We start from the raw sequence: 1,153,433 nt of genomic DNA, 5'->3' as shown, positions 1-1,153,433 counted from the left end.
ATTCCACGCCTCGCAATGCCCGGAAGTCCAAGGCAGCCGCACTACGCGACATGAATCCAGATTGAGAGTCGTGCCTCCTAGACACTGCGAGCAGTGCGCGAGTGACCTTGGACCTCGAACTTTCGGTCCTCGCCTGTTACGCGTTGAGAGACTCTCGATTAGCTTCCGTTTACGCAACTACGTCGTAGAACTGATGTAGTAGAGAGAGAGAGAGAGAGAGAGAGGTAAGGGGAAAGGCAAGGAGGTTAACCAGAGGGGAAGATCCGGTTTGCTACCCTATGCTGGGGAAAGAGGTGAGGGGGAGGTAAAGTGATCACAAAGTAGAGATAAAGAAAGAAAGGAGCACATACATACAATCAGCGCAGTCACCGCTCAGAACTGATGTATTAGGAACTACAGTTTACCTGTAGGCAGTTTACATTTAATGCGAAGCGATAACTCACGCGTATTTTCGAAGTATTCTCGCGCGTTTCTCAATACGTTGGTCATCCCCGTCAACTTAAGCGGTTGTCCACGTGCCCCTAAACTTTCGCCGCTTCATTTTTCTCCCTATCAGCCACGGACGTGAAAGACCTCGTTCCCCCTCCATGTCACTACCATCGACTGTTATTCATAAATGCGATCGTTGCTCATTTTCCACATGACGATCCGAGTTTACGGTATATCAATACATTTCATTAATATTTAAGGACTTTCTGACTGTGTTTCTTTACTACTTGAAGATTCACTGTGCTACCGGTGTTTACAGTAACCCACCACTTGTGTGAAGTTCCCACTCAGTGGGGTCTTTAAGGTAATGAAACGAACTGAAATAAATGTCGCGAATATTCGGAAGCTCGCTTCACGAATCGTGGGCCTGGCCGCTGTCGATTCCTGCAGTGGCCTCCGAGTTTTCTGTTTTGTTTCTCACGGCGCCCGCAAAGTACAGCTCCCGCACCCAGAGAGAGAAATGACCGGCTAAAGTTTCTAACGTAATTATAATGTAAGGTGCATAGTTAATCACGTTAATAAGTATGCAGGATGCACTACCAATGTAGCGTATTCCGTCTCGCTCAAGTGTGGCCGAGTTTACATAAGGCAAAAAAAACTAGCTGGTGCATCAATGCAAGACTTGGGGAGCACGAACTGTCTTTGGACAAGAATGATTATGCGCATGTCTCTGCCCATTGCCGACAATGTGAGTGTAAGCTTCTGCTCAAAGTGACATCAATTTTTTTTAAGCATACTAATGTATGCACCAGATTAGTCGTGGAAGCAGCCCACACTGAGCAAAAGGGCACGCGGTGCATTAGCCAGCTTCCGATCGCGCTTTCTCAGCAGGAATTAGTTTACCTAGATAGCTCGATACTGTAACAGATGTCCCGTACCCACGTGGCCTGGTTGTGCGTACCTCGTTTGGCCATGACGTCGCCTGTGTCGCTTATATTCCTTGGTGTGTGTGCTTCAGTAAGCTTAGTTGTGAGTCAGTGCTCGTCCTGCGTCATTTCGCTCCGTCGTCGTTTTGTTCGCGCTGTTACCATTATGTACTCATTAAGTTAGGCACAGTGGGGGACCAGTAGTCCCCGCCTCGTTTCAAAGCGTATGTCAGTAAATATAACCAGAGTCCATCATCATCATCACCATCATCGTCAGAGAGAGAGAGAGAGAGCAGAAGGCCAGGGTGGTCAGCCATACTATGTCCAGTTGGCTATCCACTGCAGTGCGAACGGGAGATCCAACCGGAAGCTACGAAGTGGTTTAGTCGTGGCAGCAACAGAAAATCGCAAGAACGTGAACAGTGAAAGTCATATACAGTTAAACCTCGATATAACGAAGTCGTTATGTACAAATTTTGTTATATCCAAATCAGAATTTTTCTTACGCGGAAGGGGCCGGGCAATTTTCCGAATTATCGAGCAATCGGAAAAAGCAACACTGAATGCGAATGAACTCATTTTGGTAAATTTGAGAGTCGGCGACGAAAGGGATGCTTTCATGCCGTGTCGACGACATCTTCACATCGGCAGTTATACGAAGCGAGGCCAGTCACGCTTTCTCGTCCACTAATCCCCTACAACTGGTAATATCACCCGCAGTGGGACGACGCTATCATGAAAAGCGCCGGCAGCGAGGAGCGAATGTTTCATCTGCCTCTCGCTTCAACCCGTCTCCAAAAACTCGAGATTACGCAACCTCCAGTACTACACGTGCGGGAAGACAGTGAGCAAGGTGTAATGCAATCTCGGCACGCCCACTCTTTGCACGCGCGGCAGTTTATCTCTTGTCGGGGGCCGAGGGGGTCACAGCGCGCAGCGCCAGAGCAAGAAGACGCACGTAGCAGGCTTCTAGAACCGAACACGTAGCAGACTTTTAGATCCACACCGAACAGTGCCGTGCTTGCGCATCGAGCACGTGCCGCGTATCTTTATTTCCCTGGTCTCTCGAAGCCGGCTGAGAGTGCCGATCTTAGCGATCCCGCTTTGCGGCGTCGGTGGGAGCTACAGGGCCCCCTGCCCAGAGGGAACGGCAAGATGTACGGGTCGACGATGCAGAGATGGGGCTATCTTGATGACATGCGGATCGGTGGATACGCCGGCGACATCGGCGGGGTGCTCAGTGGGACGCTTCTCGATGTAGGCCGGTTTGAAGCAGTCTAACACAACGACCTCGTCACGACCACTTAATAGGACGGGGGTGGACTTCGACGTCTTGTGGAGAACCCCGTACGGCGCATTGCGGAAGGGCGTACTAGGCGCCATCACAGCGTTTCGTCTGAGAAGAACGTGCGTCGAAGACGCAAGGTCCGGATGCGCAAAGATACTGTGGTCAGAAGATCGAGGTGGGACGGGGCGCAGTTGGTGAATGCAGTCATAGACATTGGAGTTGCTGCAGCGGCTGGGGCGAGGGTGCCGAAGGAACGAACAAGTCTGCAGGAAGCCGCAGGGCGGTGCACCGCAGACGAGCCCGGCCGTTGAACAGCCAAGGTCGCAACGAAGGGCGGCGTGTAGGCCAAGAAGCACCATATAGGAAGATGGTCGACCCAGTGGTCTCGATCCGGGCGCGCAGTGAGGGCAGCCTTGAGCTGACGACACAGGGATGGCACAGGGATGGTATGGTCTGGCACTGCAGTACCTAGTGCCAAGCAGGCCGTTGAGGGAAGTGAAGAGAGTACATTCCAATTGCCGGCCGCGATCAGTTTGTAACAACGTTGGGGCATCCGAAACGAGATACCCAAACGAAGTACTTGGCCATCGCTTCTGCATTGAGTCCTCGGGTGGATGATAGTTACTGAACCGGCCACTCCTTGTTTAGCAGTCCTGAAAGTAACTTGAGCTTCGGGAGTACAGGAAATCGCGGATAAGGAGTTCTTGGTTGTGCGAAGGAGGTCACTCAGTGGGTGTAGGAGCTCGGTAGAGTGCGGAATAAAGCGGAGTAGGAAATTCACTCGGCCCAGGAACTCACATAGCTGGCGTAGGGTATAGTCGGTGCTCGGAAGTCTTTCACGGCCTGGACGTGAGAGGGCAACGGACGAATTCGTAGGGCCTGGATGTGATGGCCCAGGAGCTCGAGCTCATAAGACCTGAAGACGCATTTCTGGGGCTTGACAACCAGGCCATATTGTTGAAGGCGTTGAAACAGTTCCCCGAGTTGACGCTCATGATCTTGAGGAGTGGAACTCGCGACGACGATGTCAACGTAGGAGAATATAGCAGGGAGGCCGCGCGTTACCTCAGCAATGAATCTCTGGAACGGTTGAGCTGCGTTGCCTAGCCCAAAGGGCATGCGCTCATACTCAAACAGGCCGAAGAGTGTAGTAATGGACGTCTTCGGGACACTGGCAGGCTCAACAGAGCTTTGCTAAAGATCTTGTATCCTTCCAAGTGGCCTGTGGAATCTTGGATGTGTGGAAGCGGATAGCTATCGTGGACCATGTGATCGCTGAGCTCCCGGTAGTCGCCGCACAGACGCCATTCACCCGGTTCCTTCTTGGGCCCCAGATGGAAGAGCAACTCGCAAGTGCTGTACGAAGGAGGAATAGTGCCGAGCTGGAGCACGTGCTCGAATTCGCGTTTAGAAATGCCCAGAAGCTCACCGAAAAGGCGGCGCGGATGAGCTGCGATGGGTAGACCACGCGTGACAATGTGGTGGGTTACACTGTCCTTGGGTGGCTGATTTAAATTGAAGGGTCTCGTCACCTCAGGAAAGTCTTCGACTTATGCGAGCATATACGGGCATGGTGGGATCAGCGTGTGGATGCCAGTGGGAGCGACACCCGACAGAACGCCAGGAATGGAGAGGCGCGTCTTGCTGTCAATCAGGGGATGACGGCACATGCTGACATCAAGGTCGAAATAGGCCAGGACATCGGAGCCGAGAATGGGCTGATTGGCATCGGCTAGGATGAAGACCTACCGGAACAAGCGCTGCAGGCCAAGTTCGAGAGTAATGTGCCGCAGACCATACGTAGCGATGGAGGTAGAGTTCGCCGCAAGGAGCGTAGGTTCAGGTGACTTAGAATTGTGTGGTCACTTGTTGAGGACGGCGGTACCCTGACCTCGGCACCCGTGTCTACGAGGAAGCGCATGCCGGAAATGCGATCCATGACTAAGAAGAAAAAGAAGACTCCCGGCCTTGTGGCCGCTCGGTGAGACCTCTTCTTGTAGAATACACTGTGCAAGGGGAGGAACTTCCCCTCGACGATTTTCTAGAGGTTTCCGGCCGGCAATTAGCCGGCAAAATACACCATTTGACGAAATCGTCGAAAGACAGGCCCGGCAATGGACTCAGGCCTAGCGCGGTGCCCGGCCACAACGATCGTAGCAGGACCGGAGCTGGTGTCAAGAGCCGCATTATTCGTCGTGGAAGAATGCCGCCGCTTCCCATGGAGGACATCCAAATTGTGATCAGAGTGAGGGGTGGCCTGAATATATCCAGGATAGGCCCGACTGTGGTGGCTGATGCAATCAACACCACTGCTTCCATCGAGGATTCGAAGCGTGAAGCGTACATGATTTGTCCTAACTATCAACAGAATATGGTCGTGGCCAGTACGCCAAAGGAGGAGAATGCAACCAAATATGTTAGGATGAAGAATATTTTGGTGGCGGGTCGTCTGCACGAGGTAGCGGCATACCGCACGACACCACATGCTACGTGCAAAGGCGTAATACGAGACGTTGCCCTTTGTGACGGACCAGAGGTGTTGCGACGCAAGAATTGTTAATGCAAGAAACCCCCTGGCGCTGGCGGCCAAGAGAATCAAGGACACCGGCACCGTCATAATTGCCTTTGACGGATACCGGGTACCCAACTACGTCAGGTATGACAATGCATTGGTCAGATGTACTTTATATCGTAAGCAGATCGACATCTGCTACGTTTGCGTAACGCTCGGCCATCCTGCCGACGTATGTCCGACGCCCAGCGAATCCGTATGCAGAGGATGTGGAGCCTCGAACCCAGACGAGCAGCATCAGTGCATGCCTAGATGCAAGTTGTGCGGCGAGAGCCATCTCACGGCAGGGAAGGAATGCAAACAGCGCTTTAAAATCCCACACGTCGTTCGACGTCGTCGAAGAGAACGAGCCAGAGCCGAAAGGAGCCGGATGAGAAGCCCTACCCCGGATTTCCTAGGTGCCGAGCTCCAGTTCCCGGAGCGCGACCAGCATATCGTTATGGTAGCATCGCCCCCAGCAAACAGCCCCGAGGGAGGTCGCCGTCGCTCCAGATCGCGGTCTAGAGGTCGCCACCTTTCCAGGACTTTATCCCGGAGCCGCTCCCCTGATCACTCCAGGGGACGATCTGCTTCCATGGTTCGCTTCGAGCACAGAAGCCGATCCAGGTCAAGATCCAGAGCCCGGAGACATCATCATCAGCAGCAGGTGGTCCACAAGGAGGGCCGCTCCACTTGGGCAGATCGGGTCCGTGGAGGACCATCGGAGGTGATGTCGAGGTCGCTGTCAGAGCATGATGATTGGAAAAAATCAGGAGATTAGAGGGCGAGAACGGGGCCATGAGAGAGAACATTATAGGCTAATGGCTGAGATAGCAGAGATTAAGGGCGCTAGGAACTCACAACCCACCGCTACCGTCAACGCAGAAATTCTGGAAGTCCCGATGGCTGAGGGTAGCGACGGGTCACGACCACCGCAGAAGTGGGCAATAGCTTGTGATCAAGAGAACGTGTCACGTAAAGCTAAATCAAAAGTACGCGAGATGTTAACCGCTCTCAGCGAAAGTATGAGACAGTTAGGTGATAGGATCACTGAGATGCAAAGCAAGATGACGACCTTAGAAGCAAACACCAACCAGTGGTTGCTCAAAATCGAATCCTTTGTAGAGTTTGTTGTGGGCCCGGTAGCGCCACCAAACCCACCGATACGTCTTTCTGACCCAGCAGCTAGCAATGTAGCCACGATTCTAGCCCCGCCTAGGGTCGATTTCCAGCTCGTAAGAGATGGCTCCGCCCTTTGAGACATTCCGAATTTGGCAGTGGAACTGTAGGGGCTTCTCTAGGAAGAAGGCTCCCCTACAGCAATATCTACGCAGTCGTGAAAAGATGCCCCAGCTTTTCTTATTAGAGGAAACCATCTCGCCTGGCATCTCGATGACTGGGTTTTGCTCGGTCTCCGTGAAGTTGGTGGGGAGGGAGGTATGTACTCTCGTCAGTAAGAAACTCACTCATGTGACACATGATCTCAAATTGGCTGGTAGTAATGTTGAGTATGTCATGGTAGAGATCATACCTGGTCGGGTCAACCGAGGCAGCATATATGTTCTTAACATATACAGTAGTCCCAACGAAAAAAGGCAACGATTTAAGACTCTGCTCAATGCCGTAGACCTGGCAGGCTCAAGTCATCTTATTGTTGCCGCGGACTTTAATGCCCCGCTCCATGTCTGGGGTTATAAATATGATACCAATACGGGTAAGCATCTCTGGCAGAATGCCATGGATCTGGACCTGACGCTGATCACTGACCCTAACTTTCCAACCCGAATCGGGACATCCACGTCTAGAGACTATACCCCTGATCTCATCTTTGTCAAGAATGTGACTGAGGCCAAATGGAATAACTTGGCTGAGAACGTTGGTGGTGACCACTATATTTGTGAGGGCGTACCGTACTGGCGTACTTGTGCTGAGGTTCTGTACAAAAAAAGAAAGGTGTGGCTTAATTTCCTCCACTAATCTTCAACCTTCTTGGAGCCAAATGAATCACAATGGAGTTTTGAAGCCATACATTTGCAGTGAACCAAAAAAGAAAACGCCAACTAATAACTGCTTCACTGGGAAAGGGAAAGTGGGGGGGGGCGACGAAGTATAAACAAGATTCTTTTCGTTGAGTCTCGGGAGTATTACAACATTACCTATCAAAGCTGATTTAGTGTTTCTTACTAGCGTCCCTTTAACAAAGGCCTCCGTATCATTTAACAACGCTGGTTGCGCGGCAAACAACCGTTTAACAGAACCCGGACCGTTACCCGTGTTCTCTTGGGGCCTCGTAATCGTTGCTCCCTTCTATTTGTCCTGGTGCGCATATTTACCAGCTATAGGGGACCATTACACAGGCTCACGCATACTTGGTCACCTGCTCCTATGCGGCACATTGCAACGCGCCTGTCCCGGTCGCGTACGCGAGGCACTTCCGAAGCGGGGTGCTGTTCTTTCTGCTACGCACCCTCGGGAAGTGATCGTGACTCACGCAGCACGTTACTAGTGGAGAGGAGGAGCCCCCCTCGCGCCACCACCGTCGCCGCAGTATAGCCATATACGTGTTCTGTGGTATAGCCCCGCGGTCAAAGCGCGGCGTCACTTAACGAGCCGGCGGCCACTTTGCAGCCAACGACGGTTGTGGGCTATACGGTCACGAAGCGCACTGCCGTCGTGTAACGGGAGCCTCGCAATTACGACTGCGCTTGTGTCGTGTCCGTTTGCAGCGAAAAGGAACGACCGAACCGCCCCCCCCCCCTCCCGTCCCACCGAGGTGCGACAGGAGAGCGAACCGCATAACGAAGCACGTGTCTTACTATACTGCCCGCCGGTGGGGACACGGACGGTGATAAATGAAGGGTATTGTAACCCCTCCCCCGCTCCGCCATAGACTTATAGGTCAGCCTACCCAGCCTTCCCCCCCCCCCCTACCCTTCTGCGGAAGTTGTCTTTCAGGGTTGATAACATACGCACATACATACCGTACATACGTTTCGCCCGGAGGCTGATGTTTCTCAAGATTGAAAACAAGATAACTTTGCAGCAACCATGGATACATCTACTTTATATATATATATATATATATATATATATATATATATATATATATTTGCTGTCTTTGTCTGTATATACCCATCCTCATGATCATCATCGATTGTTTCCTCTGTTGGTACTGGCTGACTGGCTCGCGCGGTTGCGTTGAAACACAAGGGCTCTGACTTCGTACCGGGTGGTACATATATACAACGCAGGAGAAACACGACGAACTATTCAAAACGTATCACTTAACGTTTCAGCTGGTGGGCCGGGGCTTCGTCAGAGCGACAGGTAACAGGGGTTATTGTCATGCGTGGCTTGTTACTCTGAAGAAGACAAGAGAAATGCTTCAGGACGCCTCTGTGAATCTTCCTCGGCTCCTAAGCGCAACCTTTTAGCGAACGCCTCTGATCGCGTGCGAGATAGAGGAGCCTCGTATGGGGGTTTGATTTCCGATTTCTAAGCCGCCCGGAGGTGCACCTGGTTTAGTGGCGTTTCGCGACAAGCCGGCATGGCCGTGTCGTCAGACAACTTCGGCAGGTGTACTCCTCCGTGGGCCACGATAGATAGAATCGTCAGAGGAAGTGTACGCGCTAAACCACAGCCGGTCTGGAGGAGCGTCCGTGAGCAGGCGCCACGACTAACCGTAGTTAAGCGCCTTCGAAATGAGCAAGAAACGCTGAGATTCCCGTTAGATCGCGCTGACTGGGACTATCTCCAACCACGCACACGCGAGCTTGCGATCGATTTCGTCGATCTTAGCTAGCTAGCATCCGCTTTTGTTGTCACTTGGTGTCGTGCAAAAAAAGAAAAAAAGGTTTTTGGCGTCACGTGGATCCCTTATACTTCTGTTATCTCTTTCGTGAAAAAAAAAAAAATCGCTCGTTATTCAGACAGAGAGAAAGAAAGCGAGGAGGAGGAAATCCAAGGAATTCAACCGACGGTGATAAAAGTCTGGTTAACTATACCGGCGCGCGCTGGAAAGGATGGGTCGGCTTATAATAACGCGGGAGAAAAGAGCGATCGTGAGCGAGCGATCGCTCAACACAATGCAGTGTCTGTTAGGGCAGCACCCGCACTATTTCGGAAGCGGCAGCACGGATGTCGGTCACAACTTCCACCGCTGTCCGTTTTGACCAGCGCACGTATACCAGCTAAAGCACCTCCACACTGCGTGCAGTGGCTTTAGTATAAGCTACTGACCTCTTTATCCCATCCCCAGCTGGTTCTATCTGTGATCTTTACTGCTGCACACTTCTTTCTGATGCTTGCGCCTGTCTTCTGTGTCTATCTCCCTTTGCCGTTCTTGTCTTCCTCCTTGTATTCTCAACACTCGCAAGGCGTGATTAAGCCCCACTTCTGTTCTTCTCCACACTGTGTGCGTCTTTAGCATTAGTAATGATAATTTCTTTGTTGATTTTTTAGCAAGAACAAGGCAGCCGAACTACATGTACTTGTGGGGCAGCGCCCGGCAGCTGAAGACATCAGCGGCTTACGTAGACAAAAAGAACAGTTAATAAAAATTAAAAAAAAAACAAAGAAAGAAAGGAAAAAAGCAACGTCAAGACCGCTATCAGTAATGTTAGGTGTGTTTCTCGCTACGCAAAGCCAAAGCCGCCACCTCGAACAGAACCTTCTTTAGTCTATTTTATTTCCACTCTTCGCACGTGCCTCATCCGCGAAGCATTCAGTGAGCCACCAAGATCGTAACGCTCGGACCCCCTCGCCACCACCGCCCCACCTCTGCCGCTTTTATATCTATTAATAATTTCGAGGAACGACACCGGTTGGCGACAGGGTATACACGGCCAGGTGCGGGTATACAGCGGCGATGGTGTCAGCACACGCGGTCGCCCGGCCGTTCCTCGGAAAGAGATAGGCATCTAATAGGGCCACGCGCCGGCTCGGCCTTGCTGCGGGAGAGAGGTGGTGTCCTTCTTTCACACGGCGGCGGTTCTCTCTCCCTTCCTGAGGCAGTTCCGCCGCCGCCGCCGCTGCTGCCGCGCACGTGCGAACACAATGCGGGCCGCGGAGCGGCACGGCGAAGCTCTGGGCGATAAAGTGTAAACCCCATGCAAGCGAACTTGCGCGCGACAGCGACAAGCGACGCGATGGAGATGGCTGTCGCGTTCGCTCGTCGCCTACAAGTCGCACCCCATGCGCGCGATGACTTCGAGCGACGTTTGCCCCGCGTTACCGGTACGAGGGCAGCAATATAGGCGCCGAAACTAGCGTGACGCGTGCTTTATTAACTAAAGTTGATGTGTTTTACTGTAAAAAAGCAGCATGAAATATTTCTGAATGTCTTCCAGTAGGTTCTTATCCTTGCACTATAAAAATTCAATCGTTCGCTCGTTCCGTGCCATAATCGGTAGTACTTGAGTGATGTATGCGGCTTCGCGCTATTGGCTAGTCGCTCATAGCACTTCCTGGCGACGAGCGACGAATTCTAGATTTGCAGAACCGAGCGATCGCGCGGCAAGACCGAGCGATCTGTTCAAGCGACGGCCCGATCCGTCGCTCGTCGCTCTCGCGCACAAAATCGCGCTCATGGGGTTTAGCCTTTACTGGGCGAGCGGGGAGGAGGACCAGCGCGACGACGGGACAGAGGTCGGCGGCTCCTATAGTAGCCGCCAGCGTAATTTTTTGTGCCGCCACAGAACGTACCGGTCTCCAGCCGTCGTCGCCGAGTCACCCACCTCCCGTGACTCGGAGTGAGTGAATGAATAAACTTTATTGCAGGTCCGGCGAGGACGCGAACTCGTCGCGCACCCGGCTAGTCCCACGTCGGGACCGGCAGGTCTAGCCCACCGGCCCGGTGGCGGGCACGCCGGGCGGCCAGGATTTGCTTTTCTAGAGCGGGGCTACGCAGAAGCGAGTCCCACTCCTCCTTGATGAACTTGGGGTATGTCGACCCACACTCCCAGAGCATGTGGGGTAGAGTGGAGGTCTGGCCGCAGGACGGGCAGGCGTTGTCGCGATACACGTCGGGATAAGCCTCGTGGAGAGCGAGCGGACAGACACGGATATGTGCTGGTCTGTAGGAGCCTAAGCGAAACGGCTTGCGTCCTATTCAACTTGGGGTGAGGGGGTGGAAAGACCGTTCTGGACATGTAGAAATATTTAATAATCTCGTTGTGAGTAGCGGGAGCGTCCCTGTGGCCATAGAGAGGAGGGGAATCAGTGCTTCTTATAGAGGAAGCGCGGTCGGTGAGGTCACGCGCAGCCTCGTGAGCAGACTCGTTGAGGTTCGGGGGACTCGCTGCACCCCGCTCTGTGTACAGCCAGCTCGAGAGCCGCGCAACCAGGACAAGGCAACAAAATCTCCCACAACTTCGACAACTCGCGTCGGGTGACGCGAATTCGAGATGTATAGTGGTCGTGGCCGAACGACGAAGTATGCGCCCTGGGGCCCGACACCGACGAATTAGTAAGAGGCGCGTGGTGATTCACGCGGAAGACATCGGGGCGTCAATCCACCTGGGGGACCCTGTATCTTGCGAGAATTCTTGTCCTCTGACAGTATATTCGTTTTCTCGCTTAATCCGTAACCGCCTAGAGGCCGATCGCGGAGATGGCGCGGGAGGCGCTGCTTCGTGCGCGATGACGACGAAGGACAATGCGGGGGAAGGAAAATAATCGAAATAAAATACGGCTTACGCTTGACCTGGTGATCTCATGCGCGATAGGTATCGCGCTTACTCATGAGTAGAGACCGTTGCTTTAGGCAAAATGCATATTTTCCTCCTTATGTCTTTATCGTGCGTCTTTAACATATAAGCACGAACTATAGGTCTGGAAACAATTTTGTGGCACGTTTTTATCGTGCGTGTAAATCCCTATTTCCATGTTGGTGCTACGCTGAATTTCAGTTCCTAAAAGTGCCCTTTCCCGTGTTTTGTCCTAGCCTCAACAAGTTTATATCGTTATATAACCCGCTGGGAAACTAGGGTGAGGGCAGCCGATTATTTCCGCAGACACTTGGCTGGAGTAAAGGCTGTTATTAACGCTGCAGCTTTGGCAGTAGACGAGAGCATCACTGTGAAAAAGAGATCAAATTGCTCTACGGGACGATACACTTTAAGGTGGCTTTGCGTACTTGTACGTTCGCTTAACGCTTTTAGCCGACATCATCTAGAAACTTGAATGCTCGGGCGGCACTCTGACCCTGAGTGCAGGGCTCATTCTGGACGTTCTGAAAAGGTTGGCCACCAACACCAATGGACCCGTTGCTGATAGAGAAATTTCGAGACGTCAACCTGCCTCCCCCTCCTCCCCCCGCTAAGAAAAAAAAGATGGAGCTACTCCGTTTTCAGTTATGAAAGAACTGTCAAAGGTTCTGACCGGCGAACATGTCGCAATTTCAGAGGACAGTGGATCATCCAACGTGCCGAAGCACACGTAATTGCCGCTAAGTTCTGTAGATGTTCAACTTTCCCTTTTCTTCATACGAACTAATGCTTAGCGAGAGGAGGCAAAATATTGCTACGGGGTCGTATTCCCACTGACGAAGAGCCGCGCAGGAAGAAGACGAAGACGACGATTGGAAGCTGGCGCGGGCTGTTGCCTCTTGGTCAACTGCGGCGTATTGCCTTGTAAATATACTTGTAAATAGCTTTTCGTCAATGTGTTCCTACGTAACATATTTGGTGGAGGTGGACGTTCCCTGTACCTCGTCACGGAGCTTCGCAGTGGACGGTACGTCGAGCCTACCTTCATGGCTCCCGGCGACGCCAACCCGACTCCACCGGCTCCGACACCTGCTGCCACTTCGACGACCTACATCACCCTCTCCGCCCCCCGTGATCCTGGCGTATTCTCGGCAAAAGATGGGGAAGACGTCGAGGACTGGATCAGCCTTTACGAACACGTCAGCCGCAATAACTGGTGGGACCCAACTATCATGCTCGCCAACGTCGTCTTTTACCTCGGTGGCACACCTCGAGTTTGGTATCGGACGCACGAAGCTGAGCTGACCAGTTGGGATTCGCTTAAGCTAAAGCTTCGAGACTTGTTCGGCAACCCCTACGGTCACCAACTTGCCGCGCAGAAGGCGCTTTCCGGTCGTGTGCAGACGTCAACGGAGCCCTACGTCACGTACATTCAGGACGTCTTGGCTCTATGCCGCAAAGTTGACGCACACATGACCGAGTCCGACAAGGTCTCCCACATCCTCAAAGGCATTGCCGATGACGCCTTCAACTTGCTCGTGTTTAACAACGTCGCGACGGTGGATGCAGTTATAAAAGAGTGCCGCCGCCTGGAATTCGCTAAAAGCCGACGTATCGACCAACAGTTTGCCCGTCTGCCCAACACCCCAGCGACATCTTCCTGTGCCGACGCTCCTCGTCCCAACAACACTGGCGATGTTACCAGGATTGTCCGGCGTGAGATCGAGGCCGCCTATCCGGCTGCGTTCGACTCCAGCCCCTCCAATGCACCTGCAGTCACTGTTTCCCTGATCCAGGCAGTTGTCCGCCAGGAGTTCGCCAACATGGGTATTCACACCATCTGCTCGGCCCATCGCCCTGATCCCCACCCGGCATCTTCGATTCCACCCCGTCCCGCACCTTCTTACCCTCCACGTTTCCGCAACCCCTCTGAATGGCGCACTGCAGACGACAAGCCAATTTGTTTTCACTGCCATCGAATTGGGCACATTTCTCGGCACTGCCGCAGTCGCTGGAGTTCCCTGCACCAGTCTACATATACTGCCTACTCTCGCCCCCCAGGTGCCCTTTCTCGTCCCTATGCTGCCCGCTCAGAAAATGCCGCCACCGATTCTCCTGCGCCGAACCGACCCTATTCTCGTTCGCCTTCGCCCCAACGACGACAATCTCGCTCTCCCCAGCCCCGTCGCTCCTATTCGCCGACTCCCTTCGGACGTCGCTCCCAGCCGGAAAACTAGACGATGCGGCGCCTCGAGGTGACGCTGCATTGCTCCCTACACCGCCAAATCCTCTCCTGACGTTGCCTACCCATCTGAACCTTCTTGACGTGCAAGTCGACGGTGTTCCTGTTCAGCTCTCATAGACACTGGGGCGCATTTGTCGGTAATGAGCGCGGATCTTCGTAACCGGCTGAGGAAAATAATCACGCCCGCCACGACGCCTGTTGTCCGTGTCGCCGATGGCGGAACAGCCCCCGTAATTGGTATGTGTGCCACCCGCGTCTCCTTCGCCGATCGCTCCACTACCGTGCTATTCACAGTCATCGCTCACTGTCCCCACGACATCATCCTCGGCCTCGACTTCCTCTCCGCACATTCTGCTCTCATCGATTGCTCCGCCAGTACTCTCCGCCTCGACCTGCCTATTCTGGATCCCGCTGAAGAACACCTTCCTCGCCTCAGTTCCGTCGACTTCGTTCGCTTGCCACCTTCGGCACTGACTTACGTTGACTTCGTGTCATCCCCGCCAGTGCCCGACGGTCACTGGCGAAGGCCAAATCTTTGGCGAAGGCCAAAAATCTTATTTTGACGCTTGCTTGTCACTGCTTTCACAACTTCTCCCACGGTGTGCATTCAAGCTGGTCTTCAGATAAATATTGTAAGCCATACGCAACCATGTCTGATTCCGTTTTTTTGAGAAGCGAAAATTAATTTCACTAGACAGGAGTTTAGTGGGGCTGCGTTCCTTAGAAAATCATAGTTTATCCTCAGGCATATATTTCTAAATTACAGTTATTGGCGCCTATATATGACCTAAACGCCAGCTTTAGTACCTTATATATATAGGCGGTTAAAACAGCAATTTTTAGTGCCTAAACGTCCAGCCTCTACTCATGAGTAACGATCTCTACTCATGAGTAACAAAGAGCTGTATTGATATCGAATTGCATCCTTTCTTTACCTGGAAGAGAACAGTGGTAACAGCACGATACCTTTCTAGAAAGTTGTATTTTGTCGCAGCGTCGCAAGATGTCGCTACCAGTGCTGCGCAGTATGGGTCCGCGGTTGTACTTCTGCGTCATGATCTCCGCTAGTAACTAATGAAACATGAAACCATGCCACCATTGTGAACCGAAGCCCGTTCTTTTGAGCGCCACTTGTATACACGTGCCAAATTCGCACTAGTTCGTCAAAAATTTCCAAAATGTTCCCCTGAAAGAAACTGCGTGTGGCTGAAAGGAGACAGACTGCAGAGAGGAGGCTGTGAGATGGGTGAGTTGGAAAGCGGGAGTGTATATGTTGGGTAGGTGGTGTTGGTTATGTGCGACGCCAGTCGATTGGTTGTTTCACTGATGACGTCATCTCCGCCGCGGCGAATGCAAGCCTGCGCTTGGTCGCGGCAGAAGGGGTGTTACAGAGGCTTTGTGAGATAGCACGCTATGTAACACTGCAGAGACAGCTTCAAGTGGAGTGGCTCGTCGATAAGTGGAAAGTGACGCAGCACGGGAAACTGCTTTAACCGAATGACGAAGTGTTCGACGGCTGCTATAGGCGGCCAAGACAGTCGAACGAGAAGCTTCGCTCACTTCGATAATCGTCGATGCATTCCCTACTCGCGATAGCAAGTCATACATTGTGTGTGCCTTGTGTGTGCCTCATACATTGTGTGTGCCTCATACATTCGTGAAATGCCTTGTCTGGAGCTTTTTGAGTGGCGTATGTACATTCCAGACGTCATGTCATGCGAAACTTTACTTTCTATATTAAGTTATACGGAATGTTTTTGCACTGATTCGTGTTATCTTGCCTGGATTCGTGTTATCTTGCGTGTCGTGCGTCTAAACCTTGGAAAGAAATATTCGTCGAGTGCGTTCTTGACGGCAGCCATACGGAAGCAATAACCATACGGAAAAAAGCAGGATACGTTTAGAGTATTAGTGGGGAAAAGGCAGGGAAGAAGTCAACAGAGCCAGGGTCATTACAGGAACAGGTAACTTTAAATTATAGAGCCGGAGGTTTGTTTAAACGAAGAGAGAAAAAGATCGAGGGAAGATAGGCAAACTGCCAGACTGCGATAGACGTAGTAAAACCTGATTAACTCGGGCGCGCTAGTGGGTATATTTGTCGCCAGCACGTTTCGTAGAAGGCGCCAATGCAAATCGCCCCCATCACGTGTATCTGTGCCTTTAGGCGGCGGTTCTTCCGCACCGCGTCGTGGCTTCTCGAACCATAGGAGTTCGCTCAACTCTGCTTCCTCTGCGAGCGAGCGCAGTAACTCGTCACTATACCTGACGTAACTACCGTATTTACTCGATTCTAAGCACCCCCTTTTTTTCATGATCGCGATGCCCAAAGTGAGGGGGGGGGTGCTTAGATTCGAAAAATCTGGAATGACCCCCCCTCCCCCTTTTCGCTGCGGCATCACGCCGAGACGGGTGCGGGAAAGAACACTTTATTTTGCAAACATCAAAAAGGAAAATCGGTGCAGACAGTGAGCCCACCGCTTGTGTCGGATGCTTAGTCACTATCACTGCCACTCACGGGTCCGCGCGGCTCTTCAGTCCGGCTGTGCGGCAAGATCGCGCCGCGGACGCCGTTCCACCTCGGGACTCCGACGGCTCCGGCTCGATGACAGAGCGAGCAAGCGCGCTTGGCGGTCTTGGCTGCGCGCTCTTCCTAACAAATAGGGGGGTGCTTAGATTCGCATGCAAACTTTTTTTTTCCAAATTCTTTCGCGAAAGTAATAATATATTAGATGAGTCATTAACACTGGGGTGGGTAAAGAACCAGTCCTATGTGAGTGATGTGTGCCGCGTGTGCCAGCGGGAGAGGGCCACCCTGACGCACATCCTATGGGATTGCACCAAGTTCCCCAGTGAGGCTTCAACAAGTACAACGATTCCGCCGCGACTTGCGGCTGCGGCGGAATGCTACGACTACGAAAGCCAAACCTGGGCCGTCCAGCAGGTCTCGGCGGCTCTTCAAAGACAAAGGCCGAGCGAAACCGGCGGAACGTTGCCCCTGAGGGCGACCGACCGCGGGAGTAACACGCGCTGGAGTTGAGTAGAGTCCACCCGCTGAGACGACGTCAGGGCCCGCGTCACGGCGCCATTTATTCATGGTGTCGTTCTGCAGGCGACTACATGAAGTTGTCTCTCTCTCTCTCTCGCGAAAGTAGAGGGGGGTGCTTAGAATCGGGGGGTGCTTAGAATCGCGAAAATACGGTAAACGTGCCCCTCTCGTTTCTGCTTGCCGCAAGCGAGAAAGGAAACCTGGCGCGCCGCCCTTCCACGATGGCAAAGTCGTGAAGATAACGCGCGAAACGCTTCCGAGGTATTGCCTAAAGTGTCGTAACAAGTGGCCACGCGCTTCTTCACTCCCCCCTTGCCGTGTTTCGAAACAGTACTGCGCGCTACCAGCATTCGTAATAGCCAAGCCTGGCCCGGTGACGACCGCATTCCGGTGAGTGCGATAAATGCGAGAGAGCACGCAAGTGTGCAGCTGCTTCCTTGGGTGTGCGCGAAAGGATGTCCCCTCGGGGTCAAAGTTGACCCCGAGCCCTCCAATGGGGAGCCCCTCCTTCTACTGTCTTAAATGCATGAAAACGAGAAGGTAGGCCTCTGGAAGGAGACCCCAATCACAAAATCCTAAATGCACAACTCGGGAAAGAATGAAGAAGGAAAAGCAAGCAAGGACATATATATATATATATATATATATATATATATATATATATATATATATATATAAACGAGAAGAAAGGGGGTTAACCGAGGGACCCGATAATTAGTAGTCATATAATGAGAAGCCAACAAACACTGACACCAAGTACAACATAGGGGAAATTGCATGTGCTTAATAAATGAAATAAAGTAATGATAAATTAATGGAAATTAAAGTGGATGAAAAAACAACTTGCCGCAGGTGGGAACCGAACCCACAACCTTCGCATGTCGCGTGCGATGCTCTACCAATTGAGCTACCGCGGCGGCGTTTGAGTTACCGCGGCGGCGTTGACACTGGTGTCAGTGTTTGTTGGCTTCTCATTATATGACTAATAATTATCGGGTCCCTCGGTTAACCCCCTTTCCTCTCGTTTATTACATAACGAGGGTCTCGAATCCGGCAACATTGATGCCTTCAGGTAGCATATGTGGGTTTATTGACCAGTTGCCTTCACCCAAAAAGATCACGTTCTCGTGACGCGTGCGGCAAAAAAGACGTTCCACGTCCGCCGCCAAGGTCTGTGAGTGGGGGCGCTGGCTAACACTCCCAGGGTTCTACTAGTGCACATAAATACCCAAGAAAGTGGATGGGGAAACGCCGCCGCGGTAGCTCAATTGGTAGAGCATCGCACGCGACATGCGAAGGTTGTGGGTGCGGTTCCCACCTGCGGCAAGTTGTTTTTTCATCCACTGTAATTTCCATTAATTTATTATTACTTTATTTCATTTATTAAGCACATGCAATTTCACCTATGTTGTAATTGGTGTCAGTGTTTGTTGGCTTCTCATTATATATATATGTATATATATATATATATATATATATATATATATATATATATATATATATATATATATATATATATATATATATATATATATATATATATATATATATATATATATATATCAGCAAGCAGTACACGCGCGAACAGGAGTCGCCAGGACAGAAATATTGGCACCACCGCCTCCAACCCCGGTAGCGTGTTCCGGTAGGTTTGGGACAGCCACCCAATACATAGAAAACTAAAGGGGGTGGGGTGGGGCACACTAATGATTTTACGTATTAACAACGGGGCCGTACCATGCTGAGCAGACAAATTGTGTAATGTCACTGACAGTCATGAATAGAGCGCGTATCTCGAGGCACTATAGAAATGTGGGTTTTCGGAGGCTAATTAAAACAGACGCATATAAAATCTCATTTTAGGTAGAACAGGGGCCGAAATAGATGTTATAATTGCTCACACACCACGGCTTTCCTTCTGAATTTAATGTTCGTTGCCGGTTTTCATGGTAAGAAACCTGAAGTATAGCGTTCCACTTGTGGGATGGCTGCCTTAATTTATTGTGCGCACAATCGATTCCCGGGGCTTTGTTGGGCACACGAGAGGCCGCTTCTTTTCTTTTTTTCTTGCAACGCTGCAACAGATCTGTTTAATACATATGTTCTGACAAAGTGAGCCAATAGCGCATGTTTAATAGCCATAATGTCCTGCTTACAATCCCATCAATTGGAGCAAGCGCTATAAGAGTACAAAGTATGCCAATGAATCGCTAAACGGTTAATGGGAGAAGCTAAAACTCATACCTTATGGATTGGAGTCAACAGATGTTCCAGTAAGAAAAGAAGTGTTGAGTACTGTACATTTAGAAATGTTTTTCATAGCTACGTCACAGCCTGCATCACATGATTGTCATCTCTAGGTTTTGAAGTTCAATGCTTTGTCTGAATGAACTCGTCCAAAGGATGAAAAGCAAGCGCTCAATATCGACACAGATGCACTGAGTGTTTCTTTTTTTTTATTTCCGTGTTTTTGTGGGCATGCATCAGGCTCTCCGTGATTCTTGAGTGTTCCGCTGTGGGAACCTCGAAGATTTATTTGAACAGGAAAGAAAGGACATGCTTCTCGTTTAACACAAAATGCCATATTGCGCAAACTTGTTCGACAGCTGCATGCGATCCACGTGGTATGCATTAAAGTTGTATTATGTTGCGGTATAGCTGCGTCACACAACTCGTGAACTACCCACAAGAACTGTTCCGCAAGCGTTTTCTTCTTCTATATCACTGGTTTATACATCGCAAATATGTTTTTTACCATTATTTTTTCATTAATAGAGCGGGGCGAGCGGAACAGCTCACTGCTTTGCAGATGGACCGTTTTTTTTTTTATTGCGATAAAGACTTGCCCGTAAGGCATAATTCTTGGTGCGTATATTTGTATTATATGTGTGCTGTGAGGCCTGTGTTGTGTAAGAATTGAAGCAGTGCTATGCTTGATTTCTTTGCATACAACCACGATAGAACGGAATCGCTGAAGAAGGGTACACCGTGTAATCTGCAGTCCACAGTGTCTCCAGCGAATTTCGTGCGCTTTCGCCTAAAATACCCGCCGGCAGTGCGCTCGGCAGTCAGTGTGCACTCTTTCCAAGCTACAGCCAACAGTGTGAATCTCTCTCGAATTGCTGCGCGTTTTTCTCTCAAATCGCCGCCTGCAATTTGACGCGGAGTTGCGCGCCCACTGCTCAAGAAACAGATTTATCTTGGTTCTTTTTTTTTCTGTGCCATTGCTAACCAGGGCCAGGAAGATGGTGAGAGACTCTAAAAAGATCGATAGACGTTGCAACCTAAGTCTTTCTTTGGTAGGTCATATGGCCACGTGCGTTTCATTAGCAACAGCAGCGTTACCGTTAGGTCTTGTAGAAAGAAAAATATGCTTTGGAAACAAAATGAGCGCCCCCCCCCCCCCCCCGATAGAAAAAGCATTTATAGGCGCAAAAAGCCAAAATATGCATGTATGGACACAATGTGCTGAAATAGGCATTTATCGGTAATATAAAGTTCGTGCTAAGCCATTTTCTTAAACCATAATTTATTTAACTTAACTTTAGCTTCTCACGTGTTATAGGCGGTTCATGGCAGCATAGGACGTTGCGATACAAGCAAGGTCTACTTGCCTTGCAAATAAAATCCGCCATTTGCAAAAAAAAAATGTATACTTCTACAGTATTCTTATTCGACTGAGTAAGAGCAAAGCACAAATTAATTTCACACCGTTGTGTATGTCACGAATCCAGCTAACTTGTTCTGTCATTATCAGAAAAGCGGAACGCATTGATATGTTTTTCGGGATGATTATTTTTGTTTCAAATTGAGTGGCATATTAAGGAGCTCCATTTTTTTCTTCAGCACACCTCTCTGAACCTCTTATTGGGCATTCTGCAAACTTGCCAGTGTGTAAAAAATAAAAAAAAAGAAAGAAAGGAAACTGGCGTGCGTTACAAGTCACCGTGAGTACGCAAAAGGTGCAACAGTTTATTTTTTGGCCTCAGTCTTTCTGTGGTGAAGGTCAATCATGCTCTTGTTAAATCGAATAATTCTTCACAAGTAAAAGGTGCTGTCTTTAAATGGACTTGAACATTGTAATGCACAAATGTTTCCAGGTTTTCAGAAGTGTAGAATACCATGTTCCACACTTCTTAGTACTACGGCATAGCTAGTCACCTATATAGATGTCGTATATATCACCTAGCTAGATATCGTAAAAGAGCCGGCATTGAGCGAAAATTCAGCAATGTGATAAATTGGCAGTGTCTAGCTTCGTTTAATTGCAAACATTTTTTTAATCAACATTTAACGCTCCCAGGACTATGTGCCCATTGCATTCCACCTACATTCCGGAATCTCGGGCTCTCATTGCATTTCTGTTTATTCTACCCAACTGGTATCATTATTACATTCCCACCTGCTTCTTGGTGTTTGAATATGTGGAATGATTCCAAAATCATTCCAACTCGGAGTTGCTACTCTGCGACTCTGATAGACAGTCACAATGCGATCTGCGGTAATTTTCTTTCTTCGCTATATTTAAAATTAACAACCAACTACTACTACTACTACTACTACTACTACTACTACTACTACTACTACTACTACTACTTCTACTACTACTACTACTACTACTACTACTACTACTACTACTACTACTACTACCTTCTTCTCATATCCCTACGTAGCTGCTAGCTGCGGAATTGTTTCTCCTGCAGACAAAAAGGTCATGCAGTGCAGCCGCACACACAGGGGCTCCGCAACCGGCGGGGGACAAAATTGCCTTAGCACACTAAATGCACATCACTTGCTCTGGCCGTGTGGTCGAATCAAGACTCCGCAAGACTCCGGAAAAATCAAGACTCCGCCAGGCTACAAGAAGCATTACTCAGCACGGACCTGGCGGAGCAGCTCTGGGCCGTCCAGCGAGCCCACGATGCGGCCGGGGAGTTACAACTCCCGGTCCCAACTTAGTAGCAGCCCGCGCTATGGGGCCTTGCGTTCCGTAGCTCACAGGACCTTTCAGTAAAGTTATTCCATCTATTCATCCATCCATCCACTGGGTTCTCTTGCACGCGGAAACTGCCCCCCCCCCCCTCCGCCCCATCCTTGAAGGCCGACTCAATCCGGTGTGTTCTCCCTACTACAGTCAACTGAGCCTTGGTTTCACTATGACACAAAAAATTATGTAGGCGAAATGAGCCGTTTTCCCGAACTAGCTGCTTTCCCCAAACATGGCGGGAAAACCAGCCAAACATAGCTCGGCGCCCGTATACGCTGGACGGCTCAGCATCCGTGTAAGAAATAACGAGCACAAGTTATATAGCAAACCGGCTCTTGACAAGTAATCTGAATATCTTGTTGGTACTTCACGAAACAAGTAATTAAAGCGCTAAATAGACAAAGTAGCTCACAAGCGCGATAAAAGGTTGCACACGCCGCGGCTGCCCTAATGCAAAGTTCCGTTTTTTTTTCCTGCGCATTAAAAATCAATAGTCTATTCTTATTCCTTCATTGACAAATCGAAGGTTGGCAACTGGCTTCAGACAAATATAATTGAAAACATGAAAAAGTAGAAAATATACACTAGGTTTGTTTTTAGACGTTCAGAAGGCATATGATTCTACACATTTCGATTTATTACTCAAGAAATCATCAAGATAGATGTGCGGGGTACTGCATTAGACTTTATTAATAGTTATTTGCATGATTGATATAGGTTGGTCAAAACTAATGACGCTCTGTCTATGCTTGCGAAGCTAAAACAAGGAGTGCCACAGGGATCTATACTGGGTCCATTATTATTTCCTATTTATATCAATGATATTGTTGAGAGAGATAGTTCCGCTCAATATATAATGTATGCAGATGGCACTAATATCTCTTCTCTTCAGATAATCTACTGACACTACAATGTTCTGTGAATACCCACCTTGTACACCTGTCTAACTGGTTAAGAGGAAATAGATTATGGTTAAATGTCTCGAAAACAACACGTCATAGTTCGTCTTGCCAATAAACATTTCCATAACAAACTTAGTGTAAAATATAAGGACACTTTAATAAATCAAGTTCAAGAGCAAGAGTTTGTCGGGGATTCAGTTTCACGAAGACCCAAGCTGGTCTGTGCACATAAAGAACTTAAGCATGGAACTATAGCCCGTACAGTTGGATGTCTGTACAAGATATATGAGCTCATACCTCTCGGGCCAAAGAGAGAGGGAGAAATAAACTTTATTGTGAGACCAGGCTTCTTGAGCCCAAAGGTGGGAATATTTATTTATTTATTTTCCCTCTTTTTCTTTAAGTCAACATATGGCCTATTGGTGTGGGGTACCACTACGCAACGCAATTACATTAAACTCATTATTTACAAAAAAAGTTTTGCGCTGTTTTGAATCTTTTTGTGGAAACGTACAGGATTTAAGAACAGCTCATCTGTTCAAGAAATGTAGTATCCTAACAGCGGACCAGTTATATTACTTAAACGTTTTGCAAGAAATACAGCAAAAGAAACTTTACGAAAGTAATGGCGCTGAAAACGCTCAATATCTTTTAAGGCACCAAAAGCATCGAACACCAAAAAATAAGAACAAACTACGGAAAGCAAAGAATGACCTGTCAAAAATCTGCCATTCTAAACCAATTTGAAGGAATAAAAAACCTTGAATGTACATCACGTGTATTTAAATGCCATGTTATGGAGACATTGTTACCCTCTGGCATAAAGTAAAATCATAACTAGACATTTTCTTTTATTTTTTGCAGTAATACAAAATGTATGTGGCATAGAAAATGCTCTGTGAATATTGTCTTGTGTCCCTGTTGTTTTGCATATTGAATCAATGTTATAAATTATGTGAGCGGTTTTCACAATCTGCAAGTGCAATGCATCTTTTACATTGTGCGAAAATTTATATAGTGTCACGCAATGTGTGATTGGCCGCGTGTGCTACTGTACAAGTGACACGTTTTCGTAACTCTAGGACAGTGTGCAAAATGTCGCGTTGTATATGTCTTCTCTTCTTCAGCACAATTTTCTTTTCAGTGTTTTGTAACTACATCGCTCCGAACTGCGTAGGGTAAGAGGCCTCGTCAGGCACCAACTGCCTTTAGCTTCTGTCCCTTCATCAGACTTTACATTCTGTCTGCTGCGAAAACTGAAATAAATAACTGTTTTCTAAAAGTGCACGCAGATACAGTTGCACCATGATAACCCAGTATTATTGAACTTTCGCATTGAAAAGCGGTCATAAGACTCATTTGCAGAAAAGTATAGTGTGACGTGGCGTGCCTGACGATAATGCGCATGCGCGGTGCTACCGTCAGAGATTAACCGCTTGTCAGTAAACTAACGAGATCATTTTCGCCAACAGTAGGCTTAAACTATGTAGCACACAATTAGTGAAGCATTATGGGTTGAAATGTAAAATTTGCGGACTACAGAGCGGCTTAGGCGAGGCGTCGTTTCGCACTTTAACGGTAAGATGATGCTTAGGGCTACAAATGTTCGCACGTAGTCTCTGTAGGTTACTTGCTCGGCGCGATCTTTTGCGGTTGAGTCGCGAGATTGTGTCCCTAGTTAACCGGGACGGTGGTGGCATTACGTGAGGCACGCAAAGCAGTTAACTTCTTTTTCCCCATATAATACCGACCCTTATAAAATTAGCACAAAAAAAGAATGGACAATTATGCTTCGCGAGCACGGCATGAAAGCGGGAGTAAACGAAGGAAAATGCAGCGAGCCCAGCCGGAGCTTAGCAGACGAAAAATGAGTGTCCCAGCTGCAGTCACCTGAATGGATGGCTGGATGCTATGAACGTCCGTTTTAAAACCGGATGGTGACTGGCGCCACCAAGCTCTGTTTTTCTTATTTTACCGGATGCCTTTTCAAAATTTTTTACCGACAATAAATGTACAGAGTCAAACTTTCTGAACAATTATTGGGAACTTCGTTTCTGTACTCCTCCGTTGTTTGTGTTCTTCGTACTTTTCTGCCATCAAAATTTCAACCGCCTTTTACTGATCTCTATTGTGGACATGTTTACTTTTCTCCTAATCCCTGAGCCCCAGTGCTACAACGAGGCCAGCGGAGCCTGTACCGACAACCGGGTGGATATTAATTAATGAGGTAGCATTATTAAGGTGCGTCACGAATTTCCCGGGGGCTATCTATCTGTCTATCTATCTATCTATCTGTTTTCCCACCTACCTGGGTCACTTGGTAGTCCGATGTCGAATGAGTAGCGCATCGGGCTGGTGTTCCGAGGGAACAGGATTCGAAACCAACCATCGGACCAATTTGGGTTAGCGAGTATATGGCATTGTGTACATACGTTGTAGGGGTTGAAGGACGGACTCCGGGATGAAAACCCAAACTTGGGAGGGTTTATTCTACATTATTTACAAGGAGGTGAGAGACGAGTAACAGTCGTACAGTCATTACGGGCCGGCAGCAACTCGGACGCTGCGGCCCGCGGCAAGAAGTTCGAGAGAGGTCAATCAGGGAATCAGGGAGAGCTCTGGTCTCTCTGGAAGGCTTCTTATAAACCCTTCGAGCACTGGAAGTCGCGTCATGTTTGACCAATGGGAGAGTCCGCTCAGATGACGCCACTTTCAGCCAATGGTTGGCGCCCGTATCGCGTTGTCACACCCGGCGGCTCTCTGCGGTCTTGCCTCGCAGTGGTGCAATGCGCTTCTTTAAAGGAGGAGAAGGGAAGGGGCGATCATGCTCCATTGTCCGAGGGTTCACCTGCTCCCGGTGCTACGGCCCCTCAGCGGTAGCAATTGTCTTCTTCAAAGGTGATGAACAGGTACACTTGGACCTTCCCGGCACGTCTGGCTGTCACGGCGCATTACCGCCGTTTTGGTTTGCACCTGTCTTGTGGCCTTCAACTTGTTTGCCTGGGCGCTCCTCTGGAATGTGCTTTCCTGCTTCTGCATTCCTCAATTAGCTGTGCTGCGTTTCGAAGTGGTTTGGGGAACTCGAAGTAATCGCAGGAAACAGCTCCATATCTAACAACGTGCCCCTCTTCAACGAACCTCTTATACGCTCAAATGGGGCGTGAAAGGGTGGTAGGGGCGGGACTGGGTATGTGCCAGTAGGTGTGCGCGGCCCTTCAATGAACGCGTTTGGCGCAAACATACCTGGTTACCTGGGTAACCAGGTATGTACCCCGCGGGGACTGTGCGGCTCTACTATGACAAGAAGTATCCCTTAAATTTCACCAATGCTGAACGGAATCTAGCCCACGTCACAAGGGTCCCTCGAGCACAGCAACACGACGCATTTGCAGGGTGAGCCACAAATGCACGGGGTGCGTGTCGCTCTTCAATTAACGCCTTTCACGACGGCGATTTAGGAAGCTGCGCCGTGAATACACTGAGTAAGTGCCGCTTTTCAATGAACCTCTCGCGAACTTGTTCGAATTAAGCGATAGGTCGAATTAACCGAGATTGAATTAGCGAGAGTCGTCTGTAGTAAACTTGGCCTATCCGCGAGACAACGTTTTCCGTGATCTCGTTAATTACGTGGTTCGCGTGGTAGGGTGCTTCTGTGTGTCTTGCTGATTTGCCAGGCAGGCAACGTGATCGCTGTGCAGCAATATGTGTTGCTGAAGACCTGCATAAACAAGCAAAAAAAGTTTCTAATCCTCTTCTCCCTTTTGTCTTAAATTTCGCTCCTTTGTGGCAATGCTAATGCGCACGCCGGCAAAAAATATCTGCCTTTCAGTAAAGAACTTCCTCCTCTCCATAAAACATCACAAAGAAACATACGCTCAAAGAAACACGCAGGAAAATAAAAGAAGGAACCTTGACACAATGCTCAATATATACACATGCATCAACAGTACATATATAAAGAAAAGCACTCATAAGGGCAACTTCATTATCTAGATTTGTGTACCTGATGATGTATGGCGAGCGCGCGAGCGCTGACACTGTTCAACAATGCCGTTCTCTCTAGAAATTATCAATCAACGGATGCAGTACTGAGACGCGTCACGTGCGCCCATTGTTCAGCAGTCACAGTTCGCTTCCTTTTTCTTTCAAAGTTTCAACTTTTTCATCTTACAGCATTCATCGTCTAGCACAACTAGGATACCAACAGGAATCATCGTAGTGTGTCACGATGTGGTCGTTCGGTGCGTAACCACCGAATACGCGTACGACATGACAACTTGAAGCACCGAGCGACATTTGCTTCGCACCTGTTACCGGGAGCGCCATCTGACGCTACGAGCTGAAGTTGATGACGAGGGACATAGCCTTCGAGATTGCCGCTCTGACAGCTCAACCTGTCAGCTCGCGCAGATCTCCGATGCCGTGCACGGGACTTCCGAGATCATCGGTTTGCGGCAGTCACGGGAGTCGTGCTTAACGCGTCCCCCGCAGTGTCTTTATGGCTGGCCCTCGTGTAACAATGACAGAATTATCCTGCACATCTGGATCACTTCAGCGCTAGCTACCTCTTTTCCCTCTTTTCCCTGATTTATTCTTCGTGATGTTCTTTTTTTTAAGGACATGAACAAAGAAGGAGATGCTGGCAAGAAAAGAAGTTGCCAGCTGCTCCTTTTCACGTGAGAAACAGGGAAATGTAATCGCGAATTCCACAGCATCGCAAGGCTAAAAGAAATACGGAACATTACATGATAAATACTCTAAATACAAACTCTTGCAACGAAAAAATACAATTCACTGTGTATGCATAGGCTATCGCAGCAGGGAAAGACTGACGCACAGCGCTTTTTTAAAATGAAGATACCTGCAATGTCGCACATGCATCTAAATGCACATACATACATACATACATACATACATACATACATACATACATACATACATACATACATACATACATACATACATACATACATACATACATACATACATACATACATACATACATACATACATACATACATACATCAACCAACTTGGCTAATAGTCGGAGTGGGAAGCATGCAGAGAAAAGCTTGAGGCGAACATAATAAATTTAGTTCATAGAGTACGAAAAGTAAGCACATTTACGGACTACAAGGTGTAAAACAGTGAAGTGGACATGCTCAGCAGTAAGTACTCCACAACTAAGAGCTAGAGCAGAAATGTACGAGAACCAACATAGTGGCTACAGTGCGGGTTATAATAGCTCATTAGGCGTCTCCGATGGATTGGAAGGGGCGGGATAAAGACAATACTAAGTGTTCGACTGTGAGCGCGAAAAAGGTGCATTTAAGTGACGCCAGTGCGCGCGAAAACAAAAACAAAAGCGTAATGTTCAGAGCGTGGTGGACCTCTGGTTACGTACTGTATAATTCTGCTGCTGCCGGTAAGTTGATACAGTGAATATACAAAATAGGCCGTGGTTCATAGGCCGCTGGCGCCGAGAAACAAGTAGCCCAAAAGAACATGCAGCCGAGAGAGAGAAGAAAAAAAATATACTGCTCATTGAAGCGCAAAATTTGTTCATCTTGGCCTAGTCGTCTCTTCTGGTCTCATTTTTTTCAGGCTTTAGGTACATCTTATACGTCATGCTATTGAAAAAAAATATTCGAATAAAAAATTAAAATACAAATAAGCACCTATACCCCACTTTCGCCAATAAATATACGTTGACAGTATGTACATTCTTGTGGTTCAAGTGGTTTTGACACGTAAAACCCCATAATTTAGTTTTATTTTTGTGATATGTTGCATTTGAGAGACAATTAAATTCCAGTGCCCGTAAGACGCGGAATTTTCATTCAGGACGTAAAATATCTTACAGAAATTTTAAAAAAGTCTAAATTTAGAAAAATATATATAGGAGCGTGAACCTCACAAAGCTGTAAGCCTGCGGCAACGTAGATATGACACTTCTGTAAACTGCATCCGTTAGAGTATCTAAAACGGGCAAATTTGATAACATAGGAATCTCCCGAGTAAGCGAATTTGTCACCATGCTTACGAAAGTTCTGAAAAAGTCCTGCTCACGTATTGATGGTATGTTTTACAGTGGTGCACAGGGCGTCGATTCTGCCCGCTTTGGATGTAGTTCACAGAATTGTGATATCATTTTACTCTGCTGAAAGGCAGAGCTTTAAACTTCATCGTTTCGCTTTTCTAAATATTGCAATTTTCAAGATTTTGTTATAAAAACATCGACAGCCTAAATGAAAAATCAACTTCTTACAGTGACTATATTTAACTTTTTCTTTTAAATGTAACTAATATCGTCAAATCCGGTGGAGTGGTTGCCGAGAAAAATAGTTTCTCCTCTCTAATGTATTTATATAGGAGCCTCCGAGCTCCTGTTAAGGCCGTGTTGTCGCTGTGTTTGCGGAATTGGTTTGCAATGATGCGGAGGCGACTGCGCCATTGTAATGAGGAGGTGGTCCATCCGAATATTTGGTGGTGGTGGTGGTGGTGGTGGTGGTGGTGGTGGTGGGGTGGTGTGTCTTCAGAACAGTGCTCGTACCCACTGTGGGGGAGGAGGCCAAGAATCCCGTGGTTGTGCGGCGCACAGTTAGAAAGTTAAGAAAATTGAGCTTGATAATGTCAAACTGCAAATGACTCGGCTGTAATTGAAAAGTTAGACGGGATGATTGGGCGATTATAGCGTATCTTAAAACAAATAAAAAAAACATTTATTGAATGTTTTAGAATGGAAGGAATTTAGAAAATTTACAATCGGAATAGTGAGGAAAGTAAGAATTAGTGTGTTATAAGTTTTGTTGCTTGACAAAAGTCAAGCACTGCGTCAAAAACGCCCCTGTGGCCAAAACCCAGTGATGTGTCCCCAAGGTAGACTAATGCTCTAACACGTAAATTCAAGCCTAGCTTACTAAGCGGTGCTTCAAGAATTTTTTTTATTGCACACTGGTGACAGGTTAAAAAATAATAATCAGTAGATTCAATATCCTGGCATAATTTCCATAGGGCCAATATCACCGGGCCAGACAAATATAGGTTTAGTGGGGGAATACAGTATTGTAACTTAGTAATCATAATCTCTATTTTTCTAGATGGGCACCAATGATACTTCCATTGTAACCCAAGATGTTGTAATTCTGTCATGGAAGTTTTTGATGATTCGGCAGAATCTGCACGTACGGAAAATTTTCGTTACCTGAAGTGTTCGTGTCCGAGAAGCGAGCTGCTCCGCGTGAGCGATCTTATTGTGGGAAAGCCAGGCCTAACGAAGCATTTTCAAACGCACCTGCCGACATGTTTCGTCTCGAGGTCGATACATTAACATCGTACTTAAGGAAACCTCCACATACGCATCATGACACGAGTATACTTTAACGTTTGAATTCGCTTTTCTTAAAGCCACATTACCAGATGACAGCTGTTTCTGAAGACCGACAGAAGAACGAGGCAAGTCCCAGGGATAACTGCGTGAATACAATTTAGGCGCACCACGGACTACTATAGTTCAATTCGAGCCCTATAAACAAAATCGAAAGCATTCTTTTTTTTTATTGCTTCTTGAGCCCTCGTCGCAATAGATATGTAGTTCAGAGTGTGGCAGCTGAGCTTTCAGGGGGGATCTTGCAGTCCCGTTATCAAAGCTGTAGTAGGCCACGCTACTTGCATATTAATTTGCAGTGAGCAGGGCTCGCAAAAGTAGAAAAACCTGATTGCATGGAAACGGTGAATGCAATACCTGAAGGACGGCGACCAATTTGCTCGGGGAAGGAGCCATGTCGAGCCAGCAGCAAGATCGGGCGTCGTCATGTTTTCCTGACAGGCTGCACCTTCTGATCTTCAGTTCGAGTTGGTTTGGTTTTATTAGCACAAGACCAGTAAGGGGAAGTATCGGGAACCCCCACGGTGGCGCAGTGACTACGGAGTTGTCCGGCTGAACACAATGTCGCGGGTACGGTTCCCAACCGCGGCAGCCGCATTTCGATGGGGGCGAAATGCAAGAACGCTCTTGTGCTTAGAGTTTGGTGCCCATTAACGAACCCCAGGTCCCGTTCTCTTCTCTTGTGTGTGTCCGTTTATTTGGCGTCTTCATATTTTATAATGAACAGCTACCAACTAGCCCAACAAGAAGTGCTTTTAAGATATGTTTCTAGTACAGTGGGCCCTTCTCTGTGTGTGTCTTCTCCATCCTTCATTGACGAATGGATTGGACGTTGAATGAATGGACGTTGTGGCGCCCTGTCCCGTTCTCTGCTCTTGTGTGTGTCCGTTTATTTGGCGTCTTCATATTTTATAATGAACCCCAGGAAGTCAGTCAGTCCAGCACAGCACAGCCCACTGTAGTGTGACGTGGACTCGGCGCCGCACGCGCCTCGATGTGCCTATACTCCGCTCCAGGCATCAGGTGCAACGCCGACATGAAATGATTTTAGCTCTCGTTGTCGGCGACTTTCAAGTGATCTTGAGCCAAAAGCCAGAGCCGTTATCCATAGAGAGAGAGAGAGAGAGAAAACATTTATTTATCATGAGTCTGGGCGACTTCTTCGCAGGGTGGAGCCCTTATTTCAGGGCCCCATTGGCTCGCGCCACTCCGCGTGCCCGCAGGATCAGCCGTCGCTGCTCTTGCGGGTCTGAGCTGGTCAGCGCAGTCTCCCAGGAGGAAGGGGAAGGTGAAGGAATAGGAGAGTAGCCCGGAGGGTGTGGGCACTCCCAGGTGCAATGATATACTGTGGAGTTTCATACAATAGTTACTGGAGGGATCTCCGGTGCTAGTGTCTACGGGGAGCTGCAATGAGAGCTTTTGTACCAGTATGGGAATTATGGGAAGTACATGGATTTTCCTAAACTTCGTCTGTTTGGCTTCAAATGGCTTTGTGACTTTGTAAGCTCGCCTTAATAAATAATTTTAAAAAAACATCATTAAAATTGTCTGATGGCAGGATTCGAACGCAGGAGCTCTAGCACAGAAGCCTGATAATTGCAACCCTTAGGCCACGGACTTTCTTTTTCTTTATTTCCGAAGTTCACATTTGAGAAACGAAAAAGTCACAAGCAATAAAACACTTCAGCTACACTTGAGCTGAGGCGAGCCAAGTTAAAATTTCTTCAACTTCACTAGATCATCAAGAAATGCTACCCACTGAGGTGGGTCATGCTGCGCCACAGATACATTCCCTAAGATAAGCAGCGCTTTCAATAAAGTTTTCACGTGCACTGCGGGTATTAATATCTGCATGCCTTACTTGTACACGGACGCACGTATCGACAAGCAAATGAAACGGCCCTGTGAATTTATGGCGGGCATGCCAGTGCCTTGAGACGCTCGGCGCGTTTCGATTTTGCCGCCCGGATAAGCTCAATCGTTGCAATAAATAGCAACTGTGCGTGTTAGCGGCATCTAGTGCACATTGAAGAATATAGATTGCGCCGAAATTTACGACGATAAAATTTACATAGCGTAATATACAAAGCCACAAGAACGTCTGAATCCACAAGCACGACGATCATACAAATACATGTACTCGCCATCATTCCCATGGTGGTACAACGTCTACAGCGCCAGAGTGGCGAGAGTGCACTCTAGTAATTGATCTATGAAATTCTATGCCGTTATCCAAAAGAGAAAGTTGCGAGAAAGAAACGAGATCACTTTCCACCCCCCCCCCCCCTACCACCACCCTTTGTACAGGACCGCATTACATACGCTGGTTACTCCCAGACAAGTTAGAAAAATATATTCCTTCCGAGCTGTTCCTAATATTCATTCACAATGTTACCCAAGCTGCAACTTCTACTACGCTGAAGTTTTACTTGTAATTTCCAGTATCGACGTTCCAAAGGCAGATACAGGGCACCATGCACTTCAATTCTGGTAAATGTATTTTGCTGCGGATCTACTGCGCTCGCCCAGTTGCTCTGTGGAGTGGCGCCCGACGCATCTGATGCGCTCCTTTGCCTTCGTGGAGGAGGGAAAAAGTTAAGAAAGACCATTGCGTCACGCAGCCAGCCTTGACAAGCGAACGCTCCGTGAAGCTGGTCCTTTGCTCAGTGGCGCCCCCAACACGTGACTTGTTGCGTCGAGAGCACCGAGCAAGAATCGGGATTCGCTGAGACGTTTGGTCGTGTCGCCTTCAACCGGTTTTCTTCTTCTAGCTGGGCAGCGTCCATATGGACAGTATGGCGTGGTGCGGTGTGCCGTTGCGAACATGCACTACACCCATTTTAAGATTGTGGCTAGTATCATCTCCAACCAATCTGCTTTGCCCGTTGCCATTTCGTGCTTACATCTGCTCTCGATTACGGGAGAGCCAGTTTTATTGCAGCAGCTGCGTCCGCACTTAGAAGTAGTTCGATGTTCTTGATCGCAATTGTGCGAAACTCTTCTTTATATGGGCTCAGTATTGAATGAAAGAAGTTGTAATACTTAGAAACAAATGCACTGTGGTATGCGGCGCCTAATTCGTTGATTTAGATCAGTTCGTTTTTCGTTGCGTTTCATTCCGGGTTTTCTTTTATTGGCAGACCGTAGCCTCACGTGCACGTTTGCTCGAGCAAACGCTTTTGGCGCGCAGCGGAACATATGGAGGGAACGCGCGGAGGGATACATTTTCGCCGCCGAACTTCTTGCGTAGCTTCCACAGCGTTAACGAAGTACAGAAATCTACACGCGACACAAGCACTATTAATGTGTTTAGAAAAAGTTTATTTCGACAAGAGACGATACGAACACTGAGTCATAATCACGGCACAATTCCACACGGACGATAACATGTAAGACAAGAAACACAGCGCGTTGTCAACGCGAGTAGTGTCCGAGTCCTCACGCACCAACATAAAAACACGTATACCCACGGAAAGGCACAGTTACACATAAACTAAATGCCACATGTACAAAATGATTTTCAATATATACAGTGTGCACAATGGTTATATACAATGATGATGTGATAGAACACTTTACACAATTTTGAAGTGATGTGCACGAGATGTGTATATACAAAAATGATCATGTATACGAGAGGACATACACACAGAAATCACGGGCACCTGCATTCTATGTGCATTAAATGAATATTTCTGATGGTCTGGCTACAAGAACCAGGCTGGACGAAAATTCAGCCATACGCGTCCATTAGCCACCGACAGGAAACGACATGACCACTGTCGAAGGAACTCTTCTTCTCCAAGGAAGAACAACTCCTCCGACAGAAACGACAGTAGTTCAGAGTAGAGCCTCCCCATAAGTGGAAATAGAGCGCGGTGACGACGTCCCATGGCAACTGCCTCGCACCGGTTACGCCATAGACAGAAGGCCCCCGCAGCAATTAAAAGTCGCGCGAAGCGGCCACGTGAGCAGCGACCAGATGTAATAAAGCGGTTGACTCCAAGGCCACGAAATCCAGTATGCACGGCCCTCCAAAATATCCTGGCAACGACGCATTGCAGCAGTACATGTTTATTGGATTCTTGAAGGGGGCAATTGGGACACTGCGAAGATGGGACAACGCCCCACCGCTCAAGCCTGTCCCGAGTTGGAAGCACTTGCCACCCTAGACGCCACATGAAGTCGCGTAGGTGGCCAGGCAAAAATGACGCCGTTATCGCATCCCACGACACATTATTGGAACGTGCGAGGCGCGCTGGGGGAACTAGAGGAAGCAGTAAGGCTGACATAGTATCTACTACACGGGTTTGGAGAACGTCTGCATCAGGACATACCTGTTGTATGTGGCGATAAAATGCCACGGTCGTACAGTAAAATGTAGGCGCGTTTAACACTTGTGGGCCGCGATTTAAGTGTACGCCCGGTAACATGTAGCGAATTTTCGTGCCAAGGAAATAGCAAGCGAGTTCACGCGCTGGACACTGATCATGCTGTAACAGACGGAGCAGAAATCGCAGAGCAAGCAGCCGGCAGCGGACAGACACGGATGGGAAGGCGAACCCACCGCGAGAGCGTGGTTGCCCAAGCGCCGCGCGACAGACTAGTTCTGTACGGCCCGACCAGAAGAAGGCACCAAGAAGGGACTGCAAGGACCTAGTAACCCGTAATGGTGGCTGTACGACGTGACAAACGTACCACACTCGGCCGCAAAATACAGACTGCGCTAAGTACCTTCTTTCTGATAGGGGTAAATCATAACCTTGAACATATTCAATATTTCGCCTTACATCTTCAAGAATTGAGAGCCACACAGAGTCTGATATGCCATTAGAGGTGTAGTCAAGGCCTAAAATGCGAAGAGAATTGCTCTTTTGAAGACGGAAAAGGGGACTTAGGCGTGTCTGTGGTGAACCAATGAACAAATAACGACATTTTGAAAAATTTAGCACAGCACCTGAAATATTTCCGTACTCAGTGAAAATTCGAAGGCTACGGGTTAAGCTATCTTCATTCCTGAGATATAATGTGATGTCATCGGCGAAGGCTGTCACCTTTACAACACCGCTACCAGGCAGTGGGAGACCGCATACGTAAGGGTCTCTCACTATTGAGCGCAGAAATGGTTCAAGACTGAGCACAAAAAGTACTGGGGATAGAGGGCACCCCTGTCGAACGCCACGAGTAACCGGAAACGGTGCACTTTCTCGACCATCAAGGAACAATGTACTTCGGATATTTGAATAGGTATTCCTAATAAGTTGAACAAAATTTGACGAGAAGCCGAACGAGGTCAGTACATTAAAAATGTAGTTATGTTCAAGGCGATCGAATGCCTTTTCTTGATCCAGTGAAACTAAGAGACCACGTGTCGACCTGGTCAGCGTGTATGTCATTATGTCACGAGTAACGAACGAAAGACTGTGTATCTCTCTGCCAGGGACTGAGCATGCCTGATGGTGTCCTATTAGGGAAGGCATCAGGCTTCTCAAGCGCCGGGTGAGAACAGCTGTGAAGGTTTTGTAGTCAACGTTGAGAAGCGTGATTGGCCTCCATTCCTCTGGACGAACTGATGACGGATCGTGCTTAGGTATCAGCGCAATACGACCGTCCCGAAAACTGAACGGGAAATCAAAGTTCTCAAAGCATTGGCTGATAACCGATACGAAAGTGGCACCAATATCTTCCCAGAACGTTAGATAAAACTCCACGGGTAACCCGTCCGGCCCTGGGGCCGAGCCACGCTTCATTGAAGATAATGCTGCCTTCACTTCCTCGGCTGATGGTCGTGCACAAAGACGGTTAGCTACCTCAGGTGGAACCTGAGGCAGACCACTAAGCAAAGTATGAAGACCTTGAGAGCCAGAATCTATTTGCATGGTCGTACGCGCCATGTTTTCAAAATGCGTTACAAAGAGCGAATAATCACGTGTGGGAGGTGGTGTAACAGGAAGTGATCTTGGGGCCGCAGAACCGAATGCAGTCGGCTGTCTAAAAAGCCAGTTTCTTGAAAAGCGCAGAACTTCGGGGTGTGCACACGGATTACGTCTGCATCGCCAAGCAGCAGCTGACAAAGACGACGCCGCGATGAGGCGTTGGAAACGCCTCCGTAGCTCACGCTGCCAGGACCGCATCAACGGAGTCAGATGATTGACCCGAAGGGCGATGCGGAGCTTCGTGGCAGTATCCGCCAGTTCCTCTGACATACGTCGTCTGAGTGCACGTCCTTCAACTGAACAGTGTAGACGCCACTGCACCTTAAGCGCATCCCATGACTCTCGGTCAGATCTAGAAACAGAGGCGCCCAAAACTCGTGACAAACAAGAGCGCGAGCGTGCGTCATGTAGAACGCGCATGTCCAGACGCCAGGGTTTTACTGATGAGGAAGCAGGGAAGCGAATTTCAAGTATTACTGGTTTGTGATCGGAAATATAAACAGGGGATGAAGGTAACGTTATCACATCAGACTGGGTGACATACTGAGCTAAACTGCTTGGCACATAGGCTCGGTCTAACCTGCTTGACGACGCACCGCGTCGCCAGGTCCAGGCAAAGAAAGAACCATGAAAAAATTGATATGTATCTAGCAACGAAAAATGCTGGACGAGGCGACGCAACTCCCGTGCGTTCCAATCAGGGCGACCCCAGCCCGGGCCCTGCACATCTGCTCGCGTGTCTAAGACGCAGTTAAAATCCCCAATGAGCACCACGTGACGACCGTCAAGGAAATACACGTCCAGGTCACGGAAAAAATCATTGGTCTTAATGGCCTGCGCGGGTCCATATATGCACAAAATCCGTAACCTAAATGAAGATAGTACACAATCAAATGCCAATATTCGCCCAGTCCCATCATAAAAGACATGATGATCTCGCAAGAGAGCTCTGTTGAAAATAATAATACCAACTCCGCTAGATCGTGATGTAGCGAAGGAGAAGAAACAGTCTAGGTTAAATGTGCGTTTGAAAGTGAGGACATGTGCAATGGTGAAAAAATTTGTTTCTTGTAAACACAGTATGTCACACTGTTTTGCGCGGGCCACGCTAATAATTTCGGCTTGTTTTACAGGACTTCGGAACCCTTGTGCATTTAATGAGATAATTTTCAGGGTGTCAGCCATAATTAATTAAATGTATCACCAAACTGACCTGGTCGTGTTGTTCAAGTCGGCGCCCCGGGAACAAGTCCAGGGGTTAAGCAGTCCACGCGTCACTTCTTCGACCCTCTCGAAGAAGGCCGAGGTTTTTTGGGCCGCTGTAACTCGGCACGGCGATCGGGGCCGCCGTCCGAGCCAGAGGCTGACGCATGAGCGCGCTTTACGTCTCGTGGGGCCGCCATTTCTATGTCGAGTTCATCCAGGCTCGGCGAGAGTCCAACGCTGCTATCAACTCCGAGGCTGAAGCTGTTTTCTGATGAGGATGATGTCGGTAGCGGTAAGACGGCTGGATTGGTTTCATCGTCACCGACAACCTCGGCAGCCGGGGGCCCACCCAGATGCAATGGCTGCGCCGCTGTAGGAGATGCAACTGAGGCTGATGAAACCGCAGCAGACTTCGTGGGTACATCGACTGCAGCGATCGCAGGGTCAGACGCTATATCCGCGTTCAAAACTTTGCTGGGATCAGGAAGAGTGATGGTAACAGCCGAAGTGGAGGCGCTTTCGGCTACAGCACGCGTGTCCCCTGCTTGAAAGGCCAGCGAACATGGCGTGTTGCGATCCGCCACGTCATGATCTTCTTTTTCAGTAGAGGAGGCCGGCGAACATGGCGCGCTGTGACTTCTCGAGCTGCATGCCTCTTCTTTTTCATTTCTTGACGCTAGTTCATGCGGTGTGAGTGCAATTTCTTTGGTTATGGCCTCACGCGCAGTCGCAACCGCAGTTGACGCCGGCGGTAAGGGGGGAAAGGCTCCAGTAGCAGCGTCTGAGTATGAACGCCGCACAGGGCACGCGACCGTAGGGTGACTATCGCCGCAACGCCGACAAGGACGGTCACACCCGTCGCTTTCGTGGCCATGGACGCCACAACGGCCACAGAACGCTGCGGTGCACTGTGCACGGTAGTGGCCGCTGGAACCGCACCGACGACACACGCGTTTCAAGCCGCGGTAGTCAAACGTTACACGATGACCAGAGACTCGGAGATAATTGGGGACAGGTGTTGTGGGGCTCATTTCCATACGCACGAGGCGTGTGCCCGTGAGCACGCCACGTCGTCCGCTCATGAGACCAGCACTGACAGACAGAACCTTGCCGTATGGTGATAGTGCCTGGACGAGGACTTCGTTCGGAACGAAGGACGGCAAAAAGAGGCAGGTTACGTTGGTTACCTGCGGGCCAACGGGAACGATGGGACAACGCTCGCCACCGATGACGAGGCAGCCAGCATCGACGATTAGAGTCATGGAAGCCATGCTGTGTGTTTAGAAAAAGTTTATTTCGACAAGAGACGATACGCACACTGAGTCATAATCACGGCACAATTCCACGCGGACGATAACATGTAAGACACTAAACACAGCGCGTTGTCAACGCGAGTAGTGTCCGAGTCCTCACGCACCAACATATAAACACGTATACCCACGGAAAGGCACAGTTACACATAAACTAAATGCCACATGTACAAAATGATTTTCAATATATACAGTGTGCACAATGGTTATATACAATGATGATGTGATAGAACTCTTTACACAATTTTGAAGTGATGTGCACGAGATGTGTATATACAAAAATGATCATGTATACGAGAGGACACACACACAGAAATCACGGGCACCTGCATTCCATGTACATTAAATGAATAATTTTGATGGTCTGGCTACAAGAACCAGGCTGGACGAAAATTCAGCCATACGCGTCCATTAGCCACCGACAGGAAACGACATGACCACTGTCGAAGGAACTCTTCTTCTCCAAGGAAGAACAACTCCTCCGACAGAAACGACAGTAGCTCAGAGTAGAGCCTCCCCATAAGTGGAAACAGAGCGCGGTGACGACGTCCCGTGGCAACTGCCTCGCACCGGTTACGCCATAGACAGAAGGCCCCCGCAGCAATTAAAAGTCGCGCGAAGCGGCCACGTGAGCAGCGACCAGATGTAATAAAGCGGTTAACTCCAAGGCCACGAAATCCAGTATGCACGGCCCTCCAAAATATCCTGGCAACGACGCATTGCAGCAGTACATGTTTATTGGATTCTTGAAGGGGGCAATTGGGACACTGCGAAGATGGGACAACGCCCCACCGCTCAAGCCTGTCCCGAGTTGGAAGCACTTGCCACCCTAGACGCCACATGAAGTCGCGTAGGTGGCCAGGTAAAAATGACGCCGTTATCGCATCCCACGACACATTATTGGAACGTGCGAGGCGCGCTGGGGGAACTAGAGGAAGCAGTAAGGCTGACATAGTATCTACTACACGGTTTTGGAGAACGTCTACATCAGGACATACCTGTTGTATGTGTCGATAAAATGCCACGGTCGTACAGTAAAATGTAGGCGCGTTTAACACTTGTGGGCCGCGATTTAAGTGTACGCCCGGTAACATGTAGCGAATTTTCGTGCCAAGGAAATAGCAAGCGAGTTCACGCGCTGGACACTGATCATGCTGTAACAGTCGGAGCAGAAATCGCAGAGCAAGCAGCCGGCAGCGGACAGACACGGATGGGAAGGCGAACCCACCGCGAGAGCGTGGTTGCCCAAGCGCCGCGCGACAGACTAGTTCTGTACGGCCCGACCAAAAGAAGGCACCAAGAAGGGACTGCAAGGACCTAGTAACCCGTAATGGTGGCTGTACGACGTGACAAACGTACCACACTCGGCCGCAAAATACAGACTGCGCTAAGTACCTTCTTTCTGATAGGGGTAAATCATAACCTTGAACATCTTCAATATTTCGCCTTACATCTTCAAGAATTGAGAGCCACACAGAGTCTGATATGCCATTAGAGGTGTAGTCAAGGCCTAAAATGCGAAGAGAATTGCTCTTTTGAAGACGGAAAAGGGGACTTAGGCGTGTCTGTGGTGAACCAATGAACAAATAACGACATTTTGAAAAATTTAGCACAGCACCTGAAATATTTCCGTACTCAGTGAAAATTCGAAGGCTACGGGTTAAGCTATCTTCATTCCTGAGATATAATGTGATGTCATCGGCGAAGGCTGTCACCTTTACAACACCGCTACCAGGCAGTGGGAGACCACATACGTAAGGGTCTCTCACTATTGAGCGCAGAAATGGTTCAAGACTGAGCACAAAAAGTACTGGGGATAGAGGGCACCCTTGTCGAACGCCACGAGTAACGGGAAACGGTGCACTTTCTCGACCATCAAGGAACAATGTACTTCGGATATTTGAATAGGTATTCCTAATAAGTTGAACAAAATTTGACGAGAAGCCGAACGAGGTCAGTACATTAAAAATGTAGTTATGTTCAAGGCGATCGAATGCCTTTTCTTGATCCAGGGAAACTAAGAGACCACGTGCCGACCTGGTCAGCGTGTATGTCATTATGTCACGAGTAACGAACGAAAGACTGTGTATCTCTCTACCAGGGACTGAGCATGCCTGATGGTGTCCTATTAGGGAAGGCATCAGGCTTCTCAAGCGCCGGGTGAGAACAGCTGTGAAGGTTTTGTAGTCAACATTGAGAAGCGTGATTGGCCTCCATTCCTCTGGACGAACTGATGACGGATCGTGCTTAGGTATCAGCACAATACGACCGTCCCGAAAACTGAACGGGAAATCAAAGTTCTCAAAGCATTGGCTGATAACCGATACGAAAGTGGCACCAATATCTTCCCAGAACGTTAGATAAAACTCCACGGGTAACCCGTCCGGCCCTGGGGCCGAGCCACGCTTCATTGAAGATAATGCTGCCTTCACTTCCTCGGCTGATGGTCGTGCACAAAGACGGTTAGCTACCTCAGGTGGAACCTGAGGCAGCCCACTAAGCAAAGCATGAAGTCCTTGAGAGCCAGAATCTATTTGCATGGTCGTACGCGCCATGTTTTCAAAATGTGTTACAAAGAGCGAATAATCACGTGTGGGAGGTGGTGTAACAGGAAGTCCTCTTGGGGCCGCAGAACCGAATGCATTTGGCTGTCTAAAAAGCGAGTTTCTTGAAAAGCGCAGAACTTCGGGGTGTGCACACGGATTACGTCTGCATCGCCAAGCAGCAGCTGACAAAGACGACGCCGCGATTAGGCGTTGGAAACGCCTCCGTAGCTCACGCTGCCAGGACCCCATCAACGGAGTCAGTTGATTGACCCGAAGGGCGATGCGGAGCTTCGTGGCAGTATCCGCCAGTTCCTCTGACATACGTCGTCTGAGTGCACGTCCTTCAACTGAAGAGTGTAGACGCCACTGCACCTTAAGCGCATCCCATGACTCTCGGTTAGATCTAGAAACAGAGGCGCCCAAAACTCGTGACAAACAAGAGCGCGAGCGTGCGTCGTGTAGAACGCGCATGTCCAGACGCCAGGGTTTTACTGATGAGGAAGCAGGGAAGCGAATTTCAAGTATTACTGGTTTGTGATCGGAAATATAAACAGGGGATGAAGGTAACGTTATCACATCAGACTGGGTGACATACTGAGCTAAACTGCTTGGCACATAGGCACGGTCTAACCTACTTGACGACGCACCGCGTCGCCAGGTCCAGGCAAAGAAAGAACCATGAAAAAGTTGGTATGTATCTAGCAACGAAAAATGCTGGACGAGGCGACGCAACTCCCGTGCGTTCCAATCAGGGCGACCCCAGCCCGGGCCCTGCACATCTGCTCGCGTGTCTAAGACGCAGTTAAAATCCCCAACGAGCACCACGTGACGGCCGTCAAGGAAATACACGTCCAGGTCACGGAAAAAATCATTGGACTTAATGGCCTGCGCGGGTCCATATATGCACAAAACCCGTAACCTAAATGAAGATAGTACACAATCAAATGCCAATATTCGCCCAGTCCCATCATAAAAGACATGATGATCTCGCAAGAGAGCTCTGTTGAAAATAATAATACCAACTCCGCTAGATCGTGATGTAGCGAAGGAGAAGAAACAGTCTTGGTTAAAAGTGCGTTTGAAAGTGAGGACATGTCCAATGGTGAAAAAATTTGTTTCTTGTAAACACAGTATGTCACACTGTTTTGCGCGGGCCACGCTAATAATTTCGGCTTGTTTTACAGGACTTCGGAACCCTTGTGCATTTAATGAAATAATTTTCAGGGTATCAGCCATAATTAATTAAATGTATCACCAAACTGACCTGGTCGTGTTGTTCAAGTCGGCGCCCCGGGAACAAGTCCAGGGGTTAAGCAGTCCACGCGTCACTTCTTCGACCCTCTCGAAGAAGGCCGAGGTTTTTTGGGCCACTGTAACTCGGCACGGCGATCGGGGCCGCCGTCCGAGCCAGAGGCTGACGCATGAGCGCGCTTTACGTCTCGTGGGGCCGCCATTTCTATGTCGAGTTCATCCAGGCTCGGAGAAAGTCCAACGCTGCTATCAACTCCGAGGCTGAAGCTGTTTTCTGATGAGGATGATGTCGGTAGCGGTAGGACGGCGGGATTGGTTTCATCGTCACCTACAACCTCGGCAGCCGGGGGCCCACCCAGATGCAATGGCTGCGCCGCTGTAGTAGATGCAAGTGAGACTGATGAAGCCGCAGCAGACTTCGTGGGTACATCGACTGCGGCGATCGCAGGGTCAGACGCTATATCTGCGTTCAAAACTTTGCTGGGATCAGGAGGAGTGATCGTAACAGCCGAAGTGGAGGCGCTTTCGGCTACAGCACGCGTGTCCCCTGCTTGAAAGGCCAGCGAACATGGCGTGTTGCGATCCGCCACGTCACGGTCTTCTTTTTCAGTAGAGGAAGCCGGCGAACATGGCGCGCTGTGACTTCTCGAGCTGCATGCCTCTTCTTTTTCATTTCTTGACGCTAGTTCATGCGGTGTCAGTGCAATTTCTTTGGTTGTGGCGTCACGCGCAGTCGCAACCGCAGTTGACGCCGGCGGTAAGGGGGGAAAGGCTCCAGCAGCAGCGTCTGAGTATGAACGCCGCACAGGGCACGCGACCGTAGGGTGACTATCCCCGCAACGCCGACAAGGACGGTCACACCCGTCGCTTTCGTGGCCATGGACGCCACAACGGCCACAGAACGCTGCGGTGCACTGTGCACGGTAGTGGTCGCTGGAACCGCACCGACGACACACGCGTTGCAAGCCGCGGTAGTCAAACGTCACACGATGACCAGAGACTCGCAGATAATTGGGGACAGGTGTTGTGGTGCTCATTTCCATACGCACGAAGCGTGTGCCTGTGAGCACGCCACGTCGTCCGCTCATGAGACCAGCGCTGACAGACAGAACCTTGCCGTATGGCGATAGTGCCTGGACGAGGACTTCGTTCGGAACGAAGGACGGCAAGAAGAGGCAGGTTACGTTGGTTACCTGCGGGCCAACGGGAACGACGGGACAACGCTCGCCACCGATGATGAGGCAGCCAGCATCGACGATTAGAGTCATGGAAGCCATGCTCTTGACGGTGACTTGGAAGTTGAGGCCTCCCATGTGCTGAACGCAGTAGACCTCAGAGAGGCCAACTATTGAGGCCGTCGCGTCGACGACGGTCTCGGGACCATTCCCCGCAGGGACAACAACATCGAAGACGTGGGCCTTCGAAGGAGTCCATGACGCTGTAGGCGCCATGGCGTGAGAGGTGGACGTCCCCGACGTGGAACACGCAGGGGCGTCGGTAGAACCGCTTGTTCCGTGCGCCTTCTTCTTCTTCTTCAACGATGATCAACGAGTTTCAACGATGATCTCCAAGGAAACTCCTGAAGAAATGCCCTCTTGACAGTGACTGTTAACAACAACGTTCTGGCGATTGCCCCGAGCGAATGCAGCGTAGGACTGTATTGGAGCGGACCCTCGCACTATCACAAGTTTAGCTGTTTCCTTCGTAGTGAATCAATCATTATGTATGCTAAATGAAGACTCTTGTTTCAGCCGACTGACAGAACATATTCCTGGGTACGGGTTGTTTATTCAAAATTCATCAGAACTTAGATACTAGCACGTAGTTCTGCAGAACGCCGGTGCTGCCATCAGTTCTGGGTGCATGGCAAAAGCAGTTAGACACAAGGAAAGAAGCCTGGCCATGCCAGGATTCCTATTTTCATTCAATATGATCAGACTTCGGCGATACATTTGAAACTCTGAGCACATTTCCTTGGACATGCAGCAGCAAGCGCCGACACAACGGATACGGGAGGTGTCCGTTGTGTTACGACACGCGAGCACTTTTTTTGCCTCACATATTCACAGACATGTGCACGTAACAAAGATAATCAAGCTGTTTTGAGGATAATGAAGTGGAAGGTTTACTGACGCATGCGCCCCCAAATGTTGATATGTGTCTATAGCTTCTATAATCAAGCGCGTCATCTCACACCTGCTTCTACTCCATGATGACTATTTCTTTAAATCTCGGTTTAAATTTGCATCTCTGACAGCGGATAGCAAGAAAGCCGTCGGCGGCCACGTTATTTACTTTGCTATTGTGTTTTCGTAGCGGGTCATTTATGCATCTACCTGTTTGACCAATGTAGGATCGTCTACACCGGAGAGGAATGCGGTATGACACACCCACGATGCATTCAATGAATTTGTTTTTATGTTTCTTTTTGCTCGCGGTACGGGCGATTCTTTCTGGCCTTGTGTTTCTCCACAGGCTGACCAATTCATTAGGCGCCAAAAATGCAACATTGATGCCGCTCCTTCCAGCAACTCTTCTTTAATCAATGGGAGAACCCGTGTATGTAGGGGACGACAGCAACCTTTCTTTTGTTTATGTCCGTGCTTGTACCATGCACCTGCTCCGAACTGCTTTCCTGTGCCTTCTTAAGCAGTCCTTCTGCAACTGACACAAGCACGTGGTTCGGGTAACCAGCGCCTCTTTAGGTGCTGGCATGATTTTTCGCTGAAACAGGTCTTGGCGATTCCCCTCTACGCAAGCTTCGTATGCGCAGAATAAAATGATAAAAGTGGCCTACTTGCCCTAGGTTCGTAACAACAGAAGGTTTTGTCATCGGCCAGCACAAACTTGATGTCAAGGACTCTAATCCTCCCGTCACATGGCATTTCAAAGGTCACTTCTAGTGGGTTAAGACAGTCACGAATACAGCGGTAAAAACGGGAGCACATTGATTACACGTACAGACGCCGGGCACTCTCAGAGTGTACACGGTAAAAATGGGTTGTCCCATAGAGTTTCATATTACTATAACTAGAGGGATATCTGGCGCTGAGATTGTTCAACTATCATGGGAATGATGGGAAGCACAGGCTACGGATTGGTATTCCCTTGATTGGCCAACTATATAGTGCGCAGGTATTTTTTGGCAGTTTTGCTTTCGCTCCATGCGCAAGTACTATATATATATATATATATATATTACTATAACTAGAGGGATATCTGGCGCTGAGATTGTTCAACTATCATGGGAATGATGGGAAGCACAGGCTACGGATTGGTATTCCCTTGATTGGCCAACTATATAGTGCACAGGTATTTTTTGGCAGTTTTGCTTTCGCTCCATGCGCAAGTACTATATATATATATATATATATATATATATATATATATATATATATATATATATATATATATACCAGAAAAAAAGCAGTTCTGGGTCCGGGTAAATATTCACAGTGAAGTAGACGCGCGTATGAAGCGGTTTATTGACGTTTCGGCCGGGGTCCGGCCTTCATCAGAAATTTTTCTGATGAAGGCCGGACCCCGGCCGAAACGTCAATAAACCGCTTCATACGCGCGTCTACTTCACTGTATATATATATATATATATATATATATATATATATATATATATATATATATATATATATATATATATATATATATATATATATATATAAAGTTCCAACAGCGCGCTGCCAGCGACTGTGTTGTGTCGCGGCGGGGTGACGAAACCCAGACAAGAAAGCGACGGCATCGTAAACTTCGAAAGAACGTGTTTTGACCGTTCTAACTTTGGTTTGTTAGCGCCGTATAGCATTACGTACTTTATCAAACTTCAGTAGAGCAAGAGAAGGTACTACTGATACAAGCACGATACTACGAACATGTTCTCTGCTTACAACCTTGCAAGCACGTAGAAAACGTGGCGTGCCTACTAATAAGCTTAGGTGGGGCGTTCATTAAAATGCGTCGCGATTCTGTACCTGTACTGATGCTTTCTTGTGGGATATCCGACCGAGCCGGCGTTTACCGGTCCACCGGTTATACGCCCTACGCATTGCATGGCCTGCCAGGCTCGATTATTTTCTCTTAAGAGGAAGCTTTAGCTCGGGCCCAACTCCGACGCGGCCCATTCAAATACATGTAAAAAACAAAAAAAACACGTTTTTTTCTGAGACAACACCTGGACCAATTTTTATGAAATTTGTTGCATTTGAGAGAGACAGTTAAATTCTAGTGACTGTTGGAAGCGTAATTTCGATTTAGGGCTTAAATTTTGTTGAAAAGAGTTTCAAATATTCGACCGTTTGAAAAAAATAGAAGCACGAAGTTTACATATTCATAGTTCTGCATCAAGAACAGATATAGCGGTTCTGTAAACTGCATCCATTAGATCAATCAAAGCGGACAAATTCTGTATCTTATTTTACATCTTACGTGAATTTGTTACGTTGGCTACAAGGGTTCTGCAAAAGCTGTATTTCCATATTACAATTTCTTTTTATATTCATGTGTACCATATCAATTTTGCCCGCTTTAGATGTACTATTAGATGCAATTGATAGATTTGTATTATTGTTTTTCTTTATTGAGTTACAGAGTTGTAAACTTGATAGTTTTGTTTTTCGAAAATTTTAGATTTTTGCCAAATTTTAATAAAAAATTGACGACCTAACTCAAAAATTCGAATCCAGCAGTCACTAGATTTAAAGTTTTTCTTTTAAACGCAACAAACCTCGTCAAATTTGGTGCAGTGGTTGCCGAGAAAAACGAATTCTCCTTCTACATGTATTTAGATAGGAGCATCCGAGCTAAAGCTTCCTCTTAATGTTAAATAGAATATCCGCTTTCCCCGTTTGCTCTCTGATCCACACTGCTCTCTTGCTGTCTCTTGCCATTGCAGCTAACATCTTTCGTTCATTCACTCTTTGCGTGGTCAGTGTGCAGATGCAATTTACTGCTTTGCTACAGCTGTTTGGCTTCTTGTACATACTTATATTTGCAGTGCGAGCTTTAAAGCTGTAAATTTTAGCTGCACACATGTGCTGGGGTTTTAATAACCTGCCAGTAACATTTTTCTACTAGTGATGCAGAGTGCAATGGAAATACTGCTGACTGCTTGCACTGCGCATTTTGTTTACTACATAGACAGTTGTACTTCTAGTGGCTTGACGATCAAATTTGATTAAGGGCTTCATTACACATTGCTCGTTTATACATGTGCTCATGGAAATGTGTGTTTCAGGACATTTTAGAACGCAAACTTACTTGTGGTAGGAAAGGTTGCTGCTTCTTGGCTGTAGTCGGCTGTTGCAAAATGGGTAAGCGCAAAGCCACCCCATAGCAGCTGCTGGTGCGAGCTTAAGAAGAAGAGGTGCGTCAACACAAAATATAATGACGCATACTTGTGAGGGGCCACAAGCGTACCAGCTAGCACTGCAGCAGATGTGCTTAAAAGTACTTGAAGACGTTTAGCAATCGTGACAGCTGACGCAGCCTTTCGAAAGAGCGAGAAAGTTCGCAAGAGTTCGACAGTGATAGCTAGTAATGTTTATTTTATACAGTTTTTGTGTCGTCAGTCGCAGCTGTCATCCTAACGAAAAAGAAAAATTCGTTTGACCCCATCAGGGATTCGGTCTTAGCCTTTCAGGGTTTCAGAGTGGGCGTGTTAGCCCATCGGACTAACATACACCCCTTATACATCCGTAAAGGCGCTACACTCTTAAAAAACTTTGCACCCTTTGGGGCTTGTCCCACAACAATGACCCGACCGGACCCGACCGACCGGACCGAACCGGACGGGACTGGCTGGAGCTGGGTCTGGGGCTGGGCTTGGCTGGGCTCGGCTGGGCTGTCTTCATGTCCAGGAATTCTGGACATGAACTTCATGGCAATGCACAAGCGTAACTGGATGGTCGAAGTTCTTTTAGAAAATTATTAGGGGTATGTGACTATTCGAAACTTTCGAATAACGAATCGAATAGTGTCCTATTCGATTCGACCTTCGAATCAAATAGTCGCTATTCGTAAACGCGAATATTTTTCGAATACCTTTCGAATATTTCGAAATGTCAACTGCGCCTAAATAAGCATAAGATCGGAGCAACAGTACGGCAAATTTTCACTCCCTCGGGCATAGTGTAGACATAAAACACGAGAACCTGCGCAGTAGAGCAGGGTATACGTCACTTGGGCAGCCATGTATTTCGCAGGCCTCTGCATTCGAAGAAACTACTGGTTTGCTCCTCATGTTCCATTTGTACTTTTATTAAACAATGCTTCATAGTGTACTTTGTAATGACAGAAACTGGCTAACTTTAAGACTACTTGGATGTGAACGTCGTTTCATATTAATTGTGATAACTGGTGTTCACTATTCGAACACTATTCGAAAAGTAGTAGATGCTTGATTCGCTTATGGCATTATTCGATTCGTCTGCGATTCGGTCTCGAAAATCACGCACACCCTAAAAATTATACTTCAAAATGTCGGCCGAGTGTCTAAAAGTTTCAACCGACTGCACCGAGAGGTAATCCCTTCTAACAACATGTGCATTTGTGGCACTTAGTCGGAACATTGGTGGTGCGTTAAAGCAGTGTTTTGGTCAGGGATGGGTGGTAAGGTCACACGACTGGAGCAAATCGTTTTGCACCCTCCTGACAAAGGCCGTTGGAACGGTAATGGCAGAAATACGTGAGAAAAACAAGGCCACGCCTAGAATATTTTGGAGCCACATAAACTTATTAGGCAGGAAGTCTGGAACAATACAGTGACATATCCTAGACGAAGATGGAAACAAAGTGTAAGGGAACGCGGCATTAAATTACTTCCGAAAAATATCAGCCGAATCTTTCCAAGGCAATGACGAGGTTGTATTTTACGAAAAAAGGAGCTGATGCTGACAAATTTCAACTGGAAGAAAGCCGTAGAGAGAATTCCTAAGCGCACAACCACAGGGATAGACGAGGTTCCCGTTAGGCCGATTGATTGACTATATAGGAGCAAGAAGTAAGGAAGCTCTGTTAAAAGCAGTAGAAAAAAACTTTAAACGATAGACTAACACCAGACAATTGGTGAGAAAGTAGAATGAATTTAATTTACTGAGGTAAGGGAAAGAAGGATAGAATTCACTCAAATAGAACTAATACAGAATGATTGGCTTAAGTGCTCTCGCTGCCCTCGATAGAAGTAGATTTACCCTAAAAAACCATCATGTGTATTCTTGATTATATTTCCTAAGTTTATTTCTTTTTCTTTTTTTCCCGCGCGTCGTACTCCACCATGCGGAAAAGTTTACGAATGTGAATCGCATTATTCTCTTGCATTCTTCGTTTGTCCACTCGAAGTTAGTTTAGTTCTGTTGTATGGAACTGTATTGATTTTACCAATGTTGCAAAAATTGAATGTGTTCAGCGTCGTTTCATTCGTATCCTGTGGGATCGATTTCTCGGACGCCGTGTATCTTATGCCCATGAGCGTGTACTGCGCATGTTTGATATTAGACCCCTAGAAGTAAGGCGGAAATACCCTGATTACTTATTCTTATATAAACAAATTCACAACCACTTCTCCTGTCCGCAGTTACTGTCATCTGTGACGTTCTTCGAGCCTCGCCCTAACTTGCGTATTCCTAGCATTTTCTACCTGAATTCCTCTTGCACCTCTAACGCTACACCACGTCTTGTAACACAACAAAATGCCTTGCGTCATGATCTTGATATATTCAGCTCTACTATTTGCTCATTATCTGACTCCTGTCTTTGATTAATTAAATTTTTGTTGCACTTTGTACCACTGTTGTTTGAGATACTCTGTTTTGTTTTTCGGTTTTATGTTTTTTGCGTAACACAAGTGCACCAATAGTAAGGCGTAAGGCTGTTCTTGGGCACTTTCAGAAATTAAATTAAATTAAATTAAATTAAAATAAATTAAATTAAATAGATGGCCAAAGCGGCGCGGCCACGGAGAGCAAGCAGCTGAACGATAGACATTTTTGGAGCGCTTATCGTCGTTTCTGTCGAAGTCTATTTTCGAAAATATTCGTCAGCACGACCTATCAGAAGTTCACCATAGTTGTATCAGTGTCATTGAGCGACAAATTCCAAAATAACCTTTCAAACGACTGAAACAAGTGCGCGCATTCTCCCACGGCGCCCTGTGGGCGCTGGCCCGAATAGCGGGCCGTGCGCAGCGCACCGGTCCCCGTGGAAGAGTGAAATCCGAGAAGAATTGAGGAGGAAAGCGTGCGCTAAGGAGAGTGGCGCTACTTTCTTGAATAGAGGGGTTCTAAGGCAACTGCGGAATGAACTGCGGTACAGTGCCTATTCTAGCCACTGTAACTGCGGTCTCAACGGCGCATGGCAGAGAGTATGCGCAACTTGCTGTGGAAGGCCACATCTACGCTTTTGTTTTCGAAACCACGCGCCGGCGTCGAAAGCTGTCTCGCAAGTTCGTTGTTCGTGTCAAGGAGCTTTGCATTGCAGAGGTCTGCTGCACAAGTCCCTGCAAAGCGGCATTACGTCGTTGCCAGTAAATTTGAGGATGAAACCAGAGTTTCGAGATACGAGTTCCCAAAGCGCGCGACGAAATGCCATTGATGTTCCGGTTGTTTTGAACTTCATGCGTAAAAAGGCGTTTTGTTTAAAAAATAAGCGGAAGAGAATAGTGCATTTGAGCCTCAAGTTTGACAGGCGCTTATCTCGAAACTGGTGGTAGCTTCCAAATTCGTATGTCGCAACATATGCACTAAAGTAATTAGGTAAAAATTATTAGTAATTTTCTTTAAAATTCAATTTTGTATTTTGATTTCTAGTGCGAGAAACGTCCGCCTATTTTAGCAATCCAGCTCAATGAGTAGATTTTGGCTATATGCACAAGGCGTCTAAAAAAAATATTTTAACGTTTAAAAAGCACCTGGTATATTTATTGCATACATTTTTTTTATCTTTTGGCTTGCCCTTTCAAGGCGTATGTCTTGCTCGCTTGCAGACCGTTAAGCTTCAGTTCTTTTGATTATAGATACCAGCTCTTCGAGCTAGAAACTGTTCGTAATATTGCAGTTATCTTCAATTAATAACGACTTACATAACACATAAATTTGAAAGAAATTGCTTAATAAATGTATTGCTTATAACATCATATAATGCTACATAATGGCGTTGCCTGTTAACCCTGAGTAGTAGTCTGTGGACTCTACGGTTGCGTATTTATAATCGACCACTTCTTTGCAGAATGCGTATGTTTCATACTCGCAGGTTAGTAATTGCTTTGAAAGAGAGAGAGGGCGAATCAGAAAGTCTTTGCCCCTATATTTTATTAGCCAAAATACGGTACATACAGGTAATTACAAATGTACGTACGTACTAGTCTACGTACCTTACGCTATATTTCCACATAGTCCCCACACCGGATCAGACACTTGTCGCATCGCAGCACTAAATTTGAGGTGCCCCATTGGTCGAATTCGTCGGGCTGACTGTGGAACCACAGTCGAACTGCTATCATGGCTTCATCGTTGCATGTGAATCGCTGCCCTTTCAGGAACTTCTTCAGCGGACCGAAAACACATTTTCCTCATACGTGAACTGCATTCTCATGTGGATTTCGATGGACTTTCATCCCTTGCTCCATAGAAAACGAATCACACTTCGTTGCCCGCATACCGTAGACGTCTGAAGCACAACCGCCATCTTCGACAACTGACAATAGCGCCGTGCCGCGGAGTTAACGGCAGATAAGGCCGGACCGGTCCAAGGAAGGTCTACCGCTGGGAATGGTTATGTTTACTTGGAATTTACAGCCATAATTTGGCTAAAAATATAGAAACAAAGACTTTCTGATTCTCCCTCGTAATTTTTAAACAGTCAAATATGGTATCTACAAGTCTACAACGGCGCGACTGACCTTTTATTTCACTATTACGAATGTGATATTGTCATTATTACACTTGTACAGGCGTAGTAATTGTGAAACTGCGGCATAAGATACCGATTTGCATTACCCTGCCCAGGCGCCCTCCCCAGACACGTGACATAAGGCGGAGTCCTTGCTGAGGCTGTCTGGCCTCCGCCATTGTCGGCATGCTGATTTTGCAAGTTTTGAAAGTTTGTTTAACATAATTAAGTCAGTTGCATCTAGAATTATAGAGTAAATGCCTCCGGGACCCAACAAATTTGTTAAAGGGTACCTACCTATTCTTATTAAGGAAAAAAAAAACACCTTTTATGGCAGCTGCTATTTCTATAGCGCAATAATACGCAAAACAGAAACAACTGAAATAGGTAAAACAAGGAAGTACATTAGCAGTCCGTGTCAGCAAGTGAACTTAAAGCCATGGCAGAACCACACTGGAGTGTCTGCACGATTCGATATTGTCGTAGTCGGCAGAATGTATGCGTGTGCTCACCCGTACTCACCCGTACTCACTCACTCACTCACTCACTCACTCACTCACTCACTCACTCACTCACTCACTCACTCACTCACTCACTCACTCACTCACTCACTCACTCACTCACTCACTCACTCACTCACTCACTCACTCACTCACTCACTCACTCACTCACTCACTCACTCACTCACTCACTCACTCACTCACTCACTCACTCACTCACTCACTCACTCACTCACTCACTCACATCCACTCACACTCACTCACTCACGTTTGTACTAGCGTTCTCTCAAGATTACCGTCACACGTTCGTGAACTCGCACTCTCAGAAACCGATACCGATTTCTGTTCATGTCCAAGTCTGTTCACAATCTTCGTCACTCACTAACGCTTTCTCTCATGCCTGTGAAATCAGAGTGTAGTGAGTATTAGTGTATTCGTGAGCGAGTACGCCGAGGTGTGGACATTTCGTCATTTATACAGTCTTTTTCTTATTACTATGCCTTAAGATAGCTCCCCTAAAAAAAAAGAAAATTATATATATATGGGACATTTTAATGCATACGACGCCCTCTTCGTGGGTTTTAATGGCAAGAATTCCATCGATGTTATATACTCAGAATTATTGAACACCTTCCATGTCTTTTATACTTTTTAAGAAGTTTACACCCTTTGGGGCTTATCTTGTGTCGTAACGATAATCGCCATCTGCCTTGCTTGCGTTTCGTTCCTTGAAAACTCTGCGCTCGCTACTTTCCTTTCGAGAATGCTGTGTCACGCTGATAACGCGCATGCCGTTCCTGACTTGGAAGTACCGGGCTCGCAGCGTTGAAGAAAGGAAACGCGGGCAAGACAGATGACGATCATCGTTGTGGGACAAGATAAGCCCCAAAATGTGCAAACTCTTTTAAGAGTTGAAGCGGTATGAGCCTTCGAATAGAAGATGAAGAAGCGCGAGAACCGGGAGACAGGAGAAGAGAAGAAGGAAGTGGGAATAAAAAGGTAGACAAGATGGACGCCAGTTCCACAGCAATGCTTTACGTCTACTGTGTCCTTTAAATAGGAACGCTACATTATTTTGGCGCAGCCGACAGCGAACTCCAACATGTGGGTGAGCTTTTTCCTTGAGGAGACCTCCGCGGACAAGATCATCTTTTCGAGATACCAAGCTGAAGATGAACCAGCGGTGGAACTACCTCGCGAACTCAACTCGGCAGAACTCATGAACCTGGTTTTAGAGAAGGCTTCCATGGACCCTGATGAACTACGTCGGAAGGGTGCTGTGAACGTGAACTTGCCTCTGGTGATCTTCGACGAATTAGTTCTTCAACCGATGCGTCGACAGGACTCTGGATCACAGTCGTCGACGGAAGAGGTGAGCCTCGTTTTGAAAGCACTTCGGCTACAACAAGAACAGATTTCGCAACAAAACCAGCTGGTGACATCGCTTATAAGCTCTTTAAACGCTGAGAAGTCAGTGACTAAATTTGTAGAACCCGATGCATTCGACGGCATGTCATCAAGTCCAGAAGGTTGGCTTGAATTCTATGACTATGCTGCTGGGAAGAACAACTGGCACTCTAATGAGGACAAGATTACTAACATGCGTAGTTACTTAAGCGGTGTTGCACGGAAGTGGTATGATTTGCACATTATTGAAGAGGCTGGCAACTCTTGGAATCAGTGGAAAGAAAAATTCTTGACGACATTCCGAAGCAACCCAGTGCAAAGGTGGGACGCCGCGCTTAATTTCAAATTCAAGCAAGGCTCCCTCGTCGAGTATTTCTTTGACAAATGCCGCCTTTTAAAGCTGGCCGAGCCTCTGCTTCCTCCGTCTGCCGTAGTAGCACTAATAATGCACGGACTGCACGCGCAAGTCCTGAAGCAAGTGCAAATACGGTCACCTAAAACTATGGACGGGCTCCTGGAGTGCCTTCACGACATATCATTTACTTCAGAAGAAAATATAAACGCTAGCTCAAGCGGTCGCTTCACACGGTCCGGCGCGGATTGGTCAAGCCGTAATCAGCGAGAACCGCGCCGCCTTGCAGGCGGCACAGAGAACTTGGGTTGGCGCGCTCCCAGAGGTCGGGTGCATAACGTCGACAGCGACCCCGTTCCCCTCCTTTCGGACGCTGAAGAGGCTCCGGCGACAACAAAACTGATAAACAAGGGTAATCAGTCCGACCCGATGACAACAACTGAGACTGTTTATTTAACTTGCTCTAGCCTACTTCACATCCCTGTCAAAGTGGGAAACAGACATATGATGGCTTTGGTTGACAGCGGTGCCTCTGTGTCTATAATTAATGCCAAGCTGGTAGATGCAAGTCACCTGCATAGTGGAAGAGTACTACGGGTGCAAGGCTACGACGGAAAAGTGACAATGCATAATCAATGGGCCTCAGTAAACATCGAGTTCCAAGGTCATCAAATAGAGAGTGAAGTACTGGTGATTGAGGGGGTGACGTATGACTTTCTGCTATCCAGACCAGATATAAAGAAACTAAAAATCAACGTTTACTGGGACGATGCTGTTTTAGTGGAAGGACTATCAAGGCAAGAGACACAGCCTGATAGAAAAGATAACCTGCGAGTTGTCAAGTGCGCGAGGGATATTGCAACGACCTATCCTGAACTGGTATGCATAGGAAGCTACCCACCAGCGATGACGTCACACAAGGTGCCTTTCGAACTAACCGACAAGACTGTCATCCGAAAATCGCCTTATAACATGTCAAGAGAGCGCAAGATATGGTTGAAGAAGGAATTGCAGGAGATGCTAGACGCGAATATAATCCGGCCTTCGGTGTCACCCTTCGCCTCTCCCATAACTATTGCGCCGAAAGAAGATGGAACTTTCAGACTGTGCACAGATTACAGGGTTCTCAACCGCCAGACAGAGCTTATACCATTTCCCATGCCGAAGATAGACACGATTATAGATGAGACAGGTGGTTGCCGATGTTTTTCACGTATTGACTTGTGCAAAGGTTTCTGGCAGATCCCGCTAACCGAAGAAACAAAAATGTACACTGCTTTTATCACGCCCTTCGACCTGTACGAGTATAACCGGCTTCCTTTCGGCTGGAAAAACTCACCAGCATGGTTCCAGAAGATAATGAACGAAGTCCTGAAGCCTTTCCTAGGTGTCTTTTGTAACGTGTACATCGACGATATTATCGTCTTCTCCAAAACAGAGGCAGAGCATCAGGAACACCTGTCCCAGGTATTAAATGCCTTGAGCTTGGCACACCTCAAGGTTAATTTTAAGAAAAGTGCGTTCTTTCAAAGAAAAGTTGTGTTTCTTGGAAGAGTCTTTGATGGGACTACCAAAAGCACGAAACAAGAGTCCGTTGAGAGGATATACCAACTGGTAAAACCATATGACGTCCACTCATTGCGTGTGTTTTTGGGATTAGCAGGACATTTCAGACCTTTCATAAAAGACTTTGCCATAAAAACAAGATGCCTCACGCGCCTAACGCAGAAAGCAGTTCCATTTGAGTGGGATGAGGAATGTGAGAGAGTCTACCGTGATCTGGTGCACAGAATCTCTGCTGACCCTATTCTACGCATACCAGATTTCACTTTACCCTTTGAACTGAATACCGACGCCTCACATTATGGAACAGGTGCAGTCTTGTACCAGAAATGTCCAGAAGCATCCGGCCGAGAAAAGCGACACGTAGTAGGCTACTACAGCTACACCCTCAAGCCACCTGAAGTCAACTACACCACTACTGAAAAGGAAGCGCTTGCAGTCCTTAAAGCAATTCAGTACTTCCGTACGTACCTAGAAGGTGCGAAGTTTACTTTGTTCACCGATCACCAGGCCCTCACTCATCTCTTGAATATGACCCAACCTAAGGGACGTATCGCCAGATGGGTGAACTATTTGCAGCAATTTGATTTCACCATCTCCCACAGACCTGGACCCCTTTTGACTGATGCAGATGCATTGTCTAGACTGATGATACAGGCCGAACAATCTGAAGAAATCAATGAAGTAAAATTGTGGGAAGGCACTGAACAATTGATGTTTACGGAAGGTCGCTATCAAGTCCCGCCAACGCTGATTTCAAAGGTTCTTTATTTGTACCACGATAGCCCAGAATCTGGAGGACACGACGGATTTTGGCGCACCTACAACAAGCTAGTCAAGAGATTTACGTGGCCTCACATGAAAGAAGACGTCAAGCAATACGTTCGTTCATGCCACCTTTGTCAAGTCAACAAAGTGAAATATAAGCAGCCTACGGACGCCATGATAATACCTTGCCACTCGAACGTGCCTTTTGAAGTTATACACCTTGATTTTGCCGAGCTGAATAAGAAACGAGAAGGAGTTCGAAAAACGCAAGCTTTTCTTCTGGCCATAGATGAATGCACCAGGATGGTCGCGGCACGGGCAGGAAAAGAAGATGCGAATAGTGTCATCGCCCTTCTCGAACGGGAAATGTTTAGGAAAACCAGGACGATTGTATGTGACAACGGTCCAGCGTTCAAGAGTGAAAAGCTAGCAAGATGGGCTCGAGACCATAATATATCAATCAAATTCTGTGCGCCATACCATCCCGCAGCGAATGGGCTTGCAGAGCGTGCTATACGAGATGTAAAACAATACATCAGGATGTACGATAGTTTCCCTGGTGGTTGGAAATGCTCTTTAGAAGCAGCTGTACGACATCACAATCGCTCCTACACCAGTGGCTTGGGATGTAGCCCGCAGTTCGCTTCTTCAGGAGAGACCCCTATTCTTCAGGCGGACCGTGAATTGGGGCTGTTAGAAAATCTCAAGATCGTCGAGGAGAGGAAACAAAAATCGCAGGAGGAGAGGTACCGTAAACGAATGAAACAAAATTTTGACAAGAGACATTGCTTAGATATCCCAGACATTCAAGTCACCGACCTCATTCTAGTTAGGAAAGGAGTGAGAGGATCCAGTGCCAAATTTTATGGTCCTTACTCTGTGACAAAGACAGCCACTCAGAAAGGAATATTGAAGACTGTGTGGTACATTGGTGAACGAGGCGCAGTTAAATGTGCTTCGATTGGAAACGTTTTCAAGTATTACCCCAGGAGGGGTTAGCAAAAGAAACCTGGAAGGGTGAAGCGGTATGAGCCTTCGAATAGAAGATGAAGAAGCGCGAGAACCGGGAGACAGGAGAAGAGAAGAAGGAAGTGGGAATAAAAAGGTAGACAAGATGGACGCCAGTTCCACAGCAATGCTTTACGTCTACTGTGTCCTTTAAATAGGAACGCTACAAGAGTATTTTGTCCCGAGGACTATAATCAAAATTTACGCCATTTAAGGTGTAAGTACCGCTGTCCTCGAGAGCGCTCTCATTCTGTGCAATAACGCGTCTCCGCAGTGTGCTTCAAACAGGTAACCACCGGAACCAGAGCGGAGAGAGAGAGAGAGAGAGAGAGAGAGAGAGAGAGAGAGGGGGGGAAGCACATGCGAATGGTGGCGGTTACAGTGTCGCGGACCAAAACGACGCTCTACCGATTGCAGCATCTTTGAGAGCGAGTAATCGGCACCATCCTAATTGAGAACATTTGCTCTGTCAGCTGTGTGTTCCTTCTGGCGCCTCGTAACAGAGACGACAGAGTATCCGGAGCACAACTGTGTTGAGGGATGATATAGTGATTTATATGGAAGAAACTGAGAATGTTGACCCCTGTGTGTCACCAGGTTCTCCACAGCATAGAAATTGTTCAATGATAAAAGAACGATAACTTGACGGTGATATGGGAAACGTTCCAACAACAAGGCACATTGTAAACGGGTCTAAACGTCAACGACAATGAAATGGTTCGTTTCGCTCTTTCTGAATGCAAACACAAGTCGAACAATCTATTAAACCAATTTAATTTGCAAAATAAATAAATAAATAAATAAATAAATAAATAAATAAATAAATAAATAAATAAATAAATAAATAAATAAATAAATAAATTAATAAAAAGTTAAATAAATGAATAAATAAAGACATAAGGACATATACTAAATATCACTTTCAGTAACGCAGGTTATTAAAGCCTTTAGAGCTGATCGCTGTAGTTACGCGTTACATCATTGACCAAGCAACTTTTCTATGCCGAATGACGATCATCAAGGCGATTCTCTGGGTGATGGCGAGTAATATTGTGGAACAAAATAAAACCCGGTGGGTTATAACTATGATAAACATGTATTAAGCAATCTTATCGGTGCACTTTTAATTACGACGCCGTGCGTGCGTGTGTGTGTGGAAAAATCGGCGCACGTTTATTTTCGAGTTTATTGATCTTTCTAAAAATGGTACGTCTCGCCGAGCTTCACTGTCGGATGGTATAGCAGGCAATTATTGGAGGGAAAAGAAATAAGGCGAGCTAAAATATGTGTGCAGAGAAGAAAAGTGAAGTCTAATTTACCCCGTTTTACATGGCATGTAGAGTTCTCGTCAGCTCACGCACATCAATTCCAGTTATAAATAATTTTAAATATGCGATAAAAGTTTTGTGCAGTTACGAGCAGATGCACCTGTGGGCAGAAAGCATCGGAGAGATGAAAATAAAGGCGAACACGATGGAGGGGGGCGTTTATATTCAACATTGAATTTTCTCAGGCTTTAACTTGATGTGCTCACATCATCAGTGCATGATATCATCATATCATCATGATATCATCATTTCAGTCAGTGCTTGATAACAAATAATAGAAAGTATACTCGCGTTAAACAAAGGCTAACGCAAACGCTGAGATTGTATGAAGCGTGATAACGAGATGACTGAGGTTTGTTATGAATAACCATTTCAACACGGAACTTTTGTTCTTCAGAACAATGCCGAACTTGCGCTGAACACCCTGACTATGGTATAACGCGTAACACATCTCTGTAGAGGAGTCGATGCCATTGTGGTGGCGCAAAAAATAGCCGCAGGACCGAAACCTTGTTTATAAATAGCGGCCGAAACACATATCGCCAGCATGATGTGATCGATCGCCTTATAATGAATATCTGCGATCTGGGTGCGTGCGTTAACAGCATACTGATATTTTTCCGTACGGGCGACGCAATTTCGCCACGAGTCACAACACACATATTCACTACGTGGTCTTGGGAGGCGAGACTCTCGGAACTGGACCTGGGAAGCCAACTGGCGACCCTCGACCAGGCCCGGCGAGCCGCGATCGCCAGTGGAGCCCTGTCAGAGGGAACCACCCAGGAATAAACCGCGCAACGGTTTCTGCAATAGTAAAGTTCCATCCTCCTCCTCCTCCCCCTCCCCGCGCTCAAAGCTGTTTTATTACGCGATCAGCGAGTGAAAGGACCTCAAATAAACATGAACAGTCTTGGCGAATCTTTTGGGTGCCTTTCGAGAGCGCCACGAACTTAGTTTGCTTCGAGGGCAAACAACAGTGAACCGTAATTATTTATAAGCCTTTGTGTTCATTAAAACACCAAATTTATCGTAGAAGCACAGTAAGCTTGGAGGCTTGGTACGATACTGCATCATGAAAAACCGCGTACAAACACAGGGACAAAGAAAAAATGACGACACTTCGTTGCGCTCGCAACCAAGTTTTATTGCCAGAACCAAAGAATATATGCATGAGAGCTCGTGAGGTTCACCCTGAGGTGTGCGCAGTTCACATGTAAATTTATGCTGCTCTTTTCAGCGTTTATTGAACGTGAGTTTAAACATGAAACTGTCAACGCCGCTCCGACAGCCTAGCAGACGACAAAGAAACAGTCACGTGGGAACTGCAATTTGACACCATTAGACATCAACCATTACATAAAAATATTACAAACTTTGTTTTCTGACGTTTACATAGACAGTATTCAACTAGACCTGCTACGCTGCTCTTCTAAATGTGTTCGAATAATTCAAATTACGTGCGCCAGTTGTGTTGACGTAGACAATACGTCATAGTAGCGTTATTTTGACGGCAATCTCCGCGCTTTCGTGAGACAAGTCGAACTCGCCCTCAACATTTGCTGTTTCTGCTTGTTTATTTAGGTTGTGCCCGCAGAGTAGTGTAGGTAGCCTTATTGTTTTCGAGTTCGCTTTTGTTTGCCGCTTGTCGCACGCGCTTGTCTGCCGTGACACCTGTGCTATGCGGTGCCGAGTGCTGCTGGTGGCGGTACGTGCGCTCGGAACGGTGAGTACCATCCTTTCATTTTTCAGACCGCGCCTGTTCAAATTATGTGGCCGCCAGCTCCCCACGACCGAATCTCGCGTTCGGCTCCGTGCTACCTGCCTGTTGTACCGACGCCAATTTCGACAAACCTGCCGGACCAGCTCGCAGCAAGCGACGCGCTCGTCTTCTTTCGTCGCCCGCCGCTCTGGCGATCGCCACCTTCGACGGCCGTCGCACGCGCGTACGCGACAAGTGTCAGCGCAGTGCCTGCCAAGAACAGCGCACGCGGGCGTCTCGAGCGCTGCACAGGCTTCCCTGTTTACGTTTTGTTCATCGCGTGCGCTTTTGTGCGCTTGGGCCCGGGATGCACGCGGGGCCACGGGAATGCAGTTCATTTCCGGGGTCTAAATTCGTTTTCACGGGAGTTCCAGTCCTCCATTCCGCGGTACGCGAACGGAACAAGCTTTTTAGTGTGTAATTAAAGATGCTAGTGTATATCTCTAATTGGCATGTGGACGGTGCCGACAGGTGCGACACGCCGGCCGGCCACCATCGGGTACCGCGAGTCCGGTGGTGTCTTCGAAACCGAGGCCGAATTCCACGGTACACGCCGACCTAGAATATCGTTTGCGACAATCTTTCCTGTCGACGGTCACAGCGTCTCCGCGCGTTTTCTTTATTTTTCTCCCTTTTTTTTTTCTGGGTTAGGCTGGGCTGGGCCTTCGCTTGCCGATGCCGTCTCGCCTCAGGCGCCCGCGATGTTTCCCGCCTACTTCGATAGTCTAGGGACGCTTAATCGAAGTCGGCGGCGTTCTGTTTTCATTTCTGACGGGATTGGCCCCCATTTTTAGAAGCATTTGACAAGACGTTCCAAGTTAACATGTTCCCATTCGTTCGTGTCGTTCATTAACTTACAAGGGTTGCAATGTGGGCTTGTTGGTAATGCATCTTCAAGGGGAGTCTGGTAGCGCGATTCAAAGACGGGACAAGAGAAGACACAAAGGGACACACACAGCGCTAACTTCCAACACTGTTTATTGTCGAAAACCAGGTCGTACTTATACACTCAAAGAACATGAGTCACATCCACGTGAACAGATTAACAATCATAGCGATACATTTTTGTGATAAGTTAGGCCATGCGCAGAAATTTCAGTTCTTTTTCAGAGAGAGCCAATGATGGTTTGCTGATACATGTATCCCCTAGGGCATCAATCTGCTCGGCTTCTATTATAGTTCTAGTGAGTTCGCACTTGTTTCTACCGGTAATGGTTGTTGATTCGAAGAGAGGGGAGCACTTATGTTGCTTACAATGAAGGGAGAGAAAGCCATCTGATACAAGTTTGTCGACTTTATTTTTGTGTTCGCGCAGTCTATCGTTTATGCATCTGCCCGACTGTCCGACGTAATACTGCCCACACGATAAGGGTATACGATATACAATTGAAGTCTTACATTCTCTGAACTTCTTCCTGTGTTTAACTTGGCAGCTACATTACTGCACGCAACGGCAGAACTTACATTCTGTACGTTGCGACACAGAATGCTTAAAATTTTTGCGCAACATAGACATATCTTATCGCTCTTTGAACCCATCCTTCTTATCTTTCAAGCCATCTTTCACGCGTAATCACTCATTGTACCATTTTGTATGCCATGCAATTTTTATTCTCCGTTCTATGCATGTTGCCTTACATTTATTTTCTTGTGTTTGTGTACCGAATAAACTAATTGGAAGTTACCACCCGTGCCATCATTTCTTTTTCATGTCTGTTTTGGCTGTTTAGTGGTAAACATGTCTTTTAGAAACTACTAATTAGGCCAAGGACAAGTTCTTCCTGGCCATATAAGTTTCCTGGTCGAAGCTGAAGCTTGGAACATCCGTGCATTCTAAATTTTCTGTGGAGCCTTCAGGCACAAATAAGAAATTCCAGTTAAACCATTATCTGGGCCGGTATAACGTAAAACTATTCCAATATGTTTTTATTCCAAATCGGCCATTAGCACTTCTTGATAGGTCAAAATGGCTTGGATTCTGCCCATACAGGCATGGCGCTTGTCCATATTGGCTGGACCAGAACCGTTCTGATCCATCACAGAGGGCTAATGGCCGATTTGGAATAAAAACATATTGGAATAGTTTTACAGTATACCGGCCCTGCTCAATATTTAGCTTGCATACTCTTCTCTACGACTGTGTGGATACAGATTACACAATATAATAATAATAATAATAATAATAATAATAATAATAATAATAATAATAAATGGTTGGCTAATGAACAGCTTGTTCTCTGAGCTGAGAATTCAGAGCAATATGGAAGCCGATAGTGGCTTCATGAATGAGCTTTCTGCATGTTTATTATCAGAATGTTGAACTTGCTTTCACCGTTGCGCATCCCTCTTTCTATGTCACCCGCCGTGGTTGCTCAGTGGCTATGGTGTTACGCTGCTGAGCACGAGGTCGCGGGATCGAATCCCGGCCATGGCGGCCGCATTTCGATGGGGGCGAAATGCGAAAACACCCATGTACTTAGATTTAGGTGCACGTTAAAGAACCCCAGGTGGTCAAAATTTCCGGAGTCCCCCACTACAGCGTGCCTCATAATCAGAAAGTGGTTTTGGCACGTAAAACCCCTTATATTATTATTATCTTTCTATGTCATCATCATCCGCCAACACACCTTTATGTCCCTGTTTGCCCCCCCCCGTGCAGAGTAGCAGGCTAGAGCACATTTGCTCAGGCCAACCTCTCTGCCTTCTTTCAAATAAACTACATCTCTCTCTCAGCAATATGACCAGATGAATTCTTTCCATCAAGGCAAACGGTCTTCTCGAAACGAGTCCAAATAGGTGGCGTGCCTTGTCTGAAAAGTAGTGTAAATCAGTTTAATATTTCATCTGAACGCTATTTTATGACATTACGTGATTGAATTGCAAATGCACACTATACGCGCAAAATAGTTTTATGTTGTCATGTGTTGCCAATTTCTTTTGTTGAGATCAATGTTAGTAGAAGAGCATCTGTTTTCATATGCTGGTGACAGCTGCTACATTTAACTTGGTTAAAGTTATAATAAAAGGCAAGGGAAGAATACTTAAGTTAATATTAAAAAAAAAGATTTGGTGATAAAATTGCTGAAAATATCAGAGTAGTTAGTTACGATGTTATCTATTGGTGTGAAGTGACAGTGATCACATTTGAGCTCCAGTGAGATTTGTTCATATAAATGAATGAGCAGTTCTAGAACACAAAATTCCATCAAGTGAGAATGTCAGTAAAGAAAAAAATATTTCTTGGAGCCTATTTATTCATTGTAATGCAATTACAATAATTGTGGAATTAAAGAACTGACACGACATAAATGACCATTTTTATTAGCTAAAAGGTATCAACAAGAACAAGCAAAAAAAATAAAAGCAGAAAGCGACCAGAGATGTACGGTTGGCTTGGCTAAAATGACAAATTCGAATTCACTTATGATAAGCTGAACTGGTCACATTGATTTGAGTGACTATTCCTGTAAGTTGTCATTTAGCTTTGTCCTGAATGCTTTGCTATAGTGGCATTTCACTGTAGCACGCAATATTGTTGAGAGTTGCACTCACATGTGTGTGTGTATTGCATGTTGCAGAGGGAAGCCACCTCAGCATGATCACCAAGGAAGCAACAGGTGAGCTTCCTCATAGATTCACTTGGTAAATCACTAATGAGTCATTTAGCCCTCTTGCCATGTGTGTCACCTGTGCTTCCCCTGGTGTGCTGCTGATCATCAAACTATAATCTTTTGTAGGTTTTGGGACGACTTTAGCACTTGAAATTCGATAGTGCTGTACTTGTTGTCCTAAGGGACGGCGCCTGATGGGCTTACTTGCGTCCTCATGTGACGACGTGCTTAGCAAACATGATGAGCTGCCTTCTCATGAGGTTGAGCTTGTGAGCTAGGTACAGTGTTGCCAACCTCTGAAGCCAGTTTTCCCTTAACTCGAATAAGGAAATTTTCTATATTTACCTAGGTTGTTGTAAGGTGCGGCTGTTCATTTTATCAATATGGTTTCTTTAAAGAAATCTTTTTTATGCAAATGCACTGCAAATTTTATAGCTTAGATTTATTTCTAAGGTTGTTTTAAAATATTTAAATAATAAAGTAGCTGCAGTCAAGCTGAAATGATGTTGCAGTATAAGTTGTGCTAACAATCCTCCATAAAGAAAGCAACAAAATCCCAATAGACAAAGGTGTCAGGCAGGGAGATACGATCTCTCCAATGCTATTCACAGCGTGTTTACAGGGGGTATTCAGAGACCTGGATTGGGAAGAATTGGGGATAAAAGTTAATGGAGAATACCTTAGTGACTTGTGATTCGCTGATGATATTGCCTTGCTTAGTAACTCAGGGGACCAATTGCAATGCATGGTCACTGACCTGGAGAGGCAAAGCAGAAGAGTGGGTCTAAAATTTAATCTGCAGAAAACTAAAGTAATGTTTAACAGTCTCGGAAGAAAACAGCAATTTACAATAGGTAGCGAGGCACTGGAAGTGGTAAGGGAATACATCTACTTAGGGCAGGTAGTGACGGCAGATCCAGATCATGAGACGGAAATAATCAGAAGAATAAGAATGGGCTGGGGTGCGTTTGGAAGGCATTCTCAGATCATGAACAGCAGGTTGCCATTATCCCTCAAGAGAAAAGTGTATAACAGCTGTGTGTTACCAGTACTCACCTACGGGGCAGAAACCTGGAGGCTTACGAAAATGGTTCTACTCAAATTGAGGACGACGCAACGAGCTATGGAAAGAAGAATGATGGGTGTAACATTAAGGGACAAGAAAAGAGCAGATTGGGTGAGGGAACAAACGCGAGTTAATGACATCTTAGTTGAAATCAAGAAAAAGAAATGGGCATGGGCAGCACACGTAATGAGGAGGGAAGATAACCGATAGTCATGAAGGGTTACGGACTGGATTCCGAGGGAAGGGAAGCATAGCAGGGGGCGGCAGGAAGTTAGATGGGCGGATGAGATGAAGAAGTTTGCAGGGACGACATGGCCACAATTAGTACATGACCGGGGTTGTTGAAGTATGGGAGAGGCCTTTGCCCTGCAGTGGGCGTAACCAGGCTGATGATGATGATGATGAACAACTCGGCCTCTTGTATGATAAAAACTTCAAAGAAGAAGACATCAGCACATTTATACTTTGCTCTACATGTAAAACAAGTTTGAACAACGTCAAAATGCGAAGATTGGCACAAAACATACGTAAAATTGTAAGGAAGGTGGGTGCTTGGCTGCCCTTACAGAATGCAGCAGTGTCAGAACAGTGTGCTACTTCGCGATACAGATGTAAACATCTGCAATAAATTTTTCTTGCTTGCCATGGCATACTGATGTTGCACCACCATGCTTGCGTACCTACACATCACTTGCAGCAGAGCATGCAGATACATGGCTTCTTTTTTCTTTCCTCCATGCCAAAACTCATGCAAACACGTTACCAATGGGGCTCTACAATGTCACTCTGTCTAATGTCGCTCTGCCTATGGGCAGAGCAACCCTATTTTTTATTGCATAGCGCTATGACCACCTTGTCATGCTCAGTGTTAGGCATATGTGTTCGCTTATGCTAAGGTCTGCCTGTGCTATATTGTTTATTTCCCTGGCTACCGATAATTATTTCATTCAGAGGGAACATAAATAATCAGCATACCTAGAGGTACCAACGGCAATAGCGCGGTAGCTGTGATCCATTAATGAGCCGAGGACTTCCATATCTTGTTGTTTACTTGGCGAGATTCGCTCACTGCACCTCGATACGATCGTAAGTCATACTTCACGTTTGCAGGTAATTTGCGCCAACTTAAACCACGCTGTCATGACAGCAGTTCTGCGTAGTCATCATGGCATTGCAGGAGTGGTTTATCATGTCCGAGTTTTTCTTTCTTGTCCTAGTGTAAATTTTCCCTAGATTTAGGCAAATGTTTATTTCCCTAAACAAGGCCTAAGAATTACTAGTTCTAGGAAAATTAGTTTACGGTTGGCAGCACTAGCTAGGAAGCGACTAGTATTATATGTTTTTCTTGTAAAGATATATGGGACTGTGACCTAAAGTGCTTTCATTTGCACATAAATTGCGAGTATTCACTGTTTCCTGTGTATGTACGCGGATTATGTGTCTATATGTGTATGGGTATATTTAACAGGCGTTTTTTTCTTACGTGGAACACACAGAAAAATAAAAACGTCCCAGTTATACTTAGGTTATCACTGTTTTTTGCAGCTAGACTACGTGGTTAGGTGGAAGCTCACAGCAAGAAAATGTCAATGATAGTTATGCTAATGAACTACATGTGCTAATTAACATCCTAATTGCTCACTCTAGGACGGATGTTGAAATTGAGAAATTGAAGCTCAGGAGTATTAAAGTCATGCCTGCTTAGAGAAATCCTTTAACTAGTGCCACTTTTGATATATCTACCTTCAAAATGAGTGTAAAAATGAACTGCGGACCGTGTCAGATCGTCTTGAACTGATTGCGGATCGGTTTTAGGAAGCTATTAGTCGGAATGCCAATGTATTTCATATCACATTTTAAGGATGAATGTCTTAGAAAGTGTCATTAGCCTTAGGAATTTATGCTAAGTAAACATGACTTCACTACAGCTTGACTTTGATTTTGCAATTTGCAACATGGGGCAAAAAGGAAATAATGAAGTAGCTAATTAGCATATTTTAGGTAACAAAGAAGCGTAATTAGCACAGAACATTTTCTTGCTGCTAATGTCTGCCTAGCCACGTACCCCACTGGTGTGAATGGCAGGGCCCTAGATATAACAAGTTAACAAAAAATAAATAAATATAGTGTTCCACTGAAAAATCACTCCGGTTATCAGCTCTCAGATTTTCTTAACCACCGATAAAGTTAACGTCGGTTAATTTTATTTATGTGGTATTCTCAATGCTATTGCAGTCCATTGTCACTGAAAAAGGGGGCAGCGCCCTCTGTCAAGCTGCATGGTCCAGTAGCTTGTTTTCATTCCTGCCTAGTGTGCCATCACTGTTGGTGCTTCATCTTTTAGAAACCAGTAGCTTCTGTGCGACTGCTGATTCCTTGCGAGCTAGGAAAATTATCTGAATCTGCTTTTTTAGCCCTTGCAGTACAGCAGGCTTCCTTATTTCTCTATTCTTTCTTTAAGAAGTGGACTTACGACTGAAAACAGATTTTGGTATTTGTAGATGAGAGTCAGAAGTGACCACTGCTTGCCCACAGTGCATGAGGCCCCAGGCACCTGAAATTTTCACATTAGAAGCCGTTGAAAGATGCATACCCTGTCTGCCACGTCTTTTTGCTGCTAGTGGTCAGAAAGAAACATGTTGTAAAGATATATGGCAGCAGTCCGAACTGCTGTGAATAACATGCTGAAGAGTGTTCTCGTTGGAGCTTCCTCTGCTTGCTTCCATGACCTCCAGAAACTGCAGCAGTTGTGCGTAGCTAGCCGAGGGGGCCAAATCGACAAGACGAGCCAGAGTGATTCGTTTGTGAGCTGAATGAATGATATTTTACTAGTTCTGTCCTGGATCTCGTTCGACAAAGATTATAGATGCTCCTTTCTCTTGTCTTCAGCAGAACTAGCACCTATTTTGCATTCAAATTTCGCTATGCTCATTTGCTTGGATAGATGTAGAGATGTGTGTGTATGGAACATCTAGTCTGTTGCAGTCTTGCGTCTAACCAGTGCTTGTCCAATGCAGCGGCAGTTGCTGAGGCAGTGAAAGCCCTTGAGCGCTTCCGAGAGTCCCTGAGTCCCGCTGCAGCCGCCGAGCATGAAGAAGACCTCAATGCTCTGCTTGGAGTGCTGGCAGCAGACCCAGTGCTGGGTCGCGTTTTGGCACTGCAGGTGAGTCTGCTTTCTCATTGGCCTCCTCTGTTATGTTCGCTGCGTGCTTTTTTTCCACCGCAATAGCTGTGTAAACCCCTTGTCCGGGACTTGCAGCACTGGTATCTTGTTCATTGTATTGTCATGGCAACCAACAATAAAGAGAGACTAAAAGCCAATAAGGAAACTGCAGAAAGGTGCAATGTGGGGGCAAGTTTGTTCATCTTAAAAGGTGTGAGAACAGTGCAGAAGATCGGGGAGGCATGAAAGGCACCACATAAGCACTACGCGATGTCCTTTTTTTTGTCTCTGTTACTCATCTTTTGCGCCGTTCTCATATATTAAGGGATATAATAAATTCTGATTAGAAAAGCATTTTTTTTTAATATTCCGTTTTCTTGCATTTGAGTGGAAAAGGTCTGTTAATACTGGAGGAAGCTAAGGTCCAGCTTTCCTTTCTTAAATTTTGCATCGAAACCATGCACTGGTATGTCAATGTGATATAAAAGATTTCAAAGTATTTTCATGCATTTGGCTTGTTTTGCTTTAGCAGAAGTTATCAAAACTTACTAGGTCGGCTCTTTGGTTCCTTTGGATAGCAGTGTGACCTTACTTTACCAATAAACAATAGACCAAGCACAAGTAGACACTCTCGAAATACATGTCAGGGTGAGCTGGAGTGGAAACTCCAGGGAGGTGTCATCAGCTGTCTATCGGTCTTGCATCTTTTCTGACTTACCTAGCTTCCACACAGGGTGAGAGTGGCTGTTTTGCTATTGCAGTAACATAATGAACTAATACACAACTTGATGTTTCTCTTTAGTGTCACTTTTAAATGAACGCTGTCGTGACATCTCCAGCTTCTTATTTTTTTTTTGCATGATGCAAAGGTCCCGAGCCTTGAAACCATGGAAAAAAATACCGCCAAGCTCCAGATCCCACTAAATAATTTTCTATAGTAGCTTTTCTATGAGCCAGTTTTGGTTTTGTTTTCCAGGAAGCCAGTGCATCCTGTTGTCATTAAGCAGAAGGTGGCCACGTGAGAGCAGTACCTCGCAACTTTTTTGCCACTTGCTTCTAGCTTGTTCGGTAATCTGTTGTGCTGCTACATCGGGTTGTGCAATGAGTAGCAGCATGGCTCACGATTGAGCAAGCCGGAGTGCATGCTAAAACATAAGTGTCCTGTTTCCACGTGACAACCTTCTGTGTTACGACATTACAACACATATGGCTCCTGGCAGACACAAACAAAACTGGTTCCTAGAAGAGTTTTAATGGCAAATTATTTGAGGTGCTGTGTGGCTTACCAATATTGTTTCCGGGGTTTCGAGATCCAGGATCTTTGTAAATGCAAAAAAATAAATAAATGAAAAGTTGGAAATGTAATTTCAGCACTTTATTTCTACACCCTCCAGTGTGTTGACTTTCTTTGCCATTCATAGATTGCAACGCATGCTGCTTGTCTCGCAGGACTCACTGGCCCAGCTTCGCCGGCACTTGCAGCGGCACCCATCGCTTCTGCCCAACGATTTCGACTTTTGCCCGCAGACGGGCGCGCTCACTCTGGGGGCAGGCGCTGTGCAGCTGGGTGAGGATGAAATCGACCGCGAGGCCAGGGATGAGGAGGACGAGGACGAAGAGGAAGACGACAACAATAACAACAACAACAACTCTGACTCTTGCGAGCCGAGCTCCGAAGCCGACCAGAGCCTCTCACATTCGGCGTCTGCCGCTGGTGGCGCCGTGTTGCACTACTCGCCTGAGGTCAGTTCCATTCTCACCTCCATGCCTGCCAACTGTACTAAACTTTCCGTAACGTTTTTGAATTTAGACTTGCTCTATGATTTTACGCATATTAGTTAATTTCTATGAAACTTGCGTTGAACTTTAGTTCCTGAAGTCGCCAATCATAAATCATGATGTACAGTCAGCACAAGTAGGAAACAAGCAGTGTTCCTGCTAAGTATGGAACAAATAGCCCATTTGCTGTCGTGGTGTGCGAAACCTTCTAACTTGATTATTTGATCTTGACTTACACCAATAGTGTGGACATTGTCCTTTCTTTTTTTAAATGAAATGTGTGTGCAGGAGGGGTTGGCGTTATGGTTTATGCCTGCTAGTTCCTATCTGTCTAGCAAACAGTACCTATAAAACATCGGCTGGCTAAAACAGAGGAACGAGTAAAAAGTAGAGACAGTACTAGAAAAGACACGCTGGCTAAAACACGAGAGAAAACATGCTAATCGGAAAAATGTACGATCCAAGGTCAATAAAAAAAATTTGGCGCAAATTGTTACAGCACGATATGCCAATGCGCATCGAGCTGGTGGACCCGGAGCATCCCGAGACGTGCATTGTTGTTTTGCAGCTTCGGCACGCTTACATTTGTGCTTCTCAATTTGGCCTGGGTCAGCAGCTTCTTCGAGTGAGGCATATGGCGGGAAGTTTTCATATGACCACTTGGCACTAATTGAGCTTGCGTGGTCCGAGCGCCTGAGGTGTGCAGTGCCGTTTTCCTTTTGCTTAATGTTTTAAGACGGCGGTGTGGGAAGTGCTAATGCAGATTTCATATAAAGTTCAAATTGGCGCATGGTACTTCACAATACAGAATTTGTGCAGCAAGTGATATCATTTAAGATCATAGAACGGTCACTTGCAGTTTACCTGTACCTCAAGGCAGTGCACATTGCAATACAATGTATACAAGGTTACACCACAGGTTGTGACAAACTCAAAATCAAGGTAATTTTGCAGAAAATATTAAACTGCAGTGCATATCCACAGAACATAATTACAAGGCTGTAGTACCATAAAATCCTGTGGAGAGCTCGGACCCACCTATAGTCCAAGGTGTAATTTGGGGTCAGTAAGCGTTTAATTCCATTTCTCTTCACTCTTAGTTTTCGTTGGCCATTGCACTACACCATTTAGTCATTGTCAGCCGTTTCACTTCACTATTTAGTCATCATCGCCTATTGCACTTCACTACTTTTTCATCGTTGGTTGTTGCACTTCAGTGTTCAGTCATCATTATTCATTGCACTTCACTATTTAGTCATCGTCGGCCATTGCACTTCATCATTTAGTCATCGTCATCTGTTGCACTTAGCTATTTTATTTAGACTTTGTCATCTGTTCAACTTTCCCCTGAGAATCCCTTGTTTCGAGATATTCTGCCATAGAAACTCATCTTCAGTGTCATCAAGTGTGTTCAGTATCAAGCATTTCTTGAATGCGCGACGGATGAGCTCCTGAGGAATGCAGCCCGAAGCATCAGCGATCCATGAGCAGAGTATCACTGGAGAGGCCCATTTCAGCTGTCCGGCAAAACTCGCTTCAGGCTCTCCGGACCACATCCACTCCATATAGCGGTGCTTGATGTGGTCTTTGAATGGCTTGTTTATGCACACATCAAGTGGTTGCAACTGGGATGTTGTCCTTCCCGGGATGATGAGGAGCTTGGTGCCGGACTCGCATAGCAGTAGCTTCGCCAAGTCAGCCAGGTGACAGCGAAAAGCGTCCAGAATAAGTGGTGATGGGAGTGCCAGCAGTGCTCCGGGCTGGCGGCACCACACATACTTTATCCATTCGAGCACCAGTGCTTCATCCGTCTACCCCCCTTTCTTTTTTTGACAGTGGACAACATTTCTCGGCAATTTGTCCTCTTTCGGCAGAGTCTTCCGTTTGAACGCCATGTAGGGTAGTAGCTTGTGACTGTCTGCCGTGTAGGACAATATTACAGTGATCCTCGTCTTCTCATTTCCACTTGAACTCACGGACACTTGCCTTTAGCTGCACCATTAGTGCTGAGTGCATGTTCAGATACATTAGTGTTTGATCAGCATTGCTGATGTGACCCAGCTGAAAGTTGGCCGACTTTCGCACTGAAATCACGGGATGCTGAAAGGCCATGGGCAGCTCTTTGCAGCTTTCTTGCAGCTTCTGCGATACTGACATTCGCAGATGTAAAGAAAATATAGCCCAGCAATAAAATGAGACACCTCGTGCTTGCTTGCCTTGAAGTCTGTCCGGAGAATGCCTTTTTCTTTAGCCATCTCTTTTGCCTCTGCTTGCAGCAGCTCGATGTTGTCAGTGATGTGCAGCTTGCTGCTGTTGAACGTAGAGTGTCAGGTCCAGTTGAACTTCGGGAAACACCCCTTTTTGGGCCCCTGGAAACTTCTCAGGTCGCTGCATACCAAGGCAAGGGGCATTCCTTTTGGTTCCTCCAACTGCAAAGGCTGTGCTCATTCGCACCAAACTCCTGCCCTGCAGCACAGTTGCCGATGGTTTTGGCAGCTACAATCACTTTTCTTTAAAAAGTAGCAGAATACTGCTTTCGTGTTCCTGACACCATGCAAAGCATGGCTGTTGCAAAGTCGGTGTAGCTACAATGGGGACTGATGATGGCGCAAGAAACCGAAACTGAATTCGGGCTGAAGATTGTTGGGATCCAACATGGTATAGGGTGGAAATTGCACATGATAAAATCCGGAAAAAAACCTCGGTCTATAGTGGGTTTCTATGGTAATTTTCTGTAATTCTTGTCACTTACAAAAGTATTTTTAAGGCGCTGACTGCACACTTTTGCAGTTCAATTGTTGTGTATGGCCCCAATATTTTCCCCAATAAAATGGTCACCTGTCCAGAGCCCACAGTTTATCTCATGGTCTTTTTCGATGCCAAGCATGACTAGTGCATTGCAACAAGAGATGTTCAAGATCTTTTTCTAGTTCTGAGCAAGAGCACGCCGCACTTTCGGCTTGTCCTATTCCATGTAAAAAACAGTTTATTAATCCAGTGCCTTTACGTAATCGGTGTATTACTGTTTCGAGAGAACATGTAACTGTTACTTGAATATTGAACTATGTCTGAATCAGTCTGAAATAAAACGTAGTTATGATGACCATTTTCAAGCCAACTCTTTCTCGGTAATCGGACTAAATGTTGATGTAAACTTTTGCGAGCATCGCTACGTGAGAGAGGTGTCAGATGAGCCTCATCTTCAGTGTGCGCCGCGGGTGTTAAACTATCAGCCTCTATGTTGTCTCGAATGCCACAGTGACTAGGAATCGACTGAAATAGCATTTCATGTTGCAAGTCTATTGCTTTTGTATAAATATTTTGTACTTCATGTACTAGAGCATGATTACTTTTGTTCATCTGGTGGAATTATTGCTCAAAAATTATGCTTGAGAGTCGCTCAGTATGACCCATTATAAAGGGTGCGGTTGTGAGACTATGACAGTCAAGGTAGACATTATGGCCTAAAGTTCTGCCATGGTAGAGGTGAGTGGTAGTGAGTGGTAGACGGTGTAGGGGTTGGGGGACGGAGTTCGGGATGAAAACAAAACTTGGGAGGTTTATTCTACATATGTACAAGGAGGTGAGAGACAAGTAACAGTTGTACAGTCATTATGGGCCGGCAGCAACTCGGACGCTGCGGCCCGCGGCAAGAAGTTCGAGAGAGGTGAATCAGGGAATCAGGGAATGTCCCAGAATGCTCAGGTCTCTCTGGAAGGCTTCTTATAAACCCTTCGAGCACTGTAAGTCACGTCATGTTTGACCAATGGGAGAGTCCGCTCCGATGACGCCACTTTCAGCCAATGGTAGGCGCCCGTGTCGCGGTGTCACACCTGGCGGCTCTCTGTGGTCTTGCCTCGCAGACTGGCAATGCACTTCTAACGAGGAGAAGGGGAGGGCTGCTCATGCTCCATTGTCGGAGGCCCACCTGCTAATCCCGGTGGCGCACGAACTTGTTGGCACGTGAACTTGTTGCCTTAAACTTGTTTGCTCGGCCGCTCCTCTGGAATGTGCTTTCCTGCTTCGGCATTCCTCAATTAGCTGTGCTGCGACTCGAAGTGGTTTGGGGAACTCGAAGTAATCGCAGGAAACAGCTCCATATCTAACAACGGTGTGTAGAATGCACACGATGAACTTTCAGTTTGACACAAGCCATCTCTTTAAACTAGAATGCAATTTCCATAAGGGTAGTAGATATGCCACAGTGTTAATTGTTTCACAGCTATCTCCAGTAGGTCACGTGTATAAAGATGCCCCGTACTTTGGATGAAACTTCTGGAATTGATAGCAGCCACGACGGATACTTAGCTTCTGCTGGCCAAAGCTGTTTGAGTTCTGTATGACCACTTGCATCATGGTCCAAATTGGAACCGACAGTGTCTGAAATAAATAAATAAATAACAAATAAATAAATTTCGTATTTCCTGCAGCTGAGTGGGTCGTCTGTGGTGCACTGTGGCGGGCGGGCGGTGACGACGCCGGGCTACCTGGAGGAGTTTGAGCGGGCGATAGTGAGAGGTGCGGCGGGACGTCAGGTCCTCCACGTGGAGCTGGCCAGGCCGCCTGGTGCCAGCTTGGGATTCAGCGTCGTTGGACTGCGGTCACCATCGAGGGGTGAACTTGGCATCTTTGTCCAGGAGTTGCAGCCGAACGGCATTGCGCAGCGGTAAGTGCCAGCGGGATTGTATTGGAGTACACCCGTGCTGTATCGTGTACACACAGCTTTCTTCCTATGTGTTGGATCACCACACATAGCAACAACTACAACAACAACAGCAGCAGCAACAATGACAAAAACGAAGATGTAGTCATACCTGCCAACTCTTCCGAATTTTCCGTAAAATGTACGAATTTCGAGCAGTCTTAACGATTTTACTAACCTTGCTTGAAATTTTACGGAAAACATTTTATTGTAAAAAAAAAGTGAAAATGTAGCAAAACTATACCCTGGTACCTTGTGCTGCCACGAGAGGGTAATATGTATGTGTGGTATCATCATCATCAGCTGCAAGGTTGTAGTGACTTCTGTCGTCTACTAGGAGGGTCACGAATCCATATCCAAAGCTCGATAGTGCCGATAGCACCTCTAGCACCTCCGCAAACCTGTTGCCCATGCTGTTTGCTTCACTCACGCGGGCGCGCAGGTTTGGACTTCAGTCACTGCAGTGTTGGCCTCGCTTTTTGTGCGACTAGGTGCCGCGTCGGACGCAGTGCGACTTCGGCCTGTAGCGGTTGCACAGTGCAATGGCGGGCTTGAAGCCCCGGCAGTACTTCCAAGCGTTTTTGAAATCGTACACGTCAGAATTTCCGGGCTTCGTGCCATCGAAAAAATGGCAGAAGTTCAGATTCTGCACCATGTTCCTGTTCTGTGAACATCTCGCATGGCGGCAAATCTGACATCAAGGACCACATCGCTTCGAAAAAGCATCAGGAATACATGCGAGCCGCAGACAGCCAGCCAAGCCTAGCAAGTTTTGTACGCAGCGACAAGAACCTCGGTGTGAATCGTGCAGAATACCTCTTCACGGCGTTTTTAGTTGAACACAACATCCTGCTGAGTGTAACTGATCATGCCGGACCGCTTTTCCGGAAGATGTTCCCCATGTGTGAAGAAGCGAAATGCTACGCCTGTGGACAAACAAAGATGACATCAATTGTTCGAGAAATGGCCTCCATCGCGGAGACTTCATTGCTGGATGCTCTGAAGCAGCAAGTATTTTCTATCACTGTGGATGGCAGTAACAATAGGGATACGCAGCTTTACCATATTGATCTGACATATTTAGTTAAAGAAACGAGTCGAGTCGAAAGCCGCCTTCTTTGCCTCGAGGCAGTTCAAGGGGAAGTGACGGGTCACAAGATTGCAAATCTGGTTTTGGATGAGATGAAGTCTCGGCATTTGCCTGTTGGAAACCTGTTGGCTATGTGTTCAGAAAATGCCAATGTCATGATCGGCAAGAAAAACAGTGTTTCTACTGTATTGAGAGAGGCTCAACCAGGTTTGATAGGGGTTGGTTGCCTGTGCCATCTCATCAACTTGGCCGCCCAAAAAGGGCCTTCATGTCTTCCTGTGAAGGTTCATGAGGCTTTGGTTGACATTCTTATTTACCTAGAGAAAAGCTCGAAACGGAAAGATCGGCTTAAAAGGTTCCAAAAGATGCATGACGCCGAGGTCAAAAGGATGTTGAAGCATTTGCTGACACGTTGGCTGTCGTTGGGAAAGTGTTTGAAGAGGCTGCTTGGACCAGTGGAAACCACTACTCAGCTTTTTTTAAAATCTGAAACAAAGCAGTGCAACAAGCAGAGCTTGTTTTTGGAGTCATACCAAATTCCGAAGACTTCCTCACAAACCCCCAAGAACCTTGCACTGACCCCAAAGTCGCACCTTCACAAGACTGCTGCAGGCATCGGCAAAAAAAAAGCACCGATAGTGATGAACTCCTAAAGAGGAAAGGAGGTTGTTCCGGACCTCAAGCAAAAAAAACTGAAACTTCATACCAAGGATTCTGAGGAATCCAGCCACGTGACCTGTGAGAAGTGCCTGTCTTATTTTTTGTCCAAGGAGCTAAACAGGGCGTGCTGTCTTTTTCTCCAAAATGTTATACAGTCTAGCCCGGTTATAACGAAGTCGGCGGGAATCGGAAATCACTTCTGCTATATCCGCTATTTCGTAATATGTGGACTGTGAAAAAAAATGCAAACATGGGCATACCGATTTACTGCCACTGAAAGAAGTGGTCCAGCGTCCCCTGAACATGTTTTGCGAGTGCGGACTTCAGGATTGTGGCTTCCATACCATCCAACTGCGTACCAAAGATCTGGTCGAACTCCGGACTCCCGAGGTACATCCGCAGCATGTCAACAGCTGCGATGGCCGCTGCGGAGGTGAGCGGCTTAGGGGCACAAGTAGCATCGTCGCATTCGCTGTCCGAGGCGCTGTCTGCCAAGGTCTTCCATGACACTCCTGGCAACTTCTTCAGTTGTGAAGACCTCAGTCGCAACAAGATCTTCGTCGGCGAAAACGAAGTCCATGTGGCTTAGACCCGCAGGCACAAGGTTCAAGCCGCTAGCGGAATCCCAAAGCTGCTCCAAGCAGGCCGTCGTGGCGGCAGCATCAGCGGTTGCAGTGACGTCAATCACGATAGCTTCGTCCCCAGCAGGCGCCGCCTCCGCGCAGCTGCTTCGGGAGAAGCCGGCTTTCTCGAAGCAGTGGGCGAAGGTCAGGTGCTTCACATCCCTCCAGGCTCCGCTTGCGAAGAAAATCGCCTTTACCAAAGGCACCTTCATGCCGGCCACGTTGTCGGCAATGTGAACATCAATCAGGAGGCGCTCGATCAGTTGGTGCCGGTAGTGGACCTTATAGTTGGCAATAACCCCCTGGTCTATGGGCTGCAGCTTGGCGGTAGTGTTCGGGGGCAGGAACAAAACCTCTACAGCACTCAAGTGTGCTTTGACGTGATGCGCACTGCAGTTGTCAACCAACATCAGCACCTTGCGCTTCTTTCGGACTTCTTTCGCTTCTTTCGGAAGAAAAAAATCGTCTCTATTCTTTTTTACCTTTTTCCCCTGCGCGGCGTGCTCTACCGCTCTATGCCGTGACGCCGTTCAAGGACGACGCAACACGAGACCGGTGTGCCATGCGATGCAGTGAAGCAACCTTTCGCTCCGCGGGAGAGCAGATGACGCCATAAAAGGACGCCGTCAGCCGAATTTTGCTCTTATTTTCGCGGAAAAAATCGCCTCAAGGACGCGAAAATGTGTTGATTGACAGATCATTTTTCGGTTGGTATTAAATCTCTTCGTTATATCCGCTGATGCGCTCTTATTTACTTCGTTAAAACCGGACCCAAAATGTATTGAAAATGCAAAAATGGGAATGGGAAATTTAAATCTCTTCGTTATAACCGCTATTTCGCTATAAGTGGCTTCGTTATAACCGGGCTAGACTGTACCGCTTTTTGAGAAGGCAAACTGCCTTCTTCAGGCACAGGCGCCTCAGATTCATGTACTGAGGGGCCTCTTGAACCGCCTTTTCGAGGATCTCCTGACTAGATTTGTGCTTGGCTATTTGTGGTCTGCTCTCTAGCCTTCCAAGATTGGGAGGCCCACGTGATTGTGTTAGAGGAAATGTGCTACTCATGTAAGTCATTGTGAGAATAGCCGCATGTATCTATCTAGTACACTGTCGCACAGCAAAGGGATGAGACACCGGGAGCTCAACCGTAAGCTGAGGGATAGCCACTGAGTTTGGTGCGTCATAGCCGCCAAAATTGGAAGTGGTGGCTTCAACGTGATCGTCCAAAATGAAATTTTAACTGCACATCACGGTGACATTCAGTAGGCACCATCCATTGTGGACACCACCCCGCTCCGCCTTAGCAGTGCCAGGCATTGAAGGAGGACCGGGAGCACCGCGACTGTGATCACAGGCGATCTTTGATGGCCAATAACTGTGCTTCTGCTGAACGCATCGAAGCACTTTTCGTGGCCAAGTATTTCTTGAGATAGTCTGTTTTAACATCAAATGCATTTCTTGACTTCACTAGAAAGTGGTTCAGGACCCCTGCATGATTGCCATCCCTGACCATGTCAGTAGCGGCCACATATTGATCTGTAGCAGTTGTGTGGTGAGCAGTAATTTGGTTTTGATTCGGTGCAATGTATGCGCAATGCCACAGACATGATGGAAAACATCAAGGGTAGAAAACAATAAGGATGGAAAACAGTTCTACCATGGCCTGTGTGCTCGTGTAAAACCCACCGTACATTGCGATATATCATCCGACACCAACCAGCTCACTGCAGGAAACAGTTGGTATGTTGACACGGTAGTTAAAAGCACATACCATGTCTACTCAGATGACACAACCATGTGCTGTTGTCGCACTGTGGAGAAAATCAGTGAGGTCCTTCTGCTGTGAGCACTTACCAGTCATGAGATGATGAGACTTGCAACTTCTATGCTAGCTTTATGCAAAATATAATACAATATCTGCAAATATTCCAGTAAATAGCAGCATGTTGATGTTGTACGCATTTATTTATTGCTTTTTTTAGACATTCAATTATTTGTCATTCGGTTAATCTAGGCATTTCTTCTAGTCTCATGAAATTTGAATTAGAAAGGTTTTACCGTACTGAAAGGCAGGCAGGAAAATACGCGACACAGGTTGGAACGAAAAGACTTAAAACTCATCTGTGTGTGCTCAAGAAGAGGCAGCACCAATCCATCAATCAAGACATGTGCGGCCACTGGCGAATATCAACTGATTAGGCATAGCAATTCCTCTTTGTGCGAGATAATCGAGGGCTGACTTAGACACATGCTGGCACTATTAAGGCATGCCATGTCTATGTGCAAAGGTGCACTTCGTTCTTATGTCTGAACAAAACTACACTGTCTGCAAAATTTGGAGTGCTCTTTCAATTGGGACGATGTAACCAAGAATTAGACGGTGTTCACTGGTCAACAAATGCTTATGCACAATCAATCTCTGATTGACGCAATGCCCTGTTTGCCCTACATGAAGGCGACTTCAACCAAAGGAATTTTATGAACTACGCCCATGTGGCATTCGGCAAACTTGTTGGTACGCTTTACATAACACTTGCCTGGTCTTTCAAGGTCTTCTGCACTCACGTGCGAACTGGGAAACATGATACATTCGAACCAGTTTACAAGAGACGCGATAGTTCCGCAAAAAGTGGTCGTTATACAGTTGCCAATCGATAACTCGAACCGCTCTACAGAACTGCCACTAGCCCCGTAGACTTAATGTAAAATGGTTGTTGGCCATGCCTGCGGCAATTTCGCGACCGTTTTGAAACCGATATTAGCAAAGCCTAGTTGATCTAGTAATCACTGACTGTGCCCAAATCACAGGATAAGATAAACCACTAAGTCATAAAGGCTACATTTGCGATTGCACGATTTGTTGTGAGAGTTCTATTGCATTCTTATTGCTCATGGATGGCTGATCCCAGTGGTAACGTAGGTGGAGCGCCACTTTGACCACCGATGAACCATGAAAAGGAATATCATAAAAGGCATTGCTAGAAAATTGCGACCACAGGTTATCTAGGCCACAGGCAAGTGTATGTGCGCATAGCACCGTGTTGACAAGCTCAGGCCGAATTCTCAGACGATGCTTTTGAAGATACGTTGATTTTTGCAGTATGAGGCATTTTTGCTGGATCGCCAGTATTTCACATGCCTGGCACTGGACACATCGACGGGCTGCAGCAGTTCCGCACTGTGATAAGATAGCAAGCCTGGCACTCTGCCAAGAATTGTGTCGCTCCTAGACACCGATGCATCTTGTGCGAGTCACGCAAAATTGAAGGTATCCCTGAAAGTGCCTTTCCAGGAATACGGCACACCTTTTCTTGGCCACTTCTGGAATAAAGTAACTCATTTTCTGACCAATCCGGTATTTCGGACTCTTGAATATTTGGACCTTTTTGGTGGTTCCTATCAAGTCTGAGCTATCCGTCGGCGACTGTATCAGTAGTTCGTTGTATATAGACTCATCCTTCAAAATGTGTAAAAATTAGAGACAGTCATTCTCCTGCCACAGTCTAATTACAAAGTGCTATAGTTCCCTCCGGAAAAAGTTAAGCCTTCTCGCTTCGTGAAGCAAACACCTATTGCATGCTTACGAGCCAATTGAACAGTCTTTGCGAAGAATTGAATTTGTCATTATCGGGAGAATTCGTGCACGATGCCCGCGAAGAACTTCTCCATGGCTTCCAAGTTCAGTATGAACATCATAGTAGCCGTGGAACGAACTGCTGTTTCACTACTTTCTGTTAGTGGAAAGCTTAAAATGCAGTGCTGTCATGCTTCCACAAGTTCCGCCTTGTTTTCGTATGCAGCACTAAGATCAAGCCGGGATTTATCAATTTTGCACCTCGAGGCAGCAGTAAAGCATGTTTGCGCATTGTTTCCACAGTTTGCACATTCGCAACAGCAGCAATAACAAAATAACAATATTAGCCTATAGAATGAAGTCGGGCATCATATTTGTTTCAGAATGTCGCCCGATTCGGGTCACCTGTCATTTCAAAACCGTGAGCGCAGTCACCATCTTTCTTCGAGAGGTTGTGAATATTTTGCAGTCAGTTCAGACCTGGGTGGATTCTGGTGTGGAGTTTTCTAGGAAACTGTACGTAATTCTGCTATGGGAAGGATGTGTCCTAGTTGGCTCAAAGCAGAAACTAGACTCTAGCAGAAATGCTGTGGCATACTTGCTGTATTTTTCAAAAGGTTTCGTTTTTATGGTCTTTTATGGTTTTTTATCAGTCACATGAGGCTCAGCGTACTGAAAGCCATGAAGCTATGTTTTCTCTGCCGCTTTGGTCGAAAATGTACGAGAGTCGAAAGGTTGAGTGTCATCACGATCGGTTATCGCAACAGCTTAAACAAACTGTCAACGAAGGGCCTGAAGGTCGACAGCAATTAGAGCGATACTTATGGCTTCTGAAATCCATGCACAGTGCTCGCTAATCTAGGAGGTCATGTCTTCGTCGCGGTTGGACTGGAGCAGCGCATGCAAGCCTTGCGCAAGGCCCCTCTCGTACTTCAGAAGGCCTGTTTTGATATCTTTTTTTCACTTCATGTGCACCATATTTTTACCGCGACCATGTTTTTTAGTCTTCTTTGTAACAGTATGGCTCTTTAAAAAGTGTGCATTATACAGCATAGACCGATTATAACGCAAGTTGCCGGAGTCGCAAATATCTGCACTGTACATGGTACTGCACTATAACCAATACAGAATTTTGCAAAAGCTGCACATTCAAAACATGTAAACAAGAAGCCGCATAGAAGCATGGGACTGGCATGTTTTCTTGCATATAAATTTACGAACATTGAAAGGTTAAAGTCATCGTTAATATCTTCGCATGAAGCTGACGAAGTAACACAGAAAAAAAAGAACGATATACAAGATAGTAAGTCGCTGACTTAATTTTGAGACCTGCTCAATTAGACATTTGGAATTTCCCTTGGCGCTGCCACCAAATCCACAGTAGTAATGTAGAATGGCAACTGAAATTTCACATATTGCACGGTGCAACATTCGATTTCTTGCACTGATCTGCGTGCGTGATGTCGAAAATATGACGACGTCTATACAAATTTCTGCCGCTCCAGTGTTGCACGTGCCACCCGTGCCCTCACATCCGTTGTCAAGAAAGTTGCCCAACTTTCTGAATGCAATGCAGACACTGCGAAATGTTTTGCTGACTCGACACTGAACTGCAACATCAGTAGCAGGCTACCGACGAGGCAGCGCTGTTAGTCCTTACTGGCAAGGGCGTCGGGTGGCATGCCGTTGCGGGAAAGTCGCCCTTGATAAGCTTGTGCCCATAGACAGTTAAATGGAGACTGTGCTCATGGCTGAACTGAGGGCAGCATGCTTGAAGAGGATTGTGAAAGAAAGTAAGGTTGCAGGCTTGTACACAATAAAAGAGAAGTGGACAACAGAAAAGCGAAAATACAATATTTGTGTTGTCTGGTTCTCTTTTGTGTCCGTGTGTGCACGCCTTACCTTCTTTCACGATGATTCTCGGCCACCTAGCTCAACTTTCTGTGGTGCTTGAAGAGGAGTTTGGATTTGAGAGCGATCGGCAGCGGCGACTATTGTGAATCACTACCCAGTTTGTATGTGCGCATACTGGTAGGAATGGTGAAAGCTCGCATGTGGACGTACTGCCTAAACGCTATGAACGTAATTTATGGAACGCAGCTTAAATTAACGACGTCGCGGAGTCAAGGCTGCACGCATGATACTTGCACTTCATCCTCGACCGTCACAAAATTTCGAATAGGTGTTATTTTCAGTAGGGCACAGCATAGGGCAAAATTCTGGAAGCTATTTCTCTGTAATGCTGGAGTCCTGAAAAACTGTATTTGCTTTCCGCACGCAAGCCGAATAGCCATAGAGTGACAACACATGCGCATTCTGTGGGGGGCCTGTGGTGCTTAGGAGGGGCCTGAGCAAAGGTTTCTCCATCGCCTAGGTATGTGTGCCCGCAGGGTGCATACCATGTAGACTCATGCAAGGGCCGCATGCTTAACCTGGTAGCCCGAAATTTGGAGAGAAAAAAACTCCAATGGAAAAGGAATCGCATTTGCTGCCCTGATGCTGTGCACGCACATAGGTAAATTTTCACATCCTCTATACTTATGCATGCTGCTACTAGACGGTGAGAGCCTGGGTGCTCACTAAACCCAGGGTGCGCACATGTCACTGGCTGGGCCGGCACCGTTTTTACATAAAGGTTCAGTCCTGTGTGAGAGCCGCACCTCATGAAAATTGCAAGAAATAAAATAAAAATAAATAATTAATTTAAAGAAAGTATTGTCCTTACATGAGTCTATACGGTACATATGACGTGCTGCAACCTCTGCTGCTATGTATTTCTTTTTCCATGCCTTTTCTGTTTGCTCCGCGTCTCCTCTGCATTCTCAATGGCCGCTTTACTCACTCTCCCCTTAGCTGGTGCACCTCGTTGAGAAGTGCACTGGCTACCTTGCTTGTCTGTGGTATTTTCTGGCAGCCGCATTAGAACTAGTATTTCGTCTCGTGCAGCTGCAGCACTATGAGCGGTAATAGGAGGGATAACTGGTCTAGTTGGTTTTTGCATCTTGAAACTGCAAAAGTGCACAAACACAAGAAATGAAAAGAGCGGACAGGACGAAGAGCTTACAACCGAAAAATTTAATTGAATGCAAACGAATATATGCAAACAAAAATGGAGTGCTAATGCATATTCATGGTATCTCATCACGCGCGGCTGCATTATAAGCAGTAATGCATATTCATGGAAGTTCTCTAGTAGGCACTGTAAACAAGACTACAAAAAGGCAGTGTTCTGGACACTTTTGCTCTATATGTGCTTACATTTTTAAGTGGTCTGAACTGAATTTGGATGCAGATCTAAAAGGTAGGGTAGAACAATCATAAGTGCACTAGTATATGGTTGTTATGACTGATAGATGGTTATAGCTGGGATTGTTATAATTGGGTATGACTGTATGCCTTCTCAAGCACTTCAAGATACTGGCTATGGCAACATGAGGAAAATGAAGCTGTCGCTCATTTTGTGCACATACAACTTGGTGAAGGCAGACTCAATGCATGACATGGTTATCTTGCTTTTTTAGTACTTAGGATGTTGTTAGTCGGCGTTTGCTTTGTCTGTTTCGTTCCTACTCTTGTCTGTGTTGGCACACCTGTCTTTCCATAACATGAATTCCTACCAACTTGCTTAACTTCCTGTCATTTTCCTGTTTTTTGGATGGATGGATGGAATTTATGAGCAGAGCCCTTGCAATGGGATAATGGCTGATGCTATAAAGCTCATTATTTTTACCTTTCTTTGGTGCTTATTATCGGCCCACAAGACATGTTCATGCGAAATCATCAAAGCTGATAAATATGTATTGTCATAAAACCTGTTGTACTTTCATTCTGCATATTCCCTACCTTTGTGTCACTTCACATCAATGGCGAAGAAAGGCAATAGAGGCTCGCCTAGTTAGACTGATGTGCATGGTAAATATTTCCGGCTGAACAAAATATTCCAGAGTCCTCCACTACGGCGTGCCTCATAATCATATTGTGGTTTGGCACATCAAACCCGAGAAGCCATCGTACCTTTCGGTTCAGTGAGATCGATATCTGTGGCTGTCTACGCACTGTGAATAGCGACACCATAACTTTATGGTGGAAGCACCTTAGCCACTTACCAGCAATTCCATTGTTGGCTGAACTTCTGTAGTGGCTGTAAGTTTTATTGCTCATACAATGCAAGTCATCCGGGATAGTCTTTATTAATTCCTGCATAAGGAGCATATTGCACCGCATAGTATTGTCTGCTGCATGCACTGCAGCGAATGGTAACTCAGACATAAAAACTTTCTGTAATTTTATGTTTTTAGCATAGCAGGCATGCCGAAGAGAAAAAAAGAAAGAAAAAAAATATGTGCGAGACAGCGGAGCCTCACTCCAGCCTCGGCGGCCCCCAACCATTCCCATATTTTGGTAAACGCAAGGGGACTAGACATTTTAACAGATAAGTGGAGGTGCAAACATGAATGGCCTGCATGGTGCAGCCACCTGGTGTATGCAGAGCCCAACCAAACACAGATGAAATTGCAGTAATCAAGTGTATTTGACTTTTATGCTGGTGTAACTTTTTGGCAGAAACACAATTACACTGCTGCCGGGAAAATTTTCACCAGCCGCGAAGTAGAATACACCTTGTTACTGCAATATTAGCTGTGTTTGCCTGGCAATATTAGCTGTGTTTGCCTGGTTGAGCCCTACACTGTTAAACTGCACTGGTCGTTCTACACTCTTAAAAAAGTTTACACCCTTCGGGTGGTATCTTGTCTTACGACAGTGATCGTAGTCTGTCTTGCCCGCATTTCCTTTCTTGAATGCTGTGAGCCCGGTACTTCTAAGTCACGAATGGCTTGCGCATTGTCAGCGTGACACGGCATTGTCACCAGGGAAGTAGTGAGCACCGAGTTTTCGAGAAAGGAAAGATGACGAGTATTGTTGCAGGACAAGATAAGCCCAAAAGGGTGTAAAAAAATTTTTTTTGAGAGTGTAGGGTACTTCGATGTCCTCCTCAGCGGCGCAAGAGGAGGACATCCGGTTACCCTAGGCCGTTCACGTTTGTGCCTCTGCTCACTCGCTAAAACGCCCAGTCCGCTTGCGTTTACCAGAATATATACCGGACACGCCAAAGCTCTCTAATCTCAGTTGCTCTCCTGAGGCCTCTGCTTGGCGGCGTTTCTTTTTCGCATGCTAAATCATCTCATAGCACCAGATGGTACAGAAGATGTTAATTCCTTCCCGTCACGGGCGCTAATGGCGCTCGAGTTTTTTGGGTGGTGGTCGCCTCCTTTCCTCCTCGGCCGCTCCTTTCTCTCTCTGGCGTGTTGTGGCATGGGCGGAATCCGAAATACGCCCCTTCGTCATGAACGAAAAGAAAGGGAACCGAGGGGCCCGATTTTTATTACTCATATCCTAAGAAGCCAGCAAAGACACCAAAAACAGCAGTGGGGAAATTACTTGTACTTACTAATTGAATTTTAAAGAAATGATAAGTTAGTGGAAATGAAAGTGGATGAAAAAAAAAAAAAGCTGGCCGCAGGTGGGATACGAACTCACGTATTCGCATTACGCCTTAGATGCTCTCACCAATTGAGCTACGGCGGCGCCGCTTCGTGTACGACCAAGCTTTCACGCTTGTATGTCACGTGACTGCTCACGTGCTTCGGTGCGTAGAAATATTCGGGAGATGGGGCGCGTACGGCGATATTTATGGGGCTGCATTTACCCCGAAAGAAAGATCTTTTAGCTTGTCTGTATACTGGTATTACGATTAGTGGCGGCTAGCTATAGCGCTTTGAGACGCTGTGTTAGACAGCAATGCCTGCCTTCGGGATTGGCCCACATATTCTGCTAGACGCTTCCAAAGTGGGTGACGACGGCCTGTATTGATGTTATAGCATATATATTTCTTTGTGGCGCGTCAGTGTTCTCGTCAAAAGAAAACCATAAAATGGCGCGGCACGTTGATGGCTACGTCGCTATACTGACGCATTAAACTAGTATTTATTTATTTATTTATTTATTCATTTATTTACATTACCCCTAAGGGACCTCACACGAGGGTATTACATAAGGGGGGGGGGGCACAAACATGAAATATACACAAGAAATAAAACTTCATCAAATAAACGTACACACAAGGAACATAAAATAAATAGATATGAACAAGGGGTATATGCACTTAGTCATGAAAACACAAGAACATTTTAGATAATATGTTAATATGTGCATATAACCATAAGTAATATCTAATCTGCTACCACTTTTCTTGCAACAAAGTTTGGAAAGATGGTAAGTTAACTTCAGTAGCTATGCGTGATGGTAGGTTATTCCATTCTATTATTGTGCGAGGAATAAATGATTTTGCGTAGACCGATGAGCGGCACATTATGCGTTTTACTTTGTTAGCGTGGTCACGGCACGGGAAAACTGCAGGGGGTGGTGAAAAGAAGTCTTCGTGAAGCGTGGAATGGTGATGAAGTTTATGAAATAAGGTTAGGCGAGCAAAGTGGCGTCGACGTGATAGTGATAGTGAAGTATAGTTGAGTACAGTATGGTAGGTTACTGCAGTATTAGCTTTGTGTATTTACTACCTGGTCTGAACCTGCGGCACAATGTTTCGTTACCAGCAAGGGTACGCCCGCGAGGTGGGCTTGCTTTTCTTTTCTTAGTTTTTTTTTTCAAGAACGAGCGCGCGCATCCCTTTTAGCCCGCGGAGCCCTTCGCGCGAACTGGACTCGACGCTCTTGGCAAATGCTCCGTTCGTTCTTCCCCGACCTGCCTTTCCCGTTTTCCCTAACCAGGGTGCTTGTACGTTTCCCTTCGGGCGTCGTTTATCGACCCTTCGCGGCGGTTGCGGCTGAACGGGCTGTACACTGGCATGCATAATTGGCGCGCCATTCGATTCTGTCACTCGCCATTTGGTACGACGTCTCTCTCCAGTTGCTGCAACGAACCGTGGGGAAGAAAAAGGAAAAAAGAACCTCGTTGCACGAATGCCGCCAGAGTACCTGCTATACACCCTCTATCTAGCTCTCTCTCCCTTTCCTCTAGCCTCTCTCCTGCATTCATTTTGCTCTCGTTTTTCCTTTGACGCCTTATTTATTTATTCATTCATTAATTAATTTATTTATTGCATCCCCCGCGGCTGCGTTCTCTTATTCAGCCAGAAACCCCGGGCAAACACTGCATGTTGCTGGCGTCTGATTCGACCTTTGCTTGACTGTTGCGATCTCGGTGCTGCAGAAGCTTGCGCAGTCCTTTGTATATATTTTCTACAAGGATATAGTAGTTGCCCGGTGCTTTTGTTCGCCACCTTTTCCCCCGTCAAAGTTTCTTCCCTTATTTCTGGCGTTCCGCCGTCTCTCCACGTCCGGTCACCTCAGTCATTCGGAATTAATTCCATTTGCTCTTTATCGTTTCCGCTGTTACTTCCGACTGGCCGGACCCTTTCCGAAACTTTCGCGCTCGATGCCATTCCCCCCCCCCCTTCTTTTTTTGTTTTGTTTATCGTCTGCTCCTCCGCGTCGTCTGCTACTTGCGGCGCCCGCGAGCAGCCATCTTGATTGCGAACGCCGTTGATTCTGACGCCGCACCTGCGGCACCCTCGGCCGGCTTTCTGCGGCTGCAGTGGTTTCCTCGCTTTCGGTTGTTTTCGTTTATTCGCGCCCGTCTGCAGCTGTTTTCAGCGTGTGCCGCATTTCGGCGGCGTCGCGAGTGAGAGTCTCTCATTTCCGCAGTTCTTTCCGCCGCGCGGAACCGCCACTTTCCGCTCGCGCGTCTCGATTGCAGCGTTTGTTTCAACTTCTGCCTTTATTTTTTCTTAGCGGCGCCCATATAGCCGCTTTCTTCCGCAGATCGTTGCACTATAGGTCTGTTTCGGAGGCGAGTTTGGTCGAGCTATATAGTTTGCACAAAAATGCGTGGTTCGGAACAGGCGAGAGAAAAAAAAAAAAAAAAGGAAGTCAACGAGAAGGAGTAGGCACGAACCTGGCGCTGATTGCCAACTGACCTTTTTCACCGGGAATAGCGGGAAGTAACTTGTTTAGCGTTGCACGTCACGCCATCACGCGAGAGAGGGTGATCAATATCGACGAGATTCAGCCACCGAGATCAAATAAATTGAGAAATCGTGTATTCTTTGTTCTGTTTTTTTTTCTTTTTAAGCGAAAGTTCTTTTGCGCACCGTTCCGGCGTTTGCAGACCTTGGCTGCTGTGTGCTGCTGCCGCTGTCTTGCAGGATAGATACCTCGTGCGCAGAGCAGCGCCGTTAATAACGAATCGGCCTGTATCACGTGTTTCGCGTAACCGTAACTAAACGTCAAGATTGAACTGGCGCATTTCAAACGAGTAATGAGACCAACGGCATATTGTTCGTAGTCCTCCAGGGATACTCAGACGAGTTTTCGACTTGCGATTAGTTAGCTAATTAGTTACGTCTGTAAATGTGCGATCCGCGGTAGCGTGAGTCTCGAGGGTGGGGGGGGGGGGGAAGGGCTCTTTGCGACCTGCCGTATTGCCCAGTAGGCATGCTATCGCTATGCTGCAAAACACGTTGCATGAGGTCGACAATTTGTGGCACTTAAATAACCGCTTCACTAAAACTTTGTTTCACATAGATTCCAACATGGGCATTGGATCTGCATAATTTGTTTGTTCAGTTCAGTTTATTCAAAAATAAACTTCATATTCAACTTAAACCGTGATTGTAACTTAAACTGTTCTTTTATTTATTTATTTATTTATTTATTTATTTATTTATATATTTATTTATTTATTCATTTATTTAAAGTTCATCCTAATGATACGTTTGTGAACGCCGCCCGATTTTTAGTAATTATCCCCCTTAATTTCTAAAAGTAATAACTACGAGTGATCGCTATATGTGACGGTTGTGATTATTGTACTAAGAAACCAATGAACTAGCTATCGCGGCCCGTTGAACGAAAGGTAGTGCACAAATAGGCTTCTCCGCATAAAGACCCTTGCCGTGGAGAAGCCAGCTTTAAAGGCACTTATAACGCAACTCGCAGGCAGACCTATAAGCTTGCCGAGATGAGGTTTGTATAATGGCAGTCGCTCGCATGTAAAAGTTAATTCGTGTTGCCTGGTGATTTACATCTTATTCGAAAAATTCTCTCTGATTTCACCTTCAGATTCCGGTTGTGTTTGTAAGGACTGTGGTCTTTTGTTCTTCAGAGAGCGTAGGGTCGCTGTGCCATTTTCGTTTATAGAATCGACATTCACTGGCGGCAGTCCGGTGGCTTCCGAAGTGACACGCGTTACTGTCTTGGCTTGGCTGCGTAGCGCAAGGCCTTTGCGTAGGTGCTCTACGCACCAGTTTAGCTGACGTTGACTTTCCGCGAGTGCATCTGTAATTTATTTATTCGTTTGTTTTATTCTATTTACAAAATAGCGCAGCGTTTACAAAGTCGACGCAGGAAGGTTCAAACAAAATGGAAATTCGAGTGTAGTGATTACAAGTATGAAGAAAGATAAAAAGGGAAAACGGCGGTAGGAACACCTCCGTGTGGCTGTTAATAATAGTATAAGAAATTCTGTGATAATATAATTCGGTGATAATGTACGGGGTGCTTTTTCTACACCGTACACCATACATTTTCTTAAATCACTTGTGGCATTGAAGTCCTTGAGTTTAATTACTTGTGGCGGACATTGCTCGCAGGAGAAATTGAAATGCTCAATTGAATAATTAACAATAAATTTTGCTATGTAACTTTCTAATTCAAAAAGTAATCAAATATTTTTTATTGCTTGCTTTACGGAACGTATTGAAATTTACGAGTTGTAACCAGTGAGTTCGCGTGGCATACTTACATGCAGCGAATACTTCAGTGTGTGGCGCCGGTTTCGAAATATGCGCTGTCAAACCAGCGTCACAAATGCGCTGTTCTTCCGCTTGTTTTTTTTTGCGATAGCAATTATATGGCCACCCCGAGCGCACTTTTTGCCGTCGCCGTCGTCGTGATGTTCCGTATAAAGTCCCAAGGACGATAACACCGTCGCCGCGCACCGTATGCTGTATGTGCGAGCAAAAATGTGCGAAGGTGAGCCGACAATCCCGCTCAATCTCGCGCGCCCAAGGGAGGAAAGTTGGGAGAAAGCGCGCCGTCTTCCGTCGGACCCAAGGAACCGGGGAAGGGGGGGGGGGCGGGCTGCGGGGGTCGGGGGGTGGCGTTGTACTTCGGCATCAACTGCGCATGGCCCCTGCCGCGCGCAGTCGGTATCTTGAAAGCGATCCGCCGACGGCTCCTAGCTTTGCCGGTGCTGTGTTCTCGCCGCTCAGTTGTCGTTTGAAGCGATACACAGCACGAAGGTCGCTTCGCTCGCGGCTGCTGCCGCGCTTCCTCGCGTCAGCGTTCTGACAGCGAGTGTCCGCGGTCATCGAGTGTGATGTGTGCATGTTTGCCTGTGCACGCTGACACCATGCTTGTTAGTTTAGTTAGTAATTAGCGAGTGCTTACAAGAATATACGGCCGATAAAACTGCTATCCTTGCTTATTATGACTGCCTACTAATTGCTGTCGCAATCAGTGCTTCGCTAGGCTTTCGGGCGAAACTGCGATTTTCGGAAGGGAAACGTCGTTTTACGCATTGGAGTGCAAAAATAACCGGGATGCCAGTGCATTTCGTTGCCAACTCTGGGAATGAACAAATCGAAACGGGTGTCGCGCTTAAAATTCGTACCAAGTGGATGTGCCTTGCAATATGTGCCGTAAAGTAAGTAAGTATAAGGTTAATTACTTAACTTTCGCTAATTAGTTCATTTTGCATTTCGATTTCTCGTGCGAGTAATGCCTACCGCTTCGAGTAATTCAGCTCAAGTACAAAAGTACAACGTACAAAGTACAAGTACAAGTACAGCTCAAGTACAAAGTAAAACAAAAACAAAAGAAAGAAAACACCTGTTGTAATATAACATCACCGTCCCGAGTCCACGGGGCGTTTTTCTGTTGTAGACGTCGTTCGAGCGACCGAAAACTACCGCGTGGCCGGCACCCGATGGATTCTCCATGCCCCCCTATATAGCGCTGCCGCTGTAAAACCGGGGAAGTCCCGCATGGGGAGCGTCACGCTCCCTCGACGGGTTTCTTCCGGCCGGCGTCGGCTCGCTGGACGCTATGGGGAAATCCCGCCGCTGAGTGTTGGGAATGCGGAGGAAAAAGTAAAAAAAAAGGGACGCGAACTTTCTTTGTCAGGAGCCCTCTGTAACCGCCTCCTGAACGAACGTCTCTCGTTCATGTGTATGTTTGACTAGTGGGCGCGTCCACATGGTTCGTTGTACCGCTGCATAGGCGCATCTCACTCACTCATATATATATACGCACACATAATCACAGCAAGTATGCAGCTTAAAGGGACACTAAATGAAAATATTAAGCCGAGATCGGTGGATTATCATAGTTTTGCGTGTGTGCCAATACATCAGTTTGTTGCGGAGAAAATCGCCGCCGAAGGTCCCGATATATATATAGTCATATCATAAGAAGCCAACAAACACTGACACCAATGACAACATAGGGGAAATTACTTGTGCTTAATAAATGAAATAATGAAACGATAAATCAATCGAAATTAAAGTGGATGAAAAACCAACTTGCTGCAGGTGGGAACCGAACCCACAACCTTTGCATTTCGCGTGCGATTCTCTACCAATACAGCTACCGCGGCGCTGTTTCCCCATCCACTTTCTTGGGTATTTATGTGTCCTAGTAGAACCCTGGGAGTGTTAGCCAACGCCACCATTCACAGACCTTGGCGGCGGACGTGGAACGTCCTTTTTGCCGCAGGTGTCACGAGAACGTGATCTTTTTGGGTGAAGGCAACTGGTCAATAAACCCTGTGGGGATGCGCGACTCTCGCGCGTCCCCTGATGTTTTTCCCGCCTCGCGCGTCTCCTGTAATCCGGCTTCGCCGCGTGGCCTGCGTGATGCCCGCGGCGGTCGATGTGGTTGGGGCGCAGTGCAAAGATGGCGCGAGTGTTGCGCTGCTAACGCCGCCTCACGGCAGGGTTACTTGGGGGCGCAGGGGAAAACAGGCTGGCTCTTTCCCGGCGGGTCGGCGAACAGCGTGGACGTCCCGCGCGCGCGCCGACCCATGCTTCTGCGAGACCGTCTCGCGTGGCCGCCTTGGAACGCGCCACCGTTGGCGTGACCGTACGCGCGAACGACCAGGCGTTGGGATCCAGCATGGGGCGAACATATTCGCTCGCTATCCGGTCGCAGTGAGTCGGACTTCTAGATTTGTCGCGCGCCCCATCGGCATGTTTTGTGGATAGCAACTTGGCTAGCTGGCATTGATCTATGAAAGGTGCAATAAATGACCTTGTGATTGTTTGCACTACTGTGTTGTCATTCCTTTGTCCCAAGAGTACGGGAGGAGAACCGAACAACCCACATAGGCTACCTGAAGGCATCAATGTAGCCGGATTTGAGACCCTCGTTATGTAATAAACGAGAAGAAAGGGGGTTAGCTGAGGTGCCCGAATTTTGTTATTCATATCATAAGAAGCCAACAAACACTGACACTAAGGGCAACATAGGGGAAATTACTTGTGCTTAATAAATGAAATAATGAAACGATAAATTAATAGAAAACAAAGTGAATGAAAAAAACAACTTACGGATAACCGGATAGGAGTACGGATAACCAATATCTTCTTCAGGAGGCGCAGTAACAGGAAGTGGGCCTGGAAAAGCCTTAACGGAGAAACAAGAAACGAAATAGATTTCATACTATTTGCCTATATCCCAGTGTAGTGCAGGATGTAGAAGTATTAGGTAGGGCAATGTTCAGTGACCACAGTTATGTCAGATCTAGGATTTCTCTCAATTAGAATAGAGAAAGAACGCAGCTAAGTACTAAGGGTGCGCACATATTGGTGCACCATTGTGGGACGTGCAATTTTTCGTTCGACCGCACGCGTGCGGCAGGTGGGCGGTGCGGCGTGCGGCTCAATCGTAAATCGGCCCTTAATACCATACAGTCAATCACGGAGGCCGGTCGAACTGCAGCAATGAATGTGCCGCGTCTTGACCTTGAGACGCATATGTACAGGGTCTAGGTATTTTTTTGTCTGCAACCATGACAATATCTAATGCGGTATACATACGGAGTAGAAGGCGCCGGTAATCGCAGGTACAGGTGTAGAGGAGATATCCGATACATTTATCTCACCCGCAACGGTCGCATGTAAATGTACGACCCATCGCAATGAGGAACGAATAGGGCTTTGCGAACGGTCGCATCCAACCACAAGCGACGCAGTGAATTAGGTTGCATCGCAGCAGGACATGCCTTAAATTGTAGCTGCAGCTTTAGGGTAAGGTCGACAGGTCGTAGAGATAACGTTAGGTTAGAGCTAAGGTCGTCTTCAACTCCACGTGGTGTCAATAAAATATAGTTTGTGCGACAGGCACCACGAGAAATGGATGAATTACCCTAAACGACTTTGTTAAAAAAATTAAAAAGTCGGCGTTTCGAATGAAAGGCGGAGGAGCATTGATTGCGATAGCACATTATTATACGGCTATACGAAGTAATCATAGCAGTTTTATCTGCCGTATAAACTTGTGAACATTCGGTTACTAACTAAATTAACAAGCACGCGGTGTCGCGCGAACAGGCAAACATGAACACCTCACCTGACCACTGTGGTGTCAAAAACGCAGGCGTGAAGAAACGCGGCAGCAACAGCGAGCGAATGCTGTCTCGTGCTGCCTCTCGCTTCAACGCGAACTAAGCGGCGAGAACAGAACACACACGAAGTTATCAGCCCTCGGCGCAGCTAGCCTCTGTCCCCATCGCAGCCCACTTTCAAAGGGACCGCGCTATACGCAGCCGCAGCAGAACGCCCCCTTAGCCCCCTCCCCCCCTTCCTTGCTGCCTTGCGCGCGATGGAAGACGACGCGCTTCCTTCGCGCCTTCGCCCCGTGCGCGCGCGGGATGGAGCCACCGTCATCGGCTCACCCTCTCAAGCTTTCACTTGCACACACAGCATACAGCACGCGGCCACGATATGTTATCGCACTTGGACTTTATGCGGAACACCACGACGACGGCGGAGTGCTCTTATAATTGCTAGCGCAAGAAAAAGTACTAAGTGCCCAGCGGGTATTTATTGTCCTTGGTGTATAAACAGTACTAATTTGCCTGCGTTCTTGTCTTAAATAAAAATAAAAAATTATCGTTTGTTTTGTTTGCTCATATTTCACAGCAAGGTCACCTTTATTGGATACCCGTTGCTCGATAAAACAGTTTGCGTTTTTTGTTAGCCTGGTTCGTCGAGAAAGAGAGATAAGAACAAACACGAACCACTCCATACGCACTTCGCCATCGCAGAAGCTCGAGCTGCTGCAAAGACGTCGGCAGCTGTCGACCAGGCAAGGTTAGGACAAATTAGGTGAACAACTAATGTCGCGATTTTAGAACGATGTGGACAAAGAGAGATATATATAAAAAAAGAGAAAGAAAAAGAAAAAAAGCACCCTGTTGCACAATTTGAGCGAGAAGCAACCGAAAGCGCAAAAAAAAATTCTTTCAAAGGTAGAGTAATAACAAAAAAAGAAAGGACGCGGCTCACTGTAAAGAAGAAATGTGAAGTGGTGAGAGTGCTTTTCGATATTTTGCTTCTTCTTCAAGAGTAAATTCGTGAATTACGTTTTTTTTTTCAACACCGGTCGATCGGGCGCAATGACAGCACTGCACAGTGGACACCGCGTGGAGCGCCGGGGTAGCAGATCCGCACTCGGTGAGCCCCCTATACAGAGAACATGCCGAGTACTTGTCGCTGCGGCGCGACAGATGACTCTCGAAGTGCACCCTTCGTCCCTTTTCCCTTTTCCCCTTCGTCCAGCGTGGCTCTCTTGTCTCGCACAGCAGCGCCGTCCGCGCCACATGTCGCACCGGCCGCGAGAGGTTTTGACGGCAGTTTCTCCTCGAGCCTGGCTCGCCTCGTGGCCACGAAGTGCAGAAATGGACGGCCGCGCATGATTGGGGGGGATTCGGGGACATCGAGCGTCCCTGCTACAGGGAAACGTGGGAAAACGTTTTGGGGAAGTTGGGTACGGTTTACCGCATATACACTCTGTTTCCGCGGGAGGTACGCAACAGAAGATCACGCACGCATGCACGCGGTTGAGTGCCTCTGCAGAGGCGTTCGAACGCATAGTTTCGTGTTTGTTCACGTACCAGTTTTGTCTTTTGCTTGAAGGGGAGGGTCGTGTGATCTGTACACCCTCTAAATGGAAGCCGTTAGGTCGGGCTGCTTTCTTGTCGCGGTACAAGCTTAACAAAAGCGGCAACGATGATTCCTTCCTTCACGATCAGTGGTCGTATACCCGAACCGGTTTCGATCAACCGGGCGATATCAGTATAGAGACCGTTTAATGCCCTAACGCGCGCTCTTGAGTAAAACAACGGGTAAGGCTGATAATCGCATGGTGCACGTACGTTTTTCGTGACGCTCGCCGTTGCTGCGGGTGCTTCGTCGATAACTTTCTTTTCTTTATACTATCCGCTCTCGTTAAAAGTATTCCTTTAAGTCAACTATAGAAAGGTGGAGGACGTTTCGAAAGAGATCAGCTCGACAACGTTCACGACGCCCTCCTTAACCCTGAATACAAGCTTAATTCAAACATGCTGAATGTGAGTGATCGTGTCGCCTCTTTTCAGGAAAGTTGTTTATTCATTTTTTTTAAAGACGGTGTCTTATTAGCAAGCTACGTATGGCCCCACTTTTCCGTCCCAGGTGTGCGTGTTTCTAGCCTCTTTCGTGGACCGATCCCCTAGGTATGTGCGGTATAAAAATGTGGGCCTTTTCCCGTTTACAGTGGTCTAAAAATGTGGGCCGACACCGAAGATTAGTGCACTAAGAAAGTCCTAAGCTGCTACTGCCCCCCCCTGCCCCTCTCGCTCAAGAAGATACTGTATTTGATCGACGTCAACTGGAGGTTGAATAACCTTCCACCTCATCTCTACGCCCCCCCCCCCCCCTTCCCCATCTTTGTTGTCTCGTGCTTACACAACCACGGTACAAGAACGGACGTTTGAGCTTGTTGGCACTGCGTCCGAGCCGGTAAGAGTGCAAACACCAGGGATAGCTGGATCCCGAGTAGCATCAGGACGGGGCGGGCTTAGTCTCGGCAAACATAGCGACTGGCTCGAAGAACACAGTCACGGTGCTGCAAGAAATGCACGAAGCGGTGGCTTTGAGCCCACTGCGGAACAGATGACTGCTCCCCGCTGTTTGTCCAACGATTCGTTCTCTGTTATATTTATCGACTCACGCGCGCTGTACTTGAAGAGGGGTGGGCGTCTTGCAGAACCTTTTCCGTTTAGCTTTTTCCGCGAAAGAGCTCACATGTCAGGGAAACGCGCGCAGATAGTTGTCTGTAGCGTTCTGCGGTGTGCCGTTCCCGCTGTTCTTCCGTCGCGTTTTCGCGCGCAGAGTTCCCCCTAGTGAATGTTTAGTAAGGATCGCCGCAGCAGCAGCGTGGCGCTCCCCGGTTATCGTCGAAACCATTGCACGCGCCATTTCCCTTCTCCATACCACGCATGGATGATCATTACGACTTGCGGCCGCTGTCTCGGAGGTCGCATCGGCGCTCTGCTCGGGTTTCGCTCGCCGCCCGCGAGGAGGCGCTCGGACGCTTTGGCGCAGATGGGGGAAAAACGTGAGCTGGGGAAAGGGTGGAGGGGAGGGGGGTAGGGAATAAGGGATCGAAGCGGCGGTCCCTGCCCTTCCGCGCTTCGGCCAAAAAGGACGATGTCGCGCGGCGTTTTGTGTTTTATCTGGCCGTTAGCTGGCTTTTTCGCCTCCTCTCCCCCCCTTCGCGTCCCGCCGCGTCGTCGTCCCGATTTTCATAACCTTCTCGTTGGCTCGTTTTTCTCCCCATTGCGGGAGAAGCGCGTTTTGTTCTTTTGCGCTCTTGGCGTTGCTAGACGTTAAAGAGCCCGCTAGTTTGGCCGGCAGCGCTGACCGACTCGAGGCCGCTTTACTCGAACTGTACGACGATGAAAGGGTAGCGGGAGTGCCGGTGTCTTGCCAGTGAATGGCTATTTCGCGGGGGGGGGGGGGGCAACAAGATTTCCCCGGCCGATCGGCGAAACCCGCGACCTTAAGCGGCCGATATAAGGGAAGAATTGCGAGGGACAGCCTCGAGAGGGTCTTCCCGCCCCCCTTTTCCTCCCCATTTGTCCCGACTTCACTTCCACCTCGGCCTCGCCTACCTTCTTTCGTGCGACTGCGGCGCCCCCCGGCGGCGGCGCCGGGAAAAGGGCGGCGCGCGAACGCGTTTTGTTGTTGTTTGTGTTCTTTCCCCCCATCTCGTAAACCTTTCCTACCGTCGCTGGCCAGGCCAGGTTCGCGCTAGCGACCCCGCAGCCGCCGCCGCTCCGCCCGACCATCGTGGAGAGAGGCACGCCCGCGCTTTCTCGCCGCTGCGGTCGGTGAGCCTCCGCGAGAGTCCGCGACTCGCTCCACTTTGCCCCGTGTGCGCGCTGGGTCCGTCTCACCTCCGTGGCGTTTCGCGCGAACGCATCCGAGGGCGGCTAGTGCTCTCGTCTTCAGGGCGCCACCGAGACAGACAGACTGCTACAAGAAAGCCGTCGCGAGAGATATACATATATATAAAAAGAAGGAAGGTGCCTGCGCCGCCGACGCATCTCCGGACACCGCACGCGTGCGGGCGAAACCACGAACACTGCGGCTGGATCCGCGGCAGGGAGCGGCGGACGAAGGAGCAGCGTGCTCGTCGTTCGTTTTCCCCGCCGAAGTCGTCCCGGTGCCTCGCCGCTTCCCAGCGTGGCGGCGGCGGCCCGGCGCCGTGAGTGCGCCGAACGCGGCCGTTTCTCAACAGCGGGCCCGACCACTACCGCATCGCGCGTTCGCCGCGCGCTATGAGTCCGCCGCGGCCGGCCCTCGGGTGTCGTAACAGCCGGGCCGGCCCGAAGCGCAGGAAGAGCTGCCGCAGACCAAGCAACAGCAGCAGCGGCGGCGGCAACAACGTCGGACGAGCTCGGCGCTGCCACTACTACGCCGCTAGGCCGACGGCGACGCCCGCAAATAGCAGCCGCCGAACGTCAACATCGCGGCGCGCCCAAGAGCGCGGCGCGCCTGGAGCCGTGGCCGGCAGCTCGCCGAGCCGTCTGTTGCCCGCCCGTCGTCGCCTGACCGTCCGGCCGTCCGCTCAGGTGTTGGTGGCCTCGGTGTCGTATCGTCTGCCTGCCGCGTCCGCTATGGCCTGGCGGTGTCCAGCGCATCCGTCGTGCGGTGCGGTACCTTGTTCGCTGCTGCCGTCTGTCGCGCGATCCGTCGCCCGCCGTTGTTGACGGGCCTGGAACCGAACAGGTGGGCTTTTGCACAGGTAGCGTCCCACTGCTGCGATGCCGAGTTGAAGAAGGAACGGCAACGTTTCTTGAGCCGTGGTCGTCCTACGCTCTCTGGACTGTTGGATACCGCTTCTCGTATCGACGCTCCCAAGTGCTGCCAAGTGGTCGACGAGCCGGTTGACGGACTGTTTGAGGCTGTTTATTTTGAATTTGGTGCGCTCTCGTAAAAAAAAATAAAATTAAGAATGCCACTAGCCAGGCGTAGTGAGAATCGTACTTCACCTCGAGCACTTCTCCATGGAGGGGCCTGTCGAGTGTGACTAACGGAAATCATCGGTGTCCATGGACGCATGAAGGCACCAACTTGACCTGCTCAGGAGACGGAAAATTTCTCACGCTGAGGACTTTAAGGGGAAAAAACGAAAAGAAAATGAATGAATCGGCAGCTCTAAAGCAGGCACTAGTTTGAGACCGTTACCGTCACCCCCGCCCTCGGCCCCTTTCGAAGACATATCTCGCAACCGTGTCACGTCGTTTGCTACCAGAAGCCGTCGGCGCACAGCACATCTTTATCTTATCAGCGACATCCTACAAAGAAAAAAAAATATATGTAGATATATAAAAAAGGAAGACAACATCATATCGTTTTTGCGCTCAATCTCCGAAGACTCGCCGTCAGTTATCGAAAGGCCCTCATCTCGTTCGCCGTTTCCTGCAGACAATGCGAGAAGCGTATTGTATTGTTCCCGCACGTCTGGTCGAGAGGTGTTCGGGCATCGCGCTGGGCGTGTAACGTTCCGCGCGTCTTTGAATCGCGTGTCTCCTCCCACCGTTCGAGGTGGTTCCGTGTGAACAGTGCGCTGGACTAGGTCGTCGAAGACGCTGGCGAGGAACTGCGTCGACGTCCGAGCGCCGCCGCGTCCGGCGGTGACGTGGACGTTCTTCGGCGCGGCCAGGATGGTGCGGGCCGGCGGAGGCTCTATCGTCGTGGACGGCTGCGGCAGTGAAGGCGCCCGCGCAACGCCGGTGGTGACGGGATCCGGACTGATTGGACACGCGTGGCCGGCGGTCCCGGACCCGCACCAATCTCGACTCGGGATGAGTGCCCGCGCACTGGCGACGACGACGACGATCAGGGTGCCGGCGCACTCGCGTAGCCTACGCCCACGCCTCTGCCGTCTGTCCTCGTGAATGAAGTCCGCGTAGCCGTGAATCCTTCCCTGCTTGTGTGTCCGTGTTCTCTTTTCTTTTTTACTCTCAAAATGTGATTTACCTCAACACGTGCAAGAGCCCTCGGAGATCAGGAGAGCATCACCGAGAATAGGTGGGTGGGAGCAGCGGTTCTGGTCCCTTGACGAATAATCGAAGGGAAATTTGATTTCTCGTTGTAATTAGTGTTGCATCCTTTTCTTTACTACGAATACATGATCAAACAGGTTGAGCTTTGGCTCCCATGCTAGAAAATGGCTGGTGGCAGGACCATTGAAAGAGGCCCTGAACCACTTTCCGTACATACTGCATAATATTGTTGAGCGTCCTATGGTAGTTAAAGGTGAGATTAAGATTCGTCTATACTAGGGAAATGCTGGTGATCTGTAGACGAGGCTCCTGTGAACATGTGAGGCAAATATTATTGCCCTGCATGCAGCAGGGAATTCAGTTTTGTGTCCAAAACGGTGAACAATTTCTTACTCTCTTCTTCGCAGTGTTGTCATGCAGCCGCTCTGCAAGCAGCCAAGCCCACCAACAGTTATATTGGCTGATTTCTTGATCGCAAGAGCATTCTCCATAATACTGTAATTGTTAAGTCTTTAGTTGAATGAATGAAAAATACATGTCTGGGATGTCAAAAAGACCAAAAAGAGTATTTCATCTTTGCACTTCGTGTCTACACATGCCGGTTGTACATAACTTCATGTTCTGAGCGTAGCCTCTGAAATTGAATCAGTGTGCGTAGAAACCATGGCTGCTGTGGGGTGCTGCAACGAGTCCTCTCGTTGGCGAGTCCATCAGACAACCACATGCACTGAGTGGTCTGTGTAAGCGACATATCTTCAGGCACCCGAGCGCTTATCTTGCATCGAAAGAGTGCCACACGTGCCTGAACTACTATTTTCTAGTAAACTTTACCTGAACCAGAAGCAGCGTCAAAAGAAAACAAAAGATGAAAGAAATCTTTTGGTCAGGGCTTTGCCCCCTTGCATAGCTTCCAGCATACTAGCAAAGACGAGAGGAGAGGGAAAGCCGTGCATCGGTGCGATAACTAGCTCTAACTCCGCCTATACTTGCAGGATTTTAAAAATGTTTGTGGCAGGAGATTTGCGAGGCTACATCCTTTAATAGTGAGGCCATTCTATGATTAGTTAGTAAACTGTTTCAGGGCACGTTTAACCAAAAGAAAAAAGTTTTCATTTATCTATGTAAACTCTTAGAAGGCATAGCTCAAAAGCCGCGTCACCTGAGAAGGGCCCTTAAGGCTGTCAAACATTTCCACATGCAATCTTTAGCTCATGCTGGATGGAGTCGTCACAGGGATATAGCAACTGCTCAAGTCTACATGAAGACTCAGAAACATTGAGGAGGCTGTCTGCCACTCTATGGAGGCTAACTTAAAGTTTGGTGATTGATCTTGAGGTACGGTCTTCTGTGTGTACAGGGTGTACGGTGAATTTTAGAATGGGGCTTTGAATCGCCATACGCATTATTAACATTCGCATTCTATTTGCGTGGTGCCTAACTGCTTCTTTGCCATCCCTTCTGTAATTTATGTAGCACGTTATTTCCAAGGTAGCAGCTTCCAGGGTGACTCAGGTGATGAAGCCATACATTATTCTAGCCGCCCCGCATGCCGACCTTGACGGCGGGGAGATTACCACTTTCTTGAATGTTGCGAAATCCTTTGTTTTTGGGATGAGAAAAGTATTCGTGGCCAATTATCATCTGTGAAAACGGAACAAGCAATGCTAGTGGTCAGACGTCATTCAAGCGGTCAAGTATCTCCAGCAGATAAAAGCCGCCAGGTGTGAGAACCCTGACAGGTATACAGCAGGCACATACAGTTGGGTGACATGCAAAAACTAATATATGAGATCTTATTTCAGAGGAGTAAGATATATTTTCAGCAAGAAAATCTGGTGAAATACCTGCAAACTTTTACAATTTTATCGTAAAATGTCTGATTTCTAGAGATTGTTGTATTGATGCCCATAATGTTACGATTTTTTATTTGCTTCTTTTTTTTTGGCATAAACTCACCTCAACAGCATGTAAATATATAGTCGCGAAACGATTTTTCAAGGCCTTACTTTCTGGACACATTCAATTATTCTGTCCTACCAACAGCAGTGCCACCACTGAAATTGCAGGAGAAAGTTGGCCCCATTACATGGATATTTCACGAATAAACATAATGAACATTTCCATTTCTTTTGTGATGCGAATTGTTTTTTGATGGCAATATAAAGAAGTGTCCCTACAGCACAGAGTCGGGTAACTTTTTCTAATAAACTGCGTGTTTTGACTGATGAAACAATGTTCAGTATTTTTCACAAAGTTTTAGTAGTTCTTGCCTTTGGCGGTAGCATATTTTACATTTTAAGCTTTGCAGATCTGCAATGGAATATAGGAAACACAATGATTAATATAATAAACAAGGCAATACTTCACTGAAGCAATAAAACTGGGTGAGAAATACACAGTCTACAGTTTGAAGACATGCAGGAACTAATAGAGAGGGAATGTGATGACACTAGGGAGTAGTTACATTACTCTATTACAGGCTTCAGAACAGAAAAGTGTGCTGGTTGATCAAGAGGTAGTCTTACATGCTTCTTAAACTGAGAAACTGGATACTCTGAGTGCAGGCCATCTCAAAACCGTCTGCGAAAGATGTATGCAACAGATTTTCAACACCATTATTTTCCTTAGTGTTAGGGATCCCAAGACATTGTGTCTGTGCGTACTATGGTAGAAGTAACACCCGAAGGTAATGAACACTGAGGTCAGCGGGGTCAAGTAGCTGGCATTTGCATGTCTTGCGGAGACTTGTGTCCTGCTTGAGCCTCAACCAAGCATGGTGCATCGTGCAGAGATGGACGCCTCGAAGAAGGAGACCAGATCCTGGCGATAGACGGCCAGCCATTGGACAGCAACATCTCACACCAACAGGCCATTGGCATCCTCCAACAGGCGAGGGGAACAGTGCAACTTGTCCTCGCCAGGGGGACACCCGTCAGTGCCACACCACCTGCCCCTCAGGGTAAGCGCAGACGCTACAGAAACGTGCAGATCCAACACAGTGTTAGAATCTAAGTGGCACGAAGTTTGTTTGAGTTAGCGAGGTAGCAGTAGTATAGCGGGTGTCATGAGCACAGCCTCGGCGCATGTAATTTAGCTGTCTGTGCTGCAAGGACAAAGGCGATGTATGGTGCTGGTTGATGGAAGAATGTCGGTGAGGGGTACATGCAAATAGAAGTACGACACACATGTAAATACATTTAAGGCATTAAAAGAAAGGTGTGCAGTCATTATTGCATTCTACCAATGCTAACATATGGAGCAGAAACATGGAGGTTAACAAAGAAACTCAAGAACAAGTTAAGGCGTACCATTATACTGTTATAGAAAGGGTGCCAAAGGAAGGGAAGTGCAGTTGAAGACAGCAGAAAATTAGGTGGAGTGGTAAAATTATGAAATTTGCAGGTGCAAGTTGGAATCGCATAACATTAGACAGGAGTAATTGGAAATCCCTGGGAGAGGCCTTCGTCCTGCAATCAACATAAAAATAGGCTGATGATGATGACCTTGCACAAGTTGCATCACAGTGGCACATCTGTTTGGAGTATTGGGCAAAAATGGGTGCGTAGCCAGTGACCCAAGTTGTCTACTAGGCCACACAGCAGCCTGCAGCGAGCTGTCTTTTTGGGCACGCACCCACTGGTCCAGATTGTCTACATATATCCACAAATATATCCGGCAAGGAAATGACTAATGCCAAATGCCGAGGAAGTAGCAAAGAAAATTTTACGTTAAAAAATTGCAGAACAAAAGAATTTGCTGGGAGAGCCAGTTGTCCCTGTGGCCAGAGCACACAGATTGAGTTTGAAGGTACAGCTGCGAGAAGTTTGGAGACTACAGGTGTACAGGGAAAAAAAGGCCTTTTTTTTGGCAGCCTAAGCTAGCACGCTGATTAAGCGGTGCAGCCCACATGTGTGAGTGTTTGACCAACATGGTTGCAATCGCACGCTGAACGGCTGTGCTAAAAGAAAGTTTTAAGTTTTACTGGTTGCATCACCTCAAAACTTCTGCTTCTGAGGGTAACTGAGGGAAGCCTCATGTGCAGGCTTGTCCACTGTTAGGGGAAACACCTCGCTGGAATTAAAGTGCTTACAACAGCGTAACGTCAGCAAGGAATCCTGCAGAATAATCTTTTATCGACAGATATTCACATTAGGCGTTGCACCGGGCACATTTTATTGCATAATCTAGAATAAGTGAAGTAGTAGCTTAGCGCAAATAAAACCACGGACACAAGGAAGACAGACAAGGACAAGCGCTACCAAACCAAACAGAACACAAACATCTCGAGGGTATAACCCTTTCCGGACACAGAAGGCGTAAAACCTGGCCCGGCATGTGGCTTCGACGATGTGGGAAATAAGAACTTCGGTGACAGAGGATTGCAGAGGATACACAGAAAAGGAGTTGCCCAGTGTACGAGAAATGAATTCTAGAAGAGTAGACTGTTGGGCTAGTTGGGCTCATTTCTCGTACACTGGGCTCATTTGTTGGGCTCATTTCTCGTACACTGGGCAACTCCTTTTCTGTGTATCCTCTGCAATCCTCTGTCACCGAAGTTCTTATTTCCCACATTGTCGAAGCCACATGCCGGGCCAGGTTTTACGCCTTCTGTGTCCGGAAAGGGTTATACCCTCGAGATGTTTGTGTTCTGTTTGGTTTGGTAGCGCTTGTCCTTGTCTGTCTTCCTTGTGTCCGTGGTTTTATTTGCGCTAAGCTACTACTTCAAATATGGACGACCAACTAGCCCAACAGTCTACTCTTCTAGAATAAGTGGTGGTGAAGTTACGCTGGCCCGAGTACTATTCATGTGTGTCACCTCTAAAAGTGGACTACTCTGTACAAACATGGAGTGCACTTTCATTTGAACAGGCAGTAGTAAAGGCATCCCCTCAATAAAACTAGAATGTTGACAGACTAGAATATTTATCACTTCCAGTTGTTGTGACATATCCAGCTTCCAGCTTAACATCCGAAGCTGTGCTGCACTTCTCATGTGTTTTTGAGCTGGTTGCAAGAAGAGGTGATGTAATTAATGATTAGCCATACTATGGATGCTAACGAAGAAACCTGAGAAGAAGCTGAGGTCCATGCAACAAGCAGTGAAGCATGAAATGATAGGTGCAACATAAAGGATATGTGGATTAGAGAGCGAATGGGGATAACCAATATTCTAGTTGAGTCACAGAATGGGTTCCAAGGGAAGGGAAGTGGAGTCTAGCACATCGGAGAGCTAGGTTGTGCGTCAAAATTAAGGAATTTTTCAGCTGGCACAAAACGGGAGCAATTAGAGTTCGCCAAGAGAGGCCTTCGTCCTGCCATCGACGTAAATTAAGCAGCTGCTGGTGATAGTGATGACACTTGTTATGGACTGTGCCAGCTACATAAAAAAGCAAGAAAAGTCAAGACGCAAGATTTCCATTTGCACAACTATTGCATACAGCTGCTATCAGAGTGTGATTCATCCTCATGCAGCCTAACCATGTGCCTGTCTTTCCTTGCGGCACTGGTTGTAGGCACCCCTCCCCCTCCACTGCCGTCAAGTTCCCTCTCCGGATCCGGGACTGCTGGAAGCACCAAGTCGGCAGCCGACCGCGAAGAAGCCATGGTTCTGGGCACAGAGTGGGCTGAAGTGGAAGCTGTCGAGCTACTCAATGACGGCTCTGGCCTCGGCTTTGGCATCATTGGTGGTCGCAGCACGGGTGTCGTCGTCAAGACTGTTTTGCCTGGCGGCGTCGCAGACCGGGTGAGTTGTGTGAAGGGACTTGAGGGGGCAGTTCGGTACCGAAAATTTTAATTTTTACTCTTCAAGTTATATGGTGCTAAAAACAATGCCGAAAAACGTTTCAGGGCTGGTGCCACCATCTCTCCTTCCTTCTTGTGACGTTTCGTTGCTTACATCTGTCCCACTCTACCCTCTGTACCAGGATGGGCGGTTGCAGAGCGGGGACCACATTCTGCAGATTGGGGACGTCAACCTGCGCGGCCTGGGCTCGGAGCAGGTGGCCTCTGTCCTTCGTCAGGCGGGGGCCCGTGTGCGCCTCGTGGTGGCACGTCCCTCCGAGTCTGGTGACCTGCCAGCGCCTCGGCCTGCATCGCTGCCGCCGCCCCTAGTACTGCCCACACGACTCCTTGCTGACGCCGAGGAGCTGGAGCGGCGCCTGCAGATCCACAGTGCCACAGTCGCCATGGCAACGGCTACACCAGGGAAGCCCGGGTCACCTCTGCTTTCCGAGGTGAGTACGAAAGACACACAGTGATAATAATGGTGATAAATTTTGATGCCGGAGCCTTTATAAAGGGTGATCAATGAGCACTCTGGTGGAAGTCCTCTCAGATCTGACATTTGTAAAAGAAAGGAAGAAGTGTTTAAAGAAAGAACAAGATAAAGGCAATGCACCAAGTGGCCATTAGCTATTGTAGCCTCATGGGGGCACCATCAACGTCTCAGTTGTCGCCTAGCTATTTCTGCAGTTTACCGGCTTGAGGGCTGACCCTCCAACCGAAAGGTCAGCAGCACTGCCCGTGCATCTGATGCAACCACTATGGCCGTCGCTGTGTTGCTGCTGGAATGGCTGTCGCAGTTGTTTGTTAACACAGCCACTGGAGTTTCTAGACTCTTCTAGCGCGGTGTTGCTTATGGTTCATACCGCTCACGTTTTGTGAGCTCAGACATTGTGGAGAATTGCACCGATTCCACGTTTTTGATAACCATGTTGGAAAGACGCACAAGCAGCATGCGATCAGCTTGGCTGAAAAGTGCAGCTCATCTTTTCAAGTTCATCTTTCATGAACTTGTACTGTGGTCCTTCAGAAATGATTTAGGTGCTGCAATGTTCTTTTCTGTCGGGAGAAAGAAATATTCCTATTGCTCCTATGCACCTGCCTCAATGTGGCTTGCCAATGGTCTACTCTTATTTCCCCTCAATGACGCTGATCTAACAGGGCTTATACTTTTGAGCTGTAGGTAGTTGTCTACAGCAGCAAAACCCGTCCATATGATGGGGCTACAACACACCTGAAAACACTGTTTTGTTGTGGAATTGGAGGGAAAACAATGCACCACTAAGCGTAACACCTCCTTTTAAAGTCCTTGTACTAAGAACCAGGGCCATAGTATGCCATATCGCTGTGCCTAATTTGTTGCCCTTCATTCTGCCCCTCGGCCAATTTATCTCTGGAAAGCTGTGCTGTTATGTTTATGCATGCCTAGTGTAACCTATTTATTGTACCTCTGCTTTTAAACCTGTTTACATAAAATCGTGTGTTAAGTTGGACCGATAACTAGCCATATAGGCTAATGGTCCAAATATTTCTGTGTTCCTGTGTTCATTGGCAATCAGCTACAATTTGGTTATGATAATGATCTTGCTTCATTTGTCTTCCTAATCTGTCATCTGTGTGGCGCAATCACGTGTTCAGTTTGCTCGCACTGTGCAAGCTTTTTACACATTGAAAGCGCACAATCACCTAACATGGTGTTTGCATGTGCTGCCCGCTAGATGGTGCTGGATGACCTTCCCGAGACCGAGACCTTCGAAGTGGAGCTGGTAAAAGACCAGCAGGGCTTGGGCATCACAATTGCAGGCTACGTCTGTGAAAAGGGGACGCAAGGTATGTTGCACTCTAGAGTGGCCGTGCTCTCCCTTCTGTTTACACATGCCAACGGTGCACTTCTTGCTTGTTGGGGGTAATCTTGTCTCTTATACAATTCTGCGCTGCATATTTAAATGGAGGGCTGTATTTGCAAAATACCTATAATAAATGAATGCTGCTTCACTGGTATTCAGTCCTGCAGCATGGGATCACAGAGAATTCATATTGTAGAGAATACAGGTATCTCTAAAACAAAGGAATGTCTGAAAGAAAAGCGTGTCTATCCTGGGCCTCTTCGGTGTCAATTGCCTGACAGAAAGCACAATCCTCATAAATTAAAATGCAAACAATCTTGAAACTACTCCAATGCATTAATTTGTTTCCAGTTCGTAACAGTAGCTTAATGCAGGCTCTAAAGAGTATACTTGGGGCTACTTTGTACTTATTAACTAGCTATTGAGAAATTACATGTCACAATTCAGTGTTATTGCCGTGTTTGTTGCCACTCGCGTTTCAGTGTATGTGAACTCCACAACTTAGTATTGATGCGTGGTAGATCTTTTTAGTAGAAGTGTAATGTCCTGTCCCTCTCCAATTATGTGGAAGGTGTGCTTTTGCAGAGTATCGCTTGTGAAATCTCTTTAAGAGTAACATGTTAAATATTCTTAAAGTAGACCTAGACAGGTGCATAGCAAGTACCCGAAGGTTGCAGGCAGTCAAGTTCGGGTTGGCACAGGTCTTTTTGTTTGCCATGCAAATGCACTTAGTGATTTTATCTTTCACTTCTGAGTTTCACCGGTGCCCATTCCGCTGCCACGTGGATGCTTCCTCCCCGCAGACGAGATCTCGGGCATCTTTGTAAAGAGCATCGCCAAGGGGAGTGCTGCGGACGCTAGCGGCTGCATCCGTGTCAACGACCAGATAATCGAAGTGGACGGCCGGTCCCTCCAGGGTTACACCAACCACCAGGCTGTCGAGGTGCTCCGCTCGACGGGCAAGTGCGTGAAGCTGCGCCTGGCCCGGCACCTCCGCGGCGCCCGCTACCTCCAGCTGCAGCACGCCGTCGCACTCTCGGACGCCAGCAGCCTGCCACCACTGCCCACCACGCCAACGCTGACGCCGGGCGCCGTAACACCAGTGTCGTTGTCGGGTAGTGCCCCACTGACCCCTGAGCAGCCACCACCACCTCTACGGTCTCCCGTGGAGGACGGTCCTATCATCAGCGCTGTTACAGATGCTGCCTCTTTTGCTGCCATAGAGGATGAAGATATGATATACGGTGAGTGCCATTCTCAGCGGAACACCGAGTGGCACTGTTAGAACAAAGACTAAGAAAGAAAGAAAAATGCAGATTCCATGCACTGTGGGGATGGTTGTTATGCGAAGCATTTCGCAGGTAGCTGGTCATCAAGCATTGTTTGGGGTTCTGCAAGGTGTTACCACATAGACTAAGGTTTTTATCTAAGGCAAGCAATTGTGTACTTAACGCGAGCATGTGTTTGACGACAGCAACAAGATAATGATGGTGACAATGGTATAGTATGATGGTGATGTCATGATTGATTTTTGTGTACTCTGAGTGAAACCATGGAATAGTAGGCAAAGGAAGCTGTAGTCAGACAGTGTGAGCTACGTTTATTGCTTGAAATTCTTCCTAGGGCAAGCCAAAAACAGGCATTTTCGACGGGAGGTGACATGTTCAACGCATTCACTGTCCCCTAAACTACACTGAGACAGATGCTGCCGCTGGAGGGGTCACCACAGGAGTCGGGCGCATGTGTGCTTGACTGGTCAAGCTTGAATTATCCAACGGAGGCCAATTTTAGGATCAAAATAATGAAACGATGGGTGCATGCTTGCTCGTCAGCTGGGACCTTCGCTCGGGATGGAATTAGTGGAAGTCTGTTGTATTATTAGGGTTGTGCGAATACCAAATAATAATTTCAATTTGAATATTGAATTGAATTAGGAAAGAAAAGCAGGATATTGAATCAAATATCAGGAAATTTAACACAACGTTTATGCTTACAAATTTTGTGCAAAAAAACACAGTGCTGCACATGCTCTGGAGTCTACTCGCATTACGTAACAAGCTATCAGTAACATAGTTACATAGAAATCAAGTTATACAGTACAGTCTACTCTTATTAAAGGGAACCCCAAATTAGTATGCCAGCACTGATAACTCACTTGGTATACGCAGGTCTGGAAAAAGTATTTTATCAAGAGAATGTCTGTTGAATAGAATCAAGTGCTTTTTTTTTCCTTCTGAAGCTGAACAAATAGAGTAGAGAAGTCATGTTTTCCTGAATAGCAACTGAGGTTTCAGTTTAATAGTGGCTCATACTGTGCTTACCGCAATCTACTATTGCTTAGGAAGTTTTGATTTCTAGTTGTCAGGCTGAAGGGTTTTTTTAATCCTTATGGCAGGTGATTTCTGCGGCTTATCGTCAGGTTGTAAGGCCAATCTGCTCGACAGACAAAAGCGGGCACTGTGCATTACGTGGTGCGACCCCGCTCCGCACGGGCTACCGCGATCGGTGCCGATGGTGGACAGCAGGCGCCCTTCCACCATCAGAATAGGCGTCGTTCGCTGCCTGTCGTAGGTTCTCAAATTGGGAGACCCATGGAAAGATAGATTGCACAACCTGCCCCTCCATTCAGCAATGCAGGTGTGCAAAGCGTATCGCCGCAATGCAAGAAGTACAATCCCTGCTGCCCATGCAGAAGGTATGTAATAAGAAAGCATTACTTACATGGCCACTATTCCGAAATAAAACTTGGCATCAGCTGTTTTGTTGGACTTGCCAGTGTGCAGCTCAGACACTGACCACTTTCAGAAAGTGGTGTCACAAATAGCATACCTTACCACCTGCTATTGACAGTGGGGGGAAGGGGTGAGTCAAGTGCCCCCTTGCCCCCACCAGTAAGTACACCTATGCCGATGTTCACGTACGAATGAAACTTGGAATGAGGGGCCGCCATACGGTGTCTCGCAAAGATGGCAGCTGTAAACAATGGTCATCCCGTGTGCTCGCTTTCGTTGGCGAGGTGGTTTGACAGCTTTCTGGGTGCCGTGTGACTGCTTCAAATAGATTTGCGTTGATTTGGCACCAGACCATGTAACTTTAGTCGGCGACACCCGACGATGCTGCTCCGACTAGGTCTAACGGGTTTAGGCAGTGTGGCCTTGGCGAAAAATCCCTGCCAGTCGATATGCTAACTGGCGGGGAGCCATCACGGAAAGGGTGGGTATACGGGTTGCTCATCAGTGATCGGTCGCGAGATCACGTGTACTGGTAAGATTGATGGCTGTTGAAGTGGCGTTCGGGTCCGCGGGTTGGCAACCACAGCGAGCATTCGCGCCAAGTTCTTCTGTGTGTGTGTTCGCTCTGTTCGCGTCGTGTTAATAGATTCGATCACTCCCGTTAATCTGGATGGACCTTGTATCGAAAGATTGCGCGCTGTTGTAATGCTGCGCATGTCGAGGCACCGATCACAGCCGGATCTTTCACCGAATATACTGAATATTAGAAAGAAAAAAAAAAACCTGAATGGTAGACACAGTTGGCTTCCGTTGATACTGTGCCGGTTAATTGGATACCAAGCGAAGGTCTTAGCCGGCCCAAACTATGGCCCAAACTAATTCTATGGGCCCAAACGCACATTATTTCGATCGAAAAATTGACATTCGCCTTATAATTCGAACTTGACTAGTTATTATGCATGTGCCTGATCCCTCTGGTGACTCCAATAATGACCCCTTTAGTGGCAGGCTCTGTCTCGGTGGAGCTTGGGCAACAATGAATGCGTTGTATGCACGTCATCTCCAGCCAAAAAAGTATATTTTCGGCCCGCCATAGGAAGATTTTCAAGCAGTAATGGTAGCTCACGATGTCTGGTTACGGTATTTAACCGATTCTATCGTGCGCCTTCTTTTTTTTTTTTTCACAGGAAATTGGGCTGAAAATTGCCTGCGTGGTGCAATCGGATATGAAACCAACACTGCATTTGCGACATTTGTGTGCTTTGCCACATGACATGGCTGTATTGCGGCAAAGCTGACTTTAGGATATCGGTCGTCGTTATACAACACATCTTAGAGCCTGACCCATTTTTTTTTTTGCAATGTAACCCACCAAATAATTCGATCAGTTTTGTTGGTCTTGTCGCGGTTGAATTTATGGAAATTGACTGCATTTGATTTGCGAAATGAATGATTTGAAATTACACTATTTGATTCATATTATTTGCATATTTGCACACCCATAATTATTATTATTATTATAGAGGAGGGGGTTTTCGTACTACAGTTTTGCTGTTGCTGCTAGTGGGCTCATATTGAATAATTAGTATGGCTCAACCATTAGATACTGTTTTCTTACAGAGGTTATGACTCCTGAACCGCTCGTATGCCTTCCTAACCATACATTTGCATTTAGTCTGACCTAGCGTTTGTTGCTTAACACTTAGTCTTGTGTTCTATTCTGTATGCTGCTGAATATAAAGCGGGTGAGCTGGACCCGAAAACGGAAGCATCGATTGCGGCCCACTGGAGCAATGTGGTGGGACCGGAGTTCGAGATTGTGGTAAGTCCAACAACAGCCTCCTTTGCCCAGCTTCTTGCAGTTTTGAAACCTTCTGCACTCAATGACAACCTAAGAATTGGCATTGATGGTTATGCTGGTAGATGGATTTATCTGGTCTTTGTGCTTTTGGCTTCAGACGTTCTTGTGGCTTTGTTTACAATGCCTTCGTCTGGGTTTATTGGCCTAAATTCTGAAGCAATCATATTTTTCTTTTCTAACCGCAGAAGGCAATAAGGCTCTGAGCACATCCATAATCATCCCGAATTGTTGCATTTATAACACAATAATATTTTGTGGAAAATGATCAATATCCAAAGTCACAAAGCCGTTTGAAGCCGGAAGAACAAACTTTAGGCAAATCCATGTACTAACTGTCTATCCCATGTTGGCTGAACCGACATGCAATGCCAGTAGATGCTAGTGCCAGAGTTCCATGTAGTAGTTTTCGTAGGAAACTGGATCACCACGTTTATAGAACATGCCAGCTAGCCGCGGTGGTCATGCCGAAAGGTCGCTCTGGTTCTTAACATTCTGGGCTCTGCGCCATTTCTGGCGAACGGTAATGACACAACGGGTGATGTTTTTGACTGTACCAGTTTTTAAAAAATTCCTATTTCTGCTAGCTTTTCGTGATGCATCCGCTCATAATTTAAGTGCAAAATTTTGCTCGGTGTCTGCTCTATAGCTATTTGTTAGAACAATACAAGGCTGGCTAATGCATATACTTTGCTATTTCGAAATCCAGATCACTGTTCATTTGATGTTCTCAAATTACAACAAAACTACAAATTTTAATTCAACGAAAGCTTATATTGGTCTCAATTTGTTGCAATTTCACCATAAGATAGAACATTTAGCACTTATTCACAGGTTTTAGCACAATCCTACATTGCATTATCAATTCATTACAAGACCACATTATTACACATCATTACAACATCATTATAAGACCACGAGACCACCCTGTTGATCACACTCACTAAGTGGAGACAGAGCCCATACAGACAAACTTTTTCCATTCATTCGTGCTTGGTGTGAGTGATTTCTGTGGATGAAATTGGAAATGCTGGCAACTACTGCTGTCATAGCAGTACAGGACACATGTAGCAATTTATCTTTCTTGCTGAATCTGTCATTGGCACGGTGCAGATTCTGCCAATGGGCCATCAAAATCTGTACGGGGCCCTTTACTGACTCTTTGGAGGCATGCTTGTGTTTGTACTGCTTTTAAGTTTTGTTTTTCTCAGTGATACCTGCGTGTATGTGCATAATAAATATTGTATCTATAATTATGGTATCTTCATAGCCAATACGACTTTGTGATAACAATGTTTGACTGCAGTACAGTTCTTGATGGAACAGATGGATTTGATCAAGTTATCCATGGGGTCCAATCAGAACAAACAGAAAAAAGAAAGCATCTTGGCACACGGCTCTATTTGGAATTATATATCAAGTTCTGTTATGCTCCCAGATATAATGGGCACTTAATTTATTAAAAGAAAGAAATCTGAAATAAACAGTAGCGTTCCTCTCATTCCAGCACTTGGGGAAAAAATATGAAAACTGCAAAGTCTACTTTTAGATAATGGAAATTTTAGTTGTGAGAATGCTGCTCCAATTGTGCCAATCTGCTTCGAAAGGTTATGCTTTAAACCCAAATTGCGCCATTCTTGGGCCATGGCTTAGTTTGGACGGTGCTAAAGTGGGGAATCTACCACGAAACAGAATACAAAGCATGACACCACTGCATTTATTGGCTGCATTTGTTTATGGCTTTACAGTTAGTAAGACAGCCATTGTGACAGCCAACAGAATACAGTTCAATCATATTTTTATGTGCGAACCATGAGGCTGCAGTGGGTTAGGTAGGTAAGGTAGCCATGTGGGCTCTGAGGCTGCATGTTAAATGCACAAGTTCTACATCAAGGGCTGATGCGTGGTGGCGCTCTGTAGACTAAAAGCTATACAGTGTCCGATACTTACTCCGGTTGCTTGCTTACAACTTTATTCACTGTGTCGTAGGACTTTGTTTATAAGACAATTTGAGGTTGTTGAGTTTGGCACCGGGCTTCATCAATGCATGCGTGTTGAGCGGGTTCTGTACCACAATGCATGCTTCTTGTCAACTGTATCTTTGGTACTGTACATCTGCCCTTGACGTAGCTCATGGTAAAGAAGTTCAGCACAAATGAGCAAGCATCCTAGCCCTTACGCCTTGTCTGACAAGCGTTTATCAATGGCGGAACAAATAACAGTGCTTGCACTGATTGTGATTCATAAAACAAAATCGGAACGTACGGAATATCAATCTTGTGAAGCGGTCCTTCCTTAAAGGGACACTAAAGGGAAAAATATATTGAGCTGCTTTAGCATATTGCCCATTTCAATACCAGTAAAGCCACCCTTACTGTGAGAACAATGTTGATGAGCCAGAAAAGGCATAAAAAAACGAGAGGCGGGCAGTGCTGCCGCCTTGAGAGTTCCTGCACCAGCCCACTGTGGCATTGTCTAGATAGACGCTGCAGTTGTTGTTGCCACGATTGGCATCAGGCATGTGTGTGCTAACCAGTCACATGTGAATTTTCCGGTGAGAGTAAATTTCAGGATCAAGATAATGAAGGCTCTGGCCCATATGAGAGTATGTGGCGAAGGTTGGAACCTTTGGTCGGAATCAAATCAACTAGGGAATTCACCTTTACTGTATCCATAGAGTAGGAAAAGAGGAGGAATGAAACAGCAGCGATCATCGCAACTGGCTTGCTATTTTGTGTACACCTGAATGTCACGCATGAATGGAAAAACGTACAGGGCAAAGGAATAGAGAAAGCCAAGAGGAAAGTTGCGATAAAAGACGTTGTAGTACAAAAATCGGGAGGACATATGTCAGTGGTGCGGTGGGCAAAAGCACAACCAGCATGTTGTGGAATGGTTCACGCAGTCTCCTCGCTAGTTCCTCGCAGTCTTTCATTCTTTTCCAACCGCCCTTGCCGTGTGCCCATTTTCAAGGTGGCCCAGCTGAGCAAGTTTGAGCCTGGAGGAGGTCTCGGCATCTCGCTCGAGGGCACGGTTGATGTCGAGGACGGCCGAGAGGTGCGCCCGCACCACTACATCCGTTCGGTGCTGCCCGACGGCCCCGTGGGTCTCAACGGCCGCCTGCGACCTGGGGACGAACTGCTCCAGGTTCGGTGGCATCTTCTCTTGTCTTCTCGTCTTAGAAGTCTGGGCCTGGGAGGCCCACCTACATTTCCTCTAATTTAGTGGGCCGTCAATTGTAATGCGTACTACGTTTTCATTTCCAGAAAAAAGAAAATTTATTCTTTTGAATGAGCAAACAGAACAAAGGGATCTGAAGAGCCTCATTTCTTGTTGTTGATCACAACCGTACAATGGAACAGGCAGTGAAGCCAGAGAAGACACTGGGGAAGTTAATTATATTTAGTTAATAAGTATAAATAACAAGGTAAAGTGAAATGAAAGTGGATGTAAACATAACTTGCCACAGCTGGGAGCCGAAGTTACATCTTCCGCATTATGCATGCGGTGATTTTACCAATTAAGCTACAACTGCAGCCATCCTCCTGCCCACTTTCTTTCATATTTGTGTACATGTAGAAAGTTAGCCCTTGTAGTGTTAGTCACTGCTGCCTTGGCCGAGAGCAGTGCTTTCATACACTTTCATTTCGCTTTGCTTTATTCTGTTTACTTTCCAATGAACTTCCCTTGTGCTATCTCTGGCTTCATTGTCTGTTATTTCTATCGTTATTTTTATACCATTTGTTATGCGTGATGCACATGCATGTTATTCTTTCAAGAATTAGAACCAAAGTTGCCAAAAGCGAAGCCACAGAGTGAAGCGTCATCTGTCATAAAGCATTTGAGGGATGAGGGATTACTGAACTAGAATGGAGTTTCTGTGTCGAAGGATAAAAACTGAATAGTGTACAGTCGAAGCTTGATATAACAAATGTGGATAGATCGAATTATTGAATATAACAAACAAAATCTTGAATTTGTGGCTTTCTTTCACTGATGCCAGCATGCATGTTTATGATGAATGCTGTTGAACCGACTTACAAGAATATTCCAAGTGCCAAGAAAGTTCCAGTGTTATAACTGCTTTTGTAAAAAAAAAAAAAGACCTTACATGGAGGACTGATATCAAAGCAATTTGACAGACAGAAGTACAATGGAACCCACTTATAACATTACCAATTTGAACCCTCTCACGGTCAATGATGTAAATATATGGCACCTCGAACAAGTTTAAAATGGTTGATGCCGTATATTTACAGGGTCAAAGACGTAAATATATGGCGCCTTGAACAAGTCCAAAATGGTCGATGCCTTATATTTACGGCGCCGTCTGTATGTTTAGAGAGCGTGCCAATTTTCTTTTTTTTTTTGTACTGGCATGTGCTGCCACTGTGCGAGAATACAGGGAATTTTTTTCTTGCACCTCCCTCTCGGTTTTTGTTGCATGGTTTGTTTGCTCCAGCGTCTCTATATACTACCGCTTGTGCATTGGCACACGCACTGGTGGGCGGCGGTTAGTTCGGGTTTTGTTCCAAGAGCGGTTTTGGCTTCCTGCACTCGCAAAACTGATTGCTGTCTCATTACTTATCACTCAAAGGGTGACCGCCTGTTACTCGCTCATTTATTGCTCACAGGGGGGCGCATACGTGACAGATGCCACCGTGCAGGCATTTCCTTTCTTTCTTTCCTTTCTTCTTTTTTTTTTGGAGACTCGTGAAAACTAATCGTCTCTGGTTGGTGATAAGGTGAAGATTAATGGAAGCTTGTCACATGTTTTGTTTTTTTGACGAGCGCACAACCACGCAGTTTTCTTGAGTGCACTCACCTACACAGTTCGATTACGCTATGAACATAAATATTAGTGTAGGAGCAGGAACATTTGAGAATTGCAAAATATTCTCATGTGTGCATTTTCAGAGCCTTAAACTATGCCTATAACTATGCATCAAATTTTTTATCTTATAAGTTTATTTCCTTTTTTTATTGTTGTTATTCATGAATAAACAGTACATATTTACCAACGCAAAATAATTTTTCTCACTTTGTGGTCATCCTAGAAAAATTATGGTAAATTTTTTTTTGAAATAGGTCCCTCTGAAGAACTTAAATCTGCAATAAAAAAAATCAACCTTGGGCGGACGCATATGGTGAAAAAAATCGACCCTGAAAGCGTTAGTAATGCTTGAACGTAACAGTGAGCAGCCAAAGCACTATGAACTTCTGAGTGTGTGTTCTATGACAAGTGAAGAGCTTACCATATTGTTTCCATGCCGTGTTATTGGTCAGAAAAATTAAAGCTGGCTACTGGGTGTCTGCATTGAAAGGAAAAGGAATGTGACATCCAGGGTGTCTACTAACCGGGAAAACCGGGAAAACCGGGAATTTTCAGGGAATTTGAACAGTCTGGAAAACTCAGGGAAAACTCAGGGAATTTGTGCTTCTATCAGGGAAAATTAGCCGTAACTTTATAGAAAGGGAACGAAAGTCGTGTTAATGCTGGCTCTAGTAACAAAGGAATCGCAACGAATCGTCATTGACGCCGTGCGATCGGCACGATGTCTTGCCAGAGTAGTTAACGACCGATTTTCTAGACGCCCGATTTTTCGGACATGCCCGATAATTTGCACGGTTTTGCGGCACCACCACGTACTTCATATAGTCAATGTATATTGCCCTGACTGCAGGTCTGAAATGGCATTAATCAAAGTCGCCACCGTTGCTATTTTGATTATCTCGCTGCCTCGAACCGGCACTCTCGCAGGCAGATCCGCTGGCAGCCGTAACCGCCACCGCGGCAACGTTAGGCCTAGCTGCTTCTATGTTCGCTATTACGCTTCTTGCCGTGCGGTGCCGTGTTTTTCATTGAAAGAATTCGCCGCTATCACCAATGGCACCGACTCCGCCTTTGTAATCCTCGCCATTAGCTTTGAAGCTCGCAGAGCACAGCGCGTTGCGTAATGCCAGTCTCTGAAAGTTACCTTCGCCTCAATACACCAGTGTTAGGCGGTGAAGCATACCAAGCGTGGGAAGGGGGCAATTGCCACGGGACACAGTATGTATTCCTTAATTACACATGCGTGCACCCCGTCTCCTGTCACAGTACAAGCCCTGATATGCCTAACAAGCGTACTGGCAGGCCTTCGGAGCTTTTTCAGACGTGCCTGTGGTAATTTTAGCCCTTAAAGGCAGTTAAAGACATGCATTAATTTTTTTCAGACTGTCCGTTTTTTTTAAAATTTTTTTTGCGGCCCCTCGGAAGTCGAAAAATCAAATGTTGACTGTACAACTGACCAAGAGGATGCTTCAGATGATCCATGTGGTGAAAGCGTGGTAGAAGGAGGATGAGAACAGAAAGGACCGACGCACTGAGGAATTAACGGGAAAGGAAGGGTGCCGCCGCCTTTTTGAAGGAGCTTCAGCTAAAAAAACTAAGTGTTGGCTGACGCTGAGACACAGGTGTCCCTCATCCAAACCAAAATAAATTGTTTAAGCAGTGAAACCCAACACTGAGATGTTGTGTACGGGCTGAGAGTATGTCAGGACAGTTGAGGTTGACTTCCCAGCTGCTGAGAGAGAACCTTAGTTGTGACAAAGCTCAGGACCTCATACAGATGAGCTTGCTATCAGTTGATAGAAATGGCTGATATTAAAAAATATTTACTTATGTATGCATCTCCTTTTCATTCGTATTTGAAAATGTTCGACTCAATTTGGAATGGGCTTTACCATTTCTTTCGCTGTGCATTTTACTAACACCTTCCTTTTGTTTTCTTTTTAAATAAAATAGATATTACTCCTTACTATTCAAACTGGATTAAGTCATTTTTTTGTTTCAGCATGCATACTAGAGAGTGACAGCATCGGGCCACGTGGTGTCAGCCTGTCTTGACATAAAACAAAGTTCTGGCTTATCAGGGAATTTCGCAAAGGTGCTCAGGGAAAACCTGGAAAACTCAGGGAATTTGGAGATGTCAACTTGGTAGACACCCTGGACATCATGGAAAAAGAAAGAAAAAAAAAAAGGTTGCTGACCCCCCCCCTGCATCACCAGCCTCGCACATCTCTGTTCACTCTTTTTTCCACACCTCCAAAACACGAGTTGACAGAGCCGGCAATGGACAATGGCCATTGGTGCAGTTGGCTCATGTTTCAGAGAGGTGGAAGGGAGGTGTGTGTTGCTGGCAATGTGGCGATGGAAAGCATTGGCGTGCATGGCACACAGAAAGAAAAAAACAAGTGCAGCAACTTGTTTTTTTTTTTTCAGGATTCATTGCCAGATTTTATTGTTATAACCAACAACACAACACAGGAACATTGTAGTAAGCAGTTTATTTTACCATAGAACACACACAAAAGTTCATTGTAATGGCTGCTCATTGTTATGTCCAATATATTGTTAAAACCAGTACAGTATACTTCCATTAATTCGACTCTGGCTAATTTGATCTTGATTCATTCAATCCCGGCTGCAGGTTGCATTCGGCGCTCGTGCATTTCTATTGTCACAAACTGTTATTATTTTGATCCTAAAATTGTCCTTTGCTGGTGTCTGTCTTGGTGGAGCTTGGGGGACTGTGAATGTGTTTATTATACGTCAACTTCCATTGAAAACGCCTATTTTCGGGCTCCTCTAGAAACATTTTCAGGCAGCTACTGTAGTTCCCAATGTCTGCTTAAAGTATTTACCCATTTTTGACACTCATCTTCTTTTTTTCTCTCTATTAAGAAAATGGGCTGAAAATTGCCCACATGGTGCAAACACAATCCAAAAACCATCTTCGTGGCGTTTGTATGCTTTACAACGTAATACGGATGTATTGCGGCGAAGCTGGCTTAGGAAAGCTGTCGCCGTGTGACACATAATTAGACGACTTTCTAAAAATGGGGTGCGTGTCCGTTTTGTTCTTTGTTTAGGAGCTTTAATGTCATTTCTATGTTAGTTTTCTACTTTGGACACATAGAAAGTGGGCGCGTGTTTGATTTGGAGGATGTTAGAATTAGTAAAATACTGCGAGATGAGGGTGCGGTGTGTTCTGGTGTTTTTCCTACATCTTATCTAATTCAACTGCTGAATAATTCCATCAGTTCCGACAGTCTCATCAAGGTTGAATTAACAAAAGTCAACTATATTGTTAAAAGTGGGTTCGATTGTATAGTATGTAATGAAGAAATTTTCATGCCCAGTTTGACTTTGTTATGTATTGAGGTTCAACCAGATTGAGTGCAATATTATTGGAAAATATGCAACAGTACAGAATTCGATAAGTGAAAAGTAATGAGCCTTGGATTAATTTTGTTGTATTGCTGACTAACGCAGTCACAGGACATAATGTGCAAATAGTGTGCATGCACCGCAGTATTGGTGACAGCAACTATCTGTTGCCATGAAGCAGTACTGACCTGCCATTTTCGTGTTTTCATTGTTTGGAAAGCCTAGAAAAAATGGCTGTGGCTTAGCTAAGGTTAAGCCCAGGATGCGAAGCATACTAGCCTTTATTTTAGTTGTTGAACCACTGTTTAGCCTGGTGAACTGCTGTTGCTTGGCTATATTTGGTTCGGCTAGACGAAGAAACAACTCATGCGTTACTCTGCTTCGCCTTCAAGAGTGGAACATGACAGCATTCCCGTCGACCCGCCAAGGGGTGTAAGACAATGGGCTACGGCGCAGCGACTACGCGCCCCGCATTGGACGCGGTGAGCGTCGAGCAACGCAGCGTTCGGCGCGGCAACGAAATGTGCGCCTGAGCAAGCGACGCACGCCTGAGCCTTAGAAACAGCTCGTTTCTAAGGCAACACCGCATTCACTAGAGGCGCTTTTATACCGCTTTGAAGCATCGCACTCGTGGCTCAGTGGTAGCGTCTCCGTCTCACACTCCGGACACCCTGGTTCGATTCCCACCCAGCCCATCTTGCGAGAGTTGAGCGATGCCGCGAGCGACGGCGCGAGTTGGAGCCCCGTTTCTCCTCTGTCGTGACGTCACGGTGTCACGTGGTATGGCAAGGGATCAAAGGTCATTGAAGGCGACACCGCCGCGCCTGAGGAGCTCGGTTGAGCTCTCGTAATATGCTTCGCATAAAAATACTGGCAAGCATTGAAGCAACGTAATAAATTTACTATCATACTTGTTTCTATGAACAAGTTTTGGTTTTGGCACTCGAGAGCAGCAGATATGTCATGATGTTATGTACACTGGCTTGCCCTGTTTCCATGATCGCTGCAACTGCTACACACACTAGTGCAGCTAGGAGCAATGCACACAGCGCTTTTGATTATCTTTGAATGAGCAGATTATCGTACCTAGCCTCTTTGATACAAGACATGATCAAATTTTGCTGTTTGCTGACGTCATAATTATTCCGATGACATCAGGTCCGGTGTTCAAAGACCAGCATTAGCATAAATAAATACATCTTGCAGGTGTTTCTCAGCATTCATACTTGCTTATTTGCATTCTATTATTCTATTATTCTCATATTCTATTACGTGTTGGAAGTGTCTAGCAGAGTTTCAACAGCTTTAACGATGCGAGTTAATAGTCCTGTTGTAGAACCTCGTTTGCATCGCGGGAAGGATGGGGAAGGCGATGGTCAGTGCAGTTATGCACTCGTGATAAATAAAGAAAAATAACTTTGTTCTCTTGAACAGAGGATGCCGGTTCTGTCTCGTTCTCAAAGAAAGGGGCCGACAACTGCCTAGGATGTGTCTTCAGATGTTGGTGGAAATGAAAAGACTGGGAGTTACAGTGGTAGAATCGTGCTTGCTGTTCACTGTTAAAGTAGAAGTTATAATTTTAAACTGTTGTAGAAAGGCACTAAGAATGGTATGTGGCACGAACTGGGGATGAAACTTTGGTAGTAGAGGTGTATTCACTAGGAGGCTTTATATAACATTTGGGGAACTCGTCAACCACAGGGTGCCGGATTGTGGGGGGGTAGAGGAGGGAGCAGCGTGCCTCTGTTTCCCTCATGTGGCCCAGACTGGTTGCGCTAGCTGACGTGACAGACGCCAGCTGCAGGCGATTGCCAAGGAGGTGTGTCAGAGAGAAGCAGGGCATGCATTCGGACTTATAGGAGAAGAATAAAAAAGAAGTAAGTTAAGGGATTGGCAGTTCAGGATCAGAACATGTCACTTAAGAATTTAAAGGGGCCCTGAAACACGTTTCTAATTATTTGTAGAGTGGCTTCACCATTAAAGGACGTTACCTCATGAATCTCCTGCCATAAACATTTTTTGAATCCTTCAAGTATAAGTGGAGTTGGAGGTAGTTATCACACCGATGCACAGCTTCCTCTCTCCTTTCATATCCACTAATATGATGGGAGTTACACAGGGGGGGATGGCAAGTAGGCAAGGCCCCTCCCAATAGTTTTCATTTGTTTTTTTCTTCATGACTCTACTTCTGGTTCAGCTTTGTGCATCGCTCTCTCGACATGAGATGGGTACTGGAGCTGCCTTACGTTGCAACTGCCCTGGAGCTTTGTCACCCACAGAGAGCAATTGGAGCATGCGGTTGTCAGTGGCCAGAGGGTTCACTGTGGCACCCTGTGGCAGCTACGGTATCTATGTTACGTAGCATGCCGATGCGATCTCCGAGACCACGCTGAGCAGACGCTGCTGTGTGTAGACTGGAAGTGCAGAGATGAAATAATTTGATGAAATGTTTGGTGATTGTTGTAGGTGCCCTGCTTGCTCATTACTATGTTCCTTTTGTGTGTGTGCGTGTGTGCAGGTGAATGGGCGGCAGCTGCTGGGCCTGCACCATCGCGAGGTGGTGGGTGCCCTGAAGCAGCTGCCCCTGCACGTGCGGTTGGTGTGCGCCCGTCCCTTGCCCCCGCCCCTTCCCCTGCACGGACCGCCACCAATGAGCAGCGCCCGGCGATCACCCTCGCGGGCCGCCTCCGACGAGCCAGACCCGTTTGCGTGTGATGACGTCAGCTACATGGGTGAGTCTCGGACCACCTTTGCAGTCTGTCTCTGTGGCAGAGATGAAAATTACTGTGGTTAATTTTGTGTTGCAGTTGAATATAAAACACAAACTGTGCTTGTGGAGTTGGCAACAGTGTACCGTCAGAGCCATTGTATATAACATGTTTACTGGAGCTTTACAGTCGTACCAGTTGCTAAGCTCACCATGGCCTGTGTTTCAAAATCCCATGCACAGTGATTGGCAAACAGCGGGGGGTTTAGTTGACTGAAGACTAACGAGGACTTCAAAAATGTTGCTTCTTAAAGCCAAGGATTCTGTGTAAACCATCCCAAAATTTGCTGACTGTGGCTACCACTTCCTTGCAGGATAGCTCAACACAATAAAGCATGCATGCCGTATTGACTCGTGTAACTTTATTTTTCTGAATTCTTTCTGGGTGCTTTGCACGAGGCAGGCTTAGAGCTACTCACTGAAGATTCAACTGCGTTCAGACTGCTATGCAACATAATGCAACCACTGGTGTCTGACTATGAGCGCATATTCATTTGCCGACCTGTTTCGGACACGGACAATGCCACAAAAATGGTCGAATAATTGGGCACTGTGAAAAAGGAAATTGTGACAATAAAATCATTCCCATTCTTTTTTAGAGCACCAGCACATCAGAAAATTCGTTCGCAGACTCTTGCTCAGTGTTGTACTCTAATAAAACGGTGCTTACTTGAAATTTAATAATGGGTGAGGCTGCAGGTGCAGCCCTATGTGCATCGTGGGTTGTTGCAAAGTTCCGATACCTCACAACTTTGATGCTCGCCACTGTCGGTTTAGGCTGTGCTGCACAAAATCAGATTAAAGCTCTATTGCCTCTATGGCCGCTTGCAAGCTTATCCTGCCCAGTAATTGAGCTCACAAACTTATCGGCAGGCATTCACTGTCGCTGTCAGCTCTATACTACTACTAGTACTGTTGTCAAATATAATTCAGTGTTTTTTTCTCTCTGAAGCTGGGGAAGTAGCGAAGTTGCCCTAAATACCAATGGGGTTTTCAGTTTAATAGCAGGCCATACTGTGCATAGTGGCAATCGTTTATTTCTTAGAAAGTATTGCTTTCCAGTTTTACTCCAGAAAACAGGAGGGTTTATCATTCTTATGGCAAGTGGATTCTGTGGGTCAGCGTCAGCTCGTTATAAGGCCAATCTGCGCGACAGACAAAAGTGGGGAATGCGCATCACATCACTCGGCACCTTCTGGCACCGCTCCGCATGGTGCCAGAATGGCACCAGTAATATTCCTGGTCTATCAATTTCACATAACTTGGCACCGTGAATTCGCCGGCATCTATGGGCAACAGCGTTACTGGCACTGTGCCGGGACGGTGTGCTTGGCATTGGGTCAGAGGGTGGATCTTAATGCTTGATTCTGAGTGGAAAAAATGGGCAGGCAGAGGTAGAGAGCCTTTAAGATCGGTGTTGAGTATGCAGACGGAGCCTTCGCTGGAGGTGCAATTCGGACACCGCCTATTTGCTCCATGAACGAGGGCAGAAAATGTCATGTACCTTCCACTAACCTTCACCCGCAGCTAGGATTGTTGGGGAGTCTTAGTACTTTCAGCTCCTGTTTCCGCCCCTCTGCGTACAGGTTGCCTCGGCAACAAGAGCAGCACCGCTTGCACTATCTTTTCACCCAGCAGCATAGAGCGATCATGCTGGTGCGGTTCAACTGCTTACTCTTTCTTCCTTCTTTCTGTCAACGATTGCTTGCGCCCACTTGTCTGCCTGCTTGCTGTCAGTTTGTTGTGGCCTTGAATAAGAGTGGTGAACTGAAAGGCACAATCAGTCCGCGCACTGCAACCAAACAAGGCGAGGATCTGAGCCATAGCGTCGACTTGCAGCAAGCTCGTGGCTTCATAAAGACACTCGCTTCATTCTCACGATGGTGCATGTCACTGGTGGGCGCTGGTTAAAAGGCGTGACAGTTGAGCTTTTTCGTGTTCAGTTTCAGTTTTCTAAGGGAAAACCTCCAAAGTTTAGTGCACTTTAAACTTTAGCAGTGTCAGCAGTACGCATGTCCAGAACTGGATATGAACTTTTCGTATGGTGGGCTTCAAGTCTTGCATTAAGACCCATCCTCCGACCCAGTGCCAAGCACACGGTCCTGGCACAGTGCCAGTAACGCTGTTGCCCGCAGATGCCAGCCTGTTCACGGTGCAGAGTTATGTGAAATTGATAGACCAGGAATATTACTGGTGCCATTCTGGCACCATGCGGAGCGGTGCCCGAAGGTGCCGAGTGATGTGATGCGCATTCCCCACTTTTGTCTGTCGCACAGGTTGGCCTTATAACGAGCTGACACTAACTTGCAGAAACCACTTGTCGTAAACACGATTAACCCTCCTGTTTTCTGGAATAAAACTGGAAAGCAATACTTTCTAAGAAATAAACGATTGCCACTATGCACAGTATGGCCCACTATTAAACTGGAAACCCCATTGGTATTTAGGGCAACTACGCTATTTCCCCAGCTTCAGAGGGAAAAAAGCACTGAATTATATTTGACAACAGTAGTAGTAGTAGTAGTAGTAGTAGCAGTAGTAGTAGTAGTAGTAGCAGTAGCAGTAGCAGTAGCAGTAGCAGTAGTAGTAGTAGTACAGCTGGCAACTACTGTGAATGCCTGCCAATAAGTTTGTGTGCTCACTTACTAGGCAGCATAAGCTTGCATGCGGCCATAAAGGCGATAGAGCTTTAAACTGGTTTTGCACAGCACAGCCTAAACTGGCAGTGGCAAGCATCAAAGTTGTGAGGTATCAGCACTCTGTAATGACCCGCGACGTACATAGGGCTTGAACCTGCAGCCTCACCCATCATGAAATTTCAAGTAAACATTGTTTTATTGGACAATAAGTGCCGGTCCAACTAGGCCTTTTCCAGTAAGTGACATCAGGGCCTCTCCTGCAAAATATTTGTGCAACCCAGTACAACCACAAGACATGTGCCAAGGTTTGATGATGCCAGTAATTGGAAGTTCCCGTGGTTACAATCATCTGTTTTCACTTTTTTGATGGTATATATTCAAGTTGCACTTAATATTAAGCTATAAAAACCTTTGGGTAGTGACTTGTTTCTGGTATTTTTCAGAATAGACATTTTGACACGTCCATTATCCAAACTAGGACACAAGGCATGTGACAAAACACAATGCAGTTCTACTTTCGCTCTGTTAGTTTAATTATGTCCAGCCAACTATCCCAAACCTGCACCCTACTTATTAGTAATACACTATTTTTTGGCACTTGAAACAAAACACACAGTTCTAGCATAAAAGCATTTCTTTTGTTTGTGTGTGAACACTCCCCGGTTCGCCCGTCGTGTGCTCCGCAGGTATGGCGCAGAGCCCTCTGGCGCAGCGACCCTCGTCGTCGTCGTCAGCGTCCCCGCCGCCACCCCTGTTGTCAGGCTCGCTGCCCGCCCTGGTCAAGGCCAAGTCGGACGGATCGCTGGCCCAGTCGGACTGGGAGGAGGGCTTGCCCGGCGGGGGCCCCCTGGTCAAGCTGCGGTCGCGTTCCCTCGAGCCCCTGACGGGCCTCGCCATGTGGAGCAGTGAGCCCCACGTTGTCGAGCTGCTCAAGGGGGATCGGGGCCTTGGCTTCAGCATCCTCGACTACCAGGCAAGTGGCTGTTCTCCACCGTTGCTGCGCACGCTTTGTCGACCAGCAATGGGCAAACAGTTGATCCTCCCCAGGGTATATTTCCAGGGCAAATAGTTGGATGATTTCAGCGTGTGATGCTTGGCTGACTACGTTAAAAGGTTTGACATGTCTGTTCTGGCATCACTGCATCATGATAACGCTCCCTGTCAGTACGCTTAGTTGCCGAGTGTTTGAAAAAAAACAGCACTGCTATAGTTCAACAATCTCTGTACTTAGACAATCTTTGTATGGTCGACTTCCCTCCTTTACACAAAAATTGAAACTGATGATAAAAAGTCATTACAGCGATGCCTACGACATCCAGTGACACGTGACACACTGCTTGGGCAAGCTCACAGGGAGCAGTTTCTAGCCGTTCCACCAATACTGACCGACATCTACAGCAATGTGTATAGCTTTCCAAGAAAACTTAGTAAACATCTGCTGGGCTCATGTTAACTAAACTTCTCTTACTTAAGAAAGTTTCCTCATTGACCAGCGTTCTGGCTCCAGCCACATACGACAGTGATTGGCGTGATAAACTACCGTAGTGGTGGCCAATCAGAGCAGTCACTTACAAAGGGAATTTGTATGAGCGTAGGTACTCGTGTGCAGTGTCATCCGCTTTTAGGGGAAACACACGAGTACGGCGCTGCGCTCCGTAGAGCACCACATATGGCCGCTGGATAAACTGCTTGCACATGCGCGTTGCGAGCTAAAGGAGGGGCCTGTGGCATGTCGTCTGCTACTGTGAAGGCGCGCGCGAAACCTCGCATGATTCTGGCGTCATAAGTTTGCTTACATCACAGTGCAGTGTGCCCGGCAGAAAGTTTTTCGTATCATCATATGTACATCATATGTATCATCATATCATTCGTACCATATATGATATGTACATATCATAATATGTATCATCATATGTATCGCTGGCTGTTATAGCTTGTCGCAGAACAAATGACTCAAAAGGGTAAAAACGTGCTTGTAGAATACTTAGTACATGACATGTTGCACATTTGTCAGGGACATCTTGGCGTTTTTCGTGACTGTGTTTACGACATGCCTAAGGTCAGAGGAGCTGAGGCGCATGTTACAGCATGAATGTTTCGTACAATGTTTTCGGTGCTCCTTTTCCTTGCATGAATGGTCTTTCTCGCTGTCTTTCTTGGCTTAGTGTACACTCCCTGCTCAGCCAATCCATTTACCGTAGAATCACAAGCGGGAATTCGTGCACGGCAATGCAACCAAAGCTACGGTGCCAATATCAGGCGAGGTTTTGCGCCTGCCGCCAGAGTAGCAGACGACTTGCCGTAGGCACCACCTCTGGCTCTAAACTCAGCTACTCAAGTAGATGTACTGGTGACCTCATGTGGCGCACAACGGAGCGTGGCTACGCGCTTGCCTGTTTTTCCTAAGAGTGGACAACCCTGTACAACTGTTACCAACTACATTTCTGTCACTTACCTTGAAGACCTCATACGTCTTGTGGCCACTGTGATTACGGGAGGCTACCAGCAGCAGGCGTTACACTTTCCACTGCCTTCTGTTCTCAGGACCCAATGAACCCAAGCGAGACGGTGATCGTCATCCGCAGCCTGGTGCCCGGCGGTGTGGCCCAGCAGGACGGTCGGCTCATCCCGGGCGACCGGCTGCTCTTCGTCAACGACGTGCCGCTGCAGCACGCGGGACTCGATGCCGCCGTGCAGGCCCTCAAGGGGGCGCCCCGGGGCATCGTGCGCATCGGCGTCGCCAAGCCGCTGCCCCTGCCGCCACCAGACTCCATGGGCAGCAGCGCGCCCGTGTCGTCTGCTTCCTGTACGCAGGTGGGTGGCGCTGGGGGCCACCATCTCCGAAGGCCGCCCCTCCTCAAGGCTGAGAGCTTCTGAGCCGCAGCGGCACGGCTTGTCCTCTTCCTCCTCCTCCTCTTCTTCTCGTCGGCCGTCACTGGCATTTGGCTTTCAAAATATGCCTGGATTGAGCGGTTCGGTAGAGAGTTATAGCAGACTGGGAGCCCTGTTCCAGCATGGTGTGCCATGAAATTGTTTACGAAGATTGCTGGATGTAATACTGATTGACGAATGGGAACAGTGCAGAAGTAAAATGGAAAAAAAAACAATAAAAGAACAGAGGCTGACACACATCGCTGTGTGTAGTCTGTTTGTTTCATCCATACAATTTTTGCGCTGTTCCCATTAAAGGCAACTGAATAGGCCGAAACCTTGACGCTTCTTATAAGCATTAGTGGAGGTGTTCTCGCAAGTGACTGATATGGAAGATCATCCAGCTTTAAAAGGTTTGGAAGGATTTGGATGTATCTTTTTTTTACTTGGTGAGGTGGCTTCAGTCGCACTCATGGCGTCTTGAAATATTGGCCTTATTGAAGTTAAGTATATTTTAATCGCGAGTTACTTTCTACATGGTAAGTTTGACTTCCTTTCATACAACTTTAACAAGTCATACGAAAGTAAATAGCATTTTAAAAAGCAAAGGTGTCATTTGAGACTTTATCGATGCATTCAAATTAAAATGTGGTTTATCATAGGTGGGGCTAAATTAATGGAAGTTGACTGTACACTGGTTAATATATGGCCAGCACTGCTTCTCCACCATTACTTAGATTTCACATTGTAAATGATTACGGTCTTCACTTTCTTAGCGCCTTGAAAGTTATGTGTAGAATTGGCACAGTTAATATGGTAAACATGTAGTTACACTAAGAAAATGTTGCACTGTAAACCAACGAACAAAATGGAGCCGTAGAGTTAATGAACAAAAGCTACACAACATGCTTTCAACGAAACGTGTGGGCAAGTAACAAAGGCACCATTCGTGATTCGCATTATAGTTGAAGGATTGCAGCACTGTAACACCCTCGGGTAGTGTGCTACGGGAAACCGTATGCAGTAGACAGGACACGCTTGGTACTTTTCCGCATACGCACAGTTGACTCTGACTTGTCCACCGCGCACGCACTCAGTGTCGAACGCGGGAGCGCGCCAAGCCGAGACTGAACGCCCACTCTGCTATAACTTTGCAATAGGAATCTGACCACATCTGGTTGTTTGTTTGGTGCACGTGGTAAGCAAGGTGCATACATTCACGGCACAAAAAGGAAGTGGTGAAGCGCCCCTCCAGATTTTGAACACAAGGTTTGACAAGATGCCAAGCTCTGGTACACACAGTACTGCTCTTGTCTGCTCCATTGTCACTCTGAGCGACGTGCTTAACATATTGGTACAGTAGGTGCACATTATTCCTTGAATTGGTGTCCCAGAAATGCCGTTGTTAATTTAAAGGCATACATGATACAACATTTTTGACATTTGGAGATGCCTTTAGATTTAGTTTCTAGTATACACTCATTGAAAGGGCTTACATGTGGCAGAAGGAGACTGAAGTGCACTAAGGGTACGTCATACGTTACCTTATTTTTCGCTCCTTCTTTTTCTTCTTCTTATGCATAGTTAGTAGACAGCTAATATGTTATGTATGCATGTTTTAATTTTTAAATTTTTGTCAACTTTGGCAATTTTTGCTTAACATTCTTAGACTCAATATCAGAAGACCGCTTCCATCTCTTTGTTCACTTGAACACTCATTCGTTAATGCCACAAATATTCTCCCAGTTCAGCTGTTGCCTGATGAGAGCATTTCTGTGTTACACGTGTATTTGAACAGGGAAATCAGAATGGGCCCTAAGCTGAAGTTGCTTTTCAAACCAGACGTTTATCAAGTGCATTGTTGCGTTGTACTGAGTATTTTTGTGCTGTGAATGTGCGAGCTCTGCTTACCTCAGAATATTGGAATGAGCGAGTAGAAAAGACGTGCTGGCCATGGGATTCCAGTTGCACTGACATACTAAGACAGTTTACGCAGTGGTCACAACAGCGAGGTCATCTCGTGCACTATTTGGGCAGTTGCCCGTGCATGGGCTTGTAGTCCGTGTGCTTGCTTTTTGCCAGGTTATTTTGAACCCTGATCAAGGCATTCTGGAATTTGGCAGCTGATCCAGGAGTTTTTCTCCCTGCAGTTAAAGGAAAATATTTGGAATTTCTCTCTCACAGGCAGACATGAAGTTCATGAAAGTTACTCAAAGGGGATTGCAGAATTCTTGCGCAGACTGCTTTTTCTCTTCTCTTTTTCTTTCTTGTGACATCTCACATCAGCTTCAATCCTTTAAAGGGACACTAAAGGCAAGCAGCAAGTCTAAGCTGGCTAGCCCACTTGCTTGCTGTCTCGGAAAGCTCTCTCCATTTGTTCTGTGCCAGTGAATGACCTTCATTTGCTGATAAACACGTCTTTTGAAGGCACCTGATAACTTCAGGAAACAGGAAGGTACGCCATCCATACATTGATGTATACATTGAGGCAGTGCAGGGGGCTCTGTGTGCCATTAATCTCTGAAGCTATGTTCTGGCAGGCACTGCCACTCCCAATGAGTTGGAAGGCAGCACAGAGAGGGCGCCACACTACCGTACCTAACCTTGCCAGGCTGGTGTGAAGAGGTAGCAACAACAAATTCTGCCGAACAATCCCAAGAGCACATTCTGTGCCACGTTCGTACGGAGCACAATTATTTGCACTGTATTGGCCACTGGCAAGGCGTTTCCAGATGACATGCACCGCTGGGAGCTGGTTCTGAATTTCGTAACTGGTGGAGCCACCCCAGTTTTGCATTTTCATGCTTTTCTGTTAGTCGTTTGTGGAAGCTCTGCTTCATCAGTGTCACTGGCAGATTTGTTTATTTCAGATAATGAATCTGTCTATTTGGAGTTAATCTTTGCATTTAGTGTCCCTTTAAGAGAGCCCTAATGCTGATCGAGAAGCACACACTTCACAGAGTAAGCTCGAAGATGTGTGCATGTGCTTTTCGGCAGAAAACGTATGTTGCGCCGGCTTCGTGATGCAGAATATTCTTAGCTTGTCGGATCATGTGGGGGCTTCTTACCAGCATGAATTAACCTCGGCAAATTCAACTGCTAGAGCTTTCGACAGCAGCTGTGGAGTGCGCCTTTGTGGTGTTGAGGTTTGTCTTGGAGGGTGTGCGAGGAGGAGACCTGTTTCCTCAAATTCTGCAGGGAGAGGTTTGTGTGCACTAGGGGCTTCCGCTTCAGTATTATGACTGCACTGGAACTGCACTGAGAGCATTCCGGGGCAGGTGATCAGAGAGCGTTGAAGAAAAATTTTTAAATGAGAAAGCACTTGAAGCTTAGCAACAGTGTTTTAGGAGCACATGGTGGCTAAACCATAGTCTAAAACCGATGCATCATAAGCAGTTGCTGCTAAAAGCTTAAGTTGCAGCGATCAGGAGTTCTGGTCAGAAATGCGGCAGCCTTCTTGAAAGGAAAGGCTGCGGTCTTAGGTTCAAAGTTTATTTGCCTATTGAATACATGGATGGGGGGGAAGGGGGAGGGTTAGCTGTAGAAAACGAAGCTGCTTAGGCAGCTTGACAAGTTCTTCAGCACATATTGTATGGACAGCAGTCGGCAGCAAAATGGGCATAAATGCAGATAGATGATCTGATATCAGTAGCATGTCATTGTACGTCGCTTGAACTAATCAGAAAACAGCAGCAGTCTCTGCAGGCTACTAATTGCAGACAAGGCCTGACAGGACAATTATGATAAGTTACAACAGCATATGCGTGCTCTGATAAAACACGAGTGCAGCAAAAGCAAGCAGGCAAGCTTTCTTCACACATGTGGACAAGCATAAAGAGATGTTGAAACCACATGACAAAACCTGTCTTATTGTCTGCTTTATTCTGTGGGCTCACAGAAAACGAGCTCTGCTGTAAGAAATATGGGTAGCCTTCAAGTTCATCAACTGGAGCACCGTCGGTGGTATGAGTGGCTCAAAGGAGCTAGCAAACTGTGGCAGCTAGCAAACCATCCCAGATTTTTGCTGACTGTGGCTGCAGCTGGGTGCTGCTGCTCTTTCTGAATATCCGACCCACAGGATAGCACTCGTGTATCGAATTGGTTTACACATAGCCATCAGTACTACCCATGCACATATGCTGGTTTCTGGTTGTGGTCCTTGCGAAATTGCACAGTGAAACGACAGACAGATCAAATATTTTCACTGTAATAGATATACACACGACTGCATAATTTCTTTATTAAAGCAACGCTTTCTATGGCTTCTTCCCAGCACCTGCTCGGGCGGCTTCTTACCGAGTAAGGCAGGCCAATCCAGAAGATGCTGCAGTCGATCAATCGATCCCCGAGGTCGTATTATGAAAGCTGGGTCGATTGTGGAGGCGGTGTAATCCATAGTTACATGGATTACGCGGTTAGGGGTTACGCGGTTATGTGGTGGGGTCTCTGCATCTTGCCGTCTTGTCAGGCCGGTAATTAATCGCTATGCTGGGAAATGCGGCGCACGTCTTTACAGCATTTTCAGCATTTAATTGGCCACTTCACGAAAGCCTCGTTTCACATAGATTTTGAAACGTGCGTTGAACCTGCGTAACTTATTTTTTTTTTGTCACTCTGTGGTTCTAGAACACTGTTGCTGAGTTCATAACATGGGAAACAGGCAAACCAGGCTGTTTCCACTGTCTGCTGCTACGTCACTTGTGAGACTTCTGTCAGTAGAGCTTTGCCGTCTTTGACTGGGATCTGGCTCCGACGGGGCGTCACAGGGTCGGAATTCTGAAGGTGCTACCACTCTCGACTCTCCTGTACTTCGAGGGCTCGTATTTGTCGGGGCTGGCATGCCCCAACGAATGTGACTTTTGCTCTGCGACACAAAAAAAAAATATATATATATATATATTGTTTTTCTTCTGTTTTGTTTGGCCAACCACTTGTTAGCTGGGAGGTCTGTCACGGAAATGTGCAGCCATTGTGAAAAGTTTTACAAAATTTTGTTCTTGTTCTTTTTTTTACAGCACCTCTTTCTATTTTAACATTTTCTCTTCCTGCTTTCCATTCTCTCTGTTTTTGTTAGTGTTTTTATGTGCCAGCTAATTGAAGGTGTTTGCTGGTCTTACTCCACTGGCACCAAAAGTAGCTTTCTTTTCCCCAAAGGTAGCTTTCCCCCCAAATGGTTGGCACTTATTATCATTATTTTTTTGTGTGCGTGCGTGTTTGTGTGTGGCTAAGTGTTCTTGACATTTTACTCAGTGCCATTGAATAGTTGTGTAGTTGTTTACGCGGGCTGAAGACAGACGTGTTGTGGCATAGATAACAGGCAGCGCGATTCCTGACCAATCCTGAATTCCCATAGATTCACGAATCACTTTTTTGTTTTGCTACTGAACCAAGGCAGCAGCTATTTTACTCTGTCCGTAGGCAACTCGGCTGCACAATTTACTAAATGTAACATGCCTCTGGTTTTCTTAATCGCCCGCTCCTTTCCCAAGCAGCTCTAAGCTTGCGCTTCATAACTTTCATCTTGGGTTAGCCTACCATCAAGCTTTGTGTTTCAAGCAAGCAGTGTCGGTGAGCAAGTACAAACATGTACTCAGTTTTGTTTGGTCAGCACGCAAACTGTGGTGTCCTTTATTTTGATGTGACGAGATCAGGAGGCATTGGGCGTAACGTTTTCTACAAAAAAAACTACCTGAGGTCACTCTGGTGCCAGTGTCTATAGAAGCTGCCAGTCTCTTGGTTCAGCTGGCATGGGAACAGTGGGCAGCACATGTTATTTGCCTAATTGAACTTCACCCTTTTGGCTTCAAATGGCTTTGTGACTTTGTGAATTGATCATTTGCAAGAATATGCTATGATTACGCATGTACTGTTCAGAGACTAATTGCCATAATAGGTTTAGAAAACTATGAGTGCTTGAATATTTAGAAAGATAAAGCGTAGTATGCAACGTCACACCAACATCTGAAGTCACAAGTGCGGGAATCAGACGAATAAATATGCTGACCATCATGCCCGTGGTAGTGGATTGATCGCAACGTCCCAGTGCCCTCTAGTAATTTTTTGTCGGAAATTCTATGGCATTGGATGTCTTAGTCATTCCAGGAAGCATGTTTCAGTCTCGTCTATTTTGTTTCGCTTACTCCAGTGTTTTTTCTGTGATGCAATGTATTTGATAATTATGCGATATAGAGAAATTTTAATGCTGACAGGAATGGAGATGCATAGCGCAAAATTTCTTGCGCATGCCTCACGAGGCCTTAGCTCAGGTTTGTACAGAAGTTCAAGATGGCAATATAAAAAAAGCTAAGATCCAGGCGAGTGGAGACACTAGAGTTTGTGCAAGTTGGGGTCTGGCTTGGAGCTGTGTGCACAGTGGTTTGATGCACACAAGTCGAAACTGGAGTGACGGAAGAACAGGGCAGGAGTGCCACTGATGAACAACTGATCGATTGTAATCGTGCGAGAATTCATGTGTAACAGCATACAATCGAGGCATAAACAATCGAGGTATAACATGTGTGCAGCAGTTAAATTAATTGCACGGGTGATTGAACGAACAAATATCCTTTCTTTCAGCCATCAACAATGACAACAACAATATGAATACTTAGCGAAGTCCCTTTTTAAAGATGCTTGTCCTTGCTGTACGTGCTTCCTGGAATGCGTTCTTGTTGCTTACAAAGGGCTAACACCATTTACAGTTGCTGCTTTCTTTGGTAGTGCATACCACGATGCCGAAACTGTTGCCTATCGTGGCTCACCTAAAAAAAATTTGTCGGCTTCATTTTCTCTTTTAAACTGTGAAGTCATGCACAGCGTGGATGTTTTAGTGGTAGGGTGGAGAAAATTTCACCGAAGCTCATAGTTCAGCCGCCCATTCTCACGAGGCAGTGTCTTTTTACGGTGTTTGCTGAAGTTTTGTAGCGGAGTTGTATTACTGTTGCTGTAGGCAATGCGCATTCTAGTGTGCGGTGCGTGCATTGCTGTGACGCCCCTTACTCTTCTCGGTGATGTCCTGTCTCGGCCCATGGGCCCTGCGTGCGTGACTGCGCATGCAAGTGTGGTGAGGTTTGTCGTACTATAGTTTAAAAGCACTCTAGCACAGACTGCTGCATCAGCTTTTGTAGTTGTGGCTAGCAAATTTTCTGGTGCTGTGGGGGAGAAAGCAGGTAAGAGCACGCAAGGCGTCAAGAACGCTGTATTATTTTTATTATTATTATTATTATCGTTTTCACTTTGGCAGCTATGGGCAATCCCTAAAAGAAAGTAGGGATGACACTCTGGCGCCTCCGTCATCTTACAAAAGATGTCCTCCATTGCACAACACGAAACTGTCTGTCGCATGCCATGATCTACCGTCACATTATTGACAATGTAATGAAAACACTGGCTTTTCATTGAGCCCAGGCATGTTCATGGGCTTGTGTTGACCATTGATTTCACATAAAGATATGGTGGCATGGCATTCATCGCCATGTTTAGGTGACTTGGAAGAAACATTCTGTACACCAATTTTTTTTTATTATTTTGGAGGATGGTGTTTCAGATATCGTCAGAATGTAAGTGACTTTTTCTTTGCCTCTTTTAAAAAGATTAATACATGACAATGACGACATCAACAGATGTCACAAAAAACTGGTTCATCATGTGCCTTTGAGAACAGGTGCCACCGTAAAAGTTTTGGCAGCCGGGCATTGTAGGAAATTTCATGCAATGCGTGTTCTTGCCAGCTGTCCTCTCGCCACATCACCAGCTCTCGGCGAGGTGCGCAGCCAGTGTGTTCTTTCGCGCGGCACCATGTTTCTCCCTTTTTTTGCCACCACTTTTGGGGTGAGCCCACTAGTGGGCAGTGTGTGTCGACGACATTACCATTTAGTTTCATTGTCATTCTGTCCCCCTTGTCTGTAAGAGGGGAGGCAACCCATCTGCAGCATGAGCATTTGTTCCCCTCACCGCTGCGGCCAGTCACCATCACCCTTGTTGCACAGCTTGGTCCCTCTTTGCACCCTTCTCGCGCGGTGCGGAGGCTACCCGCGTAATTCCGGGGCCACTGGCGCTTTGCATGGAGGAGCCGTTTCCGGGAGGATTTAAAGGGACACTCAAAAGAAAAGCGAGTTGAGCAAGTTGACACAAAGAAAAAAAGCCCGAAATTCCCGCAGAACCAACCCTATGTTCATACCTTTAACGATAGTATGTAGTTCATAATGATAGCATGTTAGCATTAACAATAGCATAACGATAGCATGATAACAAGAGATGCAAGCAGATTTCAGGGATGAAAGTGTACCTCAGCTACCATGGTGTACCTCGCAGACAAATCGGTGCTTTTATTCAGCATTAAAATATGTGCGATCACGAGACAAGACGTGCTTGACTTTTTAGCAATGTGTTACAATGCCACAGGACACTGAGAGAAGCAGTGTGAGTTTATGTGAATGAACGCATCCAGTAACTTCCATCTTCGTTGTCAGCTAGAAGATGCGCGTGCTTTTTTTTATAAGTTAAAGGGCCCCTGAAACGGTTCGGACAAATTTTGTAGGCGCGTAGGGTACAGCTTAAGTAGAACATTCGCACCACAATTTAAGTGAAGCGTTACGTATTAATGGAGCTGCAAGCGATTAGAAGTTACCCTCCTCCCTAGCTATGCTTTTCCTCCTCAACTCGCTCGCCGAGCGAGCGGCGCTAAGCTCCGCCTTCACTGGTTCAGCGTCACGATGCGACGTCACATCGCTCACTTCCGGTTGTTTAGGAGCACGCCCCCTCCCGCGCGAGACCTCTCCGCTAGCCGCTTGGCCGTCGACCGAGAGCTATCGAAGCAGCGTGCGTTGCGAGCATTCTGTCGTAGCGCCGAACGTGTCCGGTACTCCGCTAAAAACAGGCAAGCTGGTCATTTCGGCAAATGACTGGAGGCATAAACTCAAGCTGATGAAGGAACTTTAGCGTAGACGTACGTGAGCAGCCTGATCGGTCTGCACGGTCCAGACACTTGCTGGCGCAGCGCTTAACCAGTCAAACAAAGCGCTAATATTGCTCTAACCAAGTGTAAAGCATTTTAAACATTTATAAATCAACGTGTTGATGATTACACTCCTGCGAAAAATACACACCAGCAACAAAGAATACACTTCGTTGCTGCTACTGTGTATGGTTGAGCTCTGTGCCACCAGGTGGCTGCACCGTGCAGACCGTTCACATTTGCCCTTCTGCTCATCTCGTGGCTCATCCCGGCACAGTCAAGCGGCCAGACCCTGTCCCCTTGCGCTTGTGTTTGCCCTAATACTGGACTCGCGGTTTGCAGGTCGCTAGGTTTGCAGTCCACAAGGCAACAAAGTCGAATCATAGTGCTCGCGAAAAGACTGAGACCGACTCTGACCGCGGAGCTCTCGTCAAAATGGAGTACGTTGTAACACAAGCAGACGACACTTGCTGTGTGCCGGAAGTGCTGAAGTGTACTAAAAAACTATTCTTGTGTATTCTCTTTAAGTTATTTTCTTTTTACAAAAACAAAGTAACTAACATTCCAACTATTACGAGCATCATTTGTTCACCATAAAGTTGGAAAAATTATCGACCATGCGCCCTGGTCAGCCAATCAGATAGCTCGCCCATGTGACGTAATATGGGTTATTTGCATCATATGGGTAGGGGCGGCTTAAAATTCCGCCGAGCAGTGCGCTGCGATCGGCAGCGATGTGTATTTTTAAAACCTTAGAATAAATTACACGCTTTACGCAGAGCACTTAGATGCATCAATTAATGATCAGAAGAACCTACTCTAACGACTCAGTACGTTTGTAGAAAATCGCCAAAATCGTTTCAGGGTCCCTTTAATTGTTGCTATATTACATGCCTAACGTGCTAATCATCTTAAGTGCTGGCTTGCACGAATTTGGGGTCTAATGGTTCGAGCATTGGGCTTGTGTGCTGTGGGACCCGGGTTTGGAACCGACCATTGCTCATTTTTATTTATTTATTTTATTTATTTACAGTGGTAACTACTGACATACAATGTCCTAACTTGGCCGTGAACGGCCAGAAACATAGAAATCCCAAATTAGGAGAAGAACCTCAAAATAGCCATAGTTTTCAAAGCCCCTCCCACTGTGACAGGAGATTTGATAAGCCATAAAGGAGGGAAATGCGAAAGATAAGTGGCAACAGCACCTTGATGTTTCTGCAACAGTCCATGCGTGACGTCATGGATGTTTACGACATATGCTCGGGTAAACCCTCGTTGTAACGAATTCATTGTGACAGGAAATTGACATCGTTGTAAAGTGGTATTGTGTTAAAATGCGGAGGGCTATGAGAAAGTCATCGGGACAAGTGAAGATGACAAAAGTCAAATAAATCGCTATTTTGAATAAAGCAATTTCGTTAAAGTGAGGTTTTACTGCAATGAACTTCCTCAACATGTTCGGCCGGCATAACTTTTCGCAAGGATGACAGAAAACACCATTCCTTTATTTTCTGTCGTTCTTGTGTTAAGGTCAAGGGATGCTGGTCAAACCTTCCATAGCAGCACAAATACAAGAAAGAACTGCAAAATTCGTGCTGTCACACTGATGTGTGATGTATCGGCACTGGAATTTCAGTGTGTAATCTAAAGAAGTAGGTGTTTGGGCTTCGTTATGAACCTGGTTATCTCTGGTTATGAACCTCTTGCCTTAAAAGGTTTAAAATAATGCTTCACTAGTCTAAACTTATCCAGTGTGTCTATTGAGTGTCCTTTTAAGTTCCTCTATCCCGACTCCATCGAGGACCCCTCCCCCAGGTATTTTTACGTATTTTGGGGCTGCTGTGTTGCGAAACAAGGAAGCCTGAGTGCAGGCACGGATTTGGTAGCCGTGGCTTAGCAGGTGCTGTAGGGAAGTGCAGGCTTGTGCTCATGTCAGCAACGATTCTTGCATTAAAAACAAAAACAAAACGGTCCTACGAAAACTTGCCAAAAGGCATGTAAGAAAGGGATCAGTTGCAGCACGGTGATGTGTGTGTGTCTGTAGCATCAATTTGTCCTATTAATTCTTGAGTGTTAATTAATTCACAGTTTCGTTCATTAGGGTCTGCAATGTAAGGTCATGGCCAGTGTGGGTTGTAAGGCTGTCCAGACTTGTGGGAGAAATATGTTTTTGGCATTCAGTCCAACCTCGACATCTGCACTGCTTCAGCTAGTTAAGGTGGCAGCTGTTATGCTACCTTGTGCTGATAACGAACAATATTTGTTCCCTCACGGGTTTGTCTGCGGGCCTGCTTTCCAAATTCGTTTAGGCTGTTATGGGTTCCTGAACACATCGTCACCATAGGAGTAAGCAATCACATACTGGAATTATCTTATCATAAAATGAAACGCGACAGGGAGACTTCAGTGTACGACAGTTGTTGTGCAATATTGTCGCGTATACCCTGCTGGGGTATACAAGCTGAATCAGATACAGGCAGTTGCACTTTTACAAAAACGCAAGCGGCGACGCGCGATGCCGAGACGAACCTCGTTCTCCTCTTCTTCAGTCTCTTGCTGCGCCACACCATGTGGCATTACCCCCTCTTCAAAAAGAAAAAAAAAAGAAAAAGAAGGAAAGCATGCATAGCCTTGACCTGAGAGCGCCGAGATGGTTTAGGACGAACACATAGGCTATAGTCAGAATCACTGTGCTGTGCGAGAATATTATTTGAGAGTGCGATGTCACACCACTAGGCATCTGGTTGATAAAGATGCCATGGGTTTCGCTCAAAGCAGAAAACCAAAATTATGCTGATATTGAGCAAACTGGAGATGGCAGCAACGAAAGTATGCATAAGTAGACTCGTTTCATTCCGCGAGTACATTAAATTGACCACATTCGGCAGTACTACCTAGCAGTGTAGCTTGAAATGAAAAATAATCATCTTCCACGTGGGTCACGTTGACACTACATGGGTGACACAGTGTACAGGACATGCCTGGCCAGCTCGCATTGCAATTCTTATTGAGCGAGATGTGAAAACTTTTGGAGCTTAAAAATTGCAAAGCAACTAAAATTTTTCGTATGGCTTCATTAGTAAATGCAGAATGCAGGGGTGCAGTGGTATTGTCGTACAAAGGACCATATGCTGCACCTTCCAGTTTTGAAAAATTGCCTTAGCCACGATGAAACATTGTTCTTTCCGAAAAAACTTCTGCGGCCAGGGCTCTGTGCAAGTACGTCAAAAAGACGTATGGCGTCAAGAAGTGCCATAGGGCGAGGACTGCCTAGCACTTTCCTCTACCCGAGTTTCCCTCATTTACTACCCAACTTTCATCTCTGCCCCTGGCTTTGCTTGCTTGCTTCTCTACTGTCCTGCACCAGCGCTGCTTGTGGCTGGGCTTTCTTGAATGCTTGCTTTGATTGAAAAACAGTCAGAATTGCAACAAACCTCAAAGCATGCAGTTTGCGGACAGTGAAACGACCGCTGTATTTGTATTTCATTTAGCATGTGGCACAGGTCAGTGAGCTTACTTCCCGTGTTTTGAAATAGGAGCCATGACTGGAACATTTTCTGGCTCATAGGCTGGATGTGAGGGCAGTAAAAAGCCTTGCTTCAAGGAAAATTAGCGATAAATTCTTTGGCAGATCCAGCTTTGCTGCTTCAGTACTTTCTGACTGCATACTTGTTCTTGCGGAAATAGCTGTGTAACGCAGGCAGTCTGGATGACACGGTGTAGTCTATCACGGAATTCGTAGCGCCGTACTCCTTGCAGCCTGGCCTTATGTATTCAAGCTTTTTTTTGCCTACCACGCAAGGCCTTTAGTTCGGTCTGCCATAAGGATAAGCTTAAAAGAAATCATGACAGTCAGCATGCTCCACAAGGAATGTGCAGGCATGTTCCAAAACGGTTTTGCATATCATTCTTGGGATGACGCCAGATTGCTTTTTGTTCAAAAGGCGTTGTACTAATGCTGCTCCTATGTCTGCCTTTATGTGTGCGCGTATTTTTGCTGTCCTGATGCAGGCTTTGCAACTATTTTTCTGGTTGTTTGCTTAAGTCATTAGGCACGCCTAACTCTCTGCATTGTGGGGTTTCGTGGTTATCTTCATTGCACTCACTCACTTAAAGGGACGACAGAGAGAAGTACTAAGTCGAAGCTAGTCTATGTGAGAAAGTGAATCTCGTCATTATCCGAGAGGCAGCAAGCCAGGTCGTGTTGGAATTCCTGGTCTATACTTCGTTTCACACATAGCAGGCAACGTTACAAATTCGAGGTGGACTTCTCTTGCTGCTCGCATGTGCGACAAAAATATTTGTGGGTCACACATGAGAGAAAGATGTAGATACACATGTTGTAATTCATTGTAGCATTAAATCTCGTACAATTACGTTACAAAATATTGCATAATTACATGGATTACGCAGATCTGAAGCTATTTGTCACCGACCGAGCGGAATGTCGCGTTTCTGTGGCCAGCGACCACAGCATGCTGCTTGCACTTGTAGCCAAAACATAGCACGCGGCATACTGGAAGTGCAAAGATGTGAAAATAGCGTTTGATTTTATGTGACCATACGTCCACCAGCTTTAGTTATGATATTTGACCTAGTTATTGTGTAGAAACCGTTGGAGATGAAAAACAACTGCGCTGTGAAGCATGCAAAATAAAACTTCTATGACTGCACTACCACTTGCGTAGCTTCTGCAGCATTCCCTGCTAAGTATGAAGGAAGTGTATAGCTACCTCACTGTCGAGGACTTTAACAGCATTGGCTGAAAGCCATTTTATTTTTATTTAATTTTTTTCTCTCAATTGAGTAAGATGACGATGTAGGAAGCAGCAGCTGACCAAGGCAACTATCGGAAACCTTTACCGTTGTAAGATGCCGTCCGAAATGCATGAGAATATGGTGAAATGAATTACCTGCAACAGCGCACCCTGGTGGAGGAAGCGGAAGTGTCTGTTTTGTAAATAGTTTAAACTTGGTCGGCACTATGCATTTATTTTTTTTTTAAATACAGGGAAAGCATTAGCATTAGGGTTTGAGCGTAATACTGGAAAGGAAAAGAAAGGGGGGGGGACGGGAGATAAAAATTCGGCCTCCCATTTTCTCTACTGATATTTGGCCTTTCTTTGGCAGAGAAATGAGAAGGAATTTTTTACGGTATTACTCTACAACTTTATGCTGACTTGGTCTTTCTTCCTAGCGTCCCTTTAAGCACTTACTTGCAGTTCCTTCAAATGTGAGTTTTCTGAATCTGACTTATCAGTGACCTGCATGCACCTCAATACATCACTACTTTCCTGAGCACTTGCTAAGTAGAAACCCGTAGGTTTTCTCTCTCCTTTTTTTTTTTGTAGTTTCTTCGGGGGCAGTTGCATGTTTGCATTGCTAACAAGTGCATCATTTCAAAATTGGCACTCCTAACGTTGCAAGAACGAGCAGCTCCTTGTCATTGTCCTGGCATTTGATAGTACTGTAGGTGCGCGAAGTTGATTGTAGCAACACTTATGTGGTAGTGAAATCCTCAGTAGAATGAGTGCTTTCCTTTTTGGTTTGCGATAAAGTTGATAGGGCCTTTTTTATGTTTTCGCTACTAATGTTTCACTCGGTGCCTGGCCCACAAAATTGTCACCCGAAGCAACAACGCACGTGCGGGATGCGTTAGGCAGCGAACGGAAAACCTTGTGCTTCATTGCATGCGGGAAAAGCCAACTTGTGCTGACAAAGCCTGATGCTAAAAGCCGAGAAACTTTAGGTTGTCAAAACCTGTGGCCTGCTCTAAACACACCCAGGAAATCATGGGAACAAAAGCGCATGCTGCTAACAGTTGTCTCTCCTTATCCGAAAACATCAGTGAGTAGTCCATAAGTGAAATTTACATAAAAGGCAGTGGGAGAAAAATGATAATTACGCAAGCTTGTGTAGTTTGCGCTGTAATTGTTGGTTTTTCATGTCTAAGCTTTGGTTCTCGCCTTGTTAAGCTGGCGCCATATCTGCTCTCCTGCAAGTTGTCCCGACCCTTGTAAGAGACCTAGTCGAAGCAAATAAAGAGACAAGTTTGAGATGTGGCCTCGACTCTTGATTCGCGCGGGCCGTCTTTCTTCCTGTGGCCTCGCCCTTGGCTGCCGCATGCTTTTGAGCACAACGTTTTTCTGCTGTTCGCCGCCTTTGGATGTTGCCACTGCCTCTCGGTGTACTGCCCGCACTTGGCTAGTCGCTAGTGTTCCGCGGGAGGGATCGCGTGTGCGCTGCCAGGCTTGCCTATACAGACTGCTTTGAGGCAATCGGTTGGAAGTGAATCCTGTGATAGCCTGCTTTATATACTTAAGCGGTTCCTCAACCTTGCACTGAAACAGAAGCACAGAGAGATCAAGGCACCATTAGCATTGACTTCTTCATAAATCTTAACAGCAAAAGGTTGTGGTGCGTATTGAAATTCCGGAAAATACTGAGTGCCCTTAAACGAACCTGCAGACTCATATCAGCAAAATCTACAATCAGGTTTCACTGTATGACTCGAGATGCTGCCACTAAAACTGTAAACGTTGTAAGAAGGGGAGCAAGTTGGAGCCTAGGTGTTGAAAGCGAGGATACAAGCGAGGACCATGCAAATGCTTTGCCCATGTTGCACGCACTTGGAGCATGAGCATTTCCATCTTAGTGGTCGTACATTCGTGTTATGTGTTGAAGCTTTCTTGCGGAGTTTTGCGTGTCATCTTTCGCGCTGAGTGTGCTGGAGACTTGCCTTCTGCGGGCAGTCAGACGAGAAGCTATGGCGAGATGCTGTGTCCTGGCAAAAGTGGCCGACGTGATGGGGCTCGTGAGGCATGGGTATGCAGCAGTTCCTTCTCTCCCCCAGCACTCACAGCACTTTCCTTGCCTCGCTCTTTCACCTACTTCTTTATTTCTTTATTTTTTTTTCTACATCTTCGCATCATCTTCTTCATGCCTGTGCTTCCCAGGCTCTCTTCCTCCTGCTTTTCGCACTATTACGTTAAGAACACCACAGCGACGCCACAAAGCACAGAATGTTGTGCTAAAGAGGGGGCAGGTATGAGTGATCCTTCTGACTTAACCGCCGCCAGCTTGTTTGAAATAAGATTTGGTTGTGGCAGAGGTGCAGTTTTCTGGTGCATTTTGTCAAAACGCTATGGTGAAGTGCAGAGTTTGCCTGTTTCTTCTGGAATAAATTAAGTCCATGTTATTTGTGGCAACGCTTCATTATATATATGAAGTTTATTGATAGAAGGAATGCCACACCATCTGTAAGCATAATTGTGAAACCATTCTTTAACCAACTGTTGTTGCTTAGTGGCTATAGTATTTGGCTGCTAAGCATAAGGTCGCGGGATCGAATCCCGGCCACAGTGGCCACATTTCGATGGGGGTGAAATGCAAAAACACCCATGTAGTTAGGTTTAGGTCCATGTTAAAGAACCCCAGGTGGTCCAAATTTCATGAGTCCCCCACAACAGCGCGCCTCATAATCAAATAGTGGTTTTGGCATGTAAAACCCTATAATTTAGTTTATTTAACCAATCTTCACATTCTTTTTCATCTCGGATGTTTCAATTTTACAGGACAGATTGCGCTACCATTGCTTTCGCTCAGAATATTGCTTTGTTGACACAGGTAGCATGTACTTCTAATTTGTTCTGGAACAAGCAGGCAAAAACTGCAATCTGCATGAAATTTTAGTGCAAACAAGCCAGGTGTTCAGTCAAGAGGATCCATTTATACCGTGTCTCTATCAGTGTGATACTCAGTATCTGCAAAACTGAATGCTAGCATCATATGTGGGCCAGAATTAGAGCGTGCTGGTTGTTTTTTACTCGCATTGTGCCATTTTGAGGCCATATATGAAATGACAAGAATATGGGCTGGCGAAGTAATGCCAGAGGTAGTTTGAATTGTCCTGTCTGAAAAACTCATTTATTTGGCATTGGTAGCATGGTGCACACTTTGGTGTTCAGCATTCATTTTTGCAGGTTTCCAGACCCACTCAAGCAGTAGTGCTGGGAGCGAGAAAGTGACACAAAGCAATGTGGGATTATAGCCTGCCATGGCCTTTGTCAAGGTCTGTGACAGTATGACCAAAAAAAACCTGCCGCTGTACTTTGATATCCTTTCCCGCTGAGACAATTCCTGCGAAGTGCAGTACGATTGGCTGAAGCAAAGGAAACGGACAAGCTGGTTCAACTGTGATAAAAAGCGTTGACACACTGGCCATGAGCATTCCTTGGCGTCCGAGATGGGTGGCTTGACTCCTGTGCGAGAGGCCAGGCTCACACAACCTAGTGTACCTCTGCCATGGAAAGCACTGCTGGAAAGTGGACTTGCCATAGTTGCAGAGAAACTATAATTGTAAAAAATGATTCTAGAATTGTTTTTCTTGCTTGCAAGCAATAGTCGCTTGCTAAGCTCATTCCATTTAGATGTTTGATGTGATTGCGAGGTGTTTTGCAGTCTTAACGTGAGGCAACCGCTCGCATAACTATCTACACACGGAAGGTGGTGGATATGGTTATTTATGGTAAGGGTGATGAGAGAGTGCTATGACCAAGCTTGCACATCTTGCCATACATAATTGGCTACTGCTAGGACTGCTGCTTTCTTCAGTCAGGTAGGGTTCTGCAAGGATTGTCTCAGTGGGGATGGGAATCAATACAGCTGTGGCTATAACCAGTCCTGGCACGAATTTAGTTTTTGAACTAATGCATTTATTTTCTGTGCAACTGGAGCAGGAAAAAATAGAAGTAAAAATGAAATTCCCAAAGCAGTCCTTTGTGATATGCAAAAGCCATCTATAACAAATTTACTGCTCCAGAAAGCTCATGGAGCACGAAGCTTATAAATTGCAAATACACTTGAGTGAGAAATGGGTACCAATTATTCAAAGATCGCTCTCTTGCAGTGTCTAAGACACATTACATGCCTTAGGCAGCAGGCTTCAAATATGCAGTTAGATGCCTAACCTCAGCACGTTTCAATGTGTTGACTTTTTCTAAAATTTCAGAGAGAACCAATGATCTACTGTGGGTAGTCAACATATACTATGTACTATTTAGAGTTGCTGGCACTGATTCCTTTGATTACTTTCAGCTTTTGTTCTTTTCCGTCTCGGCCGTTTCTTGTAAAGCGTTACGATTCCTACAGAAATCACTGGACAAGAAAGGGTTAAACTGCTATAACAGGGAACACACAGTTGTCATTCGAGGCCATCAGTTGTTCTTGCTTCAGCATTGAAATTGAGAAATTGATACAGGCAGATTCTTCAGCAGGAGGTCCTTGCAAACAAACTACAGTAGAATCATGGCAAAGGGAAATCGCTTCAATGAAATTGCTGCTTAAAGGTACAATAAATAGAAAAATGATTTGAGCTGTATTAGTGAATTACACATCTACAATACCGAAATAAAAAGCCACTCTTACCGCAAGAGGAATCTGGGGCAAGCCAGTGAACACAGAAAAATAAAAGACAGTAAAGTTCCCTCACGAGCTAGTCGGGATATCATGGATTTTGGCACCATCTGTTTGGGCCTAGCCAATTTTTTGCCGATAAAGATGAATTACATTGTCTTCTGAAAGAGCCAAAAACTGAATTGAAAAGAAAAACAAAATGGAAGAAAGTGAAACTTGAGTATCGAGAACCTTTACCAAGCCATAATGGCCCAAATAAGAAAAAAATACTTTGAAATTTGTGGCATCACATTGATGTACTGGTGTTGGAGCTTCAACACGCAAAAAAAAGGAAGTTTGTCCCATTATTTTTCTTCCAATAAAAATGAAATCCCAGAGAATTAACCAAGTTCTGAAAAGATGCTTCTAGTGCTTTCTTTAGTGTCTCTTTAAATGAAACAACCATCTATAAATTGGCTGGCTTTAAGAAAATTTGTTAATTGGAATACAAAATATTATATATGCGCTAACAAAACCACAAGAAAATGTTGCAAAACATGAACAAGAAAAATTAGCAATGCAAGCACTAAAGAAGTTATTTCGGAAAGAACCAAGATCTGATTTTTTTTTTTAATCTTGTCTGTGAAGAAAACCATCCTTAAAAAGTGGCGCATGGGTGCAAGCAAGCAAGAACTGATAAATCTTTAATGCCAGGGCAGATAGTACTACCAAGATAATTTTTGTGGATGCAGTTCAAAACACTTTGCATTGCATCGACATTTTGATTCTTAACATTAACGAAAACAGGGTTCAAAGGGCGTATGACATATAGCGTGACATTCCTGCATATAGGCAAGAGTTTGACGAAAACTCATCTGGTCAGGTAGCCTAATTAAAAAGCACTTCTGGTCACTGGCCAATACAAAATTTAATTGTTTGTAGTCCAGTTAACATAAGGTCGTTTCCAGTTTAAGGGCACAGAATGTGGCATAGTCCTATTCATAATATTCCTGAGCTCTATGTCACATACTACATACGTAAACTGGCGATCATTTTATGGAGGACGGTGAGCGGGGCATTTTGGTATTTTTTCACGATTGCTACAGTACAAAGACCAAAACGAAGGGGAGAGACAGTGCATCCGTCACTGCAACAGCCTCCTCTTCGTCTTTGTCTTTTGTACTGTAGCAATTATGAGTGACTATATCTATTGCATGTTGAACAAAGAACCGATACAGGTTTCAAAACATCAATTAGCCCTTTCTGGTCGAACGTCTTCTACAAATGCTTTACAGCAAATATCCGACACGGAGAAAAACAGGAAGCAAGACTAATCTTAGAAATCTTAGCGTCAGCAACTCTTCAGTACGTGACTTGTCAATTTGGCCCGCAGATAAAGGTGGTTTTTCTTGACGTTTTCGAAACTGTCCATGCATAGCATCAAGTTGAGGTTAGGAGTTTGTGCTGTATCTTTAAAGCATGCTGCCTAGGGTATATCACTTGCCTAAGGTAGTACAAAAAAAGTTGTCTTTAGATATTTTGTGGCCATACTTCCACACCTGTATGATTGTGAATTAAGTTCGAAGACCCATTCACTTCAATGCTTCGGTTTGTTGGTGTTCATGGAAAAAGCCCTACTCTGTCGCAAAACGTGCGCTGAGGATTCTTTCTTTATTTTTGCCTGTCGTTTCTCATTCAGGTGAACAAAACACATTTCTCACATCTGTAATGAAATTTGCACTGCAAAGGGTTGATGTTTTCTTACTAAAGAAAACTCCTGTCAAATAGAGCATTTTTCTTCTGCCCCATTGAGGTTCAATTTAATGATATTCTACTGTACATGATTAAGTATCTGCAGATGAAGCTTTAGTTGTGTAATTTCCTGCTCAAATGCAAATGTGCTCCTTTTTGAACTACTCTGTACACAAAAAGAGAAAGACCACACTGCTGCCAAGAAATGGCACATTAAACAAAAACAAGAACGACTTTGTGCTGATATCAGCACAAAAACTGGTAAGAGGCTATCTTTACCATGACAGGTTCGCCAAGTAGGGTGGACACAGACAGGGTCCCATAGTCCACGAATTAACTGGAAGTGCCTGAAAGCAATGTATACGATCAGCATAAATTTAAATGCGAACAGAAAAAAAAATGTCTTACCGTAGCTCATTGGCATATTCCTATTTTGGTGCAATGGAGCTTCAATTAATCCATTATATGGTTAAAGCTTGTCTTTAAACGTATTGCCATACAAGGCTGCTGGCGCCATTGATGGAAGTAGCAACAATGGTAGTGTCATCTTGTGACATATTATCCAATCGTGTTAGAAATGTCTTAGTAACATGACCATTCTTTTTGAAGGAAGGTAAGAAAAATAGATTACATGTTAATGATAATGTTTCTGCTGACTCTTTATGCCAGCGCCTAAGTAAAACATGGTTATTGCAATATTAGCGGTGTCCACTATGGTTAAACACTGCAGCACAAGATGGCGCCACCGATGTGACCACTCACACAAACGTCTTCCATAATCTGTTATTACGTCATCTGCAATACAGCTTATACACAGGCTATCTCTCTATTACAAATCCAGGAGAATTTGAAAAGGCAACATTCTAGCCACTCTCCACTTGTTCCTGTTTGAATTTATGCTGATAGTACACGCTCCTTCATCGTTAAACTGCAGCGTGCACGAAAGACCAAGGACACAGGCAGAGTTAACAAAGCTCGGGGCTTGTTTATTAACTCTGCCTCTGTCCGTCGTCTTTTGCACGTGCTGCAGTTCAACAATGAATCATCAGCGACTCACCCAACTTTCAGTTATGTTACGCATTCCTTGTTGGTTGATCCCTCCAGTCTGACATGAGCACAGCCTTCCTTCTGTTCAGCATCGCCGAGAGTACTTTTGTCATACTTGCTCCACCTGTAGAGTGCATAAACAAGTCGGGAACAAGGTAAGTCTTGCCAAATCACGCACTGGTGTTGAAATCATCCTGGGGGTTCTTTAGAAGGCAAGCAAACAGAGGCAAGCAAAACAACAAGTGTTGCTCTAGCCGCATCTCAAATGTGATGCTTCATGGTTGGTTCGCGACAACATTGACTTTGGATAAAACAGATGGGGAGGGGGGGGGGGGGCAACTGTTCAAGAAGGGGGCAAGGTCAAGTTAGGTAACTGCCACATAAAAACAACAAATACTCAAGCAAGGGAAAGCATAGATATGCTAAATATTTATTTATTTATGATACATTCTTTTATACCGTGGGCACTACAGAAAGAAGTGTTAAGAAAGCAAAATATATGCAGAAATTTTTGAAATTTTCTCTTAAGTAATGTGGTAAATGCGGTCTTGAATGAAGATGCATCTGGGATGTGAATGATGGAAATATTTTAGTTAATCAAGTGTCATTCTTAACATTCATTCTTGATCATTCTTAACAAAGGGAACAAGATGTGATCAGAAGCAAAGGCAGCATTTAACTGATGCAGTGTGAACACACTGTGCTTTCACACGGCGCTTGCAGTGCTTTACAAATTGAGCTTTGGCAGTGGCTGCCCCCGCTACACTTGCACATTTGTGCAGTTGCATACAATATAAATTGTGAGGAACCAGTAATGAACACAGTACGCAGAGGAGTAGAAGCATGACCAGCTTGTCTCACCGTAGTTCTGCTTATTTGTGTGTAGCATTCGCTGCTGGTTCTCTTGAATCCAATCACGCACCAACTGGCCATGCTCTCTACCCTGTCATGTGCTGTATAGTCTGTTCTTGAAGGGAAGGCCTACCTGACAAACAAAACAGTCTAATTGCAACATTTCTTCAACTTGATTGGAGAAAAAAAACATGATGGATGTGTTGCATGCCAGGTGTACATCTATGCATAAAATAATTTGCATGCCTTCCTGTCGTATGTCACTAGTATCAGTGGTGGAACGCTTACTGGGCGTTCTCTCGAAGAATGGACTATTGCTCGTGCATGTGCCACTGCAGCCTTGGAAGTGTTGGCCAATGTCACTCACTCGCTTGAGTGTCTGTTAACTGTAATAGTAGCTACTGAGCCATTAGTTAACAAATCAGTTTTGTGGAAATATGCAAGGCAGATTATATTTCATGAAAGGGAAATATTTTCATCTACCTGATCGCTGCGCGAACCTACGAAGGAAGCCAAAACAGCTCGGAAAGAAAGCTTCAAAGTTTAAGAAAAACTTGACCCAGTCAGGGATCCGAGCTCGGGACCAACGCCCTTTCCACCAAGATCACTCTACCACATGAGCTAACTAGGAGGCTACGAGATTGCAGAGCGAAGCCAGATTAATAACTTTAAGCACCGAGGTGCTGGATATAGCAAACCACTTTTGCACAAATCTGTGAAGTGAACGAAGTTTCATAAGGCATGAATATTGGCATCCTTCGGAGAATAGCGCAGAGGCTGCAGAACAATTTGTAGCTTTGTGTTCCTCTCGGGCAGATGACAAAATTTCCCTAGCATTAGTTGACTACTGTGCATCATTGTCAGTGCTTCGTTAGCCCTGACAGAGGCAAGTCTCCTTGTCGTAACATTCACCCCTTGTTCTACCACTGTATTAATTACGAATGTGCTACCTACACTTATTGCACCTACCCACACACCTACACCTACTGCTCACCTTCAGCAATGCTTTGAGTAGCTACAGGATGGATTGTTTCGCATGCATCTTGTTGCAATCTAGCAGTCAATTTTGTTAGATACAGTTGCTACTTCACTGTGCCATGAGTGATGCCGGAAAGGGAATGTGCAATACATTGACGGCTTGTTGGGGTCTGCTGAAAATTGTTTGGAATTCGATAGACATTTTGTTCACAAAACTGGGAATTCAGCAAAGGTCAGTCAGAAACTCCTAGGAGTTTGTTTTGCCAAATGACAGAATAAAAGAAACAGACTTGGCTCACTGGTAGCAGTGGGTTTTGAACTCGATGCACAGTGCACAGAAGCAGCCGGCACTGACTACTGACTGAGTACGTCATGCTCCCTAAAGGGACTTTAAAGAGAAAAGTTATTTGAGCTGTATTAGTAAATTGCCTTTCTGGAATAGAGATCTTTAGCTTGTCCGGTAAAGGCAGGTAGACATGGCGTTTTGTCAGTTTGGCAGAGATGTAAGCATGAGCAGCACAACTGGTGCAGCCACCCGGTGGCACAGAGCTCATCCAGAGAAACACAGAGCTAATATTGCAGTAACCAAGTGTATTCTACTTCATTGCTGGTGCAAATTTTTGCAGCAGCACAATTGTGTGACGATTCGGCGCTCCCGAAAATTTATACCTGCAGCAAAATAGAATACACTTGGTTACTGCAATATTGTTTGTTTGTTTGAAACTTTTATTAGAGAGAATGGCCTATGTCCTAATACGGGGTTAACGGATCAGGTGAAAGGAAGAATGCCTGCCTCCTTAGCATAGGCAAGCAAAACTTCAATTCTTCTGGTGGTGTCTCCTTGTGGTGCGACCCAGCTGCTGTACGATACCACCCTTAGAGGCCAGGTGTGCTTGTCCTCGAGGCTGGCTGTAGCACACAAGTGGGAGGAGCAAAAGGGCGATGGCCCAATCCCTGCGATCAACGTCAGTCTCGTACTGCAATATTAGCCCTGTGTTTGTCTGGTTGAGCTCTGTGCCACCAGGTGGCTGCACCACTGGGGCCACTCACGTTTATGCCCTCGCCAATCCGGCAATCTGCCCACACTGCCCGCCTTTGCAGGAATACCAGGCACACTTAAACTCTGTTTTGCCAAGAAAGCCGTTCTTGCCACATGAAGAGGCCTGTTAACTTAGCGCAAAAGCAAAAAACAGATAGTGATGCCACCTTGAAGTTTCCTCACCATCCTGCCATGATTTCATAGATTTTGACACCGTGTTCTTGTGTGTAATTAATGTTTTATAGGTAAAGATAGACTAATTTGTTTTCTAAAAGAGCCAAACTCTAAAAAAAAAAAGAACTTTTGCATTAGCAAAACGGCCCAAATATGACAAAACGTATTGAAATCCGTAACGTCACACTGATGTACCTGCACTGGGGCTTTGGTGTAAAATTCAACAAATGGAATTCTGACCTTCATTCCTTCTTCTAATAATCAACCTATTACTCTGAAACTAATGAAAATAGAATTTTGAATGTGTGCATTATTACTGTTTCTCAAGAGTGTCACCTTAAAAGACCCTGTAGCGACTTTCTAAAGTAGCCACTTCTTCCTACTAACTACAGCTACCTGTTATGTTAGATGTTATGCCAAAAGCAGCTATGCTCACTGAAGTGGCACAGTGGCTGTGGTGTTCTGCTTCTGAGCACGAAGGTGCAATTTGATTCCCAGCCACCACAGCCGCATATTGATGAGAGCAGAATATCATAATGATGAAGCTTAGACCTAGGTGCACATGAAAAAATTTCAGGTGGTGGTTAAAATTCAATGGGGGCCTGCATAATGTAAAATTCCTTCCGCTCGATTCTATTCCACTCTTATCATACACCGTCGACAAGCCAGCTGGTCGCCGTTCTAAAGCACCACTCTGACTAATGAAAAAGTGCAACAAGGAATGGCATCAGAACAGAATTGTTACAGTATCCCAGACCAGAGTTAATCCCCCCTCGCCCCCCAGTGGGCTGTCACCACAGTACTGCTTCGCGTGGTTTAAGCCCCATGAATTCTTCGAAAAGCAAAAGCAACTACGAAAATTATTACGAAATTACTGGAGCTGTTTGATCAAAAACTTCCCAGAATACAACTAAACAAAGGACTACTGTCCATTTCAATTTTGGGTGGCTTCCACTTTCGGTGGCAGTTCTCAGTGGTGCAAATGAAAGCATCACATTGCAGGTGCACCGAGCGAGTTAAACATGTTGTGATTGGAGAGTTTTATATGTAGAATAGCATAGGGGAAATAGGGTGCTAGCATGCCTGCACATACTGCCAGTACAACTGTACAGACAACACAAGAAGCACGGGACGTACATGCATACTTGCTAACTCTCCCAAAATTTTCATAAAGTTTACAAATTTGGACTCGTTCGATTTTGTAAATGTTGCGGAGGGATTCACGGAAAAAAAGAAAGAACATTCTGTTCGTGAAAATGTTTTAAAGCACTTGAAAGATGGGGTTCAGCAAGATTACAGAAAAAAAACGCACATAGAAAAAAATTGTGGTCGTTCTTGCGTGATATGAGACTGAGTGTACTTGCACCAAGCAAGCTTATTCAGAACAGTTGCTTACGTATGCAGAATCAGCAACAGCTAGATTTCTGGAAAGGTTTCTGTGATCTGAAGACAACTCGTTGCTTGTCAGTATGTCCTGTGGCGAGTTCGCTTCTGCTTGTGTGTGGCATTTAAAGGTGCGTGCGATTCCAAAAAAGGTGTCTACTCAAGGGAAACTTTTTTTTAAAGTGGGTGCTATTCACCCACTCCCTTGGGTTTTTTTACAAATTTTCCAAGCTAAAGTTTCGCTCCGTATGTGTCTGGAGGCCAACATCTTTTTTTTTTTTCTGGCTCTTTTCTTTTTTATATCTTGTGAGAATTGGCAGAAATGGTGCAGTTTGAAAACATTAAAAGCGTTCAGTGTACTATTCTCTAAGCAGCAACTTACAGAGCTTAGATCTAAGCAAGCAGATTCGGTAAATTTTTTAAACAGAATTCTTACTTAAATGGAACAGCACCTGCTAAATTGGTTGGTTTTCCACTTTGGTAATTCCAAAAAAAGATAATGTTAGTTGTAACCAAAATTTTTGCAACCCTCTGTAAATGGAACCACAGAAACAAACTCTGAAGGATTTTTTCCGAAGCAGGGCTTGAAATAATTTTTGTTTTGTTTGCAACAGCTCTCATCTGTTTAGAAAAACATCCTGAAAGAGTGGTGTAAAGCATTCAAGCAGGCAAAAGTTTGATAAATTTTAATGCACGGCATGTACAGACCTGGAAGCCTAGTGGTGCCACCATTTGCCCCATAGATGCGACAACCCAAATTTCGGACGCCTTGCAGCATGCCTTTTGATGATTTGGACTCCCCCTGCACCACCACATGTTATATGGCCACTGATTGAGCTATGTTATTGTTTTGATAAATCATTGGTGCCTCCTCAAAACTAAAACTAGCAAATCCTAGTGAAACCAATAGCCATTGGTCACACCCTAGCCAGAGGAGAAATTAGCTGCTGCATTCACTTCTTTATGCTTAACATATCTAACAGCATTAAGATAGTAAATGAGAGGAAAGGTGGTGAACCGAGGGGCCCGATTTTTTTTAGTCATAGAAAACCAACAAACACTGACACCAAGGGCAACATAGGGGAAATTACTTGTCCTTAAAGGGACACTAAAGTGAAAAATGATTTCTTCTGCATCAGTAAATTACCGTTCTACAACATCAAAAACACCGCTCTTGCAACGATAACACGTTTCGTAAGCCAGGAAAAGTGCAAGAATGAAATACGGGTGGCGATGCCTACTTAAGTTCCCGCACCCGGGGGCTGTGACGTCTTGGATTTTGATGGCATCTTCTAGGGTCTACTAATTATACATAGCAATACAGATTGACTACATTGTGTTCTAAAGGAACCAAATATTACACATGGCAAGTTTCGGGAACCTTTATCCAGCCAACGCGGCCCAAATGCGAAAACATACTTTGGAATCCCTGACGTCACGCTGATGTACCGGCGCTGGGGTTTCGGCATCAAATTGAAATACTGATACTTGGACCTTCATTATCTCATCTACTAATCAAACTATTTTTTTGAAATAGTTTGAAATGCCTGCAGGGTTCTCAAACAATGCTTCATTACTCTAAACTGATTTATTGCTTCGCTTTAGTGTCCCTTTAATAAATGAAATAAAGAAACGATAAATTAATGGAAATGAAAGTGAACGAAAAAACTTGCCGCAGGTCGTGAGTGATCCCACAACCTTTGCATTAATTTTTCGGTTCTTTATTTCATTTATTAAGCATGAGTAATTTCCCCTATGTTGTCCTTGGTGTCAGTGTTTGTTGGCTTCTTCTGATAGCATTAAGATAATATATGACACATAGTGCTGGACCTTTTCACTTCTTAGTAAATGGAACTCCTGCTAATAAGAACATATTTCTCCAGTACCTTGAGGTTCATTTTAACAAGATTACACTGTACTACAATGTTTTATGTTGACATAAATAAAAGAAGCAAATTGGGTAAATGTAAGTTAATATAGTAAATGTGTCTGCAATAAATTTTCTGCTAGCTGCTGCATACGGAATTGGGATATCAGTATCCACGAAGGATTTTGCAGAAGTCGTAGAAGTGATGCTCTAGTACTTTTGACACCTTTGCGTTTTCATGAATTTCAGCATAAAGGTTTTGACGTGAACAAAAAGTCTGCACTCGGGCAGCCCGTAGAGCTTGAATTTCTTTTTAAATGCAACAGACTTCATCTGAATTGTCATTACAATTCAAATGCACAGTGCAACCCTAAGTGAAAGGATTTCAGTCTCTAGTTTAGGCTCTTTAGGCAGAGGCTCCAATATTGTGTCGGTGTGGTGCCAAAGGGCTACTTTATACAACCAAGCTATTAGCTGTCTTTTTGTATCTGCTGTTAAACATAAAAAAGTGTGATACAGTACTTGCATGTGCACATTAAGGTTCAAACATTTTTTGCTGGCAGTAAATACATATGAAGCGGTCTGCGCTGGACGCATGAAAGAAGACGAAGGAAGGTGCTAGGGGAGAAGTGAGAAGGAAGAAGTTGGAATAAAATGGCGGACGACACCCGTCTCACTTAGATGATGTCATTTCTGTTGCCGTTCTAGTTAGGAACGCTACATTTTGGCGCAGCCGACAGTTTTCGAAGACCAGCGATGTGGGTGACGTTTTTCGTCGACCAGGCATCATCAGAGTCTGTTGTGTTCACCCGATACCAAGTGCACGGTGAGCCAGCGACGGACCTTCCTCTTGAAGTTAGTTCTACCGCGCTGATCAACGTGGTACTGCAACAAGCTGCAATCAGCCGCCAAGCCCTCGTGCAAAGAGGATCGGTGACAGTGAATCTACAACTGCAGACACTGAGCGAACTCGTTCTGGAACCCATACGATGTGGCACCCTCAAAGAGGAAACGCCTGCCGGGAAGGTGAGCCTAGACTTAAGTGTTATGGAACTGCAAAGGAACATTATACAACAGATCGAAATAATGAGAACTTTCGTCCAAGCGCTTAGTCGAGAGCAGTCAGCACGAAGTATTGTTGAACCAGATGTTTTTGAAGGAAAATCGCAAAATGCACACTACTGGCTGTGTTTTTTCGAGTACGCCTGTGACAAGAATCTGTGGCACTCCGACGACACAAAGATTTTGCATATGCGCCGCTATTTGGGCGGTATAGCCAGAAAATGGTATGACGTGCAACTCATGGATTATGGAACAACATGTTGGGAACTGTGGAAAAGCAACTTTTTAGGGGCTTTCGAAGGCAACGCAGTAGAAAGATGGGATGCGGCACTGCGGTTCAGTTATACAGGTGGCTCCCTGTTTGAGTACTGTCTTGAGAAGCGTCGCCTGTTGTATTCTGCAGAACCGAAGCTGTCGTCTTCTGCTGTTGTAGCTTTGATAACGCAAGGGTTGTGTATCGAGATCCGTTGTCATGTCCAGCTCAAAGGTCCAAGAACGTTTGATGACCTTCTGAACTTTCTACAGACCTCAGTGCCAAGAATTACATCGAGAAGACAGCCAGATGGTAGAACAGAGCAACTTGATTCCAATCTAGAGTCGTTGCCGTCAACTGAATGTGAACACAGCTTCATAAACAAATCTCTGGGAAGCGTAAATCATGACTGTGAGGATGGTGAAGAACCAATTACCGCAGTTCACGGCAACCTACTTCCACATAATCTGTCTACCGTGCATCACAAGCCCCAGAAAAAGAGCTTCAGTGAGACAGTATATTTGGTGTCGTCAAGCTTATTGTACGCCCCCATTAAGGTAGATGGCATTGAAGTGAAGGCTCTCGTTGACAGTGGAGCTTCGGTATCTATTATCAACAAGACTCGAGTGGATGGCAGTCGTCTGCACGCTGGTAGAACATTGCGTGTCCAAGCCTACGATGGGTCAGTGATTATGCATAGCGAATGGGTAACCCTGGCTATTGAATTTCAAGGAAATGCTATTACCAGTGACGTATTGGCCATTCCCAATGTCACCTACGATTTTCTTTTGTCCCGTCGAGACATGAAAAAACTTAAGATGAACCTCTATTGGGATGACAAGGTAATGGCCGAAGACACGATAAGAACAGAAGACCCTGGTGAAGAACCTAGTGTATCAAGGCTAATTTTTCACCACGAAGACATCAAGACTAAGTACCCAGAGCTTATATGCATAGGAAGCTACCCTCCTGCAATGAAATCCCATGTCGTTCCTTTCGAGCTCGCAGATAAAACAGTGGTTCGTAGAACCCCCTATAATATGTCCAGAGATAAAAAGGTGTGGCTGAAAAAGGAGTTGCAAGAAATGTTAGACGCAGGTATCATCCGGCCTTCTGTATCCCCATTTGCTTCTCCTATCACTATTGCACCTAAAGAAGACGGGACATTCCGCCTCTGCACAGACTACCGGGCTCTCAATCGTCAAACTGAATTGATACCTTATCCAATGCCGAGAATCGACGACATCATTGACGAAACCGGTGGTTGCCATTGGTTTTCACGAATAGATCTCTGCAAGGGCTTTTGGCAGATTCCACTAAGTGAAGAAACGAAGAAGTACACCGCGTTCATAACCCCATTTGACTTGTTTGAGTACAACCGCCTACCATTTGGTTGGAAAAACTCCCCTGCGTGGTTTCAGAAGATTATGACGGACATTCTGAAACCTTACCTGGGCACATTTTGCAATGTGTACATCGACGACATCATCATCTACTCAAAGACAAAGGACGAACACCGTAGTCATCTTTCAAAAGTTCTTCATGCCCTCAGTCTTGCCCAACTCAAAGTCAACTTCAAGAAAAGTGCGTTCTTTCAAGATACCGTAGTATTTCTTGGCAGGGTGTTTGATGGACAGACTAAAAGCACCAAGCAAGAATCGGTTGAGAGAATCTCCAAGCTGGTAAAGCCTTATGATGTGCACTCCCTGCGCGTTTTTCTTGGCCTTGCAGGACACTTCCGGGCGTTTATCAAAGACTACGCACTGAGAACAAGGTGCCTCACACGTTTAACTCAGAAAGACGTGCCTTTTCATTGGGACGAGAAGTGCGAAGCTGTCTATCGTGAGCTTGTAAAACTAATATCGTCGGACCCCATCTTGCGAATACCGGATTTTTCCTTGCCTTTCGTGCTGAACACGGACGCATCACATTATGCTACCGGTGCATTTCTATACCAGAAGCCATCCAAACAAGCTGATCAAACCAAACACTACGTCGTGGGGTACTACAGCTATACCCTGAAACCCGCCGAAATCAATTACTGTACCACAGAAAAGGAAGCTCTGGCCGTCTTAAAAGCTGTGCAGTACTTTCGTACTTACCTGGAAGGTGCCAAATTCATACTTTTCACGGACCATCAAGCATTGACTCAACTTCTGAGCATGGCCCAGCCAAGAGGCCGCATTGCTAGATGGGTGAACTATCTGCAACAATTTGATTTCGTAATTTCGCACCGTCCTGGCCCACTCCTCACTGACGCTGACGCACTATCAAGATTACTTGTACAGGAATCAAGCAATAATCCAGATACAATCAATCATATTAAGCTATGGGAAGGTACAGAAGAGCTCCAGTTTATCAATGGAAGGTATCACGTACCACCAACTATGATTCCAAGGATTCTTCATCTATACCACGACACCCCTGAATCGGGTGGACATGATGGCTTCTGGCGCACTTATAAGAAATTGCTCATGAGATTCACATGGCCGGGCATGAAAAACGACATCAGCCATTACATCCGCACATGCCACCTCTGCCAGGTGAACAAAGTTAAATTCAAGCAATCGACAGACGTTATGACAAACCCTGAATATTCAAGCATCCCGTTCGAAGTAATTCATTTGGACTTCGCGGAGCTCAAAAAGAAGGGGGAAGGAGTCAAGCGAACGCAAGCTTTCTTGCTCTCCATAGATGAGTGCACACGGACGATTGCGGCTAAAGCTGGCAAAGAAGACGCAAACAGCGTAATAGACCTCCTCAAAGCTGAGTGTTTTAAACACACAACGACGCTCGTCTGCGACAACGGGCCGGCTTTTTGGAGTGCCAAATTATCAAAGTGGGCCCAGGAGCACGGCATCATGATAAAATATTCTTCTCCATACCACCCGGCAGCAAACGGCCTAGCGGAACGTGCCATACGAGACATCAAACAGTATCTGAAGATGTATCCAGACTTTGCCGGTGGCTGGAAGTGTTGTCTCGAGGCCGCTGTGAAGCATCACAACAGATCATACACCACGAGTTTAGGCTGCAGCCCTCATTTTGTAACTTCAGGTACAGCGCCCATACTTCCTGCAGATCGTGAGCTAGGTCTCCTAGAGAACCTCGAACTTGCGGAAGTAAGGAAAACTGTCAAAGAACAGGAGATCTACAAGCGCCGCATGAAGCGAAACTTTGATAAAAGGCACAGTAGCCAGATACCGGACATACAACCTGGAGACTATGTCCTTGTAAGGAAAGGAGCTGTGCCCTCAAATTCAAAATATTGCGGACCATTTCAAGTTATTAAGACTGCATGCCAGCATGGAATATTGAAGAATGTCTGGTACGCCGGAGCCTCGGGCCAAACGGAGTGCGCCGCTATTGGAAACGTATTCAAGTATTACCCCAGGAGGTATAATTAAAAGAAATCTGGAAGAGTGAAGCGGTCTGCGCTGGACGCATGAAAGAAGACGAAGGAAGGTGCTAGGGGAGAAGTGAGAAGGAAGAAGTTGGAATAAAATGGCGGACGACACCCGTCTCACTTAGATGATGTCATTTCTGTTGCCGTTCTAGTTAGGAACGCTACAACATATACTGTGGAACCTCATTATAATGTATCGCATCTGGCATGAATGTACCTTTATTATATCCAAATTTATTATTAGCATGTAATTGGTTACACCGATGTCAGTGAGACACACTTTGAAATTGTTTCCTTATTATCCAGTAATTCGTTATGTTCATGATTTTCATGTCTGACTATTACGTAAGACACACAAACAAAATGAGTTATTTGAGAACACCTTAACCATTTAACTTCCTAGGTTAATTTTAAGAACGTGCAAGAAATTTCCATGTTTTTTTTTATTTCAATGATCAACAGCTTGTCTAAATAAAGAGGCTTTTCTTCAACAAACACATAAGACTCGGATGTAATTATTTGAACAGATGATAGTGAAAGGAATTGAAAAGGATTGAAAAATGTGTACAAGTATTGAAGCTCAAATGTATGACAAGAACGGAGTGGACAAGCATGGCTCGTTTCTGGCAAACGAGGCAGAGGAAGCTGGGGCCTGCACAAGTATGGCTTGTCTTTTGCAATACAGGCAAAAACAGGTAGAATGAATACAGCTTGGGCTTGGTAGTGAAAGGTTAAACTTTTCAGTATTCGCCAAAAATGGAACCATCTAATTCTTGCTTGTTGAGGAACAAGTTAATGGCGGTCACTGACTAAGCCTGAAGGAAGATCCGGAATGCCAGTCCTTCAGGCTTGTTCAGCGACCGTCATTCACTTTAACCCATGCCTGACCAGACAAGCTTTCCTTGAACCCTTGATTATGTTGAGGAACAGCTAGGGATGAGAGTCATCTACTGGTGAAGCATAATAGATCAGAAAATTTGTTTAGTTCCAGTTTTCTGTTACTCTATGTGAGAAAGCATCAATTTATAAAAGATAATGCAGACCCCATGCATTCTGGTAATCGGATGTCATGCAAACCGTTTTGCAGGCAGCTGGTTATCCGGCACCACTAGGAAAGTGTTATGAGATGGACTAACATGTTTGTGTAAGGCGAGCGATTGGGTGTGTCACACAAGCATCTGTGTGATGACAGGAGCAAGACAAAATGACGACAATGACAATGATGGTGTGACGGTGACAACATGAGGACTCATTTGTTGTACACCGGTGCAGGAATGATATGGTGTTTTGCTGCGCAGGTCACAACAATAATCTCGTGCAATGTTTATGCAGCACACTGCTCACACAGTATGCATAAATGCAAACACCAAATCCAGTAGATGCTCAGTGAGGGACATTGATGCAGCAGTGTCACGAGGAATGAGGTGATATTAGATGTTTGTTGAGGAAGAAGGATGGTGATGAGAGATATATTCACAAAGAATTACATATATCTAAATATAAGCATTCTGAAATGCTTGTGCCGCAATGGCACAGAAGTGCAGAAAGACCAAAATATGAAATGTACTAGAAGCAAGGAAGTTGTTGTATTTAATGTGCCTTTCTATTGAGAGATATGCTCAATTTAGAGATCTTTGAGCTGACAAATGTACAGGTTGTATCTCGAGATTTACTGTTTGTTTATTTAAAACATAAGTGTGTCCAGCGCACTCATTGTGTGTCAAAGTTCCGTGCTGCATGAGCTGGAGCATCCGGTGGCATATACCAGAATGATGGAGGACAGTTTGCTGGAACTTGCATGCATTGTGCATATAATGTTTACTTGTATATTCATAAATACATCCAGTGAGATACCGACTCATCGGCAGACTGAAGAAACTACGCAGAATGGTGGTGGGCTAGTTAAAACATATCAGTTAAAAAAAAAAAATTGAGGCAACCAAATTGTGACTTTGTTACTCTAAACCAAGGACAGACATCCAAATTTTGTAATCACCAACTGATGGAGTGTTTAAAGTGGACAGATTTCTTTGCCAATTCAGAGTTTAGGTAACATGCTTGCAGCTTGGCATTGGGTGTCTCATCATGAAACTTATTGCATGAAGAGCTTATGAATGCACTTTACAACATAACTTACGCCCTAATATGAATATAGTAAATGAATACTTGCTTAAGTGATCATAATTAGCTGCTTGAGTGCACTACAGAAGAACATTCTGAGGTACTTAGTGTTACTGTGAGCAATTTTCTTACTGGTTTCACCCTTCTACAAGATGCCGTTCTTTTCGTGACTGCTCAGTGGCTAGGACATCCTGCTGCTGAACATGAAGTTATGGGTTCACTTCCCGGTCATAGTGACAGCACATCTTCGAGGGGTGAAATGGAAAAAGGTTCCTGCACTTAGATTTAGGTGCATGTTAAAAAGACCCCAGAGGGGTGAAAATTATTTGTAGCCCTCCACTTAGTCTCTCACAGCCGCTATGTCGCTTTTGTGCATTAAACCAAAGGGATGGATGAATCAATCTGAAGTTTGGCTGAGCTCACGTGAAACATCTGGCATATACAGAACACTGCCTAGCAGTTTCCTGCTGGCTTCCAATAAAAGCTCTTTGCAGATGGTGTGATACACTAACATTTGTGTGTGCTCCCCATGAAAGCGTTAAGCCCCTGAGGGGTTCTGTGCACATCACGCCAAGATAGTGCATCAAACATAACATCACTGATGAAAAATAATGATATTTGGAATATGTTGTAGAGATCTTGAAACACTTCTGACTGGGCCTGTGCTTTAAGTTTAAATAATATGTGTGAGGTGTTTCAGTAAAAAGGGCAAACGTCCAGGTATCTGCTTTCAGTGTCAGTTTGTCATGTAATGGGTTCACTTCTTTCATTGTTTCTTCACGAAGTTTTACATCCAGCATATATTTTTGAGTGGCTGGATGGGTGTTTTCCAGGTATGCTGGACATGAAATAGTTGACATTCTTACATCCTTTATTCCTGTAGAGAGTTATCGCAAGGAGTCTACATTCTTTAAACCTGACAAAACACACTGAAGAATTAAATACTCTTAATCTGTATTATAGCACTACGAGAAGAAGGTAAACCGAAGGGCCCAATTTTGGTTAGTCACAATCACACAAAGCAAACAGACAATGAAGCCTTGTCATTGTCTCTAAGTTTTCAATGGACATAATTCATTGGCATCTGAAGGGGCTAAAATAGAAGTTTTTTAGTATGTCTTGTGCTTTCTTGTCTTCAAGGAACATATGGTTTGGTGTCTCAAGGTTTACCTGTAATGAGCGGGTCAACTATGAGGTCAACTAATAGGTCTACTGGAAAGGAGGCAGGGGCTTTGTTTGGTATGAATTATAGTCCTCAAACTGGTTTTATTAGCAAGTTTTATGATGAGCATACTAAACCCATAAGCCCATCAAGCCTAACATAACCTCGGTGGTGTAACATTGGGACAATATTTTATTTTTGCTAAAATAGGCAGGTATGGCTTGTTCTTTTTTTTTTTGCACGATAATTAGTTAGGAGCCACTGCATTGTTCGTGAAGTTTTGATAGAAACTAGCTCTATGAGAAAGAAAAACAATGTCCTGCATTGAAGAATTGTTGAAGTATAAACAATTTAGAAACATAGTTGAACTTGCCACTTGAAATACAGCTTGTACACAAAATAGCTATTTGAGTATGATATAAAAAAAAATTATGACCATGAGTTGAGGCTATGCAGTCAAAAGTGTGAAGAGGTTATGAACGTTCCAACAGATGCGATGAATGGGGACGTGAACTATTTTGGACAGCGTTTCTTATTGAAAAGGGAGGAACATATCCTGTTAAAAATCAAACGACTTGGGCCTAAGAATGAACATAAATATAAAAATTTAAGTGCACAACTGCAATGGTAAGTCTTTATAACACATGCGTACAGATGTACACAATGGCGCCACCCTTGCTGCAATTTTCTTGTGGAAACGAAATTTTGTTGTCATGCTTTTGTCAGCAAAGGGGTCGTAATGATTTGCAAAAGTTACCCAGTTTTCTCGGCTAGACCACGAGCCATCGGCCATCGTGGCTTGTTATAACTCAAGTTGTTTTTCTTGAAAACACAAAAGATGGCACTGAAGCTGGTGTAAGTTGTCATGCAAAGATTGAGAAGCAAGCTAATAGCTGCCTACATTACAAATATACATCTTATGTGTGTATAAGTGGCCAAAGAAGCAATATACAGTGTCACTACACTTAAAGCTCTTAATAAAAGAAAACACATGCTCAACACTGATTAAGGATGCATCACATTAAAGCCTGGAAAATAACTTTTTATCAATGGATTACTTGTAGAACATGTCACATCATCAATATTCTTTTCCTTCAGAGTTTGAATAAATTTGTAAACTGTATATAATTCAATTTTAAATAGCAGTGCTCTTTAAGAGTCCATTGTACTGTACGCAATCCTTTACAAGGCTTCTTCGAAGTTTAAAGGAATGTGACATTTATTTAAGGCTAGTGGTCACTTTGTAGCATTAACTTCTTTTTTCTGATACTTTTCTCTTTCAGCCCGAGCGACCCGAGAATTCTATATCAGCCGACTCGGATGAAATCAGTGCCATTCAGCCGCCAGATGAGCTATGGAAGGCGTCTTCTGGGACCGTTGTTCTGCACAACACGGGTGGATCCCTGGGTGAGTCGGCACTGCAGTGTACAGGATCTCTAAATGTATCCTGTGCACCAAAACATCGAAGGCCTCCTGCGGCCATTGTGTATAGTCGACAACTGATTTTTCGGGCGCCTAATTTTTCGGACATGCTTGATTTTTTTTACTTTTTCCCGGCCCCAGGACATGCCTCATAAAGTCAATGTATTACATGGCTCAAAATTTCGGACACTCTAGGGAGGGCTGTTTGATATTTCGGACTTTCCAAGCATCAGCCGGGCCGGCTGCAGCGCATTTTGAGCTGTGTCGTCGTCATCTTGTTTGTTTACATTTTCCTCCTGTAGCCTCGATACCGGTGCCAGTCTTGCATGGCTGTTCCTTAGCTACTCGGACGCTGGATTGAGGCTATATGCTAGCAGCTTCCGCTTCCGCAACAGCGTCACTGCTGTAACGCAATTCTTTTTTTTTTTCCTTTCTTCCTTCGATTGCCTATTTGTGTTTGCCGTGTGTTGACGAGCTTAGTGAGTAGCAGGGGCGTAGCCAGGGGGGGGGCTTATGGGGCTTCAGCCCCCCCCGAAATTTTTTCGTGCTGTCATGCGCCGCCGACCAAAACAACTTCCGGCACCGGAAAGCATGCTCAATTTTGTCTAGAATGCCCTTAACTCACGCTCGAAAAGACATTTAAGCGCGAACATTGCGAAATCGGGCTGGATTTCGCGGCAACGCCCATGCGTCGGGAGTCACATATCGTAACGCAAGGAGCCCCACCGAGCACAAAATTTCAAGAGCGTTTTGATGGCGAGCGGGCTCGTCTCGGCATCTCGCGGAAGCCGCGAAATCTACGGAGCGCTTGGATTTCAATTCTGAAACTTTGTGGGTATAAAGTTCTCATAACATTTTGATGCGAAAGGTGCATTGACATTTCCGAAGTCGTGCTTTAGATTTTTAATTACGGAACTTTGTGGGTTTAATGCTGTTCTAGACATTGGATGCCAAAGGTGCATCGACTTTTCTAAAGTCGTACATCGGGCCATACAACGAGACAAGCCAAATCAACATACTATCAGACAAGTTGACAAAGCACGCAGCGAGGTCCGATGAGACAAAGCGTTGTGGTGGTTCATTTGTGATGTCAGGTCACAGAAAAGAATATGAACATTTTTTTCCACCTGTGCCAAAGCATCCATGTCAAGACAATAAATCCACCATTGTAACTAAGTTCTTATTTATTTTTCTACCTAGACTTTTATCCGCGAGGATGCATTGAGCCCCTTTCTCTTCTTTTTTTTCTTTTGTTCTCGTAACCCGCGGGCTGCCGATCCAGCCAGAGCGCATGCGTTTTTCTCGTGCTGCATCGACAACCGCGCTACGCACTTGGATGCGCATTCCTTTTCTCTGGCCGACTGCATTTTCGCCTGGCAGAGTTTTGGACGCTTTCTGTCTAGCAGACGAGAAAAAGAAACAATGCATAGTCGCTCGCAGCCAGCACTGCGGGGACTCGACGGATTGCAACGAGTTCGCTTGAGCGCAACCTCTCCGGCAAATTTTGTCTCGTCGGTGTAGGATATCGAGCATTATGCGTATGGTTTTCTGTGGACCAAGCGTCACACGTTTTCTTCGATATTCCTTCGGTAGCTACACTAGGTGGCCAAAGTAGGCATTCGATTGTAGCCAACATGCGTTCCTTTGCGTTATTCTATTTCGCCGCCCCCCGCCCCACAAAAGAAAAAAAGGAAGACATTGTTGCGGCGCAGCGAATTGTCGCATGGTGAAAGTTCGATTTTGTTACTTCTTTTGCGGAAAGTAATGGGCCGCGGGACGCATCAGTTGCCGGATACTAGTATATTATTGCGATAGCAGCTATATGAAGACTCCAGGTGCATTCCTGCTGTTGCCCGCATGTGCCGTATAAATAAAGGCCAAGGGCGATAACATCTGGACCACGCGCCGCATGCTCTATGTGCGAATGAAAGCGTGGGGGGGAAGGGGGGGGTGAGGCGACGATGAGTCGTGTGTGCGCAAGAGAGAAAAGCGGAGAGGAAGCGCGCCGCCTTCCGTCGCAGGCGATACATATTGGGAGTGGAGGGAGGGAGGGGGGGGGGTGATCTGTGAATCTGTGATTGCGCAACCTGTTTATCTGCCTTGTTTGACGCATTATATATAGTGACTTTTTCTTAGGTACGTACATTTATTGGAAACTTATACGTATATTTAAATATCTTGTTGCGAGGTTTTGTGTATATGCGCAGTGAACTTTGTTTCCAGTGACAATTTTTTGCCCTTTATCAAGCTGTATCTTCACCCCGCGCAATAATGGTTCGGTTCATTATTTTCGAGGCATGCGCGTAGCACATACGCATCTCATTTACAAGTGACATGCAGAGGTGAGGTTAAATGTTCTTTAATGCTCTCATACACTGGGTTGAACATGGTTGCGTGGCATAATGGACACTCTAAAAGTTGAACAGCTTGATGTCGTGAGGTTTTTGACAAATGAAGATGTTTCCCAAAAAGAAATTATTCGCCGTATGGCTGCCGTATACGTTGAACATTGCCTTTCATTGGCCACTGCGAAGAGTTGTAGCCAACTGTTCAAAGAAGGACATGAAAGTTACAAAGAAGATCCATGGCCGGGCCAAAGCCACCGTGCAATAACCCCCAACACAATTGAAAATGCCGTGGTTGCTCAGTGGCTATGGTGTTAGGCTGCTGAGCACGAGTTCGCGGGATCGAATCCCGGTCACGGCGGCTGCATTTCGATGGAGACGAAATGCGAAAACACCAGTGTACTTAGATTTAGGTGCATGTCAAAGAACCCCAGATGAGGGTGACGACTTTTTGTCTGCAATTGTGACCGGGGATGACTCGTGGTGCCGCTACTACTAGCCTGAAACACTACGGCAAAGCTTACAGTGGAAACATTTGAATTCACCATTCCCAAGGAAAACAAGGGCCGTCATGTTGACTTCTTTTTAGATCGTTAGGGGCCATTATTGATCGAATTTTCTAAACCTGGAGAAACTCTAAATCGTTTCAGATATTGTGAAAGGTCGTATCGGCTGCGTGTCGCAATCAAGAACAAACGATGTGGAAAATTGAGCATTGGGAACATCTTGCTTCACGACATTGCCCGTTCCCACGTCGCTGATGTGGTTAATACAAAACTGGCAAAGTTCAAGTGGGAAACGCTACAACATCCCTCATGCAGCCCAGACCTGTTGCCTTGCGTCTTCCACATTTGGTAAAATTTGAAAAAAACTGCTCAAGGGAACCACATTCGTGTCGGAAGATGACGTGTAGTCATTTACAAATTTTTGAGGCAGCAATCCAAGGAGTTTTATGAGACGGGAATCACGCCACTCGTTAGTAGGACAAGTGTCTCACTACTCATGGTGACTACTTTTAAATAAAGTACCCCGTTTCTCATATATTCGCATTGGCTCACTTTCATTTGACTCGCCCTCGTATGTTTTGCAGAACTCCTGCTTTTTATATGTGCTCTCTGTTGCGACTATAATTTCCGAGCACTTACTCGCAATACACAACCGGTGACAGCTGCTCCTGCTCAATACATTCTAACTAAGGACAGCGTCATTGAGATTTTCCCCTGGTCGTTGCATATGTACGAAAATGTAAACAAGGTTGTTGAATGACAGATATATATATATGTGTGTGTGTGTGTGTGTGTGTGTGTGTGTGTGTGCGTGTGTGTGCGTGTGTGTGTGTGTGCGTGCGTGCGTGTGTGCGTGCGTGCATGCGTGTGTGTGTGTCTGTGTGTGTGTCTGTGTGTGTGTGTGTGTGTGCGCGTGTGTGTGTGTGTGTGTGTGCGTGCGTGCGTGCGTGCGTGCGTGCGTGCGTGCGTGCGTGCGTGTGTGTGTGTGTGTGTGTGTTTTATCCCTCGACTAAATTATAATGGAGGCCGAGCTGCAAAGTGAGCCCCCCACGAACGAAATTTCTGGCTACGCCACTGGTGAGTAGGACTAGTCGTGGTCGTGCTGTGGAGACGCGAAAACCATGTTCTGTGGGATGAAGAAATAACTCGCCAAGTGCTTGCAGTGTCCGAGAACGATGACGACAGCGACTCGCCTGCAGCAGCACAGCCGACTCAAGCTGAGCTGATGCAAGCGGTCGCAACTCTTTCACCGGCTTACACTGACACGATGACTCTCACCGAAATTCAGCCGGACCTGCTTGCAAGCAAGCGAAGCATGGTTCAGAAGACCATTAATCACTTTTTCCAGCCTCTAACTCAGTAGTAAGCAATAAATTAAGTTTTTTGGAGGCACATTTGTTTTTTTGGGCTGCCTGATTTTTCTGGCATTTTCGTGGTCCCTTGAGGGTCCGAAAAATCGGTCATCGACTGTAGTTCACTTCACGTTGGTGCCACGTAACTGGTGCTCTTTGTTCTGTCGAGCACTGAGTTATACATGATACTGTGTGCTACTAATAACACTAAAGGACACACCAGGCAAGGACGACAAGGCACAAGCTGCCAACTGGTTTATGGTCAATGAGACATTGCCCATGTACCGGTGGCAGTCGTGTGAGCATGTGCAGAAGCCTGGCTCTCCCTTCTTTTTTTTTTTGTGGTCTTTCTAACCTAGGCACATGTGCATGCTCACCGGACCGTGACCCTGATGTGGGAAATATTTAATCGGCAATAAACCAGGTGGTAGTTCACACCTTGTCGTCCTTGTCTGGCGTGTCTTTTCATGTTACTAGTTGTACTCAGTTCTATTTAGTGTATTACAAGTTGAATGAACATCAACTAGCCAAATTTCTTGCTTTAATCGGCGGGTCCTCTGTTGCATGGGCTTACCTCTTGCTAAACTTGCATGTGGTTAAAACACTTCGTGGCAGTGGCTGTAAACTGCCATGCAAGTTACTTGTCGAACAACAAAGGAGTGAAGCTTGTGCAAAACTTTCGTCAGTTCAAAAGTCGAATATGGCTAATGTATGTGGGATCCTTGTTCTGCTCTGTCTTCTTCCCTTTAATCAATTCAAAAACGATATTTTATTGTGCCGGCTACGCCCGCAACATAAGCATGTCAGCAACCAAACATTCTCTCTAACCACCTGGCTTAGCAATTAGGCGGAAAGGTGCTTGGCTGTGCCTCTTTCATAAAAATCTTTTATCCTATTCCACAGCTAAAACATGAACTTGTCATTACCCTTTGATACATTTCCTCCTGCATTGATCACAATCTAAAAGTCCATGTGCCCAGCCGCCACGCACTCTAGTGCCCAAATTCCTCCATGCCTCTGACTGCCTCTGACTGGAACCACATCCCTGCCTCCTTTGTCAGCAATCCCAACGAGTCTTCATTCAAGACTGCCATTTCTGCATTGTTATTTAAGAGCTAACCACTCCTCTTTATAATTCCCTGGTAGCCCTGAGAGTACTTTAATGAATGAATGAATGAATGAATGAATCAATGAATGAATGAATGAATGAATGAATGAATGAATGAATGAATGAATGAATGAATGAATGAATGAATGAATGAATGAACTCTATACCTTTGGCATTCAGCAACTAACCGCAAGTGGCAGCAATTGACAAAATCAAGCTAATGAGTTCTCAACTAGCACATATTTATTGCTCTACACTAATTATTAGACATGTACAAGCATAACTGACCATTAGCTGCATTCAAAGGGCAACTCTTATGCAGCTTATGCACATTACTTGGATGATGCGCTACATTTGCCTATTGGTGGTGCAAATCAAGACACAACATGCGCTGTGTCTTTCTTTTCCTGTCCAGCATGTCTGTTTGGTTGGCAGATGCTTTCATCCTGCCTCCCTTTTTGGGTTTGCTGTGCGCTCTCTTGTTGATGACTGATTGATGACATGATTGGTGACTGTGTGCCTTGAAATTATGTAGCCTTTAGGAGTTGTTTAGATCTGCATATTTTGGTGTTTTTATTGTGATCGGGGCGAGCAGGTCTGAAGCTGCGCTGGCAGCATGGCATTTGGACCATCTCGGATGTAGAGCCCGGCTCAGCGGCGGCCAGGCACGGAGAACTGCGCGTCGGGGACATCGTGCTTTCTATCAATGACCAGATGCTCTCGGAGAAGACGCAAGGCGAAGTGGCTGCCATCCTTGCCCTGACACAGGATCTCAGTGTGGTCTTGTGAGTTGCCTAATGTTCTACAGGGTCCATTATGAAAACAATGCGCAATTTCTGGGAAAAATAGATTTATTGACCTGACCTGTACAAATGGTCAAAATTCTTCAAAATACTCTCCCCTGCATCATTACACTTGCGGAGATGTGTCTTCCATGCCTGGAAGGCACTGTGAAAGTCCTCGACTGGAATGTCTCTCAGGAACGCTGTAACATGCTTTTCTATGTTTTCCACGGTCTCCCAATGCTTTCCTTTCAGCGCTTTCTTCAGTCGGGGAAACAAGAAAAAGTCGCATGGAGCCAAGTCAGGACCGTAATGGGGGTTGGGGGACCACCGGGGTGTTGCTCCAAGCCAGGAAGTTGGTAATGATGAAGGACGTGTGGCTGGGGACATTGTCATGGTGGAGCTTGACCATGTCTTTGATGTCAGCCCTCACGCACGCGACCTGGCGGCTCAATCTCTTGAGCACCTCCAGGTAAAAGCCTGAGTGGACAGTTTCTCCCTGCGGTACAAACTCAAAATGGATGATTTCTTGGGCGTCAAAGAAGACAAGGAGCATCGTTTTGATGCGAGACTTGCTAATTCGCACTTTCTTGGTGGGGGGGGGGGGAAGGGGGGAATGATTTTGTGTGCCACTCGCTGCTCTGCCTTTTCGATTCTGGGTCGTACTCAAACATCTAGGATTCGTCTCTAGTTACGGCAGAGTTAAAGTCTGGCTCATTTTGAATCGTATCCAACAATTCTTGACAGCTCAAAACTCAAAGTTATTTCTGATCTTTCGTCAACACTTTTGGCACAAGCTTCATGCAGACCTTGAGCATTAGCAGATCCTCGGTAACTACCCCATGTACCCCAAATGTGCACATGTGTGGGTGTCAGCAATTTGCTGGATGCTCAATCGACAGTCGGAGCGCAAAACTTTGTGCACATGATCCACATTTTCATCGGTTCTGGTCGTTGTCCAGAACAGGACTTGTCGGCGACCTCCTCCCGGCCCTCCTTCAACACTTTGTGCCACCCCCCGGACTGTGACCCTGAAATGCAGTCATCCTTGAAAGTATCTTGAAGCATCTGGATGTTTTGGCTGCATTCTTTCTGAACTTCACGCAAAACTTTGTAGCGTATCACTTAAATGCTCCATCGCGCCGTGTTATTCGCTCACACTGCTCAGAGTAAACTGGCGACCGGCTGCGTTGGCAAGGCAGAACCCTCGCCACATTTCCCGACCGGTTTTACCGCGCTGCCATAGATAGTCGCGTCATAATAAAATCACGCGCATTACTTTCATAATGGACCCTGTACGAGTATATCTGCTAGTTACAATTGTGTGAACAAAACAGACACTGAAGCCGAAAAAGACAATTTAGTGTTATGTTTTAATTGAAGTCAACTAACAGTAATAAGGAGACGGGAAATGAAGGTGTATGAAAAACGACTTGTCGCAGGTGGTAGCCGAACCCACATCCTTTGCATTACGCGCACAGTGCATTACTAATTCAGCTACCGCAGCGGCCATCCAATGACGTGACAGAGGTGATTAGGCAGTCAAAATCGATCATGGACAAAAAAAAATAGAACAGCCGCAAGAAATCCAATATCGTGTTATATCTCATATGCGGGGAAAGGGTCATCACAGGCTCTCTGTTTACACAACCCTCTTTGCAGCATCAACTACCTCAGGGAGGTGGAAGGGGAGGCGGTTGACGCGCCACCAAGTCCATTGGTGGAGAAGGTCAAGCTGCGCAAGGTGAATGGCTTCAAGGAGGAGGTCGCCAAAGCGTGAGTTCTTGTTATGCCTGTCGTCACACATCATGATTTTTGCAAACGAGAGATGTATAAATCACTCAAATAAGTTCTGAAGAAATCTTAGCACGGTGGTGGTTTAGGCAGGTTGGGTATGCTTACTTAGCCTAACATTGAAGACAGAAGGATGAACAATGGGGCAAGACACGAAACACAGTGGAACAAAGCGTTGTGTCTTGCGTCTTTCTTATTCTCTGTCCGTCTGCTCCCAGTTGTGTGCTATCTATTATGGCTATTAGAGAAATCTCTTTTTGATGAGAAGTTGTGCTGCATGGTGCTAACAAGGTGCATACTATTAAAACACAATCACACAGTATAAGGTGGTGTCTTAATTGTGTTTGTCATGTTAGTACCGTGCAGCTCAACTTCACATACATGACCAAGAACCAATTAGCCTATATGCAACTGTTTATCAGGAATCTGCGATGGAAAGAAAGTTTCATGCATTAAAAAAAAGTGGCTTAACTGCAATACAATGCTATAAAGTAGGCCATTTCATTCTCCTCATGTAGCAGCTTTCACAGCTGAAGAATTTTTCTGGTTCAAGGCATTGAACCTGGCATCAACACCTGCCTGTCTAATGGAGTCACTACATTGCTTGAACCACATTTTTGACAGATGGCATCTTGAGGCCGAGTCAACTAACAGTTCGAAAAATGGAACGTTGGAAACAGGGAAATAGTGACGTAATGTCACAAGTTCTTTTATTGCATGGATAGTTTTACATTGGGCATATTATAAAGGCAGGACCCCTTAACTCCTGCATAAAAGAGGTCATTAGACTATAGACTAGATCATTCTACATAAACATAATGAGCGTGTTATGAAAAAATGTGACGATATAAACCTGTATTGTGTCTTCATTTATTCAGTGATGAAAATGTGACAGAGTGAATGCTAGTTTTGTAACAAATAATTTTTTTACTTCTGTTGGTAACTTGTTTCATAATTGTTCTGTTTAAATAGGCTATAATGGCCCAGCTTTCACGCAAGGAAACATTTCCATCTACCTAACTTCAGCAGTATGCGTACACTTCAATGTAAAATGCCCACTTTTTAGAGCTTGCACCAATAATTTTGAAATTTTTATTCGCATCCAGTTTAGGGCGAAATCAATTTCAAAACAGTCTGATTTCTCAGCCATATTTTTCATATCTGTTGGATTTATTGCCCGCATCAGTGCCAGCCACTCTTTAAACAGTGTATAAGAACATCTGAATTTTCAGCCACCATTGCATGAATATTTCACAATTTACCTTTACAAATATTCGTCTGTGTTGTGCAGATCGTTGTTACTGTTGAGAGAGAGTGGAGTACATGCTCACAGTGTCCCTACAGAAGAAACTCATCCAAATGTTTAAAAAATAATAAACATTTACCATCTTGAGTAACAAAAACAATTTTAGTATTTTTTTCACGGATTTTTTTGTTTTAGGCTTTGACCATAGTATCTTACAACTGGTAAGGTTTTGCAGGTCTGGGAATGTTACAAAGTTAGCTTTTACATTTGCCTCAAATAGCAAACCTTGCAGCTTGCAAAAAATAAGAGAGGATTGTCTCATGGATTGTGTCATGGATTGTCTCTCTGTTTTGTTTTGTTTCCAAGTTGTTCTTTCCAAGTTGCTTTTTTGTTTTGTTTCCAAGTTGTTTGTATCCAAGTTGTTGATGTTACTAAATGATGTTAATGTTGAACATGTATCCTGCACTCTGTATTGCTTTTTGTTGTTACCGACCATTGCATATGTAACGACTGCTCCCCCCCCTTATGTAATGCCCTAATCCAAGGGCCTTTAAGGGTAAATAAATGATGATGATGATGATCAAACTGAAACTACCGTCTGGTCACTCTGCCATGTTCAGTTGCTCTAATGTATGAGGTTACAGGAAGCCAGCGTGAGCCAGCCTGTGTGAGGCCACCAATCTGAGAAGCTTCGTGGAAAGTAGCAGGGCGAAACTTCAACTTGTGGATTTCTGATGAACTTGCTTAATATCCATGCTATCAACATTTCCCTCCTTCAAGTTGATGAATAATTCAACCTTGAGCAGGAAAACATATATCAATTTTATTCTGTGTAATTACAGAGTTAATGTTTTTGCATGACTGTTTGGTACAGTTACGCTATCTTTGGGAAACATGTTTATATAGTATGAGCAGCCTTGTCATTATGCCTTCTGAACTATATTTTGGTTAGCATGTGTATTATGGGATGTAGCTTTATGTTGGGCATGTTTGCGTCAGAGGGTGTCATCTCTTTTTCTTTCTTCCTCCACTATTTCGATTAAATTTACAGCCAATTAGTGTACTGTTTAACTCTTTCCGTACCATGGGGAAAATGGGTGTCTTTTTTCAGGTTACGCCAGATATTTCTGTCTCAAGGAACTACTGCACTCAATATTTTATGTAATACGTAAACAAAAAGCAGAATGAATGCACTTTCAACACATAAAAGTTCGTAAACGAGATGCATGTCCTAAAAGAGATATAAATTGCCAAAATGAAGATTGTGGGATAAAACTGAACAAAGTTTGTAAAGACATGTTTGTATATACTAAGAAAAAAATTTAACAAACATTATGAGATATGCAAAATGTATTGCCATCTAATAGGCACTATATTCCAAGAAATCATGTTTTCATTCAGCAGGTTTCCCACTAGAAAAATTTACTACAGTTTGGTGTGCCAGGCTGCGGCTGCCAATATTCCAGGCTTGCTTGCGTGTTGTCGCTCTCAGAGTCAAAGTTGGACGTCAAAAGACTCGCCGCTGTCCAATCCACTGATAAAATCAGCCGCAAACGCAGCGGAATCATGAGATCTGCGATCTTTCGAAGTGCACGCGCCGAGGTGGCCATTTTTGCTTTCTCCCTTGATGCTCGCGAAACTTCAGAGTGCATTAAAAAATTGACACCTTGTGGGGAAAAAGCAAACTGCTTAGAAAACAAAAATATAGTTCTCCTCCTTCACGTCCCATGGCACAGAGTGTCCGTGAGTGGCACGGAAGGTCTTGAAAGGGGCGCTTCAAACCATCAATAGCGGGTGGCCATTTTTGCTTGCTACTTTGACAACCTTGAAAACTTCAGAGTGTGTTCGGAAATCACCGCACGGGGGGGGAAAAGCAAACTGCTTAAAAAACGAATGAATAATTCTCCTTTACGTCCAATAGCACAGGGATTCCATGGGCGGCACGGAAAGTCTCGAAACCGGCGTTTTGAATCGTTGTTAGCGGGCCAACAATGCCCAATGGGTTCAGTACGGAAAGAGTTAAAGGGCCCCTCACCAGGCCACATAACAAACTTTGGTTATATGCTGGAAGTTATGTGCCCTCTAAGGAGTGTCCTACCACAAGAAGTTTTCGAATTAGCTCATTAATAGCAGAGGTAGAAATATTTGGAGACCCGGGAACCCATGATTTCACGAGGCGAGCATCACCACCAACATAGACACTCTCTCCACTTTCCCTCATCTAGCCTCTGCAAGTGAAATTCCTTCCCTGCATTCTCCCATACTGGAGCTGGAGGAGTGCGTGACGCATACGTCACGAGCCCCATTTTCTTTTAATGTTTACTCTCCCTCTCGCGTTTTTGTTGAGCGGTACGCTTCCGGTGACGGTTTCGCATGCATTTGGGGGCTCTGCATTAGAACGCCTGATTAGCGGTATAAGTCAGAGCCACAATCATGAGCACTGAGGTGCACGTAATTGGATGGAAGAGCGTGATCGCAGTGCTAGAATACGGTAGAAAATTACATAGTTTCGTTCTCTGTGTGCGTGGCTGCACAACATGGGAACAAGCAAACAAAACAGAAGTGCATATCTCTTGCTCCATTGCGAAGTGAAATAAAAACAGGCAGACATTCGGTTTCTGTTTTATTACTTCTGTGAACTTTAATTCATCAATTGAAGCAACAGATTCTTTTAAACAAATAACTGATGTTGCCAAGAATAGTTTTCAAAGTTACGTGTCACTGTAAGTGACATCACAGCACTGCCATGTACATAGGCACACTTGTGCAATTGACGTCGACTCTCTGACTGGGATTGTGGCGCCCACAAGGAGGCTAAACAGCATTTGGTTTGAAATTTAAGCTCTTTCCATGGCATGTAGGGATGCCATGGAAAGACACGATACTTAGTGCTCATTGTATGCACTGCGCTTGTCAGTTCAAAATGGCCAGACCTGGTGAGGGGCCATTTAAGGCCTTGAGCCGCAACTGGTAAAAATTTACCAATAGTTTCAGATTTCTATTCTTTCTTTTTTTTCATTCTAGCGAGAAGAGTGTGGAACTGAAAGTAGGAGGCTGGAACTTCTAAAAGTACAGAGTAACAATCAGTCAATCAACCAATCAATTGAGCAATTAATTCATCATCCAATAAATCAGTCAATCAATCAACTGAGCAAGCATGCCATATGTTATCTAGATGGTCAGCTGGGTTGAAAGCTCAGCTGAGTGCAATTTAAAGAAATTAAATAAACCAGACTATTAGCAAACATAAATTTTGTTCTGCAGTGTCTGCACTCATAAAGAAGAGAATTTGCAGTAAGTCAGCGTACCTGCATGCAGGGCAGCTGTACACACCTTGAGCTTTTCTTCCTTTCTTTCCTGTTTTTTTTTTTATTTTTACGTATCTTCATTTTTGACTTCAGCAGTCTTCACTGCAAGGACACCGCTGTACTGTGCCTGTGACATTCTTCTGCGCTTTGTTCAGGACTTACAGTGGCTGTTGTTTGTGTCGTTTACTTTTGTGTTTTTATTTGTGTGCGTGTGTTTTGTTGAGCTGGCGTGCGAGAAGCCACGAAGGGCCTCTCCTCTTAATCTTGTTAGGTGCTTGCCTGAGGGTTGGCTAATCCTCCAGTGAAGCTGAAGGATCTGTGTTTGTGCTCATCTTGTTCTCCCCGGGGTGGTATGTGTGTGGGGGGGTGCATACAGGGGTACGTCAGAGCCGGGACCTCGCCGGACATCCCTACTTGTGCCATCGACCGGTCTGCTTAGCCTATCGCTTCCACGGCGACACTCAACGGCTCCCGACATGGAGACGATGGTGGCTGCAGTGCACAACATTGCCTCTTCGTACGTGCCTTCACTTAGGGATTCCATGTCATCATCGAAAGGTGAGCGCTGCACGTTTGCATAGTTGGCGGCAGTTTTACGTTTGGGACGAGCTGAGGGTAGAGCAGATGCAATTTCCACAATATTACTGAGGGCTAGCACAAATTATCTCTCTGATTTATTTGTTCAAAAGACCCTTTTCCTAATTTGCAAGTGTGCTTCTCGGCATCACACATTGGCCAACATAGGTGGCATCGGTCAGAGTTCACATGCTGAGGCTTATCTCTTGCACATCGTTTTATCACGAGAGTATTGTCTACATTTTTTCATGTCATAAGGTAGCATACTGTGCATGTACATGATGATTGCAGAAAAGACTACACTGCCATAAGCGTGCAAAACTGCTTTGCCAGAAAGCTAGCTTTACAACTAGGAAAAGGTTCCATTCTGCAAATGCAGTTGTATCATGTGGACCTTTTTTTGTTATTTAAAAGTAATTGATTGTGCATGGACGCTACTAAGGTCGATGCATTCTTTAAAAAAGAAAAGAGACACACACACACACATGTGAGTAAATCTCCGAAATTAGTCTTTTCTGTGTGGTGCTGGATGAAATTAATGGATTTCTCCTGTTTTAAGGAACAGTAGCAGCCGATGTGTTTCTCTGTCTTCTAAGCAAGCACCTAATTTATTTATTTTAAAATTTACTTATTCAAATTACTATACATGTCAACAGGGCACTGTTAGCCCTCTTTGATACTTGGGCTTAAAATGATTGGTCCTAATGAAATACTACTGCAGTAATAATTTCAAGGATGCGCACTGTTAAGACATGAGCAGTTGGTTTTCACAGTGTGTCATTTGTACCCTTGCCAATAATGCTAGTGAACTCCACGGCCAGTAATTCACCCTTGGCAGGACCTATGAAATTGATAAAATTATTAGGTGTGTTGAATGCAAAGAAGATGCAGAAAGAAAAAAAAATGTTAAAGAAATAAAATTCAAGCACAGCTGTGCTTCATTTGACAGTATTTACCGGGCTCTAATGTGCCGCGGAACCTGAGCATTCTAGAGTATACATAAGTTAGTTGCTTGCTCACTGTGTTGTGTATCTGACGTGTCTAAGCCTGAATTTGTCCAAGAGAAAGCATTCTTAGTTAATCTTACCTTCAGTTTCTCACGTTCACTGCCTGCCAATACTTTATCATTTGAATCTTGGGCTCACAGATGCACCTGTGACTGGGTTATCATGCTGTATGAACTTGTGCTTGGTCGTAGTATTTGCATCGAGCTTCTTTTGCATTTAGGAGCCCCTCTGCACGTTTTACCCATATAACAGACAAGCTTGCCGTTCCCCCTTTTTTTTTAAAGTGGTGTGTGAATTGCTTCAGGTTTTCCTTATATACATTAACAATTGAAATACAGAACACTCTCAGTGCTTTGTTGTGGAAGCTATGATTTCCACAGTTTGCGAAGGAATTGCTTCATCATGTTATTTTTAGGTTTTGATGTAGTTTTCTTGTTTCTTTTTTTCTGTGTCCACCCCTGCAATGTCTAAAGTTTGAGACATTAGTATATTTGTAAATAAACACGCACCCAGTTTTTTTGGGTTTGTTGTGAAAAACAGTGGTGCACCTGGACATGGGCAACCTGTTATATGACGCAAACAATGTAGCATGTCTCCTATCCTTGCAATCAGAAGAGTAAACATGTAGAGTTTGCTTACACAGAATGGAATTTTATTTATGCCTAATGCCCGTTGTTATCAATATTGTACTGCTTTTTATCACTGTCTATTGACCACAACCGACTATCCGTCTTACAGTTATTGAATTATCAGGGACATACTTAAAAAAAAAGGAAAAAAATCTAACATGCCTGCAGGTGCAGTTTGCCTTGTACTGGCAACTAGCCTCATGGCTATCGGTATGTATGTATGTTCAACTAATAATGCTGATTGAATGATGGATTGATTGAATTTGATATCCTGCATTTGTCTAACAATTCTGCTAGAATCACAAACAGTTTGGTGGCCCAAGGCAAGAAACTAGCCACTTTCCCAATTTGTCCTACTGTGCATGCAAGTAAGTCTCTGGGACACCAAAAACACATAATGCAACGATCCTGCTGCCAACTTAGAACATAAAGGAACTTATATCTTCTGAATTAGCCCTTGTAGCAAACGTCTGGCAGTGGCACGTCATTGTTGCCATCTGATGCAACAACTGCTCTGACAGTAGGCCGTTGCTAACCATGTGAACGGGGTTTCAGTTCAGTATCTGATTGGTATGCACAGCCAATTTTCAGACCAATTTTATCGGGAAAGGAAGTGTGGGTTAGAATTGCATAAATACACAGTCATTAATTGCAAGCTGCCATATTCATTTAGAAATCTGCTGAAGGCAGTTGAAAAATATATGTCTTTGGCAAAGCATAAACATGTCTTTGATGCATTCACTGTTTCCTGGCGCCACTAAGATAGACCCTGCTGCCATTGCGGTCACCAATGAAGTCAGGTGTGCGTGTGCTCACCAGTCAAGCTCTAATTATCTGGCGAGGGCTAATTTCAGGATCAAAATAACTAAAGTAATGGTCAATAGACATATGTGCCAGTTGGGAACTTCTGTTATGATTGAATAAACTGAAAAATTAAATTACGGTGGTCCGATTAACTGAAGTCTACTATAGTTGTACGCAGTCAGTGTTCATGGTACCATCAGCTTTGTAATAATAATAATAATAATAATAATAATAATAATAATAATAATAATAATAATAATAATAATAATAATAATAATAATAATCAGCCTAGTATTTTATGTCAACTGCAGGATGAAGGCCTCTTTCTGCGATCTCCAATTCCCCCTGTCCTGTGCCAACGGAATCCAACTTGCGCCTGCGAAATACCTCATTTCATCACCCCACCTAGTTTTCTGCCATCCTCGACTGCACTTCCCTTCTCTTGGCACTCGTTCTGTAACTCTAATGGTCCACCGGTTATCTATCCTATGCATTACATGGCCTTCCCAGCTCCATTTTTTTCTCTTAATGTCAATTAGAATATCGACTAAAGCCGTTTGCTCTCTGATTCACATCGCTCTCTTCCTGTCTCTTAACATTACACCTAACATTCTTTGTTCCATTACTCTTTGCTTGGTCTCTAACTTGTTCTCGAGCTTCTTTGTCAATCTCCAAGTTTCTGCCCAATATGTTAGCTCTGGTAGAATGCATTGATCGTGCACCTTTCTTTTCAATGACAGGGATAAGTTTCCAGTCAGGATCTGGCAATGTCTGCGGTTTCCTCCAACCCATTTTTATTCTTCTGTAAATTTGTTTCTCATGAGCTGTGAGTAATTGACCTAGGTAAACATACTCCTTCATAGGCTCTAGAGGCTGACTGGTGATCCTAAACTCTCATGTCCCCTTGCCAGGTTTCTGAGCATCATCTTTGTCTTCTGCATATAAATCTTCAACCTCACTCTTACACTTTCTGTGTTAAGGTCCTCAATCATTTGTTGTAACTCGTCACCAGAGTTGCTGAACAGGGTGATGTAATCTGCAAACTGAAGGTTGCTGAGGTATTCGCGGTCGATCCTCGCTCCTAAGTCTTCCCAGTTTAATAACTTGAATACTTCCAAGCATGCAGTGAATAGCATTGGCGAGATTGTGTCTCCTTGCCTGACCCCTTTCTTTATGGGTAATTTTCTACTTTTCTCATAGAGAATCAAGGTAGCCGTGGAATCTGTGTAGATATTTTCCAAGTTATCCATGTATGCCTTCTGTACTCCTTGATTACCCAATGCCTCTATGACTGCTGGTATCTCTACTGAATCAAAAGCCTTTTCATAATCTATGAAAGCCATATAGAGAGGTTCATTCTACTCTGCAGATTTCTTGATCACCTGATTGATGACATGAACGTGATCCATTGTAGAGTATCCCTTCCCGAAGCCAGCCTGTTCTCTTGGTTGACAGAAGTCACGTGTTGCCCTTATTCTATTGGAAATTATCTTGATGGATATATTATACAATGCTGAAAGTAGGCTAATGGGCCTATAATTTCTCAATTCTTTAACGTCTCCCTTTTTGTTTATTAGTATAATGTTGGCATTCTTCCAGTTTTCTGGGACCCCTGCAGTCGATAGGGGCTTCGTATATAGAGCCGCCAGTTTTTCAAGCAGTGTGTCTCCTCCGTTTTTGATTAAATCGACTGTTATTCCATCTTCTCCAGCCATTCATATGTGCTCGTATGTTGCTCTATGTAGATGCGATCTCTGCACACTACTATCTGAGGTAAGAAGTCCACTGGATTTTTTGTGCAGAGCTGCTGGTCCCATCCAGCCGGAGCTTGACCTCGACACCCAGCCCGAGTGCCTCCCCTCACCCCCCGTGGCCGGCACGGACGCCGTCACCACTGCTGTCGCCTTCCCTTGGCGGCCCCACCCTGCAGCCGTCCTCTCCCCTGCACCAGCAGTGGGGACCCGAGCGCGAGGTTGAGCTGGTGCGCGAGCTGCCTCAGCAGCGGAACCTGGGCATCAGCATCGTGGGCGGACATGTCGACCTGTTCCGGCATTCGCAGGACGGCGGGCACGTCGACAGCCGCAGCGGTGTATCCGGTATCTTTGTCAAGAATGTGCTGCCAGACAGTCCAGCAGGAAGGCTAGGCGCCTTTGGCCGTGGCGATCGTATCCTTGAGGTCAGTGGAACCCGTATTTCATAAGCTGTTTACATAGCTGCCAACTCTCCCTAGGAAGGAAGCAGGTTAACCAGTTCTCAGACCGGCTGGCTACCCTGTGCTGGGGAAGGGGGCAAGGGGAGTAAAACACAGTAGAAAAGACATGTTACAAAAGAAGTAAAGAGCAAAAAATATACAGGAAAAAAAATCTGTCTCTAAGACCAGTTCTCCGCAAGAAGCGCAACAACGCTTTCACAGTCTTCTGTGCTGAGGAAAGTCTCGACCAGAGTCTCAGGACCCTTTCCTTCAACAAAGGGCGTTTCTCAAGACTATCTAGCACTCTTGAAAGTTCTTTCCTGGGCACACCAAAACGGGGACACTCACAGAGAAAGTGGGTGATTGCTTCCTACCAGCTACAGTTATCGCATGTAGGGCTGTTGGCCATTCCGATCCAAAATAAGTATGCATATGTGAAGGCCATGCCAAGCTACAAACAGCTCAGAAGCGTCTCCACAGCTCTAGATAGTCCTGATGGAAGACGTAGCTGTAGATTCGGATCCAAGTTGTTGAGACAGGCATTGGTAAACTTCATCGAGTTCCACTGTGAAAGTATGTTCACATGGGGGCATACAAAAACCTGTAGTTGCGTCTGTTCTAGATAACGGTATAGCTACATAGTGGAGGCCATCATGAGCAGATCAGGCGGCCTCATTTGCACGGTCATTTCCATAGATGCCGCAATGGCCTGGTATCCACTGATAAACTATGTTGTGTTTTTTTCTATTGTGTGGTGATGAAGTAGTCCTAGTTCTCCGTAAAGTTTGCAGGAACAGCGCACCACGACAAGACATTTAACCCTCGATGCCTAACTGCCACCCGTTTCGGTTTGGGCTTGTGCGCACTCCACGAAACGCACATCTTTATTCTCTTTTGCCTGTTATGCTTGCTAATTCTGCAAGTCTCCTTAAGCTGTCAGAAGCAGCCACTACAGGGCACCCTGCCTGGATGGGACATTAATACAGACACTGCTGTGAGGTGATGCCAAGTCTGCTGTGCATGGGGAAGTGACTGTGGTGACATCAATACCCACTGATAAGGTGCGATGAGGCATCTCTTGATAGGCCAGTTTTGCACTGTCCAGACTGACGACTTCCTCACAACCATTCTGAAGAATCTTTGCCGATTTGGCTGTTCGTCGTAGGATTCAAAACGGCCCATCGTAGGCATGTGTCAAAGGTGCCTTGAGTGCATCACGCCGGAGAAAGACTTGAGTCGCAGAAATGAAGTCAGGGTGCACAAAGATGTTGCAGCCTAATATGCAAGGAGGTGCGGTGCACAGAACCTTCACACAGTCCTGGAAGCACAAAGGTAGTGTTGTGGCTGAGGTGATGTGTCCAAGTCCAGTTGGGAGCCTGCGTATCACCTCTGCAATAACTGTTGGGAAGTTCGAGCTGTGTTGCGAAGTCCATAATGCATCCACACGTACTCAAACAGATCAAACGGAGTTGGTTCCAATGAAGGGGTTCACTACATGGGCTATTATGAACACCAACTGAAACGTGCAACGTAGGCCCAGGTCAATAGTCAATAAACAAAGGCCGCACATGGCTATCAATGAAGCGTTAGTGGCACGTAGTGTTTGTCCTGTAGACTTTAACCGGAAATCCGCGTTATTGCTTACAGCATGCTTACTTCTGCTCCTGTGTCCACGAGGAACCTCGTCCTAGAGATTTGGACCATAATTATGAAGAGGCAGCCAGGTTGAGGAGTGAGGTCACAGGCAGTGATCTCGTTGGCCGTTTACGGACTAGCTGCAAGGCGAAGTGAATTTCCTGGCATTGTGCTTTAACATCCTGTCGTACTAGCAGATAGAAGAGGCAGCCGATAGACATCACAAGTCATTGCATGGAGAAGAACGACGCCTTGGGTGCAGAGAGTGTTGGTAACGTCACGTCGTCTAAAGAGCAGCTGTGGAAGCAGCGAGGTGGTTGATATGCTCCTCTAACCTTGAAACAGCAGAAGGCTCTGGGGTCTTGGAGACAGCTGTTACAGTTGGAGAGACGACCTCATATACATTGCTAGCCAACGCAGCAAGGCGATTGTGGGACAACGCGTCTACAGCAGCCAGAACGAGGCGGATGGACTGGGTTATATGCTGCCGGAACAACTCCTTGAGCAGGGCGCTGTTCGTGCTAGTTCTACTCTCGCCCAAAAGCATCCACATGCTGCTAAGCAGTTGTGAATGCTGCTGGTCACTGAGCTGTTCACCAGGGAAGAGCTGCTAGAGGCGCACACGCTTGGTCGTCATTGTGCGTGCCAAAATCTTCTGCTTGAGCCGTTGGTAGGGCATGTCACCCTGTGGCTTGGCATTAACATCGGCCAGCTCTTGAGCCACATCTGATGGCAGAGATGAGAAGAGTTGGTAGTAGTATTGTGCGCTCTCCGAAGTAATATGGTGAAGAAATGGATGTTTGGCCAACTGAGCATGGTTAGCCTTGGTTAATCTTGATTGCAAGTCCAGGTTAGTCTGGTTGTCTAGCTACGTTGCGGCGTTTAGCCAGTCGTTTGGCACGCTGTTCGTCTGTTTCCTGGGTGATTGGTTTCCTCTTCATCTCGTTCCGATGTCAATTCCAGGCCTCCTCCTGCTTATCAGAATTGTCGCCGTTCATACTGCCACCTCAACTGTGGTTGTGGCACACGCGAGATCTCCTTTTCAATCCTTCGACATGTTATCAGGCATGTGATGCAGCAGGCGAAGTGAGCGGAGGTGAACGCAACGTCATGTGCCTCCTCGGAGCACGGCCACGGCGAAATCGCCAGTAAAGCGAAAGCCAGTAAAGCTTTCGCTTTAATAAAGCAATGAAACGGCATTTCACTAGATGCACATAAAGTGTTGTGTTCATTAAGGGCAGAAGTGTGAGCACAGCATGGCAAATTGTGTTAAAAGGATGTTATGACGGGCATGTGAGCTTCATTCTTCGGAAACAAGGTTGAGAACACTGTGTACTAAATGTGCAAGTGTGTAGTGACATAACTTCTTTCATATTTTGCGAGGTTTCTTCAGCACACGTATAAGAGATCTGCATGAGTGCGTGTGAATAGACGTGAGTATGAATGGAAGTGATTGCCAATGAGTGTGAGTAAGTGTGACTATGAGTGTAAGTGAGTGCTAGTGAGTTTAAACAGACATGGGTATGAGTGTAAGTGAATACTCATGTCTGAATCATAGTGAGTAGCGGCGACTATGAATGGCAGTGAGTGCCAGTGAGTGTGAGGGTACATGAGAATGCATGTGGGTGAGTACCTATGCTCACGAGTCAAATGCTTTCGACGCAGGTGGACGGCATTGATCTCCGAGATGCGACACACGACCGAGCTGTAGAGGTGATTCGGAACACTGGGGCCCACGTCAAGTTCAGGCTACAATCTCTCCTACCCACGGTGAGAGTTGCAGTAAAATTTTGACGTCTCCTTTTACCACCGAAGGTGTTAGAAGAAGTCCTGCAACGGTTTTCCTGCTACGGCGGCTTCTGTATCAAATCACAATCTAAGAACAGCTGGCAACACAGCCTGTGTTGGAGCACTGAGCAGGCCGTATGACCAGTGCGTCAGTGAAAATTCACAGCCGGATGTGTGCTGTCACTGAGAACCAGAGTTTCTCACTATAACACCTAGAGGGAAATCTGGCGCGACCGTCTATGGGAGTTTCCTAAGGGGTGCTATGCCGTCATGGGAATGACGGTATATGTGTCTGTGAGGCTTGTGTTGGCTGGTGTTGTAAGAGGCTTCATCTAAAGCGTGGATATGGCTGCACAAATAATGCGTTCCTAAACTAAAATCTTCATAAAAGGTTTTCATTCCCTCATATTACATGTTCCTCACCTACTCACCTACAATGCATAACCAAGTGAAGAAAAGCAAAAACAGACGACAAACTTAGAACGACAGAAAGCTGAGCTAGTTGGTAAGGATTCATTATGCAAGAAAGAGGTTGAGGCGTGCAGACAGGACACAAGAGTAGAGAAGTGTGTCCTGTCTGCAAGCCCCACCTCTTCCTTGCATAAGATGACAAACTGTTTCAAAGCTAGCGAGAATCTTGTTGTCTGTCCTCCAACTTTTGCAGCCTGCTGATACTTTTTGCGTTTCATGTAATTGTACATACAATAACAGGTTCTCATAATTAAACAAAACATGTTTTTGTGTAATAATAAAGCTAAAACAGCTTTTTAGGCGCTGTTTCAGTAAGGAATGAATCATTGTGAGAGACAGAACGGGGCTTGCCAGGTGCGTCTTTAAGGCGTCCTGGCTATTCGAGAACGATGCCAATCCAAAGTCACAATATACCGGCATTCCCAAGCACACCACAGTTCAGTAGTGCCAGATTTCCCACTAGGTAATATAGTGAGAAACTTTATGTTGAGAACAGCTTGTAATACACAGCACTCTTACTTGCCTGGTTTCTAAGAAAAAAAAAAAAATTCGAATTTGGCCTCATATGCAGGGAAGCCAGCTGTTGGAAAGACATGCTAGCATGTACCTGTGTCGCCACCTATCGGCAGCTGCTAAAGGGCAAGCAATCATTTCAGCAGGGTTGCGATGTGAGAAGGGCAGTTGGTTTGAAAATGCCTAGGCCTAAAAGTTACTGGCGATCTCTAGCTTAGTGGTGACCCCCGCTTGCAGAAAACTGTTGCCGCTGGATGATGAAATAAGGACGATGACAAGGATGGTGAGGACATTGTGCAGCATGTGTGTACGTAGATGGAGAAAAACAACTAGCAACGACGAATTTCACGCACCGGCATTCGCGTCACAGTTTTACGCGATCACGTGACCACCTGTGTTTACAGATGTGTTGTTCCTCTGGTTGCTCACTCAAATTGAAACTTGGGCGATTCACTATAAACAAGGCTCTATATATAAAACCGTTGCACACTGAAGCAAACAAGGTTTCATGCCGTAACTGCTGGGTCATTGGCTACTCGTTGCAACAGAAAAAACAAATCAAAATTGCTGTGCCAGTGCTTTTCTAAACTAGCCTTTTACGCAGTCCAAAACTTTGATGCAGTTGGCCTTTAATGTCTTTTTTTGTGCTGCCTGTGTCGCATGAACGTTAGACAATTCATTGAGAGAAACAGTATTTGGACTTTTACTTTCATTGTTATGTGGTTTCTTTCAAAATGAAGACCACAATTAGGAAATAAACTTTAGGAGTGCTGCTTCTTGGACAATTTGGTAATTCATACGGTGCAGGAGGTGCGCTAACTGACAAAGGTTCGGCGAGGCACACAAAGGCACATGCGCTCCTGTATGTGTCCTTGCATGCCTCACTGAGTGTTCATTTTTTTAGTGCACCCCCTACACATTAGGGAATAAATTTTTCATGCATTGTTGAGTTCTGTATTGGGCTGGTCTATTTATCTTTTTTTTGCATTATGGCCGGTAACAAGATCAAGATAATGTTTCCGTGCGTCAAAGTACTGTCGTTGGAGGGGCATTGTTTTTCTTCACGTACCGTAGTACCTACAATGCGTGCAGGTGTTGAGTGGGGAAATCACGTGACTTGATAATGTACAATAGAAGGGTATATAATAGGAGAACACAAGCGGCATGGCTGTTGTATTTTAACAGTCACATTATATGCATTGCCAGTAGTGCTGTCATCACTTTGCCAATGCGCCAATAACTATGTGCAGCCCAAAGACAGCATTGATGATGCAAGCCAGGAGCCCTCACCACGGTTACTCTCACCTCAGGTGAGATACTTGTTTTGTGCATCTTGACAGAATAAGTATCATCTTTGGTCTACATATAACTGTCCTTTTTTTAAAGCGAAGCTTTGTTTGCTTACCACCCCATGAATTGGCATGTTGTCGTTGTTGCGCTGGGGATCCTCGTGGCCGTTGTCATTGTCGGCTGTTTTGTTGTCTATAAGCTGTTTCGCTTATCGGGGCGATCACTTTCCCGAAGCTTTGGGCGACTCGGCACTGGATGTGTTGACATATACACCTGACAGCGTTTCTGACGCTGTGCCGAGATACCTATCTTCGCACAGTGTCAGAGATGTTTTTGGCTGTGTACTTTGATGCGTCCGGTGCCAGGACGCATGTGTTCTCGGGAATGCGATAGTCTCAGCAAAAGTGGTCTCTCAAAATTATTGCCCTTGAATAAAGCTTACCTTTGCTTTGCAAGGCATGCCACTGTGGCTGATGGCCATTGAGAGATGCGTTCGTCGCCGAAATCCTCCGCTCGTTTCTTATAGCATTGGCCGCTACGTATGAAATGGAGTGATGGAGGCGTTGCGAAGTCCTTCCGACAGCCATTGCATGTCCAGCTTCTTGTTGTGTGTGCGCAGCCTTCGCTGGAAGCTGTGAGCCCCCAGCGCAGTCCTCTGGCGGTGACCAAGTCAGTGTCGCGCGAGTCTCGCCTGAGTGTGACATCTCAGCTGAGCCGGAGTGCCAGCCAGGGTAGCCAGGAAGGCTTGGAGCCGCCACCAGAGCCCACCAAGAAAGTGCTCACCGTACACGGTGTGGAGGTGACTACTTTTTTTGTCTCTCCTTCTTTTTCAGCTTTTCACATGTACAGTTGAATCCCGTTCATTTGACCTCTGCGGGACTGGAAGCTTTGGTCAAGTTATCCTGAAGGTCTAATTAACAAATAGCCTCAAAACGAACGGATGCAAATCTTTTTTTATTGCTTTAGGTAGTCTGTTGTCATCGACAGATCACTCCAGTACAGGAATACAAGTACTATATATGTCATTGTTGGTCTGTGTCCCACAGACCTAAACACTATCCTCAATGCTGACAACATCCTCAGAAGAGACGTCAAGTAGAACATAGGACAAATCGTCATCATCAGTGGCTCCCTTCACTGTTGTTGCCTAGGGAATAGGTAGCACCGTCTGCTGAATTTCTTCTGTTTTTCAGCTTTTAGTAACCGCTTCGTGCGTGAGGGGGTGCTGGTGGGTGTTGAATTAACTAAAACAGCATGCTTTTGCTTTAAAACTGAAAATGAATCTCCTCCATAGCCAATATATAGTTTCTCACCGGGAGGTTGCAGTGCCTTCGAAATAAGGGAAATCTCTAATTACTCGATGTCGAATTTATGGCAACTGACTGTAGTTGTAGTTACCTTGTTTTCTTTATTTACAAATACTGCAGCATGCACAGCAATGCATTGCAGAAGTGAATACATCTGTGATCAAAAGTATGTTAACCAGGGGTTCAATGTCTTGGCATGTAACCTCAAACTGAAGAATGCACTTGGGACTTGGCATTTCAACCATTGCCTTGCAGTTGCCCTTCTCACATTGTCAGTCTGAGTTACCAAGGAATTTGCTTTTTTTTTTGTAGAACCCCTGGTCCACATACTTGAGACCACGTGGATATATAAAATACTTCAGGCCGGACAAAAAAATAAATTGGAGAGCGAAGCTTTGGTAAAGACATCAAGAGAAACACACGCAAAACATTTTCAAGAAATTTAATCACTAGATCACTGATGGTAGCAAGAATCAGTGTCACAACTCGAAGAGTCTAAAATATGGGAAAATATTGAGATAATTTGGGGATAAGTTCGTCCATAGGTAGTTCACACAACGCCCCATCATGACCATTCCAAGTATGTTTACAGCACTAGGCTAAATGTAAACAGACAAGAAACAACAGGGACAGTGCTATTGTTTCTTGTTTTTTTGTCTCTGTCTACATTTAGGCTTGCACTTAAAACATATTTAGGATGACCCACCAACTAGCCAAAACTTTTTTTTGCTTTACCATTCCAGGTGTCAATTGCATGGGGGAAAAAGGTGAATTTGTAACAGTCTAGTGAAGGTCTTAGCAGAACAATATTTAGGGAATGACCATGTCAGATGTGCTGCTAGGAGGAGCTTCAATAGCTTGGAATCCATGGGGTTTTCTGAAACGGACATGGTCACTGTAAGGAATGCCTAGATGTGTGAAGATTGATTTGGCTCGAATGTGACCTAACTGGAAGCATTCAGATTATAGCCATGCGAGTTAAAAGGACACAAAGGGGCACATATTAAGTTTAGGTGTTTTGCAGTAAGTTTGCAATAGCAAGATAGCCATTCTTACCATAAGAGGTAACTTGGTAAGCTAAGGAAAGGAGCAAGAACAGAACACAAATGGCAGCTTCACCCTGGAGTGAGGGCATCACTACAATGTCGCATTGTGGGTTCTGACAGCGTCTACATAACTTGGTCAAACCCCGATATATATAACAAGCACAAATATAAAGAATTACTAAATGCAACGGAGTCAACTTAAAATTAACTTCTTGTCTATATAAGCACGTATGCGTACAACAAATGGTGTGTATAACGAAGGTATTTTCATGTTGCATGGCACTTTGTTATAATGAGGTTTTTAGTGCAGTTAGTTGTTTATAGGTAAGGAAGGACTACATTGCACTCTAAAGAAACCAGAGACTCAGCCTATCAAATTTCGAGATGTTTTCATAAAACTGGGACGGCCTGAATACGAGAAAATGTTTTGGAATCTGTGGTTATTGACATACCAGTGCTGAGGTTTCAGCCAGAAAATCAGAAGTGGGACAGAAATGACCCTTGATTTTTGTTGTTGTTGTTGTTTTTGTTATAAACAGCCTCTTTCTTGCAAATAAATAAAAATAGAGTTTATAAAAAATACTTTACTTATTTAAACTGAGTGTTCATCTTCAGTGCTCTTTAAGCTTTCTTGGAACTATGGCCTCCAGCAAAGGCTTTGATTCTCCAATAGCACGTCTTGATAGAGCTACATCAAAAATTGATATATGAAAAGAAAAGAAAAAAGCTGGCAGATGTTAGAGATATTTGTAGCCCTGAAATCATTTAGTGTGACAACAGCAGCCGATAACCCTTTGAGTGCATTTTGGGCATTCCTGCCCACTGAACACCGGAGTTTTTTTTTTTTTGAAGATGAATTAAATTCACCTTCTTTTGTTGAAGTATCCTGTATAGACTTTGAGTGCAAATTGTATCATTGGCTATTTGTTGCTGAGCATTTTGCAAAATTTCTTACCAATAGTAGTCAAATGAAAATGAAGGAATATGCTAGTTAATGACTATAATTAGGGTAATATAGCAACAAGAAAAAAATTTTACGTGGTTCAATTTATGGAAGGGTTCCTGCAAATCAGAGTTCGCAAGTTCTTGAATTCAGGTGTCACAAAAACTGTGTGAGCTTCTTGCTCTGATCTGCCATGTCAGGCTTGATAAATTATTTTTTCATTTTTCATTAAATATTTCTAATAACTAATTATTTCATTAGTTAGCTTAATTATTGTTTATTACTGAAGGTCTCTGGCAGGCCGAGGCAAGAGTAGCAAAACATGATGAAATAAATTTTAAGAGGATATTTAGCATACTATAATGGCTAAACAGGTATAACCTTGAAATTACATTTGACAATCACATGAACAGATGCATTTTCATGCCAAGAAAATCATTACGGCAAATTAAGAAAGCTCTCACGGTTATTTAGTAAGTTTGGGAGCAACTGATTCTAGTCAGTCACTGTTTTGGGGCAACCATGCCATTCGAGCAACAGATGTACATCATTCGAACAGCATTGAGTATTCTTGAAATTCTTTAATTGCCCGTAAATTGTTGTCGGATGTTCTGTATGAACCCTGACTGTCTCGAGCAACACGTTTATGTTCTTTACATTGTATGGCTACGGCACATAAATAAATATTGTACGACGTATAAGATTCACCGGTTTGTTGCTTGCTAGTGTCGTCTTTTTTGCGAGGGCGGAACGAACAGCCGGTGTGCCAAAGATTTGGCGGAGCTGCTGTTTGAAAGCGCCCCAGTTCGTGAAATCAACCTCATGGTTGAAAAACCAAGTCTTCGCTACTCTGGTCAGATAAAAGGCGACATGACGTAGCTTGGACGCATCGTCCCAACGGTTGGCCGCATCTTCGAGTCGGAATAAACGTAGTGACAACTGCTACGTCACAATATATATATATTTTTGCCATGTTCTTTGTTTTCTGCCTGGTGTTGCACCGTCTAGTTATTTGTAGAGAGCCAGCCGCTCATTGCTGCCTTCTCTGCGCAGATCGACATGAACAGCGCAGGCAGCATAAAGCGTGAGGAGCTCTCAGACGGCGAGGGAGAGGAGGAAGATGTCTACGGCTACACCATGAGTGAGTGACCGCATGTTTGACTAGCATGCTTGGGCGAGGTCTCATTGGCAAGTGGAACAGGCGTGGTATATACCGTATTTATTCAAATATAAGGGGAGGCATCTTCCCAGAATTCTTAGCCTCAACGTCATCACCCCCCCTTCCCATCGCTTGGTTTTACATGCTTACTAGCATGCTTGGGCGAGGTCTCATTGGCTCTGCAATTCAGGAGTGGGAGATGTGCGGTCACAAATGGAACAGGCGTGGTATATACCGTATTTATTCAAATATAAAGGGAGGCATTTTCCCAGAATTCTTAGCCTCAATGTCATCAGCCCCTCTTCCCATCGCTTGGTTTTACATGTGAGGCTGATAGATTCACTTACTGTTTCAGTAAGGTGGCAGCAGTATCACACTTTTGGCTATCCGGATTTTAGACAGCAGCGCAAATAGTGGCTACTTATAAACATTGCCAGGTGAGGCAGTGCCACGTTTTTGCGCGTATAACCTGCACCGAGAATTCGAGGACTTTGACAGTAAAGGCAGTGGTGCTGGTTATGTGGGAATTTCACCTTGAGCTGTGACTTCGCGCAGCACGGCGCGCGCTGCAGTAAAGGCACACCTTAAGAAAGTGTTTTTACCGATTTAGTTTCATTGTTTCCTAAAAGTGGGGGAGGGGGGACTTTCAATTATTTGGTATTTCGAGCAATTCCCGCTGAATCTGAATAATTTGTCGGCCACTATATATATCACCTTATATTAGTTTGCCTAGTTAAGTTCTTTTTCTAGAATTCCTTAGCTGGATGAGGGAGGGGTGTACTCCCGCCTTTTAATCGAATAAATACGGTAATTGAATAGGCAGCACTGCATGCCTGTTGATGCACTTGCAAGAGATAACCAGGCACGAGTGGCTGTCTGCCTCTCACCGCTGGGTTACACTTTTGTGATTAATATCCCACTCAGGCGGGCAAAAAAATTTTGTGTCACCGACTTTTCCTTTAGCGTTTATCGCAAGCTGCCACACTGAAAGGTTTAGTGATACTCGAGATGTAACCAGTCGCCTGCCACTGCGCTTGTGAAGCTCGCTTCGCTGCGTTGAAGCACGCAGCCATGATATCAGTGCTTCAAAAATAAGCAAGGGAATACTCAGTGTTGGGTCACAACTAATTCTGAAAGCACTTTTTTTTATGTGTGTGCGATTTGAAATTTTGTAAGCATCCACATTTATGGAAACCGCCATTTTTCCTCTGCCAATGAAAGCCATCTCATTCGTTAGGCACCAACGCTCTGCCATTTTCAGCATTTCCAAATGCACAGCGCATCGCTCGGGTGTTGTGTGCAGTGACGTTATGTCTTCGTCTCTGAAGCTTACAGTGTTATTTTGCAGATATACATATTGCCTAAAATAGCCAGCCTATCAGCATTTCCCATCAATTTCAAAGGATGCTTTCCTTTCCTGCATTGCAGCACGCCACCAAAGTGACATATGCTGCAGCAAAGTTCGCTTGCTCAATGTGTCACTAAATTTGCCTATCTGACTGAGTTATAAATCATACTACATGTTGCTCAGTGTTCCAGTGCTGTTTTCAATGGAGACACATGATGGGGCCTAACAGAACACGTCCTGTGGAGTACACTGCATGTTAGGTTCTGACATTTTCGGCGTCAGCCAGAGGCTTCTCATGTGCCTAGGAAAGCTCATGTCAGAGCTGATATTTCTTGATGAGTATGGAATGCGTGATGGTGGGAATGTGGAGCCATTGAAACATAAGGCTTCAAATGTAAATGAGCTTACACCCACTTGCCTGCACGCTACTTTGCCACACACATGTACCGAGAGCTGGATGACGGTCGGAAAGCTGTCATGCTCAGTGGGAAGGTGCATTAAGTAGTAGCCAAGCTCAGTTGAAAATAGGAGCTACTGGACATCAGAAATCACACTTGGAAACCATCTCTTTATATCCCAGTATGCCACTTTCCTCATTACAACCTTGTTATAATGTGCAAGCACCGAAAAGTCATTGTTAAGTTGGTGCCCACACTTCACCATCTGTGCTGCCAAGGTAAGTCCTTGTCTCTGCCGGCTGTGCCTTGATGGCTTTTGCCCAGTCACTGGGTTGAATAGGTTTTCTGCAGCTGAAAGCAGCTCGGGATGGCATTGCACGGTTGCACAGCACGCGGGAAACGTTGGCCTTGTCTGCTAGTTTTCTTTGGCGCTTTTCTTTACCTCACGTCATCTTTGCCATAAGAAACCAATGGAATTCACATAATTCAGGCTACATAAGAACCTGAGTTTGTTGTTGGTTGGTCCTCGTCTGATATCTATGCAATGGTCTGTCTACGCTGAACAATGGGATTTTGAATGGCCCACTCCCATTCTATGCTATATAAATCAGGCATCTCAAAACATATGAACTGCAGGCCACAAATACCCTGCGAAGCCTCCTTTTTTTTGCAGCCAACTAAACTGATGAGTAGTCATGCCTGCCGACATTGAGATTACCAGGTGCCATGGCACTGCCCTTTACGGCATAAATTTGGGTCAATTTGTTTTGCTGAAAATAATGTATCATAAGAAGCTGTCTATCCACAGCTCTGCACCCTACTTTTATGTCTTTTTTTTAGAGAGAAGCTTTCTTTGCCTCTTTCTTCGACTTTCCCACTGCTGCTGCTGCTGTTGTCTGGCATACTGCGTATAAGACAGGATCAAGGCCACGCAAAAAGCTTGTTTGGACCCCACCACGTACAATACGCAAAATGCCCTGTGGAGTTACCTGGGCATTGCCACATTAGCCTCTTGACAGCTGTAATTATCCGTGACCCCCTTCAAAAGCATTACAGAAACTGCAGCACTTGGCTTTCTACGAATGTGCGAGGCCAGAGGGGGCTTAGATAGAATTGTAGAGAGGAGGAAGGAGAAGAGGCAGTTCCCATAAAAGGGGGAGGGGGGAGAGGGAACAGGTGATGTGGGAAGGCAAGAAAACACTACTACCATAGACACGACAGCGGTTGCATGGAAACTGGATAAACTTAAGTTCCAAGGTACAGTACAGTACGTTTCTGCTATTTCTGAAAAATAATAACCATGCAAATATGTCAAGCGGGCAACTTATGCAGGGCTTGCAGAAGCAGAGCCGCAATAATTAAAGCGCACCGCATGGTCCAGGCGACACTACGGAAGCGGTTGCATGTCAAATCAACACTTCTGTGCCCACCGTGGTAGCTTTGCGGCTATGGCATTGATCGAGGTGGCGAATTTGATCCCGACAGCAGCAGCCATATGTCAACGGGGGCAAAATAGGAAGTCACATGCACTTATTGAGACATGTTAAGGAACACCACTGTGTCTAAATTAATCCGGAATCCACCACTACGGCATGCCTTGTACGTAATCCGATTGCGGTTTTGGCACATACAGCCCCATAATACAATTCAAGTTTAATACTTCTGCCATAATGTGTCGTGTCATGTGAGGCGATGACGATGCTCAATCCTCTCAGAGGTTATGAAACATGGCGCACAAAAACGCCTCGAACAAACACCTCTCCCTGTGTGTTCTGTGTACTACGCAGACAAACAGCAGTGGTGCACGCAAGGTAGCGTTTAACATGTACTCACCACTCTCGTGTTAGACCAAATGTTGAAGAAATTAAGCTTTAATAGTCAACGTCACCGTTAATTACCGTCAATCAAAGCATCCAGCATGGAAAGCTTCGCTTACTTCGATTCCCACAGTGCATGGGATCTGCATAATTTTTTGGTATCTGCACAAGCGTGGAAGAGAAGCATGTGGGGTCAACAGTGGGGCATTCTGCATGCTTGAAACTTGAACAGGATTAAGCTTAAAAAATGAAAACACTGTTAAGCTTTTGGATGTGTGTTTATTGATCCATTCCTTGCGCTCTCTGGTCTTTACCAATTACGGAGATTACGGAAGCTGCATTATGTCCAACAACTCGCCACTACTGCGGAGTGCTCCATATGCTGTTTGTGCATTTTCTGTTCACCTTGTTTTTAGCATTCATTTGGAATTGGTTACTGACCATAAAGGGGGTTTTGAATTGTTTCTTTCACTTGTTTTTTAGTTTTATTCTTTTATTGTATATCTTTCCACAGTACTAGATGTTCACTAGTAAACATTTCAGGGCCATAAGCTAAGGTGTCACAATGAAAACATTAAGCGCAAACCTCTTGAGAGTGATTTTGTGTGTGACAGCAACATGCGACGACTTCGACCGTCGAAATGGCCCATCGTATGAACAGATCAGTTGTCTTTGTCGCTCGATCACTCATTTCTGGAAATATAGAATTCATCGCTCATCACACAGAAGTGCTATGAGCAACTAGCCAATAGCACGAAGCTGGAACAGGATCTAGATCAGTCAAGTACTACTAGTTATCACACGGAACGAGTGAACAACTTAATTTTGATATGTGAAAGAATAAAAAACCTACTGCAAGCCCTTCAGAAATATTTTATTCTGGTCTTTACAGCTTAAGAAATCAACATAAGTTACTAAAGCATGTGTCAAGCTAGTTTCGGCGCATATTTGCTGCCCTCATACTGGAAACACGTAGTTCAAAATCGTCGCTTGCATGTGGTTCGACTTGTAGGCGACGAGTCGATGCGGCAGTCATCTCCATCACATCGCTTGTAGACTTCATGCGATAGATCACTCAGAGGAGGTTTATTCTTTACTGGGATATTCAAATTCTGCAAACACTACAACAAAGATGGCAGTGAAAGATAAGAGTGTAATTGCGTTAAAGTTCACTTGCAGCAGAAGGCTGCAATTCAGGCATGAGTTCCCATACTTTTGAACTCACACACAAGTTCATGATGTACTTGCAATTAACTGATGCCAGTTTGAGCAAAATTGTTTGTAGGTAGAAAAATAAGAGTTGACAGATCGTAAGTTTGGGCATGTTGGTACCCCATAACTTTTACGTTTTTAGCACACGAAAAGGGACGAGAGACAGAAATTTGACGCTCTGTGTCCGCATCGAATTTCTGTTTATCATCCCTTTTCGTGCGCTAAAAACGTAAAAGTTATAAAATAAGATTGTTTGGATGTATAAAGAGGCAAATCTAATCGTGACAGTATGGTAGGTGGTATGGTCCCTCGTGTTTATTTTTGCTGGTGGCCCAACTTTCAGTGCCTCTTTGGCTGCTTAACTGCCATTTTTCTTTTCAACTCCATAAATATCTTAAAATAAAGCAGTCGTTTCTTATTATACATAGTGCTTTGTACTCAAAATATTATCTACGCTGAAATGCAGTTGTACCTTGATGAAAGTACCGTATAAACCAGAATATAGGTTGACCACTTACCTTAAAGTGGAAAAAGAAAGAAAAACAACAAAAAATTGGTAAAGTGCATTTATTGTCATGATGGTGCTGTAGCTTTGCAGCGAATTAACTGCATTGTCACTACTAGCGAGCATGCACGATGCTTCCGCAAAAAGTGTGCAAGTATGTCCACAAGCTATGGGTACACTGCACAATGCCCACGAAATGACGTTTTATATGGGTTGTGTGCCAATAGTTTTGCTTTTTATGCCCGCCAATATCGCACATTTCCTTCAGGAATGCTCAGCAGCCTTGTTGCAGTTTGCTTCGGCGAAGTCTGCAGATTTTATTGTGAGCGTCGCTGAAAACTGTCTCTACGTGCCACTACTCATCACTGATCAGACAAAAAACAAAAAAAGTGCAAATCGCATGTGAGGTTGATAGGGCAAGCGTGCACAGGAAGCCACAGCTACAAAAAAAAAAATGCCAGCAATCACATTTGCATATGGATACTATACTTACTATACCTTGGCTATGCATTAGTCAACATGCATGCTGTAGGTAGCCAGATGACGAGTTGCATTCTGATAAAAACCACTCTATAAGACAAGGGGTAACTTTAGCTGACACTTTAGAAAACAACATATCTTGTCTTATATTTCGGTTTATGTAGTAATTTTGTTCTGCCATTATGGTTTAACGAAGTCCACACACTTTGCATGCATGCACCTGGAGTGCCTGTCACGAGCACAAAGGCTGACAAATAATGCTTGACAGTAAATCTTTCATTTGCACACTTTCTTTTGGATGCAAATGTTGCCAGCGAGCAGAAAAAAAAAAACACAGACTGTCAAACAAAGGACATGACACACCACTTCCCCGCATGCCTTGTCAGTATGCAGCAGCCTTGGCATCGCAGCCTGCTTTACCATTCTAAACAGTACTAAAGTGGCAGCCTAGTGTTGACTGGTTGTGATGACAGTTGGTTCATGTGCACACATTGTGTTGTGTGGGTTTTAACTTTGCAGCATCATATTTATTTATTCATTTATTTATTTTATATTTATTTATGTCCCTAAAGGTCTATTTAGGCGTTGTGGGTGTCTACCAACTGGGAAAACCGGGAATTCTCAGGGATTTTGAGTAGTCTGGAAAAACTCAGGGAATTTGTGCCTCTATCAGGGAAAATTTGCTGTAATTTTATTGAAAGGGTTGAAAGTCGCGCTAATGCTGACTCGTGTAACAGACAGGAATCCTAATGAATCGTCTTTGATGTCCTGTCGTCGGCTGGAGGAGTTGCCAGTGTACAGTCAACGGCCGACTTTCCGGATTCCTGATAATTTGGACGGCTTCGCGGCACCACCACGTAACCCACAGAGTCAATGTATCAGAAAGTCAGAAATTTCGGACTCAAGAACTTTCAGCATCCAATTTTTCGAATGTTTCGCCATGATCGCAGGTCCGAAACGCCATTAGTCAAAACCACCGCTGCCATTTTGATTACCTCGCCGCCTCGAACCGGCGCTCTCGCGCGCAGATCCGCTGGCAGCCGTAGCCACTACTGCAGCAACGCTAGGCCTAGCTGCTTTGACGTTCGCTGTGAAGCATATTGCCATTAGGTGCCGTGTTTTTTATTGAAAGAATTTACTGCTGTCAGCAATGGCATGGACTCCGCCTTTGTGGTCCTCGCGATTGGCTTAGAAGTTTGGAAAGCACGCTGCGTTGCATAATGCCTGTTCCCGAAAGTCAGCTTCGCCTTAGTACAGAAATGTTACTTGGTGAAGCATATGCAAAAGTATTGCAGCGAAGCATAAGCGTGGGATGGGGCTATTGCCACAGGACACAGTATGTATTTCTTAATTATACACGCATTCACCCTGTATTTCCTGTCACAGCGCGAGCACCGATATGCCTAATACGTGTACTGACAGGCCTTCAGGGCGTTTTCGTATGTGCCTGTGGCGGTTTGAGCCCTTAAAGGCAGTAAATGACATGCATGTGGTTTTTCCAACTGGCCAATTTTTCGGACGTTTTCGCGGCCCCTAGGGAGTCCGAAAAGTCAGATGTGGACTGTGCAATTGACCAAGAAGATGCTTCAAAGGGTCTTTGGGGTGAACGAGTGGTGGAAGGAGGACAAGAACACAAAGGACCTATGCATTGAGGAATGAAGGGGAGAGGAAGCGTGCTGCCACCGTTTTGAAGGAGCTTGAGCTCAAAAAACAATGTGTTGGCTGATGCCCAGGTTCAGTTGTCCCTCATCCAAACCAAAATAAACTTTTTAAAGCAGTGAAACGCAGCACAGAGGTGTCATGCACGGGCTGAGAATAGGTCAGGACAGTTGAGGTTGACTTACAAGCTGTTGAGAGAGAATCTCAATTGTGACAAAGTTAGGGCCTGATACCACTGAGCTTGCTATCAGTAAATAGAAATAGCTCATATTCGAATATATTTGCTTCTGTATGCATCTTCTTTTTATTCGAATTTGAGAATCTCTGACTCCATTTGCAATTTTTTTTGAAGACATTTTATTTGCTGTGCATTTTACTAACTCCTGCCTTCTATTCTCTTTTTGAATAACATAGACACTACTCCTTAGTATTCAAATTAGATTAAGTCGTTTCTTTTAAAAAAACTTTTTCATATGCTTACTAGACAGTGACAGCATCGGGCAATATGGTTTCAGCCCGTAATGACATAAAGCATAGTTCTGCATCACTCAGGGAATTTTGCGAAGGCACTCAGGGAAAACCTGGAAAACTTAGGGAATTTAGAAACGTCAACTTGGTAGACACCCTGGTTACAACAATAAATGCACAAATAAAGAAACATTGGTAAGATCTTGTGACATAATTGTTTACAAGAAAAATACATATAGGAGAAAGTACTGAATACAGAAATAATCACACATTTAGAAAAAGCTTAGTCTCACAAACAAGGACATCATGATCAATAATACACGCAATCTTCTTTGTTACATCAGTATGATTACATTTCACAGAGCTCTGTGGCCTATCCACAGAGCTCTGCGGCTGCCACATGCCTCCAGATTAATGGACATTTGATTCTATTTGATATTGCATATATTTTTTTGCTGGCACTGGATAACATGTCCGAGTTATCCTATTTTCTGAACTAAAGAGGCTAAAAAGTTTACACACGTGTACCATGGCTTATACCCTAAATGCAGCATTGTCTGCTTTCCTGATGTTAAATTTAGCACCACTGCGCATCTCAGTGCAATCCCAATGATTCAAAAAAAGGGTTTGGCGATTCTGTGTTGTCATGTGGGGTTTGTGGGTTTGAAGAATTTTGTCAGCATTCTTACAGTGCAGCCTTGGCAGGAATGTAGCACTTCAGACTAGAATCTTGGTTTAAAGACACTTTGTGCATTTGAACTTGCCCAGTGTGATGCTGAGCATGAGCCTGAACTATGCAAAGGGTTCACAGGAACATGAATTATCAGCAGTGGATAAATAAGGGACACTTTAGGCTTTAGCCAACATTTTGGCTAGAAGACAAGTCAGGACAACAAATGTTCTTGCAGTTCTATGAGGCACCATTGCAACTACTGCTGCAATAGTTCTGCTTTAGCAGCTTTTGTGCATTTGCTGCCCTGATATTGCTTTAGCAGTTTCAACACTGCTGCTTTAGCCGCCAACCTTTCTCAAGGGTGTCCTGACAAAGACGAGCATTAGCTATCATGATGACGACTGATGCATGCACACGCATGGCACCGTATGATCAATCATTTTGTGGAATCTCATAAGCATGATCACAACTGCTCTAGCAGTTAATGTATTGTAGCATGATGCACACAACAACTAGCAGAAGTTGATACATTGCCATGGCATTTGCACGCCGGTCACCATATCAGCGATAACTTTGTGAGATCTCATAAGCATGATCACAACGGCTTTAGAAGTTGATGTACTGGAGCGCAACGGTCACAACTAGCAGTAGCTGTGTCTTGTGTCTTTTTTTCGTCTTGTCGAATAGTTTGTTCCAGGCTGAGACTTTCCTTGCTTGAAAACTGTTGATTGCTTCAAGCAGAAACGGCATAAAAGCAAACCTAGCATGTTGCCCATAAAAAAAATATCCAAAGTGAATACGTATATGTCACATTATGAAACCACATTGAACAGGTGTGTTCACTATTGTGTTCAGTCACCTGACAAGATCCGCTTGAACTGCTTCCAGACTGCCAAAATTTTAGCTTTAAGCCAGCTCTAAGCATGCTTTCGATAAAAAAAAAAGTAGATTTTATTTACTTTTTAAAATTATTGTTTCTATCTGTGTCTTTTTCATAGGGCGGCCAAAGCACTGACACTGAAGGCACAACAGTACTGCCAATTTGTTGTTAAATGCTTTCTTTTGTTCTTCCTCGAAATGACAGCTATCATTCAGATCCACACATTTATGGGGGCCATTTAGAAGAAGAAAAAAAATTACACAGCAATAAGTATGATTTACGGCAAAATGGTCAGACCTTAGAGCACACACACTCAGTATGGTAATCATTAAAACCATCCTGGGAATATTTTTTGAAGCGGTATCATCACTTAGATAAAGTTGTCATCACTCCCACATTATATATGGGTTGTTTCATAAAAACTGAGATTGATGTTCTGAAATTATTATTTCCGAAAATGTTTTGTCAGCACTTTAATTATATGCTGCCCAGTAAATGAAATGCACACAACCCACTGTTTCTGCCAAGCCTAGATCTTTTGCCACCTTCCTAAAAATCATCTCCAATGTGTTAGCTATGCCTTGTTTCTTGTCTTGTTCCAAGTCAAAGCAATGTGCCTTTTTTACTGTTCTCTGAACCATCTCAACAATCCCTTTATTCATTTTATAGTCCAGATGCGGCACTATGTCTTTTTTATGTACCTGATGGTAAAAAAGGGACATTTCTTTGACATGGAACAAGGTGCAAGCCAAGTCATTGGAGCCAATGTTTAAGTAGGTGCAAAAAGATGGCTCTACTCACGTTACCTAGACTTGGTAGAAATGGTTGAATGCATGGATTTCACTTACTGGTGATCGTATAGATAGGTAGAAAAGTGCCGATGAATAACTTTCAGAAATAAAGATTTCAGAGCATCAATCTGTCTTTATTGAACAACTCTCATATAAAGAAAAAGCTTGCGTAGCTCCCTAAAGATGAAGCACTTCGTATTTTACCTTCATCGTGTGTCATGCATGTTGCACTACATAACACCACATTCAGTCCCAACCATCGTGGTCCCAACTTTCTGTTCCTGCCAAATCTGTACTCACAGCATGAACAGTTATTGATGGTGGTGGTCGTCTCACATTCTCAGTTCTACCTTTTTCCCCTTTTTTCAGTGTCGAGCCGTTTTTAATGGGCCAACCCTCCCCCCTTCCCTAGGTGAGAGTGAAGGCAGTCTCAGGAAGGAGTACAAAAAAAAGAAAGAAAAACTATCCACTCTGCATCTAGGGCCCAAGTTTCAGCTAAAACGAAGATCTATAGGTTCTCTAAAAAGTGCTATTTTGGAATAATAAAATGTATTTGTATGCTTTGTGTGCTTTTCTAAGCTTTGTACTTCTAAATCTTCGTTACTTTTGCTTGCGATTCATTGTCCCAGGCAGACAACAACACTTAAGCTTATTAGGTTTCTGCAGTCTGCTTCTGGTCGCAAAGTTGCACTCATCATAGCATGGTACGATACAGACTACTGCACTCTTGTTCGGAGTCATTTGTCACTTCTCATGGTAAATGCTTTGCTCATTTGAAAACTTCTGTGCAATACACTTATTATGTGAGATTTCAAAGGCCATGGTGTGATTACTTCAAAGCTCTTAGTGGGATTACTTCAGGCAGTTGTCTTTTTGAATTTGCTGTTGCCTTCACTATGTTGCGAAGCCTGTGATAAGCGAAGCATGGCATATCTGGAGTAAGTAATGGCCCGTTTTATTTTCTTCCTGTTCATGACACGCGCAACAGCACCATGAACTCATTAAATTTTGTCAATATCTTTCTTTGAATATATAATCAAAACGTGACATTGACTTTTGAGTTAGAGGAGCCGACGGTTGGCGTAAACACATGATAAATGTGCGTTATGTTGATAGAATTGAACCGGATGTTAGCAGTTCATTATAAATTCAAATCAGTACTAAAGTCACTTAAAACTGCATGCCGCGAGGCTCTACAGGAAAATTTTTGTACTAACGTTGGAGCTGCCTTTCATGATCACAAATTGGTGTATACAGGACAGCTCTCATGAAATGTGCTTGCTGTTCTTTTTTTTTTCTTTTCTTTTAAAGAAGAGCTCTTATATATTTTAATGCATTTGCATGCTTGCAAATGCGTGTCTCACTGTAATAAACTTCATATTACAGGGTTTAAGTTTGTAAACTTTTTAGTATTTGCGCATTCTTTCTTTCTGATGACTCCTGGTTGTCTATTTACACCTTCAATCACCCTGTATTTGGTTGCCAACTTTCTTGACCACTTCCTCCATTCTGTGTCTACACTTTGTACAGGTACTTGTGCACTTTAGCCGCCAAATTATTTTTAACCATGTTGTGAGTCTTCCTTCAAAACTAGTTATACTGTGCGCGTCTCTGACTCAAACGAGACCCAACCCATGTCACTCTGCATTGCCTCGTTTGCGGTTTTGCCATGACTCCCGACGCTAGTTGGCCTACTGAGCTTTGGTTAACTTCCAGCTTCGACCAGATATGCCACGTTAAGCACAGAATGGCATTTGCAAACGTTAGCGCTGGCACCATTACTCCTTTCCAGATCCTTCTCACCACCTTATATTTATTGTGGCCCCAAGTGCTCTGTTTCTTTATTGCTGCCTCTTGCTCCCCCTTTATTTTCTGATTATCTTCGTGGATGCCTGAATTTCTGTCCTTCGTCTCTGTATACGCGGAGTTATCTATATTGCTTGACTATGGCTACAACTTGCTGTTGAATCCACACCACATAGTTACTCGTCTCTTCATTAAAGATCATAATTCTCAATTTCTCTGTGCTAAAATTAAGGTCTTGATTTTTCATTGTGTTGCCACACATATTCGCAAGTGTCTGTGGATGGCTTTCATTGTCCACTAGTACCACTATGTCGTCTGCATGCATCTGTCCAGGGACATTCTGTTACACCATTTGTCCATTACGCATGTATGATAAACCAAACCCTAATTCACTATTTCCCAGTTGACCTGCTTTGCCCTTAACATAAAGCGTGAACAACAATGGAGAGAGAGGACACACTTGCTTCTGGGGAATTTCCATCACGTCATTGCATTTTCGGCCTTCCCATACAATTTGTACTTGGTAGCAAAGCTCGGTAGCTAATTAGCAAAGCCAGTACCGACATCTGGTGGCACTTTCTCCAACTACAATTTGTCTGAAAAATATCAATGTCGAAAAAAAAATCGTAAACATACTGCACGTTACCTACTACGTCGCCAACAACGTTTTACACCAGCACTGAAGTAGAATATTTAAGTCGCTGCAGTATCAGTTTTGCGGGCTCTGCGGTTAGTCGCTGCGTCACCAGATGTTGGTACCAGCATTGTTGCTGCCATACACATCTGCAACACAGCGGCGGTTGGCGCTGTCCATCATTGCACGGCGCCGCGCTGAAATACTTTTGCACGCGTGCAAGTGTCCCAGTGTTCCCTATACTTATCACTCTTCACTCTGATCAAGCCAAGTTTTGTTTGGCTTGGAATTAACGTCTGTGGACCATCGAATTGTATCTACAGCATAAAAGACAGTCGCGCGCACGCACGCACACGCTCGCTAAATGCTTGAAACCGGCTGACTATGACGTGTTTCGGGCTCCTGAAATCGTTTCTGGTGCTTGCAGTCAGCCAAACCACGGCCTTCCATATCTGTTTCTGTTTCCCACGGTAACCTGTCTCTGGGGCGATGCTTTTATTGCGCCAGCAATTCTATGGGCACTCGAGGCGAATTTCCGCCGTCGCCGTGATGTCCCCTATAACTTTCAAGTTCGATAGCATCGCGGCCGAGCGCAGTATGCTGTAGGTGCTAGCGAAAGCTTGCAAAGGTGAGCCGAGAAGGATGGAGGGAGGCTTGATGCGGCGGTGTGTTCTCACGCGCGCAAGAGGGGGGGGGGGGTGGACATGTGTGCGTGCTAGGAGGGGAATGGGAAAGGTTAGTGCACATCTCTTCTACTCTAGCTGCGGTGGCTGAGCGCGGCCGCGCGTGTCCTATCCTGGAGGCGACCTGCGCTGGGTTCGAAGGCTAGCCGACCTGAGATAGCCGATGGCTTCGTCTGTGCTGTGTTCTCGCGCGCCTAGTTTGCGCGTTGAAGCGAGAGTCAGCACGGAAGGGAATTGGCTTCCCGCTGCCGCCGCTCTTCGTCGCACCACCCTTCTTACAGCGAGTTACCGCGGTCATCGAGTGAGATGTATTCGTGTTTTCGTGTGCGCGCGTGACAAGGTCCTTGGTAGTTTAGTTAGTGAGCGAATGTTTGCAGCAGTTTATACGGCTGACTAACCTTGCTTGTTATAACTGTCTAATAATTTGGTATCGCCATCAACGCTTCGCCTGTCAATAAGGCTTCAACTGGGGCAAGTAGGTATCACATCGTTCTGACTCTTTTGGGCACCACTTCACAATTTCTGAAGGCTTGAGCTACATGATCATAAGCAAAATTGTTGTTGTTATTATTATTATTATTATTATTATTATTATTATTATTATTATTATTATTATTATTATTATTATTATTAGCCGGGGCCGCACTTAGCGACTCAGCGACGACTCTCTCTGGGCAACATAACCTAATCTCGAAGGTCATGCTTTTGCTAATGAGTCCAAAGCAATTGTGATCACGTCATGGACGCCATGTTTTAGACATCACCTGTCGTGCAACGGTTAGCGTAAAACACCGCGGAACTGTGGTTGAATTTCTTACAATTGTTTGTTTACTTGTTTTGTTTTGTCTGTAGCCAGATCGTGGTTACGTAGCTCTATGCTGGAAATTGCGCATTCGAGTGAAGCCAACAACTGCCGTAATCATGCTACGATAATACATGCGATAATGTACGATAAATACAATTAAAAATATACGGTAACACGTACGCTTTTTGTTTTTGCTGTTTCGTGCCGAAGTGTCTTTTATGTACCATTCATTTCCAAGCCGAGCAAAGCCGAAATCCGTCCGCAGCTCATCAGGCGCAACTCCCTGTGCAGCTATTCCAGAAACAGTTTGAACGCTAACCTTTCGCGACTTTTTTGGCGTTCCCGGATCATTTATAGAAATGCAGTCGACAGTGTGCGACTTGCGGACGCTCTCAATTGCGACATCAGCCGTTCGATTGTTGTCGAACTTCTTGGCGGCCCCGTGATCGTCGGTGGATGACCGCCGCGCGGGATAAAAAAAAACGAAAAAAAAAACGCTTCTCCGTCACGTTCACCTCGTCCCTTCGACGTCCGTGTAATGCGGCGAAGTGGCATTGCCGTTGCTCTCAGACTTGGGCCACGTTCGTGCAGGACGCATTGCGTATTTAGAATGGGCCCGGAAAGCACCTTGCACCGACGCAGCTATTTCTTGGCTTTATCTCTGTTTTTTTTTTCTTTCTCACCGCCATTGCAATGGCGCTCGGTCTGAGCTTGTGCGTCATGTGCAACTGGCTGCGTCTTTTTCTGTGCTGCGCAAAAAAGCAAAACAAAAAGGAGAAGCGGGAAAGCGAGTTTTCTTTTATTTATTTTTTTTGGGGGGGGGGGGGGGGGAATAGAGCCACACGGCGTTTTCCCGTATCTGCTCGAATGCGTGTGTGTGGCGGTCTGGCCGCTTTGCTTCGCGAGGGGCCGCCAGGAGGCGTCGCACCCTTGCAGGGGCCTCTCCGATTGGTGCGCGCGCGTCAGGTGGTTAGTCGCTGGCTAGCGAGGACGATAGCGTTCCGTGAAGAATCCAGTCTGCAACATTGTCAGCGTTCGCGTAGCACCAGGTACAGAAAGACGCATTGTTTGTTTTCCGCAGTAGCAAAAAAAAAATAACAAAAATTTAAAAAATGCACACACACGTACACACAGGCGGTGCAGTGGAAGTTTGTGCGCTTTGATAGCATCTAAAGCACAACCAAAGAAAACTGCAAATTCGAACAAAGATGGCATCTTTGATCGACCCGCTAGAATTATTTGTCTTCGTCAGAACTCCGTTAAAGTTCTAAGCATGCCGTCCTCGTAGTCTTGCCGGTTCGACAGATGAATTTCAGGGATCTACAAAGTTGCATGGATAATTTGGCGGGGTCAGGAAGCTAGTCGCCTGCTTACATAGGCAGCTTCGGGGTTCCCTGCGCAAGTTTTTCATTCGTCGACGGAGGGCCTCTACTGCAAAACGCGAAAACGCAGCTGCCAGGGAGAGTTTTCATGTTCAATGACGCGCTTGCGCGTGGCGATTCTAACGCGAACGGGTGTCAATCAATCAGTGAAGTCAAGCATGGGTGTTTATTGAAGAGACTCCGTGAACAGGAATATCAAGCCGCATTAATGAAATATTATGTTTTTGCAATTGCAAAAAAAAAAAAATGTGGTACTGTTACTGGAAGCAGGCTTGGTTAGCTGGAAACAAAAGCAGAAATATGAGGGGCGAAGCATTAGGTTCCCGCATTAGCTCCTCATAACGTCAGAAATTTGGACAACGTCACGTAGGTCTAACTACTTTTTTTATCGGTAAAGAAAGAAAAAGAAGCTTTGCATTGCATACTGAAAAAATCGAATACATAACTTAGCAAGTTTCCACGACGTCTTCTGTGCCTGAAGGCCCCGAATGCGAGAAAATACTCCGAAAGCGTCGCATTCTACAATACTGGTAATTGCAAAGTAATAGGTGTACGATGATATTAAAAAATATTCGCCCAACCTTTTCTAATTCCATCGCTTCTAATTCCTACTTGCAAGAGAGAGAGGTCATCGGAGATCGCTGGGAAAGTCCTGCGACACCTGCAGGGGGCATAAAATATGCCGACAATGTCGATGGAAAGATTTCGTGTCTGGCGCTTTTGCCAATAAAAGAAACGTTAGTAGTGTGTGCCGAATTGTCATTTCTTGATTGGCTTACATGACGGCTACATCCTCTCTGAGCGGCTCGAAATCCCATCGTACAGCTGGCTAGAGGGAGATGTAGGGTATGCAGCCTCGCCGAAGGATGTTCTAAACCTCGGCTCGACCGCTTAAGCGGTCGCATCGTCTGTTCTCGGGAACCGTGGCTGATTCGAGCGTCAGAAAAAAAAAGAAAGGGAAAAAGAAAGAAACAAATTAAAGTAATTCTCTCGGTGCATGCAACGGACGCCGTCTGTCATGGGCCATACGTCGGCCTAGGAAAAGACAGCTGTTTCCAGTGGCGTAGCAACAGAGGGGGCCGGGGGCCGTGGGCCCAGGGTGCACGGGGCCAGCAGGGGGGGGGGGGGGGGAGGTGTCATATATGTCTGAAGACACCCGAAAATTATCGATATCCCGCCGCTCCTCGACTACACCCGGGAGGGGGGGGGGGTGACAGAAGAGCTAAGGGCCCCGGGTGCCAGACGACCTAGCTACGCCACTGGTCACTTTGATATATGAAAATCAAAAATCTTTATTCAGCATTCTTCCGCGTATAACAAAAATAATGCTGGGACAAGAGCAAAAAAGCTGCTACAAGCAGCTTGGCGAGGCCCTTGCCCCATGTTTGACTGGCAGCGCGAATGTTTTACACTCATTGTAAACACATATAGTTTACATATATGGGTTGCATCTCATAGAAGAAAGCAAGACAAATGTATTCGCGTACAATAGCATCCCACGTACGGGCCAACATGCCTGAAAACATATACAGGAAAAGGGGAAAAAAAGCATTTCAGGTCCAATTTAGACCATTTTCACTCAGGTCGCACAGACAATAAAAGAATCATACAAAGGTAATACGAAAACAAGTGACCTTCAAATAAGAATGATGACGCTGATGTTTATTGGCACCCGCCTTTGAAACGGGCCGGAGGCAAATGGCCACCTACTCTGCTTGGTTTAATCAGGCTTTACTACACCTACGGTCATCTAGCCTATCTGCTCTCGATCTTAGCTTTCGTATTTACAACCTCTATCACTACATTGTACCGTTACCTACACTTGCAATGACTCCGGTTCTATCGGTCTCTTCGCCCCCCCCCCCTTTTTTTTCTACCGATGCTCTAAGCGTCTCTTACCTCGACTGTTGACGAGCTTATCCTTCCGTATTCTTTGAATCCCAACGCTTCTGGAAGACGGACAGTCCCTACGGGTCTCGCTGGGTGAATATCTTGGCATTCCATTACGGGCTGCCAAGTCGGCTGCTGGCTTCATTATTTATTTATTTATTTATTTATTTATGAACAGCAGAGGACGCCACCGTTTCCTTCACTAAGGAAAAATTTCACTTTTCGCGTGGCATAGGCCACAGGCGTGTTCAAACAGTACCGCGTGTAGAACGACTGAATGCCGAGAAAGTTAGCACGGACTCTTCTGTGTGTGTGACAACTTTATTAATTATTCTGCAATTGACGGACTGGGTCTAGGCCGCGCCGGGGGGTGGTGGAAAGACCCTGTCTCTCGGCAGCTTCCCGGGCTTGCTGGATGGCCCAAAGTTGGCCCTGAAGATCTGAGAGACTCTTGTTACTGCGATTTTCGTTCCTTTGTTATGTGTCCCTGTTTGAAGTACGCCGGCTTTCGGCAACATGAATCGCGCTCAGACGTAGGGCTAAGGGGCCCCTCACCGTTTGTCGTGCACTGGAAGGTGCACGACAAAAAGCATCTTACCGCAATGATTATTTTTTTTTCAGATATGGAGTTTATTATTAGAGGAGACGGGAGAAATTGAAAAGTCGCGTTTCCACGCTGTCGGGAGGCGAACTTCACTGCTAGGTAACAGCAGCGAAAGTGCGACCCCAAGAAAGTTACGGTCACGGGTCTTACCAGTCTGCTGCGCCGGATCGCAAAGCGCACTTCTAAATTGTTTCGCTGCGCGGGAAGTCTATTCTTAAGTTCTGAGATAAAAGACATGCGCATTACGCCTCAAGACTAATACGCAAAATTTTCGCGCGACTTATGGGCAACGTTCACTCCTAAAGTTGTCGTTATGTACAGAGGGAAAGCGTTGAAAATCGGCAGGCTTAAATTTTAACGCACTCCCCAGCTACTCGATGCCGGAGCCAATGGTTGTTGTTAAAAAGTTTATTTAAACAGAGAAGTTCGGGCCACGTAAGCCCCTGGGCCCCCGCACGACCTTAGTCTCTGTCTCATGTCGTTTGCGGACGCTATACATAGACCCTTTCATTGCTTACGAACATAGGGCCTGGACGGCTTCCGGTATCGCTCATTGACGTAGCCCGCTAAATTTAGCGGGCTACGTCAATGAGCGATACCGGAAGCCGTCCAGGACCTATGTTTGTAAGCAATGAAAGGGTCTATGTATAGCGTCCGCAAGCGACATGAGACAGTTTTAGTCTAGCATTAGCGTAATTGCGAGGTTAAGGGAAATAGCGTTGCCGTTCCGCAAATGAACTATGCAGGAAGCGAGTTTAATTATAGCGTGATGTCGCGTTTCCCGTGCGGGACGCTATTCAGATATAGGCTTTAAATTTCGCATGCAGAGCGCACGTAAGTGATTTTGTCTATTGGCCAATAAGCCTTGCGGGGGCGTCCATAGCGGACGTACGCTAAACGTTATGGAGCGCTCAGCGTATTTATACTGCGCATGCGCATTTCGATTTCCCATAAGCCCGCTATTGTGCTAAACTAAAACTAAAACTGACCCCGGCGCGTTTGCGTCACGGGCTAGGCTAGATTTCCTTGACAAGTGTGTCCTTTTAGTTTAGTCAAGTAACCACGTGTTGCCCAAAATTAATCCCGAGGTGTCCTACTAAAGCTTTACTCATAGCCGTTGTTTTGGCGCGTAACAGCTAGCCCTGATTTTAAAAAAAAAATTAGGTGTTTGTAACGATGGTCGAGCAAATTAAAATGTCGCTGGAACCGGTGAGACGTCGCTCGTTATGTATTTCTATATATCAATGTAGGTTAGCATTATATTTCACCGCGACGTACAGCGCAACTCAATTGGAAAGGCCTTTTTTCTCTAACATTTCCTTAAATTGAAAAATTCTGGAGCGAAGCCCCGCATGTGTAGCGCTAACAGCAAATTGTCAGGAAACTCTCTCGCACAATCACGCAATATAGTACAAAAAGAGCGTCGTTTTTTAAGCATGAAATGCTTCTAGTTCCCGTTGTGGGTGACCTTAATGTGACCTTGAGCAAGAAGCCAGAGCAGTTATGCGGGCAAGTTGCAAGAACAAAAGGAGATCATCCGGGCAACCATCCAAGCTTGTAAAAAAAATGCGGTCCTTCACCTCCAACCCTTTCTACAGGACCGCATTACATACCCTAGTTACTGCCCAAACTAGTTACAAAAAATATTGCTTCCGAGTTCTTCTTAATGTTTGTTCACAATATCACTTAAGCTGTTAACTTCTAGTACGCTGAAGTTTTATTTGTGATTTCCAATAGCGAAGTTCAAAAGGCAGATACAGGGCACCATATACACTTCATTGTCACCTTTTGGCGCTGAACGCCAGCGGTCCGGGAGTTCCGCGGCGCGGGTTTTGCATCGCCTCGAGAGATGGCGCCACACGGCGTGGTGCCTCCTTCAGGCGCTTTTCTTCTGGCTCGGCATTGCGCTCTGTCTTCCTGGCGTATTTCGCTGCCTGTCGTGCCGCCTTCATTCGGTTTTCTTCTAGCTAGGCAACGTCCATATGGACAGTATGGCGTGGTGCGTTGCGGTGTGGTGGGGTGTGCCGTTGCGAACGTGCACAACACCCATTTTAAGAATCTGGCTAGTGTTATCTCCAACCAGTCTGCTTTGCCGGTTGCCATTTCGTACTTACATCTGCTCTCGATTACGGGAGAGCCAGCAATTTTTCTGGTTCTGGGTTTCGCTTCTTGTACTGTCCTTCTCGCATTTCGTTGTATATTCCATCAACTTGCTCAGGAATTGTCTTCACCACTTCACTCTTCTCTCTACGGTCGTTTTTCCTGTTTTACTTCTTATTATTATTGAGTTTTTGTTCATATGTAAGGCCGTTCTCACTCAAACGCCGGCGCACCGCGATTTCGCTTCGCGCGCTAGGGAACCCCGCGTAATCAACTCGTGAATATTCACGATGACGTTTCGCGTTGCGGTATTAGCGGAACAAGAAGACGACGAAGTAAAAAAAAAACAAAGAAAGAAAGAAAGAAAAACGAAAAAGAAAAATGCACTCGGCCAGGGCAGCTCCGGTGTACGGGTGCATGCAGTCGGCACGCGTCCAACGTCGACGACGGTTTTCGTGTGCCTTATCCTCCCTGTATAATACACCGCCGTGGGCGCCCTTCCCAAACTGCCCGTGAAAAGTTTATGACCCCTCTCTGGCTGGGCCGGTGCCTCGGCGGGGCCTCCGGTCTCGGAAAGCGACCGACCTGAAAGATAACACGCCGGTTGTGGTGGGGGGGGGGAGGGGGGGAGGCTGATTGGGGTGAATATTTCAGGTGTCGGCCCGAGCTGGCGCCTGCATGGCAAGCCGTGGGCCCAGCTCGCACCGCCGAGTTGCAGCGGCGAGCGTCGGCGCGAAATTTTAGGCTTAGCTTAAAATTTCAGGGCTCCGGGGCTTCACAGTTTCCGAAAAAAAAAGTAAAAATAAATCACAGCGGACTCTGGCGCTGCGGCAATTGAGCGATACCATATGTGAGAACGATTGGCGTGTATAGGCATAGATTTGTGTAATCTTCGTACGTGCTTGCGGCTTCAAACGTTCTTGCGCCCTTACGTAGTACGCGCTTCTATATTTAAAAATCTCGAAATACTCGCAGTTTCCTGAACGTAGCAGGACAGTAGTTGTCGACCCGCAAGCGTAATCGGTGTGGATTGTTGCCTTCGTATATATCGTGGCAAGTCGATTTGCACCTTCACGAAGCCGTTTGAAGCGAGAAGTACGAAGTTTGTGAGTCACGTGGACGTAATGCGCATCGTTCCCACGCTGGCTGAATTAGTGCCACGCTTGCAACCTGCCCGTAGACACTAGCGCCTCTGGTGAGTTTTTTGGGAAACTCTGGGCGTGGCCTGGAGGAGTGCGATGGCAGTGCTGGCTGGCTGGAGTTTACAGAGGCCATCTCGAGGCACATGCGAGGTTCTCGAAGTTCACGTCTATTCCAGGGAAGACGGCTGTCTCTTTGGCTTGTTCATACATGTATAGATGCGGTTTGCAACGCTGGGTGAACACCCGCCGTGGTGGCCGACTAGGCGGACCGTGCATTCTGCTGCCCAGAGCGAGGTTCGAATCCCTGCAACAGCGGCCGCATACCGATGGCGTACCTGCCAACTTAGCGATTTTTTTTATCGTAAAATACCGGATTCTTAGGGTTATGCTGATACGATTGTTCGCGTGGAAAGTCGAACCCGAATAAGGCGAATTATTCCCGATATCGAACACGCCAAATTTACTGACGGATGGATGCTCATGTAAAAAAAGTGCAACTGGTGATTTGGAATAAACAAATGATTGAGGACTTAAGCCGACAGATTGTAAGAATGAGGTTGCATGTGAGTGTGTGGAAGACAAAGGTAAGGTTAAATAAGCCTGCAACTATCAGAGAACGAGAAAGATGATTGGCAGTCAGCCTCCGGAATCTGTGCAAGGGTGCGTTTATCTGTCCAGGCCAATCACTCATGGGGTACTTTGATGACGAGAAGGAAATTTGCGGAAGAATAAAGATTGACTGCGGCAAGTACGGCAGGCATTACCAAGTTATTACCGGGAGCTTACCGCTATCCTCGAAAAGTGCATAGTCATTGCATTCTACCGGCACTAAAGTATGGGACAGAAACTTGAGGTTAACAAAGAAACTTGAGAAGTTTAAGACCCCGCAGTGAGTGATGGAACGAAAAATGCCAGTCGTAGCGTATAAAGGGACAGGAAAACAGCGGTGGTCATTAGAGTGGAAACGGGTGTGTTCTAGATTACATCAAGCGGAAGAATTGTAGTTGGGAAGGCCATGCAGTGCGTAAGGCAGATAACAGGTTGTCTATCAGAGTTTCATATTGAGTGCCGAAAGCATGGACGTGAAGTCGAGGATTGCAGAAAATCAGGGTAGTGAGGAAATCAGGAAATTTGCAGACGCATATTGGAATCGGCTATCGCGAGGCAGGGGCAATTGGAGATTGGTTTTCGTGGAGCCTGTTCGAGCGTAGGTTTCTTTTTTTTTTTTTTTTGCGGTAGAGATTGAGTGCATCGCGTTCTGAAAGGGCCAGATATTGAACTTTATTGCGCCACAACTACTCAAGATATCAACAAAAAATAACACGCCATTGGAATACCTGACGTCAGGCTTGTAAGCCTGACGTCATAAGCCAGCTGTCGGTAACCCCAGTGGCGGCACGTATACGTACCTACACTGGTGTTACGCGCAGCGCTGCCTCGATATCGCAAGGCCTGTACACTCTGCATTATGACGTCATGCTAATGGGGCCCAGACTTTCTATGCCAAGCCCGGCTTGAGAAAAGCGGTGACGTCGAAATCGCATTAGATTCTATGACAGTCGGCTCTATTAGCATATCATCATAAATCAGAGTGTACAGGTCTTGTGCTATCTAAGTGGCTTTGGGTTACGATGTCAAATTTAAAAAAAAATGAAGAGAAAGGCTGGTCTTGATTTTTTTCTACTAATCGACCTATTGCAACGGAATGGGCTAAAATTCCGGAAGCATATATGCTATACCTTTACCAGTGCGAACTGGTCTAGTGTTTCTCTTTTTAGCATCGCTTTAAAGCCCACGTGGCACGGCAACCGCGTTCCCAGTGTGCGAGTTTTGGGCAGCCACGCGTTTAGTCGATATTAATCGAGGGAGTCCACCTCGACGTCGCTCGGCGACCACTCGCGTGAGTCGCGGCACCCGTCACGTGTACCCGTCTCACCCGGCGCGGACGTCTTCACTGTACGCCTCGATTAAGCGAGCCGCATTTCCCGGTGAAGGGGGCCAGCTTTAATTTTGGGACTCAAAACGTATACCAAGAAAAAAAAATATCCGCGTAGGAAGAGCCTGGGGGATGACGTTCCAGACTTGCTTTATATTTTTCTTCTCCAGTTTTGCTTTCCACTCTATGTGTATATTTATTGTCTTTCTCTCTCTATTTTAAAATTGTTATGTGGTTACCCCATTGACCTTAGAGATGCCCCGTCGGTAAGCAGCCGAGGGGAGGGCAGAAATTGGCCGCCGGCCGAAATGCCGTTTAGAAAGAGGGGCCCGCCTAATCCGTTTCGTGCCTCGCTGTCAACGTCTCCGTCCCCCGTTCCTCTCTCCCTCCCTCTACCTATCCCAGCCGGACTGCTCGACCCGCTGGAAGATATTCCGCGCGCTCGCGTTAAAATTAATCGGCCAGGAATGCGGCGCGGCGACCGGCAGCGACGTTTTAAGACGGTTCTCTCTCGGTGCGCGTCCTGCGCTGGTTCGGCCTCGCCTCGCTGTAGTCTGTAAACGGCTTAGTGACGCCACCTATGGGGCTCCGCAGTGGGCCGCCGACAGTCCGGGCAATAGAGAATGACGCGTGGGGGCGTATTCGTCGGCTGTTATATATCAGCGGGAGGTTCAGCGGCAGCAGTGGTAAAGCAAACATGTCCGCAATAGACATTAGTAAGAGGCGATTGGAGGATTGGTGTAAGAAAAGTAGGGAAACGACGAAAGGCGGAGACGTACAAAAGCACAGTTCGCAATAGGGGATCAGAAAATTTCGGCGGGGTAGTTCATAGTGTTTTTTTTATTTCATTGTTTGACCTAGGTGGGATATTAGGCAGTATAGTAGAAAGAGCTTGGTGGCGCAACCCACCGCCCCGTTCCAAAGGGGACGCTCTAACATCCATATATATATATATATATATATATATATATATATATATATATATATATATATATATATATATATATATATATATATATATATATATATATATATATATATATATGGAGCAATAGAGCAAGAGCGCGCGCGCGTAGCTCGATGCAACTTTAGTCATTCAACTATGCCAAACTGCAATTAACTATAGTATAGTGATACGTGAGAGAGCGAGGGCTTTTTATTAGAAAAACAGAGAATTTTGCCGGCTCGTATATAACAGCTGGCATGCTACTCTGTATAGGGATGGGGAATGGGATTAAAAGATTCCAGAAAAGAGTGGGAGAAAAAGAGGATAAAAGTAAATATGAAATGTCCGAGTGGACCTGATACTAATATTTACAGGTGACATGGCGGGTAAATTTAGGCTTTTGTATAGGAAGTGCACTTGTACCATACTAGTATGCTATATACTATCTAGTCAAGCGTTAGACGGAAATCCGTCTGGTCAGGAAGCAGAATACCCAGAATAAGATGCTGCCACGCAGTCACCTACCATGTCAAAAAAATGTGAACAGGGCGTTCGCGAACCCCTACGCATTCCTAAATGCCGTCTACGCATTTTTTTTTACGCGGTCGGTGACTGCATTTAATTCTGTCTGCACTATACTATATCTCGTTATACTATTGTCACGCCGCAGTGGCAGTAGTGCGGTTGAGTGATTGCAGTCGCCTCGACTTGTAAATTTTATCGGGAAACTCTACGCGCGCGCGCGCATTTTCACTGCGGCCTCCGGGATTCCAGACTGCCTCGTCGAGAGAGTCCCGGAGCGCCTGCGGTCGCGTTTCTCCTCGCCCGGAAGAGGAGGATGAAGAGGTGGGTGAGGAGGAAGAGGATTGGGGAAGGGCACGCGGTGCCTGCGTGATTCGAGACTGCCTCGTCGACAGAAGTCCCGGAGCGCCTGCCTGCCGGCGGTCGCGTTCCTCCTCGCCCGGAAGAGAATGAGGTAGAAGTGGGTGAGGAGGAAGAGGAGGAGGTAGAGGAGGAGGTAGAGGTGGGTGAGGAGGAAGAGAAGGGGGAGGGTCGGGGAGGAGGGCGCGGCCGCTCTCCTCCGGCGGCACACTGACCGCGTGCCCTTTCGCCGCGCGGCCCGCACTCCCCGAAAGGGCAAAGGACGCGCCCGCTGACGTAGACGAAGGCGCCGCACTTTCCTCTTCGCCGCTTTTCCCTTTCTTTTTTTCTTTTTAACTTTCTCGTTGTCCCCGTCTTGTCGCATAGGCGCGGGCGAGGACCGTTGACCTGGCAAAGAGTTTCGGATTGCCACGCGCGGCTTGCGCCTCTGCGGGGGGTGCGAGTCGTCTTCCTGGTGGCAATGCGTCGGTGACGCTTTTCTTGATAGAGACGCTCTTCTGTGGTTTTTGCCTTCTTCTGTTGTTTTATTTTTGTTTTCTCTAGCCGGGGAACGAAAGCGAACGTGCTCGGCCGGTCACGTCCCGGGCCGCGGTGCAGTGACCGATGCGACGACGGTGACATTCGTTGCTGTCGCGGGCAGTGACACCTTTGATGCGTTGACACTTCGTCGCGTCGGAGAAGAGAAGTAAGATGGCGAAGGTTTTGCTGAACGGTGGTAGCACGTGAGCGGAGAGAGAGAGAGAGTGTGTCGCTGAACTAAAACTTTGCGCCAGTTTGCTCCCTGCAATGCACATGCGTATCACGTATGCGTTGCGTTTCTTTCCTGCCCCAGTGTTTTGAGTTAAGCAGGTGAAACTGTAAACTCGCGGCTTGTGGTAGCCTTTTCGATACGCTGGAGCAAGTTTTCTGTTGCGCATATCTTTCAGCGGAGCAATTACTAAATAAATAATTACTGTACTAGTTAAGGTATAGATCGAATAACGTCTCGTTTTTTTTTCTTTCTACGAAGGTATACTCCGCGGCCAGAAATGAAGAAACGGAAGTGGTTCGAATTTTTCATTGATGTGGAACTGTGTTTGGGTATTACAGGGTTCAAGCGAAAGTTTAGGAAGTAAACAGAGTAATCGAAGATGGAAACCGACGACACTTCCGGTGTGGTGCAAGACGCGGCCGCTCTGGGTGTACTGCCCAAAAATGAGGAAGGGCGTAGGTGTGTAGAGGGAAAAACATAGCTTGCATATCGTCGGGCCTGCGAGAAAACGAGAGAGAACGAAAGTATCGCGAGGTATTCGTCAGCGACGCGAAACAGGTAGAAAGTAGGTTTGCGAAAATGGCAAGCCGCTTTTGAATCAAGAAGGAAATCGCGAATGGCTAAGCAAACATATCGCGCGGCTGTTCCGCGAAATTTGAGGCTGCCATAGAGAGGCGGAAGTGAGGCTGTGCGCTAAAATTATTATTATTATTATTATTGACATTGCTCAAGTTGTGCAACGCAGCACCGGTGCGAGTGATGGCCATGGAGATAAGAGGGCTTTGCGCCCTTGCAATGTAACCGCTTTGTGACGCAGCGTCGTTTATAGGGTGATAACCATACCCTGGATGAGGCTATAACTTCATGTTCAAATGCTAACTTCCACGATAAACGAGGCTCTAAATTCACGGAAGCTGTGCGTAAGGTGCCCCACTACTCTCTCTGTTATAGACAGCGCAGGAAGCGACGCGTTCCAGTCGGTCGACCGCAAACGGCGCAGCCCTTTAAGTCCGCAGCCGTTGTATTTCGATTCGATTACTGTTCTTACATCCTTTTAAAGCGACGCCGATGCAACGTTTGCCGTGAATCGTAGCTTCCGGCATTCGCGCTGCCTCGAAGGCATAACCGCCGAGGCGGGCTTCTCCTGACTAGGAGTCGTGTTGCGGAGAAGCCCGCTTTAAAAGGGCTGCGCAGATACGTGCAGACGCATTTCGGAAGAGACTAGACTTTCGCGTGCGCCGCTGTGCAGCCAGTGCCTGTTTCCGTCCGACGAATATTATACCAGTGTCTTTTGGTTTTCCGGGTGCAGTGAGCAACAAAATAAAATACCGCGGATCCAACGTTTATGTTTTCCCTTCCCCTGCGGAGACTAGCGCGGATGAAAATGTGGGATTCTTTTTTTTTCAATGGTGCTCTTAGGGCACATTCACACCGGCGACTTGAGGAGGTCGCGCGACCGTTTGCGACTCGCAATCAAAAAGCGACCGAAGGCGACTGATGTTCACACCGGCAAGCCCGGCTGAGCGCGACCCGCAGTCGCAATCCCGGAGATTATCGTTCTCAGCGAGAACTCTCGGAATCTACGCGGAATTTGAATGCGACGCCGGAGGAGGCCGGATGTAGACACACGAAAGATCACTTCCGGTGCGCCGCTGATTGGTTTATCAGTTTTGCGACCACGGTCGCGCGACTGAAAAATCGCGCAGAGAGCGACTCGCCCAAAATGGTCGCTTTTCGAGAAAGACGACCGTTTGCGACCATTTGCGACTGGTCGCAAAGCGACCAACTTGGTCGCGCGACCTCCTCAAGTCGCCGGTGTGAATGTGCCCTTATACTTTAGAGGGCTCTGATAACTCCGTAGCGTCCGCTCCACTGCGGCAGAGGGCTGTCCGCGAGCGTGGTAATTTTCGCAGTAAACTCTGCGGCGGGAGAGAGAAACGCTGCGTGCGACGGTCCGCCAAGACGATTCCGATGCGCCTCTCGATGCGTCAAGCCCCTGTGAGAACCGGGCTGTGCGCTGGCATCGCTCTCCCGAAATCCTCTCCCGAAACTCCCGGTTTCGTCGCGCGTTTCTTTCCGTTCGACTATTGGGCCGAAAAGGCGCCCAGTGTGCGCGTGTACCCCGACTGCACCACGTCCTCTCGAGCAGCATCGGTATAGTTTCGAGCGGAGTTGGGGAATGGGGGAGAGGGTGGAGGGGGGGGGGGGGCTGCCGAAGCTCAGTTATAGGAGAACCGCGCTGTCGATTGCTGTGGCGTGCGCGCGCGCGTGCTGCCGTGTACGTGCGTTTTCGGGTTTCCCTCTATCTATCTATCTATCTATCTATCTATCTATCTATCTATCTATCTATCTATCTATCTATCTATCTATCTATCTATCTATCTATCTATCTATCTATCTATCTATCTCTTTCTCTCTCTCTCAGGAGGCGGTCGTGCTGCAGTATATCGACGGGCAAGAAAGGGGTTGAGGGAAAGGAAGGAAGCAGGGAAGGGGGTGTGGGACGCAGACAGATGGTCCGAGCGCGCAGCCTCCTCTCCTCCTCCCCACACTCGCAATTTGCCCCTCCGCGAGACCTCTCGTGCGCGCGCCTTAATGGAGCGCGGCTTGCTGTCTGTGCGGCTCGACACAAAATACGTAGAGAGAGACAGAGAGAGAGAGAGAGAGAGGGAGGGAGGGGAAGTGCACCGCGGAAAAGTGATCGGCGGACCGCGCGTCGGCGGGCGCCCCATTCCGTCTTTTTTTTTTCTCCGATTTCTCCTTAATGCCCCCCCATCTTCTCCGTCGATCTGACGTGCCGCGCCCACCGTTTTTGGAGCAATCTTTTTTGCTATTACTCGACTCGCACCAGCGGTACTCCCTCGTCTTCTTCTTTTTTTCTTTTTTTTTTGCGCGCGTTCGAATATACCTGCGCGATGTGCGTGCAGATGTCGCTCTGGGGATGAGCTTCGATGGCGCAGGCGGCTGTGCACGCACGCGACCGAAATGGGAGACAAAATGCACGCGGTTGAAGTGGCGCCTCGCAGCGCTGTCGCGTTGGCTGTACACTGACGCATATATATATACCTTCTCAGAGAGTAACTCTCTATATCTCTCTCTCTCTCTGTCTCTCTCTGCCCGCAGTGGTACCCCAGTCGCTATGAGGTTCTGTTGCTGATGAAGAGGTCGAGGATTCGATTCCCGCCCGCGGTGGCCGCAATTAAAAAAAAATGGCTGCGGCTTAGCTCAGCTAACCCCGGATATGCAAAGCGAACGCTTGGTTTAGCCTGGTTAAGTCTTGGTTTCACTTGGTTAACGTTTGAGTTACCTGTGATTATTATGCTTAGGTATACGATCGTCGTTAAGCCAGGTATGACCGCTGTGCCTAGGTCGGTGGCTAGACGTGACCGGGATTAGGCTTGGGTAGACACACATCGTTCGGCGGTGTGGCGCCTGTTGTGCCACAGGGAAAGCGCAAGTGCTAGACATGCAAGGAGACGCCGTGAACACGCTCAGCGTCGAAACACAAACGTACAGGGCGCGAACGCGGTTGCTACATTCATCTCGACGGTGTGAGGCCTGTTGCATTCCCAACCCTGATCCAGTGAAGCAGCTCGCCGGGCGATATCCGCGGGGTGGTCAGACACCGCTTGGCGACGACGGCTCAAAGCGTCCAGCTCTCGCGCAGCGCTCAGAAAAGACGTCCCGGCCTCGCTCAATTCTATGGCCAAGCTCGCACTGACTAGGCGACCGAGGCGCTCCTCTTAGTGCGGCACGCGGCGAGTCACGTGGTCAGGCGGCGACCCAGTTGCGGAGAGCGCATGCGCCAAGCCGGCGGCGGCGGCGGAGCTCGGCGCGGCGAGTCACGTGGTGCGTTACCAAGGCTACGGCGCAGCTGTGGTCAAATGAAGGTCAAATTATTGGCAATGGCGAAACTCGGCTCGACGCGGTTATTAAAGCTTTCGCTTTAAAAAAATGCTCGTGTGCATATAGATTTAGGTTTGCGTTTGAAGAACCCTGCAAGTTGTCAAAATTAATGCGATGTTCTTCAATGTGGCCCCACTTATAGCACGAGTGTTCCTTTGGGACGTTAAATCTCACTAATCAATCAACCAATCAATAAATAAAATCAGTTTTTCCTCACTGGCAATTCTGCAATTTTGGTTAAAATGTATGTATCTGTGGAAGCCAAACACTTTATTTTAATATTTGAATGGCAGAGCTTTGTCTACCGCGAGGTCCTTTTTGGCAGGGCTGGGCAGTTTCGGAGATACATGCATCGTAAATAGTATCTTAACATACTGCTTATAGGTGTCTTGCATCTGCCTCATGATAGATTCGGCAAAATGGATATCAGTATCTGCATTTTCGATTCGTCATGTCGTAAGGCACAAGATATACACTAAGCAAAACCCTCGAAGACACACACAGTCGTGGCTGGAGTAAACAGTTCACGGCATCATCCCTGAGAGGGTACACTGCGATGGCAACTGATCTTGTTTATAAGCAGACACGATCAGCAAAAACGTGATTCTGCCTGGCACCAGTAGTAATAATAATGATAATATATTACTATATAACTTTTCTATTTGTAAACACTAGGTGGAATGTTGCAACTGCAGAATGGAAGTCAAGCCAGTTCTCATAGAGACGTACTTTGTTTATTTGATTTTTTTAAATTTTTATAGAAAGTTAGGGCTTAGAACCATTTTCAGCAAACGCGTTCCAAACACGTGTGGTGATATACTTTGCCGGGCCAACTAACAGTTTGGCAGACATTTTGGACATATTTCTGCTGTTTTCTTTCTGTAAAGCTTGATCTGAACTTACAGGCAATAGCAAACTAAGAACAGTGAAGACTGACGAACAATACAATGAATTTAAATCACAATGACTTTTTTGAGCTGTTGCTGATTTTGCCTGCCTCCCTCCACTTGTCTGAATAAGCTTCCTCCCAGCAGGAACCCCTCTTGCGTCCTTTCACCATCAGAAGACTTCCCACATAAGGTTGGAAGATTGACGAGCAGATCTTTTCGCCGACAAAATTTATTTTTTCGTTAAGTTAGACGCAAAATTAGCAAAATCGTAAAAACGAGACCAAATTCGTAAGCTTCACACACACACACACACACGCACGCACGCACGCACAAAAGAGTTGGCAGGTATGCAGCAATATGCAGATTACGCACTGCAGCTTCGTGTGGGACAATTGCGAATGTGTAAGAACGAACACCTAGCAAAACAAGACGCAGGCCGGCTTTTTAATCGGACTATAAAGCGTGCAGCGCATCGTACATGAGTGTAAAGGTGGCACGGAGAAATTGCTGATTGCGTAGCGTACCTACATTGTTCTGATGAAAGTCCTGCCCGCTCCATAGACTGTTGCGCAATAGCGATATAATGCTTGGTTAGAATGTAAAAATAAGGAAGAAAGAAAGAAATTTTGGTGTGTTAGTAGACGAAGTTTTGAAGGAACGAGGCTGCTGGGCGGAAGCTGAGATCAATTTGCAATTAAACACCTGTAAATTTGCAGCGGCCCCTACCGTGGAGCTATAGAGTGAGGAATTAAATAATGTATCGAAGTATCTTTAGATACAAATGTGGAGTGTCGTGTCGAATAAAATCAATCCGCTTGTATTTTGTGTCTGTATCACAGATGCTTATCGGCTCGTATCTCGTATTTTTATCGTGACACATTTGCAAGGTGTACTCGCCCAGTCCTGCTTTACGTCACCATGGTGACGTAAACGAGTGTAGCGTGCACGCTACACTCGTTTCGCCTTCTGCGTGTCTGGTGTTGTTGCGGCTGGATCAACGCCCCGATTTCTTTGCCGTTGGAAATTACGCATACTCTTCGGGTATACCGGGCTATCTGATTATCGTTGCTTATAGCGGCTGTGGTGTTGGGCTGCTGAGCACGAGGTCGCGGTATCGAATCCCGGTCACGGCGGCCGCATTTCGGTCGAGGGCGAAATGCGAGAACACCCGTGTATACTTATCGATTTAGATGCATGTTAAAGGACCCCTGGTGGTCCAAATTATTCCGTAGTCCCCCACGACGGCGTGCATGCCTCTTAGGCAAATCGTGGATTTGGCAAGTAAAAAAAAAACCCATAATTTAATAATTTTTGATCTGATTATCGTGAACATGCATGGGCCCCTGCCCCCCGCGTTCTCGTGTAATGTTTCGGCGCTAGTGAAAACTGGTGCCTGCGTTGACGTGGAAAGCCTACAAGATTTACCCGGATTACGTACGTCAATATAGATAAGTTATCGCCCAGACAGACATCGTATTCAACGATAACCAACCGAAGCAATCCAGTCTGCTCGCTAATTAAGCTACGCTTTCATTACTTAATTTCTTAGTTAGAAACTTTTACGGAACATCTTTATATATTGGAAAGTTTAAGGAAATCGTTACACGCGTTGACTTCCTTGTTTCTACGATTTCAAGGTGGTCACGTGGACCGAAATAGCCGCCGTCAAATTATTTGCCGAACAATTGGCAGCTTCGCTCAAAGAGCCAAGCATTGAGAACGAGCGACAGCGAGGTGTATAGCGTGGTGTGCTCGAGCTGGTTGGCCCCGGTGCTCCAAACGATACGCAGGGCGACATGCCGGTTCAACGCATCACCCGATGTATGTACGTGTAGTTGGGGCGTCGTAAACTGAATCTTCGGCATACGGCGCGATTAAGCGGTTTCTCTCGTCTGTATAGTCAACTAGAATACGGTTATATACTGCTGTAATACTATAGAATACTGCTAGAACCCTGCTATGGGGAACTAGTATTGTCTCGTCCATGGAGTGACTGACGCGTTCGATCGGGAGCTGCGCGGGAAGAGCCAACCGATGTCAGCTCGCGGAAAGAGGGAGAAGCGTGACGGCTGCCGCTTCATGATTTTTTTTTTTTTTTGCGCAGCATGCATCTACGTCACACGAGGCGTTGAACGGCACGAGCCGTGCTCATCGCGTTGCCGCGTTCGTAATCGGGTGAATTGAACGAATAATTTAACGCCACCTATTTTGGTCGACATGGCCGTTACGAAATATAGAAACACGCGACTAGCGTTTTTTCGATTCCCTTCAACTGTACGACGTAAACATGTGCCGTAAGGTTCGTAATTTGATGTCTATATGTTAACTGATGTAAGCTGTTTGAGTAGTGAAAAATTGTCTTGTTTCTTTCTTCCTTCTTTATTTTTTTGGCGAATAAAGTCCCCGCTTAAGTTAGCTTATTCATCTGTAGTGACGCGATTGCAATAAATTTCGTAAGTTCTCCCCCCCCCCCCCTAAAAGGAAGAACAAATAGAAGAAAGGAAGAAAGAAACTGTGTAGCTCCCCATGCATTGTCTGCTGACAGCGGGCCGAAAGCGCCAACCGTAAAAGCCGTGGATACACATCTGAGCATTTTTTTTTTTTTCGTGAAGGCAGCTCGTCGGGAAGTGCTTCTCTTTCTCCTCCTCCTTCGTCGTCACCGTCGATCAGCCGTTTCGGCCTTCGAAAGGGTACGTGCTGAAGCCTGCTCAACGTCGAAGAAGAGGGGGGGGGGGGGATCTGCACCGACTTTAGCGACGGTGAGGATTAAAGATGGCGACCGTCACGAACCCTTCCCACGCACCCCACGCCGTCGGGAGGCGTTTAAACTAATTATTTATTTATTTATTTATTTATTTATTTATTTATTTATTTATTTATTTATTTCAATGACCATTGTAGCAATGCTGGAGCACACTATTAACGCGAGCGCCTGTAACGTAAAGAAATCGCCTGTCAAAATAATGTAGCCAGTGAAGTGGGCTTCTCCTTATATAGCGTCTTATTGCGGGGAAGCCACATTTGACAAACGGCCTCTCCCTCTCTGTTTTCTTTTTCTTTCTTTCTTTCTTTCTTTCTTTCTTTCTTTCTTTCTTTCTTTCTTTCTTTCTTTCTTTCTTTCTTTCTTTTCTCAAAGAAAACGCTGTGGGCATGGCGCGTTCCGAAAAGGTTCTGTTTCAATACAATCCAACAAACTTACAATGACCAGAGCGTGGGGGAGGGGGAAGGAGGAGGGAAATCCCGGAGGGACGAAATTAATGAACAGAGCGGAACCTTTATTTATGTTTTTTGCGCTCTTTCTTCTTTTTCTTTTATTGTGTGGTCGCACGCACTTCATACATTTGCGACGTCTCTTTGAGGCGGTCTTAGGAAAGCCGTTCCGGCGCTGTGTGACAAGTTGTGTCTACTTAGGCTTAATCACGCTTCTTTACACTTCGCTACTTTGTTACTTTTGTCGAGAATCAAGCCTACATTTACTTTGTATAATCTTCCTCATAGTGACTACTGTATTGCTGTTTTATGCTTTGTATTTCCCCTAATGTATATATTTTCTGACAGGAGGTCCCCTTTCAGCCACATGCTCTGGGACCTCCTTCTGTATACTTGTGCAAACATGTATGTCTCGTCCATATTAAAGAAATAAACTAAACTGATAAACTGAAACTAAACTGAGTTGCTTGTAAAATTCGTCAGTCGCCTGTCGCCGTCTTTCTAGGCTTCGTATAGCAGGAATAAGATGCTCGACTCTGGGCAAGGCTTGTTTATTAGTAGGGAGTTAATTACAGCAGCTGTGAAATTTACTGTAAAAGATCAAGACTGGGCTGACTTTTAAATTCTGTCAAGTCACTCACTGTCGATAACAGTTTTAAACTCGCAGCAACTTCGCAGGCTGCATACTATACGGTATCTCCCTGCTAACATTAGCCGAGCTGAAACATATTAATCGCACAAGTTCTCATTTCTTTAATTAAGGGTGTCATTTCCGATGGAGAAAGTCATTATTGCGTCCTGAAACACTCCATGCATACCGCCATTTTGAGTGCTTTATGTCCCTTGCGTAATTATTTTTTCCGCTCTGTACCCTTAGCTCGTAACAACAGTTGTTAAGTTGTTCTCAGTAGAGAAAGGAAAAAAAAAGGGAAACGAGATAGACTAAAAAAAAAACCCCATCATTTTGATCCTTATTATCGGATTGTTGACTTCTTTCGCATGGTTGGATATCGAGGTTGAGCTAAATGGATCATTCGTTTAGATCCTTTAACTTTATTCGGAGGCAGAAAGAGCACAAAACATATGGTCGTCGTTACTTGTCCCAAAGTGCTGCTGTCAGCAGAGATGAAGAAGGGTGTTCGTCCTTTTCTTTTTGTTCGGTGGTTCTACGATGTTTATCCACACCCGCAGTATTGAATTGAAAATGCGAGATATATAACGCCTTTACAGAAACTATGATAGACGTGAGCCGGATTGTAAAAAAAGAAAGAAAAAGCTTTCGAATGAAACGTACCGTTGGTTTTGCGATATCTTAATGCACACCGTGGCGCTTATCCGGGATATTTTTAAGTGGCATCGCGCTACCTGCAAAGTGTTAATAACGATCACAGTTAGATTGTGTGCTTAAGGTTTTTGTGCTTGCGGTTTTTAATGTTTTGATAAGCATATCTCTTGGCTGCTTCTTGGCAGTCGTTCTAAACAGCACTTTCTTGTTGTTGTTGTTGTTGTTGATGATGATTATCAATTATCGGCATTCCTATTGAAAAGGGGCGGTGACAAACAGTCACCTAGCCTGCTTGAGTTTACCAGGTATGCCATACATGCATTTAATTTTACCATTTTTGTACGCATCTCCTTCATCTTTTTTTATCTCCCTCAAAACTTCCTTATCTGCCTTGTACGACTACCTGTGCCTGTAACATATTCGGTCATATCAACCTCTTTCCTGCCTTCTTTTTTTTCACCAGTACTCGAAGCGTCTCCTATTATCTCGACTGCTGACTGGTTGATCTTTCCGTTCACTTTAAATCCAAGCGCTTCTGGAAGGCGTACGTTACCTCGGGGTCCCATTGGGTGGATAGAATTGAATTTCACGAGGCTATGCTTAGTGGTCTCCGGATTTTTGCTGCAGCGTCCACATGCCTCATCTTGTTGCGGGTATTCGCTACGGTATGTTTTTGTGCTTAGGCGACCAGCTCGAGCCTCGAATAGCAAAGCTTTGTGTTAATCGTAGAGATTTTCCCGTCTGTTTTCTTTCTTCCCATTGTAAATCTCCATGGTCATTCTTTTTTTCCTTTCTTTGCATCCAATTCACTGTCAGTGTCTCTCCCTTTCTTTCTGATGAATCCTGGTTCTCTATATACAAATTCATTTACCCTGCTAAGCGTCACAAATTCGTATGTTATTGAAAGGAAGTACCCTCTTGACGTTGCGATTTGAAGCTTGTTGAAAAACGACCGATGTTTTGAAGTAATATTTTCTTTATGTTGCCCAATCAGTTGCGCTGGTGTGTTGCGGCGAAGTGTTCAACAGATTGCCAAAGGGGCAATGTCCAAAATTCCTGGGTATGAATCGGGAATACACATTATAGCTAAGAACGAATTGGCGAGGCTTTATGCTATTTTACTAGTTTATTCTTTTTACGCTCTCATGACGTTACCGCCTTTAAAACTTCAATAACGAACGTTGCGATTTTGTACGTGACAGAGTCTATGGCCTTGATTTCATTTGTTTATTGTTCTCTCTCTCGCTCGCTCCCTCAATTTTTTTTTTGTACTGGAAATGAGGCGAAGTGCATACGTGAATTAAACCACGAATGACGAAATGGTGCAACTAGAACACATGTTTGCTTTTTTCACGGTCGGGAGTCTGTGCGCGTGAGGCGAGCGCAGTTCTGACGGGTCGCTGCAAACACGCACGCCCGCGTGGTGCGGCTGGCACAATTCCACAGTGGGACACGCTTATTCGGGAGATCCTGCGCGGTTGCGGTGCTTCCGGGGCCCGCTGGATGCAAAGAACGCCCGTTCGTGCTCAGCCGACGACACGAAGGACCGCGATGGTAGCGCCCCCGTCGCTTCGAAATCGAAAAGCGCTGCCGCAGCTTGTGCCGACCTTACGTCTCTATCGCCAGCTGCCTTATAGCGCTTATGTTCCGACTGTGTATTAACCTCTATCGTACTCTGTCTCGCAGCCTCCACTATAGTTTTTCGCCAGCGGGGCCACCCCTCTGTTTATTGTGGATCTGCTGGTTCTGAGAATATGTTTGTTGGCCTGTTCACTCGCTCGGGGTCAGAGTTGCTCCCCTCTGAACTCCGACAGCCAGACCCCGCGGTAACGCGCGCTGGCGGACGCCGGGCGCGGACTACGGGGGCGCCAATCTGCGCCTGACCGCGCAGGCGCCCGCAGCGCCGCCCTGGCGGTCGCCGTGAAATCGCTGCGCGCTCTCCCGGGGGCCGCATCTAGCGCTCCGCCTCCCGCGAGTGTCTGTGCGTGCGTGTTGCGTGCGCGCGTGTGGCTGCTGCTGGCGCTTCGAGCGGTTCGGTTTTCTCTCGGCGTCGTCGTCGCCGGCTACCGAAGGAGAGAGTCGGGACCCCGGGCTTTCTCTGCGTCGCGCGCGCGCCCGTTGCTGCAAGGGACCCCTCGGTGATCGGCCCCGATAGCGGAGGGTTTTGCCTTGCGTTGGTGGACCGCCGGGGTTTCCGGCCCATGGCGGCCGGCGATCGTCGGAGTCCCGCTCACCGCCGCAGCGGCCCGGGGCTCCGCTGCGGTGGCCGCCGGCGTCCGCTGCTGCTGCGGCCCTGCGAGTCGTCCTAGCGCGGCTCCCTCGCGGGCTCGGCACGCGCGACTCTGCTCGTCCCTGCGAGGAGGAAGAGGAGGTCGAGGGCGTCCTCTCGTGCCCGCTCCCCTGCTCGGTGACCGCCGAGGGTGCGTGTCTCGCGGCGTCGAAAGGGGGAAGACAGTGCGGCGAGTGCGACCGCCGAAAGTGCCCGGCACGCGCGGCCCCGTTAGCCTCGCCGTGCGTACACTGTCGACCCGGGCCGGTGCCGCTGCCACTGCTGCTCGTGTCTCTTGTTTAGTGCCGCCTTCTCGCCCCTCCCTACCCCCGGGGGGGAGTCGTACTTGTGCCGAATAAAGAAGCGCGGTGGTGCCCCGCGATCAAGAGGAGAGATTGCCGGAACCCGAGAGGATCTCTCGCCGTCGGCGGCGCCTGACGTGCCGCGCGGTGTCCGCCGCCGCCGGAACGCCCCTTCCCCGACCGGGAGCGCCGCTCGTGCTGCAGTCCGGGGCGCGCGCGCTCGCGTGCGCGCCATGTGGTTGGGATGTGCGCCGTGCTCGCGACGCTAGACGCCGCGGGTGATCGTCCCATGGAGCCGGCGGCCAAGGCGCCCGACCCACTGCTCGGTGCGTATGACACACCCTCCCCCCGTTGTCTTCTCCCTCCCCCGGGTGTTTGTCTGTTGTCGCGCACCTGGCACCGCGCTGCGTTCCCGCTGCAAGGTCTGGCTGGCCCCCGCGCGCGCCTGCAACCCGATATAGGAGCGCGACCGCGTGCCAGCCGGAATGCCGGAGAACGAAAGCGTCGCGTCGCGCCGTACGGCGCCGGCGTGCGTTGTGCGCGAATGGAGTGTTGTATGCTTTTGCGTTCATGTCCGATCGCTCCGTGGTTTCGCGACCAGCGTAATGTACAGCCATTTCCTTAACTAGTGAAACCGTAGCGGGTGCGCAGGAGAAATTGCGTACTGTGCCCAACACACTCGTGTGTTTTGGGTGCACGGTCCTCTCCTTCCTGTTCGCGTTAGTTTGATAGGCTAACCATCGCCGAATCGACTGGTCCAGCCTGCCATGCTGTTGGAATCGACTGGTCCAGCCTGCCACGCTGTTGGCACGCGAAGCCTCAGTCGCACTTAGCCCGCGAGCGCTGTGCTCTGTGTTGCGTGGACAACGCTTAGTGCTTAGTGGAAACAGCCTTTCAGCGAGCACGTATACTGTCGCGTGGATGTTGTTAACTCATCGCGCTCCATCATTCAACCCAGCGGAAGGTTGCAATCGAAATCATAGCGAGACTTTCTTTCTTGTTGACAAGGGAGTGAACCGAAGCGTAGGCGAGGACAAGGGATACGAAGTAGCGCAATGTTTGACGTTACTGTATAAGGTAGCTGGAAAATGTTACACCACTCATGCGCGCACGACTGCGTCTGTACGCTCGTCGCCTATTCACGTTCATGTTCGCCTCGGTACCCGCCCCTACTCGCACTCGAAGGAGCACGTGACTCTTATACTCTCGTCGATTCGCGTTTGCTGGTACTGATTCGCGTTTATATACTCGCACTCTCCAGTACCCACTTGTGCATTCGTATTCACGTCGATCAACACACACACAACAGTATAGTCACTCAGGTTCACTCGCACATCGCCGTCACCGACACCTATTCCCGTTTCCACTTAGGTCCGTTCAAACCCTTGTTCACTTTCAGTCGCACTCGCACTAGCGTGTGTAAGACCACTGTAAGTACGAGTGAGTCTATACGCACGAGGAAGCATGCCGACCCCGTGCGCTTAGATTTAGGCGTACGTAACACCCCAGCTGGTCCAAATTTCCGGAGTTCCTCACTACGGCGTGCCTCGTAATCAGATCGTGGTTTTGGCCCGTAAACCCCTATAATTCCCATCTCCTTCGCGAGCGTTCCCCGTATGAGGCGGTTATGCCATAGTTATCGTGATCTCACTTTGTCGTGCGTAAAGAGCAGCCGGCCAAGAGCCGCTTCAGGTCCGACTGGACGACCGCCTATACCGTGCTCGCTGCACTCAATTACAAATCTGTATTGTTGCGTTGCTTTATGGGTGCAAGTTCGCCCCGTACGAAAGCATACGACTATTTATTAGTTCTTTCATCACAATCTTTCTGCCTCTTCGTCGTGCGGGATTGATGGCGGTGGCGATGTCACTCCTGGCCGGGTTTTAGTCCTGGCAGACTTGGCCAGCAGTTGTTCAGCCTGGGCGTCTTCTTTCTGCGTCAAGTGTGTCACCAAGAGTCATTCAGTCCCGTACTCTCTCGCGGCGATATGAGAACGCGTGACACTTCTCCGCGCACAGTCTGCGGTGGGTCTTTCCGAAAAAAAAAAAAATTAACTGATCTACACGTTCTCGAAGAAGCTCTCTTCTTCTCGGGGCTGTCCTGCCAGAACGAATGCGCTGCATGAATGTTTATCTTTGGACGTGCTACTTCTCTATCCCGCACTTAGTGCAGCGAGATGGTCAAAGTATATATATATATATATATATATATATATATATATATATATATATATATATATATATATATATATATATATATATATATATATATATATATATATATATAGAGAGAGAGAGAGAGAGAGAGAGAGAGAGAGAGAGAGAGAGAGAGCACGTTGCCCGCTGTGCACAACGTGACAACGTAGTCCTATACACTTTCTTGTTCAAGTGGATTCAGGGCGGCAGTTGACTCTCGTCGTGTAGACAATCAGGTGTCTATTAAGCATTAGTCTACTATGCGTTTAGATTTCTCGTGAAAGTCGTGCCCGCCTCTTCGAGTACAGATCAGCTGAAGGACTGTGGAGCTGCGCTATCTGCCACATGCGATTTTTTAAAACCTACTTTAGGTTTTCGCAGAAACACCTGGTATAGTGTATAGTCAGTTCCGAAAGTGGAGTCTTATAGGCGAAACAGCGTAAGGTCGCATGCGTCAAACACAGTTCACCTTCTTCATTCAGTCATACATTTTCTTTCGCGCCTTTTCTGTTTTTTTTTGTCCGTTTTTCATGTTCTGCGCACAGTTCTCTGCTCATGGGCATTTCGTTGCATGATTTCACTTTCCCCGTATATTGTGACGAAATCAGTCAGTTGCTAGAAATGCTCTCTCGTCCACGTTCGTGTTTGGTTGTGTCTATTTTACCTCTTCAGCGCCGTATACCCCATATATGCTATTCCAACGAACCCCGACCCTAGCCTTAATCATAGCGTTTGCGCGCTCGGAAAATCTTGAGCGCCAACTACATGAAACGTATACTCCGGGACACTTTAAAGCGCGCCGCCGCGTCTGCGTCACGTGACACGATGCCTTCGAATCGCATTCGTGTGATGGTAACTCAATCACCCACCGCGCACAAAACGCGCTTCGGCTTTGGTAACACGTAGGCCTTTACGCGGTGTTGCCACGCGGAGATAGCCAGTCGCCATCATCAGCCTATTTTCATATCCGCTGCAATACAAATGGCTTTCCCCAGAGATCTCCAACTACCCCTGTCTTGTGCTGGCTGCTTCCAAGTTGTGCCTGTAAATTTCCTGATTTCGTCACCCCGCCTAATTTTCTGCCGTCTTCCGAGTGCTATTTCCTGACCTCGGCATCCATTATGTAACTGTGATGGACCATCGGTTACGCATTACATGGCCTGCCCAGCTCCGTTTTTCTGTTCCTGACGTCAACTGTAATAGATCGGCTATCCCGGTTTGCTCTCTGATCCATACCGCTCCCTTCCTGCCTCAACGTTACGCCTAACATTTTGCGTTCCATCGCTCTTTGCGCGGTCCATAACTTGTTCTCGAGCTTCGTTAACCTCCAAGCATCTGCCCCGTATGTTAGCACTGGTAGAATGCACTGAATGTACACCTTTCTTTACAAGTGTAGCGCTACGCTCCCGGTCATAATTTGGTAGTGCCTGCCGTATGCGCTCCAACCCATTTTTATTCTTTAAGTTTCATTCTTTCATTCTCATGACCAGAGTCCCCTGATCATGAGAAGCAATTACACGTACTCTAGAGGCTAACTGGCGGTCGTGAATTCTTGTTTCTTTGCCAGGTTATTGAGCGTTAACTTTACCTTTGTCTTTTGCATATTAATCTTCAACCCAACTGTTACATTCTCTCGGCCAAGGTCCAAAATCATTTGTTGCAATTCGTACCCGGCGTTGGTGAACAGGGCAATGCCTTCTGCAACCGGAAGATTGCTGAGATATACTCCGTTAACTATCACGCATAATACTTTCCAGTCTAATAGCTTGAGTACTTCTTCTAAGCACGCAGTGAATGGCATTGGAGAGATTGTGCCTCCCTGTCTGACCCATTTCTCGACAGGTGTTTTTTTCGCTTTTCTTGTGGGAAATAAGCTAGCTGTGGAGTCTTTGCAGATACTATAGGGACCACCATGTTATTCACGTTTGCTTCACGTATTCCGTCATCACGCAATGCTGACACGACTGCTGGTATCACTACTGAATCAAATGCATTTTCTTAATCTTCTAAGTCCGTATGGAGAGATTGGTTGTACTGTGCAGATTTATCGGTTACCTCTTTGATGGTTTTGATGGGATTCATCGTTGAATACCTTCTCCTGAAGACAAGCCCGTTATCTTAGCTAGTACACGCGCTCCAAAACCTTTTACACTATTGGTTTGTCCAATAGCTAACACCCTTACCCTTAACGCTTCAAAAGAAATCTTTAAGAATATTAAAGAAATTTATTCTACGTGACAGCGAACTCAAACTACACCTGGGATGAGAGAAGCCGTAGTTAAAAACAGTGCATGGGCATGGGCGTTGTTTCTGGCCGCCTGATACGCACCGTAATAGCGAACACGAGAGTTTGACAGTGGTACAGCTATCAAAATGTATCAAATTTACCAATTTATCAGCTATCAACGCTCTCGCAGCTGTCGTCACATTTAAACGAGACAAAAAGTCGCCGAAAAGAATTATCCTTTGTCCCCACCGAGGATTGGATCTTATACCCCTTAAGAGGGCGAGGATGTTAACCATTTGACAAATCAAACACCCTTTATACGCCCATAAGGTTGTCAAAATGTTTAGTGTGTGCCTTTTGTGTGTCTGCCTTTTAAGTTTCCACGAGGGCGTTCTTCTGGACGCTCCGTCATGTGTTCGTCATATTACCACGCTGGCTTTTCTAGCCAATCGGAGAAGCCGTATCAGCAACGTGAGCCAATTAGAGCTGACAAGATGGCTTATTTGACAACATGTGACGGGTGGTGACAGTGTCCACGATAGCACGCCCCGGATAAAACGCTTCCCCCGACCCCTCGGCTTCACTACCGGCCGGGCCAGTGAATAGGCAGTTTGATAGGCCGCGTTTAAGAATGATAGGTGTAATGTTAAGGGATAAGAAAAGAGCAGATTGGGTGAGGGAACAAACGCGAGTTAATGACATCTTAGTCGAAATCAAGAAAAAGAAATGGGCATGGGTAGGACATGTAATGAGGAAGGAGGATAACCGATGGTCATTAAGGGTTACGGACTGGATCCCAAGGGTAGGGAAGCGTAGCAGGGGGCCACAGAAAGTTAGGTGGGCGGATGAGATTAAGAAGTTTGCAGGGACGGCATGGCCACAATTAGTACATGACCGGTGTTGTTGGGAAAGTGTGGGAGAGGCCTTTGCCCTGCAGTGGGCGTAACCAGGCTGATGATGATGATGTTTCCGTATTATACCCACTTCGTCGACGACGCGGGAGCCGTTTGGGTGGCTTAACGATCGAGGTGTAAATATTTGTGTATGCGCAGTGTTTGTCGAGCACTCAGCGTCGTGCGCGCAGAGATAAGGTACTATACGATTGATATCTCGCGCCGCACCGTCCTCTTGGGGCAGGTAAACGCGACTGCGATTTGGAGGACCAATACCTTTTGAGGGGTTTCTTCACTGCACCAGATCGTTACGTGTGAGGTACTTGAAGCAGAGTAAAAGAATATACTTTTGAATATATCTACTGCCGATGAAGCATGCGTGGATGGAGTAGCCCAGTTCTGCACTAGCTATAGGGCCCGTTTCTCAAGCTCGGATATAGGAATGTGGCCGGTGGCAGGGTTTCTAACGATGACGCCAAGGATGGAATATCGCAGTGTATACGTAGGACTGATACCCACGGTCAATAACTTACAACTAAAAGGATGTTGGGAAGCTGTCGATTTGTGAGAAAATGTCAAACAGTGTGGAACAATGTGTCTGGAAGACCGAAAGCAGAAAGAAGGAAGGTACAAAGGCATATGGCCAAAGGAAATCACCCATTCTCTAGCATGCTCTTCACCGATCGTCATCATCATAATCATCATCCTGTTTCATATCACCACTGCAGGACGCGGATAATCGCCTGTTGTCTACCACGTTTTCCTCCTCTTCATTATCTCATCAGCAGCAGCGTGAGCCCATTTCGTATAACCGCTGCGGGACGCAGGCCTCCCTCGGCGATCTCCAGTTACAGCCCCGTGTTGCGTCAGCCAACCCTGCGCAATGCAGTGCCTGCGAATTTCCTAATCTGAACACGCCACCTATTTCTTTGCCGTCCTGGAATGCGTTTCCCTTCCCTGGGGACCCATTACGTTTCTCTAATGGGGCGCCGGCTACCTCTTCTGCGCATTGCAAGACATGTCCCAACTCCAAGCTGCAGCTTCTTAATCTCAACTATAGATTACGGCTGCACCACTTTACTCTGTAATCCTCGATGCTCTCTTCTTGTCTCCTATCGGTATACATCTAGCATTTTGCGTTCCGTGGCTCTTTTCGCAGTCTTCAGTGTCTTCTCCAGTTTGTTTGTTATCCTTCAAGTTTCTTCCCCGCGAGTGTAGGACTGCTAGAACGAACCGATTGTACACTTTCTCGAATATAACAGCGTGAGATGCTGTTCGTGGCTCGAGGGAATGCATGCGGTGTGCGCCTCCAACTTATTTTTTTATTCGCTTGGAGATTCCCTTCCGGTCCCACAGTTTTTCTGTGACTATATACTTCGTTCCATACGCTGCAAGGTAGCGCTGTGGTAGGTACGCAAGTAGTCCGGTCGTAGAAGTCTCACATCGCGCGTTTCTTAGTGCAGCTGTTTTTTTAATCTGCGACGCTGTCTACGGAGTGACTATTTCATATATACCAACTCGTGCACGTAAGGTTACGTCAAACCACGTTTTATTTGCGCGCTTTTGTTGTTCTTTCCTGTATGCGACGTACTATGTTTCTGGTCGCGAGCGGTGCGCCGCGGCTGCTGGTGGCGGAAACGTGTCACTCCGCTCGTTCGGTGGGTAGTTCACGCCTGCGACGTACGTCTTCCGCGTAATAATTAGGTCATAACTTGCGACATACAGGTATGATACCTAATGCTACATCTAATTACAGGACGCATATATTACCTATATGTTTCTTTCATATGCGACGAACTATGTTTTGGGTCGCCAGTGCGAGCAGTTAGAAAAGTCTTAGCGTCGTCTGCTACGTAGGAAATGGAGAAAACAGTGAGCGGAGCTTCGACAAGTCAGAGAAGATGCAAGAGTGAACTACATGCTTGACGTTCACGGGCCAGCTGCAGGTGACGTCACGAGGTTTGGAGAGCGTCAGCCTGCGAGTAGTTAATTCTGGTTTATTAATAGAGAGATTTAGAATAGGGGCCCCAATAGTGTGACGCCCCAAAGCGCTGTGCGGGTGTTAGCGTTGAGGCACACATGAGAGAAGAGCTTTAAAATAGGGCTTTGCGTTTACGGATAGTGTCTTGCACTGACAGCGCTACTACGACGTCAAAAAAATAAAGAAACAGCTATTAGAAATAATGAAATTAAATGTTCCATTTTATGAAAAGAATACTAATTGTGACTTTCTTGTTTTAGCGTTTATATACAATTAAGAAGTTATTAGCAGCAAGCAGTTGCGCTTTGTTTTGAGTAACCAACTTTACGTGCCTTCACGTGCCCATCACGTGCCCATCCAAGCTAAGCCGTGTTAGGCCTACGAGCCATGAAATCCACAATCGAATTCGGAATCAGCGGCGTCTAATGAATCAATCTTCATGACACACGCTAGTTGAAAGAAAGCGATAACCGCAATCACTTCCCCTAGCTTGCGAACTTCACGCGTTACCACGAATCGAGCCCAGTTTGGCGCTATAGGTTAGAGCCGCCGCTTCGATGGGCGCCGCCATGTTTGTTTACGCAAATCTTTCGGGGCAGCTTTTGGGGCTCCCGCTAAATCAGTGAAATAGCGTGCCCGACGCAAAACCCAAACGCAGTTTGCGTCTCGCGCATGCGCAGTGGTTCAGACGCTAGTTCTTTGGGGCCCTAAACGTTTGGGGCCCCTGTTCTGAAACTAATAAACATTGACGACGCTGCGTTCTGGAGAAGCTAAGGGCCTGGCCTAGCGAGTTCTAAGATAAGAACTTCTGCTGAACGAAACATGGGCCAGACATGCGAAAGTTAGTAGGTATATATGACGTCATACTGATTCACTGCCGCCGCAGTCTAGGCACGGAATTCACATATCCTTCTTGGGGCCCCTCGTACATTGTTTTCAACGTTGTCTTCAAACCTTCTCATATGTTGCTGCGCAGCGATTACATACTCACCCTGGATATGATGTCAGGTGCGCATGAAACTGTGTCGAAAGTGGCTTAATCATATTCTTGTCGCCAACTTTTCGAGAAAATTGACGCTAATTCGTCGTGTACCTAGTTGACACTAATCTGACGCTACAGAGACACTAATTGACATTACATCGACAGCGATATAGCTAGTAGCAGCTACAAAAAAGCGCTTAGATCTGAAGTTTTGCAAAGCCACACACACATACGGAGCTTAGCCAAACTAAAGCCTAAGCCGAATCCGACCTCTCGTTTAGCAAGTCGTACCAACCACTGGTACTTTCCACGACCCCGAACGAATTACGGTGTCCAGCGCCTGCAACATTGCCTACGCGTGGCACCTGACAGGTTTAAATTGCCGGACGAAACTCCGTGCCTGCTCCACGAAGAAGCGCTATTTTGAGAATGTCGCGTTGAATATTATACTATTTAGTAAATTTCTTGTATATTGTAATGAAATGGCTCTTTGTGACGGGCATTTGCGATCATTTGTAGCTGCTGCGTGTTTCGATCCAAACAGCTGCACCGGCTGCAATTGCTGAACCTTTTGCGTTTTCCAGGTCTGGTGGGGCCAGTTAAGCTACTGTAAATGCACCCTTTTTTTTTTTCACTTCCGTTGCCGCACATGTACCCACCGCGGTGTGGTAAAATAAAACTTCAAACTAAAATAATTTTACAGAGGTTGACTATTAGTCACCAACTGTCGTGTAAGTGAGAAGGAAAAGGCGCAGAAAAAGTTGACTGTGGGAGAGAGGAGAGAAACAACCACGTTGTCACACCAAATGGAGCGCGTAATGATCGCACTCGGCGCGGTATCATTTATAAAACGCAGCGGCTCTGTTAAAGCCGTTCGCGGCGCTAATGTTGTTAAAGAATCGCGTCCGCGAATCAAAATTGGCCTGCGAAAGTGAAAACTTTGAATTACGAACTATAGGAAGAAAGCACGACGTAAAACCACATGAGTCCGTTAACCTGATGTAATAGCCACTTTCCACTAAATATATGAATTACAAAGTTAGTTACTTGTGTGCTACAGTTTCTTGTGCATGTACGTATTTGTTGATAGTTCTTTACGACTAACGCCAACGTACTTATCAATCTATGGCAACGTACTTATCTACTTACCAATACTGTTTGTGAATAGTTGACACAATAAGGTACTGGGATTGTTACCTAAAGTACGAGCAATGCTAATCTGGCACTCCATTGTTTTGGCTTTCTTCACAACACGGAAGTCCTATCGCAGCAATGGTCTATGAGTTCTGATGTTTCTGTCTGTGTTGGCAGCTTGTGTATGTGAAGCTCGTCACGATAGCAAGGGCAAGAACAAAAGTACATGCAAAGCAAGTTTGAAGTCATGCACAGCGCACACGAACGATAGCTCAAGCGACAGACGAAGAAACGTTAACTTTTGCTTATTTTTTGCGTAGTTTTAGCTTCGCACAGAGTCGTCGGGGACGCGCACACCAGCTATGTGTGCCCCCAGAGGTGACAACGAGGTTGCCGATGACAGCGACCCTAACGTGGCAGCTCCAAGCTCCTTTGTAACTAGTGGCGACGCCGACAGCTGTCGCTTTAAGCGTTGCGTCAATATACGTCATCATCATCATCACCATCATCATCATCATCATCATCATGTTTTATGTCCACTGCAGGACGAAGGCCTTTCCCTAAGATTTCCAATTACCCCTGTCCTTAGTGGCGACGCCGACAGCTGTCGCCTTAAGCGTTGCGTCAGTATACATCATCATCATCATCATCATGTTTTATGTACACTGCAGGACGAAGGCCTCTTCCTGTGATCTCCAATTACCCCTGTCCTGCGCCAACCGATTCCAATTAGCGCCCGCGAATTTCCTAATTTCATCGCTCCACCTAGTCTTCCGCCGTCCTCGACTGCGTTTCCAATCAAACGCAAAAACGTTTAAGGACTGCGGGATCTGTGAATAAAAAGAAAAAAAAAGAAAAGCTGAATATCGCCGCGCCCTGGAAACGCAGTCTGGTACTCGCAATTCCAACTTGTGCTGCGCGCATTTGCATATACTGTGCGTATTATATGCGAACAACGCCACGTTGTACGACGGTTTTACTGGCTATACGGTCACAAATCGCTGGGAAATAACTCGCCGTCTTCCCATACCCCGCGCTACGGAAACTTTCGCGGCCGAGTGTATACATGTAATCTGCTTGCTTAAGCTTGGTTCACCACCTGCCAACGCCCAAGGTTTTCCGTGGCTGTGAAGAGATTATCGCAGCTGTTGCCGTGAAACGAACTGTTGGAGACAGAAAAGCACTTTATCTCAGAGGCACGCAAGAGATTAACACTTCCATCAGTTAAGACTGGTGCAGCGTTCCTTCAAAACAACTAGTGGGGCGAGTTGATTCAGCACTGCAGTCGTGTAGATGCGCCTAGAAGGCAAGGACTGAAGAAAGGACAAGACACACGTAGCGCGTGCGCTACTTGTGCCTTGTCCTTTCTTTTGTCCTTGTCTCTTAGGCGCACTTACATGGCTGCATTCCTTCGAAGTTTTATTTTGATTGTTGTGACGTAAAAAAAAAAGAAATGAACATCGATCACTACCCAGCGAAGGTGTTGGCTATACTTTCCTTTCTTCAGTTTCGCGTGTCCGAGTGTGACGTCATGGATTTCGAAGCGTCACTTTAACGTAGAGAACGAAGCGCAAGCATTGTTGTAGAAGGTTGTGAATCTTAATAACGTCTAGAGCTCGCAGCACAACCATAGCAGCAAGGCATCCTAGATAAAAAAGAAGAAGAATGCAATATTTCAATGACCCTATAGCAATCGTCGTCTGAACGTTTCCAAGAGCATTGCCTCACCACTCCGCGATGCTTCGATCATCAAAACGCCGCGAAAGTACTACGAAGAACGCCATCTTTCTTTTGTCTCGCCGGTTCGTCCGATGCATTTCGAGTGATCCACGAAGTTGCGTGGATAGTTCAGCAAGTTCGCAAAAGGTGTTAGCTTATCGTACTTTGTATAATCACGTTCGACGGTTTCTGCATTATTTTTCTGATGCAATATTGGTTCACATTGACATTCCTCATCTTCCCCTGTGTATAGCAATAAGTATACGCGCGCAAGCCTTGCGTGGACGCCCCCCTCACACAGCCTTCTTGCTCGCTCGCTTGGCGATCGTGAGCGAAGTCTGTTGGCAGGACGCGGTTCGTCGGCCGCGTCCCTGTGTTGTGTATTGCGGCCGAGCTGGAAGCTCACCGTGGCACCACATCGCCTCTGCTTCTACTCCGACCCTCGCCAACTCGGCTACTGCCTATAACTCTTTGTTCGCGGTGCACACGCCAGAACCAAAGCAACAGATGATGTCTGTGTTCACTGAACAGAACTGGGAAGCTACAATTCATTCATTCATTCATTCATTCATTCATTCATTCATTCATTCATTCATTCATTCATTCATTCATTCATTCATTCATTCAACGTCCTCACAGGCTCCGAGGTGGAGTATTGTGTGAAGAGAGGTTAGGAACGGTTAAGCACATTGGAAAGGAGTGGTAGTCAACTCTCGTTACGTGAAATTTAGCAGTGTGAAACCGAATGTTATACAACAGTTAGCGGTAGATGTCACGATATTATTATGAGCGAGAGTAGTGTTGGGATCCGAGGGGCTCGGTGTATTGTGAAATTTGCAATGAAAGTGGACGATAAGGTATAACTTTCCGTCGGTGGGTATCGAACCCTCATTACGCGTGCGTTGATTTGCCAGTTAAGCTACCACGGCTGTCATCCTACCGCCAACTTTTTTTGTGTGTTAGTTCACGCGTACAAGATTGTCGCTGGCAGTGTTTGCCAGCGCCGTCGCCCACGCCCAACGTGCCGGACGTGGAACGTGTATGAACGAAAAAAACAGTCAAAAACACAAAGGACAAGAGGAGCTCGAGGTTCACACCACAACGACTGGTCTATCAACAGTTGATAGACCAGTCGTTGTAGTGTGAACCTCTCCTCTTATCCTTTGTGTTTTTGGCTCTTTTTTTTTCGTTCAAGTATCTACCAACTGGCCCAGATTTCAACCCTTGTGGAACGTGTAGCTCTTAATCGAATAGTACGTGAGCTTAGGAGCAGGCAACCGGGCAACAAACCCACGTATGCTGCTTCTTGGCACCACGACTGCCAAATTCGAGGCCGTCACTTCTTAACACGATGCGGAAAGGCGTAAAACTGTGCCAGTTTTTTTCGGCCAGTTGCGCTGCTCCAGGGTTCACATACTACTTGACGCCTGCGGAAAAAAATGGGCAGATAACATGGCTTGATTTAGTCGCCATCAAGATGTGACAATTCACAGATAACGCTGTCGATGGGCGTTTTGAGCACAGCGCAGTGTTCTCAATGTATAACGCTTCGCCAGTTGATCGTGGGCGCCACGACTTGCACGTGCGGACAACTGAACGCACGCGCGCGGACTGAGTCTTTCGCGAGCTGCAGGTTTGCTTAGGACTTTCGTGTTTGAGATACAGTAAAAGCTCGTTAATTCGAACCGCAAGGGGAAGCCGCTTCAGTTCGAATTAACGAAAGTTCGAACTAACGAAAGTGAAGCATAGCAACAGTACACGGCGAATTGGAAGCAGTAGGGCATGTCAGAAACTTGGCGTGAAAGTCGAAACGCTGGTTCCGACTGTGCCACACCACCGATTTCCACCAAAACGAACGTTAGCCGAGGCCTAACACCATCACAATGAATCACGACGGCCGATACCTCCTAAGCTGAAAACAGAGGTGCACAACCTATGAAGACTGCCGAGGCAACGACCCTGAACATGTGAAGGTGGCGAAGGCCCTGATTCGTTGGTTCTTGATTGCAAGCGCAGCTGCGACGTACTTGATTCGCTGTGTTTTGGCGCTTGCCGTGCCATCTCCACACAACATTAGCAGCTGTGCAAGATTTGCAAAGCCTCCGAGATTCGAAACGGGCAAGAAGTCTCGGAGGTTACGTAGAACGGAGAGGCGGCAGCCGCCGCTGCCTTCTGGCTGACCCCGCGTCGGTTAGATTTTTTTTCCGATTTTGCCTTCTCTCGCCATTCTCTCCGTTTCGGAGGCAATACAGCCTTGTGTGTAGGCAGTAAGCGCGTTTCTCTGGCCGTGTGCCAGGCGAGCGTAGTTCGAATTATCCGTGAGGGAACCTTCTCGTGTTCGAATTAACGGACTTTTTTATACATAGACTTCTGTGGAGCTTGACCGGACCAAATCGTACAGTTCGAATTATCCACAAATTCGAATTATTGAAGTTCGAATTAACGAGCTTTCACTGTATTGGACAGCGCTTCAGGTGCTAGAATATGTCATATCCTTTTTTTTTTTTTTCATTTCTGCCAACTCCAGCCCTGGCACCCTGGCATTGGCGCTGTCGCCCGTCATCCCTTAAGACAAATTCGGCGCAATGGCCATTAAAAGTTATTTTACCTCAGTCAATAGACTGCGTATGACAACCTCGACACGACTAGAGCGAGACTGCACGTATGTAACAGATTCCTTTAAAGCTGGCTTCTCCACGATAAGAGCCTTTTTGAGGTGAAGCCCGCCTCACTAAATTTTTCTCTTTCCCGTCGATTACACGTGTATTGAGAACACTCGGTTTCGTTATACCGGCCATCTCCTGCGAAACGAAAGGTGTGAGTGCAACACCGGCAACACTGCCATGGCAACGGCGAGGAAATTCGCAAATGAATAAATCAATGAAGACGCGTCAGCCTGGATCGAACCTCGGTTCCCTCGACTCTGAGACTGACGCTGGGCGGATAGCGCCCATCAGGACAATGGGCGCCTGCGTGCGTTAGAAGGACGCGATTGCCTCACGCTGTAGCGTTACCGCGGACGCGAGCTGCGTGCTAAACGCCAGTTATTAAAGCGTCCAAGTAGAAGCGGGGGGGGGGGGGTGTAGCAGTGTGATAAATGGGGCGTGTCGTAGACGTGCCAGACTGCGCAAACACTCGCGAGGTAGTGCGTCGGGCGAGCCTGATGGTTTGTCGGAAGCGTGTTGCACCAATCGCGGACACGACAGACGCAAATTAAAGCAAAGTTTTTACGTCGTCTGGGCGAATCCAGATGCCGACGGTGGCAGGCGGGTCATCAATCAACAAAGCCGGAAGTAAACTTCGCTGCACGGCACACGAGATTTCGAGCGCCTTTCTGGCTGTGTTTTTGTACGTCGTGTGGCGACAAATGGCGAAGAAGCCGCAGTATTGCGGTCCCGTATTACGAGATTCTCGTCTCGAACGTGTCTGTACTTGCGTGGCTAACCCCCTCCACAGCTGGCTTTCCCGCAGTTAGAGTCTTTGCGGGGAGAAGCGTAGCGGCCACTTGCCGGGGTGCTGCTCCAGGTGTATTGTCTCCAAGTCTGGAGCAGTCCCTTCAATGCGTCCCGCGGGCTGCGTAGGCCCTTTTAACAGGGCCAGTGTGATCGCGCCGTTGACCGCTTGACATTTCCTTTGTGCGCGCAATGGTAACCAGGATCTTTTTCTCCGCATCATCTTTCTGTTACCTCCTCCACCTTCCTTTGGGAAGGGTAATAAGCCAACCGAACGCTTTCTCCCGTTAACGCGCCAGCGTTCCCCTCTTCATGATTCATCTTGCTCTGCGGTATAGGGGCCCCCAACTGCATATACTGCGATCGTATTTCGGACTGCGGACTTGTGTATGTCGTGCGAGTGCGACGTACTTTTGCGCGCGTCAGTGCTTTCGTCAGGAGTCGCACGCCAGCTCGGCGGCTCGCCGGGCGAGCCTCTGTTGGCTTTCGTTTAGTGTTTCCCCTTCTGCGCAGTGTGTCCTCCTCGCACAAGGCTATATGGTCAGTCGCGGCAGCCTGCCTCCCCCCCCCCCCACATCGCTCCCTCACCCCTTCCCTCCCTCCTTCAAACACGCACTTGTCGCAGACGCGTTCTTCCTCGATGTCGATCGCGCGCGCGGGATCCGAGTCGAGAGACAGGCGTCGCGCGTGTGTTTACCCTGCGTGCACGCGGCGCGACTGTCGAGACGCCGCTAAACCGGACACGGTCCGAGCGCGTTGCGCGCGAGTGGTCGATACACGGCACCGCGGTGCTCGGTGTTACCGCTGTACGCTTGACTGCCCCCTCCTCCACCTCCCCCCCCCCATTCTCGAAAGTACACCCACGCACACCGAAAGGTGGTGTCATCTTTCCCGCTGTCCTTGCTCAGTGTGTGCGCTACGCCGGCGGAGTCGTCCCTGCACCGTTGCATGCGACTGGGGACGGTGTACTGCCGCGTCTCCGCTGTTGTGTCTCGTCGTCTGCACTTTTCTTTTAGAGAGTTTTAGCGCTCTCTCTTTCTCTCGCTTCGTTCTGTTCTCCCTCCTCGCCCTTCCTCCAGCGCAGGGTAGCCAGCCGGACTCCTGACTTGTTAACATCCCTGACTTCCTTCTGTCTCTCTCCCTTCCTTCATTTAGCTTGTCCGTGGACGTACACGCGTTTGAGGAATGGCGGGTTACCGGAAAGGTGCTTAGCGACATCTAGTGATGCACAGTTTAACCGCAGAGCTCACAAAACTATAATACTGCTACGAATTGCCGGATCCTTCTCAACTGCCTGTGTAAGGCTTCGGTCGCCGGCATTATCGGTAACGCGCAGTCCCTTTGCGATTTTCCTTCGACGAGAACACTCGCGCAGAAGAGACAGACAAAAAAAATGGCTGTGGCTTAGCTAAGGTTAAGCCCAGGATGCGAAGCATACTAGCCTTTATTTTAACGCGACAGCGTTAAGGAGCTCGTGTCGCAGAAAAGCCGGTGTCGTCGGCGTCGGCTCAGGTGTGCGGCGCTTGCTCAGGTGTGCGGCGCTTGCTCAGGCGCACATTTCGTTGTCGCGCCGAACGCTGCGTTGCTCGACGCTCACCGCGTCCGATGCGGGGGACGACGCCGCGAGCGACGGCGCGAGTTGGAGCCCCGTTTCTCCTCTGTCGTGACGTCACGGTGTCACGTGGTATTGAAGGCGACACCGCCGCGCCTGAGGAGCTGGGTTGAGCTCTAGTAATATGCTTCGCATAAAATATTAAAACGCATCGTAGTTTGACAAGGCGTCGCAAGATGTCGTCAACCAACTCTTCTACAACTGCGCATCGGCTGTTCAAGGCTCCGGCTACTCGATAACTCGAAAACTGTATATAAAAAAAAGAAAGTCTACGAACAAGCAAAAAAAAAGTTTGTTTTCTTTTTTTAGTGTAACATGCGAAGCGCGCTTTCACGTGACTCCTCGCGCGTGTAAGCGTGCGCGTTTGAGCATGCACTGCGCGCGCTTGGGCATTGCGTTCCTACAAGCACGTCCGTGTACCATTGCAGACTGCGGGCATTTGCTTGTTCCCGCTTTGGCACCACCTCCCCCCACCCCTACTCGAGTGAATCGCTGGCTGGACAAGGCATTGTCTTCGAAGACGCCGGCGAGAAGCCCGCGCAGCGAACAATTGTCGAGTGTTCGGGCTGCGAAAGCCCCGACGCGTCCCGCACACAATAGAACCGGTCGGGGGCGGATGGCATGCGTCAGGGGCTTTCGATCGCAGTATTCACCACACCATAAAGCAAGACGCGAGGCCTGCGACGTCGAAGACTAGCGGCAGTGGTTGGACGAGCGTCGTATAGCGCATTCTTGCCGGGGCGAGGGCTGGTGTCGCCCTCGGTCGGCGGACGATGGAAGCTTTGGAATGTGTGGGTTCGTATGCTCATGTATAAAACGTGTGTAGTCCGGGGTGTATACGGAAATTCGTTATCTTCTTTTGCTCTCCGTGCAGGCGAAGTGCACATTAAGTGACATATTATTCTTGATCGAGCGCAAACTCGTATAAGTTATTATGTCGTGAATTGTTAACGTCCTGGCGCGAGATGCACAAGAAAAGAACAAAAGAGGATCGGACAGAGCGCAGCTGTTCCAAACAAAATTAAAAGTGGTTCTCATCTAACTTTAATTAGTTCACAGTTTTCTAGAACTCGACACCGAAATTTGATAGGGCAAGTTGTCCTTTTTGTGCGCTCGAGAATTCGATATTCCTGCGCCCGCGTCAAACAGGATTTTCTTTTCTTTTTCATTTTTTTTTTCTTCTGTTTTTTACTTCTCACTTAATGAACTTTCACTTGATCCAACAGTTTTCCGAAGTCCCTTGCATTTCGCTCACTTTTGTCAGCAAGTTATTGCACTTACTGCAGAGTGCAGGATGCTTCAATGCACTGTCGGAACAAGAAATCTGGAAATGTAATTACATGATTTTTCATTTATTTCTCCTTAAAAGTTTGAGGCCATTGCATGAGGCAAGGATTGAGTACATGTTTTCTTTGTTCGCAAAAGAACACTATACTATACTTGCTAGCTGTCTGTTGCGTACTTGAACTTATGGTAAGGATTTAGTAACGTGGAGGGACCCATCATCATATGTATGTCCATATAGCATGTATAAGTATGCGTGGTCCAAACTATGGCGAGTTATTGCGTGTTATTTCAATCCTATGGAGAAATTGTTGTGACGTAAAGTATGGTTTACTTTTAAAGGGAACACCTAATTAGTATTGAAACCATCCTAACTTGAACGTATAATCGATTTCACTGTAGAGGGAACGCACTTGAAGTGCGACTCTGTAGAAGTAGTTAAACAGGTAAAAAAAGGTATTTCACTTTCTTTCGTGCCCGAACTGAGCCGCATTTGGTCTCGATATACTAAGCCTTTAAGTGTTACCTTTAGCAGTGGGCCGTAGCTCATTTAGCGTTCCTTAGGTGCTGTTGAGTATCCTTTCAGACCAGTGTATAACAGATCAGTTTTGTCATCGTCACATTATTCAGTGCGGTTTACAGAATAGTAGCGTCATTTTTGTTGTTGTTGCTGAGGTACAGATTTGTAAACTTATGGTGGGTTTTTTTATTTTGCTTTTAATGCGAACTGCATGCTTTGCTTGCTTCACCTATTTTGAGCCTGCCTGCCTGCCTGCCTGCCTATCTATCTATCTATCTATCTATCTATCTATCTATCTATCTATCTATCTATCTATCTATCTATCTATCTATCTATCTATCTATCTATCTATCTATCTATCTATCTATCTATCTTACGCTCACTTCAGTAACGTCATGGCACTGTCACCATGACGTCGTCGTCATACTGCCTTCGTCAATCCTTCTTCGTCGTTATATCGTAATCGCACTGCCATCATTGAATCCTGATTACGCCGCCCTCGTCACTATCATACATCCGTGGGCTTACGGTCGTCGTCGTGCCGTCGTTGTGCCATCGTTTTCACAACGGACTTCCATTATGCCGCCGTCGTCACGCCAACATCGTCATATAGGTTTCGTGACGTAGTCATTCTTACGCCATACGTCATCATACACTCGCCATCATCACATTGTCCACGTGCCGTCGTCACGTCATCGTCGTCCTCGCGTCGTCGTCATACAGTCGCTGTCATGCATTGATTGCCACACGGCCGTCTTGACGCCGTCGAGATCATTACGTCAGTGTAACTTCGACATCCTTCCCTCGTCGTGCCGTTGCCGTGAGCCACCGTCGTCGTACAGTCGTCACCATACCGTTGCAATTACGTCATTGTCGTAACGTTGTCGTTTCACTGTATGTCGTCATCAGTTCAGTGACGTCATGCCGTCGTCGGCATGCCACCTTCGTCGATCCATCGACGTTACTCCTTGTTCGTGATTCTGCCGTGTTCATGCTGTCGTCATTGAACCGTAATTATGCCGTCGTCATCATTGCATCGCCGTCAGACAGACGCCATCGTGCATCAGTCGTCGTACCATCGTCGCCATTCCAGCTTCATCTATCTATCTATCTATCTATCTATCTATCTATCTATCTATCTATCTATCTATCTATCTATCTATCTATCTATCTATCTATCTATCTATCTATCTATCTATCTATCTATCTATCTATCTATTTACGCGAATTGTGTACTCTAGTGTTGAAAATGTGCACTACTTTAATTTCATGTGTGACCTCCTGAAAGCCTGCCACTGCCATGTTGCTGCCAATGTACGGGTGGCACGGCCTAGTCAGGCAAATGTTTGCCTTTAGCCGTGTCCCCTAAGACAATCTGTTCATTGTCTTAAATAAATCAATAACGACAGAAAGAAAGAAATCCGGATGTCGTACGTCGTGCCGTCGTCGACGTACACATTCGTTGTCATCTCATTGTCGCCGTTATTACACCATCGTTGACGCCATGCCGCCTTGCTCGTGGGTGACCTTGGCTAGCGAATGCCATAGCAATGTGGGACGATAACGCAGTGTTTGGCCACATGGCCGAAGCAACGAAAGTCTCACAATTGCCAACTACCCGTGGTAAATGAATGTCACTTAAAGAATGCGACTTGTCGCCACAATTCTCGAATGCTGTTGGCAATATACCGCCGATAGTCATCGTGAGATGAGTTCTGTCGTAATTTTATTTGAAGGACGAAAAAAAAAAGGTTGATGTCCTATAAACAAAAAATCTGCTTCCTACAGTCCCTGTACTGGGAAAGCTACAGGGGCGGAGCTCCTGCACATTTGTGTTGAGTTTACAGCGCTTTCGAATTCTCGGAAGATACACTGAATCGGCGTGGCATCCACATGCGACGGTTCCGCATTTGGCGAAACGCGGAAGAGAAAAGCAGGAAAAAGCGTAGTCAAATTTAAGAGTAATCGAGTGTGGGTATTAACTGTTATTTCACTCTTGTAAATAAGATGTTTATGTTTTTTTCTGTTCTGCAGCTTAAAACTGGCACCAATTAGCATTCGGAATGTCTTTTTTTTTTAACATGAAGTGCTTTCAGTTGGGTTGCGTCAGAAAGCTCTTTTCCGTATTTTGTCCAGACTCTTGAATATGTCTGCACCCTTTGGGGCCTGTCTTGTCCCACCACAATAATCCTCGTATATCTTGCACTGCATTTCTTTTCATTAACGTTGCGAGCGCGGTATACTTACAAGTCACGAACGGCATGCGCATTATCGGAGTCACTAGCACTCCCGACAGGAAAACAGCGAGCACAGTTTTTAAGAAAGTAAACGCAAGCAAGGCAGACGACGATTATTGTTTTGGGACAAGATAAACCCCAAAGGGCTCAAACTTCTTAAAGTGTGCAACGTTTTACCTATATTATTCTTTATTTCCTTTAAAAACAAAGAAATACCCCGCATCAAACTTTCTTAACCATTGTTGGGAACTTTGTTCTCGTACGCCTCCGTTGTTTGTGGTCTGCAAACTTTTCTCCCGTCAAACCTCCAATCGCCTTTTACTAATCTCTGTTGACGACGTGTTTACTTTCGCCCGGCTATACCTTAACCCAGGGGCTTCGAGGTGGCCCAGAGGAGCCTGAACCGACACACATTTCTAATAAAACGTTCCCGCGTTTCCCTATGGCTTTACCGCAGGAAGCTCATGCTTCTTCTTCTTCTTCCTTGGTGTGCCTCGCTTTATAACGACGAGTTCTAAGGCATCGCGATCTCGCTTCGAAAAGTAAAGAGCTTTCCTTTCAGTTATAGATTGTTTCTTTCCAGATTCCGTTTTTTCTCTCTTTTTACCTCTCATAGGTATAGTTGTACTCGCAGCCGGTTTCTTTTCCACTGCCGCCACCCCAGGAGATTGTCTCAGCCTTTCTGCGAACTTTGTGTTTGACGTTCGTTGTTGCCGCCTTGCTTACTGTATGCCCGTCGCGCAACCGCTGGTAGGCTTCCTAGTTCTTTTTTCCTCCGCCGCGAGTCAGGTCGCGGCGAGTCAGTCAGCGCCCTCTGGCGGCAGTCGTCGGCCCTCCCGCCAAGTCTGTGTTGCGCGGGCGCGCGCGAAGCATGTCCGCTCGCCTCGTCGCTGCGGCGCCGAACCGGTGGGAGACGGCCTGCGGGCGAGTGAGGTACACGTCACTTCGTTTAATAAGTCTGGTAGCCTTGGGCCGCGCGGCCAGATAACGCCTTCTTTTTGCGCGCGGCGCGCTTATTACGGCGACCCCGCCGACTGCCAGCCTGGCTGCGGTGTTTTCTCCCCGCTGCTGCTGCCGCCGCCAACTGCTGCTGGAGCCTGTACATGAGAGGATGCCGCTTTTTTTTTTCTTCCTTTTTCGTTTTTCTTTTCTTTTACGTGCGAAGTTCCCTAGGTGAATCCTCCCGTACTTTGCTGAGCGTTGTTGCTGCTGCGGCTATCTGTCCAAATTGCTCTCATGCACCCAGGACATCACTCGTGTATCGAATTGGATTATATGTCTAGCAATCTGCATTCCAAAATAATTGACGCCCTTAGTGAGGGTGTAAATCTGTCAACGATTCACGTCCTTACAATCAAGCAAAATAATTTACGTCCTTAGTGAGGGTGTATATCGGTCTGCGATTCACGTCCTTACATTCAAGCAAAATAATTTACACCACTAGTGACGGTGTAGGGCGGTCTGCGACTCACGCCCTTACACCCGAGCAAAATAATTTACACCCTTAAAAGTCAGTACACTCTTAAAACGTGTTGCACCCTTTGGAGTGTACATTTGTCCCACAACGATCAATAATCGTCATCTGCCTTGCTCGCGTTTCCTTTCTTGAAAACGCTGCGCTCGCTACTTTCCTGTCGATAATGCTGTGTCATGCTGTTAACGCGCAAGCCGTTCGTGTCTTGGAAGTGCCGGGCTCGCGGCATTGAAGAAGGGAAATGCGGGCAAGACAGATGACGGTTGTTGTTGTTGTGGGACAAGATACGCCCCACGGGGTGCAACCCTTTTTTAAAAGTGTAAGGGTTTGAGTTGTAGACTTCACTGACGCCCTTATTCACTTTTAAGGGTTCCGATTATTTTGCAATGTGCACTGCCCCTACAGACGTGCCGCTTGCCGGCTCCTTTCTCTGCGAAATTACGCGGTAACGGCCGTACCCTAAATATTCTCCAGTGCAACAAATGTACGCTTTCCAGCGTATTATTTCTTTGCTAAAGTGACGTTTTCCGTGCCTTCTTTCCGTGGGATTGGGGCCTGCTCGGTTCGCCTCATGCCTATTTAGGGTGGGCCGCCGATCCTGGAGATATACTAGTTCAGTAGTAAAATCTATCCCATTTATTCATTGATTCATTCACGTTTAATTCATGTATGAATGCGCCGTACAAATATCCGCAGAGTGTTTGAACTCGTAGCCAAAGGTTCGTGGTGCCCATGGGCCTAACTAAACACATTTGAGGTTAGGACATTGCTAGACACCTACCAAAAGGAAAGCAAACAGAAAACATTTGACTTGTACATTTTCTTTACACGCAAAAAATGGTCTACAAGTAACAAAGACACATAAGTAGTTTAGATAACATCGTAGTAAGTTACAGCAGTGAAAAGAAATAACTATACATGTGTGTCGTTAGTCGCAAGGCAAGATTGCTTTAAATGTAACCGTAAAAAAAAAAAAAAACTCTTCCATATTTTCACGCCATTAGATCCAGAAGACTGCGTGAGGAGGCTGTATAATCCACGCGGTCTCATACGTAGTGCGAGGGGGGGGGGGGGGAGGGGAGGGGCTGATTTCCTAAGCAGGCATTGTGATCGCTATTCTTCAAAATGCGTTGCAGATATAGATGAACTGTTTTTATAGCATTCATTCACTTATACCCTATTCAGAAAAGCTTCGCTTCGCATAGATTCCAATATGTGCACTGGGGTCTGTGTAAATATACATATTTTTTTTACTTCTTATGCGACGGCAGAAGTTAAGAGCGCGAAAGTGGGCATGGCTTGCTGCATCCAGTCGTCCTTGCCTCCACAGCGTTGCTGTCGTCAGGCTGTCGCCTCATCCTCACCCTCGCCATAAATATGCTGCGCCAGCACCATCTCTATACTAATGCAATCTTTCAGCAAAAAGGGGGTAGGGGGCATCGTAATTAGGTGGTTTGCGGGTCATGGTCGCGCGGTGTGCAACACTTGTTGGCAGAGATGCGAAACTTGTGAAAGGAGGGAGACCTTCTTGCGCCCGTGCTTGACCTAGGATGGGAGAAAAAGAGCACGGGAACAGCCATCCCTCGCTTACCTATCGCCGTCAGTTTCCGTTCGTGTCATTGTGTAGTTTTGTTTACGTATAGTCCGTGCGTATCTGGTGCGCGATCTGCGTTACGCAGTGCAGTTCTTCCCGTACATCCCTTTGATTCTCGCGTCTCGGAGCAGTTCGTTCCGAGACGTTCACAGCGACATCCCGGACAGCAACGTTGTCTAGAAAGTTGCGTTCCGTTCGTTGAGGTTGCCTCAACTCTTCGCGCCGTCAAGATAATCCCATCTAAATGTTCATAGTACAAGTCATACGTCATCGCCATAATTTTATTATACATATTTTACGCACTTTAGAGCGTACATTTTAAGGCCCTTTACAGCCACGTCACACCAACTTCATAGTAATCATAATTACACTCATTACCACGGACATGGCGCTCTTTGGCCATCCATAAAACCCCATACATCATCATCATTATCGTTCACTCTACACTGTTTTTTTCTTTCTTTCCTTTCCTCTTTTTTTTTTTTCTGAAGTGGTGGATGTGCGGCTGAAGCGCGGGCGGAATGAGCCGCATTCACGACGGGCGGGATCAGAAAATTTTCGCGGCGCGGACGGCGTATCACGTGACGCGTGCGCCATCACAACGTGCACACGTGGCTGCAGAGTCCGGATTTCGCTGCTCGCGGGCCGGATGCATGGAGAACGGGGGGGGCGGTATTTCCCTCCGTTCGTGTCCTGGCGCTCGTCTGTCTCGCCTGATCAGCGTCAAGTCTGTCAACATTGGCCGGATTGGTCTGGCCATAGCTATATAGCCGACGTGGGATCGGATTCGCGATCGAAAATGCGAGTCTTTAGCTTTGGCGGCGATGAACGCGTGTGGGATTGTCTAGATTGCGCGGCCTAATGATCTATCATGCGCGAAGTGCAGTGAGGAACGTTCTGGTCTCCGATGGCTAAGCGAATCGCATTGCCTTTGGAGTCGAGAGTAACCGTGCAGATTCCGCTATATAGCGCTACACTGCGCTCCGGGCATGTCAATGTCTGCCACAGATTTTCCTATTGAAACCGCTAGAGGGAAATGTGCCGCTACGGTTGTTCAGCCACTATGGGAAAGACGGTTAGTACATGGATTTGACTGATTTTCCGACTCGTGGCTTGAGATGTTCTTGTGGTTTTGTTTAAATGCGCTTTACATCCGCCTTTATTGGGCTAAATTTCGACGCATTGCTGTACTTTCCTGAACGCTGAAGACAATAAGGCATATGCAAAATCGGTGCGAATTGTGGCGGTTATAACGCGCTGTATTGTTTTTTCTTTTTTTGCTGAAGAATGCTGAATTTGCAAAGTCGCAAAGCCGTATGAAGCCATAAGGACGAATTTTTCGGCAAATACACGTACTATAACCATCATTCACGCGCTAGCCACCCTATGGCCACGCTGGCTGAACCACCGCGCTTGCAGATCCCGTAGACACTAGCGCTAAATTTCATTCGATCGTGTTTTTTTATTATACGAAACTGCATGCTGTCGTGGCTGTTTGGAAGCGCAAGCACAGACAGCGAACAATGAGGCGCAACGAGTGCTGACTGGAACTAAATATTATTCACGTGAGGGATAAACACGCGAGAAGACATAAAGAGAGGAAGAAACAGAAAAGGGGAGGTAAAATTACACTAAGAACACCGTTCGTTAAACTGTACATACTGGGCCGGTTATATCACTCTCCTGCAACTGTATGCTGAACCAACGGCCTCGGGCGTGTCGGAGGCAACGATGAATGCAACCTCCTTGCCCGGTGGCGCCTGCGTAACGTGATCACGTGACCGCTCGGCCCGCGAAACAGGCTGCACTTTGCCCCCCCCCCCCCCCCCCCTGTGTGAATCCGGCTATTACAGTGTTCTAGAAGGAGGTAGTGCGCTCACATGGTGGCGGCTCTTGATGCACTTCGTGTCGCCACCGACAGGCGGCGCGGTTCGCAGCGTCACCTGAAACTCGCTGCCATGTCGCAGTAGAACGGGTACCGCGCATTGCTGCAGTTCCCGAAAGAAATGCAACACTCAAGATGTGCAACGCGCGATACTTGTTCTGGTGCGTCTTTATCAGTGTACAGAGATAAGAATTACCGCCACTGTGGCTGATCTACGGAGCGTAAACGATGTCTTGTACCGGAAGCGCGGATGAACGCGCCTGGCCCTTCTAGAACACTGTACCGGCTATGGAGGCAACGATGAATGCGACCTCCTTTGACCGGTGGCGCCTGCGTGACGTGATCACGTGACTGCTCGGCCCGCGAAGCAGGAATCCGGCTGTACTCGAGTCGATCTTCGCAAGAGAAACGCGTGCGACGCGTCAATCACTGGCGAGTCACTTCGCTAAGACAAGCACGCACTGAGCTCGAATACACCGCGGCTCGGGGAGCATGCAGTTTCCTCGATCACTCGAGTGGAACAGGCGGTGGTGGGCCGTTGCGGCTTCGCGGTGAACGATTTCGAGATAACCGGGCTCGTTTCTTGAGCTACGATCGCGGCCTTCGCTTGATGGTGTGCATGCTTTGCAGTCTACGCAGGGGAATTTTTTTGACAGAATCGTAATGTCGCTTTTGCTGTTGTTGAGTTGTAAACTAGATGCTTGAGTGTTTCTTGTTTTGTTCTTTTCAATAGTAAGCTGTGGGGCTACTTGGTTTGACATGATTTTGCAAAAATCTTTTTCATTTTCAATTTCGCAGTTTTCAAGTATTGTTTTTTTTAACTGGCACAAATTGAAAATCTACTTCCTACAGTTGCTATACCTTCTTTTAAATGCAACAAACTCGGTCGTAATCGGTATTGTGGTTGCCGAGAAAAAAGTTATGTCCGTTCTCATGTATGTATATATGCTATCTGTCCCGACTTAAAGCTTCCTCTAGAATCTTTTTTTTTTTTCTTGCAGAACTAACTCGCGTCTTTCTACTAATAAACTACGACAGTGTCGGCCGTCAACGTGCACCCCGGCGTTCCCTTCTCTGTTACAGCGTATAGTTTGAGAACGGGACACGCACTATCGACCGCGGGGTTCCAACCCTTCCCCGGAACCCTTTGTCTCTTCCCGTACACGGCACTTCCGGCACCCCGAGTGCAGTTACACAAAAGGGCCACCTTCTCGTCGTTTCTTGCCGACACTGCCGCGAACCTTCCGTTTTCGGTGGCGCATTTTTGTGACATTTGCGCTGCCTTCTAACGAACGTATATCGACACGCTCGTTCGATCCAAGGCGCGACTTACTGGGACGGGGTATAAACCTGAGACACGCGCGCTTACACTTTTTTTTTTTCGCAGGCTCGGACTTAGCTTTCGCTTGCGCGGCTGCAACCGGTTAGTCTGTAGCCGAAGATTGAGTTACGGTTAAAGCATCGATTGACCTCTCGCCGCTCGCTTTGATCGCTCGGTCGCGGAGGTGTGCCTGCCCAGCAAGACCACACGCCGATTCTCCTCTTCTGTGAAAAGTCGAGGCCGCGCAGCGAATCGGGGGCGAAAAGGGCGAGTGTGCTGCTGTAGCAGAGGCGGCTCTTAAGGGCGAGGGGGGGACGGGGGGTCGACACTCCCGAAACTTCCTTTCGTAAAACCCAGAGTTTTAACGCCGCGATACCGCGAATGAAACCGTATACCGCTCGCTTAACCGATCTTGCCGTGGAGGGACGTGCACGGAAATTCCGTTGAGCTCACTGAGAATCGAGGCTGTAGACGATTGACATCTATACGTTGTCGATCAAGAAAGTCGATCACGATTGAACGGATCCGGATGAGCAAAATCGCGATCGGACGTGATCGTGTAGCAGCACTCTGTCCGGATCGGGTTCGGCCGTGATTGAAATTGCCACTGTAACGGGCATCGATCGATGCGGTGTAGGAGGCTTGAATGCTTTTTCGCTGCAGTAGCAAGTCGCTGTTCGCATACTTCCCGCTAATCTAATAGAATATGTCCAGCAGAGAGCTGCCTATACGTATTACGTGCTGTTTTCATCACGTAAACGATAACGGGACCGCATTTGCCCTTGTCCCTGTCTCCTGTGTTCTCGCTATGAGTTAACATCATCCAGAATGAAAGCAGCAGGATATTACTGCCAAGGCAGAAGCCGCTCAGTTCTAGTTTTCGAGAAAAGTGCGACGGAATTCCACACATTCTGTCGGCGTATACGTCCGACCGCTGTCATTAGCCGCGGCGCATTGCTGACGTCCATGTTTGTCGCTTCTTCTCGTCTCTTAGGAGACGTAAAACGCCGATCGCACCGCGTTTTTTCCTGCGATTTGCGCATCCGACCGCGCAACAACCAGCCGGCATGACGAACCGGCTCGCTGGATGTGCATAAATCATCATCATCAGCCTATCTTTATGTCCACTGCAGGACGAATCGCCTCTCCCCGCGATCTCCAATTACCCCTGTCTAGCGCCAGCCGATTTCAACTATATAGCACCCGCAAATTTCCCAATTTCGTCGCACCATCGCGCTCTATCATCGCTAACAGCTCGGCCAGATGGGAGGCGGTTCTCCGCAGCCCTCTTCTGGCTGACCAACTCTGGGCTGTCCAGCAGGCCCACGATGCGGCACGAGAGGCTCGGCCTTCCGGTTCCCACGTGGGAGCGGCCCGCTTCGTGAAGACTCACGATCTGCAGGACTTCATTATAGTTTTACCATACCATACCATACCTAGTCTTCTGTCGTCCTCACACACACACAAAAGAAAATTCCCGAGGATACGTAAGCACTTATGATTTGTGAATGCGAAAGCGTTGATGGCCGCTTGAACGCCCGCTGAGTGGTCCTTCGAGTTATGAACTCGCGGGCAAGCGAGGGCGTTGAGGCGCTTGGCGCGTTTTGATTGCCGAGGCGCTGCAGTTAAAACGCAGGCGAGAGCTTACGCGGACAAGAAACGTGCGGATAACGCATGCAGGCTTCCGACAGCAAGAGTGAGGGTGACGTGGCGTCGAGGCGATTCCCTCTCCCCTCACGCTATACCTGGCACGCTATTGCTGCAGAAGGCGTGCCCTTTCGCTCTCTCTGCTCCGTCGAGGCGCGCTTGTGACGTGGCGTCGCAGCCTATGGGAAACTAGGCGCCATTTCGCTCCTGCACGTGACAGACGCCGGCTTTCTCGCTCAGTGGGCCCTTTGACGCTTTCGCATCAAAAGAGAAAGAAACACCCGCGACATGCGAAGCTGTCAGCGCATCCCGACACTCGTGCGGCGTGCTTTCTGCCCACCAAACACTCCCGTCTGTATGCCGAAAGATCACGTGACCGACTCGTCCTAACGTAGGCTGGCAGAGGTCTATTGGCGAAAACAATAATGAAATTTTGGCTAGAGTATGCGCGTCTTAAACGCCTCCTATACATAGCAGGCCCGTGCAGTCTATTTTACGACGTCACGCTACTTGGACCGAAATTCCCGTTGCCAAGCCCGGCGTGAGGAAAGCGGTGACGCCAGCGTTACCGGACTTACTCGGCAGCGTCCCCATTCGATTCTGTGGCTCTCGGGCAAGGTAGCATGACGTCACAAGTCTAAGTGCGTCGGCCTTGTGCTATCTATAGGAGGCGTTGAGCAGTTGCAGTCCAGCTGGCGATCAGCCGTTACCGTGCGGCTGTGAGGCGGAAACACATCAGCGCTAGAGAGAGAAAATAAGGATAGGAAAGGCAGGGAGGTCAACCAGCGCTAGAATTAACACCTGACCGGTGTCTTGCTGTGTCGAACTGAGAGCCCTACAGCATGCTTCCGATACACTGGTCTGCACCGACGCGAAGCGTCTCTTCTGTGGCGGTTGTGGCTTGGAGTTGCCTTCACGAATGCTACTCAGCACTAATTGGAATGGCTGATAGTCCTGCGTGTGATGTTTGTGGATGCGAGGAGAGCATTGGCCACTTATTGTGCCATTGTCCTCAATTTCAAGCACAAGAACAATCTTTGTCCAACACATTGAGGAAATTAGATGATCGTCCTCTGAGTGAACAGACAAAACTAGAGCATCGTCCCCATCGATCATCGGCTCAGAAGGTAGTGAAGGTACTTTTGTGCTTTCTCGGAAAGTCTGGTTTGCGCGAGCGGCTTTAACTCAACTACTGTCCGTACATGTCTCTACACCTTCTCTCTCCCTTCTCTCTCTATCCCTTCTCCCTTCCCCCAGCGTAGGGTAGCCAACCACCCTTGGCTGGTTAACATCCCTGCGTATATTCATCTCTCTGTCCCGCTGGTACATTGTACTGGGTGTACCGTGACAAACTTGTTCCATAATTTGATATATGCAAGAGCCACGTAGTTGGACAGAACCAAGGTAATGTTGCTTGCCGTCGCTTGGAGCAAGTCAGACTATCGTCTTTCTTTTTTGTATTTCGCCTAATTGATTATTATGAATTAATCAACTTCATTAAAAAGTGTATCGGGAGCAAAAGTGTCGATGAGAACATTGTAGACCAACCCGGAAAATTTCTGATCGTGCTTTCGGTTGTTCACTATACGTGCTACATATTTTTTTTTCTTTTTCCAAGCCTGAAAGAAAGTCTGCGAAACATGAAAAAAAAGAGTGTTGCGCACAATCATTCGACGCGTTTTTTTTTTTGTCCAACGTAGCGTCGTAACTATGGTAATTAGGGACGCTCTGTAGGAGCTTGGAACGCTCCACTGCATTATGAGCACGACGTGTGCCGTGAGCTTTTATGCGAAGCATACTAGCCGCACAACCACGCTCTTCCTTGCTGCGCCGCGCGCGGCCGCGTAGCTACCATATGACGTCATAACAGCTGCGAAAGCGGAGGCTCAACTCGTGCGCTCGCTTGCGGCCGCGTAGCTACACAGCCGGGTCTCAGCTCGTGCGCTCGCCTGCATGAGTTGTTTCTGAGTCTAGCCGAACCAAATATAGCCAAGCAACAGCAGTTCACCAGGCTAAACAGTGGTTCAACGACTAAAATAAAGGCTAGTATGCTTCGCATCCTGGGCTTAACCTTAGCTAAGCCACAGCCATTTTTTAATACTCGAAACGTCCGCGATAACGCAGGCAGTGACGTCGAGAACGCCGTGTGAGGCAAAGCTGTGAGGCCCGAATAGGAACAAAATTGCTGTTCACGCCTCGCCCGCCGAAGTCGCGAACCGTGGCAAACTCACGTTATCGGCGATGTCGGTCGCCGTTCGTCGAAACAGCTATGCGGCGGCGGCGGCGGCCCCCAACGAACTCATCGCCGACTCGATTGCCAGCAGTCGTCGTATTTCCAAATTTGCATTTCATTTCGTGGGACCGTTACGAAGACGGCAGTTCTAAATCGGGTCAACGTTTTGTTCATTCTGAAATGCGCTGTTGCAGCGAGGTGAAAGCCGAGCCGTGGAACTTTGTGAAATCCCTGGAACATTCTGATCAACGCAGATTAGTTGCCCCTGCAAAAAAAAAAGGGGGGGGGGGAGTGAAAGAAACTTCAATATGAAACGGCTTTCTGTAGGCAGCCATATTCTATTCTGCGCGCAATTTGTAATTTGGAACGGGTTCTCCTTTTTTTTTTTTCGACCGCTAAACACGGTAACGCTCATGTATCGATGTCGCCATCGTCAGCCTATTTCTGTGTCCAGCGCTGCAGGGCGAAAGGCATCTCGGCGGTCTCCGATTACCGGTGCGTTGCGTTAGCGGACTCCCATCTTACATGACTGCAGGTTTCCTAATCTCGTCGCTCACCGCCTAACGCTTATACGCGTATGCGCCGTCCTGCACCGCGTTACGCTTCCCCTGCAAACCGTCCCGTTACCGTGTCGCTAACGAACCACGCGTTACGTCACCCGCGCAGTTGCGCCTTTCGCCGTTGTATCCGGGACCTTCCGCCGACTTCTTCAGCCGCGGCGCACGAAACTTCTTCGCTGCATACACGTGCTGATCGCGGTTACACGAATGCGCACAAGTGTCAGCTTTATAATTAGCGGCTCTCGCCGAAGCCGGGGCAGAATGCTTGACGTTGGAATGCGATGACGCGTGTATCGCGAGTGCGGGGTCAACGAGAGAGAGAGAGAGAGAGAGAGAGAGAGAGAGAGAGAGAGAGAGAGAGAGAGAGATAGATAGATAGATAGATAGATAGATAGATAGATAGATAGATAGATAGATAGATAGATAGATAGATAGATAGATAGATAGATAGATAGATAGATAGATAGATAGATAGATAGATAGATAGATAGATATTGCGGGTCACTCCAACGCGGATACACGCTTTCGTATAGATTAGCGTCGCAGTTTGAAGACGCCAGTCGATGAGGCGCCGGCACGTTGCGCTCGAGAGATTTGCGCCTGCAGCCTCCTGAAGTCGCGATTGCGCGACGAGTGGGGGATTAGGGCGCGTGTGATTCGCGATCCATTTAATTCACGAATTCATTGTCGCGGCGTATAACAGATCGAGTCGCGCGGAACATGGCTAGTGAAGAACGCGGGCAGAATGCCTGCTTCGTTTAAGGGCACCCTCGGCAGGTCTGGCCGCACTGAGCTGACAAGCGCAGTGCATACCGCGCGCGCTAACGATCGTGTCTGCTAAGTATTTACGTCGCTACGCGTTGGGGAAAGAGGTGACATTCCATACCGGACGTCGTTTGGCCCTTCCCCTCGCGGGCGCTGCAGCGCTTCCAGCCGGAGAGTCGACGTATTCGTGCAAGTACGTGGCAGTGCTGTGACGTCACTCACGGCGGCACGTGACTTGGTAGATTATTCAAGGCAATATTTGTGTAATCTGTTGATTCAATAGGCGAATTAAAGGTTAGATAAATAATTAAACACACTAACCGAATATCTGCGTGTTTTCGTTTTTTTACTTCGCATCGCAGCAAGAGAGATGTACTTCCGTTCCGTCTGCTTGTTCGCATACGTTTCCCACTTGCGCGCGCAGATAACGAAACTATGTCGTTTTCTATCGTGTTCACCCGCCGTGGTTGCTCAGTGGCTATGGTGTTAGGCTGCTGAGCACGAGGTCGCGGGATCGAATCCCGGCCACGGCGGCCGCATTTCGATGGGGGCGAAATGCGAAAACACCCGTGTACTTAGATTTAGGTGCACGTGAAAGAACCTAAGGTGGTCGAAATTTCCGGAGTCCTCCACTACGGCGTGCCTCATAATCAGAAAGTGGTTTTGGCACGTAAAACCCCATAATTTAATTTTTTCTACCGTATTCCAGCGCGCGATCGTGCCCCGTGATCCGCTTGCGTCTGCCTCAGTGTTCGTGTAGCACTGACTTGAGTTTTTCTCGTGGACTTGAGTGGTTCTAGTGAGTTGTTCTCGTGTACAGCGCGCAAGAATCGTGCGCTGGGCCCGAAACGAGGCAAACGCAACAGCTAGCGCGCGACGCCGTCAGCGGAAGTGCGTCGCGCAGCAAGAAAGCGAAGAAAGAAAAAAAAAGAAGGCGGGGCCTGTGACGTATTTGTCACCGATCCTCGAGCTCCGGTATGGAAGAAGGCAGGGAAGGAATTTCGCATGCGGAGGCTAGACGGCGCAAGAGGAGAGAGTGCCGATGTTGGCGGTGAAGCTCGCCTCCTGAAATATTTCTGTCTCGACTATTAATGAACCAATTTGAAAAAATTCTTGCCGTAGAACGCTCCCCATAGGGGGCACGTAGCAAATTCCAGCGTATAACCGAAATTTGCTATGTGGCTTGGTGAGAGGCCTTTCAACTGTTGCGCTTGAAGAACACATTATATCGCTTGAATTAAAGGGGAGCGATTTGACGAAATGGCCACGAGCCCGGTACGTACACAGTTTTGTAAATAATACCCTGCATATAGTTCACAAATACTACGTGCCCTGTAGAACAATGCGTGTAGCTTTGTAGATACTGTTATTCCGCTGTTCACACACTGTTCACAACACAACAAACTGTTCTTCACGGTTCAACACAACACGCTGTTCGACATACTGTTCTTTTTGCTATGCTACCAGTTCGTTCGTACCATACCCCTCACTCCGTATGCATGTGCTGTCCATGTCTGACAATTGGAAAGGCACGCATGACGCAGGCGTAAGCCCAGAGGAGGGCGCGTTCAGTTAATTGTCGCCATTACGCAAGGTGTCGGAGCCCTCGAATAAAAGAACCACATTCCGAATTATCTCTGCGGGCACAGAAACCAGTCGGTAATGCTGTGTACAAAATGATGCGCTTCATGGAAGTAATGAGCGAAGGTTACTCGTTCCTCCCAAGGAGTATATCTAAGTGTCCAAGTGACATCAGTCGCAATAAAAGGTTCCCACTGCGGGGGGCGCGGCGACCATATGGCGTTCTGCGGTTGAACGCGAGGTCGCAGGTTCGATTCCTGGCGGCGTTTCGACGGGGGCGAAACGCAGAAACGCTCTTTTACATAGATTTGTGTGCACGTTAAAGAGCCCCATGACGCTCAAAACTAATTTTGAACCTTCCGCCAATGCGTCTCTCGTAGCCTCATAGTGTTGCCTTGGGACACCGTAAACCCCACGAATCAATCACAATAAAAAGCATAAATAGCAGCGGAGGGTGTAAATTTGAGCAGGTATCGTGAAACCACGTGTGTAGCGAAATTTCGTCTTGATTCGTGACCTTTCCTATAAACAACAACAACAAAAAATATGGCGTGGTTCTGTAATAACGTGGTCGATTTTTGTTCGCGTGCCCTCTTTGGAAGAAGCACAGCTTATGTACGCCACTGCTCGGCAGCCCTTTTCCCCTTCGGTGTAGCTGAGTGCTTAACCGTATACGTTCGAACGAAGCGAACAGACGCAAGAAGGGAGGCAGGAGGGCCGAAATAAATTGTCCTCACACAGTGTACGCCTCTGGGCGCATTCCTGCACCGGCGGTACCGTTTCCGGGTGAGCCGGCATGAGCAGCGCGCTTTCGCCTGACCGGTGCTGGGACGTCGGATGGGGGGGGGGGGGGGGGGTGCGTGGGGACGACACCGGTTCCGAGTGCCGAGGCAGTGATCGAACATTCGCCTCGACCTGTGAGCGTTCAACCACGCGCGAGTGCAGCCTGCTTTGTGCCGCAGGTGACTGCGGCGGGAGGAGAGAGAGAGAGAGAGAGAGAGAGTTCAGTCGAAGAAGGTAAGAGGTCGGGGCCGGAACCAGTCTCTTTGAACCCGCCGCTGTGGTGTCTGCGGAATGGGAAGAACGGAAGTGTGGAACGGATGATGGCTGCAAATAAGGTGGACGTATGATTGATTGACGTGCGTGGCGTGTGTCGTCACATCGGTCGTCACACGGTCGTCTTTACGGGTCGTTCCTTTGTCATGCTGCCGTCATCATCTACGTAACCGTCCTGGTCGTCGTTTTCACGGGTCGCGCTCCCGTCGTACATCTCTGTGTAGTCGTCGTTCCAAGTTCGCGACACCGTCGTCGCCATCGCACTGTCGTTATTTCGTTGCCGTCGTGCCGTCCTTGTTATACTGCCGTCGCCACACCTCGCGCCGCCATCTTCGCCTTTCCGTTGTCGCCATGCCGTCTGCATCGTTCTGCCGTCGTCCCACGGCTGCTTGTGACGCACTAAGAAAGGCGATACCTTACTGTCACGCGTTCATGTACTGGTGAACCTGACGTTCGCTCGTAGGCGATGGTACATGTAAACGCCGCTAATCTCTCAAGGTGACAAGGAAGGTGACGCGGAAATATTCATTTTAAGACTTGAGTAGATTGAGTGGAATAAGTGCCTATCTTTTGGGGCACGTAATATATTTGGAGCACATAATTTGATAGATGTATCGGGCAGTCGCCGCGGTGGCCTATAGTAGCTTTGGCGTTGCGCGAAGTGGGCGCGCGCTGAAGAATCCCAGGTGGTCAAAATTAATCCGGAGACGCCCTACATCGGCGAGCCTCAAAATGGGCATCGTGGTTGTGGCACGTGACACTCCAGAATTTAGTCTGCATCGGGACGCGGCCAGCGGGGTAACCTGGACGCAAGTTGTACTTTTATATATATATTTTTTCTCCGCCCGCAAGCATTTTATGAGGACGTCCTTGTCTTTTATTTATATTGTACACCTTCTCCGAATTTCAGCGTGAAACTCGCCTTCTCTTTAAACCAATACCGCGCTCAGTTAAAGTATCCTGGTGTTCTGTAAGAGGCTGCGGTGCCCTTAAGTGACGTCACGTTCTGAACACACATACTTGAGGCTTCCGTGCACGCCTCGTGTTGTCTCGCAGACGCCCACCGAACGAACGCCGCCCTCCCTCATGCTCAAGATTCGCGCCTGCTTTGTCTACTTGTAGTATAAGTCGATGTCCGTGCGCTCGCTTTCCGTTTATTTTGTTTCCATCGGTGTGCGAGCGTGCCTGCTTCACTTTTTGCGCTGTCGATGCGAGTCCGAAACCCAGTACACTTAAACAGAATAAATTCAACACAATATCCAGACGCAAGCTGCAAGCTTTGCAAACACGAACACGCAGACATGGCAGACTTCTTGTGGAAGTGCACACAGATCGGTTCAGTATACGTAGAGGACAAGATAGAACCGGACCTTCTCGAGGAGCGATGGCTAAGCGCTCTGACTAGCTCAGAACTACACGACCAATTATGGGCTATCCAGCGGGCCCGGGCAGCGGTGGAAAGGCTATGCCTCACCGCACACAATGACCGGGTGGCCTGAGCCCGGGCTGGCAACCTCGCAGGTCCTTTTTCCATTAAAGTTTTTTTTCCGCCCGTCCGATGCGAGTGCCATCTCCAGCAACCAACAAGCCCCGCCCCAAGGCCGCCAATACAGTCGAGTCGGCCGCGCCGCAGTGCCGGTCGATTTGCTATTCGTCGCAGAAGGCTCGATCGGGAGCAGCGCTCGCGCGTTCTTATTGGGAGTGTACCGGGCTGTATGCGCCGTGTATGGCGTGTAGTTCGTCGTGTATGGCGTCGTACGCGTGTTCACCGCCACCGTAACCGAACCTGCATCGCAAGGTTCTGCAGGCACATATGCGCAACATCATGGCGGACCGCGCTGCTGCTGTCTTTGTGTGTACAGCGCGCGCCTGCTTCCGTGATCCATTTTACGTCCTCTCTGCGCGCGCTACGAGAACTAAAGATAGCATAAAGGGAGGAGAATGCGCGCGAGTGTACATAGAAACGCGGCACATAAAACGGGGAAATGGGGGGGGGGGGGGGTCCCTGCAGGACCGACAAAGGAAAACAGCCGGGTCGAACCATTGGTCGAACTCGCTTTCGCAAACTTTTAACACGCTTTCGCGGTTCTCTCTTTATTGTCATTATTGGTATTTTACACTTTTTTACACTTGTGTCGTTCTTTTAAGCCCGTGTTCGACGAAGACGTTATCGTTGGTGAGGCGAGAAATGCGCTTTCGAACGGACGCCGCAGTGCCAGAGCTCTGTGTTTTTTTTTTCTTCTTTTTTTTGGTTTTTGCCGCTGCGCTTCGCCGTCTGCTTCCTGGGAGGTACAGGCCCCGCCGTCGAGTTTTCGGACGCCGCCATCAACGGTCTGCTTTCTTTGTTCGCGGCCGCAGAAGGCCCCGCCTATGTATATACGCACGACCCACGAGGTTGCACAGCCGTGTGTAGCGTAAAGTTTGATACAAAGATAGAGTTTTTAACCTGGCAGGAGGGGGGCGGGGGCGGGGGAGAGTAGACGGAGTATACACTACCGGCGTGCCACCGGGACGATAAAGAATATGTAACTTGCCTTTGTCCGCATCGCCGTTTTCTGAATGTCGGTTTATTTCTGCAGACGAAGATGATAGTAGCCGCGCTGCATGGTGGCGCCATCTCGTGGGGCAGAGTTTAATACGTACGAGTGAAAAAAGAAAACACATACCTACCGCTTATTCGTGTAGAGTGTGCACGTATATCGATTTGGTCGCAGAACGGACTTGTATACTGATCTAAATGCAATTATTTTTGTTATTATTTTACCTACCCTTCCCGGCATGCACGCGTTACCGAACCCGTGGGCGGCCGGTAGGGCGGCGCTAGGAGCGTCATGTTGTTACACGTGACGCTTTGTTGAACAGCAACGTGCAAGAAACGTTTTTATGTTACATGGGTATTCTCATCAAAGGAAAAAAAAACTATGTAAGCGTAATGTAATTTCTCGCTACACTGATAGGATGTTTGTGCAGTGAGTAATCATAGTCTACTTAGTTTGTGAAGCCTTAGAAGTGACGTAATCGTTAATAGATTACGCACGCACACACAGGCTGGAACTTTCTCACTGATCACCGAAGAGGCAGAGCACTGTGTAAGACGCAGATGGGTGATGATGATGATAATGATTATTTCTACACCGGCATCCCCTTCAAAGTGGGGCGGCGAAAAATAGTCACCTATCCCGTTTGAGCTATTCATGTGTTACTACATCAGTTAGTTGAATAATTAAATTATCAGTTTTACGTGCCAAAACCACGCATCTGATTATGAGGCGCGCCTTGGTGGGGTGCTCGGGATGAACCTTCACCAGCTGGAGTTCCTTAGCGTATACGTAAATCTAAGTACACGAGCGTTTTTTGCATTTGCTGCATTTCGCTTCCTTTGACGGCTCCCATTTTCCACAATTCATACTGCCACCTTCCTATCGTTATTCCGTTTTGTCCCGCCGCCTGATGCGAGTTTATTAGCTCCAATTTGCATCGTTACCCTTCGAGTGTCTGCCCCTTAGATTAGTGGCACTGGAAAGAAATGTACTGATTATCTGTTTTTTTTTTTAATCTTCGATAACATTACGCGCCGTGGTTGCTCAGTGGCTATGGTGTTGGGCTGCTGGGCACGAGGTCGCGGGATCGAATCCCGGTCCCGGCGGCCGCATTTCGATGGGGGCGAAATGCGAAAACACCCGTGTACTTAGATTTAGGTGCACGTTAAAGAACTCCAGGTGGTCGAAATTACCGGAGTGCTCCACTACGGCGTGCCTCATAATCAGAAAGTGGTTTTGGCACGTAAAACCCCATAATTTAATTTCCTTCGATAACATTGGCGTTTCTGGCAGACCGTTTAATCTGCCTCTAACGTAAGCCCCTTTGTTTTAAGGCGATAGCACTATATTTCTGACTCGTAGCAGTCACACGGGCAAATACATTAAACCACGTGCGAACCCGACGCTACAGTTTTGTGTCCTTCACTCCGTTGTTCCTGCAGCGCAAAGGGCGAAGGCTTAAAGTAGACACGGGAAACGACAGGACCACCCATGGATGGCAGGAACGACACAGAGACGACACAGGACGCAATCGGCATGCGACCCTTTCGCCTCCATTAGTCTCCGCCCTTTTGCGCTGTATAGAAGTAACGAACGAATGTCAACTCGGCCCTCAATTCACCGTTATCGTAAACTCTCATTCCCTGTGTCTTTTTTTTTCTTTCCCCCACTCTCTCTCTCGCTATAATCCCACGAACACGCCTTTCGTGACCCACCGTAGCTGTATGTCGTGTTAGTCTTTTGGTTAAAGTGTGTAGTAGTTGCCACTTCTTAATTTTTTTGTTTGTTTTTTAGCACGGACTTTCGCCGCAGTTTAGTACATAACGTTTGTGCGCTCTCGTGGCGTGTGAAGAAGAGTGTAGCTCCGCGGAACGACGCCTCCGTGCACACCGGAGCCTCCTCACCTCGTGCTCACTATTGCCTCTACCCTCCTCCTCCTCCTCCTCCTCCTCCCCCCCCTCTTCGGGAGCAAAACACGCTTTGCGGATCGATGGAGCCAGGTGCGAGCACCTTATACTCATCCTCCCTCCGTTCCCCTCCCCCCTCCGCCCCCTTTTTCTGGTCCGGCCGCGATTTCGATCTTCCGCGTCGGTAATAGAGGAGAATAAGGCGCGGTTCATCATATATACCTCGTACATAAATAAACAATAAAGGTAATAAAAAATCGCCACATGTGCGCGTATATATTCTGGTATTCCCGCGGGTGAGTCTTACAGGGGGAGTGCGAATATTCGAAACTTTCGAATAACGAAACTAATGTTGTGCTATTTGGATTCGGTCTTCGAATATCGAGTGGTCGCCATTCGTAAATGCGAATACCTTTCGGATAGCTTTTGGGTACTACAGGATCGTGAACCGAGATCAATCGAACGGAACATTGAAAGCGAAAGTACGATAAAATTAAACCACCCCGCGATCACACAGTAGGCATATAAAACATAAGAACTTGCGTAGCGGAGCAGGCTACGTTGGCTTAGGGAGCCATGGCACGTATAGCCTGCTCCGCTACATCAAAGTGCTTTTTTTCGGAGCGTTAAAGAAGCCCGCGAATATACACGCAAAGTGCCTCTAGTGGCCAGTCGCGCGGCAATCTTGCGTGCATTTGCGGGCTTCTTTCACTATCCGCAAAACACTTTTATGTAGCACGTATCGAGCAATAGAAAGCTTTATCGGGAGTTTTTCACGTCCCTCTACAATTTTCTGATTGACACATTTATCTAATCATAATATTTCAGAAGTTGATTATTAGTACTAATTATATAGTTAGGCAGAAAAGAAGAATAATCTCAGTATTCCCAAGCGACGGCAAACAATGTTACCTTGTTGCTGTCCACCTGCGTGGCATTCGCATATTTTTAAGGTTTGGCTAAAGTTACGTGGGACACCCTGTACAGACTGCAGGGACACCAAGCGCAACCAATGATGCGTTCAAATACAGCCCTCTGTCAAATTGACGCTGCCTAGCTAACCATAGTAATAACAATTAAAGAACACGAAAACTTCGGCTTTGTGTTACACCCACCGCTTTGACGCCCGTTTTATACCTCAGCCTACCCATTCCACTCGTTGCACCCCGTTTACACCTTTCGCCAGTTTCACCCTATTCGGTGGGAAGAATTTAAGCTCGCCTTGAAAACTCGCGCATATATACGGGGCAAGTTCGAAAGTTTCTATCTATCTATCTATCTATCTATCTATCTATCTATCTATCTATCTATCTATCTATCTATCTATCTATCTATCTATCTATCTATCTATCTATCTATCTATCTATCTATCTATCTATCTATCTATCTATCTATCTATCTATCTATCTATCTATCTATCTCTCTCTCTCTCTCTCTCTCTCTCTCTGAAAGCTTTGCACACCGCTTTCGATTGTTGCATCCACGTATCGAGGCTGCAGAAAACTATAATCTAATTACGTCAGTCCACGTGCATTGCATGACCCCGCTTCCGGTGGCGTGAAAAAGTTTCGCCTGTGGGACATTGTTCGTGCACCTTTCCAAGTGGCGAAAGCAAAAAATAAGCACAAAAATAAATAAAGAGAAAGGAAAATGCGGTCTTGCGTGCAGCCACGCCGGTCGCTGCGTTTCCATCGCGTGGGAACCGTCCGTTTGCTTGTCCGGCCGTCACGCCAGCGCCTTTCTCATTCGATCTGCGAATCGTGGTGAAGTAAGTAAATAAATTGACAAAGGAAACGCGAAGAACGCACGCGGAGCTGAACGGACACTCGCATTTCCTACGTCCGCCCGTTTGAGCACCCGCTGGGCGTGACCAGCGTTCGTAGCACATCTATGTGATATGCCTCACGCTTGTTCCATGACCGACCACTCACGTGAGTCGCACATGGGAGACTTGGAGAGCTTTAGCTCTGTGTGATGCGTTACCACCTGAAATCGATACGTTAGGGCCTCCGCGAACGCGCCATATCTCTCTGTACGTCTGCAGGAAACATGCCGAGGGATCAACGTTTTATAGCACACCGTTAACACCGTCATCGCATACCGAGCGTACAATCAAATTAGTGGTGCAGTGACGATTTAGGTCGTTATAGAGCGTCCCACATCGGCAGCGCATCACCAACGCTAATAATGCTGTGGCGCCTTGTGATATCGGTAGAAATCAAATCACTTTCCCGCGGCTCGTTACACGTCGGCGAAAGTATAAGTCGCCTGGTGCGAATTCGGTCGAAGCGGGCAGTCTGGGCGGCTCGAGGGGGCTCCCATTTTGTTTCGCAATCACGGTGACCGGTATAGTCATTGGTAATGACGTGCACGCTCAGTGGGCCTAGCGCAGCAGTCGCGTATCGCGAGTGTGCCGGGTATGCAGCGTTTCTTGAAGAGTCCCTCACAAGGCCCCAAGGCAAATTTCAGTTATACGCTGGAAGTTGTTACGTGTCCTCTAGGTAGCGTTCTACCGCAATTTTTTTTTTCAAATCGGCTCATTAATAGCCGAGATGTAAATATTTCGGTGCCGCGAACCCATGATTTCAGAAGGCGAGCTCCACTGCAAAGCGAGGCACTCTCTCCACTCGCTCCGTCTAGCCTACGCAAGCGAAACTCCTTCCCCGCGTTCTCCCATACCGGACCTCGAGGGATCGCGCGACGCATACGTCACAGGCCCCGCCTTCACTTTTTTTCTCCTCGCTTTTTTTTTCTTTCTTTCTTTTCTTTTTGCGGCGCCCCACACTTCCGCTGACGGCGTCGCGCGCTAGCTGTTGTGATTCTCTCGTTTCTCGCAGCGCACGACTTTGCGCGCTGTGCACAGGGACACATGACTAGTGGTATAATTCAGTGCTACACAAATGTTGAGACAGACACAAGCGGACCGCGACGAATGATCATGCGCTGGAACACGGTAGAAAATGGCATAGTCTCGGTACCTGCGCTCGTGACCGCATGACCGTGGGAACAAGCAGACGAAGCGGAAGTACGTCTCTCTTGCTTTGGTGCGAAGTAAAACATAAAAACACGCAGACATTCCGTTTGTGCGTTTTATTCATTCTCTAAACTTCAGTTCGTCAATTCAAGCGACAAACAGATCACACAAATAGCAGATGTTGCCTTGAATTATTTTCGAAGTCACGTGTCACCACGAGCGACGTCACACTGCGGGCACGAGTACGTAGGCGCAGGGACACGAGTACGTCACCGTCCTGCTTGGAACGCGGTCGCCGCGAGGAGAAGGGTAAACGGCGTTCGAATTGAAATTTCAATTCGAATTGAAATGTACCTTTCCGTGGCGCGTAGCGATGTAATACTTTGCAGACACGATTGTTAGCACGCATTGTATGCTCTGCGCTTGCCAGCTCAAGATGGCCAGACCTGGTGAGGGGCCCTTTAAAGTGAGTCTAGGTAATTTTCATGCGGAATGTACGGCGTGCGGAACGACGGAACTGTGTTAGCTCGGTACTGTTGCTATAGCTTTGTTCCCGAATAATATATGTCGGTAGCTTATTTTGGGTAACATTTTCAAAAAAGAAAAAGAAGTAGACCGATATTCGAATAAACACGGTAATTTCTGGTCACCAACGACTGGCGCGTTATCAGCATGACGTAGCGTATTTCTTGACCAAAATGTAGCGAACGCAGAGTGTTCTTTATTTTTTTATTTTAGGAAAGAAAACTTGAGCAAGACGGATGACGAGTATTGTTTTTGGACAAGTTACTCCTCAGAGGGTGTGCACTGTTTGAGAGCGGATGCTGTTCTGCGCCACTGAATAATAAAAGTGGACCTCAGGTGTTTTCTTTCAAGGTTACGCCCTATACGAGCCACGAAGGGTTCGCCAAGAGCGTTTTACGCCTCGTTGCACACCCTTAAGGGTGTAAATTCTTGAATAGTGTGTGTTCAGTTGCTCTTCGCGACTAAAAAAGATACATATATGTACAAGGTTGCATTGCAGCTTTTCAACGCTTTAGCTGATAAATGGCACACGTCAATAAGGGCTGTGCACTCTGCTCAAATGCAGGTCACCAAACGTACCGCCTTCAGCGTTGCTGTGACCAGTAGCGTCCATGCAGCTAAGAAGCTATATAACGAGGCTAACCGCGTTTGCGTTTTATTCGAGGCCTTGACGTATTGGAGCAGTTCTCGGGCCAGAGGGTTCGCGGCTTTCTCGGGACATTTTTGCCACATGAACAGTGCTGCCATTGTCTCAATCGGATAGGCGCGCCTCGTGTATTCGTCGCGGTGGCTTGCTTAGTGGGCGTTGAGCTGCTGAGCCCGATGTCGCGGGTTCGATTCCAACGTTGGTGGCAGCATTTCCATGGAAGTGCAATGCAAAAATAAAAAAAAAGAAACGCTCGTGTACTTACATTTAGGTTGCACTTCATAAAGAGGACTCCAGGGTGTTGCAAAACTATAATCTATAGTGTCCCCCAGCACGGCGTGCCTCATAACCAGATCGTGGTTTTGGCGCGTGAAACCCCACACGTAATGTTTTTTTTTATAATTGAAAGACGCGCCGTTTTTCACAGAAATATTGTTTTAAAATGGGACTGAACACACACGACACGCAGCGCAAACTAACGACCTTTTATTTCTGTCGATTTGTTGATACAGTTTTGTATACACACGTATTAATAAGATGACCAGCAAAAAGAATGTATAACGCAACTGCAATGTACGACGTACTGGCCCAAATTTACAGCCGTGTACTGCTATTGACAGCGGTCATATGTATGGTTTAGTATACAGTATAGTAGAGTATATAGAGTATAGTATACAGAGTGCAAACAAAGAAAGAGTTGGCACTTACGGAAATGATTTGTTTGCGCTGAAATTTCGTAGCAGGGTCTGATGATGGTTGCAGCAGGGACTACAACGGAGTTTCTTATTTCTTCATCTGCAGAATACTATCATGTACAAGCCAGATTTTTTTTTCATCAGTTTTTCTCACACCTACACGAGGTACTAAAAGTAAACTCAACTTGGCAAGAACTCCCAGTGTGTACAGTAAACGCTCTCTATATCGTTTTTCGGTGCAAGAACATGAAATCCGCTGCTTTGTTAAAAAAAAACATACACACATTGTGTCATCATTATAACATCACTTTGAAGCATGCACATGCCTTAATTGAACGACCTATTTTAGCTTTGGATTGTATTGATTTTTAGAGCGCAGCTTTTAGGCGCCCGTTCCTGTGGCGAGCGTCAACGTTGCCCCTCGTAGTCGAGCGAAGGAACACAGCGAAGGATGAAAGTGAACGCGGAGCACAGCGGCGAGAGGAGACTGCCATAGAGAAGAGAGTGCGAGGAAGAAAGTGGAGGAGGAGGGTATGGCTAACGCGTGAGAACAGCGTATAGTGCCGCGCAAGGCGCGCTTAGCACCGACGTTGGCTACGAGATGGCGCCAGAGCAGCGCGCATCGTCTGTTTGGAAACAAAGCGCTGCATGAGCGGGAGTCTGTCTGCGGCGGCTGCTGTGAATCGCGCCCACGCGCCGCCTGTCTCGATCTCCCTTTTAGCGAGGCAGTCGCTCCACACATCGTTCCGTTTGCAAGGTGCCGCACGAGACAGGTTGTCCGCGCGCCAGCCAATTTATCGCGAAGTAAAAACACGTACACAACTGCGCACAAATTTCGCATTAGGGAGTATCGTAATCGTCGGTGCAATTTTTGTTGACTTTTATGTTGTGGATCTAAAGTTACCCATGTAGGTTAAGGATTCAAATGATATTGACAACCCTATTGTAATTCTTCGTGCTGGAATAAGCTGTTTTCTTTTTTGGTCGACATCGTTCAGTAGGACACAGCGCCGTTACTTAATTACCTCGTTCGACCGGGAAAAAATAAAGAAAGAAAGGAAAACAACGTCGTATGCGTACTGCGTCATCGGAGGAGCAGTATGCATACGAAGAGACCTGGGACCGTGCGGCCGCTCATCGTCCACTATAAAGAGTACTATGCGCATAATTGGACGTGGAGCGCAGGAACACGAGATGGGCACGGAGTGGACGGGGTACATCGCTTGTGGTGTGTCCGTCTCGTGTTCCCGCGCTGTACATCCAATTATGCATCACCGACAAGCCCAGATTTCGGCTCTCTTGGCGTGCATGCAGTGTGGGTATTGGTGGTTCCGCGCCACCGGCAGTTGATGTTATTTTGATACGCGTTTCACTATGGATTGCAAAACGATGGTTGAAAATTGAAAAGGACGCAGCCGAAAAAAAAAAAGTGCCACTGCTTCTTGAAATGCACGTTTCACTTTCGTGTTATGACCAATTCCTCTTAAAGAGGGATGAACCGTTTTTTTTTTTAAGCCTGACGGTCCATATGACCATTGTTATTCGTTGTGGCCACTAGCGAAACTAAATTGAAGAGTTTCAGACTGCCCCCCTCCCCTTTCTTTCCTTTTTTCCTTTTTGCTCGAGTCCTTCGAACTTTTACCCCACGTCTCAATTATGTGGTTCTCCGCTGCGATCCGCGCGTTCGACGTCGTGCCGTGAGGCGTGCCGCGCCGCAACTCTTCCCGCCGCTGCCTTTCTTTCTCTCTTCTCAGATTTCCCTTTTTTCCCCTCCGTCCCCAGAGAGCGCGCGTCCGGCCAAGTGAGGAAAAACTCGGTTACGTACTTGCAGCGCGGCTTCGAGGGACGCCGCGCGCGTCGTCTGCACGCCCAACTCCCTTCCCCCCCCCCCCACACACACCCTCGCCATCCCGTCGATCGTCCTTGGTCGCCTAAAAAGATACCGAGCACGGCAGCCTCCGCACTCTGCCTCGCCAATTCCACGCAGTGCGGCCAGAACCGCGGGGAGCTTCGCCAAAGCAGGACAGAAGGTCCAGAAGGAGGTATCCTCCATTCGGCCGTCTGCTACCGCGCGACGCCAACTGCACTGAAGCGTCGCGGAAGGATTAGCAGCGCACAATGGGCGATCACTTCTCCCTTCCGAGAACGCGCAAGAGGCTCTCTGTCTACTGATTGGCTAGTGCCCCAGCCTTCGTGCTGCACTGCACGGCGTTGGGCGAAACGGAAGAACGAAGGAATAAGCCGCGGCCGCGCGCGTGGGGGGGCACTTGCCGAATTCGATTGGTCGCCGCCGCTCGATCGTGCACCGTCGCGGCGAGGAAGCGGCGGGCCAAGAGGTTGCGACGGGGCCTACGCGGGCCTCGCCTTGCGGCGTCGTGGAGGCGACGCGCGAGTCGGGGGCGAGAAAGTGGAAGGGGGGAGAGGGGGAGGCCGGGTGGAGAGGAGGCGAGCCCGAGTGTAGTGCCGGTGGCTGTGTGTCGCTCGCGGTTCGCCCCCGCCCGGCATCGACTGGACGTAGCTGTGGTCGGCCGGACGCTCTGTCTCTCCTCAGCGTCGGCAACAGCGGTGGGAGCAATTCCGGACGCTAGCGCAGGAACAAAAAAACAAAATAAAAAAAAGAAAGAAAAGAAAGCGCGCTTCGTGGGCGTTGTCATCGGCCGCGGCGCCGTGATTGTGCCACCGCCAACATACCTCGTGTGTTTTCTGTTAACCGTTTTCTCGTCCCACGTGTTTTCGTCTTTCTGCCGTATCCCTGTGATCGTTCATTACGTTCCTTGCAATTGCGTAAAATTTCCTTTTTCGTTTCCTTCCTCACCAAGAACATGTTACTACGCCGTTACTGAAGAAGTAATCGCCCAGACGTCTGCCCGAAGGAAGACGTTCACAATGAACCATTTTCATGCGGCCCAAACGAGTCGCTTTTGTACTTTCTACATGAAATAATAAGTCATGCACGACATTTCGCATTGCATCGTGTTTTCTCGTGCTACAGTATCTAAAACAACTTCGTGCCTGTTTTTCATAAGCACATAAGTTTCCTCGACCAGAGGCCTGTGGTGGGCCTTCCTAGTGCATTATGCCAGCCTATACAAATGCAGTGCACTATGCCAACCTATACAAATGCAGTGCACTAAGCTGAATTATGAGTTTTGCTATACTGACAGGCATACATGCAAATATGGCAAGTGTATTCTAGCTTTCATAGCACATTATGTTTGATACAAAAGCCTGCAGATTAATGTACCCATATTAGGAGTTATCAGCCACCCTCTTCCTCATAACATACAAGAAGGGCTGAGGTTATAGGTAATGGAGTGAATACTAATGAGATGTTTTCCCTAAGAGTGTACAACTGTGCACTTCTTATGCTTGTCCAGCAAACAGTCACTTTCCCCTCTTCCGTGGAAAAAAAAGGAGGGATCACATTTCTGTTAACTGGGCTTATGTATGTTAGCAGCATTTGATTTGTAGCAGTGAGGTTATTCTTATTTCACCAGTGCAATCATAAATAAACCTAGGCACTGCCTTGGAGTGCACTTCTATCATTACAGAATCAGAATTGAGCTTAGTGCCATCTCTGTCTGAATTTGGGGTACAAATGGCTAAAAACGTGGAAATACACTAGGTAGCTTGCTCCCCTGTATGCACAATGTGCTGCTGAGATTTCGGGCATTATTGGAACATGCTTATAACGGTAATAGTATTCTGATACCTTTGCAGGAACTATTATATTCACATCTAACCAAGAAAGTAGTGTAGCTCGCATTGTCCTGAAACAAAGGTCTTGCAGTGTTGTAGAAAGTTTACACATGCATTTGCAGCGACCTGCATTTTTAACGCTATGGTGAGCAGCTACACCGCATGCCTACCAAGCATTGCAGGAAAAGTGGTATCGAGCTCCTTTGCTTCTTACCTTGCAACATGCTGTATGTAACTGCTAGAGGAAAAGGATGGGCTAGGCCATTTCCTGTCTGATTGATTTGAGCAGCATCGGTGCAGTCAATCTTGTTCAGAGAATGCACACTCGGCGCATAGTCAGCGGATCAGGATATATATGCACTTGTCTCTGGTGGGGTTGGGTTTGGCTCCCACAGTGGTAGATTAGGTCTAGCATCATTGTGGCTGCTATTACATTTGGCACAGGCGATCTTGCCTCTTGTGTCCTTTATGTTCAGTTGCACTTTTGTGCTGCTTCATTTGAGCAGTTAGCTAGCACTACCAGCTAACCATAAAGATAGAAAATATGGAGGTTTATGGTATCGAGACACGAGGCAAAACCAGCACTGCATAGCTAAACGACAAGAAAAAAAAAAGAAGGAAAGAACAGATGCAAGTGAAGTTTCTGTTCCTGTAATACTTTTTGTTCTGTGCACATTCTGCATTGTTCTGCATTGAAGAGCCATAATGTACGGTTCATTAAGCTTACACATCGTTAGAGGCTTGATCATGTTTTATTTGTTCTGGTTCATTTGCCATATATTCATTGTGGTTCTGTTTTTGATCACTTTTGAGGAGAGGCAGGCTTTCTGTTTTCTATTTTGTTTGTTTGTGATAATAGCAGCCTATTTCCTCCGCAATATTATTATTATTTTTTTTTTATATGCATATGTCATCTGAGACAGCCATGGGTTGGGGTGCATTGACAGGAAACAAAGAAGAGCACTCACATGTGCTCTTTACAATGCTTGCATGCGGCTGCTGTCCAAAAAATTTAATGGCTGTGCAATTTCCAGTCTCTAGAGCTCATAAAAGGCATTTTTACAAGTTTTTTTATTACTTTCACTGTTTTCCATATTTTACCCATGGGAACTCTGACCTCACTTCTACTGTATCAAATTGCAGCATCAATTACATGAGCTTTAAGAACATGTTTAGCTTTCTGTTAGCACAGTGAAAGGGAGTTATTGGATATGTATTGCTTTGATGTAGCTTGTTTCTTCACGTTTTAATTGCATAAAATAGAAACCTGATCCGTAATGATGTATGTTGGTTGCTATCTGGGTCTTCCTTTATTTCAGCTTTCGTGACTTTTTTTTTTAATATCCATTTCGTAATTAAACATCATCCACACAGCTCGTCAACCATGGTTGGATATCTTGTTCGTGTAATCAACCCTGCTTTAAGCCGCCACAGGCTTGTGTAATAAAAGATTAAAAGCATTTAGGTAGCATTAAACTGCACTGCCCACATAACTTTCAGTTCTTTGCAAAGAACAAGATTCTGCATAGTCATTTTCAAACTTCAGACGTTCTTTTGTAGCTATATTTTGGCTTTCAGAAATGTGCCTGGATGCATATAGATAGCACAAGCATTTTTAAAACCAGGCTTATGCAGCCTACCTTTTCCATTTAGAATTTGGATTTCTTTATTCAGGGTGGTCAATTAAGACTATGGTTATGTAATGAAAAGTAAATCAACAACTGCTGCTTAGGTCCCACTTTTCTCGGCTCCTGTGCATCTTAGCAAGTCTCTTCACTTGAGCATTTTTCTGGTCTTCCAAGTCGCTGTGAAAGCCGCTTCATATTATCTGGTTCAAAAGGCACTCTCGAGTTTCTGCTGGGTCCGTGCTTTTGTGCTTGGGAAGATGCGAGGGTAATTTTGGCATCGCTACTACTGTCACGGTGTTTACTAATGCTAATTGGACCCCATGTTGGAAAAAGGTGTGGCCAATGAGCAGAGAGGTGCTAAGATGCATGCCAATGTTGACCTAGAACGCTCAAAACCATACAAAGCTTGTTTCTTTAACAGGACGAAGTGACAAAACACGCTGTTGAAGTTTCAGCCAAATCCATTTCCAGAAAGTGGAGTGATGCAGTTCTTTGCAGTGGTGCGAGTTTTTCTGAAATTGCAACTGGAGCCATGAAAACACTCCACATTTACCATTGGACTGTAAATAATCTGCCACACGAACAATGAGATAATAAAGATAACAACAACAATAAGATAACAACAACAATAAAGATAATGATGAATCAATGATTCCTTTATTAAATGTGCCCAGTAACAACCCCAACGTCTGAATACTGGCACGTGGGTACGCTAACGAAAAAAGAAAGAAAATCAACTCAAAGAGAATGTTAGTAATAATAGTAATGATAATAACAAAAAGTTCAGGACAAAGGTGGCAGACTAGTGCAACATTGAATAAACACAGCCCGATTTTCACTGAAGCTGTTAATGTGTCGAGGCCCTCTTAAAGGCCAAGCAATAGCTTGGGCTCACTGTTAATTAAACTTTGACGATTTCCCACTGTGCATCTAATTAATTAATGTCTACTCTTCTAACTTCTCCCTTCCTGCCTACACGTCCCTTCCAATTTCTGGTGCACAAAGAATTCCACGGATAGGTACAGATAATTTAAAATGTTTTCTGTTCAGGACTGGCATAGCACTTTCGGCATTGATATTTTAGCACTTAGATTTATGTTATTGGGCAGATCTAATCCTAATACAGCTGCACCTTGATATAGCAAACACAGATATAAAGAAATGTCAGAGATAACGAAGTAAAACTAGAATGTTTCTTGCCAATATCAGCATGCATTGAATACATGCTTTTTATGAATATTGAATACAACAGAGGTATATTTATGTTGTATGAGACTTTGACATAATACTCGACTGCAACAGCTTTGCTGCTTAAAAGAAAAGAAAAACAACCTGTTTCAAGTAGACCAGTGCAGTCAATCATTAGTCCCGTCACTTCTTTACCTCGTAATAGGGTGCAGTCCTTAGTCAAGTCGAATATGGCTTTTTGACTGTGCTCCACAATGCTTCGTGTTGGAAAAACATATTTTATTTTATTTGAAAGTCCGCAAATGTTCTTGCATACCATCGCTTTAGCTGTTTCAGTGACCAGCGTGTGGCACCAAGGTATGAACGTGGAATGTGTGGCAACGTGTGCGACAGTAATACCATGCCCTATCTCTAGGCATAGGTGACTGGTATCTTCTTTTATGCTTTCATTCCCGAAGCCTTCTCCATGAACTTCTTTCTTGGTGAGGCATTGTTCAAGCAGTTGTACAAACTGCCCCCTGCACATGCAGGCTTCACAGACTGTCGGAGGTCATTTACTTTAGAGGTGCTTCTTGTTGGTTTAGATGGTGCTCTGCGTGAACAATTATGTCTTTGGTGCCATGAAAAGGATAACAGTGACCGAGCACACAGGTCCTGTTTCCACTCTAGTAGTTTATTTTATTCCTTTCTGTTGTGCTAAATTCATAAATGTAGACAATTTATTGTGTAAATAATAACTCTCGTACTATTTGCACCTTTTGTTTTTAGTATACTGAGTAAGAATGTGTGTTTGCGCATAAAAATAGTTTTCTTCAATGATAATATTCCTCCTTTTTTAGCTGTTTTATTTGTTGATATTGGGAAGTTTCCATGGGGGGTTTTAGCAGGGTGGAGATAAAAACATAGTATAGCAATAGCACAAAGCAGCAGCAACTACCATGGAAAAAAAAGGAGAGAGAGAGAGAGAGAGAGAGAGAATGAGATGTAGTGGGCACTAATCAATGCAATGCAGTAAATGGTATGGGTAGAAACAAAATCACTGCTTGTTATGTTATTGCAATTATTTTGGGTATGTGAAAAAAAGAGAGCATTTTGTAAGTCATGCCAAGGTCTGGTGGCGTATCTGGTCGAAAAATATATTCCTGCATATAGTTTGCAATATCCTTTGACGAGCGGATACAGGTCTTGGCAGTGACACTTGATTTCTTTGAGACTGTGGTTGCAACCTAGAGATAGCTTCCCAAAAGTTGGCCTTCTCTTTCATCAAACGATGAAACTAGGCTTTGCATAGTGCGTGCTTACACATGTCAATCTGTTCACAGAATGTGTATGTGGGAATGAATTGAATATGAGGGTATTTATAGAATGTGTGACTGAATGAACATGTATAGGCCGAGATGGTAAACACCAATAAATAGAAAGTGCATCTGTATATTTGACGAAGAGCTATGGCTCAGCTGGCTTTCTTGCTTTCATCGCGACAAAATGTCTTTGTTCACACCCCAAGGATTAGGGTCAAGCTTATTCGTAGGCTAACTAAAAAAACATTTTAGAGGAATATGGCTAATCCAGAGTTCTATGCATGGCTATTACATGCGTGTGTACACGCTAGGTTTCTTTTTCTTTTTTCTATGTACTGTAGAGGGCACATACAGCTTTTCATTTTCGCACGAAGTGGCAAGTTTTGTGGAAGGTGAAGTGTGTGGCAGCATTTATGGCATCATGGTTTTGTGCTCAATATGTTGGGAATTTGGTTCGATACTGCAAGAGACTTCGCCTGCAGGTGACAGATTTGCTGTACAGGGAGGCACAATGCGGCACACCTACAATGGTGACAGTTGTGACTTGCTCGCATGCTTGTCCACTCCAAAGTGCGGCTATTGCAATCACAAAACCTGTCAGTCATTCCTGCCATGTCAGTACATGTCCTGCCTGCTCTCAGTCTTCACGACTTCATGAAACGGCAGCATCAAAAACAAGCCACTACCAAAACAAACAGCTCTTTTGACATCACATGATTTAAGTAAAATAAATATAATTGGAGCCATTTGAAGCAAAGCCATAGGTGCAGTCAAACTGGGCGATATCTACTGGGTGACAGTGACTGACAATGAAGGCAACAAGGAAATTCTGACATCATGACACTAGCACTCCTATGACTGCTATTTCAGACGATCCATGACAGCGCTATCAAACATTACATTTTACTCACTGATACCATCATGGCCTCCAGCTTCTTCTACCATAGAAAGCATCCCTTCAGCATATTCTTTTTTTTTCTTTCTCTCTCTGTTGCCAATACAAAAACATGCAGACACATTGATGCTACACTAATGCTATAACAGCTGAAGATATGTTATTGACTCATTTGCAGAAGCAACAATTTTAACTTACAGCTTTACATGTTGCTTGCACTCTTCAAGTGGGCTGTGAAGGCTGCTGAACGGAGAACTTATGTTGTCCAGAGTGCATTTATAGTTAGTAAGTTGGCATGTGTTTGGGGCACAAAAAGGCTTAAAGGCTAGCTTAGGTTAGGACATATTTTATTTCACACAAAAATGTACACTAGATCAGCTGTTTGTACAAATTGTGATGAGGAGGGCAGGAAATAAGCTACATCCTCAGCAGCTTGAATGTCCCACCTCCCCATTCACCCAGCAGCAGAAAGCACATTTGTCTACTAGATTACAATGCAAAATCAGCGATATTCAACTATAAAACACTGTTAAACACCCGTATTAGTACATAAAATATGGCTCAATGGGGAGCACTGAAAAAACTGGGATGATATATGCGCCCCTTTCCCCAGGCAACAAAGTGTACAGTGCACGACAAAAGTCTGTGGACAGTAGAATCAATGAGAAAGCTGAATATTTTTGTAGCTTTGGATTTCCAGTCTGTGTGTAGCACATTTAGTTTACTTTACTTTAAGTTTAGTTTACTTTAGTTTACTAATTTAGTTTAGTTTAGTAGTCTACTGGCTGTGGGCACTAAAGGTTAAAAAATTCAACTTTTTTGCGGAACCCACGCCCTGTAAACGGTACATCAATATGTTAACTTCAGGTAATTATAGTTAATTTAATACTATAATCAAATATAAATAAATAAAGTATACTTTAATTAATTATACAAATAACAATTATTGCATTAACTTCTAGTACATTAATAATTTTCATTTGGCAAAATCGTCTTTACTGTAGTATTATAAACTCTTGCATCGATACATTACCCTGCGACACATTTTGGAGATGTTAAGTAAACCTTCCTTGTTGCTAGATAATATTTTCGTAAACATCTCATCTTAGCCAGATACTATTCTCGTACTTGCAAGCAGGAAGCCTCTACAGTTTCATTTGAAAGACGGCCTGGTCTTTATTTTCCATCAGCTTGCTGAATTCTCTGCCACTTTTTAAGTATATTTCAAAACTTTTTTAACCTCCCAAGACTCGAAAAAAGCCTAGCGACATCATACCTTTTATGTTCAGTTTTTACTGCCACCTGGTCTCTTACAAATGCAGAAATCGTTGTTTGGTTAAATAGCATGCAACACAGTCAACCAGGAAGGATCGCACTTCACAGGATCTGTAAGAAAGCTGAATATCTCCACAGCCTTGGAATGCAACCTGTTATTTGAATTTGATACCAGATGTATTTAAAAACTTCTTGTTTTCGAAATATTCGAACAGCAATGCTGGCCAGTTCAGCCGACAGCTCGAGGGCCAGAGAGTGTTCGTCGTCTTTGTCGGGGCGCCCGCGTGCATCGGCCACAAGAAACACGCAATATGCATCTATCAATATATTTCACATCTCTTGCAAGAAAAAGTTTGGCAGGGAACTTCAACTCGGTGTAATCGTCTGCAGGTACGAACATATCAAGGATGAGCCTCTTGGGACTGCACACCACCCGTTAAGCTTACTTTGTCAACTGTTGAAGCAGCAATCAGTGCTATTTCCTGTGAAATTGTTTCCTGTGTAACTATCTCCTGTGAAAATTAGTACTTGATATTACTGCAAAGATTCTCAAGCTATAAAGGAACTCTATAGTTATGCAACACTTTTGTCATCGTGGCACTTAGTGGTTTTAAGTGCAGGCTGTCATCACCTCTGAACATGACATTGCACAACTAAATGCATTAGATGCTTGAGGGACTGAAACACTTGGTTAACACTGTAATAAAATGTTCCCAGTGTGTAGACAATGCTGCTGTGCACATATGAGCCAAATATTATTCCGCTCCATGCAGCAGCAAGTCTATAATACCAAATAATAGATTGCTTGCTCTTGCCTGTGGCGTTTGAGATGCCTTTTCTTTTGCTGCCACCAATGATGTCATAGCCGGTGCGACAGCCCATAGATGCCAGCCATTTGGTAATAGTTTATGACCATGAGTTACACCCAAGCGAAAGCTCACAGCACGCATGTGCACGCCTTTAATTTTTTTGTAAACTGGGAAGCGGTGGTGAATACTGCATTCAAACTGTGCTCTCAATGTTCCTTTGTCGCTCTCAGGGACATGTCAGGCATGGACCTTTGAGGGTTACTTTAAGCGAACTGCAGAAAGAATAAAAGGCATGCAAGGATGCCAGAGGCTAGGTAGGTAGGGCATTGCTATCGATGGCTCCTCAGCTGAGAAGAACCAGTGAGTTGAGGGAGAACGAGGAAGTTAGTCATTGTACTCATTATATCTCAAGTCCATATTGCCTACTTTAAAAAGTTTTTCAGGAATATATTCCTCGAAAGGCATTAGGCCACTCTTACATATTGCTCAGGTTTCAAGAAAAGATGTCTCAGGGTCCCTTTAAGCTCATTTTTCGTGGTGTAAGTGAATGGTCAGAATGTTAATTTGTGCTTCTGTTGATAGCGACGAAATGTGGAGGCTGCTCCCACACAAAGCACGTGATGCTACCTATGCAGAGGAAAAGGTCTTGCAAGCACGTTTTCTGCATGCTGCGGTTGCTGAAACCAACTTGAAATGCCCCCAGTCGGCACCAATGAAAGCCTCTTGAGTGCTCTAAGCTCACGCTGGCATCTCCTCTATAACAGGATGCGGGGAGCGCTGAGGTGTTTATTGCTGTTTTGCTGACCCCCTATATAAAGTGTGACTGGACGGTGCCCGGCCTCCGGTGGTGTCTTTGTTTGTTGGCATTTAAAACAGCAGCTCCAGGGGTCAGAAGGGAGTCCAGGGGTGGGGTGATGCTTTTATAGCCTCTGGCCTGTTTGTTATTCCAAGGAGGCGAGCCAAACAGCCGCGGCAGCCACAGCGCAGGGCTGCCATGGATTCCTAGACCAGAATTGGCTTGGCTGTGAATGAGCTGAGGATTTGGTTTTGCAGGCGCTGGCATTTTCTGTCTGCCAATTATACCTCTTTACGTTTAATTTTTGTTTGTTTGTTTGTTTATTTGGAGTCTTTCGAGTAAAGCAGCTTCTAAGGTGCCTTTGTTGCATACGAAATACGTCTTTTGCACTTAGAGTTGTCACAATCTAACAAATAATGGGCACTCTTACAGCAACTTGCTGTGTGCTGCTGTCCACGGTATCTTTTGTAATTGAAGCTGAGGTTGATTTATTTCTCGGTGAGATTCCATTGAACACGAACTCTAAAACAATGCAATTAATGTTGTAATTGTGTCGCATATTTTTATTGCCAAGTAGAGTGAGGAAAAGGTCATCACATCCTCACTCATTTTTCAGATAAACATTGAAAGTCAACACTTCACTCTGTTGTTGCTTCTCTTCAACTTCATCTTTTGCAATGACATCATATAAATGAAGCATTGATGAAATAAAGGCACATTGTGTGGTTTGGAATCCAAGGATTTTCACTCCACAAGCTGATGCGCCTAAGGAACTGAGCATTCAGGAAGGCGATGGAGTGCAAGCACCGAAAAAAATGGGCTCTACAAGGCAACCTCTTCTTTTTTTGCACACTCTGGCAGACGAAAGAGACCAAGAAGCTTAAAGCTTAGAGAAGCAAGGGGAAGCTGGAGGTACAAAGTGGAAAACTCGATGGAATATCAAATACAAAACAAAAGTGGTCATAATCCAGAGGGGCTGAAAACTAGATTGCTGCACAGATGCACCACTCTGGGCAAGAAATTGGATCTAGGGGGTGTGCTAGAGAGCATGATGTGACATTTAGTTTTTCATTCTCCTGAAAGCCTGAAAGCCTATAAAAGACCTGTCCATCGGGCAGGATGTGGAATACAAGTCTCTACTTTGCCCTGGGCTCAAGATGGGCCATTCCAGAGTTCTTTCACGTGTTGGCAGGCCACATTCACAGCTCAAGTTCATATGGACAGTGACGCACAGGTTGCTGGCATGTTGCTCTGAATGTTTACTGCAAGTGATGTTGCACAAAGCACTGTGAATCCTACTGGCTAGAATGCTAATATTGTTCCTGTATGACAGTTAAGAGATAGATTGAGTTAAAGCAAAGATTTGGACACCATGGTGAGGCCAGAAAATTGTTGGGCATAAAGCAGGTTTGTTTTGTGCAAAACAGGCATGACAGGCGATCAGCGGGTGAATGCTTACTCCGGCAATGTACAAAAATAGGCTGCCGTTGCATGAATGATGATCTATACACCGTCTCACTAAAGTAGTGCAATTCCGTTAACATCAGGATCATGTCAATAAATCAGTAATGAGAACCAGGAAAAGGGCCTAACCAGTTTCCCATTGGGCTCTTTATGCATTGTTAAACCATCAGTGATCCTTTCATCCAGATGGTGTCATGCACAGAATTAGACTGGATTAGCACAAGCACTGGTCATATTCTCTCGATACTCATTTGTGATCTACAGATCTGATTCTTAGCTTTGACTACACTGCACAGATTTGGGCAGACAAAGCATGTTTTGCTTGCTTCCCTCCCTTCCTCCCACTTCTCATTAATTAATTAATTAATTAATTCATTCATTCATTCATTCATTCATTCATTTGTCTAAAAATGGCTTTGGGGTTACATTATTCGAGCACATTTTGCACCAGTCAGTAGTGAGAGAATATGTAAATGAGATAAACTGCCATGCATGAAACACAAGCAAAGCAGGAAACCAAAGTTGTACATTACCACAATCACAGGAAAGACACATTGAAGCTGGAGGGTAGTAAAAACAAAAATAAAAGCAAAGCTTGTGTTGGACACCACTTCATCTTGGCAGTTGTTCCATGCTCTGAACTGTGCCAGCTGGGGTCTTGCAGTTTTGATGCTGCATCGTTGGTTACTTTGTATGTCCTGACGGGAGGGAGACTATTTGAGGCTCTCAGTGCAATGCTGTTTATTTTTCCACCTTGGCATCCACTCAGCCATGACAGTGATGGGTCCCACCTGTGTTTTTGAAACAATTGGCGTGGCCTGAAGTGCGACATCCTTTCGACAGCTGTCCTTCATTCATTGTCTAAGTGAGAGACCTGTTACTGTACTGAACATTTTTACACTTGGATGCATGTTTGTGCCTTTCCTGTTGTGAATGAATGCATCTTTGTGAATGAATATCTGCTGAACAAGATTGAGAGATGCTCAAGGCTTCGCTGATTGTAGACCTGTGTGGGAAAGCAGGGTCAAGGTGGAATGATGATTGTGGGTTATGAAGGTGGCGTGTGAAGGCTTTTTGACTCATTTGTTCAATGTAAGTTTTTCAGTCATTTGTAAAGATAAACAAGTTTTTCTCAAATATCTGTATTCTGCTAAAATAAATAAAACCTTTCGCTATTCAAGAGCCACTAGCTGCTAAAAAAAAGCACAGTGCAATATGACAAACCCTAAGAGTTATCGGCACTGAGGAGACACAAATGGCGTCATCGTAATAACTGAGATGGCTAGAGTCAATATACGTATGTTAAGTTATTATGTAATTTTCTGCTGTAAGGTCAGAAAAAGACCAGTTTTCTTTCATTTACGTAGCAGCTATGCTCCAAAATAATACACCTCAAAAGAAAGAAATTCAAACAAGACAAGACTGTTTTTGTGTGGTCATGAAGGCTCACAGCAGCATGTGGTGGTGTGCTCAGTATCAAATGTCAATCAAAGGCGAGCCAGCAGCGCACACTACATCAGGGCCACAAACTTTTCTTGGAAAGTAATTGTGAAGAGTTTTAGAATAAAGGTTTTTTTGCACATGACTTACTCAAATACTGCACTGGCCCAACACCTCTTTTGCATGTTTAACTTAACCTGTAGTTCGTTCAATTGTTTCTCATGTCATATTTAACCGAATCCATTTAGAAGGTTGTGTAAAATCTTAAGTGGATAGTGGGTGAGTAAGCAAAATCTTGCTGTGGACATTGATTCTACAAGAGGACATAATTGTTTTTGTTGCGTAAACAAGTACCTTTGTTGCTGCAACAAAATTGTCTTCATGGCAAAGAAAAGACGCCTTTGTGACAGACTTGTCTTTAGGACAAAGACAGCACACTGCAATGTTTTCTTCGCAGAATTGTCTTCACGAGAGACTTTTCTTCGTGACAAAGACAAATTTTTTTGTTGAAATATCGGTTTCAGAGTCAGGCTTCCTTTGTACTTATACTTATACTTATATACCATCACGGAGCTACTAACAACGTTTGCTGATTCACCGCTTTTAGAGAATGTAATTCAGCTACAAAGTAATTTTGTAACATAGGCAGCACCATCATGAAATAAGCGCTTTGCTGAAAATATGGGGTGTGCTAATTACGGCCAGTTTCCATATGGGCTAACGAGTGTAGACTGACCGCACTATTTTCGCGAGCTGTCTTGTGAGTACTCAGCCCTTCTGTTTTGAAATGCAGTGGTATCTTTAGATATAAATCTCAGTACGCATCAGTTGTGGATTTCTCTCACTGATTGTGCCCATTGTGCAAAGGTATAAATTGAGAGGGTGCATACAGTGTTAGAATAGCATGCACTCTCTGGCAGAAGTTAATGAGAAGGCTTCAGAGAGCTTTAGCTTAATGTGTATGCATCACTGTTACCATAGCATAGTGATGTGAAAGACCTCGACTAATGCTAGTGGGGACCCATTTTGACGCTGCGTTCACGCAACCATAAAGTGAAATTCTTATGTTACCCAGCTGTTCTCATTGAAACAATAAGCTAAAGGTACCGTCATAGAGACTGTGACTGTTTCAATACACTTGCTTCCTCCGACAACAAAAGCACCCATTGCACTACAAGTCCTGCATGCTTTAAGTTCAGCATGCTGTCACCAGATGTCACCGCCATCTCTGCTGACTATGCCTAGCATATACGGCCTCACAACAACACATTAGCTGCATGATACATCAGGCTGAACGCTCTATTATTGTAGCAGCTGTGGAATCACGGTGCCAAGCACCGGGATTCACAGCTTGGCACATGAGCAGGGCAATGGCAGACGTTCATTTCTTGTAGTCTCATTACTTGTCACTACATTCATCCATCTTAGCCAAGTGCCCTTGATAGAAGTCTTTTTGTAGAAGCCATGAATGTAAACAGTAACTTGGAATGAGATTTGTTTGGAGCACTGTGTCCTATGACAGCATTTTGTTAGCAACATAATCTAGCAGGTGCCAAATCGAATTGTGGGTGTTTAATGGCCCAAAGCAATGCACAGGCTATGAGAAACACTTTAGCGAGGTGTTCTATCTTGATTAGTTATCAACGGCCTGGGGCTCTTTAACGTGCGCCTAAACCCAAGTACAGGATTGTTTTTGTATTTCACCCCCATCAGAACATGGCTGCCGTGGCTGAGAATTGAACCCGTGACCTCCTGTTCAGCGACAGAATGGCATAGATCTTGCGATTACACTTTGTTGAAATTTTCAGACAGTAAAAAAAGGAATTGTAGCCATGCAAACGTGTTTACCTTGAAGTGCAGCTGTTATGCAAAAGGTGGCTCTGTTCCTCACATTGAAGCAGGGGCATAGAAGATTTGCCAGTGAAGAGGGCTTCCGAAAATTTTTCCACTACACATGAGCCACAGGAGCACGCTGTTGCTTTTCGTTCATTCTGCGTCAACTTTGTAGCCTTGTACATCCAGCCTGTCCCTTTTTCTTTGTTTCTTTTTCTCGCTCTTCCTGTCGCACAAGTGGCCTCACATTGCATTTTGACATTCTCCAGTTTCATTGTCTATCTTTCTTTTTTCTTTCTTCTTTGTCTTCCTTCAGTGCTGGTTTATTCACTCTCGTCTCTGCCATTTGTGTTGTGTTAGGCCCTTTCTGTGCCCTCGCTGCAGGTGGATTTACCTCTCTTTTTCAATTCATCTGTCATTTTTTGCTCTTCCATCTGTTTTTCTCTCTCTCCCCTTCTCCACTCTTTCTGCACGTCTCGTGGCTGCAACACCTGCCGCTGACAAAGCACGCGTGCCGCGTGCAAAGCCTGGCAGTGGGGGGAGGTGACAGGCAGTGTCGTCTTTTTTTTGCACCCACTCCGAGTGCAATGAAGGCAATCTGCACGATTTGGTTTAGGCTTAACGATCATGGTTCTTTGAAGTCCCCTGGCGGAGTAACGGAAAGGAAAGGTTGGAAGTCTTATTTTATTGTCTTTTTTTTCTGTTTCGTTTAGTGCTTTGCTGCATCTGGTCATGTTTTGGGAAGGGAGTTGGGTGTGCAGTTGCATTCCACGCACTGCATACACCAGCTGAACACTTAAGCAAGCGCTGCATGTTTTGTGACTTAGCCACTTGTTGTAGGGCAGTGTGTGTGTGCTTCTGTCTCCAACTGTCACGTCGGTGTCTATGTCACGAGATGCATTCCTGTAGATATTTGGAATAACAGCCGAAGGGGAGAATGGTTAAGATTTTGTAATGTGGTATATATATACAGCCTCGCTTTCAAATTGGAGATGTTCACTACTGTTATTGCTTGGCTTCATTGTTAGTGCTATTAAGAACGTCACTTGAAGCCATCAGGCTGGACTGACACTTGTAAGATTAGTTCACATGCAATTTTTTTCTTCCACCTATAAAACGTCACTGCAGCTCCTAAGCTCTATCTGAAATTTTGGCTCCTGTATGAATTTCTGTATTGATTTTTGGATCTTTGACAATTTCTTTGCAAATGTGGTGTTGAAGAAATCACATTTTGCCAACACATGAAAGCTGATGATGTTAAAATATGGGTCAATAATGACTGACTGTGTGGTTTGTGTTGTTGCTGATTGCTTCCTTTTCTTTGTTTTTGTCCCGCTAACCTTTTGAAGACCTATGAAAGCAATATTGCGCACAAAGCGTTTGTCTATGCAAGATATCTATGGTTTCTCTTATGCAAAGGCCTGTCTTTTATTTGTTTTGTTTTACCAAATCACCGCTGTGACTAGATTTAACACAGTATAACTTCATTCTGCTTTCGTGATCACATTCTTCAGGCAAACATAAAAATTCTTTTTTTTCTTGCTTACCTTTGCTTGTTAGAATTACCCATGCAACTTTCTAGCGCACATGCGCTGTCCCTCTCTTCGATATTGCAATGTTTAGTTCCCAGCAGCCTCGCCTGAACAAAAATGCAAATTCAAAGGAAAGAAGGGTTGCACTCGGCCTATTTCAGGCCAACTCGATGTTGGCATACATTTCCTCATGTAAGTGGGAGGTGCCTTTGTTTTCTTATTAGCCAGCTTGCTTTGTTTTCATTGCGGCGCAGGCCTTTCTTACTGAAAAATAATGGGTGTTTTGTCAGCTAAGTGCAGCTGTACCTCAAGTGCAGCTGTGCACTTGTCAGGCTAAGTTGTTGTCATGGATGAGCCTGCCACCCTTACGCTTGGTAGTCAGCCAAGTCTCAGCCACGCAGGCAGCTGCACTGTCTCTCGTTTTTCTGCACGGCGCGGCTGTCTCTGGGCAAACCCTCACCGTTATTTTGAGTGAAACAAACTACACCGTCAAAAAAATTGCGTGCAGAAACCACCAACAAGGATCATCAGTGTAAGTAAATAGCTAACGCTTTTATAAAGCTATTCGCTTTGATAAAGGGACGACGCACTTACGGCATGTGTTCGTTGTAGTGAGGATATTTAAGTGACGTTTGTTATTTCATTGCGTAATTCCGTGGAGAACCGAACTGTTTGCCAGCAAGCACATTTGTAGTGTTAGTGTAAGTGGACAGAACTTGAATGTCCAGGAGCTGTAGTAGTTGCTGTTCGGCTACAAAATAAGGCCAGCAGCTCAGCTGTGTCAAAAGCACATGCTCATTGCATTGGCACATTTGTAGCCAAGGAGAATGTGGAACCTGATACCACCAACATGTCCGACAACCGACCACCGACAACGAAATGGGGCAAAGGCACAAAAGACGGGTAGTCGCATTAACAATTATCGACAGCTTAAGTTACTTGAGTCCACTGCAGAATGGATGCCTCACCTGCAGTCTTCAATTATCCTTGTACTACATTAGTTGCCGGCGCATTTTCTAAATTTTATCTTGCCATCAGACTGGGTACAGTTACTTAGGGGACATTGTTTGACTAAATTATCGTTAAATTTCTTTATTACTCCAGCGTCATCATTAGCACATCAAGTGTGGTATTGCTTTTGGAGTTGGTTGTACAACATGTGATGACACACCAGTGGGTCATGCATTTTTGTACTTTTCTTGAGCTCCAGGCAGGTGGCTAGCATACTTGCAACCTTAAGCTATAAGAACTTTTCACCTCCCCTGTGGACTTTTTGCAGATATATCGCTTCCGCAGTACTGGAATGACCTGTATTTTCACAGCCACACATGATAATTAACGGGCTAGAGTCACTCATGTTGCATCAAATATACTAAACAATATTGTATTTCAGTAAGACACATATGACCTCATCATCAAACAGGAAAGCAAATTTCTTCTCACTCCGTGGTAAACTTTTGCCTTGTGTGCTGGTTTGACATAGAATAAACAACAGAACCCATTGTGTTAAGGAAGAGTGTTGGCATGGCCTGTGAAAATGTGCTATCGGCAACTCTGATAAAATGTGCCGCAGACATGAAGATTTCCCTATCACAGATAGCTGTGGATGTCAGTGGCCACTGACCTCCTTATCAGTATCTGTTGTGAAGACAATAGAAGCTGTCACATCCAGCACTGCATCCATCTTGTGCGCATGTGATTTTCCAGGCAGCTATTGCTGCGGATAGGAGGAGAGAATGAGTTTTGCTTGAAAATGCATGAAAATGATGTCAAGTGACTACTGGGGTGAGCTGTGGACCTCCCTGCCTCTCTTTAATGTTCATGTTCACTTTGCAATTTCTTATGGTAGTGTATGCAATGTGTGAATGTGGTTGTGATATATATAATCTAGTTAATGTTGTAGTTACAGTTATGTCTGGAAGTTTGGTGGTCATTGTTGGACGCTGTCTCCTGACACTGAGCATAACTGATGTGTCATGGCTCATTGGATGATGTCGATACTGTATAATGACGACTTATGTCCTCAGCTTCAGTTTTAGTTAAAGAAATAAGCAAACCAGATTAAGATATCATGGGAATAAAGGAGTTGTGGAAACACAGAAATGCTCTTTTGTTCAAGAAACTCCTTGACTGTGAGACTGAGCATTGTGACAAAAGGGTATTATTGTGGTGCAGTTTTCGTGAGTTGACTTTGTTTAGGCAGACGTGAGGAAATCTTTCTGTTTTTCAGCGTCGGTGAAGCATCTCACGTTAAAATGCTGGCTAACTGTTTGACCTGGAAAAACAGACTCCTGGTAAACAATTCCACTTATGTTAGAATGCAAAAAGAAAAAAGAAAATAATAAAAATCAAGTTGAAGGCCCAGCTATTTGCTAGCATGTAACCTTGTGAGCTTTAACTTCTGAGGGAGACTCAACGGCTGGGTTTGTTGAGTTCCGTTCGTCATAATAGTAAAAGCACAATTGAATTGTATGACACAAAGGCAAAGGCATGTCTGGCAGCTCAAGCACTCACTCACTACTGATTTTTATTCTGGGAAGCATTCATGAATATTTACTATAAGCCAACACAGCAACAAACAGAGGTATCACATTAGAAGTGGGACAAGACAGCATGCATGATTACATTTGCATTAGTGTTCTCACTGAGTAGCTGTGTCTGTGCACTGGTCTGAGTGGAACGTACAGTAAGTGTGAAGCTATCTAATACTTTCATTGGGCGCTCATTGGAGCCATCTCATGCATCATTGACGTAAAACACTGCAATGTTGCTGATGGCACTCCTCACCAAGCCAGCATTGTGAAATTCCCAATAGCAGCCAGGGTGCTGTTTCTGCTACGCAGCAGCAGTTGCTTCACATGCTGCTTAGCACCATGTTGGTGCACACATTGTTAGAACACTATCCTAGGAGCTTGAGCACAATGCTAAACTTGCCGTTGCCGGCAATGCTTTGCTGTAGGGTGAAGCTGCCATTTCCTTCGTGTGCCAGAGGCACTGCTTAGTTGCAATATATACAGTTCGGTCAATAGCCATTGCGCTTATTCATTCATCACGATATATATGGGATGTTGTGGAGATTTCAAGAAGCTGAAGGCTAGGATAAGGTTTTGTTTTGAGCGAAATCGCGGCTTCCCTGAATTGTAGCCTCCCTGTTGCATGCATCGGAATTATATGTTGCTAAGGTGCTTGTGAAAGCACAGTTAAGTGACTCGGCAGATCTGTTTGTCATGTTCAAAAGGCGTTTGCAGTGCTGCTTTAAATTCGCCTCTTGTTTCTGAACGCAATCATTTACCTTTTTCTCTTCCCCCTTGCTTTTTTCTGTCCATGCAGAGAAGATCGAGCGCAAGTATCAGGAGCTCAAGCTGGCTGGTGGGGAGCTGCTCCTGGTGGAGCTCCAGAAGGGCCCCAGTGGCCTTGGCCTCTCACTAGCCGGCAACAAGAACCGCAGCCGCATGAGCGTCTTTGTCTGCGGCCTCCACCCCAACGGCCAGGCTGCCCGCGACGGCCGCATACGGGTGGCTGACGAGCTCCTCGAGGTGTGTTTCACTACCAGATGGTGTCATTGGTGTTATAAAGCATTAGGACACGACACACTGTAGTTCGATACATGTGACACAAGATGAAGCTAACACACAGATGAGGCGCTATTCATCTGCGTGTTGATCGTGCTAAAGTACGTCGTGTTCAGTCAATACCAACCAGCCCAATTTTCTGTCCTACAGAGTGTCACCACTGCTCGAAGCCCCTGCTAGCAGCCACATTATTGAATTGAATTGAATGTTTATTTTTGCTCTTGAATACAATTTCAAGAAAGGCAGCCTATCAGAACGTAGCTGATAGCCACAAACCTTAGCCACAAAGCTAGGGGCAACTACCCTCTTTTCTTATTTTCTCTGACCTGGAGCGCTTTTATTTGCTTCCTATTTCTGTGCTGGCAACAGTAGTGCCATCTTGAAATTTTCAGGGTTTGATGGGTGGCTGCTTAAATGTTAAATGTGAAATGCAAGCTGCTTAAATGCGTGCTTATGTTATGTCTTCTTATAGCCATTCTTTTCCAACAACGTTGAAGTCAACATGGGTGCTACAGCAGGGACAAGGGGGAAAAAATAATAAAAATAAGTTAATGTAACTGTTACCAGTATGGAAGACTAACGAGATAACAACACAAAAAACAGCACTTGGTTAAACTTGGCAAATTCTAGGTCTAAGACTATTTGACCTTATTTGTCCTGGTGCTAGTAAACCACTAAATTCATCACTATCAGTTGTAAAAAAATGATAATTAAATAATGAGAAGCACATACTTGCGTGGAACACTAGTCCAGGGAGCAGTGACAGAAGTTTGTTGAATTTTCAGTGTTGCCACCAGGTGTCACTAGCATGCAACAAGTTCTAAAGCCTATAAAAAGTATGATGTAGTGACATTTTTTTCAATGCTGCCATCTCCTCCTCACTCACCTTTTTGATTGTATGAGTGCTCTGAGGAGACAGTGCACTTCTTTTGCAGGTTTTTTTTTTTTTGTCAGTGCCAGTCATTATACTCTAGAACTCTGTTGCCAAAGTAAAAAAACATGAATAGCTATAAGCAGACAACCATTGCTGCAGGGGTGGTGCCAGGATTTTTCTGGGGGAGGCACAGCACAATTCTCCATATTTTTAAGGGGGTGCAGGAAAAGCACTTCATCACTAGGCATTCTGTAGTGGTAGGAGGGGGTCGATTGGGCACTCAGGAAGAAATTTCGAGGGGGAAAGGGCTTTGGCCATCTCTCGTCGCCCCCCTTGCAGAGCCACCCCTGCATTGCTGCTGGGGGAGGTTAAGTATTTATACTGTGCTGTGGACAGCTGGATAATTTTCTCGTAAGTATGCCCAGCTTGTACCTTGCAACCACAGCTCCCAAGCTGTCAGCCTCATGTGCTTCTGTAATCAAAGCTGATTTTAGATGGTTCACCACTGTAAACCAGCGCTACAAAGAACAAAGAGCATGAATAAGCATGCATTACAATGTTTTGCATCCGCCACTTGTTTGTGTTTCTTTCTTTCCATCCTTATGTTGTTGATAGCTCATTGTTCAATGATCAACATGAACCAACTTACCTAACCTTTGCTGTTGTGTCAGTTCAAGCTGCACTCTGTAGTGAATGGCTAGCCCTCAGTTCTCACGTATTTTGAATGCAATCTGCTGTGTAAGCTTTTCCACTTTTTGTGCTTTTGGGCTTTTTCTTGAGTGCTGGGCCAGCTGTGTATGCTGTGGATGTTTCAATTTTTCAATGGAACATGTTACTGCCATACATATAAAAGCACTTTATGACATGTCAGAAAAACAATAGGTCTATTCAATTCGCCTGCACCACAGTGAAGCAGTTCACAGCGGGGCACTGGAAGTTCAGAAATTGTTTGACTCAATTTCATTGATGCAGGCACGATGAGAAGCTCAAAATGAATGCCATGGTGTAGATGTAGTGCAGGCGTTATGTTTTGTCCAGCTGAAGTGCGCTGTTTGCGACAGTTCGAGAGGTCCCAAACCGCAGGTACGGTCAACATTTGAGCCATAAGCACGACTCGCATTGCGTAGACACAGGCACGCATAAGCGGGGTTTCAATGGTGCATATGCCCGCATGTTGTGTCATCGGCAGCATGGCTGTTTTGCGCATACACATCTTCATCAAGTCGGCAATGTCAGTAGGGAGGGTGTGGAAAAACCATAGACAAACCTTGAACCTTTCCTGAACCTTTTGAAATGAATGGCGCAGTTCAGAGGCCATCATTGCTGCACTGTTGAAATGAATGACAGGATGCTGCATCTCATGAACTGGTTTGGGTGATGCAGGTGAATCAAACAGACCTACTCTGCCCTCTTCACTCTACCCGCAGCGATTCATTTTATTGAGATATAATGTGCTTGCAGTATGGTCAGGTTTGAGCTGGCTCTCCACGTCACATCAGAACGCTGAGTATAGGTTTGTAGCTCGGTGTATTGAAAAAAGCAGCACTGAAACATGGGGCAAAGGAGAGAAGCAGACGACGCAGACACTGCCTGTGTGAAGCACTATCCGTGTCGTCTGTTTCTGTCTAATGTCCCACATTTTAGGACTGCTTTCCTTGAATTACCTAGTCAAGTGGACCCGTGCCCTACCTTAACACTGCTAGACCTTTGCCTTCTCTCTCTTTTGCGCTCTGCCAAAGGTGAATGGTGTCGTGATGTACGGCCGGTGTCACCTCAATGCCTCAGCCATCATCAAGAGTCTTCCGGGTCCCACGTACAAGTTTGTCCTTCACAGGTAAACCAGACCCTAGATATCTCACTTAGCACATCATGCAGTTGTGTACATTGTGCAAGAAACATTTGGTTGCTGAATTTAGTGTCTCATTAAAGTGTTTTGTTCTTCACAACACCGAAACAAGGCTGGGAACGTTAATGAGATTACTGCAGTATCATCTTTTCATTCCTACTTTTGTCTGTTGATTGTCCCCTCCCTTATACTTGTATAGAGATCCGTTACCTTTCTAATTGCTAAGTCACTCTTCTTCATAATACCAATGAATAATCAAATCCAGCTTTCTAGCATATCCCAACAGGTTTTGCCAATAATTAAAAAAAGTGGTACCTAAAGAATACACCTTCTCTTTTTCTGACATTGTGACTGCGAAAAGAAGCATTTTTCAAGCAAACCTATGTTGGGAAAGTTTTATTGGCAGATGCTCTTTGGCTTTCTTTCATCTTGAGTTAACCATAAATATGCAGAGGCTAAGCTCAAATAAGTTACTTATCGCACTTTTGCTAAAATCACTTGCATTTTCTTACTCCGACACCACATGTAGGACACCAGCAGCGTACGGCGTCACCATGTGCATACAAACATTACTTTGTTTATGCTTTCATTTGCTTGTTTTTCACTTGTGAAAACACCAAAATAAACAGAGTGTTCTTGCTCCTCAACAATGGTGAGGAGGAGCATCAAGGTTTTTCACACCTGGTGTTATGCCCGTTAAAACCCGGCGCTGTATTCTCAATGATCACCTTTCGAGGTACTTTTGCTTTTGCGAGATTTTGTGTGGCTAGCGCCAGACGTGTCAGCACCTACGGGTAACAGCGTTCCTTGCGCAATGCCAAGCATTGTCTTGGTAAGTGCCAGGAAGGCTGTCACCCATGGACACCGATACATCTGGCATTTCAGTAACGTGAAATCTCATGAAAGTTACAGTGTTCTTGGAACGTATTTAGCTGAGAATACCGCTCCTGTGCAGACAACCTATGTGGCCTTTTGAATAAGTTGTCTAGCACCCACAGTTGAACTGCAATGGGCCACCCTTGTGAAAGGACGAGCACAACAGAAAGGAGCCGTGCTCACAATGCATAATTATCTGTGTGGGGGATTCCTTTCTGTCTGGGCATTTACATTATTCCAGCAAAAGCACGTTCAAGTAGGCTTGGCAGTTTGAGATTTGCCTGTTACGGCATTGTACACGCGAGTGACTTGCAGCCTGACCTACTTTCAAGGTGGAGGTAAACATGGACTGGTCACATTTGCAGCTTGCAGCTAGCAAGAAAGACTCAGAAAGAGCTGTCCACATGCTTTATTTAATGTCACCTCAACATAGGCTGCCACTGCGATCTTGACCTGATGATTATGAGTAAATGCTGTTAGGTCTGGCTGCCTCAGCACAAAGCCAAACTCACACAGCTCATGTTGGGTCTGTATAAATATCGACTGTGTCAGCCATCTCTTTTTGTGTCATATTAAAACTGGCATGTACAAAAAGAATGATTGCATGCTTTGCGTGACCTCGGGTGACAATGACTCCCTGTTTCTCATGCTGTTCACAGGAGAGAAGACGCGGTGGAGGACATGGCCGTGAAGCCCCTCACTCAATACCCAATGCAACTGGATGAGCAGGTGAGGAATGGAGAACCTGCCTCATGATCAGTGACATCGTAAAAGACTGCACAGTCGCACGGAAAACTTCAAGGAGATTTGTGCAGCCTTTAGTAGGCATTCACCAATGGCAATGTCAGTTCTTAAGCAGACTGCCCTCTCGATCTTTTTCATCTGGGTGACTGGGGACAATGAGACACAGTACATGGTGAGTCGTGACACAACTGTCTGTTGTGTCATGCAGGGTCCTCGTGTTTGGCATGGCAGGAGAGTGCATGCACAGGTGGCATTCGTGCCCAAATTCTCTGGCTGGTTGTTCGTGGTGGTCAAGGCTGTGGGTGGTCTTGTTCCGTGCACGAGTCTGCAATAAAGTGCTGGACACATCTCACCTCGCATCCCCATACAAGTCAAACCTTGTTACGAAGTCGCATCCGACATGAAGATAGCTTAGTTATATCCGATATTTGTTATAAGCATATATTCGTTACTTGCTGATATAGGGAATAAACATAGTAGATTTGCTTCGCTATATCCGCGTTCGTGATGTCAAAGTTCAACTGCACTATGAAAACCACAACCTTGAGCATGATGTCCACTCAAGCATGCTTGTGCATTGACATTCTGTCAGGCAAGCCCCTCTTCTCCAATTGTTTTTTGGCTTGCCACTACCACCCTTCAGCAGCGGAGGGCTCTGGCTTAGTAACTCATTCTAATTAGACCTTTTGTTCAAGCAATTTCATAGTGGTATCGTCAATTTTTCATAATTACGGTCAGCATCAGGGACTGCCCAAGCGCTTTATAATTTGTCAGCCATCTAGCCTTTCCTGCTTTCTTGTAGCAACTATTTACAAATTTTGCAAATACTCCAGTGCTACTCAAGCAGTGTGTCGTACAATCTCTTAATCTTTAGCAAATAGTCAAATCACTTTTATCTCTTCCACTTGTATCTGCACTAGAATTCCCAAAACTGCTGCTCTTTCTTATGCAGATATATTGCTTTGTTTTCTCATTACAAGCGTTTGCACATTGAGCATCACGACGCAGGACTGGCGTGCTGGAGACCACCAACAATCGCACAGGAAACCCTAAAAGCCAGAAAGCCATTCATGATTGGCTGGCACTTATGTGCAAGGCACTTATGAATGCTCTTTCACGTATGTGGGTAGTGTGAAACTTTGGGCCATGGTGTCTGTAAAGGTAGTTTGAAGCCTATTTCCAAATAATTTGTTGCATTCCTGTTCTTGTGAAAGAGGCCTACGGGGCTCAGCATTCCTTCGATATTGCCACTTTTGCATTATTTTACTTTTTACTCTGGGTGTGCGAGTATTCGTCGTTTTAAATACGAATTGAATAGTCCTTGCCCTTTCGATTTGTATTCCATTCAAGAATTCACTTATATGTTACGACAAATATGTCTTGAAATGCACCAAAAATGGACACATTTCTATCAGTAAGGCAAGATTCAATGGCATAAGCCTCACCCTTGTGGAGCAGGTATAAACTGTTGGCTGTATTCAAAATTGTTAAATATTCACTATTGCTCGAATAACAACACATACTGGAGTCTCGGGAGAGAAAAGCCAGTGCAAGGCTTTTCCGAATGATTCTATGGCAGGACAGCTGCGGTTGTTGCACCAGTTTTTGAGCAAAAGTGTGGACCAGATAGTTTCTGGCCCATAATTTCCAGGCATTCCATAAGAATGTCTCAATTAGGCAGCCTATATACATATCTGTTGTCTTGATTTAGGCAAAGTAATTTATTATTTGTCCAGTCTCATACGTGTTTGCATTCATTAAAAAGATTAGTAGTTCTGTAGTATCACACAATTTTTTCTGTCATGGTATGGAAGGCAGGCATGCAAACATGTACAAAAGTAGAACAAGGACAATGCAGGTGAATCCCTACTAATTTGCACAACTTTCAGCCATTCTAAACATTTCTGTTCTTCAGTGAACACTGCACTCTATGTGCATCTGGTGACATGCTGTTTCTTTGTTTCACTACTGTCATTGCCATGGTGCACCACATAGGTGAAAGCAGCTGTCAATCATTTACAAGCTACTTAGTTGAACGGATGTCCAATTGTGAGCTGCATAATATACACGTATCAAATAGTAATGTAAAAAAACCTTTTCCTTTTTTTCCCCAAATTGATTTCACACAAATGTTATTCCACTTTGTTCAGGAATGAGAAAGTATTCAGTATTCGATTCGATATTCGAAGGTTGTTTTTCTAGACTATTCATACTCGATTCAGTTGGGAAACTTCACTATTTAAACACCCCCACTTTTTACAAAAATTTGGTTTCCTATAGTTATTACTCTTATTGTGTTATTGCTCATTTGCAAGATGATTATTGTATCAGAAATAGGGAAAATGTGTTGCCACTCTGATATTTAACAGTAAGACAGGTCAGCCTGATTATATTGTATAGGCACCGGGAGTACTTTAGCAGTATCTTTTCGAATCAATGCAAGCACCAGTGACTGCTCTGGAGCTCGCAGTGCTTTTATAAATATTGAACAGACTCTAGCAGTGTCATTCATTCCAGCAATAGCTGACTGTGTTGTCGGTATTGCTACTATTTCTGCCTAGTTGTGCCTCTTTTTGTGGGCAGAAGTTGACTTAACATTTGTGACTTAACATCAATGACAGAAACTTTATAGTTTCTGTCATTGAATTTCATTACTTGGTTTTTGTCTGCACCTTTTGCAAGCACAGGCCAGTAGCCCGTGTATCCGTCTAAGGTGCAATGATTGTTTATTTTTCTTGTTTTTTCTTTTTGCAGGGGCACGAAATAAAATATGCAAACTACCGAGGGGTCAGGACCGTAACTGTGAAAAAGGTCAGTGCTCTATTGTGTGATCTACTACAAGTGTCGTGTCAACTTGAATGCTTAGACTTTTAAAAAAGTACAGTTGAGCCTAATTATAATGGCATCGCATCTAACACAAAAGTACCTTCGTTGTATCCAACACTTCTTGTAAGCACATATTCATCACGTTAAACGAATGAAATAGTCATAATGCCGACCAAAAGGGCAGGTTAAAAACTTTTAAGAAGTTTTTGTAAAACATTTTACAAACTTCTGAAAAGTTTTTGACTTATCCTTTTTGGCCGGCGTTTTCACTATTTGATTTGTTCAACATGCCCATCTCGCCCAGGTAAGATGTCAAACCATTGATTTCACTTATTTATCACATACTGATAATGTCATGAAACATTTTAGGTTTACTTTATTATATCCGATAATTTGTTCATTATATCGAGGTTCAAGTGTATTCGGTATTCAATTCACTATTTGTGGAAAGTGATTTAAAATATACTTGTGTTCAGTTTTATTTGAAAATTTCACTGTTTGAACAAAGCTAACTTAAAACACTGAAAAGATAACATGCTATATATTTTCCACATGCACATTCTTATTTTCGGTAGTGAACTACTGAGAACACTGCTGTTGATTATGTGCTGAGAACGAGTGCGATGCCTAAAGCATAGTGTTGTGCTTAATGTACAGCTGTGGTCAAATAGTTCAACAACCATGCCCGCTACAAAAAAGAACTTCCTTATTTTGCAACCTGTATGAGGACACAGCTCGAAATCAAGTGACACAATGCATGTGTACATGTCCAACCAGTGCCAATTGAAATACATTTTGGTGCTACTACGGTTTCTGAACTTTTGCTCATGGTGATACCTGGTAGGGTAGTGGAGCAGCTTGTTATTCCTGCAGACCAGAGGACCGCACCCTTGACTGCGCCGATGTCATCTCAAGTTTCAGCAGAGGATGCTATGACAAAGGCTGGCGGTAGCTGTAGTTTTCAGAAAACTGAGTGGGAAATCTGGTTGGCATATTTTGTTTACGAAAGGATGGATTTGATGGCTTTTTCTTTTACCGCACAGTCGCACTTTGTAGTATAATGGACGCATCTGTGAATGTCTCTTAGAAACTGGAACAGCACCAGTAAAAGTACTTGCAAAGATCCTCAACATATTGTTGGGCTTCAGGTGATCTCAACTTAAGGACACCTGAAGTGTTGCCTGTCGGTTTCTGTTGTTCTGAGTTTGCTGCTACTTGTGTGCTGCATCATCTAAAAGTAATTCATAGTTAAGAAAGTGCGCCATGTATCCCACAGAAGCCTTGCAACCGGGGCAACAAAATAATGCATGCCAGCCTCCCTTCCTCCTTACATCTGCAGGATTTTTACTAACTTTAATGCTCGCAGGTTGACAGGTATGCCAATGCAACATTGACCAATCTCTTGCCATGAGCTGTGCTTTGTACTAGATGCTGTACCTGAGACTTTGCTAACACCGGACGCATTATTATGTCCAGGGGACGCATGGTCTCGGCATCATGATCCTGGAAGGCCGCCATGCAGAAGCCGGGCTCGGCATCTTTGTCTCGGACATTCAGGAAGGGAGCCCCGCCCACCAGGCCGGCCTCGGCGTGGGTGACATGATCCTCGAAGTCAACGGCACCGACATCACTGGCGCCGACTACGACACGGTGAGCCTAGGATTGCCACAGCGTGGTCAGTAGGTCTGCGCAAATAGTAATTTTTGAGACCAAATTGAATATGAATGTAATAGTACCTGAAATGTATCAAATTTAATGTTGAATACCTCTTTTTGAATTAAAAACATCCACTTTCACCATTAATATAAAACAATATTCACATTCGGGTGCATTCATATTGTTCTTATCCACAATGTGAACAAGTTTCTGTTACAGTATTGCACGTTATAAAGCATTGCTTATTAGGAGTCTAAAAGGAGCATTCGGAACAAATAAACTGTTTCTTCATGTACCGGGGACTTCTTGGAAAGTGTCAATAATAGCTGTTTAGAAAAAAAAACATTTAGACGCAAACTTCCCGAGCGATGTGCAGTACACTCCACTACACAACTGCACTCATTTAAGTCTACTATGGCTGCCAGGATGAAATTTATCGCACTTTAGTTCATTTTTTTGTTTGGTAGTGCACGCTTGAGAATTTAAGCTATTATAAAACATATTCTTGGTTTGTAACGTAAAGGGACACAGACAAAGACTAGAAGAAGACAAGGCTTGTCTTCTTCTAGTCTTCGTCTGCGTCCCTTCGCGCTGCAAACCAAGAATATGTTGCCTTACCAACTCGCCCAACTGTCCATCCTTTTGTATCATAAAACAATTTGAAAACATACGTATTTACGAATTCTGGTTATTTGATACATTATAGTAGCTAAATGTCTGGAGAAACTAGGCAAACAATTACGCCAAATGTTTTATTGAATGGGGCTGCAACCAATCACCCGCACAACCTAAGGGACTGCAGCGAATGACAGTAGTGCTAACGGGATTAAGGAGACTCATGGGCTATCAGGTGGGCTGAAAAAATGAACAATTGAGGTGCCATGGAGGAATCAGTAGCGGTCAAACAAGGCATGTCACTGGAATTAATGTTTTGACAAAGAGACATATGTCTTTGTCAGGGCAGCAACTGCTTTCCTTGGCAGGTTCCACTGTATTGTCATGATTTAGTTAACTATGTGGGAACAGATGTGGAAATATTACCAGAGAAAATAAATAAGCAATGAAAACATTTATTTCACGAACTTACCCCTGAAAGCAAACAACGCTAACATGGCCGCAACATGGGTGATCACAGTTGGCTGATTGTTTAATGAAAGCTGAACCAGCTCTTGGCCAGCCGCTGTTTATACATGAAGCTGAGAGTCCCAGATTTGCCTTCACATAGCACAGAGAATGTTCCTGAAGGAGCTTGAAGCATTGCATTCAATGCGTGCAAGCAGTTCAACGACTCACATTTCGAAACATAAAAAAGATAAGCAGCACACGTCAGGGTTGATAAGATATCAGAGTAAAGGGCAGCAATACCGTGCAGCAATATGTGGATCAAAGGCAGTACCTGTTTCCAGCTAAAACGGTTCAAGGTTTGCAAAAGCAGAACACGCTCAGTGGTGCAAAGGCATTAATTAATGGTAGCAAACAAATTATTTTTGGTGACAAGTGAATCTGTTCCTTGTAATGACAGACGTGTACATAGAGGCTCTGTCACATGGTAAGAGTTGTACTTCATCATTCACAATGCTTCACCACAAAATGTTACCTCATGTTACTCACTGTGCATCTTTCTGTATCAGTTTAACAGTCTAAATGCTCATTTATTTGATGAAATTATGCACTTATCTTTAAATGTGAGATGTGATCTCGTCATCTGTTCCATGTTCTCATTGTATGTTGTTAGTGGTTGTTGGCTCCTTTAAAGAAGTTTTTCTGAAAGAAGCGTCAGTGGTGTACTGCGTGTGCGTGTGCATATGTATAAAAAGTTTGGCACGCATTGGCATCTGTTGCTGCAACAATTCTCTCAACACCTCGCATTACCTAGATGTCAAGTGCAGTTGAGTTTGGTGAATTTTTTTAGTGACTTTGGATTGCATGTAGTCCCAGTTAGTATGTTTTTCCTCACATTTTTTTTCCCGGAATGTATGTACAAGGTCCTACTGTACTTGTAATACTGTTATGTTTTGCAAGCAGACATTATAATGTTAAGGAGATATTGGTGAGCTGCTAGTTGGTTGACATTGCTGTTGTAAACACAACCACCTTTAGACTCATATACGATCGCATAAAGTAACACAAGCACTGCCTTTGTTAATTTGTTTAATCATCTGTGTGCATAGGAGTGCGCTGTGTCTACAACGCAGATGGTATCAACTAACAATGCACAATCAATAAAATATCAGTTAGCGCAGTGTATACCCGCAGTGTTTTCATCCCGTTTGTGCTTGACTTATACTGGTATCACAAGGGCGCTTCCGATCGCGATTGGGCCCCGTCAAGATATAATGTCTAGACTGCGATTGGCTACCCTCCGCAGCTCACGTGAATGAGCCAATCGCTATCGGGAAATTCGGTCCCAATCAGGCTCGATCCTGATCGAAAGTGCACCATGTGACACTCGTGTTAGTGAGGGATCACTCACAGCTGACGCCCGCTGTGATGTGCATGCAGGTGGCGCAGCTCTTGAAGCAGGCCGAAGGGGTGCTGACGCTGATTGTGGCGAGGCCCATGGGCAACGTGGTGCCCTTGCTCAAGAAGAAGGCCGCATCTATCGAAACCCAGGAGCCCTCACGAATGGCCCCCTCCAACCGCAAAAGTGAGTGCCCTGTGAAGTTCGTTGCCTGCACCCTTGCACCGTCATGCGGAATGCCACTTGCATGTTTACTCCTTGCATTCTTCCTTTTGTGCATGAGTGTGTATGCCATTCCATCGACATAGGATGGTTCAATTAGGGTGTCATTAAAAATGCTCTAAATGATCGCTGTTTGTGCATGAATGTGAACGAAGAGATGGTGGGCGGTAAACCTCCTCATGATTATGAGCAAAGCAGAGCCACAAGGATAGAGTGGAAGATAGAAGTGATAGAACATGCTCGCACTGAAATTCAACTGAATCTTATTAACAGAAAATAAACCAATTTCTTTCACTCGGGTTTTCATTGCTGCAACATGCTTTCTTTGTATACTTTACTGTGATAGCTGGCTTATTTCCTGTGTTTTTATAGAACCAAGCAGTTTTTAACAAGATTTAGATGAAAGATCAGCGTTTATCCAGTTTAAATTTTATCTACGGCTTTGTTCTTGTGGTTCTGTGTTGCTGATAATCGTAAACCTATTCGCCAAATTTTCTGTTTTTATAAACCCCCACCTTCCCCTTTTCCCTCAAGGCACTTTCTGCTGTTAGCTGTCAAACCATTGTGACAAGCAGCCTGACCACAGTTAATTGCTCTCACATTCTCCTGCATTGGAACCAGCAAATGTGGGTTTAACATTGGCACGTGTCCATGAGAGGCACTGAATAAGCAGATTGGGTACCAAGTGAAGGCAATTACAGCTGAGGGCATCTTGGAGTGATGGCAGTAATAAGTTTGTAGGCATTAGGATAGCCTTGGAAAATACAAGTCCGGGTTGACTGAGAATTGCTGGGAGAGGCTTTACTCTGCAGTGGATTTAAGTAGGCTTCTGCTCAATATTATTATTAGTATTGTTTATTATTGTGCTTGGTTCTTTCTCCATAAGAATTAGGCGACCAGAGTTTCGAGCCATGCATCGTCAAGACATTACTTGTAGAGGGCTATCTTGTCATGTGCCCAAGTGCCTTTCCTCGTTGTACTCACTACCGCTGTCTCAATGTAGGTATTAACAGGTACTGGAGGTGATGCAAACATTGATGAACAAACATCATCGCTCATCAATTAGCGGCAATAAAAAAAAAAGGCACATACTCACCAGTTCTGCACATGCTGCTTCAGAAAAACATAGGGCAATCACATGAAGGTTTATGATTGAATAATAAGGCAATGGGAATAGACAGCCTGTCCTGCGGAGTTCAAGTCTTCATTTCTTGCTTGCTGGTGTCATCCTCTCTAGGACTGGGGACAATACGCTGGCTTCACGACCTGCTTCGGCGCAGTTCGACTGATGACACCCAAAGTTATCTGTAGCACTTACCTGGCTGTGAATTACTGTACCCTCAGCACATTGCCTGACCTGTGATCTGCAAACTGTTCGCAGAGCACTGAAGTTCCAAATGAGGCTCGCAAGAACTGGCTGGTAGGAAGTAGGGTAAGAGGAAACATGAGAAGCTGCGGTGCAAAGTTTTGCGTACATGCACCAGTTAGCAAATAGCAACTGAAGAACAGTACTTACTGTTGGCATGTGATGACAGCCAGAACAACAGTAGGATTAAAAAGTGATCCAATTGGTGAGCGATCACCGTGAAAGACATGGTGCGAAAATGAGCCAAGAATGTAGATACGGATGCAGTGCTGATTAACGGCTGTCATGTTTACTGGGTTCAAGGCAATATATGCGCGTAGAAAGCAACAACACATACAATACCACAATGCCCTAAACACAGCAAAAATGGGGCGAAACCATCATCAAAAAATGCCACCAGTCAATCTGAAAGATACGAAATTTCTTTTTCATTCAGCACAAATGAAAGCGTGTTCAATGAAACACGCATTCTTAGTAGATACCATAAGCAGTAAACACGGGAGATTATCAAGGCTCTTGGAATTCTCAAAAAAAGTTTTCTTATGCGTCGGCTCGCCTTCACTTTTGGAGGATGATGTTACCGGGGTAAAAATGCTTACAAAATCGCCAACTAGTTGTACAAGGGGTCTACTGTTAAAGGGAACGCTTAAGTGCAGAGCATGTATGAGTTTTCCTCTCTTGCAAGAGTACAGTCGGCTAGATTTACAGCAGTTAATTTGTGGTTAGTGCCTCTGACTACTTTTGGCACACCTGTGCAGTTGCATTGCTCCGCAGCCACCTGCACCTTTTGCACCAGCCGAGTGAGAGATGCACATTTGAGCGTTCCCATTAACAGCAGACTGCACTGTACAGTCGAGCACCTCCTCAACAAATGCCTCTACTACAAAATGACCAGCATAACAGAGGAATTGTGGGAAGACGTGTGGTTTATGATCTCACACATTCTTTATTACTCGTCGGTCAAACACAGACGAAATCACTGAACGCAGCTGGTCCGATCGTTTCTTGTTCAAGAACTGACTCCAGCGTGCGGCACGCGGAGCTGCTTGCTTAGGCGCTACACTTCATTATCGTCGATTAAATCACTATAGAATAATTCTGTCCCAGTTCTATTGTAAGCTGTATGGTATCCGATCTTTACAACGAAGTGACCTGTATAATGAATAACTTTGAAGGTCCCAGGCACTTTTTTATAAAGGTGTTTGACTGTATTTAGAGACTTCAAAGAAGTACCTAATGGGCACTGATTGAAAACCCTGCGAGACCCGTTTGGAACTTCATGTGCACACATTCTGTTTCCGTGTCGTCCAATGCCTTCCGTACTGTGCACGTGTCCACTGGCACTGAAGCACTTGCATTTTTGTGAAGTCGTTTGTCAGTATGAATAATTCTGTTCATGCACTGACCTTGAGTCAGTTTCCTTTGAAGCAAGGAAATGCTCCCAGTATTTAAGCCTTTTCTCTTTCGGCTTCACGAGTGCCGTTTTGGACCAAACCATCCCCGAGTGAGGATTGCACTGGTGCACATAATGCACATTGCGACGAGTCATGCAGTGTGCTCGTGGCACAATATGTACCTGAATTTGACGTGTTTTGCTAATTTACAGTATTACAAAAAGATATGCAGATCTTCACCACAGCATAGCACTTAGTATTTGAGACAACGGATTAAATTTTATGTTATTGCAAGACTGCAGCTTAAGTTCATGCTGAGAATTTGAGGCATAGATACATGGCAATACCCGACATAACTGCCTTTACAAGAGACACATTAGAGTACTGTGTGAACATCCAGCCGATGACTCGTTTCTATTGAGTCATCGTTTGTGAATTTTTGTATCGTAGCATTCGCTTGCAATGTTTTAATTTTTAAACGTTTAATGACTCAGCTCTTGATAAGAACAGTTTATCTTGCTTTAGCATGATCTGGTGTCCATTATTTTAGCATGGATTGTTAATTTGCAAACTTTTGTGCCTGCATTAATTGCCATCAGTCTAATGAAATCAGCAGTAAACGTATGCTGAAGTGTCACTTGGCAGAGACAGCTTTCAAACTCGGGCAAAAGAAATTGGTAGCCTATGTTTGTGTTTTATAATCTCAAGGTTTGTCTACACTTTGACGTGTTTGGCTTCCTTGGTGCTGGCAGCTAAATTTAAACACAATTAGGGAAGTAAGCCAGCCATACTGCTCACATAAGAAATTCACCACAGGTTGATAATGAGCTGACATGGTATGCGAGCAGTAATGTTTTCGCATGGTCAGCACGTCTCTCCAAGCTCACAGGCTATGCGAGTACCAGTGCAAACGCAGAACGGAGCCTCTCTCATTGCTAACACGACACATCACACATTGGCATGTAACATTCTGTGTGTTGCCAGTCAACATTGTGTAGCCGACCTTGGTTCAACCACTGGCTCCAAGACTACCAAACACGTGCGACTAGACCGCATTTTTGCATATACAACCCACCTTTGCATATAATTTATGCCACAGTCATAGCCCTAGGATAAGAAAGCAAAAGCTACTGCTCTGATACATGTAAGTAACCTATTACAGCGTTTATATTTTTGTAAGCGCAACCTGCTGAACCAAAGCTCTCAAAACAAGCTTACTCTGCTGTTCAGTCTTCATGGCCTTAACTGCTGCTTTCTGCTGAAGCATGCCGCAGCTTCAGAGCAGCATGGAGAAGTTTATATGGATTGTGCATTGATTTGCAAGGGTCCTCATGACAACAGAAATTTTCTTTTCAGGTGCAACTTCATGGCAATGAGAAGCACATTGCCATGAAGCCGCACCTGAAGGCAAAGTGTAGTCTTAATTTACGCCTCCTGTTTTTCTCAAATCGCTCGAGTCTCTTGCGTTGGCTATACATGTCGAAATGCGGTAAACAAGCCTTGAGCCCTAGGTGATCACAAAGAGCACATGTAGAGACTCCTGTTTCTAAATAGCTTTAGAGTTTGGGACTTTTCAAGCACTTGTGCCGAAGAAGAAGGCCTTAGGATAGGACATAGAAGACAACAGGACATGCAGGGAACAGGCACTTTTCCTGCCCTGTCCTTTTGTTTGGATGTCCTGCCCTGTGCTTCCACCCTGGCATTCATTGTCCCTGTCCTGTCATTTCTGTCTTTTTCAAAGGCACTTTTTCTTTTTTAAAGCAAATAACTTTCTGCTTTGGCTCTTTTTTGCCCATTTTCATTGTCTATGGTCAAAGTTTCACCACCTATACAAAAAGAGCCAATGCAAATGACACAAGCTCTCGTGTAGGTGATTTGTAGGGCGCATTCGTCACTGAGCACCGACTATTATAGCTTTGAGATGCAGGTATTATCCACCTATATACTACTGCCGTAGATGTGCTGGTTAGCGGTTTTGCTCTCTATGGAACTAGGCATTGATGCAACAATAACTACCTAGATATCTTCACTGCAACAAAAATATTGAATCAAACGCACCATTCCTTTAATGAAGTGAGTAGCTTTCTAGACTGTCGATGCTGGTGGCACAAACGGTAGGGAAGGAAAAAGGAGACGGACAGAAAAAGCTCTTCCTGTCAAAAAGTGCTCCAACAGAAAGTGCTTTTTCTGTCCGTCTCTTTGTTCTTTTTCAACCTTTTGCGCCACTAATGTCGACAACAATGCTAGCCCAACATAGTATGTTGGTAAGCTTCCTAGAAGCACTCTGCTAGCCACTTACATGGTTGACAATCATAAGCAAAGTTTCCTGCACAGATTTCTTTTTTGTCCTTCCTAAGCTCCAGAAACTGCTCAAATATCTCATTTCTAACTAGCCCAGCATTTTTCATTAGGTACATTGAGAGTTTTCAGCCATCTTGCAGGACAGCAAGGCAGAGGCTTTTGGGGGGCAGGGGCCTTTGCAAATCAAGCAACACGCTCTTTCTCGCTCGGGCGCACGCTGGTGCCTTTTCTCTCTCTCTCTTTCTCTCTCTCTCATCTACCTTGTCCCATGCTGCCCTCTACCTGCCACCTCCGCCACTTCCACTTCTGCTGCTGCCGTGGTGGCGGTGGGAAAAACCGTGCGTGCCTGCATGCATGGGGCGGCGGGCCTGTGCTTCGTGAATGCCCCCTCATCTTGTTGCCTACTGTGCATGCTTGGCTTGCCACCTTTGGCCGCCGCATGCCCGTCTACTTAACCCGCTTGATGTCCCTTGGAAACGTTTGCTTGTAAGTACCATCTGGCCAGTGGCAATGCCTTCCGCCATGTGGCAGAATGTTTGGCAGCAACTGCCATCCGATTTACGGGTCTCTTCCTTTATTTTCTAAATCTACTTTTTTTTTTTAGCCATGTCCACACATTTCTCGGGAAATGAAAGGCTGCAGAATGGATACAGCAAAGCATGATGAAGTATGAGGTTTGTCTTAAAAGCTTGTGCAGTATGCTTTGAAAACAGTTAACTTTGCAAATTTTCCAATGCTTCAACGTGGTGACCTTCAGAACAATACTCATTAGACACCAATGCATTGGTTCCACCTCTTCTTTCATTGCTGGAAGCACTTTTGAAGGCTTTATTCTCTTACATGCCTCAGCAGCAATGTCGACACTCTCAAAATGCTGCCTCTACAGCACGAGTTTGCATTAGGTGAACAAAGAGAAAGTTGCAGGAGGCCAAATCTGGCATGCAGGAAGTGCGCTCCAGTATAGTGATGAAATTGCTTGCAAAAATCTCACCCCCTCTTAATGGAGAGTGCAGGGGTATTGTCGTACTTGTGAAAACAGTACGGAATAATAAAGGACGAAGTAGGAGGCTCGAAGAACACAGTATTGTGTCCGTCTAGTCCTCTGCTTCATTCTTTTTCATTTTGGTTTTGCAAGTATGGGATACCAACATGCATTATGTATGCTTCTTTTAAAGCATTGTTGTGGTGATTGATCCAGCTGCCCCTTCTGTCTCACCAAATTTTACCCAGCCGGGCTCACTTGTACTGATAAAATTCTGCTCATCTAAGCTCACTTGGGCTCATATTCACCGAAATTATACTCAGATGGGCTCATTCAAACTCAGACTCACCAAAATTCTGCTCAGTCAAGCTCTCTTGGAATCACATTCACCAGTATCGGATTCAGGCTGGCCAACTTAGACTAAGGGACTTACACTTACTTGGGCTGTCAATCACATTGAATGCATGCGCCACATCCACACAAGGCAACACTGGTGCTTCCTTTAAGCAGCATGTGTGCGCGGTACAGTGAAAGAAGGTTGAGCCAGTAAACCTGACTGAACCCACTAAACTTGGCATTTGGCATCGATCTCACTTGTTTCTCACGATGCTGCCACCACCATAAATTCGGCCATTCCTCACCTTCGTCACAAAGGTGAAAGCGAAAGCTATACTCGCGTTTCACACAATGCTTCGCGCTTCCCATGAGGCTTCCCATGTTTCCCTTCCAAACTCCTTCCATCGTGCCTCGGAGGCACGAAGAGTGGGCACAGTTTTAGAGGGAAAACGAGAAGGACAGCAAAAGCAGGGTGATGGAAGCATTGTGCCATGTGTCTAGAGTGAGTGGTGGCAATGCTACTGGGGCGTAGATAAAGCTGATATATGTGTGTGAGGGAAAGGGTAAGTGCAGTGACCTTGAGGAGGCAGCAAAGGTCTAAACGTGCTGCCTATAATGCAGCAGCCACACTATTCTGTTTTTTTCTGTTCATACAGTCGGCTGAAACATGGCACACGCCACGGTTGTTATCGATGGCTTTTCCAAAATTGACAGTAGGCCGGGAAAATAATCAGAACTTGCCCAGACTGACAAAATTTATTGTTTGCTTAAGGCTTCTACTGAGCCGGGCTTCACTTGAACCCAGACTCAGCAAAGTTTAACTAAGCCAGACTCACTCACAAACTCATGGGTCTGTCTGGGTGAGTCGACTGATGAGTCAGGTTTCCAACCTCTGGTCTTCACTGAACATCCAAAGCAAAGAGATTGATCATGATTATACTGATCATGATGCAGTTACAATTGATCACATCTGGATATGGCCAAGTGCTGTTCTAAGGCTGAACTAATTATCACAGACAAATTCTGTGCTAAAAAGCGTGCACTGGTCTGTGTGGCAAAACTTTGTAGTTGTGTAATTGGCTGCATGTTTATCTTGTCTTTTGGCACAATTCCGCTGGATATTGACTTGTTTCACTTAAAACTGGGGGAGGGCAAATATTCAAGATTACCAATGTTAATTGAATGGTCTTACTATCCCATTTGTACTCAGTTTGAGAATTCGCTGTTCAAAGTTTTGATATACAGTTGAAGTTCACTATAACAAAACAGGGTACAACTAAACAATGGATAAAATGAAGCAAGCTAAATTTCCATTGAAATCCTCATAGAAATTGATATTGCAGTACATGCAATAATAGAAATAACAGATTAATAAATTTAACGAAGTAATCCTGGGTCCCCTGTTGACTTTGTTATAACGAGGTGTTATTGTATTCTTTCTGTTCGAGTGCTATATGGGACAACCGTTGTTACGGTCAACAGGGCCAGAGAAAGGGGGATGCAAATGGCTTCTGAGTGATTCTGCTGCAGGAGAACTGTGGTCTGTTGTTCCAGATGAACCAGTTCCTTGAGTGAGCACAGAGTGGTACAGCTGTGCGACTTGATCCAAAATGCTACATTTACAAGCTCTGCCTAATCCATAAAAATGCCTCAAATTGCACCCAAGTTGCTCCAAAACAGCAAGTGCGGCCACTAAGGTTTCGTGCTGAAGCCAGCTCCAGAACGATATCCTTGCCGCTAGGGAGTTGCTGCAGGCGTTGAATACCATGCCATTCCAGCTTGCATTGTACTGCATTCATGTGTGATCACATTAGCGCTTCTGTGTTCGTGTTTTGTCGGAGACTTCTGAATCGCATATCTTCAAACTTATCTCGTGAGACGCCAACAAGCAGGCATGATTATTTCTGCCAGCAGGGGTGGTAGACCAAGCGAGCTTTGGCTCGGTCAACTGGCCAGCGGGAGACATCTTGGGCACGTAAAACCTCGGAAGTTTTTCTAGACATCTTGGTCCTTTTAAACGACTTTTCACGTGACACCTGTTAATACTAATGCAAATAATTCAATGTGTTTATTTAATTTTGTGCGCTTGTTTCGCTTATGGTGGTGTAGGTAGACGTAAAATGTAAATGCGAAAGCTTCGAATGGGCTGCGCGTTGCCTGCAAGGAACACCGTGTAGTAGTGCACATGCCGTATTTGAGCCTGACGACACTCGGTTCAAAGTCATTTGAAGCACCCATGTTGCAAGAATGTTACTGCGTTTGCTTTAATTTTGTGCTGTGCTAGTAGCACATTAGTACACCAGTTGAGGCCTTGCCACAAATTTTTTGGCCACACGGAGATCACGGCGTCTATGTCATTTGGTCATAAAAATAAGTTATTTAATATGTAAACAAAAATGGAAACAAGCAAAGTCCATAGACATATTTGTGTCGATTAAGAGTGACACGTGGTGAAGTACTCACACTGAGAATCCTCATTAGGTTGGTAATAAAATACCATGAATGACCATTTTTGCTGTGGGTAGTGATGCATGTGTTGAAGATGCCATTAAGAGGGTTCACTGCAGCATCAAGTGCACCCATTCATTCACAGCGTGAATGCCAAATCACCCTGCATTAGCCACGTCCATGGGCTAATAGCGCGCCTGTAATTTCGCAATCTCATTACTAATGGTGAGAAGTACATTGGTTTGCAGAGCATTTTTTGGTAAATCGTAATTTGAATTATCGGAAGAACACCTGCAGTGTACAAAGTAACCATGTAGCGAAACGCAAATGGAGCTGCAGGTTCACTGTTGTACCAGTATTATGTGGTCTCAGTCGATCACACCGTGTATCAGCTATAGCATACGCCGGAGCTGTGCTGGAGCTGCACCAGAGAGCCCGAGTGTTAGTACGAAAAACAAAACAACAAAAAATACTGCATGCACTATAGCGTTCAGCTAGAATTTTTCAACTTGTGTTTGGACATCAAACGCAATAAATGATGGGAGGGTAATGGGACTTTTGCTTGAACTAACCAGGTTATGCCTTTATGTGTTGCAATATTGAGAGTTTGTCTCCGCCTAAATGTCTGCTGCTGCAACCTGACCCAAAATGCTGTTCGAGTTATCCATTAGTTTGAATTGTGGGAGCTGGAACTTTCGGTAATTCACTGTATGCGGCAGACATTAGAAAGCAGAACACAGCATTCTTTTGTGCCCTTTGAAGCTGGTTCTATGACAACTGTAAGGCTGTTTCTAAATACACTTCGTGTGCTAATTCAAAAAGTTCGACTTCTGAGCTTGTCGTTTACTGAAATTGTGATAGCTTACTTCTTTGAGCTTCCCCGGATTTTGAGTGTTCTGTTTCAAATTTGAAATTTGTGACTCATAAGATGCCCTCCCCTTTCTCTTAGCCTGCTCAAATTTCAAGATATTCTGCTCCAAAACCACAATTTTTATGCTTAAAAATATGCTCCTACACTTGTTCGAGGTCTTCCGCCCCTAGTGAACGCGTAGGGGAGATTTCTTGGCCATTTAAGAATGAGAGAAGTAAATAAAGGAAAATGTTATTTCTTTATCTATATATGCAAAATACACCAACAATAAGCACATTCAATGAAAAGAATAAATATTTTTTTCCAGAAGCTTTTTTAGCAAATTGGGGGGGGGGGTGAAGGGGGGTGAGTGCAACACCAAGCAGAACACTGGAAGCGACCTTCACCCGAAGCCATCTCTGGCTCTGTTTGGAACATGTGCAGGCAGTTCTCGTTGAATGTGAAACATAGGTGTATGTTGCATTTGCTTTACATCATCTAGGTAATGCCCCTGCTGCCTGGGCTCTTGCATTGGTCTGTCTCCTCAGACCATGCTTTCAAAATAATGCGAGTTTCGTGCAAAACTTCTCCTTTCTTGTCCTGTGTGCCCACTCTAACTCAACAAATGACACTTGCTGCCTGTCATTCAGCGTTGGCCAAAGACACTTTGCAAGAATCTTCATACTTGGTACCTAAACTAGGCACAAAAAAAACAAGAACATGTTTTTTCTGGTGTGTTGCCTGTAGCCCACACTCGTACATAAATTAAGCTCAATGGTTTTCAGTTGATAAATAAGCCTGTCTTACCTGAGGCAGCCTTTGAATTTGTTCACGCAATTTAACCAATAATGCGTGATAGAATTGTACTTATTTTACTCAACAAGCACTACACTCTACTAAGAGCGTCAGGTGACTTTCTGCTGGTTTGTCTCATTACTGGCATTGTCATGATGCTACAGATACGATCAGCTTTCCTTTGTGCCTCATTTAGAAGCCTCTCAGCTGACCTGGCATTGAGTTTTTCACAGAATCAGATCTATTGTATGGTGTATATAAGCCTTCTGTTGCCAAACAAGCTCGGCGAAACTTTTATATTTCACTTTGCTTAAAAATTGCAAATATTCAGCATGGAATTCAGTATTTAAAGGCTATTTTTTTACATATTCGTATTCAATTAAAAATTTCGCTATTCGAACACAACTGTTTAGAAACAAATATTCATAAACGAATCTTGTGTGCTATTCAGTTTCTATTTCTTTCTTTCCTTTTTTTTTACATTTCATAAACAATGCTGTAGCCTTTTGTGTAGTAATGCATGTATTGCAAAATTGAAGGCTTTCTCTTGCTGTACTGTAGTAGCTGAAGCCATTTACCAGCATGATATAGACTAACTCAAAAAGTGCATGTGGGGACAGTCTCGTGAGTAACTGCTGCATTGCTGTGCGGTCTGAAATTGTTTTGGTGAAACAGTGAATGTTGTTGCTTAGCAGTGGCTGTGCACTTTGCCTCTTGCTAAATCAGTACCGGCTGTGGACGTGATAGCAAGAAAGCAAAGTGCCCGTGGGGGTTGCATTGTTTTGATAACGCGGCTTGATGACGTCGTTGATAACGTCGTGGCTTGATAACGTTGTGGCTTTGATAACGTTGTTGGCTTGTGTTTGACATGGCCAAAAGCACAGACAACGAGACAACAGATCTTTCCTGCTTGTATATAAGTCTCTTCGATTCGGCTTTACTTTTGGCGTTAGTTTACTTGACGGAAAAACTTGTGCCCTCAGTTTAACAGCGCAGCAAGCACTGCATGCACTGCACTCTATTTGTCATCGTGTAAGGCCACTTCAGCATGAGTTTACGGTTCACCTACACTCGCTTGTTTTGGAAGTGAAGCCATTGTGCAAGATCTCGGCAGCAGACAATATGACGCAGGCGCTAGCCGACTCACGTGGTGAGCAAACGTAAATGTCCCTCACTTTGGTTACAACTGTTACTTTGTAGTTGGCTTAAGAATGTGAGATCCAGTTCAATGCCTGAATGGTTGTCAGGGCATGTTTTTAAAGAGTAACACAGCAAAATGCTTTTGGTCGTGTGGTTTTTTTTCTTTCTCAGAATACTTTTTCTTGCAAAAAGATAACATCCGTGGCTACCATTTTGTTCCCTTGACTCAGCGCTACCACGATGGCGATTATGTATTGTGATAACAAAAATAAATATACTTGCCCTTTTGCAACATGTGCATTTGTAGAAAATAAAAAAAACTATTTTGTGTGCACTGCAGGAGGAAGGATTCTCCCAGCAACCTCCAATTATCCCTGTCTTGCATCAGCTGTCGCCATTCTATATGCCTGCAAATTTTCTGTTCTAATCACACCACCTAATTATTCCGTCATCCTTAAATCTGCCTCCCTTCCCTTGACACTCATTCTTTACCTCTAGTAGGCCACCAGTTATCTTCTTCCTATTGGACTAAACGAATGGATGAAACAGATGAGCAACGAATGACAACTGTATTACTGAACGATGCAGGCTGAGAAATGCACTCTCATTGTAAAGTGTAAGCGAAAACAGAGAAATGGAGTGTTGTAATGAAATTGTTGCGACTTTCCATCCTTGCCAGCATGCATCACCCAGCTGACCAAGGGGCATACTTCTCATTTGTTCATATTCAGAGATACTCTCACTTTTGTGTGGTATTGAGCTCAGTACAGCATCCCACTCAAGTGAAAGGCAACCTAATGATGTTTTCGAGAGCCTGCACATGTAATGTGAAAATAACTCCCTTGGCACATCTGCCATTCCTTTCTGCATTACCTCTGCTTTTGTGTGACGTTGAGCCCAGTACAGCACCCCGCTGAAGTGACAGGCAAGCTGATAGTGATTTCGAGAACTGTGCAATGTAAAAATAACTCTCATGGCAAGTCTGGCATTCCTTTCTGCATTACATCTGCTTTTGTGTGGTGTTGAGCTCAGTGCAGCGCCCCACTGAACTGATGGGCAACCTGATAATGATTTCGAGAACTGTGTAATGAATTCTTTCTGCATTACATCCAGTTTTGCTTTGCTGAGCCATCAGCACATACTGAAAGTGACATTCCTGGAATTCATAGAGAATGCAACTCCAATTTTATTAGCCTTTGGTAGTCTTGCCTCCACATATTATCTCGTTTCGCCTCGGCATACGTTTAGACTCGACGTACGTAGTTAATTGAAAAGAGCATTTGAAACTTGTGTTTCGGAGAACCAGATGCGACATACAGAGTGATACCTTGCAAGCTAGCATGTGGTCAGCTAACGCAATTTTTTGCTTGCTGCAACAGTAGTTCGAGCAATTTGATAATTTATGAAGAGGCAGTGTAAAAATACGACCAAGGTCACACTGATGCACTGTAGTGTTAGATATGTGTTACGGTCTGTGATGAAATTTTGGTAAAGCGAAGAATTGGGCTACTTGGTCATCATAAATTCTGAGCTGCGTTGACTTAAAACAATTACAGGAACTAACACAAATAGACACACCAGACTAGACGAGAAAGCACTCTCTTGTACTGTCTGGTGTGTCTGTTTGTTCTAGTTCCTGTAATTAGTTTCATTCAGTGCAGTTCAAAAAATTGAAATATTTGGTGTCCTTAAGTTTCTCTCTTTTTCCACTCCGTGCCCTTGCTAAAACTGTGTGTGGGATGCCAACAGGCACGGTGGGCTCCCTGGCACTTTCGCACTGCTCGTCGAAATGCCGGCCATCCCCGTCGTCTCCCGATGGCCGCCTTCCATCGCCCTTGCTGTCCCCACTGCGGCCGGAAACCGTGGCCGAACACACGCCAGACCAAACGCCCCAGAAGCCAGACAGCGGCACCACCTCGCCGGGGTCGGACGTCATCCGGCCGGGCCGCCCGACGGCCATCGAAATCACCAAGGAGAAACTTGGTCTGGGGCTCAGCATTGTCGGTGGCTCAGACACACCTCTGGTGAGGAACTTTTCTCCTCTCCAGTCCAGTTCTCTATTCGTACTGCGATGAGGGGAGAAAGAAGCAAGGAAAGGCGGGGAGGTTAACGCAATGCATATAACAACCCGACCTACAGGAAACCAGAAGGGTGCATGGCTATAATTCATACACACATTGTTTAACGCCAGCTTGAAAAAGTTACGCATGAAGGGCTGTCAAAACAGAACCTCAGTGTCACTATAAACAACGGAAGCAGTTTCTCACATGGTTTCAAGGCTACGAATAAGGTTAGCAAAGCAACAAGTTAACCATTGTTACAAGTCACAGCCACGAGGCATCAAGACATATTGTTACCACAGTGGTGTGTGCATGCACGCTTGTGTGTGGCCTGTTCTCAAAGATAATAATGTTGAAATTGACCACAATCTTATGTCCGGCGTTTGCTTTTTCTCTTTGATAGGGTGCAGTCATCATCCATGAAGTATATCCTGATGGTGCTGCTGCGATGGACGGTCGTCTTCGACCGGGCGACCAAATTCTGGAGGTGAGTTGCCGCACTGCATGAGCAAAACTGCAACACTGTAGTGGCAATGAAAAGCCAATTGCTGAGGGACAGTTCTGAAAAGAAAGCCTTTCAGTGTCGTCCAAAGGTTCACTGAGTACTCTCTACATAGAGCAAGAAAGCTCTTATTGTGTTCATGACGGGAATCGAAACAGCTGTGCATAAAGGGATGTACACAGACAGAGAGGCAGAGAAGAGGACAAGACAAATTATGCACTAACAAATGAAGTTTGTTGAAGCAACACAGGATAAATTTACAGCGAGGCAGTGTCACAGAGGTCAGAACACTGCACAAACTCTGCAAAACAGAAAATCAAACAAAATACCCTGAAGAAGAAATAACAAAGTGAAACTCGTGACAGCCGACATGATATCACCCATATTGCGTGTAAAAATTAATTTCTTTATGCACGAGTGCAACCAGCACCTGGCTGATACAAGTGTCATCTTGAGTGGCAACATTCTTCACGCTCTTTTTTCTATACCAGCCCTGGTTACGCACCAAACTGCCCAGCTTCTTGTTGATTCTCGTGTTTTGCACATTCTGCCACCAAACATATTTAGACAGTGGCAGGAACAAAAAAAAAATGAAAATAGAACTGCACAAGACAAAATAGTGGCTAATCAGTCAAAGCTTACTGATGAGTGTGATCGCTTTTATGTTTGATGACCTTTTTATGAAATGGCTGTTGTGACTAACGCTGAAAATTTATTCGAGTACTGGTACGAAACGTGAAAGATCTTACATTTAACTTTTTTTTCTGTGAAATAAGAGTGTTGTCAGTCAGGGCTTCTCCTCTGTAGTTATGCTTCTCTTCTTTCCATTGCTTTTGTTGTCGCACTATGTTCAGTGACTGCCAGCTCTCCCAGCTTTCTCTTCTAGTGACTGTATTTTTTGACATTCTGGTATTCTAAGTATAGATATATATAAACTTGATTTGTTTGGTGGTTTTATGCACTATGTAACCTATTCTTCATTCCATCGGGCAATTCAACAGAGGCAAGTGACTGAGTGAAAATTCAGCTCATAAAATTCTCATGGAAAACTTAAACCACTTCTAAGAATTGCGCAGGCATCTAAAGCTGAGTGCCACCTAAGCCTAACACAACCTAAAGGATATCAATGCAAGACCGCAGAATGTATTAGCAGAGTTCCATGGCATCAGGACAGCTCGTTGATTTCCCCAAATACAGTTGGTTTTACAGTCTGAAGTTGCCCAATTACTACCAAGCCATTCCTTGTCCTGTGTGCTCCCATTTCTCCTTCTTAGCTCTTTAAGTACTCTGGAAAAGCCCACATCTGTAATGTTGCAAATAATGTTAAAGGAGTAGTAAAGAGAAAAACTATTTAAACAGCATGAGCGAATTACCTTCGTGCACTACCAAAAAAGTCACTCTTATCGTGAGAAGAGGCTTGAGAAAGCTAGAAAACACACATAAGACGGGTGGCGATGGGGCCTTGAAGATCCTGCACCTGCTCCCCATGACGTCATGGATTTTGACAGTGCCCATTCGGGCCTAGTTCAAAATTATTCATTGCTAAGGATCTTGAGCTGCATTGTATTCTGAAAAAGCCAGAGACTGAACTTGGCAAGTTTCAAGAACTTATACCGAGTTACAACCACTTAAATGCAAAAAAGAACACTTTGAAATCTGTGACATCACATTAACTAAGTGGTGCTGGAGCGTCAGCGAGACGTTCAAAAATAGAACTTTGACTGTCAATTTCTGTTCTAGATTCAAACACTTGATTAGCATGAAATTAATTAAAATAGGCTTTTGAAAGAATACTTTGTCAGTCCAAACTTATTCACTCTTTCTCTTCAGTGTTAAGAGTTTTGAGTCGCAGTAATCTTGAAGGCATCGTTGAAGCAATGCCCGGAGAAATTCAACAGGAGATAAGTGCATTCCTCACAACATTGCCCTCTAGAAGATGGCTGACTGCACACTCGTTGCACTGTTGAAGCTGGGGATTGCGCATGAGAAGTGGGGTGAGCAAGGGTGGGAGTGGCATAAGCATAGAGTTTCCTACTAAAATTACTGGAGGGAACTCTGGCACTATGATTGTTCAGCTGCCATGGGAATGGTGGGTAGTACGGAGATTTGTCTGACCATGCTTGTGTCTTCAGGCATTCTTGTGGCTTTGTTTACTTACTTAGGGCTGTGCGAATAGTAATTTTTCAGACTGAATCCGATACTAATTGAATAGTGCTGAAATCGAACCGAATCGAATATCAAATAGTTTTTGAATAACGAACAGCTGTTATCACAGTTAATATAAAATGATGTTCACATCCTAGTATTATTAAAGTAAGCAAGTCAAGGTCATTACATAGTACTGTTAAACCTCGATATAATGAACTAGTTAAAATTGGCAATTTGCTTCACTGTATCAAAATTTCTTTGTATTGAAATTTGGCCTTTTATGCAAATGAGTACAGTCGCCGATCGATTTTTCTTACATGGAAAGAGGTCACGGAATTTTTTTAATCATTGGACAATTGAAATAAGCAAATTTGAATAAGAAAATAATTCATGTTGATGAATTTAGGAGTCATCGAGGAATGATATGGTTTCATGCCACTTATGTCGACGATATCTTCACATAAGTGGTACAAATTAAGCGAAGCCAGCCGCGCTTTCTCGTGCACTCCGGCCCAGCAGCTGATAGCGAACGCTTTGTCCGCCTCTCACTCTAACGAGTCAACAAAACTCGAGATTATGCAGCATCCAATACTAAACGCTCTGGAAGACAGCTAACATGACACCACGCCATCTCTCGGCATGCCCACTCTTTGCACACACGGAAGATTACCTCTAAAGCGTCTCTCAGCATGCCCACTCTTTGCACACGCGGAAGATTACCTCTAAAGCGTCTCTCGGCATGCCCACTCTTTGCACACGCGGAAGATTACCTTTAAAGCGTCTCTTGGCATGCCCACTCTTTGCACACGTGGAAGATTACCTCTAAAGCGTCTCTCGGCATGCCCACTCTTTGCACACGCGGAAGATTACCTCTAAAGCGTCTCTCCGCATGCCCACTCTTTGCACACGCGGAAGATTACCTCTAAAGCGTCTCTCGGCATGCCCACTCTTTGCACACGCGGAAGATTACCTCTAAAGCGTCTCTCCGCATGCCCACTCTTTGCACACGCGGAAGATTACCTCTAAAGCGTCTCTCCGCATGCCCACTCTTTGCACACGCGGAAGATTACCTCTAAAGCGTCTCTTGGCATGCCCACTCTTTGCACCCGTGGAAGATTACCTCTAAAGCGTCTCTCGGCATGCCCACTCTTTGCACACGCGGAAGATTACCTCTAAAGCGTCTCTCCGCATGCCCACTCTTTGCACACGTGGAAGATTACCTCTAAAGCGTCTCTCGGCATGCCCACTCTTTGCACACGCGGAAGATTACCTCTAAAGCGTCTCTCCGCATGCCCACTCTTTGCACACGCGGAAGATTACCTCTAAAGCGTCTCTTGGCATGTCCACTCTTTGCACACGTGGAAGATTACCTCTAAAGCGTCTCTCGGCATGCCCACTCTTTGCACACGCGGAAGATTACCTCTAAAGCGTCTCTTGGCATGCCCACTCTTTGCACACGTGGAAGATTACCTTTAAAGCGTCTCTTGGCATGCCCACTCTTTGCACACGTGGAAGATTACCTCTAAAGCGTCTCTCGGCATGCCCACTCTTTGCACACGCGGAAGATTACCTCTAAAGCGTCTCTTAGCATGCCCACTCTTTGCACACGTGGAAGATTACCTCTAAAGCGTCTCTCGGCATGCCCACTCTTTGCACACGCGGAAGATTACCTTTAAAGCGTCTCTTGGCATGCCCACTCTTTGCACACGTGGAAGATTACCTCTAAAGCGTCTCTCGGCATGCCCACTCTTTGCACACGCGGAAGATTACCTCTAAAGCGTCTCTCAGCATGCCCACTCTTTGCACACGCGGAAGATTACCTCTAAAGCGTCTCTTGGCATGCCCACTCTTTGCACACGTGGAAGATTACCTCTAAAGCGTCTCTCGGCATGCCCACTCTTTGCACACGTGGAAGATTACCTCTAAAGCGTCTCTCGGCATGCCCACTCTTTGCACACGTGGAAGATTACCTCTAAAGCGTCTCTCGGCATGCCCACTCTTTGCACACGCGGAAGATTACCTCTAAAGCGTCTCTTGGCATGCCCACTCTTTGCACACGTGGAAGATTACCTCTAAAGCGTCTCTCGGCATGCCCACTCTTTGCACACGCGGAAGATTACCTTTAAAGCGTCTCTTGGCATGCCCACTCTTTGCACACGTGGAAGATTATAACTGCGAGTCGGCCTAGTTGGAACATATTCATATTGATACTTTTTGTGCGCAAACAAACAGGGACGAAGAATAGGGGCAACACAAGGACGAGCGCTTTCTAACAACTGGTTTATTTTTGAAGAACTACTTACTTAAATACCCACAGAACTGCGCGATCCAGTCAAAGATCCAGTCAAAGATCCAGTCAAAGATTACCTCTAAAGCGTCTCTCGGCATGCCCACTCTTTGCACACGTGGAAGATTACCTCTAAAGCGTCTCTCGGCATGCCCACTCTTTGCACACGCGGAAGATTACCTTTAAAGCGTCTCTTGGCATGCCCACTCTTTGCACACGCGGAAGATTACCTCTAAAGCGTCTCTCAGCATGCCCACTCTTTGCACACGCGGAAGATTACCTCTAAAGCGTCTCTCGGCATGCCCACTCTTTGCACACGCGGAAGATTACCTCTAAAGCGTCTCTTGGCATGCCCACTCTTTGCACACGTGGAAGATTACCTCTAAAGCGTCTCTCGGCATGCCCACTCTTTGCACACGCGGAAGATTACCTCTAAAGCGTCTCTCCGCATGCCCACTCTTTGCACACGTGGAAGATTACCTCTAAAGCGTCTCTCGGCATGCCCACTCTTTGCACACGTGGAAGATTACCTCTAAAGCGTCTCTCAGCATGCCCACTCTTTGCACACGCGGAAGATTACCTCTAAAGCGTCTCTTGGCATGCCCACTCTTTGCACACGTGGAAGATTACCTCTAAAGCGTCTCTCGGCATGCCCACTCTTTGCACACGCGGAAGATTACCTTTAAAGCGTCTCTTGGCATGCCCACTCTTTGCACACGTGGAAGATTACCTCTAAAGCGTCTCTCGGCATGCCCACTCTTTGCACACGCGGAAGATTACCTCTAAAGCGTCTCTCAGCATGCCCACTCTTTGCACACGCGGAAGATTACCTCTAAAGCGTCTCTTGGCATGCCCACTCTTTGCACACGTGGAAGATTACCTCTAAAGCGTCTCTCGGCATGCCCACTCTTTGCACACGCGGAAGATTACCTCTAAAGCGTCTCTCGGCATGCCCACTCTTTGCACACGCGGAAGATTACCTATAAAGCGTCTCTTGGCATGCCCACTCTTTGCACACATAGAAGATTACCTCTAAAGCGTCTCTAAAGCATTGCTCACACGGGGAGGCGGCACTCGTGCATGAAGCCACGATCCTTCTTTCTCACCCTCACAAACTTTCACTCGCACCTAAAGCATAAAGTGCACAAGGTGTCATATGATCTTATCACACTTGAACGTTATAGAGAACATGATGCGGGTTCACTTCAGCGGACACCCTTGTGGTGTCGCAGGTGATTTGAGAGGTGCATTTGCAAGCAGCCTCTTGTAATTCAATCATTTGACCATCTGCATCTGCAAAAGTTTCCATTTATTTATTGTCTTGGCATTCCTTTGCTGCAGAAGTGAAATTTCTTTATATTGAAATCTCATATACACTGTGTTATATAGAGGTTCTGATTACATGGTGTTCTATGGACAAGGGGTTATGAAAAGTTAAATACTTTGTTATATTGAGAATTTAGTTATATTGAAGTTCGTTATGTCGAGGTTTAACGTACGTTATGAACTGTTTTTTATTAAAAGCACAAACGCAGCATTAGGAGCAGAAAAGTAGTTTCTTCGCATGCACAGGACCCTTCAGAGAATGCAAAAGATTGCTGTATAGCCTGGATAGTATGGTTACCTAGTGCTTGCTCCACTACTCAAGTTCTCATGCTATATGTCTATACTATGACAACGGGTATGAAAATTTACGTTACTTTTGCTTCAATTTGATGTTTAATTGGGTGTAGTTGACGTTTTGAAATGCCCGAAAAGTATTCAAAAAATTTTTTCATTTACGAATAGTTACTGTTCGATTCAAAGACAGAAACAAACAGGGCACTCTTTTATTCGTTATTGAAAGGCTTCAAATATTCACATACCCCTATTTACTACACTTCATCTCCATTTATTGGCTTAATTGTTGAAGCAATCCTATTTTTCTAAATGCGGAAGGCAATAAGAATCTCTGGACATGCACAATCGCTGCCAATTATGGCATTTATAATGCAACATTTGTTGAACATGGTTCAGTTTGTCACAAAGTTGTCAGAAGCCATGAGAGCAAAGTTTAGGCAAATCCATGTACAAACCACCCTGCTTGCAGCTTTTGTAGACACTAGCACCAAAGTTCCTTCTAGTAAATTTTTCGGCACACTCATGCACTGTTTGCTCTTCTGGAGCAAGGTTGTCGCTGCCTCATGCTGGTCGAGCAAGCGGTGTTGAGAAGCACGTTATCAGGGTTTTGGCTTTTCTCCATTGACCGAACACAGCAATGTACATGCTCTGTTTCCCGTAAATCCTTGCACGTGCGGCTCGCTCATGTGTGCAGGTGAACGGTGAGGATCTGCGAGAGGCATGCCACGAAGCAGCCATTGCCGCTCTGCGGCAAACTTCGTCAGTGGTCCGGATGCTGGTGCTTCGCGAGGAAGAGCCACAGCAAGACATTCTCACTGTTGAGCTGCACAAAAAGGCTGGACGTGGCCTCGGCCTGAGCATTGTGGGCCGGCGCAATGCACCGGGCGTCTTTATCTCCGAGGTATGTCCCCTCTTCTGGTTTACATAGCTGACATGCTCTGCAACTTTTATCCAAGATGACAGCATCAGCTGTAACTGCATAAATAGATGCCTTGCGGTGTTGGGTCTGTGCTGAGGCATTGAGCAGCTGGACAGAGTTGTGTACTACTCTAGGTTTGACCCCCTATCTCGTCTAATCGGGTGAATGTGATGGATGCTGACAGGGTGGAGAACTGAAAAAATTTTAACTTCTTTTCTTTCTTATCAAACAAGCAGTCATTACAATCAGTCTTAAAGCAACTACATGCATGCAATAAGACAGGCCTATCTTTTTTGGAAGCAATCACATCATTTGATCAAAATTTTGTAATGTCGCAAGTACTTCTTGCACAAGAGTGGAAACACACAACATTGGTTGCCCTCAAAATGCAATAGCGAGTAGAAAGACAAACCACATGTGGCATTATGATGGTCCTTCCCTGTTCATGTGTATCTCACTGCAGTGCTGTTTTTCTTATTTTCTTCCTCACTATCTTAGAGAAGTAAGTTTGTTTGTCTTTGCTTTTTACCAGTGCGATATATTCAACAGCTCTGTAGCCGGGTTGATTTGTAGAGGTGCTATTTAGCCCTTTTGTTGTTATTTTTTTTTTGGAGTTGACACACCTCCAGTGTCAGTCTTTTCCTTTTTTCCTCTGTTATTATAAAGGAAGAACAATGGTTTAATTTTGGCAATGTGAAAGCCCAAAATGACACGCATACTGGCAAATGCTCCCTTGGTATGGTCCTCACTTTCTTAGCGTAGCTTGACAAAAAAGGAAACTAATTGGTTCATGAGAGGAACGAGCGTCGGCCATGAAATGATACAAATTAATTTACGTAAAACAGCTTCACACCTAGGGATGCAGTAGCATCCTCTGCTGAATTCCGGGTGTTTTCCACGCTTACAGTAACTGCTGTTTGCCCAAGAGGGCACCTGTGCGGGTTTGTGGGGATCAAATTAATCGAAACAGCATGCTTTTGAATTCGGACTAAACGAGTTTTCTTTCCAGAGCAATGTATGGTTTCTTGTCGGGAAGTTTCAGTGGGTTCGACTTAGGCGATAAGGCTAACCAACCGAGGTCGAATTAACGGGAGTCGACTGCATAACCTGCTATGCTAATTCAATGCCTGCCTTGTGTGTCCTTTTATGTGGTCTGGTAATGACGGTGATGGCTTGTTAGAATCGGTGGAGCTGACAGTGATGTGTCCATGGTGTCCTGGCAGGTGGTGCGTGGTGGAGTAGCACAGCTGGACGGCCGCCTTTGCCAGGGCGACCAAATCCTGGAGGTGAACGGCCACAGCCTGGCGGGTGCCAGCCAGGAGGAAGCGGCTGCCCTGCTCAAGACCACCATGGGGCGCATCTGTTTGCGCGTGGGGCGCCTGCGCCGCGCACCCTCGCAGCGCGCCACCCAGGTGCCCGTCTCACGCTCCGACTCGTGAGTACTTCACCCTTAGTTCTGCTTCTTACTGACAACTCTGATCGTGAATGTTCTTGCAAGTGTCAGCAGAAACCGATGTTGAAGCGCCAGCTTAACCAATGGAATTGTTGACAAAAGCAACAGCGAGTAGAGCGTACAGCGACTAAATGAGAAAACTGAACTGGTTTGTTGCAAGTACAGTGATACACATTACACCAATGTGAAAATCTGACAGGACTGTGTAGGATACATCCAGTAAATGTGCAGATCCTGCATGTATCCTGTGTGTACCCTTCAGTGCTTGTCCTGTGTGTCTTGTTTTGTTATATCCTTATATTCCGTCGGTATATTTCTGGTGTCTCACATGCTCTTGGGAACAAGCAGCACAGCGTACAGTAGTGTGAACATACAAAAAAGGACATTTATTGCTCCTTTTGTATAAAAAGGCAGCTGGCTGACGTAAGAAGCATACTAGTTCCTTAATAAGACACGCTGAGGAATTAAGCAAGTTTGGCTCACCATACAAGCTTGCCGAACAAATGCCTCTGCCAATTGCCCAAGTCATTTCTGGGTGTAGTCCCACAAACAGAAGTATGCAAGAGCAGTCGTGTTTACCCATGCTAGTGCCACACTCTGAAGATGAACCATAAGCCTTCCACAAGACATTCTTGTGAAGAGCACTGACAAGTGGCTAGTTGGTCCACAAGTGCTGTCTCTTAGTCAAACAGCAGTAAGCAAGTTCCTCTCACTCCTTCAGGCAGTGCGTGCATCAGAATGCACATGTTTCCTTTTGTTGTCAGTTCCCTACTATGGCAGTGGCTCCTGCTGTTGCGTATTTAATGCAGGGAAGCCAAATTTCAAGAGGAACAAGAGTCGTGCAAGGAAGAAAATATCAGGATGCACGAGAGTCCCTTCCATCCCCTCTCAACCTTAAACCACCACATACTCTGGTAACAACATGTTACAGGGGCCAGTAGCTTCTGTGCATGCGCCATAAACTAGAGCTGGTACATGCAGCGATCGCTGCACCAAGGAAGTCTCCACTCACACATGTGCTTACATGAGTGAGTGGACGAAACCGCTTTCGTAGCGCCAGCTTCTGTCACTTGCTTAGTGGTACACTGCAGATCTCACAGACTGCTCAAACGATCCACAGACAGCATTGCATGCAGACTTGACAGCACGTCTCCAGCCCAGGGCTCCGTAATACAAGTAAAGGAGCATCAAGCTTCAGATTTGATGTAGTAGTCAGTACAAGCAAGTGTCACTCGCACCAGCACGGCTTCTCATCAGAAGAGCAACAGAAGCCACTTGTGATTACTGGCTCCATTGACAGTAGCCGAGAGTTAGCTAGCCAGACGTAGACAACTGCTGGGTCGAACTGGCCATAAGCATCTCCATTGCCTGAGGTGACTTGACTGTGTCTCGGGGCGACAGGTAGCAGCGTAGATGATGTGCAGATGACAGCAAGCCAGGGCAACTCTGCTCACACTGAGTGCACTCAAATACTCCACAAACATTTGAGGTAGTTTTTGTATATGTTGAAGCGTCAACTGTAAGTAATCTAACATAAATGTTGATGATTTTCTTCCCAGTGAGCATAGTATAGGCACAAAACATGAGAACCTAGGTAGTGGAGCAAGCTACGTCATTCGAAGAGCCCTGCTTGACCTGTTGTACAGCAATCATTTGCACTGTACGAAGAGCTGTGTGTGTAAAAAAAAAACTGCTTGTTTGTTCCTAACGTTCCATTTATGCTTTTGAAAATAACACTCTATCACATGCAGTGTAATGATAAAAACTTTCACATGTTGTAAATACTGTAGGACGTGAACATTTTTTACATCAGTTGTGAAAAAATGGCTGCTCATTATTCATAAACTATGCGATATTGGATTTGATTCATTTAGCTTCTGGCACTATTCAATTCATATTTGATTAGAACTCAAAGATTGCTATCGACACTCCCCTACACTCAACCAGCAATGGCTGCATCATATTATCCTTTCACAGATTTAAAGAACACTTAATAATGCGTATGATTTGTCACTACAGCAAAATCAACTGAAATATCTCAACAAAAAAAGAAGGACTGGTATTTTCATGTATAAACAGCTGTTCAATCTGATTCATGTAAGTTTATGTCTACATCTGGGCATGGGAGAGGTGCTCATTTTACAGAAGGCTGCATGCTTGGCGAGATCAGTTCCTGGTTCGTGTAGCGGGGCTTCTGTAACACATCCAAAGCCCCAAATAGTGACCATTACCCCTGTGATTTTAAATTACTAACAAAGACGCCGTAATATAGCCAACAATGCAGTCTGAAATCTGTTCTGTCACTTGCAGTTAGCCCTATTGTTAATTGACAAAGGGGACACCTCTTCGCATCATACTTAAAGGGCCTCTCACCAGGTCTCACCAGGTTGAGCTGAGAAGGGCTGTGCATACAATGTGCACTAATGATCGTGTCTGTTAAGTATCACATCGCCACACACTATGCAAAGAGCTGACATTTCAAACCGAACGCCGTTTGCTCTTCTCCTTGAGGGTGCTGCACTCCCAGCCAGAGAGTCAACGCATACCGCACGAGTGCGCCTACGTACATGGCATTAGTGTGACATTGCTCGTGGTGACTCGTGACTTCGTGACTTATTCTAGGCAACATCTATTATTTGTGTAATCCGTTGCTTCAGTGGACAAATCAAAGTTTAGATAAACAATAAAACACACAACCCGAATGTCTGGGTCTTTTGTTTTGCTTCATACAGTAGCAAGAAAGATGTACTTCCGTTTCATCTGCTTGTTCTCATGTTGTGCACTCGTGTGCACAGACTACGAAACTACGTCATTTTCTACCGTGTTCCAGTGCGCAATCATGCTCTGTGATCCGCTTGCGTCTGCCTCAGCATTAGTGTAGCACTGACTTAATTGTACTATGTGGGATTCTCATCCAGGCTCTTGGGACAAAGGAATGACAACACAGTAGGGCAAATAATCACAAGGGCATTTATTGCACCTTTCATAGATCAATGCCTGCTAGCCGAGTTGTAATCCCCAAAACATGCCGATGGGCGCGCGACAAATCTAGGAAGTCTGACTCACTGCGACTGGATAGTGAACGAATATGTTTGCCCCCATGCTGGATCCCAATGCCTGGTCGTTTGCACGTACGGTAACGCGAACGGTGGCACGTTCGAACATGGCCTCACGAGACGGTCTCGCAGACCATGGATCGGCACATGCGCGGAACGTCCGCGCCGCTTGATGACCTTGAACCAAAGAGGAAGAGCATTCTCCCTTACGCGCCCAAGTAACCCCGCCGTGAGGCGGCATTAGCAGCGCAACACTCGTGCCGTCTCTCGTACTGCGCTTCAACCACACGGACCGCCGCGGGCGCCAGGCCACGCGGCGAAGCCGGATTACAGAAGACGGGAGCTATGCGGGGAAAACAACATATCAGGGGAAGCATGAGAGTCGCGCATCCCCACAACCACTAGTCAGGTGTTCTCGTGGACACCGTGCAAAATTGTGCGTTGCGCGAAATGAGACAAACACAACAGCTCATGCTCGACACCGGTAGCAGAAGTGTGCCGCACAGCAAAAAGGCGAGGAACAAAGAAAATGAAGGCGGGGCCCGCAATACGTGCGTTACGCGATCTTCGAGCTCCACTATAGGAGAATGCAGGGAAGGTATTTCGCTTGCGGAGGATAGACGGGACAAGTCGAGAGAGTGTCTTGCTTGGCATTGGAGCTCGCTTCCTAAAATCATGGGTTCGTGGCACTGAAATGTTTCTGTCTTGCCTATTAATGAACCAATTTGAAACATTCTTGCAGCAGAACGCTCCCTATAGGGCACGTAACAGCTTCCAGCATATAACCGAAATTTGCTATGTGATCTGGTGAGGGGCTTCTTAACATCAGATTAGCATGTATTCATAGCAGTTTCTTGTACCTAAAGAAGGCCCAAAATAGTTCAGGAAAATACTTTGGCATCCATGTCATGCTCTTGTACTGGTGCTTGGATTTCAATGCAAAATTGAAAGAAAGAGAAATTTGGCCGTCATATTTTAAAAATTATTATTAGACCTTTTCCCACGAGTTTTGAAAGAATACTTTACCAATCTTAACTAATTCAGTGTCGCACATCAGTGTCCCCTTAAGTTATTCATATATGGTCCAATGACAGTTTGTCATTGGAGAACACTTCCAATGATGGCATCAGAAAAGTACAGCGTGTAACCCCCCCTTTTTTTTTCTTTAATGTGAAGTTTCCAGCCCTCATATGACACTGAATGAAACCTCAGAAGAAAAAAAAATATATATGGGGACAGTGTCAAGCCATCCAGAACTCCTCTACGGCTTCGTAGTTGGCCCTGAGCTGGCAGAACACCTGGAACATGCCTGTTGAATATTGAATTGTCGCATGAGAAACAGTCCAGAATTCTTGTAAAATTTCTTTGCTTGTGGGTTAGAAACCACCACTGACTGAAATGTATTGTGCTCATTTCTTTATGCTGCACAGGAATCTCAAGGTAAGTACCTAATGCACGTGGCCTTTCACTTCTTCACGTCACTTTTGCACATCAAACATTATGTGCTATAACTCGTTGTACTGGTCAAAGTTGTTTTAAGAGAAAGGTTTACCCCAGGAGCTCCCATATAAATTCAGGGGAACAGCAAGATTGTTTAGCTCAACATCTGCTGCACCAAATTTTATTAAATTTGTTGCATAATAATGAAAAAGTTAGACTACAAGGTTCATTTTTATTTGCGCCACCCATTTCTTTCTTTCAATAATTGTTGTAAATCGCAGAGACAAATGCAACTCTATCATTTGGAAATAAGAAAAATATCACAATTCTGCAAAGTTCATCTTTCGAGACATCTAAAGCAGAAAAAAAATTGATGTATTTATGCCACCCTAAAGTATACCACTACTTTGTGAGGAGGACTTTTGCAAAACGCTCATGAACATTGCGTAAGTTTCACGTAAGCTGTAAACTTGCATATCAAGTTTGTCCGTATCAAGTGCTCTAGCAGATGCAGTTTACGGAATTCTGAATCCGTTCTTGGTGCAGAGTTACGGATTTGTAAACATCATGCTCGAATTCGTTTGGAACTTTCTGATTTGCGGCCACATCTATAAAAGAAATTTGGCACTTTAAATAAATTTCTTGTTCATTAGTAGAACAAGAAATTCTTGTTCATTAGTAGTTCATCAGCTGAATTCATCTTTCTATTCAACAAATATTCTTGAAATGTGTTCAGTGGTTGCCTGATAGCATTCCTGCTTTTCACATGTAATTTGAATGGGGAAATTATAGTTGGCCCCAACATAAAGCCTCCTGTTAAACCCTTTAACCCTGAAGTTCGTTCATAAAGGAGGTAATCAGAGCCTACCAATTGTTTTATTCCAGCAATTTATTGCACATTATATCTACATCTGAAAAAATTTATTACATATGCAGTTCAATTCTTATATTCACCCGAAATATTAATGAAACACACCTTCTCTGAAAAGGAGACTTCCGCGCCATACACGTATAAGGTTTCAGTGTAACTATATGAACAAATGATAATGAAAGGAGCCAAAATCATCAAAGACTATGTTTAATCGCTGAAACTCAAATGCCTGACACATATAAGCTGACACGCATGGCTCAACTCTGGCAAGCAAAGCAGAAGCTTTGGCCTGGACGAGTGGAGCTCGTCTTTGGCTGTATTGGTACTAACAGCTAGTGTGTGTGCAGCTCAAGCTTCTAGTTAAAGGGTTAAAGGCAAGTAGAGTGATGGCAAAAATATCCTGTGGGGAACACGTTTCATGACACTCCTGTGGAAAATTTTATGCTGAAGTTTTACTCTTGCATAAGTGAAATCTACAGCAGCCATGGATTTGTACACTCAATCACTCATGGCAGCCTCACCTAGAGTGGGCTCTCGCTTAATGCTGAGCAGTTTTCAGTCATCCAAAATGTTTTGCAAGAAGCCCGTGAATTCGCACTTACTTGCAGTTGCCTCACCTCTGTGCCAGTTCGGTTAGAATTGATGGCGTGAATTGCGATGTAAGACAGTTTCACAACAACCGGATAGAAACTGATATACTCAAACGAAAGTCCTGCTGGTTTGCACACCTGAAATTTGGCTGCTAGGAAAGTAGGGGAATGCAGATGTTTGAATATTAAAAATCAAGTACTCTTTGTTATTTAACCGTATTTGGTTTGAGAATTTATGCGAAATTTACAATTACTCAGCGATGGGTGGGGGGGGGAGCTCAATTTAAAAGTTTGTACCCCTCCCCTCACCTCGGAGAAAAATAATTCTAGGTGCACCGATGCTATGGCCACCATGCCAGCCAGTGCTGCCTTGGCTGTTAAACATAACCAGTACTGCCTCGCCGGGTGCTGGTGGTCAAATTTGTGGCTGGTTACTGAGTCAAGGCATACCTATTCTATCTATTCTATCTGCCTATCTACCTATCTATTCTGTCGTGCTCATTAACAAAGGATTTTAATGTTGGCAAGGTGGTTCCATTATGTAAGTCTGGCGACGTGCATTCACCTTTAAATTACAGGCCAATTTCTCTAACAAGTGTGCCGTGCAAAATTCTAGAGCATACTCTAATATACTCTAATCTCATCAACTTAGAAACAAATTCATTTTTTTCATCTCATCAGCATGGGCTCCGTAAATCGTTTTCCTGTGATACTCAACTTATTTCCTTTACACATGAAATCTGTGCCGCGTTGGATAATGGATTTCAGATTGACACCATCTTCTTAGACTTTTCTAAAGCATTTGATCTCTACTTTCACCAATTACTTTGTCTAAAATTAAATACGCTCAACATTCACCGTAATATTATCTCATGGATTGAACACTTCTTATCCTGTAGAACACAATTTGTCTCCGCTAACAATTTTGACTCTTCGCTTTGTCCTGTCAGTTCCGGGGTGCCGCAAGGTTCTGTTCTCAGACCCTTGCTTTTTCTCATATATATTAATGATTTGCCTAACTGTGTAGTGCCTTCCATAATTTTTTGTAGATGATTATGTCATTTACAGAGTAATATCATCAAATTCTGACGCTCTAAAACTACAAACTGATCAAGACAAGGTAACTAACTGGTGCGACACTTGGAAAATTAACAGCCAAAAGTGCAAACCAATGAGGATTTCCTGCAATACTGCTTTGTCTAACCTATCCAACTATCACTTGAAGAACTATGTACTCGAAGAAGTCAGTTCCTATAAATACTTAGGCATCCACATAACATCTATTTTTTCCTGGCAAACACACATAAACCACATCACTAACAATGCTAACTGTACGCTTGGTTACCTCCGTCGCAATTTCTCTATGGCACCCGCTAACTTAAAGCTACTTCTATACAAAACACTAATACGTCCTAAGCTTGAATAAGCCTCTTCTGTATGGGGCCCTGGCTTGGATTACTTAACTAATGCAATAAAATCTATACAAAATCGTAGCGCGCGTTTCATTCTTACTAACTAATCTCGGACATCAAGCGTAACATCTATGAAGGCTACTTTAAACCTCCCTCTCCTCTCATCCCGTAGGAAGTTAGCACGCTTATCACTGCTGCACAAAATTTATTATTACAATCTGGAATTAAAAAGTGAACTTTTGTCCGAACCTGCATACATATTATCTCGTACTGACTATCGCCATAAATTGAGCGTTCCACGCTGTCGCACGAACCAGTTTTTTTTATTCGTTTCTTCCTAAAACTACCAATGAATGGAATCATCTGCCGACCTCAATTGTTAACATAACCAATACATCTGCTTTTAGGACTACTATTGAAGAATACCTTTGTTAATCCGCACTTTCTAATTGTTTTTTTTTATTATTATACCCTGTTATCTGCACATGCTCTGCATTTCGTTCCGCTCCCTTCTGCAACGCCTTCGGGCCTTGAAGGTGCAATAAATAAATAAGTACCTATGGACAGCAGCCACACAGCTCTTGAAAGCCATAAAACCAGGGAAGCAAGAGTGCAAGGGAGAACCTGAGTGGCAGCCAACTTTCTTCAATTATCAACGCGTACAATATAGAAAAGTAGCAGCCAACCTTCTTCATGGCTGCCACTTTTTTTAAATGGTACGCATTGATAATTTCCAAAAAAATCTAGTGAGACACCGTTTGGCATTCAAATTTTTTGGTCGCGGTTATAATTGATGCAATAGGGAGTGTAGGGTGGTGGTGCTGCAGGGTAGGTTGAAAATCGAGCAGGTCCGAAAAATTTGTTTGCAGCTGTAAATTAATTCTTTGGCGTATCTGGGCTGTTAGCCATGTAAACGGCAGTGCAATTTGCTCATTGAAAGTTTTGGACGGTACATTTTATAAAATCTATATTCATTCACCCAGAATACTGAGAAATGTTAAATATTTGAGTAGGGGCGCATACTGAAGAGCATGAACATTCAGCTGAATATTGAAATTATTGAATATTTGTACAAGCGGAGAATTTCGGCCATATCGAGCTATTGTGATTTTTTTACCATTTATTATAACAAAGTTATTTGAACTGGCTCATGTCAAGTATTCCAGTCGGTTTAACTCATCAACTTCTCTATTTGAACACACCTACAATAGAGCATGTTCTGTGAGCTGCGGTTTCTAGCTACAGCCACAATACTGGGGCGATTCTAATTTTCAAGGTCGCTCACTTTGCATGCTGGGTGTTTTGAAAGTAAGGCTGGCTGCAGGCTACTGATGGCCGTCGCAAATTCGAAGGAGCACCGAGCTTGAAATGGACCAAAGTTTGACCAAAAGCTTCAATAAACATGAAAGTCTAGTGTGCTTTGCCACTGCGCACCACATGAATTATTTTCGAACGTCAAACATTATTGATCTTGCAGCTTGCAGTCTCCCTGAGTGGTTGTTATATGAACAAGTACAACTGTAATGAATCTTGCTAATAGCAAGCACTTCTTGCAAGGCCTTGTAAGCTGGCTCAACTTTATTTACCTTACTTGAAGCTGTGTGGGTACCCAAAAAAGCTAAAGGCAACAGGTTAGCCCTTCTATAGGAACCGTGGACTCGCGCATGCAATGCATGCATTTTCATGTGCATTGCTTTGTTGTCTCCTTTTTTGCACGCAGCACTGCTAACGGACCCATGACTGTGGCCCTGGAGCGAGGCTCAGAAGGTTTGGGCTTCAGCATTGTTGGCGGTGCAGGGTCGCCGCATGGCGACCTCCCTATTTACGTGAAGACAGTGTTCGAAGAAGGTGCCGCGGCCCGCGACGGTCGGCTGCGCCGCGGACATGCTATTCTCTCGGTCAACGGCCACTCGCTGGAAGGACTGTCGCACCAGCAAGCCGTCGAGCTGCTCCGTGACGCCCGTGGAACCGTCGAACTCGTTGTGCTTGACACGTCGGTACTAGAGACAGCAGCCCCGAGCCCTGCGCAGAGTCCGACGGCAACAACACCGCCAGCGTCACTGTTCACCGTGACTGATCAGTTGTCGTGATGGTGTTAAAGACATACTTTGCAGTGTGCCACACAGTGAAGTGCGTGCAGCAACGTTGAAGTGTTTTCTTTGTGCACGTTGTGGCAGCAGTGTTATCCGCTAGCAAGGCCTTGTGAAGCCTTTCCTTGTGCAAAGAAAAAAAAGAAGAACTCTGAAGTGAGAAAGAAGCCACTGCCCACCCAACGCGCTTGGGAAATCTTTTCTCTTTGCAAAAACAGGCACGCCTGTGGTGCATACGTTTTCAAGGGTACAGCTCGCTTTCTTCTCCACCTCTGTTTTGATCTTAACACTCCTACAAACACAATCCATGCAGCTGTGTCAAGCGTGCCTTTATCCAGATGAACGGGGGAAAAACAATATGTCTCTTAATTTTGTGTATGCGACTGAAGTGAGTGCTTGAATTTCTCGTTTTCCTTCTGGGCAGGTTCCCGGATCATGCGGAAGCCATGGCTTTGCAGGTGCCATTGAAGTTGTGTCATTTTCCCATGTTATTTTTTTTTAAATCTTTCACCAGTCTCACTGTAGTTACCTCGCACCTTCTTTTAGTGTCTTGTCACTGTCATTTTAGTTGGAACATTATCACCTGTACCATTGCATCATCTAGAAACTGGTGCCGTGGTGAAGTCAAGAACTGCAGAGTGCTTGTTGCATTGTTCGATAGTGTTCAAACAAGCGTTTTCTCTTGTTAAAGGCCGTGGCATCTCTTCTGTTATTTCTTTAATGCTCTCGCATTTCCTTCCTCTGCTTCTTCAGTCAGAAAGCGGCTGCGTCTGAATGCACGCAAAGCTCATCAACAAGTCTCAAGCAGAAGGCCCAGTGCATGCGAAACAAAACTTAGCGCGCCAAATTCGTGTGAACAACCTCAAAGAAACTGATTGACACGCCAAGAACAAATGTGCTCTAGCCAGGTGCATCTGCTTGAGCAGCTGGGCAGAGGTGGAACAAAGAGGTGCATGAGTCCCTCCGGCAGGCTTTTAGTGTAATCAAGAGCGATGAACTTCAGAACGTGCAAGGCACATTTGCATGCACGCATGGGCGTCACTCCTTTCTTCTTCACCAAAACACAGACTAGCGTAGCTTTTTTTCTTCTTCTAATTTTATCGGAGATGTCACATGGGACCATAGAAGTCGACTCGGTCAATCCCTCCACCACCGGTGAATACGTTGGCAGTTTCGTGGCATTTTCCTGGCAGGCGGATGTACTTGCCCAGATGGCGCGACTCATCTTTCCGGATCATGTTGTTGTTTGTACCCTTTGAGATGGTTCGTCATGAGAGAAGTACTGCACGAAGGGTTATGGGGTGACTTTTCGAGTGCTTTGGGGCCCTGCACAGAGCGTCGTGGTAGTTATCTCCCGGTGCCATGTTTCGGGCCACCCCTCTTGCAGCTTTGCACTCAATGGGACCAAAACCAAGTTGCACACGTCAAAACACTCCACACATAGACACATGGACACTCGGAGAGTGCACTCTGCACTGTTGACACACTGGAGTCGGGTAAGCAGCAGTCAAAGGGCGCCAGATTCTGCGTCCTGAGTTCATATAGTGAACAAACATTGCAGTTCTTCATTAACGCCTTAAAAAAAATCTCGCATCACTTGTCTTTGTCCTGTTAATGCCAGTTGGTGAAAAGACAATTAGTAATTGCCAAAATCTGGTGTAGTTATTCATTTGGCACGGACACATGTGAAGGGGAGTGGCGGCTGGTGTCACGGTCGTTTCCTTCCTTAAAAGCAGTCAAGGACCAAATAAGTACGAATTGCATATCGTGTCTGCTGCTCAAGAAGCCCAGAGAAAACTCTCCACGGAAGCTTTTGACATAAAGGCTTTCTTTTTCCTCAGCAAAGTGAGCTTCGTTTAAAGTTACAGGTGTCTATAATAAACTGCTGTATAAAACCACAGAACCAAATATGCAGTTATGTAATTTGTCATTGAAAAATCTCGTGCATAGAAGGCTGTATGGTGTATGCCAGCTGCTTAATCAAGTTTCTATTGTTATCTGTACCACGGCATTTACAATTTTTATTATGAGAGCATTGTCGGGGCATAGTGTCCATTGAATGTGCTGTTTTTTGTGTAAAAAAGATTGTGAATGCCCGTGACTGCCATGGCATGACACGAAAGAAAAAAAAAAGAAACATTGAGAGGTAACTGCACGTCTTGTGTGCGTAGCATTCATTGCTGCAAAGTTTCGATCTTGGAAATTGTAAGCCGTCTGCACTTGCAATTAATTTGATTACTGTCCTGCTTTGCCCTCGAATTTTCATTTCTGAGAGGAGCTGTGATTTTGCATAGTGTGCAAAGGTTGTGGAGTTGGCGTCTGTCTTGCGGTGCTTATGAACGAGAGGAAAGGCCGTGCATCTTGATCCCTGCAGAAAAATAGCGTAGTAGTAGCATTTATGACCATCATCACTGCATTTGATTAAATGTTTATGTTCGATGTCAAGAGCCCCACTTAACGACAACCCTTTTCCAGGTCTTATAGTTACTCCCAAGATTTTAAGGTTTTCTTTTTCTGTAGTGACCGTGGCTTCACATGCCATGTGGCTTCACACATGGCATGAATGTGTCAGTTTTACTTTTTACTCTTTTTTAATAACTTTCAAGAGGATGCTTTACGGCAGTTTTTCTTTGGTCATATATTGCCATTATAAGCATGTACACGGCGAGTTAGTGCCATCTCATTGGAGCATGTCGCATACTTGAGACAGTGTCTGGTTCATATGCTATTGAAGTGCGTCATGACAACTGTACACGCACATCCAACTCGTGCAGTATACATCTATAAAAATTCGCTCCATCACAGCCAAAAACTACACATGTGACATACTTCAGTAAGTTTTTAGAACTCCGTGCGAGCCAGGAAGTAAATTGTTTTGCAAGGGTCATCATTAGGGGTGTTCGAATGGTGAAATTTTCATATCAAATAACAGTACAGTTTACTGTTGTTTATTTCACCTTTGGAGAAGCCAGTAGAACCGATCGAATTATTCGCTGGGCCAAATTAAAAAAGAAGGCACCAAGAAACGTACAGGCACACACCACATTCATTTGACAGTATTTGCCCGACTCTAATGCACACCCAGTTTTTATGGGCTCGTACTGGAAAATACTGTGAATCCAAATTTAGTGCGTGCATACTCGATTTTATAAAAAAAATGCAGCATGCCTCCGTTTTGCCAATAAGAAATAAGGTGAGAACTGCATAGTTTACCTTCACAGAATTGAAATTTGTTTGCACCTAATGTCAATTGTCGTCACTATCAGACAGCTTTTCATTGCTGTCTATAGACTACAACATGATACCTTTGTTGCAGTGCATTGCATCCTATATTCTGCATTTCTCTTATCATTCCATTACTTTTGCCAATGGGATGGTGGCCCACTGTTATAGTGACTACTTGGCCAGTTCTTGCAATGCACGCTTCTCTGGAGTGCCAAGAAGACATGACACAACTCTCCTGCCACTAGCTCATGCGAAACAACTTACCTATCGAATGAGTTGTGGTAATTAAAACTAGGGGTGCTGCGAATACATTTGAAATTTTGGATACGAATAGAATTGTCCTTGCTATTTGATCTGTATTTGATTCGAGAGTTTGGCATTAGGTGTTTTGGAATATTTGCTTCGTTCAGATAATAATTAAGGGATAGAAAGAGTGTTGAAAGTCTACAGGAGGAAAGACTGATAAATGTGGTGAGTCTTCCGAATGACTCTGCCACTGGAAAACTGCTGCTGCTGTGCAGACGCACGAGTTCTCGATGCGAGTGCGTGGAGGAAATCATTTATTCGCAATAGTTTCCAGTTGTTAAACAAGCATGTCTTGCCTTAGGCAGCCTACACATTTTCTCTCCAGATTTAGCCGAATCTATGTTTTATTTGGGCAATGTCAGTATAAATTCTTGGATCCCTTTAAAATAATGTGCACTACGCTGCATGGTAATGAGCTTTGCTGCTTTAAGGAACGCTAATGTTCTATGTGCGCCTGGTGACATGCATTTTGTTCATTGAATTACTGTCAGTGTCGTAGTGTGCCAGATACGCTCGCATTTCCTTTGTTCTCAATTACGAGTTTTTTAAATTAGCTGAAATTCAGTTGATAACGGCAATATATGTGTCAAATAACCTAAATAAGCCTTCTGTTGCGAAGCAGACTAGATAGGAGTTTTGAAATTTTACTTTGTTTGAAAGGGATGAAACATTTGATAGTCGATGCCCATCTTTCTTCCAAATATTCGTGTTCGATTTGATAAGAAGGTATTACTATTCGCATATCTCTAATTAAAAGCTGAAACCTTATGCAAAACTTGTTCTGCCGCCATCTTGTAATGACAGTGACTATGACATGGCCCTCATGGTAGGCTGTTCTTGACGCTGTGAACTCTGCTTCAATTTCGTATCAGACTGTAGTGCACGTGCTACTTACAGACCAATTTTTTTTGTTCTTAAAGGTGTAAATTAGAAATAAGGTAAATATGGTGATCATTCCTTGCGATCTGCCATTTTGTCTTCAAAATCTTGTAGAAGCAGGGTGAAAATCTGCACATTTGGCAAGAGTCTGCGTATGCGGCGCATTTGCTATTCCTCAGTCCCATCAAGACAAATGCTGCCACCATTAGGGTCTCAAGTTCAGTCGACCTTGGAGTCATTCATGTACGTGCTGAATTATGCAGCAAAAAGCAAATTTCACGATCGAAATAACAAATGTCAGCCCCTAGCAATGCATAGGCATCGGCTGGTAGCATCATTTGGTGGTTGAATTAACCAAAACTCAAATTAACCGAATTTGAATTACCGGAAGTCTACTGTACTCGAAAAAGAGCATTTCTTACATTCACTTGAATGCTGGATACTTTAGGCTTCTAACAGTAGAAAAGGACACCAAGGGAGCATATTCAAAAGTAAAAAGGTTTATTTCTTTTGATACACAAAATTCTGGCAGTCTGGTCAACTAGGAAGCTTAAGAACTAGCAAAACATGAAAGACCAGCACAGGTGTTGGTCGGCTTAAAAACAGGCACTTGAAATATGCGCCATATGCACGGGTCCTTTTTCGTGGCAGGCTGCGTGCGATAATCGTGGCAACTCTTTACCTACTCGAATACTTGGATAAACTATACACAAAATTTTCCAAGTCGAATACACTGTATTGAAAGAAGTGTTCAATGCTATTCAAAATTTCAAACATTCGCACACCCCTAGTCATTACGTTCTGACACCATATACTTATTTACTTTTTCTAACGATAACACCTGGTTCCTAGCAAATCTAACATGCTATAATCTCGTGATTACAAGCTACACACAAAGGTACATGGATGTGTAATTCCAAAACTTCAGTGCCACAGCACAATCAAATTCTGCACCATTTGCAGACTGGGCAGCCTACATATGTATGCAGTCAAACAGTGTTAAAATGTGCTTGGTAAGATGCTGGAGGTGGGGTTTCTGGAAAAAAAAAAGAGTGTGACCACATTTTGTTACGTTTTCATGGCTGAGAACTGCAGCGAGGGCATGTTCTTGGCCGGCGGTTTGAAAGGCGCGTTGCTTTGCCGCACTTTCGGAGTTACCTTGTTTCCGTCGCCGCACTAATCAAGTATCAGTGCTTCGAGCACCGAGAGCGTACATGCCAACGACATTGTAGATAGCATCACATTTTATGCTCTTTCGTGCTCAGCTGGCGAGAACACATCCTGCTGCAATAGCATCTTGTGTGTGTATCATGTGCGGGAGGTGAGCATGTGCTTCTTGTCACGTTATCCTGTTGCCAGATTATCGAGTTGAGCATGCTGTTATCATGTGTTTGGTCCTGGCTGTTAAGCAGATGTGTATCAGCTTTTCAGTGCAAGCTCATTTGGTTATGCACTAGCATACGAACTGCCTCTGCTTTGTGCAGAGTTGCCAGCGTGGGCTGAATTCATTGCTGGGGAAATGCTTGGATGAGCACAAGCACAGAATACAGTTGAAGAAATTAATGTTGCACTGGCATTTAAAAGAAACTCTAGAGAGCAATGATAGGTTTACAAGTAAGTGGTTATTTAAAACTGTTTAATTTTTTTTTTCATAAGCAGTCAATTAACGGAATCAATGAAGGATGAAGTCTACATGTTTGAATTCCTCACCCAGACCATGGATTATATTGGGGGGGGGGACATATTTAGGGCCTTTTATTATACATGTCATGTTGCCAGATTGTGAGTCCGCTTACTTTTTAAGGAAGCTTAATCCTTTTTTTTTATTTGTAAATACTTACACTGCACAAAGGAGACAAAATCTTCGTCGTCGTGGAAACTCTTTCTGCAAAAATTTCAAGGTTACTCACCACTGCTTTTGTGATTTTGCGTGCAGTTGTGGCACACTTAGCAACATTAGTCTATTCATAATCGCAAAGTGTAATTTCTTAACCGGGATCAAAATAATGCCTTTTTTGTGAGCCTTGTAGCACTTCTCGCTAACACCAGCGATGTGCAGTGATAGAAAAGGTAAAAGACGCAAGAAATCAAAATTTATTATCTGATTGGCATGCAAATAAACAAGATATAAAAAACAACAAAAGAAGGAAAAACAAAAAGGAAGAAAAATCTGTTTACTTCATCTTGTTATTGCATCCACTCTGTTAATTGGTACACAGAACACTTGACCACTGTTCAGTGCCCTGTTCGTTGCATAATTTCTTTTTATGGTGTCCTGCGCTTGTGTTCTTTTTAAGTATTACTCCAGCCAAAGTTGAGGTAGACTTGGGGAGTCCCGAGAAGTCTGTTGATTCGATGCTAGAAGCGAGTGTTTTATGGAATTGTTTCACGAAGACTTAAAATAAAATGTCATGGTGTGGCAATTGTAGTCTTATTTGATGGCTTTCTGTCAGAAAATGCCTCCACAGATATGTATTTCAACGTGACGACTAATACATCAAGGACAGCACGAAGCTGTACAAGCGAGTTCTCACACCACTCTGAAGTACTACGGAGCTACGGATCTCTACGTGCTGGCTCACGGTCTCGCTCAAACGCAGCTGTGTTGTTGCTGCGTTTGAGTGCGGTTGTGGCTGGCTCAGCGTTCTGTGACACCCATGCAAGCTGCGCTGTTGCTGCATTTTAGCGAGCAGGCTGCGTTGCAGCACCGCCACCACACCATCATTGCTGCAGCCATACAAACTCCTAGCTGAGCTCAAACCTGTAGCCGGCATAATGCAGCGTGAGAAACTGTCTAAAAAGGAATGGGCTCCAATCCGCACTGGCCAGCGGAGCTGTGGTATCGCCTGATCGGGCTGCGCATGCTTACTGTATTAGCATCAGGTTTCAGAAACAAGTGTATGCGTAGAAAGGGGCCACATGGTGTGTGTATATATATAGCAGCTAATGTCCGTCTGCAGTGGACCACCGTCGCTTGCGCTTGAATTCTTTCCTCGAAGAGGCAGGACGTATGTTGAGTGCAGTTGCAGATTGGCAACTCTGGAGTTGGAACGATTCCAGAATCATTTCACATATTCAGACACCCGGAATGGAATAAGAAACCCGGAATTCTGGAATGGAGTTGGAATAATTGGAATGGGCAGATAGTCTGGAGCGCTGAATGTTGATTTAATGCAAGACTACAAAAATGGTAAATTTGTCAATTAAGAAACTATATAAACCTTGCCCAATTTATTTGTTTCTCAATTTTTACTCAATAGCGGCTCTTTCAGTATCTATATCGTTCTGTGGCTATCTGTGCAGCGGTAATGATAAAGAACATAACAATAAATGCCAAGCATTTATTTAATTGCACAACTTTGTGTGGCAACGCAGCCGAAGCGCACTTTTGTTACTACGCGCCTGCAAGTAGTCCGCAAATGTGAATATCTGTCGAATGCGCAGCATAAAACAAAACATACCATCTATTATATTATAATGATTTATTTTTTTGTAATAAATAAGAAACTTGCTGTATAGGATTTTTCTCTTTCCGGTGTTCACATCTGGTTTTCCTTCTCCATTAAACAAAGATGGCGCCGCGCAGCTGCAGCAAGTGTGAGCGACTGCTCGTAAGCTCATCTACAGTGTTCTAGCACACTGTTAGCTCATCCATCAGCAGCAAATCATGACAGCGGTGTGCTGTGAAATGTGTCGTCGGCTGCGTGCGATAACAGGGAAAGGTGCTGTGTAGCGTGCGACTGATACCACTAGCGCAACTGCGTCGCTGGTAGCGATGGCCAATCACCTCGACGCCGGCAATTTCCGAGTCTTCCGTGAGTCCACCAGCTGTGCAAGCCCATGTGCGATTACGAACAGTACGTAATAGAAAAAAAAAGCCAATTTCATGAATTCCATGGCATATGCAGCGTCGATATTCCCGGTTGTTCATTGTCGCGGATGTAATCATGTTTTGGCGAAATTTCGCGTGCAGCACTGCGAACATCGGCATGCATGTGTTTAGAGTACTCCTTGCGCTTTGCGAAGACAGCGTTCAACATCGGGAATGCACTTACCTTCGGAAAGTTTTGCTTGTAGGCTTGTAGCACCAGACTCATCGACAGTGGCGTTAAAACGCTAGCAGTGTCAGTTGCACGCTCGCGTTCCAGCGCAGCCGTGGTCTTCCACCGTGTCAACTACAGGGTCCACATGCGTTTGTTTCACTGTGCGAAAACAGCGTGCCAGAAACACTGTTGCCCCGTGGATGCTGACGGCGCCTCATGCCCGGCACACTAAATCTCGCGAAAGTTATTGTATCCGACAGCGACCTTGACGGTCCTCCCTTTTCTGAATAAATGAATTCATTCATTCATCCCCGGAAATGGACAACCGAGAATGCCAACCTTGTCTGCCATGAAAGTTATGAAATGCTTGTTTCCTTTACGTACCGTTCCTGCGTGCTCTTTCCTTTTTTTTCTAGAGATACAAAATGCTTGCTTCAAAGAGTACTTCCTACGCTCCATTGCTTGCCTTAAGACATTCGTGCCGTTCACTGTGTTTGCACACGTAGTTGAATAGCGCGCGACTAAGCGTGTTCACAAGAAGAGCACCACCAACAAAACCGAAACTGCTAGCAAAACGGTAGGACTACATGGCAGTAACACGATCGCGGTAACATCCGCCCACGTAACTTTGTTAAAATTATGGGGTTTTACGTGCCAAAACCACTTTCTGATTGTGAGGCACGTCGTAGTGAGGGACTCCGGAAATTTGGACCACCTGGTGTTCTTTAACGTGCACCTAAATCTAAGTACACGGGTGTTTTCCCATTTCGCCCCCATCGAAATGCGGCTGCCGTGGCCGGGATTCGATCCCGCGACAATCGTGCTTAGCAGCCCAACACCATAGCCACTAAGCAACCACGGCGGGTCCACGTAACTTTGTCTGTGCCGCCACAGAAAGTTGTCGCCGGAGCCAAGGTCAAACGCGATTGACGCTGAAGGTCACAGAGTTTTTCGCCGATACGCTCCACGCGCAGGCTCTCCCACCGCTTGCGCGTGGACCTCTATTCGCAGGTACAACAATGGGCCCTCGAAAGTATCAAGCGGAAGGGGAGCGCCGGGGTGCCAAGTCTCTGCAGGGCTATGCTATGGTAGCTATGCGATGCTATGTAAGCGAGGCAGGGTTCGAAGTGACGGGCGGACGAGCTACGCACGGCCGTGGAGCGCGAGCAAGAATCGACGCGTGGCCGAAGAACAGCGGCACGCCAAACGAATGGCCGCTGAACAGGTCGCAGCGTGGAGGTCGTAGAGACCGAGCGACCAATCGCCGGGCCGATTGGAGAACCGCGCCACTCGCGGAATGAAGACGCGTACTTTCAGAGCACTTTGTAGTGTCCGCCTCTGGTTCCGATCGTACTTCGTAAAGGTGTCTCGACCCGCGCACGTGGCACTCTTCGAGCGAGAGCTTCCCCGGGATGGCGTGAGTTCATTCGGGCTTTGCGCCTCGCACGTGCAGGGGAGAAATACTCCGCATTGACTTAGGTTGGTTTCTGCCATAATTTTTTTTTACACATTCTGCACTGCTGAAGACCACGAAATCTTTCTAAAGTACAAGGTTGAAGTGCATTGAAAGATGCAGCAACGTTTGGTTGTAAAAAGTGATACGGTTTAGCAAGAGCATGCATGAGCTACGACACCAGAATGGAGGCTGAGAACGACGTTGCAGACGGTTACACCTTGCGCGAGTCTACAGTGTTTTGGAACGACCACCATGTTTTTACGCACTGTCGATTATATCCGGACGGCGCGGCAACAGGCGATCAGAGAGTTGTACTGTCGAAAATGGTTCCCGCAATTGGTATGCCGTTAAATGCGAGACAAAAAATTGTCTTGCAAAAACATAGCCGTGCGTTTCGCGTCTGTGTTAGTCATCGAAGTAACAGAATGATCTTGCTGGATGCATGCACAACTGTGTAATATTAAGGCGTAGCATTATATATGGAGATGTCAGTCGGAAGATTTCATGTGAAGCCAGGAAAATTCGCTGATCCCCCCGCACAGGTGGGAATCGGCGTAAAGCAAAGCTTTCGACGTGCCACGCATTGTTCAGTTTGCCGCGTCTGGGCGTATAGTACGTGCTTACGACGCTAGTCGTCTTTCATGGCCGCTGTAGGGGTTGAAGGACGGACTCCGGGATGAAAACCCAAAACTTGGGAGGGTTTATTCTACATTATTTACAAGGAGGTGAGCGTCCAGTAACAGTCGTACAGTCATTACGGGCCGGCAGCAACTCGGACGCTGCGGCCCGCGGCAAGAAGTTCGAGAGAGGTGAATCCGGGGATCAGGGAATCAGGGAATGCCCCAGAATCTCTGGAAGGCTTCTTATAAACCCTTCGAGCACTGTAAGTCACGTCATGTTTGACCAATGGGAGAGTCCGCTCCGATGACGCCACTTTCAGCCAATGGTAGGCGCCCGTGCGATGGTGTCATACCCGGCGAAGAGAGTCGGCGCCTGGTCCTCCTCCCTTGATCATTCGATCCCCCTTGCGCTCTTGCCTCGCAGAATTGCAATCCACTTCTAAGGTGGAGAAGGAGGGGGGGGGGCGCTCATGCTCCATTGTACAAGCGCCCACCTGCTCCCGGTGGCTCGGCTCCGCAGCGGTAGCAAGCGCCTTCTTCAAAGGCGAAGAGGGGTGATTATTGGGCTCCATTGTCCGAGGCCCCCTTCTAATCCCGGCGGCGCACGACCTGGGGGTCGCAAACTTGTTTGCACTTGTCGAGTGCTCCTCTGGAATGTGCTTTCCTGCTTCTGCATTCCTCAATTAGCTGTGCTGCGACTCGAAGTGGTTTGGGGAACTCGAAGCAGCCGCAGGAAACAGCTCCATATCTAACAGCTCGTCCTCGCCCCGGTTGTTCTGAATGGCCGGTGAACTCAATTCGCCGGCCATGAGGAACGCTGAAAGAAGCTGCAGGGTAATGAGGTCGAGCCTCGTTTGACAATCCTCGGGATCCTGGGCCCTGGAGAACATACGTCAAACAAACCAAACAATACAGCGCTGCACCACGCGTAAGCGCAGGCTCTTCACCCCTGACTCGCCAGGCTATTACTGAGTCAAAATCAACCCTGATCTTTTAGTTCCCCAATTTTGACAAAACAGTTGTAACCACCCTTCCAAACAGCTATCCATTTCTCCTCGATTGCCGACAAGAGCAGAGTACTATTGTTGTTGCAAAACAAAAGGGTCGTTGACGATGCAAACAACAAATGAAAACAGCCGAACATAACTTAAGTGGCCTAACTACACGAACAGCATGTTTCCAATCTATCGCAGTGGCGTACTTATCAACGTCACAAGTACGTAATCACAAGCGCACTAGCCTTGTGGTCACTAAACAGAACGCGTACTTGCGTTGTAGGCAAACTCTTCATTACGCTTACTCACGTTTCTTCCTTTAGTCCCTCTAGGACACGTGACTTAAACGAACAATTAAACTCGCGGGACTTACACACTCCGCAGAACCCTTAAAATAATGCGTCTTCTACTAACTCTTTCCACGCACGCTCACTAAAGAAGTCAGAATACGGCTGCGCTCCACACACACTAGCAACCCAGTCATAAAGTCTGCTTCCTTCCGTCCACACAGGACACGCGCTAATGGAACTAAAAACGCTTCTCCGTGCAACTCATGCACTCACTGAAAATCTATGCGCTTAACCTTAGAAAATTCAAAAAACACTTAAGAAGAAAGAAGGTTAAATAACACACGCGCTTTACCATAGGCCTTTCGACGATAACCTTGACCCTCAGGTTACTCACACACACAAAAAAAAGCCTATCTACTTATTAATGAGCATCTCGCGAGACTACATGTTTACTTAAAACGCATCTTTCAAATCTCGAGCTTCTCAAACGAAAACACAAACAAAGCTCATACCTTTACATATTGAAAGAAAACCTAGTCTCAAATCGCGAAATTTTCCGATGCTCAAAAATAAAAACAACACACTTCATTTCTACGGAAGGGCTCTTGGCCTCCCGTTTCAAACGTTTTTGACTGACTCATACTTTGAGCCGTACTCGGGGTGGGCGCGGTCTCAAAGCTACTCTGGCTGCCGAGAGACAACAAAAGGGCTGATTCACTATCAGCTCCCCCAAGACGTTACAGTCTCCTGCCAATTTGCGTCCTGGCGCCCCGCTTTCCTCACAAACTCGACTGACCGCGTCACTACTCCCCACCTGGTCTCGTCTTGCCACCTTGCGTTTCTTCGAACTGCACGCTGAGCTATGAAAAGAACTACGGAACGACGAGGAGTTTAACAGCCTCGTGCCCTTTGTCCGCGTCCGTGCAGAACATTCTTCGCGGTCCCCCTTTGACCAGTGGCTCGACCATTCCGGATGCGTCAACATCGTCCTTGACGACCGCACCTTTTTCCTCGCGCCCTGCCCTTTTGGGTTTCTGGCCATCTTTGGCGGCGCTACATATGTTACCGTTTTTCGGTCTTTACCGCGCTTCTTTTTACGGCGCTTTCTCCTTGCACTCGCTTTCATGTCGCCTCGTGCCTCGTGCTGGCCGGTACACATTTCGTCGGCCCGGATCGGTCTCTTACCCGCACAGTCTGAGTGATTCTCACTTAAATCAACACTCGTTCTGCCTCGACTGGCGGACAGCTCAACCGACTCTGGAACAATGCAGCAGGCTTTACTCGAGTTAGACAACTCGCACTCTTGCGAACTGCCCTCTACTACATTGCCCAGCTCACGCCGTGCATCGGCACACAGCCCGTCGGTATCGATCGCTATGTCACGCGCACAGTCCGAATGATTAACAACTGAACCATCCCTATCTAGGCTATCTAGACTGGCGGAGAGCCGCACCGATCCCTGAACAATGCAGTTGTTCTCTCGTGAGCTACGGAGCTCGCCACCCCGAGAACTATTCTCAACTGCATCGCTCAGCTCGCACTTCACTTCTGCACGCACATCTGGCTCTACATGGGTGCTCGCTTCTGTCGGGTCAGAAGTACCCTTTTCGCTAGCAACCTCGCTAACATTACCAGCGACGCACACACGCGGTAACTGTGCCAATTTGTTCACAGCTGGCCTAGCTGTCCCCACAGTCATCTGTTGGCACAGCACCTCGTCGCTCTCCTTGCGGCCTTTAACGGCCTCTGTTGCCACTAAGGCATCGTTAGCAGCTAGCCTTTTCCCTTCACTTATGAATCGGCAGCCAATCTCACAGGCACTACTCTTCTCGTCGGCTTTTGGCGAAAATCTGCTAGACACTTCCTCATTCTTTCGCTCTGTACTACCTGCCGAATTCTCAGACAGCCGTTGTCTCTGTGCCAATAACTGATCACAATGCTGTATCTCTTTGATCAGTGCTGCTTTCTCTCTCTCATACTTTTGCTCACGCTCAAGCTTACGTTCCTGATACTCACGTTCGCGTTCCTTCTCACGTTCGTGACGCTCATACCTAAGAGTAAGTTCTTGAAGCTCATGCTTCCGTTGATTCTCGCGTTCTTCACGCTTACGCTCACTCCCAAGTTCACGACGCTCCCGCAAACGTACACGACGCTCACGCTCCCGTGGGTCCTGTATCACCTCCCAAGCAAGCTCAATGCTTTTGTCATCATTGCCACTATCGTTAATCGCCTTTATGATAGCTGGCGTTTCCATCCGTTCGTCCGCCTCAACTCCCAAATCGTCGCACACCAACAAGTCTAACCTCGTCAACCTTCTAAGATCCATGGCAGCTGCCCCGACAGGTGGTTAAAACTGTTTTCCTTAATTAATTTGTGCAAACACACAATGCATCAAACTCCCGATTCCCAGAACTATCAAAGTGAACACACAACATTTGAGTCTGGCGAATCATAAGGAAAAAAAACCACGCGCTCACTTACGGTTGCAGCACCCTGCCATCCGGTTCATTTGTCCGCTGTTCCCGGTTCCTCCGGACTCCCTGGGTCGAAGGCTCGCTCCTTCTTCGCTACTCCCAGTTTCTTCGGACCTCTTTCGACGAAGGCTCTCTCTTCTTCGCTCTTCCCGGTTCCTTAGGATCTCCCTCGACGAAGGTTTATCCGTAGCGCTGCCACCAGCTGATGTATTCGGAGGCGATCCTACCGCTGCCAACCAGATGTAGGGGTTGAAGGACGGACTCCGGGATGAAAACCCAAAACTTGGGAGGGTTTATTCTACATTATTTACAAGGAGGTGAGCGTCCAGTAACAGTCGTACAGTCATTACGGGCCGGCAGCAACTCGGACGCTGCGGCCCGCGGCAAGAAGTTCGAGAAAGGTGAATCCGGGGATCAGGGAATCAGGGAATGCCCCAGAATCTCTGGAAGGCTTCTTATAAACCCTTCGAGCACTGTAAGTCACGTCATGTTTGACCAATGGGAGAGTCCGCTCCGATGACGGCACTTTCAGCCAATGGTAGGCGCCCGTGCGATAGTGTCATACCCGGCGAAGAGAGTCGGCGCCTGGTCCTCCTCCCTTGATCATTCGATCCCCCTTGCGCTCTTGCCTCGCAGAATTGCAATCCACTTCTAATGTGGAGAAGGAGGGGGGGCGCTCATGCTCCATTGTACAAGCGCCCACCTGCTCCCGGTGGCTCGGCTCCGCAGCGGTAGCAAGCGCCTTCTTCAAAGGCGAAGAGGGGTGATTATTGGGCTCCATTGTCCGAGGCCCCCTTCTAATCCCGGCGGCGCACGACCTGGGGGTCGCAAACTTGTTTGCACTTGTCGGGTGCTCCTCTGGAATGTGCTTTCCTGCTTCTGCATTCCTCAATTAGCTGTGCTGCGACTCGAAGTGGTTTGGGGAACTCGAAGTAGCCGCAGGAAACAGCTCCATATCTAACACCGCCAAGCGTCGTTGCTTTGCGTCACGTCTTCGAGCGAGCATATACCGTATTTGCTCGATTCTAAGCACCCCCTTTTTTCACGATCGCGATGCCCAAAGTGAGGGGGGGTGCTTAGATTCGAAAAATCTAGAATGACCCCCCCTCCCCCCTTCCTCTTTTCGCTGCGACATCACGTCGAGACGGGTGCGAGAAATCACATTTTATTTGCCGTTTGCTGGTTTGCTTGGAGCCGTTTTGCTGGCACGTGTTCGCGTGCTCCTTCATACGTGGCCAGCGCACTGTTAGACGCCGGCTCCAAGCGCCCTCTTCAGGCTGTGGACGATTGTAATGTTTGCGGTATCACAGCCCAGCACTTGCATTTTTGTCGCATAGGAAAGCAAGCACAGCTAGCACGTGCCATACGCACATACTGTGAAAAACATGGAAAGCATATTTAGCGCCAGCAATTAACAAGGACAGAAGGGAGACGACACCACAATGCGCTAACTTCAACAACTTGATTTTCAGGAAACACACACCTATTTAACCCATGCACAGTGGCGCCACCTCATGCAAATCTTAACCATCCTAGAAAGCCGTCTCCTTATCCAACAAGTCGGCCGAAGGTGCACTAACACACGTTTCGCTATGCCGACAGATAGCATGAACATCAATAATCTCTCGCACATCTTTATCATTGTGCTTCGCAAGAACCCGGCAGGATCCATACACCGGCGCACAGCCGCATTCCTGACAGTGAGATGACAGATGACCGTATTGCTTATTTTTCACGTTTAGGCTGTGTTCCCGTAATCGGTCATTAAGACACATTTCTGTCTGTCCGATGTATCTTTTTTTTTCCACAGCACAGCAGGAGCTCATAAACAGCTTCTACGCAGCCCACTGGTGCTTTACTATGATTCGTAGAGCATCCGACAGCTGGCTTACTCCCGTAAGTCTGGGTGCCTTCGAATTATGTTTAGTGCGAAGACGCACAAACCTGATTGCCCATTAAGCGTAATAATTTCAGAAACCGGGTCGTGGCAAAAAAAAGTTTGCTCTTGCAAGAAAAGCTCAGAATTCTTAATATTGAGACCCATTTTTGGTTAGAAGCTCTGCAGAAATCATGGATTTCCTGAAAGTAAATTCTGACCGCTTATCAGCTTCCTCCTTTGACATAAAGGACTTGTACTGCTTACCTCAAAAGAAACTAACAACTTGCGTGGAAGAGTGCATAGACGAGTATATGGCGTGGTTTCATTTTAAAATTCAGCCAGTTTATCCGTTCTTTCAGGGCTTTAGATATGCTTAGTTGCTACCTTCACTCGACGTATGCAGCATGGAATGACGAAATATTCATTCAAAGGCAGGGCGTTTGCATCGGTTCATGTTTGGCGCCTATACTTAAGTGACATTTTTCTAGCTCACCATAGCAAAAACCTGTCGCGTACCTTGTCGGAGCGCAGGTACGTTGATGACTATCGGGCTCTTTTCGAACCAGACGCACGTTCTACAGTAGGCAAGCTTTACGAAGTTTTTATGCAGGCCTTAGCCGGCTGATAACGTGCTGCGTTTCTTATAGCACGCATTCCACGTGCTTTGCTGACACTCCCTCTGCTGTCACATCGGTCGGGGGACTGCTTCCATTATTATTATTAGCTAAATCTTTTCATGTGCATGGCCTCTCCATTAGACCTGCAACACAGGAAGAAGCATGACAACTCTACAGAGAAGTTAACGCCCCGATTGAGTCAACGGGTGTGCGGCTGAAGAAATGCCCATTGCAGTCTCAGCATGAGCTAATTGCTACAGCTGAGGAAACTGCCATTCCAGCTCGAAATCAAACGGGGCCCTGAGACACAAGTTTTTAGTTGCCTCAAGAACAGCACTTGCGTTTCTGCAGACAGAACGCAAACCTGCAAGAAATCTGTTATGAAGACAGTACCAAGAATATTGAATGACTGCCCCTTTAAACTTAAGCGAGGTTACTGTTACAAGAGCTATGGCAACGAAATATCGTTTGAGACAGCAAACCGAGAACTGTAGAAAATAGGGAAAGTGGTGCTCAGAGCTGCATCACATTCGTGCTGAGATTCTCCCTTGTTGGATGAACGCTAAGCCAGGAAATCAAACTGTTCAACTGCACATGTTTTGTAACGCCAGAAAGAAAGCTTGCGGAGCCTGCGCATTTTTTTCAGGTATTTTGAACACGAGCGCATGTCCAAAGCTTGTCTAATGGCCAAATCAAGAGCATCAAATATAAAGAAGATACTGCCACCGAGATGGTAACTTGATTGGCAAATTGCTAGGAGCCAGGTTGGTGACGTTCATGATTAGTTCCCTAGCATTTGCAGATAAAATAGATATAACCTTTTTGAACCAATTCTACAGTCCTGCTTTACTACATCAGAGGATCACCATTCCAACGGCAGCATTTTATTGGCCAGCAGTGTAAGAAACTCTGTGCAGCTCTCATCAAACAAGCGCATTTTCCAACAGTAAATTTCAACGCTACTGCTCTCAAAGGAGGTTTGAATGGAAGTTCATTGCAGAAAAGGCAGCACGGTAGGCAGGCTTTTGGAAAAGGATGCTAAGAACTGCAGTTCCAGCCTCCAGAAGCTTCTCAGCAAGGTGAAGCCAATGCATCAGGAATTTGGGATGGCGTTGTATAAGCAGGCCTCTCACTAAAATGTCCTCGTCACCAGAGAAAATGGAAGTACTTACACCAGTTCATTTCTCTACTGGTAAACGACTCAAAAGGCTTTCTCTATCACAAAGATGAAATTGACATTAGTGTCCCAAAATCCACAACGACGAGAAGATGGCTTCATGGCACAGGTCCTCGAGCAATTTTGGAAAAGATGGCCGAGAGAGCACCTGCTGAGCAGCCAATCTGCACACCATGATGGTGTTCAAGCTCAAGCTTCGAACAATCTAAACGATGGAGCTTGTGCTTGCATATCAAGATTAAGCATCACAACTGCTATAGAAGACTGGGCAGATCGCAGAGGTACATAGAGGACATGATCTGAACATAAAAATCTGTTGAATTAAGTTTTCGAACAACTTAGTAACATACAGACCTGTCAAGCATTTTTTTAATTGAAGTTTTGTCGACCCAGCAGACTCAAACTACACGCCTTTTCAGGGGCAGAGGATATTGAAGAGTTTTGCTGATACAAAAATCACCTCCGAGAAAACTAAGAATAGGGACAGCGTCGAACAAGGACTCTCTAAAAGTACTAAACTTGATTTACTTGAACATGTATTGTCACAACGGCCATGATCATATTTTGTACACTATGCCCTTCAAGAATGACAGAATATCTGATTGAATTAAAGAACTACCATACTTAAGAACAGCGAGTCTGCAGAACTGATTGCGCAAAAGGCGTCATGGATGCTATGCAAGCTGCAAAAAGCTTGCCTAAAAGTCTACCTGAAATCAGTGAACAGAAGAAGCAGATGGAATGGTAACCACTCCCTTCAAAAACAAGGATTTAGCTTCTTTCTACTTTATGCGTCTTCTTACTTTGTCCAGCTTTTCTAAAGCTTAGATTAGGGCTCCCACATTAAAAGGCCTTACGCTAACCTTGAATCAAAAGGATATCAGCACCATACAGTAAAAATAAGGACAAAGATAACTCCAAAACATGGAGACGAAGCAGATTCACTCAATCGTTGTCATTACATGCAGATGAAAATAATTTAAGTTAGGACCACTTGTACAAGTGGGAAGGCTATGTGTTTGGCTATGAAGAAGGCACAGACGCCAGCTCTATCCAATACACAGATGTTGAGCAGGTGTTGCACAGTCATGAAAACTTGTGGCATGATCCTGCTCTGCAGGATCAGGATTGTCCACTGATGTAACATCAGCCGAGTGGCTCAGATACACAATCCTGGATTGTCAATCTGTTGATGTAAGTTAATGTCCTTCCAGCAGAATGAGAACATTTTGTTCTTTGTAATTTCTTTGCAAAGGATTTTGGCATAATAGTGATGGGCAGGCGGGGACACCAGCAGAGATCAAAACCAGGGGAGTTCATGTAAGGATATCCTTTCTCGTGAACATTTTGCACAGGGCAGCTATCAGAGCATGATTAAGTCAAGATGAGTTTTCACACACGTCCACTGCAAGCTGCAGAACTGCCGGCACCATAGTTGCGCCAATGAAGTCACGAAATCAGCAAATTAATTTTTAACACTTCCTTCAAGACTTATGTAGCTGATGAATAACTGTCGTAACAGGTGCCTTTGAATGACGATACAGTTAAACCTCGATCAAGGGAGGTCGCTAAAATCGGCACTTCGTTAGATCAAAATTTAGCTAAATTGAAATGCAACCTTTTTGCCGAGTACTGTAGCCAACCGATTCTTTTTTTACTCGGAAGGGACGTAAGAATTCAACTTCGTTTTCCTATTCCCTCTTTTCCCTTACCTAGACCAGTGTGATATCAGCTTGCCTAATAAAGTGTTTTCCGTTAAACATTATTTCCGGTAAAAGCATCTGATAAGTTTCACATTATTTCTCAGGGAACTTACTTTCTTCATTGTGTCGAAGGCAGCTTCTTTGAACTTTCTCTGAAACGAGCGGTGACTTCCCCTAACTCGCCGATCGAGATCGCTTGCACAATGCTAACTGTCCTTGCTCTCAGGCGAGAAGACGCTGAATTTGGCCAAGGCGTTTAGTACTACCGCCTCTACTGATACTCACGCTTGTCATTTTGCACACGCGGTAGGGAGCATTGGTCTTCGAAACAGCAGGAACAATCAGCACCACAGCAAAGCGGGTACCGAAAAGCACGTGCGGATACGGTCAACACCATCTACAATAGACTGATACGGTCCGATTGGTGCCGATGTTGATTCCATTTGGGTCGGGAGGCCCATCTTCTTCCTCCATACAATCCTCGGCCTAAACGTGCAAACTAATAGGTAGCATCGAAAACACGACGCTACAGTGTATTTAAGGCTTCTACAATCACTTTCGCCGCATTAAACCAGTAGAAGCGTAGGATTTAAAATGCTCATTTAACTCGAAAGGATGCCAGGCTAAATTATTTTTAACCCTCTAGGGGGCGCGAGTCATGGCCCCCGAGAATGGGCAGAGGACGCTTCATCTCGAAGGCGACGCATTCTGGTGTTGAGAGCGTGATGAGGTAATCTGAGTTTTTGTCTCTCTACGGTAGTTTCCTTTCGTGTGTGCATGACCCTGAACAAAGGTTTGTTGTGTGCCTACAGATGCTTCTGTCAGTGCATTGGTGCTGCTGGCGCTAAGCCTGCACTGAAATCCCTTGATAATTTGAAAGTACCGCCACTCTGAACTCTGCCGCCGCCGCGCGACCTCCTCGCCTCCTCCTCGCCCCTCGCGTGTTTCCCTGCTCCAACCTACAACCCCTTAAACTTCGTAAAGTAGCGACACTCTCTTCCTCCGCCTTCACTCCTCCTCGTTTCTCCTCTCTTTAACGCTCCCTCCTCAACCGTGGCGCCGCCTACACTGCTAGAGTGCAGCAACGGCGCCAACATGCGCTCCTCGCCACTCCGTAGACGCTTCTCGAGCGAATATGGCGCTGATGCATGGCGCGAGGGCCCACGTGATGCTGTTAGGCCAATAGCGACGCGGCGTCGGCCTCGGTCAGAGCGCACGAGGAGGAGGAGGCATTCTTCAAAGCGTGGCACTACATTACGAAGTTTAAGGGGTTTTACCCCAACCAGTTTTGCCCGTTTTTCTTGCACGACGATTGGTCTCCCTGCCGTTGCCCCAGGAAGCACGCGGATCTTACGCTTTGCTTACGTTTTTCGTTCGCGCCATTTTTCTCCTTTAGCACATCTTTAGCACATTGCTTAACGTGACCGTTAAGCGAAGGCTGGGCTCCTCGAACACAGGCACCTAGCAACATTTCGCCACTGCGAAGAAACGCGCGGCAACTCGTGCATCGTTTGGGTGCGTGCCCTTTGCCAACGCGTACATCTGGTTGGGTCACGCCGCGTTTCGACGCGTACGAGCCATGTCGCACCGTCTGCGCATGCGTGGGCGCGTGAACGCGAGCTTGCGCGCGTCCGCAAGCGTACGTGTGGTCTGGGCGCAAAGCGAACCTTGGGTGCTGTGTTTCCTGCCCTATGTGCTAGCGCTATGCCGTGCTGTTGCGCATATAACAACAGCAAGAAGCCTGAAGATGGTATGCCGCTTTTATGGTACTACAAGGAAAGCGTGACGGCTTGCGCAGGAAGCAGTGGCTGCATAACATTGGCCGAAAGAACTTTGATCCGACAAAGAACAGCGTTGTTTGCGAGGTGAGGCGTCTTATTGCTCGAAGCAAAGCATCTCGTAATGCTGCATTGCTTTCATACTTCCGGTCTGCTCACCAGCCTTTTAGAGCGAAGGTGTATGTCGCTACCCTCCAAAGGCGTTAAGCACTCGTCATAAGTGGGCCGATCCCGAAGGTCTGCGAAGGTCTGCGAACGCCTGCTTCACCTCCGCCGCGGGTGGGCCCTGTACTGCAATATCTTCGGGATCGGCCTGCGTATGGGTAGTTCTTAATGCCTGCTTCACCTCCGCCGCGGGTTGGCCCGATATACACTATCTTCAGGCCGACCCGCAACGGAGGTGAACCACTTTGCTTTTCGTTTGAGAGCTTTGACTGTCGTTTTCACGAGTCGAATGGTTGTCACGTTTTTCACTCCTTTTGAATGGCGGTAGTTATCGGAATCTCTTGAGGTGTGGAGGCCAGTTTTCTCATTGATTCGTTGCCCGCGCGATTAACTAAAGATGAATTCAGCTGTCACCATCTATTGCAGCAGGCAGGGCGTAGTTTGTTTTAATTATAATATTTTATTCATAATGCCCAACACAATTTTATGTCACCATCTATTCAACGATCACGCGCATCGCTGTTGCTTCGTTAGTCCAGCCTTCTTTGTTTAGACTGATCCAGGGGCCAGGAAAGAGACTCGGTTCATAGTGAGCTGGTGTGTATGCTCATGGAACGAGTTACGGCCGGAGAAAACGCCAGTTGCGTTTAACTTTTCCTTTTGCCTTCATTATTTCCTCGAGTAATGGCTCTCCGCGACGCTGGCAGATCCTCGGAACCATTTATCCGCGATATGGGTTAGATAAGGTGGAAAATAGTATATTGCGAAACAGCGTCCATCATCAGACCCTGCAATAACCGTTCAACCCATAAGCAATATGACTGTCACCCCTTACCTCGTCTTGTTTTCCCAAATTGTACAGCACTTTTCGTGCAAAATTGGCAACTGGAAACAAGAGTCGCAAGGATATGAGAAATTAAGTGATCTACTAAGGGAGAAAGCCAAGGCAACAGCCAAACAGCGAGGAAAAGCGAAAATTGTTTGTGAAAATATTTATGGATCAACATCTATTTATTTAAAAAGGAAGTAGAGAAAACGCTGCCCGAAGCGGAGAATAATTCCGTGTGTTTCGAATGACTCTTCTACAGTTATCAATCGAGCCCCTGACGTAGCCACTTCCCTGCTGTGCTAATGGGGATGTTTTTCCCACCTTCCATGGTGGGCGCAGTGCGTCTAGAACCGAAGCGTACTGCGCTCTACGCGGTTGTACGGGACTGGTGATCAGGCGTCCTTACGCGCCTTCCCAAATAACAACACGAGTCGGTTTTGGCATTTGGTAGAGCAGTAAAGGAGGGATCCAAAAGAACTGTGGTTATTCCGCAAATATACATTTCGCCATAATGTTCCAGAGATAATTCACAGAACGCTACTAGAAATCTTTATTTTGCACTTTTTCTGGTTAACTTGTTCTTGGCAAAGTTCTTCCTGCGCATGTTTCATGCATGAGTCCATTTGATGTGATTATTTGTTTGCCAAGTAAAGAAGAGGTGTATTTCACAGGCGTACCTGTGAGATACACGTTATTTCTATTCTCTTTTGCTGGTTTACGCGTCTTTATGCCGAATGGTGGGCATTATTCACATTTGTACTAGTAAAAGTACCCTCCCCCTCATTTGCATATAAAAGTTACCTTGGGTTGCCCCCCCCCCCCCCCGAAAAATAACCCTGCGTGCGTGCCTGGTTCAAATACTGGTGCAAGCAAAGATAAAAGGTCAAAGTGAACGTTGGTAGTTAGAAATATGTGAGAAAAAGAAGGCCGCACCTAGACTATTTTGGAACCACATAAAATGATTAGGCAGGAAGTCAACAATACAACAACATATGCTAGACGAAGATGGAAACAAACTGGAAGGGCAAGCGCGCATTAAATTGCACCCGAAAAATAACAGCCGAATCTTTCCAAGACAATGACGAGGTTGTATTTGAAGAAAAAAAGAGTATGAAAGAGAACCAAATCGAAAAGGAGGTGGTGCTGACAAATTTCTACTGGAAGAAAGCAGAAGAGAAAATTCCTAAGCGCACAGCCACAGGGCTAGACGAGTTTTCCGTTAGGCTGATTAATGAACTAGGACCAAGAAGCTCTGGTGAAAGCAGTGGAAATACATTTAAAAGATGGACGAATACCAGACAGTAAGCGAGAAAGTAGAATTAATTTAATTTATAAAGGTAAGGGGAGACATAGAATTCACTCTTATGGACGGTTGACCATTACATCGGTAATATGCCTGTTAGCAATGCAGGCAGTCAAAGCTGCAAGCATTGGCAGAGAACAATGGAATTTTAGGAGAAATTCAGAATAGCTTCAGAATAGGTAGGCGTTAGGAGGATAACTTATTTGTTCTTAGTCGGTGTATTTAAATATCAAGAGTAAGAAGCAGACCGTTATATGTGGCCTTTTTAGACATTACAGGAGCGTATGACAACATAGACCGCAACATTTTGTGGGATTTCTGGAAGGGGAAGGCTTAGGCGACGATTGTCTATAGCTTTTGAGAGAGATTTACCTAGAAAATACCGTTTGCCTTGAATGGGAAGAAATGAGGAGCGAGGAGAAAATTGATATGAATAAGGGACTGAGGCAGGGGGGCCCTTTATCCCCACTGCTGTTTATGATGTACTTGGTGAGGATGGAGAGGGTGCTAGAAGAAAGTAATATAGGGTTTAATCTCATACAAACAGGTGGGTACAGTAGTAGAGCAGCAGCTTCCAGGTTTATTTTTTTCAGACGACATTGTGTTGCTAGCTAACGAGCAAAGTGATTTGCAACGTCTGGCTAATGTCTGTGTACAGGAAGGCGAGTATTTTGGGTTGAAATTTAGCGTTAGAAAATCAGGTGTTATTCAGTGAAAACAGTGAACAGACAGTGGCAATACAGGACCAGGAAATACCTTGGGTAAAAGAATATATATACCTTGGTATGTGGATAAACGAAGGCAACAGATATATGGAAGCACAGAAAAAAACAATAACAGTAAAGTGGAAGAGAAATGCAGCCATAATGAAACACAGAGCGCTATGGGGATACAATAGGGACAAGGTACTCCGGGGTATGTGAAAAGGTGTAATGGTTCCAGGACTTAATTTTGGAAACGCGGTTGTTTGCTTGAAATCAGGGGTACAATCATGACTCGATGGCAATTCCAAAGGACGCCTCGCATTGGGTGCTCACGGGAAGGCCACGAATGACGCTGTGCAGGGTGATATGGGCTGGACAATTTTGAAGTAAGGGGAGCTCCCAGTAAAATTGATTATGAAGAACGGCTGAGGAATATGGAAGAAAGTAAATGGGCTAGGAGAGTGTTGAGATATTTGTACAGGAAAAACATTGATTCACAGTGGAGGAAAAGAACTAGGAAGCTTACCAGCAAGTATGCGGCTTGTAGGGGGAGCAACGCACTGCAGCAACAAAGAACGTCAAGCGGAAATTCAGAGAGACTGAAACAATCTCATGGGTGGCGGCAATAGACAAGAAACCTACCAAGAGTAACTGCTTATGAGGGAAAATGAAGGAAGGATAGAAACAATTCAAGATAATTCAAAGGGAAGCTCATTACTTTTCGAAGCGAGATGAGGATGCCATAGAACACGCACCTATAAAGCTAGATATAAGGAAGAAGAAGCATGTGCTTACTGTGGTAAAGCTAGGGAAACGACGGAGCATGTTTCATTGCCCAGCGGTTGATTTAGGCACCACTGGCCTCCCCTCCTTGAAGTCCTTGGGTTCAGCGAGAGCAGGGGAAAAGTAAACACGTCCGCAGTAGAGATTAGTAAGTGGCAATTGGAAGTTTTTAGAAGTAGGGAAAGCGTCAAAAAACGAAGACTTACAAAAACAAAGTTCACGCTATGGGGTCAGAAAATTTTATTATGAGAATTCTTTGTGGGATTCTTTTTTTTTAACCCATGTAGGACATTAGGCAGTGTAATAGCAGGAGCTAGGTGGCGCAACCGACCACCCCGTTCCAAAGGGGACGCTCATAACATCCACCCATCCACCCATCCATCCATCCATCCATCCATCCATCCATCCATCCATCCATCCATCCATCCATCCATCCATCCATCCATCCATCCAAATTGTCCCCATGACGGAGGCAGCGCGTAACACGAAGTTTTTTTTTTGCATTGTAACTAGCATTAAACAGTGTGCGAAGCGTCTGAACTATATACACAGTTTTTAGGACAGCAACAACAACAACAACAAAAACATGCAGATCCAAGTGAAGCGGTTAATTGTAATTTACACGACTAAACGTACTCTGCACGATTGCGTTTATGTCCTGCAACATTAAACCTCGCAAATGTTTGTGTATGCACCGCGCTGTTCACATCTTTAATATCGTGCAACGTTTGCGTTTATGCACGACACCATTCACAAGCTGGGGCGAAATGCAAGCACTATAATTCCTCTTTCAATTAATAACGCACTGTTTGGTGCTATGAATATGAATGAAGCACTTCTTTTTCTAAATGTACAACCTCGTGAAACATTTTTGGTCACCAGAGGGGCTGTGGTTGCTTTTTTCATTTCATGCGCAGAATCAGAGAACGACACCAGTTACCATACATGGTTCCTCGAGACGTCCAGTCGGAGGAAGCTGAGGACGCCAGAAGCCTGCAGTGCGTCGAGTCGGCTTGCCGGCACAACAGCGACTTCACCGGCCTTCTGCTGTCAGCCGCAAACATGGATCAGCTCCTCCGACTGTCCCCATACCACGGCGTACTTTCGAAACATACCAAATTTTCGATCTGCGGTGATAAACGCAAGTACTATATACTTGCGGGTACACCGCTGGCATAAGCGGTGCTGCACAGAACATCTGGGTGACTTTCTGCGCTTCGCCTTGCGTTGGATCCACGGTGGTGTTTGTGTGGACTTAGACGTGAGCTTAATGAAGTCGCTGGAATTCGGGATAAGGAATATATTGTTCTACGAGGCCGACTATATTATATAGAGAGTCGGCTAGCACTGTACTATCCTTCGACAAGCGTCATCCCGCCCTCGGAGCGCTGATCGACGAGTGCGCGCGTATGTACAGTCCTCATGTATGGAAGCTTTTAGCCGGTCCTGCAGTGGTGTCAACGCCTCTTTCAGACGCCGTATTCTCTCGCATCGTAAATATTGCTAGTTTCGTTGGCGTTCTTGCATGTTTACAAATCCAGGACGGGAGAGCTTGTTCATTCCCGGACATGCGTCAGATGTACTAAATAGGATAAACGGCAGCTATGGCGTCCGCTTCTGGAACGGCGCGAGCAGAGCTTCTTGCCCCTCTTGGGGCACTTTCATTCCCCGACCGTACGTAGTCGCGCTAGGCCTAAAGTAGGCCCAGCTCGACTACGTGCGATCGAGGAACGGAAGTGTCCCTAAAAGGGCAAAAGGGGACTTGCGGGCCTCCAAAACCGCGTCGGGGTTCCAGGCACTCTCTCTGATCTTTTGGGAACATGTCCGCGCCTTCTGGTAAAGATCGACGCTCGGAAAAGACCAAAAACTCGGGAGCCCAAGCGGAATACATCCACACGACTCAACGCACCAAGCGACGTAGAGGGAAACAAGCGGTGCCTTTGCTGCGGGTCTGGTTGTGCGTTGGGCGTCCTCGCTCGTGCCCGCTTGCCCCATCGTGTGCAAATTAGCGTCCTCTGATGGGGACCTTTGAATAAATAGCGTCCCGCAATGGCAGCCCATCTACTCTGTGCCTGCTAAAGGAAGCCGTCGTGATGATTTTGTTGTTACCCAAGTAACCACGGATATCCGGGCGACGTCCGACGGACGTCCTTTCTGGATATTCGGGATGTCCGTGGGATATCCATGAATGTCCGACGTACGTCCGAGGGACGTCCCTGGGAAATCCAAAGGTAATCGCTTTGGCATCCGTAGTACGTCCGACGCGGACATCCAGCATGGACATTCAGGGGACGTTCAGGATATATATATATATATATATATATATATATATATATATATATATATATATATATATATATGTGTGTGTGTGTGTGTGTGTGTGTGTGTGTGTGTGTGTGTGTGTGTGTCTTCCCGGGGATATTCCAGATATACACATGCCTTGAAGCGACAATAGTGGCCGGGACACATCCAGCACCGGACCATTATATATATTACATTGGTCTAATGCTTGAATGCATTCTTGTTTTAAATAAACGAGAAATGAACTTACACCAACTTCCAAATACAATTAAACGTTTATTGTCACCTTATACATATACATAAAAAGACCAATAAGCGGATATATGCGTACTGTTCAAAGAACAAATAAATACACGGACAAAGAAGAAAACTTGCAATTTCAATAGCACAACACAAGGTAGAGAACAGCAGAACAAAAATACTTATTGCCCACCCTGCTTTGACATTTGAGTTTGCAGCATGGAATAAAAAGAAAGAGCAAAAATACATCAATTAGCATTATTAAGCAGCGAAAGCAACAGAAATGCCATGAAGGAATTAATCTTGACTACATCACTTCACTAGCACTTTGCGACACGGGCACAAAAAATGACATTAACTGGCTAATGCCTTAAACTTTAATGTCATTCGCGGGGTGCCACACGGACATACTTAATGGTATTGCAGCTTAAATGTTATTCGCGACGTAGTGCGTTCTCGTTAGTCAACTTGCCGTCAAATGCGTACTCTCGTTCCCAATGTCTCCACATTCTGACGTGGCTAAACGAACTATTAGTGAAGAACAATCAATATATTCTTCACTTTCTTTAAACAATAGCTCTTTCTCGTGGCGTAGTGCGTTCTTACAATTATTAAAACTCGCTTGGCCATCGAATGCGTACTCGTTTACAATGTCCCCGCCGTGTCCGTAGTGACCATATTCTCACGATATTAAACAAACTTGTAGATAAAAACAACTAATATATTCTTCACTTTTTTAAAAGGAGCTTTTTATTTTCGTAGAGATCAGCAGGCGATCTTGCCGCTACTGACGGCTACAGCTCTGATCATGAGCGCATTAGCCAGGAGAAGCTCTTTGCCAGGAGAATCAAAGGGCGCCGATGAAGAGTCCGCGGTAGCTAAAGAAAATGTAGACTCCGGGGTCCTGCTTACCAGAAAACCCGCATTGACTTGTGCGTACACCTCTCCTAAGGGATCCTGTTCCGTTCTCACAGCGAAGTGAACCATCCGAAGCGTCACGTAGAGTATATCCATCAGGGAAGCAAGGCACATTGTCCTTAGTGCGCGCAGTGTCACAACCACCGTCCTGAACTTCCGATGTCGCCTCGGTGCAGCGACCAGCATCACAAGGCGTACAAATGTTTGCAGGGACAGCCCGACCGCACATGTTAATGCATGCGTGCGGGGTATACGCGCCACTGCACAGTTCTAGACTTGCGAATTCTCGAGCTGTTGACTACTGGCTGCCGGTGCGAGATCCGAAGTCCTCGAATATCGTCTTTGTTTCCAGCGACGCTCTTTTTCGCGCGTGCGGCTTCTCCCGCAGTCTAGGCATCCTGGCACCTGTGAAGAAAACACATTTCAATACCCAAACGAATTAAAAAAGAAATCGATGTAGCTGTCATACCTTGGTAGCTGAGTAGGAGACTTCGGCAGGCACGGAAGGTGACAAACGCTGCTCCGCTGCCCTTAAAACGATCGCAGAATGAAAAATGGCGGGGCGACGATGGCTAGAGCTTGGATTGGATTGGATGACTGCAGCGTTCTGCTTTGCCAAGGTTCTAACACTTCCACGTGCATCTACGCAAACATAAATAGGTTTTTAAAATATTCTATTATTACACAGTGAAATAGTTACTTATCCTGGGAATATTCTGTATCTGATTTTCGAGTTTTTAGTTTCTGCTAAAGCTGTCAGCGCCAGAATAACATAGCCTTTGAGATTACTGTCAATGCATGGCGGCTCTGACGCATTATAGCTTTCGTAATCGCTTTCAACGCATGCAGCCACCAAAAGCGTAGCCTTTGAGATTTGTTTTTGTTACCTATAATGATATTATTGTATGCACAATTGAACACTGCAGACAACTTCCTGTTTTAAGAAACCAGCCAAAAACAGGCGCACACAGAAAACATACGAGAAGACAGGAAAGAGGTTGGAAGAGGCCTGTCTTGTGTATGTTTCCTGTGTCCGTCTTTTTTTTTTTTTGCTGGTTTTTTCTTAATACAATGCACCAACTAGCCCAACAACGTGTTTTACTTCCTGTTTCAATGATAGACCTGAACCTACATGTTCGGAGGTCAGGACCAAAACTCTATGATCAGGAACTTTTCATAATGAGGGGTAACTTGAGTGCTTGGCTCTAGGTCGAATAAGTGGCTTCAAATGGGCGCTTATATATTCTGCTAGTCATCCACAAGCATTTTTTTAAAGCAAACTACAAATTGTTTGTATGACCCACCGATAGAAAAAAAAATCGTATTTTAATACTGCGATGTTAAAGTGGGCAGAATTTATATCAAGTTGGAAATATATTTATTTTGCTTTGAAAAAAGAATGAACTGTGTCCGATAGAGATCAAAAATAAACAAATATAATATGAACAAACTAAAATTTCCGGCAAAATATTTATGCTAGTTTATATATAACTCACTAGTGCATATCCTGGGCATGCCTATTTATGGACAGCCAGCGGACGTTCAAAATGGGATGTCCCATGGACATCCCGGTGGGATGTCCTTCGAACATCCAAACAGGATATGGACTTTTCCTGTACGTCCCACGGACGTCCGTGTTGGATATCCGGATGGATGGACGTTGGGACTTATGGTGGACGTCCCACGGACATCCGTGGTTACTTGGGTATACTCTTCCGGGACTGACGCCATTGCTCGGTCGCAGCACATAATGGGCTACAGCAATCAGTTCTGGCCCACTTCGTGTCACTGCTCGAAAGATACGGCCAGTAAAGCGGCTGTCATAATTTACCGCAATGTGGCATTCTATGAATTGCTTTAAATCTTTATACTTTCCAGTAAAGCCTTATCGAAAACGAGATGTATACGGCGGACTTTCACGATACTCGGTGCGCATCATTCGATCTCCGCTATTTACAATCTATGCGACGAACGTAGTCGCGAAAAGGGCAGTAGAAGAGACGCTTCAATGATGAAGTTTGCCAAGGAAAATAAACCCTGCGTAGAGTGTTAAAAAGAAAGGCGGGGGGGCGGAATGCGCTGTAGTTATTGCCTGCGTGCTCATATTTTACATCATTGAAATTATTCCGTGACGTATCATGACAAGTCGACGTGTCAAATGTTAGAGGTCCAATAGTATAGCGCTGCGTTTTGAGCTGGGTTATGCAACTCGAAACCGTCTATGTTCAAAACAAGCTCCTGTAAGGTGACTTACGGTGACTTAAGGTGGAATAAAGTGAATTAGGGTGAGAATAATGAAGATGAATTAAAGTGGATCAAGTTGGATTGAAAATGATTAAGGTTGCTACAAATTAGAGCAAGGTAGAATAAAGTGGATTAAGGTGGCTAATTATGGTTGGCAGAAATTAGAGCAAGGCAGATTAAGTAGAGTTGTGAAGGACACGTAAAAATGTTGGACGTCACGTATCACAGACGTAACCAATTATTTGAAGAAATCAAAACGCTTTGGAATCCAAATCACGTAAGGATAGTTAAGTGACTGTCAATTTTTTTATATGCGCCCAACAAGAGCGGCTGTTTCAATACTTATCATTTTCCCCCCTTCAGTTCTTTTAAATTAAATCATGTTACAATTATGTTCTCGATAATAATATTGTGCTATTGGAATTTTCAGTTTTTGTTTGTTTCGTGTCGTTGTTTACGATGTTACAGTGCCACTGTACTGTATGTATGAAATTGTCCTTGCAGATATTTATCTTGATAACATGCTACTCGCTTACCCATTGTAGCATCCACTCCTACCGAAGGCCTGTTAATCAAACCTGTAGTTATAAATAAATGAAGAATGATGAAACCCTACGCTTCCAAGTCATATTGAAGTGTTAATATACCGGGCGCTGCCAGGGGTGCTATAACGTAAAGCTATTCTAATACGGTTCTAATACATTTCTGCTTCTATAGCCCGCCACGATTGGTCAGACTGTTTTCGGGGCACCCGAACTTCGCCGATCTGTCACGTGACGTCTTGAGAAACGCGAAAACTTCCCATGTTGTATGATTTCTACACGCTGATTATGCATGATTTGGCCGAACAAAAGAAAATAATTTCTTTTCGATTCTACGTCTTTTTTTTTTTCGCCATTAGGCCTCTACTACTGGTCAAATTTTTTTGCATCTATGTCCATTTCGCCTGTCTGTCACGCGACCTCACGAAACCGCGAAAACACCACATCAAAGATGCTAGATGTACTAAAGTACTAAAGGTGCATTACTGTGCCAAAAAACGTCTTTTTCTGAATAGCCGGTGACAGCCCTGTTCTGAAACAAAAAGATGGCTGCCCGCCGATCGCTCTGGCACTGGCTAATCGGAGCTGGCGCAGAGAAATAGATTTCTCTGCCTATAATGAACATTTCTTCGAGGCAGTATAACGTTGTCGAACCCTTTCAGTGCGTATGCGACATCCCTCTGCCAACTCTTATTCGCTAAAAATCCGTGTTGGCTGCATTTTTAGCCTTCGGTTTCACGCAGCCGCGATTTTGGACCAGACACCTCAAGCTCTATAAGGCAAGGGGAAGCGGACCAATCGCAGACGTCGGTACCGCCTTCCTCATCCGGTTACGTGCTTTCGCTGTGCCAACGTGAACCCACCCAAACCCTCTCCACTTCTGCGCACTCCTCCCCTGTTGTCAGCCAATTAGATGAGAAAAATATTGCAAGGTAAGCAATGCCTGTTGCTTTCAAAGCAAACGAAAGTGGCCGTTTATAAATTAGGAGAGTGATTGAGCTGTTCAGGCAAGGCTGTGGGTCACTGCCCGAAGCTGGCGTCGTGCGGTTACGTTAATTTGACGTCACGAGATTTGAATAAAGTCAGAATCAAATGTCGCAATCCTTTTGTGCTAAATCTTTCTTTTAGATTGACACATTAAAGGTGCGAAACAAACAATAACGGAAACCTGAGAATTACGTAATCTTTTTTTGGAGTGGCTGTGGCACTACCTCCGGAATTTGCCTACGCAAGAGGCCGCGTTTCTACCGGAAAGTTCGCCTTCGTGCATGGGCGTTGGCTGCCAGCGTTTCCGGGTAAATATTGCGGTTACATAATCGTGGAGTTGCCGGGAAGCTTCAGAAGCAGTCAGTCGGGGGAACTTTCTGAATGCTATCGCGTTCCACTTTTAAAGGCGAAACTGAAGCGTACTCCAATTTTTTTTCTGTGCTGCCCTGATCGGACAAGCATACTACTTATTAGAGACGCTATATGCTGACGAGGCACGTGATCAACGACGTTGTGGGAGTGTTTTGTATGCGTTACGACAGTGACGGAACTTGTGTCAAAAGGCAGAATGTGGACGGCGACTAAACCAAAGGTGCAAGGTGCTGCAGTCTCGCTAATTGCTTGACGCCTCGGCAAATACGAGTTTTGCATTTCTTTTTTAAAATTCAACTGAGAAGCTGTTTTTTTTTTCAGTTTTCTTTCTAGGTGCATGCCACTGACGACACAATTCTTCCCTTTCACGAAACTTCCTGCCTCTCGCAGATTACTTATGTGCCCTAATCACCCTTTTAATTTGTGACAGCAAGGTGGCATGCGCAAGAGACAGCTCGAGTTAACGTTAGGCCGCATTAACACTACGAGGCCAGCAGATATGCTGACGTTGTTCGAAATTAGCGGCTTGTAGGCGGCCACGCCGAACAATCAGGAAAAGAGACGGAAGCTTCCATCCTATACATGGTGTCCCAACTATCGGACACCAAGATTAAAAAATATGCAAATACCGGGTAGCTGGACAGAACCAACGTAATGTCGTTTGCAGTCGCTTCGAGATACTCAGGTTATATTTTTTTGCGTGCCGCCTAATTACATAATTAGTCTTCATTAATGAACTTCTCAAGTATTATAATTGGATGAAGTGTGTCAGTGAGGAAATTGTAGAGCAATATGAAAAGCTCCCGACGCAGCTCTATGCTGCTTAATACGTGCTACATACCAGTGCTTTTCCGAGCGTCAAAGAAGCCCACGAATACACGCAAAGTGCCTAGAGCGGCCAGTCGCGCGGCAATGTTGTGTGTTAGTCTGTTTTTTTTTTCTTTTCAAACCTTTGTGCACCATCGCTCGGACACCCTGTATATGAAAATGAAAAAAAAAACACTTTGATTTGCTACCAAAGGGGACTTCGAAATGTCGGATTTGTAGTCACCAGCTTATCACCGTAAAATCGGTGCTCGTAGCAAAATTTGCTGCCGCCGTGCCGCAGTTTGGCTTTGATACGATGACGTTGCACATAAAATGTAGCCAAGAATACTGCGCGCGTTTTTTTTTTTCTGGCTGCACGCACTCACTTGTGGGATCGCAGGAGCGGAGCGAGACTACGTGTCTATCGTGACGTCATGCGCGCCTATGTCATAGGTACAGAAACTGGGCCCGTATCCGCAAAAACATCTCTTGGGCTAGAATTGTTCGTAAGAGAAAAATTCCAACCAATCCCAATCCTGGACATATTGCAGCAACGGTTTCGTCTGTGCCCATATGGTTCACAATCGCTTGTAGCCTACAGGCTAAATTTACGCATGGGGCTCTTTTTTGTTTGTCGCGTCTGTAATTTCAGGCGGTGCACTGCAACTAATTTGGACATATTGGTAAAGCTGGCAGGCCAACGGCAAACAGCATCCCGTGAACGCAAATATTTGTGCATTTGGTCCCCAACGCCGTATTAAAAAAAAAATTTGCTTTCGCAAGTGCTCCTAGCCTGCTGCTTTCGCTGTTAGCAGCATCAGGATTGGCTGGAATTTGCTCTTACGAGCAATTCTAGCGTAAGAATTTTTCCTGAATACCAGCCCTGGTTCGTAGAAATAATAAGTTATATAGGGTGATCTGAAGATTGATAGCATTTTTACCTGGCATTTACGAGGCCTGGATCGTACTTACCGCAAGAAAAAACAAAGCAAAAAACGCCAAATAAGTTATGTCACTACTACTTTAACGAACCACCAAGGGAAAGGAGTCGGTAGCATAGCCAGAAATTTTTTTCAGAAGGAGAGGGGGAAGGCAGCCTCTTGGTGTGCAAAAGTTTCGGAGCGGTAGGGGGGGGGGCACAGGCGCCCGGTGTGCCCCCCTCCTCTCCTGACCCTTGAATAAAGCCAACGGGGCACTGCACAAGTCGAATGACAAAAAAAAAATCGAAAGAAGTGGCATCCGTTTAATGTGCCCGATTGTCTTTCACTGCGTCCATCAGCAATGACACAAGCTACATTGCACATTGTTGGAGGTTCATCTCCGAAACGCATCCTTGATCAAATCTTTTCGCCCGCTGTTGCGCCGACACCGAGGTTCACCGCCACACGAAGCTCGCCAACAACAGAAATGCGTTCTCTATTGGAGCCCACACTGGAACACACGACCGAAAGCAGCAGCCTGGCCAGCTTCGGTTGAATCTTTCGTCAGTATCAATCTAGATAGGAACTTCGACATGCGTCGCGTTCATGTCACGCCTGCGACAAGAACCTATAGTACACATTTCCATTTACGATTTGTTACAAGCCTCCTTTCGTTGACCGCATAAATTTATGCTTACGCAAACCCATTAATTTTGTACTGTTTCTGAAGTCTTCCCAGCATTATGTGTGACTAAACGAATCACAAGAGCAGCGCAGTCATGCCAGTCGCAACGAAATCAGGTTGAAAGCAACGTTATAGCTGGCACACTTCCGATATACATTCTCTTGGGCCAGGTGCTGTGTCTTTTAGTTCGCACGCTGGTACCCGCGATTTGTGAACGTGTTGATTAGTTGCGCGGAAAGAAGTACTCTTGCGGGTGACTGGCCGGCTCGAGAAGCCTAACGTGGTTTTTGCCAGCAAAGTCACGGATCTCCGCGAACTTAGTCGCAATTTCATCGAATGACCCAACTTCAAGCACAGCACAAGCACAAAAATATGTATTCGTATATATTGTTCTTTATTGAAAAAAAAAGAAAGATCCTGTCCGAGACTCACTAACGTGTTACCTCCAAGTGTCTCGATCAAATTTGTTGCCTTCTAAAACCAAGCATGTAAAAAAAAGATGTACATGTTTGCTGACCACTCAAAGTCCTCACACCTACAGTTCAATGCTGCAAATGTCTCTTAGTTCAGTATGAACACATAGAAATGAACACACACACACAACAAATGTAGTGAAAAGGACCACGTTTTGAGCGTTCCTGCCACAGCGCCGTGCTCAATTCTGGTTGCTCACCCGTACCGTTCAAATGATGGCGAAAAGAAAACAAGGTTGATGAAATGACTACGTCCACAAAACGTGCCGGTTTGGTCTGGTGATGCGAGGCGTGTACACTGTCGGGGCGGAAAAAACGTTCGGTTTTAGTCCCAGGTTGAATTTTTCTGAACACGGATTGTTGTAGGATGACCTAGATTGGCTGTTGGTCGAACGCTCGAACATTGTCTTGCGCCGCTCCTCGCAATTCAATCACCGCGCCTTTCAAAAGCCACAGCATCCGGTAATTTTGGCCTCGGATGTCAAAAAAAAAAGGCCGCACCCCGCGATCGTTTACACTTGGACCAGAGCAGCGTCCGACGTTCCTACTTCACTCAGTGTACTAAAAAAAAAGAATTAAAAAAGAACTGCCACCATCGGTCCCACGAGCGCACCTGTCCCATCAAGGAGCGAACTGAACATGCAGAATATATACATAACAGATGAAATTTTGAGTAGGTAACGTCTTATTTTCTTTTAGTTCAGAATGAATTAGCCGGTGATCTCTTATGAAAGGTTAGCGCGCATTTAGAGGTGCTGGTATAAGCCTGTCGAGAATTACGAACAAATCTGGATTTCGAGGTATGTGGACAGTGGTAACCGTTAGAGCAGCAGTGCGTCGAAGCTGTCTTACTCGGAGTTAGCGATGCGCCCCTTTGCTATAGATTGAGATTTCTTTTCTTACCCTGGGGGAAGATCGAAAGAAACGTTCGTCTTGGGTCAAAGCAACGCTATTTGTTGTTTACTTTGTTTAATGCTGAGATGGTGAAACTGTCTGTGTGGAATACCTAACGTTTCATCTCTGTGGTTCCTCTATTCGCTTTCTTTCTCTCTCTTTCTTTAGGGCTGTTAGTAAACGTAACGATAAGTTTTAAACAGATGGGGATATCCGTTGTCACACAAAAGCCAGGGTGGAAGTATAGTTGAATTTCACATGATGGTCTCGGCGAGCCACACTAGATGACTCCGATAAATAATTTAGGTGCGCAGTATCCTACAGTGGCGATAAGAGCGAAACCCACGAGCAAAAAATTCAAGCCGAAAGGCTCGCGGCCAATTCCGAATCAGAAAAGCTTCAACGCACCGTGAGGATTTTTATGGTCTGGTTGCACTGACTGGTACACGGGCCAATTCTACACACGCTGCGCCCACACTGAAGAGGCCGGCATTGTTCCGCAATCAGCCCCTCCTCTTGACCGCGATGCGAACTGCGTGCAGTGGTTCGCCGTGGAACAGCGTCATCTGGTACGGCTTCGGCGGCGGGCTCTGGTGATGGCGACGCCGCCGTACGGCGATGTCATGTTGCAGTCTGCGGTGCTTGGTCTCCTGGCCGCGTGCGCGGTGCCCGCGCCTCGCGACGATGTTGTGCTGCAGCACGGGTCGCAGGGTGGTCGTCGACTTGCTCTTGACATGATGGCGGCGGCCGAAGAGGTCCATGATGGCGGGCCTCCTGGGTGTGGTGCTCGGTCGTCGTGTTATCTTCATCATGGGGAAGTGCAGCCTCGCCTCGTCCTCCTCTTCGTCGTCGTCGTCGTCGTTGCCGGTGTCGAACACCAAGCTTTCGTTGGTTGCTGTGGTGCTTTCCGGGAGCAGGAGTTTTGGCTGCGTTGAACGAAGTTCCTCTGGAGAAACGTCTTTGGAGGACGTCTGCTCTTCAACTGTCGTCTGCACTGTTCGCATCTTCTGGTCGGCGTGCGTCCGCTGCTCGGTACGCGTCGTTTGCGAGACCGCAACAATATGCGGCTTTGTCACCGTTCCTGCGGATCCGTCAGGTCGGGGCGACTCGAGACTGGACGTCGACGCTTGTTTGTTGGGCAGTATGTGATCTTTCGGACCAAAAGTCGACATTACTATTTTGTCCTGCTTCTCAAGCATTCCGAGCATGTCTTCGCCAGCGCCCACTTCTGGTATGGGTGTTTCACTGGTCGATGTCTCACTCACCGTACGACCTGTAGTGGAAGTGGTTACAGGCGGCAAAGAGGTACTCTTGAAGGTGGAAGCTCTAGTTTTATTTTCTCCACCTGCATGCGTTGTTTTCTGTGATGTTTTCTCCACACGCAAATGCTGAGATGGTGAAACCCTCTGGGTGGAAGACTTCGTGGCAACACCTAATGTGACTGGTTTGTTCGTCTTGTCGTGAACGCTGCTATCTGAAGGTACATTCTTCGAGTCATTATGCGTTGTCTCCTTTCTCGGTCTGTCAAGCTTCCTTGTGGTTGACCGTTCTGTTTCCGGTGGCCTCTTGCCACCGGAGTGCTTTGAATATCCTTCGACCTCTTTCGTTTGACCTATCCGTTTCTCTGTTGACGCGGAAGTTGTTGCAGAAACGGTGCGCGTATAAGCCACGTTGGCGCTCGTTTCTTTCCCTGAATGGCGTACACTCGGCGTCGGTGTTTTTCCGCCGCCAACAAACACTCGCTTATCCTCTGTCGGCACTCTTGCAATATCCCTCTCTCTTCGGGGATGGGTTGTAGCGCCCCCTTTGGTTACAGTTGGTGGTGTCGTACTCGACATCTTTTGTGTGACGCTTCCCGTCAAGGCACTTCTATTCTGCATTGTGGTTAGTTTGTTCTCGCGAAGTGCCCTGTTATCTGGCTTGATATCTGAAGCTCTAATATGTTGGCCGGTGATAGGCGAAGGAGAGCTACCCGTAACTGACAACCTCGATGCACCGGTGTTAGCAGAAGACTTCTCTTCACTAGTTCTTTCTTTGGACAAAGTACCCCTGGATGAAGGCGTCATCCTTTCAAAATGCCCCCTTTTATCGGCTAAATGTATCGGAGGCTGGGTGAACTCTTCCGAAGTCGCCGATTTGTCCTTCGCTTCTGGGATCAACTTCTTGGTAGGACCGGCTTTCTGGGTGCTCTCTTTTACCACAATTTTTGTGCTGTCCGAAGGATGCACTGGAGTTGACGACTCCTCGGCGAGCGCTCTTTTGTTGACTACGGGCTTGGAAACGCCTGCTGTTGAGGGCGCGTGACTTGCGTTTTTGGAAGTCGTCATTGTTGGGTGACGACCAGAACCTGTGGAAGACCGCACGTCTTTCCTGCGTCGGTGGCTGCCGAACCTCCTTGGATGATGACCCGTTCCCTTGATCACCTCAATCGTAATGCCGTTTATCTTTCCTAAAGACACGGTGTGCCTTGTCTGGCGTGTTGCCAGGGTCGAGCGATGTCCAGGACCTGCAGCAGACACGTTTTTGTGCCCGAAGGCTTCCGAAGGCTGCCACTTTCCGGGCGCGTCTGTGTGGAGGAACTGCGTTTTCGTCTCTTTCTTACCTTCGTCTCTCGCAGCGTTTTCGACGGCGTGTGAAGGTTTCAAGGTTTTGTTATCTCGATCTGCCGGCGACGTGAACGTGTCTCCTATTCTTCGGCGAACCTTGTCACTCGGGGTGCTCAGTTCCGGGAATGCCTTCGGCGAACTGCTGACAAATCCCGACTTCTCTCTGTGTAGGGTGGAAGTACTCGTGGGCACTGGAGAGGGTCTCGCCTCGGTCACCGCTGCTCCTCTCTCTGAGTAAGCGATGGTCTGAGAAAGGTGCCTCGAGGCGTCACGCCCAGCCGGAGGGACGTGACCAGCGGAAATTTTTGGTGTTCCTACTTTTGGAACTTCCTTCAAGACCACGGCTGTGGTTCCCGACTTACCGCTCGCTGCTACCTTATTCTGAATGACTATGTCGACGTTAGATGGTTCCGTGAACGCGTCCACCTTCTTCACAGCTCTGGCGTCAATGCGGAGATAATTTTCGTCGTGATTGTGAACGTCGTCCAAGTCGTTGTCTGTCTCGTTGGTGGTAAGGTGGGTGGAGAGAGCTCCACGCTCAGGCGACGCGGAACTCGACAGCGTGCCGTGAGAGCGCGTGAGCTCGCGCTCTGTAGGGCTCGCCGAGCCCATTTTTGGTGGCGTCAATTCCATCACTTCGGGCTTGAAGTTATGCTTCCCGTTGTGCCCTGGCGTCGGCAGGCGCGCTGACGAATTGACAGCGATGGTGTCTTCGTTTCTGTGGGTCGCGTTGCGACTGTGATTCAGCGCCGACTGAAATATGGTGCGCTCATCTTCCGGCACCATGTCTTCGTATTCCTTTCCATGTTCACCTAGGGCAGTAGAGCCGTCATCAGGCCCAGGCGTCGCCGTTGTGGTGTCGTTGGCGTCTCCAACTGCGATAAACTCGGGGCCTTCGATCGGAATGGGTTCGATGTTAATCAGCCCTGGACGCACCTTGCTATTATTTTTCGAGACTCCTTCACTGGCGTTCAATTTGGGGACGGCAGGAATGACTGCCGAAGCGCTTCCTTTTGCATTGTCTTGAGTAAGCTCAGAGCCCCCGTTTTGGATAGGTGCTGAATCTCGTTCGGGAACCCTGCTTCCAGCAAACTTGAGGCTTACTACCGTGTTCTCCGATTTCTTGTCAGTCTCAGAACCTCGGCTGCCTGACGATGGCAATCCTTCATCGTGTGCCCCTGTGTTTGCTTCATTTTGTGTTTCCTCTCTCTTTCCCGGCTTCTGGCGTCCTCTATCATCTTTCATGGCATTGCTGCTTGTAGGGGCTTCGCTTTTTGTGCTTAGTTTACCACGATTGCCTGTGCGATTCACTAAGTTTGGTGGCGTGTCACTTGAATCAGGTCCCTTGCGGTAATCATGTCTCTGATCGGCCCCTTTTTCTGAAGAATGCGCGGTAATGTGGCCAGCGGCACCTATGTCTGACGGCAAAGCCCTGCTGCGAGGCCTCTCATCTCGACTTAAGCTTCCGAGAGGAAACGCTTTGGCATCGCCTCCGACAGAATCGGCCTCGGATCTGTTGGGAGCGCGGCGCTTTGCTACCATAGATGAATTAGACTCCGCCTTAGCAAGACCACTGTTCACGTCGGCCAAATATTTTTCCGATCCATTTGTCGTGCCGCCAACAGCCTGCTCAACTGGATATTGAAAAACAGCGGGCACGGGGCCCTCAGTCCCGTCGTAGCGGTGGTTGAGATTCGGCGACAACTTGTTCTCGGGGTAGCCTCGACCGATGTATTCAGCCTTCGTCTTCTGGCCGGACAGGGCATGGCGAATCGCTGGTCGAACGTTGGCGAGCACTCCTGCCGCACTTTCGTTTCTGGAGATGGCGCTTCCATTGTCCTGTCTGGAGTCTCCAGAGAATCCTTGGAGCGAAGATTCGTTGAGCCCAAAGAAAGGGACGGATGTAGAGGGAGGCGCGGCCAGAAACCGCCCTGCCAGCCGCCGCCGCAACTCAGCAGATGGCCTGTCAGGGGAGTAAAACTCTTGCTCGGCGAGCTCCTTGGCATTGTTCCTCTCCGTGGCTGGTTTCAGAGGATCGTAGAAGTCCCAACCGGCGCCGCGCCTGGCTATATAAGGATGGTATGGATCCAGAGTATACTTAGTAGGCGGAGGTTTCTCCGGCTTTTCCGGCCAGCCGCCAGCGTCAATGCCTTCGTCGACGGCATCCTTGCCCTTCTTGTTGGTCGTGTAGTCGATCATCAGCCTTCGTCCCTGGAGAGCGTCGATACCGTCGTGCACTTTAGAGGGCCGCTGTTTAGGGGAGAGGTGTTTCTTGAAGAACTCGGCGAAGGACAGCACTTCGTTGGCCTCCTTGTTGTTGGACGGTATTCCGTCGATCATCCTCTGCTTGTCGCTGTTATCCGCCGACGACGCGGCCGAGCCGTTTTGCTCGCGGTTGGCGCCGAACCCGCTGCCCGAAGCCCGCACCGGCGCCCCGCTTCTTCGGCCCTTCCTCTCCGTCATCTGAACCAGTTCCTTTTGCAAGGCAACGTCCACTTGCCTTGCACTTTCGTGGCCATCTTTCCCAAGGACGTCGCCTAAAACGGCGCCTCGCTTGGCGCTGGGGTCTTTCGATTGTCTGGCCATGTTACGAAGCTTCCTGAGCTTGAGCATTAGCTTTTCGGAGCGTAGACGCCGAAGCTCTTCGGCAGTTCTGCTTCCTATTGCCGAGGAGAGCGCGCGTCCGCCCTTGTAGCCTCGCCTGTCCTGTACGGAAGCCTTGGCATCACTCGAGTAGCGCAGTGGCTTTCTGTCGATAAGCGTGGCTCCTTCGTGAAGGACGCCCACCTTGTCCTTCCCCTGCCGGTTCGAATAGACGCGCGGATGAGCTCCTCCGGATGCGTCGTTCTCCACGGACTCCTTGTAACCAACGTAAGTCCTTTCTCGCACCTTCTCCCTCATCACTGGTGTCTTCTGCAGCGTCGGCCTCTCCTCTTCACCTCTTTGGGCCGACTCTTGACTCCCGAGAGATTGTAGCTTCTTTTCTGAATGTCCAAGGCTCGCATCGTTCTGGGACGACGCCGAAGCCATAGCGCCGGCGACGTCGGACGTCTGCCTTCCGCGGCCACCATCTTGGTTTGTGCCGGAACCGACCACTCCGCCACCTCCTTTGCCGCCGGTTATCGAAGCGGGCCCTCCACGAATTTCGTCGTTGACCGAGCTTTCCTCCGGGCCTCCCTCTCCGACGGCCATTTCCTGGCGTCCGATTTGCACGGGCAGATTATTAATCCCGACCGCCGCTGACGGGTGATCTCCTCGGCCCGCGATCTCGGGCTTGGCTTGGCCGCCAGCTTCTGGCTGCTTTCCCGGCTCCCAGGGCTGCTGCTTCTGTTGCATAAGACTCCCTGCTGCTCCACCTGCTGGTACCCCGGTAGAAGCTGGCCGGGAGTCATGGATGCGGTTATCTTTGTCAAGGATTAGCGCAGCCTGCGGCGTCTGAGGACCTGACGGTTGCTCCGCCTCGACTCCGGCGGCTTGTTGACGCCCGACGGCGTTGGAAGGTGGGTGACTGCCGCCCCCGCGTGCCATCCTGTTGACCTGCGCGAGAATCGGACGTCCGGTCGTCAGCTGCGCTATCAACACTTTCGCGCTGCGTGAGTAGAATAGATGTGCTTGCCGCATGCGAGGCATGCGTGGAATGAACGTCGCTGCTTTTCGTCGCCTACTTAGCCCCGCATCTCTTAAAAGGCAACTGCAACGAAATTTCGAAGCGCGTGAAAAGCCTAGTTTAAGACAGCGTAGATACACAGGAACCTCCGTGCAAAATTTGACATTTGAAATGCGAGCGGAAGCATCACGCAAATTGCCGTTTTTGATACCAAAACTGAAAGAAACGGCGACATTGCCGTTCGCCGGAAGTGATGCATGGCCTAGATAGAGTGCGGGGCTCCTCGGCATGACCTCCGAGGTAAGGCGGCCTGCTGAGACTTAAGAGCGACAACCACCAGGTGCACGCGTCGTCTGCTTAGGTGCATGCTGTTTAAAAGCTGATAACAAGAAAACTATGCAATTACCAGCCCTGCGGCTTTGCCAAGATTGCTTTAGCACTATATTGTACTCAATTATAACAAATTTGTCCAAGATGAAATTTCTTTTCTGTTAGCCTTTACACCCTTCCTCTACCTCCTTCCACTCACAACCTTTTCCGCTGCGTCTGTTCACATGTTGTTGGCGATAGCCGGTGTACGATATCGTCTCAAAAAAGGACTGCACGAAAATAACACCGATAAAAGGAGGAGGTGGGGCGGCTGACACTAGCCGTACTGTCAGTTAAGGTCATTTTTAAATTAGTGGTATTAGTCCGAGTAAGTATAAACTGTTCTATTTCCGTGTTTATTTTGTCAACTGCAATTCGTATAGACTGACTATAGTAATTATGCAATGTCACTGGGCACTGAGGGTCTCTAAGGAGCGTCACATGACGGAAAAGCATAGGTCGTTGGTTTCATTCAGCTGTGGTTAATCACTTTTTTGAAAATTCTTGGCACAGGTGACGCGAAAAATCCTGTATAGCCCAGTGTCTAGTTCTCCTTCTGCCCATCACTGAGTATACCATCGAGAGCTGAGCTATTTTCTTATGAACACGAACGACTAAGTTGGCCGCGTTTTTATCGCATACAGCTACTACTGCAGCCATAGGCGCCGACTATGGGGGGGGGGGGGGGGGGAGGGTAGGCTCCGGGGCCCGAGCCCCCTCCGGAGTTTTTCGGGGAGGGGAACTGAGCCCCCCTTTCTACTTAACGTGTAATTGCCAGAGTTTTGTCACCCACATGCTTTGAGGTTTCTTTTTACTTGCTTCGACCTTTTCAATTAAAATGTTATTATGGCTAATAGCTTACATCGTCATTGTTGGCGTGGATGTGCACGGATCTTAATTCATACTTTGCTTTATTTCTGCAAATCCTCAAAATAGGAGAACGAGCGCACTAGAAGTACCAGCGGCGGCGCCTCATCCGTATTTTCTCACTTCAACATTGTTTTAAATTTTCACTGTAAACGCCATGCACGTACACAATATATTTAAATATATACACAGAACAAAGTTTATTATATATTTGAAGAGAAGAAGGTAGCCAATTAACAATTTCTGAAGGTATGGATAACTTATGCCTAGAGAATGAATATGCTGCTGTATGTTCACCTCGCTTCAAAATGCTTTTTGTGCTCTTTTGACCCTGAAAAAAACAACCTGTAGACTTTAGGGACCCCTTCGGGAGAGTCTATTATTAACGGCGTGTGAAATGCACGTGAATGGTATGTGTCTCAGTATCGCTTCTCTTTATAGTAAGCAGAGCGAACGACTCATTAAAAAACACTTCTAATAATTTCCATCATTTACTAGGGATGGAAACATCGTCACTTGCATGCAGAGGTCCTAAATATATACTGAGCGTCCCAGTTAACTATCATGTACCAAGATTAAAAAAAAGAGGAATGCGTTACTCGAAGAAAACCTAGTGCATCAGTTTTCCAGTTCAGTGGAGCAGCTGCCAGTAATTATTTCGTTACTGAGATTTAATTAGGTAATTGTAATTAATTATCTAACTCGAGACGTACTATCATAATTATCAAAGTGTCCATGAAACATTTGTAGGCACAGCCAAGGGAGATCTAACTGCGGTATAATTAGCAACGTACTAATTGCGTAGTAATTTTCACCGACTGATAAAGGAACCCTGCGAAATATGGAGAATACCACGTGACTGCGCTCCCACCCCAATCATAAAGCAGCGCCCTCGAACAGGCTCCTTTTGAGTTAGCAAGAAAGAAATGCAAGAACTAAAGAAAAAATCACCACCCAAGCACTCCGTATAGATGGTTAACCAGCGAAGCTGAAACGTGCCGGATCCACGGTACGCAGTTGTTGCTTGCGCTCGGCTGCACGAGCCTGTTCTGCCCGGGCTGCAGCATCGGGACGGCGTAGACGAGCTCGTTCCCGGTTATGCTCGCGGCGTTGCTGATCGAAAGCTGCTTGCTCCTTAGGAGTACGTATGACGCGTGGCATGCCCATTTCGGAGCCGGAGAGAAAGTGCTGCCCGCCCGCTCGGCTGCGACGGTGAGCAACGACGCAGCCAATCCGATGCAGCCAATCGCGCGCCTCTCTCTCTCTCTCTCTCGCTTTTTCGTGCATTCGCATGGAGTTGCGGCGGAGGCGTTTTCGGCGTACAGGTGACAGAACAGGTCGCGTGTGGGGTTAGTTGGAAATAAGCTGTGATAGCTGTTGTTTTAGCGCAGATAAAGTGCACAGATGGTTCTTTTTTCTGCCACAGAACATATCACCACAAGTTCAGCGCAAAGGTTTAAAGTGTGTTTTGTTTGCTTCGCCCCAGTCACCATGTCTTTCTCTAATGAGCAGAAGGTAAAGATGATCCTTGCCTTGGGAACTGGAAATAACAAGAGGAAAGCCGCAAGTATATAACAATCATGGAAGTCCGGCGGCAGACCAAACGCGTCGACTATCATCAGCAATGGTGAACACCTGAGGCAAACAGGCAGCTTCAAGAAACAGCGGCGTATGACTCCATGATTGAGTCCAAATCTACGTTTTATATCATTTATGGCCTCAAACCCTAATGCTATCGTGCGCGACGTGGCCACCCAGTTACCAGTTTAGAAGGCATCAGCTTGGAGGATTCTAAACGACGGCCTTTCACCCGTACCACGTTAACCAGCACCAATGCTTGGAAGATATATAGACCCGTTGAATCGTCTAGACTTCTCGAATTTGGTCCTCACAAAAGCCGATGAGCCACGGGCCTTTTTTGAGCAACATCACGTGCACAGATGAAGCCAATTTTCACGGAAACGCCCAGGCAAATTTCAATTATGCACACTATTGTAGTGACTATACTGCACACTGGGTAAAGCGCAGTCGGCACCAGTACCAGTGGTCGCTCAACGTCTGGTTCGGAATTTACGCCGGTGCTATAATCAGTCCCATCTTCTTCGGTCACACACTGACTGCATGGACAGCGTTACGTGAACGAAATCCTTGAAGGAATGGTGGATGAGTTTCTCAGCGAAGTCCGGCTGTCACGTCTTCCATTTCCGTGGTTTCAGCAAGATGGGGCACCCGCACAGAGCAGCAGCCGAACGCGAAGCTGGTTCGATGCGACTTTTCATGCGCAGTGGATTGGAAGGCACGGGCCTCTAAATTGGCGTCTAAAGGATTGGAAGGCACGGGCCTCTAAAGAGAGGTCAGCTGACCTCTCTCCACTCGATTTCCTTCTTTGGGGTTATGTGAAAGATTGTGCTTACGTGATCGAGATGCACGTCAGATTAGTTCAAGGCAAGGATAACGAATGTCTGCCGTACTTTGTAAACGGAAATAACTCCCAGGTTGGAGCATAATGCTTGTCCGGTGGGTCGCTATAACGACCCACCGGTTGGGATTTTATTATACTCCGTATGATCGGAGTACAATCTTTACTCCGTGCGAGCGAAATTTTTACGTGGTACTATGGGAGCTTTTTTGTCTTTTTCTATTTTTTTTTACCTTGCACTGGACGGAGTTTTTTCGAGGTGCAACGGGAGTATAAAAAGAAGTATTTATTTATTTTTATTATTTATTGATAATACAATTCCAATATCGAGATTATCGTAGGGCGGGAAAAAGAAATAAACAGTCTCACAAAAGAGGCAAAATGTAAAGAAGAAATAAGGGTGCAGGTTGAGGCTCTGCAGCGTCGATCTCTGCGCGTTAGTTTGCGTGAAGACATTTATATGTAGAGGCTCCTGGTCAAAGTTCGAAATATAAACACAGGACCGCATCAAATTCAATGAAACAAGTCAATGAAAGCACATAAACCATGACATACTTAAACATTTGAGAAACGGCTAATGCGGTACTTTGAAAGACATATCCAACGTAAACGTGACACGCATCAAGACGCAACGCTGCCAGTACATATATAGCCATGATACTGTGTGCCTCGAAACCGCCTAGCCAGCAGCTGTGCTGTTTTTCATAATTACGGCTCACATGCTCGCTCACACGAGACCAGCCTCTCTGAAATTAACAGAAGACCCTAATCAACACAAAACTGTTAATTCAGAGTAGTAAGAAAAATGTTAGCGTTATATTTTGTCAAAATTAGCACGCCATTCTGCGAGCGCTGTAGTGAATTCGCACACTGCCGGCGTTCGCGGCCAAAAAGTAGTGCGTTAGTTACAGTAAGCAAGAAAATGTAAGTGCGTGTGCTTCAGGGTAAAATTAAACTTTGTGAGAAATAGTGGTAGCGTAGCAAGAATTTATTACGTGTGAGCGAGACCCGCAGCAGCCGACGTAACAGCGAAAAGTGCGTAGTCATACATTTTTTAGACCGCACTACTTGCTGAGCTTCCAAGCAATGTCTCGGTTCTGAAAAGGAGCTACATCGCTGATCTATCGAACGAACCCTTACACTCGAAGTCAGCTGGCATGCTTCTAAATCAGTGTCTGGGATAGAACGTAATGTTAATGCAATATCGGAAGTAACGACATGATCAAAACAGAAGTGCGCAATAAGAATTCGATTCACATCGCCTAGTAAGAAGCTTTATTTACAGTACGCATACTTATGTCCTACCGTTTTTCTTGAACGAGGATATCCGCACATAGATACACAAAACAGTTGCTTGCACTCCGGTCTTTCTCACTGGCAACACAGCACCGCAACTAACTTGGAATATGCCATTCATGTGCGACTAGCACGAACGTCGTCGCTCGAACAGTGGCTGCTGTTGCCATTGCTACGCGGTCCTTTCAAACATTACACCGGACGTTGTTAGTATGTACTCACAAGGACATAAAAGCCGCATTTCACGTACTGAAGAACAAAAGCCACGGTCTCGCAGCACGAAAACACAGTCAGAAACCGGAGCCGACATCACGAGTCAATGAGCTGCTTCGAGGTATACCTAAGCCTTTTTCCGCACTTGAAAACGTTGCTCTTGCATTCATCGTTGTCAGCAAAGTGATCACAGCTAACGTACTTGAAGCTGAGACTGAGCTTCAGGCACGCCTATAACACGTTCTGGAAGTAAGTACGGGTAACAAATTGACGAAAAGCTGTCACGGAACGCCTCTTCAGAGATGTAAACAAACCGTCAGCCATGAGCACTGCCGACTCCACCGAACGCGGCCGGTTGCTGGCGCGCCGCGCAGCCTCATGGGAAGCGCCACGTGACCAACCTGTTTCGGCGGAGGGGAGTTTTTTAAAAGTCCCTGTGCGGAGTTGTCACAGGGGAACACGACTTTGAAGCGGCGTAGAATCGCGTCATGTCGCCTTAATCCTCCCGCAGCTGGCCAACGGAGTGAAATGAGGGAATGTTGCTGTATTGTTCCCATACATCGGAGTAAATATTCAAGGATGAGGAGGGTTTTTGGCACATCACCTGTTAAAAACTCCCAGGTGGGCTTATTTTCGTTTGCAGTGCTGTAGGATTCCGGCGTTGGGGGGGGGGGGGGGGGGTCATCAAGAAAGCCACTGAAGATGTGATAAAACGGAGACAGTACTGCGTAGCTGCAAAAGCAGACCCATTCAAACACTTCCCCTCGGTAGCAGCTGGTGTTCAACGGAGCTTATGAATTCATAGATAATAAGGGCACACTAAAATCTGTGTGTGTTTTTTTTTGTACAGACATCCTTATTGCCAATTCGGCTCATTTGGAAGGGGTACATTTACTTTCTTATACGCATCCAATTTGCCTTTTCTTTATGCGCGAGTCGCTTCCCGGTTTGTTTATTCCGCTTTTATTTTTTGACACCTACCTGTTTTTGCAAGATGCATACACTTTGATTAAAAATAAAATGGTGACTTTAATTTTGCTTTGGCGCAAAGCATGTTTCTGGCGCAAAATATAGCTTCGCGCGCTCTCTTTCGATGCGGTGCGAGCAGGGCCAAAATTTTGAAACATGCCGTGCCTATTACATTGCTTTTCTCATTTCGTGCGTGGTCAGAGCGGCGCTTAGCCGCATTATCAAGAGGCTCTTGTTATCAATGTGGTCCGTCGGCCTTGAGAGACAGATAATAAGCGTGACGTAGAAATGAGAGGAAGGAATAGCTGCGAAGCCGCGAAACCTGCTGTTGGTGCTCCTTATTCCGTACCGTCATCAAGATGATGCGCTCTCTGTTCGGGTTTACGACAGGCAATGCAGTTGCTTTCAATCCGCTTATTTGAGGGCGCTGCTTTATGATGCGGGTGGGAGCGCACTCACGTGGTATTTTTCATACTTCGTGAGGTTTCTTTGCCAGACGGAAAACGATGTACGCAATTAGTACGTCGCTTAAAACGCCGCCGTTAGATGTGGTTTTGGGTGACTACAAGTGCCTCACTGACACTTTGAAAATTAGGGCAGTACTTTTCGAGTTAGATAATTAATTGCAATTGCCGAATTAAAGTTCAGTAACGAAAGAATTGCTGGCGTATATACTCCACGGTACTGGAAACAATGTGCACTAAGTTTTCTTCGAGCAACGCAACTGCTCTTTTTTTTCAGTCTTGGTGCATGATAGTTGGGGAACACTGTATAATTCACCCGGTAATCGAAATGAGGCCAAGCCCGATTCACTCGAAATCAGAATCAACAGCAGTCATGCGCAGCAGGGCTCATACGCGGACTCACTGAAAAAAGATAGAGAGAGGCTGAAGTTTTGCCGTAAAGGCGAAGCACTATTAGTGATAGTCAAGTATGCGACACTTATACGCAGGACGATTACACCACCGAGAGGACTCAGGCTATGAGGTCTTGTGTATACACATATATAACGCCATCACTTGCAAGAAAAATGCAAGAAATTACACATATATATACATATATATATATATATATATATATATATATATATATATATATATATATATATATATATATATATATATATATATATATATATATATGGGGTTCAGGAAGCTGGTCAGGCCCTAGCCCCCCCCCCCCCCGGAAAAATGAAAACTCTACGCCTATGTCTCCATGCATTGTCGAGTGAGCGGATAGGCATTATGAAAAAAAAAAAAGGGTGGAGGCAATGGCCCAGTACTTCACTCCATTCAAGGCGTCCCCCTGCTTTCGCGTCCGATCGTGACCCATAGTGAAATATTTTTGCGCGCACAATTGACAAGGACACAGCGAAGGGGGGCACATGAGCGCTTTCACTGTGTCCTTGTCAATTGTGCGCGCAAAGATATTCTACTATGAATTCGCACCAACTCGCCCAGCTATCAGTTCTGCTGCGACCGATCGTGCTTTCCGCCGCGCCCCCTTTGCACCTACGCACTCACCTTCAAGTTTCGCTCGCGGAGAAAGTTCACCACGCTGTCCATCTGTCTGCCGGAGGAAGTCAGGTCCGAGTGGGTGTCGTTGGCGTGCGGCAACGGCGTGGACCCGTTGGCGGCGCCGTCCCGGTGTCGGCCCGCCCTGTGCAGGCCGAAGTGGAGCGACGGCAGGCGTCGGTTCGCGCACGTCTTGTCCTGGTCGGCCGACCCGCCGTGTCGCGGCCGGGACAGGTTGGGCGCGGCCATCATGTAGTTCCAGATGAAGTAGCCCATCACGGGCGTGAAGATGAATATGTAGACCACCGAGGCGCCGATCACGATGCGGCGCAGGCGCTTCGAGGCCGGCGTGACGCGCAAGTCCTTGACGTCGAGGTTCTCGAAGGTCCGCGGCCTCATGGTTGGACGGGCGCCTGACGCCCAAGCGCCGGGCGCGAGGGCGCCTGTTGTTCGCTCTCTCTCTCTCTCTTGTGTCCGCTATTCGGGCCCAGGCGCCGAGTGGCCTGGGCGTAGCACGGAGACGCGGCGTTCTGTGCTTCACATAGCCGTCCCGGTCGTGACTTCCGGTTCTCTTCACATCGCGCGGCGGCTACGGCAGGAACGCCGCGCTGCTGTCGCTCTCGTCGTCATCTTCATCCTCTTCATTCCTCTCGGTGTGGGCGGCGATCGACCCCCCCACGCGTGCCGTAGATGATGACGATGACGATTTTCTTTGTAAAGCGGCCGTGGTGAAGATGACACAAGCCCACTGTTCGGGACAGGCCGCGAACTGGAAGTCTTCAAACAAAATTGACCTGGAATGGTATTTACCTATATGCCTGTGAGCCCGTCTCCATCTCTCCATTTATCTTTCTTTCTTTTTTGCGAGTACTTAAGTGGCCTTTCTTCTGTCTTCCATGCTAACTTTACATTCGCATTAGCTTCAAACCCCGCCGTTTCTGCGAGGCAGGCGTGTTCCACGGTTCTGGCTGAATGGAAGTCTTCGAATGTTGCTCGAGTATCTCCGGATTTTTTCTGCAGTGGATACGGGTCTCAACCGGTTGGGAATATTGGTATACTTGGTCTAGGTAAAGAGACGACCACGACAGCAAACGATCACATAGATAGATAGATAGATAGATAGATAGATAGATAGATAGATAGATAGATAGATAGATAGATAGATAGATAGATAGATAGATAGATAGATAGATAGATAGATAGATAGATAGATAGATAGATAGATAGATAGATAGATAGATAGATAGATAGATAGATAGATAGATAGATAGATAGATAGATAGATAGATAGATAGATAGATAGATAGATAGATAGATAGATAGATAGATAGATAGATAGATAGATAGATAGATAGATAGATAGATAGATAGATAGATAGATAGATAGATAGATAGATAGATAGATAGATAGATAGATAGATAGATAGATAGATAGATAGATAGATAGTGCATGAAGTATGCAACCAATGCTAATCGCTTTGAGGCGTACAGTGAGGCGTACAGTGGGCGCTGGTGATCACTGGCACCGTTTTCCCAGTGACTTATGAGCGCTGTTAATGTACACTAATCTGCGCAGCGTATCGCTGCTGTGTCAGGGCCTGCCTGCCTCTACTTTTCCATACACCGACAGACACCACTGACCTAATCACCTCGTCTTCATCTCCCCGCGAACCCCTTGTTTCGTTGGGCGGAAACCACGAGCCCAAATCTGCTTTCAAAACGAGCCCGTCTAAAATGAAACTGGTTACTCTGTAGCCGCGTTGTTACAGCTCTCGTCGGAATATTTGTCGGTCACTGAAAGTTGATAGCAGTGACCGAGACAATATTTCTAATGCACAGAAATGTTTGTCAGAAAATGTGGTCAGAAATGTATCAAGTGTATTTTCAAAAAATACATACCGAAAGTCTTTCGGTGAACGACACAAAATTGGGCGAGTTCGTATTCATGTCGACCATGATTGACTAACAGTAGCGTGAAAAGACGGATGCAAAGCAGGGGAAGTAGACACGCACGATCACTAAATTTAGTGTGGCCGATCCCCCCTGTGGGTACGAGCCATGTCTTCTGGCAACAACACAAAATAAACTTTTATTAAGAAACCACGATTTTAAATGAAACCAGGAGTATACGTGTACGCTCAGCGTGTATACACATAAAACGTGTCACTTCTATAAAAATTTCGAACATCGGAGGTGGCTGCAGAACGTCAATTAAGGACAAAGACAAAACCTGCGGGTCTAGCTTCTTTCCATATACGAGCGCCCGAAGCGCTCCTCGCGGAAATAGCTGCCGGGTGACCATGCGACCGCGGTTCGGCCGTTGGCCGATCCAAGTGTGTACTGTGGTGCGTTTGCACAATTTGGCATCGTGCGCTGATCCACAGGTCCGGCTACTCGGCGACCCTAGCTTCGCATTCATCGCAGTGAGTTGAGCCCTTTCCGCGTCTTTGTCGAGAACGCCGCCAAAGTGCAGCGAAAGCATCCTTCGCCGCCAAACAGTCGTTCTTTTTTTTTTTGACGATAGCGTGCTAACTGTCCGTTGCGGCGGCGAGACCGTCGTTTAATTCCAGCGTTCATCAACCCACGCGCCCGTTAATAGTTGGGTTTTCACGGACGATGTTAGCGATATTGGAATGTAGCGCTTCACGGAGACATGCATGTGCACAGTGTTGGATCTGGAGGACAATCCCAATTGCTGTCCCCCAGATTTGTGGACCTTGCTGTTGGGTGGCCGAGGTTGAAGAGGACATTGAGATGAAAACTGGAGGTTTATTTACATTATTTACAGTGAGAGTACAAAGAAATTAAAGGGCCCCTGAAACGGTTCGGACAAATTTTGTAGACGCGTTGGGTACAGCTTAAGTAGAACATTCGCACCACAATTTAAGTGAAGCGTTACGTATTTATGGAGCTACAAGCGATTAGAAGTTACCCTCCTCCCCAGCCATGCTTTTCCTCCTCAACTCGTTCGCCGAGCGAGCGAGGCTAAGCTCCGCCTTCACTGGTCCTGCGTCACGATGCGACGTCACATCATCCACTTCCGGTTTTGGAGCCCGTCCCCGCCCGCGCGACACCTCTCCGCCAGCCGCTTGGCTGTCGACCCCCAGCGAGAGCTATCGAAGCAGCGTGCGTTGCGAGCATTCTGTCGTAGCGCCGAACGTGTCTGGTATCTCGTTAACCACAGGCAAGCTGGTCATTTCGGCAAATGACTGGAGGCATAAGCTCAAGCTGATGAAGGAACTTTGGCGTAGACGTACATGAGCGGCCTGATTGGTCTGCACGGTCGAGACACTTGTTGGCGCAGCGCTTAAACAGCCAAACAAAGCGCTAATATTGCTCTAACCAAGTGTAAAACATTTTAAACATTTATAAAAACAACGTGTTGATGATTACACTCCTGCGAAAAATACACACCAGCAGCAAAGAAGAATACACTTTGTTGCTGCTACTGTGTATGGTTGAGCTCTGTGCCACCAGGTGGCTGCACCGTGCAGACCATTCACATTTGCCCTTCTGCTCATCTCATGGCTCATCTCGTTACGGCACAGTCAAGCGGCCAGACCCTGTCCCCTTGCGCTTGCGTTTGCCCTAATACGGGACTCGCGAAACGCTATTGCGTTAGTAATCTTCCGGTGTAAAGTGACGACCACAAACGCGCAAATCCTGGCGCGGATCGGATATAGCGGCAGTCCGATGCGCCGCAGCCAGTTCGCTCGTACGCTGCCTTGCAGAGGGACACGATGTCGCAGCTTGACATATTGCCAGTCGTTACGTTTGCAGTCCACAAGGCAACAAAGTCGAATAATAGTGCTCGCGAAAAGACTGAGACCAACTCTGACCGCGGAGCTCTCGTCAAAATGGAGTACGTTGTAACACAAGCAGACGACACTTGCTGTGTGCCGGAAGTGCTTAAGTGCACTGAAAAATTGTTCTTGTGCATTCTCTTTATGCTACTTTCTTTTTATAAAAACAAATTAACTAACATTCCAACTATTACGAAGATCATTTGTTTACCATAAAGTTGGAAAAATTATCGATCACGCGCCCTGGTCAGCCAATCGGATAGCTCGCCCCACTGACGTTATATGGGTAATTTCGGTCATATGGGCCGCCGAGCAGTGCGCTGCGATCGGCAGCGATGTGCATTTTTAAAACGTTATAATTACACGCTTGACGCAGAGCACTTAGATGTGTCAATTAATGATCAGAAGGACCTGCTCTAACGACTCAGTACGTTTGTAGAAAACCGTCAAAAGCGTTTCAGGGTCCCTTTAACAGTCATAAAGTCATTTCGGGCCGGCAGCAACTCGGACGCTGCGGCCCGTGGCAAGAAGCTCGAAAGAGATGAATGAATGAAAGCCCTCTTGCTGCTCCCGGTCTCTGGCTTTTAACCCTTTCGGTGTCTCGAAGTCACGTCACGTTCGGCCAATCGGCGAGCCCGCTCAGGTGGCGTCATTTTCGGCCAATGGTAGGCGCCCGTGCGATTGTGTCACACCCGGCGCAGAGGGTTTCTCCTTGGGCCCCAATTGTCCGAGGGCTTACTTCTCTCTGCGGTATTGCCTTCCTGGCTTGCAACTTCCTTCACAAAGGCGGATGGGGGGATCGAGGGCTTCACGGTGCCTTACAGCCGTCTTGCCTCGGGACCCACGTTACCTGGAACCGTGCCAGGTTCCCGCTACACTTTCGGGAAGAGTCAAGCAGTGAATAGCTCCACCTGCGGCGCACGAGGTGGGGGACGCCAACTTGTTTGGACGTGCGGCACCTCGGGAACGTGGTAGATGTGCTTCTGCGCTCCCTAATTAGCTTTGACGCGATTCCATGTGGTCTGGTGAATTGGAAGTAGGCTCAGGAAAAGGTCCCGTATCTAACAACAGGCAGTTGGCATCACCGATACTTTTTTTTTCTGAGGGGCGGGGGAAGGGGGCACGTTTTCAGTTTGTCCCCCACCCCCTCTTCCCCCTTTCCGGATACGCATCTGGACACAGGAACGAACGACAGCCTCACAACGATTTCTTTCAACAACGAAATATTATTTCGTTGTCAGCTGTGTTGACGTACGTCACGGCTGGGGTACGAGCACGTGATCCTACCCTGTGTCATGTGAAATATATATAGATATCGCAGGGTAGTTTGTGTTGGCTGGTGCTTTCCGCAATTACTTTTTACAGTCTTTCTTGCGTATTTGGAATTTTTTCGTGCGAGAAGTGTATTGACACGTGTTTTTTATGGCGCACATAGCTAAAAGGGTATAAGCCCAGGCCAACCCGAAATAACATTTCGTGGTTGTAAGTTGATGCTGTGTGTTTCATAGTTCCTTCTTGTGTCCTTGTCCCGTTGTTGCCACGCGTTTGATAGCATTTAAGTAAGAAAGAAAACTGCCTCGTCTGCCTGCTGATACATTACGTTGTCATATACGGGATGATCACATTCGAGTTTGTCGGAATTTTCCAAAATCGCCTTTGCAGATAACCTAATTCTAGCCGTTGAGCTGAATTGTTAAGAGAGGTGGACATTTCTTGCACGAAAAATAAAAAGAAACTCATACTGAGTTTTTAAAAATGCACGAATTAACTTGCTAATAATTAATTACTTTACGGCGCATATTGCAATTTCCCAATTGTAGCCGCTGAGCTTGCAGGGCGTGTCCATTTGGAATGAATATCCAGAATGACACCCCTTTGGAGATGTGCGCCATCAAATTCGCCGTGAAACTGTACTGTTCAACTTACTTTTTTTAACAAAGCACTCTTGTATGCATGGGGAGCACACAGACAACTGAACTTGCTGAAGACCGTGTATACGTTAGATATCGCACATAAATGGAAAGGTAGTTACAACTGGAAAGTGTTCGTTTCGACGCGATTGTAAGGGCGCAGGCTCGTGAGTCATTTCGCAAGCGCATCATCCCCAAAGAAAGCCGAGCGCCGGACCAGGGTATGCTTGTGTCCGTTACGAAAGAATCTGTGGGTGCCCGGTGGTGGTGGGCACCTCCCGCAGCCGAGGCTGACGTTCTACCACTGGGCCACGATCAGCACCAAGGGCGAACACGGTATATCTCAAGAAAAGAGCACGCACGTGACCTAAGAACTCGAATGTTATTGCAAACAGAGGCGTATTGCAATCGGCGTGACACGCAGAAAGCTCTTCTCGACGAAGACAAAACAAATAAGTAAACAGCCTCCGATGTTTGGTGGGCAAGACAAAATTACACGTTCAAAAGCACGACCAACGCCGGGTGATACGTGCGCGATGGTGGCGAGCGGTGTCTTCTTGGTGTCGTCATCTGCATGCGTAATTACATAAGCCCCAATATTCCCGGGCTGGTGGCGGCGGCCACTATCTGTTCACTACATGCATGGAATATGCATGGAACAACGACGCCGTTAGCGAAGGACACTGTTGCTGAAGACCGTTTCCAACAAATGACTGAGGACCTTAACCGGCGGTGTATAAGCGTAGCGTTGAGGAATGATAAGCACAATACTATAGGGTAAGCTTGGCAAGAGAACGAGATTTCGTGATTGGTAGTTGGCTTGCGGAAGGACACATTTATGTAAGCCAATTGATGGCAGGGGACGCGGACCATGAGATGAAAATTTGATGAAGGATACAAATGGGATAGGAACGCATATGACAACCACTACCAAGTCATGGCCACCCTGTTTACCGCTATCCCCGGAAGGGTAACTCTACAATCAATGCGTTCTACCTGTGTTAACTAAGAAATGCAGAAATACATCTGAAATTGTTGTTTTAATGAGGAATAATTACCAAAGCGATGCGCAGTTATCTTAGGAAATATTAGTTAAAGGGACCCTGATACGCTTTTGACGATTTTCTACAAACCCACTGAGTCGTTAGAGTAGGTCCTTCTGATCATTAATTGACACATCTAAGTGCTCTGCGTAAAGCGTGTAATTTATTATAAGGTTTTGAAAATGCACATCGCTGCCGATCGCAGCGCACTGCTCGGCGGAATTTTAAGCCGCCCCTACCCATATGGCCGAAATCACCCATATGACGTCAGTGGGGCGAGCTATCCGATTGGCTGACCAGGGCGCGTGATCGATAATTTTTCCAACTTTATGGTAAACAAATGATCTTCGTAATAGTTGGAATGTTAGTTAATTTGTTTTTATAAAAAGAAAGTAGCATAAAGAGAATGCACAAGAACAATTTTTCAGTACACTTAAGCACTTCCGGCACACAGCAAGTGTCGTCTGCTTGTGTTACAACGTACTCCATTTTGACGAGAGCGCCGCGGTTAGAGTTGGTCTCAGTCTTTTCGCGAGTACTATGATTCGACTTTGTTGCCTTGTGGACTGCAAACGTAGCGACTGGCAATATGTCAAGCTGCGAATCGTGTCCCTCTGCAAGGCAGCGTACGAGTGAACTGGCTGCTGCGCATCGGACTGCCGCTATACGATCGGCGCCAGGATTTGTGCGTTTGTGGCCGTCACTTTACACCGGAAGATTACTAACGCAATAGCGTTTCGCGAGTTCCGTATTAGGGCAAACATAAGCGCAAGGGGACAGGGTCTGGCCGCTTGACTGTGCCGTAACGGGATGAGCCGAGATGAGCAGAAGGGCAAATGTGAATGGTCTGCACGGTGCAGTCACCTGGTGGCATAGAGCTCAACCATACACAGTAGCAGCAACGAAGCGTATTCTTCTTTGCTGCTGGTGCGTATATTTCGCAGGAGTGTAATCATCAACACGTTGTTTTTATAAATGTTTAAAATGTTTTACACTTGGTTAGAACAATATTAGCGCTTTGTTTGACTGGTTAAGCGTTGCGCCAACAAGTGTCTGGACCGAGCAGACCGATCACGTCCGTCTCACGTACGTCTACGCCAAAGTTCCTTCATCAGCTTGAGTTTATGCCTCCAGTCATTTGCCGAAATGACCAGCTTGCCTGCGGTTAACGGAATACCAGACACGTTCGGCGCTACGACAGAATACTCGCAACGCACGCTGCTTCGATAGCTCTCGCTTGGGGTCGACAGCCAAGCGGCTAGCGGAGAAGTTTCGCGCAGGCGGGGGCGGGCTCCAAAACAACCGGAAGTGGACGATGTGACGTCGCATCGTGACGCAGGACCAGTGAAGGCAGAACTTAGCCCCGCTCGCTCGGTGAACGAGTTGAGGAGGAAAAGCGTGGCTGGGGAGGAGGGTAACTTCTAATCGCTTGTAGCTCCATTAATACGTAACGCTTCACTTAAATTGTGGTGCGAATGTTGTACTTAAGCTGTACCCTACGCGTCTACAAAATTTGTCCGAACCGTTTCAGGGAGCCTTTAAGATCGCACAGCTACCCTAACTCATCACAAGAATTAAGACTAGAAAAATACCGATCAAGAAAAGGGTTGGGCAAAGAAACGCGATGTCTACGATTCTATTCACTGCATGCTTGGAAGTATTCAGTTAATCTATTAGACTGGGGAGGTGTAGGAGTGAGGTTCAACGACGAATAGCTCGCCGACCTGCGTTTTGCAGATGTCATGATCGTATTCAGCAACGCCGGAGGTGACTTGCAACAAATGTTGATGATGTTAGCCGACAAAGTGTAAGTGTAGGGTTGATGAATGACATGCAGAAGACAAAGATAATGTTCAATAGCCCGGAAAGAGAACTAGAATTCATGATTGGCAGTCAGCCTCTATAATCTCTGCAAGAGTTCGTTTTCTAGGTCTCATAGGAGACCCTGATCGTGTGGTATCACTCGTTTTTTTCTGGCACCCAGGGTCACTTCCATTCTTGTCTTCCGTCTTCCCTCCTATTCCTTAACGCACATTTTTTAAAGTGAATAAGAAATCATTTAAAACGATGACGCTCCTATTCTAGCCGGTAATTCGGAATTTATTTGTGTTTGCAATTCGGTCACTTTTATTTATCTTATATGCCCTGCAAACAATTAAATTTGCTGTTTGCGACTTCATCGCTGAACTTGGCGTTTGCTGCAGTTTCAGGCATTGAATGCAGCACTGATGAACACTTCTGCATGAACACCTTGCTTCGTATAGTTCAGTAGGAATTAAATAAGTGAGATCCGGTGCTTCAACGCCTATCCCATCATTTCCAGGAATTAAGAGGCCATTCTACCACGAGCACAAACACGCCATTGCCAACATTGTCGAATTCCGTCATGTTGTCGAATGCGCTGTCTTGTCGACGCTGATTGGCCCAGAGGCCCGCCACGGCCTCTCTGATTGGTTCAAAATGGCGGAATTCGGCGATGTCCAGAATAGGCACCCCGGGGCTCCCCCGATGCCTCTGCGAAACGCCTCCTTCTTTCCCTGTTCTGTAACAGCGGCAGAAAAAACCAAACCCGTATTAGAAAAAGAGAGTCGCAGTTTCGCCCTAAAGACGAAAGCAACGATTGTAATAGCAAATTACTAGATAGCTATACGAATTATGAATAGTATAGTTTGTGTTCTCCGCCTATATAGCGGTGCTCCGCCGGGAGTCACCTTGACCACCGCGCAAGTCCGAGGATCCGAGCCCCTCAGGGGGACGATCAGCTCAGCCGCGTGTGTAGCGTGTGCCCGAAGCGGACGCTCGTTCGGTCTCCTATGGGAGCGAAACAGAGCGCCGCAAGGAGAAGGCCCAGAGTACAAGGAAGGCGTTTATTGTACGACCACCTTGGCGTTCAGGATATCTGTACACACCCGTTCCGGCGCGGGGCTCATGAGCCGAAGCTCCCGCAAGTCAAGGGGTGACACTCAGCTATCTCAAAACGCAGTAGCACGCCGCTATACGGGAGGATGGCTCCCAACGACCGTGCTACCAGGGCAACGTTCTTTCAGCTCGGGGTAGCCTCCGAGGGCGACTCGGCGCAGTACGACCGCGCACGTCAAGTGAGCCGCGTCTCTTTGGCGTAGCCTTCAGAACAGGAGCAGCGAATAGGTACGCAACCGCTTCGGGTCGAGGACCTTCGGCGAGACCGGCCAACCAAAGGGATGACCGGGAGAATGGGAAGTCAGTACGCACCGTTTCGCTGTCCGAGAGCTTCTCCCCGCGTTGCCGCTCCTCGGTCGACTTGAGTCGCCAGGAGAGAAGGAACGCGGGTTCCCGCCCAAACAGACCAATCGGGTGAGCCCCTGGACCGTTCGGGGGCGGACGGCAACAAGTGCCGTTCGGCGCCCTCGGAGGAATGAGAGAGGGGGAAAGAGGTGGACCGCGCGCGCGAAGTTCAAAAGCGAGCTCGCCGCGCTCGGTTCCTATGCCCAAAACGTGCTGTGCTATGGCGCTGCAACGAAATGGGCTACGCAGTCCCCACAAGTTTTAACAACCGTGTAAACTTGTAAGCATTCGCTTACTAACTAAATTAACAAGCATGATACCACGTATGCCCAAGCAAACATGAACACATCTCGCTCGATGACCACTTCAACTTGCTGTCAAAACGCTAGAGGGAGGAAGTGCGGCAGCAGCAGCGAGCGAATCGGCCTTCGCGCTGCGTCTCGCATCTATGCGAACTAAGCGGCGAAAACACAGCGCACACGAAGCTGTCAGCACTCGGCGCTGTGCCCATCCCAGATCGCTTTGAAGGTAGGGCCCGCGCGGCCTCGCCATAGACGACCGCACGCCAAGTTTCATCCTAGACGCCAGCGCTCGTTTCTCCCCTGGCGGAGCGATTTCATCTCCAGCGGGGGTTTCCGTCGCCGCTTCCCTTCACGGTCGCGCCCGCGTTCAGTTCGCGCTGCGCGCGTAACGTCTCTTGTTTGCGACGGCACCTCTTCGGATGACTGGAAATTATTATTGTGTTGTTAACTGTCACGACAGCAATGTAAACATGAAAAGGTTGATGCCACCAGTGAAATTCTGCCGATTCACAAGAAAATGGTATACGAAAGAAGCAGACGACAGACATGGATTATCCTTACAAAAATAACTTTAGACTATGTATAGAAAGTCTATAGACTTCTTATAGAGGACCTTTCCTTTCTAAAGATTTGGCCTTTTGTTGATACAAAGTCTGTAGACTGTCTATAGACGAAAGTCGATAAAGTTTCTATTTCTTTTTGTCTATACGCAGTCTATAGACGGTCTGTAGAAAAAAGTCGATAAGGTGTTTGTCTTTTTTGCCTACTTCCCCTCTATGGACTACCTATAGACGAAAGTCGATACAGCTTCTATCTATTTTTGTCCATACTTTGTCTATAGACTTTCTATAGACGAAAGTCGATAAGGTTTCTATTTCTTTTGTCTACTCGCAGTCTATAGACAGTTTATAGAAAAAAGTCGATAAGGAGTATGTTTCTTTATTGTATCCTTCCCCTCTATGGACTACCTATAGACAAAAGTGGATTACGGTCTCTATCTATTTTTGTCCATACTCTGTCTATAGACTCTCTATATTAGACAGTTAATAATAATAGTCGGCTAAGGTTTCTATTTCTTTTTCTCTCCTGGTGTATTAAATGTCTATATAAGAAAGTCGATAATATGTAATGCCGAGTTCCCATACTCCCCGCCCTCTGCGAAGGCGATGATATGGCACTGGTTCATGCGCGACCGGCACCGTGTGCAACCCCGGCGCGGCGGGCAAACCGTGCAGACTGCTAGTCGTCATTCGGTGCAGCTGCACCGAACGAGGATCGCGGCGGAACAGGCAACGTCCGAGTCACAAAGGTCTTCCAGGCACCCGAAGGCCCTAATCCTGGCTGCTTCCCGGACGTACACTTCGCGAGACCAGCTGGTGAAGGTCAGATGGTGATGATGTGGCAAAGGTGGTGAATAAGTCGCGAAAGCCGGCAGACCAGGTGGTGAATTCACCACCTGGTCTGCCTCTGAGTTGTCGTGGTATTGCATGTCTATAGATTAACAATAGACAAACATCGTTAATCTGGGCCCAACCCGTGTACGCTGTAACCAAGCGCAGGTACCGGTGGATAATACGTAGCTGCGTTTGATATAAGCCACTGAAGTTGTATACTGCTGAGATTGCTGTAGAGCCTATTTGTAGACATTAGTATACACATAGTGTATACCTCCGCATTTGTTGACCACATGATATGATCTACGTAGTCGGTCTCGGCAATCCCAAGACAGTCTTCACAGTTGTCGCATCACTTTTGCGGCAGTAGAATAAAGAAAGCAAAACGCCGATCCAATTGTTATAATAGTTGTTATGAACGCCAGCTTCAGCTACAAGTGGATTCCAAACAGGCATCGAGCTAACAGCAAGGACACTCGTAATGTTTGTAGCTGACAACGCGGACTTTGTGAATGTGCGATGAACCGATGTCGCGCATGTGGTGTTCGCGTTGTGTGTCGTCCGATTCTCGGATACTTTTCACATTTTCTTCATACCTCGGCTGCGTCACTAACATAGGGCGGTTTTTTGTTGACTGATATCCTGCACTATAAACCCATCAAAGTTTCTCATTTACTTAAAATAGGTGCCAAATTATCAGAGCCCACCCAGTATTTCGCCGGCGGTATGCCTGGGCAGCCACGCATATGAGTACCTCAATGCTGTACTGATTGCTTTGACCTATCACCAGAACAGAAAATTAGCACTAACATACGTGCGGGCATCACATTTGGTGGTATGCTGGAAGATATGCTACAAGTACGCTGTATTACTAATCGACGCTGGCAATAATGCGTCTGAAACGTTTGAAGGGCCCTGTAATGGCTTTTACAAACAGCGCATTCAAGTTAGCGTTCCAGTCTCATACGATAGCCCACAGCGTTTGTCATACAACCTGCCAGCGCATTTCCTTCGTCCACGAAAAAAGATGAATAATGGTGATAAAGATGAATAAGCCACCCGTTCCGGCGCGCATGGCGCGCCGAGAGAGAGCGGAAAAAAAAATGAAGGAGGAAAAGGCGCTCACACTCCTCCGAGCGCGCGCGCTCGCGCGCGCGGAGCTCCTGCGCATGCGCGGAGATCTTGCGCATGCGCGGCGGTGCGCCATCTCAACGAGTGCGCCTGGCACGTATACGGTTGTACCGGTGTGCGGTGTCCGCCTGAGCGTTGGTGTCTGTGTATGCGTGTCATCTTTGTGGCATCACACGTCAACTACACTGAACGGTAAGCTTTAGCAAAGATGTTTTGCGTCAATAGCTCATGATTATGTGAGCGCATTTCGTAGCGCGAAGCGGCTGCATGTAGTGCAGGCGACTCGGGTATAGTGTCGGTTTGTCGTTGGCATAGTTTCATAACGCGCTCTTGTTCTCGCTTCTACTATACGGAATGTTTTACGGCGAGCGATCGCTCGGGCTTGTTGATTTTCGCATAATAGTTTAGGTGCGTAAAGAAGGAAGCTACACCGTGTATTAACTTGATATTGAGGTACCACTAAGCGGATTGTGTATGTTGGGCAGCCAGTGTGGTAGATCTCATTTCGTGGCGCTTGATCCGGCCGCGATGAATGCTGCGCCGCATGTGTAGTGAAATGCTCGTGACACGCTTTACGTATATATCTCGAAATTGTGTTAGCATCAAGAATGTTCTGACAGACATGTATAGTTAAATAACTGCTAACGTACTCGGATGAAAGGCCGTGTTTCCGGGGCATGCATCAGCAGTGTGTGCACTGCCGTTTTCGCATTGTTTTTAAGGTAGCAGTATTTTTAAGGTTTCTGGCAACCAATCTAAATAATTTTGGGAAGTTACAGCAAGCAAAACACGAGACTTGAAGAAATGTCAAGCGAAAATCTCTAGATTCACCCAATCTATTTATATGCAACCACAAATGCTTTTCGAGCATGAAACCTGCGATAAGCTCAGTCACTCGCAGCTTCGCAACTTAGCCGAAAAAATTGGAGCACAATAAATTAGTCGCTCCGGGAAGCACCTTTACACGTTTCAGACTGAAGGCATTGCGTTTGACGGTAGTTGGAAGATTTGTTTTTTGTCTCTTTTTTAAACAGTTTAGCAGCAGAAGTTATCTTTCGAGCTATATGAAAAGCGTTAAGCGCCTTTCGATGCTTCGGGGATATGCAGTTTACGTGCTCTTAATCTCTAGGCAGCTGCTGGCGCAGATTCGCATTGTGCCAGTCGTGCACGGTATGAAGCCCTTGTCGTGCGCTATAAGTGTTCCGGTTTTCATTACTGTTGCATGTAGTGCCGTCATCCTGGACAGACTGCATACTATATGCGCTGTACAAAAGAATAAAGAGCCAGATTATCAATTTGGTGGTCTTTTCTTAGTAGATAACGCACAGATTATTCAAATAATTCAGTGGACATTGCATTTGTTCTACCCTTATTAACACACCTAAGAGATCGTAACATGTTTTAGTTGATAAGTGACCTGATCAGTACGCCCCCATTCATGCGCATTCTACTGAAAGTGTGGCAAATGTATTCATCTCGAAGTATGAGAAAAGAGACAATGCAGACTGTTCTAAGCGGAAATAAATTGCAAATGTTAACGTGATTGTTCAAAACTGCAGTCAGTATGCTGAGCATGTTCGATCGGCACGGGCACATTGCTTTAATACCTGAAAAATGTGCACAGTCCAGCAGGGTATCTTTGTTTCAACAATTATTATTATAGGAATCGTTTGGGATTTTCACATTTCTTTCGTTTTTATGAGTACACTGTGTGTCACATGAACCTGTCTTGAAACGAAGCGTACCGTTGCTAACACCGGCTACCATTATGGTTGTCTAACTGCTTATCATACTATAATATAACGAAACATCATAATGGTACTGATTAATATTGCCATGTAGTCTTTAGTCATAGGTAAACAAAGTTAACTAGAGGCATAAGTGGTGAGAGCAAATTATATAGAAAACTACTATTGAACCGTAAAAATAACTCATTGTATGAGTTTTCCCTCAAATTGTTGCATTTGTTTTACGCGTGTCTCTGTCTTCCGTGCTGTACTCGTGTGGCCATCAATTACGAACTTGCCGAAGCCCTTGTCAGCTTTATTAAACAAGGGATTCAAGTCAGTTGCATCTAATACTACATGTTAAATGACTGACGTGTTATTCGTTTTATCTAAATATTATGGACTGGCACTACTTGGCAAGCATTAAACCATAGTATTTTTTATTGCACTTAAGCTGCAGGCGTCATAGATTGCCAGAAAATTTTCATGAAAACAGCCAGGAAAGGCTTGGAAAAAGATCGGGAAACTTTAAATTGGCCACATAGGTATGCTGTCTTGTTACATGTCAAAGTTTCCAGAAAGTCTCTGTGTTAAATATATTTTTAAAACGTTTCACTTCATAAAAATTGAAGGAAATTGGTTCTATTTATTGAAAAAAAAAGAAAGTTAAGCAGACTGACAAGGCATTTCTTACTCAATACGTTTTTTTTTGCGTTAACTAAACGTCCTGAACCTCGATAGCCTAGAAATAATTTTCATCTTTCAAAGCACCTTAAATAATTTACTGTGATAGAATTCATTCGAACTATACTGTCAGTTCTGTTTCCTAGGAGGTGCATATCTGTCGTGCCATGACACAAAGTGCTCGTGTGGTATTTCGGGTGCTCATGTGGTATACCTAACTTGGAAACCTGTTAGCATGCCCAAGAGGCCTCATTACCTGCAAGAAATTAAGGTACCATATCAATACAATCAACCCATCCGCCATCTGTTGAAGTTATGGCCAATGACCCATTCATTTAAAAGTATGAGAAATACATTTCAATGTGTACTAAGCAAAATAAATTACAATCTTAGGCATGACACTGGGAATATTCCAGTCACGTCTCCTGAAAACATCCCTCTGCACGGGCATACTTAACTACCAGCCAAAAAAACTGTACAGACAGCCCAACTGGGTAACGTTTCCGCAATAAATATAGGGACCATTTGGGATAAGTACATTAATGCATCATATATGAACTTGTCATAAAAGGGAACATACTGTTGCTGACACGAGCAGCAGTTGTGACTTTAATTGTTCCCCATACCATGCAATAGAACATTGCATAAAGGTACTGATTTGTATTGACAAGCAGCCATTAGTCATAGTTAAACCGCATTAAGTATTGACTTAGATGGTTTGAGTAAATATATTCAGCTGCTTAATGAACACACAAAGAATACACATGTTATTTTTGCCTCATATTGCTGCATGTACTTATTTGCAGCATACACCTGCAGCACCTTTGGGACTAATGACACAAAGGTCAAGGCCAGCCTGGCGACCATGCTTGCCAAGGAGTAGTGTAAATATTTAATCTGTTTCCATAATAGCATAAGACAAGAATTTAAGGAATTCATGTATTATATCGAGCAATAAAAACGGTTAATGTATTGCCGGTGCATTTGTTTTATTTTTTGCACTGCATGATTCAGCACTATATAAATTCTTTCTGTTTATGCAACATATATAAAAGTACAGCTGGTTCAGGAGCTTTATTAATCTACTAACGGTAATGCATAAGTGCAGATGAAAAGGAACAGGTGCACATGCATAATATCTGCATTCCATGCATTTCATATCTATAAAATGAAATGAAATAAATTCAAAACGTTTTGCTACCGCATGTAATGAAAAATGTAAACTAACTTGTAGATAGCCGCTATGGAGTTATGGCCTTATACACTCTTTGGAGACTTGTCTATAAAATGTCTGTCTAGAGTGTCTATAAATTAATGAAAATGCATGTTTGTTGGCAAGTGTATGCAGAACGTCATAGAAAAAAGTGTATTGGATTATAAAGTTCTGTTTTTGTAGACTGAAGTCTATAGAATGTCTATAGTATATATACATTTGTCTGTAGACATTCCATAGACTTCAGTCTACAAAAGTAGAACTGTAAGCCTATACACTTGCCCATAGACATTATGCAGACAACTGTCTACAAACATGAATTTTAATTAATCCATTGCTTAAATGATATTGCGCGACATAAAAAACGACACGGACGTGAAAGAAGACGACACACCAAGCGCAAACTTTCAACTAAGTTTATTGAGCCACTGCGTCATTTTATACATGGCATGCACGTAAGTCGCACATGCGCCTACACGGAAATGAAGTGCGAAATCATGTAACATGGTTACGTGTCGTGTGATGCCGCGTCCAAGTAACGTAATTCTTTTTCTGTGAGAGCTAGAGACGGGAAGCTGACACACGCATCACCCAATTTCGCGATCATCTGTGCTTCAGATATCTCACGGATGAGCTGCGTGCTGCCACGGGAAACAATCGTACATTGATCCTCAAGAGGTTTGCACCCATGATCGCGACAGTGGATCGCAAAGAACTCAGAATCTGTGATTGAATTTTTGAAGTCACATTCTGACCGTGGTCTTCAGGCGTTTTCCATTGATGTAAAGGATCTTTATTATTCCTTGCCGCATAGAAGCGTACTGTCCTGTGTTGAGCAATGTATAGATAAGTATGGTGCTGTTTCCTTCCAGAATGAGGCCGGCATGTCTTGCAGTCAATTTTTAGAACTTTTACAGATTTATCTTAATTCCACCTTTATCACTTGGGATAACCAATGTTTTTTGCGGAAGAGCGGAGTTTGTATTGGCTCTTGCATTGCTCCCATTCTTAGTGACTTGTTTTTATCTTGTTTAGACTATGACATTTCTTTACAAGTGCAAGGCACTGCAGTTTTTAAAACATTTAGATACGTTGATGACTTTTTAATTTTCATTGACTGCTCTTCTGATGCCTTCATTCTGGAAGCTAAGAAAGCGTTAGAAACGTTTCAGAAGTGCCTAGCCCCCCTTCAAACTACTCATGAGATGCCGGCAGATAGGTCTCTTCGTTTTCTTGATCTTCGCCTGAATTTTCAGGACTGCCACACGTGTTGGTCGTACGAGCCGCGAGCCAACAAACCACTTCTGCCGTATACGTCCGCACATTCTAAGCTTGTTAAGCGGGCCATTGTCAGTTTGTGCTTCAAGAATGCCCTTAGCAAGTCTTGCTGCCATGTTGTGGACGTAAGCTTAGAAGCGCAAACTTTACGGTTGTCCTTGGCTGGATATCCCAGGGTGGTGCTAGTGTCTGTCGCGGAACGCATCTTAAGAGAAGCGCGATCCAGTACGCAAAAGTCAGTTGCCGATGCCCCTCCTGGCACACGCCCTAAAGTTAGTGTCATACCTTACATGCACGGGATTTCCCACAACTTGAAAAAGATTGCCCAAAGAGCGAATGTAAGAGTTGTTTTTTCTGCTCCCGACAAGCTCGGCAGGCTTTGCAGGCTGACGGATCTAAATGCCGTCCCTTCCGATAAATGCAGAAAGCATCACCGAAAAAAGTTTGTCGAGTGTGTACACCGGGTGGTGTACAGCCTTCCGCTTTCTTGTGGCAAGAAATAATAGGACAAACTGGGCGTTGCCTCAATGATCGGCTCCGTGAGCACAGCAACAATGTTAAAAACGGCTCTGGCGGTTTCTTGGCGATCCACTGTCGCGATCATGGGTGCAAACCTCTTGAGGATCAATGTACGATTGTTTCCCGTGGCAGCACGCAGCTCATCCGTGAGATATCTGAAGCACAGATGATCGCGAAATTGGGTGATGCGTGTGTCAGCTTCCCGTCTCTAGCTCTCACAGAAAAAGAATTACGTTACTTGGACGCGGCATCACACGACACGTAACCATGTTACATGATTTCGCACTTCATTTCCGTGTAAGCGCATGCGCGATTTACGTGCATGCCATGTATAAAATGACGCAGTGGCACAATAAACTTAGTTGAAAGTTTTCGCTTGGTGTGTCGTCTTCTTTCACGTCCGTGTCGTTTTTTATGTCGCGCAATATCATTTAAGCAATGGATTACCAACTTGCCCGGAATGCTGCTCTCATTAATTAATCCATAGACACTCTAGACTCAGACTTTTTATAGACTAGTCCATAAAAAGTGTATGGCCATAAGTCTATAGGCAGTCTATAGACAGTGTAAAGACTTAGACTTTTTATAGACTAGTCTATAAAAAGTGTATGGCCATAAGTCTACATACAGTCTATAGACAGTGTATAGACAGTCTATAGACTCAGACTTTTTATAGACTAGTCTATAAAAAGTGTGCGGCCATAAGTCTATAGACTGTCTATAGACTAGTCTAAAGAAATGTCTATAGACAGTCTATAAATTCAGACTTTTTATAGACCAGTCTATAAAAAGTGTGCGGCCATAAATCTATAGACTGTCTATAGACCAATCTAAAGAAATGACTATAGACAGTCTATAGACTTCTTAGACAAATGTCTATGGACTGTCAATGGACTTTGTATAAAATACTGCGGTGCGCCGAGCGAAGTAAACATCTGGCAAACGAAGCGAGCTCGTTCATTGATCCCTCCTGAGTGTATGACGGTTTCTATATGTAACCCACGTGAAATTAATAATTACTCGGTACATAATCCTTTTATTCATATAAAAACATTAAGTTAAACGAGCGCTTGTCCTGTCTTCTTTCTCGTGTTTCGTTTGTATGTGCGCTGTCTAAGAATGGAAACCACGTCTGTTGTATGCGCTAGCAGTGGCCGAAGTTCACGCGTGCCGAGAAATTCAATATGTGCATGATGCATTGAACATGACCGGAGTTCATTCCCGCTTCACCACTGCACCGATCGATCGGGTTACTGGACGATACACACCCGCGTCTTGGTCGCGCCGGCATTGCTGAAGCAGGAATGATTAATAATACTTTCAACTTCCGTCTCTTGAGTACTGTTAAAAAATGACCAAGCTGTCTACATTGCTGCCTCTATTCTATATTGTAGGGGACGTACTAGTTAAAGTTGTGTGCGCATGTCGTACTTGTGCTATGCAGCGATATATCTTGTTTATTTCCGCACAGTGTCGATAGAAGTCCGTTGTCGCCATCAGAGACAACACGGATTTGTAGCAAACATAATGTGAGAAACTGCAAAAATGACTTTAGCTCGTTGGTGCTGTATGTACGTGCCGCATCGTATGTGCTGACGATTTTTCCGGCGGCACATACGATGTCGTTTCCAATTACCTGCTCAGCGTCCCTTACATGGTTAAGCAGACGCTGCCCTTTCGCCGCATTGCAGCCATAAAAATAATCGTGAAGCGTACCGATCTTCTTAAAGGCAAATATAGCGTGTGCAGCTTGTTTCACACTAAGGGGAAAACTCGGAACGTATTGCGTCGCGATGCGGCAAGCAATGAGTCGTGCGGCGGCAGCAGCTCGAGCAGGCGCACAGGCCTGAGGGGCAGTGTCGTGATCTGCGTCGTCTGCTACGGCGGTGCGCGCTGGCCGCATTTTCAGGAAGCGCGGTACTGTCAGGGGCAGTGCACCGATTTCATCGGTACTGCAGGAACTGAGCTGATAGTCTTTACTAAACGTTGTGCGTCGCCCCACTCTGATCCTTCATTGGCGATAATGGAGTTCCACAAACTTCTTTTGACAACATGGTTCATTTGTTCTTTCGAAAGTCCGGAGTACTGAGCGTGTGCACGTATATTTCTTCACTGTGTGTGCTACCGTAATGAGCAGCGACAAAACGCACCAAGATGTGCGCGCAACGTGCTCAGTCTTTGTTTGACTCGAAAGGAAAACAAAGCACTCAACAATAGGAGTGGAACACGGTTAAACGGAGCCGCCAGTTTTCCAAGCATTATGTCTCCTCCATCTTTGATTAAATCGACTGTTATTCCACCCTCTCCTGCCGCTTTTCCCCGTTTCATTTCTTGCAAGGCCCTTCTGACCTCATCGCTATTTATAGGAGGAGTTTCTGTATCCTGTTCACTACTGTTACGAATGGAGTTATTCTGAGTCCTTTGGGTACTGTACAGGTCAGTATAGAATTGTTCCTATATATGCCTCCTGCATCTTTGATTAAATCGACTGGACTGTTATTCCATCTTCTGCTGCCGCTCTTCCTCGTTTCATCTCTTGCAAGGCCCTTCTGACCTCATCGCTAGCTATAGGAGGAGTTTCTGTATCGTGTCCGTTACTGCTTCGAATGGAAGCCTTCTGACTCCTCTGGGTACTGTACAGGTCAGCATAGAATTCTTCCGCTGCTGTTACTGTACCAGCGAATAATAACCTAAACTAGCCTCGAAGGTCGTGCTTTTTTGTACATCATGCGCCGGACACGATTAAATGAACGTTTTAGGTTCAGACAATGAGCTGGAAGTGATTTTTCTCGATAATCATTCGCTACACCAGACAGACCCTGCCCGCCGGTGGGGAATTAAACACGTCACGCTCGGAACTTCAGTTAGTATCTCGTCATGTCCCCAGCGGCAGCGATGACAGCGCTCATCCTGGAAGGCAGTGAAGTGTAGAATGACTTGATCAGGGATGTGTTCATTCGCTGCACGTCTCAGTCACTGACGATGGTGGATCGAAGCCTATCCTCGGGCGACTGATAGAGGGGATGTTGCGCCAGCGATACTTTCAACGAGCCCCAGACATTTTAAATGATGTTGGCGCCCGGGGATTGAGGCGGCCGCTCCAAGAGAGTGACTGCGCGCTCTTCTAGCAGTTCTTGCACAGCACGAGCAGTGTGGATTGGCGTCCTATCGCGTTAGAATATATAGTCGCCTTCCAGAAACGGGCCGTCAAGAATGTATGGAATCAGTACGTCGTCTATGACTGCCATGCAGCGATGAACTTACATTCGAGGCATATCAGTGGGCGTCGCGCAACGCTTAGCAAAGAATACCGGCTCCTTTCACGCAGTAACGATGTGATCAGCGCCCTGCACCTGACAGTAGAACGTTTCTCGACAATGCGGCCAGCGTGCGCCACCGTAGCAGACGACGCCGTTCAAGATCCCGCCCCTCGAGCATCTGCGCGAGCTGCTGCGCTTCGAGTTTTCCCCTAAATGCACGGAGGAAGGAAACTAAGGAGAGGCCCTGACGTCACTCTTTGTGAAGCAAAAGTGAAGCCGGAAGTTGGCGTTGCTCATGGCGATGCTCCGCCTTTTGTGCCACCCTCCTGTCTTGTTTACATCTTTCGCGAAACCACGCCGCGCTGCACGTGGTTTCGCGCGCGGAGCGCGCGCGCTCGCGCAACATCCGGCAGAGCACGGTGCAGGTAACACAGCGCAACAAGACACGGTGACTAACGCAAACCCGCCCACACAGCGCCTTTGCCACGGCACGAAACCTACCAGAGCAACAGGTGTGAGCGCTCAAAAAATCAGATGAACGCCGCCATTGTGGCCCAAAAGGCGTGGCCATGCAGCAAAAAAAAAATAAAAAAGCAGCAAAAGAAATGAGAACCTATACGTCATTTCCGCCACACTTTTCTCCTAGCGCGCGGAGGGGGTAGGGCCAGTGGCGTAGCCAGAAATTTTGTTCGGGGGGGGCTACGCCACTGGCCCAACACACACATATATATATATATGTGTGTGTTGGGCCATATTCAACCCAGATATATATATTCAATATATATATAACCATATTCAACCCAGATATATATATATATATATATATATATATATCTGCACGCTGCAGCTCAGCCTCCTCCTTAAGAGGAAGCTTTAGCTCGGGTGCTCCTATTTAAGTACATGTAGTAAGGGAATTCGTTTTTCCTTGCAACCACTTCACCAAATTTGCGGAGGTTTATTGCATTTAAAAGAAAAAGTTTAATTCTAGTGACTACTGGCTTCGAATTTTTCATTTAGGTGGTCAATTATTTATTAAAATTTGGCCAAAAACTGAAAATTTTCAGAAAACGATACTATCAAGTTTAACACTCAGTGACTCAACAATGAAAAATGATATCACAATTCTGTGAATTGCATCTAATAGTACATCTACAGCGGACAAAATAGATATGTTACACATGAATCTAAAAAAAAATAGTATTGTGGAAATACGGCTTTTGCAGAACCCTTGTACACAACGTAACCAATTCACGTAAGATACAAATTGACACAGCAAACTTGTCCGCTTTGACTGTTATAATAAATGCCGTTTACAGAACCAGAATATCTGTTCTTCATGCATAGCTATTAGTTTGTAAACGTCGTGCTTCTATTTTTTCAAACTTTCGAATTTTCCAAAACATTTTAAACAAAATTCAGGCGCTAAATCGAAGTTCTGTTTCCAACAGACACTAGGATTTAACTTTTTCTATCAAATGCAACCAATTTCAATAAAAGCGATTAGCAGGATTATCTCAGAAAAGCGTTTCTGCGTTTTACAAGTATTTGAATAGGCCGCGTCGGATTGGGCCCGAGCTAAAGCTTCCTCTTAAACAATTTATCGAGGGATCAAATACATGAATAATAACTGCATTGTCATTGCCAAAGATGGTGCAAACGAATTCTTGATTGCACGATGGTTTTGGCCCGGTCTTGGAATGTCTTTGCAACGGCTTTTGAACCGTTTGCTCCAACGCTTCACAGTGGTCAATGAAATGCAGTGTTCAACGTACACGGCAGTCATATGGTGATTAATTTCTGTTTTGGAAACACCTTCAGCTGTCAAAAACTTCGCGACACCGAGCTGTTCAACTTTGGAGTGTCCATTATGTGACGCAACCATATTCAACCCAGTGTATGAGAGCATTAAAGAACATTTATCTTCACACCTGCGTGTCACTTTTGTAAATGAGACATGCCGTTCTCCTACGCGCATGCCTCGCAGATAATGAACCAAACCATTATTGCGTGGTTAGGGTAGGCTCACTTCCATTTGACTCGCCCTCGTACATAAGAAATGCAAATATATAATGGGATATGCAAATGCGAAAATACTGCTTGATAAAGGACAAAAAAGTGTAACTGGAAACAAAGTTCACTGCATGTATACACAAAACCTCGCAACAAGATATTTAAGTATACGTATAAGTCTCCAATGAGTCTATGTATGTAAGAAGAAGTAATTGTATATAATGCGTCAAACAAGGCAAATAAACATGTTGCACAATCATAGATTCACAGAATCCTAGATTCCGCCCCCATTCCATCCACTCCCCCCGATGTATTGCGCGCGACGGAAGGCGGCTCGCTTGCTCCCCGCTTTTCTCCTTTGCACACACAAGACTGAGCCACCATCGTCGGCTCACCTATTCAACCTCCCCTCCTACGCTTTCACTCGCACATACAGCATGCAGCGCGTGGTCACGATGTTATCACCCTTGGACTTTATACGAAACATGAGGGCGATGGCAGGAATGCGCCTGGAGTGTCCATATAATTGCTTTCGCAATAATATAATAAACGTATCCGGCAACTGAAGCGTCCCGTCGCCCATTACTTTCCGCAAAAGAAGTATCACAATCGAACTTTCACCATGCGACAATTCGCCGCGCCGCAACAATGTATTTTTTTCCTGTGAGGCGGAGGCACCGAAATGAAAAAAAAAGCATAGGAAAGTATGTTGGCCAGAATCTAATGCCTACTTCGGGCACCTAATGGGGCTACGGAAGGAATACCGAAGAAAACATGAGACGCTTGGTCCACTGAGAACCATACGCATACTGCTCAGTATCCTACAGCGGCGAAACAAGACTTTCCGGAAAGGTTCCGCTCAAGGAATGCGGTGCAATCCTTCGAGTCCCCACAGTGATGGCGGCGAGCGACCATTGTCTTTTTTTTCTCGCCTGCTAGCCAGAAAGCGTCCAAAACTCTGTGCGGCGAAAATCCACTCGGCCAGAGCAAACCGAACGCGCACCAAAGTGCACCGCACGGCCGGGTCGGGGCCATACGAGAAAAACGTATGCGCTCTGGCTGGCTCTGGCAGCCCGCGGGTAGGGTAGCGAGAACAAAAAAAAAAATTGAAGAGGCTCAATTTGTCCTCGCGAATAAAAGTCAAAGTAGAAAAAATAAATAAGAACGTAGTTACTTTGGCTGGCTTTAGTGTCTTGACATGGATGGTCTGGCGTAGGTTAAAAAAAAAATTGATATTTTTTTATGTGACATGACGGCACAGATGAACCACGCCAACGTTCCGTCTCATTGGACCTCGCTGCCTGCTTTGTCAACTTGTCTGCTAGTGTGTTGATTTGGCTTGTGTCGTTGTATGTTCCAATGTAAGACTTTAGAAAAATCAATAGACCTTTGGCGTCAAATGTTTATAACAACATTAAACCCACAAAGTTCCGCAATTGAAAACCTAAAGCACAACTTTGGAAATGTCAATGCACCTTTCACATCAAGAGCTTATGAGATTTATACCCATAAAGTTTCGCAATTGATATCCATGCGCTCCATAGATTCCGTGGCCTCAGTGAGATGCCGCGGCGAGCCCACTCACCATCAAAGCGCCCTTGAAACTTTGTGCTCGGATGGGACTGCTTGGCGTTATGTGACTCCCGGTGTATGGGCGGTGTCACGAAATCCAGCCCGAGTTTGCAATCTTCGCGGTTAAATGTCTTTTCGAGCGTCAAAAAGACATTCTAGACAAAATACAGAGTGATTTCCGGCGCCGGGGGTCGCTGTGGTCGGCGGTGCATGGACAGCACGAAAAAATTTCGGGGGGGGCTGAAGCCCCATAAGCTTCAAGGGCGTAGCCAGGCCCTACCCTGGCTACGCCCCTGGGTAGGGCCTCTCCTTAGTTTCCTTCCTCCGTGCCTAAATGTGAGAGAGACTGTACACCGCCCTTCGAAAGAAATGTCCACGCGCACACACCGCGCGCGGCGCGAAACGTGCGCAAACACGCGCAGTGCAGGAGGCAATCAAGGCGGCGCGAACGAGAGATGTGAGAGGGGTACCACCGGCTAATCTCCCTTGCGCGCGCGAGATTGAGTCACCATCTTCGGCTCACCCTCACACGATTTCACTCGCACATACAGCATACGGCGCGCAGTGACGACGTTATCGCCCTCGGACTTTATACGGACCATCGCGGCAACGGCAGAAATGCGCCTGGGCTATCCATATATTTCCTATCGCAATAAATGTAAACATTGCATTGACGATATAGACTGACGCATGACGTTGGCTTGCACGTGTACAGGCTCTCACCTGCGGGCCAGTCACCGCGTAATCTCTCTGGTAAATTAACTTTTATTTACCTTTTTTCAGTTAAAACGGAACTTTCTCTCGATTTAAGCCGAATACGTTGACCGCTAGCTATAGGTGGTGTCCACATCGCATCCCCCAGTGAATAGTCATCATCATCAGCCCATTTTATGTCCAGAACAATGTCGTCGGCAAACCGAAGGTTGCTGACATACTCGCCGTCGACCTTTACTCCTAAGCCTTCCCAGTTTAATAGATTGAATACTCCTTCCAAGCACACAGTGAATATCATTGGAGTGATTGTGTCTCTTTGTCTTACCCCTTTCTTTATAGGTATCTTCCTACTTATCTTGTGTAGAATTAAGGTAGCTGTGGAATCTCTGTAGATATTTTCCAAGATATTTACATAAGCGGTCTGTACTCCTTGATTACGTAATGCCTCTATGACTGCTGGTATCTCTACTGAATCAAAGACCTTTTCGTAATCTATGAAAGCCATATAGAGAGGCTGATTGTACTCTGCAGATCTCTCGATTGCGTGATTGATGACATTAATGTGATCCATTGTATCCCTTCCTGAAGCCTGCCTGTTCCCCTGGTGGACTAAAGTGCAGTGCATGCCCTTATTCTATTGGAGGTTATCTTGGGGAATATTTTCTATAATAACCAGAGTAAGCTAATGGGCCTATAATTTTTCATTTCTTTAACGTATCTCTTTTTGTGGATTAGTATAATGTTTGCATTCGTCCATGCAGTGTTCTGGGACCCTTGCAGTCGATAGACACTTCGTATAAAGAGCCGCCAGTTTTCCTAGCATTATGTCTCCTCCATCTTTGATTAAATCGACTGTTATTCCACCTTCTCCTGCCGCTTTTCCCCGTTTCATTTCTTGCAAGGCCCTTCTGACCTCATCGCTAGTTATAGGAGGAGTTTCTGTATCCTGTTCACTACTGTTACGAATGGAGTTATTCTGAGTCCTTTGGGTACTGTACAGGTCAGTATAGAATTGTTCCTATATATGCCTCCTGCATCTTTGATTAAATCGACTGGACTGTTATTCCATCTTCTGCTGCCGCTCTTCCTCGTTTCATCTCTTGCAAGGCCCTTCTGACCTCATCGCTAGCTATAGGAGGAGTTTCTGTATCGTGTCCGTTACTGCTTCGAATGGAAGCCTTCTGACTCCTCTGGGTACTGTACAGGTCAGCATAGAATTCTTCCGCTGCTGTTACTGTACCAGCGAATAATAACCTAAACTAGTCTCGAAGGTCGTGCTTTTTTGTACATCATGCGCCGGAAGCGTCTCCCTGGTCGCCATGTTTTGAACGTTTCGCCCATGACCAGGCACGCTCATAAATATGGCCACAAATATGGCTTGTAAATATGGTCTTCCTTCGATTGAAGTGGCTGCACTATTACCTCTAAGGATGTTAAAGGATAACTTTTATGCGAAGCATACTAGCCGCACAACCACGCTCTTCCTTGCTGCGCCGCGCGCGGCCGCGTAGCTACCATATGACGCCATAACAGCTGCAAAAGCGGAGGCTCAACTCGTGCGCTCGCTTGCGGCCGCGTAGCTACATGGGCGTCTTGCGCTGGAGTTTGAGGTATAGTAGCGGCGCCTGGTGGCGGCGCTACTGGGTCGTACCAGCTTGGGTTGTATTGAGCCCTGGCTGTGGCGAAGGACGTTTCTAGGCCGAGTTTTGCGTCGATTCGCACTTATTTCTGCCCTGTTGCGAGTGCGAAAAGGCTCGTCACTTCTCGCAGACCATGTCAACCACGCTGCGAGCTCGCCGCAGCCTATAGTTTAACGAAAACGGGCTCTCTGTGTGCCGTGGGACGCAATGCTGGGAGCAGACGGAATCGGTAGCGCCGATCCGGAGACCTAGCCCAGCCTCGAGAAGGCGTCACCGTCATTACTTCTGCGTCGTGGGATGCCATGAACAAGAAGGCCTGAATCCCAACATCATATTCTGGCGTTTTCCTTCAAGGCCTCACGAAGTGGAGCGTCGGGCGCGCTGCATAGCTGCAGTTCGTCGCGCTGAGTAAGCGAAACTTCGCGCCATGCTGACTGCTTCGCCTGTCTTGAAGCTTGCTTGATTATCTGCGTTCTAATGTTCGGTATTTTGCACCTACAGTCCCGACAGCAGACCGACATAGCAGCAGGCATGGCTGGTAATTCACGATTCGAGACCCGGCCACAGCGACAATTAACAATTCGACCGATGCGAAGTGGTGAAGTGACCAGGTGTGTGCAAATGAGCACAAATGGTCGGGCTCATTCGATGACAATTCACTACTCCACTACGAGCAGCACAGGTTAAGAGAGTTAAATGCGCTCATCCTTGATCTCAAGCCAGCACGTTGAGGCAACGCAGCAAGGCAGTATTGATTGCAGCACATCGATGTTCGAGCGCTGTCATTAAAACCTACATCAAGCGAGCGGCGTACGAGCTCGCGCTGCAGCGCGATTCGCACGTACGTACTACGTGCGAGCTCATATGCATTGCATCAGTTATTACCAGTTACTAAAAGGAACAGATGGCCGCTACTACAACGCAGGCATAACTACTTCTTTAGCGGCATGCAGTCAACAAAGAATGCAGGAGGCCCACCGTTTCGCGGCATGTCGAAAGACCACTGCCGTCGCGGCGCGTACGATCGTGCGCTCGAGCAGTTCGTACATCGCGGCACGTACCGTCGTGTGCTCGAGCAGTTCTGTACACATGATGCCTGCTTATCGCTGCTGTGGATTCATTTATAACAAGCATTTCCTCGCGTTTGAGCGCCTGAATCTAGCAGCTGGCGTGCAAACCTTACCTGAAGTTCCACTTCGTACGCGACTCGCTTCACTTGCGATTGACACGGTGCTAAAACTTCGCCGCCTAATTCGTGAACGGCGTACACGTATTCGGCACTGCATAATTTCTTGCCTTTACGCAGCGTGCCACCCCTGAAAAAATCTTCGGCGCCCGATATTCGCTGCAGGCCGTGAAACAACACAACCGAAAGCGGCGGGTCCATATTGTAAACGTGCTTTCCGAAGCAGACGACCGAGCTTGGTACGACCCATTTTTGCACAGAGGGCGCTTTTTAGCACCTTTTTCGCAGCGCCCCCTGGGCAATGCAAGAGCCCCATAGCGGGGTCTCAGCTCGTGCGCTCGCCTGCGGTCGCACAGATGGTACTGCGGCCTAACTCCCGCTCCTCCCGCTAGGGCACTGACATCACAACAGCTGGAAGCCGGGCTCAACTCTTGCGCTCGCCTGCGGTCGCACAGCCGGTGCTGCGGCCTAACTCCGGTTCCTCCCGCTAACGCATGAGTTGTTTCTCTAGCCGAACCAAATATAGCCAAGCAACAGCAGTTCACCAGGCTAAACAGTGGTTCAACAACTAAAATAAAGGCTATAGATGCTTCGCATCCTGGGCTTAACCTTAGCTAAGCCACAGCCATTTTTTTCTTTAGTTTTTCTCTAACATATTTAAATACGCCCGTTTTAGTGGGCATGAACCAGCAAATTGATAGCTTGCAGTAGCTTGATCTCACGCACTCAAGTTAGATATAAGGCTTCACAGCTATACAGCGGAGAACTCGAAGGCAAGACCAAGATAAACGCCGCATCATATGGAGGGAAAATTTATTCATAGAAGGGTGGCCTTAGGTCCCTTCTTCAGCTACTATTCACTGGGGGAAGGCAAAGAAAAAATATGTAAAAGGTGACTGTGAGGGCACATGGAAGATGTGAAGCATAGACGATGAGCCAGCCTACTCAAAGCATACAGTCGAAACCAGTACTCTTAAATAATAATAATAATAATAATAATAATAATAATAATAATAATAATAATAATAATAATAATAATAATAATAATAATCAAGCAATCAATCAAAGGTGTTTATTAAAGCGCCCAGGAACAACCTCGTGGGTCTTGGTGCTGGCGCACTCGGCAAAACAGTGCACGCCCACACACACGCACGCACGCACGCACGCACACACACACACACACACACACACACACACACACACACACACACACACACACACACACACACGCACGCACACGCACACACACACAAAAGACCCTCGTTTCATGGAGTTAACATGCATTCCGTGTGAGCGTGCGTTTTCTCGTTTCTGCGTTATTATTTATCTTATTATTCTCTTATTATATATATATATATATTGCTGGCTTATATGGCTTGATGACTTATATATATATATATATATATATATATATATATATATATATATATATATATATATATATATATATATATATATATATATATATATATATATATATAAACGAGAAGAAAGGAGGTTAACCGAGGGACCCGATATTTATTAGTCGTATAATGAGAAGCCAACAAACACTGACACCAAGTACAACATAGGGGAAATTGCATGTGCTTAATAAATGAAATAAAGTAATGATAAATTAATGGAAATTAAAGTGGATGAAAAAACTTGCCGCAGGTTCCCACCTGCGGCAAGTTGTTTTTTCATCCACTTTAATTTCCATTAATTTATCATTACTTTATTTCATTTATTAAGCACATGCAATTTCCCCTATGTTGTACTTGGTGTCAGTGTTTGTTGGCTTCTCATTATACGACTAATAAATATCGGGTCCCTCGGTTAACCTCCTTTCTTCTCGTTTATATATATATATTATATACTTGCCGCAGGTTCCCACCTGCGGCAAGTTGTTTTTTCATCCACTTTAATTTCCATTAATTTATCATTACTTTATTTCATTTATTAAGCACATGCAATATCCCCTATGTTGTACTTGGTGTCAGTGTTTGTTGGCTTCTCATTATACGACTATATATATATATATATATATATATATATATATATATATATATATATATATATATATATATATATATATATATATGTGTGTGTGTGTGTGTGTGTGTGTGTGTGTGTGTGTGTGTGTGTGTGTGTGTGTGTGTGTGTGTGTGTGTGTGCAGATCCCGCGCACTGCGGGAATCGATGTAAGCGAGGCTTTCTTGGCTGTTTGACTTGACTGGCGATAATTAGCGGTGATGTTGACGGCGAAAGTCGAATGCGAGAGTGGCGAGTTGATGCTAAGCGTTACTTCGTGAGCATCACCGGTGTTTGTCTACCTGTTACTCGGGGCACTCAGCGGATACCTGTTTGCATGAGACGTTGTTGTGCGCCGTTGTTCATAACCTATGACAGGGCTGAGCATTGTCATTGCCTCACATGGCACATCGCATCGCGGCAGTAGAGTGGTGAAATATAATTGGCTTACGGCGCTGCACGTGCCAAAACCACAATCGGTTTATAACGCGCGCTGTAGCGGCGGACCCCGGGATAATTTAGACCCCGTGGTGTCCTTTATTGTATTCCAAAATCTAAGCGCACGAGCGTGTTTTTTTTTTTTATTTCGCCCCCGTCGGAATGAGCCTGCCGTGTTCGGAATCAAGCCCGCAACCTCGAGCAATGCCATAGCCGCAAGGATACCGCGGCGGGCACAGAAGTGTTGATTTGACGTGCAACCGCTTCCGCATTGTTGCCCAGACCATATACGGTGCACTTCAATGCGGTTGCTGTTCCTGCATGTTCCTGTGTGAGTTGTCCGCTTGACAAATTTGCAGTGTGTTTACTTTTCCGAAATGACAGAAACATATATGTGTACCGTACCTTCAGTTCGCCCGCAACCGCCTGTCGTGTAGCGTTTCCTCGCCTTCTCACGTCGCCTTTTCCCCCTCCCACCCTCTTCCCCATGTGTGGAAACTGCGAGCGAAGAGTGGCAAGGCTGTTTTTCACTCGTTTGCTTCGGTTGTACCCGTTCTCTGCCTCCCCTCTCGACCATTCTATCATTCCATCTACTTTCCTTCTGGACTTGCACGTTAGTAAGCGCTGCAGTTGTTGCTATGCTTTTCGGCGGGTCACGGATAATTCCAGTTGTCTAGAGGTCAAAAATAAGTTCTAGTGTTTTACGTGCCAGAACCACGATATGATCATGAGGCACGCCGTATTGGAGTCTCTGGATTAACTCTGACTACGTTTTTTTACGTGCACCCAATGCACGGTACAAGAGCGTTTTAGAGCGCAGCTCCCGTTCCGGCGTCAAGCCTCTGCTTCGGCGCCGCCGGTGGCGTAATCGACAGAACGAGCACAGCGAAAAATGAAAGAGCGAACGCGGAGCGGGAGATGAAAGACGCGAGCCGCGAACAGCGGAGACCAATGAGAGCGGCCCCTTCAGTGACGTGCGCGCGGGAAACCGGTGTCATGTGGACCCACCCGACCGCTCGATGCGTACTCGTTTCTGGTGTCAGCCGGACCGCTCATTTCGTACTGTCGTCTGCTCGCGTCAGCTCTTGCTCGCTCTTGTTTGGTTTGGTCATGTTCGCGCTTATTTAGATTGTCGTGGTTTGGGATTGTTTTGTAATGTGATTGTATGCGCGACGCCAATTGCGTAGTATTTTCTGGAAGCCACGCGGCATCAGCGATTACACTGGAACATTCGACGAGTCGTGTATAAAAAGCCGATACGCTTGACCCGCAGATCAGACTTTCGACCATTGCTGACTCTGCTGTGTGTCTCTCTCAAACTATTCGCCTCAAGATGTCGCGAAATGAAAACACGTATAGAGCTGCCCTCAGATTACGCATTAGGGAGCATCGTAATCGTCGGTGAATTTTTCTGATTTCCGCCCCCATCGAAATGTGGCCGCCGTGGCCGGGATTCGATCCCACAACCTCAGGCCTAGCAGCGTAACACCAAAACCATTACACCACCACTACGTGTCAGCTGTCAAGAGGCTAATGTGGCGGTGTACAGGGAGCTCCAGAGGGCTTTATGCACGTGTGATACGATGGAAAGGTCCGAACGAAATTCTCGCGTTGCCTTTCCTCTCTGCCACGCTCCCTCCATATATGTAAATGCTCTGAAGCACCCGCCGATTTGACGTGCAAGACAGCCACAGTAGTAGCAGCAGTAGCAGTGGAAAAGTTGAAAGAAGAGGCAAAGAAGGCTTCACTTGAATATATAAAAATACAAAAACAAAAAATGAACTGGAATAAATAGCTACATAATGAACAACAATACTATAGCAATAACTTTCTTGACAGACGGAGAACAAGCACGGAAGGAGAGATAAAGTATGAGAAGTCGTGGAAGGAGCGCGGCTAAAAAAAAGGCTCAAGAGAAAGTTCGACGCTAGGAACAGAAAGAAGACAACACTTCTTGAAAGATATCAAGATGAAGAAAATGTCAGTTATGCAGACTTTGCATTCTGCGGAGAGGCGAGTGTCCGCTGAAAGAGGTATGAACGTTGAAGGATCTACGTTCCCTGGTAGTCTTTCTGCGGAACCCGCAGTGAAACAGGAGCGAGTAGAACCTAACATGTAGTAATTCCATGAATGATTTTGTATAAAATGAGGACGTCGCGGTGCGACTATATGTATACGTCTGCGGCCAAGTGACGGAAGTGTAGGATAATTATTCGAATTTCAAAAGTTGTTGGTGCGCGAGGTCCGAAAACGATGTTTACATATGCTCCCGAACGTTTTTCGGTACACGCTCAATTAGTATCCTGTTTGAACTGATTGTGCCATTCCACAATAGTGAGGCGTATTCGAGTAATGGGAGGCATATGGATGTTAACAATTTGAGGGAGGCGGTGTGGGTACGGAAATCTCTTGTAAGTCTGCAGACGGCGCCGATCGTGCGCAGGCCTCAGTTACAGTAACAGTAATATTAACAATCAATCAGTCAATCAAATATATATTAGAGGGTCCAGGAACAGCTAAATAGCCTTCGTACTGGTGCATTTAAAAAGCTATGCTCAAGGCAAAATGTACAGAGAGGACAAAAGGGATGGACAAAACATTGTGAGGTAAGGAAACAAGGGAACAGACAACGAGGAAGCGTGCGAGTTAAGGGGAGTTAACATTACAACATGATTATCTACACATATACAAAGCACAAGCAATGAATTCTGAAATATGTTAATATGTTAATATGGGCAGAATACTTATTACATTTTTTTTCAGTCGAGCCATGTGCACAGGACAGTCTCTAATGCAACAAGGCCGCGTAGAAAGTGCGGAATGCTGCCTAGCATACTTTTGCGGTACGGAAAATTGTACATGATCAAGAACCTTCGGGCAACGTATAGTGCCACGAACCCCTTTATAGAGGAACAAAGGGTCTCATTCAGTACATCTTGATTTTGGAGGTGTGAGTCGAGGTATATACGTGAGGGCTGTAGGGCTGGGAGTATGGTCGCCAGGACGGCAAAAGCGATATACTGGAGAATAGATATAAATTTATTCCGAACGCGTTCACTGAGGTCTGAACTCGATTTGCACGTTCCGCCTCAAACTATAGAGGCATACTCTAATAGTGGACAGCACACATTAGAATAGAGTTTCAGAAAGTCAGCAGGTGAGAGGAAGTGATGTGAAACACGACAAAAACAGAGGATGTCATATTGACCGCAAGTAAAGACAGGGACTGCGGCAGAGAACACATAAACAACACGGGTGGTAAAAAAAAAAAGAAAAGAAAAACGCCCGTGTTTATGTGTTCTCTTCCGCTGTCCCCATCTTCATTTGCGGTCAATATGATATGCAGTAAACACCAACTAGGCCAAACTGAAGTTCTTCTGAAACACAGAGGAAGAGCGGGAAGGGCAGGTTGTTTCGCATATTTAGTGTGCGAAAAGAAGTGTAGAGTTTTGTCGAAGTACACATCAACCTCTTTCATTTCATCGACCCTGGGCAATGGAGCATCCTGAAGGATGTATGAAAAATTGCTCATGCTGTGTTTTCCATGCATAACTTAATACCATAGCCTTGGAAATATTGAAGATTAGCATTGTCTTTGCACCAGTTCGAGAGTGAAAAAAAAAAAGTATTTTCGGAGGTCAAAGCAGTCGCGAACGCTGTTGACAGTCTTAAATAGCCTTAAGTCGTCAACGTATAAAAGAAACGAAGAGTGTTGAATTGCTGACGAAGTATCATTTATGAACAGTAGGAAGAGAAGATGGTCAAGAGCGCATCCTTGAGTGATCCCAAATAGAAGAGCGCTCTTTCCATTAATGCCAACGAGGCACGATCTATTGCTTGGGTAATTATATACCAGGACAGTGATGGAAGAAGGTTATGTCCATTTGCGTGAGGTTTGTAATGAGGAGTTCATGGCAAACTACATCAAATGCTTCACTTAGGTCAAAGCAAGGAGTGTCTAATTGGCCCCTACTATGCATGGGCCATAGTAAATGTGACGAAGGCTGTTTATCTAATAAATGAAAATCAAATAATAATAATAATAATAATAATAATAATAATAATAATAATAATAATAATAATAATAATAATAATAAATTTAATGTTCCTAGGAGCAACACTGAGGTCTCTGTGCTAAAAATGTAAGACAACTACGACAAGAAGTTATGGGATAAAAAATGAAATGAGAAAACAAAAACAAGAAAGAACTGGAGGCAGCAACGTGGAAGGGTCTGTTTCCGTGGTAGTCTTGTGCAGAACTTGCAGTGAAACAGAAGATAGTAGACCCGTACATGCAATAATCGATGATGAATTCCGGGGTTTCACGGGCCAAAACCACCAACCTGATTATAAGGTACGCCGTAGTGGGTGGCTCCGGATTAATTTTGACCACCATGGGATCTTTAACGTCTCCCCAGTGCATGTAATAATTCCATTAATGACTTTGCACGAAAAGAGGACGCCGGTACTACTACGTCTGCAGCTGAGTGATGGAAGTGTAGGGTGATTATTCAGAGTTGAAAAGCTGTTGGTGCGTGAGGCAAAAAAATAAAATTAAAAAAAAAATAAAGAGATGCTTATATCTACTCATTAACGTTTTCTGCACATGCTCAATAAAAATGTTATTTGCTTTGATTGTGCAATTCCACGATACTGAGACATATTCAACTAAACGGAGACAGATGGATGCCGGAAATTTGAGGGAGGAAAGTGGGAACGTTAATCTGTCGTAACTATATATGCAGACGGAAGCGAGCGCGCGCAATAATGTTTAATTATTTAATTAATTTTAACACTCTCAGGACCCGAGGGTATTACAGAGAGGAGTGTTCTAACAATGAATCGTTAATCGCAACTTTAAAGGCGGCAGGGTCTTCGATTGCAGCGACGGAGGCGGAAAGGCGGTTCCAACCACTGCTTGTGTGCGGCAACAGACAGGCATGGCGAGGGTTAGTGCGACATAAAGGAATTTCAGCCTTGAGTTTCTGATCAATCCGCGAGGACACGTAATCTGGAGGGAGGAAAAGATAATTTTTTTAAGTGTTGAGTTAGTTTTGAAAAAAAAAATTGTGAAGAGGTTTAAGCGGAACCGGCGGCGTGACCGGAGTGTCGGTAGACCTGACTCAGCTTTCATTGAAGAAATGCTGGCGTAGCGAGCGTAATCAGAGAGCTCATATCGGGCAGCGCGGTTATGAACGGATTCAAGGGCGGTGATCAATGCGGAGCTAGATGGGTCTCAAATAGAGCAAGCATATTCTAATTTTTTACCTAGCTAGTGTTGCGTACAATTTAATCTTTAAATCGGAGGGAACGGAGGAAAAATTTCGGCGTAGAAATCCAAGCATGCGATTAGCGTTGTTAATTGCGTGTTCAAAGTGTATATTCCATGAAAGGTTGTGAGTTACATGCACGCCAACGTAGCTGTAACTAGTAACGGGGGTTAAAGCGGAGTTATTAAGGTATAAGCGAAGTTGCCATTGTCTTTATTGTGATGCATTACTCTTACATTTTGAAGTATTTAGCTTCATAAGCCACTTGTCGCACCAGTTAGAAATAGCGTCAATGTCCTGTGGGTTATTAATTACACGATAAAGCACACAGTCATCAACAAAGAGTTTTATGCGAGAGTTAATGCCGACAGGTAAGCCATTAATATAAATGAGAAATAGTAATAGGCCCAAAACCGATCCTTCTGGGACGCCTGAAGTAACAGGAACAGTAGGGAGTCATAATCATTAGCGTGAACGTACTGTAAGCGGTTGGTGAGAAAGCATTGAATCCAGTCTAGGATATTATGATCTATATTGAGTTTCCTCATTTCTAGGAGGATGAGTTTGTGTGACACGGTGTCGTAATCTAAAAAGATGAAGATGCAATGGGTTATCAAATTTTTGTCAAAATCTCCAAAACGATCGTTAGTAAAATATAATGCGTTTCACGAGAGAAGTGCTTCCCCAAACCGTGTTGACAAGGAGAAAAAAAAAAAAAACGTATTTGATTCAAGGAAAGATACCACGTTTGAATAAATTATGTGTTCGTGAAGTTACTAAGAATTATTGTACCAATATGTGTCAAAGCCTGGACAGACGAAAAGTTGCTTTCACAGCCCTGTCATATTGATAATACGCACTTCTGTCGATCGCAAATGTACCCTATCCATGGCTTCAAGCACAATGGCAAACTACACTTATTTAAAGGTATTCATATATAGGGTGCACGTCAAATCGTTGCAAGTACCAGGTTGGGCACAGAATACGTTCAGGTTGCTTGCAGTGCGCTTGAGGGAAGTATCAACATTGTAGTGACGCGCCAGCTGAAAGCGGCTAGGAGGCCGCCACAGCGATTCCCTTCAAATTTCGCGGGTTTTCTCTCTCTCTTTTTTTAAAACGTGCAGAGAAGATCCGCACAAGAGACAGCGCGCCGCAAGCAACTGAATCTGATGCTTTGGAACGTGCTCTGATATTCAGATTTGTCATATCAACTATAAATAAAAACATAAAAACGATCGTTTCCTCTACAATAGCGAAACTGAAACCAATGCCCGAAAAGGTTGGCTTTCCTGTTGGCTTCGACTTGACTTTTTGTTTAGCTGGCGCGTTCGTCTTGTCGTCTGTACTGCCGTTTTGCAGTGCGGCAACGATGGATGAAGAAAATATTGCTTTATCGCTGCTAAGTGCTGCTGTCTTGTTGCTCTAGCTGCACGAGGCTGATTACGCAGAATCTTATGTGCAGCTTACTTTGAGTTGGTGTAAGTATTTGTCTCACACAGGACTTTTCCATACGTGCGATAGAATGAGGTCTTATGCCAGAAACACCCAAAAACGTGGGCAATTATTAAGAAATAATACATTATCAATCATAAGAAGTGCTTAAAAAGTGTACGCAGCAAATGATTACCGCTTAGGCATGTTAGCTTTAGCAATTTTGATTGGTGGAAATTAAGAGGTTTCGGTTTCTTGTATTCCATACGTGGGCACTGTAAAAGCGAACATTTATGACGAAACAAAAAAGGGGCAGGAGGGAAGGAAGTGTGTTAGTGACGTCACACAAAGTGACATAGAAGCCGAACGATTACGTTGACAGTATGTTTCGAATGCGCCCCAAAGCGCCTGGACCGTGGCGTCGCTCTCTGCTGTGGTGGTGACTCGGGAGCTTGGAGATTTTCCGGTGCCCCTGTTGGATAACCGCATTTTCCCAGCTGGTTGCACCCCCACCGTTCGTACTAGCGTGTGCGTGCGGGGACGTTGGTCATCATTCAGTTGTCATGGGACGGACGAGTCACTACTGAGATGGATACGACGGACTTGCATCTGCAGCTTTCACGATTGTCGCTACTGGCGTAAGTTTTGTTCGCGGGAGCAGAAATGAGCCCGTGAAGGCTTTGCAAGTGTTTTTCCGAGCCGTGTGGCCCACAAACGCGGAGCTTGTTTACAAACGGGATTTAGTGGTTGGGAACTTCTGCTTTTCGCTGGCCGCCGTAATTGACTTAAAGCGATGCTGAGGGTTTTGTTTCCAAAACAGTCGCTGCGTCGTCGCGTGCGACATCTGAAATCGCTTTGTTTGCGGAGCACGCCTTCAGTGTCCCGACGGAAGAAAAGTCGCAGAGGAATTCCGCGGTCTGTGTTCTCGTTTTGTGGTGTTATGCATTTCGCGCGTGAGCGCGCTTCCTGTTTTCGCCTCCTTAGAATATCGCGAGGTGTTCTCGCCACGATAAGGAAGCTGCGAAGACGTGCGTAAATAAAGCTCCTTTACATGTGACAATTCTATTGAGGGACCCGCGTTAAGTTTTTGTCTGCGGTTCGGCTGGGGGCGTACGTCTTTTGTGTTCGTCTGTCCAAAACACCTTACGGCAAGGCGGTGGCGAGAAAGCCTGAACTAATAGCGATATATGCCGTTGGCTGGAAGGGTAAAGTTCTCGAATTGATAGAGGCCTGTGCTCGTAAAAACCAGCTTACGACTTGACGCACGCTGAATTTTTTAGGCTATTTTTGTTTTTCTTTTTGTCGCTGCCGCTTCGGTAAAGTGGAGACCCCATCCCCGTTTTCCTTAACGAGTGCTTCCTGTGGAAGTGCGTATGGAACGTTGACAGCGGCGTGTTGAACGGTCCAATAGTCAGTACGAGTCGCGACGTTACAATGCAGCGCATAAATTCAGCAGCATAGTGATCGGCCCTGGACAAACCCCCTCGGTTGGCATGCGCGTAGTTTCGAGGACAGGAACATGTGCTCCCTGTCATGTCTTAACTCGTTCGTATACGTGACATCACCAGCATTAGTACCTTTTTCATCGGCGTGGTCTATGTCCGCTGCACGACAAAACCTGCTCCCAACGATTTTCACTTTCCGCGGTCTTGCATCCGCCGAATCCATCGTGTGCCTGCAAAGTTCCTGTCACACCGCCTAATGTTCCTGTCACACCGCCTAATCTTCTATCACTTGTGACTGCACATCCCTTCATTTGGTGACCATTATGTTGCACTTGTAAGCCACCAGGTGGCTTCTCAATACATGGCATTGCCTTCCAAAGTCTGCTTGTTCACCTTAAGTTCAGTGAAATATGAGGCACAAACGTTTGGCCTCTAAATCCATACAACTGTCTTCCTATCTGTTTATGTTGCACCTATGATTTTTCCTTGGGAGATAGGGATTCCGAATGAATCCTGAAGAGGTTTGCCTGACAACATGCCTAACATGCTATCCAGATGAGAAAGGAAATGATACACACAGTGCAAATCACAGACACAACATACACAGAATGTTCTACAACATACAAACTAAATTAAAGGTGCTTTAGAGCACCCAGAGCTCTGAAATTTGTTATGTAGTGGCAGCAGTGTGCCAGTCTACAATGAGCATGCAGCTACAAGAATTTTTTTTTAATTAATGCTATAATACCGGAGTTACAGGCACTTGATCATTTACTATGCTGCTACCACCATTTGTCCCTCGCATTAGCTAACCCTCCCCACAGGCGCTCTCCTCCTATCTGCATAACTCTCACCCAAGTCCATGAAGTGTAGCGAAAGATACGGGTCACACCATTTCCTTAGAAGAAATGTTCCTCCATTGTCCGTCCCTAATCGCCCTCTGCATGATGCCAACTGAATGGCAATTTCGCGAAAGAATTGGTGACTCGCAATGGGTGAACCCCTGTCCCTTCTTGAAACACACAGCCAGCTCTTGTCACCGTGCTATTGTCCTCTGTCAAGTGACCAATTCGGAACTTTTACCCTACTGAGGTCGCATGCAGAACCCTGTATAGGTCATGGCGTGTGAAGCAACCAGGAAAGTCTGGAGAACAGCACAGGATTGCTTTTTTTTTTATTTGTGCTTTCCTGTTGTATGCAGCACTGCAGTTTTCGCCATTGATGATCATCTCAGTATTCTGCACACGATTGCATGTGTATACTTAAATACTGTTCAAAATGTCAGGGGGGATGAGGATAGCAATAAGCGCTTGTTGGTACGGCATATCTTATTTAAGAGGAAGCTTTAGCTCGGGCCCAACTCCGACGCGGCCTATTCAAATACATGTAAAACGCAAAAACGTTTTTATGAGATAACCCCTGGACCGATTTTGATGAAATTTGTTGCATTTGAAAGATAAAGTTAAATTCTAGTGACTGTTGGAAGCGGAATTTTGATTTAGTGCTTGAATTTTCTTAAAACGATTTTCAAATATTTGACCGTTTGAAAAAAATAGAAGCACGAAGTTTACGAATTCATAGGTCTGCATAAAGAATTCATGTGGCGGTTCTGTAAACGGCATCCATTAGAACATTCAAAGCGGACAAATTCAATATGTCATTTTACATCTTACATGAATTTGTTACGTTGGTTACAACGGTTTTGCAAAAGTTGTATTTCCCTATAATTAAAATTTTTTTTATATTCATGTGTAACATATCAATTTTGTCCGCTTTGGATGTACTACTAGATGCAATTCACAGAATTGTATTATCATTTTTAGTGGTTGAGTTACAGAGTTGTAAACTTCATAGTTTCGTTTTCTGAAAATTTTTGATTTTCGCCAATATTTAATAAAAAATTGATGACCTAACTCGAAAATTCGAAACCAACAGTCACTAGATTTTAAGTTTTTCTTTTAAATGCAACAAACCTCGTCAAATTTGGTGCAGTGGTTGCCGAAAAAAACTAATTCTCCTTTTACATGTATTTAGATAGGAGCACTCGAGCTAAAGCTTCCTCTTAAGGGGAGGATTTGCAGTCCTTTAATGTGAATGACTGAGACAAGTGTCTGTCACAAAGGTTCAAAGAGCAGACATCAGACTATCGTGCCTTGAGCTAAGCTATGTATTTGCTCTATAGACAAGTGCTGTGTATGCGTCCGGCACAGTTTACGACACTGCAATGCATTGCACGGTTCTTAGCTGCTTTTTAGTACATTGCTGCACACTTAGCCGAATAGCTTGTCCTCACATTAAACTGCGCTTGCAAATGAAATGAAGGGGTCCTTTGACATCTGAAGAAACACTTGGAAGATGTCCGAGGCCATCCCTTAAAAAAACGTTATTTGATTGGTTCCATGTAAGTGAAGTTATTGGCAATCAGACGTTGCCCCACTGACTTTGCAACTGTCTCTTCCATTTTTTACGCTCATTGTGAACTTGATGAACTTGACACTCTGCTAGTTCAGAACAACGCCTCTGATGCCCCTCACACTTACATTTTTCACGGATGCTCAGATACCATAGAGTTTCAGTTCATGAGCTTGTAATATATACAGATGGAGCACAAAAATTAGGAAAACGAACCACAGTTTAATTCATCACCATCAGAGGGCACCAGCATCTAGGCAGTGAATATAGCAACACACCAGCAAAGAGCAGAATTGGACTTCGAAGAGTTAAGGAAAGGTGCACAAAGGATAAGTATATAGATGGTCAAATTTGTTATGTAAGCATGCAAGTTGGTCGCCAGCAGGAAAAGTGGCTGGAAATGCAAACGAAGCTGAATGATAAAGCTGTTAGCATGTACGCCCTGACCGAAACGCATCTACAAGATTTGGAGCAGCCACCTGTTACTGACAATTTCAAGTGGGAAGGCTGCAACAGAATGACTGGGTCAGTGAAAGGCATAGGTGTAGGCATGCTTATTAGGCGAGTTATGAAGTGGCAGAGGGCAAAAGAGACATGTAAGGAGCATTTATGAATTAGCAGCACATGGGAAGGCAAAAAGACATGCCTTGGAGTAGCTTACCTATGAGTAGGTAGTAATAGCAGAGATAAAATAAAGAATTGATTGATTGCATTAAAAGCAATTTTAATAAGTTCAACAAATCAGACCACGTGCTACTAGTAGGAGATATGAATGTGCACGTGGAGGATTTAAACGGATATGCTAATTACAGCGGTGCTCTAGTGCTGGATCCGTGTGATGAACAGAATGTCATGGTAGTTAACAGAGAGGATAAGTGTTGTGTACAGGTACTGTGGCAATGCAGAAATAGGCAATCATGTATCGTAATCAAGTATCCAACCAATAGCATTTAGAATTTCTAAAAATGTTCGAAGGGCAAATAACAGAGATCGCAACAAACATACAGAAGAAAACTTAGGCTTTTCCTACAATAGTCTGGGAATGTAAGGAACCAGTAGATGCTATGCAGCAGGAAATAAAACAAAAGGAATTGTTGGATTGGAAAAAGGGAACCACATCAGTGGTGGAACAAGGAAATAAAGCAAGCTATAGAAGAGAGTAAACAGTTGTCTAGGAATCATCGAGAAGCCAAGAAATTGGGATTACATGAAGAAGAGGTGCTTCCTATGTGGAACAAATACCAAGAGATGAAAAGCATGGTGAGTGAGCTCATGGAAGAGAAAATTAAATGTTCAACTGAAAGTTGGGTGCATAATATTCGCAAAAGAGACAAAGGCACCCCAATATGATTCTGGAACCATATAAGAGCACTCGGAGCTCCAACTAAAAATTCATAAATAGCTATGAGGCATGAACGCCCTAAGATCTCTGAAGGACACAAACAATGCAGTACATCACATACATTATTAGGGATAGCTGAGGCCTGAAATGAAGTGTAGTTCAAACTCAAACCGACCCAGCAGCAACAGAGAAGCCTGAAATATCAAAATTTAGCATAGAAAGCTTTTACAGGAAAAAAATCAGAAGAAAATGTCCAGAATAACATGGCAGCAGGGCCTGATAAAATCCCAATACAGCTAATCAAAAACCTCTGTCAGAAGTGCAAGGCACTGCTATCTCATGTTATTGAGCAAGTGATTAGAATGAAGAAAATTCCGGTTTGTTGGCGTGAAAGCAATATGAACCTTATCTACAAAGGTAAAGGTGATAAGGATAAGACAAGCTCGTACAGGCTAGTTACAGTAATGTCGGTGATATATAGAATGGCAATGCAAGCCATAAAATTAGAAATGCACTTTAGCAGGGAAGAAGTTTGGGCGTGTTGGTGGGATACATACACCAACACCGCTCGTCCCGTGTTTCTGCTTGTCCCTGTGTCATTCTTGCGCTATGTATCCCAGCTTGTATAAAATTAGAACTGTTGAAGTGGGTGGAGAAAAAATGATGTACTTGGGGAACCACAGAATGTGTTAGACCAAGCAAATGCTTAGAGGATAGTGTGTTTGTACTAACTCGGTGCTTAGACATTTAAGTAGCTCAGAACAGACCTTTATCGGTTTCATTTCTAGATATTAAAAATATTAGGTTGCATTTCTAGATATTATTAAATTAAAGGAGCCTACGACAACGTAGACAGGGAATTGTTACGAGATATTCTTAAGCACGAAGGCATAGATTACGATTTCGTGGAGCGGTTGAAAGTACCAAGTGTAATGAAATGGTGGAAATTCATGAAGGACTGAAGCAAGAATGTCGTCTTTCTCCTCATTGTTGTTCATGCTTGTTCATGCTCTGGTGCGGCTTTATATTAAGGGCATAAAAAGACGACTGGAAAACATCGAATAGGGGTTTGATTTATACTACATGCATAATGGACAAATGGTGCGACGGAATGTCCCCGGACTGATGTATGCAGACAACATAGCTCTGCTAGCGGACAATACAGCAGATTTACAGAGACTTGCGAATATCTGTAGCAATGCAGTGACAAATCTAGGGCTTAAGTTTAGCACAGTGAAGCCAGAAATTATGATGTTTAATGAAGAGAAGAGCAATTACGTGGTGTCAATTCAACAACGTCATACGCATAGTCAAGCATTATAAATACCTCGGCACATGCATAAATGATGAAACGACTTACTCAAGCACCCACGAAAATAATCTGGAAATATAGGGGAAGCGGAATGCAGCAGTAGTGAAACGTAGAGCACTTTGGGGCCGCAACAAGTATGAGGTGGTGCGTAGAATCTGGAAAGGAGTAATGGGGCCATCACTAACGTTTGGAAATGCCATTGTATGCTTAAAATTGGATATCTTGTCGAGGTTGGAAGTTAACCAAAGGTCAGTAGGCCGATCGGCTTTGGGAGGCCACGGCTAAATCACAAATGAGGCATTGAAGGGTGACATGGGTGGGGCTTCTTTTCAAGTCAGAGAAGCGCAGAGCAAAGTAAGTTTCGAAGGAAGAGTCAGGAACATGGATCAAAATAAATGGGTGGCTTAGGTACACAAGTACCTGTACCTGAAAAGTGTTGGTACAGAATGGCGGAAGAGGTCAAGAAAGTTGGCAACCAAGAACAGGGTAATTGAAAGTGTAAATAGACAACCAGAAGTCATCAGAAACAAAGAGAAACAGACAACGAATCAGATGCAAAGAATGGGGAAAAAGAATTTGTCAGGGAAAATCTGCATGATAACACAAAGGGCAGTGCCTTGCTATTTGAAGCTCAAGCTAGTTAGGCGCCTAAGGACAAAAACATACCACAGCAAATATTCGCAACAATATGGGGCATGTGTATGCTGCAGCGGAAATCCAGAGACCACTTAGTACATTCTAATGAAATGTGTAGGGATTCACCCAGTGCGACCTGTAGGTTACGTACACATTCTAGAAGCGCTTGGACTTATAGTGGATGGAAGCATCAACCACTCGGCAGTCGAGAGAGGCAAGAGATGTTTTTGGGGTATTGACGGGAAAAAGAAAATCGGGAAAGAGATTGATACAACCGGATGCATTAGAGACGTAGGTAGCGGTATAAGCCAGATAAACGAGTTTTGAGGAAGAGAAAATAAGATTAAATAGATGTATACAAAAATGCTCGAATGAAAAGCATGTGTAGCATACCTGACTAACTCAAGCATGCTGAGTGATATGTCACTGCCCCGTTTCAAAGAGGATGCCACTAAATCATCATTGTGAAGTAAGTTTTTGGTTAAAGGAATCCAAATCGTGGTGGCTTGCTTCAGCACTAGTGGGACCATCATGCAATAATAAGTCAATAACTTTGTGTCTTTTGAGACGAGAGACTTCAGCATCTAAGAAAGAGTCGCTTTGGTGCAGTTGAAGTAATGTTTTTAACATGCGCATCCTATCGGGAATCGTTTGGCAAGGTTAAACCTAAATATATCTAAACTCAAAAACCTGAGTTAGGGGCGCGTCATCAATAGTGTAAGTTTTGTTTCTAATTATTATTAATGTTGCAGTTATTTATACATTCTGAGCCATCTGCAACTCCTGATACCAAATGAAAGCACACTTCAGAGCATTATTTAGAATTTTATTATCGTTATTAGAATTGATATTGTGATATGAAATGCACTCGTAAAAGAAATGAGAAACTCATATCATGACATTTAGAAAGAAAATCGTTTATGCATATAAGGAATAAAAAGTGGCCCAGGACATTGGCCCAGGGCACACAGAATGTCGAAGGGGTTAAACTGGAGGTATCGTTATTAAATTGTACGAACCGTGAGTGGTTAGTGAGGTAGCTTTTCAATTCATTCAACTATGAGACCGTCTGCTAATATCAGCTGAAGCTTTTTGTTTAATTATGTAGCTTTTTGTGTTGCACATGGTGAAAGACCTTTGAAAAGTCTACTCTATCTGATTTTCGTAATTTTTACTTTGAAATAAGGCAAGTGTTAGCTCTAGTAGCACTGTCAAAAGATTTCAGCGGAAAGAACTATGAGCATTGCATGAACATAGCCAATAACAGTGCGGCACTGACAATCTGCTGGCGTTGAGGCAAAGTGGGCCGACATGATGGCAGTATGATGGTGTTTGTTGGTGTTGCTCTTATTATTGAACTCGTTTGGAAAGCATTGTGTCAACTATAACCTCTGGGTGTCGGTGGGTCCTATTGAGGGTGTGGGTGGCTGTCATACTTTACCGTATAAACAAAAAAAGAAAAAGGTATCTCACAGATACTTATGCTACACATGAGTGACAGTAGTGTATCAGCTTTGTGCATCATCATTTAATGATTGTTTATCAAAATCCACATGTACTCGTCTTTGCACGGTTACCCATCAGTTCTCTGCCTTTCTGTCTTTGTCTACCTCTGTCTTTGCCTACCTTTCTATCAATCTCTCTCCCCGCCCCTGCCCTATCCATTGTTTGCGTCTGTTTCATGTTGTACTGATACTGCAGTCAAGCCCGGTTGTGACATACAGGCTTGTGCACAAAAAATAAATATATCAAGTAATTCAGTCTACCCATACTTGTCCGTAACAAAAATAAGTGAACTTTTGTGATGTGTTCATTATATGCAAATTATGGGGGGGAGGGGGGGCTGAGGCAGAGCTGTCATCTCTGAAGGAGAAAAGAAGCAAAAAGAAATATTTATTCAGAACAAAAGTTTGCATAGCAGGCACTAATTTTTGCTTGTGTTTTGCACTATTTCTCAGCCTAACTGAGAATGGCATTCTCAGTGCATGAGATTATGTAGGCATGCTCCAGTCCACACCCGTTTATGGCTTTAGTGCACTTTACACACTTCATGCATTCACTTGATCTGGGCTTGTTACAGTCGAATTTAACTGTACGATGCTGGTACTCCAGTAAGGCAACAACACAGTTGTAGTCAGTGCACCAAATGTGTGATTAATTATGCTGCATTCTGACCAGCATATGTGGGAGTGGGCATCAAGTGCCATGATCAAAACGAACTGCACCGTACTGTTGAAGGGACCATTGCCTTGTTACAGGGACAAATGCACCTCTGAGGTTCAAGAATCCATGCAGGTATATCTGTAAACTTTAGTTTTCTGTTGATCGATCTGCTCCCAACTCGTTGCACACTCTTCCTTTCTCACACAACCTTTTAATTTTTTTTGAAAGATATTGAAGTAATGTGATGTCATACAGCTTTGTGGCAGCCTGCCCAGTGCTTATTGACATGGTGAATATTCCTTATGCCACACATGCCGGACTCGTTTGAAGGAGCAAGCATGGGCTTGCTGATGACTATGTGGTAAAGCGAAAGGGTGCCTGAGGGATATCTCCAACTGGGACATGCCATTATCTGTAGAGGTGGCAATAGCTCTAAGTGGCTGCAGCGTGGATAGTTATAATGCGAGGCATTTATGTGATCACTCCTGGGATTTTGTTGTCCATCTGGTTAGCTTTTGTGACCTTTAGTGCTGCCTAGGTGGGTGTGCATGTGTGTGTGCAAGCTCTTTTCTCATTCTCTCCGCACTGATGCATTAGGCGTCATACTACTCCAGATGGCATTAGTTCCTGTGTGCGCTCTAGTCTAGGCCTTCTGGGCTGGGGCTTCCTTTGCTTGCTTGTGGTTGACCAGTGGCTGTTTGTTCCCGATCACCTTCTGAATCGCTGCCTTCCTGTCACCGTGCAGCTGATCCTGCTTTCTCGGGTCAACAGCAGCAAGGATGATGGACACATCGTCGGCAGGGGGTGGTGCACCCAAAGAGCCCGCACAGCCGCGTGTGCTGAGCACAACATGCCCCGATGAGGCGTGCTGTGCGCGCCTCTTCTTTCCGTCCTACGACCAGAGTGTCGAGTGCCCCCAGTGCGGCCAACGCCATGACCGGACAGCCCTGCGGGACGTCCAGGAGGTGTCCAACCCGGGCATCGCCTTCCACTCGCTCATCCGAAACATCCTCATTAGTGAGCATTTACATTCCTCGGATTTTGTGAGCTTGGGAAGGGGTCAGCTTCGTTTGCGGTCATTTCAAAGTGGCCTTACACACCAACAAAAAAAAAAACTTTCACCCTTAATTAAGGGCTTGTCTTGGGCCCAAACAATGTCCATCTTGTGTGCCTAGAGCTCCTAGTAAGTAAAGGTCTACTTTAGGAGCTCCTATATAAACCCATATACTTTTAATACTTTAAACCCATACTTTTTACCTGAGCTAAGTGCCTCAAACAATTGCTCATACGCTCTTGAATTTTCTACTGAAGCCTCTAAAACAACTTTGCGTTATGTCACAGCCCCCTAGATTCAGTCTCATGTGAAAAATAAAAGCACCGGTAGTATTGATACTCACGCAAACTGCCATCTTCAAGATACGTGCACTGGTTCTTGTACCATTCTCGATGTTCATGGCACACGTGTGAAACAGTGCAGTAGTTATGCTGGGAACATGCGTTCACATTGCATGTGCTGTTGCAGTATCCGATTTTCTTGTGTAGCACATCAGGAAAAAAGGAGGGAGGGCACTCGAAGAAAAGCAGTGTACTCTGGAGCTTCAAGCAAGACTCTTACTTGGCTATTTGCCCTCCCCCAACCCCCCTAAAAAAGTTCTTTAAGGTACTATCTTTGAATTGTGTGCTGCAATGCACCAGTAGTCTTACATGAAGGTTACACGGTGGACAACTGAGGATGTGGTTAGCTTCATTAGTTAAGCTCCACCATCTTGCAGGCAACCTTGTGCCCAAGCATGGCGAGGACACCATCAAAGTGCGCGGTCTGTCCAACTACCACTGCAAGCTTGTCTCGCCGCTGCTCACCACGTACGGCATGGATAAGCAGACGGGCAAGGCCCGGCTTCTGTCGGAGATGGGCGCGGGCGCCTACTTCGACTGCAGCGTGCTGGCCATACGTGCCTTCCGCATTGACCCCGAGCTGGTGGACGTGGCAGGCTATGGCAAAGACGTGTCGGGGAGCCTGTCGTACCTGCGCGGCACCCTGGCCCTGGTGCGGGCCCACAACGATGGCGAGGACCGGCTGCTGCCGGTGCATGTTGACGGGGACGGCCACTGCCTGGTGCACGCCGTGTCGCGGGCCCTGGTCGGCCGGGAGCTTTTCTGGCACCCGCTACGCTGCCACCTCAAGCGGCACCTGGAGGAGCACCTCACCAAGTACAAGGTGTGTGTGTGTGTGTGTGTGTGTGTGTGTGTGTGTGTGTGTGTGTGTGTGTGTGTGTGTGTGTGTGTGTGTGCGCGTGTGTGCGTGCATGTTGGGTGTCACATATTAAAGCTATCATTAAGCCTGTCTGCACCAAATGTTCTGTAAATGGAAGTGGAGGTATATGTGTGTCCTGTGCAGAAATTTCTAACTCCCTAACTTCATCCACATGTCTGAATGAGTTGAGGAAAAAGAAGGGAGGCGGACAGCAGTCGCTTCGGGCGGTGCTGCCATCTTTATTTTTCCCGCACGGTCGTCTGCTCACTCTGTACGTCGTGTGGATGCGCTTCGCAGCCGGACGGGCGGCGGAATAAGCATCCGTGGAACAGATTTTCGCGGAGCCGTCCATCGTGTGGATCCACCATAAACCGGGGAGCTTGCACAGAGTTAATCATGCCAGGGGCTGTGTCATGCTGGTGGAAAGAGCCTAGCAACCGAAACTTGCACTTCCGGTGAACTTGGTGCGCATGCGCTATCCTTGCTGGTCTCGTTGCTTTGCGCTGTTAGAAAACACTGACCAGCTGGCCAGTTGACACTCATGTGGTACTGTTAAAGACTCGGTCGACTGTACATTGCCTCTCCAACTCGGCAAAAAGTTTCTCTATTTACAAATGTGCGGCTGCTGTAAAAATACGCTTAGTTTTGACCTGAGTTAGTTTTTGCAAGTTGTGTTTGTGCGTGTTCCTATTCTTGCGCAGTCTTTTCTTCTGTTCTCTTAATAGTTGGGTGCTTGTTCGTGTATATCAGCCTCGTCATTCATGTTTGTTTTCATTGCTTTCCCGGAAAAGTGCAAGCAGTATCAACATGAGCTTGACACACTTCATTACAAACCGCCAGGTCATTATGACTGAAATTGTATTTTCAGTTTAATACTGCATTTTTTGGCATTATTAAGGCTAAAGCCTTGGATAGTTCATGGCTCGAAAAATCCAATGTCTGCCGTTATGGGACGAAAATCCATAGGGAGTCAAACCTTTGGTGGGAGTCAGACCCGCTTGGATATATAGGTGAACTGGTCGTATCTCCAAGTTGGATTCCAATTTACATTATGAAGGCTGAGAGTTTACCCATGACCTTTGGGTTTAATTAAGGCGAAGTTAATTAAGGCACTCGAAACCACAACCCAACAGAGAGATATGGACGAAACTGCCATATCTCCAAGTTGGATTCCAATTGACATTGTGAAGGTCGACAGTCAAGCCCATTACCATTAGTGTTAATTAAGGCAAAGTTAAATAGCTCTTTTCTTACCACACCCATTGGGCATCATTCGGCCACTATTGATCGTGTGAAATGCCGCTTTCGAGATGTTCTGCGCCACTAACGAACACAGTGTGCTATCGGGTGTGTAGGAGAACTGTATTTTTGTTTTCTAAGCAGTTCGCTTTGTTTCTGTCTGGCTGGGATTTTTAAACACGCTCTGAAGTTTTCGCTATCGTCAAAGTAGAAAGTAAAAATGGCTGCCCACTATTGATGGTTTGAAACGCCACTTTCGAGACCTTCCACACTGCTCACGGACACTCTCCACCATCGGATGTGAAGAAGCAGATCTATATTCTTGTTTTCTAAGCAGTTTGCTTTTTCCCTGCCAGGCGTTAATTTTTGAACGCAGTCCAAGGTTATGCGATTATCAAAGTAGAAAGCAAAAATGGCCGCCTCTGGGGGCGGCGCGCATGCTTCGAAAGATTGCAGGTCTCCTGATTACGTTTCGTCTGTGGCTGATTTTATCGATGCATCAAGCAGCAGCAAGTCTGAGGAGGCTGCCTTTTCGTTGGATTTCAACCCCGAGAGTAACGATGACGCAAAACAGCCCAGAACGTTGGCGGCCACAGCCTGGCACGCCCAACTGTAGTGCTTGCAGTTAAATTTTGGTAATGGACTACCTGTTCAATTGAAATTTTTTTATTTTTTCGGACATGGTGCCTATTAGACGGCAAGACATCTTGTATACCTCATAATTTGTCACATTTTTTTTTGTAGATACAAGCGTGTCTTTATAAACATTGCAATTTTATCCCGCAATCTTGGCTCTGGCAATTTATATCTTTTTTATGACATCTCGTTAATAAAGCTTTTATACATGAAAAGTGTATTCATTCTGCCTCTTTTTTAAGTATTACATAAAATACTGAGTGCAGTAGTTCTATCAGAAAAAAAAAATCTTATGTAACCTACGAAAACACCTATTTTTCCCATGGAAGGGAATGAGTTAAGGCACAGTTAATTAAGGTAGAGTTAATTAAAGCACTTGAACTCGCGACCTTTGGTGGGAGTTGTACCCAGAATCCTTGGTGATAATTAGGGCAACATTATTTAAGACACCGTTAATTAACGTATGCTTAATTAAGGCACTCATACCCATGACCTTTGGTGGGAGAAAACAAGTAATAGGAAGTAACAACAACACATTCGAGTGGAAATGTCAATTAATGTAGTGGATGTCTTGTGAGTACGCAGACTTTCGCCTTGATCCTCTTTAGCGTATGCTAAAGTTTGTCAACTTTTTGCTTGCAAATACCATATTGTTTTGCTGTGATGTTGGGTGCCAGAATGTGCAGAGCAAGGAGAGTACAGCATGGCATGGTTTTAGAATGGTTGGGGGACACAGTGACCAGCCTCGTACTCCTTGATGTCACACAGGCTATGTTAAAGGGGCGGTCGTTGAGAGTGTCCTAGATGCAGTGACTTCAGAGTGTAAATTTGGGTAAAAAAGTGCGCTGAGGGCACAGTTCTATATTTTATTTTAATTTTTTTTAAAGGCATATTGATCGCTCTATTCTCTGTTACGATCATACACAGAGAACAGTTGTACGACCATGTCACAGCGTGTTTAATCTCATCGAAGGTCAGACACACTCATGGACTTTTCTTAAGTGCACTGCTGTCGTCCTGTCTTTAAACGTTACGGCTATTCTCTTTCATTCTGTCTTGCCCGTCTGGGCAGGCAGTGCACTCGAAACCATGGAAGAGCCAGTCACCCTATAGTGGTGCCGTCTACCATGCAGGAGCTGCTCAAGGACTTTGTGGACGACAAGGAGTGGCCAGCGATCATCGCCGAGTGCGATCCCGACTTCCTGCCACCGGAGGGGGAGCTGCTGGGTCTGCGCAACATTCACGTGTTCAGCCTGGCCAACGTGCTGCGGCGGCCCATCATTCTGCTCGACTCGCTGGCGGGCATGCAGAGCCCCGGCGACTATGCCGCCCTGTTCCTGCCCAGCTTGGTGGCGCCTGAGCAGTGTCGCGGTGGGCCCCGCAACCGCCGCAACCCGCCCCTCTGCCTCTCCTGGAGCTCCTCGGGCCGGAACCACTACATTCCGCTGGTCGGCGTACGCATGGGTGAGCTTGGCAGCGAGTGCAGTTACCAACCGATCGTTTGGACTTGGTGGAGCAACCGATCGTTTGTGCTTGGTGGGCATTGGTCGAAAGAAAGTCCAAGTGTTCTGAAGTCTTGTCTTAGGGAACCAGTGGATTGACTACGCAGACCGAGAGGAGAAAGTCGTGGCCCTTTGCTGGATTCAGCCAAGTGATTCTCTAATGCACCGTATCATGAGGAGCCAACAAAGACACCAAGGGCAACATAGGGGAAATTACTTGTACTTACTAATTTAATTAAAGAAAATATAAATTAATGGCAATGAAAGTGGATGAAAAAACAACTTGCCACAGGTGGGATTGTTCCCCACCTGCGGGAACGATCCCTGATGTCTTTGTCGGCTTCTCATAATACGATTAAAAAAAGATCAGGTCCCTTGGTTAACCCCCTTTCTTTTCGTTCTCTAGTGCACCACTCATATAGAGCACTTCCGATCGGAATCAAGCCCAATCGTTATCGATCACAATTGTCATTGTGGCACTGGTATTAGAAACATGAAGATTGAAACATACATAAAATGTTACGCAATACATGCTGAGGTGTTCACAGATCATGAACCAAGATAAACCCCAGGCAGCAAAACAAAAGTACTGCAATCACCTTACAGATTGAACGGCCCAACTGCGCTAGTCAATAACAGTTTTTCTCAAGGCATAAAAAATCCTTTTTGTGCACATTGAACAAAGTCCTGCCACCGCTTTTCTGTGTTGTTTGTACACCGATTCCCTACAATGCATCCATACCTACTTGCCCAGCTAACCGTTCTTATATGAACAGAAATCTGAAAACCAGATTTCTCATACCACGAACACTGCTGATGACAGTACAAAAAAGAGGCAGAACACATCTCGTCCTGCTGTTTAAGCTGTTCACCATCGTACAGCAGACTCTTGTGAGTTCGACTCCGGATAATTTGACTTTTCGGTTAATTCGATCCCAACCAAAGGTCCCAGCCGGCACCCATACATTTCTATGGGTTGAAACTTTCATAATTTTCATCCTTAAATTGAACCTTGCCGGATAATTTGAGCTCCACTGCTCATCAATAACACCTTGTACTGCCCTCAGCAGCAGAAAAATCCTGTTGGGAGAGCTACTGCAAGTAACTTAACCACTGCTGAAAGGGTCCAGAATCAGCTCTAACTTGATATATGGGCGGCTGGCGAGGACCGAAGTTCATGCATTTCATCTTCGAAAGCATGTTTCATTTTCACATAGAGCACAAACAAATACAAGTGCAGGCATTAGCGCAATGCATTGTCACCGAAAGCGATATCGAAATTGCTCACTCACCTTTGAACTCGAAGGGGTTTAGGGGCAGTATAATTTAAGTTTCTGGCTTTCCCCACTGCGTAGGAGACAAGCTTCCGCAGATCCCGCGGTCACTGCTGCCCAAGGCATGGGGTGTGCCGCACAGTCTGGTGGACTCGTACATCGACTTTGATGCCAACGGTTGCTGTGTAGTCGGTGGCGACCACCAGCTGTCCGAGGGCTACCTGATGCGCCTGACTGTGGCCATGGACGAGGTTTTCCAGCACAAACACGGAGTGCACCCAACTCTTGTTGCTGATGTTCACCACTACGTCTACAAACGGACGGGTAAGGGAGGGCTCTCATCCGGCCTTTGGCTGTTATCATGAATGTTGGTTGCCCTTCTCCAAGCCCTCCTACCAATGGCAGCACCTTTAGCGGATTCTTTTGGATCGCTGTCTTCTCGCATTGCATTCTCCCATGTGCTCCGAGCTCTGTCGTCCGAGAAGTTGTCGAGACGGACAGCATATATGGTCACATGATCACAACACAGTGTCACAAAATTGCTGCTGTTGGTGACGGTCCACTGTAATCCAGGCCACTGTATTCTGGCATCCTGACAAACGCTGGGCGGCTGCCGTTTTACCCAAAGCTTTCGGGCGTTTTGGCTAATCTTCAATGCGTGATCAAATCTTTGTTGTAGTCACATAGTTTCACCTCAGTCATTTCGTCCTCTGATAGCAAGTTGCACATTTGACTTGAGTTTGTTCTCTGCCTCTGAGTCCAAGCAATGCTGGGTTTGCCTGACTTGGAAGACAAAGGCTCCCAGTCGAAAATGCCACTAGTTTTAGCACCCGGTGACCTTTGCTCTTTCAAAGCCTGTTTATGACAGTATAATTTTCGTGCACTTTGCCATGATGTTGGCTTAAGCAATGATAGCTGATCTTTGAGGGTGGAAGGGGAGGGGCCCTTAGCCCCTTTCATGCCTTAAGGCGAGCTGGGTTCATCCACGCATTTCTGGTAAAAATGGCCATGGATGAGCTCAGCTTGTCAGTGGTACTTATCATTTTCTAAAAATTGCATGGACAAGCTTAGTTTTGTCTCGGGGCTTAGTCGGGCTTTTAATACGTGGCAGCACACAATCCATGCGACAGCGCTAGCAGAAGCCAATTTGTTCCTTCTGAGGGGGTGAAACACGTTGACAGCTGGAGTCACACCAAAAAGCAAAAAAAAAGCTGCTACAGTATGGATGCAGGTAGCACTGAAACAGTAAAGATTGAAAAATAATTTGGCCTGTTTTGGTCAGAATTTAAATGACAAGTCTGGCACGGAAGGGGTTAATTTGCAAACGTATTTCTTTAATGGTCATCCGCCATTAAGGAGGAAAGCAGGGTGGGCTAACTGTGATAGCTTTCGTTTGAGATTGGGGGGTAATTAATGTGTATGCAAGGTTTCCTTGGCTCTGTCAGGTTCTCTTGCTGTTTTTTGAAATGTGCAAAAGATGGAGGAGGCCTCTTTCGAAGAAAATGTGGCATTTTTCTCTCGGTATGCGCTCTAAAGTAAAATTTATGCCCTTTCTGGTTTATCCTGTCCTGTAACAGTCAGTCATCACTAATCATGTGGGCATTTGACATTGTGTACTTGTTACTTTCCTTTTAGGAATGACATGCACATCTGAGGATGGTGTACTTTTCGTAACAGAAAAATAGGGAGTGCAGTGTGGTGGCTCAGTGGTGATGGCATTTGTGGTGTGTCTTGGCATGTCTTGGCTCTTGGCAACAAAGAACATAACATGCAGTAGTTTGAACATACAAAATAGGCATTTATTAGTTTTTCTATGCAGCAACACCAGCTAGCCAAAATGTATGCAAGGAATACCCTATTTACTTGGTTCTGATGTGCCGTTGGTTGTAACAATGCTCAATTTTTTCCGTGGCCAGGAATGTAAAGTGTGATGGACTCTATTTTAATGCTTGAAAAGGATGGGCAATACAATACCCTTAATTGTTCCGTCACCAGATTTCCCTCATGAGAGAGAGAAGTAGCAATTTGTACTCACATGGAAATAGAAAAATTGTAGCATTTGAGCCACAATGTTTGTTGAGCCACACCATTTTGTTGGAGACGAAATGCATTTGTGTAGTTAGACTTAGTTGCACATTAAAGAATTCCAGGTGGTCAAATTTATCCTGAACTCCCCACTGTGTCGTCCGTCATACCCTGTTTTGTCTTGGGACATTGAAGCCCATGAATCAATCATTCGGGAGTGTTAAACAAAGGAGGTGCTCACTAGATCGATGACAATTATTGTCATTTGACAAGGTAAACCCTCAGAGGGTTTGCCTGGTCTTCCCTGGTACCAGCATTTACCCTGCTCTTCTTCTGCAGGTGTGGTGGGCATCCACCCTTCGCTGGTGGTGCGGGCAACGCAGAAGGCTCTGGCGGAGCGGCGCCTTTACCGCTGCCTGACGTGCAACGCAGTCTGTGAGCACCACGTGTCACCCGAGTGGTTCCGACCGGGGGGCCTGCTCTACACAACCCTGCACGAGAGCGTCAAGACCCCGCTGCCTGAAAAGCTCTACACCTTCCGGCAGTATGGTGCGTGCTTCTTGGATGACGACCGATTTGCCGTGGCCCGCCGGCGAAACCCTTGGGTGCAGAAATAGACGGCACGGGAGGGACAGGTCAACAGCTGGCAACACATACAACGCTTGTGTGTGTCACCTGCTGTTGGGAAGGAGACGGGGAATTGAAGAGAACTGAGGGACCTGATTGTTGTTAATCGCGGCATGAATCCTGGGAAAGCGTAGGGGAACTAAACTGGGGTTTTAATTGAAATGCAGAGATAATACGAAATAGGGTAATGAAAGTGGACGAATAGGTAACTTGCCACCGGTGAGAGCTGAGCCCCATAGCGCGGTGTGTCATTTGCCCTTTTTGTGTTCCTGTGTGCTGTTTCTTTTGTAGTCCAGGTGTGCAACAGCTGGCCTAAATGAGCACTTCGTTGCAAAAGCCATGTAGTGCGACCATCACCAGGTGTCGGCACTACGTTATCGGTCATGAACTTTATGGTATTACTTCTGCTGGCGGCACTATTTTAGTCACAGCACCTTGAAGAGGCAGGAACTTCTGAAGTTTAAGGAAAGAGTACACATTGTTTTGAGCGAACTTTTAGTCTCTTTGTCGCGCGCACAGCAATTATATGTGCTCAACTGTCTAAGAGCATAGGTCGTTGACTGGGCGGGTTTATTTACTATGTTCAGAAGATAATGCAAGGTCCTCTTAATATAGTGATATTCTGTTTTTATTCAAATTACAAAGGCTGTCGTGTCTTCGCAAACATAGCAAACAATACAGATGAATGTACCTCAAACAGTACAGATAGGACTAGAGGTGTACCAACTGGATAGATGTGTTATTTGCGTGTCTCTGGGCAATGCTGCAGTCGCTGCGATATCCTACTGCCGAGCGCAAGTTTGTGGGTTCGATGCCCAGTTCCGGCTGCCAAATTCTGACAGGGACAGAATGTGAAAACACTTGTTTACCCTGCTTTGGTTGCATGGAATTTCAGGTGGTTGGAATTAATTCACAGCCCAACACTATGGCACTTCTCGTAGCCTATGAGCTGCTTTGGGATATGTTAAACTTTTATCTGTGGTCCCATCACCTGGGCTATTTGCTGCATTGGACAGAAACCAAATTAGAGCAAAACCTTGTTCATATGTTCAGAAAAAAAAAAAAGAAGAAGAGTGAGAAAACTGCACTAATTAGTAATGTGTACTATCCAAAGTCTACTAAAATATTTGGCAGACTCAACTGTAGTTTAAATCTACGTAAGGCAAAGCGTTGCACTAATTGTTGCAGCACAATGCACCGACGCTTGCTGAGCTGGTGGGGCCCGAGCTACCCTAGACCTACGTTGTTGTGGCTTTGGCAAAGCTTACGTATGCGCTCCTCAAATTCGGTCTGGGTGACTTTGGGCGAGAAGTTTTCATGTGCCCAATCGGTGAGAATCATTGTGGCACATAAGCCAATGCGCATCAGGCTAATGGGGCTCCAGTGGCTGGAGACGCACTTTGTTGTTGTCCTATTGCATAGTGTTTTAAGATGGCAAAGGGAAACCAAAATGAAATCAAGCTGGTGGGCAGTGCCAGAATACGATGCCCCCGGCGTGAAACATGACACTTACTTGTACGGCCTGCAGCAAGGAATGGTGGCGCATGGTGGTTTCGCCTATTTTTCGTTAGTTTCGTTAGGGTTCGCATTACTTATGCCTTTCCTGTGCTACAGCCGCACAAGCTATGTTCTGATCCTCGTTGACATTGATCTGTACGAAGCATTTTGAGCGCGAGTATAGCATAAAGCAAGCTACAGTTTAAAATGATGTGGCGCTTGATTCCTAGTCTGCTAGAAGAGCCTGTGTGACACTGGTATCGATTTCAACGTAGTGTGTGACTTTGAAAGCTCCAACTGCTACAACTATTATTTATTGTTCACTGCCATAAGTATGTAAAATATGAAGAGCTTTTCATGTTTTCCACAGCACGTCGGGCAGCTACGAGTAAGCAACAAACAATCCTGTCAACGTTTCTGATGAGCACGAGATGCGCGTCAGCTGGCAACGTGTAAATGTTTTAAACGTTAACACTGCTTCTCGAATAAGTGTAGTCTACAGATACGTAGTACCAACCTGCTATATTTACCCAATGAAAACATAACATATCGGAAAGGGAGGCAAATACGATAGCACATGAGTTCAAGTGGCCATCCGATCAGCCATCTTGCTTCATGTGTTTTGGCTACAATTTTACCATCCCATGTACCCTGTATAACTTTCTACCATGCATTGTAGATGCAGCAACTCGTCTTTTAATTAACGCACAAATAAATGCATCGATCTGCGATAATATAAACGGCAGTAAGTGAAGCTACACAGCTGAGCTGTGTCGGAGAGACGCATTGGACTAAATTTGGCGACAGCAGCACAGTTGCCTGTGCATGCACTGGTGGTAGTGGTACTTACCAGGTTTCAGTGGCTTTAACCGTCGCTAGTGTCCTTGGATAGGACTCGCCGTGTACAGGGACACTAATTATTGTTAATAAAGTGTGTACATATCATAAGATGTTTGTGCTCGGGGCAAATAAAAAAAGAAGAGAGAGAATGCATGCTATGCATGCATTCTCCATTATCCTGCGGCTTTATTTTTCACTGATATTGAGGTTGGCAGGTATGAACTTGCTCAGCTTTCTGCCATTCCAAGAATAATTGCAGTTCCCCTTTGTCTTTTCACAGGCATCACTTGCTGGTACAACCGGGAGAAGGATGAACTGGTGCCAGTGATTGCAAAGAACACGCTGGAACACTGTACCTGGTGCAAAAGGTTGGTTACTTGGCTCGCTGGTTGCGTTGTACTCTCCCGGCATTTAAGAAATGTTTGAACGGGCACCTTGTGACTAGCATTTTCTCTGCCTTTCACTGTCACTTTCCGAGGTGGTCATGCGCCTCCACAGACCAACGGGGGACACTGATTACCCAAAGAAGAGAGGTGCCGATGTCTCGTGGTGAATTCTGCTGGTCATTATTGTCCTCAAGCCAGCGTTTAGATCGCACTAAGATGCTTGAAATGCGGGTCTGTCAAGGAAAAATGCAACAACTCTGCATTTGTTCATACTGTGGACTGCACAAGACGTTCACAAACAAACAATGAAAAGAAGAATGAAGGCATGGACAACACTTAAAATCATGTCATCTACGACTTTCTGTCCTGCCTGCTTGTTCATTCTGCAACCCACAGTATGAAGCTCGCCCATCCTTCAGTTCTTCTGCTGTACACTTCGCATTTGACCTCAGTGGAATCCCTCACATGCAGCATGCAGAAGCAACCTGGCAGTCTGTGCTTTGTCTTGCCTACTCCATGCAGTGTAGCGAATGCTTAGGCTTGTGCCAGTCGAAGTGCAGTCAAATCTCAATATAACGAATCATCTGGGATTGCTGAAAATTGTTTGTTACTTTGACATATTGTTGTAATGAAAAACTTGCAGCTATAAGCCAGTGGCCAAACCTAAAAATGAAAATGACATACCTTGGCAGTAGACGCATGTGCAGACAAGCATACTCTCAAATAAAGGTGTTTCACTCACTGCAAAGCTGCTTTATTTGAAGAAATCAGTGGTTTTCTTCTAGCATGTGCAGCACGCACGACCGATTAGGAATGCGCCTACATTTTCCACTTTGCACAATACCTCATCGGGTACGTCATTGCACTGAGCCATGAAAGTTTTACTTTTAGCCGAATTCGTGATAATGATGTTCCTTGGTTATAAAGGGGAAAATAAACTATGTGCGTTATTTTGAAATGTGTTCTGTATTGAAATTCGTAGTTCTGAAATACTTTTACATTGAAAATATTGGCAATCTGGTGGGGATTTTCAAAACATTTGTAAATTTGAGAAATTCGTTAATGTGGGGTTCGTAGTGACGAGATTGGACTGTATAATGAGAGCCAGTTGGGTGTTATATTCAATGAACGAAGGGGAGACCACAAAAGCTTGTGGACTGTGGGATCTGAGAAAACATAGAAGTTCCAGGTAGCTTGTGTAGCCAGTAAATCCATGCAACATTGTGTTTTTCACCTATGCTACTGCAGGCTGCAGATCTGAATACTTAGCTGCGTTTTGAGGATGCAGAGATATTTTTTCGAACTGACTAGGGAGCACGAAAATGTACGAAAATTTGGGTGTTCAAAACGTTTCTCATTAGCTGTATTCAACATTTTTCTTAGACCCCGCAGTCCATAAATTTCTTTTGATTGACTGTGCATGTGAATTTTGCATAATGAGTACTGTATTTACTCGCATAACGATCGCACTCGCATAATGGTCGTACCCCTGAGTTTTGTCGTCAAAATTAGATTTTTTTTATTTACCGTCTAATGATCGCACCCCGAACTTGCCACAGTGATATGTCATGTGCCAAGTCTAGCTAATAATGATCGCACTTACCATCGGTCGAATGCTACGCGAACGACTCCTGATCTCCAGGGGCCAGGCAGCTACGGAAGCATATGGGTCCTGTGAAGAGGGAACCACTTCCATCGAGGGCGTCTAAGATGATGTCGAGCTCGGCTCAATAAAGTTGTTTCTCTCCCTCTCTCTCTCTTCAAGACAAACCAAGCGGTCTGCACACACTATTCATAAGTAGTTGCCTCATTTCATTACTTTCATCACTTTTCGCACTTCCATGACAAAAAGAGGTACAACCAAACTTGCCTTTATTATGTGTAGGCTTTATAACGGTTGTGGTCAGCAACAAAAAAAAAAGGCACCTTTCGATTCTTCTCATCTGCACTCGTGGGCACGCAACAAATCGCGAGCGGCAACGATAGTAGCCACGTTTACACTGATACGTTAAAAGTGTACCTCATTCATATGCCAAAGCTTGTAACACAGCTAAGATATTCACCCACCCTTAGCGCAAACGTGTGATATTAGGATAGTAAGGAAGACAGATGCCGCAGTTTCCGCAGCATGCCCGCCATGTGTTTTTACGTCACTGGCAGCTAAGCGCACCAATCTGTTTCTGCCCCCTCAAAGTGGGCATGGCTTCATTATTGCCGCAGACTTGCCGACAATAACGATATTATTCATTACTGATACGGAAGAAACTGTCTCAATGCACGTAATGCACTCACGAGAAGCAAAATAAATCGTGTACGGTGCGTTTGGCTTGCTCCGCTGGCCGCCATTTTTGTTTTGGTGTCCTGCACCCGCATACCGCAGCAAACGCAGGATGAAAAAAAGGATTTGTTTTTTTCGTGGGAAATTTCACCCTTGTAATGATCGCACCCCTGAATTTGCGTCAATTTTTTCTGATAAAAAAGTGCAATCATTATGCGAGTAAATTTGGTATTAATTTGTTTGACCTGATTAAGGTGCTTAAAATGTAATCATAATTGTACCATTGTGCTGTAGCATGGAAGGTGAGAGCAACATTAAGCTGCAGTTATTCAATTTTGAAACATGTATGTAGAGTACTCACTGTAATTAAGTAACTGTGCTTATTCGGTGGTCTCTTTAAAATTTCGCTCTTGCATTCCATTCCGTGAGTATAGTACATGTTTGGAACAATGAACTTCAGAACTTTCATGTCTGTGAGAATTATTATTGTAACGCAGATCACATGTTTTTTTTTCCTTTTGCAATAGGTTAGTATACAATAGATGTGGCTCTCGAAGGGTCATTGAAGGAAAAAGTCTGTCACAGTCGCCTTTCAAATGTTGCTCCAGTAGATTTGGCATACCAGTGTAGTTTGTTTACGTGGCCAGTTGAAATTTGTGTCGGTTACATTTTGCACAAGGCACTAGCGACGCTCAACTAGATTACTCTTAAGGTTCTCTGTTGTGTGCCACCAGCACCCATGTCCGGCATCTCCGTGGCGACGGATCCTTGGAGCTCCGGAACGGAGATCGCACCCGCACGCCGTCCAACTCCAAGTACTGCAGCTGCGGCTTCAAACACTTCTGGGATGGCAAGGAGTATGATACATTGCCCCTGCAGTAAGTGGGATAGCTGCCTTGCTTTCTCTGTCTCTTTTCTTGCTGCTTTAAGACTCTACAAAACTAGGCGACATGCTTGCACTTCATCAGTGTTCTATTGCCCATTCATTCAAACATCATGGTAACAGATCACATTCAACATAAAAACACGTACAGTTTTGTTGCAGTAAAAGCTCGTTAATTCACAACTCGATAATTTGAAATTTTGGGTAATTCGGAGTAGCTGCCGCAGTCCGTCCAACAATGTGTTGAATTAACACGGCAAGCTGGGCAAGTTGGTGATTGAACATGTTCCTATGAGTGGGCACCGCAACCTGGACGAAAGACTAGAGGAAGTACACTACACGAGCGCAGTATCGCTGCGCTCGTATCGTGCACTTCCTCTCGTCTTTCGTCTGGGTTGCACTGCCCACCCATAGGAACATCAACAATATGTTGAAAGCAATAAGTAACGCATCCCGCTAATCCACACTGAAATCCGAACCGCCACCGATCATTCGAACTCCGCGCCATCATGGATGGGGAAAGTGCTAGTGCATGGGAGCACGTTTATGACGCTGGTGTTGTTGCGCGAGCCGTGCAGCTTGGCTCTTTCCATCTGCGGCCCTTTGTTTAGGCCTAACTGGAGAGAGACGAGTTTGCGTCTGGCCAGGCATGGCCAATGCCTATGTTGCAGGTTGATTCTCTCCCTCTCTCAAGACCTTCAAGATCACAATGCAAATGCAGCGCTGAGTGTTCATTCTTTTATTCTTTTCTTACTTTTTTCATGTTGCATCTTGGAGGCTATGCTCTTTCTCTATGAGGTGTTCTGCCGAGAAGCAGCACCAGGCAATGTCTAAAACATGGCAGCTGTGACGTTCATCGGTGCTTGCAGTATTATACAGTATAGTCGTTGAGATCCGTGGCTGTTACTTAAAGGAAAGCATCACTGGGATACGTGTTTGGACGTCACCTATACATATAGTGGAACTCGGCAGCATGCAGCGGCTGGTGCAGCTATTAGAGTACAGTGGAAACCAACATCACAGCAGCTTGTGCTATGTTTCACGAGTGCATTTTAGAGTGCACCTCTTGTTCCTGCAGCGCACGTCTCTTACGTCCGGTTAGTCGGCACAACGAACACTGGGATGGAGGAAGAGCCATCTTGACATTGGGCACGTTGGACTGCGTTGGCCACGTCTGGTTACGTTGGCGGCGCCAGTGCATTGAACTGTAGACATTGTTCTCGCCAATATGATGTAGCATGAGCTTGTGCACGTTCCCACCACATCAGACTACGTATACAGTCGAACCCGCTTATAACAATATTCAAGTGCCACGAAAATTCCATTGTTATAACTTATCGTTGTTATAACCGGGTTGCATGAAGAAATTGAAATATGGGGATGGCAGAGCTGGTGTGAGAAAACTATGGCGGGAAGGCCAGTGTCCCTCCCCACCACCTTCCTCCATCCGGGTGCTGATTGTGTTCACTCGTTTAACTGCTTCCTGTGCACTCAGATCGCGTGTAACAAGCCGCGGCTGTCAGCGTTAAAGAATGGCACTGCTATAACAACTGCATAGAAGGTTCACGGATGGCAAGAGGTATGCGAGCTCCATCGAGGCATCGCTTGGATGGCGCCAGGAGGGGCCTTTTAAGAATCGTGAGAAGGCTGTTGTGGCAGCCTGTCAGGTTGAGAAATCCAGAAGAAACGCTGAGGCGAGATCACCACAAGCATCTCGCCACGTACTTCTCACTGGCTTGCATGAGAAAACCCTATGTCTGTCAGCCTTGCATGCTTTATGTGAAGCTTGCTGACATGCTTCTCCAAGGCATCCAGATGCTCCACGTAGTGCAGCGGAAGTCCCTCCGGTTCAGTCCTGTCAGCAGCTTATAGGCTGCTGACATGGGTTTTTCAGAAAGCAAACATTGTAGTCGAGAGAAAATGCGTCCTGATCTGGGACTTTCTGGTGTATCTACTTCCTTGGAATTTGGAACAAGGGAGCAAGGTAACCATGAGTGGGCTTTTTATTTGGTAGTGGAAGATGCCTGAAAATGGCACCACGGGCACTGTCTTTGTGTGCAGAACGTGATGTATGCATTAGTAAAGAGGATGCTTCATTCATCCCATCCAGGACACAGCTGTAAGTCCGGATTGTTGTACACTGAAGATTTACACTGTGACCCCTTTCAGAGATATTTTGCTTTCAGGACCAGACTACTTGCCAGTTTTCGCATGTGCCCATGTCCGAGCTCAAAAAACTTCTTAATTTCTTTGATTTATTGAATCATTAGTTAGTTGAACTAGATGTGTAAAGAAATGTGCTGTGCTTTGAACGCATGTTTCAAGAAATGGGGGCAGCTTCTGTTTCAATTCACCTTGTTGGGTTCATAGATAGATAAAATTTATTAAAAGAATAATCGCTAATGGTCGGGGCCCCTAGTCCAGGGCTCCGGTGGCTCTTGCCATCTTCTCAGCTCTCTGGATCAGCTTGGGCTGGTCGTTGAGGGCTGAGCCAGACAGCAGTGCCTCCCATTGCCCCTCGTGGTGTTCGTGTCGTGGTGTTCTATGTTGTGTAGCGGACAATGCAAGTACCAGTGCAGAGGTACGGGCAGCGTAGAGATACAAACAGTGCAGATGAAAGCGCAGAGATGTGAACATTTGCAGGTGATAGTGCATAGATGTAGATATTTGCAGATGAAAGTGCAGGGAAGTGAAGATTTGCTGACGACGGCGCAGAGGTGCGAATGGTGCAGACGGCAATGCAGAGATGCGCGCAGCACAGACAACAGTGCAGAGATACAGAGTGGACAGAGACCTCTCTGTCCTTTCATCTGCGCCATTGACCACGTTGGACAGAAACTAGGAGTGTGCGAATATGGGAAAATGTAGAATATTAATGAACATTACATTTTTAATATTCGTGTTCAATTAAAAAACTAGGTATTAGCAAAATTTTGAGTATTTGGTTGGATATGAATGTTCGAAACAAATCAAATGTATAGCTGGATGTGTGGGAGCAAACATAGTTCTTAGCATTTCCTTCTAATCTAACAACATGTGTGATTTTGTGCTGCATATCGTGATAATTTCGTGCAGCTCGCGAAATTTTGCCTGTAAAGCACGCTTAGCCACTGCATGTCTAAGCTGTGCAGGAAATCCAGCCTCTCTGTTGCTAGAGGCGCATGTTTGCATACAGCAAGGATGCTCAACGCAATCCCCAATCTGAGCTTATTGCTTGGCAGCAGATGCGATGAGGGACGGCTGGCACACAGTCAAATGCCTCCGAGTTTTCAGGCATCTGATGTTTTATGATAAGGCACAAGTTGGCGATTACCGACAGCTAGTAGGAATTACTCAATATTTCAAATTAATATGAGCGAAATACACATTCATTTAGTATAATGGCTTACTAGTCTAGTTTTATTACCATTGACAATCTAATTGTGATGTTTCAACATGTTAAAATGGCCGAGCTTACTAATAAATGCATGTGTATACCATTATTTGATATTTGATTCAATAATAGAAGCTAAGTATTCATATTCGAGTCATATTCGAAAGTTGTGATATTTGAAGATTGCTAACAAAAACCTCTAAGTGTATCTTTGAACTCTCGTCTGTTTCATTTTTCCTCACAGGATCACGGTGTCCCTCGAGTGGAACGACAAGGTGGTCAAAGACACGGTGTTCTGGTTCCAGCATGAAAGTGACGCTGCACTCAACAGCAACGTGTACACGGTTGCCTCCGAGGTGGTCAACAAACACTTTCCCGGTGAGTACTGTGTTTGTGGTGTTAGTATAGTGACAACAAACTGTCAGAGCCAGCATCATGGTCATTGTCATCACAAGATTTGGCAACAGAATAATTTTTTTGCATATGTTGGTGACGACAAAGACAAGGACATGTTACATTCATTACAAAAGCTCATTCAAAGGTTTAGTGATTTTACATACTGACCTAGTAGTCAAAGTAGTCTTGTCACATTGTTTCTGGCATTTTGGAGACTTGTGAGCATCGCAGGGAAAACTGGCGGAGTCGTTAGTCAACACGTGAGCTACCATCCTGTTAGCGGTTGTCTCATTCAAGAAATGTGGAATATCAGATGCCTGGAGGATGACATGTGGTCCACAGACAGCAATAAACAGGTGTCTGACTAGGAAGATGATTTAATGTGAATAAATTTGGTCTTCTGTGAAAAGCAAATTGCGTAGGTTTCATCTTTCTCCGATTGCAAGATTTGGAGGCATGTTGCTTCTTTCTTATAAAATTGTGCACACATTACATATGGCTGCACATTGTTTATTAACTTTGAAACGATAAAAACTAAGTGCATTGTAGATTTGGAGGTGCATTAGAATTAGAAACTGTGTGGCAAACCTGACACCTATAATTTGGATGTGTTGAATTACTCAGATATCTTTGTGGCATCGCCAATGGTTGTCTGAAAAGTACAGCTGAAGTTTCAGACACCTTACAGTATGCCGTTTGTTAATTCGTATTCTGCCCCATGATCCTGAGCTAATTCAGCCACCAAGTATAGCAGAAAAGGCTTTCTTGTTATTTTTTTAATGCGTCGTTAACATGTTCATCAGCCATATCGGCAGAGCTTTCTTGAAACCAAACCTAGCAAAGCCTAGTCAATACACAAGTCGCTAGCCACGCCCATACTACAGGACAAGCCACGCCCAAACTATATAGGATAGTTGTAAAATCCCGTTGGAAATTTCACGCTAAGGCTGTGGGGTTCTCCTCCGTGCTCTTGGGACAAAGGAACGACAACACAGTAGTGCAAATAATCACAAGGGCATTTATTGCACCTTTCATAGATCAATGCCTGCTAGCCGAGTTGCTATCCACAAAACATGCCGATGGGCGCGCGACAAATCTAGAAGTCCGACTCACCACGAGCGAATATGTTCGCCCCATGCTGGATCTCAATGCCTGGTTGTTAGCGCGTACAGTCACGCGAATGGTGGCGCATTCCAAGGCGGCCACGCGAGACGGTCTCGCAGAAGCATGGGTCGGCGCACGTGTGGCATGGCAAGTCCGTACCGCTTGCTTCACGAACCCCCAAAGAGAGAGTGCCTTGTCTTCCGGCGCTCAAGTAGCCCCGCCTGTCGGTGGCGTTAGCAGCGCAACACTCGCGCCATCTCTCGCACTGCGCCCCAACCACATCGACCGCCGCGGGCATCACGCAGGCCACGCGGAGGAGACGGCATTACAGGAGACGCGCTATGCGGGAAAAACATTGGGACGCGCGAGAGTCGCGCATACCCACATCGCATAGGCACTGTACTATGCATACATGGTGTTTCACGTAACTTGAGCCAAATTTCAAAAATATATATGGTCAAATGCCATTTAGCTCGATGGAACCAAGGTAATGATGTTCACCGTTGCTTGGAGATACTCTGATAATTTTTTACATCCTGCCTAATTACATAACTAGTCTTCATTAATTAGGCAACTTCTCAATTACTGTAATTACATGAAAAGTGTCAATGAGAAAATTGTAGAGCAACATGAAAAGCTCCCGGTGTAGCTTTCTGCTGCTCAACACATGCTCCACAAGTGTTTTTCCGAGCGTGAAAGAAGTCCGCGAGTACACCACGAAATTGCCGCGCGACATGCCACTCGAGGCACTTTGCATTTTGTTTAATTCGACCCTCTGGATAATTCGATCAGTTTTGGCGGTACTGCCAGGGTCGAAATAACAAAAGTTGACTGTACTGTTTTTTTTGTCTTGAGTTTGCACACAACACCAATCAGTTTTGATCTTTAGCTCAAGCATGTAAACCACAAATCTGTTTCATGAAATAATCTAGTAGAGGTTATGATTAACCAGCTCTAAATTTGTAATACTGTTGTCAAAGACGTGTGGCATTTTCGATGATCAACCTCGCAGGCGTATTTGGCTCAGAGCGCCTGTTGCAGCAAGTGGTGGACCAGATCCTGGAGCAGACACGACTGCCCGAGGATTCAATGGAAGAAGACCGGACAGATGGCAGTGACGGAGAGGCTGGGGGAGGTGGACGCTGCCGTTCACCCCATGGACCTCTCACCACTCCATCGAGCTCCTCTACCACAGCCTCCAAGTTCATTATCAAAGGCTACAAGGTGAGTGATATCCACTATGGTTGGTCACTGGACCGACAAACCTCAACATGAAGTAATTCTAGGGTTTTAGATGCCAAAACCACAATGTGATTATGAGGCGTGCAGTACAGTGAAACCTTGACAATTTGAAATCTCCTAATTCAAATTGATGGATAATTCGAAATGCTCTGTTGGCCTCGGCAAAGTCCTGTGTATTTGAATAGAGAAAAACTCTCCCGAATTCGAACTCCGAAAACCATGACACGGTTATGTCGAACAAAATCTCTCACTTCCATGGACCATTTTCGATCAAACCCGAGCTGAAGGCGAAAGTTCAATGTGCCACAAGCTACTGTAATGTCACGTGCCATAAAAATGACAGTCAAGGATGTCCAGGAAGCAGAGCAGCGCCCACCCTCCTTTCCCGTCCAGCTTTGAAGGAACAGAAAGGAGCCTCCAGCACGCACTCGCCTAAGCCCCCTTCCTAGTCTGCTCCCGATCACATCATCTCCAACATTGGGGACACAGGAGTACGACGGGAATCAAGCCACCATCCCTCTCGGTTCGCCCTCGCATGTTTTCCCTCGCGCCCACAGCAAATGACGTGCAAGGCGCGATCTTGTCGCACTTGGACTTTATACGAAACCTCCACCAGCACCATTTCCACTGTGGTGGTGTGGCAGTGACGAAAATTCTCCACTGGCCGATGGGATAAGGAGCTGCGAACCGTCGCGGATAGCTTGTTGGCAATGTTCCCCATGGATCATCAGTGACTGGAGACGAGATCACGTGTACGGGTCAGCTTGACGGCCGTTGAAGTAGCATTGGGGTCTGCAGTCAACCAGCCAGCGACTACCTCGAGCGCGCATGTGACGTTCGTCTGTGTGCTTCCATGCGGGTAGAAAGCTGCCAACTGCATGAATCTGCATGCGTGAATGCTGAACCCACTTCCTATCAGCATTCCTTCTAGTGGCTAATTGGCCCGATCTTCTCACAAACTTCCGTGCTTTCTACAGGCATTGCTTTTCTTGTTCCCTCCATTTGCATACTGTTAATCCTTTAAATCGGTCGGGTCGACCTGGTGGAACCTTGTCCCGAAAGATATTGCGCAATGTGGAAACGCTACGAGCGTCCAGGCACTGACAATGGCCAGGTAATTCACCAAAGGTACCGATATTCGAAAGATAGAATATGAGATATTCAATTCTGGAATTGCTTTATTCAGACGTTCACTATTTGATTGGACATCAAATATTTGAGTCTTCAAACACCCCTTGTTATGAGTGTCAAATGTGCGGCAGTGAGAAAGACCAGTGTTGCTGGACAGTGCATTTGTCGTGAAAGTCAACTACCACGCCGAATGAGTGGTATGCTCGGCATGCAGCAGTCTGGTCCTCACAAATCTTTGTTATATCCATTGGCAGAACAATTTTAATTCGTCAACGGGGATTTAAGTTGATAGATTTGTATGCGAATATCAAGTGGAATTGCATTTGCTTTGGTATATCTATTATTTTATTATAATGAGGTTTGAGTGTAATATATGATCAAATCATGCATGCACTGTATGATACATCCCACCCCCCCCCACTCCCCATATGGAATTGGAGGGGCGGAGATAACAGGTAGCTCATGGTTGCTAAAAAAAAGATATAATGGCAAATATGACAAAGACATACGTTGGCTAGTTTTCATCTGCAAGTGGGGTCATGAAGGTAAAGAGAAGATTTTATTGCAGGAATACTGGCAGTAATTACAAGTTTGTTGCCATCTTTGTGCCTTGCCATTCCAGACGCTGCACAAGGAGGAGCTGGGTGTCAGTGAGACGGAGCGCCGGCTTCTTGAGCGGATACAGACTCATGCCACCACGTCCAGGAGGAAGCACGGAAGTGGGTCGCCTGAGAGAGAACGCCATTCCACCGTGTCCGGTGCATCAGCCGTGTCACCTATTACTGTGGTCTCCAACACGCAACTCACCTTGGCTCAGCCTTCGTCTGTAGAGCGGCCAAACTTCGTGAGAGTGGTCACCTCCGACGGACGGCAAGTAAGTCGCTTGAACAATCTCTTTTGCAGGAACAACGCTTAAAGGCACACTGTAACAAAATTATCGAACACATAAATAGCTTAGCCTTAGATGCTGTGCACATAAGGCAGCCTCCGTGCAAAGTTCAGCTGCAGTGCAAAATTTAACGTTCTAGATGCAAGAAAATGGGTTGCAAAAACCTTTCCAAAGTAATTTTTTTACACCAAAACTAGCAAAAAAATGTGGCCATTGCTGGTCACTGGAAATGATGGAACCTGGGATGTCAAGAACCAGTGTGGGCATGGAGGCCATGGTATGAGATTGGTATCAATGGTATCAATGAGGTTCTGCTGTATATGCTGCTCATTTATAAGCAATTTAGACAAAGAGAAATTTTATTACAGTTGGCCTTTTTAAGAGCTCGAAACTGGGTTTGGCTGTGCCTTTCCATCTGTCTGTGTCTGTCCGTCCTTTCCATTACAGTGCCATCATAACTAACATGCCAGTGTCGGTAGGCCACTTCTTTGCTCTCACGTTCAACCTTACCATTTGGCAAACAAAATGTTGTGTACCATGCAGACTCAGGGAGTTGTGGTGTCTGTGTGTGTGTTACTGTTCATTTATTCACCAATTTTTTGTATTTGCTATGTATTTATTTTGATTGTTTCTTATATAAAGGCTATTCCTTTCAGGCATCAGTTTATTTGTTCATTGAAAGTAGGTCTTGAACACAATTGAATATTCAGCAACATTGGAAATGTCAGCAACAGAGTAGAGTAACGGTGTATTTGACTTGTCATTTAAGAGCACCCTCATGGCTTTATAAAGGTCATGTAAGACAGCAGTTAAGTATTACAGTCAACAACAGATAATTCGTACTCCACGTGGAACGTAAAGAAGTCCGAACTATAGAATGTCCGAAAAAACGAATGTATCCAAAAAAGATAATTTCATTATATAGGCCCCTGTGCAAGGAATAAGTGAACGATTTGTTGCTGCACACCCTTCTACTAACGTGCAACCAAGTACGCCTGTATTTCTGCCAGTCTTTTGCTGTCGCTGTACGCCAATGCAAGGATTGCAAAGGCGCGAGTCCGCATGTGAAGGCTCTGGAGCAACATCATCGTCATCCGAGTTAGTCACTGTTTGATAGTGGGAGAACTTGCTTGATTATTTCGTCATCGTTCAGTTTGGCACACAACACCACACTGTCAACGTCTGCAAAGTCTTCAAATGTAATGGCGGCAGAAATCAGCACACCGCAGCCTAGCAGGTCGTCAATGACGTCTGCATTTGTGCACACCGTAGTAGGTGGCAGGTTCAGGCTCTTCAGTTGTGGAGTCATTTGGACTGCGTCTCGAGACTCATTCCGAGTCGTACTGCGAGGCCACCGCTGGTGCCGTTTGACATGACTTGTCCATAAGTTCAGAACAAAGACTTCTTGGAGCCAGCACAGCACTGTCTGGAATGCAAACTAAACAAACAACACAGAATAGTGGAACGATGTCCGAAAGGCAAACTCAACAAACAGAACGGCAAGAGCAGGCCATGTGCGGGGTTGCTGGAATAGGAGATGATGATTGCGATGTTTCTCCGACCTATAATTTAGGCAAAACATCCAAGATCGGCATTTTTAGTTAAATCTCTGAGGCATAATGATGCGTCCAAGGCAAGGCCTCAGAGATTAACCTCTAATGTTTAATTTCTGAGGCCACACTTGATGCCTCGGGCCTCTAAGGCCATACTTGATGTTTTGTCGAGGTTTCCAAAGGAGATAATGTTGGCAGAGGCGGTGTACGCTACAGCTATGGACGGAGTCTGGATAATCGAATGTTGAGCTGGCAGCTATCCGAAATATTAGTCGTCTTTACACATTAAGTCTATTGGTGGTGCCGCGAAGCTGTCCAAATGATCAAAGATGTCCGGATTATCAGTGTCCGTGTTATCGGTCAGCGATTGTACTGCTAGAGTGAAGTTCTCTTCCCAGATCTTGACACCTACAAGCCTGTGCCAGGTACCAGCCAAGCTCCTTGGTCCTGCACCACTTCTTTGTCAGTGTCCAACAACACTTTCCACTTAGAGAGGCCAACCTGCATACGAACAGATTTACATGTCTGCCAACTCTTCCGAATTTTCTGTAGAGTTTGCAAATTTAGGCTCGTGTTACAATTTTATTGCTTCACAAAATATAGTGTCTGCAAAAAAGTTCAGCTCATCAGTCTACATAACTTCGGTTGGAAATCTACTCGTGAGAGGATGCGAAATGTGGTAGTACATGCTTCGAGAAACCTTGTACGGACAAGTTGCTGAAGCAGGCAAAATTGATAAGAGCAGTGTCAGTCGCTGTTCCTAGTTTGCTGCTGCATGTATGCTGCGTCTAAAGGTAAACCATCATTAATGAAGTGCATATATATCCCACAAGAGGCGTTTGCTCAGTGCAAGATTTAATAAAGTGCATTCTATTCCTTTGAATAGCTGTTGAATAAGTATGAATGAATTCCTTTAGCTTTCAAAGCTCACAGAAGAAATTACTATGCCTATTGAGACCCGTAACCAGAGGGTAGTAGTTGGTCATAACTGATAATTATTACTCAGAAGCAGGGAAACTCCTGAGGGATACAGTGGTAACAAGACCATAAACAACAGGAAACTATGTTGTAGAAAAATATACGCTACAAAGAAACAAGTACATTAATGAAGTGGTATAAAGAAGAGGTGTGCCAAGGTGCAGTGGTATACTGAGAAGTAAGTGATGCATGCTAATTAAGGCTCTACTTGTCAACTATTTTCGATTATTGCTGCTTGTCACATCTATTGTCATGGTGTCTTTTGCAGGGACAGCTAAGGCCCAGTGCCTTGGGCGTCACCTTCGCTGAGCTCCAGGCTTGGGTGACCGCAGAGTTTGGGATTCCTGCCGAACGGCAGCTTCTGAAGAGCGGCATCCCGCCTAGGGTATTGGTGGCACCCCCCGATGGCAACGCCCTGTCACTTTCTCACGGTGACCGCGTCATCGTCGAGGTGGTCGGGGCCGACCCCTCTGCCAGTGCCGTTGCACATGGTAGGGTTATTGTCCCAGAGGCCGCTAACCTTTGGTTAATTTCGGTGTAACAGGCTACTTAGCCGCCTGCTGGACAACCATCTTGACCCTTTCAGAGGCGGTGGGAAGCATGCTTCCTACCTGTTATATGTGTGCAGAAAGGCCATCGGAAGCATTATTCTCATCACGGGAGTGCATTGCAGTCTTAAAGAAACATTGTAAAATTTGGAACAAATGCAGTGGTGCCCTCTGTTGCCACAAAAATTGACCTACAGTGCTTCCCATGCTTTGAGCCTGTTTCACAGATTCTGTCTGCTTGATAATTTTGCATGAGTTGTGGCCTTTGAAGTGGCGCAGAAACTGTGAGCAAACTTTCTTTGCAAGAAAAAGGCATCGTTATTTCAGAATTTGTTGAGTCTGTTTTGTTGTGAACATGTACCAGCACTGCGGATGGCACATGTTCATAGGAGAGAAGTATTAATGAAATTATTACTGTATTAAAGAAATTTGACTGTATGCTGTATCTGCACCATCTAGACAAAATTTGTCCCCAAATTTGTCAGTCGTAGCCGACAGTCCATTATAGCCGGGTCCGTTAAAGCAGAATTGGTTCCATTCATAATACAGCTTAGACCACTTATAACCATCCTATGGTACAGAACTGGCTACAACGCAACCTTTTCTAGCTCCCGTTAACCCTCCCACAGAGCTTCATATACACGTATACTGCGGGGTCATTCCACGCCAAATCAACCAGCGCTTTTTCGACCACCACAGATATAGCTGAAAAGAATTTCCATGCGTTTGTTGACGTTCAAAGCTCATTCTCTCCGTTTATTTTTTGAAGACTGAAACAGAAGCCAGCATGCGGCTGTGCTGCAGGGTCGGAGGCGCCGCCCTTTAACTTTGCGCTACTGAGAGCGTGGTCGGCAGCGCGGTATGTTCGGATTATTTATTTATTTATTTATTCGGTATACCTACATCGCCTGTACGGCATTATCGTAGGGGGTTTAAAATATAGGTGGTCACAATGGAAACATATTTAGCAACATCAAAAGAATACATCAGTAAATACAACATAGTTTAAGCACTGAAATACGCAAAAGCGGAATAGAAACTACGAAAGTACAAAACAAAGTGAGTGACAAAGTAACTAACTAACAAAACAGAAAAAAAAAGTTGCGTATGTGCAGAAATGAATAACAAAACAATCAAAGAATATGGCTCTCAATAGCATTTTCAAAACTAGAAGCTGCCATCACTTCATTAGGGAGCTCATTCCAATCGCTAATCATGTTAGGAAAAAATGAATACTTAAACACATTGGTACGGCACTGGTAAGCTCTAATTTTGTTAGCGTGGTCTCTCCTAGATGAAACGTAATGCGGCTCCTTGAGGAACAGTGTTTTGTTGATACCTGTTTTACTTTTATATATATTATAAAGGAATTTCAATCTTAGGATTTTCCTGCATGAAGAAAGAGTTTTCCAACCCAACCCTTCCCGTATTCTGGATCCTCTGGTAGTAAAATTATAATTTCCTGTTACAAAGCGTGCTGCGTGCTTTTGGACGCGTTCTATTTTTTCTGTGAGGTTTTTAGTGTATGGATCCCAGATAACGCATGCATATTCTAGAATAGGCCTGATATTTGTTAAATACAAGGTTGCCTTCAGTGATGAAGGAGAATGCTTAAAATTTCGTCGGAAAAAGTGAAGAAGACGGTAAGCTTTCGCGCTAATTAAGTTAACACGATTAGTCCAGTCAAGCGTTTCAGAAAACGTAACTCCGAGGTACTGAACATCATTAGCGGTACTGAGTGCAACATTATTTACGCAATAGGAACTGGGGAATTTTTTCTTTTTCTTTGTAAACTGCACATGGTAGCATTTACCAGTATTCAGAGTCATCTGCCACCGCTTGCACCAAATAGATACTTTTTCAAGGTCGTCCTGTAAGACAGACATGTCGGCATAACATTTCACTGCACGATACATGACGCAGTCGTCGGCATACAGTCTAACTGTTGATTTAAGGCCTACTACTAAATCATTAATATAAATTAGGTACAAAAGAGGCCCAAGCACAGAGCCTTGAGGCACTCCCGATAGCACGTGCATTGGAGCCGAGTTTACCCCATTAAGAACAACTTGCTGTTTGCGCAGGTGTATATAATCCTTTATCCAGCCAAAAATACGTTCAGGAAGGCCTAGGAATGATAATTTTAAGCAAAGTAGATTGTGGGGGACGACGTCAAATGCTTTCCGCAGATCAAGAAAGAGTGCATCTATCTGTTCACCATGGTCCAGGCCGAGTGCAATGTCATGAGTGAATTCGGCTAGTTGTGTTACGCACGAAAAACCAGAGCGGAACCCATGCTGAGCCGAAGTGAAAAAGTTATTTGTTTGTAAATGTTTCATCAGATTAGAGTACAGGACATGTTCGAGAGTCTTACAGCAAACGGAAGTTAAAGATATCGGCCTGTAATTGCCTACGTGTGTACGATCGCCCTCTTTAAATATCGGAGTCACGTTAGCTGTCTTCCAATCTTCGGGCAGTTTTTGATTATCTAGTGACTTGTTGAATAATAATACTAAGAAAGGCGCTATCTGTCTCGAACATTGTTTCAACACATGATTAGAAATTCCATCGGGTCCATGAGCTGAATGCAGGTCCATTGCAAATGCTTACACGTTCAAATTACCAGGCGTTTTCGCACATTGAAATACGCGTAATATTGACAGGACTACACTGTCAGTTTGAATAAACCCGAAGTTCGAATTAGCCAGATTCCACTGTTTCAGCACTTTGCCTTCGAGATATTTCAGCACATCATGAGCAGCTGCGGGCTGAGGAGCTGTCCCTTCAGAGTCATGCGTTGCTTCTGGTATATGGTAATGGCTGTGATGTTTAGTTTTCTGGCTTTCTTTTTCTTCACGAATTTCTGTACAAAAAGGGTTAGTTTTTGTGAGCCTTTTGTGGCACATCTACTCATATTTCAAGTGTAAAATTATGCATAAAAGACATCTACATTATCAGAAACTAGGCTTATCACATAGTTCAATATTGTGCTTGGCCTTTGAGGCTTAAACTGGTGATGGTTTACCTGTTGTGCAATTTGCAGGGGGCCCGCTCGATATGGCCATGACAAGTGATGCCACCCTAGAAGGTGACCTGGCAAGGCATTTGCACGGTGAGTGTCAACTCTCCTCCGTATCATTATTGTCATGATTTTATTTACTCTAGTCGCCCAATTTTAATGTGCACCTTTTGTTGAAAAAGAATGGCTCTGAAAATTGCCTGCTCATTACATTTGGATAGAAAACTGAAGTTGCGTTCGCTGCATCGAACACCGTCAGAGCCAGCGTCAGTGCCATTGTTGCCGCCAGATCAACCACAGCGTACTGCTTTAAAAATTCATTTGAAATTGGTATATATGCTAAGCTTACTACAAGAAGGCCCTGTCACATGTTCTTCCTGTTCCAAAAGCTTGCTTGTCTTGCGGGACGAACTGGCAAAGTGCTTGTTGAAGCATTTTTTTTATTCATACAAATGGGAGATATCAAATGCGGTGAACCGCGTGGAGAACGAAGTAATTGTCTAGACTGCCATAACAAGCTTTCTGACAGTGACAACGATGGACGTTAAGCGTGAATAAATTTGGAATCTTGAAAGCATGGTTGTGTTCGCTTAATTTTTACCGCCGAGAAGATATCATCGATTTACACGGCCCAAAACTGTGTCGTACATCGCCGCCTCCCGAATTCATCAAAATAAATTATTTTCACTTTCAAATTTGCTTTTTTCGATTGCCCGAGAATTCGGAAAATTCTGCATCCCCTTTTTGTCCAAGAAAATATCGATCGATGACTGTACTTGCATAAAAGGTTGAATTTCAATACAATGAAATTTCAATATAACGAAGCAAATTGCCGATTTTACTGACTTCGTTATATCAAGGTTTAACTGTGCTTGTAAAATGCAGAAACACTTTTCCAAGATAACCACTGGCCTAATTTTAATGAAATTTGTTGCATTTCAAAGAGAAAGTTAAATTCTGGTGACTGTTCGAAGTGAAATATTGATTTAATGACTGAATGTCTTTTAAGACATCTTCACAAATTGATAAGCTTGAAAAAAATAGAAGCATGAAGTTTACTAATTCGTAGCTCTGCGTTAAGAACAGCTATCGCACTTTTGTAAACTGCATCCGTTAGGGCTTCCAAAACAGACAATTTTGATATATCAATTTATAGCTTACGTCAATTTGTTACGTTGTTTACAAGAGTTTTGTAAATGTCCTACTTGCATATTAGCGGTCTACTTGAGAGTAATGTACAATACATCAATTTTGAACACTTCAGATGTAGTATTAGACGCAATTTACAGAATTGTGGTATCTTTTTTTCTTTGCTTAGGTAGAGTTGCAAACTTCTTGGTTTTGTTTTGTTGAAAATTAGCTATTTTCAACAATGTTTATTAAAAAATTGATGGCCTAAATAAAAAATTTGCTACGAGCAGTCACTAAATTTTAACTTTTTTTTTCTTTTATACGTAACAAACCTCATAAAATTTGGTGCAGTAGTTGCTCAAAAAAAATTTATCCTTTCCCTTGTATTCAGATGGGAGCCTCCGAGCTAAAGCTTCTTCTTAAGAGCCTGAAGCAACGCTGGGGCCGTGAGACTTAACTTAAGGCTGGGTAAGAGGGAGGGACACGTGTGAGGCCAGTTCATCGAGGATGAGCAGTTAAGGCGAGATGGTTGGTTGGTGCCTAGATGCACATTCTTTTCGCGAGCTGAAAGTTGTCGATCACATAATCTGCATAGTTGGCACAACACGGTGAATCGGTAAAGGCAGTGGCAGCACGGAACATTCACTTCCAATGCATTGGCTGCGTGACACCGTGCTCCTTCCTGGCTTCTTTAATGCCACACCTAGTTATGTTTAGTGAAACGTATGCTTACAATACTTTGTGGAGAAGGGGAACATAGGGACTCGATTTTTGGTTAGTTACAACCATATGAAGCAAACAGAGAATGAAGTCAGGGAAAGTAGTGCATAAGTTGCATGTTCATTCTTCAAGTTGAATTGTAGCAATGATGAGGAAAAAGGAAACGAAAGCTGCCGGAGAGCCGACTTGCTATGGGTGTGAACCGAACTCGCGCCTTCTGCATCGTGCTTGCGGTGGTGCTCTGCCATTAAGCTGTACCGTGGGTTCGGCGCCCACTTGTAGGAAGTTTTATATTCATCACCTTTAATTTCCCTTTTCTTTATTATTTCTACATCTCAATTAAAAAATGAACAGTTCAATTTCCCTATGCCTTTCTTTTTTGGCTTCATTCTCTGTTTGCTTCCTGTGTTTGCAACTAACAGCCGCACTTGTGCAGTAGTGTTCTACTAGCTTGCTATCGCTGTTCGCCTTTCTGGTGGAATCAAACCGAACTGCAAGTTCTTGTCTCCAACTGCATCTTGGGTGCCCTTGATTTGCAGAGGTTCAGAAGATCCTGTCGCTGGAGTCAGGCCTGCGGGCTATGCTCGGCCACCTGAAGCGGACAGGCGCGTCGGTGTGGTCGTACGCGCAGGAGAACGAGTGGCTGTTCTGTCGGGGAGGCCTGTTCTACGCGCAGATGCAGCGAGACGTGGGCCTCGTCGACGGCAAGCACTGCCACCTGCCGCTCATCCCCGACAAGGTGAAGCACACACGCTGCTAATGATAATAAATGATGTTTACTTTAGGACAAGATTACGGTAACAGCTGTCCGACGAAAAGCAATGTGCTCTGTGTTTACCTTAAATATGTAATTATATTTTTCGTATACGTAGTAGTTGCCAAGATAATTAATAATTACCTTCTACTGCTTGCTGAAACAATTAAAATTTACTTGCTGAAGGGAAAGTTGCAAACAACATATAGTTGGATACCACAGTTCATAAGAATAGCAATGCAGGAAACAGATTCGAAATTGAACAATTATTTGTCATTTTACATCCCACTGAAGTTCTGTGTTCAGAGTATCAATAATAAGAGCAAATGCAAATATAAATAAAAAAAATTGTAGCTGAAAATAAAAAAAGATTTGCTCTCAGAGTTGAATTCTCAGTACATCTAGCTTTGTGCTACAAAAAATATATATAATAGCTCTAGCTGTCCTAGGTCCAAAGATATTGATAAAGCAAACAAACAAAGTGACCAAAAGTCATCTTTTGATAAAAAGGAGAAAAAAGAAAAACATTACTCAGTGCAATGCCGAGCCATTGCTATTTACATATTTCCATTCAGAATCTACTCGTAAGCCTCGTAGTAATCTGCTTGCAGCACTTCAAGCTTAACGCATTTGGCTTCATATAGCAAAAAAAAAAAAAAAAGACCAGTGTAGTCTTATTGTTGCCACAGGCAGGCAGGCTGAGCAAAAAGCTTGTTTTGAGAAAAACAGACAACTCGATTTATTCAGGAATATAGTGAAAATTTACACATATTACCAGTTGTATACGGCTAGTATGCCACTAACACATGCCTCAGTGTGAAAGGTTCGTTATCTAAAAGAAAAAAATAATCATTGTTTGCAGATTACCCGTGCTCCGCATGTCGCGCGCAGTGAGATTGTTCATGAGGAATGGGTTGCACGTTTGGTCGACGCGGCATCACTGCAGATCGCGCACGAGATTAATATCTTTAAATGGAAAAAAAATTTATTTAATGCCATTTCTTAATTATCGGTGCTCCGCATTTCGTGCACAGCAAGATTGTTCACAAGGAACAGGGCGCACGTTTGGCTGCCGCTCATGTTCAGCTTTTCGTTCATGCCTCAACCATCGGTGAGATGTTCAATAAGGTCTAATGATTAGACCCTGAATTAATTATTTGTTTGTACTTTTTCTTGACGTTTCTGCCACAGGTGTTCACGTACAACGCCAAGCATGACCGCCTTGAGCTGTGCTTTGAGCCCTACGGCCACTTTGCCATTGGCCCCGATGTGGAGGCCAAGATTGCAAGCGGTCAGGTTGGCAGCACCGGCCAGCATCATCAGAGCCCAACTGCTTCGCCCAGCACGGCTGCAGCCTCGTCCACGGTCACCGAAGGAGCGTCCACCTCGGCGGATAGCTCGAACACCGCTGGCAGCTCCACAGACGAAAAGAAGCCCGCAAGCGTCGTCGCCAAAACGAGCCGGACTGTGGTGCGCAAGGGTCCTGGCTTCACAGTGTTGGCTCCTGCCTCGCCAGAGAAACCGGGGAGGCTGGCAGAATCGGGTTCCGGACAGTGTGATCAGGAACGTGCACTGGAGCAGCTCCAGACAGTCGTGTCCATGCTCCAGGACCAAGGGAGCAGGGTAAGAGCTGTTTACGCTACCCCCTGCGGTGTCTCAATGGCTATGCCATTCTCATGCTAAGCATTGGGGCTGCTGGTTTGATTCCCAGACGTGCAGTTGCAGTCTGATGCCGAAACAATTAAAAAGTATATATGATTGGTAGTTTCCTTAGCAATGCAAAGCACTTATGGCAATAGCAGCGTTCAGTGGTGCGCTTGTGCTCGTTGGCCAGTGTTTTAACGCTACGCTGGGTGACGAGTTGCCGCAACGCAGCACCCGACGTAACTGCTGCCACGTAGTAGTAACAGCACCCTGACAGGCATTTTACAATGCCGGCGTGATGAGAAGCACCGCCAGTGGCGTTGAAGGCGACGCGCAGCAGTGGTACAGGGGATACAAACAACGGAAAAAAAAAAAGAAAAAGTCTGCATTTGTAGCTTCAAATTTACTGTCCGTTCAGACCACTATGATGTACGTAGCTGCAAAGCAGGAATGCAGTGGAAGGTAGACTGGTGCCCTCGTGTTAACAACAAAACACACTGCATTTCTCTCTCTTCTCTGAAGACCTAATCTTCCACGTGTGGCCCATGCATGCACCGTCGGCCATGACAGCACGACGACGGTGGTGCACAAATGTACCTCAAGTGTCCCTATGATTGTTATCACAATAAAATTGAGCAGAAATCACTATAGGATGACTGTCAAAGTCAAACGATAGCTTTCTGTTAGATCTAAGTTGTGCTGCTGGACCACCTATTGGTTTGCACTAGTGGTTAATGCTATGATGCGTGCGGGTGCTGAGGCATACGGAGCTGTCAAAATGCACTTGGCAGGCTGTCCTCAGTCTTGCCATGCAATGAGACAAGAGGCACATTGATAGAAGGGAAGTTTTCTTTGCGAATCCTCCAGGACTTTACTGTCCATGGCTGCTGGATGGGTACTGCTGTTGCTGTCTTGCCAATTGGCTCATACTTAAACAAAAAATGATATGCCTAACGTGGGTATTGAACCTCGGCCTCCCAACACGGTATGATGATTTCCATACTATAGCACAGGCTTGTGCGAATAAAAGTCTTTTGGTTAAAAGCGAAGTCGAAGTGAATAGTAATTAGTGCCGGTTAGTATCTAAGTGAGTAGTCCGAATAGTTTTGGGATCTGCATAAAACTTTGACAAAAGAGCCAGATGTTGAAAAATCAGTCGGTTCTTGCAAATAGGGAAACGGGTTCATCTCTGGAGTAAACTATTTCCCAACAGCCATTATTCAAATATTTTCATGCAGTAAGCATGTTCAACATTTCTTACGACTGTGGTTGAATAGAAAATTTTTTTACAGGCTCTTGCTCACTATTGTGCTTCATTCGGATGAAACTTTTGTGGTGGTTGAGGCCAGGGGAGCATTTATCTTTTGGCCATCCTGCATTGTCGCAATGCCGTGCAGTGCAAGCTTGAGTGCACAATGCCAACGGTTTATGCTGTGTCATGCGAATTCAGTTTGATGCTTTCTGCCTGCACGCGAGCTTAACCATTCCATTCGGCAAGCGCACAGATAAAAAGATTTTTTAAATTTAGCAGTAAAATTGGGACGCAAGTTACAGTAGAACCTTGTTAATACGAATCCGTTTTGTACCTTTTCCCAATGCAAATGTTCATGATTGAGTATGCAGAAAATGACCCAGTATAGTTACGCTTCCATTTTAATAAGTTCATATAGCCTCGTAAAGCGCCATCTTTCATATGCAGAAAATGACCCAGTATAGTTACGCTTCCATATTAATAAGTTCATATAGCCTCGTAAAGCGCCATCTTTCGGCACCAAGGTTCAGTACGTTGCCAAACTATGATCATATGATATGTTTTCACGTTGCTAGATTCCATGTGAACATGAAAAAGTGCGAGGCATGTGGGATCGAGAGCAGTAAGCTCTCACAACAGCAGCTTCCCGACTGTACTTGCCTGCCCGTGACGCGTGAAAATTCCAGCATGCACTCAGTTCCCTCTTCCGTTATTAACAATGCTCCTCACAGGTCGTCGCAGGTTGCATTCAGAGCTATTGCGGTAAATGAACCCCATTTCGATAAGAACTTTATCTATCTGTTTCACGGCGTGTGTAGCGTAATGCCGTTGGAAGCGCACTGCATGATATTAATGCGCTGCCATCCCTGCTGTAGTCTATGCAAAGTGAAAGTCATGTTTTGCTCTGGCAGCATCGTAGTCTGGTGTTGCCCGTCAGTAATGCTACTAGTACCCCCACCGGCTCGATTTCGTTTTGTTTTCCTGTCGCTGGCTTACAATACGCAATAAGAAAATAACAGCGATTGTCTCGGTCGGTGTGCTCGAGCCTCACTCGACACGCATCGGCATCTAGTGCCGCAACGATTCTTGCCAAGTGGGAACAGGACATCTGTACCCTCTGCCAAAATGCCCCGCCCAAAAAGGGTGCTCACCCAGGCTGAATCCAAGGAGCGCAAGCATTGTCTTACCAAAGCCGCAAAAATGGCAGTGAAATTTTTTTTGCGATTTCAGGTGGAACATTTTCCCAGTTAGTATGTTTTTTCTCGGGTTTTATTTTTCCAAAATGAATGAACTAGTTTCTACTAGTAGAATCTTCTTGATATGATCCCATTACGTACGATTTGAATCTGCAAACATTCGTGATCGAGAGAGAGAGAGAAAATGATAAATGAAAGGTAGGGAGGTTAAGCGGGACCGAGCCCAGTTGGCTGCCCTACACTGGGGAAAGGGGGACGGAAAGATCAAAAGAAGAGAAAGTCCACTGGGGATATCAGTCGTGATCGAGAACACAAAAATGACCCAATACAGTCACCCTTCTTTTGTGCAGGTTAATATGTTCCCGGAAAACGACCTGTCGGTGCCAACATTCAGTGCACTGCCAAACTGTGATCATAGGATGCGTTTTCTGGCCACTAGATCTCGTGAGAAGAAAAAAAGGTGCGAGGCATGTACAGTATTGAACACACAGAGTGTGTGTTCAATACTGCCAATTTGTTCAGCTCCTCGCTCCCGCCTATCACACTGCCCCTTCTGGCCTCCATAGCGCGTGTATGAGCATGATGTGATCGTTGTCCATGTGTTTGTCGAGAGTACGCCACTGTGCCGAGGCATCGCCTGCGACAAAGATGCTTACATCGCATACACTTTACATTCAGAGGCGGACAACGGTAACCAAGGTGGCCCAGCTGGCAAAGTGGCTGAACTTTTGCAGCCACTTTGCTGGTGAGGCCTTCGCTGGTTTCAAGTGAAGTGCAATAAATGTCAATATCTGACGCCCGAGAGGAGCGTTGTTTCAAGTTTTACTGTACTAGAATTTCGCAGCTCCGAAAAAAAATTTTTTTCTGGAAGTTTAGTGCCATGAAATGGGTGAGTGCAAAATTTCACGATGAGTGTACAATTGTGCGTAATCACATTTTGTCATGCCGACCAAGTTAATATAGAAGTGTCTTAGACAGCAATTCTTCCTTCAACGGTTTCAAAAAGTAGGTTGTGCTTTTTTTTACAAAGGTGTGACTTGCTCTAACTGCTTTCTAGTCTATTTTTTTACCACTGATAGCATAACTGCAATGTGCGTATTATAACCATACTGAACTGTAAGTGAGTTGACGGCCGGAGGAATCACTAAAGCCTGCCGATTGTCTTTTACAGGCTGTCACTGAAACAGATCCTGAACCCAGCTGGAGGAAAGGTGGCAATGAAGATCCCGATAGCATGGACACAGACTGACCGGCCTCACCCATGTTCTCCTTTCTGCCAAAGGAGTTTCGTGAAAAAGAGAAAAGAAAGGAAAACTGCTGCGTTGTGATAGACTGTCGTTTTGTACACAGAAGTTCTGTACGTCATTGATAATGAAAGTGCTTGTAGTAGTACTAAATCTGAAAAAGGGCTTATCTAGACCACTCAGCAAGTGCTAACGGGGTATGGTGCCAAACACACCTCGTTTCAGTTTAGAGAAGTGTTTGAAGAAGAGGGGACACCTCAAAGCCGCGTGCGTGCTATTTATGAATGTCTAGTCCGTACCACCGCATGTTTTGATGGCGAGATTAAATGGGGAGCAAGCCCTTTTTATAGGGCCAAGGAGTGCTGACAAATGCCTTGGTCCCCAGCTGTGCATAAATGTATCTATAACTGCGCTTTTAAAGGGCTGTAGATTCTTTTTCTTTCTCATGTGTACAGGTGCATTCAACTTCGTGCGTTCAATACGAGGGTATGTTCAACTTTGTGCATTGTAATGTGATTTGGTTCTTTGGAGCTGAATAAAGTGATTGATTTTGAACTCTTTGGAACATTGAATAGGATGCCCCCTCTCCCCACCCATCCCAAAAACAATTATGCACATATTTTAAGATTAAGGACTGCTGGCAAGTATGCTTCACTGCAATAGCTGCCATTTGCTCCGTAACCCATAGCTCCAAGTCCAAAAACCACATTCATGCTGTAATCATTCTTTAGAGGGCACAACTTTTTCACGTGTTTGTTTTGTTCATTGCTCGCAGCATAGGGTTTCATACTCTCAGAAGTGCTAGAGGAAAATCCGCTGTGTTCTTTTATTGTCTGAACAATGGGCAGTTGGCAGACAACTATACTTCTATTGCTCCTAGTAATTCATCTGCGCTGTACGTTATTAATGCAGCATTACCAGTTGAGCATATAGACGGTGTTTCTGCGAACACTTTCAGTCTTTATAGGTTGCCTGTGGGAGATATCACAATTCTAGTTCATGAGCTGGTCTACTCAGAGGCAGACATTACTTGCAGAAAAATTTGAAATGTATAATCGACTAATTAACAAATTCAGTTATGTTTTCAGCTAATTACCTTTATGGCCCATATTGCAATTTACAAATGCTAGCCATGGAGTTCGCAAAGCGGATCCACTTGGTACGAATTCTCGGAATGACACCAGTTTCGTGATATTAATTCCCAAACTTTGCGGAGAAATGCATTCGTGTTCTAGTTAGTTTGTTAACAAAATGTAATTTCATGTATTGAAGCACACAACTGGAACACCAGTGCATTTCTCTGCAAAGTTTGGGAGTTATCTTGAAACTGGTGTCGTTCTGAGAATTCGTTCAAGTGGATCTGTCTTGCGAACTCCATGACTAGAATTTGTAAATCGTAATTTGGGTTATAAGGTGGTTAGTTAAGGTTAATTAGTATGTGTGTGTTAATTAGTTGATCTTGCATTTTACTTTTTTGTGCTAGTAGTGCCCACCACTTCAAGTAGACTACCTCACGAACTAGAATTCAGCTATCTGCTACAGGCAACCTTTAAAAAATTTCAGTGTTTGCTGAAACCAGAGCTGTGCAGTATCGAAGATACACGTATCTTAGATACTATCTTAGATACTTGGGTGACTTCTACAGTGCAATCTCAATATAACGAACTTCAGGGAACCCCGGTAAATTGTTCATTATTCTGAAAAATCGTTATAGTGAAAGCCCCAAAATTAACCATCCTGCCCATCAACCCATCAGTTAAGTTGTCGCCATATGGGCTATCCACGAAAACTTCGCTGTTGGATCTCGGCACATGCTGTTGCTATTTTCCATAGGTTCTACTGCCACGCACCACTGACGCATGGTATAATAAGAGTGCCGCCCGCAAAACAGACGTTGACACTACGCATGCAAAGTGAAATGTTTCTTGCTTTTTTGTTTTTCACATTTCTTGCCATGGACACTACAACTGACTTGCTGGAGGCAGACACCTGAACTTTTCCAAAACGCAAGCGCACGTAAATAAGACCGTCTGGAAAGTGCAGTGTGTCACCGTGTGGCATCCCAAAGGGTACGGAGGTTGCATTTCACCGTGCGTGTAGCTAGCACAGCCGCAGAAATAAACACGAAAGAAAGCAGCGTGCGCAGAAAGAAGAAAGAGATGCACCTCCGTTGCTAAGCAACATTTTTCTGGGCAGAGCATGCGCTCGCAATACCTTTTGCGTCGTTGCCTCCGCTCGCCCGCATTATTTTTTTCTTGAGTGCCATTTCAGGTTTTGCGAACCAGTGCGCCGAGAAGTCCGCTCTCTGCACCCTGTCTGCTAGCTGTTGTGTACTCCAGGGTAGCGTATCGTACTGCTGCCGTGTAGTAGCGACGCCTGCCTATTGAAGCTCGACCGACGTTACTTATTGGGCAGCGTGGCGTTGTCGGCGGGCTGCAGGCATCCGGTAGACCATGGCGACCGAGCAAGGGCGAGACGATTTCTAGTGCGAAACTTGTACGGTTTATTCAAAGGTAGATGAAAGTTGATGAGAAGAAAATGAAGTGATAAAAAGTACATTTCGGAGCCCCTTAAATAGGCTCTCTACAGTCGTGGGAGGGATCTTGCTTCCGTCGACGTCACGTGACCGGCGCTGAAAGCCTGCTGAAAGAAGGAGGCCGTCCCGCCTCCTGGAATTATAGATGCTTGTCCGTCTCCCTTGCGCGTTGCTGGTTCGTGGAAGTTCTCCTTTTGGCCGTTTGAAGAACGGGTCCCTCTAAAGTCGCACACATGCACACACACACACACAAAAGAGGCCTGTACACTGCAGGGCTTCTGCCAGACCGGCAGACACTCGAAATGGTCATGGCGAATTAGGAAGTCACGCTTCATTTCGATGAGGCCTAGTGGAAGAAGGTCGGGTGAGAGAAAGTTCTTTCTGCACGAGGTGCGGGACGCCAACCATAGCAGGTGAAGTCTTGCCTCCTTTCGACGAGGCAGGGTGAGAGATGTTCGGTTGAAATTCCTTTCTGCACGTGGTGCCAGACGCCAACCCTAACATAGCCTACTGTTTCGGCTGCCGTGAAGGGTACTAGAAAATCACAGAATCCCTAGATTTCTGAATATTAGTTCGTAGTACTGAGCTGTTAACATCACAGGGAAACGGAATAAAGATTTTTATTCTGAAACGTTCAGCATTCTGAAGTTCGTAGTACTGAAATATTTTTACATTGAAACTATAAGAAGTCGGCAGGGATCTCTGAAAAGTTTGTTAATGTAGTGTTTGTAGTAACAAGGTTTCACTGTATATGTATCATAATACGTCTGGCAAGAAGTGTACCAGTATCTGTATTTCGAATACGTGGAAGACTGTATTGTGTTAAGCTACTACAGTCACAACATCACCATGCGAAACTATAACCGGCTGAAATCTGCTTCTCAAGCTGATACTGCTGCCACTTATCCACCAGAATAAAACTAAAGGCAATGTCATTCTTGTATCTTATCGCCAGAGCCCTCCAGGCAGGGCAGGCGATGAGGTCGACACGTCCCTATTTCTAGAGCGCGGTCATGTGGTGGCACTCGCGCCGCCTACGAAAACAACCACACAGACGTCAGCGTGCGGCCAACCGTTTGTTTTCTTGATTTTTTGTTTTTAGCGTCGGTGCCTTGACACTTGCTCGTAGCTGCTGCACTGTGTTGCGTACGCCAATGCATGCGGCGTCTGTCGCACAAATTCTGATGCCACTATAGTGTCGTTATCGAAGTTTCTATTGCGTGGTGCTCTGTTACGAAGTCTGAAGCATGCGAGAATGGGATTGCCTTGTGTCTAGCTGTTTTCACACATCAGGAATTTGAACGATCTCGTGGATGTAAGTTTCACTGTTGTGAACCAAGGCGTAGATGGCGCTGCCTCTGGGAGACTTGTGTTTAAGGCAGCTATTTTGTGTACGTGATTGTTGCTCACAAGCACCAAAAGCAATGTTTTGGACTTCATTACGTGATAACATATCTACGAAATGTGAATAATCTAGGAAAGCTGCACATCACAGACGGACTAGTGCTCATGCTCATATATACATTATGCAAGTTTGATCTGCTCGATCTTTCACAGTCGACGTGCTCCAGACATATAATGTGCCAAAATTAGGCAAACAATGCTAAGAAGTTGCGTGTTAAAACCGCCAGCTTGGGCCCAAACAAACCATGTGCCGACCGCGTTACAAAGTTGGTGAGAGAAACATGAAACGAAGTTGATGGGAGTTAAGAAATTTCCAAGCAAACATTTTTGTGCATACATGTTTGCTGCTACGTTATACAGATATATTAAAAATTTGCGAATATATCGAAGTATTTTAAGATACAAGTGGTAATTATCATATCGGATACAATTGCTGTAGTATCTTGTATCTGCATCTCAAATACTGGTTGCCCAAGTATCTTGTATTGTATCATGATACAATTGCAAAGTACCTTTGCTCAGGCCTGACTGAAACACCCTGTATAGTGGACCGACGCTCTCACGTAATTTTCAGCGCATAAAATAATTGATAATACGAAATAGAACGTATTCATTTAAGCATACATTCATTGCATATTAAAGCCTGAAATAAACATTTCAGATTTGTTATGTCGGATAATTTAATATATCTGTGTTCGTTCTTTGTATCGAGTTTATACTATATTACTATACATTCTACCAGCACATCTTGTCAAACACCTTTCTATCTAAGTTGATACATTCAAGTTTGGTTTGAATACTAGTTGGCTGTACAGGACTTCAACAGGATGTACTTATGGCTTAGTTCTAAAGGGCATTTTCTTGAGGGAGTAGTCTTCGTTTAAAATATTTCAGTAGCAGTATTTCTTACAAAGCCATTTTCATTACTTCTTCGACATGCCTTGTATATCGCTCTTTAAAGGCTTTGATTTTTCTAGTGTGCAGTAGAACAAGCAGGGATATGCAGTTTCGTGCATATCGTATCGTGGCTTTTTAGGGCCGAACAAGAATTTTGATTTCAACCCACCACAGGGGGGGAGTGCGGCAGAAGCAGAGGAGGGCTGTCCTCCTTCAGCATTCCACCACAGCATGTAAACTTTCAGATGGTCTGGAGCTCCTGTGCATGTAATAGTTGGTGTTCTGTTAACGCACGCCGCTACTTGGTTGCACAAAAGCGCATGCCCTTGGTTGGTGCCATGACAAAAGTCTGACTACCACTGACTGCGAAAAGAGGTGAAATAGCCGAAGAAACCTGCTCACTTTAAGAGTCATGTAGATCCCACGCAATGTGGTAATCGTTCAAAGTGAAGCTTTGGTTAGCCGGCAAAACAAAACGTTGCCTCATGACAAGAAATGTGAAGCACATTTTAGTGATGAACGAGTCCCGTAACGTTCATCAGCCAAGGTGGCAGTCCTTGCAGAGGAAAGGTAAGTTTTATTCAGGGGCATTATTCTTAAGTGGTAAATTTAGGTGATACAATTACCTTCACGAGATTTCGCTTGACTCGGCACTGGACGCGTCGAAGCTTAGACGGCCGGAAGCGTTCTTGGCATTGGTGCGAAGACGGCAAGCTTGGCACAGCAACTAACACAGTCAGCTGTATACTCGCACGCCTTTGGACAGCTGCTACTCGACAAAACAGCCAACAACAACAGCAGGCCGAATTGCAGACAGGTAAGCAATTGGAAAGCTTTGCTTCAAACAATTCTTGATATGCGTTCAAGTAGAGTGTATACGATCGAACCTAGGTATAACAATCAAACGCATATAAAGAATTATGGGAGCTAACGAAATGTGAAATCGTTATTGCTAATGGCAGCATGTAACAAATATACAGTAGATTCTCTTTAAACCGAATCTAAGGGACCAGGGAAATTGGTTCTGTTTATCAGGAGTTCCATTTACTGAGAAAGCTGAATACAATTTCATGAATACAAAACAAACCAACCATGAGGATGGTGTTCCATTTAAGAGGTAGTTCCGTTGGAGCGATTTCCATTTATCTAGATTCCACCGTATGCTTACAACGAATATTGGATTATAAAGAAAGAATTTTCGTGTCGCGTGCAACATTGTTGTAACGAGGTGAACTGTATACTAGTAAAAAAAATCTGATGGGTTGCACGGTAAAGCATAGAAAGCGTAGCGTAATAGAGCGGTGCGCTCATGTCCCTTGCATTGCATTCTAGTAACACACGGAGGCGACTAAGTGATATGACTAATGACTAATGAAAAGACTAATGACTAGTGAAAGAAACAAAAAAATGCTGGCAGCAGCATTAGAATTGTGTTGCACCTCGATGATGCAGGAGATGAGATAAGTGGGACACCACTGGTGTTTATTAGGGCCCAAAGAAAGGATTACATATAGTATTTGGTTGTTTTGCTCAGACCAGTGTATGAACCACTATGTGGTATGCACAGAGCTGCTCAGCATGAATGCCTCTCGGTATGCCGCCGGGTGTCGAAGAGGCATCCATTCAAGCGGTATGTATCGTGGCACGGCCTGTTATGCCTTGAAGCACAACGACAGGGAAGATGAACCAAAGCTCCACCTCGCCCCACGCTCAACAGGCGAGGACTGGCGCCAACTACAGACTAGCACGTACCCAGACTTGCATAAGACTGCACAAAATTTTTCCGAACAGACATAGCGATAGATGTTTACAGTGCAACTCCACCTCAACACTCGCACACATAACTTACCGATGCATGCAGCGTCCGGCAGACACCATGTTACCCCAACTTAACGATATAACTCAACAATCGGCCGTGGGAGGCATGGCTCTCCGAATGGGACTTGAAGAGCCAATTGGCGACCCTCAAACAGGCCCAGTAAGCCGCAATAGCCAGTGGGGCCTTGAAAGAGGGGCTCCACGTGCAATAAACAAGCACAATCTTTATTTCAATAAAGTTGTTTCTCTCTCTCCCTACTAGCATGAATACTAAATTGTCTGGTCTCAACGCTTGTGTCAGCAGCGGAAGCCAGAATTCTGTCCTGGCTTTGGCAGGGCCAAATTAGCTGAGAATGATGGTGGGTCCACTTGGCTTTTGTTTGTTGCATCCAAACGCACTGTGCATCTCTGGAGGCCTTCTAATCTTCCACACCAGGCGTGCATGATAGATATTGCGACACTGATACGATATCGATACCATCGATGGCAGCACAAACATGCCTCATGTATGCAATAAAGTTATCGCCAAGGTCTTTGTGCCAAAACTGAGCTGTAATTGGTCCTGAACTACTAATTTAATGTACCCTTTAGCATTGAACCATACCGTACATGGATCGAGCTTAAGCTAAGAATACTAGAGGGAAATATGAGGCTAGTGTCTGCATGTGCTACCTGGGGGAGGTATGCTTTAAGTGTCCACCTAGTGGACATGTCCATTTCGTCTCCTGCTGGAGTGCTGATTGGCTGGGAGCGCCTGTCTTCTCCTCACGCATATCCTGGCCCAACCAATCGGGACTTCAGCAGCATAGAAAATGGACATATCTACTAGGTGGACAATTAGGGAATAGCACATCCCCTCCCATAGTACTGCACTTCAATTAGCACAGGGATGATTGGTAGCGCATGTGGGAATATGTCTAAACATTTCCATGTTGGCTTCAAATATTTAACCTTGTTTTGTATATAACCTGGTTTAATTTTCAACGCATGGAAATCTACCTAGTACATCTTTATCCTAGATGAAAATGTTTTGATGCCTGCGGCACTGCTGCCTCTGGACAACATCGTCTCTGATGGGCACCAGCCCAGACTTTGGTTTTACCTTGGTGAATCATCCGGGCCTTAACAGCTGTTTTCCATGTTTTCTCATGGGCCATGGGGCATGGCAGCTTGGCTCGAACATGAATGGACAACCGTTTCATCCTAATTCCTTTTGCAGGTAGGAAAGAGTTTTGGCAAATATTTTCACTGAGTTGAGCTCTACCTAGTTGTGTTGCTGAGCCTTGGGACACTTTGTGAACTGGTGCGCATGCAACCTGTCATCGTGTCATGAGGGGAAGCTTTAACTCATAGCCAGCTTCAATGTATCACCTATTCAAACACATGTAGAAGTGCAGAAACGTTTTTCTGCAATAACCCCTGGACCGATTCGAGAGGGGAAGTTCAGTTCTAGCGAGTGGCGACTGTAGGAAGCGAAATTTTGAATGAAGGACTGATTTTTTTTGTATATATATCACCAAAAAATTGACGAGCTTGAAAAAAAGAATGTAAGTACAAGGTTTACAAATCTGTAACTCTGCACCAAAATATAGATATCGCTGTTCTGTAAACTGCAAGTGTTACAGCATCTAAAGCCGTCAAATTGGATACACGAGTTAACCACTGACAAGAATTTGTTACAATGTTCAATAGTGTTCTGCAAAAGTCCTACTCACATAAAAATGGTATATATTCCATAGCGTTGTACAATACATCAGTCTTGTCCACTTTAGATGTATTATTAGGTGCAGTTTACAGAATTTGGATACCATTTTCCATTGTTCAACTACAGAGTTGTAAAGTTGACAGTTATGTTTTCTCAAATTTAGCAATTTTCAAGAATTATTAAAAAAATTGACAGCCTAAATCGAAAATTCGCTTCCGACAATCACTAGGTTTCAACTCTTTCCTTTAACTGTAACAAACCTCATCAAATTCAGTGCAGGGGTTTCCAAGAAAAACGACTTTCTCTTTTCTCATGTATTCAACAGTAGGCCCTGAGCTACAGCTTCCTCTGAAGTACTATCTGTTTTTGCTCACTGCCGACTTCGACACAAACCCAGATCGTGACATAGCTCAGCTTTGATGTCAGCTGTATTTAGTTGCAGACGATATTAAGACAATGAAGCAAGAGAGAATGACGTCGAACGATGAGAAGCTAGACAAACTGACTTTACCAGGATCTACAGAGTGTCTGAAAATAAAACAGAACGAAGGATTCCTAGAGCAGACTGTGAAAGATAATGTTGCAATGCCATTCTTAAGCTAGAAGCTATCTGCTTAAATGCATCCATAGCTTGGGAAGACCCGCCACAAAGAAAAATAGGCCAATCAAACTAAATCTTCTTGACTACAGGGATAAGATTGAAATTTGAAGTATATATGATAAACCTAAAGAATATAGATTCTAGCTTACTAATTAGTGAAGATTTTTCACCTCAGGTGCATGCTATAAAGAAGTCGTGAAATAGTGTCACATTAAGAAAAACGTCCTGTCACAAGGTCACCCTAGTTTATGACAAAGTATGAATAAATGGTAACTTGTACTGCTGGGCCCAGAACATTAAAGTGCATCTTTTCTTTCGACCAATCCTAAGGATTCAAGACGTGGGATACTTGCATTTCGCTGTCAGCAACAACTTCCCAAATAACCTTTCTGAATGCGAATGGTTACAATATAATTACAAGCTTCATGCATCTGAACGCTCACGTGCTCAAATTTAATGTCCCTCTTAAGTTGCGAAGGTTAGTTCTTAAGGCTCTGGGCCAGTCTGTGCTTAGATATGGTATTTCCGTTTATGGTTCCTGCGTGCAAACGGAAGTACATCAAGTGGATAAGCTATTAGATAGGATAACTATGAGCATACTGCATGGTACTCCTTGTGATTGTTCAGACAATACTGCAGGTGTTGAAACCTTTTCGGGTCTGTTTTTGCAAGTGATATTCGCAATATTTCTTCACGACATTTTCTCGAATCATCCTAAAATAATACAGAGTAAGCCTAAAATGCTAATAAGAACAAACCATTATAAGTTACCGCATATATATACGAACTATGGTAAAAAGTGTAGAGAATATCACGTTCAGAGGTGCTCGGCCTACTCTGACTGGCCATAATCCAGTCAGCCAAGTGTAGCACAATATGTCGTAGCCTCTGGCCTGCACTACGCTAATCTGTACGAGCCTCACAAAATGAAGGTAAAAAAAAAAAGCCCATCATCTTTGGCGCCGACAAAATCTTCAATGCAGAGATCACCCAGGACACAGTGCAGATCGTTATCATCACTGCAAAACAGGTTGTTGCCATCACTGTCGTTGCCTAGGGAAGCAGTAATGCTGAATTTCATGTCAAACATTTAGTCAACGCTGCGTGCATGATTGGGCGTCAGTGTGGGTTGAATTAAGCGACATGCTCTTGCGCTAGAACTGAACGCGTTTTCTTTACATGGCAATGTATTGTTTCTCGCCTGGACTTTCCACTGCGTTCTCATTAAGCGAAATGTCGAATTAACAGAATTTGAATTCACGGGAGTCGTCTGCGGTGTATTCCGATTCGAAAATTTCGCTATTTGAACACCGCTAGCTGTAAATTATATTTAATCGTGAATACAATAAACATGGAAGACATGCTGCGCAGTAATGAATTCAGGACTCTAGCTTAGAATGGCTAGCGCGACTTGACGAAGACAGAGAAAGGAGACGGCACACACAATCGTGAATGCGAACTGAATTAGCTCGCGTTTATAATATATATATATATATATATATATATATATATATATATATATATATATATATATATATATATATATATACATATATATATATATATATATATATATTCTCTCTCTTGCGCACGTACTTTGACCAGCGGAAGCCGGCGACGCAGAAATGATGGCTTGCTTAATTCTTCATGCGTGTCAAGCAACTACGAACGAAGCAACGGTACAGCAAAATCGCCTGCAGCACGAAACCGAGCTGCACAAGTCTGAACACTCGCGCGCCTTTGTCGGATCTGTACCATAGAAGTCTGTACAACACTTGAATCACGCGGTTGCTGTAGTGTAGCCACCTTACATATATAAGCCTTTAAGCATTTCTTTTTTCCATATCGACGAAGTTATTTGTAAGCTAGTGCCACCACATGCCAAACTTTGGTAACAATCTTCAGACACGCTAGAATATAGTCAAGGTCACACCCAATATAAGATACCATTAATTCGCATAAAGCTTCCGCTTCTTAACAATATAATCTACACAATTTATTAAGTTAACATAATAGTGCTAATTATTTTGTTCACATTTTTTTTTCTCCATGGCAGGCAGCGCCACCGTGGCTACTCCAGAAACTTATTTGGCGTGTCGTGGCGCTAGCTTACGCGGCACTGTTGGGCTGTCAGTTTGAGAAAAAGAAAGGTTCACAGTTGATATGTTTAAGGTGGTTGCAGTAGCCGCGTGCGCTTGACGTGTGTGCGGTGTCCGGCGAACGTTTTTATTGTGGGACTACCATTCCGTGCTGCAGGCGATCTTTTTTTGCCGTTCCTAATTGCCAAAAGACAAAATGTCCGATTCGGAGTCGCTTGACTCAGATGAAGAGGTAAGCACGTTCATTTTGTTCTTGTTTTTTGCGTTGCTGACCCGCGCCGCTAACAACACGTGCGCAAGCAGAACCCGCTGCTCAAACGCGTTCAACGAACAATTTTCTGAACGTGCGATTGATTACTGCGTAGCATGAAAATAATTGTTTTGAGCAGTGCGCGCGTTACGTTTCGTGCCACAAGTATGAAACCACTTGTTGCACGTCCATAGCATACGAGTGTCACCCGACGCATTTTCGATCGCGATGTAGCCCGACCGATATCGAATTTCTCTATCGCGATTGGCTTCTTTGCGCAAGCTTTTGTGTGGAGAAAGTCGATCCTGAGCAGTCTCGATCGCGATCGAAAATGCAATGTGTTCAGGCGTTCGTATTAAAAATGAGTTGAAGCCGAACTTGGTGTGTGTATTATGCAGCGCAGTTGACGTGTATCGAAACAGGGAAGAGGCGACCGTAGCAACGGCTGCGACGGTTTCTCACCGGGTGTGTAGAGCTGCGCAGAAGGTCGCAGGCTTCATTCCTGGCCGAATTTGCAAAGCTGCTGTTTGTATAAGCACCTGTGTATTAAAGAAACCCAAGTGAGCAGCAAAATTGAACCAAAGCCCTCCTCTACAACAATCTTAGGTTAGCTGTCTAGAGTGCTATAGGCTTGTGATGTAAAGAAGCATAACCTTGCCGCAAACACTACATTCAAGATACGGTGTGCAAGTTAGTGTGGCTTGCCTTGAGCCTTAGTACTGTCCCTCAAACCCTTCTTCGCTCATCAGCACAGAATTCCGTCGCTCTAGGCAGAATAGTTACAGGGAATGTACAGTAGGAAGCTAATTGGTTTGAAGACCGATGCCGCCGTGAAACTCTTTACAGCGGTAGCTGTTGTCATATCTAACCCTTATTCCTTTTGATATGTCCACCGGTGGCCCTCGCATAAATCCCAAGGTGCTTTGCGAGTTCGTGATGAAATGGAGGAAAACAGAAAGTGAAGCGTCCAAGTGGATTTGAACCCCAATCCCACAGAGGAGTAGTTTTACCTGTCGGCCACTCTGCTGATACTACAGGAGAGAAAAATACTCCACCAGGAGTCAACCAGTGTTCATAGTTCATGATGTTCTAAAGGTATAGCACACGCAGGAACAGCAGCATGTTAAGACATGAAACATCACAAACAGTGCTACTTACGAACAACAGTCTTTATTTTCCAGGAGTGCCACACTTATACCGTGCTTTTCAATGCACTTTTTATGTGCCATGTCGAAGGAGCTACATAGAAAAGAGAAAAACATGACTGCAATGAAGGGATTCGGATTGAACAACCTCTTGGCATTGAAGTTAGTCCATGTGCAAAGACTCCAGCTCTTTAAGTTACAAGGCCACTGAAGGTTTGCTAATGCACGAAGCTCCAAAAGTGGCAATGCTTTTTAGTTCAATAATCAACTGGGCCACCTCTGACTTACGCTTGCCTAGAAACGTGGTTCTTTCAAACAGGAGACGACAGGCACGTGTCTTGCAGAGCAACGACAAGGAACCCTCGGAAACCACTTTCCGTACCTTGTTGGCATGTTCGCATGGCCGTTCATTAATATATAATATTGTTTGGTATGGCTTACCACATGACAACAGTGTGCGATATATAACTTTGATCATTCAGCATACATTTGCTTGTGTTCTGACAGAAATCATATCATAGATCAAAGTTGCACATCTTTAACAACCAACTTCAGGTGAAACAGTGCAAAATGTGCATAATATTACACCAGCTATTGTCGCTTCATTGCCATATGAGCAAGTCTGCCCTTCTTTTTCTTCGCAGCAGGGTCACGTCGGCAGAAATCAAGCAGTTCAGATCCAACCAATGCCATGTATTGGAGCGATCCTACATTTGGAAGCTGTGATAGAAAAAAATTTTTTTTTATTCATGTCGCGAACTCCAAACTTTCAGTCGTGACTGAATATGTTTCATTGCTGTAGGCAAAACCTCCACTATCCACATATCCCCCCCTCCCTATTTGTAGCTAATTTTATGTAGCTACGTGGAAACACAAAGCACTTTATAAAATTATGTAGAATGAAAAAAATCTCTGAAGGTGCTAGCGTGGCACAACAGTTTTCAGGCAATGCATTCTAGAGATCAAACTTCATCTGGTGGTAAATAGATTAGTCTGTCCAAATGTTGCTTTTATGCTGTAGTGCACTCCAGAATGTATGTTCTTACTGCCAAAATATGTGATCATGTTGTGATACCATGGCATTGGCAAAATATATTAAAAATTGTGATTGTTCCATTACATTTACATTGCAGTTGCAAGAGAAACTAGCAAAGGGTGAATTGAAGCCTGGACTTTATGCCATCGCTCCTCATGTCAAGAAAGAGTTCATCAACAACACGGTAAGGGAATCCTTTTCCCATTACCCTCTGCGACCCTTGAACCTCGTCTCAGTGATGGGGTTGTATTTGCAGTAGAGTCTTGAGTTCATTCATTTTAAATGCTGTGCAAAGGGTAGTGTTTATGGTGGCTCAGTTTTATGCGAAGCATATTACGAGGGCTCAACCCAGCTCCTCAGGCGCGGCGGTGACCATGAAATCACGTGACACCGTGACGTCACGACAGAGGAGAACCGGCGCTCCAACTCCCGCCGTCGCTCGCGGCGTCGCGCCCCGCATCGGACGCGGTGCGCGTCGAGCAACGCAGCGTTCGGCGCGACAACGAAATGTGCGCCTGAGCAAGCGCCGCACGCCTGAGCCGACGCCGACGACACCGGCTTTTCTGCGACACGAGCTCCTTAACGCTGTCGCGTTAAAATAAAGGCTAGTATGCTTCACATCCTGGGCTTAACCTTAGCTAAGCCACAGTCATTTTTTGTAGGTGTCACATATGTCTCTTTTGCAAGCTACACTATTTTGTATTCTATCCTTGGAACACCAGAAATTCTGACCCAGTGGTGTAGTGTTCCTTGACACGATTGCCCACAAAATGTTTTACGCTGGTCAAACTGGTTGCATTTTCTACAGTGAGTGTGCAATATTTATGCAACCTGTTCAGCAATTTCGGTCATGGTCACCTGTGCTTTTACAGTGCCTTCACAGTGGTTCCTAATTGGAGGAGGGGTGGTGTAGAGGGGACCACATCCCCAGCCATTTTTGGAAAGAGTAATTGTGCCATTTTTAATTTTGCAGACACTGTTTTATGCTTAGGATCCAAGATCTTGTTGGGGTTGGAAGTTGATTGAAAGGTGGTGGCCGGGCATAATATACAATGCTTGGTGTTAAATTTAAGTCGGCCTTTTTTTTTACGCTTTACTTCTCTGCGTTTTGGCAAATGCAGAACTGTTGAGAGTAGTGAATTACGCTGATTCAGTATCAGCTCCGAGAAATCGGAACAGAATGCATTGTCAAATCAGTCTTGCCGAAACCGGCACGGTAGAGGAGCATTCATGAAAGGTAAAGAAAATTGTCGTCTGCCCAATTGGAGTAAGAAGCAGACAGGTGGATGATTATTTTCCCTTTCGTCAACCTTCCTTCACTGTGCGGGCTTTCACAAAACTGATTTTCCATGTTCAGTGTCCCTGTGGTTTGAGTTTGTCATTAATTATTGCCTTGCTCTGCGATCTGCTAGCCTCCTGGTTACCTCAGACGGTAGTGACTGTTCCGGAAAGACGATGGTCTCGGGTTATAACCAGGGTAAATTTTTCCTAAACTGCAGAGCTTTCTTTCACAGAAACCATGCCCTCGTAGTTTTGCATATATTCGCACAGAATTTGGTTCGTGAGCATAGTTACCAGGTTTCCCTCTGGTGATTTTTGCAGGAAACTCTATGATGCTTTGTGGCATTACCGTGAATCGTGTTGGTAACTTAGCAAGAAGGGTGTTAAATTTAACCATCTATTAGTCATTTTAACCCCTTATGGCACCGATAAAATATGTCCATGGAACATTTAGTTTCATCACATTTCTTGTAGTACCTTCATAATCATGAAAACCGTGCAGCTCCAGAACAAATTGGGAATTTTCAATTGGTCAGTGAGTTTTCCCAAATTTACAGAATGTGGACTTCATGTAAGAGCTTTGTTAATAGGAATGCCAGATATGCGAATCTCAACTATTTTATGTCTAGCATACCGGGAAGCATCTGTCTAGACACTTGAGATACCTATGTGCCTGTTGTAAAACAGGAAATCAATGAAAGAAGTGAACCGCTGCATGAAAACAAACTGACAAGGCAAGGTCAAACATCCATGCATCTACCTTCAAATTCATTTTACTGAATCGTTTTACACTATTATTGAAACTTTCAGCACAAGACCAAACAGAAGTGCTTGAATTTGTTTGCGACATAATTTAAATATAGTACTGCAATTTTAACGTGTACTTCTGATTTTGATGCACTACCTGGCATGCGCAATTGTATATATATATGTGTAGTGCCTGAAAGGGTTAAAACAACTTAGCCCTTTTGGAGCCTTTATGACATATATAGTAATGTAGATGACGAGTAAACTTTTCTGGTGAAATTGCTCTAGTGACTTTGAAAAAGTTCATTACCTCGCCTACATTTTATCCCAAGGAGGATATAGTACGTACCTCAATTTGGTACTGCTGTTAAAGACACACTCAAGAGTTTGTTACTGAGCCGTCTAGTTTCATCAAAATTGCTTTTCTATGCAAAGCACAACCTTGAGATTGATACTGTTTTAGAAAATAAGGGGTTGTTTTCCCTTTTCAAATTCCAACCATTAACTCACCACATCATCATCAGTATGTCCAAAAAATGAAACTACGAACACTGGCCTGAACCTGGTGAGGTCAAATAGCTTTTTGCAGTTCTTGTTGGTCCACGGCAAACATTCAAAGTGTTTTTTGGCTCCCGACTTTGCAATTTCAGGCAGCACTGAAGCAGAAGCTTGCTGAAATGGAGCTCGACTTGGACTGGGTCGAGACTCTTACCATGGTGAATGGCTTGGCGCCCCTGACGCCTGAGCTGTCGGAACAGTTTGGCGACATGGAGCTGCAGAAGAACCGCAAGGGTGGCCTGGTCAGGAGTGCCACCGAGGACGCCGTACACCACGACTTCAAACGCGAAATGGCATTGTGAGGGTCCTGTCCTATTTCCTTTGTTTTTGTTTTTCCTTTTCCTTGAGAGTCTGGCATTTGTTCCATGTTGGAAACTTTATTGCATGAGATGGCTTCCAGTAATGCAGAAACCATGTTGCTTGGTACAGTGCTCCAGAAACAAGGTTTAACGTCACAAATGCACTATATCAGCATAAATTTAAACAAGAACAAGTTGAAAATGACTAGAATGTCGCATTTTCGGGTTTTCCTGCAGCAGGTGTGTTAAGTTTTTCTTGTCTAGGTGTCACTCTGTGCTGGTGCCCAGTCGAATTTTTTGACAGCATTGCATGAGAAATTGGCCAAGCATACAAGCACTCCATGTAGGGCCAGGCTTTGACATTGCAAAGGAACGCTCGACCACCTTCATGGGTTATTGTGGCCACTTCTTATTGACTGCCGGACCGTTTTTGTAGATACAAAAGATTCAGCCATGTGACTCAATTGATTATTGCATGACCATGTCACCGTGGTAGCTAGACACATCGGCGATTAAATGTAATCTTGCTGTTTGTCTCTGTGGCATAACATAAATGTACTTCAGATTAAACCACCAGAATGCTGGTTTGACTCCGTGTAATGTTTCTGCTAATTGCATGTATCTTTATATTTAGGTTGATAACCCAACTATACATTCAATAATGCGTCTTTTAAAGTACATATGGTGCGATTTAGCTTATCGGTTGGTGATGTTGCTTGCAAAAGTAAGTTTGTTCCTAGCAGTTCTCTCATCATTGCATGTACTTTTTCTTGTAATTTATTGGAATTAATTCCTTTGTATTTTGAAGCACAAGCCACGCGGTTTCTATGGGCAGTGACCTTTGTCTTTGGCTCTGTCTGGCTATCTATTGTACTGTCTGCCTTTGCTGGGTCGTCTGCTACAACCTCCTCTGGAGTGTTTATGGTTCTGTTTAAGTTAAGTCCTGTGGGAAGGCTTTGTGACTCTGGATTGGACTCAAAGTTGCTTCTTCTTTTCCACAGCTACCGGCAGGCCCAAGCAGCGGTGCTGGAGGGCATTCCACGCCTCCATGAGTTGGGCGTCGTGACAAAGCGGCCTGAGGATTACTTTGCTCAGATGGCCAAGGCAGACACGCACATGACGAAGGTGCGCGAGAAGCTGCTCTCAAAGAAGGTGGCACTGGAACGCTCCGAGAAGGCCCGCAAGATGCGCGAGCTCAAGAAGTTTGGCAAGAAGGTGAGCGCGGTTTCTGTGCCATCCTCCTTGCATGCTTGGCCAGGCAATTGTGTTTTTATTGTGTCAAAGGGACTCTGAACCATTCTTTGAGCTTCGCAAGCATGTTCTTCAGGTAGAGGATGGAACTGTGAAAATTTCAGCCAAGTTTTATGGTGTTGGAGGCAACAAAATGGCATGTTAAGACATGCCATTGCCATAACATGACATGCCATAAGACATGCCAAAGAAGGGGATTCTTTCAAACAGAGTTGTCTCAAATAGGGTCACTGTTTACTACAGTCAATGACCGATAATTCGACGATAAATGGTCGATTTATTGCTACATGCACTTCTGCTTACGTGTAACCAAGTCCACGTGCATTTCAGCCAGTTTTGTGTTTCTCCATATGCTGGTGCAAGGACTGCATTGGCTAGAGTCAGATCCGCATGTGAAGGCTCTGGACCGCACGGCACATCATCATCATGCGAGCTAGAGTTGCAGTTTGACGGTGGGAGAACTTGTTCAGTTGTTTCATCATCGTTCAGTTCAACACACGACGATACCGCACTGTTGACGTCTGCAGAGTCTTCAAATGTAACGGTGACAAGAATCAGCAAACTGCCGCCTAGCAGGTCATCAATGATGTCTGTGTTTGAGCTCGTTGTGGTAGGCGGCAGTTCAGGCTCTTCAGTTGCTGAGCCAGGCTCATTTGGACTGCAACTCAAGACTCATTTGGAGTTGGACTGCGAGGGCACCGTTGGTGCCATTTGACATGGACTGTTGATAACTTCACGAGAAATACTTCTTGGAGCCAGTAGAGCACTGCTTGGAATGCTACTAAACAAACAAGCACAGAATGGTGAAACGCTGTCTGGAAGGCAAATTCAACAAACAAGAGCGGGCTATGACATTGGTACCAGAATGTATGTGATGATCGCGATGTTGAAGGGACCTGACAATTGAGGCAAAGCCTCCAAGATTGGCATTTGGAGTTAAATCTCTATGCTACAGTGCTGCGACGAAGACAAGGCTATATCTGGTGTATTGTGTCTCTGAGGCCATATTTGATGTCTCGTTGAGGTTCCCAGAGAAAGTAATGGCGGCAGCGTTGGCGTACACTGCAAACATGGACGGAGTCTGGATAATCGAATGGAGAGAGAGATAAAACTTTATTGTGTCCTTGATGTGGTCCAGGGCTGGTGAGGGTCGGGAGACTAACCCCCAATCCCCCTCTTCTTTAGACGGCGGCCAGACCTTACCTTCTGGCGGCTTCTTTGGCCATCTGGACGGCCCAGAGCTGCTCCTCTGGGTCTAAGCTGAGTTGGCGGCTGTCCGAAATATCAGTCGTCCTTACATGTTAAGTCTGTGGGGCCATTGGCGGTGCCACAGAGCTTTAATCAACGAATTTTAATCAACGCGAACCTGCGAGAAGCCTTGCGCACCGCTGCTGCACTGGTCTTTCAGCTAAGTGCAGACTAGGTATGCAGTGGTTTTGTTAAATTCAAGCTGTAATCTAAAGATCCGTCCAGGTGGAAGTTGGGGTTGCATACGTTTTGGACTCCTAAAATGCCATTTGCAGAAAGCCCTTGTCTGCTAGAAAAAACCCAGCGGCGCAGCATCTCCAGTTCGGAATCCCATGTCTGGTGCCACTCACTGAAAAGATTGAGTGTCATACACGCTTTCTTTTCGAACGTGTACCTGACTGGGAGGCCTTTTGTCTTCTTGACTCAAAGTGGTGAACTGCTCTTGTTGGTAGCAAACTGTCACAGTTTGCCCAAGTCATCCATATGTGCAACGAGCAATGCTGAGAGCACCCTGTTCACTTTTTCTCTGTGGCATGTGCTGCCCTTGAGATTAAATCTCTTGTTTGACAGCATCTGCCAAAACCACGCCATTTAAAATTTGGCGGCATTAAAGGTTTTCGGTGACGGGAGAAGTGACCGCGTCTCCGTTTGGGGAAGTGCACTTGCAGGGGCACGGTGCACTGTTTGATGCATTGAATATTGCGGTGAACGGGAGTTCAGTGTACGCGAAGCACATCACTCTACTTTTGCATGGGATTTTCACGTGGATTTTCAAACTGTTTGATATACACAATAATTCGATATACCTGAGTTAGATATATCTGGAATCAACTGTACTGCAGGGAAAGCCATGCCCTCTAAGTTATGCCTGGTTTGGGCAGTATATGGCAGGCATTGAAAAATAAGGGGAGCTATGGTTCAAAACTCGAATTGGAAGCTCTCTGGTAGGTTAGTGCATGGTCTCTGTCATGTGGCTACTGGCTAAAGTTGACCTCACTTGAGTGCTTGACCTTTGAGTGCAGAAAGTTAGGTGGGCGGATGAGACTAAGAAGTTTGTATGGACAACACGGGCTCAATTAGCACATGAGCGGGGTAGTTGGAAAAGTATCGGAGAGGCCTTTGCCCTGCAGTGGGCGTAGCCAGGCTGATGATGATGAGTGCTGTTTGATAGACACTTGCTGATGGCACTGTTTGCAGGTTCAAGTGGAGGTGTTGCAGCAGCGACAGAAAGAGAAGCGAGAAATGATGGAAAATCTGAAAAAGTTCAAGAAAGGTGAGTGAGCTCTTTTGCCAAGCTTGATCCCTGGGGACCACCCCAGCGGCAACATGGTGGACATGGTTAATGCACTAAAGCTACTTTCTCACGCAAATAGTGCTTGATTGGTTGGTTTACCAACACAGAGTTGGCCAGTCTTAGTTTGCAACCTTTAGTTTCTTCAGCCAGCTGTACTTGGTACTCAGTGATACCAGGAAGATCGTTGTGGCTACAGACCTGCTTTATTTGTAAGGAGGCCATCTAGTGTTGTTTATCAATGTTCGGCCATTGCATCCACTAGGCTTTTTTTTTCTTCTCTTTTTTTTTTTTACCTGGCATTTGTGGGGGGAGTCTACTGTAGCTACAATAGAGCTCGGGCCCTGCTGCAGTCCTTGTCATGTCGACTGGAGTTCCCGGTACGCACCTCATCCTAGTGGCACCTGTATAGGACAGTGACGCTGCCGCTGTGTGTGTATGTTGTAAAGTAACAAATTAGCCATTGGGGATGCCTGAAATTTCTTTGTTGTGCACACATATTTGTTATAGTAGTCTCCATTGTAGAGGCATTCACAATACATAAAGATCGGAATTTCTTCAGGACACATGGAATCCTTTGTTACACAAGTCATTTTGTTATGAGGCATTTGGCTGTTCTTGATTTGTCATAACCTGATGGCCACAAGTTGTACTTGTAAGATATGAAATAGCTGTACCCCTGAGAGCATCGCGAGTCAAAGACAACTGCACTGTGAAATGAGAGGAGTGTCACTTCTATGACCGCACTAATTGCTTAGCGTCCACTGCCTGCTAAGAGTGAGATGGAGTTCTTATAGACTTAGGCAATCCTGTGCGATGACAGATGAGCCTAGACTTCTAGAATCTCTAAGTACTAGGTTGTCTGACGTCATGCCCTCAACTGCTACTTACAATTTCAGGCCACGGCTCCCTGGATTTCCTGGAGAACAGTGGGAGACAGAAAGGCCAAAAGCCAGGTGCTAGTGGAAACCAGCCCGGACGGGGCAAGGGCCCCAAAAAGTGAGTAATCTGTCTAGGCATTCTACTCCTATGGCTGGAATTTGCAAAGTGTGGTGGATGATCCAGCATGACGTGCTAACCGAACTAGCACATGTTACAGGATAGGCAAGCGATCCGTTTGTAAACCAACAGCCGGAGTACTGACAAGAAAAGAGCAGGTGACTAGAGATTAGCAGTTTTGTTCTTCACTGTTCATTGAAATAACAATCTTTGCTGAGGAACTTTTGAAGTCTTGCCATTAGCAATGTGTGAAATACTGTAAACAGGCTTTTCCCCATTATTAAGCGGGGACGCAGAAACTCATATGGTCAATTTAGTCAAAAATTTCAATTTTTTGATTAATTTTTTATTTGGCAATTCTCGGACCTTCTTTATCACCATGGTGAAGTATTATAGCAAAATAGGCAGTGGATATCGAGAAACAAACAGTTTCTAAGTGAGCTGTCATCAAGAACTGCGAGAAAATATGGCTTCGGGAGGTGCCATCACACTGTGAGTCATGTGGCTTTGCGTTAACGCAGCGCCACCATATTGATATTACCGTAAATAGGAAAAATCGGAGCTGAAGATAGCCACAGTGGTGTATTTCTGCATGCAAAAATAAAAGCGATTGCGAAAAGAGAAAGGTGGCACCATGATTTGTTACTGCAGTCACGTGGTGCATGCAGAGAGCTCCTCTTATTGGCTGATGTATATTTGAATCACTGGCACGCTTGTTTCGCATGCATTTCAGCGGCGGCGACCTGCGCATTTCGAGTGTTTCCGAGACTGACATTTCAAGAACGGCCTGGTTATTTCGCATTGCTTTAGCTGCTCCGTCCTAGCTGCTGCCCGATCTTGATCGGGCCCTGATTTGCGCAAGATAAGATCCGTTTACTTTTCTTTGCAGAGGCGAAGCTATTTCTCATAGTTGTGTGACTTGATGAGCGCAAAGGTAGTTTCTGTCAACGGGCATGGTAGATAAGGAAAGCGTGGAACGCAGAGATAAGGCTATCCACTATCCACGGAGGTGAACACCACCGGCCTTGATGCGGCACGACCAACTGACGCGTGTGATTGCGACCGTGATGGGCCGCTCGTTTGTAATTGTTGGCTGCTGGCAAGATTGCAAGGATACTGAAGACTGTAGACAGGCTGCATGATACTGCAAAATAATGCCAAGGATTGCATTGAAATGTGAAGGAAACATGACTTCACTGGTAAAGGACTACTGTCCTGACAGGCTTCAAGTGCTCTAAGGCTTTTTCACAATGATGCACAAGAAAACATCAAGTTTGGGTAGCTTTCTTAGCTTTTAATTTTCTGGCAGTTGCTGTCACTCATCCCTTGGCCATTTTGCAAATAATGAAAGTTTAATAATTTTGTTTCTTGCATATAAGTCCGTAATGAAGCATTGAGAAGTGCTATAAAGCTGCTTATTTTTGTCTACATGCCATACATGTCTTTATAATTCACATTTTGCAAAAGTAATTTGTAAGGCAATATGCATGATAAAGTTTAACAATTTCTTTCTTATACATAAAATACAGTAAAAGTGCTGAACCTGAAAATTAATAGGCGCCTGCTCCTTACCATTGGTGCCGAACGCATTTGACCAACCCGCACAGCACCAACAATGCGCGCGGAGTAATCATCAACTCATGTGATGCACGGTACATGTATCATCTGTTGTGCAGAATGGCTTTACAATAACCCACCTGCCACAAAGATGGGGAAAGCCGTCTCTGTTTTGGAGGGAAACTGGACAGCACAACTTTCTATGCCGTAAACTATTGCCACATAACACAGGTCCACCATTAAACGAACAACCTCATTGGTATTCCACATAACATAACATCATAAATTGTTTTATCTTCAGAGGTAAAATGAACACTTAATTCTGTTCAACTGACGTCCTAGTGGTAAAAAAAAAATCTTCCATACCTGCATGTAGTAGAACAGCTGTAATCAGTGCTGATCAGTGCAAGTTACTGATAGCTTGTTACTGATAATCAGTGCAAGTTACTGATAGCTTGCTACATTTTTGTTATGCAATGCTAGGAGACTTCCGGTCATGCTCAGCACCGTGTTTTCTTGCTAGAAATTGTAAGCATTAAATGTTGTGATAAATTTTTTGTTATTTGATTTGATATCAGGCTCTTTTTTATTCAATTCGAAATCTACAAGTTTAGTACTCACACACCTCTAGTAATTGCCATGGTGGTAAGCCACAATGTACTTTTTTCAACCATGCAAAATCGTAAAAGAATGTGCTACCTGTCACATCCATGGAGGTTGAACAGCTTCAGCACCAGATTTGTCTCTCATGGTATTGATATGAAACTTGATAGTTGGAAAGGGACACTGACAGGCGACAGTAGATAATGTTATATACCGGTGTCACATGGGAATTTCAAAGGCCTTCGAGCAGCTAGTCCATTAACTCAACAATGGCTTCAACATGGCAGCAGTAGCTTCAACGGCTGTTAAGTCAATAGTATATTGATCTGATGGAGCTAGATGGAACTCTGTAGAAATTGTCGAAGGCCTTCGAGTGACGAGCGTAAAGACTTTTGTCATCAGTGTGTTTATGCTACCATGGATTATGCATTTGAAAAAAGAAAAAAGAACAGCATGAAACTGATGTTATTGTAAAAATAATATTTCTTGCCACAGCAGTGAACACAAGACCTACACCACAAAAAAAATGGGGGGGGGGAAGTAACATTGTGGCCAGCATTTGTAATGTTTCCGGGGTGTTTGAATAAATCGGACAGCAATCTGCACAAAATGTGCGAGTGTGGCAATAGCTTAACTATAAATGATGCATTATTTGAGCACGGCATTTAAAAACCCTACAGCAGTGAAAATGCACTTTCTTAGATATTCAGGCTGATTTTCAGGGCTGGTCACTTTTGGGGACGCAGAGTTGTCACCTTGCAACGATTGTTTCGTGAGGGCTTGGTGCCACATTACTCAAGCATTTCAACTGCCATCAAGTTTGTCAATCAGCGTTGATAGAACTCCTTCCAGTCGACAGAGTTTGGAAATAAAATTTGAAGGCTATCGATGACTCGACAGCCATTGAAAAGTGCCCGCGGGACATGGGTATCCATGCCTTTTCTACTCTCGTCTTAAAACCAAGTGGTCTTGAATGCTTCTGTCTTGTTCTCGTTACAGGTCAGAGATGAAGCGACAATATAAAGACAAGAAATATGGCTATGGCGGGCAGCGCAAGCGTTCCAAATTCAACACGGCAAAAAGCTCAGCAGACGTGGAGGGCTTCAGCCGAAAGAAGCACAACACAGCACCCGGCGCTGGCAAGGTACGTTTGCATTGGCCTCTTCTTTTTCTGTTGGTAGGATTAGCCTGTTGTACAGTTGAATCTCTTTAATTCGAACTTCTTGTTAATTTCAATTGACACTGGTGGTCCTGTGAAAATTACGTATATTTCAACGTGTAAGAATGCTCGGTTAATTCGGATGCACAAGCGTTAGCAACACTCAAACATATCGCGCCACCATCCATGCTCTCAGCAGCGTGCCAACTTGTGTGGTGACACTTCCGACTTGATACTCCCGCCTACCGTTGTAAGTACCGTATTTTGGTGCGTATTACTCACACACACACAAAAATAAATAAATAAGAAATTTAACAGTAACGTTGCGGTTGGTTATATGCAAATTTTGTCTTGAGGTGCGGCTTCACAGCAGCGAAAATTTAGTCCTAGAAGTGTGGCTTTGTCACAGAGTGTGCCACAATGCTGTGAAGCCCTCTTTCTGGTACTCGTCACTGATGTGTTAGCTCAGTGCACGTGGGCTGCTTAATGCAACACTACACAAGTGTCGTCTATTCAGTGAGCTTCGTTCAGTGAGAATTTGAGCACATTTTCTAGCCCCTTCAAGTTTAAATTATTGAGATTCTACTATGTGCAGTATTTACTCTATTGTAATTCACACCCAGTTTTCATGGCCTGAAATGCAAAATGCAATGCCTGTGATTGTAACATGCACTGCTATTTTTGTACTTCAAGAAGTTAAAAATGCAACGCCATTGAACGTTCACTCAGTAGTTTCGCATGGTAGGAGAGTAATGGCAATTTCTTTAGAAAAAGGAAATTTATTCTGTCGGAACTGCGGTGGAGCGAGCGCAGCTCATTGTCGCTCTTGGAGGCCTCCTTATCATTATCAAAGGCTATCAATGATTTGACAGCCATTGAAAAGTGTCCCTGTGACATGGGCCCAACACATTTCATCTGTGGTGGTTTCTACAGGCATTTAGGTACTACATACCTTAAATGCCTTGCAGGCCATGGCAGCCTAACAAAGTTACAGATCGGGCACAAAGCTATTGCGGATTCCACAGCTGCAGCAATGCGAAAATTGGATTCGATTATAGAAACCTTCAATGCCACTGATGATAGCTTGCCACCGCGCTAGTTTTGGTTTCGTATTCAAATTTGATGTGCTTATCCATAAACAAAATTATTTTCCAGCAAGCAAATGCACTTGTATAAATACAATACCTCTTTCAAAAGGTGCCAATGCATTAACCCATGAAGGTGACGAACACTGAAGCCAAAAAGGGCATGGGAGAAATAAATTTTTTTGAAATTTTTAATCGTCAAAATAATTGCATGGAAGAGGTATATTTTCTACAAAACTTGTATTGTTCTCAATAAAAGGAAATGAAAGTGGAAGATAAGACAGATTTGTGACCGTTGAAGCCAAACCTACAATTCCAGTATAATGTAAATGCTGCTGCACCAATTGAGCTACAGCGATGACTGTTTTCAGATTATCATAAAGAACTGAGCTGTAATGGTCCTGGCATACAAATTTGGTGTTCCGTTTTAGCAAGAGTACACTGTGACATACATTTTGATTCCTAAGTAGATTAGTTACCGCTAGCTCGCAACATTCTTGTTATGCAATGCTAGTAGGCTCCCAAGCATCTGCAGCACTGTGGTTTAATTTTGCACAAAATTTTTAAGCATTAAACTGTGATAAACACTGATATTTGATTTGACATCTGGCTTTCGTTTTCTTGATTCGATTCAATATTTGATTTGAAATCTGCTGTTTGTTATTTACATACTCTTACAAAAGAAAAAAGGTCTGTATTTTTTAAACATAAGAATTAGTTTCTGAACTTTGCTTTAAACAAGTTATCATGGCAAGCAAGCTCACTAGCCATTGTAGCTTGTTATATGCAGCTGTGTTATCACTAGGTGCGACTGTATAGATAGCACAAGCAGAAAGAGTCTGGCCGTAGCTGTGAGTGGTCATTCGTTTATCAGTGTTGACAGAGATTGCATTTCACTGCAATCACTTCAATGCACTTTGTCTTTTGCAGAAGAAGCGTCTGGGGAAGTCAAGAAGGAAAAACACAAAAAGAAGGAACTGATTGTCATATCATTGACTATTTGTATGTGCCTAAATAAGAGAACAAGAGATAATAAACTTTATGTACAGTTATCTTGTTTTGCTTCCGTCTTACAAAAAGCTGTTTATTTATTTATACATTTATTTGTTTATACATGTACCTACAGCGCCCTCTAGGAGCATTGTTGTGGGGGGGTTTACTATGCAAAGAAAATCATAATACAAGAAATCAAAATATATTGTGCAGTAAAAGAGAACAGTTTAACAGCATGTGATAGATGGTACAAAATAGTACATTGGCAGGACAATTTTCCTTGACATCAAGAATCGTCATGAAAAAAGCGGCACTAGGTCAAGACATGCTCTTTTAAAAATGAAAACACTGTGTGTGGGGCAGTAACAATCCACACCAGGAGGCTGTTCCACTCATGTATTGTTTTAGAAAAAAATGCATTTCCAAACACGTTTGTTCGACACATCCTCGCATACTTTCAAAGGATGGTCCCTTCGTGATAAGATATAGCTAGGTGACTGTAGGTAGTTGCATTTATCGATCCCTGTTTTGTCGTTTAATATGTTCAAGAGACATAAGCTGAGATATTTACGCTTTGATGACAGTAATGGCCATCCCAATGCGTTGACAATTTTGCTTGAGCTTCTGGTGAAGGTGTAATTGCCGTCACAAACTGGGCGGCACGTTTGTGGATGCGCTCCAGTTCATCGATATTTACTTTAGTTGCTGGGTCCGACGCGGTGCAGGCTTATTCCAAAATTGGGCATACATTTGACAAGTAGAGAGTTTTTTTAAGAACAGAAGGTGCTTTCCTGAAATTATGTAGAAAGTTTAACATGTGACTGGCTTTTGCTGATATATTATGAACATGATAATTCCAGGAAAGTGTGCTGTTAATGAGAAACCCTAGGTACGAATATTCCGTAACACGTAGCAGTGTCTGTTCCACGCAGTAATCTATAAGCAGAGGCTGCTTTTTCTTTTTGTAAACCTAACGACACTGCTTTTTGACACTTTGAGCTTCATTTTCCATTCACTACACCACTCTATTTTCAGGCAAGGTTGTTTTGCAGTTGTTCGGGATGCTTCCTGCACTTAATTTCGCGATAAACCAAACAAGCAGCAAAATTATTGCAATACAGTTGAACACCTCTACAATGATATCGCCTGTTTGACGAAGGAATATTTTGTTCTGCTTCTACTGCGAGTAGTGCGACATCCGGCCTTTACAACGCAGTTATCTGTATAACAACTGACTTGGAGGCCTCAAGCTTATCGTTATAAAGGCAGTCAACTGTAATGGCCTTTACGTCCCAGGTGTTGCATTCTTTCAGCTGCATTTTCGTGAATGCTATGTCAGTACCTGTGTCCTTGAGCATGCATCGTAATGCTGTGCTGAAGGGAGAGTTTTCTAAAGGACCCCTCACCAGGCCACATGGCAAATTTTGCTTATGCGCTGGAAGTTATGCGCCTTGTATGGAGTGTTCCACTGCAATAATATCTCAAATTAATTCATTAATAGCAGAGATAGAAATATTTGAATTGCCGCGAACCCATAATTTCAGGAGGCGAGCGTCACCGCCAACATAGACACTCTCTCCACATTCCCCATCTAGTCTCCCCAAGCGAAATTCCTTCCCTGCATTCTCCCATACCGGAGTATTGTGTGACAAATGCATCACGGGTTCTGCCCTCTTTTTTTCTCTCATGTTTTCTCCTGTGTGGTGCACTTTGGGTGATGGTCTCGCACGTGAGCTGTTGCATTTGTCTCGTTTCTGGCAGCGGATGATTTTGCGCGCTCTGTGCAAGAACACCTGATTAGCTGTACAAGTCACTTCCATAGTCGCGAGCACTGAGGCAGACGTGAGAGGTTGAAAGAGCATGATCGCAGCATTGGAACATGGTAGTAGAAAATTAGGTAGTTTTGTTTTCTGCATGCAAGCATGGAAACTAGCAGATGAAACTGAAGTACTACTAGATTTTTCTTGCTACGGCACAAAGTCAAACAAACATGCAGACATCTGGTTTGTATGTTTTATTTCTGTAAACTTTAATTCGTCTATAGAAGCAACAGGTTAAGCAAATAACTGATGTTGCCTTGAATACTCGGTCATTCGTTACTGTGAGACTAAAGTCCCTTCATAATTTGAATGTTACTGTGAGATTAAAGTTCTGCTTGGGTCATAAGACCTGCAGTATGTTGAAATAAATAAAGATAAAATAAAAGTACCGCCACTCTGAGCTCTGCCACCGCCATGTGACCTCTTGCGTGCCCCTTCCGCAAGAGACGGTTTTGCACCAATTTTTCTGCACAACGATTGGCCTCCTTGCCATTGCCCTTGGGAATGCGCAGGTATTGCATTTTGCTTGTGTTTTTCTTTTTTGTTGGCGCCATTTTTCTCCTTAGCTTGGCTGGCTTGGTGCAATGAATGTTGCATGCTGTGTTTCCTGCAGTGTTGTGCTAGCGCTATGCTGTGCTGTACCGCATATAACTGCAGCACAAAGTCTGAAGATGCTTATGCAGTTTTTATGGTACCACAAGCAGATCATGATGGCTTGCGCAAGAAGTAGTGGCTGTACAACATAGGCCGAAAGAACTTTGTTCCGACAAAGAACAGTTGTTTGCGAGGTAAGGCGCCTTATTGCTCCTATGAAAGCGTCTCCTAATGCTGAATTTTTAATGTGTTAGCATTCTTTAGTGAGTACCCCAGCCCATGATGTGGAAAGTGTAATGTCTTGTATTTGCACAAAAATGCATAATTTGCGAATTTACATTAATTGTTATAGCAGCGTAAATTCAGATGGTTGGAAGCTTTTAGGTGATGCGGAACAATCGAAACCAAATAAAGTTTATCAGAGAGAATTCCCATAGGAATACGTAGGGCTCCATAAAAAGGCACTTGCAAGCCTATAGTAGGGGTGGCCAACTGAAATGTGGGGGAGGCAAACTGAAATTTTGGTGTGGGCCAACTTAAATGTTGGGGTTGGGCCAACTTGAAATTTGCCAATGAGCGAATTTAGATGTGGGGGTTGGCCAGCCTAAATTTGGGAGTGGGACAATTAAATTTTGGGGTGAGCCAGCCTAAATTTTGGGGTTGGCGAACTGAAATTCGGAAGTGGGCCAACTTGAAATTTGAGCATGGGCAAACTGGTGTAATGTGATGGTACAAGAGAACATCGGTTTTCAATAGGTAGCGAAGCTCTGGAAGTGGTGAGGGTGCACATCTACTTGGGGCAGGTATTGTCGACCGCAGACCCGGATCATGAGGCTGAAATAATCAGAAGAATAAGAATGGGCTGGAGTGCATTTGACAGGCATTCTCAGATCATGAACAGTAGGTTGCCATTATCCCTCAAGAGAAAAGTGTATAACAGCTGTGTCTTAGCAGCACTCACCTACGATGCAGAAACCTGGAGGCTTACGAAAAGGGTTCTACTTAAATTGACGACGCAACGAGGTATGGAAAGAATGATGGGTGTAACATTAAGGGATAAGAAGAGAGATTGCGTGAGGGAACAAACGCGAGTTAATGACATCTTAGTTGAAATCAAGAAAAAGAAATGGGCGCGGGCAGGACATGTAATCGGGAGGGAATATAACGGATGGTCATTAGGGGTTACGTACTGGATTCCAAGGGAAGGGAAGCGTAGAAGGGGGCGGCAGAAAGCTAGGTGGGCGGATGAGATTAAGAAGTTTGCAGGACAACATGGCCACAATTAGCACAAGACGAAGGTAGTTGGAGAAGTATGGGAGAGGTCTTTGCCCTGCAGTGGGCGTAGCGAGGCTGCTGCTGCTGATGTACCACAGGGTATTGTGCTAGGCCCTTCTCTTTCTGTTGTATATTAGAAATATTGATGTAAAACCTGGTGTAGAAATTTGGTTATTTACAGATGATTGTGTTTTGTTTATAGAAATTATTTGCACTAACGATTACAACGACCTCAACACTAGTCTAGGTAATATACACGAATGATGTATACAATGGGGAACATCACCAAATCACTAAACATGAGCAAATGTGTCGGCCTTCGAGCAACTCAAAAAAATCGCCTTTCATATGCTTACTCATTAGGGTCTTTACCATTGCAAGTTGCTACAAATATCTCGGTGTGACACTGACTTCTAGCCTATCTTGGAATCTTCATATGATAATGTTTGCTCATCTGCCTTCCGCAAGCTATGTGTCCCGAAACATAAACATAAAACTGCTCCTACTAACGTCAAACTCCTCTGCTACACTACTCTTGTGCGACCAAAACTAGAATATGCGTGATTTATATTGGGCCCATATACTAAAAAATGTAACGTGGATAGTATTGTACATATTCAAAGAAAGGCTGTAAGGTCTATATTTAACAAATTTTCCGCGTCAGACTCGCCATCTAATTTATTGCAGTCTAACGGCATGCCACTGTTGCAGGCACGAAGGCAAAAAGTTAGATGAGAATTTCCCAACTTTTGAATAACAAACTAGCTCTAGATCTATCACTGTATTTATCACCTTTAACCAGCAGGCTCACCCGACACCAACAAAAGGCGCGCTATTGCCGTATTTTGCTCGCACTGACCTGTTTAAGTTTTCTTATTTTCCAAGCACCATGTGTGATTGGAATAGCCTTACTGAAACAAGTGATTAGACTGGGAACTAACATTTGTGCTGTTTCTTTTTGTTTTTGCTGCCTTATTTGTATTGGCCACCCTGGTTGGCTGAGTCCACGTAGTATTGAATAAATAAATAAAATAATTTAAATTTTCGTGCTGGCCAACTTGAAGTTTCGGGGTGGGCTAACTGAAATTGTGGGCAGGCTTACGCATCTTGGACAACTCCGGTGGAATTCCTGCATTTATTTTTATTCAGGCCTGCTCATCAGCATTTTTGCAGCAAATATTTTGTACGCTGCATAAAGTGGTGTTGTCCTCAGTACGCTGAATATTCTGCTGGCACCCCATCACCTCGCACGTCGTCTACTGTTATTCAGTCGGAAATGCAGCACTATCGGTTCTGCTTTCCGCTGGGAACAATTATGTGCGAAGATACAGCCTCTAGGTCGCACTTTTCGTGATCGTTGGCTCCGTTGCGTTTTACTGAATATCGAGACGGCTGCTTTCTTCCAGCTTGGTTTCTTTCATGGTTTCTTTCCAGCTTACATCGATGTGTGCGTAAACTTAGGTATAAAGAATGCAGACCCTGAAAAAAATTAATGGCATGTATACCCGTGGTATCGCGGGTGATGAGCGCTAGTTAGCCCACATTGCGTTTTCTCAGGTGTTGAATTTGCTTTGAATTTGGCTGCCACGCACGCATGAGTGGGTGACGATTATTGTGTGGTTTTCTCACGGATGCAGGCAATGTGCAAGGGGTGTTCACATGATCGCGCACGCTCGCTCGCACTTAAATTGCGCAACCGTCCCATTCAGTTTAGAGGCCACAGCGGGAAAGCTAATTTGACACTAAAAGGACAAACACATCGACGGGCGGTGCGCTGTCGACTATTTCATTATAAGTAGGCGTGCTTAATATACTACTGTTGTGTATAGGGGGCGCTGTCAATTATATCAAGTGTATATAAGCGATTGCCACCAGAATAAAGGCAGTTCCGTGGTTCCCCGTCAATGCATCGTCTTGTCTTATCAGTTGGCGCTTCGCGTCACAACAATCTGGCGCAGTCGGCGAAGCTAGCGAGCTAGCGACGAACTGTTTTCCCTTACCTGGCTCCGTGCTGTTCCAAGGGGCGTCACCTACGAAATGGCAGCGTACGGACTACCGCCATTACCGCCTTTCCTGGAGACTCCTGGAGATGCGACAATTCCATGGGAGCAGTGGCGCGATGATTTCACAAATTTTCTTGAAGCGACGGGGATGGACGCGCAACCGCCACTACGGAAAAAAGGCCATTCTGCTGCAATGTCTTGGGGTCGAGGGACGCCGTGTTTTTCGCACATTGGGCCCACAGCCGGCACGAACATCAGACACGACAAAAGCCGGGCCGGAGACAAGCAAACCAGCAGGAAAAGACAGGACGGAGGCAAGTGAAGGGGATAGTTACACGGAGGCGTTGAGCCTATTGGAGCGGCAGTTCTCAAGCACCGTCAACGTACTCGTCGAGCGACGTCGATTCACGTTACGTCGGCAACTGCCGAACGAGCCGATACGAGAGTACGTCAGTGCTCTCCGACAGTTAGCAAAGACGTGCGACTTCGGGCAATTCTTGGAAGAGGCTCTACGAGACAGGGTTGTTGACGGAGTACGGAGCACTGAGCTGCGACAGAAATTGCTCGTGAAGGGGTCACAACTTACGCTCGCAGAGGCAGTGGAAATGCTACAGACGTACGAGCAGGCAGCGGAGGGGGCTGCGATCTATGACCAAGGGTCGTCACAAACGGACATAGTGCAGCATGTATCTCAAGGCAAAAGTCCAGACAGCGACGCGGCAATGACGCCGGTGCGCAAGTGTTACCGGTGCGGCTCTACAAGGCACCTGGCTAATTCACAGGAATGCAAAGCACGGGGGAAACGTTGTTCCCAGTGCCACAGAATGGGACATTTTCGAGCGGTATGTGGCAGGTCGGCAGAGCGGGACGTGCGGACGGTCCGAAACGACGGCGCTAGCGAGGAGGACGTGCTCACTGTACTGGCGGTCAGACAAGTGGAACGAAGGACTTTGGTCGTTGACGTCGTTATTGAGAACGAGCCACTTCAGTTGCTGGTAGATACTGGGTCGTCGGTGTCTATTTTGCCAGACCACGTTTATCGAGCCAAGTTCGCCAACAGGTTTCCTTTGACTGCGGCTTCAGCGACGCTGCGGGATTTTTCACAGAAGAAAATTCCGGTCTTGGGATGGTTCACAGCCAGAGTTGTACGCGGGAACAACTCGGCTTGCCTTCGATTTTACGTTGTTCCCCAAGGCATGGCATTACTAGGACTGGATGGGGTCCACCAGCTGCAATTGCACATCATCGGTTCTACACTGGAGTGTTTGCACATCACGGTCAGCCCCAAGTCGCTTCCTCCTGAATTATGTGAGTTTTCCTTTCTTTTCGCTGATAAGTTGGGATTAGCGAAAAACTTCGTACAAACTGTGAAGCGGCGTACAGATGTAAAACCAGTAGCAGCGAAGGTTCGACGTTTGCCCCTGACGCTGCGAGAGAAGGTAGCGGCTGAACTGGCAAGATTATTGGACGCAGGCATTATAGAAAAGGTCAGTGCTGCGGAATGGGTGTCTCCTATAGTGGTTGTGCAGAAGAAGGATGGAACTATTCGTCTATGCGTCGATTTACGCGAGCCGAACAAAGCAGTAGTCATTGATGGATTCCCTTTGCCGCACACTGAGGAACTGTTGCATGCGCTGAGCGGAGCAGCATGGTTCTCGAAACTGGATCTTACTGTAGCCTACCATCAAGTGGAATTAGCCGAAGATAGTCGCGAATTAACGACGTTTATTACGCACGAAGGCTTATCTAGGTTCCGCAGAGTGTGTTTTGGCCTCGCATCGGCACCAGCCGTGTTTCAGCGAATGATGCAAGAAATCTTGAAAGGCTGCAAGGGCGTGATGTTTTATATCGACGACATCATAGTCTTTGGAAAGACTAAGAACGAGCACAACCGTAACCTTCGCGAGGTATTGCATCGGATCGCTGAGTCGGGGCTGCAGCTAAACCAGAAATGCTTGTTCGCTGTCAAGGAACTCTCCTTTTTGGGTCATCGTGTGAGTGCAAGTGGTCTTGCCCCACTCAAGTCAAAGGTGGATGCTGTGATTAAAGCACAAACGCCTGCCGATGTAGTCTCGCTGCGGTCTTTCCTTGGGCTCGTAGGCTATTACTCACATTTTCTTCCCAATTATGCAGAGGTGGTGGAGCCGCTGCGACGACTTCTTCGTAAAGGACAGAAGTTCGTGTGGGATCAGAGCACCGAGGAGAGCTTTTGCAGGATCAAGGAGATGCTGTCATCATGCGGCGTGGTGGCTATGTTCAATGAGTCTTTGCCTGTACAAGTGACCACTGACGCCTCGGCATATGGACTGGGAGCTGTGCTCCAGCAGGTAGTCGACGGAGAAGTACGTACAGTGGCATTCGCTTCGAGGACACTAACTCCTACAGAACGCAAGTACTCTACCGGGGAACGAGAGGCGCTGGCATGTTTATGGGCTTGCGAACATTGGCACGTTTATCTGTGGGGCCGCAGGTTTGTCTTACGAACTGATCATCAGGCTTTGGTGACACTGCTGTCCACAAATGGGGTTGGAAGAATGGTCCACGGCGAAGTCGGCCATGACCATGGATGAAGCGGAGCCGGTGCTGGTTCGTTCCGTTGCTGTTGACACTCTTCACATTTCTTCACGTGTTGCTCTAGGTCCGCGTCGATACCAGGCCACCAGACGTAGCTCCTCGCGAGTTCTTTGCATCTTACGATACCGGGATGACCCTGATGAAGTTCCTCAAGCAAGAAGGCTCGGTGTTTTGAAGGCACAACTACTCTCATGCCGTACATTAAACACCCTTGATGAACTGTGAGCTCCAAACGCTTGTATCGCCGATATGAGGGCATGCTTCGCTAGAGTGATTGGGTGACCCGCAACGGAAGCAGCTTGCCGACATCACAGACTGCTTTTCGCCTCGAACCTTATTCACTTCGTACGCCGGGGATGCGCTGTTATGCGTGAACGCCGCGCTAATCGTTGCAGTTTCCATGGCAAGAGCTCTATCTACGGCCTTTTGGAAGGTTAGCTTTTTGTCTTCCGTGAACAACACACGCTGAATGTCCTCGCGGAGCAGGCCGCAAACGAAACAGTCCCGGAGCGCTTCATCTAAGAAACTTCCGAATTCGCAACTCTGCACCAGCCTTCGAAGTTCCGCGACAAATTCGGTAATGGACTCACCGCTTCGCTGTGACCGCTTGTAAAATTTAGCACGCTCTGCGATGACAGACGACTGCGGTGCCAGGTGATCGCTCAGGAGTTTCAGGAGACTGTCAAACTCTCGTGACGACGGTGCGTCCGGTGCCGTCAGCGACTTGAGCAGCGCGTAGGTCTTCGCGCCGATGAGACTCAGGAACGCAGGAACCTTCTTTGCTACTGGAACATCGTTGACCAAAAGATAGGCTTTCAACCTTTCCTCGTACGAGCGCCAGTCACTCGTGGTCTCGTCGAAAGGTTCAATGTGGCCGATGTGACTCATGACTCACTTGGAAGTTTCGGCTGCCGTGATGCCAGTTTCAGGAATTTCACCGCAGGGAAATCTTCGTGGCGGGAAGCTTTTACACAGAGGCCAGGTTCTTCACACTGCGAATTCCGTACGGCGGTCATCCCATCCTCGTCGCCAATATGTCATGTCTGGCATCCAAGAACTGGGCGGCGTAGACGTAGCGTCGAAAGAACGTTTATTCCTGCTACTTGGCAGGCAGCCAACAAGTTACATACTGCGCGCGGTGGGCCCGTGCGAGCGGTCTTTTAAAGCCAGCACGGGCTACCCGATAAGAGATAGCCGGGCAGAGAGCATGCGCAGACAGTACGCGATAACACGCGTGCTTGGTTTCGCGCGCACACAACACCCACTGCGTATTGAACGCTGGTGTGCTAGACTTTTGAGATACAACTTCACTGTGCAGTACACAAAGGGGAACACCAATGTCGTTGCGGATGCACTTTCTAGGTTACCTTTGACCTCTGCAGAGGACGAACCGGTGGAGGAAGTAGTTGCTGTGGTTTCCAGCATGATCACTAAGAGTGAGTTGCAAGCAGAAACAGCTGATGATTCATTATTAAATGAGGTGGCGCAGCATGTTACGTCCAGATGGCCGGAAAAGGGCTGTTTAGCTGGACATTTAAGGTCTTTTTTTCGTATAAAAGAAGAGCTGTCGGTGATAGACGGGCTACTGTGTCGCGCGGAGCGGGTCGTTCCCCCATCGACACTCACTTCCAGGCTGGTCATGATGGCACATGAATCACATCCAGGCATTGTAAGGACCAAACAACGGTTAAGGGAACAGTACTGGTGGCCCGGAATGGACAGGGATGTGGAATCGCTGGTTAGCAATTGTGCTATCTGCAAAGCATCAGATAAATCGGCAAAAACCGTAATGGCCCCATTGGAGCCAGTAAAGTGGCCCGAGAAGCCGTGGGAAAAGCTGGGAATCGACATCGTTGGGCCGATGGAGCGAGCCCCTCCGGAGTGCAGGTTTGCAATCACTATTATTGATTACCACAGCAAGTGGCCCGAGGTGGCATTTGTGTCCACAATCACTGCACAGGCAGTAGTGAAAGTGCTTTTGGAACTTTTTGCGAGAGAAGGGTACCCGAAAAGCATTGTGACTGACAATGGGCGTGAGTTTATGTCGACATGTTTTGAGCAGTTTTTACGAGATCGGGGAATCCAGCATTGTGTTGCAACATTGTATTACCCGCAATGCAATGGTCAGATTGAGAGGTTCAACCGCGTTAATTCTCAAGGAATATATTCAGGTTGCGGCATTGGAACGAAGACCACTGAAGGAGGCAATCTGGGACTACCTGGGTGTTTACAGGGCCACCCCACATGCAATTACAGGAGCGTCACCGGCTTACCTACTGCATGGAAGAAGACCCAGAACAAGATTGGATGTTGTTGGCCTCCCAGAAAGGGAATTTTTCGAGGAGCCGCGTGCCGCCATGGAAAAGTTGAAACAGCGCGTTAAGGAGCAGCAACAACGAACAAAAAAGTACACCGATGAAAAACGAGGTGCCAGAGCGTCTACCATTGAGCCAGGAGATTTCGTAAAAATAAAGCAAGGCGGACCAAAGACGAAACACAAGTTTTCTTTGCCGATCCAGGTGAAGAGACGAGTGGGCACGAATTCGTTTTTGCTGGCAAACGGTACGAAATGGAACGCATCAAAACTAACAGTAATTGGTAAAGTTGGGACAGGACAGGCGCTGGCTGACGCGGTTACAGCGCAACGCCTGCAGTGCGGCCTCGGGGTTTTCCTGCGACCTGGATCTTCACATAGGGAAGATGGCGGAGCAAAATGCCCCTACTACCATCGAGAATCAATCTGAAATGACGCGATCAGAAGACATCGAGGGAAGCGCCAGCCATTCTGACGGTGCACAGCCCACAGTAACGGAGTCTATTCTAGAGGTTCCCGATCAGCAAGACAATTCTCGATCGCAATTGGCCACAACCACAGCACCATCTCGCACCAGGCCGGAACGAACAAGAAGAGTGCCAGCACGATATCAAGACTACGAGCTTACCTGACAGTAAGAACGTCGTTCGTTTCATGTGATGTGAAGTGAGTGCGCGAAAGTGGATTGATTTTATTTCCTTTCTTTTTTTTTGTTAATGAGGGGGAATGTGTTGTGTATAGGGGGCGCTGTCAATTATATCAAGTGTATATAAGCGATTGCCACCAGAATAAAGGCAGTTCCGTGGTTCCCCGTCAATGCATCGTCTTGTCTTATCAGTTGGCGCTTCGCGTCACAAGTACCTGCAGTGCACATGCGCGCGCAGGCAAGAAAAAAGAAATGCCAAACACAGAGGGATGTGTCGCAAGCAATACTAGATCAGATGCACAAAGTAAAGCATCTTATCATGTGGCAGAAAAAAAAAAAAATGTCTGGATTTTAGAACTCGCCTCAAAGCTCCTTTTACATCGTATGCTCTATTCGTAGGGCTTTAAGAAGTAGTCAACCTCCTCATAAACGTTACCTTCAGCATTCTAGATGCTGTTATCACCATTTTTCAACATCTTCCGTACCACTGGGGCGTGCAAATGGCCCAAAATCAGAGGCCTCCATTGAATGCTCCCGTCCGCGGGAGCCAAGGAGAAAAAAGCGTGCCGTGCGCAGCGCGCTCAGTCGGCGCGTGAGGAGAAGCGAGGAGGAAAGCGCTGCGGGGCGGAGAGTGTCGCTACTTTCACTTTATCAAGGGGCCTAGATGTGAGACGTCACGGCACCGCCATCTTAGACGCACTTGAAGTGTAATCTCCGGCTGGGGCACGGCGCCCGCGAGAAGGGCCAACGGCGTTTGATTTGAAATTTGAGCTGTTTTTCTGGCACGCAGGGATGTAATACTCAACAGACATGGTTGTTAGCGCACACTGTATGCACTGTGCTTGTCAGCTCAAGATGGCCAGACCTGGTGAGGGACCTTACAAGAACAAGCTAAAGGTACTAATAATTGAAATTGCTAATTTAGCCACATACTCCAAATTACATATCTGAAATCGTCGCACGTGTAAAAATATCTCCATGACGTGTATAAGGGGACATGCTTTTTAGGGTTAGAGTCGACAACAATTTCCAAGGAATCTAATTATTGTGAGTCTGCCACTTCACTTGAGTATGTGGTCCTGCTAACAACTTGTACTTCAATGCACATTCTTAAAGGGTGCCCTCACTAGGTTTAGCCACTTTTAACAAACGAGCGTAGCGTATACATGACATGCTGACAATTGCGTCCGCTCAGAAGTATTATACGGTGCTGTGTGCTGCGAAAACTTCCGGAAGGCCCACGTGGGAGCGGCCCGCTTCGTGAGGACTCACGATCTGCAGGACTTCGCAATGACACGAGAAATTACGTTAGGCTTGTGCCGGCTGTGCGTTCCTCAGCTCTGGTACGGGTGAAGACGGGGAAGGAAAACTGCTTGGAAATGCTACTAGAGGGAGAGTATGCCTCTGCTAGGCAGCGGCGTCCGTTCACCCCCTTGAAGCATGGTGTCAGGATAGTTAATTACTTCTGTAACCTCCAATAACGAATCGATTCGAAAGTTATTTAGGTAAAATGCCTCTTAGACGGCCTTCACAGCTTCCAGTGTGTAAGCGAAATTTGCAATGGGGCCAGGTGAAGGATTCTCTAAGCCTCGTTCACATTTGGACGCGAAAACAACGGGAGGAGCAAAAGTAGGTGGAATTTCTGCACAGCGCAGCATTGTGACGGTTTGCATTTGATGTTATCATCTTCACCGCTTCTGTGATTGCCACTTTTGCAGCTTCCCCCTGTGCAAATGACTTTTCAAGCTATCTCCGAGTGGTGACAAGGCATGCGTTCGAGATCAGGCAAGAATTCTTAAGCGACCTGTTGTTTGCAAGAGACAGTTAATATATCTTGCTTTTTTTCTGAGTGGGTAATTTTTAAGGGGCAATGCACCTGTTATCGTGAAGTTCGTATGCACCCACAGACATCTGTGCATTCGAATAGACAATGCTTGACACACGATACCGTAAGCGCTATTCGTGGCATGTGTCAGTGAGGTTTACTGCACCAAAGCATGCAGTTGCTCTCCAAGCTGCAGACCTGTCGCATTTGTCCCACCATCATGTGAAACAATTCTCGGTAGGTGAACACATGCGTGTGCTCATGTATAGCTCAACCTGCTCAACACTATTATGGTGCTGTGATAATGTTTTGATCTCTATGGCTGGATGCCCTTGCAGTCTTTGAGCCGGATCGTTAGATATGCCTGTGCCTCCTCCCACCTTGCAATTTCATTGGCTGCATCAATTTTTGTAATGCTTTTATTACTTAAAGAGTTGACCCCCAGCCCCCATCGCTTACTTTATCAAAGCGGGGAGTGAACACGATAACCGCTTGGTTTAATGCCTGATTTTGCTGCTTTGCTTGCTTCTGTCACCTGTTTGTGCATATTCTTATTTTGTAACACTGCGATTTGACGTTTGGGGTTACCAAATTTGGTACCTTTGCAACGTCCCAAATCTTGAGATGGCGCTGTAAGCACAAAATACTGATGCTTAATATTGAGCTTGCAAACTAAAACCTTGCAGGGTCGCAGGCATTGCTAGCTATTGGTTTTTGTCCCATCGGCTCTGACTCATTGTAGCGGATGGACTAGAGAAAGCGGAATGCTTCACATAAGGCACACATCTTTGATATTGCAAGCTTGTATCTCAGGGTTCCCGCAAAATATATTTTTATGCGATTAGCGTTCTTTGGATATTGCACGCACTTTCCGGGTTGTTTGTCACTGGATAGCCTGGGGTTTAATTGGGTACATCGTCGAGCTGCTGTGCTGAGGGAACCATGTTCGAAGAGAACCGTTGTTCCACCTTGGACCGCTCTTAAAAAATTAGATTATCGGGTTTTACGTGTCAGAACCACTCTCTGATTATGAGGCACGCCGTAGAGGAGGACTCCGGAAATTTAGATCGCCTGGGGATCTTTAACGTGCACCTAAATCTAAGTACACGGGTGTTTTGGCATTTCGCCCATATCGAAATGCGGCTGCCGGGATTCGATTCCGCGACCTCGTGCTCAGCAGCCCAACACCATATCCACTGAGCAACCACGGCGGGTTGTTGGACCGCTCTTCAGTGAACCTCTTTGATGCCAGCTTGGTCTTCTTTCAGGCCAACTTTGGTCAATGCTGCTTGTGCCCGCAAGCAACAGCAGTGGCTTGAAAAGGGCGAAGCGCTGACTGTGATAGCAAGGTTCAGCGTTGCACTTGGAAGTTTTGGGATACTGCTCGAACTGTACGCATGTCCGACAAACGCAGACGTGACGTATGCCGGTGTTCCAAAATTTCTGGCACTCTTAAGAGCGACAACGCAGCGTGTGGGGATGACATCGCTCAGGTGCCACTGAGCTGCCTGTAAAGAGTGGCGCCCGTGAAATCAGATCGCTTTGAGATGGCGAGCACAAATATTGTTTTGCACTATTAATATTTAATAGCGCGAGAAGATTTAAGATAAAAGGCATGTGGTGCGAACAATAATTCATGAGATTTGTTTGCGGGGTGCCTTCTTAAAATTCTGAGGAATAATCTAGTCCAGAACGCAAAACGTGCTATGAGCAACTTTAGTGATGTAATAGTGTATCAATATAATCTGCATATACGGCATGGATAAGCACATAGCATACATATACTTAAATATAGGCGAAGCCTCACGGCAATGGCGATGGCAATATTATGATGGAGTGCCAATATAATTGCTATTAATTGTCAGTGTAATTGCTATAACCGAAACTGAGCTTGTTGTAATGAAGCAGGCACAAAGGATTACACGCAAAAAAAAAAAAAACAGTGTGGAAAAGTCCCCAGCATAACCATTCACACACACAAAAAAAAATTGGATGGACTATGAGTCATATGCAGCTGTGTTTAAACGAACTATGGCAATAGCTAAAGAGGAACGAAAAGAATGGACTGCATTAATTTTTGTCAAAACTAGAAGATCGGCGTGCTTTGGGTTTTTACGGGGTGAAAAAGCTTTTCAACAGTCCGTGTGCTCACATTGTGTTGTTCTATCTCCCAAAGAAGCAGCTGATTCGCTAGATGATATCGCGAAGGGACTTGAAGCACAGTTTTCTTCACAGTGTCCTAGATTAAGGAGATTTGAAAGTTCAACATCGGATTTTGTAGAAGTTACAATGATGGAATTATCCGATGTCAACTGCACATCAATCAGCTTCCTGGAATTACAATTGCTATGATCAAACTATTCTTTATCTCATTCCCCAATGAACTTTTGAATGTATTTAACCGTTCACTACAACATATATGGATTTCGAACTCTTGGGAAAATAGCAGAAATTGTGCTTTTACTTAAAAATCTAAACCTTGTATATGTATTCGACAACATGCGGCCAATTTCCTGTACATCGCATCTGGTCAAAATAACCGAAAAAGTAATCAGTGTTCGGCTAGATGTTTTTGCTTCTCGGGGCGTTCTGTGCTCAAGACGAATAAGATGTACATCTGAATGTTCAATATGGTCGGCTCATGTTGACTTAGAAAGCCGAATTGGACTCGCAAGACAATTAGGAGATGTCTTGGCGTTAGTAAGTTATTTCAAGAACTTATGACAGTGTCGAAACATGGAATTTTAATTTCTATATTAGCAAGCTGTGCTGTTCCAAACTATATAGTTGCCTGGGTACAAGAGTTCCTTTCTGGTAGACAATGCTTTTGTTTCGAGGATGGGGCGACATCGGGTGCATATAAACAAATGAGAGGCGTGTTATAGGAACCAGTTGTTTCTCTGCTTTTGTTTAATATTTTGTTATCTTCTGTCCCAGCTAACCAGGACGTGAAAGTTCATCTCTACGCCAATGACGTTTCATTTTTCTCCCCGTCGCGGGACATCAATACGTTAAATCAAATTTTGCAATCATAGTTGTCTGAACTAAAGTCCTGGCTGGACGGACTGTCTTGGGAGGGAGAACTTCAGGCCAACATCATCCACACGAATATTCGAGGGAAGTTGCGAGTCTCTCAAAGCATAGTATGTGTCAGACTTGCGCAATTTGTTGCAGACCACAACGTAGTAGGCATTGCACAAAAGATGCACATGCGCTAAAAAAAGGAAGCTCTGCGTCGACAACCAAAAAGTACTGCGCGCACTTTCCGGGATGCACCCGAACCTAGGTTCCCTCCTCAGTTATTCCTAATCGAATACTTGGGCTTTCTCGGCCTTTAATCAAACGTTTTCCAATATGTCCTAAGTTTTTCCGTCAAGGATCAAATGAGTACGCATACGCCGGGAACTATGTTTTGATGCGAAAGCGTCAAGTGGTCCATTGGACGGAAAAGGCGGTGTGTAGTTTGTAGCAGCGAAACGGCAGGTAAATTGCCGTTGGCTGCGAGGCCCCGTCACGAGCACGCCTCGACGTAGTAGAGCGGGATAAAGGGAACACCTGCTGCTGCGATAGCGCGCCAGGTGCTGCATGAGGGGAGAGGGCATCGTCGCCACGCCTCGTAACCCTTAAAGCCCCTAAATAAAATGAAGGCAGCGCCATCTTTTGAAGATGGCCGCCATCCTCCTCCCCTGCGCTTTTCCTCGACGGTCGGCCCCCTCATTGGCCGGACACCGTCACGTGCTTGCGCGCGTTTCGTTTTATTGCTTGTTTTTTTGCTCCCGCCAACGTCGCGGTGCCGAACATTGCGAGTGGAGTACGCAGGCGCCGCGTTTCGCGCCTCCTTTGTGTTCTTGTAGGGTAGCTCTGTGTTCGCGATGCCTTGTCGCTGTGTCTTCAGGTGCAGCACACGTGTAACTGACTGCAAGCGACTCTTCCAGATTCCACCTGCCAAGCGAGACACGGCGCGGGGGAAGGTATGGCTTCAAAGAATCAGCCGGGCTGACGTCAACCCAACGCAATGGTCCCGGGTCTGCGAGGTAAGCGAGCGGTTCTTTGCTCGTCACTAATCTCGCATGCTGCCACTTGCTGTATGCGGCTTCTTTAGTTTTTCGCTATCGTATGTGCCGCATGTTCGCGCGGCGTTTATTTGCAACTTTCGTGCCCGACTTTAACCAAAAGTCGTCTTCGAACGCACGCGCTTTTTTGTCGGCTCAGTCTTACATATTATGGCATTGTCTTTGTTTGACCTGCAAGTATGTGAACAGCACCTTTTGGGTCTATCGCCGTACGTTACGAAGCGGTGACGGTACGTATGCCAAAAAACTCAGTGCCCTTCCACTCTGTGAAGAAGGATGACCAGCGAAGCTGTGTATGTGCGCCCCTTAATGACGAACTACACTGCACCTCCGCCGCGGGTCAGCCCGGCATTGCTCTATCTTCGGGATCGGCTCACGTATAGGGAGTGCTTAACGCCTGCTTCACCTTCGCCGCGGGTCGGCCCAGCCATTGCACTATCTTCGGCATCGTCCCATTTATGGGGAGTGCTTAACAGCTGCTTCACCTCCTCTACGGGTCGGCCCGGCATGGCACTGTCTTCCAGATCGGCCCACGTATGAGGAGTGCTTAACGCCTGCTTCATCTCCGCCGCGTCGGCCCGGCATGGCACTATCTTCCAGATCGGCCCACGTATGGGGAGTGCTTAACGCCTGCTTCACCTCCATCGCGGGTCAGCCCGGCATTGCACTATCTTTGGGATCGGCCCTCGTATGGGAAGTGCTTAACGCCTGCTTCACCTCCACCACGGGTCGGCCCTGCATGACGCTATCTTCCAGACCGGCCAACGTATGGGGAGTGCTTAACGCCTGCTTCACCTCCGCCGCAGGTCGGCCCGGCATTGCACTATGTCCGGGGTCAGGCCACGTGTGGGGAGTTTCTTGCTTACCGCGCCAACGACACGAAAATATCCTTGGACGGTAGAGGTAGACAGCTTCGTTGTAAAAGGGACGCTTAGCTCTGGAAAGACGCTTTTGAGTTGTATTGGAATGTAGAAACAGCGTAGGAGAAGTGGTGCACGTGACGTAAGTACATCTGATTGATGTCACGTCTTCTGCCAAACGCTCGTACGCATGGATGAAAAGAAATATTGGCTCCACATTTCAAATAACTGGGCATCATTATTGTAACAGCGTGCTCCTCTACTTTATATTAATGTCAGATCGCGTCTTGCGGGTGCATTCATTCAGTCATCCAATATATTCGAAAACAAACAATCTCTCTCTCGAAAAAAAAAAAATAAACATACTGCTGGTAACGCTATCCACATTGCAAGGCCCTCGATTCTAGGGCAAGGTAATTCCCGCTTGACTTTGTCAGTGGCCAGGACAAGCTTGAATCGCTTTTTACTCTGCATCTATTTTGATAAGATAGTGGATAGAACACGCAGCGCAGAATTTCTCGCGCCCGCGCAGAACGCATGCATGCGGCGATATGACCCGCAGTAGCAGCCTTGCACGCGCCTGTGAGGTGACTGCTTCCGCGCTTCTCCAGACCGCACGCTCACAAAAAAAAAAGAAAATGTGTCGAGCTGCGTAAGGTACACCCTGCAAGCGACATAAGCCAGTTGTGCCTCATTATTAGTGGGGTCGCTTCCGCCGACTGATCGGTAGCTCACTATAGTCAGTGAAAACGTTAAGAGAACTGCGTATATACCGCTGGTCGAGCATTCGCTCTCGCAGCCTGGTCATAATGCTAACGGCCTGCTGTGTACGTCGGCCGCTGGCAGACGAGGGACTGAATCTGCGGAAGCGTGAAGGCGACGGCGGTAAATCGGCTAACGCCGAGGCCGCGCTCGGCGTAGTTTAGTGTCTCACCGCTAGTAGTTGAGCCAACCAAGGGCAACGGCATTCGGACGTCCTCTCTCGACGTTTCGGCAGCCAGTCGCAATGTAAAATAAGATCCCTATCAAAATACGGCCTCGAAAGCGCGAGCGATACGTAGCGACAGCGTTTGATTCGGAGATGGTCTGCTAGTTCAGCACCACGTAGAGGGAGCCACGGTCGACAGGAGAGAGAGTGAACGCCGGCGCAGGAGGAGGAAGAAAGGAGATGGCGCTACTTTTACATCATTTAGGGGTGTTAGTATAGCTGTCACTTTGGCGTGTTGGTAAACTTAATGATGGAAAAACGCTGCGAAAACGGAGACTTTGGAAGAACACAGGACAAAGCGCTGCTAGCAACTGGAAATTTTATTTAGGTAAGGAGTTCTTGTATACACAAGGAATGTATGTCACCGCGAAGCCACTGTCGTTGAAAACCAGAATGCAACGAGAGATATTGAGGCACGAGTGGCCTTCAATCACAACGAACGCACGTTTACAACCCCCCTTTTAAATCTAAGTCACAAAGGCCTCTGCCAATTTTTAAACATAAAAGCTGTACTTCAGGTGGGAACGGTGACGCTCGGTTCTACCAAGATGTGACTGGGATCTTGCAGGCGTCGACAGCGATCAACGTGGTGATGGTGGCCACTCCCCGAGAGGGGGAGTAACCTTCCTTCTCGCTCTCGGCGCAAGCTCTCGCCTGTGTATTGGCCTTTTTCACGCAGATCCCGTGGGCACTGGCATGTTTGATCACGTGGTGATGCGTCCATTGCTAGCCTCAGCTGCCTCCGTTGCCTCTTTGTTTACAATGGATATATACGTACATGACCCCCGGTGCGGCTCTGCAAACCTCTGTTTCGGCGGATATGGTAGACGGTGACTGGGTGGACGACACGCGAATCTTTGATTACAGCTTCAAAGGACATGTAGGCGCTTTCAGAGCTCATTACGCTTTGTCGAAACGGAGCGAGCAGCGTATACGGTGCTTGTAATAAAAGGGGCCCGGGCTGAAAATTTATTACAAACTATTGTAACTTTCCTCTTATGAATTTAGTCGGCATGAGTGTGTTTCCTTCTTCTTTCTTTATATAGCGAATACTTTTAAGCAGCGGTTGGTCACGTTTCTGAATCGGCAAAGTTCCTCGAACGTTCACTGTCTGACTGTTTAGTTTCTGCCTGATAGCTCGCGAGTGCGCTCAGTTGCAATATATTTGTTCTTGCTGGACACAAGGCTTGTGACGTATGTGTTCTGTTCGGTGCCATAACTTATAGCAAATACATATTATCGCTAGCCACTCGCTTGCTGTGTGGACTGGCCTTTACGATACGTTCAGCTCCGAACATTATTGTGCTGTTGGTTTAGTAGCCGTCACACATGCTTCGGCGCATTAATTGAACGCCCGCTTAGTTATTCTTGTACGTTGGCGATAGAGTGGGCGTAAGTTCGCGTGTGAGTTGGGATGGATTTGTGTAGATAACGTGAGAGAAACTTGCTATATGTCAAGAAGCGGCACTACTTCCTTTGTCACCGTATAACGAGCGCTATATTCACTGGTGCAGACGTTCCGGGGTTGAAGTCCTTTACTAGGAGGTTAGCGCTACAACGCTGGAGGGTGAGTGCTTTGTTTTTAATTCTCGAGGGAAACCGTGTATCGCGAAGAGCTGGCAACACAGGCAGTTTTTACGTAGCAGCGGTCTGTGAACTTGGGGACACAGATTCATTACATTTCTTAACATGCCACTCACAATCTTTGCAGCCACCAACTGCAAATGTCTTCACCCCACCACTCCATATTTCGCAGCATGAATGAAACGAAAACCTAGTTGCGTTTTCGACAGCTGATTGGGTGGAAGAGATACTGGTTGCGTATCCGTGCGCTTTCGCTGAGGCAACGGGCGGCGCGCCGCCGAAAGCGCCATCTCGTTTCTCTAGAGCAAACTGCTTAGCGAAAAGGTCCAGTAAGTGCGTCTCGGTAAGGCCAAATCGAAACGCGTCAAGCACCTCAACGCGCTCGCTTGTCCGCGAGGAGTTAATAACTCGAAGGAGGGCTCAGCGGCCTTCAATTGGGCATTAATGCTTTCGTATTGTAAACTCGGAAGTGCATAGGTGTACTCGATTTTTTTCCTTTTTTTTGCTGCTTTTAGACGCCCTACCTGGATATTCAGATCGCGATCGGCAAGAATTTTCTAAGAACGCTTTCAAACCATACCGTGTACTCGCCGCGTCCACGTTCATTCTACGCTTCTGTTTTATCCTAATTCGTTATGAACCAAGTCGTCCGATAATTTTTTGCTACAACTACAGCGCAGCTACGTTTTGCACAGAGCGTACAAGCACAATATTATCGTCATAACGTCCGAGCCTCCAGGGTAATCGAACGAAGCCACGCACGATGAAAAGCGATTTCTGCCGGTTGTGCCGTTGATCTCCGTGCTTGCCGAAAAAGATTCATAAGCGTAGAGAGAGCGAGAGCGAGAGAGAGAGCGTCTAACAAGGCAACGAGAGCGTGACGAGCATTGCGAGAGGAGGAGGGGGTTGTCGCGTCCAGTTGAAGGATATCGATAGTTGTTTTCTTTGTTGCCGAAGCGCCGGAGTAACCGACTCTCTCGCGTCAGCGCGTTGGTATAACGTCTACGAGTAAACATACGCGAACTTTTCCACTAGGCCTCGTGGTGGCGCTAGTGATAACGGAGTTTACGGAGCGGCAGCGTCACCATACGAGCGCGCGAGGTTGATTTGGCTGCGACACAGGACACGCTCTCGGAGGCTATATTTTGAGCTACTTGGTTTATGCCTAAGGGGATAAACGGGGCTGCTATTCTGTGCATTGTCAAATTCTTTAATGGCGGCATTCTGATCGAGTCATTAAATCGGAGCTGACCAGATCGCAAATTGGACAATATTGTGCAATTAGAGAATGTCCACCACAGTAAGAAACACGAGACATTGTCTGCTTCCCTCTGCACATTGCACACTCTCTCTCTCTGCTCTGCCCAGACTTCAAACTTGCCTTAGCTACCGTTCCGTCGTATTGCAGCCGTCATTGGTTTCAGCGGTGAAGGAGGAGGAGGATAGGAAATCAAGAGAGAAGGCAGGGATGTTAACCAGAAATGCGTCTGGTTGCCTACCCTACTCTGGGGGACGGGAAAGAGGGAATAGAGGGATGAGATAGAGAGAGGTAGGGGGGGGGAGGAAAGCAGCGGTGAGTTCGCGCAAGCATGCGGAGGGCCTGCGCAAGCCGAAGGCGTTCAGATAGGCCAGTTGCCCTCAAGAAAGGCAACATTGAAGTGCCTCGCAAGCTGAAGTGCGTTGCGAAAGGCGCATTTATTCGGATATATGAAATGTTTTGGTGTCAGGTTTGTCTGTAGGCAGCGAGCTAACCGCAAAAGCCCCCTTTGGGAATTTTCGTGCCATGGTAACGATCCGCGCAAGCGATCGCTGGAAACGCTCCATAGAGACACCATGTGTGTGTGTGTGTGTGTGTGTGTGTGTGTGTGTGTGTGAGAGAGAGAGAGAGAGAGAGAGAAGAGCTTTATTGAATTGGGGAAAGGGGGATAGGGGATTAGGAACTTGATGGGTGGCGCCCCAAGTCCAGGGCTCCACTGGCTTCTCCGCTAGCCGAACGTGACCAAGAAGAGCCTTCTGCACCTTCGGATGTGAGCTGGCAAGTCGTGCCTCCCATTGCTCCAGTGTGTTGGTTAAATTATACCTAACTAAGTAGGCATTTAAATTGGGCGGTCTATTTCGGCATCCCCATGAGATGTGGTACAAAGACGGTGGCGAGTCGCTACACCACGGACAGGCACGCCCGTACATTGAAACTCTTCGTCCACGGAGCTGGCAGTCTAATGGTATCTTCGACTGGTCGCTTCCATCCCCCGAAGCAGAGTCGGGCAGATCCGGCGTTCCCCGAGCTCAGAGGTAGAGGACGAGCGCGCAAGCCGAACGTGCGACTCGCTCTCGCAGGAGGCAATGGAAGATGCTAAACCACGTGACTACTACCAACGTCTGATGCTTCGCTTATCGAAAGCTCCCGGCGCTGCCGGGAAAACCAACGGACGCGTCGACGGGACGAGCGTTCGTCGCAGTGGCCTAGGTTGCCTAGGTTACGGTGGGCCGTCGCCAACAGCAGCGACGCGGCTCTGCGATGATGTTTCAATTTCGACGACTGCTCCGACGACAGGGCTCGGAGCGCCTCAGAGCCATAGAGAAAGAAATTCAGAGCGTTCGAAGATGGAGGAGAGCAATCGAGAAGAACCAGCCGAACGCAGGGCGTGCACCCTCTTTCAACCAGCCGAAGACAACGCCGCTCGCGAGAGCGCTCCAGAGCGCTCAGAAACGACCAGTCGAAGATGGCATCAGTCACGCACGTGCGAACAAGCCACCGGGTCTGCACGAGACGCAGGCTCTCAGCGTCGCGAGAACTCTGCTCAGCCACTTTGCGACAGCGTTTCACCGTTTCTAACGCTCGTGCGCCGTCCATCGCATCGCGCGTTCCTCGGTGCTCGTTTTCTTCCCGCTCGACGTCACCCATTTTCGCGTCGCGCTTGGTGTGCGTTTGAAGCTGCACATGGTCGAACGTTCCGGTGGAGGCCAGACGCCGAAGCCTGTGTGACTAGACGCGAGGTCGACCACGTCGCGGCTATGTAGTTAGACCGCTTCTATAGAAGTACGGGATCCTCGCATAAACAGCCTCTTCAGCCGTGCTTCCAGTGCCGCGCGGACCAAAGCTAGGCTTCTCGACAGCGAAGGACGAAGAGGGTGACTGTGCCAAGAAGCTGTCGCCGAGTTCTACGCGTCCCCACCTCCACTGGTTCACCCGCCTTCTACAGCTCCTATTGGATATAACATACCAGGATGAATTTTTCGTCTTCGTCCATGGCCGGTCTCAAGGAAGTTGGCCTTCCAGGTCGGGAGGCTCTCCGCGAAGCCTTGACCAACTGTACAGATCCGCTGCGAGCAATAGAAGAGTTCCAAGAGGAGAATGCGATCCTCTTGCCTTCTTTGCGCCCTATGTTATCGCTGCTAGACATCCACGGCGTCCGGCGACTGGACTTCCACACATCCTTGCGGGATAAACTCAAGGGACATCTCATGCGGCAGATCGAGACCCTGGCCAAGCAAGAAGGCCACGAGAAGGAGAGGAAGCTCAAGAATATGCTGGAGAGAAGCTTCCCATACATCAAGGTACGAGGGCAACATGCAATGTTCCGTCTCTGTGTTGAACGTATAGGGAGAGTAATACACCTTTTCACTGGTACTGTTTCCGGGCTGATGGAAGTCAAGCTGCATCGAAAAATTAGAGCCCAGTCCAAGCACAAGGGTGCGCGATCGGTTTACGGGGTTCGGAGCCAGGTGTGCTTGGTAATGACGGGCACAGCGGCGCTTGATTCGCGGTACATCAGTGTTGACTCGAGCATTCTCGCATGTGTCTGTGCAACGCAGGCGTATTGTACTGCTTTCACATGCAGACATTCAATTTGATAAGAAGTCAGTCTGCCGAGAAGTCTCCAGCGCGATCGGGACGCCAAAATCCCGGTACCAGGTGCCACTTTCGACTGCGATTGAGCCCGATCGTGATAAAAATTCTTGATCGCAATTGGCTCCCTTCCGTAGCTTGGGCAAAGGAGCAATTGCGTTCAGGAAATTCGATTCCTGTTGCGCTCGATATCGCTATCGAAAGTGGCACCAGCATAAGAGATGAGTCGAAAGTATTAGCCGGACGTGCTCAAAAATACCTGTAATATCGCCACTCTTGGGGGATGCTTTCTCGGGCGATCACCTTCGGAGATGCTTTCGTGAGATCTCGCGTACTATATTACATCAGGCGCGTTTAGGTCAGACGCGTCGACGTCTAAGGACGGCGTTCCTGGCATAACGCCGAGCACGCAATCTTCAGCACCGTGCAAAGAACGCGGTCGCGAGTTGATGCCGAGCGCTATGGGTACCCTGCACAATACGCAGGCCTGTACGACTCTCTCATTGATCACACCGGTGGTGCCGACGCCAGCCCTTACGAGGCGTTGCTAGGGCTGCGATGAAGAGGCATTATGCGATGAAATGACTCCAAACGGCAACAGACGCTTGTCCGAGTGGGCAGTTTAAAGCTCAAGACGCTCAAGATTCGGAACGTTCGCGCTGCTGCTGCGCTGGAGCGCGACCCCTCCACGCGCCGAGCGTTCGCAAGCGTCGTCACAATTGGGAATCGCGTCCCTCCATAATTCCGCTCGCTAGGCTGCGCGTTCTGTCGCTGCTGTCAACTTAGTAGACGTTGAGCATAAGAAGGTCCCTCCTATAGTCGTGCAAAATCTTGCGAAAGCGTATGTCCGAAAGTGATCACCTGTGAATACCGACCCCTGCACTGATATCGGTGCGGGGGTGCAGGACTCAATTTGTGCTATGTAAATGAGCGTTTCGATGGCAGTTGCCATCGACTTGTGTCACTGGACTTCCCCGAAAATTGGAACGCAGTCACTTACATAACTCAAAGAGCGAAATGATAAAAGAAATTCACAGCAAAGCTGTTAAGGGGTAGTTCTCCCAGAATCGTGTCCGTGTGTAAGCACAAAAATATTGCTACGGAACAGTATTTGCTATCACGAAGAGGCGAGCAGTGTGAAGACGACGACGACGATTAGAGGCTAGCGCGGGTTGTGGCCTCTTGGCCAAGCGCGGCGTATTTCCTTGTAAATATACTTGTATATAGCTTTTCATCTGCGTCTTCCTACGTAACAATATCACCGTCAGGATTGGGTCCAACGTCGTCGTCATCATTAATTAATAGGTTAATTAAAAACAAAGACGTAACCAATTTTACAGCGGAGCTGTTAAGAGCTACTTCCCCCAGGATCGTGTCCGTGTGAAGACACAAAACTCCAAATAAGTGCCCCGATCCCGAAGATAGTGCCATGCCGACCCGTCGGTGTTCGGTCGTGACCTCGGAGTCTTCTACTACTACTACTACTACTACTACTACTACTACTACTACTACTACTACTACTACCATCACCACCACTACCACCACCACCACCACCGCCACCGCCGACAGCAACAGCGTTTTAAGAGAAAGTTTTACGTCAGAAACTGCGATTTATATGCATAAGAGCACTACGGCTTGTACAATTCAGCTGCTTTCCTTAAAATATTTCGTTCAAATTGGTTCAGCTGTTTGTTTAATGAGGATGCTTCTGTGTTTCACACGTTTTTGAATAGGGAAATTGGAGTCGGCCTCGAAGTGACTTCCTCTGAAGTTTGCCTGTAAAGCGTACTCTGCGCAGAACGCAGTGGTACAAAGGAGAAGCGAACAAACACGTGCCAACACGTGCACAAACACACGGTGCCATACTGTCCCTAAGCAGACTTGTACGTAATGAACTGCATGTCATTAATTACTTGAAATCAATTACGTTTAGGGTGGTTTTATAATTTAAGGATTAATTTGTCTATTCGGTAACGCTCACTGTAATTTAATTACTTTTTTCAGTAACCAGTTACGTGCAACCAGTTACATTTCCCAGGTTTGAGAACCTAAATTTGGCGGGAACTACAGTGTCCAGAAAGATGACCTCATTTCCACAATCAGCGTCCTGCAGCTACGCCTCGATCACCTGAACATGGTGGGCTTGCAGATTCGCAAAACCCTCTTGGGTGTCCGGTCTCTGAGCCTTTATCCTATAATGAATTTCTATCGTTCTATCTCTCCTGGAAGTGCTTTTAAGAGGCCTTCACAGGCGGTGAGAGCTGCTGATCAGTTATTTTTTTCCCTTAGTTTAGTCTTCGACTTCTTTGACATAGACAAATGATTTGCCATTAAGCGCTCGTGTATCTATCTGTTTGATATATACGAGACTAATATACATCTATTTCTCGCGATTGCAACGCACGAACAACTAGTACCTTTCGGGCTGAAGAATACGCAGCTGTATATTAAACTACATGACAGGTTCGGCCACCTTTTCGAAGAACGGGAACGTTTTCTGGCGTCCGTTACAATTAGTTGTTTAAGTCTAAATAGGAAACAAGTAAAGGGCACCGGGCAGCGGTCCACCAGGCGTTGACGGACGAATTGAAACTGCGATTTTATATCTCATCAATGATGTCCACTTCGGACGGCGGTGCCAGGGAGTCACGTATAGGGGAATTTTCAGATTTTCACTGTCCCTATCGGGAGCTCCTTCCCCTAGCCCCATCAACAATGAAGCCCTTGGCTCCGACCGCGAGCATCGCGGCATTCAGTAACCAGAATCATGTGGTGGTGAGTTGTAGCTACAAGCAGGGTTAGCGTGGCGATTGAGGCCAGCAACTGCTCTGCGCGAGAGTCTCTTGCAATGTTACCACGGCACATCACCACATGCTCATCAAACAAGTCTCTTAAGAATGCGAGAAGCTCCTTTGCGAGCTATAACTGACCTTTCTTGGCACGCAGAGCGTTGCGTGGTACGATTGAGGAGGGTTCTTCTTTTGCAGGTTCTCGAGAAGAGCGTCCCCTTATTCTTGGTATTTTGAGCAAGACCAAAGAAAGTGTTGAATGTCTTCTGTCTCTTCGCATGCAGTCCAGTTGAATCGTTGTGTCATGTCTTAAATAACCATGCTGGTGTATTACCAAACCCAAACTTGCGAGGAAGGTGTTCGAACGTTACACCACAGCCCTTCTCTGAAGCGCGCACATCGAGCGAGCTTTCAATGTCGCTGCAGATGTCTTCACAATAGGACACGGAGAGCTTACCTATTGCAGATTTGGAAAAGCAATACCTTTATAGAAGATAAGTAACGTGTGAAGGGCTGAGGAAAACGCATTGAAAGAGCTGGCCCAGCTCGTTCTATTTACTGTATTTGTGCAAGGGTAATTGATTTAGGGTGGAAATTAAACTAATCGACTTTTTAGTAATTGCTCACTTACTGTCATGAGGTTGTAATTGGTAACTGTATTCAATTACATTTTGAATGAAGTAATTGTAATCGATTACTGTTTTTCTGTAACGTGTACAAATCTGTTTCTGGGGATGCTGTTAGGGCTTCGATCAAAGTTCAATGAACACTGTCACTTTTGTAGTGCACCATGCTTTTCCCTTTATGAAAGCGAAGTGAAGGCTATAAACAGTCGAGGAAATTGAAGGGAAAAAGCACAGTCTCAAGGACGTCGTAGACAGAAGGAGACGATGGTGGATGCACTGAGGCGTTTGTTTGTTGCGACTGAGAGTATATGGACATTCCAGGCAAATTTTCGCCCTCATGTGATGTTCCATATAAAGAGTGTCCCAACTACAATGCACTGAGATTTAAATATATGCAGATACCACTCAGCTGGACAGAATCAAGGTAATGTTGTTTGCCGTCGCTTGGAAATGCTCAGATTATCTCTTGCATTCCACTTATTTACATAAGTAGTCTTAAATAATTAATCAACTCCCCAAGTAGGATAATTTGATGAAATGTGTCAATGAGAAAATTGCAGAGCAAGGTGAAAAACTCCCGATACAGCTTTCTGTCGATCAATACGTGCTGCATAAAAGTCTATTTCCGAGCGTGAAAGTAGCCCGCGAATACACGCAAAGTGCCTCTAGCGACCAGTCGCGCTGTAATTTTGCGGGTAAAGGCGAAGCATCGATCGAGATAGCAAATCAGTAGGCGAATCAGTGTACGAAGTCAGGATAGCAGTTTTATCGGCTGTATACACTTGGAAACATTCCCTTACTAACCGAAATACCATGCATGGTGTCAGCGCGCATCAGCAAACATGAATACATCACGCTCGATGAGCGCGGACACTAGCTGTGAAAACGCTGGTGTGAGCAAACACGGCAGCAGCAGCGAGCGAAGCGACCTTCGTGCGGTCTATCGCTTCAACGCAAGAGCGGCGAGAACTCGGCGCGTACGAACGTGTGAGCCGCCTGCAGATCCCTTTCGAGTTGCGGCGCGCGCGGCCGTGCGATGTACGCCCCCCTTCCTTCCCTTCCATTCCTCCACGGCCGTTCGTGCGATGGAAGATGGCGCGTTTTGTCTTGGCTTTATTCCTTCGCGCGCTCCAGATTGAGCCACCATCGTCGGCTTCCCTCGCGTGCTTTTACTCGCACATATAGCATACGACGCGCGGTGATGGCGTTATCGCCCTTGGATTTTATCTGGAACATCACGGCGGCGCCGACGATAAAAGTGCTATAGCAATAACAAAAAAAAAGAACACCTACTGCAATTCTTATGTTCGCAGAGAAGGGTGTTGACGACCTTACCAATATTGCAGATTTTCCTTATTTTTTCAAATATCTTTCTCTTCCGACAGGACCCGGCCCTTCGTCCAGTGGTCATGTGCATACTCAAGAATGTGAAGTCCATGGACGAGAAGTACATCAAGCTGCTGGTCAGTGACAAGTCGCTTTACAAAGAATGCGACATCCAGGTAAGCGTTTCCCAAGCTTTCATTTTCGGAGTCTGAGTGAGAGTACACGTAAGTGTGAGTCTGAACCGAATCGAAGTGAGCGTGAGCATGAGACCGAGCGAGACCTAACAAAGCAGAGCTTTCGTTTTATTTATTTTACCGTTTGGGCCTTTTGAGAGAGAGAGAGAGAGATAAAGAGGAAAGGCAGAGAGGTTATACCAGATATTAGCCTCCGGTTTGCTACCCTACACTAGAGTTGGGACGTATGGGTTAGATAGAGGACAGAGGAAAGTCTTAAAAAAGTAAGACGCACATAGACACATTGGGCCTCTCGAAATTACAGAATGGGCCTTTACAGGGTTGAAGTAGTAAAGGCAAGGCGCAAAAGACCAGGACTTAGGGAGAAGAACACAAACGACAGGACTCTTGCTAACTGAGTTTCTCGGTAACTCAGCCAGGCCACATGAAGCTGATATTTTGGCTGTGATGTTTGCAATACCAAGTCTGAACGGCAGCCTATATTTTCCGGTTACGCGCTAAGGCACCGCGAAAAATATTCGCTTTCTTAGTAAATCCCAAGTACTCATACTTCTGACCACGGGCCTACATTAATAAAGCACAAAAATACTTTGTTAAAGATCATATGACAGTAATACAGAATACTACGCAAAAAGTTCAAGGTACTGGTAGGTAAAAAAAGAAAGAAATTCGTTCACAGAAGATTGTCATGTTAATTTCTTCAGGCGAATTGACATCAGTTAAAACGTGTGAAAAAAAATAACGTCGCTCCACGATACTCCCGATAGTAGGCGTTAGCTGTTTCCATTCATTGCAGGTTTTGAGAAAAAATAAATTCGAAAACGCCTGCCGTTTTGCAGTGAGGAACAAGAACCTTATCTGCATGTTCAAGGCACTTTAATATGAATGGTGTGGAAACTACAGAAAAGCGAGTGTAGGTATTGGTTGTGGGAGGGTGTAACTTATGGAACAGATAGATTAGTGATTGCTTGAAGTCAGTTCACAAGCGTTGTAAGGTTAAAGGGATCGAGTGTTTCACGTGCGTTGCACTTGCTGTACTATTGTAGCCAGGATGAATGAATCCGACTGAACGATTTTGTACGTGCTCGAGCTCATCGCATTATGAATCGTTGTAAGATGGCGAGCCAGAGTTCAAGTTTGAACCGCGTGTGACTCCGATAGTTTAGTTTTTGGGCTCACTACAATTCGGACCAGGCTAAGTCCACGAGATTCCAAGTGAACCTCACCCTGTGCACCGAGAAATGGCGTCGAGTCCGCGATTTCGTGGTTCAGTGATTCTGTGTCTATGCCAGTAAGTCCGAGTGAGGCTGAGTTTGTGTGCCTCAACTGATCACCTGAGTATGATTTCCGGTAAGTTCAAGTCCGGGTGAACGATCCCTGGGTTTGGTTTGGTCTTGGTTAGTTTGGCCCTTAGTGAACCTTTAATTCAAAGGTACAGTTTGTTACTGAGTATGAGTGAGGTCTGGTCTATTAGAAAAAAAGCAAATGTAGTTCCTCTGTCTATGGCGGTATGCTGCTGAGCACTAGGTAGCGAGTGCGACTCTCGGCCACAGAAGCCGCACTTACATGGAGGCGGAATAAGAGAGCGCCCGTGTGCGTACATTTAGCTGCTCCTTAAAGAACTAACCTGCAGCTCCGCAATATGGCGTATCTTGCCAGCCAGTTAGATAAAAAAAAACCTGTCACCGTATGCGATGCTAATCGCTTTCACACCAAGCGAAAGTCGTCTCCTACAAGCGAGAAGAGCGTTTGGCTCGGCTGTTCAAAAAACGCTGCAGGTCACAACCCGTGGTTGCGTTCGCGATCGTGTAATTTTGATGTCATGAGATTGGAATAAAATATGAATGGAATAGCTTTGCGTTATAGCAACTGTTGTCTGCGATTTAACTATTCCGCTGAAGAAGACGTCAGGCCCGACCGGTGTGCGGATGTCATAGGCGCGGAATAGCGGGTTTGTCCTAGGTTTCAGGGAAATTCGCAGACCCTTGAGAGGTACCTGCACACAGGAGACAGCTGCCGGGGTTAAGGGGCAGTACCATCCGTGAAGACGTTTCCGGTGAGCCTCACCTTCTCTTCCTCGTGTCTGTCGAGTCTCTCAATCGAACAGCTACATCGTGCGCCGCTGCCTAGCAGATAACATGCGCCGAAGTCTGGGCGCTTTCTCCCTCCCGTCGACCTTTCGCGAAGTGTTCGTAGCCCGAAAGGGAAGGCTCCACCATTTCTTGCTGAGGCTTCGCCGCCTGACGAAGGCGTGACGTCGCCGTTGTCGTCGTCACGTGGTGCATCCCCATTGCATCCGGGAGGTGAATTCCTCCCTCGCCTGTATTAATTACCCCCGTTTAATTTCTTCCGCACGCAGGTGAAGCGTCAGATCTGGCACGACAACAAGGACCTCTTCGCGGAGGAAGTTCTCCCTCTGCTGTCCCAGTACGTGAGCGAGAAAGAGGAGGCCCTGGCAGGCCTGGCTGCCTCGGTGGCCGGCGAGTCGCCCTCCTCATTCTTCGGACCGACGCCCAAACAGCGCCGCCAGGGGGCCGTCCTGCAGCGCCTCCTGGCGATGGTGGACCGCAGTTTGGTTCTGTACAAAATGGTTGTGCAGTTCGCGCGCAACAGGTTCCTGCGAACGCAGAACGCCCACTACTGCACGCTGCGCGTCGAGCTGCTCATGGCGCTGCACGACTTGGAGGTTGGTGGCTCCTTCTACGGAGTTTTACTTATTGTTATTTGTTTTAGTTAACTTTATTGGTGGAGCCTGTGTAAGCGACATCTTTGGAAGGATCGTGCTTGTACGTAACAAGAAGAAAAAAAGAAGAGATGGCTAGTGTTGATTCTGCAACGGGTCATCAAGCCCTCCATACTCTCAGAACCGTTACGAGCGTGCAATGCGAATGTTTAGGCGTTAGTTTGGGGGGGGGGGCTGTGGAGTGGTCTGGGCGTTTTCGCTCCCGATCTCGAGCTCTCCGAATCGCTTGGGGGTCTAAAGGTTCCGCTTTTTTCCATGACATTCCAGTGTAAAGCATGTTTCAGAGAGAGAGAGAGAGAAGTCATAAGGGGAAAGGCAGGGAGGTTAACCTGGCTGAGGCCGGTATGCTGCCCTGTACTTGGGAAGGGGGAAAATGGGTTGAAAGGGAAGAAAGAAGAAAGAAGTTGACAGTTTGTACTGTTACACACACAAGCATTCATCACTGAGTCGGTCACAAACGGTCACACAGGCTGGTGAATTTCAAGAAACGCGCCCCCACCTCTGTGGCCTTGCACATAGCAGATGCAAGAGTCCACGGGCCCAAGAGCTCTACCTCCTCTGTGAAGGGCCTGGCCGAAGAGCACTCCTCTCATCTTCGTATGTGGTACAGTCACACAGGAGATGTGGTGTCTTCGACACCACATGTGATTTCAATTCATTCGAATTGGGAATGAGTAGGCGTTTGTGAAAGAAACTCCTACTCGCAGGCGGCACAGTAACATATCTTCCCGTCCGTCGGTTCAAACCAGGTCAACGTTTTATAGCATTGTCGTTTGAGCTACTACGCTCCTCTCCGACGCTTGAGCACTCGCCGGCTTTCTAAGCAGGCACTGGCGCAAACCGAGTGCTCCATGACGACGATACAGCAACGGAATGCCGATTATGAAATCGTGAAGACAGTGTTACGAAGACACGTGACAACGACGGCTTCAGGACAATGAGATGAGGACGATGACATTACGATGATGGCCTGACCACAACGCTATGACTAGAATGGGATGGTGAAGCTGGAATTATGACAATGGAACTGTTACGACGACAGCACAGCGATAGTATGACAGCGCTTGCATGACACTGACAGTAGGTAGTTTTAGAATAGGGGCCCCAGTATTTTGGGGCCCCAAAGAGCTTTGCGGGTGTTAGCGTTGGGGCACGCAGGAGTGTCGAGTTTTAGAATAGGGCTTTGCGTTTGCGGATAGCGTCTTGCGCTGACAGCGCCACTACGGCGTCTAATAAAAACGATTAAAAATGATTAAATAAGTTATACCATTTTATGATATGAATAGTAATTTTGACATGCGTGTATTCGCGTTTAATTACAATTCAGAGGTTATTCTTCAAGCAGCAATGCTCAGTTGTGCTTAGTTTTGAGCAACAAAACCAACTTTACGTGCCTTCACCAGCCAAGCTTAGCCGTGTTAGGGCTGCGAGCCATAAAATCCACACTCGAATTCGGAATCAGCGGCGTCTAATGAATCAATCTTCATAACACATGCTAGTTGAGAGAAAGCGATAACTGCGGTCATTTCTCCTAGCTGGCGAACTTCACGCGTTACCGCGAATCGAACCCAGTTTGGTGCTAGGTTAGAGCCATCGCTTCGATGGGTGCCGCCATGTTTGTTGACGCAAAGGTTTTGGAACGCTATTTGAGCTCCCGCTAAATCGATGAAATAGCGTTCCCAATGCAAAACCCAAACGCAGTTTGCGTCTCGCGCATGCGCGGTGGCTTCGACGCTATTTCTTTGGGGCCCCAAAACGTTTGGGGCCCCTATTCTAAAACCCTCTAGTATGATGACGACGCGACGATATACATGACAACACATTTCCCAGGGACAAGCGGGCTAGTTGGCGGTCGACATTGGAATGCATTGTGTAACCGCGCAAACGACAACGGACGACGAAGGAAACACACAGGACAAGCGCGGAACTTCAATTCCAGTGTGTTGAAGTTCCGCGCTTGTCCTGTGTGTTTCCTTATGTTTGGGCGGTTACACAATGCGTTGCAATTCCGACATGACAACGCCGGCGCAATCGCGATTGAAGGACGACAGCACGATTACAGTGGAATGACGAAAAAAAAAATAACATTGATGGAACGAAGAGGGCCATATGACGAAGGCGGCTTGAGGACGGCTGCATCACGTCGATTGTATAACGGCAATTGTAGGACAACCACTGGTCTGAAAATTTGCATCGTGGTTGGTCTAATTGATGGCGTGACAACTGTATGACAACGATGGCTTGTAGACAACTGTATGATGACGATGACGGGACGATGGCCGTGTGACGACGACAGTGGGGCGACTACAGCTTGATGACAACGTTGATGACACAAAAATAGTGGCATGACGACATGCCGAGTGGCGCATTCTCAGCGATGCAACCCATGGGGCTTGTAGAGTGCAAATCTTCGGGATCGCGCCACAGCTAGTGGCGAAAAATTGAGCAACGAGCGAAGAAAAGCTAACGAGTTAGAAATGCCCTGCAAAACACAGGCTGTTTCAGCCCCACATGGGCGCCGAAGGAAATCATGAACAGTCTAGGCTCGATATAAAGCCTCACAAAAGGGTACATGTTTATACCAGCAGTATTACTGGACATTACATTACTGCGCATTGCATTTGGGTACGCTAAACCGCCGCGTGCAAGTGAAATAATGATTGCGGGTCATTCCGCAGTCGGCTCATGAACCGGCATTGCACTGGTTCCTGGAATGACACCGTGGAGCGCTGTCCTTGACAAAATTGGCGTGCGGGGCAGTTTCACGCCGTTGTGTTCAGGGGGGCGTTAGGTACACGAGTGCCGCGCTGATTTCGCGCGCTTTCTGCCGCTCCCTGCTACGCGTCCCTTCCCTTGGAATCCAGTCCGTAACCCTTAATGACCATCGGTTATCTTCCCTCCTCATTACATGTCCTGCCAATGCCCAATTATTTTTCTTGATTTCAACTAAGATATCATTAACTCGCGTTTGTTCCCTCACCCAATCTGCTCTTTTCTTATCCCTTGACGTTACACCTATCATTCTTATTTCCATAGCTCGTTGCGTCGTCCTCAATTTGAGTAGATCTCTTTTCGTAAGCCTCCAGGTTTCTGCCCCGTAGGTGAGTAGTGGTAAGACACAGCTATTATACACTTTTCTCTTGAGGGATAATGGCAACCTGCTGTTCATGATCTGAGAATGCCTGCCAAACGCACCCCAGCCCATTCTTATTCTTCTGATTATTTCCGTCTCATGATCCGGACCCGCCGTCACTACCTGCCCTAAGTAGGTGTATTCCCTTACGACTTCCAGTGCCTCGCTGCCGATTGTAAATTGCTGTTCTCTTCCGAGACTGCTAAACATTACTTCAGTTTTCTGCAGATTAATTCTTAGATCCACTCTTCTGCCTTTCCTCTCCAGGTCAGTGAGCATGCATTGCAATTGGTCCCCTGAGTTACTAAGCAAGGCAATATCATCAGCGAATCGCAAGTTACTAAGGTATTCTCCATTAACTTTTATCCCCAATTCTTCCCACTCTAGGTCTCTGAATACCTCCTGTAAACATGCTGTGAATAGCATTGGAGAGATCGTATCTCCCTGCCTGACGCCTTTCTTTATTGGGATTTTGTTGCTTGCTTTATGGAGGACTACGGTGGCTATGGAGCCGCTACAGATATCTCTCAGTATTTTTACATACGGCTCGTCTACACACTGATTCCGTAATGCCTCCATGACTGCTGAGGTTTCGACAGAATCAAACACTTTCTCGTGCCGTATCCTTCAGACAGATATATAGTAATTTAGGAATTCGAACTGGTGAGTTCGCGAGGCATATACAGTTAATAATAATAATAATAATTGGTGTTTTACGTGCCAAAACACTTTCTGATTATGAGGCACACCGTAGTGGAGGACTCCGGAAATTTTGACCACCTGGGGTTCTTTAACGTGCACCTAAATCTAAGCACACGGGTGTTTTCGCATTTCGTCCCATCGAAATGCGGCCGCCGTGGCCGGGATTCGATCCCGCGACCTCGTGCTCAGCAGCCCAACACCATAGCCACTGAGCAACCACGGCGGGTGCATATACAGTTAGAGGTAATTTAGAGCCCAGTACAAGTTTCCAGAGAGCCATTCCCGATATGCGCGACCGAATACGTTGGCATTTCTCCTTAAGTTTGTTCCGTACGGCTGCAAACGAAGGTTTGATGCAGAAGCTAGTAGAACATCCAGCATATCGCCGCAAATTTAGTGGTGCCCTTAAAATTCAATAAATCGTGTTTTCCATTCGACGAGCTCGAGCATGTGTGGGCCACATTTTCCTGGCTATAGAGTTTTGCACGCGAGCTTAAGCTCGCGTGCAATTTGTTGCAGTTCTGTTTCTGGCGTAACCGGCGCAGAGGAAAAGTTATACCCCAAAATGCAGATCCAGGAAATCACGGCTAAAGACCGTTCCCACAAGTTCGCCTGGTGTCTCGATGCCTGCATCCGGGAGAAGAGCATGGACGACAAGAGGTCTCGAGAGCTTCAATCCATTCTTGACGTCAAGCGCGGGCAAGAAGAACTCCTGTGGTACGTGTCCGCCATTAGAGCCGCGCTGGTGTCCACTGCGAAGCTTACTTGTTACTGTGGCACGCAATGTGGCTCTCTCGAATCGACTTCTGCGCTTGAGACGTGTTCAGGCACTGTCTCTGAGGCCGCGTGATATGAGCCACTTGTACTCAGATGCAATAGCATAAACTATACCTTTGTGTCGCCGTGCCCATAGGGTTTCATGCAATAACTGCTAGAGTGGACTCTGGCGTTAGTGTCTACAGGACGCTGCAATGGGAGCGGTTCAGCCTGCAAGGGAATTACGCGAAGTACATGGATTTGGCTATACTACGTCTTTCTGGCTGGAAACGGCTACGCGATTTTCTAATCTCGTCATTTCCAACAAATTATTGCGTAATAAATGATTCGAACAGAGAGCCTCTAACACAGATGCCAGATATTGAAACCATTACGCCACGGACACATGCAGTGACAAGCGACATAAAACGCCGTCACGAATTTGTTACGGACAGGCCAGTGCTTCGAGACGCTTGGTGCGTTTTGATTGGGCCACTTCGGCAAGCTGGACCGTTGCAGTTAGTAGCGATTGTGCGTGTTCGCAGCGCCTGCTTCACTTAGGAAAGTGTTGGTTGCTCTGGGAATTTGGGGCAATGAAGGCAGATAAAGCGCAATAAGCAAAGCCACAAGAACGCATGAATCAACAAGCATAAAAATTAGACAAATGCATGTACTTTCCATCATTGCCATGGTGGCTGAACGATTGCAGCACCAGAGTTCTCTCTAGCAATTATTAAAGGAAACTCTGCGGCCTGGCCCACTCGCGCTTGAGAATGGCCGCAAGCTGTGTCACCCATGAAACAACGCTTAAAGGATGAGGCGTTTGTGTGGGTTTCGAGGTCACCGCTTGCTAGTAAAACGAGATCAAACATGACTTCTGAGATTGAGTGGCGGTCTCCTTTCTTTTTTGATGTCGGAGGCAATGGCTGAAACTATCAATTTACTTTTCCTTTCGTGAAGTGCTGCTGTAACAGTGGCAAGCATTAGTCACCAAATGTAGATGTTTAAGGCACAGCATTCGGAAATGGTGCAGGAAATGTGGACCTTGTTAGCGCGCCAAAGGCGTTGGGCAGCAGGGCAGCGTAAATTTATGTGGTGGCGGAGCCAATCAGCGGGTGTCCAAAACCCGTCGTTCGTGACCTGTTTCCTGCTCTTGCAACGGCTGCGTGGAACCCGCGGGAGCATGACCTCGGAGATCTGCATCTGTTGTCTAGAGGGCGCGACAAACACACACACACACACACACACACACACACACACACACACACACACACACACACACACACACACACACACACACACACACACACACACACACACACACACACACACACACACACACACACACACACACACACACACACACACACACACACACACACACACACACACACACACACACACACACACACACACACACACACACACACACACACACACACACACACACACACACACACACACACACACACACACACACACACACACACACACACACACACACACACACACACACACACACACACACACACACACACACACACACACACACACACACACACACACACACACACACACACACACACACACACACACACACACACACACACACACACACACACACACACACACACACACACACACACACACACACACACACACACACACACACACACACACACACACACACACACACACACACACACACACACACACACACACACACACACACACACACACACACACACACACACACACACACACACACACACACACACACACACACACACACACACACACACACACACACACACACACACACACACACACACACACACACACACACACACACACACACACACACACACACACACACACACACACACACACACACACACACACACACACACACACACACACACACACACACACACACACACACACACACACACACACACACACACACACACACACACACACACACACACACACACACACACACACACACACACACACACACACACACACACACACACACACACACACACACACACACACACACACACACACACACACACACACACACACACACACACACACACACACACACACACACACACACACACACACACACACACACACACACACACACACACACACACACACACACACACAGACAGACAGACAGACAGACAGACAGACAGACAGACAGACAGACAGACAGACAGACAGACAGACAGACAGACAGACAGACAGACAGACAGACAGACGCACACGTGCGCGCACACACACACAATAATATATATATATATTAATGATAATGATATATATATATATATAATTAATAACGATTCAAAGACAACGCAACCGTTGTCTTTGAAGCCAAGTAACAATGGAATATCATATATATATATATATATATATATATATATATATATATATATATATATATATATATATATATAACAAAGTTTTTTTCAGTAGTGACGAGCGCTCTAGTTTCCACTTTCTGCTTGACGGCGCAGGTCTTGAACATGCGGGATTAACCCCTGTACACGATTCTTATAGAATCGTGTGCAGCGAACACTGTGTACATATAGGACGGTGCATGCGTTTACTCTACGGTTGAGCGCACGTGGCAAGTCATGTTGCGATATTCGGCGTCTACTAGCACCAACAAGATATGTTTGAGTATGTTCAGAGGTCACTCTAGAGTCCGTAATTCATTGCATATCAATGTAGTCCGGGTATTGGGAAAGCTGTTTTCTCGACCGTGTTTAAATAACTTTGATCAAATACAAAGAATTCACATAACGACAAAAGAAAAAATTGCATATAGCGACGAAATCTTCAAAAAATTTCAGCGACCTCGCCATGACGCTGTGTGACCCGTACGCCATCAACTTTCTTGGCCAGTCAGCTCTGAAGAGCATGACCCACCTCATCAAAGTCGAAGGCATGCCGAGGGTGAGTAACTGCAGACTATTTCGAACTCCATGTGTTTGTATTGTTCGGTTCATGTGTATTGATTCGCGTGTCTGCACAATACGTCCAGCGAAGTTTCAGGAGCGAGCATTGCATGGAGGGAATTTTCGCTATGAAATTGTGAGCGCATTTCGGGGCTCGTCAAGTGAGCACGAGCAGTTTTTTTCCCACTTTCAACCCACAGTACAACCCACAGTACTGCACCTTGTCTCGCGGAAATACACCGGAGCATACGATATTATGAGAACACAGAAAAACTGCGCTGGAAGAACCAGACAGAGAAAGAACCACACGACACAGGCGCAGTGTCGTGTGGTTCTTTCTCTGTCTTGTACTTTTTGCGCAGTTTTTCTTTGTTCTCATAATGTCATACCAACTAGCCTCTCACCGTACGCTACTAGACTTACGATATTACATGCTGTATTAAGTAGGCGAGTGTCTCAAAACGGAGCTTCAGGGAAGTTTTGCGAGGGCTGCTCACCGACGGCTAACTTAAAATAACGTCTGCTTCAGAAGTTCGTTCCCCGCTGAGTTCCCATTGTGAGTCATTTGACAATCACCTGTGGTCGCTGTCATGCTCTGTTCTGCATCGCCATGAACTCTTCACTCGCGGCAGTGCAGACGGATAGCGGTTTTAACCGATAGTTTCAGCAATGCGGACACGTGATACCGCAGACTTACGCACCTTTGAAGACGACACACAGCGCGATTCCGACTAGTATAAGTTGTACGACCTGTTGTGCCAACAACCGCCAGATTTCTGATAGATGGCAACAAACTCGGAGAACTACGAGCTGCCCTCTTTCAAACGCGCCGCGAATTCGGACCATTTGCATCCCCATTGTCCACTTTCCCCAGTGGACCATTGGACCATGGACCATTGTCCCCAGTGTATGGATACTCCCTCACGATCAGCTTTGATGATGTGACGTTCGAGGGAACCATAATGTGCTGGAAGGGCTATTGTTGCTGGAAGGGTACTCGTTGTTGTGAAGTAGAACACACGAAAAGAAAATTACGTCGGAGGCGACGAAATTGTTGCTAATACGTTAAGCGAATCATTCTCGAATCGTCGCAAACAAATTAAGTGCAAAAATACGTACTATGCGTGCAAATATGTATCTTATTTTCGACCTATGTGATCATTTACTCGCACTAGCAACTCTGAGAGATCTTCCCCTCCCCATCCTCCATCTTCCCTTCCTGCTACGACTACTCGATGTCTAACCCCGGGCAAGATTCAAGCGCTCTAGGTTTAAGCCACACTTGATTGACTGTAATGGGGGAACATTATATGAATTATCATGACTGCACTTCCTCCTGGTCCAGAAGCATTACTACCCACATTAAAACATTGGAGGAAATATATATCTGTCTTGCTCTCGTGTCAGGATAGGCGCCACAATAACCCACATTTTATTATACAGTGTCTGGGATTGGCCCAGTCTTGATTCCGTCATTTCCGGATGTATAAGCTTCTAGAAGTTATCGACTTTCAGTAAGTGAAAAACCTCGCGTATCAACCTGCATTTCTCAGGCTTAAATTTACCCAGTGCACATGTGGTGTCAAACAGTTAAGAGGTCCAGGCGACTACTGTTGTCCGCAAACGTTCTCTTTGAAGCCAAGTAACGATGGAATATTATATCGCTTTCCTCGCTTAGCACCACACTACCTGGGTGTTTTTGGGCAGAAACGTGGACATCTGTACTTCTCCGCGGCGCTAGAATTCTCTCTAAACGGAAATATGCGCCAACATTCCTTCGCACGATATGGAGAATTGAAATTTTATACCGTGATTTCTACGTATGCGGCTGCATACGTATGCTGCGAAAAAAAAAACACGCTATGCATTATTTTTTTTGTCATGATGGATGCACTCTTTTTATTACTTTTTTATGTATTGGAGAGCTGATGCATTTAACATGCGCAGGACAACCATTTTTTGGTGCTATTGCTGCGCATGCTGGCCCTGGGCATGGAGGCGTGGACGATGTTGAACACCGAGAACTACACGGAGCCGAAGCTGGTGAGCTAAGGTCGCGGAACGGGCGCAAATTGGGGATATTAAAGGGAACAGTATCGAGGGCAGTGGCGTAGCAACGGGGAAAGGGGGGGCGGGGGGCCGTGGGCTTTGGGTGCACGGGGCCAGTAGAGGGGGGGGGGGGTGTCATATACGTCTGAAAACACCCGAAAATTGTCGATATCGTCGCGTTACTCGACTACACCCGGGGGGAGGGGGGGATGACAGAAGAGCTATCGGCCCCGGGTGCCAGACGACCTAGCTACGCCACTGATCGAGGGGGTGAGAACACACCGAGGCTCCACCTGCAGTCAACACCGGAATGACGTGTAAAGTTGGTTCACGTGCCGGAGCGCCTGCTTCAGTACCGTCGCGTACTTCGTTTTTCGTCGTACTGCCGCGATTTTTTTTTTGTGGTAGCTTTGCGCAATAGCGCTTGTTCTTTGTTTTGAGTTTGAGGTATTATGCACTGTATGAGAGAATCCGGTGGTTTCTTCGTGCCCGTGTGGGTTAGGTTCTGCTCTTCGTGTACCATCACAGGATTAAAAAGCACGACTGCTTCTAGAGAGGCTCGACCGCGGTTAAATCCTGGCGACAAATTTTAAAGAGCGGCATATACATGTACGAAAATAACAAATCGCACCCGCAAGAGTTAATCTGTCGAATAGGTGAAGCGAGATACACGAGACTAATTCAGGCAGTAATGCATCTGGCAAAGCGTTGTATCTCGTAAATCGACGGTTAGTTAGTTTGTTCATGTGAAGGGATATTGTCGTAGGTGCTTATAATTTATTGGTAGGTTTTCTTTTTTTTTCTAATTCCTCGCTTACACGCCTGTATCACGTCGTTCGGGTCAGTCAGACCGTTATGTTTGGCCGTCTACGTAGAAGAGATGCAGTTTATTCGTCTGCGTAAATCGATACTGCCTCACTTGCCAGCAATACTGTTGGTCGATAAATATCTGGGGCAGCTTAAGTTTCATCGTCGGTACAATGCGAACGCGCGCCTTTGTTAGCATGCATACTTGATTTACTCTGCACCCTCAATAAAGAGCTTTCTCTCTCTCATTACCTTAGCACCCACGGAAGGTCGCGTAACTTCCAAGGTTTGGCGCGCGAGAAGACAGCGCGCATCAAGCCGCACCAGCCTTCTCGCTCGCTCTCGCATGCCATCCGTCGAGCCCGCAACAGATCAAGTGACCTTCGACGCACAGCACGGAGGAAAGAAACTAAGGGGAGGCCCTGACCTCACTTTTTGTGAAGCTAAAGTGAAGCCGGAAGTTGGCGTTGCTTATGGCGTTGCTCCGCCTATCGGGCCAGCTCTCCTCTCTTGTTTACATTTCTCGCGAAACCACACCGCGCTGCGCGCAACCGTGCTCTCGGACCCGCGCGCTCCGCAGCAATACTAAGCAATCGTTAGCACGTTAGCATGATTCCGCGAAAAAGGGCAAAATTTCGCGCGGATATTCCTTCGTCCGTAGCCATTGCCGTGGCGCGGTAAATTGCGTACAGCGTTGCATGCGCGTTCATTTCACAAATTTTAGTTCCTCCTGTCCCACCTGGCCACAGAAACATCCGGGAGAGCACGGTCCAGATAACGCAGCGCAACAAAACACGAAGACCAACGCAAACCTGCCCGCACGGCGCCTTTGCCACGGTACGAAACCTACGGAGCAACACGTGTGAGCGCACAGAACCAAAACAAAGCCGCCAGTGTGGCCCGAAAGGCGTGGCGCTAGGACAAAAAAATAAAAAAAATCAGCAAAAAAAGAGGAGAACGTACTACGTCACTTCCTCCACACTTTTCTGCTAGCGCGCGGAGGGGGTAGGGCCTCTCCTCAGTTTCCTTCCTCCATGACGCACAGTGATTGAGCCGAGCGAGCTCATCGGTCTAGGCCGCGCATGCGCCCTGCGCTGCGGTGTTTGCGATGGAGCGGGGCGACTGCGCAGATGAGTAGCCGCAGCTGTGGCCCCGTTACAGTGATACTAGAATATTTCTAGTACACGCTCTAGCCTCGGGTAGGAGTGTAGGCTTGAGCTGCGCGAAGGTCGTCACCTGTCGGTAATATACGGGTTACCCAAACGAGGCACAGGCGCGTTTCGGCTCGACCCTCGGTTTTCTTTAGGGGTGAACAATAGGTAAGGATACTGCGCCATACAAATCTCCGTCGGACCCTGTGGCCACAACAAAGCCCTGCTCGGCTCCGATTGCGGCAATTTTTTATGTGGAATCCCAAAGCAATTAATAATTTGGGATGCTATCCGGTTTTGGAGACGCACCCTTCTATAAACGTTGAGAGATAGAGAGAGAGAGAGAAAATGATAAATGAAAGGTAGGGAGGTTAACCAGGAGTGAGCCCGGTTGGCTACCCTACATTGAAGAAGGGAAAGGGGGATGGAAAGATTAAAAGAAGAGAAAGTCCACTGGAGATATCAGTCGGTCACTCAGTCCGGATCACAGACGCTGACTCAATCCGGTCGCTTTCAAATATCGGAGCAGCGCTCTTGTGGCCTTTTGTAGCTGCGATATGCGAGGTCATGGTCCCAAGATCTTGTTCAAGGTTAATGGCTTTCCATCTTGCTGATTGAGAGCTGTGCAGAGGTCTTGCCTCTCATTTTCATAAGATGGGCAGTAGCACAGTAGGTGTTTTATGGTTTCCTCGACGCCGCAGACATTGCACTCGGCGCTATCAGCCATTCCAATCAGAAATGCATAAGCATTGGTTAATGCGACGCGCAAACGTAAACGGCACGCTATAATCATGATCATAAACATAATCATGAACGTTGAGGTTCCGCAAGAGCCTCGGATCTGGCCGCGATTACACTTGTGTTTTATTTTGCCGGTAGGCACCCGGTGGCAGCTCCATTCTGCCTCCCGAAGTCGTAGCGGATCCTCTACGACAAGGTCGTCTGCAGTTGGAGAATTAAGGGTCAAGAGACCAAGCCTAGACATTTTGACAGGGCCCGCTACCGCGGAGCGATCTTCCACAAGGAACCGTGGCACCTGGCCACGGGTCATCCTTGTGCATCGCGCATACTAGGCGGATGTTCAACCACGAGGCCGCCGCTGTGCTTACTTGGTCACTCGAGACCAATCGAAGCGCGTGATCGCCGATGCACTTCGAACGTCCGCATTATTGCTATCGCAATGAAGATAATAGTATATTCGAGCACATTGACTGCCAAATTTCTGAATGGTATACGAATCGAATAACGAAGACAAAGACTTCTTAGAAACAGACTAGCAAACAATTTTGGTTGGGTCGAGATTTCCGAGTTGCTTGTCTTTGTCGCCGACATTTTGAAGCTTAGATAAGAAAGGTGCTGTAGGTAGTATAGGCGTGTTCTTGACACAGGTTTCGCTATAATCACGATCATTTTTTTTGTACGTGGCGTGTTTGATGCAGGACGTGCAGCTCTTCACAAAGTTTCTGCCATCTCTCATGTGCCTCATGGTTGATGATCAGGTGAGAAATGCTCTGTGCATTGTTCTTATCAAAGTTTCCCATGCGCCACATAGATCGAGACGTACCAGTACGCCATTTATCTTTATAGAAACACGTCGCAGTAGTAGTAGTACAAAATGAACTTTAATTATAAGTAAAAATCGATATATTTGTTTATTTGATCAGTTATACCCTGTCAAGAGAGCTTGCACAGGGGAGCGGTGTTACACATTACTGTAAAGGATGTTAATAAGAAGGCAAAAATTATTCTTATGAATGTGATGTTAGGCAAATGTAAAAAAAAGGTACAGCGGACAAAATTAACTGCACAGAAATAATTAAGTGTTTCTAGACATGAGCGAAAGGTAGAATAGATTCCGATAAAAAAATTACGCATATGCAATGGACATCTTGGAATCTACGCGAAGCGAAGCTCTCGTGAAGTGGTTATTGAAAGGCTCAAGTTGAATCACAGTAAGCTTAAAAAAATTAAATTATGGGGTTTTACGTGCCAAAACCGCTTTCTGATGATGAGGCTCGCCGTAGTGGAGAACTCCGGAAATTTCGACCACCTGGGGTTCTTTAACGAGCACCTAAATGTAAGTACACGGGAGTTTTCGCATTTCGCCCCCATCGAGATGCGGCCGCCGTGGCCGGGATTCGATCCCGCTACCTCGTGCTCAGCAGCCCAAAATCGCGGTAAACTGAGCCAAGCCTGAAGAAAGATCCGACGTTTCGGAACCACGCGCGAGTTTCCTTTTGTTCGCCGACTTCACTGGGAACGCCACGCGCAGTTCAGATACGTCGGACCTTTCTGCAGGTTTGGTCAATTGACCGCGTTGAACTTCAACGCAGACTGCAGGCCGATTCCGTTGTCAGTCATTCTAGGCTTTACTTAATCACTGGCGGGGATTACGACCCCATCTGTACTAAGTGCGACCACGGAGTGTTCGCCACTCTGGAACACATTCTCTGGGGAGGCGAGGTATAACCCTCCCTTACAGTCATTACTGCCAGCTCCCTCCAAGGAGGGTTGGAACCAGCTGCTGACAAGAGCAGACAAGAAAACACAAGTGGCACTCGTCTCGTGGGCCCGAGGCGTCGCTCCCCCCTGGGAGCCACACTGTAGCCTACCTGCCCTAACTTCCAACCCTGCAGTGGCAAATAAAGTTGTTTCTCTCTTTCTCTCAACGAATTACGCCTGACCAGGCCAACTTTTCGTCGCACTCTAGACTACTCAGATGCTACAAATTTGTCCGTTTCGTTCCTGCGTCTTTGGGGTGAGGGAAGCTGGCCCGGGCGCATGTCCCGTCGCGCACCCGTGACACGCATTACGTGACACGCGCAGTTATCGCCTCGAGAGATCCGGTCGGCGTTAGCACGATTGAAGTGTACGCCTGATTGGTTAGGGCATCGGGGCTGCGGTGCTGTGGGAGCCGAGTTTCGATCTCACCATCGGCTAGGCAGGCAGGCGATGAACTTTATTCAGGTCCTGAGGAGCGACTCCGAAACCCTCTTAGGGCCGATTTATGCTCGAGCCGCCCATCGCCGCAAGCCGTACCGCACGCTTGCGGTCGCGCGAAAGATAGCACATATCCAGCACTAGTGCACAAATTACCATTTACACTGTGTGCACATTGTATACCTTACATATTGTAAGCCGAAATTTGTGCACAAGTGTTTGATACGTGCAATATTTTGCGCGACCGCAAGCGTGCGGTGCGGCCTGCGGCAATGGGCGGCTCGAGCGTAAATCGGCCCGCTAGAGAGGAGCCGCTGCGGGCTGCTCCCACGTCGGGATGGGTCGGCCATGCATGACCGCCGCGCCGTCAGGTAATTATAACTTTTTTTAGGCATGACCTATTCGGTAAGATAGTATGTAGCACCCAGCAGCCACGGCAAAGAAATTCCGGCAGAGATCGCAAAGAAAGCTTCGCTTTAAACGTGGTATGTCAAAAGTAATTAATGAAGGCAAAATGAGACATCCACCCGAGCGTAGGTAAGTGCTATAAAGAAAACCCATACAGGTTCCTCGAAAGAAAAGCCTCACAGTTGAAGAAAAATTCCTCCTGGTCCGGGACTTCGATCTTGGATCACCCACCGCGTTTCCGGGCCAGCCGCTCTACCATCTGAGGGAACCAGGCGGCTGGCACATGGCAGGGCGAACTCGAATTTATCAACAACTCAAAGCAAAGACAAAAGTATGACGTACTAGTTCTGCGGCTACGTCAATGACCCGCCGTGGTTGCTCAGTGGCTATGGTGTTGGGCTGCTGAGCACGAGGTCGCGGAATAGAATACCGGCCACGGCGGCCGCATTTCGATGGGGGCGAAGTCCGAAAACACCCGTGTACTTATAATCTATAGATTTAGGTGCGCGATAAAGAACCTTAGGTGGTCAAAATTTCCGAAGCCCTCCACCACGGCGTGCCTCATAATCAGAAAGTGGTTTTGGCACGTAAAGCCCCCATAATTTAATTTCTACTACGTCAATGTCAAAAGTATGTAATGCTATAGTCTTGCGACCAGCAGTGTCAAAAGACCTTTAAAGCAAACGAGCATGCGTGGATGTAACCGTGCTATTGCTAGGCGTTACTATTGGAGTCGAATTGGTTGAACTGCTGGCGGAAAATTGACTGACAAAATGGGACCCTGTCGTACATTTCGATAGACGAGATGTTGGTTGCATAGTATCTTTTTAAACGTGCAGTATACCTTTACGTGCTATTCTGGTGGGGTAGATATTGTTATGATCGACCTCGACCTGTCAAGAGTTAGAGACATTCAGGCGTACGTTCCCATGACAAGATGATTTGCCTCGTCCCAGAAAAGGCTGTTGCGGTAAGCTTGGACCTCGACCTGTCTGATGTGAGAAGCGCTCAAGCGGGCATCCACATGTCAGCATAATTGCCCTCTTCCCCGAAGCGGCGTCGAGCCTTTTCCGTCCGGACTGACACAAAGGGAAGGACGGAGGGAAGAAAACCCGAAAGGGAGGAGGTTGTCGACGGTAAAACCTACTTCCATACGCTCCCCACGAAGACTTCGACGACCACAACACCGCCAGGGGTTACTTAAGGTCGTCCTGGCCTCCGTGTTAATCAGAACCGCTAGAGACTCGGATGAGAGTCGCAACCATGTAGCAATGAAGTGAATACAATCTTTTGTACTTCTTTTTAATCATATTGACGCTCGGCTTCGTCGTCGTTTTTTAATTCCTGCGTTGAAGACCCACCTCACCCGGTCGAGATTGTATCTGTATGACTACAATTCAATACCGAAAATTTAAACAGTTTCTAACAATGGCGTTTGCTCGCTTCTAATTGTATTTTTTTAACTTTTAACGTTTCAGTTGCGAAAGCGGGACTCCCGCACGAACTCTCAGGATGATCAGGGATCAGCCAACGCAAATACTGATTACTCGGGACCAGTCCCTGAAACGTTCCAGGCCTACGTTCAGGGGAATCCGCTGGCGAGTGTGCTCGCGGTGTTCTACGTTTTGCACGTCGGTGAGTACACATGTATCTTGGTTCATGCAATTCTACACCTATGTTTGTCATTACTGATTCTTGATCGTTTTGCGTTGTTAATGTACACGTGTTCTATCATAAAAGCCGGTGAATTCGAACATAAACGCAGAATTGCGAGATTTTCCTTCACAGAGTTCATACCATAATGCTACTCCTCTTACCATACAATGAATTGTGTGTTGTACGTTGAGGCTTGACTAATGTGACCTGTAGATAATGCGCAAGATATTACTGGGGAGGTATTCTGCAAGAGTCCACCTAGTGGACATGTCCATTTCGACTGCTGTTGAAGTTCTGATTGGCTGGGCTGCGCTGCGTGTCCGCCGCAACCGGGCGCCACAGCCAACCAGCGCTTCAGTAGCAGACGACATGGACACGTCCGCTAGGTGGACTCTTGCAGAATACCTCCCCAGTTCAGCTGCTACAGTTTAGCCTCTCCGGTTATGGTGTTTGGCTCGTTAACGCTACTTTTTAAATGCCTCCATCTGTACACTTATTCGCGACCAAAATGCTGCCATAACGCTGCAGAGGAGTTACGAATAAGTGCCGCAAATTCGCATGTTATTAGGAGAGATTAGCTTCTCGACGTTGGTAGCTTAATGTCGCTGAAGTACGGCCCATCGTATAAAACATGATTTCTCGAAAGCATTGCCCGTTGAGTTACGCTGTCGCATCGGGGGGTGAAGTTCCGACAGGTGGCCGAAGTGCCAATGTCCCGAGCTCCTGGTCACGTTGTCGAAGTTCCCCAGCCAACAGTCGCGTGCGTGCGCGTGCGTTCGCGCAGCTCGTCAGCGTGACCGAACGGGCCTGCTGCGTGTGCTGGGCACCCTGGCCACAGCCGAAGGCCGGCGTGCTTACCGGGACCCGTTCTTGCACACGCTGGTTGGCCACTTGACTCGCATGGCTGACCACTTTGCCAGGGAAGACTTCTGCATGGTCATTTTCGATGACTTCTTCCTCCGGGGCTTGAGAAGCAGCGCTCCGAAAGGCAACAGGCACGCCGAGGTACGTCGGACGTATTGGGCGCACGGTTCGACTTGTGCTGTTGGTCTTTCTGTGTCTGTGCCCACCTTTGTGTTGTCTCGTCTCCCCGTTTCTTTTTTTTTTGCCCCGACTTCCCTCACCCAGTGCAGCATGGTGAACGGGTGAACGTTGTGCTTTTTTTCTCCCTATGCTCATTTTTAATGCGATAGCATTCAAGGCGAACTTCAGCTACATTTAGTGCAGCCTAACGTAGAGTCCCAAAAACGCCACGAGAGAAGAATGTGAGAAACTGACACGCGAGGCACGAGCCTTAACTTTCGAATGAGCGACTTCGGCTCGAGAGATGAATGGGGGCGATCGTGACCTAATGGTTGTAGCATTGGATCAGCGTGGTTTTAAACGGCGGCTTGATCTCACCATCGGCCGCGCATTTCTTTATAGCATTACAGGCGGACATCGCCCACTTTGGAGGTGTCGAACAGGAAGCTCGAGCTGTGTTGAGCGTAGCCAAGTGGATCGCGGTGTGCATGCGATGACAAGATTCTAAGAGACGTGGGGGTACGAAACGTCACTTTGATAATTGAGAGTGTTGCCAGATCGCCCGGGAGGCACGTGCACGCATGCGCCGTGACGTCATAATCTAAGCGGGAGCAATGTCAATTTATGGCGTAGTTTTTTTTTGTGCGTGTTGTCTTAATGCGGGTGCAAGGACGTTGTGTTTCTTTCAGGAGGCAATAGCTAGTGATTACTTTGTTTTTGTGCGGTGTTGTGCAGCCGGCAACACGAGGCAGCCCACCCTGAAATGCTGCTTTCTGCAGCTGTCGGCAGGTGGCGACACAAGTTTATGCCTGCTACGTCGCGGTAGCAGCAGCTCGCATTCCCATAAAGTGCGGGAAAATTTGTACTTTTTTTCACCTAAAAAACCAAGCAAATAGCTGTGCCGAGTTTTATGCTAAACGACGTATAGACTCCAAAACACTATCTTTCAGCAAAATTTCAGCGCGTGAAGTGCAGCGGTGAGCGCAAAACCATTTTTTTTCGAACGCCTACGCAGCTCAATGCGTTGCTGGCTCTTTTCAACTGACAGTTGGTCTTGCTGGGGGACGACGACGAAGTGTTTCTATCATAGAACGCTTGTACCTTTGTCTCGCTTTGTTTTTTTCGACACTCTGGGAGCTGCCGCTCCCTTGTTGCGGCAATGGATGAAGAAGCCCTCGAAGACCTCCCTGGAGTCAAGCCATCACGTGGTGTCGCGTCCAGGAAACGTGGAAATGCGTCAAGTGACACGGACAGCGAGGCAACCGAGTTGTACTCGGACAGCGTCGACTCGTCGGACGATGATTTCGCACTTGTCATGAGCCGAACTACAAAAAGAAGACTGCTGCGGAGGTCATCGTCGCCAAGTGTTTCCACCGTGAAGACAACACCTCAGCGCTGGCCGCACACCATGCTCTTCATGTCTGTGGACCCAGTGTCCAACCTTCGACTTCTAAACAGGCAAGTCCTTTCTGCGTTTCTTGAGGCAATCGCGCCAAACGAGATAAAGGACGTGAGAATAAATGCACGGAAGAATATCCTAGCAGTCGATGTGCTACACCGTAGTGCGCTGCAAAGCCTACGGCACGTAACGGAGATCGACAAAGTACAAGTGCGATCCATGATACCTACAGGCTGCAATGGCACTGTCGGCGTCATTTATGATGTCGATATTTCTATACCAACCGACGACTTACCTATATTAATAAAGCCAAGTACAGAAGGCACTCTTATCACGCACATCACACGACTTGGCAACACACGTTGCCTGAAGCTGTGGTTTGAGGGAGACAGCCTTCCCTCGCACGTCAAAGTTGGCCACGTCTGCCATCCAGTCCGCCCATACGTACCGAAGCCCCTGCAATGCTACAAATGCTGCAAGATGGGACACGTAAGAGGTGTCTGTAGGAATAACTTCGTGTGCCCACGGTGCGCCGAATCTCATTTAGCAGATGCCTGCCGCGCAACTGTGTTGAAGTGCCCTAACTGCTATGGTACCCATGAGGCCTCATCCAATGATTGCCCCCGGGTGAGGAACGAGTGAGCAGTACTCAAACGTATGGTACGGGACCATTCAACACACAGAGAGGCTGCCGCTACTCTCAGGCGACGACGACATCGGCACCGTGGAGCAGCACGAAGAGTTACGTCTACTGAGAGATATACGCACTCTTCCGGCACAGCGGCTATCGTATCAACGCCAACTTCCACAAAGACCGACCGTGCGAAAACGAAGACTGGGGCAACACTCTCACCTCCTGAAGAGTGGCCTACACTTCCACGAGCACAACCTGCATCGGAGTCACATCAAAGTGCGCCGCCCTCAATGATCTCACGAACCGAGGATGCGTCGACGCCTGAGGATCGCCAAGTCGTAGTGATGCTAAAGTCACTTATGGACGCCATGCGCATTCTACTACGCAACATGAAAACCCCGTCGGCACAGAGCGCACTGCAGGTGCTGCACACCTTGAGTCCGGTGCTTGCGGCTCTAGGGTAAAACCACGGCCCGAGAATCACCGTCGTTTCAAGAGGAGGTCAAGAATGCATCTGTATTTCAGTGGAACGCCAGAGGGCTTAGGTCACGCATGTCCGACTTCAGACAGTTTGTATTTACGCACCAATTCCCCATTATCGTGATTTGCGAGCCCGACCTGTCAGCTCCCATCAGACTGTCCGGGTATGAGTGATTTATGTCCTCTACCCACGGAGAGTGCAGCAAGGTCGTTGTGTTTATACGCCGTGACTTGACTTATGTACATCACCTAGTGCCTCCTGACGAAGCAAATCAATACGTTTGCTTAACAGTGAAGAAGAAAAAGCTCACGTTCACAATTCTTGGAGCTTATTTATCTCCAACAAGCCGTCTAGATTGTGAGCGCTTACGGGGAATTTTGACATCGACTCCACAGCCGTGGGTGCTCACTGTTGACTTTAACGCCCACCATTACCTATGGGGAAGCTCCAAAGTGAACTCTAGAGGCAGAACGTTGGTGTCCTTTGCTAATGACCTCGAATTTTGCCTGTCAAACGATGGAAGCCCTACTTATCTGCGTGGATCAGCGTATAGTAGCTGCTTGGACCTTACCTTCGTTTCACGTTCGCTTACGAGAAAAGTGCACTGGTTTTCGGATTTAGAAACGCGGGGTACTGACCACATCCCAACCTATTTGAAGATTGAAGGTTTCACTAGCTCCAAGTCCTCCAGAACCATCCAGTGCACCGATTGGCCTAAATACAAAATAATAATGGAAGACTGTTGTCGTGACGGCACCTCGTATAACCTACAGGGCGCGATAAAGGATGCCATACAAACAACCACGCATTTGCTTCCGAAGAGTTCTTCCCGCACCGATTTCGACATCGAACTAGCGAAACTTCGAGGAATTCGCCATCGCGCGGAGCGAAGATATAGACGCACGAAGTCCAATTATGATTTGAGATTGGCTAGACGAACACAAAAGAAAATACAGCGTCGCATGAACAAGCTGGCTTCACGGCAATGGGTATCCTTTTGCGAGTCCCTGGATCCGCGAAAACCTTTGTCGCTTATATGGAGGACTGTTCGTGGCCTTCGCACAACCTTTGGTCAGTGCCACCCGTTTAAATCTCTAGCACTCCATCTACAATGTAGAGATATTGACGTCGCTGAATCTTTCTGCAGAAAGATTGCTGGCGAAGCAAATTCCGATGGAACGGGTACGGGAACGCTCGACCACCCACCGTTCTCACGCGATCCCCGCATGGAATGCCCTTTTTCTATGGAAGAGCTAGAAGCTGCGCTGGCTTTGGGCAGGCGTTCTTCAGCGCCAGGACATGACGGCATTACATACCGTGCCCTGTGTAAGCTAGGAGACCAAGCTCGGAAGGCACTCTTGCTCCTGTACAACGACTCCTGGCAGACGGGTACGGTTCCGCAGGAATGGAAGTCAACTCGCCTCATTCCACTTCTGAAAGCTGGCAAGTCGCCTTTGGACATTTCCTCATACCGTCCGATAGCACTTGCCAGCTGTGTCGGAAAAACAATGGAAAGAATGATTTTAACACGTCTGGAATGGTACTTAGAGTACTATGACATCTACCCAGATGCAATGGCTGGATTCAGATGTGGCCGTTCGTCAACAGACAACGTTGTTGACTTGATAACGTTTGTGCAACACCAAAAGGCCTGTAAGCGACTATCTCCTGCTTTGTTTCTAGACGTTAAAGGGGCATATGACAATGTCACCCATGAAGCCATCCTTAGCACGTTAGAAGCCGTCGGACTTGGTGGTAAGATGTATATGTGGGTGTGCAGCTACTTACAGAGAAGACCATTCTATGTCGACACAGAAAATGGCCCAACATCCGAGCATTACGGTAGTCGAGGAGTCCCTCAAGGCGGAGTGCTTAGCCCGACTCTTTTCAACCTTACCCTCTGTGGATTAGTTGACAACCTGCCAAGCACCGTACGACTTTCCATCTATGCGGACGACATCTGCATTTGGGCATCAGGTGTGACACGACTTCAGCTTCGCGCTCGACTTCAGAAGGCTGCCACAATGACATCTTGCTACCTTCGTGAACAAGGACTTGAAATTTCATGTGGGAAGTGCGCAATGGTGGCATTCACGAGGAAGCGAATGTCTGCTTACGGCGTATCTATTGACGGGCAAATTATACCATACAGCAGAAGTCACAGGTTCTTGGGAGTCGTAATTGACAGAGACCTATCTTGGACTCCGCACGTGAATTACGTGAAAAAGCGGCTGACTGCTATCTGTCACCTGTTCAGGTTCCTTGCAGGAAAAAGTTGGGGAGTATCTGTACACGCTATGTTACAGCTGTACATGGCGTTTGTTCGTTGGATTCCTGCGATACAGCCTGCCTGCAATATCCAACACCTGCAAGACTAACCTGCGTATGCTTCAGAGTATTCAAGCCCAAGCCTTTAAGATATGTCTTGGCTTACCACGCAGTGCATCAACGGCTGAAACCATTGCCCTTGCGCAGGATTACCCAATCACGACGCACATTACCGTTGACACACTGCGTATGCATCTCAGGCATTGTGCTAGGACCCCTTCCCAACACTTGGCAAGCCTCACTGCTGCAAGGCCCTGCTCGACATTTAGCGGCATTGTCAGTGCACATCGTGCGTCGTTTACTTCAGTGTACGCACCTGCGGCCAAGCCAGCGTTTCCTCCGTGGTGTTTGAGCCGTCCACAAGTACATCTAATGATTCCAGGAGTACAGAAGAAGACAGATCTACCGGCCCCTGCTCTAAAACAGCTGAGCTTACTTCTTTTGCATGAAAAGTACAGGAACCATGTACACATCTATACCGATGGATCGACTACGTCGTGCAATTCTGGTGGTGCCGTGGTTATACCAACGCGAGGAATGACACTACGCTTCAAGACATCGCATGTCACGACCTCAACGGCGGCAGAACTAACGGCCCTGCGTCGAGCACTGGAATTCATCGCATGTGAAAGAGCTAGAAAATGGGCTGTGTTCTGTGATTCAAAACCGGCATTACAGTGCACGCAGTCAGTTCTCCGACACGGATGCCATGACCAATTGACATATGACATCGCGAAACTTTACCATCATGTCCAACAAAAAGGTCACGAGGTCGTTTTTCAATGGGTACCTGGCCATTGTGGAATCAGTGGCAATGATTGCGCCGATAACGCTGCTCGCACAGCACATCATGACGAGCACAGCGTTCCAATTCCGCTTTCGAGGACAGACGCCGCTATGCAGCTTCGACACCTGGCACGCAGTCTCACACTGACCGAGTGGAACTCGCCAAACTTGCGACTTACACGACTGCATCGACTAAACCCCTCCCTGCAACTCCGACCTCCACTCAGACTTCCTCGACGTGAATCTACGCTTCTCTGTCGCCTTTGGCTAGGAGTTGCCTTTACACAAGCATACTCTACATTAATTGGAATGAGTGACAGCGCAGCATGCGAGGTCTGTGGCACCGAAGAAAACATCGACCACCGGCTGTGCCACTGTCCACGATACACCCCTGAGAGACAAGAACTTGCCAAAGCCTTTCAAAAACTGGACAATCGGCCGCTTTCTGTGCAGGTGCTGTTGGAACAGCGCCCCCATCGCCCGACGGCCCATGAAGCGGTGAAGGCACTTTTGTGCTGCTTCAGGACGACGGGCTTGTGCGACCATCTGTGACTATTAATGAAATTTCTGTAAGCCCACACACGTCAGCGAACTCACCGCAATTTCCTTCTTTATTTCCCTCCTCTCTTTCCCTGTTATTTTTGTTATCCCCTTTCCCATTCCCCCGGTGTAGGGTAGCAAACCGGACGTTATTCTGGTTAACCTCCCTGCCTTCTCCTTATCTCTTTCCTCCTCCTCAACTGACAGTTGATACCGACCCACGCCGCCGTCGGCTCTCCCTGTATGCGTGACTTCTCGCCGGAAGTTTAGTGAACACTGCTTCTGCAGTGTGCATTCACTCTTGCGCCAGATACCCGAGTTACTATCCAAGCGCTCGTATCACCCTAATTAACGTTCTCGTGCATTCCTGCGGACTAACTTTTCCACGCGAGGACCCCCATGCACGCAACACATCCGAGCGTTCGGTTTTATATGGCCGGCAAACTGGAAGTACTGAAATTAATAAATCAAATTACTGTCTCGCACACGGCGTGATTGAAGGCTGAACGACGTCACAGTTGTACGACGTACAAGCATCCCCTTTATCATGTTTCCGCAGATCAGATTAAATACCTCTAGCTGCGAAATATACATTGGCGTGCCAATTAACATTTTATGTAAAGGCTTTTCTCCAGCAGCTCGCGACAATGTTAACTGTAACGCCAATGAATCTCTGGGGGTGGATATGTCGAATATGGAGCTATGGAGCTGGTCTTATGACTTCTGTTAAGTAGACATGACGTCACTATACTGCTAGGCTTCAGCTTCGCAAACGCAATATGTTTCCTTAATTGAATAATTAAAACAAAGTTTCTCAGGCAATCTTCACTATAGCTGCGATTTATCATGCAATTTTCCCCTTTTCAGAAATGCAGCTGAAATGGTGCAAAAACGCCGTAACAGACAATCAAAAAATGTGTTCAAACGACATAAAAAAGGAGATGATATTTCGATAGAGTATGTTTAATTATGTGAGATTTCGAGCACCGCTAACAAACCAACACCGTGGTATGTGTCTTTGTGTTTGCTTTGTCTCTTCCATTGCAAACGTCGATAAGAGGCTGCCATCAGACGAGTTTTCTTTAAGTCCTTGGCCTAATGCAAACAGCGCAGCTCAGATAACAAGTTCCGCTATAGCCTTTCGCGAAGCCACTGGGCTGGACGCACGTCTTTAGAGATGCTACAACTCTGTGAACTTGTATGTACGCATCGCTTCCTCATACCATCATAATTATTCATCAGCCCTTTTTCTCCCCGTCCCTTTTCCCCAGTGTAGAGTAGCAAGCCAGAGGAAGTTGTAGCTCAGGCAGACCTTTCTGTCTTGCTATAAATCTCTCTTTCTCTCTCTTGATTCGCTTGAACTGCTTCGACGCTGTTTTCCTATTTTGTCCCGCTTACTGTCACATGTCTGTTTCCAACAAAAGTGCGAATGTCGCAAATCAGTCTTAAAAGGCCTTACAGAAACTTATGAAATATTTACACCAACTTATTTTAATCGCATCTCAGTGTAGAACAGTAGCCGACGCCTTTTGTTAGTCCCGTGTATTAGTCCCATATCTCATATAGAGATATATGCTGAATAAGACATTTACAAGGGTAGTTTGCGGAAAGCGAGATTTACGAATAGAATCAAATATCAGTCATGTACTCGATATAAATGACCTACTGATTTCAAATCGAATACCTATAATTTTTTTATTTTCTAAACGAGAAGTATGAAGGCTGCGGGTGTCCGTCCGTTTGGTAAAAGAAGATGGACTTGTTTACGTGATTTTGTACTTTTAACGCTGTTACACTTGCAATGCTACATCGCCGCAGATCGTTTTGCAGACACGCTAGCAGGGGTGGTTGGCCGAATAACACATTGCTTTTCATAAATAGGCGAAACAGTGTTTTACACTGTTTAGAGGCGAGGCAAATGTATTGAATGACCGGGAGCTATTGGGAGCAAGTCAGCCACTCGTGCTTTCCCTCACGAAGTGGCGCCTGTCTACAGCAGCCGCGGTTAACCCTGCCGCGGTATCATTTAGAACAATCACTACTTGCAATTTGCTTTCTGGCAGTGCATTTGTAAGCGGTCTTATCGTGTAGTATTGTTACGCGCGGAGGGACACAAACAAAGGAACTACAATGCATCTACAAGAGCAGAGCAGCCGGAGACCAAGATGGTAACCGTATCGTGCCAAGCCCAGACGCCCGCGTCTTCATCTTCCTTTGTGCCGTGTCTCGTAAGCGCCTGTTGTGTCGCAACAATATGTAGTGTTGCAAACCATGTGCGACCTGGGTAATCTCCCCGCCATTCTTCTTCTTCAGTCTCTTATCCTGTATTATCGAACTGAAAGGAATATTCGAACCTTACAAATACTGAATTGGCGAATCCGAATACGAACAGAACGTCGAAGGCTATTCGATTTGCGTTCGAAATTTCGAATTCTCGAACGCCCTTAATTTTTTGGTTTCCTCGTCGCGTATGCCGTCTTTTACAGAGTACCAGGATCACTGCGAAGCATTTGATGCGCTTGCTGTGGCACGTGCATGCCAAGTTGCCTCCCGCAAGGTTGAATGGCCTGGTGAAGAAACTCCAGCCCTTTGCTCAGGTGAGCTGTGATTTAGCGGTGTGTTATGACTAAAAAAAAAGCAGACTGTAGGCGCTGTCTTTGTCGTGACGACTTGGAAAAAGAAAAAAAAAAGAATTTTCTTCAGCCACTCATCTGTTAACGGTCAAATCTGTCCCTCCAAATGCGTGTATTGTTGTCTGTTTTGTAAAACAAAACTGCTTTACTCACTACCTTAGCTTACTGGCATAGGTGTATCAGTTCCTTGCGCAAGCCCGGAAGGTGAAACAAAGTTCACGAAAGAAAAAAAAGCTCTAATTCCATCCGACTGCAGCACAAAGCTACGAAGGAGAAGCCATGCGGGTTTCTCAGAAAAAAAAAAAGAAGAGCTTTACAGCTGAAGATAAAAAGCAGCCATAGTCCGGAGATCAGACACGGGACTACCGTTTTACCGGGGCGGTCGTTCTATTGTCGCAGTGAACCAGAACGCAAGCAGACGAATGAATGAATGATGAATGAATGATAATTTTTATTTTGGACCTAGACAATACATTGTTAATGCGAAAATATGGAGCCAGAGAAAAAAGTCGCAGTTTCGCCCGAAAGGCGAAGCATCGATTGCGATAGCAAATTAGTAGATAGCTATGCGAAGTAACGACAGTAGTTTTTATCGGCCGTATGGACTTGTACACATTCGCTTACTAAGTAGGTTAACAAGCACAATGTTACGCACACTGGTAAACATGAACACACCTCGCTCGATGACCGCAGAAATCCGCTGTCAAAATGCTGGAGGGAGGAATCGCGGCAGCAGCAACGAGCGACTTGACCTTCGGTCATCTCTCGCGTAACCGAGAATGAAACATCGAAAGCACAGCGCAGGCGAAGGCTACTGGCCCTACGTGCACTCTGCAGACATCGCAGATCGCTTTGTAGATGAGACCAGCGTGGGCCACATCGCAGGTCGCTTTCAATATACGGCGCTAGCACGGCCGCGCCGTAAGCATCAGCCGCAGGAGAAGACACCCCCCCCCCCCTCGCCTCACCCCTGTGCCTCGCGCGTGACAGAAGAGGGCGCGCTTCCGCCCCGCCTTCCTGGCTCGCCCACGCAACATTGGGCCGCGTCCTTCGTCTCACCCTCGCAAGTTTCCACTCGCACATACAGCATACAGCATTCGCAAGTTTCCACTCGCCTGCGCATCGCACTTCATCCCGTCATGGCCATTCAAAGGCTGTTTATCCCCCTCCAGCTCGCACCTCCGCTCATCTTAACTCTTTCTTCATTCAAACAGCGAAAGACTGGAATCATCTACCTGCTGAAGCGGTGCACCACTCCAGTCATTCATCGTTCAAGGCATTTATTGAAAATATTATGTAAATATGCCCACCCCTCATGTAAAACCCCAAATGGGGTATTTGAGGTACCAATAAATAAATAAATAAAAATAAATAAATACGGCGTGCGGCAACGATTTTATCGCTCGTGGACTTCATACGAGACCTCACGCCGACGCCGACTCCTGCGCCGACGGGAGAAATGCGCCCGGAGTGTCCATACAATTGATGTCGCAATAAACAATGCGTGGCTCTGCTGTCGCAAACACCAGAGACCACCGGAGCTGGGAGAAGGCCAGTGAACTAGTGCGAAACCGCACACTTAGTCTAAATTTTGCTGGGCTTCCGCCACCTCCGCTGGTATTGGGTGTTTGCGATAGCAGGGCCACGCTTTTTTTTCCGCTCTGAGAAAGAGGACCGCCGAAGCGAGCGCACGGGTTTTTACCGGAGAGCAATGACGTCACACCCCCCGCGTCTCCGCCGCGCCGCTCCTTCTCCCCCGCTAGGCACCACCCAACTTCGCAGTGTCGCTATGCTGCGTGTTGCTATTTTTATACTCTGCTTTCCCTCTCTCTGTCAGGTCTCTCGCCAGCTCGGCGAAGTTGCGGACGTCAAGAGAAACTTAGCGAGGTCCTAACAGCCCCACTGTAAAAAGGAACCTTGTGTAATTGGGAGGGTCCGCTCGACTGCTGTCGCGTCCTGCTCGGTTTCCTCCCAGAACGCTCCCGAAACGCAGGTTGCGCTCGCTTCGCCCTACGGGCACCTGCAGATTTTCAGAAACGCGCCCACATGCCTAGTAGTGGAACTGCCGGTTACGTCAGAACACCCACCTGATGGGAAATCGCCTGTAATGGAACCGGAAGCTATCCTCTCAAATCTCTGTGGGGCTCTCTTTCGGGATGAGAACCCCTACAAACCACCGCGCGCCGAGCCAAGGGCTTCTTGTAGCCATTAGAAATAGCAGTGCGTTCTCGGCTGCGGAAAGCGTTCTTACCTGATGATGATGAAAGAAAGGAAGTGAATTCACGTAGTAGTGACAACACGTTCTCTGATAGCAGTAATAGGACCGTATCTTTTATTTTGGGAACGGCCTGCCCTATGGCATAGTAAAAAAAAGCACTAGGAAACAGCAACCTATTCATGCTTAACGCAAGCGCATGCAGCTTGAAGTCAAGGACATCACCCTGTATTTGTCCAATATGTATAATTGAACATGCACGTACAGTACATCTCGAACACAAAGTTGTTCTTTGTATGTGTGTGTGTCTACACATGGACTCACTTGTGGCCATACAACGTTCCATACAACGTTGGCTGGCTCTTTCCTAAACTCCGTAGCAGTGTAGCAACAGAAGTGTGCTATAGCAGAACTGGCTGATTAAGGGATTGAATTTGTCGTTTCAGACCAGCGAAGTCCTGAAATCGGCATATAAAGGCTTGCTGGAGAAAATAAAGTACGTGCCACCCGAAGCAGCAGGACGCGGTTCAGCAAACCCTGCATTGCCAAGTTCACCAGCGTTGACATCTATCTGACTTAGAAGGTCCTGCCTTCGAAATAGGGTAAGTTATTTGGTAAGCAAGCAAAATCTATGCAAAAGAAGTTGTTTGCTATTTCCTCATAGAAGGTTCGCAGTGTCCCGACAGGAGAGCGACCATCAACGGTCTTGATTATACAGTTTCCTACCTGAAATTAATGAGCTGCGATTCCTCAGCTACCGTGAGAATAATAGTCGAATACATGAATTCGTGTGATATTTGTACTTGTGGACTTACACGTTCTTATCTGAGAGGCCCAATTCGCCTTTGTTGTGGTCATATTGAAGCAATAATATATTTTAGGCGCAGAAGGCAATACAGCTCGGTGGAAATGCATGATAGTAGAGAAACTGTGACACGTATAACCCGCCATTTTGTGGAAAAAATGATCTATTTGAAAAGTCACTAGCATCGTCAGGCTATAAGTACGAAGTTTAGAGAGATTAATCATTCCCCTGCTGACTGAACCGTCAGGCTTGCAGTTTCCGTAGACACTAGCACCAACCTTCCTTCTAGTAATTTCTTTTTCAGAAAACTATGGCCTCAGTATGTTGTGCAGGTGGGTCACGGAAGGGTCGTGGAGGGCGTCAGAAAGAGCAGTAAGTTCCGGAGGCTCAAGTAACGGGACTAAGGCTATGACGACGATATGCAAAATGCAATGATACGTACGTATACTCACATTTCATTTTTTTTACAACATTGCGTTTCCACATAGAAAACGGAAGCACACGTAATTGCAAGTTTGTTATCGTGAGGTTGCCTGCACGACCCAATGCGCTTCGCAATGACACGTCCGTGGGTGAGGACGCTTCCAAACTTTTCGTCAGGTGGTCCCGGGTGAAGCGAGGTTCCTGCCGCGGCGCACACGACGCTTTAGTTTCTTCATATTCAAAGACGTGAGGCAGCTTTAATTGTCGACGCGCCGTGTGCTCCTTGTGTTTCCTGACGACGTTCACGTGATCGACTGCACTTCAAATTACTCTCGCTTGGGTGGAGTCTTCGGAGTTGCTCCAGCACAATATTATTCCGGATTGGCTTGGCAGATAGCGCTTGTGTCTCTTATGAAATACTTCGCCGATGACAACGCCGAAGACAGTGTTGCGGTCTGTGAGCCACTGGTAGGCGATGACATGAACAGTTACTGTAGTACTGCGTTGAAGTAGTCTATCTACGACGTGAGACTACATAAAGTAATAATAAATTAGCGGAATTCGTACATTTTGCCACTTCTTTTTGCTAACTCGGCCTTTCGAATAATTACACCAAATCTCGCTGTCCCGCAAGGGTCGTATTAGCGGAAATCAACTGTATATTTTAGAAAGAACGTCGTACGCCTGGCCAGGGTCAGCAGCGTAATTAAAGTGTTGCGGCCTTGCGGCGGCTTGAACTTGGAAACTGTGCTCGGTAAACCTGTAATGGGCTTAAACCTAAACCTAAACTTGAAAGTTTCTTGATAAGCTTGAGCATGCAAGAATTGTACTAGGTGTTTTTATATATACCCCCTTGTTTGAAATCTGCGAACACCTGTTCAAGGCACGTCATTCTTCAGAGAAATGGGGACGGGCGATGTGTTGGTGCAAGATAAGTAAATGTTTCATTATGCTTGACGTCAAGAAACAGCGAGAATCAACAAGGGAGCGATGCCGCGTAAGATCCTTTCAGTGAACCCACTTTCCATAGATGATGAGTTTCCTGTGTAGTCGGTGCTGAAACATCTGCATCTTTTGTTGTACACCTAGACTTGCACGCAAGCAGCTTCATCGCTTGTTGTGCGCAAGTGACGTCACAGCGTTCGCTCTCTATCTTCTTTGCAGATTACACGTTGGCAGTTTCCGAGACTTCAAGTCGCTGTTGCGTTATGAAGCTGAAAATTTCGCACCGGAATCGATGGGCTCGACATCCCATGAACGCGCAGGCCCGCTTACCGAAATCATCCGTCCATACTTCCTATAGCGACTTCATTTGTTCATTTGAAATAAACACCCAGAAAAATGGCGCACCTTCGTATTCTTCGTAATTATTTACTCGCAACACAATAAGGAGGGCCTTTTTGCATGTTCTAGTCAGTGTGGAAATACACTAGAATGCAATCAAGAACTCCACGTGGCCTTCCCGCAATTTGCAATTTGTAATAACACTGCCATACTGAGCAGCTGCGGAATTATTCTTGCTTTCGTGCGACAACGTACGATGAAAAGGAATGCACTGAATCAACGGCAGCACCCTCCCCTAGCAATAGTAAGCGCTTTATCAGTGCATTGGCTGCCATATTTTGGACAGTGTGCATGTCACAAAAGGTAGCTTGACACCTGTAGAAAGGGTTTCCAACTAAACTACTTGGTAGTTAATAATTGGTCGTTATCTTCTGCATAAATCCGTAGCGACTACGGTTCATCTGACCAAGAATACACCCGGAATTTCACCGTGGCAAAAAATGCTTAAGGATTTCTGGGAACCGATAGGCTTCCCTTGGAAAGCAAACCTGCCGACATTCAACACCACAACATTGTGTGGTCGGAATAAGGATATCAACGGGTAAAGGAATAACGGCATGAACCGGTAAAGTAGATAGATACCCATGAAAAATTATCATAGAATATATTCAGTAGGATTGAGTGACATCAAGACTACAATGTTTAGCGGTCGTGGTGTTGGGCTTCTAAGCACGAAGTTGGGGGATAGCATCCCGGCCACGGCGGCCGCATTTCAATGGGGGCGAAATGCGAAAACACTCGTGCACTTAAATTTAGGTGCACGTTAAAGAACCCTAGGTGGTCCCAGTTTCCGTAGTCCCCCACTATGGCGTGCCTCATAATCAGATCGTGGTTATGGCACGAAGAGCCCCGGATTATAATTAATTTTTTAGATTGACAGGAAGTGACCAATAAAGAATGGACGATGCACACGTCCTCCCAATGAAACAATGTTTTGCCTGTGAATTATTCTTGTGCGCTTCGAAAAATTGTTCCCTACGGATGCCACAGGCACGAAGAATGGGAGCCCAAGGGTAAGTAATGGGTGAAGAGCACAGCGGTAATTTCTCTTCAAACAAAATATGTGTACGTGCTCAAGCGAATCATAGCATCTAGTGTCGCTCTCCTTTTTTGTCTTCTTTCCACATCTTTTAGCATTTATTTTATTCATATATATTCCTGGCTGTCCCCTTCGCTTTTCTCATTTATGGCCTCTGGAGAGGCGACAGCGCCGCAGTTGTCCTCTTCAGTGTCTGTGCAATCTGCACCGATTTTCGACGCACTATAAGGACAGTCACATCGTGGTTTACACATTCATGAGCCCAGCACACGCTCACAGTATGGAGACTCAGTGAGCCGCATTACTAGCAATGTAATAGCTTTGCATGAAACTGTGTTGCGAGTTCTCCGAGGTTGAACAAATCTGCCGGGCTTCTTTTCTTTATTATTGAGACGCGTAATGTATCGGGGCATAACGCGTTATGTTTTCTCGATGCAAGGAAGGCACCAACAGTCGAGATTGACGCCAGGAATGGCCTGGGCGGAGTGAACCCCGGATCGACCGCTTTCAATTTCGCTTCCCCAGCGCTTGATGACGCCGAGATTCATCCCGTCCTCTTCCTTTCCATCTACTGCAGCCGGGCAGGTTCAAAGGCCGGCTGCAGATATGAGAAAGGCGACCTGAACCAGAACGTGGCAGCCGATATCAGCGCAGTTCCCCTGGAACCACCGACTGACGCCTTCCCGTGAATGCAGCCGTTCGTCCCTCTTGTTCGCCGCCACCGCAACGGGGTCAGCGATTCTCGACTTAATTTTATTTCCGCGCACCCGCAGCTGCCTGCTGCGTATTCCACCGCGTGATGCAACGCGGACGTTGGACTGACGGATGGACGGACGGACTCGACGCTGATGCCGAGGAAGAAGACAGAGCCATAGGGCGGGACCAGCCTATCGCTGCGTCAGTCCCCAAGTACAACGACGCCGTTTCGGTCCCCAAAACTGAGCTTACATAATATGTGCTGGAAGGACGATCCACGGAAAACAAGACCGTGTGCGTCAGCGTGCACGCGCGTTCGGATGTGCGCGTTCGCGCTTTGCTTTTCGAGTTCGGTGAGCGTCGAGAAGCCGGGAAAGTCCAGCACATCGTGGCCCCCTGAGTTACGAAATTATAAAAGTTCGTTCGAATTGTCGAATTTTCGAATAGATTGCGCGAAGTGCGGAAGCCCAGACGAGACCGAATTCCGAGTAGTTTTCCGTTTCCAAATAAAGAGAAGGCGTCATGGAGTTCAGATACGGCGAAAAGGACAGTTTTATACAGTAGACTGCCTTTAACAGGAACTCGAAGGGGCCATGAAAATTTGTTCGTCTTATCTGCAGTTCGTCTTATGAGAGGAATAATTGGCAACGTGGTCAGGTGTATCCAAATATCTTACTTAAAAAACGGTAAATGAGTTAGACTTAAAACGGGGGAAAATAGCATAAAAAGTACATATTTAGCTGAACGTAAAAGAACCCGCCGTGGTTGCTCAGTGGCTATGGTGTTAGGCTGTTGAGCATGAGGTCGCGGGACCGAATCCCGGCCACGGCGGCCGCATTTCGATGGGGGCGAAAACACCCGTATACTTAGGCGCACGGTAAAGAACACCGGGTGGTCGAAATTTCCGGAGTCCTCCACTAGGGCGTGCCTCATAATAAGGAAGTAGTTTTGGCACGTAAAACCCCATTATTTTTTTTTCACGCCTGCGCTTGGACAGCGAGCGTCCGTGGTCGTTAAGTCAGATGGGGTCATCTTAGCTTGAGCGTGCCTGACACCATGTTTGGTAAATAGGATAATAAGTGAACATTTACAACGGGGTGTTCTACTCCGGCGGCTACAGAGTTTTCATTTTCTCGAGAAAATTATTCTTCGCCTATTCGTCAGGTTATCTCGTAGATTGGCGGCTGCGCATGCGTTGGGAGTGATATATACGGAGAGGCAGCGCTTTGGCGAGAACCTATTTTAAGTGGCTCAAACGATATTTTAGTGGACAGTAGGCTTACCAGGTTTTGATTTTTTTCGAAAGTTATTCTGCGCCTATTCGTTAGGTTATGGCGTAAATCGGGGGCTGCGCATGCGTGGGGAGAGATATATGCGAAGAAAGAGCGCTTTTGTGAAAATGTGTTTATAGGGGCTGAAACGATAATTTCATGGGCTATAGGCTTACCACTTTTCTCTTTTTCGAGAAAATTATTCTGCGCCTATTCGTTAGGTTATGGCGTAAATCGGGGGCTGCGCATGCGTGGGGAGAGATATATGTGAAGAAGGAGCGCTTTTGTGAAAATGTATTTATAGGGGCTGAAACGATAATTTCATGGGCTATAGGCTTACCACTTTTCTCTTTTTCGAGAAAATTATTCTGCGCCTATTCGTTCATTTATCGCTTTAGACGGCTTCTGCGTGTGCCCAAGGACTCATATATGCGGAGAACCAGAGCCTTAGAGACACTTTATTTTTTGTCGGAAAAATGCATTTTCGTGGGCTATAGGCTTACCAGTTTTTCATTTTTTCGAAAAAATTATTCTGCGTCTATTCGTTAGGTTATGGCGTAAATCAGGGGCTGCGCATGCATGGGGAGTGATATGTACGAAGAACCAGCACTTATGGTAGAACTTATTTAAAGGGGCTGGAATGATACTTGCATGGGCTTTAGTCTTACTATTTGTTCATTTCTTTGAGAAAACTATTCTGCGCGTATTTGTTACGTTATCGCGTAAATCGGGTGCTGCGCTTGCGTGGGGAGAGATATATGCGAAGAACCAGTGCTTTTGCGAGGATTTTTTAAGAGGGGCTGAAACGATAATTTCATGGGCTATATATAGGCTTATCATTTTTTGACTTTTCCGAGAAAATTATTCTGCGTCTATTCGTTACGTTATGGTGTAAATCGGGGGCTGCGCATCCATGGGGAGTGATATGTACGAAGAACCAGCGCTGATGGTAGAACTTATTTAAAGGGGCTGGAATGATACTTGCATGGGCTATAGTCTTACTATTGGTTCATTTCTTTGAGAAAACTATTCTGTGCGTATTTGTTACGTTATCGCGTAAATCGGGTGCTGCGCTTGCGTGGGGAAAGATATATGCGAAGAACCAGTGCTTTTGGGAGGATTTTTTAAAAGGGGCTGAAACGATAATTTCATGGGCTATAGGCTTACCATTTTTCGAATTTTGAGGGCAGAATTATTCTTTGCCTAATCGTTCATTTATCGCGTTACACGGCTTCTGCGTGTGCCCAAGGACTCATATATGCGGAGAACGAGCGCCTTAGAGACACTTTATTTTTTGTCGGAAAAATGATATTTTCGTGGGCTATAGGCTTGCCATTTTTTCAATTTTAAGGGGAAAATTATTCTTTGCCTAATCGTTCATTTATCGCATTAGACGGCTTCTGCGTGTGCCCGGGGACTCATATATGCGCAAAACCAGCGCCTTAGAGACACTTTTTTTTGTCAGAAAAAAACGATATTTTCTTGGGCTATAGGCTTACCATTTTTTCAATTTTAAGGGGAAAATTATTCTTTGCCTAATCGTTCATTTATCGCATTAGACGGCTTCTGCGTGTGCCCGGGGACTTATATATGCGGACAACCAGCGCCTTAGAGACACATTATTTTTTGTCGGAAAAATGATATTTTCGTGGGCTATAGGCTTACCATTTATTAAATTTTCAGGGCAAAATTATTCTTTGCCTAATCGTTCATTTATCGCGATAAACGACTTCTGCGTGTGCCCGGGGACTCATATATGCAGAGAACCAGCGCCTTTGAGACACTTTATTTTTTGTCGGAAAAAGGATATTTTCGTGGACTATAGGCTCACCATTTTTTGAATTTTGAGGGAAGAATTATTCTTTGCCTAATCGTTCATTTATCGCATTAGACGGCTTCTGCGTGTGCCCGGGGACTTATATATGCGCAAAACCAGCGCCTGAGAGACACTTTCTTTTTTTTCGGAAAAATGATATTTTCGTGGGCTATAGGCTTACCATTTTTTGAATTTCGAGGGGAAAATTATTCCTTGCCTAATCGTTCATTTATCGCATTAGACGGTTCGGCGTGTTCCCTTCGACTCATATATGCGGAGAACCAGCGCCTTTGAGACACCTTATTTTTTGTCGGAAAAATGATATTTTCGTGGGCTATAGGCTTTCCATTTTTTGAATTTCGAGGGGAAAATTATTCTTTGCTTAATCGTTCATTGATCGTTTTAGACGGTTTCTGCGTGTGCCCAGGGACTCATATATGCGGAGAACCAGCGCCTTAGAGACACTTTATGTTTTATCGGAAAAATGATATTTTCGTGGGCTATAGGCTTACCATTTTTTGAATTTCGAGGGGAAAATTATTTTTTTGCCTAATCGTTCATTAATCGCATTAGACGGCTTCGGCGTGTGCCCTAGGACTCATATGCGGAGAACCAGCGCCTTTGAGACACTTTATTTTTTCTGGGAAAAATGATATTTTCGTGGGCTAAAGGCTTACCATTTTTTTAATTTCGAGGGGAAAATTATTCCTTGCCTAATCGTTCATAAATCGCATTAGACGGCTTCGGCGTGTGCCCTAGGACTCATATATGCGGAGAACCAGCGCCTTTGAGACACTTTATTTTTTGTCGGAAAAATGATATTTTCGTGGGCTATAGGCTTACCAATTTTTGAATTTCGAGGGGAAAATTATTCCTTGCCTAATCGTTCATTTATCGCATTAGACGGCTTCGGCGTGTGCCCTAGGACTCATATGCGGAGAACCAGCGCCTTTGAGACACTTTATTTTTTCTGGGAAAAATGATATTTTCGTGGGCTATAGGCTTACCATTTTTTTAATTTCGAGGGGAAAATTATTCCTTGCCTAATCGTTCATTAATCGCATTAGACGGCTTCGGCGTGTGCCCTAGGACTCATATGCGGAGAACCACCGCCTTGGAGACACTTAATTTTTTCTGGGAAAAATGATATTTTCATGGGCTATAGGCTTACCATTTTTTAATTTCGAGGGGAAAATTATTCCTTGCCTAATCGTTCATTTATCGCATTAGACGGCTTCGGCGTGTGCCCTAGGACGCATATATGCGGAGAACCAGCGCCTTTGAGACACTTTATTTTTTGTCGGAAAAATGATATTTTCGTGGGCTATAGGCTTACCATTTCTTGAATTTCGAGGGGAAACTTATTTTTTGTCTAATCGTTCATTTATTGCATTAGACGACTTCGGCGTGTGCCCTAGGACTCATATATGCGGAGAACCAGCGCCTTTGAGACACTTTATTTTTTGTCGGAAAAATGATATTTTCGTGGGCTATAGGCTTTCCATTTCTTGAATTTCGAGGGGAAAATTATTCTTTGCTTAATCGTTCATTGATCGTTTTAGACGGTTTCTGCGTGTGCCCAGGGACTCATATGCGGAGAACCAGCGCCTTTGAGACACTTTATTTTTTCTGGGAAAAATGATATTTTCGTGGGCTAAAGGCTTACCATTTTTTTAATTTCGAGGGGAAAATTATTCCTTGCCTAATCGTTCATAAATCGCATTAGACGGCTTCGGCGTGTGCCCTAGGACTCATATATGCGGAGAACCAGCGCCTTTGAGACACTTTATTTTTTGTCGGAAAAATGATATTTTCGTGGGCTATAGGCTTACCAATTTTTGAATTTCGAGGGGAAAATTATTCCTTGCCTAATCGTTCATTTATCGCATTAGACGGCTTCGGCGTGTGCCCTAGGACTCATATGCGGAGAACCAGCGCCTTTGAGACACTTTATTTTTTCTGGGAAAAATGATATTTTCGTGGGCTATAGGCTTACCATTTTTTTAATTTCGAGGGGAAAATTATTCCTTGCCTAATCGTTCATTAATCGCATTAGACGGCTTCGGCGTGTGCCCTAGGACTCATATGCGGAGAACCACCGCCTTGGAGACACTTAATTTTTTCTGGGAAAAATGATATTTTCATGGGCTATAGGCTTACCATTTTTTAATTTCGAGGGGAAAATTATTCCTTGCCTAATCGTTCAGTTATCGCATTAGACGGCTTCGGCGTGTGCCCTAGGACGCATATATGCGGAGAACCAGCGCCTTTGAGACACTTTATTTTTTGTCGGAAAAATGATATTTTCGTGGGCTATAGGCTTACCATTTCTTGAATTTCGAGGGGAAACTTATTTTTTGTCTAATCGTTCATTTATTGCATTAGACGGCTTCGACGTGCGCCCTAGGACTCATATATGCGGAGAACCAGCGCCTTTGAGACACTTTATTTTTTTTCGGAAAAATGATATTTTCGTGGGCTATAGGCTTACCATTTTTTGAATTTCGAGGGGAAAATTATTCCTTGCCTAATCGTTCATTTATCGCATTAGACGGCTTCTGTGTGTGCCCTAGGACGCATATATGCGGAGAACCAGCGCCTTTGAGACACTTTATTTTTTGTCGGAAAAATGATATTTTCATGGGCTGCTTACCATTTTTTTAATTTCGAGGGGAAAATTATTCCTTGCCTAATCGTTCATTTATCGCATTAGACGGCTTCGGCGTGTGCCCTAGGACGCATATATGCGGAGAACCAGCGCCTTTGAGACACTTTATTTTTTGTCGGAAAAATGATATTTTCGTGTGCTATAGGCTTACCATTTTTTGAATTTCGAAAGGAAAATTATTCCTTGCCTAATCTTTCATTGATCGCTATAGACGGCTTCTGCGTGTGCCCGGGGACTCATATATGCGGAGAACCAGCGCCTTTGAGACACTTTAGTTTTTGTCGGAAAAATGATATTTTCGTGTGCTATACGCTTACCATTTTTTGAATTTCGAGAGGAAAATTATTCTTTGACTAATCGCTCATTTATCGCATTAAACGGCTTCTGCGTGTGCCCGGGGACTTATATATGCGCAAAACCAGCGCCTGAGAGACACTTTGTTTTTTTTTCGGAAAAATGATATTTTCGTGGGCTATAGGCTTACGATTTTTTGAATTTCGAGGGGAAAATTATTTTTTGCCTAATCGTTCATTTATCGCATTAGACGGCTTCGGCGTGTGCCCTAGGACTCATATATGCGGAGAACCAGCGCCTTTGAGACACTTTATTTTTTCTGGGAAAAATGATATTTTCTTGGGCTATAGGCTTAAGATTTTTTCAATTTTAAGGGGAAAATTATTCTTTGCCTAATCTTTCATTGATCGCTTTAGACGGCTTCTGCGTGTGCCCGGGGACTCATATATGCGGAGAACCAGCGCCTTTGAGACACTTTAGTTTTTGTCGGAAAAATGATATTTTCATGGGCTATAGGCTTACCATTTTTTTAATTTCGAGGGGAAAATTATTCCTTGCCTAATCGTTCATTTATCGCATTAGACGGCTTCGGCGTGTGCCCTAGGACGCATATATGCGGAGAACCAGCGCCTTTGAGACACTTTATTTTTTGTCGGAAAAATGATATTTTCGTGGGCTATAGGCTTACCATTTTTTGAATTTCGAGGGGAAAATTATTTTTTGCCTAATTGTTCATTTATAGCATCAGACGGCTTCGGCGTGTGCCCTAGGACTCATATATGCGGAGAACCAGCGCCTTTGAGACACTTTATTTTTTCTGGGAAAAATGATATTTTCTTGGGCTATAGGCTTAAGATTTTTTCAATTTTAAGGGGAAAATTATTCTTTGCCTAATCTTTCATTGATCGCATTAGACGGCTTCGGCGTGTGCCCAGGGACTCATATATGCGGAGAACCAGCGCCTTTGAGACACTTTAGTCTTTGTCGGAAAAATGATATTTTCGTGTGCTATAGGCTTACCATTTTTTGAATTTCGAGAGGAAAATTATTCTTTGACTAATCGTTCATTTATCGCATTAAACGGCTTCTGCGTGTGCCCGGGGACTTATATATGCGCAAAACCAGCGCCTGAGAGACACTTTGTTTTCTTTCGGAAAAATGATATTTTCGTGGGCTATAGGCTTCCTTTTTGAATTTCGAGGGGAAAATTATTTTTTGCCTAATCGTTCATTTATCGCATTAGACGGCTTCGGCGTGTGCCCTAGGACTCATATATGCGGAGAACCAGCGCCTTTGAGACACTTTATTTTTTGTCGGAAAAATGATATTTTCGTGGGCTAAAGGCTTACCATTTTTTTAATTTCGAGAAGAAAATTATTCCTTGCCTAATCGTTCATTTATCGCATTAGACGGCTTCGGCGTGTGCCCGGGGACTCATATATGCGGAGAACAAGCGCTTTTGAGACACTTTATTTTTGTCGGAAAAATGATATTTTCGTGGGCTATAGGCTTACCATTTTTTGAATATCGAGGGGAAAATTATTTTTTGCCTAATCGTTCATTAATCGCATTAGACGGCTTCGGCGTGTGCCCTAGGACTCATATATGCGGAGAACCAGCGCCTTTGAGACACCTAATTTTTTCTGGGAAAAATGATATTTTCATGGGCTATAGGCTTACCATTTTTTTAATTTCGAGGGGAAAATTATTCCTTGCCTAATCGTTCATTTATCGCATTAGACGGCTTCGGCGTGTGCCCTAGGACGCATATATGCGGAGAACCAGCGCCTTTGAGACACTTTATTTTTTGTCGGAAAAATGATATTTTCGTGGGCTATAGGCTTACCATTTTTTGAATTTCGAGGGGAAAATTATTTTTTGTCTAATCGTTCATTTATCGCATCAGACGGCTTCGGCGTGTGCCCTAGGACTCATATATGCGGAGAACCAGCGCCATTGAGACACTTTATTTTTTGTCGGAAAAATGATATTTTCGTGGGCTATAGGTTTACCATTTTTTTAATTTCGAGGGGAAAATTATTCCTTGCCTAATCGTTCATTAATCGCATTAGACGGCTTCGGCGTGTGCCCTAGGACTCATATGCGGAGAACCACCGCCTTGGAGACACTTAATTTTTTCTGGGAAAAATGATATTTTCATGGGCTATAGGCTTACCATTTTTTTAATTTCGAGGGGAAAATTATTCCTTGCCTAATCGTTCATTTATCGCATTAGACGGCTTCGGCGTGTGCCCTAGGACGCATATATGCGGAGAACCAGCGCCTTTGAGACACTTTATTTTTGTCGGAAAAATGATATTTTCGTGGGCTATAGGCTTACCATTTTTTGAATTTCGAGGGGAAAATTATTTTTTGCCTAATCGTTCATTTATCGCATCAGACGGCTTCGGCGTGTGCCCTAGGACTCATATATGCGGAGGACCAGCGCCTTTGAGACACTTTATTTTTTCTCGGAAAAATGATATTTTCGTGGGCTATAGGCATACCATTTTTTCAATTTCGAGGGGAAAATTATTTTTGTCTAATCGTTCATTTATCGCATCAGACGGCTTCGGCGTGTGCCCTAGAACTCATATATGCGGAGAACCAGCGCCTTTGAGACACTTTATTTTTTCTCGGAAAAATGATATTTTCGTGGGCTATAGGCTTACCATTTTTTGAATTTCGAGGGGAAAATTATTTTTTGTCTAATCGTTCATTTATCGCATCAGACGGCTTCGGCGTGTGCCCTAGGACTCATATATGCGGAGAACCAGCGCCTTTGAGACACTTTATTTTTTCTCGGAAAAATGATATTTTCGTGGGCTATAGGCTTACCATTTTTTGAATTTCGAGGGGAAAATTATTTTTTGCCTAATCGTTCATTTATCGCATCAGACGGCTTCTGCGTGTGCCCGGGGACTCATATACGCGGACAACCAGCGCCTTTGAGACACTTTATTTTTTGTCGGAAAAATAATATTTTCGTGGGCTATAGGCTTACCATTTTTTGAATTTCGAGGGGAAAATTATTTTTTGTCTAATCGTTCATTTATCGCATTAGACGGCTTCTGCGTGTGCCCGGGGACTCATATACGCGGACAACCAGCGCCTTTGAGACACTTTATTTTTTCTCGGAAAAATGATATTTTCGTGGGCTATAGGCTTACCATTTTTTGAATTTCGAGGGGAAAATTATTTTTTGCCTAATCGTTCATTTATCGCATTAGACGGCTTCTGCGTGTGCCCTAGGACTCATATATGCGGACAACCAGCGCCTTTGAGACACTTTATTTTTTGTCGGAAAAATGATATTTTCGTGGGCTATAGGCTTACCATTTTTTGAATTTCGAGGGGAAAATTATTTTTTGTCTAATCGTTCATTTATCGCATTAGACGGCTTCTGCGTGTGCCCGGGGACTCATATACGCGGACAACCAGCGCCTTTGAGACACTTTATTTTTTGTCGGAAAAATGATATTTTCGTGGGCTATAGGCTTACCATTTTTTCAATTTCGAGGGGAAAATTATTCCTTGCCTAATCGTTCATTTATCGCATCAGACGGCTTCTGCGTGTGCCCGGGGACTCCTATACGCGGACAACCAGCGCCTTTGAGACACTTTATTTTTTGTCGGAAAAATGATATTTTCGTGGGCTTTAGGCTTACCATTTTTTGAATTTCGAGGGGAAAATTATTTTTTGTCTAATCGTTCATTTATCGCATTAGACGGCTTCTGCGTGTGCCCGGGGACTCATATACGCGGACAACCAGCGCCTTTGAGACACTTTATTTTTTGTCGGAAAAATGATATTTTCGTGGGCTATAGGCTTACCATTTTTTGAATTTCGAGGGGAAAATTATTTTTTGCCTAATCGTTCATTTATCGCATCAGACGGCTTCGGCGTGTGCCCTAGGACTCATATATGCGGAGAACCAGCGCCTTTGAGACACTTTATTTTTTCCCGGAAAAACGATATTTTCATGGGCTATAGGCTTACCATTTTTTTAATTTCGAGGGGAAAATTATTCCTTGCCTTATCGTTCATTTATCGCATCAGACGGCTTCTGCGTGTGCCCGGGGACTCATATACGCGGACAACCAGCGCCTTTGAGACACTTTATTTTTTCTCGGAAAAATGATATTTTCGTGGGCTATAGGCTTACCATTTTTTGAATTTCGAGAGGAAAATTATTCTTTGACTAATCGTTCATTTATCGCATTAAACGGCTTCTGCGTGTGCCCGGGGACTTATATATGCGGAGAACCAGCGCCTTTGAGACACTTTATTTTTTCTAGGAAAAATGATATTTTCGTGGGCTATAGGCTTACCATTTTTTGAATTTCGAGGGGAAAATTATTTTTTGCCTAATCGTTCATTTATCGCATTCGACGGCTTCTGCGTGTGCCCGGGGACTCATATATGCGGAGAACCAGCGCCTTTGAGACACTTTATTTTTTGTCGGAAAAATGATATTTTCGTGGGCTATAGGCTTACCATTTTTTGAATTTCGAGGGGAAAATTATTTTTTGCCTAGTCGTTCATTAATCGCATTAGACGGCTTCGGCGTGTGCCCTAGGACTCATATGCGGAGAACCAGCGCCTTTGAGACACTTTATTTTTTCTAGGAAAAATTATATTTTCGTGGGCTATATACCATTTCTTTAATTTCGAGGGGAAAATTATTCCTTGCCTAATCGTTCATTTATCGCGATAAACGACTTCTGCGTGTGCCCGGGGACTCATATATGCAGAGAACCAGCGCCTTTGAGACACTTTATTTTTTGTCGGAAAAAGGATATTTTCGTGGACTATAGGCTCACCATTTTTTGAATTTTGAGGGAAGAATTATTCTTTGCCTAATCGTTCATTTATCGCATTAGACGGCTTCTGCGTGTGCCCGGGGACTTATATATGCGCAAAACCAGCGCCTGAGAGACACTTTCTTTTTTTTCGGAAAAATGATATTTTCGTGGGCTATAGGCTTACCATTTTTTGAATTTCGAGGGGAAAATTATTCCTTGCCTAATCGTTCATTTATCGCATTAGACGGTTCGGCGTGTGCCCTTCGACTCATATATGCGGAGAACCAGCGCCTTTGAGACACCTTATTTTTTGTCGGAAAAATGATATTTTCGTTGGCTATAGGCTTACCATTTTTTGAATTTCGGGGGGAAAATTATTCCTTGCCTAATCGTTCATTTATCGCATTAGACGACTTCGGCGTGTGCCCTAGGACTCATATATGCGGAGAACCAGCGCCTTTGAGACACTTTATTTTTTGTCGGAAAAATGATATTTTCGTGGGCTATAGGCTTTCCATGTTTTGAATTTCGAGGGGAAAATTATTCTTTGCTTAATCGTTCATTGATCGTTTTAGACGGTTTCTGCGTGTGCCCAGGGACTCATATATGCGGAGAACCAGCGCCTTAGAGACACTTTATTTTTTGTCGGAAAAATGATATTTTCGTGGGCTATAGGCTTACCAATTTTTGAATTTCGAGGGGAAAATTATTCCTTGCCTAATCGTTCATTTATCGCATTAGACGGCTTCGGCGTGTGCCCTAGGACTCATATGCTGAGAACCAGCGCCTTTGAGACACTTTATTTTTTCTGGGAAAAATGATATTTTCGTGGGCTATAGGCTTACCATTTTTTTAATTTCGAGGGGAAAATTATTCCTTGCCTAATCGTTCATTAATCGCATTAGACGGCTTCGGCGTGTGCCCTAGGACTCATATGCGGAGAACCACCGCCTTGGAGACACTTAATTTTTTCTGGGAAAAATGATATTTTCGTGGGCTATAGGCTTACCATTTCTTGAATTTCGAGGGGAAACTTATTTTTTGTCTAATCGTTCATTTATTGCATTAGACGGCTTCGACGTGCGCCCTAGGACTCATATATGCGGAGAACCAGCGCCTTTGAGACACTTTATTTTTTGTCGGAAAAATGATATTTTCATGGGCTGCTTACCATTTTTTTAATTTCGAGGGGAAAATTATTCCTTGCCTAATCGTTCATTTATCGCATTAGACGGCTTCGGCGTGTGCCCTAGGACGCATATATGCGGAGAACCAGCGCCTTTGAGACACTTTATTTTTTGTCGGAAAAATGATATTTTCGTGTGCTATAGGCTTACCATTTTTTGAATTTCGAGAGGAAAATTATTCCTTGCCTAATCTTTCATTGATCGCTATAGACGGCTTCTGCGTGTGCCCGGGGACTCATATATGCGGAGAACCAGCGCCTTTGAGACACTTTAGTTTTTGTCGGAAAAATGATATTTTCGTGTGCTATAGGCTTACCATTTTTTGAATTTCGAGAGGAAATTTATTCTTTGACTAATCGCTCATTTATCGCATTAAACGGCTTCTGCGTGTGCCCGGGGACTTATATATGCGCAAAACCAGCGCCTGAGAGACACTTTGTTTTTTTTCGGAAAAATGATATTTTCGTGGGCTATAGGCTTACGATTTTTTGAATTTCGAGGGGAAAATTATTTTTTGCCTAATCGTTCATTTATCGCATTAGACGGCTTCGGCGTGTGCCCTAGGACTCATATATGCGGAGAACCAGCGCCTTTGAGACACTTTATTTTTTCTGGGAAAAATGATATTTTCTTGGGCTATAGGCTTAAGATTTTTTCAATTTTAAGGGGAAAATTATTCTTTGCCTAATCTTTCATTGATCGCTTTAGACGGCTTCTGCGTGTGCCCGGGGACTCATATATGCGGAGAACCAGCGCCTTTGAGACACTTTAGTTTTTGTCGGAAAAATGATATTTTCATGGGCTATAGGCTTACCATTTTTTTAATTTCGAGGGGAAAATTATTCCTTGCCTAATCGTTCATTTATCGCATTAGACGGCTTCGGCGTGTGCCCTAGGACGCATATATGCGGAGAACCAGCGCCTTTGAGACACTTTATTTTTTGTCGGAAAAATGATATTTTCGTGGGCTATAGGCTTACCATTTTTTGAATTTCGAGGGGAAAATTATTTTTTGCCTAATTGTTCATTTATAGCATCAGACGGCTTCGGCGTGTGCCCTAGGACTCATATATGCGGAGAACCAGCGCCTTTGAGACACTTTATTTTTTCTGGGAAAAATGATATTTTCTTGGGCTATAGGCTTAAGATTTTTTCAATTTTAAGGGGAAAATTATTCTTTGCCTAATCTTTCATTGATCGCATTAGACGGCTTCGGCGTGTGCCCAGGGACTCATATATGCGGAGAACCAGCGCCTTTGAGACACTTTAGTTTTTGTCGGAAAAATGATATTTTCGTGTTCTATAGGCTTACCATTTTTTGAATTTCGAGAGGAAAATTATTCTTTGACTAATCGTTCATTTATCGCATTAAACGGCTTCTGCGTGTGCCCGGGGACTTATATATGCGCAAAACCAGCGCCTGAGAGACACTTTGTTTTTTTTCGGAAAAATGATATTTTCGTGGGCTATAGGCTTCCTTTTTGAATTTCGAGGGGAAAATTATTTTTTGCCTAATCGTTCATTTATCGCATTAGACGGCTTCGGCGTGTGCCCTAGGACTCATATATGCGGAGAACCAGCGCCTTTGAGACACTTTATTTTTTGTCGGAAAAATGATATTTTCGTGGGCTAAAGGCTTACCATTTTTTTAATTTCGAGAAGAAAATTATTCCTTGCCTAATCGTTCATTTATCGCATTAGACGGCTTCGGCGTGTGCCCGGGGACTCATATATGCGGAGAACAAGCGCTTTTGAGACACTTTATTTTTGTCGGAAAAATGATATTTTCGTGGGCTATAGGCTTACCATTTTTTGAATTTCGAGGGGAAAATTATTTTTTGCCTAATCGTTCATTAATCGCATTAGACGGCTTCGGCGTGTGCCCTAGGACTCATATATGCGGAGAACCAGCGCCTTTGAGACACCTAATTTTTTCTGGGAAAAATGATATTTTCATGGGCTATAGGCTTACCATTTTTTTAATTTCGAGGGGAAAATTATTCCTTGCCTAATCGTTCATTTATCGCATTAGACGGCTTCGGCGTGTGCCCTAGGACGCATATATGCGGAGAACCAGCGCCTTTGAGACACTTTATTTTTTGTCGGAAAAATGATATTTTCGTGGGCTATAGGCTTACCATTTTTTGAATTTCGAGGGGAAAATTATTTTTTGTCTAATCGTTCATTTATCGCATCAGACGGCTTCGGCGTGTGCCCTAGGACTCATACATGCGGAGAACCAGCGCCTTTGAGACACTTTATTTTTTGTCGGAAAAATGATATTTTCGTGGGCTATAGGTTTACCATTTTTTTAATTTCGAGGGGAAAATTATTCCTTGCCTAATCGTTCATTAATCGCATTAGACGGCTTCGGCGTGTGCCCTAGGACTCATATGCGGAGAACCACCGCCTTGGAGACACTTAATTTTTTCTGGGAAAAATGATATTTTCATGGGCTATAGGCTTACCATTTTTTTAATTTCGAGGGGAAAATTATTCCTTGCCTAATCGTTCATTTATCGCATTAGACGGCTTCGGCGTGTGCCCTAGGACGCATATATGCGGAGAACCAGCGCCTTTGAGACACTTTATTTTTTGTCGGAAAAATGATATTTTCGTGGGCTATAGGCTTACCATTTTTTGAATTTCGAGGGGAAAATTATTTTTTGCCTAATCGTTCATTTATCGCATCAGACGGCTTCGGCGTGTGCCCTAGGACTCATATATGCGGAGAACCAGCGCCTTTGAGACACTTTATTTTTTCTCGGAAAAATGATATTTTCGTGGGCTATAGGCATACCATTTTTTCAATTTCGAGGGGAAAATTATTTTTGTCTAATCGTTCATTTATCGCATCAGACGGCTTCGGCGTGTGCCCTAGAACTCATATATGCGGAGAACCAGCGCCTCTGAGACACTTTATTTTTTCTCGGAAAAATGATATTTTCGTGGGCTATAGGCTTACCATTTTTTGAATTTCGAGGGGAAAATTATTTTTTGTCTAATCGTTCATTTATCGCATCAGACGGCTTCGGCGTGTGCCCTAGGACTCATATATGCGGAGAACCAGCGCCTTTGAGACACTTTATTTTTTCTCGGAAAAATGATATTTTCGTGGGCTATAGGCTTACCATTTTTTGAATTTCGAGGGGAAAATTATTTTTTGCCTAATCGTTCATTTATCGCATCAGACGGCTTCTGCGTGTGCCCGGGGACTCATATACGCGGACAACCAGCGCCTTTGAGACACTTTATTTTTTGTCGGAAAAATAATATTTTCGTGGGCTATAGGCTTACCATTTTTTGAATTTCGAGGGGAAAATTATTTTTTGTCTAATCGTTCATTTATCGCATTAGACGGCTTCTGCGTGTGCCCGGGGACTCATATACGCGGACAACCAGCGCCTTTGAGACACTTTATTTTTTCTCGGAAAAATGATATTTTCGTGGGCTATAGGCTTACCATTTTTTGAATTTCGAGGGGAAAATTATTTTTTGCCTAATCGTTCATTTATCGCATTAGACGGCTTCTGCGTGTGCCCTAGGACTCATATATGCGGACAACCAGCGCCTTTGAGACACTTTATTTTTTGTCGGAAAAATGATATTTTCGTGGGCTATAGGCTTACCATTTTTTGAATTTCGAGGGGAAAATTATTTTTTGTCTAATCGTTCATTTATCGCTTTAGACGGCTTCTGCGTGTGCCCGGGGACTCATATACGCGGACAACCAGCGCCTTTGAGACACTTTATTTTTTGTCGGAAAAATGATATTTTCGTGGGCTATAGGCTTACCATTTTTTCAATTTCGAGGGGAAAATTATTCCTTGCCTAATCGTTCATTTATCGCATCAGACGGCTTCTGCGTGTGCCCGGGGACTCATATACGCGGACAACCAGCGCCTTTGAGACACTTTATTTTTTCTCGGAAAAATGATATTTTCGTGGGCTATAGGCTTACCATTTTTTGAATTTCGAGAGGAAAATTATTCTTTGACTAATCGTTCATTTATCGCATTAAACGGCTTCTGCGTGTGCCCGGGGACTTATATATGCGCAAAACCAGCGCCTGAGAGACACTTTCTTTTTTTTCGGAAAATTTACCATTTTTTGAATTTCGAGGGGAAAATTATTTTTTGCCTAATCGTTCATTTATCGCATTCGACGGCTTCTGCGTGTGCCCGGGGACTCATATATGCGGAGAACCAGCGCCTTTGAGACACTTTATTTTTTGTCGGAAAAATGATATTTTCGTGGGCTATAGGCTTACCATTTTTTGAATTTCGAGGGGAAAATTATTTTTTGCCTAGTCGTTCATTAATCGCATTAGACGGCTTCGGCGTGTGCCCTAGGACTCATATGCGGAGAACCAGCGCCTTTGAGACACTTTATTTTTTCTAGGAAAAATGATATTTTCGTGGGCTATATACCATTTCTTTAATTTCGAGGGAAAAATTATTCCTTGCCTAATCGTTCATTTATCGCATTAGACGGCTTCGACGTGTGCCCTAGGACTTATATATGCGGAGAACCAGCGCCTTTGAGACACTTTATTTTTTGTCGGAAAAATGATATTTTCGTGGGCTATAGGTTTACCATTTTTTGAATTTCGAGGGGAAAATTTTTTTTTGCCTAATCGTTCATTATTCGCATTAGACGGCTTCGGCGTGTGCCCTAGGACTCATATGCGGAGAACCAGCGCCTTTGAGACACTTTATTTTTTCTGGGAAAAATGATATTTTCGTGGGCTATAGGCTTACCATTTTATTAATTTCGAGGGGAAAATTATTCCTTGCCTAATCGTTCATTAATCGCATTAGACGGCTTCGGCGTGTGCCCTAGGACTCATATGCGGAGAACCACCGCCTTGGAGACACTTTATTTTTTCTGGGAAAAATGATATTTTCGTGGGCTATAGGCTTACCATTTCTTTAATTTCGAGGGGAAAATTATTCCTTGCCTAATCGTTCATTTATCGCATTAGACGGCTTCGGCGTGTGCCCTAGGACTCATATGCGGAGAACCAGCGCCTTTGAGACACTTTATTTTTTCTGGGAAAAATGATATTTTCGTGGGCTATAGGCTTACCATTTCTTTAATTTCGAGGGGAAAATTATTCCTTGCCTAATCGTTCATTTATCGCATTAGACGGATTCGGCGTGTGCCCGGGGACTCATATATGCGGAGAACAAGCGCTTTTGAGACACTTTATTTTTTCGGAAAAATGATATTTTCGTGGGCTATAGGCTTACCATTTTTTGAATTTCGAGGGGAAAATTTTTTTTTGCCTAATCGTTCATTAATCGCATTAGACGGCTTCGGCGTGTGCCCTAGGACTCATATGCGGAGAACCAGCGCCTTTGAGACACTTTATTTTTTCTGGGAAAAATGATATTTTCGTGGGCTATAGGCTTACCATTTTATTAATTTCGAGGGGAAAATTATTCCTTGCCTAATCGTTCATTAATCGCATTAGACGGCTTCGGCGTGTGCCCTAGGACTCATATGCGGAGAACCACCGCCTTGGAGACACTTTATTCTTTCTGGGAAAAATGATATTTTCATGGGCTTTAGGCTTACCATTTTTTTAATTTCGAGGGGAAAATTATTCCTTGCTTATCGTTCATTTATCGCATTAGACGGCTTCGACGTGCGCCCTAGGACTCATATATGCGGAGAACCAGGGCCTTTCAGACACTCTATTTTTTTTTTCGGAAAAATGATATTTTCGTGGGCTATAGGCTTATCATTTTTTGAATTTCGAGGGGAAAATTATTCCTTGCCTAATCGTTCATTTATCGCATTAGACGGCTTCGACGTGTGCCCTAGGACTTATATATGCGGAGAACCAGCGCCTTTGAGACACTTTATTTTTTGTCGGAAAAATGATATTTTCGTGGGCTAAAGGCTTACCATTTTTTGAATTTCGAGGGGAAAATTATTTTTTGCCTAATCGTTCATTTATCGCAATAGACGGCTTCTGCGTGTGCCGTGGGACCCATATATGCGGAGAACCAGCGCCTTAGAGACACTTTATGTTTTGTCGGAAAATGATATTGTCGTGGGCTATAGGCTTACCATTTTTTGAATTTCTAGGGGAAAATTATACTTTGGCTAATCATTCATTTATCGTATTAAACGGTTTCTAGTGTGCCCGGGGACTCATATATGCGGAGAACCAGCGCCTTTGAGACAATTTATTTTTTCTCGGAAAAATGATATTTTCGTGGGCTATAGGCTTACCATTTTTTGAATTTTGAGGGGAAAATTATTCCTTGCCTAATCGTTCATTTATCACATTAAACGGCTTCTGCGTGTGCCCAGGGACTTATATATGCGCAAAACCAGCGCCTGAGAGACACTTTCTTTTTTTTCGGAAAAATGATATTTTCGTGGGCTATAGGCTTGCCATTTTTTGAATTTCGAGGGGAAAATTATTTTTTGCCTAATCGTTCATTTATCGCATTCGACGGCTTCTGCGTGTGCCCGGGGACTCATATATGCGGAGAACCAGCGCCTTTGAGACAATTTATTTTTTCTCGGAAAAAATGATATTTTCGTGGGCTTACCATTTTTTTAATTTCGAGGGGAAAATTATTTTTTGCCTAATCGTTCATTTATCGCATTAGACGGCTTCGGCGTGTGCCCTAGGACTCATATATGCGGAGAACCAGCGCCTTTGAGACACTTTATTTTTTGTCGGAAAAATGATATTTTCGTGGGCTATAGGCTTACCATTTTTTGAATTTCGAGGGGAAAATTATTTTTTGCCTAATCGTTCATTAATCGCATTAGACGGCTTCGGCGTGTGCCCTAGGACTCATATGCGGAGAACCAGCGCCTTTGAGACACTTTATTTTTTCTAGGAAAAATGATATTTTCGTGGGCTATAGGCTTACCATTTCTTTAATTTCGAGGGGAAAATTATTCCTTGCCTAATCGTTCATTTATCGCATTAGACGGATTCGGCGTGTGCCCGGGGACTCATATATGCGGAGAACAAGCGCTTTTGAGACGCTTTATTTTTTCGGAAAAATGATATTTTCGTGGGCTATAGGCTTACCATTTTTTGAATTTCGAGGGGAAAATTTTTTTTTGCCTAATCGTTCATTAATCGCATTAGACGGCTTCGGCGTGTGCCCTAGGACTCATATGCGGAGAACCAGCGCCTTTGAGACACTTTATTTTTTCTGGGAAAAATGATATTTTCGTGGGCTATAGGCTTACCATTTTATTAATTTCGAGGGGAAAATTATTCCTTGCCTAATCGTTCATTAATCGCATTAGACGGCTTCGGCGTGTGCCCTAGGACTCATATGCGGAGAACCACCGCCTTTGAGACACTTTATTTTTTGTCGGAAAAATGATATTTTCGTGGGCTATAGGCTTACCATTTTTTGAATTTCGAGGGGAAAATTATTTTTTGTCTAATCGTTCATTTATCGCATTAGACGGCTTCTGCGTGTGCCCGGGGACTCATATACGCGGACAACCAGCGCCTTTGAGACACTTTATTTTTTGTCGGAAAAATGATATTTTCGTGGGCTATAGGCTTACCATTTTTTGAATTTCGAGGGGAAAATTATTTTTTGCCTAATCGTTCATTTATCGCATCAGACGGCTTCGGCGTGTGCCCTAGGACTCATATATGCGGAGAACCAGCGCCTTTGAGACACTTTATTTTTTCTCGGAAAAATGATATTTTCATGGGCTATAGGCTTACCATTTTTTTAATTTCGAGGGGAAAATTATTCCTTGCCTTATCGTTCATTTATCGCATCAGACGGCTTCTGCGTGTGCCCGGGGACTCATATACGCGGACAACCAGCGCCTTTGAGACACTTTATTTTTTCTCGGAAAAATGATATTTTCGTGGGCTATAGGCTTACCATTTTTTGAATTTCGAGAGGAAAATTATTCTTTGCCTAATCGTTCATTTATCGCATTAGACGGCTTCTGCGTGTGCCCGGGGACTTATATATGCGGACAACCAGCGCCTTAGAGACACATTATTTTTTGTCGGAAAAATGATATTTTCGTGGGCTATAGGCTTACCATTTATTAAATTTTCAGGGCAAAATTATTCTTTGCCTAATCGTTCATTTATCGCGATAAACGACTTCTGCGTGTGCCCGGGGACTCATATATGCAGAGAACCAGCGCCTTTGAGACACTTTATTTTTTGTCGGAAAAAGGATATTTTCGTGGACTATAGGCTCACCATTTTTTGAATTTTGAGGGAAGAATTATTCTTTGCCTAATCGTTCATTTATCGCATTAGACGGCTTCTGCGTGTGCCCGGGGACTTATATATGCGCAAAACCAGCGCCTGAGAGACACTTTCTTTTTTTTCGGAAAAATGATATTTTCGTGGGCTATAGGCTTACCATTTTTTGAATTTCGAGGGGAAAATTATTCCTTGCCTAATCGTTCATTTATCGCATTAGACGGTTCGGCGTGTGCCCTTCGACTCATATATGCGGAGAACCAGCGCCTTTGAGACACCTTATTTTTTGTCGGAAAAATGATATTTTCGTTGGCTATAGGCTTACCATTTTTTGAATTTCGGGGGGAAAATTATTCCTTGCCTAATCGTTCATTTATCGCATTAGACGACTTCGGCGTGTGCCCTAGGACTCATATATGCGGAGAACCAGCGCCTTTGAGACACTTTATTTTTTGTCGGAAAAATGATATTTTCGTGGGCTATAGGCTTTCCATGTTTTGAATTTCGAGGGGAAAATTATTCTTTGCTTAATCGTTCATTGATCGTTTTAGACGGTTTCTGCGTGTGCCCAGGGACTCATATATGCGGAGAACCAGCGCCTTAGAGACACTTTATGTTTTATCGGAAAAATGATATTTTCGTGGGCTATAGGCTTACCATTTTTTGAATTTCGAGGGGAAAATTATTTTTTTGCCTAATCGTTCATTAATCGCATTAGACGGCTTCGGCGTGTGCCCTAGGACTCATATGCGGAGAACCAGCGCCTTTGAGACACTTTATTTTTTCTGGGAAAAATGATATTTTCGTGGGCTAAAGGCTTACCATTTTTTTAATTTCGAGGGGAAAATTATTCCTTGCCTAATCGTTCATAAATCGCATTAGACGGCTTCGGCGTGTGCCCTAGGACTCATATATGCGGAGAACCAGCGCCTTTGAGACACTTTATTTTTTGTCGGAAAAATGATATTTTCGTGGGCTATAGGCTTACCAATTTTTGAATTTCGAGGGGAAAATTATTCCTTGCCTAATCGTTCATTTATCGCATTAGACGGCTTCGGCGTGTGCCCTAGGACTCATATGCGGAGAACCAGCGCCTTTGAGACACTTTATTTTTTCTGGGAAAAATGATATTTTCGTGGGCTATAGGCTTACCATTTTTTTATATTTCGAGGGGAAAATTATTCCTTGCCTAATCGTTCATTAATCGCATTAGACGGCTTCGGCGTGTGCCCTAGGACTCATATGCGGAGAACCACCGCCTTGGAGACACTTAATTTTTTCTGGGAAAAATGAAATTTTCATGGGCTATAGGCTTACCATTTTTAATTTCGAGGGGAAAATTATTCCTTGCCTAATCGTTCATTTATCGCATTAGACGGCTTCGGCGTGTGCCCTAGGACGCATATATGCGGAGAACCAGCGCCTTTGAGACACTTTATTTTTTGTCGGAAAAATGATATTATCGTGGGCTATAGGCTTACCATTTCTTGAATTTCGAGGGGAAACTTATTTTTTGTCTAATCGTTCATTTATTGCATTAGACGGCTTCGACGTGCGCCCTAGGACTCATATATGCGGAGAACCAGCGCCTTTGAGACACTTTATTTTTTGTCGGAAAAATGATATTTTCATGGGCTGCTTACCATTTTTTTAATTTCGAGGGGAAAATTATTCCTTGCCTAATCGTTCATTTATCGCATTAGACGGCTTCGGCGTGTGCCCTAGGACGCATATATGCGGAGAACCAGCGCCTTTGAGACACTTTATTTTTTGTCGGAAAAATGATATTTTCGTGTGCTATAGGCTTACCATTTTTTGAATTTCGAGAGGAAAATTATTCCTTGCCTAATCTTTCATTGATCGCTATAGACGGCTTCTGCGTGTGCCCGGGGACTCATATATGCGGAGAACCAGCGCCTTTGAGACACTTTAGTTTTTGTCGGAAAAATGATATTTTCGTGTGCTATAGGCTTACCATTTTTTGAATTTCGAGAGGAAAATTATTCTTTGACTAATCGCTCATTTATCGCATTAAACGGCTTCTGCGTGTGCCCGGGGACTTATATATGCGCAAAACCAGCGCCTGAGAGACACTTTGTTTTTTTTCGGAAAAATGATATTTTCGTGGGCTATAGGCTTACGATTTTTTGAATTTCGAGGGGAAAATTATTTTTTGCCTAATCGTTCATTTATCGCATTAGACGGCTTCGGCGTGTGCCCTAGGACTCATATATGCAGAGAACCAGCGCCTTTGAGACACTTTATTTTTTCTGGGAAAAATGATATTTTCTTGGGCTATAGGCTTAAGATTTTTTCAATTTTAAGGGGAAAATTATTCTTTGCCTAATCTTTCATTGATCGCTTTAGACGGCTTCTGCGTGTGCCCGGGGACTCATATATGCGGAGAACCAGCGCCTTTGAGACACTTTAGTTTTTGTCGGAAAAATGATATTTTCATGGGCTATAGGCTTACCATTTTTTTAATTTCGAGGGGAAAATTATTCCTTGCCTAATCGTTCATTTATCGCATTAGACGGCTTCGGCGTGTGCCCTAGGACGCATATATGCGGAGAACCAGTGCCTTTGAGACACTTTATTTTTTGTCGGAAAAATGATATTTTCGTGGGCTATAGGCTTACCATTTTTTGAATTTCGAGGGGAAAATTATTTTTTGCCTAATTGTTCATTTATAGCATCAGACGGCTTCGGCGTGTGCCCTAGGACTCATATATGCGGAGAACCAGCGCCTTTGAGACACTTTATTTTTTCTGGGAAAAATGATATTTTCTTGGGCTATAGGCTTCAGATTTTTTCAATTTTAAGGGGAAATTTATTCTTTGCCTAATCTTTCATTGATCGCATTAGACGGCTTCGGCGTGTGCCCAGGGACTCATATATGCGGAGAACCAGCGCCTTTGAGACACTTTAGTTTTTGTCGGAAAAATGATATTTTCGTGTTCTATAGGCTTACCATTTTTTGAATTTCGAGAGGAAAATTATTCTTTGACTAATCGTTCATTTATCGCATTAAACGGCTTCTGCGTGTGCCCGGGGACTTATATATGCGCAAAACCAGCGCCTGAGAGACACTTTGTTTTTTTTCGGAAAAATGATATTTTCGTGGGCTATAGGCTTCCTTTTTGAATTTCGAGGGGAAAATTATTTTTTGCCTAATCGTTCATTTATCGCATTAGACGGCTTCGGCGTGTGCCCTAGGACTCATATATGCGGAGAACCAGCGCCTTTGAGACACTTTATTTTTTGTCGGAAAAATGATATTTTCGTGGGCTAAAGGCTTACCATTTTTTTAATTTCGAGAAGAAAATTATTCCTTGCCTAATCGTTCATTTATCGCATTAGACGGCTTCGGCGTGTGCCCGGGGACTCATATATGCGGAGAACAAGCGCTTTTGAGACACTTTATTTTTGTCGGAAAAATGATATTTTCGTGGGCTATAGGCTTACCATTTTTTGAATTTCGAGGGGAAAATTATTTTTTGCCTAATCGTTCATTAATCGCATTAGACGGCTTCGGCGTGTGCCCTAGGACTCATATATGCGGAGAACCAGCGCCTTTGAGACACCTAATTTTTTCTGGGAAAAATGATATTTTCATGGGCTATAGGCTTACCATTTTTTTAATTTCGAGGGGAAAATTATTCCTTGCCTAATCGTTCATTTATCGCATTAGACGGCTTCGGCGTGTGCCCTAGGACGCATATATGCGGAGAACCAGCGCCTTTGAGACACTTTATTTTTTGTCGGAAAAATGATATTTTCGTGGGCTATAGGCTTACCATTTTTTGAATTTCGAGGGGAAAATTATTTTTTGTCTAATCGTTCATTTATCGCATCAGACGGCTTCGGCGTGTGCCCTAGGACTCATACATGCGGAGAACCAGCGCCTTTGAGACACTTTATTTTTTGTCGGAAAAATGATATTTTCGTGGGCTATAGGTTTACCATTTTTTTAATTTCGAGGGGAAAATTATTCCTTGCCTAATCGTTCATTAATCGCATTAGACGGCTTCGGCGTGTGCCCTAGGACTCATATGCGGAGAACCACCGCCTTGGAGACACTTAATTTTTTCTGGGAAAAATGATATTTTCATGGGCTATAGGCTTACCATTTTTTTAATTTCGAGGGAAAATTATTCCTTGCCTAATCGTTCATTTATCGCATTAGACGGCTTCGGCGTGTGCCCTAGGACGCATATATGCGGAGAACCAGCGCCTTTGAGACACTTTATTTTTTGTCGGAAAAATGATATTTTCGTGGGCTATAGGCTTACCATTTTTTGAATTTCGAGGGGAAAATTATTTTTTGCCTAATCGTTCATTTATCGCATCAGACGGCTTCGGCGTGTGCCCTAGGACTCATATATGCGGAGAACCAGCGCCTTTGAGACACTTTATTTTTTCTCGGAAAAATGATATTTTCGTGGGCTATAGGCATACCATTTTTTCAATTTCGAGGGGAAAATTATTTTTGTCTAATCGTTCATTTATCGCATCAGACGGCTTCGGCGTGTGCCCTAGAACTCATATATGCGGAGAACCAGCGCCTTTGAGACACTTTATTTTTTCTCGGAAAAATGATATTTTCGTGGGCTATAGGCTTACCATTTTTTGAATTTCGAGGGGAAAATTATTTTTTGTCTAATCGTTCATTTATCGCATCAGACGGCTTCGGCGTGTGCCCTAGGACTCATATATGCGGAGAACCAGCGCCTTTGAGACACTTTATTTTTTCTCGGAAAAATGATATTTTCGTGGGCTATAGGCTTACCATTTTTTGAATTTCGAGGGGAAAATTATTTTTTGCCTAATCGTTCATTTATCGCATCAGACGGCTTCTGCGTGTGCCCGGGGACTCATATACGCGGACAACCAGCGCCTTTGAGACACTTTATTTTTTGTCGGAAAAATAATATTTTCGTGGGCTATAGGCTTACCATTTTTTGAATTTCGAGGGGAAAATTATTTTTTGTCTAATCGTTCATTTATCGCATTAGACGGCTTCTGCGTGTGCCCGGGGACTCATATACGCGGACAACCAGCGCCTTTGAGACACTTTATTTTTTCTCGGAAAAATGATATTTTCGTGGGCTATAGGCTTACCATTTTTTGAATTTCGAGGGGAAAATTATTTTTTGCCTAATCGTTCATTTATCGCATTAGACGGCTTCTGCGTGTGCCCTAGGACTCATATATGCGGACAACCAGCGCCTTTGAGACACTTTATTTTTTGTCGGAAAAATGATATTTTCGTGGGCTATAGGCTTACCATTTTTTGAATTTCGAGGGGAAAATTATTTTTTGTCTAATCGTTCATTTATCGCATCAGACGGCTTCGGCGTGTGCCCTAGGACTCATATATGCGGAGAACCAGCGCCTTTGAGACACTTTATTTTTTCTCGGAAAAATGATATTTTCATGGGCTATAGGCTTACCATTTTTTTAATTTCGAGGGGAAAATTATTCCTTGCCTTATCGTTCATTTATCGCATCAGACGGCTTCTGCGTGTGCCCGGGGACTCATATACGCGGACAACCAGCGCCTTTGAGACACTTTATTTTTTCTCGGAAAAATGATATTTTCGTGGGCTATAGGCTTACCATTTTTTGAATTTTGAGAGGAAAATTATTCTTTGACTAATCGTTCATTTATCGCATTAAACGGCTTCTGCGTGTGCCCGGGGACTTATATATGCGGAGAACCAGCGCCTTTGAGACACTTTATTTTTTCTCGGAAAAATGATGTTTTCGTGGGCTATAGGCTTACCATTTTTTGAATTTCGAGAGGAAAATTATTCTTTGACTAATCGTTCATTTATCGCATTAAACGGCTTCTGCGTGTGCCCGGGGACTTATATATGCGCAAAACCAGCGCCTGAGAGACACTTTCTTTTTTTTCGGAAAAATGATATTTTCGTGGGCTATAGGCTTACCATTTTTTGAATTTCGAGGGGAAAATTATTTTTTGCCTAATCGTTCATTTATCGCATTCGACGGCTTCTGCGTGTGCCCGGAGACTCATATATGCGGAGAACCAGCGCCTTTGAGACACTTTATTTTTTCTAGGAAAAATGATATTTTCGTGGGCTATATACCATTTCTTTAATTTCGAGGGGAAAATTATTCCTTGCCTAATCGTTCATTTATCGCATTAGACGGCTTCGACGTGTGCCCTAGGACTTATATATGCGGAGAACCAGCGCCTTTGAGACACTTTATTTTTTGTCGGAAAAATGATATTTTCGTGGGCTATAGGTTTACCATTTTTTGAATTTCGAGGGGAAAATTTTTTTTGCCTAATCGTTCATTATTCGCATTAGACGGCTTCGGCGTGTGCCCTAGGACTCATATGCGGAGAACCAGCGCCTTTGAGACACTTTATTTTTTCTGGGAAAAATGATATTTTCGTGGGCTATAGGCTTACCATTTTATTAATTTCGAGGGGAAAATTATTCCTTGCCTAATCGTTCATTAATCGCATTAGACGGCTTCGGCGTGTGCCCTAGGACTCATATGCGGAGAACCACCGCCTTGGAGACACTTTATTTTTTCTGGGAAAAATGATATTTTCGTGGGCTATAGGCTTACCATTTCTTTAATTTCGAGGGGAAAATTATTCCTTGCCTAATCGTTCATTTATCGCATTAGACGGCTTCGGCGTGTGCCCTAGGACTCATATGCGGAGAACCAGCGCCTTTGAGACACTTTATTTTTTCTGGGAAAAATGATATTTTCGTGGGCTATAGGCTTACCATTTCTTTAATTTCGAGGGGAAAATTATTCCTTGCCTAATCGTTCATTTATCGCATGAGACGGATTCGGCGTGTGCCCGGGGACTCATATATGCGGAGAACAAGCGCTTTTGAGACACTTTATTTTTTCGGAAAAATGATATTTTCGTGGGCTATAGGCTTACCATTTTTTGAATTTCGAGGGGAAAATTTTTTTTTGCCTAATCGTTCATTAATCGCATTAGACGGCTTTGGCGTGTGCCCTAGGACTCATATGCGGAGAACCAGCGCCTTTGAGACACTTTATTTTTTCTGGGAAAAATGATATTTTCATGGGCTATAGGCTTACCATTTTATTAATTTCGAGGGGAAAATTATTCCTTGCCTAATCGTTCATTAATCGCATTAGACGGCTTCGGCGTGTGCCCTAGGACTCATATGCGGAGAACCACCGCCTTGGAGACACTTTATTTTTTCTGGGAAAAATGATATTTTCATGGGCTTTAGGCTTACCATTTTTTTAATTTCGAGGGGAAAATTATTCCTTGCTTATCGTTCATTTATCGCATTAGACGGCTTCGACGTGCGCCCTAGGACTCATATATGCGGAGAACCAGGGCCTTTCAGACACTCTATTTTTTTTTCGGAAAAATGATATTTTCGTGGGCTATAGGCTTATCATTTTTTGAATTTCGAGGGGAAAATTATTCCTTGCCTAATCGTTCATTTATCGCATTAGACGGCTTCGACGTGTGCCCTAGGACTTATATATGCGGAGAACCAGCGCCTTTGAGACACTTTATTTTTTGTCGGAAAAATGATATTTTCGTGGGCTAAAGGCTTACCATTTTTTGAATTTCGAGGGGAAAATTATTTTTTGCCTAATCGTTCATTTATCGCAATAGACGGCTTCTGCGTGTGCCGTGGGACCCATATATGCGCAAAACCAGCGCCTGAGAGACACTTTCTTTTTTTTCGGAAAAATGATATTTTCGTGGGCTATAGGCTTACCATTTTTTGAATTTCGAGGGGAAAATTATTCCTTGCCTAATCGTTCATTTATCGCATTAGACGGTTCGGCGTGTGCCCTAGGACACATATGTGCGGAGAACCAGCGCCTTTGAGACACCTTAGTTTTTGTCGGAAAAATGATATTTTCGTGGGCTATAGGCTTTCCATTTTTTCAATTTTAAGGGGAAAATTATTCTTTGCCTAATCGTTCATTGATCGTTTTAGACGGTTTCTGCGTGTGCCCGGGGACTCATATATGCGGAGAACCAGCGCCTTTGAGACAATTTATTTTTTCTCGGAAAAATGATATTTTCGTGGGCTATAGGCTTACCATTTTTTGAATTTCGAGGGGAAAATTATTCTTTGCCTAATCGTTCATTTAACGCATTAGACGGCTTCTGCGTGTGCCCGGGGACTCATATACGCGGACAACCAGCGCCTTTGAGACACTTTATTTTTTCTCGGAAAAATGATATTTTCGTGGGCTATAGGTTTACCATTTTTTTAATTTCGGGGGGAAAATTATTCCTTGCCTAATCGTTCATTTATCGCATTAGACGGCTTCTGCGTGTGCCCGGGGACTCATATATGCGGAGAACCAGCGCCTTTGAGACACTTTATTTTTTCTCGGAAAAATGATGTTTTCGTGGGCTATAGGCTTACCATTTTTTCAATTTTTAGGGGAAAATTATTTTTTGTCTAATCGTTCATTTATCGCATTAGACGGCTTCGGCGTGTGCCCGGGGACTCATATACGCGGACAACCAGCGCCTTTGAGACACTTTATTTTTTCTCGGAATAATGATATTTTCGTGGGCTATAGGCTTACCATTTTTTCAATTTAGAGGGGAAAATTATTCCTTGCCTAATCATTCATTTATCGCATTAGACGGCTTCTGCGTGTGCCCGGGGACTCATATATGTGGAGAACCAGCGCCTTTGAGACAATTTATTTTTTCTCGGAAAAATGATATTTTCGTGGGCTATAGGCTTACCATTTTTTGAATTTTGAGGGGAAAATTATTCTTTGCCTAATCGTTCATTTAACGCATTAGACGGCTTCTGCGTGTGCCCGGGGACTCATATACGCGGACAACCAGCACCTTTGAGACACTTTATTTTTTCTCGGAAAAATGATATTTTGGTGGGCTATAGGCTTACCATTTTTTGAATTTCGAGGGGAAAATTATTCTTTGCCTAATCGTTCATTTAACGCATTAGACGGCTTCTGCGTGTGCCCGGGGACTCATATACGCGGACAACCAGCGCCTTTGAGACACTTTATTTTTTCTCGGAAAAATGATATTTTCGTGGGCTATAGGTTTACCATTTTTTTAATTTCGGGGGGAAAATTATTCCTTGCCTAATCGTTCATTTATCGCATTAGACGGCTTCTGCGTGTGCCCGGGGACTCATATATGCGGAGAACCAGCGCCTTTGAGACACTTTATTTTTTCTCGGAAAAATGATGTTTTCGTGGGCTATAGGCTTACCATTTTTTCAATTTTAAGGGAAAAATTATTTTTTGTCTAATCGTTCATTTATCGCATTAGACGGCTTCGGCGTGTGCCCGGGGACTCATATTTGTGGAGAACCAGCGCCTTTGAGACAATTTATTTTTTCTCGGAAAAATGATATTTTCGTGGGCTATAGGCTTACCATTTTTTCAATTTAGAGGGGAAAATTATTCCTTGCCTAATCATTCATTTATCGCATTAGACGGCTTCTGCGTGTGCCCGGGGACTCATATATGCGGAGAACCAGCGCCTTTGAGACACTTTATTTTTTCTCGGAAAAATGATGTTTTCGTGGGCTATAGGCTTACCATTTTTTCAATTTTAAGGGGAAAATTATTTTTTGTCTAATCGTTCATTTATCGCATTAGACGGCTTCTGCGTGTGCCCGGGGACTCATATACGCGGACAACCAGCGCCTTTGAGACACTTTATTTTTTCTCGGAAAAATGATATTTTCGTGGGCTATAGGCTTACCATTTTTTCAATTTAGAGGGGAAAATTATTCCTTGCCTAATCATTCATTTATCGCATTAGACGGCTTCTGCGTGTGCCCGGGGACTCATATTTGTGGAGAACCAGCGCCTTTGAGACAATTTATTTTTTCTCGGAAAAATGATATTTTCGTGGGCTATAGGCTTACCATTTTTTGAATTTTGAGGGGAAAATTATTCTTTGCCTAATCGTTCATTTAACGCATTAGACGGCTTCTGCGTGTGCCCGGGGACTCATATACGCGGACAACCAGCACCTTTGAGACACTTTATTTTTTCTCGGAAAAATGATATTTTCGTGGGCTATAGGCTTACCATTTTTTCAATTTAGAGGGGAAAATTTTTCCTTGCCTAATCGTTCATTTATCGCATTAGACGGCTTCTGCGTGTGCCCAGGTACTCATATATGCGGAGAACCAGCGCCTTTGAGACACTTTATTTTTTGTCGGAAAAATGATATTTTCGTGGGCTATAGGTTTACCATTTTTTGAATTTCGAGGGGAAAATTATTTTTTGCCTAATCGTTCATTTATCGCATCAGACGGCTTCGGCGTGTGCCCTAGGACTCATATATGCGGAGAACCAGCGCCTTTGAGACACTTTATTTTTTCTCGGAAAAATGATATTTTCGTGGGCTATAGGCATACCATTTTTTCAATTTCGAGGGGAAAATTATTCCTTGCCTAATCATTCATTTATCGCATTAGACGGCTTCTGCGTGTGCCCGGGGACTCATATATGCGGAGAACCAGCGCCTTTGAGACACTTTATTTTTTCTCGGAAAAATGATATTTTCGTGGGCTATAGGCTTACCATTTTTTGAATTTTGAGGGGAAAATTATTCTTTGCCTAATCGTTCATTTAACGCATTAGACGGCTTCTGCGTGTGCCCGGGGACTCATATACGCGGACAACCAGCGCCTTTGAGACACTTTATTTTTTCTCGGAAAAATGATATTTTCGTGGGCTATAGGCTTACCATTTTTTCAATTTAGAGGGGAAAATTATTCCTTGCCTAATCGTTCATTTATCGCATTAGACGGCTTCTGCGTGTGTCCGGGGACTCATATATGCGGAGAACCAGCGCCTTTGAGACACTTTATTTTTTCTCGGAAAAATGATGTTTTCGTGGGCTATAGGCTTACCATTTTTTGAATTTCGAGGGGAAAATTATTCCTTGCGTAATCGTTCATTTATCGCATTAGACGGCTTCTGCGTGTGCCCGGGGACTTATATATGCGCAAAACCAGCGCCTTAGAGACACTTTTTTTTTGCTGGAAAAATGATATTTTCGTGGGCTATAGGCTTAACATTCTTCGATTTTGAGGGCAAAATATTCCTTGCCTAATCGTTCATTTATCGCAATAGACGGCTTCTGCGTGTGCCGTGGGACCCATATATGCGGAGAACCAGCGCCTTAGAGACACTTTATGTTTTGTCGGAAAATGATATTGTCGTGGGCTATAGGCTTACCATTTTTTGAATTTCTAGGGGAAAATTATACTTTGGCTAATCATTCATTTATCGTATTAAACGGCTTCTAGTGTGCCCGGGGACTCATATATGCGGAGAACCAGCGCCTTTGAGACAATTTATTTTTTCTCGGAAAAATGATATTTTCGTGGGCTATAGGCTTACCATTTTTTCAATTTAGAGGGGAAAATTATTCCTTGCCTAATCATTCATTTATCGCATTAGACGGCTTCTGCGTGTGCCCGGGGACTCATATTTGTGGAGAACCAGCGCCTTTGAGACAATTTATTTTTTCTCGGAAAAATGATATTTTCGTGGGCTATAGGCTTACCATTTTTTGAATTTTGAGGGGAAAATTATTCTTTGCCTAATCGTTCATTTAACGCATTAGACGGCTTCTGCGTGTGCCCGGGGACTCATATACGCGGACAACCAGCACCTTTGAGACACTTTATTTTTTCTCGGAAAAATGATATTTTCGTGGGCTATAGGCTTACCATTTTTTCAATTTAGAGGGGAAAATTTTTCCTTGCCTAATCGTTCATTTATCGCATTAGACGGCTTCTGCGTGTGCCCAGGGACTCATATATGCGGAGAACCAGCGCCTTTGAGACACTTTATTTTTTGTCGGAAAAATGATATTTTCGTGGGCTATAGGTTTACCATTTTTTGAATTTCGAGGGGAAAATTATTTTTTGCCTAATCGTTCATTTATCGCATCAGACGGCTTCGGCGTGTGCCCTAGGACTCATATATGCGGAGAACCAGCGCCTTTGAGACACTTTATTTTTTCTCGGAAAAATGATATTTTCGTGGGCTATAGGCATACCATTTTTTCAATTTCGAGGGGAAAATTATTCCTTGCCTAATCATTCATTTATCGCATTAGACGGCTTCTGCGTGTGCCCGGGGACTCATATATGCGGAGAACCAGCGCCTTTGAGACACTTTATTTTTTCTCGGAAAAATGATATTTTCGTGGGCTATAGGCTTACCATTTTTTGAATTTTGAGGGGAAAATTATTCTTTGCCTAATCGTTCATTTAACGCATTAGACGGCTTCTGCGTGTGCCCGGGGACTCATATACGCGGACAACCAGCGCCTTTGAGACACTTTATTTTTTCTCGGAAAAATGATATTTTCGTGGGCTATAGGCTTACCATTTTTTCAATTTAGAGGGGAAAATTATTCCTTGCCTAATCGTTCATTTATCGCATTAGACGGCTTCTGCGTGTGTCCGGGGACTCATATATGCGGAGAACCAGCGCCTTTGAGACACTTTATTTTTTCTCGGAAAAATGATGTTTTCGTGGGCTATAGGCTTACCATTTTTTGAATTTCGAGGGGAAAATTATTCCTTGCGTAATCGTTCATTTATCGCATTAGACGGCTTCTGCGTGTGCCCGGGGACTTATATATGCGCAAAACCAGCGCCTTAGAGACACTTTTTTTTTGCTGGAAAAATGATATTTTCGTGGGCTATAGGCTTAACATTCTTCGATTTTGAGGGCAAAATATTCCTTGCCTAATCGTTCATTTATCGCAATAGACGGCTTCTGCGTGTGCCGTGGGACCCATATATGCGGAGAACCAGCGCCTTAGAGACACTTTATGTTTTGTCGGAAAATGATATTGTCGTGGGCTATAGGCTTACCATTTTTTTAATTTCTAGGGGAAAATTATACTTTGGCTAATCATTCATTTATCGTATTAAACGGCTTCTAGTGTGCCCGGGGACTCATATATGCGGAGAACCAGCGCCTTTGAGACAATTTATTTTTTCTCGGAAAAATGATATTTTCGTGGGCTATAGGCTTACCATTTTTTGAATTTTGAGGGGAAAGTTATTCCTTGCGTAATCGTTCATTTATCGCATTAGACGACTTCGGCGTGTGCCCTAGGACTCATATATGCGGAGAACCAGCGCCTTTGAGACACTTTATTTTTTCTGGGAAAAATGATATTTTCGTGGGCTATAGGCTTACCATTTTTTGAATTTCGAGAGGAAAATTATTCTTTGACTAATCCTTCATTTATCGCATTAAACGGCTTCTGCGTGTGCCCGGGGAATTATATATGCGCAAAACCAGCGCCTGAGAGACACTTTCTTTTTTTTCGGAAAAATGATATTTTCGTCGGCTATAGGCTTACTATTTTTTGAATTTCGAGGGGAAAATTATTTTTTGCCTAATCGTTCATTTATCGCATTCGACGGCTTCTGCGTGTGCCCGGGGACTGATATATGCGGAGAACCAGCGCCTTTGAGACAATTTATTTTTTCTCGGAAAAAATGATATTTTCGTGGGCTAAAGGCTTACCATTTTTTGAATTTCGAGGGGAAAATTATTCCTTGCCTAATCGTTCATTTATCGCATTAGACGGCTTCGGCGTGTGCCCTAGGACTCATATATGCGGAGAACCAGCGCCTTTGAGACACCTTATTTTTTGTCGGAAAAATGATATTTTCGTGGGCTATAGGCTTACCATTTTTTTAATTTCGAGGGGAAAATTATTCCTTGCCTAATCGTTCATTTATCGCATTAGACGGCTTCGGCGTGTGCCCTAGGACTCATATATGCGGAGAACCAGCGCCTTTGAGACACTTTATTTTTTGTCGGAAAAATGATATTTTCGTGGGCTATAGGCTTTCCATTTTTTGAATTTCGAGGGGAAAAGTATTCTTTGACTAATCGTTCATTTATCGCATTAAACGGCTTCTGCGTGTGCCCTAGGACTCATATGCGGAGAACCAGCGCCTTTGAGACACTTTATTTTTTGTCAGAAAAATGATATTTTCGTGGGCTATAGGCTTACCATTTTTTGAATTTCGAGGGGAAAATTATTTTTTGCCTAATCGTTCATTTATCGCATTAGACGGCTTCGGCGTGTGCCCAGGGACTCATATATGCGGAGAACAAGCGCGTTTGAGACACTTTATTTTTTCTGCGAAAAATGATATTTTCGTGGGCTATATATAGGCTTGCCATTTTTTTAATTTCGAGGGGAAAATTATTCCTTGCCTAATCGTTCATTTATCGCCTTAGACGGCTTCGGCGTGTGCCCTAGGACTCATATATGCGGAGAACCAGCGCCTTTGAGACACTTTATTTTTTGTCGGAAAAATAATATTTTCGTGGGCTATAGGCTTACCATTTTTTGAATTTCGAGGGGAAAATTATTTTTTGCCTAATCGTTCATTTATCGCATTAGACGGCTTCGGCGTGCGCCCAGGGACTCATATATGCGGAGAACCAGCGCCTTTGAGACACTTTATTTTTTGTCGGAAAAATGATATTTTCGTGGGCTATAGGTTTACCATTTTTTGAATTTCAAGGGGAAAATTATTCCTTGCCTAATCGTTCATTTATCGCATTAGACGGCTTCGGCGTGTGCCCTAGGACTCATATATGCGGAGAACCAGCGCCTTTGAGACACTTTATTTTTTGCCGGAAAAAGTTATTTTCGTGGGCTATAGGCTTACCATTTTTTGAATTTCGAGGGGAAAATTATTCTTTGCCTAATCGTTCATTGATCGTTTTAGACTGTTTCTGCGTGTGCCCAGGGACTCATATATGCGGAGAACCAGCGCCTTTGAGACACTTTATTTTTTGTCGGAAAAAATGATATTTTCGTGGGCTATAGGTTTACCGTTTTTTGAATTTCGAGGGGAAAATTATTCCTTGCCTAATCGTTCATTTATCGCATTAGACGGCTTCGGCGTGTGCCCTAGGACTCATATATGCGGAGAACCAGCGCCTTTGAGACACTTTATTTTTTGCCGGAAAAATATATTTTCGTGGGCTATAGGCTTACCATTTTTTCAATTTTAAGGGGAAAATTATTCTTTGCCTAATCGTTCATTGATCGTTTTAGACGGTTTCTGCGTGTGCCCAGGGACTCATATATGCGGAGAACCAGCGCCTTAGAGACACTTTATGTTTTGTCGGAAAAATGATATTTTCGTGGGCTATATAGGCTTACCATTTTTTCAATTTTAAGGGGAAAATTATTCCTTGCCTAATCGTTCATTTATCGCAATAGACCGCTTCTGCGTGTGCCAGGGGACTCACATATGCGGAGAACCAGCGCCTTTGAGACACTTTATTTTTTGCCGGAAAAAGATATTTTCGTGGGCTATAGGCTTACCATTTTTTGAATTTCGAGGGGAAAATTATTCTTTGCCTAATCGTTCATTGATCGTTTTAGACGGTTTCTGCGTGTGCCAAGGGACTCATATATGCGGAGAACCAGCGCCTTTGAGAAACTTTATTTTTTGCCGGAAAAAATGATATTTTCGTGGGCTATAGGCTTACCATTTTTTGAATTTCGAGGGGAAAATTATTCCTTGCCTAATCGTTCATTTATCGCATTAGACGGCTTCGGCGTGTGCCCTAGGACTCATATATGAGGAGAACCAGCGCCTTTGAGACACTTTATTTTTTGCCGGAAAAAGATATTTTCGTGGGCTATAGGCTTACCATTTTTTGAATTTCGAGGGGAAAATTATTTTTTGCCTAATCGTTCAGTAATCGCATTAGACGGCTTCGGCGTGTACCCTAGGACTCATATGCAGAGAACCAGCGCCTTGGAGACACTTTATTTTTGCTGGGAAAAATGATATTTTCATGGGCTATAGGCTTACCATTTTTTTAATTTCGAGGGGAAAATTATTCCTTGCCTTATCGTTCATTTATCGCATTAGACGGCTTCGGCGTGTGCCCTAGGACTCATATATGCGGAGAACCAGCGCCTTTGAGACACTTTATTTTTTGTCGGAAAAAATGATATTTTCGTGGGCTATAGGTTTACCATTTTTTGAATTTCGAGGGGAAAATTATTCCTTGTCTAATCGTTCATTTATCGCATTAGACGGCTTTGGCGTGTGCCCTAGGACTCATATATGCGGAGAACCAGCGCCTTTGAGACACTTTATTTTTTGCCGGAAAAAGATATTTTCGTGGGCTATAGGCTTACCATTTTTTCAATTTTAAGGGGAAAATTATTCTTTGCCTAATCGTTCATTGATCGTTTTAGACGGTTTCTGCGTGTGCCCAGGGACTCATATATGCGGAGAACCAGCGCCTTAGAGACACTTTATGTTTTGTCGGAAAAATGATATTTTCGTGGGCTATAGGCTTACCATTTTTTCAATTTTAGGGGAAAATTATTCCTTGCCTAATCGTTCATTTATCGCAATAGACCGCTTCTGCGTGTGGCAGGGGACTCACATATGCGGAGAACCAGCGCCTTTGAGACACTTTATTTTTTGCCGGAAAAAGATATTTTCGTGGGCTATAGGCTTACCATTTTTTGAATTTCGAGGGGAAAATTATTCTTTGCCTAATCGTTCATTGATCGTTTTAGAAGGTTTCTGCGTGTGCCCAGGGACTCATATATGCGGAGAACCAGCGCCTTTGAGACACTTTATTTTTTCTGGGAAAAATGATATTTTCATGGGGGCTTACCATTTTTTTAATTTCGAGGGGAAAATTATTCCTTGCCTTATCGTTCATTTATCGCATTAGACAGCTTCGGCGTGTGCCCTAGGACTCATATATGCGGAGAACCAGCGCCTTTGAGAGACTTTATTTTTTGTCGGAAAAATAATATTTTCGTGGGCTATAGGCTTACCATTTTTTGAATTTCGAGGGGAAAATTATTTTTTGCCTAATCGTTCATTTATCGCATTAGACGGCTTCGGCGTGTGCCCAGGGACTCATATATGCGGAGAACAAGCGCCTTTGAGACACTTTATTTTTTCTGGGAAAAATGATATTTTCGTGGGCTATAGGCTTAAGATTTTTTCAATTTTAAGGGGAAAATTATTCTTTGCCTAATCTTTCATTGATCGCTTTAGACGGCTTCTGCGTGTGCCCGGGGACTCATATGCGGAGAACCAGCGCCTTTGAGACACTTTCTTTTTTTTCGGAAAAATGATATTTTCGTGGGCTATAGGCTTACCATTTTTTGAATTTCGAGGGGAAAATTATTTTTTGCCTAATAGTTCATTAATTGCATTAGACGGCTTCGGCGTGTGCCCTAGGACTCATATGCGGAGAACCAGCGCCTTTGAGACACTTTATTTTTTGTCGGAAAAATGATATTTTCGTGGGCTATAGGCTTACCATTTTATGAATTTCGAGGGGAAAATTATTTTTTGCCTAATCATTCATTAATCGCATTAGACGGCTTCGGCGCGTGCCCTAGGACTCATATGCGGAGAACCAGCGCCTTTGAGACACTTTATTTTTTCTGGGAAAAATGATATTCTCATGGGCTATAGGCTTACCATTTCTTTAATTTCGAGGGGAAAATTATTCCTTGCCTAATCGTTCAGTTATCGCCTTAGACGGCTTCGGCGTGTGCCCTAGGACTCATATATGCGGAGAACCAGCGCCTTTGAGACACTTTATTTTTTGTCGGAAAAATAATATTTTCGTGGGCTATAGGCTTACCATTTTTTGAATTTCGAGGGGAAAATTATTTTTTGCCTAATCGTTCATTTATCGCATTAGACGGCTTCGGCGTGTGCCCAGGGACTCATATATGCGGAGAACAAGCGCCTTTGAGACACTTTATTTTTTCTGGGAAAAATGATATTTTCGTGGGCTATAGGCTTAAGATTTTTTCAATTTTAAGGGGAAAATTATTCTTTGCCTAATCTTTCATTGATCGCTTTAGACGGCTTCTGCGTGTGCCCGGGGTCTCATATGCGGAGAACCAGCGCCTTTGAGACACTTTCTTTTTTTTTGGAAAAATGATATTTTCGTGGGCTATAGGCTTACCATTTTTTGAATTTCGAGGGGAAAATTATTTTTTGCCTAATCGTTCATTAATCGCATTAGACGGCTTCGGCGTGTGCCCTAGGACTCATATGAGGAGAACTAGCGCCTTTGAGACACTTTATTTTTTGTCGGAAAAATAATATTTTCGTGGGCTATAGGCTTACCATTTTTTTAATTTCGAGGGGAAAATTATTCCTTGCCTAATCGTTCATTTATCGCATTAGACGGCTTCGGCGTGTGCCCTAGGACTCATATATGCGGAGAACCAGCGCCTTTGAGACACTTTATTTTTGCCGGAAAAAGATATTTTCGTGGGCTATAGGCTTACCATTTTTTGAATTTCGAGGGGAAAATTATTCCTTGCCTAATCGTTCATTTATCGCATTAGACGGCTTCGGCGTGTGCCCTAGGACTCATATATGCGGAGAACCAGCGCCTTTGAGACACTTTATTTTTGCCGGAAAAAGATATTTTCGTGGGCTATAGGCTTACCATTTTTTGAATTTCGAGGGGAAAATTATTCTTTGCCTAATCGTTCATTGATCGTTTTAGACGGTTTCTGCGTGTGCCCAGGGACTCATATATGCGGAGAACCAGCGCCTTTGAGACACTTTATTTTTTGTCGGAAAAAATGATATTTTCGTGGGCTATAGGTTTACCATTTTTTGAATTTCGAGGGGAAAATTATTCCTTGCCTAATCGTTCATTTATCGCATTAGACGGCTTTGGCGTGTGCCCTAGGACTCATATATGCGGAGAACCAGCGCCTTTGAGACACTTTATTTTTTGCCGGAAAAATATATTTTCGTGGGCTATAGGCTTACCATTTTTTGAATTTCGAGGGGAAAATTATTCTTTGCCTAATCGTTCATTGATCGTTTTAGACGGTTTCTGCGTGTGCCCAGGGACTCATATATGCGGAGAACCAGCGCCTTTGAGACACTTTATTTTTTGTCGGAAAAATAATATTTTCGTGGGCTATAGGCTTACCATTTTTTGAATTTCGAGGGGAAAATTATTCCTTGCCTAATCGTTCATTTATCGCATTAGACGGCTTCGGCGTGTGCCCTAGGACTCATATATGCGGAGAACCAGCGCCTTTGAGACACTTTATTTTTTGCCGGAAAAAGATATTTTCGTGGGCTATAGGCTTACCATTTTTTGAATTTCGAGGGGAAAATTATTTTTTGCCTAATCGTTCATTAATCGCATTAGACGGCTTCGGCGTGTACCCCAGGACTCATATGCAGAGAACCAGCGCCTTGGAGACACTTTATTTTTTCTGGGAAAAATGATATTTTCATGGGCTATAGGCTTACCATTTTTTTAATTTCGAGGGGAAAATTATTCCTTGCCTTATCGTTCATTTATCGCATTAGACGGCTTCGGCGTGTGCCCTAGGACTCATATATGCGGAGAACCAGCGCCTTTGAGACACTTTATTTTTTGTCGGAAAATTGATATTTTCGTGGGCTATAGGCTTACCATTTTTTGAATTTCGAGGGGAAAATTATTTTTTGTCTAATCGTTCATTTATCGCATTAGACGGCTTCGACGTGTGCCCTAGGACTCGTATATGCGGAGAACCAGCGCCTTTGAGACACTTTATTTTTTTTTCGGAAAAATGATATTTTCGTGGGATATATGCTTACCATTTTTTGAATTTCGAGGGGAAAATTATTCCTTGCCTAATCGTTCATTTATCGCATTAGACGGTTCGGCGTGTGCCCTAGGACTCATATATGCGGAGAACCAGCGCCTTTGAGACACTTTATTTTTTGTCGGAAAAATAATATTTTCGTGGGCTATAGGCTTACCATTTTTTGAATTTCGAGGGGAAAATTATTTTTTGCCTAATCGTTCATTTATCGCATTAGACGGCTTCGGCGTGTGCCCAGGGACTCATATATGCGGAGAACAAGCGCCTTTGAGACACTTTATTTTTTCTGGGAAAAATGATATATTCGTGGGCTATAGGCTTAAGATTTTTTCAATTTTAAGGGGAAAATTATTCTTTGCCTAATCTTTCACTGATCGCTTTAGACGGCTTCTGCGTGTGCCCGGGGACTCATATGCGGAGAACCAGCGCCTTTGAGACACTTTCTTTTTTTTCGGAAAAATGATATTTTCGTGGGCTATAGGCTTACCATTTTTTGAATTTCGAGGGGAAAATTATTTTTTGCCTAATCGTTCATTAATTGCATTAGACGGCTTCGGCGTGTGCCCTAGGACTCATATGCGGAGAACCAGCGCCTTTGAGACACTTTATTTTTTGTCGGAAAAATGATATTTTCGTGGGCTATAGGCTTACCATTTTATGAATTTCGAGGGGAAAATTATTTTTTGCCTAATCATTCATTAATCGCATTAGACGGCTTCGGCGCGTGCCCTAGGACTCATATGCGGAGAACCAGCGCCTTTGAGACACTTTATTTTTTCTGGGAAAAATGATATTCTCATGGGCTATAGGCTTACCATTTCTTTAATTTCGAGGGGAAAATTATTCCTTGCCTAATCGTTCAGTTATCGCCTTAGACGGCTTCGGCGTGTGCCCTAGGACTCATATATGTGGAGAACCAGCGCCTTTGAGACACTTTATTTTTTGTCGGAAAAATAATATTTTCGTGGGCTATAGGCTTACCATTTTTTGAATTTCGAGGGGAAAATTATTTTTTGCCTAATCGTTCATTTATCGCATTAGACGGCTTCGGCGTGTGCCCAGGGACTCATATATGCGGAGAACAAGCGCCTTTGAGACACTTTATTTTTTCTGGGAAAAATGATATTTTCGTGGGCTATAGGCTTAAGATTTTTTCAATTTCAAGGGGAAAATTATTCTTTGCCTAATCTTTCATTGATCGCTTTAGACGGCTTCTGCGTGTGCCCGGGGACTCATATGCGGAGAACCAGCGCCTTTGAGACACTTTCTTTTTTTTCGGAAAAATGATATTTTCGTGGGCTATAGGCTTACCATTTTTTGAATTTCGAGGGGAAAATTATTTTTTGCCTAATCGTTCATTAATCGCATTAGACGGCTTCGGCGTGTGCCCTAGGACTCATATGAGGAGAACTAGCGCCTTTGAGACACTTTATTTTTTGTCGGAAAAATAATATTTTCGTGGGCTATAGGCTTACCATTTTTTTAATTTCGAGGGGAAAATTATTCCTTGCCTAATCGTTCATTTATCGCATTAGACGGCTTCGGCGTGTGCCCTAGGACTCATATATGCGGAGAACCAGCGCCTTTGAGACACTTTATTTTTGCCGGAAAAAGATATTTTCGTGGGCTATAGGCTTACCATTTTTTGAATTTCGAGGGGAAAATTATTGCTTGCCTAATCGTTCATTTATCGCATTAGACGGCTTCGGCGTGTGCCCTAGGACTCATATATGCGGAGAACCAGCGCCTTTGAGACACTTTATTTTTGCCGGAAAAAGATATTTTCGTGGGCTATAGGCTTACAATTTTTTGAATTTCGAGGGGAAAATTATTCTTTGCCTAATCGTTCATTGATCGTTTTAGACGGTTTCTGCGTGTGCCCAGGGACTCATATATGCGGAGAACCAGCGCCTTTGAGACACTTTATTTTTTGTCGGAAAAAATGATATTTTCGTGGGCTATAGGTTTACCATTTTTTGAATTTCGAGGGGAAAATTATTCCTTGCCTAATCGTTCATTTATCGCATTAGACGGCTTTGGCGTGTGCCCTAGGACTCATATATGCGGAGAACCAGCGCCTTTGAGACACTTTATTTTTTGCCGGAAAAAGATATTTTCGTGGGCTATAGGCTTACCATTTTTTCAATTTTAAGGGGAAAATTATTCTTTGCCTAATCGTTCATTGATAGTTTTAGACGGTTTCTGCGTGTGCCCAGGGACTCATATATGCGGAGAACCAGCGCCTTAGAGACACTTTATGTTTTGTCGGAAAAATGATATTTTCGTGGGCTATAGGCTTACCATTTTTTCAATTTTAAGGGGAAAATTATTCCTTGCCTAATCGTTCATTTATCGCAATAGACCGCTTCTGCGTGTGCCAGGGGACTCACATATGCGGAGAACCAGCGCCTTTGAGACACTTTATTTTTTGCCGGAAAAAGATATTTTCGTGGGCTATAGGCTTACTATTTTTTGAATTTCGAGGGGAAAATTATTCTTTGCCTAATCGTTCATTGATCGTTTTAGACGGTTTCTGCGTGTGCCCAGGGACTCATATATGCGGAGAACCAGCGCCTTTGAGACACTTTATTTTTTGTCGGAAAAATAATATTTTCGTGGGCTATAGGCTTACCATTTTTTGAATTTCGAGGGGAAAATTATTCCTTGCCTAATCGTTCATTTATCGCATTAGACGGCTTCGGCGTGTGCCCTAGGACTCATATATGCGGAGAACCAGCGCCTTTGAGACACTTTATTTTTTGCTGGAAAAAGATATTTTCGTGGGCTATAGGCTTACCATTTTTTGAATTTCGAGGGGAAAATTATTTTTTGCCTAATCGTTCATTAATCGCATTAGACGGCTTCGGCGTGTACCCTAGGACTCATATGCAGAGAACCAGCGCCTTGGAGACACTTTATTTTTTCTGGGAAAAATGATATTTTCATGGGCTATAGGCTTACCATTTTTTTAATTTCGAGGGGAAAATTATTCCTTGCCTTATCGTTCATTTATCGCATTAGACGGCTTCGGCGTGTTCCCTAGGACTCATATATGTGGAGAACCAGCGCCTTTGAGACACTTTATTTTTTGTCGGAAAAATGATATTTTCGTGGGCTATAGGCTTACCATTTTTTGAATTTCGAGGGGTAAATTATTTTTTGTCTAATCGTTCATTTATCGCATTAGACGGCTTCGACGTGTGCCCTAGGACTCATATATGCGGAGAACCAGCGCCTTTGAGACACTTTATTTTTTTTCGGAAAAATGATATTTTCTTGGGATATAGGCTTACCATTTTTTGAATTTCGAGGGGAAAATTATTCCTTGCCTAATCGTTCATTTATCGCATTAGACGGTTCGGCGTGTGCCCTAGGACTCATATATGCGGAGAACCAGCGCCTTTGAGACACTTTATTTTTTGTCGGAAAAATAATATTTTCGTGGGCTATAGGCTTACCATTTTTTGAATTTCGAGGGGAAAATTATTTTTTGCCTAATCGTTCATTTATCGCATTAGACGGCTTCGGCGTGTGCCCAGGGACTCATATATGCGGAGAACAAGCGCCTTTGAGACACTTTATTTTTTCTGGGAAAAATGATATTTTCGTGGGCTATAGGCTTAAGATTTTTTCAATTTTAAGGGGAAAATTATTCTTTGCCTAATCTTTCATTGATCGCTTTAGACGGCTTCTGCGTGTGCCCGGGGACTCATATGCGGAGAACCAGCGCCTTTGAGACACTTTCTTTTTTTTCGGAAAAATGATATTTTCGTGGGCTATAGGCTTACCATTTTTTGAATTTCGAGGGGAAAATTATTTTTTGCCTAATCGTTCATTAATTGCATTAGACGGCTTCGGCGTGTGCCCTAGGACTCATATGCGGAGAACCAGCGCCTTTGAGACACTTTATTTTTTGTCGGAAAAATGATATTTTCGTGGGCTATAGGCTTACCATTTTATGAATTTCGAGGGGAAAATTATTTTTTGCCTAATCATTCATTAATCGCATTAGACGGCTTCGGCGCGTGCCCTAGGACTCATATGCGGAGAACCAGCGCCTTTGAGACACTTTATTTTTTCTGGGAAAAATGATATTCTCATGGGCTATAGGCTTACCATTTCTTTAATTTCGAGGGGAAAATTATTCCTTGCCTAATCGTTCAGTTATCGCCTTAGACGGCTTCGGCGTGTGCCCACGAAAAATAATATTTTCGTGGGCTATAGGCTTACCATTTTTTGAATTTCGAGGGGAAAATTATATTTTGCCTAATCGTTCATTTATCGCATTAGACGGCTTCGGCGTGTGCCCAGGGACTCATATATGCGGAGAACAAGCGCCTTTGAGACACTTTATTTTTTCTGGGAAAAATGATATTTTCGTGGGCTATAGGCTTAAGATTTTTTCAATTTTAAGGGGAAAATTATTCTTTGCCTAATCTTTCATTGATCGCTTTAGACGGCTTCTGCGTGTGCCCGGGGACTCATATGCGGAGAACCAGCGCCTTTGAGACACTTTCTTTTTTTTCGGAAAAATGATATTTTCGTGGGCTATAGGCTTACCATTTTTTGAATTTCGAGGGGAAAATTATTTTTTGCCTAATCGTTCATTAATCGCATTAGACGGCTTCGGCGTGTGCCCTAGGACTCATGTGCGGAGAACTAGCGCCTTTGAGACACTTTATTTTTTGTCGGAAAAATAATATTTTCGTGGGCTATAGGCTTACCATTTTTTTAATTTCGAGGGGAAAATTATTCCTTGCCTAATCGTTCATTTATCGCCTTAGACGGCTTCGGCGTGTGCCCTAGGACTCATATATGCGGAGAACCAGCGCCTTTGAGACACTTTATTTTTTGTCGGAAAAATGATATTTTCGTGGGCTATAGGTTTACCATTTTTTGAATTTCGAGGGGAAAATTATTCCTTGCCTAATCGTTCATTTATCGCATTAAACGGCTTCGGCGTGTGCCCTAGGACTCATATATGCGGAGAACCAGCGCCTTTGAGACACTTTATTTTTTGCCGGAAAAAGATATTTTCGTGGGCGATAGGCTTACCATTTTTTTAATTTCGAGGGGAAAATTATTCCTTGCCTAATCGTTCAATTATCGCATTAGACGGCTTCTGCGTGTGCCCGGGGACTCATATATGCGGAGAACCAGCGCCTTTGAGACACTTTATTTTTTGTCGGAAAAATGATATTTTCGTGGGCTATAGGTTTACGATTTTTTGAATTTCGAGGGGAAAATTATTCCTTGCCTAATCGTTCATTTATCGCATTAAACGGCTTCGGCGTGTGCCCTAGGACTCATATATGCGAAGAACCAGCGCCTTTGAGACACTTTATTTTTCTCGGAAAAATGATGTTTTCGTGGGCTATAGGCTTACCATTTTTTCAATTTTAAGGGGAAAATTATTCTTTGCCTAATCGTTCATTGATCGTTTTAGACGGTTTCTGCGTGTGCCCAGGGACTCATATATGCGGAGAACCAGCGCCTTAGAGACACTTTATGTTTTGTCGGAAAAATGATATTTTCGTGGGCGATAGGCTTACCATTTTTTCAATTTTAAGGGGAAAATTATTCTTTGCCTAATCGTTCATTTATCGCAATAGACCGCTTCTTCGTGTGCCAGGGGACTCACATATGCGGAGAACCAGCGCCTTTGAGAGACTTTATTTTTTGTCGGAAAAATGATATTTTCGTGGGCTATAGGTTTACCATTTTTTGAATTTCGAGGGGAAAATTATTCCTTGCCTAATCGTTCATTTATCGCATTAGACGGCTTCGGTGTGTGCCCTAGGACTCATATATGCGGAGAACCAGCGCCTTTGAGACACTTTATTTTTTGCCGGAAAAAGATATTTTCGTGGGCTATAGGCTTACCATTTTTTGAATTTCGAGGGGAAAATTATTTTTTGCCTAATCGTTCATTAATCGCATTAGACGGCTTCGGCGTGTGCCCTAGGACTCATATGCGGAGAACCAGCGCCTTGGAGACACTTTATTTTTTCTGGGAAAAATATCTTCATGGGCTATAGGCTTACCATTTTTTTAATTTCGAGGGGAAAATTATTCCTTGCCTTATCGTTCATTTATCGCATTAGACGGCTTCGGCGTGTGCCCTAGGACTCATATATGCGGAGAACCAGCGCCTTTGAGACACTTTATTTTTTGTCGGAAAAATGATATTTTCGTCGGCTATAGGCTTACCATTTTTTGAATTTCGAGGGGAAAATTATTCCTTGCCTAATCGTTCATTTATCGCATTAGACGGCTTCGACGTGTGCCCTAGGACTTATATATGCGGAGAACCAGCGCCTTTGAGACACTTTATTTTTTGCCGGAAAAAGATATTTTCGTGGGCTATAGGCTTACCATTTTTTGAATTTCGAGGGGAAAATTATTTTTTGCCTAATCGTTCATTAATCGCATTAGACGGCTTCGGCGTGTGCCCTAGGACTCATATGCGGAGAACCAGCGCCTTGGAGACACTTTATTTTTTCTGGGAAAAATGATATCTTCATGGGCTATAGGCTTACCATTTTTTTAATTTCGAGGGGAAAATTATTCCTTGCCTTATCGTTCATTTATCGCATTAGACGGCTTCGACGTGTGCCCTAGGACTCATATATGCGGAGAACCAGCGCCTTTGAGACACTTTATTTTTTTTCGGGAAAATGACATTTTCGTGGGCTATAGGCTTACCATTTTTTGAATTTCGAGGGGAAAATTATTCCTTGCCTAATCGTTCATTTATCGCATTAGACGGCTTCGACGTGTGCCCTAGGACTTATATATGCGGAGAACCAGCGCCTTTGAGAGACTTTATTTTTTGCCGGAAAAAGATATTTTCGTGGGCTATAGGCTTACCATTTTTTGAATTTCGAGGGGAAAATTATTCCTTGCCTAATCGTTCATTTATCGCATTAGACGGCTTCGGCGTGTGCCCTAGGACTCATATATGCGGAGAACCAGCGCTTTTGAGACACTTTATTTTTTCTCGGAAAAATGATATTTTCGTCGGCTATAGGCATACCATGTTTTCAATTTCGAGGGGAAAATTATTACTTGCCTAATCAATCATTTATCGCATTAGACTGCTTCTGCGTGTGCCCGGGGACTCATATATGCGGAGAACCAGCGCCTTTGAGACACTTTATTTTTTGCCGGAAAAAGATATTTTCGTGGGCTATAGGCTTACCATTTTTTGAATTTCGAGGGGAAAATTATTCCTTGCCTAATCGTTCATTTATCGCATTAGACGGCTTCGGCGTGTGCCCTAGGACTCATATATGCGGAGAACCAGCGCCTTTGATACACTTTATGTTTTCTCGGAAAAATGATATTTTCGTGGGCTATATGCTTACTATTTTTTGAATTTCCAGGGGAAAATTATTCCTTGCCTAATCGTTCATTTATCGCATTAGACGGCTTCTGCGTGTGCCCGGGGACTCATATATGCGGAGAACCAGCGCCTTTGAGACACTTTATATTTTCTCGGAAAAATGATATTTTCGTGGGCTATAGGCTAACCATTTTTTCAATTTCGAGGGGAAAATTATTTTTTTGCCTAATCGTTCATTTATCGCATTAGACGGCTTCGGCGTGTGCCCGGGGACTTATATATGCGGAGAACCAGCGCCTTTGAGACACTTTATTTTTTCTGGGAAAAATGATATTTTCATGGGCTATAGGCTTACCATTTTTTGAATCTTAAGTGCAAAATTATTCTTTGCCAAATCGTTCATTTAGCGCAATAGACCGCTTCTGCGTGTGCCCGGGACTCATATCTGCGGAGAAGCAGCGCCTTAAAGACACGTTATGTTTTGTCGGAAAGATGATGTTTTCGTGGGCTATAGGCTCACCATTTTTGACTTTTTCGAGAAAACTATTCTGCGCGTATTCGTTACGTTATCGCGTAAATCGGGCGCTGCGCATGCGTGGGGAGTGATATGTACGAAGAAGGAGTGCTTTTGTGAAAATATATTTATAGGGGCTCAAACAATAATTTCATGGGTTATAGGCTTAGCATTTTTTGACTTTTTCGAGAAAATTATTCTGCGTTTATTCGTTATGGCATCGCGTAAATCGTGGGCTGCGCAGGTATGGGGAGTGATATGCACGAAGAACCAGCGCTTTTGTGAAAATGTATTTATAGGGGCTGAAATGATAATTTCATGGGTATAGGCTTACTATTTTTTCACTTTTTCGGGAAAATTATTCTGCGTCCATTCGTTAGGTTATGTCGTAAATCGGGGGCTGCGCATGCAAAGGGAGTGATATGTACGAAGAACCAACGCTTTGGGAGAACGTATTGAAAGTGGCTGAAACGATACTTTCATGGGCTATAGGCTTACCATTTCTTTATTTCTTTGAGAAAACTATTCTGTGCCTATTCTTTACGTTATCGCGTAAATGGGCTGCTGCGCAAGCGTGGGAAAAGATATATGCGAAGAACGAGCGCTTTTGTGAAAATGTGTTTTTAGGAACAGGCTCTCAGGAATGGAGGAAGCCTAAAAACAGTGAAGAAGAAGCTAGGAATTGACAAGAATCAGATGTATGCGTTAAGAGAGAAAGCCGGCAATATCATTACTAATATGGATGAGATAGTTCAAGTGGCTGAGGGGTTCTATAGAGATTTATAGTGTACCAGTGGCACCCACGACGATAATGGAAGAGAAAATTGTCTAGACGAATTCGAAATCCCAAAGGTAAACCCGGAAGAAGTAAAGAAAGCCTTGGGAGATATGCAAAGGGGGAAGGCAGCTGGGGAGGATCAGGTAACAGCAGATTTGTTGAAGGATGGGGGACAGATTGTTCTGGAGAAACTGGCCACCCTGTATACGCAATGCGTCATGACTTCGAGCGTACCGGAATCTTGGAAGAACGCTAACATAATCCTCATCCCATAAGAAAGGGGACACCAAAGACTTGAAAAATTATAGACCGGTCAGCTTACTGTCCGGTGCCTACAAACTATTTACTAAGGTAATCGCAAATAGAATCAGGAGCACCTTAGACTTCTGTCAAGCAAAGGACCAGGCAGGATTCCGTAAAGTCTACTCAACAATAGATCATATTCACACTATCAATCAGGTGATTGAGAAATGTGCGGAATATAACCAACCCTTATATATAGCTTTCATTGATTACGAGAAAGCGTTCGATTCTGTCGAAACCTCAGCAGTCATGGAGGCATTACGGAATCAGGGTGTAGACGAGCCGTATGTAAAAATACTGAAAGATATCTATAGCGGCTGCACAGCCACCGTAGTCCTCCATAAAGCAAGCAACAAAATCCCAATAAAGAAAGGCGTCAGGCAGGGAGATACGATATCTCCAATGCTATTCACAGCGTGCTTACAGGAGGTATTCAGAGACCTGGATTGGGAAGAATTGGGGATAAACGTTAATGGAGAATACCTTAGTAACTTGGGATTCGCAGATGATATTGCCTTGCTTAGTAACTCAGGGGACCAATTGCAATGCATGCTCACTGACCTGGAGATGCAAAGCAGAAGAGTGGGCCTAAAAATTAATCTGCAGAAAACTAAAGTGATGCTTAACAGTCTCGGTAGAAAACAGCAATTTACAATAGGCAACGGGGCACTGGAAATCGTAAGGGAATACATCTACTTAGGGCAGGCAGTGACGGCGGATCCGGATCATGAGACAGAAATAATCAGAAGAATAAGAATGGGCTGAGGAGCATTTGGCAGGCATTCTCAGATCATGAACAGCAGGTTGCCACTATCCCTCAAGAGAAAAGTGTATAATAGCTGTGTCTTACCAGTACTCACCTACGGGGCGGAAACCTGGAGGCTTACGAAAAGGGTTCTACTCAAATTGAGGACGACGCAACGAGCTATGGAAAGAAGAATGATAGGTGTAACGTTAAGGGATAAGAAAAGAGCAGATTGGGTGAGGGAGCAAACGCGAGTTAATGACATCTTAGTTGAAATCAAGAAAAAGAAATGGGCATGGGCAGGACATGTAATGAGGACGGAAGATAACCGATGGTCATAAAGGGTTACGGACTGGATCCCAACGGAAGGGAAGCGTAGCAGGGGGCGGCAGAAAGTTAGGTGGGCGGATGAGATTAAGAAGTTTGCAGGCACGGCATGGCCACTATTAGTACATGACCGGGGTTGTTGGAGAAGTATGGGAGAGGCCTTTGCCCTGCAGTGGGCGTAACCAGGCTGATGATGATGATGATGATGTTTATAGGGGCTGAAACGATAATTTCATGGGCTATAGGCTTACAATTTTGTGACTTTGTGAGAAAAATATTTTGCGCTTTTTCGTCAGGTTATCGCTTAAATTGGGGGCTGCACATGCATGGGGAGTGATATATCCGAAGAACCAGAATATTAGCTGTAAGAGGTAAAAGTGGCACCTTGCTTTTTTAATAATGGTATAACTTTTGCATTCTGGGGGAATCCACGAATTTTTAATAGAATAGTTTACCATGCTATGGAATGCGTGTAATCATATATTAAAATATGTCTTGAAAATAAATTTTGGGCTTTTACGTGCAAAAAACACTTTCTGATTTTGAGGCACGCCGCAGTGAAGGACTGCGGAAATTTCTACCCCCTGGGGTACTTTAACGTACACCTACGTAAACGGGTGTTTTCGCCCCAATCGAAATGCGGCCGCCGTGGTCGGGATTTGATCCCGCGACCTCGTGCTCAGCAGCCCAACACCGTAGCCACTGAGCTACCACGAAAGGTAAATAAAGTTAATATTATTGCCGTAGTATTGCCGTGGAAATGTCATCGTGGTCTGGCGGTGAACTTCCGTAGTGCAAGGATATGCGCGTGATATGAAGATGCCTGTATGTGCTGGCGCGGGAATCGTTAAGCCCATTACACAAAAAAAAAGTTCGGCAGAACCTATCTTGCGATGACTGGCAACTGCAATGCGCTACCGTTGACTCAATTATCATCACTATTGGCAGCTAATTTTGACGTCCACTGCAGGACGAAGGCCTCTCAGAGCGATGTTGAATTACCCCATGTCTCGCAATAGGTGATTCCAGCTTGCGCTTGCAAATTTTCTGATTTGATCACCCCACCTGATTTTCTGCATTCCTTGACCGCTCTTCCTTTCCCATTTGCTTTAGCAGCGGTTCGAGGCAATAATTGTACACATTTATTTTAAAAGGCACAAGTAAGCTCGGAGTAAGGATTTGGTAGTGCCTGCAATACGCACTCCAACCTATCTTTTTGTGTAAATTCGTTTTTGATCATCAGGCTCCCCTATGAGTAATTAACTGACTTAGATAAACTCACTTCTGCACAGACTGTGGAGACTGACTGTCAATCACGAATTATTGTTCAGTTGCCGGGCTACTGAACATCATTTTTGTCTTCCGTTAATAATCTGCACGCCTACTATCACACTGTCTCGGTTAAGGTGCTCAATCACTTGTAGCAATTCATGCCCAGTGTTGGTGAACAGGGCCATGTCATCTGCAAGCAGAAGGTGGTTGCCATATTCGTCGTTGGTCCTCACTCTCGAGACTTCGAAGTCTAATACCGTAAATACTTCGCCTAAGCATGCTGTGAATAGTATCGGAGAGATTGTGCTTCTTTGCAATGCCCCTTTTTTTATAGGTAATGTGAGTTGAATATGTAGAATCAATATAGGGACACAATGTATTGCAGCCGTCGAAACGAGTTACGAGGCCTACACTGCCGCGGGGCCCCTCTTAAATCTCTTCCCTAAACACACTCGGCGTCATCCGCTATCACGAAGCGTGCGCATGGCCTCCGAGATGCATGGCACACCGGTGCGCGCACGAACGCTGAGAAACGCGCCATGGTGGTGGTGGTGGTGATAAACTTTAATAAACATTGAGCCGTATCTTGAGCTATTCCTGGGTTGGCCCTTGGTCTCGTGAAGTGGCCAGCAGTCGGTGACGTCCGGCGACTTCCGAAGCCCAGCCCACCAGCTGCTTTTGGACAGCTGGGTCGGAGCTGGACACCGCGACCTCCCATCGCTCGAGGTCAGTGAGTTGCCATTCTGATGGCGGCTGGAGCTCAGAGCACTTGTACAGTATGTGATGGAAATCAGCTCTTGGGGCTCCACATAAGGTACACTCTGGAGAGAACAGCCCCGGGTGCATTAGAGCTAGAAGGGCGGGGGAGAGAAAAGTGCGAGATTGTAGCTGGCGCCACGTCACCTGCTCTAATTTAGTGAGTGATTTGTGAGGCGGAGGATAGTGCAGTCGTTGCTCTCTGTAGTGGAGTGAAATTTCGTGGTATGTGACCATTCGGTCACGGGCGCTTCCTGGCTCGGCGGCTTGCCCTGCTCGGTTGACGTACGCTCGAGCGGTGTCATGGGCGGCTTCGTTGCCTGGATGGCCCGCGTGCGCGGGGACCCATATGAGTTGAATGGGCCTAGTGGGGGGCTGAGAGGAGTTGAGAATTTTATGGGCGACGGCATGCGTCCGTCCTTTTGCAAAGTTTCTGATCGCGGTTTTCAAGTCACTGAATACGAGTGTGGCAGTGGTTGAGGAGATCGCAAGGGCAATCGCAGCTTCTTCGGCTTCTAGTGAGGTGTGCGTTAGGACCGATACAGCTGCTAGAGGTGAAAGATTGTTACCGATTGCGCAAATGGCAAAGGCTGGCTGAGTGGTGTATGCCGCAGCATCTACGTAGACAGCCTCCGTGTGCTGGTTGTAACGTTTGTGTAGTGCCTGGGCTCTTGCTGCGCGTCGAGCTTGGTGGTGGATTGGGTGCATGTTTTTTGAGAGTGGATGCACTGTTAGAAGCTTTTGGGTGGCCCCGGGGGTGGGGTATGTAGGTCGGAGAGTGTTGGTTGGGTTAAGACCTAGGTTCTTAATGATGCTGCGGCCTGTAGGGGTGGAGGAGAGACGTTCAAGTTGTGCCGTCCGGTGAGCTTCGGTAAGCTCGGCTAGTGTGTTATGTATGCCCATGAGTAGAAGTCGTTCGTTGGAGGTGTGTCGAGGGAGGTTGAGGGCGGTCTTGTATGCCTGGCGAATCAAGGCGTTGATTTTCTCTTCTTCTGCTCTAGTGAGGAAGAGATATGGGAGAGAGTATACTATGCGGCTGATGACGAATGCTTGAACTAGGCGACGGAGGTCATGTTCTCTCATGCCCCTGTGTCGGTTGGCAATTCGTCGTATGAGCCGCATTGTCTGATGGACGGTGTTTGTGAGTTTGGTTATCGTGGCGGTGTTCTTGCCGTTGCTCTGGAGTAGGATGCCTAGGATTCGGACCTTTTCCACTTCTGGGATGGGGGTGCCGTCCAACGTGAGCTTTATTGGAGGTGGGGGGCCTAGGTCCGTCCTACATCTAGGTGGTCGAAGAATGAGTAACTCAGATTTGGTAGGGGAGCATGCCAGGCCGACGGTTGCAGCATGCGCTGCCACCAGGTCGGCACCGGACTGCAATGTTTCTTCTATGGCTCCGGCATTTCCTGTGGTTGTCCACAGTGTAATGTCGTCGGCATAGAAGGAGTGCGAGAGATTACAGCTGCCTCTCTCTGATGCTTATTCGTGGACGCACAGCGCCATCTAGTGGCGGGGACGAGAAGTCCGCGCGTGACCTCCAAGACAAGTAGCGTGGCGCGCCGGTGCCTGAGAACATGAAGAATCGCTTGCCCTCGCTTGCCACACACTCAGTGGCACATACTCAGTGAAACAAGTTAGCAAGAGGTTTCCCGAAGAGCGCGAGAAAGTGCATTCATGGCGCAGCTTGCAAATGCGTTCGTATGAAAGGCGTTCAATGATAAGGGGCACACACCCAGTGCATTTGTGGTGAAGCCTGCTAAAGGGTCGGGATTCTGTCCTTGAGGTACGCTTGCGGCTCAGGTTCGAGTCCTCTCAGCAGCGCAGAAACCTAAGCGATTTTTTCGTCATTGTAGAGCGGCGCACAGTCACTGGTTCATACTCAGTAACCTAAGTTGGCAGCAAAGGAGTTCGTTGAAGACAGGCGCAGATCCAGTGGCACCTATCTTGTGCTCCTTGTCGTCAAAGTGTTTCATTGGTCCAGCCTATGTCGGTGTGAAAGAGGCTCACTGAAGAGCGGAAGATATGAATATATGTTCCGCTCAGACACTCAGCCACCCAAGTTAGTTCGATGGTTGGCTTCAAAGCCTGTTTCCTCAGCACAGCAGCCGTATGCAGTACCCATTCGATCATGGATTACCCAGGTAGGCGCGAAAACAGTTATATACAAGCCCACATAGATAGACATACACCGGAAACTCTGCGCAGTACCGTAATAATGCGAACGCATTAAAAAAGTCGATTCTTAGATTAGTTTCTTGCGTGTCTACTGCTATGTTATGCCTATCTGCGTGCGCCCTGCTTGTGCTGTTATTTATTGCGCAGCCTAGGTTACTGAGCATATATGTTTAGTATTTGCGTCCTCAAATACATTTAGTTGCGCGTTGGCACTCTGTCTCTGCCTTTCTCTCTTTTCGTCGGGTTTGAATGTGCAAGCATTCTTTGGCGAGGAGCGCATCAAAACCTGTCCGCCGCGTGACGTCTAATATCCGCAAAACAAATGCAGAATTGGTCAAGCTAACAGATGTGATCATTACAATAGTCTAGTAGTAGATGATTGATGTAGCATTAGAAAAAAACGCCGCAGTTTCGCCCGAAATGCAAAGTATCGATTGTTATAGCAAAGTAGTGGACAGCTATAAAAGTAAGGATAGCAGTTTTATCGGCCAAATAAACTGGTAAACATAGGCATAATAACTAAATTGACAAGCATGGTGTTATATATAACAGAATGAGGTGACAGACAAACACGGAGTTCGTCTAAGGTTTTTCCGTGCGCTTCGAACGTTTGATGTAACAATTCTGCGGAAACCCGCAATGTGGAGAAGAGTGATTGATAAAGGGAAAATCAGACATTCGCCCATTCGTAGCACTTGCTACAAAGGAAACCCGTACGGGCTCCTCGAAAGAAAAGCGTCACAGTTGAAGAAAATTTGTCCTGGTCCTGGACTCGAACCTGGGACTACCGCCTTTCCGGGGCAGCCACTCTACCAACTGAGCTGTTTAGGCGGCTAGCAGATGGCAGTGCGAAGTGGAATTTGTCGACTACACGAAGCAAAAGCAAGGGTTTGACGTAATAGTTCTGCGGAAACCCGCATGGTGGAGAGAAGAGGCCATAAACATATTATACGTTTCGGCACTCGTGCCATGATTGTTGCAAGATCAAACATCATCGCTGAGGCAATTTGCAATAGGCCTTCTGCTCAGGTTATGCGCAGGACCCGTGAATTTTCTATCTTTCTCATGAACATTTTTCTGCCGGATGGCCACGTGAACTTTCAACTATTTTCGCGCTTCGCACTCCGCGCGTTGCCCAGCAGTATTTTGTTGGCTGGGCTTAAGTGATATATTATAGATTGGAGTAGAACTTTCAAAGCCTAGGTTTGATGTCCGCAGTCTTTTGTTTCTTCATTGCATTCATGCACTTATCTCTGGGGATGCGGAAGGTAAACTTAGCGATGATCTTGGATTGTGCCCTTTTCCTGGTTGGAAATCGGTGTACGATCTCCAGATCAGATTCGTTAGCGCCAACCTAAATATGATATGACAGCTGATCGCACAGTAGCAGGGCCGAAGCGGTGATAGTTTCGTATTCGTTCGCTTTAACGGAGGCAGCGTGCGGTGCGACACTGAAAGTGCCATGTCGTTCCTCTGGAGCAAACTGCTCAGTGAGAAGTACCGTCCTAATTACCTCTTCCCAAAACAGGCTCAATTGACAGCCTTTCTAAAAAAATAATAATCCGTTCGTAGAACCTATCTGCATTTGTATCTTCTATCATCCACTGGTCACACTTATCTGCCGCACGCATCGTAGGTTGAGGACAACTGCGTATAGAAAATTTGTCATCTCGTGTGTCCCTGCCAGGGAACGAGACAACAGACTAAAGAACACGTGAACTTAATCAAATACTTGCCAAACTGCTCTTAGTAAAACGCCTTCGAAATTTTGAGACATGTTCACAGAAAAATGACAAAACTCACCAGTGCAATATGTGGGGAGGGGGATGCTTAAAGTGTGAGCGTCGAAACAGTCCGTGCGGCTACCTGACACTCCAGTGAAGGATGTTACCCCGAGTTCAGAAGCGAATGTGACCTTGAAGACCATGTTTGACTTGATGTAAAGGACGCCTGTTGTGAACGCGCCGAAGGAAGCGCAGAGCATTTTGGACACATTCACGCCAGGCGTTATTTAAATCAAGTCAAGCATAGGCTTGAAAATGCATTTTTTTGTACCAGGGCTAGAGACGTCGATTCACCATGATCATAAATTTTGATTGCCATTATGTCATACCCGGCGCGGTGACTTGCAGCAGAACTGATAATTGGGCGAGTTGGTACGAATTCATAGTAAGATATTTAGCGCGCACAATTGACAAGAACACAGTGAAGGCAGACAGACCCACAAAGCGCTCGTGTGTCCCCCTTCACTGTGTCCTTGTCAATTATGCGGTGACTTAGCGGCTGTGGTATTGAGCTACTGAGCACGAGGTCGCGGGATCAAATCCCGGCCGCGGCAGCCACATTTTGGTGAGGGCGAAATGCCCTCATCCGCCCATTAGAGGCACCTTACCGCTCTTCAGCACCTTATCCATTCACGTCGAGCCATTATTAACGGTGATGAAACTCGTATAACCCTTCAGCACTCCTTATCAACTCATTGACTGCTTATCTGATTGTTGCGCGACGTGAAGCGCATAAGCCCTCAGACAGCGGTGGAGTTTGGGTCGGTGAAGGAACACACCCATGGAAGGCACATCCCGCGGCCACCGAAACGCACCGGTGATGTGGCCTGGCATTTGTTATCAGATTTCCGCAAAATCTGAAATTTTCCTGATGTCTACAATGGTGCAAGCAGACTCTACATGTCGTCTTACAGATGGCATTGATTCAGCTATCACTAAATTTTTCACTAAAGACTTCATAGAAACGGTTCCACTTTGATTGTATTTCTTTTGTATTGCCGCTACAACACATCTATATGCTTCAGATACATTCACGGTCGGCAAGCGTGACTGTTTAGTAAAGTGAGTAAGGGCTGGGATACATGGAGCGAAAAAGCGGCGTCCAGGCGGCGAAAAACGCCCGGCGTCGAACGCTCGCCCCTCGGCGTCCAAAAATTTGACTCCCGCCGGCAATCCGGACCGATCGGAAAACCGACGCCCGGCGATCGACGCCGGCGGAAGTGACGGGAGTGCCTCTCGTGCTCACCAGGCGTCGCAACGATCGATCTCCCACCGACTTCCGGTAGCCGCCGAATGTTTTTGTGTGTTTTTCCTTTATAGCTGGTGCCTCCGTGGGAGCATCCGTCGCGCGGCCGCGCTGGAGCGACGGAATGTGGGCGTCTGCGCTTGTTTGGACGCGCACTTTTGGTCTCTCTGCGCTTGAAAAGGACACCATCGATCGTTACAGCCGAATATTGAATGTTTCAGAGCAATAAATGAAGAGTACAAATTTGTGTATACATATTTTTCGTCTACAAGCTTAAGTGACGTGCTCACGAAAGAGATAATTATATATGCTGTACAGTTTTCTTACCAACCCTTTCAAAAATGGCAATTACTGTGAAATATCCTGCTTAAAACCTTTATTCTGCGTAAGTGTTGATTATTACTCGAAATGCAGGAAAATAAGTGACAGCAAAGGTAAACTTTGCCCATATTTACAACGTCAAATTGCAGTAAACTCGGCGGACTCCGATAAGTACATCATGGAAGTCTGAAAAAAGAATTGGTGCCGATGTGCTCAATAACATTTCCTCGTTTTAAGAAGTTAACTTTCGTCGGGGGTGATGGGGTATTAAACTCTTTGAATTTACTGGTGACTCCAGCATCACTATAACCGTCGCGTGGGTGCTATGAGCTAGCACTGGCTAATCTGAACAATATTTCGTCTTTTCGCAACTCTTGGTGGTGCTTGATCACACAGATTGCGCTCTTTTCTTTTCCAAGTAGTAGGCTTCTATTCATGCTCTGGAACATCGGGGAAGATTGTTGATGGCACCGCATCGTTTTTCGACTAAGGCACATCGCCAAAAATGGCCGTTAGCAAGAACGAGAAAAGAAATTAAACGTACGAAAGCAAATTTAAAAAAAATGCGTACACTAAGTAAAGTAACTTTTATAAATTGCTGACTTCCACCTCACAGCTTGCACATGCTGTTGTCGGCGTACGTATAGAAAAGGCGACGCTAGCAAAGATAGCATACAAAGGGACAACTGAAACTGCTACGCTAAAAGCCTAATGAAATCCAGAAGGGTACAGGCAAGCTGTATGCCCTGAGGTGAGCGGCAGACGAAACTAATGAGACACATATGGTGCCGCACGGCACCGGGGAGCGTCCAAGGAGCGCACATGTGAAGCTACCGAAGGATTCTGCTTCCACGGGAAATGCCGAAAGGCGTGAGAATAGTTTACAGAGAAAGCGGGTGTTCCAGACAAGCCAAGCGATGGTACGAAGAGAAAGCGCACACTCGGTGTACGGTTGTCGCGGATACAAGAGGTCCGCGGAGGCTGCACAATATCCAAGTGCTCTAGGGACAGCACTGTAACCATGGCAAAGTCATCGAAAGCAGCGAGACTAGAATACAATGATACGCTCATTTCAGCAGTGCAAATACGTGGCATAATTCGGGATTGTGGTCGCCAGGACTACAAGGACCAGCGAAAGAAAGCTGCGGCATGGGCAGAGATAATCGCCGATATCGGAACCGATCCTGGAGGTAAGTTCACAATGTTGGTACTGATGAAAACAAATTTATATGCGGAAGTGATCACTCGATGATACCATCCTTTGTGCTTTCGGTACACGACCACGTTGATTTATATATTCGTCGCGCCAACTTATTGTCGTTTTAATTGTGGGATAGTTATAGAATGCTTGCGCCCTTGATGTCCCACCAAACTCATTCCTCCTGCTTTCATGTTGTTGTTTTATTTCTTTGTCATTCCCCTTTATCTCAGCATATAGTTTTCAAAACCAGTGCGCGATTTATGTGTGCGTGCACACACGGTATGTTTCGGGCGCCAGGACGCGTGTTTGGGTGCAGCAGCTTCAGGCGCTGTTTACACCGCGCGTTTAGATTATAACTATTCTATTTTTTTTTACCAAGTTACTTTAGGATCACGCTCGGATCACGCTCGGAACGAGAGCCGCCCATTTCACGCCAAATATCGATAATTCTATCCTCTCCGGCTGCAGTACTAAACGCTTGTTCCTGGAGGAGGCTTTAAAACAGGAACTGACACTGAAGTAAACATCAATAACCACAATTTATTTTTACGCAAGGTAAACGTCGCTGTTGGAGATCCACAAAACCTTCTGCAACGCCTGCACACCGCGGTGAGCGCTCACTCAACGTAGCCAGACCCACCAGACGGCGCAAAGCCAGCCCGCTAAAATGCTTGCAGCTAAATGAAATGTGTAGAAATCGTTCGTAAGCGCCTCTATGAAACTTTTTTCGAAGTTGTTTAGTCAGTAACAATAAATAGTACAATAAAAATTCGGCTTCTTCTTTTTTTGTTATTCAGAAACACATTCGTAAAGTCTGGCAACAATGCGGTGGGCGCGCGGTGGCGTCTGCCCGTATGTCGCTGCATGTAAGCGAAGCCAGCGAACCACCGGCGTCGTCCCGCCGCGTCTATTTCCGCCGCGCGATGTCCGCCGTGGAAGAAATGTATCCCGCGCCTAAGACTCTCGGCTTCTGAGCGTAGCGTCGTAGGTTTGAAACTGACCGGCAACGTTTTTATTGCGATAGCAACCTTATGGACACTGCAGGTGCATTCCTACCGTCGCCCTCGCCGTGAGGTTGCGTATGAGTGAAAGCGTGTGAGGGTGAACCGGCGAACACGATTCAATCTCCCGTGCGCGAGCTAGGAAGGCGGCCCGGATGCGTGCCCTCTCCTTTGGCGCGCGATGCAAAGGGGGTCAGAAAAAAAAATATGCGTCAGAAGGTTATAAATAGAGCAGTGATATTTGATTTAGAAGTATACTGACTATTGGGCGTGTTGGTAATCCACAATCGAGGAAGAATGGCGCAGACCAACAGGGACGAGATAGAAAAACCCGGACCAGCGCAGGCTAGCAACAATGGCTTATTGCGAAAAACACGCAACATATATAACTTGGCACAAACACATGTAGCAGCATAAAGATTAGTGATTAAATAATGTATTCCTAGTTGGTGCCGACTCACCGATGGCCTCTTAACGCACATGTCACTGGACTTATATTTATAAATAATGCTGCAGCAATCTGCCTCGACTACCCGATCTTTCTATTTTGAGAGCACCTTCGTTTCTTTTACCAACGGTTTGCACTTACATTCTTTGCAATGTAGGCACAAATTAGACGACGGCTGTCTTTTCAAAGCAGCTCTGTCTTTTAACGCGACAGCGTTAATGAGCTCGTGTCGCAGAAAAGACGGTGTCGTCGGCGTCGGCGGCGTTGGCCGTGAGCGATAAATCCCAGCAGGCACTGAATGAATAAAAAACAACTTGCAAGATGGGCTGCGTGGGAATTGAACCAGGGTCTCCGGAGTGTGAGACGGAGACGCTACCACTCAGCCACGAGTCCGATGCTTCAAAGAGGTACAAAAGCGCCTCTAGTGAATGCGGTGTTGCCTTAGAAACGAGCTGTTTCTAAGGCTCAGGTGTGCGTCGCTTGCTCAGGCACACATTTCGTTGCCGCGCCGAACGCTGCGTTGCTCGACGCTCACCGCGTCCGATGCGGGGCGCGCAGTCGCTGCGCCGTAGCCCATTGTCTTACACCCCTTGGCGGGGCGACGGGAACGCTATCGCGTTCCACTCTTGAAGGCGAAGCTTAAGCGTCCTCCAATTTTTTTTCTCTATCCCGTCCATGTTTGTTTGCGCCATTCTTTCTTGAGTAAGACTTGCATGTAAACCTGACTGTGACGAAACTTTATCGAAGCTTTAAAAGAAGGTTCGCTGCTACATGTGAAATATAGTCATTGTAATATATAAAACATATATATCGGCAGTTTGGAGTACTATATAGTTTAAAAAATTGCACAGCAAACCTGTGGCCTTGCCATCGCTGAAACGACAGTCCTAGAATGAAAAAGCTAATAGGGCGGCTCCATTCGCAGTGAGCCTTCGGGTCCTCCCTATTCAACATTCTGTACGTCCTAGATATGTTCAATGTTTACATAGTTCCAAATCTGGTGCGAGGCTCCACGATTCAAAAAGCCACTATTAATCCGTAGCATTCTTTGGCTACTCAAAAGGCCAGTATTAATGCGTAGCATTCTTCAGCCATGGTTCCGGCTATGGTAAATTTCCACACTTCAAGGGAACTGAATATACCACTCCTGTCGCCCATATTACTTGGCGGTGTTCAGGTCTGGTATTGCAACCTCGCTTGCCGTCAACGCAAATAAATTTTCCTTATCCGTTCGAATCACATTTTATTCTCGTGCGCACAACTCGAACGGCTAAGGAAAAAATATTTTGCTGTATTTTACAATGAACACATTCCCTTCCATCCCAGCCTGCGTTTAGGAGATAACCCACTTGTAGGAACTTCATCTGTTTTTAGTTTTTTGAAAGACGCAGTGATACTAAACGAAATATAATATATGACAGAACTACTAATTCTAAAAATTCTTACCCAGTTTTTTCACGCATCTTATGATGCACCTCACCCATGTTCTCAGTCCTGAGAAGAAGGCTGAGGTCTCCATTTGATTTGTTGGGCTCCTCAGACTCCTTGTCCGGACAAGGACTCTCGCTGAGGATACCCAATTCTTGAAATAAACTATAACCAGGTGTTTGGCGCATGATAGCCTGAGTTGCTTATGCGCCATAAAACCCAATACAATACAATACAATACAATACAATACAATACAATACAATACAATACAATACAATACAATACAATGTAAAGCCGAGGGCAGAGCCTGGAAAGTTGGTAGCAGCGCTCGTCCGCGTCTGTCGTGTCTTCTTGATGTGCATGTGTCTTTGCGCTGTATTTGGGATTCACAATGCAGCGGCGCTTGCTCGGAGCCTCACCGATGCGGCACCACGTGACAAGGAGAGGGTTAAATGGCTAAATGGAGTGCGACGTAGCGCGAGCGCGCGCACACTGTTACGTCACATTGGCGGGAACGACAGCGTCAGCAGTTCGACCTATGGTTCGACCCACCGGCGCAGCCAACGTAAACGCACGCGGCCAACGCGTTCGACGCGCCAGGCGTCGAGCGACGCTAGCCCACGTGACGTTAAGTCGCCCGCACTCGGCCGACGCTCGCCCACGCGCCGAGCACGTCGGATTGACTTTGCACTAACTCTCTCAAGATAGCACTCTGGTAAAGTACGGAGACCTTGCATGTTTCTTCTGTCAAGCGAAAGTGACCCTAATTGTTGTAATGTTCCGTCATACATGTTCATAAGGAACGAACATTCACTCTTCCCCAGAAAAAAAAAAAAATGGCTGTGGCTTAGCTAAGGTTAAGCCCAGGATGCGACGCATACTAGCCTTTATTTTAGTTTTTGAACCACTGTTTAGCCTGGTGAACTGCTGTTGCTTGGCTATATTTGGTATCGGCTAGACGAAGAAACAACTCATGCGTTACTCTGCTGATTCCTTTATTTTCAAACCAATAAATACGCTCTACCGCTACCAATACCGCTATACCACTGGTATAGCGATATTGGTAACCTGGTATAGCGGGAGGAGCGGGAGTTAGGCCGCAGTACCATGTGTGCGACCGCAGGCGAGCGCACGAGCTGAGACCCGGCTATGTAGCTACGCGGCCGCAAGCGAGCGCACGAGTTGAGCCTCTGCTTTTGGAGCTGTTATGACGTCATATGGTAGCTACGCGGCCGCGCGCGGCGCAGCAAGGAAGAGCGTGGTTGTGCGGCTAGTATGCTTCGCATAAAAAACAACAGTAAAAGTGCAGCGACTGGACCGATGAAAGACAAAGCAATACAGCGCAGGTTTTGCTTTGTTTCTCTTCGGTCCTGTTGCTGCAGTGTTTATGTCAAACCAACGAGGCCAACTTCACGTTCTCGAACAGAACTTTCATTGGTCCTATTCAATGTCACTGGCGTGCACATGCATTCCACGTTGCACTATTTGCAAAAACAAATTTCTCTTTAATGTTGTGGTCGCCTGGACACTGTCGTTTCTTTAAAACATTCCCAGCGTCGCTCGCAAGTAGTAGTCCTCGCTTTACGTGACTAATACGCTAAACCAAATTGTCAAAAAAGTCTGTCCGTCGCCACCTTGCATCAAACATACCTGGAACAGTCAATATAGAACGCAGACGATGCTGCCTACTGGCCTCGGTAGCAGCAGGGCACCTACATCCACGTCATTTCGAATCCAACCACCTGAGACGAATAAGGAAGCGTTCATTCATAGAAAGCATCAAACATGAGGTGAATGAGGCGTCTCTCAATAAACGGAGTTTCAGTGGGTCCCTCCGCAGGAGCAGTAAAAAATAATCAACGATTCAACTAATTGAACACACATACAAAGAGCATTCGCGCGGCGCGTGAGATGACGGGATGTGTGCACAAAGTGGGGAAAAAAGCGCTGTTCACGCAGCCGATCATTTCGCGGCTCACAAGAAGTCCGAAGCCACGCACTCATTCGCTGGCGCCATTGGCGATCCACGCACGCAGCCAAATGCCTTCGCGAAGCCCCGCACGTGACGCACAGCCACGTTGCAATCCTTGCCACGCAAGCTTTCTCTCGGAAGGTGTCCCCTGCACCTGCGCACAAGACGCGGTCAGCTGTAGACACGCGGACACTCCTCGGTGCAATTTTAGTAGCGGAAATGTAAGCAAAATATTGGTCGAGTACACGAGAGTATTAGTATAAAAACTGTCGTTAATTCGCCTGCCGGAGCCGTTTAAGAGACGTTCTCCATCACAATGCCTTACCGCATGGCTTATCATTAGCATCGCCACATTTTAGTAAGTTGCAGGGCTGAGACAACGTGCTTTATATGTCATCAAATCGTGGAATTCGGCGCCCCAGCACTGCACAGTGATTTACAGCGAAGCTGTTTATGGCTAGGGTGCCGCTCACTTTTTTTTCGTTTCCGTTGACAAATGTGTGTGAGCAAAAAACTATAATCGTCGCCAATGGCTCGTTCCGCTGCTCGCACCTTCGTCGTTTTCTATGGCTGGTTCCATTGCCGCTCATCGTGGCAGCGTCCTGCCCCTCCCCAGGCGAAGGCGTTGACGGCACTGGCCCGCTGCCAGTCGGTTCGGTGATTTCGGTCACCAATTCTTTGATTCAGTATAACGCGAAACGAAAACGCGAAATATACATAACGAATGTATAACACGAACGAATGCGGATGTATAAAAATAAATGTCCGAGCGTACTTTTCATCGCGATGACCACTGACTAAGACAATAAATGTGTTCGTATACCTTTGTTCAAAATCCTGTGTCACTTCCTTGTCGTGTGCTACACAGCTACGCTGATCATCCAACTTCACAGTGGACTGGCTCAGGTCTATTTTTTTTAACGTGAGCCTACAGCTACGCACATGGGTGTTCTTGCATACCGCTATCGTTGAAATGTGGCCGCCTTGGCTGGGAATCGAACCCGGGACCTCGTGTTTAGCAGAATGCCATAATCACTCGTCCACCGTGGCGGGTATAAATAATTATTTCATATTCATTTTAGTTCGTATCTCTTTGTAAACTGGGCTACTTGGATTATTCGGTTACGAGTTGTTGCGTTTGAGCTCATTTTTTTATTCCTTACAGTAATGGCCCATAGTATGATGCGTCATTCCACCTCAAGATTTTGTGTTCCATACGCCTAAGACAGTGCCTGCCATCGTTAGCGATCATCATTAGCAACGTCATCAACATCGCCTTGCCATGTCCTACTATACATAAGCAAGGAAAGCGCAATCGAGGGCTGCAGAAGATTAGATAACAAACAGGTTTGCAATTACCCTAAAGAATCGTAGCGTCCGCACGGTTTCGTGGATAAAAGGACCGCGTTGCCTGTTCATAAAGTAAGGCCAGTAGTATTCATATTAAGTTAATGACACGGCAGAACTGTGTGTCTGGATTTCCTCAGGGCAGAAAAAAAGGATGCACCCCATCTGTAGCGCTAAACAAAATACGTCGGCATCGTTCTGGCAGGCATGTTTCTTTTTCTTTCATTGATGCTTTATGCACAAGGGTGTAGCTGTAGCTGTATCTACCTTCAAATTTTACTATACGCAATACAAAATTAAATGCAAGCTCAAACACGTTTACAATGAGCAAAGCTATGCGAGGATGTCGTGCGGTTGGCGCAAGTTGCCCATATGAGTGGAAGCGGCTTTGTGTATTCATAAAAGCTGTTTACGCGAGCAGGAAAACTGTTCGCCATATCGAGTAATTGGCACAATATCTCAGCCGAAGAGGCGATGAGCACCAAGAATGCGGAATGCAGATGGTTGGAAGAACAGGATCTATTCGGATTCATGGTCTGTTTGCTTCATATACTGCCATTAGCCCTAAAAGCACCACGTATCGTACGGCTGTACGCTGGTTGATGGGTCAGAAAGCTGGTTTTATCGTGGTAATATTAAAGCAAAGCCTGTAGTAGCGTTTATGGTAACGTAGGAGTGAAGGTTCAGCTGCTGAAAATTCCCTAAACCAATCCCTATTTGATTATTACCTATAAATATTCAGTACAACAATTTTATTTTACGATTGTGCTCTCCATTGAGAGAAAGAGTTGAAGCTCCCCCCCCCCAATTAGTTTTGATTTGGAATTGGGTTCAGAATTAAAGCGTCAGCACATCATCTTGCTGCAAAGGTACTCTACGAAAAACAAAAAAATTCCTGCAGAACCCATCCCGATAACTGCCGAACGTAAGGCATTACTATTGATTTAATTTAGCGACTCAACGTATTGCCACCATCGAAACGAGTTATGTATGAGGCGTCTGCTGGAGCGGAACTCCTCTTTTGCGCTTGCCTAAGAACAGTCGGTTTGCAGTTTGCAGCGGTGGCGTAGAGGTAGAGCATCCGCCTCGTGTGCAAGAGGACCGTGGTTCGAATCCCGGTGCCGCGCAATTTTCCACAGGATTAAAAAAAAAACTATCCGCGCGTTTATAAAATTGAATAAACAGGCCTGGAATGCGGCCCCATCCCGGTGACCAGAACCGGTAACGCACTCCCTCACCAGTGCACGATTGGCCACCCTGGTGCAGTACTTGGCCACAACCTCCTATATGAATACAACAATCAAACCCCGGTCCTCAGTCCACAGCAGCTGTGAAGCAACTGACCACGGCGGTGGTCAGACCTGCGACGCAGCAGAGGGTGCTAGGAATCCCTGGTTCCGGACAGGCCGCCATTGGAATCTGAACCTGGCAACGTTTAACCCTAGAACGTTATCTAGTGAGGCGAGTCTAGCAGTGCTGTTGGAAGAATTAGAGGGCAGTAAATGGGATATAATAGGGCTCAGTGAAGTTAGGAGGACAAAAGAAGCATATGCAGTGCTAAAAAGCGCGTACGTTCTGTGCTACAGGGGCTTAGCGGAGAGACGAAAACTAGGAGTCGGATTCCTGATTAATAAGGATATGGCCGGTAACATACAGGAATTCTATAGCATTAACGAGAGGGTGGCAGATCTTGTTGTGAAATTTAATAAGAGGTACAAATTGAAGGTCATACAGGTCTACGCCCGTACATCCAGTCATGATGACCAGGAAGTCGGAAGCTTCTATGAAGACGTGGAATCGGCGATGGGTAAAGTGAAAACAAAATACACTATACTGATGGGCAACTTCAATGCCATGGTAGGCAAGAAGCAGGCTGGAGTCAAGTCAGTGTGGGAATATGACGTAGATTACAGGAATAGCACGGGAGAGTAATTAGTAGAACTTGCGGATAATGAATACCTTCTACCGCAAGAGGGATAACCGAAAGTGGACGTGGAGGAGCCCGAACGGCGAGACTAGAAATGAAATAGATTTCATACTCTGCGCTAACTCTAGCATCATACAATATGTGGACGTGCTCGGCAAAGTGCGCTGCAGTGACCATAGGATGGTAAGAACTCGAATTAGCCTAGACTTGAGGAGCGAATGGAAGAAACTGGCACATAAGAAGCCGATCAATGAGTTAGCGGTAAGAAAGAAAATAGAGGAATTCCTGATCAAGCTACAGAACAGGTATTCGGCTTTAATTCAGGAAGAGGACCTTAGTGTTCAAGATATGAACGATAATCTTATGGGCATCATTAAGGGGTGTGCAATAGAAGTCGGTGGTAACTCTGTTAGACAGGATGCCAGTAAGCTATCGCAGGAGATGAAAGATCTGATCAAGAAACGCCAATGTATGAAAGCATCTAACCCTACAGCTAGAATAGAACTAGCAGAACTTTCGAAGTTAATCAACAAGCGTAAGACAGCTGACATAAGGAAGTATAATATGGATAGAATTGAACACGCTCTCAGGACCTAGAAGCCTAAAAGTAGTGAAGAAGAAACTAGGAACAGGCAAGAATCAGATGTGGGCGTTAAGAGATAAAGCCGGCAATATCATTACTAATTTGGATGAGATAGTTCAAGTAGCTGAGGAGTTCTATAGAGATTTGTACAGTACAAGTGACACCCACAACGATAATGGAAGAAATAATCATCTAGATGAATTTGAAATTCCACAAGTAACACCGGAAGAAGTAAAGAAAGCCTTGGGAGCTATGGAAAGGCAGAGGCAGCTGGGGAGGATCAGGTAACAGCAGATTTGTTGAGGATGGTGGGCAGATTGTTCTAGAAAAACTGGCCACCCTATACACGCAATGCCTTATGACTTCGAACGTACCGGAATCTTGGAAGAACGCTAACATAATCCTAATTCATAAGAAAGGGGATGCCAAAGACTTGACAAATTACATACCGATAAGCTTACTGTCCGTTGCCTGCAAACCGTTGCCTACAAAGTATTTACTAAGGTAATCGCAAACAGAATCAGGAACACCTTAGAATTCTGTCAGCGAAAGGACCAGGCAGGATTCCATAAAGGCTACTCAAGAATCGACCATATTCAGACTATCAATCAGGTGATAGAGAAATGTGCGTAATATAACCAACAATTATATATAGCTTTTATTGATTACGAGAAAGCGTTTCATTCAGTCGAAACCTAAGCAGTCATGGAGGCATTACGGAATCAGGGTGTAGACGACCCGTATGTAAAAATACTGAAAGATATCCATAGCGCTCCACAGCTGCCGTAGTCCTCCATAAAGAAACCAACAAAATCCCTATAAAGAAAGGCGTCAGGCAGGGAGATATGATCTCTCCAATGCTATTCACAGCGTGTTTACAGGAGGTATTCAGAGACCTGGATTGGGAAGAATTGGGGATAAGAGTTAATGGAGAATACCTTAGTAACTTGCGATTCGCTGATGATATTGCCTTGTTTAGTAACTCAGGGGACCAACTGCAACGCATGCTCACTGACCTGGAGAGGCAAAGCAGAAGGGTGGGTCTAAAAATTATTCTGCAGAAAACTGAAGTAATGTTTAACAGGCTTGGAAGAGAACAGCAGTTTACGATAGGTAGCGAGGCACTGGAAGTGGTGAAGAAATACATTTACTTAGGACAGGTAGTGACCGCGGATCCGGATCATGAGGCTGAAATAATCAGAAGAATAAGAATGGGCTGGGGTGCATTTGGCAGGCATTCTTAGATCATGGACAGCAGGTTGCCATTATCCCTCAAGTGAAAAGTGTATAACAGCTGCGTCTTACCAGTACTCACGCTCGGGGCAGAAATCTGGAGGCTAACAAAAAGGGTTCTACTTAAATTGAGGACGACGCAACGAGCTATGGAAAGAAGAATGATAGGTGTAACGTTAAGGGATAAGAAAAGAGCAGATTGGGTGAGGGAACAAACGCGGCTTAATGGCTTCTTAGCTGAAATCAAGAAAAAGAAATGGGCATGGGCAGGACATTTAATGAGGAGGGAAGATAACCGATGGTCATTAAGGGTTACGAACTGGTTTCCAAGGAAAGGGAAGCGAAGCAGGGGGCGGCAGAAAGTTAGGTGGGCGGATGAGATTATGAAGTTTGCAGGCACAACATGGCCACAATTAGTACATGACCGGGGTAGTTGGAGTAGTATGGGAGAGGTTCTTGCCCTGCAGTGGGCGTAACGAGGCTGATGATGATGATGATGATGATGAACAGTCAGCGCCATCTAGCGCTTCCCCCGCGACACCTGCGCGTGGCCTCCGAAATTCACGGCGTGCCGTTGTGTGCGAACGCCGAGAAATGCGTCACGCGGCAACCGGGATTCTCTTTCGCTATTCTGGACATGCTGCGCCATCTAGTAACACCGCCGATAGGTCCGCGCGTGGCTTTCGAGACGAGTAGCCTGACGAGGCGGTGCCTGCGAACGCTGAGAATGGTTTCGCCGCTTGCCCCACATTCAGTGGCCAAGTTGGGGAGAGGTTTATTGAAGAGCAGCACATACCCAGTGCATTCATGGCACAGCTCACTAAAGCGTTGGCCCAAAAATGCGTTCATTGAATGTGGCACATACACGTAACCAGTGAATTTGCGGCGCATCCTACTATTGAGCGGCGTTGCTGTTCTCGAGGAAGAAATTCAAGGGATATTTTTTTCGCCATTGTAAATTGGCACATTCCCTGTTGTACATACCGGGCACACCCAAGTTGCCATCAAAGAGGTTCATCGAAGGCCAGCAATGACAGAGTGGCACACACCCCGCGCTTCAAGTGGGCGTCAAACAGTTCCCTCGAACAGCGGTGCCAACAAGTCCCGCATCTATACAATAACCGATGACGGCACGAAAGAGGTTCGTTGAAGAGCGACACGTACGTACACATTCCGCATGATCAGTCACCCAAGTTCCTGAAGCGCACCAGCTCGATTTGCTTACCCGTGCGACCACGGACTACCCAGTGACCCAGGTAGGCGGAAAAACGGTTATATGCAAACCTACATACAAACACAGACAGACAGACAGACGTGAGACAGACATGAGACAGACAGACGTGAGACAGACATGAGACAGACAGACAGACTGACGGACAGACAGACAGACACAGACAGACTTGAGACAGACATGAGACAGACTGACAGACAGACAGACAGACAGACAGACAGACAGACAGACAGACAGACAGACAGACAGACAGACAGACAGACAGACAGACAGACAGACAGACAGACAGACAGACATGAGACAGACAGACATGAGACAGACAGACATGAGACAGACATGAGATAGACAGACAGACTGACGGACAGACAGACAGACACAGACAGGCATGAGACAGACAGACAGACACAGACAGACAGACATGGGACAGACAGAGAGACAGACAGACAGAAATACAGACAGGCAGACAGACAGACAGACACGAGACAGACAGACATGAGACAGACATGAGACAGACATGAGATAGACAGACAGACTGACGGACAGACAGGCAGACACAGACAGGCATGAGACAGACAGACACAGACAGACAGACATGGGACAGACAGACATGGGACAGACAGACATGGGACAGACAGACATGGGACAGACAGACAGACAGACAGACAGACAGACAGACAGACAGACAGACAGACAGACAGACAGACAGACAGACAGACAGACAGACAGACAGACAGACAGACAGACAGACAGACAGACAGACAGACAGACAGACAGACAGACAGACAGACAGACAGACAGACAGACAGACAGACAGACAGACAGACAGACAGACAGACAGACAGACAGACAGACAGACAGACAGACAGACAGACAGACAGACAGACAGACAGACAGACAGACAGACAGACAGACAGACAGACAGACAGACAGACAGACAGACAGACAGACAGACAGACAGACAGACAGACAGACAGACAGACAGACAGACAGACAGACAGACAGACAGACAGACAGACAGACAGACAGACAGACAGACAGACAGACAGACAGACAGACAGACAGACAGACAGACAGACAGACAGACAGACAGACAGACAGACAGACAGACAGACAGACAGACAGACAGACAGACAGACAGACAGACAGACAGACAGACAGACAGACAGACAGACAGACAGACAGACAGACAGACAGACAGACAGACAGACAGACAGACAGACAGACAGACAGACAGACAGACAGACAGACAGACAGACAGACAGACAGACAGACAGACAGACAGACAGACAGACAATCTCCAGAAAGTGCTTGAAGTACCCTAAAAAGCGCTACCGCATTACAGTACGTACATGGCCCGGAACTCGCCCCCCGGCTGGCGCGCTGCGAACACGCACCTGCTGCGACAGTGTGCCAGAAAGAACAGCTGGTCCGAGGTGTACGTGTGAACCCGGCCGCGTTCATCCGTCGTGGATGCGGCAACGACAGGCGAATGGCGTCCCGTAGTCGCCGCGTCGCGCTTCTTCATGGCGTACCACGCTATTCCGAGGGCGGCCACCTCGTGAAGGTTTGCGAGAAAGCGGGCGCCGCATTTGAGGTCACGTGCCTTCTGCGTCACGGCGCCGTAGTCTAGCCGGGGAAGCATGCCGTCGTCGACGCCCGCAGCCTGCATCCGCCAGAACCCGTTCAAAGATATTGTAACGAAGAGGAAGGATATTCAGAGGGCATATTCAGAGGGCAAGTTATGCAACATTGCAACCATGGTAGGCCGTTCTTAAAGTCAGGGGAGGGGGTGCGGGGGCCTGCCCTCCTCCTAATTGTTAAGGAGGGGTTCCACCCCCCTCCACCACTCGGCAGGTCAACTTTAGCATTGCGGCACCCACTGCAGCACCCAAGCGCTGGACGTGATTTTATTACCAGTGGTGCCTTGTGCAGGGAAACTTGAGCTTTCCAATTTTTTATTAACTATTTAATCGCGTCTGATTGGTTGACGCGGAAGGAGCAAAAAAAATAAATAAACAGGAAAGCAGGTATTGTCGTACTGCTGTGTGCGTTTCCCCCGAGGCAGTGCACATGACGGTCACCGCTCTCGGTCGACAATTATTTCTGGCACAGCACCTTTTTCGTGAGTCATCTGAACGTAAAGCGACCTGCTCGTAAATTAGTGAAGGTTCTCCTTGGTTTCTTTGGTTTACCAGTTATCTAATTTCCATTTGTTTAGTTGTGCATTGTGAGTGTCGCTGCGGCTCAAGGTGGCGTTTGAGTCTGGAAACCACCAAACCCATTGATGCCTACGTCCGGTAGTAGGAATGAAGAAAAAAGGGGTTTATTTTACGTTATTTAGACTGGCTCCAGATAGGGAAGCCCACTCTATGTAGATGCACACTAAACGTCTGAGTTGACATCAGGACACGTAAACCCCATTCACGGCACCAAAAGTCTCCGATTTTAATACCGTCATCTTCCCCAGGAGACTAGACTAAGGAATCTCGTGACTGTATCGCGGCCAATCGCAATCGTCGAATCAGTCGCAATGTCCTTCCCAGGACCTCACAGAGTTCCGCCGGTCTCCGCCTAGTATATTGCACCTTCTACTCCGCATATGGCGTAAGCGCGTAGCAATCTGCGAAACCGAGGACGACGCTGTTCCCACGGTAGCCTTCGACGTTAGCCTATTTCATCGATTTGTTTAGCTTGTCAGGGTCAGGTTGAGGCAGAGTGATCATCGCGGTAGTCGTCACCTCGAAGTCATCTAATATTTTTCTACGTGCTTCTATTCCTTGACAGATCATGTGATTCTACGCTTTAATTATATATATATATATATATATATATATATATATATATATATATATATATATATATATATATATATATATATATATATATATATATATATATTGTTGCGTGTGGACAGACACAGACAGAAGGGGCTATTTACAGGCTATTTACACTGGAGCCAGGCAGCCAGGCCAACACTCGATGATGATGATGATGTCCTTGATGAGTTTGGCGCTTACCCACTCGCGGGGATTAGCCAAGAGTCGGGCAGACTTTGCTTATGTGTTCAGAAAATGGAGGTAAAAATCTAAAATTTTGTTACATGAATTTAGGCGAGGGAAAATCGAAACGGTTCCGTAGACTGTCATGCTATGAAGAGGAAAAAAATAATTATCTATAGTATATAAATGAGGCAATAGAGGAGGAATGAAAAGAATAATACGATCATCAATGAAATCGGTTTGATTCAGTAATACATTTTTCAAAGACGAAGCACTCATTCCTGTGTGAATGGCCAAGCATAGACGCTCCGAAAGACAGTAGTACCGGAGTGTTCAATGGTAGGCCAAGCTGTCGCACTGTAATGTCTAATGTCATTTTCCTCATTGAGGAGAAACGCCGGAATTCCAGTAAGTAGTGCTCAATCGTCTCTAATGCATTGCAAAAATGGCACAATGGGGATATTGCCAGCCCAGATCGGTGCATGTAAAAATTTAGAGATGGGGCTCGACAACGTAGTCTCGTTAATGTAACTTCCGTTTGTCTTGTTTTGCAAAACTTCCTGCTCCAAGGAATTGTAAGTGGAATTGTAAGCACACCGACCAACTTCATCGGCGCTCTCGCGGCGGCTCGTCTGTTGAGCATCGCTCGATGATATCGTAATAACATATATATATATATATATATATATATATATATATATATATATATATATATATATATATATGTATATATATACATACATGAGCTTGTGAGTGCGCGGGCGCTATCCTGGTCGCCGCCCTGTGAGTCGGTTTAAAGTCTCCACTGAAGGGAGTCTGAATTCTGATAGTAGGGCTACCGCGTGCGCCACCACCGACGCAAATATTGGGCGAAAATCCGTGGCATTGTTTTAACGCGACAGCGTTAAAGAGCTCGTGTCGCAGAAAAGCCGGTGTCGTCGTCGTCGGTGTCGTCGGCGTTGGCCGTGAGCGATACATTCTAGCAGGCACTTCATGAATAAAAACAACTTGCAAGATGGGCTGGGTGGGAATCGAACCAGGGTCTCCGGAGTGTGAGACGGAGACGCTACCACTGCGCCGCGAGTTCAATGCTTCAAAGCGGTACAAAAGCGCCTCTAGTGAATGCGGTGTTGCCTTAGAAACGAGCTGTTACTAAGGCTCAGGCGTGCGTCGCTTGCTCAGGCGCACATTTCGTTGCCGCGCCGAACGCTGCGTTGCTCGACGCTCACCGCGTCCGATGCAGGGCGCGTAGTCGCTGCGCCGTAGCCCATTGTCTTGCACCCCCTGGCTGGTCGACGGGAACGCTGTCGCGTTCCACTCTTGAAGGCGAAGCTTAAGCGTCCTCCATTTTTTTAACATCCCTAGTAAACGTTGTTTGAAGGTGGTCACTTAGGCGCATGATTTTAAAACAAATAGAATATTGCCTACCAAGACAGGATTTCTCTCACGCGATTGGCTCACATAAGGCGAGGAGCCCGGATAACTGGGGTTAGTTTGGGTGGTTTCGAGCTAGCGCAGTGAATGTAGAAAACCAAATGAGGAAGGCTCAGCCAGTGGCGATTGGTCCACTTATCCTTGTGTTGCGGGAAGAAAGCAGGCCCACGAGTGTAAAATAACTTATATTTACAAATGATGGATATGGCGTTCAGGCAACCGCCAGACTTCGTCTTTCTCTAGTCCAATTCAACGTCTTCCTTCACTTCACCGTAACATCACCCTCCCGGTGGGGGAGCTCCGTCCCGGTGCAAGTTAAACAGCCTCACTTATTGGGGGGACATAGGGCTTGAGCCTGGTGACGTGAACAACATCACTGGTTAAGTTGGGAGGCACGGAAGGCTGACCGAGTGGGGCGATCTCGTAGGTCACGTCGGACAGTTGGCGTAAGATCTGGTACGGACCAGAAAAACGGGACAGTAATTTTTCCGACAAGCCGACACGACGTGAAGGCGTCCAGAGAAGGACAAGGGAACCAGGTGAAAAATGGTGGTCTCGGTGCCGAAGGTCGTAGCGTCGCTTTTGGGAAGCTTGCGAGACTGTGAGGCGATGACGGGCGACATCTCGGGCCTGGGCGGCTAAGTCAATAGCATCGCGAGCGTAAGCAGTGCTGGGTGACTGTACTGCGGAAGGTAGCAACGTGTCAAAAGGCAAGGTGGGGTCGCGGCCGTACAAAAGGAAAAATGGTGAAAATCCGGCAGTGTCGTGACGGGACGAGTTGTATGCGAAAGTGACGTATGGTAAAGCGACGTCCCAGTCGTGGTGATCGTTGGAAACGTACATGGCGAGCATTTCAGTGAGTGTGCGGTTGAGTCGCTCGGTGAGGCCGTTCGTTTGAGGGTGGTACGCGGTAGCAATCCGATGTTCTGTAGAACAGGAGCGGAGCAGATCATCAACGACCTTCGATAGAAAGTAGCGGCCGCGATCCGTCAGCAACTGGCGAGGGGCGCCGTGGTGCAGGATGACGTCTTTTAGTAAGAAGTCGGCGACATCTGTAGCGCAGCTGGTTGGCAGGGCTCGTGCGATGGCATATCTAGTGGCAGCAATCCATTTGTTTCCTTTGATGGAAATTGGAAACGGACCAAGGAGGTCGAGGCCCACACGGAAGAAGGGCTCTGTAGGTATATCAATGGGTTGAAGCAAACCAGCGGGAGGCATAGCAGGCGTCTTCCGGCGCGGACACAGGTCGCAAGAAGCGACATAACGGCGCACAGAGCGATAAATGCCAGGCCAGAAGAAGCGGCGCCGCAGGTGGTCGTAAGTACGAGTGACGCCCAGATGTCCAGCAGTAGGAGCGTCATGAAGTTGCTGGAGCACGGTGAGTCGAAGGTGCTTGGGGACGACTAGGAGGAGCTCCGGGCCGTCAGGACGAACGCTACGACGGTATAAAGTTCCATCGCGCAAGGTGAACATCCGAAGGGACGGGTCATTGGGCGAGGAGCTTAGGCGTTCCATAAGTGTTCGAAGAACAGGATCCTTGCGCTGCTCGTCGCCAATGTGGAGGAAACCGGAGAGGGACAGAATACTGATGTCCGAGTCTGCATCGGTATCGTCCGGTTGATCCACGGGATTGCGGGACAGGCAGTCAGCGTCTTTATGCAGGCGTCCTGACTTATATATAATAGAAAATGTATATTCTTGTAGGCGCAATGCCCAACGTGCAAGTCGTCCAGTTGGGTCCTTCAAAGAGGAGAGCCAGCAGAGGGCGTGATGGTCGGTGACAACGCAGAAGCTCCGACCGAAAAGGTACGGGCGAAATTTCGCGACCGCCCATACGAGCGCGAGACATTCTCTCTCAGTAATGGAGTAATTTCGCTCGGGCGTGGAAAGGCGGCGGCTAGCGTAAGCGATGACACGGTCTTGGCCCTGTTGACGCTGAGCGAGGACAGCGCCGATGCCATGACCACTCGCGTCAGTTCGTACTTCAGTGGGCGCAGAAGGGTCAAAGTGGGAGAGAATCGGGGAAGTGGTAAGCCGCTCAATCAGGGTAGAGAAGGCTTTCTCCTGTAGCGGTCCCCAAGAGAAAGAGGCGTCTTTCTTAAGAAGGTCAGTGAGAGGGTGAGCGATGTCCGCAAAATTTTTCACAAATCGCCGAAAATAAGAGCATAAGCCCAGAAAACTACGGACATCGTTCGTTGAACAAGGTACAGGAAAATTTCGCACGGCGTGAACTTTCTGTGGATCAGGTTGGATTCCGGCGGCGTTGACGAGATGACCAAGCATGTTAATTTCCCGGCGACCGAAATGACACTTGGAGGAGTTTAGCTGAAGGCCCGTCATCAATGCGAGGCAAGGGATAAACATCCTTCTTTGTTATCCGGTTGAGGTGACGGTAGTCAACGCAGAAGCGCCACGAGTTATCTTTTTTCTTTACTAAGACAACCGGTGATGCCCACGGGCTACTGGAGGGTTCAATGATGTCCTTGTCCATCATCCTGTCTACTTCTTTCTGTATGATGGCCCTTTCTGTTGCCGAGACACGATATGGCCGCCTATGAATGGGGCTGGCGTCACCGGTGTTGATGCGATGCGTGACAACAGATGTCTGCCCAAGTGGACGGTCGTCCAAATCAAAGATGTCCCGATAAGATGACAGGAGATGACGAAGAGCTGTTGTTTGCTCGGAAGGAAGGTCGGGGGCGATCATCTTAGAAACATCGTCCGCAGGCGTCGAGTACGAAGGAGTGGATGACAAAGGTCCGTTCGCACTGAAGAAGGATTCAGAGGTCAAAAAAGAAATCTGAAATTCTTCCAAAGGAGTGATATGCGCTATGGCGATACCGTGTGGCAAAACATGTGACGAGAACCCAAAATTGAGGATGGGCACGGGAGCGCAGTTTTCGCGGATCCGAATTAAGGTGCTCGGTAGGGCAATATTACGCGACAAAACCACGTCAGTAAGCGGCGACAGGACGTACTCGCCATCAGGTACGGGAGGACAGGGCGTCAGCAGGACATTTGTAGCAGCCTGTGGAGACAGCCTTGCAAATTCAGCAGCACATAAGCTGTGTGGAGCACAAGTGGTTGCGTCGGCAGGAAGCGGCAGGTCCAACTGTACAACACCTGCGGAGCAGTCAATTTGGGCAGAGTGTTTCGAAAGGAAGTCGAGGCCGAGAATTAGGTCGTGTGGGCAGTGTTCAAGGACGATAAATAGAACAACGGTATAATGGCCCCCAATGGTCACACGTGCTGTGCACATTCCAAGGACAGGTGACGTACTCCCATCGGCGACTCGCACGGTGCACGGTACGGCGGGGGTCAGAACCTTTTTGAGCCGGCGGCGGAGAGCAGCGCTCATAACTGAAAGCTGCGCTCCTGTATCAACGAGAGATCTAACAGGAACGCCATCGACTTCAATGTCCAGCAGGTTTCCACATGTAGGCAGGGTCAATAGAGGATTTGTGGGCCGGGTCGGAGTTGCAGCTTCACCTCCGGGAGCTGCACCGCCTAGTTTCCCGAAGCGAAGCGACCGGTTGCAGAAGGGGACGAAGAGCGGTGAACGAGAGGCGAACGGGACCTACGACCTTGCGGAGACGGGGATCGGCTGGATCTTGGTGGAGCACTGTCGGCGTTGATGTTCCTAGTCGGCGTATAGGGCGAGAAAGTGCGATTGTCGGGTACTTGGCTGTAGTGACTCGGAGACGACCACCGAGGAGGCGACGACCAGTGGTTGCGGCAATGACGGGCGATGTGTCCAATACCGGAACAATTAAAACAGATGGGTTTATCATCCGCTGTGCGCCATTCAGCTGGGTTGCGACGGAGTGGTGGAAAGCTTTGCGTCCGGGAGCGAGCGGTCGGAGAAATTTGGTAGGTGTTGGTATGGCGGACTGAGCAGAGAGATGGAATGCCCAAACTTGCTATTTCCTCCCGAACGACCGCTTGTATAAGGGAGATAGCGGGTACGCTTTCCCGACAGTCTGAACGAACGGGAGCCGGGGCCATGGCCTCAAGCTCACGGCGAACGATGCGCGTTATTTCTTCCGGTCCTGCGGGCTGAACGAACCGCGGCGGGTCTTCGCAAGAAGATGTCGCGGCGGTATTGGGCAACCGGTCGAAAGTTTGAGTGACGCGGCGGCCCTTCGCTTGTTCGAAGCGCCGGCACTCCTTAATAATTGCATCCACAGTGGCACAATCCTTACACATCAAGAGATTGAAGGCATCGTCTGCAATACCTTTCAATATATGGCCAATCTTGTCTGCCTCGGTCATGTTGTCATCAGCCTTGCGACAGAGGGCCAGCACATCCTGTATGTACACGACATAGGATTCTGTGGACGTCTGAGCGCGGCACGCAAGTTCTTTTTTAGCTGCCAGCTGACGACCGACAGGTCTGCCGAACAGGTCTCGCATTTTTTCTTTGCAAACATCCCAGCTCGTTAGGTCAGCTTCATGTGTGTCATACCATTGCTTCGCAGTTCCCTTCAGATAAAATATTACGTTTGCAAGCATCATTGTAGGATCCCACCTGTTGTTGTCGCACACTCGCTCGTACATCGTAAGCCAGTCCTCGACGTCGACGTTGTCCGTGCCACAAAATGTTCACGGGTCCCGTGGGTGAGTGAGGATGACCGTGGGCACGGGCTGCCGAGGCGTTGTCGCTTGTGTCGGTTGATTTGCCATTGTGGCAGCAGGTAGATGACGTCCGCTGCGAAGTTCCGTGGTGGTACCCCGCACCTTCCACCAAAATGTTGCGGGAAGAAAGCAGGCCCACGAGTGTAAAATAACTTATATTTACAAATGATGGATATGGCGTTCAGGCAACCGCCAGACTTCGTCTTTCTCTAGTCCAATTCAACGTCTGCCTTCACTTCACCGTAACACTTGCTTAGCTTGCTGTACGTGACTGGTTGAAAATCGCAACGGAGTGCAACGGAAGGCTAACAATGCCGCTACAAGGTATCCTCAACAAATAACAGGTAACAGAGCGATGTTTTTTACGCGCTGCAAGGGCTCGATGAAGTTATGCTGGTACGGAATATTTTTTTTACTATTATTATACGCAGATAAATTCATCGTCCCCGGCCGCTCCGAGTAGCCAGTGCAAAAGCGATTAGCGGGCAGCCATCTTCTATTGCAATCGGAACGGGGCAGCGTCCTGCTCTACAGAAACATTTTCAGTTTTGTTCGGCATATTATGCATTCGTATAGTGCGTACACGTCCTCTTGACATGGGGGAGGTTTCGCGGTTTTTTGACGTCACGTGACTGACAAGCCAAGTGGGTGCAACCCGCAAAATTTTGACCAATAGAGATGAGCTAATCACAAAAAGAAGAGGCGAAGAATTGGAAATAATTATTTTGCTTTAGTTCGGCCTTATCACGCATCATCAGTGTGTAGACGTAGTATCGGATCGCGAATTTTCGCGGTTTTCGTGACGTTGCGTGACAGATGAAGTGGGGGCGACCCGAAAACGTTTGGCCAATTGAGGATGGCTAGTGGGAGAAATGTCGTAGAAACAGATTATAGCTACATTACGATATAGGGCCAATGGGGTAGGTCACTGGTGATTGTGGTAGACGGAGACCTAGTATTTAACGGAGCGCTCCCATAGCCGGATCACGTTAATGACATTGCGTGTGACGCGGTAGGGGCCAACATAACGTGGCAATATTTTGTAGGGCTGGTCGAACACAGTCGAGCCCACATGTAACTCTCTCATCAAAAGCGATCGTTCAGCTACTATGAAACGTTTTTTAGCAACTAAAACGCTTCGCAAGGCGTTTGTGAGAGAATCGCCCCCTTAGACTAACCTAGTGCCCGATTCACTGAACAGCTTCTAGTCGCGGTTGGCTCGAAAATTTGTCTAAGAGATGTTGACTCAGTTTGATCACAATTAATGGAATAAAATGTACCGTACTAGCGTCTCGACCAACCATGGCAGCGGCGACGGGCCGGGGTACGGCCCCCGTAGTGTCGACATTGCCTGCCTTAAAGGTTGCTCAAGAATTCTATATGAATCAGGAATTTTACTGACAACTTGATAACCTTGAAGAGTATCCAATTCAGGATGGAAACTGCTTAAACAGAGTGCCATCATCCATTTCTGCCAGTAAACATAGTACGTGTCAATTTCGTCAATAAAGAGTTCTCCAGTAGAGGTATAGTTTTGAGCATCAGTTTGATTATGACGAACTTCGGATATGACAACCAATTTTGTGCAATAAACACGTTCGTTGTATCCGGGCTCGACTGTACCGCAATTTCGCATTCAGTCCGAGGCGAGAAAAATGGCGTTTGAACATATACTTGAATGCTGATTGTTCATAATTTCTGAGCGAAGTGAATTATAGCTTATCAATGAACACATACTATTGAATTCATATTTAAAATATTGGGTATTCGTCAGCACCCTAATATTCTGACGGCCAATCGATCCGAACGCGCAAGTTCCCTCGGTCTTCATAGACAAGCGCACCTTTGGTTCGAACAGTGCACAGAAGTGAAAGGAAGTGAAGACGGTAGACCTCCGCACAAATCCATAATTACCCTACGACATGTAATATTTATGCTTAGCCAAGAAGACAACTCCATCGAAGTGTTCATTTTTCGACGAATCTTTTATCTTCAGCAGGCTATTAAACATGCTTTACCTCAAGTTTTATCAACGCCTGGTGTCTTACAGCTTGAGTCATTTGTCAATTTTAATGACAGGGAGACATTTTTTATGAGAGATAGTTAGGCCAGGGCTAATGTGTTCCGGCCTGGTATTGCACACAGGGAAAGAAGAAAGATGGTAAAAAAAGTAATAACAGATGACAATGTTGAAAGGAAGAGAAATGAAATGAAACTATATATATATATATATATATATATATATATATATATATATATATATATATATATATATATATATATATATATATATATATATATATATGTAGTACTCCGATCACGTGACCATAAGCATCTAGTAATGCCCAGTGTTCTGCGCCTACGAGAGAACAGCACTCGCAGCCGTTTTCTCTACAGTGCGGTCGAGCCAAGCGCCAAGAAAACCGACTCATTATATTTGGCAATCCCACGCTCATTTTTTGTGATGACCTAGCCCAGTTACGTTGGCATCTTTCCGTCCCGGCTCATCGCGACAAAATCTGAACGCTTGATTGCGGATCCCCCAAAACTCTGGCCACCTGTGCTTCCTGCGCTCACCGGCTGCTCAAACGCTCGCAGAACGTGCAGCAAGAAGGCGGCTCCGAGGCCACCGTAGTCGGCAGCTCGCACCTCCGCGGATTTCGGCTGGTAGAGCGGGCTCAGCAGAGCGGCCTGCGAAACCCGAAGCTTCCTGTTCCAGCGGTCGAAGAAGAACGGCGACAGGTCGTCGTTCTGCCACAGCAGTTGCATGCGCTCCCGCTTGGCGGCGGGCAGTCGCCGGAAGACGTCGCTCGCGTGCCGCCATTGGTCGAACAGCGTGAGATGCTCGGTCGAGGAGAGAGGCGGCGGTTGACTTCCGGCGCCGTCGGCAGCCATCTTGTTGGTTGCCGGCTCGCGAGGGACGCCGAGGTTGGAGTACAACGTCCAGAGCGTCGCGTTCGACGCTGCCAAGTCTGGAGGCCACAGTACAACCTTTTGGCGAGGGAAAAGATAATAATAAAAACATATTATAATTTCACTTGAAGCGTCAAGGTCGCCAAATTTCGATTAATCATTTACCGTGCGTCTAAAGCTAAGTGCACGCCCATTGTTGCACTTCGTCATCTCAACCCCCCCCCCTCCACCCCCCCCCCCGTCGAAATGCGGCCGCCGCGGTGGGGATTCAAACCGGCGAGCTCGGACAAAGTAGGGCAATACCATAGCCGCTGTACCACTCTGGTGGGAACAACGAAGATAATCAAAAACTAAACATTCATTACGGGACAGGAGTACTGCAATTGACGTAGACTTACATGTTTGCGTTAGTATTGTCACAGGTTACTTTTAATGCAAATGTTGTTTTCTTTTGTGTAACCACTTTGATGGCTTCCTTATGTTCTGACTTCGTACTCGCTTGTAGAATTTTATTGTGAATGCTTATGGGCGTGCTGCATGCTCTCAATGCAGTGATGGCTATCTCGCCAAATTTGGTCGTAGCAGATTTTTTCGGCCACCTCGGTCGTTATGTCGTTTCGAAGAATCAAAAAATGTGTTATAAAATATTATTGTGAATAATAATAGCAAAATAAATAATGGGCATGTGTGAGTATTTCAGAACTGAAGCACGACTTAAATACGTATTTGAAATCGAAGTACTAGATTTGCTACTTCTCTATTCCGTCTTTAAGATGTTCAATTATGATTCATTATGTTGGCACTACTGCAATTATTGTAGTCCGCTTGCTGTAGAAAAGGGGCCGCACATGTGGTTGACAGGCAGCTTCGCGCGGCCCCTTGGGCGAACAAAGAAACTGTGGTGACCGTCTGTAGACTCGCTTACATTCTGCTGAGTTGACTGGACCGTATCGCGGTTATTCCAGCAAAAATGTTTTACATTGCCTCTGAATCTTTTCTGCTGTTATTAAATTGCACAAAAGGTGTCAATACTCGATACGACCAGTGCATATTTGTTTTTAATATCCAAATTCCCATAAACTTGAAAATTGTGGGAGTCGCACACGCTCATTAGTGACGGCGCTCGTTTGGGTCTTAAAGAAGGTATAAAATTAAACGCTAAATCTGCATGCGCTTGATAATTATAAACTGAATCAGCGATTTAGTCCGCTATGTTGCTACATCTGGCTTCACAACGAGTTGCTTGCGAAGGAGGTGAGCAAGCGAGCAGTAGTGAGAGCGAAAACGTCGCGATGTCCTGCTCCCACGTGACCATCTTCTGCGTCATGACGTCACTACACAGTCGCCCTCCCAGGAAACCAAAACATACGGGCTTCACAAAAGCCTTTAAATTAAATAATTTAGGGCGCTCTGAGCCTATAAATTTCTTGTACATAAGGTTGAGAGTTGCAACACCTTCATTTGACGCGCACAAAAAGGAAGGGTCTTAGTATGTCTGCCGTCCATCAGGATGTCCCCACCCTCAAAGTACATTGAGCTGCCTCCTGGAATGCCTACTTCAATTTCCAGAAGCGTTTTCCGAACGACAGCTTTAGCCTTGTCGCTCAGCCAGGCAGCCTTGCCAGCTATGTCCGCCATGTCGGAGATCAGTTCCCTGAGCAATGCCTCGGCTCGATGACGTGTTTCAACCGAGAAGAGCTGGACGGCGCTCTCCGATGCGAAGAGCAGAGCGAACCTGGTAGCTGCCAGTTCGTAGCAGTCCAGCTTCACTGCGTGTTTTGCAGCCTGGGCAAAGAAGATCGTAAAATAACGAAACAAATCAGACAAAAAGCATCCTTTGATGACTATTATCTACGCTATTGTGATCAGCACTCAATTGGCGATGGTAAGTTTATTACTGGTGGACATTTCAGCGATTACGTTTATGTTATATGTAAATATCACGCGTGACCTGTCTGTACGGAGATATTCCCAATGGCACATACCGAAGTCCAAGACCACAATCCAGCAGCAAGTCGTCTATTTCGGCACATACCCATGTGACGTTAATTCTGCTCGGTAACACAGTAGCCAGAGGAGATCAGTGGCCCAAGCTGGTAGACAACTCTGGTAACAAGGAAGTGCGGCATGGTGGCTTAGTGGCTACACGGAGTTGGGCCGCTTAGCACGAGCCCGCGCTTTCGAACTCTTCTCCCGCGAAATGCAAATAACACTCGCATATTGCGAATATTGGCGCATGGTAAAGGACCCAAGGTGGTCAAACTTTACCTGCACATGACGTCGCTAGTTTTTGTTTTCCAACAATGTGCGCGTAGTAAAATTCCGTTACACTTGGTATGATTTATTTCGAAGTCACGCATTTATATACACGTACAGATGAGCTTGCTCAAAGTAAACCACGGTTAAATTTCGTAGGCCTGTTCGAAAAAAAAAGAACGCAACTTGGTCCGATTGGTCGCCATATACTTTTCACCTCCTCATGTTTGACGGGGGTGTGAGGACCCGCGAAAGGTCTTTCTACGAGCGGCAGGTGTGTCTGCTGTGTTTTGAAACCCAGGCCCAACTTGGAGCTCTGAGCAGTGAAAACACAATCGTCAGTCATCGGGCAGACACGACCTTGCGACACGGTTGCATGGGTGCACGAAACTTTTTATTTGAAGCGGATCAGCGAAAGAAAGAGAAAGGTGCACCGTAACTCACAAAACTGGAGCTCGCATTTGCTTTGATCCCGAGAGACATTGAACACGCAACTTTCCAGTTCTTAGCCTAGTTCTATCCCTTCCCGATATGCATATTTAGCTTCTCAAAGGACAATAGACGTCACTGCTCATATATTGTGGGATGCCACGTGACATACTGCAACACGAGTCGTAGCGCCGAGTTGCCTGTGAACATCGAAGACGGTCACGTATCTTACCAGCAGCAGTGGAGCAATGCTACGCACAAGAGCTGCCACGTTTCGGAGAGGTCTGCTACGCACGATAATTAGCCTCCTTTAAACCCTGGATGGTTAAAAAAGAAATGTTGCGTGGCTCGACGAGCAAGCCAGACGTTTGCACGCAGAGTAACTATTTCCGCTGTTTCGTTGTTGAAATTTTTGAGAGCGATTAGTATAAGTTGGCTGGTGGCTAGTACACCCTCTCCGCTTCGAAGAAACGCCTTGATTCCATGCCAAAAATTGAGAAAATCGAGCAGAACACCAAACTGCCGACAGCGTAATGCAGCCGTGACTCCCCTGCATATTGTGGCCATCTTTTGTTTACTTGAAAAGTGTTGCCAGCACGAGTAACGGATTCTGCAGTCGCCGATAGCGTCTCGTGGATCCTCTGTTCATGCCATCACTTTTTGCGCAATGATGCATTCCGTTGTATCTCCTGCACGCACCAATTATTCTGACTATCGAACAAAAAATTATTTGCGCCACAGTTCTTGCATTTTCAAAATCACGAAAGGCTGAAGCATAGATTGGTATTTACAGTTCTTCAATGAACATTGTCAAGTTTGCAAAATGTGGACCGCAATTGAGAACGCTCCACAAAAACGTAAGGAAACGATGCCATAAATTATGTCAGGTCTAGCCACTTGGAAAACACGTACTATAATCACTCGAAATAATGTGTTTTATGTAAAATACGTTAATAAACAATCGCTACATGATGACTACTGCATACTACACGACAAATGACGTGAACATGTGCAGTAGCCATGTAAATCACATAGCTACTACAAACTCTCTACGTGACGACATACTGACACCGACAGCTCGAACCCGACCGTACGCCTAACTACTTGTTTTACTAAAACGATTTACGAATAATGTTCGAACTTGCTGTAGAGATCCAATCACATACGTTTCACGATGCACGCGACACGTTTTAGACATCGCTATTTTGATCAGTTGTTTTGCGTTCAGCGCATTTTCTTAGCATGCACAAATGGGCACACAGCGCCTAAATGGGATAGTTTTTTTTATTTGGCTTTCTCCCAAATTGATAGCTTACAATGTTATGCTTGTCTTCCGCTGGAACTGGCCCATCGTACTGTGTATGCCTTATGTGATAATAAGTGACGTTCTGGCTAAGCAGGAAAGTTGCAATGCTTCATTATCTGTGTTATACTACACCATAAGTATACGGTTTGAATACTGGCTCCCGCAAATGACTTTCGGCCAACATTTTAGTAGCTACACTACATAATAATAAAACTTGCACAGCGTTTTTTTAAGGATATAATCAGGGTACGCACGTTCGGCATATACGGAGCGCCAGAACACGTGTTGAATGGGAAGCATAAAGGGACGAGATTCCCAAACCTCCAGTTAGAACGTGCGCTGTTTTATGTCGTTCTTGATCGTAACGCGGAAAGATATGCGCTGTGCAGCTTGCATGTCCTCTGTGTGACTGCTGGTAGCAGCGAGCACCATTCATCGGACGTATGCGGGTGTTGTAAGTATTTCAGCACATGACTGACAGCGAGGCTCGGTGTAATATGACAGTTGCTTAATGCTGACAACCCTGGGCGAACGTTGGATTGTCGCCACTATTTTCGGGGATAGACAGGCAGGCGAGTGCAGGAGGCGCGTAGAAAGCTTGTGGGCCGCGCACGCCTTACTACAAGCCTCGCTTTGTCTGCAAGCGCAAGTTCAGCCCCCCGCAGTGGTACGGGAAGAATGTTAGATTTGCTTGCCCCTTACACGCCTTAACACCACGAAGACACCGTTGAATACTAATTTCTCAAAACGAAGCAGGCGATGTCAAGCTTCCATCTGACCACGTCTTACGGTCATGACTTCTCGGTACATTGACCCCATGAAGTGCGCTAGGAAAGCCGTCTGTATAAAAGAAAGCTGTTATAGTAAATAATTTAGGGTGCTCTGGGGCTTACCGACCCACGGTGTAAGCCCAGTGGCTATGGCGTTTCGCCGCTGACGTCGAGGTCGCGGGTTCAATTCCGTCCATGACGACCGCATTCAGATGAGAATGCAATGTAAAAAGAATGCTCGTGTACCGTTCATTGAGTGCACGTTAGCGAACCCCAGGTGGCTAAATTAATCAGGAGCCCCTCCCCCCCCTCCCCCCCCCCCCCTACGGCGCGTCGCATGATCAGATCGGGGTTTGAGCTTATAAAACTCCGGAATTTGTACTAAATTTCGTTAGGCTGGCCAGTATTGTTTTTCTAGGGATTGGACGTCGCGGACGTTCGTTTAACATGCACAAAAAAAGAAAAGGGTGGCAAATACCATGTTAGTACAGCTTTCGAAGTTTCGCTGTGAGAGATCTTGCACATATCGCTGCTCTCTGATCTTGATCAAAAATTTTCATCAAGACCGCATTCTCTGGCCTTCGTCTTTCAATAGAACGGCTGACAACGCTAGTTGTCTCATTTGTTGTCTGAACAACAACAAAAAAGGAAAATAAATGCGATTTCGCCGCAAGGCGCGAAGCATTACCAGCGACGTACAGCAAGTTTATCGTTGCGCTCTAACTGCTCCGGCCGTGGCCCAACTATATATACCCGGTACGACACGTAGTACGTGCGACGCAGCATGGGATGCCACTCCTGCGTCGCAGGAGGAACAGCGCCGTGACAGCTAACAGGCGTCTCACCGTGATGGCGTCGCACCTCCACGGCTCACGAGATGAGACTGACGGGGAAACTGCCGGCGTTATAACAGTCAGTGCCAAGTTGGGTATTAGATGAAGTTATCCCGACGTTTGCTGCTCGGACCGGATAACATACAAAGGAGTCCGTCAGAATCCCTAGTGTGTTCTGTATAGAGTGCGCCAGCGCAACACTTATGCCGGCAGGGGGGAAGCAGAACGCTGCCCATATAGCGTTGGCGGTGCGTCCAAACCGCTTCGTTGTTACGCACCTAAACGCACTCTGCATCACTGGAGACCTCCACTCTCCCCTCCCCCCGCCCCTCAGTCTCCACACCGGTAGCGCGTGCTCTTTCTATAGTGGGACAGCACGACAAAGGTACCGACGGCACTATGATGCCTCGAGCTCTGTATAATTGCTATTTAAATAAAAACCAGAAAAAAGATTCACCAAGCAAGAACTCTGGACGCATTACGTGGTCAGCAGCTGAGATATAAGCAAGACGCATTTAGAATATAGGTGAAAAAAAATTGGCAGTGGCTTAGCTCGGCTATGCCGGGATATACGTAGCGAAAGCTAAGGCATAACATGGTTAGCCTTGGTTAATCTTCATTGCAAGTCTAGGTTAGCCTGGTTGTCTGGCTATGTTGCGGCGTTTAGCCACTCATTCGGCGCGCTGTTCGTCTGTTTTCTGGGTGATTCGTTTCCTCTTCATCTCGTTCCGATGTCGATTCCAGACCTCCTCCTGCTTATCAGAATTGTCGACGTCTACACTGCCACATCAACTGTGGTTGCGGCGCACGCAAGCTCACCTTTTCAATCCTCCGACATGTTATCGGTCATGCGGCGCAGCCGGCTTGCGAGCGGAGGCGAGCGCAACGACGAGGAACGCGGTATGACGTCATACCAAACGACGGAAGCGGAAAGGCGCGGCGCCGCGTAGCGGCGGAACACTTGTGGCTCGGTGCTACTAGTGGCGCATGCGCAATAGTGACTAGGGAGTGAGAGAGAGAAAGAGAAATATCCGTGGCGAGGCGCGTGTTGGGACATCATGTGCCTCCTTGGAGCACCGCCACGGCGAAATCGCAAGTTCGCGACCAGGAGAGCTTTGCTTTAACGAAAAGGAGCAGAGAGACTGATAGAGCCAGGGTCGGTACAGCTGTAGGTAGAACATAGAGATTGAGAAAAGGTCAAGGAGAGATAGAGAAAAGGTTAGACTGCACAAGATGATAATAATGGATTGGCTAAAGCAGGGTGTACATTGCCATTTATCGCCACTCCATTTCAAAGAAATGCCATTAGGGAACATCATTATAATCACCTTCAATTAACGTTCAGATTACACGTGGAGGGTCCGAAAGTCTCCAGAGACGCGAAGTGCGTTTAGGTACCAAAAAAATGGCTGTGGCTTAGCTAAGGTTAAGCCCAGGATGCGAAGCATACTAGCCTTTATTTTAGTTGTTGAAACACTGTTTAGCCTGGTGAACTGCTGTTGCTTGGCTATATTTGGTTCGGCTAGACGAAGAAACAACTCATGTGTTACTCTGCTTCGCCTTCAAGAGTGGAACGCTACAGCGTTCCCGTCGGCCCGCCAAGGGGTGTAAGACAATGGGCTACATCGCAGCGACTTGGACGCGGTGAGCGCCGAGCAACGCAGCGTTCGGCGCGGCAAAGAAATGTGCGCCTGAGCAAGCGACGCACGCCTGAGCCTTAGAAACAGCTCGTTTCGAAGGCAACACCGCATTCACTAGAGGCGCTTTTGTACCGCTTTGAAGCATCGTACTCGTAGCTCAGTGGTAGCGTCTCCGTCTCACACTCCGGAGACCCTGGTTTGATTCCCACCCAGCCCATCTTGCAAGAGTTGAGCCCGGCTTGCAGCTGTTGTGACGTCAGTGCCCTAGCAGGAGGAGCGGGTGTTAGGCCGCAGTACCATCTGTGCGACCGCAGGTGAGCGCACGAGCTGTGACCCGGCTATGTAGCTGCGCGGCTGCAAGCGAGCGCACGAGCTTTTGCAGCTGTTATGACGTCATATTGTAGCTACGCGGCCGCGCGCGGCGCAGCAAGGAAGAGCGTGGTTGTGCGGCTAGTATGCTTCGCATAAAATAAAAGACAAAGCCTAAGGTATGAACTGTCAATGCTACGCTCAATCCCCTCCGTGGCCAAGCAAACGCAGCGACCTACCCTTCAGCTGCTGGCACGAGCGTTGTGCTAACGCGCACTGTGAAAGCACGGGCGTTCTTGCTGGACTGCAGTGGGTATGTTCGGATTGAAGCAGTATAAAGGTCAAACCTACGTTTCGCTGATAACATTTCAGCTAAAATACTTCACTGTGCGCTGACTCCCGCCAATGGGTCTCATTTCGCGCATCATTGAGGTCCGCCTCCTCCCCACCCCCTTTGAATTTGCAGCGGCGTTACCACGGCAGCGTTGTGTCCTACGCATTGCAGCTACCAGGGCGTCGTTTCTTCCATACCCAGCTGCATATGCAAATGTGTCGCACCCGCGTATAGTTACTATTGCGTAAAAGATACAAACAAGGATATGGTGCCTAGGAAAGCCTGGCTTACGTTTCGTTAGGCGGGTCTGTATTCGTCAAAGGAAATGGCCCATGAAAAGGAAATTGTCAAACTAAAACGGTCAAGCGAGATGGCCGATAGGTGGACATGTCTTCGTCAAGGGCCTTTCACGAAGATAGGTCCACCTATCGAAATCAGCCTCTCCGAGGCTCCTTATCCCTGCTCGTAACTTTTATACCACAGTGTGCTACTCAATCTGTTGACCCGCTTCTTGACTAGGTATAGTAAAACTAAGGCAGCTTAGAAAGGTTTGGTTAGAGCACCGTCGGAGAAGTTCAAGCACAAGGCTGGGATTTGCTATCGCTGTCAATGCTTCTCCTTTCGGGCGAATCTGCTAAATTATTTGATACCATAATCTGAGATGCTAAGTGCGATGTCAGATTAAAGGCACAAGCTCCTGATGTATACAGAATAGCAAGCGTGATGACATATTACACTAACGCAGAAGCGTGAGAAGAACATCAGAAGCTTATCAGAGGAAACCAGACCTTGTACGGAGGTGTTGTGGTATAGCAAGAACGCGCATCTTCACGAGCATTCGGCTCCTCTCGCAAATCGAGTCTCATGGTGTGGTTTTGAAACTTTTTGTACAGCATTATATTATTGAACAGCCAATAAAATTATCCTTGAGCGAAATATTGTTACGTGAAAGCACAGTAACGAAACTTTTTACAGGGTCCGTTTACAAGGGTACCAAGTACTAGCCAACATAAAGCCAGGCACGTCATTGCCATCTGAGCAGCAGTGACCGCTTATGGGTACGGCACGCTAAATCCGAGGGTCGACATCATCGTGTTCGAGTACCACGTAGCGTGTCAGCAGGCTGCTGTAGCGCATCACAGCGAAATTACTCAATTACAGAACGTGAGTGCCTCGCTCGTCGAGGTATGGGCATTTCCAAATATTCACCCTTGTCTGTTTGGCCGACCGTCCACAGTAGCTTACGACTATCATGCCCTCTGTTCGCTCGCCTGCTTAAAAGACCCTACAGGTGCCAAGATTCAATCTACGTGTTTGTATACAAAACATGGAGCCCGCCCGAGGATGAGGATTGTTTGTCTCTTTAACCTGTGGGCGACTGGGACTCTTCGCGCGCTGAATCCCTAGATTTTCTTCTTTTCCATGTGCCAGTTGCTTAAGGGCCAGCTGCACCGAAATTTTACTTGGGCTAACTTGACTACAAATGCCTAGCGTATACTCTTAAAAGTAATCTTGGCACAGCAGCAGGGCTGGTAATTGCCCAATTTTGTTAATTAGCAGCTAATACATAGCGCCTACTCTGATGACGCGTGCGCCTTGTGGCAAAGCGGTAGCGATGCGGATGTGGCGAATATTGAAGAACAACCGTATGCCAGGCACGTACCCAGGATTTTTTTTCGGGGAGGGGGGGGCCACCACCTCCACCATCATCATCATCATCATCATCGCCATCATCATCATCATCCTGTCCACTGCAGGACGAAGGCCTCTCCCTGCGGTCTCCATTTACCCCTGTCCTGCGCCAACCGATTCCAACTAGCGCCCGCGAATTTCCTAATTTCATCGCTCCACTTAGTGTTTTGTCGTCCTCGATTGCGTTTTCCTTCTCTTAGTACCCATTCTGTAACCCTAATCGTCCAACGGTTATCTAACCGGCGCATTACATGACCTGCGCAGCTACATTTTTTCCTCTTGATGTCAATTAGAATATCGTCTATACCCGTTCGCTCTCTGATCCAAACGGCTCTCTTTCTCTCTCTTAACGTTATGCCTAGCAATCTTCGTTCGATCGCCCTTTGCGCGGTCCTTAACTCATTCTCAAGTCTCTGCCCCAGATGTCAGCACTGGCAAAATTCACTGATTGCACACCTTATTTTTCAATAATAATGGTAAGTTTCCAGTCAGGAGCTGGCAATGTCTGCCGTATGCGATCCAACCTATTTTAATTCTTCTGTGAATTTCCTTCTCATGATCAGGGTTCCCTGTGATTATTTGACCTAGGTAAACGTACTCTTTCACAGTCTCTAGTGGCCGACTGGCGATCCTGATCTCTTGTTCCTTTGCCCGGCAATTTATCATTATCGTCATCTTCTGCATATTAGTATTCAACCCCACTCTTACCCTCTCTCTGTTAAGGTCTCCAATCATTTGTTGTAACTCTTCTGCATTGCTGTTGAATAGAACAATGTCATCAGCAAACCGAAGGTTGCTGAGATATTTGCCGTCGATCTTTACTGCTAAGCATTCCCAGTTTAATAGCTTGAATTCTTCTAAGCACGCAGTGAATAGCTTTGGAGAAATTGTGTCTCCCTGTCTGACCCATTTCCCTATAGGTATCTCCCTGCTTTTCTTGTGTAGAATTAAGGTAGCTGTAGAACCTCTGTATATATTCTTACGCGAAGGACGAGTCAGTAAGACGAGAAACTATTTACAGATTATATTTACAACAACGGTTGCAGCGCTGACCGTTTAGATTCACAGCGCGAGCCCAGTTCGTTCTCCCCCCTCTTTTCTGGAGTGACGGCGCCCACGCACCTCGTTCAAACAAACAAATACCACAGGCATGTAGCAATATTCTTCAAGCTTTTTACGTAAGCGTTCTGTAGTCCTTGATTACGTAGTGCCTCTAGACTGCTGGTATCTCTACTGAATCAAATGCATTTTCGTAATCTATATAAGCCACATAGAGAGGCTTATTGTACTATGCAGATTTCACGATAACCTGATTGATGACATGGATGTGATCCATTGTAAGGTATCTCTTCCTGAAGCCAGCCTGTTCCCTTGGTTGACAAAATCCAGCGTTGCCCTTATTCTATTGGCGATTATTTTGGCAAATATCTTATATAATACTGGGAGCAAGCTAATTGTCCTATAATTTTTCAATTCTTTAACGTCTCCTTTTTTGTGGATTAGTATAATGTCTGCAGTCTTCCAGTTTTCTGGGACCATTGCAGTCAATATACACTTCGTATAAGGAGCCGCCAGTTTTCCAAGCATTATGTCTCCTCCATCTTAATTGGATTAAATGGACTGTTATTCCACCTTCTCCTCCCGCTCTTCATCGTTTCATGTCTTGCAGGGCCCTTCTGACCTCATCGCTAGTTATAGGAGAGTTTCTGTATCCTGTTCATTACTGTTTCTAAGTGAGGTATCGTGACTCCTCTGGGTACTGTATGCAGGTCAGCTTAGAATTTTTCCGCTGCTTTTACTGTATCTTCGAGATTGCTTATGATATTATCCTTTTTATCTTTTTTACTGATTTCAGGCTGCGTTCATTTTTTTACGGCTTCTTCAGTCTTTCTCATGTTATAGTTTCGAATATCAGTTATTTTCGCCTTATGGATCAGTTTTGACAGTTCCGCGAATTGCGTAACGCTGTGCGGCCACCAGTCCCATACAACCGCGTAGAGCGCAGGACTCTGCGGTCCTAGACGTACTGCGCTCACCGAGAAAGGTTAGAAAAACACCCACATAAGCACAGCAGAGAAGTGGCTACGTGAGGCGGTTCGACCGATAACTGTAGAAGGGTCATTCAAAGCAAGTAATTATTCTCCACTTCCGGCGGCGTTTCCTCTACTTCCTTCTTAAATAAAAAGATGTTGATCCATAAATATTCTCATAAACAACGGTTAACATAATTGGTTGTTGCGTTGGCTCTCTCCCTTAGTAGATCATTTAATTTCTCAACTCCTTGCGATTTTTGTTTCCAGTTGCCAATTTTGCACGAAAAGTGCTATACAATTAGGGAAAAACAGACGAGGTAACGGGCGACAGTCATCTTGCTTATGGGTTGAAGGGTTATTGCAGGGTTTCATGATGGACGCTCTTTCACATTATTTTATTTCCCACCTTATCTAACCCATATCACGTGTATATGGTTCCGGGCATCTGCCAGCGTCGTGGCGAGCCGTAACTCAAGGAAATAATGAAGCAAAGGGAAAAGTTAAACGCAATTGGCGTTTTCTCCGGCCGCAACTCGTTCCATGAGAGTATACAGACCAGCTGAGTAACAGCCGCATCCGTCTCCTGGTCCCAGGATCAGCCTGAACAAAGAAGGTTGAACTAACAAAAGCAACAGCTATGCGCGTGACGGTTGAATAGATGGTGACAACTGAACGCATCTCGAGTTAATCGCGCGGGTGCGGAATCTACGAGAAAACTGCCCTTCACATTACAAGAGATGCCGATAACTACCGCCATCTAAAATGAGTGAAAAAGGCAGCATAAGGCTGACCGATGAACAGCTGCCAAGTCTCAACATTAATCTGGCGGCGCTTTAGGAATGTGTGAGGAGTGGTGGCGTGGGTGGGGAGGGGGGGGGGGGGGGGGTATGCCACTTGATTTCGGGGGGGGCCCGGGCCCCCCTGCCCCCCCCCCCCTGGGTACGCGCCTGCCGTATGCGAACGCTGATCTCTCAGATGCGCCATGTTGGGCCCAGGCAGCGAGGCGCATTGTTCGCTCATGATTTGTGAGTTGATGGGCGTTTCTCTCGGCGCACGTTCTTCTAGCTGCGTTCGTGATTTGAGCTGTTGCAAGAAATGGCGATGCACTGCGTGGTCGACGGTTGCTCGGATACGTACTCGAACACGAGCAATGGCCGTGCAGTGCACAAACGCCGAGCAGAGGAAGGCCCGACGAAATCTTTCCGGTCCCTACTTTCAGAGCGAAAGCGTGCACCGCGGCGCAGCAGGCAAGTGCGACGCGGACCAGCCAAAGCGCACAAAGCGTGTAAACTGCAGTTGACGAAGCTGCACAGCTACACTCGAACGGCACAGTCACTTATCCATTAAGATCTTCTTGGTAAACGCTTTCTCGGGTTGACTATAAGTACTGTATGCTGCGATGGCGCACGACAACCAAAGGTAACGCTCAAAGGTAAGTTGTATGCAAGGGCGATATTATTGAGCTCTCATGTCCTGTAGTGCATCATCTTCAAATTATTTCGTGCCTCTCTACATCGGACGTGTCGAAGTATACAACGAAATCCTTTCGGAAGCAGCGCTAGAAACGAGCTCGAACTGCGTGTGCTACATTTGTCGCGAAGGAGAGCGTGACGAGGCGGCCATGGTGTAGATGCGGCGCCAAGCCATGCAGGAATGCAATGCCATGAGATCGGAATGGGCAAAGTTTTATCACCGCCGCAGTCCAGCCGGTCCGACCGTTTGTTTACGCACACTTAGCAGTGGGCCGAGCCACTCTAGCCCTGCTGCACGAAGCCTCAGCTACTTATCATCCTTTATGTTACATATGCCGGCAGTTGTCTGATCGGTCTCGACGAGTTCGGCGCTTCAGCGTGCCAGGCAGCGGTCGTTAAAGTCGGATACGTCATGCCGGTGAAGATAAGATCGCTAAAATTTTACCCTGCGCTTTGAATGTGAGCCGCAGCAGTGCGGTGATCAGTTTTTGCCGCAGCGATAGCGGACAAGTGCTCGGCGAGGTCGTACTTCTTTGTAGAAGGCGCCGTAAGACGCTCGGTACAGTGAAACCGAACAGCATGCTGCCGGTCAGCCGAGCTTGCGTGCGATGCACCCTGTTCCAGTTGCTTAAGCAAAACTCTTGCTTGGGCTAGTTGGTTCATGCTTGAAGTAGTAAAGGCCTGTCGTTTGTGTTCTTCTTCCTGAGTCCTGGTCTTCTGCGCCTTGCCTTTACTACTCCAGTTGCTTCGTCGGGCGATAGTTCATGTTCCTTTCTAGCGCCAGCCAATCTATACTGTAGAGCGTCCGATTTTCGCCCATGTAGCGCAACTGTGCCACGCCTGCCCGGATCGCGTCCGCGTTTAGGCGGACTATACCGCACACCTTGATCTTGTCCACCCCAATGCGCCCTTCTTCGAGCGGAGGCAGAACGCATCGAGGCCCTGCTGTCGAACCTAAAGAACCAGATATACAAAAGTGATTGGACTCGGAGAATATTTCGCATTAAAGGAACATCGCTAGCGCGCAACGGCGAATTGCCACAGCGCACGAAGCAGGTAACAAGGTACACCAGCTGTGTGGCTAGCAGACGCGCGAGACCTGTTCGCTGATACGCCAGAACGCAATAAAACTAAGAAAACGAGACAGCACGTGCTCTGATTCTCCCCATTCTTCACTGTACCTCACTTCCTCCGGGTGACAATGGCGGCGTTCTTTTCAGTTTCCGTACGAAAAACATCAATTTTTGCGAGCGCTTTTTGACACATTGTCCTGTATTTCAAGCTCAATATTTTGCACAGAAGCTAATGCATGTATAGATTAATTATCTGAACCTGGGCTTTATACGCGTTCGAAAATTTTGTTGCAGTTGGCCGATGAACAGCGTCAAAATGCCTACTTGAGAGAAATCTTCGATCGGCTGGAATCGTCTCCTAACGACGCCTCTGTGCGCATCTTCACGCCGAAAGATGGTACTTTATATTGGGCGTAACATGTGCCCTGACGATCCCGACCTCCTCCTCGTTATACCGTCACACTTGGGCACCACAGTTCCGCGTGAGATTCACGACGCTGGCCAACCCAACCACTGGCCACTTTGGTTCGACTTGCCTACGTTAGTGCGTGCGCCGCCCCTTCTGTTGGCCCGGCCTAGACCGCTCAGTTGGCGTTATGTCAACGCCTGCGAGCTCTTTCAACGCCGAAAGAAACCATCTACACTTCCTGCTCGGTATCTCCAGCCCATCGACGTCCCACCTGAGCCCTTCTGTGTAGGTTTGGACCTTCTTAGACCCTTTCCTACATCGGCTTCAGGAAACAAATGAATTGCTCTCGTTACCGATTACGCGACGCACTATGCAATGGCACGAACTCTGGTGACCAGCTGTGCTACAGGCGTGGAGGACTTTCCCCTCTATGACCTAATTTTAGTACTCCGTGCACCACGTCAATTGCTGACTGGCCGAGGCCGTACCTTCCTGTCCGATGTCGCCGACTATATCCTACGCTGCTACTCCGTGCAGTACAATGTCACCACGTCGTTCCATCCCCAGACGAACGGGCTCACCAAGTGCTTGAATCAGACCTTAACAGACATGGTTTCAACTTACGTGTCGGCTGACCACCGTGATTAGGACTTTGCACTCCCATACGTGACGTTCGCATACAATTCCTCACGCCACGACACTGCTGGATACTCTATCTCTTACTTTTTGTTCGGACGTGAATCAAATTTACCGTTGGACACATTTATTCCTTCCCGGGCGACTTCGACTAGTGAATGTATTCACGCGATGCCATTGCCTGGGCTGATTACGCGTGGCAGATAGTCCATAGAAGACTTACTGCTGCCCGAGAGACTCAAAAGCGCCTTTACGACCAGCAACACCACGGCAAACGTTTTTCTCCAGGTGCCCTCATGTTACTTTTCAGCTCCTTCCTCACTACACGGGCCCCTACCTGGCCCTTCGAGAAGTGACTAATATAACACACGAGATTGTGTCTGCCAGCCCCAGTGCATCTTCCGTCCCGTTGTCCAACGATGTCGTCCACGTTCCGAGACTCGAGCGTTACCGCCCTTACTCTGCTGTGGGCCCTTAGTGGCGCCGGGCGAGCGCTCCTGCCACCGGCGGTCATGCTACGTGCTACTCGAAGACGATGATGTCGACCCTTGGATTAGGTGGGAAGTACCCAGCAGCGGTAACATACAGGAATTCTATAGCATAAACCAGAAGGTGGCCGGTCTTGTTGTGAAACTTAATAAGAGGTATAAATTGAAGGTCGTACAGGTATACGTCCCTACGTCCAATCATGATGACCAGGAATTCGAAAGCTTCTATAGACGAGCAATCGGCGATGGGTAAGGTCAAAACAAGATACACTGTACTGACGGGCGACTTCAATGCCATGGTAGGCAAGAAGCAGGCTGGAGACAAGTCAGTGGGGGAATATGGCACGGGATCTAGGAATAGCAGGGAAGAGTTATTAGTGGAGTTTGCAGAACAGAATAATATGCGTATAATGAATACCTTCATCCGCAAGCGGGATAGCCGTATGTGGCCGTGGAGGAGCCCGAGTGGCGAGACTAGAAATGAAACAGACTTTATATTCTGCGCTAACCCTGGCGTCATACAAGATGTGGACGTGCTCAGCAAGGTGCGCTGCAGTGACCATAGGATAGTAAGATCTCGAATTAACCTAGACTTCAAAGGGAACGGAAGAAACTGGTACATAAGAAGCCGATCAATGAGTTAGCGGTAAGAGGGAAAATAGAAGAATTCCGGATCAAGCTACAGAACAGGTATTCGGCTTCAATTCAGGAAGAGGACCTTAGTGTTGAAGCAACGAACGACTATCTTATTGGCTTCATTAAGGAGTGTACAATAGAATTCAGTGGTACCTCCATAGGCACGATACCTGTAAGCTATCGCAGGAGCCGAAAGATCTGATCAAGAAACGGCACTGTATTAAAGCCTCTAACCCTACAGCTGGAATAGAACTGGCAGAACTTTCAAAGTTAATCAACAAGCTTAAGGCAGCTGACATAAGGAATAATAATATGGATAGAATTCAATATGGTCTCAAGAACGGAGGAAGCCTAAAAGCAGTGAAGAAGAGACTAGGACTAGGCAAGAATCAGATGTACGCGTTAAGAGAAGAAGCCGGCAATATCATTACTAATATGGATGATAAAGTTCAAGTGGCTGAGGAGTTCTGTAAATATTTATACAGTACCATTGGCACCCAAGACGATAATGGAAGAGAGCATAATCTAGAGGAATTTAAAGTCTCACAAGTAACGCTGGAAGAAGTAAAGAAAGCCTTGGGAGCTATGCAAAGAGGGAAGGCAGCTCGGGAAGACCAGGTTACAGGAGATTTGTTGAAGGGTGGCGGGCAGATTGTTCTAGAAAAACAGGCCACCCTGTATACGCAATGCTTCATGACCTCGAGCGTGCCGGAATCTTGGAAGAATGCTAACATAATCCTAATCCATAAGAAAGGGGATGCCAAAGACTTGAAAAATTATAGACTGATAAGCTTACGGTCCGTTGCCTACAAAATATTTGCTAAGATGATCGGAAATAGGATCAGGAACACCTTAGACTTCTGGCAACCAAAGGACCAGGCAGGATTCTGTAATGGCTACTGAACAATAGACCATATTCACACTATCAATCAGGTGATACAGAAATGTGCGGAATATAACCAAACCCTATATATAGCTTTCATTGACAGCGAGAAAGCGTTTGATTCAATAGAAACCTCAGTCATAGAGGCATTACGCAGTCATAGAGGCATTACGGAACCAGGGTGTGGACGAGCCGTATGTAAAAATACTGAAATATATCTACAGCGGCTCCACAGCCACCGTATTCCTCCATAAAGAAAGCAACAAAATCCCAGTAAAGAAAGGCGTCAGGCAGGGAGATACAATCTTTCCAATGCTATTCACAGCGTGTTTACATGAGGTATTCAGAGACCTGGATTGGGAAGGATTGGGGATACAAGTTGATTGAGAATACCTTAGTAGCTAGCGATTCGCTGTTGATATTGCCTTGCTTAGTAAGTCAGAGAACCAATTGCAATGCAACTGTGCTTTCACGTAACAGTATTATATACTAGACGCCTTTGGAACAAGAGCTCCATGGGCGTAACCATAATTACCCTATGAGTTGTTATAATTATGGTAGGCCCCTTCGCAAAAGCACTGCAAAACTGACGGGACGTGCTTTTGTATCTCCGCACAAACGTAGAGAGAAGAGTTGCTCCCTTCCTTCTTTGAAAACATTTATGGCAACTACCAATTGCTTACTTAAGCTATCTAGAACTGGAAACTTTCTTCAACATAATGCCGCCAGCATTGCGAGAAGACAAAGACGACCGACATAACCCAACTGCGTAGCCGCCACACCGCGAGCGTCAAGCAAAGCACCGCAAGGCAACGCTCGGCCGGTGCTGACAGGCCGGCGGCTCGTGCGCGAGAATCGGACGATTGTCACGCGACAGCAGGCGAGAAAGAGGAAGACGACGTTCGAAGGAGCGAAGCTCGAGGGACGTTTTTGTTGTTGTTGAGTGCTCAGTCGGGTTTTGTTGACGGGCACAGGTTCGCCCAGCATAAATAAGCTTTCGCAGAAACGGCTGTTGTAACTGTTGGTTACATATCTGGTGGAGGTGCTGGGTATGATTCCAAGCCCCACACACGCAAGGGAAGGTAGCCCGGATCCCCGAAGTTTGGAACCAACAGAATTAACGCCTGTCCACCAACGCACGAGCCGCCGCATACGAGGTGAGGCCCCCGAGTTTGGTGCTTTCGCCGATTCACCAAGGGCAGCGGCGGCAGCCAGCCGAGGTACCAGTGCGATGGCTACTCAAATAACCCCTTCTCACGTCGTCGTTGACTCACCCCGGACGCCAGAATCCTTCCACGGAGACACATTTGAGGATGCCGAGGACTGGCTCGAAAACTTCGAGCGTGTCGCCAGGTGTAACGGTTGGGACGAGTCAAACTCCGGTATGTGTACTTCGCGCTGGAGGAATCTGCACGCACGTGGTTTCAGAACCACGAAGCGTCGCTATCATCGTGGAACGACTTCCGACGAGAGCTGCTAGCTACATACCCGAACACGGACCGCCCAGAGAGGGCAGAAGCCGCTTTCTAATGCTTAGAAACATTAAGTTTCTTTACAATATAAAGAAAGCAGACTGATCGGGTATTAGAAATTAACATTACCAGGTACTTGCAGCAGCTTAAAAGGAAACAGCAGTTGTCGTTTTCTAATGAAATGTGTGCACATGAGGTTGGCTTCACCAGTGATGCCAGCTATTTCCTCTCGTTTTAAGCAACCAGTACACAGCACTGACATGTTCAGTCGAACAAAGAAATAAAAAGCGAACAAACCACGCACAATAATGAAATCAAATGTAAATAAAAGCAGCAGTGCGCTAAATATCGTCACTGGTGGCGTCAGACGTACGTATTATCACTACTACTACCCGGACCAATACCCTAATACATGTAACCATTGTAAAAAAATTGCGGATCTGTTCCAAATTACGTGGTCGTGCCCAGCAGAAAATCACACAAATCACCAAGTAATACTGAGCAGAGGGAGGCCGTGTTGCTCGGCTCCGACCCTGATCTGCAGCCCAAGGTCATCAAGACTGCTGAAGAAGCTGCCCAGGCCTAGGGGTGCGTTCGTCTTAACAGCAAGCAACAAGGACACCCGGCAATACATTGTCTTCAAATAAAGTCTTTACTCCCTCACTCTTACCCGAGGACGCAATATAAATTGCCGGATTTGTTAGCCCGCATGACATCCTAACACGGGGAAGTAAGCGTTTTTCCATCTAACTTGTAGGACTATGTTGAAGTTAGCTTGCCAGTTTTGAAAGAGCCTTTGGATCCTGGAGACACTAAACATAGCAACAAAACCGAGCCAACACCTATAGGGGCCGCTAACTCTGTCAATACTTTGATTGCGATGATTGTGACGTCTCGACGGCGGCATGCATGCGCGTGCGCGACTGGCGACGGTGCGCATTCTGATTTATCAAGGTGACGTTTCGTTGCCTCGTGCTTTTTTTTTAAATTTCGTTCACACGCTGATGGGATCGCACACGCTCATCACACTTCGAATTTCCCGATAGATACGCTCCGAAGCGGGAGATGTCCGCCCATACAATGCCTTGAAGAACTGTACGACCGACGGTGGTAGTGAAATTACATCTTCCAGCGCAGCAAACCAACGCTCGAACCGCTGGGCCACGATCGCACGCCGGGCTTCTGCCGTGCCAAAGTCACTCTTTGAAACTTCTGGCGAGTGTCAGGCGCCAGTTTCCGGCATAATTTTTTTCCTGACAGCTAGCACTTTGCCACGCAATGTTAGCGGGCACTGCGTTGGCGATCGGCCCGAGTTCTCACGCAGCACTGCCATCGGGATCAGTCCACGTTTTAGGCCAAACGATGATAGCTCCAAAGTGGGCAAACCTACCTTAAACGATGTCTCACTAAAATTAAGTGCCAAGTTGCCTCGCTCCTGCAGTCTTTCTTGGCCTCCACGCAGCACTCACCGACGCAGCGGCGAATTCCCTGAGTAATGAAAACCAATGTCGAAGAGCCGTGCTTTGCTCCTACAACAAGCGCTGGAAGCCATCATGGCATGACCGCCCCTATTTGAACATCGCCTACGGTGGGAGGCGGGGACGGAGGCTTCGCATTTATTTTTCTTGGCAAACCAGGCCCACAACACGCGCACAATCCGAAACAGTCCGCCGCATAGCATGCGATCCTGCCACGACATTTGGAGTAATGTCAAAGCAGCATTAGGCGCCAGAAGTCTGTCTTAAATAAAACTTGCAAAACAAATAACGAAGTCACCGTACGAAACGAAATGTTAGCATTGAAAAAGAAAAGGGATAATTAATCAGGCGCTACCCCGCACTATCCGGAGACCGCAGAAAGCACGTTGAGCTTACCGTTTCGCTCCCGGCGATGACGTCGTACGCCTGCGGCCAGCCAATCACGGTCAGCCGCTGAAGCAGCCACCAGGACAAGTGTTCCAGCAGGTGTCGGGAGCTGTGAGACGAGAGCAACTCGTCAACCGCCCGCAGCAAACGCACGTCTTGCACAGACACGAGGGCGTTGACGTCAGCGGCCTTCGAGCCAGAGGCTGCCCTGATTGGTTCGAGCCAGTCGTAGAGTTCCGTGTGGGGGACGGCGGTTAGGATCTTGCGCAAGCTGGTTACCACGGATTTGGCGCCGGTCCACGATGCCCGCACGGTGTCCAGGACGGACAGGATTTTCTTTTCGATGGCGAGTCGACGGACGACCTCGGCGCTGTCCGGAAGGGTGCCGTTGTAGGCGTCATGCATGCGTCGGTAGTAATGCATTCGGCTCTGGGTCATCTCGAGAGATCGCACGAAGTCGAGCCACACAGACGGCTCCGCGCTGGTCTGCGAGTCACCAGTAATCCAAGCCTGGTTTTTCCTTCCTTCTTTTTTTTACCGCGGGAAAGATTTTGTGACCGTTTCGCTACGCACGATAACAAACTATAGGTACTGACGTATTGAGGAGCCATGGTGCAAGGTATGTCTGAAAACATGGCATCTCCAGTGGCTGACTGCTCGAATTATGTGTTGATTACAAATATCTAATCGCACAAACAAAAAACATCTGTAACTTTAAGTGATGATCAAGAGGAATACCGATTCCGGGGAACAGCGCTAACTACAGGACAATAGGAAGACGAATGACGCAGGTGCAAGGTTGGTGGTTTTATTCATAGGAAGGACATATACACACAAACACACACGAAAAATGGAGGGAGGAAGGAAACAAAGATTGCCAACGTCACATCTGCACGTAACAGGTTCTCGCCTTTTTCACCAACAAATCACTTTCCTGCAAGGGATTAAGTGTCCTTCATGCGCATGTAGTACGAAGCTAAATTAGGGTTTTCGACATGTCCTTGCTATGAATAAGAATCCACTTGACACTCAGCGCCTCCGTGGTTCGTCTTTGTTCCTGTAGTTTGCGCTATTGTACAAAGCATTGCTAAACTAAATCGGCAACATTCGCATCCTTATGCACGATTAATAAGTTAAAATGTATTATAAAAACACGCTTTTGAATAGCAAAACGACCACTACTAAGAAGCTTGGTAAGCCAGAAAATACTCCACAACCAAAGACGATTGCCCGATGCGTCGTTGAAGTTTCCGCACAAGTTCGCAGTGACGGCGCAGATTTTGACACAGTCTACTAAGGTCCATGTAAATGTTTATCGTTAAACAAGAGCTACGTATCATTCTGAAGGATCCAAAGGGTCACCTTAGAGAGGTGCGATGGCTTTACCTGCATTGTAATTTACCCTTTACAATTGAACAAGCGTGTATATCAATTTATATTTGACATCCCTACACCTTTTGTAAGGGTGTCAGGTATAGACTGATTTACAACTTTGTTCACTTTTCAGGGTGTAATTATAAACTATGAGACGCACAAAACTACCGAAATAGAAAAGTAGATTGAACTTGCGCTTGCAACTTTCCTATTTTTCTGGCACCCTCGACTGCGCTTCTCTTCCATTAGCACTCATTCTGTAACTCTAATGATCCGCAAGTTATCCACATTAGATTGCCTGCCCAGCTACATCTTTTTCTCTTAATGTCAATTAGAATATCGGCTATCTCCGTTTAATCTTTCATCCATACCACTCTATTTCTGTCTCTTAACGCTACGTCTAACATTCTTCGTTCTATCGTTCTTTGGGCGGTCCTGAACTTGTTCTCAAGCTTCATTGTCAGTCTCCAAGTTTCTGCCCTACGTGTTAGCAACGATATAATGCACTGATTGTACACCTTTCTTTTCGATAATAATGGTAAGCTACCTGTCAGGATAAGATAATGTCTTCCGTATGCTCACTGAAATTTCCACTCAAGTTCGCAGTCACGGCGTGGATTTCTTATATTTTTAACAAATTTTTTATTCTTCTGTAAATTTCCTTCTCATGATCAGTGTGCCCGGTGAGTAAACGACCTAAGTAAGCGTACTCTTTCACAGACTTTAGAGGCTGACTGGTGATCCTGAACTCTTGTTCCCTTGCCCGGCTATTGATCATTATCCTTGTCTCCAGCATATTAATTTTCAACCACATTTTCGCACTTTCTCGGTTAAAGTGCTAAATAATTTGTTGCAATTCATTTCGAGGTAATAGGGAATAGGTGATAGGTAATATCCTACTTTTCTTATGGCGAACAAAGGTAGCAGTGGAATATTTCTAGATAGTTCCCTATATATTCACATATGCCTTCCGTACTCCTTGATTATGCAATGTCTCCATGACTTCTGGTATTTCTAGTGTCTTTATTATCTCTGTGCATTTTCATAATCTATGAAAGGCATAGAGGGAGGTTGACTGTTCTAGGCCGATGTGTGTGTGTGTGTGTGTGGGCACATACACACACACACACACACGCACACACGCACACACACACACACCTAAACGCACACACACACGCACACACACACACGCACACACGCACACACGCACACACGCACACATACACACACTTCATCAGCAGCCATGCAAAAGGAAAGGGACTCAGTGCACGAACCGCTAGACGGCGCAACGTGCCCAGAGAGAAGTAGGGTGCTTCGATGTTCTCCTTGTATGAGCTTTTCGCCGGATAATTATATCTGCACCAACAACACCACTTGAATGCTAGCCGCAATACCGACGATAAGCATCCCCAACGGATGGTTTCTGACTGATTTTTTTTTTAAATAGTGAAAAGCTACCTTTGGCTCTTTGGCCCGTTTTCGTGGTTAGCGACGGTTGGTAGTCGGACTTGCGGTACAAAGGCTAAGAGGGAAATGGGACGTGCTGTGGTGCAACCGAGTTTTGGTGTGGGGCGGGGGAGAGGGAAATATCACGTGTGAATTCTCGCGCTATCGAGCCGCGGGGAGGGAGAGAGGGGGGTTCGTCACGCGCGAGCTTTCGCTCGTTCGGGCTATTCGCTTACATTGACAACAAATCAATTTTTTTGATGTTACGTGCGCGGAGTAGTTGGGGACTCCAAATAATTCTGGACCACCTTGTGTTGTTTAACGCCCACCAAACACACAGTACACGGGCGTTTTTGCACTTCACACCCATCGAAACGTGGCCGCCTTGTCAGGGGTTTGAACCTGCGCCTTTGGGCTTAGCAGCGCAACGCCAAAAGCCAATTTTTTTCCGCCGTTAAGTGCGCTTCCTCAATACGAATAGCTGCATCTTTCTGTTCACTTGCTTTCTTCACTGGTGTATGTTTGTCGCTGTAAATTCTTATAATGCACCTAATGCGGAACCAACTAGCTCAACTTTCAGCTGCAAATAGATAGCTGATGGCTTGCACTTTAGAATTCATTTCGAAGAAAGAGATTTGACCACTTGCCTCAACAAACAACGTTAGGACCCCAGTTGTGTTGGACTCGTAAGCTGGGGCTGAGTTTATGTAGGCTCGGAACCACGTGTCGATATCCCACATCAGGCTTAGGTTGAGGACACGTTCCAAAGGGCGCAAACCGGTGTCAACACTCTCCGTGACGTCAAAAGGCCACGGTAGAGAACTGAGCGCGAAGAAGTGCTTGAAGTTGTCCAGAGATGGTGCAGCTTGTCGCTGGGTGCACTTGCGCAAAAAGTCCGTCGCCATCCTGCGCCATCAGGACACGGACCGAATTCAGAAAGCTTTCCTTTTCTAAGTGCTTTCTGTCACTTATAAGAACAGATACTACACTTTGACCCGGGTCGGCCATGTCTACGTTCGCACCGCCCTCTCTTTGTCGGCGTTTCAAGCGCTTGCGTAGCTACTTCCCTTTCCTTCCGCTCTCCCGTGGTGGCGTTGCCGTCGAAACGTCACGCGTGTGTAGTTTCCTCCGGCTCCTCGGGGTGGCGGTCCCGTCGTCCACGCGAATGTACATGAAAGTCGCCGTTTCGGCGAAAAGGCGAAGCATCGATTGCGATAGCAAGTTTGTGGACGTCTATACGAAATAAGGATAGAACTCTTATCATGCATGTGAACTTGCAAACGTTCACTTGCTAACTAAATAATAGGCATAATGTCAGTGCCCACAATAAACACGAACACATCACATGCGATGGCTGCGGAAGCTCTTTGTCCAAACGCTGTCGTGAGGAAACGCGGCAGCAGCTGCGAGCGAAGTGACATTCGTGCTTTCTATCACGTCAACGCAAAGTGAGCGCCGAGAACATACAGCACACGCAAAGCTACGAGCCGTCGACGCACCTAGACTACGCCAACTCGACCGTAGAGACTGTATCCCCAACGCAGATCGTTCTCAAGATACGGCTGCGCGCGTTCACGCAGCCGCCACATGCGCAGTTGCAGCTGAAGTAGAACGCCGCCTTCCCCCCTCTCTCCCCTTCCTCCGGTGCCTCACGCATGACGAAAAAAAAATAAATTATAGGATTTTACGTGCCAAAACCACTTTCTGAATATGAGGCACGCCGTAGCGGAAAACTCCGGAAATTTGGACCACCTGGGTTTCCTTAACGTGCACCTAAATCTAAGTACACGGGTGCTTTCGCATTTCTCCCCCATCGGAATGCGGCCGCCGTGGCCGGGATTCAATACCGCGACCTAGTGCTCAGCAGCCCAACACCATAGCCACTGAGCAACAACGGCGGGTGCACGACGGAAGACAGCGCGCTTCATTCCCGCTTTCTTCTCTTTCGCACGGCAGAGATTGAGAGCTGCGACCTTCACCCGCACATACAGCATAGAGCACGCGGCGATGGTTTTAGCGCGCTTGGACTTTATACGGAGCATTACTGCGACGGCGGTAATGCACTTGGAGTGTTTATATAATTGTAATCGTAATAAAAATTACGGCAACTAAGTTCATATCCTTGTTGAAAATTCTGTGTCACCTCTGTGTCATGTGCTATACAGCTTCGCTGGTCATCTACCCTTACAAAGTGGAAGGGCTCACGATTTTTTTAGAGACAGTGCACGTCGCAGAGACACTATTGAAACGTGCAACCAGGTTATGTGACTCTTCGTCTGGCCCTCTCGCTCTTCCTTCCATGCTACAGCGAACTCACTGTTTTCTTTATTCCCCCTCTGAGTCTATACTCGCTGCCGAGATACCTGGATGCCGCAAATTCGGTCCTTCCCGTCAAGAAGATCTCTGCCACGGTCGCCTCGTACTCCCGGATCACGTGGGCGAGCAGGCTCAACGAACTGCGGTCTTCGCCGGAGCCGCGACTGCGCCACATGGAGCAGACGAACGCGTCCATGTCGACGCAAGGGTCGGCGCTGTAGTTGAGAGTGCCGTTGAACTCGGACGACTGCGCCTTGCAACCGACCGTGGAGCACGGGCTGGCGGTAATCGAAGCCGCTGCGTTGTGGCGCAGCCAGACGATGAGTGTCCCAACCGCGGCCAGCACTAACGACAGCTCCACGGCGCACTTGGCGATGCATTGCAGGTTCTTGAGCACTGGGTCGAGACTGCGGGCCGACTGCGGCGACTTCGCCTTGAGAAGCGTGGCCTGCAGCGTGCGATGTGAAATATGCATGTTTGCTGAGTGATTTTTGTGCAAGAGTAAGGGCGCTCAATCGGGTGGTGCATGCGCAGGATCGAAGTTCTGGAAGAGTGGCGCTTAGACGAAATACACGGAGAAGAACGACATGCACTTGGCGCTGACCAACAAGCGTATGAGTTGATCGCTTCTTGCTTAGAACTGTGTGCGTTCGTAAAAAAAAGAAAACATGGGCAAGCTCGCACTCGGTGGCACGAGGTTTGAAACAGCGAAGCTGGTCGCGAAAGGGCTATTCCGGCTAGTGCTAGGTTGTAACGTGGCAGCTAAGGTGGCAGTTTCAATGGCTGCTGCTACATTGAAACTTGGCTTCAAGTTGTTTTCAGTAATTATTAGCCCGTATGATCCGACCTCTTGACTTCAGCCTCCCTGGCCAATTAGGTCGGATCTTCCCGACGTTGCCGTTGTTTCTCCCGCATCGCAGCAAGTCAAGTTTGGCGATGTGCAGCCCCTTCTTGGGAAGTACGGATTTTCCCAGGCTGCCCCATGGCGTTCACTGACCGAGCGCCGCCAAGCATGCGCTTTCATATTCTTTCCAAGGTCTGGCACATGCGCATTCCTAACCGTTATCACGGCGCATGCGCAGGTCTCGCTGCGGCGGTGGGCGTGGTGGAGTTTACGATCATCATCATCATCATCATCATCAACCTGGTTACGCCCACTGCAGGGCAAAGGCCTCTCCCATATTTCTCCAACAACCTCAGTCATGTACTAGTTGAGTTTACGGTACACGGTCCATTTTACGCCGAGGAAGCACAGATTCGCCCACAAAAAAAAAAAAAAACTAAGAAAGGCGTTGGGAACAACCCTATTCTGCCTCACTTAAGTTCACAGGAAGGAATTTTGGACATTGCTCTGCGGCCGGCTGTCGAACTTCACCGCAATGCGCTAGCGTAACTCGAACGGAAGCAAATTAAAAGAAAGTGATATTTCAAGCGGGAATTTCGACAAGTTTCAATTGGCAACTTCGAGAACGCACGTCCTTTTATTAACATGTTTTTTTTAACGCACTTAGGCGTAGCATCCTTGTTGTGTTGCAGCAGAATTTTTGTCAGAAACAAGACAATGTGACAACTCAGTAGGAAGGTTCACGATTAAGTGCTGTAAGTTGATTATTGATTGTTGCTGAAATTGTGGTGGCCTTCTGAAGTGTCACTTCTTGAAAATGTTACCCATTGCCCATTGAGTTATGGTTGTGCGTTGCGGGGAAGTTTGGCGGATAGACCAAGGGGCAACGTCCAAAACTCCTGGACATGGAAAGCAGTGGGTTGAATGGATAGAGCATAAGCATGCAATTTTGTATTACTGGAAGTGGACATTAGAACACTAACCATACCTAAGTGCTCTGCTCAGTGCCCAAACAAACCAAGATCCACAGGTATTTAAAACTATCCTTAGGTTATTTTATGGTAGTCGCAGCAACGACGAATGAGTCATCTTTGCGTTGGCTAACGACAGCAGGAGCAGATGGTCGGATCTGGAAAGCGATTTAGTTTTAAATCGTACTTTTTCAGTAATTCTAGAGCTTGCAATTATTTACCCCGTTGAACAGTGCACATTGGCGTCAAGAGACATTATTATACTTACAAGTGAAAAAAAAATTAAGGAACACCGAGACCGAGGGACAGTGATAGAGACTGCCTCGAGAGCTTTGGTCAGCCACGCCGGTTATCACGTAAAAATTTATTTTGCTCAGTTCTATGCCTTCTTTTATCAACAACTGCTCACGGCGGTCAGCCAATACCGGGGCAATGACGCAAGTGGAGCACCGCTCGAACCATTGGTAAATTGTGAAAAAGAAAAAAAAAAGATTTTTATAGAAATCGTTGGATTATCCCCGCCTAGCGAACAACGTCCTTGCTGCCGAGAGAGCGGACGCCTGCCGAGGGTTGTTTTCTCGATGATGATGATGATGATGATGAAAAACGTTTATTTGCTCTATTTTGCTGCGATTTTTGCGGCTTCAGATGGAGTCTTCCATCTTCTTTCCAGGGTCGGTTCCCCTAGTCCAGGGCTCCGCTGAGGGTATCTGCCCTGCGTGCACGCCTTACTTGTCCTTGTTGGACATTCAGGATGTCGCTGGATAGCATCCTCTCCCACTGTTCCGCACTCGGGTTTTTTATTATGGCTAGCCCTTCTGTTTTCTGGCCAGCCCATGTGGTATGGTATAGGGTTGGTTTGTCTCCACACCAAGGGCACGTGCTCTCGTACTGCGTGGGGTAGATCTTGCTTAGCATGTTTAGGCACGGGAATGTTCCCGTATGTTCCCGTCTGTTTTCTCGACGTCAGGACTGGCCATTAGTGGGATGTCCAGATTTCGTCGCGGTATAGACATACTTTGAGCGTACAGTATTCTACAACAAAATGCTAGAAGAAAAAGCCGGCGCTGGTGGACAAAGGTGCTGAAAGCGTAGGCTGCTCAGCCAGGACAGGAAAGATGGCTATCATAAAGGTTTGCCGAACCTTCGTTCTTTTGGCTTCAAAAATGCTTTGCGCTGTTGCAAAGTGACAATTTCTGAAGTAAATACTGCGGTGCACAAATAAAAACATCTTGCACTTGATACAGACTTGTGGCTTTCGTGAGTTAATTTAGGCAGCTACAGTTGCCTGGAATTTTAGAAACATAAAAAAGTAATTTATAACTCTAAAAAAACATCCGCAGCCACAAGCGCAAAAGGTTTGTGAGTGAAACGCTGTCGGCGAACGCTATGCACGAAGGCCAGCTTTCTGGTAGAAACGCGGGTAGATCTCGGAGGCCCACGTGGGCCGATCTCGGAGGCAGTAAAGACCACGCCAAAAAAACTACATCGTTTTCAGGCTTCTGGTATTGTTTAGCACTTTTAATATTTCAGTCTGAGAAGATTTAACTTAAAAGGCTTGCGCTGAAAGTGTTTTGTATCATGACGTTTGTTTATGGGCTGTCATTCTCCAAATTCTGAGGAATAAGTTTGTCAAAAATGTAAGACAAGGTATGAGCAACTTTAGTGATAGAACGGTGTGGCACTACGACACTCATATACAGCACGCGATATAGAAAGGCATGGGATGCACAAATACCTAAGTATATACGGCAACTTTCACTCACGGGACGCTGGCGCCGATGCCGACATAAGATTTTGTGTCGCAAGGAGTCCTTAACGCTGTCCCGTTAATATTTATTTCACTATAAATAAATAACTTGCTTGTAATGACTAGAGAAAGAAAACAAAACAGCTGGGTATCAAAGTTAACGGAAGAGTTGTAACACAATATTAATAATTATGATCAAAACCTGCAAAAATAGCCTCTCAACATCTTTAGATCTTGATTGCAAACAAGCCTTCCAAGAACGAATGGCTACTGCACAGAGAATGGAGCTTTCTAAAGAAACTAATAAATGCCTGGCCAAAAAAGATAAGAAGTTGTCGAAACAGGAAACAAAATTCAAATGCAATAGGCCGGTTGCAAAAATAAACAAACAACAATGATCGTAACGCAAAAAATAAAAATGCTCGATGAGTAAACCGCCTAAAAGTACTTCATGATAGACTGCGAGCAATACTCACAGGCAGTTATGTCGGCGTCCACCATGAAAGCTAAAACAAATCTCGCAATAATGATTTATTTGAAAACATTTGTCTTTGGTTGAGTCCTCATAATTTGCGGTAGGATGTTCAGCGGACGGTGCACCTTAACAACGTTTTCAAACGTCGGTTGTTGCGAAATATTTCGTTAGTTTTGGTAATCCAAAATACCGAACGCTTACTTTTCGAATACGAATATTTCGTGTGAGTTATTCGACTCGCATTCGAAACTTCCAATATTGGTCAAACTCTTAACTGTAACGTCTTATCAGCACTTACCGCCGTTTTTTCCCGTTGTGCTGGAGATGGCGCTGTTGTCGTTTCTGTTGCCCCAGTGTCCGGAGAAACGGCCGTGCTCGTACCGCCCCCTTTCGCGTCCAACGGTAATGGAGGCGGCGTAAGGCCGCTTCCGCCAAAGTTCGAAGCGGGCGCGTTTTTCGTCGGACTCGGCTTGTGTTTCCACGAACGAACCAGAAACGGACCGAGCACGCGTTCGGGGTTCGCGCCCCTCCGCGACGTCTGGAGCGAACTCGGGTTCGATCTGTTCGGCGAATGGACGCGTGCGCCCCGTCTTTTGTTAAGCCTGCTGCGACGACTCGTCTTGGATTGGCTTTCACGCGATCGCTCGGCCGGAGTCGATGCGCCGGAACGCGGAGAGCGAGCGGGAGAAGGGTCGTGCAGTCGCCTGGGCTTTGCTCCCTGGCCACGTCGAGCAATGCCAAAGCTGCGCTTGGAACCGTCTCTGACTGAGAGCCCGAGCCCCCGGTCCTGGCCATCCTGTGAGACGAGCTCATTTCTGCCTGTGGAGAACGGTGAACTTGGAGTTGCCACCGGTCCGGCGTGATCGGGCGCGATCTCGTCTTGTCCGCCCTTTTCGCACCGCCTCCTGTCTTCGGGTGAGTGGTCACGTGATTCTATTAAAACTGTGGGGGTTACAGCGGTAGCTTTCATGCCTCACCGTAGGCGGTGTTTCGTGAAAGAGACCCTTGGTATGCCGAACCCCTCACAACAGCGCCGCCACTGGTAGCTTGAACGCGTCTACCTGTACGAGAGAAAGGAGACAATCTTTGTTTGAAGTCAGTTGGGATTGAATAGAGGCAACGCACTTAACACCGTGTAATTTCACACTTGTCGATATCGTCGTCATCCTGGGCCGATTTTTTTTTACTCCCGTTACAGGAAGAAATGTTCTCCCAGCGACCTTTAATTATCCATGTGATGCGTCAGCCGACAATATCTGCGAACTGGCGAAAAACGACCAGAGGCTCCTTTTTGACGGAGCATGGAGGGCCCCTTAGGCAAAACATGGTGCGCAGCAAGCATACACAGGAAAATCAGAGACGTTCATTCGAAGGAGTGATGGAAAGGAAACACAATTAAGCAAAGTAATAGCGCGCGTATATTTTGTCAGAAATATAATCTGAGCTATACTCCATCTCAAAGGTCATTTGCGGCACCGTGGAAACTGCAGGTCCCCGTAGCCAATCGGAAAATCGTATGCCGCTCGAGATGTGTTCCTCCGCGCCCTGTCGTCTGCTCACAGCCAGAATAACTGGTGGCGTAGGACGTGTATACACTAAGGTGTTAAGATGTCACGCATCGCTGCAACGTATATGGTGCCCCAGACAAACTAAAACTCACTAATCCCGAGGATAATCGGACATTTACACCCGGAACTATAATGCCTTGCGCAAGGGCATTGCGTGTGTACACCTCTTACCTTCGGAAGTGCTGAAAACGACTTGAGAGATGGAGTGCAGGTAAAATACTTCGTTAACAATATTACACAGGTATGTAGAAACGCTTATGTGACAACGTCCTATGCTAATGGCAAATAGAGAGCAAGAAAAATTACACGAATAAAGAAATAGTAGTGCATGCGTGGGTGTTAGCGATTCGTGAAGCTAACATACCTCTCACTGCCCGCTTTTGGATGAACATTGACGCCAACGGCTTCAAATTATAAACTACCCCCTAAAACTATTGGAGGGAACTTTGGTGCCAGCGTCTACAACAGCTACCTTACGGTGGTTATGGCAAACCCGAGCTGATGGGCGACGCACTAAATTGCACGAAGTTCGTCCTTCGGACGTCACACAGTGAAACAGACGGCACATTTTGGGGCCTCCGCTTCCTTGTCCCTGTACAACGCGTACAAGACAGTTGCTTGGCGTATATTGCTTACCGAGCAGGCGTTTGGCGTACAGACACGCGATCTTCTTCTTCGTCTTCTTCTTTTTCTTGTCTTCTGGACGTTTCACTGGTACCCACTATGGAGGATTGGCCAAGACCCGAGTAAAAAAGGCCTAATGAACATGAAAAAAAATTCGCGTGTAAGTTTGCCAATACTGATAAATTCAGTGTAAGGGATGCAAGAAAATGAATGACGGAACCTGAACTTAAATGTACAAAAATAATAATAATAAAGGAAGGAGATTTAACTGGGCAGTCGCTTGGATGGATGGATGGATGAAAAACTTTATTAGGGTCCTTTAGGGCGCGCCCTAGCGCGCAGCGGGCCGCTCCCACGTCGGGACAGAGAGGCCGAGACTCTCCGCTGCGTCGCGGGCCCGTTGGACAGCCCATAACTGTTCTTCGAGGTTGGGGCTGTGTAGGACAGCATCCCAGCGTGAAGAAGTGTTACTTTCATCACTGCGTAACGCGGGGCGTCGCCAGAGCATGTGAGGTAAGTTCGCCAAGTCATTGCATAGTGCACATGCATTTGTCGCCTGAATTTCGGGGTACATCTTGTGAAGAAGTAGGGGGTTTGGGTATGCCCCCCTCTGTAGAAGCCTTAGTGTCAAAGCCTGAGGTCTATTGAGTTTGCAATGTGGGAGGGGGTAGATCCTCCGAAACAAGTAAAAGTGCTTGGTAATTTCGGTGTACGAGGAAGGAGAGTCCCGATTGTCAGTACCCCCGGCGTCACGCTGCCCGGTAGCTACGCGGTTGATGATCCCTCACGCAGCTCCGTGTGCCGACTCGTTGAGGTTGGGCGGGGCACCCTCGATCTGTCCCATGTGAGCTGGAAACCAGATCAATGTGTGTGGCTTGATTTCTTTGCTTCCTAATATCCCTAGGGCCAGCTCGGATATGGTTCCTTTGGCAAATGCCCTAACAGCTGATATGGAGTCACTGTAGATTGATGTCCTCTTGTTGTCCAATAAGGCCATCCCTATTGCAGCCTGCTCTGCGATTTCAGAGGACGTCGTCCGAATTGAGATTGCGTTCGTTATTTGGCTTTCATGATTTACGCTAACTACAGCGAAGGCCTGTCCATCGGCGTAGCGCGCTGCGTCTACGAAACTGTTCTGCGAAGCCCCTTCACGAGCCTTTTCCAGGAGAGCCTTCGCGCGCGCCCGACGTCTTCCCACGTTGTGTTCTGGATGGACGTTTCGTGGGATAGGCGCGACAGTGATGCGGTCCCGCTGCTCTCGAGGGATGCTGCAGAACTTTGTTTTGATTACTCTGGAAGGAACGCCCAGCTCCTGTAAGATGTGCCTTCCAGCTTGTGTGGTAGATAGCCTGATGAACTGGGCCCTCTCCTGTGCTTCCGCTATTTCCTCTAGCGTGTTATGCATGCCAAGTTGAAGTAAGCGTTCCGTGGGAGTGTATACGGGGAGGCCGAGAGCTCTCTTGATTGCCTTCCTGATTAATGCATTGAGCTTATCCCTTTCCGATCTTTGCCAGTTGTGCATGGCCGCGACGTAAGTGAAATGACACATTACGAACGCATGTACCAATCTCACGAGGTTATCTTCTCCGAGGCCTTGCTGCTGGTTGGACACTCTTCTGATTAGCCTGATGGCATTGTCCGTCTTCTTAGTGAGTCGCAGCACCGTCTGGTTGTTTGAACCACTCGACTCTACCATCATGTTGAGAATCCGGATAGCATCCACCCTCGGAATATAGCCTCCGTCTTTTCTGCGCAGTTTTATGTCGCATTCGGCGAGTGGCTTCCATCCCTTTAGTTTCGGGCCTCTGCGCTTGGGTCGATAAAGTAGCAGTTCCGACTTGTGCGGTGAGCGCCGAAGGCCCGTGGACTCAAGGTATCTCTCGGTAACATCAACCGCCTCTTGCAGGGCCGTCTCTACCTGTCCGTCACTACCTCCCGTACACCAGATGGTAACGTCGTCTGCGTATATGGTATGACTGATACCGTCAATACCAGAGAGTGTCCGGGATAGACCGATCATGACTAGGTTAAAGAGGGTTGGGGATATGACTGACCCTTGTGGCGTCCCTTTAGACCCCAGCTTAATCATGTCTGAAGTCAGGTCCCCGATCTTAATGGTGGCTTCTCTGTCTGACAGGAAAGATCTCGTGTAGGAATGAAAGTGCTTCCCCAGGTTTAGGCTCGAGCTTGTGTTTAAAACGCACGAGTGAAGAATGTTATCAAATGCCTTTTCGAGATCTAGATTTAGCATGGTTCTCGTGTCCCGCGTATTACAGTCAATAATGTGATGCTTGATGAGCTTCATCGCGTCCTGCGTCGAGAGTCCGACCCTGAAGCCGATCATGTTGTGTGGGTAAATGTCGTGGTCCTCCAGGTAGCGTGAAAGCCTGTTTAGGATTGCGTGCTCAGCAACTTTGCCCACGCACGATGTGAGCGAAATTGGGCGGAGGTTATCGAGGCTGGGCGGCTTGCCTGGCTTGGGGATGAGAATGGTGTTGGCAGATTTCCACATTTGCGGGACTTTACCACTTCTCCACGCTTGGTTAATGATGTCGCTTGGAATAAATAATAAATTCCTGCGCTTGGACAGAAAGATGGGACAGTTAGAATTTAAACAAAGATGTGTTCCAGCGCGTACGCAAAAAAAAGAAAGACTGGGAAGAGGTGCAGAGACAAAAGGACGAAAGAAGAGGTATAACGCTGATCTTAAACTGTAGTAACCTTGGAATGAATGACAGCAAACCACGTAGTTAACGCAAAGGCTGCGTCTTGGCGCATGAAACTTGTAGGATAACTTGATTGATGCCGCTATCAATTCCGCAAAGCACGAAACCGCTCGCCAAGGTATCGAGTTCTGTTTTCACCAAATCAATAGAAGAGATGCTCACGAACCTGCCAGTATCATTTGATACACAATGCCCTTCGAGTAGTAATCTGCATTATCTTCTCATTTCCCCCCCAAAACACGTACGTTGTGTAATAAGGGCGTGACAAAATTTATTCTGCAGTTGCTAGCAAGACGACTTGATCCCGCCAAAGCTAGCACATGCACGCTGTACTCCACCAGCCTGTTGTTAACACACCTCCCAGTCTGGCAGGTACAGGCTTTGGCGGGACCAGGTCATCTTCTAAAGGTTATCACAGTTGAAGACCAGCGCTCTACCCTATTCTGTCGTCCTTTTGTCTCTGCACCTCTCATCCTTTTTTTCTTACACTGTGGAACACGTCTCTGAATGTATTCCTGGACGCGGGCGCAAACCAACCCTGTGAGTGTACCCAAGAATCGTAGGTCCAAATGAAGGAATAAAGAGAATGGTCAGATCCAGGCTAATCTTGCACAATTAGATTTCGAAGCTTCTTTTTCAGAGCGCGGTAAAGCGGTGGCAGATTCAAAGAATTATGTCATCTATCTTTTTTTCCCGCCTCATTACAGAAAATGCGAGGGGAAGAATGCCTCAAACTTTACCTGTGTAGACAAAAATTGAGAAATTGAATCCGACAGTGTAATTTGGTGAGGTATACTTCGAGCCTCTGTCTATGGAATGATTCACTATGCCAGGGATATCGGAGGTGTCGGCAGTTCCGACAACAAGACTTGTCTACGCAATCACAGACAAGTTCCTTGCCCGAAACACCTTTTCTTCGACCACTGCCGATCACTTCACCTAATTAACCTCTATTTTGGACCTTTATTAATATTAAAGTAGTGCCCTTCAACTTCCGAATCGCTGCGCGAACCAGCTTGTTCTCGTGGCTATTTAGACGACCCGGATCGGCTCGAAGAGTCCGTGTCGTTGTAGTTTCTAGTGGGCAGATTAGGAAAAGGAAGGCAGGCTCTTTGGTCTGGGTCGCAGTACAGGGATTCTTTGCACTCAGTAGGACCTGGACAGAGCCCCGGAGGAGCGCAAGGGTCTCCGAGACCTAGAAGAGAATCGTTACAGCACGTTCAATTGCAGGAAACCCCTCGGCGTTCTTCAGTTACTACCACGTTCTACTTTAACTGCCAAGCTCGTAACCGTGACCTTGTTTTGGTGCAGATGCAAAACGCCGTCGAGTACCGACATGTTTAGGGTAAACAGTGATTTTTCACGCAAATTCATTCATACAGCAGCCGACACCTCCGCTCGTATTGACCACGAACTCAAGGTACACCCACCCTTCACACGGACTTCACGGACCTGTAGTCTTATCAATAAATGAGTTGAACGCCTTTCCGCAATGCATTGTCAACATTAAGAAATCTTCTTTTCAGTCGGCTTTACTAAACTACCTCATGAGCAAACCTGCCGTACCAGCTGACCTTTCGTAAACTACCATGTTATCCTAATTGAGCACCCTACTACCTTTGATCACTGCCATGTATTTGTTGCTATATTCTAAATAGTGTTGTAGTTAGATCTTGTGTTGTTGCATTATACAATCGTTAGGTCATGCTACTACTAGACGCACTGTATCTCCTTAATGCTGAAAATAGTTCTGTTCTTTATTTTGTGTTTTGATCTTCATGCTTAATGCCCACTTTAATGTTTCTTGTTGTTATCCCCCCCTGTAATGCCCGATCCTGGGCCCTTAGGTTAAATAAATGAAATGAAGTGAAAAGCAGCGCAAGCTTAACAGGGAAGGACAGAAGAAGTGCATGGACGAGCGCTGAGTCTCAACGCGCGCTTTCTTTTGGAAATCCTCTGAACTTATATAGCTATGCTATGAAAATTCCCCGAATAAAAATAAAAAACAAGCAGCACAACTAACATGAACCACTACCAACACACATGCAGAGCAACGACATATGACCGAATCAAAGCTTACCATGTGGCGCGAAAAAAAAAAGGACTATGCTAGTGTAATATCACCGTGGAAAAAACTACTCTGGCCTGTCTAAAAGCCCCACTTTTCTCTAAGTGTGGGCGATGGACTGTTGACGCCTACATAGGGAGTCATGATGGCTTATGTGAAAAGCTTCCACCATTACCGTGTTACTTGATCACGTTGTTTACACAAAAACTCTGTTTCATTGCACAACCGTTGGTATAAACAGTGTTTACAATGAAGGGCCAATCGCAATAGCGCGTCGCTTCTGCGCGCGTTATCATGCTCATCATGCTCCTCACGCTACTCAGGCTCGTGTTTATGCACCGGCCTGTCTGCCTTATGCTGGTTTTGTCACATGACAAAGGCAACCTATACATCACACCTGTTCGACAATTCCAATTCACCAAATGGGTCACATGCTTCACAGCACACCGATACTCTTACTGGCACTTGCATTATCGGCGTGCGTTTATACTTATTGGCAGATGCTTTCTGTCTTTTCAGATGCCGAAGAAACAACATCTAAGCCATACCTTTTGCCCGTGCTTTTCAAACCTTGAGACATACCATCAACATAAGACAGCACGGCCGGTCTTATTCATCTGACCTGTTCCGTGTAGCCGTGGTCTTTCCCCGACTTCACCCATCTAATTACTTTTTCACACCTCCTGGGAATGACGTCACGTTGATAGTCGGCCCTCTGCAGCCTTTCTGTACTAAGTCTGCAGGCTATGTGATACGGCCTCACTATACGTTCGAGAAGCTGCTGCTTTCACGCGCTCAACCGCAATGCCGTCCTCAGGGACCATGGAGTGCTCCGAGCTGTAAGGTAGTAAGGCTTTTTACTTCTGGAATTTTACTTAGAACACACGTGCTGCTGCTTCTGAATTGATAGCCTTAGGTCTAGAAACTGCAGCTCCCCGTCTTTTGGCACATCTGTAGTGAAGTCAAGCTCTCTGTCTCTCTTCTGGACGAGTTTCGCTATCTTGACTAATCCACGCTGAACCAGCTCGCTTTCTACAGAAATGAGGTAATTGGTAAAACAACAGAAGGCTTTTGTGATCACTTCTGTGAAATCTTTAGGAAGCATCCGATCAAGCTTGCTCAAGAAAATATTGCTCAGTACTGGCGCAATACAGGACCCGATGCAAACGCCGGACCTTTGTGCGAACAATTCAACCTTCCGAATGATAAACGCAACCTTGAGGTAAAAAAAAAGAAATGATAGCCCTAAGACTCAACAGACTTTGCCCACTTCGAAATGAAAGCCCGCTCGTCAATTTCCTCTGTGATAAACAGCTTCACAGACCTTGTCAGTTCACAACGGTGCGTCATATAATACCTATCTTCAATATCAATACTGAACATTCTACATCCTTCAGGATTAGAATCTGAGAGAAATTGCGCCACTACTCCAGAGTTCGTGACCAGGAAGGCTTCGACGACAATGAGAGAGTCAAATTTTTTTTTTCTGCGGAGAACCGTAAACGGCATATTACCAGGTGTGTTTTCTAATAGGATGGCTCGCAAGCGAAGGTCCGGTTTATGTTTTTTGCACAAAAAAAAAGAAAACTCGAGATCGGGCCATTTGGCCTTTCTAACCACCGAGGCTGCAGCGTTCAAGTTCAGAGCTTGCAGACGAACTAGCGCGTGTTCTTTCATTTTTTTTTGGTATAAGGGACATGTTCGCAAAGTTCTTGCTGAGAAGTGAACAAGTTTGCTGCTGAAAAAGGCCCTCCGGCATCAAAACAAGAAAGCCCTTCTTTCACAGTCATTCGAGGAAGCTTTTCACGTAAGCAAAAATGGCTACCGGTGCATAAGTAAGCCATCCATCGCCCTCACTGAGGAAGGAGTGACGTTTATAGACGGACCCGATAACTTGTTTCATGGTGTTTTTACACTTGCATGCTTTTTCTTTTGGCGCCACATGGTAAGCTATGAGCCGGTGATGCGTTATTACGAGGCACGTGCGTTGGTAGTGCTTCATCGTGGGGATGATGTTTCTTTTCTTTCTTTTTTAACCGGGGTTTTTTATGAGATAGATTTATAAATTTGCATATCTGCTGTGCACAAATAAAGTTTATTCGTCCTCCTCCTCCTCCTCCATGATTTCAAGAAGGCATGAGTTGTGAGTCAGCGCTCGTACATTTGTTTCCTCTGTCCGTCCATGGTTATACTGCGCCGCTCTCCACCACGAACGTAAACCAACTTGCCCAACTAAAATGAAATCAAATTACAAGGGTTTTACGTGCCAAAGATTACAATTTCATTGTGAAGCATGCCGTAGTGAGGGAGTTCGGATTAATTTCAACCGCCACGGGTTCTTTAACGTGCCCCCTATGCACGGGACGCGGTCATTCTTGCATTTCGTCCTCATCCAATCACGGCCGCCGAGGCCGGCATTTGATGCAACGTCCGCAACGTCCACAATGCAGACTGAACAGTTGACAATCTAGCCGAAAGCTAGTGGCAACAACGTAATATACATATGCAATGAAGCCTGTATCCTGATATTTACAGTTGTTGCAACCTTTGATTACTGCCTACTTCGGGCACGTCTATGTCTTGCTTGCGCTGGAGCTGGCTGCTTTCAAGTGCTGTAGAAGCCATTCACCGCTGCGCCTGCATTCGTACACCCCATGCAGAACTTTCGTCGCAATAAAAACGCCTTCCAATAGGAAGTGCATAACTGCTGCAACGTGTCTCTCTCAATTTTTTTTGTGTTTTTGTGAGCATCACCTCCAGTGTGGCCAATCTCCCCGGTGGGTATGTACTAGGTGTCGAGGCCCCAACATGTGCCTTCGCTGGAAGCGCTAAGGTGGCGGTGATGCAATGGCATCTAGCCATCGTATTCACTGTGATGCCATTTGCCATGGGCTGTCCGTGTCCGCAGTGCCAGTGCAAGCTCTTCCGGTACCACTGTAGGCCACTGCCACATCCATGCGAGTCCGTGATGTTCCCCACCACACTCGCCGACAAACCGGCGCGAATGTTAGACTCCACTAACGTGGCTGTTTTCTCTTCGGAAAACCCTTCAAAGCGGAGAGTTGGCCGGTGTTTTGTTTCGCTTAGCGCGTGGTGCTTGTTTAATACCAGTGACAAAACACTACATTGGAGCGTTATGTTCATCTTTCCTGTGCAAACTAGATGGTACGGTGTGCGGGTGAGTCAAGAAGAATAGCAGGATATGGAAGTTGGCTTCCATAAGGCAAATCTTGAATAACAGCTTGAGAAAGACGACCTCGAGATGAAAATAACTGTGCCACTCGTAATGAGGTGATACTGATAAAATGAAACCTGGAAGTCTGTGCCATTGGTAATCAGGTGATGCTGATAAAATGAAACCTGGAACTGCTTGTGGCAGGGAAATGCAGTCATCGGTCATATTGAAATGCTGTGGATATTCGACACCCATTTTCTAGTGGAGAGAAGCGAAGCTTGCTAAAACAGTTTTGCTCAGCATGCACTTCGTGCGTAGGCATCAATGGCAGCGCTCAGGATGAATCGGTGTCAACGTATACGTCGTCTTAATTGTTATGAAAAATTATGAAATATACAGACCGCTCTTCAGTTACCCATCTAAAAGAACACCTTGAAGCTCACACGAGAGCAGTTAACGAGTTTGCTTTATTAAATGAGTGATCGCCTCTGAGCAGTTCTACCGCGAATACACAGTGTTGAAGGAAAAAAAGAAGCCAGTCACAAAACACAAAGGACAAGAGGAGAGGTTCGCACCACAACGACTGGTCATTGCGGTGTGAACCTCTCCTTTTGTCCTTTGTGTTTTGTGACTGGTATTTTTTTTCAAATATGCACCAACTCGCCCGGATTTCAACCCTTCTGCAAATACACCATTGCTTGGAAGAAAAATAACGATTCTGGTGTCCTAAAATATTTGAGTGGCTTGATTCTGCCACAAGCGTCGCCAGAGCGAGCGTCGACGTCAAGCATTAGCGAGTGCGTGGCTTCACACTTTGGCAGTGACAGTATCCTTGTATGTATATGTACTGAAGTTTGTCTTGACACCTTTAGAATATTTTTTCGTGTTGTTTCTTCGAATAAGTTTTTTTCGTTGCTGTGTCTCCTGGTGGTTTATCTTTCTTTTTGTTAGCGCGTGCAACCAAGACGTTTTTCTGTTCCAAAGTTTAAGAAAAACCTCTGAAAGAATACAAAATATCTGCGAAGCCCTTGAAAGAGAACTACGTAAAGAATGAGACACTTCAACGAGTCTCGATTTAACCAGGAACAGGGAATAAATAGGTACACACTGAATGAAGCTTTAAAATGTCCAATTAACTGCTCCAACTGTGGCACTCAAGGTGGCCAAAAAATGGGAGATACTATACATTGGATTATCACAGCAGTCGGTGTTGACGAGTGCCATCGAGTCCTCTCCAGGGATAACGCCTCTCTACCACTCTCGCACCACACGACAATCATATTTAGCAAATAAATTTGCCCAATTTTTAAAATTCTGGTTTCAAACAATCTTGTAACATTGAAAAGTGAGAATTTTCAATAAAACATTACGTTGTCGATGCATCAACTCAAAAAGAGAAATTTGCGTGGATTAAAACTTATAGCTTTCGCACTTTTACAGTGTTGGAACAGAAGGCCCCCAAAGAATTGCCATTTATTAAACAGATGACTGCGTTGATGTCGAGGCTACAATCGTCGAGCTTATATGCCTGATGGCGCTAGTCTCTTCTTCTTCCACCGCGGGGCTCTATTTCCAGTACAACATAAACACGATTCCTTGTAAATTTACAAACCGAAAATGCAATGAACAACACAGGAGGAACCTCTGGTGCCACAGGGTGGATGATTACAGAAATCACGTATTCCTAATTCTCATGATAGCTTAACGATGGCAGCATCAGAGTTATGCCTAATATTTTTTTTGAAGTGACTATGATTTCCACTAGCCCAACTTCCCATTGTCTAGCGTACTCACTGATTTGCTTGACGCATTGAAGGCAGCAGCCGCAGAAACCAGCGCCGAGCGCAATCCGGCCTTCGCATGGATCTGGCAGTGGCCCACAGTTGTACCGGAACAGCTTGCATTGGTACTGCGGACAGGGACAGCTCATGGCAAATGGCGTCACAGCGAATACGACGGCTAGATGCCATTGCATCACCGCCGCCATAGCGCTTACAGCGAACGCACACGTTGTTGCTGCGGCCTCAGTAGCTAGTGCATACCCACTAGGGTGATTGTCAACACTGGAGGTGATGCTCACAAAAAAAAAGAAGAGAGAGCTGGAGAGAAGGAGAGGGAGAGGAAGCTTAACAGCAGTAATCGGCTCCAGGACAAGTGTCACAACGCATTCTTCCTGCTACGATGAGGATGATGATGATGGAGATTTGTTGTGATATGTATAAACGATGTTAGAAGAAAGAACGCCTAATAAAATGGAAACACATACATCGCGAGAACAGGTCGACGGTAACCCTCTACATAGTGGTATTTTCAAGCTTGACCTTCTCACTGGTAGACAAGGCCGTTCGCTCATGGTCTCTGTTGATTTCAATCTTCCATAGAAACGGGACGTCCCGCTCATCCAACAGCATGGTGTTGCCTTCTTTCCTCAGCAACACAACATTGGGTGAATCAATAATGTCCGTTCCCACGATAACATCAGCCCTATAAAGGCATCATCAGAAACTTCGCGCATCTCACCCCCTTGAGCATGTTAGTGTAAACTTCTAAATCAGCCTCGATTTCGCCCATTGTTTCACAAGTTGCATCAACACTGCGTAACTGCTTCCAGTTATTTGGGGTGGCTACTCCTTTGCGTATCTGCATCGTACATTTTGACTTGATCAAGATGATCTGCTCACAAATGTGCAGTGGAGCGACTGCAGGTTCGCCATTGACGTTTATGAGAAGGGCTTTCGTTTTGCGCCATTGCCACAAGAAGTGCACATATTTTCACGTCATGCACTCGGGCAAACTCGTTTGAGATGACCACAACCATCGCAATTTTAGCACTTGGGTTCCTGCCACAGTGTCAGCTTCGCAGCGTTCTCGCTTTGTCGGGAAGGCAGTCCGCTTGTCCTAAAACTTGCGCAAGCTTCTCGTCTCTGTGACATGGACCTGCCTTCAACATTGCTTCTTGAAGCATTCATAACTGTTAATGTCACGCAGCAGGTAATTAATGCAGTTGAGGACATGGTTCCTCATAGCGTAAGTCAATTCTCTCGACACCAATTTGGTGACAATTTCTTCTTTTGTTTCCTCCCCAGCGAGGCCAAGACGCACACAAAGTTTTCTTCCACGCGAACGTAGCCCTTCCAGTGCTCCGCTTTTTTTGAACGCGCGGTTCCATGAACCTCCGTTGCTCTGTCACCGATGCCGGATGAACGTAGGCCTCTAGGAACGCGGCTTCCTAGGACGGCCATGAAACCAAACTTCCTACCGTGGACTGCTACCAGTCGTGCGAAGGACCCGCTAGCTTTATCTTCGTCACGGTGAGCTTCTCCTCGTCGCTCCATTTTGCCAAGCTTGCTGTTCGGTTGAACTCGACAATCCATTCCTTCGCAGCAATGTCACCTCGCGCCCGGAGAAGGTTGACAGGGCTGCTGACCCCTCCGGAGTCACTCGCATGGGCGTCTGAGTCGCAAGTTTCTCGAGGAGCTGTTGGTTCTGGCGCAACACTTGCGTCGACATTTTACATGGCAACCACGTACTCCATTGTCAGGTCAAGCCAAGCGTCACCACTCGTCGAAGCTATCCGTCTTCCGCAGTAGCGTGTTTCTGGAACTCTGAACGGTAACAGTCACTGACGAATGTTCGATGGCCTTTTCACTGTTTCTCAAGGAGAAGCAGTGACTACAGGTGCAGGTGACGCTTGCCCAACTGAGCGCATTCTAGCTACAAATATGTACACTGACAATGGTACACAAGGGAAATGACCGAAAAGAGAAGCAGTCTTATCAAAAAGCAAGTTGTTGTGATCTGGTGCCCAAATTAACTGCCCACATTATAAATGTGCACGGACAAGGGAATAGGATCGTCGCTTTAGGGGGTGAGGGTCGCTAGGTGCGGTGGGAAGAACACAAAGATATGGAATATGAAGCAATAGCAGCTATTGTATTTCGAAAGCAGAATTTACGCTGTAGCAGTACTACATTTATGAACTCGGCAGAGGGCCAATAAATAGGCAACCAAAAGAAAAAAGAATTGAAAACGATTTCCGGATTAGTGTTCACAGGGTCGCTTGTCGGTTTCAACGACAACCTTGGTCGAAATCATCGTCATATGATCTTGAAACAGCACGTTTAGGGTAAGGTAGGAAGGAGCTTAGCGCTGCGGCCAAAATAATTATATCGCAAGGCCATAAGAAATACTATTAGCCAGAAGAATATTTCTGATTATATCGCTCAATGGATGCAGTGACGTGTGCAGAACGATAGTTCGGGGCATATGGAATCGAAGTAAATCAACAAGACTAAACCGTAATTCTGGATGAATACTAACTGCGAGCACATCAAAGACAATGTATACTATCATAAAGAAATATTCACCAGTTAAAATGTCAAATTGTTATGAAAGAGCGAGATTACTACTTCCAGTTGCAAACTGCAACAGGAAAAATTCCGGAGTTTTACGTACCGATGGGACGCCCTAAAGAGAAATAATGAATAATTTTTTATCACTTGTGGTTATTTAACGCGGAGAATATGCATGGTACACGAGAAGTTTGCAACAACATTTGATAAACCAAACACGAACGCGAAGCTTCCCTACTAAAGTGTAACCACGGCAGAAATGCATGCAGGAAGCATCGACAACGAGACACAGTCAATTTCTACGACAGGATGAACGTGCGTATACGGTATACTAGCAAAAACCTACGCGACGCACCGCTGCCTTCTTTTCAGGTTTTAATTTTATGCGTGATATACAGCTTCACTAGTTCAGGGCGAATTTAGACAACGATGACGACGACAGTTAAAAGAGAATGATGATGACAATTATGGCCTCCAAGGCAGTGGCACACACCCACAAATTAATGTCACGAGAATCGGTGGTGTTCATAAGCGTATTATAAGGAGGGACCTTGAAGTGCTGCATCATTATTGCAAGATGCACAAGCTACTGCACCATTGTCACAAAATCGACATATCAAAATGCATCTCCATCACGTAACGAAGAGTTTCTACAAGACATAACTATTAAAAAACGCTGTCGAAGTACTTCTGAAACCTTGGCACATTTAGGTAACCGATGTTCCTCCTCGTAATTAGGGAATAGAATTAGCTAGACTTTTCCGTTATCGGTGCAGATTGATTGCCAGATTTCAGCAGTAAATTACATCTGACACCAGAATGAAATATGGTATTGACGCTAATAGCATAAACTTGTCAAAGTTAGTTAACTGTTTCCGGAATAGTAGGAATATCTTCGAGTCTTCTTAGTTCTTCAGAAGCACCCTATTGGTGACAATGTTTCTTGAACCCATGTACCTTAGTATTTCTTATGTATTCTGTAGCTTATTTCATTACATGGTATTTTTGCGATTTCGGTGGGAATTTCTCTCAAATTTTATTATGCAACAGTTAGTGTCGACAGGCACTTATTTCATATAGTGTCTTCGACGTATTAAAATTTAATTCGAACTCGTCCTATATACTGCTATAATTGTAGACATGTAAATTAGGTTCTTTATGAAACTTGTATGATTGCATCGCAAAAATTGTGCATTTTTCTTTGTTTTCCCTTTGTGTTAACAGAGCATCAGTCCTGTTTGCACTTTGCCCACCTGCTCGGGTAGCATCTGCAAAGCTGCAGTATTGTAAATAAAAATAAATACCACCACAAAGAGTAACTATACCGAGTCCTTGAGTGGTCAGACGGGCCGTATTTAGGCTTATATTCTATGAACTGGACGAAAAACTTAGGCAAACTCGAAGAATAAATACTTTAGTCAGTACTGAATGTCATTTATTCATTTCATCTCACTGTTGGCCACTCGCCCACAGTGGATATGTGCCATCACTAGAAGGAAATCAAAAGAAGTTGGTAGCCATCACACGATACTTGGCCATTATGCCTTGATCTTGGCCATGGTCTTCGCCTTTGTCTTGCATTAGGGACTTGTGCGCTTGACTTTCAGATCAACAACTTGTTGGTGGCATTTGCAGAGGATACTACCAATGATTGCGACCTAGTAATGTCACGATGTAGTGGCGGTGAAGTCGCCGTGAGTCATCACAAATGCACCGAAAGAAAACAAAAAGAGCTTGTTCAATGGCAGCCTTAGCTGCAAAAATGAAACTTCCAAAGTCTTCCTTTTCCTTAAAGAAGGTGAAAGGACGACAGCGTAGTTTAGAAAATTCGGTTGATTAAGTTTCATTGCGTAAAAGATAGAACAGAGAGGCAGTCAGATCACATCTGTGCATCCTAAAATTTTGGGTTGGCAAAGCATAATACTGCAATGCAATCTCACTAAGGTTACTTTGGACTCGCACGTTTTGCAATATATAGTGCTCTATGATAACAGTAGTGCTGGTACTCAGTAGACAATATAGCAGGTTGTCATCAAAAAAGGCTTCCTACAATACCTGATTGAAGTGGTATGGAAGTCGAAGCCCTTATTTTCATTGATAACACCATTTTCCTCAGCTTTGTGCTTGTTTTCGTATAAACTGCTTCGTACATACCGCGAGCAACAACCAAAAGGGAGGCTCTTATTCGTTAGTTGTGTTGGGCTCATCCAAATTTGCGTACATGAAGCCCATCGTTGAACACCATGACCAATCAGTCAAACTTGATGTCGTCCCGCGCTATCCTTTCGAAACTCATAAGGCCCATAACCACGGTACATGGCACGTAGCCAGTCAAGATACATTGCATTTTGACAATGTGAGTGGCGATTGATTACGGCGTGTTCAATGAAAGTTTACTCTATCCCTACATAGCACAAGGGACATATAGTTCGTGTTATAAAAAGATTTTATGCGTTGATGCTTAAAAACAGTCAATTGAATAAAGAGTGCTAAGGAAACAATGCATGCTCACTGACTTGGACAGGCAAAGCAGAAGGGTGGGTACAACGTTATTCTGCAGAAAACTGAAGTAATGCTTCAATGAATGTTTGATGTTTAATGGCGCAAGAGCCAGGTATGGCCAAAAAGTGCCATGCTAGTGTTAATGGGTTCGCAGTGGACTGATGAGTTCTGTAAAGTTAATGTAATGTGGTTGTAAAGGGCCTAAAACAGTTGATGAAAAAAAATCTACGTACTAAGATTATGGCAATCACCAATGACGCGTACTATGAACACTAATATGCATTGCAAAATATATGATACCATATACAAAATATGTGAGATGTTAAAATTGGCTAGAGCACTGCTGTCTCCCCCGAGCCCTTGAAACACAAGGGCCTAGAGCCACGTGCTATACGAAACAACTATCACAGCGGCATCCTCTGAAGACAGTAAGCGCTACGAATGTATGGGGCTAATAACATGTAACACAACATCTTTCAGGAAACGTAGGACTGCGTTAGTGTCAAAGAGCGGTTCTGGCCCGAGTAACATTGCAGGATGAAGGGAGACGTGCTGCCGGTATGCTAGGGGAAAATTTTTCTTTCTCTCAGATTCGGCTTCCCAGCACTCCAGGAGGGCGTGGAGGACGGTCAGCCTCTCCCTGCATGTACCACAGAATGGAGGTTCATTTCCAGTAAGTAAAAAGTTATGGGTGCCAAATGTGTGTCCTATCTTAAGACGACAAAATAGGACAACTGTTCGGCGTGATTTTGTTGTAGACGGCCAGAAAACTAATTGCGGCTTTATAACGTGCAGCTTATTACTTGTATCCACATCCCACAAGCTTTGCCAGACGTTGCGCAGTTTCCTGCCCAAGAAGGCCCTCCGATCTGTGACAGAGACTGCAGCGGTAGGATTAACAGAATGCGATGCAACTGACGTGGCCATCTGGCCCGCCAGAACGTTACCTTCGATGCCCCTATGACCCGCACCCAGCCTATGATGACATGCTGGTTAGATGTATAAGTCTTACACAGGATGGAATAGAGTTCGTTAATTACTGGATTTTAGCGCTTACAGAATGACATCAAGGCCTTCACAACACTTAGGGAGTCAGTATAAATAAGTGATGTTTTGAGTTTTGTTTTCCTTATATGCTTCACAGCCGACAAAAGTGCGTAGGTCGCAGCCGTAAAGATACTTGTTTTCGGATGCAGTTCATCGGATTCCAAGAAGGATGGACCGAAGGCTGCATAGGACACCTTGTCGCGTGACTTTGATGCGTCTGTCTAGAACTTCGTGCAGGAGTGCTTTTACTGGAGTTCCAGGAAATGCATTTGGATTTCAATTACTGGAGCGTGCTTTGTAACTTGCAGGAAATATATATGACATTATAGCAGCTGCCACTACCAAGGAGGTAGCAGCTTAGCTGGAGGCATTGAGCGGTTTTGAGGAGTGGGACGTCCATTTCAACGCTAATTTTCGTCACACGCCGTGATAAAGGCTTCTTACAGAGGGACGATTACGGAAGAGTGTAGAATATGTAATATCGTTAACGGTATTAAAACACGGATGTTGAGGAATAGAGCGAATTTTATGAAAATATGTTTGGCTGATGCATGTTCTCTGCAGACGGAGTGACCACTCATTTGATTCTACATATAAACTTTCAATGGGACTTGTTCTGAAAGCGCCATTGGCCAGTCGGATTCCTAGATGGTGGACCGGAACGAGCATTTTTAACATTCTCGGAGTGGCGGAATGATAGATCATGGCAGCATAGTCCAATCGTGATCGAATGAGGCTCTTGTAAAGAGTCATAAAACATTTTCGGTCGCTTCCCCATGTTGTATGGGATAAAATGTTCAGTAAGTTCATTGTTTTTAAGCATTTCACCGTGAGATACTTTATGTGGGGAACAAATGTTAGTTTAGAGTCAAGTATGATGCCTAAGGACTCATGCTCTGTGTTCACAGGGATGTGCTGACCATACATTTCAATAATGGGATCTGCAATGAGCCCTTTGTTTCTTGTGAAAAGCACACAAGAACTTTTGTTCGGGTTCACTTTAAATCCGTTTTCATTTGCCCATTTGGACACTTTGTTCAAGCCCTGTTGTACTTGCCTGTCACAATGCAAGGTTGCAGGATTTGAAACCTATTTGAATGTCATCTACGTAAACAGAATAAAAAATGGCTGGCGGTAATGAAGCCCGAAGCGTGCTTATCTTCACGATGAAGAGCGTGCAGCTAAGCACACTTCTTTGTGGCACACCACTTTCTTGTATAAAAAGTCACGGCAATACATTGCCAATTTTCACGTGGAAGGTACGTTTGGACAGATAGCTTTCTAGTATGTTTAGCGTATTTCCACGAATTCGCATTCTTGACAAGTCTCGCAAGATCTCGTATCACTACGCTGTGTCATACGCCTTCTCCATATCGAGGAATATCGATAAGAACAACTGTTTATGTACAAATGCATCGCAGATATTTCCTTCACTGCGTACAATATGATCAGTTGTGGACCGCCCTTCTCTGAAGCCACACTGATAGGGATCAAGCGTGTTCTTCAGTTCAAGGAAATGTATTAGTCTACGATTAATCATTTTTTAAATAGCTTACATAGACAACTTGTAAGAGCTATCGGGCGATAACTAGCCGCCAAGGAAGGATCTTTACCCCGCTTCAAGACGGGAATAACAATAAGAATAACAATGGGAGGTATCCAGCAGCCAGGATAGAGTTGAAAAGTGCCACAAGTGTCATTTGTGTGTCTTTATGTCAGTTCTTAATCGTGTAATACATGATTCTATCAGCACCCGGTGCAGTGCTTCTACATGCGTTCAACGCAGCTTTAAGCTCGGCCTGGACTTTCAGTGCTGTTCACAAATATACGCAGTGTTGTTGTTCGCAATCGCGATGACCTTTGTTGTGCCGCCGATACCACATCGGCCGACATTATTGTCCTAACGGAAACATGGCTGAATGATTCTGTTAGAAGCACGGAAATCCTCGCTACCCAAAAGCGGTATTCCATATTTCGCTGTGATCGCGCAGCCGCACGTGGTGGCGGTGTTCTGGTCGCTGTTTCTGATCATCTCGAGAGCCTTCACATTGATATTCATACGACGCTAGAATTTTTGTGTGTGCAGATCACGACTGAATATCAAAAGCTTCTATTATGTGCATGCTACCGTTCGCCCTCTACTGGGATTGGTTTTTGCAGCGACCTTCATGACGCGCTGAGCGCTGTGTGTGCCAAATTTCCGAATATTCCAGTTTTTTTATTTGGCGATTTTAATTTCCCTAATATAAAATGGTCTAGCACTTCGTATACCACTATCACCTCTTCGACAGAATCGTCTAATTTTGTAAATCTTTGTTCCGACTTTTGTTTAACACAAGTAATAACGCAGCCTACGAGGGTCACATTTTCAACATCCAGTGTATTAGACTTGTTGCTAACAACGGCCCCTGATGCTGTTTCCAATATTTCCTATTTATCAGGTATAAGCGATCATTCTTTACTACATGTCATGTTGAACTTCCCTGCTCGAACGTCGCATAACAATATAAAAGTAATATATGATTATGCTAAAGGAAATTACACTGCAATTAATAAAACACTTGCAAACTTCCTTGACGAATTTCTGACTAACTTCAACGAAAGATCCGTAAATACCAATTGGCAACTTTTCCGAAACAAGCTTTGTGAATTGGTCGACTTATATATTCCTCGAAAAAAGCTTTTAACTAACTGCCACTATCCATGGTACAACCGCTCATTAAAACGTCTGGTAAACAAAAAAAGGAGGCTTTTCCGCAAAGCTAAGTCTTCAGGAAAGCGTGAGCACTGGTCAGCACTGAAAAAAACTGTTACTAGCTACAAGAAGTCTTTGAAGGAATCGAAGCACTACTACTTCAATGTGACGTTGCCAACGTTTTTAACAAGCAATCCAAAAAAATTTTGGAGTAGTGTCAATAAACGAGAGCAGTCACTTATATCTCTCGTTGACCCTCAGTCAAACCCTATTTCAAGCACTGATGTCGCCGAGATCCTTAACGAGACCTTTTGTGCCGCTTTTTCAAGTACCGTAACTAACATTACTAATGTTAGAGACTATGCATGTAACATAAGCTTTCCAATGGACCCTGTCAGGTTTAGCTATGACGGCATTGTCAACATAATTAACAATTTTAAAATCTCCTCTTCTTGCGGGCCTGATAACATTAACACCAAAGTCCTGAAAAATACTAAAGTGTACTCCGCAATTTTTTTACTAAAGATATGTGAGCAATCGCTTGAAACAGGAGATATACCACACGAATGGAAAGTGGCGAAAGTGATTCCACTCCATAAATCTGGCGACAGACATTCACCCCTCAATTATCGTCCCATATCATTAACTTCCATTTCATGTAAAATCATGGAGCATATAATCTTTTCTCAATTATCTGGTTTTCTTGAATCATTTTCGTTTTTTACGCCTACACAACATGGTTTCAGGAAGCAGTTTTCCTGTGAAACACAGTTATTATCTTTCAGCAACGAGATTTATTCCATTCTTGATGAAGGTTCTGAGGTCGACGTCATCTTCTTAGATTTTTGCAGGGCTTTCGATAAAGTATCCCATAGTCTGCTGTTGTATAAGCTTGCTCATCTTCACATCGACCCGAATGTTCTAGCATGGATTCGTTGTTTTTTGTCTAACCGCTTGCAGTTTGTCCACATTAATGGTCTTCAATCATCTTCAATGCCGGTTAGGTCTGGGGTACCACAAGGATCGGTACTCGGACCCTTGTTATTCCTTGTGTACATTAATGATCTGCCTAACAATATAAAATCTTCCATCAAACTCTTTGCAGATGATTGTATACTATACCGTGAAATTAAAAACACTAATGATGTCCACTTATTGCAAGCAGATCTTAACTGCGTTACTGATTGGTGTGCTAAATGGAAAATGGTTTTAAACACATCAAAATGCAAATCCATGCGCTTTTCACGTCAAGGTGTGTCGCCACCAGCCTCTTACAGCATCAACAATGCTTCGTTAGCCCCGGTTACCTCGTATAAATACCTCGGTGTACATCTGACATCAAATTTATCCTGGAATCAGCATATCACCTACATTACTGGAAACGCAAACCGCATGCTCGGTTACATAAAAAGAAACTTTTCTAATGCGCCCATTTCCGTCAAACTCCTACTTTATAAAACACTGGTTCGCTCAAAGCTTGAATACGCCGCGTCGATATGGGACCCTCAAGCTAAGTCACTTATATCTGTGTTGGAAGCTGTTCAGAACCGTGCCGCTCGTTTTATCCTCCACAACTATGACCGCACATCAAGTGTAACACTAATGAAAAACACTTTGTCACTACCATTACTTTCATTGCGCAGGAAAATTTCACGACTCTGTCTTTTTTTTAAGATCTACAATCTGAATCCTGTTTTGAAAAACGCTTTGCTCCTTTCACCCGCCTATGTTTCATCGCGCATTGACCATCCACGCAAAGTGGGCGTTCCACTTTGTCACACTACCGCTCGCTTAACTTCTTTCATTCCAACTACGTCATCCGAGTGGAATCACTTGCCAGCAGATGTGGCACTCGCCGATGATCTCGAGCACTTTAAGAATAAGTTAAGTGTCTACGTTTCTTCTTCATGACATGCGTGCCTTTCGTTTCGTGGTCCCTCATGAACTCTGTGTTGCTGATTTTCAAGTTTGCGTTGTTAGTTGTTTTCTTTTCTCGTTTTTTTAGCCTTCCATGAATGTGCACAATTGCTTAAATCTGTGAAATCTGTAAAACTCAGTGCAGTGAGCTTTGTAATGTTATGTATGCAATGCTATAATGCAATGACATGTAATGCTGTGACCCATGAATGTATTTACATATCTTGTTATCTGTATTATTGTATGTCTTGTTCCACTCCCCTCAATAATGCCCGCAGGGCCATGAGGGTACTTGAAATAAATAAATAAATAAATAAATATTAAAAGGACGGCTGTATGGTTCATCCGGACGGCATTCGCGATCGAGTGCCTTAAGTTCAGCTAATTGTTTATATTTGAAGAATGATTTGGTGTAATGTGTGGAGCTTGATACATATTCGAAGTGTTTGCCCAGAGCGTTGGCCTGGTCTTCCAAGGTAGTCCCTTAGTCCTCCATTAAGGGCAAAGGGTGGATTTGTTGCTCCTTTATCTTTCTTACACCATTCCATGCTTTGGACTCTTGGGTGTAGGAAGTGATGCCTGAGAGAAACTTCTCCCAGCTAGCCTTCCTCGCCTGTCTGCGCGTGCGCCTTCCTTGCGATTTTGCCAGTTTAAATACTCTAAGGCTTTCTGCAGTCGCGGAGTGGCGCAGCAAACCCTACTCTTTGTTTTGTTGCCTTCGCGGCAGTCTGCACTGCTTATTCTAGCAGGCTACCCGTCTTTTACAAGAGACCCTGTGTTTGTGGAATAAACGTTTCAGCTGCGTCGAGTATAAAACAAATAAAATATGCTACTGCTGCATTTATGCTTAAATCAGTGATAGGGCATCGTGATAGGTACGTGGACGCCTTAAAATTATTCCATCCGGTTGAGGCTAGTTTCCACCGGGGACCGTGTGTAGGGCATTTATGTTGATGTACTAAATTTAACATTATAGGAAAGTGGTCACTTCCATAGGGATTTTTGGTTACATGCCATTGCAAATCAGGGAAAATTGAAGCAGAGCCAATCGACAGGTCTGTTGATGAATGTGAATTATGATGAATATTCAAATACATTCGCTTCTTCTTGTTGAAGAGGCATGCACCAGAGTTCACAAGAAAAGTTTCAATAAAACAACCTCTCGCATCGCATCGCGTGTCTCCCCACATGCTGTTGTTGGCATTAAAATCGCCTGCGAGTAGGTAGGGGTCCGGGAGCTGATCAATTAGGTTAGAAAACTCGCTTTTTCTGAGTTGATAATTTGTGGTTATGTATATGCAACATACTGTGATTAATTTATTAAAAAGAATTGCCCGAACTGACACTGCCTCAAGGGGCGTCTGAAGGGCGACATAATGACAAGCTACTGACCTGTCAACAACTATTGCTACGATACTATTGCTACGGTCTTTACGATAGATTGTGTAGTGACGAAGAAAATTTGTGTTTGTAGGTTTTATATGTGTCTCTTGAACGCACAGCAACCTTGGATTATATTTGTGTAGGAGTTCTCTAATATAGTCAAGGTTATGAAGAAGACATCTAACATCTCATTGTAGTATTTGTGTCTCCATTATGGTAAATGTGTTGGGTGCTGTGTATTGCAGCTCACGGGACTTTTGGAAGCGCCGTGAAGCGAGCTTTGTCTTTTTTGGAGCCGTCGAAAGAAGCTCGCTGCTCCTTAGGCGCTGGTGGTGCCCTGTTGCTGGTGGTTGTGTCCATCGCCTCTTGCGAGGCGCTGGACATGCGCTTTTCCGAGTGCTTTGTTTCACGTGCAGTAATCGGTACGTTGGACGAGACCTTATAGGCCACGTGCCAGGAAGTGGATGGCCCTTTTTGCTGGGGTGACGGAGCAGCGCTAGCTGCAACCGTCGGGGAGGGTGACGTCACTGCCGACTCACTGTGTGTGGACCGGATAGTCGCCGGAGGCCGTTGTGGCGCTGCCCCCTGACGGGCCACATCGCCAAAGCTGCTCTTAGGCAGGTGTTACACCCGCCTACGTGCCCCTTTGAAAGATATAATTTTTTTTACTTTGATTGTCACAATTTATTTTTCTTTTTTCCAAGACGGGCAGGACCGCGAGTCTGCGGCATGCTCGCCATCACAGTTGACACAATGTGGAGTGTTCTGGCACGTTTCAGAGGAATGCTCATTGTCACTGCACTTGGCACATGTCAGCCGGCCTCGACAGTTCTGTGAACTGTGGCCGAACTTTTGGCACTTAAGGTTTCTGTGAGGATTCTAACACGAAGTTTGATATAACCAGCCTCGATGGACTCGGGAAAGACACTTGAGCCGAAGGTGAGTATCAGGTGTTTCGTCCAGATCTCTTTACCATCCCGCCTCATGTTAATTCGTCTAACATTTATGACATTTTGTTCACTGAAGCCCTCCAAGAGTTCAGCTTCAGTGAGCTCCAGCATGTCATCGTCCGAGACAAGGCGGCGGGTCGTGTTCATGGTACGATGCGGGGTTACTGCTACTTGGGTCTCCCAAAATGGCACAAGTTTCGTCAGTTTCTCATATTGCTTCTGATTACGAAGCTCCAAGAGGAGATCACCACTTGCCATCCTCGAGGCCTTATGTCCCGTATCAAAAACTTTAGTCAAAGACTTAGAAACAAGAAACGGTGAAATGGTTCGCAATGGTTTGTCTCGTTTTTCAAGTTAACAACATGGAAACGAGGGAAGTTGTGGATTTGGCGCCCGAAAAACGGAACGACATCTTCGGTGCACCCTCGTTTATGAGGGTGATCGGGGAGTTTAGGAAAAGCATTTTACATAAGTATGGTTGGGTTTTCGGCCCGCGATGCCAACCACCCACCATGGAACCCAACGAGGGGACGTGACGGAAGTTCCTGCAAAAAAATGTCCTGCCAACGCGAGCCACACATCGCTGCTACAGCCAAGTACAAGACTGGCCAGACACACAAGGTTAACCCTTGCCACCGGCAAACTAGGAAGTGAGGAGAAGTGAAGAGCAGAGAGGAAAGATGAAAAACGCGAGAGAGAAAGATGAAGAATGGAGAGGAGGACAGGGAAAGGCGACTGCCGATTTCCCCCAGGTGGGTCAGCCTGGCGGTGCCGTCTATGGGAAGCAGATGCCAAAGAGGTGTGTTGCCTCCGCCGGGGGGCCTTAAAGGTCCAAACACCCAGCATCAGCTCAATCACCAGGATACGCCTTTCCCCAGACACGGCTATGCCGCGCACGGCTACATGCGGGAGGGTCCAACCCTCTTGTGCTCGGGTACGTGGTGTCGCAACACACCAAACGCCTGCTTACGCATACGCCCCTGCGGGGTTGAAGTAATGTTTAACAATACTTCAACCCAAAACAAACATTACTTCAACCCAACAAAAGAACAGCAGTTTGGGATAGATAGCGAGGCACTGGAAGTGGTAAGGGAAGGCATCTACTTAAAGCAGGTGGTGACGACGGATCCGGATAATGATACTAAAATAATCAGAACATGAATCAGGTTGTCATTATCCCTCAAGAGAAAAGTGTATAACAGCAGTGTCTTGCCTGCGTCTTACCTACAGAGCAGAAACCTGGAGGCTTACGAAAAGGGTTCTACTTAAATTGAGGACGACGCAACGAACTATGGTAAGAAGAATGATGCGTGTAACATTAAAGGATAAGAAGAGAGCAGATTGGGTGAGAGAAGAAACACGAGTTAATCAGATCTTAGTTGAAATCAAGAAAAAGAAATGGACATGGGCAGGGCATGGGCAGGGCTGTAACGAGGATTGAAGACAACCAATGGTCATTAAGGGTTACGGACTGGATTCCAAGAAAAGGGAAGCGTAGCAGGGGCCGGCGGAAAGTTAGGTGGGCGGATGAGATAAAGAAGTTTGCAGGGATAACATGGCCACAATTTAGCACATGATTCGGGTAGTTGGAAATGTATGGGAGAGGTCCTTGCCCTGCAGTGGGCGTAGCCAGGCTGCTTCTGCGGTGGTGATGATGAAGAAGAAGGAAACAATGAATCCGTCTGTAGAGCCGAATCGCAGCGTTCATTTCAGGTCCTTCTGTAAGGGGACGTGAGCAGCCATGCTAAGCATCTAAATTGACGAGCTGCTTACAGGCGACATTGAAACATGCTTCGTTCGCTTGTGAGCTTCGCTGCCAGTTGTTTCCGCGATTGACTTGGGAGCGCGGCCTTGCGAGTTACGGCTTGATCGTCACCTGGAAGACCACAAAGCACCCGGCTGTCAACCGATGTGCTTCCATTGCGTCATCCTCAAAGCGACGAACCTCTTCGCCACCGTCTTCTTTCTGGCACTCCAGGATGGTTTCCAAATTATCAACGTCGTAGACAGCCCATGCAGCAGCAGGCTGGATCGCTGGCTCGCAAATGAAGGTAGCCGTTCTAGGTGCGCGTAGGGGCAATGTAAAGACAGGCAGCTGGCGCCCGTTACCACGTGTCACCGTTCGGTCCAGGAGTTCTAGCTGCTTGAAGCATTTGGTGGATCGGGACCTCCCTGCGCCATCATTTCTCCGGGAAACGCTTGAGCTATCGTTCCGAAGAGTAGTGCGAAACCTGCGCCTGCTAACTTTACTACCAGGCCAGATATCATCATACCTCCGAAGGAGCATGTGAACTCTGTAGATTCGGCAGTAGCCGTGGTTCGGAGCCGATGTCAGCGGGATGCCAAGAAGGACCACTGAAGTTCGAGGACGCCCTTGATATCGCTTCGTCTTACGCTTGAACATGTGCCCTTGCATATCCGTGAACAATGGCCTCTTTGTAGTAGCGACCAGTGTTTCAAGGACCGTGGCCTTCTTGTACTGGCAGCGCTTTCACCTAATGCCGTTCGGAAAGGGGAGGTGGCCGGCGGCTTGCTTACGTCGCTACCTGTCGCCACTAGGGAGTGTAGGCCATGCAGCGCATGTGCGAAAAAAATGATGTGTCACTTCGGCGGTGCGGAATTGGTGACGAATCGGGTGGTTATATGATGATGATAATCACGGACTTCTTATGCGGCGTGTACCTACTCAGGGAATAGGCGAATGGCTGTAGTGCCTCATTCTTTCTTTTTTGATTCTTGTAGCATTGCTTTAGCCCACTAAGGGTTACAGGAATGTTTTAAACAGGAGAAAGAATAAAACTTAGAAGCGAAAATAATGCATGATAATGCGGCAGTTTTATGATGTAGGGTATAATCATTTTAGAGAGCCTATTATCATAACTCGTAATTTTCATATACGGATAGCAAACTTGGAGCTTCAATATGAAATCATTTTCAATTGGCGATTCTTGCAAAAAATCCAATCAATAAATGGTTCATTGTCTTCTACATCAGTGGTACGGCTGTAGAAATGAAAGTTAAATACTTCCTTCTATTCATTTCCTCTACTACACATCGGGGAAAGGGATCTACTTTAAGCGACAACAGCCACGACAAGGCGACGCCGGCGGTCTTCACTGGAGACATGAGGGTACTAAGAAAAACCGGAATACCACTGGTTAGTGGCCTTTACATAAAACGCTTTCAGTGTGCGCCCTGTCATTTGCACGCCTAGCAAGTCATCACGGTCTACGAAGACAACTGATGGTGTGGTTACGAGTGTCAGAAAGTTGAATGAACCCGTTCAACGCTCCTCGTTACGTCCAGTGTTTTTCGACTCACCCGTTGGCTCTCACCATCGTGCCAAGTGGACAACACGAACAGCAAGAAGAGACCCAAGAATACACAAAGCATGCCTTCATTCGATGCATCATCAACTCGTAACATGACATCCGTGCAACCGTGTGAAATTGTGCTATTGGTGAACTCACATCGTTGCGAACATTGCCATCTCTGGCGATTTGTAATCTGAAGAAACTGTGCTGCGAGTGGTGATCGTTAAGTGTAGTGCAAAAGACCAACGTACACGTGTGCTGCATCTAATAAGTTCAATGTGCTTTTGTGTCTCATTGAAACAGATGCCAGACTTGCACCTGGACATTTGCGTGATTACGTGACACTTATATGAACATTACATCGCACTGGGGTCATCGCTTTTACATTTGTGTAAACGATTTATCACAGCTACCTTAAAGGGACACTGAAGAGAAAACTGATTTCTTCTGCATCAGCAAATTACCTTTCTACAACACCAAAACCACCACTCCTACCACGATAAGACTCTTGGTAAGCCAGAAAAAGGGCTAGAACGAAATACTTGTGGCGACGCCTTGTTGCAGTTCCCGCACCTAGTCGCTGTGGCGTCATGGATTTTGATGGCAACTTCTAGGGCCTACTTAATTATATATTGGTAAAAAGCGACTAAATTGTGCTCTAAAGGAACCGAATATTAAACATGGCAAGTTTCGGAGACCTTTACTCAGCCGACGTGGCCCAAATGCGAAAGCGTACTTTGGAATCACTGACGTCACATTGACGTACCGGCGTTGGGGCTTCGAGGCAAAATTCAAATGCTGATACTTCAACTTTCATTTTCTCATCTAAAAGTTAAACTACTATTTTGAAAGGACTGCCTTCAGGGTTTTCAAACAATGCTTTATTAGTCCAAAGTGATTCATTCTTTCGCTTTAGTGCCCCTTTATTATGTATAAATAGTTACGCCAAAAATGTTCCCTCTGCTCAACCTCACGCAAATAATTAACGAAAGCTGCGTGAATGCGTGAAACAACTTTTGGCCAATGATCAGCACGCCAGGTCACAACGCGCTTTGTAGCCAGAAGGACCAAGCTTAGTCGAATCCATGTATTACAACACATCATTCCCATCACTGACTGAATCAGGCATCATACGTGCAACAGCCATAGACACTAGCGCCAGAGTTTCCTTAGTCATTTTTGCGGGAAAACTTTTGAGTTGCAGAACTCGCCGCACACTCTCGGATGTTGGCGCCACCTAGCGCTGTGCCAGAACAACGATCACGCATGCGATACCGTCAAGTGCAGCTTCCTGTCGTACAGAAAATTTGCAGTGGTATAAAGCAGCGATTTTAAGTAAGCGTTTGCGTTTTTTGTCTCTTTTGCTGTGGTCGGCGTTTTAGGGCCATATTTTTTTCGACGCGGTTTCACGCCAAATCGCGCAGTATTTCTTGTTTGTACAGCCTTGACCGTCTGAATCCCTCAGTGCCAGCACACGGGCGATATCTACAGAAGTGTTCGACAAGTGCAGCTGAGAACAGCACTGCGCTTCCAAGTGAATGCGTATGCGGGACCATGGCCCCGTAATTTTCGGCGCGTAACAAAACACTGAAAGAATCGTACAATGGTTTCGTGGGGACTGAACCTTAACCCTGAGCACGCAGGACATTTACGCATGTCTGTAATGCAAGTGGTGGTTAGGAATCAATTGTAATTTCTTGACGATTCTTTGTGCTTGCCGAGAAAGCGAGATAGACGCTTACTATTTTCGTGCATTGTGTCGTCAGTTCTGTACGTTTACGTACCTCCTACCAGTCTCCCAAACTCACTTTTTTGGATACAGCGTGTTCTTGCAAATACGTTTTCTTGATTCCAGTAAAATTAAATGAGAAAGAAAAATTTACAAAATCATGACGAGAAATTTTGTCGCGAGAATTCTCCAAGCAGAAATAAAGTACATGGCCGATGCTTTTCCTAGAGACCGCGCGTTCTCCTCAAGACAAAAATAACACAAATTGGTCACAAATGCGGTCGTAAACTTTCAAGAGATCGCATTCAGTTGTGGCATGTGCAGAAATCTAGCTTCGCAGCTGCCGGTGCTTTCAGCTGTTGCATTGTTCTTATATCTCTTCGGCAGTGGGCAAGGATTCAAGCCATTTTAACGTCGTTGTACACACGGTGCATCAAGTAGGTGCCTATTCCCAGAGTTGCACTCATTATGCTTTTAGACATTTTTCGCAAGACAGGGTTCTACAGTTTCAAGCACCTTGCCACTTTTCGACCTCATGACAATGAGGAGGAGGAATAAACTTTTATTTTGGAAACAGTTTTCCGGGGTAAGCCCTGGACAATGAATCTTGCAAAAGTTTCGCTTAGCCAATTCCCTGTTCCACATTCAGTCGCTTACTCAGGCAATACTTTGTTCCTATTTCCAGCAATTTGTTTTACCGAGGCTCTTCTTAAGCTCATTAGAAGATATGAAGAATCGTAGGTTTGAGTCATGGGCATCGCCAATTTAGGCGTCATCATCCTTAATACGTGACGCACTGATATAAGTTAAACTGTCCACCAGACCGATTGAAATATACCTTATTTTCACGTGAATAACGCGACAGTGAATATAACGCGAAAGGGAATTATCAGTATCAGAAAAAAAACTGTATTAGTATTATAACGTGAAGCGCATCCGAAGACAAACAGGAGACAACGTATAAAATTGGAATGCAGTCGGGCTTTAATCAATGTTACAGCGAAACGCCAGTGCAAAATAAAGCAGAAGGAGGAGTGCTGATGTTTCCGTCACTGTCGCCGTGAACAACACTAACCAATGCATCCTACGCACCAATATTATTGGACAGGTAGCACTCCGAAAATGCCTGCGACATAATCGAGCACGGCAGCGTCTTTCAGGCATGGCGCTCTGTTTAGTGCATGACTTCGAATACTGCTCGCTTGACACGCCTACACAACAGCGCCCATCCTGCTTCTCAAGATTGCTATTAAGCCGCCATAATTAACCCAATTGAAGTGGCACAAAAAGCGTTCTAAATCAGGATAAGATTAACGGCGCAGAATTGACAGTGACAGCCCCTAGCTCGTAGCTGTGGCGTGAGGCGATGTGGCAGCGGACACGGATAGCGCGGCGACCAGGCCAGCCGAGCCAGGCTCTGCGTGGGAAGGTCATAGTTCAAAAGCCGTGTTTAATTCGAGTCACGCACCCGTATATAACGCGAGGCACGTCCTCAAGCCAAAAAATTCGAAAAAGAAGAAGAATTCGCGTGAATACGGTATACAATTTACCACCTTTATATCACAGTGCTTGGCGCTGCCGAAATCATTTCTTGTAGAGGTCACATTGTTGCAAAGGTCGTGCGCTTTGCTGCTCACAATAGAACCGGGGAAGAAGTACTTATTCGTCTACTGGTACTTCCGCTGTATAAGCGTTTGCTGTAGAGGCGCTTGATTCTACCTATGTACAAAGTTTGGAGGATGCTTAAGCTTAATATTTAAGAGTGGGATATTTAGCATTCAAAGACTCTTGACTGCTTCTCATGCTTCCCGGCTGCTGGAGCGTATGTACCCGTAATGCTTACCGGGAACTGCTGGCCTCGAACGCAATGCACGAAGGCGGGCTTTGTGGTAGAAACGGGGCCTCATGCGTGGGCCTTGATGTGACGGAGGCGAGCGCGAGCTGGAGGTATTTCAAGGAACCAGGTGCATCACTTGGTGGCCCCAGGACACCTGCAAGCCGGCGCGTGCAAATGGCGGACGCCGCGGCTGGTCTGTGAATGGTAGAAACGCTGGAAAAGGGGCTTCTTTGAATTTTCGCGCAACAGAATTATGTTTTCCCGTATGTCAAATTACAATCCGAGAGATATCATGGCCGGGCCACTGTATCTTGAAAGCCATTTGCGACGAGTACAGAGTCCGGACTGCGCTGTGTTTTCGCGGCTTAGTTCGCGTTGATGCGAGCGACGGCTGCTAGCGCTGTGAGATGCTGTGTTAGACTGCACAGCCTTCGGGATCAGCCGGAGTCGCATCGAAACAGCTTTTAAAGTTTCTTCACCCTTATCATTATTATTTGGTTTGCACACATTAAAACAGTCACAGTGAAGAGGAAGAACGCTAGCTGTAAATCGCCACAAGGAGGGACACAACGCATGAAAGCTTTCGAAGAGAAAAGCTGCGGAGTCCAAAAAAAAAAGAAAACCGTTAATGATGCGATCACCGTCATGGTTACCTCGTCGCCATTGTCGGCGCCTTGGTGCGGTCGTGACACAAACACTCGCGTCAGACGTCGCCTGACGTGTGCAAGAGTCCTGCTGATGCAACGTCTATATTGGAATTAATAGAAAGCGAAGCTATTCTGAAGAGGATCAATAAATGCTATACAGCTGTTCACCTTCTGTACCTTGTTTCGCAGCAAAGTGATTGCTTAACTGCCCAGCAAGGTGCCGAGCCGTTTACGGGTCCGTTACCTCCATTACGGGTCCACCGAATACACTGTCTCTTAGGTCGGCCAACTTTGCTATGACACCTATGATGACACACTCTTCAGGCTGGGTTCACTTCAATATTGTTCTGTCTATAGAATCGACCCGTTCTATTAGGCAATAAACTAACCACAGAAAAGAATATCGCTGAACGCAGGGAAATAATGCACAGAAAGCTTCGCTATAAGAGAATAGTTGTGTGCTTGAAGGGGTCTAGTTATTGCAGTGAAGGTATTCATGCTGCAGGCACCACTTTTTGTCTCACTATGTAATAACGCAAAGAACGGAGCCGCCCGTGAGAAGAAACTTAGGATCAGCACTTAAGGGGCTATAGATAAGCCGGTTTCATAAACAAGGTGTGTCATGTTTGAAGAAATCGACAATGCAGCAACCGCCACCACAAACACAGTCATTAAGAATTTTCAAAGAAATCTTTGCTTAAGAAACGTTGTTACATCTGGTAAGGCTTTACATAACATTAGGCGGCGTTCAGTAGCTAGCTGGCCGCAAGACGTTTCGTGTAACAATTTGTCTCTTCGATCTGGCTGCGTTTTCCGCACTATTTTGTGCATTTTGTGGACAAATGTTAGGTAGCCTAATGTGCGCACATCAGTCGGCTTCTCACGCAGATTCCCCTTTAAGTAGCACGAGGACCGGGAAGCGTTGCCGCAGGTATTGTTGTTATGTGTCATCCAGGGGAGTTTTGGTACCCGGGTTACACGTAGATAGTTTAAAGAGGTAACTTCAGACACAGGGTTGCTATTACTATAGTGTGAAAAGTTTCCACTGAACTGCTAATGAGTGAAAGTGATTTATTATGAGTGATTTATTTGGATCAAGCGACATTAGCCACGCGCTCAACCAATCGATAATAAGGTCACGATCATATCAAATTTTTCGTGGTCATGAGTACTTGTAATCACCCCGTAAATTGTACAATCATCAGCAAAAATCCTGACAAAAGAAGATATATATCATGTGTACAACGCATATATTAATCTCATTCGGTAAATCATTAATATATATGTCAGAACACGTAGGCGACCGAGAATAGTGCCCTGCGGCACACCAGAGGAAACGTGAGAGAGGGAGGAGGAAAATTATTAACAACGGTGAACAGCAGCCGATTGATAAGAAAGTTCCGCATCCAAGATAGCGTTAGTGAATCTAAGCATGAAGAAGAGAGTTAAAAATTAGTTGGAAGAGAGCTAGCTACGTGATCAAAGCTCTTCGAAAAAAGGCAGTCAGTTTGCGAGCTTTTTGTCCAGGTTAAAATGTAATTCAAGCGCCCATTCAAATAGTTGGGCTTTGCATGGTAAACCCATCTTAAGTGCACCTTGGCCGGAAAAAAAGGTTATTATGCCCTCAACGATCGTAAATATGTGAGTCGATATGCTCTCTCATCTTGCAGCAGATGGAAGTTAGTGAAATAGGTCTGTAATTGAGGGGTGAATTTCTATGCCACATTTAAAAATGGGAACGACGTTCGTGATTTTCCATTTACGGGGAAACTTTCCTGTCAATAGCTATTTGCGGAATGTATCATATAATACTTTATTTAGACTTGAGATCGTATTTTTAGTATCTTTGAGTTAATCCCGTCAACGCGTGCTGATGTGGACACTTTCAGTTTATTTATATCGAAGCTGCCGTTGATAGTGATGTCGATTGGCTACAAGAAGGGTAGTGAAGACAAGCCATCCCAGACACGTTTGAATGGTCCTCTATGGCGAATATTGATGAAAAGAATGCATCGAACGCGTTAGGCCAATAATGATATGGAATAGAAATGTAGTCGTCATCATGCAAGATGACGTTGCTGTCGTGTCGATCCGGACACATTGATTCCCAAATACTTTTTTGTTGTGTGCAGTGATAGAAAATTATGAGAAAAATATTTATCTCTGGCAGTGGGGACTGCTGAGCAGTAGCTTATCAAAAAGTCACAGTAGTCCTTCCAAGATGTTGAAGTGCACGCGCGTTTTAGGACTGCACACAATCGCTTCTTCGTATTTCTCAGTCCGCTAAGTGATTTAGCAAACAGCGGGTTGTTTTCAATTGATATTTTAATTAACGAAACGTGTTGACTAACCAGTGACATTTACTTGTTTCTCAACAAAGCCCACTAATCATGAAGTGATCAGTTAAGAAGGAAGTAATACACCGGCAGGACGATTTTCAACTTTAGCATTAATAATGTTGTAGTTTTTTCTGTTATAATCTCGAATTATATTTCTTCTGGCACCAGCAAAACGGGACGGGACTTCCCAGTTTACTTGCAGTCACTTGCGGTCACTGAAGCCATCTACATACGTTGTACTTTCAACCGTATTATGGACAGATAGTACTAGATCCGGTATACTAAAATCACAAGTGGGCTGGCTGACGATTTGCGGCAGGTCGAAGTCCAATGTTAAAGCAATGAAATCAGAAGAAAGGCAGCACGTCGACCACTACTGCGTCCAGTTTATGGAGGGACGGTTTAAGTCGCAGAAGCGACAAATGCTTTCGGCCGAACAAGTCTTAAAGGCGTGAGTTACGCTGTTTCACTGGTCGCCAACAAACAACAGATTTGAGTCTGGAGTACCCTTAGAACAACGTCTTCATAATTTCTCAAAGCCAGTCATGCACGCAACCAAGACGATTTATAGGTTAGCGTATAACTCAACTAAATAGGATAGTGCATTGTCTTCTTAACGCCTATAAGTACGCCTCCGCCTCGTTCATTAGTGTGATCACATCGGCAAATATTATGCATGGTGTGTATGGGGCTGATTTCATTGTCTGAAATGTCAGGATGGGGCCATGCTTCCGTGAAGATGATACTGTCAAATCTTGTATCGTCAAGGAAGGAAGGGACTTGATCGAGCATTCGCATTGCGCTTACATTATTCTTGAATGACGATGGTAGTGACTGTACGTTCCGAGGTTCTGGAGACTGCTGGAAATCGCGGTTGCTCTGTAAGGATTGGGGTCGGGCATGAAATAGATGGTAGCTGGCCCATGCCGTTGTCCAACTCATCCACGCTGAGGACTTTGTTGAAGGGAAAGACTTGTTCTCATCGAGAACGAGGAATATGAGATCTATTTACAGGATCAACATGAGAACGTTACAGTTCATCAGTCTAGCATGACTGAAAGAGAATGCACCCTCAGCAGTCGCGCAACCGCTGCTTAAAAACACTCTGTCCTCCCTAGATTCCTAGGTTGGGAAGACTTCCGTTCAACCTTCTACCAATGGGAATGCCCAAAGTCGCCGTCGTTGACCCGCCTTTGAGGGGGAGGGTTTACGCATTCTCTTCCGCACAGGTTGCACTGAACACATCGAGGTGAGCGGGTTCTGGCCCTGAGCAGGCGCCTCTTGATCTCAGAGTTGACCCCGCAATCAGTGGCCGCCGCGTCTGTCCACCAAGCGACAATTTCTGGGGCCCGTGAGGCCGCACCGCAATATATCCCCTTCCAGGAATTCCCCCACCCCAAGCAAACCGTAAAGGCGACCGCGAATCGACCAACAATACTCGGCCCGCCAACCACGTCTAGACATGCCGGCGCCGACGGGTTGCTGACGAGGCTCAATGTTGTTTTTACAAAGTGAGTCGTCGTTGTGGGTCGGGAAGGGTTCCGAGGTTGCTTCTCCCAAGCTTGCCACCCTCGCAGCTGCAGCGGGCTTGGGAAAATTTTGCAGGTTGGCGCCCCTGCAGGCTGATCGTAACAGCCCGTATCTGCTCTACTTCAGCTATCTGCTCTGTTGCACTACTGTGCTTGTGACGTGGTCCTACACGTAGGTTGTGTCTTCTACGCGCATTCTGTCGACGCTGAGATCGGAAAAAGTTTTTTTTCTCGATTTCGCGAGTTCTATCAGGTTCCTTCTTGCTTCTCCAGTAGCTGAGCAGAAGTCTTGTAGCATCGAAGACCCAGACCCTCCAAGCTTTCGCAAAGCTAAGATGCGTTCTTTACCCTTATAGCAGGTAAGCCTCGCTATCATGGGCCTCTTTTGTTAGGGACATGCTTTCTTAATATGTGTGCCGTTTCAAAGTGCGTGTCTGATAGGATTACGTCAAGTTTTTGAGAACGGAATCCCACAATTTTCTGCTCGAACGCTGCCCAGTCCCTTCCTTCATCGTCCGCTATGTTAAAGAAGAGATGTTTTGAGCATCGCATTCTGTTATCAGTGTCATCGCACCATGAGGAAATGGTGGCCAATCACTCAGATACACTGCACAGGATATCAGCACTAACTGTGGTGTCAGCCGACCTTCCGCAAACGGGAGTGCCGACCAGCGAAGTGATTTTTGCGTTCAGCAGGCTTGAGTTCGCCTTCAGCGGCCTCCTGTATTTATTTCGAAGCAGTTAGTTCAGCGAGTATTGTTAGCTATTCCTCTTCTAGATTTGGAAGATTGTTTATAACTATCGTATTACTGACACTGACACTAGTTAGTTCAGAAAGGAAGTGTGAGCGCGCTTCCTCTAATTGCTTAATTGCTTCTAGCGCAGACGCAAGTGCTTCTTCAGCCTTCGTTAGCGGAAAAATTAAAATAATTATCAATATTGTAGAACCTTCAGCTGCCTCATTTTTGTTCCTGATGCCCCTGGGCATGTGACACATTGCAGATCATGGGCTGGTCCAACCTGCTCGTCGTTTTTGTACACGCCGCAAGTGTGCTCATAGCGCTTCGTGGAGCGGCAGGGAAGCTGTGCACTCCGGGCTTCTGTTCGAAGGTGACGTGCAAGCCGATCAAGGCCAGCGAGTGCAACGGGAAGGTGGAGGCCAACGCCAGCGACTGCGGCTGCTGCGAATTCTGCGTCAAGCAGCTCGGTGAGCGGTGACCCGAGGTCCCAGTGCTATGTTACAGACTGTCGAACACATAAAACAAGACAGGGACCTTACTATTAGGTAATGACTATTATTTGACTATTCGATATAACTACGCCTTAACAAGTGTCCTTTCGTGCGTCCGTCTTTCCCCTTGTGAACATGCCTTAGATGTTCTGGCTCATGAAACAATAGCTAACGATAACTGTAACTAAGAATAACTAACTCTAATGTCACGCATTGAGGTTGCAAACATAAAGTGATAGCCAGAATTTTTTCTCTGTTTTGTCGATTTCGTTGCCCCACTCAAAATTGTCACTATCTGTATCGAACCACCAAGAGCAGCAGCACGCACTGGCAGCAGTGGCGTAGCTAGATCGTCTGGCACCCGGGGTCCATAAGTCTTCTTTCACTCCCCCCTCCCCTGATGTAGTCGAGGAAGGCGAGGATATCGACAATTTCCGGGTTTCATACTGGGCGCCGCCCGCAGTGCCAAAGTACTGTAGGTTGTAGCACCCAAAACGATTTTGTTTAAGAAGTTTTTGTTGAGTTAATAATATGACTTTGAGTCCTCAATTGTCGAGTTGAAGTGCTTCCTCTATAAGTACTAATTACGGGATTATTAAGGATATGGTTATTACTTATCTGCCATATTTTTCGCGCTACCGAGTTCCTAGTAATCACAAAAAGACATAACTTCATAGAATCTCGATCGGGAAATATCCTTACAAAATTCACCTTTCTTTTTTCATAATTTTCTGTGCAGCTGATACAGACACTGTACTTGTGACATGAAGTCACACAACTGTTTTCTGAAACTTTCGAGGGTAAGAAGTAAAGCGTGAAACATAACAGCAGGTTTCACAGCGGCTTCTCGGAGCGAGCGGGAGAGGGGAAGTAAAAGCGAGCCGGACATCGCGGCGGGCCTGTGACTAAAGCCTGTCGAGTCATACGCCCCCAAACTCTTCGGATGCACCGAGTCTGAAGACGATCCAGAGAATCCCATTCGCGACTTTTGACGGCCGCACTTAGGCAACGTCGCTCTCAACGAACGCTTCGCCGTAAATGCGAGCGCCGGGCGCGCTGGTTGAATGCCCTCTTGCTGCTGTCTTTGTTCGTCTTCGTTGCGCGTTCTGAACGGAAGAGTGACCCAAGAGCCCCAACGCTTTACAACGCCTCACTGTATGTTTCGCGACTCCTGCTCCCAGCATGAACGCACAGCATGAGCGCACCCCACATGAAACGTCCCGCTAAGGCGAGTAGTTGAGCGACCATTTCACGAATTAAATTTGTTAGCCCGCACATTCGTGCAATTATTTCTTGGGGTGTTGATAGAGCTGCAGTCGACAATTCTGCGGCGCAACGCATCGGGTGCCTGAGCTCGGGCTACTGGATACCGGAGCATTCTTTGCAATTTGCGCCCAGTCAAGCCGGCGGAAAGAGGGGTGCATTCAGGCGTAAATTACACCTGCCCCTTTCACTGGCCCCTTGCACCCGGGGCCCACGGCCCCCCGGCCCCCCCCCCCCCCTTTTGCTACGCCACTGGCTGGCAGACCCAAAATTTTAATACTCAGTAAGGAGTACTGACATAAGGTCACGGATGCGGTACTGTCCAATTTAGAGCTCCCGTGAAACTCTTGCTTGGGCTAGTTGGTTCATGCTTGAATTAGCAAAGGCAAGGCGCAGAAGACAAGGACTCAAGATGAAACACAAACGACAGGACTGGCGCCTCACTGTGTTGCTGAAGATAAGCAAATTGTGGTAATTCTCGCTTTTTTTAATGTGTCCGATACTCAACAATATATAGGCCTCGGTGATCCCAGTGCACACCCAATACGGAGTTATACAAATCGCGTATCCAAGAGACCAATATAACTTTAAAACCAAAATGAAGCTTTGTTTTTCTGGCACGTATCGCCGATTGCGTGCCTTGCCTTCGGTTTCTCTATAAAGCTGCCTATTGAGAACATTGATCTGGCATGCGAGCGACCGATTCTAGTATGCCAATTTGGGCACGCCGTGAGCGCCTTGTATTTTTTATACTTAATTGCGATCGCACGTTTCAATGGTTTTGGTACTGCTGGCCTCAGGCTCTCTTTTTCCAGAAAGTGGAATGAGTGCGTAATTGGTCACAAAGCATTAAGGCATTCGGTAATCGCTAAGAGGAATTTGAATTTGAGCGAACCCTTTTCACATCATCTCGAAATCAGCGCTTTATTGTATTGCAGGCTTGGTGACCTGCACAGTGATCTACTAAATTAAACCAAAAATTTTAGAATGCCCTAGCACAATAGAAGTTCACGTTTGTCATTAAGCTCCCGTACCGTAATATTTGCTGCCGACTGAACGTGTGTTTTTTGGTTTAGTTATTGGGTGCCGGTAGCGGAAAGCAACTTCAGTAATCAGGTGTCGAGGCTGGTAAGCGTCTCTTGCGATATCAAATAGTGGTATCTCTCCACACATCCAGTCATGCCTCTTGGGTACTGAAGCAGAAGACGTTAGACAATTTACGGGCTATGATGCATGCTTAAGGAAGCAAAAAGTATTGCAGAAGCCCACGCTGGAGGCATTATACAGTGGAATGCGAACAGCATCTCATTGAACACGGCCGCGTTGCATGAGGAACCGAGCAGAGATTGAGCATTTCAGGCCGCAAATATCCGTGCAGGAGTATAAGGAGATCATGTATTTCTTCATTGCACTAAAGGGGAATAGCTGCGCATAGGGAAAAACAGCTAGGCGGAGAAGAAACCATTTGCCACAACTTGCTGTTTGTAATCACGCAGTCGCAATACGTTGTACCTCCTGAATTATTGTTCCTACTGACATAGAGACACACCTGAATAGGCTCACAATGTGCCCCTTCCCACAGCTAATCGTTTATGGAGGCTGTACAGGACCCATCAGAAGCAGCTTTGCATATGACACAGCTGACAGTCACTGTGCCCTCCCGACGACTACTTTGCGCCATTGCGCCACTTAACTCTTCGTGTGAAGTAAAGAAATGCGAAAAACAGAAAAGAAATAAAGAAACCCATGGAAATGAGCAGGAGCAAAAGAGGGGGAACAAGTCATAAGCCTAGCAATTATGAGAACTTCATCTGCTTAAACTGCGTGAATAAGATGATAAAAGAACGTCGCACATTGTTTAAATACGTTTAGACACAAACTAAAGACATCTACTCCACTCTAAGACGCTGTGTGTACAGATAACGAAAACAGAGCATGCTTGAAATCACCATTAGTTACAGAGGTTTCGGTAATGATAATAATATCATGACAGACTTTGCACAGTGACATAATCTGTTGTTACGTTCGCTGATTACCATAAAAAGTGCGCCATCTTTCCTCTGCAAGAGAGCTCTGACATGAAGCACACCCTGACTTTAAATAATGATTTGTAAACTAAGGCTTCCTTTGGATTAACTCTTAAAAATTTGAGTGCCTAATTTGAACTCTATAGAAACTTCGAAACCGATAAGAGGAACAAATAAACTTCAGATAAGACGAGGAAATTTCAATTGTCTTTTCGAGTTCGGTGAGGAAAGTCTTCTGTACTGCACCGTCTTCGCACTGAAATAGTGACTTCTCTTCAGAACAACAAAGCGCCTGCTTGTCTTTCTCTCATTATTATTTTTTCCTTTCTTTCAGATGAAGGTGACGTGTGCTTTTCTTTCACCAAATACGGTCAGCGAAAGTGGGCAGTGTGCAAGAAGGGCTTGATGTGCAGCGAAAGCACCTTCAGGTGCGTGAAGAACTTCACCCACCGTCTTTTCGGCGACGACGACAAGCCAGCCGCAGAAATGGATACGCTCATCGCATTCCAATAATATAGCTCGTTTAAATTTAATAACAGTCTCTTTTGACATAGTTGCCTAAGCTCGCGAACAAACGTAACAAAACTGCTGCTCTTGCACGTGATGAATACAGACACAGAAGCGCACGCAGATGCGGTCCCGACACATTTGCAAGGTTCTCAAGGTTTCTGATTAACTGAGATGTGCAGGGAGAGCACAGATTTATGACGTGGTGATCAGAATGTCAGACTACTGCCCAAAATCAGTCGCACTACTAAGCGCATATGCGTTAGGAGGACCGAGGTAGATTTTGTGATTGCATAATGTAACCACGCAAACGACAACGGACGAAGAAGGAAACATACTGCCCCATTGCATTTTTCGCTTGCATACGGAGGTTCTGAATGAAGTTTTTCATAAAATAAATAAAGCTTTTTCACACCATTCCATACGGGGTATGAGCCATTGCATCTGCTTGCCCACGGGGCGGGAGGGTGGGGGTCATGAGCAATTGCTGATGATGATATTTGTTGTACCACTTGACTAGACGCCACGTTTTTTTCAGGTATGAGTAATTGCAAGGAGCCACTTAAAGGCTGTTTCACATGCTGCGACTGCAACGATGAAAATCAGTGCTGTCGCACGCGACCCAATGCGATTTTTAAAGGGCTCATTTCACATGATTGCGATTTCAACAATGCGACTGGTGTGACGCCCAGGGTTGCTTACGGCCAGGTTTCGTGGCACACGCTGCATAATCCTTTTATTGCAATAAATAAAACGTTTACACTATAATGTTGTTGACTTCTCTTGGTTAGAAACAAATAATATGTACGTTTACTAATTTAAATACGTTAGTAAAGATTTGTCTTGGAGTGCACGATGGCGGTTTATGTAGTTCCGTGTGGCACCGCGCACGTAAACAGCTGTTCGCAGGTGGTTCAGCGGTTCTTTATTCTACGGTTCAGCACTGTGTGTTGTCTTATCTACCTTCTATGACTGTTTCGTTCTGCCTGCGCTACAACAATCTACAAGATGACCTGTCGACAAGTTTATATAGCTACCCTTACCGCATATGGAGCATTCAGAATTCGGCTGCCACGAAGTCGTGTCAGCCAAACAAGATTCTCGTGCTACCCGTGCTAGGCGTCAGCTTCTGGAGAAATTATGCGTGTATATTGCCCTTGATTACGCATATCTGGTGCCTGCTCCTAGCCATATTCTTACGCCAAACGCAACAAGCAGCACCAACCCGAACGCCCGCGTGTGCCCCTGAACGAAGCCTCAAACGATCTGTGTGATTACGACGTGGAACGAAAATTGCGTTGTGAAATCCAATCTTAGCGCTAGCCTGGTTTGTCCATCACCGTGCTTGCGCTGCGAATATATATATATATATATATATATATATATATATATATATATATATATATATATATATATATATATATATATATATATATATATATATATATATATACGGGAGCCCTCTCTAAATATTTCTAAAGGCACAAAAGCCGACGCATCAAACGTTTCGAGTGGTTACCGTTACTTTTGTAGAAACCTGTACGTTGTAAGATAGCATTCTAAAAGACACGCTGCCCTTCCATTTTGTGGTCCTGTGTCTCGCGCTGGTAGTATACTCGGAACTTCTAGCAAGTATACCATATCAATACGCGCTATTCATAATGCAGGATCGTAGGTCCACAGCAGGCGCACTTGCCGTAGAATTTTTCAGCTTTCTGCTCAGTCTCACATGCCTCTCACGGTTAGCCTGTTTTGTGGAAATATGTATTATTATTATATGACTAATGTTATTAGATATTATAGCTTCTTCACTGTAATTTATAGCAATCATCCAGGTTTGTTAGGCTAGTCGTACATTTAACCTATATTAGATCAACATTGTTACGACATGCTTATGGGAGTCATTTATAATTAGATTACTCAGCCAGAGAAAGTACAAATGAAAGTCTCAATTTTTATTCCAATTTGGTATTCCTAAAGAGATTATATTGGCAGAAGTGTATGCCTGCTTGCATTTTTTGCAATTCAATGTTCAGTGCTGGAGAAACTGATTCCTTTTCTTGCTGTCGAAAGGCTGCTTCAATGTCGGTAGTAAGCTATAATTATTCATTTCGAAAGTGTTAAGCAATGGCTATATGTCTAAGCTTATCAATGCGTTTTTGTTCCATGAACACAGTTAAGTTTTTCTCTCCCTCTCATTGACAGCCATGCAATGAAACCGTTCACTTTCATAAGTATCAGGATGCAAACATTCTGGAGTTTGTCCTGAGCATTTGTCTGCATCCTATAGTGTGTATGTTTCTATCAAGTTCTGGTGTACAATCGCAGTGATCTACACACATTGTTATATAGCAACAAACGAATTTATTTAACTTTGTTTTCAAATATACAATGCGGCTATGCAGTAAAGACTACATTATTAAGCAAAAAAAAACAACTGTAGATTCAGTTTACGTGTTGGAATCTATGTGATGTGAAGTTTTTGTCAAGTGGTCAATTAAATGCTGTTCAAGTAACTGCGATATATGCAATTTGTCTTATTTTCAACAATCCAACATGTCATCTTTTCCAAGGATTGCTTATGCACCGCATAGGTCACAACTTTAATGTCATGTAATCTTTATGCATTACACTGTTCACAAACCATGCCGAAACGCAAACGGCGGTTAATGTAGATGCACGCTGCGAGACATCAACACAGTGACGTTTGTTGAGCAAGGAATGGTGCGAGGTGTATGCAGATGAATGAATGACGTGCTTATGTACTCATTTATTTGTATACCTCGCAGGCTGCAAGGTTGAAGTATTATGTAAGGGGGAATAAAATAATTGTTACAAAAGGAAGAAGGGCACAACATTAAGAAAAAAAACCAGCAAAGCAAGCAGTACCAATACATTGCACCAACTAGTCCAACGTGTTTTACTGGCACAACATTACACAATACTTAACAAACAATAACAGATAAAATTATTGTCGGTGCACCTTGTACCGACGGTAAACCAGCGAAGCTGAAATGTGCGGCCCCGGTGTTTATCACTGGGTCAATTTCCATGGTTTATTCACGTCTTTCTATATTATTGGTTATGTCTGTGTTTCTTAATGAGGTTGTGCACATGTTCGGCTTGGGTTTATCACATTGTTTATTTGGAATGCCACACATCGCACTTTGCAAGATCACCATCATGGAATGTGCAATGGGTGGTTCATTGTGTTAATCCAGCGGGTCTATCAATGTCTTTCTAAATTATGTTACGCATTTGTGTTTTGTAATACGTTAATCATAATGCTTGTGGCTCAGTTATGCACTGTAGTCACCAAGTGACACACCGGGGCTGTACATTTCATTTAAGTAAATATAGGGACACATTTTTGAACCTATCGGGAAGTCGGAGAGAGACTGCTGCATGCGCGCTCTGCTGCTAGAGAGAAACGATGTCACTATCGGTCTAGCCAATGGCCCACCACACCTTTGCTGCGAGATAATAATGACATCAAGATCTTGTCCTAGCCCCGTCCCCCTCTGTGTCCCTTCCCCGCAATAATACGTAGATAAGCGTATGTTTGAAATGCATAAGCATTTCTATGTCTACCCAACAAGAAATTTCTCTGTCCATCGTGCAAGACGAATGCAATGGCTCCCAACCCCTTAACTAATGGCTCATACCCCTGCACTAGGGTTTTTGGGACCGGACGATGAGTGCTTTGCCTAGGCATATACAGCTTCACTGTAAAATGAATGAACACCTTTCTGCTAGAGACCAAGGCATACTAACAAGTGAAAGTTTATTGAACATGCCGTGCAGATGCTGGTTGACAAACAATAAATCGAAGTTACACAAAAAGCAGAAGCAAAAACTGATGTGTGTTCATACAAATCCCAACAGAAAACGCATCCATCTTTGAAAGTGTAACAGAGGCCATGCTGACAAGATTCTCCCAGTGCATTTGCGTCTACAGCTTCCATAATTTCTCTAGGCAGCCGATCTCCACAGAATGCCAGCTTCTTCCTCTACAATGCACTCTCCACATCTGAGCGTGCATTCTAAAGGAAGAAGCTAGCATTCTGTGCAGATCGGCTGCCTAGAGAAATTATGGAATCTGTAGATTTACAAATGCTGGGAGAATCTTGTCAGCACGGCCGCCGTTAGAAATGGATGCATTTCCTGTCAGGAAACGCACATGAATTTTCGCTTCTCCTTTTTGTGTATGTTCGGTCTATTGCTTGTCAGCAAGCATTTACTCGGTGTGTACATTAAACTTTTGGTTGTTAGATCATCTCGATTTTCTTGTTCGTCCTATGTGTTCTCTGGTGCCATTTGCAGCCAGGCTATTCATTATTTTTTTAGACTCCAACGAGTCACTTTAATGACCCTTGTGATGCTTCTATATACCTTATAAGATCTTTTATTTGGCCAATGTAGCAAGAATGTATAGTGTGAAGCAGTAAGAACAGGGTACGCTGACTTCTAAATTAAAGGTATATTGTGAAAATTCAGTGATCTATATAGGTTACCAGAAAATAGTACAGCAATAAAACCTGATAAAGACTAGTGCTTGATGAAACGAAACATAAAAAGGCTAAAGGGAGAAAACACATATAGATATGCAAGCCCAGGGAAAAAAACATTGTGATCACCAAGTTTGCATGTGGCTACATTCCAGGAAACTTTTTTTTCCAATGGCATGGAACTGGAAGAATGTGCTTGCATAAGCAAGCTGTCAGTCTGTCTACTGGAATAACAACAGTGTTTCTTGAAAGGTGCTGGCATGCAGGATTGGTAATTGTAATGATTCTTTTCCTGCACTTGGAATTTTTCTGTATTTTCTTTCTGTAACATTTTTATTTATGTTTGGCAGCATCAAGCACCAATTTTTATCTATCCTTCAAAGACGTCTTTATTTTTCTGGGGAAAACGCGGGGAAGGCGCAAGAAGGAAATTCAAGACGATGAGCAACACGAGAACAAGGTGGAAGTAGGAGCCAACATTTCCACAAGTGGACGTTGAAGAAGGCAAGTCCACTTGTCGAGACGTTGGCTCCTGCTTTCACCTTGTTCTCGTTTTGCTCATTGTCTTTTTTTCTGGTAATTTGTATAACTCGCCACATTTTTGCAAATGAACCTCAGTTGAAAGTTAGTCCTCATCCATCTCTAGTACCATCCTGTTCATACTGATTCATGCTATGCACTCTTGCAACATTTGTGTGTGTGTGTGTGTGCGTGCGCGTACATGCGTGGATTTGGATGTGAAATAGGGCCCTTGGACAGAGGTATCATTTTTCCCCTGTGCAATTTTATCAATTCAATAACTATAGTGCAACAGAAATACGATGGACAAGAACAAAGTGAACACACAGAGCGCTTCGTTCTTGTCTGTTGTCTATCTGTTGCACATTAGTTATTAATGAATACACACAAACTCATCCAGTTTTCAGTTATTATGTCGGGCTTATAGACCCGCTTGTGTCCTGGAATATCTGCATGGCTATGTATCCTGTAATTTAATTTCTGGCCGTGTGCTTACAAGTTGCGTGTCAATCTCCTGATTTTCCTGACAATCTTGTGTGATGTGCAGGCCCAGACAGTTTCTGGTGAATCCATGCCGGGTGTTGTGCAGGTGCTGCTTTGATTGCTTTCAGTTCAGCTTTTCTAGATGTAGGGTGACCTGGAATGGTACTCACTTATATGGGATTTAGTTTTATGTAGTGTCATACAACTGTTAAACTGCTATTGCCACATCAGTGTACTATGTGTGTCTGATGTTTGCTTGCATATTCATGATTAGCAACCTCCTCTCTGTGTCTGGAAGTTGCATATAGTCTCCTTGTCTAACTGTTTGCCCCCATATTTCACGGTATGGGCCGGTTGTGTTTCAAGTTCACGCGCTCCCGACGTTGTTTCTAAAGGGAGGGGTAGCCGTCCTTGCATCTCATATGCTAGCTGGCACACTACCTTGGGACCTGGTTCTGAGCTCTTGAGGCAAACAATTTGTGCTGCAGGCTGCAACTCTACTCCGTCTAGGTGCTTGTTCGTTTGCTCTTTCCTATAGAGGTCTTCAAGCGTGGTAAAGCTTGAAATACTTGTTACCCGATGCCTGTGTTCGATGAGTTGTCTTTTTTGCGTGCTGCTGGTAATTCATACCGTACCATACCTTGGACACAAGCACAACATCTGCAATCTTCCATAGTATCCACTCGTCCAGCCCCCATGATTTCAATATTATTGTTTTCACCAGGTGTAGACTTTGCATCCAATCATCGGCATAATTCTTTCACCCACATGCTGGCTCTGCTGTCATGGTAGGATTTGTGGATTTTGACTTGTAGGTATGTTTCTCCCGCTATTGGGAGCACAATGTGCAATCTCGAGTAGTTCTTGATTCCAGTCTTTTTTCCGACGTCGATGTAAGCCGACTTATCAGAAAGTGAGAGGCCAGGCTGGCCAAGGAAGTCTGCAGTGTTGTCGAGGGCTTGTTGCATCATTCTTGATTTCTATATAAGATAGCTTTCCCATAGACTGTAATACACCATAGGCTGTAGTGTTTCTTGTAGTATGCCTGTGTTGTTGGTGTGGGTGGGCCAAATGTACCAAAAACTCTCACCTGGAATTTTCTGTTTTTCAGAAAATTACTGTTTAAGTGCTCTACCAGAAATGTTTTTGCTCATCGTACCTCTTATTAGAGTAGCATGAGCTACTGCTGTTAAAAGCCTCTTCACTTTCTTCATTCTTTCATAAGCGGTATTACACAATGTCCTCCAATAATGTTTCTGCTGCTTATGGCCCACTCATATCTGCCAGAAGGGGCAACTCTTGAAAAAGGTTTTGTTTGTGCTATGTGTGTGACATACTATAAGCATTCATGCCTTGACATTTATACATCTGTAGAACCAGCTTCCTGACAGAGTACTTGCTATACCTGATTATGCTTATTTGTGCACTGCTGTTGAACAATACATATTGATGCAATGAATATTTACTCACTCGAATTATCACGAAAGATGGTTGTTTTACAACTCTGCCCTTTGCTTTCTATTGGTGTTAGATTATGCATAAGCATGCCCCCCCTATGCAATAGCATGTTGAAGTTTAAGGGTTCAATAAAAGGTGATGAACTAAATCTAAGTGGTAGAGCTTTTTTTTAGCTATGACTCCCATCGAAATGCGACCTCCGTGGCTGGCAAATCAACCCCTTGCCTTGTGTTAGCAGCAGATCTATAGCCACAGTGGCAGGTGAATAAAGTGAGGAACAATGTTTTTGTCTATAGATTTTCTTTCTTGCCTGCACGTAAGTAAAATTTGGAGTAAGTTTGTCATTGCAAAAAAGCCCAGTTTGTAGTCCTTTATTGAATAAACCACATATTATGCATAGTTGAAATGCAGAAATCTGTTCCAAAATCCTCGGTGATATGTTCTTGTAAGTAGCATGGTATTTCATTACTTATAAAGAGTAATCACAGCAGGTATCGTTGTATGGGTTTACATATAACGATATATGAAACATGTAATATATAATATATGTGATCACGAACTTATTAGAAACATGTAAGGCATAAATGCTTCTGCACACTTCATCAGCTGTGAAGTGCAATAACTGCTTGTACTGGCCGACTTCACTGCACAGTTTCGATTTACGTTTCTTCAGCGTGTCGTTTTATACTGTTTTAGCTCCACAAGAACAGGCCGTTTGCCTGCTTTTCGCATTGTCGCACAAGCTTTACATAACGGTGCAGGAGCATACGTTGTCACGGTGCCACTATAGCAAGCAAGTAGTTTACTTAATCTACTAGGTGTAGAGTTAATTACCTTTCAAAGCAAGTGTTATTACAGATGCAGTAAGGATACAAAGTCTGCAACATAGTTAATGTTTATTGATTTCTGTGCAAGAAAAGAATCTTCTCCAGAGAAGGGGTGCAACTTAACGTGCATGTAATATTTATTCAAGCCACGGATTTAATGCTATTCTAGCAACTTCATTACGAAAGCCTACACTTTTGCTTTGCCAAATTTAATAATAAGTAAGCTTTCAAGATGCATCGGGAAATTCACGCTTGAAAACCGACAAGAAAATGCAACTGAACCGTACCGCGTTCAGCACAACGTAGAAACTTCGGGTACTTTGCTGTCTTGTAATTTGCCCTTGCCGAGGTTGAAGTAATTCATGCTGCTCCGTAAGCGCGATTTTTGCATGCAACTGAACAAAAGAACGACAATCTTGTGGACATCATTAAGGAGTGTGCAATGGAAGTCGGTGGTAACTCCGTTAGGCAGGATACCAGTAAACTATCGCAGGAGACGAAAGATCTGATCAAGAAACGCCAATGTATGAAAGCCTCTAACCCTACAGCTAGAATAGAACTGGCAGAACTTTCGAAGTTAATCAACAAGCGTAAAACAGCTGACATAAGGAAGTATAATATGGGTAGAATTGAACATGCTCTCTGGAAAGGAGGAAGCCTAAAAACAGTGAAGAAGAAACTAGGAATTGGCAAGAATCAGATGTATGCGTTAAGAGACAAAGCCGGCAATATCATTACTAATATGGATGAGATAGTTCAAGTGGCTGAGGAGTTCTATAGAGATTTGTACAGTACCAGTGCCACCCACGACGATAATAGAAGAGAAAGTAGTCTAGAGGAATTCGAAATCCCACAGGTAACGCCGGAAGAAGTAAAGAAAGCCTTGGGAGATATGCAAAGGGGGAAGGCAGCTGGGGAGGATCAGGTAACAGCAGATTTGTTGAAGGATGGCGGGCAGATTGTTCTAGAGAAACTGGCCACCCTGTATACGCAATGCCTCACAACGTCGAGCGTACCGGAATCTTGGAAAAACGCTAACATAATCCTAATCCATAAGAAAGGGGACGACAAAGACTTGAAAAATTATAGACCAATCAGCTTACTGTCCGTTGCCTACAAACTATTTACTAAGGTAATCGCAAATAGAATCAGGAACACCTTAGACTTCTGTCAAGCAAAGGACCAGGCAGGATTCCGTAAAGGCTACTCAACAATAGATCATATTCACACTATCAATCAGGTGATAGAGAAATGTGCGGAATATAACCAACCCTTATATATAGCTTTCATTGATTACGAGAAAGCATTTGATTCTGTCGAAACCTCAGCAGTCATGGAGGCATTGCGGAATCAGGGTGTAGACGAGCCATATGTAAAAATACTGAAAAATATCTATAGCGGCTCCACAGCCACCATAGTCCTCCATAAAGAAAGCAACAAAATCCCAATAAAGAAAGGCGTCAGGCAGGGAGATACGATCTCTCCAATGCTATTCACAGCGTGTTTGCAGGAGGTATTCAGAGACCTGGATTGGGAAGAACTGGGGATAAAAGTTAATGGAGAATACCTTAGTAACTTGCGATTCGCTGATGATATTGCCTTGCTTAGTAACTCAGGGGACCAACTGCAATGCATGCTCACTGACCTGGAGAGGCAAAGTAGAAGAGTGGGTCTAAAAATTAATCTGCAGAAAACTAAAGTAATGTTTAACAGTCTCGGAAGAGAACAGCAGTTTACAATAGGCAGCGAGGCACTGGAAGTCGTAAGGGAATACATCTACTTAGGGCAGGTAGTGACTGCAGATCCGGATCATGAGACAGAAATAATCAGAAGAATAAGAATGGGCTGGGGTGCGTTTGGCAGGCATTCTCAGATCATGAACAGCAGGTTGCCATTATCCCTCAAGAGAAAAGTGTATAATAGCTGTGTCTTACCAGTACTCACCTACGGGGCAGAAACCTGGAGACTTATGAAAAGGGTTCTACTCAAATTGAGGGCGACGCAACGAGCTATGGAAAGAAGAATGATAGGTGTAACGTTAAGGGATAAGAAAAGAGCAGATTGGGTGAGGGAACAAACGCGAGTTAATGACATCTTAGTTGAAATCAAGAAAAAGAAATGGGCATGGACAGGACATGTAATGAGGAGGGAAGATAACCGATGGTCATTAAGGGTTACGGACTGGATTCCAAGGGAAGGGAAGCGTAGCAGGGGACGGCAGAAAGTTAGGTGGGCGGATGAGATTAAGAAATTTGCAGGGACGGCATGGCCACAATTAGTACATGAGCGGGGTTGTTGGAGAAATATGGGAGAGGCCTTTGCCCTGCAGTGGGCGTAACCAGGCTGATGATGATGATGATGATTATGATGATGAACAAAAGAAAATTGTGACGACCTCGTCGTCTGGTGGGGATCAAACACCTGCTAGTACTGACAACTCGCAAAGGCCTACGAAGCAAACGTGAAAATGCACTTCATTTGCTGCGCAGCGTGTCAACAAACGCATAGAAACGGGAAAATGGAATCTGCAGGACCAGGTTTTTATTCTCCCTACCCGTACGTACCGAATTCGGCAATCCACGTCTCCGGCATTGCACTTGTTGTGCGAGACGCCATTTCTCAAAACAAACCAGCGAAATAGCTCCGCGATAGCTCTCCGCGCAATTTCGACGGAAAATCGCAGCGATCGCTGCGGCGATACGACTGTGCGACCAACCGGTTGGTCGCAGACGAAAATTACCGGGTCGGCACTGCGACTGCGATTTTCATCGCAACCGATGGAAATCGCACCTCCGGTGCGACGAAAATCGCATCATGTGAAACACGCTTAAGGCTTTCGCCTTAAGAAATGGGTCGTTGGGTTCACCGCCCTCCACATCAGCCGTTCGGCTGCGGAAGCGAGAGTTCAAGGCTTCATACCCCTCTGTGTCCAGTGCGCACAGCGGAAAGTGATCTATTGCTACGAAGACAGTAACGACAAGGTGGCGTCGTCGGTCTTCACCGGAGACATTGGGGTCAATTTACAAAAACTGGAAAACTGCTCATTTCTAACCTTCCCATAAAAAATTTTCTTTGCACCTTGTTTAGTGATTTCCGTTGTCTGTTGTTCTATTAGCTGCCTCATTTGTTCTTCACTAAGCAGTGTGCAGAAATCACTCGACTACAAAAAAGACAACCGGAGCATAGTCAGACGCCGCGCCCAACGCCACCATCTAATCCCTCACACAGCACCACAGCACCACCACAGAAACGTAAAGCAGAAGATCATACACACAACTTTTCAGACATATCCCCAAGCTTCGAGAAACTAGGACACATGATCACTGAACTTGCCAACCAGATGCTTCAGCAACATCAGGAGAATGGTGCCCACTTGCAACAAATAAGCGCACGTCTAGACGCTCTCGAAACCAGAACCGCCAACCTAGAGTCTCGGGTAACCGCGACCGAAGCCAAAGTACTTCGCTCGCAGTCGAGATTTACATCCACGGCCTCCGGCTCCCTTAAGGGCGTGCCATGCAAACCCTATGACCGTCCATCCCTATCCGAAATCACCAAACCGATCGCTGAACCCCCGCCACTTCAAAATGGGTCACACTCCTAACTACAAGATCTGGCAGTGGAACTGCCGTGGGTTTCACCGCAAACGGGGCAACCTTCAGCAGTTCCTTGGGGGTAAGGCGGCCCCGGATATTGCTCTTCAGGAGACGGGAGGCCACGCGAAATTGGCAGGGTACAAATCCTATAATGCTTCTGGGTCGGATTCCACCACCGCTATTCTTGTTCACAGAAAGCTAACTGCCATAAAACATGATATTGAAGAAGTCGACATATACCATGTCTTTATTGAAATCATTCTAAAACGTAAGGAGGATGAAAGCATATTCATTTTTAATGTCTATAATAGCCGAAAGTGCCGACGTCACTAGTTCGGAACTCTATTCAGGAAGGCTCTCGGAATCTCCCAACAAAAAGCCATATTATTATTAGGTGACGTTAACGCTCCCCACTTGCATGGGGATACCGCACAGAGGTAGTCACAGGTCGTAATCTTTGGCTAGAAGCCCAACAACAGCGACTGATTCTCATCGCAGACCCACAGACACGCACCCGTATCGAGAATAGTGTCAGTGTTGACACCACTCCCGACCTAACTTTCATCAAAAACGTAGGCAACTATGATTGGACTAATACCAGGGAAAGCCTCAGTAGCGATCATTATATCATAGAAATCCACATTTAGGCGGGTCCATCCCGCAAGAAAGGCAAACGGGTTTCGCTCACGGAATGGGACCGCTTCCAGATTCGGGAGACAACCGCCACCAAGCATATAAACGATCTCGAGGCCTGGATCGCGGATCTCAGAGATTCCGTGAAACGCGCCACGAGGGAAACAACTGAAGACGATGGTCTGATCAAGGTGGATAGCCACCTCCTACACTTGTGGGAAGCCAAAAGAGCATGCAAACCTGCTGGAAAAAGAATAAACTAAAGCGTACATTCCGCTTGCGCATCGCGCAAATCAACATAGAAATCGAGGAATACGCTAACCAATTAACAAAAAGCAATGGGAAAAGATATGCGACAGCATGCAGGGACAACTCGGTCTAGCCAGAACGTGGAATCTTCTCCGATGTCTTATGGACCCGGATAAGAGTATATCCGAGCAGAGTAAATGCGTCAATAAGATCACGCACCAATACCAGGGCACGAACGACGAGCTCCTAACAGAGCTCAAAACCCGGTACATAGACACAAATGCACAAATCCCCCAGAAGCGATACACTGGTCTGGACAATCTTAACCTAGACGCACCCATACTAGAGGCTGAAGTGCGAGCCGTCTTGAGGAAACTCCGAACTAAATCTGCACCAGGCCCCGATGGCATAACAAATAAGACCCTCCGTAATCTAGACGACGTATCTATCACTGTCCTAACAGAGTACTTCAACCGCTGTTGGGAAACCGGTTCTATCCCCTCGAAATGGAAGCATGCACAAATAATATTCATACCAAAACATGGTAAGCGACTACAGCTTGAGAACTTACGCCCGATCTCTCTGACCTCATGCGTAGGAAAACCCTTGGAGCACGTTATACTTAACCGCCTCCACAATTTTGCGGAGGGCAACAACTTATTCCCGAACTCCATAATTGGCTTTCGTCCAAAACTTTCCACGCAAGACATCATGCTTCAGCTTAAACATCAAGTTCTGGACCACATACACAAGAATGGTACCTGGGCTGTCCTGGGCCTTGATCTTACAAAGGCATTTGACAACATAGCGCATCAGTTTATACTAGAGAATCTGCAGTACCTAGGTGTGGGCCAGAGGGCCTACAAATACATCAAAGATTTCCTCAATAACCGCACTGCTGAAATAAGAATAGGAGAACTACAAGCGGACAAGATCTCTCTTGAAGTCGTGGCGCACCGCAGGGATCAGTTTTCCGCAGGAATCACCACCTTTCCTCTTTAATTTAGCGATGTTCCGATTACCGGAACAACCTAATCAGATTCCAGATCTACACCACAGTCTGTATGCCGATGACATCTCCCTGTGGGTGGTTAAAGGTAGTGATAGAGATATAGAAACCCCGCTGCAAGAAGCTGTAGACACGGTTGAAGAGTACGTTACCGACAAAGGCCTCACCTGTTCCCCGCCAAAATCAGAACTGTTCCCACTCAGAGCCTCTAGAAACCGCAAATCCAACACTGCGCCACCCCCAGAAATCACTGTGCGAGCCGGAGGAGGCACGATCCCGGTGGTGACCACCATCCATGTACTAGGCCTCTTCATGCAAGCTCACGAGCGCAACGGCAGCACAATTCATAAACTGGAAGCATGCGTTCAGCAGACGATGCGACTCATTTCAAGAATTGTCAACCGACACTCTGGAATGAAAGAAGCCAACCTCATAAGCTTGGTACAAGCATTCGTTCTCAGCCGCATCACCTACATCACCCCGTAGCTCTGCCTCAAAGCGGCTGAGCGAGAGAAAATAGAGGGAATTATCCGGAGGGCCTATAAACAGGCTCTTGGGCTACCTATAAGAATAGCCAATGCAAAATTGCTAGCCCTAGGTGTTTTGCAACACCCTCGATGAACTTGTAGAAGCGAGGGTAGTTGTATAGTTGAAAAGGTGTATCCCAAAAAGTTGATCAAAGTTGCCAAATGTGATCAAACATACCGAACATGCACCACGAGGTATGAATGAAATGGGAACACTAACCAGTTTCTTGGGTTGTGTTCATCCAAAGTAGCATTCGAACAGCGCGCATCGTAAAGGGCAAAGACCTACCAACCCAAACTGACGTTCTCCCCGAACTGCTCTAGACGCTCACACCACACATTCCCAGGAACTTGCATTGAGGATGATCTCATTTAAATCTTGACAGAACATCTTTACAATGCCAATGCCTTTGGAGGTTAGTTGCTGTGCCTGTAACGACAGTTTATTATCTAGGTATCCAGCCCCAAAGAGATATGGCCGTCCTTTCATTAGTTCTTTTCATGTTGACGCTTAAATAGAGTGACCGGCCATTTGTGTTGAAGTTGCAGCCATCAGATCTGTAAAGCGGATCATGGGAGGCATTTTATATCCTGCCTTAAGGGGAAGTAAGGAGGAATGTCTGCATCAACAGTGATCAGCTGCTCGGATGCGAGATTCAAACGAGTTTCTTTCACTTGCGAGCTTTAACTGGCCGTACTTTGCGCGATCAACCTGGGTGCTGGCCTTGCGGGGTACGGCTCGATCGTCGACTGGAATACCATACAACTAGCGCATGTCAAGCGATCTGCTTCGATGCTGACATCCTCACAGTGACGAATTTCTTAATGAGCGTCTTCATACTCGCAGTCCAGGATGGTTTCGAAACGACCAACATCGTGGGGCGCCCAAGCAGCACCAGGCTGAATGGCAAATGAAGGTAGCCGCACTGGGTGCACTTGGGCGAGTGGCAAAGGAGGCCACTGGCGCCCGTTACCGCACGTCACCGCTTAGTCCAGACGTTCTAGATGCTTTCAGCATTTCGAAGTTCAGAGCAGTGTTTCTCTACACCAGCTAGGATGGCTTCGTGGCTCACGTTGTCAAATGCTTCTTTAATGTCCAATGCCATTATCCCGTTCTCTGCGTTCCTGGGAACGTTGCTTAAGACTTCTTCCTTGATCTGTAATAGTACGTCTTGGGTCGACAGCTTCGCCCTGAATCCCAACATACTGTGGGGGTGTAATTCGTGATCCTCTATGCATTGTTGTAGCCGTATCGTCACCACTCGCTCATACAACTTGCCAAGGCATGATGTGAGGGAGATTGGTCTTAGGTTTTCGATTTGTAGCTTTTTGCCGGGTTTTGGTATCATATCTACCTCTGCATGTTTCCAATCCTCGGGGACAGTCTCCGCTGCCCAGAGCCTATTAAGGAAGTCTGCTCTGCGACTAGCTCGTCACTGAGATTGCGGATGAGTGCGTTCTTAATTTTGGCCGCCCCCGTTGTCGTGTTTCTAGTTGTGCTTCTGATTGCTGCATAAACCTCTTCACGAGTGATGGGTCTGTCTAAGCTCGGATTTTCTCTTCCCCGGTAATCCTCGCTATATGCCGCCGGGTTCGTGTCCCCGAAGCATTTGACCCGCACTTTTTCCAAGAGTTCCTCGTCGGTTCCCTCTAATCGGTGGATTATCCGGTATATTGATTTGTTATTCTCTGCCTTGGTTTTACACGTATCGATGAGCGCTTTCAGGATATGGCACGCCCTAGCTGTGCTCAGGGTTCCGTTCAGGAAGTCGCTGAAGTGTTGCCAGTTCGTTCTTGCCAATTGTGCTGCGTACTCCTCTGCTTTCACGGTAATTTCTGCTATTTTAGGTCTGAGCTTCCTGTTGTGTTTCTGCCTTTTCCCCCTATTGGTTAAGCCGCGTCTGGCGTCCCATAGCCTGAGAAGCCTGGCATCCACCTCGGGTGTCTGCGTTGTTCTTTTGACCTCTTTCGTCTGCTCGCCTTCTTTCTGCTTGAGTATGTTTCCCCATTCTTCAATCGATTGGATCCCTTCCTCGCTGATGCGTTCGTCACATGCTTCTTAAAATGCGTTCCAATCAATGATTTTGACTGTTCCTAGCTGCCGGTAAATCTGTCTGAAGTCACTTGGGTTTTGAGTACGTAGTGGTCGCTCCCCAGATTTTCCATCAGGTTCTCCAATTGCGCCTGCCATAGTCCTTTGATGAAGGTGAGGTCCGGACAAGTGTCGGTACTGACGCTGCTGCCCATTCTGGTCGGAGTTTCCGGGTCTGTGAGGCGGATGTAGCCTGCATTCTCTGCCGCTTCTGCTAGTGTCTTTCCTTTACCTTGGAAATTATTGTATTCCCAGCTCTTGTCTCTGGCATTAAAATCGCCTAAGATGACTAGCGTGTTGCCCTTTGCCAGTTTGCTGGCGCCTTGGAAGAGCTCTTGGAATTTGGCTTTCTTTTGTTTCGGCGGGCTGTAGGTATTTACGACGAAGATGCTGCCCCCTTTCTTCTTTTTCTTTGGGATAATTTCTACGATCACGTGCTCTATGTCTGTTTCGGCTATCATATTGTGGCTTAGGCCTGGACGACCTAAACTGCGGCAGGAGGGTTTTCGGCTACGTCAAAGCTTTCCTCTCCAACAGAACAGCTACGATACGGCTAGGAGAACGCTCGGAGAAGTTCCATACCCCCAACAAAGGAACCCCCCAGGGATCGGTCATTTCACCAGCGCTATTTAACATAGCAATGATCGGCCCTGCGAAACAACTCAAAGAGATCGAGGGCATACACCATGCCATGTTTGCCGATGACATAAACATTTGGACCAGCACGGGATCACTTAAAGAAAAAGAAGAAAGACTACAAGAGGCTGCGACCTGCGTAGAGAACTACGTGAGGGCAAGAGGGCTAGCCTGCTCCACCGAGAAATCTGAGCTGCTCAGAGTCTGGAGAGGGAAACAGAATCGCATGGTCCCGACTAGCGACGAGCTCAAGCTTGGCGTCTACCTCGAGGGAAAACTCGCATGATGATAACGCGCATCTCCCACAGACGCTCAGGCATGCGACAGGAAGATACGCTAAAGCTGGTTAGGAGTCTGGTGATCAGCCGGGTTACCTACAGTCTCCCGTACCACAACCCAATCAAGAGCGAGGTTCAGCAGATAGACGCGATCATATTCAAGGCATACAAAACCACGCTCCACCTACCACAATGCACATCCACGGTGAAGCTCTTGGCACTAGGACTTCATAACAATTTCGAAGAACTCAGAGAGGCACAACATGTTGCTCAGCTGCGCAAACTACAACAGACTCCGTCTGGCAGGGAGCTTCTGCAGAAGTTGGGAGGCAGCGAACAGATGCAAGAAACCCAAGGAAACGCGACTATCCAGGACAAAATACGAAACACAATCAAGGTGGCTCCCATTCCCAAGAACATGGACCCCAACCTACACGAAGAACGTAGGAAGGGGAGAGCCGAATACATCCAAAAGTCACTAGCTTCCCAGGCAACAACAGCCACATATACCAGAAGGGCGAGACAGACCAATCCCAATGCAGTAGCGGTGGTGATAAAGTCGGATATGCGAGAAATCGTCAGCGGATCTCTACGGGACTGCATGGTAGTCGAGGCTGAAGAAGCGGCCGTCGCTCTAGCGGCAGCGGAGGGCTATCGGACTAGGCGGTCCTTAACAATTCTAACCGACTCCCAAACAGAATGCCGAAAATACATGTTCGGCAAAATAGGTCACAGAGCGCTCCGCATACTCCGCTCTGAAGTTCCCCACATGCAAAACCGAGAAAAAGAACAACCAATTAGACACACGATAATGTGGACGCCGGGTCACACGGACGTGGAAGGCAACAGGGTAGCTCGAGGATACACAGCATACCGAGCACCCTCCGCCAATGACCTCGAGGAAATCGAGCCAGTCTCCAGAGAATTCTCGGCTATACTGAACCACTATAAGGGCAGCAGAAAGCGGTACCCCTCGCCGCATAGCTCTCTCACTAGAGAGGACTCCGTAGCTTGGAGGCTGCTACAGAGGGGTGCATATCCGAACTTAAACACCCTCAGCAAAATACAACCCACACAGTACACTGACAAATGCCGATGGTGCCAGGAAACACTCACGCTCTACCATAAACGTGTGCCTAGCTGCCAGAAAACAACTGCGACACCAATAATACCAAACTCGAGTGCGGAGCAATCGGAAGGAATGCTCTCCAGCAACCGTCAGGACGTTCAACTAGGGCTAATCCGACGGTCCCAGCTGGCAGCGGCATCCAGCGGAGCCCTGGACTAGGGGCAGACGGCCATTGCCAAGAAGATGGAAGACACCATCTGAATCCGCGAAATTCATAAAACTTTCTAGAGCTCAATAAACGTTTTTCCTTCTCCTCCTCCTCCTCCTCCTCCACGCCAGCGGTTCTCCACGCCAGCGTTTCCCCGGTAACATCTTGAGCTGTGGTGGCGAATAATGGTACGAAACCTGTGCCGTTTAGGTTTTATACCACACCGGATATTAATTAAATTATGAGGTTTTACGTGCGACAACCACTTTCTCATTATGAGGGACGCCGTAGTGGAGGACTCCGGGAATTTTGACCACCTAGGGTTCTTTAACGTGCACCTAAATCTAAGTACATGGGTGTTTTCGCATTTGGCCTCCATGGAAATGCGGCCGCCGTGGCCGGGATTCAATCCCACTACCTCATGCTCAGCAGCCCAACACCATAGCCAGTGAGCAACCACGGCGCGTCCACAGCGGATCTTATCATGCCTCAGAAGGGGCATTTGAACGCTGTAGATTTGGCAGCAGCCATTGTTACAAGCGGGTGTCAGTGGGATATGAAGAAGGACCACTGCAGCCTGACGACGCTCCTGATATCGCTTCAAATTATACCTGGCCCTGTGCCCTTGCATGTTTTAGTAGAATGGTCTCATTGCGGTGGCGACCAGTGTTCCAAGGTCAAGGGGCTTCTGCTGGAAGCGCTTCCGCTTTATTCCTTGCATAGAGTAGGCCAACTGCTTGCCGACGTCGCTGCCTGTATGCACGACAAAGCATTGGCCTCGCAGGGATTCTGCCAAGAATCAACGTGTCACTTCGTTGGTGGTGAACTCAATGTGAGGGCTAAGCCACGAATCGGGTGGTTATATGATGATGATGACGATGTTCTTTTCTGGCACTTACGCACTCAGGAGGATAGACCAATGTTGTTCTGAGTGGCTGTGGCACATTTCCACAATGTGGGATTGGCCATGAATCGGGTTGGTAAATCACGTTTATAAGGATACGTGAGTTAACAATTTGAACGTTGAAGCTTAAAAAGCAAACGTATTGTGTGTGGGAATTTCAGGAGAGTTTCATGAGGCACCTGTTTCCTCCGGAGTGCCACAGACCTCAGTTTTAGGCCCATTACTATTTTTGATTTACATTAATGATTTACCTACTAGCACCACTTCTTCTACCTGTCTTTTTGCTGAGGATTGCGTTATCTACCGCACCATTTCTAATTATACTGACGCAATAATCCTTCAAACTGACCTAAAGAATATTTCTGCTTGGTGCGAAATGTGGAAAATGAAACTTAACATTCTTAAATGTAAATCAATGAGAGTATCGCGCAATAACATGCCTTGCCCGAACTACCTTCTTCACAGCACGGTGCTTGAATCCGTAACTACCTATAAATACCTTGGTGTACATATTACTAATGACCTTTCATGGAAGTACCACATCGAGCACGTAACATCAAAAGCCAATCGCATGCTTGGTTAACTGAAAAGAAACTTCTCTCTCGCACCTTCATCACTCAAGCGACAGTTATATATCACTTATGCCAGATCTAATCTCGAATATGCCTCGTAAATCTGGCACCCCAGCCTTGCAACTCTTACCAATAACTTAGAGGCAATGCAGAATCGCTCAGCACGTTTTATTCTAAGTAACTACCATCGAACCTACAGCGTAACTAACATGAAATCGATAGTTAATCTGCCGCCGCTTGCAAATAGACAGAAACTATCTCGACTTGCGTTGTTTCATAAGATCTATCATCATAATCATGTTCTTAGGACCCAGCTGATTAAACCACCTAATTTTGTTTCATCTCGACTTGATCACCACCACAAAGTCCATGTCCCTCACCAAAACACTGTAACGTACTCGCACTCTTTCCTGCCGAAAACCAGCCTTGACTGGAACCGTCTTCCCGCCTCATTAGTTTGCATTACCAACTGTGACCCTTCTCGTGAAACTCTTGGCAGCGCAATTTAACGCATTTGAACATTTTTCGTGTCGGGGATTCGTTAGAAAAAGGTGTCATGCGGCATTTCACCACGATACACGACTATGTATAATTCCCGGCGCCTCATCATCTTCCAAGGCTCAACATCGTGGAGGAGGGAGTAGTCGCGCCTCGTATTTCATTGATGCACACATGGCGTTTGACGCACGGCAATGGACAGTTTGAAATTAAGGGGCCCACATACACAGCATCGCTGGTCCTCCTCCTTCACAGAGTGGAAGGGCACTGATTATTTTTTAATTCTTTGGGCCGGCAGACTGAGCGATATACGCGCTAACTATTTTCGTGCACTTCGTCGTCGGTTCCGTACATTTATATAGCACCTCCCCGCTTCCCAAACAGACTACAGCAAGTACGTTTGCTGAAATCGAGAAAAATAAAGGATGAAGAACAGCTTACAAAATTTTGACACGAAATTTTGTCGCAAGAATCTTCCAAGTGAAAAAAAAGAAAATACAATGCTTTTCGTGAAAGACCACATGTTCTTTTCAAGACGAAAACCTTGCAAGCTGGTCATCAATGCAGTCGTAAAACTGCCGGAGATCCTATTATGTAACGACGTGTGCAGAAATATATGTTGGCAGCTGCAGGTACTTTCAGCTCTTGCATTGTTCCTTTAACCATTGTACAGTGAGCAAGAAGTCAAGCCATTTTAACGTTGTTCCATGCACGGCGCATCAAGTAGGTGCCTATCCCCAGAGTTCCGGTCATTATGATTTTACGTTTTTTTTAGCAACAATGTGATATCCAGTGATGTACCTCATAAGAATGAATCGTTCAAAAATTTAGCTTAGACAACTCTCTGTTCCATATGCACTCGCATACTCGCTCAATACCTTGTTCCCATTTCTAGAAATGCGCTTTACCGAGGCTCTTGTTACCGAGGCTCTTGTTTACCAAGGCTCTTATTAAATATGAAGAAACATTGGTTTCAGTCACAGGCACAGCCACTTCATACACGCCAGCATCCTAAATACGTGACGCACTAATATCGGCTAAACTGTGCATTACACCGACTGCGATATGCCATATATGCACATTATTATCCCACCACTAATATACCGCGAGGGGGTACATGGGGTATCAGAAAAAAGAAGAAACTGTATTATTATTATTACGCGATGTGCTGCCTCAAAGAAACAGAAAGCGATGAATAAAATGGGATGCCCACAGGGCTTTGTTTAATTTGATAGTGACATGCCATCGTAACATGCAGTATAACGGCAAGTGCCGATCGTTTTATACACTGTCCGGGATACTAGCCAAGGTTATTGGACAGGCAGTTCTGAAATGTCCGCTGCATAATAGAACGCGGTTGAGCCTTTCAAGGATGGCGCTGTATCAAATGCGCGACTTCGAATACTGCTTGCCTGACATGGCAGCACAATAGCGCCCATCGAGTTGCTCAAGATTGCGATCAAGAGGCCGCAATCACATGTTGAAAAGCGTTTTAAATAAGGTGAAGAAACGGCGCAAACTCCACAGTGGCAGCCCCCCAGCTCGCCACTCTGGCGTCAGGCGATGTGGCAGGGGCGATCAGCAAAGCCAAGCCAGGCTCAGCGTGCGAAAGGTCATAGTTAAAAAGCAGTGTTTAAATGGCATCACGAACCGAATCTAACGCGAGGCACGTTCTGAAGCGAAAAAATACGACAAGGAAGAACAACTCTAGGTATACAGTCCAACGCCTTCATAACGAATTGCTTGGGGTCGCCCAAATCATTCGTTATAAAGGTCAGTTCATTGTAAAAGTCGCCAAACTGCGCCGATCGCAGTATAACCGGGACAGCATTAATTCGTTTAACAGGTAATTTAGTTGAATGAGCCCACGCTGTAGAGGGGCTGGATTGTATCTCTATACAAATAGACGACGACCTAGAGAGATCATGGTGACGGGCAACACTAAGAAGTGGGCTGCAGTTCGGCTGCAATTTCCTGTGGAAATTAAGAAAAGATTGCCAATACATAGAAGTTTGCAAGATTTCAGAGAAATCAAGCTTTCATTATGCGATCCTACCACACGCCTACAAACTGACGCCTTTCTAAGGGCCTCGAAAGGACGCTGTAAGGACGATGTGCGGCATCACAGCTGATTACAAATTCTTTATTACTTCAATTTCGCAGTGACAAAATGAATGCCTTTTACATAGCACTCAAATATATTACGATAGTCATCCGAGTGAAGTGACGACGCGGATAAGCCTGTTTCCTTTCGGTCCTATAAGCTGCTATCGCTTTGAGGCGCTGTGCTAGATTGCACAGCCTTTGGGATCAGCGCGAGTCTTGACGAAACGGCTTATAACCGTTATTCGACCTTTATTATTGTTATTTTTATTTTTATTGTTGTTACTTGGTTTGCACACATTAAGAGAATCGCAGAGAGGATCAAGATAGCTAGGTGGAAACTGCCATGAAGAGGGGCACAACGCATGCCGGCTCTCGAAAAGAAAAGCTGCGGAGTCCAAAAAAAAATTCGCAGTTCCGCCCGAAAGGTTCAACACCGAATGCGTTAGCAAATTACTAGATAGCCGTACGAAGTAAGGATAGTGGTTTTATCGCCCGCATAAACTTGTAAACATTAACTTACTAACTAAATGAACAATGATAGAATGTGTAAGCGTGACTCAACGAGGTCGTAGAAACAATCAGACACACAGAGGCAGCGCTGTCTGTGCCTTTCTGCTTCTTTCTACGTCCTTATTCAGTCGCGCTTGCCCATTCTATCGTGCATTCAAACCAACCAGCCCATAAACGTGTTTTTACTAAATTAACCAGCACGGCGTCACCCGCGCATAGGTAAGCGTGAACACATCTCGCTCTGTGACAGCGAAAACTGCCTGTCAAAACGCTGGAGCGAGGAATCGTGGCAGCAGCCAAGAGCCAATTGACCTCCGTGCATCTGGCGCTTCAACGGGAACGAAACATCGAAAGTACAGCGCATACAAAGCTGTCGGCACTACGCGCACTCCACAAACATCGAAGATAGCTTTGAGGAATAGGCGCGCACGGGCGCGAACTTTGCCCATGTCTCAGCAGATTGCTTTCAGCACACACTAGCGCCGGCAACGCGTCCCTGCTGTCCCTACGGCGTCTGCCAAAGACGTCTACTACGGCGTCCGCGATTCGCCTGGCCAACGCCCTAGTAGACGCCACGATGTCTCCACTCTGTACAGAGCGGCGGGCGAGGAGGACATCGGGACGGCCTGGAAGCCGCCGCAGAAAGCCCCTCCTGTATGGCCTGACTCCTCTAGCCTCGCGCGCCACAGGAGGGGGCACGCATCAGGGCCGCGTTCCTCGCTCGCGTACGCTAGATTGAACCGCGTTCGCCGGCTCACCCGTATGCCAGCTGCGTTGTCCGTAAACTCGGTTCCTGGCCCTCCCCCTTTACTCTCCTCCGCGAAAGGGCAACGAGCGCCGCTTGTGGCGGACGTCTGCAACCTAGATAACGTGCTGCGGCCTCTGAGAGTACCATGGCGTCTGTTACCATCTCGGAGGCCCGCGATAACGCTCGCTAACAGACGCCCGCGCATATAAAGCGCCGGCGGAGCATTCAGCCGCCGCTGCTACATCCGCCGGAAGTTGAAAAGGTAACGAGCACCGCCTCACGGAATTTATGCTGAACTAACTTCAACTAAGGGAACCGCCGCCGCAATGGGAAAGCGAGCAACGCGACTGGCATCCAGTAAAGGAGGCATCGCCCTCAGACGCTTTCACTAATGCGAAACCTCACGGCGACGGCGACGCCGTTGGCAGAAATGTGCCTGGAGCGTTCATGTAATTGCTATCGCAACATAAAAAGAAAATCATTGATGCTGCGATCGCTGCCGTTGTAATGTCGTCGCCATTGTCTTCGTCTTGGTGCTGTCGTGAGGCAAACACGTGCGCTGAACAGGCGCAGGTGCCTGACTGGCTCAAAAGTCCCGCTGATCAAATGCATGTAATAGAATTTATGGAAGGCGAAGCTAGTTAGAGGATGATCAGTAACTGGTATAGCACTGTCCATCTTCTGCAGAGCGTTTGGCAGCACAGCGATATCGTAAGTTCCAAGCAAATCGCCGAGCCGAGACTTCCAGTGGGGTTCCAGGGATTGCACTACCTCTCAGGTTGGCCAACGTTGTTATGTCACCGAGGACACCGTATACAGGGTTGGTTCACGTTACTGTGCCCAGAGTCGACCCGTTCGACTAGCCAAGAAACAAACGGCGGAAAAGAATATCGCCGAACACCGGGAAACTATTGATGGGTGATTGGATACAACTTTCTTGTACGTCCGGCAAGGTTTAACGCGACCGGGGCTCAAGTCTCCCACAGGGGAACGTCAAGGCCCTGCCTCAAAGCCGCCTCACGGACTTGCTGCGAACTGTCTATGTCTGGATTCCGAGGTCGGAGCTGCGCAGAGCCGCGGCCCACCTCGACGACAGGTTCTCCGGAGTAACTGCTATCCCTCCTATAATTACATTGCACTCTTACAGGATGTGTTGGAGTGTTGCTGGTCCTGCCTGGCTCAATTTACACGTGTCGTCCTGATGCTTATCTGGGAAGATACGTTTCAGACGGAATAGATTAGGGAAGGCGTTCGTCTGGAGTTGTCTCCAGGGGACGGCCTGCTTCCTGTTCAATTTTGGACGAGGTGGTGGGTATATCCTTCAGGCGTTGAAATATGCACTGGTTATGTAGTTGTATCTGGTGAGCCTGACCCGTTCCGCTTTAGAAGCGTTCGCTATCGTGCGAGAGGCGTTGCCCTGTTCGGCGTGTCAGGTCATGTCTCGCGCCGTCCGGTGCGCTGTCTCGTTTAGGTTCGGAAGCCTGTCGCCTTCCGTGGTGACGTGCGCGGGGAACCATATGATCCTCGAACTCGCGGTTTTGGATCTGCCCGCTTTGGCCAGAATGGACAGGGCTTCCTTGGAAATTTGGCCTTTGGCGTAATTCTTTACTGCCGTTTGCGAGTCCCCTAGTACGACTTCGCATACCTGTCCTGTGAGGGCCAGCGCAATCACTACTTCCTCCGCTATTTCCGAGTGTTCGATGTATACACTGCATGTGGTTTTTGATTTTGGACTCTGCGTCTATGACTACGGTGGTGTATTTTTGGCCGTTCTGATATTAGGATGCGTCGACAAAGCACGCGTTTCTCTCCCTGCCGAATGAACGGAGCAGAGCCTCGGCTCTTGCCTTTCTTCTACCTCGGTTGTAATCGGGGTGCACGTTTCGTGAAGGTGCACGCGTCGCGGCCCCTTCACGTTCTCCTCTAGCAGCCAATTATCCACATACAGAGGCTGGCAACCCCTTTCTACCCTTCACTGCTGTGGAGAAAATAGTGTGAGCCATCGCTCCTTGACGGCATCGCCCTCTCGCAGCCGAGTGTGTGCTATTCGGCGAGAACGCACGAGTAGCAGCAGCAGCAGCAGGTGGTAGCCACGATCGCTAAGAGAGACGCCTGGGGGTTCGTAAAGAAAGCTTCGCTCTTAAAACAGTATTCAAGCACATCATTCCGTTCTTACAACGTAGTACTATCCCAATGGCGATTATTGCCATAGCTAAAAGAAAATATCCTCTCTTCTCCATCTTTTACAGCACTTTTTGGAACATGAACAGGCGCCTGCTTTATGTGATTGCGAAGCGACATTTTTGCAAGGTTGATATGGCACCTAGTGTAGCACCTAAGAGCGCACCTTTGGGCGCCCGTTCTTGTGGCGAGCGTCGGCGTTGGTTTTGTCCCGGGTAACCAAGCGAAAAAGCTCAGTGCAGGATGAAAGCGAACGCGGAGAGCAGCGGGAGATGGAAGACGGCGTTAACGAAAGACAGCTCGAGGACGAAAGCAGAGGAGAAGGGTGCAGCGGAACCATCAGGCGGAAAACAGAGGAGCAGGATATGGCGAAAGCGTGAAAAGAATTGCGTAGTGCCGCGCAAGACGGACGGCGCGACGATGATGGCTACGAGATGGCGCCAGAGTAGCGCGCATCGTCTGTTGGCCAAAGCGCTCCATGAGTGGAGGTCCGTCTGCGGCGGCTGCTGCGAATTCGCGTCCACGCGTCACCGTAGACGCTGCCTCTCGCGATCTCTCCATTAGTGAAGCAGTCGTGCCACACTTCGCTCCGTTTGGAACGTGCCGCACGAGACCGATTGTCAGCCCCAGCCAATACATCGCGAAATGAAAACCCGTATAGAGCTCATAGTAAAATATTTAGCGCGCACAATTGACAAGGACACAATGAAGGGGAACACACGAACGCTGACTCGCAGCTATTTTATTTTCGGAAAGATACAGACATATATACGCCGGCTATCAGCGCTGAGCAAGTGCAACAAGAGTCGTCAGCAAAACAGAATTAGATTAAAAGAAAGTCAAAAATTCACAAAATGCAGAACAGGTGTTGTGTACCGGCTTCCGTTAACCTGTGGCAACATGTACATAGGACAAACCGGTCGGTGCATAAACACCCGTCTAAAAGAACATGAACGCTCTCTCGGTAAATAAAACTATTCGCACCTGTGGAACCACTGCAATCCATGTCATAGTGATCAGGTATTTTTCGACACTGACATTCTGTTTTCAGATAAAAACAAACACGTGAAATCACACAAGAATTTTATATTAAAAAGTGTGCTGAAAAATGCATAAGCCAACCATCGGTTGCAATCACTGAAAATCAATTTGCTTTTTTAAATACTGGTTAAACCTTCCTAATCTGTTTTTAATCTGTTTCTGTTTTACTGACAACTCTTGTTGCACATGCTCAGCGCTGATAGCTGGGTTATATATGTTCTGTATCTTTCCGAAAAAAAAAAATAGTTGTGAGTAAGCGCTCGTGTGTCCCTTCCCTGTGTCCTTGTCAATTGCGCGCGCTAAATATTTTACTATGAATTTGTACCAACTCGCCCAACTATCAGTTCTGTCACGTATAGAGCTGCACTGAAATTTCGCGTTAGTGAGTGTCGTAATTGTCGGTTAATTTTTCGGTTGTGTAGTTCTAGGATCTGGAGGGAACTCTGGGCATGACATTTTGATTGCAGTCTATGTGTGAGCAGGCGAGGGTTGCAAGGATTGACGTTGTGATGTGTATAAGGCTACCGTTACGTGAAATAAGTTCAATTGACAGTCAGCTCCCCTCCTCTGTTTTCGCCTGTCCATGCATGTATAGAAGGGGTATTGTAAATATATTAATCGGTAACAACTCACCGCATTTTTATTCTCCCTGCAGACCATTCTGTTCGACTAAAAGTCGAAATGGTTCCCGAATAGGATTGCTTTACTTTGATGAGAGGGCGGCCAGGTTGCAGAAGCTTGCGCGCACAGGATTCAAGTTTTGAGAACACCGTAGTTGAAACAAAAACATATCCCGAACCGCGAGGAGCCGCACCAACTGAAAAAATGCCAGTCACTGCGATGTGGTGACAACAGGAGACTCTATTGCACACGACAGGAGCCGACGCTGTGAAACAATGAGCTAAACACGCGAAATACACCTAGTAGAAGACGAGGCTTGCATCGCTATATTCATTGTTGTAATAAACGCGAAGCGCAAGTGTAGGTACTGCGATTGAACTTTGTGAGGTCACAGGGCACTCTGCTGCACTTATACTATATGCTAACAAAAGTAGTGCCGAAATTGCAGCCACATCGAAGAGACGTATTGATTCGCACAGAGCTTGGGATCTGTCAAAATTGCAATATTTGTCGAACCTTATTTTTTTTCCTGATGCACAGGACGTGTTGCACATTGCAGATCATGGGCTGCTCCAACCTGCTCGCCGTTTTTGTACACGCCGCTTCGGTGCTCGTGGCACCTCCTCGTGCTGCAGGTAGTCTGTGCACTCCGAACTTCTGCTCGAACGTCACGTGCAAGCCGATCGAGGCCAGCGAGTGCAACGGGAAGGTGGAGGCCAACGCCACCGACTGCGGCTGCTGCGAGAAATGCATCGTGCCGCTCGGTGAGCGGGCACTCGAGATCCTCGTGCTTTATCTCAGTTGTTGCGGTGGGAGAGCCCAATACAGAAAACAAAGCAAATACCTTACTATCAAGAAATGTTTATGGCTAGATACTTAGGAATTATTACGCCTTAATCAGGTGTCCTTTCGTGCGTGAGTCTTTCGCACTGTGAATAGGCTTTTGGTGTTTTGTACAATGAGGCAATGACTATATGATAACTCCTTAGAGGTTTTTGGACAGTGAATCAATAACTAACGATAATTGTAACTAACGATAACTGTAATGTCAAGCATTGACATTATAAACGTGAACTGATGGCCAGAACTTTTTTCTGTTTTATCAATTCTGCGATCCCCCTGAAAACTGGTACTATGTATATCGAACCACCTACCTGAGCATTACGTACTTGCAGACCCAAATTTCCAGCACATAACAACGAGTATGGACGTGAAGTCACAGATCTGTATTGTTGTCCAAGTTACAGCTTCAACTGCGTTGCTGAAGATAAGCATATGCTGATAAAGGAAGGTTTTTAACGCGTTGGGTACTCAACAGTAAATTGGCATCGATGACGTCAGTGCAAACCCAGTACAGAGTTTCATAAATGGCTTATACCCCTGTTACACGGGCACTTTAACGGCCGTTAAGGAAAACGGCAGCTGGCCTTAACGGCCGTTAGGCGGACTTACACGGCAGCGCGAGCGCCGTTGGAAATCCAAGGGCGATTGAAATCAACGGAGCTCGCCGGTCTCCGTTGCGCCGCCGCTTCCGTCCGTTTCGTCGTGCAGTAGACAAGATGGCAGCCCCCAGCAGCAACGTGTCCGCGCTGCAGGTGAGCGCGCCGGCGCAAAAGCGCTTTGCTCGTAGTGCGCAACCAGGAGAAGCAAATCGGGTGGACAATCACGGTCGCAATCATAAGGTGGCCGGCTAACCGCCATTCCGCGGCTGTTCTGGGGTGCGCGTCGCAAAGTCGTTCCACGTTCAACCCTGCACCTGCTGAATCGCGCAGACGGTCACTCGCGGTACGAAAGAAAAAAGGATATGCACAGTGAAGCTGCGGCTAGTACAAGCGATGAAACGTGAAATGGGACGCTTCACCACGTTGCAACCACAACAAACGCAGCCATATTGCAACGCCATGGATCGGATTGGATCGGCTAATTGAGCTTCTTCGCTAGTTTTGCAAACAACTTTTGCAAATAGTTAAACAAACACGTTGTACAGCATGTAGCGCAGAAAATAATTGGAGAAACAAAATTTTTTTAGAGTTGGCGAGGTAAAAAGTTCAAGAGTCACGTGATCAATCGTCGAAACGGAAGTGAACCGACTGAGCATGTAAAGTGCCGTGTGAGCGCTGCCACCACCGTTCCGTTCCCACTGCCGTTACGGCGTTCAACTGCCGTTTGCGTTAACGGCCGTTGCAAGTGCCCGTGTAACAGGGGTATTATCCAAGAGATTTGTTGGATTCTTAAAACTAGACTTGGCTTTGGTTTTCTTGCACGCACTGCCAACTACGTGCCGTACGGTTGCATTTCCTATTTATAAAGCTGCCGCTTATAAGCAGCTAGCTGGCATTTGAGCGACCGCTTCTGATAAAAAAGAGATATATATATAACATTTAATGTCGAAGAGGTGGAGAGGTCAGCCTGAGTGAAGCGCCTCTAGCCTGCTACTCCACGCTCGGGAAGGGGTTTGAGGGAATAACAGAGATAGGATGCGAAGAGAAAGGAGGATGGTGGTATGGTGTATATGAAGAGGGCTGCACAGAACACTGTTTCTGGGCAACGCGCACGTGTACACTTCACTTCAAAGAACAGTCATCTTCGTGGACATAGGTAGAAGTATACTGCAGTGCAGCTAGGAGACTGTGTATAGGTTCCATGATTAGTGCCACTGCTTGCGCCACTGGCGTATTTAAACCAGACAGTAGCAGCTGCAGGGCGTCGACTATTTGTCGCGGCATTGCTTTGATGACAGAGTCCGATCGTGACATCTGAGTACACTGTCCTTGCTCAACCTGACAGTCTAAGGCCCGTGGGCGCGGCGGCAAGCGTGGTCATACGTTCCATTCCATACGTGCGCGGCTGGCATGAAGCAATGACTTGGAGATATCTATCGATGCGTATTCAACTGTCGTCTGCTGGACCTGCGGAATTGGAGCTCGGGAACTCTCGTTTGGACCTACAGCTTTACCACACCGACGACGCGTTCGTCTCCTCCATTACTGTGCTGACGATGCCACCTCACTTTGGGGCATACGTGTCTTGCTCCTTTGGTTCAGCATTTTTATCAGCTTTTTCTGTTTAGAACAATCCTTGGAATTGGCCTCGTGGGGTCCATCGCAATTCGAGCACTTATTTCTTTTGGTATGTATGAAGATGCATTATGGCTGCCGGGCCACAGCGGTAGCATGCCGTCTGTCCTGTGCATAGAGTGCTGACGTGACCTAGCTTTAGGAACTTGTGACAGTGCAGCGGTAGAGGCACATAAGGACGCACCAGGTGTCTCACGTATCCCACCTTGACGTAATCAGGTAGTGTGTCTACCTCAGAATGAAGCTTTACGATCGTCGACCGAAGCAGCGAAAAATCGATGACCTTCACTGTTGAAGACAGACGCCTTTGTAGCTCTACGTCGCAAATGCCACGCACGACATGGGAAATAACACCTGACTTAGCACGACCACCGTGCACGATGAACGACGGGACTTCTATTTGTCCTGGCATGAGCACGGTTTTCAATTTTTGTAGGGTGGCCTGCGTCGTTACTTGCAGTTTGACTATGCTTTTATTTGTGTTGAAACGCACTTCGTTAATTCCGTGCGGAGCGACATTACCAAGGTAGGTATTAAGAATCTGTGTACAGAATTTAAATTCTTAGAGACATCGAGAGGCACAAAGTCAATACTGTAAGTCGGAGTAGGCGGTCCGTTGGGGCCTTGCTCACCCAGGTCTTTGTTTGTCTTGCGGTATTTCCTCTTCAGTCGTTTGCCCTCCGCGGCGGCGTAGTTGTCGGAGTCCATTGGCTCGCTATTGGAGAAACAGGAACCGGAGATCTCCATGGCTACGTGGCAAGCCTTACACTACATCCCTGCTTGACGCAGTGCGAAGAGGTGTGCTCTACGCAAGTGACGCCTTTCATTGCCATGGACGGCTTCTCGTTCAAGAAGCACAATTAAGTCTCCACTATGACAAAACTATCGCGCAAGGCAAGAAGCTACGCTTGCTCACATGATTGCGTTTTTGTACTTCTCCCTGATAGGCAAATTTTGTACCTCGTGCGCGCCTTGTGTTCCTTACATTTATATTCAATCGCTTGTCTCAATGATTTTCGTCTTGCTTGCTTTCATCTTCTGTTTTTCCAGAAAAAGAAATGAGCGCATAGTTGGTCACAATATTTTAAGGGAAACGGGGTCACTTCAGAAAGTCTCAATTCCTGTGAAGCCTTTTCACACAACCTCGAAATCCGCGCTTTACTATGACGCAGTCCTGAGGACCTTCACATAGATATACTAAATTACAATAAAAATTGTACAATGTTTTGAGACAGCAGAAATTCATGTTTGTCGTTAAGCCCTGTTCCCATAACCTTTGCTGCCAACTGAACGTGTACTTTTTGTGAAGTTGTTGGGCGGCGATGGTGCATTGCAACTTGGGTAATCAGATGTCGAGGTCCACAATTGCTACGCCTGAGCGTCTCTTGCGGTATCAGTATTGGTATCTCACCACACATCCTGTCCTGTCTGTTAGGAATTAGAAGACGAAGAAACTTTGCGGGCTATAATGGACGCTCCAGGAAAAACACAGTATTGCAGAAACCCAAGCAGAAGTCATTCTACAGTAGGTTATCAGGAGCGTTCTATTCAACTCGGTAGCTAGGGTACAAAAGAAACGGTTCTGTGTTGCCTGTCACATTCCAAGAGGAACAGAGCAGAGAAGGAGCATTTTATGCAACAAGTAGCCGTTCAGCAATATACGCAGATCATGTGTTTATTGAGCGCACTAGAAGGAAATCACTGCGCACAGTGAAAAATAGCTAGGTGAATAATGCCACAATTTTCTTAAATTATAATCATGCACTCGCAATACATTGTACCTCCTCAAGTATTGTTCCTGCTGATTAGATATATACCTCAGGAGCCTCACAATGCGGTCCTGCCGAGAGGTAATTCGTGTAAGGACGCAGCCCAGGAGGCACCAGGGGCACCTTTGCATATCACACTGCCGAGTTTTCAAGGTCCTTTCGAGTTCGTCGCGGAGAGTCCACTGTACTGTACCGCATTCGTAGTGCAACAGTAACTTTGCTTCACCCGTCATCAAAGCAGCGACCACACACCCCCAATCCCCCGCCGATGAACCGCAGTCCAGCAGATGGAAGACGAGGCAGTCGTCTCCTGGCGCGGCCACCCCGAAGACAGAATGGTTACCTATGGTAAAATCATCATGCGTTACAGTAAGGCAAGAATGAAGTGCCCATTTCCTCACAAGTCACTCAATAAGCACCAGTCGACAACATTACAGACGCTATTACATTACGCTGATTATTACGACGCGCACATTCCCCACACCCTCGCTGCACCGTCACATCTACCCAGATGTTTACGCAACACAATGCCAAGCGCGCGGGGTGGCTCGCGTCGACCTCGACCACATGATCTGCGCATGTCCCGCAGCGACACATACCATTAAACACAGCGCCAACCCTAAACTTATTGCCACCACGCCCGAGCAGTGGGAGGCTGTGCTGCTCAGCGCATGCCCGGTGAACCAACTCTGGGCAGTCCGGCTAGCCGAAGACGCCGCCGAGACTCAAAGTCTGGCAGCTGCAAGAGGAAGGGGAGCTCCGGTGGTCCTAGTCTGCCGCACCCCGCGATTCTTGACCCTAGCAAGGGCATTTAAGTTTTTTTCTCTCTCTATCTCTGTGAAGAGGATGAAGAACGCATATCCAAGAAGTACTCGGATATCTTGGCGCACTACAGGAAGCAGAGGCGTCGCTACCCGCCCGCGCATAAGACGATGAGTAGGGACCAAGAGGTAACCTGGAGAAGACTACAGGCTGGAACGTACCCACACGGAACACTGCTGCACGCCATGTACCCGGGCATCTACGGGCGAGACTGCAAGTTCTGCCCGCCGGACACGCCGAACACCTTGCGCCATATGGTGCTGGAGTGCAGAAATAACCGCGAAGTACCACCGTCATCATCGCCACCAAGCGATAACAACCAGGAAGAAGCGGATATGGAGGAAGAATCGAAAGACCAGTGGGAGGCTCTGCTGGTGACGCAAGACCTTGACAGCCAGCTGCGGTTGGTGAACAGGGCTCGGGCGGCGGCAGCGAGCCATGGCTACCTGGACTGAGGAGGCCACCCACCTTTGGGCTCAAGAAGCCTGGTCTCAAAATAAAGTTTATTTCTCTCTCTCTCTCTCTCTATCTCTGTCTTTTTGCTTCGGAATAGCTATGCGTCTGCGTCACCTTCTCTGAATATTATTTTATTGTTTCTTTCAGACGAAGGTGACGTGTGCTTGTCCTTCGTGAAATTCGGTTCGCGAAAGTGGCCCGACTGCAAGCAGGGCTTGATGTGCAACGAAACCACCATGAGGTGCGAGAAGAACAGCAGCCGCCTTATTTCGGGCAACGACGACGAGCACGCTGCAACAACGGATGTGCCCATCGATTTCCTGTAATATAGCTTGCTTGCGTCTAATAATACTGTCTTTTGGTACACGCCCGCCCGTGCACAATCCTAACAACGCTGCTAGTCTTGCAGCACGTGATACGTGCAGACGTACAGGTGCACGCATCTATAGTCGTCACAGATTTGCAAGCTTTTCCAACTTTTTTTTTTGATTAGGTGGGACGTGCAAGGCATGGTAGAGCTTTATGATGGGCTGATATCTGTCAGCACTACTGGGCAGAATCGGTTGCACTAATAAGTGCATATGTGTTAGAAGGACGGAGGTGCTCCTTCAGGCAGCCTAAGAGAAGTAAAAAACACAGGCTACAGTTTTCTCAGTAAACGCAGCAATATGGGTCGGCTTTAATTAGCCTTCATTCATTTCTACAGTGGCTGGTGGAAAGGGAAGATAAATGGTTTCGTAAACTACGACGAAATAGACGAAGTCGAAACCACAAAATCGTTATCGCAGTATACAACTTTGTGCATGAGGGCACAATTTTAAGCAGTGCTGACGGGCATTCAGACATCTTTAAATAAAGCTTACTCTATCAATGTTGAGAAACAAGTAAAAAAAAGTGTAATGCTTTTTACCGGCAATATTAAAGTAATGCTACCTTGCGTCGAGTGTATCTATCGTCTTCTGGCATCAAATTTTTTCTGCTCGGTGTGCTCTGTTGTAGAACATAAGGTTACGTCACTTCCGCCGGCAGGCGCAGTCGTAGGAGAAACTTATGGCTCGAACATATTATGCAGATCCCGCGCACTGTGGCAATAGATGGGAGCGAAGCATTCCGTGCTGGATGCTTTCATTAATGATTATTAGGGGTAATGTTGACGGGTAAACCCTAATTTCTTGAACGTTTTGTCTAACAGGAGAGCGGTGAGTTGATGTTAAACGTTACCTAGCGGGCACCACTCCTGTCTGCGTAGTACGCAGAACACACAGGGATAGGTGTTTGCTTGAGGCGTTGTTGTGCGCCATATTTCATAGCCTACGAGATGAAAGGGTTGATCATAGTCATTGCCTCACATGGCACATCGTAACTGTGGCAGAAGTATTAAACTTGAATTGGAATATGGGAGTGTACGTGCCAAAACCCCAATCGGATTAGGAGGCACGCCGTAGTGGCGGACTCCGAATTAATTTTGACAGCGTGATGTTCTTTAGCTTGTCCCAAAATCTAAGTGCACGTGCGTTTTCTATTTCGCTCCCGTCGAAATGCGGCTGCCCTGATTGGGATCAAATCCACGACCTCTAGCAATGCCAACTTCCGCTTGAGATATGTGCATGGTGTTTATTTTTCAGAAATAGTAGCAACGTACTGTGTCGTACTTTGAAGTTAAGCTAACCCAGTTTCCCCGCAACCGCCATCGTATAGTGGTAGAGTTTGCTTGCCTTCTCACGTTTTCTTGATCGATGAAAGTTTTTTTTTTAATTCATGTTGTTAAGGACTTGGTAACTGAACGTTTTATTTGCTTTGGCTTCATTCCCGTGCAAGATACCCATTAAAGCCAAACTAACTTTGGAATGGTTTAAAGCTGCGGGACAACTGAGCGTTCGAATTTTTTCTTCGGGAGAACTTATGCTTTAAGGTGGCGGACCAAGCTTGGGCAAAACACGGCAGCGCGTGGCAAGAACTGTCTTCGCCGCGTCGTCTGCTGTGAAGCGTCAAACGTGGCCCGACTTTCTACGAACGCAAATTCGCTCATCGTAAACGAAAGCTATTCTTCTTTTTGGTTTAACTCATAGTCGGGAACATCGCACATTGGCAAAGTGGCAAACACGGAGTTTCTTGGCGCAAGCGGAGCAAATTTTGCTGCGTCACGCCAGAGGGCAGCCGGCGCCGCTAAGATAGCGCTCGCCGTGCTCATGACACTTTCGCCGTGCCCTGTCATGTGATTCCTGTACGAAAATAAAAAAAAAATTATGGGGTTTTACGTGCCAAAACCACTTTCTGAATATGAGGCATGCCGTAGTGGAGGACTCCGGAAATTTTGACCACCTGGGGTTCTTTAACGTGCACCTAAATCTAAGCACACGGGTGTATTTGCATTTCGCCCCCATCGAAATGCGGCCGCCGTGGCCGGGATTTGATCCCGCGACCTCGTGCTCAGCAGCCCAACACCATAGCCACTGAGCAACCACGGCGGGTTGTGTACGAAAATAGTGAACTAAGGAAGGACAGCTTCGCAACCACTAGTAACGTGTTTTCATTACCTTCATCGATCAGGGACCGCCCCTCCACTCCAACATTTTGCCCAGCCGATCACGACAGGGTCGGCGTAGTCCCTTCCACTGAAGTGGTCCGAGTAGAAGCCGTAGCCATTGTACGTCTACTCCCATGTCAACCCCGCCAGGACTCCCCATTTAGCTTAACTTCGCCATATGTCCCATGTTAAGAATGGGCCAAATACCGCGTGTTCCTGATTAAAGAACAGCTGAAAGGGAAGCCGAAGTTGAAAGTACGAAGAAGTGACGAAAAGTTTTGTCCTTCTAGGCACATGATGAAAAGTGAAGCCAACCTATATCGTCCGATAGGTATGTTGAATTTCTTGATGTAATTAAAGAGGGGGGGGTCTCCTTGGCTTCTTGGGGGGGCTTCTGCCATGTTCATAAACCTTCAAAGGTGTTAACGTCACAAAGCAAAGCTGGTCACCGGAATTCTCTCCAGCGTAACCGGTTTGCGCAGCAAGCATCAAAATACATTCGTAAGACATAAATTGCAAGTTTTCTACACGTGGAAAAAATAAACAGCAACCACTACCATATACCGAAGCGAAAAATCCGTTTGCACGTCTGACCATCAAGCGGCCCATGCGCAACTTTCAACAAGTCGCTCCATTTTCTTACAATACCGCAGAAAATTGCGCCGCGCCAAACAAAAGAATACATTCCACTTGAAAACAACCGCGGAAGATCTTTCGTTTCGTCCTGTTGCTGTTTTGATAAGCATAGCGCTTGTTTGTTCATAGCGACAGCAGAAAAAAGTGTGCGTACCTCTCGTTCGCTGGGAAACGCGACAGGTTCGCCCTTGTGTTCTTCCCCGAGTTGCCGCACCACATAGCCGCACAGCAAGCCTTGTATCCTTTCTTCAGTTTTTCTGACATTGCCGGGAAAATCAGAGGCACAGATATTTCTCAGCTGCAGAGCATGCGAAAAAAACCTGAACCCGCATAGAAAGTGACTGAAGCAGACGAAGGCAGTCGAAGCGATAACAGCGATAGCACCACCCGTTGGCGCAATAAATGGGGCGAAAAATTAAATAGCCAAAAGGAAATTTTATTTCTACACATAGTTCGATAACTTGGCTTCACTGATACGCATGTTGAAAAGAAAAGCCACATATGCAAAAGCTATTGAATTTTCCTTTGGCTACCACAGTCATGGCGACGATTTACTGCCAATACGAAAACTGTAGCCCCACTGTCTCTGCCCAGCAGTCTACGCGTGCGTCACGCACGTGCCTTGATACGGTGACGTCACGACAACGACAGCGTCGACGAAGCAAACACGCCTCCGATGCCTACACTGATCCTTTTCGGGAAGTAGTTTGCCCTAGAGAAATCAGACGGCGCTTTCGGAGGCATGCCACACGTTGCCTCCGCGAAGGCGCATGAATACAAAACTATTAGCCCTTCTGCCCCGCTTCTGTGCGATCAGCTGTCCGAAATGCAACTGGGTTTTGGCTAATAAACTGTGCTCCATTCATGCTGCAAAATATTTAGCGGGGTAGTTAAGACGCGTGCAGTAGTTGGATGCAAAAGATTCAGTTTCAGTTTAGTTAATTTCTTTAATAAGGAGGAGACATACATGTATACAGAAGTATACAGAAGGAGGTCCCAGAGCATGTGGCTGAATGGGGACCTCCTGTCAGAAAAACAACCACGAAAGATCATTCGTTTCGTCCTGCAGCTGGTTTGATAAGCATAGCGCTTGTTTCTTCATAACGACTGCCGAAAAATTGCGCTTACCTCCAGTTCGCTGGGTGTGCATTGGGGCTGAAATATTAAGGACTGGAATGAATCTGTGTGTCCAAGTTCACGGACCGCTGCTACGTTAGGACTGCCTGTGCTGTCGACTGTTCGTGGTCAGCCAAGGTTGTAGCACTGACCTAGAAAAGACTTGAAACACGAAACACCTCCGCGAGTACCTCTGGTTGGGCAATGACAAAGAAAGTAGCGCCTCTTCTTGGCATATAGTAAGTTTCACACGCCCGCCCCAGCTCAGACGCAAATTCACGCCCACTTTATTGCCAACGCATGAATAATAAGCCAACGGGCGCACATTTGAATCAATGCGCCGAAGAATGGGCGATGACGACAACACCCACAGCGCACGCTAATGTTGGTCCCCACAGTGAGCGAGTGACCAGCGATAATACTTATTTGCCGCAAGCTATGGCAGCATACAGAATATCTACCTTGCAAGCCTTGTGCATAGGAAGAGCAAGTCTATCTCAACTGAGCCCACCCAAGAGAGATAAGCAGACAATAAACGATCAGATAGTGGCCCCACTGTGAACTTCACTGAGTCAGAAACGTGACCTGTCTCCTATTAAATGTATTTGCTAAATAAAACCGATGAACTAAACACACTGACCGTGATTCGATTAAAAAAAATTAAATTGTGGTGTTCTACGTGCCAAAACAACTTTTTGATTATGAGGCACGCCGTAGTGGAACACTCCGGAAATTTCGACCACCTGGGGTTCCTAAACGTGCGCCTAAATCTAAGTAAACGGGTGTTTTCGCGTTTCGCCCCCATCGAAATGCGGTCGCCGGGATTCGACCCCGCGACCTCGTGCTCAGCAGCCCAACACCATAGCCACTGAGCAACCACGGCGGGTGTGATTCGACTCGCAAGCGGAAAGATGGGATAGCTTGGAATACATATTTAGCCCCGCTTTGATTACAAACACCGTATACGCTGCTCGCGCCGTTTAGACAAAGCGTAATGAGCTCAGAAAGGGCTTACATGTTCTCTGAAGCTGCAGCCAAAGCTTCACGTGTCGTCCACACAGAAACCTTCTACGATATCCGCGAAGACAGAGATTAGCAGAGCCGCGTTGGTTCCGTGCACACCCATAGAAAACACAGAAGCAATGGAGGCAGCTGAAGCAAGCAATGGACCACGTGACGTCACCACGTGACGAAACATAACAGCGCCAAAGGGATTGCCGTGAAGAGGGTCAGAAATTGTTGTCGAAATCGAGAGCGCATAACAGTACTTTTTACTACCCGTAACGTCCTCTTTAGAAACGTGTACATGGCCACCTACACAGTTGCCGCCAGGACCACGTGCATAAACATGTGGACTATTGAAATCAAGTATTTCCATCATCTGTTTGGGGCAGCGGACGCGTCCACTGCATGTTGGACAGCCTGGCCGCTGTTTGAATGAAAGCCCATGGCGGGCTGCGAAATAATGCCTACTGAATAATAGCAGCTTTGGGAATAATAAAAAATGGCTCGTCATTGTGACCGTGCGAAAGTCGACATTCAGCGAAGCTGTGGAAAATCGCCACTACAGCGCTTTACGAATACGAAAGCATTATATGGGGTGACCCACGTAATTTGAGCGCATTATATTAAAAATACGCAAATGCCACTAAGCTGAACACAACTAAGGTAATTTTAGTCGTCACTTGGAAATGCATTATTTTTTGCACTCCACATAATTAAATAACTAGTTTTAATTAATTATTCAACTTCTAAAATATTATAATTGGGGGTCCATGAGAAAAGTGCAAAGCAGCATGAAAAACTCCCGATACAGAGTTCTGTTGCTCAATGCGTGCTACATAAGTGTTTTTCCGAGCGTGAATGCATCCCCCAAATGCACGCAAAATTGCCGCTCGACAGGCCGCTCCAGCCACCTTGCGTTTATTTGCGGTATTCGCGGGCTTCTTTCACGCCTGGGGGGAAGGGGGGGGGCAACGTTCATCTAGCACCTAGTGAGATACAGAAAGCTGTGTCGGGAGTTTTTTATGTTGCTTTACAATTTTGTGATTGAAACTAATTATATTTAGGAGAAATTATCCAGTTAGGCATGGTTCAAAAATTTCTCAGTATCTCCATGCGAGGGCAAACAACATCACCTTGGTTCTGTCCAGCTACGTGGCATTTGCATACATTTAATGCTTGGCTCACGATACGTGCGACACCTTGCATATGGCCGATAAAGCGAAAAATCCGGCGTTAACATCCGATGGTACCAAAGCGATGCGACCAGGTGCTGACGTTATGTTTGAAATGATGGTGAAACGTGAATACCTCATCAGTTATAGCGGTGCGTGATGACTTCGTTACATCAAAGGTCGCGTGGTGACATAATCTCGCCAAGTGTTACGTCAGGTGATAACGGCATCGCAACGTCCCATTATTGCCTGATGAATTCAAGTGATGACATCAACACATCAAACACGACGTCACGCGATGACGTCATCTTCAAGTGTCGGTGTAACCTGATGACGTCATGTGATGGCTCTCGGAAAAGGTGCGCACGGCATCCTTCTCGTTTCTTTGCACTGTCTCCGGCATCGGCCCACGGTGAAGTAACGTGATTACGTGATCACTTCAAGTGTCACGCGATGACGTCATCATACTAAAGGTCACGCGATGAGATCATCAAGTCAAACGTTACGCTGTGTGATAACGACATAGTCAAGTGACAATATCGCCTCATGACGTCATCACGTCAAGCGTAACGTCACGCGAAGACGTTATCTTCAAGTGACAATGTCAGCTGATTACGCAATCTGCTGCTTCTTGGAGAAGCAGCACATGCGCTTCTCGCTTATTTGCACGGTCTTCGGGATTTGCCAACATTTTTGCGTGAGCATAGGTCGCACATGCAAACAAGAAAAATCCCGACCAAATGTAGGCTAACAACTTCGCTGCAAAACGAAAGTCTGTTACCAATGGTGGAATGAAATCTCGACCGCCGGGCCGTGCAGCCCGATGCTCTAACCATTAAGTCACGACCGCACGCATACCTTCCTGTGTTCTAAACATATTGCGCATATTTGCCTCACCAGTTTCCCGCCTTCACTCCTCGTTGCAGCTCGCGATTCGGGGCGCTCCGTAAGAGTGAAAAGTGTTCGACATCGGCTAACCTTCCATAGTACTTTACTCGTAGTAGATTATACTGCGTAAAAAGTAAGTCACGTTTTACCGCCTTCAGGATATACCTAGGTTGATTCTGTTTAAACATTTCTCCACCGTTAGCGCCCCAGGAAGTTGGTAATGATGATGGCATCACCATTACTACGATGATGAAGGTCAAGCATCTGCAGCGATGAAGACGAAGACCGAACGCTAAACCCTTAATGAACCAAAAAAAGTTTTCTCTCTCTCTCTCTCTCACCGCAGTAGAAATGCCACCATCGCTTACCACACACCGCATGGCAGAGACATGGTATGTGCCCTTGCACAACACTTACAGATAAGGTCGTAAAGCGTGCGCGCCTCGCTTACGCTCGTTACATAGTCATGGTGAATAAAACGACTACATAAATATATGCGGTAAACGGCTGCAGTATAAATTAATCAGTCGCTGTCATATGGTTGTGGTCAACATGTCATCGTCTTGCTGCTGTCGTCACACCGACAGGTGCCCTAGCGTCGCGCATAATAAATCGATGTACACAAATACGTTGGTCCATTTTGTAATGCCTTGAGGGACAACCCGAAGTACGCTACGTAGCTAGGTACTTGCGAAGTGCATCGTATACCAGCGATTCCCACAGTGTGCGGGATCCACACAATTGTTGCAACATCAATTACATGGGCGCTTCCAGCAAACCTCCTTCGTCACTGTCGGCATCGGTGTCGCCGTGGGGCTTCGCATATGTTTAGTTACACGTATGCCTTCATTTCTTTATTGTCGTTTTAGCAACAATACGTACGCACGTATAATGCAGATCACTTGGTGGTAAGTAATATCAATGAATCGTTTGGCTAGATTGTACTGATGTAAAACCCTTAAAATCGGTCATTAGCGACACTAAACCGCCAAGCTCCTGAAGCCACTCAGGTGGTTCAAAGGTGCACTTTAGGGCATCGCGGGTGTACGTACAACTTTTAATTCTGTGTTGCCTCAGAAACCTTGCATCTACGCGGACATATCGGACATCCATGCACGTTTCTCACACTCTTCTCATACGGAAAAAGGATTAGCGGGTCAGCCGGCACTCCCCATGCGTCTGCGCATGGTGAGAAACGAATACCGAAAGGATTATCAGCAGTACTTATTTCACAGATCGTTTGAGAAAGTCCAAGAAAAACACGGTTTGTGGCAATCTAAGAAGATGTGCTTATTAGGTTAGGCTTCGTTACATAAGGTGTAGTTAACACACCACGCAACAAAGAAACTCTTGCTTTGTTGCTAGCAATTAAGGTTTTAAGTTATAAGTCGTGCGAGATACAGATAGCGGCAGAAGGCATCAACATCGCGATATAGTTTCGTTCTCGTCGATGAAGACAATCCCACCGAAAAATATGGTTTTAGTAAACAAAGGAGATAGCTTGGCATAACAAATCAGTTGGCGTGGCTGTTCGTTCAGTTCATGAAGAGACTACCCACTTTGGCATGGAAGAACTTAAGCTCACTGGAACAACAGCAGCAAGAAATAGATCACTTTAATCCCGTAAAAAAAGATCCTACTAACACTCAGTCTCAACAAGTAACGTATCAGTCCGAGCCCCCCATTATTCACCGAATAAAAGAAGTTAAACAGATAAGTTCTTTCCCAAGTGGATACCAGCATGCGTACCGCAAACAATACATGAAATAATTTGTGCATCGAAATGTATACCATGCACAACACTTCTGGTATACCACTTAACAAGAAGCCAGCAAACAAAGACACCAAGGTCAACATAGGGGAAATTGCCTTTACTTTCCCTGTGTTGTCCTTGGTGTCTATGTTTGCTGACTTCTGATGATATGATTAATAAAAATCGGGCCCCTCGGTTAAGCCCCTTTCTTCTCATCAGTAGTATACCACTTGTAGTATATGATACACTTTCGTAACTAAAAGCAAATAGTTAACACAAACTTTTAAGAACGTCGAAAAATTATGTGCGCCCCACTTTTCTGTCTGATCTCTAAATATTTTTTTGTTTTTTTTTTATTCAGTACTCTACACTAACACTACAATGTTGTACTGGCAGGACAAGATATTTTCTAGATATAGCGCTCCAGTTCATGCTACAGAAACACTCGGGTTTCCGTGGCCAGCTCCCTTGCCGAAATCCTAGGCAGTTACTAAAGCTGGCAGCACCTCTAGTTGCGGCAAAAAAACAAACAACCCATTTCATAGTTTTATGCCCAGTCATCGCATCTCTGCAAAAAATTTACCACGTGATGGGCCTAAGCCAGGACACCAGTCTCGATTCCTGAATAGATAAATCCACGAAATGATTTACTTTTGACTGCTTTCGAACAAACTGGCTGAATATACACTGCGAACAAAAGAGGTGACAGGGACCGTCTTAGTTTTACTGCTGACTTCATTTCTATACCCTCGCCTAATTTCCTAATCATTGTAAAGTCCGCAGTGTAATCTTTGTACAACATTCTTACTCCATCTGATCTCACTCCACCCGCGCCAACATGTTCTAGTAGCAACAATATGTCATCATGGACAACTCTATCGAAAGCTTTTTCGAGATCAATTTCTATCATGGCAATTTGGCTCCTTGTTTCGTCACAATGCTTTGTGCGCCCTACCGAATTTTTCGTCTTAAGAGAAAAGAAGGATAGCAAAGGCCAGAAGGGAGGTCAACCAGAAGAGCATACGGTTGTCTTAAACAAATTTGAAATCAGGCTCGGTTCATTGCTAGGAGACAGCCATAGCATAGGTAGTTCACGTTGCGTTCATGAAACAATAGTTTTGCGGCCACCCACTCTGTAATTTAATGATGAGCTTTTGTAAGTAGCGCTGCACTGCTTGACACGTTCGTGTCAAGCAGTGCTAAACCAGCCAATGATTTCATCTGGTTGCTTACCATCCCGGGCATACGTTCACGGACAGTCCTTTAACACCGTTCTATCACGTTTGCCTCAGCAGCCAGCCAGTAACTACTAACTCAGCCGGACAGTAAATTCGGTTGTGCTCCGTCGGTAAGCGCTCACTGAAAGTCATATTTGTATGAAGTTGTTACGTCCCTGGTTTACCCAATTTCGCGCACAAGTTTTCACACCAAATAAAAGTGGTATTTCACCGCATCAGGAAAGGTATATTGACTATCACGTTTGCGTCAAGCAGTGTTAAATCCAGCCAGACAGTTCATTCGATTTTGCTCAGTCAATGCGCGCACTCAAAGTTATTTTGCTTCGAGTGATTACGACCCTGTTCACCGAAATTTTCGTAGAAGTTTCCAGTCCAGCTGTCGAGGGTTCACGTTTATGGAGCCAGAATGATAAGGAAAAGCGCACTCTTGCTATATTACAGGAACTCCATTGGCGCCCTGCGATGTTTACATCAGTTTCACTGCAGTGCCATAAAGGTACTCAACAAATGCAAATGGAGATCAAAAAATATTTACATAATATATCCAGAACGTATGTCTCTATATAGACATTTTGTTTTCTGCTATTAAAAAAAAAATTAATCCTCTCCTTTCTGCAAAGTATACTTCCCCATTCACTAAGTAGCTTATTAGAAGACAAAGGTACCACATCATAATTATTTTGCCACTAAACGAATCACAGTAAATCTGTACGAAAAAAAGTGGCAACCGCTAAGGCGCCGCCAAGTTTGAACTTCTAATTTTTGTCAGGCTAAAAATATTCAAAAAACGCTGCGAAAAGTAGCATTTACGAGTAGCACGTACGTTTGACAAATGTGTAAAGGGTGTTCCATATCTTTTTAAGAATGATCGTATTTCCACATTGATAAAAGCTTTAGCTAATTTTCAGCTAATCTCCAAACGCATTAAAGGATCCGTTTGGAGGCACCTCAACTAAATCGCACCACCAACTGGAGAAGACTCCATGTGGCGATGATCGCGCGTCTTGTCTAAATTGCATCTCGTCTTGTACGCCTGCTCGTCGGCGCAAAGAAGGAACATGACGGCGTCCTTGCAGCTGCCGATTTCACTACACGGGCACGGTGGGGAGGTTTTTTGCCAATAGTATTGGCTATATTCCCTGAGTGGGGCGAAGCCTCGGAGACTTTCTAGTGTGATACCCGCCGAGGTAGCTTAGTGCCGTCTGAGCTCAAGGTCGTCCATTCAATCTCTGCCACGTCGGCCGAATTTCGGTGGAAGCGAAATGACAAAAAGAAAAAAGAAAAGTCACGCGTGTACTAGGACCTATGGGCAGAATAAAACACCCTAATTCGATAATGTTACTTCTTAATCTCCCATTGTATCACACCTAATTATCGAAGTGGTCTTTCGGCATCTAAATCCCCATCATTAAATTTATAGGATGTCGGGCGAGTGAAATTTCAGAAGTATCAGTTTCAGTCACTAAAAAATTGCTGGAGCATGTGCTCGAAATCGTTACACGGGATTTCTCGACGTGGTTCCGTGTGTCCAGGGAAATTGCTACGTCACTCCGAGCGTGCGTGTAAGCAAATGGGGCCGATAGTAATTTTAATGCACCGCGAAACTTATAACGTGTGTAGCTATGATTATATTAGCAAATAAAACTGGGCCCAGGCATTTCCGCCATATTTATCATGCAGGGCTTGTAACATCACCCATAATAATTGGTGAACTAAACAAGGCACTTTGATTAGATTGCCTGAATCTAATGGAAATGTTGTGGGTAATGCGTAGACGAAGTGAAAAGCCTGTGAGGTAAACGTCTTATTTTTAGTAAATTACGTATTAGGGCAGCGCGGGAGCATTTTAGCTGGGCTCCACGAACGGCGCCCTGAAGATTTTAGTACGTTTTCCTTGGACAACTATTACTGCCGGCGACCCAAATTTTCCTTAAGGACGGGCAATAGCGTAGCCGTTGTACACGCTAACCCTAGTAGGCTTCCTAAACGGCAGTTTTTCGTGACAATGCAACATTGGCTTTTCAACGAAAAGGCGAACAATTTCATTGTGGTATCAAAGTGCTAGACAACCACACATACTAGCGTTCGTAGTTATATCGGCAGCATAAGTCGAAGTAAACACTCCCCTTTTTGCTAAAATTATCAAGCTCGATGTCACGCCCGCGAAAGCAAACACGAACAACGCTGCCATGATGAAGAACGTCAGCATCAGGAAAGAAACACCTGGGGCTGCCTTTTGCTTCAACACCTGTCGCAGACGTGTCATTACGCGATATCGAACATCAGGTACGCGGGAAAACTGTGCGTGAAGCCGCAAGCCATCGTGGCTTGCCTATAGATGTACCCGCCGCAATATACATACAAGTTACATGGCACGCACGCACACACACACACACACACACACACACACACACACACACACACACACACACACACACACACACACACACACACACACACACACGCGCGCGCGCACACACACACACACACACACACACGCACACACACACACAAACACACAAACACACGCACACACACGCACATACACACACCCACACGCACGCACGCACGCGCACACACCCAAACACACACAAACACACACGCACACACGCACATACACACACGCACACACGCACACACACACACACACACACACTTCAATCATAGTTCGTACAGCGTGTGCCGCGGCTAACGGTAAGACGAGGTTTTCATTATATCACGAAGATTTAAAAAAGACGGTTCTAAATATATGTGTGTTTATGTATCAAACGTATGCTCCTCAGCCTTTCGTAAACTCTGCTTTCTTAGACATAAACTAAAACTTGCCCCACCTGAACTTAAAAAATTAACCTACTTTTCAATAATAAGGCCATCACTAGAATATGCGTGCACCGTCTAGGATCCCTACACTAAACGTGACATCGAGGCCTTTGAAATGATTCAACGCAAAGCGGTCCGTTTTATTTTTTCAAAGTATCGTGTAACTGACTCACCAACGACGCTCATGCGAACTCACGGTATTGAAACATTACAGCTGCGCCGGAAAATTCAAAGACTGAAACTACTTTTCTTACTAAAAAACCATAATTAACTGTCTATGAATGCAGACCCCTTCCTTAATCCTAACACTACGCGCCAAACACGAAATCATCATGCACAATCATTAACCCCTTACAGTGCTAGGATTAACGCCTTTAAATACTCATTTTTTCCACGCACCATTGAGGAGTGGAACAGGTGTCCGCCAGATCTTTTAACCAGAGCTGATTCTTTTGACTCAATGTTTTATTCACAGCATTTAATTTGAGAGCCATTTATTTCTACGTTTACTTTTTGTATTTTGCATCTAAGCCTTGTATTTATTGCTGTATTTTGTGTTACAACTTTTATTTAACATTTTTCAATTTTTGCTAATCCTGTTCTTTTTGCATATATTATGTATTCGCCCCTCCTGCTTGGGCCTACTGTAGGCTTGCTGTATGTTCTAAAATAAAAATAAAAATAAATAAAAATAATTATATAACGTACGGTATACGGTAGCCAAAGTTGGTAAGAAGCAACGCCATACGTGTTGAAATCGTAACTTGCACTGTACATTCTAACCTATTTTTCTCCCGTTAATCAACGTGGACAACGTTGGCTGGCATTCCCTATATATATGTATATATAGTAGCCTATACAGTGATCTCTTAACGCTTTAAGTTAGCTCGGCGTTGTGTTGCGGCGATTCGAGAACGACTTGCGAAGTGTCACTGGCATAAAAAGATTCTAAAAAAATCTAGAACTGCAATCTTATTTCTTGAGTTATAATTTCAGCAATCATGAGCCGTAGCTTACAGTAAGCTCACATATATTATATTTAATAAATTATCCACTAGATCTGCTTTTGTGCGTAGGCCAAGAACTGCGAACTGAAATGTTATATCAGAGCGCAGACTTGCGTAGAGTCTTAAAGACTAACCTTCATACCTACAGCAGCGCAATAAATTGAAGCCTCCATAACTGGGCTACTACCGTACGTAAGGGTTTCGTTTACGTAGTCAGTGTGCACCTTAGGCTTGATACGGCATCAAAATAATGTCCATGTTACATAAAAGAAGGCGTTAACGGTAGAGATATGCAAAAACACACTATGCACCGACAATCATATTATTTAATGGTCACTTCTAGATTAATAGTCTTATGTGGATTTGTGAAACACGCAAAGGGAATTATTTTTCTTTATTTGATTATTTTGGCTAGCATTTTACCGAGCAACCACTCGTTTCGCTTCTTCTTGAAGTAGTATTTCGGCTCTGGGATATGATTCGTGAAATATAAGTGGTGCAGTGTTACCAGAATATTCAAACATTGCAACATTTATTTGAATGTTGGCATTGCCATTGACGCAAATGGCAAATAAAGAGGTCCCAGAGACGATCTTTGAAGTATATAATTTCTAAATGACGTAGAAGCGCTGTATGTATTCTCTATGCACACTACTTCAAAATGGCATGGAAAATATTTGTAATTAAAATTCAATTAAGGGCCTCGCAAAGCGATACTTCCTAGTTTCCGTAACATTATGTCTTCTACAGTTTCCGAAGTTGTAATCAAATCTGAAAATACCCAAGCACAATGATATACTTATCAGATTTTCTGCACACGTATTAGGTTCTTCATATGGATAATTTGTAATTTACGTTGAAAACCTTATTGGGTAGGTCTTATGATATCAAATTTTCCGCAGAAGAATGTCATGCAAGTGCCAAGAAATTTTTCCACGATTCGCACTAGCACGTTCATTATGGAAGTTGTTAAACCTCTTTTTTCTACTTTCCTAACCTAATCTTAGCTGATTGACCTAATTACTGAGATCTTTGGACCCTTCGCTATTATGGTTGTTTGGGAACGTCGATAAATAAAAAAGGACATTTTGCGAGATAAAGGAATTGTGACATTTGTCTTGCCTCTTTATTATGTTATAACTCACGGGTTAAATGGGACTGCATTAATGAACACCCACTTCTCCCTTGCAATACCGGATGGTGGAGTAAAGAAGTTGTGAATCTTGTAAACTATGTAGCATGAACTCAGCGTTCCAGAAGACTGCTGTTTTATGCTTATCGGTATTTGTTCAAAGCCGCATACAGACAAGTCAGCAATGTGTAATTACTTTATAGGCGCAAATGTCTTCAGCAAGCTATCATGTAGAATGTTATGCGCAGGTTTTCCAGCAATATTAATGTTTATGTCTGCTGTGGTAATCATGTTATGACGGGCCTGTCTGGTGAGGAATAGAGACTATTCAAAGAAAAGCAATTTAAATATGACATAGCAACCCTGTACACTACGAATACAAGCAATGTAGGTTTAGGCTTACCTAATATACAGGCAACGATTCTCGCTGATCTCAGTAAATATTAATTTCAGTATCCACTGGTACCTATCAAAAACCCAAGTGCCAGCACCCTTACCCACATTACGGTAGGTTGAACGTGAGAGAAAGCCTTTGTGAACATACGCTACAGTTTCAGACTGTGCTGTCCTTATGTACGTCAATACAAGGATGCCTAAGTATTCCAATACGCCGCTAAAGTGCCCAGTGCTTTCTAATGTTTCTAATATTATAATGTGCCAGGTCTAGAAATGGTGCGGCGCAGGTGTCATTTCAGTGTACCTTTCATTCTACCCATTCCACGAACGAATTCAGCACAATGGGCATCCCTACGCCAGTCTTAAGAAATCAGCGTTGCTAACAATACTCTTTACGCCAGATGCTACTGTGTTCCTCACGAAGACCATAACACTATTGCCCCACAAAGACTTGAATGCTTTAACATCAGTAAGTTCCTTTGGTTGCCAAAGTAGTCTGCTCGTTTCAGTCGTAAAATTCTCAAAGACGAAAATCTTTTCCTTTATCAAGACTATACGCTTGCAGAACCATTTGCGGAATGGTGCTCAGAAACAGAAGTTGATGATTATGGGTGGTGTCTTTGCTTCCCTAGCTGGATGCCTATGAGCTGCATCAAAACAGTCAGCAGACAGTGATGTTATATTGTGTTTTCCTGCTAGTGAGCTCAAAATTATGTTAATGTCTTCATTGGAACTTGCTTTCCCACCGTGAATTTTATTATTATTCCTTTTCGAGGTCCAGTAATCTATGGTCCACCAGGCTAAGCCAACGAGTCAAGTAAACAGGTGATGGGAATGGGACGTTGTGCGCTAACTGGTTTAGGATATTCTTCCTTTGAATGCCAGCTAATCCTACCAGTGGTATTTGTTTCGTGACGTTGAACGTGCGTGGACTAGGCGCCCGCATAAGCCACTGCCAAATTAATCGTATTCTTTAAAATAATACTGATGTATTGACCGTTCATAGAACCCAAATTTACAGCTATGAGTAAACAGAGGAAATTGTTATAGGTCGACTGCAAGAGAATTTCACTTGCGCTAAATTTCCTATGAATGCTTAGCACATGCTATCAATGTAATATTTGCAAAGCTATATGGTTGATAATTGTCTATTTTCGTTATTAGAGCCCTTTAAATAGTGCCTGCAATGCACCGGTCAATGTGCCTTTTTGCATTTCGGCTGCGTCAAAATGCGGCCACTCCGGCTGGTATGGCGATAGCTTCAGTTTCCGTACACGATTTCTGATCTCTCAGTTGCGACCTCAGTGCTGATATCTTGCTAGCTCATCGTTCCGCACGTGATTTGAGCTGTTTAAGAATGTCGACGCGTTCCGTGGCCGTCGGTTGCTCGAACGCGAGCTTGAACCCGAGTGATATGACTGTGCAGTTCACCACTCTGCGTCAAGGAATCGCGAACACGTCTTTCCTGTCCCAGATTTTGGATCGCATACGGGCACAGCGCCGCAGCAGGCAAGTGTGACGCAATACAGCCGATGCGCACTATGTGCGTAAACCGCATTTGACTAGCTGCGCAAGCTACGTTTGACGACCGCAGTAACTAAGCCATACATGATCGGCTTGCGAAAGGCTTTCCCGGGATCCCTATAGTACCAACGAAATCCGCAATGGAAGTCTAAGAGCAAAGGGAAGTTGCATTCATGCGTGATACACTCAAGCAGTTATTTACGGCGGTGCACCATGTTCCAGGCATTTCGTGCATCTCTACAACGGTGGCGTCGATGTAGACGAACGAAAGCATTCTTTATACAGCGTCTCAAATGCTTTCATTAGGAACTGCATGCTGCGTTTGTCAGGAAGTAAAAGGCGATGTGGAGGCCACGGTGAAAATCGGGTGGCAAGCGATGCAGGAATGCGATGACACCAGAGCGAAATGTACGAAACTTTACCACGCCCGGAATCCGGCCTGTCTGGCTATGAGTTTATTTGCACTCTGCTGGGAGCCCACAGGCAAACTGGACCGGGCTAGAAGGTAGACCGCTGCACTGCGTATTAGAATACTGTAGAAAGTGTCCTAGACCCACGTACAGTGTACTAGAATACTATGAACAGTATTCTATTACCCAATAATGCTTCTATCCGGGCCGTGCCGAGTTTCAGGTAGTCATCACACTTTACTGCAGTTGGTGCTGGTTGTTTGATCAATCGATAAGTTCGGCGATTCCAGCGTGGCTTGATTCCAGCGTCGGACACGCAGCGTTACCAGCTCTAGGGAAATTTTTCTAGAACTAGCAATCTTAGCCCTTGTTGAAGGAAATAAAGAAATTTGTTCAAATCTCTGGAACTTTAGCACCGAAATATTGAAACGGCTAAAAAACTGAGGTCGCGGCCCGTGTTTTTATTTTGGTCACCTCAAACTAATTTCGCACTAGCACGTGTAGAAGAATTTTGATCTTAATGCAACGCAGTGAACGCATCTCGCCAGGGAAAGGAGAATGTGGTGATACGCAGGACCCTATAACTATGACCTGCTAGTACGACTTTGGAGATATGCGAAAATATCCCCTGCACATAAGTTACCTTTGTTTTTTGCCGCATCGCGGCCTTAGTAGGTGTAGGTACTCCGAGAAAGTGCTTGGCAAATATACTTTGCATGGGTAAGTGACTGCACTCGTAAAATGTAGCTTGTGCTGCTTGAAGTGCAGTTTACACGCTTTTTGCACTCTGGCCGATCTGCTTCGCGCTTATCCGCTGCAGCGTGTTTCTCCCTTGCGCAGTGAGAAAAGGTGCAGGAGAGATGTGTTCGGCCTTCCTCTATGCAGCGTTGTGAACTAAACAGCGATCGCTCGTGTTCAAGCGTGCGTCCGAGCTCGCGACGGCCACGAAATCCTCGGGCATTCCTGCAACAGCTCAAATCACGTGCGCAACGGGAAAGCACGCCAAGAGAGACACCCATCAAGTTGCTCAGCTTTATAGAGAGACGTGCCTCGTCACCTTGGGCCGCTGAAAGATCAGCTGCCACGTGGGGTTCTGAAGCTCCCGCCATATCCGCATTGACAACGCTCCCCACCACCTGCGAAGGTCGACTGCTAAAGAGCTAATTAAAGGCTACTAATAGGAACATGAAAAAATTACCAGCCCTACGGATTTATAAAGAATACATGGTACTATGTGCTAAGCAATTATAGGCAACTTGGCCCAAGTGAAGTTTCGTTGAAGTACTCCTCTAACCATTTGTGCTGTGTCATTGAACTGCCTGTGCGTCAACATTATTTTGATCAAAATTTTGACCATGGCAATGCCTTATACGCGCGACAAGTTCACGCACGTTCAACGGCGCGACGCAAATACAATTTGTAAGCTAAGCTGGCATTTAAATGAAAAAGAATCTAAACCAGTTACCACACATCGTTCCATTCACATCCCCTGCATAGTTGATTTGGGGGCTTATTAAGGAAGGCCATGGCTTTCTGGACTACGAGAATGAAGGATGTCGATATTCATGGCGGGATAGAAAGTGCGAATGAAGATGTTAACGCTAGTTTTGAGATCACTCGTAGGAAAACTCGATACCCCATCGCTGACTGCTGTGTGTAGTGATGCAGATAATAGGCTCTCAGCTGGCGAAGGAAAGATATCAAATATAATTACCAATTTTACTTCCAGAACACAGTGAGGCATATGGTTCAGCAATCTAAGAACCTTGATGATGGAAAACATTTTCATCAATGAGATTTTCAAAACGGAAATGAGAAAACTGCTTCGGCAAACAAAGGAAGTAGCTGAGGCTAACGCATTAAAATTCTTATAGAGCTATAATTGAATGGTTTTCCTGAGGATCACCGAGCAATCTGGCGTGAAGAAAATTGTTAGCAAAGCTGATCTGTTTCGAATAACCTCGACGTGTCCACTGTGCTGTACCGAAGGTTAGGCTGAAATGACACCTGTGCCGCACCATTTATAAACCTTGAACACCAAAACACCCTAAGTATCAGAAGCATTGGGTACTTGAGTGATGTATTGAAATAATTAGCTATCCTCGATAATGAGACAGATAAGTATAACGCAGCCTGAATCTGTAATGAATGTTCTCGAACGTGTTCAGTGACATTCAAAGTGATGTGAACGGCAGTGACCTCTGCATATTTGTTCGGAACGAATGCAAATTAGAAGTAATATATACTGAGTTCACTGCTGCAGAAGTAGTTGCCTCTACAGTATTCAAGCCTAGAGCCACTGTCTTGTTATTCGCAGGGCAGAGGGGTCCTAATTAATATCTAAAGACGTTTTTATCTTAATGGTCCATAGCCTTCACCAAGTATGCTCGTCATAACGTAAAATAGCTTGAGGCATAAACAGTGATATTTCGAAACCAATAAAACAGGAAGTCGCTGTCTGTGTAGAATAAATTTTCGCTCATGGTTTAGTACATGTAGCAGACGAATTAATCAATGAAGAACTTGTAACTTCACTGCTCACTAGATCGGGCATTGATCCAGTGGCGTTGAGATGATCACGTTTTGAAATAACTGCTGCATTTGCACAAAGAAAAAAATGAGCCATGCTTAAATATTTTACAGTCTTATCTATGACAGATGCTAATTCTTCTGAAGATGACGTGAATTATGCGGCATACTTCATAGACTGCAGAAAGGTAGAAAGGGTAATTATAAATTGTGACCGGACGAAATGAAATACTATAATACATTTGACCGCATGAAATCAATTGGTAAATCAATTTAAAAAGTGCATTTGAAACGGAAACATCCCACACAGAAAACACTGATTGCATCTGTTTAGAGCTATCTTTTCAAGAGTGTTGTTATGAAGGTTTCCTAAAAGTTGCCCGACAAATCTAGATCTGCAAGAAAAATGTAAAAGCGAACGTAAAAATGTCATGGCACAGTTTCAGATATGTAAATGGCGATACTACACTGTTACATGTTTACACTTGCAGTAACGTAAGAAACAGCTTGGGTTTGCCAAAACATTTGGCTACGAAGGTTCAACGTAAAACGCTAGATGATAGATTGCTCCACACATTTGTGTCAGCTGGGTCATTGGAAAATGCAAACTTCTTTATTATCACTTTGAAAAAAACATTAACACAACTAAAATAGCAGCGTTTTAAGAAGCTGGGTCATACGATTCAAAATTACTCTGTTCTATAATCTGTGATTGCAAGTGAGCAGTGGATGCTGATTTAGACAATTCTATTGAGCATACCCGCAGTCATCATGTAATAAAAGGGCGAGACGGCAAGCACAATTTCTTTATTCTGCAAAATGTGCTCTTGTTTACGTTGAATGTAAGTTTCCAAACAGCCACACTGCGGAAGGGTTCAATATCTCCATAATTGAGCCAACTTTTTAAAGGAGGATAGTATAGAATAACAAAATGAGGATATTCTAATTTAAATAACAAATTTTAACCCAAATACCGGAGAAATTTTTTTTTCACTTGCGTGATATTATTCAGCGAGAAATTTGATTGTATAAGTGCTCCCCAATATTTATCAGTGGGTTCAAAGGGGCTGGTTGGTTCACCATTGAAATAAAACAGAAACAGCGCGACACTGGACGAACAAGTCAAGAGGGCATGACAGAGCGCCGACTAGCAAACAAATGCTTTATTTGCAGAAGAAGCAGATAAAAACATCATTGAAGGTGACATAAAAGAAAAAAAAAACGAAGGTTAGGCGTTAGTCACGAAGATAACCAGGTGAGAGAGAAACAAATTCATTTAGTCGCCTGCAGAGCGATGCCATGTCTACATGGCGCCGTGACGTTAGCACTGATGTCTTACCATCGGGTGGTCTGTACTCAACTCCAGTGCGTGTTACTACCGCGGTCTGGCGCCCTGAGGGGCAACGTTCCGTCGGTTTCGCTCGGCCTTTGTCTTTCAAGAGCCGCCAAGACCTGCTTGGTGACCCAGGTTTGGCTTTCATGATCGTAGCATACCGCCACAGCCGCGAGTCGCGGCGGAATCGCTGTACTTGTCGAAGCTTCGTCGGGGAACTTGGTGCAATCCCATAGAATGTGCGTCAGAATGGCCCTCTCCCGCTGGCACACGCGGCACACATCACTCACATATAATTTCGGGTACAGATGATTCATTAATACTGGGGTGGGTAAGGAACCAGTTTACAGTTGTCTGAACAGCACCGACTCCGTTCGGCTCAGACCCGGGTGCGGGGATGGAAAAGTCCTTCGAGCCAGGCGATGGAACTGTGTAAGTTCGTTGAACGTCGCCATGCGGTCCTTGGCACTACGCCACGTTGGACGGTCGGTTGCAGCGGCGCGGTTGGTTGGCGCTCGCGCCACTTCGTGTGCCGTCTCGTTGTGGTTATCGTGCTTCTCTGACGCAATGTTGCCCGCTTGCGCCGGGACCCATTTGATTCTAACGTACCTATTGTCTAATTGCAAGTCAGCCGAGCACAAAACGCGAACAGCCTCACCACACACTTTGCTCTTGGCTTAATTCCGCACTGCACTTCGCGAATCAAACAGCACCGTCTGGCACCCTAGGTCGGCAATGGCCAGGGCAATGGCCACCTCCTACGCCTGACACGCTTCGCGGACCCGTAAGCTCGCCGCTGCCTTCGTCGAGCCGGACGACGCCTCGATGACGGTAGCTGCGAACACCGCGCTCTCTCCCTGGTATTCTGGCGCATCCACGCACATTGCGTGGTCATCCTTGGCGTGAAAGTCGATGAGGGCCTTGGCCCTCGCCGCTCTTCTCTTCTTGTTAAACTCCGGGTTCATGTTTCTCGTGATGAGGTGTAGCTGAATCCGGCGCCGGGTCCCGTCTGGGACAGAAACGTCACTACTCGCTTTTTTCGCCCCGGGCGTGAAGCCAAAGTACTGAAGTATGTGCCTGCCGGCTTCGGTCACAGGGAGCCGCTCCAGCTGGGCGGTCCGTGGCGCTTCCGCAATTTACTTGGGGGTATTGCGTACCCCCAGGCTCAGGAGCTTATTGGTGTTCGTACACTCGAAAAGTCCGAGCGCCGCCTTGTAAGCTCGGCGTATCAGGGCGTTGATCTTACTCTTTTCCCACTGCATCTAGTTGTGGAAGGCTGCAACCTAGGTGACTTGGCTGATTACGAGGGAGTGCACAAGCCGAATCAAGCATTCCTCCTTCATCCCAGCCTTCTGGTTGGCGACTCATTTGATGAGACGTATTGCGTAGGTAATCTTGGCTGTAAGGCGGGAAATGGTCTCGCCGTCACCCCGTCGCTTGTCTATAATCATGCCGAGCACCCGGATTTTGTCGACCTCCGGGATCACTTGGCCGTTCCTCGTCATGATCTTGATGGCCTCGTAATCCCTTGGTTCGCTTTTGTTACGTCTGACGTACTTCGGTGGTAATACCAGCAGTTCTGACTTGCTTGGTGAGCAGATCAAACCGTAACCGTTCAGCTGGTCTTCGATCGCGTCGACAGTTTCTTGCAGCGTGCACTCAATGTGACCATCGCTGCCTCTCAGACACCCTCGACACGAGAGGGTCGCTTGGCCATGCCGATCATACGAGGTTGAATAAAAACGGTGAGAGGACCGAGCCCTGGGGGGCCCCGACATTGCCGAGCCTCTTCGCTTGGAGCCGTAGATCGCCGCCGCAGAGCTCGGTAGTCCGCCCCGTAAGAAAGTCCTTGATGCAATTGCACGTTCTCGCGCCAATGTTTTGGTATCTTCGTGGGCAGACCTGGCAGCCTTGTCCGCTAGGTTGTTGCCGATGATGCCGCAGTGAGCAGGAATCCATTGAAATTTAATGGTTTGCCCTCTTTCCAGAGCATGGTGGTGCCAGGAAACTTCGCCTACATGCAGGCAAAAAGTCGCAAGATCTCTGGAGTTCAGGTGCCTTCAACTGCCGATTATATAAACTACGATACGGCTACAACTGCCATCTAGTCTTTCCTGCGGCGAAGCAACCTTGCTGTACTGCTTGTGGCTGGGAGTAGCGTTCACAAACACATACTTCTATTGTTTGGGAATGGCCGAGAGCCCGATGTGCGATTCCTGTGGGTGCCAGGAGACCATCGAGCATCCATTGTGTACCTGCCCCCGCTACGATGTACAACGCCTCTCTCTGCGGGAAACTTTGCACCGACAGGACTTAAGACCGTTCACCCAGTCAAAGATACTCGGACCATGGCCGCACCCTTCACTGGCACGAAAAGCAAATCGTGTATTAGTGCAATACTTGAGGTGCACCGGTTTAAGAGACCGTTTATAGTGTACCTGTGCATAGTGTCCAGCCCACACGCACTCTGTGCTCACTCTCTCCCTTTTTCCTCTTTCTATTCCCCTTTCCCCAACCCCCAGTGTAGGGTAGCAAACCGGGTGCTCCCTGCCTTTCCTGTCCTTGCTTTCTTTCTCTCTCTCTCCTGCGCCCATATTGAGTCTGGACACCGGGGCTAGGATCGCAGAGTGCTTCACCTTGTCGAAGGCGTTCTGTAGGTGCAGCCCCAGAGTGGCCTTGTCTTTCGTTAGGGTGTCATCGTCAATGATACCTTTCTTCAACAGAATCATCGCGTCTTGGGTGCCGAGGGAGCGCCGAAACCCGATGATCATGGTGGGGTATGGTCCCGACTCCTCCGGGTAATCCTGGCACCTACACATGAGGACGCGCTCCAACACCCGGTTCTTTTGTTCACAGCGTGAGGAACGCTGTGAACGCTGAGGAACGCTGTGAATTGAAATTCGTCTACGCATTATGCACAACATAGCCCATATTTCGTCAGTTCTTCGTTCCTCACGCTGTGAACAAAAGAACCGGGTGTTGGAGCAATCGTGGCCACGGAGGACAATTTTTGATAAGACCGAAATAGACAAAAAGGAACACTCGTGCACTTGGGTTTAGGCGCGCGTTAAACAATCCGAAATGTTAGAGTTACTTCAGATTCCGCCATTACAGCGTGCTTCATAATCAAAGGGGGTTTTCGGCGCTTAAAATTGCAGTGCAATTTTTTTTCTAGAAATTCGTCTACGCATTATGCACAACATACCCCATATTTTGAAGCAAAATGATCAAATTGCGTTGTTGACTTCACCAGTTAATATGGGTGAAGGTAAAAACCCCGCACAAAAACTAAAAGTAGACATTGAATTTGCGATTTTAAGCGCCGAATGGTCGAAGTCGTGTGGTGAGGTACAGAAAGTATCACTTGACTTAAGAAAGGCCAGAAGCGCACCAATGTCCCGCGGTGTAGAAATAATGATTATCAAGGTAATTAAGGATTGACTAGTGAATGTGCTGAGCTTGATTATGATGAATTAAAGCAGATTAAGGTTGATTCAGGTTGATTATGGTGCATTAAAGGGGATCAAGGTAGATGAAGGAGGATTTACGTGGATTTGCAATGCGTGGATTAGGATGAATTAAGGTGAATTACGGAGTAATAATGAACATTGACGAATGATGATGACCGAAGTAGTTGGAGAAGTATGGGAGAGGCCTTTGCCCTGCAGTGGGCGTAACCAGGTTGATGATGATGACGAATGAAGAATAATGTGGATGCAGGCTGATTAAGGAGGAAGAAGGAGTATTAAGGTAGAATAAGGCTTATGATAGTTAGGTTTAGAAGGCTGTTGCCTTCCCCTCTCTTCGAGGACAGCTAAGGACACCTGGGAAAATTTAGTGTTCCAAAATTCGGTCAGAAATATGGCGACGGCTTTAGAGCAGCCGTTTTTAGCCCAAATTTACTCAAATGCATTAGGCTCTCAAATATTTAAGATGTCACAGCTTAGTGCGGAATAAATCTAGAAATAGTAGATACGGAAATAGGCTTTGAAAAGAAAAAACTGGTTGTGGCTTAGCTAAGGTTAAGCCCAGGATGCGAAGCATACTAGCCTTTATTTTAACGCGACAGCGTTAAGAAGCTTGTGTCGCAGAAAATCCGGTGTCGTCGGCGTCGGCTCAGGCGTGCGGTGCGTGCTCAGGCGCACATTTCGTTGTCGCGCCAAACGCCGCGTTTTCCCGACGCTCACCGCGTCCGATGCGGGGCGCGTAGTTGCTGCGCCGTAGCAAAGCCACCTAGAAACAGTCTCTGTAGCACGCCGCAACCTTCGCTTCTCTTTCCAACAAGAAGCTCTGTCTCCAGGAGGCATCTCACCTCGTGAGTGTCTAGCAGAGGCAAGCGCAGCTGCTTATATGCCGCCGCGACGCCGCGAGCGACGGCGCGAGTTGGAGCCCCGTTTCTCCTCTGTCGTGACGTCACGGTGTCACGTGGTCAGCCTTGAAGGCGACGCCGCGAGCGACGGCGCGAGTTGGAGCCCCGTTCCTCCTCTGTCGTGATGTCACGGTGTCACGTGGTATTGAAGGCGACACCGCCGCGCCTGAGGAGCTGGGTTGAGCTCTAGTAATATGCTTCGCATAAAAAGAGAGGACCAATGTTTTTTAATAGCGGAAAAGAAAATTCTCAATATAAAGATATACGTTGCGGCTATTTCAAGTAAGTAATACTTTATCATCCCTTGCATTTTCATCGTACCTTTCAGGATATGAAGAAAAACTGATGTAATGTTCCCAGGGCACCCATAGAGTCTATGACCCATAGCGAGAGCTCGCTTTTCATTAGGCCGCCGGCTCCCTGTGCAGCGGTTTGAGCTGGGTCGATGTACGCGATAGTGAAAGAACAGATCTAATGCATTGGTGTTGCTACGATATGCTATGCGAAATATCGTTACTAGGAAACCCAAGACTGTTTTCACGTAAGTCAATTTCAGTGGGTGTACACACATGAATATCTTTGCGCAAGCTCTCATTTCGTCCACGACGTGTGAGAAAAAATGACGCGCTGTGCGACCTAATGCTTTTTCCTTATGAAATAAACTACAAATGAGGGCGCATTGGGTGCTAGCAGACTACCAGAGCACAGATATTTCACGTACTTTTAATTTACGAGTAGGTTCGTGGCACCCACTCTATAATTGAATGATTTGCTTTTGTAAGTAGTGCAAGTGAAGCATCTGGCTTTCCGTTCTGGGGACGTATTTTGGTACGATCACTTTCGGCAATACTATTGCCTTTGCGTGAAAGAGTGCTCAACTAGCCAATCACTTCATACGGTTTCGCTCATGCAGACAAATTTGCGCGCACTGAATGTGATTTGGAGAAAGTGATTACGTGCTCTGTTATGCAAGTTTTTTACGTTTTCGGCTAGCGACGGCTCAAAAATTTCCAGTGTGATCAACTCACTGTTTCTGCCATAAGTGAGGAATAGCTTTTGCCGCAGGAGTGTACTATTAGGCATTTCATATGAGCTAGAGAAATAGCAAATATTCAGTAATTACTTCTTGCTTATTCGCTTTTAGGCTCGAGCCTGAACTGCAGTAGTTTATGCGGTCAGGCCAATGGGGGAATTGTGAGAATAGCGCTACTTCTGGTGTATTCGTCTTCAGCACCTGTCACAAACTACACAGGTGCTCCACATTGCTATGCATTGCTCGATGTAGGCTTCTTCGAGCATTGTTATATGCAACTATTTCTCAGCAAAGTTTGGTATAGGACGCCGAGTAAGTGTGGCTAGTCACTGGTGCAACTTTAATGTCGCGACAAGCTCTCTAATCCTCCGATAAGGAGGCTATTTGAAAGGCATATCTAATAAAGTGTTCCGTATTTACCACATATTTAGTCATACTTCCTTTACGAGGCACCTGCATGTCTTCACGTACACTGTCGAAACTTTTGCACCCATTTGAGAGTTTTCTTGTCGCATGGTTTAGGGCCTCAAAAATTTATAGGACGACAACGGCCCTCTAACTATACGTGCTATTATAAAAGGCCCAATTGAAAACTATGTAATCTTTCTGCCAGCCTTTGCACACACAAATATTCTAAAGAGCAGTTTCATAACCATCCCTTTGAAATTCTCTTATGGGATATTTCCTTGCGCCCAAGATTGTCAGAATGATTACATTGTTTTCAACTATTTCTTTTGTTATCCCAAGTCAAGGTAGATATCTGTTGTCGTCCTCTATCACCCATGCGTCACCCATGCGACAAAAAGACACCTTTAAGGCTTTGAGTACTTTTACCGTGTATATGCGATAAAAAATTATATGCAATGCTTCGGGCTGTTTACTTCACTCACAGCGAACTTTGTGGGTTCTGTATTTTCAGTCTATTTTAGAATAGCTGATTCAAGGTGTTAACGAAGAAAAACAAAAGAAAGTTATGCGTCGCTGACGACGCATTCAACTTTCTGGTGTTTAGAAACTTGTCGATTCACGGCGCCATCATGAAGGAATGCCACCGTTTGGACCAGGTGAAGAATCGTTGTATATACAAACACTTTACACGGCTTGAAAATACTACAGTGACCTCTAACTGTACCGACCTTACCGACCAATCTTACTCGTTATCACCAAGCGAAAACGTGACCCGAATTGTGCGCCGTGAACTCGAAGCAGCGTTTCCTGCCTTGCCTCAACCGACGTCGTGGAAGAACACCGCTGAGACGATAACGCTAATTAAGTCCATGGTTCACCAGGAAATCGCTAATATGGGTCTTCCGAGCGCCTCCTCCTTGATTCGCCCTCACACCCACGCTGCTCCTATGGGTCGTTCCTATCGCAGTCCCCCTCAGAGGTCCGTTATCCCTGCGCTACCAGGAATCCACCGGACTGGCGTACACCTGACGACTGGCCGATCTGTTTCTGCTGTGGCTGAATATGCCACGTTTCCCGTCACTGCCATAGCAGTTGGCCGTCCCCTCCTCGAAACGCCTTCTAGAATTAACGTTCGCCCTGAAGTTCCTCACGCCGTCGCTTCTACGACGCTTCCGACGCCACTACCTCTACTCGCTGTTATGCTCGCTCGCCCTCGCCTCAACGTTGCCAGCCACGTCCGCCTCAGCTTCACCGCTCGCCGTCGCCTACCTACCCCGGACCGGAAAACTAGGCAATGCGGCACCTCGAGGTGGTGCTGCGATCTCGGATTCGCCGCAAACTCCTCCTTTGACGCTGTTTACAAAACATGACTTCTTGAAGTCCAAGTTGATGGCACACCAGTCACAGCCCTGATAGATACCGGAGCACACATATCGATTATGACCATCCGCCCCAGCCGCCACCTAAAGAAAACTGTTAAGCCTTCTGTTACTCGGTTCGTACGAATCGCCGACGGTAGCACGGTGACCATGGTCGGAATGTGTACTGCACGTGTGAGCATTTCCGGCCCCCATACTGTCGTCCTTTTCACTGTGCTTGACCAGTACGCCCATGACCTCATACTAGGCCTAGACTTCCTCTCCGCCCATTCAGTGCTCATCGATTGTTCCTCAAGCACTGTGCACCTTGACCTGCCTCTGCTGGATATTCATCCAACATCACACGAAATTCGCCTGAGACCGACTGATTTTGTTCACATTCCACGACAGGTGTTCACATAGATCGAGATGTCGCCTTCTGCGCCAGTTCCTGATTGTGAATTATCTTCGCTCCGTTTTCATCGTTCTCACTCAGAACGTTACTGTCTCGCATACAATACTGAGGGTCACTGAATATCGCACGTACCTCCCTGTGGTGAATTTCGGGCTCACTAAGCAAATTTTGCCTAAATATATCACCTTGGCTACAATCACTGCTTTAGAAGTTATTTACGTTGACTTTTGCCGTTGACCCTTCCTATGAGCGTTTCTGGTCAGCCAAATGTACTGACAAAGACATTAGGAAATGAACGCCCCAGATCTCACTCTTGCGGGGACTGAACAGCTCTGAAGTCTTTTGCTTTTCTACAAGGACATATTCGACCTCAACAACCAACCCTTAGGCCAGACGTCACTTGTCAAACATCGTATACATACAGGCGATAGTCCACCCATCCATCGGAGACCCAACAGAGTTTCAGCTTCGGATCGTCATCAAAACGGAAGTAGACAAGATGCTAGCGAAATACACCATAGAGCCATCGTCAAGTCCCTGGGCGTCGCCTGTCGTGCTGGACAAAAGAATGGACGGCTCATGGAGATTCTGCGTCGATTGTCACCACCTCAACCGAACTACGTGGAAGGACGTCTACCCACCACCTCGTATCGATTACGCCCTCGACTGCATATACGGGCCACAGTAATTTTCGTCTATCGACCTACGGTCAGGATATTTTCAAGTGCTCTCGATGATCTAGATCGTGAAAAGACCACGTTTATAACGCCTGATGATTTTTACCCCTTCAAAGTTATGCCTGTTGGGCTATGCAACGCTCCGGCTACCTTTGAGCGTGTGATGGACTCATTACTCCAAGGATTTAAGTGGTCGACTTGGCTCTGCTACCTAGATGATGTTATTGTGTTCTCGCTATCATTCAACATACAGATTGAGTGCCTTTCAGATGTACTTGCCGTTTTTCGCAAGGCCCGGTCTACAGCTCAACTCCAAGAAACGTAACTTCGGCCATCGTGAGGTTGCTATATTTGGACATGTCGTCAACGCGACTGGCATCCGACCGGACCCAGAGAAAATTCGTGGCGTGAAAGAGTTCCCTGTTCCACGGTTCGCCAAAGATGTCCGAAGTTTCGCGGGACCTTGCTGTTACTACTGCGGCTTTGTTAAAAATTATGGATGCCACCACTAAATATTATTGATGACACCACGGCTCCATATTGAACTTCGCTGGTTCGTCTTGACATACCCCTATAATTCTAAATTTCAACTACGGCAATTTTTCGAGTTCGACATCATTACACTGTAGATGTTCTTCTTCACATGCACGTAGGCGATGTCTTTAATACAGCTAGGTTGAGCCTTCATATAGTTGCTTTGATCATGCGCATGTGAAATCAGCCATTCTTCATTGCGTAGAGAACACAACTAAATAGAGAGAAGTAGTGAGACGGCGCACTATAAACATCGGTACATCACCTTTCTGAAAGACTGCCAAAAGCCCTCGCCGGTCCTTGCAGTAATAGATGTTGCTACATATACGGGTTTATTTGTGCATACAGTTGGGCTGACTCATTATTTACCTTCCGAAACGCACTTTTTTGCCCCTTATCCCAAAGGAGCAACAAGCCATGGTTCACTCAATACAGCAGCGTGCAACAACCGCCTCGTTCAGCTGCCAACGGCATCAATTTTGGTATCGGCGAGCATTCCTGCAGGAATGTTATGCGTTCCGTAAATGAGAGATCATATTCCAAAATTCTTAACCTAATAAAAGTCTTCTATGGAACAAGTGAGCTGTCCGCATTGAAATTGCACGGATAAGAAAAAATATTTTGCAGCTTGTATGGTCTCCTGCTCCCTGTTTTTGAAGGTGTCTTGTCCCCAGAGTTGCACACGTTAGAAAAATAATGCGACCGATCAGAGCGACTTCGTTTAAAAAATGGCGGTGATTACAGTTACCAATGGCTCCATCGCTGCCCCACAAAAATGATTAAGCAACTGCTTTAAATAATGCAATAATTCGTCGTTAGTTCCTAACTTCTCGTCTCCTCCATCATTGCACAAATACAGTATATAGAACAAGCTGGAATGAATTTTTCAATGCGACCTCTGCAGCCCTTGACACGTTGTTTACCTTGTTTTTGAAATTTCTGTGGAACTTGCTACGAGAACCTCGCTTCGTTTTTTTTTCGTGAAGGCATCTGCAGACACACTTAAACCCCATGAGTGTTCGCGTTGGAGCGAAGGCTGTGTTTTAAAACACGAGGATCTTGCTTACAAGGTTGTGATTACTCAATACTATCATGGTCAGATATGGGTCTTCTGTAAAATGAAGTCTTTCACTGTTAATGGTGATAAGGCAAGGCGGTCCCGATGGGGCCAGAGAGAAACTGAATATTTGCCCATGCATGCGGCATTACCTAGCATTAACGTCAGAGGTGGTCATCGCGATGTAGAAGCGAAGTTTGAATTTATCGGGGTACATCTGATGGACCTCCTACCGGTTCCCTTTACCTACTTGACCATTCAGACTTAAAGGACTAGCTGTAACAGATGCCACGGGGTTTTCGCGTTACGTGAAAAGCTGGCCAAACCTGCAATGTAATTCATTATAAAACTGCATCATATTAAGCCCTAAAATTCTGTTTGTATGTTATATCGCCAAAATAGACGTTTATTTTACCCATATATGTCAAACAGATATAAAAAATATAGCACATAACAAAGAAAGCTTTTGTAAAATTAGGTCTTTTAAAGCGTCGTTTGTCGACGTCCAATGCCGAAACGAAGCTACATGTCTACTCAACACTAATTAGGTCAGCATTAGAATATGCTTCCATAGTATGGCATCCAAATTGCGCTGATCTTTCAAGCCAGCTTCAATCTGTACAGTACAGGACAGCCAGGTTCATTTTGTCGACATATTTATTCTATCAAAGTGTAACCATTATGAAGCGAAGTCTTAACTCTAATCTTGACTCACGACACAGGATATCTCATTTGGCATTGTTTCACTCGATGTGCTATAGCAATACTGATTTTGCAACAAAGAATATTCTGCCGGCGCATCATATCTCTTCACGCAGATGTCATCGCCTGAAATTACAGTCAATTCTAACAAGATTATTTAAATATCATAACTCGCCATTTGTCTTGTCAGTAAACGAGTGAAATGATCTGCCGTAACAAACAGTTAACCGTACTGACGTGTCAACCATTAAGAATTGCTGATACATACATGCATACATACATACATACATACATACATACATACATACATACATACATACATACATACATACATACATACATACATACATACATACATACATACATACATACATACATACATACATACATACATACATACATAGCTTTATTTGAGCTGCTTAAAACATATTGCAATATTCGTGCCCACCGAAATGCAAGGTGCTTGCAAGCGACAGGCACGAGGTCCTAGTTCGTTACATAGAAGGTAGTACTACAATATACATTAGGCATATCGCAACAGCTTCAAATGTAGGCTACACAAAATTACTTTACTGCGTTAGTAACGGAAAAAGAACAATCTTGATTAATTTTTTCCTTCAATGCTGCCCCGCTATTTCTTCAAGAAATTCATAAAAATATAAAAAAAACCAACACAAGATTTTTGTTCTTTACAGGACAAGAGTGAAACCAGAGTCAAAGGAATGGAACAGATTAACAAGAGAGCGCCGATGCTTTAGTTTGTTGTATGGCTCTATTAATGAATGTTATACAATTAGTACTTTTGGTGAATGGTCAAAATAAGAAGGACCATAATATTGTCGACATTATTTACCGTTGGTCGTACACCGTGTGCGGCAGCGAACTGTCAGCCAAGCTATTCAGCAAATAAAAAACATTTAAAAAAGACGGCTCAAGATACAATTGTGTAACATACGGTATTCGGTCACCGAATTTCTCAACACTAAACACCATGCGTCTCAAAATGGTATCTTTCACCGTACATCCTAATCTATCTTTCTTTTTTGAGAAAACGCTTTGCTAAAGTTTGCTGGGACGCCATATATATATATATATATATATATATATATATATATATATATATATATATATATATATATATATATATATATATATATATATATATATACACTAGGAGGATTTACAGATTTAGAGCTCTTTCTTGATGCGCTGGACGGCGGTGCATGGCCGTTCTTAGTTGGTGGAGCGATTTGTCTGGTTCATTCCGATAACGAACGAGACTCTAGCCTATTAGATAGGTGCGAGGTTCCCAGCACCTTACAACCTTCTTAGAGGGACAAGCGGCTCCTAGCCGCATGAAACAGAGCAATAACAGGTCTGTCATGCCCTTAGATGTCCGGGGCCGCACGCACGCTACACTGATGGAAGCAGCGTGTCTTCATCCCTGTCTGAAAAGACTGGGTAACCCGCGGAACTTCTTTCGTGATTGGGATAGGGGCTTGTAATTGGTCTCCTTGAACGAGGAATTCCCAGTAAGCGGGAGTCATAAGCTCGCGTTGATTACGTCCCTGCCCTTTGGAAACACCGCCCATCGCTACTACCGATTGAATGATTTAGTGAGGTTTTCGGACCGATGTCCGGCGCGGCCTTTCGGTTGCTCCGGTCTGTTGGAAGGATGACCGAACTTGGTCATTTAGAGGACGTAAAAGTCGTAACAATCCAGGTGTATATATATATATATATATATATTATTCTTTAAAAATGTGATCCCTTTCTTACACTTTGGATTTGCAATGTGTTGTGATGCGACGATTCGTGACCAACTTGCGAAGTGTCACTTGGATCACAATATTAAAAATAACGCACCGTAATATCATTTCTTGCTATATTGTCTGAGCAATCATAAGCAGTAGCGCACTGTAAGTTCACATATGTTTTTATTTATTAGCTTATCCGCTATATTTACTTTCCTTCGTACTCCGAGAAAAAGCAAGCCTAAGGAAATTAATCTGGGTAAAACTGAAGAGTCCATACCTGCGCTGCTACGGTTCGTAAACGTTTCATTTACGTAGTGAGTGGGGACATTCCGCATGACACGTTTTTCAATATAATGTCTGAGTTATATGGGAGAAGGTAATAGCGGTAGAGAAATGCAAGGCCACCCTAAGCAGTGACAACCATATCAATATAAAAGATATCACACGAGTTTCTTTTCAATATTTGAATATATTTGCTGAACATTTTATCAAGCAACCACTCGTTTCGAGTATGCAGTGTAGATAGCATATTCATATATTGCATCACTGAAGTGTATGATGGTTACGCAGTTGACGTAAACGGCCAGTAAATGCTGTTCCAAAAATGCTGTTTAAGCACACGGTATCCAATGATGTAGAAACATATATGCGTTCTCTACGAACACTGCTTTAAAACGACATGAAAAAGGAAATTCGAAAAAAATTGCGGTTGAGGATTTGGCAGACCGATACTATCTAATTTTTGTTGCATGATGAAACTTGCCAAAGTTAACGACTGGGCGCGTTGGTATAGCATGCCAACACGCCTAGCGTTTTGCTCACAATCTGTTGTGTTGGGGCATTAGGGTGGATTAAGGTCGAATATTTGTTATTAATGTGGATGAAGGGGGATTAACATGGATTTTGGTGGAGTAGGATGAATGAAGGCAAATTAGGGTGTATTAATGTTGAATAAAGTAGATTCAGGTTGATTAGGGTGGAAAAAAGAGGACTAACCTGAATTAGGGCTTAAGAAAGTAGGCTTTACAAGGCTTTTGTCTTCGCCTCTCTTTGAGGATAGCTAAGGACAATAAGGTAAGCTTAGAGGATACCTAAGGGAATATTTAGGGTTCCAAAATTGAGTGAAATATTGCGGTACCTTAAGAGTTGCCGTTTTGTAGCCCAGATTTACTCTGATGTATTTAGCTGTAAAATTTTTATTATATCATAAATCAGTGGCCGTCCTCGGCTGTCCACCACGCCGGCCGGCAGGCGTATCCTTGAGGAGCTCGTACTCGCACCAACCAAGAACTTGGCTGAAGACACCCAAATCCCCAGAGAAATAGGGGAGAAGATCGTTGTCGCCCCTTTGCCCCGCAACGTTCATCCCGTTCACAACGCAGGTCGTCGCAAGGCAAGAGCATTGAATATGCTAAAGCAAGTAAACAGGGACAAACGTGGACAGGCGTGGAAGCAGCTGCATACCGAGACGGCTAGGCTTTTGCGGTTTCCGTCGTTGACACGCTGGGCAAAGTTATCAACTGTGCTTCCGTCCGGACGACGAACCCAGAGGTGGCCGAGCAAGTGGCCATTGCACTCGCCATGCAAGACGGTCGGAGAGACAGGGTGTATAGCGATTCGAAAGCCGCCATCAGGGCATTCCAGAAAGGCCGGGTAGCCCGGCAGGTAGTTCAAATTCTGAAAGGCGCCAAACGCGGCAACACCTCCATGCACTCGATCCTTTGGTTCCCTGCACACGTCGGGGCGATTGAGGGGGTTCCGCTGAACCTCAATGAGCCTGCCCACGAGGCTGCGCGTGGCTTTACCGACCGCGCTGCCCTCAGGTCGGGCGACTCTCTACCCGGACACCGAGACGCTCCTCTCACACACAATGAAATAACTAAGTTCTTCTACTTAGAGAGAAGGGTTTTCCCCCCGCCTCACTCCAAGTTAAGCAGGCCGCAGGCGGTCACACTAAGAGTTCTGCAAACGAACTCGTCCCCAAATCCGGCGTCCCTTAATAGCATATATCCATTTATACGTATACGTATACGTATAAATACGTACCATTTATACGAATTGTTCTTGCGTGGCCTGTGGTGAGGTAGCTACGTTGCCTCATATGCTCTGGGAGTGCGGGTCGCTGGGCCCGAAGTTCACCAAGGAAGAGTGAGAGGAGGGCGGCTTGCCATCTCTCAGCGAGGTGCCCCGCTTCAGAGGGTTCTGCTGTTGTATTCCCCCTTCCTCTTTGTCCTTGTTCCACGTGGCGTCGGCATTCCCAAAGCACATGGGCCATATCGGCCCGTTCGTGTTCGCACCACGGGCAGCCGGGCGACGGGTGCAGCGCGGGCCACAGGCGGTGCAGGTGGTAGGGGTTGGTGAAAGTGCCCGTCTGCAACCGTCTCAGGTCGACCACCTGGGACCTGTCTAGGCGCCCGTGGGGTTGTGCATATTTTCTTCGTTCTTTCCTATAGTGACCAAGCACGTCCCGGTACGTTGCCGGAAACTCCTTGACATCGCAGTCGGCGTCCTCGTGATCCCCAGCTCCGTCCGCCGCGATTTGTGTTGTATTGATAACAACAGTGGCCGCGCCAGACGGGCTGGCAGCCGCCGTCGCCGTCACTTCTCCACTGGGGTTCCGCACAACAACGGCAGCGGCTGCCCTCTGGGTGACCGCGTCGCGGCGGGTAAGCTGCCTCGCGACGAGGTGGGCGCACTCGTTGTGGTTGGGTGGAGTGTCGTTGCGTCTTCGGCCGTTAGCATTGTTGGTGTCATTATTGTCGTGGCTGTTGTTGTTACTGCCAAGTTCCCCGACGTGCGCGGGAAACCAGTTGAGGGACTTGTTTGTAATCGTGCCGGATGCGAAGTCCCCGGCCCGGGCGTTGAGCATGCGTGCCACATCCGCGGACACCCAACCTTTGGTGTAATTCCGAATCGCTGATTTGGAGTCGCTGATGATCAGGTTATCCCCCGTACCTCCGTGGAGTACCGCGAGGGCTATGGCCATCTCTTCCGCTGCTTCGGCCGACGGCAGCCTCGCTGATGCCGTGAATCGGATCATTCCCTTTGTATCTACGACTGCCATGGAGAAGGCGGGCGCCACTGCCGTCGGCCGGCCGTGTCGATGTTGCCGTTGTTGCTGCTGCCGTTTTTGTCGTAGTAGCAGTAGTGGTGGTGGTGCTGGTAACTGCGGTTCGTCTCGCACATTCCCTTGTAGCGGCGGTGGTGGTCGACGTTCCTCGTCACCATGAGTCACCGACTGGTCGCGGGTACCTGGCTGCATCGACGAAGAGGACGCCTTCTTGTCTTCCATGCTTCTCGAGGATTGCTACCGCTCTGCGTATACGTCTTTGCACGTCATGCAGCGGGTGCATATTCTTCGGCATGTTTTCCGTCTGTATGGCGTCCCTGACTTCCGGTAGCAGTGATTCTTTCAGTCCACGCGCCTCGTAATATCGAATCCCGAGCAAGTCTAGGATTCGTCTTCCCGTTACGGTGCTCGACAGCCTCTCCAGCTGCGCGATTCTCTGCGCCTCGGCGATCTCCTGGAGCGTGTTGTGTACGCCCAACTCGAGGAGCCTGTTGGTTGGCGTGTAAGGGCGGTCTTGAACACCCTACGGATCGCCACGTTCAGCTTGGCGGTTTCGCTCCTGTTCCAGTCGGCATATGCGGCGACGTACGCTATGTGGCTTAGCACGTACGCCTGTATCAGCCTAGTAACGTTGTGTTCTTTCATTCCTTTCTTCTTGTTCGCGACCCGCCGCACGAGGTGTGTGGCGGCAGCCACCTACTTCTGAAGTCGGGCAACCAGCTCGCGGGTGGCACCGTTCTCTTCCAGCCACAGGCCGAGCACTCGCAACTTGGACACCGTCGGTATTCGGGTCCCCTCCCTCGTCATGACGCGGACGCCCAAATGACGAGCGTCTAGCACGACCTGCGGAAGGGGCCCTTTCTTGCGCGGCCTGTGGAGCAGAATCTCCGACTTGTCGGGTGAGCAGACGAGTCCCATGTCTTCGAGGTGCCGCTCCACCTCCCGGACGGCCCGCTGCAGTCGGTCTTCCATTTCGCCGACGCTCGTGTTCTCCGTGGTCCACACCGTCACGTCATCTGCGTATATCGTATGATTGATGCCCTCTATCGCGTCAAGGCGCTCCGGCAGGCCGATCATGATGAGGTTCAAAAGCATGGGGGAGAGTACGGAGCCCTGCGGCGTTCCCGCACCGCCCATTCGGACCGTTCGTGGTGAAGCCCCGTCGATCTTGACTGTCGCCTCGCGCCCATTCAAGAAGCTGCTGACATATCAGTGGAACCTCGCCCAGAGATCAAGTCGGCTGATCTTGTCCAGTATAGCCATGTGCTTCACAGTGTCGAATGCGCTCTTGAGGTCTAGCCCGAGGAGGGCGCGCACATGCGTGCTCGGAACGTTCACGACCTGTTCCTTGATCTACAGCATGGCGTCCTGTGTTGAAAGTCCCTTCCGGAAACCGATGATGTGGGAGGAAGATTACGAAAATTTCGACCTCCTTGGTTCCATGCACTTAAATATAAGTAGAAGGGCGCGCTCGTATGCGGCCACCGTGACCAAGATGCGACCCCATGACTTCGTGCACAGCAGCCCAACTCCATGGCCGCTAAGCAACCACGGCGGTACATTCTTACTTCATCTTATCACTCCAGCGGTGTCAATATGTTCTAATAACAATAGTAGGACATCATGAACAACACTTTCAAAAGCTTTTTGAAGATCTAAACTTTGTGCGCCCTAACGTATTTCCTGTCTTTAGAAACAAACAAGAAATCAGACTGAGTTCATTGCTAGGAGACAGCCATAGTATAGGTAGTTCACGTGCCGTTCAGTAATCGATACCGTTTGCCACATACACTCTGTAATTGAATTATTTGCTTTTGGAAGTAATGCAATTCAAAGAGTATAAACAGAAGCGTGAGGCTTCCCGTGCTAGGGACTTATTCACGGTCGATCACTCACGGCGAAACTACGACGACTGTGTGAAGCAGTGCTAAGCCAGCCAATTAATTCATCCAGATTCGATCAGTCAAAAAGCACGCACTGAAAGCAATATTGTGTACAGCGATTACATCCCTATTTGTGAACAAGGTTTCGCGTGAGATGAATGTGGTATTTCAGCTCCTTAGTAGCGGAAGAGTCCCAATGGAGCCAAAATTGTAATGAAAAGCGCACTCTTGCTGTTACAGAAACTCCGTGGGGCCCTAAAGAATGTTGTGTAAAGAGATTACGTCTATGTTTTTGTACACGTTTTTGCGTGAGATTCATGTGGTATTTGAACGTAGTAGCAAGCCACGAGTGTGAGTGGAGGCAGGTGTGTTATGAAAAGCGGACTCTTGCTATATTCCAGAAACTCATGGTTGGCACTGGCAGTTCTCCCATTTATATCCAGTTCTCCTAGCACACTGCGCAAATGCAAACGATGATCAAGAAATATTTATGTAAAACAACCGCAACGCTTGCCATTAAAAATGCTAGTCCCCCCTTTTTATGTTTGGAAAATATATTTCCCTAACTACCACATAGCTCGATGGAGCACGAGGTATGCAATCGTAATGATTTTACGACTAAACCCATTACCGGAACTCTGTGCCAAAAAACAAAAGAAATATGGCAACCGCATGGGCGCGAAGTAGTTGCTACCTCTAGTTTTTGGCTGGCTAAACATATCCATAATATGATGAGAAAACTCGAATTTACACGAGCACGAACGCACGTAAATTGTGTAAACCTCATTGCGTATAATTTTTAGAAAAATCGAATGGCCATTTATAAAATCTTTAGCTTATTTTTAGGTGGCCTTAAAACATTGGTTGGCGGACGCCTGAAGTATATCACACCGCCCTCCTGTGAAAGACCCCGTATGGAGTTGATTGTGCGTCTCGCCTGAATCGCATCTGGTCTTCTACCCCTAATCGCCAGCGTGACGTAGCAATATGACGACGCCCTTGCAGTTGCAGATTTCACTCCATGAGCAAAATGGCGACTTTTTCTCATGAAGTTGGTTACATTAACTCAATAGCTAAACCTCGCAAACTTTCTTGTGTGATACCCGCCGCGGTAGCTTAGTGCCTAAGGCGATCCATTGTCCAGATCAAGGTCTTCCATTCAATTGCGGCCACGGCGGCCTAATTTCAATGGGAGCGAAATGAAAGAAAAAATCGCTCGTGTGCTTCGATTTAGGTCCACGTTAGACCACTTCAAATTAATAAAGTTACCCCGAAATCCCAGATTTTATCGTACCTAGTAATCAAAGTGGTCTTCCGGCATGTGAAACCCCATAATTAAATTTCTAGCTGGATGGGTGAGTGAATTTTTAGAAGCGTCAGTTTCAGTCACTATAAAATTCCTTGGCAATTCCGTCTTGGCAAATTGCTACATCACTCTCTGAGTTTGCATGCAATCAAAGTAGGACTCACCTTATTTTTAATATATCGCGAAAATTATAACGTTTGTAGCCATGATTATAATTGCAAATAAAACTTGGTACACGCATCATCCGTATTTTTATTTTTATGCATGGTTTGTACCATCACCCATACTTATTGGGGAAGTAAAAAAGGACCTCCGTAAAAATAAGGGTTATGTTGTGCGTAATGGCGTTGACGAAGTAAGAATTATCTTAGTTAACCACACCCTTTGTAATAAATTGGGTATTTGAGGAACGCAGTCAATTACTGCCATTACTGTTACTGCCACAAATTTTTCTTGAAAAGGGGGGAATATCATAGCTTTTGTACATGAGAACTTACGTGGACTTCCTCAATGGCAATTTCTTTCAAACAACAACGTTGCGCTTTCGCCGAAAAGGCGAAGATTTTCATTATGATGGGAAAGTATTAAAACAATGCGCACAGTAATGTTCGTAGCTTTATCGGCAGCATAAGTCGAAGTAAAGATTGGTTTATAACTAAAATTGGGAAGGACGATGTCACGCCTGCCAAGGCAAACACGAACAACGCTGGCCTAATGAAGATTACTGGCATTAGTAATCAAACGCTTAGCGCTGTTTCTCGCTTCAATGCTTGCCGGGCACGTGACATTACGCGATATCCAACACTAGGCACGCGGAAAACCAGTGCGCGTGAAGCCACAAGCCATCGTGGCCCGCCACCGATGCACCCGCCGCAATATACCTCCACAATACAGGGTCGCATTTCGAGTCGTGGACCAGGAAGAAATTTTCGTCAACTGCGAAGCTTTCCTTTCAAATAATCCGTATCAGTTTCCATTGTAGCACTTGTTTGGGCTGATGCTTCATTTTCCCTGTATTATTTATTCCTCTCCAACTTGCGGGTTTCGTTAACATACAGGGTGCGACCAGTGTATGCGTTCAATCACGCAAAGATCCAATCCAACCGATGTACGCCGCCTCCACACTATTCTACCATAAATACACCATCCATCCATCCATCCATCCATCCATCCATCCATCCATCCATCCATCCATCCATCCATCCATCCATCCATCCATCCATCCATCCATCCATCCGTCCGTCCGTCCGTCCGTCCGTCCGTCCGTCCGTCCGTCCGTCCGTCCGTCCGTCCATCCGTCCATCCGTCCGTCCGTCCGTCCGTCCGTCCGTCCATCCATCCATCCATCCATCCATCCATCCATCCATCCATCCATCCATCCATACATACATACATAGATACATGCATGCATACATACATACATACATACATACATACATACACACATACATACATACATACATACATACATACATACATACATACATACATACATACATACATACATACATACATACATACATACATACATACATACATACATACATACATAGCTTTATTTGAGCTGCTTAAAACATATTACAATATTCGTGCCCACCGAAATGCAAGGTGCTTGCAAGCGACAGGCACGAGGTCCTAGTTCGTTACATAGAAGGTAGTACTACAATATACATTAGGCATATTGCAACAGCTTCAAAGGTAGGCTACACAAAATTACTTTACTGCGTTAGTAACGGAAAAAGAAGAATCTTGATTAATTTTTTCCTTCAATGCTGCCCCGCTATTTCTTCAAGAAATTCATAAAAATATCAAAAAAACCAACACAAGATTTTTGTTCTTTACAGGACAAGAGTGAAACCAGAGTCATAGGAATGGAACAGATTAACAAGAGAGCGCCGATGCTTTAGTTTGTTGTATGGCTCTAATAATGAATGTTATACAATTAGTACTTTTGGTGAATGGTCAAAATAAGAAGGACCATAATATTGTCGACATTATTTACCGTTGGTCGTACACCGTGTGCGGCAGCGAACTGTCAGCCAAGCTATTCAGCAAATAAAAAAACATTTAAAAAAGACGGCTCAAGATACAATTGTGTAACATACGGTATTCGGTCACCGAATTTCTCAACACTAAACACCATGCGTCTCAAAATGGTATCTTTCACCGTACATCCTAATCTATCTTTCTTTTTCGAGAAAACGCTTGGCTAAAGTATGCTGGGACGCCATATATATATATATATATATATATATATATATATATATATATATATATATATATATATATATATATATATATATATATATATATATATATATATATATATATATATATTATTCTTTAAAAATGTGATCCCTTTCTTACACTTTGGATTTGCAATGTGTTGTGATGCGACGATTCGTGACCAACTTGCGAAGTGTCACTTGGATCACAATATTAAAAATAACGCACCGTAATATCATTTCTTGCTATATTGTCTGAGCAATCATAAGCAGTAGCGCACTGTAAGTTCACATATGTTTTTATTTATTAGCTTATCCGCTATATTTACTTTCCTTCGTACTCCGAGAAAAAGCAAGCCTAAGGAAATTAATCTGGGTAAAACTGAAGAGTCCATACTTGCGCTGCTACGGTTCGTAAACGTTTCATTTACGTAGTGAGTGGGGACATTCCGCATGACACGTTTTTCAATATAATGTCCGAGTTACATGGGAGAAGGTAATAGCGGTAGAGAAATGCAAGGCCACCCTAAGCAGTGACAACCATATCAATATAAAAGATATCACACGAGTTTCTTTTCAATATTTGAATATATTTGCTTAACATTTTATCAAGCAACCACTCCTTTCGAGTATGCAGTGTAGATAGCATATTCATATATTGCATCACTGAAGTGTATGATGGTTACGCAGTTGACGTAAACGGCCAGTAAATGCTGTTCCAAAAATGCTGTTTAAGCACACGGTATCCAATGATGTAGAAACATATATGGGTCTCTACGAACACTGCTTTAAAACGACATGAAAAAGGAAATTCGAAAAAAATTGCGGTTGAGGATTTGGCAGACCGATACTATCTAATTTTTGTTGCATGATGAAACTTGCCAAAGTTAACGACTGGGCGCGTTGGTACAGCATGCCAACACGCCTAGCGTTTTGCTCACAATCTGTTGTGTTGGGGCATTAGGGTGGATTAAGTTCGAATATTTGTTATTAATGTGGATGAAGGGGGATTAACATGGATTTTGGTGGAGTAGGATGAATGAAGGCAAATTAGGGTGTATTAATGTTGAATAAAGTAGATTCAGGTTGATTAAGGTGGAAAAAAGAGGACTAACCTGAATTAGGGCTTAAGAAAGTAGGCTTTACAAGGCTTTTGTCTTCGCCTCTCTTTGAGGATAGCTAAGGACAATAAGGTAAGCTTAGAGGATACCTAAGGGAATATTTAGGGTTCCAAAATTGAGTGAAATATTGCGGTACCTTAAGAGTTGCCGTTTTGTAGCCCAGATTTACTCTGATGTATTTAGCTGTAAAATTTTTATTATATCATAACTCAGTGGCTGTCCTCGGCTGTCCACCACGCCGGCCGGCAGGCGTATCCTTGAGGAGCTCGTACTCGCACCAACCAAGAACTTGGCTGAAGACACCCAAATCCCCAGAGAAATAGGGGAGAAGATCGTGGTCGCCCCTTTGCCCCGCAACATTCATCCCGTTCACAACGCAGGTCGTCGCAAGGCAAGAGCATTGAATATGCTAAAGCAATAAACAGGGACAAACGTGGACAGGCGTGGAAGCAGCTGCATACCGAGACGGCTAGGCTTTTGCGGTTTCCGTCGTTGACACGCTGGGCAAAGTTATCAACTGTGCTTCCGTCCGGACGACGAACCCAGAGGTGGCCGAGCAAGTGGCCATTGCACTCGCCATGCAAGACGGTCGGAGAGACAGGGTGTATAGCGATTCGAAAGCCGCCATCAGGGCATTCCAGAAAGGCCGGGTAGCCCGGCAGGTAGTTCAAATTCTGAAAGGCGCCAAACGCGGCAACACCTCCATGCACTCGATCCTTTGGTTCCCTGCACACGTCGGGGCGATTGAGGGGGTTCCGCTGAACCTCAATGAGCCTGCCCACGAGGCTGCGCGTGGCTTTACCGACCGCGCTGCCCTCAGGTCGGGCGACTCTCTCCCCGGACACCGAGACGCTCCTCTCACACACAATGAAATAACTAAGTTCTTCTACTTAGAGAGAAGGGTTTTCCCCCCGCCTCACTCCAAGTTAAGCAGGCCGCAGGCGGTCACACTAAGAGTTCTGCAAACGAACTCGTCCCCAAATCCGGCGTCCCTTAATAGCATATATCCATTTATACGTATACGTATACGTATAAATACGTACCATTTATACGAATTGTTCTTGCGTGGCCTGTGGTGAGGTAGCTACGTTGCCTCATATGCTCTGGGAGTGCGGGTCGCTGGGCCCGAAGTTCACCAAGGAAGAGTGGGACGCCCTCCTGCGAAGTCCCGTCTTTGAGGATCAAATCCTGGGCGTCCAGCGCGCCCGCGATCGGGCTAGCAGACTAGATCTGTCAGTCCCGTCGTGGGATTAGCCAGGTGCGCGTTTTATCGCGCTTTGCTGGACCAAATAAAAGTTTATTCACTCACTCACTCACTCAGTGGCCGTGTAAGGCTAGAAATAGTAGAATGGGAAGGATACTTTGCAAAAAGAAAAGGAGACAGCAGTATTTTTTTCCATTGCAGTAAAGAAAATGCTCAACATAAAGATACACGTTGTAGCTACTTCAATTGAGTATTGTTTGATGATCCTTTGCATTTACCCAGTACCTTTCGGGATTTGAAGAGAAAGTTATGTAAAGTTCCTAGGGCAACCATAGAGTTTGTGACCCATAGGGAGAGTGCGCTTTTCATTAGGCTGTCGGCTCCATTCGCACTTCATGTCAGTAGCTGCTTTAGCGAAAATGTAAAAACAATTCCAAACAGGGGACGTAATCGCTTCCGCCTAATGACATGCAGTGCGCGCTAATTTGGCTGCATGAGCAAAACCGGATGAACCGATTGGCTCGTGGAGCATTGCGTGCGCAAAGGCAATACTATCGCCGAGGGTGATCGTCCGCAATTGCGTCCCCAGGACGAAAGGCTGATGCTGCTGCTTGTACTCTTTCACTTGCACTACTTGCAAAAGGAAATCATTCAATTACAGAGTGGGTGCCGCAAAGCTATAGCAGCAGCCCAACACTATAGCCACTGAGCAACCACGGTGGGTTCTCAGGATTCTAGGCTGCTGTTTATATAAGCCTTGTAAATACATCATGCAAATAGTTTTATGCCCGTGGCATTTTGGTGCACGTGCGGGGTACGCGTCTTCGCCACGGAGCTCGGCAGCGGACGTCTCACCCAGCCTGGGACCATGCTCCCTGTGGAAGGCACCGCGTCTGCAGCTGCAATGCCGGATACGCATACTCAGTACGTTGCTCTACCTCAGCCGCAAGACCCCGACAAGTTCACCGGCCAGGATGGTGTTGACGCAGAAGGATGGTTGTCGATTTATATGAGCGCGTCAGCAAGGTGAGCAGCTGGGATCCGACCATAATGCCGGCCAATGTCGTGTTCTACCTCGACGGAACACCGCGAACGTGATTTTACACACACGAGGAAGAGGTAACCAGCTGGGACTTGTTCAAAGAAAAGCTGTCCGACATTTTTCGCAATTCGACCGGTCGACAACTAGCCGCCAAGCAACAACTCGCCACGCGCGGCCAAACTGCTACCGAGACGCATGTCTCTTACATTAAGGATGTCCTAGCCCTCTATCATAAAATCTACGCGTCCATGCCAGAGGTCGACAAGGTTGGACACATTATCAAAGGCATCGCGGACGACGCATTCAACCTTCTGGTCTTTGGAAACTCGTCGACTCTCGACGCCATCATGAAGGAATGCCGCTGTTTCGACAACGCGAAGAGTCGTTGTATATACAATCAGTTTATACGGCTTCAAAATACTGCAGCGACCTCTTACTGTACCAACCCCACCGTCCAATCTTGCTCTTTATCACCAAGCGAAAACGTGACCCGAATTGTGTGCCGCGAACTCGAAGCAGCGTTTCCTGCCTTGCCTCAACCGACGTCGTGGAACGACACCACTGAGAGGACAACGCAAATTCAGTCCATGGTTCGCCAGGAAATCGCTAATATGGGTCTTCCGAGCACCTGCTCCTTGAGTCACCCTGACACCCGCGCTGCTCCTATGGCTTGTTCCTATCGCAGTCTACCTCAGAGGTCCGTCATCCCTACACTACCAGGAATCCATCGCACTGGCGTACACCTGATGACAGGCCGATCTGTTTCTGCTGCGGCTGAATAAGCCACGTTTCCCATCACTGCCGTAGCAGTTGGCCGTCCCCTCCTCGAAACACCTTCCAGAACTAACGTTCGCCCCGAAGTTCGTCACGTCGTCGCTTCTACGACGCTTCCGACGCCACTAGCTCGACTCGCTGTTATGCTTGCTCGCCCTCGCCTCAACGTTGCCAGCCACGTCCACCTCAGCTTCACCGCTCGCCGTCACCTTCCTACCCTGGACAGGAAAACTAGGCAATGCAGCACCTCGAGATGTTGCTGCGAGCTCGGATTCACCGCAAACTCCTCCTTTGACGCTGTTTACAAGACACGATCTTCTTGACGTCCGAGTTGATAATCAAGGAAGCAGCGTGTCTTTATCCCTGTCTGAAAAGACTGGGCAACCCGTGGAACTTCTTTCATGATTGGGATAGGTGCTTGCAATTGTTCCCCTTGAACGAGGAACTCCCAGTAAGCGCGAGTCATAAGCTCGCGTTGATTACGTCCCTGCCCTTTGAAAACACCGCCCGTCGCTACTAGCGATTGAATGATTTAGTGAGGCCTTCGGACCGATGTCCGGCGCGGCCTTTCGGTTGCGCCGGTCTGTTGGAAAGATGACGAAACTTGATCATTTAGAGGAAGTAAAAGTCGTAACAACCCATATATAACAATATATGTATATATACAATCCATACTAATAATATTGTTGCGTGTGAAGGAGACCGTTTGTAACCCTTACGGATGAAGGGGACCGTTTACTTTAAGTCGCGGAGGTGAGCGCAAGAGCGGTCATGGTTTATCAACTGAGCGTCGTCCTCTTCTTCCTTCCTCCACCCGGGACCGCAAACACGTTCACTGGTCTTCGTTTTCTTCATGCGTAACATTCCTCTCGTCGCAGACGAAGCCCGCCGGGCGAGTCAATCCATGTGTCTTGACGTGAACAATTTCAAGCGGGCGACATGGACCACTTGTTTCTTGGCAGCTCTTCTACCACTCGCCGTGAGGTGAGCTTCGTTATACGTGACTTCCGTGAGTCTGTCAATAATCACAAACGGTCCATCGTAGGTGGCCAAAAGCTTTTGGCATAACCCGCGTTTCCGTACTGGAGTCCACAGCCAGAATAAATCACCAGGGCGATAGGTTACCGGACGGTGGCGAATGTCGTAGCGCGCTTTTGATCTGTCCTGCGATGCCAAAGTGCGCAAACGAGCAATACGACGAGCTTCTTCGGCGAAGCAGAGAGTCTCGGCGACAGTGGGATTTTCATGACTGCAGAAGGGGAAAACAGTGTCGATTGTGTACCGGGGTGGCCATGCGTACAGCAGGAACAAAGGGCTATAGCCGGTGGTCTCGTGCTTGGCGGTGTTGAACGCGTACGTGATAAAAGGCAGTACGTCATCCCAGTTCTTGTGGTCGGATGAAACGTACATAGATAGCATGTTTACAATTGTTCGGTTGGTGCGCTCCGTAAGCCCATTCGTTTGTGGATGGTATGGTGTCGAGTGACGCAAGTGGGAATCACACAAATGAAGCAGCTCCTCTACGACGTCTGCTGTGAATTGTCGGCCACGGTCGCTGATGATCACGCGAGGCGGACCATGTCGCAGGATCACATATTGCAGCAGGAATGTTGAAACGTCAGTGGCAGTTGCGGAGGGCACTGCCGCCGTCTCGCAGTAGTGTGTGAGGTAGTCGACGCAAACAACTATCCAACGGTTTCCCTTGGCTGATTTTGGAAATGGGCCTGCGAAGTCAATGCCCACTTGTTGGAAAGGCGTGCTTGGAGGCGGGATCGGCTGCAGAAGACCTGCTGGAGCAGTAGATGGCCGTTTGTGGCGCTGACACTGCATGCAGCTGGCCACATACGTCTCAACAGATTGTCGCATGCCAGGCCAATAAAAGCGTTCCTGAATCCGGTAGAGCGTCCTCGCCGAACCTAGATGGCCAGACGTAGGGTCGTCGTGCATAGCACTCGGAATCCCTGTGCGAAGGCTCTCCGGCACCACTAGGAGAAAACGTGCGCCAGTGCTGGAAAAGTTCTTCTTATAGAGCAGTCCATCACGTACACAGAAATGGTTTGCTGTCGTCGAGGTGGTCGTAGCGATGAAGAGCGGTGTTAATTTACCGTCTTTTCTCTATTCGGTTTTGAAGCAGTCGACGTCTGGAAAACGCGGCGACACAGAAGCCACGAGGTGATCGAAGTCGTCGGCGTCACAGTCCGTAGTACTAAGTGGCATACGCGAGAAACAGTCCGCATCAGCGTGTCGTCGACCACTCTTATAAGAGACGGTGAAGCTGTATTCTTGCAGTCGGAGCGCCCAGCGCGCAAGGCGGCCACAAGGGTCACGAAGATTCACAAGCCAACACAATGAGTGGTGGTCGGTGACCACTGTAAAGGGGCGTCCATACAGGTAAGAACGAAACTGCTGAACCACAAATATTACTGCGAGGCATTCTTGTTCCGTCACAGTGTAATTCTGCTCGGGCCTACCTAATGAGCGGCTTGCATATGTTCGCGTGTTCGCGGTCACCGTAGCGCTGAACTAGGACGGCACCAATACCTATGCCACTGGCATCTGTATGGAGTTCTGTCAGAGCTGAAGGACTGAAGTGTTGAAGAACCGGTCGTGACGTCAGCAGGAACTTCAACTGACGAAAAGAAGAGTCACACTCCGGATTCCACTCAAAGGGGGTGTCCTTCCGTAGCAGGCATGTCAGCGGATACGCAACGTCGGCGAATTTAGGAATAATTCGGCGGAAATAGGAACAAAGCCCCAGAAAACTACGGAGCTCCTTGACACAGCGCGGTGCACTGAACGCTTCAACGGCTGCTGTTTTCTGGGGATCAGGGCGGATGCCATCCTTGTCGACGAGGTGCCCAAGCACAAGGGTTTGGCGGTCTTCGAAGTGGCATTTCTTAGAGTTTAACACTAGACCAGCGTTTCTGATGCAGTTCAGGACAATATCCAGACGCGAGTTGTGTTCGCTGAAGGTGCGGCCAAAGATGACGACGTCGTCGAGGTAGCACATGCAGATGTTCCACTTCAAGCCACGCAATACAGTGTCCATAAATCTCTCGAAAGTTACCGGAGCGTTGCACGATCCAAATAGCATCACATTAAATTCGAAGAGCCCGTCAGGGGTTACAAAGGCAGTATTCTCCTTGTCGTCAGGATGCATCAGAATTTGCCAATAGCCGGATCGTAAATCTACTGAGGAAAAGTAAGAGGCGGAATGAAGGCAGTCTATTGCGTCATCATTACGTGGGAGTGGGTACACGTCCTTTTTTGTTACAGCATTCAAACGGCGATAGTAGACGCAAAATCTCCAAGATCCATCTTTTTTTAAACAAGAATCACTGGAGCTGCCCACGGACTTGTTGACTCTTGCACGACTCCCTTTTTAATCATTTCTTGCACTTGTTCGTTGATAATCTGGCGCTCTGATGGTGAAACACGATATGGCTTTTGTCTAATCGGATTTGCCGAACCCGTGTTGATGGTATGGCGCGTCCGAGACGCAGGGATTGCAGGTATATTGTCCTTCTGCGCAAAGTCGAATACAGAAACGTGCTTCGAAAGCACACCCACTAACGTTCGGCGTTCACTCGTGCTGAGTGATTTATTTACCATCGACAAAAGGGCCGTTTCCGAACTGTGGCCATCAGGTTCTTCCGGCACATCTGTAAGTACAGCCGCTGATAAGGACGCGTGTTCCCTGGCGAAGGCTAATTTCATGCCATCTGATAGTATAACCGGCTCCTTAGAACAGTTTACGGTCCATAAGCCAGTGCGTCCACCTTTGATCGACACCACACAATGTGGCACCAACACATTCTTCTTCATACAGTTAAAGTGCATCGGTTCTACGGTAGCTTCGAAGCAGTCGGAATCGGCGCCGCAGCAGACAACGGGAACGCAAACGGTAGATGATGCAGCTATGACCGTATCACCACGAACACACAGTGCAGTTTCGCGATCTACAGGGTTCTCCAGGAGTCCTCATGGAATCCTACCACTTAAGAATACTTTTCCTGTGCGGCAGTCGACAGTAGCACCACACTCCAGCAAGAAGTCCATGCCGAGAATATCATCATGAGTCGACCGAGGAATAATTACAAACTCTGTCGTAATGAGGAGGAAGAAGAAGAAGCCGACCAGTGCGTATGTGGAATGTTCGGCTCCCGCTTCTGTGCTCGTTTTCGGACTGATTTCTGTGATTCCTAGCAACGAAATGTGCACTATTCGACGCAGTTTCTTCTAAGGAACACGCCGATGTCCGATTTTTCTTCCCGTCAGTGAACTCTTTTCCATTTCCGAGGCTTTTTAGTTCGGACCACGCCGCGGCTCAGCTAGCCTTACCCGACTAGGCCTATCGTCGGGGGCGAGGAGCGAGCAGGCCCAGGCCTCGCTCGTACGTGTGCGCGGTAGTATGCCCGCTATGGAGACCGTAGTGCCGGGAGAGGACATCTCCCCAGAAGAAGCGAATCGCCCTGGCTGGACGACGGCCATGGGCAGAAAAAATAAGGCCACACCGGTACCGACCGTTCCGGACCGAGGCAACGAGGGACGAGCAGACACGAAGGGCGGCCGCCGCACGGCCGGCCCGCAGAGCGCGGTCAAGCGCCTCGTCGCCGCATCGAGGCTCCCCCGGCTACCGAGGGACCACATTCGCATCAGGCCGAGGCCGAGGCCGAGGCCGAGAGACGGCCTCGACGTAAAAAAAGTGAGTCAGATTCGCCTGGCGCAAGCACTAGCAATGGCGGCCTCACTCCCGCCGAACGAGACCGAGGAAGATATCGTTTGTCCGAACGCAACCCAAAACGAGGCCAATAGAAGAAGACTGGGTGGACGCCCTGCAAAGCGACGACCACCAGACCCAGCTCCGGGCCGTCCAGAGGGCTCACGAAAGGGCGGAGGCTCACGGGCTTCCCGTCCCAACGTGGGTGCGGCCCGCGACCCCTGCCGCCCACTAAACCAAGAGTGGGTGGGGAGGGGTTCCTCAGGACACATTAAAGTTATTTCCTCCTCCTGTCGTAATAACATGGCCTCCCAAAAATACGTCAGCACTACACACACCAATAGGTCGCAATGGCTCACCACTCACTCCACAGAACTTTGAATCTTCGTCCCATTTAAACAAAACCTTTCGCCCTAACACGTGTTTAAACGAGACACTCATGACGGAAATTGTTGCGCCTGTGTCCACCAGAGCCATCACAGGGACATTATCTACAAGCACGCGCACTTTGTTTTTCAGCATCAACACAGGAGGTATTTCTGTCAGTAGCACGTCTCCAGCGACCTCACCTCCATCGGCCGCGCTAGCTAGTTTTCCGGTGACGAAGGGGACGTGGTGCGATGCCGCGGTGAGGGAGAACGGGGAGCACGATGTTGCGGTGGGGGTGTCAAACTCCTGTCAGATGCCGGGGAGCGATTCCGGGAGCTGCTGAGCCAATACTCGTCGCCAGATGATACGTGTGCTGGCCATGGGGCAGCGTGTGACCGTTCGGAGGGCCGAGAAAACTCTGAGGGCTGGCCATACCACGTGGTCATACGCTGGCTGCAAAACCGCGATATATGACCCGGGACACCACAGGAATAACACACCGGGAGAGGTCGAAACCTTGGTTGTTCGTCGATGAAGCGGATATTATCATTTTCCCGCGTGTAGTGGGTTGGTTCGTGGCGTGTGTCACGACGATACATCGGGCGTCGAGTAGGCGTGCGTTGAGCGCGTTGGTCATAGCGCGGAGTCGGAGGGCGTGTTGTAATCCTCGGCTGTGAGGCTGCGCTGTACTCTACGGCCGCTGCGGTAACCATCGGTTGCCAAGGGGCCGAATGTGGCGTCGTCATAGCCTCACGTGACGTGTGCACGCCATGGTGGTCAGCAGTTGAATGCAACTCCTCGCGGCGGGAAAGTTCCTCGCGGACGATCTGTCGGATGGTGGAAGGAAGGTCGAGGCAAGGACTCCTGTCCACACTGGCAACCGTCGTCACGTTTGCCAATCGACCAAACTTTGGCGCAATCCGACGCATCTTGAGCGTTTCAAAAGTTCTGAAGTGCCGAATGACGTCAGACACAGAACTGAGGCTCTCCTTTCCAATTAGAAAATTGTATACATCCTCAGCCACTCCTTTCAGCAAATGTCCGACTTTATCTTCTTCTGACATGCGAGCACTGACCACCTTGCACAGCTTTAATACTTCTTCGATATATGTTGTGCATGTCTCACCTCGTAGCTGCGCCCGTTGAGACAGTGCCTGCTCCGCACGCTTCTTTTTGGCGACTGAGTCCCCAAAACAAGCCTTTAGCTCGTCCACAAAATGTTCCGACGTCGTAAGCGCGTCCTCGTGGTTCTCATACCACATGAGGGCGGTATCGGTCAGGGAGAACACCACATTGGTGAGCTGAGCGGTTGCATCCCACCCGCTGGATTTGCTCACTCGTTTGTAGTGTACGAGCCACTCGTCGGCATCTTCCCCCGCTTTGCCTCCGAAGGTGGGTGGAACTCGGTAGTATGGCCGTGGACTGCTAGGCGCTGCCCTCGGAGTGGCTCCTTCTTCTGGCATGTCGAAGATGGTCACGGCTGATGGCGGGAGGCCGGCAAGTCGACGGCTTCGACGAAGCTGCGGCAGTGATGGTTCCGTTGTTGTGAGCGGTACCCCGCACCTCCACCACTTTGTTGCGTGCGAAGGAGACCGTTTGTAACCCTTACGGATGAAGGGGACCGTTTACTTTAAGTCGCGGAGGTGAGCGCAAGAGCATTGTTGTTGTTGTTGTTGTTGTCCTTAGTGGCCGTGGCACATACCCACAGTGGGAGATGTGCAAGAGCGGTCAGCTGGTTTATCAACTGAGCGTCGTCCTCTTCTCCCTTCCTGCCCCCGGGACCGCAAGCACGTTCACTGGTCTTCGTTTTCTTCATGCGTAACAATATATACAATATATGATATACACAATATATACAATATACAATATATTGTGCAGTATATACAATCCATAATAACAATATATATATATATATATATATATATATATATATATATATATATATATATATATATAAATGTGTATACATATATATTTATATATAACTTTATAAAGTGATCTCTTGCACTTTAGATTTGCAATGTGTTGTGATGCGACGATTCGAGAACAGATTGCGAAGTGTCACTTGGATCACAATATTAAAAAAATAAAGCACCGCAATATAATTTTGTTCCTATATTGTCTGAGCAATCATAAGCAGTAGCGCACTGTAAGCTCACATATGTTTTATTTATTAGCTCATCCGCTTTATTTACTTTGGTTTGTACGCCGAGAAAAAACAAGCCTAAAGAAATTAATCTGGGTAAAACTGAAGAGTCCATACCTGCGCTGTTACCGTTCGTAAACGTTTCATTTACGTAGTGAGAGTGGACATTCCGCATGACACGTTTTTCAAAATAATCTCCGAGTTACATGGGAGAAGGCAATAGCGGTAGAAAAATGCAAGGCCACCCTAAGCACCGACAACTATATCAATATAAAAGATATCACATGAGTTTCTTTTCATTATTTGAATATATTTGTTTAACATTTTATCAAGCAACCACTGGTTTCGAGTCTGCAGTGTAGATAGCATATTCATATATGCATCACTGAAGTGTATAATGGTAATGCAGTTGACGTAAACGGCCAGTAAATGCTGTTCCAGAAAAGCTATTTAAATACACCGTGTCTAATGATGTAGAAACATATTTGTATTCTCTACGATGACTGTTTTAAAACGGCATGAAAAAGGGAATTTGAAAACAATTGCGGTTGAGGACTTGGCAGACCGATATTTTCTAATTTTTGTTACATGATGAAACTTGCCAAGGTTGACGACTGGGCGTGTTGGTATAGCATGGCAACACGCCCAGCGTTTAGCTCACAATCTGTTGTGTTGGGGCGTTAGGGTGGATTACGGTCGAACACTGGTTAATAATGTGGATGAAAGGGGATTAACGTGGATTTTGGTGGAGTAGGATGAATGAAGTCAAATTAGGGTGTATTAATGTGGAATAAAGTAGATTGAGGTCGATTACGGTGGAAAAAAGAGGACTAACCTGAATTAAGGCTTAAGAAAGTAGGCTTTACAAGGCTTTTGTCTTCGCCTCTCTTTGAGGATAGCAGAAGACAATAAGGTAAGCTAAGAGGATAGCTAAGGGAACATTTAGGGTTCTAAAATTGAATGAAATATTGCGGTGCCTTAAGAGTTGCCGTTTTGTAGCCTAGATTTACTCTAATGCATTTAGCTGTAGCATTAGAGCATGTAGCATGTAGCATTAGAGCTGTAGCATGTAGCTGTAGCTGTAGTAGGAAAGCGTAGCAGGGGACGACAGAAAGTTAGGCGGGCGGATGAGATGAAGAAGTTTGCAGGGACGGCATGGCCACAATTAGCACATGACCGGGGTTGGAGAAATATGGGAGAGGCCTTTGCCCTGCAGTGGGCGTAACCAGGTTGATGATGATGATGATGATTTAGCTGTAAAAGTTTTATTATATCATGCCTCGGTGCCTGCGCAAGGCTAGAAATAGTAGATTGGGAATGATACTTTGCAAAAAAAAATAAGAGGAGACAGCAGTATTTTTGCCATTGCAGTAAAGAAAATGTTCAATATAAAGATACACGTTGTAGCTATTTCAATTGAGTATTGTTTGATCATCCTTTGCATTTGCCTAGTACCTTTCTGGATTTGAAGAGAAATTTATGTAAAGTTCCTAGGGCGCCCATGGAGTTTGTGACCCATAGGGAGAGTGCGCTTTTCATTAGGCTGTCGGCTCCATTCGCACCGTATCGCGATGGTTGCTGTTGCGAAAATGTAAAAACAGTTCCAAACAGGGGACGTAATCGCTTTCGCCTAATGACATGCAGTGCGCGCTAACTTGGCTGCATGAGAAAAACCGCATGAACCGATTGGCTCTTGGAGCACTGCGTGCGCAAAGGCAATAGTACCGGTGAGGGTGATCGTCCGCAATTACGTCCCCAGGACGAAAGGCTGATGCTTCTGCTTGTACTCTTTCACTTGCGCTACTTGCAAAAGGAAATCATTCAATTACAGAGTGGGTGCCGCAAAGCTATACGGAAAACGAAAGTACGTGAACTATGTGGGCTCTAGTACTCTCCTAGCGCCTAATCCGCCCTGAGCTGAAGTTTATTTTATAAGCAAAAGTGCTAGGTCACACAGCGCATCATTTTCTTCCCAATCTTAGTGGACGGAACGGATAACTTGCTCAAAGATATGCATGTGTTTACGCCCACTGAAATCGACCTACACGGATACATTCTTGAGTTTTCTAGTAATGATATTTCGAAAGGCATATCGTGCCAACACCAGTGGTCTGTTGTTTCATTCTCGCAAAGTACCACGGTTGCTAAAATGTGCAAAATAATCAACATATGGTTTCTTCCATATGTTAATAATAGCTTTTCTCCCGGAAATCTCCTATTAGTAATTTCCTATGAGCTAGAGAAAAAAACAAATATGCTGTGTTTGGTTCTTGCCGATTTGCTTTTGGGCTCGTCCTTGAATTTCAAAAGATAATACGGTCACCGCCAATGCAGGTCCCGTAAGCAGGAATTGAGACAAAGGCTACTTATGGTGTATTCACCCGCCGTGGTTGCTCAGTGGCTATGGTGTTGGGCTGCTGAGCACGAGGTCGCGGGATCGAATCCCGGCCGCGGCGGCCGCATTGTGATGGGGGCGAAATGCGAAAACTCCCGTGTGCTTAGATTTAGGTGCACGGTAAAGAACCCCAGATGGTCGAAATTTCCTGAGTCCTCCACTACGGCGTGCCTCATATTCAGAAAGTGGTTTTGGCACGTAAGCCCGATAATTCATTGTTTTTATCTTGTATTCGTCCTCAAAATCTGTCACAAATTACACAGCTGTTCCACTTTGTTCTGCACTGCTCGACGCAGGCTTCTTCGAGCATCCTTAAGTGCAACTATTTCCCAGAAAATTTTAGTGTGGGACACCGCGTAAGTGCGGCTAGTCACCGGTTGAACTTTCCTGTCACGACGAGTGCCCTAATTGTATGATCTAAAAGCTACATGAGAGGGCTATGTAATGAAGTATTCAGTATTTACCACATAATAATTCATGTTTACTATTCGATGCACATGCATGTATATACGTACATTGTCAAAGGTTTTCAACCCATGAGAGAGTTTTCTTGTCCCACGTGTAACACCCGATTTTTAGGGCTTTAAGGAAATTCCCAGGACGACAATGGCGTCCTAAGTAAACTTGCAGGGAGAAAAGCCACAATTGAAAACTATGCAATCTTTCTGCCAGCCTTTGCACACATATATATTCTAAAAAACAGTTTTGTATCCATCCCTTTGAAATTCTCTTGTGGGATATTTCTCTGTCAGAAGACTGTCAGAATGATTACATTGTTTTCAACTATGTCTTTTGTTATCGTAAGTCTAGCCAGATATCTGTTGTCTTCTGTATATTTTTATAAGACACTAACGGTATGGGTTTTGTGAGAAGACATCCTCAAGGGTCTATACATTTTTACAGTGTAAGTGTGATAGAAAAAATGACATGCAATGCTTCAGGCTGTTCAGCTCTCTCACACCAAACTTCGTGCGCTCAATACCTCTAGTCTATTTCGGAATAGCTGATGCAAGGCCTTAACGAAGGAACATAGTCCTCATTATGATATAGTTGCTATATATTACGGATACCACCACTGCTCAACGTGGAACTTCACATATTCGTCTTGACTAAACGTATACAATTAATTGTCAACTCCGGCAAATTTTCTTGTTCAAGGGATGTTTTAATAAAACTGAAATGTTCCTCTCCACATGCGCGTCGACAATGTGTTTAAAAGAGCTGGGTTGAGAGCTGCAGAGACTTTTCACAAATTAAATTCATCGCTCACCTGAAACCACATAACTTGCCTTCTCTTGAGTGATAGGGGTACTGTGTTGTGAGGTAAAAATTGTAAACGCAGAACATGCTGGGAAATAATGGCAAGTGACAAGGACGAGAAGTTCGCAATCGTGAGGTAAGGTTTCACGTTAGACGTTTCTAGCGGGATAACCTATGTTTCATTAGAACGGGCGAGTGATGGTTGAAAAGTGGTAATGCATTGTTGGATGCAGAAGATTGAATCTTCACGGGCCACGAACGCAGTTTGAGCGAATGTTTATAGCATTAATCGGAATTGGGTAGGCCTGGCACAGTCCCCGACTTTGTGCACCTGCTACTGGCAGACGTCCCCTGAACTAGAAGCCATCCGGATGAAAAAAAGGATTGCTGTAGGATAGTTGCGTTCACAATAGGTATGTGAAATTGACCATTCTTTATTGCGTATACCACAGAAGCAAATAGTCAGAGGTTGTATCACGACGCACTGTGGAAATCTGTACATCGCCGTTCTCGGATCATATTCGCCGGTGCTTCCCCTAAGAAATGTCACTACGTGTACGGGCTTATTTGAGCGTACTATTAAGCTGACTCATTACCTTCCGAGACGCACTTTTCTGCCGCTAATCCCAAACGAACAACAATCAGTATCCCATTATTACAGCGGTGTGCAACAACCGCCAAGTTCAGCTGCCAACTGCTTCACTTTTGGTATCGGTGCGTGTCCCTGCGGGGAAAGTATGCGTTCCGTAAAGGAGAAATCATATTCCAAAAGTTTTAACCTAATAAAAGTCTTCCGTAGAACAAGTTAGCTCGGGGCATTGAAATTGCAAGTAGAAGGAAAAATATGCTGCATTGTGTATGGTCTCCTGTTCCTTGTTTTCGAAGGTGTCCAGTGCCAAGAGTTGTACACGTTACAAAAATGAAGCGACCAGTCAGAACAACTTCTTTAAAAAAATGTTTTGATTAGAGTTACCAATCGCTCAATCTGGTGGATCTCATCCCGTTTCCTTTTACTCGTTTAGCCATTTAGACTTATACGACTAGTTGTAACAAACGCCACGACATGCTGGCGTTACGTGAAAAGGGGACAAACCTTAAACGTAATTAATTTTTACACTTCATCATATCGAGCCGTAAAATAGTGTCTCTGTGTTACAATCACCAGAACAGGCGTATATGTGATCGGTATATGTCAAACAGGTATAAACGAATTCTTCTAAAGGCTAAGAGTATCTCTCTAAGTCAGAGTAGCCATAGACTGCCCTAATAGAGGAACTGAGTAGATGCTAGTACCATCTATGAAGACCGATTGAAAGCGCTTCCTAGATGGAGAATGTGAAATTGATTGTATGAGAAAAGCTGAGGTCGGCCGTACAAGAGAGGGTTGCAATTGTGCAAACCTTCCAGGATTCAGTGGTCGAGGAGTACCTGCAGGGCGATATATTTAAAATAAAACGATAGAAAAGCTGCAGGATGCTGATTCAGGAAATATGGTAACATATGCACCTATGTTCATCCCACTGGATTTTTAGTTCCCGCATAATGCAAGTGTTCACAGCTGCCTGCCTGTCAAGCCTTATATGTCAGAAAATATAACGTGGTAGGTGTAATTGATGACTAAAAAAAGAAACTAGATTACAATGAGTGTCAGCAATAGTAAACAAAATTATTATTTAATAACGAAATTACCAAAAAGCGGATGTGATTACAACTAATGCATTACACGTACTTGGTTACCTACAGTCCAACCTAAGCTGCCTGTATTAGGGATGAGCGAACAGATATTGTTAGAAACACGAACAACCCAAATGGAAAAGTTAGGGTATCTTGCCAGGAAAGCGTTCCTGTTTTTTTTTTCAAAAATAAAATTGCCAAAATCCTGAAGTTGCTAGTCGAAATGTCTTTGAGCTTGCATTTCGGCATAGCGTGTAAGTGGCGTTCAGGGATAGCACGGGTAAGTCGGGAGATGGAAATTCAAGACGATGAGCAAAACCGCAACAAGGCTAAATCGGGAGCCAAGGTTTCGACAACGGGACTTGCCTTTTTCAAGGCAATATATGCTTTTATCGGCAGAGTGTATATATATATATATATATATATATATATATATATATATATATATGCTTTTTCTTCGGCGGAGAAGGAAAGGGCGCGCGGTGAGCATTTCCTGTTTTGTGGCTTGTTAGATCCGGCGCGGCGCTGCTTGAAAGTATTGATGTCGCGTGCTGCGGAATGATTTGGAGATGTTTCAGCTCATACTTTGTGAAATTTAGGCAATGTCCGTTCATACAGGGACGTCGCGGAAGCAGCGTGTAGCCTTTCGGTGCATCCGTAACTACAGTATGCGGCAATAGGGACCTTTAGCGCGTCCGGTATTCGGGAAAGAGCGGGCGGTTTTCCGGTTTAGCGGGGGCGTCAAGGTGAGCGGCCCGGTCAGTGGCGCCAGCTGGTGGCGCAAAGCTCAACCACACAAACACAGAGCTAATTACTGTATTCTGCTTAGCTGCTGGGGTAAAGTTTTGACAGTGGCATAATCGTGTTCACAATTACGCCGCTGCCAAAAATTTGCACGAGTGGCGAAGCAGGATATGGTGAGTTACTACAGTTTTTGCTATGCATTTGTCTGGTTGAGCTCTACAACACCAGGCGGCTTCACCGCTCACGTTTACGCCCCGACCATGCGGTAATCCACCAGAACCGCTCCCATTTACCGGAATAGCGTACAAGCTAAACGTCTCTAGTATCTCTTGGGGGCAGAAACATGTGACGCTCATCGTCAGTCGCCGTGTGTGTATTAGTTGTGAAGTATTTGGGGTGTATTGGTGTTAATTCAATGAAGAGAACCGCTGCCTGTGTATTGCCAGGAAATGGAAGATATCCTCACTATCTGATTGTTTGGTGTAAGAACTAAAATATAAGATCGCATGCTCGTGTACGGGCAACCTAAGACAACGCTGGAACTTCTAAGCGTCAGCCGCTATCAAATATTTGTGATGCAGTGCCATCGTTCTCGCGCATTTCCAATCTAGTAGACTTGAAATCACTATGATATATGTACGTTAGCCTCCTTTATGAGGCCGATGGCACTGCTCAACAGAGCGATGCTGGCGGTTGGTGAACCAGCATGATACAATTATATAAGCTAAGTCCTTCAGCCTTGCCTTTTTTTGCCCTTGTCAGGATTGGGGGCTCAATCCCGTCACTCCCGATCCGTTGTCAAGATTGGAGCCCGGCATGAATTAGAAGGTAGCTGGCCCGTGCCATCGTCCAACTTATCCACGGTGAGGACGTTGATGAAGGGAAGGACTGCTTCTCATCGAAAACGAGGAATATGGGTATATTTACAATATTTATTTATATCAATCTAACATGACTGTTTGAGAAAGTACATCAGTCTAACATGACTGCTTGAGAGAGAGTGTGAGTCCAACATGACTGCTGAAGAAAAAAAGTGTCAGTCCAACATGACTGCTTAAGAAAAGTGTCTCGAGCATTCGCACCACAGCAGTTTTTAAACACTAGGTCCTTCTCTGATACAAGGTGACGCGAACGCTCGTTTACTCATTGTAAACTCGCCGCCGCCCCGCAGGACGGTTTACACACACAAAGGCACCCACGGGCGAATGTCCGGAACCGAAATCAGAGGGAAGCCGTTCCGGGTAGCTCGGAGCCATTCTGGGTAGCTCGTTGTCCTGCGTCCCGGTCGGCGCGTGGGAAGCAACAAAAATCGGCTTTCACGCGGCAGCTCGCGCACGCGTAGCAGATCAGGCCCGCGCTGGGGAGTTTGGGCACAATAGTTCACCCGCCGAACTCATTCCTTCACAACGGCGATGAGGCTAGAGGATGGCGGCGGTTTCAGCACAAAGCCCGCTTCATCGAACGCATCCTTGCTGAAGCGACGGAGAGTGGGGGATGCGCGTCTTGTTCCCCGACACAAAGTCGTTTAGTCACGCTGTGGCTAGAAGTTCGCGGCGATGCTCCCGAGATGTTGCTTTCCCCAGTCGTAACTGGGCGGCAATCTTGCATTGCAGCTCGCCATTCTTGACACCCTTTAAAGCCGTAATATCCGAGAGGGATTGCACCAAAAAAATGCTATCCTATTTGTGAGGAGAAAATTGCCGCGACATGGGTGAGTGCATCGTGGAGAACGGGGCAAACAAAACCGAAAAGAAAATTCGAATATCTTTTTTCTGAAAAGTAAAAGAGAGGGAGGAATGGGGCTAACGCCGTAATATGACCTCGCATGGTCAAGGTGCACAATGTTTATAGATCTGCATATGTTGATGTCGCCTGCTCGGACCATGCGTTATACAGAGCAAAGTTATCTATAATCCATATGCCACTGCTTCGGACGTTCGCGCAATGCGTAAACGGTCACTTTGCTGGACAAGTGTGATTCAAACGGTAAGGTATGCTGTTAGTAAAAAACAAAACTATTTTATTCCTCGGTGGGAATCACGTCCGCCGAACCAAGTAGTCACGCAATGTAATCTACAGCTAACCATTTGAACGGTTCTCAAAGTAAAGCAGCACAACTTCTATTGTAGCAGAACCGTACCCACGCTGTTACGATCGTAGCGTACGTTTTATTTCTCCTAAACCGCAGCTTATAACTCAAGAAGAATACTGATATAAGGTCACATTAGTGAATGGAATTTTCAGAAATGCACAATTGATCTCCGAGGCTGACCGTAGGCTCAAACACGCGGCCGCACATCGCGCTGCATGCTCTGTCCGCCTCAACGCGAGCAGAAAATACGGCCTTGCCGACTTATACCACTTCAGTATGTGTCGCAGAATCGTTTTCTACGTAGAAGACGCCACGTCACACTATACATACTGCGCGAGCGTGAAAACAAACAACAGAAATACAAGACGGAGCACTCGCCAGAGCCTACATGCCAACTGCCCATAGATGGCGCCACTGCGTACACAACGTAGTGGCGCCCATGAAAAAAACAGTCTATTGGTAGGGTTCTTCTAAAGGGGAGAGACTGCAAGGCGGGTGGGCGAGAGAACGACCGAGTGTGTGCGTGACACGGCCGTGCGTCAGCCGGCCGTGTGTCATTTTGTAGAAGGGACCTGGATGAACGGTAAAGGGGGCGGGAGGGGGGGGGGTATCTCTGCTCTGCTGCAGGCCAGTGAGCTGTCGTCTCTTAGACAGGGAGAATAAAAAAAGCGGCAGAAAATGGTGCTCATGAAAGAAATACTCAAATTGAATAAGTATATCAACAAGAAAATGGAACGAAAGCAAAGAAAACAAGAAACGCTAAGCAATCCAATGAAAAATAATTAAGTGTTGGTGATTATAACTGGAAATTAGGCATAGCGAATAGATTCTAAAACTTCCTTTGAGAACATGTTCGCCTATTGGTTGCAATATGCATAACAGCTGTGTGGTATAAACACAAATAACTAACGAGCTTGAAGTAGAGTAATGCTCATGCAGGCTTATATAAGCTGCTTACATGAGTGGTGCATATTGTGTCAAATGGAGACCAACATCGACAAGACAGAGCATATGACGTTTTCCGCGCTCGCTAATGCTCCCGCAGATACCGACATAATTGTCAAAACTCAGTCACTTAATTATCTGGATGTCAACTTCTTGTCTAATCTAACATGGAAAGTTCACATATAGCATATACCAAATGAAGCTTTTAAAAAAGGTCTTTTGAAGCATCGTTTGTCGACTGCCAATGCCGACAGGAAGCTACATGCATGCTCAACACTAATTAGGTCAGCATTAGAATACGCTTCCATAGTATGGCATCCGAATAGTGTTGATCTTTCAAGCCAGCTCTAATATGTGCAGAATAGAGCAGCCAGGTTTATTTTAGTATCATATTCACCTTATCAAAGTGTAACGGGGTTGAAGCGAAGAATCTCTCTAATCTTGAGACACGACGAAGGATATCTCGTTCGTCATTTTATCACTCGATGTGCTACAGCAATACTGATTTTGCAACTAAGAATATTCTCCCGGTGCATCATATCTCTTCACGCAGAAATCATTGCTTGAAAGTACAACCGATTCTCGCAAGAATATTGAAATATCGGAACTCGCCATTTGTGTTGTCAGTAAAAGAGAGGAATGATCTGCTGCAACAAACACAGAACCTTACTGACATGTCATCCATTAAGAAGGAACTGCTGATGTATCTGGATCCAATGAACATTCCGCAACCCTAATTCCGTCAATATGCTTGAACTAAATATTTTCCATAGTATACGTCTTGATTATGAGACGACATCCAAGCAAACGTTTGCTTGGATGCCATCCATCCATCCATCCGTCCGTCCGTCCGTCCGTCCGTCCGTCCGTCCGTCCGTCCGTCCGTCCGTCCGTCCGTCCGTCCGTCCGTCCGTCCGTCCGTCCGTCCGTCCGTCCGTCCGTCCGTCCGTCCGTCCGTCCGTCCGTCCGTCCGTCCGTCCGTCCGTCCGTCCGTCCGTCCGTCCGTCCGTCCGTCCGTCCGTCCGTCCGTCCGTCCGTCCGTCCGTCCGTCCGTCCGTCCGTCCGTCCGTCCGTCCGTCCGTCCGTCCGTCCGTCCGTCCGTCCGTCCGTCCGTCCGTCCGTCCGTCCGTCCGTCCGTCCGTCCGTCCGTCCGTCTGTCTGTCTGTCTGTCTGTCTGTCTGTCTGTCTGTCTGTCTGTCCGTCCGTCCGTCCGTCCGTCCGTCCGTCCGTCCGTCCGTCCGTCCGTCCGTCCGTCCGTCTGTCTGTCTGTCTGTCTGTCTGTCTGTCTGTCTGTCTGTCTGTCTGTCTGTCTGTCTGTCTGTCTGTCTGTCTGTCTGTCTGTCTGTCTGTCTGTCTGTCTGTCTGTCTGTCTGTCTGTCTGTCTGTCTGTCTGTCTGTCTGTCTGTCTGTCTGTCTGTCTGTCTGTCTGTCTGTCTGTCTGTCTGTCTGTCTGTCTGTCTGTCTGTCTGTCTGTCTGTCTGTCTGTCTGTCTGTCTGTCTGTCTGTCTGTCTGTCTGTCTGTCTGTCTGTCTGTCTGTCTGTCTGTCTGTCTGTCTGTCTGTCTGTCTGTCTGTCTGTCTGTCTGTCTGTCTGTCTGTCTGTCTGTCTGTCTGTCTGTCTGTCTGTCTGTCTGTCTGTCTGTCTGTCTGTCTGTCTGTCTGTCTGTCTGTCTGTCTGTCTGTCTGTTGTCTGTCTGTCTGTCTGTCTGTCTGTCTGGTAGCTTATTAAGCGATCTTTCTTAACGCCTGAGATTAGCTCTATGCTGTGATGCGGCGATTCGAGAACAACTTGCGAAGTGTCACATGAATCAAAATATTTAAAAAATAAATAAAAAAACTTCAATACTATTTCTTGATCTATTGTCCGAGCAGTCACAAGTAGTAGCCTACGGTAAGCTCACAGATACTTACTAGCTTACCCGCTAGATGTACTTTCGTTTGTGTGCCGAGAAAAGACAAACCTACGGAACTTATTCTGGGTAATAAACTGAACAGTACATAACTGCGCTCCTACTGTTTGTAAAAATTTCATGTACGTAGTCAGTGTGGACGTTCCTCATGATACGGTTGTCCAAAGAATGTCCGAGTTGCATAACAGAAGGCAGTAACCGTAGAAATATGCAAGACCACCTTGAGCACTGACAACTATACAACCTAAAGGCCACTTCTAGGTTTAGCGCCTTATGTGGATTTCTGAAAGATATCACGTGAGGCTTTTTCTCGATTTGAATATATTTGGTTCACATTTTATCAAGTGACCACTCGTTTCGAGTCTTTCTTAAGTAGTTTTTGGGCTCTGGAATATGATTTGTGTGATATTTATAGTGCAGTATAAATAGCATATTTATATGTTGCATCGCTCAATGGTATGTTGTCAATGCCATTGACGTAAACGGCAAATAAAAGTGTTTCGAGAAGCGATCTTTAAGTACACCGCATCTAATGACCTAGAAACATATATGTATTCTATGTGAAGACTACTTTAAAATGGCATGAAAAATATTACAAAAAATTTGCCGTTGAGGACTTCGCAATGCGATACTTCCTAATTTTGATTACATGATGTCCTCTTAGGTTCCAGACTTCTAATCAAATCTAAAGCGGCTCAGGCGCTTGCCTTTGCTTCGTGTTGTCGACAAATTCGACTTCGCCCTGCCATCTGCTAGCCGCCTGCTTAGCTCAGATGGTAGAGCGGCTGCCCCGGAAATGCGGTGGTCCCGGGTTCGAGTCCCTGATCAGGACGAATTTTTCTTCAACCATGAGGATTTTCTTTCGAGGAACCCGTATGGGTTTTCTTTGTAGCAATTGCTACAAACGGGTGGATGTCTCATTTTCCCTTCATTGAATACTTCTCTCCACCTTGCGGGTTACCGCAGAACCTTACTACTTCTTATATTATAGTGCGCCAGGTCTAAAACTGGAATGGCACAGGTGTCATTTAAGAGTAATCTCCTTTGTACACATTCCACGAACGCATTCAGCACAGTTGGCAAGCCTAAGTCAGTCTTAACAGATCAGCCTTGCTAACAATATTATTCTTGCCAGATAATTTTGTGTTCCTGACAAAGACCATTAGATTATTGTCCCAGAAAAACTTCAATGCTTTATCCTCAGTAAGTTCCTTTACGCGCCTCAGTTGTCTCCTCGTTTCAGTTGTCGAATGCTCGACGACCAAAGTGTTTTCCTTTATCAAGACTCTACCCTTGTAATTCCATGAGGCGAATGGTTTTCAGGAAGTAAATTAGATGGTTATGGTTGGTGGAATTCCTTCGGTAGCTGGAGGCCTATGAGCTGCATCAAAACCATCAGCCGTCAGCGATGTCAAGTTCAAGTTCAAGTTTAATCTTCTTCTAGTACAGACTAGAAACGTCCTCCCGCGCTAAAAGCTGCCGTCAGCAGCTTTAAGACATTAAGACTTTAACATTGTTTGGAGATCACTAGCAGGGAAACCTCATGCCACATTGCTGACTGCTTATTGTCTTGATGCAGCTGACAGGCTTCCAGCTAGGGAAGGAAAGATACCGCCCATTATCATCAAATTTACTTCCAGGAAACAATTCGGCACATGGTTTCGCAAACGTGGAATCTTGCTAAACAAAAACATTTTCGTAAATGACAATTTGATGACTGAAACGAGTGGACTACTGTGACAAGCAAATGAACTGAAATGAAAGACCGAGCACGTACAGTTGCCAGCAAAATTAACGTGGCCTTATATTTTTTTATTGAGAGGCTACCTGTTCGGAAACTCACGGGGAAATAGCTTTCTTGCATTTCCTGTATTGCGTGCACTTTTGTGGGTGAACGTACCGTCCAAGTGAATGGAACACTACGTCGGTCGCATGTATTACTGTGGGCAGTTGTGCTCCAAGCCCAATGTGATCTACAAAAGTGGACACTTGCCCATTATTCAAAGGCAACCAACAATATTTGCCTGAAATATTTGGGCTGTTCTGTTAATTGTGGTAATATATCTACATAACTCTAATAGACAAAACAAAGTAATGTGGGACCTGAGGTTTACGCTGTCAATAGGAGCATAATAAACAGGCAAGAAGAACATGTAACTTCAACGCCCGAAGGCATGGTACAGCATGTGTAATATGACACCTGGAATTAAAGTTAAAAAGGCACTAAACCGAAAGTAAAAAAATAGAATATATGCTCCACAACTTCGATGTAAGAGGTTGTTCACTTAAATACATATTGAAGGCTAAACTGCAGTTCTTAGAGTTTCGTGCTGTAACCACAGCGCTATTATGTGAGTGTGACGTCATGAATTTTCATTTAACTTCGCATGTTCGGACCACTGAGGCCCAGTAAGTGCTCTCAAACTTTGCCAAGTTCTGCATTCACAGCTTCGGAACGGATGGGATGTTCCTCTTTTGTTAATATGGAATTAAACAAATCACCTCTTGGAAAGTGGGCGATGCCAGTTTATGAGCTGGAAATATCAAGAAGGCGCACATTACTTGCTCATACACCAGATTGTGTTTTTAAATGACTATGAGGAACCACGTAAATAACGTTTTAATTCATTACTTCATGGCGCATTACGAGTTGATAATTATAACCGGTGAATTCACAAGCTGTATTCACTTGGAACGAATCGTGTTTCACGAGCAATTACGGTGACCTTGTATCCTGCAGCGTCGACACTTGGTTAACTTGTTTGTTATTGCGTATTTATTATTATTATTTGCCTGAAGGACAGGCGGGCAGATCCCATAGATAGTAAAGCGTATGGCGGAACATCTCTAGTTTTTACTACAATGGTGCTAAATACACCCACACCGCTTATTATTTGGAGCACCAGTGAAGCCCCCTTCCAGAGAGCATCGCATAGTGCGAGCCACGCTTAACCTAAGCGAACTCTCATCAGTATTCAAAAGTGTGCAGAACGGTGACTTTGCTTCAATCCAACTACGTCTGCGGCGGTGCACTCTTTACAGGGGTTAAACGAAATTGATTTTTTGACGGCATTGGCTCTGACTACAACCTACAACCGCAACCGCACAGCCGCAACCTACAACCGCACAGCTATCTTTACCCCCTCTACGACGAATTCGAAACTTTTCTGTCGTTGAAACCAACATCTTCGTAGCATTTGCGACTCTGTACGGCACTTTAGAAGTGCGCAGAGACGCTTGTTGTGTGAAGTTCTTAAAAAAATATCCAGTTCCCAGAAACGCTGTATCCCTTTCAAGTCAGCTAGCACCTTGACATTTCTCGAAGGTCAACTTTACGATTTGGTAACGGTGACGGAGGTAGTAGCGCTACTTTGTTCGTCTTGTGACACCTGATGAGGAGGGCGTGCAAGGTGCCGAGCATGGTCCACACGGGCGATAACACCATGGGCCTAATCGCCAATGGAAGCTTTGGTGGACTGAAGCAGTGTTTCTTGGTAGAGTAGGTTCTCCGCCATACTAGAGTGAGAACGGGGAATGGGCAGCAGTTTCGAGGGCTATCGCCCATTCACAAAGCAACTGGGAGGTTACCCAATCGTTATTGAAGTACTAATTACGTGAACGTACCCGGAAAGAAGTCACCAGGTAATGTCTCTCGCCTGGCATAGTTATACAGTAGGGGGACTGTTAATGCGTTTCGAGGAAGGATATCAAATCAATACCCTAAGAAACCGAAAAAATGCAGTAAATATACACTGGCGCTGCCTTACAATATGAAGGTTCGGATAAAATGTATGCGATATCGCTTATTTCAGCGTAAATGGGCAGAGACAAGACGTGAGCTACAGCAGCTATGCTAAGTCTACAGCCAGCGAGCTAGAACTACAAAGCTTGCAAGAAGCCATTGAACTGTGTCAGGGGCACACAGAAGACCCGGTTCACATCTACACTGAATGTCAAGAGGCCCTCAAGTAGCTGAACTTCCGATCCTACACGACTACCACAGCGGATCGCATAAAACATGCCTGCCACCACCTGAGGCATAATAAAAGCGTTCACTGTCTCGTTTACTGCACACCAGGGGACAAAAATTAGAGAGGACCCCAAGGCAGCATTCAAGTGCGCCTACCACTGCTGGAACGTGCCATTAGGCACCTTGCACTGAAGCTTTTTAGACAAGACAGCAGCGCCAGAGCACAAGATGTAACGAGTGGTGGAAGCGAAGTGGGAGAAACGCTGTACACATTCGCTGTCGCACTCTTGATCGCTTATCGAGGCAATACTGTCCGAGTTGTGAAAAACGTCCAAGTGCACATGCAGCGTATGTCATTGCACAAGTTTGCGACCGATGTGAGAAGCGTGAAGAATCGTGAGCTTGATCTCGTTAAAGCGTAGGGCATAGCACTTGAATAAGCAGCGAAAAGTGGTCGCTATCGTTAAGAATATGGTCGATTTTTCGTAAACTCTATAGCGCCCGATAGCGGTGACGCTGGGGGGAAAAATGAAAACGTCGTGGAACCCTCTGAGCAGTGCAGGGTGCCCAAACTCTTGGTCTACCGTCCGTGCACCACATTACCCGACAGAGCACGAGAGGAAGGTTCTACTATGGAATCCATTCCTAGCATCCTTCCGCCCATTTCCACTCGTTTTCGCAAAGCACACCCGCTTCTCATCCAGAATGCGTTCATCCAGATAGGTATCCATTACAAATGATGTTCTGAGCAAGTGGAGAGAAACAGAAGAGGGATGTCTTGACTTCGCTGCTATGAACGTCAGTATGAAAAAATCGGATCTGGTCTTGTCATGCCATAGCCAGCTTCAGGGAGAAACGGACCCGACCTCTAAAGAAAGCGTCCTACGACGATTTCGTCGCTCTCCAAAAAGACGCCACCAGAAGAATGAAGCTTTGCTATCGTTCCCTAAAGAGGCAGGCATGCTTCATTTTACCTTATCCCTTACCCCCATCTTAGAGCACACATTGTCCTTTGTATTACGTTTCAGTCAATCAATCAATCATTGAGTCTCTAAATTAATCATAACTACTACACAACAATTTAATAAATGACCATCCCGCCATTCAGATATATCGAAAAAATTTCTGACATTTTCTGCACACGTACGTGCTACTTGTATACGTATGTTGTCAAGGAAGCTTGCATTGACTCTCAAGTGGGGTTGTCGTGGTCACGTAAACACCGAGTTGCTCCCATAGCAAAGGAGCTGCGGGAAAGGGCGGTTTGATGAGTTGGCAGCTTTGCAGGCGCCGGAGCTCGATCCATTAGTACGGATACCAGTTGCATAGGTGCGCGCTCCCGCCACGCGCACACAACTAATCAGAACCGTTTCACTTCAGCCGGGGAGGGTAAAGGCAGGAGTGGGTTTCGCCCACGCTGCGCCGGCTTCGTGCCCGTACAGTTCAGTCTCAGAAAGTGGTTCGCACGGCCACGCTTTGTATGCTTCCCCGAGGAAGGGATAGCGTTCCTCGAGCGGCGGCGAGAACTCGCCCCTGAGAGGACTTACCGTCGGCGCGCAGATCCAGCCGTTAGCGCCACCAGAGCCTATAGGCAATCCGACAGGAACGAGACGAAGCTCCCGAACGGAGGGAGTGGGAGGCCGAAGCAATGCGGCACCATTACTTGTGGGTTACGTGACAGGGACTAAAGTCATGTGCGCACCGGACGAGCTTCGCATACCCCATTTCCCGGTAAGGGAAGGGTTGATCATTTATTTAAATATTTGGAATATTTTCATCTTTACAAATTACTGCCATAGAAGCATGGCGGCTCTTCTGCGGCTTTTACCATTGAGCCTAGCTTTTCCTTGAATGCATATCGCGGTAAAAAAACATTGCGGTGTCATACCTTAGTGCTCTGTCAAGCTGCGCAGTAGATAAGAACGTATAAATATTGCACAGAAAAAAGAAAAACCTGGCATTCTTTAAAGACCAAGTAGACAAGTTTCAGTTTTTTTCAGTTTCAGTTTCAGTTTATTATTCGTTCATAGCAATTTGTTAGAAGAAATGTTATGCAGACAAGGGTCCCAAAGTCAGAGAGTGCACCTGAATCCTTGGATTAGAAGTTGTATATGAAAAATAAAGCGGAATACAGAGCAGAGAAAACATATAAGACAAAAGTAAGAGAAAAGATGCGTAATCAATGCTAATTACACAGCTTCTAATTAGCAAATAACATTAGAGGAGACTAATCAGGGAGTAGATAAGTTGAGTTCATATTTGAAAGAGTACAAGGTAGATGACAACTTAATGGAATATGAAAGACTGCTCCAAAGTTTAAGCGCGCAAAAACAGGAAGCCATGTTTCCGTAATTAGTATGACCTAAACCTAAAGGTAACAGAAAATTTCTTTGTGCTGAAACCTTGTGTTATTAGGATCAAAAAAGAGATCAGAACTAATGAAGTTGTAAGAAACTTGCTGAGTTAGTAACTTGCAAAGTAATATCGCTAAATGATAGTTAAGCAAATCAGTAACTTGAAGACTGTGGTTCGTACGTAGTTGTGAAGAGGCGTTAGAGAAAAAATGGCTTTGCGTTATGATGCGGATAGCCTGATTTTGAAAGTGCTGGATAGAGGGAAGATGCCAAGGATTACTATTACCCCAAGAAGCAATACCATAAGTGATATGGCTATGAATGAAAGCGAAGTATAACGATAATAATGCTTCTTTGGAAACAAAAATGCACGTTATTTGAGTAGTGCTCTAATGCCAAATGCTGTTTTTTGTTTGATGTGTGCAATGGGGTTAGTAAGCTTAACGTGAGGATCTAATTTGATGCCGAGGAAAGAAACACAGTGGAGGCAGGAATGTCATGCCCATTGAGAGTTATGGTCAGATAGCAAGGTAAATGTCTCTGTGATTACTTAAACAACATGAATTGCGGTTTCGTAAAGTTTATAATTAGAAAATTGGCATTACACCCTTCAGTAACTCAGTAACATCATTCTGTAATTGTGGAGAATAAAGATATGAGCGGTTGACGTTTTACGTAAGTATTCTTTCATCGCCCATTGCATATGCCCAGTAATCTCTGAAAAATGAAAATAAAGTAATGTAAATCTCCCTGGCCATTCACGGAGTCCTTGTGACGTAGCATGAGTGCCATTTACGCTACAATGATGGTTCCATTGGCAATGCGTTGTTTGTAGGACTATTCAATACCCCATACCACTGAATCGCTTTTCGCCCGAAGCTTGGCGACCCATTTGGATTGATTTTGCATCTTCTTCGAAGCGGTAGCGAAAATTTCGCGTGTCGTCCACCCAATCACCTTTATCATATCAACCGAAACAGAGGTTTGCACAGCCACACTGGCATCATGTGCATACGTTACATGCACAATTGTGACAGAGACAGCTGAGGCAAGCGACCGACACGTTCCCATGTCACGATATATGGTAGCGCCAACGGGATCGCCGTGAAAAAGGTGAATAATTATTAACAATGTAAGCAGGGCATAAGAGTACTTTCAGCCAAACCTTACAGCCTCTGCAAAAACGTCAACAGTACCACTTACACAGTTGCAGCCAGGACCGCACATATAAACATGTAGACTGGTGCAATTAACTGGTTTAGATATCCTTTTTGAGGCAGCGGACGCGCCTGTTTTGAAGAGCCTGGCCACTGTCTTAATGAGAGCCCACGACGGGCTTTGAAAGTATGCCTACTGAACGAAAGTAACTTTGGACACAATAAACAATAACGGCGGGGGTCGCCATCACCACCCAGGGAAAGTGCATGTCTAGTGAAGGTGAGGAAAGATGTCCGTACAACTGCGAATGGGGGCATTGTTTAGAAATATGTCATCATTCCATGGCCCACGAAGCGAACAATCCGACGTTGACATCCGATAGTAGCAAAACAGACATGACGAAACGGAGACATCACGGAATTAATTGCGTCATCAGCTGAAACATCGCGGGATGACAGTATGTCAAGTGTTAGATTACGGGATAAAAGCAATAGTGACACTATTGCCTGTGATCACTCCGTCAACTCGAACATGACGTTACGCGATGACGACATCTTCAAGGGACAATGTAATCTGATAATGTCATCTGATGGCTCTTGCAGAAGCAGCGCACTACGTACTTGTCGCCGCCTTATTGCACTGTCTCCCGGACCAACCAATGATGACGAAACGGGATTACGTCACCCCATCAAACGTCCCGTGATGGCGTCATCACATCAGAGCTTACCTGATGACATCATCAACTCAAACGTTACGTTACGTGATAACGGCACTGTCACGATATCGCCTTATTACGACATCACGTAAAACGCGACGTAGCGTGATGGCATCATCGCCAAGTGATTCTGTCTACTGATGACGTCAAGTGATACCTCTTGGAAAAGATGTACACCATGCGCATCCCGCTTCTTTGCGCTGTATTCGCGATCGGCCCACATTTTTCTCTGAGCAAAGTACCCGCTCGCAAGCACAAAAAATTCCGAACTAGAGGCAACGAGCTTCCATGTAAAATGAAAGTGTGACCGATTATGAAATTGAAACTTTGCCGTCGGGCCCTGCAGCCTGGTGTTCCAGCCATTATACTCCCTTCCATACATATCAGTCAACACTGTGAAAGCTACGCAAGAAGTTCGGCCAAGAAAAGTTGTGACTCCACACATTCCGTGTAGGCTTGACTGGGCTTTCCGTCCTTGCTTCGCTGCGAGAAAACAGCGTTCGCTCGCGCTAGCACGCACGTGAGCTTGTTCGCGACAAGTTCGAAATAATAGGCCCGAAAATAACAGAAATAAAAGCTCTCTATTAAACAACGAAATCGCAGCCGTACACCATAGCGTGTTTACTACTAAGGACTAAAACATGCTTGTCTCAATACTGAACCTATGTAAAAAATGTAGCTGCTGTTAAGCACAGCTAACCCTGGATATGCAAAGTGAAAGTCTCATTTAGCTTGTTTAAGTCTTGCTTTCACTGGGTAAACTTTGATTTAGCTGTAATTTTTATACTTAGGTATACAATCATCGTACAGCCAGGTATGACTACTGTGCCTAGGTCGCTTGCTAGACATGACTGCGATAAGGCTTGGGTAGACACGCATCGTTCTACGGTGCGACGCCTGTTGTGCTACAGCCAAAGCGCAACTGCTAGACATGCAAAGAGACGCCGCGAACATGCGCAGCGTCGAAGCACAGACAGAAAGGCCACGAACTCGGTCGCTACATTGATCTCGAGGTGGAACGCCTGTTGTATTCCGGACCCTCGCCAGTGAAGGTCAGGCGCCGCTTGGCGACAACAGCTCAAAGCCTCCCGCTTAACGCTCAGAGAAGACGGCCCAGCCTCGCTCTCATCCATCAACAAGGTCGCACTGACCAGGCGAACGTGGTGCTGTGCGGCGAGTCACGTGGTCAAGCGCCGACCCAGCTGCGGAGGGCAGAAGCGCCAACCCGGTGGTGGCGGCGGAGCATGGCTCGGCGCGTTGCGACGGCTACTGCACAGCTGCGGTCAAATGAAGGTCATTCTGCTGTCGAGGGCAAAACTTGGCTCCACGCGTTTAGTAAAGCTTGCACTTTAAAACAGCTGCTCACAACTGCGATCAAGTAATACCGAACTATATCCAAGTGCGAAAAATACGCGTTCAGTAAAGAAAAGGTTGTATCTTGCCTTAATCAATCAATTGGTGTGAGTGGTAGTTTATTTCTTGATAAGACCACCCACTCATGCAAGCAAGAACTTGATAACAGTCGCAGACGTACCTCACTTTGATCCCGCAAGAAGATCTGACTAACAGCCTTTCTCGTACATATATACGGAGATATATATATATATATATATATATATATATATATATATATATAGCTCTCTACGAAATTTGTGCACCGAAATATATGCCATGCGTAACACTTGTAGTAGATGATACATTTCCGTAACGAAACCCAACTTATAAACACCAGCTCTTAATGAACATCGAAAAATTAGGCCCGCGCCACTTTTCTGTCTGATGTTTAACTCATTCTGTTTGTTGAATTCAGTACTCTGCAGTATCACGATAATGTTTCACTGGAGCCCCAAGAGAGAGAAAACATTTATTCGGACCATCGATGTGGTTGCTCTTGAGGTCGAGTGGGTGGCCATGGCTGCTTGACGTACTTGCTGGACGAGTGCTTCCTGTCCCGCCAGGGGGAACCCCAAGATATTTGCTGGGCGCAATTCTCCAGTTTATGTTAGGAAAATACTCGGGGTCCCATGGCCAGCTGCCTTGCCAGCTGACAGCACTTCCGGTTGTGGCGCAAACAGAAATAATCCCTTTCATATTTTATGCGGACTCTCTGTGTCTGTTAAAAAATGCCACGTCATGAGCATAAGCCAGGACCATAGTCTCAATTTCTAAATAGCTAAATCGACGAATACATTGACTTTTGATTGGTTTCGAGCAAAGTGGCCCTAAATACAGGGCAAACAAAAAAGGCGACAAACAGCATGTTTCTTTTTCTGATGACTCAACTTTTACACTGGCACCTAATTTCAAAAGTATATTTAAACTACAACATTATTATTGCATCTGTTGTCACTGCACCTGCCTCAGCATGCTCTAATAGCAAGAATACGACATAATGAACAACTATATTAAAAGATTTTTCAGGATCAATTTCAATCAATGCAACTTAGTCCTCCTTTTCGTCACATTGATTTGTGCGTCCTAAGGCATTTTACGTCTTAAGAAACAAACTATAAATCTGGCTGGGTTCGTTTATAGGAGCCTGCCATAGCACAAGTTGTTCGCGCCTTATTCAATAATCGATTCTATGGCGGCACAACCTCTGGAGTAGAATGATTTGCTTTTGTGAGTAGTGCAAATGAAAGTGTATTAAGCAGAAGCATCCGGCCTTTCGCGTTGGCGACTTATTCTGGGACGATCACTCCCAGCGAAACTATCGCGTTTGTGCGAGGCAGTGCTAAAGCAGCCAGTCAGTTCATCCGGTTGCTTCCCGAATGGAGCACGCATTTTCGTACGATCACTTACCGCAATCCTATCGCACCTGAAGCAGAGCCAACCAGCCAACCATTTCATAAGGTTGTGACCAGTCATACAGCATGCACTGATAGTCATAATGAGGAATGCGGTTACGTCCAGTGTTTGCTAAATTTTCATGCAACGGCAGGAGTTATGATTGCCAACGGAGCCAGAAGCCTAACGAAAAGCGCACTCCTATACGTGAAAGAAACTCCATGGATGCATTGGAAGCTCCGCGCAAATCTTTCTTGATATCCCAAAGGGTACTCGGCAAATGGAAAAAAGGAGTAAGTTGTGTTTCTGTAAAATATCAGCATCGTATGTCTTTATGTAGTCATTTTCTTTTCTGCGATTAAAACATGCTACTCCTCTTTCATGTTTGCAGTGTATGTTTCATTATCAACACAAATCTCGGCAGCGCACTCAGGTTACGACGTCGTAATGTTTTTTAAGTTTAAAGGCATCGAAGTATATCTATGCGAAAAAAAAACAAAGACAGGCAAGCGCAAAGGCACCGCCAAGTTGCCAGCTCTCATTTCTGTCAGGCTAAATATATTCAAAATACGCATCAAAAGCTATCACTTACACGAGCATATACGTATAAAAAATGTCTGACGCTCATTTGTTATATTTTTTTCATGAAAGATGGCATGGCCATTTCTTAAGGCTTTAGCTTGTCTTTATGTTGCTTTAAAGGGTGCGTTTGCAGGCCCAACTAGAACGCACCATCATACTGTGAAACACTCTGTATGACGCTGGCTGCGCGTCTCGTCTGAATTGCATCTCGTCGTCTGCGCCTGCGCGCCGGTGCAAAGTAGCAACATGGCGCCGTCCTTGCAGTTGCCGATGTCAATGGGCGCTATGGGGAGTTTTTTCTTTTTTTATGCTAGGGTAAATGTCCCAGGGCATACGGGGTATGGGATGGGGGTGAATAAGGATGATTAAATCAATGAAAAAAGGTTTTCTTATCTAATGGAGTCCAAGAGGGATCGATAATGTGGTCCCTGCGTCCAAGCAGTGTAATCGCTCGGATTATGCGTCGAAAGCCCCGCAGCTGCGAGGTAGCGGAACCCTTATCCCTATATGAAACCCTTATCCTTATAGGTTATCAACATCGGACTTGATCCAGGCTTTATCAATACTAGTTGGTAGGTATGAACCTTATCGCAATTGATCCAATCTTTATCAAAACTTATCTGTCCTTATCAACCTTATTTGGCATTATCCGACACTTATGAACTCTTATCGGTCCTGATCAATATGCTTGGACTTGATCCAACCTTCCTCAACCCTCATGGGTGCTTATTAACCTGATCACAGTTGCTCCGACCATTGTATGCCCTTATCGCTCTTTAACGCCGTATGCATCAGCGTCGATCCGTTATCAAGGATGCTAACACCCTTTCTACCCCTCAACAATCCTTATCACCCTTATCAACTTGTTGACTGCTCAGAGATTACCACCGACGCTTTTTTCTCTATTTTTACATTAATTTCTTTGTAGCCATTCTTCTTATGAAATAGACGAAAGTGCCGAAAGTGCGGATGGACGGACGGATAGGTTTTCTCCTGGGTAGGCATAGAAGTACTTACGCATTTAAATATATAATTTGTGAGTGGGTACTTACGAATTTCTGTGTGTGCGTGTGTGTGTGTGTGTGCGTGTGCGTGTGTGCGTGCGTGCGTTTGTGTGTGTGCGTGTGTGTGTGCGTGTGTGTGTGTGTGTGTGTGTGTGTGTGCACCCCATCGAAACGCGGCTGAAAATCCAGCGGGCGACCAGCGACATAACGCTAGTCACTGTTGCAGAGTTGTAGAATATCAAACAAAATTTCGCACCTTTCCGCAGTCCAATGGTGCAGTGGTGTCGTGTATAAGTGCAGAAGGAAGGCAACAATACGCCAGGAGCCCGACAGACTGTCTACACACAAAAGAGACAGGTCGCCCTACAGGCGAACTTCACATGCACAACCGGCCTGGCTGGCTTCGATCGCCTATCTGACGCATGACGTATGCAGCTGCCGCGCCTGGCTTGTTGCTAGGTAAGGCAGTTGAAATAAGTCGCAAACTATAAGTTCTTTATACGAAAACCTTTTTAGTTTTAGTGGGAAAGAAAAAAAAATAGAACGCTATCCGAAAGTTAATTTCCCATTCTTGTTTATTTTTTTCGACGATGCTCCGTGAACTAACGAATGGGAGTAACACAAGGGCGTGACGGCTTTACTGTTGCCAGATTTCACCGAGTGTCCCGTCTTGTTTAACATCTTTCTTTATGGTGTCACGTGGTGGGTAAATGCCACAGTAGCGTTATCACATTTACCAGCTGGTCACGGGTAATATGATACCGTTCCCATCGCGCATGCGCACAATGTCGAAGAAGCGTCAGTGCGGCAGCTCAAGACGAGACACCACAAACGAGGAATCAGAACAACGGTTCTAAATTGGAACTGTACTAAGCTGCTCACAGCGCAGCTGCAAACTTACTATGCGCATGCGCAAATGAGAGCGAAGAGCCAGAAAAGCCCGGTATTCGATTATAGCGAGAGAAACAGGTGGCAAATGAGAAGAAGAGATAAATTGATAAGATAACAATCACAACAATATTATATCAAATAATCAACAGTCCTATGTCAAATGTAGTGCTTGTAACACTTAAAGGTTAGACACTGGCAATGGCGCAGGAAACTATATAAGGCGTGTGAAAACGCACGTCCCACGTTCGTCTCTCGATATGCAATGGGCGGAGCATTGTGACGCATTGTTTCGCTCCATGACGTCTCAGAGTTTTATACTTAGGCATGCCCTGAGGTCTGCGGCGTTATCGAAGCGATCCTTGAAGAAATTTCGTAGCTTGTGGACCATCTGCAAGCGCCGGTATTGACCGCTGATGGTCAGGTTGGGACAAGCCAGATCAGCGGAGTCGAAATCGATGTCGTACACTGCGAGGCTGAAATCGGTCCTCAATTGACCCTTCTTCAAGCGGCAGAGCTGCAAGAAAGATGAGCAAGCAAACGTGTGAAATATACGAGTGTGCGGTTGTTCGAAATCCTTCGTATCCCGAATTTTATTTTTTAAGTTAAAAATTAAATTATGGGTATTTATGTGCTGAAACCAGTTTTTGATAATGAGGCACGCCGTAGTGGAAGAGTCCGGAAATGTCGAGCCCCTGGGGTTCTTTGTCGTTCACGTAAATTCAAGTACACGCGGCATTTTTGGCATTTCGCCCCCGCCGAAATGCGGCCGCCGTGGCCTGGATTCAGTCCTGCGATTTCGTGCTTAGCACCCCAATACCATGGCCACTGAGCAACCACGGCAGGTTGATGTTTTTACTTGTCGAGACTCTTCTGAGCAGGCAGACAATATACTGTGTTAGGTTTTCTTCGGATCTGTCTAATCGGCACCGACATCAATGCACATCAGCTTTGTTTAAATACCGGAACAATACATTTAGGCACTCTCTCTTTTTTCGAGCAGTAATTGAGTGGTATGATCTTAACGCTAATGCACTCGAACAAAATAAATTGGAAAACATTTAGGGTTCTTTTACAACTAGTTGCTTTTGTTGTTATGTGCATGTTTTGCCTTGTTTCTTTTCCTTGTTATTTCTATTGCTCTTATGTTTTATTTTTTTGCCGAGAGTGGCATCTTATCAATATGTCTTTTTTTGACAAGTTCAAGTAACATACCACAGAGAAGCTGACTACCGCTATCCCCCAACGGCAGAATTGTGTCCGCGGACAGAAAATTTCTAGCAAAAGCTATCATCATCAGTAATGGCTCATAACCCCCTAAGGAAGAAAAAGATGTATCATAAAGAATAACATGTCAAAAACTGTTATCATCAATGGCTCATAGTGCCATAAGGACATCTCCCTCAACCCGGCCAGATCGGACATCGAATTTTTCATGCCAACGCGCTTCACGGCACTGCCAAGTGACCACATAACACCAGTCATCGGTGATTTTAACGTGGGAATTTTCAAGCCACAAAACAGATGGTTTTTCCAGTTCGTCGCCGACGACTTTGCCTTGATGTGCTTCACCGATGCCACTCAGCCAACAACCACACATGGTACGTGTATTGATCTTACGTTGCCCAAGAACGTTTCTGCAGCCAAAACGGGAAATTTGACCGTACATCAGTGACCACGAAGCAGTGGTGACGATTGTTCCAAAATAAGATGTTTGTCAAAGTTTAGTGTTTGTCTCTTCGCCATATCACATACACTTTAATGGGTACTTATGTGATAGCACTAGAAGTAACCGTGGCAGTGTTAGCCAGCGCCACCACTCACAAACCTTGGAGGCCGATGTGGAACATCCTTTCCGCCGCAGGCGTCAGGAGTACGTGAGCTTTCTGGGTGAAAGCAACTGATCAAGAAACCCGTATATGTTACCCGAAGACAGCAATGTTGCCGGATTCAAGATCCTCGTTATGTAAGAACGAGAACAGAGGTGGTTAACCGAGGGCCGCGACTTTTATTAATCCTTTATTGGTGCCGGCAAATCAGCGAGACGTTAACCTCTGCCACTAGTCCCACGTGATTCTCCGCCAGCGATTCACCTTACTGCGATGGGCAATTACACGAACACACCAGGCAGGCGAATTCTCGCTGTGGGCATCGCCGTCATGTTCCACATACACCGCATGCGCAAGGTAGATGCTGTATAATATTTAACAGCCAAGGTTGCTCAGACCAGCTACTGCGTTCATGACTGAATGATTGTTGAAAATTCTTTTCTTCAGAATTGCAGTGCCCCGCTCATAAATAGATTGTAAGAGATTTCATTCACAGCCCAAACCTTTTATTCTAACTCTTATCAGACCATTAAACAGCGCGAAACGATGTTAGCGCCCCCTATCTGAAAGTGACGTAATTTCAGTGGCGCCGCTCTTCACGGACAGCGCAGTTTTGTGCTGTAATGGGCTCTGCGTGCGGTTTGCTAAAAGCGTCCAAGGGCGCTGGAAATTTTTGGCGCAACCGCGTACGTGACACCCGCGTACATTATAAACAAAGTTTACACCCTTTTGGGTGTATATTTGCCGCACAACGATAATCACCATCTGTCTTGCCTGCATTTCCTTTCTTTAACGCTGCGAGCCCGGTACTTACAAGTCACGAACGGCGCACGCGTTATCAGCATGACTGAGCATTCTCGACCGGTAAGTATCGAGCGCAGCGTTTTCATGGCAGGAAACGCAAGCAAGACAGATGACGATTATCGTTGTGCGGCAGACATACACCCCAAAGGGTGCAACTGTTTTTAGAATGTATTAGTCGGCCCGACGTGTACGTAAACACCGTCCAAAAAACTTCGGGAACAGCGTTACGGACGTTACTAATGACGTCACTGCGTTCGCCCTTCTGGCAAAAGAATCAGTACTTATTATCAAGCCAACCACGGTGTCAGTCTACGTTGCTATCGAAAGAAGTTCGCAAACCGACATACCCCACTCGGCAAGAAAGTGAACGAGCAGACAGGCCAAACCCCGATAGAGAAGGCTTCTAAAGTTTTTGCCTCGATATAGGCACTATGCGCTCGAATGCGCATAATTATTCGATGCACCGATGACATTGATGCACCGGTTGCTGCTTCGTTGCGTAATTGCCTAGAAAACTGTCAACCGGCCCATCGGTAGGTGTAGTGCGAATGGGGCTTCGTCTTAGATGACTCGTGCGAGGGCTAGGGTCCTGAGTGTGAGACAACTATTCAGTCAGACACCAGCAACCGCAGCAGCCACGGTCACCAAAGTTCGACAGTGTTCGGCTAGGGAAACATTCGCTTGAAAAGTGCGTTTTCTTCGTGGACTTCCAAATAGGGGATCGTCGGAATGACCAGGATGTGAATGCTTCAATTCTCGCGAGGTAAAAATTACCTGTTAAAGGGGCCCTCTGATGTGGAAATATCCAGCTTGTTTGGTAGCTTAAAGAGATGGATGAACAATCAAGCCAGTCCTAGCGACAGCGAATGCCTAAAGAGGCTCTAAATTTCAGCGCACTATTAAAGCGTGTTTTCTTGATTTTGTCTACGCTTACTTGGAGGACAATGCTTGATTTCCAGCGGTGAAAGTCCAGATGAAATTTAACGCCTTATTGATTTAAACGAAGGTCTCCGACCCGAAGAATTCCATCCCAAAAATACTGGCAAGCCTCAGAGCGCTCTAAGCAAATTACTATAAGAGGTTTAAATTCTACGAACAAGTTTCTGTTCCGTTTTAGATATGGTTCATCTCGGTCATGACGTAGAAGGTGGTCACGTGGCAGCACAACGTGGCTATGTATTGGCACACATGCAGGCTCACGTGTTCATCCGCTATGCTGCCAGCTCTTTTTTTTTTGCATGGCTCAGAGTATAAAGCATAGCCAACTGCCGAGCGAACCGGGGCATCTGCCAGAAACGTCACCGTGTCCCGTTTCCACGTGACCACTTTTCTCCCTCACGACACCACGACACACCTCGTGGGAAACGAAATCGAAACCTGCTCGCAGAAAAGTACGAGCAAATCATGCACGGTGCTTTGAGGGTTGCCAGTATTCTCTTCGAGGGTTTCCTTAGGTACAGGGCCTCTACTCAATGAAGAAAAAAGTTGCAGGTAATGCCAGTTTAAAATGCATTGTTATCACGAGGTGGCACTAGTGTGCGGGCATCAAGTCAGTGTCACCCCCTGTCTTAAAATTTTTGCTGTCGGTGCTCTTTACTCTGCGCACTGCGCTACAGGTACGCGCCGACGCTACGAATACAGCAACCGTCATCAGCCTGTGACAGAAGCGCACCATCGGTCGCCCAAATTGTGGGCCAATATCGCAGTAGCGGATTCGCAGCGGCGGAGTTGGGACGATTCTACAATCATTCGAGTTTTCAACCGCCCGTAAATATCCACGAATGTAGGTGGAATCACGGCACCACTCGCGCAGACGGAATGGGAATGAATTGAGAGCCTAACATTCCGGAATAGATTTAGAATGAAATGAGCAAGTAGACGTGGAATGCCAAGCGTCTATTTTATTCACGTCTACAAAACCGGTATATTTGCCAATTACTCTCAAATGGAATAGGCTAATTTGTTACATTTGTCAATTTTTACTCAATACTTTTTTTTTCAATTTCTACCTGTAGGCAGACACTGAAGAATAAGTCTGCTACGGTTATTTTAAACAACATGGTCTTCTGCATTTCTGAAGACCCGTAAACTTTTATTTTTTTGCGTTACATGGTTTAAGTGCGCGTAAACACGCGCACTTAAATAGCAGCACAGCAGCTTTATGTTCCCAAGAATGATGTGGTTTAGCAAGAGCATGCTTAGTTTACGACACCAGGATGGAAGCGAAAAGCAAAGTCGCAAGCGATACCACACTGCACTAGACCACGGTGATTTGATACGCGCGCCATGTTTTTTTTCGCACATTTTCCTGTACGCCGGAGGCGCGAAAAGAGGTGGTTACTGAGGTGCACTAAGAAAAATAAAGGTTCTATTTAAACTACGCTAGCAAATACAAAACAAAAAGATCGTTCTACAAAGCATAACAGTTCGCTTGCTTCTCAAAGTACCGAATATTATTACGTGCGGGCAAAACGAATTGTGTGTAACGTTATTGGTAAAGTTGTTGAGACTAGAAGTTGTAGACAATTATAAGCAAAGCATTTGATTCAATTGAATAGGAGGAGGGGAGTGGATCAGTTAAGCCACTCCAGGAACTGAAGTAGTCCAACTGTCAACGATTCTGCGTTGTTAAAAAGGAGTAGAATTATTACGAGGACTTCCACGCTCCGTAATGGAGTGTGCAAATGGAGAGCCCCCCCCCCCCCATCTGCGTAATGGTGGTCCACATTCGGGGTAGAAAAAAAAAAAGAAACGTCCACTATGGACGTGCCACGCCACGGCCGATTATAAAGAAAGCCGCAACCTCGTATGAGTAGTGGAATAGATTGCCACGGCGCGTCGAGTACACCCTGCAGGCCCACCTGACTCACGCCCAGGAAGCCGCCGGCATCCTGCCCTACACCTGACCTGGCCCTTCATTTCCCTCGCCACAGCCCTTGTCGTTAAAGCACCTAATATAACTACTAGTACGCACGGAATAGACTTAAGGAGAATGCAACGCTGTGATCACCAACCTTATCTTTAAGGCTCTTCTCAGTTTCCATCGTAAGGGTGCGTAGCAGTGTCTTGTCGAACGAGATGCCAGCCCGGGGGTCCTTGTCGTATCTGTAGTTGTTCTTTATTGTCTCTAGGGACGTTTGGCAAACCTGATTGTGTGCAGAAATCAATGGCGAGAAGGAGCGCATTAAAAAACTGTGCACGGAAGACGAAGATGTTATAGAGAAAGCTTTATCCTAGTGGCATACAGTTTTCTGTAAACATTACTACACTGAACTCTGGCGCGGGTGTATAACGGAAGATGCGACTACACCAAACTGTGCCAGTATGTGAATTACGCGTATTATATAGATTTGGCTCAACTTCGCCATTTTTTGGCTTTAGACGACCTCATTGCTTTGAAAACTGATTATTCACAAAATATTGCTTTGTGAGTGAGAGGATTTGCAGTGATTATTCCTGTCCGAAGATACTTATTGTCTACATGCGTTTAGAAATACACGACTGCTTGGCAATTCGCAAAAAAAAATAACCTCAACAAATGACACCACAAGAACGTCTGAAGCCACAAGCACGATGATTAGGCAAATTCATATGAACATGAAAGCTATCATTGCGAGTATACAGCTGAACTATCGCAAAGCCAGAGCTCCCGTGTAGCATGTTTTTTTTTTTTCATTGGAATCTTTATGCCGAACGCTACATGCACTGAAGTTTACGACATTCCGGGACACCAGAGTGCGACACGGACGGCAGCGGTAGCAATTGCAGCGACATCTAATCTTAGTCGACTCAACCACAACGCCTGCGAAGCGTTTCTGTAAGGCGTGGTTAATCTCGTGGACGTAAAATGAAAGAGCCCGTTCACGATTCTGCTGCTGCCACACGCCGTTACACCAATTGCTACGTTGCCTGCCATTGCATTAATAGCTTTATGTGGCCTGGTTGAATGCGGCGTCGCAAATGGCTGCTGCTGCCGATGCCTGCGCGTACCGCATTCGCGAATGGTAAGGTACGTGTAAGCACAAGCTAACGACCCTACAACACATGCAACGCTGGCGTGGGCAGCTGAGGAGTAGGTCGAAACTTCATAACTTCCTACTACCTCCAGATACTCGCCAGCCCTGCATCAGTCGTGACAATGACTGCTAATGAATGGTGATGACACGAATGGTAATGGACATTAATTACTAATGGATGTGAATCGCCATTAAAAACTTCATTGCACGCCCTCCACTGCGGCGTCTATTAAATGCACTGCGTTTCGTAAGGAACGTCAACCTAGGAGATTACCTCCTTTGCAGAGGTTGCGTGATCTCCGCAGCAAAAGTTTGCGCATTTCTGGTCTGATTTTTCCTGTGAAGGAATCACAATGCCACGCAGAGAATATGCGACACGCGAAGAAACAAACAAAAAAAACAAACAAAAAGATCGGTAGTCATTCAGCAGTAAATGCGAGAGAAAGGCATTAGCAATACGTCGCTTTTCTTTGAAGCACCGTATCCACGGTTTAAACCGCGTTCACAACATTACAAGGTGTTATTTCACGAGCTCATTCGACATATATCCTACATCTTTGAGAGGCGATGTACAATTGACGGGGGCCTGTCGGAGCGGAGCAACATCAGTTGCAATGAGCACAATGTATGTATGTATGTATGTATGTATGTATGTATGTATGTATGTATGTATGTATGTATGTATGTATGTATGTATGTATGTATGTATGTATGTATGTATGTATGTATGTATGTATGTATGTATGTATGTATGTATGTATGTATGTATGTATGTATGTATGTATGTATGTATGTATGTATGTATGTATGTATGTATGTATGTATGTATGTATGTATGTATGTATGTATGTATGTATGTATGTATGTATGTATGTATGTATGTATGTATGTATGTATGTATGTATGTATGTATGTATGTATGTATGTATGTATGTATGTATGTATGTATGTATGTATGTATGTATGTATGTATGTATGTATGTATGTATGTATGTATGTATGTATGTATGTATGTATGTATGTATGTATGTATGTATGTATGTATGTATGTATGTATGTATGTATGTATGTATGTATGTATGTATGTATCACCTTTCCGCACTTACACACTTTCTCTTTTGACACTCTTAAAGAAAATGCTTCACAAGTCTAAACTAACTTCAGAAGTCAAAGTGCCCGAAACTCAGTCACACAATTCATGTATCGTTTGCAATGCACGTCATCGGTTCTTTCTGAAGTTTAGGGAAAGTACAGATGTTGCCGCAAGCGGCGAATGAGTGTCTGACTTGCATCAACGGACTATGTCACGTAAGGTGTGTAAAATGTCTTAGGCGCGTTATGAAAACCTTACGTCAATACCTAATGCATGCCCATTCTTTGTGCACGTTTGGCTGAAATTTACACGTTTGAAGCCCCAAATCTCCCCGCATGATATTAAATTTGCTCCAGACGGCTCCTAAATATCGCGGAAAACTGATCACAGCATTTTAATTCCTCGCTCATTCCTGCTCTTTCTTTAAATTTAATTTTTGATTCCGTGTCACACAATATAAACTTTCTGCTTGAAAAAAAATCAGACCAGAAGTGATTGGCTGGGTCTGCACCGTGCAACTGTTTGTTAACGCAGTACTCATAAGCGTATTTGCATTCGAGAGCCAAGACTTACAAATGCGGGTGGGACGTCCTGGTCGCCCTTGAAATCTGTGCAGTTCTGGTAGAACGTAAAGTTTCCGATGTCTTCGGACAACACGTCGGGATACTTTGGCCGGTACCAGCGGCCTTTCAATGTCACGGAGGTGGTCCTGGCCGTGTGGAGCTGGTTGAGGACCAGCTGCCCGAGCTGCGTCACGGACTGGTGCTGGCATAGCCCACAGCATGCGACATGGAAAACATCAGACAGACGGATACCTTAATGAAAATATCCGTTCGCCTCATGCGCCCTGTGTCTGTATTCACATATGGGATCTAACCCTTATGAGCCAGCCAAGCCAAGCCAAGCCAAGCCACGCCAGCCACGCCAGCCAAGCCAGCCAAGCCAGCCAGCCAAGCAAGCCAGCCAAGCCAAGCAAGCCAGCCAAGCCAAGCAAGCCAAGCAAGCCAAGCAAGCCAAGCCAGCCAAGCCAAGCCAGCCAGACACGCCAGCCAGCCAGCCAGCCAGCCAGCCAGCCAGCCAGCCAGCCAGCCAGCCAGCCAGCCAGCCAGACAGACAGACAGACAGACAGACAGACAGACAGACGGACGGACGGACGGACGGACGGACGGACGGACGGACGGACGGACGGACGGACGGACGGACGGACGGACAGGCAGGCAGGCAGGCAGGCAGGCAGGCAGGCAGGCAGGCAGGCAGACAGACAGACAGACAGACAGACAGACAGACAGATAGATAGATAGATAGATAGATAGATAGATAGATAGATAGATAGATAGATAGATAGATAGATAGATAGATAGATAGATAGATAGATAGATAGATAGATAGATAGATAGATAGATAGATAGATAGATAGATAGATAGATAGATAGAAAGAAAGATAGATAGATAGATAGATAGATAGATAGATAGATAGATAGATAGATAGATAGATAGATAGATAGATAGATAGATAGATAGATAGATAGATAGATAGATAGATAGATAGATAGATAGATAGATAGATAGATAGATAGATCAGCGCGATAACTGTGTCAGTACATCATCTCTCGCCCCATCAGATAAATATATTTTCGAAAAGAGTGTTAGTGACATTCTTTTATACTCATATACGCACATTTGAGCTCGACACAGACTACAAAAAGCCAAAGTGGCACTTCTCCGGTTTCAGGGTAAGGCCGGCGCACCGGATGGACTGCGGAACCGCTTCAAGCCATTTGAGGCAGAGCACAAGCCGAAAGGCAAGACCTTAAATTAGTATAGGCCATCTGGTGTCACAAATGAAGTTTTTTCACGGTCTCTCGGGTCTACCTCGATTTGCAAATATCCGCCTCTTGAATCCATTGAAGAGAAGTAACGTGCGTGTCAAGGCCTGTCGCATGAATCGTCCATACGAGGAAACAGCTGCACGTCTTTCTTTGTCACCTGATTTAGTTTTCGGTAGTCCATGCAGAAACGCAAGCTGCCGTCCTTTTTATTGACTAGAACTGCAGGAGATGCCCAGGGACTCATTGATGGTTGGATCACGTCGCCTTCAAGCATTTTTGTCACTTGTTGTAGTATGTTGTCACGTTCTGTAGGAGCAACTCAATAAGGATTTTGGTGAATTGGTCCTGTCGTATCCTCTGTAATTATTCAGTGCTTTGTTAGAGGTGTAATACCGATGCTGGACGTCGACGCAAAACAGTCGCTAAATTTGGTGAGTAGCGTAAGAAGCCGTTCTCCTTCGTGCAGCGACAAAGCAGTGCTAACGTCAAGTACAGGAGCTGGGTCTTGCGTGCGTAGGTGCTTCTTCGAGTAGTAAACAGCTGCCGTGGACATCCGAAACGCGGTAAAAATAACCCATAGCCGTGCCCTTTGGAAGGCGCCGTCGCTCTGTGCTAAAATTTGTTAGCAACAGGCACGTGCGCCCGTCTCTGACATTTACGATTCCTCGTGCGACCGAGCAACAAGTTGGTTATTATGTCGGCTACGCCCTCCCAATGAAACGGTACGTCACATGCGACCGAAACAAGGGTACATGATTGAGGTGGGATGACAACGTTGTCTTTTGTTAGACGAAACGAATGGTGCTGCGGCGATAAGCAATGGACTAAACCAGGACTCTTATAAAACGTCCCCATGCTATCGGGGATGTTAATTACGGTGCCATATTCTTTCAGAAAATCCATTCCGACAATCAAATCTTTACAGCACACAGGAAGAACGATGAATGCGGCCACGAAAGAAGAATCCCCGATGTTATTTCTTGGCGTACATCTTCCAGAAGGCATCAGTAATTGGCCCCCTGCCGTCCTTGTGTGAGATCCCACCCATGGCGCCATTAATTTCTTCAGGCGGCAGACGAGCTCCTGACTGAGAAGCCGGCACCAGTGTGGACTAACGCTGTCCCCGGCTGCCCGTCCACGAAAACATCAATGTCGGGGCTCGCAATTTCTTCGGTGTTTATCGGCTTAACAGCGTTCTGCAGCGGGAGTGTTGAGGGCTTTTTGTTGCCTTGCGGTCGGCCTGCAACTTTAACCCCAGAGGTCGCCGCATTCAGTTTCCCCAGTGTGGGCTGGGTGACCTTCCTCCTCTGGGGTCAGCAAAAGTACGTCCATTAGGTGAAGCCATCTGACGTGGAGGGGTTGGAGAGCTCGACCGACGGCCGAAATCAGACCTATCATTGGGCACGGATTCGTCATTCGGGTGCGCTATTGGAGGTACCCGAAAGGCAGCGTCGTCGCGGCGTAGCACGGAATCGTCGTTTGCACGTCGACCATAAGACCACGGACGATGACGGCGAAATGATGTGTCGCGATGCCAGCAATTACGTGAAATATGACCGGTGCCTCCGCAGTGAAAACAATGTGGTGGCCTACCGACGTTGCGCCATACGTTGGTTCTCCGAAATTGCGGCCGTCCCGTAGCTTCGTTTTGCGGCGTCGACCCAGGCGCGGCGAACGACGGCTCGTGGTGTGACTGAAGCGGCATAATGGGCACGCGCCTCGAAGCCTCCTCTTGCGGCAGCGACCAAGGAGCGGCTGTCGGAGGCTTGTGGTACGGCGGTGTGGTTGTGAGGGCTGGTGGAGATCGGACAGCGGCGGCGTAAGTCATGGGATGCTGGTCATGTGGACGATCGGCTGCCGGGAACGCATGCCTGGTATTATGGCGCACCACTTCGGCAATTGATGCTACGGTTCTATCTAATGTCGGCGTCAAAATCTTTTGCGCTTCCTCTCTGATAAGCTCTCTTATCAATTCACGCAAGGAATTCTGATACTCGGCAGTTCCAGCGGCGGCATTGATTGTAGTGCTGGTGGAGAACGGGGCAGGCAGTATAGGTACTGCCTGCCCCGTTGATGAAGGGCCATCTCAAATAGCCGTTCCCTCTTTGATAAAGTCAGCGACGGTGACTAGTGGATTCCGCACAATCCCCGCGAACAACTGCTCTTTTACACCTCGCATGAAGTAGGGCAACTTCCTATCTTCGGTCATGCTCGCGTCGGCTCTACGAAAGAGGCGGGCCACGTCCTCGGCGAAAATTGTGACCGATCATTGGGTTGTTGCACCCGTAGCTCAATCATCTGCTGGGCCCAGTCGCGTCGGTCGGCACTTGCGAAAGTATCTTCTGCCGAACGAAAGTCATCCCACGTCGTTAGGCTAGCTTCACGGTTCTCGTACCAAGGGCCAAATAGACGTGGGAGAGCTTTTGCGGCTCATTCCACTGGTTAATCTGTGCGATGCGTTCATACTTATCAAGCCAGTCTTCAATGTCTTCGAAGACTGTACCGGGATAGCGATCGAGAACCAGTGGATGCAGAACGGTGATCTGATGTGGACTGGGAAACCGGCTGTTTTGGGGTGCTTGCGGTGGGCTGGCTTCGGCCATTGCGAGATGTGTGCTGCTCCTGGAGAGAGCTGGTTGAAGAGGTAAGAACTCCGGGGCAAGGCCTAGCGGTCGACGACTAAAGCGATGCACGGGTATCGCAACTGGTGACAATGCGTCCGGGCTAGATGAATGAGTCCCAGAAGAACTCCGGAGCATTAGGCGAGCTCATGACCCCGCACCTCCGCCAGTGTCGCAGTAGAATGTGGACAGAAGACAGAGAGACGTTCTTCTGAACAACAGGAAAGCCTGTTCAAAAACAAGCGGAACAGAGGCACGTCTTCTTCGTTCTCGCTCAATCTCAGCCACCCACTAGACGCAGTCTGTTAATGTCCCTATCGTCGTGTTCTTCTGTATAAAATATATGCGTCAATATGTTGTGTGGTACAGGTTTGCGTTTCGCTAATTATACTGTGTCAACTTACTCTCTGAAGATAGAGCAGCGATAACCACCAGACCAATGGCGCAACTCACCAGCGTGTGTCCGTAGAGCAACTTGACGTGGTTAGGATGGCTCAATACGCTGGGCGGCATTGTCTGGCAGTCCGGGCGGTCGGCATCGCGGTATGAGAGGTGCGACACGGCCACAATCAAATGAGGCAGATATATCTTCCTGCGGACGCGGGAAAAAGTAAAACCGGCCCGGTTTAGTTATCTGATAGCCTTTGGTTTACAGGGTGTCAGAACAATCATTCCCCAAGATTTAAAAAAAGTGCAATTGAGTTACCCAAACAAAACCTAGTGCGCATTGTTTCTAGTACAGTGGAGTAAGTAGCCGCCAGTAATTTCTTTTTCGTTACTGAGATTTATTAACGTAATGGTTATTAATGATCCCTTGCATCCGGCCACGAATTGCTGCTGCTAAAGTCACTTGATAATATGAAAGTACCGCCACTAGCGCTTCCTCTTCACGGCAACTATTCTTGCCCCCCTTTTTCCGCACGGCGATCGGTCTCCCTGCCGTTACTCGTGGAAACACACGTATCTTGCGTTTTGTTCGTGTTTTGCTTCTTTGTTCGCGCCATTTTTCTCCTCAGCTCGGCTGGCTCGGCGCTTTAGCTCGGCGTAGCGAACGTTGTACGCTGTGTTTCCTGCTCTATGTGCTAGCGCTATGCCGTGGTGTTGCACACTTAACTGCAGCAACAAGCTGAAGGTGGTTTTGCCGTTTTCATGATACCGCAAGTAAAGCGTGTCGGCTTGCGCAGGAAGCAGTGGCTGCATAATATTGGCCAAAAGAACTTTAAAAAGAAAGAACAGCGTTGTTTGCGAGGTCAGGCGTCTTTCTTATTGCTCGTACCAAAGCATCCCGTAATGCTGCATTTTCTTCATTCTTCGGGCCTACTCACCAGCGTATTGGCTGCGGCAATTTGTACGTTGCATAAAATTGGGTTTGTCCTCGGTAGGCTAAATATTTTGCGGCGGCCCCATCAGCTCACGCGTCGCCAACTGCTGCTATTCAGTCGCTAACGCAGCCCTATAGATTCTGCTTGCCAATGTGTGCAATTACGTGCGAAGATACAGCTTCTTAATCGCACTTTTTCTCCTGCCTGTGTTACTGAAAATTGAAATAGCTGCTCGTAGAAGAAATTTTATTTCTAGTTTACGTGGATCTGTGGGTCAGTGAGATAGAATGAATGCAAACCCTGAAAAAATTAGTGGCAAGTATGTCCGTGGTATTGCGGATGATGAAAACAAGCTAGTCCGCATTGCTTTCTTTTAGGTTATAAAGCGAAAGCCCAAATATTTATGATTCAAGGTCGCGTTGTGAGCAGAAAATATAACGTTACCCAAGATAGTCCAGAAACGACCCAAAGCATGTCCACTCCTGTACAAGAAGGTGATTAGGTGATTAGTGATCCATTAGTGATACAATTAAGGTGGATTAGGGAGGGTTAAGGTGGAATAAACTGTGTTAAGAAGGATTGAGGTGGATTAGAGCGTATTAAGGCGGAATAGGGTGGATTAAGGCGAACTATGGTTGATGAAGCCGTATTAAGAGCGATTAGATTGGATTAAGGTGGATTAGGGTGCATGAACAGGCGTTAGGGAGGATTAAGATGGATGAACGTGTATTAAGCACGTTTACGGTTGATTAAGGTGAATTAAGGTTGATAAAGGAGATTTAAGACCGATTAGGATGGATTAGGGTATATGGAGCTTGATTAGAGTGGTTTGAGGTGTATTAAGCAGGATAAAGGTGGATTAAGGTACATGAGTGACGATTAAGGTGTATGAAGGAGGATTAAGTTGGATGATGGAGCATTAGGGTGGAATAATGTGCATTACAGTTGATTAGGTAGTATTAAGACCGATTAGGGTTCATTAAGGAGGACTAGGGTATATTAAGGAGGATTGAGGTGCACAAACAAAAATTAAGGAGTATTAGCGTGGATTCAAGTGGATGAAGGAGGGTTAAGGCTGTAAAGCCTTCTGTAATAAACCTTAATCCATACTAAGCTTTCGTCCACCTTAATCGGCCTTAATCCTCCTTAATGTATCTTAATCCATCTCAATCCACAATTGTCCACCTTCATCCTCATTCATCCATCTTAATTCACCTTAATACTCCCTAATGCATCTTAGTGCTCCTTAATCCACCCTAATCCTCCTTCATTCACTTTGATCCAGGATAATCATCCTTATTGCGCGTTAATCCTCTTTAATCCACGTTAATCCTTACATATATGGGGTTTTACGTGCCAAAACCACTTTCTGATTATGAGGCATGCCATAGTGGAGGACCCTGCAAATTTTGACCACCTGGCGTTTTTTAACGTGCACTTAAATATAAGTACACAGGTGTGCTCGCATTTCGCTTTCATCAAAATGCGGCCGCCGTGGCCGGGATTTGATCCCGCGACCGCGTGCTCAGCAGCCCAGCACCTTAGCCACTGAACAACCTCGGCGAGGCACCCTAATCCTCCTCCTTTGACCATAATCCACCCTATTCCTACATATTCCGCCTTAATCCACTTTAATATGCCTTACTGTACCTTTTTTCTTTCTTAATTCACCGTACTTCATTCACTTTATTCCAACCTAATCCGCCATAATCATCCCTGATGCACTTTAATCCATCTCATTCACCCTTATACAACTTCATCGACCTTAATCCTCCTTATTACACCTTAATTCATCTTAATCCAAACACTAATAAATCATTAGTTAACTTTGCTAATGAGTAATCATCTCCTATACACGGCTGCACATGCTTTGGTTCGCTCCAGGCCCTCCTCCCGTCACGTGATATTTTCTGCAACTCAAAACGCGACCTGGAAACATAGATCTAAAGCTTTCCCTTATTAAGCCACACACAAAGGAATGTGCCACAAGCAATGCTAGATCAGACGCAGAAAGTAAAGCATCTGATCATGTAACAGGAAAATTGTTTGGAGTATAGAACTCGCATCAAATCTCCCTTTACATCAGTATGGCCCGTTCATACGGCTTTAAGAAATAAACGCAACCTCCTCATAAACGTTGCCTTCAGCATTGAAGATGCTATTATCGGCATTTCTCAAAATTTTCAACACAACTGGGGCGCACAACTGGCCCAAAATAACACGCCTCCATAGAATGCTGCGGCCCGTCCGCGGGAGCCCAGGAGAAAAAGCGTGCCGTGCGCAGCCGGCGGGCGAGGAGCATCGAGGAGGAAAGCGCCGTGAGAAGGAGAGCGTCGCTACTTTCAAATTATCAAGGGACATTAGCTGCCGCCGCACAACGCCGCTCCCTCCTTCCCTCCTTCCTTCCCTCCCATCCGTCCACGGCCTTTAGCGCGACGAAAAACGGCGCGTTTGCTTTCCGCTTTCTTCGTTCGCGCGCGCCAGCTTCCCTCACGTGCTTTCACTCGCACATACAGCGTACGACGCGCGGCGACGATGTTATCGCCCTTAGACTTTGTACAGAACATCACGCCGATGGCGACGGCAAAAATGCGTTTGGGGTGTCCATATATTGCCATCGCAGTAAAAAAACCATTGTCATTAAAGAAGTAAAACCAGTATAGATACTGTTTAGTATGGATTTCGGATTGACGTCACGGGCTCTATTGGCAAACCATGCAAGCTTATCAGTTTCCATCCACCCGTGCCATGGGTAAGGCCGCGTGCGGTGAGGCCTGCGAAAGAACAGTACGCTTATGAAGAACGCCGTCGCGACCAGAAGCGGGATTCTGCGCGGCGACGCAGCGCGGCACGTAATGCGAACAAAGACCGTGCCCTGTAGACTCCAAGCACAAACGCAAACACCTTTGCTTGCACCCCCCCCTACCACTGCACTGCCACGGTAATTGTGGGCGATTTCAACACATACGTGTCTCGGCCAGACGGAAAGTGGTTCCTGGCGTTTCTCTGGGAAAGGTTCGGCATTCAATATTACGAAAACATCAGTGTGCCCACGATGCGCCATCGGTCGTGTATATAGACCTCACATTGGTCAAAAACCTTTACAATGTCGCCACAGAGCTTCTGGACGTTTAGAATAGCGATCATAAGGCCTTAGGCACATTGATGACCAAATAATAAGTTTATAAAAACTAAAGAAAGATGGTTTAAACACAAAGAAAGCATTGAGTATGCGCTTTAATAAAACAACAAAATCTTGAAAAAACAAAATTCATTGTGGTATGTCTCGTATTTTCGTTCAACGTATTTATTACCGACATATTAATCAACATATATACAGGTCCGCTGCTCATCTACCTTCATATATAGTGGAATGGCTCAGATTTCTCCAGAGACGACATGGCCACAATTAGTACATGACCGGAGGTGGTATTTTTCGTATTTCGCGGGATTTATTTATCAGTCGGACAAAATTTGTATGCATTTAGTACGTCGCTGAAAATACCGCAGTTAGATGTTACTTAACTGTGCCTACAAATGCCTCATTGACACTTTGAAAATTCGTATAGTACATTTTTGGGGGGAGGAATCGAAAGAAGTGCCCAGAGCCTACTGTTGCTCTGGGCCTCTCGCTGTTATGCATTTCTTTACGTTCTTGCCATTTTCGTGAGAGTCATTCCGTTAAGGATGAGCAAGAAGATGTTCCCACGACCACCTGTACAAGGTCAATCGTCTACTTCATCACTCATGTTTGGACGATGTGCCTTTGGAAGCTCGGACCAGCTCGATACCTGGGAGAGCTCAACGCCAGAAGCCATGGACTCTGACAGCGAGTACACCGTAGTCATGGACCGCCGCATGAAGAAGATGCGCCGTATGTCGACTGAGGCGACTTCATCGCATCAGAGTGAGCAGGAATCATTCATCGTTTCTTACGTGCCGCTCTCGGCGTCGCACAGCATGAACTCCCTCAGCAGGCAGTTTCTAAACGAATATCTTGAAAGCGTGGCCCCTGGGCAAATTAACTAGATCAGCATCAACGCTCGCACGAACCTCCTGACAATAGATGTGAAAAATTCCGCAATACTTTAGAAGTTAAAGACCATTCCATAGTTAAGTGCAATCACCATCCGCTCCTTTATTAGTTACGGGAAGGAGACAACAACTGGAGTGACTTCCGACGTGGAGCTTGAAATCGAGCATGCGGACCTCGAGACTCTTTTGAGGTCATCGGTGTGCATTCTTGAGATTCACCGCTTGGGACACTGCCGATGTATCAAGTTAACGTTTGCTTCTTCGACACTACCAGCGTCTGTCAAAGTGGGCTAGGTTATAGACCGAGTACGACCATTCGTTCCGAGGCCTATTCAGTGCCGGAAATGTCACAAGATAGGACACGTGAGCGATGTTTGTAGAAGCAAAGCCACCTGCTTGCGTTGCGGTGGAGAGCATGATACCATCGACTGTGAGGCGTCCTCATTTAAATGTCCCAACTGAACTGGCTCTCACGAAGCGACTTCGAAGGAATGCCCGAAGATGAAACAGGAGGTTCATATTCTTCGAAAAATGGCAAGAGACAAATCTTCGCGGCTGCTGAATCTGTTCGCCAAAGTGACCAACGCTCGCGACAGAAGCATGACAAAACCATTTCAGGAGAACTACCTAGCATGGCACAGGTACCACGACCATCTTTGCCTGTGCGTGCATCCAGGACGATAACGGCGTCTACTGATAATTCAAGGTCGACGAGAGCACGCGGCAAACATTCACCTCCACCCGCTGATAGAGACACGGAATGGCCTTTGCTGCCCTCTAGGCCTACGGCCATGCCAGCGGGCACTAGTGGTCCTCTGCGCCATGAAGCCAAGGATTATAGGGCCATTGAAACCGGTGACACTACGGGCAAGCAAGGAGATGATACAATGAGAAGGAGAGTGTACAAAAAATGTTGAAGCACCTAGTAGAATCAATGCGCGTGATTCTCGGTGGTCTCGAGACTCCGGCCGCTAAAGGTGCCCTACAAGTGCTCGCCGTGCTAGAGCCGCTTATCGGAGCTCTTTATACGGTATAAAGATTTTGTTTGGCGCTTGTGCCGTTCACGCAGGGGAGGCCCACACCAGCGTCATGCTAACGCCTCTATTTTTAAGTTCACTCAAATTGATGACTACAGACCTGAGGCGAAACCTGATTATGACTTCATGGATGACATTTGTGAATGTTTATCGTCAGAGCGTTGAACTTGCTTTCAACTTTTCGCATCCATCTTGCTATGTCATCATCATCCCTCATCCCATCTTTATGTCCCCGATCCCCCTCCCCATGTGCAGAGTAGCAGGCTAGAGCACCTTAGCTCAGGCCGACGTCCCTGCCTTCTTTCAATTAAATTATCTCTCTCGTATAGTGCTTCTCGAGTTCATAATTAATCACAGTTACACAATTAAATCTCACTAACGAAATATACTGGCTGTTACTCCATTGTAGTGGAAAGAAGATATTTGCACTAGGTTTTCTTCGAGTAACGCAATTTTTTATCTTTGCGGACGATAGTTGGGACACCCTGCATAATGCATCAGCCAGATAATCTGGAAAGCATGGAAAAGCGGCCGCCATTGGAACTGTGGCTTCGGGCACCACTTAATAGATGAAATAATATCAAAGCTTTTTGTTGTTCTTTTTTCATCCTGTTGAGATAAACTCTTAAATCTGCCACACAACAAAAATCATGATCTGCCTTGCTTGCGTTTGCTTTCTTGAAAACGCCGCGCCCGCTACTTCCCTGTCGGCAATGCTATGACATGCAGATAACACGCATGCCGTTCGTTACTGGGAAGTACCGGGCTCGCAGCGTTAAAGAAAGGGAACGCGGACAAGACAAATGAGGTTTATTGTTGTGTGGCAATATACAACTGAAAGGGTGTAAACTTATGCTATCTTCGGCTGGTCGTTTCTGAGCGCTCTGTAGTGCTCTCGCGAGCGGTGTTGTCTTCGGCTGGTTGAAAGAGGGTGCGCGCCCTGCGTTCGGCTGGTTCTCCTCGATTGCTTTCCCCCATCTTGGAGCGCTCTGAGGCGCTCTGAGCCCTGTCGTCGGAGCAGTCATCGAGATTGAAACGTCATCGCAGAGCCGCGTCGCTGCTGTCGGCGACGGCCCACCGTAACCTTGGCAACCTAGGCCACTGCATCGCCGGGAGCTTTGAATAGGCGAATCATTGGACGCAGTAGTCACGTGGTTTCGCATCGGCAATTTCCTCCTCCGAGAGCGAGTCGCACGTTCGGCTTGCGCCCTTGTTCTCTACCTTTGAGCTCGGGAAACGCCCGATCTACCCGACTCTGCTTCGGGGCGTAGAGGCGACCAGTCGAAGATATCATTAGAGTGATAGGAGTGTGGTGCGCCGTGAGCCTTTCCTCCTCTCTGGCTTGTGCGAGCGGTCGCAGTCCTTCTTCGAATATATTGGCATCGCGCGCTGCGGAACTATTTGGACATACTTCAGCGCGTCCCGCGAAAGACTTGCTTGATGCGAGTTCATGCAATGTTGTCGGGGAACCACTGCGGACAGGCCTTTGGGTACTGCGGCAGTTACAGTATGCGAAAATTTATCATGCTTGTTGCAGCATGCAACTTGCATCGGCAACCGCGGGGCACGTACACGTGTTCGCCAACTACACTCTAAGAACAGTTTACACCCTTTGGAGGGCCTCTTCTGCCACACAACGATAGTCGTCATCTGCCTTGATGCGTTTCCTTTCTTTAACGCTGCGAGACCAGTACTTTCTAGTAACGAACGGCATGCGCGTTATCAGCATGATAGCATTGCCGACAGGAAATGTTATCATGTGAAATGCGAAGAAACAGTTCGCGACAGCACTCACCTCATTCTGTCCATGTGCCAGTTGAATACTTTGGGCACATCCACGCTGACTCCCAACGCGATGATGGGGGACAGTGTCGGCGTTGCCGTCGACGCCGCGTACTCGTCGAACTTCTGTCGTCATGGCGAAGCAAAAAGAGGCGGGTACTGTTTTTCCAGAAACGTTTTACGCCAAATAGTTAGTTACAAAAAACAGCCGCGTGAGCTATGAAACCTCGTCCAGTGGAGAATAGTATGCAAAAAAATAAAAAGGAAAACCAAAGCGGGAAAAAAAATATTTTCAATTTGGCACCGTGTTCACACAATAGCGCGTGCCAAACGATAGTGCGTGAGAAAGGGAGAACAGCGATGAAAATAATGGCACTTGAAAGAGGGCGCGTACATTTCTCGAAACACTTCTGATTGCACCTGTGCTGCAAACTTGCATGATGCGCGCACAGCTGGATGCTCACTGCGCCCCGAATTTCGCGTGCGAGCGTCACGCGACTCAGTTCTGTCCAATCACGCCGCACGCAATGACGAGGCAGCTAAGCTGCTGGCGGCGCAATTCGCCGCGGCTCGGCCATGTGATGCCCGCCCCCCGCGGAATTTGGTCCGTGTTTGAGCACAGTTTAGGGAGCTATAGCGAAGCGAGTTGGAAAGGCCGACAGCTGGATGTTTGCTTGTTCCTGCGTCTCAGTATGACGCCACGCAGCACTTTAACTTCTTTCATCGTTTCTTCACAACGTTTTACATCCGTCGAATATTTCAAGTTGCCGTTTAGGTGCTTTCCAAGTATGTTTATAGATATGAAATATAGTTGATGTATCTTTATATCTGACGTTCCTGTAGAGGTCGCTCCCATGCAGTCCACTTCAGAAAACTTGACAAAACTCACTGAAGCGTAAGTTTTTATTCTTCAAGAAGCAGCGCTCCTTTCGTAATATCAACGATGCGGGAAATTGCAGTGAAGCCAGAATTTTGATGGGCAGAATAACTTCGCGCGTGAAATGGCCAAAAAAGTGCATCAGACCCCAACAACCGTATTCAAAGGCGAACTGTTAAACATTCTGCGACGATTAGCCTTCTTTAACATTGTGATTCCTTGGACATTGACATGCAAGCCTTGTTCTTGAAGAACTGTTCAACGCGGTTGAACACTGAGCCATGTTCAACGTTGGAAACAATGTTAAATGATGCTGGAAGCAATTATGAGCATTGTAGCTCTTGTGCTCGAGCCAGTGAGCCTTATTCAACAAGGTTCGCTGTTAAACATTGTTGAAAAATTCCTCATGAACAAAGCTGCCATTCTGGTACTAAACACCGTTTTTTCATTATTTAATTAATTATTGAATTAATATTAACAGTCCCTTTGTCCGGATATTGTAGGCTATTACCGTTTTAATAGGTTTTCAATTTGGTCGGCATCTTTCTTGCCCTTAGCTATCGATAATATTTTTAAATGAACCCTTGACGATGTCATTTCGCGTAAATATTCTTTAGATATTACACTGAGTGTACACTATAGTCCACTTAAAGGGGTCACCAAAAGCGTTCAGCCTCCGATTGCAGCTGAGATATGCGATGAAAGAATGAACATTATTTTTATGCTTGATTGTCTGCCTAATATATCACATCAGCCTCCTATCGTGACCTAGCTAAAGAAATCTTCAGCACACAATGCATTTATTCTATTCATTTTGAGAAAATGTCCGTGTTGTACCCACTAGTGTCAACGTTTCTCCGAATGGTAGCAAATATTTCATTCGGGGAGTCCGGGATAATAGCATACGTGATATTAACTGACAATATTTTATTATATTGCCGAGAAACATTACTGCATAACCTTCAATATCAACACCCCGGCAAGAAAATTCCTCTTCCGATTTTACTGCATGTACCATCGAAATTCATTCTTGATTGCCGTTCGAACCAATCGCCATAAGGCATTACTTTATCGATATCGAGATGAGCTTGTGGTCTAACAACTCCTAGTCAAAAACGGTCACCGAGAAACTTCGCTGCAATGCCTCCAACATCTGAGAGGCTATGGTTAATTTGGTTACTTCTTTTATTACTATGGTTACCATGGTTACTTTTTGGAGGCTACGGTTACCACAACGAAATTACTAGTGCAATCACGTGACGGTGCTAGCACACGCCCTCATGAATGCCACCGTCGAGTAGAGCTGCGCTTTTAAACGAAAGTATGAAATGGCGAATATCTGAAACTTTCGAGCAAGCAATCAAACTTTGTCCAATTCTATTGAGTCTTCGAGATCAATTAGTCACTATTTGTATGCAATAGACATTTCCCGAAACACTGCAGATAAATAGCCAACTGTGCCCAAATAAACATACAATTGGAGAAAAATTTAGATAAATTTTCATCTTGGCGCCCGTAGCAGATATAAGAGCCGTGATGCTACGTACTGCATCACGCCCTACTTAGCTCGAGGCGCAAGCCGTTCACGGTTAATCCACGGTCATCTGCATTTTCACCGCAAGGTCCCGAATTCTCGAAACAGCACGCGTATTTGTTCTCAATGCTCCATTTGTCTTTTCATATGAATACAGCTTCAATGCATGCAATGTAATGTAATGACAAGCTTGACAATTTACTGCATGTGTCACGCCATGAGCACCACTTTATATACAATGGAAAAAGCGGCTTCTCATAATTCGTGCATTGTTCAAGAAAAAAAAAAGGAAAACACTGGAGATTGGATTAAGTCCGCCGCGAGGCACTATTCGGTTCGTATTCGAATTGTTTTCTTTTTTTTGAGATCACTGTTCGCGCAGCCCTGTAGACTTAAGCGCTAGAGAAGTCATTTGGATCTTGCGCGCTGTTTAGGTGGTGCAGCGGCTTGTTTTACCAGCAATATCTGCAGAGCCTGTTCGAACGTCGCGTTGTCCGTGGTGTCGTTGAGCATGTTCAGAATGCCCAGGTGGGGCACGCCCTGTTTCCCGACCTCTGTGACCTTGGCTTGGAACGCTGGCGTGGCGTAGTCGCTTATAAAAAAGCTGCTCCTGGATGGCATAAAAAAAACTATATATATATATATATCAATCAAGGTCCCCAACTGAATATGTGGTCCCTAATTTTTTTCCCCCTAGCTTCCCACGATTTCTCTTCAGTTGGTGGGTCAATAGTATCTGAATAAATAGTACACAAGCAACCGACTAACGCATTCCGGAATTCGCCAACAAAATAGCGTAAAAGTGAGCCCACCTGTGTTCTGCGTAATCAGGCATTCTATGCCGTCACAGCGCCTGTACATGAACTATAGGTTTATATTATTCTCCACAAAAGATAAATCCCTTAATGCAAAGACGGCATGATACTAAATGGCTTCCTTGATTTTCTTAAGTTTCTTCTATCTCTGCTACCTCCTTTTCTATGCATTATTTATGTGCCACTGGGTTAGGCACAAATTTCTGGACAATCCTCCATAAGAGCTATGTGCAACTGTGACGCCACGAAAGAGGCATAACATCCTTAAATGTATTTATTTATACGCCGGATGTATCTACGAAGATTTTAGGTGAACTTCAAGAATAGCCGTTCGGAAACAAATAGAAGGTGCCTTCGGAATCGTACCCTGAACTGCGCCGACCACGTGGTGACGGGTAACGCATAATTAATTATTGACACATCAGTTACTAATTAACAAACCGAATATTAACGAGCTCTTATTTCATTTTTTAGTTTCAGCGAAATTATTGTAGTTGGAAAATTCAAGCGAATTATCCGTACAAGCTGTATCAAATTTCGGATCTGAAAAAAAAGCGCGATTACCGGCGAAACTGTGGCGCGACCAACCCGGCCATCAGAGAGCGCGAAACCGAAACTATATGCGGCTGCATCGAGCAGAAGGCTGCGCCTGTCGAGGCGACGTTTTGCTTACGTCACCCAGCAGCGAAGCCAATGCCTAATACATATGCTAATGCGCAATAATATACCTTAGTGCAAATAGGACGACACAACGAGGAGACAAGACAAGACGCTGAAGTTAGCAAGTGTCAAGAACTTTAAAAAAACTGTATTTCTTGCGCATGTCATAAAAACCCAACAGCACCGAAATCTTTCTGCGATGATTTGCATGATGTTCTAAACAACCTAAGTGTTCGGTATTCTACGTCACCGTAGTTTATTTTGGGAGACTATATTTTCATAATGTGTTGTGCACAATCGATTTTGGTTATTCTGACTGGGCAAGAGGGTTCATCTGAGGATTCGGAAGTTCTGGATCTATTTTCGTACTTTAAACCTGTCTAATTTAGTGCGGGAACCCAGCCGTACAACTTCCCCGTCATCTGAGATACTTGACCTAAATTTCACCGCTGTGCTCGATTTTGTATCGAAACTGATTTATCTCCAGGGTTTGAGTGACCCCTTCATTATTAATTTCACGTTGAAGGCAAATGTAACTTCCAAGACAAGAATTGACGTTGCCGTTGACTACAACCGCGCTGACATAATCTCAGTTAATGGTGAATGGGAAACATTCATCAGCAAGCACATTACTAAATTTGATGAACGCTCTGTCGAAGAAAACTGGCAGCTCTACGAAAAATCCTCTATTGAATCAACCGATATGCACATCGAAAGCAGATTATTCATAACTCACGCTCGTCCGGCTTTAATAATTCCCTTACGTGACTAGGCAACAAAAGGAAACGTATTTTCCGCCATGCCAAACAAACCAATCTTGCCGATCGCTGGAATGCTGACTATCGTGTGAAAGCTGAGTACATTTAGCTTACGAGCAATGCTGCAAAAAGTTATTTTAATGTTACACTGCCATCCATTTAGTGATTATTCCGAGGAAATTTTGGAGCATAGTTAGCTACAAGAAAGCCGACTCCATTATATTAGTTCGCGTTGATGGCAGCAATGATGAAGAAAACCTGAGTTGCGCTGCTAAATCAAGTGTCTACCTTATTCCTTTCTTTTTTATAATATTTCCACCGATGTACCGAATATCCCTCATTCCTTGTTTCATACTATGGATTTCATATGAGTTGGCTGGGTTGGTATGAACCGTTTGATTAATAATGAAAAGATTTCGTCCGCTGGATGTCCTGATCTTATTAATTCAAAAGTGCTAAAATGTACGGTACTATTTTCATCTGTTATTCTAGCTAAACTGTTTACTCTGTCGTTACAGTGCTCCTGGATTTCTACAAACTGGAAAACCGCAAGGGTGGTTCAATTTCATAAATCAGGTAATGCGCATTGCCCCAAGAACTTCAGCACCATTTCATTTACTAGCGTTCCACGCAAACTTTTATAACAAATAATATATTCTCATCTCTTCGATTTTCTTGAAAGTAGCTCTTTCTTCCATACATGTCAGCACTGTTGTAGAAGAACGTCTTCGTGTAGTACTCTTTTGTTTTACTACTGATTTGTTCGCCACCTTAGATCAAGGATATGATATTGACTGTATTCTGTTTGTTTTGTTAGATTTTGCCAAAGATTTCGACTCCGCATATCATGACCTACTTATCCATAAGCTTAATCAGCTTATTATTGACCCATATGTGTTGTCGTGTATTAAGGAGTTTCTCTCCAATCGAACTCATTATCATCGGTCATGGCATATGCATGCTGGTTATAGTCCTGCTAATGTCAGTCGCAAGTTCGGACATCTTTCTCGTAATTTTTCTACTGTTTCTACTTCTGCAAAACTGCCACCTAATAAAACCCTAGTTGGCTCAAAATCAGAACGCGCATCTGCCATTAGGGATAACAATCAAGCATCCCTAATCCTTACCCTTGAAGCGATTCAAAATCGAGCAGCTAGTTATATTTTATAAAGCTATTCTTGCCATTCCAGTGTCATCATCATCATCATCATCATCAGCTTGGCTACGCCCACTGCATGGCAAAGGCCTCTCCCATACTTCTCCAACTACCCCGGTCATGTGTTAATTGTGGCCATGTTCTCCCTGAAAACTTCTTAATCTCATCCGTAGACCTAACTTTCTGGCGCTCCTTGCTACGCTTCCCTTGGCTTGGAATCCAGTCCGTAACCCTTAATGACCATCGGTTACCTTGCCTCCTCGTTATATTCCCTGCCCATGTCCATTTCTTTTTCGTGATTTAAATCAAGATGTCATTAACTCGCGTTTGTTCTCTCACCCAATCTGCTCTCTTCTTATCCCTTTCTGTTACACCTATCATTGTTCTTTCCATAGCTCTTTGCATCGTCCTCAATTTAAGTAGAACCCTTTTCGTAAGCCCCCAGTGTAACATGCATGAAACACCCGCAACCTCCAAGTCTTTTCATTACGCCGGAAATGTGCTCGCCTTTGCCTATTCCACAGGGTGTAACATTGCAACCGCATGCTGAAGAAACAACTTATCACGTCACCTTTCCACGTTTCATCCTGACCTGACTACTTATATAAAGCGTAATGTTGCCGTTCCATCCCTGACGAAGTAACAGGTACCAAGTGTCGCCTGGAACCACCTTCCTGATTCCACCGTTAACATCACAGATACATCTTTATTCAAAACAGGCAGTCTACCACGCTATCGCCTAACATTTCTTTTCTTTATATATTTGTCTGTATATATGTACATAATCATTTTGCTTTGTTACCAATGCCTTCTGTAATGCCTTCGGTCCATGAAAATATGCATATTAAATACAAAATAAATAAATAAATGGCTCTAAAGTCCCAAATAATAAAAACCTGTCCGAAATTTATGATGTCGCGCTGACTTGCCATGCTTGAGGCTTCAGCGGGAAATTGAAAAAAAAAAGAAAGGATTAAAATCTGAACTTGATTTAATCGTCTAATTTTCAACCAATAACCATGAAATTAACGAATACCAACCCCTTCAGGAATGCTCTATCAGCCTACACGGATCTAGTCTGTCTCTTCAAAACTTGCCTCCGTGAAATGTCAAGAATCGTTCTCTGCCCGCATTTCCCACTTACTCGGACTCGAAGGACAGGCCGAATTCCGTTGCGTTGTACTGAGCGGCACTTTGCACGAAGTGGCTCACGTCGGCACTCAGTGGTTCCGTCAAAATGTTCACGTTTCCCTTGTACAGCGATTCGTAGAAGAGGAAGTCGCACACCCAGTCGCTGGGAAGCGCCGTCGACTGCCGGAAGAGGGTGCTGACCGTGCAGAGAAGCGGGAACGCCAGCTTCGGGTTCGGGGCTGAAAGTTGGACAACGGATAGTGTGAAAGGGAGCGTGCAAGTTTGTCTCGGGGGGCTGCTCGAATAGAGAAATCTTAAAGCGAACAGTATTCTTTGTCTCTGTCACCCGTTTTCGTGGTTGGTCAGCAGTCGACGGTCGGACTCGGCAAGGAAGGCGTGCGTGCGTGCGTGCGTGCGTTCGTTCGTTCGTTCGTTCGTTCGTTCGTTCGTTCGTTCGTTCGTTCGTTCGTTCGTTCGTTCGTTCGTTCGTTCGTTCGTTTGTTCGTTCGTTCGTTCGTTCGTTCGTTCGTTCGTTCGTTCGTTCGTTCGTTCGTTCGTTCGTTCGTTCGTTCGTTCGTTCGTTCGTTCGTTCGTTCGTTCGTTCGTTCGTTCGTTCGTTCGTTCGTTCGTTCGTTCGTTCGTTCGTTCGTTCGTTCGTTCGTTCGTTCGTTCGTTCGTTCGTTCGTTCGTTCGTTCGTTCGTTCGTTCGTTCGTTCGTTCGTTCGTTCGTTGGTTCGTTCGGACAGATTACATTGACAATCATCGTCGATGGTTTCTGCACAAGATTTGTAATCGTATGCTATACGAATGTTTGTAAAAACACAGACTGCGAATAAGAAATCGAACTTGTAATGTCCTCCTCAGTTATAAATATTATAAGCTCGTGAAAACATTTTTAAAATTTTTGGGGGTAGTGGCATACTCAAATAGGAATATATGAAAACATGTGCGATTAGAACAGGAGTCTAATATGTTTCCTGTTCTGAAAGTAAAACGAGGGCTTTAATGGAAGTGCCGTCTAGGAAATATTCTAACGCTTTAGAATATTCCCAACGCTATCTGGGCAGTTCTGAGCAATTTGCATATGACCAAAAGGGAAGAAAAAAACGCTACTCCTACTAGATGGCGTACAGTGCACACGTGAAGTAAGCGGTGTACCACGTGACAGTTTATTATGATAAGCTGACGCCAATAATCGCAATAACGCGTATCCTCGACACCAATCGAATATTGAAACAGATTGGCTGTAGCATATTTTCGGGCCTGGGGGACACTGCATATGAAAAAGATATAAAAGTATGTTTGACAGCGCATGCGAGTTTTGGCGGTGAAATTGTGCATAGACGCGATGACTGCTGAAAACCCTTAATTATTACTTTTGATTTTCAAAAAGAAATCTTGCATTTGATAATCAGAGATTTGTGGTGTGCCTCTGTCTGAGAAGTTTTCTGGCATTGTTTATACTATTTACCATGACAACTACTGTTGAAATTTTATAGCGTTGCGCGATTCCGTAAACGCCTCATAGATTGATAACTTAGAGCATCGTTACTTACCCCTTGTCGTTCTGATCGTATGTACGGTTGTTGGTCTCGCCGGCGTGGGTGTTGGGGTAGTTGTCGTTGTCGTAGTGGTAGTGGTGGTTGTTGTGGTGGTTGTTGTGGTGGTTGTTGTGGTGGTTGTTGTGGTGGTTGTAGTAGTTGTTGTAGTGGTGGTTGTAGTAGTGGTTGTTGTGGTGGTTGTTGTGGTGGTTGTGGTGGTTGTTGTGGTAGATGTGGTAGTTGTTGTAGTGGTCGTGGTAGTTGTAGTTGTTGTCATGGTGGTTGTTGTGGTGGTTGGGGTGCTCGTCGCCGCGCTTGTAGTGGTTGTGGTGGCGGCTGTTGTGGTTGGAGCCATCGTTGGCTTGCTTGAGGCTTCCGTCGTCCCTACGCGCACCAGAAAATCGTTGAACTGTTGAATCAACAAGCAATAATAAACTACTGCTTTATAACTGACTTTTCTTCCGCTGTAACTGCTGAGTGTTGCTTCATTTAAGCCAACCTAGCGCCATCCTATTTTTGCAGCCAGAACGCTGTGCTACACAACATCGACCAACAAATATCACACATCATAGTGAGGTAAGAAGACAAGAGAATCCGAGGAGCTCGATTATTTGTTGTTAACAACCATGCGAAGAGAAAAGGAATTGAAGCCAAAGAAATCATAGGGGAAGTTAGCAGCTATTTTTATTGAAATGCAGCAATAATGAGGTAAAGGGGAAATGAAACCGGGCGAAGGCGTAACTTTCCGCTGGTTGGGACCGAACCCACATCCTCCGCAATCCGCCTGCGGTGCTTTAGCAACTATGAAAAACCAACTTTTGTGACTAACAAAAAAAAGACCAGGGTTCTTAATTCCCCATTTTTTTCTTCGTTCCCGTCGTTTAGCGAGGGCCTCGATTTCGGCAGTCTTGAAGCCATGAGGCTGCATACGAGGACTTCTTGGCCACTAGCAAGCTTCTCAGATAACATACGTGGTACTTGCTTTTGAAAGGGGCGTTCCCCGTCTGCCGCCTTGGCCGCGAGAGATGCGGGCCAACCCGTGTGGGCTAATCTTGTACAAAAAACACCCAGAGGATGGCCGCCGCAGTAGCGTAATCGGTAAAGCACAGAACGTATAACGGAGACCATGTGGGTTCGGTCTCCGCCCGCGGCAAGTTATCTTGTCGTCCTTTCTCATTATTCCCGTTACTTGATTATTTCTACATTTCTGAGCCTACATTGTCCGTTACTTCGTGTGGTTGTGGACACGTGGAAAGCTGCTTTTATGTCATCTGGTGTTCGGTTATGCCATCTGGTGCTTTTTTATCTTTCCCATAAAAGATGAACATCAACCAACTAGCCCGTCCCGCACGTCTGCGGCCCTGTGCTACGCTAATTGGGATACACGGTCACGGCGGCACAAGGGAAGCTAAAGTTTTTTTGTTCTTTCTTTATTTTTATTTTCTTTATTGTTTTTACAGGGAAACTGTTAGCCTCTAGTTGGTCCGGTTTTTCGTGTCTCCGTGCGCGGTGCTCACATAAAAACAAATGGCAGCTGGAAGGCTCTGTGTTTCAGTTTCCGCGTGACGAAATTATGTTTTCGCGTGTATTAGGATTACAATCCGATGCTATCATGTCTGGTGGTTGTGTGAAAGTCCTTCGTTACGAATTTTCCGAGCCATTTTACTTCCAGAAATTCAATTATTTGAATAACGCACTTGCGCTAGGCGGAGGGCCTACAAGGATGAGGATGTATGCTGGGCTAACCGTATTGCCAGCTATCGGCCGCGGCAACTAAGAGGGACTTCGAACGGCAGCTGAAAAAATGGGTTTTGTGTTTCAGCTTCCGCGTTACAGAATTATGTTTTCCAGTTAGTTGAATTACAAGTCGACCGTGTGCGCAACTTGTGTGTAAGTCGTACTCGACGTCTTTTTCTGGTGCTTTTTACGTTCAAACGCTCATTTAGTTCAATAATGCGCTTGGTGTAGGACCTAGAAGAATGAGGATGCGTGGTGTACTTCCGCACACGTGCGTGCGTGACGTACGTCCGTTGTATGACGTCGTCTACAACGTCGGTTTGTACTTGCCTAAGGTAGGCAACAACTTCGCTGTACATACACGTTCACAGGGTGGAATGGAGGTTCGGATCTTCTTTTTTATTCGCAGCAACGCGTTCGCAGGTGCGCACTTTTCATGCAATCAAATTACCAGGACGTGGTATTCTAGCCCATTTCCGCAAATCCCGCTCCCCTTCTGCCTTGCGCGCGAGAAGACTACGCGCATCAAGCCTGCACCCTTCCTTGGCGCAATCTTCCGCGCTTCCCCTCGCAGCCACAGCGTGTAAGGCGGGTGGGGCGCGATACAATCTTATCGCACTATGACTTTTCATAGAACATCACGGCGACGGCGAAAACTCGCCCAGAGTGTCCGCGTAATTGTCACCGCAACAACAGAACTTTGCTTTTGGCACGGAACAAAGCTCAATGATACTTTGACTGGGGCGAGTTGGCACGACGTCGTCATGTTTACTGCGCTATACCGTTACACAAAGTACAAAAACAGAAACTAACACAGATGTGCGCCACCCTCTTCGCAATACTTCGCAAGTCCTTCTTCGTGCGCATGTGTGTCAGTTTCCTTTTTTGTACTTTGTGTAACAGCATTGCGCAGCACACCGAACGATGGAATAAGGCGTAGTTCAGACATTGGAGAGATCTTTAGGAAGGTGGAAAAATAGCTTTGATGATCTTATCTAGTCTTGGTAGAAACGGTAGGACGCCTGAATTTCGCTTAATGCATGGGGAGTTTGTAGAAAGGGACAAAACTACCCATGAATAATTTTTTTTCTTTAAAAATACAGATTTCGGAGCATCAGTCTGTATTGAACAACCCTCGCATTCCGATAAGAGCTCCTGAAGCAACGCTTCCTCTTCGGGAAGTCCGTTAGGCTGGATTGACACGACGAGAGGGATCGCTTAATCGGTGCGCAGACGATTGCGATGTGCATAGGACCTACAACAAATCGTGCCGCATGCCATAAGTCCATGGCATTCTTACGTGTGGGGGGGGGGGGGGGAGGGGGCGGGTATGATTCTGCAGCACTCGGCCACGTGATGTTAGCCCGAAGAATTAACCGGCTATTCGTTCCTTAACCTGTACGGGAATCGAGCATTGTCAACGAACGTAGCAGCGCGCAGTAATTGACGCGACATGATACGCACCTGCGTTGGTCAATAGGAGCAGTAGCAGCAAACAAAGGAGCAACAGTAACAGCAGCAGGCACAGGAAGCACACCAAGCATGCCCGCTTTGAGGACTCTTGGTCGCTGAGAGAAAAACGTAAGAGAAAAAACAAAAACATTTTAAGAAATGCCGGCAGAACCGATTGCATATCGACTAAATGTCGACGTTAACGCAATTAGCATTGAAGCAGCGTATCGACGCACAGCACTTCCGTCGCCCAAATGCTTCGTGCGAGGCGTGTAAACTGCAGCTAGGCTGCTCTCTGGAGCTTCCTGCTGGACGCGCCGCGCCATCTGGCGCCGCCGCCACGAAGTCCGCGCGTGGTGGCGCATGTGTAATTATGCATTCAGACATGGTTGCCTCAATGTATGTATAACGCGGGTACGGTTCCCTTCGGCACGACAGAATCTTTAGAATATCTTTGTTTCTGTCATTGAAAAGCGGCACGTACCTCGATGGCACATACCGAGTGAATCAAGCCGGCGTGAAAAAAAAAATATTCATTCACGAACGGCGCATACCGATTGTCACGTGCCCAATTTCGCAAGCTGGTCGGAAGGTTAATGGTTTCGAGCCCGGTTCCCTCAGCACAACAGCCCGCGCTCTGCCCACCGATTAAACCACGGACTACCCAGTGACCCAAGTTGGGGGCAAAGTGGTTAGTTAGTGAGTTAGTTAGTTAGTTATTTCTTATATATAGCAACTCTTATAGTAATCTCCAATCAATGCTTTTTTGCGTCTGCTCCGTCACATGCCTTCAAATTTGGTACACTCATAGTAAGGGGAACCTATAAACCCGTGCGCACCATTTTTTTTCTGCCGTGTCTGTGTTTTGCCTCTTTCTTGCGCTTTTTATTCAAGTCAAATATGCACTACTAGGCCCTCTGAAAGTCCTTTCAAGAAAGCTATATTTCGTGGACAACTTCGATATCCCTGTTCAGGTATACGAATATTTACTAATGCTCTCAGTTGCTCTCACCATATCAGTCAGCCTGTCAATAAGTCACGTTAAGGCACTGAATATTTTTGTTAATGGTTCCATTCCACCGATTTCTTTTTTTAAGCGTTTGTTGTCAAACGGTACAGTCATCGTTGTCAATGTCGCGATGTCCCAATGTCGGGTGAAGCCGTTAAGCAGGACGACAGCGGATAGCGACACTCGGGTAAGTGACATGCAGTGGTTATGCTTAACCGAATCTGCTCGTAGCTAACCACAGCAGTTAAGAAATCAACTTAGAAACTGTGTTGGCTGCCCTTCTTTGATGCAGAAACGATCGCGTTCATGCAAATTGTATTTGTCCCCAAGAGGTTATGTGGCGAGGACGAAGCCCGATGCAAACTTCAAGACTAGTGGGATATACATGAAAAATTTTTTTTTACTTAGAAGGAACTTTACTTTTATAAAGCTTTCGCTGTTTCGAAACAATACAAAGTGCTATTGGATGCATTATTTGGAATTCGTTCGCTTACTTGTGTCAGCCCAATACGGATAAATATATGCGGTAACGCAGTCCTTTATCTTTTTTTGCCATTTTTGGAAATTTATTGTCACTTGTGCACCGCGACAAGCTATGCCCACCTAGAAGAATTCTTGCCGGAAACTACAGGTCCTGAACACATGCCTAACAGGAAACATAAGCTCTGCTCAAGGCCACTTTTTTTTCAATGGTAGAAAGGGAAAATTTACAATCTCATAAAAAAGTGGAATAACAAATAATTGATAAATGCCACAGTTATTGCAAACACCTTTTTCCCTCTCTTAAAAAAATCGTGTCTCATACGCAAGCAACCGGTTTTTTGGCAACATCTGTTATAACGCCTAGTTTCATGCCTGATAACAAAATTCGGCGGTTGCTTTATATATATATATATATATATATATATATATATATATATATATATATATATATATATTGACACAAGATGACATATTGTGTTGTACTGACGGCCGAATTTTTTTTTTCGCTGATGGCTGAGCGCCAACTTTGGAACAGTTGACATGGGGAATGAGCCAGCAGTGAAAAAAGTGAAATCACCATTTTGTACACTGCATGTATTGCTCGACATCAAAGCGAACAAAAGTTTGTTTACTATGCGTCGCTCTGAAACATACATACTAATTTGCCAGTAGCACTTTTGCTCTATATACCGTGGTAAGGATTTTAACAGCGTCAAGCAGTTTATAGCCATGCATACCTCACATTTGCTGTATTTCATTATTCTGACAGAACAGAACTGCGTTATCAGTTTCTGGTGCAGAGTTACGCATATGTATCTTACGCGCTCAATTCCTTTTCTTTAACGATTTTCGAGACCTAGTCTAAAATAATTTGAGGGACAAAACCAAAATTTCCTGCGGTATGCATTGCCCCATAAATTCAAAAACATTTTATTCATATCGGTTCACCGGATATTTCACAGCGTTTCACATGCATCCGAGAGGAAAAATCGAGCTTGTTTCCAAACTAAGCCTTTCTCTTCATCTTCGTCATCCTATCTATACGTCCACTGCAGGACAAAGGTCGCTTCGATAGCGATCTCCAATTAACTCAGCCTCGCTCGAGCTGACGCCATATTATGCCAACGAATTTACTAATTTCATTACGCCGCCTAATTTTCTCCCGTGCTCGGCTGCGCATCCCTTCACTTGGTAACCATTCTGTGAATCTAATGGTCCACCGATTGTTCATCCTATGCATTACATCACCTGCCCAGCTCTATTTTTTTTCTCTTAATCTGAACTACAATATCGGCTATCCCCATTTGTTCTCTAATCGACATAGCTGTCTTCCAGTCCCTTAACGCTACGCCTGTACAATAATACTTTCTATCATTCGATCGCTCGTTGCGTGGTCCTTAAACTCTTCCCAAGCTTCGTTGTTAACCTCCAATTTCCTGCCGCATATGTTAGTACCGGTTTAAAGCAATCATTGTACACTTTTCTTTTTCGACGACCGAGGTTAGCATCCAGGCATGATTTGCTAACGCCTGCCGCATGCACTCCAGCCCATTTCTATTCTTCTGCAACTTTCCTTCTCTTGACCACGATTCTCCGTGAGTAATTGGCTTAGGTAAACGCACCCTTACCCGGATCAGAGAGGCTTACTGACAATCACGAATTTTCGTTATCATGGCTTTTTTGCTTCCTTATAACAAACTTTGAACTTTTTCGAAAGCTTTCTCTTAATTACACCTTCAAAACCGCAGTGCCCAACGACTCTTTCACGGTATACGCTGGGTCTGATGCCCCAAAATGCTGACTCGAGAGCGAGAAGCCTATAATTCGAAGTTCACGCTTGCGTTTTGATTTGCTAGAGTGAAAATGTTTCCCCAGTTGTGGTTTGTTCAACGAATCAATTACCGGTTCCGTGATAACTGTAGTAATTATGCCTTATCTTAAATAACCGTTTATTGTTTCTTTACTTTTTTCCCTTTACAAATGTACTCTCCGTAGCCGGAAATAAAGGAGATCGATTTGTTCCAATTTTTCTTTGAACGCGCAGCTGTGTTTGTTGCACCACGTGGTTTTAAAAGCAGGTCATCGACGAGGGGGGTGCTCCCGATTTAGCGAACAGCCGCGCTGCTGTTGGCGAGCTTACGCTTCCGCCCTGACCCGACGCGGTTCCGCCACTCGTCTAGGTCGGGCCGGGGGCGCCAGGTCCGTCAGCGAGCGCCGCGGCGTCCAGACAAGCCCCGTCGTCGTGGTCGCCGACGGCTCCCCCGTCGTGGCCAGCGACGTGGAGCCCCTCGTGCTCGAAGTCAGCTCGCTCTCGGAAGTGGCGCCGGTGGTGGTCGTCGTCTCCCCCTTGCGAGAGCAAAGCAGTATACTCTGACGGGAACGTTCGGTATAAAACAAAGTGCGGCCTCAAGAGTGAACGCTTTGACTCTGAGCCAACTGCGATCGCCCGATTCAAAAACCTGTGTAATAGGCAGAACAGCGTGCTCTCATTATAACGACACGTGAACTGACTATAGAGCAACGTTATCTTTCTTTTCGAACTTAAGCGAGATATATGAAATCTAGCAACTTCAGGAAGCTGAATATTGATTTACGGCATTATTTTTTTTTGCTAAAATGGCCGTAAACGTTTCAGTTTAAAAAAAAAATTCAGAGCCCTTCCACCATCCTAATATGGAAGATCAGAGAAGCTGTATTGCTCAATATCTATATTATATCGTCGAGGGTGGGGATGCTACATTGCTTGAATAAAGCCACGAACGCAATTTCGTTCTTCCTTTCGTCTTTCTTTATTTTGGTATTCCCTCCTAATTTATCTTTATTTTTACTATGTTTACTTTCTGTTGTTCATTTCTTTTTACTTGTTCTACATCCCTTTTTTATATTTTTTATTTATAAATATACACTGCCGTTTTCGACAGGCATCGTCATAGACTAGCGTTTGGGAAACAGCGCTTACCGCTCCGGCGCATTGTTGTAGAGCCAACGCTCTACTCCTCGAGGTACAACTCCCAAGGTAAATCTCTGCGCGCGTTTGACATTCAGCCGCCGACAGGCAAGTGTGAAGGTGTGACGTCACGTCACGTGATCCGCTGCGGAGATGCGTCGCTACTGGGCTCGCTCGAGCCTCGCCGCTGTGTACCACGTGACTAGGCGAGGCTTTATTTGTCAACATCTCGGACACATTTTTTTTTATTTCAGATCCTAGCCGTAAACAGCTTCGTTGTAAATTTAGAAGTGCGAGGTTTACAAATACGTATTTGTATAACTGTTAGAAAACCCGCCATGGTGGCGTAGTGGCCATGTCGTTCCGCTAGTAAGAGCGAGGGCGCGGGATTGAATCCCGGTTGCGGCGGCTTCGTTTCGATGGAAGTGAAATGCACAAAACAACGGCCCGTGCACTGGGAACTGAGTCATCATCATCATCCTGGTTACGCCTACTGCAGGGCAAAGGCTTCTCCCATACTTCTCCAACTACCCCGGTCATGTACAAATGGCGGCCATGTTGTCCTTTCAAACTTCCAAATCTCATCCGCCCACCTAACATTCTGCCGCCCCCTGCTACGCTTCCCTTCCCTTGGAATCCAGTCCGTAACCCTTAATGACCATCAGTTATCTTCCTTCTTCACTACGTGTCCAGCCCATGCCGATTTATTTTTCTTGATTTCAACTAAAATGTCATTAATTCGCGTTTGTAGGCTCACCCAATCTGCTCTTTTCTTATCCCTTAACGTTACGCCCATCATTCTTCTTTCCATAGATCGTTGCGTCGTCCTCAATTTAAGTAGAACCCTTTTCGTAAGCCCCCAGGTTCCTGCAACATACGGGGGTCCTGGTAAGACACAGCTGTTATACACTTTTCTCTTGAGGGATAATAGCAACCTGCTGTTCATGATCTCAGAATGCCTGCCAAACGCACCCTAGCCCATTCTTATTCTTCTGATTATTTGAGTCTCATAATACGGATCCGCGGTCACTGTCTGCCCTAAGCAGATGTATTCCCTTACCACTTCCAGTGCCTCGCTACCTATCGTAAACTGCTGTTCTCTTCCGAGACTGTTAAACATTACTTTAGTTTTCTGCAGAATAATTTTTAGACCCACCCGTCTGCTTTGCCTCTCCAGGTCAGTCAGCATGCATTGCAATTGGGCGCCAGAGTTAACAAGCAAGGCAATATCATCAGCGAATCACAAGTTATTAAGGTATTCTGCATTAACTCTTACCCCAGTTCTTCCCAATTCAGGTCTCTGAATACCTCCTGTAAACACGCATTGAATAGCATTGAAGTGATCGTATCTCCCTGCCTGACACCTTTCTTTATTGGGATTTTGTTGCTCTGTTTATATGGGACAACGGTGGCTGTGGAACCGCTACAGATTTCTATAGTATTTTTACATACGGCTCGTCTACACCCTGATTCCGTAAGGCCTGCATAACTGCTTGAGGTCTCGACTGAATCAAACACATTATCGTAATCAATGAAAGCTGTATATAAGGCTTGGTTGTATTGTGCACATTTCTCTATCACCTGATTGATAGTGTGAATGTGGTCTATTGTTGAGTAGCCTTTACGGAGTCATGCCTGGTCCTTTGGCTTACAGAAGTGTAAGATGTTCCTGATTCCATTTGCGATTACGTTGGTAAATAATTTTTAGGCAACGGACAGTAAGCTGATTTGTCTATAATTTTTAAGTTTTTAGCGTCCCCTTTCTTGTGGATTAGGATTAGGTTAGCGTTCATCCAAGATTCCGGTATGCACGAGTTCATGAGGCACTGCGTATACAGGGTGGGCAGTTTTTCTAGAATAATCTGCCAACCATCCTTCAACAAATCTGCTGTCACCTGATCCTGGCCAGCTGTCTTCCTCCTTTGCATAGATCCCAAGGCTTTCTTTACTTCTTCCGGCGTTACTTGTGGGATTTCAAATTCTTCTAGACTATTCTCTCTTCCATTATCATCTTGGGTGACACTGGTAATGTATAAATTTCTATAGAAGTCCTCAGTGACTTGAACTATCTCATCCATGTTAGTGATGATATTGCCGGCTTTGTCTCTTAACGCATACATCTGATTCTTGCCTATTCCTCGTTTCTTCTTCACTGTTTTTAGGCTTCCTCTGTTCCTGAGAGCATTTGCAATTCTATCCAAATTATACTTGCTTATGTCAGCTGTCTTACGCTTATTGATTAACTTCGAAAGTTCTTTCAGTTCTATTCTAGCTGTAGGGTTAGAGGCTTTCATACATTGGCGTTTCTAGATCAGATCTTTCGTCTCCTGCGATAGCTTACTGGCATCCTGTCTAACGGAGTTACCACCGACTTCTATCGCACACTCCTTATTTACACTCCTATCGCACACTCCTATCGCACACTCCGTAAGATTGTCGTTCATTGCTTCAACACAAAGGTCCTCTTCCTGATTTAAAGCCGAATACCAGTTCTGTAGCTTTATCCGGAATTCCACAATTTTCCCTCTTACCGTTAACTCATTGATCGGCTTCTTATATACCAGTTTCTTCCGTTCCCTCCTCAAGTCTAGACTAATTCGAGGGGGAACTGAATGCCAGTTAACAAAACTCAGGTGCTTAAAATTAATCCAGAGTCCTTCATTGCGCGGCGTGCCTCACAAACAAACCGTAGTTTTGGCGCGTAATACCCCGGAATTTAATTGTTCTGTTTTTGTAAAAGTTAAACAGTTAGAGCCTCTTCAACTGCCAAATGTGATATATGAATTTGCAGCTTGCGTGAAATTTGTACAACCTTTACGATGATCTCGCATGTTCTACTCACAAAATAGTGTAGTACTCACAAATAGTACGCACAATATGTATGTACCCTTCCTACAGTTCTGTTTTTTTAACTTCTCTTATGTGCAAACATCAAAATCAGTGCAGTCGATATCGAAACCGTCCATTTATTCAATCCGGTGTAATCAGATTAACACTTCCTCTGAAGCGGAAGTGTTAGCTCGGGGTCAACTCCAATTTCCTTATTCAAGTAAGATACAACATACATAAGTAACATACTTATGCAACGTTGTATGTTACTTATGTTACAACAAACATAAGTAACATACCAGTATACATGTAAACAGTAACATTTCTGACGAAACAAGCTCTGACAGGTGACGCAGCTATGAACACTTAAATTTCGCTCGAACTGCAGAGTCCAAATAAATATTTTTTTTAAATATCGACTCGCCATCCCGGCCACGCGAAGAAAGCGGATGTCCAAGAAAGCTGTTGAAAACCACAGGTAGAAATGCTAGGGGGGGGGGGGGGGGTATGCAATGCTTTGTTGCTTTAAGGTAATGGTATGAATGGAAAGCTGGAGGAATTGCAGTAATGAGAATAATAGTAATCTTTAACAGCACGCCGCCACCCATAGGGGTGCATATATATATATATATATATATATATTGTTTTGTTGTTGCTCACGGACGCGGGCACGTAAAATGCCGGCCAACTAGAGGCTAGCAGGCTTCACCGCAAAACATGTACGTGTTTCAACTCGACCCGCAGTCAGCTTCCTGCAGCTACACCTCAGTCACCTCAACATGGCAGGCTTGCAGATTTGAACATTTCTCTTGAAAGTCCGACCTCTTGGCTCTGTTAATTGTTGTTATAATATATCATTCATATCCCTTCGTAGGCAGCTTCCGCTGGCGTTAACGACAGCCGCTAAATTGTTCTTCGCTCAGCGTAGTCTACGACTTTTCTAATACAGACACTAGCTTATGGCCATTAAACGCATATACTTATATTTGTCTAATATAACATAACTCATATAAACTTATTTGTGTGATTGTAATACAAGAACGGTGTATATAGGGTTCAATGATATGCAGATTTATGACGAAAATTTTACAAATTTGACCACCTTCTCAACGAACGGAAACGTTTGCTGGAGTATATCATGAAATTGGTCGTTTGTGTCTAAATGGTTAGTAGGTGACCAGCCCCGACGGTAGGTCCACCAGATGTCGGCCGACAAATTTAAATGGCGCTTCTATGGCTAGATGGCGTTGGCATCTTTCGGGCGTCAATGCCATAAATCAACTCTATACGATTTTTCCTGTTTTTTTTTTATTTCTCCTTATTTGAATTGCCTTCACTATATAGTCCTAGCAAGACTGAAACGCTGCACTTCGCATAGAGAACCAAGACCCAGGCATTGCGGCATTCAGTAACCACAACCTTGTGAGCAAGTGTTCGTGTGTTACTATATATAGCTCTTCTCTCCTGCGCTCGCATTGATCAATTTTCCAGTGTCGCTGCAGATATCCTTACAGGAATGTGAGGAAAAATTACCGCATTTTTGAACAGTAATTCTTAGCGAAGAGAAACAACGAGTGAATGAAGGGCTGCAGAGGACGTGTTGAAAGAACCAGGCAAGGTCGTCCCATTTGCGCTATTTATGCAATGTTATAAAAAAAGTATAGGGAGGAAAGTAGCGTTTAATTATTCGATTGCTTTCAATTATTATTGCTCAGTTACTTTTGTGGGACCCTAATCGGTAACTCCATCAAATTATAATTTTCAAAGTAATGGCAATTGCAATCAGTTACCTTTATTTTACTGCAACGCGTACAAGTCCGGGTTAGATAAGAGCCTCCTGGTCAAAGCTTCCTTTAAGAGCCAGCTCTAGCTCCAAGAGGGTCATAAATTTGAAAATAAATACCACATAAAGGCTTACATTTGAGAATAACTTGCCGTACGATTTGGACGAGTAATTCTGCGGCAGACTTTAGTGGCCAACTTTGTTCAGTCAAAAGAGCCAGGTGACTGAGGGCAATCGAAGACGCGGTGTTCGTCTATCGAGGCGTTCGATTAATCGTTTCTGGCCAGACAAAGAGTGTCCGGACTCTGCTAATTTTCGCGAAGTAATAAATTCCAGTGGATTTCGCGCTGAATTTAAAAGCGAGACTCTAGTGCCGAAGAGCGCAAACGCCGCGCCTAATCTGTAAAATAATTTACACCATGAAAAGTGAAAAAGGGCGTAAATGTGTCCATAACTAACACCCTTAGGGTGTGCTTTATGTAACACACACCCTAAGGATGCGAGTTATAGACACATATACACCCTTTTTTACTTGTAGGGATGTAAATTATTTTACACCCCTAATTGAAGACGCCCACGAGCGACCCGTGGGACGATCGTCACACGAGCGTCGATGCTTCTCAAGGCACAAGCTTTATCGCCTCCGGTCTTCCAGACTGTTATCAATCACGTGGATCTTTCCGTAAAAAAGGTTAATCCTAATTTGCATAAATATTTGTCTGATCTCTACCCCAAAGTCATGTTATAATATACTCCTCCGCGACAGAAGCTATGCCGAGGGAAAAATCTTAATTAGACACCTTCCCTACATTTATTGAATTCTCTATCCCATTTCATGAAACGCCCGGTGTATACAAGTCCTGAAACATGCTGGTTCTTTTTTTTTTCGTTCGTTTAATAGGCTGAGTATATTGCAGCCTATAAAGTGCGTTGCATTGAAACATGTGACACGGATGTGTGAATAGAACTAGTGCGATACAGACGTAAAAAAAGAAACGTAAAAACGACTCCACGGGAACTACAAAATAGTACGCCTCAAATTTGCCCAATTAGCCGGCCTTAGTGCCACAGTGTCGAAAGATTGTTCCACCCGTTTTCGGCAAACAAAAAAAAAACACGATTGCATCCACGATTCGGTAACAGGGTCTTTAAAAAAAAACTCAGGCAAATAACAGCAGTTTCAGCGCACCCTTGATCCATCTAGTCTATATTACACGATGCAGGAGGCGAATCTGACGAGTTTTCAGCCAACTCCGGGCAGATACTTACCCTCCGATACGGGGAATTCGCGCGCACTGCAGACACAAGTTTACAATGATCACGTGAGCAAGGGCGTCTCATAGCTGGCATATTTGCCAGAAAACTGTATTCCACCGCGTAAGTAAGATCCAGAATCTCAATCCCCATTGAAAACAAGCTACTGTTAGCATGCATGCTAAGATTTGATACATGTTGCGTTGTTAGTCGCTGGCAATATCGCTATCTATCACTGCACATTTATTTAGTAATATTCAACTTCATATCCCTTACACAATGTTGCGTCCTAGAAGATGATTATGCGTATGTTGGTATTTTCAACGCAAGTCTGAATAAAATTATATATTAAAACTTCAATCCCCTCCGGCATAAAAGATTCGCTATTACACGACGCTATGGAGCTGCTATTATTTTTTTGCTTGTTTTTTTGCCCTTCGGGATTTACGCAAGTCTTAGCTAGTACGGCCAAGGGCAATTCGAACTCCCCATTTGCCTGACAAAGGAAGTACAGTACTCAATGCAGTGAAGGGCAGTAGCAGAAAAGTACACATCAGAATAAAAATTAACCGCAGCTTCACTGAAAGGGAACTATCTCAAGTATGCATGGCAGTATAAGACCGCTGGCGTTGCGCAGAATGTGTTATGCTAGGTAATGATGCGTGCGGGGGTTATGCTGACATATTATGCGGTATTTATTTATGTATGTGTGAGGAGACGAGCAGAGAAATGCTTAAACTTATACTGACGCACACATACACTGCGCACCAGGCCACCCGCCATTTAATGCTACGCATAATCTTCGACACTCCGCGGTCGGGGGGGCTCCGCTTCATGTTTGCACAATGCCCGGCATGGCTTAACGAACGCGTTAACGTCGTCATAGGAAGCAAATGTGGGGTGGGGGGGGGGCAGCACGTGCTTGTGTTTAATTATCGTTTCGGGTTCCCATCATTGACCATCCAACCTCACTCACAGGGTGTTTACCATGGCGTCCCATACCGCTTGCTGTGCCCCTTTTAGTGTAGGCTTGGAAACTTCTGGCCTCCTTTCTACGCGTATGAGGAATAGGAAGGGCGAAAGCGGACGGGCTCGTAGAGCGTTTAGCGCTAGCGCACCTATTTTGTTGTCGCGGACAATGAGTTGTTTTGTCACTGTGCTCGGGATGATAGCTTTCAGCCGAGCACGCAATGGGCTTGCTTAAACTTCGCATCCTTGTCATGTACTGGAAAAGGGGTTTACCGGCTTCACATAGAATTTTTCGGCCGATACGCCATGGAATGCTAGGCGTTGATGTCACACCCCTATGTACCATAGTGGCATATCGCTTAATATACTAACCAAAAGAATGTTTTCAAACAGCTGCGATACTGCCGAGCAATTTTGATAAAAAAGGTGTGATAAGCGTCATGCACATCGACTGTGACATACCTACTAATTTCAAACAAAATGTATCATGGCACAATTTCCACACGCAAAAACAATGCGACAGAGTTAAACAGGCACCTAAGAAGCAAATAAGCCGATATTTAATTAGCCCTTAAAAGCAAATGAGCGATATCATCAAGATCAAATAATAAACGCAGGGAAGTGCTTAAACGAAATAGTTACTAATATTGCAGTGTAACTGCGAAGGAATATGCTTGCTGTTGGCAAATACGAATTATTATTAAACAGGTGACAGGCAGGTGACAGAGAGATGACCAAGAAGTGTCCTGTGGTGGTTTCTCTGTCCATCTCTCTCTGCTGTCCTTCGTGTTCTACGGTACTATTTGCAAGCAACGACAAAGCAACCAAATGAGACACTACGCTTTCACTGCGTAGAACATAAATCTCATGCGCTACAGCACGCCTGAAGCGTGAACAGATCAGAAACAAAAAGACAAGAAAGAACAAACAGGTCAGCATCCTTACCGTTCCTAGTACGACGCACATCTGAAACGACGTGTCAGAGAGAGTTCCGCGGCAAAGAAACTTGTGTTGCCTTTCACGAGAATGGGTCTGTCCTCCACCTCGCCAACTACGCGCCGTGGAAGGATAGCTACGAGTTCAGTCAGGCGTAAAAACTGTGCAGAATCCCTCGGTGTTTATTGAGCTATTCACTTTATTAAATGAATGAATATTATAAATAGATGAGAAGTGTCAATGGGAAAATTGTAGAAGAACATTAAAAAAAACACAGCACAGCTTTCGGTTGCTCAATACGTGCTACACACAAAAGTGCTTTTCCAAGCATGAAAAAAGCCCGCGAACACACGATAAATTGCCGCGCGACTGGCCGCTCTCGAAAGGCACTTTGTAGACCTTTCTGTTGAGAGCCAGCGTTTCTGTTGTCCGGCTCGTTCTACTTGTGCTCGCGTTTTACACACCACTGCTTTTCCGTATCTTGAATCTGTACAAGATTTTTCAGTTTTCTCTGGTTCCTGTCGTAGAGAAAGCTCGTAATAAAGCGCAAAGAGTCACTTTGCTTCCCGGAGAGCCGCGTTTAGCCGGAACTGCAACGTGAACGCGCCTCGCCGCCGGCCGGGCCAGTGTCATCGCCTAAAACTGTTACCTTACTGCGTGGCCGGGACAGATACCGGCACAATTCAGTGCCATAACCCGACCACAGGACACGCAAGTGTGTCTGAGACTTAACTTTAGAGTAATTATTTTGGCACAGCTGTATATCGGACTAATTGGAGAGGCCCATTCAATCTGGTTTCCCTCCGTCTCTTCTTTTTTTTTTCTGCGGAACGAGCAAGAATGATATAACTCACCCATGAGAGAAATTGCGAAATCAAAGCGCTGAAGGAGAGCTTCTTCTTCTTCTTCTTCTCTTTCTCTCGCGTTGCATGGCGAGAGACCTGATTTGATCTCCGTCGAAAATATGGCCAACCCCTACGCTATCGCGGATTGGCCAGGAATCAAAATAGGAAAAACACCGAGTTTCGTCTAGAAAGCAAAGACAGGGGAGTGAAAAGTTCAAAGGGAGTAGGAAATAACAAAATTTCAGTGGCGACTTAGCGGTATATGCGCGGGAAATGCGTAAGCTTTAAATACGTCGCTCAGAAGGCCAATCCGCCGTTTTTCATTTTCCTGTGCTGCCCTCTACCGCACGCCGCTGAAAATGTTTTGGAAGGGGCCCGGGGCTTTTGCCGGTTGATTTGTGCACCTGCGTGCGCGTCGGTTGTGCGTTTCGTGGATCGCGAATCATTATTAATGGCTTCTTCGGGGCAGCAAGTCGTTCCTGGAAGCCATGTAGCGCTCACCGACCACTGGGTGAGCAGGCCTGAGTGCGCTGTTCCGCGAACAGTGCGGAACGCAGTACGCTTAGTTCCGTTAGGCGACATGGCTGCCTTAGAATTTGTCACTGGTTTCTGCACTTGGACATCGCTTTCTGTATTCTTTTCACACATTATTTAGGCATTCCGCATATTCAAGAAGTCTTCGAGCGCAGCCTTCTGCGTCGGATTTATTAAAGCGGTGCACTTGTTTACATCGACATCTATAGCCGCAGATAGTTGTCATCGTCAAATATTGTGGACAAGGTGCATCACTGATATGAAACAGTGTCAAAGCATAGCAAAACATGCATATCCAACATGCGCATATGTGCCGTGTTGTTACACCCTGAGATGAGTCAATATGAGCGGCCGAACTACTTAAACAACGGCGACTGTGATCGATCGAGATACCTATATTACGGGCTGTTAATTAGCCGATTCACGCTTTTCTTTCACTCCATCATACTTACAACTTTAGAGTGCCATAGAGCGGTATTAGAGAAAATTGTGGTCGCATAAGTGCTCATTTGTAGGCCGTATTGTTCTCACGAAAACGCGCGGATGCCATCGCTCACACGGCGTTGGCATAACTGAGGGAAACGGTTGTTTATGCTGGTGTACACCGAACACACAGTCTCTTGTTTGCCGCTATACGCAGAGGCAAACAGTGCATCCCAGAAATTGAGAAATGTATTGGCAAACAACACGTACAGGCCCACGCATTTACGTGGCGAATGCGACTGACAGCCAACAAGTACGGTGACGTGCAGACGTTGGCACAGCGTCTACTCTGCGAAATTGGGCGACGAGGAAAGGGTGCGCGGCATGTTTGTCTTACCTGGCTTGTGCGAGCAGGCGTGGCGCTGCGAAATGATTTGGAGATGTTTTAGCGCGTTCTCCGTGAAATTTACGTGATGCCAGTCTATTCTGCGATGTCATCGAAGAACCACTTTGTGTCCTTTCGGTGCAGCTGTAACTGCAGCACGCAGAAACTTCCCTTCGCTGTCTAAACATGCGATGTGCATCATCAGTTGCCGCGTGTCTGCGAGTTGTGAACTATTTTGGCTGTACCGGTTTTCATGCAACGAAGAGCAGAGGCGACTCCGAATTGTAAGCGTGAATTGGGAGGAAAATCTTGCTATTTGATCACATGGCGTAAGAAATAAAACATATGGGTAACTGCACGGCCAATTGTGTGACATCGGCCCAGCTTTGTGAGTCTCTCTCTTGTCTTTCATGCGCTACAATGTGCCATGTTCGTCCGTGTCACTTTTATTTTTTTTCCTTGTGTCTTCATTGCATTGTCCTGCAGGTAGCTACTACGTGAAGGGTTATCGTGGGCATGGGGAATATTTCTTGAATTGCAACCCTTGGCGAGGCAGATTGAAAATTGTGTGTGGTGCAAATACTGCACAGGTATGCAAGTTTTGCTACTGCCACGTTCCGCTAGTTTGAAGTTCAACGAAAGAGGCGAGAATTGGATCTGTTTCGCGGCAGGCCCTTTGGCGTTGGCTCGGCCCCGAGTGGGTGTCGGTACAGCTTTTAACTCGTCTCGACGTGAATTTGGTAATTTTTAGATGTGTTGGACGTACTTCTTTCGCACGAGGGTGCTGTTGCCTTGAAATTAATTGTGCACTTGCTAGTTTACTCAACTGCGGTTCAGAATCGACTGAGCGTGCAGCCATGTTTTGTCAGTGTTTGCCTCTTTTTTTTCTCCTTGTCTCACTCTCTTTCAGGAAACCACCGCAGTGAGGGAGAGCTGTGCCATTGTGCAGGTGATGAGGCCACAGTTGTGTGAACTTCGCCCGCTGGTGCATTGCTTTGGAGCCAAGCTTCGTCATTTGGCGTGGCGTGATATTGTAAATAGACCATTGCCAGGTCTCTTCCTGTGAGGAACGGGATTTGTCTTCAAGGGGCGCCCCCTCCCCCTTCTGAGCGTGCAACAAAGCTTGCAGTGGTGCAAGGGAAATCGTGACGGATGCGACGCTTGTCTCAAGAGATGTCTCATCTCTCTTTTGTACAGTGACTTTTTATTTCTGCTTGTAAATGACGTCCCTTCTAAAGTGATTCGACTGAGCACACTCTTGCAGAGAAGACTGAATAAAAAATGTGAACTTCGAAAGAAGCAGATGTTTTTCATTCGTCTGCCTTTTCCCGAAGGCTCCGAGATATTTCATGCTTGTTGCGTGCTCTTAACGATGCTGTTAGGTGGGTAAGTCGATGGCATTTGTGTAAACAAGCACACAGGGTTTGTCAAATCTTAAATGGGGAGCAACTAGCTAGTAGCAGTACAACATGTGGAGTGATGCTTTGTATACCTTGATAAAATATTTGTGATAGAGGGAGGATGGGGGAAGAAAAAAAAACGAAAAACAGAGCGCTAAGATAAACTTTCCATGCAAGTAAGTAACTCCATCATTATGGTGGCGTCCATCTTCTAGACAAATTATGAATGTGTGGCATATCCCAGCCATCATTGGTGCTGGTACACCTGCACAGTGTCCGAGGAATGTTAAATGGCGAGTGCCTTTTAGTCGTAGAGTACCTAAATCCAGTGGTGACGTGCTGCCAAGGTCCGTGCATGTACGTGTCAGTTCACTTCAGGTTGACTTGCCTTTGCGTGGTCCTAGCTTTACAACCTAGAGGGAAGCCTAGTGCCACCGTACATGCAAGTCCGTTTAATGGCACTGCGACACTGTAGGAAGGCTGGGATATAGGACGTTTGGCTAGTGTTCAACGTGGCATGGACTAAACTCTCGTGTGTGCTAAAATGTGCTGCTCGCCCATTAAGTCCTTCCTGCCTCTTCCACTATAGGTCTTGCAGTGTCTTGAGACATACAAAAATTAAATGAAAAAACATGATTGAGGGGTGAAAACGTAACATGGAGTGCGTTCAGCGTCTTTTCTCCACATTTAGAAACCCGCCAGTGGCGTTGGCCCACCAGTGGCATTAGCTTGCCAGTGCCAGGCGGCACTTTCGCTGTTATCGCTGCGGTTGCCATTCTGTCTGCTTCTGCTATCCCCTGTGCTCATGCGCGCTTTTTGCATGTACTGTGTTTTGCAAGATGTTTCTATACTGGCCAGTGTTGCGGCAATGTCAGGACAGCAGGGCATATTTTTCCCACTTGTCGGAGAGTGATAGATAAGCCCGCTTCTGCAGTGTTATGAAAGTAGCAACTTCTAACTTTATTGAAACAGCTACAAGGCGAAAGAGTGTGCTGTAGCTTTTTTTCATGAATGTCTTGTTACTCGTTACAATCTCCAACAACCCACTGGCATCATAGGGATGTGCTAAGACGGTTCCATGCGGTATGTTGCGGACATTCAAGGGATGCCCTAGAATAATCTCGGAAACTGCCCAAGTGAGGCTAAAAAATACCTCCCTGAGACGTCTGAAAGTCGCTGCATGTGTACCTTATTGGGATGATAGTTGAATTCTGGGTTTTTATGTGCCAAAAGGACGTTTGATTGAGGCACGCCATGGTGGGGCTCTCCGGATTAATTTTGACCGCAAGGCGATCTTTAACGTGGCCTCAATGCACAGGACGCGGGCGTTTTGCACGTCGTCCCCCATCAAAATGTGGCCGCCGCAGCCGGGATTTCAACCCATTATTTCGTGCTTTGCAGCACGACACCATAGCACCTAAGCCACCGCGGTGGATCCGTGGGATGATAATTGTATCGTTTGTTTTCACACTACAGCAATTGATAACGGTGCTGTCCTGTAAACCTTTCTTTCCCCATTGGCGCCGCCATATTGTGCAGACATTGGTGGCAGCTATGAGCAGTCGGCATGCTGGTTTGGATTAGTGCTCATTTTAGTGTGCCAGGTAAACGCTCGGCGGCAGTTTCTGGTGGTGGTTATCGCGCTTAAGCGATCTGTTTCATATGACATGGCGTCTTAGTGGGAAAGAGTTCTGTGTGACGTAGTGAAGTGATTTAAGTTGACATGGCCATGCCGAAGCCATACCAGTAAACCAGCCATACCTTGCTGGTTTACCAACCGCAGGGATTGCTCTGTTGAGCAATTAATGCCATCGGCGTCATACAGGAGGCGAACGTAGACGTAGCATGGCTATTCAAACTCTTATACTTGAAATGATTGAGAGCGATGCCGATGGCTGACTCAAATATTACAGCGAAGCTGTATATGGCTAGCTGATTTGTCCGTCTGTTGCCTGTAGGCCGAAAACTCCGCCGGCGCAGCCCCATGCGCATGCGCGAAAAAAGCGTGCGATTGGCTGAGCCTGTAGTGACGTCATTGGTCGCCGTCGCACCCGAGTGCACGCGCAGCAGTTTCTTTCGGGCTCCGAAATGGGTAGGCCACGCTTGGCACATGCTCCTGAGGAGCAGGCACCTTTCGATCAGCAGCACTGAGAACAGAACCGGGAACGAGCTCGTCTGCGGCGTGTCGATGTTGCAGCCCGGGAACAAGAACAGGCTCGTGCAGCTGAGTGCAAGCAGCAACTGTGTACCGAGGATCTGGCAGCCGACCAAGCCGTCGTTTAATGAATCGTCAGGATTAACCCAGTGACAAACACCGGAGCCACACGTTTCAGCTTCGCTGGTTAACCATCTGTACAGAGTGCTTCGGCGGTGATTTTTTTTTTGTAACGATTGCCACCTAGATGTTCTGGAGTTGGATTAGGTTGGCCGTACAGTCACTCATATGTTTTATTTCTTACACTATGTGGTCAAATACTGAGATTTTCCACTTCACGCTTACAATTCGGAGTCGCTTCTGCTCTTCTTTGCATGAAAACCGATACAGCCAAAATAGTTCACAACTCGCACACACGCGGCGACTGATGATGCACATCGCGTGTTTGCACAGCCAAGGGAAGTTTCTGCGTGCTGCAGCTACCGCTGCACCGAAAGCACAGAAAGTGGTTCTTCGACGACATCGCAGAATAGACTGGCATCACGTAAATTTCACGGAGAACGTGCTATAACATAATGAAATCGTTTCGGAGCACCGCGCCTGCTCGCACAAGCCAGGTAAGACTAACATGCCATGCGCCCTTTCCTCGTCGCCCGATTTCGCAGAGTAGTTCGCTCTATAGGAACGAGATGGCGCTTTCGGTGGCGCCCCGTACGTTGCCTCAGTCGAAAGCGAACGAATGCGAAATAAATACCGCTTCTGCCCTAATATTGTGCGATCAGCTGTCTGAAATGTGACTGAGTGCTCGGTAACGCTACGTTCATGCTGCAAAATGCGTTATGGTAGAGCGTAGACTTGTGTAGTAGTTTGCTGCAAGAATAGTGACTGGCATATCAGGGAATGGAATGTTTCGGTGTGGCCATGTTCACGGACCGCTGATGCTCTACAGGACTGCTTGCGTTTTTGTCCCTTCGCTATGCACGGCTTTTCTCGAGGATGAAAGAATTCACTCAGGCAACAGCGTGGTATCGCTAACCTCCAAAAAAAAGGACTTCAACACCGGAACGTAGGCAATGGTGAGTACTGCACGTTAAACATATAGTGGCCAAGGGATTAACGCCACTTCCTGGCATAGCGAGTTACTCGCACGTTACCTATACACACCCACCGCAACACACTGATATAACTTACGCCCACTCTATCACCAAGGTATCTATTATAAGTGAATGGGCGTACTCTTGAGTCAATGCACAGAGGCTTGGCCGACGTACTACGCCGACTGCACACGAATGTTCGAAGCTGAGTGTTTCGTGACGGACCACGGGGAGCAAGCGACTGACTGGCTATGATGCGTTTTTGCTATGCGCAAGGTATGACAGAGTAAAGACCCTTTAGTTTCAAGCATTGCATGTACACGAGAAACAATTTAATCTTCCGCAACGGAGCCCACCTGCCAGCGATTGGACAGAAAGTGAACAATCAGATGGTTACCGTACTGATGAACGTCATTGAGTCAGAAGCACGAGAAGCTATTCCAAGTGATTAGCAAATAATTAACTAAGAACTAAATGCTCTAAGTAAATTGATATTAAATTGCTCTGAATAAATAGAGAAGTGGAAAGTACGGCCAAAAAGAATTCTGTGGTTTCACTTGCCAAAACCATGATGTGATTATTAGGCACGCCGTCGTGGGGGGCTCCACTTTTAATTTCGACCACCTGGTGTTTCTACTTGCATCTAATGCACGGTACACGGCTGCACGGGCGTTTTTGCATTTGTCCTCAATCGGAATGTGGGCGGGCCGTTAAATCCGTTCGCTCTGGCTTCGCAGCACAAGGCCCCAACGGCGGGTAAAACTTGGACCGCGCGGAATGCATTTTTGACCCAGCTTCCGTAGTACGAGCACCGTACCCGTTGCTGGCACCGTTTGGACAAGGCGTAATGAGCTCCGAGTACGCTTACATGTACTCCGAACCTGCGGCCAAAGCTTCGTGTTGTAAAGGCAGCCCACGTGCCTGCGATATTCACCGAAACAAACAGTTTACTGAGCCGTACCGGCGTCATGCAGACTCATTGTAAACACGGAGGCACCCGAAGCAAGCGATGGACACGTCACCAGGCGACCAGACCTGGCGGCGCCGCAGGCGGTTGCCGTGAAAGAGGTCTTTATTTCGATATTGGACGCTAGAGCACGCCTCTTTCATGGCGCGATGGCACATGCGCCCTGTCCTAGCAGATTAGTCGCGAAATGCTTTGGCAGGGTCGCATGCTAGGGCGCGCGCCAGGAAGCCCCCCCACCCCGGAAAAAGAAGAACGCTGGGACGTTCGCCGCTGCAAACACTCGTGCCGTGCACGCGTTGAAACTCTACTGTGAGCTCGACGTTGGTACGGTGCCGAAAACGTGCGTAGCGTAATACTGCAACTCCACTTTATAAGAGAAAGCGTTCAGGGCATCGTCCGAGTTGTCCGGACTGCACCGTGAGTCAGGTGACTGATGGCTATCAAATTTAACTAACAACCCATGCGTTACACTTGGGCGACAGTTAAGTACATTACGCTGCTGACGAAGTCTTCTTGCAGCGTCGGTCCTCGCTTGCTGGCGATGGCAGCGCGTGCCTGACTGCACGTACTCGTAAGGCGCGGCAGCACTGGGTCGACACGAGACCAGGAAGACGCTCACTCCAACGATCGACCGACTATTGCGCATCAGTGAAACCATTTGATCATACCAGGTTTACAACGACACAATCGACGAGCGCGAATTTGTCTGCGATGGGCTTTCTTGCCAACGGCACCGGCAAAATCAGCGTGCCGACCATCGTTAATTCGACGGAACCCCGCGCTATCGGGCGTCGAACCGACAACACAATAGCGACAGCGTCTTCGATGGTATATATAATTAATCGTGCTCAAGATGAGTCAAACACGCCTGCAAAGTTGAAATGCACAAGCTTTAACCCTCTCAAGCCATACCCATGAAGTTTGAGCCAATGTCGATCCTGTTCAGCGACGGCTAAGCCTGGCGCCGTCGAGTTCGTGCGACCGCTACCGGTGGACCTGAACTGAACTGTGAGCAGTTAGGTCGAAGGAAACTGCTTTTATAGTTCAGTTCTGGCGTTAGAAATTTCAAATCAACCACACTTCACTTCGCACGGCACGTACACAACAAGCTGTAAGAGGCGACACAGCGCTGCGCAAACATATGTATGTCACCGTGCCTGTAGGCTGTCGGTCGCATTCACCACGTATATGGGTGCGCCTGTACGTGTTGCTTTGGCAACACATTTCTGAATTACTGAGATGCACTGTTTGCCTCTGCGTCTAGCGGCAAACAAGAGACTGTGTATTCGGTGTACACCAGCATAAACAACCGTTTCGCTTAGTTATGCCAACGCCGTGTGAGCGATGGCATCCGCGCGTTTTCGTGAGAACAATACGGCCTACAAATGAGCACTTATGCGAGCACAGTTTTCTCTACTAACGCTCTATGGCGCTCTAAAATTGTAAGTGCCATGGAGTGACAGAGAAGCGTGAATGAGTTAATTAACAGCCCGTGATATAGGTATCTCGATCGATCACAGTCGCCGTTGTTTAATTAGTTCGGCCGCAGATATTCACTCCTCTCCGGGTGTAAATACACGGCACATATGCGCAGATATGCATGTTTTGCTACGTTTGGCACTATTTCGTTTCAGTGATGCACCTTTTCCACAATATTTGACGATAACAACGATCTGCGGCTCTAGATGTCGATCTAAACAAGTGCACCGCTTTAATAAATCTGACGCAGAAGGCTGCGCTCGAAGACTTCTTGAATACGCGAGATGTCAAAATAATGTGTGAAAAGAATACAAAAAGCGGTCAAGTCACCAAACGGTCCAAGTGCAGAAATCAGTGACCAATTCCAAGGCAGCCGTGTCGCCTAACGGAACTCAGCGTGACTTTATCGGGAGCACTGTTCGCGAAACAGCGCACTTAGGCCTGCTCACCCAGTGGTCGGTGAGCGCTACATGGCTACCAGGAAAGACATGCTGCCCCGAAGAAGCCATTAATGATGATTCGCGATGCACGAAACGCATAACCGGCGCGCACGTTGACAAATCTACCAGCGAAAGCCCCGTGACCCTTCCAAAACGTTTTCAGCGACGTGCGGCAGAGGGCAGCACAGAAAAATGAAAAAGGCGGATTGGCCAACTGAGCGACGTACTTAAAGCTTACGCATTTCCCGCGCATTTAGCGCTAAATCGTCACTAAAATTTTGTTATTTCTTATTCCCTTTGAACTTTTCACTCCGCTGTCTTTGCTTTCTGGACGAAACTTGGTGTTTTTCTTATTATGATCCCTGGCGAATCCGCTATAGCGTAGGTGCTCGCCATATTTTCGACGAAGATCAAATGAGGTCTCGCGCCATGCAACGCGCGAGAAAGAGAAGAAGAAGAAGAAGAAGAAGCTCTCGTTCAGCGAGTTGATTTCGCAGCAATTTCTGTCGCAGCAATTTCAATGGGTGAGTTATATCATTCTTGCTTGTTTTGCAGAGAAAAAAGAGACGGAAGGAAACCAGATTGAGTGGGCCACTCCAATCAGTCCGATATACAGCTGTGCCAAAATAATTACTCCAAAATTATGTCTCAGACACACATTCGTGTCCTGTGGCCGGGTTATGGCATCGAATTGTGCCGGTATCTGTCCCGGCCACGGTGTAGGGTAATAATTTTAGGCGATGACACTGGCCCGGCCGGCGGCGAGACGCGTTCGGGTTGCAGTTCCGGCTAAACGCAGCTCTCCGGGAAGTAAATTGACCCTTTGCGAGCTACGAGTTACGAGCTTTCTCCACGACCGGAACCAGAGAAACCTGAAAAATCTGGTACAGGTTCACGATACGGAAAAGCAGTGGTATGTAAAACACGAGCACAAGTAGAACGAGCCGGACACCACAAACGCTGGCTATCAACCGAAAGGTCTACAAAGTGCCTTTCGAGAGCGGCCAGTCGCGCGGCAATTTATCGTGTGTTCACGGGCTCCTTTCATGCTTGGAAAAACACTTTTGTGTGTAGCACGTATTGAGCAACAGAAAGACGTACTATTTTTTTTTATGTTGTTCTACAATTTTCCCATTGACACTTCTCATCTGTTTATGATATTAATTCATTTACTAAAGCGAATAGCTCAATAATCGTCGAGGGATTCCGCACAGTTTTTGCGGCTGGCTGAACTCATAGCTATCATTTCACGGCGCGTAGTAGGCGAGGTGGGGACAGATCCATTCTCGTGAGGGGCAACACAAGTTTCTTTGCCACTGAACTCTCTTTGACACGTCGTTTCAGATGTGCCCCGTACTCCGAGCGGTAAGGATGCTGATCTGTTTGTTCTTTCTTGTCTATTTTGTTTCTGATCTGTTCACGCTTCAGGCGTGCTGTAGCGCATGAGATTAATGTTGTACGTAGTGAAAGCGTAGTGTCGACTTGGTTAATTTGTCGTAGCTTGAAGTAGTACCGTAGAAAACGAAGGACAGCAGAGTGAGATAGACAGACAAACCACTACAGGACACTTCTTTGTCATCTCTCTGTCACCTGCCTGTCCCCTGTTTAATAACAATTCTTATTTGCCAACAGCAAGCATATTGCTTCGCAGTTACACTGCAATATTAGTAACTATTTCGTTTAAGCACTTCCCTGCGTTTATTATTTGATCTTGATGATATTGCTCATTTGCTTTTCGGCCTATTTGCTACTTAGGTTCCTGCTTCACTCTGTCGCAATGTTTTTGCGTGTGCAAATTCTGCCTTCATACATTATGTTTGAAATTAATAGGTATGTCACAGTCTATGTGCGCGACGCGTATCATACCTTTTTTAAGTAAAATTGCTCGGCAGTATCGCAGGTGTTTGAAAAACATTCTTTTGGTTAGTATATTAAGCGATATGGGACTTTGTTACATAGGGGTGTGACAATAATGCCTAGCATTCCATGGCGTATCGGTCGAAAAATTCTATGTGAAGCCGGTAAACTCCTTTTCCAGTACGTGACGAGGATGCACAGTTTAAGCCCATTGCGTCGTGCTCGGCTGAAAGCTGTCACCCGGAGCGTAGTGACAAACAACTCATTGTCCGCGACAACAAAATAGGTGCGCCAGCGCTAAACGTTCTACGAGCACGTCCGCATTCGCCCTTCCCATTCGCCATACGTTTGGAAAGGAGGCGTTAAACCTAGACAAAAAGTGTGCAAGCCTACACTAAATGGGGCACAGCAGGCAGTAATAGCACGCCATGGTTAACACGCCGTGAGCGAGGTTGGAAGGTCACTGATGGGGGCTCGAAACGAGAATTAAACACATGCATGTGCAGCCTACCCCCCCCCCCCCCCCATCTACTTCCTATGGCGACGTTAACGCGTTCGTTAAGCAATGCCGGGCATCCCGCAAACGTTCAGCGGAGCCCCCCTGAACGCGGAGTGTCGAAGATTATGCGTAGCATTATATGGCGGGTGGCCTGGTGCGCAGTGTATGTGTGCGTCAGTGTAAATTTAAGCATCTCTCCGCTCGTCTCCTCACACATGTATAAATAAATACCGCATAATATGTCAGCATAACCCCCGCACGCATCATTACCTAGCATAACACCTTCTGCGCAACGCCAGCGGTCTTATACTGCCATGCATATTTGAGATAGTTCCCTTTCAGTGAAGCTGCAGTTAATTTTTATTCTGATGTGTACTTTTCTGCTACTGCCTTGCACTGCACTGAGTATTGTGTTTCCTTTGTGAGACAAATGGGGAGTCCGGATTGCCTTTGGCCGTACTAGCTAAGACTTGCGTGAATCCCGAAGGGCAAACAAAGGAAAAAAAAAAGATAGCAGCTCGATAGCGTGGTGTAATAGCGAATTGTTTATGCCGGAGGGGCTTGCAGTTTTAATATCAAATTTTATTCAGACTTGCAACGCGAATACAGCAAAATCATAATCATCTTTCAGGACTCAACATTGTTTAAGAGATCTGAAGTTGAATGTTACTAAATAAATGTGCAGCGACAGGTATTGATATTGCCAGCGACTAACAACGCAACATATATCAAATCCTAGCATGCATGCTAACAGCAGTTTGTTTTCAATGGGGATTGAAATTCTGCCTCTTCCTTACGCGGTGGACTACAGTTTTCTGGCAAATATGCCAGCTATGAGCCCGCCCTTTCTCATGTCATCATTGTAAACTTGTGTCTGCAGTGCGCGCGGATTCCCCGTATCGGAGGGTAAGTATCTGCCGTGAGTTGGCTGAAAACTCGTCAGATTTGCCTCCTGCATCGTGTAATATAGAATGGATCGATTGAGGGTGCGCGTGAAACTGTTGTTATTTGCTTTAGTTTTTTTAAAGACCCCGTTACCGAATCATGGATACAATCGTGTTTTTTTTTCTTTGCCGAAAACAGGTGGAACAATTTTAGGAAACTGTTGCAGTAAGGCCGGCTAAATGGGCAAATCTGAGGCATACTATTTTATATTCCGTGGAGTCGTTTTTACGTTTTTTTACGTCTGTATCGCACAAGTTCTATTCACACATTCGTGTTACATGTTTCAATACGACGCACTTTATAGGCTACAATAGATTCAGTTAATTAAAAAAAAGAAAAAAAGAACGAGCATGTTTCATGATTTATATATACTGGGCGTTTCATGAAATTGGATAGAGAATTCATTAAATGTAGGGAAGATGTATAGTTAAGATTTTTCCCTCGGCCTAGCTTCTGTCACGGAGGGGTATATTATAACATGACTTTGGGGCAGAGATGAGAAAAGTAGTTATGCAAATTAAAATTAACCTTTTTTTTCGGAATGATCCACGTGATTGATAACAGTCTGGAAGACCGGAAGCGACTAAGCTTGTGGCTTGACTAGCATCAACGCTTGTGCGATGCCCTTCCGACGGGTCGCTCGTGGGCGTCTTCGAGTTGGGGTGTAAAATAATTTACACCCCTACAGGTGAAAAAGGGTGCATATGTGTCTATAGCTCGCACCCTTAGGGTGTACGTTACATAAAGCACTATTAGGGTGTATGTTACATGTGATAGGGTGTATAGGGTCGCTCGTGGGCGTCTTCGATTAGAGGTGTAAAATAATTTACACCCCTAGAAATGAAAAACGGTGTATATGTGTTTATAACTCGCATCCTTGGGGTGTATATTACATAAAAGACTGTCAGGGTGTATGTTACATGTGATAGGGTGTGTGTTACATAAAGCATGTATAAAGCACTGTTACATAAAGCACTGTTACTGTCGCGGAGGGGTATATTATAACATGACTTTGTGGTAGAGATCAGACAAATAGTTATGCAAACTAAAATTAACCTTCTTTTTTTGGGAACGATCCACGCGATTGATAACAGTCTGGAAAACCGGAAGCGATTAAGCTTGTGGCTTGACAAGCATCGACGCTCGTGCGATGCTCGTCCCAGGGGTCGCTCGTGCGCATCTTCGATTAGGGGTGTAAAATAATTAACACCCCTACAAGTGAAAAAGGGTGTATATGTGTCTATAACTCGCACCCTTAGAGTGTGTGTTACATAAACCACACCTTAAAGGTGTGAGTTATGGACACATTTAAGCCGTTTTTCACTTTTCACGGTGTAAATTATTTTACAAAGTAGGCGTGGCGTTTGCGCTCCTCGGCACTAGAGTCTCACTGTTAAAATCTGCGCGAAATTCACTGGAATTTATTACGCCGGGAAAATTAGCAGAGCCTCGACACTCTTTGTGTGTCCACAAATGAATAATCGAATGCCTCGATCGATGGACACCGCTTCTTCGATTGCCCTCAGTCACCTGGCTCTTTTGACTGAACAAAGTTGGTCACTAAAGTCTGCCGCAGAATTACTCGTCGGAATCCTACGGCAAGTTATTATCAAATGTAAGCCTTTATGTGGTATATATTTTCAAATTCATGACCCTCTTGGAGCTAGAGCCTGCTCTTAAAAGGAAGCTTTGACTAGGAGGCTACGTGTACAAGTCCGAGTTAGAGCCTCCTAGTCAAAGCTTGCTTTTAATTTTAAAAGGAAGCTTTGACTATGAGGCTCTTAGTAACTCGGACTTGTACGCGTTGCAGTAAAGAAAGGTATCCGATTGTAATTACCATTACTTTGAAAAATATGATTTAATAGAGTTACCGATTAGGGTCCCACAAAAGTAACTGAGCAATAGTAATTGAAAGCAATCGATTACTTTAACGTTACTTTCCTCCCAATACTTTTTTGTTACATTGCATAAATAGTGCAAATAGGACGAGCTTGCCTGGCTCTTTCAACGCGTCCTCTGCAGCCCTTCTTTCACACGTTGTTTCTCTTCACTAAGAATTACTGTTCAAAAAATGCGGTAATTTTATCTCACATTCCTGTAAGGATATCTGCAGCGACACTGGAAAATTGCTCCATGCGTGCGCAGAAGAGAAGAGCTATACATAGTAACACACGAACACTTGTTCACAAGATTGTGGTTACTGAATGCCGCGATGCTCGGGTCTTGGTTCTCTATGCGAAGTGAAGCGTTTCAGTCCTGCTAGGACTACATAGTGAAGGCAATGCAAATCAGGAGAATTAAAAACTGCGAAAATCGTATGCAGCTGACTTCTCGCATTAACGTCCGAAAAATGCCAACGCCATCTAGCCGTAGAAGCGCCATTTAAATTTGTCGGCCGACATCTGGTGAACCTCCCGTCGGGGCTGGTCACCTACTAATCACTTAGACACAAACGACCAATTTCATAATGGACTCCAGCAAACGTTTCCGTTCCTTTAGAAGGTGGTCAAACTTGCAACATTTCATCTTTAATCTGCATATTATTCTGACCTGTATATACCGTTCTTGTGTTACAATTACACAAATAAGTGTATATGAGTTATGTAATACCAGACAAAGATCAGTATATGCGTTTAATGGCCAGAAGCTTGTGTCTGTATTAGAGAAGTCGTAGACTACGCTAAGCGAAGAACAATTTAGCTGCTGCCGTTACCGCCAGCGGAGGCTGCCTACGAAGGGATATGAATGATATATTACAACAATTAAGAGAGCCCAGAGGTCGGACTTCCCAGAGAAGTGTGCAAATCTGCAAGCCTACCATGTTGAGGTGATCGAGGTGTAGCTGCAGGAAGCTGACTGCGGGTCGAGTTGAACGACGTACATGTTTTGCGGTGAAGCCTGGTAGCCTCTAGTTGGCCGGCATTTTACGCGCCCGCGTCCATCAGCAAAAGAATAAAATAAAAATATGTGGGCCGATCCCGGCGACAGCACAAAGCCAGGAGCAGTGGCTCGTACACCGTGGTAGGGCAGATGCTTTAAGCAGTCAGCAAAGCGAAGCGAACAGTGCATACATTCCTGTGAATCACGCATACAACATTCAGAACAGCATACGTTTCAATAATTAGGAAGCCCAAAACTACCGTTCTAACCGCACAATTGATGATAAGGCGCTCCTGATAACAGTGAGCACGAGGTAACGCTCCCCACATACGTTTGCCGGTAAAGGTGAAGGTTGCGCAAGCCGCCGCGGCGACGGCAGCTTACGACGTGGGGAGTGGCGTCACTAGCTTTTCGTGTATAAAAGAACGAGCCTAGCAACGATTTTCAATTTCGTCGCAGCACCGCTATGGGTGGCGGTGTGCTGTCAAAATTACCATTAATCGCATTACTACAATTACTCCAGCTTTCCATTCATAACATTACCTCAAAGCAATAAAGCATTGCGTACACCCCCCCTCCCCTAGCAGTTTTACCGGTGCTTTTCAACAGCTTTGCTGGACATCCGCTTTCTTCGTGTGGCCGGGATCTTGAGTCGATTTAAGAAAGAAATATTTATTTGTACTCTGCAGTTCGAGCCAAATTTAAGTGTTCATAGCTGCGTCACCTGTCAGAGCTTGTTTCGACAAAAATGTTACTGTTTACATGTATAATGGTATGTTACTTATGTTTGTTATAACATGAGTAACGTACAACGTTACATAAGTATGTTACTTATGGGTGTTGTAAGTTACTTGAATAAGGAAATTGGAGTTGACCCCGAGCTAACACTTCCGCTTCAGAGAAAGTGTTAATCTGATTACACAGGGTCGGATAAATGGACGTTTTCGGGATCGACTACACTGATTTTGATGTTTGCATATAAGAGAAGTTAAAAAAACAGAACTGTAGGAAGTGTACATACATATTGTGCGTACTATTTGTGAGTACTACACTATTTTGGGAGTAGAACTTGCGAGATCATCGTAAAGGTTGTACTAATTTCACGCAAGCTACAAGTTCATATATCACATTTGTCAGTTCGAGAGGCTCTAACTGTTTAACTTAAAAAAAGAACAATTAGGTTCTGGGGTTTTACGCGCCAAAACTACGGTTTGTTTGTGAGGCATGCCGCGCAATGAAGGACTCTGGATCAATTTGACCACCTGAGTTTTGTTAACTGGTACTCAGTTCCCCCTCGAATTAGCCTAGACTTGAGGAGGGATAGGAAGAAACTGGTACATAAGAGGCCGATCAATGAGTTAGCGGTGAGACGGAAAATAGAGGAATTTCGGATCAAGCTACAGAACAAGTATTTGGCTTTAAATCAGGAAGAGGACCTTAGTGTTGAAGCAATGAACGACAATCTTACAGGCGTCTTTAAAGAGTGTGCAATAGAAGTCGGTGGTAACTCCGTTAGACAGGATACCAGTAAGCTATCGCAGGAGACGAAAGATCTGATCAAGAAACGTCAGTTTATGAAAGCCTCTAACCCTACAGGTAGAATAGAACTGACAGAATTTTCGAAGTTAATCAACAAGTGTAAGATAGCTGACATAGCGAAGTATGTTTTGGATAGAATGGAACATGCTTTCAGGAACGCAGGAAGCCTAAAAACAGTGAAGAAGAAACTAGGAATAGGCAAGAATCAGATGTTTGCGTTGAGAGATAAAGCCGGCAATATCATTACTAACATGTATAAGATAGTTCAAGTCGCTAAAGACTTTTATAGAAATTTATACAGTACCCGCGGCACCCAAGACGATAATGGAAGAGAGAATGGTCTAGAGGAACTTGAAATTCTACAAGTAATGCCGGAAGAAGTAAAGAAAGCCTTGGCAGCTATGCAAAAGAGGAAGGCAGCTGGGGGGATCAGGTAGCAGCAGATCTGCTGAAGGATGGTTGGCAGATTGTTCTAGAAAAACTGTCCACCCTGTATACGCAATGCCTCATGAACTCGAGCGTACCGGAATCTTGGAAGAACGCTAGCATAATCCTAATCCATAAGAAAGGGGACGCTAAAGACTTAAAAAGAATAGACAAATCAGCTTACTGTCCGCTACCTACAAAGTATGTACTAAGGTAATCGCAAATAGAATCAGGAACATCTTAGTCTTCTGTGAGCCGAAGGACCAGGCAGGATTCAGTAAAGGCTACTCAACAATAGACCATATTCGCACTATCAATCAAGTGATAGAAAAATGTGTGGAATATAACCAGTCCTCAGCAGTCATGCAGGCATTAAGGAATCAGGGTTCAAACGAGCCATATGTAAAAATACTGAAAGAAATATGTAGCGGCTCCACAGCCACCGTTGACCTCCATAAAGACAGCAACAAAATCCCAATAAAGAAAGGCATGAGGCAGGAAGATACAATCTCTCCAATGCTATTCACAGCGTGTTTACAGGAGGTATTCAGATACCTGGATTGGGAAGAATAGGGGATAAGAGTTAATGCAGAATACCTTAGTAACTTGCGACTCGCTGATGATATTGCCTTGCTTATTCACTCAGGGGATAAATGGCAATGCATGCTCACTGACTTGGAGATTCAAAGCAGAAGGGTGGGTCTAAAAATGAATCTGCAGAAATCTAAAGTAATCTTTTACAGTCTCGAAAGAGAACAGCAGTTTACGACAGGTAGCGAGGCACTGGAAGTCTTAAGGGAATACATCCAGTTAGGGCAGGTAGTGACCGCGTATCCGGATCATGAGACTGAAATAATCAGAAGAATAAGAATGGGCTGGGGTGCGTTTGGCAGGCATTCTGAGATCATGAACAGCAGGTTGCCATTATCCCTCAAGAGAAAAGTGTATAACAGCTGTGTCTTACCAGTATTAACGTACGGGGCAGAAACCTGGAGGCTTAAGAAAATGGTTCTACTTCACTTGAGGACGACGCAACCAGCTATGGAAAGAAGAATTATGGGTGTAACGTTAAGGGATAAGAAAAGAGCAGATTGGGTGAGTGAACTAACGCGAGTTAATGACATCTTAGTTGAAATCAAGAAAAAGAAATGTGCATGGGCTGGACATGTAATGAGGAGGGACGATAACCGACTAACATTAAGGTTTACGGACTGGATTCCAAGGGAAGAGAAGCGTAGCAGGGTGCGGCAGAATGTTAGGTGGGTGGATGAGATTTGGAAGTTTGCAAGGACAACATGGCCACCATTTGTACATGACCGGGGTAGTTGGAGGAGTATGCGAGAGGCCTTTTCCCTGCAGTGGGTGTAACCAGGATGATTTTGATGATGACTCAGTTCCCATTGCAGGTGCCTTTGTTTTGTGCATTTCACCTCCATCGAAACGACGCCGCCACGACCAGGATTTGATCCCGTGCCCTAGCTATTATAAGCGCAATAACATATCCACTACGCCACCATGGCGGGTTTTCTAACAGTTATACAAATACGCATTTGTAAACTTCGCGCTTTCAAATTTACAACGAAGCTGTTTATGGCTAGGATCTCGCCTAGTCACGTGGTACACAGCGGTGAGGCTCGAGCGAGCCCAGTAGCGGCGTGTGTCCGCAGCGGGTCACGTGACGTGACGTCACACCTTCACACTTGCCTATCGGCGGCTGAAGCTAAAACGTACGCCGAGATTTACCTTGGGAGTTGTACCTCGAGGAGTAGAGCTTTGGCTCTACAACAATGCGCCGGAGCGGTGAATGCTGTTTCCCAAACGCTAGTCTATGACGATGCCTGTCGAAAGCATCAGTGGATATCAATAAATCAAAAATGTCAAGAAAGATATAGAACAAGTAAAAAGAAACGAACAATAGAAAATAAACGTAGTAAAAGGTAAGATAAATTAAGAAGGAATACAAAATAAAGAAACACGAAAGGAACAACGAAATTTTGTTCGTGCCTTTATTCAAGCAATATAGCTTCGCCACCATCGACAATTTGGTATAGATATTGAGGAATACAGCTTCGCTGGTCTTCCATGTTCGCATGGTGGAAGGGCTCTGAATTTTTTTTAAAGCTGAAACGTTTACGGGCATTTTAGTAAAAAAAACTATGTCGTAAATCAACATTCAGCTTCCTGGAGTTGCTAGATTTAATGTTTCTCGCTTAAGTTCGAAAAAAAAGATAACGTTGCTCTACAGTCAGTTCAAGTGTCGTTATAACGAAATCACGCAGTTCTGCGTATTACACACGTTTTTGAATCCGACAGTCGTTGCTGGCTCAGTGTAAAAACGTTCACTCTTGAGGCCACACTTTTATACCGAACGTGCGCGTCAGAGTATACTGCTTTGCTCTCGCAAGGGGGAGACGACGACCACCGCCACCGGTGCCACTTCCGAGAGCGAGCTGACTTCGACCACGAGAGGCTCCACGTCGCTGGCCACGTCGGAGGAGCCGCCGACGACCACGACGACGGGGCTCATCTGGACGACGCGGCGCTCGCTGACGGACGTGGAATCCTCGCAGGTTTTCTTGGCGCCCCCGGCCCGACCAAGACGAGTGGTGGAACGGCGTCGGGCCGGGGCTGAAGAGTAAGCTCGCGAACAGCAGCGCGGCTGTTCGCTAAATCGGGAGTACACCCCCCCTCCCCCCCCCCCTTCGCCGCTGACCTGCTCTTAAAACCACGTGGTGCAACAGACACAGTTGCGCGTCGAAAGAAAAATTGGAACAAATTGATCTCCTTTATTTCCGGCTACGGAGAGCACATTTGTAAAGGAAAAAAAATAAAGAAACAATAAAAGGTTATTTAGGTAAACGCATAATTACTACAGTTATCACTGAGCCGGTAATTATTCGTTGAACAATCCACAACTGGGGAAACATTTTCACTCCAGCAAATAAAAACGCAAGCGTGAACTTCGCGTTATAGGCTTCTCGCTCTCGAATCAGCATTTTGGGGCATCAGACCCAGCGTATGCCGTGAGAGTCGTTGGGCACTGCAGGTTTGAAGGTGTAATTAAGAGAAAGCTTTCGAAAGAGTTCAAAGTCTGTTATAGGGAAGCAAAAAAGCAATGAAAACGAAAATTCGTGATTGTCAGTAAGCCTCTCTAATCCGTGTAAGGGTGCGTTTACCTAGGCCAATTACTCACGGGGAATCGTGGTTAAGAGAAGGAAAATTACAGAAGAATAGAAATGGGCTGGAGTTGATGCGGCAGGCGTTAGCAAATCAAGGTTGGAAGCTTACCTCGGTCGTAGAAAAAGAAAAGTGTACAATCATTGCTTTAAGGCGGTACTAACACAGGCGGCAGGAAATTGGAGGTCAACAACGAAGCTCGGGAAGAGTTTATGGACCGCGCCACGAGCGATCTAACAAAAAAAAGTGTTATTGTACAGGCGTAGCATTAAGGGACTGGAAGACAGCTGTGTCTATTAAAGAACAAACGGGGATAGCCGATATTCTAGTTGAGATTAGGAGAAAAAAAAAGAGCTGGGCAGGTGATGTAATGCATAGGATGACAACCGGTGGAGCATTCGATTCACAGAATGGTTACCAAGTGAAGTGATGCGCCGTTGAGCACGGCAGAAAATTAGGCGGCGTAATGAAATTAGGAAATTCACTGGCGTAAAATGGCGTCAGCTCGAGCGAGGCTGAGTTAATCGGAGATCGCTATCGAAGCGACCTTCGTCCTGCAGTGGACATATAGATACGAGGACCAAGATGAAGAGAAAGGCTTAGTTTGGAAACAAGCTCAATTTTCCCTTTCGTATGCATGTGAAACGCTGTGAAACAGCCGGTGAACCGATTTGAATAAAATGTTTTCGAATTTATGAGAAAAAGCATACCGCAGGAAATTTTGGTTTTTCCCTCGAATTATTTTAGACAAGGTCTCGAAAATTGGTAAAGAAAAGGTGCTTGAGCACAAAAGATACATATGTGTAACTCTGCACTAGAAACTGATATCGTAGTTCTGTACTGTCAGAATATTGAAAGACGGCAAATGTGAGGTATGTTTATAAATTACTTGAAGCTGTTACAATCCTTACCACGGTATATAGAGCAAAAGTGCTACACGCAAATTAGTGTGTATGTTTCAGAACGACGCATAGTAAACAAACGTTTGTTCGCTTTGATGTCGAGCAATACAGGCCGTTTACAAAATTGTGAATTCAGTTGTTTTATTGCTTTCATTCCATATGCCGACTGTTCCAAACTTGGCGCTCAGCCATCAGCGAAAAAAAAAAAAAATTGCCGCGGTCAGTACAACACAATATGTCATCTTGTGTGAATATATATAGTCATATAATAAGGCCTTGGTGTCATAACACTGACACCAAGGACAACATAGGGGAAATTACTTGTGCTCAATAAATGAAATAAAGAAACAATAAATTCTTCGAAACTAAATGAATGAAAAAACAATATACATACATACATACATACATACATACACACACACATATATATATATATATATATATATATATATATATATATATATATATATATATATATATATATATATATATATATATATATATATATATATATATATATATATATATATATATATATATATATATATATATATATATATATATATATATATATATATATATACAACAAGGCATTCACCGTAACAAGCGACATCCGAACTTTCTTATCGGGCATGAAACTAGGCGTTAGAACAGACGTTGCCAAAAAACCGGTTCCTTGCGTATGAGACACGATTTTTTTTTACGAGAGGGAAGAATGTGTTTGCAATAACTGTGGCATTTATCAATTATTAGTTATTCCACTTTTTTATGAGATCGTAAATTTTCCCTTTCTACCACTGAAAAAAAAGTGGCCTTGAGCAAGAGCTTCTGTTTCATGTTAGGCATGTGTTCAGGACCTGTACTTTCCGGCAAGAATTCTTCTAGGTGGGTATAGCTAAATTGGCAAAAAAAGAGAAAAAACTGCGTTATTGCATATATTTGTCCGTATTTAGCTGACTCAAGTAAGCGAACGAATTCCAAATAATGCATCCAATAGCATTTTCTATTGTTTCGAAACAGCGAAAGCTTTATAAAAGTAAAGTTCCTTCTTAGTAAAAAATTTTTTTTTTATGTATCTCCCACTAGTCTTGAAGTTTGCATCGTACATCGTCCTCGCCGCATGACCTCTTGGCGGCAAATACAATATGCACGAAAGCAATCATTTCTGCGTCAAAAAACGGAAGCCAACAGAGTTTCTAAGTTGATTCCTTAACTGCTGTGGTTATCTACGAGCAGATTCGGTTAAGCATAACCACTGCATGTTACTTACCCGAGTGTCGCTATCCGGTGTCGACCTGCTTAACGTCTTCACGTGACATTGGGACATCGCGACATTGACACCGATGAATGTACCACATGACAACGAACACTTAAAAAAGAAATGGGTGAAGTGGAACCATTAACGAAATTATTCAGCGCTTCAACGTGACTGATTGACAGCCTGACTGATATTGTTAGTCAGCACCATCTTGTGGTGTAGACACGTAACGCTGGTCATCTAAAGATATGCTCATTTCTGTTTTTCATTACAGAGTAGTTGCAGTTCAGTCGATTTCCAAGCTGCGTAACATGCTCTCTGAACAGGATAATTAATTTAGTCATATCTGTAGCATGGTGTGGGTGCCACTGGAAAAGAAAAACGCATCCGTGTACGGTGAACAATTATGTGTTCGTTCAAGTTGGACATTAAAAAATTTATTTTGCACATTGCACATGCTCATATAATGAGACTGATTGCATTCACAGGTACCAGAGGTAATAAAGATTAATGTTATTTAGGTAGGAGGAAGCTACAGCTAAAATTGAATTCTGGGGTGTTACGTGCGAAAACCACGATGTGATTAACGAGGATTGTCGCAGTGGGGTAATAATATTGACTGCCTTGGGGTACTTTAACATGTACCTAAATCTACGTGCAGGATCGTTTTCTTTTTTGCAATACGCCCAAATTGAAATGCGGCCCCCGCCGCCGGAATCGAACCCTCGACATCGAGCTCAGCAGCGCACTTCTCCGAGAAACATTTAGCTCTGGAGAATGCTGCAGGGGGTGTGCTGAATTGGGCCGGTTGGTTTCATCGACGACGCCGTACACAGCGCTGTGAACGTCGTCTCTGCTTCCGTTCTGTCCTTCACGCTCATTTTTACCCCTTTCATCTTCAGATCCTATCTTAGTACACGGGAACGAATCATTTTTTTCTTGCCCGCACCTGTTCCACCGAATTCGATGAGGTCTGGTGGAATCTTAGGGCGTTGCGATAGGGTGACTTTGTGAAGTGGAATTTTTTTAACGCGATTAGAGTTATTGGGGAACTTGGGGTATGGCTTCGCGGTATGTCTGTTTGTGCGCCTCTGACCTCTTTCCCGCCATCTTGGGTCACGGGGTATGTAACGCCTGGTATGTGCCCGCTCTTTAGCTAACCTTTTTGAAAGCCGACTTCGGTCACTGAATATGTGGCGCTCTTCGTTCAATGACATACACAAAAAAAAAATCGTGAAATTTTTGTCCGGTGCTCCTGGGCGGAATCGGGGTGGCGTGATGTATATTCAGACACGCGTTACGCGCGAACTTCGTGGGGGCACGCCCAGATGGCGCTGCGTGTCCAGAGGGAAGCGCGAGTAGAGGAGCTCGGCTCCCGCGCATGCGTGACGCGTTTTGGCGATGGCGATGCGGTTTGTCGCTGCATCACTTCAACGGCAATCACAATAATGTTGGCAGGGATCCTGAGATGGTTCCTGCCCGAAATTGTTTATATTTTCATTGGGCCATACATTTCATACAGCATTTATAAATTTGCAATAATAAATAAAAAAGATAAACGAAAGCAAGGCAACTAATGTACCAAGTTTTTCAACCCCACTAGCTCAATAATAAACAGATATCCCAATTAAGTAAACTGAAACTGCTGAGACATCTAAAGTGAACAAAATTGGCGTATTAGACACCGCAGTCGCACGTGCCACTAATTTGTTAGAATTTTGCGAAAGAACCCTCGTAATTTTTTTTTTAATATTTGGGGTTTTACGTGCCAAAACCACTTTCTGATTATGAGGCACGCCGTAGCGGGCGACTCCGGAAATTTTGACCACCTGGGGTTCTTTAACGTGCACCTAAATCTAAGTACACGGGTGTTTTCGCATTTCGCCCCCATCGAAATGCGGCCGCCGTGGCCGGGATTCGATCCCGCGACCTCGTGCTCAGCAGCCTAACACCATAGCCACTGAGCAACCGCGGCGGGTTAAGAACCCTCGTAAGCAGCGTAATATTTCACGTAAGCTGAAGAAAGGTAGAATAATTTTTTTCTTGCTTTATATAGTCTAACAGATGGAGTTTATAAAGAGTACGGTATCTATCTTGGTTGTAGAGATACTGAAGTGTAATGATCGTGCCTCACGATTTTTTTTAACTTTACGATTTTTGGAAATTCTGGTAAAACAATGTGAGCACACAAATGAAAATTCTGCTTTTCACATTAGGTGGAATTAAGCTTTCTCTTGTAAATTCAACAAAATTTACAGTAATTAATTTGCAGCTTATAAAACTGAGAGCTTTAGTAATTATTCGTATATCTGAACAGGGATATCGAAGTTGTTCACGATATATAGCTTTCTTGATAGGACTTTCAGAGGGCCTAGATAGTGCATATTTGACTTCATAAAAAAAGCGCAAGAAAGAAGGAAAAGACAGACATGGCAGAAAAAAAAAGGTACACACTGGTTTGTAGGTTCCCCTTACTATGAGCTTACCAAATTTAAAGGCATGGGACGGAGCAGACGCAATAAAGCATTGATTGGAGATTTCTATAAGAGATGCTATATATAAGAACTAACTAACTAACTAACTAACTAACTAACTAACTAACTAACTAACTAACTAACTAACTAACTAACTAACTAACTAACTAACTAACTAACTAACTAACTAACTAACTAACTAACTAACTAACTAACTAACTAACTAACTAACTAACTAACTAACTAACTAACTAACTAACCAGCTAACTAACTAACTAACTAACTAACTAACTAACTAACTAACTAACTAACTAACTAACTAACTAACTACTTTGCCCCCAACTTGGGTCACTTGGTAGTCCGTGGTTTAATCGGTGGGCAGAGCGCGGGCTGTTGTGCTGAGGGAACTGGGCTCCAAACTATTAACCTTCCGACCAACTTGGGTAATTTGGCACGTGACAATCGGTATGCGCCGTTCGTGAATGAATCTTTTTTTTTCACGTCGGCTTGAGTCACTCGGTATGTGCCATTGAGGTACGTGCCGCTTTTCAATGACAGAAACAAAGATATTCTAAAGATTCTCTCGTGCCGAAGGAAATCGCACCCGCGTTATACATACATTGAGGCAACCACGTCTGAATACATAATTACACATGCGCCACCACGCGCGGACTTCGTGGCGGCGGCGCCAGATGGCGCGGCGCGTCCAGCAGGAAGCGCCAGAGAGCAGCCTGGCTGCAGTTTACACGCCTCGCACGAAGCATTTGGGCGACGGAAGTGCAGTGCGTCGATGCGCTGCTTCAATGCTAATTGCGTTAACGTCGACATTTAGTCGATATGCAATCGCTTCTGCTGGCATTTCTTAAAGAATGTTTATGTTTTTTCTCTCACGTTTTTCTCTCAGCGACGAAGACTCCTCAAACCGGGCATGCTTGGTGTGCTTCCTGTGCTTGCTGCTGTTACTGTTGCTCCTTTGTTTGCTGCTACTGCTCCTATTGACCAACGCAGGTGCGTATCATGTCGCGTCAATTACTGCGCGCTGCTACGTTCGTTGACAATGCTCGATTCCCGTACAGGTTAAGGAACGAATAGCCGGTTAATTCTTCGGGCTAACATCACGTGGCCGAGTGCTGCAGAATCATACCCGCCCCCTCCCCCCCCCCCGCACGTAAGAAAGCCATGGACTTATGGCATGCGGCACGATTTGTTGTAGGTCCTATGCACATCGCAATCGTCTGCGCACCGATTAAGCGATCCCTCTCGTCGTGTCAATCCAGCCTAACGGACTTCCCAAAGAGGAAGCGTTGCTTCAGGAGCTCTTATCTGAATGCGAGGGTTGTTCAATACAGACTGATGCTCCGAAATCTGTATTTCTAAAGAAAAAAACATTAGTCATGGACAGTTTTGTCCCTTTCTACAAACTCCCCATGCAGTAAGTGAAATTCAGGCGCCCTACCTTTTCTACCAAGACTAGATAAGGTCATCAAAGCTATTTTGCCACCTTCCTAAAGATTGCTCCAATGTCTAAACTACGCCTTATTCCATCGTTCGGTGTGCTGCGCTATGCTGTTGCACAAAGTACAAAAAAAAGGAAACTGACACACATGCGCACGGAGAAGGTCTTGCGAAATATTGTGAAAAGGATGGCTCACATCTGCGTTAGTTGCTGTTTTTGTACTTTGTGTAACGGTATAGCGCAGTAAACATGACGACATCGTACCAACTAGCTCCAGTCAAAGTCTCATTGAGCTTTGTTCCGTGCCAAAAGCAAAGTTCTGCTGTTGCGGTGACAATTACACGGACACTCTAGGCGAATTTTCGCCGTGATGTTCCATGAAAAGTCATAGTGCAATAAGATTCTATCGCGCCCCGCCCGCCTTATACACTGGGGGTGCGAGGGGAAGCGTGCAAGAGTGCCTCAAGGAAGGGTGCTGGATTGATGCGCATAGTCTTCTTGCGCGCGCAAGGGAGAAGGGGAGCGGGATTTGCGTAAATGGGTTAGAATACCACGTCTTGGTAATTTGATTGCATGAAATGTGTGCACCTGCGAACGCGTTGGTGCGAATAAAAAGAAATTCCGAACCTCCATTCCACCCTGTGAACGTGTATGTACAGCGAAGCTGTTGCCTAGCTTAGGCAAGCACAAACCGACGTTGTAGATGACGTCACACAGCCGACGTACGTCACGTGCGCATGCACGCGCGTGTGCGGAAGCGCACCACGCATCCTCGTTCTTCTAGGTCCTACGCCAAGCGCGGTATTGAACTAAATGAGCGTTTAAACGTAAAAAAACACCAGAAAAAGACGTCAAGTACGACTTGCTGACAAGTTGCGCACACGGTCGCATTGTAATTCATATACACTAGAAAACATAATTCTGTTACGCGGAAACTCAAAGACAAAGCCCCGTCCGCTTTTTTTTTTTCAGCTGCCGTTTGAAGTCTCTCTGAGTAGCTGCGGCCTATAGGTGGTAACACCGTTAGACCAGCATACATCCTCATCCTTGTAGGCCCTCCGCCTAGCGCAAGTGCGTTATTGAACTAATTGAATTTCTCGAAGTAAAATGTCTCGGAAAATTCGTAAAGAAGGACTTTCGCACAGCCACCAGACATGATAGCATGGGATTGCAATCCTAATACACGCGAAAACATAATTTCGTCACGCGGAAACTGAAACACAGCGCCTTCCAGCTGCCGTTTGTTTTTATGTGAGCACCGCGCACGGGGACACAAAACACCGAACCAACTAGAGGCTAACAGCTTCGCTGTAAAAAATAAATAAATAAAAAAAATAAAAAGAAAACCTTTAGCTTCGCTTGTGCCGCCGTGACCGTGTATCCCAATTAGCGTAGCAGAGGGCCGCAGACGTGCGGGGCGGGCTAGTCGGTTGATGTTCACCTTTGATGGAAAAGATAAAGGAGGACCAGATGACATAACCGAACACCAGATGACATAAAAGCAGCTTTCCACGTGTCCACAACCATACGAAGTAACGGACAATGTGGACACAGAAATGTAGAAATAATAAAGTAACGGGAATAATGACAAAGGACGACAAGATAAATTGCCGAAGATGGAGACCGAACCCACATGGTCTCCGTTACGCGTTCGGTGCTTTACCGATTACGCTACTGCGTCGGCCATCCTCTGGGTGTTTTTTGTACAAGATTAGCCCACACGGTTTGGCCCGCATCTCTCGCGGCCAAGGGCGGCTGACAGGGAACGCCCCTTTTAACAGCAAGTACCACGTATGTTATCTGAGAAGCTTGCTAGTGGCCAATAAGTCCTCGTATGCAGCCTCATGGCTTCAAGACTGCCGAAATCGAGGCCCTCGCTAAGCGACGAGAGTGAGGAAGAAAAAGGGGAAGTTAAGAACCCTGGTCTTTTTCTTGTTAGTCACAAAATTTGGTTTTTGATAGTTTCTAAAGCACCGCAGGTCGATTGCGGAAGATGTGGGCTCGGTCCCAACGTGTGGAAAGTTATGCCTTCGCCCGCTTTTATTTCCCCTTTACCTCATTATTGCTGCATTTCAGTGAAAATTGCTGGTAACTTCCCCTATGATTTCATTGGCTTAAATTCCTTTTCTCTTCACATGGTTGTGAATAACAAATAATCGTGCTCCTCGGATTCCCTTGTCTTCTTACATAACTATGATGTGTGATATTTGTAGGTCGATGTTTTGAAGCACATCGTTCTGGCTCCAAAAAGAGGATGGGGCTAGGTTGGGTTAAATGAAGCAACACTCAGCAATTACAGCGGAAGAAAAGTCAGTTATAAAGCAGTGGTTAATTATTGCTTGTTGGTTCAACAGTTCCAAAGACGACGGAAGCCTCAAGGAAGCCAACGGCGGCGCCTAACACAACAGCCACCACCACAACCAGGACAAGCGCGGCGACGAGCGCTCCAACCGCCGCAACAACCACCCCAACCACCAGGACAAGCCCGGCGACGAGCGCTCCAACCGCCGCAACAACCACCCCAACCACCACGACCACAACTACAACTACCACGACCACTACAACAACTACCACATCTACCACGACAACAACCACCACTACAACTACCACGACAACTACTACAACTTCCACGACCACTACAACAACTACATCTACCACGACAACAACCACCACAACAACCACAACAACCACCCCAACCCCCACGACAAGCACGCCGACGAGCGCTCCAACCGCCGAAACAACCACCCCAACCACCACGACAAGCACGGCGACGAGCGCTCCAACCGCCGCAACAACCACCCCAACCACCACGACCACAACTACAACTACCACGACCACTACAACAACTACCACAACTACTACCACCACCACAACGACAACAACTACAACTACCACGACCACTACAACAACTACATCTACCACGACAACAACCACCACAACAACCACAACAACCACCCCAACCCCCACGACAAGCACGGCGACGAGCGCTCCAACCGCCGCAACAACCACCCCAACCACCAGGACAAGCCCGGCGACGAGCGCTCCAATCGCCGCAACAACCACCCCAACCACCACGACCACAACTACAACTACGACGACCACTACAACAACTACCACATCTACCACGACAGCAACAACCACAACAACCACCACAGCAACAACCACAACAACCACCACAACCACCACAACAACTACAACTACCACGACCACTACAACAACTACCACATCTACCACGACAACAACCACAACAACCACGACAACAACTACAACTACCACGACCACTACAACAACTACCACATCTACCACGACAACAACCACAACAACTACCACAACAACCACTACCACAACAACCACCACCACAACTACTACGACCACTACAACAACTACCACATCTACCACGACAACAACCACAACAACCACCACCACAACTACTACGACTACCACTACAACAACTACCACATCTACCACGACAACAACCACAACAACCACCACCACAACTACTACGACTACCACTACAACAACTACTACATCTACCACAACAACCTCCACAACAACCACCACAACTACTACGACAACGACGACAACTACCCCAAAACCAACGCCGAGGAGACCAACAACCGTACATACGATCACAACTACAAGGGGTAAGTAACGATGTTCTATGTAATCAATCTATGAGGCATTTACGGAATCGCGCAACGTTATAAAGTTTCAACAGGAGTTGTCATGTTAAATAGTATAAACAATACCAGAAAGGTTCTTTGGCAGAAGTACACCACAAATCTCTGATTATCAAATGAAAGATTTCTTTCCGATATCAAAAGTAATAATTAAGGGTCTTCAGCAGTCATCGCGTCTATGCACAATTGCACCGCTAAAACTCACATGCGCTGTCAAACATACGTTTTTATCTTTTTCATATGCACTGTCCCCCAGGCCCGAAAATATGCTATAGCCAATCTGTTTCAATATTCGATTGGTGTCGAGGATACGCGTTATTGCGATTAGTGGCGTCAGCTTATCATAATAAACTGTCACATGCTACACCGCTTACTTCACGTGTGCACTGTGCACCATCTAGTAGGAGTAGCGTTTTTTTCTTCCCTTTTGGTCATATGCAAATTGCTCAGAACTGCCCAGATAGCGTCGGGAATATTCTAAAGCGTTAGAATATATTCTAAACAGCACTTCCATTTCAGCCCTCGTTTTACTTTCAGAAGAGGAAACATATTAGACTCACTGATCGAATCGCAGATGTTTTCATATATTCTTATTCGAGTATGCCACCCCCCCAATTTCTTTTTTTAATTTTACTACCTTACATTATCTAAAACTGAGGAGGACATTGCATGTTCAATTCCTTATTCGAAGTCAGTGTTTTTACATATATTCGAATAGTATTCGATGAAAAACGTTGTGTAGAAACCATCGACGATGATTGTCAATGAAATCTGTTCGAACGAACGAACGAACGAACGAACGAACGAACGAACGAACGAACGAACGAACGAACGAACGAACGAACGAACGAACGAACGAACGAACGAACGAACGAACGAACGAACGAACGAACGAACGAACGAACGAACGAACGAACGAACGAACGAACGAACGAACGAACGAACGAGCGTGCGAACGAGCGTGCGAACGAACGAACGAACGAACGAACGAACGAACGAACGAACGAACGAACGAACGAACGAACGAACGAACGAACGAACGAACGAACGAACGAACGAACGAACGAACGAACGAACGAACGAACGAACGAACGAACGAACGAACGAACGAACGAACGAACGAACGAACGAACGAACGAACGAACGAACGAACGAACGAACGAACGAACGAACGAACGAACGAACGAACGAACGAACGAACGAACGAACGAACGAACGAACGAACGAACGAACGAACGAACGAACGAACGAACGAACGAACGAACGAACGAACGAACGAACGAACGAACGAACGAACGAACGAACGAACGAACGAACGAACGAACGAACGAACGAACGAACGAACGAACGAACGAACGAACGAACGAACGAACGAACGAACGAACGAACGAACGAACGAACGAACGAACGAACGAACGAATGCCTTTCTTGCCGAGTCTGACCGTCGACTGCTGACCAACCACGAAAACGGGCGACAGAGGCAAGGAATACGGTTCGCTTTAAGATTTCTCTATTCGAGCAGCTCCCCGAGACAAACTTACACGCTCCCTTTCACACTATCCGTTGTCCAACTTTCAGCCCCGAATCCGAAGCTGGTGTCCCCTCTTCTCTGCACGGTCAGCACCCTCTTCCGGCAGTCGACGCCGCTTCCCAGCGACGGGGTGTGCGACTTCATCTTCTACGAATCCCTGTACAAGGGAAATGCGAACATTTTGACGGAACCACTGAGTGCCGACGTGAGCCACTTCGTGCAAAGTGCCGCTCAGTACAAAGAAACCGAGTTCGGCCTGTCCTTCGACTCCGGGTAAGCGAGAAATGCGGGGCAGAGAAAGATTCGTGACATTTCACGGAGGAACGTTTTGAAGAGAAATACTAGATCCGCGTAGGCTGATAGAGCATTCTTGAAGGGCTTGGTATTCGTTAATTCCATGGTTATTGGTCGAAAATTAGACAACAAAGTGAAGTTCAGATTTTCATCTTTCCTTTTTTTTTCAATTTCGCGCTGAAGCCTCAATGATGGCAAATCAGTGCGTCCTCATAAATTTTGGACAGATTTTTTTTATTTGGGACTTTAGAGCTATTTATTTATTTACTGATTCAATATGCATACTTTCGTGGCCCGAAGGCATTACTGAAAGGATTGGTAACAAAGCAAAAAGATTAAATAGATATATGCAGACAATTACATAAAGAAACAAATGTTTAGCGATACCATGGTAGACTGCCTGTTTTGAATGAAGATGTATTTGTGATGTTAATGGTGGAATCAGGAAGATGGTTCCAGCCGACACTTGGTACCTGTTACTTCGTCAGGATGAAACGGCAACATTACACTTAATGTAGGTCGCCAGGTCGATATGAAACGTAGAAAGGTGAGGTGATAAGTTGTTTCTTCAGCACGCGGTTGGAGTGTTACACCCTGTGGAATAGGCAAAGGCCAGCACCTTTCCGGCGTAATGAAAAGACTTGGAGACGAGGATGTTTCATGCATGTTACACTGGGGGCTTACGAAAAGGGTTCTACTTAAATTGAGGACGACGCGACGGGCTATGGAAAGAAAAATGATAGGTGTAACATAAAGGGATAAGAAGCGAGCAGATTGGGTGAGCGAACAAACGCGAGTTAATGACATCTTGATTTAAATCAAGAAAAAAAATGGGCATGGGCAGGGATTATAATGAGGAGGCAAGATAACCGATGGTCATTAAGGGTTACGGACTGGATTCCAAGGGAAGGGAAGCGTAGCAGGGGGCGGCAGAAAGTTAGGTGGATGGATGAGATTAAGAATTTTGCAGGGACAACATGGCCACAATTAACACATGACCGGGGTAGTTGAAGCAGTATGGGAGAGGCCTTTGCCCTGCAGTGGGCGTAGCCAGGCTGCTGCTGATGATGATGACGCTGGAATGGCGGGAATAGCTTTATAAAATAAAACTAGCTGCTCGATTTTGAATCGCTTCAGGGGTAAGGATTAGTGATGCTTGATTGTTATCCCTAATGGCAGATGCTCGTTCTGATTTTGACCACAGCAGAAAATTTACGAGAAAGACATCCTAACTTACGATTGACATTAGCAGTACTATAACCAGCATGCATATGCCATGACCGATCATAATGAGTTCGATTGCAGAGAAACTCCTTAATACAAGACAACACATATGGGTCAATAATAAGCTGATTATGCTTATGGATAAGTAGGTCATGTACGGAGTCGAAATCTTTGGCAAAATCTAAAAGAACAGAATACACTCAATATAAAATCGTTGATCTAAGGTGGCGAACAAATCAGTAGCAAAAGAAAGTAGTATCACACGAAGACGTTTTTTCTAAAGCAGCGCTGACATGTGTGGAAGAAAAATTTAATGTCCAGAAAATTGAAGAGGTGAGAATATATATATTTTTTTAAAAGTTTGCGTGGAATGCTAGTTAATGAGATGGTGCCGAAGTTCTTGGGACAATGCGCATTACCTGATTTATGAAATGGAACCACCCTTGCGGTTTTCGAGTTTGTAGAAGTCGAGGAGCACTGTAACGGCAGAGTAAACAGTTTAGATAGAATAACAGATGAAAATTGTGCCGTACATTTTAGCACTTCTGAATTAATAAGATCAGGAACTCCAGCAGATGAAATCTTTTCATTATTAATCAAGCGCTTGATACCAACCCAGCCAACTCATATGAAAGCCATATTACGAAACAAGGAATGAAGGATATTCGGTAAATTGGCGGAAATATTATAAAAACGAAAGGAATGAGGTAGACACTTGATTTAGCAGCGCAACACAGGTTTTCTTCATCATTGCTGCCATCAACGCGAACTAATAAAATGGAGTCGGCTTTCTTGTAGCTAACTATGCTTCAAAATTTGCTCGGAATAATCACTAAATTGTTGGCAGCGTAACATTAAAATAACTTTTTCCAGCATTGCACGTAAGGTAAATGTACTTGGCTTTCACACGACGGTAAGCATTCCAACAATCGGCAAGATTGGTTTGTTTGGCATGGCGGAAAATACGTTTCCTTTTGTTGCCTAGTCGCGTTAGGGAAATATTAAAGCAGGACGAGCGTGAGTTATAAATAACCTGCTTTCGATGTGCATATCGGTTAATTCAATAGAGGAATTTTTTTTGTGGAGCTGCCAGTTTTCTTCGACAGAGCGTTCATCAAATTTAGTAATGTGCTTGCTGACGAATGTTTCCAATTCACCATTAACTGAGAGTATGTCAGCGCGGTTGTAGTCAACGGCAACGTCAAATCTTCTCTTGGAAGATACATGTTCCTTCAACGTGAAATTAATAATGAAGGGGTCACTCAAGCCCTGGAGGTAAATCAATTTCGAAACAAAGTCGGGCACAGCGACGAAATTTAGGTCAAGGATGTCAGATGACGTGGAAGTTGTACGGCTGGGTTCCCGCACTAAATTCGACAGGTTTAAAGTAGGTTAACACACGTTGGTGGGCTAGCTGGTTAGAATCCATGGTAGAGTGTATAAGCGCGACTGTACGACGACGAAGAAAGAAACAGATACACAGACACAGCGCTTCACTTTCAACTATAGATTTTATTTTCGCGCACATCGATAAATATGTACCGTGCGAGATTGAGATTCGTTGACGATTTTCCAATCATATTAAATAACAAATCAGACAATTTTGACTCGCTGGTTTCAAAAACCGTAACCTCATTCACTAAAGTGTTGTCTCCTTTGTCTTTGACACATGAAATCCCCATAGGCAATTTTATAAGGTTTTTAGGCTTGGGATTGTACTTTTATCCACAAATGACATGCTGGAGTTATCAGCCGAGAGGCAATGAGCCAGTCCTACTATTTCATTCCGCTCATTCAAATCTTGTAAAATGCGCAGTAGTGACATCGTGTTTCAACAATTCTTCGATGAAGTCATGTGACCGCAAAATGAAAGCCAGTTTCAAAGAGCAGGCGAAGCGCCTGGCAGACTCTGGTTACCCGATGCGCATGCTAACTTCTGTCGATGAGGGCTTAAGCAAAAAGTGCAAAAACGCGTCGAATCCAAGCAGTATCAATGCTAGAGCAAGGAAAGTTGCTGTGGTACCGTAGGTTCATTGCATTCCACATAATCTCAGAAGAATAGCGGCGAAATCGGGAGTAGACGTGGTTTTCTCTGCCCCTGAGCGTCTGCAGAAGCTATGCAAACAGGTTAACAAAGAAAATAACAAAAGGTACTCATGTTCTACGCAACATCGCAAACAATTTGTAACCTGTACTCATAACGTTGTCTATGCCATCCCACTTTCATGCTGAAGTACGTATATTGGTCAAACCGGCAGATGCATCAACGAGAGATTAAAGAAGCATCAATATAACGTCACTAAGGTAATCTCGGGTCATTTGGGTATTCACTGCCGAGATTGTTCCTGCAAGCCCATGTTTGAAAGCACTTACGTTCTGTATAAGGCTCATAGCAGGATGACGAGGGAGATTGTAGAGGCCTACGAGATAGCAAAATTAGAGCTAAAGTGCGTAAGCAAGCCTTCGGTGTCACTATCGCAAAAGGAGATACGATTCCTTGGTTTGTCTTTGCGACGATTTTAGTACATGTTTTGCTTTTTTCCCTTGCCTTGCACACGTGTCCGGTTCAACGAAGTGTACCACTCAATGTTCTCTTTTGCTGTTACGTTTGTTTCCGCTCGCAAGGTACATATTTATCGATGCGTGTGAAAATAAAACCTGTAGTTGAAAGTGAAGCGCTGTGTCTGTGTATCTGTTTGTTTCTTCGTCCTCGTCCAGTCACGCTTATACACTCTACCATGGATTTAACGTGGGACAATTGATCCAGAACTTCCGAATCCTCGGATGAACTTTTTTTGCCGGGTCAGAACAACCAAAATCGATTGGCCACAAAACATTAGAAAAATTAATGTCCCCCAAAATAAACTAAGGTGACGTGGAATACCGAACACTTGGGTTGTTTAGAACATCATGCAAATCACCGTAGAAATATTTCGGTGCTGTTGGGTTTTTATGACGTGCGCAAGAAATACAGTTGTTTTAAAGTTCTTGACACTTGCTAACTTCAGCGTCTTGTCTTGTCTCCTCGTTGTGTCGTCCTATTTGCACTAAGGTATATAGTTATTGCGCATAAGTATTAGGCATTGGCTTCGCTGCTGGGTGACGTAAGCAGAACGTCGCCTCGAAGGGCGCGGCCTTCCGCTCGATGCAGCCGCATATAGTTTCGGTTTCACGTTGTCTGATAGCCGGGTTGGTCGCGCCACAGTTTCGCCGGTAATCGCGCTTTTTTTTCAGATCCGAAATTTGATACAGCTTGTACGGATAATTCGCTTGAATTTTCCAACTACAATAATTTCGCTGCCACTAAAAAAGATTATATAAAAGCTAATTAATATTCGGTTAGTTAATCAGTAACTGATGTGTCAATAATTAATTATGCATTACCCGTCGCCCCGTGGTTGGCGCAGTTGAGGGTACGACTCCGAAGGCACCTTCTATTTATTTCCGAACGGCTATTCTTAAAGTTCACCTCAAGTCTTCGTAGATACATCCGGCCTATAAATACATTTAAGGACGTCATGCCTCTTGCGTGTCGTCATAGTTGCACATAGCTGCTATGGAGGATTGCCCACAAATTTGTGCCTAACTCCGTAGCACACACACAATATCGAGAATGAGGTTGCAGATGTATAAGAAATTTGAGAAAATCAAGGAAGCCGTTTAGTGTCATGCCGTCTTTACATTAGGAGTTTTGCGTTTTGTGGAGAATAATATAAACCTGTATTACATGTACAGCATTTGTGACGGCATTGAATGCCTCATTACGCAGAACACAGGTGGGCTCACTTTTACGCAATCTTGTTGGTGAATTCCGGAATGCGTTAGTCGGTTGCTTGTGTACTATTTATTGAGATACTAGTGATCCACGAACTAAAGAGAAATCGTGGGAAGCTAGCAAAAAAAAAAATTAGGCATCACATATTCAGTTGAGGACCTTGATTTCTATCACTCTTTTTTTTTTTTTGTTTTTCATGCCATCCAGGAACAGCCGTTTTATAAGTGACTACGCCACGCCAGCCTTCGAAGCGAAGGTCACAGAGGTCGGGAAGCAGGGCGTGCCACACCTCGGCATTCTGAACATGCTCAACGACACCACGACCAACGCGACGTTCGAACAGGCTCTGCGGATGTTGCAGGTAAAAAAAAGCCGCTGCACCGTCTTAACTGCGCACAAGATCCAAATGACTTCTCCCGCGCTTAAGTCTACAGGGCTGCGCGAGCAGTGATTTCGAAAAAAAAGAAAACAATTCGAATACGAACCGAATTGTACCTCGCGGCGGACTTAATCGAATATCCAGTGTTTTCCTTTTTTTCTCGAACAATGCACGAATTATGAGAAGCCGCTTTTTCCATTGTATATAGAGTAGTGCTCATGGCGTGACACATTCAGGAAATTGTCAAGCTTGTCATTACATTACATTGCATGCATTGAAGCTGTAATCATATGAAAAGACAAATGGAGCATTGAGAACAAATACGCGTGCTGTTTCGAGAATTCAGGACCCTTCCAGCATCATTTAACATTGTTTCCAACGTTGAACATGGCTCAGTGTTCAACCGCGTTGAACAGTTCTTCAAGAACAAGGCTCTCATGTCAATGTCCAAGGAATCACAATGTTAAAGAAGGCTAATTGTCGCAGAATGTTTAACAGTTCGCCTTTGAATACGGTTGTTGGGGTCTGATGCACTTTTTTGGCCATTTCACGCGCGAAGTTATTCTGCTTGTAGACGACTAAAAACTTACACTTCAGTGAGTTTTGTCAAGTTTTCTGAAGTGGACTGCATGGGAGCGACCTCTACAGGAACGTCAGATATAAAGATACATCAACCATATTTCATATCTATAAACATACTTGGGAAGCACCTAAACGGCAACTTGAAATATTCGACGGATGTAAAACGTTGTGAAGAAATGATGAAAGAAGTTAAAGTGCTGTGTGGCGTCATACTGAGACGCAGGAACAAGCAAACATCCAGCTGTCGGCCTTTCCAACTCGCTTCGCTAGAGCTCCCTAAACTGTGCTTAAACACGGACCAAATCCCGCGGGGGGCGGGCATCGCGTTGCCGAGCCGCGGCGAATTGCGCCGCCAGCAGCTTAGCTGACTCGCCATTGCGCGCGGCGTGATTGGACAGAACTGAGTCACGTGACGCTCGCACGCGGAATTCGGGGCGCAGTGAGCATCCAGCTGTGCGCGCATCATGCAAGTTTGCAGCACAGGTGCAATCAAAAGTGTTTCGACAAATGTACGCGCCCCCTTTCCAGTGCCATTATTTTCATCGGTGTTCTCCCTTTCTCACGCACTATCGTTTGGCACGCGCAATTGTGTGAACATGGTGCCAAATCGACAATATTTTTTTCCCGCTTTGGTTTTCCTTTTTATTTTTTTTCCATGCTATTCTCCACTGGACGATGTTTCGTCGCTCACGCGGCTGTTTTTTGTAACTAACTATTTGGCGTAAAACGTTTCTGGAAAAACAGTAGCCGCCTCTTTTTGCTTCGCTATGACGACAGAAGTTCGACGAGTACGCGGCGTCGACGGCAACGCCGACACTGTCCCCCATCATCGCGTTGGGCGTCAGCGTGGATGTGCCCAAAGTATTCACATGGCACATGCACAGAATGAGGTGAGTGCTGTCGCGAACTCTCTCTTCTTAAATTGCTACCTTCGTCATTAAGTTCATTTTAGAATGTGTTAAAAACGTCGCGTACGTGGAGACTTTTCGCACTCACATCTACGAGGCTCGAGGCCACCTGCATCACAATGCCGCCCATCTCGACGAAGACTCCACCGTTTCTTCGAGCACTTGTGTCGTAGCTGGGGTTCCGCTCGCTGGTTTTTTTTTGGTAGTTGTAATTTGCACCAGGGTTTCTATTATTCCCGGGTGCCTGAATTAGACTTGGAAGTTTCGCCCGCCTTTATTAGTTGTGATGTTGGCTTTGCCTGTTAACTTCATGAACCGCATCGATAAGGAAAGACTCTGGTTTCCATAAATATAGTCTCCCGTTTTGCGATCTACAGGAAGTTTCACTTGCCCAAGGCAATTTTTTAGTTCTCGTCTATTCAATTGCGTATATTATATTGTTCTCCTGCAGCGATAGCTTCTATGACGTCGTTCTCTAAGTGCTTTTTATCACTGCCGCCGTCCGTCACAAGAATCCCAGAGTGCTTTAAATGAAACTTATAGGGCAACAAAAAACAAAAATAATAAAATAAAAATAATGATGCACACTACAGCGGATTCGAACTCCGGTCTCGCAGGGTGGCAGTCGGATGTTTTACCTCTAAGCCAGTTGGTATCTTTTTTTCTCGTTATTGCCTGGATTTGGTACACAACTTTTCCCAACGGGCAACAATCACCATAACGACTGCCAACGTGCATTTGGTGAATGTGTATTCAACCAGCATCGTGCTAGCTCCATCGAGTTAAAATTCGCGCAAAGCAACCAACGGCTCTAATCTTGGCACCCACTCGAGTGATTACGCTGCTGCTTTAAGGGTAGCGACAAACCAGTGCATGTTTTCCCGGAAATACATTCGTGCAGGCCGTGCATCTTTATCAACATAGTATCCTGCCATTATTGCGTGCCTTACACAGCGGAGGCCTAGGAGCGTAATTAAATCAAAAGGCACCCCATCCTCATCATCTCATTACGATAATCAGCCTGGTTACACCCACTGCAGGGCAAAGGCCTCTCCCATACTTCTCCAACTACCCCGGTCATGTACTAATTGTGGCCATGTTGTCGCTGCAAACTTCTTAATCTCATCCGCCCACCTAAATTTCTGCGGCCCTCTGCAACGCTTCCCTTTTCTTGGAGTCCAGTCCGTAACCCTTAATGACCATTGGTTATCTTCCTGCTTCATTACATGTCCTGCCCATGCCCATTTCGTTTTCTTGATTTCAACTAAGTTGTCATCAACTCGCGTTTGTTCCCTCACCCAATCTGCTCTTTTCTTATTCCTTAACGTTACACCCCTCATTCTTCTTTCCACAGCTCGTTGCGTCGTCCTCAATTTAAGTAGAACCATTTTCGTAAACCTCCATGTTTCTGCCCCGTACGTGAGTACTGGTAAGGCACAGCTGTTGTACACTTTTCTCTTGAGGGATAATGGCAACCTGCTGTTCATTATCTGAGAATGCCTGCCAATGGAACCCAGCTCATTCTTATTCTTCTGATTATTTCAGTCTCATGATCCGGATCCGCGGTCACTACCTGCCCTAAGTAGATGTATTGCATTACCACTTCCAGTGCCTCGCTACCTATCGTAAACTCCTGTTCTCTTCCGACACTGTTAAAGGTTACTTTAGTTTTCTGCAGATTAATTTTTAGACCCACCCTTCTGCTTTGCCTCTCCAGGTCAGTGAGCATGCATTGCAATTGGTCCCCTGAGTTACCAAGCAAGGCGTATCATCAGCGAATCGCAAGTTACTAACGTATTCTCCATGAACCCTTATCCCCAATTCTTCCCAATCCAGGTCTCTGAATACCTCCTGTAAACACGCTGTGAATAGGATTGGAGAGATCGTATCTCCTTGCCTGACGCCTTTCTTTATTGGGATTTTGTTGCTTTGTTTATGGAGGACTACAGTGGTTGTGGGGCCACTATAGATATCTTTCAGTATTTTTACATACAGCTCGTCTACACCCTGATTCCGCAATGCCTCCATGACTGCTGAGGTTTCGACTGAATCAAACGCTTTCTCGTAATCAATGAAAGCAATATATAAAGGTTGGTTATATTCCGCACATTTCTCTATCACCTGATTGATAGTGTGAATATGATCTATTGTTGAGTAGCCTTTACGGAATCCTGCCTGGTCCTTTGCTTGACAGAAGTCTAAGGTGTTCCTGATTCTATTTGCGATTACCTTAGTAAATACTTTGTAGGGAACGTACAGTAAGCTAATCGGTCTATAATTTTTCAATTTTTTAGCGTCTCCTTTCTTATGGATCCTTTCCTATAGATTTCTTATGGTGTTTTCATATAGGAGGTTGTGGCCACGTACTGCACCAGGGTGGCCAATCCTGCTCTCGTGAGGGAGTGCGTTACCGGTTCTGGTCACCGGGATCAGGCCACACTCCAGGCCTGTTTGTGCAGTTTTATCAACACGCGGATTTTTTTTTCCTGTGGAAAATTGCCGGCACCTGGATCTAGCGACATCTAACTGCGGTATTTTCAGCGACGTACTAAATGCGTGCAAATTTTGCTGGACTGATAAATAAAACCCGCGATATACGAAAAATACCACCTTACTGCGCTCCCACCCACATCATAAAGCAGCGTCCTCGAATAGGCTCCCTATGAGTTAGCCAGAATGAAAGAAAGGAAAGAAATAATAAAAAAATGGCAGTGGCTTGGCTCGGCTATGCCACGATATACGTAGCGAAAGCTCAGGCATAGCATGGGTAGCCTTGGTTAGGCTTGAATGCAAGTTAACATTAGTCTGGTTGTCTTGCTATGTTACGGCATTAAGCCAGTCATTCGGCGCGCTGTTCGGCTGTTCCCTGGGCGTTTCCTTCCCTCTCCATCTCGTTCCGATATCAATTCCAGGCCTCCTCCTGTTTATCTGAATTGTTGCCGTACATACTGCCGCTTCAACTGTGGTTGCGGTGCAAGCGAGCTCTCCTTCTCAATACTCCGAGATGTTATCAGGCATGCGACGCAGCTGGCGAAGCGAGCGGAGGTGAGCGCAGCGACGAAGAACGCAATGTGACGTCATGTGCCTCCTCGGAGCACGGCCATTGCGGAATTGCAAGTTCGCGGCCAGTAAAGATTTCGCTTTAAAAATCAGAGCCATCATCATCACTACCACCACTACCACCAACACCACCACCATCAGCCTGGTTACGGCCACTGCAGGGCAAAGGCCTCTCCCATACATCTTCAATAACTCCGGTCATGTACTAATTGCGGCCATGTCGCCAATGCAAAAATCAGAGCCATTCCAGTATATATGAAGGTAGATGAGCAGCGGAGCTGTATATATGTTGATTAATATGTCGGTAATAAATATGTTGATCGAAAATAAGACACATACCACAATGAATTTTGTTTTTTCAAGATATTGTTGTTTTATTAATGCGCATACTCAATGCTTTCTTTAAATTTAAACCATCTTTTATTAGTTTTTGTAAATTTATTATTTAGTCATCAAGGTGACTATGGCCTTATGATCGCTATTATAAACGTCCAGAAGCTCTGTGGCGATATTGGAAAGGTTTTTGACCAATGTGAGGTCTATATACACGACCAATGACACATCGTGGGCACACTGATGTTTTTGTAATATTGAGTGCCAAACCTTTCCAAGAGAAATGCCAGGAACCACTTTTCGTCTGGCCGAGGCACGTATGTGTTGAAATCGCCTACAATTACGATGGCAGTGCAGCGGTAGGGGGGATGCAAGCAAAGGTGTGTGCGTTTGTGCTTGGAGTCTACAGGGCACGGTCTTCCTTCACGTTACGTGCCGCGCTGCGTCGCTGCGCACATTCCCGCTTCTGTTCGCGACGGTGTTCTGCATAAGCGTATTGTTCTTTCGCAGGCCTCACCGCACGCGGCCTTACCCAAGGCACGGGTGGAAGGAAGCTGATAAGCTTGCATGGTTTGCCAATAGAGCCCGTGACGTCAATCCGAAATCCATACTAAACAGTGTTTATTCCGGTTTTACTTTTTTAATGACAATATTTTTTTACTGCAATGGCAATTATATGGACACCCCAAACGAATTTTAGCTGTCGCCTTGATGCTCTGTATAAAGTCTAAGGCCGATAACATCGTCGCCGCGCGTCGTATGCTTTATATGCGAGTGAATGCACGTGAGGGAAGCTGACGCGCGCGAACGAAGAAAGCGGAGAGCAAACGCGCCGTCTTCCGTCGCGCTAAAGGCCGTTGACGGATGGGAGGGAGGGAAGGAGGGAAGGAGGGAGCGGCGTTGTGCTGCGGCAGCTAAAGCCCCTTGATAATTTGAAAGTAGCGACGCTCTCCTTCTCACGGCGCTTTCCTCCTCGATTCTCCTCGCCCGCCGGCTGCGCACGGCACGCTTTTTCTCCTGGGCTCCCGCGGACGGGCCGCAGCATTCTATGGGGAGAGAGAGAAAGAAACCTTTATTTGAAGTAGTGATTTGTCAGTCGAGGTGGGAGGGTCTTTTATTCCAGGAACCCTCTGGCTTGAATCGCCCTCCGGGCCCGGGCGACGAGTTCGCGCTGGTCGACCAGGTCCGGCTTGGAGATCGCAGCCTCCCACATTTCAGCGAGGAGGTTTGGGTCTGCGTCTGTTGCTATTAGTTGTGGCGCTGTGATGCTTGCTTGGGCGTTCTTGCATTGCATGAGGATGTGCGCCAGGGTGTCTGACACGTTGCAGTGTGGTCAGATGTAGCTGTATAGCGTCGGGTGGAAATGATGCAGTAAGCTTCCGTGGTTAAAGGTATTGCTCTGGAGTCGCCTTTAGTCGGTGCCTTCGTTTCTTGTTAGTTTTGGATGTGGTGGTGGGTAGACCCTGCGTTCTAGCCGATAGTGTTCTAGCAGCGATTGGTAAGTTAACGGTATTGTTTCCCTTTCTTCCTCTGATTTGGGTGTGTGGGACCTGTCTAGAATACTCCTCCCCCTTACACCTGCGTCATGTGGGTTCCAGGACACGAGGGACTCGAGGGGAATGTAGCGGCACACACCGCGGCCCGCGCAAGCATCAACCGAGCTTCCCCGCACGACATTCTAGCATTCTATGGAGGCGTGTTATTTTGGGCAAGTTGTGCGCCCCAGCTGTGTTGAAAATTTTGAGAATTGCTGATAATAGAATCTATAATGCTGAAGGCAGCGTTTATGAGGAGGCTGCGTTTTTTTCATCAAGCCGTATGAACGGGCCATACTGATGTAAAGGGAGCTTTGATGCGAGTTCTATACTCCAAACAATTTTCCTGCTACATGATGAGATGCTTTGCTTTGTGCGTCTGATCTAGCATTGCTTGTGGCACATTCCTTTGTGTTTGGCTTAATAAGCGAAAGCTTTATGTCTGTGTTTAAAGGTAGCGTTTCGAGTTGCAGAATATATCACGTGACCGAAGGAGGGCCGGGAGCGAACCAAAGCATGTGCAGCCGTGTATAAGAGATGATTACTTATTAGCAAAGTTAAGTAATGATTTATTAGTGTTTGGATTAAGATGAATAAAGGTGTAATAAGGAGGATTAAGGTCGATGAAGATGTATTAGGGTGAATGAGATGGAATAAAGTGTATCAGGGAGGATTATGGCAGATAAAGGTGGATTAAATTGAATGAAGTAGGGTGAAATAAGAAGGATTAAGGTCCACTGAGGAGGATTAGAGTTTATTAAGTGAGATTATGTAGGACTGGGGTAGATTATAGTCAATGAAGAAAGATTAGGTTGACTCGACAAGGTTGTTCAGTGGCTAAGGTGTTGGGCTGCTGAGCAAGAGGTCGCGGGATTGAATCCCGGCCACGGCGGCCGCATTTTGATGAAGGCGGAATGCGAAAACACCTGTGTACTTAGATTTAGGTGCACGTTAAGGAACGCCAGGTGGTCAAAATTTCCAGGGTCCTCCACTACGGCGTGACTCATAATCAGAAAGTGGTTTTGGCACGTAAAACCCCATATTTTTAAGCATTATTGTGCATAAAGAGGATTAAGGTGCATTAAGATGATTATGGTGGATCAAAGTGAATGAAGGATTAGGGTGGATTAAGGAGAATTAGGTCGCATTAAGGTGTATTAAGGTGGATTAAGGTAGATGAGGGAGGATGAAGGTGGATTATTGTGGATTGAGATGAATTAAGGTTCATAACGGAGGATTAAGGCCGATTAAGGTGGACGAAAGCTTAGTATGGATAAAGGGTTATTACAGAAGGCTTTACAACCTTAACCCTCCTTCATCCACTTGAATCCACGCTAATACTCCTTAATCCTTGTTCGTGCACCTCAATCCTCCTTAATATACCCTAATCCCCCTTAATGTACCCTAAGCGCTCCTTCATCAACTGCAGTGCACAATAAATCACCCTAATGCTCCTTCATCCCCATTTATCCTCTTTCATACACTTTAATCCTCACTCATGTACTTTTATCCACCTTTAACCAGCTTAATACACCTTAATAGACCCTAATCTACTTCCATATACCCTTATCCATCCTAATGGGTCTTAATCCTCCTTTGTCAACCTTAATTCACCTTAATCAACTGTAATCGGGCTTAATACTCCATCCATCTTAATCCTCCCTAATGCCTGTTCATGCACCCTAATCCACCTTAATCCAATCTAATCGGTCCTAATACGGCTTGATCAACCATAGTGTGCCTTAATCCACCCTATCCCGCCTTAATACACTCTAATACACCTTGATCATCCTTAACACAGTCTAATCCACCTTAACCCTCCCTAATCCACCTTGATTATATCAGTAATGAATCACTAATCGGCTAATCAATCCCTTGTACAGGAGTGGACATGCTTTGGGTCGTTTCTGGACTATCTTGGGTAACGTTATATTTTCTGCTCACAACGCGACCTTGAAGCATAGATATTTGGGCTTTCGCTTTATAACTTAAAAGAAAGCAATGTGGACTAGCTAGTGCTCATCACCCGCAATACCACGGGTATACTTGCCACTAATTTTTCAGGGTTTGCATTCATTCGATCTGACTGACCCACGGATCGACGTAACCTAGAAATGAAAGCTCCTCTACAAGCAGGTATTTCAATTTTCAGTAAAACAGGCAGCAGATCCTGACAATCACAAAAAGTGCGATGAAGAGGCTGTATCTTCGCACATAAATGCTCAGAGGGGAAATCAGAATCTATAGTGCTGCTTTGGAGACTGAATAGCAGCAGTTGGCGACGCGTGAGGTGATGGGGCCGCCACAAAATATTCAGCATACCGAGGACAAACCCAATTTTATGCAACGTACGAATTGCCGCAACAAAAAACGCTGGTGAGTAGGCCCAAAGAATGAAGAAAATGCAGCATTACGGGATGCTTTGGTACGAGCAATAAGAAAGACGCCTGACCTCACAAACAACGCTGTTCTTTTTCGGAACAAAGTTCTTTCGGCCAATATTATGCAGCCACTGCTTCCTGCGCAAGCCGTCACGCTTTACTTGCGGTATCATAAAAACGGCACAACCATCTTCAGCTTGTTGCTGCAGTTAAGTGCGCAACACCACGGCATAGCGCTAGCACATAGAGCAGGAGACACAGCGTACAACTTTCGCTACGCCGAGCTAAAGTGCCGAGCCAACCGAGCTGAGGAGAAAAATGGCGCGAACGAAAAAGTAAAACCCGAGCAAAACGCAAGATCCGTGTGTTTCTACGAGCAACGGCAGGGAGACCAATCGTCCTTCAGAAAAAGGGGGGCAAGAGTAGTTGCCGTGGAGGGGAAGCGCTACTGGCGTGGAGGAGGCGAGGAGGTCGCGCGGTGGCGGCAGAGTTAAATTGTGGCGGTACATTCAAAATATCAAGTGACTTTAGCGGCAGCAATTCGTGGCCTGATGTAAGGGACAAATAATAACAATTACGTTATTAAACCTCAGTAACGAAAAAAAATTACTGGCGGCTACTTACTCCAGTGTACTAGAAACAATGTGCACTAGGTTTTGTTTGAGTAACTCAATTGCACTTTTTTTTACACCTTGGGGAGCGCTTGTTGGGACACCCTGTTTACTAGAGGCTATGAGATAACTAAACCGGGCCGGCTTTAATTTTTCTCGCGTGCGCAGGAGGATATATCTGCCTAACCTGATTGTGGCCCTGTCGCACTTCTCGTACCGCGATGCCGGCCGCCCGGACTGCCAGACAATGCCGCCCAGCGTATTGCGCCATCCTAACCACGTCAGCTTGCTCTACGGACACACGCTGGTGAGTTGCGTCATTGTTGTCGCGGTTATCGCTGCTCTATCTTCAGAGGCTAAGGTGAAACAGCACAATTAGTGAAACGCAAACGCGTGCCACACAACATATTGACGCGTGTATTTTATGCAGAAGACAACGACGATGGGGGCATTACCAGACTCCGTCTAGTGGGTGGCAGAGATTGAGTGATAACGGAGATAACCTGCCTCTGTTCCGTTTGTTTTTGAACAGGTTCTCCTGTTGTTCTAGAAGAACGTCTCTCTGTCTTCTGTCAGCGTTGTACTGCGACACTGGTGGAGGTGCGGGGTAATGATATGGTGCCTAGAATATACTGGCTAGTGTGCCGTCCACAAGCTCTTTTCAATGGGCGAGCGTGGCGCCGCCTGCAATGAATGCCCACGATGGCCGGCAGAGGTCGCTGCCACACGGGTGGGTGCAGACTGCGTGTGTCGTCTGCTTCGCATATCAGTTTCGCAGCTGTTGCGTCGGTTTCCGTGTTTGCGTTTTCAGTGTTATAGCAGCGTTGCGTGTTTGTCCTTGGTGTTGTCAAAGAGTGAGTGCGTGGCTGTTATGTTCGTGTGCCTGTCATTGCGAGATCTATGCGGCGGTTGTGAAAAAATGCCGAAGCTATAGAGACAGTGCGAGGAGAGGACCTGGTTTGTGCCGTTGTGTAGAAGCAGTTACCGCTCGAACAAAGGGCGTGTATCCTTGTTCACTCTACCATCTGATACGAAGCGGCAGCAGAATGGGCAAGAATGATCAGGAGAACGGACAGAAGGCCGGCACCAACTGCTGCGGTTTGTGAAAAACATTTCGAAAACAGCATAGCCGAGCGCGCGTTCTCTATCACCGTGAATGATGTTATCCACGAGATTCCCCGCGATAACACACGCCCACGGTGGAAGTATTCTTCCATCGTATGCTAAGCATTATGCTAAGCATTCAGCTTACTTTTCCTGAGTACCAGGGGAAAAAACAAGAAAAAATGAGCAGTAGTGCTTTGATCTACTATACTGCAGGTTATGTTGCACGAAAGATCACTGCCCAAAATTCTTGACCACATCGTGCAGGCTTCTTTTACGTAAGTAAAGCTGAAGCTAGTAACGACGCTGCTTCATTATTGTACTTCCCATTTTGACAATGGAGGCCTTGCTTGTCTATCTTAGCAAGACGTTGTCAACCGCTGTGAAGGCCGTGGAAGATGCTTTTACTGTGTTCTTCAGCAGAAACAAGGTACCAGTAGCGAGTCTAGCTGATTTTTGAGGTCAGCTGCAGACAGCTGGCATTTTCCCAACTAGGGTGACCAGAGCGTGAAAAACCAGCTTTGACAGCACGTGCAAAGTTCTTTATTTTCTTGAGGTTTTGGTTTTTTTTTTTGTAAAAGGCATCAACAAAGAGAGGGAAGCGCAAAGGCAACGGCAGAAGCTCCTTAAACTACGTCACTGCGCGATCTATTATCTTCATGTATGTGTACATTATTTCATCTAGGGCTGTCTTATATGCCTCCGTTCGACTGTTCTTACGCGTGACTAAAATCTTTGTTACGCTTAAATGAAAGATCTGTTTCCTATTTTTGTTCACGTATATCAAACATAAAAATAAATCTGCACGTATTTACCAGGTATTAAAAAATGTATAGTACACAGAACACCACGTGCAGTCCATTTTACAGGCATTTTTTTGCTTGTTATCTTATCCTCAGGGTCCAATGGGAATTATGAGGAGATGGGTACATGGTTTACAAACAATCAAAAAACATTCAAACCTATGAGGACAACAATAATAGGCAGAAATAGCAGCAAATAAAATAAAAAGAAAGAACAGACAAATTCAAGTCATTTCAAAAGATGATCGGTTACAGCGGTTTTGAATGGTTATGCATTATTATAACATCAATAGAACAGTAACGTAACCTTAGAATTCCTTTACTTTATTAGAATGAAAAATGTTACCTAAAACTTACCCTTAAAAATTACGCTGCCATCATCGCTAGAATAAAAAAACAAGTGTCCTTAGCTATCGCCAAAGAGACACGTACGAAGGCGATCGCTTTGTAAAGCCTACTCTCACCCTAATCCTCCTTCATCCACCCTAATCCTCCTTAATTAATACAGCTTAATCCCTCTTAATCCCATCACAATTATCAATAATTAAATTTGCTAATCATTTAGCATCTCTTATATACGGCTGGACATGCTTTGGTTCGTTTCTGGCCTTCCTTGGATCGTGTGATATGTTCTGTACCTCGCAACATGGCCTTGGAAAATGGAGATCAATGCATTTGCCTTAAAAATTACGTTTTCCAGCATAGAAACACACCAGGTTCCCACCTCGAAGCCCAGCTGAGCACACGCTTTTCATGCAAGCGACAAGCGCTAGAGAAGCCTGTTGTAATCAAAACAAACCCTGATTTATAAATCAGCTGCCCACATTTGAACTGTGCTGCTGCTACAGCTTAATAAAAACAAAAAGCGCAGCAGCCCGCTTGCCGATGCTGCGGAGACACGGCGGGCTACGAAGACCGGATTGTGCCGCGGCACCCACCTGCACTGCAGCGCCCCTAGCGGCAGCCGCCGGCATTCATTGCATTTGGTGCCACCCGGGAGGCTGCGGACGGCACACTAGCCAGTATATTCTAGGCACTATAGTAATGAGCTCGCCTAATGCTCCGGAGTTCTTCTGGGAGTCGTTCATCTAGCCCGGACTCAGCAGTTGCGACATCCGTGTGTCGCTTTAGTCGTCAACTGCTAGGCCTTGCCGCGGAGTTCTTCCCCCTTCAACTAAATTTCTCCGGGAGCCGCACACATCTCGCAATGGCCGAAACCAGCCCACTGCAAGCACCCCAAAACAGCCCGTTTCCCAGTCCACAACAGATAATCGTTCTGTATCCACTGGTTCTCGATCGCTATCGCGGTACAGTCTTTGAAGACATTGAAGACTGGCTTGATAAGTATGAACGCGTCGCAGAGATTAACCAGTGGAATGAGCCCCAAAAGCTCTCCCACGTCTATTTGGCCCTTGGTACGAGAACCGTGAAGCTAGCCTAACGACGTGGGATGACTTTCGGCAGAAGATACTTTCGCAAGTGCCGACCGACGCGACTGGGCCCAGCAGATGATTGACCTACGGGTGCAACAACCCAATGATCGGTCACAATGTTCGCCGAGGACGTGGCCCGCCTCTCTCGTAGAGCCGACGCGAGCATGACCGAAGATAGGAAGTTGCGCTACCTCATGCGAGGCGTAAACGAGCAGTTGTTCCCGGGGCTTGTGCGGAATCCACCAGTCACCGTCGCTGACTTTATCAAAGAGGCTACGGCTATAGAGATGGCCCTTCATCAACGGGACAGACAGTACCTATACTGCCTGCCCCGTTGTCCACCAGCACTACAATCAATGCCGCTGCAGGAACTGCCGAGTATCAGAATGCCTTGCGCCAATTGATAAGAGAGCTTATCAGAGAGGAAGCGCAAAACATTTTGACACCGACATTAGATAGACCCGTAGCATCAATCGCCGAAGTGGTGCGCCATAATACCAGGCAGGCGTTCTCGGCAGCCGATCGTCAACATAACCAGCATCCCATGACTTACGCCGCCGCTGTCCGATGTCCACCAGCCCTGACAACCACACCGCCGTACCACAAGCCTCCGACAGCCGCTCCTTCGTCGCTGCCGCAAGAGGAGGCTTCGAGGCGCGCGCCCATTATGCCGCTTCAGTCACACCACGAGCCGTCGTTCGCCGCGCCTCGGTCGACGCCGCAAAACGACGCTATGGGACGGCCGCAATTTCGGAGAACCAACGTATGGCGCACCGTCGGCAGGCGACCACATTGTTTTCACTGCGGAGGCACCGGTCATATTTCACGTAATTGCTGGCATCGCGACACATCATTTCGCCCTCATCGTGCGTGTTCTTATGGTCGACGTGCAAATGGCGATTCCGTGCTACGTCGCGACGACGCTGCCTTTCGGGTACCTCCAATAGCGCACCCGAATAACGAATCCGTGCCCAATGATAGGTCTGATTTCGGCCGTCGGTCGCGCTCTCCAACCCCTCCACGTCAGATGGCTTCACCTACTGGACGTACTTTTGCTGACCCCCGAGGAGGAAGGTCACCCAGCCCACACTGGGGAAACTGAATGCGGCGACCTCTGGGGGTAAAGTTGCAGGCCGACCGCAAGGCAACAAAAAGCCCTCAACACTCCCGCTGCAGAACGCTGTGAAGCCGATAAACACCGAAGAAATTGCGAGCGCCGACATTGATGTTTTCGTGGACGGGCAGCCGGTGACAGCGTTAGTCGACGCTGGTGCCGGCTTCTCTATAATGAGTCAGGAACTCGTCAGCCGCCTGAAGAAATTAATGACGCCATGGGTGGGATCTAACACAAGGACGGCAGGGGGCCAATTACTGATGCCTTCTGGAAGATGTACGCCAAGAAATAACATCGGGGATTCTTCTTTCGTGGCCGCATTCATCGTTCTTCCTGAGTGCTGTAAGGATTTGATTATCGGAATGGATTTTCTGAAGGAATATGGCACCGTAATTAACATCCCGGATCGCATGACGACGTTTTATAAGAGTCCTGGTTTAGTCCATTGTTATCGCCGCAACACCACTCCTTTCGTCTAACAGAAGACGAAGTTGTCATCCCACCTCGATCATGAACCCTTGTTTTGGTAGTATGTGACCTACCGGTTCATTGGGAAGGCATTGCCGACCAAATAACCACCTTGTTGCTCACTCATGGTACCTCGGTCACACGAGGAATCGTAAATGTCACCGATGGGTGCCCGGACCTGTTGCTAACAAATTTTAGCACAGAGCGACGGCGCCTTCCAAAGGGCACGGCTGTGGGTTATTTTGACCGTGCTTCGGATGTCCACGGCAGCTGTTTACTACTCGAAGAAGCGCCTACGCAAGACCCAGCTCCTGTACTTGACGTTAGCACTGCTTTGTCACTGCACGAAGGAGAACGGCTTCTTACGCTACTCACCAAATTTAGCGACTCTTTTGCGTCGACGTCCAGCATCGGTATGACACCTCTAACAAAGCACTGAATAATTACAGAGGATACGACAAGACCAATTCACCAAAATCCGTATTGAGTTGCTCCTACAGAACGTGACAACATACTACAACAAGTGACCAAAATGCTTGAAGACGACGTGATCCAACCATCAATGAGTCTCTGGGCATCTCCTGTATTTCTAGTCAAGAAAAAGGACGGCAGCTTGCGTTTCTGCGTGGACTACCGAAAACTAAATCAGGTGACAAAGAAAGACGTGTACCTGTTTCCTCGTATGGACGATTCATTCGACAGGCCTTGACACGCACCTTACTTCTCTTCAATGGATTCAAGAGGCGGATATTTGCAAATCGAGGTAGGCACGAGAGACCGCGAAAAAACTGCATTTGTGACACCAGATGGCCTATACGAATTTAAGGTCTTGCCTTTCGGCTTGTGCTCTGCCCCTGCTACGTTCCAATGCCTCATGGACACTGTGGTTTCAGGCCTGAAGTGGAAAACCTGCTCAGTGTACCTCGACGACGTCATCGTGTTCTCTGCAACATCTGAAAAACACCTCAAACGGCTTGAAACTGTTCTGCAGTCTATCCGGTGTGCTGGCCTTAGGGCCGATTTACGCTCGAGCCACCCGTCGCCGCAAGCCGCACCGCACGCTTGCGGTCGCGCGAAAAATTGCACGCATCCAGCACTTGTGCACAAATTACCATTTACACTGTGTGCACAGTGTATACCTTACACATTGAAAACCGAAATTTGTGCACAAGTGTTCGATACGTGCAATCTTTCGCGCGACCGCGCGCGTGCGGTGCGGCTTGCGGCGATGGGTGGCTCGAACGTAAATCGGCCTTTACCCTGAAACCGGAGAAGGGCCATTTTGGCTTTTTGTTGTCTGTGTCGAGCTCAAGTGTGCGCATATGAGTATAAAAGAGTGTCAGTAACACTCTTTTCGAAACAATTTTTATCTGACGGGGCGAGAGATGATGTACTGACACAGTTATAGCGCTGATCTGTCTGTCTGTCTGTCTGTCTGTCTGTCTGTCTGTCTGTCTGTCTGTCTGTCTGTCTGTCTGTCTGTCTGTCTGTCTGTCTGTCTGTCTGTCTGTCTGTCTGTCTGTCTGTCTGTCTGTCTGTCTGTCTGTCTGTCTGTCTGTCTGTCTGTCTGTCTGTCTGTCTGTCTGTCTGTCTGTCTGTCTGTCTGTCTGTCTGTCTGTCTGTCTGTCTGTCTGTCTGTCTGTCTGTCTGTCTGTCTGTCTGTCTGTCTGTCTGTCTGTCTGTCTGTCTGTCTGTCTGTCTGTCTGTCTGTCTGTCTGTCTGTCTGTCTGTCTGTCTGTCTGTCTGTCTGTCTGTCTGTCTGTCTGTCTGTCTGTCTGTCTGTCTGTCTGTCTGTCTGTCTGTCTGTCTGTCTGTCTGTCTGTCTGTCTGTCTGTCTGTCTGTCTGTCTGTCTGTCTGTCTGTCTGTCTGTCTGTCTGTCTGTCTGTCTGTCTGTCTGTCTGTCTGTCTGTCTGTCTGTCTGTCTGTCTGTCTGTCTGTCTGTCTGTCTGTCTGTCTGTCTGTCTGTCTGTCTGTCTGTCTGTCTGTCTGTCTGTCTGTCTGTCTGTCTGTCTGTCTGTCTGTCTGTCTGTCTGTCTGTCTGTCTGTCTGTCTGTCTGTCTGTCTGTCTGTCTGTCTGTCTGTCTGTCTGTCTGTCTGTCTGTCTGTCTGTCTGTCTGTCTGTCTGTCTGTCTGTCTGTCTGTCTGTCTGTCTGTCTGTCTGTCTGTCTGTCTGTCTGTCTGTCTGTCTGTCTGTCTGTCTGTCTGTCTGTCTGTCTGTCTGTCTGTCTGTCTGTCTGTCTGTCTGTCTGTCTGTCTGTCTGTCTGTCTGTCTGTCTGTCTGTCTGTCTGTCTGTCTGTCTGTCTGTCTGTCTGTCTGTCTGTCTGTCTGTCTGTCTGTCTGTCTGTCTGTCTGTCTGTCTGTCTGTCTGTCTGTCTGTCTGTCTGTCTGTCTGTCTGTCTGTCTGTCTGTCTGTCTGTCTGTCTGTCTGTCTGTCTGTCTGTCTGTCTGTCTGTCTGTCTGTCTGTCTGTCTGTCTGTCTGTCTGTCTGTCTGTCTGTCTGTCTGTCTGTCTGTCTGTCTGTCTGTCTGTCTGTCTGTCTGTCTGTCTGTCTGTCTGTCTGTCTGTCTGTCTGTCTGTCTGTCTGTCTGTCTGTCTGTCTGTCTGTCTGTCTGTCTGTCTGTCTGTCTGTCTGTCTGTCTGTCTGTCCGTCCGTCCGTCCGTCCGTCCGTCCGTCCGTCCGTCCGTCCGTCCGTCCGTCCGTCCGTCCGTCCGTCCGTCCGTCCGTCCGTCCGTCCGTCCGTCCGTCCGTCCGTCCGTCCGTCCGTCCGTCCGTCCGTCCGTCCGTCCGTCCGTCCGTCCGTCCGTCCGTCCGTCCGTCCGTCCGTCCGTCCGTCCGTCCGTCCGTCCGTCCGTCCGTCCGTCCGTCCGTCCGTCCGTCCGTCCGTCCGTCCGTCCGTCCGTCCGTCCGTCCGTCCGTCCGTCCGTCCGTCCGTCCGTCCGTCCGTCCGTCCGTCCGTCCGTCCGTCCGTCCGTCCGTCCGTCCGTCCGTCCGTCCGTCCGTCCGTCCGTCCGTCCGTCCGTCCGTCCGTCCGTCCGTCCGTCCGTCCGTCCGTCCGTCCGTCCGTCCGTCCGTCCGTCCGTCCGTCCGTCCGTCCGTCCGTCCGTCCGTCCGTCCGTCCGTCCGTCCGTCCGTCCGTCCGTCCGTCCGTCCGTCCGTCCGTCCGTCCGTCCGTCCGTCCGTCTGTCTGTCTGTCTGTCTGTCTGTCTGTCTGTCTGTCTGTCTGTCTGTCTGTCTGTCTGTCTGTCTGTCTGTCTGTCTGTGGCTGGCTGGCTGGTTGGCTCGTAAGGGTTAGATCCCATATATGAATATAGACACAGGGGGTATGAGGCGAACGGATCTTTTCATTAAGGTATCCGTCTGTCTGGCTGATGTTTTCCATGTCGCATGCTGTCGGCTATGCCAGGGCCAGTCAGTGAGTCAGCTCAAGCAGCTGCTCTTCAACCAGCTCAACACGGCGAGGACCGTCTCTGTGACATTGAAAGGCCGCTGGTACCAGCCAAAGTACCCCGACGTGTTGAGTGATGACATCGGAAACTTTACGTTCTACCAGAGCTGCACAAATTTCACAGAGGACCAGGACGTCGCGCCCGCTCTTGTAAGTCTTGGCTCTCGAATGCAAATACACTTATGAGTACTGTCTTAACAAATAGTAGCACGGTGCAGACCCAGCCAATCATTTCTGGTCTGATTTTTTTTCAAACAGAATATTTATATTGTGTGCAACTGAATCAGAAATTAAATTAAATAAAACAGGAATGAGCGAGGAATTAAAATGCCGTAATCAATTTTCCACGATATTTAGGAGCCGTCTGGGGGAAATTTAATACCGTGCTGGGAGCTTTTGGGGCTTCAAACTTGTTAATTTCAGCCACAAGTGCACAAAGAATGGGCATGCATTAGGTATTGAGATAAGGTTTTCATAACGCGCCTAAGACATGTTACGCACCTTACGTCACACGCTCCGTTGATGCAGGTCAGACGCCCATTCGCCGCTTGCGGCAACATCTGTACTTTTTCTAAACTTCAGAAAGAGCCGATGACGTGCATTGCAAATTATACATGAGTTATGTAACTGAGTTTCGGGCACTTTGACTTTTGAAGTTTGTTTAGACTTTTCAAGCATTAGCTTCAAGGGTGTCAAAAGGGAAACATGTGTATGTGCGGGAATGTGATATATATATATATATATATATACATATTTCAAGGAAAAATTCTGTAGGTCCAGTGCATAGGTAGTTGAAAAAACGAAGGCGTACACTGCTGCGTTTCGCAATCTTCTTGTTTTCTATTCTTTTCTCCCTCCACTATATATATATATATATATATATATATATATATATATATATATATATATATATATACCGTTTGTGGCTGTTGGAAGTCGCGAACCGCTGCTATCTTTTCAGGGTCTGGTCGTATGCCGTCTTTGTCGACCAGAAAGCCTAGTACGAGGGCTTGACGCTCACCGAAATGACATTTCTTCGAGTTTAAAATAAGGCCAGCTTGCTGGATACAGCCAAGAACGATCGACAGGCGCTGATTGTGCTCGTGAAATGTCCGGCCGTAGATAATGACGTCGTCTACCGCGGCCCCGTCGTCGCCCCCGACGGTCATCCTGGCCCAGCCTCGCGACCCTGGCATGTTTTCCGGGATTGACAACGTTGACGTCGATGACTGGTTACAGAATTATGAACGGGTCAGCGCACACAACAGGTGGGATAACACGCTTATGCTGGCTAATGTAATATTCTACCTCAAGAAAACAGCACGGGTCTGGTTCGAAACACATGAAGAAGAGATTACGAGTTGGGACCAGTGCAAACAGAAGCTTAGGGATTTGTTCGGCAAACCCGTTGGCCGCCAACGTGCTGCAAAGAAGGACCTTGGGACCCGTGTACAGACGTCCACTGAATCGTACGTGGCCTATGTCCAGGACGTCCTCGCTCTTTGCCGCATAGTAGATAACAATATGGCAGAGGCAGACAAGGTCAGCCACGTCTTAAAGGGCATCGCGGACGACGCGTTTAACCTGCTTGTTTATAAGAACATCACAACGGTCAATGAGATCATTAACGAGTCGCCGCTTTGAAGACGCGAAGAGTGACCGCATAGTTCAACAGTTTACGCGTCTACCTAATACCGCAGCTTCGTCGACGTGCGAAGACATTTGTCCACCGCGTGAGCCCACCTTCTCCGAGAACGTCGTCCGTATCGTTCGGCGAGAAATCGAAGCAGCGTCTCCGGCCACGCCTGTGACGCAGTGCTTTGACGATTCCCGGCCGCTTGTGTCACTCATTCAGTCGGTCATTCGCCAAGAACTTGCGAATGTAGGTCTTCCATCCATCTGCTCCGCCAGCCGTCCTGACTTTGCTTCGTCTTCTGCCTCTGCCCCTGTTCACCGGAGCCAATACGGTCCGTATCCGAGCTATCGCAACCCGGCCGCATGGGGCACCCATGACGATAGACCCATCTGTTTTTACTGTGGAAGTGTGGGCCACATCTCTCGCCACTGTCGAAGTTCCTGGCCAGCCCACTCTCGACCCTACTTTCCCGCCTGCCGCCACTCCCCAGTGAATCCTCGCCCGCCATCACTCTCCACCGAGGTTGAAGACGCACCTGACAACGCTCGAGCCGACGCGACCAGCCGATCGCCATCACCACATAGTCGCCTCTCCCGTTCGCCCCAGCTGCGTCGCTCTCCATCCCCAGCTTACCGTCGCAGCTCTCCGACGGGAAACTAACTGGGGCAGCTCCTGGAGGTGACGCTGATCTAGAACACTGTCCTGAAATTCCTCTGCTCACCCTGCCAACTAATCGGAACCTTCTGGACGTGGACGTGGACGGTTTGCCCGTTACAGCACTCATCTACACTGGAGCCCAAATTTCCATCATGAGTGCGGAGCTTCGAACGCGCTTGAAAAAGGTACTTACTCCTGCTCCGACTCGACTGCTCCAGGTCGCCGATGGTGGAACTCCGGCTGTGCTTGGAATGTGTACTGCTCGTGTCAGTGTCGCCGGTCGCCACACGTCCGTTTTGTGTAGTGTGCTTGAACGTTGCCCTCACAATGTGATCCTCGGACTCGACTTTTTGTCCGCCCATTCTGCTCTGATTGACTGTTCTGCCGGTGTCGTACAACTTGACTTACTTCTACCTGTTCCCATTGACCTTGCTGCTCAAGCTCCAGCTCAGCTTTGTTCCGCGGATTTTATACGCCTGCCATCTCTTGCCGCAACCTTCATCCCTGTTTTCGCCAGCTCACCTGTTCCTGATAGAGACTATGTCCTCACTCCCGCGACGTCAGTCCTGCTTTCTCACAATGTCTCCTTCCCACACACCATCGTTTCTGTTGCGGACAATCAGACATGTCTTCCGATCCTAAATTTCGGACAGTGCCCGTAAGTAGTTCCTCGAGGCATGTCTCTTGCTTCGTTGTCACCAACACACGAGTGCCACATTTCTGCTCTATCTGTTGCGCCGTCTTCGACCACTGTTCATTCTGCGCCTTCTGCATCAGCCCCGACCATTGACTTTACAAAGACGATTGCACCGGACCTCTCCACCCAACAAGCCGCAACAGCTCCGTGGCCTCCTCGAGTCCTACTCCGACATTTTCGATCTGAACGATCGCCCTTTGCGTCAAACAACGGTCGTGAGGCATCGGATAAATACCGGCGATGCAGCACCTGTTCGCAGACGCCCATACCGGGTGTCGCCCTCTGAACGACAAGTTATCCAGAGCGAGGTTGACAAGATGCTTGCCAAAGGGATTATTGAACACTCTTCCAGTCCGTGGGCGTCCCCTGTTGTTCTCGTCAAAAAGTAGGATAACAGCTGGCGATTCTGCGTTGACTATCGTCATCTAAACACGATCACCAAGAAAGATGTGTATCCACTTCCCCGCATTGACGATGCTCTGGATTGTCTCCATGGTGCCACTTATTTTTCATCTATAGACCTTCGCTCTGGATATTGGCAAATTGCCGTGGATGACATGGACCGTAAAAAGACCGCATTCGTCACACCAGACGGCCTATATCAGTTCCGAGTAATGCCATTTGGCTTGTGCAATGCCCCGGCGACCTTTGAACGGATGATGGACATGCTCTTGCGTGGTTTGAAATGGTCCATCTGTTTTTGCTACTTGGATGGCGTCATCGTATTCTCTTCAACTTTTGCGACTCATCTTGAAAGACTTTCATCTGTTCTTTCTGTTTTTCGCACCGCTGGCTTACAGCTCAACTCGTCCAAGTGCCACTTCGGTCACCACCAAATAACTATGCTAGGACACCTTGTCGATTCGTCAGGAATTCGCTCCGACCCCGCTAAAGTCCATGCTGTACAGAATTTCCCTGTACCAACTTGTGCCAAAGATGTTCGCAGCTTTATGGGCCTTTGCTCTTACTTCCGTAGGTTTGTCGAAAATTTCGCCCATGTTGCCCGTCCCCTTACTGACCTCCTGAAGAAAGACGTTCCTTTCTATTGGGGCTCTGACCAAGCGTCTGCTTTCTCGCAGCTCATCACGCTGCTTACTACACCTCCTGTTCTCGCCCATTTTGACCCCTCCGCTCCGACAGAAATCTGCACTGACGCCAGTGGCTACGGAATCGGCACACTTTTAGCTCAACGCCAATGTGGCCACGACCGTGTTATCGCCTACGCCAGTCGCCTCCTCTCTCCCGCCGAGCGCAATTACTCGATTACTGAGCGCGAGTGCCTCGCCCTCATTTGGGCGGTGGGCAAGTTCCGACCCTACATATATGGACGACCATTTACAGTTACAACCGACCACCACGCCCTTTGTTGGCTTTCCTCCCTCAAGGATCCCACCGGCCGCCTCGGTCGCTGGGCCCTACGGCTGCAAGAATACACATACACTGTGGTCTACAAATCGGGTCGTCTACATCAGGACGCCGACTGCCTGTCTCGTCATCCCGTCGATGTACCGGACGGTTTAGTGGATGTCGCACCGATCAGCGTTCTTCCCCTCTCAGCCTTGCAAGACATTGGCGCTGAACAACGACGCGACGAGTCGTTACGCCCCATTATCGAACGCCTGCTCTCTGCTCCGTCTGACCCATCCCTTCACATGTTCGTACTACAAAATGGCATCCTGTATCGCCGCAACATGCACCCCGATGGGCCCGAGCTCCTAACCGTCATTCCGTCTCATCTGCAAACGATTGTACTGCAGCAACTGCACGACGTTCCCACCGCTGGACACCTTGGCGTCACGCGGACCTATGACCGAATTCGGCGACGGTTTTTCTGGCAGCGTCTCAACCGCTCCGTGCGGCGCTATGTTGCCGTGTGTGAGTCGTGTCAACGCCGAAAAAGACCAGCTGTGCCTCCTGCCGGACTGCTGCAGCCTTTGGATATACAGGCCGACCCGTTTTTTCGCGTTGGCCTTGATCTACTTGAACCATTCCCTATATCCAAGAACGGAAATAGGTGGATTGCCATCGCTACGGACTATACAACTCGCTATGCCATTACTAGAGCCCTACCGACCAGCTGCGCTACAGACGTCGCTGATTTCTTGCTTCACGACGTTATCTTGCACCATGGTGCACCTCGTCAACTTCTCACCGATCGTGGCAGATACTTTCTTGCCAAAGTCATAGACGACCTACTTCGACCCTGTGCCACTAAACATAAACTTACTACCGCTTACCATCCTCAAACTAACGGTCTTACCGAACGCCTGAACCGCACATTAACAGACATGCTCGCAATGTATGTTTCCTCCGATCATCGCGACTGGGACATTGCTCTACCATTTGTCACGTTCGCCTACAATTCCTCGCGCCACGACACAGCTGGCTATTCACCCTTCTATCTCCTCTTCGGCCGTGAGCCGACTTTGCCTTTCGAGATTCTCCTTTCGACCACACTCGAGTCGCCGACAGAGTACACTCGGGATGTAATAGCCACAGCGACCCAAGCACGCCAGATTGCCCGCATTCGTCTGTCTGCTTCCCAGACACGCCAGAAGTACCGTTACGACAAGCGCCATCACGACGTGAACTACGAACCAGGCGCTCTTGTGCTAGTATGGTATCCAGCTCGGCATGTTGGTCTTTCCGAGAAATTCTCTCGCGATACTATGGCCCTTACCGCATCCTTCGCCAGGTGACCCCTGTCACATATGAAGTGTCTCCGCTGAATGCCACGCCGCCTTCACCCCACTCTGACATCATCCACGTCAGCCGTCTCAAAGCTTACCTTTCTTCGACCGATGAGCCGCACCAATCAGGTGCTTTTTCCGACGGGGGTGATGTCACAGTCGGTGATGTGGAAAGAAGACGACGCTGATGGTGGTCTTGGAGACGACGAAGAAGTGTTTGAGCAAGATCGATGCTCTACGCTTGTTGGCTCAGCCATTAAAAGCTACCTTTAAATAGACGAACGCGTCTTCCTTCCCGTAACAATATATATATATATATATATATATATATATATATATATATATATATATATATATATATATATATATATTTTGGGAGCAAAGTGCAACTGAAGTCGCTCCACTCCGACAGGCCCCCGTCAATTGTACATAGCTTCTCGAAGATATCGAAGATGTAGTATATGTGTCGAATGAGCTCGTGAACCAACACCTTGTAATGTTGTGACCGCTGTTTAAATCGTGGATTCGGTTCTTCAAAGGCATGCGACGTATTGCTAATGCATTTCTCTCGCATTGAATGCTGAGTCACTACCGATGTTTTTTTTTCGTTTGTTTGCTCGTGTGTCGCATATTCTCTGCGTGGCATTGTGATTCCTTCACAGGAATAATCAGACCAGAAATGGGCAAACGTTTGCTGCGGACATCACGCAACCTCTGCAAAGGAAATAATCTCCTAGGTTGACGTTCCTTACGAAACGCAGTGCATTTAATAGACGCCGCAGTGGAGGGCCTGCAATGAACCTTTCAATGGCGATTCATGTCCATTAGTAATTAATGTCTATTAGCATTCGTGTCAGCAGCATTCATTAGCAGTCATTGTCACGACTGATGCAGGGCTGGCGAGTATCTGGAGGTAGTAGGAAGTTATGAAGTTTCGACCTACTGCTCAGCTGCCCACACCAGCGTTGCATATGTTATAGGGTCGTTAGCTTGTGCTTACGGGTGCGTCACTATTCGCGAATGCGGTACGTGCAGGCATCGGCAGCAGCAGCCATTTGCGACGCCGCATTCAACCAGGCCACATAAAGCTATGATTGCAATGGCAGGCAACGTAGCGGTTGGTGTAACGGCGTGTGGCAGCAGCAGAATCCTGAACTGGCTCTTTCATTTTACGTCGACGAGATTAACCACGCCTTACAGAAACGCTTCTCAGGCGTTGTGGTTGAGTCGACTAAGATTAGATGTCGCTGCAATTGCTACCGCTGCCGTCCGTGTCGCACTCTGGTGTCCCGGAATGTCGTAAACTTCAGTGCATGTAGCGTTCGGCATAAAGATTCCAATGAAAAAAAAAAACATGCTACACGGGAGCTCTGGCTTTGCGATAGTTCAGCTGTATAGTCGCAATGATAGCTTTCATGTTCATATGAATTTGCCTAATCATCGTGCTTGTGGCTTCAGACGTTCTTGTGGTGTTATTTGTTGAGGTTATTTTTTTGCGAATCGCCAAACAGTCGTGTATTTTGTAAACGCATGTAGACAATAAGTGTCTGCGGACAGGAATAATCACTGCAAATCCTTTCACTCACAAAGCGACATTTTGTGAATAATCAGTTCTCAAACCAATGAAGTCGTCTGAAGCCAAAAAAGGACGAAGTTGAGCAAAATCTATATAATACGCCTAATTCACATACTGGCACAATCGGTGTAATCGTACCTTCCGTTAGACACCCGCGCCAGAGTTGAGTATAGTAATGTTTATACAAAACCGTATGTGGCTAGGACAAAACTTTCTCTATAACATCTTCGTCTTCCGTGTAAAGTTTTTAATGCGTTCCTTATCACCTTTGATTTCTGCACACAATCAGATTTGCGACATGGACTTACCCACAATAGAGAAGAACTACAAATACGACAGGGACGCCCGAGCTGGCATCTCGTTCGACAAGGCCACCCTACGCACCCTTACGCTGGAAACTGAGAAGAGCCTTAAAGAAAAGGTGGGCGATCACAGCGTTGCATTCTCCTTAAGTCCATTCCGTGCGTACTAGTAGTAATAGTAAGTGCTTTACCGACAAGGGCTGTGGCGAGGGAAATGAAGGGCCAGGTCAGGTGTAGGGCAAGATGCCGGCAGCTTCCTGGGCGTGAGTCAGGAGGGCCTGCAGGGTGTACTCGACGCGCCGTGGCAATCTAGTCCACTACTCATACGAGGTTGCGGCTTTCTTTTTAATCAGCCATGGCGTGGCACGTCCATAGTGGACGTATCTTTTTTTTTTTCTACTCTGAATGTGGACCACCGTTACGCAGGCGGGAGCCTCTCCATTTGCACACTCCATTCAGGAGTGTGCAATGTGTGCTCCTGCCGTTATCATTCTACTCATTTTTAACAACTCGGAATTGTTGACATTTGGACTTCTTCAATTCCTGGAGTGGCTTAACTGATCCATTTCGCTCCTCCAATTCCATTGAATCAAACGCTTTGCTTATAATTGTTTACAACTTCTAGTCTCAACAACTTTACCGAAAACGCTACACACAATACTTTATGCCCGCACGTAATAATATTCGGTACCTTAGAGAAACAAGCGAACTGTTATGCTTTGTAGAACGACCTTTTTGTTTTGTATTTGCCGGTGTAGTTTAAAGGGAACCTTTCTTTTTCTTAGTACACCTCAGTAACCACCTGTTATCGCGCCTCCTTCGTACAGGGAAGTGTGCGAAAAAGAAAAACAACATGGCGTGCGTATCAAATCACCGTGGTGTAGTGCAGTGTGCAATCGCTTGCGACTTCGGTTTTCGCTTCCGTCCTGGTGTCGTAAACTAAGCATGCTCTTGCTAAATCAAATCATTCTTGGGCACATGAAGCTGCTGTGTTTACGCGCACTGAAACCATATACCGCAAAGAAAGAAAAGTTTATGGGTCTTCAGAAGTGCAGAAGACCATGTTGTTTAAAATAACCGTAGCAGAGTTGTTCTTCAGTGTCTGCCTACAGGTAGGAATTGAAAAAAAAGGATTGAGTAAAAAATTGAGAAATGTAAAAAATTACCCTATTCCATTTTAGGGTAATTGGCAAATATACCGCTTTTGTAGACGTGATTAAAATATACATTTAGCATTCCACGTCTACTTGCTCATTTCATTCCCAATGCATTACGCAATATTGGGCTTTCAATTCATTGCCATTCCGTCTGCCCGAGTGGTGCCGTGATTCCACCTACATTCGTGTATATTTACGGGCGTTTGAAAACTCGAATGATTCTGGAATCGTCCCAACTCCGGCGCTGCGGATATATTGACCCACAATTGGGGCGACCGATGGGTGCGCTTCTGACACCGGCTGATGACGGCTGCTGTATTCGCAGCGCCGGTGCGTACCTGTAGCGCAGTGCGCAGAGTAAAGAGCACCGACTGCAAAAATTTTAACACAGGGGGTGACACTGACTTGATGCCCGCGCATTAGTGTGGCATTACCTATAACTTTCTTTTTTCATTGAGTAGAGGTCCTGTACCTAGATCAAACCCTCGAAAAGAATACTGGCAACCCTCAAAGCACCGTAAATAACTTGCTACAACTTTTCTGCGAGCAGGTTTCGATTTCGTTTCCCACGAGGTGTGTCATGGTGTCGTGACGCAGAGAAGTGGTCACGTGGAAACGGGACACGGCGACATTTTTGGCAGATGCCCCGGTTCGCTCGGCAGTTCTCTATGCTGTATATTCTGGGCCATGCAAAAAAAGAAGAGCTGGCAGCATAGCGGACGAACGAGTGAGCCGGCATGTGTGCCATAACATAGCGAGGTTGTGTTGCCACGTGACTACCTTCTACGTCACGACAGAGATGAACCATAAGGAAAACGGAACAGAAACTTGTTCGTAGAATTTAAAACTCTTATAGTGAATTTCTTAGAGCGCTCTGAGGCTTGCCAGTATTTTTGTGATGGAATTCTTCGGGTAGAATACCTCCGTTAAATTTAAAATCCGTTAAACTTGATCTGGACTTTCACCGATGGAAATCAAGCATTGTCCTCCAAATAAGCGCAGACAGCATCACGAAAACACGCTTTAATAGTGCGCTGAACTTTAGCGCCTCTTTAGGCATTCGTGGTCGCTAGGACTGGCTTGATTGTTCATCCATCTCTTTAAGCTACCGAACAAGCTGGATGTTTCAGCATCAGAGGGCCCTTTTAAAAGGCAATTTTACCTCGCACGAATTGACGCATTCACATCCTGGTCATTCCGACGATCCCCGATGTGGAAGGTTTCCCTAGCCGTACTACCTAGCGAAGGTTTCCCTAGCCGTACACTGTGGAACTTTGGTGACCATGGCTGCTGCTGTAGCTGGTGTCTGACGGAATAGTTGTCTCACACTCAGGACCCCAGCCCTCGCACGAGTCAGCTAAGACGCCGCCCCATCCGCACTACCCCTACCGATGGGCCGGTTGACAGTTTTCTAGGCAATTAGGCAACGAAGCAGCAAACGGTACATCAATGTCATTGCTGCATCGAATAATTATGCGCATTCGAGCGCATTGTTCTTATATCGAGGCAAAAACTTTAGAAGCCTTCTCTCTCGGGGTTTGGCCTCTCTGCTCGTTCACTTTCTTGCCGAGTGAGGTATGTCTGTTTCGGGACTTCTTGCGATAGCAAAGTAGAGTGACACCGCGGTTGGCTTGATAATAAATACGGACTGTTCTGTCAGAAGGGCGAAGCGCAGTGACGTCATTAGTAACGTCCGTAACGCTGTGCCCGAACTTTTTGGATGGTGTTTACGTACACGTCCGGCCCCCTAATACATTCTGAAAACAGTTGCATCCTTCGGGGTGTATGTCGGCCACAACAACGGTAATCGTCATCTGTCTTGCTTGCGTTTCCTTTTTCTTGAAAATGCTGCGCTCGGTACTTTCCTGTCGAGAATGCTCAGTCATGCCGATAACGCGTACGCCGTTCGTGACTTGTAAGTACCGGGCTCGCAGCGTTAAAGAAAGGAAATGCAGGCAAGACAGATGGTGATTATCGTTGTGCGGCAAATGTACACCCAAAAGGGTGTAAACTTTGTTTATAATGTACGCGGGTGTCACGTACGCGGTTGCGCCAAAAATTTCCAGCGCCCTTGGACGCTTTTAGCACGCCGCACGCAGAGCCCATTACAGCACAAAACTGCGCTGTCCGTGAAGAGCGGCGCCACTGAAATTACGTCACTTTCAGATAGGGGGCGCTAACATCGTTTCGCGCTGTTTAATGTTCTGATAAGAGTTAGAATAAAAGGTTTGGGCTGTGAATGAAATCTCTTACAATCTATTTATGAGCGGGGCACTGCAATTCTGAAGAAAAGAATTTTCAACAATCATTCAGTCATGAACGCAGTAGCTGGTCTGAGCAACCTTGGCTGTTAAATATTATACAGCATCTACCTTGCAATGCGGTGTATGTGGAACACGACGGCGATGCCTACGGCGAGAATTCGCCTGCCTGATGTGTTCGTGTAATTGCCTATCGCAGTAAGGTGAATCACTGACGGAGAATCACGTGGGACTAGTGGCAGAGGTTAACGTCTCGCTGATTTGCCGGCGCCAATAAAGTATTAATAAAAGTCGGGGCCCTCGGTTAACCCCCTCTGTTCTCTTTCTTACATAACGAGGATCTAGAATCTGGCAACATTGTTGCCTTCGGGTAACATATACGGGTTTATTGATCAGTTGCTTTCACCCAGAAAGCTCACGTACTCCTGACGCCTGCGGCGGAAAGGATATTCCACATCGGCCTCCAAGGTTTGTGAGTGGTGGCGCTGGCTAACACTGCCATGGTTACGTCTAGTACTGACACATAGGTACCCAATAAAGTTCTTGCGATATGCGACACATAAGTACCCATTAAAGTGTATGTGATATGGCCAAGAGACAAAGAGTAAACTTTGACAAACATTTTATTTTTGAACAATCGCCACCACCGCTTTGTGTTCACTGATGTACAGTCAAATTTTCAGTTTCGACTGCAGAAACGTTCTTGGCCAACGTAATATCATTACACGTACCATGTGTGGCTGTTGGCTGAATGGAATCGGTGAAGCACATCAAGGCAATGTCGTTGGCGACGAACTGGACAAACCATCTGTTTTGTGGCTTGGAAGTGCCCACGTTAAAATCAACGATGACCGGTTTGATGTGGTCACTTGGCAGTGCCGTGAAGCCCGTTCGCATGAAAAACTCGATGTCCGATCTGGCCGTGTTAAGGGAGATGTCCTTACGGGACTATGAGCCATTGAGGATAACAGTTTTTGACATATTATTCTTTATGATTCATTTTTTTTTCTTCCTTAGAGGGTTATGAGTGCGGACACAATTGTGCCGTTGGGGCATAGCGGTAGTCAGCTTCACTGTGGTATGTTACTTGAACTTGTCAAAAAAGAGATATGGATAAGATGTCACTCTAGGCGAAAATACAAACAATAAGAGGAATAGAAATACCAAGGAAAAAGAAACAAGGCAACACACGCACGTATCAACAAAAGCAACTTTGCACGTAGCAACAAAAGCAAGCAAGTTGTAAAAGATCCTTATATGTTTTCCAATTAATTTTGTTGGACTATATTAGCGTTAAGATCATACCGCTCAATTACTGCTCGAAAAAAGAGAGAGTGCCTAAATGTATTGTTTCGGTATTTAAACAAAGCTTATGTACATTGATGTCGGCGCCGAGGAGACAGATCCGAAGAAAACCTAACATAGTTTATTGTCTGGCGGCTCAGAAGAGTCTCGACTACTCAAAACATTAACCCGCCGTGGTTGCTCAGTGGCCATGGTATTGGAGTGCTACGCGCGAAGTTGCGGGATTGAATCCCGGCCACGGCGGCCGCATTTCGGTGGGGGCGAAATGCCAAAAATGCCGCGTGTACTTGGATTTACGTGCACGACAAAGAAGCCCAGGTGGTCAAAATTTCCGGACTCTTCCACTACGGCGTGCTTCATTATCAAAAACTGGTTTCGGCACCTAAAATCCCATAATTTAATTTTTAACTTAGAACATTAGATTCGGAATATGAAGGATTTCGAACAACCGCACACTCGTATACTTTCACACGTTGGCTTGCCTATCTTTTTTGCAGCTCTGCGAATTGAAGAGGAATAATGTGGACACCGATTTCAGTCTTGCTGTGTACGACATCGATTTCGACGCCCCTGATGTGCTTTGTTCCACCCTGACCATCCGCGGTTCATACCGGCGCCTGAAGATGGTCCACAAGCTACGAAATTTCTTCAGGGATCGCTTCCGGCAAAAAGCACAATTCCAACAATGCAAAAACTTAAGAGTCTGACTGAGACGTCATGGGGCGAAACGATGCGTCACAATGTTCCACCCATTGCATATCGAGAGACGCACGTGGGACTTATGTTTTAAGGCGCCATATATAGTTTTCTGCGCTGTTGCCAATGTCTAGCCTTTAAGTGTTACAAGCACTACATTTGTCATAGGACTCTTGATTATTTGCTATAAAACTGTTATGATTGTTATTTTATAAATTTCTCTTTTCTTCTCATTTGCCACCTGTTTCTCTCGCTAGAACTGAAAACCGGGCTTCTCTGGCTCTTCGCTCTCATTCGCGCATGCGCATTGTAAGGTTGCTGCTGCACTGTGAGCAGCTTAGTACAGTTCCAATTTAGAGCCGTTGTCCTGATTCCTCGTTTGTGCGTGTCCCCTCTTGAGCTACCGCACTGATGCTTCTTCCAGATTGTGCGCATGCGCGATGGGAACAGTGTCACATCGCCCGTGACCAGCTGGGAAATGTAATAACGCTACTGCGGCATTTACCCACCACGTGACACCATAGAGAAAGAAGTTACACAAGACCGGACACAGTGAAATCTGGCAACAGTAAATCCGTCACGCCGTTGCGTTACTCCCATTTGTTAGTTCGCGGGAGCATCGACAAAAATAAACAAGAATGGGAAATGAACTTTGAGATAAAGTTCTATTTTTTTCTTTCCGGCTAAAGCTAAAAAGGTTTTTGTATAAATGAACTTATAGTTTGCGACTTATTTCAACTGCGTTACCTAGCAACAAGCCAGGCGCGGCAGGCGCATGTGTCACGCGCCAGATGGGCGGTCGAAGCCAGCGAGGCCGGTTGCGCAGGTGAAGTTCGCCTGTAGGGCGACCTGTCTCTTTTGTGTGTAGACAATCTGTCGGGCTCCTGGCGTATTGTTGCCTTCTTTCTGCACTTCTACACGACACCACTGCACCATTGGACTTCGGAAAGGTGCGAAATTTTGTTTGATAGTCTACAACTGTGCAACAGTGACTGGCGTTATGTCGCTGGTCGCCCACTCGATTGTCAGCCGCGTTTTGATGGGGTGGACACACGCACACAGGCACACGCGCACGCACGCGCACACACACACACGCGCGTACACACACACACACACACGCACGCGCGCACACACACACACACGCGCGCGCGCACAAACAAACACACACACACACACAGAGAGAGAGAGAGAGAGAAATTCAGAAGTACCCACTCACAAATTATATATTTAAATGCGTAAGCATTTCTACGCCTACCCAGGAGAAAACGTATCCCTCCGTCCATCCGCACTTTCGTTTATTTCGTAAGACGAATCGGTACAAGGAAATTAATGTAAAAAATACAGAAAAAAGCGTTGGTGGTGGTCTTTGAGCAGTCAATAGGTTAAGGGTGATAATGAGTGTTGAGGGATAGAAGGGGTCTTAGCATGCTCGATAACGGATTGACGCTGATGCATAAGGTGTGAAAGAGCGATATGGGCATACAATGGTCGGAGCAACTGTGATCAGGTTAATAAGCACCCATGAGGGTTGATGAAGGTTGGATGAAGTCCAAGCAGATTGATCAGGACCAATAAGAGTTCATAAGTGTCGGATCATGCCAGATAAGGTTGATAGGGACAGATAAGTGTTGATAAAGATTGGATCAATTGTGATAAGGTTGATATCTACCGACTAGTGCTGATAAAGCTCGAATCAAGTCCGATGTTGACAACAACCTATAAGGATTGATAAGGGTTTCACATAGTGTGATAAGGTGGATAACGAACGATAAGGGTTGATAATGGTTTATATTAGTCGGATCAAGTTTCATAACATTGATAATGACATAGGGCTGCGTGGAAATGAGAAAGTGGCACAATGCTTACGCTTATTTTGACAGCTCCCCAAAGGAGTTCCTGTGAGAATTCTTTTGCTTAGAGCTCACTCGAGCTTAGGCTCACCGAAATTCTACTGAGCCGAAATCACTCGGACTCAGCTATACCAGCTAGGCTCGGCCAAATTCCAACTCACCAGATCTACTCAGATGGGCTCACTCGGACTGAGACTCTCTAGAACTCTACTCAACCAGGCTAGCTCGCAGTCAGACTCAACAGAATTATACTCAGCCGGGATGACTCGGACTCACTAATACCCAGAAAGGTCTCCTTGGCCCACAGATCTCACGAACTCGGCCCTTCACTTGAGTAGAACTTATCAATGACAAAAAATATCTTCATAGCAGGCTAAGATATTAAGAATGAAGAGGGATTACGAACGCTAATGATTTAGAAAAGAGTGTGCACGAAAGTCTCTAATATGCAAGAAATTTTCTTGCTGCCTGTTCATCACGATTTCTTGTTGGAACCAAAAAATGGCTGTGGCTTAGCTAAGGTTAAGCCATGCTTAACCTTAGCTTAGCTAAGGTTAAACATACTAGCCTTTATTTTAGTTGTTGAGCCATTGTTTAGCCTGGTGAACTGCTGTTGCTTGGCTATATTTGGTTCGGCTAGACGAAGAAACAACTCATGAGTTACTCTGCTTCGCCTTCAAGAGTGGAACGCGACAGCGTTCCCGTCGACCCGCCAAGGGGTAACAATGGGCTACAGCACAGCGACTACGCGCCCCGCATTGGACGCGGTGAGAGTCGAGCAACGCAGCGTTCGGCGCGGCAACGAAATGTGCGCCTCAGCAAGCGACGCACGCCTGAGCCTTAGAAACAGCTCGTTTCTAAGGCAACACCATATTCACTAGATGCGTTTTTGTACCGCTTTGAAGCATCGTACTCGTGGCTCAGTGGTAGCGTCTCCGTCTCACACTCCGGAGACTCTGGTTCGATTCCCACCCAGCCCATCTTGCAAGAGTTGAGCCAAAGCCACCTAGAAAATCAGTCTCTGTAGCACGCCGCAACCTTTTCTTCTCATTCCAAGGAGCAGCTCTGTCTCCAGGAGGCATCACACCTCGTGAGTGTCTAGCAGAGGCAAGCGCAGCTGCTTATATACCGCCGCGACGCCGCGAGCGACGGCGCGAGTTGGAGCCCCGTTTCTCCTCTGTCGTGACGTCACGGTGTCACGTGGTATGAAGGCAACACCGCCGCGCCTGAGGAGCTGGGTTGAGCTCTCGTAATATGCTTCGCGTAATAACTATGACACTTGACCTTGGCAGTGCTTGATTTATTTCGGCTAAAGATATAATTAACAAATTCTTATTGTTTGTGGACGCGTACGCGGCTGTGGTGCTCACACGCTTTTGTTTCCGTGAAAGCAGTTCGAGTGAGATCAGTGTCCTTTCTTTCTAGCACTGCAGTGAGTGAAGGCTTGCCTCGTAAACGACAGCTTTCCCTGCTGGAAATGTGCTCAAAGAAGCCCGGCTATACGTAATGTCATTTGTACACTATTTTTCCTGTAGAACCACAGCAGGTCCAGCTCACCGTAATGCTTTTTGATATATCGGCCATAAAGCCGGGCGCTCAGCATTTCTAAAGCCCTGTTTGGTCCAGGAAATCAAGCGTAGCTTCGTCTACGTGACGCTACATATGTGCCACTTGCGCAGAAGCGCAATTTCAGCACTGACGCTGCTTACAACTGTATTCGCTGTCAATTTCACTGAACGCGAGCATCTAACATGGAGGATGGGAAAAGATCTAAGAGGGAGCGTGACGTGATGATATTAAAGTGTAGTAATAAGAAAGGTAAAGGAAAAGCTCATGGGAAATATGCCCTAACCACGTGACGCGAGAGCAATAACTTTTTATTCGCTGAGCACGTGAATTGGAGCGCTACCTCGACGAGGGAACCGTTAAACCCTACCGCGTAGTGCGCAGTGTTTGGAAAAAACACCGATGACCGTGCAGGGCCTACCCCTGAAAACTCATTGCACAGATTGGCTCCGGAGAGAACGTCATGGGGCGGCATGATCGGAGGCTGGCTTGTTTAGACCAGCTGCTCTGCGTCGCGCTCCCTGCTATTTGCATTTTGTCGTCGGTTAAGGCACCATGCTTACGCGCGAAAGCTACGTCGGACACGCACGATCCATCCACGATTCACCGGAGCAATTCCGAAAGTTCCCTTCACGTCGCTTTCTTCGAAGGTGGCGCTGGACACTCGACTTTGGAATAACCATTTGCTCCACAGAAGCGATGGCAGTACCACTCATCATAGGCGATGCCACAAGCGTTGCTTGGCAGCATGATCAGCGAATGAGCAGTGCCACGATGCCAGATCACACTCAACAGCAGTCCCCGCCGCATCCGCATCAAGGCTATTATCGCCCAGGGAAAATTTGGAATACGCTTAAGCTTCGCCTTAAAGAGTGGAACGCGCGAGCATCACTGATTGCTTCTCACGCTTCATGGCATCTGCAGCTTATGTAACCGTAATGTTCACCTGGAAGTGATCGCGGCGAACGTCTATACCTGCCAGATTTGTCTGGTCAGTCGAACCAAACATTTTGTTTCGTTCATGAATTAAAAATCCTGTTCTAGAGCATCGTTGCATCGCGAACTTATTTCTACTTTCGGTATTTTGTATGTCCAGCACCAATACAACAAGCACGCTCGGCTATGTGCTGAGCCTGCTCGACTGCGTTTTTCAAATGTGAGCAATAAAGTTGCTGTAGAAGCACTGGATTAGTAATTGCGAAATAACGCACATGTGTAAAGAAAAGAATGTCGCATTTATTTACATTTATTTGTGCGCGCTTGTTGCTCGAAGCGTCTGCAAAAAGTTGAAATTAATGTACTGAGCGATGCTGCAGCTGCTGCGAGAAAGAAAGATGCAGTGCGTAGGCACTGTAGGAAGCTTACTTTCGTTATGATCGCACGCTATTTGTTGCCTTGGAAAGCGTTTTCTGTTTTCTGCCCTGGAGAAGGCTATGAAAGGATTTACTCTCTGTAAATAATTGCGAGACAAAACATTACGATAACATACATAAAAATATTGGAGATACTTATTAAGTCTTGTGGTCAGGGCATATTCATTATGAAACAATTTGAAATGCTTAGATTTTTATGCTGATATGCCTATAGACAAACTTGATGCTCTCTGTACTTGCGAGTTGCAGCACGCCGAAATAACACTTGAGATTTTATTTTATATTGTACACGTACTTCGCCCGGCTAAGCTTCCTTTCCGAAGCGTTGATGGGCGGAAGAAGGCTTCCAGGTCCTTAATTTTTAGGAAACCGTGTCTCAACACAAACGAAAGAGAAGGGTCCATTGTGGTCTATGCACGTTCGCTTGCGGACAGCTCCCCTTGCACTACTCAGTTCGCGCCAAGGCTCCGATGGGAGCGCTGGTGACGGGTTTTTCCGCAGCGCCGCCTGGGCAGGGTCTGAGGTCTATACCTGCCACGACGTACACAGAAGTGAGCTGGTTCCGAAGTACGCGTTGTGGTGCAGCCCGAAGATTATTTTGTGTTATTTTTGTATCAGAATGAACGTAAAGATCGCAGAAGCCTATTCGAAATAAAGAAAAAGCTGCAAACACTGAGAAATAAAAGCTCTGAAAGTGCCTTTGGCTCCTCTGTAAATAAAGTTGTTCATACAAGATGCCATCAGTGCCTCGTTTTTTGTTTATTAAACAGGCTCAATGTCTCGTGGCCGGTTATGAGGTTTTTTACAGTGCCCGAGGGGGAAAAACTTAAAATGTGTGATGTTTACTTCACCATCAATGCTTGCACGCAATTCCTTCAATCCTCGGCGGTGAGCTGCCGCTGCCTCCGCTCTGTGACGTCAAGGCGGCAATCTTGAGACCTTAAGAGGCAGCTTTAGTTCGAGTGCTCCTATCTAAATACATGTAAAATGAGAATTCGTTTTTCTCGGCAACCGCTGCACCAAATTTCACGAGGTTTGTTGCATTTAAATGAAAAACGTAAACTCATGTGACGTGTTTCAAATTTTTTAGTAAGGCGGTCAATTTGTTATAAAAAATTGGCAAAAATCAAAAATGAGCAAAAAACGAAACTATGACGTTTACAGCTCTGTAGCTCAACAACCAAAATGATAATACAATTCTATGAATTGCATATAAGAGTACATATAAAGCGGACAAAATTGATATGATACGTATGAAAATAAAGAAATTTAGTAATGTAGAAATACAGCTTTTGCACAACCCTTGTGTCCAACGTAACAAATTCACGTAAAATGTAAAATTACGTATCAAATTTTTCCGCTTTGAAAGATCTAATGGATGCCGTTTACAGATCCACAATATCTGTTCTTGATGCAGAGCTATGAATTTGTAAACTTCATGCTCTTTTTTTTGAAATGGTACAATATTTGAAAATATATTGAGAGAAATCAAGACATAAATCTAAATTATGTTTCCAACAGTCACTAGAATTTAACTTTCTCTCTGAAATGCAACAAATTTCATAAAAATCGGCCCAAGGGTTATCTCAGAAAAACGTTTTTGCGTTTTACATGTATTTGAATAGGCTCGTCGAAGTTGGGCCCGAGGTAAGGCTTGTTAAGAGGCAGCTTTAGCTCGGGTGCTCCTATCTAAATACGTGTAAAAGGAGAATTCGTTTTTCTCAGCAACCACTACACCGTACCTCACGAGGTTTGTTGCATTTAAAATAAAGAACAAAAATCTAGGGACTCTTGGTTTCGAATTTTCGATATAGTTGTGAGTTTTTTGCTAAAAATTGGCGAAATTGCAAATTTTCTGAAGAAGAAACTATACAGTTTACAACTACGTATCTCAGCAATAAGACATGATGTCGTAATTCTGGGAATTGCGTCTCATAGCACACAGAAAGTGGATAAAATTGTTAGGTAACACATGAACATAATATAATTGAGTAATGTGTAAACGCAGCTTTTGCAAAACCCTAGTACACTGCGTAAGGAAATCATGCAATACATAAATTGACAAACACAATTTGTCCGTTTTGAATGATATAATGGATGCCGTTTACAGAAACGAAACATGTGCTCTTGATGCAGAATTATTAACTCTTAACCTTGGTGCGTGTATCTAATTTTTGAAAATGCTTATAAAAACTTCAGGCCGTAAATCGAAATTGTGCTTACAATAGTCACTAGAATTAAGCTTTCTCTCTTAAATGCAGGAATGTTCAATACATTGGTCCAGGAGTTATCTCACAAGAGCGTTTTTGTGTATTACATGGGTTTCAGTAGGCCGTGTCGGATTTGGGCCCGAGCTAAAGCTTCATCTCAAGCAATCCCCATACGTGGGCCAATCACGAAGATAGTGAAATGCCGGGCCGACCCACGGCGAAGGTGCAGTTCGCCATTAAGCGTCCCACATAAACAGCTTCGCTTTTAATCCTTCTTCACAGAGTGGAAGGGCACCGAGTTTTTTTTTATTTTACTCACATTTTGCTTCCCTTTGTAGCCGGAACGGTACTGGGGAATATAGCAGGTCTCCGGCATCATTGCTGAAGCTCCTGAAGATCGTTCGTGCTTCTCCGCACACAGTGGAAGGCACAAAGAGCATTTCGAGCCGCTACTAAAACCGCACCAATAAACTGGTCAGTTTCTGTGCCACTCGCCGAGTGTCGCTTCAGTACCAGTGGCGCCGTCGCGCGGTGACTGTTGCCCGTCTGCGAAGATCTCCCACAGTGTGACGAACGCTCGTGACCAGCAAAAAAATAATTAAATCAATTTGGTTACGTCCATCGAACTTGTCACCTATTCAGTGCTCATTCTGAGTTTTCATGTTAGCTGATTTTGAAACTTTTGGAAGCATATAATGACATACTTTCACTTGCATAACTATAAGACCATAGACCAGTCAGTAAGATCAAAAATGGCATGAACTTTTGGTGATCGCACAGCATACTTGTGCATATGTTATGCGAATCGGCCTAAACCATAGACTGTTTTGGATAATAAGAGTGCTTTGTAACAACATCGAAAAAGATCGATGACTTTCATTAGGAATAAAACATGTTTGCAGAGCTAAGGACTTTGAAAGAAAGCTATCCTAAAGCTGTGTGGCCCGACGCATGAAAAATACATTGAAAAATTTTAATATAGTAGTGTCCTAATAAACAAATGCTGCGCGTTGCATCAGATTTATTAACCAGTCTCTCTCACGTTTACATATTGCCTCAATATTTTGTGTCTATCACAATGTAGAATTTCAAGGTATCTTCGTAGAACCAGGTCTACGAGGCCCAAATCCTCGTTTGCTAACGATACCACAGCTCAAACTTCAAGAAAGAAATACCTTGCAAAAAATGAAGCAGTTACTTTGCGAGGAACTGCACTCGATGGGAAAGCTTGTTTGCGTAGACAAAATTACAGAAAGTGTGTCGGTGTTCCGCGATTAGCACAGAGCACTGTACACTGTTCGCATAAAAATCTACATCATCCTAAGCCTCCATGAAATGCACACCTCAGATACAATTACTGCTATATGTAGTAACTAAAGCTCGAGGTAATAGCCCATACAATATTTCATTGAACGGCTGTTACACTGAACATTCAAATAATAACCTTGCTTGAAATGAGCCGGACATAATACAGCGTTTGACATGGTTCGCTCCTTGGACACAATGTTAATTAACATAAATTTACACAAAAACAGCCTCCGCAAATGATCAAATCGGCATATGAAACTGCCGACACTGAAACAGCAGTATCGGTATACAATCACAAATACTACTTGAAAATTTGAGCAGCATTAAGTCGTCACAGGACTCGCAACACTTGTTTGCTATCTGAGCGTCAATTAGCGTTTTTGCATTGTGCGTTGCTGGAAAACAATAAGCAACAAAAATTGATCAGAGTCACAGAGTGACAAGCAAAACATAAAGAACTGGCACGTCTGCGTACGTTCTCAAAACAAAAGTCTGAAAAGCTCGAAAACTGGAGTTCAAGTAATCTAAATTCATTACAGCACACAATACTGTTGTGTCTGCTCTGTTGAGGTGTGCTTGCAATCAAACACCTTCGAAAACTCCTTCACGTTTAGCAGAGGGAGGAAGAAAGAGCTTGCAGAGGTCAGGCGCTGGCACTCATTTCCAAGGCTGGACGACAGAAGGCAGAAGCGTCTGTAGAACGTTTCCTGCGCTGACTGCCAACGGCTGTCACGAGCCATGGCCGCTACGCTATACTCGTGCGCTTCCATGAGAGCTCCGTAAGCGCTCCGAGCACTATGGGACCAGACGTAGAACTCTGGATGATCGTTGTCGCATGCATAATGAAGGCTCACATTGAGAGCTGAAGACGCCCGTGAGAGCAGACATTGGTCGAATCGGTGAAATGAGGCTTTTTCAAACTGCGCCCACGGTGCCTGAGTATTGGGGGGCAGCGCTGTCTGCAAAAGTGCTTCAGCCAGCAACACCCCGAGGGTGCCCATGTTAAATTCGGGTCGAACAGCACCAACATATACTGTGGGTTCCCGTCGCATGAAGGCCGCAGTGATGAGAGTGTTCTATAGGTTGTCGTAATGCACATCGCTGCTCAGAAATAAAGCGTCGTCGATGTTGGCTTGGTGAGGGACCGGAGGGTCTTCAAGGATGCTCTGCTGCTGCCGCTTCTTCAGTCGAATAAAGAGGCTAGGGAACTTGCTGACTATAGACGTCCCCGTAAGATGGTATTTGAATTGCTTCCAGTTATGTGATCGTGCGGTTCAAAACTGGTGTGTGCTGACCTCACGAAGCCTCCTTCGCGCCTCTTTTCTTCTGAACTCGCTCATCCAGGCGAACGCACTGCCATCTGAGACAACTTGCCGAACCTGCCTGAAAACGCGATGTACGTCAACGTCAGTGCTTTGTCTCGCGAACAGCATGTTTAAAATGGCACTCGTAGCCATCCACATCACAAGTCGAGTCGTCTGGAGGCAGGACGACACCATTAACTCTGAGTTACTTGTGTTCAGCCGGCGCAGATAATCAAAACATAGCGCGTCGAGCAACACCTGCACGTAGAGGTAGACCATGCCGTAGTCGACGATGCCCCTGAAGAAGACCATCAGCTCTCGGATGACGTCGACGTTGTCTATAAATAAAGTGGACCGGGTATCGAGTTTTTGCGCCTCCGGAAGGTGGGTGTTCAGAATGTTCAGCCATTCCTCACGATGAAGCGCGGTGTTCAAGTTCTGCAAGACGGTCGTACGCAGACGCTGCTCGTGACGTTCCCGACCCGTGAAGTTCCGCAAGTGCTGTTCAATATGCGAGGTTTAACTCACGGACATGGATTGTGGAGGCCTCGTTCAGCACTTCCTCCAAATGCTCCTGTAGGGGCAACACTCGCTCGACACCCAACTTCCGCGAAAAGGTCTGGGGCGCTATAACGTAAAACTATTCCAAACTTTTCTATTCCAATTCTGCTATCAGCCCTCCGCTATTGGTCAAAAACTTTTTTCGACCAACCCCCATTTCACCTGTCTGTCACGCGACGTTACAAAAACCGCAATACCTCCCCATCTGATATGATGTGTGCACACTGATTATGCATGATTTGACAGAAAAAAGAAAAACAGTTATTTCTGATTCGACCCCTTTTCGCCATTAGCCCTCGGCTATTGGTAAAAAGTTTTCGGGCTGCACCCACTTCACCTACCTGTCACGCGACGTCACAAAACCGCACGAACTCACCACGTCAAAGTGACGTGTACGCGATAAAGATGCATTAATATGCTGAACAAAACTGAATTTTTTTCGGAATAGCCGCAGGCTGCCCCGTTCCGAAAGGAATAAAAGATAGCTGCCGCTGATCGCTGAGACGCTGGCTATTCGCACCTGCCGGAGAGCATGGGTGTATTTGCGTATAATAAAACTTCTTGCGTGACCGTGTAACGTTTTTAAGCACTTTCGACACGTTTACTACCTCATTCTGCCAACTCTTCTTTGCTGAGGGTCAATTTTAGCTTCATTGTTAAGCTTCCGTTGCATGCCGCCGCGATTTTCGACCAGCCACCACAAGCTAAGTTAGGGAAAGCCGACCAATCGCAAACGCCTGCACCACCCTCTTCATCCGGTTATCGGTTTTCAGTGCACTGGCTCTGCCCTAGTGAATCCCTCTCCACTTGAGCGTTCTCCTCGCCTCTTGTCAGCCAATTAGATACAACAAGCCGCTCAGTGTAGGCAATGTTATTCGTTTTTCAAGCAAACAACAGGTACCTTCTATGAACGAGGAGAGCGTTTGATTGGTCTGTTCAGACAACCCTATGAGTGACCACCCGGTGTTTACGTTGGCGGTTACGCAAATTTGACGTCAGGAAATTGGAATAGAAACATATTGGAATAGTTTTACGTTATAGGGCCCCTGGCCACGCAAGATTCGCAAGAAAGCTCTATCTGGGAATCTGCGGAGCTGAATGTCGCGAACCGTCGTAATGCCGCGGGCCAGAGACACTTCGACGATATGGCGCACAACACTCTTGAACGAGGATTGCTTCAAAATTTCTTCGCCGTATTTCCGAAAGGGCAGCAACACTTCCCTCAGAGACACGTTGGGCGCGCTCAAAAAACGCTCACACAATCTGTAGAATTTCGTCGCGTAAAAGAAGTCGGCCGAGACTGGCTTTGCTCTCTCTTCGCTACTCAGGCTGTTGTTCACGTATCGTAAGAACAAGGTGACACGGCTGTTGAGGAAGTTGATGGCACCGTCGTCGACAATCCTTCTTCGCTACTCAGGCTGTTGTTCACGTATCGTAAAAACAAGGTGACACGGGTGTTTAGGAAGTTGATGGCGCCGTCGTCGACAATGCTTCTTTGCTCCTCCTTCCACCGGCGACAGACGTGATAGTAAAGGTCCTCGCACGGCTCCACGCTGTAATCGATCAAGCTTTCCAGGTCCTAAACGGCTTGCCTGCAAGCGGTGGTGTTGCACTGTCCGCGATGTGGGCTGTACACCATGCTCCGAGCGATGAAAAATAGGAATCCCGCACCGATGATTCCACCCGTCAGAACCAGCATGATCGACAACAAGATGAGTCTGGTGTGGCTGACGAGTGATTCGGGTGTTCGCGAAAGTTCCAAAATTGTGGCGGTGCCAACTACGAAGCAAGAGAATGCAGTCTAAATGAATACCTTTCGAATGTTTTCCCATAAAAATAAAGGGTTTATTGTTACATTCTTACAAAAACCACTGCCGCAAGGACTAATTTGCCAGCTGCCATGAAGCCACAGAGCGCTTACGTAATAATTTAATCAAAGATGGTGCGATCTAATGTAGAACTAAGTGTTTGAACCCCAGCACATGTAAAATTTACTTATCTGGAAGGCTCCAAGTGGTCATCATTACGGACAAAGAGACAGGGCACTCTGCAATCAAACTGATTTCATCGAATTTATAGGGCCTGGGACACGTTGTTGGGTGACTCCTTGATCATCATTTAGGAAGAGCTGACTTCTTTCGAGAAGTGTTATAAGTGATGAACATAATTACTGTCTTTTACTGGATGCCTTTTACGGGGCCTTTACTAAGGTTTATTTGGCACCAGCGTAGGTGTTTGAGCCGTACTGCATTCCATTAAATAAGTTTGATGTTAAACGCCTGCTGCTGAAAAAAAAAGATCCATGTGTTGGCGCAATTTGTAGAATTTCAAGCCAACTGTGTGAAAATATTGGCGAATGTCTTAGAAGTGCTTCAGAAGGAACTTCAGATGCAATGTAAAACATGAAATTAATATAACAAAAGTGCATAGCTCACTGGTTGGGTAGGCTCCTGTTTTTTCTAACAAATTCTAGGCAATTCCTGCAAGAAAATTTGAAGAAATTCGAACTGTGCGGCATACTGGCAACACTGACGGATGACGAAATGATTTCCTACCCTGGCAACACTTCCAATAGAGTAACGGAGGACGGTCGGAGAAGGCATGCTTTTGTGTGCTCTAAGCACCGAGGTTGCCGGTAAGAGCTAAACATGCGTCGTCGCTGCTATGCGTCCAATGTTTTAACGCTATTGGGTTAATGGCCACGTGTCACAGAAAATCCGGCGTCGGCGACTCCGTGAGCAAAATTTTCCCATAGATTTTTCCATAGATGTCCCATATGCAAAGCTTGGCTATATGACATGCGATATATGCTGGGTATATTGCCACTGCACTTTATCGCAAAATTTGCTTATACCAAGTCTTACTTTCTTGACAAAGTTATTACTTGGAACTTGAAGAATGACAGCCACAAAGACATGTCACGATACTAAACACCGACAGCGAATGCCTTTTATGGTACATATTTCCACAGTGAAATAATAAACGTGTGACACAATAACATAAACTGAAAATGATGTAGCTGTGCAGCGTGGCTGTGCACATCCTCCGCGGTCGGCCCACGAAAAATTCTATCAGAAAGCTCGCCTTCCTGTAGAGCCTTCGCCATCAGCGTTTCCCCGTAAATATTACTGTTGCACGAGCTGCAGTTACAATAAAGCACGAGAAGTGGTCATGGATCTTTGAATGTTCTCGCGTTCCGCTTTTAAAGGCGAAGCTGAAGTGTGCTCAAATTCCTTTACGATGTAGGTTTCGGTGGTCTCCTGCTGGTGTATATTTCACGAATGAAGGAATCACCAGCACAATTCAACAGCGACGCAGTCGTTTCAGGTATGGCAACCAGAGCCGGCAGATCAACACGTCCGATTTGGTATCGGACCTTACGGGAGGAGACGGCACGGAGGAGACAGCGCATTCGCTGGTGTCACGCATTGTATACCAAAATGGTGATCGCAGTTGGCAAGAGGGGCCATTTCAAATGAAAATTTCTAGGTAAAGTTTGTGCTGGGAGCACAAATTTTCTTCTGTTTGCAATCATGTTGGTTCCTCTATTGTCAGTTGCAATGGTAAACTGACAATAGGGGAAGGGCTGGGGTAAAGGCCGCTTTAGAAGGAAATTGCTACCAATATATACAGTGGATATAACATTAGTAAAGGCGCCCGGCTAGTGGCAAGAAACCCATTGGAAGGATAGCATTTGGTATTCGTTCCTTAGAGAGCTGTACATACCATTTTGTTAGGCCATTTGATGGAAGGTTTTCAATTGTTTATGACAAGGGCTTCTTAAATAATTTCATATGGGTTTGGCTTATCTGGGATCCTGTCATTTTGTAACCACTTTGCGAAAAATTCGACCCTTTGGCATTCTCTAAGTGTCGCAGCCAATCGCAAGGGGAATGAGACTACAGGTAACGATGATACAAGAAACGAGAATGAGTCGCAGATTAGGCAAAGTAAGCAGTACACGCGTAATGCCTGATTGCATATAATCAAAAATAAATCCCTTTGCGTTATATTCCTGTAAAGGGTGCACCGCCGCATATAGTATGCTCGTGAGGCAAAGCCACCATACGGCAGACTTTTGGGAAATGGGGCTAAATCTTTTGAAATAAACAATGCTCGCTAGGGTCAAGATAGTTTCGGTGATGCGTACAAGACACGAAAACATGTCGCAGAACAAGTAAGTTTAGCGGTGCGATCGTAATTAGTGCAAACATGGTAAAAACGTTAGCCAGATTTCACCACAGACTGCATTATGTCCGGGGTCGTCCACTTGGCATTTTGGCAAAAAGCATTGCCAGGCATGTGCCGATGCTAACGAAGACAAGGTCGATACTATTGCGCGAGAAATACTATATTAAGAAGATGCGAAGGAAATTGTTCGTTAATAATTAAAGAGTGAGGAAAGGAAACTGAATGGGGTGATATAACATGCACATTTAGTCATGGAATCAGTTGAACCACCATGTACATCGACCTCGTCATCTTTGCCATCCACAAATCACTAGCCCTTTCTTTCTTCTCAGTTGATGTCACGTGACCATTTCTCAGATTAGACAGCGTTGTCAAGCAAAACTTGCCTTTAGCGAAACGCACTAACGAGTGGGTGAGAATACCCACATCGAATGGAGGTCTTTCGGGCAGGCTGTTTGCTGGTGGCATCCTGTTATACGTTGTTGGGAACGTCAAAGCCAGGCTCATCCGTCGGCTGCGATGTAAATCGGTAATTTGTTATTCGCGACAAGTACTTTCAGACAGCCAGGCTTGTTTCTTGTTTTACATGGCCGATTCTTTAAGAACAATTTTGAAGGCGTAAGTTCCCGGCCCCTAGCAAAGTGACAGCGTAAAAATAGACGTCATTCAAAGCTGTTTCATGGTGATGAAAGACTGCGGTGAAAAATATTGCCTTCTTTTTTTGACGTGAAAATAAAAAAGTCAATATTTTCCCAGCGTGCTTGCTCAGTGGATATTCATGACGTAGCTCTGGTGAACACGAGGTTGTGGGTTGATGCCCCGTCGTGATCGCCATATCACTGTAAAGACCAGTGTATCTCCAAATAGGTCAATGTGGCGAATACGACAATGTATACAGTTTCATGACATTATGCGTCATTGTGGTTAGCAGCGAGATTGCAACTACATTTGCCTGTGTGTGTGCCCTTAAGTTTTAGTGGTTTACCAGCCACATCGGGATATGGCGTGGAGATGCAATATTCGTCATAACTATTTTAACACATAGGACGTATCACCAATCACGCACTCATCATAAGGAAGATTGCTCATGACATCAATGTAGCCAATAATATTGAAGGGATGAATGCGCCGTTATTTTTTTTCTCTTACAGTGACAGCTCCTAATTAGTCATAGTACGTGAACTTGGACCACTCCACGCCCACTCTAGCTAAACCGCTACTGGTATACAACATAGCTAATGAATTCAACAAGTTTTTCTCGCAAGTTTTGGGTAGTGTGCAACAGCATCCTTTATTTTGTAATTTTAGGAACAGCTCAGTCGAATCTGCACACCTACCTTTGCTAAGTGAGGATGAGCTAAGTTCAATTATTTTTGGTCTTAAACGCAAGGGATCTGTGGGAAGAGATGACATTTCAGGTGATGATCTGCGAACCTTGTTCGACATACTTAAAGGCGTGTTGCCATCGCTGTTCAACATGATTATCTCAAGTGGCGTGATCCCGGCGAACATGAAAGCGGCTATTATTACCCAAATTCACGAAGGTGGTGCACATAATAGGTATGAGAATTATCGTCCTATTTCAGCCTTGCCCTGTTTGACTCAAATATTATAAAGAACATCTGCTGTTTGCAATTACAAGTTTCTTAGATAAGCACAAAACCCTAGCTGTCACCGCGTCAGTTTGGTTTTGTACAAGGTAAAGGGACGGAAATGCTTTGGAGGACTTTTCGGACATGTTAAATCGTTCTTTTTAATGTAACCAAGTGGTGTGTGCACTGTTTCTGGATGTCAGCAAGGCTTTTGACGTCGATTGTCTCACTGTGTTATTATGTAAACTATCCAGGTTATGCTTCCGATGAGGGTTTCTTTCGCTTTTGGAATTTTTTTTACAGCAGAGAACGAAATACGTCTCGATTGCATGGGCAAGCAGCGCTTCTTTGCTAATGAAAGCTGGCGTTCCTCAAGGTTCCATAATTAGTCCCCTGTTATTTAACGTCTACGTGAATGACCTTTCAAACGCTGTTCCTGTAGGTTTGTATCAGTACGCTGACGATACTGTCCTCGCATCCCAGTCGCCGAACTACTCTGACTCCCTTTCTTCTCTTCAAGCTGCAGCAACTGTTGTTATGGACTGGTTCTCACACAACCTAATCAAAGTTGACAGCTCTAAGACTCAACTTATATGCTTTCACAGCTCGATGAAGAAGGTAGATTTAAACCATCAGTTGTTCTTGAACGGATCTGACTGCTCTCAATGTCAATGTCTACCCCTGAGCTAAAAAACTACGAGGAGTATACTTTGAGAGTGATCTTTCTTGGAATGGTCACTTATCCCACGTTTTTAAAAAGCTCCGAACCGTCTCCTGTGTGCTTCGCAACGTTAGGTACTACATGCCGCTTTCAATACGCAGAGTTATTGTGAACGCTCTCGGTTATACCGTACTGCGTTATGACATAACGATGTATGGTCACTGTGCAGTTCGTTGGAAAAACAGGATCAATTCTCTCCTACGATCCTTGTTAGAAAAATATTGGCCATGATTTAGGGCTGCACTCCAATTCTGGTGTTTTAAGGTATTCTCGGTACCTGATTTTGATCGCGTTTTGATGGAAACGATTGTCCTGAAACATGTTTGGTTTAGTGACTATAAGATTCCGAATGTTCCCACACGGTCTCTTCGACCGGAGGAACCTTTTTGTATTCCCCCAGTGGTTTACAAGATATGGAAAGCGAGTAAGAGATTTTACGTTCCATTTTACTTTAACAGACTACCTCCAAGTGTTCGCCTGGCAAGAACTTATTATATAATAAAACAGATGCTTCAATACACAAATTAGTGAGTTTACGACGTTGTACACATATTCGCCACCACTTGTCAATATATCCTCTGATTTCACTGGTTACTGCAGTATTTCTTGCACTGATCTGAGTATTGTCCTGCCATTTTGGTTTTCCTTCCTCGCTATATATTCTGATGAGATTTTGTATATGTAGTTCGCGTTTTGTGTCTATTTTTAGTTTGCCAGTGTGCTAATTTGATGTTCTGTAATTTTTAATGTGTGTTTATGACTGTGTGTATATCTGCGCGGTTCCGCTGCCTGTCGGGCTCTGCCACTCCATCCCAAAGGCTTTGGCAGGCCGGATTTTTGTACATTTTTATGCGAAGCATACTAGCCGCACAACCACGCTCTTCCTTGCTGCACCGCGCGCGGCCGCGTAGCTACCATATGACGTCATAACAGCTGCAAAAACGGAGGCTTAACTTGTGCGCTCGCTTGCGGCCGCGTAGCTACCTAGCCGGGTCTCAGCTCGTGCGCTCGCCTGCATGAGTAGTTTCTTCGTCTAGCCGAACCAAATATAGCCAAGCAACAGCAGTTCACTAGGCTAAACAGTGGTTCAACAACTGAAATAAAGGCTAGTATGCTTCCCATCCTGGGCTTAAGCTTAGCTAAGCAACAGCCATTTTTTTAATACTCGGCGCAATAAAGTATTATTATTATATCTTACGTAAATTTGTTAGTTTGTCTACAAGGGTTCAGCAAAAGCTGTATTTCCATGTTACAAAATTTTTGTAGATTCATGTGGAACAGATCAACTTCTCCGCTTTAGGTTTTTATTAGATAAAACTCCCATAAGTGTGATATCATTTTTGATTGCCAAGTAACATGTTTGCCAACCTAACGGTTTCAGTTTCAGAAAATTTTCGATTTCTGCCACTTTTTAGTCAAAAATTGACGATCTAAACGAAAAACTTGAAGCCAACTCCAACTTTTTAAATTTTTTTTTCCTTTAAATGCGACGAACCCCACCAAGTTTTGTGCTGTGGTTGCCGAGAAAAACGAATTTCCTTTTTACAGGTATTTAGGCAAGAGCACCCGAGGTAAAGCTTCCTTTGAACGCTATCGCGTTAGTACACCACAGCAGTGTGTCACGCAGGGAAGACGATCAGAGAAGCTCGTGTAAAGATTTACGCCGCGTCGCATCTGCGCAACGTCCTCTGGACGCCGTAACTAGGCCTGATACCTCACAAATACTGTGCAGGAGCTGAGGCGGTTGTCTCCGTGTGCACCTGCAGCGACAACGACAGTGGAGGGAGGAGGAGGGGTGAATATTTGCGTAGAGGGAATATATATATATATATATATATATATATATATATGAGAGAGAGAGGAGACATTGTGAGCTACATCGCAACAAAATGGCGCTTAAGCGGGCGCATAGTGCCGACAGGACGAAGGCTCGCATAAAGAGTCGAGCGGAGCAGGCAAGGTCGCATTTCACATCCCGTCGAGACTGTCGTAGGCCGTCGACATATCACCGCCAATTAACGCCCGTCAACGGAAACAGCAGACAAAGCTTCGCTGACACCGATTCCCACAGTGCGTGGGATCTGTCTATTTCTCCTTCCTTCTAGTCACCCGTGGACTTTGTGATTGGATATTTTCTGTTCATTTTTTTTATTGCCATGCTCAACGTGCTTGTGCCACAGTCGTTGTTGTTGTTGTTGTAGCCTGTGGCACGTGTGGCTCCTACCCACGATGGGGGATTGGCCAAGAAATGGGTGGATAATTCCAAGGTAATATAGAGCACAAATTACCTAATAACTAAGAGAATAGCATGGAATAGGGTTGAATTACCGGCTAAAATAAAATCAGGAAGGTGGTGTTGAATGAGTAATAATTAATTTTAAAATAATAAAAAAATAGAATTTAACAGGGCATTCGTTTTGAATCTACACAGTCACGCATCACGTCAACGTTTTCATCTTCATCGCGTGCAAAGCAAGCGCGGCGCCATGACCACGCAAGTGTCCTTGACGATCGCTGCATGGATATTTTGCACACATCTTGACAATGCCTGAGCACCTCGAATACGTATTGAATGGGTGTTGCTTTCAAGGCATTGGCTAAAGGAGTTTCTGTTTGACATATCTGATCGCCACTCACGACTGCACTGAAAGCATGTGAAAAATTGTCGAAAAGTAGCAGAGGACACCAGATCTTCTGCGGTGGCCGTGTGCCATACCAATTCCAGACCTTTTGAACAACTAACTGGCTCCGTTGGCGTTCGCAGTAATGGAATATATTGTATGCCTTGATTGTGACTTGGTGTTTGTATGGTCTCTTGTTAAAATACACTTTTTCTGAGCGCATGTAGCTTCGTGATTAACGCAGCAAGTTGCTTGGTTATTACGAAAAAGAGAGAATATATTGTATATTTAGTCCTATGCTGCTTAGGTTAGTGATGCTCACACTTGCGGACTACATGCATAGAGAAGAAAAAAGACTAAGAGCGGACACTCCGAGAAATGTGGCCTCAGGAACTACGTCACGGCTACGTAACGAACTAGTGCTCTCACCAAACGCCAGAGGACGCAGGCGCGAAAAAAGAAAATGTTTTAATGAATTCTGCTCAATCGTTTTACAAAATAATAATTACACGCCTAAATATGGCCTGTTTCTTAGGGATAAAAACAGAATTTATCCAAGACACCTTCTGTGATTATTGTTCTTCATTCGTGCTGCCATCGACACCAATCACCATTCTTCCACCGAGAAGAAGTCAACGATTAGTGTATCAGCGGCGTGCCAGAGGGAAGGTATCGTGAACGTCGGCTGCAGCAGTGTTTTCGTGTGTGAGACAGGTGAGTCGCGTTTTCAAGCGAAGCCTAGAGTAACTGACTTGTGAGCGCGACGAGGTTCGCAAAAAAAAAAACAGTTTGCGGCTCTATATGAGGCGGCTAGACACGAACAATACGAAAAGCATGCCCCCTCAAGAAACGCGTAGCGAGAGAGCTGCACCATGTGCTTTCTTGCTACCCCCGCCGAAAACGGAGTCTTTGTTGGTTGCGTTCCGTGAAAATCATCAAACAACGCGAGGCTGCCATCAGACAGCTTTAGTTACACGTACGTAGAGGCATCACGTACGCAAACGTGAAAAGCCTACGTACCTTACGCGCACGCCATCTGAAACGCTTTTAGCTACACGTGCGCGACGCACGCCAATAGGGACACCGTATCCACATCTATCGGGAAATGTGAACACGGCGGTAGCCAATTCGATCATGTCGCCGTGTTTCAATGCAAGCCGTCTGCGCGCGCGCGGCCCGCTATCGCTTTTTCGTGATCTCGCGGAACTCCCACGCGAAGCTGTCTACGTGCGCGAAAAAACGCACGCAAAGAATTGAATCTCACGTACGTCCGTGAGACGCGCGCGTGCCCGCTACGTTTCACGCATGCGCACTGCTGACACGTAGAAGCTCTACGTACGCAAAGCCTCTCCGTACGTGTAACTAACCCCCGTATTCATAAATGAAACTTAAGTCGAAGCACATGCTTGACTTGATTTAGATGACGCCTGGCGTTAACGTGCCCAAAGACGCTCACTGCGTTTCCTTCGACGCGTTCCCGATAGGCGTCACTCGGATCAAGTCAAACATGGGCTTCGACTTTAGTTGCATTTCTGCATACGGGGGTAAAACTGTCTAACTTGGGCCGGTTCATGGCTGTGCACTGCACTGCGCTTCGCAGCTTGTCAGACGCCATCAAGACGCTGCGTCTTGGTTTGCGAGGGTAAACCATTCTTGCCCAGCGCTGTTTGCGATAACCACGGTATCGCCGCCCCATTGAAATAGTTCGTGTTGGTGGACTAAAAACGATCTGTCGGACAACACTTAAGGTCAATATCAGGAATTGCACATTTCAGGAAAATTCTGGTTTCGAGAAAATTGAATTTGTAATCCGCGTTTACGTGATCGTGTGACGGTTGAGGGCCCTTTCGTTGGCTCGTTCTAGAGGCTGACGAACGCTGGAAAGAACATGCAAGGCGCCACGTCGATTGAGACCGAAAACGGCGTTCCGGGGATGGGCGCTACCTAAAAAAAAAAAGAAAAATCAGGACGTTAGGCACGCTGTAGCCAAGCTTTGCTTGCTCGCTTCTCCTATAGAGTAAGGGCTTCTGAATATTTTAATAATGTGTCTTTCCAACAATGGCATGTCACATAAACAGCGAGCGTAGTTTATTGCGTTTTGTACTGCAGCGAGGTGTGTATCTACGGCGCACTGACGGATAGTGGTGTATACGTCCGTGCGGTTTGTTTGTACAGAAAAGTAAGGGTGGGGAAAAGTCACCAATGACTACTGCATGTACTTATTGTGGCGGCTGTGTTGGGAAGTACGGCGTATTCTAGTTATTTTCAGTTCCTTACCATTTTTTTGCGGCGGAATACATTTCACAACGTGTCGGCTCGTAGGCGCGGCGTGGCGTGCATTTGAGCAAAGGCCTCGTATTTGGACGTTTCGAATTTATCTTTACCACGCTTATGTGAACTGCTATTTTGCCTGCCAATGTACTCCTTATACTGAGTACCTACAGGGGTGTCCAAGTGTTCACAAGACGCGTAATTACTTATCGTTCGTAATATCCCCATTGCACGAGAAGCTTTTGAAGTTATATGTTCAATATGCTGATGCCAATCAAGATTACCATTATAAATAATTCCAAGGTACTTGACCTTTTCCACTTGTGGGATAGCCGAGTGACGGTATGAAAGGGATATAGTAACTGGGTCTTGTAGGGGAAAGACAAGAACGGCACTCTTATTTACATTAAGGGACAAGCGAATACAGTCCAGCCATGCTTCTAGCTCGCATAAGTATTTCTGCAAGCATTCGCACAGTGACTGAATATCACTTGCTGATGCAAAAAACGCTATACCATCAGCGTAAACGTAGGTGCTTACATTTTGATGATGAGGAATGGAGCTGAGTAGGATGTTAAACAGCAGCGGGGAGAAAACTGCCCCTTGAGAAACCCCACGTGTTTGTCTGAATTTTCTCGATGAAATTCCGCTGTGTGCGCAGTAAAACTCCCTGCCCTGCAAGAACTCTGCAGTCCACGTCACGAAGTAGTCTGGCAATCCAATATCATCCATCATCTTTATTAATAAAGGGTATTCCACACTATCGTATGCTTTAGAAATGTCTAACGTGACTAGGGCAGCATATTGTTCTTGGTAACGAGCCAACTGAATTCGGCTTTCTAGGCCGATACGTGCGCACCAAATGGACATCCCTGGTCGAAAGCCAATTTGGCAGGGGCTCAATAATTCTCTTGTGGTCACAAACTGAACCATACGTGCGTATAATAATCTTTCTATTAATTTTACGAAATTTGATGTTAGAGAAATAGGCCGAATATTGTCTAGGACATACCCTTTGGTATGGTCTTTCAGCAGAGGAATCGCCTTCGCAATTCTCCACACAGGAGGGAACCATGCATATTGTACTGAGTAATTTACGGTATCTAACAAGCTGTTAGGAGCGACTTCAAAGAGAAGTTTATTCATCTTGGTAGTGACTCCATCGTGACCTGGGGCTGCAGCTGGTAAATAGGAAACGGCTTGGGACAATTCTGACATGGAAAACTCTTCGAAATCTTCTGAAGTGCCCTGCGCGTAAGGAGAGAAGGGAAGAGAGGTAGCGAAGCGGGTCTCTAACCCTTGCGCGATTACATTTAGGGAGTCAGCTTTTTCACTTGTGGTTAAAACTACCGACTCCCAGTTGAAGCGGCGTGGAATCATTTTTTGGGATCTTAAAAACCAAAATAATGCACGCTTATTATTTGCTTTCGAAAGGAATTCGAAATGTCAGACATTGTAATCGTCTTTTGCCTTACCTACCGTTTTTTTAAATGTTCCAGAAATAAATTTATAGTTTTTCCAGTTTTTCGGAGATTGGCTATGCATGAGTTGTTTCCATGCAGCCTTGCGTCGCTTGTAGTCCCGCGAGCAATCGTCATTCCACCAATTTGTAGAAGCAGTGTTTTTACATGCCTTTAACTGGAATTCTGATCTTTTGCGTGAAGTATCAGTGATGGAGCAAATATCCTCGGCTTTCAATGGAGAATTTTCCATTGCTTTGAATGTAGTCCGCAAGCAATTTTTAAATGTACGGTAATCCACAAAAGAGTGGATTCGAGCCTGCACGGTGGAGAGCGGAACTACCACTTCAAACAAAACAGGCAAATGATCGCTTGTCGTCCCGACATTCACAGTTTCCCATGTGGATGTGGGAATACCTGGACCTGAAAATGTAAGATCCAGCACAGACATCAATTGTCCGCGAAGAAACGTAACTGATCCCGAATTTTGACACGAAAAGTTATTTGTGATTGCCCAGTCCCATAGACGCTTTCCGCACGAGTCTGTTCTGGATCCCCATGATGCATGATGAGAGTTGAAGTCACCTGCCAAAATTATATCTTTAGGGCATTTCGCCATAGCCGAGGCTAGCGGGTGTGTATCCTGCACACCTGAGGGAAAGTAGATATTGACTAATGAAAAAGGCCTACTGCTAGGGAGAGTAATTTCTACTGCTAGAATTTCACATTCTGGAGACATCAGCTGGAATGATATATTTGCCCTGTGGCAAAACTTGCTTGAGACCATAATTAACAGTGCCCCACCTCTCGATGGGCGATCTAGGTGAAAGGACCTGAAATTGCGCAGAGAAAATTGTTTTTCAGGGGATAACCAGGTTTCTTGCAGTAAAATTACATCTGGAGAAATTTGAGACGATAGAACGTTTAAATCTGTAGAAGCAGCGAATACTAATCTGCAGTTCCACTGCAATCTACCTTCCAGTGATGAGAGCACCGCAGAGGCCACAGCCTCCTCCAATATATTACCTTTCGGGTTGACTTCAGGGAGGATTTTCTTGGATTTACCAACTGAGTGGGAAGGGGTAGCCTCAATGGGAGAACCCCTCCTTTTATGTGCCCTCACGTCAATTTCCATGTTTGAGGTATCTGGATGATCAGGGTTGTCTGGGCTATTAGTTGCCTTGGTTGAAGTACCTGCGGCAGACCTGACTTGCTCTATATGGGTTGCGGACGCAATTGCTCCATTATCCTGAGAGTGCGTTAAACAAGCATTCATGTCAGAGCATGATGGCAGGGCAGTAGCACTCGCTAATAATTTTTCTAACTTTGAGGTAACCAGTCCATTGAAGCATTCTGTGACGCTTTCTACTATGCGCTCCATAATTTTAGCCATAGACTTTTCAATAGCTTGTGCGATTACCTCTGACAGGCTTCCATCAACGACCGCTTGGGTTCGTGCTGTCACACTCGCATAACCATGGGCTCTTTCTTTTACCGCCGCAATTGCCTCTTGACGTGAGCAGCGCCTATTGTCCATAACCTCCATTATTTGGGCTTCTTGAGTTCTCGCAGAGCAGTTTGAGCAATCACCTTTGTGGGCTCCACCACAGAGGCAGCAAGAGTCCGGCTCGGCCGAGCAATTACTAGCGGAATGGCTCCCGCCGCAGACGCAACAACGAAGGCTGGATTTGCAACCACCCATGATGTGACCATAGCACCAACAATTTCGACATTATAATGGACGCGAGGCAAGCGGGTCCACTCTGAATATTAGAGGCCAGACTTTATCTCTGAAGGGCAAGACGTAACTGCAAACGTGGCAATTACTGACTCAGTAGGGACGCGTGTATTGTCTACCATTCTGTTGCACCGGTAAACAGCAATTACTCCAGCCGCGGAGAGCTTTTCTAGGGTCTCTGTCGGAGTTAAGGAGGAGTCTGCACCATGAACTATTCCCTTAGTGCAGGCAAGATGCGGGGGAATGAATGCACTTACTTGCATCGATTCAAATGATGAGCACTTAAGTAAGTCGTACACACACGCCTGGTCTGGCGAACGGCGAACAATCCCACCTCTGCCAAACTGTCGCACATCAGTGATGTGCAAGTAGTGATGCGTTGCCGCCTGAAGTTTCACCTGCACTGCCTTCGGGTTGTTGAGCCGGATGGCTCCTCCATGCAGAGGCACCAGCGCCACAGGAATGCTGCTCACCCCACTAAGAAAGAAAGCTTCAAAAGGCATTTGATCAGGTGGTAGCGAGGCCGACCAGGGCGGAGATCGCCCCGTGCCGTCCCTTGGAGAACATTTAGACATTTGTGGCTCTATCTCCGTAGCAGACAATGTAAATTTCTCTTAAAACCCTGCTAGGTATCTACAAAGCTGGACTAAGTCCGCCCGACACTTAGCCAAAACCCCGAAAGCTCACTGTTGCGATCCGAACGATCTTCTTCTTCTTGCACTTCTTCCTCAGTGAGCGCTCAGTGAGCCATCGCAACGGCGGACGAACGCTTTCGGCAGGTCCGCAGCGGGCTCGAGACGCTCCTGGTGCCTGAGCTTCCGAACACTGGTTCTGGCCAAGTAGCTGGCGGTTTTCTTTTATTCTGTCTCTTTAACGTAATTGTTTGTGGTCTTTTGTTTCAATATCTGCTAGCCTTCCAGAGTAATTACTTGTTTCTTTGCAATGTCACTCTCATCGCCAGGCCAGGAGGCTTCCTCCTGGTCGGCTTCTGTTCCTAACTCTGATTTGCCGGTGGAGCTTTTCTTACGCAGTGGGACGAGCAGCGTTCCTGTGGCTTTGGTTCCGAATGATGGCGGTGTGATTCGCCTGAAGAATCCCAAAGCAATTCAAAGCGAACTCCGGATGGCCTCGGCCAATTTTCAACAAATCACCGAGGTTCGTCAGTTCGGCCGAGGGGGCATTCTTTGCTGCTCGTCTGACCAGGCTTGTGTTCAAGATTTACTGAAGTGCGATGTTTTCGCGACACATCCGGTGAGCAGTTTCATTCCTCATCACCTTGCATGTACCAAAGGCCTAGTTCGCGGTGTCGACGTAAATCTATGTCCGGCAGACATCTTGGAAATGTTTTCAGCGGCAGGCGTGATTTCTGTGTATCGTTGCAGCCGTGTCGTTGACAATAAGCGCATACCCACAGAAACAGTCATTGCTACTTTTGCTGGAATGAACCGCCCATCGGAAATCAAGGCATGGCCACTTATATACCGAGTAGAGCCTCTATCACCTCGTGTCCTTCAGTGTCTAAAATGCTGGCGGTTTGGACACTCCATAAAAGGCTGCAGGTCAAACACACGATGCCGAAAGTGTGGAGAAGGCCATCATTCAAATGACTGTTCTTCCCGAAATGTATCCTGCTGCCTTTGCAGTGGTTCCCACCCAGCAGATGAGCCTAATTGCCCTGCAAGGTCTAAAGAAGTACAAATCCTTGAAATAATTGATAGACGTCGATGTTCTCGTCGTGAGGCCATTAGAGAAATTCAGAGCAGATCTTAAGGGTATGCTGGTATAACGGCCCGTCAAACATTGTCTATGGAAAACTCAATCTCTGAGGCTGTGGCAGCTTCCGTAGAAAAGGCATTGGAGAAAGCAATGGAGCGTATCATGACAAATCTCACCGACTCCCTTGTACAGGTGCTGTCTTCACAACTAGCTACGTGGCTTCAATTAAATAACAAAGCCAATATTGAGGATCTGGTGTCGGGTGTACCGCAGACTCCACCAAATGAAATATCGACCACGCAGACATTCACAAATAACAATTCATCAAAGCCATCAACTTCTGAGAGAGTCGACCAAACCTGTCTCTCCGACACAGATGGGATAGAAAATCAAGATGTAGATATGGACCCCCGATCTCTTAAACGAACAAGGTCACCGACAGGGAAAAAACATACCTCTCCCACCAACTCCAAGGCAAAAAAGTACGTTAAAGAGATTCCTACTAAGAAGGACTTCTTAAAAGAGAGCGTTTTAGACCAAGCAGTCTCTGCTGCTCGGATTTATTCACAATAGGAACTTTAACAGTAATTCAGTGGAACTGTCGTTCCATACTTTCCGCTGCAACAGATTTATTATATCTTATTTCTAAATATTCTCCAGATATTATTGTTTTACAGGAAACTTGGCTTGTTGCTGGTCAGACTTTTCATCTAAAAAATTTCCGATGTTTTCGATTGGATCGCCTTTCTCGAGGCGGTGGTTTAGTTTTGTTTGTGTCATCAAAAATCGGCCATAGAGCTACTATAGCATACCAGATAATGTCCCCAGACTGTGAAATCTTAGCACTGGATATAATACTCCCTGGCTGCACACCTTTTCTATAATAAACACGTACTTCTCCGCTGGAGTGCAAGATACCCGCTATCTGGATATCTCTATTGCTCGCAGTCAGAAGAACATCATACTGGTGGGAGATTTTAATTCTCATCATGTGTCGTGGGGTTTCCGAACGGACACTTGTGGAAAACGGTTGTGGGATTGGGTCTTAATGAATAATTTCTCTTGCCTAAATTCGAGAGCACATACTTTCGTACGGGGTCAGTCGCGATCTGCCCTAGATCTTACGTTTGCTACCTCGAGCATGTTTGTCACCTCCTGGATGACTGTAGACTCCGGAACTAGTAGCGATCACCTCCCTATAATTTTTGAACTGCTTACCCCATTGACTAGTTTACATAGTAATGTGCGCACTTTTGTTAATTACGAAAAATTTAAAAATGCGTTAAAATCAGCTTTACACGCTCAGGAGGGCATGGAGAGGGATATTAAAGCAATGAGCCTATGTTCAATTCTAAAACAGTCATCAAAAAAAGCTCAGTTTATCGTGCAATCTACTAAAGGTGGTTCATATTGTCCCTGGTGGAATTCTGACTGCGAGCGAGATTTTAGACGTAGAAAAGCTGCGTGGAAAAAGCTTTTATACAACCAAAGTCCTAATAATTGGGCTGATTATACATATATATCTAATACATTTAAACGAACAGTGTCAAAGGCTAAGGAGGATTATGATTCCAAACACTACACATACCTTTCGAAATCTTGCAATAAAAAGGCACTGTTTAAATTTCTTCGATCTCGTAAAGTTATACCGGCGCCCATGAATGTCGATTCTGTCGTTTTAACAACAAAAGAAGTATCGGAATCACTTGAGAAAATTGCTAAAGGACTTGCGCAACGTTTCAAACATAAATTGTCATTAGGCCTACAGAAACCTCCCTTAGGAGACGACTTTGAAAAAGTAACAGTGACAGAGCTTCAAGGCATTATTAGTTCGTTACCGACGTCAGCCCCCGGTCCAGATGGAATTACAACAGGAATGCTAAAAGTTTTATTTGATTATGCGCCTCAGGACCTCCTAAACATAATAAATTTCTCTCTCAAAAATGCATGGGTTCCAAGAGAGTGGAGAATAGCTAAAATTATTCCATTATTAAAGAAAAAAGCAGCAGGACTTTACTTAGACAACATAAGACCGATTTCTCTTACTTCCAATGTCGTCAAATTAATAGAAAGGGTTCTTCACGGCCGCATAACAAATTGGATGCAGGATGATACCCTTCTCAGTCCTTGCCAGATTGGATTTCGTCCCGGTCACTCCATATGGTGCGCCCATGTAGATTTAGAGAGCCGCATTAAACTTGCTCGCCGCAAACGAGAGTACGCAGCTTTGGTAACACTAGATGTATCAAAAGCATACGACTCTGTAGAACATGGTATTTTATTCGATAAACTTCAGTCTACGAATTTTCCTAACTATATAACCGCTTGGATCTATGAATTTATAAGAGATAGAGAGTTTTATTGTTACCAACACGGTATTTCGACTTCCCAACACAAGCAGACAAGAGGTGTACCACAGGGTTCCGTTCTTTCTCCTATATTATTTAACATTTTGCTAAGCACAATTCCTTTGTCTCCGGAAGTGCGGGTTTATGTTTATGCGGACGATATCGCATTTTTTACGTCCGCAAATACTATACATTCACTACAACAGTCGTTGCAGAATTACTTAGGAATGCTGGAAACATGGCTAGAGGGGTTACGTTTGTCGTTAAATATTAGCAAAAGTGCGGTATTAGTTTTCCCATTAACTGCACAGGTGCATATATCTTTACAATACCGACAGGAAATCATTCCCCAAGTTGACGAAGTCAAGTACCTTGGTGTCATTTACGATGGCAAACTCACCTGGCACAGTCACATTGAATATATTAAAACAAAGGCAGAACGAGCCATAGGCATGCTCCGCCGGCTCAGCCACCGACGCTCTGGATTACGCAGGGATACTTTACTGATGATCTATAAAATGTATATTCGGCCCATATTAGAATTCGGCTGCGTAATATTTTCCGGTGGCCCGGCCTACAAAATTAAACCTCTGGTACTTTTAGAAAGAGAAGCTCTACGGTCATGCCTTGGGCTACCTAGATTTGTTGCCAACATCGTTCTTTATCAGGAAGCTCATATACCCACCCTAGATTGCAGATTCCGCATACTTACAGTTCAGACATTTTTAAAAATTTACGATTATTTCAAAAGGCGTACACAATATATATTTATCACTGAACCGTCTGAGTTTTTCCAAGTATCGTGGTCGAGATTCCACAGTCCTCAGGTAATATTCGTTCAAGAACAGTTACAAAAATTGGATGTGTCCCTACACCATGTTTACCAATCAAATGATGCCTTCCCAGACCTCATAATTCAGTTGGATGACATATTTCCAAATCATGCTAAGCTATTACCAAGACGAGATTTAATTAATATCTTAAACGGCCACCTACACCAGCTAACCACTGACAATGTAATAGCTACGGACGCTTCTGTGTGCAATGAGAAGGCAGGAGTGGGGATCTTCTCTGAATCTCTTCAGTGGTCTTACTCCCTTCGCCTTCCCGACTTCACGCCTATATTTCAGGCAGAATTATTAGCGATAGCACTAGCATTAAGAAAACTGCCCCAAAATGACCCATTAGCTGTTATTGTGACCGACTCGCTATCTGTATGCACAGCACTAACTGCATCTTTAAATTCAGCAATTCAAAGAACATTTCGTTCGATGGTGCCTCCGTACTTACGAAAGGTACGTTTGCTTTGGGTACCCGGACATCATGGGTTGCATTTGAATGAAATGGCTGATTCTCTCGCACGAGCTTCCCTGAACGGCCCAATCATATCTGTTTTGCCGACATTGGCTTATGTCACCGCGGCTAGGTACAGAAATTTCGCTATATCTCAAAACTCTGCAATATCCATGCTAACACCCTCTTCTGATTTCCACCATCTTGGCTTCCCATGGCATACTAATTGGTGTCCTTCAAGGCAATTGGAAGTTTCCTTTACAAAATTGAGATGTCGCATACCTCCTCTAAATTTTTACTTACACAGGTCTGGCCTCGCAGTGTCCCCTCTATGTTCTTTTTGCAGTGAGCCTGAAACTGTCGAACATTACTTTCTCTCCTGCCGCCGCTTTCTAAGACAAAGAAAACTATTAGAATACTCATTTACTAAACTTAGCCTTTCGCTATCCTCGCCAACCATTCTTTCTTTTGGGGCGACTTCACTGGGATCCAGCCACAGGGATGCTTTTCTAGCAGTTTACAATTTCATCAGAGACACAAAAAGAGTACCTTGCTAACTTTCTAAAATTATCCATAATTTATATTATTTCATTTCTTCACGTTTACTTATTTTATTGGAATTCCTAACAATAATCACTTAAACTTCTAATTTACAGTACTCTCGTCCCACGCTCCACTATACAAATCTAGATTGTCTCTACTTCTAACCATACGGAAAACCGCCTGCTTCTTGGCCAATCCCCCATAGTGGGTACGCGCCACTCTCGAGGCCACAAGACAAGACAAGACAAGACTTCTTCCTCTTCGCTACTTTCTGTTATATAAGGCGTCGCTGCCTACCGCAGCGCCATGAGAAGGCGCGCGCTTGGAGCCGCCCAAGGAAGAAGAAAAAGAGGATAGAATAAATGCAGAGGATGAGTAATGTCTCCATTTCTGTCGTACTGATTTCATATGCACGATATAACATAATTGGCGACGAGGACTTAACAACCCATGTGCTACCGGCTTGCCCTTCATCTGTGCCGTCGATTGCTGCATATAATCCTCTACGATGAGTATTTCGGGGCTACAACCGCCACCCCCGTTCCTGTCATCACCTGGAGACCCAGTCATCCCATGGGATCAATGGATTCAAGCGTTCAGGAACTACATGGTGGCGTCGGGCGCCTCCGACCTACCTGCCATGCGTCGGAAGGCGATTCTGCTCAACTGCTTGGGCTTGGAAGGCCAACGCATCTTCCAGACCCTCACGTCGGAGGACGACCCGCGCTTTTTGGCTTCGAGCGCCACCGGAGGGCCGTTGACGACTCCTGCCCCAGATGAGTTCGACTGCGCTGTTGCGACACTTGAAAGTCACTACAAGAGCTCTGTCAATGTCACCGCAGCGCGTCACCGTTTCCGTCGACGTGCACAAGCCCCAGGTGAGACTGCGCTCGATTACGTCACCGCGCTACGAGGTCTCGTAGCAGCGTGCAACTTCGGTGACTTGGCGGACGACATGATGCGCGACCAGCTTATAGAACAAACTACTAGCGAGTACTTGCGTGAACGTCTTTTACTGGAAGAGTCTCTTACGCTTTCCCGGGCCCTCACCATTGCGAGACAGCATGATCAGACGACTAGAGAAGCGAAAGAACTTGCACGACATGAAGCACAAGTGCATCACGTTAAAAACACAAACACTTCAAATATGAGAGAAAAGCACTGTGGCACGTGCACATGCTATACGACGCCAACTGAAAGTCGTCGGGCTCTGAAAGAGCAAGAATGTTATCGTTGTGGTTCTTTGGACCATCTGGCGAATAGCCCTCACTGCAAAGCTAAGACACTTAAGTGTCGCAGATGTGGAAAGACTGGCCATCTGTAAAAGTTGTGCAAGTCTTCCCGAAAGTCGGAAAAGAAAATTCACCATGTCACGGAAGGCGACGCAGATACAGCTGACACGGACGATCACATAAGTGTTTGTCACATCTGGAGTCGTAAGAAGGGAATTTATGCAGTTTTGGAAATTGAAGGAATTTCCGTGTCGTTCCTGATTGACACTGGATCATCAGTTTCAATCCTAGCCGAAGAGCTTTACCGACGCCATTTCGATACTGTATTTTCCCTGACATCAACGTCCGTCCAGCTCCTCGATTATTCTAAGTCAGCAATTCCTATAAAAGGATGTTTCATTGCTCCAGTTTCATTTCATGGCCGATGCACTTCTGTCCTTCTGTACGTTGTGTCGGGAGGAACAACCATTCTTGGTTTAGATGGCATCGCGGCTCTGGATATGAAGATTCAAGGGTCACCTCTCAGGTGTCTGCTAACGACGCAAGAAACTCCTGTGCTCCCTCCTGAATTACGTTCCGAGTTCGAGCACTTGTTTGAAAAGCAGCTAGGAACTGTCAGAGGTTTCACTCACAAGGTCCGAGTTTGCGCATCTGTTCAACCAGTGGCCAGCAAACTGAGACGACTCCCACTCGTCATTCGTGAGCAAGTCTCGGCAGAAGTACAAAAATTAGAAGCCCAGGACATCATTGAGCGCGTCGATTCTTCAGAGTGGGTCTCGCCAATTGTCGTAGCCAGAAAAAAGGATGGCTCGATTCGCATGTGCGTAGACCTACGAGAGCCAAACAAATCTATAGTAGTGGACAGTTTTCCCCTGCCACAAACTGAGGAACTTTTGAACAGCTTGGCTGGTGCACAGCGATTCTCCAAGCTAGATTTAGCTTCTGCATACCATCAGTTACCACTAAGTCCAGAGAGTCGTGATCTTACGACGTTTATAACCCACGACGGACTATTTCGCTTTAAGAGGGTGTGCTTTGGACTGGCATCGGCACCGTCAGCGTTTCAGAAGATGATGCATATGATCCTCCAAGGATGCAAAGGTGTCTTGTTTTACATTGACCACATAATCGTGTACGGACGCTCCAGAGAGGATCACTTGGTCAATTTGCGCACTGTTTTGAAACGGCTCTCTGACGCTGGCCTCAGGCTCAACTATAAATGTGTTTTCGACGTCACAGAGTTGACTTTCCTAGGCCATGTTGTCAGCGCCAAAGGGTTATTCCCACTGATGTCATCTATCGAGGCGATAACCAAGGCACCATCACCTACAAATATTAATGAACTTCGCTCGCTGCTGGGACTCGCAGGCTTCTACTCGAAGTTCATCCCGCATTTTTCTGATGTTGTGGAGCCAATGCGTGCTTTGCTTCGCGGAAACGCGCCTTTCGCTTGGACTGCGGCAGCCCAAACCGGCTTGGAGCAGCTGAAAACGTTGATAACATCTTGTGAAGTTCTTCACCTTTTTGATCCTCAATTACCCGTGTACGTTACAACTGATGCCTCGGGATATGGATTAGGTGCTGTACTGCAGCAGGATAACGGAACATCACTGCAGACTGTCGCGTTCGCCTCACGCACTCTTCAACCGCATGAACGGAAGTATTCCGTCGGTGAACGTGAGGCCCTTGCCTGCGTCTGGGCGTGCGAGCACTGGCACGTTTACCTGTGGGGCCGACCTTTCACCTTGTGGACAGACCACGCTGCTTTGGTGACGCTCCTCTCAACGAAAGGCACAGGTCACCATTCTTTAAGGATTGCGCGCTGGTCATCCCGGTTGCTGTGCTACAACTACATCATGGAATACAGGAAGGGTAGCGAAAACGTCGTGGCTGACGCACTCTCCCGGCTGCCCGTACAGAGTTTCATCCATGATGCACCCGAAGAAGAATTTATATGTCTCTTGTCCCCAGTAGTTACCATGCAGGAGCTTCGAGAATCAAGTGCCGCCGATCAGGCTACCTCTCAAGTTAAGCAGTTTAACACTACTTCTTGGCCTGACAAGAAATCCTTGTCAAAAGAGCTGCTACCTTACTTTCACGTGCGATCTGAACTCTCTGTTGTTAGCGACATTCTTTGCCGGGGTGACAGGATTGTCGTGCCTTCAGCTTTGACCCGCCGTCTTATGGATCTGGCGCATGAGTCACACCCAGGAATTAGTCGTACCAAAGCTCGTCTTAGGGAGTCATATTGGTGGCTGTGCATGGATAATCACATTGAAGAACTTGTACGCACATGTGTAGCCTGCCAGTCATGTGACAAATCAGCACATACTTCTGCAGCCCCAATGCAACCCGTCACTCTTCCTGAGAGAGCCTGGGACAAAGTTGCTATCGACATTGTGGGACCTTTCACGCAAGCTCCAACGGACTGTCGATTTGCCATTACGCTTATTGACTACTACAGCAAATGGCCAGAGGTGACTTTCGTACGCGATGCGACCACGTCTACAGTGACCAAATTCCTACTTGAACTTTTCGCGAGAGAAGGATATCCACGTGGGATCGTATCCGATCATGGACCACAATTCTCTTCAGCGAATTTTCAAGATTTTCTCACAGAGCGCGGAATCACCCATTACAACTCTTCAGTGTATTACCCGCAAGCTAACGGTTTAGTGGAAAGATTTAACAGGGTATTAAAGTCCTATATTCAATTAGCCCTGTTAGAACGGCGTGAGATAAGAACAGCGATGTTTGATTACCTACAAATATATCGCTGTACGCCTCATGCGACTACTGGTGCTGCACCCGCTATTCTTCTTCACGGACGCCAACCTCGCACCAGACTTGACATTGTGGGATTCCCTGACAAATGTTTCACCAATGACCCTTCAAAGGCACTACAGCTGTTGAGAGAACGCATCAAGAACAAGCAAATGACGTCGAAGCGCTACACCGATCAAAAACGCGGTGCCAAGGAACCCAACTTCGCCGTTGGTGACTACGTGCGGGTTAAACTACCTGCAGTCCAGGGGAAGTTATCTTCACAGTTTTCTGCGCCCAAGAAAATTATTGGAAAGCGCGGACCCGCCTCCTACCTCTTGGAAGATGGGCAGGTGTGGAATGCTTCCAAATTAGCGGCCGTTCACCCTGAAGCTATCAGCAAAATGAAATTAGGTACTACGGCTGTCATGAACTGGTCACCGGCATCCGATCACTCAACTAGTGCGGCTGTAAGCCATCCGTCACAACCTGGCACATCACGCGCAGATAATGCACCCCCGATTCCTGAACCACGTGCTGCAGGGCACACGCAACAAGCTTCAGCTAATTTGCCAAGATGCGAAGAACGCGTGAGGAGAAGCGCCCGCAACAAGAAGACACCAAAGAAGCTGCACGACTACATCAGGAAGTAACGGACCATTTTTTTTTCACGAGGGGATATGTTATATAAGGCATCGCTGCCTACCGCAGCGCCATGAGAAGGCGCGCGCTTGGAGCCGCCCAAGGGAGAGGAAAAGGAAGATAGAATAAATGCAGAGGATGAGTAATGTCTCCATTTCTGTCGTACTGATTTAATATGCACGATATAACACTTTCCTTTTCCACGGGTGGTTCTGCGATGTCATTGTCTTTAACATGTAGAGGGGCTTTACTGGCACAGCTGGTATCCGCAGAAGAGGGAACGTCTCCCGCTGCGTCGAGAACCTCAGTAACATCCATTATGTGTTCCTGCAAGCTTTCTTCTGGAGGCCTTGTCTTGTGTCGTAACTTGTCGGCGTATGTCACAACACATTCTTCATCTGTGTGCCCAAGGCGTCGGCAAGCTTCACAACGTGGGGTTCTGCAGTTTCGACAAATGTGCCCAACCTTGTTACAGCGGAGACAGAGTGGGGGCCGGCCTGGAATCAATACAAGGCTCTGCACTCCACAAACGTGTAGCAGATGTGGAACGTCGCCCACGCCGACTTCATCGGCAAGAGTCAACACCACGTCACGATTTAGGGTACGCATTTGCTCCATTTCCGATACTCTCCAGCTTTCTGCTGATATGGACTTCACTTTCCCGTAACCCTGGAGCGCATCTCGAATGTAATCGTCTGCGAAACGCTCAGGAAGCCATAAAAGCTTCATTTTTACTTCTGTGGGCTCGGGGTCAATAACCAGGCAGCGTCTACCTTTTACGGATATTTCTCCGCACGTGACTAGCTTTGATTTTGTAATTGATGATTTGCACGTCACCACCCACACGTGCGACATCTGAAATTGACAGATGGAACTTATTTCCTTCAGGTCAATAACGTTCCGAAGGGCGTCCCTGAAGTTTTGGGCTCTGTACGGTCGACCACTTGTCAGCATGCAGGAAAATGGAGTCCACAACCAGCTTACCCGTAGGAAGACGAGGGATCACAACACGGTAGTCATTGCTGCTGGCTGAAGCCTGAGCAGCACCTCGGCCAAGGGCCGATAAATAAGAAGACGGCGTTCCGAACGGCAGCCACGAGTTCAATGCTTCAAAGCGGTACAAAAGAACCTCTAGTGAATGCGGTGTTGCCTTAGAAACGAGCTGTTTCTACGGCTCAGGCATGCGTCGCTTGCTCAGGCGCACATTTAGTTGCCGCGCCGAACGCTGCGTTGCTCGACGCTCACCGCGTCCGATGCGGGGCGCGTAGTCGCTGTGCCGTAGCTCATTGTCTTATACGACTTCGCGGGTCGACGGGAACGCTGTCGCGTTCCACTCTTGAAGGCGAAGCTTAAGCGTCCTCCAATTTTTTATGCAGCGGTGCAGCGGTGCAGGGATGCAGCGGCGGCGTAGAGGTAGAACACCCGCCTCGCGTGCAAGAGGTCCGTGGTTCGAATCCCGGTGCCGGCAATTTTCCACCGGATTTTTTAAAAAAATCCGCGTGTTGATAAAATTGCACAAACAGGCCTGGAGTGTGGCCTGATCCCGGTGACCAGAACCGGTAACGCACTCCATCACCAGAGCAGGATTGGCCACCCTGGTGCAGTACTTGGCCACAACCTCCTATGAACACAACAATCAAACCCCGGCCCTCAGTCCCCAGCAGCTGCAAAGCAACTGACCACGGCGGCGGTCAGACCTGCGACGCTGCAGAGGGTACTAAGAATCACTGGCGGAATCACGGGTGTTGTCGCTGGCGAGCCGCCAGCGACAACACCCGCACGTGACGTCACTGCACTAACCCTTTAAAACTAACACGCCGAGGATGACGAGGCCGCCTTTGACGAAGATAGGTCCACCTATCGAAACGTTGGCCAGCCTGTCTGAGGTACTTCAACCCTGTTTAAAAAAAAATTTATACCACAGTGATTACGAGAAAGCATTTGATTCTGTCGAAACCTCAGCAGTCATGGAGGCATTACGGAATCAGGGTGTAGATGAGCCATATGTAAAAATACTGGAAGATATCTATAGCGGCTCCACAGCCACCGTAGTCCTCCATAAAGCAAGCAACAAAATCCCAATAAAGAAAGGCGTCAGGCAGGGAGATACGATTTCTCCAATGCTATTCACAGCGTGTTTACAGGAGGTATTCAGAGACCTGGATTGGGAAGAATTGGGGATAAAAGTTAATAGAAAATACCTTAGTAACTTGCGATTCGCCGATGATATTGCCTTGCTTAGTAACTCAGGGGACCAATTGCAATGCAGGCTCACTGACCTGGAGAAGTAATGCAGAAGAGTGGGTCTAACAATTAATCTCCAGAAAACTAAAGTAATGCTTAGCAGTCTCGGGAGAGAACAGCCATTTACAATAGGCAGTGAGGCACTGGAAGTCGTAAGGGAATACATCTACCTAGGGCAGGTAGTGACGGCGGATCCGGATCATGAGACGGAAATAATCAGAAGAATAAGAATGGGCTGGGGTGCATTTGGCAGGCATTCCCAAATCATGAACAGCAGGTTGCCATTATCCCTCACGAGAAAAGTATGTAATAGCTGTGTCTTACCAGTACTCACCTACGGGGCAGAAACCTGGAGGCTTACGAAAAGGGTTCTACTCAAATTGAGGACGACACAACGAGCTATGGAAAGAAGAATGATAGGTGTAATGTTAAGGGATAAGAAAAGAGCAGATTGGGTGAGGGAACAAACGCGAGTTAATGACATCTTAGTTGAAATCAAGAAAAAGAAATGGGCAGGACATGTAATGAGGAGGGCAGATAACCGATGGTCATTAAGGGTTACGGACTGGATCCCAAGGGAAGGGAAGCGTAGCAGGGGGCGGCAGAAAGTTAGGTGAGCGGATGAGATTAAGACGTTTGCAGGTACGGCATGGCCACAATTAGTACATGACCGGGGTTGTAGGAGAAGCATGGGAGAGGCCTTTGCCCTGCAGTGGGCGCAACCAGGCTGATGATGATGATGAATTTTTTATGCGAAGCATATTACGAGAGCTCAACCCAGCTCCTCAGGCGCGGCGGTGTCGCCTTGAAACCACGTGACACCGTGACGTCACGACAGAGGAGAAGTGGCTTTGGCTCAACTCTTGCAAGATGGGCTGGGTGGGAATCGAACCAGGGTCTCCGGAGTGTGAGACGGAGACGCTACCACTGAGCCACGAGTACGATGCTTCAAAGCGGTACAAAAGCGCCTCTAGTGAATGCGGTGTTGTCTTAGAAACGAGCTGTTTCCAAGGCTCAGGCGTGCGTCGCTTGCTCAGGCGCACATTTCGTTTCCGCGCCGAACGCTGCGTTGCTCGACGCTCACCGCGTCCAATGTGGGGCGTCCAAGGCGAAGCACAGTAACGCATGAGTTGTTTCTTCGTCTAGCCGAACCAAATATAGCCAAGCAACAGCAGTTCACCAAGCTAAACAGTGGTTCAACAACTAAAATAAAGGCTAGTATGCTTCGCATCCTGGGCTTAACCTTACCTAAGCCACAGCCATTTTTTTCCTTTCTCTATGCTGCACGTGTTTAAAAAAGCTTATTTTAACAAAAGACGATACAAACAGTAAGTCGCAATCGTGGGTGTTTAGAAAAAGTTTATTTCGACAAGAGACGATACGAACACTGAGTCATAATCACGGCACAATTCCACGCGGACGATAACATGTAAGAAACGAAACATAGCGCGTTGTCAACGCGAGTAGTGTCAGAGTCCTCACGCACCAACATATAAACACGTATACCCACGGAAATGCACAGTTACACATAAACTAAATGCCACATGTACAAAATGATTTTCAATATATACAGTGTGCACAATGGTTATATACAATGATGATGTGATAGAACACTTTACACAATTTTGAAGTGATATGCACGAGATGTGTATATACAAAAATGATCATGTATACGAGAGGACACACACACAGAAATCACGGGCACCTGCATTCTATGTGAGTGGCAGATTGAAAAGGAAATTTATTCACCCGTAGGCATACTTACAACAGTGGTAGGAACGAAAGGTACAGTATGAGGTACATCACGTGTAATACATCATACTTGATGTAAACAAAAAAGATGAACAAATGAAATAAGATGCAGATTGAGAAGTTCGCAGCGCCAACGGAGCCAGCTATTTACCAAAAGGTCCCCAATCGTTATGGTACCCGGCCACCGCTGTAGTTCAGGTGCCCTCCGCAGCTTTTCTACAATTTTTCACATGCTTTCAGGGCAGTCATGAGTGGTGATGATATATATTGAACAGAAATTCCACTAGCCTATATCTTTAAAACAACACACATTTCAATACCTATTCGAGGTGCTCAGGCATTGTGAAGATGAGCGCAAAATATCGATGCAGCGATCATCAAGGACGCTTTCGAGTTCATGGCACGGCGTTAGCTTTGCGCGCAATGAAGATGAAAACGACGACGTGCTGCGTGATTGTGGCACGAGCGCGTCGAGCCTCGCAATAAACAAATAAAAATGAAACAAATATCAAATCGGAGAAGTCCACGGGTGGGTAAACGGAAAAAGAAATATGCAGACTCCACGCTCTGTGGGAACCGATGTAAGCGAAGCTTTGTCGACTGTTTGCGTTCATTGACGTTATTTGGCGGTGATACATCGACCGCGTACGACAGTCGTGACGAGATGTGAAATGTTACCTTGCCAGCTCCGTTGGACGCTTTATGCGAGCTTTCGGCTCTTAGGCACTAAATGCACGCATCGGTGCAATTTTGCATTGTAGCTCACAAAACTCTCATCCTGTCTCTCTCTCTCTCTCTCTCTCTCTCTCTCTCTCTCTATATATATATATATATATATATATATATATATATATATATATATATATATATATATATATATATATATATATATTTCCTCCTCCCTACCATTCTCCTCCCTCTACTGTCGTTGCTGTTGCGGGTGAGCACGGAGACAAACCCGGCACCTCCTACACAGCATTTGCGAGGGGTCACGGCTTGTTACGTTGTCCAGAGGGCGCTGTGCAGACTTCACGCGGCGTAACCCTTGACACGAGCTTCTCTGGTCGTCTTTGCTTTGTGCCACACTCCTGTCGTGTACTGGAGCGATGGCGTTAAGAGGAAGCTTTAGCTCGGGTGCTCCTATCTAAATACATGCAAAAGGGGAATTCGTTTTTCTTGGCAACCACACCACAAAATTGGGCGAATTTTGGTGCATTTCAAAGAAACCAATTTAAATATGGTGTCTGTTGATCTCAAATTTTTGATTTGGGGCTTCATTTGTTTATTTAGGAAGTGGCAAACAGTCGAAAATTCTCAGAAAACGAAACTATTAGGTTCACAACTCGGCAACTTGGCGATGTAAAATAATAATAATAATATTTGGGGTTTTACGTGCCAAAACCACTTTCTGATTATGAGGCACGCCGTAGTGGAGGACTCCGGAAATTTTGACCACCTGGGGTTCTTTAACGTGCACCTAAATCTAAGTACACCGGTGTTTTCGCATTTCGCCCCCATCGAAATGCGGCCGCCGTGGCCGGGATTCGATCCCGCGACCTCGTGCTCAGCAGCCCAACACCATAGCCACTGAGCAACCACGGCGGGTGGCGATGTAAAAGGATATCGCAATTATGTGAGCTGCTTCTAATAGTACATATAAAGCGGAAAAAATGAATAGGTTACACAACGTAACAAATTCGCGTAAGATATAAGATGACAAGCTCAATTTGTCGGCATTCAATGATTTAGTGGGTGCCGTTTATAGAACCGCGATATCTGTTCTTGATGCAGAGCTAATAGTTCGTAAACTTCTTGCTTCTCATTTTGTAAACTTTCAAATTCTTGAAAATATTTTTAACAATATTACGGCTCTAAATCGAAATTCCGCTTCGAACAGTCACTATAATTTAACTTTCTCTTTCAAATGTAACAAATGGCATTAAAAGAGTTTCTGGGGGATTATCTCAAAAAAATGTTTTTGCGTCTTAGATGTACTTGAAAATGCCACGTCTGGGTTCGGCCCGAGCTAAAGCTTCCTCTTCTGAGCCCCGAATAGTAGAAAATCCGGTGTTGACACCGCGGGTCTCGCAATAATCACTCTGAACAACAACCGCGCAGGCCCTCCACGTGGCGCATACAGTATATACCCCATCCATGCAAGCGATTTCTTGCGCGACAGCGACAAGCGACGCGATAGAGATGGCTGTCGCGTTCGCTCGTCGCCCAGAAGTCAAACTCCAAGCGAGCGACCGCTTCGCGCCACAGCTCTCCAGTGTTGCCGGTATTAGGGGATCGAATTAGCGCCAAACCTGGCGTGGCACTTGCCATAAATGTTTAAGTTAATTTGTTTGGCTGTACAAAGCAACGCAAAGTCTTCTGAAGGTCTTGCAATAGGTTTATTTTGTTTACACATCAAAATTTGGTAGTTTGCTCATTCCGTTTGTATACTGTGAAGGGCGCACGTGCGCGAACCGGTAGTACGTCACTAATGTACACCCTGTTCCGGCTGCCTACTATTGACTAGTCGCTCACAGTACTTGCGGGCAATGAGTGACTGATTCTCGATTTGCAAAACCGAGCGATCGCGCGACAAGATCGAGCGATCTGTTCAAGCGACGGCCCGATCCGTCGCGCGAAGCCGTCGCTCGTCGCTGTCGCGCACAAAATCGCGCTAATGGGGTTTAGCCTTACATTGGCTTAGACTATTTACAAAGTTATCCCTCGAAATTTCGAGAATGACAGGTCAAAAACAAAACTCATGAAATAAAACCACGACAACGCAGGCTGTTTGTGTTTTTGTGACGCGGCCACGTGTCGACCACGTCCCAACGCGGCCACCATGGCTGGCGTGCGCCTAAACTACGTCCTGACGTTTCCGGCATTACAGCAGCAGTGTGAAAGTCGAAGGACGATGAAAATAAAGCTTCGCACTTAAAATAATAGAGACTTTTAGCATGTACGCTATTCCGGTAAACGGGTGCGGTTTGGGCGGATTACCATATGGTCGGGGCGTAAACGTGAGCGGGGAATCCGCCTGGTGTTGTAGAGCTGAACCATAAAAACGCATAGCTAAAACTGCAGTAACTCACCACATCCTGCTTCGCCACTCGTGCAAATTTTTGGCAGTGGCGTAATTGTGAACACGATTACGCCACTGTCGAAAATTTACGCCAGCAGCTAAGCAGAATATAGTCATTGGCTCTGTGTTTGTGTGGTTAAGCTTTGCGCCACCAGCTGGCTCCACCAATCTGGCCGCTCACCTTGACGCCCTCGCTAAACAGGAAAACCAACCACGCTTGCCCGAACACCGAACACGCAAAAAGTATCTAGTGTTATGATGACCCCGCACACTGCGGGAAACGATGCAAGCATTCATTTCTGTGCTGTTTGCTTGGATAAACGATAATTATCGGTGACGTTGGCATCGAATGTTTAATTTGTTCAACGTTTAGTCCAACGCGAGAGTGGTGATTGGACGCGAAGTTATCGCGCGTGCACCACTGCTGTTTGTCTGAGTAGTACACAGAGCACACTGGGGGTGGTGTTTCGCTTAAGGTGTTCTTCTGCCCCATACTTCATAACCTCCGAGAGGGTCGAGCATATTCATTGCCTCACATGGCATATAGCATCGTGGGAGAATTAATATAGAAGGGTTAAAATCTGGGTTAGTCGGTACATACTTGAAAGGAAAAACAAGTCAAAAACACAAAGGACAAGAGGAGAGGTGCACACGACAATGAATGGGCTATCAACTGAGCTTTATTAGAATCGGTGTAGTCCCAGCAAGGCCAGCAGAGCATGCGCAACCGCATCATCGCTAATCACAGAGCATGAAAAGACAAGAATCGCTTCTATCGTGATCGACCTAAAATTGCAAATTCTTTTTCAAGTAAGCGCACCGAGGTCGTAGTAACGCAGTCGTCACCTAGTCAACTGATGTAGTACGCTTCCAGGATTTCTCGCTCTTGTTTGCCCTTGCCCCTACCAAGAATCGTTACATTGCTGAACAGTTGATAGTCCAGTCGTTGTGGTGTGAAGCTCTCCTCTTGTCCTTTGTGTTTTTGACTGGTTTTTTCCTTCGAAAATTGATATACTTTAATCGAATTACAGGGCTACACATAGCAAAAGCCCAATTGGATTATAAGGTACGCCGTAGTTGCAGACTCCGGAATAATTTTGACACCGGGGTGTTATCTTCAAGCGTTCTTAATTTTGCCCCAGCGAAGCGCGACTGCAGCGCTCAGGATCAAACCCGCGAGTTCCAGTAATATCATTGACATAAATCTGCGGCTGTGGGCCCAGAAGTGTTGATTTGATGTGTGACGGCTTACGTAGTTTCGCCTACACCATACGACTGCTCTAAGGCGGCTTTATTCCACTTTATTGCGGCTGTGTTTCTGCACGCCCTGGCTATATTGTGCGCGTGAGAAATTTACATGGCGTTTATATTTCAGAAGTAGCAGAAACGCACCGTACCGTATCTTGCAGTTAAGCTCATACTATTTGCCAGTAAGATTTCCTTGCATCCTCACGTCACCTTTACTCTATCAAGAGAGCGCGGAGGCGCGCTCTCTTGATGGGCACCTGGACCCTGGCTCCCAAAGACTTACACCCAGAGCAACCTGTCTGCCCGGTGACCCTTGGCGTCTCCCACATTGTGAGACGAAGCGGACGGCGTTTCGACAAGCAGACAGCTGTAGGACTCCGCCGTATTAGAGAGTCTGCGATCGTCGCTGCTCTAGCTTCTTCATCAAGGCCTTTTTGCAGCAGAGACTTCAAGGCGGTCAACTTTCCTTCATAAATTTTTCGAGCACATTTAGTACTTTATACGTAGCACTCTTTTCTACTGCGCTCAGCTCGAACGCTGTGTTTTGAACGTCGTGCTGTAAGTTTGTTGATATAACATAAGTGAACTTAGGAACGTTGAGGTTCGGTGAATTATTGCTTTGCATCTGCTCGCTAATGTTTAATTTTTTTCAATATCAAGAGTGTTTTGTGGTTGGTATTGGCAGCTCTCTTTGTTTCTTTTTGGCATCGAGTTAACACCGCGGCCTATTAAATAGGACACGAAGAAATTCGTTACAAATGGCGTCCGTGGCAGGACTGTACCAGCTGTAAATCTAGGATATTGGCTCCACAGCAAGAACTCGTGCCAGGGTTAATACAAATGCCGTCGAGTATAACCAAGTAAGAGTAAGGTTGAGGCTCACGGCAGAAGAAATCCGAGGAAGGCTTTGGAAGACTATGACAGAAATCGAGAAATATAGAATTGTGGAAAGATCGTTTGTAAGAGAGCCGAAAGAGAGAGTGAGAAGCAGCCCACGCAGCTGCGATTAAATTTGCCTCATGTGTTGCGTAAGAAGCATGCGCAAGGTAATACGGGCAACGAAGCTCCCTCATTGTCTTTCGAGTGCGGAGCTACTCACTGCGAGGAAAATGATGTCGAAGGCTCCATACCTTTATGGGAGCCAGCCTGCTTAGAACAAAATGTTCTGTTACTTAAAGAAGTCACTCGACCAGACCCCAATGATTATGGGCAGCTTACAAGTGATAGTAGTGACAGCGGAGAAGGTGAAATCGACTCTGTAAGGATGGTATCTAGATTGCGCATTGGTTATAACCACGAAGTTACTTCAATGAACGTAGTCACTTCAGGAGAATCTGGTGAAGCTAAAGATCCACAAAGATGTAGTCTCTTCATTGCAGAAAAGGAGAGGGTATTGCCGAGCTATGTCTCCCTCTAATCCGACAGTGTGACTGCCAATTGGGCCGGTCTATTTCCTGAGCACATTCTCTTTAGAGACGGCCAAATGATTGTGACGAACATTTTAATAAGCGGCAGCCATGCAAGCAAGCCTACACGCGTTATATGGCCAAGGGCTATCCAGAACTAGGGGTTTTTACTAAACAAGTCGGGGATCCTGATTCCTTCATTCGTAAAGCTCATGGCGTTTTGCATGTTGGCTGTTGCCCATATTTGAATGACGGGACTCAGCTACCCCGCAGTAATGTGACAACTGTTTCCTGCCATGAGTACCTGATGCCAAGATTGCAGCTGCTCTATACATCGTGCTCAGAAGAAAATGTGTTAACAGCATTACTGTACATTCTTTCCTGCCCTGGACAATGGTATACAGTCTGAAAATGCCTTTTGATAATGGCTAGGCGGCTGTTACAATCTTCAAGCGGTATATTTGTGTTCGCTGTGCCATAAAGTTTGCAACTCTTACGCGCCAAAAGTTGGTTTTATAGGATGTTATCAAAAAACGTGCAGTGTCGATAGCTGTGTGGAGTGTTTTTAATGTTACTTCAGATGGACTCCAGAAACTATCGTAAACGTTCCAGTTATCGTCAACTCTTTAAGGATTTTGATCCGCTTAAACATGTCACGCGCTCTTCGAAAAGGGGCACTTCTGGCATCATTTGTGCGAAATAGTCATGCAACGAACATCAAGGACACTTGCGTGGTGCGCTTGATTTTCCGAAGGGACATGCTCCTCTTAATCTAAAGTTGCTTGCACACACACACACACACACACACACACACACACACACACACACACACACACACACACACACACACACACACGCACACACACACACACACACACACACACGCACGCACGCACGCACGCACTCACGCACACAAGCTGCCTATACTCCGCTCCACATGTCGTAGTCAACGTTGTGGAGGGTAGAGAGACTTCTTGCAATGGCGTCTTTCGCGCTTTGAGATAGTTCGGTTTTTCTTAACCGCATTTGCGCTCAACTGCTTTTTATGTAAGCTCAGTTTTGAATAAAATAAATTGCATTCGTGAGGAACAAATAGACGTTGTATACGGCTGCTAATCCCTTGCTTTAGACCACTCTTATTTTTGTTGTTCTTTCCTGTTTTTTTTTTGTTTCAAACCTTTGCGAGGAGCCTCACGTGCGTCCTCACCCGAGCGAACGCTGCTGACGCGCAGCGAAGCATGGAGCGAACGCGCACAATGATAACCTTACTTGACTGAACTTCTTGCGCAAGCTTCCACAGCGTTGACTGCTATGTATGGAAATGGAGTTCAATTAACAACAAGCTGCTGCGCTAGGAGTCCTCTGTTCGCGTACTGCTATTAAATAACTTTATTTATGTTTAAGTAAAGTTCTAGTCTTTCCTACCGACTTTACTACCTTTTTTTCCGTACATATGTTTCAAGCTTTTTTCGTCGGCCGATACAGGAGGCGGTTCACACACCAGGTATGACGTGGGTTACTGATTCGCGCTTTTAAAATTTCGGTCTTTTTTTATGCCGTGGGAACAGAATGTCTGGATATTGTGAAAAATTCCCTGTTGCTGGATTCAAAAAGTCTTGAGCAATTGCATATCTCCTGAAGCTACTAGTAGTTAGGTAAGCTGATGCGGGAAGTAAAGACAGTACAGGGCCATTGAGGGCCGCTCTCGCACCACTCTCACTCATTCCCCTCACGTATAATCTCCTATGACCAGTCTGTTAATGACACTTATGTGGGCAGGCACTAGAAAAATGAAGTGTCTGTATATGGTTAGCACCACTGCTTGTTGTGCGCGATGTAGATAAAGATAAACAATCCGTTATTACGACAGCCGTCTGCATTGGTGATTTTAGTTTACGCAAGACCAACGCTAGAGATAACGATTCCGCCAGAAATACGGACATGTCGTCCGGAATGCTGACTGAGAATGACCAGTCTCCACATTACAGGGAGATACGCCGGCATTCCAAAGCCGAATGCGTCAGCGACGTTACGGGGTTGGCGCTATGCGCCCATTTCGATAACCTGCAGGAACTGCTTGGAAGAAAATGAATGCGGGCAAACGGTTTCACAGAGGTGACAGTGCCAGTAACCGCCTTCGCGCGGCCTTCCAGATTTATGCGAGATAGCGCTAAAGAGAATGAAGTCCGCTTATAATGCGATTAAATATTGCTTGATCGCCAGTGAGACCGAACGGCTCTCTTAGGGCTCAGCAGCCCATTGCTCTAAACATTATTCCACGATTGAACACATCCCCATACCATGTCCAAATGACTTTTGGAAACGTCTCACACGTGCGTAGCCGGCCGATTTGTCGTACGCTGCCTTCGGGATAGCCCGAGCTTTATTCAGTTGGTTTTGACGGCTCTCACTTCAGGATCAGCCCAGTAGTGGGAGTAACGTGCTACTTCGAAAGTGAGTTAGGTCCGCCTTTATTACCGTCTTAATGAAAGAAATCCCATACGGCCAAGCAGCCAGCAGGGTCACATGACATTGAATGTGCCAGAAGGGTTTCAAGTGCGCCTCCAAAATGAGAAAAGAATGTGAAGACAATGGGATCAAATTGTATAGGTTTTGGTGATAATTGCATTTCGAGCTACGTTCTTTCTTACTCCATGCGAGAGCTTGAAATAAAGTGCACTGCTCCCTTTGAAAAAATGCTATTTTGATCGCTTACCAAAAAGAAGCTTTGTACTTTGAATGCGTAATCTTAGAAAAGTTACGAAAGAACGTTGTGTAACTACTGCACCTGGAACGAAAGAGATATACGTAGGGGTGCTCAACGGTCTTCTCCACTAGCCGTACTGAAAATTCGAAATTCTTGAAGCATCCTTTTGCTCTTACTTTTCCGTAGCTTATGCATGTCTGCCCATCAGCCGTTGTCTGCCGTTGCCGGTCTGCCGATGTCTGCCGTTGCCGGTCTAAGTAAATGGAAACCGTCTACTGAACGGCGTTGAGATTAGTTGCCTGACAGCTGCATGGCCCCTCCAACGCAATTGTATGCACATAGCCGCAACGCTGTTTGCAACAGGTTTCTCCTTTGTTATTTCCCCCCTCGTTTGTTTTATTTTATTGATGCAGTCATAACCACACAAAAAAAACCTGGACAAATAACTTCGCACCATCCGAGAATATACTAAAAACAGCAGGCGTCACGCACGCATGATCGCCACGAGCAGTGTTTATGGACTTCTGAAATGCAGTTATATTCCGTTTCATGTAAGGTTAGGCTGGTGGTTGGTTGGAATGTAGGGTTTAATGGCGCAAAAGCGACTACGGCTATGATGCGCCAACCACAAGGTTGTGTCGTGTAAGGATAGTGATTCTTGGCTGACGCATGCGTACTTGCATTTTCTAATGAACACCCGTGCTAGTTTGCGGGTTATCTGGTCTTCACTTCTTTAGAGAACATAGCGGCCTGCTGGATTATGGTGTGCAGCCGCATTCCTGGCAATGAGAATTCAGGGCCAGACTGGAAGTGCCTCCTAAAGAAGCACTTCCCGTGTTAACACGTCTGCTAATTTGCCCTACAGTAACACATTAACCCGACATTAAGGGAACGTTTCGCGTTTTTAAGAAGTTCTAGTTTCTCGGTAGCTTCGCACTGCAACAAATGGAGATGCTCACCAGAATTCATCAGGTGCTTTGTATTGTAAAAAAGCAAAGATCCGAGAATCCGTCAACTAGCAGAGGTGCTATCATTACGAAACATACGTACGTCATACGTCGGTCAGCAATGACTAACTTTACTTAGCACGGAATTATATACAATTATAACTCGTTAAAGAGGCTCGTGGCGATCGTGAGGGCATGACCTCTGCTGTTTTTCGTATCTTCCAAGCATGGTGCGCAATTATTTGTCCTCGTTTTTTCTGCATTACGTCCTTCGTCTGTTCTCTTTACTCCCATTGGTATGTGCGTGCATATACGGGGCTTGCATTTGAATTGAGCCCTCAAGGAAATGGGGTCGCTGCCGTTGGAATCAAAGCCGCGGACTCAAGGAACGCCATAACCACTAAGCTGGTGGGGTGGGTGCAGAATTTGATTTGCTGTGCGGTAGCTTTTTCAGCGTGCGCTTTGACCACAAGTATTCAACTCGCGACCTTCATGAAAATGGCAAAAGCCAACCTATCGTGCACGAGACGTTGAGATCATTCAAAACATTTAAACCACACTGCCGAAGCATTATGAGACAAATCTAAAGCAAAGAAAGCCAACAGTTGAGGACCAATGAGCCAAACAATGCTGGACAATGACTCGGCGGCGATGTGAACACTTGTGTTCTCCTGCACAAAACTAAATTTGTCACGGAACGCGCACTAAAATGCCCCCTAATTGTTTGGTTTTAACGCACCTACGTTGCCGAGCACTGTTGAAAAAAAACTCCCTTATAAAGCTGAAACGTAGATAACATTGAGGAACTTTATTTTCATTTCTCATTACAGGCATACACGTGGGATATACAAAGGGTGCACTCGTACACAGACTCGTGGTAATCGTAAAAGCGATCATTCGTTTCTTGAGGACGAGTCAAGTAAACTGTCAGAATAGGCATGTTTCGCCTTACTGATTATTCGCAGTTATGAGTAATACAGTACTCCGCATACACAACTACACGGGCCGTTTTCTTTCAGCCTTGACCCGGTGCGGACGAGAAAATTCCATGCGTTGGACTACCCGAGCCCTGCCCGTTGATTTAAAGGTGTTCCTGTATCCGGCCCTGGCATGAAATATTCAGGCTCGAATAATCACGAATAATCATTTCGTGATTAGCCTAAGCCGTGCAAATTATTCTTCGGTATGCGAATGCACGTATACCACGGGCAGGGAAGAAGCCAGGGAAGGACCAGACTGGCAACCGCCACCTAGAGTGGCACGACGCCTGCTTACTTTTTGGGGAAGGCGATATATTAAAGGAAGTTGAAGATTGTTTCAGAGCGGCCAATTTCCATGCGTCAAGGTTTCAACCAAAGTAGCTGCTAAATAAAAAAAATGAAAGTGCATGCTTTGATCATCTTACTGGTGCTTTGAAGGGTGATGTAAACGACCGTACTAGATTTGCCACCTAGTTGTGCGGCAATATTGTCAGCAAGCAAAGCCAGAGACGAAGGTGAGGACAGCACAGAAGACAGCTATGCTCCCCGATGTCGCACGGACTGTCTTCCATATTGTACCCCAGTTAATGCGTTGTAAATACATGTAAATATATTTAAACCTCTCTTCTACGCGTACCAATATATACCGGAGGCATAGATAAGCACTTACGTACCTCCTGCTAGCCATTTCATCCTACCATTCAATGTCGTAAAAAACATTGCAATGTTTAGTGATAAAACTCAAGAGAGTAAACTTGGCTCGAATACAAATTTAAATACACCGGTGTATTTGTTTTCAGAAATACAATAATGGATGGCCACTGGAAGCCTTCTCATTAAGCAGGCATCGGTGACATGCGAGGGCGACGCTTGGTTCAGTCAGATGGAACATGTCATTTTATTGCTTTATTTGGTTTCGTTACAATGATGCAAATTTCGGTATCGTTTTTCGCAGCAGAAACTTATTGGGACTCCGTCTACTGTTGTCTCATCACGTACCCTTCCTGAGCTAGAATAATTTGGCAAAATTTAAGAAAACTTGATTTCAAATCCCTTCGTGATTTCTTCTAGTGATTGGTTTATTGCATTACTACTTAATACGATAGGATCAATACTGACGCGTGTGCTTATCTTTATCGGGCGACCACGTTTCGCCGCCTAACAAATGTAATCGCACAGCGCGGGATGCGCCTGCATGTATCCGAAGTTTCTGGAAAGTTATCGATGCTTCTATCCGGCTGTCTGTTGTCGCCGAACCCTGTCTTATCTGATTTCATCGCATGACGCGAATGGTGTAGAACTTTCTGGAAGGCACGCGGGTCCGAACGGTTAGTCTGGAACATTCGACGACTGCAGTATAAAAGCCGACGCGGTCGACCCGCTGATCAGATTTTCGACGATCGCCGACTGTGTTCACCGCTATCGTTGTGCTTTAAGTGTACCCTGTTTTGTGGGCACAGGTTCGCCCAATAAAAGCCAGTTTTGTCTTTCACAGTACTGCTACTGTGTTCTTTAACGTCACTACCACGTGACAATACTAAGCGTAGGCGGAAGAACTTTCTTACTGTATAGAAAACTGAACAACGCACGTTTATTTTTAAGGTTAGATAGGAAGTAAAAGAATGCTTGCAGTCGTATTCGTATTTGGCTCTTCAAACTGTATGTTTCAAGACGGCTCGAAAAAAATTATTATCCCTCCGATTTTGGGGATTCTGGTTGCGTTACTATTTTTTGAAGTCTCTTTTCACTTTCTATAATCCAGAGCGCATTCTTCATTGCTCCACGTGCTGTACGAATTTATGTCATTTACACGAATATCAAATTCATACATTCTTGCGGTAACTTTCTGAAGCGGAACAGATAATCGTGGTTTTTGTGCTCAGTGGGAGCGATAGCTGCGACGGAAACGGGTGGCAGCGGCATGCCCGGCAAACATCGCCAACGGAAACGGCCTTTGTAATCAGCTCACAACAGCTCACTCCGTAAAGTGTCGCGTCATTAGCAACGCAGCTTGTTAACGAACACGCAGAAATAAAAAAAAACAAAAAAAAACTCGTCGTACCAGTTTTCGTCGGCCTTCTTGGCGTCTCGCTGCGGATGGTAGGTGCCGATTGCGCAATCCATGGCTTCATGCAATTAGTGGCACTGTTCCAGGCTTACTGACCGACAGACGGCATTTCGCAAAAACAAACCGCGATATAGCTCTCGCGGCATTCGGCGTAATTTCGACGACAAGCGGTTGGTCGCAGTCGCAGAGAAGGGATGGGCGACGATGGACACTTGGGACTGTGAATTCGGTCGCACCGGAAGTGCGACCGAAATGGCACTTCCGGTGCGATGAAAGCAGCGTCATGTGAAACAGGCCTTACGCGTTTTATGTCGCCTGTAGCGGCGGCGCTGGAATTAGCGGCCAACTATAATAGTTAGCAACTTGTTAGTGGCTTACAATTGTTAGGCTATTATTAGCCGATAATCGGCCTCTTATAACTACTATATTATCACGTAGTAGTGATGGGCAAGAACGCAGCAGCGAAACTGTGAATAATTTAACATTTACAGCGAAGCAGTGTTACGCGGACCCTGTTCTGTCCTTATCGGACTTCGCTAAAAAGCGGTCACGGGACCTAGCGAGAGAAAAGAAAGAAGAGCTGAACAGGGGGAGAAGGGTTGGAGTGACGCCTGATCCCCCTGTGAGAATGCAATTTTCTACCTGAATCTTATACGATCGACACACGGTGCATTTTGAGCGATGAAGCCAAGCGGCATCGAATTTATCGACGATTCATTCCAACCTGCCACGAATGAAACAAATGCGACGCTGGTGGTTTGCGGCAAACGAGCTGTACTCAGCGATTGAAACGCGATACTAGGAGTGCGTGTATGCCGGACCTTCTTGGTGGCGCAAGAAGTGCCGTCAGCCAGGTCACTCGTCAAACAAAACCAACCAATCCGCCAAGCCTTGCTCTCATTACTGGGGCGCAATAAAGGAGTGGACCAACTTGGACGCGAAAAAAAAGAAACATTGCAAAACCTAAACAGAAGGCTCACGCGTAAAAGAAAAAGGGATGCTGGTAGAGAAAAAAACACTCCTAAAGCATGGTCACTACGCGAAGCACGCAAAAGCGAAAATGAGGTGAAAGAATGGTGAAACAAAAGATTTACAATATTGCATCTCCAGTCACGGAGTACACCTTCGTGGACGCCACTTTTGCCATTACTGTGCAATGGTTGCAAGGCACAGACAACGGACATTAACCTCTGAGTAAATTGAACATTTTGCTTTCCTAAAGTACACCAATTTCACTTCTGGGTGAAATTTATTGCTTCAGACGACCGCTTTGGTGAAGGAACTTGCGTGTTTGTAGGAAGAATTGAACTGAGGCGTTTCGGTACTAATTGGGAAATATTTTTTCTCTCGCTGCAATGGAATCATCAAATAACTAACATATGCTTGCAGTTCAAGCGGGTGATTCAATATATTTAATGATGAAACGTAGCATGGCTAACTGTACAATAAATGAATAAGTTATTACTAGGTAATAATCCGTGGCTGTCTACAAAATGCACCGAGTCATTCTCATCCCACCTTGACTTGCTTTCTATGGAGTCTTCAGCTCCGTGCCATAATGTTATGTAAATTTAAGCCATTTATCCGCAGTCGAACGTAATTCGTGACTAAAGGGGATAGACTGCTCACGATGTTTGACTTGCATGCTGTAACACTCGGTGTAACTAGCACAGCTTCGAGGTTGAACCATCTACGCAGACTGCAAGGGGGGGGGGGGGAGGGGTGATATTTTCTTACGCGAACCTGACCAAACAAATGTAAGCTACACTCAGAGCACAATGATAGCGGCGAAGTCAGTCGACGATGGTCGGAATCTGATCTGCGGGTCGAGCGCGTTGGCTCTCAGAGATCAGTCGTCGAAAGTTGCAGCGACCCGCCGTGGTTGCTCAGTGGCTATGGTGTTGGGCTGCTGAGCACGAGGTCGCGGGATCGAATCCCGCCCACGGCGGCCGCATTTCGATGGGGGCGAAATGCGAAAACACCCGTGTACTTAGATTTAGGTGCACGTTAAAGAACCCCAGGTGGTCAAAATTTCCGGAGTCCTCCACTACGGCGTGCCTCATAATCAGAAAATGGTTTTGGCACGTAAAACCCCAAATATTATTAGTTTCAGCGTAATCACTGGCACTCGCGTGTCTGTCAGAAACCACTTCACACTTCGTCTCGCGCCTGCGGTCATATTACACAAGATTCGGTGGGAACATACAGAAGATATAGAATCAACGATAAACTTCGCATCGGTTGAAAATAATGCGGGCTAATATTTGTTAGCCGGTGAAACGTGGTCACGCATGAAGATAAACAAGTACACGTGTAAATGTGCATAGTGGCTAACTATTCAAGGTGCAGCGCTGAGGCGTCTCGCGTGATAAGAGCATGGCCGGTATGGAGCATACCTCTCGCTACCTCGCATGCGTTCTCCAATGTGACCGTGGGTAGGGCCGGGGTTGGCTGACGCGTTGAATAGCGAGCCAAGACAACGCTCCTGCTACCGGCCCCTCTTCGTCCAGTACACGTCGCTCAGTGCACTGCGCGTACGTTTTTTTTGTCTGCAGCCTAGCTGGTCGAAATTATTCCAGAGCTGATCAAATTATTACCCCCCCCCCCCCACGGCTGCGGTGAAAGCCTCAGTTTCGTCCTTCCCTCGCTTGAATGGCTGACGCTCGGATATGCGACCACTGTAAGTGTGAGGAGACCATCCACCACCGCCTCTGCCACAGCACCCGCTTATACCCGGTACAGAGGCGAAGATCCTGAGTGCTCACAGGACAAGACAAGTGTTCACAGGACGCGATGCCGTGGGACTACATAGTTTGGCGGCCTGGGAACTTTGAACACCCCTGTACAGGGTCTTAACATTTATCCTTGTAAGTCCGAGTTTTATGGGTCAGAGGTCAGAATGTGTCGGTGGTTTTATATTGTGCATCGGTTCGCTATTCATTCAAAGCAGTTTCCTGGCTCCGACGTGACGCGTACATATGTTTTTGGTAATTAACGAAGCCTGCACTTATTGACATTTTCAGACCGTGCTGATGCCATGGCGTCCGGAGGTCCAAGCTACGGCAGCTGCTGCTGTGTGTCGTGGTGCTTTAACAACGGCGGAACCCAGAAGAAGCCTATCTTGCCTTGGAATAAAAACATTGCGGAAACTGTCTCTTTGATATATATGACCGCTTGTACTAAAACACAGAAGACAAGCGCGATGGATAAAGCCGTAGTGAATTATGATTACCTCTATCTCCATCTGTTATAACTTATTCGAAATAAAAATTGCGTCACGACCTCAATTCACACCGAGCATTGAACTCGACAAAATAGGGAATCGCTAAACCAAAACGATAAATAAAAGCGCTGCAATTTGGGTGACGAAAAGTGACCTGAAATGACAAGCTTCCGCTACAGCCTAACGTCGGTTATGCGGGGGTAATCCAAATTTCGCGCCATCGAAACCAAAACAGGAAATGCAGGCCAGTTGCTCTCACCAACCGCCAGGCGCGCTAGGGTCGATTGGGCCGCTGGCGTGTATGGCAGTGTCCACGCTTAACTTTTTAACGCGACAGCGTTAAGGAGCTCGTGTCGCAGAAAAGCTGGTGTCGTCGGCGTCGATGTCGGCGGCGGTGGCCGTGAGCGATAAATCCCAGCAGGCACCTCATGAATAAAAACAACTTGCAAGATGGGCTGGGTGGGAATCGAACCAGGGTCTCCGGAGTGTGAGACGGAGGCGCTACCACTCAGCCACGAGATTTTTTTTCTTTATTTCCAATGTGGCAACAAAAAACAGAGAAACCAACGCAAAAATGTTAAAAGCGCAAACCAGTAGCTTGGTGACGCGACATTGATAAAAACGTTTTAATGACACTAGGTCATTAAGTACAGGATACCACGTTGGCTGTTCGTCCTGGGTCTGGTACACATGTGGAAAACAAGAATGGCTGTCAGACATGCAGATCCTATTGTAAGATCGGTAAGAGAAAACTTCATTGAAAGCATTGCCTATATCCACTCAGCCACGAGTTCGATGCTTCAAAGCGGTACAAAAGCGCCTCTAAGGAATGCGGTGTTGCCTTAGAAACGAGCTGTTTCTACGGCTCAGGCGTGCGTCGCTTGCTCAGGCGCACATTTCCTTGCCGAGCCGAACGCTGCGTTGCTCGACGCTCACCGCGTCCGATGCGGGGCGCGTATTTGCTGCGCCGTAGCCCATTGTCTTCCACCCCTTGGCGGGTCGACGGGAACGCTGTCGCGTTCCACTCTTGAAGGCGAAGCTTAAGCGTCCTCCAATTTTTTTTCGTTTCTCTATGCTGCACGTGTTCAATAAAAGTTTTTTGTAACAAAAGACGATACGAACAGTAAGTAGACACGGACAGGTTCCTCGCAGCGCCAACGGAGCCAGCTGTTTACCCAGAAGGTCCCCAATTGTTATGGTACCCGGCCACCGCAGAAGTTCAAGTGTCCTCTGCAGCTTTTCTAAAATTTTTCACATGCTTTCAGGGCAGTCGTGAGTGGTGATGATATATATTGAACAGAACCTCCAGTAGCCTATATCTTTAAAACAAAACGCATTTCAATACTTATTCCAGGTGCTCAGGCTTTGTGAAATAGAGTGCAAAATATCGATGCAGCGATCATCAAAGACGCTTTCGAGTTCATGGCACCACGCTAGCTTTGTGCGCAATGAAGATGAAAACGACGACGTGCTGCGTGATTGTGGCACGAGCGCGTGGAGCCTCGCAATAACAAATAAAATGAAACAAATATCAAATCAGAGAAGTCCACGGGTGAGCAAAAGGAAAAATCAATATGCAGACTCCACGCTATGTGGGAACCGATGTAAGTGAAGCTTTGTCTGCTGTTTGCATTCGTTGACGTTATTTGGCGGTGATGCATCGACCACTTACGGCAGTCGTGACGGGATGTGAAATGTTACCTTGCCTGCTCCGTTCGACGCTTCATGCGAGCTTTCGGCTCATCGGCACTAAATGCACGCTTCGGCGCAATGTTGCGTTGTAGCGTTGTAGGTCACAATACTATCACCTCCCCCCCCTCTCTCTCTATCTCTCTCTCTATGTATATGTATATATATATATATATATATATATATATATATATATATATATATATATATATATATATATATAACGTTCCTGAAAGTTCCCCTTTTACATGTATTTAGATAGGAGCACCCGAGCTAAAGCTTCCTCTTAACGCCATCGCTCTAGTACACGACAGGAGTGTTGACACAAAGCAAAGACGACCAGAGAAGCTCGTGGCAAGGGTTACGCCACGTGGAGTCTGCACAATGCCCTCTGGACAACGTAACAAGCCGTGACCCCTCGCAAATGCTGTGTAGGAGGTGCCGCGTTTGTCTCCGTGCTCACCCGCAACAGCAACGACAGTAGAGGGAGAGGGAGGAGGTGGGGAGAATAGCAGCGAGGAGAGAATATATATATATATATATATATATATATATATATATATATATATATATATATATATATATATATATATATATATATATATATATATTTTGCTTTCTCATTACAGGCATACACGTGGGACGTACAAAGGGTGCCCTCGTACACAGACTCGTGGTAATCGTAAAAGTGACCATTCGATTGTTGAGGACGAGTCAAGTAAACTGTCAGTACAGGCATGTTTCGTCTTACTGATTATTTGCAGTTATTAGTAATACAGTACTCCGCCTACAGAAATAGACGGGCCGTTTTCTTTCGGCCTTGACCCGGCTCCGACGAGAAAATGGCATGCGTTAGACCACCCGAGCCCTGCCCGTTGATTTAAAGGTTTTCCTGTGTCCGGCCCTGCCAGGCTCGGTCCGACCCGGTTTGGTTCGGCGCATTAGCCCTTGAGCGTGTAGAAAGCAGGTGGACTTTTTGGTTTTAGTGAAGATACTGCCACGTGGTCGACGTGTGCCGGGATGTCTTCAATATTCGTGTGGGTGCTTCTTGCCATGCGTCCCCTCTTTCTAGTGAATCTTTGCCTTCGTGAGAAATAATCATTTCGTGACCAGCCTAAGCCATGCCAATTATTCTTCGATATGCAAATACACGTACACCACGGGCAGGGAAGAAACTAGGGAAGGACCAGACTGGCAACCGCCACCTAGAGTGGCACCACGCCTGCTTACTGTTTCGGGAAGGCGATATATTAAAGGAAGTCGAAGATCATTTGAGAGCGGCCAATTTTCATGCGTCAAGGTTTCCGCCAAAGTAGCTGCTAAATAAAGAAAATGAAAGTGGATGCTTTGATCACCGTACTGGTGCTTTGAAGGGTGATGTAAATGACCGTACTAGATGCGCCAGCTAGCTGTGTGGCAATATTGTCAACGAGCAAAGCGAGAGCCGAAGGTGAGGACAGTACAGAAGACAACTATGCTCCCTGATGTCCCGCGGACTGTCTTCCATCTTGTATTCCTGTAAATGCGTTGTAAATACATGTAAATATAGTTAAACCTCTCTTCTACGTGCACCAATATACACCGAAGGCATAGATAAGCACTTACGTGCCCCCTGCTAGCCATTTTATCCTACCATTCAATGTCGTAAATACATTGCGATGTATAGCGATGAAACTGAACATAGTAAACTGTGCTCGAATGTAAATTTAAGTACACCGGTGTATTGGTTTTCAGAAATACGATATGGCCATTGGAAGCCTTTTTATTAGGCAGGCATCGGTGAACTGTGAGGGCAACGCTCGGTGCAGTCAGGTGGAACGTTTCATTTTATTGCTGTATTTGGTTTCGTTACAATGACACAAACCTTGGTATACTTTTTTTTTTGCAGCATAAACTTATTGGGACTCCGTTTACTGTTGTCTCATCACGTACCCTTCGTGAGCTAGAACAATTTGGCAAAACTTAAGAAAGTCTGATTTCAAATCCCTTCGAGATATCTTCTAGTTATTGGTTTATTTCATGGCTACTTAATAATATAGAGTCAATACTAATTCAACGCGGAAGAGCTTTCCTACTGTAGAGAAGACTGAACAACGCACGTTTATTTTTACTGTTAGATTGGAAGTAAAAAAAAACGCTTGCAGTCGTATTCGTATTTGGCTCTTCAAACTGTATGTTTAAAGACGGCTCGGGAAAAAAATATAATCCCTCCGATTTTTGGGATTATGGTTACGTAACAACTTTTGTGAAGTCGCTTTTCGCTTTCTATAATCACGAGCGCATTCTTCATGCCACCACTAGCTGTGCGAATTTATGTCATTTACACGAATCTCAAATTCAGACATTCTTGCGAGAACTTTCTGAAGCGGAACCGATAACCGTGGTTTTTGTGCTCACTGCACGAGATATCTCCGACGGAAACCGGCGGCAATGGTGTGCCCAACAAACATCGCCAACGGAAACAGCCATTGCAAACAGCTCACAATAGCTCACTCCGTAAAGTGTCGCGTCATTAGCAACGTAGCTTGGGAACGAGCACGAAAAAAAAAAAAGAAAAACTCGACGTACCAGTTTTCGTCGGCCTCGTTGGCGTCTCGCTGCGGAATGTAGGTGCCGATTGCGCAATCCATGGCGCCACGCAATTAGTCACACTGTTCCAGGCTTACTGACCGCCGATAGACGGCATTTCGCAAAAACAAACCGCCAAATAGCTCTCGCGGCACTTGGCGCAATTTCGACGAAAAGCGGCTGGTCGCAGTCGCACAGATGGGAGGGGCGAGGATCGACACTTGCCACTTCGAATTTCATCGATCCGGAAGTGCGACCGAAGTGGCACTTCCGGTGCGATGAAAGGAGCATCATGTGAAAGAGACCTTACGCGTTTTATGTCGCCCGCAGTGGCGGCGCTGGAATTAGTGGCCAACTGTAGTAGTTAGCAACTCGTTAGTGGCGAGCGATTGTTAGCCTATTATTAGCCCATAATCGGCCTCGTATAACTATTATATTTTCACGTAGTAGTGATGGGCAAGAACGCAGCAGCTAAACTGTGAATAATTTAACTTTTACAGCGAAGCTGTTTTACGCGGCCCCTGTTCCGTCCTTATCGGACTTCGCTAAAAAGCGGTCACGGGACCTAGCGAGAGAAAAAAAGAAAAGCTCAACAAGGGGAGAAGGGTTGGAGTGACGCCTGATCCCCCTGTGAGAATGCAATTTTCTACCTGAATCTTATACGACTGACACACCGTGCATTTTCAGCGATGAAGCCAAGCGGCATCGGATTTATCGACGATTCCTTCCACCCTGCCACGAATGAAACAAATGCGATGCTGGTGGTTTGCGGCCAACGAAGTGTACTCAGCGATTGAAACGCGAAACTAGGACTGCGTGGATGCAGGCACTTCTTGATGGCGCAAGATGTACCGTCGGCCAGGTCACTCGTCAAACAAAGCCAACCAATCCGCCAAACTTTGCACTCATTACTGGGGCGCAATAAAGTGATGGACCAACTTCGACGCGAAAAAAAAAGAAACACTGCAAAACCTAGACAGACGGCTCACGCATAAAAGGAAAAGGGACGCTGGGAGAGAAGAAAACACTCTCAAAGCATGGTCACTACGCGAAGCACGCCAAAACGAAAATGAGGTGAAAGAATGGTGAAACAAAAGATTTACAACATTGTATCTTCAGTCACGGAGTAGACCTTCGTGAACGGGACTAACTTTTGCCATTACTGTGCTACGGTTGCAAGGCACAGACAACGGACATTAACCTCTGAGTAAATTGAACATTTTCCTTTCCTAAAGTACGCCAATTTCACTTCTGGGTGAAATTTATTGCTTCAGACGACCGCTTTGGTGAAGAAACTAGCGTGATTGTGGGAAAATTTGAACTGAGGCGTTTCGGTAGTAATTGGGAAATAATTTTTTCTCTCGCTGCAATGGATTCATGCAATAACTAACCTGTGCTTGTAATTCGAGCGGGTGATTCAATATTTTTAATGAAGAAACGTAGCATGGCTAACTGTACTATAAATGAATAAGTTATGACTAGGTAATAATCCGTGGCTGTCTACAAAATGCACCGGGTCATTCTCATCCCGCCTTGACTTGCTTTCTATGGAGTCCTCAGCACCTTGGCATAAAGTTATGCATATTTAACCCATTTATCCACAGTCGAACGAGATTCGTGTCTGAAGGGGATAAACTTCTCACGACGTTTGAATTACATGCTGTAACAGTCGGTGTAACTAGCACAGCTTCGCGGTTGAACAATCTACACTGACTGCAAGGCGCGGTGATATTTTCTTACGCGATCCTGACCAAACAAAAGTAAGCTACACTCAGTGCACAACGATAGCGGCGAAATCAGTCGACGATGGTCGGAACCTCATCTGCGGGTAGAGAGCGTTGGCTTTCAGAGATCAGTCGTCGAAAGTTGCACCGCAATCGCTGGCGCCGGACTGCCGCAGAAACCACTTCACACTTCGTCCCTCGCCTGCGATCATATTGCACAAGATTTGGCGGGAGCATACACAACAGATAGAATCAATGATAAAATTCGAATAAGTTGAAAACAATTCGGGCTAATATTTGTTAGCTAGTGAAACAGCGGTTAACGCATAAAGATAAACAAGTACACGTGCCAATATGCATAGTGGCTAACTATTCAAGGTGCAGCGCTGAGGCGGCTCGCCTGATAAGAGCATGGCCGGTATGGAGCATGCATCTCGCTACCTCGCATGCGTTCTCCACAGCGACCGTGGGTTGGGCAGGGGTTCGCTAGACGTGTTGATAGCGAGCCAAGACAACGCTCCTGCTACCGGCACCCCTTCGTCCAGTACTAAATCGCTCAGTGCACTGCGCGTACGTTTTTTTTTTGTCTGCAGCCTAGCTGGTCGAAATTATTCCAGAGCTGATCAAATTATTACCCCCCGCCCCCGCCCCACTGCTGCTGTGAACGCCTCAGTTTTGTCCTTTCCTCGTTTGAATGGCTGACACTCGGATATGCGACCACTGGGGGGCACCCTAGTGGCCGCTCCTGTTCTTATATTACTTACCTTTGACGCTTCGTGGCCAGCACAAAAGGATTAAATCACTTACCACTTACCTAATACTACTTGTAAAGAATACTTCGCAGTGTACAGTTCCCGCTATAGGCGGCAGAAAATTTATGCTTATGACCACGGCATAGTTTTTCAAACGTATTAGGAGTGCGCGTTACTCAAGGTAAAGTTGCCCATGAAAAGTGCAATGCATCACGCAGCGCAAACGAAGAGGGACACATACACACAGACCGCAACTTCTAAGGACGAGTTACTCCTATGTGAGTGTAGTAAATGCAAGGCACTGGGGACCGAAATGACTTCCCTCAAAATTTCGGGGTGCATAAGGGTTGAAGGCAGTCGAAATTTTGATTATGTCTACATCCTAAAACAGCGCTTGCGTTTGATGCTCTTTATAACTCAGAACGTTCACAAGTCACTTCAATGTGCAAGAACGTTTACATTTCACTGAACCCGTTGAGACCGCCTAAAACAGTCATGTTCCTTGCCTGGTAAACATGTGGATCCCACCCGCCTTGGCGCATTTTCGAATGGCGTCTGCCGCAACGATCTCGCTTGTCGCTACGTTGTAACTGCATCCTGTGATGATGACGCTGTCAAGGGCTGGTTTACATCCGCAAGTCTTGCAGTATATGGCGAGGGATCCCTTTGATGAAATTTTGTTCCTAATATCGAAACCGTGATCGCGCAAGAGCTGATTGATACATTTATTTGATGGCAAGGGAGACTTATGTACAGCTGCTCGAGTGTAGTTATATGGCCAGGTATGTGAACTGCACACTTGCCGACTACATTTGCTTAGAAAAGTTCCCAATATTATCCGCACTGTGCATCGCCAATGGAGCAGGCTAATTGTTCAAAAGGTGCACAATTGTTATGCTGCATGGCCAACGTAGATGTTCTGATGCACTCGGCAACTTTCATACAAATTTTTCACATTATTTCAGTGCCGTCGAGAGCGGCGATCAAATGTGTTAAACAAAAACTACAATAGATAATGTCTTTAAAACAATAATTTTTGCAATATTTATTCCTATTAGGCGTTCTTAAGATGTGCGCGAAATTGCGATGCACTGATAATCAAGGACACATGCGAGTTTCATCAATGCGGACCTTTGCGTGCGAAGCTGAATATTTGGAGGAAGCTTAAGCTTCTCCTTTAAGAGTGAAATGCGACGGCGTTCAAAGACTCCTTACTGCATTTTATGTTTCTCGGCAACTGCGGCATATGTAAAGGTAACGTTTACCGGGAAACCTTGGCTGCGGATGCTATGCACGAAGGCAAGTTTTCTAGTAGAAACGGGGCCTCTTGCGTGGGTCGATCTCCTGTTATTGTTCGTCACCTTTAATAATTCAGTCTGAGAAGACCTCACATAAACAATGTGAGCTTTGAGTGAGTTTTTTTTTCATGACATTTCTTGTGGTCTGTGTGACGAAGATCAGCATGCTAAAAAGCCCCGTCCCCATCGCGTGGGTCATACCCAGTTCACTCTCCTGCTGTGCCTTACCTGCTGGTGCTGCGCTGGTCGCTACTGATATACAACCCAAATAAAACCCCCTTTTCAAATGGTGGAGGTGCTGGGTTCAACACGAATTCTGGAACTTCGCATTCGGACACTGCAGCCTGTCTTCATTATGCAGGAAGAGGGACCACCGCAACCACAATGCGCTTCCCCGGTGTCTACCGTGGTCTACCCCGGCCCGTTGGTCAGCGCGACCCACCAATCTTCAGCGGTACCGAAGACCATGACGTCGAAGACTGGCTCGCTGAAAACAACCGGGTGAGCATCCACAACCACTGGGGCTACACCAAAAAACTGAATTACGTGTCATTTTATTTGAGCCGTGTCACCAGCGTGTGGCACCGCAACCATGAACGTGATCTCTCGATATGGACGGTCTTCAAAACTAACGTGACGGAGGTATTCAGGCGTGCCGCTGTTCGCAAGCTTCGTGCCAAGCATAATTTGCGTGGCTGTGCGCAACAGTACGAGGAGACATTTACCAGTTACATGAAACATGTTCTCGACCTCTGTAACTGCGTTCACGTCCCAATGGCTGATGCGGAGAAGATTCGCGCTATCTTAAAAGGCATTGAACACAATGCCTTCCAGATGCTGGTGGCGAAAAACCCGGCGATAGTCTCTGAACTCGTCGGTCTCTGTCAAAGCTTCGACGAACTACGCAAACAACACATAGCCAGCCGCCAATCTCCTCCTCAGGCGACGTCAATGTCGAGCTTGGCTGTTTCCCCGGATAATACGTCGCTGCTGCCACAGATCAAGGTGTTCTCCTTAGTCACTGCCGCGTTCTTTTACACCAGCTTTGCTAGTGACCTTACAACTACGCAGCGTGACGAACTTCTTCACTTGTTTGAAGGCTTCTCTCCTTCTTTTGACTGCCAAGCAATATCACTCGGCAGCACAGCGACTGTTTCGCACACTATCGACACTGGGAGCCATGCGCCCATTTGGCACCGTCCCTACCGAGTATCGGTGACTGAAAGAGGCATTATAAATGTCTAAGTGAAGGGTATGCTCAAATGCGGTGTCATCCAGCTTTCTAGTAGTCCCTGGGCATCACCAGTTGTTCTAGTTAAAAAAGAAGACGGCACCATAGATTTTGCATTGATTATCGAAGGCTTAACAAGATTACCCGAAATGATGTATACCCGTTGCCACGTATCGACGACGCCCTTGACTGTTCACGAGCAGCGGAGTTTGTTTCCTCTTTAGATCTCCATTGTGGGTACTGGCAGGTGCCCATGGCTGACGCTTACTGTTCAAAAAGCACGTTTGTAACACCAGACGGCTTGTATATGAATGCACTGCAATGCCATTCGGTATGTGCCACGTGCCCGCCACCTTGTGACGCATGATGGACGGCATTCTTCGGGGTCTGAAGTGGCATACTTGTCTCTGCTACCTCGACGACGTTGTCGTCTTTTCCCCAGATTTTCAGACCCGTCTTCGCCGTTTACATCAAGTGTTCACCTGTCTCCAGAATGCTAGTCTCCAGCTTAACTTAAAAAAACTATATTTGCAGTTCCAAAACTGACTATACTAGGCCATGTTGTCTCCAGAGAAGGCATTCTTCCTGATCCCGCTAAACTTCGCACCGTATCTGAATTCCCAAAGCCCACTAACTCGAAAGCACTACGCAGCTTCATTGGGCTATGCTTCTATTCTCGAAGTTTCGTTCGCAATTTCGCTACTGTGATCGCACCGCTAAACCAACTCCTACAAGGCGACAATGAATTTTCGGCTTGGTCGGAGGCCTCCGTTGATGCCTTTAGGACTCTTCGTCGCCTACTCACCTCTCCGCCGATCTTGCGCCATTTTGATCGAAGCGCACCTACAGGAAGTCACACTGACACCAGTGGTGTCGGCCTTGGTGCTGTGCTCGCACAACATAAGAACACGTGGTCGAATACGTTGTCGCTTAGGCCATTCGTGCCCTCGCAAAACCTGAGGCCAATTACTAATCAGTAACAGAAAAAGAGTGCCTGGCTATCGTATGGACTCTTCAGAAATTTCGCCGATATCTGTACGATTGGCCCTTTGATGTAGTGACGGATCATCGTGCTCTTTGCTTGTTGTGTAACCTCAAAGCCCCGTCGGGCCGCCTCGCTCAGTGGGCCCTAAAAATCCAGGAATATGGTATCCGCGTTGTTTATAGCTCTGGAAGCAGATACTCTGACTGCTCAGACTCTGTCTGCTCGCGCTTACCAGCTTCTTCAGACAGGAGTACTTCTACTTACAGACATGATATCTCACAACTTGACATCTCGGACATGGTCTCGGAGCAACGAAGAGATCCATGGATCGTCATGTGTCTCGCATTTCTCCACTGCATCTCTCCAGATACTTCCCTGCCCAGCTCAGCCATTCGACCATGTCGGCATTGATTTAGACTAGCCTCTTCCATCTACTAGCGCTGGCAACCGATGGATTGTTGTCGTCGTTGATCATTTGACACGATAAGCTGAAACCACCGCCTTGCCTGCCACATCAGCAAAAGACGTCACCTCATTCATTCTAAACAACTTTGTTCTCTGCCATGGCGCACCTCGTGAACTGCGGAGTGATCGGGGTCGCGTATTCCTCTCGGACGTCCTGCAGTCACTCCTATCTGAATGCCAAATTATTCACCGCACTACTACAGCTTATCATCCACCGACCACTGGTTTAACAGCACGATGCAACAGAAATCTTGGTGATATGCTATCAATGTATGTGGGGTCTGACCACTCCAACTGGGATCTTGTCCTTCCATTCATCACATACGCCTATAACAATGCCTCTCAAGCCCCACTACGGGATTTTCACCATTTCTTCTGCTTTACGGTCGTCATCCCGCCAGCACCATAGATACGGTTCTCCCGTACCGGCCGGACGCTGCTGAATATTCACCAGTTTCTACGGTCACTCAGTATGCCGAGAAATGACGACGACTGGCCCGTTTTTTGATGTCTGCTCAACAGTGCCGCCACCCCTTCCCCATCACTCACTCGATTGGCTTTGGGCACCACCTGTTGTTGCTCCTGGCCTTTCGTCCGAGCTCCTCCCGAAGTACTACAGACCCTACCGCGTGGTTGCGCCACCATCCTCAGATAATTACGTGGTCGAACCCGTATCGCCGTTTCCCGATCTGCGTCGCCGGGGGCCAGAGACAGAGCACATTGACTGACTGAAGCCGTATTACAGTACGCTCTCCTCTTCCTAGGCCGCCAGGATGGCTACTCCTCAATTCCGGGGGTGATGGTGACGAAGAAGATCGGCTGGCTAAAAAGCCCCGCAGCCATCGCGTGGCTCATGCACAGTTCGCTCTCTCGCTGCGTCCTACCTGCTGGTGGTACGTTGGTTACTGCTGATCTACAGGTCGTATAAACCCCCCTTTACAGCTGCCGTTTTGAAAAGTTTGAGGAATAGCTTTGTAAAGAATGAAACACAAAGTATGAGCAACTTTGGTGGTTGAGGAGTGGTCGGGTATGCGTGGTTCGAGAGTTGTTTTACTTTGTTTTTACCAAAGCGACGTACAACGCAGATAGGCGACGCCAACGTCGGATTTTCTACAACATAAATTCTTTCTATAATATCCAGTAACAGAAGTACAGGGGTGACTCGAATGAGGACAAAATTATGCCAATCGCACGCACTGTTGGAATGGATGCAAGGGTTGCTCTCCGTGCTGTTTGCTTTGATTGAAGATAATTAGCGGTGACGTTGGCATCGAATGGTTAATTTTTCAACGTTTAGTCCATCACGAGAGCGGTGAGTTAATCTTAAATGTTACTTTGCGTGTGCGACTGCTGTTTGTCTGCGTAGTACACAGAGAACACAGGGGGAGGTGTTCGACTTGAGGCTTTGTTGTGCACGATACATCATAAGCAGACATATTAAACTTTTGTTGAATTATGGGGCTGAAAGTGGCAAAACCACAATCCGATTATGAAGCACGCCGTAGTTGCAGGTTCGGGAATAATTTAGACCCCGGCATATTATTTACCGTGCCCGCAAAGGCTAAATCAAAGTGCACGAGAGTTCTTTATTTTGCCCCAGCGAAATGCGGCGGCAGCAGTGGGGAGCGGACCAGTGACCGTATTGCCATAGCCGCAAAGCTACTGCGGCGGGCACAGAAGTGTTGATTTGATGTGTGATCACTGCCGTTGTGTCACCTAGAGCCTACGTCTGTTTTATGCTCCTTAATTCTGCTTTATTACGGCTGTGTTTGTGCACGCGCTGCGTAATTTGTCCGCTAGAGAAATGTGCATGGCATTACTTTTCAGAAGTAGCAGAAACGCAACGTATCTTACCTAGAACTTAAACTCATACCATTTGCCACTAGCATTTTCTTACCTTCTCGCGTCACCTTTCCCCTATCCTCCTTCTTGTACGGGCACAGCGAGCGAAGAGTGGCAAGGCTGTTATTCACTCGTTTCGCGACTCCGCCTGTTCTACACATTTTCTGCATTCTCCACGCCTCTCTACAATTTTATCTAGCTTCCCTCTGGACTTGCACAGTAGTAGATTGGTCAGCGTAGAAATTTCTTCAATGCTTTTGCGAGGAGCCACAGGCAATTATATCTATCAAAGGAATCATGTGGTAACGTGTAGAAAGTTGTAGAGGTCATTGTGCACATTCAACGCCCTGAAAAGGTTCAAACTAAATTATCGCGTTGCCTGTCGTCGCTGTCCTGCTCCAGTCATGCACACACACGCTCTGAACCATTGCCTGACGTGGTGTGCCAGACGAGGACTTCGACAGCGATGGCGGTGGCGGCGGCAGCAACAGCTGCAGTGGGAAGGTCGAAGGCAGAGGTAACGAAAGCTTCGGTTTAGAGAAAAAGAAATGTAGGTGAATGCCTGGACACAGGAATGCCTGGGTTCGGAGCCGGAAAGATGGCTAGAGCGTTGAGGCTGGAACTTGTCGGGTGCTTGGGCCCGGACTCACGACGCCTCTACGCAGTCGGCTCTACTCTTCTCAATGGCATGTCGCCTCCCGACAACTACGTGACACGAACCATGCGAGGAAGGCGGCCCGGGCTGGGCGGAGGCGCGGATTTGACGGGCGTCTGGACCCCGGCCCAAGAACCCTTCCACGTCGATCAACGTGCCTCCCCGACGACCTGTCGCGTCTCTCAGATTGTGAGACGAAGCGGGCGGCGTTTCGACAAGCAGACCGCTGCAGGACTCGAGCGTCCTCGAGCGTCTGCGATCGTGGGTGCTCCACCTTCTTCCTCCCGACCTTTTTGCAGCAGAAATATAAAACCGGTGAACTTTCATTCCTTATTATGCGAAGCATACTAGCCGCACAACCACGCTCTTGCTTGCTGCGCCGAGCGCGGCCGCCTAGCTACCATTGAGGGTATGAGTCATTGTTCATTGCTGCGCGTCTCTTATGAGGGTCTATTCTCTTTTAAGTTTGCTATGTTTGTTATTAAGTTGCTTCTATTATCCGAAGCAAACTAGCCGCACAACCACGCTCTTCCTTGCTGTGCCGCGCGCGGCCGCGTAGCTACCATATGACGTCATAACAGCTGCAAAAGCGGAGGCTCAACTCGTACGCTCGCTTGCGGCTGCGTAGCTACATAGCCGGCAGTGGCGTAGCCAGAAATTTCGTTCGGGGGGGGCTCATTGTGTAGCTCGGCCTGATATATATATATATATATATATATATATATATATATATATATATATATATATATATATATATATATATATATATATATATATATATATATATATATATATCATTGAACAACCTTGTTTGCATTTTTTTACATATGCAACGACCAGGGGAAAATCTCAATGATGCTTTCCTTTGTTAGAATGTATTGCGCAGGAGCAGCTGTCAACGGTTGTGCATTGCGAGTACTTGCTCCGAAATTATAGTCGCAACAGAGGGCACGTATAAAAAGCAGGAGTTCTGCAACATATACGAGGGCAAGTCAAATGAAAGTGAGCCAATGCGAATATATGACAAACGGGGTACTTTATTTAAAAGTAGTCACCATGAGTATTTGGACACTTGTTCTACTAACGAGTCGCGTAATTCCCGTCTCATAAAACTCCTTGGGTTGCTGCCTAAAAAATCTGTAAATGACTAAACGTCATCTTCCGACACGAATCTGGTTCCCTTGAGCAGTTTCTTCAAATTTCACCAAATGTGGAAGACGCAAGGCAACAGGTCTGGGCTGCATGAGGGATGTTGCAGCGTTTCCCACTTGAACTTTGCCAGTTTTGTATTAACCACAACAGCGACGTGGGAACGGGCAATGTCGTGAAGCAAGATGTCCCCAATGCTCAATTTTCCACGTCGTTTGTTCGTAATTGCGACACGCAGCCGATCCGATCTTTCACAATATCTGAAACGATTTAGAGTCTCTCCAGGTTTAGAAAATTTGATCAATAGTGGCCCCTAACGATCTAAAAGGAAGTCAACGCTTTTCCGGCATAAATGACGGCCTTTGTTTTCCTTGGGAGTGCTGAATTCAAATGTTTACACTGTAAGATTTGCCGTAGTGTCTCAGGCTAGTAGTAGCGGCACCATGAGTCATCCCCGGTCACAATTGCAGACAAAAAGTCGTCACCCTCATCTGGGGTTCTTTGACGTGCACTTAAATCTAAGTACACGAGTGTTTTCGCCTCCATCGAAATGCAGCCGCCGTGACCGGGATTCGATCCCGCGACGTCGTGCTCAGCAGCCTAACAACCTAGCCACTGAGCAACCACGGCCTTTTCAATTGTGTTGGGGGTGATTGCACGGTGGCTTTGGTCCGGCCGCGGATCGTCTTTGTAACTTTCATGTGCTTCTTTGAACAGTTTGCTATAACGCTTCTTAGGCGCCAATGAAACGCAACGTTCAACGCATACGGCAGCCATACGGCGAATAATTTCTTTTTGGGAAACATCTTCATTTGTCAAAAACCTCACGACACCAAGCTGTTCAACTTTTGAAGTGTCCATTATGTCACGCAACCATGTTCAACCCCGTGTATGAGAGCATAAAAGAACATTAATTTAACCTCACCTCTGCATGTCACTTATAAATGAGATGCGTATGTGCTACGCGCATGCCTCGAAAATAATGAACCGAACCATTATTGCGCGGGGCGGGTTGTCTCACTTTCATTTGACTCGCCTTCGTACATTAGAAATGCGAAGATACAATGGAATATACAGATGTGAAGATACAGCTTGATACAGGGCGAAAAATTGTCACTGGAAACAATGTTCACTGCGCATATGCACAAAACCTCGCAACAAGATATTTAAATATACGCATAAGTCACCAATAAATCTACGTACCTAAGAAAAAGTCACTATATATAATGCGTCAAAAAAGACAAATAAATAGGTTGCGCAACCACAGATTCACAGATCACAGCACCCCCCCCCCTTCCCTCCACTCCCAAAATGTATCGCGTGCTACGGAAGACGGCGCGCTTCCTCCCCGCTTTTCTCCCTTGTGCACACAAGACTCAGCCACCATCGTCGGCTCAACCTCTCCGCTCCCCCCCCCCCCCCAGCACGCTTTCAGTCGCACATAAAGCATGCGGCGCGCGGTCACGATGTTATCGCCCTAGGCCTTTATTTATAAGGAACATGAGGGCAACGACAGGAATGCGCCTGGAGTCTTCATAGAGCTACCATCGCAATAATAAAGTAGTATCCGGCAACTGAAGCGTCCCGTTGCCCATTACTTTCCGCAAAAGAAGTAACAAAATCGAACTTTCCCCATGCGAAAATTCGCTGCGCCGCAACAATGTCTTCTTTTTTTGTGTGTGTGTGGGCGGGTGGCGGCGAAATAGAATAACGCAAAGGAAAGCATGTTGGCTACAATCGAATGCCTACTTTGGGCACCTAGTGTGGCTACCAAAGGAATATCGAAGAAAACGTGTGACGCTTGGTCCACAGAAAACCATACGCGTACTGCTCGGTATCCTACAACGGCGAGACAAAATTTTCCGGAGAGGTTGCGCTCAAGCAAACGCGTTGCAATCCATCGAGTCCCCGCAGTGCTGGCGGCGAACGACTATGCATTGTTTCTTTTTCTCGTCTGCTAGCCAGAAAGCGTCCAAAGCTCTGTCAGGTGAAAATGCAGTCGGCCAGAGAAAAACAAACGCGCAGCCAAGTGCGCCGCGCGGTTACCGATGCAGCACGAGAAAAACGCATGCGCTCTGGCTTGATCGGCAGCCCGCGGAATGCGAGAACAAAAAAAAATGAAAAGAAATGAGAAAGAGGCTCAATATATCCTCGCGAATGAAAGCCTAGGTAGAAGAATAAATAAGAACTTAGTTATAATGGAGGCTTTAGTGTCTTGACATGGATGCTTTGGCGCAGGTGAAAAAAATGTGTATATTCTTTTCTGTGACCTGACGGCACAAATGAATCACCACAACGCTTTGTCTCATCGGACCTCGCTGCGTGCTTTGTCAACTTGTCTGATAGTATGTTGATTTGGCTTGTCTCGTTTTATAGCCCGATGTACGACTTTAGAAAAGTCGATGCACCTTTGGCGTCAAATGTTTACAACAGCATTAAACCCAAAATGTTCCGGAATTGAAAATCTAAAGCACGACTTTGAAAATGTCAATGGACCTTTCGCATCAAAATGTTATGAGAACTTTTTACCCACAACGTTTCAGAATCGAAATCCAAGCGCTCCGTAGATTCCGCGTCCTCCGCGAGATGCCGAGACGAGCCCGCTCGCCTTCAAAACGCCCTTGAAATTTTGTGCCCGGTCGGTCTCTTTGCGTTACGATATGTGACTCCTGATGCATGGACGTTGCCCAGAAATCCAGCCCGATTTAGCAATGTTCGCGCTCAAATGTCTTTTAGAGCGTGAATTAAGGACATTCTAGACAAAATCGAGCATGATTTCTGGCGCCGGGAGTTGTTTTGGTCGGCGGCACATGACAGCACGAAAAAATTTCGGGGGGGGCTGAAGCCCCATAAGCCCCCCCCCCCCCTGGCTACGCCCCTGATAGCCGGGTCTCAGCTCATGCGCTCGCCTGCATGAGTTGTTTCTTCGTCTAGCCGACCCAAATATAGCCAAGCAACAGCAGTTCACCAGGCTAAACAGTAGTTCAACAACTAAAATAAAGGCTAGTATGCTTCGCATCCTGGGCTTAACCTTAGCTAAGCCATTTTTTTCGAGCAGAACTGGGACTGTTCATTTAGCATTCTTTTAGAGTGCGCCGAGCTCAAAAGCTGCGTGTTGAACCTCGCGCTGTCGGGTTCACGCACAGTGTTGCAAAGTAAGTTTGCTGTTATAACATCAGTGAGCTGGCATTCAGGTCTGGTAAGTTATTGCCATCCTTCTGCTCGTTATCTTTTAAGTGTTTTTTTCAATATACAGAGTGTGTTGTGTATGTTAATTCGCAGCTGGCTTCGTTTCTTCCTGGCACCGAGGCAACAGCCCGGCTTTTTAAGTCAGACGCGAACAAATTCGTTGCAAATGGTGTCCGTTACTGGACTAAGCCAGCTGTAAACAAAGGATAGTAAAGGCACGGCCAGGACTCGAACCGGCGTTCATTATGAATGTCATTGAGCTGGCCCAAGTAAGAATCAGGTTTGGGACTCACGGCAGAACAACTCAAAGGATGGCTTCAGAAATAGTTGACAGCAATCGAGGAATAACGGATTGTGGATGAATCGTTTGTAAAAGACGCGAAAGAGAAGCAGCCTGAGCAGCTGCCGTTAAGGTTGCATCAAGTGTTGCGCAAAAAGCATGCGAGAGATATATACGGGTAACCAAACTCCCTCATTGCGTTTCGAGCTTGGAGCTACTCACGGTGATGAAAACAAGCCAGCCTAGGTAGAACAAAACGTTACTTGAACAAGTAACAAAATCAGACCGAATGATTCAGAGTACCTTATCAAGTAATAGTGAGAACGGAGAGCGTGAAATCGACATTGTAACGAAGGTATCTAGTTTGGGCATTAATTACAACCACGAAGTTACCGCAACGAACGTACTCATTTAAGCGGAATGTGAAGAAACTAAAGATCCACAAAGATGAAATCTCTTCATTGCAGAAAAAAGAGGTTACTGTCGAGCTACGACTGCCTGAATTCAGGTAGTGTGGTTGCCCATTCAGCTGGTCTATTGCCTGATCACAGTCTCTTTAAAGAAGATAAATGATTGGGACGCACAGTTTAATAAGCAACAACCATGTGCGCAACTCTATACGTGTTTCCATGGCGAATTTCTACCCACAATCCGTGGCTGCTACTTGACCAGTCGGGGTCCCTGATTCCCTTGTTCGTAAAGGCGATGGCACTTCTCATGTTGGCTCTTGTCAGTATTTGAATGATGACACTTAGCTACTTTGCAGTGATGTGACAACCGTTTCCAGTAATGAGTACTTGATGTGAATACTGTAGGTGCTCCGTACATTGAGCTGAGACAAAAATTATCCTAATGGGATTACTCTACATCCCTTCCGGCCCTAGATGATGGTATACCGGGTATACGTGCCGTTGTACATTGGCTGGCGGGCTGTCACAATTCTCAAGCGCTATATTTGTGGTTGGTGTGCCACGATGTTTGCATGTGTGCGCACCTAAGTTCGGTTGCATGGCGTTATTGAGAAGTGTGAAATACCGCTAGATGTGTACATTGTGTACCTTGTTACTTGAGATAGGACTCTAGGAACTATCAATACCAAGTACGATTCCTACGCGCCATTTCATGTTTCTGTTAATGAGGACTGCTATCAGCGTCTAAGGAATCCTTCACTGTGGCTGCGTTCTGGCTTCTTCAAGCAATTCAGAGGAGAATATTATGATACAATGTTACTGAACATGTGCTCAGCAAGATGAAAAGAAGGATCAGTGATGCCAGAGTTTGCTATCAGAATATTCGTGGATTACACACAAAGGTTAACGAATTTTTCTCCAACGTCATTTCATCCTTCTTTCCCATTGTTGCCTCAACAGAGACCCGTTTGGGCCCAGAAATACCATCTAATTGATACTGACCACCCTCTTGTCAGGTTTTCCGACGAGACCTCGATGCTTCTCCCCCAAAATCAAAGAACGGGGAGGTTCAGATTGTGATGAATCATTCATTCAGATCTGTTGGGCACGCACGCTGATTTAGAATGTGCTACAGAATGTGCATGGGCAGGTAGTTTTGGTGCTGGTAGTAATAGACTGTTAGGTAATTTCTATGTTGTGCCTGATATGAATATTGAGATGTACGTGACTATCCTAGCAAATTTGAGAACATTATATCTGCCCATGCTAACCATAAAAAAACTCACAGCAGGTGATTCTATTACGCCTGTCATTTCCTGGTAAATTGGTGAATTTTCAACCTGGTCCTTTTACTTATATGCCAAGCGCTACTCGTTACTTGATTTTATATATTTTACATCTCTGTGTAAGATCAACATTATCCTCAACTCTTGTGGCAATGCACTGGCCCTATGCCTTAGTAACGCAGAGGCTGTGAATGTGTCCTGAGGCAACTTTCCCCTTGGTACGCCAGATAAATATCATCCCCAGCTTCATATTTCACTACAATTCGCGATGTTTATTAGCAGGAGAATAAAGCACACAGCAAAACCTCGGTCTTCTAATTTCTCATTCGGAGATTACGTGGGTGTGTGCCGCTATTATAACAATGCCGACGGGTATTCAGTATTAGAACTAAGCCATGCTAATGACCAATTCACGGCATTCACGAATATTATTCACGATGAAATGAAGAACTTTATACCACTAAAATTACTAAGCGCTCTAAATTTCTCCTGTGGTTTTCTGCTAATAAATGACCATAAAAGGAAAACTAACATCCATTGTTTCAAAGCCGTTGGGCAACTCGGTATTTTCGGATTTTCTGTGTAGTCACTCGTTTTTGTAACTCAAGTAAGTTTTGCTACAGAGCGGCAACCAATCTTAGCGACAACATGGCAGCGCGTGGCAACTGGCATCGCCGGATCGTATGCCGCAGCATCAAGCGAGGCTCAGCTTTTTACGACTGTGAATTCGCGCATTGTCCGCAAAATACGTTCGACTTTTTTTAGTTTAGCCAATAATCGGGAACATCGCACACCGCAGACGAGCAAGCGATAAAAAGAAACTGACAATCGCGCGGTTTCTTCTCGCATGGGGACCGAATTTTGCTGCGTAACGTCACATGGCAGCCGGCACCGCCGCGGAAGACGTGGGCAAGACAGCGCTCAAAGTAAATGTACCTGGTAGCGAAGCTTTCATAGGAGCCCATACGTTCAAAACATGGCGGTGCATCGGCGGTCCATGTGGCTTAGCGCCATCTGTATGTGGTGGGAACACTTCCGGCGGAAGAAAAAATAATGTGACGCCATGTCCGTTAAAAGCAGAAGTGACGTCCTTTTGTCTTCGAAGGCGCGAAATTTGTTTTGTTGTTCTTCCTTTGGAGCTATATATTCAAATGCCCTGCCATTCGACTGGATGGGCGTTTCGAGCTTTCAGCGTGGAAAGCGATGCAGGAAGAGGCCAGCCGTACGGTTGTCGAAATCGCATCCCTGCACAGAACATACTTTCTTTGGAGGCGGACGAAAGCTTTAGGTGTAGAGTGCTGATCCTATTGTTGGATGCCAAGCCCGTCGGCCAGCGCGGTCGCACGAAAACAACTACACAATTATCTGGTGGTCGTAACTCAACTTTTGACTGAACAGATTAAGAAGCAATGAAGCTACCCACGTCACCAAATTCAGACAAACTTTGACAAGCAAGAAAGCACAAACTGTGAGGGGGGCGTATTTCAACAAGTGATACGAGTGCGCCTTTCTGCCCATTTCAAGACGTGCGTTGCATTGCGAGTGATAGTGGCGCCAACGCCCCTTGTAGCGAAGGGCGCTTAAAAGCAATGCATTTATTAATAATAATAAAATTAAACTTGTATTTTCTTAACTCGTCAAGAATGTATACAATTGTCTAGGAATTTTATTTTCGTTGAATGAATCTAACTGTTTCTCATTTGAATTAAAAACGCGTTTTTCTTTCCCAATGTTTGTTCCTCCAAACATAGTCGCGCTTCAATCGCTGCTCCCATAACCCCCCATGCTGATGTCGGTGACAATCTGTACTGAACCGCTTTTCGCCCGAAGCTTCGCGACCTATTTGGATCGACCTCGCAGCGCTCGCCATGCTCACGGCAGTTGTGCCAGGCCCTGTCAACTGGTTTCTGTGCGAAAATAATAAACTACAGCAGCACCGCAAGCAATAATAACTTTTTTTCCTTACCTTGGTCGATCAGGGACTGCTATCACATTCGAACAGTCAACAGAGCCAACCGCAGCAGTCTTCTTTTAGCAGGGTCGGCGTAGACGTTTTGGGAAGTGGTCCGAAGGAGAGGCGGTAGCCGTGCTACTGGCTCTGGTCTCAGGCTAGCTTCTCCAAGATTCACTATTTAGCATAGCTTTGCTTTATGACACATCTGAAAAATGGACAATATACCCCGTGGTCATGATTAAATAACATCTAAACGGGAGACTAAAGTTGAGAATAAGAACAAGAACAGCGCGACACGAGACGAGCTAGTAAAGAGCACAGGACGACGCTCTGTCCTGTGTTGCGATGTTCCTGTTTTTAATCTAAAGATTAACCAACGAGCCCCATTGAACCCACTCCTAAAGTTGAGAGTATGCATAAAGGCGATGAAAATATATCAGTCCTTCTCGGCAAAGTTTGCAAAGTGAAGCGCACCTCAATTGATCCGCATGTAACTCAAGCTAGTTTTGTTTTGTTTTTTTGGTTCTGCAGTGTTCATGATAATTCGAAGGTGTTAATGTCACGACAGCAAACAAAAAGTTGGTCACCGGAATGCTTTTCAGAGTAAGCAATTTGTGCAGCAATCATTCAAATACGTTCGGAAAATATGAATTGCAAGTTTTCTACTCGAGGGGCAAAAATGAACAACCGCTAACCTAATGCGAAGACAAATTTCCGTGTGCGTGTCAGCCAGCACCAATCGGCTCATGAGCACCTTCCAACAAGTTGCTTCAGTTGCTTACAACGTCGCAGAAAAATGCCCCGTGACAAAGAAAAAGATACTCACTACAAAGCAGTCGCGGAATATATTTCGTTTCATCCTATAGCTGTTTTGATGTGGATAGATTTTGTTTCTTCAGAACGACTGTTAAAAAAAGTGTGCTTGCCTCTCGTTCGGTGGCAAACGGCAAACAATTTGCCAGTGTGTTCGTCGCGAAGTTTCCACACCACTCAGCAGCAAAGCACGCCTTGTACCATTTCCTAAGTTTTTCCGACATCGTCGAAACGTTCGCGGGCACAGAAAGAGAATTTTTAACTGCGGATCATAAGAGAAAAAAAAACGCCCACTTGGCACAGAAAGCGGAAGGAGCAAACGGATAGAACGCCAGCACAAGCGACAAGAACGAAAGCGCCACCCCTTGGCGCAACCAATGAAGCGAATAAATAAATATGTGTGACGCCGAGAAAGAAATTAGCCAAACGCACACTTTATTTCTACGCATAACTGCATCATTTTATTGCTATGTAGGTTTAAGAGTTGAAGGCCCATTTGCAAAAGGTACTGATTTTCCTTTGGCTGTGTCATGGCGACGCTTTATTGGCAGTAACAAAAGTAGCCTCACTGTCCACCCACTGGTTCGGTTTGTATGGCTCGTTTTTGACGCTCCGCTAAGGCTTCGCACACACAACAGACGTTTGGCATCGCGTTTACGTTGCATGCGTAAAACTAACCGTAGCAGCAGCAGCAGCAGCAGCAGAAGAAGAAGAAGAAGAAGAAGGAGCATGGACCAGTTCCATTTTCTATTATTACTTTTAAATTAATTATTTCTCATTCAACAGCACCTTCCTGATTTTATTTTAGCCGGTTATTCAACCCTATTAAATGCTATTCCCATAGATAATAGGAAATTTATGCTATAAAATATTTTGGAATAATCCATCCATTTGTTGGCCAATCCCCCATCGTGGGTAGGAGCCACACGTGCCACAGGCTACAACAACAACAACAACAAGCGTTTCTACCGACGCCCCTGCGTGTTCCACGTCGGGGACGTCCACCTCTCACGCCATGGCACCTACAGCGTCATGGACTCCCTCGAAGGCCCACGTCTTCGATGTTGTCCCTACAGGGAATGGTCCCGAGACCGTCCACGAGGTGACGTCCTCAATAGTTGGCCTCTCTGAGGTCTACTGCCTTCAGCACATGGGAGGCCTCAACTTCCAAGTCACCGTCAAGAGCATGGCTTCCATGACTCTAATCACCGACGCTGGCTGCCTTGTCATTGGTAGCGAGCGTTGTCCCGTCGTTCCCGTTGGCCCGCAGGTAACCAACGTAACCTGCCTCTTTATGCCGTCCTTCGTTCCGAACGAAGTCCTCGTCCAGGCACTATCACCATACGGCAAGGTTCTGCCTGTCAATGCTGGTCTCATGAGCGGACGACGTGGCGTGCTCACGGGCACACGCTTCTTGCGTATGGAAATGAGTGCCACAACCCCGGTCCCAAATTATCTGCGAGTCTCTGATCATCGTGTGACGTTTGACTACCGCGGCTTGCAACGCGTGTGTCGTCGGTGCGGTTCCAGCGACCACTACCGTGCACAGTGCACCACAGCGGTCTGTGGCCGTTGTGGCGTCCATGGCCAGGAAAGCGACGGGTGTGACCGTCCTTGTCGGCGTTGCGGGGATAGTCACCCTACGGTCGCGTGCCCTGTGCGGCGTTCATACTCAGACGCTGCTACTGGAGCCTTTCCCTCCTTACCGCCGGCGTCTGCTGCGGTTGCAACTGCGCGTGAGGCCATAACCAAAGAAATTGCACTCACACCGCAAGAACTAGCGTCAAGAAATGAAAAAGAGGCATGCAGCTCGAGAAGTCCCAGCGCGTCATGTTCCCCGGTCTCCTCTACTGAAAAAGAAGACCGTGACGTGGCGGATCGCAACACGCCATGTTCGCTGGCTTCCCAAGCAGCGAAGGACACGCGTGTTGTGGCCGAAAGCGCCTCCACTTCGGCTGCTACCATCACTCCTCCTGATCCCAGCAAAGTTTTGAACGCGGGTAAAGCGCCTGACCCTGCGATTGCTGCAGTCGATGTACCCACGAAGTCTGCTGCGGCTTCATCCGCCTCAGTTGCATCTCCTACAGCGGCGCAGCCATTGCATCTGGGTGGGCCCCCGGCTGCCGAGGTTGTCGGCGACGATGGAATCAATCCCGCCGTCCTACCGCTACCGACATCATCCTCATCAGAAAACAGCTTCATCCTCGGAGTTGATAGCAGCGTTGGACTGTCGCGAAGCCTGGATGAACTCGACCTAGAAATGGCGGCCCCACGAGACGTAAAGCGCGCTCATGCGTCAGCCTCTGGCTCGGACGGCGGCCCCGATCGCCGTGCCGAGTTACAGTGGCCCAAAAAACCTCGGACTTCTTCGAGAGGGTCGAAGAAGTGACGCGTGGACTGCTTAACTCCTGGACTTGTTCCCGGGGCACCGACTTGAACAACATGACCAGGTCAGTTTGGTGATACATTTAATTAATTATGGCTGACACCTTGAAGATAATTTCATTAAATGCACAAGGGTTTCGAAGTCCTGTAAAACAAGCCGAAATTATCAGCGTGGCCCGCGCAAAACAGTGTGACATACTGTGTTTACAAGAAACAAATTTTTTCACCATTCGACATGCCCTTACTTTCAAACGCACTTTTAACCTAGACTGTTTCTTCTTCGCTACATCACGATCTAGCGGAGTTGGTATTATTATTTTCAACAGAGCTCTCTTGCGAGATCCTCATGTCTTTTATGATGGGACTGGGCGAATATTGGCACTTGATTGTGTACTATCTTCACTTAGGTTACGGATTTTGTGCATATATGGACCCGCGCAGGCCATTAAGTCCAATGATTTTTTCCGGGACCTGGACGTGTATTTCCTTGACGGCCGTCACGTCGTGCTCGTTGGGGATTTTAACTGCGTCTTAGACACGCGAGCAGATGTGCACGGCCCGGGCTGGGGTCGCCCTGATTGGAACGCACGAGAGTTGCGTCGCCTCGTCCAGCATTTTTCGTTCCTAGATACATATCAACATTTTCATGGTTCTTTATTTGCCTGGACTTGGTGACGCGGTGCGTCGTCAAGCAGGTTACACCGTGCCTATGTGCAAGCAGTTTAGCTCAGTATGTCTCCCAGTCTGATGTGACAACGTTACGTTCATCCCCTGTTTATATTTCCGATCACAAACCAGTTATACTTGAATTTCGTTTCCTTGCTTCCTCATCAGTAAAACCCTGGCGTCTGCACATGCGCGTTCTACATGACGCGCGCTCGCGCTCTTGTTTGTCACGAGTTTTGGGCGCCTCTGTTTCTAGATCTGACCGAGAGTCATGGGATGCGCTCAAGGTGCAGTGGCGTCTACACTGTTCAGTTGAAGGACGTGCACTCAGACGACGTATGTCAGAGGAACTGGCGGATACTGCCATGAAGCTCCGCATCGCCCTTCGGGTCAATCAACTGACTCTGTTGATGCGATCCTGGCAGCGTGAGCTACGGAGGCGTTTCCAACGCCTCATCGAGGCGTCGTCTTTGTCAGCTGCTGCTCGGCGATGCAGACGTAATCCGTGTGCGCTTTTCAAGAAACTCGCTTTTGAGACAGCCGAATGCATTCGGTTCTGCGGCCGCAAGAGCACTTCCTGTTACACCACCTCCCACACGTGATTATTCGCTATTTGTAACGCATTTTGAAAACATGGCGCATACAACCATCCAAATAAATTCTGGCTCTCAAGGACTTCATACTTTGCTTAGTGGGCTGCATCAGGTTCCACCTGAGGTAGCTAACCATCTTTGCGCACGACCATCAGCCGAGGAAGTGAAAGCAACATTATGTTCTATGAAGCGTGGCTCGGCCCCAGGGCCAGACGGGTTACCCGTGGAGTTTTATCTAACGTTCTGGGAAGATATTGGTGCCACTTTCGTATCGGTTATCAGCCAATGCTTTGAGAACTTTAATTTCCCGTTTAGTTTTCGGGACGGTCGTATTGTGCTGATACTTAGGAACGATCCGTCATTAGTTCGTCCAGAGGAATGGAGGCCAATCACGCTTCTCAACGTTGACTACAAAACCTTCACAGCTGTTCTCACCCGGCGCTTGAGAAGCCTGATGCCTTCCCTAATAGGACACCATCAGGCATGCTCAGTCCCTGGCAGAGAGATACACAGTCTTTCGTTCTTTACTCGTGACATAATGACATACACGCTGACCAGGTCGGCACGTGGTCTCTTAGTTTCACTGGATCAAGAAAAGGCATTCGATCGCCTTGAACATAACTACATTTTTAATGTACTAACCTCGTTCGGCTTCTCGTCAAATTGTGTTGAACTTATTAGGAATACCTATTCAAATATCAGAAGTAAATTGTTCCTTGATGGTCGAGAAAGTGCACTGTTTCCCGTTACTCGTGGCGTTCGTCAAGGGTGCCCTCTATCCCCAGTACTTTTTGTGCTCAGCCTTGAACCATTTCTGCGCTCAATAGTGAGAGACCCTTACGTATGCGGTCTCCCACTGCCTGGTAGTGGTGTTGTGAAAGTGACAGCCTTCGCCGATGACATCACATTATATCTCAGGAATGAAGATAGCTTAATCCGTAGCCTTCAAATTTTCACTGAGTACAGAAATATTTCAGGTGCTGCGCTAAATTTTTCAAAATGTCGTTATTTGTTCATTGGTTCAACACAGACACGCCTAAGTCCCCTTTTCCGTCTTCAAAAGAGCAATTCTCTTCGCATTTTAGGCCTTGACTACACCTCTAATGGCATATCAGACTCTGTGTGGCTCTCAATTCTTGAAGATGTAAGGCGAAATATTGAAGATGTTCAAGGTTATGATTTACCCCTATCAGAAAGAAGGTACTTAGCGCAGCCTGTATTTTGCGGCCGAGTGAGGTACGTCTGTCACGTCGTACAGCCACCATTACGGGTTACTAGGTCCTTGCAATCCCTTCTTGGTGCCTTCTTCTGGTCGGGCCGTACAGAACTAGTCTGTCGCGCGGCCCTTGGGCATCCACGCTCTCACGGTGGGTTCGCCTTTCCATCCGTGTCTGTCCGCTGCCGGCTGCTTGCTCTGCTATTTCTGTTCCGTCTGTTACAGCATGATCAGTGTCCAGCGCGTGAACTCGCTTGCTATTTCCTTGGCACGAAAATTCGCTACATGTTACCGGGCGTACACTTAAATCGCGGCCCACAAGTGTTAAACGCACCTACATTCTACTGTACGGCCGTGGCATTTTATCGCCACATACAACAGGTATGTCTTGATGTAGACATTCTCCAAAACCGCGTAGTAGATACTATGTCAGCCTTACTGCTTCCTCTAGTTCCCCCAGCGCGCCTCGCACTTTCCAATAATGTGTCGTGGGATGCGATAACGGCGTCATTTTTGCCTGGCCACCTACGCGACTTCATGTGGCGTCTAGGGTGGCAAGTGCTTCCAACTCGGGACAGGTTTGAGCGGTGGGGCGTTGTCCCATCTTCGCAGTGTCCCAATTGCCCCCTTCAAGAATCCAATAAACATGTACTGCTGCAATGCGTCGTGGCCAGGATATTTTGGAAAGCCGTGCATACTTGATTTCGTGGCCTTGGAGTTAACCGCTTCATTACATCTGGTCGCTGCTCACGTGGCCGCTTCGGGTGACTTTTAATTGCTGCGGGGGCCTTCTGTCTATGGCGTAACCGGTGCGAGGCAGTTGCCATGGGACGTCATCACCGCGCTCTGTTTCCACTTATGGGGAGGCTCTACTCTGAGCTACTGTCGTTTCTGTCGGAGGAGTTGTTCTTCCTTGGAGAAGAAGAGTTCCTTCGACAGTGGTCATGTCGCTTCCTGTCGGTGGCTGATGGACGCGTATGGCTGAATTTTCGTCCAGCCTGGTTCTTGTAGCCTGCCAATCAGAATTTTCATTTAATGCACATAGAATGCAGGTGCCCGTGATTTCTGTGTGTGTGTCTTCTCGTATACATGATCATTTTTGTATATACACATCTCGTGCACATCACTTCAAAATTGTGTAAAGTGTTCTATCACATCATCATTGTATATAACCATTGTGTACACTGCATATATTGAAAATTATTTTGTACATGTGGCATTTACTTTATGTGTAACTGTGCCGTTGCGTGGGTGTACATGTTTATATGTTGGTGCGTGAGGACTCGGACATTACTTACGTTGACAACGCGCTGTGTTTCGTTTCTTACATGTTATTGTCCGGGTGGAATTGTGCCGTGATTATGACTCAGTGTTCGTATCGTCTCTTGTCGAAATAAACTTTTTCTAAACACATGCTGTCGACAGCGTATTGAAACGTATGCTGTTCTGTGGTGGGTGTTCTGTATGGATGATTTTAATGAATGTATGCACTGTTCGCCTCACTTTTGCGAGCGCTTGTAGCCTCAACCTTACGGGAGTATAAGCCATTGCAATTTTTGCTTGCTTACGAGGGCATGAGCAATTTAGATGATCACATGTTTTTTTATGACACTCAACTAGACGCCGTGTTTCTGTACGCTGTATGCAGGATTCCAATGAATGCATGAATTAGATCATGGGGTTTTACGTGCCAAAACCACTTTCTGATTATGAGGCACGCCGTAGTGGAGGACTCCGGAAATTTAAACCACCTGGGGTTCTTTAACGTGCACCTAAATCTAAGTACACGGGTGTTTTCGCATTTCGCCCCCATCGAAATGCGGCCGCCGTGGCCGGGATTCGATCCCGCGACCTCGTGCTCAGCAGCCAAACACCACAGCCAAATGCATGAATTGTACGCCTCACTTTGCTGAGTGCTTGTGTCACCGATCTAGGGGGCGTGCGTTCTGGAGATGAAAATGAAGGACGCTGAGCTGCACCGCAGACGTGATTTAATCACATGAAAAAAAATAGAAACAAAACGAAAGCTACCAACGCTCGATCAGCATGCACACCTGTAAAAAATACTGCCAGATATTCTAATGAAATCCCAAACAAAGCTAACAGTTACTTGTAGCGTTCTCCTTGCTGACCACGTTAATCCCAGCCCTCACTCGTCACAGCAGGCTGACCACCTTGGCCTCTCTTGCGGTGTCGCTACACAGCTGGAATACTTTTGCTTTCTGTCAAGGGCTTGTGTTGCCTCGAAGTTGGAGCCTGGTGGCAACTCCTTCATGGTCGGTACTCCCGACGATCCCTTAGGTGCCGGCACCTGAGCATCAGCCGTACAATCCGCCTGGCTTGGATACCTGTTTGCGGGTCGTCGTCGATTATCTGGCAGCGAATCCTAGCCGATTAGGCATAGCGAAGGGTTCGAACGCCACTTCCATTCAGTGTCTTGCTCATGTGACGAGGGGCTCCGGGGACTGTCTTACGTGACGTTGCTGGTCTCCCTTCGAATGGGTATTACTGCTGAAGCGCCCGGGACTACTGTGGGAGGCGGCAGCCACTCCGAGAAGCCTCATTCAAACTTCGTGGAGGTCGACGGCCACGCCTCAGGATGCCAGCATTACGGCCTCTGATACCGAACCCGTCGCCAGCACGGCGCTTGCGGGAGGAGGAGGAGGAGGAAGAACTTTATTTGCTCTAATTTATTAGAAATTAGCGGTGGCAGATGTGGTCGGCCGTCTTCACGGTCTTATTCCCCATCTGCGCAGGGTCGACGCCCCTATTCCAGGGCACCACTGAGGGTACAACCTTCTTCCGCCATATCCACGCAGGAAATGCCAGCTCAGTGCTGCTCCTCTCCCGATCACGATTAGGGTCACGTGCTTAGAGCACTTGTGCCGTTTCGAACGCTGCGGGCTCTTCATCGTCGTCGTCCTTCTTACTGCGAATGTCCCATACATATGACATCTTGCAGTCTGTGCATTACGAGAGGGATGAGCCATTGAATCTTTTGCTTGCTTACGAGGGTACGAGCCTTGCTGATGATGAGAGTTTTTGTACCATTGAGCCGGGCGACGCGTTATTTTTCAAGGTCATTGGGGGTGTGAGACACTTAAGGGGTTCCTGTCCAAAATAAAACGTTGTCGTTTAACTTCATTTCACATTCTGTGTTTACGATGCTCGGATCGGCTAAAGGATGACATTAAAACTGGCGTGACATATTTTCTGTTGGTAGTTTTCGCCGAATGTCCGAACTTGCTCAATTTCCTTCTCTATGGCCTGGTCGACATGGAGCCTTTTCGCACGGAAGAATTTGCCTCATGTAGCCGCCACGATGCCGTGCCTCCCAACTGCACAACCATTGACTCAAGGAGCGGTTGCGAGAATTTCTTGGGATAGCACCACTTTGGCGGCACGTTTCTCGCACAATAAAGCCCCATGAGGGCGACGCTTAAATTTTGAGTGCAAAGAATAGAACGACATGACTTTTATTTTCCGATTGAAAGGATAGCATCCAGGACATTAGGCTACGAAACTTAAGATGAAATAAAACACAAATAACGAACCATGCGGGATGGTTAACTGATGAAAACAAAACGCGAATGAGCAATAGCGTTCGGTCCTTCAAGTTCACTGCTGTGTTGGGGGCTACAATTTCACAATAGAAGCGGCAGCACGCGTCATAAACGACGTGTGTAGTTTACGTATAGGCTCTTCCAAATGGAGTCTTGACGGGTGCCTCTGTTTAGCATTTCCACATTGTTAATATGTGCTGAACTAAGCCCCCTTCTGAAGTGATGCCGCATTGAGACCGCTTCAAAATGTCTGCCCCTGCTCTCCTGACAATATTTTTGTACTGGGCTATTGTACTTTCTTTAGGGCGCCTGGTGTGGTGGTCGCGGCTCGATTTACACTGTCTTTGACGTATCGTCATAGAAGAAGTCGAGTGGAGTCACGTCCGGTGACCTTGCAGGCCTTGACACTAGTAGGTGCCGCCCAGTCCGCTGTCTTTAGAATGCAATATCAAGCCAGTCTCGACTTCACTACTTGACTACTAGGGGCATGCACTATCAAGCTGGAACTACGGGTCCCGAAGACCCTTCAGGTGAAGGCCATTGCTGAAACTGTCCACTGTACCATTACAAATTCCGTCGTAATTCAATTGAGCGAATGGTCATACAAAACAGGACTAACAATCCTGCTGCCGAAAATTCCACACCAGATATTAAATGACCCCTGGTACTGGTGGTGGGATTTTGCCAACCAGTGCGTGTTCTCGCTTCAATACTAGCCGGTATGGAGACTAACTTGTGCGTTCTGGGAAAGTTTGATTCCGTCACACGCACACGCACACGCACACACACATACACACACGCACACACACACGCACACACGCGCACGCACACGCACACACGCGCACGCACACACGCGCACACACACGCACACACGCGCACGCACTCACATGCACACACGCGCACGCACACACGCGCACGCACACACACACACGCACGCACACACGCGCACACACACGCACACACGTACCCGCCGCGGTTGCTCAGTGGCTATGGTGTTAAGCTGCTGAGCACGAGGTCGCGGGATCGAATCCCGGCCACGGCGGCCGCATTTCGATGGGGGCGAAATGCGAAAACATCCGTGTACTTAGATTTAGGTGCACGTTAAAGCACCCCAGGTGGTCGAAATTTCCGGAGTCCTCCACTACGGCGTGCCTCATAATCAGAAAGTGGTTTTGGCACGTAAAACCCCATAATTTAATTTTTTAACGCACGCATGCCCACACGCGAGCGCACGCGCACACGCGCACAAGCACAGACACAGACACAGACTCACTCACTCACTCACTCACACGAAACCTAGCTTACACAAACGCGCACACATACACACACGCACACTATACCTCGCTTACACAAACGCGCACACATAGACGTCTATGAACACACAAACACGCACACATTTATTCGCAGGCATGCATCCTGAAACACGAAAACGCAGGTTGGCGCACGTAAACATTCACATGCGCCCACACATGCATCGCAAGCGCATGCACACTTGCACTAACACGTGCGTAGACGCGCATGCACACCCAAATGCAGGCATGCACATAGGCCGCGAAAGTTCGCACACGCATACATGCACTGGCGCGCATGCAAACGTAAATACGGAGGCACTCGCATGCTCATACATACACGCGCGCCCATACGCATACAATCATACACACGCGCGCTCATGACGTGCACACGTATGATCTCTCTCCGTCCCAGCTGCCCTTCGTGCAAGCAGACTGCCTAACACTCGTCTATCGTTAGTGTTCCAACACCAGCTGTCATAAATCCCTTCACGATTTAAATTTGGGGCTTCTTCAAGTCAGTGTGCGCTCTGCCGGGTGGGTGCAAACCGATTTACTCCTTTCGTCGGACATATCACTGCCTATTTTTGTCCAAAACCCTGCATTAGCGTGCCACCAATGTTCCCAGAAGGTGTCGTAAATGCATACGTTTTTGGAAGGGGCTACCTACTCGTGGTACTCAGTCGAAACTTTTTGATCTTTGGCTGGTATTATGAAAAATAATTCTTAAAATAATTTTTCCCATTGAGTTAGATTTGTCAACTGGTGTGAAATTCCAAAGGAGAATGTTCATAATTCCGGGACACGAACACACACTAGCTCTCAATTATCTAAATTATATCTATGAGATCAGTGAATCTGATCAAGATTACAAGTGCCAACAATTACGCGAAGTGCAAAGGGAGCGGTAGTTCAGGATTGAACTTGACCTATAGCTTCAGAGATTACGGAATTACTGCTTGGCTGTCTAGTGTATATAGCCTGCAAACGCCGTTTAACTGCTCTGTGTCATCGCCTCAGTCGCAAGCGGAGCTCAGTGGCGACCTTGATCTTATATGTAAAGCGTTTAGTATTTGCGACATTTAGTCACATGAGGTGTAGGTATTCACGGCCCCGCCAATTGCGGCGACATTTCATGGAAACTGATACATATGATCTCGTAGAGGACGACAAATTCAGAGCCATTCTACTCTTTAAAAGTGGATGACCAGCGGAGCTGTGTACAACTATAAAGCAAATAAAAAACAACAAAATATTGCGCAAGTATGCACTTCTTTAGGTTTATTTGTATTATCGTTTGTCTCGTCACCACTGTCAATATTGCTTCATGGTCACTATGATAGCAGGCCAAGGGCTCTGTGAGGACACTGGAACTCTTCTTCGTGAACGTTAGGTCTGTGCACGACCGTGGGCCATCGCGTTGGTCTCGGGGTGACCTTGAAGGCCGAGCCTTTGCAAGAGAAACGCAGTGAACCACTTTTCGTCGGGACGAGACACGTAGACGTTATGGTCACCCACAATGCCGTCGGGATCGGGGTCCACTGGGAGGATCCACGCAAATGGGTCCTTCATAAATTCTTCAAGGTCCCTCTTTGTTGTTCCGGGATGAACGTATACCGTGATGACAATTCCGTTCTCAGTCTGTACGGTAACCGCATTAGCTGGAACTAGCGGAAACTGCCTTCTGTGGCAACTCGGTCCAGTCTTTCTGTTCAAGGCGAGGGCTAAGGTAGCCAATTCGATTGGCGACCACTCGGCCATGATCCTTATCCCCCGTATTCAAGCTGCATGCGCGAGGGGCTTGGATTTGATCTAAGGCCAGACGGCCAGTATATGGCACGTCAAATTTCACCCAAATGCGCACTGCATCACGAGCGTCCCCTTCCATGTACTCGATCTCTCGAAGTACGCCAACGGAACCGTTCACGACTCCGTCTTTTACGTCGATCTTGAACGTGACCATGTAGGGCTTGCCCCGAGCGAGCAGCACCGTAACTTGCCCATTTCTACACGCCTCATACCGACCACTTTGGCCTGTGTGGGAACATACTCGTCGTCGGACCTGTATCCGTGGTGCAGATGAACCGCTCTAGCCTCGTGTACCTCTCCCACACCCTGTAGGGCAACATCGATGTTGAACGCATCGACTTCCTTATTGGAGAATAGTCACACAATCCCGAGCGCAAAGACCAATGCTCTATCGGCGCTGACGAACTGACTCTCGGTGACGCCACCTTTACCGTTTGGAGCGCCCTCCGATCCCCGATTTTCGTAAGAATTGCCAAGAACGCGGGATCCTTTTGACGCAGAGCGTGCCGCAATGGGAAGTGGAAAGATGATACGATTTCCCCTCCGGGCTCTACACCTTGTGACCGCGTGCGGGCCTAAATATCTTTTCAGTACGAACCGGAGGCAGTTGTCGCAGATAACCGCACATTATGATGTCCAGACTACCGAACGGCTCGTCGTACTTGTACGTAATCTACACGTCGTTCACCTATAGAGTCGTACCCTCTACGGGCTCATACCCCCTTAAGCAATGGCTCATACCCCCCGTAAAAACAACCCACATTATGATAGTTTTTGCACATGAACATCACAAAATGATGGAAACTAGCTAAGGCAGCTCGAAATCACTAATGCATTAGGTAATTAATAAATGAATAGGCAATTAACCGTATTCTGAATAATAATTTTTCAAACACCCTTTGATCTTGGGACTTGTACAAATGAAGCAAGCAGTCTCTACATAGTGTTCATGCTTGTTACATCTGAGTTACATCTGCAAAGGTAAGAATACCTTTTACTTGGTTCGCTTCTTCCATGTGTGACACGTAGTTATAGGAATTGCACAGTACATTTGCACAGTTGATTTCCTTCAGGTTAACGATGTTTAATAAACATTTGGCTTCAACCGCTGACCATTTGATGCCATACTGTTAAATTTTATGTAAGGAGTTGGCTTCTGCTTCTTTTCAATATCGCTATCGTTATCACCCCTCTGTATGCAATACACCCCATGGCAGCTTGTGAGAACCTTGAATAAAAGAAATGAAACTGCCAATATTCACAAGCACAACAAGCGGTCTTTGCAAGTCGTGTCGGGGTAAACAAGTGGCTTCCATAGAACACATGCCGAAGTGGCTCCACCTGACAACGTCCACAAGAGGATGATTCGCCACAGACCACCTCCGGACAATATTGTTGCTCTTGTAAACTGTCATACAAGACCAACAATTTGTTTTTCAGATCTTGGTTGAAATTATGCGTACCAGAGTGGCGACACCTTTGGAGCGTTTCGATGAGCACAGTAGGCAATACGATGGCGAAAGATGATGAAATACGCATCCCAGATGCAACATCCTGAATATTTGGGGGTATCTTCCGCAAATTAGACTCACTTCCACATGCCAATGGTGGTATTAGTTGCAACATCCTGCTGCTGTCACAGTAAAAACGTTCAGATAGGGATGAATCAAAACATGCTGATCGTTAAAGCGCCTATGTACTTGGTATATCTTCCCTAACCACCAATATTTCTTTTTGCTAATTTATTGCACATTGTACGAAAAATATATAACAAAGCGAGCAGAAGGACGAAACTTAAATATTGAGAGCTAGGCAAGCAATATATAATAATTATAGAACAATATGATAAAAAAATTCCCATCATCCCTGTGTGTTGCCGCCTCAGGCAAGTGCTGCATGTCTTCACTTCTCACAGCAGAAACCGCCGCGACCTGGACGGGGCGTCACGTGATATTCAGCGTCGTCTTCACCACACGGATACGCCAAAACGGGTCAACCCTTGCCGGGTCGGTGTTGCCGCATTCGCTCGTGGCGTTGTAGTCGACGAGGTGAACGTTCAGCAGCAGTATCGCCATGTTCGGACGCAGGTTGGTTGACGGTCTTGTCAGGTCCTTGCACTGCGCAGGCAGCAATAAAGGTACTTAAAAAAAAACAGTTTCAGGCGCTGTCTGTGCCATTACGTCATGCATGCAATACGGTATCCCATGATCGTGGTTGTTGTTGCAGTTTAAAAAAATGCGCATAGTTGCTGACGATATGAAGTGACTTATACCAGACTAAAAAGTATAGAGACCGTTTTTTCATACAATACTCCGTGTCTCAAGTGTAGCAAGCAATGGTGTCGGGGCTAGAAAGAATTATCTCGCTATCGGCATTTGAAACCAAGAAAGTCGTTTGCCTCATATGATACAAACATATATGCATGCACTTTCATAATATGCAACGTTTACCTCTCATATTTTGATGCTGCAAGACATGCCCTAACTATTCAGTGAAACGCCTCGCAGAGACACGAACTTGTTTTATCGCACAACGAGTGGAGCGACACTATTTGCCAGCCAGCGGTCACAGCACACTGCTTGTCCTTGCGACCAAAATAAGGTACATCGCATTACCGATGCACAAAGCTGCACTGCGGTTCTAATTAATACATGAATCATGTAGAACAACACTACTTGCGTATGTCACTCCACTCCTAGACAGTACAACAAAAGTTATCGCAGATGCCCTTATAAGCACATGAATATCGCGATTCGGCATCCCATCCGTGATTACAACAGAGAGAGACCGACCGTTCGAAAGTGCGCCCGAGGCTACAGCCTCGCCATACATCACGTAAATCCGACTGCGTATCACCAGCAAACCTACGGACATGTCTAGCGTCGACACAGGCAACTTAAGGCAGCCCCGATGGCCCATGACGTCTCTAAAAACTGGGTGAATGTCCTTACAGTAGTACGTTTGGGTCTCCGTACTGCTCCTAAGAAAGTTTTTCACAGTTGCCTAGCCCAGATCGTTTATGGTGCCACACTGCGTCTTCAAGCCGCATTCCTCCAGCCCTTCTCGCGGTCCACAACCTGGGATGCACCCTTTTTTCTTCAACGACTGCAACACGTTCACCACGCTTCGAAACATCCTGCCTCGCCAGAAGACCGCAGAAGCTCCCTTCACCTTCAAGGACATGAATATGGCACCCTATGTTTTTCTAAGGACCAACGCCTCTAGACGGTCGCCGGGGCCTCCATGTACAGGACCACATTATTTTTAGACCGCAAGCCGAAGTAGTTCACAATTAGCGTCAAGGACAAGCCAGCAGTCATTTCCGTTGACAGGCTGAAGCTCCTTTCAGCGGCAACACCGCCGTTCACCGTTTTGTGATTGCCCCGTTTTCTCCTTTTTCTACTACTTCGACGTCAAAAGCGCGTTCACAGACGAAGAGAGTCCATCTCTCCAGGCGCGGCACTTGTGGAGAAGTCTGGGCATGCAACGCACCACGCCGGCAAAACAAGAAGCAGGAGAGGCACGATCTTGGTGTTCGAAAGAAAATAATCAGTCAGCAGGGTTAGTGTTGTCTTGTAAGAAGGTTGTGTCTTCGGTGTTTCCTGTTCTCGCGACACAAGTAACTAAGTTCTCCTGCGTTCATCTGCACTCGCCCAGCTCGCGGCGCGTCCAAACCATATTTTGGGGTAAGACAGATGGTCACTCCGGTTGGCCGTGGGTCATAAATCACTGCGGTGTGGAATGAGCCAAGCACTGGAACCTTCTGCCTTGAAATTTGAAGTAGCGTGATACAGGCACTGTTGAGCTGCACTCTGGCAGGAAAAACGTTTCTGGGGTGCATTTTAGTCCGAAGTCTGCCAGTTGCTTCATGCCTCGTTCAGCTTCACACATCTTACGTTTTATGGGCTGGTTCGAAATATGCAAGAACGACGCTGGAGTCTTGTTTCTCAGCATGCTTTCGCAGTGAAATGTACAGCAAACACGTCGCTGATGCATTGTTACCGTAAGTTTTTCTCGCCACACAGCAGCAGCGGAAACCGGAGAATGTCTGCGTTCTCAAGATCTCGGTTTGCATATCAGGCTGGCCGCCAAGGTGCTCTTATAAAAATTTAAAAAATACCCCACAGTGAGCACTTTGGCCAGGAAGAACACAGTCCATTTCTTCAACTGTTACTGTTGACAGACTGATCTACCATTAACTGCTAGCAAAATGGAAATGCAAACTTTATACCGCACTGAATGCCCCTATGCTGAGCGAGCTTGCCATGAGATGCTCATGGTTTAACAAGCACAGATTCACTTCAGCTCAAAGTTTAGTATGCCATGGTCCCCTCAAGCAAACAAGCTGTATACAGTTTATGACTCTTTCAACGTTGTTTACTGCGATGAACTAAGAGTCGGTGACACTCAGATATAAACACCTGCTTAATCCGTCGGCAGTCCTTAACACTGTAATGGCGTCTAGTGTGCCGAGCCAAGAGGAAATAAACTAGGAGGGATCATTGCGTCATCCAGCCTGCGTGGAACCCTCCATGAAACCAAATCCTTTGATGTTCAAAATTGCGCCGTGTTATGTATTCAAGCTCAAATTTGGTGAGGAATTATAATTGGTGTCGTACTATTTTCAGCACATGGAGCTTTTCAAAGTTAATCCAGAGCTTTCCCTATGGAGTGTGGGCCCAATGCTTGAAATCTGATACCCGGCGTATTGGCCGAGGACGCATTTCATCCACAGCTTTCAGTGCGGAGCCCTTTAGAAGCCTGGGATGTTGTCTGTCCAATGTCGTTGGGTGTCACACAGCAAGGCTGATAATAAAACTAGTCAAGAGAGGGCGCCACAGCCTCTTGGACGTCATGCACTCAGCTTGATATCAAGACTAGTTGAGAGAGGGTGCCATAGCCTCTTAGACGTCATGGACCCAGAGTAATCAAGTAAGCAAGTAAGTGATGCTGATCCCTTTTGACCCAAGGCAGGCGTTTGTCAACGCCACAGGAGATGTTGAAAGTATGAAAAGGAAAGAAAGTAAGGCGTAGAAAGTAAGGAGAGAAAGAACATAAAACGCAGTTTTGTCACAGTCACAGTCCGAGTCCGTCTGGTTGGGCCGGTTCGTTGTGTTCCAGGCTCCAGTTGCCTCGGATTTCACCAATTAAATCTAGTTGAGAGTGGGTGCCACAGCCTCTTGGACGTCACGCACCCAGGTTGATAACAAAACTAGTCAAGAGAGGACGCCACAGCCTCTTGGACGTGACGCACCTAGGTTGATACCAAATCTAGTTGAGAGAGGGTGCCACATCTTCTCTGAATAGAATCGACTCATTTGGTTGTGGAAGTTCATAGTGTTTCGTTTTTGCTCGTTTAACCTAGGTAGGACATTAGGCAGTATAACAGCAAGAGCTTGGTGGCGCAACCGACCACTCCGTACCAGAGGGGTTGCTTATAACATCCATCCATCCATAGACCCTGTGAACAAAGAGCCGGTCTTTCTCGCCACGGACGCCTAACAATTGGCATGAATCGATCGACAACGGGCACTTGCTCGCGAAAGCCAGCGACGCCAAAGGGCCGATTCGTCTGTGCGACAAGGTGAAGCAGAAGGCAAGCGCCAGCGAAGGGTGGAACATCCCCAGCTTCGTCAGGCAGCAGTCAAGGTTCAGCAACAGTGAAGAAAAGCGAATCCTACCGTTAAAGCTCAGGAAGGTCAAGCGAAGCGGCTGAAAAAGCAAGCTAACCCTAATTTGCTTAAAGGTCAAATGAAAGCTGCACGCAAACATAGACAAGTTAATCCCGAACTTATAGTTCAGCAAGCTCAAACCAAACGGCAGAAAAGGCAAGCGAATCCCCCACGTCAAGTTCGAGACACAAAGGCGAAACTTCGGAGAGCACCAGCTAACCCCCGCGTCTTCAACACGAAGTCGAGGTGAGACAGCAGCAATGGCAGCTTCTGGAGATTGGCGGAGTGGACGTTCCACTCAAGCGGGACTACTTAAATCGATCCTTTGGCCATAGAGTAAGGCGTGTGATAGGCTGTGCTTCAATAAAGCGTTGATGAAGATCGGCAACATTTGCAACCTTGAATCAAGAGCCAGTGGCCTTGGAGTACTCGGACGAGAATTCTCCGCAACATTGAACACGAATTTCAGTGAGTACCAAGTTAGCTCAACTTGTAAAGATTCAGTTATAGCCGGAAGAGTGCCAGCGATGAGTGTGACATGTAGCTACACTTACGTAATCCAAGCGCCCAACAGGCCTCGGCTAACCCAGTGGTGGAAAGATTGATTGCGCCTCGCGTAACCTTCATGAGCACATTCGCCAACTAACCCATGGCAGTAGCCAATATAGAATCAAAGGTCAAGTGGTTAATGTCCCGATCGATGAGCAAAAGACGGTCCAGTGCCTGCCGCGCAACATTGCCGACGATGTAGCGATAAACGTGCAAATTAAACGTAAACTCCTTAGCAAACGGTCCCGCTCGTGAAGAAATATAGCTTCCATGCATGGTTGAAACATTTGGAAATATCTACCCTATATCGGTACCTAAATATCAAGATTGATTGGACCCGCTTGGCCCAACTTGACCACAACGAAAGCTGTAACAGTGGCGAATCACTGCTCCGCTCTTCCGACAGCTTCCATGTTGACTGGAACTGCATCAATTTTTTTTAGTGGATGCGGCACTTCTTCGACTGCCATGCCATAGTTATGACTGCAGAGGGGGATTACTAAAACCTACCGTGTGTTTAGACGCGGCCATCACGCGTTGCGCTGACTCATGCCCCGTCAGTCAATTTGCGCAATGCTCTCTCCTACCTCTGTATTTCTCCAATGGCCCTAGTAATGTGAGGCGTGTTGATAAGTATGCCATGCTAAACTATGCTATGCAGAAACATTGATTTTAGTACGGATACAATGCAAATGCCGAAAGGCTCACCTTTTTCGCTAGAGTATCCTCGTCCTCAAAGAGGAAAATTAGGGATGGCACATATCTCCTAAATGCCATATTGATGTCGGGGTGTACTCGGATACGAGATGAGGTTGAACCTATTTTACATGGCTGCGAAAAAATAAAAGCATGAAATGGCGTAAATCTACCCGTACATGTCCCTTCCATTGTATATGCGATCCAAACGGTACTCTAAATACTGCGGGTCTGTGAGCGGCACCGGAGTTCTCTTCACGAAGTTGTCACTCAGTGGCCGTGCGCACGGGCACGGCCACTAAGGAAATCAAGTGAGGAAAAAGAGCAAAGCACTTCCACAAAATGCAAAATATTTTACGCCCTCCTAAAAGTGCTAATTTGAATGAAATCCGGCAAGGAACTGTATGAATAGCGATTCCAGATATTTAAAAACCACGCTAACACCCAATAAGGGAAGAGCCACTGAGTCTGCCCTTTAACCTTAAAATATGTATCAGCTTTCAATGAACCATGGAACTTAATAACTCATTGTAAGTATGACCGAGCCAAATCGGAAGGTTTAGGCAGCTGCTATATGACGAACTAATGAAGTGAAGAGTTGAAATCACTAACTACCCGTTAAACTTAAAGTATATTTAAAGTAAACGTACGCATTGTGAACACAACGATATGATAATCTAATCTGGCGAGTATCAGCATTCCGTGAACCATGGTCACCGTGACCTTAATAACTCAATGCAAGTATGACCGAGCCAAATAGTACGATTGAGGCGTCTGCTCCATGAAGAACTAAGAAAGGGAAGAGTTGAAATCACGCCTAGAAATATAGATAGTGCTATAGGTTCACAGGTAGAAAAAGAATTTGAATTTATTAACAGTACGCGAAGGAAAGCATCAGGGTTGAGACGACGTTTAGACGTGGGCACTTGTGCTTAGTCAGGGAAACAACTGCTTTTCCTGGCTGCGTTTGCAGGTACAGATATTTTTTTTCCGAAAAGCGAGCAATGAAAAGACAACCAAGGAGAAAAGTAGAGCTTACGAGACGGCAAATATTCTAAGCGGGCTAAAACAGATTTAAAAGTATTCCCAAGACGGCGGTTTTTATTGTGCCAGGGCGGGCGCTGGGGAGGTGGTGGGTTTCACATTCGGTCTCATAACAAACCGATAATTTACATGTCTCGTCCTTTACATTCAGCTCTTTCTTTCCTACATTTGGGACCACGACCAAGACTTTTGGATGATGCTTCAAAATTGTCTACGAAAAAGTGAGTTTCGCGTAGTTCGTATATCTATTTCCTAACAGGATGAATGAAAGGTAATGCTGGTTGCAGGAACAGATAAACTTACCACGACGTCAAAGCTCGTCGCAAAGAACTGGTTGCAGTAGCTGTGGAGCAATGCGATATTCACAGCCCTTCGATATGTATAGGCTTGTGACCTATTGTACACAAGTGTGGCCAACTCGAAAGAGAGGCCCACCTGGACCTTCGAGTTGTTGTAGCGGTGGTCTTTCGACATCAGCGCTGCACTCCTCTTCTGTGGACAGAACAGAAACAACAATATAAGCGATGTAAAAAAACAAGTTCAGTGCTAAAATTACGTATGCCGAAAGCATGCTGTAATGAGGAGTCAGAATTCACTTTGACCCTCTCAGATTTTGTACGACCAACATGAATCTAGGTGAACAAGTGTTCTTGCACTTTGCCCCATCGAAAAGCACCTACCCTTGCATGGTTCCGACCTTCGACCTTAAGTTCAGTAGCGCAATACCAAAGCCACTAAGCCAGAATGGTCTGTTAAACATGTTTTCAGGAGGGTCGTCGGCTGGCTAAGACCCAAACTTATTCAACAATTATTACTTTCGTGAACCTGTCTGTTCAAAGAAGTCGAGAGCTCAGTCTGCATTTAAAATACGCGTCCCATGGCGGCTGCTTTGCGTATGCAACCAAGTCTCTGTCTTCGCCCTAAATGGTTAAGCACTTTGCAGACGCAGAAGCGTTCGCGTCATTACCTGGAACGAATTATTGACGTTTCGTCATACTCGTGAATTGGGTTACGATAAACATATTGGCTTATGTCTCAACACGCAACACAGTGTGCCACAGAGCACACTGCTAGACATTACAAGTATCAGTGACGTTCTAACACGTTGAAGCGCAGCGCGAAGTTGCACGAAATCAGCGATTAGTAGACAAGAGGTTGGGAAAATTAAATGGACGAGATATAAAACGTCATGAGGAGATGAGGGCGTCTTCTCACCTGGCACATCACTAGAGCGTCAGATATAATGCACACATTTCGCATTGATGCACACTAAATTAAGGTGCCCTTAGAAGGGAGTAGACGCGCCATTGTAATGTATACTTTATTGAAAATTATCGCCCTATTTCGTTAACTTCAACAACGTGCAAATTATAGGAACACATCATTCATAAGCATCTAACTAATTTCCTCGACGAGCATAATGTACTGGCAGCTGCTCAACACGGTTTCAGACGAGGGTATTCCACATGCACTCAGCTGGTCGAAACAATCCATGATCTTGCAACTGCAATCAACGAAGGAAAACAAACTAATGTTATCTTTATGGACTTTCGAAAAGCTTTCGATAAGGTTTCGCACAAGAAACTGCTTCATAAACTCAGTTTTATTGTAACTAATAAACAGATATTAACATGGATACAATCGTATCTATCTGATCGCCGTCAGTTTGTCGAACTGCATAAAACTTGCTCCAATTATGTTCCTGTCGATTCTGGTGTTCCCCAGAGATCCGTCCTCGGCCCCCTACTGTTTTTAATGTTTATTAATGATATTGTTAAAAACCTGTCAGTACGTGTTAAGTTATATGCGGACGACTGCGTGCTGTATGAGAAAATAAGTTCGACTGATGATCAAGTTAGGCTGAATAATGATTTTGCAAAAATAGTTTCTTGGTGTGAGAAGTGGCAAATGTCAATTAACATTGATAAAACCGTATTTATGATAATAACACTTAAAAAGATCCCTCTTCTATATTACTACACTGCAAATAATAATTTTCTTCATGAAGTCACAGAATATAAGTATCTAGGTCTATGGATCTCTGATAATCTTTCTTGGACCAGGCATGTCGACTATGTTCCAGCAAACGCTCTCCGAAAGCTTTTTTTCTTACGACGCTCGCTTAAGCTAGCAACCCCTGGTACACGCCTCCTTGCCTACAACAGTATTATTAGAACAATCTTAGAATATGCAGTCATTATCTGGAACCCTTTTACAAAGGTAAACATAAATAAACTTGAAAGAATCCAAAAGAAAGCAGTAAGGTTTATCTATAACACTTACGGGTGAGCATCAGTCAGTGACCTCCTCAAAAAAAGTGGTTTACCCTCTATTCCTAACAGAAATCGCATATGTCGCTTAAAGTTTTTCTATCAATTAATTCTTAATAATTTCAAAGTTCACACCTCCAATATCCTTATCTATTCCTCGGGGTACCAAACTAGAAATCGCCATTCTGTTTCTATAACACCATTAAATCCGCGAGTTAATTGTTTTAAATATTCCTTTTTTCCAAGGACCATCACTGATTGGAATAACCTCACGGATGATGTTGTCAGACAGACATCATTACATTTATTTCAAGAGCATTTGAATTGATTGTTGTTAATTGACCTTGTCGCTGTATTCTCTTGTTGAATTTTTATGTGCAATTTTGTTCTCTTTATGTCTGTAATTCTGTATCTTAACACAATGTTTCCCACCTGCTATGATCTTATGTACAAGATCGCAGTATCCATAAAAAAATAAAAATAAATAAATAAATAAATAACTGTCTTGCTTTCGTGCCATTGGCGGTGTTTAGTATAGCGGGTTCGTAACGACTGTAGCGCGTAGCACACAAAGTGCCGTGTAATGTAGAGCTATTCCATGCTCACTTTATTCCAATCTCTAGACGTCAAGTTTACCTAAGCACCGATGAATGCATAAGCGTTGACTCACAGCATTGTTTGAACAGTCCAATCGAACGCTCTCCTAGGTATTAGAAGGTAACCCTAATTTGCTTTAAAATCAGAAAGCACTACTTTCTTGATAGGGTTTTTCGGATCTGATTGGCTGACAAGAGTCCAAAACAGCACAGACTTGGTCAGGAACTAGGCGGGGCCGAGCGCAGTGAAAGTAGATAACCGGATGGGGAGGGTGGTGGCAACGTCAGCGATTGACCCGCTTCGCTTTCATTAGTTTAAATTAACTTGTTAAAAATTACAGTGGTGTGCAAAGGAAGGTGAAAAATGCCACTAAACTTGGTCCTCAGTGAAGAATAGCTGGCAGAACTATGTCGTAGGCATGCCGAATGGGCTCGACAACGTTATACCTTCCCGCAAAAGTTGTTATTATGCGCAGAGAAATCTATTTTCCCCAGCAGCTCCGAGTAGCCAGTGACGATGTTCTTGAGGGACATCGAACTTTTCTTCCTTTCGGAAAGGGGTAGCTTTCGTTATCGTAAACGAAAATCTGTCCTATTTTGCATATTAATGCATGTTTAGTGCGCACACGCACTGTATCCGGGGCGCGTGCTCTCGGGTTGGTGACATCACTTGACAGACAGGCGAAATGGGCGCAGATATAAAAAAATATTGAGCAAAACTAGGATGGGTGATGGTGAAAAAAAAAGCGTAAATAAGGAAATTATTCTTTTATTTCTTTCAGCGTAATAATTAATAATCTGTGTGGACGTATCCTATCAGATGGCAGTTCTCACAATTTTCCTGAGGTCGCGTGAGAAACAGGCGTAATTGGGGTCGTCGCAATTTTTTTTTTACTTATCGTTCGTGAGTAGTGGTGGATATGTAATGGGAAGAGAATTAAAAAGATTTGGGTTGTACTGACCAAAGTTTCATGGAAAAATACGGATTCCTGCACTGATACGGAAGTTTTGCAATACTAATATTAAAGTTGTACGGGCAGCGTTGCGGTATTTTATACTTGTTATTGCGGGTATATGTTGTAAGCCTCGCGCGTTTTCTAAAAGACGCGTGTAGCATGACACCCTTCTTTTAAATACCGGCACTTAACAATTAAACTAAGCTAAATTGGTGCCCCAGCATGCGCTATGAACTGTATTTCCCACGACACTTGTATTCGTGTTAAAAGTTCATAATTAAGAACACTGGTGCACAAATTTTGATATACACCATATGTGCACACCCAGTGTGAACTGACGTGCGTGTTCCATCCTGCGGAATGGCAAACGTTTTTTGCCCGATGCGTGCGGTGGGTGGGTGGTGTGGCGCGCGGCTCAAACGTAAATCAGCCCTTAGCACGCACTGCTATTGTAAGGCCACCGAGTAGCTTTTTAACGAGATAATCAAGTCCATGCGCTCCGCAATAGAGTACTCCCTAATCTGGAACATGTCGGCATAGCAGCGTCAGAGTATCTGCTAAAAAGAAGCGAAATAGCCCAAACACAAAGTCACACGGTGCTGGAGCGCTGGCCCTGATACATCCACAAAAGGCTGCAAAATAGAAGTGAGGCGTGCAGACAGGACGCAAGAGTAGAGAAAGGGACAACTTCTCTACTCTGTTGCCCACTTCTCTAACTCTTGTGTCCTGTCTGCACGCCTCACTTCTATTTTGCATAATGAATCTTTACCAACTAGCTCAGCTTTCTGTCTTTCTAAAAATACAGCTGCTGCTTTTCGAGAAACATTGTTGACTTGATAAAGTGCACAAGTCGAGGACCAAAACATTTCATCTCGTTGCAAGAGACAAATTTTTGAGAAATTATTTTCAGAAAAATAATAAGATTATCCATACCGCACAGAAAAAAATTGCTTTGTTCGCTTTCCTATGCCCACGCTTTGGTCACTTCCTAGCGACGGCTCGCCCACGTTAAATGAAACTAATAGGACGTGTGCGTGAACGCCAAGGCAAAGTAACTGAACGAAGTAACTGGAGGAAATGAATGTCCCCTGATCTGCTTTGCGGCGATTGTTACTGTGGGAGAGCAAGTAGAAAAGTTATAATAGTGCTCTAATAACGTTCAGTGCTTTCGCTTAACAACAGGGTGACAAAGTTCTTATCTCCGATAAAGTTTTGCGGTGGCCTTATGGCACTCGTAGTTGCGGCATTCCGTGGCACCAAGAGTCAGGATTTCAGAGGCGGTTGCTTTTGCCGTGCTTTGGGCACAAGAATACCGGTAACGTTTTAGCCGCCATGCTTTGAACATCAATTTAACTAATAATGTAAAACTACTTGACAAGAATAGCTTTCAGCATCGTCTTGCGCTGGGCACCACGAAGCAAATTTTTGTCGTTAAAAGCGGCAACTGCTAAAACCTAAAAGTGGTCTTGTGCAAAAAATTTGGCGAATGTTTCAAAATAATAACTGTCGTATAAATATATAATATTGTACAGCCACTAAAAGCATAATAAATTTAAGCCGGCTGTCTTGTAAGGTTCTTCTTCAACCTCTGTGCAATGTACCGTCCTCCCTCTAAGTGCACTACACCAAGAAGGGTATACGCGCACAAAGGCATGCCACACCTACTCACTGAGAGGGAATGTCGTGGTGTCATTCAAACCTCACAAAGTAGAGGGGTGTGCATGATTCGGCGGTGGTCAAGGTGAAGCTGGTCAGCGGAAGGAATGTCACGTGCCTCTCTGGCGCATGCGCACAAATTTTCAAGCGGTTCGATTGCAGCCATAGAAGGACGCCATCGTCATCGACATCACTTCCTTTGCCCCGCCGACGTGGTACGGTCGCTGCGATGTAGGGGTGTTCGTGTATTGCAGCAGAAATTTAGCTACCTTTGCTGCTTTTATGCTGTGTTGTGGATGATTACTCGGTACAAGAAGACTCTTTAGGCACACGTCGAAGCGTAACCTTTTTCTGAAATAGCCAACAGCCACCGTGCTTGCGAAGCCAACGGCGATTTCTTCGTTCCTTGATATAACTGGTTCTGCAACTCCGCTGCCAGCTGTGATGCAGTGTCGTCGGAAATGAGCCTGTAGCGAACGGTTGCTCCTCAACACAGCACTGCGCAGGAGTTCTGTCTGTCTCCAAATTATAACAAAATGCATGTGTTTTTTCCATCTTTTCTTCATAAAGGTATTGCTTGATGACAGGTTACTACACCGCATTTCGGTAGGTTGGCACAAGCGCGAACTGTAATGGCGTGAAATCTTTTAAAAATGATTTTCGTACACAGTTGAACTACGCCGCGTCATGTAGTTCGCTTGAAGTGGCTATAAACACGGAGCTTGCAAACACTAGGTTTTGACAGAGGTCAGGATGACTTAATTTGTCGTAAATATTAAATGATCGCGAAGTCATTATTTGCTCTCTTGCTCAGACTGCACAGGATGCGAGGTCATGAATATTTACCTTATACTTTCACGCCTGCGAGCTTAACCATTACGGCTTTGTTTGGTTTTACTTATTTAAAGCACACATCCGAGTAACGGACTGTAATGCACAGCTGACTGCTACTCATTTTCTTGCTCTTTCAGGATACAACGCCCAGAATCACCCGCCAACAACAACAACAAAAAAACATGTCCAGTATACAAAAAGAAACATGTCCAGTATAGCTAAGGTGCAAATGCATCTAATACCTTGAATACTGAAGCAGCTTCGCATGATCACAGCTACGTTTCTGTTATTCCGAAGCTCTACTGATTGAATAGTGTAATAAATGTCTGATGCAATTTTCACAGCACTTCCAATTTGTCACACCTTTATTAACAGTAGCTCGTTTAGCTCCCTGTGGCATCAACTGCAGAGCGCGTGAATAGCTTTGATAATTTATCAACGCTCCAGTAAGGTCGCTTAAACATACGCATAAACCGACCCGACAATAATGGCGCCCAAAAAATGAACTGAGTTGTTACGGCTCATAGCATTACAGGGTGGTACGCTCACATACTGGGTTATTTAAAGCTAACACTCTCTAGGACCGTATAGATTTCAAAGCATTGTTGGACTTGCGTGTTTTTATTGAAATACTGTGAATAATTGTAGACTATGTTTGTAGAATGTCTAAAGTGAAAATGTTGGTAGGAGGTATGAAATAATTGACGATAAGGCGTAAAATGTTGTAAAAAGTTTCATAGAATGTTAACAAAGTCTAAAATCATGCTTCTATTTAATGTAGGTGGCCACTTATTGGCACAATGTTACTAGGTTGTCAAAGGAAAGCGCTACTAAATTCTTAACACGACCTTTACAGAAAGTGCGTTAACATGCTTCAATTTAATGAACGTTGATAGAACGTCTAATCAAAAGTGTTTCTAGACAGTTAGTAGAATGTTTGCAGACAGCAGATGTAGACGTTTCAAATTAACGTTCGTGGACAATTGTTTCTAGGAAGTTACTAGGAAGTTGTTAGGAAGTCTAAAGCCCATTGGATGGATTGCATTTATGAGCTAGTAGGTTCTAATAGGAATTGTATAAAGGCGGTCTGAAAAATGTTGCTAGACATTTTTACAACAATTAGCACACGCTCCGTATAGGGACCACACGACGGAAACGGTGCGGTTGTCAGGACAGCTAATAGCTTTGTTTGGCAATTGCCCCGCTTTTCCTGCTGGTCGGCGGTCAGACTTCTCCACCGATTCACCAGCCAGTGATGCCGCGCAACACAATTTCGAGGGGCGCCTTCGTCACCAAGCGCGGATTAGCTCCGAGACACAGGTGTCTCCGCTGTAGAGCTGTGGGACGGTTGAAGGCTTGGATGTTTGTCCGTAGTGGCGCTGTGGCGCGTTTGCCCTCCGCTTGGGCTGGCGGATGCAAAGCGCATCCGTCATTGACGGATGCTGCGCTTCTCACACCAAGACGCGACGTCTTCGTGAGCGCCAGCTCGCTGCAGCTTTGCTTAGGCCGACTACGACAGTGTGTGGCAGCTGTCCCATGGCAAATGGTCGGATTAGTAATATGGGGTCTGCGTGAATTAAGACAGCAAAAGAAGGCGCAGGCATGCGGCCGTTGTCATGACAACGTTTTCACGCTGTCATCAGTCCGTTATTGTAACGCTGCCCACCTCATCTCACGCTGTCGTGATCCTGATGTGATGTTCTCATGGCATGGTACGGTCACAGCGGCGCTGTCACGAGCTCAATCGCAACGACACCATCACTGTTCTAACGCTACTGTGTCACCTACCAAGACATGTGCACAATATTTTGTGCCATTTTCATCAAACACCGTGATCGACGCCAGCAGTACACTTAGGAAGCGTTGCTCCATTTGTTTTCTGAGGTTCCCGAAAGCTATTCTCATACTTTTACAAAATCTTTCGCTGGTTTCGGCAACAATTTTTCAGCAGTGATATGCGGATCTCTTGCCGCTGTTCCCCTGAATTTGCCCACATTCTAAATCACAAACCTGTAAAATGTCCTACCAATCAGGAGTAATGTCTTCGAAAACATGAGTATCAGTAGCGAACCAGGTGCTCCATGACACCAGAGCAGTTTTGTGGGAGAAGTGAATAGGATATCATATGTATCGGGGCCCACTAGTGCTGAGGGAATCAAACACACGTTCATGCTGCTGCATAAAAAAAAACAAATAATGTTATGCCGGAGAGTGTATGAACCAATATTCATAGGATAAACAATAAATGTAAACTACTGCTGTGTCACAGAAATAAATCTCTCTGGACCTCTTAATGGGGTGTCAACACATTGTAGACGACGTGCAGGCCATATTAAGTGTTTATGTAGAGGTAAGGATCGGAGGAACTGGAGACACTCGTTTCATGTCGCAAGTATTCCTCGTTCGCTCCCATAGACTACGGCAAAGATTTATTCCATGAAAATATCATTCATATTGAGTCTCCGTAATTAGAGATCGGATCAATACAAGAAGGGATGCGCTTCGCGGTAATGGCGATCATTTAATTGAATTAGTGCGAACGTGGAGTAAGCATCCAAGCACTCTGTTTCAACTCGCACATAATTGTACGCACGGGAATACTTGTTCAAAAAGATTGTCCAGTGAAAGATGACATAGTTTAGGTTGCAGTTGATGCCAGAGAACGTGTTCTGGAGGCTGGCTTTTATATGTCCGAAGTGTAGAACTACTCACCAAATCAGGATACCTCTTTCCCCAACTGACGCTTTTGCCAGGTAATGTAGCCGTGTCCCAGACGGATGGTGGCGTGCATTCACATAGCCTCGGGTTGTACATCCAACCGACAGAGCTGATCGCAATGACGGTGTCTGCGTGCGACGACCTGCAGTGAGTGGTGCACATACGCGCAATGAAATTTTTTTCAGAGATAGACTAAAAGAAGATCAAACCATTTTGCAGGTGCTTCAATGGTTAGCAAATGTTGTTGCATAGCTAGTTGGTTCATACAGAACTTTTTGTTGGGCTAGTTGGTGCATGTTACTGAAGTACTAAAGCGCCAAGCAGACGGCACAAGAAGAGACACGGACGAGCGCATTGTGTCTCTTCTTGTGTCGCCTGTTTGGCGCTTTAGTACTTCAGTAGTTGGTTCATGACTGGTAAACAAATGTTACGCCGCTAAGCGCACAAAGACGAAGTGAGACACAAACTACATTTGCGGTCGTCGACTTCCATTAGTTTATTCAAAAGAAATCGAGCAATTTTATACGTGACACCTAAGTGCAATTGGTCATAGGAAAAATAAACTAACATGTGCACTAGTAACTAAGAACCACTCGTAAGCTACTGACCATTAGGGGGGATACCAAAGTATCTGCAGTGACCTTAACTAAACTGTCAAGGCAGGCACATTGGAAAATACATGAATATAGGGTGCGAAACCCAGCAGCGAACCAAATGGGGCAGCTGCACGTCCGAATTTTGGCGGTGATTACGCGCTAGCCATTATCAATCCCATTTCTTTTACACTTAGTGGTAGTAATGGCGTGCTAATGTGCACTGCCTGTTCTTTTTTATTACGGACATCTCGACTACCTGTCTATCAGCATGCTTTCTTGCTTTCCTTAGAATATCGTTTGGTCCAGGAGCGATGCCCGACCACAGTACTTTGAGTGCTTTTCAGTACCAAGTTCTCCGCCATTTTTGCCAATTGACCGCCAAGAAGTGGTCTTCCGCACGATATTTGAAGAATCGTCTAGCTTGTCGGACATAAACCCAGCCACAGCTTAGAGAAATATTGTGAAGCACATCCTTAAGGCATTCGGTGTAGCGTGTGGCATGATTCCCGGAAAACGCAGCCGGCAGTTCAGCTGCCATCAAAGGGCAAATCTTGGGCCAGATTGCATGGAGCGAAAACACAATCTGGCTACGACCTTCACTACATTGTGTGACAGCTTAGGTATACGTACGCCATTACGCACGCATTCATATTTGTCCTTTGGATTGTGCAGTTTTTCCCGTGATTTATTGTCTGAGTGAGCCTTTGGAACACCCGTAATAAAGATGGGAGGAAAGCAAGCGTCTTTCAAGCAGCTAATCTGATTGTGAAAACCTCTAACAAGATTGCGCTCGTGTGATTTCATTATTGCCAAATTTAGTCATCTCTTTGCTATTCTCCTCTTGATAAGTTTACAATGTGCGTCTTTAAATGGTAAAACGCTGTTCCTTGTCCTGTGGTTATACATCCAGCATCCATGGACCTTCATGGAGCTAAGTTTAAAGTTCAGAAATGGAATTGAGGTATCGTGTGGACAATTCGCAAGTGAAACCTAGTCCGCCAGATTCTGTCAAGAAGGTGTAGGTTAATTCTGCCACAGCAACGTCAAGGCAAGTCTCAGTTGGATGTAGGAGCGCAATTAAGTCATCCACCATCATTATCAGCAGCCTGGCTACGCCCACTGCAGGGCAAAGGCGTTTCCCACACTTCTCCAACTACTCCGGTCTCCAACTACTCCGGTTAATCCACATATCAGTAAATCTTAACTAAATTACGCTTGCTGATTTTGACAGTTGCTGCGCTTCTCAGTGGATAAAAGCGAACAATATGTCTGCCAGCATGGATACATGTCTCATGCAGGCGTCTTACCGGCTTCGCAATCATACGAGTTTTAAGTCGTATATCAGGAAACCTTTCGGGTTTCAATTCATCGTCGGTGCATCGTACTACTCTAATTTGTAATGGACATCTGGGCGATGTTACTGCAGCGCCCAATCGGAGAGGCGCTTTGCATTTAAATTACCCAGGTATATATATCCTAAATACAGTTAAATCCTACAGGTGTATACGGCTTCTTCTTTCTTATCTTTCAGATTTCTTTTATTCACTCATGGCTACTAGCCCAATGGTAGTTCTTGAGTTTGATTACTTTAAGAAGTGGACATTATTTGTTCCATAAATGAAATGTCTATTTGACTAATTAAAAACGTTTGCTAATTACATCTCAAGCTAGTTAACTTACGGAATATATTGCATTTGGCCGATTCTAACCATTCACTTCAAAGTTAAAGCCCACCTGAAGATAAGTGTAACGATGAAATATGTTTTAAGGTGTGCCTCCCCAAATATGAGGCAAGATGCATTGGTGGTCAGTGCCTTTTGAGCTTCCATCTATAAAAGGCGTTTTCGGTAAAAAAAGTAGGTACGAGAAAAGTGCAATATTACCCTATGTTTGACACTGCTTGTGTCAGAACCTGTTTTCGTTCCACATTTAAAAACGCGTGGGCCTCGGGAAATCACTGGCTTCTCGACGTTTGAATTGATATTGCTCCGGCTGAATAAATCCCAAAGAAAATAAAAAAAATTCGGACACTGATCACCCGATGCCTTTCCACAACATCAAAAGAAAAACACCCTATGTTGTGACCTTTAACCATCGTTTTCATCAACTGGCCAGTCGCGTAGGCACTTTGTAGGGCATGGCGCAATACGGGTTATAATTTTTTCAAAAGTCTGTGTATATAGTACTGATGTTGTGTGATTCCTACCCGTACCACTTTGTGCTTATTGACTTGTGTTTAGAAGCTACAAGAGTCAGTGTGTTGTCTTCTCGCTGTAGTATCGGTTTGTGTTGCAAGCAACCCTTCAGTGGGTGCAATAAAATGAACTAGAATAAGGCCGACAAAAATTGAACAAGTCCCGTTACTCTCCAACGTGCCTGAACAGCTTGACGCTACAAAGAGATAAGACAGAGTCAGATGCTTTATACGTGCAAGTGAAAAATGGACAGGCCATACACTCACATGCACATACATTCAAGATGCAGAATACTATGTAATATTTATTAAACAGCCACTTGAATCCTGTCAGTGGTTAATGTTTGTTTTTTAACAGCAACTGTGGCGTCTGTCTTGTGTGTACATCGGAAAGCTCCATCGTCACCTTCATTAACGGCATTGCTGCCGACAAAAACCAAGAGACGCAGTTGAAATCTTGCGCAAGCATTCAATAGCCTGTGAACACAGTGAATATATCTCCATGCAGTAAGACAAACTTGCACTCGAAATTGCTGGAGTAATTAAAGCTAGAACACAATGTACGCACGTTTAGGGTAAAGTATGTTGGATATGCGTAAGCCATCGTCAGTGGGATGAAAATGACCGCACAGGGCAGCAAACTGCATACCAGCAAGTAAGTGGCCATTGCTTCTGATGCGTGTTTATATGTGTTTGAATTAGGAGCATAAATGATGCAGCCGTGCAGATCAATTGATGTTAAAGTAGTAGCAGTTCTGGGGAGGACGTGACGTGACCCACTAGAAAAAAAGAAGAATGGCACGTGCTTAGCACGCTAAGCATTCTGCAACGAAGCGAATGGTCACAGTGGCAAAGCAACGAAACCTGCTTAGCCCTTTATTCATTGCGGAAGAAACTTTTCTTTTTTTCGCCAAGTACAAAATGTCTAGCTAGAACATTGGGCCAACACTGAATGACAGACAGCAAGCGCCGTTTGTTTGCTTAGAGCAGGAACGCAGGATGAGGAAAAAGATGTCTGGTGGCACGTGACTGGCTTTCTTTTGAAAGTGGGGTTGGAGGAGACAGACGGATCCGAGATCTACGGCTGCAGTCATATCACACACGTGATTTAGAGAAAATGAAATGTACACGTGTCCTTCATACGGGATAATGAGTGGTCGGGACGAATTCCAAAGGAATAAAAAACTGACCTGGGGTGAAGCCCACTTCCACGTTTTCTGCCTGGCGTTTCCTCCCGCTACTGCAGAAAAAGTTTCCGCCAAATATTTTTTCCCTTTCGTTAATACTTATTATCGAGGTGTTTATACATTTATATTGCAAATAGACACCTTTTTTTCTCGTTTCGATGCGTGCCGTCATTACAGGGTGAATTATAATGCTAAAAAAAAACATGCCGAATATTTATCGGCCGCAGCAAGTGGTCAAACGCAAATTGTTTGCGCTGTAGTCATTAATGCGTCAGCGATAATGGTTTAAGGTTTAAAGTGGGTGATAACGCAGTATTCGATTTATTAGTTGTAAATATATCATTCCGGGCGTCAATATCCTAGTGCAGACATATGCGGTGTCATTCTGGAAACTATAGGATACCGCACGTAAACGTGTGCCAAGACGTGATGTCAGTGCTCAGAGTAGGCTCCTGCTGCACGAATACTGACAGCACTGTGGATATTGTTCTTGTTCTCATGAGAAAGCTTAAGGCAGGAGCAGTTACACTTGTCACTTATCGTTTAACTAGACTGCAGCCACTATTGAACAGGCAGTAACGGAGCATGCTGAAAACAGTACTCAATAGGCAATAGGGCATCAATCTAGAAAAATATCGACAGTATATGTTTTATATAGCCTTTATATAGTATGTAGTGGAGAGATAATTCATTATTTAGCTTCCAGATCTTCGCCAATTCATAACGTAGCTTCATAGGAGAGACCAATACTATAAGATGAGTATTTTTCTCAAATGGTATGCTGAAATACGTAAAGAATAGCGAACTTGGAGCGTGGTTGATGGTCGTTCTGGTCAACATTGGAAACAAATATTCTGGTGCTGGATGCAATATCTCCTGTCCGCTAATTCGCTTGCCAAAACTGTCTAGATAGCTGTGTGAAGACGAAAAGGTGCAGCACGTTCGTAGGCAGCACTGCTTCGTGTTGTTTACTTACTCGATGGCTTCTTTGAACAGATTGGCGAAGTTGGCATAGTGTTCTCCTCGCCTGCCGTAATCGTACAGGCCCATCGCCAGTATCGTTTTTTGGGTAAGGTCGTTACCTTGCATATTCTTGAGTTCCTGCGATGGCGCAAATGAGGAGGGAAAAATCACAGATTTAGTTCTTTTTGCCAGAGAAAGTGCAAAAAAAAAAGAAAGTGGCAAAAATCCCTGCTTTTGTATTTGGTACGTGTTTAATGCTGAATCTGAAACCGCTATCGACATATATTTTTGTTGGGTATCTGCATTTAGTGTGAACAACAGCGACAAAAAAATTACTCGCCATTCCGACCCTGGGAAAATGAATGTGCAGCGAAACTGTTGAAATGAAAACCACCACTACAGCTGCTGAGGGTGCTAGGCAATGCTTTATTGCTTTAGAGTAATGATAGTAGTGTTAATTTTGACAGCACGCCACCGCCCTTAGCGGTACTGCAAGAACATTGAAATGAGTTGCTACGCTCATTGTTTAGGACACGAAAGGCTAGTGGCGTCACTGCCCACGGAGCAAGCTGTCGCTACCGCGGCAGCTTGTGGAAAAGTATTCTCTACGGGGAAACGTAATGCTTGATTATCAGGGGAGCCTTAGTAACAATTATGTGCTTCAGATGCTTGTTTTGTGTTTGTTCTTTATTGAAACGCATGCTGTTCAGCATGTTCTACGCGGGTCGCGAAAGAATGCAGTCACTGTTCGCTTCACTTTGCTGAGTGCTTGAAGCCTCTGCCTTACGGGGGTACGAGCCACCACTCCTGGTCCAGCACAGCCGCCGGGATCAGCCCACATTTTCGCTAGCGGGCGAGGACAGGAAAAATGCCATCCAACGGGAGGCTAACTGCTTGTAAATTCCAATATAGCATGGTATATTGACAGATCCTTTTATATATTTTGCTCATATACGTTTCTTGTTGATGTTCTCGCTCTCACTCTATCTCCCTCTCTCTCTCTCTTTCTATATATATATATATATATATATATATATATATATATATATATATATATATATATATATACGGAGAGAGAGAGGAAGGGGTCAGCGGAGGTCAGAGTACAGGTTTCCTATATCCAGGTGGGGGTACATGGACCGTCTTCGTGGTCGCACAAACGCTGCAGTACCTTAAAACAAACTACAAAAATTCCCTTGGCAGCTACGACTCCTCGAATGCTCTTTCGGAACATGTGACCCTTTGCCCAAATTAATATTGGCGGCGTCTTTTGTGTTTGCTGTTTTGTGAACACGACTGAATATGCACCTGATCACTTGTGGATTACTCACAAACCACCTCCCTGCTTATATTTTTTCATAATGCCACTGTATGTACGCGCATCTTAGTATCGCGGTTATTTTCGCTGACTTTGACATGAGTCAGTGCACCTGTTGGTATTCATGACGTCGCTAAATGTACGCCACCTTGAGGTCATAGTCTACATACGTTTTTTCATATGGCCAGTGCGCGCATGCGCAAGTTTGTATTCAGCTTTTTGTGCTCTCCCTATCACTTGTACCTTTATTTTCGGTGAAAAATGCATAAATTGAGCTGTGTATGCTTGCATTGGCCCTGTTGATGATGGCCGGACTCCGGCTGGAACGTCAGTGCAGTCAGGTTTTTGTTCTCCTACGTGCTTCTCTTCTTCTTCTTCGGAAGATATATATATATATATATATATATATATATATATATATATATATATATATATATGTTATGACGACATAAAGCAAACAGGCACTGAAGCCAATGAATGCATCAGGGAAATGAGCTGTGGATAAAATTGAAATGTAGAAAATAATAAAGACAGGAAAAGGAAAGTGGACAAAAAGATAACGTGTCGCCGGTGTGACCCGAACCTACAACCTCCGGCGGGCTTTGCACAACCAATTGAGCTACGGCAATGGCCATCTATCCAACTTGGCTATTTATGCCTGCTATATCTAGTCGTGGGAGTGCTAACCAAGGGGTAGTGAGTAGGCTCAATGCACTTATACTCTGAGAAACTCAGTATGATCATGAACATTATGCAGTTTGTCTCCGTCGCCTAAGACCCAAATCTTCTCAAAGTATGGCTCAAGCACCTAACGCCCGGTATGCAGATCTGCCAACTCATTGTGCAAAGCTTATTTAAGCAAATGGAACACAGTTTTTAAGTCCACCAGTTTCTCACCCAATGTTGTGAAACTTGTGATTCGAGTCGACTTGGCTTTGGTAAGTGTTTCCTGCTATGAAGCGATGAAAGTAATTCATGGTTCGTAGACTCGTCTCGCAAAGTTAGAGCTGTGCGACGAGCGCATCAGTTTCGACCACAGTAATATATTACGAGCTCAACGTTTCCAATAAGCGTAGTCTATAAATACAGTAATTTGATAATGATCGGGCCTTGTATGACGTACCTGTTACCTTTAGCACCCATGTACAAATTGATCAATAAATGAGGTTTATACAAGTATCCTACTTGGCTTCGGCCGACTCACCAAACATAAACACAATCAAAGGCGAAATAACTATGGCGTGGCTATTATTAGCATTTCTGCTAAATTGATGGCAACATAGCAATCAGGTTGTGCTTGTAGGAAATGAAACTGTTTCTATTCTGTTTTCAGTAATTAGCATTTTATAGCCATGCCAGCATTTGTTTAGCTGGTGTTGATGCGTTTCTAAGCCATTTGCACTGTAGGGGCTAGTAACATGAAATGTATAAGAAAAACATTCCGCTTGCTTTTCTTTGAAACGCCAATGAAGGAAAGAAACGAATGGCTACTGAATATGCGCACACCTACCACGCAACATTTGTAAAATAGTAAGTAAAACTTTTTAGAGGCGCGAGAGGCGTGGTTGAATTGCCAAGACGAAAGCTCACCCATTGATGGCGTTAAATCGCTACATTCAACGCAACCCGCGTTTCTGCCACTCCCCGAGCTCGATTCATGGAACAGAAGCTTTTTTTTTTCCTTTCGCCAAATGTGGAGTTAGTCTTTCCAGAGAACAGAGCAGGATTTTTCGTTTGTGAGGAGCGCCACACATTTGCCTTGTCTTAAAGGACATCGCCCTTCCTACAGCTCCGTAACGCGTTTTAAGACGCACTGAAACGCTTCTCATCGCAATCGCTTACCCTTAGAGCCGCTTTCGTTTGCTGCAACATGTCGTGCGCTTTCTCGGGGGCGGCCAACATGTTTAGAACACCGTAGTGCACGATGTTGTTTTTCTTGGCTATATCTTTCAGCTCCTCCTCTACTGAGCGGACACTAGCAGGAGTCACGTACCTGTGTGAAAATGAACGTCGCTTTTTGGTAAACGGTGATCATACTACCGTTGGCTATTGGTACAAAAGCGTAAATTGCTGTGCCTCCGAAAGCCAATGAAGCCCCAAAATCTGCAGAAATCTTTTCACGTGTTCTTTACCTTTGCGTATGTATCCAGTGTAACATAAGTGAGCAACGTTATATTGCCGCTGTTTATGTATGCGGCTATTAAGTAGTATGGTGGCAACAGGGGAAGGCGCGAACAATACACCACTCTCAGATTGACCCACGGTTCAAATGTACTTTTTTTGATATGGTGCGTGCAGGCCTCAGAGGAGAAGGGCGATACAGTTTGAGTAATTTTGAAAGACCAAGTCGAGAGTCAAATATTCAATAAATGTAACGAGAAAGTGACAAGTCACTCCTTGAAGCAGCATAAGGATGGCAACATGGAGAGAAGGACATAGAACTGTGTGCTTCCTTTTTCTTCTAACTACCGTCCTTTTCACCGCTGATTTCATGTATGCAGTCCGGAAAAAAAAATATCACCACCCAAACACTCCTTGCAGATGGTTAACAAGCAAAGCTGAAACTTGCGGTCCTGGTTTTTATGACTGGGTTAATCTCGATGGCTCAATAAACGATGGCTTGAGAGGCTGTGGGATGTCCGGTACGCCGTTGGTGCTTGCGCTCGGCTGCACGAGCCAGTTCTTGTGCCCGGCTTGCAGCATGGGCATGGCGTAGACGAGCTCTTTCCCGGTTCTGCTTGCGGCGTTGCTGATCGAAAGCTGCCTGCTTCTAAGGAGTACGTGTGACGCGTGGCCTATCCATTTCGGAGCCGGAGAAAAACTGCTGCGCGCGCGCTAGGCTGCGACGGAGAGCAACGATGTCACTACTGGCGCAGCTAATCCAACACCACCTAGATAGCACAGGGCCTTTTTGCTGTGATCCATGACGCCATGTTTCCTGGCGTGCCTGCCATAGAATCTAATGGGGTGCTCCCGAGTAGGCAAAAGCGGTTTTGACGTCCCCGCTTTCATCAAGCCAGTTCTGTCAATGGAAATATATCGGCCAAGTAGCACGACGTCCTGGATCAGATTAAACAGGCATTGTGCTATGTAGGTGGTGTTTGCTAATCGCGCGCTTCCCTTTCACTCTACTTCTTTCGCGCATGCGCATGGGGTTGCGCTGGACTAGTTTTCGGCTTACAGGTGTTGTGCAACATTCAGTGATTTTTACAGCTTCGCCGTAGAAATTACTGAATGTCGCACAACGCACTAAAGTGTAAATGCCATACAAGGAGCGCGTTCCTAAAATTCCTGAATGAATAGAGAATATCGCGTCGACTGAGCAGTTTTTTTTTTAATTTTTAATTTTAAGAAGTGCAGGCGAAAACGGGAACGTCCTGAACCGCGAAAACTCACGTGCTTGGACCTACTGCGTTGGTGTTCTCCGCGATAATTTTACTAACGTGACTTCACAACAGACTTAAAGCAATGTAACGAATTATTTTTGTATTTCATCTTAGGAATGCAGCTGCCCGTTTGATTCGAACCTGATACATGCAGCAGAACGGCTTGCCTTTATGTCACGGTGGATGGTGGAACCGTCCAGTTCACTGCGTGTGTGAAATGCTACAGTTTATCTGATAATTGCCCTTCCTGCATTGTAAAATCCATGTAGAAGCGGTTCCCCTGAATAGAGTGCCGCTCACTCGGCTAGAGTTTCCTAGCCAATAGTCGATGAGGATCATTTTGATTGTGGCTATCAAGCAACTCGCCCATGAATGGTCTTAGTGAACGAACATGTTCGAACAACTTTCTTGCTTTCGTGTGAGCATGGGGCTATTCATCAGACGTTCACCACCGAGCACGATGGAGATACGGTTTCCAGCATACCAATCAAAAACACACCTTCGTGGACAATGGGTATGGTATGGTGCTGCTTAGCACCATGACGTTCATTCATTTCCCGCCATGGTGGTCGCATTCGGAAGAGAGTAAAATTCAAAAACCGAAATTACTCGTGTGGATTACTTCGCGCGTCCGTCATAGTATCACAAGTGACTGACGTTCAACCAAAGGCCAACAGTAGGATCGCTCTTATTGGTGCGAATGTGCGGTGTAATAAAGGCGTCAGTAACTTTAATACTTGTTATATGCTCGAGGTAAAAATGGCGGTCTAAATGAATAAAGTTGAAAGAAGATTGCTATCTGCTGTGAAGATTGACGGTGCATTCGAGGTATTTGGTGCAAAGTAGATGTAGCTAAACGCCGTAGCGGGACATGGACAGAGCATCAAAAGTATCTCAGCAGGGCTTAAAAGGGGCGAAGTATGTGTGCATAACTTCATTGGTAGAGTAACCATAAGTTACTCACCGGGCGTCGAAACTGATTCCTCCGGACGTTTTCTTGAGCCTTGCCGTTTCGTGCTTAAAAATTTTCCACGAAAGCGAGACATCCACGCCCCGCATGGTGCCGTTCCTTACTACCACGTTCCAGTAGAACAGGTAGTGACACAAGCCGTCGGGTGGGTACATGTATCTGAATACCGCAAATCCGGAAACTGTGCAGATGAGTTGTGTGACTGAGGAAGAAAACAGGGTCCACAAGGAAGGTGCTTTGACAGCGCAACAAATGTACACAAGATACTGCTACGACTTATGTGGTCATCCTTGACCTGTATAAGACACTGCGGGAAGATTTTCGCATAAGCCTCACTACTAAGAGATGACAAAAAAAATACCATTGCTAACCTTGTACCTCCCAATTGAGATTTCATAATTTACATAGGTAACCGGCTGAGAATAATGGTAAGAGACTAAGTCATATGTCACTTCTCCTTATAAAACACGAATATTGCGCTCAAAATGATTTGAAGGCTAATGTTTGCGTCATATGAAGTCCAATTTAGAGGAATGCTGAATATTTACTGGTGCCGGGCCACGTATAGTAAAATGTTCAGCACGATGACTGGCACATAAGCGTGTATATATTCTCTAGAATTATGTACCATCTACAACATGCCTATAAGATCGATATAGACGCAGATTCAACTGTGCGTTAGCGTCTGCAGCTAACCACTGTTTTGAAACAGCTGTTTGCCTTTATTTCAAAGCCGATATACCCTCTCTATAGAAGCTTTTTACAAAGCTACGCGATTTGTGAAAAAGAGTGCACATACTTCACCACCAGTATGCTAAAAGGGCTGTGAGAGATCGATTGCATACAACTTATCTTTGCTATAAAATTACATGCTACTCAGAGCCCGGGACAAAGAGAGTGGGAAAAGTGCTGCTAGTGATGCTGTATGGCTGAAGCGTCGGATGTGTAGATATAGGAGGAAAGTACGACATAATTTCATATTTTGATGCTTTTTTTCAAACTTTCGTCACATAATCCACGAACATCTTTACATCCATCATATACAAACCAAAATATTGTTTAGTAAAACACGATGCAGCATTCTTAGAGACTTAGAACAAGCCAATTTGGTAAAGCTTACCAAAATTGGGGCGGACTGCAGAATACTATAAAGGCGTCAAATACGGCTGCACTATTATGTTGTTTTCAAATTGAAAAAGAAAGTGCCGTGGCATTCCACAGAAATTGCAGAATGTTGTCACTAAACTTCATAATTATCAAATACTTCTTGCAGAATGTTTTTAAACTTGTGAAAATGCAGTTGCTTGCTTTCTTTATACAAATCCAGGTTTTTCTGAAGCCTGACCTACAGTGTGTCCTCGAGGTATCAAAGCACTTTAAAATGTTTGTGATTTATTTATTGGCCGCCTGTTAATTTAATCGTCAGCGTACCGAGCGTACAGGTAGGGTACGGGTAATTCACTGGTTGCAAGTGTGCCGCTACATTTCTCTATGGTTCTGATCATTCATCAATACCGAATATACGACGACTTCTATTTACACAACATGTGCGTCATCCTGAAGGCAGAAGAAAATGCATGTCTTCCAATTATCAAGTGAAGTTTAATGCATTTCTTGAATAAAACTAAGCCATTTCTTGGCAATATTGGAAGGAATGGTGGTGGTGTTCAGAGCAATGCCTGCATCAACGTTACCAGAAGGTCAACACTGCACTCTGGCACACTTAGCACGTACAATCATATTCTATGACTTTCGTAGATCCCGCGATTTTGCAAGCTTCTACCTCCCGCTACAAGACATCTATAATAGATTATTGTGAAAAAAGTGGTATCTCGTCGACATCCTGCGGAATGCAATGATGTACAGTCAACAACAAATGTTTACGGGATGCGATTTCCCCTTCAGATGTGAATTGCTGCACTGTTAGGGCGTAACACTTCGTATTTATTGAATCACTGAGTAGGTGGCGAAGGCTACTACACGCCAGAACATTCAACTGGAGGCTGTGTGACCACGCTTAGCGAGAATTGAGTTTCTTGGCAGATCCTGCGTCCCGTAAAATTTTACAGTTGACTGTACCTGTTGTGCAACTGCAGGGTTGCGGCAAAGTGCCTGTGCAGACTGTTTCAGAAAATCCTAAAGTAAAATTCCACCTTAAAAGGCAGAGCAGAAGGCGTAGCAGTCCGCTTCGGAACTGCTCTCGTCAAGCTCGACTGACTTATTGTATTATACGCCTGATAGAGCGGTGTTACTGCAAGAACTGACCAGTGCTAGTGCTTCTCAACTGAGTGCGTGCCGTGATCAATTCACGTCTTTGCTCCTAAATCTGACTGTGCTCTCGCGGCATGCTAGATTGAACAGAGGAGGGTGCCTCAGTTGTGCTATTTCAGGATCACTGTGGCTGGCCTGCTGTCCCTTCTGCGCAGATGCTAGCGAGCCCAGCTATTGTGCGGCGCCACCAGATCTTGCGCATTAGAAAGAAACAATACGATCGAGCCAGTAAGCGACTCACAGCACCAGGTGTGTAGTCGTGACAGAATGAAGTAAATTCGGAGAGAAAATATTGTCACGCAACCCTCCTGTGCACCAAGAAACCCTTTTCTTTGTCCTTTCCGACTTTAACTTATCACGTGACGAACCATGTTGCTGCCCTTTGTCCACACCAGCACATTTAGAATAGGCACGTTAAAACAACGAAAGAAAGGCGTAAAGGACAATTGCTTGGCCTGTGCATGCAACTTTGGTCCTAGTCCTGAAGAGTGTGCTCGTGAGAACCTACAACTCTAGGTCACGGCTACCTCTCTGCTCGCTCTGTCCTGTACATTTAGTTTACGGAAAGTTTTAATCGATGTACACTTGTTGGGTGCTGTGAGAACCGCTGTGTTAACATTTTTTCCTGACGTGCTCGTGCATCACGAGAAATTTTGCAACGAACACACTTATGTTCTTGCACAAGACATTTGAATGCGTAAACCAAATCTCCGCGCTGTTTTTTTGCAAGGAAAGTGCGTGGTGTGCGTGCCCCTGGAAGCGCCAAAAGCTACTTAGACACCATCACCTGGTCGTGGTAGTTTTCAAATTTATTTAATCGCACTCCTCCTCGTTTGAGGCATTTCTTCACTTATGATACAAATATAATTGAACATGTCACACAACCAATTAAATTAGCGAATTATGAGTCACGATAACACAGTCACGATAGCACAGTACCGATAGCACAGATGACTACGAACTACCCACCAATGATAAATAAGAGGAACAGAAGAAATACTGCGTGTAGTAAATAAGACTAAGCGTGAGCGGGACTTCAATGCCAGGTCAGGCAAAAGCTACAAGGGCTACGCAGGTAAGTGACCCACGGACGTCGCAATAACACGGTGCGGCGTTACCAACTTCGGCGTTAGCAAGTAATCACGCGAGTGTTTCGGTGTCAGCCATGACAGGTAATGATATTATGACTCCATTCTTGTCGTAGATACTCAATTTGAGCTTGGTATCTAATCATTGGATCACTTATTCACTGTAGCACACCGCGATAATTGATAAGCAGCTCGGCGCTGACTTACATGGTGCCAATGTAGTCGTCGTCGTGGTCGTGGTCGTCGTCGTAGTCGTGGTCGTCGTCGTAGTCGTGGTCGTCGTCGTAGTCGTGGTCGTTGTCGTGGTCGTCGTTGTCGTTGTCGTCGTTGTGGTCGTTGTCGTTGTCGTCGTTGTGGTCGTTGTCGTCGTCGTCGTTGTAGGGGTCGTTGTCGGGGTCGTTGTCGGGGTCGTTATCGGGGTCGTTGTCGGGGTCGTTGTCGGGGTCGTTGTCGGGGTCGTTTTCGCTTTCTGCGTAACAGGACCTTGCGAGGTTGGGACTCCTGGTAGAGGCACTGAAAATGCAGATGGTGGCACATTCTACTGCGGCACTGGGTTCAAGTTCACTGGGTTAACACAATGAATGCAGTTTCCCTCCCTTGCTTCCCGCATTGCGCATCAGGCATTTCTTGTGTATCAGACATTGGAATGAAATGTAAATATCATTTGCTCCTCATGACACCTCAGGACAGCATCTACGAGTAGAAGAGAAATACTGCTGTGCACACAAAGCATCTACGAAAGCTTTATGCAGCAGGCTTTAGGCCCAACCGTTCTGGAAAAGGAACGACCTTCCTACATGTGTACGTTTGTGTACTCTTCTGTAGAAACCCCTTTTTCCTGTGCACATTGTGTGATAGCGAGCGTAAGACGAGAAAAACCAATTAGAGCTTGTATAATGGTCGTGAATCGAGCCCCACTTGCTGCAGTATCTTGAATGTCCTAGCTATAAATAGTCGATAACTGATAAGAAGAGAAAACCGAAGCCTAAGAATGGTATTGCGTGATATAGTGCAAGCACCCAAAAACGCACAGGTATAAGATAATACACGGTGTTTCAGCGAACAGTTTAAAAAATATTTGAAGGTTGCCAGTGGCAGATATCACAATTCTAGTTTAAGTGTTGGCCTACTCGAAGGGGCGGACAATAGCACAAAAATTGAGATCCAAAATCGACCAATTAACAAACATTCACCTATTAAGTTTTTAACTAATTAGATAATGGCGCGTATTGTAATTTACAAACTCTAGCCGTGGAGTTTGCAAGGCGGATCCACTTGGAACAAATTTTCAAGTTGACATCAGTTTTGCAATATATATTCCCGAACTTTGCGGAGAAATGCAATGGCGTTCCAGTTAATTTGTTAACAAATCGTCGTCTAATGCACTGAAGCGCGCAAGTAACTTGAACGCCAATGCATTTCTCCACAAAGTTCGAGAGTTTCTATATCGAAACAGGTGTCCTCCTCAGAAATAGTTCCAAGTGGATCCGCTTTGCGAAGTCCACTAGTGTAATTTGTAAATTGCAATATGGGTAATAAGCTAAAACGTTAATTACTCAATTTTGCATTTCACCCTTCTGTGCAAGTAGGGCCCGCCGCTTCGAGTAGGCCGGCTCATAAACTAGAATGGAGCTATCTGCCACAGGAAACCTTTCAACATTTTTGAAAGTGTTCGCAGAAACACCCTGCATATATAACAAATTTTCTGCTTCGTCCTACGCAAGAGGTGTGTAATACTACAAGCCAAGGACTATCAATCAAATAATTAGGATGCAGTTAGAAGGAATGCGGTGGTTCATATCGTCTAGCGCAGAAGTTGACTCTACGTTATAAATGTTAACTATAATTTTTTTCTCTAGGAATTTTACGTGCGAAAAACACCATATGGCCGTAGTGGAGGGCTTCTGGGAAATTTTGACCCCATGCGGTTCTCTAACGTGCATCCACTGCATGGTGCACGGGTGTTTCTGCATTTCGCCCTCATCCATGAGCGGCCGCCGTGGCCGCGATTCAATCCCGCAACCTCGGGCTTAGTAGCAGAACGCTAACGTCTCTTTGCCACCACTGCGGGTATAAATGTTAACCATAGTTCAAAGAGTGATGGTAAAGCTAGTATGATTGGAAAGGTTCATATCTTTTGGCGCAGATGGTGACCCGTTGTCATAAATGTTTCTCGAATTTTGTCCGCAATAACGTTTTTTGGGCGCATTTCACCCGGTTTAGCTCAACCCACACCTACCGGTAATCTCTGGTGGCGTTCCTGCTGGAGACGATGGTGGAGAGGAGGCATCGCCACCCGCACCTCGACTTCTGTTGCCACCGCCGCCACCGCCACGAGCATTGACGTCGTCGATGTCCTCGTCGCCTGCGCATACGAAGTAAATAATATGCGCAAAATGCGCAGAAGCGTAGTTCTGTTTATTTTTTCGCTACTGTTGGGCCAGCCAGTAATCGCAGTAAGTCACGAAAAATCATGGCGTGCGTGTGTTCCACATGGAACACAAGACAGCACGGATAATTCCCCTGACACTGTTTGAGCAGGGTGGGTAAGGTGTGGCCTGCTATTAAAGCTACTTTCCAAAGTTCTTGGGATAAATTGGCATTTCTGTAATAAGCACATTGGCATGAGACATTCAGGCTGTTCAGTTTTGAATCCTTTGCATTCTCGTCCTTAGTTGACAAGTTCGATTGGAAACCCGCAATCCGAGTCCGCAAACATACATAACATTTTGTGCGTAGCGCTCATTCCGATTAACAATATTCTCACTATAACTCCCACTTTAAATATTCCTACATGAAACATATGTGGACCAATATATAAGAAGTCGTTTTTTTCCGTATGTTATAGGACATCATTGGGTATAGGACTTATGGTAGATGTCTTTGTTTGTTATAGTACAGCTGTTTATGCGGACCCTGTGTTTCGTTGTAGAACTTTACTAAAAAGGGGCCCCGTGACTTAGCAGGGGAGGAAAAGAAGAGATCAACGGTGGAAAGGGGATGGAGTAAACCCTTTTGCCCTTTGAGAATGCTACTTTATACGCGAATCTTATACGGTTGTCACGCGGTCCATTTTCGGCGATCGAGCCAGGTCGGCATCGAATTGATCCACTATTGATTCCATCCTGCCACGAAAAGAGTCAGATGTTATGCTGGCGGTCTGCGGCCAACGAACAGCGCGCAGCGATTGAAATGCGATGCTACGAGCGCGTGGCTGCCGGCACTTCTTGTGCCAGTAAGAAGTGCCGGCAGCCACCTCAATCGTCAAACCAATCCAACCAATCGTCTGAACGATCGATGGGCTTGCATCTCCAGTGGTGGGCCTTGCGCCCAATATACGGAGCTTTGGATTAGTGGTTCCACGCGTTCCATCCCAGCTATGGGAAGACTACGAGTAGTGCTTACTCATGAGGAAGAAGCTGCCTACCGCGAGCATCAGCGAGAGTTGGCTCGTGAACGGGCTCGTCGTTGTACAACTTGCTTCACGCGCAAAAAAAAAAAAAAATACACTCATAACGCGCGCTGACCACGCGAAGTATGCAAAAGTGAAAATGTGTTGAAAGTTTGAAACAAAACATTTACACTAAGGGCTGCTCGCCAATTTCGACCTGCACGCTGTAACACTCGTTCAACCAACTTCACCGACTGGAAGGGGCGGTGATTTGTCAATAAGGTTAGCTTTCTCCCGGGCACGCACACTAATGCACGCATTTAACAGCAGTTGGTATGAGTATGTGAGAGCGACTACTGTCAGAGGGCATGACTTCAGCCGTGAGCTAGTTCCGGTGAGTGCAAGTACGCTTGAGTGTGAACGTGAGTGAGCGACAGCGAATATCAGTAGGTCTGAGCATTACCGGGTGTAGTCGTGAGTGTGATTTCACGAGAGCGTGAACGAGGGTGAATGCCAGTGAGCGCGCGAGGTGATACGATATGGGTGTGATTTGGTGTCGGTGGCTGTCACTAGGAAGCTTGGGTGAGAACGAACGATTGTTAGTGGACGTGACCGTGCAGACAAGTGATTACCGTAGAGTGTATGTGTGACTATCAGCACGAGTAATAACCGGTGAGTCGCTGATGGTGGGAGTGTCAACTCCAATGGCTGATTGATGGGTTCCTGTGGCATAAAGACCATGCGTGCTCAGACAATGCAACAACAGTGCTTCTAAACGATTCGGTACCAATATGACAACCTCGAATGATTGCCCGCGAGCTTGAGGTTACGTGTACGTTCCAGTAGAAATGAGTGTGAAGTGAATGGTGATCAGCGAGATGGGAGGGGGGGGGGGTGCCGGTGAATGGGATTCAGCTGCATTAGTGCGCGCGAGTGTAGCGTGTGTGGTAACTCGTGGCCACACGTCGCAAACCGATAGTTAACTAAGGCATTGCGTTAGTTTGGGAGCTCCTACTTGAACAAGTAGAAACCAACGTATATCCTTTTCTCATCAAGTTCTACACCATTTTTGAAGGATTGTTGCCCTTTAAAGAAAAATACGTAAGTCTACACAATGTAGGAAGCACATAATTTATGGATACTGTGAGATTTTAAAAGAACCTATTACCTTGCAAAAAATGAATGAAAACCTTGAAAAAACGAAGTTTAAAATTAGGTTACTAAGAAGCTTAAAAAAGGTATTTGAGTTCGATAAGGCACAGCTTATCATTAAACTAAATGAGAAAGTTCAATAGTGCACCACTCTGAATAATGCGACCTATTTTTCAGTTATGCTTTTGCAAAATCTGCGAAATTGCGGAATTCTCACCTAAGCTCTCAATTGATAAATCAGATTTACTCCATAACATATGCAGTTTAGAGAACTGAGGTTACTGGTTTTCGTGCGGAGTTGGGGATGCGTAAACGTCGCACTTCAAGTTGTTTGAAACTTAGGAAGAATAATAAAAATCTGCGTTATCTATTCGCTCTAATTTATCCATTGGTCCTCATATAAAGGCGCTACCTCGTTTCACTCTGTACGAATGGAGAAATCAGTGTTGTCTCTTAGTTCAACGTACCTCCTATGTTTATCGCGTAATAGCATACACAGCAGTAAACGAACAATTATCATTCCACATTTACCGCGAAGTTTGAGAACTGTGCTCAATTATTAGAAAATTTGTGAGCAAGGCTTGGTAAAAGAAAAAAACACCAAAGAAGCGTACAAAGGCACCGTGCCTTATTTACGTTTCATTCGCAAAAGCAAACAAAAAAATGTCGCTCTTAGGGCAAGCGGAGAAATGCTAAAGGAGAGCGGCAGAAGGACTCACTGTTGAGCTAGTTGGTCTTGAATTTTAATTATGGGAGATTAACGCAAATTGAGAAACTGACCCAAAAGAACAAAGTGGACAAGGATTGGTGCTACTAGCTACTGTCTAGTTTCAAGCGACCCACAGATATTTGTGCAGATTGTAGCGCAAGTGTGCCATCGCACCATCACACAACGAGAGAAGAAACCATAGCTTATCAAGTACAAGACGCTATTGATAAGTCACATAGAACTTCATAGAGCTTTCGGCCTTTCGACACCAACTATATTCCTTGACGTATCAAAGACTTATGATAGCGTCCTTCAGAGCTCAACACTAAATAGTTTGCAGGCCATAGGCGTACATGGCTATCTCCTGCGATTTATTCGCTCATTTATCAGTGATCTTAAACTTTAAGTGTGATTAGGAAGTACTATAATCACCGAAAGAGTGGTATCGCGAGGTGTACCTCAGGGAATTGTTCTTTCCCCAACGCTCTTTAATGTTGTAACGGCTGGTCTTCCCGCTGAAGTGGAAAACATTGCAGGCATGTCCGTAGGTCGATATATGCGGACGACATTTGTCTTTGGTTAGCGGGATATCAACAGAAGCGTTTAGCTCTGATAGCTCGACAGGCATTACTGTCAGTTCAAAATTACCCTCAAGGTGTTGGGTTGACTCTCTCGGTGGAAAAATCTGGCTTCATCACGCTTCCAGGTAAAAGAAGGCGGTATGCGCGGCTGAAAGGCCTTGATCAACCTTGCCTTCGTCAATTGAAGCAGAAGCGCTTATTGGGCGTCATTATTGATTACCGACTACAGTGGGGACACGCTGTGGACTCGATTGTGACATTACTATCTTCACGTCTCAATGTGATACACACATATATATATATATATATATATATATATATATATATATATATATATAGAGAGAGAGAGAGAGAGAGAGAGAGAGAGCGATGATAAATAAAAGGTAGGGAGGCTAACCAGGACTGGGCCCGGTTGGCCACCATACACTGGGGAAAAGAAAAAAGGGGACGGAACGAATAAAAAAAAGAAGAGAAAATTCACTGGGGATATTGTTAGGTCACTGAGTCCGGATCAAAGACGCTGACTCAATCCTGTAGCTTTCAAATATCGCAGCAGCGCTTTTGTGGCCTTTTGTAGCTGCGATAGGCAAGGCCATGGTCCCAAGATCTTGTTCAAGGTTGACGGTTTTCTGTCTAACTGGTTGACAGCTGTGCAGAGATCTTGTCTTTCATTTTCGAAAAATGGGCAGCAGCACAGTAGATGTGCTATAGTTTCCTCGACACCGCAGGCATTACACTCAGCGCTATCAGCCATTCCAATCAAACACGTATATGCATTCGTGAATGCGACGCCCAAGCGTAAGCGGCACAGCGTTGTTTCCTCATTACACGGAAGCCCTAGTAACAGCCGCAGTTGCATAGATGGATCGAGGGAATGCAATCGACGTTGAGTGAATTCAGGTGTTTGCTACTCCTCCAATGTCATACGGTGAGCTAGCTTGCCTAATTGTTGGGCTGCGTCAGTCCGCAATAAAGGTATAGAAACAAGGGCTGCTCCTTCGTGTGCTTTCCTAATAGCTTCGTCAGCGAGGTCGTTGCCGGAGATACCGCAATGGCCAGGTAGCCACTGAAACAGAGTTGCAAGTGAGCAATGGGGAAATCACCCTTCTTCAATGATCACGCTGCACGATGCACTGGTGACGAGTCCAATAATATACGAGCTCCCTTTCATTTCCCATTGCTATCACTGCTAGAACCACTTAAGGTTTTGCACAGAAATAGTCCAAGGAGGGCTCTTGGCGTTCCGCAGACTGCTCCTAACAATGCAGTACTTTTATGAGTCTCTATCGAGACCTCTTAGCCTAGTCGCTTCACAAAGGTTATAGATGCAAATTGGCCGCCTCAAACTGACGGTAGCCGGGCGAGCTCTTCTACAGCACCTTCGAAAGAGATCTGAGTCCAGAGCGTACTTGGCCCTAAATACTTTTGGTTACCTGGGTCTTGACGCTAGAGGTCGAACTAAGAGGTTGAAACCACTTTGGTCATTCGTGAGCCTCGATTGTTCGTTGACAATTCCTGACGTTCGCTCTAAGCGGAGTTCTCCTTTGGTGACCACGCATTCGCACGTACTAGAACATCTTGAGACTGAATATGCACGTCATCTTCAAATATTTACTGACGGCTCTGTGGACAAGATCAGAGGATCTAATGCAGCTGCGTCCTCCACAACGGCCGAAAGGGTTGCCGTTGAGGCCGCTCTAAAGAAGCTACGGTTTTGTAAGCCGGAACCTGTTGTCATTATTACAGATTCAAAATCTGCCCTTCAAAGGTTAGAGCACGGGTTCCCTACTGAGGCCTTATGTCTTAGCTCCCTACGCTCGATGCACAATCTCTGTATCAAATGATTCTCCATACGTTTACAATGGGTGCCCTCGCACATAGGTATCATAGGAAACGAGATGGCGGACAGCCTCACCCATAGAGCCTGGGAATCCATTGAGAAAAGTGCCTCAAGAGGACAAGAGACTCTTCAGAGACGCGGTGTTGTGCCTCTTCTGTTCTTTGTGGAGCTCACCTCACAAGCCATGTGCGACCAAGAGTCATAAAGGAAACCAAGCCCCTTTTCTGCTCCGCATTGACCTGGCGTTGTCCCCATTATGTTCAACGTGTGATGTGTGCGGTGACAGAGAACATTACCTTATGTGCTGTACTCTGTATAACGCAAAAATGAGTGAGTTATTCGGGTCCCTTAAGAAGGCAAGAGTTCCTTACAGTTCTCTTCAGGACATTGTTTTTCCGCGTGGGAACCAGTTGTGTAGGAAGGAGGTTTCTCGCCTTCCTTTAAATTACCTGCAGGATACGGATTTGGCCTCCACATGGTGAGTTTAGGAGTGACTATTTGTAATTGTGAGGTTTCTGTATGATTTATGGAATTTATTTATTTTAAGTGTCCTTACAGTAGAGGAACTGTCGGCAGCAACTGCAGGGCTAATCGCACAAGTAGCCTATGACCACTCAACTCAAGACACCATAGCACAAGGCACCATGTATGGCACCATGACACCATGTACTAAAGAAAGGCTAGCAAGAATTAGCAGATAACCTAATGTATTGAAGTCAGGTACGGTGAAAATGCTACACTACGATTTGTCACCGCACGTATGGATAATAGACGCTAAGTGGCTGTCTCAACGCCAATTCAAAGCGGTTGCATTAAGAATCGTCAGCGTCGTCGTCACCATCGTGTTGGATATGCTAGTCGAATTTCGAACGATGGTGTGCTAAAACGTAGTCTCGCATTGTTCCACGCAAAAATAAGGGATCTGAAGACATGGCCTTTCGTTCTTGAACTTCATGCACACGAAGAAACAGACAATGTGGCAAGAGATGTTTAAGGATAATTATTTGTTAAGTTCCATTGATGCGAAAGAAAAAAGAATATGTTGCCGCTGGGAGATGAAGTGGCATCATCCGATTAACGCGTACTATTAAGCTAGTACGGCGCCATCCACCCGCCTGTTTTCTTTGGTAGTTGAATATGCATACATGATTAGATATGAAAGTGTGAACAAGCGCCGCTCTTGGCCAAGGTGGCGAATGTGGAGCAATAATTTATTCACAGCCTTAACCTTGTACCTTCATTTCGTAGCAACCAAGTGGCCTATAAGCGTTCGTATGTTACCCCTTGGCGTTACTGCTGCGGGATTTGAAGGCCTCGATATGGAATGAACAGAGTAGGCGGATTTTCTGGGGCTAATTTTTTAGAGCGCTCGTCTTAGGGCCCCGTTCCTGGGGCGAGAGTCATAGTTATCGAGCTAACGAGCTCAGTGAATGACGAGATAGAACGCGGAGAGTAGCGGGGGTTGAAAGACGGATGTAGCGAATAGATCGCGAGGAAAAAGTGGAGAAGAAGCATGAAGCGGGGCCATTAGACGGAAAGCGGAGAAGTCGAAAGTGCGAGGAGAAATGATGAGTACCGCGCAAGACGGGCTGTGTGGCGACGACGGCTGCGAGATGGCGCCAGAGTAGCGCGCCTCGTCTTTGCACCGTTGACGCCAACGATACAAGCGCTGCGTGAGCGCAGGTATGTCTGCAGCGGCTGCTGTGACTCGTGCCAACGTGTCATCCACGCGCTGCTTGTCACGTTCTGTCAATTAGCGAGGCAGTCGTGCCACACTTCCTTGCGTTTGCCACGTGCCCCAAGCGACAGATTCGCTACCCCAACCAATATGTCGCGAAATGAAAACACGCATCCAGCTGCGCTCAAGAGAGAGAGAGAGAGAGACAAGGGGTGAGGAAAGGTGAGCTGCGCTCAGATTTTGCATAAGGAAGTATTGTAATCGATGGTGAATTGTTATGTCACAACCGTGGGCAGGAACAGGCGTTGCCGTTATAGATCGCATAGAGTACAGCAATTGTCGTCTCTTTTGAAATGCAAATCTCATTTTAGTTCATCACTTCTGCCCTTCTATTGAACTTCACAATTAGTTTCCCCTGTACATTACCTTGCCTAATTTGTTTCTCGTACGCTTCTTAGTCGGTATTATCTGTTGGTATATTGGAAGTACGTGTTATACACGTGTTGCGGTGTACTAATATGTGTATAGCTTACAAAGGCAAGATGACTGGCATAGTCCCCAGATTAGGGCGTCACAAGACTTTTATCCAACAGTTTCGGTGGGGAACATGTGTTGAAAGTATCGTAAATCACTGTGATAACATTTAATTGCTGTTTCCATAAAGTAAGGGGGCAAAGTGTAAAAGCATGCACGTACTTAGATTTAGCTTCGTGTTAAAGAAACCAAGATGGCCAAACCTACTCCGTAGTCCCCCACTATCACGTGAATTCTAATCGCATTGTTGTAGTTATGGCACATAAAAACAGCATAAATATAAATTTAAGTGTTTAGTCTTCTATCCTTCCCGCATACGTTGGTTATCTTCGCTACTACTAGTTTTCAATGTTTTCTTCAGAAATTTTCAACTTCTTTTCGAGCTCTCTATGTTGTTTCTATGACGAAAGGAATTGCGTTGCTAAGAAAATCACTTGTTGTGCACGCCGGATGGAAGGGTGGTGTTGTAACTACGAACACCTTGCACACAAAATTGCGATTACTCTATGCCGCGATGCTCCCGCATTGCTTCTCTCTGAAGGGCAGAGCGTGGCCGCCGCGATCACCTCCGGCGGCGCATCGCCGGAGCTGATCGCGGAGGCCACGCTCTGCCCTTCAGAGAGGAGCAATGCGGGAGAGAGGATCGCGGAGGCCATGGGCAGAGCCTCAATGTTGATGGGACAAGGAGAAGACGCTCGCACTTGAGTCAATGAAAAAGCTAAAAAATTAGCCCGTAGTTGATTGTGCGGCCTCAACTTCCGATGTGGCGTCCACTATCAAGTCATAGCAGCGTAGTATCAAACCTAGCGACCTTTTGCGGAGCGAGAAGTTGAGAAAACAACTATGGATCGCCATTCTCTTCGGCAGTGTTGTTTTCTGGCCCGATTGCGGGCATTCCGCTCTAATTCTGGCAAACTTTTAGGGCTTAAGACTCCGTCGCTTGGTTGTGCTTGCGCTGGCCCTAAAGTCACTGATAAAATGCAATTGCTTGCGCAAAGAGTAATTGAATTGCAATGAGCGTTACAGAGGAAATGAGTGATTGCTCAATTACTAATTACTCATAAACGTAATTGATTACATATAGGTCATTACACGTAACTAGTTACGTACAAGTCTGGTAGGGAGTACCTCTGAAGCTGCAATGCATGTGGCAAAGCTTCACATAGACGAGCGGTTGTACACAAGAAAGATATCCGTAACTTGTTTGCTCGTGAACTCAGAAAACGAGATACTATTGTTTCGCTTACCTTCTGTTGGTGTTGTAAGCACCGTCAAGGTTATCACACCGACGACGACGACAAATATAAGACAGGCGATGATTGCGTAGACACATTGTTGTTCGTTGGAGTCATAGCTACAAGGAATAATAGAGAAGTGCGCTGTTAGGCCACCAAACATTATTAGCACGAATAACACAGCTTAACATGCAAGTCATTAAAACTGTAACAAAGTATTAGCCTTGGCCTAGCGTATTTAGAGCTGAAATGTTTTTCTACAAAAACATTCAGATAATTATCTACAAAACCTTTGACTACGAGAAAGATTTGGTAAACATATCTTTAACTTCTGAGCTACACGATCCAACGTTTTATGAAGGAGTACAGAGGTAGGGTAAATTTACATTTTTATTTTGTACTTATCCAGAGGTGCGAGGATATGATAGCATAAAAATGTCCGTACCTTTGGGAAACATGGAAGTTGCCAAATTTCACCCTAAGCGCTCCGTTGAGGATAACAGTAATGCGCGGTTATAGCTACGTCAAACAGCGTCAAGACCCAGGCGTGCGCCATAAAACATTCTTTTCAATACCTTGCGGCAAGTCTGAGCTCGATAATTTCGACATACAAGATGCGCCACAAGTTCTGTATTTGTTAAAAGGCTGAAAGGGCGTGTCTTAGATACCGCACTCTTAGATACAGTGTTTACTCTCGCGTCTACATCGCCACTTGCATCCGTCCCTCACTATCCCCTTCCGTGTACAATGGGTTACCAGATCAGCTGTGCCGCTAGAAAGTGAAACAGATGCACGGCGTCTTTTCTGAAAAGAGTTGATGGACATTGAATAAGGTCAACGTCCTCTGGAAATGTTCAAGCAACAACTGCGATCTTAAATGCGGACGCGGATGCTTATCTGCTATCAACCAGTTGAAGTGGCACGAATGTCTGTTTTTTTTTCTTTAAAAAAGGAGGCAGCTGGACCCTGTATGTGAAATATGAAGATGATAGAGCTGAAGGCTTTGCAGCGAGATAGCGTACGTTGCGGTAAAATGCCTTTCGCTAGGTCCTCAAAATAATGCAGTTCTGACTGTTCTACCACAAGGCCATTTAACGCGTCTCAACCCGGAATATACCAACACCTCAGAGAACGTAGGTCAACGAAAAAGTAGGGATTCGTGGGGAAGAAAAACGCGGTTAATAACCCAACAGCCTGAGGCGACGGTCCAGTTGGCAATACATTACCTAAGGTCTAACGCAAGTAACACGCGCAGGACAGCAGGAAAGAGAAAGATTCGGCTGCCGTATTCAACGCCCCATCTTCGTACCCTGCTTCGTCTCGCGTGCCCCGCTTGCGCTTAATCACACGTAACGGTTAATGACGCAACAACTGTAAGTACACTGTTTAGATGTATTTCTTTCATATGGTAAGTTTCACATGCAAATTTTCTTGTTTGTCCAGACTTTCACTTTTATGGACAAGATGTTGACATACTCTCAATATAAGACAGAATTCATAAAATATATGAATAAAAGAAGAAGGAACAGTTAGTTCCGGTGGTGTGACTTACTCGGCAACTGCCAGGTGCAAAAGCAATAACGTTCGAAATATAAATACACTCATGCGGCGCTGCATGTCTTATTACAGACAAAAAGAAGTCAATTTCGAGCGCAAAAGAGCTACTACTCCAACATGACGAATCACACAGTCTGAAGGCGTGAAGAGGTAGTTTAGGTAAAAATAATATGTTCTTATTACCATTTGAGCCTAACTACAAGCGACAAAAAGCATTTGGTAGAAGGGAGAAACAACCAAGTACGTCACCGCTACTAGTTTGCAGATGCGAATATTAGTCTTTACACCCATCATCAATAAAGAACAGGCCAGCTAGTCAGAGATGGCAACAGCCGCAAGACCTCACCTTTTGCAATAGGTTATCGTTTTGCAAAATATTTAGCAAGGAACGTCGTTTCGTTTATCGCGCTGACATCTCGCGCATGCCTTGCGCATTTCCCGGCTTGTTCTTTCGCGCGATACATGCCTGAGAGATCGCGGTTAATTTGCAATTTCCTTTCATTTGAGCGTGTAGAAGGTGTTTTAGGTTCAATATCGTGCGTGCTAAGTGCAAGAAATTATGACCTTACAGCAAACAATGCGATCCTTAACTATTAGTGTTATAAATAGATGGGCTAGGTACATTGCGATGCGAGAAATCTTCCCTGAAACCACGAGTACAAATCTAGGGTATTGCTGGCAAAGCGCACCGCTGACTAATCTGATACCAGAAATCAACATATACAGCGTTACTGCTCCACTGCGCCGGGACACAAAAACTATGTCCGGCGCATTTGCATACTGTAATTCTGGGACTTCCATAGATTTGTGCAAATGAAAAGCGGAGCATCTATCACGTTTACAACATTGTTTGCTAGAGATTAGCCCTTTCTAACGATATTTCTATATGCGATATGAACACATTAAAGCAGTTAATTTGCATTAGAAACTCAGCGAGACCTACCGGGCTGGTTACGGACGACGTCTACTGCAAAAAAAAAAAAAAGTGTATAAAATGGCATCACAATCACACAATTTGTATTCATGCACTTGAGTGCCACATTTCAAACTAAATTCGCGTAATTTGTCGAAAGCACATGCCTGGTAATGTTTGGCATCCTTAAATTATTTATTAAAATTAAAACGTCCCCTTCTTTGTTGTTGATGGAAGGTCGTGATTTTATCTCCGCCCTTCCACTCATTGTTGAACAGCGTGGTCATTTAACGGAACAAAATGTCCGCAATAATGTTTAAACATTGTTCTTTACAACGTACACGTTCACGTGTACGTGGTACACGTACACGTACCACATGTACGTGGTACGTACACATTCACGTGGCAAGGCGCACGAAAACTGAGAGAATGCAAAATTGCTTTGAACCTCACCACAATTGAAACAAATAATTCCACCGCCAGTTGAGTATGCCACTAAGAATCCCTAGGAAACGAATGCCTCGATATTGTGCCTCGGTGGCAGCTAACTGCTGCAGCGCCTTTTACTTATGGAAGGCACTTTCTGGCATGGCAAGTACAGTCTAACCATCATAGAAAAGTATCTTTCCAGACATTGAACTCTAACGCGGTACGAAACTTCTGTGAATCAAATAGCGCTGCATATTTTGTTCGCTTTTACCATCCCTGACGATGTGGCCTCGATGCGCGACATGGATTGATGAGGCCACGGCCCCTGGTATAAGAGTGTGGGGAAAACGCCACATAATGAGACTACTGTGAGTGAATCCAGACGTATGAGATATTTTGCAAGCACGCGGATTTTCGATCGTTTTTCTTTTAGCCATACGTACAACACATACCTCGGTCTTTACAATCCCCATAAATAACGTGATCTGCAGCTGCCGCAAATTCGACAGGCTGTGTCTTTCCTGCAGGAGGGTAACTTGACTTGGATAAGCAGGGCTGGGTACGGATATGGGAGTGGTTCAGGTGAACGATGACAGAATTGTTTGAAGAACATAACTGAAAAATATTTTACCACCTCCTCGTTACCTGAATGCAGTGCGACTTCTTTTAAGAGCGAAGCCGTCTATGAGTGGCATCTCGGGATATCTTCGTGGAGTAAAGTCAAGGGGATAACTGTCACCGTCATTGGCTCATATTCCCGTTAGGCATAGACCACAAGCACTAATCAAACTAAACTGAAGAATGGACACATTATCTGCAAGCATGCGTACAACATACAGAGCCGCACACCTTCAATAAAGAACAATCTCGAAACAACCATCTCAATCACGCGATTGATCATAAGGCGCTCCTGCGCCTACATACAATGCGAAGTACTCCTCACATACGTTCCACGGTACAGATTAATGTTGAGCAAGCGTCCATGGCAACGGCCGCGTGTGACGTAGGGAGTGACGTTCCTAGCCTTTCGTATGTAAAATAACCAGCCTATGAACTGACTACCATGCTGCTGCAGCACCACAATGAACGGCGGCGTGCTGTCGAAATTATAATTGTACCCATTAATACCATTGCTCAAAGACAGCATTACTACCATTACTCGAAAGGCATAAAGTATTGCATACCCCTCTCAGCAGTTGTAGTGGTGGTTTTCAAATGCTTCTTAGACATTCACTTTCGCAGGGCCGCAATGACCAGCCAATTTTTTTTCTTTTCAACGAGTATCAATATTTCTGAAATCCACAAATAATTCACATGCTGGGTTTAAGGAAGAACTGTGGCGAGACTTGCTTCTCGTCTAGAGCTTGTCTAATGAGATAGCTGTCACGTAGCTGCGATAGCGTATATATATATATATATATATATATATATATATATATATATATATATATATATATATATATATATATATATAAGGCCCGCAACATGTTCTTACCAGGCGGTCGAGACATCGGGGGTGCGTCTGGAACCGTGAAATATTCCAATTATCGAGTGGTCAGACTTACGGCAAGCGAAGCCCAAATTTTAAACAAAGATCATGATGAGTCAGCTAATATGAATAATGATCATGGCCATCTTGTTGAGCTGAGAGTTCATATGAGTTGACGGCAGACAATCAACCAAGAAAGCGTCATCAATAACAGCGAGTTGAAAAGAAGTGCAAAAGCAACAGTTCGTATATGACATTTACTTCAACGAAGAGGTTGCATATGTCATCCTCCTCATTTAGTATTTTAAGCAAACCTGCATTTGCGCCGGATTAGCTCTGAGAAGCCTGCGAAGTGAAGGACGATTATAAAGGCGAAATTCTCATTACCTTGCAGGCTTCCACAGAATTCGTTTGTCGTATTGGGAGTCGGTATCCGAACTGCTTAATTTTTTTCGGTCTAGTTGTGAGACCTGCGAACCCTATGGTTAGCTGAGATGTTTCAGCAACCACCCGCGATAGGCCTTGATCACGTGTAAGATCGCCTTTCCGGGGGGAATTTTCATTAGATGTGAAGATATTTTTTTATAATCCCTTGGTTTTTTTATGCGATTAGTTTTTAAGGTACTGACAGCTTCCAGGATCGATCGATCGATCGATCGATCGATCGATCTATCTATCTATCTATCTATCTATCTATCTATCTATCTATCTATCTATCTATCTATCTATCTATCTATCTATCTATCTATCTATCTATCTATCTATCTATCTATCTATCTATCTATCTATCTATCTATCTATCTATCTATCTATCTATCTATCTATCTATCTATCTATCTATCTATCTATCTATCTATCTATCTATCTATCTGTCTATCTATCTATCTATCTATCTATCTATCCATCAACATTTTCCCGTCAAGCTGGGCCACTGGGTAGGTTTTCTATGGTCGAATGGCTAGCTCACCCGGTTGATGTGCCCAGGAAACCGGATTCAAAACTAGCCATCGTATTAACTTGGTTCACTGGATATGTGCACTGGATATGTAGAACTGGATATATGGCACGGGATCCGTACAGCTCTTGAATGAGCCTCTATTTTACCAACTTGAGTACCTGGGTAAACGCAACTCTTTGTTTCGCTGGTCAGAGGCAAATGCAGTACTTAACAAGTTCTGCCGTAGCGCTACACAATTGAACCCGTGATACGCGGGGACTAGGCGGTGGTGCCACTAGACGGCGCAGCGTGTGCGCTAGAGAAGAAGCACGGTGGCCAGCACATCTCAACTTTGCCACTGCGCTGTATAGCTGCTTTCCTTGAATGCTAATCTCAGTAACGTCGGCATCCGTCGTAAGTTTGCAATTTAGCAAGCTCACTACATGTTTTTACCAAGTGGCTCCGGTATCTGGAGTTCATCTGAAAGCGTGAAAGTTTCCAAATACGAAGCATTCAAATGTACCAGCAAACGATGGCCGGGTATGTAACTCATCGTCGTGACTTGTTATCTGATCTTTTGAATTAGCACGGCCATCTTGTACAGCTGAACACATATATAAATAGACGGTAAAGAAATGACTATTAACGCGGTAGCAATCTCAGCTAGTCGATGACATGTATATTGCAATCTGCTAGCTGGTTCATGTATATCTCAAGGAACAACTTCCGTAAATTTGCTCCGGGTTTCCATATTTCTGGCAAACTAGTTCTGTGGAATCGTGCAAGGCAAAAGGCCATCCAAGAAACGCACAATTTTCTTAAGCTTACGGCATTCCGCCGAACTGAATTGTCATTTGTGGAGTCTGATCTTTGAAGTGATCATTCGTTGAGTCTAGTTGTGAGATTTGCAAACCTTTTGGTTAGCTCATATGGTTGAGAGACCACACTGGGAAGGCCTTGATATCAGGGCCGATCGCCATTCCAGGGCAAATTTTTCGCTTCATGTGAATCTTCTTTTAAAAATTGTAATGTTTTTTGTCTTTATGTTTTTTGGGTACTTAAACTTTCCGGGGTCTGTCTGTCTGTCTGTCTGTCTGTCTGTCTGTCTGTCTGTCTGTCTGTCTGTCTGTCTGTCTGTCTGTCTGTCTGTCTGTCTGTCTGTCTGTCTGTCTGTCTGTCTGTCTGTCTGTCTGCCTGTCTGTCTGCCCTGTCCGGTCTGTCTGCCCGGTCTGTCTGCCCTGTCTGTCTGTCTGTCTGCCCTGTCTGTCTGTCTGTCTGTCTGTCTGTCTGTCTGTCTGTCTGTCTGTCTGTCTGTCTGTCTGTCTGTCTGTCTGTCTGTCTGTCTGTCTGTCTGTCTGTCTGTCTGTCTGTCTGTCTGTCTGTCTGTCTGTCTGTCCGTCCGTCCGTCCGTCCGTCCGTCCGTCCGTCCGTCCGTCCGTCCGTCCGTCCGTCCGTCCGTCCGTCCGTCCGTCCGTCCGTCCGTCCGTCCGTCCGTCCGTCCGGTCTGTCTGCCCTGTCTGCCCGGTCTGTCTGCCCTGTCTGTCTTATCTTCTGCTGTCTGTCCTATATCCTGTCCTGTGTCTGTCTGTCACCATTTCCTCGCCAAGTTAGGTAGCTGGATAGCTAGCCAGTGGTCAACACCTAGCTCATCAGGCTGTTGTGCCACGAAACCGGATTCATAACTAACCATTCGACCAACGTGGGTGGCTGGATAGTGGCATAGGACATGTGGCACTGGAAACATGGCACATTCTCCGCGACGCTGTTTAAACAACGTCTTTGATGCAGACTTGAGTAACTGGGTGTTTTCCAGTGTCTATGCCTCGCTTTTCAGCGACAAATGCAGTGCTTTATATATTCTGCCGTAGCACCGCAAGTGTACTTTGCGACGGTGCCACTAGATGGCACCGCATGTGCATTGGGTAGAGCTAGAGAAGGAGCCACGTGGTATACACATTTCTACTTTGCTAATGTTGTGTGTCGCTATATACTTCAGTGCTAATCACATTAACGTCGAGATCCATCGCAAATTTTCCGATTTAGCAAGCTTACTGCATGTCCTTACCCGGCCATTCCGGATTCAGTGGTCCATCTGAAAACGTGAAAGTTTCCAAGTAAGCATGAACGAGTAAAATTTACCACCAAACAGAGGCTGAATATTTACCTCATCTTCGTGACTCGATAGTTGATGTCTTAAAATAACACGGTCATCTTATACACAAGAAAATTTATATATTTGGATAGTTAAAGCATCAAGCCATCAAAACAACAACATTAGCGAGTTGAACACAGTTTATTTGGAAACTGCTAGCTAATTCATCCTTGATTCCACGAACAAATTGTACAAACTTTTCTCCAGGTTTAGCAATTTGTGTAGCCTATATTTGAGGCACATTGTTTCTGTGGAAGCCTGGAAGGTGATGGACGATTCAAGAAACGAAAAATTGTCATCCCCTTCTAGGCTGCCATACAAATGATTTGCCATATTGGGAGTCTCTGGTCTTCGAACCGTCGATTTATTGAGCTAGCTACAAGACCTGCTGGCCCAATCAATCAATCAATCAATCAATCAATCAATCAATCAATCAATCAATCAATCAATCAATATAGGGCAATACATCTATCTATCTATCTATCTATCTATCTATCTATCTATCTATCTATCTATCTATCTATCTATCTATCTATCTATCTATCTATCTATCTATCTATCTATCTATCTATCTATCTATCTATCTATCTATCTATCTATCTATCTATCACTTTCCCATCAAGCTAGGTCACTGGGTCCATTGTTTAATGGGTAGCTCATACAGATGTGCTCAAGAAACAGAATTCCTAACAATCGAACCAAGTTGGGCAACAGGGTATTTGCCGATGTTTATGTGTCGCTTTCCAGTAACAAATACAGCACTTTACGAGTTCTGCCGTAGCGTCACGCGTGAGGTTTGCGGCGGTGCGAATAGATGGCGCAGCCTGGGCAGTGAGAAGCGCTAAAAAAGGAGCCCGGCTGCATAGACATAGTACCACAGCAGCATGTAACGACATTCCTTCAATGCTAATCGCATAACCGTCGACATCTCCCGTATGTTGTCAATTTTGCAAGCTTGCATCTTACCAAGTGAGTCCATCAGAGGTCCACCTGAAAACGTGAAAGTTTCACAATATCCAGCAGTGAAATTTAACAGGAAATGCAGGCTGCATTTCTAGCTCATCTTTGTGACTCCTAACCTGATCTCCTAAATCTGCAAGGCCATCTTGTACAAAATAAAATTCATATGAATGGACGGTAAAAAATTTACCTATAGGATCTGTAGCAACCCTAGCGAGTTGATAACAGTTAAATGGAAACTGCTGGCTAATTCATGCTTTATTCAATGAACAAATTGCGTTAATCTTACGCCTCGTTTAGCGTTATTGTAGAACCTATATTTTCAGCAAGTGTTTCTGCGGAAGCCTGCAAGGTCAAGGACTACCCAAGAAATGCCATAATGTTATACGATTGTGGGTTTTCGTAGATGTGATTTGCCATATTGGGGGTCTCTGGTCTCCGAACTGTGGATTTATTCGATCATCATTCCAGTGCGAATTTCTCAGTAGTTGCGATGCGTTTATTAAATTTCTGTTTTTAGCTTTGGGCTACACGCCTCTGGACTGAATTCCCTCCATTCGCGACTGTAGGACTGGTGATTGCAGAACTGCGTTCCTACGAAAATAAATATTAAGTATAAAGATGTCCTTTCTGATGAATGAATGCAGCCACCGATGGTAATATATATTCATACAAACAGCTTCTGCTGATGCCTGATTGCTTATAGAGGTGCCTTGACTGCTCTCATGTAACTCTTTCCGAGACAAACTCTGTAAAGGTGAACATATTCACCTTTACCACATTAAGTTTTGGTTTCGGGTTTGGCATTAACTGAAACGAAATTAAGAAAAGCAGCTAAGGAAGGGTTATTCCTTAAATATATTATCTCTCTATCTACTGTGATAAACACTGCATTTCATCTTAAAAGAAGAATAGAAGACAGCTGTACGGGCTCAATTCAATATGTGCAAAGCTTAGCGAAACGTTCAACGATGAGTGTGTTACGAGGAACTGCTTAAGAAAGGCGTATTGTCACAGTGCTTAGAGTGAAGAGGTATCTGTGTGTCCAACGATTACTCAGTGGGCATCATAAGCTCACACTTACTTGTCTTTATCAATGGCAATTCACCTGCGGAAAGGGAATTAATTTGCAGACAATTTGAAATCTGGCCCTTAGGCCAAATACCAGCGTGCCACAAGGCCAGCAGTACTCACTCATGGCTTTGCTGGGTCAGTGGCGCGCAGCCGCGAAGGGGTCCAGAAAGATCGTCCGCAGAGCTTTGAAAATGATCGCAGTGCGCGTACAAAAAAAAAACGTCCAAATAATTACGTGAATACAATACACATTTATATTTCTGGTAAAGAACTACAGACTGAGTATAGAGGCAGAACATGTTCAGCAATCGCGCCACGGCAAAACATAAGTGCTGCACAAAAGCGGTAACCTGCCTCGAAGGGCTGCTTAAGCATCTATCAAACCCTGCAATAACGTGCAACAATGAAATCTCAAACGAGGCACCGTATAATGGCACTTCGGACATAAGGTTACTTGGTGATGACGCCGGTTGGTGGAAACAGTACTTCGGTGAATAGCCCTTCTTTCACGCGCAATCTTTTTAAAATCTATCAGAGTTCTCGAAAAACGCATGTAATGAGAACACCTTATAGTGTTATGGCTAATATCTTTACAAGTGTAATATCCACGCTCGCTACTGTGGTATCGTTGCGTAGGGCAAAAACCAATTACTCGATGAGTCATCTGTCACGTGCACAGCAGTTGCCATTGTTGGCGCCACGCGTGACGCAACCAGACCTAGGTTCAGCCTCTCGCTCGGTGGTCTGGGAAGCGTAGCGCGGAAGTACGTTTGTCTATCCGTGCACCAGTGGTCGTGTTCGAAATTACTCACTATTAAATTAGGACGGCTTAGGAGTAAGGATCCACAGCGAATGTCTCAGCAACCTTTCGTTTGCAGGTGACATTGTGCTGTTCAGACACACTGGGGACGAGGATCTTAACAGAGTGTAAGCGTGGGGTTGAAGACCGACATGCACAAAAGAAAGATAATGATCAATAGCTTGGCAAGGGAACAAGAGATCAGGGTCGCCAGTTACCCTCTAGAGTCTGTCTGTCTGTCTGTCTGTCTGTCTGTCTGTCTGTCTGTCTGTCTGTCTGTCTGTCTGTCTGTCTGTCTGTCTGTCTGTCTGTCTGTCTGTCTGTCTGTCTGTCTGTCTGTCTGTCTGTCTGTCTGTCTGTCTGTCTGTCTGTCTGTCTGTCCGTCCGTCCGTCCGTCCGTCCGTCCGTCCGTCCGTCCGTCCGTCCGTCCGTCCGTCCGTCCGTCCGTCCGTCCGTCCGTCCGTCCGTCCGTGCGTCCGTCTGTCTGTCTGTCTGTCTGTCTGTCTGTCTGTCTGTCTGTCTGTCTGTCTGTCTGTCTGTCTGTCTGTCTGTCTGTCTGTCTGTCTGTCTGTCTGTCTGTCTGTCTGTCTGTCTGTCTGTCTGTCTGTCTGTCTGTAGGGCTTAGTTTCCAATTTTAATTATATTACTTTTACTAATTTTTATTGCCCAACACAACCCTTATGTCTGTCTGTCTGTCTGTCTGTCTGTCCGTCCGTCCGTCCGTCCGTCCGTCCGTCCGCCTAGGTCGTGTTGCTCTTATGGTCGTTTCGTTAATTTGGTGTGTACCCAAGTTGGCTTAGTATGACAATAGTGTATGACGAACATAAATAATGGGTACTGACATGAATGTGAGGGCATGCGTGTCTTGCGGGTCATTAAACAGCCGCCTACATGTTGCTATCTACGAAAATCTGGACAGTATGAGAAGAGTGTATGATGCACATAAATGATCGTAGAACATGAATGTCATGACATGTGCCTCATGTAGGTCATGAAACAACCGCCTATTTCATACATACCAAGGTAACGAAACGACCAAGACACCAATAGAGATATTTTGACATGAGTGTATGGCGAACAAATGATGGGTCATGGCATGAATGTCATGACACAGTCCCATGTAGGTCATGAAAAAGCCGCCTACGTCATCGTGCTCTAATGGTTGCTTGTTAACTTTATAGACTCCCCGCACACTCCTTCGCATAACATCAATTCTCAGACGGCGTGGGATCTACCGGCTTTCTTATTTAAGAAAAAAAAAATAGGCAACAAACGATGCATGACAAAGTACCGCGCGAAGTTGCCAGATGCAAATAAAACTATCCTTCGCATTAAGAAAAACGTACGTTTGTCTTAGCCAGAACCGGGATCTTCGCGAAAGAAAAAGCATGTTCATAATAACGATAGTATTCCTGCTGCTCGTCAAGATGTGCATAACAGAGCCACGACGAGTCAAAGGATTAGGAAATGTGAGGAAGGAGGAAATGACTGGGATGCTCGCAAAGCGGAAATTATCATAGGAAGGTGCGACATCGCCTCTGGAATTTGAATGATGATCAGACGCGTCGCTATAGTGCGCTGATATTGCCACGAAACAACGGATGTGCGTCGCAAGCCTCTTCAGTGATGTGGGACCTGCGTGTTTTCAGGCTGGATAACTACTGATATGCTAGCCGTTACGGAGTTTAGATACAGTGCATCCGAGTGACTTTGCTTCGCGTAGGGCAATATTTGAGTCTTGTGTTAAGCCCTGCGGTTCGGGTCGCCTAACTTTGGGTGGGCGAAATTAAATACTCCCTATTTACACCAATGGGTGCTCGAAAAAAGCCTACCTTGCTCGTTGGGTTCGCCAGAGGCCTGGCAGAGGCCTGGACTGCCGGATACCGAACCGCAAAGGTTCTTTGTCACAGCAGCTCCACGCGGACACGGCAGTGAGGGGGCCGGGGGATGAAAGAAACGGCGACGTTTTCTGGACTACGCGGTGCGAAGAAAGACTGAAAAGCGACGGTTCGCTTGGAAAAGCTCTTCTTCTTCTTCTGGCTCGTGCCACGCTACGGCAGCCGCTCCGCGAGACTTACCAATTTAGATTTTTTTTCGAAGCAATGGATCTGGCCCACCACTGGCGCATCGCCGCAAAAACTGGCGCTTCTCAAATTATTTTTCACTGAAGAGCACCACCAATAGAGATGTTGACGCAACTGGCTTATTTGTGGGATTCCTGTCGTCAAAGGAAGTGGTACCAGTGGCAGACGTTTGCGTAGAATAAACGCAAGAAAATAAAGTTTGGTGATGATGATACTTGGGGTTTTATTGTGCAAGGGTCAATGATGATCAAAGAGCGCCACTCAACGGTCGACTGTACACTGTAAAAAAAGTTTTCGAAAAAAAACAGACATTTTCTGGCAGCTGTCCTGCCAGAAAAAGTCTGTACAGTTCTGTTTTCCGTTTTTCAGTTTTTCGGTTATCTTACAATGTTAATGTTTTATCATTTACCGAAAATCCCTGTAAAATTTCTGTGAAATTTCATTTTCTGTTTCGAAGCACGTCTGCGATTTTCAGGTTTTTCTTTCTCATTATTTACTGAAAGCTAGTAAAATGTCTGTGAAATTCACTTTTCTGTTTTCATTTATTGTGTTATTTTACAGTGTTTCTTTTCTGTCATGTACAGAAAATTTGTGAAATTCATTTTTCTGTTTTCAGTTATTCTGTTATTTTACAATGTTTCTTTTCTATCATGTACAGAAAATCTGTGAATGCAAATTGAGTTTAGTTGTGTGTTTTTGGCTGCCCTGTTAATTTACACACAATTTTCTTTACACAAATTTCTGCAAAGTTCTGTTTCCTATTTGTTTTTCTTTTATTTCAATTTTTTCCCCGCACAAAATACGGTTTTTGTGCAAGCAAAAGGGCTCAATAAATTATAAATATGATCTTTGCATCGTTTATACCAATGAAAGTGTGATATTACATAATTCGTTGCTCGAGGGAAGTTGCCTGTAGTAATTTAAGAATATCTCAATATGAAACATTTGCACAACACACTGATTTTCATCAGTATAGCATTGCCTGAGAACCAAAAGCCAAGCAGCTTGATATGAATGAACACTTTAATAAAACGAAAGTCACATCAGCAGTCTTCTATAGCTCGAAAAGTATTTCTGAGCCCAACATAATAAAATGTTATACAACACAAGCAACAGAAACTAAAAATCTAAAAGTCATAGTCTTTCAAAGCCGTTACGAGTGCAGCCACTCTTGGTGACAGGCAGTGCTGCTTCGCGCCATTCTTTTGCACCTTCGTTCCTCTTGCAGGATTAATACCTGCAATAGCCCTGAAACAAAGAGCCACGAGCTATCACTAACGACCAGGCACGAAAACAATTTTTATAGTTGAAAGACAAAAATATATTCGTTCTACACTTGCACAACCATTCTGACAAGGGCGGATGTGTTAAAAAAATCAGGTCTCATATATGATCCGCTATGTTTTGAGGGGTAAAAGCTAAGTTAGAAAAGCACTAATATCTTACCTGTTCCCACCCGGAAATAAAACTCTAGCTTTGTGAGGCGTCACTTTGCTGCTCAAACTTTCTTCTCAAGCTCCTCATAGCGATAAAGCAGCAAGATTCGTTTTATCAACAACCGCACATGAGCATGACTCACAGGCACTGCTAGGCGGAAAGAGCATACGATGCTTCTACAATGTCATTGTTTACGAGGCATGTGTTGGAGTTTCCGGTCATACAGGTACCATTGGAAACAGAAGTACCTAGGATGCTAGTGAAGTCATTTAAGTACCTTGCTTCTCAGTGATCACCTCATTTTACTACCACATATTAAATGACTTGAGATCGATTTTCATCTCCACAAGTGAGGATTTGATCCAGTGGGTAATGATAAAAGTGTCGGACTCGTTCGTAGCTCATGCGCCCTAGGAACTCATAGCTACTACAGTACATGTGACCTTGTGAATGAGGAGGTGTGAACGGATAAAACAAGGAGAAACGTACTTTAATAAAACGTTAGGTCTCTTTTGTTTACCTTGCTACAACGATTTGCCATGTCAGAACGCTCCCCTCTCCCATAAAAAACAGCCTGAAATCCGTACCCCTATTCCGTTACCTTAAGTGTGTATGTGTGAGATGCGGCAGAAAAAGAGCGGGAGAGACATTTTTTTTTCCGTCCGATTGATATTTTATATACAGGGTGATTTTTGTCACTTTTGAAGATATTTGTTTTAAATACTTAGCTACGTCGGTGTGGTCTTCTGAGCTGGACTGTACAGCAAGGCAGACATTAGGTACCTCAAATGTATGTGTAGTTACATAATTTAACTTTGACTGACTATTCTATTTGTTATCTCAGAAGCAAGGTAGGTTATGTTGCAAAATTGATGGTCGTCAACTTTGAATATGAGCTGTTTTAAATATTCCTAAACGGCAGTATCATTCCAGACATCGACCAACAAAAATACGCATATGAAAGCTCGTTGAGTCATCTTTCCACCATTGCATATTCATAGAAAAATCACTTCTCGCACTTCTAACGCATGCAGCAAGCACAGACACAGTTAGTGTATTTTTATGATGTATAAGTTAACTAGATTTCGGCGGGAATACAATTAGCAGTTACGGCATTGTATAGTTAGGTAAAGTGGGCCAGCCAATTGAACAGCTTTCCTTCGATACTTCGAAATACATTGCCGGGTAACAAGATTTAAAAATAAGCCTAACCTTCGATGTTGACAGATAAATTTTGCGATACAACCTTTCCTTTAAAGCAGAAATAGTAAAGTTTGTTACCTAATTTAGGCTTATTAATCGTCTAATTATTCATCCTTATCAGGTACACAATGTCCACTTTGCAGTACAATCCAGCACAATAGAAAGCATCGGCGCATTTCTCACTTTTTAAAATAGAAGGCTGCAAAGCTTAAAAAAATTAACGTTTATAATACAGTTGCGTGCTTGTCACTTGCTTAGTTTTTGGTGTTGCGCTTTATTAGAACAAAACAACGAAGTACCTGATCTCAGACCTTCACGTTTACTACAATGCATCCTTGACTGTATGCTCTTGCATTAGCCTCCCAGCAGAATAGACAGCACACAGGCGTGATCCCTAGCTGCTGCTGTACTATTAACTATAGAGATAAAAGGTTTCTTTATGATGTCTCGCTGTTTGACACATATATTAAAAAATGAGACTGGATAATGAGGGCATGTTATTACGTCAGTCAATGGTAAATCAATTATTAATTTCCTGTACTACAATGTTGCTAAAACTCCCTACCTTAAAGCAAATTTTCTTCGGTGCTGCTCCTATACTACAGCACACTACCAAATATCTTTAGCGTTATTGCGTCCCAGTGCTAGTTCAATGCCAAACTGAAGAAATGCCAACTTTCACATCGATAAGCAAACTTCATTGACAGTATGATATTCTCAATGAACACGTACACTGTACAAAAAGCTTTTCAGATGAAGTGCATATTCTTCGCATACTGTCAGTTTAGCAGCGTAGTAACCGCTTTTCTAAATAAGGTTTTGGAAGATTGGCAGACTGCAGTATGCATTTGCGCAGGGCGTGCTGTTACGTCAGGCAAGTGTACAAGTAAGTGAACATTGGCTTCAGTTCTTACCTCTGTGTGAATTCCAAGCACAGGCTCGTCTCCTTCTGGTACTGGATATTAAAAGCAAAAGGGGCAAAGAACAGCAGCTTGACGGCCTCGTCTGGCTTCGATGCATGAAGTACTGGATGGGTGTCCACGCAGATTGTGTATGAATTAGCAGTGAGAAAAGTCCATCCTGGAAAAGATTTGGAAGGAAGAATTATTATTCGCTTTGTCCTTATGTTTTCATTATGTCTTTCAGTTGCGCGTACAGTGTCTTTATTCAGAGGGGTGGGTCCATCACCATTAGTTTTAGGAAGATAAGTGAAAAACGAGGAAGGGATAACGACGAAGATTGCATTGGCCTATACATGATAGGCACATCGAGCCAACAATACTCATTAAGCATTTCAATCAGCGGGAAGTGTCTTTTAATAAAATGCATACATTTGTCTAATATAATAAAGATTGGCATTTCGGACAAGGTAACACCATTTAGTGCATTTTTCAGCAATTTTTTTATGAACTGCCCCTTCAGTCAGTCATCAGTATCTTACCTTTCACGCAGATGAAAGGACAGCTTGGCAGATCCCCCAAGTCATCGTCGCTGGCCGTCTCCATACATGAAAAATCCAATTCACATGTGCATTAGCGTTAGGATCGGTCAATGGGATGTAATAAAAGAAGAATGATGCCTTAAGTCCTCAACACCGACGCCATTTCACTTAATATGAGTTACCATTGCGTCGCACGCTAAAACACACCGCAGCAAGTCTGCTGGCTTTGAGGATAAATTTTTGTTTATGGGCAAGGTTGACATAAAACTTCCAGATTTTCCTGTTATCTCAGTACAAATGTTAGAGACGTGGGATTAAAACAATCACTGCACTACTGTTATAAAAGGCAGTGCTGACTTAGTTATTGGGAGGAATAAATTAATGGGACACTTCACATTGTGCATTAACGTGCGACGACTGCGAGGAAATAATGCAAACTACATTTGTCAGTTCTTACCTCTGTTAGCTTGTAGAACAGCTCTTTGTCTTCTCCGAAGATTGCGAGCAGTAGTAGTGGCATGGCTTCGTATTCAACTGCCATTGACTTCCTGTTAGTTTTGGCAGCTTCTATTTCTTGGAGACAAGACTTCACGCATTCTTTTTTTACTTGGCTGTGTGCGTAACGAAAAACTTGCCGTCCAACGGTCTTTAGCCGGTCATCAAAAGTCTGTGCAGCATTTGAGCCTAGCAAGATGTTTAAGTGGTTGGTCAGGTGCTTTGCCTGAAACAGAAATGGCCAGCTTCGCTCAATGTCTCGAATATTTTTGGATGCAGAAAACCAAAACTACCTACAAAATCACTTTCAGCGTTACCACTGCTTTTACCGCCATCTATGACGATTAGCTAACTCAGTGAGGCCCCCGCCAGCCCCAAAACACGCGCCAGAATTCAATGCCGCGGATGGCCTACGGCTGCCTGGACAAAAAAGCGTGCTGTGTACAGCGTTGGGAGCCGGCGTGCGAGGGGAAGCGAGGAGGAAAGCGCCGCGCGGAGGAGAGTGTCATAATCCTATGAGCCAGTGACAACTGGTCAGGACGTGATTTCACACATGCATGAACTTGAAACGTAGCCGCTCGTCCAATACGTGATAGTAGACTCTTTCAATAGCTTGAAGGCTCTGGTAACAAACAGCTACAGCTGTGCGCCCACAAAAGCTTGGCGTACGCAACGGGCGCACCTAAATCGCAATGCCAACTGTCCTGGAAACGACAGTTTTATTTGGGAATAGCTAGCGCAGCACCTGAACAGCGTAACATATTGTGGCGTAATCTAATGACCCCAAGTCAAGACTACTGAACTGTGTGCTGAAGAATTTTTTTTCAGTTTTATTAATGCAAGCACCGTTAATTCGCACCAGGTTGCATGCAAGCGTCGGCGACAGGCGACGCGACGGACTACGTCAGCACAGATCCGCGTTCGCTCGAAGCCCAAGCTTAGCCCTTAAGAAGTCTAATAACCTGTGCCCCCAATCTGCTCGTAATTTAAGCATGCTGTCAAGCATCTACGCCGTTTGCAATTCTGCTCCAGCCTTTGAAGAGAACTGTCAAGTGCGGGTGACCGATGGCCCGTTCCCCGCATAGCATGCATCTCACCGTCCAGAACTAATACGTGATATAGTCCAATATGGTAGTCTCATTAGCCGACAAACAGATCAAACAGCATATTTAACATTACAATTTTCAGACTATATTTCACAGCCATAGCAAAAGCCGTGTGGAATCTATTTGACGCTTATACCGATACAGCGGCGGCGACCAGGCCGCCGAGCCTACTGAGGCGAAGACATGCTCCACCGCAATACACGGGGGAGCGCAGGCCGCGCAGCAACCGCAAAGTGGGAAACGAACGATCCACCTCCGGGTCGACGTTGCTTGTCGACAGCTAGGCAAGGGACTAGTTCGGCTCGCGCGAGTGGCCGGTGCGCCGGCCGCATGACGACAGTCGGCGTGGCGGCCAATGCCGCGAGCCGAAGCTCAAGCGAGAACCCGAGCCCTGGCAGATATCAAATTTAACGCACACACGACGTTAAAACACGTTGCAAAGATTTCAAATAGCCTTTAGAGGCAATCGTGAATGAGATGAAAATTAAGGGCTGCGTGGTTCCGGTAGCGAGGCCGCGGCACGATTTAGAAGCTAGCACAATGGAAATATGGAATAGACACAAGACGTTTGCCGCTACGACGGCGTCGGCGGCGGCAAGTGATTCGCGCGTGAACGCTCGTCCTGTTCGTTTTAAGCTTTAACTGCGTGTCAAAGCAGCACCTTCACCATGAAGTTTACGGAGCGTAGGCAGCTTGAAACCGCAAGGCGGAGAATGAAAATTACAAAGGGCTCGGGCTTTCCCGCCATTTAGTGAGATGCGAGCTCTGTGCCCATGCCTTAATATTTCGCAACAGTAATCCACCGCCATCACACGCAACATCTACAATATAGTTTAGAGATTTCCACCGGTGACACAAAGCAAATCACACTGTCTGTATCAAGCGGCAAAGATTGTTTGTTCACTCACCTGTCCAAATGAAACGAGTAAATCGACGCACGAAGACACCAAGCCCCTCTTCATGCGGAAGCCATCTTGCGAAGTGCAGCTCCGCATCAAAAGCAACCACATAGTACTAGTTGTGCGAAAAATTTAGTTTACTACACTCTAGGCTTTAAAAAATAAACGGATGTTTTTAAGGTTCTCAGGTGCATTATTCGTACCTTACTTCTTAATAGAGACGCACGTGACTAGACCACGGCGGTCAAAAACAGAAAATGTCTGTTTTTTTGCTTGATCACCTTTCTGTTTCTTCCAGTAACAGATTTTTTCCGTGTGGCAACAGTAAATTTCTGCAAAAACGCCTGTAATTTTACACACTTTTTTTACAGTGTAGTCGATGACGTGGTCAATGACAAATAGCAAATGTATAGATGTAGAGTGACTGAACAGAGAACAGAGTAGCATCTGTGGCTTTAGTGCGAGTAAAATATATACGTGTCGAAATAATGACAATGCCTAGTGAGGTGTGCTATTGGCACGAGAGATATGTTTCGAATTGATTTACATATTGAAAAGTATAAATGTCAATAGCCCAACTACCTCGTGAAGGCATTTAAACGCAAAGACCTGGAGGCGTGTGCTCTACAAAACACTACTATCGCAGCAGAAGCCTCTGGTGGAAATATGTGCAACAAATCTCGTAGGCTAATTACATGAACGCAACTTCATTTGAGAAATTTAAAACAACTTTGGTTCCGACTAATGGTTCCGCAGCAAAAAAACATTGCTGGATGGAGAGGAGTTTGCTTTTGGTAAGCTGCAGGAAAGAGTCTTTTTCGCTCAGTTTTCGGTTGCCGGCCATCTAGCACGAAATCGGGTACAGACAGCCGCTTGTTACATGTGGAAAAAGTGGGAGGTTCACCGCCAATAAAAAAAGTAAGAATGGTTCCCGTATGTGTGCCGTATTCTCAATCCACCAAACAGGACATCATTTTGTCGCTCTTTTGCTATCGACGGCCAGTCACCTAAATACTGCTTCATTGAACGGAACATATTCAAGGTTTCTCTGTAGCAAATGGACTGACAGAAATGTCTGAGCTATTTCCGCAAAATGACTTCAGGTCTACAGCCGGGTTAGCTGGCTGGATAGGATGGCTGTTTTTGTGTTGAGCACGGTAGCTCAGTTCTAGCTGCTCCACAGCAGCCCTCTTGCCTGTGAAGGGCCGTCGGCCCGAAGGAAAGCCCCCCGGACAGTAAAGCCGTGTAAAGGGGGGTTGCCGGAGTCAATGTACCAAATGCTACTGGGTGTTCCATCTGACAAAAGCAATGTTATCCCGTTAATACCTTAGGAATACTTCACCGTGGCAATTCGACGGGGAACTGTCATGGTGGCAAGTGAGACGAGACGCGGAAATAAAGAAAAAAATCGAGAAATGGGCGGAAAAGATACCACGTGAATGCGCTTAACCAATTAGGAGACGCAGACCTTCTCTCCTGCCGCCTCTCGTGTTCCTCGCCGCAGCTGTGGCGGCAAGATGCGGGCATGTCCCTACCTTATATAGGTATAGGTATAGGTAAAGGTATAGGTATAGGTACCTTATATAGGTATATAGGTATATAGGTATAGGCGCGAATCGCCGCTACAAGGTGAACATTATTTTCACGTGGACCAAATGAAGACCGAGTTTATTTTAACCGAAGGGAAATGGAACGCGGTGGGTTACACTTACAATGTTGGGCGCGGCGTGGTGCTAGCAGTCAAAACAGTCCAAAACTGAAACCGAGGATTTAACAGCCAGCCCACGCGGGAGGGACGCTGCTGCCAATATTTGTTCTTCGTTCCTGCTGTTGTCAGTTGTGCTAGCTGGCTGTGTTCGGCTCGCGTGTTCGTCGACATTGGTACTGTTTGTGACTTTTTCGTGTGGTGTTTGCGACTTTCTGTTTTTGTTTGTTCAGAACAAAGGCTCCTTTTCCCTGAATTTTTCCAGCTTGAAATATAAAGAACAAATGTTACCGAAATAAAGTCACCTGCTCCCAATTATTCAATAAATTTTACTTTCATAAGTACCTACGTAATTTCACATTTATTAGAACAGTGCGGTTACTCGGACCACGCTAATTAGGCAATTAATACATAATGATGTAATTAAACCATTTGCAAGTAAATTTGCTGTATGCAATGCACTGGTGATCCTGAGACCTCTAGAAATGAAAAAAAAGTTTCTACATAATGTTAATCTACTGTGTATTCTTATGTGTAGTGTTTGAGTCGGATATGCTTATGTAGGAGCACCTTTCCCTTGATAGGTTTCTTCCATGTGTGTCACGAATTATGTGAATGGTAAGTTCATTTACACAGTTAATTTCCTTCAGGTTAACGATGTATAATAAACATTTGTGCTTCAACCGCTAACCATTGTAGAACATTCGATTCTATGCTGCTAAATTTGGTGTAAGGAGTTGACTTCCACGTCTTTTCAATATCACTGTCTTTTCCTAACCCTCTGCACGTAATTCCCCACATGTGAGTTTGAGAAGGCCTTGAAGAGAAGAACTGAAACTGCAAATATTCACAAGCACAACAAGCGGTCTTTGCAGGTCATGTCGCGGTAAACACGCGGCTTCCATACAGCACATGGTGAAGTGGCGCCACCTGCCAACGTCCACAAGAGGACCGACCGCCCCAGACCATAGCCCTACGCACTAAATCCTTCTAGTACACTGTAATACACGAGCAACAAGCTTCTTTTGCAGATTTCGATTGAAATTATGCGTAACAAACAAATTAGAGTGGTGACACCTTTGGAGCAATTCAATGAGCACAGCAGGCAATACGATGGCGATAGATGATGATATGCAGATCTCAGGGAGTTCATCATGAACAGATTGGGGCATCGGCCAAATAGGAAGACAAACTTCCACAGAAAAATAGTGATACCAGTCAAAAGCGCCTGCTGCTGTCACCGTAAAGTAGTACAGAACGGTATGAATAAAAACGTGCCGATTGTTAAAGCGCACATGTCTTTGGCGACTACACGGTATATCTTATCTAACACACAATCAATATTTTGCTGATTTCTTGCTAGGTATGCTGAGAAATGCAACAAAGTGAGCCGAAGAATGTATATTTAATATGGGAAGTTGAAGCGAGAGAACAACGAATAATATTATATTATATAATAATTATATCATACTATAAGACAATAAAAAAATTCCGCCCCCCCCCCGCATTGATGCCCTTGGCAAGTGCTGCACGCTTTCAATTCTCGGAGAAGAAACCACAATCACCCCGATGGAACGTCACGTGATATTCACGAACTACACGAACACGCCAAAACGGGTCACCCCTCAGTGGGTCGTCACCATCACATTCGTTCGCGGAGTAGTTAATAGTCACCGAGGTGAACGTCCAGCTGGAGTATAACCATGTTCGGCCGCAGGTTGGTTAACGTCTTGCCAGATCCGTGCATTCCGCAGGCAGCCATAAAGGCGCTTTTTAAAACTGTTTCCTGCCCCCTCCAAGCCATTATGGCATGCATGCAATACGAGATCCTAAGATTGGGGTTATTGTTGTTGATTTTAATAAGGATGGCATATTTGCTAAAGCTATGAAGTAACTTGTAGAAGAGTAAACCGGATAGTGACCATTACTTTAAGAAATACTTCGTATAATACACAGCAGACAATAGCACCGAAGCTACAATAGACTTCTCTCGCTATTCACATTTTAATGATTGAACAATTTTAAAGAAATGTGATGCATTTTAAAGAGTTCAGTTCTAGGGACTGTTCAAAGCGTAATTTCAATTTCGGGCCTAGATCTTGGTAAAACATTTTGAAATATTGCAAAGTTAGAAAATAAATAGATGCCCCAAATTTACAAGTTGACAGTACAAGTGAAATTTATAAGAGAATGACCGGACAACCTGGCTCAGTTTCGGGGACGTCGACCTACAGCTTGAACTGGTGGACTGGGCGGAAAAGACCAAGCAGGCCCGGGGCCTTACTTGAGCCCTAACCCTCAGCCACGTCCCCCTTTACCCTTCCCCCTTTCAATAAAGTTTATCAACACCACCACCTGCTGTGTTAGTTTAGCTGAGTGCGGCTCGCGTGGTCGTCGACGTTTTTGCTGTTTGTGTTTTCTTTGTGTGGTGCTTGAGATAGCTGTATGCATTTGTTTTCAACAATGACTTCGTTTTTCCTGAACTATTGCAGGTTGAAATATACACAGCAGTTGTCACCAGAATATCGCCACCTGTATCTAAGCATTTACCTTTCTATTAAAACACAATTACCCAAATGCATAAATTAATTCAGCTTTTAATAAACAGTATGTTTGTTTGGGACACTTAGTCATTAGGTAATTAATTATTATCAAGGAAGTTAGCCGTTTTATAAATAAATGCTTTTGCTATGTCCAATGCGGCCTTGATCTTGTGACGTTTATAAATGGAGGAAGCAGTCACTTCGGCTAACGTTAATGTATTGTGGGTTCTTATATCTACTGTAGGAGTTGGATATGCATAGAAGGTGTACCTTTTTGTCGATACGTTTCTTCCATCTGTGACACGTAATTATGAGCGTTGCAAGTGCATTTCCATAGTTGATTTTCTTCAGGTCAACAATGTATAAGCAACATTTGTGTCTTCAACCGGTAACTATAGCATAATACTTGAATCCATGCCGCTAAATTTTTTGTAAGGAATTCACTACCGCTTGTTTTCAATATCGCTGCCGTTGCTTAACCATCTGCATGCAATACCCCACATGGGAGCTCGTGAGGACCTTGAATAAGAGGAATAAAACAAAATATTGTTACGTGTAGCTGATGTACAAGTCTATTTACAATATATTTACTCGTAGACCAACGGTGGCAAAGATGGCGACGCTATATCAAGCGGGCACACGTCGTCTTCTTCCTCCTCAGTGCAGCCACATTGTGGCGGCTGTTCCGTATCAATATTCATAAGCGCAACAAGCAGTCGTCGCATATCGTCTCGGAGTAAACAGGCGGCTTCCATACATCAAACGCCAAAGTGGCGCCACCTGACAACGTCCACAAGAGGATAGTTGACCATAGGTTATGCCGGAGCACACTACTCGCTTCTAGTACACTGTGATACAAGAGTAACAATTATGTATCGCAGATCTTGATTGAAATTATGGACAGCGCATTGTGGCAGTGGCAACACCTTTGGAGCGTTTTGACGAACACAGCAGGCAATGTGATAGTGTAAGATGATGATATGCGCATCTCTGAGTGTACATCCTGAACAAATCGGGGTATTTGCCACATATTAAGCCCAAGTTCCACGGGCAGCTGACGGCGTTAGTTGCGGCAGCCGGATGTTATTATAGCGAAGAAGTACACAACGGGCTGAATCAAAATGTTCTGGTTCTTAAAGCGTATATGTGCTTGGGGAGTACATGGTATATCTTACCGAAACGCACAACATTTCCTTTTGCCAATTTATTGCTCATTGTGCGTGAAAAATATAGCACAGTAAACAGAAGGAGGGACCATTATATGGCAAGCTAGGGTGATGCAACAACGAATCATTTATTAGTATATAATAGATATACAATATAATAAAATAAATCCCAAACATGCACCGTGTGTTGCTGCCTAAGGGAAGTGCTGCATGTTTTCACTTCTCAGGACACAAACCGCAACCACCTCGACGGGACGTCACGTAATATTCAACGCCCTCTTCACCACGCGGATGCGCCAAAATGGGTCGGCCCTCAGCGGGTCGGCATCGCCGCATGCGTTCACGGAGTAGTCGCCGAGGTGAACGTTCAGCAGGAGTATCGCCATATTTGGCCTCAGGTAGGTGGACGGTCTTGCCAGGTCCTCGCACTGCGCGGGCAGACGCAAAGTCACTTTTTAAAACAATTTCATGCACACTACAAGCCATTACGTCGTGCGTGGCATGCGGGAGCCCTTGATTGCGGTTATTATTGTTGATTTTCAAGATGCGCATATTTGAATAGATCTACTTCGCATGTCGTCGGCCATCACAGAGTGGAATGGCTCGTGAATTGTTTCGCTTCCCTTTTGTGTGTGTAAGAAGATGCGCCTGTATCATTTGGAACTTACGCGAATCTTACCGATCATTCGATCTGTCACGTATGCGTGCACTACACGGAATGCAAAATGGTTTCTATAAACCGCGGGGGCACCAGCGAATACGCTTGAAGCTTCAACGGGTGATGTATAACAACCAACGCGCTTGACACGCTCGCACATTCCCACGATTCGCGACTCTGCTACTGTGTTCTTCCGCGTCACTAATACGGGAGAGTATTTGAAAGATGCATGACAAGCGCCAGGCATTCTTTTTTAATTATCGCATCTACATGAACCGACCAATCTAGTTCAGGCGTGAAACGCAATAACAAAGTACTTTAAACTATAAAATTTTGTTGCTGATTGGCCGCTTATGTAGTATTATTCTTCAAGTACTTGCCTCTTGCTTGTGAACAGAATGTAGTTAACATTTAGCAGCGCTTAAATGCAATGCGTACCTGTGACATCAGCTGCAAATAGGAATTGTTCTCAATTTTATCAAATCTCCTCATTCAGAAAGCACAGTTGTCATTTTAATAGCAGGTAGTTGTAGGTAGGTAAAAACCTATTTTACCTATAGATAAAACCTATAGATAAAAACCTATAGATAAAAACCTATACAAATAGGTAAAAACCTATTTGGCACGTGTTTTATCAACAGCCTTTATAGCTTGTGAATCTTTATAGGTAACGCAAACACCAAAGGCGGGGAGCAACCGTTAATGCACAGTAAAAGAAAAGAGGGATGGGGACGCAAATTTATCATACGGATACGTAACGATACATCCTACTTTCTGTTAGAGATCCGTCTTTATGCCGAAACATCCACTGTGTTGACAATCAAGCTTGTTTGCGGGGCAGTTTCCACATGAAATATTTAAATGGCGCTGTATAAACGCGTGTTACGTGCTTACGCCAAGCGAATCATGAACCGTAATCGGCCACACACATGCACCTGTTGCGCCATGTCTATATGGCAACGAAATCTGTAACTCTGACCCCTGCCATCAGAGTTCAACATCACGTCTGATACCCCTCCTGATCGGAAAGAAAACAAACCCTAATAAACAATCTCAGAACTTATCAGACAGACAAAGTGAATGTAAATGAGGTGTACGTAAAAAACACAATACTTCTACCCTTCAAGCAAAAAAAAAGAAAGAAAACAAAAGAGAAAAGTCCCTTCGTGGCCAGGACGTACTCTTCCAATCGGAGTGGTGGCTTTCTCTCGCGCCTAGACCTGCGAAGAAGTACTGCCTTGTCCGTCTCATGATTTCCAGGCTATGGCTCCCTACGCTCTTGCATTGAAGCATGGTTAAGTTTATCAAGCGGTTAGGTGTTGCCGACAAAAACTAGTTGTTTTTATTCGCCAGAAGGCAACTCTGTAGTCGCACTACAGGCTGCTGCGAGGCCCTCTTACCATGCCTCACTTCGAACAGCAGAGAGTGTCGAGGCATTCTATATTCGCCAATATTCCAAGCAATGGGACGACGATCTTCAGAGGCTGGCCAAAGGTTTGTGTGCCTTCGGACCTGGATTAGGTTTCTTCACTCTTGCGGAGTGCCCTACTTCAAATGTTGTCCCATGGATGCTGTGTGGCGGTCGCTTTTCAACTTGTTTTTTTCTTCGCTCTTTTGTACACGAATCCTAGTCGCTGCATATGTGTGAACAGGTCCCTCCAGCCCCTTGCTAATTCCTTTACTACTCCGAACCTGGAGAGAACAATGCCAAACAATGGTAGTAAGCGGTGCTGGCAAGCCAATTAGACACGAATACTAAGGACGGTTTACGATGGTAGGAGGCTGTGTCGACGAACAAAACGTCATCATAGTACGCGCGAGTCAGTTTACTCCAGCGCACGCATGCAGGTAACGTAGTTTTGCTCCCTTGATTTGCACTCGCAGAGCTCTCAACGCGTCCAAACCACATCTTGTGGTAGCATAGATGGTCACCCCCTTGCTGGGCATGGGTCGTAAATCACTGCAGCACGGAATGAGCCATTCGCTCAAACATTTTTCCTTGAAAGATTAGGTAACGTGATACAGGCATTGATGAGCTGCGCTCTGCCAGGCAGAATGCTTCGGGGGAGTATTTTGAACCCGAAGACTACTCGTTCTGTCGTCCTTCGTTCAGTTTTGACGTCTTACGTTTCAGAGGAAGGTTCAAAATTTGCAAGAACCATGATGGAGTCTAGAATCTCCGCATGCAATGGAAACCAGAGAACGCCTGCGTCTTCGAGCATCTAGGGTTGGATATTGGGCTGACCACCGAGGAGCACTTGGGGGAACAAAAAAAAGAAAGAAAGAAAACACGCATAGCATGCGCCTTGGCCACGATGAACACCGTCCTTTTTTTCCATGGTTAGCGTTGAAAGGTGCAACTACCGTTAACTGCAATGCAAAGTAGAAATGCAAATTTGCTGTCTCGCCGAACGGACCTAGGTTCAGCGACCTTGCCGTAAGACGCGGATGCTTTACCATGCAGAAAATGAATTTAGCCCGAAGTTTAGGGTGCCATGGTAGCGTTAAGCAAATAAATTTAACTGTACGCTGTTTATTACTCTTTCACCGTAACTTAATGCTATGAGCTAAGATTTTCAGGCACTCAGATATACACATATACTTAAGCTGTCGGCTGTCCTTAACAATGTAATCGTTTCGAATGTACCGAGTCATGGGGAATAAACTAAGAGGGCCAATTGCGTTTTGCAACCAGAAAGGAACTCTCCATGAAGCCATTCCTTTGGGTTTCTGAAATTCTGGCGTGTTACGTGCCGAAACTCAAATTACTGAGGCATTATTATTACTGTCCGATTATTTTAACCATTTGGTGTTCTTTAAAATTAATGCAAAGCGGTCCCACCCGGGGTGTTGGCCCAGTGCGTGGACTCTGAGATCCAGCATATAGGCCTAGGTTATGCGGGGATATCAGTGGTTTTTCATGGACACACCGCTCCTTCGTCTGCCCTAACGTAGCTCCGGCTGCTGAGCGGGATTGCAAAAACCTACCCTGTGCTCTGACGGGACCATCGAGTGATGCGCCGACTTTTGTGGCTTCAATCAGGGCGTGCTATAACGTAAAACTATTCCAAACATTTCTGTTCCATTTCTGCAATCAGCGCACTGCGATTGGTCACAAACATTTTTGGACCACCCCACTACCCCTGTCTGTCACGCGACGTCACGCAAACCGTGACAGCTCCCCATCCGATATGACGTGTATGCACTGAAAATGCATGATTTGGCCGAACAAAAGAAAAATAGTTATTTCTTATTCCACCCCTTTCTGCCATTAGCCCTCGGCTATTGGTCACAAGTTCTCGAGATGCACCCACTTCACCTTCTTGTCACGCGACGTGACAAAACCGCAAAAGCTCGCCGCCTCAGAGCGACTCGAACGAACTAAAGATGCACAAATATGTCGAACAAAACTGCATTTTCTTCTGAATAGCCTCAGGCTGCCCCGTTCCGAAAGAAATTTCGGAACGGGGCAACCAGTTGAAATTTCGATTTCAGTAACCAGCTGATACAAATACCGAAACGCTCACCTTTTTCTCTAGAGTATCCTTGTCCTCGAAGATGAAAATCAGAGATGGCTGAAGTTCCGCAGATGCCATGGCGACGTCCGGGTGCACTAGGCTACCAGTTAAGCGTGAAACGTTTTTACATGGCTACAAGGAAAAAAAGAAAAAAAAAGGTGAAAATATATTCGTATAGCTCCCTGCAATCGTATCTGCAATCTCAGTAGTACTCTAATTGTTGCGGGCTTTCGAGCGGCACAGGAGTTGCCTTTGAGATGTTGTCATTTAGGGGTCTAGCGCACGGGCATGGATTGGACGTCGCTTGGAGCAGTCACTAAGCGAGACACCAGCGATACCAGAATTGTGAGAATGAAAAGAGCAAAGCACGGCCGCCAAATGCGAAATATCGTTTAAACCGTCATAAAAGTACTAATGCAATGAAAGCCGCAAAAAACTGTAGCAGTAAGGACTCAAGATATTTAAAAACCACACTTGCACCCAATAGGGGAAAAGTCATTGAAGTGCCTATTAACTTTACCGTATATTTCAAATCAACATACACATGGTGAACACAACAATATGATTATATTCTCTCGCGGGTATCCGAACTCAAAGCACCAGGGCCAAATTCAACTTGTATAGCTCATCGCAAGTATGGCCTAGCCAAACAGAAACATTCAGGCTCCTTCTCTATTATAAACTACTGAAGGGAACAGATCAAATCATGGCTGTCAAATATATATACGGTTGAAAGATAGCGAATCAAGTTTACGTGATTACCGGTGCAGGAAGGAAAGCTTCAGCGTGGGGACAACGTCTTGACAAGGAAAGCTTTCTCAAGTAATGGAAACAGCTGCTTTTCTTGGCCGCGTTTACGCAAACAGACAATTTCACTACCAAAAGCGAGTAATAGGAAAGGATGCGAAGGAGTAAAGTAGGGCTGACGAAATGGAAATATTCAAGAAGTGCTACTATAGAGTGAGATCTCAAACAGTTCCCAAGGAGGGCAGTTTGCATTGCGCCCTAACCGGGTGGTGGGCGATGAGGCGGGTTTCACCTTCGCTCTCATACCATGCCAATCATTTACAACACGTTCAGTCCTTTACCCTCAGCTTTCTCTTTTCCAGATTTAGAGCAACATGCAAGAGTTCTGCATCATAGTTCCAGTTTGTTTACGAAGGAGTGAGTTTTGCGTAATTCTTAGCTCAGTCACCTAGAACGATGGATCAAAGGAAATACAGGTTTGAGGAACATGTAAACTTACCACTACGTCATAGTTCGTCGTAAAGAAGAGATTGCACTCGCTGTATAGCAATGCGACATCTAGAGTGTCCTGTTGCTGATAGCTTTGTGTCGTATTGTACACCAGTGTGGCCAACTCGAAAGACAGGCCCGTTTTAACCTTCGAGCTGTAGGACTGGCGTTTCGACATTAACGCTGCGTGCCTCCTCTGTGGACAAAAGCCACACAACAAAGTATGAGATGTTTTCGAAAAACAAGCTCAGTTCTTAAATTATGCTTCCCGTAACCATGATCTCATTATGGCACGCGGTGTAATGCAGGAGTCATCATTAATTTTTGCCCACTCAGGTTCATTACCACACACCTAAATCTCAGTAAACAAGTGTTTTTGCACTATGCCGTCATCGACAAGCAGGTACTGTGACATGGTTTAAACTTGAAAGAGCGCAAGTTTAGGCATGTCGGTATTCCATAACCGCGTCTCTCATCCCTTTTCATGTGCTAAAAACGTAAACGTTATGGTTTCAACTACCGACCTTGAGCTCAGCAGCTTAACTCCAAAGCCACTGAGCTGGAATGGCCGGTTAAACATGCTTCCAGGAGTTGTCGGCTGGCTAAGGCCCAACTCGATTCTGTGACTTGACTTTTCGTGAGCCTATCTCTAGACCGGAGAAACGGCTCGGTATATAACAAATAAACTGCACGTGGTGAGTGCTTCAGGAATAAAATCGGAGGTGCAATAAGGTAAACTATTCCAAGCTTGACTATTACAATTCTGTAATCAGCCCACCGCGAGTGGTCAAATACTTGTTCGGACTCCCCCCCCCCCCCCCCCCACCACTTCACCTGTCTGTCACGCAACGTCACGAAACCAGCGATGGCTCCCTATCTAATATGACGTCGACACAGTGAAAATGCATCATTCGACCGAACGAAAAAAAAGTTATTTCGGATTCGACCCCTTTTTGCCATAAGCCCTCGGTTATTGGTCACAAGTTTCCGAGATGCACCCACTTCACCTTCTTGTCACGCGACGTCAGAAAACCGCAAAAACTCACCGCGTCACAGTGACATGTACGCCTTAAAGATGCAATAATATGCCGAACAAAACTGAATTTTCTTCTGAATAGCCGCAGGCCGCCCTGTTCCGAAAGGAATAAAAGATGGCTGCCGCCGATCGCTCAGGCACTGGCGACTCGCACCTGCCGGAGAGCATGTATTTATTTGCGTATAACAAAACTTTTTTGCGTGGCCGTGTAACGTTTTCGAGCACTTTCGGCACGTTTACGACCTCATTCTACCCACTTTTCGTTGCTGATGATCCATTTTAGCGTCATTCTTAAGCTTCCGTTTGATGCCGCCGCAATTTTCGACCAGCCACCCCAAGCTAAGTAACGGAAAGCCGACCTATCGCAGACGCCAGCACCACCCTGTTCATCCGGTTACAATATTCAGTGCGGTGCCTTGGCACCATTGAATCCCTGTCCACTTGACGATGCTCCTCACCTCTTGTGAGCCAATTAGATGAGACAAGCCGCTAAGTGCAGCAATGTTATTTGTTTTTCAAGCAAACAAAAGTGACCTGCTATGAACGAGGGGCGCATTTGATTGGTTTGTTCAGAGAACCCTTCAGGTGGCAGCTCGATGCTTGCGTCGTCGGTGACGCAAATTTGATGTCAGGAGATTGGAATAAAAACATAATGGAATAGTTTTACGTTATACGGCCCCAAGTCTCTGTATCCACTCTATTTCATTAAGCACCTCGTAGAGGTAGAAGTGTTAGAGTTAATAACTGAAACGCAGGAATTACGTGTCCTGGTGCTCGTTAATATCACTACAATAAATGTTGTTAAGTGATGTCTCAACACCTAACACAATGTGCGACTCAGAACATATCAAAACACAGGATAAATTTTCAGATAACCAACGATTACTACTGCGGCCACTTAGGCCACTGTATCACGATGCACGCTGGAGAGTTAAAATGTTGAAACTCCTCTACCAGGCTACCAATATTTATGTTTCTGATGGGAACATAAAACGTGACGAGAACATGAAAGCACCTTCTCACCTGGGCAAATCATTAAAGCATCAGACATAGTGCAAACATTGCGCATTTGTGCGCAGAGAATAAGTGTGCCTTAAAGAGGGTGTAGACGCGCCGCCATAGTGTTTACTCTGTCATTGTCTTGCTTTCACACAATTTCCTGGGTTTAGTCTATCTAGCTCATAACGACTATAGTGTGCAGCGCACAACAGCCCTTACGTTGTAAAAGTCTTCCAGTCTCATTTCATTCTAATAGGCAGACATATAATTCACGTAGGCAGCGACGAAAGCATCGGGCGGTGATTCGCAGCATTGTATGAACAGCCCGATCAAACAGACTGCAAGGTAATAGGAGGTAACCTCGATTTGTTTAAAAGGAAATAACATTGCTTCTATCACTGCTTTTTCGATCTGATTGGCTGAGGAGAGTGAAAGGGGGCCCATAAATGGGGAGGATTTCACTGGGACTGAGTTAGCACAGTGAAAGTGGGTAATCAGATGAGGGAGGTGGTGCCAACACCTGCGATTGGTCCGCTTCCCATTGATTAGTTATGGTGGCTGGTCAAAAATTGAGGTGGCGTGCAAATGAAGATTAAAAATGCTACTAACGTGTGTTCTCATGGAAGAAAAGTTGGCAGAGTCATCCCGCACACGTGCTCAATGGGCTCGACAACATTATACTGTAACTCAAAAATTTTTATTATACGCCGAGAAAACCATTCGCCCCGGAAGCTCGGAGTAGCCAGTGACAGAGTCCTTGGGGGGGGGGGGGGGGGGGGGGCAGGGAACTTCTACTTCTTTCGGAAAGGGGTTAGTCTCTGGCTATCCAGAACAAAATTGGGCTTTAATATACATGCTAATGCTTCTTTAGGGTGCAAACAAACTTTTCAGGGGCCAGTGCTGTCGGATTTGGGACGTCGCGTGACAGACAGGCGACGTGGGTAGAGATCTTAAAAAAACGACCGACAGCAGATGGCTAACGACAGAAAAAAAAACAGAAAATTCAGAAAGAAATAATTTCTTTTATTTAACGTAATAATGCCAAATCTGTGTGGACACGTCGTATTCGATGGAAAGTTTGCGCACTTTTCCTGAGGTCGCGTGACAAATATGAAACATCCTTAAGTTATAGTTATCAACGTTTCAGTGAAAAATGACAATTTTGAGTTTGCGATGGAGTTCCTGCAATGCGTATATCAAGGTTACACGGGCGGAGTTTCAGCATTTCTTCTTTCTTATTGGGTGAATACGTTACCTATGCGTGCTCCCCAAAAGTCCCGTGTAGCGAGCAACAATAGGTACACACACTGTATAGGGACCCCGCCATGGAAATGGCGCGGGTTTGACGAAAGCACGTAGCTTTCTTTATCGATTTCCCCTGTTTTCGTGCTGGTTGGCGGTCAGACTCACCCGCCGATGGAACAGCACGCAAGCCGTGCAACCAAATTTCTGGGCGCCTTCGTCGCACTGATTAGCTTTGAGACACACGCGCTGTAGAGCGAGGGCTATGAGACGGCTGAAGGTATGGATGTTTGTCGGTGGTGGTGCGGCCGAGCGTTTCCCTGCCGCTTGGTCTGACGTTAGCCAGGTGCATTCGTCATCGAAGTATGCTGCACTTCTCTTATCAAGATGCGACTTCTCGCACTGCCAGCTCAGCGCAGTTTGCTTACCCTGACTACGACACGATGTGGCAGCTGCCCAATTTAAATGTGAATTGTCGGAGTAGTAGTAGGACGCCTCCATGAAGTTAACCTGCCAAATGATATCTCGGCACCCATAGCAACAAATTTCGTTAGGATTGTTTCATTTAAAGGAAAAAACCCTGCCCCTGCTTGAAAATGGGGATAAGTGGAGCTTGTTCTGCGTGCACCTGACTTTCGTCACGGTTACGTAACCTACAGGCAATGGTGCCGGATCGCTTAGGCCTCCGGCTCCCTCAGCTCGGTATCTTCTCATTGTGCTCGGGTTGCCTGGGCTCAGGCTGTTCTGAAGGCTGGATCGATGGACCGACGGCGAGCCCTTTCATAGGCGAGCCGTTCGTCGAAAGCTGCTAGTTCCTGAGCGGAACGCACAATGCGTGGCCGTCTCATCCGTTTTCCGAAAAAGAAGTGAACGGAAACGACGCCAGTGCTGTGTGCGTCAAACCCTTTCCGGCCCTTTCGCTTCTCACCAGATTCAAAACGGCTGTGATTGGTTGCACGCGTGGCGTGAGTGCGCACCAACGCAGCTGGAATCCTTTCTAATCACTCATGCGCAGGCACCGCCGCTGCTGTCAACTCATCAAACTGCCCTTTCCAGTGGCTGCTCTGCTCTGTGAGCAATTGGGTTTTTTGCGTGACTATATTGTCACCGAAACTTGTGAGCCAATACAAGCTTTGCTTGAAAAAGGTCAGGCACATCACCGTTTTGATGCCAACATAGCAGCGCTGCCATGTTTTCCGTTATGGTAATGTTACCGAACTCATACAGCGCTGTTGTGACACTGATGTCGTGTCGTCTTGGCACGCTGCCATCACAGTGGCACTGTCATGAGCTCAATCGTAACGGCACAGCCATCATCGTCATGCCACCATGCAATCTACCAAGACTTGTCGACAATAATTTGTGCCACCTTCATAAAACATCATTATTGACGTGAGAAGTACATTTTGGAAGTATTGTTCCATTTGTTTTCTAATGCCATCTTCGGCTGGTCGCTTCCATCCCCCGAAGCAGAGTCGGGCAGATCCGGCGTTCCCCGAGCTCAGAGGTAGAGGGCGAGCGCGCAAGCCAAACGTGCGACTCGCTCTCGGAGGAGGCAATGGCAGATGCTAAACCACGTGACTATTACGAACGTCCGATGTTTCGCTTATCGAAAGCTCCCGGCGCTGCCGGGAAAACCGGCGGACGCGCCGGCGGGACGAACGTTCGTCGCAGTGTCCTAGGTTGCCTAGGTTACGGTGGGCCGTCGCCAACAGTAGCGACGCGGCTCTGCGATGACGTTTCAATTTCGACGACTGCTCCGACGACAGGGCTCGGAGCGCCTCAGAGCGCTCGAAGTTGGAGGAGAGCAATCGAGAAGAACCAGCCGAACGCAGGGCGGGCACCCTCTTTCAACCAGCCGAAGACAACGCCGCTCGCGAGAGCGCTCCAGAGCGCTCAGGAACGACCAGTCGAAGATGGCATAAGGTTCCTAAGAGCTATTTGCATGATTTTACAATAACTTCCGCTGTTTCCTGCAACAATTTTTGAGGAACGATAAGGAGTATACGGATCCCTCGTTCCTGTTTACCTGAATTTGCCCAAAGTCAAAGGAAAAATTAAAAACAAAAAGCCATTCCACTATGTGAAGGTGGTGGAGCAGCCAAGCTGTGTAGTACATCACACGGAGGTGACACATAATTTTGAACAAAGGCACGAACTCATTTATTGTCTTGATGGTTGGTCAGAAGGATGAGAGGCACGCACAACCATTTAGTGTCTTGATCGGTGGTGATTATTTCAGCTGCAACTGTAATCATAATCTTTGATGTGAAACTGATACACGTCCACCGCTGGGAGGTCAGTTGGGCCGGATCGGTGAGGCATCGCAAGCGATGTCTTCAACACTGAACGCGTAAAACGCTAATTTTTTAATAACGAGAGATTCATATTGAAATCACCGACAACGACAACAGGGAGTGTCAACGCAGCCAATTCACGCAAAGTGAGTAGCCAAGAACCTTACGGGACTATGAGTGCTTGCTTACGGGGGTATGAGCCATTGCTCACGGGGGTATGAGCTATTGATGAAGACAGTTCTCGACATGCTGTTTTGTATGTTGCGCGTGTAATTCGAAAGACTTTAAGCACTGTTAGCTTCACTTTGCTGAGTGCCTCTAGCTTCTGCCTTACGGGGCTATGAGCGAAGGCATTTTTTCCTTGCTTACGGCAGCATGTGTGCTTACAGGGGTATGAGCTATTGATGATGATTGTTCTTGATCACTCAGAACAACTATGCAAGGAACTCTAGCTATATAGAGCTTACGTGGGAAATGCATGGAACCCTAGTCATATACAGCTTCATTGTAGTAAGCCTCCAAAATCTCCTGCCAATAAAGAATAAGTTTTCAGAAAGATGAGCGTCAGGTGCTACACGACACCAGAGCAGTTTTGTGGGAGTGGCGGTTGGAATAATATGTACATCGGGGCATGGTGTTCCGGCATTCAAAAGCACATTCACGCTGCTGCACATAAAATGAGACGACTAACGTCATGGCTGAGAGTGTATGCGCCAATGTACATGGGATAAATAATAAAAAACTCTTGCTGGGTCACGGAATGACTACTATCTTCACATTGTAATGCGCTTTCAACACATTGTAGGCGACTTGCAGGCTATGGTGAGTGTGTGTAGAGCAATGATCAGAAGAACTGGGGACACTCGTCATATATTGCAAGTATTCGTCGTTCACTCCCAAAGACTAAGGCTCGCCTTCAGAAGTAAGTAGTCTCAAGGAATGCCAGAAATATTTATTCCTGAATAATCATCATCGGCATTAGGTATCCATAACCAGAGATCGGATCATTCTGAAAACGTACGCATTTTCCATTAATGGCGTTGATTTAATTGAATAATTGTCAAAATGGACGAAGCATTAGAGCACTGAATTTCAGCAGTCAAATACTCATATATATATACATACAGCAATCCTTATTGTTCAACTGGATTGTCCAGTAGAAGATGAGGTAATTTAATGCGAAAGCAAATTCCAAAGAACATATTCATCAGGCTGGCCATTTCATTTCCGAATCATCACTACTCACCAGGTCAGGATACTTCCTTGCCAAAGGGCTGCGCGAGCTGGGTAATGCCTCCGTGTCCCAGACGGAGGGTGGAGTACATTCACACCGCCCCATGTGGTATGACCAACCGACAGAGCTGATGGCGATGACAGTGTCCGCGCCCGACTCCCTGCATTGAGTAGTGCATATCCTCAAAAATAAATTGTCTTTGGAGAAAGACTAATAAAGCTAAAAAACGCTTTGCAGGCGTTTCAATGCGTAAGTGAGCTTGTGACTGAGCTATTTGGTTCATCCCTTACGGAAGACGGTTACGGCACCCGGCACAAGAGGACGGAGCGAGACACAAACCGCATGTATGGGCGCTAACTGCCAACTGTTTATTAAACAGAAACCACGCACGTTTAAACACTGACCTTAAGTGCAAAATAATAACAGTAGCAAGAAACTAACAAGTTTGATAGGAGTTAAGAACCACACGTAAGGTGGGGATCAACTTAGTAGATAACAGTGTATTTGATTTGACCTAAACTGAGCTATAGAGAAGGCTCATAAAAACATGCGTGCATTACAGGCGTAAGCAGAACATCAAACCAAATAGGGCAGCTTCACGCTCTAATCTTGGCGAGGATATGAGCCTATGTTTATGAATAACGTTTCAACGTCACTTAATTATTGCTTGTGACCCGCATGCTATCGCGCTCTTTGCCTGCTCTTTTTTTGTTGTTGTCGAGGATGTCTCGATTATTTCCCTTTCAGCGTGGTTTCTTACTTTCTTTAGAAAAGTCGTTTGGCCCAGGAGTGGTGCCCAACCACAGCGTATCAGTTGTTTGTCAAGTGCCTGCTCATGCTACCAGTTGGCTGCCTAACCAGGTTGAGCGTCGTCCATTTCGTCCAATATACACCCTGCCACAGCATAGGGGAATACTGTGAACCACATCGGTAACAGCGTTGGTGAAGCGTGTGGCGTGCTCCTTAGACCACGTAGCCGGCAGCGAATTCCCTATCAAAGAGCTAATCTTGTCCAGATTATGTGGAGCGGAAAAAAAAAAACAATGGCCACATGGTATATAGTTTCGACCTTCATTATACTGTTACGCGAAGGATGAGTCAGTACGACGAGCAACTATTCCCAGGGTAAATTTACAACAGTGGGTAAGCGCTGACCGATAAGATTCGCAGAGCAAACTCAGTTTGTTGTTCCTCCTCTTTTCTGGACTGATGGCACCCACGCGCCTCGTTCGACCAAGCAAATATCACACCCGTGTAGCTAGATTGTGTGGCAACTTATGTATACGAAAGGTATTACGTGCGCGTTAGTTTTTTCTTTTGGATTCTGCACATTTCCTCCATCTTTTTCCCTGTTGAGGAGGCTCTTACACACATCCGTAATAACGGAGGGAGGAAATCAAGCATCTTCCAAGTGGCAAATCTTATTACGGGAACGTGTAACAAGATGGCACTCGTATGACTTCATTACTTGCGAGTTTAGGCAAGTGTTAGCCATTTCTCTCTTGATAAGATTAGAATGTGTGCTGTCAAATGGTAGAAGGCTTTTATAAGTAATCAGGTTATAAATACAGCACACCTGGGCCTTCTGGAAACTAAGTTTAAGGTCCAGATATTGAATTGTGGTATCCCGTGGCATATCCGAGGTGAAATCGAGACCGCCGTTATCTTTCCTATAGGCGTTGGTTAATTTCTTTTACAGCAACGTCCAGGCTAGCCTCGAACTTCAAACCACGATCTAGTGATCAAAACACCTCTAATGATAAGTGATCTAGTGATAAATATTAACTAGATTACAATTACCCATTGTGACAATTGCTGTTGAGAATTGCTGCACTTGCCCATGGATGACAGATAAATGCGACACAAATCTATACTATAGAAAAATATTTTAGATTACATGCATAAAATGGCGTGGTTTCAGGTGAAAAAACAATTGTAACTTGATGCCGTATATGGACTTTGTGTCACCCTGTGTTCTCGGAAATATCATTACTAATATGGATGAGATAGTTCAAGCGCTTGAGGAGTTCTATGGCACTGAGCAAAACGAGTACAAGGTTTTGTTTATCGTCTTGAATTTACATCTTCCGCCTTCCCCGTGTTTTCTCTGAGGAGTTCTATATACATTTATACAGTACTAGTCGCACCCATGACGATAATGGGAGAGAGAATAGTCTAGAGGAATTTGACATCCCACATGTAACGCTGGCGAAAAGACAGAAACCCTTGGAAGCTATGCAAAGGGGTAGGCGGCTAGGGAGGATCAGGTAACAGCAGCTTTGTTGAAGGATGGTGGGCCGATTGTTCTAAAAAAATGACTCCCCTGTATACGCAGCTTCATGACCTCGAGCATACCGGAATCTTGGAAGAACACCAGCATAATCTTAACCCATAAGAAAGGGGACGCAGGCGACTTCAAAAATTATGGACCGATCAGCTTACAGTCCATTGCCTACAAAGTATTGACACGTGTACTCATGTTTATCGGGTGACCACGTTTCGCCGCTTAACAACTGTAATCGCATAGCGAGGGACGCGCCTGCATGTATCCGACGTTTCTGGAAAGTTATCGATGCTTCTACCCGGCTGTCTGTTGTCGCCGAACCTTGTGTTATCTGATTTCATCGCGTAACGCGAATAGTGTAGAACTTCGTGGAAGGCACGCGGGTCCGAACGATTAGTCTGGAGCATTCGACGACTGCTCTATAAAAGCCGACGCGCTTGACCCGCTGATTAGATTTACGACTATCGCCGACTGTGTTCGTCGCTCTCGTTGTGCTTTAAGTGCTTTAAGTGTAGCCTGTTTTGTGGGCACAGGTTCGCCCAATAAAAGCTAGTTTTTGCCTTTCACAGTATTCCTACTGTGTTCTTTGACGTCACGACCACGTGACAGTATTTACTAAGGTGATCGCAAATAGAATCAGGACCACCTTAGACTTCAGTTAACCAAAGAACCAGGCAGGATTTCGTAAAGGCTACTCAACAATAGACCACATTCACACTATCAATTAGGTGGTAGAGAAATGTGCGGAATATAACCAATCCTCACATATAGCTTTCAATGATTACGAGAAAGCGTTTCATTCAGTAGAAAGCCATAGGCAAACTGACCTTTTTAAAAAGGAGACTGCGCGCAGCACCACCACACCTCAAACTAAACGCGTACAAAACACTAATAAGACCATGCCTAGAATACGCTGATCTAATCTGGAGCCCTCATCAAAAATTTCTTATAAACAAAATAGAACGCATACAAAAATTAGCAGTTAGGTTTGTATATTCGGACTACAAAAGGCAATCCAGCGTCTCGGGTCTGCTAGCAAGGGCTAACCTAAAACCCCTCTCGCAGAGAAGAGTAATTTCGCGACTAAAATTCATCTATCAATTATACCATGGTCATTTCCAAATAGCACGTTCTCATTACCTCCAAGATCCTCCAAAACGTTCAACCAGACTTAATCACTCCAAAGCAATCTATCTTCCCCCAAGTCACGTTAATGTTCACAAGCATTCGCTTTTTCCGTCAGCCATTTCCCAGTGGAACAAATTAACTAACGATATTGTGTGTTGCAATAACATCGACTCTTTTATTAACTGCATTCAATGTATTGACTTGTCATCGTGATTTTTTTTTTCATTGCATCTGTACCACTCCTGCACGGGCCGTGAAGGGCCTGCAGTATATTCAAATAAAAAAAAAAAACCTCAGCAGTCATGGAGGAATTACGGAATCAGGGTGTAGACGTGCAGTGTGTAAAAATACTGCAAGATATCTATAGCGGCTCCACAGCCAACGTAGTCCTCCATAAAGAAAGCAACAAAATGCCAATGAAGAAAGGCGTCAGGCAGGGAGATACGATCTCTCCAGTGCTATTCACAGCATGTTTACAGGAGGTATTCAGAGACCTGGATTGGGAGGAATTGGGGATAAGAGTTAATGGAGAAAACTTCCGTAACTTGCGATTCCCTGATGATATTGCCTTGCTTAGTAACTCAGGGGACCAATTGCAATGCGTGCTCAATGACCTGGAGAGTCAAAGCAGAAGAGTGGGTCTAAAAAGTAATCTGCAGAAAACTAAAGTAATGTTTAACAGTCTCGGAAGAGAACAGCAATTTACAATAGGTAGCGAGGCACTGGAAGTGGTAAGGGAATACATCTACTTAGGGCAGGTAGTGACCGCGGATCCGGATCATGAGAGTGAAATAATCCGAAGAATATAAATGTGCTGGGGTGCGTTTGGCAGGCATTCTCAGATCATGATGAGCACGTTGCCATTATCCCCCAAGAGAGAAGTGTATAACAGCTTTGTGTTACCAGTACTCGCCTACGGGGCATAAACATGGAGGATTACGAAAATGGTTCTATTTAAATTAAGGACGAAGCAACGAGCTATGGAAAGAAGAATGATGGGTGTAACGTTAAGGGACAAGAAAAGAGCAGATTGGGCGAAGGAACAAACATGAGGTAATAACATCTTAGTTGAAACCACGAAAAATAAACGGACATGGGCAGGACATGTAATGAAGAGGAAAGATAATCGATGGTCATTAAGGGTTACGGGCTGGATTCCAATGCAAGGGAAGCACAGCAGGGGGTGGCAGAAAGGTAGCTGGGCGGACGACATTAAGAAGTTTTCAGGGACAATATGGCCACAATCAGCGCATGACCGGGGAAGTTGGAGAAGTATGTGACAGGCCTTTGGTCTGCAGTGGGCCTAGCCAGGCTGATGATTATAATGATCTCCTCGTCTTTGAAGCACCGTATAGCCATTGACCCTAATTCTGTTGTAATTCAATAACATTACGATTATCCGATAGGAATGAATTAGGCTGGAAATGAACTATGTCTCTAATTTATGCACGAACCAATCGAGTTGAAAATCACGGGTTAAATATGGGCGCAATGACATTTTGTGTTTTTTTGTTCTATTGCACGAACGTCGCTGCGTTGCAGTTGCCTGCGAAAAGATATCAAGCCACTCGAATGCGTTCTTGCGATGCCCGCAACACAGCTATTACGCTCATGAAAGTATGAGTCTTTTCTAATATTCAGTCATCCTTGAGAACTTGTACGTTATTTCGTTTTCAAGACAACTGGTCATTCAGCAAAACAAACACAATATTTAGAAAACAAAAGATGCGTATCCGCGGGAGAGAGTATTATTTGTATAGCATGGGGGGTGGGGCTTGATCGAACACTACCAAAATAATTGTGCAGCGCCTACATTGGATATTAGGCTTGATTTTGAGAGCTAAGGTCATATGACGCATACAAGAACGTCATAGAGTCACCAATAAATACAAACGATACGTCTGCAAGCCTTGGGACGCGTTAGACGGGTATGCCTCACCGTCTTCAAAATCACACGAGTTTTAGGTGCGTATCTGGCCGCCCTGTGTCTTTTCATGCATCGTTGGAGCCTCCTGCTACCCTCCCCCCCCATTTCAATGATCATCTGGGCAAAGTTAGAGCAGAACATAATTGGGGTGGTGTTTCGCATTTAAAGTGCCGAGAACGTGTTTTCATAAATCCAATTATGATTCCTTTTCTTTATAGTTTAGTTTTTTTGCACTCAATGGTAGTAGCACAATTTTATTTCTTGACCTTGATTAGTCGCACAAGTGGACATTCTTTGTGCGAAAAATCAAATCTATGTTTAATATTTACAAAGTTTTATAATTACGTTTAAACTAGTTACATTACGGCATATGTCGCAGTTCACAAGTTTTAGCTATTGACTTCGAAATTTGTGTCCACTTCAAAATAGTCATTATGCTAAATACCTTTTATGATTTGCCTCCCCAATTTTGGGCAAAATGCAAGGTTGGTTAGTAATTCGGAGCTTCGAAATACCAAAAGAAGCGTTTCGCCTGTAGCGTAAGTGCAACAAAAGCGAAATTTCACCGTAAGTTTGGCAGCGCTCATCTGAAAACTGGTTATCGCTTCAAAACTGTTTCCAAATCCATGCGCGTTCTTAAATAATTGACTCCTCGGCCAGTGAATAAAAAAATGTGATAATTGAATAAATCTCCATGACTGAACAAAAATCCAGGACATAGATCGCCCCGCGCAATTCCACTACCTAAGAAAAAAACAAAAAAAATCTATGTAGTGATGTGAAGCCATCATCTGGCCTAGGTGCCCTGTCGTTGACGCATGTTGTATTGGCGGGTGCAAAAACGCCTACGCATTTTTTCTAAAGTCTTTACATATTGTTGTGATGGTGGGCGATTCCTACACCTACCAATTGTGTGTATTTTCCTGCGTGTAGGAGGTGTGAGAGTTCGAGTATTGTACTCTCGGTCTAGTATCGCTTAGTATTTCAGAGACCCCTTCTCCTCGGGCATTAAGACCAACAAGACTAGCGCCGCCAGACGTTGAGTGGTCTCCCGCAATCACAAAAAAGGTTGCACCCAATTGGGCTTATCTGGCGCCGCAACAATAATCGCATTCTATCTTGCCCGCATTTACTTTCTTTACCTCTGCGAGCCCAGTACTTCCAGGTGACGAACGGCATGCGCGTTTTCAGCGCGGCATAGCATTTTCAAAAGGAAAGTAGCAAGCGCGGAATTTTCGCAGAAAGGAAACGCAAGCCAGGCAGACGAGGATTAGTATTGTGGGATGAGATAAGGCCCCGAAGGGTGAAAATTATTTAAGAGTGTGTTATTCTCCATCCTGCCCTAGTTACTTGACCTCACTGAGGTATAAAAGTGACTCAAATGCTTTATGCACCCAATCTATAATGGTGCCACACAAATGGGCAGGCAATACGCGCAAGTACACATGTATTTGGCCTATGAAATATTGTTTGCCATTTATCGAACAGCTTCTTTATTCCTCTCAGCGGTTTAGGTCAGTTTCTCACAGTAACTGCAACGTCCGTCATGCATTTACTTCGGCACGCTCCATTATAACCTATATTAACTGAATTGCTGCAGACAGAAACCAAAAAACGCGTTTGAAACCTTGCGCAAATATTGAATACTCTATGAATACAGGAAGCATATCTCCATACAATACCACACAAACTTCAGCTTGAAGTCGCCGGAGTAAATAAAGCTGGAGAAAAATATACACAAGCTCATGGCAAAGAATGTGGGCTATGCGTAAGCTATCGCCGCTGGCAGGAAATTGACCGTACCGGACACCAACTTGCACGCTAGCAGTTAAGTGTCCGTTGGTTCTGATGCGCCTATCCAAACGGTGATTAAACTAGAAGCAAAAATCATAACGCGGTACAGATCAATTGACAATAAAGTGGTAGCAGTTCCGAGGAGAACGTGACATGATCGACTGTAGAAAAAGTATGGCACGCGCTTGGCACGCTAGGCTTTCTGCAGCGAAGTCGACGTCCGCAGTGGCAAAGCAACGAAACCTGGTCAACCCTTTATTGACGAATATTTCGTTCAGGCAACATTCCGGAAGAAACTTCTTATTTTTTTTGCGAAGTTCAAAGTTTCTAGCTCAAATATTGGGCCCAGACTGAATGACAGGTAGCCAACACCATTATTCGCTTAGAGCAGGAACACAAGATGAGTAAGAAGATGACTGGTGGTACGTGAATCGCTTTCTTTTGAAAGCAGGGTCAGAATAGATAGACGGATGCAAGATTTCCGGCAGCTGTCGTGACCCACACATGATTTCGAGAAAGTCAAATGTATACGCATGGCTCACATATCACGAGAGCTCTCCGTATAAATTCCAAGCAAAGCCATAATTGACTTGAGGTGAAACACACTTGCACTTTCTTGTTTGGTGCTTCCCCTTATTGCTGAAACAGTCCCCGCATAATATTTTCTTCCTGTCGTTGATAACGCCTATTGTGGAGGCGTTTTGCACATTAGAAAATCAATATTTTTTGCGTATATATATATGCATCGTGATAAAAGGGTCACCAAGAAAACTTAATCATAAATACGTAATATTTATCAAAGACAGCAAGAGAATAAACGTAAATCAGTGACGCAGTAATCAATAACTCGTCAGCAATAGTTGTCTTTGAGGTGAATGTAGGTGACACCGCAGTATTTGGTTTAGTAGTTATGCGCATATGATTACGGGCATCCATGTCCCAGTGCAGACATCTGCGGCGTTATTGTGTAAACTATAGACTACACCGCATGAAAGCGTGAGAAGCCGTCATCCTAGTGTTCAGAGTAGGCGCCAGCTGTTCAAGTACCTCGAGCACTGTAAATATTTTACTTGTTCTTACGAAAAAACCTATGGCATGAACAGTCTTGTTTGTCATTTATCCGTTAGTTTTGACTGCAATCACTACACAACACTACGAAACAGAGCATCGTGAGAACCGTACTGAATAGGTGATAAGGCATCGATTTCGAAAATTATCAACAGTACATGTTTTAGATAGCCTTCGTATTGTTTATAGTACAGGGAACTCTAAATATTTTTAACATATATCCCTCAATAAATCAAAATATAGCTTGAGAGAAATGGTCATCACGAGATATTGCATTTTTAATGATATGCTGAAAGAAATAAATATTAGCGAACTTGAAACGTTGTTGATGGTTCTGGCCAATACTTGAAACGTATATTCTGGTGCTGGTTGCATTATCTTTCTTCCACTAACTCGCTCGCTTAATCTCTCGAGGCAGCTCTGTGAAGATGAAAAGCCCCAGTACGTGCGTTGGGGTGTCCTTGTGTTGTGTACTCACTCGACTGCTTCTCTGAATAGAATCGTGAAGTCTCCGTAATATTCTCCGTGCGATCCGTAATCGTATAGGCCCATCGCCAGTATAATCCTTTTCTTGGGGTCGTTTCCTTGTATAGTCTTGAGTTCCTGCGGTGATGCATCGAGGAGCAAAAAAAAAATGATACATTTAGTTCTTATGTCAGAGAAAGTGCCAAGAAACAAAGAAAGTGACAATCGAGAAACTAAGAGAATCGCGGTCACTGTTTTTCTATTTGGTACGTGCTTAGTGGCCAGTCTTCAAACCACTCGCGACATAAAGTTTTGTTCGAGATCTGCACTTTGCGTCACTAAAAAAGAAATGGTCTCGCAATCCCGGCCCCGCGAATGTGGATGGCTAGCAAAGCTATTGGAAACCACGAGTACAGCTGAAGGAGTACGCAGTGCCTCACTGCCCTAGAGTAATAGTATTCGTGGCACTTTATAGTAATGGTAGTAATTTTTATTTCGGCTGCATGTGTTCGTGCACAGCGGCATTGCAATAACATTTTAATCAATTGCAAGATTGGTTAATTTACATAGGAAAGGCTAGTGACGTCGCTTCCCACGCCGCAAGCTGCCCTCACCGCGGCAGGATCTGGAACAGTAATGTTGACTGGGAAACGCATGGGGGGAGCGCTTGACCAGGAGCGACTTATCATCAAATATGTGGTTCGGATGCTTGTTTTGTGCTTGTTCTTTTGTGCAACCTATCCTCTGCTGTATGCTGCACTGCCAATTCAAAAGAATGTGTGCATTGTTCGCTTCACTTTCCGGAGTGCTTCAAGCCTAAGCCTCACGGCGGTACGAGAGTGCTCGTGCGGCTGCGCTACCACCGGGATCAGCCCACAGTTTTGCTAACGGACGGGGAGACGAAAAATGCCGACCAACGAGAGGCAAATACTGGGAGTGAGTGCGTTCATTCGGGCAGAATAATCATGGGCTTTAGTGATCAATTTACCATTTACATGATATGCGAAAATAATGTATTTCTTAAACAAAAGGTACACCGGACCGAGTGCTATACTGTCAGGGAAATAAATTCCAGGGACCTTGAAGCATTTAAAGGCCAAACACGCGAACTAAACTGGAGCCACGTACTTGAGTGCACTAGTACACAACTAGCGCATGAAACCTTTCTGTCCATTTTTTAGGTTATATTATTACACCTGTTTTATGTTAAATACCAAGCAGAAATAAAAACATTACGCAAGTCTTTAATAACTGATGAATGCTTCAACATGATTAAAAGATAGGAATACTTATAGACAAAGTTAATCAAAACAAGAAACTTGGATGATCTCTCTGCTTTCAAAAGGCACCGAAATTTTCTCACAGCCTCTGCGTAAAATAAAAAAAGTCATATTTTGAGATGTTGCTCAATCGCTCAATAGTCAGACAGATGTTCTATGGCGCGAACTTAACAAATGACTAAACTCTAGTGCACTGAACAGCAAAGTGCTTCAACTAACCGTAAATTATAAAACACCAGAAGACAAGGGCCTAGCAGACCGGTTTAACAAATACTTCCCTACACTTGCTTCAGGAGTTGCTATGTTCGACCATGGTGAAACTAGAAAAAAAATTTAGTGCACCTAACTCTAGAGCTGTATTTTTTGAACCGATAATTCTGATGAAATTTACTCGACCTTTGTCAGTAAAGAGACAGGTAAAAACCGTATTCCCTCCGTGGTTGTCTCGAGGTTGTGGTGTTGGGTTGCTAAGCATGAGGTCGCGGGATAGAATCCTGGTCATCGCCGCCACGTTTTGGCGTGGTGAAATACGAAAACCCCCCTATACTTAGATTGAGGTGTACGTCAAATTTCCACAAGTAGCCCAGAATTTACGAAGTCCCCACTACGGCCCGCCTTATAATCAAATCGCGGTTCTGGCACGTAAAACCCTATAATTTATTTATTATTTGAAAAAAAAAACCAGTAATGCCCGCGACATCAATCTTAAAATTAAAGCCATTAGGTTCATTCTAGACTTTGTGACGCCAGCTGTTTGCCACTTTTTCAATAATTGTTTACTCACTGGTATATTTCGAGAGGCTAGGCAGTGCTTTAGTAGGACTTATATATAAATCACTTATTAGAAACGATTTTTCAAATTACGGACTCATCTCTTTTTCAAGCGTTTTTTACAAGGGATACGAGAAGATTATATGCAAGCTAAACCGTTACCTTCACACGCTGCGCCATCATGTGCCTGATTACGTATATTTTCTACAAAGACAAAACAATAACGTAAAGAAGCTTTAGAAAATGGAAGAAATACGTTATCCAAGAAACCACATGCCTTGGACATTGCCCGTAATCCGACACGAATTGTTTCGCACGAATAATGAGCTATAGTGTTTTTATGTGATTAATTTTGTTGTGATTTGTAGTACGTGCCCTACTTGCATAGTTCCTGTAATTATTTTATTGTTCTTTGTCCCTTTTACAGTTTCTAATTATCTTCTTTGTTGTCGCTGTTACCGGCGTTTTCGCTGCTAGAGCTACATGCTTTATTTTTTTAGTCATACCTCTGTACTATAGGTTATGTTTTATATGTTTGAGTAGGAAATCTATGTATGCGTGCATAAGAGCACCCACATGAATGTATGCAGTGACTGTAAATTTATGTTCAGCTGAAAACACCTGTATGTATTTGGTGTGTAATATTATTAACTTATAACATGGCTGTCTCTTGCACATTCCAAACAGGTTAACGAACGTCGTCAGGCTACTGTGTTAGTAACTTTTTGTTCTTTCACCGGCATTGCTTCACTTCTGTCGTGCTGTAAGAAAAAAACTTCTCAATAAAGTTGAACTACATTAAGAGCTTCGCTGTTAAACAAGCGAAGAAAAGGGCAATTGGAAACTAAATAAATATTTTGACAGATCGTCATTTATCTTTTGCACGTACACATTTTGTAGATTCTGTATACTACAACGAACCCAGGAGGAACATTCTGCAACACAATTATTTTCCGGCCAAAAAAAGCTCCGTCGATTATTTAGGCAAGGATAATGAAGCGCTGTAGTGATGATGTGGTAACCAGATGACACGTTGCCTTCGAGAATGTCTGCGCTCCGCAAGCCATGTGACTCGCACAATTATTTAACCTTATCATGGGGTGCGAATCTAATGTGCTAGATGACGTGGAAGTTACGTGACATCTAGCAAAACACGACGAAAAAAGATATTATTATGGTTTCATTTCATGTGCGGAATTTATATGCATATATATATATATATATATATATATATATATATATATATATATATATATATATATATATATATATATAAACGAGAAGAAAGGGGGTTAGCCGAGGGTCCCGATTTTATTAGTAATATCATAAGAAGCTTCTTATGATATTACAGTACATATATATATATATATATATATATATATATACGTGAGAAGAAGGCAAACCGAGGGTCTCGATTTTGTTAATCATGACCATATAAAACCAACAGTCAATCATGCACCGCGCATCGGCGTTAGCATCGATTACCTGTGGTTTAAACAGAAATGTAGAAAATAATAAAGAAAAGGCAAATGAAACGAAAAAATAGCACGTCACCATTGGGAGACGAGCCCACAACCTCCGCATTACGCACGCGGTGCACCCTACGGTGACGGCCATCAATCCATTCACTAACTTCGGTATTGATGTTTACGAGATATAGCCCTTGTTGTGTTAATCAGGGGTAACTGATAAGCTCACCACACTTATATTATTAAAACACACGAGGGCTACGAAAACTATGCCCTTCGTCGACATCGGTTAGACACACAGGTTTACCGAAAGTATGGCTCAAGCACCTAACACCTGGTATACAAAATAGTAGATTCATTCTGTAAAGGCTCATAAAGCTGATTTACGCAAATACTACACAGTGTTTAAATTTACCAATTCTCTTACCGAATGTTGTGAAACCTGTCAATTGAGATGGCTCGTTTTAGGTGTTCTCTAAGATAAAGCAGGCGACCTTATATAAAGTAATTTGGGGCTTCGAGGCCCTTCTCGTAAATTTTGAGATCAGCGATGAGCATCTCAGTTTGTACCTTAATATAATGTGAGCCAGGCACGTACCCAGGATTTTTTTTCGGGGGGGGGGGCCCACCACCTCCATCATAATCATCATCATCATCGTCATGTTTTATGTCCTCTGCAGGATGAAGGCCTCTCCCTGCGATCTCCAATTACCCCTGTCCTGCGCCAACAGATTCCAACTAGCGCCCGCGAATTTCCTAATTTCATCGCTCCACCTAGTGTTTTGTCGCCCTCGATTGCGTTTTCCTTCTCTTGGTACCCATTCTATAACCCTAATGGTCCAACGGTTATCAAACTGGTGCATTACTTGACCTGCCCAGCTACATATTTTCCTCTTGATGTCAATTAGAATATCGTCTATACCCGTTCGCTCTCTGATCCAAACCCCTCTCGTTCCCTCTCTTAACGTTATGCCTAGCAATCTTCGTTCGATCGCTCTTTGCGCGGTCCTTAACTTGCTCTCAAGTCTCTGTCCCATCGTCAGCACAGGCAAAATGCACTGATTGCACACCTTACTTTTCAATAATAATGGTAAGCTTCCAGTCAGAAGCTGGTAAGGTCTGCCGTATGCGATCCAACCTATTTTTATTCTTCTGTGAATTTCCTTCTCATGATCAGGGTTCCCTGTGATTAATTGACCTAGGTAAACGTACTCCTCCACAGTCTCTAGTGGCCGACTGGCGATCATGATCTCTTGTTCCTTTGCCCGGCTATTTATCATTATCTTCATCTTCTGCATATTAATATTCAACCCCACTCTCACACTCTCTCTGTTAAGGTCTCCAATCATTTGTTGTAACTCTCCTGCATTGTTGTTGAATAGAACAATGTCATCGGCAAACTGAAGTTTGCTGAGATATTTGCCGTCGATCTTTACTCCTAAGCTTTCCCAGTGTAATACCTTGAATTCTTCTAAGCACGCAGTGTATAGCTTTGGAGAAGTTGTGTCTCCCTGTCTGACCCCTTTCTCTATAGGTATCTCCCTGCTTTTCTTGTGTAGAATAAAGGTAGCTGTAGAACCTCTGTAGATATTCTTACGCGAAGGACGAATCAGTAAGACGAGAAACTATTTACAGATTATATTTACACAACGGTTGCAGCCCTGTTCGTTCTTCCTCCTCCTTTCTGGAGTGATGGCGCCCACGCGCCTCGTTCAAACAAACAAATACCACACGCATGTAGCAATATTTTCCAAGTTTTTTATGTAAGCGTTCTGTACTCCTTGATTACGTAGTGCCTCTATGACTGCTGGTATCTCTACTGAATCAAATGCATTTTCGTAATCTATATAAGCCACATAGAGAGGCTTATTGTACTCTGCAGATTTCGCGATAACCTGATTGATGACATGGATGTGATCCATTGTAAAGTATCTCTTCCTGAAGCTAGCCTGTTCCCTTGGTTGACAAAATCCAGTGTTGCCCTTAACCTGTTGGAGATTATTTTAGTAAATATTTTATATAATACTGGAAGCAAGCTAATGGTCCTATAATTTTTCAATTCTTTAACGTCTCCTTTTTTGTGGATTAGTATAATGTAGTAGTTTTCTGGGACCCTTGCAGTCGATAGACACTCCGTATAAAGAGCCGCCAGTTTTGCAAGCATTATGTCTCCTCCATCTTTGATTAAATCGACTGTTATTACACCTTCTCCTCCCGCTCTTCATCGTTGCATGTCTTCCAGGGCCCTTCTGACCTCATCGCTAGTTATAGGAGAGTTTCTGTATCCTGTTCACTACTGTTTCTAAGTGAGGTATCATGACTCCTCTGGGTACTGTATACAGGTCAGCTTAGAATTTTTGCACTGCTTTTACAATATCTTCGATATTGCTGATGATATTATCCTTCTTATCTTTTAGTGCATACATCATGGTTTGTCCTGTGCCAGGTTTCTTTTTTACTGATTTCAGGCTGCGTTCATTTCTTACGGCTTCTTCAGTCTTTCTCATGTTATAGTTTCGAATATCAGTTACTTTCGCCTTGTTGATCAGTTTTCACAGTTCCGCGAATTGCGTAACGCTGTGCGGCCGCCAGTCCCATACAACCGCGTAGAGCGCAGGAATCTGCGATTCTAGACGTACTGCGCTCACCACGAAAGGTTAGAAAAACACCCACATAAGCACAGCAGAGAAATGGCTACGTGAGGCGGTTCGACCGATAACTGTAGAAGCGTCATTCAAAACACGTAATTGTTCTCCACTTCCGGCGGCGTTTTCTCTACCTCCTTTTTAAATGAAAAGATGTTGATCCATAAATAGTCTCATGAACAATGGTTAACTTTTTTATTCGCTTTTGCTTAGAGTTTGGTTGTTGCGTTGGCTCTCTCCCTTAGCAGATCGCTTAATTTCTCAACTCCTTGCGATTTTTGTTTCCAGTTGCCAATTTTGCACGAAAAGTGCTATACAGTTAGGGAAAAACAGACGAGGTAACGGGCGACAGTCATCTTGTATTGCAGGGTTTCATGATGGACGCTCTTTCACATTAATTTATTTCCCACCTTATCTAACCCATATCACGTGTATATGGTTCCGGGCATCTGCCAGCGCCGCGGCGAGCCATAACTCAAGAAAATAATGAAGCAAAGGGAAAAGTTATACGCAATTGGCGTTTTCTCCAGCCGCAACTCGTTCCATGAGAGTACGTACCAGCTGAGTAAGAGCCGCATCCCTCCCCTGGTCCCAGGATCAGCCTAAACAAAAAAGGTTGAACTAACAAAAACAACAGCTATGCGTGTGACGGTTGAATAGATGGTGACAACTGAACGCATCTCGATTTAATCGCGCGGGTGCGGAATCTACGAGAAAACTGTCCTTCATATTACAATAGATGCGGATAATTACCGCCATCTAAAAGGAGTGATAAAGGCAGCATAATGCTGACTGATGAACAGCTGCAAAGTCTCAACATTGATCTGGCGGCGCTTTAGGAATGTGTGAGGAGTGGTGGCGTGGGTGGGAAGGGGGGGGGGGTATGCCACTTGATTTCGGGGGGGGCCCGGGCCCCCCCGGGCCCCCCCCTGGGTACGTGCCTGATGTGAGCTCAATGTTTCAAATGAACATGCATTTCTGGCTAATGAGTACGCCTCATACCAGGCTTTACCTTTACCGTCTATGTGCAAATGGAGCAATAAATTAAATTTGGACAAATCTCTGTTTTGGGTTCGCCAAACCCACCGAAAAATCAGTATATTTCAAGGTACAATAAGCACTATTTGGTTATTCCTAATATTCACGCTAAATTCACACCAACATGGTAATCAAGTTGTGTTTCCATAAAAAGAAACGGTTTCTATTGTGCTTTCGGTAATTAGCATTTTTTAGCAATGCAAACTATACCCAAATTTTTATCTAGCCTGTGGTAATCGTTTCCCAAGTTATTTGCATTGTGTGTGCAACATAGTATGTATATGGAAATTTTGCAGCTTCCCTTTTTTTTGAAACACCAATGAAGGAAAAAATTAATGGCTGTTGAACATCAGCACATATACTGCCGAAAGTTGATAAAATAGGTGATAAAAATTTTATGTGAATGCGAGGTGTGCTCGGGTTGCGAGAAAGAAAGCTCGCCCATTGATGGTGAAAATACTACAATATTGACCACCACACGCCTATCTGCCACCCTCCGAGCTCGATTCACGGAACAGGATTTTTTTTTTCCTTTGCCAAATGCTAAGTTTGCCTTTTCCTAGCATAGAGCAGGATTCTTCGTTTCTTAGATGCACCACAATTTTGCGTTGTGCCAAAGAAACTCGCAGGACCTACACCTCCATCAAACGATATAAGAAGCACTGAAGTGCATGTCATCGCAATCACTTACTTTAAGAAGCGCTTTCGTCCGCTGCCACAAGACGTGAACTTTCGCTGGAGTGGCCAACATATTGAGAACACCGTAGTGCATGATGTTTCTCGTGGTAAGATCATTCAGCTCCTTCTCTACTGAGCGGACACTAGCAGCAGTCACGTACCTGAGTAGAAATGAACACTGTTTGAAGGAAACTGCGACCATAGAACCGTTGTCGATCGTTACATATGTGTAAATTGGTGCGCCTCCGAAAGACAATAAGGCCTTCCAATGTGCAGGACTCGTTTTGCGTGTTCTTTTCCTTCAGTTTACGTATTTATCCAGTGTAACTTAAGAAAGCAACGCTCTATTGTGGCTGTTTATGTCGGCCATGCTGAAACAGTAGTGACAACTGGGAAGGGACAAGCCCTACAGGCGTCTCAAATATCGCCACGCTTCGAATTTACTTTATCGATATGGTGCCCGCAGGCGCCAAAGGAGAAGGGGCCACTGAGGGCCACGTGAAGGAGGGCAGCGATACAGTTTGAGCCATTTCGAACGATCAACATGTGTAAAGTCAATGAATCAATAAAAGTAACAAAAGTGAGAAATAATTGACTGAACTGACACAAAGGGTGGGAACAGTAAAAGTGGTCACACAGGACGTGCGCTATCTTTCTCTAATTACCGTCGTTTTACGCACTGGTTTCATCTATGCGGTCTGAAAAAAAAAACATCCAATTTTGCGCAACACGTTCAAGTATAAGTGCCATGCGAAGAGCACTATTCTGAAATTTCTCAATGAAAATGGAACGTTACGACGACTAAGCCGGTAAATGGGAATCATTAGATTGTTCAGTCACGAAAGACCATGAGCTCTCCCCCCATTAATGTAACAGCAATAGATAAATCGCAGTTATCAGGAACAATGACAAAAGCCTCAGCAGTTTCATAAGCAATCTTTTTTTCAATGTAGTAATAAAATGGTCATGCTGAATAAAGTTGTGCGTAAAGTCTGTGGCGGTTTTAGTCATGGCCGTTGTTTGGAACAAAGCCACCACATAAAGTTATTGTCTTACTTGATGGTAACATATTTCTGTGCTAGTCAATGCATCATATTATAGATAACATGGTCATCGGTTGGAGAGATTTAAGATGAGGCTAAGTGTAATCTATTGGAATATGTTCAGTAAGATAAACATTTTCGTACTACGTGGCTAGAATGATCGTACAAATACTTAGTTGTAGGTTCGACTGTGTTCGCCGATGATTGGACGAAAGGATACAGTATAGCAGTCGTGCTCGTCTTTCAGTTGACTTATTTGGTTAACGTATTTAGTATTTTATTTTGTTGGCTGAGCAATCAAGGTTTCTGCACATTCTGGCTACTAGAAGGGGCTGTTGTCGTCATGCAGGGACGCTGTGGTTGGTGAAATTGCAACAACGTTAGAGAATTAGGAAATCACAGGTTTATGTTAGGAATGCAATCTGCAACTTGCGAGCAATTTGCTGCTGGAGTGATTTCAATTGCTAAATATTTCAGGTCAATGAGTGCATCGAATGCTTCTCATTAAAGAATTAGTAGCAATGGCCTGAATGTTTTGAATTTAATTTACTGGGGCCGGAAACTACGAAACCACATCATTTGTGGTGTTGTGTGTGAAGACACCCGAGGACATTCAGCGACCAGACGCGTCTTTTGCGGAAGCAGTAATCAAACAGCAGATGAGAAGATCTCCGCACAACAAAATCCCGTGCATCGCACGGCACACACCAGCTGTCTCAAGAAGTGAGAGCGCAAGCGGGAATGTGCCGAACCGCGGGTACTCCCGGGCTTTGACGCGCTGCATTGGTGTACTCCATTACAATTTTGGTAACATCCGCTTCACAACACACTTAAACCAACGTAGACGAATGACTTTTTTAAATTCGGTCTCGGAATGCGGCTGCCCGTTCCATTCGAATGTAATACCTAATGCAGAAGGGCTTAGCCGCTATGTCACGGTGGACGGTGGGACATTCCAGATCACTGCGTGGTTGAAATGTTGGAGTTTATCTGATAATTGCCCTTGACTCATTGTAAGATCGATGCAAAAGCCATTCCTCTGAACTAAATGCTGCTCACTCTAAATGTCATTTTGATTGTGGCTGTCAAGCAGCTTGCACATGAATGACCTTAGTGAACGAGCACGTCAAAGCTGGTTTCTTGCTTTCGTGTCAACGTCGGGTTATTCATCAAGCGTTCACCGTCGAACGCGCTTGCGATAAGTTGGCCGGACCGCGAGTAATGGGAAACACGCATTTGTAGACGATGACTATGGTATCCTGCTGCGGTTGAGCGACATGACGTTGGTTCATTTTCAGGCGGCGCAGGTCGCATTCAAGAGACCGTAAAGGTGAAAAACGGAACTTACTGCTGTGCATTACTTCGCGCAAAGGTCATATGATCCAGGTGGTTGACATTCAACCACAAGCCAACATCAAGATCCTTCTCATTGATGGGTAGGTGGGGTGCAATGAAGGCGCCATGAACTTTGAGAATGGTTATTCGGTCGTGGTAGAAATGGCGGTATAAAATAATAAAGGTGAAACAGTATTGCTATCTGCCATGAGGATCGACGGTACAGTCGAGGTTCTTGGTGCAAAATTGATGTAGCTGCGCACCGAAACAAGACCGGGACCGCATATCGATCGAAAGTACCTTAGCAGCGTTCAATAGTGGTGAGGTGGGTGTACTTAATTTGATTGGCATGGTAACTGTAAGAAACTTACCGGGAGTCAAAACTGATGCCTCCGGAAGTATTCTTGTGCTTTATCATTTCCTTCTTAAAGACTTCCCACGAAGTCGACACCTCTACGCCCCGCATGGTGCCGCCGCTTACGACCACGTTCCAGTAGAACAGGCAGTGACACAAGCCGTCCGGCGGGTACATGGTGCTGAAGACCGCGAAGGCGGAAACCGTGCAGATGAGTTCTGTGACTAAGGAAAGGAAACAATGTTCACAAGGTAGATGCTTTTACACAGGAACAATTGTATAAAAGCTACTGCAACGACTCAGGTGAACATCATTGATGTGTAAAAGACACTTCATGAAAATGCTTATGTAAAGCTTTGTACTGCGATATGGCGAAAATTGCCTTGGAAACATTGAAGCTCTTAAATGAGATCTTATAGTCTGCCCAAGTAGCCGGCTCTGAGGAATGTTAACAGAGCAAGTAATGTGAAATCGCTTATAGAACAAGATTATGGAGCTCAAAATAATTTGAACGAGAAGCTCTGGTCATATGATGTCAAATTTATAGGAACGCTGAATATGTACATTTGCCAGGAGACAGATAGTAACATGTTCCATACTACAACTGCCACTTAAGTATGTATATCTCATCTCAAAATTATCCCACGTTAGGACATATAACATGCATATAACGTCCAAATATACGTGACTTAAGTTGTACGTTACCGACTGCAGGCAACTACTTTTTTTATAACCGATATCCCAGCTATTGGCCGCTACTTTGAAAGTTACGCATTGTGTGAAAAATAGTGCTTTTAGGTCATCACCAGGATGCTACGAGGGCTACACGACGCTTAGACACAGCGAAAAAGAGAGTGTGAGCAGTGCAGTTCATCATGCTGTATGTCTGATTCTGGAGATGTGTAGCGATGCCAGGAAAGGAAACGCCCTACTGAGCGTTGCAAGCTGCCTATGCAGCGTTCTCCTAATAAGCCGTAGTTCGACAGTGTATGTACCATAAGGTCATCGATCATCGATCATGCGATCATCTCAGTAATCGATAACGCACTCCTTATGTCCGATTATGCCGTCCAAGTGTAGGATTATTCCATCCGCCTAGCAGGAGGTACAACCCACTCCGGAGCTACGAGTAATCTTGAACGTGTAGCATAGTGGGCCTTAACTTTTGAAAACGATAGCTTTATTTTGGTTTTTCGACGAAGTTAAAATTTTTGTTGTACTACCTGTACACGCGAATGTCTCGCTGCACCAGAAACGTGCATAGCGCACAGCAAAAGTACCTACAAACGTGTGAAACTTAAAATTTGTGAACTATTGCTAGCAGGAACACGGACGTGGGTAAGAGCGTGACACGAATCCGTATAACAACGTTGCCATGAGCACACAGCTTTTCTTGACATACGAACGCGCTTCATAGCTTCATACGCTGGGCACAAGAAGCAGATAAAACAGACTGACAAGCAACCACGCGTGTACACAGTACTTGAAAACGTAACTGATAACAATTAAAGTTACTCCTTTCCAAAAAGTATTTGATTTTAGTGACCAAATACTGCCTCAGGAAAGTAAATGAGAAACTATTCATTAGGAATCCAATAAATTTATGTTGCTTTACCCCACAGATTTATTACCTTATCATGCAAATGCAGCAGGTATATGTTGGCATGACAAATTCAGTGGATCCTCTGTAGGCATTTGCGCTGTTTGTGTTCACTTGGAATTGTATTTGGAATTTTTGCTTAGTCGTCTTCTCTAGTATTCCTGTCGAGGAATCTACAGTGACAGTGAGAACTACAGCACGAGGCTGGCACTGCAGGGAAACACGCTCTTAGAACGCACGAGCACCTTGCGCACCAGACTGTGTTTGCTCAATGTCGCGATGGTTGGGTCTAGATCCCCTGTGAAACCCAGAGCTTCGTCGTGGCTGGAGCTCGGGTAGAGCTAATAAGAGCAGGAAAAACAGTCCGTAGGAGAATTCCTAGCATCAACATCCGAGGCGGACATTGCTAATGAGCCATGGCACCTCCGGTTCAATTCGTCGGCCAACCTTTCGTGAAGCGTTGTGAGGAAACAAATGCAAAGCTCCTCCGACCTGCCTAGCTCAGTACACGCGTCCTAGAGGCTGCTGCGTGGCTCGAGCCTGAGTAGTGTCCCACCTACGACTGCAGTTCTCGTTCAATTCAAGTGGTCGAACTGGGTCGCATAGTACAGCTTGCATCTTCCACGCAGTAACTGATTGCATGTACTTTGCTACCGAACACAAAATCTATTTATTTAGTGAGTGATAAAGTAACCTGAGAATTTTTATACAAAGAATATACTAAATTTATTTAGCTGAATGTAGCTAAAAGTACTTTGTTACCTACAAGTCTGCAAGCAATGCGCTGTGGTTACATCGCACTCACTTCTTCAGTTACATTGATGTTGCCAATTTCACCTGCTTCAGAAACTATAATAGGGAATCTCCAAGAAAGTGCACCACTAATTTTTGAAGGTATGTTTCTTCATTCGTTCGTCGCCCCTTTCATAACCATAACTAAGCCTTTTTATTTTGCGAACCGAGTTTACCTCTCGTAAAACATGACGCAACATTCGGAAAAACGTAGAACGACCTGAATTTTGCTATAGCTTCTAAACATCGGGAGGTATGCAGAATGTGATGAATGTGTCCAATTCGACTGCGCTACCATGTCGCTCTTAAATTGAACAAGGGAGTGCCGTGGAATTGCACAGAAAATACAGAATGTTGTCCCTAAAATTGGTAATCATCACTTACTTCTACGACAATGTATTTAAAGCTGTGAAAGTGCAGTTCCTTGCTTTCTTTTTAAATATCAATGTGGTGCTACCGTCTGATCTAAAGAGCGTAATGGTGAGCCCTTAGAGGGTAGGCATCAGGTCCCGGGCTATTCATTGCATTTCCCTACGGTTGTGTGGCAGAATTCACAAATGGGCTCATTCGTAACCGCCCTTTGCCATTGGCTGGCTGGCTTCGCGCGTAATATGTCCAGCACAAACATTAGCTTGAATTTCTTTTCGCGAATAATTATAGCTCAAGAACGGTCAAGATTTTCCATTACCGATTAAACGACGTCTTCTGTTTACACAACTTGTGCGTCATACTGAAGGCAGAACAAAGTGCATGATTCCAATGCTCAAATGAAGTATGTATTTTTCGAATAACAAAGCCAATTCATGGCTAGTGACTGGAATGGTGGTGGTGTTCAGGGCAACGCCTGCATCAACGTTGCCAGAACGTAAACACTGCGCTCAAGCACAGTCAGCACACACTATCCTATTCTACCACTCTGGAAAATCCTGCGATATTTCACGTTGTGAAAGGCTTTTGGGCAAAAGAACGTTTCCGCATAGTGTCGATTGTATACCAAGCTTCGACTTCACGCTGCAAGGCAATTATAGTAAATTGAAAAATATGTGATCTCACGTCATTATCCTGTGGAATGCCACGGTGTACCTGGTATACAACTACAGGGTAGCGGCAAACTGCCTGTACATATTTTTTCAGAAATTGAACTGAGGCATAAAGTTCTGAAAAATCCCAACGTAAAGTTCTTCCTTTACAGGATGAGTGCAGGCTAAAGCCTGCACTTATCCTTTAAAGGCATAACTGCTTCTGCGCTGCACTGATCAAAGCCGACTGTATTGTTCAAATATACGCCTCATTGATCCGTATTACGAGAAGATCTGATCCCCACAAGTGCTTCTTAATTGAGAGCAGGCCGTCATAAATACACTTCTTTGGTCCTACATCTGACTGTGCAGTCCCGGCATGTTTTAATGTGGCTGGCTTGCTGTCTCTTCTCCGCAGATGCTGCCGAGTGCAGCTATGGTGTCGCTCCGCCAGGTTTCGCGGATTAGAAAGATACAGTACGAGCGAATCAGTTCAGGACTCATAGAGCACCAGGTGCGCAGTTGTGATAGATTGAAAGAAATGCAGACAGGAAATATGGCCACGCAACGAACGTATGTATCATGAAGTCGTTTTCTTAGTCCTTTCATGCTTTCAGTAGTGTCTCTAAACGCCGGCTAATCATGTGACCAACCGTGTTGGTGCTCTCGTTAGTCCACACTGGCAGACTTCAACTACACACCTTTAGAAGAAGAAAGGTACAAAGAAGAAGCACTCGTCCTGTGTATGGAACCTTCTTCCTAGTCTTGAAGAGTGTGCTCGTGGGAACCTGCAACTCTTAACGGCTACCTGGGCGTGTCCTGCCGAGTATGTTTAGTTTCCTGCAGGTTTTATTCAATGTGCATTTGATCGGGCGCTGTCACAACCGCTCTGTGCGCATTTGTTTTCCAGACATCCCTGTTCATCATCAGTCGTTTTGCTACGCACCATACTTATCTTCTTGCATGAAACCTGCGAATGCGGAAGCCACTTGTTGCTGCCGCGTCCAGGAGCACTATAACGTAAAACTATTTCAAACTTTTCTATTTCAATTCTGCTATCAGCCCTCCACAATTGGTCAAAAACTTTTTGCTACCGCGCCCACTTCACCTGTCCTTCACGCGACGTCACGAAAACCACGATACGTCCCCATCTGGTATGATTTGTACAAAGTGATTATGCATGATGTGACCGAAAAAAGAAAAACAGTCATTTCTGATTCAACCCTTCTTCCCCAATAGCCCTTGGCTATTGGGAAAAAGTTTTCGAGATGCACCCACTTCACCTTCTTGTCACGCGACGTGACAAAACCGCAAAAACTCACCGCGTCAAAGTGACGTGTACGCCTGAAAGATGCATTAATATGCCGAACAAAACTGAATTTTCTTCTGAATAGCCGCAGGCTGCCCCCTTCCGAAAGAAATAAAAGATGGCTGCCGCCGATCACTCAGGCACTGGCGACTTGCACCTGCCGGAGAGCATGGGTTTATTTGCGTATAATAAAGCTTTTTTGCGTGGCCGTATAACGTTTTCGAGCACTTTCGGCACATTAACGACCTCGTTCTGCCAACTCTTCTTTGCTGAGGGTCAGGTTTAGCGTCATTCTTAAGCTCCCGTTGCATGCCGCCGTGATTTTCGACCAGCCACCACAAGCTAAGTAAGGGAAAGCCGTACAATCGCAGACGCCGACACCACCTTCTTCATCCGGTTATCGATTTTCAGTGCACAGGCTCTGCCCCAGCGAATCCCTCTCCACTTGAGCGTCCTCATCGCCTCTTGTCAGCCAATTAGATACGACAAGCCACTCAGTGTAGGCAATGTTATTCGTTTTTCAAGCAAACAAAAGTGACCTCCTATGAACGAGGAGAGCGTTTGATTGGCCTGTCCAGGCCTGGTGCTTGCGTCGGTGGTTACGCAACTGTGACGTCAGAAGATTGGAATAGAAACATATTGGAATAGTTTGACGTTATAGGGCCCCAAGCTGTTTCTTTTGCGAAGTCCACGCTTTGTGCAGGGGTGACTGGAAATGCCAAAACTCCCTAGACACCATCCACTTGTGGTGTGCGTTCTGGTGGTTTTCAAATTTATTAGGTCACTCTCCTCCTCGTTTAAGTCTTCTTGCACTTAAGAAACACATGGTAGGGAACACGCTACGCAGCCTATGAAATGTGCGAACTCGCAGTCACCATAGCTCAGTCCCTATTACACTGATGGCCCCGAACTGCTAACCAACGGCAAAATATAGAACAATAGCAGCACAACACTCACTAAATGAGACTCAGTGAGAGCAGCGCCCGAACGCCACCTCAAGGAAAATTAAGAATGGCTCTGTAGGCTAAGTTTCCCACGGAGGGCACAACATGGTATGGTGTTAATAAGTGGAGTTAACAAAAGCGCAATTCTCTTTTGACACTAAGATATTAAGTTCGGTGTCAGCGATCACAGGCGACAACTTCATGGTGCCATTTGTCCCGTAGTTACTGAATTCCCACTTGGCGTTTAACCTGGCGAAAACGTTTTCGCTGTCGCACACTGCACAAATAGATAAGCTGCTCGACTCTGACTTATATGGCGCAAATGTCGTGGTCGTTGTCGTGGTCGTGGTCGTTGTCGTTGTCGTCGTCGTTGTCGTCGTCGTTGTCGTCGTCGTAGTCGTTGTCGTTGTCGTTGTCGTGGTAGTCGTCGTGGTAGTCGTCGTGGTAGTCGTCGTGGTAGTCGTCGTGGTTGTGGTGGGCGTCGTGGTTGTGGTGGGCGTCGTTGTCGTCGTCGTTGTCGTCAGTTGCGGAGTAGCAGGACGCTGTGGTGTAGGCACTCCCAATGGAGGCAATGGCAAGGTAGACGGTGGCACAACTGATGTCACTCGGGGCGGTGGCACACCCGATGATGGCACGCTTGGTGGCACCCTTCTGGACGGCCGCACACCCGACGGTTTCACTGGGTTGAAGTTCACTGGGTTAACGCAATAAGTGCAGTTTCGCCCCTTGTTTAGCGAATAGCGTGTCAAGCATATTTGTATATGTCCTTTATTCCTTATGATGGCTGAATAGAAATATGATACAATCTAGAATAGAAATTAAGTTATACAAACAAAGAATTTATGAAAGCTTTTCTTTATTCAGGAGGTTCTCAGCACAAGAAAAGAAAAGCAAGAAAGAGCTCATGCATGAGTTGCGAAGATGTTATTTGTAGACGCCCTAGCCTTGATCGTTCATGATTTATCAAACAGAAATCAGAAGAGTAAGAATATTATTGTGTGAAATATTGCAAGCACCAAAAATATGCACATAATTAAAAACTATATAGCATCTCTTGTATCTGGTGGCAAACAAGTGTTGTCTCATAATGGGCACCAAGAACTAAAAATAATTACATTACAGCTAGAAGGAATACGGGGGCTCATATTGTTCAGCGGAGAAGGTAACTCGTTGTTATGTATAATAACTATATTCTTTCTGGGATTTTTGGGCACCAAAACTACGATATGATTATTCCACACGCCGTATTGAAGGACTCCGGATTAATTTTGACCACCTGGGGTTCTTTAACGTGCAACTAATGCACCGCCAGATGGGTGTTGTCGCATTTACCCCTCATCCAAAGGTGGCCACCACAGCCCAGATTTCATCCCGCAGGCTCGGGCTTTGGAGCGCAACACCAGATCCATTACGCCACCACGGCGTGGATAAATTTTAACTGTGCTTCAAAGAATGATGACATAGCTAGTACGACTGCCGAGGGTCACATCGTTGAGCACCGATATAAAGTCGTTGTCACAAATCTTTCTTGAATTTCTGTCCCCAATGACTTTTTTAGGGTATTTGACCCAGTTTAGTTCTCACACGTACAGGTTGTCTGTGGTGGTTTTCCTGCTGGAGACGATTTTGGAGAAGAAGCACCGTCATCCGCACCTCCACTTCCGCCATCACCGCCACCACCACCGCCAAGGTCGTCGAGGTCATCGTCGGCTGCACATACGAAGTAAAGAAAAATGCGGAGAGACGCGTAGAAAGGGATGTTTAGTTTACATTCATTACTGTCGGGCTAGCTATTAATAGCATTTAGTGACGAAAATCATGGTGTGCGTGTGTTCCACATGGACAACCAAACAACAAGAAACATGTGGCTTCCATCATTTGAGCGGCGTGAGTAGGGTATCAATAGTGTCAATATTGCTGCTTATGTCGTAGTTATAAGCATAGAGGCACTGGGCATTTAGACTGCTTCAGTTTTGGCTTCTTTTGCGTAAATGTTCACTCGTGTATTTAGCTGTCGCGTTTGGTTGGAAACCAGCAATGTGAGACCCCGAATCTGTAGCATTCAGGGTGTAGAGCTCATCTATACTCAAAACAACAAGTATGCTACACAACCACCACTTACAATATTCATATGAAATTATTGGATATGGACCTTATGGGACATACAGGTTTTGTTTTCAATGATGAATGCATTTCACAGGAGTTGGTATGAGTATGTGAGAGTGACTAATGTCCGGCGTGCTTAATTACGACCATGAACTGTTTCCAGTGAGTGCAAGTACACGTGACTGTGAACTTCAGTGACAGTGAATACGAGTAGGTATGACCATGATCGCCAGCAGCCGGCACCGAAATTTCACAAGTGTGGGAACAAGGGTGAATACCAGAGAGGGCGCGAGGTGGTACCATATAAGCGTGAGTTGGTAACGGTGGTTGTCACAATGAATATTGAGTGATAACCAACGATTGTGGGTGATGCTTATGACACCTTGTGTTTAATGGCACTGACGCCAGATATGACCAAAGATCACCATAACACAGAATGTGTTCTCAATTAATTCTTCATGAAATGGAAAAAAAATGGAGTGTTAATGGTCGATGTAACATTTGTGTATAATTCCTGAATATTTGTCACTGTAACTGGCATAAAATGTATACCTTTTAGAGTAATGTCAATGAATGGTGTGGCTAGTACAAAGAGAATTTCATTAAGACTGGGTGATGTAATAAAATATTTCAGTGACAGGGTCAACAGTGCTCCGAGAGCGTCCTTAACGACCAAGCACCTTTAGACATATGTTAGAAATAGAATGGCCAAATGATTTAGATGTTTGAGTCGGCTAAAATTTTCGAAACGGTTTTCAAGTTAGAAAGGGGTTCATTACGCAAATAAAATTCTTTGTGTAGAGGGATGTGTTCATGATATCAGAAAATGCAAAATATTTTCCTCTCTGTTACAAACACAATAAACTATTGATCATTTACTAAGTGCTAATAACCTTAATTCATTAAAAATAGGTAACTACACGTACTTCCTTACGTACAAGTCTGATAGGGAGTACCTGTGCAGCTAAGTTCATCTAGTAAAGCTTCATTTACACGAGGGGTGGTAGCCAAGAAGCATATACGTAGGCTGTTTGTCCGTGAACGTAGAAAAGGACGGACTATTGTTCCTCATACCTTCTGTTGTTATTCCGAGCACCACCACAGTCATCAAACACATGAGGCCAACGAATATCAAACAGGCGGCGATGGCGTAAACACGTTGGTGATCGCTGAAGTCCTTGCTGCGAGGAAAAATTGAGAACTGCACTGTTAGGCCATCAACACAGAGAATTAGTGCGAATAACATTGCTTTCACATGCTAGTCCATAAAGCTGTAAGGAGGTATTAGCCATTCAGTAGCGTAGTTAGAGTTGAAAAGGTTTTCTGCAAAAGACATTCAGATAACTATCTACAAAACTGCTGACAGAAAAAGATATAGCAAAGAATAACTTCTGAGCTTGATGACCGCTTTAGGAAGCAGTGCAGAGGAAGTGTAATTTCTAGTATAATTTCGTACTTATCCAGAGGTTCGAAAATAAGAGCGCGTAAACATACGTGTAGCTATAGGAAACATTGAGGCTGTCACATGTCATCCTAAGCGCTCTTGCAGTGGATAACAGTTAGGCGAGGTTACAGCTACGTCATGTACCGTACAGTTCCAGGCGCGCGCCATGAAACATTTCGTTCAATACTGTACAGCAAATTTGACCTCCAGTAATTCGACACAGAATTCTTGCCGTAACCTATTTATTTGTTAGAAGGCTGAAATGAGCGGGTCTTAGATGGCGCACTGAGGTAGGTTATTGACTACAATTTTCACTTCATGAACCGTTAATGAAGAACTTCAATGAAATTGACTTATTATTTGACTTTTCCCTCTCAATTTCACTCGGTGATGCAAAGGATGAACGCCTGCGACAGTGCGTTTACTCTCACCTCTACATCGCCACTTGCGTCCTTCCTTTGCAACTTCGTTCCATTTACAATGTGTTAGCACAGCAGTGGTGTCCGCTTAGAGAGAAGTCAGGGCACGGCGTCCTTTCTGGGAACTCTTCACTGACATTTAATTAGGTGAACGTCCCCCGGAAATGTCCGAGCAACGATTGGGATCTCAAGCGTAGACACTGACGCTCATCTGCTGTCAACGAGTTGAAGTGGCACGTCTCGTTCCTTCATTTAAAAGTAGAGACACCTAGCTGGGCACTGTATGTTAAATATGAAGGTTCTAAAGCGCTAGGCTTTCCAGCCAATAGTACAAGTTGCGGTGAAGTACCTTCCGCTGGGCCCTAAAATAATTTTGCTCTGACTGTTCTCCCACAGTGCTCTTTAACCGGTCTCTATCCGGAATACAAACAGTAGAGAAGAGTGAGAAATACTTAAAAAAAGCAGATAAACAGGATAAACAAAGATTTGCTCCCGTGTTCGACGCCGTGTACTTGTACTCTGTGTCGTCTCCCGTGCCCCTTCTTACGCTACACCACACCGAATGGTGAATAAAGCAACAAATGTCAGTACATTTGCTAGGAATAAAATTAAGTTATGGGGTTTTACGTGCCAAAACCACTTTCTGATTATGAGGCACGCCATAGTGGAGGACTCCGGAAATTTAGACTACCTGGGGTCCTTTAACGTGCACCTAAATCTAAGTACATGGGTGTTTTCGCATTTCGCCCCCATCGAAATGCGGCCGCCGTGGGCGGGATTCGGTCCCGCGACCTCTTGTTCAGCAGCCCAGCACCATAGCCACTGAGCAACCACGGCGGGTATTTGCTAGGAATATGTAGCATTTGTTTAATATGTTAAGTTGCACCCGGTAATTTCTTTTTCATCAATATCTATAATTAGGTGGACAAGATACAGACATATACTCTCAAACTGAGACATCATTCATTTAAATATGTAAATTTAAGACGAAGGAATACTTAAGTGACGATGGATTGACTTACGCGACAGCTGCAATGCGAAAAAAGCAATGACGTTCGAAATAAAACACATTCACTCGGCGCACTTGTCTTATTCGAGACAACAGAAGTCCATTTTGAGCGCAAGAGGGCAATTACAGAAACGTGACAGATAATGTAGCCGGAAGCCATAGAAAAGTAGTTTATGAAAAATTATTAGGTTCTTGATAAGTTAAGACTAACTAGAAGCGACAAAAATGATTTGAAAGAACGGGAAAACAATCTGTACGCCACCAATACTAATTGCAGATGCGACTATTAGTTTTTAAAGACCTGCGCCAAAAAAGTACAGGCCAGCTAGTCAGAGCCGGAAACAGCCGCAAAACCTTATAATTTGGGATAGGTGGCGCTTCTACAGAATATTTAGACATGCACGACCTCTTTTACATCGCTGACATCTTGCGCATACCTTGCGCATGCCTCGGCGTGTTCTTTCTCCTGATGCACGACTGAAACGTCACGGTTACTTTAAAATTTATTTAAGTAAGCGTGTACAGAGTGTTTTGGATTGAATATCATGCGTTACCATAAAATCTTTCGAAGCGCGGGAAAGTATACACCTAAAACAACCAATGCGACCCTTAGCTATTATTATTTTACCTACACAGGCTAGGTACACTGCGATGCGAGAAACTTACCCATGTAACCTCGACTTCATATCAAGTCGAAAGCTCGCAAAGCTCGCCAAGTCTACCGCTGACCCACGTGATGCATAAAACCACCAACATACACAGTGCAACCACTCCTGTGCGCCGGGGCACAAATATTTGTCATCCGCATTTTCATTCCCTAATTCTGGGACTTGCATGGAATTGTGAAAACAAAATTGGGAGCATCTTTGGCGCGTGCAATATTCCTTGCTAGAGATTAGCCTTTTCGAACGACACTCCTATATGTGACATGAACGCAATGATGTGATTTATTTGCGTAAGAAATTCAGTGAGCCCTACAGGAACCCCTACCGACGATGGTTACTGCAAAAAAGTGAATAAGCATTGCATGAAAATGATGCAATTCTCATTTCAGCACGTCAGTGCGAAGTTGCATTGTTTGAAATTAACTGCGCATAAGTTATTGGGAGCGCATGGCTAGTACAATTTCATATGCTTCAATGATGAGTCGGAATTGACACGCCACCTTTTTATTGTTGTTGCTGCTAGAAGGGGGCAATTTCATCTCCGGCCCGCCACTCAAGGTTGAACAGCGTGACAATTTAACAGTAGAAAATACTCGCAAGAATGTTTAAACAGTATTGATTACAATGGACACATTCAAGAGAATATGGCGCAGAAAAACCGAGAGAACGCAAAATTACTCCAAATCTTGCCACAAGTGAAACATTATTTAGGTTGCTGACAGAGCGCGCCACTAACATCTTAAGAAAACGAATGCGTCGAAATTATGCCTTGGTGATATAGAACTGTTGCAGTAACTGTAAAGGACGCAACGCGCTGTCTGGCTTAGGAAGTGCGACTTAGCAATCTTTGAAATGTATTCTTCGTGACACTGAACCCCAATGGGCAAGAATATTTCTGCGATTCAGACAGCGCAGTTATCTTTTGTTCGGCTTTACATTATCTGAGGATATCGTCTCAACGCAGGATATTCATCTCACCAGCTATGGCACCTTGTATAAGTTGTCGGGGAGAGTCGCATAATGAGACTACTGTGAGTGAATGCAGTTGTACAAGTGTTTTGTGAACACGAGGACTCTCCATCGTTTTTCTTTTATCCATATGTACAACGCATACCTATATACATTACAGTCGCCATAAATAACGTGATCTGTAGCTGCCACAAATTCAGCAAGCATGTGTCTTTCCTGCAGGAACACACCTTCACTTGCGTAATCCGTGGCGGCTGGCGCTACCACATTGGTCCCGCTGAACGGCGAGACAAATGTTCGGTGAACGGAACACAGAAATATTTTAGCACCTCGCCGTTATCTGAATGTATTGCTACTCTTTTTACAGCGGAGCCGCTATGGATAGGGTTCAGATATTTTTTCACGGCATGAAGTGGGCAGAGCACTATGACGATCAAGGGCAAGTACTCCCAAATGAAATGGCTCGTAGCACCGTAAGGTAGAGACTACAAGCACTCAGCGAAGTGAATATAAACAGTGCATACACTCTTTTGAATCACGCAAAGAACATATCCAGAACAGTATAAGTTAGGATAAAGAAGAAGCTCAGTACTAGCATCGGAAGCACTTAATTGATGATAAGGCGCTCCTGAGCCTGCATGTATAGCGAAGCACGAAGCGCTCCCCACATACGTTCTCGGCAAGGATTATTCTTGCGCAAGTTGTCACGGCGACAGCCGCTTGTGACGTGGTGAGTGACGTCCCTAGCCTTTCGTACATGAAATAACAAGCCAATGCATTGAATGCCATGTTGTTGCAGCACCACTATGAAAGGCGGCGTGCTGTCGAAATTGTCGTTATTCCCATTACTACCATTACTCTAAAATAGAAATGCTACCGTTACTCTAAAGCCATAAACCATTGCATACCCGCCTCAGAAGTTGTGGTTGTTTTCAACAGTTTGGATAGACATACAGGGTCGCAGGGCGGGAATGACGAGTAAATTTTTTACCTTCTTATCGAGTAATGAATATTCAGAGGGGTGAAATTCTCCAAAACACACGTGTACACTTACAAGCTATGGTGAAGCTAAAGGTAGGTGAGACTTTTGCTTCACGTCTAGACCTTGACTAATGAAACAGATGCCACGCAGCGTCAATAGCGTAACACTGACCTAAGCTCAAGACTATTAAAAGAAACGTGGAAAAATTTTGAATTTATAAAGCCCGCTAAATGTTCTTACCAGACGATTGAGGCCTCAGGGCTTCACCTGGAAACGTGAAATATTCCAAATATAAAGTGAAATTTACCGCAACAAAGTCCAAATTTTGAGCTAAACTTCGTGATTTCTGGGCCCAACTCATGATTGAACGTGGCCGCCTTCTTGAGCCCAAACTTCATATTAATGGATGGTAAAGCAGACAGCCAACAAAGCGGCATCAATACCACCGAGTCGAAAACATACATATTCGAAAAACTCGCTAAATGACGCTCATTTCCAGGAACAAGTTGCATATGTACTCCTCCATATTTAGCATTTTTGTCAAACAGATTTGCCGCAGATTAGCTCAATGGAAGTCTGCAAAGTGAAGGATGATTCAATAAGCCGAAATTCACCTAACCTTACGGGATTTCGCAGAGTCTATTTGTCGTATTGGGGTTCTCTGGTCTCCGTACTGTTGATATATTCGGTTAATCGACCACCCTAGAAAGACACTGATCTTGTGTTCGACCACCTTCACAGAATAAATTATTATTAGATGTGAAGCTTTTTTCAGAAGTCCCTTGGTTTTTTTATGCGATTAGTACATTCTGGTACTTCACAATGTTTCCTGAGCCTATCTGTGTATCTATGTGCGTGTATATATCTAGAAAATATGCCTATCGATCTGTCTATCTCTTTATCTATCTACCTATCTGTCTATTCATACCCATTATCCCGCTTAGTTGGCTCACTGGCTAGGTATACCACGGTCGAATGGGCAGCTCATCGGGCTGGTGTGCTCATGAAAAAGGATGCGAAACTAAGCATCGCACCAACTTGGGTCACTGCGTATTGGATATGTGTCACTGGATACGTGGCACGGGATGTGTGGCTCCGTTCAATAAACCTATTCGATGCCCACTTGATCAACTGGGTGCTTGCCAGTGTGTATGCCTCGTTTTTCACTGACAAATGCAGCGTTTATAAGTTCTGCCGTAGCGAGAGGCGCGGACTTTGCGGTGGTGTCAATAGATGGCGCAGTGTGTGCAGTGGGAAGCGCTAGATAAAGAGCCCGGCAGCAAACACATTTCTACTTTGCCAGTGTGGTGTGTCGCTGTATTCTTTCAATGCTAATCGTGTTAACATTGACATTCATCGCAAGTTTTCGACTTAGCAAGCTTATTGCTTGTTCGTATCAGGCGATTCCGGACTCGGCGGCCCAAGTGAAAACGAGAGAGTTTCCAAAATATCAAACAGTAAATATTTAACTGCAAACAAAGACCAAATGTGCTTCGTGACTCAGCTCAACTGTTCAACTAGAACGGCAATCTTGTACAGCAAAAAGTTTATATAAATGGATGGTAATAATTGCAACCATTCAAACTGTAGCCATCTCATCTAGTTGAAAATGCGTTTGTTCCAAACTGCTTGCTAATTCCCTCCTAATTCAATCATCAAACTGCATAAATTTCCTACACGTTTGGCGTTCCTGTAAAACCTATAGCTCTCGCAAATTAAGTCTCCAGAAGCCTGCAAGATGAAAGATGATAAAAGAAACGCACAAATTCTATCTACTAACGAGCTTCCGCAAAACTAAATTGCCATGTTTGGAGCCTCTGGCTTTGGAATTGTCAATTCATTCAGCTTAGTTCTGAGTTCCGCTAGCATTTTGGTTAGCGCAGATGGTTGAGCGACAAACATGGAACGGTGTTGATACCATGAACGATTGTCATTCCAGTGCGCATTTTTCACTAAATATTATACTTTTCTCAAAAGACCCCTCTATGTTTTTTATGCCATTAGCATTTTTGCGTACATACAGAACTTTTCGGGGGCTATCTATCTGTCTGTCTGTCTGTCTGTCTGTCTGTCTGTCTGTCTGTCTGTCTGTCTGTCTGTCTGTCTGTCTGTCTGTCTGTCTGTCTGTCTGTCTGTCTGTCTGTCTGTCTGTCTGTCTGTCTGTCTGTCTGTCTGTCTGTCTGTCTGTCTGTCTGTCTGTCTGTCTGTCTGTCTGTCTGTCTGTCTGTCTGTCTGTCTGTCTGTCTGTCTGTCTGTCTGTCTGTCTGTCTGTCTGTCTGTCTGTCTATCACTAACCATTTTCCCTCCAACTCGGTTGAAGAGGTAGCTAGTCTATGGTTTAACGGGTTCCTCATCGTGTTGATGTGCTCATTAAACTGAATTTGAAACTAACCATCGGACCAACTTGGGTGACTGGGCATGGGCACTGTATTTGGGGCACGGGATAAATGGCATTGGATTCGCTCCACAGTTCAGTGAACCTCTTTGATGCTAAGTTGAGTAACTGGGCGTCTACGATTGTTTATGCCTCGCTTTGCAGAGACAAATGCAGTGCTTTATGCGACCTGCGATAGCACAACGCCATCCGACCAGCGCCATGCGCGGACTTAGTGGCGGCGCCATAAGATGGCGCAGTGTGGGCAGTGGGAAGCACTAGAGAAGGAGTCAGGCGGCCTACACATTTCGACTGCGCCAATGTGCTGTGTCGCTTTATCCCCGTCAATGTTAATCTCATTAAGGTCCACATGAATCGCACGTTTTCAATTTATCAAATTTAATACATGTTCATACCCAGCGATTCGGGACTGGGGCGTCCATCTGAAACCGTAAAAGTTTCCAAATATGAAGCCCTCGAATTTAACGCCAAATGATCACCGACTATTTAGCCCATGTTCAAGACTCGTTAGAATATATTTTTAATTTGCAAGGCCATTTGGTACAGAGGAGAATTAATAAGAATGGATGGTACAAAAAGGAACTATTCAATCAGTAGCAACTTTAGCGAGTGGAAACCTGTTTATTTGGAAACTGCTAGCTGTCCATTTATTCCACGAACAAATTACATAAATGTTCCTCCCCGATTAGCATTGTTGTAGGACCTATATCTGTAGCAGAAGGTTTTGCGGAAATCTTCAAGGTAAAGGATGATCCAAAAAAACCCAAAATAGTCATCGCGTTGTGGGCTTTCATAGAAGGGATTTGGCATATTGGGAGTCCCTTGTCTCTGAACTGTCGATTTATTTGGCACAGTTCTTAGATGAAGTAGCCGCTTGGTTAGCTCAGATATTTAGCCTCCACTCTTGAATGGTGTCAGTCACATGATCGATCGGCATTCCCGTGAGAATTTTTCACTAGATGCGACGCTTGTTGTGATAAACCCCTCAGAGTTTTTTAGCTTTTGGCTACATTTGTTCGGAATAAATTTTAGACCTTCAGGAATGAGTACGCATGGAATAAAGAACTGAGCCCCTAGCAAAATGAACTACACAAACCAAGAGCTATCCTTTCTGATCCTTGGATCCAGACACCATGGGCAATAAATGTTCTTCAAAGCAGTTTCTGCTTACCCCCATTTCATTATAGAGCAGCCTTCACTGCACAAAGGTAAGCCATTCTAAGACAAACTCTCTCAAGGTGAACATATTGACATCACATTTTATTTGATGCCTAAATAGGGACGACCACAAGGGTAGCTTACTCTTTTTTGTCTTGACTAAAATAGCATAACCGCAAGCGAAATGAACAAAGCAGCTAAAGCAGAGACACAATAATATATTCTCTCTCGAACTACTTTGGTAAACAGTGTATTTTCTTCTTACAGAAAAAACGAAAAGGAGAGAATAATTAGGGCATCTATAATTATGAAAGTGTGTTGCGAGGGACTGCTTAGGAAAGGGGCGCTGTCATGGCGCTTAGAGTGAAGAGGTTATATATGCCCAGTAATTACTCAGTGGAAATCACGTGCTCGCACACCTGTGGTTTATGCCGAATGCGAATCGATCTGTGGATGGAGATTTAGTTCTTAGAAAAATTGAAATCTCTCCCGTAAGCCAAATAACAGAGTGCCACAATTTTACCAATACTTACTCGCGGCCATGCTGAGCCAGGGCTCGTAGGCAAAGAGGTGTCCAGAAAGATCGCCCGCCGAGCTTCAGAAAAGATCGTAGCGCGCGCATGATGAAAAAAAAAACGTGATTTAAGGCGCGCATATTACCGACATTAAATTTCTAATTACGAACTGAAAACAGAGTGTACAAGGACAGCACGTTCCACAATTGCGAAAGACAAAACACAAGTGCTGCATAAAAGAGAAAACCTGCCTCAAAGGACTGCTTAACCATATGCTAAATCATGTATTAATGCGCAGCAATGAAGCCTCAGAGGAGGCACCAGATAATGCGACTTCTGACAAGGTTATTTAGCGGTGAGGCCGCATGGCAGGAATAGTGCTCCCGTGAATATTCTCAATTTCTTTTGTTTTTGACGTGGCAGATTTTGTTAGAACCGTATGCAATAAAATAGGCTATAGTGGTATCGGTCATATCTTTACAAACATAGTATGTGCGCTTCTTACTGTGGTATTGTTGTGTACACCAAAAACCAATTAGTCGACGCGGCAGATTTCACGCGCCCACCTGGCGCCATTGTTGGCATCACGCATGACGAAACCAGACTGAAAATTTAGCCTCTTGCCTGTCGTTGTTAGATGCACAGCTCAGAAGTACATTAGTCGATCCGTACGGCAGTGGTCATCTTTGATATTGTTGACCGCAGCCATGGAACCTGTATTCTACCGAACTCGACCGTGTGCTCCTTCGGACTTCTGAAGTGTACAAGTGCGCAATATCCTGCAAAAGTTTCACACTCGCTTGGACATGACAACCTCAAATTGGATTCGCAGTGTTCGGTAATGGTGTTAAGAGGCCCGGGTAGCAAGACAAAGGGACCCTAGTGGCACCCACAACCTCTGAAAAATGTCGGGTCGACCACACCTACGGAGCCAGCACGACTGGAAGATTAGACTACGGAATCCAAGGTGATTCTAACCTATGTTAAGCATTAGGTCTTCTAATGCGTGATTAAGAAAACGCGCTGTACTGTCAGATCCTTATGTAGAGGAAAGTGCCCATTACTCGATCGTGCACCATTTACGTGCGCAGACGGCGCCATTGTCGTTCTACGCACTACGAAATCGGGGCTAAATTTAGCCTCGCGCGGGGCATTCAGAGACGCATAACTAGGCTGCACGCTTTTCTATCGGAGCAGGAATGGTCCGATTTGAGAGAGCCGACATAATAGGTATAAGTTCAACCAGACATTGGCTCTCAGCAGGAGTTATAAGGACTACAACTTTTGAATTAGTTGCAGAAATTCCGTGCTCGAGCGAGACACGTACGTTGCCATGATGGCGCGACGAGTTTGCGCGCAGCCAGACAGTCTTACTTCTACAATTGTTGCAAAAGCCGTTTGGCTACTGCCGATAGTTTCCGTCTTCGTGCAGAGTGCACGCGAAGGAGATTGAAGCAATGAGAGGAGCCCTTACAATCTAGTACTGCGTCGGGCTCGACTGGCAGTTTCGGGCGCTACCAGTACGCCGGTCATTTCTTTACTAAAGTGCCCAAACATCCTCACAGATACAAATGGGCCCAATATGAATAATGAACTAAGATGATATCGGTGAAAGAAACGCATACACAGAAAGGAAGTCAAGGCAAGACGGGGCTGTACTGCTTGTTTGCGGTGCGTGCGTTTCTTTCGCTTTTTTACATTAGCTGACCGAGTACGAACATTCTTACCACTTACGATTTTAAGAAGCGAGCATGATTCAACGTTTAGACAGTAAGGCGCGCACTAGCTTTAACATAAGTTAGGCTGGTACCCCTATTTAAAGCATGAATAAATATAATTACTGCATTTTGTTACGTGATTTCATACCGTAGCGGCCATATATTGCCTGCCCCACGCACAACATATATCACTTACCATGCTGCGGCCGCGTCCCTGATACAGCCTACCCGATTTTTTTTATTCTATTGATGATTGCTAGCATTAAGAATTTATTCCTTGCTACTCTTGTTGCGGACCCGATGACCTTAATACAACAAATTGTACGCATCGTACGCCCTATTGGAATTAATCGTCGGCGAAGCTTTTTCAGGCAGCTTCCTATTTACTATAGTTATAGGTAGCGCAAAACGTCAGCACATGACGCAACATGTGCTTGTAAAACGAGTAACTGATTGGGAAACAAGCGAGTGCGACACAACAACGGCAAGACCTCGGCACGCATGACAACGATGTCATGAGTTGTTCATGTCATGAAAACTCACAAGGAGATGTCTCGGGACATAAATTAATTCCGAGATGAGGTTCAATATGAGGTATATACTCAAAGTGATCTCTGGCACACGGATAGATTGAGGGAGACTGGCTCCATCAAGTTTTGTTAGTAGCGTTAGTATGCAACCTGCAGAACGAAAAGAGCGATGTTACGATGTTGCAATTATGCGTTCTATTGCTACGCTTGTAGTATGAGAATACACTTGTCCCCAACAGAGTTTAGCTTTTCTACAAATATTCTCCCTTTATGACGTGACAGGCACGCCTATCGTCTCAACTGCTTCAAGGCGCGAGCGCATACATCTGCAACCTTTAGGGTAACGTGTTGGTCAGCTGACCGATAATGGGTCTAATGGTTTCCTTGCAAAGAATATTTATTGTAATAAAGAGACAACAAACGATGCCTGACAGAGCGCTTACGGCAAAGTGCCGAGTACGAAGCAAGCAATGATTCGCATTGAAAAAGAAACACTCACTTTCGTCTGAACTCGAATCCTTGTCTTCCCGCAGAAAAAGCACATTTAAAAGAACGATAGCATTCCGACTGCTCATCAACTTGTATATAACAGTCCAACGAGGCCTCAGTGGATTAGGAAATGTAAGGAAGGTGAAAGCGCTTGGGATGCTCGCGAAACCGAAATTCTCATATCCTGCAGCGACAACCTCTCTGGAAATTCTCGAGCGATGATTGCACGTGGGGTCGTGCTGCTTTGACATTACCGCGAAGCAAAGGATGTCTGCCGAAGCGCTATCCGTTGATGTGAGCTCTGTGTAGTTCTCATCGCAATAGCTACTGACATGCAACCCATTACGGAGGTTTAGATATATAGCATCCAAGCGGCTTTCCCTAAGCAATAACCCGTATGGCAGCCTTTGCGTTTCGTATAAAGCCCGGTGGTACGGGTAGCCCAGTTTTGCGCGGGCGAAATTGAACACTTCGTATTGATTGTAATGGGTGCTCGAAAAGCGTACCTTGCTCGTCAAAGTCGCCAGAAGTTCCCAGCTGCCCAGGACTACCGGAGGCCAAAGAGCGAAGGTGCTGCTTACAACTCGTGGGACCACTGTAGCAGAAGCTGCTCAGGGACACGGCAGTGAGAAGGTTTGGGGATGGAAGGCGGCAACGGTGACGTTTTCAGGTTAACGCGGTGAGAGGAAAGGCTCAAAAGGCACGGTCGTTTGGACAAACCTCTTCTTCCTCTTGCTCGTGCCAGGCTACAGCACCCGCTCCGTGAGACCTGCCGCCCTTAATATCTTCCGAAGCAATGGAGCTGGCCCACTGCAGAGAGGAACCAGCCGCATCTGAAATTCTTTTTCACTGAACAGCACTGTAAAATGAGACGTTTACTTGATTTGGATTATTTGCGGGATTACTCTTCCTGTCGTCAAAAGGACGCGGAAGTAGCGCAGATGTTGGCATAAAGGCAATTTAATTAAAATTTAGTAATGATGATCACCATCAGCTTGGCTACGCCCACTGCAGGGCAAGGGCATCTGCCATACTTCTCCATCTACCCCGGTCATGTGCTAATTGCGGCCATGTTGTCCCTGTGAACTTCTTAATACCATCCGCCACCTAACTTTCTGCCGTCCCCTGCTACGCTTCCGTTCCCTTGGGATCCAGTCCGTAACCATTAATGACCATCGCTTATCTCTCCTCCTCATTACATGTCCTTCCCATGCCCATTTCTTTTTCTTGATTGCAACTAAGATTTCATTAACTGGCGTTTGTTCCCTCACCGAGTCTGCTCTTTTCTTATCCCTTACCGTTACACCCATCATTCTTCTTCCCATAGCTCGTTGCGTCGTCCTCAATTTAAGTAGAACCCTTTTCGTAAGCGTCCAGGTTTCTGCCCCGCAGGTGAGTACTTGTAAGACACAGCTGTTATACACTTTTCTCTTGAGGTATAAT

The 1,153,433-nt window shown here is 45.8% G+C and overlaps 13 protein-coding genes, 4 long non-coding RNA genes and 1 pseudogene across 47 annotated transcripts in view; 10 read left to right on the top strand and 8 right to left on the bottom strand.

Moving 5' to 3' along the window:
* The window catches only part of LOC135919837 (multiple PDZ domain protein-like), a 532,904-nt gene extending 185,202 nt beyond the window's left edge, over positions 1-347,702 (top strand). For 2 of the 4 annotated variants that reach the window (XM_065453786.1, XM_065453789.2), the window contains exons 2-35: positions 64,881-64,919; positions 68,997-69,142; positions 70,592-70,885; positions 75,352-75,587; positions 103,992-104,161; positions 106,716-106,945; positions 107,127-107,435; positions 108,702-108,813; positions 109,634-110,074; positions 113,305-113,384; positions 116,394-116,567; positions 124,151-124,364; positions 127,725-128,011; positions 129,583-129,852; positions 166,641-166,764; positions 172,686-172,875; positions 174,535-174,648; positions 179,597-179,778; positions 184,039-184,412; positions 187,728-187,832; positions 190,085-190,144; positions 190,744-190,923; positions 194,474-194,561; positions 297,063-297,268; positions 299,918-300,012; positions 301,560-301,629; positions 304,399-304,455; positions 305,947-306,120; positions 308,629-308,773; positions 322,171-322,445; positions 322,885-322,968; positions 329,733-329,939; positions 331,181-331,392; positions 340,500-347,702. In XM_065453786.1, coding sequence (XP_065309858.1) covers positions 64,881-64,919; positions 68,997-69,142; positions 70,592-70,885; positions 75,352-75,587; positions 103,992-104,161; positions 106,716-106,945; positions 107,127-107,435; positions 108,702-108,813; positions 109,634-110,074; positions 113,305-113,384; positions 116,394-116,567; positions 124,151-124,364; positions 127,725-128,011; positions 129,583-129,852; positions 166,641-166,764; positions 172,686-172,875; positions 174,535-174,648; positions 179,597-179,778; positions 184,039-184,412; positions 187,728-187,832; positions 190,085-190,144; positions 190,744-190,923; positions 194,474-194,561; positions 297,063-297,268; positions 299,918-300,012; positions 301,560-301,629; positions 304,399-304,455; positions 305,947-306,120; positions 308,629-308,773; positions 322,171-322,445; positions 322,885-322,968; positions 329,733-329,939; positions 331,181-331,392; positions 340,500-340,869 — 6,314 coding nt within the window. In that variant the 3' untranslated portion in view covers positions 340,870-347,702. Of the gene's footprint in view, positions 1-61,057; positions 61,267-64,880; positions 64,920-68,996; positions 69,143-70,591; positions 70,886-75,351; positions 75,588-103,991; positions 104,162-106,715; positions 106,946-107,126; positions 107,436-108,701; positions 108,814-109,633; positions 110,075-113,304; positions 113,385-116,393; positions 116,568-124,150; positions 124,365-127,724; positions 128,012-129,582; positions 129,853-166,640; positions 166,765-172,685; positions 172,876-174,534; positions 174,649-179,596; positions 179,779-184,038; positions 184,413-187,727; positions 187,833-190,084; positions 190,145-190,743; positions 190,924-194,473; positions 194,562-297,062; positions 297,269-299,917; positions 300,013-301,559; positions 301,630-304,398; positions 304,456-305,946; positions 306,121-308,628; positions 308,774-322,170; positions 322,446-322,884; positions 322,969-329,732; positions 329,940-331,180; positions 331,393-340,499 lie in introns of those variants that run through there. The other 2 variants (XM_065453788.1, XM_065453790.2) reach the window with 2 other exon arrangements.
* A 28,782-nt stretch (positions 347,703-376,484) lies between these two features.
* LOC135919867 (serine-rich adhesin for platelets-like) lies at positions 376,485-391,994 on the bottom strand. Its single transcript, XM_065453848.1, has 2 exons — positions 391,348-391,994; positions 376,485-383,621 (listed from the first exon to the last, which is right to left on the bottom strand). The coding sequence occupies exons 1-2, from the start codon at positions 391,735-391,737 to the stop codon at positions 377,982-377,984; spliced, it is 6,030 nt and encodes a 2,009-aa protein (XP_065309920.1). The 5' UTR covers positions 391,738-391,994; the 3' UTR covers positions 376,485-377,981.
* Positions 391,995-393,616: 1,622 nt separating this feature from the next.
* Positions 393,617-476,617, top strand: LOC135919836 (deubiquitinating protein VCPIP1-like). 2 transcript variants are annotated; one of them, XM_065453785.1, is made up of 16 exons: positions 393,617-393,761; positions 439,193-439,464; positions 440,220-440,665; positions 443,710-444,040; positions 445,434-445,676; positions 447,717-447,926; positions 450,622-450,709; positions 453,740-453,883; positions 457,506-457,639; positions 459,774-459,985; positions 461,757-462,008; positions 464,823-465,045; positions 468,146-468,214; positions 470,512-470,711; positions 471,918-472,349; positions 475,990-476,617. In XM_065453785.1, exons 2-16 carry the CDS (start codon positions 439,227-439,229, stop codon positions 476,065-476,067), a joined length of 3,300 nt encoding a protein of 1,099 aa, XP_065309857.1. In that variant the 5' UTR covers positions 393,617-393,761; positions 439,193-439,226; the 3' UTR covers positions 476,068-476,617. The 2 variants fall into 2 exon arrangements, with proteins under 2 accessions (XP_065309857.1, XP_065309856.1); XM_065453784.1 differs by lacking the exon at positions 393,617-393,761 and adding an exon at positions 429,524-429,775.
* Positions 404,282-407,573, top strand: LOC135919857 (uncharacterized). The gene is made up of 2 exons (XR_010570078.1): positions 404,282-404,377; positions 407,403-407,573. It is a non-coding gene; the product is annotated as an uncharacterized lncRNA (long non-coding RNA).
* A 10,569-nt stretch (positions 476,618-487,186) lies between the features above and the next one.
* LOC135919841 (probable rRNA-processing protein EBP2) lies at positions 487,187-502,692 on the top strand. Its single transcript, XM_065453795.1, has 8 exons — positions 487,187-487,354; positions 489,651-489,737; positions 492,232-492,437; positions 493,440-493,653; positions 496,135-496,210; positions 497,128-497,227; positions 500,387-500,531; positions 502,562-502,692. Exons 1-8 carry the CDS (start codon positions 487,319-487,321, stop codon positions 502,610-502,612), a joined length of 915 nt encoding a protein of 304 aa, XP_065309867.1. The 5' UTR covers positions 487,187-487,318; the 3' UTR covers positions 502,613-502,692.
* An 8,399-nt stretch (positions 502,693-511,091) lies between these two features.
* Positions 511,092-511,778, bottom strand: LOC139050145 (uncharacterized). Its single transcript, XM_070526362.1, has one exon. It carries the CDS (start codon positions 511,776-511,778, stop codon positions 511,092-511,094), a length of 687 nt encoding a protein of 228 aa, XP_070382463.1.
* Positions 511,779-519,476: 7,698 nt separating this feature from the next.
* LOC135919846 (negative elongation factor B-like) lies at positions 519,477-565,892 on the top strand. Of its 4 annotated transcripts, none has more exons than XR_010570072.2 (13): positions 525,916-526,738; positions 531,831-531,947; positions 534,325-534,651; positions 539,115-539,260; positions 542,164-542,266; positions 544,216-544,311; positions 547,715-547,774; positions 551,102-551,258; positions 552,064-552,284; positions 560,957-561,067; positions 563,765-563,920; positions 564,456-564,561; positions 565,711-565,892. XR_010570072.2 is itself a non-coding variant. In XM_065453806.1 (12 exons), exons 1-11 carry the CDS (start codon positions 519,548-519,550, stop codon positions 563,891-563,893), a joined length of 1,629 nt encoding a protein of 542 aa, XP_065309878.1. In that variant the 5' UTR covers positions 519,477-519,547; the 3' UTR covers positions 563,894-563,920; positions 565,711-565,892. The 4 variants fall into 4 exon arrangements, 2 of the variants coding, with proteins under 2 accessions (XP_065309878.1, XP_065309875.1); XR_010570071.2 differs by having other exon boundaries at positions 564,444-564,561; XM_065453806.1 differs by lacking the exons at positions 525,916-526,738; positions 564,456-564,561 and adding an exon at positions 519,477-519,709.
* Positions 565,893-630,505: 64,613 nt separating this feature from the next.
* On the bottom strand, positions 630,506-1,022,715 carry LOC135915002 (endothelin-converting enzyme 2-like). 11 transcript variants are annotated; one of them, XM_070524847.1, is made up of 17 exons: positions 877,266-877,304; positions 876,421-876,441; positions 874,522-874,547; positions 867,834-868,039; positions 864,214-864,317; positions 861,028-861,396; positions 859,485-859,710; positions 855,408-855,561; positions 852,554-852,666; positions 844,818-844,956; positions 840,488-840,679; positions 837,820-837,951; positions 670,046-670,522; positions 651,058-651,285; positions 649,165-649,578; positions 638,914-639,182; positions 630,506-631,352 (listed from the first exon to the last, which is right to left on the bottom strand). In XM_070524847.1, exons 1-17 carry the CDS (start codon positions 877,267-877,269, stop codon positions 631,202-631,204), a joined length of 3,225 nt encoding a protein of 1,074 aa, XP_070380948.1. In that variant the 5' UTR covers positions 877,270-877,304; the 3' UTR covers positions 630,506-631,201. The 11 variants fall into 11 exon arrangements, with proteins under 11 accessions (XP_070380948.1, XP_070380955.1, XP_070380952.1 ...); XM_070524854.1 differs by lacking the exons at positions 844,818-844,956; positions 867,834-868,039; positions 874,522-874,547; positions 876,421-876,441; positions 877,266-877,304 and adding exons at positions 904,894-904,987; positions 1,021,633-1,021,825; positions 1,022,447-1,022,715; XM_070524851.1 differs by lacking the exons at positions 844,818-844,956; positions 874,522-874,547; positions 876,421-876,441; positions 877,266-877,304 and adding exons at positions 1,021,633-1,021,825; positions 1,022,447-1,022,715.
* On the top strand, positions 680,044-721,064 carry LOC135915005 (uncharacterized). Its single transcript, XM_065447962.1, has 3 exons — positions 680,044-680,127; positions 716,617-716,821; positions 720,470-721,064. Exons 2-3 carry the CDS (start codon positions 716,620-716,622, stop codon positions 720,646-720,648), a joined length of 381 nt encoding a protein of 126 aa, XP_065304034.1. The 5' UTR covers positions 680,044-680,127; positions 716,617-716,619; the 3' UTR covers positions 720,649-721,064.
* On the bottom strand, positions 685,074-691,409 carry LOC135915006 (uncharacterized). Its single transcript, XR_010568493.1, has 2 exons — positions 691,168-691,409; positions 685,074-685,325 (listed from the first exon to the last, which is right to left on the bottom strand). It is a non-coding gene; the product is annotated as an uncharacterized lncRNA (long non-coding RNA).
* On the top strand, positions 741,310-879,885 carry LOC135915004 (uncharacterized). Of its 9 annotated transcripts, XM_070524856.1 has the most exons (5): positions 741,407-741,456; positions 748,456-748,679; positions 814,531-814,685; positions 857,703-857,760; positions 879,509-879,885. In XM_070524856.1, exons 1-5 carry the CDS (start codon positions 741,416-741,418, stop codon positions 879,568-879,570), a joined length of 540 nt encoding a protein of 179 aa, XP_070380957.1. In that variant the 5' UTR covers positions 741,407-741,415; the 3' UTR covers positions 879,571-879,885. The 9 variants fall into 9 exon arrangements, 5 of the variants coding, with proteins under 5 accessions (XP_065304029.1, XP_065304030.1, XP_070380957.1 ...); XR_011508284.1 differs by lacking the exon at positions 814,531-814,685 and having other exon boundaries at positions 741,310-741,431; positions 748,475-748,679; XM_065447957.1 differs by lacking the exon at positions 857,703-857,760 and having other exon boundaries at positions 741,316-741,431; positions 748,475-748,679.
* Positions 903,019-945,419, top strand: LOC135914988 (probable serine/threonine-protein kinase clkA). The gene is made up of 8 exons (XM_065447921.1): positions 903,019-903,098; positions 905,955-907,190; positions 914,258-914,411; positions 915,789-915,901; positions 924,008-924,146; positions 932,168-932,359; positions 939,755-939,886; positions 944,988-945,419. Exons 1-8 carry the CDS (start codon positions 903,019-903,021, stop codon positions 945,195-945,197), a joined length of 2,256 nt encoding a protein of 751 aa, XP_065303993.1. The 3' UTR covers positions 945,198-945,419.
* On the top strand, positions 965,148-981,487 carry LOC135915008 (uncharacterized). The gene is made up of 3 exons (XR_010568495.1): positions 965,148-965,197; positions 980,965-981,090; positions 981,378-981,487. It is a non-coding gene; the product is annotated as an uncharacterized lncRNA (long non-coding RNA).
* Positions 1,022,716-1,035,681: 12,966 nt separating the features above from the next.
* On the bottom strand, positions 1,035,682-1,076,151 carry LOC135914985 (uncharacterized). The gene is made up of 10 exons (XM_065447919.1): positions 1,076,051-1,076,151; positions 1,067,158-1,067,283; positions 1,065,126-1,065,431; positions 1,061,554-1,061,761; positions 1,059,046-1,059,196; positions 1,055,899-1,056,023; positions 1,050,940-1,051,087; positions 1,042,219-1,042,407; positions 1,040,884-1,041,006; positions 1,035,682-1,036,071 (listed from the first exon to the last, which is right to left on the bottom strand). Exons 4-10 carry the CDS (start codon positions 1,061,712-1,061,714, stop codon positions 1,035,898-1,035,900), a joined length of 1,071 nt encoding a protein of 356 aa, XP_065303991.1. The 5' UTR covers positions 1,061,715-1,061,761; positions 1,065,126-1,065,431; positions 1,067,158-1,067,283; positions 1,076,051-1,076,151; the 3' UTR covers positions 1,035,682-1,035,897.
* Positions 1,037,037-1,040,618, top strand: LOC135915009 (uncharacterized; annotated as a pseudogene).
* Positions 1,076,152-1,078,538: 2,387 nt separating the features above from the next.
* LOC135914984 (uncharacterized) lies at positions 1,078,539-1,088,373 on the bottom strand. The gene is made up of 7 exons (XR_010568484.1): positions 1,088,181-1,088,373; positions 1,085,670-1,085,732; positions 1,085,560-1,085,583; positions 1,084,482-1,084,505; positions 1,083,429-1,083,455; positions 1,080,433-1,080,459; positions 1,078,539-1,078,562 (listed from the first exon to the last, which is right to left on the bottom strand). It is a non-coding gene; the product is annotated as an uncharacterized lncRNA (long non-coding RNA).
* Positions 1,088,374-1,089,458: 1,085 nt separating this feature from the next.
* LOC135914983 (uncharacterized) lies at positions 1,089,459-1,095,297 on the bottom strand. Of its 2 annotated transcripts, none has more exons than XM_065447918.2 (5): positions 1,095,023-1,095,297; positions 1,092,971-1,093,234; positions 1,092,514-1,092,571; positions 1,091,987-1,092,152; positions 1,089,459-1,089,680 (listed from the first exon to the last, which is right to left on the bottom strand). In XM_065447918.2, exons 1-5 carry the CDS (start codon positions 1,095,122-1,095,124, stop codon positions 1,089,560-1,089,562), a joined length of 711 nt encoding a protein of 236 aa, XP_065303990.2. In that variant the 5' UTR covers positions 1,095,125-1,095,297; the 3' UTR covers positions 1,089,459-1,089,559. The 2 variants fall into 2 exon arrangements, with proteins under 2 accessions (XP_065303990.2, XP_070381773.1); XM_070525672.1 differs by having other exon boundaries at positions 1,089,459-1,089,669.
* Positions 1,095,298-1,100,531: 5,234 nt separating this feature from the next.
* Positions 1,100,532-1,152,742, bottom strand: LOC135915001 (uncharacterized). Of its 5 annotated transcripts, none has more exons than XM_065447939.1 (13): positions 1,152,497-1,152,740; positions 1,149,272-1,149,333; positions 1,145,426-1,145,452; positions 1,140,772-1,142,589; positions 1,139,182-1,139,301; positions 1,137,905-1,138,270; positions 1,131,944-1,132,151; positions 1,129,208-1,129,355; positions 1,121,327-1,121,451; positions 1,112,660-1,112,807; positions 1,105,850-1,106,035; positions 1,104,613-1,104,735; positions 1,100,532-1,100,855 (listed from the first exon to the last, which is right to left on the bottom strand). In XM_065447939.1, exons 4-13 carry the CDS (start codon positions 1,140,941-1,140,943, stop codon positions 1,100,685-1,100,687), a joined length of 1,767 nt encoding a protein of 588 aa, XP_065304011.1. In that variant the 5' UTR covers positions 1,140,944-1,142,589; positions 1,145,426-1,145,452; positions 1,149,272-1,149,333; positions 1,152,497-1,152,740; the 3' UTR covers positions 1,100,532-1,100,684. The 5 variants fall into 5 exon arrangements, with proteins under 5 accessions (XP_065304011.1, XP_065304012.1, XP_065304014.1 ...); XM_065447940.1 differs by having other exon boundaries at positions 1,140,772-1,140,878; XM_065447942.1 differs by lacking the exon at positions 1,105,850-1,106,035 and having other exon boundaries at positions 1,152,497-1,152,742.
* Positions 1,152,743-1,153,433: the final 691 nt, after the last annotated feature.

Source organism: Dermacentor albipictus, chromosome 9, assembly GCF_038994185.2.
Source record: "Dermacentor albipictus isolate Rhodes 1998 colony chromosome 9, USDA_Dalb.pri_finalv2, whole genome shotgun sequence".
NCBI lineage: Eukaryota > Metazoa > Arthropoda > Arachnida > Ixodida > Ixodidae > Dermacentor > Dermacentor albipictus.
This window is presented reverse-complemented; position numbering and strand designations above follow the sequence as displayed.

Coding starts and splice junctions, on each gene's coding strand:
- LOC135919867 (XM_065453848.1), bottom strand. CDS start 391,737: ATGAGGCCGCGGACCTTCGAGAACCTCGACGTCAAGGACTTGCGCGTC. Junction 383,622..391,347: donor TCCGCGAGCGAAACTTGAAG/GTGAGTGCGTAG, acceptor ATTCTCGCGCAG/GTCAACAGGATGGCACGCGG.
- LOC135919836 (XM_065453785.1), top strand. CDS start 439,227: ATGATGGACACATCGTCGGCAGGGGGTGGTGCACCCAAAGAGCCCGCA. Junction 440,666..443,709: donor AGCACCTCACCAAGTACAAG/GTGTGTGTGTGT, acceptor TCTACCATGCAG/GAGCTGCTCAAGGACTTTGT. Junction 453,884..457,505: donor TATGATACATTGCCCCTGCA/GTAAGTGGGATA, acceptor TTTTCCTCACAG/GATCACGGTGTCCCTCGAGT.
- LOC135919841 (XM_065453795.1), top strand. CDS start 487,319: ATGTCCGATTCGGAGTCGCTTGACTCAGATGAAGAG. Junction 493,654..496,134: donor TCAAGAAGTTTGGCAAGAAG/GTGAGCGCGGTT, acceptor CACTGTTTGCAG/GTTCAAGTGGAGGTGTTGCA. Junction 496,211..497,127: donor TCTGAAAAAGTTCAAGAAAG/GTGAGTGAGCTC, acceptor TTACAATTTCAG/GCCACGGCTCCCTGGATTTC.
- LOC139050145 (XM_070526362.1), bottom strand. CDS start 511,778: ATGAGTCACATCGGCCACATTGAACCTTTCGACGAGACCACGAGTGAC.
- LOC135919846 (XM_065453803.2), top strand. CDS start 526,409: ATGAATTTTTCGTCTTCGTCCATGGCCGGTCTCAAGGAAGTTGGCCTT. Junction 526,739..531,830: donor GAAGCTTCCCATACATCAAG/GTACGAGGGCAA, acceptor CTCTTCCGACAG/GACCCGGCCCTTCGTCCAGT. Junction 547,775..551,101: donor GCCTCATGGTTGATGATCAG/GTGAGAAATGCT, acceptor TTAACGTTTCAG/TTGCGAAAGCGGGACTCCCG.
- LOC135915005 (XM_065447962.1), top strand. CDS start 716,620: ATGGGCTGGTCCAACCTGCTCGTCGTTTTTGTACACGCCGCAAGTGTG. Junction 716,822..720,469: donor ATTCTGCGTCAAGCAGCTCG/GTGAGCGGTGAC, acceptor CCTTTCTTTCAG/ATGAAGGTGACGTGTGCTTT.
- LOC135915004 (XM_070524855.1), top strand. CDS start 741,416: ATGCACGGCGCATCAAGTAGGTGCCTATCCCCAGAGTTCCG. Junction 741,457..748,455: donor TGCCTATCCCCAGAGTTCCG/GTCATTATGATT, acceptor CCTGATGCACAG/GACGTGTTGCACATTGCAGA. Junction 748,680..814,530: donor GAAATGCATCGTGCCGCTCG/GTGAGCGGGCAC, acceptor TGCCCTTGTCAG/GATTGGGGGCTCAATCCCGT.
- LOC135915002 (XM_070524847.1), bottom strand. Junction 852,667..855,407: donor AGGCTCTGCAGATATTGCTG/GTAAAACAAGCC, acceptor CCATGACGACAG/AAGTTCGACGAGTACGCGGC. Junction 670,523..837,819: donor AGAAGAGCCTTAAAGATAAG/GTTGGTGATCAC, acceptor GGTGACTCGCAG/ACCAGCGCGGAGCCGTCTGT.
- LOC135914988 (XM_065447921.1), top strand. CDS start 903,019: ATGCTTGGTGTGCTTCCTGTGCTTGCTGCTGTTACTGTTGCTCCTTTG. Junction 903,099..905,954: donor GCTCCTATTGACCAACGCAG/GTGCGTATCATG, acceptor CTAACACAACAG/CCACCACCACAACCAGGACA. Junction 915,902..924,007: donor TGGCACATGCACAGAATGAG/GTGAGTGCTGTC, acceptor TCGCGTGCGCAG/GAGGATATATCTGCCTAACC.
- LOC135914985 (XM_065447919.1), bottom strand. CDS start 1,061,714: ATGTACCCACCCGACGGCTTGTGTCACTACCTGTTCTACTGGAACGTG. Junction 1,042,408..1,050,939: donor GAAAGAGGTATCCTGATTTG/GTGAGTAGTTCT, acceptor TTCTGTCCACAG/AAGAGGAGTGCAGCGCTGAT. Junction 1,036,072..1,040,883: donor AGGATACTCTAGCGAAAAAG/GTGAGCCTTTCG, acceptor CTGCCTGCGCAG/TGCAAGGACCTGACAAGACC.
- LOC135914983 (XM_065447918.2), bottom strand. CDS start 1,095,124: ATGTGGTTGCTTTTGATGCGGAGCTGCACTTCGCAAGATGGCTTCCGC. Junction 1,092,572..1,092,970: donor TGTTCTACAAGCTAACAGAG/GTAAGAACTGAC, acceptor TCATGTATGGAG/ACGGCCAGCGACGATGACTT. Junction 1,089,681..1,091,986: donor TGCTTGGAATTCACACAGAG/GTAAGAACTGAA, acceptor TCTTTGTTTCAG/GGCTATTGCAGGTATTAATC.
- LOC135915001 (XM_065447939.1), bottom strand. CDS start 1,140,943: ATGTTATTCGCACTAATTCTCTGTGTTGATGGCCTAACAGTGCAGTTC. Junction 1,132,152..1,137,904: donor GACCACGACATTTGCGCCAT/ATAAGTCAGAGT, acceptor TCCTTTCCTTAG/TCACAGAACTCATCTGCACG. Junction 1,129,356..1,131,943: donor GGCATCAGTTTTGACTCCCG/GTAAGTTTCTTA, acceptor ATTTCTACTCAG/GTACGTGACTGCTGCTAGTG.